Source organism: Pongo abelii, chromosome 6 (genome assembly GCF_028885655.2).
Source record: "Pongo abelii isolate AG06213 chromosome 6, NHGRI_mPonAbe1-v2.0_pri, whole genome shotgun sequence".
NCBI classification, from domain to species: domain Eukaryota; kingdom Metazoa; phylum Chordata; class Mammalia; order Primates; family Hominidae; genus Pongo; species Pongo abelii.
In genome coordinates, this window is record NC_071991.2 from 39,946,038 (window position 1) to 40,976,656 (window position 1,030,619).

Here is a 1,030,619-nt window from a genome sequence, read left to right on the forward strand (position 1 = left end):
GGTCTCCCTATGTTGCCCAGGCTAGTCTTGAACTCTTGGCCTCAAGTGATCCTCCCACCTCAGCCAGCTTGACCAAGAGATTTTTTAATTTGCAATTGGTTAAAAGAGTGAGGCTCTGTGTAAAACTTGGAGTCAGCAGAAAAGAATGTTTAAGATAGTATGCCAGAATCAGCCACAATACACTGGGTCAAAAAAGACCTCTTCAGCAAGATTGATGGTCTGCAAGCTTGACTTAACCCTTGCCTTGCACGGCCTTAGGTCTTGTTTATAATTTGGTATCTTACTACCACAAAGTCTGTTAGTCTTATGATCTTTATTTTAACATTAATGTTGGTCAGTTGTCTAAATGCCAAAACGGAGGGACTATAACAAGGGGTGTTCAACCTCCCTTTCCAGAATGGCTGGGAACTCAGTTTTTAAGGTTTCTCTGGGGTCTCCTTGGCTAAGAGGAGGTCCATTCAGTGCTTGGGGGGCTTACAATTTTATTTTTAGTTTACAAACACAAACCAAAGTAATTATTTATTTATTTTTATGTTTTTTGTTTTGTTTTTTGCGACAGAGTCTTGCTCTGTCAACCAGGCTGGAGTGCAGTGGCAAGATCGCTGCTCACTGCAACCTTCACCTCCCGGATTCAAGCGATTCTCATGCCTCAACCTCCCTAGCAGCTGAGACTACAGGTGCGCGCTACCACACCCGGCTAATTTTTTTGTATTTTTAGTAAAGACGGGGTTTCGCCATGTTGGCCAGGCTGGTCTCGAACTCCTGAACTCAAGTGATCCGCCCACCGAGGCCTGGGATTACAGGCGTGAGCCACCATGCGTAGCCAAAGTAATTATTAACTCCACAGAAAATAAAAGGCTGTGCAGGAAGTAAAATTAATCAAGTCCATATATAGACCTCAGATACATTTCGTTTGGGCTATCCTGCATTTTATTTTGTAAACACCACTATTTAAAAATCAGGAAAATTACACATAAAAATCCAGCTGCAAGTGGGCGCTCTGAAGTTCCCCAGTCTCCACTCACTCGTCCTCCCAGCCCCCACAGGCCTCAACGTCGCCTATCCCACTCCACCAGTCCAGTCTTTCACCGCCCTAGGAACTCTCCTACGCCTACGCAAGCCGGGAGGGATGGGGGGATAGCACCGACAACAAAGGGTCGTCTCCCGCACTCCGTATGAGGATGGGGTACTGGTCGGGGGCAACCGAAGCCTTTCTTCCTAGGTTCTTCATCTTTTCTAAGTTTTCCATGACCTGTCGCTCCGCTTGAGCCCTCAGCAAAGATGTCACCCGCCGAAAGGTGCGGCCGGAAGCTGGAGGCGTGGCTTCCGGACGGGCGGTGCGAGGCTTCGTCTCGTTTCCGCCGGCGCTCCGAGTGACGTAGGGAAGCGCGCCGCGCACCTCATGGTTCCGGGGACAGTTAGGGCGGCGGATGGAGGTCAGCGGTGGTGTTCGCGGCGTAGGTCTTGTGGCACGGAGAGAAGGGGCGGCTGATCGTGGGTTTCGAGTGCACAACACAGGCGTGGCTGAGAAGGTCCTGGGATGCGGTGAAACTGGGGAGCAGGCTGGGACGCGGTAGGATGCGGTGGGCCTGGCCGTCTGCTCGTTCCGTGCTGGCTTGCCAGTGCGCACGCTTCCCCTCATCTAGCCCGCGCGGCCAGGCCTGGAAGACGCCGCCCCTATTGACCGTCCATGACCCCAGCGAGCCAGTTTTCGTGACTTAGTGCAAGTTGTTTTCTCTCTGCATTTTAGAACTAAAGTTTTGGATTGCTGTGTGCCTAAACCCAAGTCCGGCTCCTGGGCTTCCGTTTACTCGGCTAAACTGCTCTTAGGGCTCTTAAAAAATTGGAAAGGAGGCCGGGCGCGGTGGCTCACGCCGGTAATCCCAGCACTTTGGGCGGCCGAGGCGGGTGGATCACTTGAGGTCATGGTGAAACCCTGTCTCTACTAAAAATACAAAAATTAGCCAGGTGTGGCGGCGCGGGCCTGTAGTTCCAGCTGTTTGGGAGGCTGAGGCAGGAGAATCGCTTGAATCCGGGAGGCTGAGGTTGTAGTGAGTCGAGATCGCGCCGTTGCACTCCAGCCTGGGCGACAGAGCGAGACTCCGTCTCAAAAAAATAAAATAAGTCGGAAAGATTTCTCCACTGTGCTTAGGCTCAGGAAGTGGTAGATGTTGCGTTTGGGCAAATACTCCGACTGTCTGACCTCTCTCTCTTTTTTTTTTTTCTTTAAGTGGAGTTAGATTAAGCTTTTTACAGCTGCTTTAATCCCCTCATATAAAAAGAAAATGTGCTGGCCGTATACCAAGTTCCAGGAAGTGGAGAAAGATCAAACGTACATTCTGCTTTGGCAGAAATGAGGCCTAGGTGAACGTTTTAGCTTGCCCTTGTCGCATGTCTTCCCTGGATCATGTAATCACCGTAGGGAGCTAGACTAGCTGATAGAATTTTTTTTCTTTTTTTTTTTTTTTTTTTTTGAGACAGAGTCTCGCTCTGCCGCCCAGGTTGGAGTGCAGTGGCGCGATCTCGGCTCACTTCAAGCTCTGCCTCACCCTCCCGAGTAGCTGGGACTACAGGCGCCCGCCACCACGCCCGGCTAATTTTTTTGTATTTTTAGTGGAGACGGGGTTTCACTGTATTAGCCAGGATGGTCTCGATCTCCTGACCTCGTGATCTGCCCGCCTCAGCCTCCCAAAGTACTGGGATTACAGGCGTGAGCCACTGCGTCTGGCCGATAGAATTGTTAAAAGGAACATCAAGGCGATATGTAACACATTGCTGGAGATGGCAACATTGAGTTTGGCCTTGGAAGGATGAGATGTATTTTAAAGGGTCTTATAGGGGGAGGAGGAGACCCGGATAACAAGCCCTGTAAGGTGAAGTGGAAGTGCAAGGCCTGTTTAAAATGGGGCCTTGTGTTGCTGGGAGGCAGAAAAGGCTAAGACTGAGAAAATCATTCTGGGCCATGTTATGAAGTGCTTCTTATTATTGGTTCAGAATTTTTGCTGTTAGAAATTTGTTGGGTGTTTTTAGTAGGCTAGTGATGTAATCCACCTTGGTTTGGAGAGGCTTACACCTATGTCTACAGTGTTAAAATATATCCACAGAGGCTTTGGGAATGTGAATTTTTTTTTTTTTTTTTTTTTGAGATGGAGTCTCTCACCCAGGCTGGAGTCCAGTGGTGCAATCTCAGCTCACTGCAACCTCCGCCTCTCAGGTTCAAGCAATTCTCGTGCCTTAGCCTCCCAAGTAGCTGGGATTACAGGCATGCACCATGATGCCCAGCTAATTTTTGTATTTTTAGTAGACATGGGGTTTCACCATGTTGGCCAGGCTGGTCTCAAACTCCTGACCTCAAGTGATCCACCCGCCTAGGCCTCCCAAAGTGGGGATTATAGGCATGAGCCACCACTCCTGGCCAAGCCCGTAATTTTTAATCCTGGTTATCCTTGAAATTAAAAAAAAAAAAAAAAAAAAAATTAGTGCTGTCTAGGTCCTGTCTGCAGAGATGCCATCGTTTGGGAGGCTTTGGGCAGGACCTGGGAATCTGAATTGATGAACCACATCCTAGGTGATTTCAAATTACAAGCAGGATGAAAACCCTCCCACCCAGCCTGTAATGTTCCTGAGTTTTGATATTTGATGGCATTCTGTACTGAAACAAAAATCCTGTGAGATTTTTGCTTTAGAAAATACTATCACATACCTATGGATTGTCAAGAAAGACTTAGTCTGATTTTACAGATAGGGTGGCTTTGACTATTTCATTTGTCAAGTTTGTGAGTCAGGAACTGCCCCTGTATTAGCCCCTTCTCTCTCGTTTTTCTCTTCAGGGTTTGGAATCACTTGCTAGGAGTCTTGTCTCTCTGCCACCCAGGACATCATGGCAGCTCACCTGGTAAAGCGATGCACATGCCTCCTGAGAGAAGCTGCTCGTCAGGCCCCTGCCATGGCTCCAGTTGGCCGACTGAGACTTGCCTGGGTAGCCCATAGGACTCTGACTTCCTCAGCCACCTCACCCATTTCCCACTTCCCAGGTTCCTTGATGGAGCCGGTGGAGAAGAAACGAGCATTTACTCCCTACATAGAGAAGCAGATGGACCACCTCATCAAGAAGGCCACAAGGCCAGAGGAGCTCCTAGAGCTTGGTGGCAGTCACGATTTGGACAGCAATCAAGCAGCAATGATACTTATCCAGCTCTCTCACTTGCTGTCTGAGAAGCCAGAAGATAAAGCCTTGCTCATACAGGATGCCCACTTTCATCAACTTCTCTGTCTGCTCAACAGTCAGGTGGGTGCCGGAGTGTTGTCTGAGAGCATAGACAAGAGGAAAACAGCCAGAAATGCTGGGGTCCACAGCAGCCAGTGCTTACCAAGCATAGACAGGGGCCCTGCATCTCTTGTGATTTTTTTTTTTTTTTTAATAAATTTCAAAGTGCTTTATCGTGCTTTCACTTTGTTTATCCTTACAAGAGCCCTGTTAGGTAAATATTGCTATGCTCATCTTACAGACAGCCAAGACGCATAGTGATAGAAGCATGGGAAGTGAGCCTGGTTCTTCTCAGTTCTTTGGGTGCTTTCCCCCTCACCATATAGTCTTGACTTGTATTGCTCTCTGCCAGTGTCTGGCTGATGGCAAGGCACTGTTTTTGAAGCCAAAGGAGATGCAGCATGACTGATGGAAGGTCCTTGAAACTTGAGACAGACGTGGGCATGATCTAGCCATGTTCAGACCCTCCAAGGATGACCATGGAGAGAAGCAACAAGACCCATTTGTGTGGCACTGAGCAGGGCAGAACTCAGACTACAGAAGCCAGTTCCTGCTCACTGTGAGGGACTCCCTTCTTAGAGAGTCTTCCCCTGGGCTGCATGTACAAAATAAGGAGTACAGACTCCTGCTGTGGCTGAACTGGCCCTAACTCCCTGGTCTGCTTTGGAAGGGAAGTGCTGGGGCACTGAAACCATGTTTCCAGTTGTCAGGTGTAATGAAGAGAAAGGCACTATCCAAGGAAGGAGTTGCACTAACTGAGTGCTTTTCAAGCTGCAGGTTATAAAATCAATGTAGTGGGATGTAGCCAGCTGATTCTTTATGAGGTAGAGTAGTATAAAAAATAACAGAATTCATCACATATAGTAAGGGGATTCACTAATGTCTCATGGAACTTTTGTTCTAGTTAAGTATGTATATATATACATGTGTTGTGTGGACTGGGGTTACAGTACGTAATTATTTCTTGCTGGGGATATAATTCATAAAATCAACTTAGTTAGGCTCCCTTGTTATTTGGCTATAATTCTAATTGCTGTTTATTGACTCTTTTTACTCACATGTGATTTAAGAAAGTCTTATGATGCAAGACTGAACATTGTAACAAAATTATAAGGCAAGTATCTGTAATGTAATAACAGCTTTCTTTTCAAAGATTTTCCTGCTGTCCATGAAACCGGAAGGTAGACACCCAGATCTTCTGTAAGATTAGAATTTACTCCAGTACTTTCTCCCTCATCCCCAGCCCTTCAGACAGCAGCTTCTCTGTTCCCAGCTCACTTCCTTGAAGGTGTGGTTTCTGCTTCTCATTCATAAGCGAAGAGACTGAACCTGAGGGTTCAGTGTTGAGAGACTTGGCCCAGGAAAGGACAGAGCCATACTTGTTTTACCATCTGCTCTCTTCTGCGAGGCTGGATTCAGGGCCAAAGGGCTCTAGAGCCACCCATGTTGACACTGTGGGCCGTGTGGACGCAGTACCTGAATAGCAGTTACCCTCTTCAGGAACAAAGCAGGCACCAGCAGAGAGGACGGGCTGTGGTGCAGGTTCCGGACCCAGAACTATGTAGAAATAAGTTCACCTTTGTTTACCTGTACAGTGGGACTGATGGTTCTCATAGGATGTTGGTGTCTCATGGGGGTACACACACAGAAGGATGCCTGGCATTTAGTAAGAGCCTGTTCAGAGGTGCTGCTGGTAGCAGCAGCAGCTTGGTCATCCCCAGGAGGCCTCTGCATTTGGGAGTGGGCAGGGCTTAGTGATACCAGGGGTCTTTTTACCCATATGTCAAAGGCTTTCCTGCAAACCTTTGTGCCTGGGGTGCTCCTCCCTTTGAAGGCAGTTGAGGGTCTGGCGTGCTTGGGTGCCGCGTCCCTGGAGGGTAAAGGTGGTGGTTCACTGCCTAACGCTCTGCAGGAACTCCTGCTTATTGCAGCAGTTGCGTTCCTAAGAAACTTTCACGTTGCCAGAAACTGCGAGGTTGGTTTGTTAGAGAACGTTTAGGGGTTGGAGCTTCTCTGACTCAAAAACAAATTATTTTCCTGGAGAAAAGCCAGTGTTTTTTGTTTTGTTGTTTGAGACAGAGTCTCACTCTGTCACCCAGGCTGGAGTGCAGTGGCACAATCTCAGCTCACTGCAGCCTCCATCTTCCAGGTTCAAGTGATCTTCCTACCTCAGCCTCCCAAGTAGCTGGGACTACAGGCATGTGCCACCACAAATGCCTAAAATACAAGTTTTTGTAATTTTAATAGGCACAGGGTTTCACCACGTTCACCAGGCTAGTCTCGAACTCCTGACCTCAGGTGATCTGCCCGGCCCAAGTTTTTAATACCTAAAACTTTTAATGTCATTGCAAGTAAAAGTCATGAATGATAACAAAACTGATCTTAGCAAGCCTAGGTGCTACCTTCTCTGCCATCAGGTGACATCCATCAGGCTCAACTTTTTCTCTGACCTCTTGTATTGACTTGACAGCTTTACTTGCAGCTGAAGTCTGCATGCCCACTACCCAGAGCTGTAGCCAGGACCATGTAAAAGAGTGTGGTCTCTCTTTAATCAACTACATTAGGTCAAAGCTTCATTGGGGAAACTTGGAGAATTTCCCTTGCCACTCTAGAGTTCTTGCTTGCAAGCAATTGCAAATGACCTCAGCCACCTTGAGCAGAAATGTGCTATTTATTGTAGCCTAGAGGATCAGGCTCAGAGGTGTACCCTTGGATCTGGCCGTGCCTGAGGGGCGCTCTGGCTCTGCGGGTGCTTGGCAGCCATGTCAAATTCAGTGCCTGCCCTGCCTATGGTAGGCACTGCCCAGAAGACTGCCACAGAGACAGTGACTCATGGGCCCTGTTCCTGTGTCCCAGGCTCAGGGATAAATTTGGTTACAGCCACCAAGCGTCTAGGCCTCGAGGCTGAGCAAGGCTGTGAGGAGCAGCCAGGCACTGGGGCCCTGTTACAACGGAGTGGGGAACTGATACTGTCTTCTCTGAAGAGTTGTAGTAAATGCTCATGAAACAAGGTTCAGAGAGGTGGCCTCCAGCTCACACACAGGACCGACAGTGCCACATCATTTCTCCTGTGTCCTTTCCCTGCCTAGATAGCCTCGGTCTGGCATGCTACCCTCTCGAGGCTGCTGGGAAGCCTGTATGCTCTGGGCATCCCCAAGACCTCCAAGGAGCTGCAGTCGGTAGAGCAGGAGGTCCGCTGGCGCATGCGGAAGCTCAAGTACAAGCAACTGGCCTTGCTGGCAGAGTCCTGTGCCACCCTCTCACAGGAGCAGCACTCGCAGGAGCTGCTGGCTGAGCTGCTCATGCACCTGGAAAGGCGCTGGACAGAAATTGAAGATTCCCACACATTAGTGACCGTCATGATGAAGGTGGGACACCTCTCGGAGCCACTAATGAACCGCCTGGAAGACAAGGTACTGCGCCTGAAAGCAGGTGGCACCCAGCCTGCCTCCCCTGGGCTTTGGGCTTGTTCTTTGGGTGACAGTTGTCTGCAGAGGGGTGCGTTGTGTGCACTGGGATTAGAGCCCCGGGAGCTTCTGTCTGGAGCCTCAGGCATCACATGGGGCAGGACCAGAGGGCTCGGAGCTGCAACAGGTGGTTGCCCTGTGGCTGCATTTATCAAGCACCACTTGCTCCTCCCAACACAGGCGCTTCCCTGATTGCACCTTTATCTTTCCCTCAAACCCCATCATAGCACGATCTTGAGAGGGGGCCATGGCAGGCAGCTCCTGAAGTAACACAGGTACTGCCCAGGCCTGGCTTCTGGCTAGAACTCTCCTGGAGATGTGCTAACACCTATCGGCTGTAGCCCTGCAGTCAAGTCAAATTCAGTGCCCGTTCCTGTCATAGCGGGGGCTGGCCCAGATGGCTGCCACAGCAAGCTCCACAGCTCATGGGCCCTGGATCACCTACCCTGGGACCTGGGGATAAGTTTGGCTGTGGACAGTGCTCCAGGTCCAGGGGTTCCCTGGGGTGGACGAGGAGGCAGGCCCTGCACAGTGGTCTGGTGTTTAGTCAGCTCAGGCCCAGTTGCTGTCTCACAGGGGCTGCACTGGATGGGACCATGGGACCCCTGCCCCCAGCTCGTCCCTGCCACCCCAGGCCATTGAGCTGACCTCTGCGCGGCTGTGGTTGACAGTGCCTGGAGTTGGTGGAGCACTTTGGCCCCAGTGAGCTGCGGAAGGTGCTGGTGACGCTGGCAGCTCAGAGCCGGCGGTCCGTGCCCTTGCTGCGGGCCATCTCCTACCACCTGGTGCAGAAGCCCTTCTCTCTGACGAAAGATGTGCTCTTGGACGTGGCCTACGCCTATGGTGAGCCCTTTGGACAGAACGGTGGAGAGAGGGGAGCGCTGGCCCTGCAGATGCCTGCAGCCGTGTCAAATTCAGTACCTGTCCTATGCATGGTAGGCACTGGCCCAGAAGGCTGCCACAGAAACACTGTGACCCATGGGCCCTGTTCCTGTGTCCCAGGCTCAGGGATAAATTTGGTTACAGACATCAAGCATCTAGACCTCGAGGCTGAGGTGGGGTGGAGCTGCTGGGTGATTACTGATTCTCCAGCTAAACCCTGTGATCTGCTCTGTCCCGAAGGCAAACTCAGCTTTCACCAGACCCAGGTGTCCCAGCGCCTGGCCACCGACCTGCTGTCCCTCACGCCCAGCCTGACTTCTGGTGAGGTGGCCCACTGTGCCAAGTCCTTCGCCTTACTCAAGTGGCTCAGCCTGCCCCTGTTTGAGGCCTTTGCCCAGGTGAGCCAGGGCCTGGCCCCAACTCAGAGAAGCTGGCTTCCTGGCCATCTGCTGGGAACCATTGCCTTAGTCGGGAAAGTAAAGCCAGTCTGAAAATGCTCACTTGTGGGGGCAGATACATATTTCTTGCATTTTGGCTTATTTTGAAAGGGCTGCTATTCAGTTCTCAAAAAAGTGTTTGAGAACTGTTTCCTCTCTTCTTTCACTGACCATTATAAGTGCTTCCATCCGTTTTGGGGTAGCTTGTAGCAGGTAGCAGCATGGCTGGTGAGGCTGAGAATCCACTCAGAACTGTCTACTGAATCACTGATCCCCCTCGCAAAGTGGAACTGTACAGAAAGATGACACCTGCAGTTACGTTTATGTGTGACCGGTCTAAACTAAGTTTACTGGTTGGAGAATATTTCTAAATCCCTTATCAGAAAGAAGCAGCTTCTAGGTGTCCCCAGCCTCTGTGGGTAGTTGCTGCCAGGCGAAGGAGTGTCTGGGCCTGTGTAAGTCCTCTGTGCCCGGCACAGCTCATGGGCCCTGGATGGAGGGTCCTGCCATTGCCCCTGGCCATGCAGGCTCTCCTCAGACTCAGAACCGGGCAGGAGGACAGCGTGCTGGGGAGAGAGCTTATTCTGTCCCTCTGCTATTTCTGACCCACCCAGCACGTCCTGAACAGAGCACAGGACATCGCCCTGCCCCACCTGTGCAGCATGCTTCTGGCTTTTGCACGTCTGAACTTCCATCCAGACCAAGAGGATCAGTTCTTCAGCCTGGTAGGGCCTCTGGGCTCCCACTGCTCGACCTTTATCCTCCCCTTCAGCTAATGGCTCATGAACCGTCCTCCCAAGATCAGCTCGGGCTAGGCGGAGGGGGAGAGGCCACTATGCGTGGCATGGGAGGGCAGGGGGAGCTGGTTGGAGCCAGGCGTCCTAGGGATCACTGAGAACACATGAAATCCTGCTGTCTGGTTGACTGTCCTGCCAGGCTGCTCTGGGGGGTCCTGCCTCTGGTGCTCCTTTTAATGCCCTGTTGATGCTCAGAAGCTCTGGTGGGCCTTCATGCTATGTGCATCAGCTCAGGGTGGGAGGGGGAGCCTTCTTTATGAAGACCTTAGGACAGCCACAGAGGCCAGCAGGCCAGATGTGACCCCAGGCTCCCTGGGATTCCATCAGGGGTTTGTCTAGCACCGTCCTGAGAACAATTAGCCAGGGGCTGGGGAGTGCTGCTTCACCTCTTGGATGCTTTCATCTCTCAGATGACCAGAGATTCCTCCTCCCTTGTCCCAGGTGCTCACTTGGAGACATTATGAGAGAAGGGATCTTGTTCCCTGCCAGTAGGTTGGTTGTAGTAAACCTAATCAAATGCCAGCATTCAGCAGCACTCTTCTGCTGTTCAGAGTGGTCTTGGGGCACGAGGAAGATTCCTGGTACCTTCAAGCCCAGGATTGCTCCAGGCCTCACCAAGGGTCAGGGTTCTGCCTCTTGTTACCCAGTAGCCTCCTCTGGCCTCATCCCAACCAGGCTAAGACCACATCATGGACTGTGTCTCACCCATGGCTATTTGCAGCCCCTAAGGAGAGCCTGCTTTCTCCACCACACCCTATCCTTGCCCAGGTACATGAGAAGCTGGGGTCAGAGCTGCCAGGCCTGGAGCCAGCCCTGCAGGTGGACCTGGTGTGGGCCCTGTGTGTGCTGCAGCAGGCACGGGAAGCAGAGCTGCAAGCCGTCCTCCACCCTGAATTTCACATCCAATTTCTAGGTGAGCCCCCTGCCCCTAGTACTACTGGAACTGGGGAACTGCCTGGTCTTGTCTGCCTAGTGCCAGGTGAGAATTTGGGGCAGATGGAGGCCAGGGCTCTCCCTCCCCCTCGCTCTCCATCCTCTCCCTGTGGGTGGCCAGCAGACCGTAACTCTGCTGCCTCCTGACCCAGAGAACTGGGCTGGGACTGGGTGTAGGGGTGCCACTGCCCTCTCATCCAGGGTCTCCCCATCTCTGGCCGTAGGCCTACCTCCCTCTTCTTTCTCCTTGTCCCCTAGGGGGCAAGTCTCAGAAGGATCAGAACACCTTCCAGAAGCTGCTCCACATCAACGCCACTGCCCTGCTGGAGCACCCCGAGTACTCAGGTCCCCTTCTGCCTGCCTCGGCTGTGGCCCCTGGGCCCTCAGCCCTTGACAGGAAGGTGACCCCCCTGCAAAAGGAGCTGCAGGAGACACTGAAGGGGCTGCTGGGGAGCGCCGACAGGGGCAGCCTCGAGGTGGCCACGCAGTATGGCTGGGTGCTGGGTGAGGGCTCCCCCTGGTCGGCACAGGGCCTGGCATTGCCTGAGTCTAACGGGACTCTTCTAACCCACCCCGTCTGCAGCAAGAACTGACCTAGAGAGCTGCAGGGTGTCAGCCTGGGCTCCCCACAATCCCGTCTTTGTTCATCCTTCCTGTGGGGGGCGTTTCTGAGGGATGTCGCCCAACATGTTCTCATCCCACACCCCTTCCCCAGATGCTGAGGTGCTGCTGGACAGTGACGGCGAGTTTCTGCCCGTAAGGGACTTTGTGGCACCTCACCTTGCCCAGCCAACTGGGAGTCAGTCACCACCTCCAGGGTCTAAGAGGTAGGTGGCCAGGGACCTGTTGGCCATGGGGGCACCATGGCTGTTGGACTGCATATTCTTTGCTTTCCATCTTTCCCCTCCGAGGGGCTGGGAGAGTGGAAGCATGTCAGCCACCCCTTCTTCCTTCCAGGCTAGCTTTCCTGCGGTGGGAGTTCCCCAACTTCAACAGCCGAAGCAAGGACTTGCTGGGTCGCTTTGTTCTGGCCCGGCGACACATACTGGCTGCAGGCTTCCTGATAGTGGATGTGAGTACCTCCTGGGCAGGTGGTCACTGCACAGGGAGAATCCCCAACCCATGCTAGAGAGGGGAACAGGTGGAACTGAGCCAGCAGGTATAGACACATGCCCTGCCCGTGGCCCCGGGCCTCTCCCAGGAGCCCAGGGAGGGAGTTTACTGTGGATCCTAGCTGCTCCAGCCTCCCCTCTAACCTTCCCAGCATCTCACCCCATGGGTGAACCCAAAAAGGCAACCAAGCCTGCTTGTTCAGCTTAAGAGTTGGGCAGGGTAGGGCCCATTCACAGATAAGCAGCTCGAAGTCCAAGAGGCTGCACAGCTGTTGGGGCTCTGAGTGCAGCTGCTCTGCCCCCTTGGTCAGCGCCTGTTATCAGGAAAAGTAGGACCAGTGGAACTGGCAGGAGCAGAAAGATGCAGGTCCTGGGGCCTGACTCTGGTTTCACACCTGGGAGACTTTGGTTAAGATCAAAGGGGGTCACCTTCCCTGGGAAGGGCCAGTGAATGAACGTGTGGCTTCATGAGCCACACAAGGGTTCTGTTTGCTTCTTTGGGTTGTTGTGAGTTTTTTAACTGTTTAAAATTCAGAATCCCTTCTTGGGCCTCCGAGTAGTTTGCAGACCCCTCCAGCACTGACAGTGCTAGCACCTCTCCCCGCCCGCACTGCCTGCAGTTCATGGGCTCTGCCTTGAAGACTTGGAGGCCAAGGGGCAGGTGTGCAGAGCTGTTGGTCACCAGAGGTGTCGGGTGAGGGGTCAATGTGAGGACAGCAGGCAAGCAGGCAGAGCCACTGGCTGGAAGGGATCTCCTTGCCCATGTGACCTGTCTCCCCTGCCTCCTTCTAGGTCCCATTCTATGAGTGGCTGGAACTCAAGTCTGAATGGCAGAAAGGCGCCTACCTCAAGGACAAGATGCGGAAAGCAGTGGCTGAGGAGCTGGCCAAGTGACTTGTGCCAGCAGCATGGACTGCATGCCTCTCCGCTGGAGGTCTAGCTGTGGGCGGGCAAGAAGGGTCACCCTTGAGGACAAACCTCTGTGCAGCACCTTGGCCAGAGTGGGGAGGGTGGCCAGCCGCTCTGAGGGACAGAGCGTCCTCTTGTGTATAATAAACCTTTAATTTTGGTATTGGACCCCTGGGGCCTTCCCAGGCTTGGTCACCCTCTGTACTGTCAGCACTTGTCTGTCTGCTTTGTTGAGCAGGGCGTGGTTCTCCAGTCTGCCCTGTGCACTCCCCCGCCACGCCCAGCGCAAGAGGCCTGCTTTAGGGACAGACCTGGGTTGTTACCTGCCTATCTCTCCCAGCTTCTTCCCTCCATGAGTGCTTATTCGCATATGCCGGCCTCTTGCGTAGGGGTCTGTATCAGCCCCAGCAGACAGGTGGAGTCCTAGAATTCTGAACCTCCAGGGCAGAGGAGCTTCCCAGGGAAGCTGATTGGAGATTCAGTGCATGGCTGGGGGTTCTGATGGAGCTGTGGCTACTGAACCACAGCCATCCTGGGAGGCTTTCTCCCATCAGTTGTCTCACACTTAGCTGAGTGGAAGGCACCCTGACAGCATGTGGTGACAGTTGATGTGAGGGCTGGGTGAGCACTTGGGAGGCGCTGGCTCTGGGAGAGGAGAAGATCCCACTTGGCTGACACCATGGCACCAAGAGCCAAACTCCATCGTTGTCTTCACCACCCTAACCAGAGCCTTGTGCTGTCATCTAGGAACTGGCTGCCCAAACAGGGCCCTGGCGGCCTCCCTGCTGCTGCGGGGATTACCAGGTGCTGGGAGGCAACAAGCTTTCTATCTTCCAGCCTCTTCTTAGAGACACCCATTGGCAGAACCTGACTAAATAGCAGGGAACTGGGTTGCCTCCAGCCATACAGAATGGAGAGCAGGACAGTGGGGTGGAGCTGAGAGTGGAGAGGCCCACAGCCCTCAGCACTCTAGGCTCCCCACCCTAGGCTGTTTCCCCAAAAAGAACAAGTCTAGTCACTGCTCTGATGCTTGGCCACTCACCCAAGCATTGGGATAGTTTGTGCTGGTTTCACTGGGCACCATCAGGCACAGGTGACCATGGTCCTTGTTTGCACAGGTTTTAGGGTTACCACAGGAGTGGTCCCTCACACAGTGGGAGGGGAAAGAGCTGCCGGAGATGATTTCTGAAGCGAGGAAGAGCATCCCAAAGTGAAGAGACAGCCAGGAGAAATGCCCAGGGTGTGGCAGCAACTTAGTTCTTAGAGTGGGATGCACAGAGTCTGCAGAGGTGAGACCGAGGAGCTGAAGGAGCCAGTTCAGGAGGGCCTGATGTATATCTAACCAAGGAAATAAAAGCTCATCGTCAGGGCCCCTGACCTTTATTTTGAGATAATCACAGGTTCCTGTGCAGTTGTAAGAAATAATCTGTGATTTGCTCCATGGCAGAGTAGGGTGCAAGGTCACATCCCAGTACTGACGTGAGCACAAGTCAAGCAGAGAGCATTTCCATCTCCTAAGAGCCCTTACATTGCCCTTTATACTCACCTCCTCCTCATCCTTCACCACCAACAACCACAAGTCTTTGGTCATGCTAAGAATGTCACAAAGGGAATCACAGGATGTGACTTATGGAATTGTATTTCTTGACTTGGCATAGTTCTCTGAAAATTTGAATTCTTAAATTGCATGTATCAGTAGTTTCTTTTTATTGCTGTTGTATCTGTGTTGTGCTTTATTCCGTGCTGTGGCTGTAACAACCATTTGCTCCCTTAACCCTGGGGAGACATCCTGGTTGTTTCTGGGTTTTGGCTATTACTGATAAAGTAGCCAGAAAATCTGTGTCTAGGTTTTTCTGTAAGTTTTCATTTCTCTGGGATAAAGATTCCCAGGAGTGTAACTGCCAGGTCAGAAGGAATGTATGTGTTTCTCTAAAAAACTACCATCTTTTCATCTCTTTCTGATAAGTTGTTGATAAATAGACATTTATTTCCCATCTCTTTGGTGAAATGTCTTCTCATGCCTTTTGCCCTTGTTGTACTTGCATTGGCTTTTTTATCAGTCTTGAGAGGACTTTGTGAGACTTAACATTGAGATATTTTTGTTTGTTTGTGCCTCTAGATGTCAGTTTATCCAGAACCATTTGTTGAAAGGCCATCCTCTCCCGTTGACTCTACTTTTGCATTTTTGTAAAGTCAGTTGGGCATATTTGTGTGAGTCTGTTTCTGCATTTTCTGTACTGTAATGTTGTTAATCTATGTTATCTGTCTGCCAATATCACGTTCTTGATTACTGTAGCTGTAAAGCAGGCCGCCTTATTGGGTGGAGTGATGGGTTCTCCTACTATATTTTTAGGAATTGTTTTAGCTATTCTAGTTCCTTTGCCAGTCCCTGTAAATTTTTGAAAAATCTCGTCTGTGTAAAAACAAAACAAAAGTCTTACTGAGGGTTTGATAGGAATTACATTAAACCTATAGATCAGTTTGGGGAGACATGACATCTTTACTGTGTGGAATCTTCCAATTGAAATAATAGCCATCTGTATCCAAGGGTTTAACCAACCCCAGATTGCAAAAGCAAAAAATAATGCAAGAATACAAATTTAAATAACAACACAGCTTTTATACTGTGTTAGGTATTTTAAGTAGCCCAGAGATGGTTTAAAGTTTACAGGAGGATGTGTAGATTATATGGACATGCTATGCCATTTTCTATTAGGAACTGGAGCATGTGTGGATACCAAGGGATGACTGGATATTTATTTAGGCCTTTACTTTTATCAGTGTTTCATAGTTTGGGTTTTTTGTTTGTTTGTTTGTTTGCTTTGTTTTGAGATGGAGTTTGTTCCTGTTGCCCAGGCTGGAGTGCAATAGCGTGGTCTCGGCTCACTGCAACCTCCACCTCCTGGGTTCAAGTGATTCTCATGCCTCAGCCTCCTGAGTAGCTGGGATTACAGGCACCTGCCACCATACCTGGCTAATTTTTGTATTTTTAGTAGAGATGGGGTTTCACCATATTGGCCAGGGTGGTCTCAAACTCCTGACCTCAGGTGATCTACCCGCCTCAGCCTCCCCAAGTGCTGGGATTACAGGCGTGAGCCACCGCACCCAGCCTGTAGTTTTTGTTTTGTATTACCTAAGTCGGCCAGGTGTGGTGGGATCACGCCTGTAATCCCAGCACTTAGGGAGGCTGGGGCGGGTGAATCACCTGAGGCCAGGAGTTCAAGACCAACCTGGCCAACACTGTGAAACCCTGTGTCTACTAAAAATATAAAAATTAGCTGGGCATGATGACGGGCACCTGTAATCCCAGCTACTCAGGAGGCTGAGGCAGGAGAATCACTTGAACCCGGGAGGTGGAGGCTGCAGTGAGTCAAGATTGCGCCACTGCACTCCAGCCTGGGTGACAGAGCAAGACTCTGCCTCAAAAAAAAAAAAATATATATATATATATATATGTGTGCATGTGTGTGTGTATATATATACGTGTGTATGTGTGTATATATGTATATAAGTATATATATGTGTATATATGTATATATATATACGTATATACACACCCCTAAGTCATGATTTTGGAGCAATTGTAAGTGGTATAGTGCTTAATTTTGGCATTCACACATTGATTGTTAGCATATAGAAATGGGATTGATTTTTATGTGATCTTGCTAAACTTTATGCATTGTTTAAATTCCTTTGGATTTCCTATGTAGATATTTATGTCCTGAAAACAGGAATATATTTGTCCTTTCAAATCAATATGCTTTTTATTTTGTTACTTATGACCACTTTATTAAAATATAATTCACATGCCATACACTTCACCCATTTAAAATGTATAATTCGGCCAGGTGTGGTGGCTCACGCCTGTAATCCCAGCAGTTTGGGAGGCCAAGGCCCGAAGATCTTGAGCCCAGGAGTTCAAGACCACCCTGGGCAACTGGCAAAACCCTGTCTCTATTTTTTAAAATATAAAAATTAGCCGAAGTGGCACACACCTGTCGTCCCAGCAACCCAGGAGGCTGAGGTAGGAGAATCACTTAAGCCTGGGAAGTCAAGCCTGCAGTGAACCATGATAGCACCACTGCAGTCCAGCCTGGGCGACAGAGTGAGACCCCATCTCAAAAACAAAAATGTATAATTCAGTGGTTTTTAGTCTCTTTGCAGATATATGCAACCATCACCACAATTTGAACATTTTCTAAGCCTCATATACTGATGTGATATTTTGGTGGTTTGTGACTGGCTTCATTTACTTAGCATATTGTTTTCATGTTTCATTCGTGTCGTATGTATGAGTATTCATTCCCTTATTTGGCTGAATAATATTCCATTATATGTTTGTGCCACATTTTGTTCATCCATTCATCCATTGATGGACATGTGGATTGTTTCCACCTTCTGGCTAATATGAACTGATACAGTTTGGATATTTTGTCCCCTCCAAATCTCATGAAATAGGATCACCAGTGTTGGAGTATGGGGCCTGTTAGGAAGTGTTTGGATCATAGGAACATCTGTCGTAAATGGCTTGGTGCCATCCTTGTAATGAGGGAGTTCTTGCTCTATATTAGTTCATTTGAAAGCTGGTTGTTTAAAAGAGACTGGGAACTCCTGCCCTATCTCTTCTGCCCTCTCTCGTCATGTGACATGCCTGCTCCTTGTTCACCTTCTGTCATAAGTAAAAGCTTCCTAAGGCCTTCCCAGGAGCCAAGCAGATGTCGGTACCATGCTTGTACAGCCTGCAGAACTGTGAGCCAAATAAACTTCTTTATAAATTACCATCTCAGATATTCTTCTATAGCAATGCAAAATGGACTAATACATGAATAATGCTGCTATAAATATTCCTGTACAAGTTTGAGTATAAATGTATGTTTTCATTTTTCTCTTGGTTATATACCTAGGAGTGGAATTGCTGGGTCTATGGTAACTATGTTTAGTCGTTTAAGGAACTGCTAGACTGTTGTACATTCCCACCAGCAGTGTGTAAGGTTTCAGATCTCTCTACATCCTCAGTGACACTTGTCATTTGAGTTTTATTTTAGCCATGTGAGGGTATAAAGTGATTTCTCATTGTGGTTTTTGTTATTTCCCTAATAACTAATGGTTTTCAGCATTTTTCATTTACTTATTTGGCCATTTGCATGTCTTTTAAAAATATCTTTTTTAAGATTCAGGGAGTGGCCGGGCGTGGGGGCTCACACCTGTAATCCCAGCACTTTGGGAGGCCAAGGTGGGCGGGTCATGAGGTCAGGAGATTGAGACCATCCTGGCCAACACAGTGAAACACCATCTCTACTAAAAATACAAAAAAAATGGCCGGGCGTGGTGGCGGGTGCCCGTAGTCCCAACTGCTTGGGAGGCTGAGGCAGGAGAATGGCATGAACCTGGGAGGTGGAGCTTGCAGTGAGCTGAGATCGCACCACTGCACTCCAGCCTAGGCAACAGAACCAGACTGTCTCAAAAAAAAAAAAAAAAAAAAAGATTTAGGGAGTACACTAGGTGCAGGTTTGTTACATGGGTATACTGTATCATGCTGAGATTTGGGCTTCTAATGAACCTATTACCCACGTAATGAACATAGTACCCAGTGGTAGTTTTTCAACCCTTGTCTCCCACCCTCCCCACATTTGGAGTCTCCAGTGTCTATTATTTCCATCTTTATGTCCATGTGTACCCATCCATTGTTTAGCTCTCATTTATAAGTGAGAACATGCGGTATTTGATTTTCAGTTTCTCAGTTATTTCACAAGATAATGGCCTCTAGCTCCATTCATCTTGCTGCAAAGGTGTGTGTGTATGTGTGTGCACTGGGTAATGTATAAGAAAGGTTTAATTGGCATGGGGTTCTGCAAGCTGTACACGAAGCATAGTGGCATCTGTTTCTGGGGAGGCCTCAGGAGGCTCCCAATCGCGGTAGAAGGCAAAGGGGGAACAGGCATGTCACATGGTGAAGCAGGAGCAAGAGAGAGACAGAGTGTGTAGAGTGGGGAGATGCCACACACTTTTAAATGACCAAATCTTGGTCGGGCGCAGTGGCTTATGCCTGTAATCCCAGCACTTTGGGAGGCCGAGACGGGCGGATCACGAGTTCAGGAGATCAAGACCATCCTGGCCAACATGGTGAAACCCCATCTCTACTAAAATACAAAAAAAAAAAAAAAATTAGCTGGGCCTAGTGGCGCATGCCTGTAGTCTTAGCTACTCAGGAGCCTGAGGCATGGGAATTGCTCGAATCTGGGAGGCAGAGGTTGCAGTGAGCCGAGGTCACACCACTGCACTCCAGCCTGGCAACAGAGCAAGACTCAGTCTCAAAAAAGACCAAATCTCAGGAGAACTCACTGTCTCAAAGACAGCACCAAACCATGAGGAGTCCGTCCCCATGATCCAAACACCTCCCACCAGGCCCCACCTCCAGCATTGGGGATTACAATTCAACATGAGATTTGGGTGGAGACAAATACCAGACTATATCATGCTGCTACAACAGAATACTGCAAACTGAGTAATTTATAAAGAACAGAACTTGGCCAGGCATGGTGGCTCATGCCTGTAATCCCAGCACTTTGGGAGACTAAGGCGGGCAGATCATGAGGTCAGGAGTTCAAGACCAGCCTGACCAACATAGTGAAACCCTGTCTCTATTAAAAGTACAAAAATTAGCCAGGCATGGTGGCAAATGCCTGTAATCCCAGCTACTCAGGAGGATGAGGCAGGAGAATCGCTTGAACCCAGGAGGTGGAGGTTGCAGTGGGCCAAGATCATGCCACTGCACTCCAGCCTGGGTGACAGAGTGAGACTGTGTCTCAAAAAAGAAAGAAAAGAATTTTATGTGGTTCATGGTTCTGGAGGCTGGGAAGTCTAAGAGCATGGCACCAGCATCTGGTGAGTGTCATCCTATAGCAGAAGGCATCACACAGTGAGATAGCATGCACAAGACAGAGAAAATGAGGCCAAACTTATTCTTTTATCAGGGGCCCACCCTTCAGAATCTAAACCATCCCATGTTAACAGCATTAATGATAGCCAAGACCTCCTAGTCTAAATGCCTCTTAAAGGTGTCCTACCTCTTAATACTGTTGCAATGCAGTTAAATGTCAACATGAGTTTAAGAGGGCATGTTCAAACCATAGCATGGTGTGAAGTAAGTGTCAACTTTATTTTGCATGTGGCTATCCATTTGTCCCAGCACCATTTGTTGAAAAGACTGTTCTTTCCCCCTACCCCTTTGAATGATCTTGACACCCTTGTCAAAAATCAGTTGACCATAGATGTGTGGGTCTGCTTCTGGGCTCTCAGTTCTATTCCATTTATGTTTATGTCTGTTCTTCTGCCAGTAGCACACTATCTCTTGATTGCTGTTGCTTTGTACTAAGTACTGAAATTGGGAGGTGGTTTTGTTTTCAAGATTGTTTGGCTACTCTTGGTCCCTTGCAATTCCATGTGATTTTTAGAATTAACTCATCCATTTCTACAATGAAATTAGTTGGGACTCTGATAGGGATTGGGTTGGATCTTTAGATCTTGGGGATTGTTACCATGTTAATGTTAAGTCCTCTGATCCATGAACATGGGATACTTTCATATTTATTTAGATATTCCTTAATTCTTTCAACATTGTTTTGGAGTTTCTAGAGTATTAGTTTTGAACTACTTTTGTTAAATTTATTCCTGAGTATGTTATTTTTTTTAATGCCAGTTTGAATGGAATTGTTTGCTTATTTTTTTATTTTTAGAAACAGGGCCTTGCTGTGTTGGCCAGGGTGGCCTCAAACTCCTGGGCTCAAGCAATCCTTCTGCCTCAGCCACCCAAGTAGCTGGGACTACAGGTGTGCACCATCATGCCTGGCTCCTGGAATTTTCATAATCTCAATGTTGGATTTTCATTGCAAGTTTACAGAAAAACAATTGATTTTTATATATGGATTTTGAATCCTGCAACCTTGCTGAACTATTATAATGTGTCTGTGGGTCTATTTTCTTTTTCTTTTTTTGAGACGGAGTCTTGCTGTGTCGCCCAGGCTGGAGTGCAGTTGCATGATCTCGGCTCACTGCAACCTCTGCCGCCTGGGTTCAAGCAATTCTCCCTGCCTCAGCCTCCTGAGTAGATGGGATTAGAGGCACCCACCACCATGCTTGGCTAATTTTTGTATTTTTTAGTAGAGATGGGGTTTTGCCATGTTGGCCAGGCTGGTCTTGAACTCCTGACCTCAGGTGATCCACCCACCTCAGCTTCCCAAAATGCTGGGATTACAGGCATGTGGGTCTATTTTCATATATTCTTTTTTAGTTCATTGAACTTTGTGGTTGTGTAGGTTATTGTTCTTCAGTAAATTTGAGAAGTTTTCAGTCATTACTATTTCATATATTTTTCTTTCTCCTTTTTCTTTTCTCTTCTTTTGGTATTCCCATTATGTGTATGTGGGTGTGCTTAATAGTGTTCACGTTCTCTGGAGTTTCTGTTCATTTTTCCTTTTTTTCTGTTATTCAGTTTGGATGATCTCCATCAATCTCTAATCTCTATCAAGTTCACTAATTCTTTCTTCGCCCACTGAAATCTACTGTTCAGCCCTCTTGTGAATTTTTTCTTTCAGATATTTTACTTTTCAACTCCATAATTTGCATTTTTAAAAAATTTATATCCAGCCTGGGCAACATGGTGAGACCTCATCTCTACAAAAAAATTTTTAAATTAGCTGGGTGTGGTGGCATATACCTCAACTATTCAGGAGGCTGAAGTGGGAAGATCACCTGAGCCCCAGAGGTGGAGGCTGCAATGAGCCATGATCACGCCACCGCACTCCGGCTGGGGCAACAGAGTGAGAGCCTGTCTCAAAAAAAATATTTTTTTAATTAAAAAAATAATTTCTATCTCTTTGCTGATATTCTCTATTTGATGGAATATCATCATATACCTTCCATTACTTCTTTAATCATGCTTTCCCTTATTCTATGAACATATTTGTAGTGGTTATTTTGAAATATTTTTCTGTTAAAATCTTGTTGCTTACGCACGCAGGTTCTGTTCCTGCCTTTTGTATTTTTCTGGTATACAAGTCATACTTTCATTTCTTTGCTAATTTTTTGTTGGAAAGTGGACATTTTAATAACATTAAATAAATAATTGAACAGTACCCAATAGCAACTCTGGGTACAGGTCCAAACCCCCTCTCTTCTGGAGCTTGTATTGCTGTTTGCTTGTTTATTTGCTTAGTGACTAGCTGGATTATTTTGGTGAGGTCTTTCCCGCTCTCCTACAATGTTCCGCCTCTGATGGTCCTCTTCAGGGAGGTGCAGCTATGTGTATGCCCACAGTCACCCTGGAATGACAGTGCTTCTGGTAAGGCTCTCCTACTCCCTTTTCCTAACCATGCCCAGCTGTTAAACTCCACTAATTGCCACTCCTAAACTCCACTGATTGCTCTATTGTTTTCGACAATACTCTGGGCACAAATTCCTCTGCAAACTAATCCAAATTGTGGCCTCTTAGCTAGAATAGTTTCAGAGGCCAGTGTTTATTTAACATTTTCTTTAATCCCAGTAGGGCTCCACCCAGCTGTCTTATTACCCCATTTTCTCCTGCAAACTAGCCAACCTCCAACCTAGGCTGTATCTTCGTTAGACCCATGAATCTCCTTCCAGTTGCCTTTCACCATAACCTCTACTGCTGTTGAGAATACCCTTGGGTTTAAACTTCCTTGTGTTGCCTTGCAAGTAAGGTCATTTCCTATGGGAAGAGATCATGGGCTATCTGTTTTACAACCTGCCTCTCCCCTCCAGGCAAAATCTCTTAGCTCAGTGGCAAACTTCTGAGTCACACTCCGGGAGCTGAGCAGTCAGTGGAAGGGAGGCAGCAGCCTCTCCTGGCATGGAACTCTCACCTCACAAGCCGTGAGAAGGGCTGTCAGGACCCCAGTATTCTCAGCATGCCACACCCGAAGCAGAGCCCACTTTCCACAAGTGGGGGCTAAGTGGAAGAAGGGAGCTCCACCTCAACCAGACTCACCCAGGACTTACTTCCACAACAGGCAGCTGGAAGCAGGATGAGATACACTGAAGTACTCCCTCCTCCCAGTAAGAAAGCCCTCTGACCGGGAGATGGAAGAAGAGAAGCCTGTGTTCTTGGCAACCCCAGTCTGGTGTGGAGTCCACCTCCCTTTGCTGGACTGAGTTGTCTTGATTCAAATACCACAGACTCTCGCCTTTCTTACTAAATTCTCATAGATTTTCTTGAATAGATGTTTTTTTTTTTTGGAAACAGAGTCTCACTTCATCACCCAGGCTGGAGTGCAGTGGCAGGATCTCGGCTCACTGCAACGAACCTTCGCCTCCAGGGTTCAAGCAATTCTCCTGCCTCAGCCTCCCTAGTAGGTAGGATTACAGGCATGCATCACCATACCCAACTAATTTTTGTATTTTTTTTAGTAGAGATGGGTTTTCACCATGTTGGCCAGGCTGGTCTCGAACTCCTGATCTCAAGTGATCCGCCCACCTTGGCCTCCCAAAATGCTGGGATTACAGGCGTGAGCCACAAAACCCAGCCTTGAATAGATGTTTCTTCATTTGCTGTTTGCCCTTCAGACCATTTCCAGAAGCTTTAATTTGTTCTCTCTTTCATTTTTATTTTGTTGGGCCCTTTCTTTTTTTTTTTTTTTCCGAGACGGAGTCTCACTCTGTCACCAGGCTGGAGTGCAGTGGCACGATCTCGGCTCACTGCAACCTCCACCTCCCAGGTTCAAGCAATTCTCCTGCCTCAGCCTCCCGAGCAGCTGGGACTACAGGCATGCACCACCACGCCCGGCTAATTTTTGTATTTTTAGTAAAGACAGGGTTTCACCATGTTGGCCAGGAAGGTCTTGATTTCTTGACCTCATGATCCGCCCCCCTCGGCCTCCTGAAGTGCTGGGATTACAGGCATGAGCCACCACGCCTGGCTTGTTGACCTTTCAACTCAGTTTTTTTTTTTTTAATAATTTTTACCAGGCTGGGTGTGGTGGCTCACACCTGTAATCCCAACACTTTGGGAGGCCAAGGTGGGCGGATCACGAGGTCAGGAGTTCAAGACCAGCCTGGCCAACAGGGTGAAACCCCGTCTCTACTAAAAATACAAAAATTAGCCAGGCATGGTGGGACCTGTAGTCCCAGCTACTCAGGAGGCTGAGACAGTAGGATCGCTTGAACCCGGAAGACAGAGGTTGCAGTGAGCCGAGATCATGCCACTGCACTACAGACTGGTCAAAAGAGCGAGACTCCATCTCACATTAAAAAATTAAATTTAATAATAATAATTTTTACCAGTTTCACTGGGGAGCTGCTCAGCAGAACTCCCTATGCTTTCATTCTGGAAGTCAATCTGCCTTTTATTTCTTCTTGCTTTATTGAAAGGGTTAGAAATTCCAATAATATGTTGAAAAGTGTGGTGAGTGCAGACACCCTTGCCTTGTTCCCAATCTTAAAAAGCATTCAGTCTTTCACCATTAAGTATGATGTCAGCTGTATAAGTTTTTTATGTAAGATCTTTATCAAGTTTATTTTTAACTTGCTGAAAGTGTTTTTTTTTTTAAATCATGAATGATGTTGGTTATGTCAAACACATTTTCCGTGTCAACTGATACCATAATTTTTCTTCTTTAGCCTGTTGGTGTTGTGGATTATTGTTGGTTGATTTTCAACTGTCAAACCAGCCTTGCATACGTGGAATAAATTCCACTTGGTCATGGTGTATTTTTTTTATACATCATTATATTTGATTTGCCAATATTGAGAATTTTTGTGCCTGAATTCATGAGAGATGCTGGTCTGCAGTTTTCGTTTTGGGGGTCTTGGGGTGTATTGACACTTTGTTAGCTTTTTTTTTTTTTTGAGACAGAGTCTCGATCTCTTGCCCAGGCTGGAGTGCAGTGGCACAATCTCGGCTCACTGCAACCTCCGCTTCCCGGGTTAACGTCATTCTCCTGCCTCAGCCTCCTGAGTAGCTGGGACTACAGGAGCCCGCTACCACGCCCGGCTCATTTTCTGTATTTTTCGTAGAGACGAGGTTTCACCACGTTAGCCAGAATGGCCTCGATCTCCTGACCTCGTGATCTGCCAGCCTCGGCCTCCCAAAGTGCTGGGATTACAGGCGTGAGCCTCCGCGCCCGGCGACACATTGTTAGTTTTGACATCAGGATATTTCTTGCCTTATAAAATGAGTTAGGAAGTGTCCCCTTCTCTTTTGTTTTCTGGAGGAGATTGTTTAAAGTTGATGTTAATTCTAATGGTGTGGTGTGTCTGATTCCTGGGGTACAGCGGGGAGAGATGCCCAGCAGGCAGCCAGGTGTGTAGCACTGAGCCTTGAGGCAGGTCTGGGGGAGTCAGAGGGCAGCCCCTGGCTTCATGAGCTCAAAGTTAGAACCCACAGAAGACTGAGGATGTTGAAACCTCCCTCCCTGCCTGTGACAATGGCTACTCTGATTCCCCCCACCCCAGTCTGGGGTGATGACAATGTCTCATTCATCTGTCTCCCTGGTGCCTGGCACGGGGGAGGAGGGCTGCTCAGTGAATCTGGGTGGCGCAGTAGCCTGTGTGAAAGCAAGAGGCATTTCAGGAAATTCACGGGGCGGGCTTCCTCCTGGGAGGTGTGGCAGAGGGTGCTGCCAGGAATAGAGGGAAACACTTTCTTCCCTTTTCCTTCTACTGCCTAGTGTGGGGGTGGAGGGGAGATGATGGGACAGATCACCGAGTTGCCAAGAGACCTGGAGACGAACCCATCCGGGCCGCCTTCCCTGGTGCGCTCTCGTCGGCTCCATCCCTGGTTGCCATGGAGACAGGAGGCGGTTGCCACGGAGACCGACGACTGCCAGGACCAGCCAATCACTCCGGAGCTGCAGCTCCAGCTCACCTTTTGGATGGAGGCATCGGGCTGGGCGGGGCCCCCTCCCTCCCCAGGCCCTGCACCCTCTGCTTGGTCAGCGGGGAAGGAGGCTGCGCCGCCAACTCCACCCAAAGCGCTCCGAGCATCCCAGGATCCCAACCACCTCCCCAGTCTCCCGCAACCAGGATGCTAGGGGCGTCCCCGCCTCTTCCCGGCCACGGGCTAATGCCATCCTGAGGCAACCCAGCTTCCAATTGGCCCTGAAACCCTCCCTCGTAAATGCTGTGGAAAGGGTGGGACCGGGCGCAGGCGCCCACCCCCGCTCCCCCTCGAAACCGCCCACAGCGAGAGGGAGGCCACAGCCGAGTGGGGTGGGGGCGGGGAGGGAGCCCCCCCCCACGCCCTCCGCAGTGCCTGGCGAGCCCGCGCACGCTCACTCGCTGGGACCGGCGGGCGGGGCGGCCTGACGTCACCCACTGCCCCCACGGCCCGGCCGAGGGGCGGTGGCCGCGCAGGCTCGGCGGGGCGGCGGCACGGACTGACGGAGGGTCGGAAGGACTGAGGGACGGGCGGGCGCACGGCCAGGCCATGCCTGGGGAGGCTGCCCGCGCCGAGCTGCTGCTGCCCGAGGCGGACCGACCCGGGCCCCGCACAGGTGAGGCCGTGGCCACTCTTTCCCTGCCTCCAGCCTCTCGCCTCTCCAGCCCGGGTTCTCTTTCCATCGCTCACCTTTCACCCCTCTCCCCCATCCCCCTGGCCCCCCTCGAGTCCCCTCCCCTTTCTGCGCCCTGTCCTTCCCTCCATCTGAACTCTGCTACCGCCTCTCTCAGAACCGCGGGGAAGGTGGGGCGCACGAAGTGCCCTCCGCGAGCCAGAAAGGACGTGGGGGCTTAAGCCCTTGGCTTCCGACCCAGGGATCGTGGGGCTCGCATCCCGCCCGCTGCATCCCGTTGTCTGCACCGAGCTGCCAGCCTGCCGGGGCTGGGCCGCTCTGGACAGAGGCAGCGGGTTCTGGAGGCGGGGTGTCCGGCCGATACCCCCAGTACGATCAGGTGACCACCGGGAGGGTCCTCAGTTGCACCCGGTCTGTCCTGAGCCGGCGATGGGTCATGGCTCTGGAGGGAGGAGCAGGACTGCCTGGAGCCTGGGAAGCCGGGATGGAGGGCCAGGTTGTGGAAGAAAGCCTAAGTTGGGTCTGGAAGGTGGAAGGCCTTGGGGGAGGTGGCCTGATTAGCAATGGCCCTGGGTGTGCAGACTTGTCCTTAGGCTGGGTCAACAAATGCTGGTGGAGGCTGATGGGGTCTACGGGGGCCTAGAAAGAGCCGAGCCTGGACAGTCCTGGCGTGGAGGTCAGCCATGTGTGGGTAGGGCCAAGGGCACCTTGCTGTGGGCAAGAAGTCACCCAGAGATGGGACCACTGCTGGGGCCTGGGGCCTGGTTTGGGGTGACACAGGCTGCTGCCTCTGCTCTAGGTGGGAGGCAGGGAGTGCAGGCCCGGACTTCCCAGCCCCAGGGTCTTGTGCTGGCTCTGTTCTGGCTTGCTTGGTGACCTTGAATGAGTTATAAAAACCTTTGGCCTTTGGTTTCTGTACCATCCCAACAGCTCAGCCGTTCCCCTGCCCTGGGGGCCACACCAGGGGCCAGAACCAAGAGCCCAGCTTCAGGGCACCCAGTGATGCCCCACCAGCCACGCCCACTCCTGATGTTGGGTGTCAGGCATGCAGGAACCCAAAGGACCCCCTTGTCTCAGGACCCCCTGGATGTCCCATCACCCCAGCAGCAAAGCCCTCGGGTGATGAGTTTTGGCTGGTGGCTCAGGGCTCAGGGCTCTGATGCTGCTGAGGGGAGCTGGAGCAGCCTGGCAACAGGGTCCCCCTTCTTTCAGCTTCAACTCTAATCCTGGCTCTGCTTTGCAGATGAGAAAGCTGAGGTGCAGGAGATGTTGTCCTGGTCACCAGTGAGTGCAGTAGAGCAGGAGCCACCAGGCAGGCATCTGCAGCCTGGAGAGCTGGCCCCTGTGTGCCGCCGCTCCCCCACCTTGGGCAAGACCTGGCCTGGGCTCTGAAGGGCCTTCACTGGATGCTTCAAGCAGAGGTGCTTTGGCCTAGGTCCAAGTGAGGGAGTGGACATAATGGAGACATTTAAAATGAGGCTTATGAGCATTTAGAGCACACAGGAAAATGCTTATGAGATTAGGCTGGGTGAAAACAGCTCGATTCAAGACTGAATGTGCAATGTGATCTCGCCTGTGATAAAATACAGGCCAGTAAGAGTCCAGGAGGCAGAAAACCATAGCGGTGTGGTGTGCTGCAACCTCGGAGGGGTTTTCTTCCATCTTCCTGAGTCCCCTAAGTCCTTTCTGACCCATGAGTGCTACTTCCTATGGACTCCTTTCTCAGCTGGAGGTGTGTTAGCTCACAGACATGTACTGAGTACCAGAGCCTCCTCATACTGAAGCCTGCCCAGGGGGTTGTGGGAGTGCATCATGGGACCCAGAGAAGGCCCACAGGGCAGGGCGGGAACTCCCAGCACCCGGGAAGGAACTGGTGGTCACCCATGGGGTGGCTGCCACCAAGGAGAGGACTCAGCCAGAGGCTGCTGTTGGCCCTCTGAAGCTGTCCTGTGCTCTTGCTGGGCTCCACGGTCTCCATTCCTGCCCACTACTGCCCTTGTGGCCAGATGCTCCAACAAAGCCTCCGTGGGACATTTCATCTCTGTTCTCCAGAAACTTGGCTGAGTGTGGCGGCCCCTGGCTTCCTCATCTCCCTGGCCGCAGGAGGGGAGCAGGGTCGGAGGGGCCTGGTGAAACCCTGACATATTGGCCTCAAGTGTAGGTAGCAAGGACAGCAGAGAGAGGAGGCAGAGCGAGCCATGAAGCCTGGAGTGTTCGAGCTGCGCGCGTCGTGCTGGTGCCGCCTGCCTCATGTGGCGCATCTATTGGGAGGTCATGGGATGGGGCTGGCACTGCCCGGCAGAGTCCCACCACCAGCCCCTCCCACTGAGCCCAGCTGAACCACACTGATTCTATGGAATGGAAACTGCAATCCAGTCTCCCCAGAGAGGCTTAAATGCTAGTTCTTTGCTGAGGTGTCCTTGAGAAAAGCTGCCGGGCAGGTCTGTTCATGACTCCCAGCAACACTTCTCTCAAAACCCCTCTCTAGGAAACCACTAGCAGCTGCTCTCTGCTGTCAAAACTCCTGGAAGTTCTCCCTCAAACGCAGCGCGCACAGGGTCTTCTCTTTTCTCTTCTGCCTTCCTGGATCCGCCTTCCTCTGGGCCCTATGCAGCCGGAATCCATCTCCCTGGGCCTGGCCCTTGCCTGGCAGATGCATCCAGGGGCACCTCACGATCTTCTCTATCTCCACAGATCTGTCCTGCGATGCGGCTGCTGCCACCACCATCCTGGGAGGGGACCAGCGGGAGCCCTGTGCTCTGACCCCAGGGCCCAGCCACCTGGCCCTCACGTTCCTGCCCAGCAAGCCGGGTGCCCGGCCTCAGCCCGAGGGAGCCAGCTGGGATGCAGGGCCTGGTGGGGCACCCTCGGCCTGGGCAGACCCAGGGGAGGGCGGCCAGAGCCCCATGCTCCTCCCTGAGGGCCTATCTTCCCAGGCTCTGTCCACCGAGGCTCCTCTCCCGGCCACCCTGGAGCCCCGGATTGTGATGGGAGAGGAGACGTGCCAGGCCCTCCTGTCACCCAGGGCTGCCCGGACAGCGCTCAGGGACCGGGAGGTTGGGCACGCAAGCCCAGACCCACCCCCCGAGCTGTGTTCTCAGGGTGATCTTTCTGTGCCTTCCCCTCCGCCAGACCCTGATTCCTTCTTCACGCCTCCCTCCACCCCCACCAAGACCACCTATGCCCTGCTTCCTGGCTGTGGGCCCCGTGGGGACGCCGGGGACTCAGAGGCTGAGCTGCGGGATGAGCTGCTGGACTCGCCCCCTGCCTCGCCCTCGGGCTCCTACATTACGGCCGATGGGGACAGCTGGGCCTCTTCACCCTCCTGTTCCCTCAGCCTGCTGGCTCCGGCTGAAGGGCTGGACTTCCCCTCAAGCTGGGGCCTGTCCCCACAGGGGTCCATGGCGGATGAACGAGAGCTGCACCCTGCCGGGACCCCAGAGCCCCCATCCTCTGAGTCCAGCCTCTCTGCAGACAGCAGCTCCTCCTGGGGCCAGGAGGGCCACTTCTTCGACCTGGACTTCCTGGCCAGTGACCCGATGATCCCCGCAGCCCTCCTACCCTTCCAGGGCAGCCTCATCTTCCAGGTGGAGGCAGTGGAGGTGACACCGCTATCCCCAGAGGAAGAAGAAGAGGAGGCTGTGGCGGATCCCGATCCAGGTGGGGACCTGGCTGGGGAGGGTGAGGAGGACAGCACGTCCGCCTCCTTCCTGCAGTCACTGTCTGACCTGTCCATCACGGAGGGCATGGACGAGGCTTTTGCCTTCCGGGACGACACCTCTGCAGCCTCCTCTGATTCAGACTCGGCCTCCTACGCAGAGGCAGACGATGAGAGGCTGTACAGCGGGGAGCCCCATGCCCAGGCCACCCTGCTCCAGGACAGTGTCCAGAAGACAGATGAGGAGAGCGGAGGTGGGGCCAAGGGGCTGCAGGCTCAGGAAGGGACTGTGTCCTGGGCCCTGGAGGCTGCTCCTCAGACCTTAGACAGAGGGGCCTATCTCTCCCAGAGACAGGAATCGATCTCAGAAGTAACAGAAGAGGGCCTTGCTTTAGGCCAGGAGTCCACTGCCACTGTGACCCCTCACACTCTGCAGGTAGCCCCAGGCCTCCAGGTGGAGGCGGCTACCAGGGTGACCCCACAGGCTGGGGAGGAAGACGCGGACTCCACCACTGGACAAGAATCTGCTGCCACGGCAATGCCTCAGCCCTCCCAGGAGGGCATCAGCGAGATCTTAGGCCAAGAGTCTGTCACTGCAGAAAAACTTCCAACTCCACAGGAAGAAACAAGCCTCACATTGTGTCCAGACTCTCCTCAGAACTTAAAGGAAGAAGGAGGGCTGGACCTCCCCTCTGGCCGAAAGCCTGTAGCTGCCACCACGATTGTCCCCAGGCAGGCTGAAGAGGACCTCACCTTACCCCAGGACTCTGCTATGACACCACCTCTGCCCCTACAAGACACAGATCTCTCGTCAGCCCCAAAACCTGCGGCTGCAGCCACGCTTGTGCCCCAGCAGGCTGAAGAGGGCCCCACCTTACCCCAGGACTCCGCTATGACACCACCTCTGCCCCTACAAGACACAGATCTCTCGTCAGCCCCAAAGCCTGCGGCTGCAGCCTCGCTTGTGCCCCAGCAGGCTGAAGAGGGCCCCACCTTACCCCAGGACTCCGCTATGACACCACCTCTGCCCCTACAAGACACAGATCTCTCGTCAGCCCCAAAGCCTGCGGCTGCAGCCTCGCTTGTGCCCCAGCAGGCTGAAGAGGGCCCCACCTTACCCCAGGACTCCGCTATGACACCACCTCTGCCCCTACAAGACACAGATCTCTCGTCAGCCCCAAAGCCTGCGGCTGCAGCCTCGCTTGTGCCCCAGCAGGCTGAAGAGGGCCCCACCTTACCCCAGGACTCCGCTATGACACCACCTCTGCCCCTACAAGACACAGATCTCTCGTCAGCCCCAAAGCCTGCGGCTGCAGCCTCGCTTGTGCCCCAGCAGGCTGAAGAGGGCCCCACCTTACCCCAGGACTCCGCTATGACACCACCTCCGCCCCTACAAGACACAGATCTCTCGTCAGCCCCAAAGCCTGCGGCTGCAGCCTCGCTTGTGCCCCAGCAGGCTGAAGAGGGCCCCACCTTACCCCAGGACTCCGCTATGACACCACCTCTGCCCCTACAAGACACAGATCTCTCGTCAGCCCCAAAGCCTGCGGCTGCAGCCTCGCTTGTGCCCCAGCAGGCTGAAGAGGGCCCCACCTTACCCCAGGACTCCGCTATGACACCACCTCTGCCCCTACAAGACACAGATCTCTCGTCAGCCCCAAAGCCTGCGGCTGCAGCCTCGCTTGTGCCCCAGCAGGCTGAAGAGGGCCTCACCTTACCCCAGGACTCCGCTATGACACCACCTCTGCCCCTACAAGACACAGATCTCTCGTCAGCCCCAAAGCCTGCGGCTGCAGCCTCGCTTGTGCCCCAGCAGGCTGAAGAGGGCCTCACCTTACACCAGGACTCCGCTATGACACCACCTCTGCCCCTACAAGACACAGATCTCTCGTCAGCCCCAAAGCCTGCGGCTGCAGCCTCGCTTGTGCCCCAGCAGGCTGAAGAGGGCCTCACCTTACCCCAGGACTCCGCTATGACACCACCTCTGCCCCTACAAGACACAGATCTCTCGTCAGCCCCAAAGCCTGCGGCTGCAGCCTCGCTTGTGCCCCAGCAGGCTGAAGAGGGCCCCACCTTACCCCAGGACTCCGCTATGACACCACCTCTGCCCCTACAAGACACAGATCTCTCGTCAGCCCCAAAGCCTGCGGCTGCAGCCTCGCTTGTGCCCCAGCAGGCTGAAGAGGGCCCCACCTTACCCCAGGACTCCGCTATGACACCACCTCTGCCCCTACAAGACACAGATCTCTCGTCAGCCCCAAAGCCTGCGGCTGCAGCCTCGCTTGTGCCCCAGCAGGCTGAAGAGGGCCCCACCTTACCCCAGGACTCCGCTATGACACCACCTCTGCCCCTACAAGACACAGATCTCTCGTCAGCCCCAAAGCCTGCGGCTGCAGCCTCGCTTGTGCCCCAGCAGGCTGAAGAGGGCCTCACCTTACCCCAGGACTCCGCTATGACACCACCTCTGCCCCTACAAGACACAGATCTCTCGTCAGCCCCAAAGCCTGCGGCTGCAGCCTCGCTTGTGCCCCATCAGGCTGAAGAGGGCCCCACCTTACCCCAGGACTCTGCTATGACACCCCCTCTGCCCCTACAAGACACAGATCTCTCGTCAGCCCCAAAGCCTGCGGCTGCAGCCTCGCTTGTGCCCCAGCAGGCTGAAGAGGGCCCCACCTTAACCCAGGACTCCGCTATGACACCACCTCTGCCCCTACAAGACACAGATCTCTCGTCAGCCCCAAAGCCTGTGGCTGCAGCCACGCTTGTGCCCCATCAGGCTGAAGAGGGCCCCACCTTACCCCAGGACTCCGCTATGACACCACCTCTGCCCCTACAAGACACAGATCTCTCGTCAGCCCCAAAGCCTGCGGCTGCAGCCTCGCTTGTGCCCCAGCAGGCTGAAGAGGGCCTCACCTTACCCCAGGACTCCGCTATGACACCACCTCTGCCCCTACAAGACACAGATCTCTCATCAGCCCCAAAGCCTGCGGCTGCAGCCTCGCTTGTGCCCCATCAGGCTGAAGAAGGCCCCACCTTACCCCAGGACTCCGCTATGACACCACGTCTGCCCCTACAAGACACAGATCTCTCGTCAGCACCAAAGCCTGCGGCTGCAGCCTCGCTTGTGCCCCAGCAGGCTGAAGAGGGCCTCACCTTACCCCAGGACTCCGCTATGACAGCACCTCTGCCTCTGCAAGACACAGGCCCCACCTCAGGTCCAGAGCCTCTGGCTATGGCCACCCCTCAAACCTTTCAGGCAGAAGCAGGCTGCGCCCCAGGGACAGAGCCTGTGGCCACCATGGCTCAGCAGGAAGTAGGTGCAGCCTTAGGCCCCAGGCCAGCACCTGAGGAGAAGAATGCAGCCCTCCCTATAGTCCCGGAGCCTGCAGCCTTGGACCAGGTCCAACAGGATGACCCACAGCCAGCTGCAGAAGCTGGGACACCCTGGGCCGCACAGGAAGATGCGGATTCCACTTTGGGCATGGAGGCCCTCAGTCTCCCTGAGTCTGCCTCTGGTGCTGGGGAGGAAGTAGCAGAAGCCGTTTCTAGGCCTGGACGGGAAGCATGTCTGGAAGCGCGAGCGCACACAGGTGATGGGGCTAAGCCTGACTCGCCCCAAAAGGAGACCCTGGAGGTTGAGAACCAGCAGGGAGGAGGCCTGAAGCCACTGGCACAGGAACATGGACCCAGGTCAGCACTTGGAGGTGCAGGGAAGGTCCCCGAGGCACCTCCTGCTGCCTGCCCTGAGGTCAGCCAGGCCCGGCTCCTGAGCCCAGCCAGGGAGGAAAGAGGCCTGAGTGGCAAGTCCACCCCGGAGCCCACGCTTCCCTCAGCTGTGGCCACAGAGGCCAGTCTGGACTCCTGCCCAGAGTCTTCAGTAGGGGCTGTGTCCAGGCTGGACAGAGGCTGCCCTGACGCGCCTGCCCTCACATCTGCACCAACCTCCCAGCAGCCGGAGCCTGTGCTGGGAGGCTGCCCTGATGCGCCTGCCCCCACGTCTGCACCAACCTCCCAGCAGCCGGAGCCTGTGCTGGGTCTGGGCAGTGTTGAGCAACCCCACGAAGCACCCAGTGTCCTTGGCGCCCCCTTGCTGCAGCCCCCAAAAAACCTTGCCAAGGGTCAGCCCAGCGCACCCGTGGACAGGCCCCTGGGCCCTGACCCTTCTGCTCCTGGTACCCTTGCTGGGGCAGCCCTACCCCCACTGGAGCCCCCAGCCCCCTGCCTGTGCCAGGACTCCCAGGAAGACTCCGTGGAAGACGAGGAGCCTCCAGGCTTTCTGGGCCTCCCACCGCCCCAGGCAGGAGCCCAGCCTGCCGCCGCTGCTGTCTCAGGAACCACACAGCCTCTGGGGACTGGGCTGCGAGTCAGCCTCTCACCTCACTCCCCACTCCTCAGCGCCAAGGTGGCCTCCATGGATGCCAAAGACCTGGCCTTGCAGATCTCGCCGCCTTGCCAAGTGCCTCCTCCCTCTGGGCCCCAGAGCCCAGCTGGCCCTCAAGGGCTCTCGGCCCCCGAGCAGCAAGAGGATGAGGACAGCCTGGAGGAAGGTAAGGCAGAGGGTGGGAGTGAAGTGCCCTGGGGCTTGGGTCAACTGGACTCCTCCTTAGAGCTGTCCTGAGCTGGAGGGCCTCTGAGGTGGCAGGGTGGGGGGCCCAGACCCCACAGCCACCATGGAGAGCTGGCACTGCTTCCTCTGGCCCTGATGTGGCAGCAGGGCCAGGGTCCTGAACCCCCTTCCCCGCCACCTAGAAGCAAAAGGCCATCCTCACACCTCTCCCCTTCCCTAGACTCGCCTCGGGCCCTGGGCTCGGGCCAGCATTCGGATAGCCACGGGGAGTCGTCAGCCGAGCTGGACGAGCAGGACATCTTGGCTCCTCAGACCGCGCAGTGTCCAGCCCAGGTGCCCAGTCCAGGGAGGAGGGTGGGCCTCTGGGAGGGCCCCATACCCCACCCATGGATGCTCAGCCTTCACCTTTTCCCAGGCCCCAGCAGGCGGCAGTGAGGAGACCATCGCCAAAGCCAAGCAGAGTCGCAGTGAGAAGAAGGCCCGAAAGGTGGGCTGGTGGCTCCCCCTGGGACCTCAGGCCTGGGACCATCTGTGTGGGGAACGTCCTTACCAAGACCCTCACACTCCATGGCTAATGAAATCCCATCCATCGGGGGACCTTTGGGTCCATGCCAGTAACCCACACACCTTCCCCTAAACAGCTGAGGCTGGAATGTCATGAGAGGGCCCTTATAGATTGAGGCTTATGGGGAAGGACCAACCACCAGCCCAAAGTCTTGGGGAAGCTGGCGGTGGAAACTGCCTTCCTGGGCACTGTGCTGCTCTCCTCCCCCGATGTGGGTCAACACCAGGTCTGAGCCCCCCTCTGCCCTCTACTCCCAGGCAATGTCAAAGCTGGGCTTGCGGCAGATTCAGGGAGTCACCAGGATCACCATCCAGAAGTCCAAGAACATCCTCTTTGTCATCGCCAAGCCTGATGTCTTCAAGAGCCCAGCCTCAGACACTTATGTGGTCTTTGGCGAGGCCAAGGTCTGGGTGGAGGCTGTGGTGGAATGGGGGATCTGAGGGATGGGGGACAAGAGGGGGGACAGGCTCTACTGACACAGCTGTCTTCCATGTTGCAGATTGAGGACCTGTCCCAGCAAGTGCACAAAGCCGCAGCTGAGAAGTTTAAGGTGCCCTCAGAGCCCTCGGCCTTGGTCCCTGAGTCAGCACCCAGGCCCCGGGTGAGGCTGGAGTGCAAGGAAGAAGAAGAGGAGGAGGAGGAAGAGGTGAGGTGCAGGGGCTCCAGGACCTCACAGAGGGTGGTGGGAAGTGCTACATGGGAGCTCTGCCCCAGGGACCTCAAGCAACTCCAGCCACTTCCCTGCTCCCCCAACCCCAGGTGGACGAGGCGGGGCTGGAACTGCGTGACATTGAGCTGGTGATGGCGCAGGCCAATGTGTCCAGGGCCAAGGCCGTGCGGGCTCTGAGAGACAACCACAGTGACATCGTCAACGCCATCATGGTGAGTGAGCACTGGCCCCTTTCCCTGCCCCTGAGCTGTCCCCAAGGGCCTCGAGGGGTCCTGATGTTGGCTCCACTGCGGGGTGCTTCCCCCAGCATGACCATCTCTTTCTGCAGGAACTGACCATGTAGCCACTGACCAGAAGCTGGAGCCATCCTATGCCTTCCCTCAGCTCTGCTACTTAATAAATCGGTATCCCTTCATTGCCCTCTGGTGTCTCCTCCTCGCCCTTTGGAGTCCCATCATCACCATCTGGCATCCCTTCACTTCCCTCTGGTGTCCCTTCACCACCCTCTGGTGTCCCCTCACCGCCCTATGGTGTCCACTCATTACTCTGTGGTGTCCCCTCACTGCCCTATGGTGTTCACTCATTACTCTCTGGTGCCCCCTCATCACCCTCTGGTGTCCCTTCATCATCCTCGTGTCCCCTCACTTCCCTCTGGTGTCCCCTCATCACCCTCTGGTGTCCCTTCATCAACCTCTTTTGTCCCCTCACTTCCCTCTGGTGTCCCATTACTCTCTGGTGTCGCCTCAATACTCACCGGTGTCCCCTCACCGCCCTCTGGTGTCCCCTCATTACTCCCTGGTGTCCCCTCACCACCCTCTGGTGTCCCCTCACCGCCCTGTTGTCCCATTACTCCCTGGTGTCCCCTCACCGCCCTGTTGTCCCCTCATTACTCCCTGGTGTCCCCTCACCGCCCTCTGGTGTCCACTCAATACTCTCTGGTGTCCCCTCACCGCCCTCTGGTGTCCCCTCACCGCCCTCTGGTGTCCCCTCATTACTCTCTGGTGTCCCCCCACCACTCTCTGGTGTCCCCTCAATACTCTCTGGTGTCCCTTCACTGCCCTCTGGTGTCCCCTACTCTCTGGTGTCCCCTCACCGCCCTCTGGTGTCCCCTCAATACTCTCTGGTGTCCCCTCATTACTCTCTGGTGTCTCCTCAATACTCTCTGGTGTCCCCTCGCCGCCTTCTGATATCCCCTCATTACTCTCTGGTGTCCCCCCACCACTCTCTGGTTTCCCCTCAATACTCTCTGGTGTCCCTTCACTGCCCTCTGGTGTCCCCTACTCTCTGGTGTCCCCTCACCGCCCTCTGGTGTCCCCTCAATACTCTCTGGTGTCCCCTCATTACTCTCTGGTGTCTCCTCAATACTCTCTGGTGTCCCCTCACCGCCTTCTGATGTCCCCTCATTACTCTCTGGTGTCCCCTCACCGCCTTCTAATGTCCCATTACTCTCTGGTGTCCCCTCACCGCCTTCTGATGTCCCCTCATTACACTCTGGTGTCCCATCGCCTTCTGATGTCCCCTCATTACTCTCTGGTGTCCCCTCACCGCCCTCTGGTGTCCCCTCAATACTCTCCAATGTCCCCTCACTGCCCTCTGGTGTCCCCTCATCACCCTCAGATGTCCCCTCACCGCCCTCTGGTACCCCTCATTACTCTCTGGTGTCCCCTCACCACCCTCTGGTGTCCCCTCACCACCCTCTGGTGTCCCCTCATCACCCTCTGGTGTCCCCTCATCACCCTCTGGTGTCCCCTCATCACTCCCTGATGTCCCATTACTCCCTGGTGTCCCCTCACTGCCCTCTGGTGTCCTGTCACCACCCTCTGATATCCCTTCATTACTTCCTGGTGTCCCCTCATTACCCTCTGGTGTCCCTTCATCTGCTCCATGTCCTCTACTCTTTCTGCTAGCAAAGACCAGTGACTGCAGCATGGGGGCCGCACCTGGGACGGACCCTGGAGGGGCAGGCATGTGGCTCCTTTGACACTCCACAAAGAAGGCCCATGCAAGGCCATGTTCAACCAGTGGGATGGAAGGCGGACACTGAACCTTCTGGCACAGGGTGGGCTCTGGTAGGGGGCAAGAGCCCAGGAGACTGTGTGGTTCGTCCTCAGCCTCTCCTGATGCTTCCAGGGCATGTCCATTTTCATGTAAACTTAGAGACAGTGTCAACAGTAAAGAGCCTGCTGCCTGCCCTGGCCTGGGGTCCCATGAGTAAGCAGCTCTACAACAGCCCAGTACAGTGGGAAAACTCGCCCATAAAACACTGACCAGGGCCGGCCGCGGTGGCTCACTCCTGTAATCCCAACACTTTGGGAGGCAGGCGGATCACAAAGTCAGGAGTTTGAGACCAGCCTGGCCAATATGGTGAAACCCTGTCTCTACCAAAAATACAAAAATTAGCCGGGCGTGGTGGCAGGCACCTGTAGTCCCAGCTACTCGGGAGGCTGAGACAGGAGAATCGCTTGAACCCAGGAGGTGCAGGTTGCAGTGAGCCAAAACCGCGCCACTGCACTCCAACCTGGGCAACAGAGTGAGACTCTGTCTTCAGAAAAACAAAACAAAACAAACAAAAAAACACCAACCAGGCCCCTTCCTGTCCAGAAGCTGTGATACCATACAAACCCGTCCACCTTATTCAGGAAGGTGCCTGAGATACTCCAGATCCTCTGGCTTGGCCTGGACACAATCAGGGTGTCCATGGAGCCCCAGAGGCTCTCCCTGCTTCCCCAAGCCTGGGCCAGAGAAGCCCTGGGGCCTGACATGCAACCCCTCCATCCAGCAAGGCTAGGCCCCCAGCCTGGGCAGGAAGGAGATGTGACAGCCAATCTCCTTCCTAGATGTCTGTCCCCTTGGGGGTCTCAGCAGGGTTGTGGCTGTTCTCCGGTGGAGGGAGAGGCTCAGGACAACCTGACCCAGGTCACCTCTCCTCCCCTTCCCATATCCAAGGAAGGTTTGTAAGGCCCCAAAGGGTATAGGCAAGACCAAGGCCAACAGGGTTTGGGGAGAAGAGCTCACGGGACAAGGATGGAGACAGGCACACAATGAGGGCACAGGGTCGGCAGAGTTGCACACTGGCCTCTGAAGACCCAGCCCCCGGGCTCCAAAGTGACGAGATCTCAGATAGCATTTCTGTTCCACGGGGTAGTGCAGGCTGCTTGAGGAAAAAACCTGCAGCATGGGGTTGGGGGGAAGGGGGGTGCAGGGCACAGCCAGTGACCTCGAAGGATTCAGTGCACAGGATGTAAAGATCAAGGTGCCAACACACACTACGCACGCTATCCCCACACACGCTGCCCATGAAAGGCCTCAGAACACTCGCTCCTGCCCCACACCCACACTACTCAAGTCCAAATCGAGCCCTTCCTGTGGCACAAGAGCCTGTTGCCTCCTCCACCCCAGCCCCCAGGGACCACTGCCGAGTCCCAGGTGCTGCAGGGCAGACGGGGACCCAGGGACAGAGACTAGAGCGGACACCCCTCCTGGCACCGATGGCTTTCACCCAACTGGATCAGAAATATGCTTGGCAACCGGAGATTAAATTATTCACATTGCAGTAAACTTCTTTTTAAGGTCTCTGAGAGTTACAATAGGAACATCATGTGCAAAACTGACAGCTGTCCAAGGGCCCAGCCGACAGGACTGGCTCTCCCTGCCAGCTCGGCCGGGCCCTCCCCGAGCAGGGACACGCTGCAGGGCTTGGCTGAGCCCTGGTGGACAAGGCAAAGAGCCTTCCACCCCGCACTGGGGCTCGTGTCCCTCGGCAGCTCCCTGCTCCTTCACAGTAGAGGACCTGGGCCGCCCGGGGCCATCTGCGCCTGGAGCCTCTCCCTGGCCACCACCAAGGGCTGACACGCAGGTCTGGGCAGCTCCTTCTGGGAAGGCCTACGATGACTGCGCGGAAGGTATGGGTGCCCCCCATCCACTGTCCATCATGCTGAGTCCTGGTCCATGCTGCAGCCCAGCGCCTCAATGTCGCTGCTGATGTCCGAGATCATGCGGTCCCACTCATCCCCCTCTGAGGGTGCCGAGCGGTCATCAGAGCTGCCCGTGGCCCTGTTCCCGTTGGTGGTGGAACTGGATGTGGTGCTCAGGGCCCGACGGTGCCTGCCAAAGCTGTCGGTGATGATGCCGCGGCCATCCTTCACGCCAATGGTCTCCAGGAAGTTCTCGAAGTGCTGGCTGTCCTTCTCAGGGATGAAGGGCCTCAGACCTGCAGACACACAACACCCAGCATGGCACCTCCAGTTCAGCTCAGCCCACTCAGCTCTTCTCTCAGGGCTCAAAGCCCCCTGACAGGGCCACAGCTGCCCCTGGTGCATGGCCTTGGGGACCCTGATGCCATGCTCACTGCATCTAGCATCCTGATTGAAATCATGCTTCCTGGGGCCAGACAGTTTGGCTAAAACCTCAACTCTGACAGACACTGCTGCTGGCCCTGACAGCTTACTGCCTCTGCCACATGCACACTCCCTGGCCTCAAGGCACCAGCACAGGCCAAGAACCTGTGGCCTCCTCTCTCTCTATTAGTCCTCACAAAGTCCCCATTTTACAGTGGGGAAAGCTGAGGCCCAGAGCAGTCCTCAAAGCCGCCTGCTGGCACCCAGCAACAAGGGTGCAGTCCTCAGAGGCAGGCCTCATGCCAAAGTCCACTGTTTCCCTGCCATGACCCAGGTGACTGCCCTAACTCAGAGGGCTGCCCTCTTATTCGGGAAGCCTAGTGTGTCTCTCAGAATCTCTACTCCCTGCTGTGGAGGGGCAGACAGAGTCCCATGCCAGGAGGCGACGCAGGGCCCAGCACAGAAGGGGCAGGCACTGCTTAGACAGAACCTGTTGTACAGAGAGGCTGCCCCAGCCTCCAGCCCTTCACGCTCCTAAGAGTGGGGAGCCCTGGGCAGGCAACCCACGTTTGCCACTGCCAGGTCGGTACGACAGTTAACAAACCCACCTTCCTTGGTTTGCAGGGAAAACAGGCCAGGACCCAGAAGCCTTCAACTGGCTACTAGCAACACATTACTGCCAACTTGCTGTGTTCTAAGTGTCGGCAGAGGGAAACCACAGCTAAGTCACCGCCCCTGAGAGGTGTGGGGCCAACATCCAACTCTGCTGCTCAGACCACACAGCCCTCTAGCCGCACTGACCTAATGTGCCGAGCATTTTGGGGGTCTTGGCAAATGCTGGTCCTTCCGCCTTGAAGTCCTACCCATTCACCAAAACCCATGCCTCTCTGGCTCCTCCAGCACTCTTCTCCTAAATCTCAGGGTTGTGTTCACTCCCAGCCCTGCTCCTGGGGGATCTCTGCTGCTTCCTGGCAGGGCCCATCCAGCTCAGCTTGAGTCCCCAGGAGAATGAAGGCCTGTCGGTGGGCCCCCAACAGTACCTGGGAAAAGCCCTTCCGACTAATCACGGCAGATTCCCCGATCTCTGGACTGTGCTGTCATGACCATCTCTGGTTCCAATCTCCCATCCCTGATGGAGCCCCTGCTGCACCCACTGAGGGGTCCGTGTGCACATTCCCAGGAGGGATCAGCCTCTCCAAGCCAGGTTTGGACAAGCCACCCTCTTTCCAGGGCCCACTCACCAAGCAGCAGGAACTTGCGGCTGTCCCCGTACAGCTGCCGCAGGTTGATGCAGAACTCGTGGATAGAGGCCCCATTGCGGTACTCGTGCAGCAGCGCTGCAAACTGCTGGATCTCCTGTGATGACAGCTTAGTGCGCAGCTACAAGAGAGCAGAGCCAGGTGGGGGCTGGGCACAGTGGGCAAGAGTAGGCAGTCGGGCCCACCCTGCCACAGCCAATAACCCCAGCCGGAGCACCAGCTGTCTCTGGCTTCACCTCTGCACAGGCTGGGGCATCAGAATGCCCACAATGTGTCCCCATCCTACCGGGCCTGGCACAGGGCCACCCAGAGGAGACCAAGGCACCCGGGCAGCTCCACTCTCCTGAGCTGGAACACAGAGTGCATGGGAGGGACAGGAGCCAGCAGGGCAGGGTGGAAGTTGGCAACCTGGCCCGGGGCCAATGCCTGTGCCCTTAGGCTACACACAGGCACACAGGCAGATCAGGAAGACTTGAGTTTTCAATGACAGAACTATACAAGATGGGGAGGATAAAAATGTCTGGCCATGTGGCCTTGCAGGGGCCACCGTTCCCTCCCCTCCCCCAGGACCTAAGCACAGGCCTGCAGTCCAGCCCTGATGGCCACAGCACTCCCAACTCAGCCCCACTGACTCATGCTCTCCTAGACTATCCCCGGGAAAAGGCAGTGATGTCAGCAAAATTGACCAAGAGTGCTCTAGGTGACCTCACTCACTGCAGACTGCCCTGCACTGCTCCTCCTCCTCCTCCCCTTCCCCCCATCCTCCCTGGGGCACCCCCTCCCTCATGCAGCCCAGCGTCCCTGCGGCGGAGGCCTACCGTCAGCATGTAGTCCTGCAGCAGCTCAGTGGCACTGGCGCTCAGCTCACTCTCACTGATGGTCTTGCCGTGGGGTGACGCACCACCCACATCCACGGATTCAGGGAAGCAGCTGTGAAAGAATGTGGTATGTGAGTGGGTGGCTTCCCCGACTCTCCATCCCACACACGTTTCAGGAAACCTAGTCCATGCCGTGTGTGTGGGTCCCTGTCCTTGAACAGAGGAATGTAAGTGATGATGATGATGAGAGGAGAGCTGGCCGGGCGTGCAGGGTGGTCAGCTTGGCCTGGTCCTGGGGCTCCCCGGGGGTGTGGCTCTGAGTTGGGCTCTGAGTGAAGGGAGGGAGTACACAGGTCAAGGAAGTGGGCAGCATTGTTGGGCAGGGGAAGGAGCCGGGGTTGGGGAGGTGGCAGGAATGGAGAGCGCAAGTGGGTGAACTACTACAGAGCCCCAGGCGGTGGCAGAGATGGGCTGGAAGGCCAGCGCCTTGGCAGGCTCGGGCAGGGGAACAGCTCCATCCAACATGCCTATTACAAGCTCACTCTTGGGAGGCCATGGGAAGGTAGGCAGGGAGAGACCAGAGGGACAGCAAGGGCTCTAGAAGTCTGAAGTCTACGAGGAGAGGGCGGCGAGCCAGGCCTCAGCCATTCACTAAGCTGGGGACAGTGGGTCTGGGGATGGCTTAGCGAGGGTGAGCTAAGATGGGGGAGCTGACTGGCTGCAGCCTGGACAACACCAGGCAATGCATTTGGTGCGTGTCCCACCGCAGGGCTTGGTGGCATGTGCACTCACAAAGTGCTGGCTTCTACCTCGTAGGTCTCCTTAATGTCCACTTTTGTAGAAGAGTCATCTGTAAGGAAGATGCAGAAAACTAAGATGACTTTCAGGGACACAGTGGGGAGGCATTTTGAGTCCAGCCCACTGCTGTATTTACAGGAGACAGCAGCAGCCCTGGTCTTCAGAGACCCTGCTGTCCTTCATCAAGCTGCCCGCACTCTGGAATGTGCTGTGTGCCTCAGGGCAGGGCTTCCCAGACTTGAGCCCACATACACCCCTCCTGGGGATCCTGGCAAATGCAAATCCTGCTGCAGGCTGGGCTGAAGTCCACATTCACCCATGGCCAGAGCCAACAAAAGCTGTCTTTGAGGTATCACTCACGTGCCAGGCAGGGTTACTGGGGCTTTGTCTCCTTTAACCCAGGCACATATCACCCCTGTCTTCACTTGTAGATGAGGAAGCAAGTCAGAGAGTTACGCAACTTGGCCCAGGTCACACAGCAGAAACCACAGTCAGAGCCGGGCAGTCTGACTCCCCAACTGAACCCAGCGAAGCCACAGGATTCCCAAGACCCTCAGACCAGCAAAGGGTCTGGCAGTGAGCAGCTACATTCAACAAATGACATTAGGTCTGTGTGACACAGACTGTAATTTGCTATTTCAAACCTGAGGAAGGCACATTTCACACCAGCACAGACAGTGAGTGAAAGCTTTGTGAGCGAGGCAGGTGAGTGCTGCAGAGAGGGTAAGATTTTAAATGAAGCAGAGGGAGAGGCTGGGAGATGAAAGGGACATTTCTGGCACTAGGAACAAGGTAAGTATGGAGGGCAGAATAATGACCCCCCAAAGACGTCCACATCCTAATCCCTGGAATTGGTGAATACGTTACCAATTTCAAAGGGGAGTAAAGGATGCTAATCAGCTGACCTTGAAATAGGGAGATGACCCTGGAGAATTTGGGTGGGCTCAATGTGATTGCAAGAGTCCTGAAATGCAGAGGAAGCTGACAGTCAAAGGAAGATGTGACTGTGGAAGAGGTCACGTGGCTGGCTGTGAAGACAGAGGAAGGGCCATGAGCCAAGGCATGCAGCCGCCTTTAGGAGCTGGAAAGACAAGGAAATGTCTTCTTCTCTGGAGCCTCCAGAAGGAACTAGCCCTGTGGACACCTCAACTTTAGCCCAGTGGGACCCACACTGGACTCTTAACGTATAGAATTATAAGAGAATATATTTCTGCTGTTTATGCTGCTATGTTTTGGCATAGCTGTAGTAGAGAGAACACAGCAAGCAAAACTCCAAGGCAGAAATAAGCAGAGAATGCATGCGTGTATGGGTGTGCGTAACGTGTGCACATCTGTGTATGGATCCCACAGGAAGGTCTTGGGAAAGGCTGGCAGGGGAAGAAGCCCACTTCAGCAACCCCCAGCAGTGGTGTCACAAGATGTATTTACTTTATGAAAATTCATTCAACTGTACATGTATGACTTGTGTACTTCTCAGTAAAAAAAATTATTAAAGAAAAAAAGGCCCTTTGGGAATTTTAAAGCACAAGGGCCAAACCAATCACACTAAAACTGAATGTTTAATTACAGCTTGATAAATCATCTGCTACTCATATGGTACATTCATCTGGATAAGCTGTTGACTTCTAAGCCTCCACTTCCCCATCTCTAAAATGGGGATGAAGATTGCACCTATCTCACTGGGCCACCGAGGACTAAATGAGATGGAGAGGATGCCTGAGAGCTCAGCAGCTGTCCTCTCTGCAGCTGCTGGGCCAACACAGGGCGTGTGGTGCCCACAAAGGGCTCTGGCACCAGCAGCAAGAAAGGGAAGAAGGAGGCACTGAGGAGCAGCCCTCACACCAGCACAGGCTTCCCCAGGGTTCTCCACCATTTACTCTCCTCACTGAGATGTGCAAGTTACTGGGGAAAGGGCAGAGGGCAGGGACTTATCTCCATAAAAAGAAGAAATTGTACTCAACAAGCCGCACTGTTTCCAACAGCCTTTTTTTTTTTTTGGGTATTTTTTAGTAGAGACAGGGTTTCTCCATGTTGGTCAGGCTGGTCTCGAATTCCCGACCTCAGGTGATCTGCCCACCTCAGCCTCCCAAAGTGCTGGGATTACAGGCATGAGCCACCACACCCGGCCTCCAACAGCTTTTTATGCACCTCATTTATATAACCCATTAATCCTCAATAAGTAATACATCTGAAAAACAGATGTTTTTGAAGACTTAACTCAAGTGAGCTTGCTGATGAAGCGTTTTCAATGGACTAACAGACTCCTGAAAATGCTGTGTGGGCCATGCAGGAGGCAGCTCTGGGGTGCCTTCCATTCTTCCCCATCTGCCACTGCTCCACCACTGCCAGCTGGCCTCCCAGGGCAGCCTGAGCAGCTTCCCATGGGTCTGGCCATGGTCCTGGAAGGAGTTTCACATTAAGAGCAGCCATGGTCTGGGCATACTGAAAAAGAGGCTCCCCAGACCCACTCTCAGCCTCCCCAATTCCATCACAGGCCCCAATGCTAGGAGCCTTCTCCAGGCTCTTTGTTCTGAGTTACGTGAAGTGACTTTAGCCACAAGTGGTTCCAAAAAAGTGTTCACAGACCCCAAATTTATTCCAGAAAGCCATAGTGCTGACCTGGTGCAACTCGCTCAAGGACAGGTGACATTTCTGCCTTCATGAAACCCTACGGGCTAATATGAACAGTAAAGTCTGGAAACAAAAGGCCACCATGTCATGGCAGTAACTGCGCTATTCCAGGAGTAACTCATGGGGAGCTGGGGGCCACTGCAGTAGCCCCTCCTGTCCCTGCTCCCACCCGCTGCCCACTCTCACTCAACATACCGCTATGCAGGGACAGGTGGTGGGTGGGGGTAGAGGCCCCATCAAATATCGCTCTGTCCAGAAAGTCGATGGTGGACTCCGTGTAAACAACCTGGAAGACCTGGCCTAGCAGACAGCAAAGCTCCTCCGCAGCGACCTGCAGTGGGGGACAGCAGCTGCTCGGTCAGTCTGGCTGGAGACTGCGCCTTCCCAGGCGGCTTCCAGGATACCTGGGGCAGCCCAGATGCTCAATAAACATGAATGAAGAGTGGATACCAGAATGTGTCCCTCTGCCTTTCACTGACCCAAAGGGGTATCAAAAGAGAGACCCAGCCAACTGCCCCAGGACTCTATCTAGGACTGCCACGTGGCCCAGGGGTGATATTGCAAGTGTGAGGGGACTGTGCAGGGCACAAGTGCTAGCTGCCAGCCCAACGCCCTCTTTCCATTAACCTGACCTATCAACACCCTCACAACCCTATCCCAGCCCAGGAAACGGGTGAGAGGAGATACCATCAGTATCACAGCCCACCTGGAGGCATTTCTAATGCTATAAAACAGTTTTATAACAGTGTGCTGTCTAAAGCAGAGGCTCTCAACTGGGGCAATTTTTGTGTCCCCCTCCCAAGGGACATGTAGCAATATCTGGAGACATTTTCAGCTGTCACAAGGGGAGAAGCTGGGATGCTGCTCAACACCCTACAATGCACAGGGCAGCCCCCCACAATGGAAGATTATCCAGCTAAAAATGACAGTAGCACCAACACTGAGAAATGCTCATTAGAGGATATTTAAGGTGGGTGGTCACTAGTATCCATTTTACAGATATGGAAATTAAACAGACAGGTGTTAAGTGACTGCCAAGGCCCCACAGCTATTGGGTGGCTGAGGGGGCCCCAAATCCTAGCCTACAAGGGCCCGGCCCTTGGCTCTTCCAGGCCATGAAGAATCTGCAAGCACAGTTCTGAACACCAGGCAGGTCTAGGATGCAGCCCCCAGGCAGGTGACCACCGCTGCCCACCCAGCGTGGGGGCACCTTGAAGAATGATAAGCAAAAAGCTCAGTGGCCAGGTGGTCTCAGAGAAGTTGCTGGGGGTTGGAGACAGGAGGGTCAGAAGGCACAGGGGTGGGAACCGGTAGGGAGCCTGGGCCTGGGGCAGGACCTGGGATGCAGCCATGGGTAGAGGAGCTGTGGGCAGGGCCAGGATGGGGGCAATGCCTGGAGCAGGGTTGAGCAGAGAGAGGTGGGGCTGGGCGGGGACTAGGGTAAGGCGGGGACAGGCAATGGCAGAGGAAGTAGCTGGGGCAAGAGCAGTGCCCAGCACTGTGCTGGGTGTGGCCAGGGTGGGGCCATGGGTGGGGCTGGCCATGAGCAGGGTTTGGGAGGAGCCAGTTCTGAGTAAGTGGGGCGAGAAAGTCTCACCTTGCTCTCTGCAGCCAGGATGACCAGGCAGCATGCCTCCACGGGCCCAACTGCACTCTCCGACAGGGAGCCTGCACTGAGGCCTCTGGAACTTTCCGCACACAGACTCTGGCTGGGGGAGATCCCTGGGTCCTGGGCTGAGAAGTCAACACCAGCTCATTTTAGTGCAGTGGAAGGGCAGGCACGGGGGCACTTGAGGCAACAGCTGAGGCCGCTATGGAAACAGGCTGAGAGGATCTTTACCTGGCTCAGGCACCCACAGAACAATCCAGGTGAAGGGCCTGCACCAGACACACTTCGCTTCTCTAAACAAGGGTGGGAACACGCGACCCCTGAGCTCCAAGGGCACCAGAGCTGCATGTCGTCCTGCAGTTTCACACGCTTCAAGTTCATATACAACAGACCACATATACAACCCTGAGAACAGTCACCTCCAGGAGGTTTCCATGTGTTCTGGGGAGTTCCCTTCTTACAGATGGGTAAACTGAGGCATAGGGAGGTAAAAGGCCGGGCCTGAGGTCGCGTGAACTGCACTGTCCACGTGGCAATCTAGACGGTCAGACCCCAGTGCCCTTGTTTCTAACATCCTACCCATCGCCTCCCTAGACAAATGAGGTTCTCCGGAAACACATGGAGTAACTCAGTGGTTTTCCTGATGGCAGAAGGGAGGCCAATCCCCAGGAAGCAGGGCTCTCACCATCAGTTCGGACCACCCTGGGAGGACTTCAGGACTGAAAACAAAACCTAGAAGTGCCACTAGTGCCAGGGTGTCGGAGGGCAGGCCACCCTCAGAAGGGAGAGGAAGGCCGTCCCAGGCCAGAGGCAAAGTGGGCGCATGCACAGAGACAAGGGCTCCATAAGGAACTGTACCTCAAACCCCACAGTGAGACTCCTAGGGCTGCTCTGTCCCTATGGCAGCCACTGGCCACAGGACTACTGAGTATGCAAAATGTGATGAGTCCACATTGAAATGTGTGAGTGCAAACTATACACAGGGTTTCAGAGGTAGGCAAAGAGAGAATGCTATGTAGCTCAACGATTTTTATATTGATTATATACTGATGTAATAATGTTTTGGGTACGCAGGGGTAAATAAAGTATATTATTGAAAATAACTGGCCAGGCGCAGTGGTTCATGGCTGTAATCCCAGCACTTTGGGAGGCCAAGGCGGGTGGATCACCTGAGGTCAGGAGTTCAAGACCAGCCTGGCCAACATGGTGAAACCCCGTCTCTACTAAAAATACAAAAAAATTAGCTGGGCGTGGTGGCTCATGCCTGTAATCCCAGCTACTCGGGAGGCAGAGGTTGCAGTGAACCAAGACCACACCATTGCACTCTAGCCTGGGCAACAAGAACCAAACTCGTCTCAAAAAAAAAAAAAAAAAAAAAAAAAAGGCAGGCATGGTGGCTCATGCCTGTAATCCCAGCACTTTGGGAGGCCAAGGCGGGCAGATCACAAGGTCAGGAGATCAAGATCATCCTGGCTAACACAGTGAAATACTATCTCTACTAAAAATACAAAAAATTAGCCAGGCGTGGTGGTGGGAGCCTGTAGTCCCAGCTACTCAGGAGGCTGAGGCAGGAGAATGGCATGAACCCGGGAGGCAGAGCTTGCAGTGAGCTGAGATCACACCACTACACTCCAGCCTGGGTGACAGAGCGAAACTCCGTCTCAAAAAAAAAAAAAATTTACTTGTTTCCCTTTACTTTTTTTCTTTTTTTGGCATGAGTTTGGTAAGAAATCTCTACCTTTTAAACATTTTTTAAATGTTGGCTCCCTGGTGTGTGCCTGTGGCAGTTCTCAAGGAAGCAGGGTGGGCAGCCTAAGGATGCAGGCAGTGAGTTGTGTGCCTCTCCTGTATTGTCCAGGAACTGCTACCACGGGTGCCCGGGTGACCCTGCCTCATCTGGCATCAACTCAAGTCACCACCCTCCAAGCAGTTCCTGCCACATGGACCCTATTGCAGCTAGACCTGGCCCCCAACTTCCCCACTCCTGTGCTATCCCAAATACCAGGGTACTTTTGGTCCAAAGAGGCACAGAGACTTGCTTGCATGTAGCAGGCACCAAGTAAACGTTAGCTATTCACCTGCTAGTCTCTTATGTTGAGAACTCTGGATGCCTAATCCTAAACACAGCATGTCGGCCCAGTGCAGTGGCTCATGCCCATAGTCCCAACACTTTGGGAGGCTAAGGCAGGAGGATCGCTTGAGGCCAGGAGTTCAAGACCAGCGTGGACAACATAGAGAGACCTCATCCTTACAAAAAATTTTAAAATATTTTAAAAATTAAAAAATAAACACAGCATGCCTCGTGTAACACAGGGGACACACAACTGCTCCGGTGTATACGCAAAAACAAGGAAGATGGCCCCCAGGACACAGGGATTCACTCTCTTCCTTTAAACCAAAAGTTCTCTCAAAGACCAGAGGTCCTGTTTTTCATCTATTTTTGGAAAGTTTCTCCTATGGCGCTCATTCTCTCTCCATTAAAAAAAATCTGTCATCCATTTCCTTTAGCAATGTGTTCTAATAATTAAAGCTGAGAAACTGTCATGCAGCAGAAGAAATAAAGGGGGGAGCCTATCTCCCCTCCCTACCAGCTTGAAACACCTACAAGAAGCCAGTCAGAAACCAGTCTCCTCACTCCTTGTCCCTAAGGATGTCCCAGGCCTAAGGCCTCTCGCAGGGTCCAAAGGTAGAAAAACAGGAGGGTCACCATGGTGTCGGACAGTAGGGCTGGAAGTAGCCACCAAGCCAGCCTTCTAAGCCAGACAGGGTGAGTAATGTACATGCGTGTAGGTGCGGTGTGTGCCTGTGTTGGGGAGGGTGTACGCAAGTCTAAGCTACTGCTACACACAGAACAAAACAGAGCAACAGCCACCTTCATAAACCCCGCCAGTGTTCCCTGTGTAGTTTGTGACCACAGCAACCCCAAGCATCTAGACTCACAGGCTTTCTGTGGACTGCTCTCAAGAGCGCACTCAAGCTGGCAGCTTCATGGCTCAAGGGGTCAATAATGAACACACTCGCCAGATTCTCAATGAACTACTGACCTTAAGTGGAACAACAACTTCCCCTCTCTGCTACCTAAAACACAGTGTGTGGTCCAGGCAGACCCACTGTGACCCCTTCACACCCTGCCACTGGCCCTCTGGAAATGAAAGGCTTTGGGATCAACCCAGTCACCAGCAGAGATCCAAGGAGCCCAGGATACTGTCCCCACTGCAATGCCAGCCTCAAAACTCAGGACTGGGAGGGGCAAAATACAGGGAGGGTGAACCATGGTCTCTCCCCTCATCCTCAGTGGCCTGAATGCCTGGGCTGGAAGCTGCTGGAAATTAATGGGCAGCTTGGGCTTGGGTCCAGTGAGGCAGCACTGTACTCACCACAGCCAAAAATAACATTCTGCCCAATTCTGCCCAATTCTATCCCATTGTGAAAGCAGCAGACAGCAAGGACACACAAAGAGCAACCTCTATGACCAAGAGCTCCTGGAAGGTCTGGGTCTCATCTTTGCTGTCCCAGGTTTGAGGACACTGTGCAGAGCTCAAAATGTCAGTCAAGCTGAGGTGAGGTCCCTACCCACCACACTCTCTCTAGGCTCCACCACACCTGGGCAGAGGAGCAACTCCACTGTACCCAGAGAGAGTCAATAGGAGCCCCGCCGGGCAGAGGAACAGGATACCAGTCCTAAATACTGTATCCCAGTATTATTGAGTCCCCAAAGGCTCTTAGTGTGACAGTGACCCCCAGTGTCTGGTAACTGATCTCAAGCCCTCTTCTGGCTGATCTCAGAGACAGGAAAGACAATTATTGGTCATGACAAACAGCAGCACCCAACACGAAGCTGCAAAAACTGTCTCCAGAACTTCATAAAATTCACACATGTACTCCTTAGGACAAGGACCCTCCTGACCCCTGACCTCCTGTACCTGTCTTCAGGACCACCAGGTGCGCAGCGTCATCCCGAACATAGGAGACGGCGGCGATGTCATGGATGGGCACCCTGAGGATGATATCCTCCCCGTCCCTCCAGGCCAGCTTGACGTTGTAGGCAGACAGGCTGAGCACAGCATCATGCTCCTGAGTCAAGTGTCCCGGAAGCTGGTGGGCTCTCTGGAAGGAACCACAGGGCGTCAGAAATGCAGACTCAGCTGTCAACCGGCATGGGGCGCTTCTCCTGAGAATATTTTGCTGGCCGATGTCACACATGTGACAAATGCTGAGTGAATAAGGTCAGTGTTATTCCCCTCAGAACAGTGCTTATTCCAGGGACACCAATGTGTTCAAACCATTTGGGAGATTCTTCTGGAAATGCCTTCAGATTCGGACTTACAGAACGTGGTTTGAAATATCTTGAAAATGTAAATTTTGGAAACAGCCCAAAATCACATGGAGCAAGTGTCGAGAATCAAGTTAATGTCCACACTAAGGAACAGTCTTTACGGCCAAGAGCCAAGTATACCCATAATGTGATGGGACTGGCTCATTCCTCACAGCCACGAGGCCAAGAGTACAGGGACCAAGGGCTGGTGGGGGCTGAGGGCTAGTGCACAGGGTTGAGAGGATAGGATTACCTTTGCATTGTCTATGAAATGCAGGATTTCAGTCCTACTGGAGGGATTCAGGTATCCTGGTATGGACGTTAACTGACCTAAATACTGAAAGAAAGTGAAGAAAAAAAATGCCATGAGAAATGGGAGCTGAGCCAACACCACCATCACCACCGCCAAGAGCACAAACCAACTGCTTCATACTCAGGCCACCAGGCCCATGGGTCTCCATTCCGGCTCGTGTGGAGGCCCAACTCTAGGAAGAGAGTCCTGGGTTCTTACAGAAATCTCTACTGGCTGAGGACAGTGCTGCCCCATCTCCTACTATTCTACAGTGAAGGTCATCATCAAAAGTCCTGCAATGGGCATCCCAAACTACTAGTACCAAAACTACTAGTTTTGGTAGAAACTGTATTCTAAAACAGGGATGGTCAGTGTTTTCTCATCACTGCTGGGGAAACTGAAAACAATGGCACCATGCACAACTTCACTAAAAAATAAACTTCCTCAATTGCAAAGGTCAACACAGCTGAGAAATGAGCATAAATAGAGAAATGAAGTGCTATGGTTTCAATGTGTCCCCCAAAAAGCATGTGCTGGAAACTTAGTCCCCACATGCAACAGTGTTAAGGGTGAGGCCTTTAAGAGGTGACTAGGCCAGGTGCAGTGGCTTACGCCTGTAATCCCAGCACTTTGGGAGGCCAAGGCGGGCAGATCACCTGAGGTCGGGAGTTCGAGACCAGCCTGACCAACATGGAGAAACCCCGTCTCTACTAAAAATACAAAATTAGCTGGACGTGGTGGTGCATGCCTGTAACCTCAGCTACTCAGGAGGCTGAGGCAGGATAATTGCTTGAACCCGGGAGGCGGAGGTTGTGGTGAGCCAAGATTGCACCATTATACTCCAGCCTGGGCAACGAGAGCAAAACTCCATCTCAAAAAAAAAAAAAAGAAAGAAAGAAAAGAGCTGATTAGGCCAGGAGAGCTCTGCCCTTGTGAACAGATTAATGCTGTTATCCTGGGAGAGGGTTTGTTATCTCAAGAGCAGTTTCCTGATGAAAGGATGAATTTGACCCCCTTCCCTCTCCTGCCCTTCCACCTTTCACCCTGGGATAACATAAGATGCAGATGCAGCCCCTCACCAGCTGTGCCCTTCAACCTTAAACCTCCTAGCCTCCAGAACGATATGATTTTTTTTTTTTTTTTGAGACAGGGTCTCACTCTATCACATAGGCAGGGGTGCAGAGGCGTGATCTTGGCTCACTGCAACCTCTGCCTCCCAGGCTCAAAGCAATTGTCCCACCTTAGCCTCCTGAGTAGCTGGGACTACAGGTGTGTGCCACCACGCCTGGCTAATTTTTGTAGAGACAGGGTTTTGCCATGTAGCCCAGGCTGGTCTCGAACTCTTGGACTTAAGCAATCTGCTCACCGCAGCCTCCCAAAGTGCTGGGATTACAGGTGTGAGGCACCATGCCCAGCCTAGAAATTTCTATTCATTATAAATTTCCCAGTCTGTGGTATCTGTTACAGCAGCACAAAACATTTAGTAAACAGGTTTTTTTGGTCACACATAGCCATGAGGCACTTGGCTTAGCAAACCTCCATAACGCAGGGCCTCAGGTGTAGAAGGCTGTGGGCAGCAGCACTGTACCTGCTGTGCTCCTGCCTGCATCTTACCAACCACCATAACATTTTTAATGTTTCTGTTTTTTAAAATGGGTTGCTGATTCTTCCCAAGAACAGGCTTCTTGCACTCAACATTTCTCAGTTGTTCATTACCTCACACAGTTAAGCTCTCTATTAAAAAAGAATGAAATGGGACTTTCCAATTTCCTGTCCAGCTTGTAAAGGACTCAGAAGGCATCACTCCCATCCTCACAACAAGAAAGCTGGCAAACTTAAAATCAATGACTGTTCTTAGATCCAGCAGATAATTGAGGTCACATGAAAAAACAATAACCCCAAAGATGGAGAGACAGACATGCAATGCTAAGAATCACAGCTCACTGCGGGGCAGAAACCCCAGAGCCAGCACCAGCGGAGAGGAAAGGGGAGCTGACAAATGGCAGAGACTGGCATGGACCAGTATGAGACAAAAACTCCAGGGGAACAGTCACTGGGGAGGTCCCCATACCAGTCTGAGTTTTACCTCCAGGAGCCCCACCAGGCTCTCAGGGTGAGACTGGAGAAACATCTCCTCATACTCTGGTAGGAGGAGAGAAAAATACATAATTTAAAAGTATAACCAGGCCAGGTGTGGTGGCTCATGCCCATAACCCCAGGACTTTGGATGGCCAAGGCAGGAGGTTTGCTTGAGGCCAGGAGTTTGAGACCAGCCTGGGAAACATGGTGAGACCCTATCTCTACAACAAGAACAACAACAGCAACAACAACAAAATAGTTGGGCATGGCAGTGTGCCTGTGGTGCCAGCTACTCAGGAGGCTGAGGTGGGAGGATCATTTGAGCCCAGGAGGTTGAGGCTGCAGTGAGTCATGATGGTGCCACTGCACTCCAGTTTCCCAACCAACATATAAAGGGCTCAGAGGTCATCTCAAAAAAAAAAAAGAAAAGAAAAGAAAAAGAAAAAAGAAAGAAAGAAAAAGGCATGACCAGAGCACTCTGTTATCCTTAACAAAGGCCTTTCCTCAAGGAAAACTATTTTACCAGAGCCTAACCACCTAGGGGTAAGGAAACACCCAATTCCTGCCTCCTCTATCGTTTATGTCTCTCCTAAGGGGGAGGAAAAAAACAAAACTGAGAAGCACATGTGAAGGCCATGGCCCAGGGACACAGGCTCACTAAAACACTGAGACCTAATCCCAGGACTACAGAACACTTCCTCTCCCCTGAAAGCCACATCAACAGGACCCCTGTGTAATAACAGGGATGCACACCTATAAGAACTGCAGGCCTCAGATTCTATTTAAGAAGGAATCTTGAAGAAAACCGAAAAACAACGGAAGACAAAAACAAGGACACACAGGAGATTTTTATCCCCCAGCACCTACAAGGGCAGCAAACAGTAAACACAGCCCAACTCCCAGCCAGACAAACATACCTCACACTAAGGCCTATTAACCTGACGCCTAAGTTCCTCATATCAGAACCAGACTCAGACATGGTGGAGATTTTGGAACTACCAGATTGGCAATTTAAAACAACTACGATTAATATGGTAATGGCTCTAATGGAAAAAGCAGACATCATGTAAGAACAGATGGGCAGCATAAGCAGAGATGGAAACCCTAAGCAACAATCAGTAGGAAATGCCAGAAAGCAAAAGTCCTGTAACAGCAATGGGGACTGCCTTCGACAGGCTCAAGAGGCTGGACACAGCCAAGGAGAGACTCACTGAGCTTAAGAATACATCAACAGAAACTTCCAAACGAGAAAAGCAAAGGGAAAAAAGAACAAAAGAAAGAAAACAGAATATGCAAGAACTGTGGGACAGTTACAAAAAGTGTAACATATGTGCAATGAGGATATTAAGAGAAAGAAAACACAATAACTATTTGGAGTAATGAGAGCTGAGAAGTTCCCCAAACTAATGTCAGACACCCACCCACAGATCCAATAAGGTCAGAGAACATGAAACGGTAAAAAGCAGGGAATCTACACTGAGGCAAATCACATCAAACTGCAGAAATCAAAGACAAAAAGAAAATCAGAAAGGAAGATTATCTCTTTGCAGAAATCTGGGAACTTTTTCCACAGGAAAGAAACATCCTACCTATAAAATGGCAAGAACAAGAATGACACTGGATTTCTCTTCAGGAACCATCCAAGCAAGAAGAGAGAGGAGGAAACTATTTGATTCTGTATCCAGTGAAATTATCCTTCAAAAGTGAAAGAGAAATAAAGATTTTTCTCAGAAAAACAAAAACTCGGCGATTTAACATTTCAAGAAAAGTTAAAAGAACTTCTTCAGAGAGAATGAAAATGATTTGGTCAGAAACTCTGATCTATGTAAAGAAGGAGAAAAGCATCACAGAAGAAATAAATGTAGGTAAAATTAATCTTTTATTTTTCTTATTTTAATTGCTCTAACACATTAACAGTTTGTTCAAAATAAAATTTGTGTATTGGGTGACTGTAGCCTAAGGATAAATGAAATAAATGACAGCAATGTTATAAGCGGTGGGAGGAGTAAATTGGGAATACTTGGTTACAAGGTATTTGCACTACCTGTGAAGAAGCACAGCATTATTTGAAAGTGGATTTTGATTAGTTGTGAATGTATATTGCAAACCCTAAGGCAACCACTAAAATAAATATATATATACACACACACACACATTTTTGAGACAGGGTCTTGCTCTGTTGCCCAGGCTGGAGTGCAGTGGCACGATCACAGTTCACTGCAGCCTCAACCTCCCAGGCTGAAGCGATCCTCCCACCAGTAGGTGAGACTACAGGCACATGCCACCAGGCCCAGCTAATTTTTGTATTTTTTGTAGAGACAGACAGGGTGTTGCCCAGGCTGGTCTCAAACTCCTGAACTCAATCGATCCGCCCACCTCGGCCTTCAAAAGTGCTGGGAATACAGGCATGAGCCACCGCACCCAGCCTGTATGTTTTGTTTTTTCTTTCTTTTTTTTTTTTTTTAAAACAGACAGGGTTTCACCACATTGCCTAGGCTAGTCTCAAACTCCTAGGCTCAAGTGATCCTCCTGCCTTGGCCTCCCAAAGTGCTGGGATTACAGGCATGAGCCACCATGCCTGGCCAAAAGTTCTAAACAAAAAATTAGCAAATTGAATCCAATAATGTATTAATAATTATACACCACGACCAAGCAGGATTTATCCCAGGTGTGCCAGGCTGATTCAATGTTCAAATATCAATCGTTGTAGCAGGGGCGGTGGCTCATGCCTATAATCCCAGCATTTTGGGAGGCCAAGATGGGTGGATCACCTGAGGTCAGGAGTTCAAGACTAGTGTGGCCAATGTGGTGAAACCCCATCTCTACTAAAAATAAGAAAATTAGGCTGGTCATGGTAGCTCACACCTGTAATCCCAGCACTTTGAGAGGCCAAGGCAGGTGGATCACCTGAGGTCAGGAGTTTGAGACCAGCCTGGCCAACATGGCAAAACCCAGTTTACACTAAAAATACAAAAACAAACAAACAAACAAACAAAAAAAAAAAACAAAAAAAATTAGCTGGGCATGGTGGCAGGCGCCTGTAATCCCAGCTACTCAGGAGGCTGAGGCAAGAGAATCACTTGAACTCAGGAGACAAAGGTTGCAGTGAGCCAAGATCGCGCCACTGCATTCCAGCCTGGGTGACAGAACAAAACTCTGTCTCAAAAAAAAAAAAAAAAAATCATTGTAATCCATCACATTAACTGGCTAAAGAAAAATCATATGATTGTAGCAATAGATGTAGAAAAAGCATTTGACAAATCTAACACCCATTCATGACAAAAACTCTCGGCAAACCAGGAATAGAGACTTCCTGAACTAATTAAAAACATCTATTTATGAAGCTGGAAACCATCATTCTCAGCTAACTATCGCAAGGACAAAAAACCAAACACCGCATGTTCTCACTCATAGGTGGGAATTGAACAATGAGAACACATGGACACAGGAAGGGGAACATCACACACCGGGGACTGTTGTGGGGTGGGGGGAGGGGGGAGGGATAGCATTAGGAGATATACCTAATGCTAAATGACGAGTTAATGGGTGCAGCACACCAACATGGCACATGTATACATATGTAACAAACCTGCACCTCGTGCACATGTACCCTAAAACTTAAAGTATAATAATAAAAAAAAAACACCCTAAAGCGAACATCATACTTAATGGCAAAAAAGTTAGATACCTTCCCCCTAAGATCAGGAACAAGGCAAAGATGTCCCCTCTTATCACTATGATTTAACATCATATAGAAGTCTCAGCTAATGCAATGATGCAAGAGAAGGAAACAAAAAGTATAAAGGTTGGGAAACTGTCTTTGCTGACAGATGACCTCTCTGACTGGGAACCAAGCAAGGAGGTCACTCTGGAGATTTCCGAATCCAAGCAACGTAAACATGGTGACATGAGTCAGTCTACCTGCTGCTGTGCAATGCAGCCTTCTCACTGGATGGAGCAGGAAATAGGCAGAAGAGTAACTGGCTGAAGCACACTCAGGGCACGCTGGCAACTACAAGTTCATCTTGGGCTTAGTCAGATGGGCAACCTAAACTTCAGAACTGCATGTGCTGGGCAGCTCCATAAGGAAATGTATAGTTATTCCAAGAAGTTTTATATTTCATAAGGTGAGGATGGAAGTGGGGAGGGAAGAATGCAAAAGTATGTATTGGCTTCCCCAATCTCTACAGTGCTGTTAAGACCCTTCTGATAATTAGAGCAGTTTCAGAACAAATAAGCAGCACATCCAAGTACTGGCTCATCCTTAGCTTGTCATCAGTGAACATTCTGGAATGTTTCCACAGAACTGCCCTTAGCTGAGGCCTTTCCATCCTCTTCCAATCTGCTCATATAAACCAAATGTAGATACTTGCTTACATTTATCAGTAATAAATTTCAACTATTTTCATACTTCCTGATTTCAAAACTTACTACACCACCACAGTCATGGAAAGAGTGTGATATAAAGACAGACATAGACCAATGGATTGGAAAAGAGAGCACAAGGCCAGGCGCGGTGGCTCATGCCTGTAATCCTAGCACTTTGGGAGGCCGAGGCAGGTGGATCACGAGGTCAGTATATCAAGACCATCCTGGCCAACATGGTGAAACCCTGTCTCTACTAACAATACAAAACTTAGCCGGGTGTGGCAGTGCACACCTGTAGTCCCAGCTACTTGGGAGGCTGAGGCAGGGGAGCTGCTTGAACCCAAGAGACAGAGGCTGCAGTGAGTCGAGATCATGCCACTGCATTCTAGCCGGGGTGACAGAGTGAGACTCCATCTCAAAAAAAAAAAAAAAAAAGAAAGAAGGAAAGAAAAAAAGAAAAGAGAGCCCAAGAAAGACCCTTGCGTATGTGGTCAGATTATTTTCAACAAGGGTGCCATGATGAGCATTCAATGGGGAAAGGACAGTCTTTTCAACAAATGGTGCTGAAAAAACTGGATACCCACAGGCAAAAGAATGAAGTTCAAATCCTTACCTAACAATATTTACAAAGGTTAACTCAAAATGGGTCAAATATATAAATGTAAGACCTAAAACTATAAAATTCTTAGAAGAAAACACAGGAAAAGCTTCATGATATTGGATTTATCAATGATTTCTTGGCTATCACACCAAAAGCACAGGCAACAAAAGAAAAACAAATCTGGACTTCACCAAAATTAAAAACTTTTGTGTGCCAAAGAATACAATCAACAAGGTGAAAAAACCCAGAGTATGGGAGAAAATGTTTCCAATCATATCTGATAAGGGATTTATATCTAAAATATATAAAGAAGTCCTAGAACTCAACAACCAAAAACCAAACAACCCAATTAAAAACTGGGCAAATGACTTGACATTTCTCTAAAGATACACAGATGGCCAATAAGCCAAGCACGAGAAAAGATTTTCAACATCAATAGTTATTAGGGAAATGCAAATCAAAACCGTAATGAAATACCACTTCACACCCACTAGGATGGCTACTTTTTTCTTTTAATAGTGATGGGGGTGGGGTCTCACTATGTTATGTTGCCTAGGCTGGTCTTGAACTCCTGAGCTCAATTGATCCTCCTGCCTCAGCCTCCCAAAGTGCTAGGATTACAGGCGTGAGCCACCACACCCGGCCTAGATGGCTATTTAAAAAAGGGAAAAATTACAATTCTTGGCAAAGATACGGAGATATTGAAACCCTGTGCATTACTGGTGGGAATGTAAAATGATATTCCTGTGAAAAGCAATATGGTGGTTCCTCAAAAAATTAAACATGGAATTAGCATATGATTCAGTAATTCCACTTCTGGGTATATATACAAAAGAAATAAAAGCAGGGGCTTGAAAAGACATTTGTACACCCATGTTCATAGCAGCATGATTCACAATCAACTAAAGCAAGAAACAACTCAAATGTTCATTGACAGATAAATGAATAAACAAAATGTGATCTATACATCCAATGAAATATTATTCAGCCTTAAAAGCAATGGAACTGCTGACACATGCTACAACATGGAAGAACCTTGAGGGCATTGTGCTAAGTGAAATAAGCCAGTCACCAAAGGACAAATATTGTATGATTCCACTTACATAAGATACCTAGAGTAGTCAAATCATAGAGACAAAAAGTAAAGCAGTGGTTGCCAGGGGCTGTGGGAGGGGGATGGAGAGGCATTGTCTAACAGGAACATGGTTTCAGTAAGGGCTGGTGGGAAGCTCTGGAGATATATAGTGCTGATGGTTGCACAACAATGTGAATTGATTTTATGCCATTGAACTCTACACTTCAAAATGATTAAGATAGTAAATCTTTTTTTTTGAAATGGAGTCTCGCTCTGTCACCTAGGCTGGAGGGCAGTGGTGCGATCTCAGCTCACTGCAACCTCCGCCTCCTGGGTTCAAGCAGTTATCTGCCTCAGCCTCCCAAATAGCTGGGATTATGGGCGCCCGTCGCCACACCTGGCTAATTTTTTTGTATTTTTAGTAGAGACGGGGTTTCACCACCTTGGCCAGGCTGGTCTTGAACTCCTGACCTCGTGATCCACCTGCCTTAGCCTCCCAAAATGCTGGGATTACAGGCGTGAACCACCGGGCCCGGCCGATAATAAATCTTATGTATATTTTACTACAATAAAAAATTTCATCTTATTAGCTTTATTCAATTTCATTTGCTATCCCTCCTAGTTTTGTATCGTCCACAAATATTATTCTCTGTTCTCAAAAGGGTAATAAAAAATATTGACTAAGATGGGGTCACATGTGAAGTGCTTTGCTGAAACAAAAGTACCCCGGAATTATGTTTACAGAATTGTACAGGAATTCTCCCTGGTCTCCCTGTGGCTGGGGTGACACAACATCACCATCATTATATTGCTTTTCTTTGGTGTTATCCAAAATCTGGCCATGATGCTTCAAAAACTCAGGCTCACAGATCTGTAAAGAGGATTCACGATTCTACTTTCTTCCTATAGGGATGAATCTTTACTCATTTGAGATTTTTTTCACTGTGAAATATTTATAGTAGTAAAACAACTTTTATCACTAAAGAAAAAGTACAGCTCTAATCCTTGTTCTAATATCTGAATAGGACACAGTATGTATGCCTCCTGGACAGTTCTCACAATGGGCTCCCCATCTGCCCTGGGGAACCCTGTCTACTGGGTGTCCCCTGGCCAACACCCACTGCCCCTATGGCAATGCCATGCCCAGCCCACACCCACTGTCCCAGCAAGCCAAGAGCACAGCTACAAGAGACAGGACCACAGTGAAGCAGTGAGAGCAAGGGGACATCTGACCAGCCAGCCATCAGCTCCATCAGTTCTGGGATTAGTGAAAGAAGACGGTATGGCCAGGTGGCCTCTCACACACCCTTGCCTGACTGCCAACCACATGGCTCCATGCTGGCAGGCTCACCACCTCCTCAAGCACCTTGTCTAGGGGGTGAGGTAGGGGAGTTGGCTCTAAACAGAAAGTTCTTCTAAAAATAACTTCTGACAAGATATAAGTGTTTTTTTTTTTAAATATTAATCCTAAATCAGTCTCCCCATAACTTCTCTTTATTGGCCTTGATTGATAAAGTTCCCATGGCAGGGTCTGGGCCCTGACAGGGAAGGAACAGGATTCTGAGATTTGGGATGGGGATAGCTGGGTAAATGCCTTTGAGAACCTTAGTCCTCAAATTCTTCTTAACACTGTGCCTACAGAAGTGACCTATCCCCTTTTGTTGTATGACAGAAGCCCCCCACACACTCCTTGCTTGAATATAACACATAGGCCTCAAATGAAATGGGAATCTCATGAGATAATGCTTGCTCTCCCCAGAATCTGCCCTGTCTTCCTCTCATGGCTGAGACCCACTACGGGGTGTGCCTAACGAATTCTGACAGAGCTGGGGAATGCACCTGGGAGAGGACCTCAAGGTGTTGGATCCAGGGGGACAGAATATTAAGCTGAATGAGAGATCTTCTCTACTAGGGCACGTACTATAACACAGCATTTAACACCCTGAGAAGTGGTCCAGAAGCCATTCTCAGATACTGCTGGCAGGCTCTTCAAAGTTCAGCCAAAGTGATGGCTCATATTAAAGCAGAGATTGTGGGACTGCTGTGGCAAAGTGGATCCAGGTATCGAAAGGCTCGGGGAAGTAGACATACTACAGTCGACCTATAAAATGACAGGAAAGCCCACCAGTGGCCCATGTCCCTCAGGAGAACGTGATGGCATTCCATCAACCATGGCACTAATGAGTGTGCAGAAGGGCTATGGGCATCACTGGGAAGCTCTGTGCTGGCCAGCCTCCGCAGGGGAAGCTAACCATCAGGTGTGCATGTACAGAACTGGGCTCCCCAGGAGCAAGGGGGTAATAAGATCTTCCCTAGCAGAAGCCAGGGAGCAGCACTGACTTGCATAGAGCAGGTGTAGGTGTCAGCCGGTAATAGGCAGCAAGGTCAAAATAGCAGCCAGGGGAGCCTGGGATCCATGCAGGGATCTATGGAGACGGCTCACAGAATGCTGGAGTTTCCATGGGCAGGACAGATAGGAAGCCAACAAGGGTGCTGCTTAATATATATAAACAAGAAAATCAAAACGGAATAAGCAGAAGGCTAAGGTGAGCTTCTGCAATGCAAATTATCAATCCCTGACTCCGTTTCTAGATCTGGAGCAGCTCTCAGACTCAGAAACACTGACTATAGGAGAGACCAAGCCTGCGTGGGAGTCGACCTGCAACACCAAGGCAAGTACACACCACAGTGATTTCCCCAGCTCTTCTCAAAGGGACTTCATTCACCTGGGTAAAAGTACCATAGGAACTGAAAGTCTTCAGAGGTTTTTGAAATAGAGGGTCTGAGACAATGCAGATACTTAGGGACCCAAACTGTCAAAAAGGTCCTCTGCAGAGTAGGAACATATGGGAGTCAGATAATACATGAAGCCCAGCCAGGTCCACCTGAAAGTGCATCCACTGGGTAAAGACTCAACTGGTGGCCATCTGCCCACTTCCCTGAATATAAGAGACGTAATATAAGAGGATCGGACATACTTAGCACTTTGCAGAATCCTTCCATTGGTCCTTTGTCTAAAGAATAAGAGCTATAAGTAGAAAAGGCCATTTGGAAGCCCCTGAAATTTATCCCGGCCCCTGACCCCTGGCCATAGTAAATCAAAAACAGTATCATTTCCCAGTGGGAAAAGCAGAGATTAATGCTGCTCTTGAAAACGTAAATGATACAGGGTAGGGGTCCCCATCTCATGCCCAGTCTGGCTCCTATAGAAATTATGGTGGATAAATTGTGGTAGATGACTGTAGACTGCCACAAACTGAGCTAAATGGAATCTTTATTCAAGTGGATAAACAATCTTGGGTACATGGTTTGTAGCTATTGATGCGGTAAACACTTCTTCCTCAAACTTATCAGGAACTGCTGATGTTCATGTGGGATGGACAACAGTACATGTTCATGTTCTTACTGCAGGACTGTGCTAAGAGTGCCAGCTGCAGGAACAGGTGGCCCAAACCTAAACACTTCCCAGCGGACCTGTTCTGAAGCCTCTCCCTTAAATTACACCCACAGCCTCAGAAAGGGTTCCCAATACACAGCTGACAGAAAGAAAACCCCAAGCACGGTTCACATACTTAGGCACAAGCAAATACACTACAGCCCTTCACCGTGGCAGACCTGCCGGCAGGATACCAATTCTGCAGCCCTGATAAGGCATAATCCTCTCAAAGAGACCAACCAGTTGTCCTGTCTGCTGGCCAGCTGAATACTTCAGAACTCCTTTGATCCTGCAATAAGAAACACTTCTTCTGGCAAAAATTAGCATGTGCTCCACATATGGGTTTGCCTCTCCTGCCTGCAGCAGGTGCCAACCTACTCTCCAAGGGCTTGTGGGGCATGTGGTTTCCGATGTGGAAAAACTTGCTGTCACAAGTACCATCATCACCTTGGATCAAGGGACTCACTTAGTGCTAAAGGAGGTACAGCAGTAGGCACATGACCATGGAATTCAATGTCCTATAAAATACCCTCACGCCTGTAACCCCAGCACTTTGGGAGGCTGAGGCGGGTGGATCACGAGGTCAGGAGATCAAGACCATCCTGGCTAACACGGTGAAACCCCATCTCTACTAAAAATACAAAAAATTAGCCAGGCATTGCCAGGCGCAGTGGCTCATGCCTGTAATCCCAGCACTTTGGGGGGCCGAGGTGGGCAGATCACAAGGTCAGGAGATCCAGACCATCCTGGCTAACACAGTGAAACCCCGTCTCTACTAAAAATACAAAAATATTAGCCATGCGTGGAGGCACGCGCCTGTGGTCCCAGCTACTCGGGAGGCTGAGGCAGGAGAATGGCGTGAACCCAGGAGGCGGAGCTTGCAGTGTGCCGAGATCATGCCACCACTACAGCCTGGGAGACAGAGCAAGACTCTGTCTCAAAATAAATAAATAAATTCGCCGGGCGTGGTGACGGGCGCCTGTAGTCCTGGCTACTTGGGAGGCTGAGGCAGGAGAATGGCGTGAACCCGGGAGGTGGAGCTTGCAGTGAGCCGAGACCGCGCCACTGCACTCCAGGCTGGGTGACAGAACGAGACTATGTCTCAATAAATAAATAAATAAATAAATAAATAAATAAATACCCAAGCATCCTGGAGCTGTCATCCTGATAGAGCTGTGGCCAGCTGGGAGATGACACCCTGAAAGAATGCCCCCTCTCCTTTAGGATGCAGTATACATCTAAACCAATAGCTGCTACATGGTGCTATGTCCCCAGTGGGTGGAATGAGGCCTTGGGACCCACTGAAGTAGTCAGGGCTGTAGTTCATCTGGAAAGGTTTCCAGAAATCATGACCAAATGCCTCTGGAGAAGCTAAGTCTGGATGGAGTCAACTTAACGTGAGAAATATGTGGATGAGGGAGTGCAGGGTGGAGTGTACTACAGGCAGTGGTGTCCCACCCAGGATCCCCCCGTGCTCTGAGTGTGGATGGGTAACACCCTGAGCTACTTCTGTCTTCACCGAGCTGTGGCATTCTAGGCTTTAGAGCATGGATCAGGTTGAAATTAACCCGAGTCTATGATTTTCAGGCATCTTTCCCCTCTGCCCTACCCTACCCCCTTCACTCTTTCTCTTGAGCATGCCCTTAACAGATCAGTGGAACATGATCCCCAGTTTCAGGCTCTGCTGCAAGAGAACCAATTGAAGACAACGATGAACAAAGACAAATGACAAACTAGGGGAAAATATTTAAAACTAACTTTACAGCAGGGGACTAACTTACCCGACACACTGAGAGCTACTGCAAAGATATAAGAAAAGAAGCAACAACCCAACAGAAAAAATGGGCAATGGATCTAGAAAGGTAGTCTGAAAGAGACCTGACTTTTGACCATTTGAAAGACACTCAACCTCACTTATAAGTACAAACTATAATGAGAAAACATTTTAAGAATATCAGACTGACAAAGACCAAAAAGTTTGAATAAACACTGCGTTCCTCAGAGGGTGGAGAAAGAGGTACAGCTGTCCCTCAGTATCTGCTGGGGCTTGGTTCCAGGAACCTCTTGAGATACCAAAATCTGCAGATGTTCAAGTTCCTCATACAATATGGCAGTATTATTTGCACATAACCTACACTCCTCCTGTGTAACAGTCATGCATCACTCAACGACAGGGATACATTCTGAGAAGTACGTCATTAGGCAATTTCATCATTGAGTGAACATCACAAGAGTGTAATTACGCAAACACAGATGGTATATATAGCCCACTACACACCTAGGCTATATGGTATTGCTCCCAGGCTACAACCTTTACGGCATGTTACTGTATGAATACTGTAGGCAGGCAACTGTAACACAATGGTAAGTATTTGTGACTCTAAATACATCCAAACACAGAAAAGGTGATGCGTTGTGCTACAATGTTAAGACAGCTATGTCACTAGGCAATGGAAATTTTTTAGCTCCCTTATAATCTCATGGGACCATTGTCATATGTGTGGTCTGTCGTTGTTGGCCATATAACCATATTGGCCATATAACCAATATGTTGTTATATGGCCAAGACTGTACTTCAAATTATCTCTAGATTACTTATACCTAATACAATGTAAATGTATGTAAATAGTTGTTACACTGTATTTTTTTAATTTGTATTTTTTTTATTGTTGTAGTGGTTTTTTTATTGTTCTTTTTTTGAATATTTTCAACCCACAGTTGCTTGACTCAGGTGAAGAACGTGCAGAGGTAGAGGGCCGCCTGCACACTCACAGAGTCCTCACGTATGCACTGACTTCAACCCTTTATGAAAAGCAATTTGGAAATGTCTGTCAAATTAAAAAGTAACCTAGCCTTAGATCTAGAAACTCCACTTTTGTAACTTATCCTATAGGTACAGTAAAACATATATAACAGTTGAAAATAAATTAAATATGTATTAATAAATCACTGGTTAAATAGAATATGACACAGCTATCTAATGGAATATCATGCAACCATTAAAATAGATGCAGTTTTATGTGTGCTAATGTGAACACTCTGGGATAAATCAAGATACGCTGTTCAGTGTAAAAAGCAAGGTGCAAACAGTGTATACCGTGTAATCATTTGGGAAACAAATGCATGTGTATGCTCATATATGGACAGACTGTAAAGACACAAGAATCTGGTGTCAGCAATTCCTCCCACGGAGGGCGCACACGATTTCTTTTCACCAAGAATCTCTTTGTTATCATTTGAATTTTGAACCATGTACATAAATTACATATTCAATTAGATAAAAATAAGTAATAGGCCGGGCATGGTGGCTCACACTTGTAATCTATTACTTTGAGAAGCCGAGGCAGGAGGATCGCTTGAGCACAGGAGTTCGAGACCAGCCTGGGCAACATGGCAAGACCCCATCACCACAAAAAAAATACAAAAATTAGCCAGGTGTGATGGTGCAACATGTGGTCCCAGCTACTCAGGAAGCTGAGGTGAGAGGATCACCTGAGCCCAGGGAAGTCGAGGCTGCAGTGAGTCGTGACTGTGTCACTACATTCCAGCCTGGGTGACAGAGTGAGACCTTGTCTCAAAAAATAATAACAAATCTGAGAAGAGCTTCTTGGGTTTGATATCACAAATGTGATTAATTACCCTGTCCCATTATTAAAACCACACAGCAAGCCTCCTCTCAGTCCATTCATAGTCACTAGGTGAGCCCACGTGAGCCTTGCACTGCACCAAACCCTACTGGGGCAAATGTCAGCTTGTGATGGAAACTACAGAAAGAATTTTTTTTTTTTTAGACAGTCTTGCTCTGTCACCAGGCTGGAGTGCAATGGCACAATCTCGGCTCACTGCAACCTTCACCTCCTGGGTTCAAGCGATTCTTCTGCCTCAGCCTCCCAAGCACCTGGGACTACAGGTGCACACCACCACATCCAGCTAATCTTTGTATTTTTAGTAGAGATGGGGTTTCACCATGTTGGCCAGGCTAGTCTCGATCTCTTGACCTCGTGATCCGCCCGCCTTGGCCTCCGAGAGGAATGTTTCTACTTTATGAAGGTTTTGTGAAGATTAAATGAGAAAAATATATTTAAAATGTTAAAGTGTTGCTGCACACAGTAAGCATTCCAAAACAGCAGCTACTATTAAATTCCTCTCAACTTGTTCATTAATGTTCATTCTAAAAACAAAATACTTCCCATAAACACTACACTGGAGTATGTGGGATTAAATGTCTCCTATCACTGGTGGATTTTATTATTGTGATTGTTTTTATTTTATGAAATGTATACAGTTTAAAAAGGCAAATAAAGTTCAAAAAATTGTAAAACAAAAAAACAACAATCTCCTTTACTAACCGGGACAACCCCATCCACAAACCACTTCCAAAAGGCAGCCACACTGGAGTCTTCTGATTCTTCTAGCATCTAGAGCCATTTTTCTAAATAATGGGCTTATATTGCTATTGCTTATCAATTTAAGATATTTATTGACTTCCAATTGTATCACCATTCCTACTTTCCCTCTTTTCTTACAACTTAGATAATTTTTCTTAATCATTACTTAGTTCTTACATCATTTTATTATCTACATTCTCTCACTGACATGCCAAGTAGTAGTCAAATTGCAATTTCTTTATAATTAAACTTTTATTTTAAGGTAATTATAAATTCACCTATTATAAGAAATGATACAGGGAGATCCATCGCTCCCTTTACCCTACTGCCCCCAGCAGTGACATCTTGCAGAACTACAGCACATCACACCAGGACACGGACGTAAACACAGCCAGAGCACCCATCACTGTGAGGACCCCTCCTGTTGCCCTTTATAGGCACACCTACTTCTCTCCACCCCTAGCAAACCCTAATCTGTTCTCCACCTCAGCAACTGTGTCATTTCAAAGATGTTACAGAAAGGAATATACAGTGTGAAACCTTTCGGAATGGCTTTTTTCACTCAGCATAATTCTCTGGAGGCCCATCCAGGTTGCTGTGTAGTTTGTTCCTTTGTTGTTGCTTTAAGACAGGGTCTCACTGTCATCCAGGCTGGAGCACAGTGGCGTGATCATGGCTCACTGCAGCCTCGACTTCCTGGGCCCAAGCAATCCTCCAGCCTCAGCCTCCCCAGTAGGTGGGACTACAGGCAGGTGCCACCATGCCCAGCCCTTTGTATTATTGAATAGTCTTCCGTGGCATGGATGGACCTCATTTTGTTTAACCATTTATCCACCAAAGGACATGGAGTTGTTTCCAGTTTTGGGCTACTATGAATACAACTGTTTTGAGTATTAGTAGGCAGGTTTTCATGTGAACATAAATTTTCAATTCCCTGGGATAAATGCCTAGGAGTACGATTGCCAAGTTGTTGGTAGTTGCATGTGGAGATTTAAAGAAACTGCCAGACTGCTTTCTAGAGTGGCGGTACCATTTTACATCCCTACCAGTAATGAATGAGGGGTCCAGTTCCTCCACATCTTCTCCAGCATCTTGTGTTCTACTTTTTTTAAACATTCTGTTAGGTGTGTATTGGCAGCTCATTATGGTTTTAATGTGCATTTCCCTGATGGCTAATGATGCTGAGCATATTTTCATGTGCTTACTGCCATCTGTATATCCTCTTCATTGAAGTATCTCCTCCTGTCTTTTGCTTATGTCTTAATTGGATTGTTTGTTTTACTGTTGAGTTTTGAGAGTTCTTTATATACTGTAGATACCAACCCTCTGTCAGATATGTGGTTTAAAAATATCTCCTCTCAGTCTGTAGCATATCTTTTCATTGTCTTTTATAGAGCAAAAGTTTTAAATTTTGATGAAGTCCAGTTTATCAGTTTTTTCTTTTATGAATTATGCTTTAGGTATCAAGTCTCAGAACTCTTTGCGTAGCCCTGCATCCTGAAGATTTTCTATGTTTTATCCTAGAAGTTGTATTTTATATTTAAGCCTATGATCCATTTTGAGTTAATTTTTGTGTTTAAGTTGTGAAATTTAGGGCAAGGTTCAATTTTTGCCTACAAATGTCCAACTGCTCCAGCACCATTTGTTAAAAGGCTATCCTATCCTTTCTCCACTGAATTGCTTGTGAACCTTTGTCAAGAATCAGCTGGGCATATATGTGTGGATCTGCTTCTAGGTTCATGATTTTGCTTCCCTGGTCTCTGTGTCAGTCCCTCTGCAGGTACCACACAGTCTTGAATGTGATAGCAGTATGATCTATCTTGAAATCAGGCAGGCTGACTCCTCTCATTTTCTTCTCTTTCAAAATTATTTTTAGCTATTCTACTTATTTTGCCTCTCCACTTAAATTTCAAGAATAGCTTGAAATTTAAGATCATGCCACTGCACTTTAAGAATAGTCTTGTTTATATCTACAAAAAATTCTTGCTGAAATTTTGATAGGAATTGTAAAATTCACTTTTAATAGTTACAAGCTATTCAAATTATTTCATATTGGATGACTTGTAGTAGTAGTTTGTGCTTTTCAAGGAGTTGGTCCATTTATATCAACTTAGGGACAACTAACATACTAACTAGGTTGAGTCTTCCAACCCATGAATACAGTATGTCTCTCCATTTATTCAGATCTTTGATTTCTTTCATCAGTGTTCTATAGTTTTCAGCATACAAATCTTATTCATGTTTTGTAAGATTTATACCCGTGTTTCATTTTTTAAGTGATTGTAAATGGTATTGATTTAATTTTGATATCCACATATTCATTGTTCAAAAACATATCTTGTTTGTCTGAGTTTTTTTTTTTTTTTGAGGCAGAGTCTCACTCTGTCACCCAGGCTGGAGTGCAGTGGCATGATCTCGGCTCACTGCAAGCTTCGCCTCCCAGGTTCATGCTATTCTCCTGCCTCAGCCTCCCAAGTAGCTGGGACTACAGGCGCCCGCCACCACGCCCGGCTAATTTTTTGTATTTTTAGTAGAGACAAGGTTTCACCATGTTAGCCAGGATGGTCTTGATCTCCTGACCTCGTGATCCACCTGCCTCGGCCTCCCAAAGTGCTGGGATTACAGGCGTGAGCCACCGTGCCCGGCCCCATTTGTCTGAGTTTTTAATCAAGAATGGGTGTTGAATTTGGTCAAATAAACTTTCTGCCACTGATTGATATAATTATGTGATTTTTCTTCTTTAGCTTGTTAATATAATGGATTACATTTTCTTTTTTTTTTTAAGCAGTGATTTTTCTTTTATTTCTGCAAACACATGGTATTATTAAGCAATTCATCTAACTTCTCATTTATGGAAATCAATACAAAAGTTCCAAGGTGATTCAAGTTCCCATGCACAATAGCAGGGCCTGAATGGAAACCAGGTGCTGATTTTTCAACTGAAACTGCACAAACTACTCTAAAGAAATTGATTTTTCAACTGAAACTGCACAAACTACTCTAAAGAAATTGCTCTATCAGCTGTCACTTCTAGCTGCACCTAGCAGCTATAACAATAGTAGAGCAAGCGTTCAACATATATTTGTTGAATAAGTTAATGTCAGAAAGAAAAGGCTAGACATATGTAAAGGTATCTGATAAGATACAAATATTGATACAGCAAGAACACAAAGACAGGCCACAAATAATTTCACCAATTTCTATTATACTTTTAGAACAGCACTATCCAAACTAGTTTTGTAAAACCAAGAGGCTTTTCTAGTTATCTTGGGGATCAGTTAGAGTTTAGTTATGAACTCTTCAAAACAAAATTTTAATAACTTTTGAATTAAAAATCAAATTATATAGGGTATACTTAAGAGGTCTAAGGAAGGAAGGAAGGAAGGAAAATAAGAATCACTATAACAATCACAAAGTATTATGGTTCTAGGAAAATTTGGAAATAATTACATTTTCCATAGTAATTTGCCATATGAGGCCATTAATGTCTCTTCCCTACCTCTAGAAAATGGTAATTCTCTCCATAAACTAGTAAAAAATGTTTGGTGGTTCTGTGATGTAGTCTAATTCTACCAAACATAAAAAGACAGCCCAGTCAAATTGGGCTAAACCTTGAGGACCATAAGTGTAGTTTATGCTGTAGGGAAGTCAAGAGTCAAGATGGGGATCTTACAGCAACTGGGGTTTCCCTCCTTTGAATCTCATCCTGGAGATGCCTCAGAAGCAAGTGGGCTATAGATGGAACTCAGAATGTAATATAAAAACTACAACTGGGCCAGGCGTGGTGGCTCACGCTTGTAATCCCAGCATCTTGGGAGGCCGAGGCGGGAGGATCACAAGGTCAGGAGATCGAGACCATCCTGACCAACACAGTGAAACCCCGTCTCTACTAAAAATACAAAAAAAAAAATTAGCCAGGCACGGTGGCGGGCCCCTGCAGTCCCAGCCACCCGGGAGGCTGAAGCAGGAGAACAGCGTGAACCTGGGCGGCAAAGCTTGCAATGAGCGGAGCCTGCGCCACTGCACTTCAGCCTGGGAGACAGAGCGAGACCCGTCCCAAAACGAAACAAAACAAAACAAAAAAACTATAGCTGATATTCTGGAGGGAATGGAAAAAATAAAGAGAGATCTGTGGAACATAGACCTAAAGCACTGGAAAGGCAAGATCACAAACTAAACAACTAATTCTGGAGGGAGAAGAACTGATGAGCCAGAGAAAACAAGAATTTACAATAATCCTAATAAATATTCTCAAGGGCATGTAGGAGGGCACTGGAAACAAATAGGGACAAGGAGTTATAAAAAAGGACCAATCAGATATAGTAGAAACAAACAATTTAATTCAGGGTTGAATGAATACAGTTGAGGAATGAATTCATAAGATGGAGAGTGGTTTGAAACATTCCCAGAAGGCATCCGGAAGAGTAAAGAATAGGAAAAATGAGAGAAAAATGAAAGGGCATGAAAAATAAAATAAATATCAATATGTGATTAATGGGAGCCCTAGAAGGAAAGAAAAAAATAAAGTTAAATATTTGAAGAACTGTTAATTAAAATTTCTCCACAATTTTTTTTTTTTGGGATGGAGTCTCACCCCATCACCCAGGCTGGAGTGCAGTGGCGCGATCCCAGCTCACTGCAACCTCCGCCTCCTTGGGTTCAAGTGATTCTCCTGCCAACGGATTACATTTTCAAGTATCAAACCAGCCTTGCATCCTTAGAATAAACTCCACTTGTTCATGGTGTATAATTCTTTTTTGTTGTTTATTCTCACAGCCACAGTAGGTATAATTCTTTTTCTATATTGCTGAATATGTTACCTAATAGTTTCCTGAGGAATTTTATGTTTGTATTGGTGTCTATTATTTCTTTTAATTTTGCACTGTTTTTTGTCTGGTTTGGTATCAGGGCAATACTGCCCTTACAAAATGAGTCCGAAAATATTCCAAGTGCAGTGGTTCATGCCTATAATCCCAAGACTTTGGGAGGCTGAAGTGGGAGGACAGCTTGAGTCTAGGAGTTCAAGACAGCCTGGTCAACACAGTGAGACCTCACCTCTACAAAATAAAAAATTAGCTGGGCATGGTGGCAGGCACCTGTAGTCTCAGCTACTCAGGAGGCTAAGGTGGGAGGGCTGCTTGAGCTTGGAAGGTCGAGGCTGCAGTGAACCAAGATCATGCCACTGCACTCTAACCTGGGCAACAGAGACAGACCCTATCTCAAGAAAAAATAAAAAAAGAAGAAGAGAAGAGAAAGCAGAGAAGAGAAGAGAAAAGAGAACAGAAGAGTTCCCTCCCTTTCTGTTTTTCTGGAAGAGTATGTAGAATTGACATTAATTCTTTAAATGTCTGACAGAATTCTCCAGTGAAACCATTTGGGCCTGAAGACTTTTTTAATGGGAGTTTTCAAATTAGATACTGAATTTCTTCAATAATTATAGGGGTATTCAAATGATCTATTTCGTATTGGATGACTGTAGGAGGAATTTGTGCTTTTCAAGGAATTGGTCTATTTTTTGGCCTACTGTTTGTGTGTGGAGTTGCTTGTGTTCTCTCATTATCCTTTTGATTCTCAGGTTCTCTCAGAACTTGAAGAATGTTGTGCCACTGGTCTTCATTATGTGTAACAAGAAATCTACTTTCTGTTTTCCCCTATGAGTAAAGTGTTTCTTTCTTTACACTTTCAAGATTTTTTGTTGCTGTTGTCTTTACTTTTCAGAAATTCTACTATGATGGGCTTTAGTAGTGGATTTCTTTATCTTGTTTGGCGTTTGCTCAGCTTTCTGAATCTTTTAAGTTTGTCCTTTGCCAAACGTTTCAACCCATAAGATCTTTGAAAAGTTTTTCAGCCCTTCCCTCTTTCTCTTCTCTTTTCAGGACTTCAACAATACAAATGCTAGAAAATTTAACCTAGGCCCTCAGAAGGGAAGGGAACAGCACTTTTTTTTTTTTTTTTTTTTTTTTTTTTTGAGATGGAGTCTCGCTCTGTTACCCAGGCTGGAGTGCAGTGGTGAGATCTCAGCTCACTGTAACCTCCACCTTCCGGAGTCAAGCAATACTCCTGCCTCAGCCTCCTGAGATTACAGGCGTGTGCCACCACAACCGGCTAATTTTCGTATTTTTAGTAGAGACGGGGTTTCACCATGTTGGTCAGGCTGGTCTTGAACTCCTGACCTCGTGATCCGTCGCCTCAGCCTCCCAAAGTACTGGGATTACAGGCATGGGCCATGGCGCTTGGCAACACCACCTTTTTACCACCAATTAGGGGTCAAAGGTCAGATTCCCTACTTGGCCTCCTGCGTGGAGGGCTCCTTCCTCGTTACTCCTGGGTATGATAAGAGTTCTGGTTCCCCATGTGGCTTCCACTGATTCTTCCCTGCTTGGAAAGAATAGGAGGGCCTCATTACTGCCCCACCCAATGTGGTCTCCACTAACAATTCAGAACCACACAAGGTTCCTTAGGGGTTTGTTACTGCCCAACAGGGATAAAAGTCCATCGTCCCTATTCAACTTTCTCTGGAGGAGTAAGTGGCCCTCACTTAGCCTTTGCCAGCAGGCACAGAGGTAGGACCACAGTTCTTTCTGTCATGTTTGGTTCGTACTGAGCAGTTGTCTAAATATTTTGTTTTGTGCTAGGCTGCCCCTTTCCTGGTCCTTTGATCAGAAGGAGCTGGCTTTTGCAGGGGGTTCTGTCTGTACCTGTTGGTGTTTCCGGGCTGCCAGCTTCTTCGGCTCATAGTCTGGGCTACATGAGGCAAAAAGACAACCTGAAGAAATCACTACTGGGTCGTTTTCAGGGTCCTGGGTGGTCTGCCTTCTCTCTACCTGTTCTTATCTTATTGTATATAGTGTCCAAGGATTTTAGATTTTAGGTGCACTTAACTAGAAGAATAGGGAAAAGAATGTCTACTTCATCTTCCCAGAAACAGGAGTTTCCAACCTTTAAGTTTTCATTTTTAATGATTTATTATCAATTCCTCCACACCTCCATTTGCTTTGTTTTCTATGTACTATTCTATTTCTTCAGCAACTTCTCAATACATTATTCTACCCAAACATATAGTCTATACTTACTTATCCCAGAGCTTCTGTGGCCTGTTTCTTAGATTAATTTCCTGGGACTTCGCTTTCCTGTCATCCTGGGAATTATCTTTGTTCCTTTCCCTGGCAGACCCCTTGGGCTATGAATCCGTGTTTTCCTATTCTTGGTTTGCCCTTGTTTTGTTTTTGAAGACTGTGTCTCACGCTGTCGCCCAGGCTGGAGTGCAGGGGTGCGATCTCGGCTCACTGCAACTTCTGCCTCCCGGATTCAAGCGAATCTCGTGCCTCAGCCTCCCAAGTAGCTGGAATTACAGGCGTGTGCCACCACACCCGGCTAATTTTTCTGGCATTTTTAATAGAGACAGGGTTTCACCATGTTGGCCAGGCTGATCTCAAACTCCTGGCCTCATCTGATCTGCCCCCCTTGGCCTCCCAAAGTGCTGGGATTACAGGCGTGAGCCACCATGCCCGGCGTCCCCTTATGTTTTGATGCAGCACATCCTCCAGTAACTTCTAAGAACAGGCTTCTGTGAGTTGAGGTTTTAGAGACCTATCTAGTCATCATGACAGGATCCTTTCAATGGGGGCAGTCATGTCCATCAGTCAATTCTTCAAAATGTTTTTCCTTTACTGTCTTAATATAACTTCTTCTCACTCTTCCCTTCATTCTTTTTTCTTGGGAGTCAGATGTTGAACTTCCTGAATTGATCATCTAATCTCATTTCTCTTTCTCATCTTTTGTTTATTAACCTTCTTTGTCTTTTGAATATTCTTTCTGGAATTTTTTTTTTTTACTTTTTTTTTTTTTTTTTTGAGACGGAGTCTTGCTCTATTGCCCAGGCTGGAGTGGCGCGATCTCGGATCACTGCAAGCTCCGCCTCCTGGGTTCACGCCATTCTCCTACGTCAGCCTCCCGAGTAGCTGGGACTACAGGTGCCCGCCACCACACCCGGCTAATTTTTTGTATTTTTAGTAGGGACAGGGTTTCAGTGTGTTAGCCAGGATGGTCTCAATCTCCTGACCTCGTGATCGGCCTCCCAAAGTGCTGGGATTACAGGCATGAGCCACAGCGTCCAGCCTTTTTTTTACTTTTATCTTTCAACACCTCTATTGAATTTTTTAAAGATATGTAAGTAATATAGTTGTTTTGTTTGTTTGTTTTTGACACACAGTCTCACTCTTTCACCCAAGCTGGAGTGCAGTGGTGTGATCTTGACTCACTGCAACCTCCACCTCCCGGGTTCAAGCAATTCTCCTGCCTCAGCCTCCCAAGTAGCTGGGATTACAGGCGCCTGCCACCACGCCCGGCTGATTTTTGTATTTTTAGTAGACAGGGCTTCTTCATGTTGGCCAGGCTGCTCTCGAACTCCTGACTTCAAGTGATCCGCACGCCTTGGCCTCCTAAAGTGCTGGGATTACAGGTGTGAGCCACCGCACCCGGCCTAATTAACATAGTTTTAATTCCAGAAGCTCTTCCTCTCACCTTTTATTTATTTAAAAGTAGAATCCTGTTGTCACTGTCAACAATATTTCCTCTTATCTTTCTGAAAATATTATATACTTTTTAAATTTCTTCCCCCTATTTTCTGCATTGTTGCTGTTTGTTCATGTTTATTTTGTGTATTTGTCTTGAGCTCTGCCTTTAGGTTGAAAGTTGTCCTCAAATGTGTACTTATACTCAGCTGCCTATGTTGAAATGAGGCTCCAAAAGGCTGACAGACGTCAGATGCCTGGCGGGAGTCCTGACTATTGGGAGTTTATTCAGGCTGGTTGGGTGGGTAACCCCAAGGGCCAGTATGGGCTGCTTAACTTCCCCAACGAGCACCCTTCCAAGAATTCCTTTGTGGGAAAGGCCTGGTTGCAGGCATTCTAGAAGCTTGAAAGAAAAAGGAATTGGGAATTCTCTCCATTCCACATACAGGCTTTGACTTGACTTCCTTATCTTCTATCTTGGTCTCCCCCACCTGCTCCTGTACCAGGTTTCTGCACGTCCAAAGCCCCATCTTCCAGTGGGTGGGGATGAGTTAATCATCTGGCTGGGCCAGGTGAGAGTGGAAATCCCTCCCATGGACATTAGAACTGCCCCATGCCCCTCCTGAAGCCCCTGGACTCCGTGTCCTCTGCAGGAACTCAGGTCTGGCTGGGTTGGCTCTAACTCATCTCACCGTCAGCGGTTTCCTTCTCCCATGTTTATGGACCACCTCATCCACTGCTGTCTCCTTTCCTATTCTCTCTGACCTCATGGCTTTATACCTTTTTATTTATTTACTTTCATTTTAGGGGAGGGATTAAAAATCAACTTACGCACATCACATGGTTTATGCACAGTATTTTGGCCTCAGGCCTTTGAGACCCAATGATGAGCCTCAAACACATGGTCTGAATTCTAGGCAGTGACTGTTAGACCTGCAAGGTCATGGCCTTGACCAGGTAACTCTTTTCAACTGCAAACTACAGGAGATGTGAGTTTTCTCCCAGCTCTTTAACTCTCTTCTGGTGGAGCAGCACATACCACCCACACGGCCAACTCTTCAAGAGAAAGAAGGTGGCATTGCTACTACAGAAAAAAACAAACTGGGGTCAGCAGACAGAATCTGGGTTTTTGGTTATCCAATTATTAAATTTATCAGCATAGACAAGACAATGGGTGGGATAATCAACTACTAAGGTGTTTGTGTGGCTGTGTCTTATAAACTCAAGAGTGTCTGGTGGATACAAGCATGACCGTCACTGTCGTTTGGCAGGCACGTCCTGTGGCCCATGACGACTTACCTTTACCTCCTTCTCAATATAGTCGCTCAGCAGTCTGTCTGGCTCGACGCGCTCAGGCAATGACAACACCACAGTGTGCAGAGGGCGCCTCTCTGTCACCTTCTCATGGGCTTTCTTATCTCTACTCTTTTCACCTTTTAGGAATACTCGTTTAAATGGCGAGACAATTCCAGGCTGCAGGCAGAAATGGCAATGATTGGAGTTCATTATTTACAAATGCTTTGTGTTGTACCGATGGTTAACAAACAGAAGTAGCCAAAACTACTACCACGGCCCCCATGCAACAGGGATCACCGACTGCCAGACTAGTGAGAAAGGTACCAACAGCACACGAGCCTAAGCGACCACAGCCAGCACGCAGGCCGGCAGGGTGGGGCTGGGCTGCCATGCAGCCTCTGGCACGGAGGGACCTTGTTCTTCACCTGGTCCTGCAACACATAGAAGGCAGGTAACCTTATCTGGCAAGACAATGATAGAAGGTGGAGATTCCCCACAGAAGTTAAAACATAACATCACTCCAACTCTTTCCAGCTCAGCTGGGACACTTCATTTCTGAGAACTCTGGGAAGGCAGGTGGAAGGTGTGGCCAGTGCTGGCATCAACAAGTCATGCATCTCAACAGCCAAGGTTGAGCACATTCTACAGAAGCATATTTCTTAATGGCTTAATGGGGCATATGTTTTTTATGCAACTCCTTCCCCAATGGGGAACACTCCAAGTGGGGACACTGAGTGTGTTGAGCCCCAATGCAGATCAACAAGGGAGAAACCAGGCCAGGCACAGTGGCTCATGCCTGTAATCCCAGCACTTTGGGAGGCGGAGGCGGGTACATCACTTAAGGTCAGGAGTTCGAGACCAGCCTGGCCAACATGGTGAAACCCTGTCTCTACTAAAAATACAAAAATTAGCCAGGTGTGGTGGCACATGTCTGTAATCCCAGCTACTCGGGAGGCTGAGGCAGGAGAATTGCTTGAACCCAGGAGACGGAGGATGCAGTGAGCTGAGATGCCACTGCACTCCAGCCTGGGCAACAGAGCAAGATACTGTCTCAAAAAAAAAAAAAGCAGGGGGAGAAGCCCTGATCAGCAGCTGGCCAGCCCCTAACTCTGATGACCTCACACCCTATCCAGCATTTCATGAGGGTTCTGAAGGCTAATCCTGCAATCAAAGTCAACTTAAAGAGTGAGAATCAGTGAGAGAGCAAGAGAGGATTACAGCAAGCCTCACCTGCGGAACCCAGGAAAAGACCTGACACTTCATTCACAATAACTCCGTAAGAAAGCTTTTCATCACCACCTTTGACAATGGCGGCAGGGGTTGGGGGCTGGGTGGAAGCAATCCCAAACTGTGCTGAGAGATCATGCTACGATCCCTATCTACAGTCACCCAAACGAACATAAACCCGAGAAAACAAGACACTGATGTGCAGCCGCAGCAAGGAAACATCACACAGGCCTGCAAAAACCAGAGCCGTGACTAAGAGTGAGAACTCACTCCCCACCGTCTTCTCCATAACTCTCAACAGAGGAAACGCAGGAGGAGATGACAACACTCCTTTTGCAGGTGCCTGCTGGGATAGGGTGACCCAGTGCACAGATGGCAGCCAAAACCCCCACAGTAGGCCAAGCTCAGACCCCCCTTATCACCAAACACAGAAACTAACAAAACATATATACAATAAATCACCAAACTTTCATTAAAAGCTCTCATTTCTGTCTCTCTCCAGCATATGGGAAATTCACCCATATGCAAAATCCAATATAAAACGGTGTAGCAGAACCTGTGGTCCTATAAGGACACCTCCTCAAACCCACGAATTTCACAGACGGACAATTGCAGCCAAGGACTACACTATTCAGTAACCACTCCTGACAAAAGCAGAAATTGGTCGTCCAGTGGCTCCCAGCAGGCCCTGCAGCTGTTTCCCTAATGAGGCTGGGGTTGGACCCTGCCCTGTATGAGCCCCTCCCCACCACCACCATCATGCTCAGCTCTCCAGCATTAGTGGGAAAAGTAAATAAGCAAACAAAGGCCACCCAAAATAAAACAAATCCTCAAAAAGCAAAACCCAACATTTTTCCTGACCCTGCTGCCTCCTGACAGCCAAGGCTGAGCTTTCTGTTCCTCAGCTTCCTCCTTACCCTTCTTTATTTCACCCTTTCATAGCTGGGTTTTTATTCCATTCACCCACTAAAACAGATATGGAATCAGGAAGCTCTTTCAATAAAAACGAAAACAAAAAACACAACAGAAAGTCTTGCTTCCAGAGAAGTGCACTAACACTGCCACCACGCCTCTGTCACTCTGTCCCGTGTTTCCTGCATCTCATGCACGCTTTGCCAGCTCTCTTTCTTCTACCAGTAAATACAGATGTTCCTCAGGTCCTAGGCATGATCTCTGCTCCGGCATGCATTAGGCTGCACCACTTACTAAAGCAAACTGGTTGGATGAGCTCTCACCATCCGCACAACAGGCTAACAATCCTTAGAGAAGTGCCACAGGCAATCAATACAATAATCTACATAAAGTTCTGAGCACATGTCTGATACGTTGTGAACAAGCAAAATATATACCAGTTAATTTTATGGCTGTATTTACCTTGACAATAAGTTAAAATTTATCTCTTCTTCCACTGCTGTCTCTCTATATATATTTATATACAATCAGACTGTCTCCTACTCATCACTACCACAGACTAGATAATAAAGTTGGAGCAGCATCCCAGCCAAAGCTCTTCATTCATGCCCCCAACAGGTGACACACCTGTGACCCAGGCTTAAAGCTCTATAATCTGCTAAAATGCTTCCTCTCTCACTTGGGCTGACTGGACCCACCCCTGCATCCGCCTTCTTCACCTGCAATAGCTCCCCCTGCCCGACCTGGAATAGTCTTCCCTTGACCCAGAGTGGTTCCCCATTGACCTGGAATAGTCCCTCATCTACCTGAACTAGTCCTCTCATAGACCCAGAGTAGTCCCCCGTTGACCAGGAGTAGTCTCTCCCCTTTGACCTGGAATAGGCCCCCTCCCAAGTCCCATTCTCTGCTGTTCAGCACATCCAGTGGTAGGGGAGAGTATGGAGTAAGGATGACTAAAGGTCCTCAGAGTTGGTAACAGTTGGAGCCAGATGATGTATACGGTAGCTTTGTTAACTTTTCTCTGTATTTTTTTAATATTTGAATTTTTAAATATTTTTTTAAAAGGATGAATATATTTTCTGCTTCCTGCTCATTACACTTAAACTGAGGCAAAATATAAAAGCATAAAAAATTAAGATCACCAACATCCTTACAAGATGATCCGCTCTAAGACGAACCACAGAGGGGACAGAAAGTGCTCCCAAGCTGGGTGAAGCGGCTCACGCCTGTAATCCCAACACTTTTGGGAGGCCAAGGTGGGTAGATTGTTGAGCTCAGGGATTCAAGACGAGCTCCGGCAACCTGGTGGGACCCCATCTCTACAAAAACTACAAAAATTAGCCAGGTGTGGTGGTTCACGCATGTAATACCAGCTACTTGGGAGGCTGAGGCAGGAGGTTGCTTGAGCCCGGTAGGTCAAGGCTGCAGTGAGCTGTGATCATGCCACTGCACTCCAGCCTGGGCAACAGAGTGAGACCTTGTCTCAAGAAAAATGAAAACTTTTTAAAAAGTGCTTCCAGAAGCTGGGTACGGTGGCTCACACCTGTAATCCCAGCACTTTGGGAGGGTGAGACAGGCAGATCACTTGAGGTCAGGAGTTAGAGACCAGCCTGGCCAAGATGGTGAAACCCTATCTCTACTAAAAATAACAAAAATTAGCTGGGTGTGTTGGTGGGCACCTGTAATCCCAGCTACTTGGGAGGCTGAGGCAGGAGAATCGCTTGAACCAGGGAAGCGGAGGTTGCAGTGAGCCAAGATTGTGCCATTGCACTCCAGCCTGGGCAACAAGAGTGAAACTCCATCTCAAAAAAAAAAAAAAAAAAAAAAGGCCAGGCATGGTGGCACATGCTTATAATCCCAGCACTTTGGGAGGTCAAGACTGGCGAATCACTTGAGGTCAAGAGTTTGAGACCAGCCTGGCCAAGATGGTGAAACCCCGTCTCTACTTAAAATACCAAAAATTAGCTGGGCATAGTGGCGGATGCCTGTAATCCCAGCTACTCAGGAGGCTGAGAAAGGAGAATCACTTGAATCCGGGAGGCAGAGGTTGCAGTGAGCTGAGATCGCACCATTGCACTCCAGCCTGGGCAACAAGAGAGAAACTCCGTCTCAAAAAAAAAAAAAAAAAAAAAAAAGTGATTCCAGAAGAGCTTGCTGGGATTGGCCTGGGCTCAGAAAGCACGTGGCCTTGTGCTGCCCAGGCCCTGGCTCTACGACAGCAGTGAAGACAGGATGTCCCTAAGGCACTTTCGGGCTTCATTCTCCTTAATCCCTGACAAGCTTTGAGCCCCAGGACAAGTTTGGACATGACAGGTAGTTTGCAGTGCGGGGTTCTCATGGGAGAATGGTGGGAAATGGTCACCTATGATTTGTCAGCCAAGAAATCATGGTAAACTGTAAGTTAAAAACCGCCCTCAAAATTTAGTAATGCAATTTTAGCCATGCAAAAAATCATGTTTCTCTAGCCTCACTAAAAACACACCAGGCTTTGCTTCCTGTGATTTCCTCTCTTCTGGCACTCCCAGGTGACCAGATGGCACATGAATTACTTTTCAAATGTGTATGCTTGACCACTCACTTATTCTCCCAGGCCCTATGATGTGCAAGACCCTGGCCTGGAGGTTATGGAAATACAGAGGCATGTGGCCCATGAGCCCAGCTTTTCGGAAGCTTACGTCTCCACAGACATGGATAATCTCACATCAGCCACAGGAAAATGGCTGTCCCTAAACCATTTCTGCCTGCTAGCCCCCGAAGCTCATTCCTTCTAAATGATAACTAGCTGTGTCATGGACAGTGACTTAGCTCTGAATCCGACAGTGTGGCAAGCAGCCTGGCTCCATTTGTTGGCTCTTCTCAAAGCTGCCTGTTAGCCAAACTAGTTACTAATGTACCTACAGGAGCAACAGGAAACCAACTCTGAGACAGGAGATTTGCCAAGATCAACCTCTAACCAAGAAGCCCACACCAAATCAATAGGTCCCACAAACCACATGCAACCTACACTGTTATTTTAATGTTGATGTACAGGTCATAAAATTATAGTCTCCACACAGAATTATAGTCTGCACTGGGAAGGACTCTGGGGCCCCCCCGTCCTACAATCCCACCCCTAAAGAGAGACCCTCTGCAGTTAGGCAGTGAGAAACAGTAGGAACTCTTGCAGGACAAGGAAACCACGACGGCCCTCTGTAGATGCCTCTTATTGCCCAAGCATCAGTTCTTCCCTAGATCGAGCCCAGCTCTGTCCTCCTCTGGCCTTTGCTCTTTTTTTTCTTTTTCTTTTTTTTTTTTTTGAGACAGAGTTTTGCTCTTGTCACCAAGGCTGGATGGAGTGCAATGGCATGATCTTGGCTCACTGCAACTTCTGCCTCCCCAGTTCAAGCAATTCTCCTGCCTCAGCCTCCGGAGTAGCTGGGATTACAGGCACCCGCCACCATGCCTGGCTAATTTTAGTATTTTTAGTAGAGATGGGGTTTCAACATGTTGGCCAGGCTGGTCTCAAACTCCCGACCTCAGATGATCCACCAGCCTCAGCCTCCCAAAGTGCTGGAATTAGAGGCATGAACCATTACGCCTGGCTGCCCCTGGCTCTCACCCAGCAGCCAGCATGGAGCTTGCACAGACTGGACAGCAATAAATGCTGGTACTGACTCTTGATGGAACCCTTGGACCAGGCTAGGCATCTGGGGAGGCCCTTTGGTTAGAGGTGACACAGCCCCTGCCCTCAATGATGTTACAGTCAAGCAGAAGTAGTAAGACCAGAGTAAAGTACCTGAAATTAAATCCACAGTAATAACAGCCAATCAATGCTGAAGACACGCAGCATGCTCCAAAGGTACACTTAGGGCTCAGCCATCCTGTTCTTAAAGCTGCTGTTCTGAGCAGCAAGAGACAAGGAGAGGAATGAACAAGAGATACAACCTTCTGACTGCTCACAGACTAGCAGATGAGGGTGATCCCGGAACACCAAAGACAGGGCATGCCAAGATGCTTCAGAGGAACCTGCCCCTTCTACCTGGGCCTCCAAATCATGAACAGTTTAACAAGCAGACTCTGTGGACTACTTGGAGGCAGGCGTCTCTCTGGCCCTAGTCCTTAGTCTTCAATAGCAGCTACCCCAAGTTTCTTTTTTTAATGTCTCAAATAATTTTAATTGATGGGTAAGCCTTCCTAGAAAGTGGAATATTAACACTATTAAGTAAAGAAATGCATCCTTGCACATCTGCTGCAGCCTCCCTCTGCCACTCCTACCCATTCAGCACGGAATGCAGGGTAGCTGCTGTTCTCGCTGAGGATGATGGGGCTTTTCAGAGGTAGTGTTTGCTCAGCTCTCCGCTGCAGGGGGTGGTAGGAGGGACAGCCAGTGCTGGGGGAGAGCTCTCCGCTATTCCAGATACAGAACTGAACAAGAAGCCACCTCAGATTTTTGGAAAAGAAGTTGCTTTTGAACACAAAATTTAAGCTGATGGCTGGGCGCAGTGGCTCACACCTGTAATCCCAACACTTTGGGAGGCCAAGATGGGAGGATCACTAGAGTCAGGACTTCAAGACCAGCCTGGGCAACAGGGTGAGACTTCATCTTTAAAAAAAAAATACAAAACTTAGAACATAAAAATTAGCGGGACATGGTGGCACACACTTGTAGTCACAGCTACTGGGGAGGCTGAAGTGGGAGGATCACTTGAGCCTAGGAGGTCAAGGCTGCAGTGAGCTGTTCATCACACCACTGCACTCCAGCCTGGGTGACAGAGCAAGACCATCTCAAAACAAATAATAATTATTAATTAAAAAGAAAAAAGCTGAGCGTGGTGGCATACGTCTGTAGTCCCAGCTACCTGAAAGACTGGGGTGAGAGAATCACTTGAACCCAGGAGCTCAAGGCTGCAGTGGGCTATGACTGCCCGCTGCACTCCAGCCTAAGTGACTGAGCAAGGCCCTCTTTTTTTTTTTGACCTGGAGTCTCACTATACAGCCCAGGCTGAAGTATAGTGGTGTGATCTCGGCTCACTGCAACCTCCACCTCCCAGGCTCAAGCGATTCTCCAGCCTCAGCCTCCCGAGTATCTGGGATTACAGGTGTGCACCACCACACCTGGCTAATTTTTGTATTTTTATAGAGATGGGGTTTCACCATGTTGGCCAGGCTGGTCTCAAACTCCTGACCTCAAGTGATCTACCCACCTCGGCCTCCCAAAGTGCTGGGATTACAGGTGTAAGCCACTGCACCTGGGCAAGGCCCTGTTCTCTTTTAAATCTAAAAAAAGAAAGAAAATAAATTTAAAGGAAAGTTCTAGTTAAAAAATAAATCGAGGCCAGGTGCAGTGACTCACGCCTGTAATCACAGCACTTTGGGAGGCTGAGGTGGGTGGATCACCTGAGGTCGGAAGTTCGAGACCACCCTGGCCAACATGGTGAAACCCCGTCTCTAATAAAAATACAAAAATTAGCTGGGCATAGTGGTGCACACCTGTAGTCCCAGCTACTCGGGAGGCTGAGGCAGAAGAACTGCTTGAACCTGGGAGATGGCAGTTGCAGTAAGCCAAGATCACACCACTGCACTCCAGCCTGGGTGACAGAGCAAGACGCCGTCTCAAGAAAAAACAAAATAAAATAAATTGAGGGCAGGCACAGTGGCTCACACCTGTAATTCCAACACTTTGGGAGGCCAAGGCAAGAGGATTGCTTGAGGCCAGGAGTTCAAGACCAGCCTGGACAACATAGCGAGACCTGTCTCTAAAAAATATTAAAAATTAGCCTGTAGTTCCAGGTACTCAGGAGGCTGAGGTGGGAGGATCACTTGAGCTTGGGAGGCTGAGGTGGGAGGATCACTTGAGCTTGGGAGGTTGAGGCTGCAGTGAGTTGTGATCACACCACTGCACTCAGCCTAGGCAACAGAGTGAGACCCTGTCTGGAAAGAACGAGGGAAATAATTAAATGGTTTAGAATATTTTTAATGTACAGAATCAGGATTCCAGTAAACCATCATGGGTTCTTTAACTCACTAGAATGTACTATAGATGGACACATAGAATTTAAAAGGTGGGATTAGCCCAGGCAACCATTCTTCATTCAACATGTATTTGATTGAGTACGCCTGTTTATCACCACTAAATGATCTTGTCACCTTTGAACCTCAGAGACCAAAGGACCAATTCAGTCCCCAGAAGGAAACCAGGCTAAGTGCTATTTCTCTTCCATCAGTGGAGTCCCGGCACCAAGGTGAGGCGTGGGGTCTATCCCAGCCTAAGTCTCTTCTGAAGAAACTGAGGCTGTGAGGGTTGAAGGGACCTGCCAGAGTCCACAGTATGGAGCCAGGAGGAGGGAACACAGGGCTCTGAGTCACCATGCAGCGCTGTGCAAAGACATCCATATGGAATATATACCGCCTCAGATAACTACAGAACTTTCTAAACTCACTCTGGAAGATCCCTAGATCCTTACAAATTCTTGCAAAGTTTACATCTTAAGCTTAAAACAACTCTTAAAAGTTGGAAACCTAAAATGTACTTCTGAGTTAAAAAACTAAAACTAAATCTGGCCTACTAGGGCTTACCTAGTGAGAATGCCCTCCTCACACAAAGCCAAGGCTCAGGCTCTGGGCAAGGCTGGCCCTCGGGTGCCAACTGCGGGTCTTGAGTTTTGTTAGATCTGCAGCTCAACATTATCAGCTCACCTGGGTGAACAGGATCTGGAGTAACTGGGTCTACTCAACAAATTCTCAGAAACTAACTTATAAGTCAGGGCACCTGTTTTTTAATTTACAAGGAGAAATGAATCCACTAAAAGAACCAGCAAAAGCAGACTCATGAGACAGTGGCCTCTACTTGGGGACCAAAGTAAATAGTATGGCTATACCTTCTAGCTGCGTTCTCCATGCAAAACACTGAGCTCAGTATTACTCTGGAGAAAGTGCTAAAAAGTTTATGAAGGAAGAAAGAGAAGAACACTTAGTCACACTGAGCAGTACCCAGCATGTCTCCGCTACAGGGTTCAGGCATTTTCATTTGTGCAAATTATTTAACCCTTAGGAATAAACTACAAGGTGAGTTTTATCTAATAAAACAAAACTGCCTCTGAACAAAGATGTTTAAAGTATTATAAAAAGGCCTAGGTATCCTTAAGGCCAACATTCAGTACATTTCATGAGTATTCACTATGCGCCAGACACTGGGGCTGTAGGAGCCACCGTCCCTGCCCCCAGGGAACCCCCAGTCTAAAGAGGGAGACAGACAAACTGCAACTGCACAGCCACATGAGGGCCCAGCAGGAATGAGGGAAAATTACTGGAAGAGGCACCAAACTCAGTGCCCGGGTCTGAGAAGACAGTGGAACCTGGAGCGATGATTCTGTCCCGCTGGACAGTGATAGGCTATAGTCCCAGAGTGACACCTGCCATCCCTCATAAATCACACTGCCTAAGGTGCACATCAGAGGCACTACAACAAATCCCCTCCTACAAGCTCCATGACAAAGAACTCTTCTGTGGACACCCACATTGCAGCCCTGCCTATCTGAATTTCCACAAACTTCCAGCACTCCCTGCAGTGCCAGTTGACAGATTAGCTTTTTTTGTTTTTTTTTTTTAAGTGCTTTGGTGCCTACCAACGGAAAAAGGACCTTTCCTCGGTGCTGGAGAGGCCTAAATGATGAGTATGACACAGCCGGTGTGCACCCGCATCTCAGGACACAGCTAGTTTCTTTTTTTCTTTCTTTTTTTTTTTTTTTTGAGACTGAGTCTCGCTCTGTCGCCCAGGCTGGAGTGGAGTGCAGTGGCGCAATCTCGGCTCACTGCAAGCTCCGCCTCCCGGGTTCACGCCATTCTCCTGCCTCAGCCTCCCGAGTGGCTGGGACTACAGGCGCCCGCCACCATGCCTGGCTACTTTTTTGTATTTTTTAGTAGAGACGGGATTTCACCATGTTAGCCAGGATGGTCTCATCTCCTGATCTCGTGATCCACCCACCTCGGCCTCCCAAAGTGCTGGGATTACAGGCGTGAGCCACTGCGCCCGACTCTTTTTTTTTTTTGAGTCAGAGTTTCACTCTGTCACCCAGGCTGGAGTGCAGTGGCACAATCTCGGCTGACTGCAACCTCCACCTCCCGGGTTCAAGTGATTCTCCTGCCTCAGCCTCCCGAATAGCTGGGATTACAGGCACGTGCCACCACACCCGGCAAATTTTTTGTATTTTTAGTATAGACGGGGTTTCACCATGTTAGCCAGAATGGTCTTGATCTCCTGACCTCCTGATCCGCCCACCTCCACCTCCCAAAGTGCTAGGATTACAGGCATAAGCCACTGCACCTGGTTGACAGAGCGAATTTCAAGGGGAACCAGAGCTCTGCCCACTACTGCCTGTTTGCTTCAGTGAGAAAGGCATAGGCCCACAGGAGGCCACACTGGGGGTGGCCAGGATCCATGCTGGTGGGGTCTTAAGCAGCACCCAACTCGTGTTGCAGCCTTCGTGGATGAAATTCCAGCTTTGGGTGCTCTCTTGCTTGACCATCTCCCTACATCATTTTTCAACCAAGCTCTTGGGTCCCAACTGACCACAAATCCATAGGAAAATTACTTCTCCCTGGAAGATGTAAAACCTGTGGCTTCTTCTTCCTTGAGTCAAGATGGATGAATGCAACAACCTATACACCCCACTTGGATGGGACGGCACTTCTCCTCCATACACGCCCCTTGCCACAGGGTCTCAGACCAGGAAGCCAGCAAATGAACCCTCCAACCACCCCATCCTCCCCAAGCAGAGGTCATGGAGACTGGGCTACCCTAGCTCACAATGGGCAAGCCCTGGGAAGCAGCCATGAAAGCCACCCACAAGGGACTCACACCATCATTCTAAATGGCGCTTTCCACACTGGACTTGCACCTACCTCATTCTCCATGGAATACCCTGTGTGAAATTCTGTTTGAAGAATTTCTTGGGAGAGATTCTGGTTCCTCCTCCTTTGCCGACAGCTACTATGCATTCTCTATTCACTTCTGAATTTGTTGAAAAATATGGCCAGATGTTAGCCCTCTCTCTGAAAAAAACATGACTGAACAGGAAGACCAGAAACCACAGCTTCCTTCTGCAAAGCCACTGAAGCTGTTTACAATTTTTTAAAAGTTTAAAAATCAGGCAGCACCCAGAAACTGTTGGCAAAATCCAAACAGTCTGCATGCACAAAAAGACATAAAGTAAACCAGCTCATTTTCCCTACTTCCCACAGCACGCGAAACCCACAGGCAGCCTCCCTGCATTTCCAGCAGAAACTCTGCAGTCAATGGAAGGACATTAATTTGAAAGTCCACCATTCTGCACATTCAAATGCCAAAGCTAAATAAGCAGACAGAAAGCACAGTGACGGGCTACCCTTTCCTGGAGACAACAGGCCGTGCTGTTGGTGAAGACCCACGGTACCCGCCTCATACGAAGGGTGGAAACATGTGACGAGGCTGTTCCAGTCACCCTGTTTGCAGTGCTTGCTCAAAGGCAGCAAGATCTTTACAGAGATAACTCCATTCCCAGGTGGGGCTTCAGCAGGGCACACCAGGCTCTACGGATCCTCAGCCTACAAGTGCCTCTACCTGCCTCCAGGACTCATGAGTTTGAGTCAGCAGCACTTTGAAATTAAACAGGGTGCCTCTGGGCAAGCTCACTTCTTCAAGGCAAATTTCCTAATCTAGAAAAGCAGAAGTCGGATCTGTTGCTGGTGAAGGCTCTTAGAACTCTGAAAATTCCAGAATGGCTTGCAAATAGGGAGGGCTACTTAATTAAATATTCTGGTTGGCTGGGTGCAGTGGCTCATATCTGTAATCCCAGCACTTTAGGAGGCTGAGACAGGTGGATCACCTGAGGTAAGAAGTTCAAGACCAGCCTGGCCAACACGGTGAAACCCCGTCTCTACTAAAAATAGAAAAATTAGCCGGACGTGGTGGTGGGCACCTGTTATCCCAGCTACTTGGGAGGCTGAGGCAGGAGAATCGCTTGAACCTGGGAGGCAGAGGTTCCAGTAAGCCAAGATAGCACCATTGCACTCCAGCCTGGGTGACAGAGTGAGACTCCGTCTCAAAAAAAAAAAAAAAAAAAAATCTGGTTAGAGTGACTATATTCACAGATCAATAAATAAACATAACAATTACAATACAATTTTTTAAATATTAGATTGAACCAAATCAAAGTGCTGATTTTCAACAGTGTTTTGGCTATAAAAATAGTACTTTCATACAGTTCTATTTCACTAACCTGTAACAAATAAAGTTTAATATTTCTTGATTCCGAAAAGACTGATTGCTTCAGAATAATAATTTAGTGCTTCAATTGTTATTCCATATACCACAGATGTAGAAACTGTCATAAAGTTGGAAAAGCAGCATCAGAACTAGATTTGAGTCAATATCCGGTATTAACTGGACTGTCACTTTCTGTCTTTAAAAACCAGAGTAGAGTCACAATTTCAGATTGCTCCTTTCTAAAAGTTGCCTATACAGGGCAGAACCAGCTGACCCTGACCTTCAGGCAGGCTCAAAGGGAAAAAGGCAAACCAGGAGTGAGATACAGAAAGAGGTGCCACTCAGCTGAGCAGCCTCACCTCTATTTTGGCTACTGCAGGGAGGGGAAGGAGTCCAGGGAAATAGACATGACTAAAAAGAAAACCCACATGCTCTGAACACTCAACCCCAACCTTCCCTCACAAACACAGTGATCCCCACGGTCAGCATGAGAGAGAAAAGCCAAAGAGCAAATGGGAAGAGACAGGCACAGGAACCTACATTCTAGCTAGTATACTCAGAGACACTTGAGAAGAACTGCACCCATAAAATAAGACTAGACAGCTATGAAAAAGAGAAAACGGCCGGGCGCGGTGGCTCACGCCTGTAATCCCAGCATTTTGGAAGGCTGAGGTGGGCAGATCACCTGAGGTCGGAAGTTTGAGACCAGGCTGACCAACATGGAGAAACCCCGTCTCTACTAAAAACACAAAATTATCTGGGCGTGATGGCGCATGCCTGTAACCCCAGCTATTCGAGAGGCTGAAGCACGAGAATCACTTGAACCCAGGAGGCAGAGGTTGCGGTGAGCTGAGATCACGCCATTGCACTCCAGCCTGGGCAACAAGAGTGAAACTCCATCTCAAAAAAAAAAAGAAAAAGAGAGAACAGAGAACAAGAAATATATCTTAGAAATTACAAATATGACTGCCAAAATAAAAAACTCATAGGATAGTAACAAGGACATAGCGGAGAGCCCAAAGAATGCTGTGAAGGAGAACTGCGAGGTTGGCCTATGCCTGCCTGCTGCTGATGGCCACAGCTGCAAATGTTTTACAGATGAACATTTGCCACCTATTCGACAAAGGGAATCACCAACTTTGAACCCCGATTAAGCAAAATGTTAGCCCCCAAAACGAATTCCATTCTCAGTAGTAGAACCACATTACAAAAAATTGTACTCAATTATTATACCATGAATTTCATCAATAAAAAATTTATGAAAATTTGCTTTCTCTCTTATATAAGTACCTACTTAATGGCCTCAATTTTGCCCCCTGGCCCACACAGCCTAAAATATTTACTATCTGGTCCTTTACATGAAGTTTGCCAACCCTGTCTTAGAACATAAAGTGAAAAGGTAAAAAGTTTAATGTGAGAAAAATTAAAGGCCACAGAAGCCGGGTCCATCGAGTCTAACAGTTTCCTAAGAGGAGAATAAGAGCAGGCAGAATCAACGAGGGACACAAATATCAGAAAACAACAATGATGAACTCAATTTTATGGACAGAAAAAGCACAGTAACAAGTAGGCTGAATGTAAGAGACAAACCCTAAACACTTAGACTCATCTTCATAAAACTGCAGAATTTCAAGAGAATCTTAAGTTTCCAATAAGAAAATGCAAAAAAAAGTACCAGTAAAAGCAGTAAGACTCAGATCAGCATCAGATGTATCATGATAAATGGGAATATTTATTTTAAATATTCTTTAAAATTCTGTATGGAATAAAAAAATTTAAATAAACTTTAAAATTCTGTATGGAAATTAATTTAAATCTGCAAGTTAATTTAAAACCAAACTGTCAATCAAGGTGCAAAATAGTTATTTTCAAACCTGCAGTGCCTTGGGATCTTTACACTCTAAAAACCTCCTTTGGAAAAACACACTAGAGGATATACTCCCAGCAAAGGAGGAGGATCCAAGAGAGAAAAAGATGTGGACTCCAAGAAACGGTGGAACCAACCCAGGAAGCAGAGAAAAGAAATCCCAGGGTGACAATGACAGTGTTCAGCAAGCAAACAAAGGAATATCTAGAAGATTCCATCATGTAAACTAAGAGCCTAGAAGTTCTTGACGATAAAAACACGTTTCTTGGGCCTTGACTAAGGGCTGGCCTGGACATGCAGAGATGAAACTCCACAATGCCTACAGGCAATCATTTAATGTTTGATTGACTGCTGAATGGTTATGCCAGAAGTTATCATCAGCTGAAGAGGCTTTCCTGAACATTATAATCAGCTGAAGAGACTTTGCTGAACTGGCTACTCAGTAGAAATCCAAAAAGTCCACACTTAAAGGTGTAAGGAAAATACCCAGAACTAAATTCAAAACTGATACAGAGGCCGGGTGCGGTGGCTCATGCCTGTAATCCCAGCACTTTGGGAGGCAGAGGCAGGAGGATCACCTGATGTCAGGAGTTCGAGACCAGCCTGACCAGCATGGAGAAACCCTGACTCTACTAAAAACACAAAATTAGCCGTGTGTGGTGGCACATGTCTGTAACCCCAGCTACTAGGGAGACTGAGGCAGGAGGATCACTTGAACCTGGGAGGCGGAGGTTGCAGTGAGCCGAGATTGCGCCATTGCACTCCAGCCTGGGCAACAAGAGCAAAACTCTGTCTCAAAAAAAAAAAAAAAACAAAAACAAACAAACAAAAAAAAACTGATACAGAGCTATCAAAATAATGACTAAACAAAGATGCACAGGACAAAAAAAAAAAAAAAAGATTTCCCAGTAATCTCACTGCCTACCATAATAAAACTGACCCTCATTCACAATAACAAGGCATTCTCTAGAAAAAGGCTGAGTAAACTAACACACAGGCAAGCCACCTGTTTTTGTAAATAAAGTGGGGTTTTCTTGTGTTTTTTTTTGTTGTTGTTAGTTTTGTTTTTTGAGACGGAGTCTCGCTCTGTCACCCAGGCTGGAGTGCAGTGGCACGATCTCAGCTCACTGCAACCTCCACCTCCCAGGTTCAAGCGATTCTCCCGCCTCAGGCTTCCAAGTAACTGGGATTACAGGACGCGCGCCACCACACCCGGCTAATTTTTGTATTTTTAGTAGAGATGAGGTTTCGCCATGTTGGCCAGGCTGGTCTCAAACTCCTGACCTCAGGTGATCCACCCTCCTTGGCCTCCCAAAGTGCTGGGATTACAGGCATGAGCCACCGCACCCAGCCGTAAATAAAGTTTTATTAGAACATTTAAAAAAAGAAGTTTGGGCCGGGCATGGCTCTCACTTGTAAGTGGGAGCTAAACTATGGGTACACAAAGGCATACAGAGTGATATAATGGACACCGGAGACTTAGAAAGGGAGAAAGCGGGAGGGAGGTGAGGGATGAAAAATTACCTACTGGAAACAATGTATACTCTTTGGGTGATGGGTACACTAAAAGCCCAGACTTGCAGGGTGAGGTGGCTCATGCCTGTAATCCCAGCACTTTGGGAGGCCGAGGCTGGTGGATCACTTGAGCTCAGGAGTTCAAGACCAACCTGGCCAACATGGTGAAACCCCGTCTATACTAAAAATATAAAAATTAGCCAGGCGTGGTGGTGGGCACCTATAATCTCAGCTACTCAAGACGCTGAGGTAGGAGAATCGCTTGAGGTCAGGAGGTGGAGGTTGCAGTGAGCTGAGATCGCACCACTGCACTCCAGCCTGGGCAACAGAATGAGACTCCGTCTCAAAAAATAAAATAAAAGCCAGACTTCATCACTATACAATTCACCCATGTAACCAAAAACCACTTGTACCCCAAAAGCTATTGAAATTTTTTTAAATTTAATATTTCTTTTGAAAGAAAAAAGAAAAGCAATTTATCAGAAACTCTAAAGAAAAGGCCGGGCACGGTGGCTCACGCCTGTAATCCCAGCACTTTGGGAGGCTGAGGTGGGCAGATCACGAGGTCAGGAGATTGAGACCATCCTGGCTAACACGGTGAAACCCCGTCTCTACTAAAAATACAAAAAATTAGCCGGCAACGGTGGCGGGCGCCTGTAGTCCCAGCTACTCGGGAGGCTGAGGCAGGAGAATGGCATGAACCCAGGAGGCGGAGTTTGCAGTGAGCCGAGATTGCGCCACTGCACTCCACTCCAACCTGGGCGACAGAGCGAGACTCCATCTCAAAAAAAAAAAGCTAGTGCAAAAGAAAAATAATGATCCCCACATGAAACATACTAAAATGTGGCCTAATTCTGAACACCAACCACAGCACAGATCAATAGTCTCCATTTGTTCTCACTGCTTGACATTCACCTTCCAAAGTACAGATTTTGTGGCAAAAAGCTACATCCCCTCACTTACTGTAACCACACTACTTGACATACAATTCAGACTACAATAAAGTCCTAGGGGTGCTCACTGCTATTGGACTGTCATTGCTTCTAGGTGTTTTCCATGCAGATAGCTAAGAAATACATGACAGCTCTAATTCAAAATGAATCTAGCAAAATTTTTCCTTAAGTTCTTTAACTTTATACTTGTAGTCTTTAAATTCTTACATGAAAAAAAGGTTGCTACCTACATGGTTGATTTCACATGCCACTAATGAATCATAACCCACAGTGTGCATAACTGTGAGAAGACAGCTTCAACAGCTCTTTGTCACAGCCATGCAAGGCAACAGCAGGAACGACGACTCCACCTTCCTTCCCTCTCTCATCCCTTCCCCTCTCCTCCCCTCCTCCTCCTCCTCCCTGGCTCATCCTCCCCTGCCCCATTCTCCTCCTCAGCTCCTCCTCCTACTCCCCTGCCTCACCTCACTCACTCTGCAAACCGCACTTCCAAGGCATACCCAGGGGACAGGGAGGTGGTGCTTGATGCATAGTTTTATTTATTTATTTATTTTTATTTTTTTTTTTTTTTTTGAGAAGGAGCCTCGCTCTGTCGCCCAGATTGGAGTGCAGTGGCACGATCTCAGCTCACTGCAACCTCTACCTTCCGGATTCAAGCAGTTCTCCTGTCTCAGCCTCCTGAGTAGCTGGGATTACAGGCATGTGTCACCATGCCTGGCTAATTTTTGTATTTTTAGTAGAGACGGGGGTTTTACCATGTTGGCCAGGCTGGTCTTGAACTCCTGACCTCAGGTGATCCGCCCACCTCGGCCTCCCAAAGTGCTGAGATTACAGGCGTGAGCCACCGTGCCAGCCTATTCATTATTTTTTTTATTTTTCAGAGACAGGGTCTCGCTCCATCACCCAGGCTGCAGTGCAGTGGCACAATCATGGCTCACTGCATTCTCTAACTCCTAGGCTCAAGCCATCCTCCCACCTCAGCCTCATGAGCAGGCTGGGACTACAGGCATGTCGCCACACCTGGCTTTGGTGCAACAGCTTTAAATCCACCTGACCTCTGCCCTTCTGACACAGCACTCGATGTTCTCGACCTCATGAGCACTAAGACCACCCTCAGACAGTAAGGGAGATTCAGGCAGGCAGTGACAGCTCCCCAAAAAGCTCTTTACACAGTGGGCACTAAGCAAGTGTTTGAAATAAATACCAAGGTAATGACTGTATTATTACTGCAAACACAGAAAAGCGTACACAAACAGGAAAGCAACGTGAAAGACTCTAATAACAGTTGTTTCTAGTGGGTGTGATTTTTTTCATATAATATATTTTGCTACTTTCTTCTGAGATATAAATGTATTTTTTAGTAAGAAAACTAACAAGCTCATTTTGGAAAATACTCAAAATTTTTAGCAAATATCACTTTCACCTAATAAAAATTGTTCTCTTGAAAGGTGGATAAAGAAAAAAAGAATAAACCTTGGTTCTACTATAGAGAACAATTTATTAACATCTACTAAAATTACAAATGCACGTATGCTTTCCCAGCAATTGCATTTTCAGGAATTAATCCTACAGATGCATTACATACATGACAGGTTAGAAAATTAATTGCTTCATTATTTGTTAAGCAAAATGACAACCTAAAAGTCCATAGGAGGGCTGCTGTTTAAATACAGTAGCCCACAGATAAAAATGCCATTCCACTCTAAAGAAGAATAAAGAAACTCTATATCTATAATGAAAGAGCTCCAAAACACAGTCAAGAAAAAATAAACCCAAAGAAGTTCTTATTCCCCTAAGAGAGAAGTAGACTGTATCAAAATAACTTTCTCACAGACTGAGATTATGAACTCTAGATAAAATGTGAAAAACAATCTTCTAAAGACACTGGAGACAAACAAGAAATAAAAAAGAAGCTTGGAATTTATATGACCCTTGAAAGAAGGGATCACTGGGCAAGATCCACTTTTATACTGCTTTACTCCTGAGAGTGCGCCCCAGTCTGAGAGGAGTGGAGCAGAGAAAAAAAGCTGCAATTTTATTGGCCTGACAGGTTAAAGGAGGATTTGAGACTGCTAAAGAAGCTGGAAATTGAGAGGGAAATATAGGAAAGGAGGAATCCACTAAAAAAGGAACCCAAAGTCTCAGTATAAGGTCCCCTCAAATCTTTGGCTGAACCCTGAACTGTGTAAGTGGGGAGTGAGACTCCCACAAGCCCAGAAAGGACACGATAGCTTGAAGGCTGAAGGAGCTGAGCTGATGGCTGGGCGCGGGAGCTCATGCCTATAATCCTAGTACTTTGGGCGGCCAAGGCAGGAAGATCACTTGAGGTCAGGAGTTTGAAACCAGCCTGGGCAACATAGTGAGACCCCATTTCTACAAAAATAAAAATAAGCCAGATTGTGCATGCCTGTAGTCCTAGCTACTTGGGAAGCTAAGGTAGGAGAACTGCTTGAGCCCAGAAGTTTAAGGTCACAGTAAACTACGATCACATCATTGCACTCCAACCTGGGTAACAGAGCAGGATCCGTCTCAAAAAAAAGGCTGAGATTTTAGCTCTCCCTAGCTGCAGGGTAGATAAGAGTTTGGAGTCCAAGTCCTGCCAAGTTAGAGGGGCTTAATAAGCACCTTAAACACTTGAGACTATCCATTTGAAACCCCACAAGGGCCACATCTTAGGAGTAAAATGTACATTCCAGGACTAAGATTTATCCTAAGAGTAAGGACAAAGATCAAAACTGATCTACCAAACCAAAGTATAAAACCCAGCCAGGTGCGGTGGCTCATTCCTGTAATCCCAGCACTTTTGGAGGCAGAGGCAGGAGTATGGCTTGAGGCCAGGAGTTCAAGACCAGCCTGAGCAACATACTGAGATTCCATCTATATTTTAAAAACTTTTTTCATTAGCCGGGCACAGTGGTGCACGCCTGTAGTCCCGGCTACTCAGGAGGCTGAGGCAGGAGAATCACTTGAACCCGGGAGGCAGAGGTTGCAAGGTTGCAGTGAGCCGAGATCACGCCACAGCACTCCAGCCTGGCCAACAGAGTGAGACCCTGTCTCAAAAAAAAAAAAAAAAAAGGCCAGGCGCAGTGGTTCACGCCTGTAATCCTAACACTTTGGGAGGCCGAGGCAGGCGGATCATCTGAGGTCAGGAGTTCGAGACCAGCCTGGTCAACATGGCGAAAGCACATTTCTATTAAAAATACAAAAATTAGCCTGGCATGGTGGCGCATGCCTGTAATCCAAGCTACTTGGGAGGCTGATGCAGGAGAATCACTTGAATCTGGGAGGCGGAGGTTGCAGTTTAAGCCGAGATTGTGCTACTGCACTCCAGCCTGGCAACAGAGTAAGACTCCATCTCAAAAAAAAAAAAAAAAAATTTTTTTTAACTATCAAATAAAAGACATTCAGTACAACAAAAATGACAGGTAACTTCTCAAGAGAAAAAATGGATGCAGAAGATAATGAGTCTTCCATCTTTAAAATGCTGAAAGAAGCTGGGCATGGTGGCTCACATCTTGGGAGGCTCCGGCGGGCAGATCACTGGAGGTCAGGAGTTGAAGACCAGCCCCATCAACATGGTGAAACCCCATCTCTCAGGAGGCTAAGGCAGAAGAATCACTTGAACCCAGGAGGTGGAGGTTGCAGTGAGCAAGATCACGCCACTGCACTCCAGCCTGGGTGACAAAACGAGACTCCGTCTCAAAATAAATAAGTAAATAAATAAATAATAAAAAATGCTGAAAGAAAACAGTCAGCCTAGAATTCTATATCCTGTAAAACAGAGATCCCCAACCCCCAGGCCACAGACTGGTCTGGGTCCATGGCCTGTTAGGAACCAGGCCGCACACAGCAGGTGGTGAGCAGAGGGCCAGCGAGCATTACCACCTGAGCCCCGCCTCCTGTGAGATCAGTGGCTGCATTAGATTCTCATAAGAGCACAAACCCTGAACTGTGTGTTGGAGGGATCTAGGTTATGCACTCCTTACGAGAATCTAATGCCTGATGATCTGATATGGAACAGTTTCATCCCAAAACCTTTTCCCCACTTTGGTCTATGGAAAAACTGTCTCCCACAAAACCGGTCCCTGGTGCCAAAAAGGTTGGGGACTGCTGCTGTAAAACTATCCTTCAAAAATGAAGATGAAATGAAGGTATTTTCAGTTAACAAAAGATGAAACAATGTGTCAGACCTACACCATGAAAAATTCTAAGCAAGGTCTTCAGGCTAAGAACTAAAAATAAAATCCTAAGCACCCCAACTGACTGAACAAAGCCTGTTTTGTTTCCCCACTTTGGTCTATGGAAAAACTGTCTCCTACGAAACCAGTCCCTGGTGCCAAAAAGGTTGGGGACTGCTGCTGTAAAACTATCCTTCAAAAATGAAGATGAAATGAAGGTATTTTCAGATAATAAAAGATGAAACAATGTGTCAGACCTACACCATGAAAAATTCTAAGCAAGGTCTTCAGGCTAAGAACTAAAAATAAAATCCTAAGCACCCCAACTGACTGAACAAAGCCTGTTTTGGTCCCAGCCATGACAAGATGGCTTGGGACACACCTCATTATATTCCCTCCCTTTTGTAGTTCAGGCACAACTGACCAGCATTAATGTTTATAAAATAGAGACCACAAAACTGACAGAAGGGACTCTGTGGCAATAAAATACCAAATTACATGTGTTCATGAAGATCATGGGGAAAAAAAGATACCAAATTACAAACAAGACCTACGACCATGCCAGGTAAGGATTCAGCCACACAGTCTGACTCTTCAAGATCAACTCTGTTCTAACTGCCACAGGGTTCTTCTTTTTCTCTAGCAGCCAAACAAGCACTGTCCTGGATAAGCAATAGGAAAACAACTGCAGCTCACCACCAGATGCCAACTGACCGCCTGTTCCACAAGCCAAAACTATAGCTGTGACTGTATAAGAGACTGACTTCAGTAACTCTCTCCTGACGAGAAGACCACCAGCCATAGACTGGTTCTAGCCAGTTTATAGAGGCTGTGCACTTGAGTGCCCTGTCTCCTTGCTTCACCTTTTGAGGTATGGGGCCTGAATATAATGTCGTCTCCACCTCAAAGTGAACATGGAATGCAAAGAACATGCCTGTCTGGAAAAAAATAACTGTCACATACTACGCTTAGTACCTGGGTGATGAAATAATCTATACACCAATCCCCATGACAGAAGTTTACCTATATAACAAACCTGCACATGTACCCCTGAACCTAAAAGTTCTTTTAAAAATGTATGTTTGGGCCAGATGCAGTGACTCATGCCTGTGATCACAGCACTTTGGGAGGCCAAGGCGGGTGGATCACGAGGTCAGGAGATGGAGACCATCCTGGCTAACACGGTGAAACCCCATCTCTCCTAAAAATACAAAATAAATTAGCCAGGAGAGGTGGCTCACGCCTGTAATCCTAGCACTTTGGAAGGCCGAGGCAGTCAGATCACTTGAGGCCAGGAGTTAGAGATCAGCCTGGTCAACATGGTGAAACCCTGTCTCTAACAAAAATACAAAAATTAGCCAGGCGTGGTGATAGGCGCCTGTAATCCCAGCTACTCGGGAGGCTGAGGCAGGAGAATCGCTTGAATCTGGGAGGCAGAGGTTGCAGTGAGCCAGGATCGCGCCACTGCACTCCAGCCTGGGTGACAGAGCAAGACTCCATCTCAAAAAGAAAAAAAAAAAAGATGCATATTTAGGCCAGGCACCGTGGCTCATGCCTGTAATCCAGCACTTTGGGAGGCTGAGGTGAGTGGATCACCTGAGGTCAGGAGTTCGAGACCAGCCTGACCAATATGATGAAACCCCGTCTCTACTAAAAATACAAAAATTAGCCAGGCCTGGTGGCATGCGCCAGTAATCCCAGCTACTCAGGAGGCTGAGATAGGAGAATCGCTTGAACCCTGGAGGCGGAGGTTGCAGTGAGCCAAGATTGCACCATTGCACTCCAGCCTGGGCAACAAGAGTGAAACTCTGTCTCAAAAAAAATAAATAAAATAAAATAAATTGCATGTCTGTTCAGTACACATGCATCAGGACCCCCTCCATGAATATTCATAACTCCTCCTATAACCTGTTGAATATATATATACTTGGTCAACCCATTCAGCACAAATTCCTGTTCCAACCCCTCCTCCTCTGAAGTGCCTACCTTTCAGGCTCTGCCAAAGGCTACGCTTCCCAGCCTGTGGGATGGCCAGCCTACAGGTTGCAACTCTTTGTAAGAAATAAAGTATCCTTTCCAAATAAGTACACTTCTTGAATTTTAAGTTGACAAGGCCAAAGGTAAACTATTCCAGATGGAAATTTTCCAGAGGAAATAAAAGTGCTAAAAATGATAAACAGAGGGATAAACAGAAAAGATCAATTTTCTTTCTTTTCTTTGGTCTTTTAAAAATGTCAAATTGTGGCTTTCGGATGGGGGGATGGGGGCAGTATCAGTCTGTCAAGCTGAAAAGGGCAGAATGCCCAAGGCCCAGCATGCATGTCAAGAACAAGACAGGAAGCATGTCCAGAGATGAGCTCTCTAACTGGCTTTTTATCCTGTGTCTTCTCACTATCCCTTCCCCTTCATCAGGGCCACGCTTAAGGAACCAGGATGTCCTGGGCCAGCTCTGGACTGGCACACATGCCATAGGATTAGAGAAGGCATGTCTGGGACCAACTCTGGCTCAACATGCAAGACATGGGGAAAATTGAGATACCCAGAGCCCAGCTTAAGCCAATGTGTTCAGCAGGGCACAGGAACATGTTGGTCAGGGCTGAGCTGTGTAACTGACCTTTACCCTTTTTTCATCCTCACCTCCCCCTCCCTTTCATCAAACCCAAGCTTTTGGCCAGTGAATCCAGGAAGGGGAAAGGGAAGGGAATATTTCTTAGTTCAGCTTTAAGACAGCATGCCCAGCAGCAAACTGTGGGGAGGGAACAGCAGCATGTCTTCAGCTGAGTTTGGCTAGCACAGCTAGGAGTGTTAACCTATGGGGAGACTGAGCAAAAAAGCAAATACATGGAAAACGGAACCAGATTTCTCACGGTTGGAAAAGCAAGGTATAAATGTGGAAAGTGGTAAGACTGGAATAAATTCTGTGTCATGGACTGGAATTAGAGGTATCAGTGTGAACGCTAATGTTTAATACATAAATAGATCCAGAAAAAGATCTATTTGGTTTCCAAATACCATTTCCACTAAAAGCAAGGAGGACTACTTGGACAACTGTCTGGTTCCAGGGCTGGGACAGGAAAGAATAAGATTAGCTGAAACATCTTGTTTTAGCAAACGTAAGAAAGTGTTCAAAGAATGACAAGGGCTTGTCAAAAAGACGCCAGATGCACAACATGAATATTCTTGGTGCTATTGAACTGTACACTTAAAAATGGTTAAAACTGGCCGGGCACGGTGGCTCACGCCTATAATTCCAGCACTTTGGGAGGCTGAGGTGGGCGGATTAGCCGAGGTCAGGAGCTCACAGCCAGCCTAGCCAACATGGCGAAACCCCGTCTCTAATAAAAATTCAAAAATTAGCCGGGCTTGGTGGTGCACGCCTGTAATCCCAGCTACTGGGGAGGCTGAGGCAGGAGAATTGCTTAAACCCAGGAGGTGGAGGTTGGAGTGAGCCAAGATGGCACCATTGCACTCCAGCATGGGTGACAGAGCAAGACGCCATCTCAAAAAAAAAAAAAAAAAAAAAAAAAAAAAAAGGTTAAGACTGACCAGGAGTTGTAGCTCAGCCCCGTAATTCCAGCACTTTGGGAGGCCGAGGTGGGAGGACAGCTTGAGCCCAGGAGTTCAAGACTAGCGTGGGCAACATGGCCAAAATAAAAAGGTTAAGATAGTAAATTTTGTTATGCGTTTGCTTTTTTACTGCAATTAAAAATTAAAATAGGCCGGGTGCGGTGGTTCATGCCTGTAATCCCAGCACTTTGGGAGGCCGAGGTGGGCGGATCACGAGGTCAGGAGTTCCAGACCAGCCTGGCCGACATGGTGAAACCCCATCTCTACTAAAAATACAAAAATTAGCCGGATGTGGTGGTGGGCGCCTGAAATCCCAGCTGCTCGGGAGGCTGAGGCAGAAGAATCACTTGAACCTGGGAGGCAGAGGTTGCAATGAGCCAAGATTGTGCCACTGCACTCCAGCCTGGGCAACAGAGCAAGACACCATCTCAAAAAAAGTAATAATAATTAAAATAAATAAAAATACAAATAAAAGAGACCAGAGCCAGCTTAAAGTGCTTCCCACTTGCTGAGTCTGGGACAATTTGAGCTTCAAAATAAATAAGGATACTAGAGGACTACAGTCTTGTAAGTAAAATAAGAATAAATGAGAACTTTAAAATGAAGAAACTTGGCAAGACTATCTTAACCAAGTAACCACAGTTAACACTGCCAACATGGGACAAATCGACATTATTTTCCCTGATATGATGCAATGAGAAGAATATATCATCTGTGTGGCAGTCCTATCAAAAACACATAAAGTCATGAGAAAAAAACAGACCCAACTGAGAGACATCCTACTAACTGATCTGTAATCTTCAAAAATATCAATCATCAAAGACAAGAAAAGACTAGGAACCATTTCAAGTTCAAAGAGCCTAAAGAGACATGCAAACCAAATGCAACACATGATCCTGAATCTATAAAATCTGTGGATCCTAGAGCTATATAAAGAAAGTATCGTAACAATCAGCAAGTCTGGGTGGGGTCATGAATTATGTAGCAAGATCAAATGGATGTCAATTTCCTGATTTTAATGATGTCAGAATGGTGTGGTTAGAGTGTCCTTGTACCAAGGAAGGTACAGTTGAAGTGTTAAAGGGTCATGGGGCATTATGTCTACAGTTTATTCTTAATGGTTCAGAAATGTTAACACTTGAGGGATCTGGGTGGAAGGTATATGAGGGCTCTGTGTACTCTGTATATACTCTGTGTGCTTTAAATCTACTATGTATATATAATTAAATCATTTCAATATAAAAAGGTGAAAAGTCAATCGTTTAAAGCAAAAAAAAATCTAATGTAAGATTTATAACATGTACAGAAGAAAATATATGCCAAAAAGTGTGCAAAAAACAGGAGGGAGTACAAATGGAATGATACTGCTGATAGGTTCTTACACTGTACAAGAAAGAAATGATATTAATGGATGGTAATCTGTGACAAGACATGGATATATATAGCAATATCTAGGAGTTACAGCAAAAAAGCCAGTAGCAATAGAACAGAGTTAAAAATAATCAAAAAGGAGAAACAAAGGAAGAAAGCACAAAGGGAAAGAGAAAACAAATATCAAAATGATAGACTTAAACATAATGACATCAATTATGTAAACTTCACAATTAAAAGGCAGAAACTATCAGACTACATAAAAAAGCAAGCTATAACAAAATGCTCTTTATAAAGCATGCAGTTTAAAACTCCAGACTTGTTGAAAGACACACACCATGCAAACATGCAGCATAAGAAAGCGGGGTAGCCAGGCGTGGCTGGCTCAAGCCGGTAACCCCAGCTTCTCGGGAGGCTGAGGAGGATCACTGAGGCCAGGAGTTTGAGACCACCTGGGCAACGTAGTGAGACCCCATCTCTAAAAAAAAAAAAAAAATTAGCCAGGCATGGTGGCGCGCACCTGTACTCCCAGCTACCTGGGAGGCTGAGGCGGAATATCACTTGAGCCCAGGAGTTCAAGGCTGCAGTGAGTTATGATCATACTACTGCTCTCCAGCCTCGGCAACAGAGTGAGACTCTTTGGCAGTTGCTAAAGTCCCTAAGGCAAAAAAAGAACATGGTGTGGCTATGTTAATATCAGACAAGAGATCGGGACAAGAAGTCTTACTAGAAATAAAGATGGTCATGTCATAATGAAAAAGATTCATTTCAACAAGACATTATGGGCTGGGAGCAGTGGCTCACGCCTGTAATCCCAGCACTTTGGAGGCCGAGGCGGGTGGATCACCTGAGGTCAGGAGTTCAAGACCAGGCTGGCTAACATGGCAAAACCTCATCTCTACTAAAAATACAAAAATTAGCTGGGCATGGTGGTGTATGCCTGTAATTCCAGCTACTCAGAAGGCTGAGACAGGAGAATCACTTGAACCCAGAAGGTGGAGGCTGCAGTGAGCCAAGATCGTACTACTACACTGCAGCCTGGGCAAGTGAGAAAGACTCACTCTCAAAAAAAAAAAAAAAGACATTATGATCCTAAATGTGTATGTACTTAACAACAGAGCTTCAAAATACACGAAGCCAAAACTAACTAAAGGGAAAAACAAATCCAAAATAATAACTAGAGAACTTAACACCCTCTCTCTCAATAACCGACAGGATTAGCTGGATGCAGTGGCTCATGCCTGTAATCCCAGCACTTTGGGAGGCCAAGGTGGCTTTAGGCCAAGTGTTCAAGACCACCCTGGACAACATACTAAAATACTGATACTCTATAAAACCATGCCAGGGCAGGGCATGATGGCTCACACCTATAATCTCAGCACTTTGAAAGGCCAAGGCAGGCAGATCACTTGAGATCAAAAATTTGAGATCAGCCTTGCCAACATGTTGAAACCTCATCTCTACTAAAAATACAAAAATTAGCCAGGCCTTGTGGTGGGCACTAGTAATCTCAGCTACTTGGGAGGCTGAGGTAGGAGAATTGATTGAAACCAGGAGGCAGAGGTTGCAGTGAGCTGAGATCACGCCACTGCACCCCAATCTGGGCAACAGAGTGAGACTCCATCTCAGTAAAAAAAATAAATAAATAAAGCAACCATTATAAAATAAAAAATAAAAATAAAAATTTTTAAAAATTAGCCGGGCTGGGTGCAGTGGCTCACACCTATAATCCCAGCACTTTGGGAGGCCAAGGCAGCTGGATCACCTGAGGTCAGGAGTTCGAGAGCAGCCCAGCCAACATGGTGAAACCCTGTCTCTACTAAAAACACAAAAATTAGCCGGGTGTGGTGGCGGGCGCCTGTAATCCCAGCTACCAGGGAGGCTGAGGCATGAGAATCGCTAGAACTTGGGAGGCAGAGGTTGCAGTGAGCTGAGATCGCACCATTGCACTCCAACCTGGGCAACAAGAGTGAGACTCCGTCTCAAAAACAAAAAAAAAATTTAGCTGGGCATAGTGGCACACACCTATGGTCCTAACTACTTGGGAAACTGAGGCATGAGAACTGCAGGAGTTTGAGGTTATACTGAGCTCTGATTGCACCACTACACTCCAGCCTGGGTTACAGAATGAGACCCTGTCTCTGGAAAGAGAAAAAAACAAAGAATTAGTAGACAAAAATTTAGCAGAAAGTTTGGCAGTGTCTTATAAAGTTAAACATATAGTTCCCATAAAATTCAGCAATTCCATTATTAGGTATTTACCCAAAAGAAATGAAAACATGTTCACATAATGACTCATTCACAAATGTTCACAGCAGTGTTTTCAAAATACAAAGTATACTGGGAGGCCGCGGCAAGTGTATCACCTGAGGTCAGGGGTTCGAGACCAGCCTGGCCAATGTGGTAAAACCCCGTCTCTACTAAAAATACAAAAATTAGCCAGGCATCGTGGCGGGCGCCTATAATTCCAGCTACTCAGGAGGCTGAGGCAGGAGAATCACTTGAACCCAGGAGGCAGAGGTTGCAGTGAGCTGAGCTCACACCATTGCATTCCAGTCTGGGCGACAAGAGCAAAACTCCATCTCAAAATATATATATATATTGTGTGTGTATATATATATACACAAACTAGAAAGAAACTAAATCTCCAACAAATGAATAAACAAATTACAGCATAAACATACAAAAAAATATTACTCAGCAACTGAAACATGCAGCAATATATGGATAAATCTCAAAAACATTATGCTGAGTACAGTGATCCCTGCACAACAGAATGTATACTGTATGAATCCATCTGTGTGAAGTTCTAGAATGAACAAAACTAACCCATGGTGGAAAAAAATCATAACAGTAGTACCTTGGGGGAAGGACTTTTCTAAGGGGCATAAGGGAATTTTCTCAGTGATGGTAGGTAATGTTTTATTTCTTAGTAGGGGTTTCAGTTACATAGGAGTATGCATTTGTCAAAATTTAGCTAATATTCACTGAAGATGTGTATACTTGGCCAGGAGTGGTGGCTCACGCCAGTAATACCAACACTTTGGCAGGCCGAGCCAGAAGGATTGCTTAAGCCCAGTAATTCAACACCAGACTGGGCAACACAGTGAGATCTCGTCTCTACAAAAAATAAAAAAATTAGCTGGGCATGGTGACAAACCCATTTAGTCCTAGCTACTCGGGAGGCTGGGGCAGGAGGATCACTTGAGTCTGGGAAGTCAAGGCTGCAGTGTGCCATGATTGCACCACCACACTCCAGCCTCTGTGACAGAGTGTGACCCTGTTTTTTTTTTTTTTTTTTTAAAAAGTGTGTATTTCATTGTTACATAATTTTACATCAAAAGAAAACTGTAAGCAAATATTGAACCCTAGTTAACAACACGTATGCTAATGTATTTAGATCAAAGTGAAACAATGTCTGCAATTTATTGAGGAATGCATCAGAAAAATAAAATGAGTTGATGGGCAGGTACAGTGATAAACAGATGCTAGATATGGGATAAAACAAGTATAGCCAGGCCGGGCAGGGTGGCTCATGCGTGTAATCCCAGCACTTTGGGAGGCTGAGGTAGGCGGATCATCTGAGGTCAGGAGTTCTAGACCAGCCCCACCAACAGGGTGAAACCATGTCTCTACTAAATACAAAAACTTAGCCAGGCGTGATGGCACATGCCTGTAATCCCAGCTGCTGGGGAAGCTGAGGCAGGAGAATCGCTTGAACAAAGGAGGCGGAGGTTACAATGAGCCGAAATCACGCCATTGCACTCCATCCCAGGCGACAGAGTGAGAGAGACTCCGTCTCAAAAAAATAAATAAATAAATAAAAAATAAAAAACAAGTATAGCCAATGTTAGTGGCAGAATCTAGGTGGTGGGTGTGCAAGTATTCACTGCAAAATTCTTTCAACTTTGGTGTACTCAAAAAAATTTTTTTTTTTTTTTTTTGAGACAGAGGCTCCCTCTGTCGCCCAGGCTGGAGTGCAATGGCACAATCTCGGCTCACAGCCACCTCTGCCTCCCGGGTTCAAGCGATTCTCCCGCCTCAGCCTCTGGAGTAGCTGGGACTACAGGCACATACCTCCATGCCCTGCTTATTTTTGTATTTTTGTAGAGATAGCATTTCGCCATGTTGGCCAGGCTGGTCTTGAACTTCTGACCTCAGGTGATCTGCCCGCTTTGGCCTCCTAAAGTGCTGGGATTAGAGGTGTGAGCACCATGCCCGTCCCAAAAATTTTCATAATAAAATGCTGAGGGTGGAAGAATGTGCTGGAAAAAGCAGACACAGAGGCTGCACATTCCTCTTTCAAGGAAGACGGGCAATACTAAGTGAGAGGAGGAGCCTTAGAAAGGAACTTGAACTCAGCCTGACATTAGAAGTGCACAGGCAGGTGGGCTATGGTTATTGTCTATACCCAAGAACATGAAAAGTAAAAGCTATGTAAAGGTGATGTACCTAATGGCAGTAATAAATCAGCTAGACATAATCATACCTAGGGCATTTTCAGACATCTGACAGAAAGTCAACATGCACCATAACTGACACTTAGACCTGACCAAGGCATCTCATTAAGAACATGTACCCTTGGCTGGGCGCAGTGGCTCACGCCTGTAATCCCAGCACTTTGGGAGGCCAAGGTAGGTGGATCACCTGAGCTCGGGAGTTCGAGACCAGCCTGACCCACATGGAGAAACCCCGTCTCTACTAAAAATACAAAATTAGCCAGACTTGGTGGCGCATGCCTGCAATCCCAGCTACTTGGGAAGGCTGAGGCAGGAGAATCGCTTGAACCTGGGAGGTGGAGGTTGTGGTGAGCCGAGATCGCGCCATTGCACTCCAGCCTGGGCAAGAGCAAAACTCTGTCTCAAAAAAAAGGAACATGTACCCTTGGCCAGGCACGGTGGCACACGGTGGCACACATTGGCCAGGACTTTGGGAGGGCGAGGCAGGTGAACCATGAGGTCAAGAGATCAAGACCATCCTTGCTAACATGGTGAAACCCCATCTCTACTAAAAATAAAAAAATTAGCCAGGCGTGGCAGCAGCGCCTATAGTCCCAGCTACTCGGGAGGCTGAGGCAGAATTGCTTGAACCCGGGAGGCGGAGCCTGCAGTGAGCTGAGATCATGCCACTGCACTCCAGCCTGGGCAGCAGAGCAAGACTCCGTCTCAAAAAAAAAAAAAAAAAAAAATGTACCCCACCACATAAACCAACAAGGGAAACATTCGGTTTCCGCGCCTGACCAGAGAGCTCATGGTGACAACACACAGGAAGCAAATTTGATTTTTTGAAAAAAACCTGCATGGAATTTTAAACTACAGAATGGACATCAAGATTTAAATAAAGGCTTCTCTTTTTTTTCTCCAAGGTACAAAAACAACGAGTGAAATGGTATCTCCCACTCCTCACTAGGTTTCCCTTAAGAACAGTGACACCACGAGTTTAGGCTGACCAGTCTTCTCACTTTCAGAAAAGTGAAAAACCTCCTTGGGTTACAAGACACACCATCCCAAGCTGCAAACAAAAACCCAAATTCCATGTTCCTATTATGCTTATTAAAGGGGATCACTTTCATTGCACATACATCTAATGCCTATGATCAAATGCCCTAATTCTTAACATAATCCAAGCAAAAAATTGTTACTGTTTGGGCACACTTGGGAGAAAAAAAAAAAGGTCACATTTTTGGCACAGACACAAGGCTAAGGAAAAAAGTTCCTATTTCTACAAAACAAACAAACAAAAAACCCTAGTGGTTCCATTGACAAATCCAAATGTAAACTCCCTCATACCTGTAGAATCATTTGAAGAGCAGTTGCTGTTCTTGATTGAAAGATAAAAAAGCCAAGGAGTGCGAAGTGCGCTAACAAAGATCCACTGTTCACAAGGACACAGGGATGCATGCAGAGGACATGGCTGGACTCACTGCTCCCGCCACAGATCCCAGAGCACAAAGCCTGTCCCAGGTGAAATGAATGACATGCCTGACCATGCCAGCTCCCAAAACACCATACATGTTCTCCCAACCACAAACAGTGTGCTGTGATTTATGGTTTACATACAGCACAGTGAGGGTTGTCCTGTCACTCTGAGCAGCTCGTCTGTGGGCATGCTGACAGTGTAGACTTGGTCCTCAGAACTCACCCGAGACCCTAAGGCAGCCAGTAGATGAGGCCAAAATGACCAGCAACATAAGGCTTGTTACTCTCTGTCTTGGTGAGTTACTACTGCACTTCTATCTACTAACTGAACTCTAGGGTTTGCTTCAAAATCACCTGGTGCATTAGCCTTCTTGGGCTGCCAGGACTAAGTATTACAGACTTGAGTGGCTTCAATAATAGAAACTTATTCTCTTAGAGTCTAGATGCTGAAAGTCCAAGATCCAGGTAAATTTAGCAGGGTGGTTTCTCCTGAGGTCCTTCCTTGGCTTGCAGATGGGTGCCTTCTCCATGAGTCCTCAAATGATCATTCCTCTATCTCTGTGTCCTAATATCTTCTTATAAGGACATCCATCGGATTGGATTAGGGCCCACACAATTACCTCATTTTACCTCAATCACCTCCTTAAAGACTCCATCTTCAGGCCAGGCGTGGTGGCTCAAGCCTGTAATCCCAGAACTTTGGGAGGCCGAGGTGGGTGGGTCACGGGGTCAGGAGATCAAGACCATCCTGGCTAACACAGTGAAACCCCATCTCCACTAAAAATACAAAAAAATTAGCCGGGCGTGGTGGCGGGCGCCTGTAGTCCTAGCTACTCAGGAGGCCAAGGCAGGAGAATGGTGTGAACCTGGGAGGCGGAGCTTACAGCGAGCCAAGATCACACCACTGCACTCCAGCCTGGGTGACAGAGCAACAAGACTCCGTCTAAAAAAAAAAAAGACTCCATCTTCAAATACAGTCACATCCTGAGGGGCTTCAGCACATGACTCTTGAGGGGACACTATTCAGCCCACACAGGCAGGAAGCAGGGATGAGAAGGTGTACATGAAACTGACCGCCCACACATGGACACAGGGAACTTTTTTCTTTACATTTGCTTTTAAAGTTTTCATAAAGGTTTTCCTGATCACTCTTACCAAAGCCTGCTTCCACTATCTATCCCCAGGCTCCACTTCCTGCTCTGCGGCCACAGGCTCACCGTACACATTTCAGTCTCCAGCATCTGTGTCTGACACCGTTGGTGCTAATAAACAGTAGTTTAATGGACAAGTGAATGCATGATGTGGAACACCTCCAGTGGCTTCAAGTGCATACAGAACCAACACCCAACTCCCCAGTCCAAGGACCTCCCAGGACTGGGGGGCCCTCTCCATCTCATCTCTGTTTCTGAACTGCAGGACAGAGTCCCGGTCCCAACCTGTCTGGAAGTGGCTGCTGCCTGCCCCATGTCTCTTCTGACATCCTAGGTCTGCCCTTACTCTCTAATTTTAGGTGTAAGTGACCTACTTTCCAAAGTGCAATGTCCCTAACCCTCTTCTCAGTGTGCTATACACGTAATAGGCAAGGCATGACCAAGTTATCTCATTAAAAACTTGTATCGCCACCACGTAAACCAACAAGTAAACAGAGGATGATTTAAATGCTCAATAGTTACATTTATAGGACTTAATCATGACCATTTACTTACACTGCAAAGTGACAACAAGGAGGGGGCACTGCTGACGGAAATGAAGAAACTGGAAGATCAAGAGTAAGCGCCCCAGTGCGGCAGACTGCAGATGCCCTTCTCATCTGCAGGGAAGCCCTTCACTGCAATAATATTGCTAAGAGAAACGTTTTGCTTTACACTATCTTCCTCTGAAAGGATGCTCAGAGCAGCCCTGGAAGGTTCTGATGTGCTTTCTGAATCTAAATTATGACAGAATCTGACAATATGTTGAAAATCAACAAATATATACTATGTAAATGGTAACTCTTCAAGACAGAAAAGTAACCAGCCTTATGTTGCCGATCATTCTGGCCTCATCTACTAGCTGCCTTAGGTTCTCTGCTGAGCACCTCCTGCCTGGTTCTCCAGCCTCCTGACCCTGAGTTACCAAGTTGCCATCCAAGAATCACTGCGATAGCTACCCAAGAGGAAAAATAAAACAAAATATAGCAGCCCCAATTCACCTTCTGAACCCATGTATGGCTTGTGACAGTTATAGAATCGGTTTAGTGGATCATGACCATGAGCCTTTTTTTTGAGACGGAGTCTTACTCGTCGCCCAGGCTGGAGTGCAATGGCACGTTCTCAGCTCACTGCAACCTCCACCTCCCAAGTTCAAGCGATTCTCCTGCCTCAGCCTCACAAGTAGCTAGGATTACAGGCCCCGCCACCACGCTCGGCTAATTTTTGTATTGTTAGTAGAGATGGGGTTTCACCATGGCTGGTCTCGGACTCCTGACCTCAGGTGATCCACCCACCTCAGCCTCCCAAAGTGCTGGGATTACCGGCGTGAGCCACCACATCCAGCCAACCACCAGTTTTAATGGAAAGAAAAAAAAATAGAATTAAAAAATCAGAGCGTTTAAGTGCGGTTCCTTTAAACTTTCACTTCAGTTATACAGACACACACATTTGTGTCTGCATCAGGTCAGCATGGAGAAGGTATGGCTTCCTGGTGCCTGCAGTGACAAAATTTTAAAAGGTACTGGTTCAATCCAAGCTTTCAGTTCCTCACAGACACTGGTCCAGCGGTGACTACAGCAGCTGATAGCTCAGGGCCTGTAACCTAGAGGATCTTTTCCCCTCCACTTTTTATTATGGAAATTCTCAAAAATACATAAAAGTAGACAGAACAATATATAACCATTACCAAAGCATTCAGCTATCCCCTTTGTTTCTTCTATTTTGAGTAAAGCAAATCCCAGAAATCATATTATTTCACCTACAAATATCTCAGAATACATGCCTATCAGATCAGAACTTAATATCATACCCAAAATTAATAATTCCTTATTTATTGTTTAATATCTAGTCCTACATTTCTAGGGAACTTTATAACCTTTTTGTCTCTTTTTTTTCTTGAGACAGGGTCTTACTGTCACTCAGGTGGTGGCACAATCACACTGCAGCCTCGACCTCCAGGGCTCAAGCGATCTTCCCTTCTCAGCATCCCAAGTAGCTAGAACTACAGGCATGCACCACCATGCTCAGCTAATTTTCTTATTTTTTGTAGAGATAGGGTCTCACTACGTTGTCCAGGCTGATCTCAAACTCCTGGGCTCAAGTGATCCTCCCACCTCAGCCTCCCAAAGTGCTGGGATTACAGGCGTAGCCACTGCACTCAGCCTGTCACCTTTTTCTACCTTAAACAATGCAAATAAATTAGATCAATGTAAAAATATTTAACTTTGATCAGTGTGAAATCATAGCCACCTGGTGAGGCAACAGAAGACCAGAGGCAGCAGAGAAGCTGAGACCCACAAGGTTAAGGCCACAAGATGGTTTTTTTTTTTTTTTTTTGGAGACGGAGTCTTGCTCTGTTGCCCAGGCTGGAGTGCAGTGGCGTGATCTCAGCTCACTGCAACCTCCGCCTCCCAGGTTCAAGCTATTCTCCTGCCTCAGCCTCCTGAGTAGCTGGGATTACAGGCACATGCCACCACGCCCAGCTAATTTTGTATTTTTAGTAGAGATGGGGTTTCACCATGCTGGCCAGGCTGGTCTCAAACTCCTGGTGTCAAGTGATCCGCCTGCCTCAGCCTCCCAAAGTGTTAGGATTACCTACACCTGGCCCTGACAAGACAGCTTTTTTGGGCTGTGATCTGAGTATAAAAATCCACAAAACCCAACTTCAGTGCATCCAAGTTTCTAATAAAAAGGAATTACTGTCAGGTGCGGTGGCTCACGCCACCCAGCACTTTGGGAGGCCAAGGTGGGTGGATCACCTGAGGTCGGGAGTTTGAGACTAGCCTGACCAACATGGAGAAACCCCGTCTCTACTAAAAATACAAAAATCAGCTGGGCATGGTGGCACATGCCTGTAATCCCCGCTACTCGGGAGGCTGAGGCAAGAGAATCACTTGAAGCCGGGAGGCAGAGGTTGCAGTGAGCTGAGATCATGACATGGCCCTCCAGCCTGGGCGACAAGAGTGAAACTCTATCTCAAAAAAAAAAAAAAAAAAAAAAGGAATTACATAGTGCCACAATGCACAGAACATGAGTCCATACTGTAGGTAGGAGCCTTATTCTCCAAATCCCAGAACAGAACTTATAGGCTAAAAAGTAGACACTCTGTAGACATCAGGACAGAAGAGCAGCCCCAAGTGGTCACTTCTACTACCCAGGCCCCACACCTTTAGTGGCCAGAGGACTTTTCTGTCAATGCACTCATTCCTTCAGATGGACCCATGAGTGATCCATCTCCCCATCAGCCCCTTGGGGCCACAAGCTCTTCCTGTATCCCCATCACCCAGTGAGTTTCATGGGACACAAGAGGGGCTCAACAGACATTTGTTAAACGAACCATGGCCCACTTGAGGAAACCCAGGTGTACAGTCATCATAACCACATGTGCTGAGGTGACTTGAGAAAGGGCAGTGCTACACTGGGGCCAAGTTTCCGTGAGACTCACTTTGGCCCATCGGTTCTCTGCCAACTCACTGATTCCTGTGTCCTGAGGAAAATGGGCCGAGGTAAAACAAGCCTGAATCACTGCTTGGCAGACACCAAGACAAGTGTCTGAGATTAAAAAGGAAAAAAAAAAAAAAAAAAAAAAGGCCCACCTGGGCTCAGGTGATCCTCCTGCCTCAGCCTCCCAAGTAGCTGAGACTATAGGCGAGCGCTGCTGCGCCTGGCTAATTTCTGTCTTTTCTGTATAGATGGGGTTTTGCCATGTTGCCCAGGCTGCTCTCGAACTCCTGAGCTAAAGTGATCCAGGCTCGGCCTCCCAAAGTGCTGGATTACAGGCGTAGCTACCGTACCCAGCCTAATTCTGCATTTTTTGAAGGAGCTAACTTAGAAGAATTTAAACGTCCAAACTGTACTTTCATAAAACTATTGTCAGTACTTCTGCTACTTATGTCTGAATTTGTGTATAAGTTTAGAGCAATGCAATTTACCTTAATGAGAATGATTTAACCACAGAAGTTATTAAACTGGAGGTGACCTCACATTGAAAGTGGTAGCTGAGCAGGAAGGTTCTGCCAGCTTGCAATTGGCAGAATACACGAGGTAAAGTGTGTTAAGTCATGACCTGGAGAAGAATCCATGCCCCAAAGCTCCTTGTCTGGCTTGTCTACAGGAAACAAGCTAAGACAAGTGGCAGAATACAGAAAAAACACAAAATCCCTGGCTTAAGCAACTGCATAACAACTGATTATCTTCTCTAGTGAGAAAATGAAATTAATAATTAACCTTGTTTATGCCTAAATTTTTTCATTACCCAACTGGAAAATTCTTGATAATTTTACTGTTTTTTCACTTGTATCCCAAAAACTCAACAGTCTTACTGCTTCTCTCTCTCCCTATTGCTGGGTGTTTCATGTTTCTACCAAAGCTGATAGACAGCTCTAGAAAAAAAAAATCACTCAATTCCATCCTTGCCTATCACACACAGGTAGACGGGCCAGGTACTCCTGTAAGTGGTGCACAATGAGGTCATCAGTCCTTAGCGCGCTCTTGGATCCCGGCATTCCACAGGGCAGATGGCTCACTTTCCGCAAAGATCAGCATCATCCACACTTGGGCCTGATGGTCCCTGCTAAGCAGCCACCGGGTTAGCACCTCTCCTTTCCAGCTAACTCCTTTTACACTGCTTGGCTCCTCCCTCTTCTGTGCGCAGCACCCATCTCTAACACCTGCAGGCCGAATCACTATCTTGAGCTATTTTCCAGCCTTAAAACATCTTTGTAGGTAACCGCAAATTATACTGCACCTAAATTAGACGTGCATGGTGCTAACATGAAACAATGAGTTGAGAAAGTAGAGAACCAGCACCACAGGACTCCCTGAAGGCCACCTGGCTACATTCTATTTCAAACAGGACTTTTAAATGGAGCACTGTATCAAACAAGGTGGTGAACAGCTGTCAATTAAAGGACACTGCCCTGCAGAGTTCAGGGTAGTAAAATCATAGTTCGGACTTATCGAGGTCTGCTTTAAACTTGTGGATAAAAGTGCGCACACACACATCAAAAAGAAAATGATAGCCAAGACGTGAAGATTATAAAGCATTTATTTGAAAAAGATACATTTTATTAAAATCCATTTTCCACTTTAATGGTAGCTCAATCCACATCGTTTTTCCAGTCTTAAAATGTTTCTTTATCGACTACTATATCCCTTTACTGTAATTAAAGCCACATTTTGTAAAACTACATAAACTGGGGTTTGACTATGAACTATGTCCTAAACTATGTCCTAAACATTGAACTATGTCCTAAATCCCACTGCCAAATGTAGCGTCACTAAAATCAATCAATGGTTTTAGGTCTGAGTGATAGTGAACGAGTGAGCTGGCCATAAGGTGAAGGCCACCCTTGCTTTTACTGGATATCCAAAAACGAAGTTCAGTGAGCAGCAAACGTCTCCACGTTAACCACACAGCCCACTAGCTCCAGTTCCAGCCCTGGACAGCTTTCTGGCCCCTCGCCGGGCCCACTTCCTCTGCAGCCCCAGGTCCCGACGCGCAGAGAAGGCCGTCTGGGGCCGAGGTCCGGGCGAGCCGCTGCCCGGGCCAGAGGAAAGGCGCGGCGCTTCCTGCCCGCCCGGCCGCGAAAGCCCACCTGACCATTGTCCGGGGTCTCGGCCCTGCCCCGCCCCGCCCCGCCAGCTGGCCCACCGCCCCCGCCCGGGCCCCGAGGAACACCCGCCCACCCCACCCTGGCCCCCCAACCCAGCCGCCCGCCGACCACAGCAGCAGGACGCCCCCGCGCACGCTCACCTTCTTGCCCTTCTTGCCCTCCTCTTCCATATCGCCGCGTGCGGCTCCCGCGGCCCGCCCGGCCCGCCCCGGGAGCCCCGCCGCCAGCAGCCGCTACATGCTCGTCCCGGGCCCGCCGCCCCCGCGCTCCCGGCGCCGCCCGCCAGCCGGTCCCGAAGTCTCCGCCCCGGCCGCGCCCCGCACCCGCACTTCCGGGCCCGAGAGAGCCGGCCCCCACCTCCGCCCCGCCCAGGCCCCACCTTCCCCAGCGCAGGCCCCGCCCACAGTTGTCGCTCATCCTCACTTTCAGGCCCAAAGGAATCGGACCCGAGGCGACCAGACCCCGCCCCTTCAGGGAGAACAGGGCCCGTTGGCCCTGCTCACGGCGAGAGCACCGCCCACAGGCTGAAGATCCTGCCCCTTCAGGACGGCCGAGAACGCGCCTGCCTTGCCCCACCCCCAGCCCGCCCCGCGTCCTTCAGGAGAGCCGGAAACGCTCCTACTCCCACCTCGCCTCTGCACGGCCGCGAGAACCCACCTGTCCAACCCGCAGTTCGCCCCGCCCACTCAGCGCGCGCGGGAGCGCGCGCGGGAGCGGCTCCAACTTTTTCAATTTGCCGCCATCTTTACGGTGGCCGACTTCCCAGCCTGCCTCGCGTCCGGGGAGGCGGAGCTCAGGCCTCTGAAAAGGGGACGGGGGCCGGCGGGAGGGGACGCAGCCGGCAGATGGCGAAGGAGGGGCGCGAGGAGGCGGCCACTGTTGAGGAGCGGGGCGTCCCGCCGGGAGTCTGGGTGCGGTGCGGTTTTCTTTTTTCTTGTGTCCCACTTTATTCCCTGGGCCACAGGGAATCCGTTTTCTAATACTTCCCTGTTCTAAAGTCTGCCTGCCTTAGACAAACACATCTGGAAAATAGAAATGCAACCACAAGGATGTGCAGACCCTATCAGAATAAAATCGTAGAACCTTACCAGTCATCTGGTATAATTTCCACATTTTCCAGATGAGGTCCGGGGAATGAGGTGATTCGCCCAAAAGCACACTGCAAATTGGAGTCACCAGCAGGTCTGCTATTTTGCCACTAAACCAATCTGCCGGTAAGAACTTTGTAGCACAGCTAGAATGTAAACTGTTCTTTTTTTTTTTTTTTGAAACGGAGCCTTGCTCTGTCGCCCAGGCTGGAGTGCAGTGGCGTGATCTCAGCTCACTGCAAGCTCTGCCTCCCGGGTTCACACCATTCTCCTGCCTCAGCCTCCCGAGTAGCTGGGACTACAGGCGCCAGGCACCACACCCGGCTAATTTTTGTATTTTTAGTAGAGACGGGGTTTCACCATGGTCTCGATTTCCTGACGTCGTGATCCGCCCGCCTCGGCCTCCCAAAGTGCTGGGATTACAGGCGTGAGCCACCGCGCCCGGCCAGAATGTAAACTGTTAAGAGAAGCAGTATTTGTCTCAACTAATTTTTTTTTTTTTTTGAGACAGAGCTGAGTTTCACTCTGTCGCCCGGGCTGGAGTGCAGTGGTGAGATCTCGGCTCACTGCAACCTCTGTCTCCCGGGTTCAAGCGATTCTCCTGCCTCAGCCTCCAGAGTAGCTGGGATTACAGGTGCCCACCACCACACCCGGCTAATTTTGTTTGCATTTTTAGTAGAGACGGGGTTTCACCATGTTGGCCAGGCTGGTCTCAAACTCCTGACCTCGTGATCCGCCCGCCTCAGCCCCCCGGAGTGCTGGGATTACAGGCGTGAGCCACCGCGCCCAGCCTCAGCTGATTTTTTTTAAGTATTGGATATTGTACCATTTGTCAGTGTATTGTCTCTCAGCTCCACATTCACTTCTCTTTTCCTGCTCTGAGACTATGGAGCTGGGCCCTTTAAGCATTCCTCCTTTGCCGAAGACACAATCTTAAGATCATCGGTGGGCCAGGCGCGTTGGCTCACGCCTGTAATCCCAGCACTTTGGGAGGCCGAAGCAGGCGGATCACTTGGGTTCGAGACCAGCCTGGCCAACATGGTGAAACCCGTCTCTACTAAAAATACAAAAATTAGCTGGGCCTGGTGGTGCACACCTGTAATCCCAGCTACTCGGGAGGCTGAGGCAGGAGAATCGCTTGAGCCCAGGAAGCGGAGGCTGCAATGAGCTGAGATCTCACCACTGCACTCCAGCCTGGGCGACAGAGTGAAACTCTGTCTCAAAAACAAACAAAAAAAACATTTATAGGAGCATTGTGACCCAATCAAGGACAAAGAAGTTTCACAACCCCATCGGGCCCCCACCGTCGCCCAGATGTCCATGATCATTGGACAACTCATGACTTCAACCTGCTCCCTCTTCACCCTCCCACTAACATAAAAGGAGCCTGAAATTCATATTAACTTAAAATGGTTCTTAGGACATTACTCCCCCATCTTCTCAGTTCACTGGCTCTCCAGAATAAACATCGCTTTCCTTGTCTCTTGTCTTTGGCTGTTGTGTGGCAAACTGTATGAGCTTTGGACTTTGTGAGTTCTGCCCCTCATCTCTGGGAAGCTGAGGGACAGAACTGCAGAAGAACAAAGACTGCTTTACTATGCAGATAAGTCCCCAGTCAGGTAATCTCTTGGAGCTGTCCTCAGAAGAATAGACAATAGTCAATGACAACTCCCAGTCTTTTGGTTGATCTTTCCTGGTTATATGATGAGAATCCTAGAGAGAGCTTTTAAAGACAATTGCATTTATCTTTTTTTCTTTTTTTTCTTTTTTTGAGACAGGGTCTCACTCTGTTGCCCTGGCTGGAGTGCATTTTTTTATAGAGACAAGGTTTCACCACGTTGCACATTGCCTGGGTGGGGACAATTGCATTTGTTTTGGAAAGAAGCTTTCCTAGTCAGATAAGGAAATTCCAGAGAGGCTTATTTCTGAAATCTTTCCATTTTTAAGGCATTCAGCATACCAAAGTGCCATATTTTGGAGAATCACTTAATCATTTTCAGTGCTCCAAGGTCTGTATCCCAGCCCTGGGGGGTGTGGGAGTGGTGTTATTTATCTCAGCTTTATCTCAGTCCTCAGGATAGTAGCTGCTCCTTATCTCTACTATTCTTTTTGGGTTTTTTGGGTTTTTTTTGAGACAGGGTCTCGCTCTGTCACCCAGGCTGGAGTGCAGTGGTGTGATCTCGGCTTACTATAGCCTCAACCTCACGGGCTCGGATGATCCTCCCACCTCAGCCTCCCAAGTAGCTGGGACTAGAGATATGTGCCACCACATTTTTTGTATTTTTGATAGAGACCAATTTTTGTATTTTTGATAGAGACTGGGTCTTGCCATGTTGCCAAGGCTGGTCTCGAACTCCTGGCCTCAAGCAATCCCCTTACCTCAGCCTCCCTAAGTGCTCAGATTACAGGCCACTGTGCCTGGTCTATTCTTGTCGCCTCTATTCCTTGTTACTCCAATCCGCTTGTATACCTAATAATTTTTTTTTTTTTTTTTTTTTTGAGACGGAGTCTCCCTCTCGCCCAGGCTAAAGTGCAGTAGAGCCATCTCGGCTCACTGCAACCTCCACCTCCCAGGTTCAAGTGATTCTCCTGCGTCAGCCTCCCAAGTAGATGGGATTACAGGCACGTGCCACCATACCCGGCTAATTTTTATATTTTCAGTAGAGATGGGGTTTCACCACGTTGCCCAGGTTGGTCTCCAACTCCCGACCTCAAGTGACCCGCCTGCCTCAGCCTCCCAAAGTGCAGGGATTACACGTGTGAGCCACCGTGCCCAACCCCTAATAATTCTTTTTTTTTTTTCCCAAGATGGAGTCTTGCTCTGTCACCGAGGCTGGAGTACAGTGGCACAATCTCAACTCATTGCAACCTCTGCCTCCAGGTTCAAGCAATTCTCCTGCCTCAGCCTCCCGAGTAGCAGGGATTACAGCTGCCCGCCACCATGCCCGGCCAATTTTTGTGTTTTTAGTAGAGACAGGGTTTCACCATGTTGGCCAGACTGGTCTCGAACTCCCAACCTCCTGATCTGCCCACCTCGGCCTCCCAAAGTGCCGGGATTACAGGCGTGAGCCACCGCGCCCAGCCTAATAATTCTTTATATTAAACTTTTCTTTACTGTGTTTCTGTCTCCTGACTGGGCCTATTTTATACTGATACAAAAGAAATACTTGGTCTCTAGACCTCTCCAAAGGCATGAGTATTCCATTCTCTGCAAGATAAAGCAGAGATAGTGGAAACATCCTTTCAATCTGCCTTCTGCAATAATCCAGTTTGCCACATTTACACACACAAATGATGTAGCGCATCTGGTTGTCATTATTTTCCCACCATTCACAGAACAAAGGCCTGATATTTAAAGTCTTCCACACTGTCTTCCACGAATGCATACTTATCACTCCATAATACAGTAAACAACACTATTAAAACTTCCCTTAGCCTAACTCTGGATGTGCTGACTTCCTCAGGCTGTTCTTATCCATCAGAATACCTTTGCCCTTTCATACAAAGGTTCATGCTTCAAGTAAAAATCCACCGGCTAATGATCAGATGGTGATAACTGGGAATAAAGATAATAAAATGAGAAAAGCAAAAAGGCTGGTAGCTCCCTAACAAGGGAGTCAGCCACCATCATTTGTATTTGGATAAGACTCAATGTCAGGCAGAGTAGTAGGTAAGCTTTATAGTGAAAAAAGGGAAGCCTCCAGGGATGTCCTCATTTGAGGCTGTTGGCCTGGGGAAGCAAGAGGCAGGGCATCCCAAGTGATTGGTTAGGGCACATATTTGTCTTTCTCTGGTTGCTCCTAAGTTGGAAGCAGGGCCGAAAACTAGGAAAGCTGCCAGCTTTTTTTTTTTATTGACAAATAATTTTTTGTTTCTTTTGTATTTTTAGAGACAAAGTCTCACTCTGTCCTTCAGGTTAGAGTGCAGTGATGCAGTCATGGCTCACTGAAGCTTCAACCTCCTGGGCTCAAGCAATCCTCCCACCTCAGCCTCCCAAGTAGCTGGGACTACAAGCACGCATCACCAAGCCTGGCTAATTTTAGTATATTTTTGTTGAGACAAGGTCACACTATGTTGCCCAGGCTGGTCTCAAACTCCTAGGCTCAAGCAATTCTCCCTCCTCGGCCTCCCAAAGTGCTGGGATTATAGGCATGAGCCATCACACCCAGCTAACACATAATAATTGTACATATTTATGAGGTACATGTGATTTTTGTGTGTGTGTGAGACAGAGTCTCACTCTGTCGCCGAGGCTGGAGTGCAGTGGCATGAGTTCAGCTCACTGCAACCTCTGCCTCCCAGGTTCAAGCAATTCTCCTGCCTCAGCTTCCCAAGTAGCTGGGATTACAGGCATGCGCCACCACACCAGGCTAATTTTTTTTTTTTTTTTTGAGACAGAGTCTTACTCTGTTGCCCAGGCTGTAGTGCAGTGGCACAATCTCAGCTCACTGCAACATTCACCCCCCGGTTTCAAGCGATTCTCCTGCCTCCAGAGGAGCTGGAATTACAGGCGCCCACTACCACACCCGGCTAATTTTTGTATTTTTAGTAGAGACAGGGTTTCACCATGTTGCCCAGGCTGGTCTCGAACTCCTGGCCTCATGTGATCTGTCCACCTCAGCCTCCCAAAGTGCTGAGATTACAGGCATGAGCCACTGCACCCAGCCAAAATACATGTGATATTTTGATACACGCATATGATGTGTAATAATAAAATCAGGGTATATAGGATATTCATCACCTGAACACTTATTTCTTTGCATTGGGGACATTTCAAATCTCTCCTAGCTATTCTGAAATATACAGTACATTGTTGTTAACTATAGTCACCTTACTCTGCTATGGAACATTAGAATTTAGGCCGGGTGTGGTGGCTCAAACCCGTAATCCCAGCACTTGGAGAAGCTAAGCTGGGAAGATCACTTGAACCCAGGAATTGGAGACCAGCCTGGGCAATACAGTGAGATCCTGTTTCTACAAAAAATACAAAAATTAGCTGGGCATAGTGGTGTGCACCTGTGGTCCCAGCTACTCAGGGGGCTGAAGTGGGGTCCTTGAGCCCAGGAGGTCCGGGCTGCAGTGAGCTGTCATTGCACCACTGCAATCCAGCCTGGGCAACAAGCAAGATCTGTCACACACACACACACACACACACACACACACACACACACACACACCCCACATTAGAAATTATTGCTTCTGTTTAGCTGTATGTTTGTACACACTAACCAACCTCTCTTCAGCCCCCTACTTTCCCCCAACACACACCCTTCCCAGCCTCTGGTGTCTATCATCCCAGTCTCTATCTCAATGAGATTAGTATTTGTTTAGCTCCCACATATGGGTGAGTAAATGCAATACTTGTCTTTGTTTTTTTGTTTAAAAAAAAATTTATAGGTATGAGGTCACTATGTTGCCCAGGCTGGCCTCCAACTCCTAGGTTCAAGCCATCCTCCCACCTCAGCCTCCCAAGTATTGGGATTACAGGCTTATATAGTGACCTCTAGCTCTATTTATGTTGCTGCAAATGACATTTTCATTTTTTTTCCTATGGCCAAATAGTATTCTATTGTGCATATATACTAATTTTTTTTAACATGAGGTCTCACTCTGTCACCCAGGCTGGAGTGCAGTGGTATGATCACTGCTCACTACAGCCTTGATCTCATAGACTCAAGAGATCCTCCCACCTCAGCCTCCCCAGTAGCTGGAACCACAGGTGCCTGCTATCACACCTGGCTAATTTTTTTACTTTTTGTAGAGATGTGGTCTCTATGTTGCCCAGGCTGGTCTCAAATTCCTGGGCTCAAGCAATCCTCGCACCTCAGCTTCCCAAAGTGCTGGGATTATAGGCTTGAGTCATCACGCTCAGCCTTATTTTTTGTCTTTTGTTTATTTATTATTTTTTTTTTTAGAGACAGGGTTTCCCTCTGTTACCCAGGCTGGAGTGCAGTGGCATGATCTTAGCTCACTGCAGCCTTGAACTCCTGGGCTCAATGGATCCTCCCTCCTCAGCCTCCTAAGTAGCTGGGACTGCAGGTGTGCCACCACCCTTATTTTTTGCCTTTTTGATAATAGCCATTCTAAATGGGGTGAAATGGTATCTCATTGTGGTTTTGATTTGCATTTCCCTGATGATTCGTGATACTGAGTATTTTTTTATATGTACCTATTTGTTATTTGTACATCTTCTTTTGAGAAATGTCTACTCAGATTCTTCGCCCACTTTTTAATGAGATTATTTGTGGTTTTTTGCTGTCAAGCTGTTTGAGTTCCTTGTATATTCTGGATATTAGTCCCTTGCCGAATGAATAGTTTGCAAATATTTTCTCCCATTCTAAAGGTTGTCTTTTCACTCAGTTGATTGTTTCCATTGCTGTGCAGAAGCTTTTTAGTTTCACTTAATATAGTCCCATTTGTCTATTTTTGGTTTTGTTGCCTATGCTTTTGAAATTTTAGCCATAAAATCTTGGCTTGGTTCAATGTCTTGAAGCATTTCCCCTACGTTTTCTTCTAGTAGTTTTGTAGTTTCAGGTCTTATGTTTAAGTCTTTAATCCATTTTGAGTTGATTTTTGTATCTGGTGAGAGATAGGGTACCAGTTATTAATTAAGTCCTAGGCTTTGGGGGCTGTTACAAAAGTTACTCCTGGATTGTCACTAGAGATAACACCTGGCTTCCTGCAGGTATGACTTACAGCAGGCTTGTTTCCTGGGCTGGTTGCTGTAGATAACGAATTGGTTTCCTGAGGAGGTTTCTGCAGGTTGTAGGTCAGAGTTCTAGTTGTACAAATGGTCCAGCCATTGTCTACTTGTATATTCAGTCTCTCATAACAGACACCAATGAGACAATTATAACATAAAACAATCTTTTCTTTCTCTCCAGGTCACACCTTGGCTATAAAGTGTCCTAACAGCCACCTACTTCTGATTACTGCTTTCTTACCAATTACCTCCCCAGCCTGTTGTGTGGCTCCTACATCTTGAACAAAAGCGACCGAGGTACCCAATTACTAAACTGCCCACACTTCATGAAAGCAACTTTATAGCCATGATACTCACTTCCCCTTGTCCCCTCTTCAGAATTACTCAGGGCCAGCCCAAACCTTACAAAGTCCCCTTCCTATTCCCTCGTAATGAGAAGCAGCCTTTCTTCCTCTGGGGTGCTCTCCCTGGTCATGGTAAGTTAATAAACCCAAATCTTTTTGCCCAGCTAATTTTGATATTTTAGTAGAGATGGGGTTTCACCATGTTGGCCAAGATGGTCTCGATCTCTTGACCTCGTGATCTGCCTGCTTCGGCCTCCCAAACTGCTGGGATTACAGGTGTGAGCCACCGCGCCTGGCTTAAACCCAAGTCTTTTAGACTGCTGGTGAATTTGGCTGTTGAGCTTTGTGACCCAGCTCAATAATCACATCTTCCACTAAATTTCTGGATGCAATTTTTCCCTCCTCCAGTTTCCAGATAACTGTATCTGTATGTCTATGATGCTAGAGTTAACCATGTTTAGGACATTTCCTCTACTAGAATAAGCTCCTTTGAAGGTACGGACTGTGTGGGATTCCTCCTTCTATCTGAAATAAACTCTAATAAGGGAAATTATGTACACTGAGCCAGACTGAGGTGGAGGGGCACTGGCAACATTACCTGAACATAGTTTCTCATAGATGCTTCCCAGCTAGGCCCTGTTCAGGTAATGTTTCCCTGGTTTTCAGAAAACCCCTAAACACTGAAAATTTATACTTAATTGGCCTATTCAAAGACAGTGTTCCCAGATTTGCATTTTTGCTAGATTTCAGCCAATTTTTTTTTTTTTTTTTTTTTGAGACAGGGTCTCACTCTTGTCACCCAGGCTAGAATGCAGTGGAACCATCTCGACTCACTGCACCCTCAACCTCCCAGGCTCCAGCTATCTTCCCACCTCAGCCTCCCAAGTAGCTGGGACTACAGATGCACGCTACCACACTGGCTAACTTTTGTATTCTTTGTAGAGACAGGGTTTCGCCATGTTGCCCAGACTGGTCTTGAACGCATGGACTCAAGCAATCCATCTGTCTTGGCCTCCCAAAGTGCTGGGATTACAGGCATGAGCCACTGTGCCCAGCCTTCCAGCCAATTTTTTTTTCTTTTTTGAGACAGAGTCTTGCTCTATTGCCCAGGCTGGAGTGCAGTGGTGTGATCTTGGCTCACCGCAACCTCCACCTCCTGGGTTCAAGCGACTCCTGCCTCAGCCTCCCGAGTAGCTAGGATTACAGGCATGCGCCACCACACCCAGCCAATTTTTGTATTTTTAGTAGAGACAGGGTTTCACCATGTTGGCCAGGTTGGTCTCAAACTCCTGACCTCAGGTGATCCAGCAGCCTCGGCCTCCCAGAGTGTCGGGATCACAGGTGCGAGCCACTGCAGCCAGCCAACCAGCCAATTTTTTTAAGTGAATCTTTTCACTGTTCTCGAAACTGACTGCAGTTGTTTTCTTATTGTGCCTCTCAGCCATCTGTCCTTGAGTCTATCAATTGTCTCCCTCATATGAGAACTAACTGGCTTGCAAATAACTAACTAGATGTCTCTGATTTTTTTGTTTGTTTGTTTGTTTTGAGACAGAGTCTCACTCTGTGGCCCAGGCTAGAGCGCAGTAGCACAATCTTGGTTCACTGCAACCTCTGCCTCCTGGGTTCAAGCGATTCTTCTGCCTCAGCCTCCCGAATAGCTGGGACTACAGGCGTGTGCCACCATGCCCCGCTAATTTTTGTATTTTTAGTAGAGACAGGGTTTCATCATATTGGCCTGGCTGGTCTCAAACTCCTGACCTCATTCATGATCTACCCGCCTTGGCATCCCAAAGTGTTGGGATTACCGGCATGAACCACCGCGCCTGGCCTTCTCTGAGTTATTCTTTGACGTATGACACGCAACACTTTGACTGTTGTGCACGTGATAAAACCATGTAGGCTTCATTAGTGAAGGAAAGACACTTTAGAGTTGATTAGAGTGAACTATCAGTGAATTTTAATATCCAGTTTCCAGGCCTATAAATCATGAAGGACCAAATCAACTCTGGATCAGAATGACCCCTCAGAAATACAGCCACACTGTGTGGCCCCCAATGGAAGCAACCTTGCAAGTTCCATTTTGACATCTCATTAGCTAACACTGTTTATTTTTCCAGAGCCAAATTGCTAATTTTCTTTTCAGGCATACATCTGTAGGAGACCAGAATATGCCACCCCAAAATATGCCTCCTTGGCATAAGGATTATTTTGAGCTGATAATTTTGAGAAACAGAAGCTATGAAAACAGCATAAGCTACCCCTTTGAAAGAGAAATTTACAGTCTTAAAAGAAATCGCTCTTTGTAAGGGTGTCTCCCTCTCTGTACCAGGAAGAGAAAGATGACTCTAAATCACCAGAGACCCTTATCAATGGAGAAGGCAGCAACTTGTTTTCTGTGCTTCTCTGGGTCTTTTTCCCAAAACTGGCCTTCCTCACTCCCTTCTTTGTTTTTAGCTGAAGATGGTACTTAAACCTGAATTCTAAGCCACTCCTTTGAGAATTACTCATTTTCTTGGGCATCTCACATGTATATGCAAAGTATACATGTTAATATAGCTCCATTTGTTTTTCTCTTGTTAATCTTTTGGGCTGGGCATGGTGGCTCCTGCCTATAATCCCAACATTTTGGGAGGCCAAGGCAAGAGGATTGCTTGAACCCAGGAGCTGGAGATCAGCCTGGGCAACATGACAGGACCCTGTCTCTACAAAATTAAAAATTAAAAAATTAGGGCCAGGCGCAGTGGCTCACACTTGTAATCCCAACACTTTGGGAAGCTGAGGCAGGTGGATCACAAGGTCAGGAGTTCAAGATCAGCCTGGCCAAGATGGTGAAACCCCGCCTCTACTAAAAATACAAAAATTAGCCAGGCATGGTGGCGAGCGCCTGTAATCCCAGCTACTCGGGTGGCTGAGACAGGAGAATTGCTTGAACCCGGGAGGCAGAGGTTGCAGTGAGCCGAGATCATGCCACTGCACTCCAGCCTGGGCAACAGAGCAAGACTCTGTCTCAAAAATAAATAAATAAATAGCCAGGTGTGGTGGCAAGCTCCTGTAGTCCCAGCTACTTGGGAGGCTGAGGTAGGAGGATCACTTGAGCCTGGGGGTGTGGAGGTTGCAGTGAGCCATGATAGCACCACTGTGCTCTAGCCTGGGAGACACAGTGAGACCCTGTCTCAAAAAAAAAAAAAATCTATCTTTTGTTACAAGGACTCTAGCTGAGAATTTAGAAGGGTAGCAAGAAAATTCATCTTTCCTCCCCTAAATATGCTACTGATAGAGGCAGGAGACAGCCAAATGCCATCCAGGTCATTATGCACAGGGGGCTTGCCTAAACGTGCCTACAATGAAAAATTCCATCCCTTAACACATGTGCAGTAAGGGAAATAAATCAGTGTGGAGTGGCTCAGATTAGGGACCCCCATGTGCACTGGGGGAATGGGGTGGGGCCACCAGGAATTCATGCTTTATGCAGGGGAGGAGCCGGGCCTCTTCAGCTCCAGTGTGGTGGCCTGGTATTCAATCTGTGGAGTGGGAGCCTGTTGGCAGGACCACCTCTTTGCTAAGGGCTTTCTTTTCACTTAATACATTCTGACCCTTCAATGTGTCCACGTGCCTAATTTTTCCTGATCGGGAGACAAGAGCCCAGATTTTAGCTGAACTAAGAAGAAAAATATCGTGCATCACTACTTGGCCTAGAAGAACAACGGAATTACTCATTTGAGATGTGGGTTTGAAGAAAGTTATTTTTAGTATTCTGATAAGCAGTTAAAATACTGCTGTCATGTTTCTCTCTTTGTGCCAGTCTCATGTAGTTTCCCAGCATAATCACAATTAAACTGATAATGTGATTTTTATGTTTTGGCTTCCTTTCTGATTAATTTTGTTTTTTTGTTTTATTTTTGTTTTTGTTTTTGAGATGGGGTCTTGGTGTGTCACCCAAGCTGGAATGCATTGGCACGATCACAGCTCATTGCAGCCTCAACCTCTGGGGCTCAAGTGATCTTCCCACCACCTCAGCCTCCTGAGTAGCTGGGACTATCAGCGGACGCCACCACGACTGGCTAATTTTTTAAACTTTTTGTAGAGACGGGTTTTGTGATGTTGCTTAAGCTGGTCTTGAACTCCTGGGCTAAAGCGATCCTCCTGTCTGAGCCTCCTGAAGTGCTGGGATTACAGGCCACGATGTCCGGCCTCTAAGTACTTTGATAATAAGTAAGCATCTCCCCTTCTCTTTTTTTTCTGAGACAGAGTCTCACTCTATTGCCCAGGCTGGAGTGCAATGGCACAAACTCGGCTCACTGCAACCTCTGCCTCCCGGGTTCAAGCAATTCTCCTGCCTCAGCCTCCCAAGTAGCTGGGATCACAGGCGTGTGCTACCACGCCCGGTTAATTTTTTGTATTTTTAGTAGAGATGGCGTTTCACCATGTTGGCCAGCCTGCTCTTGAACTCCTGACCTACCTTCCAAAGCATTGGGATTACAGGTGAGCCACCACGCCTAGCTCTTTGTTGTTTGTTTTTGAGCCGGAGTCTCGCTCTGTCACCCAGGCTGGAGTACAGTGGCGCCATCTCAGCTCACTGCAACCTCCGCCTCCTGAGTTCAAGTGATTCCCCTGCCTCCGCCTCCTGAGTAGCTGGGACCACAGTCATGCACTACCACACCCGGCTAATTTTTGTATTTTTAGTAGAGACGGGGTTTCACCATGTTGGCCACGCTGGTCTTGAACTCCTGACCTCAGGTGATCTGCTCACCTCAGCCTCCCAAAGTGCTGGGAACACAAGTGTGAGCCACCGTGCCTGGCCGCATCCCCCCCTTCTCTAGTGAATTTTTTGGGGTTATCACTGTGTTAAAAAGCTCTTCTCTTTCAGTCTCTTTGGAGAGCCCACTTTCTTCGGTAACACACATTCTCTGGCCCTTCGTAACTATTTACTTTCCCAGTACTCTTTCATCATCTTGAAACCACCACTGCAAAATTATAACTGAGACAGTGACAGAGATCTGACCGAACCAACTCCATCTTGCTTCTAACTTCCAAGCTGTCCTTGTTCATTCCTGAGTGTAGGCTGAACTAACTTTGGGAGGAACTTAGTTTATAGTTTAAAAGAAAGACAATAATAGCCCTTTCCCAAAACAAACCCCCATCTTGCCTGGGGACCAGACTGCCTTTGTAGGAGTAACAAATTAGCCAAAAGATTAGAAATTACGGTTTAGGAGTCACGCAGCTGGAGGCTACAGGATTCTGACCCTCCCCAAACTGCTCCTGGGAATAACATTACTAAAGTCTAAGATCAGTGCTTGGGATATTTTGCAGACCTCGCACTGGAGGGATCAGCTGGCACCACCCAGATCGATAAACTGGCTCATCAGATCTTGTGGCCCCTGCCCAGGAACTGACTGAAGCACAAGACAGCTTCGATTCCCTATGATTTCATCTCTGACCCGATCAATCAGCACTCCTGACTCACTGGCTGCCACCCACCCTCCAAATTATCCTTAAAAACTGTGACCTCCAAATGCTTGGGGAGACTGATTTGAGTAATAAAAAAAGTCCCAGCTTCCCACACAGCTGGCTCTGCATGAATTATTCTTTCTCTATTGCAATTCCCCTGTCTTGATAAATTGGTTCTGCCTAGGCAGCAGGCAAGGTGAACCTGTTGGGCCATTACAATCTCATAGCAGTGGCAGAATGGACAGACCAGTGAACCCTGTGCTAGGACAACCTGCACCAGGCCCTGGCTGTTGTAGAAGGTCTTTTTTTTTTTTTTTTTTTTTTGAGATGGAGTTTCACTCTTGTTGCCCAGGCTGAAGTGCAATGGTGTGATCTCGGCTCACCACAACCTCCACCTCCTGGGTTCAAGCGATTCTCCTGCCTCAGCCTCCCAAGTAGCTGGGATTACAGGCATGCACCACCACGCCTGGTTCATTTTGTATTTTCAGTAGAGACCAGGTTTCTCCATGTCGGTCAGGCTAGTCCCAAACTCCCAACCTCAGGTGATCCGCCCGCCTCAGCCTCCCAAAGTGCTGGGATTACAGGCATGAGCCACCGCGCCTGGCCTGTTGTAGGAGGTCTTGAACAAACCACTTAACTTGTTTGGGTGGGCCTTAGTTTCCATGTTAGTAATCTGGAAGTAACAGTTCTGCCTTATCTGTCTGTTAGGGTTTTGACATTTAGTGAAGTATGGGACTTGTATACTGTAAAGTGATTGAATGTATTTACTAGGTGCAATACATAAAATACGAGTTTCAAGCACTGCTCTGCTTTTACTTATAGAACCACGTTCTCACTTTTCTAGCCTGATCATTCAACACCCTTGAACACATAGTCCTTATCTCTCGCTCCTCACTGAGACCCTTCCAGAACACTACAAACTTGTAATACTTAGCTGTATCACCAGCAAACCATGTCCTTCCCAATTTCAGGACCTTTCAATGTGCTTTCCTCTGCCTGGGGGTGGGTGGGGGGTGGAGGGTAGTTTCCTCCCAACCCATGAAACCTGTCCACAAAGGTAGAAGAGACAGAAAACCATTATTGAATAAGTATTAAACCAGATTCTGATGCCGTACATCACATGCAACCTGCTAAAGGCAACACAAAGACAGAAACTCACTTTTTCTACACAGCTAAGTAGAGATAGCCCATCACATTATGTAGGTTTTGCATTTTGGAGTCAGGTGCCAAGTTAAGTCTTTGTCCTCCTAAGAAGCTGGACTCTTGGCCCTTTCGTCCCTTAACAATTGCATTTCTTTCTTTCTTTGTTTTTGAGACGGAGTCTCGCTCTGTCTCCAGGCTGGAGTGCAGTGGCGCTATGTCGGCTCACTGCAACCTCCACCTCCCGGGTTCAAGCGATTCTCCTGCCTCAGCCTCCCGAGTAGCTGGGATTACAGGTGTGCACCACCAGGCCCAGCTAATTTTTGTATTTTTAGTAGGGACAGAGTTTCACCATGTTGGCCAGGATGGTCTCGATCTCTTGATCTTGTGATCCGCCCGCCTTAGCCTCCCAAAGTGCTGGGATTGCAGGCGTGAGCCACCGCACCCAGCCAACAATTACACTTCAAGGAGATGGCTCCCAAGAAACATTCCTGAGTTGAGCCTGGCCATAGAAGAAAAAGACTTGAGTACATTTGGAAAGGAGAGAGGCTGAAATTTTGAAAGAAAAAGGGAGGGGGATGGTTTCTTGTCCCTTATTTTCCGCAGGGAAAATTAAACCCTATGTATAATTTGTATTTGCCCTTCCACCTGCATCACCTTTCCCACATGCTCCCACAGGCAGGCTCCTGTTCATTCCCAAGGCTCCGTGTCCACATCGTGCTTGGATTCCGCCCGGCCCCGCCTGTGAGGCCGCACCAGGAAGGCACCACCCATTAGGGGTTCAGCGCGCCCCTCCAGGCCACGCAGTCAGGCCTCCGTCCTTTTAGCTGTAGGGGCAGATTACGTAACTCCAGCCTTCTGGTCACTAAAGGAGGGTAACAAAGGGCGGTCGAGAGACTCCACTGAGTTGACACGCAGACGCAGCCTCAGGACCCTAAACTCTACGCCCCAACATACCCTACCAAGTGAGCGCCAGCGGCCGCGTGACGTCATCTACCCCAAAAGCTGTGGCCCCGGCCACGCACGGCTTCGGGGCGGGACTACGCGGTGACGTCGAGGTGCGCGGCGCAGCGCGCGGCGTCAGTCTTGGCTGGCAGACTTTGTACTCTGTATTCCGTACGCGGAACTCGCAGCGGCGCGATCTTCGGCAGCCTAGTCATCCACCGCCATCCTGGGCCCCACGTGTTGCCTGACCATTCCTGAGCCCAGGTAGGGGTCCTGGGGGATCGGGTTCATTGGCGGGCGGCGTGGGAGGCTGGGCCGCAGTGAGTGGGGGCACCAGTGGTTCTTGGAGCCCAAGCCTTCACTACACGTGCTACTTCCTCGCAAGAGGCGGTTGAGCGCGTTCGGAACATTTTACCCGGAGGAGACTCGGGGGTTACGTGATGAGTAACCTCGTGCTTCTCTTTCAGCAGAGAAGTGGGGCTTCTGCATGACCTGGGTGGACCCCAGTAGGTGGGATGGGACATGTGGTCAGGAGGGACCTCACCGGAAGGCATAGAGTAGCGTGTAGACCTACCGCAAGAGAGGCTGTAGAGTGGGCCAGGCGTTGCAAGGAGCTAGAGCTGGATAATGGTTCAGAGGCACAAGCTGGAGCTAACTGCGTTTGGAGCTAACTGCATTTGTTCCCTTCTAGGTGGGAGCCGTGGCTGAGGTGACGGTCTCAAAGTGGAAGAGCTTACTGTCACAGCAACTCTTTTGCAAGATGCCCCGGTAAATCACGTTGCAGAGACCCCAACTCTGCCTTCCTGGAACTAGGCCTGCGTTTTCTCTGAACCATTATTTCATGGGGAAAATGAAATCTACTTCATGTGCCTGGCCTACTTACTCCTTCAGAAATGATTTCTGAGCCGTAAGATACATGAGAAAAAAATGAAGGGGAAAAGGCAATATTTATATTAACTACACGATGATAAGGATGTTTCTGGTCACAGTGAAAAGCCATGCTAGAATTGTAGTGTCATAGAATAATGTGGAAGTTTAGTTCGTGTTGTCTGATCTATTTAATAATTTAATAAGGTTATCTCCTCCAAGACACCTTCCCTTCTTCCTCAGCCAGACAGGATCTTCCCCTGAGAGTCATCAGTAGCTCTGGGCTCCTGGAACCAAGCTCAGGTGCCTAATTGAACTCTGGTCTCTTCCCACAGCCTCCAGCAGGGACTGGTGCTTAGTGAGAGTGGACTGCCAGATTCCTTGAGTGTGGGGGATTTGGGTGAATGAGGGTAGCAAGCCTCCAGCGTGCTTGGGTCTGCGGTGACCCTATGCATTCCTTTAGTGCTTGCTAGAACAGTTTTGAAACGGTTTGAGGCCTTGCCCTGCTCCATCCAGAGCAAGGTTATAGAAATTTCAGACAATGACTTCCTCCCTCCTGGATCTAGCATGCTGGGCCTTGTATAGATCTGTGCCATTTAATGTGGCAGCCACTTGGCATGCATGATAAAATTAAATTTGGAGTTCTATTTCATTTTCACACTATCCACATATCAGGTGGTCAGTAGCCACAGGTGGCCAGTGGCTACCGTATTGGACCGCACAGATGAGAGGGCATTTCTGTCGCTGTGGAAGTTGTTCTGGCCAATGCTGGTGTGAAAGGTGAAGGGAATCCTGAGTGTTTGCTATGCTCCAGGCTCAGTACAAATTTTATTTTATTATACACTTAAAGCAAAAGCCTTATAAAAGTTGAGGATGAAGCCAAGAGAGGTGGTAAGCGTAGGAGTTGAAACAGTAAAGAGGAATAACAGGGAAGAGTCCTGCCCTGAGAGACTCATGGAACAGGATATTTACAAGGCAAAGCAAAGAGAACCAAAGTCTCAGTTCTGCAGAGGAGCTGAGTGCCCCAGGAGCTAGTGGAGGGTGAGGTCAATGTGTGCTCATCTTAAAGGAAAAACTCATGGAAGAGGAAGGTGCTAATGTTGTTGAACACCTATTTTGCGCCAGACCTCTTAATTCTTGTTTTAAATCTTTGAGGTATCACCATGAGGTCGTTTTTAAGTTCAGTACAGATGAGGGGCCCAAGGTCAGAATTATGTGTCCAGGGTTGCCCAGCCACAAACCAGCAGATCAGGGTTTGATGCCAGGCCTCTCTAACCCTGCAGCCTGAGTGGAATATAGAAGCTGGTGGGAAGTTTGAATGGGAAGGAGATGGATGCCTTCAAGTTCTTGTCTTGGTGTTAGGTGTGTTAAAGGACTGGCTGGGATGGGAAGAGTGTTGCTGGCTTGAGCATAGCACGAGCGGCACAGCTCCTGTGTTCCTCTGGGTGGTGGGGTCACCTCTCTTAAAGGTAGAGGCTTCCAGCTGATTCTGTCTTTTCAGGCCAGGAACAGTTGCTGAACACCCCAGGCCTGCTGAGGTCCCTCCTTGAGTCTCATGTTCAAGCAGTCTTGTGAGTAAAGCACTGGCTACCCCTTTTCACTTACTATCTTTTCAAGGATGTTCCACCACCTTGGAAGGTAAGAGGTAGTACCTTCTTCCAGAGCAGAGGGCAGGCATTCTTGCTGTGCGCTGTGAAAGGGTAGAGTCCTGCGCTCCTTTCCTGTAGTAGTCCAGTGGCCCATGCAGGTGCCTCTGACTCCCCTATGGGAACTGGGGCAAGCTTGGGAGTGTGGTTGAAAATGCTGATACTCTGGCTATTGCTATTGCTTTGAATAATCAGTGGTCCCTTGTCCCTAATCGAGGAATTTTGTATTTTCTACCAGTGTCCATGAAACTGGGAGGCGACCTTGTTAGCTGCCAGTTCCTGACAGCCACCTCTCACCAGTGGCCTCACTCTGTGTCCCTGACCCAGCACAGGGCACAAGAGTGCCTGCCATCCCTCAGTGTTTCTACAGCAGCAATCCCGAGATGCCAGAGCTAGAGGGGACCTGACCTGAGAGAAGATACCTTCAGTGGCTGCCAGGCTGTTCCTTGGAACCTGTGCAGGGGTAAGTGTGCAGGAAGGTCTGACCTGGCAAGTCACTTGACTCCTGTTTTATTTAGAGTCACCTGGCTAAGGAAAAGTTCAAAAACCGTCGCCTTATTTTGACCTTCCCGTATTGTAAGTCAGGTGATTGAATCCCAGAAAGGTTCATTGTCTTCAAGCTGACAGTACTATTTTGGGACAAACAGTTGTCTAGTGTTTGGACTCATGAACGCTGATTCTTGGGGGTGGTATTTTACTGCTTTTCTGATTTAGTTTCAACATGTATAGTCTTTTCTCCAGAGTTACCTTAGGTCAGTGGCCAGTGTTTCAGCCCCTGGAAAGGGCATGGGCTGCCACTGAGGTTGGTCACAGGCCTCTCAGCTCATGGCGGGAGTGGGTTCAGGAGTTGGTAAGTAGGATTCAGTTCTGTTGTTGCCACTGATGGCAACAGGGGTTTGTAATAATCCCTAGTTGTGTCAATTATGTCACTTAATTTTTACAACAGGTCTCTGAAGTGTTTCTCATCTCATTTTTACAGATGAGGCCTGCCTGTGTTAATACACTTAGTGAGGAGTGGAGCTGAATTTAAACGCAAGTCTTGGCACCTTAATTGAGCAAGTTTGAAACCTCGCTTGTTGCCCTTCTGGAAGGAGTCAGGAATTTCCAGTTCTGGGCCTTGGCTGTGGGTCTGACAGACAGACCTCTGGCCCTAGGTTTGGGTGCCAGGTTCTCTGCTTCCAGAATGAGAGGCTTTGCTGTGCACCAGGACCTGGGCCCTTCTGGTATCTCCTGAATGAAAAACAAGGGATATTTAATAAATATGGATTTAAATATGTAATTTAGTCTTGCCTCTTCTTTACGTATGCCAGATGGAAAGATAGGAAGACCCTGCGTCTTCTTGAAGGAGTTGTCAGCTAAGTCCAAGGGATCCCCAAGTATTTCACCATTCTCAATGCTCATGCTTGTAGATAGCCACTTGGAACTCTGATCATCTTATGTGCACGTGCCACCGGTTTCAACTGACAGTGGCAAGCTGTGGTGGCAAGCTGTGGTGAGAGTTCACAAGCCAAGGCCAACTGGCTGAGTTCTACAATGAGGTGATGGTGCACAAAAGCACTGTCATCAGGAGCTTTACCTTCAGATCCTCAGTGGTTTCCAGGAACATTTGATGGTTGGCTCGATAAGACATTCTGTCTCTTCAGATAGTCTTAGGTATTCACCTAAGCATTCAAACAAGTTACAGAAGTAATACCCTTAATTTGTGTGATGTGCCCCAGGTTGGTGTTGGGGATGTTGTCAAGGAATGTTGCAGCAGGCCAGGCCAAGGCCTGACAAATAGAGCCATTAAAGTACCAGTGACTTTTTTTTTTTTTTTTATTGAGACGCAGTCTCTGTCGTCCAGGCTGGAGTGCAGTGGCATGATCTCAGCTTACTGCAACGTCTGCCTCCCGGATGAAGTGATTTTCTTGCCTCAGCCTCCCAAGTAGCTAGGATTACAGGCGCCCACCACCATGCCCAGCTAATTTTGTATTTTTAGTAGAGGCGGGGTTTCACCATCTTGGCCAGGCTGGTCTTGGAACTCCTGACCTCGTGATACACCCACCTCAGCCTCCCAAAGTGCTAGGATTACAGGCGTTAGCCACCAGGCCCAGCATTTTTTTTTTTTTTTTTTTGAGACGAAGTCTTGCTCTGTCACCCAGGCTAGAGTGCAGTGGCATGATCTCAGCTCACTATAACCTCTGCCTCCCGAGTTCAAGCGATTCTCCTGTCCCAGCCTCTCAAGTAGCTGGGATTACAGGCACATGCCACCATGCCTTAATTTTTGTATTTTTAGTAGAGATGGGGTTTTACCATGTTGGTCCGGCTGGTCTCGAACTTCTGACCTCAGGTGATCCACCTGTCTCGGTCTCCCAAAGTGCTGGGATTATAAGTGTGAGCCACTGCGCCCGGCCTCCAGTGACTTACATTCAATTTACTACTGACAGTGAATGGAAAAGCACCCAAAAGGGCCTGCAACAGGAGGCACAGCATCTCACCTTGCTGAGGAGCCAATTCTAGACTGCAGCTGAGCATATTGCCTAGTCTGCAGCTATACCATGGGGGGAGTGGGGTATGAACCGGAAGTCTCACATCCCTGCTTAGAAAAAAATCCCAGGAGACAGCAACTCCTGATAGCCTCCCAGAAGGATGGAGCAGGGAATGGAGCTGGCCTTATGGCAGCGCCTCCTAGGCCTCCACTCTCAGTTCCAGGAGGCTCAGTTGAGCTGTGTGGCCTGTGGCCTATGAGAGTACACCCCTTGGTAGAGCCATTCCCCTACAATTAGCCCAATGGTATCACCTCAGATGAGGTAAAAAAAAATTTTAAATAGAAATACTAATTTATGGTACAGTTGTGTAGAGCCGAAAAAGCAACTCCCCTGAAAGGGGACATTTTTCTGGGGCTGGGGATTTGCTGCAAGGTCAGCACCAACAGAGCAAGCCTGGGATTTGAAGGTTGCATCGAGGAGGTTGAGGGCAAGGGAACTGCAGGTGCAGCAGTAGGAGCCCTGGTGGAGGGAGGCATTGTGAAACTGATCCAGATGAGATAATGAGAGTGAAACTCACCAGGGCCAGGATGGTTTCCTCAGCCCCTGCCAGGCTTGAGTTGATGGTGGCCCCTCCTTGCTGTCCTTCCATTAGGAGCCTCTGCCTTTGTTCATCTACCTGTTCTACCAGTCATACCCCGTAAGGAGCATGCCCTGGGGAAGCTGCAGATAGAGCTACCATTTGTCCTGCCTTCTGAGGACCAGGCCGTGACTCTGACTGACCGGCTTTTCCCTGGGGTTTGAGTAGGACCCACTGAATTCAGTGCTAGAAGGGCCCAGAGGTCTGTTGACCCAGGAGGGAACTTCCTTTGCAGTGATGTCATCTCGGCCTCAGTTTTAATATATGTAAAATGAAAATAACAGTAACTTCTACATGTGTCATGAGAATCAAATGAGGCAATGCATGGCAAATTTGTGCAAACTACCAAGGAAGGACGCCCAGGGTCCCAGCAACCAGCAGCGGCTAAAGCAAGGGCGGGCGAACCCCTCCCACCAGCCAAATCTCTGAGCTAAGAGTGGTCTTGACATTTTTAAGTGGTTAGTGGTGGGGGAAATACCTAAAATAGTATGATTACGTGACAGATGAAAAGTTTGCAAAGTTCAGATTTCGGTGTCCTTAATGTTTTACTGGAACACAGCCATCTTGGTTCCACTGGTTGGCTTGACTCCCTGGGGGCTGGGGAAGTGAAACTGAAAAGGCAGATGAGCTGGCAAGAGTCTGGGTGAGAATTCCCAGACTTGAGTGTAGGTTTGGGAAACCCTTCAAAAGCACCAGCCCAAGAGCCCGGGGGTGGGGAGGAGGCCACACTTATCAGAGTTCCGAAGGACTGATCTTGAATTTGCCCAAGAGGAGCCCCAGGTCTGGCCCAGGGTGGAGCCAGAGGCTGCCCACTTACAAATTTGGGGATTTTTCAGGCCAGCGGCCCCTTGTCGCAGATGGCGCATGACTCAGTTTTATTAGGTACTTGGATAAGTACTTTCAGTTTTATCAGGAATGCATTTGCTTTAAGGTATTTGAGAGAAAAAAAAATAACCTTAACTTGCCTATCCGTTACTTCAAAGTTTAAAAAATGGGATGACTGAAAGACAATAGTTAAACTAGTGCTTATGAGTACAACAAATCTCAAAGGCAGCACATGAATGACTGAAGTTTGGCAATTCTGGAGTCTGCCCTCTGACCTCCCTGTATGAGGGAAGGGGTGAAAGAGAAATGTCCCCAGTCTATTTGTAGGATGAGAGAGAACTGCATCCATTTGACCTTTGATGAGAGAATTGCCCCAGTGTTCCTACAGGATGGGTGTGACCTGCCCCAGTCTGTCCTGGGATGAAAAAGAACTTTTTCCAGTCTGTCTGGAAGCTAAGAGAACTGCACCCCTCCCACTTCTTCCAGGAGCACCAAGGGTCAGGAATGAAGTGTTTGGAGATTTTGGCCACTCCCTAAATGCAGCCACTGCCCAAATGCGCTGCCTCATCTTCAAAGCGCAGGGACAGCAGTTCTGAGATGAGGCCCCAGGGCTCCAGGCATGTGCCTGGTCCTCACTGCAGTTTATGGGGGATTGGCTGGACGCAAGTACAAAGCAGAGGACAGTTAGGGGCACAGGGGTCCCACTGAAGGCCAGCCCCATGCAGAGGATGCTCTGGGGTCCTCTGTCCCTCCCCCGTGGATGGGGTGGGGAACTGCAGTGCTAGGACCACTGGCCCTTGGCAGGTCACACAAGAAGCTTTGCTCGTCTACACCCCATTGTGGCCTTCACACTTCAAAGAAGGCTGTTGCCCCCACCCCAAAGGCCTGGGCATTAGGATCCTTTTTCATTTTTGTATGAATGTACAATGTACATACAGTAAATTGCATCCAGTGTTCAGTTCTGACTTGAGAGACACGCACAGCCAGGTAACCAAGATCACGTCAAAAAGTCTTTCTTTAAAGTCCCACAAGTGACTCTAATGTGCTGCCAGGGTTGGAAACCAACCCACGAAGTCTTGTCTCCTGCTTGTGGGTGGAGGGGAGCTTCCGAAGGAGGCCAGCAAAGAACCCTCCAGAGCGGGGAGGACCCAGCATCCGGCCCCTCAGCCCTGGCTTGCAAACGGGTCAGACCGTTAGGCACAGCCTCCTTGTGGGGCGCAGGGACAGGAAGCAGGGTTTAGAGCACCTCGAGGGGGAAGGAGTGGCAAGTGCGGAGGGCAGCCCCTCCCAGGACTAGAACCCACTTCCTACTTTACACCAGCACTGGAGGAGGCTGGTGGGGCAGGGCGGGGGTGGTGGGGCCTCCCCCAGCCTTCCCTCCCCCTCTCCTTCACTGTTCTTCCAGCAGGCACAGGAAGGTGAGGCAAGGTGTTTCCAGCCGGCAGGATGGAGGACGAGGAAGGCCCTGAGTATGGCAAACCTGACTTTGTGCTTTTGGACCAAGTGACCATGGAGGACTTTATGAGGAACCTGCAGCTCAGGTAGGCCCAGGGCAGGAGGCAGTGGCTCCCCTCCTCCAGGGTCTCCCACCTTGCGTCCTCACAGAGACCTGAGGGAAAGAGGAAGGCACGCTGCTGTCCAAGGGAGGGGGCAGTGACACACACCCACCCAGACCAGATGGGGCTGAAATGAGCGCCTCAAAGCACGGCCCCAGGGGACAGGAACAGACAAGGAAGCAACTGTCCCTGTCAGGGCTGGCAAGTCAGTACTGGAGCTGCCCACCGCCTCAACCCACCCCTGCCTCCCACACAGTCCAGGCATCTTCTGCCCCTTCTTTCCTGCCCGATGGGGCCAGGGCATGACACTTCTTGGACAGATAGGTACCAGGCACTATCTTTGCAGGAGGGACCAGGGGCACCTCCTTCCAGCCACTTCCCAGCCAGTTGTTGATGCTCCCTCGATGCATCTCATCCATGGGGCCTGGCCTGAGCCCTGGGGACACTGAGATGAAGCAGTCAGCCTCCACCCTAGGGTCCAAACATTCCCACCAAGTTGAGGTGACATTCTCCTGGTGTACATGGAGTATCACAGGACACAGTTGGTAGAAGTGATATTGGAGCCCAATTTACCATCAAGGAGGGTGGGTGGAGGGCCGGGAGAAGCCCAGGAGCTAGGGGCATGGCACAGTAGCGTGGCCATGCAGGCAGCTGGGCTTCCTGCCAGGACTCCCAGGGAGGGGCAGAAGGCCACCTGCTGTGTGCTCCGGAAGCTCCCTGGGGAGAGCTTGGGGACCAGGATGCCCACTAAGCACAGAAGTCAAGAGACCACAAGCCTGGCCCAAAGAGAGGAGGGCTAGCCAGCACATGAGCTAAGCACTTTGTGCACATTGTTCTACCTCATTCTTATAAAATGAGCTTATGAAACATTGTCCTCTCCGTTTTGATTAGGAGAACACTGAGCCCCGGAGACGTGGGTGACTTGCGCCCTCATCCCCAGCTTGTAGGAGGACGGGAGCTAGGCCCAAGAAAACCCATGTCAGAGGTGGTGGAGAAAGAGGAATCTCAGGACAGGCCCACCCAGGACAGGCTGCCGGGAGACAGGGCCGTCCGGGGAAGGGTGGGTACCACACACCAAGGGGAGATGGGTCTGAGGGGCAGGCCTGCCAGTCCTCCCCCCAGGGGCAGAAAGGTCAAGAGAAGGGCAGACATCCACCCCCACTGGTGACCAATTTGTGAAGGAAAAGGGTCGAGAAGTCTGAGGCTGTGCCAGGGGAGAGGCAGCAGCCACTGGCCACAGGCTGGGGGGTGGGGGGTGCAAAGACAACGACATCAACCCCCTCCCTGTCATCTGGGTGGGGCTGGGTGGGGTCCCCTTTTGTCTCTGGGTTCCCGCCCAGGCCTTGAGACAGGAAACAGCCGAGGAGGCCCCTCCTTCCCCTCCCAGCCCAGTCACTTCTTCTCAACCCCATCTCCCCATCTGCCCTGTGGGGTTAACCCCAGGAGCCAGCCCTGACTCACAGCACCCAGTGCAGTCTTGGGCAAGTCTGTTTCCTTTGCAAAACCGGTGGTCATGTTTCCAGTGACCTTGGGACCACTGGGGAGACCACTGTGGACCCCAAATTCTATGCCGCAATGGGGACAGTCTCTGAGTGGCTCAGCTCACCCAGGATGGCACCAGGGAGACGCAAGGTCAACACCTGCCCCCTTCTTCCTTCTCCACTCTCAGCCCCTCAGGGTGGGAGCGCTGGCCTACTGGGGCCAGGCCCTGATATGGGCTCTGGCGAGAGGCCTGTGGGTGCCTGTAAGCCTGTGAGTGCTGAGGCCTGCCCCTGCTGTGTCCAGGTTCGAGAAGGGCCGCATCTACACCTACATCGGTGAAGTGCTGGTGTCCGTGAACCCCTACCAGGAGCTGCCCCTGTATGGGCCTGAGGCCATCGCCAGGTACCAGGGCCGTGAGCTCTATGAGCGGCCACCCCATCTCTATGCTGTGGCCAACGCCGCCTACAAGGCAATGAAGCACCGGTCCAGGGACACCTGCATCGTCATCTCAGGTACCTGTCCCTGCAACCGGGCCCCCACCCTCGGCATCTTCATTTGTGAACATTTGGAGGGCCATTAGAGCATCTCCTGTGCCCTGTGTCCTGATGGGGGCCCTAGGACCCCATCTTGCCAGTCTTGGGGGTGTGGGTGGGCACAGGGAGCTGGGCTAAGAGAGCGAACCTGGCTGATTCTGTCAACTCTGGTCTTTCCGGCAGGAGAGAGTGGGGCAGGGAAGACAGAAGCCAGTAAGCACATCATGCAGTACATCGCTGCTGTCACCAATCCAAGCCAGAGGGCTGAGGTGGAGAGGTGAGCGGCAATGGGCAGCCCTGGGCCTCAGCATGGCAGGCCAGGGACCTCAGTGTGGCAGGAAGGGCTGGCTCTGGGGAGCGAGAGACGGCAACTGGAGTCTAGCTCAGGTCAAGTTCAGTGGGAACTTGGGAAGTTTCCAGATAATGCTAACACACCCGGAGGTGAGACAGGGTGACCCATGCCAAGGACCTCTCCTTGGGTGGGTGAGACCTAGCCAAGGGACTGGGCCTACCAGCTGGGAGGAGGCAGCAGCCACAGGTAGGATGAGGAGAAGTGCAGCAGGGCCCAGAGATGCTTGAAATGGCTCATGGACAGGACAGCAGGCAGATTCCATGGAAACCTGGAGAAGCTGGCAGGCCCTGGCCAAGATGGCCAAGCATGCCAGGTGGCTGTGTGGGTGATGGCCAGGAGCCTTGAAACCAGGAAACCTGTCCCTTATGGAAGCAGCTTCCTCTGTCAGTGCCTGTCTCTTGCTGTCAAGAGGCAGTGAGATGGGATTCAGGGGGGACAAGCAATGTCAGTTCCTGAGCACATATGGCCAGCACCACTGCCCACCCCTGCAGCTGGAGGTCTAAGGCCCAGTGGTCAGAACAGCCCCTCCTCCCCAGGCTGCAACTGAGGCCTGGGAGGGGAAGAGGTGGCTGTGAGAAACAAGGACCTCAATGCTACACAGACTGTGCTGAGCACAGCCAGCCTGGCAAGTGCATTTCCCAGCCTCTCAGAGGTGAAGTGACCGTCACAAAACCTCAGAGGCAACACTGAGCGAGGCCAGGCCATTGGTTCCCTCTCAGCAAGTTCAGAGGAACCCAAGCTGAGATGCTGTGATTTCTGTTGGGAAGACTCAGGGGCAGGGACAGCATTCCCCAGATGGGAAGTCTTTGCCTTGAGCCCCAGCCCCTCTGCCCTGACAGGGTCAAGGACGTGCTGCTCAAGTCCACCTGTGTGCTGGAGGCCTTCGGCAATGCCCGCACCAACCGTAATCACAACTCCAGCCGCTTTGGCAAGTACATGGACATCAACTTCGACTTCAAGGGGGACCCGATTGGAGGACACATCCACAGCTACCTACTGGAGAAGGTGGGCAGGTGGGCTGAGGAGACCTTCATGGGGAGCCCTGGCTGAGACCCATCCCAGGCCTGGGAAGGTACCCATCCTGACGGTGCAGCTTAGGAGGGCTGGGCTCTCTCTCCCTGTGGCCCTTCTCTGGGCCTCAGTGTCCTCACAGTCAGGACTTTCTGACCCCCAGCCTGCCTTGCACCTGGGAATGCTCAGATGGGGTCTCCAGGGTCAGACTCCTTCCCAGGCCTGAGTCCATCTGCCCCTCTCTCCTCAGTCTCGGGTCCTCAAGCAGCACGTAGGTGAAAGAAACTTCCACGCCTTCTACCAAGTAAGCCCTGAGGGCAAGGGGAGGTGGAAAAATGGGGTGGGGAAAGGGAGGGCAGCAAGCTGGGCCAACTTGTGACCCTTCCATCACTACCCCAAGTCCCCCTCTCTGCCCACTCAACCCCACCTAGCCCATCGTCCTCACTCCCCACCACACTCACCCCAATCAGTACCCCACATCCCACACACAAGAGGGTGTGAGCTTGGAGGGAACAAAAGCAGGATGTCCCCTTTATCTGAGACACTTCCAGATGAGGGCTCTCTGGGACCCATAAAGTGTCTCTGTGAACAATAAGCTCCCCACGAGGTGGGTGTCCCCTGGGATTACAGGCAGTGTCTCTAGTGATATCAGAGCTCAACACTGAAGTGGTGCTCCTGGGGACACGGGCATTGACTCTGAGCACCTCTGTGAGATAGGCGCGCCCAGGGACTGTCTCCACAAGCTTTGACACCCCACTGAGGTGGGAGCTCCCTGGAAACAAACAGTGTCTCTGCAGTCTCAGCTTGACACTGAAGTGGAGCTCCCTGGCACACCAGCGGTGTGTTTGCAAACTGTGGGCTGCCCACTGTGTCCTCTGGGACACAGGCAGTGTTTCCACAGACTCCAAACTCCCCCACTGAACTGGGAGCACCCTGGGACTGGAGCGGTGTCTCTAGGGACTTGGAGCTCCCCACTGAGTTAGGAGTTTCCTGCAGCACAGACATGGTCCCCACCAACTCTCAACTCCCCAGTGCAGTGGGAGCTCCCTGGAACACAGCAGTTTCTCCCTGGTACATAGGCGGTGTTTCCATGGATTCTGAGCTCCTTACTGAGGTGGGAGCTCCCTGAGACAAGCACAGTGTCTCACAGACTCTGTGCTCCCCATGAGACAGGAGCTCCCTCGGTAGCAGGCAGGGTCTCCAGGGTCTATGAACCGCCCGCTGAGGTGGGAGCCTCCTGGGATGCAAGGAGTGCCTTTAAGGACTCTGAGCTTCCATGGTGTGGTGCTCCCTGGGACACGGCAATGTCTTCACGACTCTGACTTCCCACTGAAGTCACACTCTCTGGGACACAGCAGTGTCTGTAAGGACTCTGAGCTCCACTGAGGTGGGAGCCCCCTGGGCTGTCTTTCCAGTGAGTCTGCACTGAGGTGGGAGCTCACTGGGAAACCAGTAGTGTCTGTGTGGACTCTGAGCTTTATTTGAGGTAAAAGCTCCCTGAGACACTGGCAGTGTCCAGAGACTCTGAGCCTCCCCCTGGTGGGAGCCCCTGGGAACACAGAGGGTGTCTCCACAGACCCTGAGCTCTCACTGAAATGAAGCTCCCTGGGACTCCGGCAGGATCTCCACAGACTCTTACCTCCCCACTGAAATGGGAGATTTTGGGACATGGGCAGGGTCTCCATGGACTCAGAGTTCCCCCACTGAAGGGGGAGTTCGGTGGCACATGGGCAGTTTCTCTAATGACTGAGCTCCTGGCTGAGGTGATTGCTCCCTGGGACGTTGCCAGGGTCTCCACAGACTCTGAGCTCCCCATGAGATGGGAGCTCCATAGGATTTGGGCAGGGTCTCCATGAACTATAAACTCTCCACTGAGGTGGGAGCTCCCTGGGACACAGAGAGTTTTTTTCAGACTCTGAACTCCCATGAAATGGAGCTCTTCGGAGCATGGACAGTGTCTTCAAGGACTCTGAGCTACCCACCGAGGTGGGAGCTCAGTGGGACATGTGAAGCAGTGTCTCCACAGACTCTGGGCTGTCCACTCAGGTGAGCTGTGTCTTGGACACAGGCAGTGTCTCTATCAACTTTGGGCTCTGCTCTGAGGTAAGAGCCCCCGGGACAGGGGCACTATCTCCTTGGACTTTGAACTCCCACCAAAGTGGAGCTCACTGGGACAGTGGCAGTGTCTCCACGGATTCTGAGCTCCCGCTGAAGTGGAGCTCCCTGGGAATCAGTGTCCAAGAACTCTGAGCTTCCCTGAGGTGGGAGCCCTCTGGAACACAAGGAGTGTCCACGCAGACTCTGAGCTTCCATGAAGTAGGGCTGTCTGGGACACTGGCAGTGTCTCTATGGTCTCTGAGCTCCTCACAGAGCTAGGAGCTCCCTCGGACATGGACGATGTCTCCACAAACTCTCCATTCCCCTCTGAGGTGGAAGCTCTCTGTGACACGACCATTGTCTCTGTGGAATCTGAACTTCCCACTAGTGGGAGCCCCTTGGGACACAGGGCAGGGTTTCCACAGACTCTGAGCTCCCACTGAAGTGGAGCTCTCTGGAATAACAGCAGGATCTCCACAGACTCTTACCGCCTCCAGTGAAGTGGGAACTTTTGGGACACAGGCAGTGTCTCCATGAACTCTGAGCTCCCTGCTGAGGTGGGAGTTCATGCATCACCGGTCGTGTCTCCACAGAGGCTGAGCTCCCTAGGACATGGGCTCTCCCTGGGTGGAGAGCAATGTCTCCACGGAACCTGTGCTTCCTACTGAGGTGGGAGCTTCCTGGGACAGGGGCAGGGTCTCCAGTAACTCTGAGCTCCCACTGAAGTGGAGCTCCTTAGGATTCTGCGGTTTCTCCACAAACTCTTACCTCCTCACTCAGTGGGAGGTTTTGGGACCCGGGTAGTGTCTCCACATACTCTGAGCTACCCACTGAGGTGGGATCCCCCTGGGTTGAGGGCAATGTCTCCACAGGGACTGAGCTCCTTACCAAGATGAGGTCTGGCACAAGAACAGTGTCTTCATGGTGGAGTCATAGCTCCCACTGATGTGGAGCTCCCTGACCCACTGAATAGCTGAACGGGGAGCTCGCTGGCACACAGAAACTGTTCACACTGTCTGACCTTCCCCCATGTTTGTTCGTTCAATACTGGAAGGAAGTGCAAGTCGGTTTGTTCTCCTGCCTCTGTGTGTGTACAGGGGGACATCCTGGGAGCTTATTTGTCTAAAGAATGCCTGTGTCCTCTAGTTGCTGAGAGGCAGTGAGGACAAGCAGCTGCATGAACTGCACTTGGAGAGAAACCCTGCTGTATACAATTTCACACGCCAGGGAGCAGGACTCAACGTGACTGTGCACAGTGTGAGTGTGAGGGGCACCAAGGGCTCAAATTGGGCTCAGTATCAGGGCCTGAGTGTGGTGAGAGGGAATGGGCAGCACTCAGCACAGGCCAGGGTGAAGTGAACTGTTTGGGTGAGTGGGGAGGGTGGTCGGGGTGGAGGGAAGATGGCTGATGGAGGGGACAGAGTGCAGGGGTGAGCAGGTGCTTAGGCTGGAGTAATCAGGGTTCAGGAAGGGGACAGGGGACAGGGGTGAGCAGGTGCCTAGGATGGAGGAATCAAGCCTCAAGGGGGACAGGTGTCCTGGGCCCAGTGTGGCTTTGGAGTGATGAATCCCTTCTACCCTAGGCCTTGGACAGTGATGAGCAGAGCCACCAGGCAGTGACCGAGGCCATGAGGGTCATCGGCTTCAGTCCTGAAGAGGTGGAGTCTGTGCATCGCATCCTGGCTGCCATATTGCACCTGGTAAGCCTGGCTCAGAAGCCTGGGAGGGCTACCTCCCCACAGGGGTTTCCCGGCTGGGAAGCACCCAGGGATGAGGAGGAGACTGGCTGGAGATTCCCCAGCAATGTGCTAGGCTGACTGCCTCTCCTGCAGAAGCTGAGCTGCTTGAGTGATGAGCTCTGTTGGTTCATGGTCCAGACCCCATTCTTAGGGCCAGGGCAGCCAGGCACAGTAAAAGCTGAGCATCATGCAGACTGCCTCTTAGCGCAGTCATGAGCTGTGTGGCTTTGGGTGCATTTACTCAGTGCCTCTTGGTCTCAGTTCTCTCTAAGCGGCATGAGGAGTAAGTAGTGTAGGGCTCCTCTGGCTCCTGGGAGGATGCGATGGGGTAATTCACATATCATTTGGACTCGAGGCCTTGGCAGAGACTCTGGTGTGCCCATGCCCCCTTCCCCCAATCTCTGGCTGTGTCTGTGCCCATGGTGAGCAGCTGACCACGCTGGTCTGAGAAGGAGCTGTACTCTACCGCATCCATGTCCCCTGCTTTCCTTCCTCCTTCCTGTCCAAAGTTGTCCAGGCTCCTTTGGGACATGGAGCCTGAGCTGTTCATGGTTTTCCCATCACCAGGGAAACATTGAGTTTGTGGAGACGGAGGAGGATGGGCTGCAGAAGGAGGGCCTGGCAGTGGCCGAGGAGGCGCTGGTGGACCATGTGGCTGAGCTGACGGCCACACCCCGGGACCTTGTGCTCCGCTCCCTGTTGGCTCGCACAGTTGCCTCGGGAGGCAGGGAACTCATAGAGAAGGGCCACACTGCAGCTGAGGCCAGCTATGCCCGGGATGCCTGTGCCAAGGTATTTTGGGGGCAGGCACAGGGAGGGAAGCCCAGGAGGCCTTCATGGGGGAGGCCAGGACAGAGGCAGCAGGAAGCAGGGTGTTCCTATCCCTCAGGCAGTGTACCAGCGGCTGTTTGAGTGGGTGGTGAACAGGATCAACAGTGTCATGGAACCCCGGGGCCGGGATCCTCGGCGTGATGGCAAGGACACAGTCATTGGCGTGCTGGACATCTATGGCTTCGAGGTGTTTCCCGTCAACAGGTGGGTGGCTGGCCAGCCACATCGCCACCTCTGATGCCCAGTGGCTTTGCCCACTTAGTCCTGGAAAGCTCGGCTGGGGCTGGGCAGCAGGAATGTCTGAGTTTCTTCCGGCTGGTCCCTGGGACCAAGGCTCATGCCTCCCAAGCCTGCCTCACCTGCACCCTCTGGCCATTGATGTCCTGATGGAAGGCAGAATTACGGGGCTTGAGTAATTTCTGGTCATGACTCCCAAGTCCACTCCAGAACACGCATGCAGGAGGTGTGTGTGGGGTAAAGGAGGAGTCCAGGGCAGGGATGCGTAAGCCACAGGGAAGCCACACAGGGTGCTGGCACCAGAACCCTCGATGAACATTAGCAGAGATGTTCAGGGGAGCAGCCATCCATTACCATGCACTCCACAAGTAGCGACCTCCCCTCTGAAAGGCCCACCCCACCCCTAGTTTCGAGCAGTTCTGCATCAACTACTGCAACGAGAAGCTGCAGCAGCTATTCATCCGGCTCATCCTGAAGCAGGAGCAGGAGGAGTATGAGCGCGAGGGCATCACCTGGCAGAGTGTGAGCTCTGTGGCCTGGAGGGAGGCCAGGCGGTGGGGTGTGGAGGGGCCTCAGCCCATGGGGAGGGGCCCGGGCTAGCCTGACAGGTGGCTGAGTGTGGGGCGGAGGAGGGGAGGTGGCCTGAAAGGCCTTTGGGAGTTTCCTTGCTGGCTGCCTTCGCCCCAGGTTGAGTACTTCAACAACGCCACCATTGTGGATCTGGTGGAGCGGCCCCACCGTGGCATCCTGGCCGTGCTGGACGAGGCCTGCAGCTCTGCCGGGACCATCACTGACCGAATCTTCCTGCAGACCCTGGACACGCACCACCGCCACCACCTACACTACACCAGCCGCCAGGTGCCCCCGGCTGTCCCAGTGCTGCCACAGTGGGCTGGTGGGACCTGCCCCACAGGCACCACGCTGCCCATGCCTCGTGGGGCCTGGTTGGGGACCCAGCTTTGGTGCCATTGTCGTCACTGTGGCAACCTTCTCTGCCCTGGAGGTGGGGAGGCAGGGCTATCCCTTCATACAGACCCCCCACATATCTTTTGTGCCTTGACCTCAGCCTGTCCCCATAGCTCTGCCCCACAGACAAGACCATGGAGTTTGGCCGAGACTTCCGGATCAAGCACTATGCAGGGGACGTCACGTAAGGGCCCCCTCCCACCCACATCCCTGGCCTTCCCACAGGCAGCATGGCATGTGTCATGGGGCAGGAGCACTTCAGGAGAGTGGCTGGGAGACAGGTGTTATGGCCCCTTCTGCCACCACTACCCCTTCAAGACACTGAAAACATGCCGGACAGCAGATTCACAAGTGAAGAGCAGGAAACAGGGTTTGAGGATAGTGGTTAACCATGGCTGCATTCTTCTGGGAGCCTTTAAAAAATACCCACATCTCATGTCTGGGCCCAACCCTATACCAGCATCTGTGGGGTGAGGGGCTTCAGGCTGGTGACGTGGGGGTGGGGAGGGAGTGGAAGGTGCAGAGGGGGCCAAGATTCTGCATTTCTAACAAGCTCCCAGGTGAGACCTCGCTACCATACTTGGACCACGTTCCCAGTGCCAAAGCCCAGGTGTCCTTCAGAGGTTGTCATGATGGCTATTAATTTATGTGTTGCTTGCCGCATCCCAAAATGATTTAAGGTGACTCACATGGAGGTAAAGTGTTTCATGAGAATTTCTCAAGGAGAGGAAATAGAAATAGATGATGACGACAAAGCAGCCCAATATCATTTACCTTTATCTGCTCGCAAAATCTACACCCATGAGGTCGCTCATGCCTGTAACCCCAGCACTTTGGGAGGCCGAAGTGGGTGGATCACCTGAGGCCAAGAGTTCGAGACCAGCCTGGCCAACGTGGCAAAACCTCATCTGTACTAAAAATATAAAAATTATCTGGGCATGATGGCGCGTGCCTGTAATCCCAGTTGCTTGGGAGGCTGAGGCACAAGAATTGCTTGAACCTGGAAGACGGAGGTTGTGGTGAACTGAGATCACACCACTGCACTCCAGCCTGAGTAACAGAGTGAGACTATTTCTCAAAAAAAAAAAAAAAAAAAAAAAAAAATCCATTCCCTGAGCCTTCACAGGTGCTGCAGTTGGAGCCAAGATTTGGTACTGACCTTTCTAGCAGTCCAAGAACTAGACAGTGATTCTGAGGCTCTCAGTGCCCACAGATCAAAATAGGCCCAGGACTCAGGAGTTCCTAGTCATAGCTGTAGTCGCTGATGTTTATCAAAATTCAGTAGGCACTGTTCTGAGCAACTGATGTACACTGAAGCACAGAGAGGTTGAGTGGCTTAGGCAAGGTAACACAGCATGCATGTGGTAGATGCAGGACTCGTTGCTAGGACATTTGGCTTCAGAGCTGGGGGCTTAACCACTCGATTCATCTTCCAGGAGAGAAATGTCTCCTGAGGGAGGGAGTCTTAGATGATGAAAGAGAAAGCAGGTGTGAGGGGGAAGGAGAGGAGCCAAGGCAGAGGGAGGAAGAGAGACTGACCTATGGGAACAGAGGCAGATGGGAAGAGAGTGGGGGCTGCTGGGGTCATTAGCACTCTGGCCTGGCAGCCCCCGCCCCTGCTCGCTCACCAGCCCTGGCTTCTGTCAGGTACTCTGTGGAAGGCTTCATCGACAAGAACAGAGATTTCCTCTTCCAGGACTTCAAGCGTCTGCTGTACAACAGGTGAGCACGGCTTGCTGGGCACCATAGGGAGGGCCAGGGCCCTGGGGCCCCAGAGACTCTGGGGTCAGGCATTGACTAGCGTCAGGACGGGGGTGGGCGGGGCTGCTCTCCCTGAGGATGGCTGGGAATTCGGCCTGTGTCTGCAGCACGGACCCCACTCTGCGGGCCATGTGGCCGGATGGGCAGCAGGACATCACAGAGGTGACCAAGCGCCCCCTGACGGCTGGCACACTCTTCAAGAACTCCATGGTGGCCCTGGTGGAGAACCTTGCCTCCAAGGTATGTTCCACCCCTCTCCCACTCTGGCTGTTCTGGATCCTTCTCTCTGTGCCCTCGGTGCCAAGTAGGGTCCCAACCACCTCTGTACATCATAGTGGTGGGGAGAGGGTTCTTGTCCTGTCTGCATGAGCCACATCTGCTCCAGCAGTGGACCCTACCCACTGCACAGGTGAGATGTGGGGCCTCAGGGGCTGGGCTGAGGCTTGATCAATCATGGGGAACCCAGGCTTCTCCTCGCCCCATTGTCTCTTGAACAGGGAGGGGTTTGGGGAGAACCTGCTGAGAGGCTGGCTTGGCCCAGCCCAGCTCTTGGCAAAAACCCAGGATTCTTCTGGCAGGTGGGGCCAGAGAGACAGGAAACTGGCACAAGCTTTCTCGGGGAGCTTTGGGTCAAAAGTCAGAGGTGGAACAGGTGAAGGGTGGGGGAGAGGACACATTAGGGTGAGCTTAACAACAGAACATCCAGAGATGTCAGACCCTTTTGGAAGGAGAGAAGGAAGGCAGATGGGGTGAGGCCTGCTCCTGCCCCTGCCACGCCCAGTCCCCCGCCCCTCTGACCAGGGGCTGGAACCTGGCTCTGAACCTGGCCTTGCTGGCCTCTGCCCAGCACTTAGGGCTTCCAGGGCCCTTGTTCTGCTGATTTCCCTTCTTTGTTCCCGACTCTCCTCCTGGCCTGGGACCTTGAGGGGTTGGGAAGCCCCTGGTGTGGGGCAGGGTGCACAGTGCTGCTGGCGCAGACCCTCTCCAACTCCCCTCTGTCCCCGCAGGAGCCCTTCTACGTCCGCTGCATTAAGCCCAATGAGGACAAGGTAGCTGGGAAGCTGGACGAGAACCACTGTCGCCATCAGGTCGCATACCTGGGGCTGCTGGAGAACGTGAGGGTCCGCAGGGCTGGCTTCGCTTCCCGCCAGCCCTACTCTCGATTCCTGCTCAGGTACTGGCACCTGACACCCATCACTCCATGGGCCGTAGTCCCTGTGTGGAGTCCAAGGGGTAGGAGCAGAGGGTCCCCAAACAGCATGTCACAAACATCGGTACAAGCAGGAACCAGCACGCTGCTGGCCTCAAGACACCAAGATATCTGGGAGGACATGTGTGTGAGCACATGCATGTGGGGACATACAGGTGGGAACATGGGTATGAGGTCTGTGTGAGGACATGTATGTGAGGACATGTGTATGGGAAGACACATGTGCATAGGTGTCATAAGTGCTCCAGGAACACATTCTGTATCCCTGCCATCTCCCCAGGTGTGAGGTGGGCAGGGTGGGCTCCATCATCTCTCCCTGAGGCCTGGGCCACACTGCCCTGTCCTGTGGTGACAGGTACAAGATGACCTGTGAATACACATGGCCCAACCACCTGCTGGGCTCCGACAAGGCAGCCGTGAGCGCTCTCCTGGAGCAGCACGGGCTGCAGGGGGATGTGGCCTTTGGCCACAGCAAGCTGTTCATCCGCTCACCCCGGACACTGGTCACACTGGAGCAGAGCCGAGCCCGCCTCATCCCCATCATTGTGCTGCTATTGCAGAAGGTGAGGTGGGTGGGGCAGGAAGACATCCACTATGGAGGTGGGGAAAGCTTGTGTCCCAGGGGCCACAAACACACTTGTAAGTTTCACAGGAGTCTCTGCTTGATGGAGACAGGCCAGGGAGTGCTCAATAAATGCTTAGGGCCAGGTTTGGGGCTAAGGGTTAGGGCCTGATTGAATTTGACTGCGTATCCCATCCCGCCTGGCCCACCCAGGCATGGCGGGGCACCTTGGCGAGGTGGCGCTGCCGGAGGCTGAGGGCTATCTACACCATCATGCGCTGGTTCCGGAGACACAAGGTGCGGGCTCACCTGGCTGAGGTGCAGCGGCGATTCCAGGCTGCAAGGCAGCCACCACTCTACGGGCGTGACCTTGTGTGGCCGCTGCCCCCTGCTGTGCTGCAGCCCTTCCAGGACACCTGCCACGCACTCTTCTGCAGGTACTACTCTCAGCCCACCACACATTCCATTCAGCTGGCATCCACTGAACACCTTAACCCATCATCCCGGGCCTGCAGTGTGTGGATGGGAGACACACCAGCCCCCTTGATAGGTGGGAAGATGGATGCTATGCCACATTAGCTGACTGCTTATGTCCCACAGTTGGTGCAGAGCCCTGACCATCTTGGGTACTGTGGTGGTCATTCAAGGTCCAGGGCTGCAGCCTGCAGGGGGAGGCTCATCAGGGCTGGGAAGTAAGGGGATTCTGCATCTGAGTGGGGTCTTGAGGGCTGAGTAGGAGTTCTCCAGAAGGAGGGGCACAGAGCAGGCTCAGAACGGGAGGACGCTGGGCGACTGCTGGTCCCAGGGTCACCTTCCAGGAACAAGCATTAGGCACAAGGGGCCAAGGCCAGAGAGGCCGGCAGAGGTTGGGACACGAAAGGCAGGCAGTACCAGGCTGAGGGCTCAGCTTCTTCTGTGGAGAGGGGGCTCAGGGGGCACGTGAACACATGGCCAGCATCTGTCTGACTGCATGCCCTCTCCCAGGTGGCGGGCCCGGCAGCTGGTGAAGAACATCCCCCCTTCAGACATGCCCCAGATCAAGGCCAAGGTGGCCGCCATGGGGGCCCTGCAAGGGCTTCGTCAGGACTGGGGCTGCCGACGGGCCTGGGCCCGAGACTACCTGTCCTCTGTAAGTGCCAGGCGAGTCCAGGGCTGCCAGGGGGAAGTGGGCTGCCAAAGAGGGCTCTCGGCTAATGCTGTGACCAGGTCCCCTCAGATGTCCTCTCCCAGGCCTGGGGTTGTCTGTCCTGGTGGCCCTGCACCTCAGCCTCCACCAGAGCTCTGCAAGGTCTCAACCTGGGCTTCAGGAGCAGTGGCCTTCGGGGGTAGGTGTGGATGACAGGAGGGCCAGGCTCAGATGCAGCCTAGAAGTCAACACAAGAGGGCTCTGTGCCCTCAGGAAATCCAGGGCTGCTCAGCTCACGCACATGTCTGTGTGACTCAGTTTCCCGAGATGAAGGATAGCTATGCTGATTCACAGACAGCTGCTATCAATTGAGTGTAGTCCCATGACCCAATCCCAAGCAGTGCCCCCTCCCCTCCATCTGTCCTCAGGCCACTGACAATCCCACAGCATCAAGCCTGTTTGCTCAGCGACTAAAGGCACTTCAGGACAAAGATGGCTTCGGGGCTGTGCTCTTTTCAAGCCACGTCCGCAAGGTTAGACAAGGGACAAGGATGGCTTCAGGGCTGTGCTCTTTTTCTAGCCACATCTGCAAGGTTAGAAGCTTGTGCAGAGTTTTGGGGGGGCACTTGGGAGAAAATGGAGGCAACCCCAGCCCAAGCCCAGCTGCTCCTGACACTCCCGAAACTGTCCTCAGCGGGGAGGGGAGGCAGTAGGGACTGCCGAGGCCTGGGGCCCTGGTGGGTGACAGGGCAGCACCAGCCTGGGTCCAGCCACCTCTCCCACAGGTGAACCGCTTCCACAAGATCCGGAACCGGGCTCTCCTGCTCACAGACCGGCACCTCTACAAGCTGGACCCTGACCGGCAGTACCGGGTGATGCGGGCGGTGCCCCTTGAGGCGGTGAGCAATGTGGGTTGGGAGTAGCGTGCAGCATCTGTGAGGGGCACTGCTGGGCTGCTCAGAGTCCTGCCTCAGTCTTCTCCCCCGTTTACCTGAGATGGCCCAGACCATCCTAAAACTGAGCGATGGTGGCACCCGTGCTGAAAATCCTGCAGTGGCTTCCCACGCCCACAGAGTGAAAGGTCCCATCCTGTGATCCCCACCAGCCCAGTCACCCCCCACCCCCACTCTCACACTCTAGCCAAGCCAAATGGTCCCCTCTTCCAACTTGTGCCCAACTGGGGGTTCTCCCACCTGGGCATTCTGGGACCTAAGTCCCCGACACAATGTTCAGGGTCTCCTGTGGGATACCGTCCCGGCCACTCTGGAACCTTCTGCCGAGCTCTGTGGCCTACTTGCTCCCTTCATTAGCAGCCGCTGTTCCCATAAATTCTCTTTCCCACAGGATGGGGGCAGGGATCAAGGCCAGGCTACCTCTGGGTCTCCCACAGTTTCAGGGGTCCCACGACTGTCCCAATAGAAAGCGCGGTGAGTGCCTCGCTGTCTAATGCCACAGCCCAGAGCCGGCGTGGTTGTTTAAATGTAGCGAAAGTGACCTAGAACTAAAAACGGCTCCTCCAGGCAGTAGCACATGCAAGGGCTTAGCATCCACAGATGAGCAGTGGCGGCCCTGTTGGACAGCAAGGATCTAGAACCATCCGTCCTGGAGAAAATCCTATTGTGCAGCGTTCCGCCCAAGCTTCCCCGTGTCAGCAGGGCCCGGAGAGGGAGGAGGGGGCGGTGGGGGCCGGTGGCCCTGGCGAGGGCGGCGCTCCCCGGGTGCGGTTGGGGGTTCGGGAGAGGCTTCCTGGGGAGGGGGTAAGTCCGGCTAGGCTGGGGTGCAGGTTGAGGCGGCTGCACTCTGACCTTGCGCTCCGCTCAGGTGACGGGGCTGAGCGTGACCAGCGGAGGAGACCAGCTGGTGGTGCTGCACGCCCGCGGCCAGGACGACCTCGTGGTGTGCCTGCACCGCTCGCGGCCGCCACTGGACAACCGCGTTGGGGAGCTGGTGGGCGTGCTGGCCGCACACTGCCAGGGGTGAGTGCGGGCTGGGCGGTGGCGGGCACGAAGCCCCGGTCGCGTGGCCGCCCTGACCCCTCCTCCTGCCGCAGGGAGGGCCGCGCCCTGGAGGTTCGCGTCTCCGACTGCATCCCACTAAGCCATCGCGGGGTCCGGCGCCTCATCTCCGTGGAGTCCAGGCCGGAGCAGCCAGAGCCCGATTTCCGCTGCTCTCGCGGCTCCTTCACCCTGCTCTGGCCCAGCGGCTGAGCGCCCGCACCCGCCGCACCCCGAGGCCGCCGATTGTCCGCCCCGCCCGCGCTGCAAATAAACCTTCTGAGTCAGCCCTCCTGCTTGCCGCTCCTGCCTCACCCGCAGGGGCTCCGGCGGCTTCCTCGGTCAGGTCCACCTGCGCCCGGCTCAGCCGCTGGGGCCCCAACTGCAGGCGGCCAGGCGCCCCGGCTGGGTATAGGAGCCCGAGCTCTCGGAGTTAGCGCTATCCAGAGGAAGCAGTGCCCTTTGTGCCCCAGCCTGCCCCGTCCACGCAGTGGTCCCCTGTTCCTCTCCACAGGGCTCCTGGCCTTGTTCCTACCGGGCCACTGGGGAGGGCTTGGGGTTCATCTTCAGGCGGGGCTGGGGAGCACGCCTGGAGACAGAGCTATCACGGGATGTGCTGCCAAGCCGCCGTGGCCCAGGGCTGACGCTATCCCAGCCGCGAGCTGTCCCTGTCCCTGCTGGATGTGGGTGTCTGAGGCGCTGGGACCGACCTCTGGAGCCTGGTAACTGAAGGACAGGCCCTGTGGCCAGAACTCCCAGCCTCCGGGAGCAGGGCCTGTGCCCTGGAAAGACCCACAGGGAGGCCTTAGGAGACCCCTGCAGCCCCCGGGCTGACCACCCCTTCTCCAGGCCTACCCCAGCCTCAGCCTCCAGCAGCTTCGCCAGCCCCTCAGGGGCCCTCATGGCACCAGGCCCTCAGCCTCTCATCCCTCAGGCCCTCAGCCCTCTGCCTCCTTCAGCCCCTCTGCCTCCCTCAGCCCCCTCAGCCCTCAGCTCTCTCAGCCCCTCAGCACCCTCAACCCCCCTCAGCCCCTTAGCCCTCAGCCTCCTTCAGCCCCTCAGCCACTTCAGCCCCTCAGCCCCGCAGCCCCTCAGCCCCTTCAGCCTCTCAGCCCCTCAGCCCCTTCAGCCCCTCAGCCCCTCAGCCCCTTAGCCCCTTCAACCCCTCAGCCCTCAGACCCCTCAGCCCTCAGCCCCTCAGCCTTCAACCCCTCAGCCCCTCAGCCCTCAGCTCCCTCAACCCCTCAGCTCCTCAGCCCTCAGCTCCCTCAGCCCCTCAGCACTCAGCCTCCTCAGCCCCCTCAGCCCCTCAGCCCCTCAGCCTCTCAGCCCTCAGGCCCTCAGCCCTCTGCCTCCTTCAGCCCCTCTGCCTCCCTCAGCCCCCTCAGCCCTCAGCTCTCTCAGCCCCTCAGCACCCTCAACCCCCCTCAGCCCCTTAGCCCTCAGCCTCCTTCAGCCCCTCAGCCACTTCAGCCCCTCAGCCCCTCAGCCCCTCAGCCCCTTCAGCCTCTCAGCCCCTCCAGCCTCTCAGCCCCTCAGCCCCTCAGCCCCTTCAGCCTCTCAGCCCCTCAGCCCCTTCAGCCCCTCAGCCCCTTAGCCCCTTCAACCCCTCAGCCCTCAGACCCCTCAGCCCTCAGCCCCTCAGCCTTCAACCCCTCAGCCCCTCAGCCCTCAGCTCCCTCAACCCCTCAGCTCCTCAGCCCTCAGCTCCCTCAGCCCCTCAGCCCTCAGCCTCCTCAGCCCCCTCAGCCCCTCAGCCCCTCAGCCTCTCAGCCCTCAGGCCCTCAGCCCTCTGCCTCCTTCAGCCCCTCTGCCTCCCTCAGCCCCCTCAGCCCCTCAGCCCCTCAGCCTCTCAGCCCTCAGGCCCTCAGCCCTCTGCCTCCTTCAGCCCCTCTGCCTCCCTCAGCCCCCTCAGCCCTCAGCTCTCTCAGCCCCTCAGCACCCTCAACCCCCCTCAGCCCCTTAGCCCTCAGCCTCCTTCAGCCCCTCAGCCACTTCAGCCCCTCAGCCCCTCAGCCCCTCAGCCCCTTCAGCCTCTCAGCCCCTCAGCCCCTCAGCCCCTTCAGCCTCTCAGCCCCTCAGCCCCTTCAGCCCCTCAGCCCCTTAGCCCCTTCAACCCCTCAGCCCTCAGACCCCTCAGCCCTCAGACCCTCAGCCTTCAACCCCTCAGCCCCTCAGCCCTCAGCTCCCTCAACCCCTCAGCTCCTCAGCCCTCAGCTCCCTCAGCCCCTCAGCCCTCAGCCTCCTCAGCCCCCTCAGCCCCCTCAGCCCCTCAGCCCCTCAGCCTCCTCAGCCCCTCAGCCCTCAGCCCCTCAGCCTCCTCAGCCCCTCAGCCCTCAGCCCTCAGCCCCCTCAACCTCTCAGTCCCTCAGGCCCTCAGCACCTCAGCCCTCAGCCTCCTCAACCCCTCATCCCCTCATCCCCTCAGCCCTCAGCCCCCCAGCCCCCAGCCCCCTCAATCCCCTCAACCACTCGGCCCCTTAGCCCTCTCAGCCCCCTCAGCCCCTCAGCCCTCAGCTCCCTCAGCCCTCAGCCTTTAACCCCCTCAGCCCTCTGCCCCCCAGCCCCCTCAACCCCCTCAACCACTCAGCCCCTCAGCCCCCTCAGCCCCCTCACCCCCCCCAGCCCCTCAGCCCCTTAGCCTCCTCAGTCCCTCAGCCCCTCAGCCCTCAGCCCTCAGCCCCCTCAACCCCTCAGCTCCTCAGCCCTCAGCTCCCTCAACCCCTCAGCTCCCTCAGCCCCTCAGCCCTCAGCCCTCTCAAACCCTCAGCCCCTCAGTCCTCAGTCCCCTCAACCCCTCATCCCCTCGGCCCCCTCAGCCCTCTCAGCCCCCTCAGCCCTCAGCCCCCCAGGCCCCAGCCCCCTCAACCCCCTCAAACACTCAGCCCCTCAGCCCTCTCAGCCCCCTCAGCCCCTCAGCCCTCAGCTCCCTCAGCTCTCAGCCCTTACCCCCCTCAGCCCTCAGCCCCCCAGCCCCCAGCCCCCTCAACCCCCTCAACCACTCAACCCCTCAGCCCCCTCAGCCCCCCCAGCCCCTCAGCCCCTCAGCCTCCTCAGCCCCTCAGCCCCTCAGCCCTCAGCCCTCAGCCCCCTCAACCCCTCAGCTCCTCAGCCCTCAGCTCCCTCAACCCCTCAGCTCCCTCAGCCCCTCAGCCCTCAGCCTTCTCAATCCCTTAGCCCCTCAGCCCTCAGCCCCCTCAAACCCTCAGCCCCTCAGTCCTCAGTCCCCTCAACCCCTCATCCCCTCAGCCCCCTCAGCCCTCTCAGCCCCCTCAGCCCTCAGCCCTTACCCCCCTCAGCCCTCAGCCCCCCAGGCCCCAGCCCCCTCAACCCCCTCAACCACTCAGCCTCTTAGCCCTCTCAGCCCCCTCAGCCCTCAGCTCCCTCAGCCCTTACCCCCCTCAGCCCTCAGCCCCCTAGCCCTCAGCCCCCTCAACCCCTCAGCCCCTCAGCCCCCTCAGCCCCCTCAGCCCCTCAGCCCTCAGCTCCCTCAGCCCTCAGCCCTTACACCCCTCAGCCCTCAGCCCCCCTGCCCTCAGCCCCCTCAACCCCTCAGCCCCTCAGCCCTCAGCCTCTCATCTCTCAGCCTCCTTCAGCCCCTCAGCCTCCTCAACCCCTCAGCCCCTTCAGCCCCCTCAACCCCTCAGCCCCCTCAGCCCCCTCAACCCCCTCAGCCCTCAGCCTCTCAGCCCTCAGCCTCCTTGAGCCCCTCTGCCCCCTCAGCCCCCTCAGCCCCCTCAGCCCCTCAGCCCTCAGCCCCCTCAGCCCCTCAGCCTTCAGCCCCTTCAGCCCCTCAGCCCCTCAGCCTTCAGCCCCTTCAGCCCCTCAGCCCTTAGCCCTCAGCCCCTCAGCCCTCAGCCCCTCAGCCCTCAGCCCCCTCAGACCCCTCAATCCCCTCAGCCCTCAGCCCTTTATCTCCTTCCTCTTTTCCATCAGTTGGTGTTCTCTGTGCCCCCAGAGCTGTGCTCTCCTCCTTCTTATGGGGCAACCTAAATTCAGAGAGCACCCTGGCTTGGTTTGCCACTTTGTTGTGTGGGCATGTTCACGTCTTCCACCAGGGCCTTTGGGTGGCATATGACAGTTTGGGATTGTCCAGTCTCTGTACTTTCTGGGGCCTCTCCTGTTGAATGGCTAGGCACCTGCAGGTGTAGGGGCTCAGGGTCACCTCTGGCCTGCAGGTCAATGTCTTGCTGCTCCTATCCTGGGGAGGGCAGCTGTCTCCTAGCCCAACCCAAAAGCCCCCAGAAGCCTCCACACAGCCAGCTCTGGAGTCTGTCCCTGGCTTAGGTGGCTTCAGGACTGGGCCAGGCACCTTCCTCATAGAGCAATCAGACATGAAGGGTACCTTTCAATCACACAATCCTACACAGTCCTAGACATTAGGTGGGTCCTCTGCCCTCTGCAGGTGACCTCATCAGAGAGCCCGGCAGCATCTGCCCATTTCCTGTCTACATTCTCCTCCCTAGTGCACTGGGAGTGGGAGGAGAGCCCAAAGCTCCTCCAGATCTTTAGGAAGCCCCACTGTCAGGCTGAGTGGAGGGCCTTAGTGACAAGTGATAACTTCAGGGAAGTCCAGAGTGGGAGACACATCTGCGGTCCAGCTTGCTGGTGGGCACTCCCTGCTCATGCCCACAGCCTCGAGGGGAAAAGGTCATAATTGACAGGTGGTTCCTGGGGTCCTGAGATCCAGCCCAAGGGATGGAACGACATGCTAGGAAGGGGAAGGTGACAGAAGGTTCACATGCATCACACACCACTTTGACAAACCCATACATAGCATTCACTATAGTGAATAGAAAAACTCACAAAGCACGGTAGTTCCAGCACTTTGCAAATATCCCCCACCCAATACCTTTGAGGTGAGAGTTACCATCATTGCCTAGTTACTGGTAAGAAAACAGAGGTTCCATGACATACCTGAGGCACTGAGGGGGATGATGTCAGGACTTGTGGCCACATGTGCAGGCACATGCCCTCCGTGTCATACCAATGCACTCACTTTGCAGATGGGGAGCGATGCCTGAGCACTGGGATGGCATCGTTGGCTTGTGTTGGACAGTGCCTATATAAGAGTCCAGCTTCTACCCACTTGTTCCAGTCTATCCACATTTCCCACCAACAGAACGAGTTTACTAGAACCCTCCCCTCAAATTGGTACGAGGACTACATGACATGGCGTGCGATGACACGCACACAGAGGAGATCCTTTTTCCAGGATGCGGGAAGAGGAGATCCCATACATGGGCTTGGGGGTGGCTTCCCTCACTGCAGTGTCCGATCCCCCAGCAGCTCTGGGAGCAGGAGTGACTATCTCCATTTTGCAGATGAGGAAACAGAACCATAAAGGTGACCTTTTTTCTTTTTCTTTTTTACATTTAAAGTTAAATTGGTCTCCCCTCAAAAAATGCTTAGACTTAATTAGTTTAATTATCCTCACATATACTCCTCCGGCTTCTTTATTGAAGTGTAATTTACACACCATAAAACTTACCATTTGAAAACGTGCAATTCGGTAATCTTTAGTATTATTCGTAAGGTTGTGCAACCAACCAACACCATTATCTAATTTTAGAACATTTTCATCACCCCAAAACGAAACCCATACCCATCAGCAGTCACTCTTCATTACCTGGTAGTAATTACCTACCCCTACCCTCAGCCCTTGGAAACCACTAATGTACTTTCTGTTTCTTCAGTTATGCCTATTTTGGATATTTAGTATAAATGGGATCATACAATATATGGCCTCATCTGTCTGGCTTCTTTCACTGAGGATAATGTCTTCAAGGCTCAACCATATCGTAGCATCTGTCAGTACTTCACTCTTCTATGTACTAATAATATTGCACTGTATGGAGACACCACATTTTGTTTATCCATTCATCAGGTGATGAACATCTGGGTTGGCTATTATGAACAGTGGTGCTAAGAACATTTGTGTATAAGTTTTCGTGTGGATACATGTTTCCAATTCTCTTGGTATGTATCTAGGAGTGGAATCTCTGGGTCAAATGGTAATTCTTTTTTTGTTTTGTTTTGTTTTGAGACGAAGTTTTGCTCTTGTTGCCCAGGCTGGAGTGCAATGGCGTGATCTCGGCTCACTGCAACCTCCACCTCCTGGGTTCAAGCGATTCTCCTGCCTCAGCCTCCCAAGTAGCTAGGATTACAGGGATGCGCCACCACGCCTGGCTAATTTTGTATTTTTAGCAGAGATGGGGTTTCTCCATGTTGGTCAGGCTGGTCTCAAACTCCCAACCTCAGGTGATCTGCGCACTTCGGCCTCCCAAAGTGCTGGGATTACAGGCATGAGCCACTGGGCCCGGCCATCAAATGGTAATTCTATGTTTGACTTTCTGGGGAACCACCAGATGGTTTTTCAAAGTGGCTACATCATTTTACATTCCCACAACTAATATATGGGGTTCCAACTTCTCTACATCTTTGCCAATATGTTATTTTCTGAAGTTTTTGTGGTTGTTTCTTTTTCTTTTTTTTGAGACGGAGTCTCGCTCTGAGGCCCAGGCTGGAGTGCAGTGGTGCGATCTCAGCTCACTGCAAGCTCTGCCTCCCGGGTTCATGCCATTCCCCTGCCTCAGTCTCCCGAGTAGCTGGGACTACAGGCGCCTGCCAACACGCCCGGCTAATTTTTTTGTATTTTTATTAGAGACGGGGTTTCACCATGTTAGCCAGGATGGTCTCAGTCTCCTGACCTCGTAATCTGCCCGCCTCGGCCTCCCAAAGTGCTGGGATTACAGGCGTGAGCCACCGTGTCTGGCCAAGTTTTGGTGTTTTTGTTTTGTTTTGTTTTGTTTTTCTGAGACAGAATTTTGCTCTGTCGCCCAGGCTGGAGTGCAATGGTGCGGTATCAGCTCACTGCAGCTTCTGCCTCCTGGGTTCAAGCGATACTCCTGCCTCAGCCTCTCAAGTAGCTGGGATTACAGGTGCCCGCCACCATGCCTGGCTAATTTTTGTAGTTTTAGTAGAGACAGGATTTCATCATGTTGGCCGGGCTGGTCTCGAACCCCTGACCTCAGGTGATCCGCCCACCTCTGGCTCCCAAAATGTTTCTTTTTTTTTTTTTTAATGGCCTTCCTAAAGGATGTGAAATCTTACCTAATTGCAATTTTTATGCGCATTTCCCTAATAATGAATGATGTTGGACAACTTTTCATGTGCTTATTGGCCATTCATATATCGTCTTTGGAGGAATTTTTATTCAAAATTCTTTTTTTTTTTTTTTTTCTTGAGATGGAGTCTCACTCTGCTGCCCAGGCTGGAGTGCAGTGGCACGATCTCGGCTCACTGCAAGCTCCACCTCCCAGGTTCACGCCATTCTCCTGGCTCAGCCTCCCAAGTAGCTGGGACTACAGGCGCCCACCACCACGCCCGGCTAATTTTTTGTACTTTTAGTAGAGACGGGGTTTCACCGTGTTAGCCAGGGTGGTCTCGATCTCCTGACCTCATGATCCACCTGCCTCGGCCTCCCAAAGTGCTGGGATTACAGGCGTGAGCCACTGCATCTGGCCAGTTTATTCAAAATTCTTTGCCCCCGCCCCACTTTTTCTTTTCTTTTTCTTTTTTTTTTTTTAGACAGAACCTTACTCTGTCACCCAGGTTGGAGTGCAGTGGTGCGATCTTGGCTCACTGCAATCTGTGTCTCCCTGCAACCTCCGCCTCCCAGGTTCAAGCAATTCTCATGCCTCAGCCTCCCAAGTATCTGAGTCTACTGGCGTGTGCTACCACATCCAGCTAATTTATATATTTTTTTGCAGATACGGGGTTTCACCATGTTGGCCGAGCTGGTCTTGAACTCCTGGCCTCAAGCAATCCACCTGCCTCGGCCTCCCAAAGTGCTGAGATTACAGGCATGAGCCACCATGCCCGGCCTCCCCCAACAACCCCCCCCTTTTTTTTTTTAATTCATGGACTGTAGGCCATTCTCCAGTGGTCACCAGGGTGCTCCTTTTCCATGCAGGGTAAAGCTGGCTCTGGCCTCTGTCTGCTGTGACCCCCTCCCTGCCTGGTGGGAGAGGAGCGGCAAGCGCTCTGGCCAGACAGCAGGTCCTACAGCCATGTGGGTGTGTATGCACCGCAGGTGGGCACCGACAAACTCATCCTCTCCAAAAACTGCTCCGAGCCCCAGAAGGGTCAGAGCTTTGCCCACAAGTCCCCCTCCCCTAGAATGCAGCCATGTCTTCTGGAAGCTCTGTCCTGGCCTAAAGTGATGCTCAGCCCCCAGAGCTCCTGAAGAACAGATGGAGCAGTAACCCCTGGCTTGCTGTCACTCTGCTGCAGGGTCACAAGATACTTGAGCTGGAGGCCACAGAGAGCACTGTGACACACTGTCCCTCCCGGGAGCCCAGACCCCACCTTGATGCGTGAGACGGATCTAGGGAAGATGCTGGGATGGGCTGGAGAGAGGCGCTGCAGGCCAGGGTAGTCAGAAACAAAACTGCTGTAGAATCCGTTCTCTGTCTGTGTAGGTAGAAAAAAAAAAGATGGAATATAACATTGAGAGTGCTTGTGTCCAGCTGGTGGGATTGCAGGGGGTTTCTATCCTGTTTTTGCAGGTATTTTCCTATTTTCCCCCAAATTGCTACAATGAATGCTGCCAAGTCATGCCAGTTTATAGGTGGCAGGGCACAGAGTGGCTATAGGCCAGGGGTTGTCTGTGCTCCCATGGTTCCCTCATGTGCTGAGCTCTCAGCAGGAGGGCAGTATTTCATAAGCAGCCTTGGACCAAGGCCACCCAGGACCAAGATAAGCAGCAGGGTGGGGGTAGGCAGCTTTCTGTTGACCCCTACCTGCCCCTTAAGCTAGCCAAAACAGTTGCCTCCATCCCTGTCAGTTGGGAGATGGTACTTTTTGAGGCTGAACCTGGGAAATTCAATCTGGCTTTGGTCAACATGCATATAACGGGGTGGGAATAGGCCTCATCTGTGGTGTGAGGCCTCCACCTCCAGCACCTGGTAGAGAAGTCCAAGGGTACTGGCTCCCACAGAGCAGGGGCTGGGAGAAGTCCTGAGACTGAGAGGCCTGCACAAATCACTTTAGTAACACCCAATGCAACCAAGATATGCTCTTGCTTTTACTTTTGCTTGGAGGAAAAAATTCTTACAGGCTACAAAAGGTCAGAATATTCTAGAAAGCAAATCTGAAGGAACATGACCATCTGTTCAGTTTAAATCTTCACTGAGCTGAGCAAACAGAAGAGTAATCCTGCAGATGGAGAAATGCTGCACATCACAAGGTCCGTATCATAGCAGTGTGGGGTTAGCTTCCCCAGGTCCAGTTCCCATACACCATCCATTACTCTGCCCTGTTTATCAGAAAAATGTGCCACCAAGCAATCAATACATTTTCCAAGTGAACAAAACAGGACAGAAACCTCCCAGCTCTTCCTTAGCAATAAGCCATGCCGAGTGTTCCTCCCCACACAGGGCTGATCTCACCACACTGCTGTGACCCCAGCCTGAGCAGAGGGAGACAGAGAAGAAAGGAATTGACCACAGCTGCTGCAAGGACAGGCTGGGTGTGGAGGTGAGAGCACAGAGCCAGCAAGCAGCCTCTGAGTGTGAAAACCCATTACTCTCATGAATGAGGCTTGTGACAAGCCACATGGGTGGATGGGACAGGAGCAAGTGTGGAGTAAGAGACTCAGCACCAGAGAATGGCGCAGAGGCTTGGGAAGGTCAGGCTAGTCTAGGTGATTGTGACCACCCAGCTGTTCCGGGCTTGTCTGGAAAAAATGTGTTCTTAGGAAAGTGATAGTGCCATGGTTTGACTGTATCCCTTCCGAAATTCAGGTGTTGCCAATGTGCTGGTACTAAGAGGTGAGGCATTTAAGAGGTTGGCCGGGCGCAGTGGATCTGTAATCCCAGCACTTTGGGAGGCCGAGGCAGGGGGATTACTTGAGGCAAGGAGTTCGAGACCAGCCTGGCCAACAAGGGGAAAATCTCTACTAAAAATACAAAAAATTAGCTAGGTGTGATTGTGGGTATCTGTAATCCCAGCTACTCGGGAGGCTGAGGCAGGCGAATCACTTGAATCCAGGAGGCGGAGGCTACAGTGAGCCAAGATCACACCATTGCACTCTAGCCTGGGCAACAAGAGCAAAACTCTGTCTCAAAAAAAAAAAGAGATGATTATGCCATGAGGACTTCTTCAGTAGTAATGGGATTAAGGACCTTACAAAAGAGCCTTCATGCAGCATTTGGCTGGTTTGCTCTCTTGACCTTCTACCTTTTGCCATGAGATGATACAGCAAGAAAGCCCTTACCACATGCTGGTAACTTGATCTTGGACTTCCTAGCCTCCAGAACTGTGAGAAGTAAATTTCTTTTCATTATTAGTCACCCAGCCTGTGGTATTCTGTCATAGCAACACAAACAGACTAAGGCAGAAATTGATACCAGGAGTGGGGTGGTACCAAGAGTGAGAGGCTGAGGCAGGTGGATCACTTGAGGTCAGGAGTTTGAGACCAGCCTGGCCAACATGGCAAAACCGTGTCTCTCCTAAAAATGCAAAAATTAGCCAGGCGTGGTGGTGTGCACCTGTAGTCCCAGCTACTCAGGAGGCTGAGGCAGGAGAATTGCTTGAACCCAGGAGGCGGAGGCTGCAGTGAGCTGAGAGCGTGCCACTGCACCCCAGCCTGGGTGACAGAGCAAGACTCCATCTCAAAAAAAATTTTTTTTAATAAAAAAATTTTTTAAAAATTAGAGGAAAGGCCATCCTTGTTATACAATTGCTAAGAACTTTGCAGAACTGTGTTTGTGTCCTAGGACTTAATGTATGGAAAGCAGAACTTGAGAGCTATGAACTAGGGTATTTGGCAGAATAAATCTCTAGGCAGCAAAGTGTTTAGGATGGTGCATGGCTTCTCTTACCTGCTTATGGTAAAGTGTGAGATGCGAGAAAGACAGAGAAAGATGAAAGACAGAGTTTTTCATTAAAAGGGAAGTAGAAAGTAAAGATTTGGAAAATTCCCAGCCTGGTCGGAATAGAAAGAATAAAAAAGTGTGTTTAAGAAAGAAAACTAAGGGTGTGGCCAAACAACCATTTAATCGGGAGATTATGGCTAGAAGGAAGCCAGGCGCTATTCATCCAGACAATGGGAGAGTGACTTTGAAGGCATTCCAGATATCTTCAGGGCTGCCATACCCATCACAGGCTTAGAGTGATAAGGCCTTGAGGGCAGAACAGTTTCAAGGGAGGGGTCCAAGATGCCCAAGGGACCTTAGGGCTTGCTGTCCAGGGCCACCTCAGGTCTCTGTTCCCCACTCTCGCACAGCAGTCCTTGGCCGCCCCAGCTGTGGCTCAGGTGGGCTCGGGTGTGGCTGAGTTGCCATACCACAAGTGGGCTGCCCACTCAAGAGGACACAAGCCGTGAGCCTTGGTGGCATCCACATAGTGCTAACTCTGCAGGTGCACAGAGTGCACAAGCTGTAGAAGCATAGCTACCTCCACCTACATTCCAAAAGATGTCTCAAAGAGCCTCAGGGTCCAGGTAGTGACTTGCTGCAGGGGGAGAGCCACAAATGAGAGCATCCACTAGGGCAATGCTTAATGGAGCCATGGGAGTGGGGCTGCCCCCAAGACCTCAGACCTGTAAAGTCACCAGCGGGCATGAAAATTCAATGCATGAAACTTGAGCATGGTCTGTGGCCAGCAAAGCCATGGAGTCAGGGCTGCCCAAGGCCTTGGGAGCCTAACCCCTGCCCCACTCTGTTCAGATGGCAGGACATGAAGTCAAAGAAGATTATTCTTCTTTTTTAATTTTTAAAAAATATTTTTAAGTTATACATTTATTTTTTACTTAAAATTTATGTATTTATTTATTTAAATTTTTTTTTTTGAAACAGAGTTTCCCCTCTGTCACCCAGGCTGGAGTGCAGTGGTGCCATCTCGGCTCACTGCAACCTCCACCTCCCAGGCTCAAGCGATTCTCTTGCCTCAGCCTCCCAAGTAGCTGGGATTGCAGGCACCTGCCACTATGGCTGGCTAATTTTGTTTTGTTTTGTTTTGTTTTAAGACAGGGTTTTGCTCTTGTTGCCCAGGCTGGGATGCAATGTGCAATCTCAGCTCACCACAACCTCTGCCTTCCGGGTTCAAGCGATTCTCCTGCCTCAGCCTCCTGAGTAGCTGGGATTACAGGCATGCACCACCATGCCCTGCTAAGTTTGTATTTTTAGTAGAGACAGGGTTTCTCCATGTTGGTCAGGCTGGGCTCGAACTCCCAACCTCAGGTGATCTGCCCACCTTGGCCTCCCAAAGTGCTAGAATTACAGGTGTGAGCCACTGCACCCGACCTATTTATTTTTAAAGTAGAGGTGGGTTCTCGCTATGTTGTCCAGGCTGGTCTTGAACTCCTGGACTCAAGCAATCCTCCCACCTTGGCCTCCAAAGTGCTAGGATTACAGGGGTGAGCTGTCACACCTAGCCAAATATTATTAAGTCTTAAGATTTAATGTTATTTATTCTGTTGGGTTTTGGACTTACTTGGGACCTGTTACTCCTTCCTTCTTTCCTATTGCAATTTGGAATGAGAATGTTTATGCTATGCCTGTTCCTTTATTGTATTTTGGAAACATGTACTTGTTTGATTCCGCAGATTCACAGCTGGAGAACAATTTGCCTCAGGAAGAATCACACCTTGAGTCTCACTCATATTTGATTTACATGAGACTTTTGATTTTAGACTTTTGAGTTGATTCTGGAAGGAGTTAAGACTTTTGGGGCTATTGGAATGAAATGAATGCATTTTGTATGTGAGAAGGACATAAGTTTTGGGAAGAGTATGGAGCAGGATGCTACGGTTTGGATGTATCCTCTCCAAAATTCAGATGTTGCCAGTGTGCTGACATTGAGAGATGGGACCTTTAAGAGGTGATTACGCTATGAGGGCTCCTTCCTAATAAGGAATGAATACGTAAATGGGATAAATAAGTGAATGAGATTAAGGCTCTTAAAAAAGAGGCTTCATGCAGCACTTGGCTAGCTTGCTGTCTTGCCTTTCTGCCTTCTGCCATGAGATGACACAGCAGAGGGCCCTCACCCGATGGTGGCAACTTGATCTTGGACTTCCCAGTCTTCAGAACTGTGACAAATAAATTTCTTTTCTTTATAAATTATTTAGTTTGTGTTATTCTTTTTTAATTTGATATATCATAGTTGTACATATTTGGAGGGTACGTATGATATTTTGATACATGTATATAATTGTTTTTTTGAGATGGAGTCTCACTCTGTCACCCAAGCTGGAATGCAGTGGTGCTATCTTGGCTCACTGCAGCTTCCGCCCCCCTGGCTCAGGCGATTCTCTTGCCTCAGCCTCCTGAGTAGCTGGGATTACAGGCGCCCACCACCATGCTTGGCTAATTTTTGTATTTTCAGTAGAGATAGGGTTTCACCATGTTGGCGAGGCTAGTCTCAAACTCCTGACTTCGAGTGATCCACCTGCCTCCGCCTCCCAAAGTACTGAGATTACAGGCGTGAGCCACCACATCCAGGCAAGTATACAATATTAATCATCAAATCAGGGTAATTGGGATATTCTTCACCTCAAACATTTATCTTTTCTTTGTGTTTGGAAGTCTGTGATATTCTTTTATAGCAGCACAAATGGACTAAGACAGAAGCTCTTCACAGATCTTAAAAAGAGGAGTTAAAAATAAAAATTTGGCAGTAGCCTCTATAGAATACAGTATGTCAGTTCCTCAAAAAAAATTTTTAAAAATTCTCATATGATCCAGCAATCCCAATTCTGGGTATATGTATAAAAGAGTTGAAAGGGATCTTGAGGAGACATTTGTACATCCATACGTATAGCAGCATTATTCACAATAGTTAAAAAGTGGAAGCAAGCCAAGTGTCCATTGATGGATGAATGGACCAACAAAATGTGGTATATACACGCAGTGGAATATTATTCAGCCTTAAAAAGGATGAATATTCTGACACATGCTACAATATGGATGAACCCTGAGAACATTATGCTAAGTGAAATAAGCCAGTCACAAAAAGAAATCGTCTGATTCCACTTATATGAGGAACCTGGAGTCATCAGATTAATACAGACAGAAAGAATGGTGGCTGCCAGGGGCTGGGGGAAGGGAAATGGGGAGTTAGTGTTTAATGGGGACAGAAATTCAGTTTGGGAAGATGAAAAAGTTCTGGAGATGGATGTAGTGATTGCACATCAATGTGAATGTACTTAATACCACTGAACTGTGCACTTGAAAATTGTTAAGATGCTAATTTTTTCTTGAGACAGGGCTTGTCCTGTTGCCTAGGCTGGAGTGTAGTGACACAATCATAGCTTATTGTAACCTTGAATTTCCAGGCTCATGTGATCCTCCTGCCTCAGCCTTCTCAGTAGCTGGGAGTACAGATGAGCACCACCACACCTGGCTAATTTTTAAATTTTTTGTGGAGATGGGGTCTCGCTATGTTGCCCAGGCTTGCCTTGAACTCCTGGTCTCAAGAGATCCTCCACCTCGGCCTCCCAAAGTGCTGGGATTACAGGTGTGAGCCACCGTGCCAATTACTAGCTTCCTAGATTGTCACTAGAGATAGCACCTGGCTTCCTGCAAGTTTGACTTAGAGCAGGTCGGCACCCCAGGCTGGTTACCGTAGATAAAAGAGGTTGTGGCCGGGCTCGTGCCTCACGCCTGCAATCCCAGCACTTTGGGAGGTCGAGGCAGGTGGATCACTTGAACCCAGGAGTTCAAGACCAGTCTGGCCAACATGGTGAAACCCCATCTCTACTAAAAATACAAAAATTAGCCGGGCATGGTGGCGGACGCCTGTAATCCCAGCTACTCAGGAGGCTGAGGCAGGAGAATTGATTGAACCCGGGAAGTGGAGGTTGCATTGAGCCGAGATCGTGCCACTGAACTCCAGCCTGGGCAACAGAGTAAGACTCTGTCTCAAAAAAAAAAAAAAAAGGTTGTTTTCCTGGATAGGTGGCTGCAGGCTGTGCTTCAGAGTTCTAGTTGTACAAATGGGCTGGTTGTCCATTTTGTATACAACTCCACACTCACAATACATCAGTGATTTGCATTATACATTTGTCTGATAGGTTTGGGTTAGTATGAGTTACTCCCCCAAAGTCTGACCAACTCTGCAAATACTCAGGACAAGTTCCAGAAATGACAAAAAACAGCCTAGGATCTGGTAATGAGATCCAGGTGTCAGAGAAGGGGCCTTATTGGAATAGACACTAATCTCTCTGAAAACCATCACATGATTTCTCTTTAGAATTTTAATATTCATAGCAAATTAGAGGGAAATGTGCCTGTCAGATGACACAGGTCTTTGAATCTGATTAGACAGTAAAATATAAAAACAGTGGCCGGGTGCAGTGGCTCACGCCTGTAATCCCAGCACTTTGGGAGGCCAAGGAGGGCGGATCACAAGGTCAGTTGTTCAAGACCATCCTGGCCAACATGGTGAAACCCTGTCTCTACTAAAAATACAAAAAATACCTGGGTGTGGTGCCAGGCACCTGTAATCCCAGCTATTCGGGAGGCTGAGGCAGGAGAATCATTTGAACCCGGGAGCTGGAGCTTGCAGTGAGCCGAGATCACACCATTGCCCTCCAGCCTGGGTGACAGGGCGAGACTCTATCTCAAAAAAAGAAAAAAAAAAAAAGTGACAGATTTCGAATTGGATTATTTATTCAAATTAGAGCTCTGTTTCTTGTTTTGGGGTTAGTATTAGGTTTCAGGATAAATTTAGTGCTAGAGTTGGCACTGGGCTTAGGGTTATTAAAATGAGCATTAGGACTAGAGTTGTTTTTAGTTGTAGAGTTGGGGTTAGAATTAGAATTAGAGTAAGGGTTTACATATGAGTTTTGTTAATCCAGGGTTTGCTTAATGATAGAGTTAATATGAGGGTAAAGATTAGTGCCGAGGTTTAGTGATATTATTAACAGTTAAATTGAAGGTTAACGATAGTGTTGGAGTTAGGGTTAGAGTTGGCAATTTGGTGAAGTTCATGACTATAGTAAGGTAATATTTGGGGTTAGTTCAAATATTAGAGTTAGAATTAGTATTGGGTTAGGGCTAAATTTGGTGTTAGAGTTAAATTTGAATTAGTTTTGGCAATATGATTATATTTATGATTATGGTTAGACTTAATATTTAGTTGGCGTGAGGATTACATTTAGACTTAGGGTTAGAGTTAAGGATATCGTTAGTGTTTAGGTTAATGGGGTAGAGTTGAGGTAAAGTTGATTCTCAGAGCTGGAGTTAGAGTTAGGGTTACAGTTAGTTTAGGGTTAGATTTAAGGTTAGGGTTAGTTTTAGGTTTGAAGTTCAGGTTAGGATTAAATTACATTTGGGTTAGGCTTAGTGTTAAGGTTTAGAATTAATGCTAATTTGGGGATTGGGTGTGGTTAGAGTATTGTTAGTGACAGTGAATTTATGTTAAATTCAAAATTAGGATTAGAGTATGGATGTGGGTTATTGTTATAATTAGGATAAAGTTTATTAGTGGAGCTATTTGTTGTTAGGGTCAGGAGTTAGGCTTAGAGAGAGCTCTTGGATTAAGATTTATATTCTGTTTTGGTAAGGTTATGTTTTATTTAATATAGGTGGTAACTTTGGGGTTTGACTAGGGTTAGGTCTAAGGTAAATGTTAGATTAGGCTTGAGTCAGGCTTAATGTTATGGTTAGATTTATGATTAGGGATAGAAATAGGGTTAGGATTAAAATCAATGACAGACTTAGCTTTTGGGTTGATGCTAGTTAGGGTCTTGTTAGGCTAGAATTACAGTGAAAGTTAAGTTTAGGATTAAAATTGTGTTTGGAGAGTCAATGATAAAGTTACTGAGACAAAAGAATTCACGAACATAACTGGGTTATAAAATTAACACACAGTTCAGTACCATAAAACAGCGTGGAAAACATTAAAAATAAATAAATAAATAAAATTGACACACAGGAATCAATAATGCCCTACATATACACAAATCTCAACCAGTCAGAGTATACAGTGGTAGCAAACACTCTATATGTAACAGCCCAAAAAGGTCAAATACTTAGGAATAAACCTAAAATGTGCAAAACCTGGCTGGGTGCAGTGGCTCATGCCTGTAATCCCAGCACTTTGGGAGGTTGAGGCCAGCAGATCACTTGAGGTCAGGAGTTTGAGATCAGCCTGGCCAACATGGCAAAATCCGTCCCTACTAAAAATACAAAAATTGGCCTGGTGTGGTAGCGGGCGCCTGTAATCCCAGCTACTCAGGAGGCTGAGGAAGGAGAATCACTTGAACCTGGGAGGCGGAGGTTGCAATGAGCCAAGATTGTACCACTGCACTCCAGCCTGGGTGACACAGCAAGACTCCATCTCAAAAAATAAATAAATAAAAATAAAATAAAATGTGCAAAACCTATATAAGCCTGTAAGATACAAGGCTAGGTATGAATAAATGGAAGACATTTGTCCCTTGTTCTTGGACAGACAAGTCAACATCATTATGATGTCAGTTTTCTCTAAGCAAATTTACAAATTTAACACAATTCCAACAAAAACACCAATTATGAATATAAACAAGTTATTTTATTTAATTATTTATTTTTTTGAGACAGAGTCTTCCCCCGTTACCAGGCTGGAGTGCAGTGGCATGATCTTGGCTCACTGTAACCTCCGCCTCCCGGGTTCAAGCCATTCTCCTGGCTCAGCCTCCCAAGTAGCTGGGATTACAGGCACCCACCACCACGCCCAGCTAATTTTTGTATTTTTAGTAAAGACGGGATTTCACCATGTTGGCCAGGATGGTTTCGATCTCCTGACCTTTTGATCCACCTGCCTCGGCCTCCCAAAGTACTGGGATTACAGGTGTGAGCCACCATGCCCGGCCCCGAATATAAACAAGTTATTTTAAAGTTCATACAGAAAAATTAGAAGGAAACAATAGCCAGGAAACCACTGAAAAAGAGAAGCTACAAGAGCCAGCTAGCCACACCAAACATTAAAACATGCTACAAAGGCCTTTAAAATGAAAAGTGTGGTACTAGAATGATTACCAGTGGAATAGAAAAGAAAGTAGAGAGCCGGGCGCGGTGGCTCACGCCTGTAATCCCAGCACTTTGGGAGGCCAAGGCGGGTAGATCACTTGAGGCCTGGAGTTTGAGACCAGCCTGGCCAACATGGTGAAACTCTCGTCTCTACTAAAAATACAAAGATTAGCTGGGTGTGGTGGCACGCACCTATGGTCCCAGCTACTCAGGAGGCTGAGACAGGAGAATCACTTGAACCCAGGAGGCGGAAGTTGTAGTGAGCAGAGGTTGCACCACTGCACTCCAGCCTGGGTGACAGAGTGAGACTCTGTCTTAAAAAAAAAAAAAAGAAAGTACAGGAACAGACCCAAATTCACATGAAAATTTAGTACCTGATCATGATGGCGTCTCAAACTGCTGGATCAAAAACTTTTTCCTCCATCATCTTATTATGGACATTCTCAAACACATAGAAAAGTTGAAAAGACTTATATTTTATATTCTACTTGCTTTATCACATATGTATCCATTTATCCTTTCTACTCCAGCGTGGGCAACAGAGTGAGACCCTGTCTCAAAAAAAAAAAAAAATTAGGCGAAAATAAGACCAACAATCTGATAGAAAAATGGGCAAAAGCTATAAACAGACAATTCCCACATACATAAAAAGGCATAAATATGTGAAAAGATGTTCAATGTCACTCAAAATTAAATAACTGCAAATGAAAACTACATCCACACATCAGATTAAAAATTGTAAAAATATGACAGCGCACTCTGTTGGTGAGGCTGTTGGGAAAGAAGCACTCTCATATGTTGGTGGTGAGAATACAATTTTTTTTTTTTTAAGCAAGATCTTGCTCTGTCACCCAGGCTGGAGTGTAGTGGTGGGACCCATAGCTCATGGCAGCCTCAAACACCTGGACTGAAGCAACCTTCCAGCCTCAGCCTTGGAAAGTACTGAGATTACAGGAATGAGCTACAGTGGAAAGCTGATATTTTGTTAATAGATTTTCTGTTTTAGGTTTATAGAAAAATTGAACAGGTAGTACAGATTTCCCATGTATTCCCTCTCCCTACTACACATATGGCTTCCTATTGTTAACATCTTGCATTAGTGTGCTACATTTGTTACAACTGATAAACCAATATTGATACATTATTGACTAAAGTTCACAATTTACCTTAAGGTTCACTCTTTGTGTTGTATGGTTCTATGGGTTTTAACAAATACATAATGTCAGGTACCTACCATTATAGTATCATACAGAATAGTTTGACTTCCCTAAAAATCCCTTTTACTCCACCTATTCATCCCTCCCCTCTTCTTTCCAAACCCCTAGCAACCACTGACTGATCGTTTTACTATGTCCATAATTTTACCTTTTCCAGAATATCATATTGTTGGAATAATACAGTATGTAGACTTTTCAGACTGGTTTCTTTCAATTACCAAAATGCATTTAAGTTTCCTCCATGTCTTTTCATGGCTTTGTGTTATTTCTTATAATTACGTGTGAATCTACAGTTATTTCAAAATAAAAAGCCGAGCACGGTGGCTCACGCCTGTAATCCCAACACCTTGGGAGGCCGAGGCGGGCGGATCATGAGGTCAGGAGATCGAGACCATCCTGGCTAACACGGTGAAACCCCATCTCTACTAAAAATACAAAAAATTAGCCGGGCGTGGTGGCGGGCGCCTGTAGTCCCAGCTACTCAGGAGGCTGAGGCAGGAGAATGGCGTGAATCCGGGAGGCAGAGCTTGCAGTGAGCCAAGATCGCACCACTGCACTCCAGCCTGGGCGACAGAGCAAGACTCTGTCTCAAAAAAACAAAAACAAAAACAAAAATAAAAAAATAAAAGTTAAAAAAAATTTTTGAGACAGGGTCTTGCTCTGTCACCCAGGCTGGAGTGTAGTGGCGTGATCACCCAGGTTCTTGGGTGATCAAGAGCTTGATCATGGATCTTGATTAAGAGCCATGGCTTGATGGCTCTTTTTTTTCTTTAATTGTTGAATAATGTTTCCTTTTATGGCTGTATCGCAGTTTGTTTATTCATTCACCTACTGAAGAATAACTTGGTTACTTGCAGGCTTTGGCAACTATGAATAAAGCTGCCATGAACATTTGTGTGCAGGTTTTCTGTGTCTGGACATAGTTTTCAATTCATTTGGGTAAATACCGAGGAACGCAATTGCTGGAACATATGGTAAGAATATGTTTAGATTTTAAAGAAACTGCCAAACTGTCTTCCATGTGGCTGTCCCCATTTCGCATTCCCACTAGCAATGAATGAGAGCTATTGATGCTACACATCCTCACCATCATTTGGTATTGTCAGTGTTTTGGATTTTGCCCATTTTAACAGGGGTGTAGTGGTATATCATTGCTGTTTCAATTTGCATCTCCCTAATGGTATATGATGTTAAGCATCCTTTCATATGCTTACTTGACATCTGTATATCTTCTTGGTGAGGTGTCCTGATCTTTTGCCTTTTTTTTTTTTTTTTTTTGAGACAGAGTTTCGCTCTTGTTGCCCAGGCTGGAGTGCAATGATGGGATCTCGGCTCACTGCAACCTCTGCCTCCCAGGTTCAAGTGATTCTCCTGCCTTGGCCTCCTGAGTAGCTGGGATTACAGGCATGTACCACCATACCTGGCTAATTTTGTATTTTTAGTAAAGATGGATTTTCTCCATGTTGGTCAGGCTGGTCTCGAACTCCCGACCTCAGGTCATCCGCCGGCCTTGGCCTCCCAAAGTGCTGGGATTACAGGCATGAGCCACCACGCCCGGCCTATTATATTTCTATATTATATTTTATTTCTATAGAAGTTCTTTCCATATTTTGGATACAAGCCTTCTATCAAATACGTGTTTTGCAAATATTTTCTCCCAGTGTGTTGCTTGTCTTTTCATTTTCTTAATAATGTCTTTCACAGAGCAAATATTTTTAGTTTTAATGAAGTCCAGCTTATTAATTATTTCTTCCATGGTTCATACTTTTGGTGTTATATCTAAAGAATCATTACCATACCCAAAGTCATATAGGTTTTCTCCCATGTTATCATCTAGGAGTTTTATAGTTTTGTGTTTTATATTTAGGTCTATGATTCATTTTGAGTTAATTTTTGTGAAAAGTATAAGATATCTGTCTATCTATCTAGATTCTTTTTTTTTTTTTTTTGGCATATGGATGTCCAGTTGTTCTAACACCATTTGTTTTTGTTTGTTTGTTTTTTGAAACAGAGTCTCACTCTGTCGCCCAGGCTGGAGTGCAGTGGCACAATCTTGGCTCACTGCAACCTCCGCCTCCCAGATTAAAGTGGTTCTCCTACCTTAGCCTCTTGCTGGGATTACAAGCACTCACCATCACGCCCAGCTAATTTTTGTATTTTTAGTAGAGACAGGGTTTGCTATGTTGGCCAGTCTGGTCTCAAACTCCTGACCTCAAGTGACCCCCCTGCCTTGGCCTCCCAAAGTGCTGGGATTACAGGGGTGAGCCACCGTGCCCCAACACCAATTGTTTAAAAGACTATCTTTGCTCCATTATATTGTCTTTGCTCTTGTGTCAAAGATCAGTTGACTATATTTGTGTGGGTCTATTTCTGGGCTCTATATTCTGTTCCATTGATCTATTGTCTATTCTTTCACTAATATTGTAGCTTTATAGTAAGTCTCTTTTTTTTGAGATAGTCTTGCTCTGTCACCCGGGCTGGAGTACGGTGGCACAATCTTGGCTCACTGCAACTTCTGCCTCCCAGGTTCAAGCGATTCTCCTGCCTCAGCCTCCAGAGTAACTGAGATTACAGGCACCTGCCACCACGCCCAGCTAATTTTTTGTATTTTTAGTAGATACAGAGTTTCACCATGGTCTCGAACTCCTGACCTCAGGCGATCCACCTGCCTTGGCCTCCCAAAGTGCCACCGCACTTTACAGGCATGAGCACAGGTTTACAGGATTACAGGCATGAGCCACTGTACCCCACCTAGCTTTACAGTAAGTCTCGAAGTCAGGCAGTATCGGTTTTCCGACTGTGTTCTTCTTTTTCAATACTGTGTTGGCTATCCTGGGTCTTTTGCCTTTCTGCATAAACTTTATAATTAGTTTGTTTATATCTAAAAAGTAATTTGCTGGGATTTTGATTTTGATTTCATTAAATATATAGATCTAATTGGGAAGGACTGACATCCTGACAATAGTGACTCTTTCTGTCCATGAACATGGGGTATCTCTCCATTTATCTAGTTCTGTGATTTCTTTCATCAGAGTTATATGGTTTTTCTCATATAGAACTTGTACATATTTCTTAGATTTATACCTATTTCCTCTTTCCCCCCTTTTTTTTGGTGCTAATATGAATGCTGTCTTTTTAATTTAAAATTTCAGGCCAAGTGCAGTGGCTTACACCTGTAATCCCAGTGCTTTGGAAGGCCTACTTGGGAGGCTTGCTTAAGGCCAGGAGTTCAAGATCAGCCTGGGCAAATAGCAAGACCCTGTCTCTACAGAAAAAATTAAAACTTAGTTGGGCTTGGTAGCATCCACCTGTAGTCCTAGCTACTTGGGAGACTGAGGGGAGGATTGGTTGAGCCAAGGAGTTTGAGATTACACTGAGCTATGATCACACCACTGCATTCCAGCCTGGGCAACAACAAAGTCAGACCCTGTCTCTTAAAAAATTCAATTGTTCATTACTGGTATATAAGAAAGCAATTTGACTTTTATACATTAACCTGGTATCCTACAACCTTGCTATAATTTTTTATTAGCTTCAGGAGGTTTTGTTTTTGTTTTTGTTATTCACTACATAGAAAATCATGCCATCTTTAAAAAGTTTTATTTCTTTTTTAGTTTTTATTATTTATTTATTTTGAGATGGAGTCTTGCTCTGTTGCCCAGGCTGGAGGGCAGTGGCACAATCTCTGCTCACTGCAACCTCCACCTGCCAGGTTTAAGCGATCCTCCCACCTCAGCCTGCAGAGTAGCTGAGATTACAGGCACCCGCCACCACGCCTGGCTCATTTTTGTGTTTTTAATAGAGATGGGGTTTCACCATGTTGGCCAGGCTGTTCTTGAACTCCTCACCTCAGGTGATCTGCTCACCTTGGCCTCCCAAATTGCTGGGATTACAGGCATGAGGCATTGCACCTGGCCTTATTTCTTTTTTAAAAAGTCATCCTGGCTGGGCACGGTGGCTCATGCCTGTAATTCCCAGCACTTTGAGAGGCTGAGGTGGATGGGTCACGAGATCAGGAGTTCAAGACCAGCCTGGCCAACATAGTGAAACCCCATCTCTACTAAAAATACAAAAAAAAATTAGCCGGGCGTGGTGGTGGGCACCTGTGGTCCCAGCTACCTGGGAGATTTAGGCAGGAGAATCGCTTGAATCCGCGAGCCGGAGGTTGTGGTGAGCTGGGATCATGCCACTGCACTCCAGCCCGGGTGACACAGCAAGACTCTCAAAAAAAAAAAGTCACCCTGTATACCTTTTGTTTTCTTTCCTTGTCTTATTGCATTAGCCAGGTTGTCCAGTACAAAGTTGAAAAAGAGTGGTGAGAGGGAACATCCTTGCTTTGTTCCTGATCTTAGTGGGAAAGCTTTAAGTTCCTCATCATTAAATATGGACAATATTCATTTCTATTTCTGCCATCCATTGGATCTACAGATATCATTAAGTTTAAAACATGACACAAACCACAGCTGGTGTTGATTAATTCCCCTGAACATTACACATTTCTTATATACTAGATTCCTTCCAACAAATGCATTGTATTTTTAAATTTTGTGTCTCCAAAAGGTCAAATCGATCTTTCTATTTCTTTGGTCACATGGATATACATGCACAAATATATACGTGCAACATGTATATATGATCATATAGACATATATAGCAACATAGATATAGATGTTACATACACATAACCAGTTTAGCTGAAGAGCTCTAGCTCATTGGCCCCTAATGCAGAGTTTCTGGCAAGTAACCAAGTATGTCTATTCCGGACATGTATGAAGAATTTGGGAAATAACCGAAGGTGGGTTTGCAGAACACTGGGCCCACTACAGCACCACCTACTTCAACCTCCACCTGCTCCTCTCTGATTTGTGGTCCACGGAGGTTTCTCTGGGTCTTTGCTCATTCCCCTTTCCCCAGAGCACAGCCGTCTTGCAAGCACCTCTGGAAACACCTAGGAGAGAGAGTCACAGCCCATTTCTGTGGACATGCCCCAGGGTCACCTTGCTTCAAGGGGTCCCACTTTGTGATGTGGCTCAGATTCAGGAGTGGAGAAAGAAGTCTTCAGTTTCCATTTTAGTAACTCAGAGCAGGGTAAGAGGTTTTGTTTTTACAGTGTAGATAAGACCCTGGTAGGCTGCCCAACTCACTAAGTCCTAGGATTTATACCATAATTATTTTAGTCATTGTTCTAATGGCTTCTAATAATGCTTTTATTGGTACAATACCTGCTAAGAAATTTATAGCAGATGGTATCATTAGGTAATGGGAACACACATATCTCTAAGTCATGGCCATTGCTTTTTGGTCATTTTCACTAATCCAGACAATTAAGAAAATCCATTTTTATACTTATTCAGAGGTCCCCACTTCTGCTCCCACTGCCGTTCAGCTCAGACTTGTGTCTTGGAGAAGAGTTAATGTGCATGTGTCTGTGAGGGGTGATATGCAATCTCATCCTCTCTGTCTTTTTTCCAATGTCTTACCCCCTCAGGGTCTCTCATCCACCAGGGGCCCAGCAATGTTGTGGCTGAAGAGGGGATGATTCTGGTTCCTGCCTGGTTGTACCCCATCTGTCACTGACACTGTTAGAGGGTAGGAGATGCAGCAGTCTCAGCTGGCAGGGGGCTTGCTATGTGACCATGCATAGTTTTATTTGGGGGGCTGATCTCTTTCATGTGGAGGACCCCCTTCACCAGAATACAGCAGCCACGGCCCATGGGCCCCTTGAGACGTGTGTACCTCCAGCTCTTTTCTATTTGGGGAGCCCTTTGCTCAGCCTGGAGGCCCTCCATGGGACAGCAGGTCCTCTGCTCCACTGGCTACACCCTATGCTCCATCATTTTAGGCCAGAGTAGCACCAGGGCCTCTCCTGTGCCCAGTGAGAAATGCAAGACTCAAATCGGAGTGAGTCCTTGTCTCTAGGGGACAGTACTTCTCATTCTCTTTGCACTCTGCTTCGATTCTTACCCTGCTCCTGCCTTCAGAAGTCTCCAGATGATCAATGCCTGTAAGTCTCACCCTCCTGACTTCATGAGACAGGTGTGTGGGGAGGGCTGGGAGAAGGGCATTATTCTCAAGCTTCTAGAAAGTCCTTTGTTTGACTCTACTCTCACAGGAGCCTTCTTATAGAATGTAGTTACAAATCTCAAATCGATTTTGGAATTTCTAAAATGTGGAGACAGCCTGGAGTACTGACATGACATTCATGAATGTGCTGGGGAGACTGCCAAGCACCAGCCCAGAGAAAACAGCCTTCAGAATTTCAACTTATTTTGTCACATGTAATTTTATAACACAACCACAAAGTTTCCTTGGCTATTCAAAGAATCAATCCAGTAATTTTGTTTACATTTATTTATTTTTCTATTTGCAAGACAGTTGTCTGTTAAGAGATGATGCTCATAAAACTTTTAAACTATGATAGCTTTCAGTAAAATCATTGAATAATAAAATATAATAAAACATTAGGGCCAGGCACAGTGGCTTATGCCTGTAATCCCAGCTACTCAGGAGGCTGAGGCAGGAGAATCACTTGAACCCAGGAGGTAGAGGTTGCAGTGAGCTGAGATTGCACTCCAGCCTGGGGGACAAGAGCGAGTCCTCATCTCAAAAAAAAAAAAAAATTAGACTACAAAAAGCAATCAAACTCGATGCTCCCAGATAGCCTGCTCTCTGACAGTGAGTGAAGGAGTCCAGAATGTCTCCTCCGAGCTGCAGACCCCACAGTTTACTCTTTCCAAGCAATGAGCTTATTGGAGCTTATTTGAAATAAAAGGCTGCTGCATGTTCCTGTGGTCACCCACAATTCTCAGAATGATTGCCAGATCATGGTGCAGCCATAACAGTGCTGTGACCCTGACTCTGTTCTGTGAGGTTGCATGGGGGACACCAGGCCAGTCACAGGCTGCCAGACCCAAGAACAGGGGACAAGCGGTCCTGGGCTGTCTCTCTGCAAGGGCTGCTGTGCCAATGTCAAATCTGAGAATTCCTAAAGCTGCCAAGAGGGCTACGAAGCACAGATGCCGGCCCCAGGACTTACAAGAAAGTATAACCTCTTTTCTAAAACAGTTCCCCCCAAATAAACAGGGAAGAAGCCAATCCAACAAAAGCATCCATTTCTAAAGACTCACCTTGGGAGAACGATATCATGGGAGTAAAAGCAGTTATCGCCATTCCTTAACTCACACCCCTGTTTCTACACACATCACGTTTGAGATCACAGTCATTGATAATTGTCATCTTATCAATAAAAGCATAACACAATTAACAACTATTTCATGTAACAGTTACTGGCTTGACACTAGGCCCAGGTGTAGACAGAGAGATATCTATTTGCATGTACCTGTGATCACCTCCATCAGAGACAGTTCACTGTCATGGACAGCAGCCTTCTTGGTGTCATGAATTTCTTGGCTAATTGGCTGAGTTCAAATGTGGATCTTATGTTTCCCTCTCTCTGTGCCCTGCCAGAACTCTGTGGGAGGGGTCTGTGGTCAGTATCCTCTTTGCTTCCTTCCTTCCCTGCCCCTTAGGGAGTTGATGGCAGGCTTTCTTGCTCAATCAGGCCACTGCCATCACCCAGTTTAGCTCACCACCTGCAGACTCAGAGGGGACAGTGGAGGCTGCAATGTTGCTGCAACCAAAGGATCTGCACCAAGGATACCCCTACAGCAGCAGTGGGATCCCCACTTACTGGAGCATCTCCCATGAAGGCACACAGATCCCAGCATCAACAACCCTCAGCACCAGCCCAGGGTGGGTGAGCACTGGTGGGCCCATCTTCCTAGCTCCTTGGGGACAGGGGTCTCCAGGGAGTGTCCCTGCCACTCAACATCCATGTCCACTCTCCTCAGCCCCCTCCATGCCCCAGACCCTTTCGTCTCATGTTAAGACCCCCTCCCAGGGAAAGATATGTCAGTTTCTCTCCTCACAGGTACCCCAATTTTAGGAGTGGTTTTCTTGGTAGCTCCCTGCTCCCTTGCCCTCAGAGAATGCCCATTTCCTAACCACTAGGCTTCTTCCATGGTCAGCCTGTCTCATGCCCCTTGCCTGTCATTATAGAGAGGAGGCTGGCTCCTTCTTGGCTCTGGTTGGCTGCAATGGTGGCTCCCAGTAGGTCCTGGAGGGAGGTGGCTGATCCCAGGGGTAGTTTTAAACGTGGAATGTGTTTTTTCCTTTGGGCTCTGATTGGGAACAAGGGAGTGTCCGCTGGGCAGCTTCAAAGCATTCTCTTTAGCCAGTGCCTCCCAGGGTGTCCCTCAACCTTATCTCTCCTCCATCACCTCCTAATTTCTCCCTCCCCTTCTCCCTGAGCGCTGACCTTCCCCAGCAGACCCTGTGCCCATGGCACCCTCCCCAGGGAGGTGCAGCTCAAAAAACATCCTCCTCGGTGATGATTTCCTCCAGCATTTTATTATGAAAATGTTCAGGCCGGGCATGTGGCTCCCACCTGTAATCCCAGCACTGTGGGAGGCCGAGGCTGGCAGATCAACTGAGGTCAGGAGTTTGAGACCAGCCTGGCCAACATGGCGAAACCCCATCTCTACTAAAAATACAACAATTAGTCGATATGGTAGCACGTGCCTGTAACCCAGCTACTCGAGAAGGCTGAGATAGGAGAATCACTTGAACCTGGGAGGCGGAGGTTGCAGTGAGCCGAGATTGCACCACTGCACTCCGCCTGGGAGACAGTGCAAGACTCCCTCTCAAAACCAAACAAACAAAAAACAAAAAAAAATGTTCAAACCTACAGAAAAGCTGATAGAATTTTGCAGTGAATGCCCTTAGACCTCCCACTTCAAGTCCACCAACAACACTGCTATATCTATCCATCATTCTCTCCAGTCATAAATTCATCATTTTTTCTCTTGATGTATGTTAAAGTAAATGTAGATTACAGTGCACTTTCCCCCAAATACCTCAGCACTCATATCATTAACTAGAGTTTAGTGTTTACAGATTTTTATTTCAATAAAAAATATGCAGGGCCGGGGGCAGTGGCTCTCGCCTGTAATTCCAGCACTTTGGGAGGCTGAGGCAGGAGGATTGCTTGATGCCAGGAATTTAAGACCAGCCTGGGCAACCCCATCTCTATAAAAATAAAAAGAAATTAGCCGGCTATGGTGGTGCACACGCGTAGTTCCAGATACTCAGAAGGCTGAGGCAGGAGGATTGCTTGAGGCTAGGCGTTCAAGGCTGCAGTGAGCTATGATGGTGCCACCGCACTCCAACCTGGGCAACAGAGTGAAACGTTGCCTCAAAATAAGTAAATAAATAAACAAAAGGCTGGGCACGGTGGCTCATGCCTGTAATCTCAGCACTTTGGGAGGCCGAGGCGGGCAGCCTTGGATTGGAAAGGGCTCACTGCAGCCTTGACCTCCCAAAGTGCTGGGATTACAGGCATGAGCCACCGTGGCAAATGTTTTCTGCCATTTTTTAATATTCATCAATGTTGTGGTCTCAAACTCCTGACCTCAGGTGATCCGCCCACCTCGGTCTCCCAAAGTGCAAGATCACAGGCTCGAGCCACCATGGCAAATGTTTTCTGTATCAGCGTTTCTTCTTTTTCATTGTCCAAAACTAGTTCATTGTATGGATGGATCACAATTCACCTGTTGATGGAAATTTATTTGAGTTGTTACCTGTTTTTGGCTACTGTGAATAAAGCTGTGATGTATTCTCAGTACATTAGTTTGTGTAGATGAGTTTTCGTTTTTCTCAGGAGAGGAATTGCAGACCCATGGGGTAAGTCTGTATTGTTTGATAAGAAGCTGCCGGACATCTTCCCACAGTGGTCTCCACTGGTCCCACAACTAGAGAGTCGGTGGGCCCACTCCCTTGCCACTTTTGGTCTCTTGGTTATCCATGATTTTTGTTGTTATTTTTCTGATGGGCTGATCAAATCTTGCTCATTTTTCAGTTGGTCTGCTTGGCTTTTTATTATTTAAATGTGGGATTATTTATACACCCTGGATACCAGTCCTTTGTCAGACACATGTTCTGCAAATATTTTCCTTTAAGCGATAGTTCAGTGAGGAGAGGTTTTAATTTATTATTATTTTGGCAGTGCTGGAGTCAGCCTCATGAGGTAGGGAGTTTCTTCTTGGCATCCAAGAGCTTTTAATTTTTAATAGGCTCTAATTCACCACTTTTTCTTTTTTTTTTTTTTTTTGAGACAGAGTCTCGCTCTGTTGCCAGGCTGGAATGCAGTGCCATGATCTCGACTTACTGCAACCTTCGCCTCCCAGGTTCAAGCAATTCTCCTGCCTCAGACCCCCAAGTAGCTGGGATTACAGACATGTACCATCGCACCCAGCTAATTTTTGTATTTTTAGTAGAGACAGGGTTTTACCATGTTGGCCAGGCTGGTCTTGCATTCCTGACCTCAGGTGATCCACCCACCTCAACCTCCTAAAATGCTAGGATTACAGGCGTGAACCACCGTGCCTGGCCTAATTCATCACTTTTTTTCTTTCATGGGTATTGCTTTCTGTGACCAAACTAGGAAAATTTTGCTACCCTCAACTCATAAAAATACTCACCTCTGTTATCTTCTAAAAGCATTACGGTTTTAGAGTTTCTATTTAGATATATGATCCATCTCAAATTTTAGTTTTTGTAAATGGTGTGAGGTGAGTATAAATGTTCAATTTTTCCCAGGTAGACTTCTAATTATTTCAGCATGATTTGTTTAAAACATCTTCTTTCCTTGCCAGGCATGATGGCTCACGCCTGTAATCCCAGCACTTTGGGAGGCCCTGGCGGGTGGATCACGAGGTCAGGAGATCGAGACCATCCTGGCTAACATGGTGAAACCCTGTCTCTACTAAAAATACAAAAAATTAGTCAGGTGTGGTAGCGGGTGCCTGTAGTCCCAGCTACTCGGGAGGCTGAGGCATGAGAATGGCATGAACCCTTGAGGCAGAGGTTGCAGTGAGCAGAGATTGCGCCACTGCACTCCAGCCTGGGCAACAGAGCGAGACTCTGTCGCAAATAAATACATAAATAAATAAAAATAAAACATCTTCTTTCCTCTATAAATTGCATTCAATTTTTTTTTTTTTTTTTTTGAGACAGCCTCTCCCTGTCTCCCAGGCTGGAGTGCAGTGGCGTGATCTTGGCTCACTGCAACCTCCACCTCCTGTGTTCAAGTGATTCTCCTGCCTCAGCCTCCCGAGTAGCTGGGATTACAGGCGCATGACACCACACCTGGCTAATTTTTGTATTTTTAGTAGAGACTGGGTTTCACCATGTTGGTCAAGCTGGTCTCGAACTTCTGACCTCATGATCCACCCACCTCAGCCTCCCCAAGTGCTGGTATTACAGGCTTGAGCCACCGCCCCATCCTATCCTATTTTTATCTATAGTGTTTTAAGTGTAACTGTATCTGTATATCTATAGATATGTTTTGTGGTTGTTCTGCATATTATAATATACATATATAACTTACCACTGTTTACTTTTTACAACACTTTGAGTAAGATAATAGTGAACTTTTGGTTATTTCTCTTAGGTTTTTCTGGTATAAAGCCTTGTCTGTTGTAAATAGTACTATATTTATCTTCTTCATGATTTTAATACCTCTCTTTTATTTCTCTCCTGTGTTTTTACTCTCAAGATTTTTAGAATACTTCCAGTAGGAAAAAGCGTAATAACCTGGCCAATGAGAACCATTATCTCCTTCTTGAATTTAAGGGGATTAACATATAATAGTATTCTAAAATCGTTGGGAAGAAATGAACATATAGTAATAGGCAGGGAACTACAAAGTCAAAAGATAAATTAGGGGACAAGCCCTATTGATGTTAACACATTGCTGTAATTTTGAGGTATCTTGATACTGAATATGAAGAATAAATCCAAATATGAAGAGCAGATTAATGAAACATATCAGGAAGCCAATAGGCAGAATTCCGTTATAACATCTGACATATGATAAATATGGCTACAAATAATTGCTGCTTTCTCAGTAAATGTTATTGAGCCAAATTGCTAGGCATCTGAGAAAATGTTTCTACTTCACACCACATACCAAAATTAATCTAGGTTGATTAAAATTTTTAATGTAAAAGAAAACAGTTGGCAGGGCATGGTGACTCGTCTCTACTAAAAATACAAAAGTTAGCCGGGCTTGGTGGCAATGCCTATCTATAATCCCAGCTACTCAAGAGGCTGAGGCAGGAGAATTGCTTGAAGCCAGGAGGCGGAAGTTGTGTTTAGCCAAGATCAACTCATTGCACTCCAGCCTGGGCAACAAGGGCAAAACTCCGTCTCAAAAAAAGAAAAAGAAAACAGTTAAATAATAGATATCTAAAACATCTTTATAAATGGAAGTTTTTTTAAGCATAAGAGCAGGGCATAAAATAGAAAAATGCATGTGTGTGTGTGTATGTGTGTATTGTGTGTATATGCGTAAACTATGTATATGTATATATGCACACAACTACATAAAGAGTAAAATTCTCCCTGACTGCAGTGGCTGACACCTGTAATCCCAGCACTCTGGGAGGCCAAGGTGGGTGGATCACCTGAGGTCAGGAGTTCGAGATCAGCCTGGCCAACATGGTGAAACACCATCTCTACTAAAAATACAAAATTTAGCTAGGTGTGGTGGCGCACTCCTATAATCCCAGCTACTCGGGAGGCTGAGGCAGGAGAATCACTTGAACACAGAAGGTGGAGGTTGCAGTGAGCCAGGATTGTGCTACTGTACTCCAGCCTGGGTGACAGAGCAAGACTCCATCTCAAAAAAAAAAAAAAAAAAAAAGTAAAATTCTCTCATCCAAAAAAAAAAAAAAAACAAACCATAAGTGAAATTATATAGCAAATGACAAAATGAAACATTGTAACATATACAGGAAGTTTTTTATATTTATATATAGTGTTCTTAAAAATTATTATCACTGGCAGACATCTGGAAAACTGAATAAAGAACACATGTAGTACATTCACAAAGAAGAAATACGAATGGTCAGTAAATTCATGAAAAAATAGCAAATATGGAATGTAATAAGACATGAAAATGAAAATGTGAAACACCACTTTAACATAACTTATGATAAGCACTGACAGTTCCTAGGAAAATTAAAAATAGCACATTTCAGCCAAGTGCAGTGGCTCATGCCTGTAATCCCAGCACTTTGGGATGATGAGGATCTCTTGAGGCCAGGAGTTCAAGACCAGCCTGAGCAACATAACAAGACCCCATCTCTACAAAAATATAATTTAAAAAAATTAGTCAGGCGTGATGGCACGCACCTTCAGTCCCAGCCACTCAGGAGGCTGAGGCAGAAGGATTACTTGGGCTCAGGAGGTCGAGGCTTCAGTGACCTATGATCCTACCACTGCACTCCAGCCTGGGTGACAAAGTGAGACCTTGTCTCGAAGGAAGGAAGGAAGGAAGGAAGGAAGGAAGGAAGGAAAGGAAGGAAAGGAAGAAAGAAAGAAGGAAAGAAAGGAAGGAAGGAAGGAAGGAAGAAAGAAAGAAAGAAAGAAAGAAAGGAAGAAAGGTAATAACAACATACTTATAGCAATATTGACCTAGCAGAAATATCAAGTGCTGTGGTCTGAATGTTCATGTTCTCCTAAACTTTGTATATTGAAATCTTTGCCCCTAGTGTGATAGTATTAGGAGGTGGGGACTTTGGGAAGTGATTAGGTCATGAGGGTGGAGCCTTCATAAATCGGATTAGTGTCCTTATATGAGAGACTCCAGTGAGACTCCTCATCCCTTCCACCATGTGAGCACACAGTGAGATGCCATCTATGAAGCAAAGAGCAAGCTCTTGCCAGACACCAAATCTGCCAGTGCTTTGATTATGATCTTCCAGCCTCCAGAACTGTGAAAGATAAATTTCTATTGTTTGTTTGCCACCCAGTTTATGGTCTTTTGTTATAGCAGACCAAGTAGACCAAGACATCAAGACACTATTGTACAGATGGTCCCTGACTTCTGATGGTTTGACTTAATGATTTTTCAACTTTACAATGGTACAACCACAAGGTTTCAGATTTTAAGCACTAGTGATTCTCTGATCAAAGACTCTCTGGGCTACTTTTCTTTCTTCTCCTTCTCCTTCTCCTTCTTCTTTTTTAATTTAAGAGATGGGGGTCTCACTCTGTCACCCATAATCATTCCAGGCTGGAATGCAGTGGTGTGATCATAGCTCACTGCAGCCTCAAACTCCTGGGCTCAAGCGATCATCCCCATCAGCCTCCCGAGTAGCTGGGACTACAGCGCAGACCATCACGACTTGCTGGGGTGCATTTTCAATTTAATGATATTTTCAATTTAGGATGGGTTTCTTGGGACATAACCCCCATTGTAAGTCGAGGAGCATCTATATTTAAATGTAAGACCTTGGAAAATTTCAAAATGTTTAAAAATGAATTCAATAAATTATGGTTGATCATACAAAGGAACATATGCTATCATTAAGATTGTTGAAATAATATTTAATGACAGAAATATGTTCACTCAAGCAAAATGAAATAAGTAGTTATTTTTAAATTATAGCTTAGTAACAGTCTTGAAAATGTAAATGCAGATATGGGTATGAGAGGGGAAATAACAGGGTAGAAATGCTTTCAACTGCAAATAGTGGTTGTCGTTGTGGGTGATGTCATTTGTGTTTATTTCTTTTTCCTCACCTCTATCTTCTGAAGTTTCTACTCTGGAACACATTGTATGTTGCAAGAAGAAAAAATTATTTTGTGCTCACATGATATCCTTGCTAAGAACTACTTGATTGAGCCTGGGAGTCTCTGTATGGAAAGGCAGTCTTCCCTAGCTCATGTCTCTGTCTCTAAGGAGAGTAGACTGTGTGCTGCCGAGAGTAGGGGCAATGTTGGGGTTCCACAGCCCCAGCCAGAGTCTGCTCCTTCTGCTGGGGATCCCCCTGTCCAAATCTCTGCTCTCTTTTGCACACTGGGGCTGGCACTTGCTCACTTACTCTTAGGGGCAACTCTAAGGTTGGTGTGACATCCATAGACAAGGATCAGCCATGTGTCTTTTACTATTATGCATACAGTGACTATTTTTTTTTTTTTTTTTTTTTTGAGACGGAGTCTCGCTGTCGCCCAGGCTGGAGTGCAGTGGCTCACTCTCGGCTCACTGCAGGCTCCGCCCCCCCGGGGTTCACGCCATTCTCTTGCCTTAGCCTCCCAAGTAGCTGGGACTACAGGCGCCTGCCACCTCGCCCAGCTAATTTTTTGTATTTTTAGTAGAGATAGGGTTTCACCGTGTTAGCCAGGATGGTCTCGATCTCCTGACCTCGTGATCCGCCTGCCTCAGCCTCCCAAAGTTCTGGGATTACAGGCGTGAGCCACCGCGCCCGGCCGCATACAGTGACTGTTTTATTATTGTTGTTCCTTTAGTTTCTCGGTGTCTTTTCTTCACGGCATCTTCAAAAAGCTACCCTCTGTGTCAAGCCTCTCTCTGCTCTCTGGGAAACTCTTACACTGTAGAGAAGCTTCAAATATTATAAGAAAGGAGGAGCACTTGGCCCTCTGTGGTCTATCTGGTTTGATGCCCTTCATGGGAAAGCTGGTTTTTCTGCCTTTTCCCAGCTCATGGCCCAAACACCAGTCCAGCCTGTCTCAATCTCCCCAGCCCATTTTTCTTTTTCTTTTTTAATATTAGGTTTAACAAATACAAAGAATATAGAATTCTTTTTTTGTAAACAGCTTCATCCTTCCAAAAGTACCCAATGAAAGCTCTTCTAAAATATTCATAATTTCAGGCCAGGCGCGGTGGCTCACGCTTGTAATTCCAGCACTTGAGGAGGCTGAGGCAGGTGGATCATCTGAGGTCAGGAATTTGTGACCAGCCTGACCAATATGGTGAAACCCTGTCTCTACCAAAAAGACAAATATCAGCTGGGCATGGTGGCATGCGCCTGTAGTCCCAGCTACTCGGGAGGCTGACACAGGAGAATCGCTTGAACCCGGGAGGTGGAAGTTGCAGTGAGCCAACATCATGCCACTGCACTCCAGCCTGGGCAACAGAGACTCCGTCTCAAAATAAAATAAAATACTCATCATTCCAGTGGTGAACCAGAGTACAGACCCATCTTTACCTCTGGTCATTAAAAAAGTTAACATTTCTATGTCTAGCAAGGGCTATCTTGCCATGGAGAGAATATAACTGAATCAGACCAATCTGGTTCAACTTTTATGCAACAGGGTTATGAGTTGTTTTTTAGTTGCCATGGACCCCCAGGTTGAAGGTCATGTAAACTGAGCACACCTAGATGAGTCAAGTGTACAACCACAGGGGGAACCTAAACACTCAGACCAAGGAGTAGGGACTGAATTAAGAACGGACACCACGTGGCAGGATTCAGGATCCAATCAGATGGAGTTGTGGTATCACTCCATGGCAGGATCCAGTCAGACCATGCCTTCTGGCATCACCTCATTGCAAGATCCAGTCAGATCACACTTCATTACCTTATGCTAATAAAACCCTATCTAGCCTCCAACTCCTTTTCTCAAAAGCCAAGGCCTTGATATTGGCTTGTATGAACATGGGACAGCAAGCCCATTGACTGCTTGGTAACAAGAGGAGGAAGGATAGTTTGCCGTGCTCTGACACTGCTTCAGCACCTTTTTCTTTCTCACTCTGAAATAGATCTTCTGCTTATGGAGAATGGGCCCTTTCCTACCACCCTAGAAGCTGGGAATGGGTGAGTCTGCACTCTGTTACTAAGACATTCAAATGTGTGACCTTAACTGACAATCACTCTATCCCTACAAGGTAGGGCATGGTATCCATGGTATCCTTACTCTCATTTTATAGATGGAGAAACAGAAATCAGTGATATATTTCCATCTAGGTTCTTGAATGATCATTTGGAGCAAATCTTGCCAGTGCTAATCATCAGAAACCTTACCTTTTCTTTGTAGGAGTAAAAAAGGACTCCTGTTCTGATGAGGTAGTATTCCTTCTAGAGTCAATTAGTCATAGCAAGTGGCATTTTCCTAACTAACACACTAAAAATGATTGAAAACAGGCAACATAAGTAAATTAGGATCCAGGTGAAACTGTGAAGGAATATTACTTGTTTTCAAAGTATATTTTAAACAAATATACATTCTGTATTGGCAGGTGTGTGGGAAAGCAGACTCTCTGAGGCATGGCTGGTGTGAGTATAAATTGATTCAGTCTTTTTCTGAAGGTAACGAACAACATCTATAAAAATCAAGAATTCCCATAGCCTGATTCATCAGCTACTCTTTAGCAATTTACTTTGTAGTCATTCTCTAGAATTATTCCAGAAAGACATGTTTAAAGGTATTCATCATGATATTAATGATAAAATTTGGAAAACACATCATTTAGGTACGAACATCATAGCTGCTATGTATAGCAGTAGTTGGCCTATTTTCATAGTATAGTATTCCATTGCATGATTACTTTATTTCATTTTTTTCATTATTTTATTTTTGTTTTCATCATTATTTTATTTCATTTTTCTCCTGTTGATGGACATTTGGCTATTTCCAGTCTAGGGCTCTAGTAAATGCTACTGCACATCACATAAGCGCATGTTTCTATTGGGTGGAGTGGCGAGGTCCTACCATGTGTGGATACTTATCTACTAAAGATCCTGCTGGCCAGTGCAGTGGCTCACATCTGTAATCCCGGCACTTTGGGAGGCCGAGGCAGGCAGATCACCTGAGGCCAGGAGTTCGAGACCAGCCTGGCCAACATGGCGAAACCCCCGTCTCTACTAAAAATATAAAAAATTAGCCAGGCATGGTGGCAGGCACCTGTAATCCCAGCTACTCAGGAGGCTGAGGCAGGAGAATGGCTTGATGTCGGGAGGCGGAGGCTGCAGTGAGCCGAGATTGCGCCATTACACTCCAGCCTGGGCAACAAGAGGAAAACTCCATTTCAAAAAAAAAAAAAAAAGATCTTGCCAAACTACTTGCAAAGTGGCTGCACCAATTTACATTCCCATCAGAAGCGGGGATGTTACTCCTGGTATTGTCAGTCTTTTTCATTTGATGGGTCTATGGGTCTGTAGTGGTATCTTAGTGTGTGTATGTGTGTGTGTGTGTGTGTGCGCGCGTGTGTGTGTGTTTGAAACAGGGTCTCACTCTGTCACCCAGGCTGGAGTGCAAGTGGTGCAATCACGACTCACTGCAGCCTCCATCTTCTGGGCTCAAACAATCCTCACACCTTAGCCTCCCAAGTATCTGGAACTACAGGTGTGTGCCCCCATGTCCAGCTAATTTTTAAATATTTTTTAGAGATGGGGTCTCACTATTTAGTCCAGGCTGGTCTTGAACTCCTGGGCTCAAGCAATCTTCCTGCCTCAGCCTCCCAAAGTGCTGGGATCACAGGTGTGAGCCACTGCACCCGGCCTTGTGTTTTTATTTGCTTCTGCCTGATTGCTGATGAGATTGAGCACCTTTTCAGGCATGTTGGCCATCTGGATATCCTCTTACAGTTGTTGTTGTTGTTGTTGTTTTGAAACGGAGTTTCGCTCTTGTTGCCTAGGCTGGAATGCAATGGCACGATCTCAGCTCACTGCAACCTCTGCCTCCCAGGTTCAAGTGATTCTCCTGCCTCAGCCTCCCAAGTAGCTGGGATTACAAGCATGCACCACCATGCCCGGCTAATTTTTTTGTATTTTTAGTAGAGACGGGGTTTCACCATGTTGGCCAGGCTGGTTTCAAACTCCTGACCTCAAGTGATCTGCCCATCTTGGCCTCCCAAAGTGCTGCGACTACAGGCATGAGCCACAGCGCCCCACCCCTTTTACAGTTTATAAGACCATACACTTAAGTTCCCTCCACCAGACCACATGAATAACAACATTTGTGTGTGAAAATTAAGATAACCAGTGTACAAAGGGACCAGCAAGGTGCCAGCTCCAGTCCTAGACAATACAGCATCCATCAACCCCTCACCTTTCCCGTGTACACAGTTCTCAGCTTGGTACCTGGCAGGCAGCAGCACACAGCCTGTGTCAACACTGGGCTATCCTGTAGATGATCGAAGGCCAGGAAGCGAGAAGCCACAGATGTGGATGCACTCCCAAGAGGCTCCTTAGAGAACTCGCACTTGGGTCTCCTCAAACACTCAATGATTTGTGGAAAAATAATCAAAGGTCAATAGGTGAGTTTTTTTGTTTAACTCTACATTCTGACCATGGCTTCCTGCATTTCTGGTATTAAGATGACCATCCCTTTCCTCCTTTCCTGATGAGAGTGTTACTTTTTAAAACATCATTAATTTCTGCAATTATACAGGCAGTAGGAAAAATGTAAAGAAATAAGTAGGCTGGGCATGATGGCTCATGCCTGTAATCCCAACATTTTGGGAGGCCAAAGCAAGTGGATCACCTGAGGTCAGGAGTTCAAAACCAGCCTGGCCAACATGGTGAAACCCCATCTCTACTAAAAATACAAAAACGTTAGCTGTGCGTGGTGGCACATGCCTGTAATCCCAGCTACTCAAGAGACTGAGGCAGAAGAATCACTTGAACCCAGGAGGCGGAGGTTGCAGTGAACCAAGATCGCTCCACTGCACTCCAGCCTGGACAAAAAGACCAAAACTCTGTCTCAAAAAAGGAAAAAAAAAGAAAGAAAGGAAAAGAAAAGAAAGAAAGAAATAGACAAATAGACACCATTATTTAAGAAAGTAGAAAGTTGGTAGTAAAAATACGGAGGACTTTTACTTGTCCTTGAAATCCCAAAGTCTGGGAACTGATGGTCTAGAATAGCACTATCCAATAGAAATAGAAATCGATCCACATAAAGAAGCTTAAGCTTTCTAGAAGCCACATTATAATAAAAGTAAAAAGTGTTGAGAGCAGGCCCCCCAAAATCTGGCCATAAACTGGCCCCAAAACTGGCCATAAACAAAATCTCTGCAGCACTGTAACGTGTTCATAATGGCCCTAATGTCCACGCTGGAAGGTTGTGGGTTTACCGGAATGAAGGCAAGGAACACCTGGCCCGCCCAGGGCGGAAAACTGCTTAAAGGCCTTCTTAAGCCACAAACAATAGCATGAGTTATCTGTGCCTTAAGGACATGCTGCTGCTGCAGTTAACTAGCCCAACCTACTCCTTTAATTCAGCCCATCCCTTCGTTTCCCATAAGGGATACTTTTAGTTAATTTAATATCTATAGAAACAATGCTAATGACTGGTTTACTGTTAATAAATATGTGGGTAAATCTCTGTTCAGGGCTCTCAGCTCTGAAGGCTGTGAGACCCCTGATTTCCCACTTTACACCTCTATATTTGTGTGTGTGTGTCTTTAATTCCTCTAGCACCACTGGGTTATGGTCTCCCCGACCCAGCTGGTCTCAGCAAAAAAGAAACAGGTGAAATTGATTGTAATCATATTTTATTTAAAATGGTTGATCCAAAACATTATAATTTCAATGTATCAACAATATGAAAATGATCGATACTATATTTTACATTGTGTACACTAATGTCTTTGACAGCCAGTGTACTCTTTACACTTACTGTACTTCTCCAGTGGACTTGCTGCACTTCAAGTGCTCAGAGCGCGTGTGGGTGCCACAGTGGACAGCATAGAGCCTCGGAGGCCTGCAGGTACTCCCCAAATATTTCAAGAATGAATGAATGAATGAACGTAGGCATGAACTGTGGATTGCCACAAATTCTCACTGGGACGATGTCCTATAACCGCCTCATCAGGGACGGCCACCAGGGGGCGCAAGAGTGCTAGTTGACGAGCTAGTTGACGGGCTCCACATGGCATCCTTGCTGAAAGCCCAGGGCTGGGGTGGGGTGTCCCGGGGCCACAGGTCTCACAGGACTCAGCAACCCAGGGCGTTGAGTCCCCATGCCCCCCCACCATCTGCTGTGGGCCACTTTTCCATGCTTCAGCCATCCCCTGGTGAGCAGGGGGAGGAGGGCTGGCACTGGCCAGGCAAGGAGAAGGTCTGAGGGTCTCAGAGAGGGATCCCTCTGGCTGCTCAGTAACGCACAAGCCCCTTGACTCATCAAGTGTGAGGGTCCCTGCAGAGCCGACATAATAGCTGGGAAGAAAGGACGCTCTATGGCAGAGTCAACCCTCTTCGTGGCTCTGGCTCAACAGGGGAGAGACACCCTCCTCCCTTTTCAGGGCAGCTTTCCCACTGGGGTATCTCCCTCGCTGATGCTATCTCCTCGACAACCACTGGCTTACAGCCAGCCTGTCTCTAGCCCCATTTCTCTTCCAGGTTGTCACCTCTTGATCTTCTAGCCCGCCCACTCAGTGGGTAAGAACACCCAACCCCCACCAATCTCTCCCCACACATGCCTTCTGCGCTTCCCAGAGGCTCCTGCCAGTGGCCCTTGAGTTGCTCCTTCAGGTGCTCCCAGTAGGTGCTCCCCCAGGTGCTCTTCCTAGATGTTAGATGCACCTCTTTTTTTCCTCTTTCTTTGTTAAGCACCTAGGGAATTCTATTTATTTATTTATTTATTTATAGATGGAGTCTCGCTCTGCTGTCCAGGCTGGAAAGCAGTGGCATGATCTCGGGTCTCTGCAACCTCTGCCTCCCAGGTTCAAGTGATTCTCCTGCCTCAACCTCCAGAATCGCTGAGATTATAGGCACGTGCCACTATGCCTGGCTAATTTTTTTGTTTTGTTTTGTTTTTTGCTTTTTTTTTTTTTTTGAGACAGAGTTTCGCTCTTGTTGCCCAGGCTGGAGTGCAATGGCGTGATCTCAGCTCACTGCAACCTCTGACTTCCAGGTTCAAGCGATTCTCCTGTCTCAGTCTCCTGAGCAGCTGGGATTACAGGCGCCGCCAATATGCCCAGCTACTTTTTGGTATTTTTAGTAGAGAAGGGGTTTCACCATGTTGGCCAGGCTGGTTTCAAACTCTTGACCTCAGGTGATCCACCCGCCTGGGCCTCCCAAAGTGCTGGGATTACAGGCATGAGCCACTGCGCCCGGCCATTTTTTTGTATTTTTAGTAGAGACAGGGTTTCACCATCTTGGCCAGGCTGGTCTCAAAACTCCTGACCTCAAGTGATCTGTCTGCCTCGGCCTCCCAAAGTGCTGAGATTACAGGTATAAGCCACCAAGCCCAGCCGGAGTTCTTTATTTAATGATGTCCTACCATGAAAGTTCACATAACTCCTTTTTTTTTTTTCCAGTTTTTATTATTCTTTTATATAAATCCTCTGGATCATAACTGCTTCTGTCAAACCATGATACTGAGCTTTACGACAACTCAGAAGTAAGGACTAAGAGAAGGCAAATATAATGCCTTCAAGATCAAGAGACGTTTATGTAGTTCAACTGTTAGAAACAGCTCAACATTGAGCTAGTGAGTAGAGTGTGTATGTCAGTATCCACAGTATACAAACCCTTTACAGAGCTGCAAGACCTTTTGACTGTCCTTCAGGTGCCTCCAAATGCTGGTCCTGTGGAACTTCTTTCTTTCTGAGGCTGGTTTTCTTTCAACGCAGTTTGGGGTCTGACAATCATGTGTTCAGATTTCCAGGAAATGTGACTACCTTCCTGTTGAGTCCTTGCTTCTCCTACTCATCTTAAAATGACACTTTCTGCCAATAAAGCTTTCCTTGTTTCTACAAATAACTTCTCTTCATCTGTTTCTTTAAGTTTCTGCAGCTCAATATACTTCACAAAGCATTGACAGGTAGGCTTGAAGCCTGGATTGAACAGATCAAAAGCTTTTGACCAGATTTGTAGGCTGAATAGGATTTTGCTCCAATGGGCTGGGCGCAATGGCTCATGCCTGTAATTCCAGCTCTTTGGGAGGCCGAGGCAGGTGGATCACCTGAGGTCAGGAGTTCGAGACCAGCCTGGCCAACATGACGAAATCCCACCTCTACTTAAGATACAAAAATTAGCTGGGTGTGGTGGCGCACACCTGTAATCCCAGCTACTCGGGAGGCTGAGGCAGGAGAATCACTTGAACTTGGGAGGCAAAGTTGCAGTGAGCCGAGATCATGCCATTGTACTCCAGCCTGGGCAAAAAGAGCAAAACTTCATCTAAAAAAAAAAAAAAAGAATTTTGCTCCAATGGGATCCTCATGATACCAGATGTCCTCCATGATAATTTTGGCTTTGCCATATCGTAAGTGGGGCCTCTGGAAGACTGGCTCCTTCCACAGGGGAAAGGTGTTATGTATGTGATACTAGAGGGGTTTCTCCTTCAATTTCTCCTACAGCACTCCTGCTCAAATCACATACTGAGTATGCAAAAAGATGCTCCCTGCGATTTCCAGCCAGTTATAGATGTTCCTCTTGAGTGCTTCCTGAATGCTCCTCAAGGGTGCTCCTCCTAGATTCTCCAGATGCTCCCCAGGATACGCCTCCCATAAAAGACATCTAGGTGATTTTCCACTCTGTGAATTCTTAGGACACATTCTTAACTGCTTCTGGTTTCTCTGTTTTCTACTTAACTTTGTGTATTCCTGTTAGATCCATCTTTCTAAAGTGCAGCTCTGAAGGGGGGTATGGTGGGGGGATACTTTTCTGCAAGTGCCTGAAATGCCTCCAGTGGCACCTCCATCAGAATAAAACCCAGACATCTGCATAGAACATGTAATGATCAAGTCAGAGTATTTAGGATGTCCATTGCCCTAAGCATTTATCATTTCTATGTGTTGGGAACATTTCAAGTTCTCTCTTCTACCTATGTTGAAATAAACAAAACATTGTTGTTAACTATAGTCACCCTACTGTGACTAGATCTTTTTCCTTCTAAGTGTATGTTCGTACCCATTAACTAATGTGTTCTTCCCCCCTCCCACTGACACCCCTTTCCCAATCTCTACTATCTATCATTCTACTCTTTACTTCTATGGGATCCACTTTTTTTTTTGAGATGGAGTTTCACTCTTGTTGCCCAGGCTGGAGTGCAGTGGTGCGATCTCGGCTTACCACAACTTCTGCCTCCCAGGTTTAAGCGATTCTCCTTCCTCAGCCTCCTGAGTAGCTGGGATTACAGTCATGCGCCACCACGCCCAGCTAATTTTTGTATTTTTAGTAGAAACAGAGTTTCATCATGTTGGCCAGGTTGGTCTCGAACTCCTGACCTCAAGTGGTCCACCCACCTCGGGCTCCCAAAGTGCTGGGATAATAGGCGTGAGCCACCGTGCCTAGCCATTTTTTTTTTTTTTTTTTTTTTTTTGGAGACAGAGTCTCACTCTGTAGCCCAGGCTGCAGTGCAGTGGTGCGATCTCGGCTCACTGCAACCTCCGCCTACCAGGTTCCAGCGATTCTCCTGCCTCAGCCTCCCAAGTAGCTGGGATTACAGGCACACACCACCACGCCCAGCTAATTTTTGTATTTTTAGTAGAAACAGGGCTTCACCATATTGGCCAGGTTGGTCTCAAACTCCTGACCTCAAGTGATCCGCCCACCTTGGGCTCCCAAAGTGCTGGGATTACAGGCATGAGCCACTGTGCCTGGCCTAAGATCAACTTTTCTAGCTCCCATATATGAGTAAGAACATGTGATATGTTCAATAATGAGAGGATGAAAAAAAAGGACATGTGATATATGTCTTTCCATGCCTAGCATATTTCACTTAACATAGTGATCTCCATTTCCATCCATGTTGCTGCAAATGACAGGATTTCATTCTTTTTTATGGCTGAATAGTATTACATTCTATACATGTAACAAAATATCACATGTACCCCATAAATATGTACAAATATGTATCAGTTAAACAAAAGAAATGTATCCAATAAAGAATGAAGACGCTAGTAACCAGAATTGGGCATATCCTGTGTTTCAGAAACCAGTGCTTACCAGATTTCTGGAAGATAAATATTCAGCTAGTTATTCTGTACGTGATGGTCTGTGTGGATTGAACCCTTTCCTTACTATTTTTACTGGTATTTTGTAAATATGAAGCCACTGAAGAATAAACAAATTCTATGTTGTCCCAAAGGAAAATACAACTAATTATGTATCAGTGACTAGTTAAATATGGTCATTTTTTTTCTTCTGAAACACATCAATATAGTTTAAAAATAAAATAGTCTACATAACTTAAAAAAAATCCAGACATTTGGAAGTAGCCTGCCCCTCTGAACCCTCAGAATGTTTGTGAACTTGTCTCTGGCCAGGTACAGTGGTTTGTGCCCATAATCCCAGCACTTGGGGAGGCTGAGGCAGGAGGATCGCTTGAGGCCAGGAGTTAGAGATAGGCCTGGTCAACATAGCCAGACTCTGTTTCTACAGAAAAAAAAAAAAAATTTTTTTAATTAGCTGGGCATGGTGGCCTGTGCCTATAGTTCCAGCTATTTGGGAGGCTGAGGCAGGACGATTGCTTGAGGCAAGGAGTGCAAGGCTGCAGTGAGCTATGATCGTGCTGCTGCACTCCAGCCTAGGTGACTGGGCAAGAGCCCATCTCAAAAAAAAATAATAATAATAATGATAAATAAATAACTAAAATTAGCTGGGTGTGGTGGCATATGCCTGTAGTCTCAGCTACTTGGGAGGCTGAGGTGGGAGGATCTCTTGAGCCTAGGAGTTTGAGGCTGCAGTAAGCTGTGATGGTGCCACCGCACTTCAGCCTGGGCCACACAGTGAGACCCTGTCTCTAAAAAAAAAAAAGGTAGCAGGGAAACTTGTTTCTTATCTCTTACTAAATGCCTATTTACCTTTCCAGAATGCCACACTTGGCTTATAAACACTAATGACCTAACAGAATGCCTTACTCAGTGGGAGGCCAAATAAATAACTCTCATGTTGTTGTTCTCTTTCTTCATGTGACCCAGTCTGAGTATTTGAACCTAAGGGTAGAACTTACCCAACACCATACTTAGAAATGACTTCAGGCCGGGCATGGTGGCTCACGCCTGTAATCCCAGCACTTTGGGAGGCTGAGGCGGGCGGATCACGAGGTCAGGAGATCCAGACCATCCTGGCTAACACGGTGAAACCCGGTCTCTACTAAAAATACAAAAAATTAGCTGGGCATGGTGGCATGCCCCTGTAGTCCCAGCTACTCGGGAGGCTGAGGCAGCAGAATGGCGTGAACCCGGGAGGCAGAGGTTGCAATGAGCCAAGATTACGCCACTGCACTCCAGCCTGGGTGACAGAGCGAGACTAGGTCTCAAAAAAAAAAAAAAAAAAAAAAAAAAGCCGGGCACTGTGGCTCACACCTGTAATCCCAGCACTTTGGGAGGCCGAGGCGGGCAGATCACGAGGTCAGGAGATCGAGACCATCCTGGCTAATACGGTGAAACCTCGTCTCTACTAAAAATACAAAAAATTAGCCGCGCGTGGTGGCGGGCGCCTGTAGTCCCAGCTACTCGGTAGGTTGAGGCAGGAGAATCACTTCAACCCGGGAGGCCGAGGCTGCAGTGAGCCGAGATTGCGCCACTGCACTCCAGCCTGGGTGACAGAGTGAGACTCTGTCTCACAAAAAAAAAAAAAAAAGAGGCCGAGGGCAGTGGCTCACGCCTGTGATCCCAGCACTTTGGGAGGCCGAGGCGGGCGGATCACAAGGTCAGGAGATCTAGACCATCCTGGCTAACACCGTGAAACCCCGTCTCTACTAAAAATACAAAAAAATTAGCCAGGCGTGGTGGCGGGCGCCTGTAGTCCCAGCTACTCGGGAGGCTGAGGCAGGAGAATGGCGTGAACCCGGGAGGCGGAGCTTGCGGTGAGCCGAGATCGCGCCACTGCACTCCAGCCTGGGCGACAGAGCGAGACTGCGTCTCAAAAAAAAAAAAAAAAGAAATGACTTCAGACATTTACAATGCACTTTCACACACACCCCTCACTTCATATCACAACTAACCTTCAAGGTAGGTGTTCATACCGTCACGTCTCAACTGAGGAAACGTAGGCTCAGAGATGTGTAGGGATGGGGCTCCGGTTCTTTCTGTCCAATTTAGTACCTCCCAACACTTAGGTCCTGAGACCCTGGGGGCCCCTGAGATCTCCCGTCAAGAGGGACTGTTCTTATTCAGATATTGCTTAGCCACTACATGAGTGCACTACATTTTTCCAATGAAGTCTTTAAGACTATATGTATTAACTATTGCCAAAAGTAAAAGAAGCACTAAAATTCCTAACATGAATATAGATAATTAGCAAAAAAAAAATTTTTTTTTTTGAGACGGAGTCTCAGGTGCCTGCCACCACGCCTGGCTAATTTTTTGTATTTTTAGTAGAGACATGGTTTCACCGTGTTAGCCAGGATGGTCTCTATCTCCTGACCTCGTGATCTGCCCACCTTGGCTTCCCAAAGTGCTAGGATTACAGGTGTGAGCCACCGCGCCTGGCCAGCAAATAATTTTTATAATTTTTCAAAAGCTCTATTATATTAATCATTGAGGTGTTTATATTGTTTGATATTTAAAAAGTCAAGCCACTCTCATAGATTTACCCAAATCCATTTACTGGTACAGATTCCCGTTTGGAACAGTATGTGGTTGTGACAGCCACAGGCAGCACTGAGCCTGTGGGGGCAGAATTGGGGGACTGGAGAAGATGCAGACTTCACCATCACACAAGGCTGCTTTTCTATGATTCCAGGAAAAAGAAAGACTACTTGTCTAAACTACATAATCGTCCATAAAAGCCTGAGCTCTATGTTACTTCTCCCAAACCAAATCACTATGGCAACACAAGCTACACACACTTATGCATGCTTACGCACACACACGAGCACACTTCCTGGGACAGCCCCAAATGGGCGCTCGCGTGTCTGGGCTGAAATGTGGGCCAGAACCCACTTCAATAGCACAGAGATCACCAGAAGCAGCATTTCTAAGCAGAAATGTTTTCACTCAGCCTTAAACCGATAAGCTTTCAAAATGTGGAGTATTAATTCACTCTACTATTTTTATTTTATTTTATTTTTGAAACAGAGTCTCACTCTGTCACCCAGGCTGGAAGCACAGTGGCAAAATCTTGGCTCACTATAACCTCCACTTCCCGGGTTCAAGCAATTCTCCTGTCTCAGCCTCCCCAGTAGCTGGGACTACAGGCACATGCCACCAGGCCCAGCTAGTTTTTATATTTTTAGTAGAGACAGGGTTTCACCATATTGGTCAGGCTGGTCTCGAACTCCTGACCTCAGGTGATCCACCCACCTCAGCCTCCCAAAGTGCTGGGATTACAGGTGTGAGCCACCATGCCCAGCCCACTCTACTATTTTTTATCAAATAATTAGAAATGGTACCTGGGAAGATGAGTGGGCAAAATATGGGATGTTCAGATACCATGGTTTGAAGATATTACAATTAGAGATGTAAACCTGACATGAAAGTAAAAGGAAATTAGAATTATGTTTTATTTTCTGTTCTTTTAAAGTATAGAAGTCATGCATGCTCACTGGAAGAAACCGAAAGCATGGAAAGAAAGAGGCCCTTTTGTGGCCTCCAGTCTGGGCCAGCCTAGTGTGTGGCTAAGGAATATGTGGAGATGGAGGCGACTCTGCCCCCTTGCAGCAGGCCATCAAAAGCCAGCCGGCAAGTGAGTGAGATGTCAGATGGCTCCAGCCCCAGTCTTGAGCCATCTCCTCTGAGCCTTGCCAAACTGCAGATTTGTGAGCAAAATCAATGTGATGTTGCTTTCAGCCACCAAGTTTTCAGGCAGATCAGGGGTCCTGGAGTAGGTGTCATTGAAACTGGGCTCTGAAGGCACCCAAAGAGGGAGGGAGGGAAAGGGTTTGAGGAGACCATGGGTGAAGGCCCAGGGCAGGTGCACAACCGGGGGTGGGAAGAGGCAACTTCAGGTGAGAAGGCAGAGCCAGGGCAGGAGTGTGTGGAGGCTGGAGGGCCAGGAGAAGAGGCCAAACCATCTCCCTCAGGGCTTGGGAGCCACGCCAGAGGGCCTGGGATAGTTGAAATGCTCATCTAAAGGCCAGGTGCAGTGGCTCACACCTGTAATCCCAGCACTTTGGGAGGCCGAGGAGGATGGATCACCTGAGGTCAGGAGTTCCAGAGCAGCCTGGCCAACATGGCGAAACCCCGTCTCTACTAAAAGTAAAAATAAAAATTAGCTGGGTGCAGTGGCACACCCTGTAATCCCAGCTACTCGGGCGACTGAGGCAGGAGAATCGCTTGAACCCAGGAGGCAGAGGTTGCAGTAAGCCAAGATCGCGCCACTGCACTCCAGCCTGGGCGACAAGAGTGAAACTCCGTCTCAAAAGAAAACAGAAAAGAAAAGCTCATCTATACAGTCACTGTTTGGAACTCAGAGTGCACTTGGCCAGAGAAGCAATATTTTGAATACAAACTGAGTTACCACGCTACCTACAGCCCAGTTAGATGGCTGGACACAGCGACTACGGGATTCCGTCAGCCACCCTACTCTCACAGCCTGTCTACCTCCGTCCTGTACAGGTTTTACTGACCCAGAATCCAACAAAGAGTAGGTGCTCAATAACTGTGGACGATTTTTGAGTGGTTCTAAATCTGAGCACTCCCATACTGTCTGAACAAATGACAGCTTGTGTCTGTGTCCCAAAGTGTGCCATCAGGAGCAGGCTCTCTAATGGACCACGCGTGTGAAGCAGCCTGTGTGTGAAGCAGGTTTGTAAAGAGAGCCACGTGGTGAGCTTGGTGGTGGCCAGAAGTCAGTGATCAGCCAGGAGGAAAGGAGCTTCAGGTGGACAGCTGATCTGAAGGCGGGGCTGGGCCTGGGGGTTGGGGGTGGGAGGGCAGGTAGGAAAGAGGCCTGGACAGATCCAGGACCTGCCTCACCTCAGCCTGGCCATTCCACCCTTAGAAACATTCCTATCTCAGGGCCCGTTTCCTGCTTTCCTTCCTAAAAGCCCGTGCAGGTCCTCCTCATGCCAGGGCCTATGTCCCCCAGGCTGAAGGGAGGGCAGCAGGGTGTCTGGTGCTTCCTGGTGCCTCTATTTGCTGAATCCGGCCAAGCCACATGGAAGAACACACAGCTGGTGAGGAGCAGAGACTGCGGCTTCTGGAAATGGGATGGGAGTCAGCCCTTTCCTAATATCCCACACTGTCCAGTGCTGAGAAAGTAGATGCAAGGGTCGGGAAGATGGCAGAGAAAGCTGACCTTAAGCACAGAACCCCGCCTTGTAGTTCTGTACCTCATCAACACCAGGAATGTGATGAGCCCCTGGCTCTCAATTTTGTTTTGCAATTGAGATTTTTTTTTAATTAAAAGAACTGATGTTCTTATGCCTCCCTTTAAACAGTTTCTCAGATATGGCTCAGCCCACAATGCATTTGGAGAGGTGTTGACCCATCCTGAGCAGAGTTAAAACTGCCCTCCCTGGGGTGGGCAGTGAGCCTGAGAGCCCCAGCTGTTAGAAACCCTGGCTTTTCTCTCTCAATCTGCCCCCTGGGACAAATCATGCCATCTCTCTGGGTGTCAGTCTCTCCCTATAGTTCCAGAGAGCTGAGTTGGCATACCTCTGAGACCAGCAAAGTCATCATAAAAAGTTCCCATTATTGGGAATGAAGCAATTTCCCAGGTCCGTGGGAAGACTGTGGAATTGGGTCACAAATCACAGATGGAAAGGCATGGGCCACAGTGGGGGACTGGGTCCCTTCTTGGCAAGAACTCACCGGGACACAGTCCCTGCCTGTCCTCATTCTGCCTTGCTGGCTGCAGGCCCAGGACCACCGGCCAGAAGCCATGAGAGATCAGGGCAGGACACGGGCAGCTTCAATGGTCACTCCAGACTGAGACACCACACGGACCCGGGCCTCAGCCCCACTCTGCCCTGCTGGAGAGGCCATCTGCCTCCTGGCCTTGTGACTTCCTGCTGGGACTGAGCCCAGCACTAGCCCTTGCTGTATGGGCTGCAGCCTGGATCCCCATCCACCCTGACTGCTGACCCCTGACCCCTGAACCTCCTTGGGTTCCTGCCAACGTCTTTCTTCCAAGGCCAGGCCTGAAGTTTGGCAATCAAGACGCATGGATTTCTAGGATCTAGAAGTTTGGTCAGCCAATCATTACCATCTAAATGACCCCCCAGGGTCCCCATAATACATTTTAAACTTTTTAATTGAAGTATAACAGATATATATCCTAAGTATTCAGTCGGTGACTTATGCAAAGTGAGCACTAGGTTTGTCCTTTCATGTGCTGTAGGCCATTTATGTGTCTTCTCCAGAGAAATGCTTTGTCAGGTCCTTTGCCATTTTTGAATTGGGTTATGTGGGTTTTTTATTGTTGAGTTTTTGTTCTTTTTTTTCTTTTTGAGACAGAGTCTCGCTCTGTCGCCCAGACTGGAGTGCAGTGGTGCCATCTCTGCTTACCGCAAGCTCCACTTCCCGGGTTCACGCCATTCTCCTGCCTCAGCCTCCCAAGTAGCTGGGACTACAGGTGCCCGCCACCATGCCCAGCTAATTTTTTGTATTTTTAGTAGAGACGGGGTTTCACGGTGTTAGCCAGGATGGTCTTGATCTCCTGACCTCGTGATCCACCTGCCTCAGCCTCCCAAAGTGCTGGGATTACAGGCGTGAGCCAGCGTGCCCGGCCGCTTTTTTTCTTTTTTTTTTAGTGACAGTATCTTGCTCTGTCACCCAGGCTGGAGTGCAGTGGCGCATTTATAGCTCACTGTAGCCTCCAACTTCTGAGCTCAAGCAATCCTCCTATCTCAGCCTCTCAAGTAGCTATAACTACAGGCATGTGCCACCATGCCTGGCTAATTTCTTTCTTTCTTTCTTTTTTTTTTTTTTTTTGAGACGGAGTTTCACTCTTGTTGCCCAGGCTGGAGTGCAACGGTGCAATCTTGGTTCACCACAACCTCCGCCTCCCAGGTTCAAGCGATTCTCCTGCCTCAGCCTCCCAAGTAGCTGGGGTTACAGACGCCCACCACCACACCTGGCTAATTTTTTATATTTTTAGTAGAGATGGGATTTCACTATGTTGGCCAGGCTGGTCTCAAACGCCTGACCTCGTGATCTACCTGCCTCGGCCTCCCAAAGTGCTGGGATTACAGGCGTGAGCCACCATACCCACCCACCTAATTTCTACTTTTTATTTTTATTTATTTATTTATTTATTTTTGAGACAGAGTCTCACTGTGTCACTCAGGCTGGAGTGCTCACTGCAACCTCCACCTCCCGGGTTCAAGTGATTCTCGGGCCTAGCCTCCCAAGACTAGGAGGTGTGTGCCACCATGCCTGGCTAATGTTTGTATTTTTAGTAGAAACGAGGTTTCCCCATGTTGGCCAGGCTGGTCTGAAACTCATCTGCCCATCTTGTCCTCCCAAAGTGCTGAGACTACAGGTGGAAGCCACCGTGCCTGGCCTTATTTTTATTTTTATCTTTTGTAGAAACAGGGTTTCACTATGTTGCTCAGCCTCGTCTTGAACTCCTGGCCTCAAGTGATCCATGGTGGCACAAGCCACTATGCCCAACCTCAGCTTTAATTCTTTATATGATAGCCTGCATATTAATCCCGTATCAGATGTATGCTTTGCAATTATTTTGTCCCATTCCGTGGTCTTCCTTTTTTCTCGTGTTGCCCAGTCTGGACTCATCCTCCTGAACTGCTCTGCGGGCCCCACCCACAATGACAGAGCCTGAGGCCAGGCCTTTCAGAACCTCCTTCTCTTGAGCTGCTGTCAAGCTGGCTTCTCCAATCTTGTCTTTCATAGAGGATTTCTTTATTAGTAGTATTTGCACAGTAGTTAAATTGGGAAACATAGGAATTTTAAGAAAAAGGAAAAAGGCACCCACAATTCTATCACGCCTACAAATAAAATTATTTTCTGTGCTGCCTTTGAATCTTTGTCTATGTTCATAGATTAACTTTAATAAACATTGTGGGGGTGCAGCTGAACCACTGAAGTTCTCTGCCTCGCACAGAGATCTTTGCCAGGGTCTCTTGTGGATTTGTTTTGCTTTGCTTTGTTTTTTGAGGCAAGGTCTCCCTTTGTCACCCAGGCTGAAGTGCAGTGACGCAATCACAGCTCACTGCAGCCTCGAATTTCTAGGCTCAAGTGATCTACCTACCTCAGCCTCTCGAGTAGCTGAGACCATAAGCACGCACCACATACTCAGCCTCTTCTTCTTCTTTTTTAAATTTTCATAGAATCGGGGTTTCTCCACCATGGCCAGGCTGATATTAAACTCCTGAGCTCAAGCGATCCTCCTGCCTCAGCCTCCCAAAGTGCTGGGATTACAGGTGTGAGCCATCTCACATCTCACCCAGCCTGCTGTGTTTTTTTCAAATCTTGATTCATTTTCTCTCTTATTAGCCGTTCCGGCTGGTTTTAGTTTGTCTGCACATTTTATTTATTTATTTACTTATTTTTATGCTGAGGTTTTTGGGGGTTCTTTTTCAGGGGGACAGGGTTTCACTCTGTTGTCCAAGCTGAAGTGGCAATGTTGCAGTGTTGCGGTCATTGCTCACTGTAACATCAAACTCCTGGGCTCTAGCGATCCTCCTGCTTCAGCCTCCCAAGTAGTTGAGACTATAGGTGCATGCTACCACTCCTGGATAATTTTTTATTTTTTGTAGAGATATGGTCTCACCATATTGTCCAGGCTTGTCTTGAACTCCTAGCCTCAAGCAATCCTCCTGCCTTGGCCTCTCAAAGCATTTGTATAACAAGCGCAAGCCGGCTGGGTGCGGTGGCTCACGCCTGTAATCCCAGCACTTTGGAAGGCTGAGGCAGGTGGATCACCTGAGGTCATGAGTTCCAGACCAGCCGGACCAACATGGAGAAACCCCGTATCTACTAAAAATACAAAAATTAGCCGGGCATGGTGGCACATGCCTATAATCCCAGCTATTTGGTTGGGAGGCTGAGGCAGGAGAATTGCTTGAACTGGGGAGGCGGAGGTTGCAGTGAGCAGAGATCTTGCCACTGCACTCTAGTGTAATGGATAAGAGGGAAACTGGGTGACAAGAGGGAAACTCTGTCTCAAAAAAAAAAAAAAAAAAAAAAAAACAGGCAGAAGCCACTGTGCTCAGCATGTATACTGAGTATTTTATTGTATGCTACTGCCAGTATATGTAAAACAATTACCCTTGTGAAATAGAAATTCATGAAAATTCAGAGAGGTAGATGGTAAGGACTGACAAAAGTAGAAGTTATGTATTATGGCACATGTGTTACAGGGATACGCTTTTATACAGGCTTGAAATTTAGCTCTCTTTTGAATATTCAACGGTTCATGAGAAGTGGTTTGCGAACACACTTTCTAGGGTCTGAGTTATTTGTATCTGAAGAAATTCCAGGAAGCAGAGGGTCACGTTGAGCATTCTGCAGACAATTGTTTTAAGACTGCAGCTGCCTGGGAAGTTTTCACACAGTGGAGACCATCCTCTAGCCAGAGCATTTCAGCCACTTTCTTCATAGATACGATGCTGGAGGAACCAGACAGGGAGCAAACAAGAGCTGGGTCAATTTGTGGATCTGCACACTTTATAATCGTGTTTTATTCAAGTCTTAACTAGAGATGCTAAGTGGGACTTAGTGAGGATAGGCCTGCACCCTGCAGCAAGACCACCACAGTGCGGCACGGATGCTGGGCCCAGGTCACACAGGAGGCAATTCAGACTCAATCTGGAGAGAATAAGAGAAGTCAGACAGGGAGCCAGGCAGGCAGGAAAGGATGCCCCATGGCACAGCGTGTGCAGGGACATGGGAGAGCCAATATGGGTTGAACATCCCTAACCCAAAAATCCAAAATCAGAAATGCTCCCAAATCTGAAGTTTTGGGGTTTGTTTGTTTGTTTGTTTTTGAGACAGCGTTTCACTCTTGTCGTCCAGACTGGAGTGCAATGGCATGATCTCAACTCACTGCAACCTCCACCTCCTGGGTTCAAGACATTCTCCAGCCCAGCCTCCCGAGTAGCTGGGATTACAGGCACACACCACCACACCCAGCTAATTTTTGTATTTTTAGTAGAGACAGGGTTTCACCATGTTGGCCAGGCTGGTCTCAAACTCCTGACCTCAGGTGATCCGCCCACTTCGGCCTCCCAAAGTGCTGGGATTACAGGCGTGAGCCACCCAACCCGGCCAAATCTGAAGCTTTGTGAGCAATGACATGATGTCACACATGGGTGGCCGAGATGATGGTTCAATGTACACAAACTTTGTTTCAGGCACAAAATTGTGAAAAATACTGTATAAAATTATCCTCCGGCTATGTGTTTAAGGTATACATGAAACATAAATGAATTTGATGTTTAGACCTGAGTCTCATTCCCAAGACATCTCATTATATATATGCAAATATTCCAAAATCCACAAAAATCTGAAATCCAAAACACTGCTGGTCCTAAGCATTTCAAATAAGGGATATTCAACCTGTAGTCCCGATTCTTCTTCCCGCATGTATTTCTATTTTCTCCTCACGTTTTCCCATATAGTTATTCGTTGCTGATCTCTTAACATCTATATTTGGAGGGAAGTGATCAAACTATAGTTGTGGGGCCAGGGGAATCTACAGTTGTGGGAAAGCAGATTCAGAGATCAACAACGCCCGCCAGAGGATGTGGACAAAACCACTGTGGAAAGACCGACTTCCAACGCCTCTGACCTGGTGGTCAGCCCTGCAGATTTACTGAGTGAAAACAGCTGCCCATATGAGTATTACTTATAACAAACAAAAACCTGGAAACAACCTAAATCTCCAACCACAGAGCATGCAAAAAGATTACATCAGCTCATTTAAATTGGTAATCACTAAGACAACATTAAACATGGCACCGTGTTTTCTCAATAATGTAAAGCAGGGGGAAAAACAGAAAACAATTTTGTTTCATTATACTATATGCAGCTACATACTATAATTACAATGTAAAAACAGATGTACATGTTAGTAGAAAGTAGAAGGAAACCAGAAAAAACAAAAATGAAGACAACAGGTGCACTAGGATGGTAAGATTATGTATGAAATTTTGTTCACTTAAAATTTTCTGGCCAGGCGCAGTGGCTCACACCTGTAATCCCAGCATTTTGGGAGGCCAAGGCGGGTAGATCATTTGAGGTCATGAGTTCGAGACCAGCCTGGCCAAAATGGTGAAACCCCATCTCTATTAAAAATACAAAAATTAGCCAGGCATGGTGGTGGGTGCCTGTATTTCCAGCTACTTGGGAGGCTAAGGCAGAAGAATTGCTTGAACCCAGGAGGTGGAGGTTGCAGTGAGCCGAGATTGAGCCACTGCACTCCAGCCTGGGCAACAAGAGCAAAACTCCATCTCAAAAAAAGAAAAAACAAACAAACAAAAAAACCGGAAAATTTCTGTAATATTTTAGTAATGTTTTAATAAAATATACCTTAAAAATATTTGGCCGAGTGCAGTGGCTCGTGCCTATAATTCCAGCACTTTGGGAGGCCAAGGTGGGAGGATTGCTTGAGCACAGGAGTTTGAAACCAGTCTGCGCAACCCCGTCTCTACAGAATAAAAAATAAAAAAGTTAGCCAGGCATGGTAGTGTGCGCCTGTGGTCCTAGCTACTCAGAAGGCTGAGGTGGGAGGATCACTGGAGCCCGGGAGGTAGAAGCTGCAGTGGACTGTAGTCGTGTCACTGCACTCCAGCCTGGGCAACAGAATGAGACCATGTCTCAAAAAAACAAAAAAAAAGTTCTACCTCCTAAACTAAAACTTGAATTAAAGAAGCAATTCAACCAGAGGAGGACAAAGAGGTGACAGATCTCAGTGCTTATCTAACCTAGCAAGCAGGAAAATACTATGCTGCTAATTTATCAAAAAGAAAGTAGAATCCTTGCCTGAGAGAAGTTTACCCTTTTGTACTCTGAAGACAGAAGAGCAAGACACATCTTGGAAATCATGGTATATTCAAGGCTTTGGTCAATGGGCTCTGCCCCTGACTGTTGTGCTCCATTTCTGATCAGCCATGTCCTGCAGCTCAGCAGCAGATGGCGTGGCCAGGCTCCTGATGGTGGGGACAGCCAGGGTGAGTGGCTGGAGGGAGTCTAGGGGGCTGGTCACAGACACATGGAGTCTGAGACAGAGGCAGGATGTGTAGCTAGAGCCATGATGCATCACGAAGTGAATGGGAGAATCCAGTAGTGACAGAAACACTAGAGCTGTTGATATGGAAATAGCCCCATTGCAGAAACAGTGAAAGCTCAAAGAGGTCATCAGATGCTCAAGGGCAAGCATGAAGGGAAGATCAGGAAGCCCAAGGGGTGGCAGGACAGAAGCTGCGGTGGGAGGTGATTAAAGCAAGTGCACACAGTGGCACTGGGGCACGGGAACAGCTCTGCCAGGAACTGAGGCGACGAAAACCCAAGTCACTGTCAGTCAGGAAGGACCACACTGTCAAGAAGGTGCCTCCTGGGAGGGGCATGAGTGTGGTGGGGTGAGGTGGGCATCCAGGACCAGCCAAGAAGTGACGTCCAGAGTGCGCCACATGCTCGTGCTCCTTTGGTTCTTTCCCATGAGAAAGTTTCCATATACTGCTCACCTAACTGAAAAGATGGCACTCACACCTCAGAGTCTTGCAAGATGAGTGGGAGAAGCACGTGAGAGATGCATAAGGGACCTTTGCTGAGAAGCAGGTGGGAAGTGCTCAGCTGTAAACTACACCAAAGAGTCACCGGGACCCAGGGCCTACCTCCCAGCTCCCACCTGCAGGTGCGTGCTTCTCAGCTTCTACACAGTTGATTCGATGCTGGAAGGTTTCCCATGCTCATGCTCCACTCCCCGTCCACCTTGCTGAAACTGCCTGAGTGCTGTCTTAATAAATACACGTTTTCTTTATTTCTTACTCAAATTGAGGAGCCTCTCAACAGCTAGAAGTGGTTCATGGTTCTCCACTCCAGCTGCACATTAGACTCAATTGGAGAACTTTTGCAACATAGCAATGCCCCAGCTTCATCCCAGGTAATTAAATCAGAATGTGACAGATTCACTGGGTGATTCTGATACAAGAACCGGGAATTCAGTGATACACTGTACATCCTTTGTGATATACTGGTAAATTAATAGGCTGTCATTAAGAATATCCTGAAGAGCCTCATGCAGTTTCTATAGAAACTGAGGTTTGGTTCCTCAAAAAAAAAAATTATTATTTTTTAAGCAGAGTCTCACTCTGTCACCCAAGCTGGAGTGCAACGACGTGATCTCTGCTCACTGCAACCTCTGCCTCCTGGGCTCAAGTGATCCTCCCACCTCAGCCTCCCAGTAGCTGGGATTATAGGCGCCTGCCACCAGGCCAGACTAATGTTTGTATTTTTAGTAGAGGCAGGGTTTCACCATGTTGCCCAGGCTGGTCTCGAACTCCTGGCCTCAACTGACCGTCCCACCTCAGCCCCACAAATAGCTGAGACTACATATGTGCATGTATTTTTTGTAGAGTTGGAGTTTTGCCATGTTGCCCAGGTTGGTCTTGAACTCCTAGGCTCGAGAGATATATCTGCTTTGACCTCTCCTCAAAAAATTAAAAACAGAACTACCATATGATCTGGCAATCCCACTGCTGGGTATTTATCCAAAAGAATTGAAATCAGGATCTTGAAGAGATGTCTGCACTCACTGTTCATAGCAATACTAGTCACAATCGCTAAGCTGTGGAAATAACCTAAATGTCCATTGATGGATGAAAGGACAAAGGAAATGTGGTGTGTAAATCCAATGAAATATTAAAAAGAAAGGAAATTTTACAATATGCAGCAACACGGATGAACCTTGAGAACATTATGCTAAGTGAAATAAGCCATTACAATGTGGTTACCAGGGGCTAGGGGCAGGGGAAAAAGGGGAATTGCTAATCAATGTATATAAAGCCCTAGAGATCTTCTGTACATTTTCCCTATAGTTAACAATACAGTATTATGCACTTAAAAATCTGTTAAGAGGGTAGATACGTTGTGTTCTTACTACAATTAAAAAATGTTTAAAGAATTTTTTAAATAATAGTCTAAAGGAAATAAAAGATAAGCTACAAATAAGAGAAGACGTAATCAACAAATGATTGCACTAATAACAGGTACAGGCAGGGTGAGGTGGCCCACACCTGTAATCCTAACACTTTGGGAGGCCAAGCCAGGAGGATCACTTGAGCCCAGGAGTTCAAGACCAGCCTGGGCAACTTGGCAAGACCTTGTCTCTACAAAAAATTAAAAAATAAAAATTAGGCTGGGCATGGTGGCTCACGTCTGTAATCCCAGCACTTTGGGAGGCCAAGGTGGGTGGATCACCTGAGGTCAGGAGTTCCAGACCAGCCTGACCAACATGGTGAAACCCCATCTCTACTAAAAATATAAAAATTAGCTGGGTGTGGTGGCGGGCACCTGTAATCCCAGCTACTCAGGAGGCTGAGGCAGGAGAATCACTTGAACCCAGGAGGCGGAAGTTGCAATGAGCCGAGATCGCACCATTGCACTCTACCCTGGGCGACAAAGCAAGACTCTGTCTCAAAATAAAATAAAATTTAATTTAATTTAAAAATAAAAATAAAAATTAGCCAGGCATGGTGACACATGCATGCAGTCCTAACTACTCAGGAGGCTAAGGCAGGAAGATCACTTGAGCCCAGGAGTTCAAGGCTGCAGTGCTGTAATTACACCACTGCACTCCAGCCTGAGTGACAGAGTAAAACTCTGTCCTTAAAAAATTAAAAATTAGAGGCAGGTGGATCACTTGAGGCCAAGAGTCTGAGACCAGCCCGGTCAACACAGTGGAACCCCGTCTCTATTAAAAATACAAAAAATCAGTCGGGCGTGGTGGTGCATGCCTATAATCCCAACTACTGGGAGGCTGAGGCAAGAGATTTGCTTGAACCCAGGAGGCGGAGGTTGCAGTGAGCCGAGATCGCACTACTGCACTCCAGCCTTGGTGACAGAGGGAGGCTCTGTCTCAAACAAAACAAAACAAAACAAATTTTTTTTTTTGAGACGGAGTTTCGCTCTTGTTGCCCAGGCTGGAGTGCAATGGCACTATCTCGGCTCACTGCAACTTCTACCTCCCAGGTTCAAGCGATTCTCCTGCCTCAGCCTCCCTAGTAGCTGGGATTACAAGCATGTGCCCCCATGCCTGGCTAATTTTGTATTTTTAGTACAGGCGGGGTTTCTCCATGTTGGTCAGGCTGGTCTCGAACTCCTGACCTCAGGTGATCCGTCCGCCTCGGCCTCCCAAAGTACTGGGATTACAGGCATGAGCCACCACGCCCAGCCAACAAAATTTTAATACAAAAAAATATTTAAAGAACATGTGGCCGGGCACGGTGGCTTATGCCTGTAATCCCAGCTCTTCGGGAGGCTGAGGTGGGTGGATCATGAGGTCAGGAGATCGAGACCATCCTGGCTAACACGGTGAAACCCCGTCTCTACTAAAAATACAAAAAATTAGCCAGGCGTGGTGGTGGGCGCCTGTAGTCCCAGCTGCTTGGGAGGCTGAGGCAGGAGGATTGCTTGAACCCCGGAGGCGGAGGTTGCAGTGAGCCAAGATCGCACCACTGCACTCCAGCCTGGGTGACAGAGCAAGACTCCATCTCAAAAAAAAAAAAAGAACAGGTACAGAATTCCTAGCCCTGTTTTTTTAAATGGGCAAAAGACATGAAGAGGCATTTCACCAAAGGGGGAACACATACAGCCAACAGGCACTCAGAGGGATGCTTGGCCTCCTCAGTAATCAGGGAAATGTAAACCAAGACAAGAGACAGTACTTTTCATTCATTCCACTGGCAGTAATTAAAAATCTGACAATGCCAAGAGCTGAAAAGGTTCTGGATTAAAGACATCTCTTATATATACATGAGGGAAGTGAAAAGTTATAATGATATGGGAAAACCACTGGGCATTTTCTCACAAACTCTGAAATTCACATGCCTGACAACTCAGAAAACCATTCTCAGGTGCGTACCTATGACAAGCCCCACACATCTGCCCCAGGAGACAAGTTCCAGTGAGTGAGAACATCCACAACCCTATGCCCATGGGCAGATGATATGGTGGTGTTACTTGCTCATGATGAAATAATATACAACCCAGGAGGCAGGGGTTGCAGTAAGCTGAGATCACGCCACTACACTCAGCCTGGGCAACAAAGTGAGACTCTGTCTAAAAAATAAAAAAAAGAAAAGAAGTAGTATACAGTGGTGAACACTAATTAACTTTAGCTAAACACAAAAAGCATGGGTAAACTTTTAAACCATAATGTGGAGTGAAAAAAATCAAGTCCATCAAGCACATGTAATGGTTAATTTTATGCATCAACTTGGCTGAGCCATGGCACCCAGTGTTTGGTCAGACACTAGTCTTGTTACTGTGAAGGTATTTTTTAGATGAATTACCATTTAAGTCAGTAGGATTTAAGTAAAACAAATGAGCCTCCATATTGCGTGGGCCTCATCCCATCAGTTGTAGGCCTTAAGAGAAAAGACTGAAGTTCCCAAAGAGGGAACTCTGCCTCAAGAAGGCCTTCAGACTCAAGCTGCAACATCTAACATCAACTCTTCCCTGCATCTCTAGCCCGCCAATCCGTCCTGCACATTTGGGGCTTGCCAGCCCCTATAATCATGTGAGCCAATTCTTTTTTTTTTTTTTTTTTTGAGATGGAGTTTCGCTCTTATTGCCCAGGCTGGAGTGCAATGGTGTGATATTCACTCACTGCAAACTCTGCCTCCAGGGTTCAAGCAATTCTCCTGCCCCAGCCTCCCAAGTAGCTGGGATTACAGACATGCGCCACCACACCCAGCTAATTTTGTATTTTTGGTAGAGATGGGGTTTCACTACATTGGTCAGGCTGGTCTCGAACTCCTGACCTCAGGTGATCCACTCATCTTGGTCTCCCAAAGTGTTGGGATTACAGGCATGAGCCACTGCGCCTGGCCTGTGAGCCAATTCTTTACTGAAATCTCCCAGATAGATAGATAGATGGATAGGCAGATGGAAACCCAGCTCGGTGGCTCACACTTGTAATCCCAGCACTTTGGGAGGCCAAGGCTGGTGGATCACCTGACGTCAGAAGTTTGAGACCAGCCTGGCCAACATGATGAAACCCTGTCTTTACTAAAAATACAAAAACTAGCCAGGCATGGTGGTGTGCGCCTGTAATCCCAGCTACCCAGGAGGCTAAGGCAGGAGAATCTCCTGAGCCTGGGAGGTGGAAGTTGCAGTGAGCCAAGATTGCGCCATTGCACTCCAGCCTGGGCGACAGAGTGAGACTCCATCTCAAAAAAAAAAAAAAAAAGGCAGATGGATAGATATCCTATTGGTTCTGCTTCTCTTGAGAACGCTGACTAATACAATGTATAATATGATTCTCTTTTTATAATGTTTAAAAAATAAAACTAAATGATTTTTTAAAATAATTTAGGATTTTGGCCACCTGAGAGGTGGGGGGAGAATAAAATATGGAAGGAACACATATAGTAGATTTGAATTATTGTCAGCGTTCTAGTTCTTAGGTTGGCTCGTAATTCAAGAAGTTTTATGAAAACATTATTAGCAAATGAATGAATGAATAAATGGATTAACAATAAGAGTGTATTATGAACCAAAGATTTTGATCAGTCTAATCCTGTGCATAAAATAAAAATTTCATGTTACACATCAGTATGCATGGTTGGATGTTAGTTATGTAATACAAATATATATATTTATATATATATTTATACACACATATATGTGTAAATTTGCATTTAAAATTTTGCATAGGAAAAACTCAGAAGGCTAGACACTAATATCTCTGTGTAGCAGGCAGCATTCTGAATCATTTACATGTTCTTATTTTGTTTCTTTTCTGAAATTTCAAAATTTTCTACAATAAAAGCATATTTTTCAAAGGAGAACATATTTTTATTTTTTAATTGTTTTTTTTTTTTTGAGATGGAGTCTTGCTCTTGTTGCCCAGGCTGGAGTGCAGTGGCGCGATCTTGGCTCACTGCAACCCCTGCCTCCCAGGTTCAAGCGATTCTCCTGCCTCAGCCTCCCGAGTAGCTGGGATTACAGGCGCCCGCCACCATGCCCAGCTAATTTTTGTATTTGTAGTAAAAACGGGGTTTTGCAATGTTGACCAGGCTGGTCTTGAACTCCTGACCTCGTGACCTGCCCACCTCAGCCTCCCAAAGTGCTGGGATTGCAGGCGTGAGCCACCACGCCCAGCCAAGAACACATTTTTAAATACGAGAAGAAACATAGTGACATCATCAGGATGTTCTGTTGAAACTCAGTTATGATTGTCTAATGTGTGTTCATTTTCATGTTTAATGAATGGAAAGTTGAAAATTGTGTACTTCTTTTCAATTTAATTCCATTAAATATTTAGTGAGTGTTTACAACAAAGATACAAAGATAAGAGATAGTCCCTGACCCTAAGGAGTTTGCAAGTATGTAGGAAAAGAAGACTTCAGAAATAGCTGCACCCTAAGGCAGAACATGGTAAATTCTTAAGAGTATACCAGACGGCTGTGTGTCTCTGTCCAGAGAGAACTCACCACGGCTCAGAGGCCCTCAGAAGATCACAGAGATTCTAAATGGGCAAGGGACCAATTACAAGGATTTCATGCTAAACTAGACAGTGAAAACGAAAAGAATACAATGGGAAAAAGGGCACTAACAAAATTTATTTTAAATAATTTTTAAAACATTTCAAGAAGTTGAAGGTTTTTTTCTTTTTACTTTTTATTTTTACATAATTTCAGACTTTGAGAAAAGTTGCAAGAACAGTACAAAGAATTTCTGTATATGGCTGGGTGTGGTGGCTCATGCCTATAATCCTAGCACTTTGAGAGGCTGAGGCTGGCGGATCACCTGAGTTCAGGGGTTTGAGACCAGCCTGGCCAACATGGCAAAACTCTGTCTCTACTACAAACACAAAAATTAGCTAGGCATGGTGGTGCATGCCTATAATCCCAGCTACTCGGAAGACTGAGGCGGGAGAATCACCTGAACCCGGGAGGCAGATGTTGCAGTGAGCCGAGATCACACCACTGCACTCCAGCCTGGGCAACAGAGTGAGACTCCATCTCAAAAAAAATAAATAAATAAATAAATAAAAAGAATTTCTGTATAACCTTGTTAAAAGAAAAACTTTAGAAACAATAAGTTTAGCAGAGTTTATCTGAGTAAAGAACAATTCATGAATCAATTAGCACTCAGAATCAGAAGAGGTTCAGGGCCGGGCGAGGTGGCTCACAGCTGTAATCTCAGTACTTTGGGAAGCCGAGGCAGGCAGATCACAAGGTCAGGAGATAGAGACCATCCTGGCTAACACGGTGAAACCCTGCCTCTACTAAAAGCACAAAAAATTAGCCGGGCATGGTGGCGGGCGCCTGTAGACCCAGCTACTCGGGAGGCTGAGGCAGGAGAATGGAGTGAACCTGGGAGGCGGAGCTTGCAGTGAGCCGAGATCACGCCACTGCACTCCAGCCTGGGCGACAGAGCCAGACTCCATCTTAAAAAAAAAAAAAAAAAAAAAAAAAAAGAAGAGGTTCAGGGACCTCTGCCTGGCAGTGAACAGTGAGCTTTTATAGGCCGAACACAAAAATAAAGAAATCACTTGACTGGCTACAGCCAGGCATCTGCCTTATTTGGGCATGGTATGATGAGTTGGTGGCCTGTCATTTGCTGAAGCTTGGCTGTTGTGATTGGCTGAAATCTGGCTATCTATTACAAAAAACATACTCTTAAGTTTTGGTTTCTTTATATACTAAGTTAGGTTGCATTTTATTATGCAGTAATTCAAAAAACAGAGACAGGCTCAGGCTAATGGCCTCCTGCTTATTTAAATTTTTTTGGAGACAAGGTCTTACTCTGTTGCCCAGGCTGGGCTGAGCTCAAGTGGTCCTCCCACCTCGACCTCCCAAAGTGCTGGGAGTACAGACGTGAGCCACCACACCCAGCCAGTATATTTAATTTAATACCCTTTACCATTCTCAAACTGTTAATACTTTCCCACATTTGCTTTATCATTCTCTGTGCATGTGTATGTCTTTTTCTGAATGAGTGTAAATTGCAGCAATTATGTCTCTTTCATTTCTAAATACTTCAGTGTGTATTTCCTAAAAACAAAGATATTACCTTACATAACCAAAGTACAATTATCAAAATCAGGAAATTAACATTAACACAGTGTTATTATCTGATTTACAGACCTTAATGTTGGTTATGGCAAAGAAAAGCCCAAACACATACTGTCATTACTTCTCTTAATTTTCCTTTAATCTGAAACCATTCTTCAGTTTTTCTCTTTCATGACACTGACGTTTTCGTAGTTATTTCGTAGCCTGTGGTTTTGTGGAATTTCCCCCAATGTGAGTTTGTCTGCTATTTCCTCCTGATGAGACTCAGGTTTTGCATTTCGTGTGGAAATACTACAGAAGTGATGCTATGTCCTTCTTGGTGATCATATCAGGAGGTTCATGGGGCCCATGTGTCCCATTTCTGCTGCTGTTAACTGTGATCACTGGGATAAGGCAGTGGACGCTGGGATCATCACTGTAGAGTTGCTAATTTTCCTTCTGTAATTAATAAGTACTTCTGGGGAGACTATGTAATTTTTTTTTTTTTTTTTTGAGACAGAGTCTCACTCTGCTGCCCAGGCTGGAGTGCAGCTGCACGATCTCGGCTCACTGCAACCTCCGCCTCCCAGGTTCAAGCGATTCTCCTGCCTCAGCCTCCCGAGTAGCTGGGATTACAGGCATGCGCCACCACACCAAGCTAATTTTTTTGTATTTTTAGTATAGATGGGGTTTCACCATGTTGGTCAGGCTGGTCTCAAACTCCTGACCTCGTGATCCACCCACCTCGGTTTCCCAAAGTGCTGGGATTACAGGCGTGAGTCACCATGCCTGGCCGACGTAAATATTTTTACTCAGCGAACTTTAACCCACTGGTTTCAAATTCCATCATTTTTCCCATATTTATCCTGTGGCATTCTATTATAAGGAAGAACCATTCTTGCTCTCAATTATTTATGCATATCAGCACGTATACATGAATCCTTATTTTATTCAGTAGCTGATATTCTGTTGCTATTATTATTTATTTCATGATTAAATTGTCCCAGATTTAGCCAGCAGGAGTGTCCCTTTGTCTGTTGCTATCATTATCTATTTCAAGATTAAATTGTCACAGATTTAGCCAGCAAGAGTGTCTCTTTGACATGTCCCTTCGTTTTTTGTTTTTTGTTTGTTTTGTTTTGTTTTTTTGAGATAGAGTCTCACTCTGTCGCCCAGGCTGGAGTGCAGTGGCGCGATCTCGGCTCACTGCAAGCTCCGCCTCCCGGGTTCACACCATTCTGCTGCCTCAACCTCCTGAGTAGCTGGGACTACAGGCGTCCACCACTATGCCCAGCTAATTTTTTGTATTTTTAGTAGAGACGGGGTTTCACCGTGTTAGCCAGGATGGTCTTGATCTCCTGACCTCATGATCCGCCCGCCTCAGCCTCCCAAAGTGCTGGGATTACAAGTGTGAACCACTGCACCCAGCCATCCCTCTTTTTCTTAAAAACTTACTTTCTGACACAAGATATTCTAGGCTCAACTTATCTTTTCTCTTCTCTAGCCCAAAATCAGTCATTTCTCCAAGTAGCTCTGGTTCCTTTTAGAGCATGGTATTAACAAACCAAGATCTGGGTCCCAGGTGTGCTTGTTCCCCCTGGGCCATCATTGCTTCTAGCACACATACATGTGTTTAAATATATACACACCCATACCTATGTGGCCATATTTCTATATCTGTATGCATATGAATTTGCATATGTATGTATTTCTATATCTGTCTGCATGAGTGTGAATTCACATATGTGTGTACTCCTATATCTGTGTGTAAATATTCATATGAGTATTTTTTTTTTTTTTTTGAGACAGGTCACTCTGTTGCCCAGGCTGGAGTGCAGTGGCATGATAGCTCACTGCAACCTCTGCTTCCTGGGTTCAAGTAATTCTCCTGCCTCAGCCTCCCGAGTAGCTGGGATTACAGGCATGCGCCATGACACCCAGCTAATTCTTTTTGTATTTTTAGTAGAGACTGGATTTTGCCATGTTGGCCAGGCTGGTCTTGAACTCCTGACTTCAAGTCATCTGCCCACCTCAGCCTCCCAAAGTGCTGGGATTGCAGGCGTGAGCCACCACGCCCAGCCAAATTTCTATATCAATCTGTGTGTGTGTGTGTGCGTGTAATGAAATCATGAGCTCCCACCAATATCTCTAAATCTAATCCAACCATAAGGTTTGTCCTAATCTTCCCTCTTTCTGTATTTGTAACTTCCTTCAGTTAAAGATGTTTTTAAAGGTCGTGGATATAGTTCAGGCTGTTATCATTAATGACAGCATCCAGAAACCCTGCCCCTCCATCACATGGCCTTGTTTTGTGCTCAGCATAGACTTGGGCATTGTCCAGCCTGTGCGAGACCCTTGCTCTAATCAGGCAGAAGGGCAGACGGAGTAACCAGGCAGGGGTCTGGTTCTGAGCCAGAAGGCCCTTCTGGAAGGTTCAGGGGAGGCAGAAATAGAATCCCCAGGAAGTGAGGGGTTCCAGTGGAGCAGGGGGAGCGCTAGGATTTTCTGAGTGAGATGAGAAGCAAGAACAGATGGGCTGTTGGCTGTCTCCACAGAAAGACCACAAGTGACCTATGGGCGCTTGGAAAGGTCAAACCTGTTCCCCACAGCAGCTGGGACCACAGCCCCTGACTGGAGGCTTTGTTGGCACAACAGCTGGCCCTGGCCAGGGGTCGGGGGCAGCTGGGAGTCTGGGAGGAGGCTTCTCATACTCAGCTGTTGGCTGAGAGACAGCGCATGAAGGGCAGAAGCCATCCCACAGAAGGCCATGTGTGTAAGTCCTTCCCCTATTGTTTCAGGATATAAATGAGTGGGTTCAAACACCAGTGACCCTGGTTATGACTGCCTCAGACCTGCTTATTCATCACCAGCTGATATGCTTTCCAACCACTATGTTCCTAGGCATCCTGTTCCCTTGAACATCGTTGCATTTGGGGGTTTCAACTCCCTCATCCAAGTACATCTGTGTTTTATTTGCAGGTTCTCTCCACCCAACATTAGCTGAAACCAGTAGAGTCTTATAGAATATGGAGCCAGCCAGGAGATTTATGGAGGAAGCTCAACCATATTCATGAATAACATCAATAACAGCAGCAACATATTTGAGCATGGATGTACCAAACACGTCCACAAGTGGCCTGCACACAATACCTTCCTTACTGCTCAGGCAGCTCTGTAAAGTGCAAGTGCCTGCCCTCCAGGAGGGCATGACCCACAGAAGTGAAGTAACTTGTCCCAGGAACACTGGGCAGTGAAGGTTTGGAATGTTTCAAGGCTCCAGTTTTTTGTTTGTTTGTTTGTTTGAAACAGAGTCTTACTCTGTCACCCAGATTGGAGTGCAGTGGCATGATCTCTGCTCACTGCAACCTCTGCCTCCCGGGCTCAAGCAATTCTCCTGCCTCAGCCTCCCAAGTAGCTGGGATTACAGGTGCCCACCACCGTGCCCAGCTAATTTTTGTATTTTTAGTAGAGACGGGGTTTCACCGTGTTGGCCAGGTTGGTTTCAAACCCCTGACCTCAAATGATCCGTCTGCCTCTGCCTCCCAAAGTGCTGGGATTACAGGTGTGAGCTACACGCATGGCCTCAAGGCTCCAGCCCTTTAACATATCAACCTTCCAGGGGCTCATGAGGCCCCCAGGGAGCACTACGTGAGTGCAGACTCCACAGGGCACAGCAACTGTGCCTAACGCAGCTTCCCAACCTCTGGGAGTGCCAGAAGAGGAACTACAAATCATGGAGGGCAGCTGATTTGATTGATAAGCCCTGAGGCTGAGAACTCCGCTTCCTGGAACCCAATACTAATGCAAGGAATTGATTTTCTACCTTACATAAGACAAAAATCCCCAGAATAAACGGCAGGTGTGGGCCTTCTGCCCAGAGCCAGAATTAGGCAATCTCTTTAGATTGTGCAAGATGCACAAACTTGCTTTCAGCCACACAAATCCAAAAAAGACATCACTGGAGGCTTCAAAGCAAGCCAGCTGGATACTTGGCCCAGAGTGTCAAACTGCAAAGCATTTGCAACACGGGGTGCCTGGCCTGGGAATCTCAGTGTCAGCACCCGCTAGGATGGCATATCCTGGACACCAGTTTCTCCTAACTGTCATCTTGCCTTGTTCCCTCTAGTCCAGTTTCATGCCTGATGGGCAGGAAAGGCAAAGAAGACTGCAGCTTCTAAGCAGCTCAAAGCAGGAGGGCCCAGGAGGCACATATGCAGTCTCCATCCATCGCAAACCCCTTTTGACCATCCCCAAGCTCTCCTGCCAGCTTGTCCCTGACCCTGGGACCTTCAACCATCTCTTCATCCTCTTCTTAGCATCAGGCACAGGTCGGGTCAGGCACAACAGGCAGCGTCTCGCTCACTATGGGGAGTTGAGCCAGCCAGGACATGAGGAGTTTTCAGATTGTGGTCAAGAAGCACTCCCCGCAAACACAAATGGGGACAATCTACAAAATAATCGGCCTTCATATTTCAAAATGTCACTCATGTGAAAGACAAAGAGAGACCCAGGGATGGCTCCAGATTAAAGAGAGTGGGGTAGCTGGGCGCGGTGGCTCACATCTGTAATCCCAACACTTTTCGAGGCCAAGGTGGGCAGATCACCTGAGGTCAACCTGGCCAACATGGTGAAACTCCGTCTCTACTAAAATTACAAAAGTTAGCCGGGCATGGTGGCGCACACCTGTAATCCCAGCTACTCAGAAGGCTGACGCAGGAGTGTCGCTTGAACCTGGGAGGTAGAGGTTGCAGTGAGCCAAGATAGCGCCACTGTACTCCAGCCTGGGTGACAGAGCGAGACTCTATCTTAAAAAAGAAGTGGTGGTTGGGGGTGGGCCTGTGGCAGTTAATGCTGCAAAAGTCTCCTTTGCTGTAGAGGATGCAATCAAGACACTTGGCAAAATCTGAATAATAAAGTCTGCAGATTAGATAACAGTGTCAGATCTGTGCTGGTTTCTTGATTTTGATTGTTGTGCTCTATATAGGTGAGAGAATGACCTTGAATAGACACTGAAGTGTTTAAAGGTAAGTGGTCATCATATTTCAGTTTATTCTCAAATGATTCAGGAGAAAGAAAAATGTCAAATTGTGTGTGTGTGTGTGTGTGTGTGTGTGTGTGTGTAGAGACACAGATGAAGAAACATAAAGATGAAAAGCATAATGACACAAACACCATGATGTTAACATTTTGGGGGATCTGTGTGAAGAATACTATTCTTGCAGCTGTTCTGTAAGTTTACATTTTAAGTTTAAAAGGAGAGCTGGGCTCATTTCTGTAATCCCAACTGTGGGAGGCCAAAGCGGTTAGATTGCTTGAGCTCAGGAGTTCAAGACCAGCCTGGGCAACATGGCAAAACCCCACCTCTACAAAAAATATTTTAAAAATGAACTGGGTGTGGTAGCACATGCCTGTAATCCCAGCTACTCTGGGAGCTGAGGTGGGAGGATTGCTTGAGTCCAGGAGGCAGAGGCTGCAGTGAGCAGAGATCACGCCATTGCACTCCAGCCTAGACAACCGAGAGAGAACATGTCTCAAAAATAAACAAGTAAAAAGTTTACAAGAAAAAGTAATGAGGGAAAAAAGGCATGCCCACCCTGCAATGTGCAAACCCTTCCTCATTCTCCTGGCCTGGTTCTCCTGAGTGCCCAGCTTTGTCTGCCCATGGCTGGCCATCTGAGGCTACTGTCCCCAGGACCTGGCACCCCCACAACCATCTCCCAGCCCTGGCAAGGCCCACTTCCATCTGCTGCCTCCAGCCTAGACTCCCAGCTCCTCCAAGGTGCAGATCTAGCCCATCCTGCTTCTGCCCTAGTCTTGGCCAGGCCCTGGGGCTGTTCAGCAGGCTTTTAGTCCAGCCCACGCCTCACAGGTCTCTGCAGCCTCCTCCTTAGTGTGGCCTCACTCTTAGGCCCTTTCAGCAAGAACTCCTCCAACTTCCCTCCTCTCCACTGGAAGCTCCAGTATCTCCTTTTCTCTCCTTGATCTCAGAAGAAAAAGGATGCCTTCTCACGTTCTAGGACCCAATTCCTTTCCTGACTGCCCAACTTCTGTGCCTACTCCAGGCCTCACTGAGAGGCTTCTGTCACGACCCCTCAGCACCCCTCTCCTCTCCTCAGCCTCAGAGCTGGCTCAGGTTTCTCTAGGGTAAAACAGCCTTCATCCTGCCTTCCTTTGCCGGTACCCATCTTTTGTCACCCTCTGCCACATGAAATACCTCCTCAATCCACACTTCCTGCCCCTGCATTTACTTGTGAGCGTTCTGACATCTGGCTTCCATCCCCTGAGGCCCCAAAGTGGCATAGTGTCAGAGACACAGAATTTAGAATCAGAAGACTCGAGTTCCAGTCTCTGCTCCACCTCCTAAGAGCTGGGTGATTTGTGATGTGTTTCCAAAACATGTGGGAAGCCCAAGTACATAGTTCATATACAGCTCACTATGAACTATCACCTGTGACCGCACAGTCTTCTGACCCCTTGGCCTTTCTCTCTCCTCATCCTCTTCATCTGTCCCTGATTTCCCCACACAACCCTCTCTGAGCCTGATGTCCACTCCACCTGTCTGCTGGTGGCTCCCAAATCTGCATCTCTGTTACTTGCTTCTTTTCTGGACTCTGATTCTCTGAGTTCCAGAGACTTGGAAATATCCTCTCAGGCATTCAGCCAGCTCCTCAAATTTAACATGCCAACAGTGAGATCCATTCTCAGTTATGCTCAAATTGCCAAAAAGCAGTCAAAGCAGGGACTTAAGGCCACTAAGAAGTAAAAAACTTCTGAGGAAACTATTTGATATTCCAAAAATGCATCAAAGCAGCTCATCCTGTTATGTGCCATGTATTGTGAATTACATAGGGGAGAAGTACCTAACATCTGCAGCAAGGGGGACTCTGAAAGTCTCAATTCAGTGTTTGATATCATCTTCATCTAAAGAGTTAATCCTCTTAAACAGCCTCATTTCGCTAAGGTTAGCCTTGGTCCCTCATCATCTGAGCACCTACTTGAAAATAATCCTCAGCCAGGCACGGTGGCTCAAGCCTGTGATACCAGCACTTTGGGAGGCCAAGACCGGCAGATCACAAGGTCAGGAGTTTGAGACCAGCCTGACCAACAGTGAAACCCTGTCTCTACTAAAATTACAAAAATTAGCCAGGTGTGGTAGCACACACCCATAGTCCCAGCTACTCGGGAGGCTGAGGCAGGAGAATCACTTGAACCTAGGAGGCAAAGGCTGCAGTGAGCCGAGACCATGCCATTGCACTTCAGCCTGGGTGACACAGCGAGACTCCACCTCAAAATAAAAATAAAAATAAAAAAATAAAAAATAGGTCAGGTATTGTGGCTCACGCCTGTAATCCCAGCACTTCTGGAGGCCAAGGCAGGTGGATCATGAGGTCAGGAGTTCAAGACCAGCCTGGCCAAGATGGTGAAACCCCGTCTCTGCTAAAAATACAAAAATTAGCCAGGCACAGTAGTGGGCGCCTGTAATTCTAGCTACTTGGGAGGCTGAGGCAGGAGAATCACTTGAACCCGGGAGGTGGAGGTTGCAGTGAGCCGAGATCACGCCACTGCACTCTAGCCTGGGTGACAGAGAAGACTGTCTCAAAAATAAAAATAAATAAAAATAAATAAATAATAAAAAATAATAATCCGGCTGGGTGTGGTGGCTCATGCCTGTAATCCCAGCACTTTGGGAGGCCGAGGCAGGTAGATCACGAGGTGAGGAGTTCAAGACCAGCCTGGTCAACATAGTGAAACCCCATCTCTACTAAAAATACAAAATAAAATTAGCCAGGCATGGTGGCTGGCGCCAGCTACTTGGGAGGCTAAGGGAGGCGAATCACTTGAACCTGGGAGGCGGAGGTTGCAGTGAGCCGAGATCATGCCACTGCACTCCAGCCTGGGCAACATAGCAAGACTCTGTCTAAATAATAATAATAATCCTCCAACTGGGTGCAGTGGTGTATGCCTGTAATCCCAGCTACTTGGAAGCTGAGGTAGGAGGATTACTTGAGCCTAAAAGTTCAAGACAAGCCTGGGCAACATAATAAGACTTTGTCTCCGAAAAAAAAAAAAAATCATCCTCCTCTCCTTCTCTCATGCCCCACATTTAGTTTTTGAATCCTGAGCCAAAGGCCCCACATGCTCCCTCCCCTCCCGCCAGCACTGCCACCAGCTGCACCCAATCCTTGCTGGCTCTTGTCTGCAACACAGTCATTGCCTCCAACTAAGGGCCCATCCTAGGTCCCACCCTAACCCACCCATGCTATCCTCTACTATGGATCACTTCCTTGAAGCACAGAGCTGGAGGTGCTACACTTCTGTTCGCACAGTCAAGTGGCTCCCCCTTGACTCTTCAATCTAGCCCAAGCTCCCTGCCTACAAGTCAAAAGCCTCCCCAGTAGGACCCAGTGTAACTACCTTCCAGATCCATTGTTCACCACCCACTCCTCATAGATGCTGGGCTCTATCCAAACTGAACTTCTCACCATCTGGGGACTTATGTTCCCTCTGCCCAAAATAACCTACCCCTGTCTCCACCTGTTGAGATCTATCTCTAAAGGATTATTCAATAAATAGTACTGGAACAATTGGTTAGTCATTTGAAGGAAATTTTTTAAATTCTTCACTCATACTATACACCAAAATATATTTCGGATAGTTAAACATAAAATGTAAATATATAGTAAAATCACATACATAAAAAACAAAACCATAAAAAGCTTCTAAAAGTGTTCAAAAACGTGACTACTGAATATCTGAAAGGGGAGAAGATCCTAAGCTTAAAGCAAAGAATGAAATTTCAAAAGAAACAAGCAATATATCTGACTCATTAAATAGAATTTGACTTGTCAAAATCAAACTGATAAGAAATGAACAGAGGGGGCCGGGCACGGTGGCTCACGCCTGTAATCCCAGCATTTTGGGAGGCCGAGGCAGGCAGATCACAAGGTCAGGAGCTCTAGACCATCCTGGCTAACACAGTGAAACCCCGTCTCTACTAAAAACACAAAAAAATTAGCCGGGCATGGTGGCAGGTGCCTGCAGTCCCACCTACTCGGAAGGCAGAGGCAGGAGAATGGCACGAACCCGGGAAGCGGAGCTTGCAGTGAGCCAAGATCATGCCACTGCACTCCAGCCTGAGCGACAGAGCAAGACTCCATCTCAAAAAAAAAAAAAAAAAGAACGAAAGAAATGAACGGAGGGGGCTGGGCGCGGTGGCTCATGCCTATAATCCCAGCACTTTGGGAGGCCAAGATGGGCGGATCACAAGGTCAAGAGATCAAGACCATCCTGGCCAACATGGTGAAACCCTGTCTCTACTAAAACTACAAAAATTAGCTGGGCACGGTGGTCACATGCCTGTAGTCCCAGCTACTCAGGAGGCTAAGGCAGGAGAATCCGTTGAACCCGGGAGACAGAGGTTGCAGTAAGCTGAGATCATGCCACTGCACTCCAGCCAGGTGACAGAGTGAGACTCTGCCTCAAAAAAAAAAAAAAGAAATGAACAGAGAGACAGTCCTTTTCATAAACTGAATGTTGGGGTCCTCTATGTAGGGAAGTTGCATTAGAGAGGAGAAATCAGAAAGTTGGTTAGCAGGAAACTAGAGAAGGAGCTGGGTGGACATCTTTCACAAAGGTCAAGTGATGCCTGACATTGCATTCCTTCCTTAGGGATTTTAAATGTCTCAATCCTCTCCAAGGATTGAATTATTCACGACCCAAAATTTGGTATCTTCCTCTAAACTCTCCTTCTTCTAGGAAACTAATGTCAAATCCACCCTATCTGCTGGCAGCTCCCACACCTAATTACTACTGACCCATGTGGATGCACCCCAGAGTTCACATTTATTGAGCACTCACTGTAATTTAGGCATTATGCTAAACATGTTTCAAGGATTATTGCCCAACAACCCTACAAGGTATTTTTTTTTTAGTGCAGTTGTCCCCAACATCCTCTTTGATTCCTGTCTTTTCAAAATAATAATAATTACTTTATTGGGGTCTAATTTCTCCACAATAAACTACATTTGAATGAGTTTTGGCAAATCTGTGAAATCACTACCATAAACAAGACACAGAATACATCACCCATAAAAGTTTCCTTGTATTACCCTTTCCAGTCTGTCCCTCCATATTCAGGCCCAGGCAACTACTGATTTGCTCTCTGACACACACACACACACACACACACCTTCCTCTTTCATATACTTTTATATAAATGGGGTCATACAAACTGTGTGAACATACTTTCACTTCCCTTGGGTAAATACCTAGAAGTGGAGGCTGGCTGCGGTGGGTCACGTCTGTAATCCTAGCACTTTGGGAGGCCGAGGCAGGTGGATTGCCTGAGCTCAGGTGTTCGAGACCAGCCTGAGCAACACGGTGAAACCCCATCTCTACTAAAATACAAAAAATGAGCTGGGCATGGCTATAGTCCCAGCTACTCAGGAGGCTGAAGCAGGAGAATTGCTTGAACCCAGGAGGCAGAGGTTGCAGTGAGCCAAGATCGTTCCACTGCACTCCAACCTGGGCAACAGAGCAAGACTGCTCAAAAAAAAAAAAAGAAGTGGAAATGTTGGGTCTTATTTTATGAAGGTATATAAGAAACTGTCAAACTGTTTCCCAAAGCGTTTATACCATTTTATATCCTTACTAGCAATGTATGAGAGTTCCAGTTTCTTCACATCCTTCTCAACACTTGATGTTACATTTTTTAATTTTAGCCATTCTAGTTGGTATTTTATTCTGACTTTAATTTATATTTCCCTAATGATGAATAATGTTGAGCATTGTTTCATGTGCTTACTGGCTTTTTTGACGAAGTGTCTGTTAAAATCTTTCGCCTTTTTTATTGGGTTATCTTATTATTTGTAAGTGTTCTTTACAAGTCCATTGTTGGATTCACTATCTATTAATAACTACATTTAGGCTGGGTGTGGTGGCTCACATCTGTAATCCCAGCACTTTGGGAGGCCGAGGCGGGCAGATCACCTGAGGTCAGGAGTTCAAGACCAGCCTGGCCAACATTGTGGAACACCGTCTCTACTAAAAATACAAAAATTAGCCGGGTGTGGTGGCGGTTGCCTGTAATCCCAGCTACTCAGGAGGCTGAGGTAGGAGAATTGCTTGAACCCGGGAGGTGGAGGGTGTAATGAGCTGAAATCACGCCACTGCACTCCAGCCTGGGTGACAGAGCAAGACTGAGAAAAAAAAAAAAAAAAATTTAAGGATGAGGACATTTTGGCTTTGGAAAATTAAGTAACTGGTCAAGGTCACAGATTCAAACCCAGTGCAATTGCAGAGCCTACACTTTTTAACACTATTCCAATACTGCCTCGTTACACCTCAATGCTTACCACAAAAAGACCTCATAGGAATTATTCATTTTATTGATAAAGAAACTAAAGATTGGCAGTCAATTCCCTTAACCACTTTAATATGGTTAACTGTGGGGACAGTTAGCTTATCTCTGGATCCCAAATCTAACCTCATTCTAAATCATCTTCTATGTTGTTCCCACAGCGATCTTTCCAAAATGTGAACCTGATCACATACGGTGGCTCCAGACTCTGGGGTAGGCACTAACTCTCCTGCACTGCAAATGGCTTTCCTTGATCTAATCCACCCTCCCGTGTCATCTACTACCATTCTTCAGGCATACACACCCCCAGCTGCTCTGAGCTCCCAGCATCAGGCCCTGGGTGCCTCTGCACTGCCGTATCCTATGCTGGGAGGCTCTTCTCCAGAGTTACCAGGCCAACTGCAGTTTGCCCTTCAGAGTCAGCTCATGCCTCCTCTAGGGAACCCCACAGGCTGGTCAGAACCCGCTTCCGAGTGCTCCAAAGGATCTCCCTACCCCCGGTCGCCAGTGTGTAGACTGGAACTCTGTTCCCAGCACACAATCAGCGCGGGCAGGCTGGGGCCTGAGTATGCTCAGCTAACGCCCCGGAAGCGAGAAGGAGAGAAGTGGACGACACCGGAGTGTAAAGTAAAAGTGTCATGGGAAGAGGCGCGTAGACAGTCGCAGCGAGCGGCTGAGTCACGCTAAGGCTGGCAAGCCCCCAGGCCTAGAAACCGAACAGTAACACCAGCCTACTCCCAGCTTGCCGCCCTCCCGGCGCGGCCCCTGACGTCACCCTTCTGCGCCACGCCGCCGCGGCGCTTCCGGCCGCGAGGCCGCGGAGGGCGGGACGGAGTGACTTCACGGGAACTCGCGCGCCGGAAGTGGCTAGGGCTGCACGGAAATCGCGGGGGCGGGGCGCGGAGGCGATGGGGGGGCGGCGGCGGCCGGCGATGAGCGGCGGGAGCGCGTGAGCGAGCCGGGCGGGCGAGGCTGGGGGGCCCCGGAGCGCGAGCCGCAGGGCGGAGGGCGGGGGCGCGAGCGCGGCGGGCGGTGGCGGCGAGGCGGCGGCCTAGAAGATGGCGGACGGCGACAGCGGCAGCGAGCGCGGCGGCGGCGGTGGGCCGGGCGGGTTCCAGCCCGCGTCCCGCGGCGGCGGCGAGCAGGAGACGCAGGAGCTGGCCTCGAAGCGGCTGGACATCCAGAACAAGCGGTTCTACTTAGATGTAAAGCAGAACGCCAAGGGCCGCTTCCTCAAGATCGCCGAGGTGGGCGCGGGCGGTTCCAAGAGCCGCCTCACGCTGTCCATGGCGGTGGCCGCCGAGTTCCGCGACTCGCTGGGCGACTTCATAGAACACTACGCGCAGCTGGGCCCTAGCAGCCCCGAGCAGCTGGCTGCGGGCGCCGAGGAGGGCGGCGGGCCGCGGCGCGCGCTCAAGAGCGAATTCCTGGTGCGTGAGAACCGCAAGTACTACCTGGACCTCAAGGAGAACCAGCGTGGCCGCTTCCTGCGCATCCGCCAAACGGTCAACCGCGGCGGTGGCGGCTTCGGCGCGGGCCCCGGGCCCGGCGGCTTGCAGAGCGGCCAGACCATCGCGCTGCCTGCGCAGGGCCTCATCGAGTTCCGCGACGCGCTGGCGAAGCTCATAGACGACTACGGAGGCGAGGACGACGAGCTGGCAGGCGGCCCGGGAGGCGGCGCCGGGGGCCCAGGGGGCGGCCTGTATGGAGAGCTCCCGGAGGGCACCTCCATCACCGTGGACTCCAAGCGCTTCTTCTTCGATGTGGGCTGCAACAAATACGGGGTGTTTCTGCGAGTGAGCGAGGTGAAGCCGTCCTACCGCAATGCCATCACCGTGCCCTTCAAAGCCTGGGGCAAGTTCGGAGGTGCCTTTTGCCGGTATGCGGATGAGATGAAAGAAATCCAGGAACGACAGAGGGATAAGCTTTATGAGCGACGTGGTGGGGGCAGCGGCGGCGGCGAAGAGTCAGAGGGTGAGGAGGTGGATGAGGATTGAAACGGGCAGCTTCCCCTACAGGCCTCCTCCACCCAACCACCATCCCCTTGGCTAGAGAATTCCCTTTCCTGCTCATCCCCAGTGAGCTAGTGGAGAGGGAGCAAGGGAGGCCGCAGAGGGAAAAAAACATAATACAGTTAAGAGAAATAATCAAAAGAGAACAGTGACGGACAACTTGAGAAAAGCAGTCAAGTTCCAAGGAACTGACAGCAACCTGCAAAGAGGAAAACAGCATCTCCTCACCTGCGTAAAATTGTCTCAGCTTCTGTTGTTTCTCAACTGAGGTTCCTAAACCCATCAGGATAATCCCTGGAGGGAATAGATCCTTGCACATCCAGGGCAAGAAACATGTCCAAGTTACCCAGACCATTGATAACAGTTGCATTTAGGTTGCACCTGGGTAATCTGGCATAAAAGATCTCTCTAGGCCTCACTGTTGCAGTGTCTATCCCTTCACCTCCATTGAAAACAGCATTTTGGATCTAGGTCTTCATGGAATCCTTGAGAAGAGAGGCGTTTACAATTACCCAGTTCTGAGGGTTCAGGTTCACGAAAAGAAATGCGATTTGGGATAATCATGAACAGGTTAAAGATAAGATTTCAAGAAGCCATCTAAGAATACAGAACCAAATTGGATCCATTTTTTTAAAAAATGGTTTTGCATGGAACCTGGACCAAGGCAGATGTCTTTTCTTTGCAGAATTGTTTTCCAGGATGCCAGTGGATTCAGATAGCAATGCTTGGAGTAGAATCCGTTACTAAAATAGTTTCAAAGTTGACAAAAAAATTTTCAGATAAAAGCAGTTTTACATTGGGGGTTGCGGAGGTAGGCACAAGAAAAAGGCATAAAGCACAAGGCAGACTGTTTGAGTGGATTGGTTGCTGCTCACTAAAGTTCTTCCCCTGATCTCTAAATATGGAGGTCATTACCAAGAAATGCTTTGGTATGAATGAGAGCCAGATCTCCACTGTGTGAGCCAGTGAATTATGGCTAATTCGGCTGTTACAGCCACTGGTTGGCTGGATTTTAAACCATAAAACTTGAAGATTACCTACAAAAGTAACAGTGTGGCTATAAGCCTGAGCTTTAATGGATATACATCCTCACGGAAAAGTTAGAAATAACCAAAACTGAAGTCTTAATTTACCTTCAGTTTAATCTGTGGATTTGTTCAAATACTAAAGATCCTCAGGTCCAGAATTCCAGCATCATTTATTCTTTTAAAATTTTTAAGAACTTGATCCATTGTATCAGTACCTCACAATCAGAGTTGGCAAATGATGGATGAGTGATTCAAGCAGTGCACCCGGTGGAAGCTGAAATCCATCTGTGAATGGAACTGAAGTGAACGTGAATATGCTGACTATATCCTGGAAGCATTTTTATACCATCTTGAAATTTCAACAAACTGGCTTTTGCCAGTTAATCCAGCTGTCTTTCAAGAATAAAAGTTGGGGTTTTCAAGGATCGCCTCTTCTATATTTTAAATGGATTTTCAGTAGAAATGATTTTTACTAATCAAGTTAATCCCACCCCATCAAAAGGTATTCCTAGAAATGTCATAGTCCTAGGTAACTTTGAATTGAATGGGAGCTAACGTTCTTTCCAAAGTTTTCAGGTATTCTTTGTGTGACACCTTCTCAACCAGGAGGCAAGTAACCCCACCTCCACAATCTTAGTTTTTTTTTTTTAAACTGCATGCCTGCCCCTTATTTGAGCTGCCTTTTTAATTTATTGCATATCCTTTTTATTATCTTATTTTGGTATTCAATCTATACAATCTTTTTGTATTTATTGGGAAATGAGTAATATACAAAAAGGTTTTCATGTATTTGTGGCTGAGAGGGCGGGAAATAATTGTGTACATAAAATTAGGCTTTTTTAAAAAAAATAGATTATGATGCAGAATATTGTTGATCTTAGATTTAAAAAAAAGTGGAAGAGCCACAAACATTGGTGCCCTTTTCAGACTATTTCTCTACTCTCATCATCCACAGTAGAATTTTTAAACAGATTTTTTTAAAGCTTTTCTTTTAAATTTTTCTCCGTTGCAAAGAATGTTTCCTAAATTGTATGGGAGCAATAGTATTTTTGATGTTTTAATGACATCCGTATACTTGTACTGTATTTTGTACTACAAGGCAGCTGTTTTCAATAATGTCCTGCTGTATTTACCTACGTGTTTTGAGTGTCTATTTCTTTGCTGCGGAGAACAAATTCCTAAATAGTTTTAGTAAAGGAGCTGAGAAGCTAGCATTAGGTTTGCAGAAACTATTTAAGTTTCAACTCTGAGGCAGCAATGAAAATTTAGGTTGCAGCTATTAGTTGATTGCTGTAACTTTTTCATTTTCAAACCATGTACAATTCTTGTATAGACCAACTTGTTTTCTTGCTTCAGTGGTGGTTCTGTTGCTCAGCTGCAGTAAGCCAGTTCAATTTTGCAAAGGTGCAGTACCTCTCCTTTTCAAGGGGTTGGTTTATTCTTTTTTTTGTTTGGCTGAATTGCAGTAACTAGCCTTGCCTTTCTATTCTGTAGAAATGACAGGGTCTTCACAATCCTTCACCAGTGGCTACTAAGCTATAATTAGCTGAATAGAAAGAATGTGGAAGTGGTCTGAGGCATATAGAGTATATGCCAAGAACACTACCATATATGGCATCAGCTTTGGTTACCAGAGAAATTTTCTTAGTCATTAGACCATGTAACAGTAATATATCATATGTAAATCTTTAGATATCAATTTGAAAATCCTCCAAAAAAAGGAGCAAAGAATGCATAAGCTATGTGTTGGCAAAAGTAATTTATATTAAAATTTTGACCTGCCTATGTAAGATTAAGTGGTAATGTCATAGTGGTGGGTTTTTAAGTCTTAACCAATCTCTAAGGTTTGTTTCTCCTGCAAGGGATGGTTCATGGCCTCTCTTCCCACTGCAGGAAGATTGCAGAAGGCTGTGGATTAATTGTAGCATTTCACTGATCTTCACTCCAGTCACTAGGGACAATAGAAACCTGCAAAACACGGATTCATTCGTAAATATTATTAATAGCTTATTAAAGGAAATGGTCTTTGTTAATTCCAGTCAGATAATGGCATTGTACAGACATGGGAAACAACCAATTTTTTTGGTTTTGTTTTTCAGTTGTTGCTATGAATGATTTTGAGCCTTTTTTTTTTAAGCTTGGCAAACATCCCAGCTAATCAAAATAGTCATATTCCTGAGAAGTAGGAAACTAAAACTTCTTTTCAGATAATTGTTAGAAGGTTTGTTTCCCAAACTACCATAGTTACAAGGTGAAAAGCCAAATTTTAGGAACAGAATCAAAAGAATAAAAATCTGTGAAGAGATCCTACTACTCTTCCTTCTATGTTTTGGTTTCTGTTGTCCCTACCTATCATTTCAGCAAGTGGAACAGCAGCAAGTTTTTCAGTGCATATGCTGCACAGAACAAAATATAAATCTGTATGGCACCAAAAATCAAAGTGAAAACCAAACCAAAAACCCAAACACCCTATGTAACTATCGGAGGCATATAGGTGGTATAAATGACTGTAGCTGTGATACACACATGGCTACTTGTCACATCACTTTCCATAATTATTTACTGCAAAATGATTGAGAGGCTTTTGGTGCAGGCAGCCATTAACCTCCTGCTTCCTTTGTTACCTCTGGATTACTTTGCAGTAAATTGCAGGTCTTTTAAGAGATTCAAGCTTCAGTTTTCTCAAAACAAAACAATTATCCTGTCTTATCTGAAAATGCAGGGTTGTGGGCAAAAGAGGCTGGTTATAATAATGCCCTCATATTGAGTGGTCTGTAAACGGCTGCACACTTCAGGCACTGTAGTTGCTGAAGATGCTTTGTTAAATGTGACCTTGACTGGTTTCACAGGGGTGTAGAATGTAATCTACACAAGGTGACTTTGCATCTATCTTGCTCTTGAGGTGGATGAAATTGAGAAGCTGGAGTGTGTAAGCCATGCACATAAGTATTCTTCACTGTAAATTTTGTTTTCATTTTTAACCCAATTATGGTACTTTATCCAATGCACAACTGATCTCTCAGTAGATATTCATTTGAAAATAGTGTGGCCTTGATCAGTGAGAAAGGGAAGGAGAAAAGTGACTTTTTTGCTTATATAGACTCATTTGCTGAGAGTTTGTCTTTCTGCAGCACTCTTGGTATAATGTTAGTGATCGGTCTCCTTTTTGACTGAGGAAAGTTAATGTTTTTGACCCTGGAGTTAATTCAGTTGAGTTATCTTATATTTTTAGGAAGTATCAGAATTGCTCTGATAAATAACAAAGTTGACTGTTTTGATGTCCAATCTCAGGTTTTAGAATATAGTGGTGTAAAGTCCCACTATTTTTAATTCTTAAAACAATTTTAATTTCGTACACCCTAAAAGTCACATGCATAAGGCCTGTTCAGAGAGCAGAGCCTCCATCTTTTTGCTCCTTTTCTACTTTGTACTTCACTTGAAAAAATGTCAAGTGACTTTACATTGTATATTTCCATTGTAACCCTGACATTTCTCAAAGATAAAGCACTTTTTGATCATGAAATACATGAAATCTTTGTGTGATGTGGATCATAGTTTCTCAGGCTCCCTTAGATAATTGCTTATGAATATTGTTCTAACTCTGTGTAAGAAGAGTAGAAATCTTTGCTAATGTTAGAAGGTTTGTATTATTGATCCAGAATGCATTTTGCTAGTTTCCAATGGATGGGAGAGTAAACAATGCTGCATTCACAATTTAATAAGTTACTTTCCCTTGAGCCTTAAGGTAACTTTTTCTTTTCTGTCAACTACAGCACTGAAGTTATAGTAAGTGAATGAGATTATCAGTTTTCAGGGTTGGTTTTAGAGTACTGTAAATCAATTAGCTGTCTTCCTAAAGAGTTACAACTCCCATTCAGTATACTGGATAATGGGTGTGTGGGTGGGGCTGGGGAGGGTGGGAGATAGTTTGTAGAAAAGAAAAAAGAAAAAAAAAAAACACATTTACCTTAAGAAAATATAGACAAAAAAGAATAAAGTATGTGTCATATGCTCCATTTGAGATTTCAAATGTGGCCGGGCGCGGTGGCTCACGCCTGTAATCCCAGCACTCTGGGAGGCTGAGGTGGGCGGATCAGTTCAGGTCAGCCTGGACAACATGGTGAAACCCCGTCTCTACTAAAAATACTAAAATTAGCCGGGCATGGTGGTGCATGCCTGTAGTCCCAGCTACTTGGGAGGCTGAGGCAGGAGAATGACTTGAACCCAGGAGGTTGCAGTGAGCCAAGATCGCGCCATTGCACTCCAGCCTGGGTAACAGAACAAGACTCCGTCTCAAAAAATAAATAAATTCCAAATGTAAGGTGGAAATGGCAGATTATAACTTCATTTCCCCCATTTTTAACTTAGAAAAAACAAAGTCCTTGATTTTCAAGTATTAGCCCCCCAGAAGTTTCAGCAGATAGCTGGACTCTTGAATAATGAGTTCTTTTGATATGTCTGACTTTGCTATTTAAAGTCTCCTTTCCCAGCCCTCAGTCTTAAAACTCAGTTTTATTACTGACGGATTTAACAGACTCTTACTTGAAAATTGTCCAATTATCAGTACTGAAAATTAGATTTGGAAAATGAAAAAATAAAATCGCATCATGAAAACTTATTACCTTAGAGATTCCCAGTTGATATCTGTACCCCTGATCCAAGTAAGGCCTTTATGAATGTATTTTATATTTCCTAAATAGGGAATATGCCATCAATGTAATCACCTCTATTCACAATCATTTAATTTGAAAATCTAACTCATGTCTCTGAATTAGACATTCCAATTGGGATAGGTAGAGCCATGTTAAAACAATAGAATAGCAACTGCCATATTGGTAGTTTCACTGCTCAATATGATTTCTAATAAGAGCAGAGCTTTATTGGAAGCTAAAACTCATTTTTCTCCATAGATGATTCTAACAGTTTAATAAAAAAGTATAATTATACTTTAAGTGTCAACAGATTTTGAGTCTAGAAGCAAATTTCATTTTCCTTGTGTTATATCTAATATCCATTGACATGGGTAAGAAAACTAATTATGTCTTTTTAGTATGATGAAATGTGGGCCCAGAGTATTGGAAAGAAAGCAATAGCCCTATTCATTGTCCACTAGGATGGATATTGCAGAAGGCATGAGTTTGTCCTTTTTTCCCCCTTACCTTAAATAACACTTCAATAGCTAACTTTTTCCAAAATATCCATTTAGGCCATGTCTTATTTCTTAAAGCCAAATATTTCATCCCCAGTCTTAACCCTGAGTTGCAAGATCAGGCTGGTTGGAAGAATCTTTATATTTAGAAATAGGATGGTGAGTGGTTTGTTTATTCTCCTGTTAAATTCCTTTTTCAGAGACATAACTGCAGGGAGAGTCTCAAGAGAATTGAAGAACTGGATTATATCATTAAACACATTTGTAGGAATTTGGGAGTTTCATTTTGAACTGATAAGATATTAGACATAAACCTTCTTCCAGCCCACATATGTCATCCCTGTGTACAAAAGCTCTCTGGATTCTTTTTTTTTTTTTTTTTTTGAGGTGCAGTTTCGCTCTTATCGTCCAGGCTGGAGTGAGTGCAGTGGCTTGATCTCAGCTCACTGCAACCTTTGCCTCCCAGGCTCAAGCGATTCTCCTGCCTCAGCCTCCCAAGTAGGTGGGATTACAAGCACGTACCACCACACTCAGCTAATTTTTTGTATTTTTAGTAGAGATGGGGTTTCACCATGTTGGCCAGGCTGGTCTCAAACTCCTGACCTCAAGTGATCTGCCTGCCGCAGCCTCCCAAAGTGCTGGAACTAAAGGCATGAGCCATCACGCCTAGCCTACTCTCTGAATTTCTAAAAGTCAATAGGTTGACCAAAAAGTCTAGAAACTGGCTTTAAGTCAGTATGGGACATACTTTTAAAGTATGTCCCATGGTTTTGCACGTTTCGGTAGACAAGTAAATCTGAGTTATTTTTCAATGACTTATCAATATTTGAATAGTAACTAAGATTGTCAGTGTATCTGGACTTCTTTTTTTGAAGTTCTAAAACAATTATAGTAGGGATTTATTATTTTGGGCCTCCATCCAGATGTTTTTCCAAGATCATTTTTAAAAATTCATTTGTCTTCTGTTTCCAGATAACATACTTTCCGTTCTATAGGAATCTTCACTGCCAATCATAGTATCTACCAGTGGCTTCCTTAGACTATTCACTCCAAAGCTGGGACTGATGTCCTGCCAGTAGAGAATCTACAGAAATAATTTGAATGAATTAAAACCAAATCTTGATAGCAGGAGACAGCTTCCTGATCTAGATGTACAATTAGAGTTTAGGTTGGAAATTACTTTAAAATGTGTATTTTGGGGATGTCTTCAATCTCTGTGTAAATACCCACATGCTTATGCATTGTAAACCAAGTGTGTATTCCTATGTATGAATTTGTAGAACTGATTTCTGCTTCAAGAGAAGCTGCACCTTTAATTTTATAAGGTCGCCTCCACCTGTAACCCTATAAATGTCTGTAAATAAAACACTAAAATTTGTAGTGATAGGATCAATTTGGGAATATCTGCTGAGAGACCAAAAAGTTCATTTTTTTAAGTACCTTGGTTAAAGAATAAAGATTATTCCTCTTATTTTTTAAAGAAGAATGCACTTTAACAAACATAGAGCTGCATGGGCAATTCAAACAAATCTGTGAAGTGCAGTACCCATTCAGAAATCACACTTCCTGAAAACCGTTCAAAAGCAGAGTCCAGACGGGCTGTTGATCTCACTGCCTGTAGGTTGAAGCTCAGATTCTGATCAATTTTGAGGAGCAGGGCTGCTTCAAAAGAGCAATGTGAATACAGTCAGAAGCTTCAGACTGGTCTGTAAAAATGGCGGGTCCCGTATTTACCACTAACTAGCAAAACTGACAGAAAAACTCACAGAGAAAAAAATGTAAGAATCCTTCCTGCTGGTGTGCACTCCTTACAATAGACTTTTGCAAATGGAGTTTTACAGTCTATATTTAAAAAAAATTGTATGTTTGTAACAAATAAAGTATGCAGAAAAGTGAATGACAATCTTGTGCTTGTGTCTCTAAGTAATTATGAGGTGATAGGGGAGGGAAATCCCATCTGTTGGGGCTCACGAATGGGTATGGAATCAGGAGTTCCCACTTAAAATGACTTAAGTCATTGCACATTTCATCTGAACTATAGCCTGTTCTAGAACTTCTGGGTTGCCGTAACCCTTTTCTAGTAAGCAATTTGTGGAGTAAATCAAAACTGCAAATTAATTTTATGCTTTGGTTGATAACCTAGACAGCCACTTGCTTCCCTTAATTTCTTCCATCATTTACAATGGCTTGGAAGAAACTGCTAAGTCTTCCTTCATTGTTTATCAACATTGTAATTGCTTAGGAGGTAAACTAGGCCAGCCTTTTCTTCCCCTAATGTTTAAGAAAAAAACTGAATTGTGTCCATTTATCCTGGCCAGGTTGGTCTCAGGAACCCCTTTACACTTAAATTTACTGAATACCCCCAAGGAGGTTTTATCTTTCTAGGCTTTATCCATAGATACTTACCATTTTAGAAGCTGAAACTTTTTTTTTTTTTTTTTTTTTTTTTTGAGACGGAGTCTTGCTCTGTCGCCAGGCTGGAGTACAGCGGTGCAATCTCAGCTCACTTTAACCTCCGCCTCCCGAGTTCAAGCGATTCCCCTGCCTCAGCCTCCCAAGTAGTTGTGATTACGGGCACATGCCACCACGCCCGGCTAATTTTTTGTATTTCAGTAGAGACGGGGTATTACCATGTTGGCCAAGATGGTCTTAATCTCCTGACCTCGTGATCTACCCATCTCAGCCTCCCAAAGTGTTGGGATTACAGGTGTGAGCCACCGCGCCGGCCAAGAAGCTGAAACATTTTCAAGACAAAAATAACAAGTACACATTCCATCAGCTATCAGAGCAATTATATCATAATGTCATTTAGCCTCTGGAAAACTCCACTGTAAACTTATGAGAGAATGAAAGTGGAAAATGCGAATGTTCTTATGAACATAGTTTTGAACTCTTGGGCTCCTGAGTCTCGGGCAACCCTAGGGGATTCTAGATCACACTCTTGAGAACCACTAACTAGACTAATAAGTAAATAGTGCCTTTCTGAAAATGAGGGATGGTTTTTTATATATATAAAATATAGATAGATAGATAGATAGCTTAATCCTTTAGTTCTCGTATATTTTCTTTATATTAGAAGCTCCTGCTACAAAATGCCCACACTGCCCCGGCCCCCCCAACACAAAACATACGTAACTTTCCTGTGATTGTCCACTTCTACAATCTCTTAAGTGGTTCTCAATGCTGGCTGCAGAACCACCTGGAAAGCTTTGAATACTGATGCCCAGGCACCACCACAGACCAACTGAATCAATCTTTGAGACACAGACATGGAGTTTTTTGGTAATGCTTTGCCTTTTTGAGTTCCCCAAGGTGATTCTAGTCTACAGTCAGGGGTGAAACCAGTGGCCTGTGGGATTTTAAGGTATAAAGAAGGGAAAAGGGTTGGGAATCTCTGCCAGAGGAAAACAAGAGTATAGCAGAACATTCCTTGAATGTATGGCTTTCACCTCCCAACCACTGTGCCTAAATTACCACTTAAACCTCTAAAATAACTCATCTTGAGAAAAGTTTGTAAATGGAATCCTTGAGTATTGATATTAGTAGCCCCTCACTGGGAAAATCTGGGGTTTTACTAGCACAGAGGAACCCTTAGCATGCATCAGAGTCACTTAGAGGGCTGGTTAAAACATGGATTACTGAGTTTCTGATTTAGCAGTTCTAGAGGGAATGTTAAGTTGCATTTCTTTTTTTTTTCCCCCGCCTTGAGACAGAGTTTCACTCTTGTTGCCCAGGCTGGAGTGCAATGGCGTGATCTCGGCTCACTGCCACCTCCACCTCCCAGGTTCAAGTGATTCTCCTGCCTCAGCCTCCCGAGTAGCTGGGATTACAGGCACGTGCCACTGCGCCCAGCTAATTTTTGTATTTTTAGTAGAGACAGGGTTTCTCCATGTTGGCCAGGCTGGTCCCAAACTCCTGACCTCAGGTGATCCACCCGCCTTGGCCTCCCAAAGTGCTGGGATTATAGGCGTGAGCTACCGTGCCCAGCCTTAAGTTGCATTTCTAACAAGTTCCCAGATAATGCTGATCCTGCTGATTTGAGGACCATGCTTGGGGACTAACTGCAGAAATCACAAAAGTTACGGGAAGAATTAGCTTAGTTGCCAACTGACAGAGGTCTCAGGTAGTATTTGCCCTGATGAGTTAGTCTGCTATAGTGCTGCTGAGGCTGGGTTTGGTTCACTAGAAACCCTGTAGATGGTTTGAATTTTTCACATTCATGTGAAGTTTGTTACTGTACAAGTTTAAACAATAGATGCAGCCAGGCTACAGCCTGAAGAGCTGCATTAGAGCAAATGCCTGGAGGAAAAGGGATATTACCTTTATAGTTTTTGTATTTTTTCATGTCATGACTATCCCTGACTCTGTTCTAAACTAACAGTGTGATTTGGGGCAAGTACCTTCAGTACCAAAATCTTTTTTTTTTTTTTTTTGAGACGTAGTCTCACTCTGTCACCCAGGCTGGAGTGTAGTGGCGTGATCTCAGCTCACTGCAACCTCCACCTCCCGGGTTCAAGCAATTCTCTGCCTCAGCCTCCTGAGTAGCTGGGATTACAGGCACCCGCCGCCATGCCCAGCTAATTTTTTCTTTTTATTTTTAGTAGAGACGGGGTTTTGCCAAGTTGGCCAGGCTGGTCTTGAACTCCTGACCTCGTGATCCACCTGCCTTAGCCTCCCAAAGTGCTGGGATTACAGGCGTAAGCCCCCGCGCCCGGCCCCAAAATCTTTTAATAACCATTCTTAGATCGTTTGTAAATTCATTCAGTTAATTATTGGGTAGCTGCTATATTCCAGGTATTGTACTAGGGTAGAGGATACGGTTGTCGTTCATGTGGGACTTATAGTTTAGTGGGTTGGGAGAAAGAAGAGGAAGCTTTTAGGAAGAACTAGTCTCCCTAGCTACAACCAGGCCTCCATTCGAGCAATAGATAATTTGATTTGCAACATCGTTCCTGAACCAGACATTTACTCCTTACAAGAGACAGCCCCATTGAAATTTAAAAGAAAAGGAAATATTCCCTACACAACACAGATGTTTAACTTATCTTAGACATCCATGGTACCTTATGTAGACCCCTCAGTGGACCTAATTAAGGTCTCCAAACTAGTTAATGACAAGAGCAAACATACATCTAAATTAGCTCTCTTATCTGACACCATGTTGTTACAGAAAGGACAAACTTCTTACTCCTATGCTGTGTGTCTGAGATGACACAACAAATCCACTGGCAGTTTGTAGAACAGAGGTTGGAGAGAATGGACTAAGTCTCTCAAGCCTGTGGGTAACACAGAGATTGCCCTAGACTCAACCCTCACACACACTTCCCCATCTTCTCACATGCAGGACTGTACGAGGAATTCCTCCACGCAGCCCTGGACTGTACTCACACTCTCAAAATCATCCCATCCTTTGCCTCATTTACTCAGTACCCCTTATAGTTGGTGGCAATTTCTTTTCTTTTTTGAAGTTATAGTCTCCAAACTTTCTTTTATTACAAAATTAATGCAACTCATTTTTACAAAGATGAACAGTATAGATTCTCTGTAAAGAAATAAATGAATGTGCCTTCTTTCCCCAAACCTACTCTTTAAAGATAACTGCTGTTAAACAATTTAGTATGCATCCTTTTGTAATTTTTTAATGAAGTATTTTTTAAATCTCACAGTGTTAAGTGACCATCACATTTATGTATGTATTAATATATATTGAAAAAAATTGTATTAGCTCAGTAAATAAAATGATAATGAATTTATGTCGAGCACACTGATCACACTGATGAATTTTTCCTGAAGCTTTCTTTTCTTTTTTTTTTTTTTTTTTTTGAGACGGAGTCTAGCTCTGTAGCCTAGGCTGGAGTGCAGTGGCGTAATCTCGGCTCACTGCAACCTCTGCTCCTGGGGTTCAAGTGATTCTCCTGCCTCAGCCTCCCGAGTAGCTGGGACTACAGGTGCCCACCATCATGTCTGGCTAAGTTTTGTATTTTTAGTAGAGACGGGATTTTGCTATGTTGGCCAGGCTGGTCTCAAACTCCTGACCTCATGATCTGCCAGCCTCGGCCTCCCAAAGTGCTGGGATTACAGGCGTAAGCCACCCCGCCTGGCCTCCTGAGGCATTTTCTAACATACATGTCTTATATTGAGCTGTGCACAAGGCCCACAAATCTTAGGCAGAAATAATTTTTTTTTTTTTTTGCCCTATACCATGCCGAGATTTTTTTCTTTTGCAGAAATAAATTGAAAAGTAATTTCAGACCGGGTGCGGTGGCTCATGCCTGTAATCTCAGCACTTTGGGAGGCCGAGGAGGGCGGATCACCTGAGGTCAGAAGTTTGAGACCAGACTGACCAACATGGAGAAACCCCGTCTCTACTAAAAATACAAAATTAGTTGGGCATGGTGGCACATGCCTGTAATCCCAGCTACTAGGGAGGCTGAGGCAGGAGAATCACTTGAACCTGGGAGGCGGAGGTTGTGGTGAGCCGAGATCGCACCATTGCACTCCAGCCTGGGCAACAAGAGCGAAACTCCGTCTCAAAAAAAAAAAAAAAGAAAGAAAAGTAATTTCATTCTTTCTTCTAGGCCTCATTTAATCAGACTCAGATAAGTACATCTCATGTAATGGTAAAATGAAAATTCTTGGTCTTCAGCCAGGCGTGGTGGCTCACGTTTATAATCCCAGCACTTTGGGAGGCCAAGGTGGGCGGATCATGAGGTCAGGAGTTCGAGATCAGCCTGGCCAATATGGTGAAACCCTGTCTCTACTAAAACTTAAAAAAAAAAAAAATTAGCCAGGCGTGGTGGCGCGCACCTATAGTCCCAGCTACTCAGGAGGCTGAGGCAGAAGAATCGCATGAACCCGGGAGGCGGAGGCTGCAGTGAGCCAAGATTGTGCCACTGCATTCCAGCCTGGACAACAGAGTGAGACTCCGTCTCAAAAAAAAAAAAATCACCTAATAGGTGCATATTTCCCTTTGAGGTAAACAACTTACATTTAAAATGAACAAGTTGGCCAGGCACGGTGGCTCATGCCTGTAATTCCAGCACTTTGGGAGGCTGAGGCAGGTGGATCATTTGAGGTCAGAAGTTCGAGACCAGCCTGGCCAACATGGTGAAACCCCATCTCTACTAAATATACAAAAATTAGCCAGGTGTGGCAGAACACACCTGTAATCCCAGCTACTCGGGAGGCTGAAGTAGAATTGCTTGAACCTTGGAGGTGGAGGCTGCAGTAAGCCGAGATTTGCACTGCTGCACTCCAGCCTGGGCGAGGTGACAGAGCGAGACTCCGTCTCAAAAAAATAAAATAAAATGAACAAGTCACTAAATGAAGTGATTCTCCGCTGATAATTCACTGGATGAAGGAGTACTGGGATCCAATTGGCCTTATGAGACGATTGCTAAGTTTAAGAATAAGAAAATGTATTGTCTTTACTGGCTTGTTATATGACCTTAAGTGAGTTGTTTCTCTGCATAAAAAAATCCCTGCCCTTATTTACATCTAGCTGCTTCTGGCCTTGAAGCTTTGGCTTGGAATTCTGAAAGAGTTTTTTGTTTTTTTTTTAATTGGGTCCTCTATCATGCATAGTTCAGAACATAAAGGCAGGTTCCTCACCTTCTAGTATAAATAACATAAAAAGAGAAAGCATGCTAGGTGTTCTGGCAGAATGGCAGAAAACAAACTTCTGAAGGAAGAAGAGCTGTTGTCAGCGATGTGGAATGTTCTAGTCCAGCAGCTGCTGATTTTCTGGCAGTGAAAACCCAGCTGGTGACATCACTTAGGCAAGTGACTCATCAAAGCAGTGCTCGTTTATCTGCTCCTCATCTGACCCCACATCTTTTCTGGTGGGGACTGCAAACTCTCTTTTGATTACACCTGCTGAACTCTCCCAAACCTTTGTCAGCTATAGGTTTTCTCTTTTGTGGGCAAGACTTAGGATAGAGACAAGCGTGGGAATTATCAGGGTTTGTTGCAGTGTTTTATATTGTACCTACCATTTTGCCTTCAAAGGTCACACTTTGAAGCCAGGGCCAGGCAGGTGGCTCCTGATCCCAGCACTTTGAGATGCTGAAGTGGGTGCCTCGTTTGAGTTCAGGAGTTCAAGACCAGCCTGGGCAACATGGTGAGACCTCACCTCTATTAAAAAATATAAAAAATTAGCCAGGCATGGTGCCACATGCCTGTAGTCCCAGCTACTTGGAAGGCTGAGGTGGGAGGATCACCCAACCCTGGGAGATCAAGCCTGCAGTGAGCCATGATGATACCGCTGCACTCCAGCCTCGTCAACAGAATGAGACCCTGTCTCAAAAGAAGCGGGGCTCGGGAGGGGAGCCAGCTCTGTCATTTTCCCTGCAAGCTGCTCCCATTCACCCTCTGGGGCTAGGCCTGACATCATTGCTGGGGTGTGTTCTAGAGCACCTTCTCCCCATGTCTGTGTGGGTTTTCTCTGGGTACTCTGGTCTCCTCCCACATCCCAAAGATGTGCAGGTTAGGTTCCTTGGCATGTCTAAAGTGTCCCAGTCTGAGTTCATGTGCCGTGTGTGGAATGGCATTCAGTCCAGGATTGGCTCCCACCTTGCACCCTCAACTGCCAGGATAGGCTCCAGCCACCCAACAACCCTGAACTGGAATAAATGGGTTAGAAAATCAATGTATGGATAAATGAATAAAAATTATTATAAAATAAAAATTGGTAAAGAATATGATAATTATACAAATGCATGACAATAGACAATGAACAATGAGGAATGAAATTGCTCAGTGAGCCTGCCAAATGTGTGATTGTTTTTTAACTGTGTGGTAGCAGAGGCCATTCCTTACAAATTTTGCTTTATAAACATTTATTCCTTAATTTAACCCACCCCACTATGACAGTCATCACTCATTCATTCACCAAAAATCAGGCAAATAATTATCCTACTTGTTTTCATTAATCTTTTTTTTTTTTTTTTTGAGATGGAGTCTCACTCTGTCATCCAGGCTGGAGTGCAGTGGCATAATCTCGGCTCACTGCAACCTCCGCCTCCCGGATTCAAGCAATTCTCTTGCCTCAGCCTCCTGCATAGCTGGGACTACAGGTGTGTGCCACCACGCCCGGCTAATTTTTTTTGTATGTTTAGTACAGACTGGGTTTCACAATGTTGGCCAGGCTGGTTTTGAACTCCTGACCTCAGGTGATCTGCCCACCTTGGCCTCCCAAAGTGCTAGGATTACAGGCGTGAGCCACCGTGTCCAGCCTGTTTTTATTAATCTTTCTTAAATTTATGTATAGCTCAAATTTATTTCAATGTTTAATATTAGAAGCTTTTTGGGTCTTTATTTAGAAGTTTGTTGATGTTTTTGTGACCAGAAATATGCTGTAGGAACTTAACTCTTGTTTATATCAATTACCCGGTCAACCTGAAAAAAAAGACACTAGAAAAAAATTATCTCTAAATATGTTGGGTGTTGGGTTTACTCTGGAATAGAAATAAGGATTATAATCTGGAGTGCAGCCGGGCGCAGTGGCTCACACCTGTAATCCCACCACTTTGAAAGGCTGAGGTGGGCAGATCACCTGAGGTCAGGAGTTCGAGATCAGCCTGGCCAACATGGCGAAACCCCGTCTCTACTAAAAATACAAAAAAAAAAATTAGCCAGGCATGGTGGCATGCGCCTGTAATCCCAGCTACTTGGGAGGCTGAGGCAGGAGAATCGCTTGAACCTGGGAGAAAGAGATTGCAGTCAGCCAAGATTGCGCCACTGCAGTCCAGCCTGGGCGACAGAGTGAGACCCTGTCTCAAAAAAAAAAATAAATAAAGAAAAAAAATAAATCTAGAGTGCATGAAATGGCAAGCTACAAGTGCATTTAGTGAGGGAAGGGTGAGGGGAGCTTTTATTAGCAAAAAGAGATTACATAAGCTGCTTGGAAACAGAGTTCATCACTTCCAGAGGTTCAAAGCCAGAGTTGTCAGTTCCTTGGTGGAGATACAAGTGTTCTTTCAAGAACATCTTAACCGAATTACTGAAGTCCTAAAGAATGTCTAGTGATAAACCTTATCAAAGCAGGAGATTTGTGAAGGATATGAAAGGATTTTTAGAAAGTCCTTGGAAACAGTTCTTATATCAGATATGCAAGCATGAGCCTCCTCTCCTTCAGACCTTCCTGGTCCTACTTTGCCTGGGTCTGAGAAAAGTGATTTCTTCCTGGTATCTCTAACTTTCACAAGCCTATGATAAAATTGGTTTTGTTAAAAAACAATTTAACTTGAAGTTCTGTTTCCAAGAACCTATCAATGACATTAAGTGAGGACTTATATCCTAACCCTCTTCATTTATGGCAAGCTAAGAAATTTTGTACTTGGAATGACAAAGGCATTTCCTTATTTTTAGATCTTCTCTTCACTGACTACAAGTAAAATATGAAGAGCCTCAGAATATTGTTTAAAACAGTGTTCCCGGCTGGGTGCAGTGGCTCATGCCTGTAATCCCAGCACTTTGGGAGGCCAAGGAGGGCAGATCATGACGTCAAAAGATTGAGACCATCCTGGCCAACATGGTGAAACCCTGTCTTTACTAAAAATACAAAAATTAGCTGGGCATGGTGGCGTGTGCCTGTAGTCCCAGCTACTCGGGAGGCTGAGGCAGGAGAATCGCTTGAACCCAGGAGGCAGAAGTTGCAGTGAGCTGACATCACACCACTGCACTCCAGCGTGACAGAGCAAGACTCCGTCTCAAAAAACAAAACAAAACTAAAAACAGGGTTCCCCAATTCCTGGGCCACAGACCAGTACTGGGTCCTTGGCCTGTAACAGGAAGTAAGCAGCCAACGAGTGAACATTACTGCCTGAGTTCCCACTGGTTCCACCTCCTGTCAGATCAACAGCGGCATTAGATTCTCATAGGAGCACAAACCCTATTGTGAACTTCGCATTCAATGGATCTAGGCTGTATGCTCCGTATGAGAATCTAATGCCTGATGATCTGTCACTGTCTTCCATCCCCCCTGAGATAGGACTGTCTAATTGCAGGAAAACAAGCTCAGGGCTCCCACTGACTCTACATTATGATGAATTGTACAATTATTTCATTATATATCACAAAGTAATAATAATAAAGTGCACAATAAATGTAATGCATTTGAATCATCCCCAAACCATCCCCCTGCCTAGGACATGGAAAATTTGTCTTCCATGAAATCGGTCCCTGGTGCCAAAAATATTGGAGACTGCTAGTTTAAAAAGAGTAAATTATACCTGTAATCCCAGCAATTTGGGAGGTTGAGGCAGGTGGATTACCTGAGCTCAGGAGTTCAAGACCAGGCTAATATGGTGAAACCCTGTCTCTACGAAAAAAAAAAAAAATAGCCAGGCGTGGTGGCACATGCCTGTAGTCCTAGCTACTCAGGAGCCTGAAGCAGGGGGATCGCTTGAATCCAGGAGACAGAGGTTGCAGTGAGCTGAGATTGCACCACTGCACTCCAGACTGGGTGACAGAGCAAGACTCCATCTCAAAAAAAAATAAATAAAGTAAATTATAGATAAATAGGTCTTTTTTTTTAATAAACAGATGCCCACAGATGTTGGCATTCTATACACTATTCTTTTTTTCTTTTTTTAGTCTAACTTTAAAATAGATAATACATTTTCATGGTTCAAAATTGAAATAACAGGCTAGGCACGATGGCTCATGCCTGCAATCCAAGCACTTTGGGAGGCTGAGGCAGGTGGATCACTTGAGGTCAGGAGTTCAAGACCAGCATGGCCAACATGGCAAAACCCATCTCTACTAAAATTTTTTTAAAAGTAGCTTGGCGTGGTGGCAGGTGCCTATAATCCCAGCTACTCAGGAGGCTGAGGTGGGAGAATTTCTGGAACCCAGGAGGCAGAGGTTGCAGTGAGCAGAGATTGTACCACTACACTACTGCACTCCACCCTGGGCAACAGAGTGGGACTCTGTCTCCAAAAAAAAATAAAATAAAATAAAAAATAAAAATAAAATAATAAATAATAATTGAAATAACATAAAATGGAGATTGAGAAATCTTGATCCTAACTCTGTCTCTATCCATCCTCTTCGTTACCATGAGTAGCATTCGCCTTGGACAGTCCCATTTTGTCTGTCTCAGTATGCCATCAGTTTAGCATTTGTCCCAGATTTTTCAGTCTTTACAAGGTAATATGATTTTTACTTTTACTAGAATAAGCAGGGATTAGCTTACTAGACCTCTACTTTGTATTCCTAGCTTGTCATGGTCTAGTATCGTGCTCAATGAACAGAGTTCTCCCTTGAACACCTCGTTGAATTTGAAAAAAGACCAGCAATGACGTCCCTGTGCTTGACCCTCCCAAACTCAATGTAACATTTTCTCTCAAGTCAGCATGGACAGCACTTACTGACAAAACAGTGCACTTGGAGTGGCTGGGAAGAGCTAATTCCTTCTGTAGTTGTGGTGGTTGGAGAAGTTTTTCAGGCTGCTATCTGGGATCAGTAATAAATGATAGGCTAGTGATGTATGAACCATGTACAGAGAGAACTCTAAACGTTCTTGCTACAACTATTTTACCATTTATTGTATGGTAGAAATCTATATTTGTTATTTGATAATTTTTCTATTTTGCAATAAGCCTTTTCTTCAATAATGAGCTTAAAAGGTGTCTAAAAAATACCTAAGTGAATACTGAATTTCCATTTCTGTGTATAACCTGCACATATTTTTTGTTGACATTTACTATCAATGCCATATCAAGATCAATAACCAGGCTGGGCGTGGTGGCTTACACCTGTAATCCCAGAACTTTGGGAAGCCAAGGCTGGTGGATCACTTGAGGTCAGGAATTCAAGACCAGCCTGGCAAACATGGTGAAATCCCACCTATACTAAAAATACAAAAATTAGCCAGGTGTGGTGGCAGGCGCCTGTAATCCCAGCTGCTCAGGAGGCTGAGGCAGGAGAATCACTTGAGCCCAGGAGGCAGAGGTTGCAGTAAGCCAAGATCACGCCACTGCAATCCAGCCTGGGTGACAGGGCGAGATTCTGTCTCATAAAATAAAAAGATCAATAACCACAGGAAATCCAGTAGACATAAATTTTCTGTAGAAGTATCTGCATCTACTTCAAAACTTAGCAATTACCTTAAATAAACATTACCCAGAGGCCAGGCACAGTGACTCATGCCTGTAATCCCAGCACTTTGGGAGGCTGAGGTGGGTGGATCACTTGAGGTCAGGAGTTCAAGACTAGCCTGGCCAACATGGTGAAATCCCATCTCTACCAAAAATACAAAAATTACCTGGGCGTGGTGGCGGGTGCCTGTAATCCCAGCTATTTGGGAGGCTGAGGCAGGAGAACCACTTGAACCCAGGAGGCAGAGGTTGCAGTGAGCTGAGATAGTGCCACTGCACTCCAGCCTGGGTGACAGAGCAAAACTCTGTCTCAAAAAAAAAAAAAAAATTTACCCAGAGACAATGATTTAATTAATACAATTAATACAGAAGGTACACTTACAAATCACTCTGTGAAGCAAGACTTTTTACTTAAATAAATTGACTTTTTAATTAATTTCACTCATCTTCTCATCTTCAATTCAGAGTTTTCTTATGCCCATACAAAAAGTGAAGCCATGGCTCTTAATATGCAGACTAGACTAGATATATGTGACTACATAGAACTTCCAGTTACGTGATGCCAATTTTATCAGTAACATCTTCAGATTCAAATAGAAAAACTGACTTCATTAATTTTGGTAAGTTTCAAATTTTTCACTCAATTCTTTTAATCAGTGTTGAAGTAAAACAATCTGATATTTTAATGTTACTAGGAAATTAGTTTAAAAGTTCAACAATTCTGGGACCTGTCGGGGAAGCACTGCGGGGACGGAAAGCGTTAGGAAAAAGATCTAATGCATGCTGGCCTTAATACCTAGGTGATGGGTTGATTTGTGCAGCAAACCATCATGGCACATGTTTATCTATGCAACAAACCTGCACATTCTGCACATGTACCCAGGAACTTAAAAAAAAAATTTTTTAAGTTCAATAATTAAAATTGTATTTGTGATAATACAAAGTTGGGTGGAGCAGAGCATTGTAATACAAAAATGTATTTAATGAATTAGGAAATCAGTGGAGGATAAATGTACTTGGAATTGGATGTAGTGTACATATAATTCATAATAATGACCAAGCAAGCTGTTTTATTCTACCAACTAAAATAGAAGATGTAGTTGTCAAATTTTAACAAGTTTTGAGTAACTAACCTACAAAATTGCTGTGATAAAGTAGATGTTGAATCTAAAAAGCACTTTGGCTCACACCTGCAATCTCAGCACTTTGGGAGGCTTAACTGGGAGGAACGCTTGAGGCCAGCCTGGGCAACATAGCAAGACTTCATCTATATAAAAGAAATTTTTTTTTAATTAGCTAGCGTGGTGGCAGGCATCTGTAGTCCTAGCTAATTAGGAGGCTTAGGCAGGAGAATCACGTGAGCCCAGGACTTCAAGGCAGCAGAGAGCTATGATTGCACCACTGCACTCCAGCCTGGGCAACGGAGAGAGACTCTGTCTCAAAAAATAATAATAATAAATTTTTAAAAAGCACTTCAGCATGGCAGGTTTTGCCCATCATCCTTTTTAGAAATGTTTAAGCCTTTGAAAATCAACCTATCCTAGCATGGCACATGTATACATATGTAACTAACCTGCACATTGTGCACATGTACCCTAAAACTTAAGGTATAATAATAATAAATAAATAAAAAAGAAAATCAACCTATCCTATACTGAAATTTTTGATAAATGAAGCCTCTAAATTTTGGTAGTATTTTATTGATTGATTGATTGATTGATTGAGAAGGAGTTTCACTCTTGTTGCCCAGGCTGGAGTCCAAGGGGGTGATCTCAGTTCACTGCAACCTCCGCCTCCCGCGTTCAAGTGATTCTCCTGCCTCAGCCTCCTGAGTAGCTGAGATTACAGACGTCCACCACAACGCCCAGCTAATTTTTTGTATTTTTAGTAGAGATGAGGTTTCACCATGTTGGCCAGGCTGGTCTCAAACTCCTAACCTCAGATGAGCCACTTGCACCCAGTTGATAGTATTTTATTTAAAATCAATTGGGAACCTTTCATCTGAGCATTGAAAGAATAGAATGATAAGAAACTTCGACCAGGTGCAGTGGCTCATGTCTGTGATCCCAAGCACTTTGAAAGGCCACGGCAGGTGGATCACGAGGTCAGGAGTTCGAGACCAGCCTGGCCAATATGGTGAAACCTTGTCTCTACTAAAAATAAAAAAATTAGCTGGGCATGGTGGTGGGTGTCTGTAATCCCAGCTACTTAGGAGGCTGAGGCAGGAGAATTGCTTGAACCCAGGAGGTGGAGTTTGGAGTGAGCCGAGATTGCCACATTGCACTCCAGCCTGGGTGACAGAGTGAGACTCCAACTCTGAAAAAAAAAAAAAGAGAGAGAAACATCAGGCCAGGCGCAGTGGCTCAGGCTTGTAATCCCAGCACTTCAGGAGGCCAAGGCAGGCAGATCACTTGAGGTCAGGAGTTCAAGACCAGCCTGGCCGACATAGTGAAACCCAGTCTTTCCTAAAAATACAAAAATTAGCCAGGCACAGTGGCAGGCACCTGTAATCCCAGCTACTCAGGAGGCTGAGGCAGGAGAATTGCTTCAACCTGGGAGGTGGAGTTTGCAGTGAGCCAATACCATGCCACTGCATTCCAGCCTGGGTGACAGAGTGAGACTCCATCTAAAAAAAAAAAAAGAAAGAAAGAAAGAAACTTCAGCTTATGAAGCCCTTACTGAGTTGCAAAGTGTTGAGAGCAATACTTGCAAACAGGAAGACATTAGACTTGATCCCTACCAGGGAAAGTTTGAACAAATAATGATAAATCACTCTGAAATACCTTGGCTTATGGAAAAAATCTTGTAATGCAACTTTTTTTTTTTTTTTTTTTTTTTTTTTTTTTTTTTTTTGAGACAGGTCTTACTCTGTCACCAGGCAGGGGTGCAGTGGCACGATCTCGGCTCACTGCAGCCTCAACCTCCTAGACTCAGGTGATTTTCCCACCTCAGCCTCCAGGGTAGCTGAGGCCACAGGCAGGCACCACCACACCCAGCTAACTTTTTGTATTTATTGTAGACATGGGGTTTTGCTATGTTGCCCAGGCTGGTCTTGAACTCCTGGGTTCAAGCAATCCTCCCACCTCAGCCTCTCAAAGCAATGAATTTTCATTTTTAATTGGATAAATGTATATTCTGGCCAGGCGTGGTGGCTCACGCCTGTAATCCCCACACTTTGGGAGGCCGAGGCTGGCAGATCACCTGAGGTCAGGAGTTTGAGACAGCCTGGCTAACATGGCGAAACCTCGTCTCTCCTAAAAGTACAAAAATTAGCTGGGTGTGGTGGCGCATGCCTGTAATCCCAGCTACTCCGGAGGCTGAGGGAGGAGAATCGTTGACCCTGAGAGGCAGAGGTTGCAATGAGCTGAAATGGCAGCCACTGCACTCCAGCCTGGGTGAGAGAGTAAGACTCTGTCTCAAAAAAAAAAATATATATATATATATATATTCTGTACTGGAATGGAGTGAAATTGAGAGGACTTACTATTTTGTAGCATATAAATTTGATGAAACAGGCTGGGTGGGGTGGCTCACGCCTGTGATCCCAGCACTTTGGGAGGCCAGGGCAGGTGGATCACTTGAGGTCAGGAGTTTGAGACCAGCCTGGCCAACATGGCAAAACCCCGTCTCTACTAAAAATACAAAAAAATTAGCTGGGCATGGTGGCGGGTGCCTGTAGTTCCAGTTACTCAGGAGGCTGAGGCAGGAGAATCACTTGAACGTGGGAGGCAGGGGTTGCAGTGAACTAAGATCCTGCCACTGTACTCCAGCCTGGGCGACACAGTGAGACTCTGGCTCAAAAAAAAAAAAAAGGAAAAAAAAAAATACAAGTTACATTTCTGCAAGAGAAAAAAAAAGTTTCATTTTCCATTTGTGCATTGCTAGTGGATAAAATAGGTAATGCATGCACATTGTACAAATTCTAGTGACCTAAGGTTTTTTTAAAGAAACAATTTTCTTGTAAAAACATTTGTTGCCAATTTACTTTGAATTTACTTCAACATACCCAGTTGAAAGTGGGGCAAAATGAATGAGAATATAAAATAAAGTAAAAGAGGCCATGAGATATTATTGTAGCTGAGTGATGCCAGGTTCATTGCACTATTTGTTTTAATTTCATATGAGCTTAAAGTTTTTGAGAAGAGAAAGTTTAAAAACAAAAAAAAACAAAATCATATGCTGTATCAGTCAACATTCATTCAGGTTCCAGAAAATACAATTTTTTTTGTTTTGATACAGGGTCTCACTCTGTCGCTCAGGCTGGTCTCAAACTCCTGGGCTCAAGGGATCCTCCTACCACCACTTCTGCCTCCCTAAGTGCTGGAATTACACACATGAGCCACTGTGCCCAGCCCATCACTTATTTGAACAGAGACAATATAAGATATCATTAACTGGGTATAATATTGTTAACTACTAGGGCCGGGCGCAGTGGCTCACACCTGTAATCCCAGCACTTTGGAAGCCAAGGCGAGTGGATCATGAGGTCAGCAGTTCGAGACCAGCCTGGCCAACATGGTGAAACCCCGTCTCTACCACAAATACAAAAATTAGCTGGGCGTGGTGGTGGGCACCTGTAACCCCAGCCACTGGGGAGGCTGAGGCAGGAGAATCATTTGAACCCAGGAAGCAGAGGTTGCAGTCTGCTGAGATCTTGCCATTACACTCTAGCCTTGGCGACAGGGCGAGACTCTGTCTCAAAAAACAAACAAACAAACAAACAAAAATATATATATATAACTATATATAAAACTATATATATATATAACTATGTAACTATCTATACTATATATAACTATAGATACAACCATATATATATAGTTAACTACTAAAGGGTAAAAAGAGAACTCTAAGGTGTCATGGAGGTAGCAACTAGCAGCTACCTTGAAAAAATCAAAGGGAAAATCTTAGAAACCTAGAGAAAGGGACCTCTAGAGCTGCAACTCAAACCTCTGAGGAAGTAGCCGGCTGGTGCTGGGGGTTAGGGAAAACTAGGCTGGTTTTTCAAGAGTCTGAAAAACTGAGTCAGCTGCTGCTACCTAACGAACTGCTCCTGCCAGAGTGAAGTCCTGAATAAGTGACACTCAGAGAAACAGAAAGTGGACCGGAGGGCGCCTTCAATCTTTCCATTTCCCTCTAGTTCCCCCTATTGGCAAAGCCTAGCAGGGACGCAAAGGCAAAGCAGAAGAGTGTTTTGTAGAGTCCCAGGCATCACAGCTGAGTATAGAAGGGTGGGTGCATCCTGACTGACCTCATTTAGAATTGGGCAGGCTTGGGCCAGGCACACTGGCTCACGCTTGTAATCCCAGCACTTTGGTAGGCCAAGGCGGGTGGATCACAAGGTCAGGAGATCGAGACCATCCTGGCTAACACGGTGAAACCCTGTCTCTACTAAAAATACAAAAAAAAAATTTGCCGGGTGTGGTGGCGGGCACCTTAGTCCCAGCTACTCCGGAGGCTGAGGCAGGAGAATGGCGTGAACCCGGGAGGCAGAGCTTGCAGTGAACCGAGATCGCGCCACTGCACTCCAGCCTGGGCGACAGAACGAGACTCCGTCTCCAAAAATAAAAATAAAAATAAAGAAAAATTGGGCAGGTTCTAGCTCATGTGAGTAGCTGCCTTGCCACTGCAATCTGCCCTAAACCTTTCCAGGAATTTTTACAAAATAATAGTAATAATAATAATACAGTCATGTGCCACATAGGGCATTTATTTGTGGCCCTATAAGACTACAATGAAATTGAAAAATTCCTATTGCCTATATCACCATCTTAGCCATTATAACTTCTTAGTGCCAGGCATTACCCACGTTTCTGGTGATGCTTGTGTAAACAAACCTACTGGCTGCCAGTTGTATAAAAGTATAGCACTTGCAATTATGTACAATATATAATTGCTAATGATAATAAAAAACTATGTTACTGATACTTTTTTTTTTTTTTGAGACGGAATCTTGCTCTGTGGCCCAGGATAGAGTGCAGTAGTGTGATCTCGGCTCACTGCAACCTCCACCTCCCAGGTCCAAGCAATTCTCCTGCCTCAGCCTCCTGAGTAGCTGGAATTACAGATGTGTGCCACCACACCCAGCTAATTTTTGTATTTTTAGAGAGACAGTGTTTCACCATGTTGGCCAGCTGGTCTCGAACTCCTGGCCTCAGGTGTCTGCCAGCCTCGGCCTCCCAAAGTGCTGGATTACAGGCATAAGCCACCGCGCCCAGCCATTACTGGTACTTTTTATCAACATTTTATTTATTTATTTATTTTTTTTTTTTTGAGACAGAGTCTCACTCTGTCGCCCAGGCTGGAGTGCAGTGGCTCGATCTCAGCTCACTGCAACCTCCGCCCCAGGTTCAAGCGATTCTCCTGTCTCAGCCCCCCGAGTAGTTGGGACTACAGGCATCTGCCACCACGCCCGGCTAATTTTTGTATTTTTAGTAGAGACGGGGTTTCACCATGTTGGCCAGGCTGGTCTCAAGTTCCTGACCTCAAGTGATCAGCCCACCTCGGCATCCGAAAGTGCTGGGATTACAGGCGTGAGCCACCACGCCTGGCCCTTTATCGTTATTTTAGAGCGTACTCCTTCTACTCATAAAAAAGAACTGTAAAACAGTCTCAGGCAGGTCTTTCAGGAGGGATCCACAAGAAGGCATTGTTATCACAGGACATGACAGCTCCATATGTGTTAATGCCCTTGAAGACATTCCAGTGTGACAAGATGTGGAGCTGGAAGACAGTGATATTGATGATCCTCACCCTGTATAGACCAAGGCTAATATGTGTGTTTGTTTCTTCGTTTTTAACATACAAGTTTTTAAAAGTGAAAAAACAATTTTTTAAATCAAAAATAGACCAAGTGCCATGGCTCACGGGTCTGTAATCCCATGACTCTGGGAGGCAAAGCAGGGAAGGATCACTTAAGTCCAGGAGTTGGAGACCAGCCTGGGCAACACGGTGAAACCCCATCTCTACAAAAAATACAAAAATTTGCCGGGCCTCGTGATATGTGCCCATAGTCCCAGCTACTCAGGAGGCTGAGGTGAGAGAATCACCTGAGCCCAGGAAGCGAAGATTGCAGTGAGCTGAGATCGCGCCATTGCACTGCAGCCTGGGTGGCAGAGTAAAATCCCTTCTCAATAAAAAGCAAAAAGCTTACAGAATATGGATATGAAGAAATAAAATATTTTGTGCAGTCATACAGGGTATTTGTTTTAAGCTAAGTGTTTTACAAAAACTCAAAAAAATTTTTTTAATGTAAAGGTTTATAAAGTTAAAAAGTTACAGTAAGGTAAGGTTAACCTATTATTGAAGAAAAATATTTTTATAAATTTAGAGGAGCCTATGCACAGTGTTCATAGTCTCCAGTACTATAGAGTATAAAGTCCTAGGCCTTCACATTCATTCACCACCCCACTCACTGAATCATTCAAAGCAACTTCCAGTCCTGCAAGCTCCATTTATGTTAAGTGCCCTATACAGGTGTACTATTTTGTATCTTTTTTGGGGTTTTTGTTTGTTGGTTGGTTTGTTTGTTTTTTGAGACAGAGTTTCGCTCTTGTTGCTCAGGCTGGAGTGCAACGGCACGATCTCAGCTCACTGCAACCTCTGCCTCCCAGGTTCAAGCGATTCTCCTGCCTCAGCCTCCCCAGTAGCTGGGATTACAGGCACGTGCCACCACACCCAGCTAATTTTTGTATTTTTAGTAGAGATGGGGTTTCACCATGTTGGCCAGGCTAATCACGAACTCCTGACCTCAGGTGATCCGCCCGCCTCAGCTTCCCAAAGTGTTGGGATTATAGGCATGAGCCACCCCCGCCCAGCCTTGTATCTTTTATACTGTATTTTTACTGTTCCTTTTCTATGTTTAGGTATACAAATATTTACCATTATGTTACAGTAGTATTCAGCACTAGTAACATGCTGTACAGATTTGTAGCCTAGGAGCAACAGGCTATGCCATATAGCTAGGTGTCTAGTAGGCTATATATATCATCTAGGTTTGTGTAAGTACACTCTATAATGTGAGCACGATGATGAAATTTCCTAATGACACATTTCTCAGAAGGTATCCCCATCAGTAAGCAATGCATGACTGTACTTTAAAAAGGAGAATTTGGCTATCCTTTACAAGAGTAGCCAAAAGAGGCGGGGCGCGGTGGCTCACACCTGTAATCCCAGCACTTTGGGAGGCCGAGGCTGGTGGATCACGAGGTCAGGAGATCGAGACCATCCTGGCTAACACGGTGAAACCCCGTCTCTACTAAAAATACAAAAAAAATTAGCTGGGCATGGTAGCGGGGGCCTCTAGTCCCAGCTACTCGGGAGGCTGAGGCAGGAGAATGGCAGTGAACCTGGGAGGCGGAGCTTGCAGTGAGCCGAGTTCGAGCCACTGCACTCCAGCCTGGGCGACAGAGCGAGACTCCATCTCAAAAAAAAAAAAAAAAGAGTAGCCAAAAGAAAATTTCTGTCTCTTACAGTCTTTGTGATATTTTGAAGAGCACTGCAGCATTAAAATGGAATTTAAAAGTGAACACAGGGATAAAAGCTCCTGCAATCTATGTATAGTAATCTTTAAGGCTGAAGTCTCTAAATGCTAACACACTTCACTGTATCAGCAACACCTCTGCAGAGGTGAAACTGATGGTTAAGGGCAAGGATGGGAGGAGTTTTTGTGTGTGTGTGTGTATGAGTCTTGCTCTCACTTAGGCTGGAAGGCAGTGGCACAATCACAGCTCATTGCATCCTTAAATTCCTGGGCTCAAGTGATCCTTCTCCCTCAGCCTCCTGAGTAGCTGGGACTACATGTGTACGCCACCATGCCTGGCTTATTTTTTTTATTTTTTTATTTTTGAGATGGAGTCTTCCCGTGTCGCCCAGGCTGGACTCCGCTCACTGCAATCTCCACCTCCCGGGTTCATGCCATTCTCCTGCCTCAGCCTCCCGAGTAGCTGGGACTACAGGCGCCCGCCACTACGCCCAGCTAATACTTTGTATTTTTATTAGAGACGGGGTTTCACCACGTTGGCCAGGATGGTCTCGATCTCCTGACCTCGTGATCTGCCCGCCTCGGCCTCCCAAAGTGCTGGGATTACAGGCATGAGCCACCGTACCCGGCTTATTTTTTTTATTTTTCATAGAGATGTGGGTCTCACTATGTCACCCACACTGGTCTCGAACTCCTGGGCTCAAGCGATCCTCCTGCCTTAACCTCCCAAAGTGCTGAGATTACAGGCATGAGCCACTGCACCCAGGGGAGTCTTTTCACTGTATACCCTTTGTACCTTTTGAAATTTTGTATGTGTGAATATCTTGCCCATTCAAAAATTGACTACATTTTTGCAGAGAAAAGTCATTGTCTTAGTTCAGGTTTCCCAGGAAACAAATGGGATTTGCTTTCAAGAGGTAATAGTATGGAATGCTCTTGGGGACATTACTATGAGAAAATAGAGGAAGTAGGATTAAGCAGAAGTTGAACTTCAATGCAGTTAGAGCAAGTCAAAACTAATCACACAAGAAACTCTGGAGCTGGAATGGCCCTTCAGAATTGTCTCAAATTAAGGCAAAAGAGCTAGGCACTATATCCTACATCCACCAGTCACTGGAGGTAGGCCCCCTGAAAAGGAGTGTAAACTTGGGTGATACAGCTTCCTTTGGCCAAGTCCAATTCCTCGGTAGAGATCCCTGAGTAATGATCAGTCAACACTTCCAGGAGCTAAATAAGTGCTCCAGTTTTTTTGTTTTTGTTTTTTTGAGACAGAGTCTTGCTCTGTTGCCCAGGCTGGAGTGCAGTGGCGCCATCTTGGCTCACTGCAACCTCCGCCTCCCAGGTTCAAGTGATTCTTCTGCCTCAGCCTCCCAGAGTAGCTGGGACTACAAGCACGCGCCACTACACCCAGCTAATTTTTGTTTTAGTAGAGATGGGGTTTCACCATGTTGGCCAAGCTGGTCTGGAACTCCTGACCTCAGGTGATCTGCCTGCCTCAGCCTCCCAAAATGCTGAGATTACAGGGATGAGCTACCACACCTGGCCAAGTGCTCCAGTTTTATAAGGAATACGTGAGCTCTGGACTGTGCACTGCAGCATATACTATACCAGTGGTTCTTAAATTTCAGTATGCACCAGAATCCCCTGGAGTGCTTGTAGGTCCCACCCTCAGTGTCAGATTCAGCAGGTCTGGGATGGTGGTGAGAATACATTTCTAACAAGTTCCAAGTGATGCTGATGCTGGTGGTCTAAGGATCACACTTTGAAAACAATTATACTATATATTACTGGGTTAAATCCAGCAACACTGAATAATTTTTTTTTAGAGATACAGTCCGGTTCTGTTGCCTGGCTGGTGAGCAGTGACACGATCATACATAGCTCACTGCAGCCTTGAACTCGTGGGCTCAAGTTCTCTGCCCACCTCAGCCTCTCAACTAGCTGGGATCACAGGCATGCACCACACACTCAGCTAATTTTTTTCTTTTAATTTTTGTAGAAGTGGAGTCTTGCCATGTTGCCCAGGCTGGTCTCAAACTCCTCTCCTGGTGACTCATGCCTTGGCCTCCCAAAGCTTCAGGATTACAGGCATGAGCCACCATCCCCAGCCCAAAGTTGAATAATTTGTCGATGTTTGTAGTTTATCATTTATAGATGCTAACACATAACATTTTCTGGTTAGACTGGTGTTCTTCATGAGCTCATCTTTGCCTTTTTTGTAACCCTAATTCACTAGAAACTAGATTTTACTAACACACTTGGTTTATAAAACTGTTAGTAGGCAGACTTTTTTCTGGCATCCATGTTTACAGTGATGATATATAATTTAGTGATGATATATAAATCAGTAAAAGGATTACTATTATCTACAATGAGAACCAGTTTTTTTCAACCTAACTCCATTTTCATCAAAATCTGAATCAATGACATGAAGGCTGAGGGGTAGAGTGGTGAGAAAATGATTTTCCTGTTAAGGAAGGAAGTTAACATTTATTGGATGTTATGTGCTAGGTACAGTGCTAGGTGCTTTCTCATACATTATTGGACACTTCTTTCAGCCCCCCTTCACAAGGGCAACTCTTCTTTTTTTTTTTTTTTTTTTTTTTGAGATGGAATGGAGTCCTTGCTCTGTCGCCCAGGCTGAAGTGCAATGGCGCAATCTTAGCTCACTACAGCCTCCGCTTCCCCGGCTCTCCTGGGCTCAGGTGATTTTCCTGCATCAGCCTCCTGAGTAGCTGGGAATAACAGGCATGCGCCACCACGCCTGGCTAATTTTTGCATTTTTAGTAGAGACAGGGTTTTGCCATGTTGGCCAGGCTGGTCTCAAACTCCTGACCTCAGATGATCCACCCACCTTGGCCTCCCAAATTGCTGGGATTACGGGAGTGAGCCATCGCGCCCAGCCTGCATGCTCTTTCTTTGTGGAACACCACCCACACCATCTAAACTACATTCCCTGTTTCTCTCTTAAAGCACCCTGTTCTTTTCCTTCAGCACACTTGAACTTATTATAATTCACATATGGTATTTGTTTATTTCTTTAACATCTGACTCCCGCTGCAGAGGACCATGAGGGCAAGGACAATGTCTATTTTGCTAATCACCAAATCCTCAGTACCTAGCACAGTGCCTGCAAACAGTAGGCACTGAGTGATTTGTTAAAGGAATAACTCACAGGCTTATGCCTTGGTACACTGGTAATGCCATCCACTGAGGCCAGAAACAGAGGAGCAGGAATTAACAATGGCTATTGCTACTGAAGTAATTCCACTCTTCTACCTAGTTTTGAGGCTTCTATTAATCTGGGCACATTGCTCCATTCCTTCCTATTTCACTGGACACCCTTCCTCACACTTGTCTGTACCTTCATCCGTATTTTTCCAAATTCGTACTTAGAAGCTCACCCTCTTCCTCTTCTTGAATTTAAGTTACCTTTTTTTTAAAGACTCACTTCCCCAAAGTTGCTTCTCCTGATTCAAACTTTGGAACAGCTATCATCAGCCTGGATATAAATTTCTAAAGTGCCAGCCTGGGAAATTATGAGAACAGAATCTCCACTAAGGCAGAAACTTGTTTTTTTCACTATTAACTCACCAACACCAAGAACACATTCTAGCACAGTCAATGCATCATACTGTGAAAAGAATGAAAGAATTTAAAGCTGGAATGAGTTGGAACAAATGTGAGCTGGTATCTTGGTTATCTACAGGCTATGCGGTCTCAGGCAAATGACTAAGTTCACCTAAGCCCATTTCTTCAGTTATGAAATGAAGCTGGCTCTCCCAGAAAGCTCATATTGTCCAGACTGTAATAGAGATGATCATGATAGGGTGATGGGCCTTTTTTAATTGCGGAAACAGGCCAGGCGCGGTGGCTCACGCCTGTAATCCCAGCACTTTAGGAGGCTGAGGCGAAAGGATCACTTGATGTCAGGAGTTCAAGACCAGCTGGCCAACATGGTGAAACCCCATTTCTACTAAAAATACAAAAATTAACAGGGGATGGTGGTGGGAGCCTGTAGTCCCAGCTACCCAGGAGGCTGAGGCAAGAGAATCGCTTGAACTCAGGAGGCGGAGGTTGCAGTGAGCCCAGATCACACCACTGCACTCCATCCAGCCTGGGCAACAGAGTGAGACTTCATCTCAAAAAGTAAATAAATACATAAATAAATTGTGGAAACACTGCGGAAGAAAAACGATCGCTGGAGAGCCTGTGCACTCACATACATCCTTTAATGTTTACAACAGCTTCCGGGGGAAGGCGATTCCACTTTAGAGCTTTTCTTCCTTTCTAGCTGGGAGTTACCCTCCAAATTTTAACCTAATGATGTAAGCAAAATAAACACACTGAAGAGGCTGAGAAAAGCAAAACGGCTCACAACAGTCTGAGCTCTGTGAGGTCTGCAAAATGTATTAGGCCTAGAGGGACATGAGTATGGGACTTCGGTTATGCCCACCCCCTGCCCCCACATACACACATACCCAATCCCATGCATACCCAATTGTTTAAAGTCATTTCATTCCTGACTATCGGCCTCATCCATTACCTTTTTTTTTTTTTATTTTTTAGACAGGGTATATTCTGTCTCCCAAGCTGGAGTGCAGTGGTGCGATAATGACTCACTGCAGCCTCGACCTCCTGGGCTCAGGAGATCCTCCTGTCTCAGTCTTGACAGTAGCTGAGGCTACAGGTTCGCGCCACCAAGCTGGCCCCATTATCTTCGTGTTCTCAGAATTTGTAATACACACCGGGCGCGGTGGCTCACGCCTGTAAACCCAATACTTTGGGAGGCAGAGGCGGGCAGATCATGTGAGGGCAGGAGTTCGAGACCAGGCTGACCAACACGGAGAAACCCCGTCTCTATTAAAAATACAAAAGTTAGCTGGGCATTGGGGCGCGCGCCTGTAGTCCCAGGACTCCGTCTCTAAAAAAGGAAAAAGAATTTGTCATACAAATAATATGTAGCCAATTGATAGCGTATGTTTTTGTTTGTTTGTTTTGAGACGATGTGTCGCCCAGCTGGAGTGCAGTGGCGCGATCTCAGCTCACTGCAACCTCCGCCTCCGGGGTTCAAACGATTCTCCCGCCTCAGCCTGCCGCGGACCTTGTCAGGGTCCGCGCTGAGAGGACGTCAGGGTAGTCAGTCCGCCAGCATACGGCTGAGCATGAGGCCTGCCTAACCTTGAAACCCAGCGCCCTCCTGATCCACACGTTCTAAGACGAATAAATCCTCACAGTCTTTGTGAAAACCCACCAGGAGAAGCACGTCCAACACTCTTTACCTCCTCAAGCAAGTCTCAAAAGCGGGAAAACCAACGCTGCGAATGGGCGGGAAAGCCACACCGCCTGCAATCGCTTCACCTTATTAGCTGATTTTGCTGTCCTTCCCAGTGGCCCGCCTCCCTTGCTCGCGGGCGATATTTTTATTGGCTTTCGTCTGCGAGGCGTCCAATCTCATTGGTTTGCTTTTCTGTTCGTCAGGCTTGGGCGCCTGGTGAAAGGCGGAGAGCGCGTCACTATTGGGGCTGGAGGCCCCGCCTCCGCGTGCCGTGTGCAAAAACAAACAGCCGTTAGGAAGGCGGTGCCGGGGGGGCGGGGTCTGGCTAGAAGGAGGCGCGCGATTGAACAGCCGCTGGGGTTCGAACCAGCAAGACAAGCAGGCATTGGCCACAGCAGCGCGAGGCGGGCACGGGGTATTGTCCGGCTCCGGCGGCGGCGGTCGGTGCTGCGAGAGCGGCGGCGGCGGCGCGGGTCGGCAGCGGTAGGGCGCGCGGCCGAGTGGAGGCAGAGTCGGCGCCGAGAACATGGTAAGGGCGGCCGGGTGGGCCGGGGGCACGGGGCCTGGGGCAGGGCTGGGGGAGCAGAGAGCGGAGGCCCCGGCGTCGGCGCCGCTACCTGTGGAGTCGGGAGTTTGCGGGTGTCAGGGCTTGTCCGGCCGAGTCCCTCGCCGCCCGCCTGGGGGCGCCATGTCCTGGCTGCGGAGCCCGACACGGTTCCCGGGTGAGAGCTGGGCCTGGCCGGGTAGAGCGCGAAGTCTCTTCCGAGCCAGACAGGTCTGTCCCGACGCTGGTGACGCTGCACCGCCCGTCTTAGAAGGAGGACGACGGCAGAATCCGGCTTGGAAATGTAGAAACAAGTGCTGGATCTTAATGTGATCGCTCCTCTGTATGAATGAGGTCAAACAGGCTGCCGCTATACAAGTTAGATAAGTCTTTGGCGATGTTTGGTTACGTAATCTCCCTGGCAGTCAATTTGAGGGTTTCTGCGAAAGGGTGCTTGTATTTGTGGTCTTTTGAGGGACAAAGAATGGTTTTATAGACCAGAACCACACGATTTGTTCTAGGTGATTGCACAGGTTAGAAATGAACGCCCGTTATCTTCTGAGCCCCTTCCAGTTTGCGGTTTTCATTATACAACAGTACTTTCCTTTGCCCTTGCTATGGATTTTCAGTCTTAAAGTATTCATCTTTTCATTCTGAAATTCAGATCTAGATAAGAAAAGTGTGGCTTTTAAAAAATGAAAGTGAATAGAACTTCAGCCCCATTTTAAAGTTGAGGGAAAGGAGAAAGTGCTAAAGGATACGCTCTGAGTTGCATCAAAGATTGTGTAAAAATAATAAGACTGTTATGGAATCTTATTTTTGCCAGTATTCGTGCTTTAAGCATTCTGTTGAAAGGTTACTTCAACGGGAGCTACCTGCTTAAAAGTTAGCACCAGGCTGTCATTTATCATACTGCAGATAGTATTAGATGATTTGTCTTGTGCTTGATGTGACAGATACGGTATTTAATAGACATAACACCTAACTATAAACATATTGGCCAGTCGAGAGGACAATGTTTGGTTATTGTAAAATACCCAAATCTTAGAGCTGAAATAGACTTTAGGGATAATTGCTTCCAACGTCTAACGTATAGTTTATTGTTATTGTAAAAAACCCAAATCTTAGAGCTGGAATAGACTTTAGGGATAATTGCTTCCAACGTCTCACATATAGTTTATTGTTATTGTAAAGTACTTTATAGTACCTTAACAAACTGAGGTACAGCGTACATCTAATCTGTAAAAGGATTTGCTCAAACAGATGATTTTCATGATTCTAGTTTTTTGTTGTTTTTTTTTTTTTGGCTTTTTGTTGTTTGTTTGTTTTTTGTTTTTTGTTTTTGAGACGGAGTCTCACTCTGTCGCCAGGCTGGAGTGCAATGGCGCGATCTCAGCTCACTGCAACCTCCGCCTCCCGGGTTCAAGCGATGCTCCTGCCTCAGCCTCCCGAGTAGCTACAGGCGTGCGCCACCACGCCCTGCTAATTTTTTGTATTTTTAGTAGAGATTGGGTTTCACCATGTTGGCCAGGATGGTCTCGATCTCTTGACCTTGTGATCCGCCCGCCTCGGCCTGACAAAGTGCTGGGATTACAGGCGTGAGCCACCGCGCACGGCCAATTCTAGTTTTTTAGATATTTTTCAGTCTTTAGTGATACGCTATATATTTTATATCCAGTTACCAGTAGCTAAAAATACGTAAGTATTAACATAAGCTAAAAATGCAGGAGACATTGAGTTGTCGTTCTTGATAGATTTTAAACCTGAGAGGAAGTAAGCAGATGTCTGTTAAAACTGACATGAAACTGTCTTAGTATCCAGTTTGCAAGTTTATCCAAGTAAAATGAACGAACTCCCTCTTCATCCTCTCTGTGTGTGTGTGTGTGTGTAATTTTTTAAAACCAACAACCTTAACTCAGGTTAATATGAAGCCAGTTCTTGGAATTAAAAAATTTAGATTTGGTTTCTCAAGCACCAATTATATTAAAATGAATGTTCAAAGTAGGGAGGCTATACAGTTTGAGGGGATATCGGAAAGAAAGTAATTATCCATTTATTGTATAATTTTATATTCAGATAAATTTGATACCATACAAGTTTTCTTTTGTTAAGTATGAGAAATGTATCAGGAGTCTCTAAATGTTGGAAATAGTCATTTAATGGATTGAGGCTTTTAAAACCTGACTGTATGTCTACTTCCTTAAAAAGCAAATAGAACAGCAAATATGACATATCTGAAACAGTGAGGATAAAATTGCGTAAGCAGAGTAGTTATTATATGACCTGGGGAGCCTGGAGAATTTTGTGGTTGTTGGCTTTTCATTAGTGACTAGTTCTTATTTTTTCCAATCCAGTCATAGGAAGACAGTGATTATAATTTTAGATGCCAGTTGAGAGGTTTTTAAGTGTTATATATTAGGGCAAATAGAGATAAAAAGGGTTTTTTATTTGAAAAGTAAGTAAGACTGTCTTGTTAGTGGAGCTGACCTCAAAAATCCAAAAATTGTATTTTTCTTATATAACAACATAGTCAAAAATTATTAAAATATATGAGGCATTCTGGTAGAAACAGAGCATCTCAGTTCTTACTGGTAAACTTAAATCAGTCTCTTGTTGAATTACCTAATATAAGAGAGTGAATATGAATTAGTTCTTAGATTTTTATTTTTCCTGTTTCTAATACCTGCCAGGGTTTTACTGTTTTTCTTCCATATTATCTTGGGTGACACACACTTAATCCACTTGAGACGTGCAATTAGAGGAAGTATACAGGGGTAATTTTTAGCTTTAAAAAATTTTTAAGGAAAGGGTTAGCTACAAAGGGGATATGCCATTTCAAAGTTTACCATCTATTTTGAAAGAATAGCCCCTCAAACAGCCAATCTTGTAAACTGATTTCTTTTTTTTTTAAACAGTAAAGAAATAATCTATTTAAATGGTAAAAGCAAAATATATGAGAGAAAATTAGTTTTCTTCTTAAGTCAGACCCTTAGTGTTTCCTCCTGAGAGACAAATAACATTTCTAATTTATTGTGTCACCTACTAGAAATACATGTGTCCACACATATTCTGTAATACCCCATATTTACTTAAAAGCTTATTACATTGGCACATACTTTGCCTTTTTCATGCAGAAGTAGGTTTTTTTTAAGCGTACAGTTCAGCGGCATTAAGTACATTTACAGTGTGCAACCATCACTGCCTTCTGTCTCTAGAACTTTTTCATCTTCCCAAGTGGAAACTCTACCCATTCAACAATAACTCGGCCAGGCGCGATGGCTCACGCCTGTAATCCCAGTACTTTGGGAGGATGAGGCAGGCAGATCACTTGAGGTCAGGAGTTCAAGACCAGCCTGGCCAACATGCAGAAACCTTGTTGGTACTAAAAATACAAAAATTAGCAGGGCGTGGTGGCGCGCACCTATACTACCAGCTACTTAGGAGGCTGAGGCAGGAAAATCACTTGAACCCGGGAGGCACCTACCCCTGGCAACCACAAATCTGCTTTCTGACTGTGAACTTTACTATTTTAGGGACCTCATAAGTAGAATCATACAGTATTTGTCTTTTTTGTAACTGGCTTATTTTCCTTAGCATAATGTCCTCAAGGCCCATTCATGTTGTAGCTTGTGTCAGAATTTCCTTTTTAAAGCTGAATACTATTCCATTATATGTATATCATTTTGTTCATCCATCATTGGACACTCAAGATTGTTTCTACCTTTTGGCTATTCTGAATAATGCTTCTGTGAACATGGGTGTACATGTATTTGTTTGAATCCTTGCTTTCAATTTTTAGGTGTGTACCTAGAAGTGGAATTGCTAGACCATATGACAATTCTGTGTTTAATTTTTTGAGGGTTTTTTTTTTTTCTTGGAACATGCTTTATTTTTCTGAGAGCTAAGTTCTAAATATTTCTGTGGAAGTAATATATGTTACATTGACATTGATAAAAATTGTGAAATATTCCATGTATGCATAAAAGTTATATTGACTTGCAAGATTTTTCAATCTGGAAATTGATAAATATGTTCGTTTTTAGAAATCTCATATTTTTCAGCCTGGCACTGTGGCTTATGCCTGTAATCCCAGCACTTTGGGAGGCCTAGGCGGGTGGATCACTTGAGGTCAGGAGTTCAAGACCAGCTTGGCCAACATAGTGAAACCCCATCTCTACTAAAAATACAAAAATTAGCCGTGTGTGGTGGCGTGCGCCTGTAATCTCAGCTACTCAGGAGGCTGAGGCAGGAGAATCGCTTGACCCCGGGAGGCAGAGTTTGCAGTGAGCCAAGATCGCACCACTACACTCCAGCCTGGGCAACAGAGCTAGACTCTGTCTCAAAAAAAAAAAAAGAAAAAAGAAAAATTTGATATTTCAAATAAGTGTTTAAGTTTTGATTTCTTTGATAGAAATTATAAAAGGTGATAGAATCCCATGTATATTTACAAATGAGGAAGGGGATCACCTACGTATTGTTAACTACCTAAAGTAAAACTAGAAAAAATTCTGTTTCCAGAATATTTTTGAAGTAGTATTTTCAATTCTTTTCATTCAAAAAAATTTTTTTTTGCATTTAGGCTGGAGGCAAAGCTGGAAAGGACAGTGGGAAGGCCAAGGCTAAGGCAGTATCTCGCTCACAGAGAGCTGGGCTACAGGTAATGAATCCATGCTGTCATTACATTATTATTTTCTTTACTGTTGTAATTTGTGACCTATGTTTCATCAATTACAAAAATCTACTTGTATTACTACAAACTTTTTTTTTTTTTTTTTTTTTTTTTTTTTTGAGACAGAGTCTCACTCTTTCGCCAGGCTGGAGCGCAATGGCGCAATCTCGGCTCACTGCAACCTCTGCCTCCTGGATTCAAGCAATCCTCCTGCCTCAGGCTCCCACATAGCTGGGACTGCAGGCGTGCGCCACCATACCCAGCTAGTTTTTGTATTTTTAGTAGAGACGGGGTTTCACCATGTTGGCCAAGATGGTCTCAATTTCTTGACCTCGTGATCCGCCTGCCTCAGCCTCCCAGAGGGCTGGAATTACAGGCATGAGCCACCGCGCCTGGCCGAGGAACCCTTTTAATCAGGAAGGCCAAACTGTAAACTGTTATCCTCTTGGCAGTGGTAAGCCATTGAGAGTTTGAGCAAGAGGACAACATGATCCAGATGATACCGAAAGAAGGGGGATGGGAACTTACACTGATGTGCACATTCTGTATTTTAGGTCTCCATGTAATTCCCAATTAGAATTTATTTTAAGGCATACTTAATTTGAAGTAGAAAATGGAAGGCCAATGGAGGTTATTGCAGTGGTTTAGGAATAAAGTAACATACTTGAATGGGAAGGAGTAGAAAGCATGTGTGTGCAGAAAATAGGTGAAGCAGTATAAGGTGGAGAGAAAGTCACATGATTCTCTAAGGCTTAGAACCTAAGGAACAGAGGAGTTTGTAGTAGGGGCAAGTTATGAGTGAATTTAAATGGAATCATTTTGAAGTTCACTAAAACATCCAAGTGAAAATGTCCAGAAGTTGGAAACATGAGTTCAGTTTTCTAATAGAGGTGATAGAATTAGGAATTTGAGATCATTTATGTAAAATTGATAGTTTATGTTATGGATGAGTTTCCTAACCTAAGAGAATGAGAAAGGAGCACAGGGACATTGGTGGACCCCTCAAAAACTTTAAGAAAAGGCTGAGGAGTAGTCAGACTTGGTATGAGAACTCTGAAGTCTAAGAAGAAATGTTTTTGAGGGCCTACTGTATGCCAGACAACATACTGGTTACTAAGGATACAAAGGAAAAGAAGACAAATCTTGCTCTTAAGAAGCTTTTGGTCACTTAGAGATGAAGTATAAATGCAAAAAAAAATTGCTTGTTTTTATTAAGGAAATAAAATGTCACTGCTGGCCTTCAAAGGTCAAGTTAGAGTTAGGAAAAATGGGTGACAAGAAAGTAAGGGTTTCAGGATTTGTTTTTTCAATTCAGTCTTTGGAAAGAGACTGTCTAGACTATAACTGGAAGCAGTTTTCATAGATTGTGAAGTTTTCAGTAAAGTCTGAAGAAGGAAAGGAACCAGCGGAAAGGAAGTAATTGTAACTGTTGAAATAATGGAGCAGTGAAGGGATGAGTGAGGCCTGTAAGAAAGGTCACAGACTGGCGGGGCGCAGTGGCTCATTCCTGTAATCCCAGCACTTTGGGAGGCTAAGGTGGGCAGATCACGCAAAACACCATCTCTACTAAAAATACAAAACAGCCAGGCGTCCTGGCGCGCCTATAATGCCACCTACTCAGGAGGCTGAGGCAGGAGAATTGCCTGAACCCGGGAGGCAGAGGTTGCAGTGAGCCAAGATGGCACCACTGCACTCCAGTCTGGGTGACAGAGTGAGACTCTGTCTCAATAAAAAAAATAATAAAGGGCACAGACAAGTGGGATTAGGATACTTTGAAATGAGAAAAATACCCTCTTTTTCAGAAAGTAGAAAGAATCACAATTAGATAATAGTATTGATTTTTCTTAACTATCAGATCACCTCTTGAAACTGAAGAAAGAACATTTAAGATCTGAGGAAGGTATTGGAGGTTCAAAGTTGCATGTGGCTATTATGTGAAGAAATTAACCAGATAGGAATTTGATCCATGGGTCATGTTGAACATACAGTTGATGACAGCCCAGCATGGTTTTTCTTCATTTTAAAGTGATATTCTCCATATTATGCAGAGGTTAAAGATTTTGGACAGATTACCAGAACATAGACACAGGCCCTGGAAACTGTTAATGCCTAATAGGTTTGGCTTCTGATATGTGTGATCAAGTTTTTTATTATTTCATGCTTACATTGTTCAGCCTTTGATTACAGTCAGTGCCATGTTAAGACTCTGCAGTGCTTCCCACTAAGACATCTCTCTTTTAGTTTCCTGTGGGCCGCATCCACAGACACTTGAAGACTCGCACCACAAGCCATGGAAGGGTGGGTGCCACTGCTGCCGTGTACAGTGCTGCGATTCTGGAGTACCTCACTGCAGAGGTTTGTACAGGAATGTCTGTTGTATATGGCAGTCCAGAAAGTGCACTAGTCTCAGTGACAGAAACCCATGGAATATATTTGAAAAAAGACATATTATGCTCATTGGGCTTTTTTGTTTGTTTGTTTGGAGACAGTTTCACTCTTGCTTCCCAGGCTGGAGTGCAATGGCCAGTCTCGGCTCACTGCAACCTCTACCTCCCGGATTCAAGCAATTCTCCCACCTCAGCCTCCCAAGTAGCTGGGACTACAGGTGTGCACCACCATGCCCAGCTAATTTTTGTATTTTTAGTAGAGATGGAGTTTCACCATGTTGGCTACACTGGTCTCAAACTCCTGACCTCAGGTGATCCACCTGCCTCGGCCTCCCAAAGTGCTGGGATTACAGGCTTGAGCCACCACGTCCGGCCTCATTGGTTTCTTTAATAGCAGTTTGAGATGCATCTTGTCAGCTGTTACCCAATGCCAATGTAAAAGAACCTTGGTGTACTTGTTTTTAAAGCTAAGCAAGGGGCTGGGTACGGTGATTCACGCCTGTAATGCCAACACTTTGGGAGGCTGAGGTGGGTAGATTGTACACTTGAGTCCTGGAGTTCCAGACTAGGCTGGGCGACAGAGCAAGACCCTATCTCAAAGTAAAAAAATTTTAAAAAGTTAAGCAAGGGCCAGCAATCTCTTATCTTTTATTTTTATTTTTTTATTTTGAGACTGGGTCTCACTCTTTCACCTAGGCTAGAGTACAGTGGCATGATCATAGCTCACTCTAACCTCAAACCTCCTGGGTTCAAGGGATCATCCTGCCTCAGCCTCCCTAGTAGCTGTGACTTCAGGTGTGTGCCACCACACCTGGCTATTTATTTATTTATTTATTTAGAGACAGGGTCTTGCTCTGTACCCCAGGTGGAGTGCAGTGGCACAATCTTGGCTCACTGCAACCTCCACTTCTTGGGTTCAAGCGATTCTCCTGCCTCAGCCTCCCCAGTAACTGGGATTACAGGCACCCGCCACTATACCCGGCTAATTTTTGTATTTTTAGAGGAGACTGGGTTTCACCATGTTGGCCAGGTCAGTCTCAAATTCCTGACCTCAGGTGATCCACTTGCCTCAGCCTCCCAAAGTGCTGGGATTACAGGTGTGAGCCACTGCACCGGGTGCTAATATTTTATTTTTATTATTTATTTATTTTTTTTTTTTGGAGACAGAGTCTCGCTCTGTCACCCAGGCTGGAGTGCAGTGGCTCAGTGTCAGCTCACTGCAACCTCCGCCTCCTGGGTTCACGCCATTCTCCTGCCTCAGCCTCCTGAGTAGCTGGGACTACAGGCACCCACCACCACGCCCGGGTAATTTTTTTTTTTGTATTTTTAGTAGAGACGGGGTTTCACCGTGGTAGCCAGGATGGTCTCGATCTCCTGACCTCGTGATCCACCCACCTCCGCCTCCCAAAGTGCTGGGATTACAGGCGTGAGCCACCGCGCCCAGCCTATTTTTTTTTTTTTTTTTTGGAGACAGGGCTCCCTATGTTGCCCAGGCTGGTTTTTAACTCCTGGCCTCAAGTGGTCTCCCAAGGTGCTGGGATTACAGACATAAGCTACCATACCCCAGTGAACTTTGAAGTATGTGTGTAATCAGTAGACAGTATTTGTGAAGTTAGAGCATAATGTTTTAGTTTATGAAGATTGGGGATGATGTAAAGTTTGGCCAGCGTGATGATATATAAAAATCACAAATATGATAATAGAAGTAAAAGACTCGGTCTGTCCTGGTTCTCTGCAGGGTTATACATACAAAATTGCTGTATATTACTCAGTTTTAAATTTCAGGAAGACAAGTTAATTGGGCAAGAGTTCTTGGGTCATAGACCACCACTTTCCCCATCCCTATTCCTCCTTTAAAAAAATCCATTGGGAAGTCATAAAACTTCAGCTACATTCCAGGCTGGGGAAGTAATTTGAGTAACAAGTAGGTTAAGTGTAGACACATTCATTCTGGTGGAAACAGAAGGGTCTGTCTTGGGGAGATGTGAATGGGAGCTAGGCTGAGGAATTTAGCTTTTAATCTGTATGTCAGTTATCATTGCTGTCATTTATTTCATTAATCTCACCAAGTCATCTGTGTCCCACTGGGGATTTAACATCAAATTATGGATGTTATGGATAGTTTCAACTTCTCTGTGTCATGATCAAGGGGTGTTTTGTTTTTGGGGTTTTTCTTGTTTGTTTGTTTTGAGACAGGGTCTCTCTCTGTCTCCCAGGCTGGAAGGCAGTGACATGATCTCTGCTCATTGCAACCTGTGCCTTCTGGGTTCCAGTAATTCTCCCACCTCAGCCTCCGGAGTAGCTGGGGCTACTGGTGTGCATCACCACACCTGGCTAATTTTTGTTATTTTCTTGTAGAGACAAGGTTTTGCCATGTTGGCCAGGCTGATCTCGAACTCCTGACCTCAAATGATCTGTCCACCCCAGCCTCCCAAAGTGCTGGGATTACAGACATGAGCCACCTTTTATTAAAAGAGGCCACCTGGCCTCTTTTATTTTTAAAATTTTTTAAATTTTAATTAAAATACATTTTAAAACTTTTCTATAAACATTAAGAAATAAATTTCACGGCTGGGCGCGGTGGCTCACGCCTGTAATCCCAGCACTTTGGGAGGCTGAGGTGGGCGGATCACAAGGTCAAGAGATCGAGACCATTCTGGCCAACATAGTGAAACCCCATCTCTATTAAGGATACAAAAATTAGCTGGGCATGGTGGCGTGTGTCTGTGTATAGTCCCAGCTACTCAGGAGGCTGAGGCAGGAGAATTGCTTGAACCCGGAAGGCAGAGGTTGCAGTGAGCCGAGATCGCGCCACTGCACTCCAGCCTGCTGACAGAACGAGACTCCGTCTTAAAAAAAAAAGAAAAAAAAAGAAATTGCAGCGATTAAGGGTTCTGCAGAAATAGACCACATAGATATATTAAAATATATGACTTTGGCTGGGGGTGGTGGCTTACCACTGAACATTCTGGTTCACAAGTTTCAAGCCCTATCTAAGCCCCCCTTTTTGTTTTAATCTTTGAGAACTTTGGTTAAAATTTTTAAAGTTAATGCAGTGGCTCATGCCTGTAACCTCAGCACTTTGGGAGGTCAATGTGGGCAGATCATTTGAGTCCAGAACTTCCAGACCAGCCGGACAACATGGCAAAACCCTGTCTCTACAAAAAAAATACAAAAAATTAACCAGATGTGATAGTGTGCACCTGTAGTCCCAGCTAGTGGAGAGGCTGAGGTGGGAGGATTACCTGACCCAGGAGGTTGAGGCTGCAGTGAGCCATGATTGCACCACTGCACTCCAGCCTGCATGACAGTGAGACCATGTCTCAAAAAAAAAAAAACATTTAGGTTAAGATTGGACAATGAATATGTGGGTGCAGTCAACTTTTTTTTTTTTTTTTTTTTTTTTTTTTTTTTTTTTTTGAGACGGAGTCTTGCTCTGTTGCCCAGGCTGGAGTTCAGTGGCTCAATCTCGGCTCACTGCAACCTCCACCTCCCGGGTTCAACCGATTCTCCTGCCTCAGCCTCCCAAGTAGCTGGGATTACAGGCGTGCGCCACCACACCTGGCTGATTTTTGTATTTTTAAAGTTCAACAGTTGATTCTCATGTATACCCAACACTGCTCTATTTAAAATGAGGAGGTGACCTGGCGTAGTGGCTCACGTCTGTAATCCCAACACTTTGGGAGGCCAAGGCGGGCAGATCACAAGTTCAGGAGTTTGATTTTTTTTTTTTTTTTTTTTTTTTTTTTTTTTTTTTTGAGACGGAGTCAAGGTCAGGAGTTTGAGACCAGCCTGGCCAATATGGTGAAACCCTGTGTCTGGTTTTTTTTTTGTTTTGTTTTTTGTTTTTGTTTTTGTTTTCTTTTTGAGACGGAGTCTCGCTCTGTTGTCCAGGCTGGAGTGCAGCGGCACCATCTCGGCTCACTGCAAGCTCCGCTTCCTGGGTTCATGCCATTCTCCTGCCTCAGCCTCCCGAGTAGCTGGGACTACGGGTGTCTGCCACCACACCCAGCTAATTTTTTGTATTTTTAGTAGGGACGGGGTTTCACCGTGTTAGCCAGGATGGTCTCGATCTCCTGACCTCATGATCCACCCCCTCGGCCTCCCAAATTGCTGGGATTACAGGCATGAGCCACCGCACCCAGCCGAAACCCCATCTCTACTAAAAATACAAAACTTACTCAGGCGTGGTGGCAGGCGCCTGTAGTCCCAGCTACTCTGGAGGCTGAGGCAGGAGAATAGTTTGAACCCAGGAGGCAGTGGTTGCAGTGAGCTGAGATCACACCATTGCACTCCAGCCTGGGCAACACAGCAAGACTCCATCTCAAAAAAAAGAAATTATTTTAAATTATATTTTAGGCTGAGTGCGATGGCCCAGTACACCTGTAATCCCAGCACTTTGAGAGGCTGAAGTAGGAGGATCACTTGAGGCCAAGGGTTTGACACCAGCCCTGGCAACATAGTGAGGTCTCGTCTCTTTTATTTTTAAAAAATTTAAAAAATACATTTGAAAACTTTTAAAAGCATTAAGAAATACATTTGAGCTATTAAGGGTTGTACAAAAATGGACTACAAGTATATATTAAAATATATGACTTTGGCTGGGCGTGGTGGCTCACACTTATAATCTCAGCACTTTGGGAGGCCCAGGTGGGCAGATCATTTCAGCCCAGGAGTCTGAGACCAGCCTGGGCAACGTGGGGAAACCTCGTGTCTACAAAAAAAAAAAATACAAAAAAGTAGCCGGGTTTGGTGGTGCTCACCTGTGGTCACAGCAGCTCAGGACGCTAGGGCAGGAGAATAACCCTGCACTTGAGAGGTCAAGGCTGCAGTGAGCCAAGATCACACCACTGCATTCCAGCCTAGGCAATGGAGTGAGACCTTGTCTCAAAAAAAAAAAAAAAAAAAGACTTTTCTAAATGTTCACATCTAGCATCTTGGCTAAGGGATAATATCTCTTGTCCTTACCTTTATTTCTATATGGAAGTGGGTTTTTGCTCAAGTTTGTGTCTCTGTTGCAGAGAATGAATATAAAAGAAGTTAAATGAATTAAAGAGAGCTTTATAAAAGCATTATAGAAATACAAGAAAGAAAAATATATTATCAGTTTATGTATTGTGTGTGCATTTTGTATGTACAAATGCTAAGTGATCCTTCATTTGGGATCCTAGGTCCTTCATTTGATATGCTAATCATGGATGCTTTGTAGGTGCTGGAGCTGGCAGGTAATGCTTCTAAGGATCTCAAAGTAAAGCGTATCACTCCGCGTCACTTGCAGCTTGCAATCCGTGGTGATGAAGAGTTGGATTCTCTTATCAAGGCTACCATAGCTGGGGGTGGTATGTATTACTACTTAAGCCTTGATTCTTATTGGTCTTTCTGACTAATATATCGTTCAGATCAGTGATACAGTATATTTGATTGGTTAACTAGAAAGCATATAAACTTTAATTTCATAAATACTAAATGTATAACAATTCTAAGCTTCTTTTCATAATGATCTGAATAAATATTGCACCTTCTAGCCATATGTAATGCTATTTTTATTTTAGCCAGTTCTTTGTCTAAATTTCGTATGATACTTAAAGCCTGATGTTTAACATATTTCCCATACTTTTTTAACTGTGTTTGAAAAATGAGTTGGAGAAGTTGCATAACATACACTGGAAAGGGTTGAAATAAATACACTTGAAAAGTGGGTCAGGATCAGTGAAAGTGAGAGGTAAGTTGGTGGTTCTTAATCTTCTCTGGATAACCCTCAAAGAACTTCATGAAAGCTGTGGTTACAGCTGGGCATGGTGGCTCACACCTGTAATCTCAGCACTTTGGGAGGCTGAGAGGCCGCGGATCACCCGAGGTCAGGAGTTCAAGACCAGCCTGGCCAACGTGGTGAAACCCCATCTCTACTAAAAATACAAAAATTAGCTGGGCATGGTGGTGCACACCTGTAGTCCCAGCTACTCAGGAGGCTGAGGTAGGAGAATCACTTGAACCCAGGACAGAGGTCGCAGTGAGCCAAGATTACACCACTGCACCCCAGCATTGGCGACAAAGTGAGGCATCTCAAAAAAAAAAGCTGTGGTTACTCTTCTCAAAAAATGCACGGAAAGTCACACGATTTTACATACAGTTTTAAAGGGTTCACAGACCCCTGGGGTGTAGCCATTGGTATAGATAGTTTAGCAGTATCAGAATATGAAAAGGGACTTAAGTAAATTTCATTTTTTCTATAATTAACTTTTTACTTGAGGCAAAAACTTTAAAAGTTTTTAATAACTTTTTTTAATTTCATTCTAGGTGTGATCCCTCACATCCACAAATCTCTGATTGGAAAGAAGGGACAGCAGAAAACTGCTTAGAGGGATGCTTTAACCAACCCTCTTCCTCCCCGTCATTGTACTGTAACTGGGACAGAAGAAATAATGGGGATATGTGGAATTTTTAACAACAGTTAAATGGAAAAGCATAGACAATTACTGTAGACATGATAAAAGAAACATTTGTACGTTCTTAGACTCGAAGTTTGATAAAAGTACCTTTTCATGTGGTGACAGTTGTGTGTTGATTGGCTAGGTTTCTCCCGTATGTTTTATACAAAAATGGAATTGATAAATCATTTTTTACAAAATTAATTTGTCTCAAAACTGTTCTGTTCATGATGTATTAGAAATATTTTGCTCAGACTTTAAATATTTTAAATCTCAGATTGGTTATTCAGAGTAACCTTAGAACAGAAATTGGGAATATAGCTTTACAATGATTGATACCATGGTATATTGACTCTTAGATGCTATTGATCTGTAGCACCATTTTTTACAAACCACTAAGAAAAAAACTTGCCAATTAAATCATGATACGCCATCAATTATGAGACATCCCAATTTGAGAGATGTTAGATTATAGAAAAGTATGCATTTATGACTGAAATGGTAGTGGAATTATTTGAATTCTATACTGAGCACTTACCATGTGCCAGGCCCTTTGCTGAGTGCTCTACTGACCAAGAAATTTTATTCCTGTCACATTATAGATAGTGGAGCCTAAGGGTCACAGAAATTGTATGCTATGCCAAAAAACATTGAACTAGTAGATAGAAAATGACAGAGCTAGGATTCAAACCTAGATCTGGCTGACTCCAGAGCCTAGTTTTAACTGGAATTGATGTTCAGTTTATCAAAGGTTTCTCCTTTTGGTTTAAAATCCCAATTTTTGGCCTGGCATTATGGTTTACGCCTGTAATCCCAGCACTTCAGGAGACCGAGGCTGGTGGATGACTTGAGGTCAGGAGTTCGAGACCAGCCTGGCTAACATGGTAAAATGCCGTCTCAGCCAGGTGCGGTGGCTCATGCCTGTAATCCCAGCACTTTGGGAGGCCAAGGCGGGCAGATCACGAGGTCAGGAAATCGAGACCATCCTGGCTAACATGGTGAAATCCCGTCTCTATTAAAAAAAAAAATACAAAAAATTAGCCGGGTGTGGTGGCACGCGCCTGTAGTCCCAGCTACTCAGGAGGCTGAGGCATGAGAATGACGTGAACCCGGGAGGCGGAGCTTGCAGTGAGCCGAGATGGCGCCACTGCACTCCAGCCTGGCGACTGAGCGAGACTCTCTCTCAAAGAAAAAAAGTCTCTACTAAAAATACAGAAATTCGCCAGGCATGGTGTTACACGCATGTTGTCCCAACTACGTGGGGCACTGGGGCACAAAAAATCACTTGAACCCAGGAGGCAGAGGTTGCAGTGAGCCAAGATCACGCCACTGCACTCCAGCCTGGGTGACAGAGTGCCACTGTGTCTCCAAAAAAAAAAATCCCAACTTTTAGTAGTCTCTTAGTCATGCAATAACAGTAATTTGTACAATCTTTTAAAAATTATTTTTATAAGTTTCTAAGAAACTTTTTTGTTTGTTTCGAGACAGGCTCTTGCTCTGTTGCCCAGGTTGAAGTGCAGTGGCATGATCCTGGCTCACTGCAGCCTCCACCTCTCAGGCCCAAGCAATCCTCTTACCTCAGCCCTGCAAATAGCTGGGAACACAGGCACATGCCACCATACCTGGCTAATTTTTTTTATTTATGTAAGAGACAGAGGTCTCCCTATGTTGCCCAGGTTGGTATTGAACTCCTGGCTCAAGCCATCCTCCCACCTTGGCCTCCCAAAGTACTGGGATTACAGGCATAAGCCACCATGCCCTGCCCTAAGTAACTGTTACTTGAGTTAATGTACTAGTTAATTGACCCTTAGAAAATTATATTTTTCTGCTTGTAAGTCTTCATTAAAGAAGGAAATTTTAAAATATTTTATAGTATAACGCTATCCAAACTCATTTTTAAAAACATTTTATTATAGAAATTTTCACAAATACACAAAAAGAATAGCAGAATGAAGTCCGTGTACCCATCCTCCAACAGCTGTCCTGTGGGTCAGTCTTGTTTACCTGCATCCCCACCTATCCCCTGCCCCAACCCACAGGGATCAGTTTGAGTCCCATTACAGGCATAGTATTTTCATGTCTGTGTGATCAGAGACATAATTCAACTATAACTCCAAAGATAGGGTACTTTTTTGAACATAACCACAATACCATTGTGTAAGACTGCTAAAACATTTTTTGATGCCAAGTACCAGTCAATATTCAAACTTCCTGATTGTCTTGTAAGTTTTTTTTAACAGTTGGTTTATTTGAATTAAGATCCAGGCAAGATCTAGATCTCGCATTTTGTTAATATAATCTATAGATTTAACTTTCCTGTTATTAATTTTTGAAGAAACTAAGTTGTTTGTCCTATAGAATTGTCCCTCAGTGGATTTTACTGAATGTATCCTAATGGGATCATGTACACCTTTTCTGTCCCCTATATGTTCTATAAACTGACAGATCTAGAGGGCTTTTTTGTTGTTCTGTTTTGCTTTTTCACAAAAATAATTCATAGGTGAAATGAATGGCTCTCATCTTGTAATATTAAGATTGATAGTGGGTTTGGATGCTGCCAGCCCACTCCATTCATTACATAAGTTCTCTATCAGCTTTTCCCCTGATGGATTTTGCCATCATTAATGATATTTGCCCAGATCTGGGATTCCATCAGGGGTTGCCAACTGGTGATATTTTGTCATTCCTTCTGCGTCTGTTAGCTGGAATCCTATAAAGAACTTTTGCTCGTTAATTCATGAGGCAGGATAAAATAGAAATTTCAAATTCTGATTGAATTATCTAGGCACCCATTTTGAAGTTTCTGTATTGAGAGTCAGGCCTACAGTAAAAGTAGCAATAGAAAGCTGATTGTTTGGGAAAAAAAAAAAAAGGGGGGGGGGTGTGCAATATAATCAACAGACCTTCCTTGGGCTGAATCACTTGATTCAGGGCAATTTTTACTACAGTTTTATAGATAATTGCTTCAAATGTCTAATTCATTTTGATAGTATAGTTACTTGACTACATAATTTCTTCCCAGGGTTGTATTTTCACCTCGTTTTCTAACAAAAAACATAGAAATAGAACAACTAGGTCATGTACTCTGGGCTTAGCTCTCACAGTTATGATCAGTCTCGTTTCATTTGTACCCAACCCCTTGAGTTATTTTAAAGCACGTTCTGGCTATCATATCACTTCATGTATAATATCTTAATACGTAGCTAAAAGATAGATTTTTTTTTATGTTTTTTTTTTTTTTTTTTTTTTTTCAGACAGAGTCTTGCTCTGTTACCCAGGCTGGCATGCAGTGGCACAATCTCAGCTCACTGCAACCTCCACCTCCCAGGTTCAAGTGATTCTTCTGCCTCAGCCTCCTGAGTAGCTGGGATTACAGGTGCCTGCCACCATGCCTGGCTAATGTTTGTCTGTTCTTTTGTTTTTGTTTCTGAGACAAGATCTCACTCTGTTGCCTAGGCTGGAGTCCAATAGCCTAATCTTGGCTCACTGCAACCTCAGCCTCCCAGGCAACTGGGACTACAGGCATGCGCCACCATGCCTAGCTAATTTGTGTGTGTTTTTTGTTTGTTTGTTTATTTGTTTAGTAGAGATGGGGTTTCACCATGTTGGCCAGGCTGGTCTCAAACTCCTGACCTCAAGTGATCCACCCGCCTCAGCCTCCCAAAGTGCTGGGATTACAGGCATGAGCCACTGTGCCCAGCATAAAAAGTATTTCTTATAATTAAAAACAACACCCAGTCTAACTAGTATAACACCTGAAAAATTGTCAGATCTGTATTTTAGATAGTACAACACAGTGAAGTGCAATGGCACTTAAGCAGAGAGAAGAAGGATTTTTCTTTTTCTTTTTTTAAATAGAAGGTGTTAGAACCTGAACTGGGCCTGGTTTGCATTTGGGAAGAGTCCAGTGGGGAAACAACACAAATAAGGTCTTGAGAATGAAGAATGGTGTTTATATAGGGAGTTGTAACAAACGGCCTGGAGAGTATCTGACTCTTTATGAAACATTTAATGAGAATTGTGACTCGCTTTGGTGCCTATGGTTGAATTTATTGCGATGCTTCTGACATGAAAATTTTCAAACATGCAAACAAGTTCCAGTAGTTATCCAGTGAATTCTTATACTCACCACCTATATCTATAACTAACATTTTACTTGTATTTTATCCAGTTACCCGCTCATCTATGAGATGGCCCTTATTTATTTGCCTGCTGTTTTTATTCTCTATTTGTCCTGTTATTTCTTGTTAGAGAAGAGAAGGTGTTCTTAGATCAGAAGATGTCATTGTATTAGGTGACTGCAAGGTGTTGCTGATCTAGTGAAACAAGATTCTACTGGGATGTGTGCTGAGCTGAACCAAGGAACTGCCCGAATGTGCTGAACAAGGACATTTGCTTCTCAGATATGTGAATTCAATTTTAAGCAAGATTCTTGATCTGCTTCAGAGCAGCTTTGATTTAAAGTAATTTCAGAGCACTTTTCCTTGCATATGAGTAATTTTCTGAATGTATAAAATATTCTATTTATGTTTGACCTTTTGGATAAACTGTGTTGCAGTGTTGGTCCACACTACCATCCTAAGTGAAGACTTAGTAAGTCTGAGAATCTCCAGGCACTGGAAAGAGTGAGAACCTGGGAGTGAAGTTATAGTTAGTGTCCATTTTTCGGGTTTTGTTTCATAGGGAGTCCTGAGTGGGGTAACCTGAAATGTTTAACAGTTGAAGATCATCCCATTCCTATCCCCAGTAAAAATAGGCCTTTCCACAATCTTCTACCAATTAACTTAGCTTTTTTTTTTTTTTTTTTTTCCTTTAATAGAGTCTCATTCTTGTCACCCAGACTGGAGTGCAATGGCACAATCTTGGCTCACTGCAACCCTCCCTCCCGGGTTCCAGCGATTCTCCTGCCTCAGCCTCCCAAGTAGCTGAGATTACAGGCGCATGCCACCATGCCCAGCTAATTTTTGTATTTTAGTAGAGATGGGGTTTCACCATGTTGGCCAGGCTGGTCTCGAACTCCTGACCTCAGGTGATCCACCCGTCTAAGCCTTCGAAAGTGCTGGGATTACTGGCATGAGCCAGCAGGCCCAGCCAACCAGCATTTCTTAAGGTGAAAACACATGGTGTTAATTTATATTTTGAGTGAGACCCAGTCCAGCTGCTATAACTGCTTGGACACTTGGCAGAGGACAGAGTACTGAAAAACTGTCTAAGGGAGACAGCATTTTGCCTTGGGTGCTGTAGATGTACAAGAGAGGTTCCAGGAGGGGGTGATAGGCAGAATTTTGGTCCCCATCACCTTCCCTGCCCAGTGTTATGCCTGTGAATGTGTTACATTATGTGGTAAAAGGGACTTTGCAGATGTAACTAAAATTTCTAAAATAGAGATGTTATCCTGGATTACCTGGGGGAACCCAGTGTAATTACATGAACCCTTAAAAATGGAAGAGGATGCAGGAGTCAGATTCAAAGGAAGGCCCAAGGTGCTATTGCTGACGTGAAGATAGAGGGGCCATGTGGAAATCAAGAGAAGGAAGTGAATCCTGCCAGTGAGCTTGGAAGAGCACCTTGAGGCACAGATGAGAAACTTGGCCTTACCTGATGCCTTGATTTTAGCCTGGTGAGACCCTGAGCATATAAATTTGCTGTGCTATGCCACACTTCTCACCTACAGAAACTCGGTTTAAAGCCACTGAGTTTGTGGTAATTTGTTACAGCAGCAATAGAAAACAAATAGAGGAATACATACAGAATTTGTTGGCTTTAGGCCCCTGAGGGTAGAGATTTATGACTTGTGTTACAAGTAGAGAGCAGTGGAGAGTTGGGCTTTGTAATTCTTTCAAGGGCGATTGTAGTTCTGGAGTCCTATCTACCTGGGTTCAGATCTTTGTTGGCCAGTCCCTGGCTATGTGACTTCACTGCTTTAAGCCTCTGTCTTCATCCTTAAAGTGGAGATGATAGTACCTACCTCTCTCTGATCTCTGAATGAGAACACATGTAAGACACTTAGCACAGTTCCTGGTGCTCAAAGAGTTCCAACACCTGAAAGCACCATGGCCCCGTTTGTTTTTCAGTCAAGATTTCTAAAAGTCGTTATTACCAGAGGTTCAGTGAGAACATGGGCAGGGTAAACTCAAAATGGAGAACATAAAAACTGGGACTCCTAGACCAGTCACTTAGAAGACTGCTACAGGAAGTACCAAGTTCATTAAGAACCAGTAATAATAAGTAATCTGTGAATCCATTAGAATGTTGAGAAGTAGACCTTTGACATTTCAGAAAAATGTATATCTCAGACACAGCCATGTGTATCGTTATCCCCAAGTTGGAAGAGCATCACAGGGCATAGTTTCACAAAAGCTTCAAAATATATACTAATTGCTGGTAATATGTGAACTAACAGAAAAAAATAGCCATGTTAAAATAGGAGTGCCTGACAGTTAGCTCTGTTCATCTTGTCTCCTAGCTGTAAGCACCCTAAATTCAAATTATGCACCTAGAAAACTAAATTACTATGTATGTTATAGGCCTTTGAAATGGATACATGAAAATTAGTGAAATCAGAATGAACGTTTCGCCTGCCAAAGATATGTATTTTTATAAGTGATACAAGGGCCCCATGAGTTCCATGGCCACATCTGTACAAAACAGGCCCTCCTTTCAGGAACTGGTCTCAAGAGAGCAAAGGGGTCAGCTCCCTAAATGGCAGCTGAGACAGTCCTCCCTGGTGGCATGGCCCTGTTTCCTGTTGATGTGGTGATAGTTGGAGAGTCAAATTTTTACCAGAATTTGTGACTATCATCTCTGGTTAATGATTACACAAAAGCTTTTAAAATTTTTAAAAATTATTTCTAATTCTATAAATAAACTCTGCAGTTGTACAGCCACTGTACAGCTAACATCTCAACACTGGAAATGAGGCTGGTTTCTTCCAGTTTGGCTCAGATTCTTCAGGGAAGCCCAGTTAAGACAAACAGCTCTCTATACTCAATCCTTACTTCGCTGAGAAGATACAGGCCTGCCCACTTGCTCCCACCTACTCTTCATGAGGAGTCCTTCATTCCTGCATGTTTCCTGTTCTTTGGGACCTTTAGGAGCTAACCTCCACAGATGTTGATAGTCTGTGGAGTCAGGAATACCATGTAACATGTTAAAGTAGACTAAAGATTAGTTCTTTGGCAATAGCCCAGTCTGGACTTACTATGTACTTTTGAAAATAAAACTGCTTATTTGTAAACTCTGTAATTAGGACCTTTTGCCATTTGAGTTATATTCCTTTCTAACTTCAAATGTCTGCATTAATGTATAGTAGCCATTTTATGCACAGATGAGGTGATTCCCACACTTTTTTTCACAGATGTTTCATTATCTGGATGAGTGTATTACATATTAAATTTGAATAATGGTAGTCTTCCAAATGACAAAAAGCAAGCTAGTTGATTTATCAATTTTGAGTTTAAATGTTTTGACTGCTTATCAGCAAAAAAAATCAAAGAATAGCATACTAATATTAATGGAAATGCAGAGTATATTTAATTGACATGATTTTTTCATGGATATGTGTGCTTCATTTGATCTATTGTATGTAGCTCGTGATCACATTTTCTGTTGGTTAACATTGTTCCTAGCTTATATGATGGAATTAAATATATTCTGTGTAAAAAGATGTATGGACTAAATATTTCTGGACGATGGCTTTCAGTTTTAGAAACTCTGAGAAAGGGCTGGGTGTGGTGGTGCACACCTGTAGTCCCAGCTACTTGGGAGGCTGAGTAGGATTGCTTGAGCCTGGGAGGTCAAGGCTGCAATGAGCTATGACCATGCAACTGCACTGCAGCCTGAGCAACAGAGTGAAATCCTGTCTTTAAAAAAAAAAAAAAAAGAAGAAGAAGAAGAAGAAGAAGAAACTGAAAAAGTGAGTCCTCCCATCTCTGAAGGTGTTGGAGGAGAGGGTGGACCTACCCAGCCCTGGCCACTCTCAGGCCACACTCTGCTGGAGAGCCTCAGGCTCCTCAGTTTTCCATCTCCACAGCAAGAAGGCAATAATACTTCATTTTACAGATGAGGAAATTCAGGCAGAGGAAGATGATTCAACATCCCAGGGTCACATAATCTGAAATGGGAAAGTGCTGAGAATCTGGTCTGTTTAGCTCCAAAACTTAAGTTTTTTCCTATGGAAGGGGAAGGTCACTAAACATTTCTTTGAAAACCTACCAGCCTGCCTTATGTGGCTTTAGCTCATTTAACCCCCTGAATAAATCTGGGAAATAAATACCAGCCTCATTTTACAAGCAAAGAAATTCAGATTCAGAGATGTTAGCTAGAGCCTGGTGTGGTGGCTCACGCCTGTAATCCCAGCACTTTGGGAGGCAAGTGGATCACTTGAGGTCAGGAGTTTGAGACCAGCCTGGCCAACAAGGTCTACCAAAAAATACAAAAATTAGCCAGGCATGGTAGCACGTACCTGTAGTCTCAGCTGTTCGGGAGGCTGAGGTGGGAGAATTGCTTAAACCTGGGAGTTGGAGGTTGCAGTAAGCCAAGATTGTACCACTGCACTCCAGCCTGGGTGACAGAGTGAGACTCTGTCTCAAAAAAAAAACAAAACAAAACCCAGAGATGTTAGCCCAAGCCCAGGGTTACATGGCTCCAGTTGGTGACACAGGAATCTGAACCCAGGTCAGTCTGACCACAAATCCAGGTCAGTGCAAAAAGTCTCACCAGTCTGCTCAAGGGGGTCTGCCCCTGGCCTGTGGACATGCGATGGCACTTACATTCTTCTGGTTTGCTTGAGGCCACATATAGAAAAGTATAAAGCCCTCATGTTAATGTCTCACATGTAGAGCCAGGTGGCCTTTTGAGCTTAGGTAGCTTTGTGCCTATTTATCGTCTGGGCTTTCAAAAAGAGTTTGTGGAATAGGTATATATGAGATGTACATGTATTTCCTGGATGGACAGAAGCCGTGACTCCCTGTTTAGTATGGAGCCAGGCAAGTCTGGCACTCAGTATTCAGTTTAGCACTTCCTGCACACAGGCAGGCTCATCTAGTCTTCAGCCCAGCCCTACAAGCCCCTCACATGCCCAGAATGCCAGTGGGAAACTAACACTCTGGGAATTGCCTATAAGCCTGTAGACTCCATAGCCTCCCGCCACAGCTGAGTATGAGTGTGGACCTCAGCAGCTGAGGAACTCTGCTTCAAGGCTTTGCTTGGTGGAGTTCAGCAGCAAAACCCTATGTGACAGCCTGTCCTGTCAAAAACTTGCTCCTGCTCCCACACATGCCCCAACACAAGCTGCCTTTTTTTTCTCACTTAGGAGCATCAATTCCTCAATCCCCATTCTGCTTTTACTACCTCTGGCCACTTCCTGCTATGTTCTTCCCCAACTCTGAGTACAGCCACGTACTTCTGGAAACTCATGAGAATCTGTTTCAGATATTCTTCCTGGAGCACATTTGTACTGTATTCACACATTGCAGAGCACACATTCTGACCTTCAGTTCTGACCGTTTCTTCGGATTTACACACATCCTTTCATTTTCCACTCACTCCCTATGCTCTTGTAGTCACCTCCTAATCACCCAGTTTTGTTTGTTTTTTTAGAGACAAAGTCTCATTGTGTTGTCCAGTCTGGTCTTGAACTCCTGGGCTCAAGCAATCCTCCTGCCTCAGCCTCCCAAAGTACTGGAATTACAGGCATGCACCACCATACCCAGCCCAGTCTTCCAGTTTTAACCCATTCTACATACCACTGCCAGATTGTCCATATACCACATTTTAGACTGTCCCTAAAATGTGGCCCTTTGAGTCTGGCAAACTCTGCTCCAGTCAGTGCCTGTCTCATCCAGGAAGGCAAGGCCTTGTGTGTCTGCATCTGAGGACACATACTCAAGCTGCTTCCTCTGTTGGTCCTCTGTCATCAAGTTTAGTTTTCTCCCACCAGTGGGTGTGATTTCATTTCCAGCTCATCCTCTGGTCCTGATGTATTGAAAGTCTTCCTATATGCCACTGCAGGGGCTTCGCACGCAAACTGCTACTGTCTGACTGCCACCCTCAAGAAGCTTATAACCTAAGTGAAGGAAGGAGACATGGGCGTATAGACGGATTCCAGGCACAAGGCTGCATATTGTTGTATGACAGGGCGCCAGATGTGTGGTACTGGCCCCTTCCCTTTGTCTACAGATTTTTTTTTTTTTTTTTTTTGAGACCGAGTTTTCGCTCTTGTTACCCAGGCTGGAGAGCAGTGGCGCGATCCAGCTCACTGCAACCTCCGTTTCCCAGGTTTGGGCGATTCTCCTGCCTCAGCCTCTTGAGTAGCTGGTATTACAGGCACACACCACCATACTCAGCTAATTTTGTTTGTATTTTTAGTAGAGACAGTGTTTTGCCATGTTGGCCAGGCTGGTCTCATACTCCTGACCTCAGGTGATCCACCCGCCTTGGCATCCCAAAGTATTGGGATTACAGGCATGAGCCACTGTGCCTGGCCACAGATTGTTTTTTCAAGTAAAAACTATTAAGATTTTTTTAAAAGCTGGATGTGGTGGCTCATTCCTATAGTCCTAGCTACTTAGGAAGCTGAAGCAGGAGGAACCCTTGAGCCCAGGAGATCAACACCAGCCTGGGCAACATAGCGAGACCCTCATCTCCCCACCAAAAAAAATTTTTTTTAATTTTAAGGTTCTTTTAGAAGGTGTTCTAAGGGAAAAAAAATGTTTTTAAGTGTTCCAAAGTACCCAAATATAAACACCTCAGAGTTTAAAGGTGGAGATTTCCCCTCAGTGGCTGGGAGTGTCCTGGGAGTGTGAAAGTGAGAGCCTTGGAGATGGGGACACCCAGCTAAGGGAAGGGAGGGAAGGAGAGAAAAAGGGAGGGAGATGGAGGAGAGAAGGAGAGAAGAAGAAGGAGGGGAGGGAGGAGACAGAGGGGAAGAAAAGAGAAGTGGAGGGAAGGAGAGATTGAGAGAGGGAGGGAGCACAGACAGGCAGGCATTCCAGAAGAGGATGAGAACTGTGGCATGTCAAGTTGCTGAGGGGCAAATTCCCTCCTCTGATCAGTAGCTAGTAGAGACTGACTGAAAGGGAATGCCACTCCCATAGGGGGTTAGGTTTTGTAGGGTGATGCTTACTGTCTGCCTCACGCTGTTCACATGTCCACACCACCGGTTGATGAATCTCCTTACACTGCTTTGAGAGTACAAAGACAAGTCCAGTAGCAGGGTGGAGGATGAGTTTGGGGAGGAAGAGAGCTTGGGGTAGACAATCAGAAAATGAAGATCACTGGATCTTGATGAGATGGGGTTGAGTCTGGATTGGCACATCTTATTCTACTCCAAAGACATGTGAAAGTCCTGCACCAACACAGCTGAGGAGAAAGAAAAAGAACCTCTTGAAAGCAACAGCATTTGAACCATTTTTCCACACCAGGGAGAGTTACAACCCCAGGGCGGGTCAAGGCTTTGAGAGGACCCTGAGCCCTGAGGCCTTGGCCCAAGAGCAAGTCCTCAGAACTGTGGCATAGTCTAAATTGCCGCTTGCCAGAGGAGAATGGGAGCCCTTTAAAATTCACAAGTAAGTTGTTCTTGGGATAAATCCCAGTTTGTTCCTGTCTTCTGATACCTTCATCCTTCCTTCGTCAGGAAGAAAAGAAAAGAAAACTTCCTGTTTCTCCAGTACAGTCCAGAGATGAGCGATCACATTTACCTTTTTTTTTTTTTTTTTTTTTTTGAGGCGGAGGCAGTCTCATTCTGTCACCCAGGCTGGAGTGCAGTGGTGCAATCTTGGCTCACTGCAACCTCTGCCACCCAGGTTCAAGCGATTCTCCTGCCTCAGCCTCCTGAGTAGCTGAGATTACAGGCACCTGCCACCACGCCTGGCTAATTTTTGTATTTTTAGTAGAGATGAGGTTTCACCATATTGGTCAGGCTGGTCTTGAACTCCTGACCTCGTGATCCACCCACCTCGGCCTCCCAAAGTGCTGGGATTACAGGCGTGAGCCACCACCCCTGCCTTTTTTTTTTTTTTTTTTTTTTTTTTGAGACGGAGTCTAGATCTCTTGCCCAGGCTGGAGTGCGGTGGCGCAATCTAGGCTCACTGCAACCTCCACCTCCCAGGTTCAAGTGATTCTCATATCTCAGCCTCTCAAGTAGCTGGGACTACAAGCACACGCCACCACGCCTGGCTAATTTGTGTATTTTTAGTAGAGATGGAGTTTCACCACGTTGGCCAGGCTGGTCTCGAACTCCTGGGCTCAAGTGATCCACCCACCTCGGCCTCCCAAAGTGCTGGGATTATAAGTGTGAGCCACTGCCCCCAGCCTATCCACTTTTCTACAAGGTCATTGCTGCATCATTATGAGGTCATTGTTCCACCCTTTCTACATTGCAGCGGGCTACTCCAGAACACCTGGTGGTCAGTCTTCTTACCCATCCATGCTGGATTTGGTGCTACTGTAGGATGGTTTCTTTCTTACTCCATGCATAGAGACACACTGGAAAAAAATATAACAAAATTATTGCCAGAGTAAGAAAGGAAAAAAGCTTCAGGGGTGAATGGTACTAAGGAACCACAGCCAGAGGGTGCAGTGGGGACTGAGGAGGACTCAAGGCCCATTGAGGAAAGGGGGCTGGCTGGGCTTGACTCCCTGACTATGGGACTAGAAAAGACTTTGTAATCCCAACATGTCAGGAGGCCAAGGTGGGAGGATCACTTGTGTCCAGGAGTTCAAGACCAGCCTAGTTGCAACATAGTGAGGCCCTGTCTCTACAAAAAATCAAATATTAGTCAAGCATGGTGGCATGTGCCTGTAGTTCCAGCTACTTAGGAGGCTGAGGTGGGAGGTTCACTTGAGCCTGGGAGATGGAGGCGTCAGTGAGCTGTGATTGTACCACTGCACTCTAGCCTGGACAACACAGTGAGACTCTGTCTCAAAAAAAATTAAAAGACTTTATGTCCTTGAAATTGACCTAGATAAATGACACAAACAGTCTCACAGGAAATCGAGGAAGTTGCCATCTGCCCAGCATCACAGGTGCAAAAATAGAGTCCCCATTCTGAGAACCATGTCACTGCCCCGCAGATCAATGAATACAAAAACTGGGCGGCAAGCAGCAGACCTGCAGGAAGTGAACTAGGCAGACTCAGAACCATGCTGTAAAGATGTTTATGTGGGGCCAGGCACAGTGGCTCACGCCTGTAATCCCAGCACTTCAGGAGGCCGAGGTGGGCAGATCACGAGGTCAGGAGATCGAGACCATCCTGGCTAACACGGTGAAACCCCATCTCTACTAAAAATACAAAAAAAATAGCTAGGTGTGGTGGCAGGCACCTGTAGTCCCAGCTACTCGGAAGGCTGAGGCAAGAGAATGGCGTGAACCCTGGAGGCGGAGCTTGCAGTGAGCTGAGATTGCGCCACTGCACTCCAGCCTGGGTGACAAAGCGAGACTCCATTTCAAAAAAAAAAGATGTTTATGTGTCCCAGGACACACGGGATTTTAATGGAAAACACCTTTTTAAAAAAAGTACAAACTTTGAGAGGCCTAGGTGGGAGGACTTGAACTCGGGAGTTCAACAACAGCATGGGCAACTTAGGGAGACCCTGACTCTACCAAAAATAAAATAAAAAATTAGCCGAGCTACTTGGGAGGCTGAGGTGGAAAGACTGCTTGAACCAGGGAGGTCAAGGCACAGTGAGTCATGATCACACCACTGCACTCCAGCCTAGGCAAAAGAATGAGACCCTGTCTCAAAAAAAAAAAAAAAAAAAAACAAGAAGGCAAACCACCATTAAAAAAAGAGCAGCTGGATTTTAAAAATAATTAGAAATTGCATAAATGAAAGATACAGTCCAGGCAAGCTGACTCACACCTGTAATCCCAGCACTTTGGGAGGCTGAGGCAGGAGGATCACTTGAGGTCAGGAGTTCGAGACCAGCCTGGCCAACATAGCAAAACCCCATCTCTCCTAAAAATACAAAAATTAGCTGGGCACGGTGGTGCACACCTGTAGTCCCAGCTACTCGGGAGGCTGAGGCAGGAGAATTGCTTGAACCCATGAGGCGGAGGTTGCAGGAAGCCAAGATTGCGCCACTGCACTCCAGCCTGGGCGACAGTGCAAGACTCCGTCTCAAAAAAAAAAAAAAAAAAAAAATTACATGTTGAGTATCCCTTCTCTGAAATTCTTGGGACCATCTTATTGAATTTGTGATTTTTTTCAGATTTTGAAATATTTGCATATACATTATGAGCTATCTTAGGGATGTGACCCCAGTCTAAACACAAAATTCATTTATGTTTCACATACACCTTATACATGTATCCTGAGGATAATTTTATACTATATATATTTTTTTTTTCTTTTTTTTTTTTGAGATGGAGTCTTGCTCTGTCGCCCAGGCTGGAGTGCAGTAGCACAATCTCGGCTCACTGCAAGGTCCGCCTCCCGGGTTCACGCCATTCCCCTGCCTCAGCCTCCCAAGTAGCTGGGACTACAGGCACCCGCCACCGCGCCCACCATCACGCCCAGCTAATTTTTTGTATTTTTAATAGAGACAGGGTTTCACTGTGTTAGCCAGGATGGTCTTGATCTCCTGACCTCGTGATCCGCCCACCTTGGCCTCCCAAAGAGCTGGGATTACAGGCCTGAGCCACCGCGCCTGGCTTATACAATATTTTTTTTAAATGTTGTGCATAAAACAAAGTTTTGATTGTATTTTGACTACAACCCATCACATGAGGTCAGATATGGAATTCTCCACTTGTGGCATCTTGTCAGCACTCTAAAAGTTTTGGATTTTGGAGCATTTTGAATTTTGGATTTTTAATTAGGGATACTCAATTTGTACCAAAATTAGGCACTACCAGAGGAAGTACTGTAATTATACCCCTTTTATAGATAAGGAAACAGACTTAGCATAAATCACTGCCCCAAGGCTCCCCAGATGGTAATGATAAAAGTTGACTCAAAGCCAGTCTGACCAGAGCTCATCTCAGAGTGGAGAACCAGCTGGAGGCAGCACTACAATCCAGAGGGTGTCGAAATCTCCAGGGAGGCCACTGACCTAAAACCAGGCCCCTGGAGCCCAAGTTGGGCCCAAGGTATTCACCATCTCCCACCTCTGGATGCCTCCTCCCACTGCAGCTTCAGCTAGTGCTGGGGGCTGACTGGTTGTAGCTAGGGTTAGAAATTTTGAAAAAGCTTAAATGTCCACAACTTTTAGGGATATATGTTAGTTACTGTTTGCCTAAAGGATTCCCCAAAAATACTGAAATTCAGGAAATTAAGCATCTGGCTGAACAATAGTTTTTTTTGTTTGTTTGTTTGTTTTTACGGGCGGGGTGGGCGGGTTGGTTTGTTTGTTTTTGAGACAGAGTTTTGCTCTTGTTGCCCAGGCTGGAATGCAATGGTGCGATCTCAGCTCACTGCAATCTCCGTCTCCCAGGTTCAAGCGATTCTCCTGCCTCAGCCTCCCAAGTAGCTGGGACTAGAGGCACCCACCACCACAACTGGCTAATTTTGTATTTTTAGTAAATACGGGGTTTCACTATGTTGGCCAAGCTGGTCTCAAACTCCTGAACTCGGCCTCCCAAAGTACTAGGATTACAGGTGTGAGCCATAGTGCCCGGCATGTTTGTTTTTTGAGACAGAGTCTTGCTCTGTCACCCAGGCTGGAGTGCAGTAACACGATCTCGGCTCACTGCAACCTCCACCTCCTGGGCTCAAGTGATTCTCATGACTCAGCCTCCTGAGTATTTGGGATTACAGGCACGTGCCACCACGCCCAGCTAATTTTTGAATTTTTAGTAGAGACAGGGTTTCACCATGTTGGCCAGGCTGGTCTCGAACTCCTGGCCTCATGTGATCTGCCCGTCTCAGCCTCCCAAAGTGCTGGGATTATGGGCCTGGTGGCTCACGTCTGTAATCCCAGCACTTCGGGAGGTTGAGGTGGGCAGATCACCTGAGGTCAGGAGTTCGAGACCAGCCTGGCTAACACAGTGAAACCCCGTCTCTTCTAAAAAGATACAAAAAAATCAGCTGGGCGTGGTGGCAGGCGCCTGCAGTCCCAGCTGCTCGGGAGGCTGAGGCAGGAGAATGGCGTGAACCCGGGAGGTGGAGCTTGCAAGGGAGCCGAGATCGCGCCACTGCACTCCAGCCTGGGTGACAGAGAGAGACTCCGTCTCAAAAAAAAAAAAAAAAAAAAAGAATCCATTCTATTTCTTTCTTCCCAGGTCTGCATATGTGAAAAATATCTATTTTAAATATGCAATTCAGTTAGCAATTATGTAAATCTATTATGAAATAAATATGAAAAAGTTTTTCTATGAAAAGCAGATTTAAAAAGAGTGGATTAACACAAATTGCTTTCTTCTTTTTCTTTTTTTGACAGGATCTCACTCTGTTGCCCAGGTTGGAGGGCAGTGGAATAATCTTGGCTCACTGCAACCTCCACCTCCTGGGCCAGCCTCCTGAATAGCTGGGACTACAGGCATGCACTACTACATCTGGCTAATTTTTTTTTTTTTTTTTTTTTTTTTTTTTTGAGACAGAGTCTCTTGTTGCCCAGGCTGGAGTGCAATGGCTTGATCTCGGCTCACTGCAACCTCCGCCTCCTGGGATCAAGCGATTCTCCTGCCTCAGCCTCCCGACTAGCTGGGATTATAGGCATGCGCCACTATGGCCACCTACTTTTGTATTTTTAGTAGAGATGGAGTTTCTCCATGTTGGTCAGGCTGGTCTCAAACTCCCTACCTCAGGTGATCCTCCTGCCTCAGCCTCCCAAAGTGCTGGGATTACAGGGGTGAGGAGCCACCTCGCCTGACTTTTTTTTTTTTTTTTTTTTGAGATGGAGTCTTGCTCTGTTGCCCAAGGTGGAAGGCAGTCGCACGATCTCGGCTCACTGCAACCTCTGCCTCCCAGGTTCAAGTGATTCTCCTGCCTCAGCCTCCTGAGTAGCTGGGATTACAGGCGCCTACCACTACACCCGGCTAATTTTGTATTTTTAGGGGAGATGGGGTTTCACCATGTTGGCCAGGCTGGTCTTGAACTCCTGACCTCGGCTTCACTAAGTGCTGGGATTACAGGCATGAGCCACTGTGCCTGGCCCGATTTCTAGCTTTTGTTTTGGAAAATTGCCTAATAAGTAATAAAAGTAATAATGAATGGGCTGGATGTGGAGGCTTACACCTGTAATCCTGGCACTTTGGGAGGCCGAGGTGGGAAGATCACTTGTGGCCAGGAGTTCAAGACCAGCCTGGCCAACATAGTAAACCTCTCATCTCTACTAAAAATATGAAAATTATGGCCTGGCGTGGTGCCTCATGCCTGTAATCCCAGCACTTTGGGAGGCCAAGGCAGGTGGATCACCTGAGGTCAGGAGTTCAAGATCAGCCTGGGCCAACGTGGTGAAACCCCATCTTTGCTAAAAATACAAAAAAATTAGCTGGGTATGGTGGCGGGCGCCTGTAATTCCAGCTACTCAGGAGGCTGAGACAGGAGAATCGCTTGAACCCAGGAGGCGCAGGTTGCAGTGAGCCCAGATTGTGCCATTGCACTCCAGCCTGAGCAACAGAGCACGACTCCGTATCAAAAATAAATAAATAGCCAGGCGAGGTGGCTCACACCTGTAATCCCAGCTACTCGGGAGGCTGAGGCAGGAGAATCGCTTGAACTTGGGAGGCGAAGGTTGCAGTGAGCCGAGATTGCGCCACTGCACTCTAGCCTGGGTGACAGGGCAAAACTCCATCTCGAAAAAAATAAAAATAAAAATAATAAATAAATAAATAAAAATGCAAAAATTAGCCAGGTGTGGTAATGCGCACCTGTACTCAACGCCGTCTCTACTAAAAATACAAAAATTAGCTGGGGGTGGTGGCGGGCACCTGTAATCCCAGCTATTCAGAAGGCTGAGGCAGGAGAATTGCTTGAACCCAGGAGGCAGAGGTTGTAGTGAGCTGAGATCATTGTACTTCAGCCTGTGCGACAAGAGCAAAACTCCATCTCAGAAAAAATAATTTTTGAACAATATATTTGTTAAGCGCTTGGAGTGAGCCACATACTACTGATTTATTTTAAAATGTATGTTTTTCAAATTTTTCATATGTAATGCAGGTAAAAATAAGTCCTCTGGCCACAGTCCTTGAGCCTCTACTTGGAGACACCCACTGTGAAACATTTCTTCGCTGTCCTCCCAGGGATATTATAGGTACATGCAAGCATAAAGATACATTTAATTTTACTTTTTACAAAAACAGTGGCATATGTTATATTGCATTCTACTGTTCTTTGTTTTTTTAAATCTAACTTTACAAAATCTATGTCTACGTCTGTCTGAGGCTATTTTGAGGATGTACTACATTGGCCTTTATCTTCTTTCTTTCTTTTTTTTTACGTCTTTTTTTTTTTTTTGAGACGGAGTCTCCCTCTGTCGCCTGGGCTGGAGTGCAGTGGCGCAATCTCAGCTCACTGCAACTTCCGCCTCCTGGGTTCAAGCAATTCTCCTGCCTCAGCCTCCTGAGTAGCTGGGACTACAGGCGCCCACCACCATACTCGGCTAATTTTTGTATTTTTAGTAGAGATGCTTGCATGTGCCTAGAATATCCTTGGAAGGACAGCGAAGAAATATTTCACAGTGGGTGTCTCCAAGTAGAGGCTCAATGACTGTGGCTAGAGAGGACTTATTTTTACCTGCATTACATATGAAAAGTTTCCACCTGCCTTGGCCTCCCAAAGTGCTGGAACTACAGGTGTGAGCCACCACGCCTGGCACATTGGTCTTTTTTTAAAAAATAGAGACAAGGTCCATGCCTGTAATCCCAGAACTTTGGGAGCGGAGGCGGACAGCTCACGAGGTCAATAGATCGAGACCATCCTGGCCAACATGGTGAAACACGTCTCTACTAAGAATACAACATTAGCTGGGCCTGGTGGTGGGCCCCTTTAGTCCCAGCTACTCGGGAGTCTGAGTCAGAAGAATCGTTTGAACCCAGGAGGTGGAGGTTGCAGTGAGCCGAGAATGCACCACTACATTCCAGGCTGGCAACAGAGAAAGACTTCGTCTCAAAAAAACAAAAAACAAAACAAAAAAAAATAGCGACAATGTCTCACTTGGTTTCCCAGGCTGGTCTCGAACTCCTAGGCTCAAGCGATCCTCCCACCTTGGCCTCCCGAACTGCTGAGATAACAGGCATGAGCCACAGCACTCAGCCTACACTGGTCTTTTAACAATTACTTCTACCTCGTCATGTTGGTGGTTTCAGCAGGACAGCAATGCCTCCAGGAGGCACTTCGAAGATTTGTGGGCCTCTGACAGTGGTTGGGGAGATTCTTGTCATGCATGGCACTGTCCACATGACTGAAATGTCCAGCCAGATGTTCATGTACATGAATAACTCATTTATCATTGCCTAAGTCTAGAACTCTATTTTACATATAAACACAAAGGGGTTTGGTTGTAGTTTTGCTTGTTAAAAGTTTTAACATCCCTGACATTCTCCAGGCCTGTAAACTGCAGTGTAATCAGAGAGAAGCATGAACTTTATTTTACTTATTTACTTTTATAAATTGTTTGCTTTGGAGATGGGGTATCCCTATGTTGACCAGGCTGGTCTTGAACTCCTGGCCTCAAGTAATCCTCCCATCTTGGCCTTCCAGAGTGTTGGGATTACGGGCATGAGCCACTGTGCCTGGCCAAAGCATGAACTTCATTGTTTGGAATTTTGTTGAGTTGTTCATCACTTCTGAAAGTCAGCTGGTGTCACCTGAGATACTGAAAGACACCTAAACTGCACTCCTTGCTACAAGCAGTTACAGCAGGCTGGGCTCGACCTCTCACTGTACCCTCTCCAGTGATCTTAGAGACCCAAGCATTTACAGAGTGAAACATGCCAGGCACAGTGGCTCACGCCTGTAATCCCAGCACTTTGGGAGGCTGAGGCAGGCAGATCACCTGAGATCAGGAGTTCGAGACCAGTCTGAACAACATGGAGAAACCCCGTCTCTACTAAAAATACAAAATTAGCTGGGTGTGGTGGCATATGCCTGTAATCCCAGCTACTCGGGAAGCTGAGGCAGGAGAATCGCTTGAACCCAGGAGGCGGGGGTTGCGGTGAGCCAGGATCACACCATTGCACTCCAGCCTGGGCAACAAGAGTGAAACTCCCTCTCAAAAATAATAATAATAATACAGAGTGAAACACATATTATTTCATCATCAGGGATTTCCCTTTCCTTTGTCCTTTATTGTCTAGTTAGACATTACTGATCTTTAAAAATGATGTAAGAAAGTCACACCCATAATTTGAGTTCAGGGCAGTAAAAGGGAGCATTGGATCCGTAAGGCTATTATAAATTAATAGGCGGGGCGCGGTGGCTCACGCCTGTTATCCCAGCACTGTGGGAAGCTGAGGTGAGCAGATCACCTGAGGTCAGGAGTTCGAGACCAGCCTGGCCAACATGGTGAAACCCTGTCTCTACTAAAATTACAAAAATTAGCTGGGCATGGTGGCGGGCATCTGTAATCCCAGCTACTCAGGAGGCTGAGGTAGGAGAATTGCTTTAACCGGGGAGGTGGAGGTTGCAGTGAGCTGAGATCACACCACTGCACTCCAGCCTGGGAGACAGAGTGAGACTCCATCTCAAAAAATAAAATAAAATAAAATAAAATAATAAATTAATAGAGAACTGTAATTTGTTTAGCCAGTCCCCTATGATGAATATTTATACTGTTTCCTAAAATTGCATTCGTACATAACCATTGATTCAAACAAAGCAAGAAAATTTTAAACATGAAGTAGAAAAAATAGTATTTCAGAGTTTAAGGTCCTAAAGATAACCAATCTCATTTCCTCTTGCATTTATTTATATTTTATATTAATATATGTGTGTATATATATATTATATATATATATATTTTTTGAGATGGAGTTTCACTCTTGTTGCCTAGGCTGGAGTGCAATGGCACGATCTTGGCTCACTGCAACCTCCACCTCCTGGGTTCAAGTGATTCTCCTGCCTCAGCCCCCCAAGTAGCTGGGATTACAGGCATGTGCCACCACGCCCGGCTAATTTTATATTTTTAGTAGATACGGGTTTTCTCTATGTTGGTCAGGCTGGTCTCAAACTCCTAACCTCAGGTGATCCGCCTGCCATGGCCTCCCAAAGTGCTGGGATTACAGGCGTGAGCCACTGCGCCTTGCCGTATTTTTTTTGAGACAGTCTTGCTCTGTTGTCCAGGCTGGAGTGCAGTGGTGCAATCATGGCTCACTGCAGCCATGACCTCCTGGGCTCAACCAATCCTCCTGCCTCAGCTTCCTGAGTAGCTAGGACTACAGGCATAAGCCATCATATCCAGCCTCCTCTTTCATTTAAAGTAATCCTGTCATTAAAGCAGATTTACTTTTCACCACTGGCATTACTATCCTGGCCCAAGCCCCTTTCCTCACTCCTGGATGATGCAGTAGTCTCCAGATTTCACTCTGCCACATAGTCTATCCTCAATAGACTTCAGTCAAAGTGGCCTTTTTAAGAATGGTGGCTTAGGCTGGGTGCGGTGGCTGATGCCTGTAATCCCAGCATTTTGGGAGGCCGAAGCGGGCAGATCACCTGAGGTCAGGAGTTCAAGACCAGCCTGGCCAACATGGCAAAACCCCGTCTCTACTAAAAAATACAAAAAATTAGGCAGGCGTGGTGGTGGGCGCCTGTAATGCCAGCTAGTTGGGAGACTGAGGCAGTGAGAATTGCTTGAACCTGGGAGGTGGAAGCTGCAGTGAGCCGAGATCACGCCACTGAACTCCAGAGTGGGTGACACAACAAGACTCCGTCTCGGGGGAAAAAAAAAAAAGGGTGGCTCTGTTGGGCACAGTGGCTCATACCTGTAATCCCAGCACTTTGGGAGGCTGAGTCAGGTGAATCACCTGAGGTCAGGAGTTCAAGACCAGCTTGGCCAACATGCCGAAACCTTGTCTCCAGTAAATATACAAAAATTAGCTGGGTGTGGTGGTGCTCGCCTGTAATCCCCGCTACTCAGGAGGCTAAGGTAGGAGAATCACTTGAACCCAGGAGGTGGAGGCTTCAGTGAGCCGAGATTGCACCACTACACTCTAGCCTGGGTGACAGAGTGAGACTCTGTCTCAAAAAAAAAAAAAAAAGAAGAACGGTGGCTCATGCCTGTAGTCCTAGCACTTTGGGAGGCCAAGGCAGGCAGATTGCTTCAGCTCAGGAGTCTGAGACCAGCCTGGGCAACATGGTGAAAGCTTGTCTCTACAAAAAATTTTAAAAGAATTTTTTGGCCAGGAGTGGTGGCTCACGCCTGTAATCCCAGCACTTTGGGAGGCTAAGGCAGGCGGATCACTTGCAGTCAGGAGTTTGAGACCAGCCTGGCCCACATGGTGAAACCCTGTCTCTACTAAAAATACAAAAACTAGTCGGGCGTGGTGGCGCACTCCTATAGTCCCAGCTACTCAGGAGGCTGAGACACAACAATCGCTTGAACCTGGGAAGCGGAGGTTGCAGTGAGCCGAGATAACACCAGTGCACTCCAGCCTGGGCAACCAAGCAAGACTCTGTCTCAAAAAAAAATTTTTTTAAATATTAGCCAGGTGTGGTGGGTGGCACATGCCTGTAGTTCCAGCTACCAGGAGGCTGAGATAGGAGAATCGCCTGAGGCCAGGAGGTTGAGGCTGCAGTGAGCTGAGATCAGTTCACCCCAGCCTTGGCAACAGAGCAAGACCCTATCTAAAAAAAAAAAAAAAAAAAAAATAGGCAAAAGCTGTCACTCCTCTGCTCAAAATTCTATAGATATATGGATCCTATTTGGATCTAAATTCAAATAAGACAACTGGGAAAACAATTATTTAATATATTGAATAAAAACAATTATTTAATATATTGAATAAAAATACATAAGTCCATAGTGACAGGAGGAGGGAGGGATCAGAAGGGTACTTCACAACTGCAAAAGGGAATAATTGATTCAGACAAATATAATTAATGCCAAAACACAACAATCAGGTGAAAAGGCTCTCTTCTTGGAAAGAGGGTCTTTATGCAGAGGCAAAATAACACCCCTCAAGATTACCTAATTTTCAGAAAAGGGAAAAGATACCTTTCCAGTGGAGCAGTCTGGCAGGCATTACCTTAACTGCAAGTTCAAATTTAGCCTCACTGATGAGTCAGCCTGAGACTTTGTGCCTCCTGATGTGAGGCAAGATTAAGTACACAAAGCATCACCTATGAAATCTTCCTGCTAAATATGATGAATTTGAATCCAATTAAGCTTCTAGGCCTAGTGTAATTTCCAATTTACAGAAAATACAGGAGCTAAGAGAGAAAAACAGGAAACAATTAGCTCCAGAATAACAGACATTCCACAAAGTCAATGTCCTGAACTCTTTGTTTTATTTGTTTCTTTATTTTATTTATTTATTTTTTTTGAGATGGAGTTTTGCTCTTGTCGCCCAGGCTGAACTGCAATGGCACGATCTCAGCTCACTGCAACTTGCACCTCCCGGGTTCAAGCAATTCTCCTGTCTCAGCCTCCTGAGTAGCTGGGATTACAGGCATGCACCACCACGCCCGGCTAATTTTTCCATTTTTTAGTAGAGATGGGGTTTCACCATGTTGGCCGGGCTGGTCCTGAACTCCTGACCTCAGATGATCCACCCGCCTCGGCCTGGAATTACAGGCGTGAGCCACCGCACCCAGCTGTTTTATTTCTTTTGGAGACAAGGTCTGGCTCTATCACCCAGGCTGGAGTGCAGTGGCACAATCACGGCTCACTGCAAACTCCACCTCTCAGGCTCAAGGGATTCTCCCACCTCAGCCTCCTGAGTAGCTGGGACCACAGGCTCGCATCCTGTGTGACTAGAGGCTCACACCTGGCTAATTTTTGTATTTTTTGTAAAGATGGGGTTTCACTATGTTGCCCAGGCTGGTCTCCAACTCATGAGCTCAAGCAATCTACCTGCCTCGGTCTCCCAAAGTGCTGGGATTACAGGAGTGAGCCACCGTGCCCAGCTGTCCTGAACTTTTTTTTTTTTTTTTGAGACAGAGTCTCGCTCTGTCTCCAGGCTGGAGTGCAGTGGCGTCTGCCTCCCAGGTTCAAGTGATTCCCCTGCCTCAGCCTCTTGAGTAGCTGGGATTACAGGCGCGTGCCACCACCCCCGGCTAATTTTTTGTATTTTAGTAGAGACAGTGTTTCACCATGTTGGCCAGGATGGTCTCGATCTCCTGACCTCGTGATCCACCTGCCTCAGCCTCCCAAAGTGCTGGGATTACAGGTGTGAGCCACCGCGCCCGGCCTGTCCTGAACTTTTAAAAGAGTCAATATCGGCTGGGCGCGGTGGCTCACGCCTGTAATCCCAGCACTTTGGGAGGCAGAGTTTGGAGGATCACTTGAACTCAAGAGTTCGAGACCGACCTGGACAACATCGTGAAACCTCCTCTGTACTAAAAATACAAAAATTAGCTGGGCGTGGTGGCACGAGCCTCTAATCCCACCCAGCTACTTGGGAGGCTGCGGAAGGAGAATTACTTGAACCTGGGAGGCGGAGGTTGCAGTGAGTGAAGATCGCCCATTGCACTCCAGCCTGGGTGACAGAGTGAGACTCTGTCTTAAAAAAAAAAAAAAAAAAAAGAGGCCGGGCACGGTGGCTCACGCCTTAATCCCAGCACTTTGAGAGGCCGAGGTGGGCAGATCACGAGGTCAGGAGATTGAGACCATCCTGGCTAACACAGTGAAACCCCATCTCTACTAAAAATATAGAAAATTAGCCGGGTGTGGTGGCGAGCGCCTGTAGTCCCAGCTACTTGGGAGGCTGAGGCAGGAGAATGGCGTGAACCTGGGAGGCGGAGCTTGCAGTGAGCCGAGATCGCGCCACTGCACTCCAGCCCGGGTGATAGAGTGAGACTCCATCTCAAAAAAAAAAAATCATTATCAATTAAGGAAAACAATGTCGCCATGCTCCTGTAATCCCACCTACTCAAGAGGCTGAGATTTAGCCAGTCCCCTAAGATGAATATTTATATTTCCTAAAATTGCATTCATACAGAACCATTGATTCAAATAAACAAGAAAAACATGGAGTAAAAAAAAATAAAGTCCAGGAGTCCAGTCCTGCACTGAGTCCAGGAGTTTGAGGCTGCAGTGAGTTATATTGCACCACTGCACTCCAGGTTGAGTGACAGAGCAAGACTCCATCTCTAAACAAACAAACAAAAAAAGTGGGAAGGAGCAAAGACCACACAGTGTATCATTCACTGTAAAAGTCCAGCCAGGCCCAGTGGCTCACACCTGTAATCCCAGCACTTTGAGAGACAGATGTGGGAGGATTGCTTGAGCCCAGAGATTGAGACCATCCTGGGCAACGTGACGAGACCTCTTCTCTACAAAAAACTTAAAAATTACCGAGACGTGGTGGTACATACCTGTGGTCCCAGCTACTTGGGAGGCTGAGGCAGGAAGATCACTTGAGCCCAGGAGGTCGAGGTGTTAGTGAATGATGTTCGTGCCATTGCACTTTAGCCTGGGTTACAGAGGAAGACACTGTCTCAAAAAAAAAAAAGAAAAGTCCAGAAACAACAAATCTATAGAGACAGAAGGCATGTTTGCAGTTGCCAGGTGGTGAGGAGACTGCATTTAAAGCAAGAGTGACCACATATGGGCACAAGGCCTTGTACTGGGGTGATGGAATGCTCTAAAACTAACTGAAAATTATTGAACTGTGCTCTTAAAAAGGGTAATTTTGGCCAGGTGCAGTGGCTCACTCCTGTAATCCCAGCACTTTGGGAGGCCAAGATGGGTGGATCACCTGACGTCATGAGTTTGAGGCCAGCTTGGCCAACATAGTGAAACTCCGTCTCTACTAAAAATGCAAAAATTAGCCGGGTGTCTGTAATCCCCGCTACTTGGGAGGTTGAGGTGGGAGAATCACTTGAATCCAGGAGGGGGTGATTGCAGTGAGCCAAGATCAAGGCCACTGCACTCCAGCCTGAGTGACAAAGACAGACTCCATCTCACAAAAAAAAAAAAAAAAAGGTAATTGCATGGTATGTGAATTAAATCTCAATAAATTTTTAAAAGCTAATAAGCAGAAATTACAGGTTTTGGTTTTGTTTTGTTTTTAAGGTGGAAAGACTACTCTGGAGTAAAAGAAACCAAAGACACCTAACATAACTGTTCCTCCTCTCTCCAACCACTCCCAGGATTTTACTGGGAGTGCCTGTAATCCCAACTACTCAGGAGGCTGAGGCAGGAGAATCGCTTGAACCCAGGAGGCGGAGGGTTGCAGTGAGCCGAGATTGCATCATTGCACTCCAGCCTGGGCAACAAGAGCAAAACTTCGTCTCAAAAAAAAAAAAAAAAAATGGAATCATAGTTCCCTCTGAAGAGGAAAGAGCGTGCAACTGAAGAGGACTCGCAAAGGGCATTTCTGGAATACTAGTAGATATGCTGGGGTTCTTTTTATTTCTGGTCTTTAAACTGTATGTATTTTATAGACTTGTGGTAAGCACCTCTTAAAGATGGTCCCTTATCCCCACCTCTATAAATTGGGTTTCATCATGTTGGCAAGGCTGGTCTCGAATTCCTGACCTCGTGATTCACCCGCCTTGGCCTCCCAAAGTGCTGGGATTACAGGCGTGAGCCACCATGCCTGGCCGCCTGGGTAATTTTTCTATTTTTAATATAGACAAGAGTTTCACCATGTTGCACAGGCTGGTCTTGAACACCTGGGTTCAAGCGATCTGCCTGCATTGGCCTCTCGGGTGCTGGGATTACAGGCCTGAGCCACCATGCCCAGCCTAGAATATTTTTAAAGGGCTCAGAAGGGGTCTATCACACAGTTACTGTGATATTTCTTCTGAGCCTTCCCGAACCAAGCTTTAGCCTAGGTACTGGGATACGCTGGTGAAAAGCTAGACAAATCCCTGCTGGGTGTTTACACACTAACAGAACTGTTCATGCATGTACCATGTGCTAACCACTCTTCTAAGTACTTCATATCTAATCCCCACAACCCTGTGAAGCAGAGTATCTTTTTTTTTTTTTTTTGAGCTGGAGTCTTGATCTGTCACCCAGTCTGGAGTGCAGTGGCACAATCTCTGCTCACTGCAACCTCCGCCTCCCGGGTTCAAGTGATTCTCGTGCCTCTGCCTCCCAAGTAGCTGGGATTACAGGCGCATGCCACCACGCCCAGCTAATTTTTGTATTTTTAGTAGAGACGGGGTTTCACCATGTTGTCCAGGGTGGTCTCAAACTCCTGATCTCGGGTGATCTGCCTGCCTCAGCTTTCCAAAGTGTTAGGATTACAGGCGTGAGCCACCATGCTGGGCCAAGTATCTTTTTTTTTTTTTTTTTTTTTGAGATGGACTCCCACTCTGTCATCCGGGCTGGAGTGCAATGGGGCCAATTTTGGCTCACTGCAACTTCCACCTCCCAGGTTCAAGCGATTCTCCTGCCTCAAGCCTCCTAAGTAGCTGGGATTACAGGCGCGTGCCACCATGCCTGGCTAATTTTTGTATTTTCAGTAGAGACGGGGTTTCACCATGTTGGTCAGGCTGGTCTCGAATTCCTTTACTCAGGTGATCCACCCGCCTCAGCCTCCCAAAGTGTTGGGATTACAGGTATGAGCCACCGAGCCCGGCCCCGAGTATCTTCTTATTCACTGTGTAAGGCATGGATATATACAGCAAACTCACAGTGTGGTCTAGGCAAACTCCCGCCTCTCAGCTTGTAAGTTTCCTAAGGGTTTCCATGAGAGCCTCCAACCAGCAGAAAAATGATGGGTTTTCCTGGTTACCTTTATTCCAAGCTCCACGTCTTTCTCAGGGTAGCCATTTGAGACCTTTCTGACCAGATCAAATCTTACTACACATGCTGATGACACGATACCAACTTGGCATGTGACTCACCCTCCTTTTTCTTTTTTTTGAGACGGCATTTTGCTCTTTTGCCCAGGCTGGAGTGCAATGGTGCGATCTCTGCTCACTGCAATGTCCACATCCCCAGTAGCTGGGATTACCGGCTAATTTTTTGTATTTTTAGTAGAGACGTAGTTTCACCATGTTGGTCAGGCTGGTCGCTAACTCCTGACCTCAGGTGATCCACCCGACTTGGCCTCCCAAAGTGCTGGGATTACAGGCATGAGCCACCGTGCCTGGCCCGACCTTCCTTTCAAAAGGTCTGTTGAGGGAGGAAATTGTCTACTTTGGCACATAGTTATCTTCCCAGTGGTTGGGCATGGTGGCTCACACCTGTAACCCCAGCACATTGGGAAATGGAGGCGGGAGGATTGCTTGAGGCCAGTTTTTTGTTTTTTTCTTTTTGAGACAGGCTCGCTCTGTCACCCAGGCTGGAGTGCAGTGGCGTGATCTTGGCTCACTGCAAGCTCCACCTCCCAGGTTCACACCATTCTCCTGTCTCAGCCTCCGAGGTAGCTGGGACTACAGGCGCCCGTCACCACGCCCGGCTAATTTTTTGTATTTTTAGTAGAGACGGGGTTTCACTGTGTTAGCCAGGATGGTCTCCATCTCCTGACCCCGTGACCCGCTCACCTCAGCCTCCCAAAGTGCTGGGATTACAAGCGTGAGACACCGCACCCGGCCGAGGCCAGTTTTTAAGACTAACCTGGACAACATAGCAAGACATTTTTTTTGATACTAGGTCTTGCTCTGTCACCCAGCTGGAGTGCTACCACAGCTCACTGCAGCCTCGACCTCCCAGGCTCAAGGGATCCTCCCATCTCAGACACCTGAGTAGCTAGGACCACAGGCATATGCATCCACATCCAGCTTTCTTTTTTGAGATGAAGTCTCACTCTTGTCCCCCAGGCTGGAGTGCAATGGCCCGATCTCAGCTCACCGCAACCTCCGCCTCCTGGGTTCAACGATTCTCCTGCCTCAGCCTACCAAGTAGCTAGGATTACAGGTGACTGCCACTATGCCTGGCTAATTTTTGTATTTTTAGTTGAGATGAGGTTTCACCATGTTGGCCAGGCTGGTCTCAAACTCCTGACCTCAGGTGATCCGTCCACCTCGGCCTCCCAAAGTGCTGGGATTACAGGCGTGAGCCACCACGCCTGGCATCCCAGCTTATTTTCTTATTTGTAGAATCAGGGTCCCCCTATATTGCCCAGGCTGGTCTCAAACTCCTTGGCTCAAAGTCCTCAGGCCTTGGCCTCCCAAAGTGCCGGGATTACAGGTATGAGCCACCACAACTGGACCCATCTTTTATTTTATTTTTTCTTTTGAGACAGTCTCTCATATTCTGTCTCCCAGGCTGGAGTGCAGTGGCATGATCTTGGCTCACTGTTTTCTGGGTTCAAGCAGTTCTCCTGCCTCAGCCTCCCAAGTAGCTGGGATTACAGAAATGCACCACTATGACCATATAATTTTTGCATATTTAATAGATGGGGTTTCTCTATGTTGGCCAGGCTGGTCTCAAACTACTGACCTCAGGTAATCTGCCTGCCTTGGCCTCCCAAAGTGCTGGGATTACCAAGGCCTGGCCCAAGTACTGAACTCTAATACCAGATGTCAGGGATCATGCTAGGCACTGGAGAAATTAAAAAAAAAAAAAAAGAGATGGGGCCGGACGCGGTGGCTCATGCCTGAAATCCTAGCACTTTGGGAGGCTGAGGTGGGTGGATTGCCTGAGGTCTGTTCGAGACCAGCCTGGCCAACATGGTAAACCCCTACTCTACTAAAAATACAAAAAATTAGCTGGGTGTGGTGGCGTACACCTGTAATCCCAGCTACTCTGGAGGCTGAGACAGGAGAATCGTTTGAACCTGGGAGGCAGAGGATGCAGTGAACAGAGATGGTGCCATTGCACTCCAGCCTGGGCAACAAGAGCCAAACTGTCTCAAATAAAAAAGAAAAAAAAAGTTAAATACTTGGATGAATAAAAGCAGTTAATGACTTGATGTGGTGAGGCTATTGTTAATTAATAGAATAAGGAAATACTAGGGATAATGAAAAGATGTTTATTTCCACCTTGCACTCAGGTCTGAGCCACAAGTGCATTAAGACATTGAATGGTATCACCCAGGGAATACGTAACCAGACAACATACAAGACTGAGATGCACAAGTGGTGGTGGTGGTAATTCACGCAGAAGGAACCAGACAGTAAAACAAAAATTGCCCAACACACCAAATGATCAAATCTGACACCTCTAGGATAGGCAAACTTGATTGCTGGGTTAAGAACCCTAGAGGTCTGTTAAGGTGGGCAGTGAAGGGGTTTTCTCAGCTTAGATTGTCCTGACATGTACTGTTAAACCTATACATCTAACTGCCAGCAAGCACTGTACATATAATTTAATGAGAAACCAAGTCCTTAGTGGGAAGGGTATCCCTTTGACCAGATCTTATGACTTAAACCGGTCAGGTTTGCAAAACCTCAAAGTCTCCATAACCCAAGCTAGGGAGTCTATATGCTAGAAGCAGTACCTCCTCACTGCAGGCAGTCTGCGCCTTAACCTTCTGCAGGGAGACTGACTGTAGCACCAAGTACCTGGCTTTTTAGACTCTACATAGGAATTCCACCATAATTAAGATGTATAAACTTGACCTACAGACTAAAGCCCAATATGCTTCCCTCAAGAACAACAGTGTTCAAGCTTAGCTTTGTTACAGAAAATGAGGTAGGGTGCGGTGGCTCACATCTGTAATCTCAGCAGTTTGGGAGGCCAAGGCAGGCACATCAGCTGAGGTCAAGAGTTTGAGACCAGCCTGGTCAAAATGATGAAACCCCATCTGTACTAAAAATACAAAAATTAGCTGGGCATGGTGGCACACGCCCATAATCCCAGCTACTCAGGAGGCTGAGGCACTAGAATCACTTGAATCCAAGAGGCGGAGGCTACAGTGAGCCGAGATTGCACCACTGCATTCCAGAAAAAAAAAAAGAACCGCAACAGATGTTTTCAATTTTTGACATTAGTCATCTTGAACACCTCTAAATGCATGCACTGCACACTGATCCAACCTCTTATTTCTGACTCCTTGCTTTTCCTGCCTCTGCCTACCTTTGAGACAAGATCTGTGACACCCAGGCTGTACAGTGGCATAATAGCTCACTCTAGGCTCAAGCAATCCTCCCACGTCAGCCTCCAGATCAGCTAGGACTAGGCATGCACCACCAGGCCAGGCTAATTATTTTTTGTAGAGAGTGTCTCACTATGTTGCCCAGGCTGATCTTGACTCCTACCCTCAGGTGGTCTTCTGCTTCAGGTAATACATTACAGTGAGCCACCATGCCCAGTTGCTGCCTACATTTTCAATATTCCACTCAACAAACATTGACACTTCCTGGGACTGGAAAGTAAAAAAAATCTAAGTACTGTGTAGAATTAAGCTAACAAGTGATGTTTCAGAAGTAACCCATTACTGCTTAAAATAAAGCCTACATCAACACTCTAACTCAAACGAGGACAGACGATTGTTATTTAGTTTTTATTTCATAATCATAAACTTAACTCTGCAATCCAGCTAGGCATGGGAGGAACAAGGAAAACATGGAACCCAAAGGGAACTGCAGCGAGAGCACAAAGATTCTAGGATACTGCGAGCAAATGGGGTGGAGGGGTGCTCTCCTGAGCTACGGAAGGAATGGTCTGGTGGTTAAGATAAAACACAAGTCAAATTTATTCAAGTTGTCCACAGTCAGCAATGGTGATCTTCTTGCTGGTCTTGCCATTCCTGGACCCAAAGCGCTCCATGGCCTCCACAATATTCATGCCTTCTTTCACTTTGCCAAAGACCACATGCTTGCCATCCAACCTTGAAAGGGAAGAACAATCACTATGACTGGCGACCACAAACAAGCAGCCTCCATGTGTCATGAACCAAGACGAGAAAGGTAGCTTGCTTTTTTTTTTTTTTTTTTAACTGAAGCCTTTAGTACTAAATGTCATTAAACATGATTCTCCAATTACCATTAAAGAGTTACACATATAGGCCGGGCGTGGTGGCTCACACCTGTAATCCCAGCACTTTGGAAGGACAAGGCGAGCGGATCACAAGGTCAGGAGATCGAGACCATCCTGGCTAACACCGTGAAACCCCGTCTCTACTAAAAATACAAAAAATTAGCCAGGCATGGTGGTGGGCACCTGTAGTCCCAGCTACTCGGGAGGCTGAGGCAAGAGAATGGCGTGAACCTGGAAGGCGGAGCTTGCAGTGAGCCGAGATCGCACCACTGCACTCCAGCCTGGGTGACAGAGCGAAATTCCGTCTCAAAAGTTACACATATAGAATAAATTGCGCCCCCGCCTCCCCAAACAAACAAAAACAAAACAAAGAAACCCCAAAGAAACAAAAAACCCAACCAACCACATGTAACACAAAAAGTAGTAACACAAAAGTAGCAATTAATTGGCCGGGCACAGTGGCTCATGCCTGTAATCCCAGCACTTTGGAGAGTCAAGGTGGGCAGATCACTTGAGACCAGCCTGGACAACATGGTAAATCCCGCTCTACTAATAATACAAAATTTAGCTGGGAGTGGTGCATGCCTATAGTCCCAGCTACTTGGGAGGCTGAGGCAGAAGAATTGCTTGAACCCGGGAGGAGGTTGCAGTGAGCTGATGGCACGAATGCACTCCAGCCTGGGAGATAAGAGCGAGATCCAGTCTGGGGGGGAAAAAAAGCACTTAATTGGTTGGGCGCAGTGGCTCATGCCTGAAACCCCAGCACTTTGGGAGGCCAAGGCAGGTAAGTAGTCATGAGTTCAAGACCAGCTTGGCCAACATGATGAAACCCCGTCTCCACAAAAATACAAAAAATTAGCCAGGCATGCTGGCACACATCTGTATTCTCAGCTACTCAGGAGGCCAAGGCAGGAGAATCGCTTGAACCCAGGAGGCAGAGGTTGCAGTGAGCCCGGATTGTGCCACTGCACTCCAACCTGGGCAACAGAGCAAAACTCCATCTCAAAAAAGTAGCACCTAATTCAACCACCCAGCTAAGGGCCCTATTTCTATTATAGTATCTGACATTCTGTATCACATTGGCTGTATTTGTTGCTATGTATGCTCTTCTTCTAGTATCTTAGGGATGAAAAAGTCTGTGGAAGGAAAGGTTGAAGAAAACAAGTAGTGTTTGTTCCGTTCCCCCCAGGGCAACTTTTCATTTAGTCAGGTGGTTAGTGTGCCATGTTGTACCCTTACCACTCAGTCTTGGCAGTGCAGATGAAAAACTGGGAACCATTTGTGTTGGGTCCAGCATTTGCCATGGACAAGATGCCAGGACCTGTATGCTTTAGGATGAAGTTCTCATCTTCAAATTTCTCCCCATAGATGGACTTGCCACCAGTGCCATTATGGCGTGTGAAGTCACCACCCTGTCAACATATAGGAAAAATGTCACTTCTGACAACATAACCATAAAGTGTGCCAAATCTGCAAGGTTCAAACTTTAAACCCAAGTTCAAACTGAATAGAAGGGTTAAATAGAACCGAAATGGTAGAGTAACAGTTCAGATATGTGTATCCTGAAATATTCTGGCTCAATCCCAAATGAAGGGAGCAACCCAAATAAAATAAAATTCAGTAAATTTCATACCTGACACATAAACCCTGGAATAATTCTGTGAAAGCAGGAACCCTTATAACCAAATCCTTTCTCTCCAGTGCTCAGAGCACGAAAATTTTCTGTTTAAAAAAAAAATTAAACACATATAAACATACATAAAAAAATATATATATACACACACACACAAACTGTCACAATTGGAACATCTTTGTTAAACTTAGAAAATGGACCAACCTGCTGTCTTTGGGACCTTATCTGCAAACAGCTGTAAGAGAAAATTACAGTTAATTAACATCTGCTTACTTTGTTGCTTAGTACCCCTGTCTTTAAGGGGCTTCTGAGTCATAAATTCATTTTCTCACCAGAATACTTCTTCAGTAATTACTTTAAATCCCAAGAACTGCTCCTGACAGCCGTAAGGCCCTGCAGGTAGTTGGGTTAAGAAACATGAAACCCAAAGACATGCCAAAAATCCAGAACTAGTCATAACTTAAATAGTGAGACTTCTAGAAAGTGTCTCAAACTTTTAGTACATCATACCTACTTCTGAAAAGATATATGGCTTCTTAAATGTCTATCACCACCCCCCAACTTGAGCTAGAACCTACAATGCAAAATTCTAAGGAAAAGCAAGCACTGCTGCACCATCAGGGGTAAACAGCTGTTCTTTTAGTCACTTGTAATGAAAATGCTACTACCTCCAATCTGTTAACATAGCTTTATGGATTAGATGAGCAGTCACTTCTTGGTTTCCAGGCCCCTTACACCTAGTAGTGGGGTAAAAAATAAAGATTGGTTTCTAGTATATCTGGTTTTGAACCTTTCTTGAATGTATAATACATTATGGTTAGAGAGGTAGCTTAAATACCATAAACATTTACAAGCCCTTTCATAAAAAGCTTGTTTAAAAGTAGCATTTTATAAGCTATTTCACAGATGTGACTGAATTAACTATTAGTATCCGTGTGCATTTCTCTTACAGCAATGTACTTATTATTTTTTTTCTTTGAGACAGAGTCTCGCTGTCGCCAGGCTGGAGTGCAGTGGCTCGATCTCGGCTCACTGCAACCTCCGCCTCCAGGGTTCAAGCGATTCTCCTGCCTCAGCCTCTAGAGTAGCTGAGATTACAGGCAAGCGCCACCACGCCCAGCTAATTTTTGTATTTTTAATAGAGGTGGGGTTTCACCATGTTGGCCAGGATGGTCTCGATCTCCTGACTTCGTGATGCGCCTGCCTGGCCAACGTACTTATTTTTTAGTTTTTAGGTATTTGTACCTAGAATGTATGGTCTTTCTAAAACATCAGCTTTTCTCAAAGCTGTGTAGTCGGTACATTTAAGTTACTATGGCTTCCCTTTCAGACTTTCGCTAAAGCCAAAGCCCTAATTGGCACTTACCCCTCCATTCTCATCAAGACCTGCAAGTCCTTTCTCATTTCCCTCAAGCTCTCTGGGTAACCTGATGCCCAACATTAGGTCAGGCCAAGTTTCCACGAAAGCCCTTGTCGCTTACCAGCTTTGACTACAGTCATAGGTGGGGTGGGGTGTGGATTAACATGCAGTGTTTCAGTGCCTACTATGTGCCAGGCACTATGGACAGGGTAGGCAACAAGGAAACCGCCCTGTCCTCACGAAGACTTAATGAGGATGAATCTATTTTCGGAATAAGATCCCAAACTAGCCATTGGTGGCCTATTGAGATGTGGTTTAAAGGAATAAAACCACTAACATCCTATTTCGCTACTCCCTAAGGTCTATCCATGTTAACTGGAACGGAATCGCACTCAATATTTAACTTTTAAGACACGCGCCAAGTTTAGATATTATGCTGTAATTACACCTGATCTTTAAGAACTCATTTAACGCTCTCAAAACTAATTAGGTAATCGCTGGTAATCCACCTTGGTCGGAAGAGGCCTACCTTGTGGCCAGTAGCAACTTGCTTGCTAGGCAGAGGGACAATCGGGAGGGGCTCAAGAGCGCCTCCCCCGCCAGCGCCGTCACTGCAGTGGAAGGCGGTCCTTGGGCACCAGCAAAGGCAAGGCCCATTTTCACATTTCCGCTTGGGGGTGGGGGACACGGAGGGACGTTTGGGGCACATGCATAAATATTCCTACTTTATCCAAATGGAAGGTATTTCAAGTGGCAACCCGTCACATCCCAGCAAGTCTCCTTTTATAACATGGCCTCCCGGGATCTACAGGACTGAGCATGGACGGGCTCACACCGCACCTCGATCCTTGAGAAAAACCTTCAAGCAAACAGCTTCCCAGCTCAGGATGTAAAGCACCCATGCCTGCCAGGGGACAGCTTCCCAGAAAGGCGGTCGTAAGCCCCCGCGAGCGCGCTTCTGGCACCGGTCTGCGGCGCCCAGGCCGAGCTAGGGCGGAGCCCAACGACTCTCAAGGCGAGGACCTGAGCGCGGCCGCCGAGCACGTGCGTCGGACAGGACAGGACAGGGCGCGGCCACATGAGGCAGGCGGGCGGGCGGACCCCCTCCCCCAACGGCCGCGCAGCCGCCCCGCCTGCCTTTGTCCGCCGCCGCCCCGGCCTCCTCCCCGCGCCTCGCGGACCTCCCAAAATGGCCCCTCGTCAGGAAATGGCGCCGCCGCCCGCCCGCGCTCGCCCCTCAAGAACGGTCGCCCCGCGCCCGGGCCTTCGGGGCGCCACCACCCACCCCGACCCCGGCCCGCTTTCTGAGCCCCATTCCCGCATGCCGCTGCCCGCCCGACCTCAAAGGAGACGCGGCCCAAGGGCTCGCCGTCGACGGCAATGTCGAAGAACACGGTAGGGTTGACCATGGCTAACAGTACGCGGTTTTCCTCGGCGGCGGCGTCTGCAAAGCGGCACGAGCCTGGCCTCCCGCCCCTTTTATACCATGTTCGGCCCCGCCCGCAACCCGGTCTCGCGCCTCCGTCCCGGCCAATCGCATCTGCTACTTCGCCAGAGTGACAGTGCATCTGGCTTATAGACGGAAGCCGGCGTTGGTGGGGACGACACGGGAGGCGCGCGTGCGCGCTAACGCGCGGAGGCAGGTTCCCGCCCGCGGGCTCCGTCGCGGTGGCTGCGGCATGGGACTCGGGGCGGGGCGGCAGTACGGGACGCGGGGCACGGGGGACGGTCAGTGCGGAACGATGGTGGGCAGCATGGCGCGCGCACGCGGGAGACGGAAGCGCGGCAGCTCTTCGGCCTTTGTCAAGCGATGAGGCGCGTCTTCCCATTGCACAGAGGGGGCAACTGAGGCGAACGCAGGCCTCAAGGTCGCGCCGCCAGTGAAGGTCGACTGGGGTCCCGCGCCTGGACCCTACGCCTCCGCGAGCGGAAATGGGGATGGCGCGTCCCCGAGACCTAGGAGCAGACTTGCGTCCGCATTCCGCGCGGGCAATCACCACGTCGCGTCCTACCAGCAATGTCAGGAAGGAGGCTGCCTTTGAGCATCGCTGTTTTCTCTAATGAGGTGGGACAGGAGCAGTCTCCGGTTTTGAGAGATTATGAAATGCTTTCAAAATGCCCTACTTTCCGAAAATATCTTACACTCTGCTTGAATCTTCTTCAGGAGGAAGCCATTAAAACAGGAGCCTGGCCAGGCTCTTACCTGCGAAGATGCATTGTGCACATTTTGCCCTCTTATTCTTTTTGAATCTCTGCTCCTGGTCTTTCCCTGCCCCTGCCCCGCCCAGCTCCTACCGCCCCCGCCTCGGGGCTGAATTGTGCTTTGACTTTTGGGTGAAAGATAAGCCACAATTTAAAAGCGAATTTCTTCAGGCAAAGACATTAATAATACTTTCATTAAAATGCATTTGTAGGCCAGGCGCGGTGGCTCATACCTGGCGCTTTAGGAGGCGGGGAGGCCAAGGCCGGGGAGGATCGCTTCAGCTTAGGAGTTCGACACCTGCCACCAGCCTGGGCATCTTAGAGAGACGCCGTCTCTACAAAAAAAAAATTAGCTGGGCGTGGTGGCGCTCACTACTCAGGAGGCTGGGCGGGGAGGATTGCTTGAGCCCGGAGGTCGAGGCTGTAGTGGGCGGTGATCGCATCACTGCATTCCAGCCGGGACGACGGAGTGTGACCCTGTCTCAAAAAATAGGCCGGGTGTGGTGGATCACGCCTGTAATTCCAGCACTTTGGGAGGCCGAGGCGGGAGGATCACCTGAGGTCAGGAGTTCAAGACTAGCCCGGACAACATGGTGAAACCCCATCTCTACTAAAAATACAAAATTAGCTGGGCATGGTGGCGCGCACCTGTAGTCCCAGCTACCCCCTCGGGAGGCTGAGGCAGGAGAATCGCTGGAACCTAGGAGGTAGAGGTTGCAGCGAGCAGAGATTGCGCCAGTGCACTCCAGCCTGGGAGACAGAGACTCCGTTTCAAATAAATAAACAAAAATATAAAATAAAATGCACTTATGTGACTGGTGTTTTGTTAAGAAAACCTTACAAGGGAATTGATATATCCTGGGCTGTCACTTAAGTTGCAATATTAAGGATATTATTTAATGTTTCTTTTTGTTTTTTTGAGACAAGGTCTCACTCTCACCTAGGCTGGAAGTGCAGTGGTGTGTTATCGGCTCACTGCAACCTCCCCTTCCCGTGCTCAAGCGAGCGTCCCACCTTAGCCTCCCAAGTAGCTGGGACTACAGGCGTGCACCCACACCCAGCTCATTTTGTGTGTGTGTGTGTTTTGTAAAGATGGGGTTTCGCCACATTGCCCAGGGTGGTCTCAAACTCCTGGACACAAGTGATCCTCCCGCCTCAGCCTCCCAAAAGTGCTGGGATTATAGGCATGAGCTGCTGCACCTGGATGTTATTTAATGTTTCTAAAACTCAGTTTCTTCATCTGAACAACCAGGATAGGGTTATGGTGAGACAAAAATGAGAATTCATCTGATAGATGAAGTACAGTTTCTGGCCTCTTGCCATTGTTAATAACCATGAGCCAACGTGTTAGGAATTTATTTATTCGAGATAGGGTCTCTGTTGGTTAGTCTGGAGTGCAGTGGTGCAATCCTAGCTCACTGTAACCTCGAACTCTTGGACTGAAGCATTCCTCCCTCCTCAACCTCCCAAATGTCTGGGACTAAAGGCACAAGCCACTGTGCCAGCTAATTTAAATTTTTTTACAGAAACTGGTTCTGGCTGAATTGTCAGGGCTGGTCTCAAACTCCAGGGCTTAAAGGATTCTCCCACCTTGGCCTCCCAAAGTTCCAGCATTACAGGTGTGAACAGCCATGCTCAGCCTGTGTTGGAAATTTAGACTATGTTGTTTTGTTCTCACCACCATCCTATTATCCCCATTTTACAGATGTGTAAAGTAAGGCTCTGGCTTCTTGTTCAGAATAATCGCTTATGAGTGTTAGCAAAGCCAAACTGGAAACTGCTTTTTTTCCCCCCACTCCACATCACTTCTTGCTTTGTGATCTTAAGGAAGCCACTTGTCCTCATCTGACACTGAAAAATATTGCCCAAGGCCTTCAGGCATAAATTCTTTCAATTTCTCTCTCCATCCTAAAATCTAGAGCAGTTAGGAACTCCTCCAAAGAAGTAAATGAATGAGGCCGGGTGAGGTGGCTCATGCCTATAATCCTAGCACTTTGGGAGGCAGAGGCGGGCGGATCATTTGAGGTCAGGAGTTCAAGACCAGCTTGGACAACATAGTGAAACCCTATCTCTACTAAAAATACAAAAATTAACTGGGCAGGGCTGGGCATGGTGGCTCACACTGTAATTGCAGCACTTCGGGAGGCCGAGATAAGTGGGTCACTTGAGGCCAGGAGTTCAAGACTAGCCTGGCCAATACAGGGAAAACCCATCTCTACTAAAAAGTACAAAAATTAGGGCTGGGCACAGTGGCTCACGCCTGTAATCCCAGCACTTTGGGAGACTGAGGCAGGCGGATCATGAGGTCAGGAGTTCAAGACCAGCCTGACAAATATGGTGAAACCCCGTCTCTACTAAAAATACAAAAAATAGCCGGGCATGGTGGTGCGCATCTGTAATCCCAGCTACTCAGGAAGCTGAGGCAGGAGAATCGCTTAAGCTTGGGAGGCGGAGGTTGCAGTGAGCCGAGATCGCACCACTGCACTCCAGTCTGGGGGATGGGGTGAGATTCCATCTCAAAAAAAAAAACAGTAAATGAATGCATGAATGAATAATAAATAGGCTGGGCGTGGTGGCTCACACCTGTAATGCCAGTGCTTTGGGAGGCCAAGGCAGGAGGATCAGTTGAGCCCAGGAGTTCGACACCAGCCTGGGCAACAGAGGGAAAGCCTGCTTCTACAAAAAAATATATATTTTCTTTTATTTTTTATTTTTATTTGTTTGAGACAGAGTTTTGCTCTTGTTGCCCAGGCTGGAGTGCAATGGCTTAATCTCGGCTCGCTGCAACCTCCGCCTCCTGGGTTCAAGCAATTCTCCTGCCTCAGCCTTACAAGTAGCTGGGATTACAGGCATGCGCCATCACTCCTGGCTAATTTTGTATTTTTAGTAAAGATGGGGTTTCTCATGTTGGTCAGGCTGGTCTTGAACTCCCAACCTCAGGTGATCCATCCACCTCGGCCTCCCAAAGTGCTGGGATTACAGGCGTGAGCCACCATGCCCGACCTGTTTTATTTTTATTTATTTATTTATTTATTTTTTAGGACAGAGTGAGTTTCACTCTTGAAGCCCAGGCTGGAGTTCAATAAATGGCGTGATCTTGGCTCACTGCAACCTCCACCTCCTGGGTTCAAGCAATTCTCCTGCCTCAGCCTCCCAAGTAGCTGGGATTACAGGCATGCACCACCACACCCAGCTAATTTTATATTTTTAGTAGAGATAGGATTCATCATGTTGGTCAGGCTGGTCTTGAACTCCTGACCTCAGGTGATCCGCCTTCCTCAGCCTCCCAAAGTGCTGGGATTACAGGCATGAACCACTGTGCCTGGTCAAAACATTTTTAAAAATAAAAATTAGCCAAGCACGGTGGTGCATACCTATAGTCCCAGCTACTCGGGAGGCTGAGATGGGAGGATCACTTGAGCCCAGGAGGTTGAGGCTGCAGTGAGCCATGATGGTGCCACTACACTCCAGCCTGGGTAACAGAGCAAGACCCTGTCTCAAAAATAAAAATAAAAATAAATACATCCGGCTGGGTGCAGTGGCTCATACCTGTAATCCCAGAACTTTGGGAGGCAGAGGCAGGTGGATCACTTGAGGTCAGGAGTTCCAGACCAGCCTGGCCAACGTGGCGAAATCCCGTCTCTACTAAAAATACAAATATTAGCCTGGTGTGGTGGTGGGCTCTTGTAGTCCCAGCTGCTCGGGAGGCTAAGGCAGGGGAATCACTTGTACCTGGGAGGCGGAGGTTGTAGTGAGCCAAGATCGAGCCACTGCACTCTAGCCTGGGTGACAGACTGAGACTTCGTCTCAAAATAAATAAATAAATACATCCTTGTGACTTGTCCTGCCTCTCGCTACTATTTGAAGTCCTGCCTTTTTGTCACCATCAGCATTGTCACAGCAAAGTCCTAGTTCTTGTCATTTCATCTACACAGGCATGGGGTATGTACACTCAAGAATACAAATGTTCATGTTTTGTTTGTTAAGTGGGGGAGCTGATATTCTGGGGGTTCCTTTTCTGACATTATCTGTTGAGTGGGACTGTCTAACTGTGGAAAATATCAGCAGACACAGAACCTCAGGAATGTAGGGCTGTCCATGCCTTATTTGGATGAATCAGACCAAAAGCAAATCCAGCTGAACTCAACAGTGCCCTGTTCTGGCTAGCTGGAGGTGTTCCATGCCAGCAAGCAGAACTCTGAAACTCAACTGTAGCTTCTGATCATATAGCATCTTATAAACAAATGCTTATCTCAAAAATGTGCCTGAGCAAGAGAGAAGGTAACCAGGGAAAAAATTAGGGTATTTAAAATTATGAAAACAGACGACTTTGGGTAGTAACTTGTCTTCTTTGTGCCTCTTGCCCAAGGCCTAGCTTGGTGCCTCTGCTCTCCAGGCTGAATGGAAACCACTTCTGCTGAGACTATCAGTGACCTCTCAGCCCACAAACCAAACCCAGGTGCTTTTTGCAGGTCTGACACTGCCTGCATCAGACAGGTTTCATCACCTCCTTGATTGGAAAGCTTCCTTTCCTTGATGGCTTTGACTTTTCTCTCATGTTTCCTTTACCATTTCCCTTTTAACTTTTTCACAAATTTTTCCTCTGTCAGAATTAAGCATTTGATCTTGTTTTGTTTCCTTACATACCCTCCAAGATGAACCTCATCCTTTCCCATGGCTCAAATTCTCAGATGATTCTAAACCAAGTTCTCAGCCAGGCACAGTGGCTCACACCTGTAATCCCAGCACTTTGGGAGGCCGAGGCAGTCGGATCACCTGAGGTCAGGAGTTCAAGACCAGCCTGGCCAACATGGTGAAACTCTGTCTCTACTAAGAATACAAAAATTAGCTGGGCGTGGTGGTGTGCACCTGTATTCCCAGCTACTCGGGAGGTTGAGGCACGAGAATCTCTTAAACCTGGAAGGTTGAGGTTGCAGTGAGCCAAGATCGAGCCACTGCACTCCAGCCTGGGCAACATAGCGAAACTGTCTCAAAACAAACAAACAAAAAAGCCAACCAAGTTTTCTAGCAAGCAGTAGAAAACTTCATCAATACTGGCTTAGACAGGAGTTTATTTGTCTCATACAATAAAAAATCCAGAGGCAGAGAGCAACTCAAAGGTGCTCTTAGTAGAATGGACCTACTAAGTAGTGATCAGAAGTCAGAAAAGCAATGTGGAATAACAAATTCAAATAGTATCACATTATTAGCCCTAAGAGTTGTGCAGGCCCTGAAGTATATGAAAGATTCCTAAATGCCTATCAAGCACAGAAATGGTCAGAGACATTAATCTTTTTTTTTTTTTTTCTTTTTGAAACAGGGTCTTACCCTGTTGCCCAGGCTGGAGTGCAGTTTTGATCCTCCCACCTCAGCCTCCTGAGCAGCCAGGACCACAGGCATGTACCACTACACCAGTTAATTAAAAAAAAAAAAAATTATTTGCTGTGTTGTCAGGCTGGTCTCAAACTCCCGGGCTCAAGTAATCTTGCCTCGGCCTCCCAAACTGTTGAGATTACAGGTGTGAGTCACAGCACCTGGCCCAGAAAAGACATTTATATTAATATAAATGAGGATTTCATCAAATATAAAAGCGTTTAGAAGAAGAAGCAAAAGAGACCTGCACATTCCACCCAGGGAGGGCATGGAGAAAGAACAATGAGAAAGAACAATGAGTGGAAGGAAAACAGGTCTGTGCTGTCCTCAAGCATAGAGGTCTTTCTATGGCAGGCACCTGGGGCAGCCAAAAGGACACTGTCCACAGCCAGGCCAGAGTCTAGCTGTCACACACATCAGGCAGGTGTGTTGCATATCTTAGGCATGTGTTCAGGAGTTGTAATACTTAAGTGAACTTGTTTTTTTACAGCAACAACCTATAATTCCATTTAAAAAGGGATAGTTATTTAATTTTAATTAAAACATATAGTAGTTTTTTCTCACTTTGGTTTATGTATCCATTTTCAACAGCTTTGTTGAGGTGTTGTTTACACACCCTCAAATTCACTTGTTTTAAGAATACAATTTAATAATTTTTAGTAAATTCAGAATTGTGCAAACATCACAATCTAGTAATAGAAATTTTCTTTCACTCCAAAAGAAGCCTGTGCTTGTATTTAGCAACTCCCTGTTCCCACCCAGTAAGCGCATATGTGGGCAAAAGTTGATTGAGACTTGTGATTTTTAATTGAAATATCACAAAACTTATTGCATTTTTATTTATTTATTTATTTATTGTATTTTATTTTTTTTTTTTGAGATGGAGTCTCGCTCTGTCGCCCAGGCTGGAGTGCAGTGGCACGATCTCAGCTCACTGCAAGCTCTCCCTGCTGGGTTCACGCCATTCTCCTGCCTCAGCCTCCCGAGTAGCTGGGACCACAGGCGCCCGCCACCACGCCCGGCTAATTTTTTGTATTTTTAGTAGAGACAGGGTTTCCCCGTGTTAGCAAGGATGGTCTCCATTTCCTGACCTCGTGATCCGCCCGCCTCAGCCTCCGAAAGTGCTGGGATTACAGGTAGGAGCCACCACGCCCGGCCTATTTATTTATTTTCGAGACAGAGTTTCACTCTTGTTGTCCAGGCTGGAGTGCAATGGCGCGATCTCAGCTCACAGCAACCTCCGCCTTCCGGGTTCAAGCAATTCTCCTGCCTCAGCCTCCCCAGTAGCTGGGATTACAGGCATGCGCCACCATGCCCAGCTAATTTTGTATTTTTTAGTAAAGACAGGGTTTCTCCATGTTGGTGAGGCTGGTCTCGAACTCCCAACCTCACATGATCTGCCCACCTCAGCCTCCCAAGGTGCTGGGATTACAGATGTGAGCCACCGTGCCTGGCCTGCATTTTAATATTTAAGATAACTTTAAGTTCAACATATTTAAAAGTTTATTAGAGTTATTTAATAGGGAGGTTTTCTTTGTTAATTTGGACAATTAAGTACTTTAATAGGAAATCAAATTTATTACATTGACAAATGTAGTTTAAAATGTTAGAAGATGCCTGGGTGCAGTGGCTCACTCCTGTAATCCTGGCACTTTGGGAGGCCGAGGGAGGTGGATCACCTGAGGTCAGGAGTTCAAGACCAGCTTGGCCAACATGGAGAAACCCCATCTCTACTAAAAATACAAAAATTAGCCAGCCATGGTGACGGGCGCCTGTAATCCCAGCTACTGAGGAGGCTGAGGCAGGAGAATCATTTGAACATGGGAGACGGAGGTTGGAGTGAGCCAAGATCTTGCCACTGCACTCCAGCCTGAGCAAGGAGAGAGAGAGAGACTCCGTCTCAAAAAAAAAAAAAAAAAAAGTTTGCAAATATGTTCAAAGAGTTCAAATTTGCTATACTTACAAAGAGACTAATATTATTTCTAAGGTAAACTTAAAACCCAGGAAAGAAGTAGGTTTTAAAATTGTAGTTTATTTTTTACTAACTTGATGTTTTTAAAATAAAATAATAAAAAACAAAATTGTAGTTTAGGCTGGGCACAGTGGCTCACACCCATAACCTTGCACTTTGGGAAACCAAGGTGGGAGGACTGCTTGAGCCCAGGAGTTTGAGACCAGTCTGGGCAACATAGTGAGACCCCTCCCATCTCTACAAAAAAAAATTGCTTTAATTAAAATTGTAGCTTTAATGAATTAAATATCAGTTGTTAACATATAATAAACCCTGAATAGTCTTTCTACGTAGGAAAGCCACAGGACACAAAACTGCCACAACAGGTGCCAAGGATTGGACAGGAAAACCAGGAAAGAAGGAAGAAGGGCAAAAGTTGAGGGAGGAGCCACCACCATCTGTCCTGTTTCAAAAGTTTCCCAGGAGCCCCACTCAGCAGCTTCCATTCTTGGCTATAAGCATCCAGGAAGATAACTACAGTTGACCTTGAACGACATGGTGTTTTGCCATGTTGGCCAGGCTGATCTCAAACTCTTGACCTCAAGTGATCTGCTCTCAGCCTCCCAAAGTGTTGGGATTACAGGTGTGAGCCACCGCACCCGGCCTAAATAGGCTTTTTGAGGAGTCAAAGGTTATATGTGGATTTTTGCCTGAAAAGAGTATCAGCATCCCTAACCCCCATGTTGTTCAAAGGTCAACTGTATTTTTCTTTTTAGAGATAGGGTCTTGCTATGTTGCCTAGGCTGGAGTACAGTGGCTATTCACAGACACAATCATAGTACTAATGTACTTGAACTACTGGGCTCAAGCAATCCTCCTGCCTCAGCTTCCTGCGTAGCTGAGACTACAGGTTCAGCCAGCATGCCCGGCTAAGGGTCAACTGTATTTTGATTAGGCCTGTGGCTGCCCACACCACTCAAGATCCTGATAGTAAGGAAGAAGGCAAGAGAGAAGCCTGTTGTGTAGACAATGGGTGGATATCTGATGCACTTATGACCTGACTCAGGAGAGAAGGGAGTGACTGGAGAGTCCTTGGGCACCTATGAAGCTGGCACAAACAGAGCCCAGCATGGGCCTAGGGAGGACTCTACCAACTCTCCAGTGGACCCAGCCCTGAAGCATCCCTCTGGGGTGATGCTAAAGTTGAGGTTGGGGGCAGGGAAGATGCACCTGCTGGGTTGAGCCCTTAATCTCCACCTGTAACTTCAGGCCTCAGTGTCTAAGGTCTTCAGACTTTGCCTCCCACTTGAGCTCAGAAGGTGGGGAATTTCCCTAACAGGAAGGGCCACAATAACAAAAAATAAACCCAGAAACAAGTCTTCAGTTAGTAAACACAGTAAAAAATTAATGGTCATTGGGTTTTTTGTTTAGTTTAGTTTTGTTTTTTGAGACGGTGTCTCCCTCTTGTTGCCCAGGCTGGAGTGCAATGGCACGATCTCTGCTCACTGCAACCTCTGCCTCCCAGGTTCAAGTGATTCTCCTGCCTCAGCCTTCCGAGTAGCGGGAATTACAGGTGCCCGCCACCACACCCAGCTAATTTTTTGTACTTCTAGTAGAGACAGGGTTTCGGCACGTTGGCCAGGCTGGTCTCAAACTCCTGACCACAGGTGATCCACCCACCTCAGCCTCCTAAAGTGCTGGGATTACAGGTGTGAGCCACTGCGCCCGGCCCTAATGGTCATTGTTAAATTCTCACAGCAGTCCTTTGAATATTTATTTATTTATTTTTATTTATATTTTTATCTTTTGAGACGGAATTTCACTCTTGTTGTCCAAGCTGTAATGCAATGGCATGATCTTGGCTCACTGCAACCTCCGCCTCCCGGGTTCAAACGATTCTCCTTCCTCAGCCTCCTGAGTAGCAGGGATTATAGGCATGTGCCACTATGCCCAGCTAATTTTGTATTTTTGGTAGAGACAGGTTTTCTCCACGTTGGCCAGCCTGTTCTCGAACTTCCAACCTCAGGTGATCCACCTGCCTTGGCCTCCCAAAGTGCTGGGATTACAGGTGTGAGCCACCACACCCGACCTTATTTATTTATTTATTTTTGAGACGGAGTCTCGTTCTGTTGCCCAGGCTGGAGTGCAGTGGTGTGATCTTGGCTCACTGCAACCTCCGCCTCCTGGGTTCAAGCGATTCTCCTGCCTCAGCCTCCCAAGTAGCTGGGATTACAGGCACATGCCACCACACCCAGCTAATTTTTGTATTTTTAGTAAAGATGGGGTTTTACCATGTTGAAAACCATTGGCCAGGCCGGGCGAGGTGGCTCACGCCTGTAAGCCCAGCACTTTGGGAGGCCGAGGCTGGTGGATCATGAGATCAGGAGGTCGAGACCATCCTGGCTAAGACGGTGAAACCCCATCTCTGCTAAAAATACAAAAAATTAGCCGGGCATGATGGCGGGCGCCTGTAGTCCCAGCTACTCGGGAGGCCGAGGCACGAGAATGGCGTGAACCCGGGAGGCGGAGTTTGCAGTGAGCCGAGATAGCGCCACTGCACTCCAGCCTGGGTGACAGAGCAAGACTCCATCTCAAAAAAAAAAAAAAGAAAGAAAAAAAAGCCATTGGCAAGGCTGGTCTCGAACTCCTGACCTCAGGTGATCCACCCACTTCGGCCTCCCAGAGTGCTGGGATTACAGGCATGAGCCACCACGCCCAGCCTAAATATTTATTTTTACTATTGTTATTCTTTTTTTCTGAGACAGAGTCTTGCTCTGTCGCCCAGGTTGGAGTGCAGTGGCACAATCTCGGCTCACTGCAGCTTCCACCTCCCAGGCTCAAGCGATCCTCCTGCCTCAGCCTCCCAAGTAGCTTGGACTACAGGTGTGTGCCACTACGCCCAGCTAATTTTTGCATTTTTAGTAGAGACAGGATTTCACCATGTTGCCCAGGCTTGTCTCAAACTCCTGGGCTCAAGCAATCCACCCGCCTCGGCCTCCCAAAGTGCTGGGATTACAGGCATGAGCCACCACACTCGGCCTCTCCTGATTTTTTTTGAGTGCACAGTTTGTGTTCATTTGGCCACGTCCTATATTCAACTGCACAATAACTCAAATATAGCTCTGATATGGGTTTGGGTCCTACCACCAAATGTAAGGTCAGCATTTCCCACAAGGCCCTGTTCTCCAGGCTCCTGGGGTGATTTTGGTCCCTGAGGTGATCATCTTGGCTTCTGATACCGAAGGCAGAATTGCAGGAGGTGAGGATGAAGCAGGAGGGAAAACAGCGGCAGCTGAAGATGAACCATCTGCCCAGGCCCAGAGCAAAATGAAATGTGGGGCTCCTCATCCAAAAATTAACAAGAATTGAATTTCAAGACCATAACAGCAAAGCATTAAACCAAACACGAAGCCCTTCTGAGCATGGGGTCTGTGCGGCTGCACACTCACACTCAGGACATTGGCCCTGCCACTGTAGTCAACCTCTAGGTGCGCCAGATGCAAGAGAGTTTGTACCCACTCGCCCACTCTTTCCCAAGAGCCATCGCCCACTGCTAAGGGGGAGAGTGGAGGCCAGTCCAGAGACTGAAGAAGCCTATGTGAGGACAGATGCTGGAGTCTGAAAGTGGAGAAGGAGTGCTGAGAGGAGCCCTCCTAACACAAGGGGCCTTGCAGTGAGAGCCTGAGAGTGCCCCTGGGGAGGGGCATGAGTGAGACCTGGGGACAGAGCCAGAGTTCTAGTGGGAAGTTGCTGGACATGTCCTACACTGGCCACCATGGGGGCTGTGACAAGAGAACTGAGGCCTGTCAGGGTGAGTACATTGTGCAAGCAAGGAGCAGTGTGAGAAACACCACAGGTGTTCCCAGGGGTTGCACTGATTGCTAGGCAGCAGCCATCTCTCACTGAAGAGGGAAAGGAGAGCAGCAGTAGGCTACCCTGCTAGGGTGCAGGTGCACAGGGCTGACTGCAACAAACCCTGCAAACACGGAGATGCCAAACCAATAAAGGAAGGTGTCTGCCCTCAAATAATGTGAAGCCTGTGGTGAACTGAATTCCACAGCAAAGTCCAGACCCAGCTCCCTGAAGACTAGATGGACTTGACCCCAACACTATCAGCCTGCCAGAGGAAGGTGTATGCAATTCTCCAAGCAGAACTGCTATTTACTTCAGTCTCTGCTATTCCTTTTTTTTTTTTTTTTTTTTTTTTTGAGATGGAGTCTTACTGTGTTGCCCAAGCTAGAGTACAGTGGTATAATCTCGGCTCACTGCAACCTTGGCCTCCCAGGATTAAGCAATTCTTCTGCCTCAGTCTCTCAAGTAGCTGGGACTACAGGTGTTTGCCACCACACCCGGCTAATTTTTGTATTTTTTAGTAGAGATAGGGGTTCACCATATTGGCCAGGCTGGTCTTGAACTCCTGACCTCATGTGATCTGCCTGCCTCGGCCTCCCAAAGTGCTGGGATTACAGGTGTGAGCCACCACACCTGGCCTCTGATATTCTTTTACACACAATATCTAGCATTTAATGACAAATTCCTCCAGCCTGGCTGCCTTCAAACTGGGTCATCAACTTTTTCCTGCCTTCAGATTGAAACTGAAACATTTGTCCTCTGCATGTCTTCAGCTTGCTGGCCTTTGGACTGGAACTCATGCCTTCTGCTCTCCTGGGTCTCCAGCTTGCTAGCTCACCCCGTAGATCCCTATATATTCTCTTTCTCTGGAGAACCCTAATCCGGACACCCCAAAAAACAAGATAATGTAATCCATCATCCGGAGAGGCAACAGTCAATAGAAGCAGATCCAGAGATGGCCTACATTCTCAGAGAGACATTGGCCATGAGAAATGTTTAACAGGATGCAGTGCAAAGAGTGTACAACATGCATGAAAAGGGGGGAGGCTGTTTGCCTGTTTGCCATGTGTGGACGCAGTGAGAAGGCACTGTATCTGTGAGGATACTCACTGATCTACAATGGGCATGATCGTTAGAAAAGCAGAGCTGATATGGCCAGGCACAGTGGCTCATGCCTGTGATTAAAGCACTTTGGGAAGTGGAGGCAGTCAGATCACAAGGTTAGGAGATGAAGACCATCCTGGCTAACAGATGAAGCCCTGTCTCTGCTAAAAATACAAAAAAAAAAAAAAAAAAAAAAAAAAATTAGCCAGGCATGGTGGCACGTGCCTGTAGTCCCAGCTACTCAGGAGGCTGAGGCAGGAGAATCGCTTGAACACGGGAGGCAGAGGTTGCAGTGAGCAGAGATCACACCACTGTGCTCCAGCCTGGGCGACAGAGCAAGACTCTGTCTCAAAAAAAAAAAAAAAAAAAAAAAAAAAAGATAAAGCCGAACTGGTATCCCCCTGGAGCCACAAATGTTCACCACGGGTTATGAGTGTGTTTCTGGGTGGTTGGGACAAGTTGGGCCAGCATATCATCTGGTGAGACCTGATTCAGAACCAAGAACCCTGTCTAAGCCTTACTTGGAATTCCAGAGAGGCGCCCTGGCCCTCGGGGGTGTCCCTCAGGCCTGGCTATTCCCGAAAGGCTGGAGCTGCAAAGCGGTAGCAGTTGCCTCCTGGCCTCTAGCAGCTGCTCTCCCTGCTTGGACCCCTCTGCCATCTGCCCTCACTGCTTCATTTGATTCATTTATTGGTGTTTGACAGGCGAAGTTCTATGTCACCTGCTGTTTCACTGGAGCTCAAGACAAGTTCCTGGGACAAGACTCAAACTCAACAAATGTCTCCCTTTCCTTTCCTTACCTTGGGCTGGGCTCATTGTGTTGGTCTCCCAGCTACCATCAGCCCTGTCCAGCAAGGCCCTCAGCTGAATCATCATTGATTCTTGGCTGGGAGAACACACTGGGCCATGGCTCACACCTCTCCCAGAGGTGCTGAATGTAATTCTTCTCTGCCTTGGGGTAAAGCGAAACCTGAGGTTCCCCATTCCCTAAAAGGTCTCTCTCTTCTGATTGCAGTGGAAATCTCCATGGGTCCCTTCCCTCCTTAGTCCTATCCAACTGCCAGTGGAGACTCACAGCAGGGATGCCATAGATGAATCCCCCAAACCCCATCCCACAACAAAACAGTGATTAGGGGAAATAACCCCACTCCAGCCAGTTAACCAGAAAGCATCCCTCCGGGACAGTCAGTGTGAGTGGCCTGGTCAGACTGGGAGGGAAGGAGTGTCCTGCTGTACAATTTGTTTCCACATTTCAAACCTCTGTTCATTCAGTGGATATCTATGAGCCTGGGTACACTTTCCTGCTTCCTCCAAAGCCTGGTGCTGGCAGGCTGAGAGAGAGGGGTGCCCCTCTCCCAAGTGCCAAGTCTGCTCTGAGACTCAGGGTGGGGGTGTGTAAAAAAACACAAGGTGCCAGGTGTGGTGGCTCACATCTCCCAGCACTTTGGGAGGCCAAGGCGGGCGGATCACGAGGTCAGGAGATTGAGACCATCCTGGCTAACACGGCAAAACCCCGGCTCTCCAAAAAATACAAAACATTAGCCGGGTGTGGTGGCATGCACCTGTAGTCCCAGCTACTCAGGAGGCTGAGGCAGGAGAATCGCTTGAACCTGGGAGGCGGAGGTTGCAGTGAGCCGAGATTGCACCATTGTACTTCAGCCTGGGGGACAAGAGCGAGGCTTCAGCTCAAAAAACAACAACAACAACAACAAAACACAAGGCATCTAAACACAGGAAATAACAATGAAGAGTCAGTGATCACATGGATGGGATGCCTATGCCTTCTGCCAGATCGGCGGCACTGCTCTCTGTTTTTGCTAACAATACCTTAATTCCCTTTAGAGAACCCCGTGCCCGGTGTATGTGGTCTGGGTGGAGCTGACCTCATTTCCAGCTCCAGAATGGAGCAGTCACTTGGCTTTGGCCCGTAAAAACTTTGGTGTTTGGTTCAGGATGGGCACAAACCCCAAATCCTGACAAGGTGAACCTTCTTAGGACTTGTGCTGAAAATATTGGGAAAGAGACCCCGTTTCTCCTGAGATTGCTGGATGTGGTCCTCACTCCAAAGTGTTCAAAGGCCTTTTCCCTGGCTGGGTTTGTGTGCCAGCCTCTCCTGGTGCTGTGCCACCTCTCTCTGGGGCTGCCTGGGCTGTGCCACCTCACCCTGGTGCAATGGCACTTCTCCCCAGGGCTGTGGCACCTCTCCCAAGACCTCACTTGTTCAAGTGTTATGAAGAATTTCACAACAGCAATGGCAGAGCTTAACCTGAGCCCAGCCCTTCTGAGAGAGAGTCCTATGTGACTGCAAGAGTCACCTGTCTGAAGTTGGGCCTGCATCCCACACACGTGCAACCTGAGGTGCAGCTGAAGACCCAAGAGGAACCACCACCCAGGGCTGGTGGTGCTTCTCTGCAGCCCTCTTGTCTCTGGGACCCTGTCCCCCAAGTCCCAACTGTCTGGGAGCCCTGGCCACAGCCTTTCCTTGGCCCCATGAGGTCCCCGCTGTCTGGGTTCCACCTTTCAGCACTGTGCTTGGCTGAGGCCAGAGGGAATGTGGGGCCTGCCCCAAGCCCTTGCCTCTCCCAGAGACCACAGCTCTAGCTGACCAGTGGCTGAAAGCTGTGGTTTCCAAAGTCCAGTGTTGACAGGAGGGCAAGTTTCCAGTCAGTCACTCTGTCATGACCAGAATTGGAATCCATGTGTCCTTTTAAAAGATGTAGGGGCTGGGTACAGTGGCTCATGCCTGTAATCCCAGCACTTTGGGAGGCCAAGATGGGCAGATAATCTGAGGTCAGGAGTTTGAGACCAGCCTGGCCAACATGGTGAAACCTTGTCTCTACTAAAAATGCAAAAATTAGCTGGGCATGGTGGCACATAGCTGTAATCCCAGCTACTCGGGAGGCTGAGGCAGGAGAATGGCTTGAACCTGGGAGGCGGAGGTTGCAGTAAGCCGAGAGGATGCCGCTGCACTTCAGCCTGAGGGACAGAGTGAGACTCCATCTCAAAAATAAATAAATAAATAAATAAAAATAAAAAAAAGATGTAGGGTTCTGTACCAGCAAAAAATTTTGGTTGTAATCAACAGAAATCAACTCTAGCTAAATTAGACCAAAAAGGAATTTGTTGGAAGGCTCTCTCTCATACCTCACAAATACAGTGGGAAGCCAGGAGACCCACGCTTAGAAGATAGGCAGGAACTAAGGGAACATACACACAAGGAATTGGTGGCATTATCCTGGTGATCAGCGTGGGATGGATGAGGTCCCCTGTTCCGGACATCCTACAGCCCCGTTCACCACCCGACTGGCCCGCACCTGCAGCATCCCCACCTCACTACACCTGAACCCAGGCCATGTGCCTGCCATAGCTGCTGTCATGGGAAGGCCGAGCCCCAGTCCTCTCACACTGGAGGTGTCTATGTGGACAGGGGTCCAGGCAGAAGAAGACTTACATATGGCAAATGTCTTTCTAGACTTACATATGTGCTTTTTGGTTTCTTTGTTTGTTTGTTTGTTTGAGATGGAGTCTCACTCTGTTACCCAGGCTGGAGTGCAGTGGCACGATCTCAGCTCACTGCAAGCTCCACCTCCTGGGTTCACGCCATTCTCCTGCCTCAGCCTCCGGAGTAGCTGGGACTACAGGCGCCCACCACCACGCCTGGCTAATTTTTTTTTTTTTTGTATTTTTTTAGTAGAGATAGGGTTTCACCGTGTTAACCAGGATGACCTCCATCTCCTGACCTCATGATCCGCCTGCCTCGGCCTCCCAAACTGCTAGGGTTATAGGTGTGAGCCACCACGCCCGGCCTCTGTTTTTGAGACAGTCTCGTTCTGTCACTCAGGTTGGAGTGCGGTAGCACAATCTTGGCTCACTGCAACCTCTGCCTCCCAGGTTCAAGTAATTCTACTGCCTTGGCCTCCCAAGTAGCTGGGTTTACACGTGTGAGCCGCCACACCCAACTAATTTTTGTATTTTTAGTAGAGATGGGGTTTCTCCACGTTGGCCAGGCTGGTCTCAAACTCCTGACCTCAGGCGATCCACCCGCCTCGGCCTCCCAAAGTGCTGGGATTACAGGCGTGAGCCACAGTGCCCAGCCTTGTTTTTGTTGTTGTTTTTTTTAATCAATAAAAATAATTATAGATGTTATTTGGTATTTACAAATAATATGTAAGATGCTGTGATGGTTAATGTTGAGTGCCAACTTGATTGGATAGAAGGATGCAATTATTCCTGGGTGTGTCTGTGAGGGTGTTGCCAAAAGAGATTAATATTTGAGTCAGTGGACTGGGAGAGGCAGACCCACCCTCAATCTGTGTGGGTACCATGTAATCAGCTGCCAGTGTGGCTAGAATAAAGCAGGCAGAAGAAGGTGGGAAGAGCAGTCTTGCTGAGTCTTCCCTCCTTCATCTTTCTCCCACGCTGGACGCTTCCTGCCCTCAAACATCTTTGGCTTTTGGACTCTTGGACCTATACCAGTGGTTTGTCAGGGGCTCTCAGGCCTTAGGCCACAGACTGAAGGCTGCACTGTCACATTACATACTTTTGAGGTTTTGAGACTTGGACTGTCTTCTTTGCTCCTCAGCTTGCAGATGGCCTATTGTGGGACTTCACCTTGTGATCATGTGAGTCAATACTCCTTAATAAACTGCCCTTCATATATACATCTATCCTATTAGTTCTGTCCCTCTAGAGAACCCTGACTAATACAGATGCTAATTTTAAAAACTGTCTTTTTTTTTTTTTTTGAGATGGAGTTTTGCTCTTGTTGCTCAGGCTGGAGTGTAATGGCGCAACCTTGGCTCACTGCAACCTCCGCCTCCTGGGTTCAAGTGATTCTCCTGCCTCTGCCTCCTGAGTAGCTGGGATTACAGGCACGCACCACCACGCCTGGCTAATTGTATTTCTAGTAGAGACAGGGTTTCACCATGGCCAGACTGGTCTTGAACTTCTGACCTCAGGTGATCCACCTGCTTCGGCCTTCCAGAGTGCTGGGATTACAGGCGTGAGCCACCACGCCCGGCCCAAACTGTCTTTATTTTCTAGAGCAGTTTTGAATCTTGTATGTATAATTTTACTATTATAATATCATTCAGAGTGGCTTCACTGCCCTAAATATCCTCTGTGTTCCACCTATCCCTCCCTCCCTCCCCACTAACCCCTGGCAACTGCTGATCTTTTTACTGTCTCCAAAGTTTTGCCTTTTCCAGTATGCATAGAGTTGGAATCACACAGTATGTAGCCTGTTCAGATAGGCTTCTTCCACTTAGTAAAATGCATTTAACATTCCTCCTCCATGTCTTTTCACAGCTTGGTAGCTCATTTCTTTATGGTGCTGAATAATACTCCATCGTCTGGAGGTACCAGAGTTTATTTATCCATTTACCTACTGAAGGGCATCTTGGTTGTTCCAAGTTTTGGCAATTATGAATAAATCTGCTATAAACTGCATACAGGTTTTTGTGTGAACATAAGTTTTAAACTAATTTGGGTAAATATAAGGAGCGTGATTGCTGGATTGTATGCTTAGTTTTATAAGAAACAGCCAGCCAGGCACGATGGCTCACTCCTGTAATCCCAGCACTTTGGGAGGCCGAGGCGGACAGATCACCTGAGGTCAGGAGTTCGAGACCAGCCTGACCAACATGGAGAAACCACATTGCTACTAAAAATACAAAATTAGCTGGGTGTGGTGGCGCATGCCTATAATCCCAGCTACTCAGGAGGCTGAGGCAGGAGAATCGCTTGAACCTGGGAGGCAGAGGTTGCAGTGAGCTGAGATTGCGCCATTGCACTCCCATGCTTTTTTTTTTGCACTCAAAAAAATAAATAAATAAATAAAAGAAAAGAAAAAGAAACTGCCAAACTGTCTTCCAAAGTGGTTGTACCATTTTGCATTCCCACCAGCAATGATTTCCTGTTGTGCTGCTGTTTTATCTATTTATCTATTTATTTATTTATTTAATTTTTGTGTGTGTGAGAGACAGGTTCTTGCTTTGTTGCCTAGGCCAGAGTATAGTGGTGCAAACACGGCTCACTGCAGCCTCGACCTCCTGGGCTCAAAGGATTCTCCTGCCTCAGCCTCCTGAGCTAGGACTACAGGTGTTTGCCCACCATGCCTGGCTATTTTTTTTTTTTTGAGACGGAGTTTCGCCCTGTTGCCAGGCTGGAGTGCAGTGGCGTGATCTCGGCTCACTGCAACCTCCGCCTCCCGGATTCAAGTGATTCTTCTGCCTCAGCCTCCCAAGTAGCTGGGACTATAGGCATGCGCCACCACACCCAGCTAATTTTTGTATTTTTAGTGGAGATGGAGTTTCACTGTGTTGGTCAGGATGGTCTCGATCTCTTGACCTCATGATCTGCCTGCCTCGGCCTCCCAAAGTACTGGGATTACAGACATGAGCCACCGCACACAGCTAGCTAAGTTTTAATTTTTTTTGAGACAGAGTCTTGCTCTGTTGGCCAGGCTAGAGTACAGTGGCATAATCTTGGCTCATAGCAGTCTCCATCTCCCAGGCTTAAGTAATTCTCCTGCCTCAGTCTCCCGAGTAGCTGGGATTACAGGCGTGTGCCACCACGCCCAGCTAATTTTTGTATTTTTAGTAGAGACGGGGTTTCACCATGTTGGCCAGGCTGGTCTTGAACTCCTGACCTCAGGTAATCTGCCTGCCTCGGCCTCCCAAAGTGCTGGGATTACAGGTGTGAGCCACCACGCCCGGCCCATTTGTTTTGTTGTTGTTATAGAGATGAGATCTCACTGTGTTGTCACTTCCTGGGTTCAAGCAATCCTCCTGCCTCAGCCTCCTAAGTGCTGGGATTAAAGGCGTGAGCCACCTTGCCCGGCCTATTTTAAATTTTTATTTGTTTTTTTGTTTGTTTGCTTTTACCATAAGCGTGTATTTACTATATAGAAGCAGCATTTCCCTGCAGGTTGCAAGCAACTGAAGGTTGAATGTGACACTTCATTATGAGGTGATGGCCTGGGCATCCTGGCTAACTCCACTGCTGATGAGGGTGGTCTTTCTGTTCTTACTTTGGGCTTTTGTGGGGACAGTTGGGAAAAATGCCAAGGGAAAACACAAAAGAGCAGGCCGTGATCCAGATCTCTCTGCAAAGAGAAACTGGAAGAGCAGGTTGACTTAGGGACCAGGAGCCAGGAGCCAGGAGCCCTAAGAATACTTCTGCTTCACCTCCAAGGCTCTGTGGTCCTGTGCGGCTTCCATCAGGATGAGGTTTGGCTTTGAGACAGAAAACCCCAACAACACAGACTCAAACAGCGCAAACACCTATTTCTCTTCCTCCAGTCTCAGCCCAGGCCAGCGTTATGGCTGCACAAGCACTGGAACCCAGGCCCTTGTCTTTTCCCTCCAACACTCTCAGCGTTTGGTGTCTACTTGAAGGTCAGTGCTGAGTGGCACATCCACATTCCAGCAGCAGGAAGGAAAAGCAGTGCAGAGGGGGCACATCCCACACTCTAAGGAGACATCTTTTGATATCCCACTGCCTGGCCACAGGCAGTGGCTGCACAGAGCTGCAGAAGCATCTGGAGAGGGAGTCTGTTCTCCTGATCAGCGAAGTGTCCAGCTAAAAATGAGGGTTCCTGCCACCAAGGCAGGGGGAGCAGGCAGGTGTCTGGGTGGTGCCTGGCATTCCTTGCTATGCTGTGATTGAGGGTTCTTTCAACAGTGGACCCCTGACCCCGAACTGTGACTCCTGGGCCACCCATCAGTCCCACTCAATTACCAATCTTATCACAGTAGACTGGCAGGCACTTCCTTAACCAAACCAGCACATGTTCACTGGATACCTCCATGTCCCACTTCACCCTGCAGGGTGCACTTCCTTAGCCAGGACATTCACAGGCTGAGTGGACATGATAACACCCACAAGACAAGCAGGAGGTGTGTTTGCTCCCTTTGTTCCAGGGTTAATTTCTTTGACAAATATTGCTAGCACTGGAGCATATCGGGATGACACTGCCCTCATGGAGCTTACAGTCTAGCCAGGAAAACAGGTGAAAAATGAGAGTCTCCTCAGGCCAAAAATGTTTAATCAGGCTCCAGCCTTATCTTTCAAGTGATAGGAAATACGGTAATGAAGGAAAGAGTAAATGACACCAGGAGGGAACGCATAGGGGACATTCTATAAGAAACTCCTCAACTGTGCGAAAAGATCAATGTAATGAAAAAAAGACTGTTTTAGATTAAAAGAGACTAAAGCGACACAACAACCAGGTGCAAAATGTGAGTGTTGATTGCATTCTGTTGAAAAAACTTATAACTGGAACATACGAATATAATAAATGATGCCATGGAATTACTCTCAGTATCCACCGATTCTGCATCCACAGATTCAACCAACTTCAGATCAAAAATATTTTGGGGGAAATAAAAATAATACAACAATAAAGATAATACAGATGAAAATAATATAGTATAACAACTATTTACATTGTCTTAGGTATTATAAGTAATCTAGATATTATTTTAATTTTAATGTTTTTTAAAATTTTACTTTTTTTTTGAGACAAGGTCTCACTCTGTCACCCAGGCTGGAGTGTGCAGTGGGGCAATCTCGGCTCACTACAACTTCCGCCTCTGGGGCTCAAGTGATCCTCCTACCTCAGCCTCCTGGGTAGCTCGGACTACAGGTACACACCACCACACCCGGCTAATTTTTGTATTTTTTGTAGAGACAAGGTTTCACCATGTTTCCCATGCTGGTCTTGAACTCCTGAGCTCAAGCAACCTGCCTGCCTTGGCCTCCCAAAGTCCTGGGATTACAGGCGTGAGCTGCTGCGCCTGGCCTACAGATGATTTAAAGCATACAGCAGGGGCAGAAACGGTAGGAGGAAGTGGGTAGACAGAGATTTGTTAAAGGATATAAAATTACAGCTAGATAAGTGGGCTAAGTTCTAGTGGTCTATAGTATTTTAGGATGACTGTATTACATCATTTCAAATAGCTAGAAAGAGAATATTGAATGTTTCCAACAAAAAGAAATGATAAATGTTCCAGATAAATATGCTAATTACCCTGATCTCATCACTATACATTATATGTATCAAAACATCACTATGCACCCTATAAATGTGTACTTGTTTATATCAATTAAAAAAATAAAAGAAAAAAATTTAAATAAGGCATAGAGAAAGATATGGAAATACTATGGCACTTTATATACAGGACTTGAGCATTCGTGTATTTTGGTATCCACAGGAGGTCCTGGAACTAATCCCCCATGGATACCAAGGGATGATAGTATTGTTAATTTTCTTAGCTGTGACAATGGTAATGTGGTTATAAATGAAAACTTGCTGGCTGGATGTGGTGGTTCATGTCTGTGATCCCAGCACTTTGGGAGGCTGAGGTGGGCAGATTGCTTGAACCCAGAAATTCTAGACCAGCCTGGGCAGCAGGGTGAAACTCTGTCTTTACAAAAAAAAAAAAAATAGCCAGGTGTTGGGGTGTGTGCCTGTAGTCCCAGCTACTTCGTAGGCTGAGGTAGGAGGATTGAGGTGGAGGCTTCAGTGAGCTGTGATTGCACCACTGCACCCCAGCCTTGGTGACAGAGCAAAGGAAAAATAAAACTTAAATTTTTTCCAAGATACATACCGAAGTATTTAGAGATGAAGTATTTATTTTGTCTGCAACTTACTTTCCAAAGTTGGCAACAAAAAAAAAGTGTGTGCATAAAAAAATAGATATATGGAGAGAGAGAGAGCATGTAAGCGAACGTGGCAAGATGTTAACAATTGGTGAATCTCAAGGTTATGTGGGTGCTCACTGCACTATTCTTTTAAATTTATTTTTATTTTTGTTGTTTTTTAGAGACAGGGTCTTGCTCTGTCACCCAGGCTAGAGTGTAGTAGCACCAAGATAGCTCCCTGCAGCCTCAAACTCCTGGGCTCAAGTGATCCTCCCTTCTCAGCCTCCCAAGTAGCTGGGACTACACAGGTGTGCTCCACCACAACTGGCTAATTAAAAAAAATTTTTTGTAGAGACAGGGTCTCACTTTGTTGTCCAAGCTGGTCTTGAACTTCTGGATTTAGGTGATCCTCCTGCCTTGACTTCACAAAGTGCTCGGATTACAGGTGTGAGCTACTGCACTTGCCATTGCATTACTTTTTAAGTTTATTAAAATAAAGAGCTGGGGCTGGGGCCAGGTGCGGTGGCTCGCTCCTGTAATCCCAGCACTTTGGGAGGCCTAGGCGGGCGGATCTCTTGAGGTCAGGAGTTCGTAACCAGCCTGGCCAACATGGTGAAACCCCATCTCTACTAAAAATACAAAAATTAGCAGGGCTTGGTGGCACATGCCTGTAATCCCAGTACTCAGGAGGCTGAGTACTGTAATCCCAGTACTCAGGAGGCTGATTCACTTGAATCCAGGAGGCAAAGGTTGCAGTGAGCCGAGATCGCGTCACTGCACTCCCGCCTGGACGACAGAGTGAGACTCTGCTTAAAAAAAAAAAAATTAGCCAGGCGTAGTGGTGTAAGCCTGTGGCCCCAGCCACTTGGGAGGCTGAGATGAGAGGAGTGCTTATGCCCTGGAGGTCAAGGCTGCAGTGAGCTGTGCTTGCACCACTGCACTCCACCTGGTGACAGAGTGACACCCCCCCATCTCTAAAAAATAAAAAAAAAAAAGTGAGAAGAACAATCACACCACTGTTTAACTGATCAGCTATGATGGGAACTGTGAAAGGCATTCCACAGAGTGAATCGAGGCTTCAGGAGGAGGCCCTGACTTGTCCTGGAAGCAGAGGGTTCTCCCAGGAATGGCGTCTTAGCTGAAGCCTGATCCAGAAGGTAGACAGGCAGGAACGGGGTAATGTGGAGACTGTTGGGAGCAGGCAAAGACTTCATCCCAAGGCAATGGGAGGCCATCTGTACTCCCTCTTGTGATAACTGCTTCCCTTCTTTTGGGCAGTGCTCCTGACCCCACTCTAGCTGTGTGGGTGGGTCCCTACCTGGTTGAGTCAACCAGATCCCATCCCTGGGATTTTAAACTTGGAACCAGAAGGAGAGTGATCATCACCTCTTTTCTAGGGTGAATCAATGAGAAGTGAGGCTCCGAAGCTTGGATCTCAAGTTCACAGAAGCAGCTGGTTGAGGGTGAAGCTTGCACACAGAGGCTAAGGAAGGATGCCTACCCATGTCCAGCTGCCCCAGGGCCCTTTCGGGACTGCTATTTTGAGCCCCTTCCTTCCTTAGCTGGTTTGAATTGGTCACCGTCACTTGCAACCTATCGAGTCCTAGCTAATGTACCATGACAGGATTCAAGACTTGGTCAGAGAAGAGCTGGGGTATAGAACGCTGGGGAAGGGTACCCATTAATCCTCCCTTCTAAATGGTAACTGAGAGAATGAACAAGAACAATATACAGTTAAATGAAAATAAAAAGGCCAGGCACAGTGGCTCAAGCCTATAATCCCAGCACTTTGGGAGGCCGAGGCAGGCAGATCACAAGGTCAGGAGTTCGAGACCAGCCTGACCAACATGGTGAAACCCCATCTCTACTAAAATTACAAGAATTAGCCAGGTGTGATGGCACGCACCTGTAATCCCAGCTACTCAGGAGGCTGAGGCAGGAGAATCGCTTGAACCCTAGAGGCGGAGGTTGCAGTGAGCTGAGATCATGCCACTTCACTCCAGCCTGGGTGACAGAGCAAGACTCCGTCTTAAAAAAAAAAGAAAAAAGAAAAAGAAGAAAATAAACACAGACGCTTTAAGGATCAGTTAACAACAGGACACAGACTCTAATATTCACTGACATAAAGTTTCAGAAAGGGCAAAATTAATCTCTGGTGACAGGGGCCAGAACAGTGATGACCTGGGGTGGGGTGTAGGTTGGTCTCTCCTGTCAGGTTTGGAAGGGCAGGTACACACACGTGTGCACTTACCAAAACCTACTGCACTGCGCATCTGACTGCACTGATGTCCCTGGCTTCTCTCTTTGAAGCAACTCGGGTGACAGGCCATCCTGAGCCAGTCATGTCTTGCCCTCCCATCCAGTGCAGGCAGGATGGGCTGTCTCAATGGCCCCCAAAGCCTGGAAGGTTGGAAGGGTGGCAAGGAGGAGACCCACAGTGGGTAGAGTTACAGGGGGCAGAGGTGGGGGCCACTGCCTGCTGGGGAGGGCCACTGGAGGGAGCTGGGGCAGAGTGGGAGGGAAGCTGGTCCCTGAGTTCGAGGAGTTAGGAAGTGTTTTGTCCTCTGTAATGTTTGGGAGAATTTGGGGATTTATGTCCATTCTTTAGCATTTGGTAGAATTCACCATCTGGTCCTGGGCTTTTCTTTGTTGGGAAGCTTTTGATGACTGGTTCTACCAATGTGTTTTAGGTTGGTTCAGATTTTTTCCTTTTTCTTCTTTTTTTGAGGCAAGATCTCTGTCTCTGCCTCATTCCTGGCTGGAGTGCAGTGGTGCTGTCATAGGTCATTGCAGCTTTGAACTCCTGGGCTCTAGCTATCCTCCTGCTTCAGCCTCCCAAGTAGCTGGGGCTACAGGCACGTGCCACGATACCCGGTTGATTTTTAAAGTTTTTGTCGAGGCGGGGTCTCTGTTGCCCAGGCTGGTCTCAAACTCCTGGCCTCAGGCCATCCTCCTAACTAGTTCTCCCCAAGTGCTGGGATCACAGGTGTGAGCCACTGCACCTGGCCCTGTTCAGATTTTCTATTTTTCCTGGGACAGTTTTGGTCATTTGTATCTTTCTAGGAATTTTTTTTTTTTCTTTGAGACAGAGTCTCACTCTGTCTCCCAGGCTGGAGTGCAATGGCATGATCTCAGCTCACTGCAACCTCTGCCTCCTGGGTTCAAGTTATTTTCCTGCCTCAGCCTCGTGAATAGCTGGGATTACAGGTGTGAGCCACCACGCCTGGCTAACTTTTGTATTTTTAGTAGGGACAGGGTTTCACCACATTGGCCAGGTTGGTCTCGAACTCCTGACCTCAGGTGATCTGCCTGCCTCGGCCTCCCAAAGTGCTGGGATTATAGGCGTGAGCCACCACACCCAGCCAAGATGTCGCATCTTTTTAAATGTTGGCATTTGCAGCTATAAATTTCCCTCAGAGCAGTTTTTGCCGCATTCCTTAAGTTCTGGTATGTTGTTTTCATCCATCTCTATTTTCTAATTTTCCTCGCGATTTCTCCTTTGACCCTTTGGCTGTTAAAAAGTGTGTTCAATTTCCATGTACGTGTGAATTTTCATTTTCCTTCTGGTATAGATTTCTGGTTTTATTCCACTGTGATTGGAGAAGGTGGTTTGCAGGATTCCGATCTCTAACTTACTGAGACTTGCTTTGTGCACTAATGTGTGGTCTGTCCTGGAGAATGTTCCCTGTGCACTTAGAAATGTGTGTTCTGCTATTGGGTGGAGCATTCTGTTAGGTCTGGTTAGCCTTTTGGTTTTTATATAATACTTGGCACATTCACAAGAAAATGTGTGAAACAGAAAGTACAATAAAGTGAAACCCACAAAGCCACCACTGACCCTGAGGTTCAGAACCTCCAGCTTCTCTGCTCTTCCCTAAGCGCGGCTCTGTCCCCTCCCCACGGGTGAGCACTGTGTTGTGCTGACTCCCTGCCCTCCTTGATGACTTTAGCACCTGGGTATGAATTCCATACATATTTGGTTTTGAGCTTTATAAAAATGGCATCATACTGTATGAACTGTCTTGCTTTTTCACCCCACGTTGTTTCTGAGAGGTGTCTGTGATGGAGCACAGGGCCACGGTGCCCATGCATTCCTCAATCATTTCTCCAGCCTTCTGAGGATGGGCTTCTGGGTTGTTTGCAGCCTTTTGCTTGTCCCAGTCTCCTGGTTTCTCCACTCCATCTAGGAGCATCACATTTGCAACAGGCAGGGCAGGTGGTGCATCACATGTCCACGACACAGTCATTTGACACCCAAGAAAGGAGGGCCCGGGGCCTGGATCAGGCCATGGCTGAGTGGGACTTTGCCGGGCTGTCTCCGCACCCAGCGACAGGAATCTGTGCGCTGCTGCTTCTTTTGTTTCCTCCACTTCTGTTCCCTCATCCAGAGAGGGCAGAAGAGCTGGAAACAGAGGCTTTGTCAGGGAATAAGGAAGCCCACCTGTGTGGTCCCAAATGTCACAGGGGTAACGCTCATACCAGATACCTCCCTTCTTCTTCTCCCTGCAGCCTCTGGGCTCCCACAGACAGATGCCCTCCTCTAGTGCCTCCAGGGGCAGGCCTTGGCCTCCAGCCTGAGGATGCCCAGCGCTCCCCTCCTCCCCTAGGTTCCTATGTTCCTCCAGTTCTTGCCTCTCCTGCTGGCTGGCTGGGAAGGCCCTCAAGGATGGGGCCCAGGACTGGAGGAAAGGGTGACCCGGACCCCCACCAAGCTGGACAGGCAGATGGTAGGCAGGACACACCTCTGCAATCTCTGGGAAGTGACAAGCAGAGCCTCCCAGGGAAAAGAGCTGAGAAGGATGAGCCCCTGGCTGGGCTGGGGCTGCCAAACAACTGTCTCAGTGCCCCAGGGCAAGCCCAGATAAGGTGACATAGTGGCAAATGTCTCTCCTGGGCAAACCTGGGACGCTTCACAAAACAGCTCTTCAGCTGAAGCCAACTTGGAAAATTCCAGGGAAAAGGAAATTTACTATGGGGCTGGAATAGCTGAGCCTTGGCTTGAAACATCCAGAGCTCAACCTGGGGCCCCAAAAGCCACTTGAAGGTCGACCTGGCCCCCAGGTCCTGCACAAGCTTTGCAGGCACAGACGCCCAAGCTTTAGGCAGGTCGCTGGCTTACAGGGGAGAAAATAGTCCCTGGGAGCACGAAGGAGGGACTCGGCCAGGCCCACCAAGAGGGAGTCCTTTAATAGAGATCGGCACAGACAGGAGACACAACAGCCCGGGCGCCCTGCTCGCACAGGCTGGGGCCCTGAGCCAACAGATGCAGTGGCTTCCTCCTCCCCCACCTGGGTGTGGGCCCATGGGGTGGAGACGGAGAGGTGGCTTTAAAAAACACAGCTGTACTAATTCTTCACTTTCACAGAGAAGGGGAACTTGGGAGCGCAGCCCGCTAGAGAATCTTTACACAGAGCTGAATCTGAGAGCCCACCCACCTACCTCGGCCGGGCCGAAGCTCACTGTCCCCCACCCACTGGAGGTTCCTCCCTGATCTGTCTGCACATGGGAAGGAGCAGAGCGCACAGGGAGACCCGGCTGTACAACAGGAACATGCTGGCTGGACAGCTGGCTCCCCTCTCTCAGCTGTTAGTGTTTCTACACTATGTACATTGTTGTGCTTTGTAGCTCCCCCACCCCGAGGCCTCTGCTTGAAGCTGGGGTGGGGAGAGGAACCTGACACCACACACGGCTGGGCTGCCAGAGCTCCAGGCCCCCAAGAGGCTGCCATTCAGCGAGGTTCCAAGAGCTGGACTGCTGGGCACAGGGGCCACTAGAGCCAAAGGCCCAGGGGACAGAGCCAGCCCTGCCAGATGCCCAGCTCTGCCCAGTGGAGGAGTTGTTGAAACAGAAGGATCAATGCTGGACGAGAAGCAGGCTGGGTGGGGGCAGGCAGGGGTGGAAGGACAAGGTGTGAGGCTGTGAGGCCAGGGGCGTGAGATGTGTATGTTGACAAAGCTGGACAGGGCTGGGCAGGGGCACCTCAGCAAAAACCGTTCTGCAGCAGCAGGCTTGGTAGAGGGAGGTGGTGAGGGCTGCCGGCCTGGGAGCCCCTCCAATCAAGCACAGGGCTGCTTCCAATTCAGGGGCAGGGCTGGCGGCAGAAGGCTCTGGCTCCAGGTGTGTTTTGGGGGAGGTTTGGGAAAGACCACCGGGTGTCCCATGGGGCTGGGCATGAAGGGCAGGGCTGTGGTGACATCTGTGAGCGTGTCCCCGCCGGGCTTGGGGTAAACACAGGATCAGTTGTTCTCAAACAGAGAGAGCAGGTCGTCATTGTTGTTCGTAGGGAGGTCGGGTGGGCCCAAGTAGGACAGTAGCTCATCAGGGTTGGTCAGTTCTGGGAGCAGCTGAGGACAAAGTGAACTATGTTAGCAGCTTTGGTCACTGACTGGCCACACCTGAGTGACCATCCTGTCACCACATCCCGGCCCTGTCTCCAGGCACAGTGGGGATGCTGAGCAGCCCCTCCTCACACACAGGCTGGGTGCAGGGCCCCACCATAGGCCTGCATGTGCTCAAAGAGGCACACGCCACCCCCTGGGACCTCCCTGCAAGGTTGCTCGGGGGCCAGAACAGCTCGCAACATGCTGTTCAATACCACTAGGAAACGGGATGTGAGGGAGTGCAGCCACCCCACACTCCCTCTGTGCATCAGCCTGTGTGGGGATCCCCACCGTGATGCCCCAAGGTGAATGCTGGTGGTGGAATTCCACACCCCTTGGATTTTCTGCTTGGAGCTGTTCTTCCTAACTTTTTTCATGTTGAACTTCAATGGGTTTCTATTATGGTCCAGGGACAGTCAGTTCTGTCTTTCATGTACTGAGCTTGCACTCCCATTCTACCTGTGAGTCAAGACCCAGGGCTACTGAGCAAATGGACAGACGAAATTTGACTCTAAGGACCGTGCTGTCAGCTTCCAGTGCAGTCTCCTCTGAGGACTCTGCGTCCACCCGTACGGAATCCAGGCCCCTCATGAACACAAATGTGGTACATCGCATCCCACCCACAGCTACCCAGGTATCTAACTCATGAACGAAAGCTGCATTTAGATGACCTTATCTGACCGGCTCTCTGAGGGGTCACTGTCTTCCCTTCCAGAATGCACCTGGAACAGACACACCACCTCTAGCCCTGGCTCCCACGCACTCCCCAGCATGGGGCCTGGTACTCACATCCAGAGCTGGTTCTGGGGCCTCCCCGGCTCCAGGCATGCTGGGGGGCCCCATCACGCCTGTGGCAGGACTGAAGGCCAGTTCGCCCGTAGGTCCTAAGCTCGCTTGGCCCAAGGACTGCCGGGACGCTGGGGGAGGGTTTGAATGGTGCAGCTGGGGACCTGGAGGGGCCCCAAGGTTGGAGGTGTGTAGTCCTGGTGTCCCAGGATTGTGAGTCGGGTCCAGGTGACCTGCTGGTGCCATCTGAAGACAGAGAGAAGAACTTGTTAAAACAGCTCAGGGGCTCCCCTGGGGAGACAGGGCCCCTTGGCCTCTCGGCATGGCACTGACCTGGCCTGGGAGGCAGGCGGTAGACTTCTCTGAAGTCAGGAGGCTGCTGGGAATGTCAGACTGGTAGGAGATGGGGGGTGGCCCCGGGGTGAACTCAGCAAGGGTTGGGGTGCTGGGCGTGGTGGGTGGGAAGGACTCAGGGAAAGTTCCAGGCCCCAGGAAGCTGGAACCTGTGAGAGGAGAGTCGGGGCCTGGGTGAGGGCTAGGGAAGGCCACCGCTGGCAGAGGGGCCAGGAGGGAGGCTGGCTGTGGCATGGGTGGGACTTGCAGTGCTCACCCACAAACAACAGCGGGTTTTGCAGAAGTCGCTATTTGGAAAAGGGCATTTCTTCTCATTGCTGCCAAGGGAATTGGCCTTGGGACATTCCTAGGAGTGAAGGTCTCGGAGGTTATAGGAATGGGAGCAGCCACAAACAAATGCACCACGCGTGTGAGGTGGGTCCCAGAGGGGGGCCCCAGATGGGGCCAGTCCTGTGAGGTGTTCCAGCCAGGAGCCCCTTAATCCAAACAGGGGGAAGGAAGAGTGGAGGCCCCACTGTCTGTTTCCTGGGACCATAGCCGAGACTGTGCCTTCACTGCCACCTCCCTGAGATGGGAAGGGCTGGAGGTGCCCCCGAGGCATGTTTTGTGTGGAAACACTGATAACCTAGGTGTGTGACCTGCACAGCCACATTCTTGCAGGTGAGGAGACTGATCTGGGGAAAGGAGCCATATGCCCAGGGTCATCTGAGGTTCAAGGCTAGCTTGCTGTACTTACCCTGGCCAGGGTAGTCGCTGGGGGCAGGGACTGAGGGGGGCTGCAGGGGGGCAAAGGGGGCAGCGCCGGGGCCCAGGGCGGCGATCATCTCCATCACGCTGGGCATGAGCACGTGGGCGGGGCTCACGGTGCGGCAGCGCTTCAGTGCCGGCCCGTCCGGCTCCTCCTTGATGTGCATGTCAGGCTTCACGGGCACTGGCTTCCAGCTGCACGTGGGGTCGATGGTGATCTCCTCATAGTCAGAGCTGGGCAGGGTCAGGTGGGGAATGGTTACCTCCTGGCCTGCTGCTGGCCCGGCACCCACTGCCCCTCCCAGCCCTGGGCTAAGTTTCCAGGCAGGTTCCCCCACTCAAATGCTTGCTTCCACCCAGCACCTTCCACATAGAGCAGGAAGCTGGGCCCAGCACCAACACTCAGGTAGGACACACACGCTGTCTCTGGCCTGGAATCCAGCCTGCTCCATGCCGGAAAGAGGCTGGAAGGCTGCACTTGGCAAGGGACATCCCCCGACACGTCCTGGGGCTGCCCTCCAGTGGCCACAGATGCGGGGATCACAGGAAGAGGATGCTTACTTCTGAATGTAAATCAGGATGCCCAGCATGTACTGGTCCACCTCCAGGCCCTCCAGCAAAGCTGTCTTGCTGTGGTGAAAAAAAGGGACACAGCTCAGAGACCTTGCACAACCTTGTCCTGGGCACAGGCCCTCTCATTTCTCAGCCCTGTCAGCTGTGACCCTGCATGAGGCAATCCTGTGTGAGGCAACTGAACAAGGTAACTCTGTGTGAGCTGACCCTGTGTGAGGTGACAGTACCAGGTGACCCTGTGCGACTGACCCTTGTGTGAGGTGAAAATACGAGGTGATCCTGTGCATGTGGTGACCCTGTGTGAAGTGACTCTGCACAAGGTGACTGCATGAGATGACCCTGCATGAGGCCACTCTATACGAGCTCTCTGCGCTGAGCTGCACAATCCCAGTCCATGCAGTGACTTCTCCCACCAGGCTCGTGTCTTTGATGATGTTGTTGGAGGTTTCACCCATGAAAGCCTCTAAAAGCACCAGCCCCTCCCCTATCACATGCTGCATCTGAGACTCACTTGCACACAGGACACCTCCAAGTCCCCCGCTCACAGTTGAGCTGCAGGTATGACTCCAGGTCAAAGCACTGTAGAGAGATGGGGAGAAAGTCAGTTTCTCACTGTGGGTAGGACAGGGAAAACCTGGTCACTCTGTAATCCATTTTCAGGAATGTGTGACTTATTTACATGCATAACTGAGATACTGCATGTACCAGGTTTTCACTGCAACATCATTCTAATGGATCAAGGTTGGGAACAGCCCAAACAGCTCTCACTGGGACTGGAATGCCATGTGGCCAAAGCAAGAATTGGGCAGCTGTGCTGACTGGGACCCACTTCCAGAACATGGTGTTTTTGTTTTGTTTCGAGACAGAGTCTCGCTCTGTCGCCCAGGCTGGAATGCAGTGGCTCGATCTCAGCTCATTGCAACCTCCGCCTCCCAGGTTCAAGCGATTCTCCTACCTCAGCCTCCTGAGTAGCTGGGATTACAGGCACACACCACCATGCCCCAGCTAATTTTTGTATTTTTAGTAGAGATAGGGTTTCACCATGCTGGCCAGGCTGGTCTCAACTCCTTGCCTCGATCCGCCCACCTTGGCCTCCCGAAGTGCTGGGATTACAGGCATGAGCCACCGCGCCCAGCCTCAGAACGTGGTGTTAAAAGAAGAAAAACGACAGCACAGAGCAGTTTGTGCAATAGGGACCACTATGTAACCACAGAGACAGTGGGCTGTGCGTCTACTTGTCCATACCCAGAGTATTTCTGCAAAAACAGACGCTAACGATGGTCACCCTTGGGGGTAGGGGAGGAAGACTGGACCCTGCAATCTTATGCCTTTCAAAACTTGAACCCATGAATGAAGCAGGCAGTAAAAAAGTTAGTAAAATGATAATTGTATTTGGAAGAAAAAATAGCCTAGTCTTGTGGGGGCCAGGCCCACCTGCCTCCTTGGTGTGGGAGGCCTGTCCTGTCAGCCTGACAGCCAAGGCACTCAGAGTTCACGTCTGTCCAGAGAATGACGCTGGTGTATCAACTCAAGATATTTCAGCAGCAGCAAATTCCGGCAAGACTCTGCAGTAACCACCTACCTGTATGTGGCGACAGTCATGACCTCGGGCGGGGAGCTGGATCCTGCGGAAGGTGATGGGGCACTTCAGGGACACCTTGATAGCTGTCTGCTCCACCCCGTCCTCTCCGTTGGGCCCAGGGGTGCCAGGGATGGTGCCGCTGCTGAAGTTTCGCTTTACTGACATCAACAAGGTAAAGGACTTGAGTAAAGGGTCCCCAAGATGGGGAGGTGTGAATGGGGATGCCAACGAGGCAGGGACCCAGTCACTGACCCACTGACAGCTCTGAGGGGCCACCTGGAGCTAACCACTGCCCCTACTGCAGAGCCACCTGTCCAAGGAGAAGGCCTGGTGTGACATGAGGAGGTGCCCACAAGGAGGACTGTTGGGCTTGAGCATGGGCCACACAGAATGGAGATGGCTGCCTGGCAGCTGAGGGGCAGAGGCCACTCACTCTTGGTGATGCAGTGCTCAGCAGGCAGGAGGCGCTTTTTGAGGAGGCCCTGCAGCACCGAGCGGACGGACGGGCGGTGCACTAGCTGCAGCACGAAGAGGTGGGACTGCAATACAAAGGGAGGATGTCATCGGGGGTACTTGGGCCAGGGGCCACCCTGGCCAGGTAAAGGGTGTGCTGGGGTGTGTGTGTCAGGGGCTGCCAGGTGGGGGAGGGACAAGGCTGAGGCCAGGGTGAGCTGGGGGTGAGGGGTCAGCCAGCAAAACTCCTCAGTGGCTTGGTCCAATCCAGCTGCCTTTCCTGGCCTCGGTGCCCTGCCCACACTTGTACCCATCTCTACAGCTGTGCTGGGCATCCTGCCGGTCTAACCATTGCCCAGTCACCACCTCTCCATGAAGAGAATCACCTCAAGTCTCCTTGAACGTTCCCCCTGCTTGCATATCCACAGTCACAGATGCTGGGTCTGTGTTGACATCTGCCACATCCCAGAGAATGTGGTGTGTGGCCAACCCATCCCCAAGGCCCTCACGCCCAGGCTGACTAGTGCACTCATAAGCCATGTCTTTCTCCTCTAGCCCAAGGGTGACCCTGATGCTTGCTAGAACCGGTAATGCTTGATCAGCTGGGGACTCCGAGCTCCATGAGCTTTCCGCATATCCTGGTTTCTCTTACATAATTAATGTGAGCATCAAATCTAGTCAATTTATTCTAACTGGAAAACAGCTAGGGTGTATTACTGGATCACTTTCCTAAAGGGCAAGGATGACAGTTTAAAATGGAAATACAAGGCAGTAACAAAGAGAAGCAATGCATTTTTCTGAAATAATAATGCCTCCACGTCCTGCTCTCCACCCCCCAAGGGGGCACACATGCTACAGCAGGCGGTGGGCAGCAAAACAGCAGGCGGAGGCATGATCTGATGATGGTGCTGCAGCCCGGCCCGCCCATGTCCTGGCTCCGCTCCCACTGCGCCGCTGGGCCAGGCCCCGCCCACACCCCGCCCCACCCCACGGCACCGCCCCCTCGGCGCAGGACACGCACGCAGCAGCAGGCGGTGACGGTGATCTGGATGGTGTTGCGGCCTGGCTGGCACACATGCTTCAGGTAGAGTGGCTTGTGCGAGGTCTTGTTGTCGCCACGCTCGATGGTGAGCGGCGTGGCATTGACGCTGACCTGCACCGAGGCTGGCCAGTTGGTGTTCATCTGCCGGTCCTCGTGGTGGTAGCACTTGAATTGCAGCTCCAGGTCAGGCCTGCTTAGGAAGATGGGTGGACACCCAGAAAACGGGCCCTGAGAGTGTGGGAGGAGGAACAGAGCCTCGTGGGGGTCAGGTGGGGGCCAGGCGGAGCTCACCTCATTATCAGCGTCTTGTAGACTGAGTCTCGCAGCTGGAAGACGTGGTTGCTTACAGCCAGGTTGTGCTGCAGGCGGAAGGGCTCCAGGACCACCCCATCGCGCACAGGGAAGGTCAGCCGCAACTCGTCACAAGGCCCGCTTCCTGGGAGCAGAGGCCACTGGCTGTGAGCTGGGTTGCCCCAGCCAGAGCGTCTTGTGCCACTCAAGGAGGGCAGCGGCTCCCCAGCCACCTTCCCAGCAGGGACCTTGGTGAAGGGAGCCCCTCCTGTCAGGCACTGCTTGGCAGGCCTGAGTGGTGCCCTGCGGCTGGGGCCACGGGCAGCATCTCTCCTGAGGCCTGGGCATTCGGTCATGATGTTCTGTCTTGCCTCCTGCCTCAGCAGCCCAGCCCAGTGTCCCCTAAACCATAATAGGGGAACATGTCCCCAACCCAGACAAAAGGTGTTTCCAGTGCTTTCAGAGAGACTGGGAGGCCAAGGTGTGTGAGGGCCTCCTGCAATTGCCCTACAGCTCCGTTTAGAGTTCTGCGATCCCAACTTCTGCTGCTGTGGTCTCCCTGGAATAGGCTTCCGGGGTTCATAAATCCCCTGAAATTACATACAACATTTTGTGCGCAGGGGAGAGAAGAGCCACAGCCTCCTTTGCAAAGAAAGCCACAAACAGAACAAAAAGGTGAAGGCTTGGCACTAAGCGACTTGTCTTTAAGAAGATGGAATCCTTGGCCTTTTTTTCTTTTTAAGACAGGGTCTTGCTTTGGGACCCAGGTTGAAGTGCAGTGGCAAGATCATACTCACGGTAACCTTGAACTCTTGTGCTCAGCCTCCCAAGGTGCTGGGATTACAAGTGTGAGCCACCACACCCAGCCCTTTTCTTAGGGATATGGAAGCCACCACCTGTCCCCCAAGCTCCTACAGGACTCTCTGGAGTCCTGTGATTCCCCCATGCCCACCCTGGCCTTGTCACCCCGTTGTCCCAAGAGTGGACAGACTTACCAGAGGGCGATGAGTGCAAGGAGTTGAGGTTGGGCTTGAGATCAGGCAAGAAGGGAGACTTGACCTCTTGGCTTGGTGACATGTAAGGGACGCTGCTGCTTGGGGTCATGGGTGGCGTGGGGTTCCCTGGCAGTGGGGAACTGGGATAGCCCGGGATGGAACGGGTAGGCTGTAGGGTTGAGCACAAACAGTCAAGGCAGATTGCCAGGGTGGATGGGAGTGGAGTCTGTTCACGGCGCACCCACTGGGAACCATGATAATAGAGGTGGACAGGAGGCAGCCCCACGGGTGCCTGCCCGGTCGCCCTCTCTCCATATGCCCACCCGGTGAGCCTCCCGGCCCATCCTCCCGGCCAGGCCCCCTACCCCACTCAGGCCAGGTTGGCTGTAGCTGATGCTGCCCCCGTTGAAGCTGGCGCCCTGCCCGTTGAACTGCTCTGTGGGCTGCGGGAGAGAAAACTGCATGCACCTGGGGCTCCAGCCTGACCCCTGCCGGGCCCCCTGGACCTGACCCTAGAAGCCCACCATACATGGTCTTCTTTACACTCTCTTGTATTTTCCAAATAATCTACAAGTAACACTACTTAAAGCAATCATAGCCACAGAGGAAAATGATCAAACAGGTTGGAGGGGCTGAAAAGACAAAGGCACGCTAAGCCCTCCTCCTCTCCTCCCCCAAGCTGCACCACCCAGCACACCCAGGCTCCCAGAGAGGTGCGCTCTGCCCATGTACCCAGAAAGGGTGCATGGCCAGCAGCGAGGGCCTGTCCTCTCACTGGATTTCTCTGCAGCAAGCAGAAAGAATGAGGACACTTTTCCGTAAAGAACGTTCAAATGTTTTGGGTGCCCGCCTGCTGTTCCCTGCACGGGATACCCCTGAGATGTATGACTCTTGTAGAGGGTCCTTTCAGAACTGGATCCCAAACTCCAGGAGCAGCTCCTGCACTGGTCAGAATGCCCCCACCCCACACCCGCCATCTCCTGTAGAGCTGTGGTCCATGAGCACACATGGACCTACACATCCTGCTGGCCCGTTTAGCCACCCTGTCGCTCTCGAGGACAGGACTGCCCCAAGGTCCCCTGTCCCACAGCACTCAGCATGGAGCCCAGCACAGGGCCTAGAGGAGCCTGCCCTACCTTGTAATGCAGTCCCGTGGGGCCGGGCACGGACAGGGACTGGGTCATGCCCTGCTGCAGGGGCAGCCTGTGCCCAGGGTAGGAAGGGGAGGGGGCAGGGGGCTGCCCAGGGCTGGGCGCAAACTGGGCGGTGCTGGGTGCATACTGGCCTCCTTGCAGATACTGCTGCCCTGGATACACCTGAACAAGAGGCAAAATGCCCGAGGGGAGAAAAAAGGCATCAGGGGAGCTGGTTCCAGAAGGAAAGTGGAGTCTCATGTGTGGCAGGGTTGGGGGAATGGAGATTTCCTGGTTCCCTTGAAGATCCTGCTGTGACACTGTCAGGCACAGGCAGTTCTCACATGCAGAAGCCTGTTTTTTTTTTTTTTTTAAATTTGAGACAGTCTCACTCTGTCGCCCAGGCTGAAGTGCAGTGGTGCAATCTTGGCTCACTGCAGCCTCCACCTCCTGGGTTCGAGCAATTCTCCTGCCTCAGCCTCCCAAGTAGCTGGGATTACAGGTGCACACCACCACGCCCGGCTAATTTTTTTTTTTTTTTTTTTTTCTGAGATGGAGTCTCACTCTGTCACCCAGGCTGGAGTACAGTGGCGTGATCTCAGCTCACTGCAACCTCTGCCTGCTGGGTTCAAGCAATTCTCCGGCCTCAGCCTCCCGAGTAGCTGGGACTGCAGGCGCCCGCCACCACGCGCCCAGCTAATGCTTTTTGTATTTTTATTAGAGATGGGGTTTCACCATGCTGGCCAGGCTGGTCTTGAACTCCTGACCTCGTGATCCACCCGCCTTGGACTCCCAAAGTGCTGGGATTACAGGCGTGAGCCACCGTGCCCGGCCTAATTTTTTGTATTATTAGTAGAGATGGGGTTTCACCACATTGGCCAGGCTGGTCTTGAACTCCTGACCTCAAGTGATCCACCTGCCTCAGCCTCCCAAAGTGTTGGGATTACAGGCATGAGCCACCGTGCCCGGCTTTTGCTTTTTTTTTTTTTTTTCGAACAGGGTCTCACTCCTGTTGCCCAGTCTGAAGTGCAGGGGAGCGATCACAGCTAACTGCACCCTCAACTTTCTGGTTCAGGCGATCCTCCCACCTCTGCCTCCCAAGTAGCTATGACTACAGGCACATGCCACCACACCAGGCTAATTTTTGTAGAGACACGGTTTCACCATGTTGCCCAGGCTGGTCTCAAACTCCTGAGCTCAAGGGATCCACCCTCCTTGGTTTCCCAAAGTGCAGGGACTACAGGCGTGAGCCACCACGCCCGGCCAGAAGCCTGCTCTTTACCACAGCTCTAAAGAGTGCCTGGGTGAGGGAGTTGGTACCCAAGGCCCCAAACTAGGTGACCTGGACACTCACCTCAGAGTAGGTTCTCTTGACCCCCTGTCGGGGCAGTGGCTGGGCCTGAGGAGGCCCAGGATACCCATGTTGGGGCAGACGCTGCCCTGCATACAAGGGTGTCATTCCTGCTGCCCGGGTGGGGTTCATAGCCAAGGGGGAGAGGCCAGAGGGGCCCATCACCCCTCCTATGCCAGTGGGGTTCATGCCAGCGGGGACACTAGGCCCCCGGGGACCTCCATGCTGCAGAAACTGGCTGTTAAAAGACTGTCCGGCCCCCATCTAGGAAGAGAAAAAAGAAGAATGGTCCAGATCCCACCCACAAAGGGCTCCAAAAGATAGGCATACCACCCATGTGGGCACCATACCCTTTCACAAGACACCCCAGAAACCTCTCCCCTCAGACCCTCACTCCTTCCCACACATCTCTCTTTTACTGGCTTCATGAGCCCTGGCATATTCCATGCTTGTCCCTGGAGCCCACTGTCTGGCTGAGTACCTCCTCCCAGGCCCTCAGGCTGGCTGCCACATGGGAGGAGCTGCTGAGGGGGGCTCACCGCTCCATACTGGCTCAGCTCCTGGCTCTGCTTCTCCTGGAGAGCAGCCACGGTGGCTGTGGCTGTGGCGGTGGCAGTGGCTGCCGCAGCAGCCACAGCCGCAGCAGCTGCCGCTTGTGTGAAGTCAGTGGAGGGTCTTGCAGCATGTGAAGGGAGGCCCAGGCCCCCCGGGCCGCCTGCATACCTGCAGGAGACACAGGATTGCCACGCTGTCTGCGTGGGCTCATGAGGGCCAGGACCGTGCTCACCCCAGAGGCATGCAGCACCCAGGGGGAGCCCATTCTTTCTAGACCCTCCACTACAGCTGTCAGGAAGCAGAGAGGGAACGTCCAGCTGATCAGCGCCACAGTTCTGAGGTGCCTGCCAGATTGATGGCTCCTAGCATACCTGCCAGGTGAGGGGACTTGCTTACCCGGTGGTGAAGCCGGGGGCCCCAGGGTAGCCCCCGCGGCTGTACACGCCTTGCTGCACGTAGCCCTTGTTGGCGCCGCCTTCAGCAAACGCCTGCTGTCCCAGGCACTGTGGGGAGGTCAAGGCGGAGCTGCCCCCTGCCACACCAGGCATCATGGAGCTGCCAGAGGGACTCCCTGCAGGGCCCATGGGGTTCCCCAAAACCTATGAGGAAGCAGGAATCACCAAAGGGAACCAGCCAAACAACGTGCTTCATGCAGCAGCTCCAAAGTGCTAGAAACCAACAGGCCTGGCAAGTGGGTTGGGGGAGACAGGGTATAGCAAGGGAAGCAGGGAAAGCAGCTGTCCACAGGTAGGTTGGGGCATTTTGTGAAGGCTAGGTGAAGACAGGAGAAGAAAATCCCACAGCAGGTGTGGAAAGAGAACCAGTGTCCAAAGACTTAAGGAACTCAGGAGGCCCCATCCTCATGTCATGCCTCAGCCTCTCTGTCCTCACCTCTCAGCCTCTTTGTCTCTCAGAGCTCTGAGGAGGCACTAAGCACTGCCAAGTGCTGGGAGGCTCTGTCTGCTCAGGGGTGGGGCGCCAGTGGGTGCTTACCTGGCTCTGTGTCGCGTTGCCAACTCCCCACACAGTAGTGACCACGGACAGCGATCCAGCCGGCTGAGTGGCGCTTTGTTGCCAAGGCACAGACTCGTATGCGAATGAACCATCACTGCAGGGAAAGAGGCTGCTGAGGCCTGGGTCAGGAAGCCATTGGTGTCCAAGAGTCTAGGATCTTCCAGAAATGCCACCCCCAACCCCAGGGCCTGAGGGGTGGGCAGAGGAGCCCACACTCACCCGTGTGGCGCAGGGGGCAGGGCAGGTTTCATGGGGTTCATGGAGTTCATTGGCAATGGAGCAGCCTACAGGCCGGGTCTGACAGTTTTTATCTGGAACTCAGTTGCTCTGGCTGCCCGACAGGAAGGAAGGGATGTTAGCTGAGATGCAGCCAGGAGACCCTTTCAGCAGGGTGGAGGGACCCCGGTGCCAGCAGGCCCCACCTCTTTCTCAATAAGGGACCCCTGGGCTCTGATGGCAGGCAAGGCAGTGGAGGGGCCTAGTACTGACCCACCCCACCCACTCTGGTGAGGGTCTGCCCCCACAAATCCAGCCTGGAGGCCAGCATGAACCCTTTCTGACCCAGGCCCTGCCACCCAGAGTCCCTGGATCAACCCTAAAGATGGACTTCCTGATTCCAAATACTTTCCCCACTCTCCCGCCCACACCAAGGCCTGGCTATCCTTATAAAGCCAGAGACAATCCTAGCTACCCCGTGGAAACTGGGGTTTAGAGAGGAGCCAGTAGTCAGTAACCCCACAGAAGGCCCTGGGGTGAAGGACAGGGGGCCAGTGGAGGTGAGGAGACTCCCTCCTCAAGGTCTTGTCTACCCTGAGTAGCCCAGCTAGGGGCATAGGTGATTCTGGAGGCCAGGGGCTGAGAAAGCCAAGGAGGAGAGCGCAGGGGTGCAGGGATCACAGGAGTGCAGTGGTCAACCAACAACTCTCCATCCCGGCCTTGGGGAGCGACATGCAGGATACCTCCTGAAATGGGGTGTGGGGCCAGTAACCTGGGCTCTGGCTAGCAGCCCCTCCCAACAAGAAGGCCCTCCTTAGGGTAGTAGAAGGGCTCCAGACCAGGGGACCTCAGAACTGACCCAGATTCCACCAAGTGGGGGCTGCCTGAGGCTGATATGGTCATAAGGGCCAGGCAGGCAGACCCAATGGCCCATCCATGACACCCCCAGGAGAGGGCACGGTCACACAGCACAATAGATGGAGGGTGGGCACCCACAGACCTGGCAGGGACTGCGACTTGGCCAGTGTTTCTAAGAAAGGGGCTGGGGGGACACTGAAGTGACTCTGCAAGATAGGGCTGAGTGGATACCAGTGACCTGGTGCTCAGGACAGAGCAGCAGAGGGGGTGTGTCAGGGAGGACGCTTGCAGGACCACAGTGCTGGCACCATGGGACTTCTACGTGCCACGCTAAGTTTGCTCTCCCCATTTAGTAAACAAGCCACGGAAGTGACCACACCTTCAGGCTGCTTCCGAGTGCCACGCCTTCCAACACTGCCACAAGCAAGCCCCTTACCAAAGCAGGCCCAGACATCCCCTGGGGGCCTGCCCCTGGACTGTCCCTGAAGGGCCCTCACTGGCACTACCCTGGGTCCTGACACTCCCAGGACCACCTGCCATGTCCACCTCTGCCTGCCTGGGCTATCCACAGAGGAACACTGGCTGCAGCACAGGAGAGGCCGCTTCAGCTGTTTCTCAGGAGTCCCCAGGCATGCTCGCCTTGGATACTACTCCCTTTTAGAGCCTACAAGGCTGCCACACACACAGACATGCCACCTGAGGTGTGCTGACCACTGGTGCCATCCTGCCATCGCAGCACTCACATGACCTCTCCCTGCCCCAGGAGAGGGTGGCCCCGCATTCATCTAGGCAGCCATTTCTTGTGCTGACCGAGAGCCTCACCAATGGAGGTAGGAACAGCCTCACCCCTCAAAATATAGACCTGGAGATTCTGAGGGCGAGCTGTGTGCCCAGGGCCCCAGAACAGGTGAGAAGTAGAGCTGAGCTCTGCCTGGGGAGTCTAAGCATGTGGCCTTTCACTGGATCTTCCCATCACCGAGCACTGGGACTGGGGGGTACCAATTAGGGAAGAGGGAGAGGGCAGTGTTCTGGACTTCCTCACACCCTCAGGGGAGGCAAGACTTGATTCCCGGCCCATAGGCTCCTCCCCTTGCTCCCCCAGACCAAGTCCTGCCCAGGAAGCAGGGGTGAGGAAAACCAGGGGCTGATGGCTCCAGAAAGCTCCAGGCACCTGGACTCTGGGCAAGAACAGGCCTGGGAGCTGAGATGGCCCAGCCAGGCAAGGTAGGGGTGGCAATCCCAGTCCCATAGCCTGACTCAGGAATAGTGATGTTGGGGGACAGAGGAACCTGCCAACAGCCAGAAACTCCTCCCCAGAGCTGCTGGGTGGGGACTTGAGCAGCCATACACAGATTTTAGGACTTAGAATATAGATATGGTAATCAAAACTGTGTGGTACCAACAGGGGAACAGAACCATGGGCCAACAGGTGAGACCAGAGCATCTGAAATTGATTTGCACAAATAGGCCCAAACGATGTCTGACAAAGGCGCAAGAGCAATTCAAAGGAGGAAGGACAGCCTTTCCAACCAATGGTGCTGGGACAATGAAGCAACTGGGCATCAAAACAACAAACAAAAAACACCTAAACTTCACACCTTATACAGAAAGTAACTCAAAATGGTTTATAGATTTAACTGTAAAACATAAATCTATAAAATATTCAGGAAAATACATAGGATAAAATCTTTGCGATCTAGGCCAAAGAGCTCTTAGACCTGATACCAAAGGCATGATCCATAAAAGAAAAAAAATGATAAACTGGACTTCATCAAAATTAAAATTTTTCCTTCGTGAAAGGCCCTCTTAAGAGGATGAAAAGATAAGTTACAGGCCAGGAGAAATATTTGCAAGCTGCATATCCAACGAAGGACTAGTATCTAGAACATATAAAGAATTCTCAGCCAGGCACAGTGGCTCACACTTATAATCCCAGCACTTTGGGAAGCCGAGGCAGGAGGACTGCTTGAGCCCAGGAGTTCAAGACCAGTCTGGGCAACAGAGTGAGACCCCCGTCTCCTCAAGAAATTTAAAAATTAGCTGGGCGTGGTGGCATGCACCTGTGGTCCCAGCTTTTCAGGAGGCTGCAGTGGGGGAATCACTTGACCCCAGAAGGTGGAGGCTGGGGTGAGACATGATCATGTGACTGTACTCTAGCCTGGATGACAGAGTGAACCATGATTTAAAAAACAAAACAAAACAAAAAAAGAATTCTCAAAACTAAAAAAAAAAAAAATTAAAATTAAAAACTCCAATTAGAAAATAAGCAAAAAACACAAAGAGACACTTTGCCAAAGAGAATATACAGATGGCAAATAAGCATAAGAAAAGATGCTCAGCATCACTAGTCAGTGGGGAAATGCAAATTAAAACCACAGTGAGATATCACTATACATCCATCAGAATGGCTAAAATAAAAAATAGTGACATCACTAAATGCTGGCAAGGAGAAACTGGATCTCTCACACATTACTAGTGGGAATGTAAAATGTACAGCCACTCTGGAAAACAGTCTGGCCGTATCATATGGAACTAAGGAAGCAGCTACCCTACTATGACCCAGCAACAGCACTTGTACACATTTATCTCAGAGAAATGAAAACTTATGTTTACATAAAAACCTGTACACAAATGTTTATAACTGCTTTATTTGTAATAGCCATGGAATGGAAACAGCCCAGATGTCCTTCAATGGATGAATAGTTAAATCAACGGTGGTACATCCATAGCCTGGATGCAATATAAAGGAATGAACTACTGATATATGCAACAACCTGGATTAATCTCCAGAGAATTAATGCTCAGTGGAAAAGCCAATCCCAAGAGGCTACACGGTGTACGATTCCTTTATTTAGCATTCTTGACACACCAAAATTAGGGAAATGGAGAACAGATTGGTGATCGCCAGGGGTTAAATGTGGGGGTAAAGAGAAAGGTACTAATCTCTTCTCCATTTCTATAATTTTGGCAGGAGGAAGGTGGGCGTGAATATAACAAGGCAACAGGCTGGGCACCGTGGCTCACACCTGTAATCCCAGCACTTTGGGAGGCTGAAGTGGGCGGATCATTTGAGGTCAGGAGTTCGAGACCAGCCTAGCCACCATGGTGAAACCCCATCTCTACTAAAAACATAGGAATTAGCTGGGCAAAAACTAACCAGGCATAGTGGTGGGCGCCTGTAATCCCAGCTACTCAGGAGGCTGAGGCAGGAGAATCACTTGAACCCGGGAAGTGGAGGTTGCAGTGAGCCGATGGCACCACTGCACTCCAGCCTGGGCAGCAAGAGTGAAACTCCATCTCAAAAAAAAAAAGAAGGCAACAGGCTATAACCTCTTTACTGTATCAACGTAGTGTCCTGGTGCAATGTTGCACTAGTTTTCCAAGATGTTACCATTGGGGGAAACTGGGTAAAGGACAGAATAAATCTCTCTGTGTCATTTCTTATAATGCACATGAATCTTTAATTTTTTTTTTTTTTTTTGAGATGGAATCTTGCTCTGTCACCAAGGCTGGAGTGCAGTGGCACGATCTCGGCTCACTCCGCCTCCCAGGTTCAAGCGATTCTCCTGCCTCAGCCTCCTGAGTAACTGGACTACAGGTGTACACCACCATGCCTGGCTAATTTTTGTATTTTTAGTTGAGATGAGGTTTCGCCATGTTGGCCAGGCTGGTCTTGAACTCTTGACCTCAAGTGATCCGCCCACCTCGGCCTCCCAAAGTGCTGGGATTAGAGGTGAGCACCACCGTGTCCAGCCAATAATTTCAAAATAAAAAGTTTAATTACAATACAACTGCTACCACCAGCCTTCTGTCTCCACAGAACTGCTGTGACAATCCTTCCCCACCAGAAAGCTGGTTGGGTTGGCTGGCCACTTTGCTGTCCCAAGAAGAACAGGGAGGGAATCTGGCAGGCAAGCAGATGTGCCCCTCCCCCGCCCCTGGTCAAAGGCCTCAAAGTGCAGGCAGCACTCCGTGCAGCACTGCCTCATTTTAGGTCACCTAGGGAAGCAGCTCCCCAACTGCAGCACATCAAAACCAGCTTGCAGCTGGTGATGACAGGCTGCCCAGCCCCACCTGAAGTCAGTAGGATGGGCTGGGGCCTAAGCCCAGAATTTCTAACAAGTTTGCAGCTAGTACTGCTGCTGGTCCAGGAACTGTAGTTTGAGAGCCTCAGATCTAGGAAATGCAGTGAGCTGGGGAGAAGGGGCACAGGGCAGGTACAAGGAGGGGAGGAGCCCACAGCAGGCTCCTATGTCACATGAGCCTGGGGAATTCCACCCCTGATGCTTCTCTGCTGTGGACAGAGACCACAAAGATTTCCAGTTCCCTCTGAGCTTACTCTTCACTGCACAGGGGGATTTCCTGCCGACCCAAACTCATGCCTCTGGTCTCCTCTCTGAGGACAGTCTCTCTGAAAAGACTTCCAGTCTCCAGGTCTGGTATCCTTGACCCTGTGCCCCTGATCATAGGGAAGTGTTCTGCGTTGTGTGTGTGCAGATCCTCTTCCCATCTCCTGGCTTTGAGTCTGGGTTGGGAACAAGCCTGGAGCCTTGAATCTGGATCCCAGATCACGCAAGGCCGATGCCCACCAAGGGTCTTAGTGCCTGGCGCTTTCCTTGTAAACTAAGTCCAGCTGGAAGCTAGGACCCCTTGAGAGATGGACAAGGTCAGTCTAGAGGGCCACAAGCCTTTCTCGGGGGTCAGATCACATCTTCCTCTAGACAGAGTTACCGAACTCACTACCCAGACCTCTCTTCCCCGAGTGTCCCAGAGTAGCTGCACCCCCAAGTCTCCTGGTTGACTTCCTGAGCCTTGTTCCATGCCACCTCTCTGCCTGCCTAGTCAGCTAGGAGCAGGACCAGCAAGTGGGCCCTGTGGCAGGCAACCCTTCTCAATAGGTCACAAATCAGGACTCACTGTCTCCAAGATTACAGGGTCAGGATCCAACCCAGGTGACAATGGAGTCAAAGGGTCTTGAAGAAATGATGGCTCTGGAATGGGGCAGGAGCGGGGTCCTTGGTAGCAAAAAGTGGGGTACTCACATGTGCAGTAGCTGAAAGTCCTGCCCCCTCTACCTGTAAGGCCACAGTACTAAACTGTCTTAAGCGTGGGGCTAAGTCAGGATGCAGAGTTCATCAAAAAGTCCAGGAATAAGCAATGGCCCAGGCATAAGACATTTCAGTGAACAGCTGAAGGGACAACCTTAACCTGGCATCAGTTTACAATGTGTAAGATGGATATCTGGTGGCATCCTAGGACTGAGGACACATGACCACCTTCATGTCATCAGCCCTTGGGAGCTCAATCCCAATAATCAGGATGCTCCCCAAACATCTTAGGCCTGTCCTTCAGAAATCTACACTGGCAACTGTCACCTGCTTGTTCTCTTCATTTACACTTCCAGCTTGTAACTATCCCCTGGGCATGACAAGGGCTAGAGGTCAGTACCCCTGGAAGTTAAGATTCCTTCACTTCTCCTGTTTCCACACTAAGCATCAAGGGATGCCCTCTGGTTCTAGCTTGCCAGAACTTGGTGGTGAGTCTGTGTCCATCCTATCCGTAATCACCACGGTCTCAGACCAAGTCACATGTTCTGTGTGTGTCCCTGTGAAATCTGCGATGACATAAATTAAAGACACCACCATGGATATTCTGTAATACTGGAAAGAGGATACCCTAGGGAGAAGGAGAGGCAGAACACTGCAGGGCAGAGGGTCCAGGGAATGGGAGGAGAGACAGGGTAGGTGGAGGGGTAAACAAGGCACCGGGTGGGGGTGCCACGGTGAAGGACACCTGGCACTAGGGAAGACAAGGCACCTCAGGGGAGCAGAGCATCCTCACGCCTGAGCTTCACTATGTCCAGTTTGGAAAGGGGTGTCCCCATCAAAACTGGCAGCTGGGGGCTGGCAGCTCAGCGTCGTTCAGCCCAGGAGCGGAACAGCTCCTCCGCGAGCAGGTGACGGCCTCAGAGGGCTCCCACATCGCCCTGCTGGTGGGCACGTAAGTAGGAGCGGAGGGGCGTACCATGTAGGTGAGACTGCCTGGCCCCAGAGCTAGGAACGATCAGGTTGGAGCGAAGGCCCGGCCAGCCTTCATCGCTCAGGAGAACCCCGAGCGCCGCTTACACCCCTCGGCCAGCCTCCAACAAAGACTCAGGGGAGGGCTGGACGACCCTGACGCCCACGGGGCCGAGCCTGCCCAAGACCACGACGCACGCATGGCAGGTGCCGGCAGGTGGGCGGCAGAGCCTCGAGCCCCAGCCCAGCTGTGAACCCTACCGTGGCGCCGCAGCGAAACTGGGGCGCCCCGGGCGACCGGCTACACCTGCCCGCCCGCACCTGCCGGCCCGCACCTGCAGCACCTGCCCGCCCCCGCCGGCCCGCACCTGCCCGCGGGCGGCGTTGCCAGGGGCCACCCCCAGGGCCCCGCTCACCTCCGCCCGGCCTGGCCCGGCCCCTCGCCGTGGCGGCCCCCGGCCCGCGCCGCTCCATGCGCTCAGCCCGCCCTCCGCGCCGCCCGCCGCCCTGGGGCCGCCGCCACCCGCGCCATCGCGCCGCCGCCCGCTCCGAGGGCACAATGGAGCCGCCGCCGCGCCGCTCATGCATATGCATGACGCCGCGCAGCCGGCCCCGCCTCCCAGGCCAGAGCAGCAGAGCCCCGAGCCGGCGCTCGGGGCGGGGGCGGCCGCGAGCCCGAGCGGCCCAAAGCGGCAGGGTGGGGCCAGGGCCGCAGGTGGCTGGGCGGGCAGGAGACGCAGCCTGATCGCGACCTGCGCCCTCAGCCCCCTCCACACCTTTCCGAACGCGGCGTCGGCAGAGCCACCGCGCTCTTCCTGCTCGCAGTCCGCCGGGAGCGGGGCGGGGCCGGGCGGCGGAGGCGGGGCCAAGACGCCGGGGCGGGGCCGAGTGGAAGGCGGGGCCAAGGTGCCGGGGCGGGGTCGGGAGGAGGCGGAGCCAGGGGGCCGGGGCGGGGCCAGGGCTCGGGGTGGGCCCCGGCGGAGGAGGAAAGGAAGAGTGAGTCCTTGCCCTTCCCCCATCCGCCCCGCCGGCGCCGCCTCTGCCTCCAGGGAGTCCATTGCTCTGGCCCGGCGGGCGGGGACACGACTGGGAGACGGAGAGACCCAAGGTGCCACTTTTGGGAGGGGATCTTATTAAAGGACTTCGGAAGCTCCTCGTTAAAGCGGAAAACCAAACTTAACAAGTTCGCTTTCCTCACTGCTCAGTTCTCTCTTCCCAGTGGTTCTCCTCCTGGAAAAAGTCACTATTAAGCTAGTCTAGCCTGATGGAATAGCCTCTCTCATCAGTTTCGACCTTTGAAATGCTATTATCAGCCTTTAAGTTATTCTTGACTTTTCCTACCGTAAGTTGAGGAAGACCACATTCTCTCAACTACCCATAATTAATTTTTCTTAATTGTGGTAAAATACACATAACGTAAAACTTACCATCTTAACTGTTTCCAAGTGTAGTTCTGTGGCACCAAGTACATTCACATTCTTGTGCAACCACCATCCGTCTCCAGGACTTTTTCATCTTCTCAAATGGAAACTCCATACCCAGTAAACACTAGCTCCCCATTCTTTCCTCCTCCTAGCCTTTGGCATTCACTATTCTGCTTTGTCTCTAAATTAAACTACTCTAAGGACCGCGTATAAGTGGAATCATACATTATATGTCTTTTTGTGACAGTCTTACTTTAGTTAGCACAGTGTCCTCACTTCCATCCATGTTGTGGCATGTGTCAGAATTTCTTTCTTTCTCTTTCTTTTTTCTTTCTTTCTTTCTCTCTCTCTTTCTTTTTTTTCTTTCCTTCTCTCTCTCTTTCTTTCCTTCCTTCTTCCCTCCCCTCCCCTCCCCTTCCCTTCCCTTCTTTTTTTTGACGGAGTCTCACTCTGTCGCCAGGCTGGAGTGCAGTGGTGCAATCTCGGCTCACTGCAACCTCCGCCTCCCAGGTTCAAGCGATTCCCCTGCCTCAGCCTCCTGAGTAGCTGGGACTACAGGGGCACGCCACCACGCCCGGCTAATTTTGTGTGTGTGTGTGTTTTAGTAGAGACGGGGTTCATCATGTTGGCCAGGATGGAATCCATCTCCTGACCTCGTGATCCGCCCGCCTGGGCCTCCCAAAGTGTTGGGATTACAGGTGTGAGCCACCACGCCCAGCCCCTTCTTTCTTATGGCTGAATAATATTTCATTGTATGCATATTCCACATTTAAGTTATCCATTCATCCATCAATGGATACTCCACAATTAATTTTTGACATTGTTGAAATTTCTTCCCTGAAGGCCGCCTCTGAACTCTGTGCTCTATTTCTTTTGGGAATCATTCGTTCATTGAACAAATATGGCAGGCCTGCTGTGCAACAGTCCCTGGTCTGGGATCTGTGAAAACTGGTCTGTCCCCAGGAACCAGGAGAATAAGGCCCCTCCATCCATACAGCAAGCATATTAGAGGAGACAAACAGAAGGAAATGAGTTAACAGGTAACAGTGTGTCTGTCAGAAAGGGTGTTAGGAAGAAAACTAAAGCAGGGCCAGAGAATGGGGAGGGAGTGATGAGGTATGAGGGACGGATTCTCTGGGGAGCTGGCCCTGAAGAAGAGACCCGAATGAAGGGGGAGGCAGGTACCAGGGGACCCTGACCATTCCTCTGTCTCAGAAGAGGCTGCATGTATGGGAGAGTTGCAGGCAGGTTTGTGGAGGATGCTGGAAGTGGCCACGCCAAGCAACCCAGGTGCCCCCAGGGCAGGCATCTCTCTCACCTCCTAACTGCTTCAATTATTCCTGCCCTGTGCCCCTGGGAGAGGCCACCTGGTGTCTACTCCTTTCTAGGGAATGTTTTCATTTTCTACTATATGATGAATTGTTAAGAAAGTCTTCCTTGAGGCCGGGCACAGTGGCTCACGCCTGTAATCCTACCACTTTTGGAGGCCAAGATGGGTGGATCACCTGAGATCAGGAGTTCGAGACCAGCCTGGCCAACATGGTGAAACCCTGTCTCTACTAAAAAATATAAAAATTAGCCAGGCATGGTGGTGTATTTTGTAAAAATACAAAAATTAGCCACGTGTGGTGGCATGCACCTGTATTCCCAGCTATTCGGGAGGCGGAGGCAGGAGAATTGCTTGAACCCGAGAGGCAGAGGTTGCAGTGAGCTGAGATCGCACCACTGCACTCCACCCTGGGTGACAGAGTGAGACTGTATCCGCCTCCCCCCCCACAAAAAAAAAAGTTGCCGGGCGCAGTGGCTCACGCCTGTAATCCCAGCACTTTGGGAGGCCGAGGCAGGCAGATCACGTGAGGTCAGGAGTTCGAGACCAGCCTGGTCAACATGGTGAAACCCTGTCTCTACTAAAAGTACAAAAATTAGCCGGACATGGTGGTGTGTACCTGTAGTCCCAGCTACTCGGGAGGCTGAGGCAGGAGAATCGCTTGAACCCGGGAGGTGGAGGTTGCAGTGAGCCGAGATCACACCACTGCACTCCAGCCTGGACGACAGAGCGAGACTCTGTCTCAAAAAAAAAAAAAAAAAAAAAAAGTCTTCCTTATTTACTAGAATAAAAAAGCTGCCTTCTTGAAGCTTTTCCTCTACAAGTGCATAAAATAAGAATCATCACTTTGTTATTTGACAGCTCTTCATCACTTTGTTATTTGACAGCTCTTCAAATATTAAAAGCAACTTCTCAATCCCCCAGTCTTCTGTTGGAGGAAAAATGCTCCCAGTTCCTTAAGTGTTAACAATAACACAATTTTCAGATCCTGTACCAACTGGCCACTCTCCTTTAGACAGGCACCAGTTAGACAATATTGCTTTTAAAATGTGACACCAGAAAGGGAGCCTGATATCCTAAATGTAATCAGCCTAGCCCAGCGTCCAGGGGCTCCTGCGAGTCCACAGTCTCCTACAGTCGGTGTGGCCTAAACCTGAATTTGGTTTTTAACCAGTTTGGGTACCCCCAGTTACTATGACTCTTGACTTGCAAAACTAACTTTAAAAAGAAAAGGGTAGGCCAGGCACAGTGGCTCACGCCTGTAATCCCAGCACTTTGGGAGGCCGAGGCAGGCGGATCACGAGGTCAGGAGATTGAGACCATCCTGGCTAACACGGTGAAACCCCGTCTCTACTAAAAATACAAAAAATTAGCCAGGCGTGGTGGTGGGCCCTGTAGCCACAGCTACTTGGGAGGCTGAGGCAGGAGAATGGCGTGAACCCAGGAGGTGAAGATTGCAGTCAGCGAAGATCGCGCCACTGCACTCCAGCCTGGGCGACAGAGCGAGACTCCATCTCAAAAAAAAAAAAAAAAAATAGAAAGGTGCTGCTGCTCCTTTGCATACAAGCGATGTATTCTCATTGTGGAAAATACACAGAAATGTTCAAAATACATTAAAACTGTTCAGAGATAATTCCAGTCAATTGTTTGCTCTGTTTTTTTCCCAGATGGTTCTCTTTGCATATCTTGATGTTGTGGAGAATATGGCATATGTATGATTTTGCATTCTTATTTTTTCACATTATCAACATAAACATTTCCCTTACAAGCATTATCTGTGTTTCTCACAAAATAAATACTTCAAAGATTTATTTACAAGGATGTTTGCTGTGACATTAGGATATTGAAAAATTACACACAAGCTGTATTCATTCATTCAACAATTTTTTCTTGAGCTTCTACTGTATGCCAGATACCACTCTCAGTGCTGGAAACATGGCAGTAAGTAAAACTGATAAAAATCTGCATTGTCGTGGAGCTTGTGTTAGCAAGCTAATAGTTACATCCTAGTAGGTAATAGTTAAGTAGAGTGCACCCACAGGTTGGAAATCGTGTTTTTGAAGAATATTTAATGGTATGAGCAGACAGTCACAATTTGCTAACTGAAAACATCATACAAAGTTGCACAATGCCAACATTTTTGTTTCCTGAAAAGCCTTTACGGAGCACACAGTCTTCCCACAGGCCTCTAATTCATTATACGGGGAGAAAGGAACCTTTATAATAACATCGGTCAGACACCACCTTAGCAAAATGACCAAGGTCAACAACACCAACAGTGGGACCATTTGACATCCTGGGTACCTGATGTGATATTCAGAGAAAAGATATAGACTCCTTCAAGTAGAATTTCCAGCCAGAAATGTTCAACCTGAATCTGACCATGAAAAAATAAGACAGATCTACACAAAGGCTCAGTCTCCAGCACTGGCTGTGACTCTCAGAGAACGTCAGGCCTGGGGAAATGGTCTCATTTCTCGGTAAGCAGGTCTGTGCAAGCCTGCCTCCAAAGTCCAAGGAAGCTAAGAGGTCAAAGAAAGAGGCTGACAAATTCAGTTTCTCCAAAAGAAACATTTAATAGGAACTCATGAGCCGAAGCCAGGGCTTACATGTGATAGGGAAAGGGTGACCCTGAAGGGATGTATAGGATAATTGAAGTATGATAACATCAAGACTGTTTTGACCTAAGGGCAGGAATTACAATAAGGCCTCTTACACAAGGAACAATAGATAAACTGGAAATCTTAGAGGCCTTCCCAGAACTGGGATTAATCAGAGGTCATCATGGCAGATCGGCATCAAAGATGGACTTGCTTTAGCCTCCACAGGTCTGGATTAGGGGAGACTAGAGACAAGAGAAGAAAATGCCATACTCCTTAACTAGAGTGGGGCAGGGACACTATTGGGACAATTGGGGAAATCTGATTATAGCTTAGAGGGTAATTTCATTGAACGGGCTGGGCATGATGGCTCACGCCTGTAATCCCAGCACTTTGGGAGGCCGAGGCGGGCAGATCACTTGAGGTCAGGAGTTCGAGACCAATCTGGCCAACATGGTGAAACCCCATCTCTACTAAAATACAGAATTAGCTGGGCGTGGTGGCGGGGTCCTGTAATCCCAGCTACTCAGGAGGCTGAGGCAGGAGAATCGTTTGAACCCGGAAGGTGGAGGTTGCAGTGAGCCGAGATTGCACCACTGCATTCCAGCCTGGGCAACAGAGTGAGATTCTGTCCTAAAAATAATAATAATAAATAAATAAATTGCATTGAATGAATGTTAAATAGCCCACTGGGAGTCATGGGTCAGCAATTAAGGCTCATAAGGTTAAAACAAAACAACAAAGAGTGTGTGTGTGTGTGTGTGTGTGTGTGTGTGTGTATGTAGACAGAAATAAAGAAACATGGCACAGTGTTTGTAGGGGCACTAACATCTAAAAAAGTATTTAGAAAGGCATTAAAAAAAAAAAAAGGACAGGAAGGGGCCAGGTGCGGTGGCTCACGGCTGTAATCCCAGCACTTTGGGAGGCCGAGGTGGGCGGATTGCCTGAGCTCAAGAGTTCAAGACCACCCTAGGCAACATGGTGAATCCCCGTCTCTACTAACATAGAAAAAATTAGCCGGGTGTGGTGGCATGCACCTGTAGTCCCAGCTACTCAGGAGGCTGAGGCACAAGAATCACTTGAGCCTGGGAGGCAGAGGTTGCAGTGAGCTGAGATCACACCATTGCACTCCAGCTTGGGCCACCGAATGAGACTCCATCTCAAAAAAAAAAAAAAAAAAAAAAGACAGGAAGGAAATGTGCCAAACCATGAATAAGAATGCATGAATGTATTCTTTGTAGAATCAGGGACTGGCACGGTGGCTTACACGTATAATCCAGCACTTTGGGAGGCTGAGGCTGGAGGATCGGTCAAGCCTAGGAGTTTGAGACCAGCCTGGGCAACGTAGTGAGATTCCATCTCTACAAAAAATTTTTCGAAAATAGCCGGGCATGGTGGCTTGCACCTGTAGTCCCAGCTACTTGGGAGGCCAAGGTAGGAATATCACCTGAGTCTGAGAGGTTAAGGCTGCAGTGAGCTGTGATTACACCACTACACTCCCGCCTGGGTAACAGAGCCTCAAATAAAACAAAACAAAACAAGAATACATTATTTGTAGAATCAGAAAAAAAAAACCTATTTAAAAATCTTACAATTTATTTTTTTCTCTGTCACCCAGGCTGGAGTGCAGTGGCATGATCATGGCTCACTGCAACCTCAAACTCCTGCACTCAAGGGATCCTCCCACCTCAGCCTCTTGAGCATCTGGGACTATAGGCACATACTACCACGTCTGGCTACTTTTTATTTTTATTTATTTATTTATTTTTGAGACGGAGTCTTGCTTTGTCACCCACGCTGGAGTGCAGTGGTGCGATCTCAGCTCACTGTAACCTCTGCCTCCCGGGTTCAAGCGATTCTCCTGCCTTAGCCTCCCGAGTAGCTGGGACGACAGGCACGTGCCACCACACCCGGGTACTTTTTGTATTTTTAGTAGAGACAGGGTTTCACCATGTTGGTCAGGCTGGTCTCAAACTCCTGACCTTGCGATCTGCCCACCTCAACCTCCCAAAGTGCTGGGATTAAAGGTGTGAGCCACCGTGCCTGGCTATTTTTATTTTTAGTACAGATAGGGTTTTGTTATGTTGCCTAGGCTGGCCTCAAACTCCTGGCCTCAAGTGATCCTCCAGCCTTGGTCTCCCAAAGTTCTGGGATTACAGGTGTGAGCCGCCAAGCTCAGCCTAAAATAGTCTTCATGACTCTCTGTTTTATAGATGTATCATGATTTACATTGTAGGCAATAGGGAACCAAAAAAAATAAATAAATAAAGCAGGATGGAATAGCCTTATCGCACTTTAGGGAGATGAATCTTAGAGGTGAGTATGGGACCCATTAGACTGAGGGGGACCAAAGACAGGAGCTATTGTTAGAGGCATAAAGCGAGCAGGCTGCTGAGTGGGGTGGAGTTCAGTGAAATGTATGGAGACCATTGTTTTGGAGTAAGATCCTGCACTAGGCCCCAGTGGACCAGAGCAAACCAGAATGGAATCACTCATGCTAGGTACCACATTGCCCAACTGAACTTTGAAACAGGCCAGTTTACCAAAAAACAGGAAATTCACAGCAACCAATCAGAAGGGTCCCTGTTTTCCTGAGCCGGCTTGACAAGAAAGTCCTCTTTGTTTTAACCCTATAAGGAAAGTAATTTAAAATGACCCACCCCCTTTTTGTTCTCTATTTTTCTTTCCTCAGCCCTTTTCAACAAAACCAATCTCCTCCGCTCCTCTCATTGGAGTGCGTTTTCTAAATCCTTAGATGATATGCTGGCCACTCATGAACCACTAATAAAAACCAATTTGAGGATGGCACAGTGGCTCACACCCGTAATCCCAACACTTTGGGAGGCCAAGGCGGGTGGATGGATCACCTGAGGTCAGAGACCAACCTGACCAACATGGTGAAACTCCGTCTCTACTAAAAATACAAAATTAGCTGGGCACAGTGGCTCATGCCTGTAATCCCAGCACTTTGGGAGGTCGAGGTGGGTGGATCACTTGTGGCCAGGAGTTTGAGACCAGCCTGGGCAACATAGTGAAACCCCGTCTCTACTAAAAATACAAAAATTAGCCAGCATGGTGATGCGTGCCTGTAATCCCAGCTCCTTGGGAGGCTGAGGCAGGAGAATCGCTTAAACCCAGGAGGTAGAGGTTGCAGTGAACCGAAATTGCACCACTGCACTCCAGCCTAGGCAACAGAGCAAGACTCTGTCTCAATAAAACATTTTTTAAAATCTTTATTTATTTATTTATTTATTTATTTATTTATTTATTTATTTTTGAGACGGAGTTTCACTCTTGTTGCCCAGGCTGTAGTGCAATGGCGTGATCTCAGCTCACTGCAACCTCTGCTTCCCGGGTTCAAGCTATTCTCCTGCTTCAGCCTCCCAAGTAGCTGAGACTACAGGTGTTCACCACCATGCCCAGCGAAGTTTGTATTTTTAGTAGAGACAGGGTTTCACCATGCTGGCCAGGCTGGTCTTGAACTCCTGACCTCAAGGGATCCACCTGCCTCTGCCTCCCAAAGTGTTGGGATTACAGGCGTGAGCCACTGTGCCCAGCTGAATTTGATTTTTAAACTAAACTAAATGTGCTGAAATTTGTTTAACAGTGGGTAGAGAGGCTGCAGATGTCTAAAATCACATTGTTGAAATGGTGACTTGAGCAGATGTGGCGGGGGAGAGAGCTGGAAACAGGATGGGTGGCTACGGCCATTCTCCGTGCCATCTTACTGGGCAGCTGAGCAGAGGTGGGGGTGGGACAGCCGCCAACAGCTGTCTCTTCATAAGAGACTACTTTGCCATAGGTGAGGTCTGGAGAGAAAGGGGCAGGGCTGGTCTGACAGTGCTGGTGCCTTCCCAGCAGGGTGACTTGCCCTGGAGCAGGCAGCAGAGCCGGGTGGGAGTGGATGGTCCCTTTACACCAGGGTCCCCTGCCATAGTTTTGTCTTCTTTGCTGCAAGGATCATGGAGATCTTCTCAGAGTTATGTATGAAAAAGCCTTCCTCTCTGCTTCTTCATATCTGCTCAGATAGCTCTACCTTCTTAGAGCTTCTGCTGTCCTGGAGCTTTGGCTCTAGGTGGCCCACCCGGTCCTGCTGGTCAAGTTCCCTATTCAATTTTCTTACCTTCGCTCTCCTGCTAACTGGCTCAACCTTTTCATACGTCTTAAAGTTCTAGGAGAATCTGCCCGGTGCGGTGGCTCATGCCTGTAATCCCAGCACTTTGGGAGGCCAAGGCGGTTGGATCATGAGGTCAAGAGATCGAGACCATCCTGGGCAACAAGGTGAAACCCCGTCTCTACTGAAAATACAAAAATTAGCTGGGTGTGGTAGCACGTGCCTGCAGTCCCAGCTACTCGGGAGGCTGAGGCAGGAGAATAGCTTGAACCCGGGAGGCAGAGGTTGCAGTGAACCGAGATCTCACCATTGCACTCCAGCCTGGAGGCAGAGCAAGACTCCACCTCAGAAAAAAAAAAAAGAATCAGTGGCTGGCCACCCTGCGAGTTGAGATCTCAACACAGAGTAGTGAAGAGGGGAGGGTCAAAGAGCGGGCACTGGACATGGGGAGCAGGGGTTAATATGCATGCCCACGGTGCAGGGTCAGAGGTCAGGAGGGGTGAAGTGAAGGTGGCACCAGACAGTTCTGTCCTGTCACCCGGGCCTAGGACCAGTGTGGTGGCTGCAGCTGATCTCCTGCTGCTTCTCCCGTCCACCTTCACTTCCTAGCACAGATTCCAAAAGCCTGGCCACCCTGCCGCTCCTCACTCAGAGTACAGCAGAGGCCAGGGCTCACTGAGCCAGTCATAGCCTCACAGGGTCCACTAGGACCCCGGGCTCCTCCGAAGCTCTGTCCCAGGCTGTCCTACCCAGGTCCTAGGTCCTACCCAGGCTTTACCACAGGTCCCACTCCAAGCCCCACCTCAGGCCCCACCCATGCCCCACTCCGGGACTTGTCCAGCCTGCACCCAGGCTCCACCACAGGCCTGGCCCCAGACTGTCACAAAAACAATACCTATTTATTGTAAAACATAAAAATATGTAAGACCGGCTAGGCACGGTGGCTCACGCCTATAATCCCAGCACTTCAGAAGGCTGAGGCGGGTGGATCACCTGAGGTGAGGAGTTCGAGACCAGCCTGGCTAACATGGTAAAACCCTGTTTCTACTCAAAATACAAAAAATTAGCCAGGCGTGGTGGCGTGTGCTTGTAATCCCAGCTACTTGGGAAGCTGAGGCGGGAGAATCGCTTGAACCTGGGAGGTGGAGGTTGCAGTGAGCCAAGATTGCGCCATTGCACTCCAGCTTGGGCAACAAGAGGGAAACTCTATCTCAAAAAAAAAAAAAAAAAAAAAGGTAAGACCAGGTGCTGTGGCTCATGCCTGTAATCTCAGTACTTTGGGAGGCTGACATGGGTTAGCCCAGGAGTTCAAGACCAGCCTGGATAACATAGCAAGACGCCATTTCTACAAAAAATTAAAAATTAGCCAGCACAGGCATGGTGGCATATGCCTGTGGCCCCAGCCACTCAGGAGGAGGAGGAGCTACTCAGGAGGCCCCAGCTACTCAGGAGGATTGCTTGAGCCCAGGAGGTCATCTGCCATGAGTTGTGACTGCACCACTGCCTGGGCAACAGAGTGAGACCTTGTCTCTTAAAAACAAAACAAAAAGCTAAAGTAAAGAGAATTAAATAAAATTTACTGTAATCCTGTCTCCCAGAAAAAAAAAACTACTACTTTTAGCGTATTGATATTCTTCTGCTATTCCGCATACAACATTCCAGCAGCACTGGCCCCCACTGCATGTGTTTATACAGATGGAACTGGGTCAGCTCCATCATCCGTGCTCCCTCCACCCAGGGTCAGCACGCCACTTCCCCCTGGCTCCTTGGCATTCTTGGGGAGCTTGCAGGAGCTACATCAGCCTGAGAGGCACAGTCTTGGGAAGGACCCTCCACACTTCTCTCTCTGCCTCTGTCTCCCAGTTGCCCATGACCAGCAGGCCCCTGGCTGTGGCCCCAGCTGACATGTCCTTGCCATGGGCACCATATTCAGATACTTCCGAGTTTCTTTTTTTTGAGATGGAGTCTTGCTCTGTCACCCAGGCTGGAGTGCAATGGCACAGTCTAGGCTCACTGCTACCTCCACCTCCCGGGTTCAAGTGATTCTCCTGCCTCAGACTCCTGAGTAGCTGGGACTACAGGCGTGTGCCACACACCCGGCTAATTTTTGTATTTTTAGTAGAGACGAGGTTTCACCATGTTGGCCAGGCTGGTCTCAAACCCCTGACCTCGTGATCCACCCGCCTCGGCCTCCCAAAGTGCTGGGATTACAGGCGTGAGCCACCGCGCCGAGTTTCTGAACCCCAAGTCAGGCAAGGTGCCGACATCTACAAAGTGAGGACAAAAATCAGCTATGCCCCAAACTCTGCTGGCTGGTCACAGGAGGGATAAATTTCAACCCATCCTCCTCTAGCTGCCTTTGGGCCCTTCTAGCCACTGGGCTCCTATGCCCAAGACCTGACACGGGTCTGCACCCCAGAACTTCCTGTGGGCCAGCAGCTCTCATGGGCTAAGTTGGTGCAGGTGGGCAGGGAGGAGAGATGGGGTAGTGTCCAGAGGAACTCAGTCCCCCAAAACTCCCAACACACATGCATAATGCTCTAACAGAGGTGAGATTCTAAGGTGGAAGTTGTGTTGCCTATTTTCCATTTAACATTTGTATTATTTTTCAAGTGTCTCCTTCCAAGCCCTGTTAACCCCCACCCATGTCCATACCCAGACACCAGCAGCCCAGGGTTGTGTAGGCCCTGCTGCCTAGTTTCAGTTGATCTTCCTGATCCCTGACCTCGGGTGGACCCTGGGTGCTGGCAGGTTGGACTGATTCCTTCCCAGTCAATGCACCGTGTGCTTCCAGACACAGACCACAATTTCTCACCTCCTTGGCTCACTCTTCACAGATGACCTTCCTCCTGAGTCCACTGAGCCCATAAAAGTGATGGGAGGGAGGCTCAACAGGTGCCTCTTCCCGGGACCCCACGCAGCTGCCTCTGGCCTGGGCTCAGCCCGCTCTGGTGCTCCTCCCTACTCCAGGACCCTGATCTTCTGTACCCACTACTGAGCCACATCCAAGCACTTTGCAACACCCAATCACTGCTGCCCTTGTCCCAGCCCCTGCCAGCCCTCTCTTTTTGCTCTCTCTTTTTTTTTTTTAATTTTTATTTTTTGAGACAGGGTCTCTTTGTAGCCCAGGCTGGAGTGCAGTGGTGTGAACACAGAGCCCTCTGAAGCCTCAATCTCCCTGGCTGAAGTGATCCTACCACCTCAGCCTCTGAAATAGTTGGGGTTACAGATACGTGCCACCATGCCCAGCTAATTTTTGTACTTTTTGTGGAGACGGGGTCTCCCTGTGTGCCTAGGCTGGTCTCAAACTCCTGGGCTCAAGTGATCCTCCCATCTCTGCCTCCCAGAGCGCTGGGATTACAGGGGTGAACCACTACCATCAGCCTCTTTTTGCTCTTAATAATAGCCTATTCGAGCTGTAAATTCACATTTATATAATTCACCTGGGGTGGGCTTGGTGGCTCACGCCTGTAATTCCAGCACTTTCGGAGGCTGAGGTGGGCAAATCACGAGGTCAAGAGTTCAAGACCAGCCTGGCCAACATGGTTAAACCCCGTCTCTACTAAGAATACAAAAATTAGCCAGGCGTGGTGGCACACGCCTGTAATCCCAGCTACTTGGGAGGCTGAGGCAGGAGAACCACTTGAACCCGGAAGATGGAGGTTGCAGTGAGCCGAGATTGCACCACTGCCCTCCAGCCTGAGCGACAGAGCAAGATGCCATCTCAAAAAAAAAAAAAAAAAAAAATTCACCTATAAAAAGTATACAATTCAACAGTGTTATGTATATGAACATAATCAATTTTAGAGCATTTTTATCACTGTCAGAAGAGATCCTATATCCATTAGAAGTCATTCTGCATTACCTCCTCCCCAGCCCCTGGCAACCAATAATCTATTTTTTGTTCCTATGGTTTGCTTATTCTGGACATTTAATATATATGGAATAATAAAATATGTGATCTTTTGTATCTGGCTTCTTTCACTGAGCATAATGCTTTCATGGTTTATTCATGTTGTAGCATGTATTAGCGCTTCACTCCTTTTCATTGCTGAATAATATTCCATCATAGGGATACACCACATTCTGTTTATCTGTTCATGAGTTGATGGACATTTTGGTTATTTCAGCTTTTTGGCTACTATGAATAATGCTGCTATGAACATTCATGTATAAGTCTCTGTGTGGACATGCTTTCACTTCTCTGGGTACATACTTGTAAGTGGAATTAATGGGTTTAATGGTAACTCTATGTTTAAACTTGGAGAAACTACCAGATGACCTTCCTGTTCTCCAAAGCAGCTGTACTATTTGACTTTCCCACCAGCAGTGTATGAGGTTCCAGCTTCTCTACATCCTGTGTCTTTTTATTAGTCATTCTAGTAGGTGTGACGTGGCATCTCATTGTGGTTTTCGTTGGCATTTCCCTAATGATTCATGATGTTGAGAATCTTTTCACGTACTTACTGCCATTTGTATATCTTCCTTGGAGAAATGACTCTTCAGGTCCTTTATCTGTTCTTAAATTGGATTTCTTTTCAAGAACATGAGGGTCTCCCTGTGTTGCCCAGGCTGGTGTCTAACACCTGGGCTCAAGTGATCCTCTTGCCTCAGCCTCCTGAGTAGCTGGGACTAGAGGCACATGCCACTGCTCCCAACTTGGAATTCTTTGTATATTCTAGACACAAGTCCCTTATCAGATATATATTTTGTAAACATTTTCTCCTATTCTGTGGATTGTCCTTTCACTTTATTTTTTTTCCTTTTTTTTTTTTTTTTTTTGAGATGGAGTCTTGCTCTGTCGCCCAGGCTGGAGTGCAGTGGCATGAATTACAGGTGCCTGCCACCATGCCTGCTAATTTTTGTATTTTTAATACAGACGGGGTCTCACCATGGTCAGGCTGGTCTCGAACTCCTGACCTCGTGATCTGCCCACCTCAGCCTCCCAAAGTGCTAGGATTACAGGCGTGAGCCACTGCACCCAGCCTATGTCTGGACTTTCAATTCTATTCCATTGATTTATGTATCTCTTCTTATGCCAGTACCTCACTGATCTGATTACTGTAGCTTTGTAGTAAGTTAAAATTGGGGCCCAGTTTCCATGGCTCATACATATAATCCCAATGCTATAGGAGACTGAGGACTGAGGATCCCTTGAGGCCAAGAGTTCAAGACCAGCCTGGGCAACTCATCGAGATCCTGTCTATACAAAAGAATTTTTTTTTTTTTTGAGATGGAGTTTTGCTCTTGTTGCCCAGGCTGGATTGCAGTGGTATGATCTTGGCTCACTGCAACCACTGCCTCCTGGGTTCAAGCGATTCTCCTTCCTCAACTTCCTGAGTAGCTGGAATTATAGGCTCCCGCCACCATGCCTGGCTAATTTTTGTATTTTTAGTAGAGACAGGCTTTTGCCATGTTGGCCAGGCTGGCCTCGAACTCCTGAACTCAGGTGATCTGCCAGCCTCGGCCTCCCAAAGTGCTGGGATTACAGGTGTGAGCCACTACACCTAGCCAAAAAATATTTTTTGTTAATTAGCTGGGCTTGGTGGCATGCACCTGTAGCCCTAGCTATTCAGGAGGCTGAGATGGGAGGATTGCTTTAGCTCAGGAGTTTGAGGTTGCAGTGAGCTGTAATTGCACCACTGCACTCCAGCTTGAGAGAGAGATCCTGTCTGTAAAAACAAAACAAACAAGGAAAGGAGAAAGGAAAGGAGAGAGGAAAGGAGAGAGGAAAGGAGAAAGGAAAGGAGAGAGGAAAGGAGAAAGGAAAGGGGAAAGGAAAGGGGAGGGGAAGGAAGAGTAAGGGAGGGGAAGGTAGGAGAGGGGAGGGGAGGGCTTCGGAAGGGGAAGGGAAAGGAAAGGATGGGAAAGGAGGGGAGGGGAAGGGAGGGGAGGGGAGGGGAAGGAAGGGGAGGGAAGGGAAGGGAATTGGGAAGTGTGAGTTTTCCAACTTTGCTGTCTTTTTTTCAAGGTGGTTTTGGCTATTCTGGGTCACTTGAATTTTTTTTATAACTTTATGTCTAATTGACAAATAATAATTGTATATCATTATAGGGTAAAAGGTATTATTATATGTATACACTGTGGAATGATTAAATCAAGTTAACTAGATCAGGAACAGTGGCTCATGCCTGTAATCCCAGAACTTTGGGAGGCCAAAGCAGGCGAATCACTTGAGTCCAGGAGTTTGAGACCAGCCTGGCTAACATGGCAAAACTCCGTCACTACTAAAAATACAAAAATTAGCCGGGCACTATGGCTGACACCTGTAATCCTAGCGCTTTGAGAGGCAGAGGTGGGTGGATCATCTGAGGTCAGGAGTTCAAGACCAGTCCAGCCAACATGGCGAAACCCCATCTGTACTAAAAATACAAAAATTGGCCAGACGTGGTGGCTCACACCTGTAATCCCAGCACTTTGGGAGGCCGAGGTGGGTGGATCACCTGAGGTCAGGAGTTCGAGACTAACCTGACCAATATGGTGAAACCCTGTCTCTACTAAAAATGCAAAAATTAGCTGGGCATGGTGGTGGGTGCCATGGTGGTGGGTAGTCCCAGCTACTCCAGAGACTGAGACAGGAGAATTGCTTGAATCCGGGAGGTGGAGGTTGCAGCAAGCCAAGATCGTGCCACTGCACTCCAGCCTAGGCAACAGGGTGAGATTCCTTCTCAAAAAAAAAAAAAAAAAATTAGCTGGGCGTGGTGGCACATGGCTGTAATCTTAGCTACTCAGGAGGCTGAGGCAGGAGAATGGCTTGAACCCTGGAGGCAGAGATTGCAGTGAGCTGAGATTGCGCCACTGCACTCCAGCCTGGGTAACAGAGCGAGACTGTGTCTCAAAAAAAAAAAACAAAAAACACAAAAATTAGTCAGCTCAGGTGGCTGAGACATAAGAATCTCTTGAACCTGGGAAGTGGAGGCCGCAGTGAGCTTCTGTATGATTGCACCCCTGTACTCCAGCCTGGGTGACAGAACTAGTCTCTGTCTCAAAAAAAAAAAAAAAAAAAAGAAAAAAAAAGTTAACTTATGTATCTATCTATCTGTCACCTCATATACTTATTTCTTTGTGGAAAGAACATCTAAGATGGACTCTTTAAGCAATTTTGGAATATACAATCCATTATTATTAAATATAGTCACCATGCTGTGCAGTAAATCACTAGAACTTATTTCTCCTAACTGAAACTTTGCATGTACCCTTAGACCAACCCTTTCCCCATCCACCACCTCCTGCCTCCTCCTGCCTCCTCCTACATCTGGTAACCACCATTCTACTCTCTACTTCTATAATTCTGTTTTTTTGTGATGGAGTCTCACTCTGTTGCCCAGGCTGGAGTGCAGTGGCACAATCTCGACTCACTGCAAACTCCACCTCCTGGGTTCAAGCGATTCTCCTGCCTTAGCCTCCTCAGTAGCTGGGACTACAGGAGTGTGCCACCATGCCTGGCTAATTTTTGTATTTTTAGTAGAGACGGGGTTTCACTATGTTGGCCAGGCTGGTCTTGAACTCCTGACCTTAAGTGATCCACCTGCCTCAGCCTCCTAAAGTGCTGGGATTACAGGTGTGAGCCACCATGCCCAGCCAGTATCCTGAAAACTTTAAACTTTACTAAATTTGTTTAGCAGTTCTAACAGGTTTTTTCAAAGTCTTTGGGGTATTCATGTTATTGGCAAATAAAGACACGTTCAATTCTTCCTTTCTATTTCGATAGCTTTTACTTCTTTTTTCTTGCCTAATTGCTCTGGTAGGACTTGCAGTATTATATTGAATAGAAGTGGTGAGAGTGGGCTGGGCGCAGTGGCTCACACTTGTAATCCCAGCACTTTGGGAGGCCGAGGCAGGCGGATCACCTGAGGTCAGGGGTTGGAGACCAGCCTAACCAACATGGAAAAACCCAGTCTCTACTAAAAATACAAAATTAGCCAGGGTGTGGTGGCGCATGCCTGTAATCCCAGCTACTCGGGAGGCTGAGGCAGGAGAATCGCTTGAACCTGGGAGGTGAACGTCATGGTGAGCCGAGACTGAGATCGCACCATTGCACTCCAGCCTGTGCAACAAGAGGGAAAATCTGTCTCAAAAAAAAAAAAAAAAAAGAAGTGAGAGTGGGCATCCTTGTCTTTTTCCTGATCTTAGAGGACAAGCTTTCAACTTTTCACTGTTGAATATGATTTTAGCTGGTATGGGCTTGTGTTATATGGCCTTTATTGTGTTGAGGAACATTACCTCTATATCTAATTTGTTGGGAGTTTTTATCATAAAAGGAGGTTGAGTTTTGTCAAATTTTGAACTTTCCTTCTTTCTTTCTTTCTTTTTTTTTTTTTTCTCTCTCTCTTTCTCTTTTTCTTTCTTTTTTGATGGGGTCTCGCTCTGTTTCCTAGGCTGGAGTGCAGTGGCACGATCTCCAACCTCCGCCTCCTGGGTTCAAGCAATTCTTCTGCCTGAGCCTCCTGAGTACCTCGGACTACAGGCATGTGTCACCACACCCGGCTAATTTTTGTATTTTTAGTAGAGATGGGGTTTCACCATATTGGCCAGGCTGGTCTCAAACTCCTGACCTTGTGATCCACCTGCCTCAGCCTCCCAAAGTGCTGGGATTACAGGCGTGAGCCACTGTGCTTGGCTGAAACCTTGAATTTTCATACGAATTTTAGGGTCAGCTTGTCAATTTCCACAAAAAAAAAATCTGAGATTTTGGTAGGGATTGTGTTGACTCTGTAGATCAATTTGGGGAGTAATGTCATCTTATTTATATTAAGTCTTCCAATCCATGGACATGGGATATCTTGCCATTTATTTAGATTTTTTTATTTCTTCAACAATAGTTCATAGTTTTCAGAGTGTAAGTTTTGCACTTTTTGGATAAACTTATTCCTAAGCATTTTATTCATTTTGATGCTATTAAAAATGGAATGTTGGCTGGGCACGGTGGCTCACACCTGTAATCCCAGCACTTTGGGAGTCTCAGGTGGGCAGATCACAAGGTTAAGAGATAGAGATCATCCTGGCCAATATGGTAAAACCCTGTCTCTACTAAAAATACAAAAATTAGCTGGGTGTGGTGGCACGCGCCTGTAGTCCCAGCTACTTGGGAGGCTGAGGCAGGAGAATTGCTTGAACCCAGGAGGAGGAGATTGCAGTGAGCTGAGATCGCACCATTGCACTCTAGCCTGAAGACACAGCAAGACTCCATTTCAAAAATAAATAAATAAAAATAAAAATGGAATGTTTTCTTTTCTTTTCTTTCTTTTTTTTTTTTTTTTTTGAGACAGTGTCTCCCTTTGTCACCCAGTGTGGAGTACAGTGGTGTGATCTCAGCCCCCCGTAGCCTCGACCTCCCAGATTCAAGTGATCCTCCCACCTCAGCCTCCCAAGTAGCTGGGACTACAGGCACAGACCACCACACCTGGCATTTTTTTTGTGTTTTTGGTAGAGATGAGGGTTCACCATGTTGCCCAGACTGGTCTTGAACTCCTGACCTCAGGTGATCCGCCCACCTCAGCCTCTCAAAGTGCTGGTGATGCAGGATTATTTGGTGCTGTTTCATCAGCCAGAGACCTCTGTGGCTGGCAACCCCCTTCACAGGGCTTTGCTTGGCTCCAGGCTTGCATCTGGAGGTACCCCACCCATGCAGCCCAGAGGCTGCCCTTGGCTTGCACTCAGCCCACTGGTGGGCCAGGGGTGCTGTGACCTGCTTCTGCCTTGGGCACCAGTGCCTGGACAAGGGGAACGCAGTGGCACCTGAGAAAATCAAGATGCCAGCGACCCCGAAGCCCACCACAGGAGGTGTTACAGCGTGCTACAGCTTTGGCTTGGGGAGCCCCAAGGTCTAGGATCCCAGAAGGGTCGTAGCTCTTCTCTTCTTCCCATCGCCCACAGCATTTCGAACAGGGGGATTGGGGGCATGTTTAAGACAGTTTGTGTTACAGCTCATTGAGTCCCGCTGCTCCACTCTGGCCCATGGCTCCAGGGCTGGCCTGGCCTCGCTGTGGCTTCCTGTCACGTGGGGCATCTGCCTGGAGCCAGTGGAGGGCAGAGGGCAACAGTGTTAGCGCAGCTCCTTTGGCACCCGCCATTCAGTAGGTCCTGAGTTCTTGTCCTGCAACCAAGAAGAATGACGTTACGTGGACAACCAGAGGGTGAGAAGGGCAGAGAAGAGTTTTATTGAGCGATGGAACAGCTCTCAGCTGAGAGGGGACTTGGGGAGGGTGGTCCCCCACCCACAAGTGTGGCTGAGTCTGGGGCTTATGGGCTCATAATGGGGGATTGCATGCTGATTGGTTTGTGAGTATGCAAAAAAGGCTAAAAAAAAGGCACTACTCAAAGATGGACATGACTGTAAAAAAAAAAAAAAAAAACAACTAGGAAAGGGTAGGTATATGTAAAATAGGTGAAGGGTGGGGATGAATCAGGAAAGTGCACCAAATGGGAACAGAGGTTCTCAATCTGGTCCATGGATTTATCCAAGATTCATAGCATGGTATTCAGGCTTTAAACTGCCTTTGGCTTGAAGGTCAGGTTTCACCAGGGACCTGACCCTGTCTGCCTAGTGATTCGTCTGCCTCCTGCTGCTATCACTGGGATAGGTATCCTGCTGCTATCACTGGGCGTGTGCCACCTCGCCCAGCCAAAATGAAATATTTTCTTTAAAATTTTTTTTTATATCTGGGTGTGGTGGCTTACGCCTGTAATCCCAGCACTTTGGGAGGCTGAGGCGGGCAGATCATGAGGTCAGGAGTTCGAGACCAGCCTGACCAACATGGTGAATCCCATCTCTACTAAAAATACAAAATTAGCTGGGCATGGTGGCGCACACCTGTAATCTCAGCTACTCAGGAGGCTGAGGCAGGAGAATCGCTTGAACCTGGGAGGCAGAGGTTGCAGTGAGCCAAGATCGCACCATTGCACTCCAGCCTGGGAGACAGAACGAGAATCCGTCTCAAAAAATAAATAAATAAATAAATAAATAAAATTTTTTAGGGTAGAAATGGTGTCTTACTATGTCAACTAGTCTAGAGTAAAACTGCTGGGCCTAAGTAATCCTCCAGCCTCAGTCTCCCAAAGTGTTGGGGTTATAGGCGTTAGCCACCATGCCCTGCCAAAAATGGAATCTTTTTTTTTTTTTTGAGACGGAGTCTCACTCTGTCGCCCAGGCTGGAGTGCAGTGTCGCGATGTCAGCTCACTGCAACCTCTGCCTCCTAGGTTCAAGCGATTCTCCTGCCTCAGACTCCCAAGTAACTGGGATTACAGGCATCTGCTACCACACCCAGCTAATTGTGTATATTTAGTAGAGACGGGGTTTCACCATATTAGCCAGGCTGATCTCAAACTCCTGACCTCAGGTGATCTGCCTGCCTTGGTCTCCTAAACTGCTGGGATTACAGGCATGAGCCATGGTGCCCAGCCCAAATGGAATCTTTTAAAAATTTTATTTTCAGTTTGTTCACTGCTACTGTGTAGAAATACAAATGATTTTTGTACATTGATTTTTGTATCCTGCAATCTAGCTGATCTCATTTACTAATTCTAACAGTTTTTTTAGTAGGTTCTTTAGTATTATTTTTTATTTTTATTTTTCTCGCTCTGTCACCCAGGAGGACAGTGGTGCAATCTTGGCTCACTGCAAACTCTGCCTCCTGGGCTCAAGTGATTCTCCTGCCTCAGTCTCCAGAGAAGCTGGGATTACAGGTGCCCACCACCACACCTGGCTAATTTTTGTATTTTTAGTAGAGATGGGGTTTCACCATGTTGACCAGACTGATCTTGAACTCCTGACCTCAGATACTCAACTTGCCTCTGCTTCCCAAAGTTCTGGGATTGCAGGCGTGAGCCATTGCACCCAACCAGTATTCTCTATGTAAAATATAAAGTAATCTGCAAATAGAGATAATTTCACTTTTTCTTTTCCAGTCTGAATGCCTTTTATTTCATCTTCTTTTTCTTTTCTTTCTGTTTTTTTTTTTTTGAGACAGGATCTTGCTCTGTCATCCTACAGACTGCACTCTATAGGCTGGAATGCAGTGGCCAGATCAAGACTTACTGCAGCCTCAACCTCCTGGGCTCAAGCAATCCTCCTGAATAGCTGGGACTACAGGCACACACCACCATGCCTGGCTAATTTTTGTATTTTTTGTAGAGACGAGGTTTCGCCATCTTGCCCAGGCTGTTCTCAAATTCCTGGCTGGTCTTGAATTCCTGAGCTCAAGTGATTCACCCACCGCAGCCTCCCAAAGTGCTGAGATTACAGGCGTGAGCCACTGTTCCTGGCCATATTTCATTTTCTTGCCTAATTGCTCTGTGTAGAACCTCCAGTGCAATGTTGAATAGAAGTGATGAAAAGTGATTAGTCTCCCTGCCTCTGCCCTTACCTCAAAGAAAGCAGCCAAAGGGGTCCCTGTAAAGCATAAGCCAGCACATGACACTCCTCTCAGGACCCTGTAATGGTTTCCCATTGCACTCATGCTCAAATAAGACCCAGTCCCTTTAAGGTTTGACACACTCTGGCCCAGCTGTCTTCCTGCCTTCATCTCCTATTACTTCCTCTCCTTGCCCACTATGCTCCAGCCACACTAGCTGACTTTCTGACTCCCAGACCTCTCTAAGTTCCTTATCTTTCCATTTCCTATACCCTTTCCTGTGCTGCTTCTTTCCCAGACTTCCATATGGCTCATTGTCTCATTTGTACCCATGTCATTTTAATTTATGGAGGTGACTAAGTGACAAAGTGAGGAGACCAATGCCATTGAAAGGGAAGTTTAATGTAACTCACAGTTTTTCTAGAAACAAGAGGCATGTCATGCCATGTCACATGGAGAAGCACCAAGTTTCGTTAGGAGGCAGAAGCAGGATCTGGGGGAAGCCTACGCCAGATTCTTCTTTTTTTTTTTTTTTTAAGACAGAATCTTGTTCTGTCACCCATTCTGGAGTGCAATGGCACGATCTTGGCTCACTGCAACCTCTGGCTCCCAGGTTCAAGCAATTCTTCTGCCTCAGCCTCCTGAGTAGCTGGGATTACAGGCGCCCGCCACCATGCCCAGCTAATTTTTGCATTTTTAGTAGAGACGGGGTTTCACCATGTTGGTCAGGCTGGTCTCTGACCTCAGGTGATCCATCCATCCACCTCAGCCTCCCAAAGCGCTGGGATTAACAGGTGTGAGCCACCACACCTGGCCTCAGATTCTTTATTGGGGTTTCTGTGGGATAGGTGTGAAAGAAAAATAAATCTCGGGACCCCAAAATCATTAAGCCAAGGGAAAAGTCAAGCTGGCAACTATGTCGCGCAAACCTTCCTCCCAGTTTAGTCCTAGATAAGACAGCTACAAAAATAAGAAACCACATACCTCCCTCACAATTTGCCCACAAGGAAATTTCTGTCTGACAAAGGTCAGACAGAACTCAAAGTTACCTCTCTGAGGCTCACCTAAGACAAATGCATACCTGATTGCTTCCTCTGCCCTATTGTTTATATAAAAAAGCATAGTCACTGAGTGAGACTAAATTGTGTATTCAGTGGAAGGCTGATCAAGGACTCAAAATAATGCAACCTTTTGTTTCTTATCCACTTAGGACCCGGAAGACCCCACCTCCAGTTGTCCTGCCTTACTGGAGCCAACCAATGTACAGCTGACACATATTGATTGATGTCTCATGTCCCCCTGAAATGTATAAAAGCAAGCTGTATCACGACCACCTGGGGCACATATCCTCAGTACCTCCTGAGGCTGCGTCTTGGGCGTGTCCTTAACCATGGCAAAATAAACTTTCTAAATTGACTGAGACCTTTCTCAAATATTTTGGGTTCACACAGGCAAGGCAGAGAAAGGTGAATAGTTTGGGATTTGCTCACTTGAATAATTTTGGTGGGCTTTGGGATATTGGGGCTGTCCCAAGTTGTCTGGAACTTGGCCCTGTGTTGATTTCAGCCAGGGGAAATATTCACTTGGTATGTGAGTGTTTGATAAAGGAGATGGTTGGGTGTATAGGCTCTAGACTGATTAGTTTGCATATAAACGGTATATTCTCAGCGAGCACTTTTGTAAGAATTGACTAGCCCTAGGAAAGGTAATCTTTCTCCAGCCAGCAAGGTCACAAATGCTAGAGCATTAAGAATACAGAAAATAGCCTGTAATCCTAGCACTTTGGGAGGCCGAGGTGGGCAGATCACGAGGTCAGGAGTTTGAGACCAGCCTGCTCAACATGGTGAAACCCTGTCTCTACTAAAAATACAAAAATTATCTAGGCATGGTGGCAGGCACCTGTAATCCCAGCTACTTGGGAGACTGAAGCAGGAGAATTGCTTGAACCCGGGAGGCAGAGGTTGCAGTGAGCTGAGATCATACCACTGCACCCCAGCCTGGGCAACAGAGCGAGACTCCACCTGAAAAAAAAAAAAAAGGGATTCAGAAAATAAAGCTGGGCATGGTGGCTCATGCCTGTAATCCCAGCACTTTCAGAGGCTTAGGTGGGCTGGGCTTGAACCCAGGAGTTTGAGAGCAGCCTGGGCAACATGTGTCTACCAAAAAAAAAAAAAAAAAATACAGAAATTAACCAGACGTGGTGGCAAGTGACTGTAGTTCCAGCTACTCGGGAAGGGAGGTGGAGGTTGCAGTGATCACACCACTGCACTTCATCCTGGGTGACAGAGCGAAACCGTTTCAAAAAAAGAAAAGAAAATATGGTTAATACAATTGGCCCTGTGATTAATGGATGCCAAATAGACAAATTCACAATCTGAGAAAACAAGATTAGAAAACTTACTTTCTTTCTTTCTTTTTCTTTTTTTTTTATTTTTTATTTTTGAGAGAGTCTCGCTCTGTCACCCAGGCTGGATGGAGTGCAGTGGTGCAATCTTGGCTCACTGCAACCCCTGCCTCCCGGCTTCAAGCGATTCTCCTGCCTCAGCCTCCCGAGTAGCTGGGGTTACAGGCACGCGCCACCATACCTGGCTAACTTTTGTATTTTTTATAAAGACAGGGTTACACCATGTTAGCCAGGCTGGTCTCGAATTCTGGACCTCAAGTGATCCAACCCCCTCAGCCTCTCAAAGTGCTGGGATTACAGGCAGAGGTAACTGTGCCTGGCTAGGACATTTATTTTCTTATTTCATACAGGCCAATGGTTCTCATATTTTTTGGTATCAGGACAACTTTGCACTCTCAAATGAATTTTTTTTTTGAAACGTTGTCTCACTCTGTTGCCCAGACTGGAGTGCAGTGTCGTGATCTCAGCTCACTGCAACCTCTACCTCTCAGGTTCAAGTGATTCTTCTGCCGCAGCCTCTGGAGTAGCTGGGATTACCGGCTTGTGCCACCATGCCCAGATAATGTTTGTATTTTTAGTAGAGATGGGGTTTCACCATGTTGGCCAGGCTGGTCTCAAACTCCTGGCCTCTGGTGATCTGCCCTCCTTGGCCTCCCAAAGTGCTGGGATTACAGGTGTGAGCCACTGTGCCCGGCCTCAAAAATTTTCGAGGGAGACAGGCAGGGTAGCTCATTCCTGTAATCTCACACTGAGGAGGACAAAATCACCTGGTGACAATTGAACAGGCCCCGGAGGCAAAATCTCCTTATCTAAAGAATTAGAGGACAGCAAAGACCACCTGGTGACCATCTAACAGGCCATCCAGAGGCAAAACTCCTTCTCTGGGGAAATTCGTAGTAATTAGCCTTCCCTTTTTTTATTTTTTTAGAGGTGGAGTCTCACTTTGTCACCCAGGTTGGAGTGCAGTTGCTGGGCCTCTGCTCACTGCAACATCCACCTCCCAGGTTCAAGAGATTCTCCTGCCTCAGCCTCCAGAGTAGCTGGGACTACATGGGCCCGTCACCACGCATGGCTAATTTTTTTGAGTTTTTAGTAGAGATGGTGTTTCACCCTGTTGGCCAGGCTGGTCTCCTGACCTCAGGTGATCCGCCTGCCTTGGCCTCCCAAAAGGCTTGAGCCACCACACCTGGCCAGTAATTAGAATTTCTATACATCTCTGGAACGTCATGCCAAAACTCGTTGAGCAACCCTTGCTGACACTGAGGCACCAAAATGTCTACAAACACAATTCTCAGAGACGTTTGAACCAGAGCAACTCCATCTTGAATAGGGGGCTGGTTAAATGAGGCTGAGACCTACTGGGCTGCATTCCCAGGCTGTTAAGGCATTCTTGGTTGCAGGGTGAGATAGGAGGTCAGCACTGTGAACTAACCAGTGGTCTCTGACTGCTGCTCAGAAAACACAAGAGGGATGGGTAATGTAGAAATCTGAATCAATATTCTAATTCTGGGCACACTGGAATCAGCTAGCAACCCCATATCAGCTTGGTTCCAACAGTTGCCCAGTTCATGGAAAACCTTCGTATTTAGATTACTTGGGATAATTTTACTTATTTTGCTTTATTGTTGTAAAATATATTGTTGTCATACTTTTTGTGTAGGATTGAGAGTAAGCTTACTCAACATTTTCTTAAATTAAACACATTAATCTTCCTGATATCACCTTTTGTCGGAACTCAGAGTTATGAATGACCCTTACCATACCAACGCTTTCTGACTGGGCTCCTCTGTATCCTAAATGCAAGAGACCCAATAGTTAGGCAGGAATGTCATCGCCCCTATTCAGGCTGAAGAAGTTGCAGAAAATGGATCTTCGTCTGTCTGCAACCCTTAGGATTAAGGGTTCTCTTATGGAGCGGGCACAGTGTCTCATGCCTGTAACTCCAGCAATTTGGGAGGCCGAGGTGGGTGGATTACTTGAGGCCAGGAGTTCAGAACCAGCCTAGCCAACACAGTGAAACCGCTCTTTACCAAAAAATACAAAAATTAACCGGGTATGGTGGTACGCATCTGTAGTCCCAGCTACTCAGGAGGCTGAGGCAGGAGAATTGCTTGAGTCTGGGAGGCAGAGGTTGCAGTGAGCCAAGATTGTGCCGCTGCACACCAGCCTGGGTGACAGAGTGAGATGCTGTCTAAAAAAATAAAAACATTTAAAAAAGAGTTATCTCGTCCCGGCGCGGTGGCTCACGCCTGTAATCCCAGCACTTTGGGAGGCCGAGGTGGGTGAATCACGAGGTCAGGAGATCAAGACCATCCTGGCTTAACACAGTGAAACCCTGTCTCTACTAAAAAAATACAAAAAAAATTAGCCGGGCTTGGTGGCAGGCGCCTGTAGTCTCAGCTACTCGGGAGGCTGAGACGGGAGAATGGCGTGAACCTGGGAGGCGGAGTTTGCAGTGAGCCGAGATCGCGCTGCTGCACTCCAGCCTGGGCTACAGAGCGAGACTCCACCTCAAAAAAAAAAAAAAATAAATAAAATAAAATAAATAAATAAGAGTTATCTTATAAAAGGGAGGGGGGAGGCCGGGCGCGGTGGCTCACGCCTGTAATCCCAGCACTTTGGGAGGCCAGTAGGGGGCGGATCACCAGGTCAAGAGATTCAGACTCTCCTGGCCAACATGGTGAAACCCTGTTTCTACTAAAAATACAAAAATTAGCTGGGCGTGGTGGCGCTCCCCTGTAGTCCCAGCTCCTCAGGACGCTGAGGCAGGAGAATTGCTTGAACCCGGGAGGAGGAGGTTGCAGTGAGCCAAGATCGTGCCACTGCACTCCAGACTGGCGACAGAGTGAGACTCTGTCTCTAAAAGAAAAGTGATTAAGCCTCCTAAATGCTTCATAAAAAGCCACTATGACTCTCAGTTGTACAACTTGCCTGCTTTACAGCTAGGTAAGGCCTGGCACACATGGAGTTAGATGCTGGAAAGAGTCAGACCTTATCTGCACTTCTGTCTGAGTCCTAGGCTCCACACCTATTACATCATTAAAATCCCGAACTTACCAAGGTTGGCACTAAAAGTAAAAGTCACTAAGAGTTAACACTGTAACATGTAATTGAGACTACTGAAGAAACAGTTTTACATGCAAGGTGTGTAAGAAAAGTGAAATATGTTTCTGGTAAAAGATTATAAGAAGTCATGGGAATGTAAATTTTTTTGACTAGATTAATGGGTTAAATGATTGTATTAAGTTAGATGGAATAAAGCTGAAGGTTTAAGCAAATTGTGGAAGGTTTGTAAAAAATTAATCCTGTAGACTGGGCATGGTGGCTCTCTCCCATAAGCCCACCACTTTGGGAGGCAAAGGTAGGTGGATCACTTGAGGTCGAGAGTTCGAGACCAGCCTGGACAACATGGTGAAACCCCATGTCTACTAAAAATACAAAAAAAATTAGCTGTGCGTGATGGCACACGCCTGTAGTGCCAGCTACACAGGAGGCTGAGGCAGGAGAATTGCTTGAACCTGGGAAGTGGAGATTGCAGTGAGCCAAGATTGTGCCACTGCACTCCAGCCTGGGCAACAGAGCGAGACTCCATCTTGAAAAAAAAAAACACACAGAAAGAAATAAATAATCTTGTTTAAAAAATTCAGTGTATGGGCCAGACATGGTGGCTCACGCCTGTAATCCCAGCATTTTGGGAGGCTGAGTTGGGTGGATCACTTGAGGTCAGGAGTTCAAGACCAGCCTGGCCAACATGGCAAAACCCAGTCTCTACTAAAAATTAAAAAAAATTAGCTGGGCATGGTGGTATGAGCCTGTAATCCCAGCTACTCAGGGGGCTGAGACATGAGAATCACTTGAACTTAGGAGGTGGAGGTTGTAGTAAGCCAAGATCATGCCACTGCACTTTAGCCTGGATGACAGAGTGAGACTCTGTCTAAAAAAAAAAAAATTCTCTGTGTGAATATATTGGCTAAAGTTAAGGGGATATTATTCAGTTTTTCTGTAAAGTAAACACTGGAATAAAAGCAAAATATGTTTTTCTTAAAGCAAAAACCTGCTTATAATATGCTGTTTAACAAAAATTTGTAAAGGGTTATAAAAGGTTTATGAGAATCTTACCTTATGGTTAAACATTGACATTGGGTATATATGTCTATAAGGTTTTATTGAGAATTAGATTTAACATTAATAATACACTAATATAAAGGCGAAAGTTTGTCTTATTTGGTACAAAAATCATACAGGAAGCATTGTCAAATTGAAATGGTATTTGGCTTTCTTGAGGCTGTATTTTTATAAATATGTTCTTGGTAGGTGTTCCAAAATAATGGGAAACTCATAATTCAGATATGACTTAGTATATGTTATTAATAATTATAATTGTTACATAAAGTCATTGTATGCCACAGAGGTAACCAAATTTCTTTGTCAATCGTGTTGTTGACTGTGGCTGTCCTAAGACGTTTTGTCACCCATAAATAATTGTTGTCTTGTTTTGCTCCTCTTTAGAAGGTGGTTTATAATCAACTATAGAACTCTAACAGATGTTCTTAAATGCAGGTTTCTGATAACTTTTGAGATTGTGACATTAGAGTAGAGGAAAAAACTTTCAGGACTCTCATGAAGAGCTGAAATGTTCATGACTATCAAACAGGAGTTAACTGCATGTACTGAACTAATAGAAGCCTGAAGTAATCTTTTTTAACATTTGCTTAAAATGTTACTAATCCTTTGCTTTGTTTTTCAGCGTTAAGAAAAAATTTCTTTTTAGCTATTTACAGCTTTTAACAATTGAGTAAAGTGAACAAAATTTAGAGCATATTTGTTTCTCTCTACCTGATTTCTCCAGAATTTGGAAACTAGTTGTGAGTATTCTTAACCTATGGCAATGTAGTTATTGGCATAAGTGCAATAAGAATCTGTTTTTAGCCAGGCGCAGTGCCTCACGCCTGTAATCCTGGCACTTTGGGAAGCCGAGGTGGGTGGATCACCCAAAGTCAGGAGTTCAAGACCACCCTGGCCAACATGGTGAAACCTCGTCTCTACTAAAAATACAAAAATGAGTCAGGCGTGGTGCTGGGCATCTGTATGCTGTCCCAGCTACTCGGGAGGCTGAGACGGCAGAATTGCTTGAACCTGGGAGGCGGAGGTTGCAGTAAGCTGAGATCATGCCATTGCATTCCACCCTGGCGGCGAGAGCAAAACTCTGTCCCCGCACCCCCGCAAAAAAAGAGTCTGTTTGTTTTTGCAACAGGACACAACTGGAGAAATTGGTTATTTTAGGCCAGGTGCAGTGGCTCACACCTGTAATTCCAGCACTTTGGGAGGCTGAGGTGAGTGGATCACAAGGTCAGGAGTTCAAGACTAGCCTGGCCAAGATGGTGAAACTCCATCTCTATCAAAAATACAAAAAAATGGCCAGGTGTGGTGGCTCACGCCTGTAATCCCAGCACTTTGGGAAGCCAAGGCGGGCAGATCACAAGGTCAGGAGTTCAAGACCCGCCTGGACAACATGATGAAACCCCGTCTCTACTAAAAATACAAAAATTAGCCGGGCACAGTGGCACACACATGTAATCCCAGCTACTCAGGAGGCTGAGGCAGGAGAATCACTTGAACCCAGGAAACGGAGGTTGCAGTGAGCCAAAATCACACCACTGCACTCCATCCTGGGTGACAGAGTGAGATTCCATCTCAAAAAAAAAAAACAAAACCCAAAAACCAAAAAACAAAAAAATTAGCTGGGCATGGTGGTGGGTGCCTGTAATCCCAGCTACTCAGGAGGCTGAGGCAGGAGAATTGCTTGAACCCAGGAAACGGAGGTTGCAGTGAGCCAAAATCATGCCGCTGCACTCCATCCTGGGTGACAGAGTGAGACTCCATCTCAAAAAAACCCCAAAAACCAAAAAACAAAAAAACTAGCTGGGCATGGTGGTGGGTGCCTGTAATCCCAGCTACTCGGGAGGCAGAGGCAGAGAATTGCTTGAACCCAGGAGGTAGAGGTTGCAGATCATGCCACTGCACTCCAGCCTGGGCAACAGAGCGAGACTCCATCTCAAAAAAAAAAAAAAAAAAAAAAAGAATTGGTTATTTATTTATTTTATTTTTTATTTTTATTTATTTATTTTTGAGACAGAGTTTCACTCTTGTAACCCAGGCTGGAGTGCAATGGCACAGTCTTGGCTCACTGCAACCTCTGCCTCCCAGGTTCAAGTGATTCTCCTGCCTCAGCCTCCCGAGTAGCTGGGATTACAGGCATGAGCCACCTCGCCCAGGCAGAATGTCACTTCTGACAATTCCAGGAGTCCCAAGTTATCTTGGAACATAAAGAGGAGAGGAATTTACCCAACTCATAGGTATTTGATGGTATAAACCCATGGCTGGGCTCGGCTTTAAAAATAGTTGTTTTTTTTTTTTTTTTTTTTTTTTCTTGAGACAGAGTCACCTAGGCTGGAGTGCAGTGGTGCGATCTCAGATCATTGCAACCTCTGTCTCCTGGGTTCAAGCGATTCTTCTGCCTCAGCCTCCCGAGTAGCTGGGACTACAGGCGTGCATCACCATGCCTGACTAGTTTTTGTATTTTCAGTAAAGATGGGGTTTTGCCATATTGGCCAGGCTGTTTTTGAACTCCTGATCTCAGGTGATCCACCCACCTTGGCCTCCCAAAGTGCTGGGATTACAGGCATAAGCCACCGCGCCTGGCCTAAAAAAAGTTTTATATGAGATTCCTTCTATGGAACAGAGTTCCATTAAAGCTAATTAAAAAAGCCTATATGACAAGTAATTATTCTTGCTGGACTTTATACAAATAATCAGGCCAAGCATAATAAAGCAAATCGGTCTTACTATGATTTGTCTTTAGTGAAAATGGGGGAAACTGGAGAGAGAAAAATTAAGTTTCAAGAGCTTTGTATGGTACACTTGTTATTATATTCTAATCTCATCAGTTGCTTTTACGTTTTTTTCCTGCAATTTAGACTAACTGCTTGTTTCTGTGAACCAACCAGTAATCTCTTGCTGCAGCTCAAAAGAAACAGAAGGGATGGGTAATGTAAAAATCTGGATCAGTATTCTAATTCTGGACGCATTGGAATCAGCTAGCAACTTCATATCAGTTTGGTTCCAACAGTAGCCCAGTTCATTGAAAGCCTTCTTATTTAGATTACTTGGGATAATTTCACTTATTTTGCTTTATTGTTTTGGAATATATTATTGTTGTACACTTTGTGTAGGAATGAGGATAAGCTTACTTATTATTATTATTTATTTTATTTTATTTTATTTTTTTTGAGACGGAGTCTCGCTCTGTGGCCCAGGCTGCAGTGCAGCGGCGCGATCTCGGCTCACTGCAAGCTCCGCCTCCCGGGTTCATGCCATTCTCCTGCCTCAGCCTCCCGAGTAGCTGGGACTACAGGCACCCACCACCGCGCCTGGCTAATTTTTTTTGTATTTTTAGGAGAGACGAGGTTTCACTGTGGTCTTGATCTCCTGACCTCGTGATCCGCCCGCCTCGGCCTCCCAAAGTGCTGGGATTACAGGCGTGAGCCACCGCGCCTGGCTTATTATTATTTTTTTTAGATGGAGTATCACTTTGTCACCCATGCTGGAGCACAGTGGCATAATCTCGGTTCACTGCAACCTCCGTCTCGCAGGTTCTAGCAATTCTCCTGCTTCAGCCTTGGGAACAGCTGGGATTACAGGCGCACGCCACCATTCCCGGCTAATTTTTGCATCTTTAGTAGAGACAGGGTTTCACCATGTTGGCCAGGCTGGTCATGAACTCCTGACCTCAAGCGATCTGCCCTCCTCGCCCTCCCAAAGTGCTGGGATTGCAGGTCTGAGCCACTGCTCCTGGCCCCAGATAATCACCTTTTGTTGGAACTCAAAAGTTATGAATGGCCCTCGCCATACCAGTTTTCTGACTGGGTTCCTCTCTACCCTAAATGCAAGAGACCCAATAGTTAGGCAGGAATGTCATCGCCCCTATTCTGGCTGAAGAAGTTACAGAAGATGGATCTTCATCCCTCTGCAACCTTTAGGATTAAGGGTTCTCCTATAAAAGAGGGGGAGGGAAATGTCAGAGACATTTGAACCAGAGCAACTGCATCTTGAATAGGGGCTGGGTAAAATGAGGCTGAGACCTACTGGGCTGCATTCCCAGATGGTTAGGCATTCTAAGTCACAGGATGAGATAGGAAGTTGGTACAAGATACAGGTCATAAAGACCTTGCTGATAAAATAGTAAAGAAGCTGGCCAAAACCCACCCAAACCAAAATAGTGACGAGAGTGACCTCTGGTCATCCTCACTGCTACACTCCCACCTGTGCCATGACAGTTTACAAATGCCATGGCAACGATAGGAAGTTACCGTACATGGTCTAAAAATGTGGCTCATGAATAATCCACCCCTTGTTTAGCATATAATCAAGAAATAACCATAAGAATGGGCAACCATAAAAATGGGCTGCTGTTTCTACGGAGTAGCCATTCTTTTATTCCTTTACTTTTTTTTTTTTTGAAACGGAGTCTCACTCTGCTGCCCAGGCTGGAGTGCAGTGGCGCAATCTCGGCTCATTGCAACCTTTGCCTACTGGGTTCAAGCAATTCTCCTGCCTTAGCCTCCCAAGTAGCTGGAATTACAGGTGCCTGCCACCACACCAGCTAATTTTTGCATTTTTAGTAGAGACGGGGTTTCACCATGTTGGCCAGGCTGGTCTTGAACTCCTGACCTGGTGATCCACCCGCCCTGGCCTCCCAAAGTACTAAGATTACAGGCTTGAGCCACGGTGCCTGGCGGAAGCGTTCTTCCTTTCTAATAAACTTTCGTTTTTCAAACCTATACTGTTGTCAGTAAATTCTTCCTACCAACCCGTGAGTCGACAACTTCCTGGTGCTGGACTCTGATACCTTGCCTGGCAAGCACTTTGGGAGGCTGAGGCAGGAGGATCGCTTGAGGCTAGGAGTTCAAGACTAGTCTGCATAACATAAAAGACCCCATCTCTACAAAAGAAAAAACAAAAAACATAGCCAGTTATGATGGCACATGCCTGTGGTTCTAGCTACTTGGGGGGCTGAAACCTGAGAAACACTTGAACCTGAGAGGTCAAGGGTGCTGTGAGCTGAAATTGCATCACTGCACTCCAGCCTGGGTGACAGAGTGACACCCTGTTTCAATATTAATTAATAAAAAAACCCAACATGTAGGTAGCCTGGGCAACAGTGTGAAAATGCATTTCTACAGAAAATACAAAAAGTAGCCGGGCACGGTGGCATGTACCTGTAGTCCCAGCTACTCAGGAGACAGGTGGGAGGATTGCTTGGGCCTGGGAGGTCAAGGCTGCAATGAGCCATGATCACACCATTGCACTTCATCTTGGGCGATAGAGCCAGATACTGTCTTAAAAAACAACCAACCGGCCAGGCATGGTGGCTGACGCCTGTAATCCCAGCACTTTGGGAGGCTGAGGTGGGCGGATCACGTGAGGTCGGGAGTTCGAGACTAGCCTGACCAACATGCAGAAACCCCGTCTCTACTAAAAATACAAAAATTAGCTGGGCTTGGTGCCACATGCCTGTAATCCCAGCTACTCAGGAGGCTGAGACAGGAGAATCGCCTGAACCTGGGAAGTGGAGATTGCAGTGAGCTGTGATCACAACACTGCATTCCAGCCTGGGCAACAAGAGTGAAACTCTATCTAAAAAAAACCACAAAAAACAAAAAAACAAGCCGGGCGCGGTGGCTCACGCTTGTAATCCCAGCACTTTGGGAGGCCGAGGCGGGCGGATCACGAGGTCAGGAGATCAAGACCACGGTGAAACTCCGTCTCTACCAAAAAAAAAAAAATACAAAAAATTAGCCGGGCGTGGTGGTGGGCGCCTGTAGTCCCAGCTACTCGGAGAGGCTGAGGCAGGAGAATGGCGTGAACCCGGGAGGTGGAGCTTGCAGTGAGCCGAGATCGTGCCACTGCACTCCAGCCTGGGTGACAGAGCGAGACTCCGTCTCAAAAAAAACCCAACCAAACAAACAAAAACAAAAAGCATGTAGGCAGTCGGGTGCGGTGGCTCATGCCTGCAATCCCAGAACTTTGGGAAGCCAGGCAGGTGGATCACTTGAGGTCAAGAGTTCGAGACCAGCCTGACCTACATGGTGAAACCCTGTCTCTACCAAGAATACAAAAATTAGCCGGGCATGGTGGTGCACACTTGTAATCCCAGCTACTCAAGAGGCTGAGGCAGGAAAATCACGTGAACCCAGGAGGAGGAGGTTGCAGTGAGCCAAGACTGCGCCACTGCACTCCAGCCTGGTTGACGGAGTGAGACCCTGTCTCAAAAAAATAAAAAATTCATTACATAACTAAAAAGACAGTGTGGTATTGGTGAAGAATAAAGACAAAGATCAATTCATAGAGTAGCAAACCCAGAAACAGATCCAAACAAATAATACCCAACTAGTGACAGGTATGCATCACCATGCCCAGCTAATTTTTTTGTATTTTTAGTAGAGACGTAGTTTGGTCACCATATTGGCCAGGCTGTTCTCAAACTCCTGAGTGTGATGGCTCATGCCTGTAATCCCAGAACTTGGGAGGCTGAGGGTGGATCACTTGAGCCCAGGAGTTTGAGACCAGCCTAGGCAACATGGCAAAAACCCATGTATATTTAAAAGAAAAAAATTGCCCGGCATGATGGCTCACTCCTGTAATCCCAGCACTTTGGGGGGCCGAGGCAGGTGGATAATCTGAGGTCAGGAGTTTGAGACCGGTCTGACCAACAAGGTGAAACCTCATCTTTACTAAAAATACAAAAATTAGCTGGGCGTGGTGGTGGGCACCTGTAATCCCAGCTACTCGGGAGGCTGAGACAGGAGAATCGCTTGAACCTGGGAGGCAGAGGTTGCAGTGAGCCTCTGAGGGGCTGCAGCCCACGCTGGCCAGGATGGTCTTAAACTCCTGACCTCAGGTGATCCACCTGCCTTGGCCTCCCAAAGTGCTGGGATTACAGGCGTGAGCCACTGCACCCAGCCTGAAGTTTTATTATTACTCAAGTCAGTCTCCCCAAGCATTTGAGCATTTGGGGATCAGAGTTTTTAAGGATAGTTTGGTGGGTAGGGGGAGGCAGCCAGTGAGTCAGGAGTGCTGATTGGATGGGTTGGAGATTAAATTATAGGGAACTGAACTGTCCCTCTTGTGCTAGGTCAGTTCCCGGGTGGGGGCCACAAGATCACATGAGCCAGTTTATCAATCTGAGTGGTGCCAGCTGATCCATCTAGTGCAGGGTCTGCAAAATATCTCAAGCACTTATCTTAGGTTTTACAATAGTGATGTTATCACCAGGAGCGACTTGGGGAGCATCAGAATCTTGTAGCCTCCAGGGATATGACTCCTAAACCAAAATTTCTAACCTGTTGACTAATTTGTTAGTCCTATAAAGGCAGTCTCATCCCAGGCAAGAAGGGGGTTTGTTTTGGGAAAAGGCAGTTATATTTGTCTCAAACTACAAACTATAAACTAAGTTCCTCCTAAAATTAGTTCAGCCTGTGCCCGGGAATGAACAAAGACAGCTTGGAGGTCAGAAACAGGATGGAGTTGGCCAGGTCAGACCTCTGTCACTGTCTCAGTTACAATTCTGCAATGACAGTTCCAGGAGGCCCCTTCGGGGAAGTAGAAATGACCAGCATTGGGCAGGAGTTAGAAGGTTCTTACAACACAGAATGAACACGTTTGTGGTGCCTTGAACCCCAAAGAGCAAGTGCCAGCCACTCAGTAAATAAGCCCTGGATGAAGGGTGGGGAGGGGGTAGGGAGTCCCATCCGAACTTTGGAAATCAAGGCAGGACCTGGCCCACCGTGGCATAAGGGGCTCTGGTATTGAGTCTTGGAAGGAAAGAGCTATGGTAGCTTCCTGAAATGATGGCCAAAGTCCTGTTCCATTTTCCTATTACCAGCCTTTCTGCTCAGTCTTTAGTTACCACCTCTCCAATGGAGGGAAAATATAATAGACAAGCAAGTATCCCTTCATCCTGGAAGCCCAAGGGAGTCCCTGCCATGCGCCAGGCACTGCAGCCAATGTAGGGGACAGCAAACAAGCCAGTGGCAGGATGGTGACACACACACAGCTCCTGAGTGACAGGGTGGGCTGGGAGGGAGTGGGCTCCGCCGACAAGGCAGGGAAAGGGCTTCCAGGGAGAGGGAGCGAGGAGAAGAGGAGGGGGCACCTAGTTCCTCTTCAGGGCCTCTTTGTGCAGCCTGGAGCACCAGTGGGGAGGGAGAACAGCCCCCTAAGCAACCAGACTGCTGGGGAAGGTGAGCTAGTGGTTTCCTACAGTGGACAGACAGGATCCAATCTGAGTTTGAAGATCATTTTGCAGTAACAAGGCAGTCCTACAGCCCTGAAGAGACGAGCAGGTGGCTCCTGGCACAGCCCCAGCAGGGGGAGGGAATAAGGGGTACAGGATGCCCAGTGGCACTGCCAGGTTACTGGCATGGCTGATTAAAAAAACCTAGGGAGGGACACCAGGTGTGGTGGCTCACGTCTGTAATCCCAGCACTTTGGGAGGCTGAGATGGGCGGATCACGAGGTCAGGAGATCAAGACCATCCTGGCTAACATGGTGAAACCCTGTCTCTACTAAAAATACAAAAAAATTAGCCGGGCGAGGTGGTGGGCGCCTGTAGTCCCAGCTACTCGGGAGGCTGGGGCAGGAGAATGGCATGAACCTGGGAGGCGGAGCTTGCAGTGAGCCAAGATCGCACCACTGCACTCCAGCCTGGGTGACAGAGCAAGACTCTGTCTCCAAAAACCAACCAACCAACCAACCAACCAAACCAAAAACCTAGGGAGGGACAAGATCTGGGGCTGAGTGGAGAAGAAAAGGAGACTCCCCTTGGACATCTAGACTCAGCCCCTGCTCTGCAGAAGCACATGGTTAGCTGTCGGGGGCCTGCTCCCCACCTCCTTTCTTCCCACTGTCTTATCCAGTGCCCCAGGGGCCAGGACCCCCACCCACAGATGACTCATAGGACCCAGTGCGTCTCCCTGCTCTGATCTGTAAAGCCAATGGCCTCCCTGACATTTCCACCTGGAGGTCACAAAGCTTTCAAATTCAGCCTCCCCCACCCCCTACACACCCCTCTGACCTACTCTCTCCCAGTTCCACGTTGCGGTTGGCCAGGCAAGCCTTCCTGACATCTGTCTGCCTTCCGCCCAAGTTTTTATCTCACCTGGATCTCTAAGCTCCTCCCATTTCCCTCCAACACCTCTGGGTGCCAGTAACATCTGCTCCCACAGACCACTACAGCCTCTGGACATACCAACCTGGTCACCAATCTGTTTACCTTCCTTTCCTGGCCTCTGGCTGTGACAAATGAGGCAATGCGGCTTTGCTAACTCCAGAACTAAGCAAAACTCTTCCTTGATCCACAGCCCAGACCCTTCATTGAACTTAAGTGCTAAACTCTGTTAAGCCTGACCTTCAGGACCAGAGTGAGCAGAGGAAATGAGAGAGAAGACCTGGCACAGAGGGAACAACCCTATCCTCAGGGCCTGTTCAGTAGCGACTTTTCCCACTAGGGCTGGTTCCCTACACAGGGTAGAGGTCTGGGCAGGGAAGGGACTCAGGGTGCCCAGGTCAAGAGTTCCAGAGGCAGACTAGAACCCAGTTCTGCGCTGGGGAGAGGTGGAAAGGAGACAGGGTCTTGGCAGGTCTCAAGGCTGACAAACCACAACCGACACACCAGTGGATAGAGCGCTGGAGGGGGAGACCCTCTGGCCAGGTGCCTGGGTGGACTTGGGCACTTGGGAGTTAACAGAAGTTCCCATGGCAATCTGGGGCCCTGAGCCCATGAGCCAGGTTGGCGGCCGGTGAGGCCCTAGGGAGGAGAGGTCTGGGAAGATGGGTGAGGCTGGGTGGGGGAATGAGGCCTTAGGAGGTGGGTAATGTGGCCCCTTTGGGTATCCTGGAGAAAACCCCCTGCTCTGGCCCTCATTCAGGGAAGTCTTTGATGGTTTATTTTGGCGACTGAGAGAGCCAGGTGTGCTAGCATACGCTGGAGTGGGCAGAGCAAGGGTCCCTGAGCAGAGACCTGCTGGTCACAAGATCACGGAATCCTACACAGGGACATTTCTACCATCTCTGTACAGTGAAATCCCAGTTGAATACTATCCCGACAGGGAGCTCACTACCCTACCAAAGTTAGGCCTGAAGTATCACTGGACATTGATTCCAATTCTGTTTCTGCTGGAGGAAAGGGAGGGAATCCGGGTGTAGGGTTCCTAGTCACTCCAGAGGGGCTGACAGCCTCTTCTCCCTTCTCAAGTGTGGACACCTTTGCACAAACATGCGGATGGAGTGAAGCCTCAGCCTGTCATTCCCCATCCCCCATCCCCCACCCCCTCCAGAAGGCACTAGCTCTCAGACCACACTGAGTTCACGGGGCTGGTGATGCCTCTCTTTCACCTCACCCACCCCACCCATCACCAGCAGTAGTACTTGGGTGAGGGGGTCTGGCTCTGAAGTTCCCTCCCCAGTGGAGCAAGCTGACGCTCTCACATCTAGCTTAGGTATTTAGGATCCAGAAGTACCTTTTTTATATCCAGAAAAGCACAAGGACGTTGGCAGTGATGTTGGGTAGGTTATGTCCCCGTCTGCCCTGCCCCACCGGTGACAATTCAGGAGCTTCAGGGGTGAGTCTGGGCCAAGCTGCTCACCAGTGACCAGAACAAGGCCTGTTTGTCCTAAAAACGGTTTGCATTTGCCTTCAGCTCACCCACACCACACCATGCCTGCTACATCTGTGATGCTAACCCAAGGCTGTCACCTGATGTCACTCTGCTGTTTGGTACACACACACACACACACACACACACACACACACACACACACACACACACACACACCCGGTCCTGGCCCATGAAGGTACACACACACACACACACACACACACACACACACACACACACACCCGGTCCTGGCCCATGAAGGTACACACACACACACACACACACACACACACACACACACACACACACACACACACACACACACACACACACACACACACACACACACACACACACACACACACACACACACACACACCCCCCCCCCCCCCGGTCCTGGCCCATGAAGTCTCATCTAAACACACAAGATGCTGCCTAGACTGCGTGGAGCTTCTTCCTTCTAACAATTGTTTTCCAATTTTAGAAAATGGGACAATTAAAAACTGAAACAGAACAAAACCAGGGAACCATCTGCAAGCCGTCATGTGTGAGCACCTGGTCAGCATGTTCTGACTGTTCCTGATCTTTCCAGAGCCCTTACAAAGCCCTGTTCTCCTTGCAGGGTGCTGAAGGCCACAGACCTGCAGTGAGAACTTGCAAAGACCCGCCACATACTTCGAATTTCCAGAGGAGCTTTGCCTGTTCCTGTGGTCACAACTACTGCCAGGACAACCTAGGGGTCACCGTGCTGAGCCGCTTCAGGAACCAACTCAAGCCCCACTCTCTGGGAAGTGTTCCTAGACCCTCAGAACCAGTTTGGGCTCTGCTCACCCAGATGTTCCACTTCCCTGGCCAGCTGGGAAGCATCGAGGTGAGTCCCAGCTTCCCTTGCTGCAGCACACCGAGGCCATTTTTCCAAAATCTATTTTTTGTTGTTGTTGAGACAGGGCCTTGCTTTGTCACCCAGCCGGGAGTGCAACCACAGCTCCCTGCAGCCTTGACCTCCCAGGCTTGAGTGATCCTCCCACCTCAGCCTCCTGAGTAGCTGGGACTACAGGTATGCGCCATCACACCCTGCTGATGTTTAAATTTTTTGCAGAGATAGGGTATGTTGCCCAGGCTGGTCTTGATCTCCTGGCCTGAAGCGATCCTCCTGCCTTGGCCTCCCATAGTACTGAGATTACAAGCGTGAGCCATCCAGCCTGGATAGGATTTTGGGTAAGTGGTGAGGCACAGGGAGGTGGCACTGGTCATCAGCAGACGCACGCAGGAGCACCTGTCTACAGCTCTGGGGGTGGTGGCAGCAGCTCTTCACGCCCACCCCAGGACCCACTCCACTTGGCACTGGCTGGTGGTCATGCTTCCATCAGAAGAACCTTGGGCCATGCTGCAAAGCGACAACAGGACAAATCAAGGGACCCAGGCAGGTGCTCCCTAGAGAACAGGGTGGTGGGTCAGAGGCTTGACCCCACTTAAGCTCTTCCTCAGGGGTGAGATTGGTTGAGTGCTCAGGAAGCCAATACCTGGCTTGTTATGGGATGAAGCTCTTGGCCAGAGGGGACCCAGGTGTGTGCTGGTGAGAGGCCCCATCTCCAGGTTGGAATCGTTGCTTGGGCTCTGGGGAGCACTAATTAACAAACGTGTGGTTAGGGTGAACCCGCAGGCATGCTGCCTCAAACGGAGAGGCACAGAGTGCAGAGTACTTTTTCAAGGTGGAGCCAGGGGAAGGACCCAGAGCAGGGAAAGCTCAGAAACAGGACTGCACCCAAACAGCCCGGCAGCCCAGGCCGTCTCTGCCATGTTCACAATGACGGCTTTGCCTGCGAGGGCCTGTAGGTAGTGGTCATCACTCCCCCTGTCCAATGAGGAGTGAGGAGGGGGCTGCTTCCCAGGCGGGTTAGGAGGGGACTGGCCCAGCCCCATCCCCTCAGCGGAGAAGGCAGAACAGACAGAAAGACACAGCAGACACGCCCACGGATATAACTTAGTTTATGGGTCAAGCCAATGCAATGCAAAGTTGTTTCTGTTCCTTTTTTTTTTTTTTTTTTTAACCAAAATAAATAAATCAGATCTGTCCCTGTGAAGGTCAGAGTGATAAATGAGGGGCAGCTGGCCCCTCACCCCCAGCCCCTCCTCTCCCTCTTCTGACCTGCTTTGGCACAGCCAAGAAAATGATGCATCAGAGTCTCCATTGGGTTAAAAGGAGAAAGAAAGAGTGGTTGGGGTGAGGAGGGAGGCCAAGGGAGGACGTGGGTGGAGGTGGAGGGTTAACAGGACCAAGATACAGCAGCCAGTGCCCCGGCGGTGGCGACCTGAGCGGGGCTTCCTGGCTACACACAGACTCTGTGGGCTCCAGGTGCTGCCTGGGCCCAGGCGGGGTGGGTGGGGCATGCTTGGGCCCCAAACACAGCCTGGAACCCTCGAAGGAACAGCAGATAATGGACACTGCAGAGCCCGAAGCTGCCCTTTCCGTGCCAGGTCAGGCCAAGGCTCTCTCCTGCCAGCTGCCCCAGGTCATCCTCAGTTCACGCCACAGCTGGGGCCCACCCTAGAAACCTCTGCCAGCCATGGCTAGATCTGACTCCAGGCTCCTCTACAGATTCTAAGGCTCAGGCTCAAGATGAAGCTATCCTAGTCTCAAATACAGGAGCCTGTGCCTTGCTGGGTGACAGGGGTTGCCAGCACACTAGGAAGCCACACAAGGCTCAGTCCCTACCCTAGTGGGTGAGACTGGTGGGGAGGGTTGTGGCCAGAGCCGACCCCTCCCCAAGGACATCCCTCGGGGGCTACCTTTCCTCCTCCCGCTCCCCCCGGCCTCCTGGAAAACTGCTCAGAAGTCAGCAGAGCCTGGGCAGCGTGTGGCCTGTGGGGCAGCCAAGCACTGGAGGGGGACGACAGCCTAACTCCTACGAGAGCAGAGGGAGGGGTGGTGGCACAGCGAGGAGGGCAGTGGTGTGGGCAGCGCTGAGGCACTATTCTTTAGTTGAGAAGCAAGGGGCAGTCATGGGTGTGGAGAGGGCAGTGGCCCAAGCAACCCTAGGCAGCGTCTACGAGAAGTTCTTGAAGATGTCCAGGTCGAAGGCCGTGTCCAGGAGGCGCTGCAGCTCTGTCAGGTGGGTCTTCTTGTTGCCGGTGGCTGGAGCAGCTGCTGGGTCCCGGCCGGCATACCTGAGAGATGGAAGGAGGGGGCAGTGAGGGCAGGGGCCACTGAGTTGGCCCAGCCCATCCCTCTGCTGCATGTGCCTGGCTAACTGCCTACTGGCCTGAGGGGAGGGTCCCACAGCCTTCCTGGCAGGGACTGAGGCCTTACCAGACGGGCTTGGCGCGGCTGATGGTGGTCCGAAGTCTTGGCTTCACGTAGTCATAGTAGCCTTGGTTCTTGTGCTCCTCCTGGCACCAGGCCAGCTCAGCACTGGGGTACTTCTGCACCTCCTTCAGCAGGAGGTCAAAGGGAAATGGCGACAGCTAGGAGACAGCAGGGGTCAGATCAAAAAGAGGAAACTCAGAGGGCAGGCAAGATCCAGCAAAGGGAAACTGGTGTTCTGAGCAGGGAAGGTCAGGAACCTGAGGGCCACACCCCAGGCAAGGCTGTTCTGTGAAGGCACCAGAGCCCTGACCCCCGCTGGGGGGACACCCTGATGGCACCACCTGCCCTCACCTGCTCAATCCTTGTGATGGCCACCTGTCCCACCATGTCGCGTGCTTTGCGCTCCCGGGTGAGGTCATAATACACTTTGCCGGTGCAGAAGAGAAGCCTTTTGACATTCTCTGGGTTCTGAGCTGCAGGGCCATCTTCTGGGATCACCCGCTGGAAGTGGGTTCCTACAAGAGAGTTCCTATGGCTAGGCTGGTTCTCTCAGGGATGTGGCTGAGAGCTCTCCTGGGCCCATCTCACTTCTGCTGTGTGTGAGCAGAGGGCTCCTGGAGCCAGGGCTGTGCCAGGGACTGCTGCCAGGACACGCAGCTTTCAAGGGTTAGAGATGCCTCCCCTTCACCAGCCTCTGATGCCCTGTATTTGCTCAGACCAGGCGCACTTTGAAAAGCATGTTATGTGTAACAAATACACAGCAGACATGGCCAGCTCTGGGTATCAAGTAACACCAGGCTAGCCTTCAAAACAGCTTGGCTCAGACTTCGGGGACAAGAGTATATTAAAACATCCTGGCTGGGTGCGGTGGCTCACGCCTGCAATCCTAGCACTTTGGGAAGCCGAGGCGGGCGGATTGCCTGAGTTCAGGAGTTCGAGACCAGCCTGGGCAACATGGTGAAACCCCGTCTCTACTAAAAAAATACAAAAAATTAGCCAGGCGTGGTGGTGTGCGCCTGTGGTCACAGCTACTTGGGAGGCTGAGGTGGAAGAATTGGTTGGGCCCAGGAGGCAGAGGTTGCAGTGAGCCGAGATCATGCACTACAGCCTGGGCAACAGAGCAAGACTCCATCTCCACAAAAAAAAAAAAAAAAAAAATTCCCAGCCGAGCGCATGGCTCACGCCTGTAAATCCCAGCACTTTGGGAGGCTGAAGGCAGGCGGATCACCTGAGGTCAGGAGTTTGAGACCAGACTGACCAACATGGTGTCTTTACTAGAAATACAAAATTAGCCAGGCATGGTGGTGCATGCCTGTAATCCCAGCTACTCGGGGGGCTGAGGCAGGAGAATTCCTTGAACCCGGGAGGCGGAGGTGGTGAGCCAAGAATGAGCCATTACACTCCAGCCTGGGCAACAAGAGTGAAATTCCATCTCAAAAAAAAATATATATATATAAAAATTATATTTAAAAAAACCCATGTTTACTCCGTTTCTGCTGCTCAGAATTTTACAAATATAAAAACTTTCAACACAATCAGAGAAAATATTCAGATAGAGAACAGTGGGTTGGCCAGCACTTTGGGAGGCTGAGGCAGGAGGATCCCTTGAGCTCAGGAGTTCGAGACCAGCCTGGGCAACATGGTGATACTCCGTCTCTACAAAAGTACAAAAATTAGCCAGGCACGGTGGTGCACACCTTGTGTTCCCAGCTACTTGGGAGGCTTTGGTGGGAGAATCACTCTAGTCTGGGAGGCAGAGGTTACAGTGAACCATGATGACCACGCCTCTGCACTCCAACCTGGGTGACAGGGTAAGAATCTATCTCAAAAAAATATAGAAAAGTGGGTTGAATGGTACAAACATACAGTTAGATAGAAGGAATTAAGTTCAATGTTTGATAAAGGAGTAAGTTTAACAAACATGTATCATACTCGGGTGATGGACACCCTAATACCCTGACTTAAGCACTACGCATCATATACACGTAACCAAAACCAGTTGTGTTTCTATACACTAACAATGAACAGTAAGAAAAGGAAATTAGGCCAACAATTCCATTTATGATACAAAAAGAATAAAAGTCTGGGCACAGTGGCTCACACATGTAATCCCAGTACTCTGGGAGGCCGAAGTAGGAGGATCACTTGAGCCCAGGAAATGAGGCTGCAGTGAGCTATGATTGCATCAGCCTGGACGACAGAGTGAGACTCTGTCTCAAAAAAAACACAAACAAAAAATAAAAAACAAAACAAAAAAATTAGCTCAAAGTGGTTAAAGATCTAACCATAAGAGCAAAAACTATAAAACTCAGAAGAAAACATAGGGCAAAAGTTTCACAACACTGAATTTGGTAATGATTTCTTAGATATGACACCAAAGTCACAGGCAACTGAAGAAAAAATAGACAAATCTGACTTCATGAAAATTAAAAACTTTTGTACATCAAAAGATACTAACAACAGGCCAGGTGCGGTGGCTCATGCCTGTAATCCCAGCACTTTGGGAGGCCGTGGTGGGCAGATCACCTGAGGTCAGGAGTTCAAGACCAGCCTGGCCAACATGGTGGAACCCTGTCTATACTAAAAATACAAAAATTAGCTAGGCATGGTGGCGTGCGCCTGTAATCCCAGCTACTTGGGAGGCTGAGGCAGGAGAATCACTTGAACCCGGGAGGCAGAGGTTGCAGTGAGCTGAGATTGTACCAATGCACTCCAGCCTGGGTAACAGAGTAAGACTCCATCTCGGAAAAAAAAAAACAAAAAAAAAACCCAAAACCAAAACCAAGGATACTAACAACAGAATAAAAGAACAACCCATAGAACGGGAGAAAATATTTGCAAATTATATTTCTGATAAGGAATTAATATCTAGAATATACAGAGAACTCTTAAGACTCAAAAACAAGCAACCAGATTCAAAAATGGGCAAATAATTTGAATAGGCTGGGTGCCGTGGCTCATGTCTGTAATCTCAATACTTTGAGGCCAAAGTAGGATTCCTTGAGCCCAGGAGTTCAAGACTAGCCTGGGCAACATAGTGAGATCCTGTCTCTTAAAAAAAATTAAATTAAAAAAAAAAAGGATTTTAATAGACAGTTCTCCAAGGAAGATACACAAGTGGCCAATAGGCATATGAAAAGATGCTCAACATCACTTAATCATTACAGAAATATAAATCAAAGCCACAATGAAATATCATCTCACACCCATTAAGATGGCTACTATGAAAAAACCAGAAAATAGTAGGTGCTGATGAGGATGTAGAGATGGGATCCTCATATACTGTTGGTGGGATGTAAAATGCAGCCACTGTGGAAAGTTTGGCAGTTCCTCAAAAAACTAAAAATAGAATTACCATATGGTCCAGCAATTCCACTTCTGAGTACATATTCAAAAGAATTGAAAGCAGGGACTCAAAGAAATATTTGTACACCAATGTTCATAGCAGCTCCTCTAATCACAATAGCTGAAACATGGAAGCAACCCAAGTGTCCATTGACAGATGAATGGATGAGCAAAATGTGGCATACACATATAATGGAGTATTATTTGATCTTTTTTTTGAGACGGAGTTTCGCTCTTATTGCCCAGGCTGGAGTGCAATGGCGCGATCTCGGCTCACCACAACCTCTGCCTCCCGTGTTCAAGTGATTCTCCTGCCTCAGCCTCCCGAGTAGCTGGGATTACAGGCATGCGCCACCACTCCTGGCTATTTATTTATTTACTTTTTTGAGACGGAGTCTCTCTCTGTCACCCAGGCTGGAATGCAGTGGCGCAATCTTGGCTCACTGCAACCTCTGCCTCCCAGGTTCAAGCAATTCTCCTGCCTCAGCATCCTGAGTAGCTGGGATTACGGGTGCACGCCACCATGCCCAGCTAATTTTTGTATTTTTCGCAGAGACAGGGTTTCATCATATTGGTCAAGCTGGTCTCAAATTCGTGACCTCAAGTGATCGACCTGCCTCAGCCTCCCAAAGTGCTGAGATTACAAGCGTGAGCCACTGGGCCCGGCCTATTCAGTCTTTTTTTGTTTTGTTTTGAGATGGAGTCCTACTCTGTTGCCCAGGCTGTAGTGCAGTGGTGCAATCTCGGCTCACTGCAACCTCCACCTCCCGGGTTCAAGCAATTCTCCTGCCTTAGCCTCCAGAGTAGCGAGCGGGGCGTGAACCACCACACCCTGCTAATTTTTGTATTTTTAATAGAGACGGGGTTTCACCCTGTTGGCCAGGCTGGTCTCAAACTTGTGACCTCAAGTGATCCAACTGCCTCGAACTCCCGAAGTGCTGGGATTATAGGCATGAGCCACCACACCTGGCTATTCAGTCTTAAAAAAAAAAAGAAATTCTGACACATGCTACACAACATGGATGGACCTCGCAGACATTATGCTAAATGAAACAAGCCAGTCCCAAGGGACAAAGACTATATGATTTCACTTATGAGTTCCTTAGAGTAGTCAAATTTATAGAGGCAGTAACACACTGAACTGGATACTTAAAAATGGTCAAAATGGTAAATTTTATGTTGTGTATTTTACCATAATAAAAAAAGACTGGGGGCTGGGCATGGTGGCTCACACTTGTAATCCCAGCACTTTGAGAGGCCAAGATGGGTGGATCATGAGGTCAGGAGATTGAGACCATCCTGGCTAACACGGTGAAACCCCGTCTCTACTAAAAATACAAAAACAAAATTAGCCAGGCGTGGTGGTGGGCGCCTGTAGTCCCAGCTACTTGGGAGGCTGAGGTGGGAGAGTGGCGTGAACCCGGGAGGCGGAGCTTGCAGTGAGTCGAGATTGTGCCACCACACTCCAGCCTGAGCGACAGAGCGAGACTCCGTCTGAAAAATAAATAAATAAATAAAAATAAAAAATAAAAAAAGATTGGGAAAAAAAACCCCCAAAAAACAAGGGGCTCGCCTTGATTGAAGACTAAAGGGGCTTTGGTGACTGGTGGGATGCAGGCTTCCTGGCCTGGTGACCCCTGGTGGGTGGTAAAGGCTGTGTCAGCATCCTGCACTCCACTGTCCCTATAGAAATCTCAATGTTATGGGTCTCCCTTCACACAAGTGCAGCTGGCATGTGACTTGGCAGGACCTGCCGTCCAGTGTTTTTTTCTCTGTCCTGAAGGGCTTGCTTTCGGGCTGGGCCTCCGAGCCAGTGGTGAGCTGCCACTCACTTGCTGAAGGAGGCCGCAGGCAGCAGCACTAACCCTCAATCTTGGACATACTTAATTGCCTCTAGTGGAGTCCTTGGGGGCATTTGCAGGTGAGAGGCAACAGCTCCTGGGCTGCATGTTAAGACATGTCATTTGACCAACCTGAATGTAAGCTGTGACCTTCCTCATCTGGTATCATGGGTCTTTTTTTTTTTTTTTTTTTTTTGTGTCGGAGTTTTGCTCTTATTGCCCAGGCTGCAGTGCAATGAATGGCATGATTGCAGCTCACCGCAATGTCCACCTCCTGGGTTCAAGCAATTCTCCTGCCTCAGCCTCCTGAGTAGGTGGGATTACAGACATGTGGCACTACGCCCGGCTAATTTTGTATTTTTAGTGGAGATGGCGTTTCTCCATGTTGGTCATGCTAGTCTCGAACTCCCAACCTCAGGTGATCTGCCCTCGAACTCCTGACCTCAGATGATCTGCCTGCCTCGGCCTCCCGAAGTGCTAGGATTACAGGCGTGAGCCACTGTGCCCAGCCATGTATCACGGGTCTTTACAACCAAAAATCCGGCAAGAGCCAGTGAGAATCACAAATGTCAGCCCCACGAGCTGTAAAAGAGCAGCAGCAAAGAAGCCCCAAACATAGCTTCCCCCAAGGAAATGCCCATCTCCCTCACACCCACCTGGAAGCATCTCATCAAAGCTGGATCTGGCCTCGGGGTGGCGCAACAGGGATTTGGGGGTGAAGATAATTAACTGAAATACAGAACAATAGGCTCGTGAAGGATCAGATTCTGAAGATTCCAGAAAGAAGGTCAAAAGCAAGGCTACCCAAGCCTTGACCTTCAGGCCATGAAACACACCTGCCCTCCCACTCAACAGGAGCCTCAGGTCAGAAGAGGCAGAGAAGGAGGGAAAAGGAAAGATGAACAATTTCCCTGCTGTTCACCTCCCCTAGCTGGGTATCCACTCCTGGCAGGGCCCATCCCAGCCTGCTCGGACTCCCAATACTCCCCTCCCTGCTTCTCTGTACCTAGGAAAGAGCTCTGACCCTCTCCTTGGCAGTCACAGAGCAAATGCACCCAAAGCCCATGTAAGGCTGTGACATGGCCCAGCACCAAGAAGCACCAGAGCTGTCCTGCCCTGTGGGCCCTTGGACTGCTGGGGACACTCCGAGCTGCAAGCCTCCGCCCCATACTCCCACCCCTGTAGCATCCCAGGGCAGCAGGGCACTCCCTCGCTGTCCCCCACACTCCTTCCTTTTTTTTTTTTTGAGATGGAGTCTCGCTCTGTTGCCCAGGCTGGAGTGCAGTGGTGCGATCTCGGCTCACTGCCAGCTCCGCCTCCCGGGTTCACGCCATTCTCCTGCCTCAGCCTCCTGAGTAGCTGGGACTGCAAGTGCCCGCTGTCATGCCCGGCTACATTTTTTGTATTTTTTTTAGTAGAGACGGGGTTTCACTGTGCTAGCCAGGATGGTCTCGATCTCCTGACCTCATGATCCACCTGCCTTGGCCTCACAAAGTGCTGGGATTACAGGCATGAGCCACCTCGCCCGGCCTCCTTCCTTCTTATGAATCACTTCTCCAATGTATCCCTCCACTCAACTTCTACTCACCCTTCAACACCCAGCTCAGGAGCCGCTCCCAGGGGACCCTGCACTCCCTTGGCCTCTGCCAGGGCTCACCTCTCTTCCAGAGCTCAGCGCACCCCCTATGACCACCTGTTCAAACATCCGTCCTCCCCACCGGGCTGGGGCCTGCAGCCTATGTGATTGCTCCGCATGTGATGCTCAGCAGTATGCAGGGGCCCAGTCGGCGAAGAGGACACACAGAACACGCAGTTCCCTCATGGCAGCAGTGAGGAGGAGGGGCCAGGCTCCCTGACACCATGTCCTGTTCACACTACCCCTGCAGGTGCCCACCTAGCTAACCCCAAGCAAGAGGCTCTCTGAAGAGCCCTTCCCTGCACCAACAGGGCAGGGCCAGGCCTCGTTTGAGCAAGGGAGGCCCTGCCACTCACCGGCTTCCGGAAGGGCAGCAGGATCTGGCGTCGTAGCACGTGGAAGAAGTTGCCAGGAGTGGAGCAGTTGACAACAACCCAATTGCAGTCATACAGCTGATTGATGTCGAAGTTGGCTTCTTTAAGGTCCTGCAGCAAGGAAGGAAATGGCCAGAGGCCAGGACGCAGCACTGAGTCTTCTGGGGCATCTGGGGGCCCTCAGGTGATCTAGTTTGGATATTTGTCCCTGCCCAAATCTCATGTTGAATTGTAATCTCCCACTGCTGGAGGTGGGGCCTGGTGGGAGGTGTTAGGATTAGAGCTTGGGCCATCCCCTTGGTGATGAGTGAGCTCTCACTCTGAGTTCACACGAGATCTGGTTGTTGAAAGTGTGTGGCACCTCTCCCCCACTCTCGTACTCCTGCTCTGGCCATGTGACATGCCTGCTCTCCCACTTCATCTTCTGTCATGATTGTAAGCTTCCTGAGGCCTCCCCAAAAGCTGAACAGATGCCAGCATCATGCTTCCTGTACAGCCTACAGAACTGTGAGCCAATTAAACTTTTATTTATAAATTACCCAGTCTCAGGTTTTTCTTTATAGCAATACAAGAATGGCCTAACACACTGACTCACCAGGAGACACAAGCTGACACTAACAAGTGAGTCCAGCAAGCTCCTTCGGCCAGCCTCATACCCTGGAGGAGGGCCTCAGTCCCACTCAATCCGTACTATTTCTCTGAAAGCTATTGCCCAGCATGAAACAGATACCACTTTAAGAGACACAAGTTCTACCTAAAACCAATTTTCCTTAGACACTGACTCCTAATCATTTTCTTTGAGTTTTTTTTTTTTTTTTTGAGATGGAGTCTCCCTCTGTCGCCTAGGCTGGAGTGCAGTGGCACAATCTTGGCTCATTGCAACCTCCACCTCCCGGGTTCAAGCGATTCTCTGCCTCAGCCTCCTGAGTAGTTGGGACTACAGGTGCCCACCACCACGCCTGAATAATTTTTGTATTTTTAGTAGAGATGGGGTTTCACTATATTGGCCAGGGTGGTCTGGAACTCCTGGCCTCGTGATCCACCTGTCTGGGCCTCCCAAAGTGTTGAGCTTACAGGTGTGAGCCACTGTGCCTGGCCAGTTCTTTTTTTGTGAGACGGAGCTGCCCAGGCTGGAGTGCAGCGGCACGATCTTGGCTCACTGCAACTTCTGCTTCCTGGGTTCAAGCAATTCTCCTGCCTCAGCCTCAGAGTAGCTGGGATTACAGGTGGGTGCCACCATGCCCAGCTAATTTTTGTACTTTTAGTAAAGACAGGGTTTCACCATATTGGCCAGGCTGGTATCAAACTCCTGACCTCATGATCCGCCTGCCTGGGCCTCCCAAAGTGCTGGGATTTCAGGCTTGAGCCACCACACCCGGCACAGTTCTTTTTTTTTTTTAAGACAGGGTATTGCTCTGTCACCCAGGTTGGAGTGCAGTGGCACGATCTTGGCTCATTGCAGCCTTGACCTCCCAAGCTCAAGCAATCCTCCCACCTCAGCCTCCCAAGTAGCTGGGACTGCAGGCGTGCATCATCACGCCCAGCTAATTTTTAAAATTTTTGTAGAGACGGGGTCTCACCATGTTGCCCAGGCTGGTTCTTTGAGTTCTTAAAGTTTCACTGGAATCACCCCAAAGTTCTCTCCTCCTCAGTGCTTCCAGACCTGAATCAGGGTCTGGAAGCATCCCGCAGGAGCCCTTGCTGAGGAGCTCACATGGTGTTTCTGTGCTTGCAGCAACAGCAGGAAGCCAATGGAGGCAATCCCTGCACCTTCCTCTGTGCTCTGAGGAAGTCTCTCATCCCAGGGCGCCCAGAGGCATGGGGACACACCTGTCCACTCACGTGAGCTCCCCAGGATGGAGAAAGGGACAGAGGCACGGTCTGCCACTTCAGGATGACCAGACAGATTGTTCTTCCCCAGGTTTCCCACCAGACACCCCGAGAATGGCTGGGCTGACAGGGCCTGTATTACTCACTGGCAGGACATCTGGGTCATCATTGCACATCTGCAAGAACCGCTCTGGGCGGGCGGAGGAATGTTCTGGACCCTGGAACCAGACATGCAAGTTACAGTTTAGGAGCTCTTGTGTACTGACATTTGCCGCATCTGCTGTTCCTCCTCCTTAACCAACTAGCTCATTTCTGGTTATCTTTTTTCTTGATGGCAGGGTTCAGTTCCTTCCCCTTCCCACCAACAAAGCACTTGGCTCATCATTTCCACACTTGGACGCCTATGCATCTAGGGAGTCTGCACCAGCAGGGACAGGAAACGCTAGCCACATCCAGATGGGCTACTCTGGCTTTCTGAAGTGACATCCCATCTGAGATGGACGGGAAGCACCAGCAGAGCCCTTAGTAGGCTGGTGTGAGCCGCTGGCTCTCGTGCCAGTCTTTGGGGTCAGGGTCCTACACAGGCCCTTCCCAAGTCCTAGGTCTGGCAGGGAAGGGCCAGAGGCTCACCATGCCCTCCATGCCATGGGGCAGCAGCAACACGATGCCATTCTGCCGCACCCACTTGGCTTGTCCCGGGCAGATGAACTGGTCGATGATACACTGGGCCGTGTTGTGGAAGTCACCAAATTGGGCTTCCCAGAGGACCAGGGCATTAGGACTGGCCATGGCGAAGCCCAGCTCAAAGCCTACAAGCGAACAAAGGAAGGAGAAAACCATGTCCAGGACACCAGCCAGTAGGCCCAGCGGGGGTGGGTGGGTGAGAGGCCCTGGTGGCGTGGCTCCAGGCACTCACCCAGCACGCCGTACTCAGACAGTGAGCTGTTGCACACAGTATAGGGGGCCTGATTGGGCCAGAGATGGTTCATGGGGATGCAGGTTCTCTTGTCCACATTCTGGTCGTGGAGCACATGGTGGCGGTGGCTGAGGCAGGACAACAGAGGTAATAATTAGGAGCTCTGACTTGACAAGCAAATATGCTGGGGACCCACACGAAGCAACAGCAGATGCCATGCTCTGTGACCTGGACTTCTGGCCAGGCAGCTGCAGGGTCGGCCCCACCCAGGTCTTAACAGAAGCACCCACAGCAAATGAGGGACAGAGGTTTTCAGCCTGAGAGCAATGGGACTCAGTAACCGTCTTCTGGAAAAGAAACATCAGAACCCCTCCCTTTCCATCTTCTACTCTTTGGAGGGCAAACGAAACTGCCCAGAACGTTACCTGAATGTGCCCCGCTCCACGTCCTGGCCGCTCAGCCGGATGTGGATGCCCTCCTTCAGGAGCGAGCCAAACGCCATGTACTCCGCTAGAGCCCAGTCCACAGTCCGGTTCTTCACCATTTCCCCACGAGTCTTCAAGATCCGGCTCAACCCTGCAGAGACACAGCTCTCACCAGCTGCTGCAGGCCCTGCCTGCACATGCCTGCCTTGCTTCTCAGCGTGCCCATGGCAAGAGCGGAGCCTTCTTTACTCATAGCTTCTGGTTTTCTGACTTGCTGGAAAAGCTGTGACCTCAGTCTCTCCTTTACCACTGAGGAAGTGCAGGATCGTGCTAAGGGCAGGGAGTGGGAGAGGTGGCTCCATCCAACCACCCCAGAGGCCTTGAGCAGGGCAGGAAGGGAGTCTCTGTAGGACACCTGATGGGGGCCAAGGTCACAGTCCTAGACAGTCGTCACCCCTGGCCTGGGCCCCAACATTTCCACAGGTCAGCACAGAGTGTGTTACCTCCATGAATAGTAAAGTTTTCCACAGGCACAGAACTAGCCACATTCCCGATGTGTGTCAGAATATCCTCCGTCAGACCCGTGGAGGGGCAGGACATGCTCCTGGGCTGCCCGTCCAGGGTGAAGAAGCCTAGGAGAGGAAGAACAACTGAGGCATGACATCTGCTCTACTTTTCCAGGGACCACACCATGGCAGACACGTGATTTTGGGGAGAAGCAGGGTGAGAGACGATGTAGCTCACACTGTGTTCCCCAGAAAACATTAATGCAGGGGTCTGGGTCCAGGGTCTGCAGGGGGCTTTGCTGAAATGGTGCACACAACTGTGCACTGTGAGTACAAAGTGCAAAGCATGAATTTTTTCTGGGAAGAGGATGCCTCGTTACATCAGATCCTCAAAGGAGCTTATTTGTGGCACTGTTTCTTCACTCACCAGGCCAGGGAGAGTCCAGCCAGTGCTTAATGTGCAAGATCTTCTCATCTTTAGATCTGGCAAAAGCTTCCTCACAGATCTTATCATACTTGGAAATTTCCTCCTGGAGGGTTGGGCACAACACAGTGTGACTGGCACAGGGCATGACTACTGCACACGCCCACCTGTATCCCCACACTTTCTGATGGCCACCACGCAAGCCCAACCATACCCCCGGCACAACTCCCATGCACGCCCACCCATACTCTCACACTTCGTGGACGCGAAACATCTCAGCCTCTGGGCCTGCTCCTTCTCAACAGGCATAACACCTTTCTAAGATTTTATTCTTTTCACTCCCAAAAGTTTCTTCCTCACATTTGCTGGGTAGAGATTCTGCTCGGAGTTTGAACCCCTAACCCTTCACCACTTTTTTTTTTTTTTTTTGAGACGGAGTCTTGCTCTGTCACCAGGCTGGAGTGCAATGGCGTGATCTTGCCTCACTGCAACTTCCGCCTCCCGGGTTCAAGCGAATTCTCCTGCCTCAGCCACCCGAGTAGCTGGGACTACAAGTGTGTGCCACCACGCCCAGCAAATTTTTGTATTTTTAGTAAAGACGGGGTTTCCCCATGTTGGCCAGGATGGTCTCGATCTCTTGACCTCATGATCCACCTGCCTCAGTCTCCCAAAGTGCTGCAATTACAGGTGTGAGCCACCATGCCCAGCCCACCACATTTTTTCTTAAGAACTGGTCCAGGCCAGGCGCAGTGGCTCATGCCTATAATCCCAGTACTTTGGGAGGCCAAGACAGGCAGATCACTTGAGGTCAGGAGTTCGAGACGAGCCTGGCCAACATGGGGAAACCCTGTTTCTACTAAAAATACAAAAATTAGCTAGGCGTGGTGGCTCACACCTGTAATCCCAGGTACTTGGGACGCTGAGACATGAAAACTGCTTGAACTAAGGAGGTGGAGGTTGCAGTGAGCTGAGATCACGCCACGGCACTCCAGCCTGGGTGACAGAGCTAGACTCCGTCTCAAAAAAAAAAAAAAAACTGGTTCAGTTCTCATGGTTCCCAGCACAAAGCTCTGTCTCCAGCATAGGCTGCAGGCTATCAGGTTGTTCTGATCTGGGATCTGTCCTGTTCCCATGCTCAGATATAGCTCCTGACACCCACTCTCTCTCTCTCTAGGGCAGCTGCTTGCCTTCCCACTCACAACCAACCAGCACTTACTATCCAGATTACAACAGGCTCCTTACCAAGCTGGATCCACCACCTACCTCTCAACCATGCACAATTTGTGAAATCTGAGAAAACCTACTGGGCCGCTACTACCTCAACCTGAAAACATCCCCTTCCCTTCCCCAAAACACTGTTTAAGGCCCACTTCCTTTACAAAGCATCTCAGTGGCCCAGATTCTCCAAAAAGTTATGCATTGAAATGCTGTAGTTGTAAATATTTCACATCTTCTCACGTGTATCCTCATAAATGGCAAAAGTGAGAACTGGCTCTGTGGCCCACCTTTTCTAGTCATCCCTGGCCCTGGAAAGGCACACTGGGATAGAGCTGCAGGGACATACCTCATACTCAGGCTGGTTGACCACACCCTGCGACACCAGCAGCTCGGCGTACTTCTGTAACACAGGCTTCTGCTTGCGGATCTGCTTGTACATGAGCGGCTGCGTGAACATGGGCTCATCCATCTCATTGTGGCCGTTGCGCCGGTAACACACCTGCTCAGAGCAGTGAGAGGATGTCAGAGACAAGGGCTGGCCCCTTGGGAAGAAGTGCTGTTCAGGCACCTGCCCCATCTCTCCTAGGTGATGGCCACGTTCTTCATTCCTCATGCCTGCCCTGGAGTTTACCTTCTCTAGAATTAGGATTCTGTGTATCTCTCCTTCACACAGTAGAGCTGCTCTATCAATGAGGAGTGGCCCTCCTCACCACCACAGCTCCTGCATGGGAAGCATTCCTTGGTGCTTACAGACCTGAACTATTTGGAGCTCAAAGGAACCAGCAGGAGGCCTGGCAGTAGAGAGCTCTGAGGTGACTCATCTAGACAAGCTCCTCTCCTTGGGACACAGTGGTGCTGAGGGCAAGAGGGGTGGGTCAGATGCTCCGCCCAGGACGTGCTGTCCCCAGAGTCACTCACCAAATCGACGACCACGTCCTTGTGGAAGGTGCTCCTCCACTCAGCCGCCACTTTGCACACGTACATGACAGCCTCGGGGTCATCTGAGTTCACGTGGAAAATGGGGGCATTCACCACTCGGGCCACATCAGTGGGGTAGGGGGAGGAGCGGGCCATCCGAGGGTCGGTGGTGAAGCCGATCTGCAAGGAACATGTAGCCTAGCAAGACGGCACCTGGCATAGCCGGCACAGGGACCAGAGGGCGGGGCTGAGGCCGGGCATGGCGTGCACTTGCCACCTGGCTACTCTGAGTACGTGCCCCAAAATGGCTGTTTACACTTCTTCTTTTCCTTTGTTTTTTCCTATTCTGATAACAAAATCCATATATATTTAACATAGAGAATTTAAAAGACATAGTATAAAAAATTAAATTAAGTTACCTATAATTCCACAGGCTATGGGGTAAATATTCTGATGTTTTCCTTTCCAGATTATTTTCTTTGTATGCATATATATGTAAATAAATACTTAAATTTGGGATCTTATTATTTCTATTATTTTGATTAATTCTTTTTATTTTTTGTAGAGATAGGGTCTCACCATGTTGCCCAGGCTGGCCTCAAACTCCTGGGCCTAAGTAATCCTCCTGTCTCGGCTTCCCAAAGTGTTATTATAAGAGTGAGGCACTGTGCCCAGCCTAAGAATTTTTTTTTTTTGAGACGAAGTCTCACTCTGTTGCCCAAGCAGAGTGCAATGGCGTGATCTCAGCTCACTGCAACTTCCACCTCCCGGGTTCAAGCGATTCTCCTGCCTCAGCCTCCCCAGTAGCTGGGAATACAGGCACACGCCACCATGCCTGGCTAATTTTTGTATTTTTAGTAGAGACGGGGTTTCACCATGTTGGTCAGGCTGGTCTCGAACTCCTGACCTTGTGATCCACCCGCTTCAGCGTCCCAAAGTGCTGGGATTACAGGAGTGAGCCACCATGCCCAGCAAGAATTTTTTTTTTTTTTTTTTTTCAAAGAGAGAGTCATGGTCTGTCAACCAGACTGGAGTGCAGTGGTGCAATCATAGCTCACCTCTCATGCCAGCCTTCTGTGTAGCTGGTGTTATAGGTGTGCACCACCAGGCCCAGCTAATTTTTAAATTTTTTTTGTAGAGATGGGGTCTTGCCATGTTGCCTGGGCTGGTCTTGAACTTTGGGGCTCAAGTGATCCTTCTGCCTCGGCCTCCCAAAATGCTGGGATTACAGGTGTGAGCCACAGTACCCAGCCAGAAAAGAAAATTTAAAGGCTTCATAACATTCCCTACCAGTTAGATGTACCAAAATTTAATGATATATTCATAATTTTATGATCTGCATTTAAATTTTTATCTTATGATATATTTCAAACACAAAGCATGGTAATACCACACTGCTCAACCTTAACGCCTTCACCTAACATGAACGAATCTCAACAGTTTCGCCATATTTGTTAGTGGACCAAAATGTTTCTGTCACAGAGGCTCAAGCCCGCAGGTCTCCTTACCCTTAAATCAGAGAAGGACACTGCCACAAGTTGCTATTTGTATTTCATATGTCCGTAAACAGCATATAGTATCTTCTGAGGCTTGTTGGTAACTTTGCAGTTTGCCTTTTAACATTTGCTTTTATGATACACCCAGGTTGAAACATGTAGCTATACTTCCTTTAGTCTCTACTTTCGAGTGAAACTTAACCAGACACAGTATACCCCACAGAGTATTTATCCATTCTCCTGTTGGTGGACATTTCTTTTGTTTCCAATTTGTGGTAAACACAATGTTGCTGTACACATCCTTATACAAATTTTCTCCCTCAAACGCTGAGTTTTTTTGCAATCTAATCCTAGAAAGGGAAAACTGAGCCATAGGCATGAGCATTTTAAATTTTTCTAAATGCTCTCCTGAGTAGCTGTTCTACTTACACTCCTACTAGCAGCATATTAATATCCTGCAATTTCCATTTACCATACTGTGACCATTTCCCCAGGATATTAAACTTTTTTTTTTTTTTTTTTTTTTTTTTTTTTAGACAGAGTCTCGTTCTAACTCCCAGGCTGGAGGGCAGTGGCGCACCTCCGCTCACTGCAAGCTCCACCTCCCGAGTTCACACCATTCTCCTGCCTCAGCCTCCATGCCTGTAGCTGGGACTACAGGTGCCCGCCACCACGCCTGGCTAATTTTTTGTATTTTTTTTTAGTAGAGATGGGGTTTCATGGTGTTAGCCAGGATGGTCTCAATCTCCTGACCTCATGATCCCCTGCCTCAGCCTCCCAAAGTGCTGGGATTACAGGCATGAGCCACCATGACCAGCCATTCCCCAGGATATTAAACTTTTTAGTGGTTGTTTAATATCCCTTCCTATGGCTTTGCCAAATTTTATGCAAAGACGCTTCTGCTGTTGGACATAGGTTTGTTTCCTAACTTTGTGATAGCGCAAATATGGTTTTGACAAAAACTTTTTTTTTTTTTTGAGACAAGGTCTCACTCTGTTGCCCAGGCTGGAATGTAGTGGTGTGATCACGGCTCACTGCAGCCTTGATCCTGGGCTCAAGCAATCCTCCTGCCTCAGCCTCCTCAGTAGCTGGGACTACAGATATGTACCACTACACCTGGCTAATTTTTGTTTTATTTTGTTTTGTGTAGAGACAGGGTCTCACTTTGTTGCCCAGGCTGGTCTTGAACTCCTGAGCTCAAGCAATCCTCTTGCCTTGGCCTCCCAAAGTATTGGGAGCAGGTTTGAGCCATTGCATCTGGCAGACAAAGAGTCTTATGAAAAAATATTTACCATCAGATGGCTTCCTTAGGTGAAATTTCTGGAAGGGGAATTTCTAAGTATGTTCTAAAAGAAATAAGAGACTCAGCTAAGAAGTTACTTCCTCTCCTACAGATCTTCCTGATGCCACACTACCTCATGAGCAATGAGTCAAAGCAGTAAAGAGATAAAGAAAATATTAGCAAAATCTAACTCTATATTTATGTTTAATGGCTTTTAAATAATCTCCCTTCTCACACTGACTAAAGAAATGATCAGACATAGTCAGACACTGATGAGAATATTAAAAAAAAAATGATGTACCAGAGCCTGACACATAAGAGAGCCCTGAACAATCTCAGCTGGTATTGAAGCCAGCATCGCCCATCTGGGGCTTCAGCATGTAAAGAAAGGCCTGCAGCAGAAAGTCAGTGATCATAACATACCTTACTGCTAGAACCTCACAGAAAGAAACCCATTTTGCAAGGTTGAGGTCTCAGCTGCCCTCTCCAATGTTCACCACTGTTATGAGCTTCTGTGCCTTCATGCACATATGGATGGGAGCACACATGATGGAGGTGCACTCTACCAGCAGGAGTATCTACTTGGGTGGATGTGCACACATGTGTGATGGAGGTGCACTCTACCGGCACGGTTATCTATATAGTGGCTGTGCATACACACATATGACAGAGGTATACTCCAAATATACTCTGTACTTTTTTCTACCATGGGTGTATTAATAATACTTCTTAGTATATTATTTGAGGCAGCTATACTTACCACTATACCACCAATGTACTCTCTTAGTATACTTTTGGGAGTTAGTGTTTTAGTAGGAAAATCTCGCTAAGAGGAAAAGCTGGTCTGGGAGACAAAGGAACCCTAGGGCCAAATGGTTTCTCCTCTCACCCCTAGCCCTTCTCACCCCTCCCATCTATTTCAACCCTGACAACTCGTTCACTAGCTGTGCCAATACTTCCAATGAGGAGGAATCCAAAACTTCTGGAGGAGCCGGTTCCCCTTTTGGAACAGGTCTCACTGTGAGGAGTTCTTCCTTTCATTCAACTAAAATCTGCTTCTTGGTAATTGGAGCCACCCACTGGAGCTAACTCTGTCCATTAGATGCTTTGCTACTCAATCATTTATATTTGAAAACAGTATCCAAGTGCAAAAGAATGAAGTGGGACTCCTTTGCACCATGCACAAAAATTAACTCAAAACAGATCATAGATGTAAGGGCTAAAACTATAAGACTCAGAAGAAAGCATAGGAGGTAAAACTTTGTGACCTTGGGTTCGGCAAAGCCTTCTTGGATATGACACCAAAAATCACAAGCAACAAAAGAAAAAACAGATAAATTATGCTTGATAAAAAATAAAACTTTTGTGCTTCCAAGGACGCCAAAATTGTCCCATATTTGCAAATCATCGGATACAGGGCTCATATCCAGAATATATAAAGAACTCTTACAACTCAACAATAAAAAGACAATCCAGTCAAAAAAAAGGCAGAGGATCTGAATAGAAATTTCCCCAAAGATATACAAATAGCCAATAAGCAAATGAAAAGACACACACATCATTAGTCATTAGGGAAATGTAAATTAAAACCAAAATGAGATATCACCTCACACCTTCTAGGATGGCTAGAATAAAACAGACAATAACAAGAGTTGATGAGGACATGAAAAAACTGGAATCCTAGCAGGGGGTGCAGTGGCTCATGTGTGTAATCTCAACATTCTGGGAGGCTGAGGCAGGTGGATAACTTGAGGTCAAGAGTTCAAGACCAGCCTGGGCAACATGGCAAAACCCTGTTGCTACCAAAAAAAAAAAAAAAAAAGAAAAAAAAATTAGCTGGGAGTGGTGGTACATGCCTGTAATCCCAGCTACTTGGGAAGCTGAGGCAGAAGAATCGCTACAACCTGGGAGGCAGAAGTTGCAGTGAGCTAAGACTGTACCACCACACTCCAGCGTGGGTGATGGAGTAAGACCCTGTCTCAAAAAAAAAAAAAAAAAAAAAAAAAAAAAGGAACCCTGATATATTTCCAGTGGGAATGTAAAAATGGCACAGCCACTTTGAAACAGTCTGAGATTGCCACAAAAAGTTGAACGCAGAGATACCACATGATCTAGCAATTCTACTCCTAGATATATACCCGAAAAGGAATTCAAACATATGTAGACACAGGCTGGGCACAGTGGCTCATGCCTGTAATAACAGCACCTTGGGAGGCTGAGGCAGGTAGATCACCTAAGGCCAGGAGTTCGAGACCAGCCTGGCCAACAAGGCGAAACCCCGTCTCTACTAAAAATACAAAAATTAGCCAGGCATGGTAGTGCACACCTGTAGTCCCAGCTACTCGGGAGGTTCAGGCACTAGAATCATTTGAACCTGGGAAGTGGAGGTTGCGGTGAGCTGAGATCATGCCACTTGCACTCCAGCCTGGGCCACAGAGAGGAGTGTAGGTGGCACAAAAAATAAACAACAACAAAAAATGTACATATAAGGCCTGGCGTGGTGGCTCACACCTGTAATCCCAGCACTTTGGGAGGCTGAGGCTGGCGGATCACGAGGTCAGGAGATCGAGACCATCCTGGTTAACGGGGTGAAACCCCGTCTCTACTAAAAATACAAAAAATTAGCTGGGCATGGTGGTGGGTACCTGTAGTCCCAGCTACTTGGGAGGCTGAGGCAGGAGAATTGCGTGAACCCGGGAGGCGGAGCTTGCAGTGAGCCGAGATTGCACCAGTACACTCCAGCCTGGGCAACAGAGCGAGACTCCATCTCAAAAAAAAAAAAAAAAAGTATATATAAACACTTGTACATAGATGTTCACAGCAGCATTATTTTATTTCTTTATTTTTTGAGACAGAGTCTTGCTCTGCACCCAGGCTGTGGTGCAATGGCGCGATCTCGGCTCACCGCAATCTCCGCCTCCCGGGTTCAAGCGATTCTCCTGCCGCAGCTTCGAGGGTAGCTGGGATTACAGGCACGGGCCACCACACCTGACTAATTTTTGTATTTTTAGTAGAGACGGGGTTTCATCATGTTGGCCAGGCTGGTCTCAAACTCCTGACCTCAGATGATCCACCTGCCTCAGCCTCCCAAAGTGCTGGGATTACAGGTGTGAGCCACCGTGCCCAGCCCACAGCAGCATTATTTATAATAGCCCAAAAGTGGAAACAATCTAAATGTTCGCCAACTGATATAGGGCACATATTGTATGATTCAATTAATATGAACTTTTCAGAATAAATACATCTATAGAGACAGAAAGTAGATTAGTGGTTGCTTAGGGCTTGGGAGGATGGAGGGGTAGGAGTAAGATAACTAAGGGATGCAAGGTTTTTCCTTAAGGTGATGAACGCTCTAAAATCAACTGTGATAGTTGCACGTATTTATAAATATACTAAAAACCACTTAATTGCAGACTTGTTAAAGGGGTAAATTACATGATAAGTGAACTATATTTAATAAAGCTATTAAAAAATACAATTTAAAAAAGTTGAGCAGGTGGGTGTGGTGACTCACGCCTGTAATCCCAAGCACTTTGGGAGGCTGAGGAGGGTGGATCACTTGAACTCAGGAGTTCAAGACCAGTCAACATGGTCAACACAGTGAAACCCTGTCTCTACAAAAAAAACATAAAAATTAGCCAGGTGTGGTGGTGCATGCCCATAGTCCCAGCTACTGAGGAGGCTGAAGTGGGAGGATTGCTTGAGCCTCGGAGGTGGAGGCTGCAGTGAGTCTAGATTGTGCCCGGGCACCCCAGTCTGGGCAACAGAGTTAAGACCCTGTCTAAAAATTTAAAAAAAAAAAAAATTCTTTTTTTTTGGCTGGGCATGGTGGCTCATGCCTGTAATCCCAGCACTTTGGGAGGCCAACGCAGGCGGATCTCTTGAGCTCAGGAGTTCAAGACCAATCTGGCCAACATGGTGAAACTCTGTCTGTACTAAAAAGACAAAAATCAGCCAGGGGTGGTGGCAAGTGCCTGTAGTCCCGGCTACTCAGGAGGCTGAGGCAGGAGAATCGCTTGAACCTGGGAGGTGGAGGTTGCAGTGAGCCAACATCACTCCACTGCACTCCAGCCTGGGTGACAGAGCTAGACTCCATCTCAGAAAAAAAATAAAAAATAAAAAATAAAAAATAATTTTTTTTAAAACATGAGCATATCCCAAACAAATCCCAAAGAAATTCATGCCAAGATACATCAAACTTCTGAAAACTAGACAAAGAAAATATGGCCGGGTGTGGTGGCTCATGCCTGTAATCCCAGCACTTTGGGAGGCTGAGGCAGGTGGATCACCTGAGGTCAGGAGTTTGAGACTAGCCTGACCAACATAGTGAAATCTGTCTTTACTAAAAATAACAAAAATTAGCTGGGCGTGGTGGCAGGCGCCTGTAGTCTCAGCTACTCAGGAGGCTGAAGCAGGAGAATCCTTGAACCCAGGAGGTGGAGGCTGCAGTGAGCCAAGATCATGCCATTGCACTACAGCCTGGGTGACAGAGCAAGACTCCGTCTCAAAAAAAAAAAAAAAAAAAAGAAAAAGAAAAGAAAAACCTTCCCACAAAGAAAACTGTAAGCCCAGAAGTCTTTCAGTGGTGGATTCTACCAATCATTTAAGAAGGGAATAATATTAATTATACAGAAACTCATTCAGAATACAGAAGAGGAACCTCCTCTTTACATTTCATGAGGCCAGCATTACCCTGATACCAAAACCAGACAAAGGCATTACAACAAAAGATCAATACCCCTCATGAACATAAGACAAAAATTCCACATTTGAAAATCAATGTACTTCATCATTAGCAAACTATATGGTCATCTCAATGGATGCAGAAGAGCACTGACAAAAATAAGCATCCATTCATTATATATACTGTCCACAGATTAGAGACAGAAGGGAACTCCCCTAGCCATGGTAAGGGACATCTACAAAAAAGCTACAGCTGACATCATACTTAACGATCAAATACTAAACACTTTCTTCCAAAAATTGGAAACAAGAAAAGGATGTCCGTTTTTATCCACTTTGACACTGTGCTGAGGTCCTAGCCAGTGCAATAAGAAAAAAGAAAATACAAAGCACAGATACATGTGGATTGGAAAGGAAGGAAATAACTTTCTCTATTTGAAGTCACATGACTGTCCATCCAGAAAGAATCCTCAAAAAAAAAAAAAAGAAAGAAAGAAAATTAGAACTAATAAGCAGTTACTCAAAAAGTTAAAAATAGAACTATCATGTGATGTAGCAATTCCACTCCACTTCTGGATATATACTCCAAAGAACGGAAAGCAGGATTTCAGTCAGGCACAGTGGCTCATGCCTGTAATCCCAGCACTTTGAGAGGCCTGAGAGGGAGAATTGCTTGAGCCCAGGAGTTCAAGAGCAGCCTGGGCAACATAGAGAGACCCTAACTCTACAAGAAAATTAAAAAAAAATTAGCTGGGCATGGTGGTGCACACCTGTAATTCCAGCTATTTTGGAAGCTGAGGTGGGGGGACTGCATGAGCCCAGGAGTTGGAGGCTGCAGTGAGCTATGATGACACCACTGCACTTCAGCCTGGGCGACAGAGCAAGAACCTGTCTCAAAGGAAAAAAAAAAAAAAAGAAAGCAGGGTGTCAAAGAGATATATGGACATACATGTTCATAGCATCATAGCAGCATTATTCATAACAGGAAAATGTGGAAGTAACCCAAGTATCCACTGACAAATGAATAAGCAAAATGTGATATATTCTACTTATAGAGTGGAATATTATTCAGCCTTAAAAAGGTAGGAAATTCTAACACATGCTATAACATGGATGGACCTTTTGGACATTCTGCTAAGTGAAATAGCCCAGGCACAAAAACACAAATACTACGATTCCATTTATATGAAGTCCTTAGAGTACTCAAAATCATAGAGACAGAAAGTAGAGTGGATGGTTCCCAGGGGCTGGGGGTCAGAGAAGCAGGGACTCGGAGTTCATGTTGAATGGGTATGGAATTTTTGTTGGAGATGAAACAGTTTTGGAGATGGATGGTGGTGATGGTTGCACAATATTATGAATGTATTTAATACCACTAAACTGTTCACTTAAAAATAGTTAAGAATGTAAATTTTATGTATATTTTACCATAGTAAAAAAATAGAAAAAAGGCCAGGAGTGGTGGCTCACGCCTTTAATCCCAGCACTTTAGGAGGCTGAGGCAGGTGGATCACGAGGTCACGAGTTCATGACCACCCTGACCAATATGGTGAAACCCCGCCTCTACTAAAAATACAAAAATTAGCCAGGTGTGGTGGTATGTGCCTGTAATCCCAGCTACTCGGGAGACAGGCAGGAGAATCGCTTGAACCTGGGAGGCGGAGGTTGCAGTGAGCCAAGATCACGCCACTGCACTCCAGCCTGGGTGACAGAGCAAGACTCTGTTTCAAAAAAAAAAAAAAGAAAAAAACTCAGTTCAGTAGTGAGGTTGGTTTTTTAGACATCTCTGTTCCCTTGGTACAGGGAACTTTTCAGGTCTTCTAACACTATTCTTTCAAAGAAAGCAGATCAAATACTGACTCTTATCATTTCCTCTAGTAAGCTATTCAATCTCTCTGCTCCTCAATTTTCACTTCTGTAAAATGGGAATAGTACCACTCACCGCATGGGTAACTACCCTACAAATTAATATACATAAAGTACCTAATTCAGCATCTGAGACACAGTAGACAGTAAGTGGTAGCTTTTACCATATTGTGTGTTATATTTACACTGGATAATGTTCTTACCCTCTCTTAGTATTTGACCTCTTAAATTTTGAGCTCTTTAGTGTTTGCTACTTAGTGAGCATATTTACTTATTTAAATTTAAATTTTTCCCTTTCTCTCTCCACTTCTTGCTGAGACAGCTGCATGTGTTTCTCTGTCCTCCTCTAATCAATTCTAAACTATAACAAATCATCTTTATAACCAACCAGTATCTCATCACTTCCTTGCGTCAGTCTCTCCAATGGCCTCCCAATGTCATTGGGAGCTTTCCTCAGGCGCTGGCTGATGGCAGTTCTCTCTTGCACTAATGATGAGCTGCGATGGCCTTGTCCATTCCCTCAGACACTAGGACCTCTCTCCTGACTTGATCCGATGCTCCCCAATATTTGCCTACCTGACCTTGAAGTTTCCATTTAAATGTCAAATGCTCAGTGACTAGTCTGCTGACTAACCCAGTATCTTGCAGAACACCTCCCACACCCACTTCATGGCACTGTCCATGAGCCCCCTGACCCTGCACTAAACTATAAGGTCTGTGATGATAGGGAGCACACCTGTGCTCTGCCTGGTACCTAGGAGAGTACCTAGAGTTAAAAGGCACTAGAATATCTGTTATGGAAACTTCACACACATCGATGAGGGGAACCCTTAGATATGGCTGGTGGAAGAACCTAACAGGTGATATGTATCAGGCCTGGGCAGAAATATTCATGAGAATGTTCATCACAGCATTACTGAAAATAAAAAATGAGAATCCTAAGAGTCCATTTTATGAAACAAGTTATAAGATATTTCTATTAAAATTATTTTAAAAGGGTATGTAATGGTATGAGCAAATATGTGGTAAATAAGAGTGGATATAAAGCTGTGTACATGGAACCCAGTTTCTTAAAGAAAGAGAACGTCCCCATGCATGGGCCATCTGTATGCCTGTGGAACCAGAAGAAAATATTCTTGTCCGGCATGGTGGATCACACCTACAATCCCAGTGCTTTGGGAGACCAAGGTGGGAGGATCACTTGAGGCCAGGAGTTCAAGAGCAGCCTCGGTAACAGAGTGACATCCCGCCTCTACAAAAAATAAAAAAAAAATTAGTCAGGAGTGGTGGTGCACGTCTATAGTCCTTGCTACTCGGGAGGCTGAGGCAGGAAGATTGCTTGAGTCCATGAGTTCAAGGCTGCAATGAGCTATCATCATGCCCCTACACTCCAGCGTGAGCTACGGGGCAAGACTGGTCTCAAACAAACAAACAAAAATCTAAAACAATAATGCCATCTTAAAAATAATGCATTAAAATCTATTTTTTTCTTTTTTATTTATTTATTTATTTATTTTTGAGATGGAGTCTTGCTCTGTCATCCAGGCTGGAGTGCAGTAGCGTGATCTCAGCTTACTGCAAGCTCCACCTCCCAGGTTCACGCCATTCTCCTGCCTCAGCCTCCCAAGTAGCTGGGACTATAGGTGCCCGCCACCACACCCGCCTAATTTTTTTGTATTTTTAGTAGAGACGGGGTTTCACTGTGGTAGCCAGGATGGTCTCGATCTCTTGACCTCATGATCCGTCCGCCTCGGCCGCCCAAAGTGCTGGGATTACAAGCATGAGCCACCACGCCCAGCCTATTTATTTTTTTCAAGACAGGGTCTCACTCTGTTGCCCAGACTAGAGTGCAGTGGCATGATCATGGCTCACTGCAGCCTCAACCTCCCAGGTTCAAGTGATCCTCCTACCTCAAACCCCCAAGTAGCTAGGACCACAGGCATGCACCACCATGCCTAATTTTTTTTTTTTTTTTTTAGACAGACTCTTGCTCTGTCGCCCAGGCTTAGTGGTGTGATCTTGGCTCACTGCAACCTCCGCCTCAAGGGTTTCAAGTGATTCTTGTGCCTCAGACTCCCAAGCAGCTGGGATTACAAGTGCACGCCACCAAGCAGGTAGCTTTGTATTTTTAGTAGAGATGAGGTTTCTCCATGTTGGCCAGGCTGGTCTCGAACTCCTGGCCTCAAGTGATCTGCCCACCTTGGCCTCCCAAAGTGCTGGGATTACATGTGTGGGCCACCATGCCCGGTGCTAACTTTTTTTCTTTTCTTTTTTTTTTTGAAATGGAGTTTTGCTCTTGTTGCCCAGGCTGGAATGCAATGGCGCAATCTTGGCTCACTATAACCTTCACGTCTCAGGTTCAAGCAATTCTCCTGCCTCAGCCTCCTAAGCAGCTGGGATCACAGGCATGTGCCACCACACATGGCTAATTTTGTATTTTTAGCAGAGATGGGGTTTCACCATGTTGGCCAGGCTTGAACTCCTGACCTCAGGTGATCCACCTGCCTCGGCCTCCCAAAGTGCTGGGATTACAGGCCTGAGCCACTGGGCCCGGCCACCCAGTGCTAATTTTTCAATTTTTTTTGCAGAGAAAGGGGGTCTCACTATGTTGCCCAGACTGGTCTCAAACTCTTGGGCTGAAGCAATCCTCCTGCCTTGGCTTCCCAAAGTGCTAGGATTACAGGCGTGAGCCACTGCACCTGGTTTTTAATAGCAGATGTATTTTTATAATCAGAAAACTGTGAATGTCCTAAATGACTCAGAGATGTCATTCTAAGTAAGACTGATGGGAGCAGCAAAGCCGCAGCCTGGTGTGAGGTACCTGGTTGTTGACGACCACGTGCACGGTGCCATGAGTTGTGTAGGATGGCAGGTCACTGAGGTGGAAGGTCTCGTACACAATGCCCTGGCCAGCAAATGCAGCGTCTCCATGCAACAGGATGGACATGACCTGTAGACACCAAAGGAGACCCCAAATCCAAAATGTTCTGATTGCCAAGTCCACAAGGCAAACAGAGGAAATGCATCATTTGTTTTTCAAAAAATAACGTTTTGAGATAATTTCAAACATAGAAAGTAGCAGGAAAGTCCACAGGGCCCCAAATCCCCAACATGCTAGCACCTTGGTATATCTGCTCAACACCAACACACCCTGCCATCATCATCTGTTCTCAGCACTGAGAGAGCTGTAGACCTGATGCATCGCTAGGACACTCTCCAACATGACCACCTGGACCCTCTGTTCCGGGAGGGCAGCACTAGCTTAGCCATCTGCCCCAGACCCCCACATGGGAGGGCAGCATCGCTTGCCAGGTCTGTTCGGCTCCTCCAACCTGGAGCAGCTCCTCATCCTTCTTGTCTTTGCACCCTTGACAGACCTTGGGTCCCCACTTGGGAAGGACATACTGCATCAGGTCAGGTCACCTGGGAGGCTGCTGTCTGCTATCCTCCCTTTCACTCACCATTGTTTTCCTTGGCAATGAGAATAGTGGTAGTATTTTGTGAGAAGAAACTTTATATCCTGTTCCTCCTCAAACCTCCACCCCAGCCTCAGCAGTATTGACAACTGCGTCTGAACCAGCCCCTTGGGTGGTTGATGGATGGCAAACACCAGTTTCTGTTACTCCTGCATTTATTAGTTGGCATTCTCCGCAAGGAAGAGCTTTCCCTTCTCCCTTGTTTGTTTACTCGTGTTAATATGTACTCATAGTTCCTATTTTATTCGACAGGTTTCATTAATATTGTTAGTTATTTTAATGCTCACACTGTTCCAGGTTGATATGGAGAGCAGCTCCTTCCAGCTGCCTCCCTTTCCTGTGAACAGGGACAGGTCTCTTTCATTTATGAGCACCTCCTTGCTTCCATGTTGTGCTGTCCCTGTCCAGCCCTGTACAATATCAGCTGTTTCTCTAAGAAGCCAGCTTCCTCCAGTAGAGGATGGGATTTAAGACCAGTATTTGTGTGCTCATCACTGCCAGGATATCATTTCTAGGCCCATTATGCATAGATCTAAAAAATATATGTGTGCATATGCAGGCGCACATATACATGGCTATTTCTGTGTGTGTGTGTGTGTGTGTGTGTATGTAATAAAACTATGAGTTTGTATTGATACCTCCAAATTTTAATCCAACACTTTCTAGCCACCTCCTTCCATACCTATAAATATCTCCTACAACTGCAAGACACTCCATCCCCACTGCCTTTGATATGTTTCCGCATTTGCTCAGTGTCCCCAATGCCACAATCATGTAAGCCCACCACCTCTACTCCTTGGATACACAGGCTATACCTCTTTAAAACTCTTGTATTAGTCAGAGCTCTCCAGAGAGACAGAACTGACAGGGTGAAGAGGAAGAGGGAGAGAGAGAATGATTTTCTTTCTTTCTTCTTTTTCTTTTTTTTTTTGAGGCAGGGTCTCACTCTCTCACCCAGGCTGGAGTGCAGTGGCACGATCTCAGCTCACTGCAACCTCTGCCTCCCAAGCTCAAGTGATTTTCCCACCTCAGTCACCCAAGTAGCAGGGAATACAAGTACATGCCACCATGCCTGGCTAATTTTGGCATTTTTTTGTAGACACGGGGTTTCACCATGTTGCTCATGCTGGTCTCAAACTCCTGGGTTCAAGCAATCCTCTTGCCTCAGCCTCCCAAAGTGCTGGGATTACAGATATGAGTCATCGTGCCTGGCTGAGAAAGATGGATTTTTAAGGAATCAGGCTGGCAAGTGCAAAGTCTGCAGGGCGGGCTGGCAGGCTGGAGACCCACGGCAGAGCTGATGTTGCAGCTTAAGTGTGAAGGCTGTCTGGAGGCAGAATTCCTTCTTTTCTGGGAACCTCAGTTTTTTCTCGAAGGCCTTGAACTGACCGGATGAAACCCACTCACATTGTGCAAGGTCTTCTACTTTACTCAAAATCTACTGGTTTAAACGTTAATCTTATCTTTACAAAATGCCATCTAGATGGGTGTTTAGCAAAAAAAATTGGACGCTGTGGCTAGCCAAGGTGATATATAACACACCCTCTCCTGCTGTGTCCTCAGCCTATGGGCCTACTGACCTGCACCTCCCTGAGTTCTTGTGATTACCCTGGTCCTCAGCGCTGTGCTGAGTCATCCTTGGTTAAGACCCATGATTTGTGTGTCAGGGACAAAACCCAGAATTTTTAAAAACAGAACTGCAGGTGTCCTGCCTTTTGGTGGATGTGGCAGGTGTTCACTAGGACAGTAGCATGTAGACGTAAGGATCTGGTTTGCTTACGGGCCCCCTTGGAGGTGTGCAGCTTTGCTACGATGCCCAGGCTGCCTGAGTGTAAAAGCCATTGGTTTTGAGTCACTGACATTTCATGCTTTCCTGATCCCCATAGTGTGTTGTTTCTTCCTGCAGATACTTTTCTGTCCAGTCTGTCTTCTGCTGACAGGGCACCTGTAGTCAGTCTTCCTCTTGTCATGGTATTTGTTCTTGATCATCCTGGTGATGTTGTACTGCGATTACCATGCCATACTGCACTGTGGTAACTGTCTGCTGAAATCACAGCCAGGACACATGGGGAATCTCCTTGTGTCTGGCAGCCTGAGCCGTACCTCTGGCAGGAGCGGGTTCTCCCTTTGCAGCAGGTTGCATTGCTGCACTGAGGAAATGCTTTCATGAACAAAGATCCCAAAGGCCATATTAGCACTGAGCCAAATCAGGTCTGTTTCACAATCATGCATGAGGTTATGGGACGACCTCAGCTGCACTTACAGAAAGTATGTAATTCTTCACGAATGCTGAGAGTTACATAACACACACTTCAGCTCCCTGAGTTTCTGGATTTAACAGAAATCAAATCATGTCCTATGGGTGTCAAGAGGAGTAAGAACAGGCAGATGGCTGAGCCTGCAATGACCCACACTGACCCTGCTGGGGACATGTGAGGGCTTAAGGCAAGGTGACGAGGAGGCTCAGAGAGAGGGCCTGGCAGCTATCCACATTGGGGCAAGGGCAAACTTGTGACAACAAGGTTTGTGTAGACAAACCTTTGTTTGTGGAAAACAAAGGGACTGACAGTTCGGACTCAGCTACATGCAGACTTATGAGCTAATCGGGACTAACCAGCCTCTCCTGTCCTGGCGTCTCATGAAGGGACCAATCAGTGTGACCATCTGTAGCAGTTTAAAATATACTCTATCACTTTTACTCTAATGATTTCATTCCTTTTTGGGAAATTTCCAGCATTATGAGGTGAGTACTGCTAGAGTGGATTTCTGTCCACAATCTATGAATGTAGGAGTCACCCAAAGTTTTCGGTAATCTCATTCCACTACTCAGCCCAAATGCCTGGGCGAGTGTCCTAGCCAAGGAGGGTGCAAATACCAGAGGCTCTGGTCATCACAATGCTGGTCTCCCCATGCCAATCTCGCCTTAGCCCAGGCCATCCCAGACACCCATTGTTGTTACTGCCTGCGGGGGCTGCAGGTTCCCCAAACAGAGCTGAGGCCTCTTTGCATCTAGTTGAAGTTTCTATGACACTGTCCTGGCCCATGAGCTTGAAGCCATGGAATGATGACCTCTGCGTCCCTGTGGGTCAGACTCGTTCTTTACAGTGAGTATTGATCAATGCGGGAATCACATCCCCAGCCCAGGCTCCATTACCTATGATGACAGTTTCCCTTCCTCTAACACTGTAAGCATGACAGTAGTAGATTTACAGTATTTAAAATTATAGAACCTGGTAAACTAATAATTGGTTCCACTTCTTTCTTTTTTTTTCCTTTGAGAAGGAGTCTCCCTCTGTCACCCAGGCTGGAGTGCAGTGGCGTGATCTCAGCTCACTGCAACCTCCGCCTCCCAGGTTCAAGCAATTCTCCTGCCTCAGCCTCCTGAGTAGCTGAGACTACAGGCGCGTGCCACCATGCCCGGCTAATTTTTTTTTTGTATTTTTAGTAGAGATGGGGTTTCACTGTGTTAGCCAGGATGGTCTCGAACTCCTGACCTCAGGTGATCCATCTGCCTCAGCCTCCCAAAGTGCTGGGATTACAGGGTGAGCCACCGCGCCCAGCCAATTGGTTCCACTTCTAACATAGACCTGACCTCTTTCCAGGGCACAACTAGGAGGCTGGCCCCTCCCTGCTCTGTGTCCCCAATTCCCCCTACATCTTTGCTCTTACCTTTCATCTCCAGAAAACATTCTTCCCTTCCCACCTCCCTAAATCCTGCCACTTCTCAAATAAAATGACAATTACCTGCTCTGCTACTAAGGGGTCTGCCTTCTATCCTTGGTCCAACTCTAGCCCACACACCCCTGCACACCTCTTCCAAAGCTCTTCACAGCTAACTCCAGTTTCCTATCATGCCGTGTATGTGCTATTTGCTTCTTTACACACGACCTTTTTTCTAAAAAGAACAGGAGGCTCTGGAGAGAAAAGTGGTGATGCCTTCTTTGTATGTTTCCCAGAACCCATACATAAGACATTACAAATATTTGATTTTTTTCTGATTATTTGGTTTTTAGGTCATCATTAATAGGAAATATAAAATTTGTCAGACAAGATTCTATCTTGAAGTTAAATAAGGGCAAACTGTTACAGTCTGTTGAGACTATTTCTACACAAGCAGGCAGGCGAGTCAACCCCCAACACTCAGTCACATGATCAGAAATGGTGAAGCAGGACCCCACCCGCCTGCAGTCTGTGTCCTCCTCCGTCTCCTACCAGCCCGTAAACTCCCGCCTCTGATCACAGCAAGCATGACTCTCCTGACAAGTCTCAGTTCTACAATTTCTCCTTCAGGCTCACCTACACTTTTTCCTTACAGAGACTCTCAGACTCCCCTCCTTTTCAGTGAAAATATCTCTGTCCATTCACAGTAACTGCAACCTGGCTTCTTAACAGATTTGGTGAAGACAAAAGCAAACTTCCCACATAGTTCTGACGACTACAACTTCAGGAGAAGGAACACTGTAAGCGGGACTGTTTTACTATTGCTATTCTTTAAAAGTTGACTTTAAATAAATAAATAAATAAATAAATAAATAAATATATATATATATATATATTTTTTTTTTGAGACAGAGTTTCGCTCTTGTTGCCCAGGCTGGAGTGCAATGCCGTGATCTCAGCTCACTGCAACCTCCACCTCCCGGATTCAAGCGATTCTCCTGCCTCAGCCTCCTGAGTAGCTGGGATTACAGGCGCGTGCCACCACGCCCGGCTAATTTTGTATTTTTAGTAGAGATGGGGTTTCTCCATGTTGGTCAGGCTGGTCTCCAACTCCTGAACTCAAGTGATCTGCCCACCTCGGCCTCCCAAAGTGCTGGGATTATAGGCGTGAGCCACTGCGCCCGGCCAACTTTAAATATTTTTTTAAAGTCTAGATGCACCCAGGGCTCTGGGTTATGTTGGTGAGCGGAACTCCATGCTGGAACATGGGGCCTTGACAATCTGCCTTGCACGCCTCTCTCTGGGCCTTACCTTCTTCCCTTCAGTGTCGCCACAGTAAAACTGTTCAGCTTTGGTCTTGCCCATCACCACGGGGTCAGCGGCCTCAAGGTGGGAAGGGTTGGCCACCAGGGAAAGGGTAATGTTCCTGTCGGTGACACGATTGATCCTGCGGTGATACATGCCCAGGTGGTACTTCACATCTCCGGAGCCCTGATGGGGTAAACAGTGAATTTGCACCCTGGCCAAGGAGATGCTCAGTCTCCAAAAGAGCCCTTTTATACGTGATTTTGTTTTTGAGATGGAGTTTCGCTCTTGTTGCCCAGGTTGGAGCGCAATGGCGTGATCTCAGCTCACTGCAACCTCCACTTTCTGGGTTCAAGCGATTCTCCTGCCTCAGCCTCCCGAGTAGCTGGGATTACAGGCATGTGCCACCACGCCCAGCTAATTTTGTATTTTTAGTAGAGATGGGGTTTCTCCATGTTGGTCAGGCTGGTCTCAAACTCTCGACCTCACGTGATCCGCCTGCCTCAGCCTCCCAAAGTGTTGGGGTAATGGATGTGAGCCACCACACCCAGCCTTATATGGGATTTCTATTCCCAGGAACCCAACGTAGAATGATATGGAGGCCTTTTCCCAGGATCATTCCCATCCAGGGCATAGGGAGAATGTCCCTCAGCCAGAGGGGATACACCCCTGCACTCAGAGTGGGGCTGCTGGACCTCTGACCAGGAGGTGGGCCACTGGCCACCTTTGTTCCAACACTAAAATTCTTCCAACAAGGAAGGCAAATCACAAATGGTACAGAAGAACCAACCCCCCGGAAGTCATTCTAAGAAAGAAGTGGAGCCAGGGGTTTTGTGTAAGTTGGGGCTATGCTGGATGTGTCTCTATGCAGGTGCCTCACCTCATCAGCCGCCTCCAGCTTTGAATCGAATTGACAGAAGATCTGTTCCAGCTCCTTCCTGATGACATTTGCAAGCACGTTCAGCCGCCCTCTGGAACATATGGGCGAGCAGGGTGAGCAGAGCCTGAGGTCATGGCATCCAGATGGCAGATGAGGGTGTTATAATCCCCTCCCCCTCCCCCTCCCCCAGGACACAGCACCTCCTCGGTTTGCAGCCCAAGGATAGCTGAAAACTGGAGCTAATGTGGGAACCGAGCCTCTCCGTGCTGGGCAATCAAGGCCACGGTGTGCAGCACAAAGGTAGAAGATGCAGCAATGCCACGGGCCTGAGGCTTCCTTATCCTCCTCCCTCCCCACACCTTCCCTATTTTCACAGTCTTGGCCTCCCCTTCAATGTCAGGAAGCAGCCTTCCCTCCAGGTTAGACCCCAACAAGGGAACTTGGGTTTAACTTTCATAAAGATGCACTGTAAGGCCAAATGCCAGTCTGAAACTACATGTGGCTTTGGAGGTGACCGTGACTTTGCAGTCCTCCAGAGGCAGGCAATGTGAGAATCCCCTGCAAAGCAATACACCCTCAGGTACCAGATGAGCCCAGACTCACAACTGGCACTCAAGGAGGAAACAGCTGCTCTCTCAGTGCCTTTACCTGGTGCCTCCTACGCAGCCCACAGGGGTGGTGAGAAACCAGGTTAGGCGCGCCCTTGGCCGTACCTGTGTGGCATGCCCATGATCACGTAGTCCACGCCATTCTCACTAGACTTGTCGATGATGGTCTTGAGGGCAGGGATCAGTACCTCGCAGCCTTCTAGACCAAAGCGCTTCTCAGAGGACCACTTCCGCTGTAGGAACTCCTCAAACCTGGACAGGGAACCAAGCCACCTTGAAGGGCAATGTCACTCTTCCTGACCAAAAAGAGGGGATTCTGGCCAGGCATGGAGGCTCACACCTGTAATCCCAGCACCTTGGGAGGCCGAGGTGGGCGGATCACCTGAGGTCAGGAGTTTGAGACCAGCCTGGCCAACATGGTGAAACCTCATCTTTACTAAAAATATAAAAATTAGCCAGCCGTGGTGGTGTGCCTCTGTAATCCCTGCTACTCCGGAGGCTGAGGCAAGAGAATCGCTTGAATTCAGGAGGCAGAGGTTGCTCTGAAGGCTGACTCTACCTGCCTGGTGTCTCTTCACACATGTGCAGCTGGAGCTTTGCCTGTACCATCCCAAACCCCCTCTCACCTCAGCCAACAGGCTGCACACAGGCCCAATCAACACAGACAGGGTCACTGCTTCCCTGGGAATGTCTACCCCATGGCCCAGGGCCAGACCCATACCTGGTGGACCGCACAAGCCTGGCCAGCAGGGTCCGCTTCTCCTCATTTGTGAACTGCATGATCCCAGGGGTCTCAAACTTCTGCCGGATCCACTGGCACTGCTCCAGGTCATTGATGAACATGAACTCCACCCCAATATGCTGGCAGTAGGCCATCTATTCCATACAGAAACACACAGTCAAGGGGATTTCTAACCAGGCCTGGCTGAACGAAGAGTGCCGACTGCCCATTCGGCCAGAAGGAGGGGATGAGCAGGAGGCTTGTTCTGAAATGTACCCCAGTCAAGTGTGACTGAAGATGGGATGGAGTGGGTGCCAGGCAGAAGCCCTCTTCATAGGGTCATGAAGTGCTTCCTTCAGGGACCTGGGTCACTTGTACACAGAGAACCTCCTAGCCTTCCAAGGGACAACCCCAGTTCTACTCTGCTACCTTTGTGGCAAGAAGCACAGACCACAACAGTTGTGGAACTGGGTCCTTCCCCAGGGAAGACAGGCTGTCATCAAGGTCAGACCTGTACCAGCACCCATGACAGGAAATGCCCATAGGGTGTCATAGGCTCAATGGCTGTTTAAGATTTGCAGGTTTTAAAAATTATTTATTTATTTATTTACTTTTTTGAGGCAGGGTCTCTCTCTGTCATCGAGGCGGGAGTGCAGTAGCGCTATCAGGGCCCGTGGCAGCCTCAACCTCTTGAGCTCAAGTGATCTTCTTACCTCATGTTTTGAATTTTTTGGAGAGATGAGGTCTCACTATGTTACCCAGGCTGGTCTTGAACTCCTAGGGTCAAATGGTCCTTCTGCCTCAGGAAGCAAGACTGCTCATAAGACAAAAGTCAGGATCCTGAGCAGATCAAGACGTCCTGCACCACGTTCACACTGCACAGTTGGGTGAGGAAGCAGCACCCAGATCTGCAGAGCTCGGCAGGGAGGAATTCAGGAAGAGGAGAGGTGCCAGGAGCGAGAGGAGGCACCAGGCTCTTAGAAGTCCATCTCGGGGCCAGGCGCGTTGGCTCACGCCTGTAATCCCAGCACTTTGGGAGGCTGAGGCAGGCAGATCACAAGGTCAGGAGTTTGAGACCAGCCTGACCAATATGGTGAAACCCTGTCTCTACTAAAAATACAAAAATTAGCCAGGTGTGGTGGCACGTGCCTGTTATCCCAGCTACTCAGGAGGCTCAGGCAGGAGAATAGCTTGAACCCGGGAGGCAGAGGTTGCAGTGAGCCAAGATCATGCCACTGTACTCCAGCCTGGGTGACAGAGCGAGACTCCATCTCAAAACAAAAACAAAAACAAAAAGAAATCCCTCTCGGGCTGCCCTCATCCTGGTACTCCTGCAGAGGCCCAAAACTCGACCTGCACAGCTGCCCTGGAGGACCAGAATGAGAGTCTGAGAGCAAACTGCAAGTCAGCATGGAATAAAAAGAAGACAGGCCCTGATGTGGGCCAACAGACACTTCACAGACCCCCAAAGCCTCCTGTAACTGCCTTTACAGCAGCCACTGCTGCCAGAGTACTTAAGAGTGTTAGGTCCTGATCAGCAGCTCTCATCCATGACCCCACTTGGTTTTCACAACAGACAATGAGACCAGCTGGCATGAGCAGTTAAAGGATGTGTTGAATCTGAGACCAGCCCTGTTCTTTGCAGAGGAGGGCGGGCTATCCCTGCACACAAGCTCCATGATCATGAAACAAAGCAAACTTTGCCTAAACTCAAAATTATGGCCAACCACAATTCTCTAGTTATTATCCAAATCAACAGAAGAAAAATCTTGCCTAGGAACTAAAAGAGAAAGTGCTGCTGGGAAAGACCCTAGTATATAAAGTTTTTTTTTTTTTTAATTAATTAATGAATTTATTTATTTTTGAGATGGAGTCTTGCTCTGTCACCAGGGCTGGAGTGCAGTGGCACAATCTCGGCTCACTGCGAGCTCCGCCTCCTGGGTTCACACCATTCTCCTGCCTCAGCCTCCCAAGTAGCTGGGACTACAGGTGCCCACCACCACACCTGGCTAATTTTTTGTATTTTTAGTAAAGACAGGGTTTCACCATGTTAGCCATGATGGTCTTGATCTCCTGACCTCGTGATCCGCCTGCCTCAGCCTCCCAAAGTGCTGGGATTACAGGCGTGAGCCACCGCGCCTGGCCTTTTTTTTTTTTTGAGATGGAGTCTCGCTCTGTCGCCCAGACTGGAGTGCAGTGGTGCGATCCCAGCTCACTACAACCACCGCCTCCTGGGTTCAAGCGATTCTCCTGCCTCAGCCTCCCGAGTAGCTGGGACTACAGGTGCATGCCACCATGCCCGGCTAATTTTTTTTTTTGTATTTTTAGTAGAGACGGGGTTTCACTGTGTTAGCCAGGATGGTCTCAATCTCCTGACCTCGTGATCTGCCCGCCTCGGCCTCACAAAGTGCTGGGATTACAGGTGTGAGCCACCGCGCCCGGCTATTTAAGATATTTTTATTAACCCCTGTTTGTTCCCCCACAAACCTCATGCTGAAATTTGACCCCCAATGTTGGAAGTGGGGCCACATGGGAGATGTTTTGGTTGCGAGGGTAGATCCCTCATGAATAGATTAATGCCCTCACTCAGAGGTGAGTGGGTTCTTGCTCTATTAGTTCTTGAAAGAGTCGGTTGCTAAAAAGAGCCTGGCACCTCCCCACTCTCTCTCTTGCTTCCCCTCCCACCATGTCATCTCTGCACAAGCAGGCTCCCCTCTGCTTTCCACTGGGAGTGGAAGCAGCCTGAGGCCCTCACCAAATGCAGATGCCCAATTAGATTGTGAGCCAAATAACCCCTTTTTCATTATAAATTATCCAACCTCAGATATTCCTTTATACTTTATAGCAATACAAAATGGACTAAGACAACCCCAAACCATATGTTCTTTTTTTTTTTTTGAGATGGAGTCTTGCTCTGTTGCCCAGGCTGGAGTGCAGTGGCACAATCTCGGCTCATTGCAAGCTCTGCCTCCTGGGTTCACGCCATTCTCCTGGCTCAGCCTCCCAAGTAGTTGGGACTACAGGTGTCCGCCACCACGCCTGGCTAATTTTCTTGTATTTTTAGTAGAGACGGGGTTTCACTGTGTTAGCCAGGATGGTCTCGATCTCCTGACCTCGTGATTCGCCTGCCTCGGCCTCCCAAAAGTGCTGGGATTACAGGCTTGAGCCACCATGCCCGGCCCCACAAACCATATTTTCTAATCACATCTAAGATAAAACTAGGAACTTCTAAATTAGATGCACAAAAAATACAAGAAGAGGGTGTAGTGGGCCCCCTAATCCCTAACTTCAGAGTCAACATCAGTGCACTGTCCCATCTCACCTTTACAGACACTTGGGGATCCATAGTTCTCAATGTACTGACCAGCAGAAGAAACTACATTTCTGCAGAAACCCATTCAAGAAGACATGGCCAACCCCAGAGTGGCTGTTAATGAGAACCTTCAAAGAAGACCCACCCTCTTTGGATGTGGTCCGTGCCTGAGTTGCAAACCCAGTAACTGGCTATCTGTCCCTTCTTCATCATCACAACCCCAAATGACCCACTGGCAAGGGCTGCTGTGAGGGAAGGACTCTTCCCTTCATCACTACTGCTGTTTCCAATTACAGAGCTGGCAGAACTGTGCTACCCAGGCTCTGCCCATGCCTTTCCTCTCTCCCTTTTACACCTGACAGTGGCAGAATTTCCATTATTGGACAGAAGAAACTATTGGGTTAAAAACTCTAGAAATCAGTATCTCTCCAACATCAGCATTACTTTAGCAATTAACTTGGAGATGTAGTTACCGGGCCAATAGATCATGTTGTGTTTTCCCTGTTCTTGGCCCTGTCTCCAGGAGAAAAGGGCAGCAAGTTTCAGGGGCTGATTCTTTGTTTTTCCCTCTAATGAGACAATTTTTAGGAAGCCAGTAAGTTGAATTTCCTCTAATTTTTGAAAAAGGTACAAATTGACCACCACGTCACGTGATCAATAGCTTAAGATCTGTCTGATTATATCACCAATCTAACATACACACACATTAAATGTAAATAAAGCATCACCATCAGGCAGGGTGATGAGAAGTTTATGCAAATGTCTGTAAACTGTTGTGAAAATGGAGTCTTCTAAGTTGGGGCCGCTCTGGGGCCAGGAGGGCGTATAGCTTTACACTCCTGGGTACAGGTCCAACCATCTCAGACAACAAGAGCCAACTCCAGGGCTCTGGCATCAACTGGACTGGAAGGGAGGCAGCCCTTCAACGTGCTTCAGGCCCTCCACCCCCTTCGTATGATGAAATCGGAACTACTTGGGATTCAAGATTCAGAGAGGAAGTTAGCCATAGGGACATCAATACCTCCGCCCCTCATTCTGCTCTCTGAGAAGGAAGGTGCTGAAGAGGCCCCTGAGAGGTGACACTGTGATGTGCTATGGAGACAGTGACTGCATGGGAGCTTTCCAATGTGGGAGCATGTTTAAGGATAAGCTGCTGGGGCCAGGAGCAGTGGCTCATGCCTGTAATCCCAGCATTTTGGGAGACGAAGGCAAGAGGATCACTTGACTCCAGGAGTTCAAGATCAGCCTGGGCAACACAGTGAGATCTCATCTCTATAAAAAATACAAAAATTAGCCAGGCATGGTGGTGCACTCCTATAGTCCCAGTTACTCAGGAGGCTGAAGTAGGGGGATCGGTTAATCCCAGAGGTTGAGGCTGCAGTGAGCTATGATTGTGCCACTGCCCTCCAACCTGGGTGACAGAGTGAGACCCTGCCTCAAAAAAAAAAAAAAAAAAAAAAAAAAAAAGCTGCCAGGCTCCCCACAGGGGACTCCTCTGAGGTAAAAGGTACTAGTGCTGCGACTGCTCTCAGCACAGACTGGTATCACCAGATGGCTGTTGTAACAGAAAATACACTGAAGGAACTGGGTGGAACACATGAGCAGTGAAATAACTTCGGGGTAGGGCCACTTGGAGAAGCTATATGGGGTGCCATTTGTGGGGGGTCCAGGCAACATAAGAACTTCACAGATCAGCAACATTCAACAGAAACATTATGTGAGCCACATATGTAATTTGTTTTTCTAGTAAACCCACATGAAATTTTCCTATTTTATTTGACCCGATGTATCAAACATTATCTTTTCAACATTTAAAAAGTCATTCAAATATTTTGTACATTTCAAGTGCTCAACAGTACCATGTGGCTAGTAGGCAGAACTAGAAACTATGGTCAGTGTGGTGATGCGGGTGCAGATAAAGGCAACAGGAAGGACCCAAAGGTTCATTCTTCTTGGATTAACCCTTATCACTCCCCCCTGGTGCCCAATACATCCCATTGGCCACAAGCTTCTGATGCTGGCACATAGTTCTGGTTTCTACCCCTTTCTCCTCCACAAGTGAGGAAGGCAGGTGGTGAAGCAAGCTCCAAGCTGAGATGCTGACAATACTTCAGGATGCTCATCACAAACTACAGAAAATGCCAGCACTGGACACTCAGTTTTTTTGTTTTGTTTTGTTTTTGAGATGGAGTCTTGCTCTGTTGCCCAGGCTGGAGTGCAGTGGCACGATCTTTGCTCACTGCAACCTCCCCCTCCCAGGTTCAAGCAATTATCTGCCTCAGCCTCCCATGTAGCTGGGATTACAGAAGCCCACCATCACACCCCGCTAATTTTTGTATTTTTAATAGAGATGGCGTTTCACGATCTTGGCCAGGCTGGTCTTGAACTCCCGACCTCGTGGATCCACCTGTCTCGGCCTCCCAAAGTGCTGGGACAATAGACGTGAGACACTGTGCCTGGCCTGGACACTCAGATCTTTTTAAGCCACTGTGCAGCCAACTGTGGAAACACTGACAAGAGAGTTTTAAATTAAAATTCACTTGCGGCAGCAAGCGTTAATCCCTGGGGTGCTGGGGGCTTCTGATTTAGGGGACTTGGGCTGTGGCCTGGGTATCAGTTCTGTAAGCTCTCCAGGTGGTTCTAATGTCCAGCCATGAGAGGAACAGCCTCAGAGAGCCCTGATGGCCAGTGTGGTTCAACCTGGGTTAGTTAGGGATGTCAGGATTCAGACTCTGCATGATAGGCAGGACCCCAGGTGATTTATATACTCAATTCTGAGGGTCCCCATTCCAGAGTATTTCCTCAGTTTATTTTAACCTTGATCCTTTAGCTCTGAATACCAGGAAAAGCATTAAGTAACAGTAATAGCCAACTCTTGGCATGGACCTCTCATCAAATCCATTCTCCCCTCTGCAATGGGCATAGAAGTCACCCTTATACTGAGGGAGGCTATGACTTGCCCAGGATGGAAGAACTAGACACAGGTAGCCTAACAGCAGAGCCACAACTCTTAGCCACTGTCTATGTGTGTGCATGAAAGAATTTCCTGGCAGACTTAGTACTGAGTCCAGAGAGAAGGAAAAAAATGAAACAAAACACAAGGATGAGAGGAACAGAGGGAGAGAGGGAAGAAGAGTGGCCACCACTCAGCAGCCCTGACACTGAGCTGTGCAGGAAGCCACCCCTGACTTGCGGCCTGTCCCTCAGGGTTGAAGTGACTCTCCTACCATCTGTAATAAACTCCTAGTGGGATCTGAAAGCAGAGTTTACTTCCCCTGTCTATGGCTGATCTCAAAACCATTGGTTTCTATCTATAAAATGGCAACAATAGCCACAAAAGTCCTCCTTCCCTTACAATTTTTAAAAAGACAGACGAGTTCATGTTTGTAATCCCAGCACTTCGAGAGGCCAAGGTAGGAGGATGACTTGAGCCCAGGCATTTGAGACCAGCCTGAGGAACACAGCAAGACCTCATCTCTACTATAAAAAATAAAAAAAAAATTAGCTGGGCATGGTGGTGTGTACCAGTAGTCCCAGATACAAGAGGTTGGGGTGGGAGGATGGTTTGAGACTGGGAGGTCAAGGCTGCAGTGAGCCAAACTGTGTCACTGCATTCTAGCCTGGGTGACAGTAACTCTGTCCCAGAGAAAAAATAAAATAAAAAGATAGGACAAAGAAAAAAAATAAAACTAGTCTCAAAGCCATCCTGCCAATACAAGTTCTTAAAAAGTCCACTAGATTTTTCCAGAAACTGTTCTTACCTCCAGCCGACGGATGATCTCCCGCAGAGGAAGTGCTGATTCCTGTCCCCCGATGAAAGTGGTGGTGGGCAAGTGGAAGACCTTGTCGAGGTCAGACTCGTCCAGGCCATAGAACCCTGCAGGGCGATGTGGGCAGGACAAGCCAGATGAGGAGGGACGGGGCACGGCCATGCAGGGACCACAGTTTATGGAAAGGGGAAGGAACTCCCCAGGGGAGCAAAAAGAGAAGAAAAAGAAAAAAATCATATAAAAAGCCCCTGATATATGTGAAATAAGTAATATTTTACAGCCAGAAACACAAACTTTAGCAATAAATAGAAGCTGAGGCTATTAGAGTATGACAGGTAAGTTACAATAAAATTCATATTATGCATATGTTAGTTAAGTACACCAATTATTCATAATTTAGAGACAAATTTATTTCAAGGTCCCAAAGATAACCAATTTTGGGGGTGGGAAGAGAGGTCCATGAAAAGGCACTGGGTAAGTCAATCAAAAATCAATACAATAGTTAAGGAGGAATTAAAGTAGAAAATGAAGAACTGATATAGAAGAACAGATCATATGACAATAATATATGTTTGTGGTGAATGTCAAAAAGTGGGGGGAGGGGGACTAAGAAGTGAGGGAGAAACAGTCACCAGAAGTCAACTTGTCTGTTGGAGCTCCAGGCAAGGGTGCACCACAGGGCAGCAAAGCAGCGTGCAAACAGCCCCCGGCCTTGGATTAAGGACCGTCGTCTTCTCCTGAAATTCCTGAACTATGTGTTCTGAGCCCATTCTGTAGGCAATACTCAGCAGTCACAGTTATAACCCTCCCTTCTCCCGACTCCAATCACTCAGCGGGAACCAACTGAGTCAGCACTAATATTCACTGCAGCACTGTGGGGGAAGACACCACCTCACCTGAAAGTGCATCTCAGTCTGAGAAAGAATAATACTGGAAGAGCTCTTTCTTTGGCATTATATGCTTGTTTTATCTTGCTGTATCAAAGAGGAAGACTGTCAAATGACACCATACATTCTTTCATCCAGTTTGGCATCTCTCCTGACATAATATATCAGCTAGAGTACGGCAAAAAGCACAGTTCAAGAATCACTAGCGTTTGAGTACCTTACATCAGCATTTTCTCAGGCTCCAGGAATGCACAGTGAACTGGTATTCTGCAAAGTCTCCAACATCTGACTAGACCTGATGAAATATTCTCATTGTTTCCTGGCCAAATTAAGACTAAAAGGAGCCATAAGTGTCCAGCACGGGATTAACGGTGGTAGTTTGCAAACACAATTGTGTATTTTGATCTCCTTGGAGATTTATAAAAAGGCTTGTTTCTAGGCTCCAACCCTGGTACTGAACCAGTGAGTCTCAGGGTGGGCCCCCGAATCTCCCAAGGTGATTCTGATTCAAGCATGGTTTGGGAACTATAGCCTTTATTTATCTAATGCTTTAGGAGAGGTTTTTTTTGTTTGTTTTGTTTTGTTTTTTAAGTCTTAAAAGCAAACTCTACATTTTCCAAGCCCTGTTTGTTTTATTAAAACAAAGAAAATCTGGCTTTTTTTTTTTTTTTTTTTAACCTGGAGGGTGGTGATGGTAGTAGTGGCTTAGTTAAGCCTGACCACCCATTCCCTCCTGTTAGTCTGTCAACACTGAGGGCACAGCAACCACTTGGGCCTAGGTGAAGCACGTGGCTCTTGCCATTTATGGCCTGGCTTTTGGGCAATTGCCCTATAGTATTTATGGAGGAAAAACAGAATCATCTTTGAGAAATTTTTCCTGACTAAAAAACTCAGGCCAGGTGCAGCTGATTGGGTACCACAATAACAGTGTACATTTTGTTGGGAAATATTTTGATTGTGAAACTAATCGGTCCAGTGTATGCCCCCAGATAAGGGCTGTGTATTGGTTGCAATCTTTCAGCATGAAGACCCTGTGAAGTAGGGGCCTACAGACATCCCTTGACCTCACCATGTGATGGTCTTTCACTTCTACCATCCTGAGTTCATAGTTCTTGGGCTATTCTGCTGAGCCTCAGAACTGCTGGTACACTTTTAGTTCTTTAGCTATTTGAGAAACTAAATCTACATATGAGTGCTTTGTGAAAGCGGAGTACACATATTCTTCCCTATTCCCCCAATAAGTACAACTAAAAATTCTAGACATTATATGCAAAACAATTGTAAGACAACTCTGAAAGGTGGAGAGAATAAGGCACACCAGCTAGGGAGGTCTCAAGGCAAAACACACCAGGGAGTTCCCTGGAATTTCTTTTTTGCTTCAAATACCGCAGACTTGGAGCAGAAGAACCAGCAACCCCAAAACTTTAAGAGGTGTGTTTGAGAACAAAAGCCCGACAAAAGCTGCTCTCTACCAAAAGACCAGGAAAGAGGTAGCCTATCAAGACAAAAAACTTTCAGACAAAAATTGCTCTACTACAGCCAAATACCAGAGAAAACACTGTGACCCCACCCTCACCAGGCTGTAATGGGCCCTAGCACCCAACCCCATCACAGAGGTTTCAGCGAAGGCCCAAGAGGGAATCCAAAATGTCCTCCTCTCTGGGAGGTAATGCATCAGCCCCTTCCCCTAATCCCAGTAACGGTGGATACTTGAGTGGGAGAAGGACTTCCACCTCTGCTGGCAATAACAAGGTGGTGCCCTCCCCTTCCCCCACCACAGTGGGGAACAGTGTCTACAAAAGGTCTGCTATAACAGAAGATTTAAATAAGATCCTGACTCTCACGATACCCAAAATGTCCTGGTTTCAATAAACTATAATTCATAACAAGACCCAGGAATATCTCATAGTGAATGAGAAAAGACAATCAACAGACATCAACACCATGATGACCAATATGTTAGAATCGCCTAAGATTTGAACAGAGTCATCATCAAACAATTTCTTTTTTCTTTTTTTTTTTGAGACAGGGTCTCACTCTGTCGCATAGGCTGGAGTGCAGTGGTTTGATCACTGCTCACTGCAGCCTTAACCTCCAGGGCTCAGGTGATCCTCCAACCTCAGCCTCTTGAGTAGCTGGGACTACAGGCACACGACACCACGCCCAGCTAGTTTTTGTAATTTTTTTTTGAGATAGCGTCTTGCTCTGTTGCCCAGGCTGGAGTGCCATGGCACCATCTCAGCTCACTGCAACTTCCGCCTCCAGGGTTTGAGCAATTCTCCTGCATCAGCCTCCTGAGTAGAGCAGCTGGGACTACAGGCGTGCACCACCACACCCGGCTAATTTTTGTATTTTTAGTAGCGACGGGGTTTCGCCATGTTGGCCAAGCTGGTCTAGACCCCCTGATCTCAAATGATCTGCCCGCCTCAGTCTCTCAAAGTGCTGGGATTAAAGGCGTGAGCCACAGCACCCGGCCTAGTTTTTGTATTTTTAATAGAGATGGAGTTTTGCCATTGTTGGCCGGGCTGGTCTCGAACTCCTGAGACAAGCAATCTGCCTGCCTTGGTCTCCCAAAGTGCTTACAGGCATAAGCCACTGCACCTGGCCCAAACAATTTCAATGAGCAATTAAAAACACGATAGAGACAAATTTTTAAAAGTGAGTTACAAATTACAATGTCTCAGCCAAAAACTGAAGATGCAAAGAAGTACCAAATAGAAATTTTTTAAAAAATCAAAAAACATTCAATGGATAGGCTCAATGGCAGAATGGAGGGGCAGAGAATCAGTATATTTGAAGACGGAACAACAGAAATTAACCAATCTGAAGAACAGAAAGAAAATAAAAAAATGAACAGAGCCTCAGGAGACATGTGACAGTATAATCAAAGATTTCACATATATATAAATGGATAAAATCAAAGAAGCAGAGAATAAAGAGGGTGGCTGAAAAGGTACTTAGCTAAAAAATTCCCAAATATGGTAAAAGACGAAACCCACAGATTCAAGAAGCTGAGTGAATCCACAGGATATTCTCAAAGAAATCCATGCCAAAACACATGATGATTAAACTTCTGAAAAACAAAATCAAAGAAAAAATCTTAAAAGCAGTTGTTGTAAAGTGACACTTTACCTACATGGAAAACAATTCAAATGACAGGAGTTCTCATCAGAAACCATGGAGGGTAGAAAGAAGTGCTACAGGCAGGGCACAGTGGCTCATGCCGGTAATCCCAGCACTTTGGGAGGCCGAGGTGGGGCAGATCACGAGATCAGGAGTTCGAGACCAGCCTGACCAACATGGTGAAACCCCGTCTCTACTAAAAATACAAAAATTAGCCAGGCGTGGTGGTGCGTGCCTGTAATCCCAGCTACTCAGGAGGCTGAAGCAGGAGAATCGCTTGAACCCGGGAGGTGGAGGTTGCAGTGAGCAGAGATCACACCATTGCACTCCAACCTGGGCAACAGAGTGAGACTCCGTCTCAAAAAAAAAAAAAAAAAAAAAAAGAAAAGAAAAGAAAAGAAGTGGCACAACACTTTGCAGGAGCTGAAAGAAAAGGGAAAAAGGATGATGTCTAACCAGAATCTTATATCCACCAAAAATGTCCTGTAGGAATCAAGGGGAAATAGAGGTTCCCAGGCAAAGGAAAACTAAGTTTGTCACCAGCAGACCTGCCCTAAAAAACTGGCCAAAGGAAGTATTTTAAACAGAAAGGAAACAATAAAAGAAGGAATCTTAGAACACCAAGATGGAAGAAAGAACACAAAAAGCAAAAATCTGGGTAAATACATCAGAGTCTCCTCCTCTTGGGTCTTCTAAATTATGTTTGATGGTTGGAGCAAACTTATAACTCTGTCTGATGAAGTTCTAAATGTATGTAGAGAAAATATCTAAGATAATTATATTATAAATGCAGGACGGTAAAGAGATATGAAAGGAGGTAAGGTTTCCATACTTAATATGTACTGAAAAGTTATGACACTAGTAGATGATAAGTTATGTCTATATAAAGTAGTAATACCTAAAACGACTACTACAAATGCTATATAAAAGGATACACTCAAAAACACGCCAGGCGTGGTGGCTCACACCTGTAATCCCAGCACTTTGGGAGGCCAAGGCAGGTAGATCATGAGGTCAGTTCAAGACCAGCCTGGCCAACATGGTGAAACCCCGCCTCTACTAAAAATACAAAAAAATTATCTGGGTGTGGTGGCAGGCACCTATAATCCCAGCTACTCAGGAGACTGAGGCAGAAGAATCGCTTGAAATGGGAAGGCAGAGGTTGCAGTGAGCCATGACCACGCCCCTGCACCACTCTAGCCTGGGTGAAAGAGCGAAACTCCATCTCAAAAAAAAAAAAAAAAAACAAACAAAAAAACCCACAAACTATACATAATTAAAAAAAATTTTTTAAATGTGGGTTTAAAAATCCACAGCACAGGAAAATGAAAGCAAAGCAATGAAAAGCAGAACAAAAAATAAATAATAAAATGGCAGACTTGAGCCCTAACATACCAATAATTACATTAAATATAAATGACCTAAATATATTAAATAGAAGACAGAGATTATGAGAAGAGTGGAAAAATATAAAACAAAACCCACCTATATGCTTATCCACAAGAAACTCACTTCAAATGTGATACAGACAAGTTGAAGTAAAGGGAGGAAAAAATGTATCATGTAAACATTAATCAAATGTAAGTAGGAGTGGCTTATATTAATGAGATGAAGTGACTTCAGAGCAAAGAAAATTACTGGAGACAAAAAGGGACATTCCATCATGGTAAGAGGGTCAATCTACTGAGAAGATACAGCAATCTGAAATGTGTATACACCAAAGAACAGGGCTGCAAAACAAGTGACCCCAAATCTGATAGGACTAAAAGGAGAAAGAGACAAACCCACATTTATAGCTGAAGACTTTAATACCCCTCTCTCAATAACTGACTAAAAAACTAGACAAAAATTCAGCAAAAATACAGAACTCAACAGCCATTAACTAACAGGATCTAACAGACGTGTGTGTGTGTGCGTGCGCGTGTGTGTGTAGTTTACAGATAGGATCACCCAGGCCAGAGTATAGTGGTGCAATCATAGATCACTGCAGCCTTAAACTTCTGGGCTCAAATGATCCTACCACCTTAGCCTCCTGAGTGGCTAGGACTATAGGCATGCGCAATCATGCTCGGCTAATTTTGTTGTTGGTGGTGGTGGAAATAGGGGTCTCGCTATGTTGCCAGGCAACAAATTCCTGGCTTCAAGTGATCCTCCCATCTCAGTCTCTCAAAGTCCTGGGTTTATAGGCATGAACCACCATGCCTGGCTCTAGCAGACATTTAGAGAATACTCCACCCAACAATAGCATTTCAACAGTAGCATTCTTTTCAAGCACTCATGAAACATATGCCAAGACAGACAATATGGTGGGCCATTTTTTAAAAACCCAACACATTTAGCACAATTCAAATCATATAGGGTGCATTCTCCAACCACAGTGAAATCAAACTAGAAAGCGATAATAAGAAAGGTAACAAGAAATCTCCAAACACTTGGAAACTAAATAACACCCTTCTAAATAATCCAAAGGCCAAAGACAAAATATCAAGGGGTATACAAAGAATACAATAATGACCAGCCTGGGCAATACAGTGAGATTTCATCTCTATAAAAAATTTTAAAAATAGCCAGGCATGGTGGCATATACCTGTAGCCTCAGCTACTTGGGAGGCTGAGGTGGGAGGATAACTTAAGCCCAGGAATTAGAGGCTGCAGTGAGCTGTGATCATGCCACTGCACTACAGCCTGAATGACAGAGCAAGAAGACCTTGCCTCAAAAACAACTGAAAGAAAATGAAAATATAACATATCAAACTTTGTAAGACAGCTAAACCAGTACTGAGAGAAACATTTATAGTAGCAAATACATCAGAAAAGAGGGACAGTCTCTAATCAATAATCTAAGTTCCCATTCCTAGAAAAGAGGGAAAAACAACAAACAAGCCAAAAGCCAATAAGCAGAAGTAAGGAAATAATAAAGAGCAGAAATCAATGAAATTGAAAACAGCAAAACAACAGAAAAAAACCAATGAAACAAGTAACTGGTTCTTTGAAAAGATTAGTAACATCGACAAATCTCTTACAAGACTGACAAATAAAAAGAGGACACAAATGACCAATATCAGGAATGAAACGGGATATCGATACAGATCCTTCAAATATCAAGAAGATTCTGTTCCTTTTCTTGAAGTTGAAAAAGAAATTTAAAAAATGACTATCAAAAATAAGGGAATACTATAAATAACACTACACACATTTGACAACTTAGATGAAATAAACCACTTCTAGAAGAACACAAACTACCATTACTCACCCAATATGAAACAGATAATTAGAAAAGCCCTATGGCTAATGGCTAATAAGGAAATCTAATTAATAAATAAAAACCTTGTGAAAAACTAACCTCTAAGCCCAAATGATTTTGCTGGAAAATTCTATAAAGTATTTGAAGAAGAGTTAACACCAATTCTATTCAATGTCTTTCAATGAATAGGAGAAACACTTCTCAATTCATTTTATGAAGCCAGAATTACCCTGATACCAAAAGCAAAGATAGCACAAAAAAAGAAAATGACCAATATCCCTCATCAATATGGATGCAAAATATATAAAGAGACAGATACAAAGACATATAAAAAGAACTATATACCATGATCAAATGGTGTTTATTCCACTAATCCAAGGCTGGTTGAATAATCAAAAATCAATCAATACAATCCACTACATTAGCATTAAATCATCTACATTAAAGAATAAAAATCGGCCGGGTGTGGTGGCTCATGCCTGTAATCCCAGAACTTTGGGAGGGTGAGGTGGGCAGATCACCTGAGGTCGGGAGTTCTAGACCAGCCTAGCCAACATGGTGAAACCCCACCTCTACTAAAAGTACAAAAATTAGCAGGGCGTGGTGGTGCACACTGGTAGCCCCCACCACTTGGGAGCCTGAGGTGGGAGAACTGCTTGAACCTGGGAGGTGGAGGGTGCAGTGAGCTGAGATTGCACCACTGCACTCCAGACTGGGTGACAGAGCAAGAATCAGTCTCAAAAAAAAAAAATAATAATAATAATAATAAATCACAAGATCATATCAATGCAGGAAAAACATCTGACAAAATTCAATATACATTCATAATTAAAACTCAGAAAAAATATGAATACAGAGGAACTTTCTCAGCTTGATAAAGAGTATTTACAAAAAATCTACAGTTAACATTATGCTTAATGATGAAAGACTAAATGCTTTTACCCTTGGATCAGGAACAGGGCATAAGGCTATCCACTCTTACCTCTCTTATTCAACACAGTGCTAAAAGTTGTAGCTACTGTAATAAGGCAAGAAAAGGAAATAAAAGGCACACAGATTGGGAAGGATGAAATAACTTCCTATTTTCAGATGACATGACTGTCTATATAGAAAATCCTAAGGAATCTACAAAAAAAAAAAAAAAAAGCCCTAGAATGAGTTCATCAGGATCTCAGAATGCAACATAAACGCTAAAATCAATTATATTTCTATATACTACCAATGAATATGTGGACACCAACATTAAAAAAGAAAATAATAGTTAAGTGTAAATATAACAAAACATATACACAATGTATATGATGAAAACTACAAAAAGCTGATTAAAAATTCAGTGATCCAAATAAATGAGGAGACATACCATGTTCACGGATTGGAAGACAACATGGTAAAAATGTATTTTCTCCCTAAATGGATCTATATATAGGTTTAAGCCAATTTCTATCAAAATGGCAGCAAGGTATATGTAGACATAGATATGCTTATCCTCAAATTTATATGGAGAAGGAAAAGGCCCTTGAATAGTCAAAACGATTTTGTAAATGAAAAATAAAGTTTAGTAGCTACAGTAATCAAGACACTGTGGTATCAAGGGAAAAACAGACACACAAACGAAAATAACTGAAAATCCAGATATAGACCCACACCAATAAGTCCAACTGATTTTTGGCAAAAGTACAAAAGCAATTCAATGAAGGAAAGACAGAGTTTTCAGCTAATGGTACCAGAACAACTGGACATCTACACACAAAAATATAAAATGAACAATAAAAGAATCTTGATCTAAATGCCTTACACAGAAATTTACTCAAAATGGATCATAGATTTACATGTAAAACACAAAACTACAAAACCTTTAGAAAAATGCATAGGAGAACATTTTGGGGATCTAGGGCTAAGGAAAGAGCTCTTAGACTTCATACCAAAAGCACAATCCATAAAAGGAAAATTAATAAACTGGATGTCATCAAGCTTAAAAACTTAGGGCATAGAAGCTGAGGAAGGAAACGAGGGGGAAAAAAGATTAAAAACTTCTGCTCTGCAAAAGATCCTATTAGCCAAAGAATGGAAACAATCCATTCCAATGAAGAGGTCCTTCAACAGGTGAATGGTTAAAAACAATCATAGTACATCCACACCATGGAATACTACTTAGCAATAAAAAGGAACAAAGTATTGATTCACACCAACAACCTGCATGAATCTCTAAGAAAATTATGCTGACTGAAAAATGCCAATCCCCAAAGGTTACATACTGTGATTCCACATTTATAACATTCCTGAAATGACAAAATTACAGAAATGGAGAATAAAATAGTGGTTGCCAGGGAATACAAGTAGTGGCTGGGATGGGAGGGAAGTAGATATGGTCATAAAAGGGCAACAGGAGGAATCCTCGTGGTGATGGATGTCTAGAGTCTTACTTTATCAATTTAGTGTAGTGGTGTGATGTTGTACTACAGCTTTTCAAGATGTTACCATTGGGGAAGCTGGCCAAAGGGCACAGAACTGTTATTTCTCACAAGTGCATATGAATCTACAATGATCTCAAAATAAAAAGTGTAATTAAAAAGTAGAGTTTCACAGATATTAGAAGAAGGAGAAAAAAGATAACTGCTTAGAGAAGCCAGAGTGTAAAGAAGAGACTGGCCACCAGGGTGGATGACAACAGGCTGATGATCCCCCAGCATTTCGACTCTGGATTCCTCAAATGTGTTTTGCCCAACCGAGGGTCACTAAGAGTTCTCGGTAAGTTTTTATTAATACTTCAGTTGGCCTTCAAACATAAAACATTTTGGAAATCTTGCCCAAAATGCCCAGGAAGAAGAATCTGGAAGAATCCAGAGTCCAGTCAAAGCCTCAGCACAAAATGTGGAAGACAGGACAAGCCACCATGCAGAGCTGAACATGGCTTCATGTGCCCAGCTGGCTACGGCAGCAGCTAAAGGTGAATTATGCTGAAGATGGAAGCTCACAGTGAAGCGATGAAGCACATGTGAAGATGAAAAGTGCTCTTTGAAACACACATGAACAGAAACAAAACAATACCATATAAGTAGCTCTACTTATTGGTTAATAACTAAATGAAGGGAAAAACACATTTCAGAACAATTAACAAACTTAAAAACACGCGACAGAAGTTGTGTCAACTTTCCCCATATTGCATGCTAGGAAAAGTTGCACATCCTATTCAAATGAAGTCCTCAACTCTGAAAAGGCGAAAGGCTCATTATTTTCATACCTCCTACTGTTAGCATTCGAAGTCGTTCCTTGAAAACTGCAAGATCTGAGAGGCAGAGTGGGGTATCATGGGTGAGCGCAGAAGGAAAAAGACAGGTGAGAGTTAGTTTAAAAAAGACCCAAACACCAAAACCCTACACCATTACCGCAGTAACAGGTAGCACAGACACCATCACAGGGACACACACACACACATCAAGGGAGAAGTGGGTGGGTTACACGGTCAGGGGGTCAATTTTGTTAAACATGGAAATGGTTCATAGAACAGCTGGAATAAGGTGAATCAGAAGGAGGGGAGGTTAGCACCCTGACAATGGAAAGCCATCAGGCAGCGTCGTTTGAGAGCTCCTCATCTCCTTAGCTTCAAGAAGTGGCGGATAACAGCACTTTCCCGGGAAGTCACTACTTTGAGATGAAAATTGAGGAAAAGAAAATGAAAAAGCCTGATTTTTAGAGTAGACATTTCTCAGCACTAGATTCAGGCGGCAGACTACTCTAAACCGTAAGATTTTGAAGAATTCTAAAGAATGGAAGGAGTCCTTGATCTCCCATCTCAAGAAGGCAAACTAGAAAAGAAGAGCTTGCTAGCTGAAAACAACCCAAGAGCCACAGCTACATCTCCACAGCTGTACATTTCCTTCTACCTGTAAACTTTTCATTGGATTTCTACTATACATAACAGCTTTCTGAGCCACTGGTGAAATCAAGACATTTATTTGGATACACAAAACATGCTTCTGACCCTTACTGTCTGGGCGTGTGGGCCTGGGGGATGGGGTCAGGAAGGTAGGCAGTAACACAGGCACACAGAGAGGCTGACGGTTGAGCACTCAGGGTGCTGTCACTGGGTATGTTCCCTGTACTGGGAGTGCAGAGAAAGGCCAGCGAGTGCTTCCTTTGAAGTCAGACTCAGACCCCAAGAAACAGGCCTGCTTCCTAGGGCTGTGACAGGGGCTGCAGCTCTCCAGTCCTGGGCAAGCCATACTGTCTCCTTCTCCCAGGGAACAACAACCACTGAAGAACTCAGAGCCAAGTGGCTCTTAAGACAACAGAATATCTAAAAGTCGATATTTTGCTTAAGGCAAGGATGAAGAATCTTAAATTTTCTCCTTCAATCTTCAAAACCAAGACATGAGACCATGTCAAGATGCCATAAGTGAGGTGTATGTTAGTCACCCTGGAGACTCCAGGTAAGGATCTACACAGGGGAGGGCCTCGAAAGGAACCTTAAATACCATATCCATTTTAAAAAATCTAAAGGCAATGTGGTAAAATGTTTACGTTCTTAGTACTGAGTAGGTGAATGCTCTTACTTTTATCTGTACTTTTTAATATTTTTAAAATAAAAGGCAAACAAAAGACACAAACCAAAGAAGAGGAGAGTGAAGAGAACAACAGAAGATATTCTGGTTGTCACAATTTACAGAAAGCACACAGATTTTCCAACACCTGAGTGCTTTGAAGCATTGTAAATTACTTCTTGAAGAGTGCAGGTGCTGTGAGGGAGGAGAGAGGGAGCGGATGGAGATTTGGCCACAGTACTTCCAAGTGAAGCACAGAGGCAGGAATGTGACGCTGGGAGCTAGGGGACTCAGTTTACCAGTTTCTGGGTATTTCCAAAGAATCTTCTCAAATGTCACGTCTGCTTGGCCAGCTTCATTCTCCTTGAGGGTGACCATATCGCCCATGGCTTCAACCACCCTGGTTATGTTCTTAGCTTGGCCCCGCCCTCCCGAGTCACTTAGGAAACCTCATCTCCAGCTCCTCGATTATCTGTGGCACACAGCACGCTGCACACAGCAATCAATGCTTACTAAATGAACTGCTCTATATCACTCTGAAATTACAAAAGCTAATTAAACATCAACTCTATTTTTAGCTTATTTTTCTCAGCCATCAAAGGAACAAACCGGAGAGCCCTGGAAGGTCAGGAGGATGTGTGGAAACTTTGTCATGACTCGCTGTGCTGTTAATGACAGCAGGTTGTCAGAGAAAGGCAAGAGCTAAGTAGTTGACATTTTGCCACATTTTTCAACTTTTAAATGGACTTTTTAACTATTTAACTCAAGTTCATTTCCTAAAATGGTATTAGCAATTTGTAAACATCAATGGTAAATGGGAGAGAAGTTTCACACTTTCTTCCCATTTATTTATACAATTGGTTTTTAATTCTCTTTTAATTATGTTTAAATCTCACATTGAAGTACATCTCACTGAGTGCGGTGGCTCATGCCTATAATCCCAGCACTCTGGGAGACCAAAGCAGGTGGATCACTTGAGCTTAGGAGTTTGAGACCAGGCTGGACAACATGGTGAAACACCATCTCTACTAAAAATACAAAAATTAGCCGGGCGTAGTGGCACATGCTTGTAATCCCAGTTATGTGGGAGGCTGAAGCAGGAGGATTGCTTGAACCTCGGAGGCAGAGGTTGCAGTGAGCTGAGATCCTGCCACTGCACTCCAGCCTGGGCAACAGAGCGAGACTCTGTCTCAAAAAAAAAAATAAAAATAAAAATAAAAAAAACAAATTTAATTAGGCCAGGCACAGTGGCTCACGCCTGTAATCCCAGCACTTTGTGAGGCCTAGGCAGGTGGATTACATGAGGTCAGGAGTTCGAGACCAGCCTGGCCAACATGGTGAAACCCTGTCTCTACTAAAAATACAAAAATTAGCCTGGCATGGTGGCGCACGCCTGTAGTCTCAGCTACTCAGGAGGCTGAGGCAGGAGAAATGGTTGAATCCGGGAGGAGAGGTTGCAGTGAGTCAAGATCGTGCCACTGCATTCCAGCCTGGGCTACAGAAAGAGACTGTCTCAAAAAACACAACAATAACAACAAAAAACCCAGTAAAGTACATCTCAATCATTTTTGTCACTGTGAAAAGTTATACTACAGAATTTATACCGAAACCACAGACAATGGCATTTTTAAGTGGGAAATTAATTCAAATGCTACACTTGAAAGATAAAATTGGGCCAGGCGCAGTGGCTCACCTCTGTAATCCCAACACTTTGGGAGTCTGAGACGGGCGACTCACTTGAGGCCAGGAGTTCAAGGCCAGCCTGACCATCACAGAGAAACCCCTTCTCTACTAAAAATACAAAAATTAGCCGGGCATGGTGGTGCACATCTGTAATCCTGGCTACTTGAGAGGCTGAGGCACAAGAATCACTTGAACCTGGGAGGTGGAGGTTGCCTGCACTCCAGCCTGGGCGACAGAAGACTGTCTCAAAAAACAAAAATAATAATAAAAAAAAACCAAACAACAGCAAGAAAAAACGGAGGGCAAGAATTTCTAATTAAGCAAGAGTTTCTAACTGTTTCTAATTAGGCAAATGAGTGGGCCTTACTGTCTAGACCTTTCCATTGATAATACCCTAGTTCTAGTGTTTTGCAATATGCACCCATATCTACCGTGGCACCCCAACTGATGACCCTTCTTCAAGAGCCAGTGGAAAAAGCCTCCCTAGGAGCCCTCCTACCAGAAGACGTTGGGCTGCCACTACCTCCCACTCTGACTGGATCCATTCAGGGATATTATAACGTGAGGTTGGTCCCTCATTCTCCAGATCTGCAAATTTGCTGTCAAGGAACCTCACTATGGAATGTGAGTGAAGAGAAATGTGTATTTAATACGTGTCAGCTGGGCGCGGTGGCTCACTGCTGTAATTCCAGCACTCTGAAAGGCCAAGGCAGGAGGGTTGCTTGAGCCCAGGAGTCTGAGATGAGCCTGGGCAACATAATAAGACCCTGTCTCTATTTTAAAAATAAAATAAAATAAAAAATAAAGTATCTCATGTTGGAACTCTCAACCCTCTTTCCCCAGGGAAATGATGTTTATAGTACAGTCTGGCACAAATTATGATGGGCATCTGGAGATTTACCTGGAAACTGGCCCCTAACTTTAACACTTCATTAAAAAGTTATCTCTGGCCAGGTGCGGTGGCTCACACATGTAATCCCGGCACTTTGGGAGGCTGAGGCGAGTGGATCACCTGAGGTCAGGAGTTCGAGACCAGCCTGGCCAATATGGTGAAACCCCGTCTCTACTAAAAATACAAAAAATTAGCTGGACATGGTGGTGGGCGCCTGTAATCCCAGCTACTTGGGAGGCTGAGGCAGGAGAACTGCTTGAACCCAGGAGGTGGAGATTGCAGTGAACTGAGGTCGTGCCATTGCACTCCAGCCTAAGCAACAAGAGTGAAACTCCATCTCAAAAAAAAAAAAGTTATCTCCGTTCCAGCCATCACCTGCACAATTATGGAACATAATCCACACATAATTGAGAAACTGTTCTAAAATTAATTTAAAAAATTGTTAATGAAAATAATTTACTAGGCTGGGCGCCGTGGCTCAGAGGAGTTTGAGAACAGCCTGGGCAACGTGGTGAAACTCTTGTCTCTATTTAAATTTTAAAAATTTAATTAGGCTGGGTGTGGTGGCTCATGCCTGTAATCCCAGCACTTTGGGAGGCCAAGGCAGGTGGATCACCTGAGGTCAGCAGTACGAGACCAGCCTGGCCAACATGGTGAAACACGGTCCCTACTAAAAATACAAAAATTAGCTAGACGTGGTGATGGGTGCCTGTAATCCCAGCTACTTGGGAGGTTGAGGCAGAAGAATCACTTGAACCCGGGAGGTGGAGGTTGCAGTGAGCCGAGATGGCGCCATTGCACTCCAGCCTGGGCAAAAGAGCGAAATTCTATCTCAAATAATAATAATAATAATAATAATAATAATAATAATAATAATAAACCACTGGCCCTACCATCTCAACAATATTTTTTTGTTGTATTCATAACAAGTTCTATCATGCTACACTTGAAAGATAAAACTGAGGGCAAGAGTGTGTCCATAACATCTGATGGTAAATCCTGACACTCCGGTGCTACTGAGGAGGTTCTGTGTCTGTACAGTCTCTCCTAACTGGCAAGAGTCTACTTGTTAATTATCTTTCCTTATTAGTTCAGGGACCAGGAGAATTTCTGAGAAGTGAAGACAGGTGCCCTAAGCCAGGATTTCCCAAACTTTTCAAAAATGGTCATAAAAGTTCAGCTCAGTGGAAACTATAGCATATATTCCGCTTTATTAAAAAACTCAGAGTGGACAGAATTCCCTGCTTGCACTGCAGACCAAACTGGCCAACCACCCAGGTGCTCAGCTGGCAGAGTGTTTTCAGGGCAGCATCATCAGTGCCCTTTGAGAATGAATGGCTTTGCCAACGGCTCCTGCCCTCCATCACTGCCCCCTACCTGGAGCTTTTCCAACAAAAGACAGAACAAGCTCTGACGGAAGCACCAAAGGCTATGTTCCAACATGGGTATGATCACTGCTGTGAGCCTGTTTCCCCAAGGAGAGAGAGAAACTGTGCCTGCATCCACAGGGAGGTGGGAAGGGCGGCTAAGCGGAGGCATGGCAAGAATCCTAGCTCTGGGGAAATAGTCATGTGACACAGGACACCACTACACAACAGTCCCTGACCCGTCTACACACTGGTCAGGTCACCAGGTTGCCATTCAGCCTATCCCCTTCTACTGCCTCATTCCTAAGCTGGCAAACAGTTCTCCTGGGCCCCAAACATCCCCCATAGAGAGTCCTCACTTCTTAGTTTGCAAATTCCTGCACTAGATGCTACACTGCTTCCTTATCATTTGGCTACAGGACAGTCTTCACCACTAACTCCTGTGTGTTCCTGGTCTTTTTGCTTGACCTCTCAGTTTCTGAATTTATCTTATTATCAGAGAGTTTGGCAGCTACTCGTCTCAAAAGATTGCTAGTAAGCCCACCTGGAGCATAGTTAAGGTCAAGGCACTACTTTAAGGAGTTTATTCAATTTTGAAACCACCTGAGGAGGTAGGTACCATCACCCCTGCCTTACCGATGAGGTGATGAGGCACAGAGAGGTTAAGCAACTAGCCCAAGGTCACACAGCTAGTAATAGTGGGCTGGGATTCAAATACAGGGAGTGTGGCTCCAGAGTCCAGGCTCTCTGAGGTTCAAATGAGATGACGGGTCTTGAAGTGTTCTACAAACTGTCTAGAGCGGTCACATCTGACCTGCTCTTTTCTTGAAGACCTGCATACATCAAGGGTGAGAGTTCGAGACCAATTTTCCTACAAATACAAATGTTTTAACAAGTTTACGCGGTTTCCATTTTTTGTACCTGAAGACTTTAGTGAGATTTTTAGGTCACACTATTTCAAATCCACAGGATTAAAATGCACCTTCCTCTTGAAACGTGGAGACTACTCCCTGACTCTCTCTCTCAGTGGTTCCAAAGAGCTCCTGGCCAGAGAGGTCAGAAGTTTTCCTCCTCAAAGGATTCCAGGAAGCTTTAGGGCCACTTCTGTATGTTTTAGTTTCTTGGTTTATAAAGTCCTCTTGTCCTCTCATCCTCACCATGATGTTGTTGCTGAATCTGGAACCACAAACCTCACAGAAATACTGAGGACACTATTCCAGAGTGAAATATATGGTAAGACCTTGTGATGGCCTGGGAAGAGATTCCCAGATTCTGGCCCTGCCTCAGCCACTAATGAGATGGGAAATTAGTGTGTATGTTGACAGTGCTTAGGGTTTCTCACCCTTAAAAGACTATGCTGGGTTGGGTTTACCAAGGTGTGGCCCCTCTTGATATTAGTCTGAAGGGGAAGAGAGGAGAGCTTTAGAGCTCCCCTGGTTATACTAACGTGCACAGTTGGGACAAAGAGCTGGGACAATGCAGGTTCTGGAAGGAGAGGGAGAGTCAGTCACTTCATCTGCTCCTCTCCTGTTCGAATGTTTTGCTGCTTGTAAAAAATGAGCATTCCAGCCAGGCACGGTGGCTCACACCTGTAATCTCAGCACTTTGGGAGGCTGAGGTGGGCAGATCGTGAGGTCAGGAGTTCAAGACCAGCCTGGCCGCCATGGTGAAACCCCGTTTCTACTAAAAATACAAAAATTAGCTGGGTGTGGTGGTGCGCACCTGTAGTCCCAGCTATTCAGGAGGCTGAGGCAGGAGAACTGCTTGAACCTGGGAGGCAGAGGTTGCAGTGAGCCGAGATTATGCCGCTGTACTCCAGCCTGGGTGACAGAGCAAGACCCCGTCTCAAAAAAAAAAAAAAAAGAAAATGAGCATTCCACAGCTCCCCTACCCTGCCTAAATGCAGAGGGAGGTTTTCCTCTGAAGAGGTGGCTTCCAGATGCAAGTCCCTGTGCTCTTCATCAGGGAGCAGCAAGTCTACCAGCTGGGGAGTTTGGCCTGCTCTGAGCACCTGAAGAGGATCTCACAGGTCTAGAAGTCTCTGGGGGCTGGAGAGGCACAGGGCAGACAGGCTGTGATGGGACTGGGGGTGCCAGCAGGGAGGATCGCTATACTAAGGGGTGAGCAGTAGGGAAGAGGCTCCAAGACCTCCTGGGACACTGCAAAGAGAGGCCCTCTTCTTGGGAGCACAAAGTTGTCACCACGGAATGAAAAAACAGGGTTCAACTCATGCCCAGTCTACCATCTGAACTGGCCTTAATCAATAAAATTCAAGAGGATTTCTCTAAACTCCCTTCCTAAATCCGCTAAAGGGCTGGTATAAAAAAAACAATTACAAACCATCAATGCCAATTCCAAAGTCAATGATGTTTGATGATTAATGCCTCATACCCTAGACATAACTTAGTAATGCCTATAAAGATATCTGGGCACTGCAGAGCCTTAGAGACTGTCTGTACCATTCCCCAAAAGTGGCTGTGAGGAGGCTAATTTCGTACCCATCCCAAGAGCAGTATTAGGCAGGTAAGTGATCATCAATTTCATCAGCATGCACAGTGCCTATTGTGAACACCCTGGCCATTTAAAAATTAGTCACATCATCATTTCTTTAGTACAGGTTAGCAGCACAGTGACGTAAAGCAGACTAACTCTGCAAAGCAACTGCAGGTGAGAGCCCAGCCACAACATCCACCTCACTTCATGAGGAGGAGAGGGTATAGGTGGGACTATCTTCTGGCAACCGTGACAGAACCCCAGTGTGCTCCACACATGCACCTCCCAAAGGCCCTGTCCTCCTGACGCTGTGGGAATGCCTTCCAAAGTTTCCTCAGTGTGATCACCAGCAATTACAAATCAGGAGACCCAAACTGCACAACTTGCTCTAGAATTCGTCCCCTAAGGGACATGGCCTCCAGTCAAGGGCAGGCCACACTGGGCTTCAGAAAAGGATGGCTGTGTCAGCAGTTCCTGAGCAAGGCCTCATGTATGTGCCTCACTGAAGGCAGTGCTGCACTGACATTTGAAAACCTGAAGCCAAATGAGCTATACTCTGAAGTGCTTCTGATCCACCTGCCCCAGGTGGACAAGCTTTTTCCCTGTGCCACAAACCTTTCTGTCCAAAATTTTATTTTCAAATTTTGAGACTTAAACAATCTGGCTGAAAAACTAAGATAAAAATAACTTGCCCAAAACACACTAAGGCTGCAATACCGATAAATTTCAAGTGATCAGAATGAAAGGAAACTTAAGAGCCTTTCCCTCCTGCCTGGACATCCTGGCTACCACAGGTAGTGGCACAGCGAGAGGAGCTCAAGCAACGCAGCTGACTGCTCTCAGACCCTCACCAAGTTTGTCTGTGGATGAGATAATGTCAGCGGGCACGGAGGAGTCCAGATCAGCATCCAAAATCCCCAGGGGGTCCAGCTGTGCTACATGGTGCCCTCGTATCTATGAGTGGGCAACGATGAGAGGGAAGGACACACACAAAAGGACAGAAGAAAAAAAAAGAGGGAAGGGGTAAAAAAAAAGTAAAATTACATTAAAATTAGCATTTACAGCTTAATTCTCACCCACGTTTGAAGAAACAGTTACTGGAGCATCATCAAAATTTACACAACTAATTCCGAGAGGATCAAGTTTTGCAATGTGGTGACCCCTGACCTGGAAGCAATAACACAAGCAAGTCATTAAGCAGATCCAGTGAGCTGTGGGGAGGGTTAAAAGAGTCATAGGTTATGCAAACCTTTTCCAAAGAGGAACACAGCACCAATAAACCCATACGACAAAATTAGTTTTTAAAAGTCTTGGAATAACTTATTTTAAAAGCACTATTGTGCATAAATGTACTTTTATAAAAAAGAGATAAACTCAGGTTATGATAAACTTGGGAGTCTGAAAGGATCTGTTTCTTGGGATCTTTATACAGTTTCCATGGATAAACAGAAATGAGATATGCTGGGCAATTCTTACTCCAATGTGAAGCCTGCCTCAGCTCAGAACATAAACATTTCCCTAAGGTGCTGGGTACAGTGGCACATGCCTGTAGTTCCAGCTACTTGGGAGGCTGAGGTAGGAGGCTCTCTTGAGCCTAGGAGTTTGAGGCCAACCTGGGCAACACAGTGAGATCCCATCTCAATTTAAAATAAATCAAATTTAAAGAAAAATTTTTCTAAGTAGGAAAATGAAGGCTTAAGTGTTGGCCTTAATTGGGGAGGAGTGCAGATAAGAGGTCATCTTACTAAGAGAAGGTTTGCCTTTATTATATATCCCTGCGAGGAGTGAGGGCTCTGGTCCTGCTGCTGATGAGTAGGTCAGCACACAGTAGTCAGAACAAAAAAACCCTGTTACACGACAGACTTAAAGCATCTGATTTGAACTATTTAAAAACCAAAAGGAGAAAGAAAATCCCTTCCAATTTAAGATTCTTTCACAATTTCTTGCTAGCAATTTGAGAAGGGAGCAGCTGCTGGTAAGTCACTGCAAGATCAGGCTGAAGTTGTTACTGAGGCCAACTGCGTGCAGGCAGTGATAAAGAAACACCACTGGGCCTCCTCCTTATGCGAATATCCACATGGATAGCACTTTAAAGCATACGGCATTTACAAAACTCCATGCATCTCTTTTCTAAGGCAGAATACACTTGCCCCAGGGAGACAGCCTTATTTGCCAGGCCATGGCATGAAGGGCCAGAGACCCAGGACCTCCCCTATGTTGCCCCATTACAACACCTGCATTACTGCCCTGCTGGCACAGGAAATGGCCCATGCCACCAGAAACCAAAGCATGAGAGAAAAGACATCCCAGGGACATGAGTCCCCTTGTTGCCACCAAAGCAGTTACACAAGAACAGGTGGCAGGGTCCTGGATGCCCATGGGAGCTTCCAGAAGGGAAGCACCAGGCTCACTTGTCTCTACCTGTTGTCCTTAGAACTATCACAGATGAAGTCTTAAGATCTGAACTGTAGGCTCTCCCCATGTATCAGGTGGACATCCTAGAAAAACTTTGGTTATTGTGCTCTGGGAAAGGACAGGGGGGAAAAACCTTGTCCTGCTCAACACTTGCCTAATGAGACTGGCCACTAACTGCAATACTTTCGGAGAGTTCCCCTGCCCCTCATCACTCTCTGTAGGCTCAGCTGTACCCTCAGCTGCCTCTCCCTGCTTCCATATCCCCAAACTCTATAGGTTTTCTTCTCTTATAGTATTCAGTTGTTAGCAACTGAGAAGGGGGCATCAACCACCCAAAAGCACCACCCCTCCCAGCCACTGCTCACTGGCAGATGGGCAGCACTTCTCCTTGATGCCCGGGTACTGACTTGTTTTCCTTGCCCACAAATATTTCTTGCCAAGTAAGGAAAAGAAATAACGAGCCCTTTTATAAGGCAGGCATTATTGGTGCCTGGAGATTTGCTCAAATAGGGCTAGCCTGGTTCCTTTTCTTGTGTATTTGTTTTTTAGCCTCCCAAAGCAGGGAGAAAGCACCTAGTATTTGAGGAGGTATAAGTAAAGTGACAACATACACTCAGAAAGGCCAATAGGGCCCATGAGGCAAGACCTAAGGAACACCGCACCCTTTCCCGTGTGCAGGTAAAGCGCCCGCCTTACCTGATATGCCCTGATGAGCGACTGCACTGCCAGGTGGTCCTCCACGAGCTTGTCCACGTTGGGCTGTGCTTCCACCAGGGACTGTGCATGGGCCACAGCAGCCAGGGAGCCTCGGCTCAGGGGAAGGGGACTCTGGTAGGCAGTGCCCGGTGGGGCTCCGGCATTCGTGTTGCGAAAAAAAATGTCCCATGACTAAAGACAAAGAAGGTACAGGGTTACCTCACTGCTCCCCTAAGTCCAGGATGCATCTGTGGCCACAGAGAACTGCTCTCTGCAGGCAAGGCAAGTCTACCATAGGCTGGCTGAGCCTGCTTCCTCCTGGACAGTGGGGTCTCTGTCTGTTCCCAAACGGTGGGTTTCTCTCAGCGTTCAGGCTCCCTGCTTTCCACAACTTTTGTCTTCGGGATGCACTTTCTGACCCCCACAGCTATAACACAGATGCCCTGTGGCCGCCTTCCATCAACACACATAACCCAAAGGCCCAGTGCCAACAGCTCTCCTCAGCTCCTATACACTAGGCCTGGGGACAGACTCAGGATGTAGGTCAACAGAGACACTTACTGTCTCAGCCTTCTCCCCAGGCCCCAGCACCTGGGAGGTGATCTCTTGACCTTCTGTCTATAGGTCTGCAAACTCTACCAGTTTTTCTGTGGGATGCCAGATGCTCACACCCCATCAAACACCTCCCTCAAGGCCCAGGGGCTCAGCACAGCCTGTGAAGAGCCCAGGGTCACGTTGCTCACGTCCTTTCACTTCCCTGGGAACAAAGTGGAACCTGATCCTTTGTAAGAGGCAGCACTAACCCCATACAGAAATAATCTCATTGCTACCTCAGGAGAAACTCTGGAGCTAAGAGCTCAAGGTGTGGGGTCAGAGATGGAAATTCAAATCTGATCTCTGTGTCAGGGATCAAAATTCAAATTCAAGAGGTAGGCTCTTAGTGAGTTACCTTTCTGTGCTGTTTTCTCATCTATGAGGAGAGAAATATACACATTCTTCATAGGTATGCTGTAAAGACTACCCTAGTTAAAGGCATTAGCACACAGTCTAATACTTCACAAGTACTTCACAAAGTCAGGTATTAGTATCAGTTTGAATTTCCTTAGAAAAACTATAAACGAATTTACTTATATTCCTACTATTTTTGGCTATTTCATGTCTGAATTATTTGATTTACAATTTGCAGATACTGTGAACTGTAATGGTTTATTCATCTCATACAAAGATGCAAGTTTTTAAAATATTTAAGAGATCAGACATATTAAGACTTCACAAAAGTTCATTGTAAAAAGAAAAGAAAAGCACAATTAAACATCAGTTTATTTATTTTATTTTAATTTTTTTGAGGTGAAGTCTCGCTCTGTTGCCCAGGCAGTGTGGTGGCATGATCTTGGCTCACTGCAACCTCCACCTCCCAGGTTCAAGGGATTCTCCTGCCTCAGCCTCCTGAGCAGCTGGGATTACAGGCGCACGCCACCAGGCTTGTAATTTTTGTATTTTTAGTAGAGATGGGGTTTTATCATGTTGGCTAGGCTGGTCTCAAACTCTTGACCTCAAGTGATCCACTCGCCTTGGCTTCCCAAAGTGTTGGGATTACAGGTGTGAGCCACCGCACCTGGCAAAACAACAGTTTAAAAAAAAAAAATAGAAACATTGTTTTTCTTTTCTGCAATACATTTTCCAGCCTCTAAAATTCTTCCATCAATAAACTCTGATAAGACTGTCTTGAAAAACTTGGAGAGGCAAGACAAAACTTTATGAGATCTTTGCATTCTCCTTCTAAAAAGATGCCACCCAGATGTGCTCCTTGTCTGGGACATGGGTGGCTATCAAATGGGTCTGTCTCAGTCTGGAGACCAGAAGGTAGAGATGGCTACAGAATCCAGTATGCTGGTCCTTAAGGTTTTCTGTTTTTTTCAGACAGGTTCTTTTATAATGCTGGCTAGGGCATAGATGTACGTCACTCAGATGGTCCCACTACCAAGAGCACTGCTATATACTGCTGCTAGACACAAACTAGAAAAGACACAATGATAATGCACAGGCCTGGACCATCTGCCTCATGCAGGGGAGTCTGGTCTCTCAGTGAAATCTGTTTTTGAGGGGAGTTTTGTGGAATACTTTTTTTTTCCTTCCCTTTTTCTTTTTTGTAGAATATTTAAAACATTCTGTAATAAGCATGTATTTTTTGGTATTCAGAAAAAATAATTTAAAGAAAACAACCACCAGAGATGTGACTGCACAGTATTGTGAATATACTAAAAACCACCATAGCTGGGTGTAGTAGCATGTGCCTGTAGTCCCAGCCACTTGGAAAGCAGAGGCAGGAGGATCACTTAAGCCTAGGAATTCAAGGCTGGCCTGGGCAATACAGCAAGATCCCATCTGTTAAAAACAAAACTCCACTGAATGGTACACTTAAAAATGACTTTTTTTTTTTTTTTTTTTTTTAAAGAAACAGGGTCTTGCTCTGTTGCCCAAACTGGTCTCAAACTCCAGCCTCAATCTCCCAAAGTGATGGGAATCCAGTTGTGAGTCACCAGGACCAGGCCAAATAATTACATTTATGTTATGTGAATTATATTTAAATTTCTTTCTTTCTTTTTTTTTTTTTTGAGACAGAATCTAGCTCTGTTGCCCAGGCTGGAGTGCAGTGGTGCAATCTTGGCTCTTTGCAACCTCTGCCTCCTGGGTTCAAGCGATTCTCCTGCCTCAGCCTCCCGAGTAGCTGGGATTACAGGTGCTCGCCACCACACCCAGCTAATTTTTGTATTTTTAGTAGAGACAGGGTTTCACTGTGTTGGCCAGGCTGGTCTCAAACTCCTGACCTCGTGATCCACCCGCCTCGGCCTCCCAAAGTGCTGGGATTACATGCGTAAGCCACTGCACCTGGCCTTTAAAATGTTTTTACAAATCAAACTATTTGAGGTTTTACGGTTTTTACCTTTCTGGTTAATTTCTGGTGTATTGGCTGATGTAGAAGACAGATTTGGGGTTCTCTTCTGGCACCTCCCACAAAACCTATTACAGAAGCATCTTATACAAATGTAACCCAACAATCAGGAACATGAAAAAAGGCTGCAAACTTTCCTTTTCTTTCTTTCTTTTTTATTTTTTGAGACAGGGTCTGGCTCTGCTGCCCAGGCTGGAGTAGACTGGCACGATCTTGGCTCAATGTAACCCCCACCTCCGGGGCTCAAGTGATTCTCCTGCTTCAGCCTCCTGAGTAGCTGGGACCACAGGCATGCACCACCACGCATGGCTAATTTTTTTATTAAATATTTTTTTGTGGAGATGAGGTTTCACCATGTTGCCCAGGTTGTTCTTGAACTTCTGAGCTCAAGTGATCTGCCCGTCTCAGCCTCCCAAAGTGCTAGGATTATAGGCATGAGCCACCATGCTGGGCCTAAACTTTCCTTTTCAACAGATGCTATCAAAATGTTTGCTAAAGAAACCCAGGGTTTGGAATCTCCAAAGAGATTCTCATCTTCCTCCATTAAATCGGTTCTCATGAAAACTCAGTGTTCTCCTCTAACATGAGAAAAGGCAGTATTTCCACCAGAGAAAAAAACTGACTTACTCTTAGGAGAGAAAACAGAGGATGTCTCAGCATCAACTCCCTAGGCAAAGTAAAGGCTGCCTCCCACTCAGTCCATGACTGGTTCTGTCAAGGACACAGGGATCTAAAAGGTGGCTATGCACAAATACACTGGACACCCTCAGGTACTTCTGACTTCATGGAGCTTTTCCAGCAGGACTGAGAGCTCCCTACATTCTAGAAGCAGAGATGACTGGGGACCACATGCACTGGACATCCATCTTCACTGTGAAAGCAGGGATGACCAATGACTGCACTTCTTGGCCTCTACCCAGGCCTCCAATAACTAAGGACCTGACCTAAAAGGAGAAACCCCTTGAATACAGCAGGAAACTGAGCAGGAGTCAGTCTGGCTGTATCCCACCCCTGCACAGCAAGAACCAACAGCAAGTTACCACTGTCACGTAAAACCTAATGAGGCCGGGCGCAGTGGCTCATGCCTGTAATCCCAGCACTTTGGGAGGCCAAGGTGGATGGGTCACCTGAGGTCAGGAGTTTGAGACCAGCCTGGCCAACATGGTGAAACCCCGTCTCTACTAAAAATACAAAAATTAGCTAGGTGTGGTGGTGCAGGCCTGTAGTCCCACCTACTTGGGAGGCTGGGGCATGAGAATCGCTTGAACCTGGGAGGCAGAGGTTGCAGTGAGCTGAGATCGCGCCATTGTATTCCAGCCTGGGCGACAGAGTGAGACCCTGTTTCCAAAAAAAAAAAAAAAAAAGAAAAAGGCTGGGCTTGGTGGCTCAAGCTTGTAATCCCAGCACTTTGGGAGGCTGAGGCGGGCGGATCACGAGGTTAGGAGATCGAGACCATCCTGGCTAACATGGTGAAACCCTGTCTCTACTAAAAAAAAAAAAACAAAAAACAAAAATTAGCTGGGCATGGTGGTGCGTGTCTATAATCCCAGCTACTCAGGAGGCTGAGGCAGGACAATCGCTTGAACCAGGGAGTCGGAGGTTGCAGTGAGCCGAGATCATGCCATTGCACTCCAGCTTGGCAACAGAGCGAGACTCCATCTCAAACAGAAAAAAAAAAAACCCCACAAAAAACCTAATCAAAATTTTTATTTACCCCAAACTTGCTCCAGTGCTAGAATGTCTACCCTCACACCATGTGACCCGCACCCCAAGTCTAGCTGTAGACACTTAGTTCCCTGGGGCCACAACAGGTTCATGGATAGGGCATGACCCTCAAACCCAGTAAGTACTGGAGAACAGCACAACCCAAACTTTATTAAACCCCTAAAACATATTTTCTTCTACTTCGTAAAACCCATTAAGTGTCCAGAAACACAGGGCAAAGTCACCCAAGAACAAGACCTTAGATCAAGAGTCTCTCCAGCTGTACAGACAGCCTCCTTTATCCTAGGGGACAACATCCACTTTTGGATCCAGAGCCAAAAATCATAGCAAAATCACAAGTTTACTTCTTTTCAATAAAATTAGCTTTGAATAACAATTAAAACAGTAAAAAAAACAAACAAACAAACAAAAAAACCACTAATAGCAGCAGGGATAGGTATAGCTAACTTTTACTGAGGCTCTCTGTGGGCTTTTTTAACTTACTTGGAGCACCTGGAATGTCAATCATATTCCCACTGGAGAGATGTGGGCCCAGGCAGAATTTACACACAGCAGTCACCAGGCAGGGTATTAATAAGGTTAACTGAGTAATAGCAGAGCAATGCTTAAAGAACTCTGGTCACTCTAGTAACAGTGCCTCTTACCCTAGCTTAACCTTGCCAAAGAGAGCTGGGAGCTTCTGGGCTCAACAATAAAATGAAAGGAATTTCCACCCACTGATGCCTGGGGTCACAAGGTCAAGGTCAAGGTCAGCTCTCTGGTCCTTAGCACACAAAGGCTGCAGGACTCCTTCCAGCCTAGGCCCTGGAGACAGGGCGATCATGATCATCGGGCCTCCTCTCTCTGACCTTCTTTTGTGCTTGGAATACAACTCCAGGTGATTTTCAATTGGCTGAGGACAACTGCACAGACGGAAATTCAGCTCATGCTGGAGGCGGTCAGAAAAAAACTGGTTCATACCGGTACTGCTGAGCTGCTGGGAATCCCCGGGAAGGAAAATGCTGGGAATGCAACTTCTGCAGTCTTTCCCTTATTCATCTTACACCAAGCATCCCACTTCACTCTCCAGTGGGCTCAGTTCCCACACCACTGGGGGAGCACCCTGCCCCACCTTCAGACAAAGAGCCCATTTTGTCTCCAGGACTGGGCGAGCCTGCACACCCAACAACAGCAAGCCCTCTTTGCACCAAGACCTGGAGGTATACTAAAAGGTTTTTGAATTGAGTGATAGAATGTTTTGTATCGAGTGTAGTGACTGCACACATTTGGCAAAACCTACTGCACTAAACACTTAAAACAAGTGAATTTTAATGTATGTAAGTTAAACCTCAAAAAAGTTTATTTATTCAAAAAGGCTTTGAAAATGAAGGTCATTATTTGGCCTGCAGGCTTCACCTCCCAACAGAGGTGGCAGCAGGAAGCCAGACCTGCCCAAGTACCAGAGCTTCCAGCCACCCACTGGCCCCACCCCTCCCTGTATGAGTTACCAATGGGGCCACTTCCTTCCTGGTGGGGCCCAGATGCCACAGTCCATCCCCCACTCTCTTTCCACCTCCCTGTTGTCCTGCAACCCTGTATCTCTCTAACATCTTCCACTCCCCAAGGAGATACCTCTTCTCCAGCTCCTTAAACTACCCACCCCTGCCTCATCCTCCGAACACCTGAATCTGGATCTGCCTTCCATAACCCCTGGCTTTAGGTTCCAGGGGACCTGCAGAGCCCTCCCTGTCCACTTGCTCCCACGCCCCAAGCACCATGCTCCTTCCTTCCCACAGGCCTGGCAGCTACCCTTCTTTCCATGGGATGTTTGTCCTCTCCCTTCACATGGTCACTTAGCTTTGTCACTATCTGGGAGAGGGTTTCCCCTTCTGATACTCCCAGCCCTTACTGTACACTCATCTCAACCTGAGATCTCTCCCCTGCTGTCTGTCCCCATCCTGGGGGATAAATCAAGACTAGGCTGAGTCATTGACCACCCAGCGCAAACAGAAGCCCCTTCGAAACGAAGAGAAAGCTTCTGGAAGACAGAGTCAAAGCACGTCCCATCTAATTCCCATGGAGCATGAAGAGACACCTGGAAGGGATAGAAGCCCACTCACTGAAAGGTGGCACCTGGTGGCTGATGGCTCACTGAGAACCTGAGCTGAGTCAGGCAACCTCAGCTCTCTTACTGAGTGAGAAAAATAAGCCTGTTGGTTTAAGCTGCCTAAGCTGCATTTTCCCTTTCTTCCAGCCAAATTTATTCCTAATTATCCCTTGCTGTTGCCTGGATGTCCCGGAACTGCAGTCTGATGTAGGCAGGGGCAGTGACTTCTACTTCTAGAAACATTCCAAGTGACAAAGCAGAAGTGAAAAGGAGAAAGCACAGTAATGGGGAAAATCAGACTTAAGAATACACAATCTAATCGCATGCTACCATCAAACACACTGAAGACAAAAGTTTCCTATAATAGAAATAGTTTTTCACTCATGAGAAATGGAGGCAGTCAGACTTTGGTTTCTTTATGAAGTAAGTGTGGTATTTGGGCCTTACTTTAGTACTTGGCTCAGGGCGGTGACATGGACTTCTGAGTCACAATGACGTACGTGGGTGTGCCCAGCTCCACACCCAAGTTGCAACCCATCACTAGTGTTATTCACCTCTCCAATCTCTTAATTGGCTTCTGTTGCACAACTAATAACGTAAGGAAAATATCTGTCCCCTTGCCTTGCCTCAAATATACAGTTACACACAGTTAATTCTCTGACCACCAATGACAATGTCACTGATAAGGGGAAAAAGGTTAAAATGTTAAGGTAAGTAGGCAAGGTTGTAAATGACATTCAAGGGGGCAGGAAGCTGCCAGAAAAGTTGAGCCAGAAGGAGTGAGGGTTCCTGGGTCAGGGGAGGGGTGTGGGAAAGCACTCACTCCTGGAAGGCCAACTTCTGAGCCCTGCAAGGGGCTATGGGATTCTGATGAAGTTCTTACCACACATAAATATTTTCCTAAGAGTGTCAGATGTGTGCAGGATGTACCATGTCAAAAAATGAATACCATTTTTTTTTGAGACAGAGTCTGGCTCTATCGCCCAGGCTGGAGTGCAATGGTGTGATCTTGGCTCACTGCAACCACCCCTCAACCCCCATCCCGGTTTCAAGTGATTCTCCTGCCTCAGCCTCCCCAGTAGCTGGGATTACAGGCACTGCCATCGTGTCTCGTTAATTTTTGTATTTTTAGTAGAGACGGGATTTCACCATGGTGGCCAGGCTGGTCTTAAACTCCTGACCTCAGGTGATCCACCCACCTCAGCCTCCCAAAAGGGCTGGGATTACAGGTGTGAGGCACCATGCTGAGCCAATGAATACCATTATTTCTAAAAATCCAATAATTCTCATTCAATTCACAAATATCTATTAACTATATGTGGCATACTGTAAGGTTTGTGAACAGGAAGATGACGAAAATGAGCTTCTTACTCTCAACAATAAGAAAAACCAGTAAATGTGTAAATTCACAGAATGGATCCAAGTGCTGAGAAACGAAGAGTAAGACAAGTGGGATGGGAGAGGAAAGCAAGGCTGCTCTGAGGAGGGGCCCACGGTCTGAGCCCTAAAGGCAGGGTAAGGCCTGCAGAGCCTGAGGAGGAGAGAGAAGACATTTGGCCAAATAGAACAGACAACGGAAGCACCTGACCAATGCCCGTCCACCATGTGCTGAGACTCATGGTACTGCCACATGCAGGGTGTACAGATAGTTAAGAAACCAGGCTGGGCAGGTGAGCTGGGACCAGGCTGCAGGTGAGTGAAAAAGAATATGGGAGATTAAGGAGAAAACCACTAACCACTCCCAAGAGGAACAAGCACCTGACCAGGGTAGTGGCTGACTTTTGCCACCAAATGGTATCAGAGGGAGGGGTGGTTCGCAGGCAGGCAGCTTGTGTGCCCCCCAACCCCACTCACCGCCAACTTCCCATGAGTGGGTTTAAGATCATCAACTTGTTGCTGAGATGACTTAAACATGATAGATTTCAGCGGTAAATAATTTTTACATTCTGGATGAAATGAAACCAGACCTCCTATTTAATTTTAGGTAGCTGAAAGCACTTAGCTGTAATAAAAGCAGCTCTGTTTTCCAAGTCAAAAGTCACTGCTCCCCAGGCTCCCACAAACTCAGAATTCTATGCAACCACAATGCACTTTCCTCACAGTAACCAGTGCTCTTTCTTCAAAGGAAGCTCTTGAAAGGCTGGAAACACCTCAGTGCTCTCTGCATGTGGCAGCTGCTCACCTAACCTTTACTGAATTAAATTCAGATGGTATTCAGCCTCCTTTCTGGGGGAACAGCCTGAGAGGTATGGGGTTCCATCCTGGGAGAGTCTGAGTCCAGGGCTGCCCCTCACTGCAGCAAAGGCGCTGACCTTAGCAGGTGCCACTCCTAACCAAGGAGCACTTGTCTGTTCCCACATATCAGCAGCTACAGGCAGCAGACTCTGCCCTTCCTGAGTCAGCAGTCGGGAGTCTTGAGGGCCAAGCTCCCTGCCAGTCCTTGGTTGTGAGGTTTCCAATAGGTAAGGCTTCCTATTTCTGAGGGTGGCAAATATACCATCCGACATCCCTTCCCCTAGCAGTAGCTGACACCCATCGTCATGCAGGATGGTGCTCTACAGCCCCCCAGTGCCCACTCACAGACCAGCAGGACTGACTGTGGCCGCCTCCTGGGTCCCCAGGTCCTAGGTCTGCCTCCCATGAACTGCATGAGAATTCGGGAAGTTGCTTCAGCTCTCTGGCTTGTTTTCTTGTCTGTAAAAGTCTCAAACACAGGCTATTTAAGACGATGGCCCTGCATTTGCAGCTTTTTAAAATTTATAAAGTCTGGCCAGGTGTAGTGGCTCACGCCTGTAATCCCAGCACTCTGGGAGGCTGAGGCGGGCGGATCACAAGGTCAGGAGATTGAGACCATCCTGGCCAACGTGGTGAAACCCCATCTCTACTAAAAATACAAAAATTAGCTGGGCGTGGTGGCGCGTGCCTGTAATCCCTGTTACTCGGGAGGCTGAGGCAGGAGAATAGCTTGAATCAGGGAGTCGGAGGTTACAGTGGGCCAAGATCGTGCCACTGCACTCCAGCCTGGAGACAGAGCGAGACTCCATCTCGAAAACAAAAAAAATTTATAAAGTCCTTGCACATATACTTGCATTTGTTCAAGAAGTTGATGAGGAACATGAGGAAAGTGTTACAACTTAGCCCAAGCTCTATGACTACGGGTGGCTCTGGACTGACAAGACCACTTCCTCTTACCTATCCATAGCCCCTACAGACGCCACTCCAGCTGCCCTCCCTACTCCACCTCAGCCACAGAACAAGCCCAGCCCACCCACGTAGCTACCCTTGGTCACCACATTACTGCCACCTTGTCTAAATAATCTGGGGCGTGGGTGGGGCAGGCTCCGGTCTCCTTGCTGCATGGAGCCACACCCAGGCTCAAAGGCCGTCACACAGCTGATAAGTTGATGAGGCCCAGCACTATCCACACAACCTCACTTACTAAGTTCTGACACTGACAATGCTTTTTAATTGCTATAAATATGAACTACAGGGCACCATGTAACCAAGGAACACAGGCGTATGGCTCTTCTTTCAGCTCATTCTAATCCAGCCAAGCTGATAAAAAGTCAGCTTTTTATCACATGTGACCAGCACCATGTGACCAGCCAGCCTGGAGTTCAGCTGGCGCTGCTGTAAGGGGCAGGCCTCCCATCCCGGCCTCCCATCCTGGCCTCAGTTTAGACCAACAACTCATTCCTTTCCTGCACACAAGACAGGGCAGGCCTGCATGACCTCTACCACTCCTTCCAATGCTGCCCAGGAAATGGCCCTAAACGTGTGGGCCAGAGCTTTTCCCGAAAATATCCTAAGAACAAGATTTAAAACCCATATGTGTGACTACCCTGAATGTCCAAACAGGGTACTCCCTACTGGGGAGACCTGTGGATGGAATGCCCACCTCCAGAGCCTTCAGCAAATGATTCCTGCTGTTGGGATAAGCACAAGTCTCCAAAGAAAATGTGCAGATGGTAGAGCTGGACTCTGGACCCTCCATCAATGCAGGCCTTGCTCAGACCTTGCCCAGGCCAGAGTACCACCTACCACCATTCTGCCTATGAAGCAAAAACAAGGTAGGGCACTGTGATCCAGGCCTGGTGACCTGCCACTACAAACTGTTTATACTGAGTCCAGTTAAGAATGGGCTTCTATTTAGGTATTCTTCAATTAAGGAAACCACATGCTCCATTATAGCAATGCTTAGTCATTATAGGTGACAGAATATTTCTAAACAATCTCTATTGTCTTCTCTCTGTACAGGTGTGTAAATAAAACATCAGCAACTTCCAAGATTAGCAAAGAACAGCTGCTTCAGCTCTGCCCTATGGAATCTACTGATATCAGAATGATATTTGCTGGGACTCTGCACTAGACTAAAGGTGGCTGCTCTATCAGGTCATTATGAAAAGGGATGTGGAGGGCTGTCCAGTGGCCATGCCTTTTCCTCTCCCCAAACGGATGTCCCTAAGGGTTGTCTGTGACTTGCTCTAACCAAGTTAATGGGGTGGGGAGTAGCAGTGTACGGTCTGGACCTAGGCCTCAAAGGCCCCACAGTCTTTCCTTTCCCTGTCTGGAGCTACTCTGGGACTTTGTGCAGGAATCGCTCCTGCCTACTGGAGGATGGCAGGACCCAGTGAACAGCCAGCACAAACTGCCAGACACATCAGAGGCCTTCATGGCTTCTAGCCTGGTGTGAGCCTCAGCTCCAAGGGAGCTGGCAGTGGGAGGAGTGGGGAAACCTAGCCAACCCACAGTCATGAGACATGCTACACTGGTGCCAAGTTTTGAGGTGGTTTGTTATACAAACACTCATGGAAACCAGACTTTTTACTGCATGAAAAGATGACATCCAAGATACTGTGACCACTTTCTCACACAGTCTTTCTGATATCCCTCAGGAAATGAGAACGCTTCAAACTACCCAGATCTGCACACAATGGCACGTTTTTATCAGCTCTCAGAATTGCAACTCTCAAGGGACGTGAGGAAGACCCACAGTCTGGGGTCACCTGTGGTCGTCTGGTTGAGGCCTCATCTGTCCTCAATAATTATGCAACCCTATTTGGGGGAACCGCAGCCCAGCTACACAAAGCATCTGCTACAGGGTTTCAGACCGAATACCACGTGACTGACCACTCAAAGAGAGGGTTCTAAAGGCTATCTCCTCACCTCACGATCCAGTCACGGATGTGAAGAGAGATGAGAATCCCAAAGCCCTCAAACCTCCCTCCAAGGGAGTCTTGGATGGGGAGGGGAGCCAGAGAACAGTAACCTAGAGACTAAACAGACTATTTTTAATAACATGATGACTTCATCTAAAAAACCGGCACTAATCTTTTAGTAATTTCTCACCGCCACCCAGCTTCAGACTGCGGGGAAGCTAAGCTGCCTCTGACTTACAAAGCATGGCTCTTTCATTTCCTCAAAGTCAAGCACCTGTGGCCACCTGTGCTACAGAATGGAACTCACTGGAACAATTTGCTCCTTTTCACTCTTGGAGTCTACTTTCCCATTGAGGTTTTTTTTTTTTTTGACACGGAGTCTTGCTCTGTTGCCCAGGCTGGAGTGCAGTGGCTCAATCTTCGCTCACTACAAGCTCCGCCTCCCAGGTTCACGCCATTCTCCTGCCTCAGCTTCCCGAGTAGCTGGGACTACAGGGGTGTGCCACCATGCCCAGCTAATTTTTTGTATTTTTAGTAGAGACAGGGTTTCACCGTGTTAGCCAGGATGGTCTCGATCTCCTGACCTCGTGATCTGCCCGCCTCAGCCTCTCAAAGTGCTGGGATTACAGGCGTGAGCCACTGTGCCCGGCCCCATTAAGGTATTTTTGATTTCTCTCCCCTTTAATTTCTGAGATTAAACAAAACTTTTTTTTTCTTAAAGTACAGTACAAAAGGATAATCATTAAAAACATCCACCAGGCGGATCATGAGGTCAGGAGATTGAGACCATCCTGGCTAACATGCATAAACCCCGTCTCTACTAAAAATACAAAAAATTAGCCAGGCGTGGTGGCAATGCGCCTATGGTCCCAGCTACTTGGGAGACTGAGGCAGGTGAATCACTTGAACCCGGGGAGGCGGAGGTTGCAGTGAGCCGAGATCGTGCCATTGCACTCTAGCCTGGGTGACAGAGCGAGAGTCCATCTCAAAACAACAATAACAACAACAAAAAACATCCACCAGGCACAGTGGCTCACGCCTGTAATCCCACCACTTTAGGAGGCAAGGCAGGAGGACGGCTTGAAGCCAGGAGTTTGAGACCAGCCTGGGCAAAAAAACAAGACCCTGTCTCTACAAAAAATTTAAAATATTAGCCAGGCATGGTGGTGTGCACCTGTACTCCCAGCTACTCAGGAAGCTGAGGCGTGGGGGAATGGTGGGGGAGTGGATCACTTGAGCCCAGAAGTTTGAGGCTACTATCATGGTGCCACTGCACTCCAGTATGGGTAATGGAGACCCTGTCTCAAAAAGAAAAGCTCCGAAAGATGCAGTGATCCTCATTTAGAGTAAGCCTCTCTCCTCCCACCAGCCTCAGTGACCTCATATGCCTGCTGTCCTGGCCTCAGTCCCTCCTGCTCTAGGGGATCCCAACTCCTCCTGCACCACATCCTCAAACTTGCTCTCCTTCTACCTGCTGAGGGGTCCATGCTCCCACAGCACATAACAAAATCAACAAACACCTCTTGGTTTGATCTTGGAACCTCATAACCCAAATTTTTGGTCTTTTCTTGCTGCGTCTGGCTCCTGGCCCTGAAGCCTGCGTCCATCATCCTGCTGAGTGACCGTGAGCCCCTGTTGGGCTCCTTCATAGCACAGCATAATGCACTTCCCTTCAGAAGCTCAGTGGGTTCTATTAGAATTTTAAATGTTTTTATTTATTTATTTATTTTTCTTTTTAAGGGCTGGGGGGGAGAGAGAGAGGAGAGAGAAAAGAAAGAGGGAAGGGGGCGGAGGGGGGGACAGAGAGAGAGAAGAGAGAGCTAGAATTTTAACTGTTGTTTAAACTTATTTAATCATCCTGCTAGGATGACAGGGCAAGACTGCTTTTCCTCTTGCAGCCGCCACTCAGCACAGGCTTCGAACACAGCTGTCATGAGCTGCAAACTACCACACAAGTGAGGGTGTTGCTTCATGTTTCCTGTTGTTTCAAAGAGGTTATAATTTTATCACCCTAAATAAACCATAAATGTAAACTGCTTAAGAGTGAAATACTGTGCTAAAGTTGGAGAAGGCGCACTCAGTCAGTTTAGCTGATTTAACACAAAAAGCCACAAGTGCTGAGATTGCTCTTAACACGTGAAGTTAAAGATTATCAAGTGGCGGGGGGAGGGTGGGAGGAGAGTGAGGGTTGAAAAATTACCCATTGGGTACAATGTTCATTATCTGGGTGATGGGTACACTAGAAGCCCAATTCCCACCATTACTTAATGTACCCATGTTACAAACCCACACATGTACCTCCTGAATCTTCAAAAACAAAAAATCATCAAGGGGTAACTTCAAAGCTCATCGCTGAAACCCCATTTACGTAGACCATGCAGTTTATGTATACAGTCAGCCCTCCGTATCTGTGGGTTCTGCATCCATGGATTCAACCAAACGTGGATTGAAAATAGTTGGTAAAAAACTGCCTGTACTGAACATGTACACTTTTTTTTTCCTGTTATTATTCTCTAAATCAGGGATCCCCAACCCCCGGGCCACAGACCAAACTGGTCAGTGGCCTGTTTGGAACTGGGTTGCACAGCAGGAAGTGAGCGGCAAGCGAGCATTACCACCTGAGCTCCGCCTCCTGTCACATCAGTAGGGGCATTAGATTCTCATGGGAGAGCCAACCGGATTGTGAGCTGTGCATGCAAGGGATCTAGGTTCACTCCTTATGAGAATCTAACTAATGCCTGATGATGTGAGGTGGAACAGTTTCACTGCAAAGCCATCCTCCCCTGATCCCTCAGTCCATGGAAAAATTGTCTTCCACGAAACTGGTCCCTGGTGCCAGAGGAGTTGGGGATGCTGCCACAAACAATGAAGTATAACAACTATTTGCATAGCATTTACCTTGTATTAGGTATTACAAGTAATCTAGAGATGATTTAAAGTATATGGGAGAACGTGCATAGTTTATATTTCATTTTATACAAGGGACATGAGCATCCTTGGATTTTAGTATCCTCAGTGTGCCCTGGAACCAATCCCCCACAGATACCGAGGAATGACTACATGTATTTCTGATAAGTCATTCATAAATCAATTACATAAAAGATTAAAATACTCAAAATGCATTCCAACCACCCAACTGGCATTGCCTAAAGTGTCTTGTGAATTATTCCCAGAAATAAATAACTTGAGTGGCACCAAAGTGTTCTGCAGATTTTTCAACACAGCTGTTCCTTGTCACGTGAACATATCAGATCTCCTTATGAGCACATCAGACTTCCACATACCCACTGTGGGAAGCCCCTTCACCACACATGCAGCGGCTAGGAGGGTAACTTGGAGCAGGGCTCCTGCCATGGGAGGAGCCCCAGGCCAGGAGAGAACCATGGGTACCATAGTCCTATTTTTCAAAGTGAGGCCAAGGCAGTTTCAACACTGCAGAGGGAAAAGGCCCATAACACCCCATAATGGGACAGTGTGTATCTGTGCTTTTCCTCCACTTAGTTTCACTCATAGAAAATACCAGTACTGTGTTTCGTAAGCATGAAAGGAGGAAGCAGAATGGTGTTGACAGATGAGCAGCGATGCCAGACTTAGCAGCGGGCCAACAGCCTGCACCTGTAATCTGAACGCATAGAGCCCCTCCCTCCTGCAGCAACCACATGTACACACTTTAGGAGCTGACACGTGAAAAGTACAAGAAGAAAAAACCATCAAGAAACAGGCATCAGGCCGGGTATGATGGCTCACGCCCATAATCCCAGCACTTTGGGAGGCCGAGGCGGGCGGATCAACTGAGGTCGGGAGTTCAAGACCAGCCTGGCCAACATGGTGAAACCCCGTCTTTACTAAAAATACAAAAATTAGCCAGGTGTGATGGGGCACGTCTGTAATCCCAGCTAGGTGGGAGACTGAGGTACAAGAATTGCTTGAACCCAGGAAGCGGAGGTTGCAGTGAGCTGAGATTGCGCCACTGCACTCCAGACTGGGTGACAGAGCGAGACTTGTCTCAAAAAAAAAAAAAAAAAAAAAAAGAAAAGAAAAGAAAAGGGCATCAGTTAACAAGAACAGGGAGGCAGGCTTTAGGGAGGTGGGCAGGGCAGAGGAAGGCACAGAGCAGAGGAAGAGCCCTGAGGTACAAAGCAAGCTGTGAGAAAGCCAAATGGCCAGGAGGGCCTAGAAGAAAAGCAGGGCCAATGATGGCACCCTCAAGGCAGCTGCTGAAGGCACTGTTGAGAGAAGAACAACAGGCCCCAGCTCCTTCCACTCCCTCAGGACCTAATCCTGGCTCTTCCTCAGCAGGGCCAGAACCTGGCAGATGCATCACAAGGAACTTAACACCATGCTACAGCTGTAGGTGGGCACCTGTCCCTACAAAACAAAACACCCAGACTCATGGGGGCTTAGCAGTTCTCAATTACCTGTTTGTCTTAAACATTAACAAGGATAACTTAGCTCTGACTGTGTCTTAAAGACATAAAAGTAAGATGTCACCATTTGATGTGACCTCAAATATGCTGAGACCCTAATGAGGAGGGCTTCATATGCTGACAGCCCAGGCCACCGATGAAGGCTCTTAAGAGGGGTCAGTGAGGAGCACAAATGCCAGAGTAGAACAGAGACAAAAGTCTAGGACAGGACCAAAGGTAGGAACAAAAGGGAGATGGCAGATGGGCCCACCACAGAGACAGACCCAGGTCAGCTAGTTAACTGGATTCTGCTCTGGGGAGCAGACTTAGGGTAAAAAAGGTACTTGCAGCTCTGATTTGCTAAAATATTTTACCACAAATATAATTTTCACATCAATTAAGCATTTTAAGAATAGAAGTTTTTTTTAAGAGGCTGGGTGTGGTGGCTCACGTCTGTAATCCCACCACTTTGTGAGGCCAAGGTGGGAAGATTGCTTGAGCCCAGGAGTTCAAGACCAGTCTGGACAACATAAAGAGACTCCATCTCTATTTACATTTTTTTATTTTTTAAAAAGCTTTCTATTTTATTTTTAATAGAGACAAGGTCTCGCCTTGTTGTCCAGGCTGGTCCCAAACTCCTGGACTCAAGTAATCCTCCTGCCTCAGCCTCCCAAAGTATCAGGATTACAGGCATGGCTCCTACTTATATTTAAAAAAGTTTTTAATTAAAAAATAAATAAAATTAAAAATAAGGAATACAACAACCAATTATAAAGTGTAAAACCAAATGTAAAAAAAAGTAAAATAAAAATTAAAAAACAAAACAAAACAAAACAAAATGTAAAAGGGCAGCTTTAAGAGAAGAGTAAATATTTAAACATGCACTGAGAAAAAATTCTATTAGAGAATTAGCCTGTTAATTTTATTGGGTGTGGTTATGAAAACAATTACTTAACAGTCAGTTACACTAATGCATTTATGCCAGAAATGACACAGGTCTGGAATTTGCCTTAAAATACTCCAGTGTCTACTCCTCAAACCCCAAATAAACCAACAAATAAAAAAGTCACTGGGGTAGGGAATAGATTTTTAAGACAGCTGTTGAAGCTGCGTGACCAGTCTCCTCATTAGGTTTATCATCTACTCTTCTCTCTACTGTTATGTATGCTTGGAAACACTATAAAACACAGATTTAAAAATAACAATGGGGCTGGGTGCAGTGGCTCATGCCTGTAATCCCAGCATTTTGCGAGGCTGAGGTGGGCAGACTGATTGAGGTCAGGAGTTTGAGACCAGCCTGGCCAACATGGTGAAACCCCATCTCTACTAAAAATACAAAAATTAGCCGGGCGTGGTGGCACATATCTGTAATCCTGGCTACTCGGGAGGCTGAGGCATGAGAATCACTTGAACCAGGAGGTGGAGGTTGCAGTGGGCTGAGATTACCTCACTGCACTCCAGCCTGAGCGACAGAATGAGACTCCATCTCAAAAAAATAAATAAAATAAATAAAAATAAAAACAACAATGGGAAAGTAGTGCCAAAGGGCAGGAGAGGAAGATGTTGAGTTTGTTCCTTTTCTGCTGTATGAGTTTAGTCCTTGCAGCCCCCCATAAGCTCTCTGAAAATAAGTACGGAATCCGACCTCAGGACATTTCTGATGTTTAAACAGAAGATGAGATAGATGATCTATTTAAATCCTACAGCACTTCTAATTTTATTATCTCTATTTAAACTATTATTATCTCTATTTAAACTATGTGATCTAAAATAAGAGCACAAATAAAGTGAAATAGCTCTAAGGCTATGGATCCTAAACTTTCATGGGTGACAGATGCTTTGAAAATTGGACAGAAGTTATGGATTATCTCCCTTGAAAAACATGCACACGGCCAGGCGCAGTGGCTCACGCCTGTAATCCCAGCACTTTGGGAGGCCAAGGCGGGCGGATCACGAGGCCAGGCGTTCAAGACCAGGCCGACTAACATGGTGAAACCCTGTCGCTACTAAAAATACAAAAATTAGCCGGGCATGGTGGCACAGGCCTCTAATCCCAGCTACTCAGGAGGCTGAGGCAGGAGAATCGCTTGAGCCTCGGAGGCGGAGGTTGCAGTGAGCTGAGATCGCACCACTGCACTCCAGTCTGAGCGACAGAGTGAGACTCCGTCTCAAAAACAAAACAAAACAAAACAAAACAAAAAAACAACAAAAAAAAACATGCACACACCACATACTGGGCCTAATTCAACTTAAAGAGGACCCACCTGGCCGTCTGGGATGGCAAAGGAGTGATGAAGACCCTGCTGGATGACAACTGGGATTGCTGGACGGCACGCCCACTTTTAACCATCCTGTCCCCTCCCCTCTACAAGCAGGGAGGGGCAGAGCATGCATGTGATTCCCACACTGTGCCCCCTGGAGACTCCCAGCAACAGAAACAGGCATAAAGACATAAAGCCACCATGCCCCCACAAAAACCATCTTCAAAAGCTTCCAGCAGCAGCAGCTATGATGGCAACAGGCCCAGTGTCCACAGCACTGTGGCCACACCGCTCACAGAGTGCACCTTTTACCCACGAATCACTGAGGACCAAACCTTCACAAGGACATGCAGTCTCAGCCAGGTGCTCTTCACCTTTCAGACACTAGGCACTGCCATTTAGGAGCTACTGACTCCAAATCCTAACATCACTGAAAACAACTTGGTTGGTTCCAAGAAAAGGTTATGTTTGAGAAAAGGAAGGCAAAAGAATAGGCCTGGGCACGTAATAGTAATAGTCCTTGATTCTGAAACCTCAGGGCTCAGTTTTATTCTAGATATAATGTGCAGCTGTAGGGTGTGTGTGTGTGTGTGTGTGTGTGTGTGTGTGTGTGTGGGTGTGTGTGTGTGTGTGTGTGTGTGTGTGCTGTAGGGTGGGTGTGTGTGGGTGTGGGTGTGTGTGTGTGTGTGTGTGCGCGCGCGCTGTAGTGTGTGTGTGTGTGTGTGTGTGTGTGTGTGTGTGTGTGCGCGCGCGCTGTAGGGTGTGTGTGTGTGTGTGTGTGTGTGTGTGTGTGTGTGTAATCTGCCACAATCTGCAACCACAGTCTTCAGTAACATCCATGACATCACATCAAAAGCAGGGGCCAGTTTCACAGAGCACTTCTTCTGGGCAATTTGTTTACAGACTAGGGAAATAAACTACAGATTTCTTACAGAAAACCAGGTCTCACCTTGCCCAGTAAGCAAGGCTGCTCCCAGGTTGCCATGGAAACAGGGAAGGACTGGGCTAGATCTGGGCAATAAGGCTGAGACAAAGTAGCATTCCTGAAAAAATGGGACCTGGTGGCCCAGCAGTCATAGGAATATACCGGCCCCCTACCTTTTTTTTAAATTTTAGAGACAGCGTCTCCCTCTGTTGCCCAGGATGGAGTGCAGTGGCACCATCACAGCACACTGTAACCTCGAACTCCTGGGCTTCAGCAATCCTCCCACCTCAGCCTGTGGAGTAGCTAGAACTGCAGGCATGTGCCACCACACATAGCTAAATTAAAAAAAAAAAAAAATTCATAAGTGTCACTAACACTTAAAGGGAAAGCTTGTTTACAGGAGCCCAGTGGAAGCAGACTTCCTTTTGGTGACAAGCTCCCAAGATTCAAGAGTAGGAAAAAAGCCAAATCCACAGTGAAGATAAGCAATGTTGTCTAGGCACTGCCTCCGAGCTGAGTGCCTTGCTCATGCTACCTCCTTTCATTCTCCCAACCACCTACAGATGAGGCACAGGAGCTTAGAAACGCTGGGACCTACCCTCTTATTACTATACTACACTGCCTTCCCAATTCCTTCAGGAGGCTGGCTGCTTTCCCTGAAAATCAAGGAATGGTTATCAAAACCTATAAATATTTATTGGCTCAAAACAGAATAAAGGAATTCTGTCACAAGGTATAACATGGCCAGGCGTGGTGGATCATGCCTGTAATCTCAGCACTTTGGGAGGCCAAGGTGGGTAGATCACTTGAGGCCAGGGGTTCAAGACCAGCCTGGCCAACAAAGTAAAATCCCACCTCTACTAAAAATACAAAAACTAGTCAGGCGTGGTGACGTGTGCCTGTAGTCCCAGCTACTCGGGAGGCTGAGGCATAAGAATCACTTGAACCCAGGAGGCGGCGGTTGCAGCAAGCCGAGATCCCGTCACTGCACTCCAGCCTGGACAACAGCGAGACTGTCTGAAACAAAACAAAACAAACAAAAACAAACAAAAAAAACAAGACATGACTTACATCAGCAATCATGTGGTGAAAAGTTTAGAAAATGCCCTTATATGTAATACAGAGAAGTTAGAAACAAACAGGAAAAAATAATGAACATAATGAGCTAAAAGGCCATTCATACAGAAATTACATGAGGTGACTAAGGCATGTTACAAATGAAAGTATCCTCTCCAGATAGTTAGAATGGAGGAGCTTCCTGAGGTCCTGCTCTTTTCCACACACTTTCTTTCTTTCTTCTTTCTTCAGCAGCTTCATCCTGAAGCAGACCTTGCGGAGATGCTGGAGGGTCACACACATGCTTCTTCACATCCTCGCAGAGTTAAGCGCAGTGTCTACTGCTGGACGCCAATCCAGGGACCATGGCTTCTGCTGGGGCTATGCTGGGTCTGATACAGATACGGTGGTTGGTACGGTGCTCCAGCTGCCTGTCTGCCCACTGACTCCTCAGGACGCACACACTTACCTGGTGACCAGTCAGGAACATGCCAACACACCAACATGAGGCAGACCCACAGCCCTGCGAGCCTTACCTTATGTACACTTTTGGGGTTTTCCAGCCAAGCACAGTACATCTCCTCCACATAGTTCGAACTAGTCCCACTGAGAAAGGGCTCAGCAGCAACAGGTGCAGAATAGCACCGAATCTGTTGAAATGTCCTAGCTGCTGCTGGTCTGTTTTGTGAAAATGTCTTAACAGTCTGGGAAGCCGTCAATGGCCTCAACTTAGCAGCACAAGTCCTTAAATGAAACATTTTTGTCCTGAAGTTTTTCACAACTGCCTGTACAAAAAACGAAAACAAGAAAGAAAGGTTTTAAAAACAAGTATTTAGGAGACAAGGCTACTAGATCCTAATGCTCTAGAGAAAGGATATTTTTTTTAAAAAAGCTACTAGAAAAACAAAAACAAAACATGTTCAACTCTAATTGTTGAGGAGAAAGACCCTGGCCTATAAATGCATTCACAAGAGTGCTACCTGCTCAGTGCCACCAGTTCATGTGCCTGAGAGCACAACAGAGCTGTGACTGTGTGAAACTGAAACACACTCTTGCACCTACTGACACAGGATGCCTGTGCAAGCCCAAGGAAGGTTAGTGCACAGTTGCAGATATTACCATCTTCACTTAAAAATTTAAATCTAGGCCAGACTCGGTGGCTCACGAGGTCAGGAGATCGAGACCACCCTGGCCAACATCGTGAAACCACATCTCTACTAAAAATACAAAAATTAGCTGGGTGTGGTGGCGCATGCCTGTAGACCCAGCTACGCGGGAGGCTGAGGCAGGAGAATTGCTTGAACCTGGTAGGTGGAGGCTGCACTGAGCCGAGATTGCACCATTGCACTCCAGCCTAGCAACAGAGTGAGACTCTGTCTCCCAAAAAAAAAAAAAAAAAAATTAAATCTAGTTTAAGGGCTAAGATGATAAACATATGATGTTCTTTAAATTTATATATTATATATATATAAAACAATTAGAAGAAAGGCAACAAGGATTAATTAATTTAGAATTAGGATTAGGATTAATTGTAGAATAAGAAAAACATTTTCTAATCTGTCCAGAAACTACTGAGTACCTGCTGTACTTACGATATTATGGAAAATACAAAGAAATTAGAAAAATACTTTCCTTATTCTCAATTTACCCTTGAGCAGAGGAAAAATAACATAGAAGAGATTGCAGAGGAAATACTGAGTACTTGAGAGGTGCAGAATATGCCAGCAGACCCTGTGAGAGGATGGGCTCCTTCCAAGTGGGTGTGTCTCAAGACAAAAGGACATGGATGGGAAGGAGGGAAGAGGAGGCACTGCATGTGGAAGGACCCATAGGCGGAAACACAGAGACGGGAAGAGCCAGAATCTCATGGTACTACGAAGGGTAAGGAAAAGCCACAGAGGGTTGTCCAGTGTCCTGCCCGCCACCTTCTGCACTCAGCCCCCTTTCATAAGCCATGGGGAGCCAGGTCTGGGCAAGGGAGACATGGGTGGGCTCTGCAAAGATTGAAAAGAGCACATGGAGCAGTTGTTCAATAATGCCTGCCTACCCTGGGCCCTCCATGGTGAGCAACTCTACACATCTGACTCATGCATAAACCCAGAGGCTCCCAATAAGGCAGGCGCCAGCTCTTTCACTTTACAGATAGCTTCACTTTCCATTCCCTTACATTTCATCCAAGGTCATAGGCTACTAACAGCAGAGTCAGGATCCAAGAGGAAAGTTCACAAGGACGCTGCCTGTGGAAAAAAAGGTGCTTGCTGGCCTACATGGTTGCTCATGAATTTGTCTCAAAGCAGGTACTCTGGTTGTAAAGTTGGAACTACACCCCATGTCCACACCTACCCGAAGAAAATCCAAGCTCTGAAACATAGTGTGAATTACCCAGAAATAACTGTTACATAAAAATATCTTCTATATTATTTATCAGAACCTTCCTCCTGGCCCAAATATGCTCAGAATACACTTAAGGGACACCAAGACAGAGGGCTTAGAGTGTCCTGCTTCACCTCTGGCCTGCTCCACTGAGAAGAGATAGGTCAGCAAAAGTAAACAGCAGAACATATTCTTTAAAGACAAACTGAACAACAAACAAAAACTTGCTCCTTACAAATTAAAGGTAAACAAGCAATATATTCTGGATATAATTAGGGAATGCAATCTTTACCCCTGGGTTTTTACTTTAGAAATCAAAAGTTTTAAGTTAATTCAGTAGTGCTTCCTACCTCCAACTACACTCCAAGTTTTTCCACGGATATATTTAAGGAAGACAAACAGCCCTAACATTGACAGCAAAAATACTACTGTTGTTTCATTTTATGCTATTTTTTTTTCATTTCTCAGGCTCAAAGGAAAATGTTCATTTTTTTTCCTTTAATGTCATTATCTAGGCAATATTAAACACCCAATTGCCTCTGAGTTGGGTTTTCTCCCAGAAAACAATAGCATCACCTCATTAACTATCAGTATTCAGTTGCTGCAATAGCCCAATTAACAGGCACTGAACTGACGATCGTAAAACACCAATTTCATCTGTTCTTCCCAAAGTGGCCCCTTCAACATGATCCTTTTTAAGTAAATCATGACATTTTGCTATCTGCAGTCACTGAATCTGACACATAGTTAAGTGCTGCCCAGCAGAGCTGCCAGGACAGCTGGAGACTTTTTTTTTTGATACGGAGTCTTGCTCTATAGTCCAGGCTGGAGTGCAGTGGTGTGATCTCCGCTTAGTGCAACCTCCCATCCCGGGTTCAAGCACTTCCCCTGCCTCAGCCTCCCGAGTAGCCGGAACTACAGGTGCGTGCCACCATGCCTGGCTAATTTTTGTATTTTTAGTAGAGACAGGGTTTCACTATGTTGGCCAGGCTGGTCTCAAACTCCTGACCTCGTGATCTGCCCGCTTTGGCCTCCCAAAGTGCTGGTATTACAGGCGTGAGCCACCGCACCCAGCTGAGATTTTTAAACTTCCCTTAAGATGACTCATGGGAAGAGGTGCCCTTCAGCAGATGGCTCAACATCCTCAGCTCCACCCAGGAACGGCCAGGACAGCTGTTTGCTGTCCACACTTTGACAGACCCACAGAGCCAACACTAACGCACATTTCTAATTCTGGTAAATACCCATTCTTCACCTTTCTCTCTTACATAAAACGGCATAAGAAGATATTAAAAGCCAAGCACGGTGGCTCATGCCTATAATCCTGCACTTTGGAGTGCCAAGGCTTAAGGATTGTTTGAGGCCAGGAGTTTGAGACCAGCCCGGGCAACATAGTGAAACCACATCTCCACAAAAAATTTAAAAGCTATCAGGGTGTGGTGGCACATGTCTGTAGTTCCAGCTACCACAGAGGCTGAGATGGAGGCCTGAGCCCAGGAGGTCAAGGCTTCAGTGAGCTACGATCGTGCCACTCCATTCCAGCCTGGGTGACAGAGTGAGACCCTATCTCTAAAAACAAACAAACAAACAAAATATATTAAATACAAAAAGAAGGAAAACTGCCAGCCAGTCAACATTAGGTCTTGAAATTCAACTTAGAATTCTGTAACTGATATTAAGTCAACTTTAAGAATAGTACGTTATTTGGTAGAGACATTCAATTGTTTAAACAATTTTTGTGAAAGCTCCTCTGAGTTGTCCAAAATATCCAAGTGTTTTGATTTTTGGTTTAAAACAGGGATGTCCAATATTTTGGCTTCCCTGGGCCACACTGGAAGAATTGTCTTGGGCCACACATAAAATACACTAACACTAACGACAGCTGATGACCTTTAAAAAAAAAAAATCACAAAAACATCTCACAATGTTTTAACAAAGTTTACAAACTTGTGTTGGGCCACATTCAAAGCTGTCCTGGGCCACATGTGGCCCACAGGCTGGGAGTTGGACAAGCTTGGTTTAAAAGAATATTTCTATTTAAATGGGTGCCAACTCCATTCAGCAGGGAAAAGAACAGTCTTTTCAACTGAAGGTGCTGGGACAACTAGAGTTCCACGTCTAAAGAGGAATGAAGTTGCATAGTCATATACAAACAAAATTCAAAATGGATCAAAGACCTGAATGTAAGAGACAAAACTATAAGATACTTAGAAGTTTTATAACTTCCATGAAGTAAATCTTTGTGACCCTGATTCAAGCAATGTATTCTTAGTTATGACACCACAAGTATAAACAACAAAATAAAAACCACAAATTGGATTTCATTAAAATAAAAAATCTGGCCAGGACCGGTAGCTCACGCCTGTAATCTCAGTGCTTTAGTAGGCCAAGGCAGGCGGATCATTTGAGGTCAGGAGTTCAAGACCAGCCTAGCCAACATGGCGAAACGCCGTTTCTACTAAAAATACAAAAATTAGCTGGGCGTGGTCATGCACGCCTGTAGTCCCAGCTGCTTGGGAGGCTGAGGCAGGAGAATCCCTTGAACCCAGGAGGCAGAGGTTGCAGTGAGCTGAGATCGCACCACCGCACTCCAGCCTGAGTGACAGAACGAGACTCTGTCTCAAAACAAAACATAACAAAAAAATTTTTGTGCTTCAAAGAACTTATTAAGAAAGTAATGATATAGATGGGAGAAAATATTTGCAATTATCTGATAAGGAACTTATATACAGAATATATAAAGAACTCTCATAATGCAACAGTAAAAAGACAACCCAATCAAAAAATAGGCAAAGGATTTGAATAGATATTTGTCCAAAGAAGATATACTAACAGCCAATAAACACATAAAGTCACCATATAACACAGCAATTACACTCCTAGATATATAATCAAGAGAAATGAAAACGTTATGTCCACAAAAAAAATTGTACACAAATGCTCATAGCAGCATTATTGGTAAAACCAAACAGTAGAAACAACTCAAATGTCCATCACTGACGAATGGATAAGCAAAACATGTTATATCTGTAGAATATAAAAGCATTCTGCAATGAAACTAAGGAAGTGCTGGTGCATGCTCCAACCTGGAGGAACCTTGAAAACATTTTGCTCAGTAAAAAGCAGCAGACGCAAAAGACATATTATGAGTCTATTCCTCTGCTCTCACACAACAACCAACACATAAGATTTCTGTGACTAAATGTGTGGGGAATTCTCCCTACCAATAAGCAATTCAATTCTGCTGCTACCTACCTGGAGACAGCATCAGATACCACAGGTCAAGGGCTCAATCCCACAAGGCTGCCCCCTACTTCCAATGTCAATCGCAAGCCCCCAGTTGTTTTACTTGTACTTCTGGCCAACCAGCTAGAAACTGGAGATCCCATGACCCCCTCCTTTGGTTCAATAAATTTCAGGAAACACTTACTTACATCTACTGTTTTTTTCAAAGAATATAACATAGGATGTGGATTAAGAGTTGCACAGGTCAAGGTGTAGGATGGGGTAAGGAGGCTTCCATACCCTCCCCAGGCATGCCACCCTCCAGGAATCTCCACATGTTCAGCTATCCAGAAGCTCTCTGTACCCCATCCTCTTGGGCCTTTTATGGAAACTTCATTGGATATGCATGACTGAAGCATAGATAACCATGTAGATAGGTGAGCAGACAAAAAGGGTATGATCTAATACTAACAGACCGAGTGGGGAAACCCAGCCAGGCCTGTTTGTTCAGATTCTTCTTGGCCTCTCTGTACAGGATTCCTTCCTGTGGGTGTGAGGCAGGACTCCTGAAGTGGGTGTCTTGTGACCTACAATCAGACAAGGTAGGTCAGAGAATTTCTTTATGGCCAGCTCCAAGACAGAACAGTGAAGAAATATTAGAGCGTATTTTTAGTTTCTATGGCCTCCCTTGGGGAGAAAAAGCAGCAGGTGAAAGGAGTGCCACAGGCCTGCTTCTGGGGCCTAAAGCACCTCAACATTGTAACGAAAGACTGTCTTTCACCTTTATCACTCTGAAGCTGTTTGGAAGCTACTTCAGGAACCAAGGAGAAATACTTTAACGAAATACATGCTTATTTTAGTTACTTAGGAAATAACAAGAACTATGGGAGTTATAACCAGGAATCATGGACAAAAACCCATATACGATAATAATATCACATTCCAGAATAGGCAAATCTATACAGAGAGAAAGTAGATTAGTGGTTGCCTGGGGCTGGGGCAGAGGAATGAGGGAAGGATGAGGAGTAACTCAATGGATATAGGGCTTTCTTTTTGGGAGGAGAGGATGAAAATGCTCTAAAACTAGACTGTGCTGATAGTGTCACAACCCTCTAATATACTGAAAAACATTCACCTTACAATTTAAATGAGTGAATTGTATGGTATGTGAATTATGTCTCAATAAAGTTATTTTTTTAATGTGTAAGAAAAAATGTAACTGAACTTATCACTGTACACAAAAATGATACAAGTTGTAATCCATTAATTTCAAGATGCAAGAATAAACACACACATTTGGGAAAAATAAGTTGTAAAAAGAAAAAAAGTAAAAACCAAAGGAAAATTAGTTTTTAGATGTTAAATGCCCTGCCCTTAGGAAACGATATACTTAAATAGGGTTCTGTCTGAAATATGAAGCCTTTGAGGTCTATGCCTCGAATTTCTCCAGTTAGGTAGGAGGTACCCTATCCCAGGGCACAAAGAATGAGGGAAATAAACCAACTACTGACGCCTATCAATATGACACTGGCTAGGTAGGGGGGTAATTAAAAAGGCAAGACCTAGCAAAAACAGTCTGCTGTTTCTCAGCAAATGAGTCTTTGAGGGAAAAAAACCACACATCATTACATGATCCTTAAACCCTATGAGTGTTAGCTGGCAACCATTTTAAAGGACAACTCATCCACTTTCTTTTTTTCAGTTTCGGACTCAATTCTTCTGATGAATCATGAACACAACATTTGCTACAGACCTATGGCTGTTGTCTCATGCCTGCAATTATTTTTGTTTTAGTAGTAATACAAAGAACTCATGTACAGAGTACAGATATCAATTCTCCCTTATTGGCTGAGAATCTCAAAGAATTTATTATCTTTCACTAGTGACACCTCATGACACATAAGCTGAGGGAAGTAGTGAGGATTACTTTTAAACTGTAAAGTTTTTTTTCATTGCTAGATGGAAACAATTGTTGAGCCTGCAGGTACAGAGACCGTGTGACACCAAGTCACTGTGTGAGCTTTCCTGGGCCAACAGAGACCACATGACACCAAGTCACTGTGTGAGCTTTCCTGGGCCAACAGAGACCACATGACACCAAGTCACTGTGTGAGCTTTCCTGGGCCATAAAATGGAGACAGTAATTACTCCTAACCCCTCATAATGTCTTTTTGTAATTGTAACACAAATATGAAAGCACTTTAAAAACTTGAAGGTATATCTATGACTAAAGAAATGGCTGGGTATGGTGGTTCATGCCTGTAATCCCAGCACTTTGGGAGGTCGAGGTGGGTGGATCACCTGAGATCAGGAGTTTGAGACCAGCCTGGCCAATGTGGTGAAACCCCGCCTCTACTAAAAGTACAAAAAAATTAGCTGCGCGTTGTGGTGGGCGCCTGTAGTCCCAGCTACTTGGGAGGCTGAGGCAGGAGAATTGCTTGAACCTGGGAGGTGGTTACTGTGAGTCGAGATCGCGCCACTGCACTCCAGCCTGGATGACAGAGCGAGACTCCAGAGCTCCGAACGGAGTCTCGCTCTGTTGTCCAGGCTGGAGTGCAGTGGCGCAATCTCGGCTCACATATACATATATATACGTATATATATATGTGTACATATACATAAACATGTGTATATATACACATATATATGTATATGTACACATATATATATATATATATGTAGCCTAGGAAAAAAAGGCAAACTAGTGATATAAAAAGTTCAAATTTCCAAGATATTTAAACCTAAACATTAGCTAATTTGGAGTGGCGGCCAACTGGTAACTTCCAAAACATTAGTAGGCTGTCTCCATCATTTAGCACAGAAGCCTATTTAGCTCACCAATCATGGGTGGTCACCACTGGTAGGGACTGACACCTCCCTGATCAGATCCCTGAGTACGCTTCAGTATATAGGTCTGAAGACTGTTCTGCCCTTTCCCTGAGACGTGGCCCCACAGCATCAGAGGTGCCCATGACTGATGTGGTATAAACAGGTTGACTGGGGAGGGTGTAGATAAATAGGCACTTTTAAAAGGTATTGATATAGTGTAAATTATTAAATCTTTATGGAAAGCAGGACAATTTTTCAATATCTCATTAAGGCATATACAAAACGTGTTTCCTGCTAAATATAGCTAAAAACATGAGGCATTACATTTAAGACAAAACAAGACTGAAAGGTGGAGAGAAGGAAGCAGACTGGCTAGGAACCAGAGGACCCAAAGAAAGAGCATTGAGGTTTTTTTTTGTTTTTTTTTTTCTGTCAGGGTCTTGCTCTGTTGCCCAGGCTGGAGTGCAGTGGCGTGATCTCGGCTCACTGCAGCCTGGACCTCCCGGGCTCAAGTCATTCTCCCACCTCAGTCCCCCAAGTAGCTGAGACTACTACAGGCGCACATCACCATGCCTGGCTAATTTTTGTATTTTTTATAGAGACAGTTTTGCCATGTTGGCCAGGGTGGCCTCGAACTCCTGACCTCAAGTGATCTGCCTGTCTCGGACTCCCAAAGTGCTAGGATTACAGGTATGAGCCACCACACCCGGCCGAGCACTGAGTTCTTGATTTTCTTTATGCTTCATGTGTTTCAGACCTAGGTACTCGAGAAGCCTACAACCCAGAAATGCCAACAGGTGTAGACAAAGAAAACTACAAACAGAAACCTGTTCTCTTTAGCCAAAGGACCAGGAAAAGAGCAGCAAGATGGAAAACTTTTAAAGTTTTAAACAACAATTGCTCTACTGCGGCCAAACTCCACAGGAAACATCCTCACTCCACTCAGCTGATGTCAGAATAGAGACCAGGGACTTTCATCTCCACCTGGGGAATAATGAGCCCTCCCAACTCACTCCCTGATAAGTTAGTGGAGACCAGATAGGGAGTCTGGATTTCAATCCCATCCAGCAGTAATGAAGCAGCACCCCTCCCTTCCCAGGCAGGGTGATATCACCAAGGCCTAATGGGGAACTCTTACAGTCATACAGCAATAACAAGGAATCCCTCCCCCCAGACACCCCACCAGCAACAATGAGGAAGCAGCCCCTCCCTGCCCCAGCAGAGGAAGCCTGCATTGCTTAGAGAGTTAAACAAGATCAAGAGTCCATAACATAACACCGAGAATGTCCAGGTTGCAAGTCAAAGATCACTCTTTACATCAAGGGCCAGGATAATCTTGGCCAGGCATGGTGGCTCATGCCTGTAATCCCAGCACTTTCGGAGGCTGAGGTGGGTGTTATCATTTGAGGTTAGGAATTTAAGACCAGCCTGGCCAACATGGTGAAGCCCTATCTTTACAAAAATACAAAAATTAGCCTGGCATGGTGGCACATGCCTGTAATCCCAGCTACTTGGGAGGCTGAGGTAGGAGAATCGCTTGAACCCGGGAGGTTGCAGTGGGCCGAGATTGCGCCACTGCACTCCAGCCTGGGCGACAGAGCGAGACTTCATCTCAAAAAAAAAAACCAAAAGAACCGGGATAATTTCAAACAAAAAAAGACAATCTATAGACACCAATACCAAGATGACATAGACTTACAATCATCTGACAAAGATTCTAAAAGAGGCATCCTCAAAATGCTTCCACGAGCAACTATGAACATGCTTGAAACAAATGAAAAATAAAGTTTCAGCAAAGAGAAGATGTAGAGAACAAAACGGACATTTCAGAACTGAAAAATGCACTAAGCAAAAGAAAAAAACTTAAGCATAGGTTAAATGGCAGAATTAAAAACAGAGGAAATCAGTGAACTTGAAGACAGAACAAGGCCTCAGGGAAATAACAAAAGATCTAATATTGATGTCATTGGAGTCCCTGATGAAGGCAGAAGGAGGGGCTGGAAAAGCATTCAAAGAAATAATGGCTACAAATCTCCCAAATCTGGCAAAAGGCATAAAGAACCCCATGAAGAATAAACCCAAATAAATGCACACCAAGACACATCATAAACAAATTCAGAAAACTCAATTCAAAAAACAAAAAAAACACAAAACCTTGAAGGCAGCCAGAGAGAAATGGTGCATTATACAGAAGAAAAAAAAAAAAGGCCTGTAATCCCAGCACTTTGGGAGGCTGAGGTGAAAGGATAGCTTGCCTAGGGGTTTGAGACCAGCCTTAGCAACAGAGCAAGACCCTATATCTACAAAAAATAAAAATTTTAAAAACACAGCTAGGCTAGGTGCAGTGGCTCATGCCCGTAATCCCAGCACTTTGGGAGGCCGAGACGGGCGGATCACGAGGCCAGGAGATCGAAACCATCCTGGCTAACACGGTGAAACCCTGTCTCTACTAAAAATATAAAAAATTAGCTGGGCATGGTGGTGGGCGCCTGTAGTCCCAGCTACTCGGGAGACTGAGCAGGAGAATGGCGTGAACCCGGGAGGCGGAGCTTGCAGTGAGCCAAGATCGCACCACTGCACTCCAGCCTGGGTGACAGAGTGAGACTCCGTCTCACAAAAAAAAAAAAAAAAAAAAAAAAAAAAATTAGCCAGGTGTGGTGGCGGGTGCCTATAGTCTCAGTTACTCAGGAGGCTGAGGTGAGAGAATAACATGAATCTGGGAGGCAGAGGTTGCAGTGAGCCGAGATCACAACACTGCATTCCAGCCTGGGCGACAAAGTGAGACTGTCTCAAAAAACAAAAAACAAAAACAAGCCAGGCACAGTGGCTCACGCCTGTAATCCCAGCACTTTGGGAGGCCGAGGCAAGTGGATCACAAGGTCAGGAGATCGAGACCATCCTGGCTAACATGGTGAAACCCTGTCTCTACTAAAAATACAAAAAAATTAGCCAGGTGTTGGCGGCACGCGCCTGTAGTCCCAGCTACTCAGGAGGCTGAGGCAGGAGAATCGCTTGAACCCGAGAGGCGGAGATTGCAGTGAGCCGAGATCGCGCCACTGCACTCCAGCCTGGGCGACAGAGTGACACTCTGTCCCCCCACCCCCCCAAAAAAAAAGAAAAGAAAAGAAAAGAAAAAAAAACAGCCAGGCATGGTGGTACGTGCCTGCAGTCCCAGCTACTCAAGAGGCTGAAGTGGCAAGATTGCTTGAGCCTGGAAGGTAGAGGCTGCAGTGAGCTGTGATAATGCCACTCTACTCCAGCCTGGGTGACAGAGTGAGACCCTGTCTCAAAAATAATAAATAAATATAATAAAGAAAGGTGGCCAGGCGTGGTGGCTCACGCCTGTAATCCTAGCACTTTGGGAGGCCGAGGTGAGTGGATCATGAGATCAGGAGTTCGAGACCAGCCTGGCCAACATGGTGAAACCCCATCTCTACTAAAAATAAAAAAAATTAGCAGGGTGTGGTGGTGCCCGCCTGTAGTCCCACCTACTCGGGGGTCTGAGGCAGGAGAATCGCTTGAACCCAGGACGCAGAGGTTGCAGTGAGCCGAGATCATGCCCATTGCACTCCAGACTGGGCAACAGAGTAAGACTCCGTCTCAAGAAAAAAAAAAGAAAGGCAAAAGAACTAGATTAGCTAAAACAATTTTGAAAAAGAAGTGAGAGAAATCAATCTATCTGATTTTGAGATTTCTTATGAGCTACAATAATAAAAACTCTTGGTATTAGTGATGGGATCGACACAAAGATCAATGGAACGCAACAGAGAATCAGAAACAGTCACACAAGTACAGCCAAGTGATTTTTGACGAAAGTGCAAAAGCAATTCAATGGAAGAAAAACAGTCTTCTCAAACAAATGGTGCTAGTTAGATATTCATAAGCAAAAAAACCCCACAAAAACCAAAAAACACTCAAACTTTAAACCACATACAGAAATTAACTCCAAATGGATATACCGAATGTAAATGACAAGTTAATGGGTGCAGCACACCAACATGGCACATGTATACATATGTAACAAACCTGCATGTTGTGCACATGTACCCTAGAACTTAAAGCATAATAATAAAACAAAACATTAAAACTTTTAGAGTATCTATTTGATCTTTTTAGGACTCAAAAAAAGCTGGCCACAAGACTAAATTTACATCAATTACATTAAAATTAAAAACTGTTCATCAAAAAGTACCATAAAGTGAAAACATAAAAAAAAAAAAGAAAAAAGAAATTAAGTCCAAATGAATCATAGATTTAAATGTAAAATTTAAAAATTTTATAAAAGTGGCCGGGCGCAGTGGCTCACGCCTGTAATCCTGGCACTTCGGGAAGCCAAGGTGGGAGGATTGCTTGACCCCAGGAGTTTGAGACCAGTCTGGGCAACATGGCAAAACCCGTCCCTAAAAAAAATACAAAAATTAGGCTAGTCACGGTGGCTCACGCCTGTAATCTCAGCACTTTGGGAGGCCGAGGCGGGTGGATCACGAGGTCAGGAGATAGGGACCATCCTGGCTAACACAGTGAAACCCCATCTCTACTAAAAAATACAAAAAAAAAAAAAAAATTTGCCGGGCATGGTGGCAGGCGCCTGTAGTCCCAGCTACTTGGGAGGCTGAGGCGGGAGAATGGCGTGAACCCGGGAGGCGGAGGTTGCAGCGAGCCGAGATCGTGCCACTGCACTCCAGCACTCCAGCCTGGGCGACAGAGCGAGACTCTGTCTCAAAAAAAACAAAAAACAAAAAATACAAAAATTAGCCAGGCATGGTGCAGACACCGGTAGTCTTAGCTACTCAGGAGGCTGAGGTGTGAGAATCACCTGAGCCCAGGAGGTTGAGGCTGCGGTGAGCTGTGATCATGCCACTGCACTCCAGCCTGGGGTGACAGAGTAAGACCGTGTCTCCAAAAAAAAAAAAAAAATTTAGAAAAATACATATGATAAAGTCTTCAGGAATTTGGGCTAGGCAAAGAGTTCTTCGACTTGACACCAAAAGCAATCTAATAAAAGATAAAATTGGTAAACCAGACCTCATCAAAATTATAAACTTTTGCTTTGCAAAAGACCCTGTTAAGAAGATGAAAAGGGGCTGAGCGCAGCGGCTCACGCCTGTAATCCCAGCACTTTGGGAGGCTGAGGGGATGTTGATCACAAGGTCAGGAGATCCAGACCATCCTGGCTAACACAGTAAAAGCCCGTCTCTACTAAAAATACAAAAGAATTAGCCGGGCGTGGTAGCACGCGGCTGTAGTCCCAGCTACTTGGGAGGCTGAGAAAGGAGAATCGCTTGAACCGGGGAGGCGGAGGTTGCAGTGAGCCGAGATTGTGCCACTGCACTCCAGCCTGGGCAACAGAGCAAGGCTCTGTCTCAAACAAACAAACAAACAAAAAGATGAAAAGGGCTGGGAGCAGTGGCTCACGCCTGTAATCCCAGCACTCTGGGAGGCTGAGGTGGTCGGATCGCGAGGTCAGGAGTTCGAGACCAGCCTGACCAACACGGTGAAACCCCATCTCTACTAAAAATACAAAAATTAGCCAGGTGTGGTGGCAAGCGCCTGTAATCCCAGCTACTCAGGAGGCTGAGGTGGGAGAATCACTTGAACCTGGGAGGCAGAGGTTGTAGAGATTACGCCACTGCACTCCAGCCTGGGGGACAGAACGAGACTCCAACTCAAAAACAAAAAACCAAAAAAAAAAAAAAAAAAAGCCAAGATGAAAAAAAGACACGCTGCTGACTAGGAGAAAATATCTGCAAACTACATATCCAACAAAGCAGTGGTATCTAGAATACATTAGGAATTCTCAAAACTCAACAGTTAACAAAAACCGAACAATCTAATTACGAAATGAACAAAAGATATGAACAGACATTTCACCCAAGAGTATACAGGGGCCAGGCATGGTGGCTCATGCCTGAAATCCTAGCACTTTGGGAGGCCAAGACAGGAGGATCACTTGATCCCAGGAGTTCAAGACCAGCCTGGGCAACATAGCAAGATCCCATCTCTTCCAAAAAAGAGAGAATAGACAGATGGCAAATAAGCACATGAAAAGATGTTCAACATCATTAGCCATCAGAAAAATGCAAATTACAACCACAAAGAGACATTACTACACATTTATTGGAATGGCTATAATAAAAAAAGTAACATCACCAAATGCTGGCAAGTATGTGGAGAAACAAGACCATACAGTGCCGGTGGGAATGTAAAATAGTACAGTCACTCTGGAAAACAGTTTGGCTATTTGTTTAATAACTAAGCACGCACTACGACTTAGTGATTGTATTCCTGGGCATTTATCTTGGAGAAATGTCAATTTATGTTCAAATAAAAATCTGTACATGAAGGTTTGTAGCAGCTTTATTTGTAATAGCCAAAGAATGGAAACAGCAAAGATATCTTTTAATGGATGAATAAATCAACTGTGGTACATCCATAGCCCAATAGCCCAACTTCAATAAAAAGGAATGAAGTACCTTTTTTTTTTTTTTTTTTTGAGACAGGGTCTCACTCTGTCACTCATGCTGGAGTGCAGTGGCGTGATCTCGGCTCACTGCAGCCACCACAGCCCAGGCTCAAGCGATCCTCTCACCTCAGCTTCCTGAGTAGCTGGGATTACAGGAATGCACCACTGCACCTGGCTAATTTTTTTTTTTTTTTTTTTTTTGTAGAGACGAGGTCTCACTATGTTCCTCAGACTGGTCTCAAACTCCTGGGGCTCAAGCGATCTGCCTGCCTGAGCCTCCCAAGGTTGCTAGGATTACAGGCGTGAGCCACTGCGCCTGGCCAAGGAACGAACTACCGATACACGCAACAACCTGGATGATTCTTCAGGGAATTAAGCTGACTGGAAAAAACCAATCCCAAAAGGCTCTATGAATCCCTTTATTTGGCATTCTTGACATGCCAAAATTAGGGAAATGAAGAACAGATTAGTGGTTGCCAGGAGTTGAAGGACTGGGAATGGGAGGAATGTGGGTGTGGCTATAAAAAAGCAATGGAAGGGATCCTTGTGATGATGGGAATATTCTGTTATCTTGAATTTTATTAATGTCAATATCTGGCTGTGATATTTACTATAGTTTTGCACAATGTTAGAGAAGTGGGAAAGGAACACAGGATCTCTCTGTACTATTTATTATGACTGCATAGAATAAATTTTTATGTACAATTTCTTAAAATTTTACTGTTCTCAAAATGAATTTCTCAATAATTTGTACAATGATCTCTAAAAATCTAAAAAGTAGATGATACTGTAGCTTTTTCTTTCCTTTTTTTTTTGAGATGGAGTCTTGCTCTGCCGCTCAGGCTGTAGTGCCGTGGTGCCATCTCGGCTCGATGCAACCTCTGCCTCCTGGGTTCAAGTGATTCTCCTGCCTCAGCCTCCTGCTGAGGCTGGAGGAGTTCAGCCTGTAGCTGAGACTACAGGCCCACGCCACCATGCCCTGCTAACTTTTGTATTTTTAGTAGAGACAGGGTTTCACCATGTTGGCCAGGCTGGTCTCAAACTCCCAACCTCAGGGGATCCACCCACCTCGGCCTCCCAAAGTGCTAGGATTACAGGCGTGAGCCACCGCGCCCGGCCTTTTTTTTTTTTTGAGACAGGATCTCACTGTGTCACCCAGGCTGGAGTGTAGTGGGGCAACAATGGCTCACTGCAGCTTGGACCTCCCCGGCTCATGCCATCCTCCCGCCTCAGCCTCCTGAGTAGTTGCGACTACAGGTACATGTGGTATACGCCACCATACCCGGATAATTTTATTTTTCGTAGACGCCGGGTATCACTTTGGTTGCTCAGGCTGGTCTCCTTGAACTCCTGAGCTCAAGGGATCTTCCTTCCACACTCCCAAAGTGCGGGGATTACAAACGTGAGCCACCACGACTGGCCGAAATTGTGCACGTCAAATGGGTGAATTGTATGGTATGTGAACTTTATCTCAATAAAGATGTTATTTAAACGGAAAAAGTAACTGAAATGTGAAAAGTGCGCTTAAAAAAAATAACGAGGGGCCGGGCGCAGTGGCTCACGCCTGTAATCCCAGCACTTTGGGAGGCCAAGGCGGGCGGATCACCTGAGGTCAGGAGTTCGAGAACAGCCTGGCCAAGGTGGTGAAAACCCGTCTCTACTAAAAATACAAAAATTAGCCGGGCGTGGTGGCGCGTGCCTGCAATATCAGCTACTTGGGAGGCTGAGGCAGGAGAATCACTTGAACCCAGGAAGGCAGAGGTTGCAGTGAGCCGAGATTGCGCCACAGCACTCCAGCCTGGGCGACAGAGTGAGACTCCCATCTCAAACAAGACAACAACAAAAAATGAGCACACAGTGATCTTTATTCAACTTTCCAAGATCCAGTCCTCAGCTAATTTACAAAACTACAATAGTGTTACATACTTTCCTAGGTCTACACGGCAAACTACAGTTTGACTGTTGCAACTAGTGCTGCCTTACAAAAAAAGGCTTTATCCCATGCTACCCATCCTAAACCCAGCTGTTCAGAGCAGTGTACCTGGAAATCAGCCTCAAAGTACGGACTGCAAGACAAGGCACAAGGAAACCCTAACACGAAGTCCTACGTTCGGGGCAAAGGGATGGGGATGGCAGGTGGGACGCACCCGGGTCAGGTTGAGGGCGCGGCAAGTTTTCTATTAAATCTCGGTAGATTACAACTCATATCCAATGTCTGATACATTTTCGAGGGAAAATGGTGCTTGAAAGATGTTTCTACGGGAAATAAGCTTCATCTCTGTCAATCTGTTCGACCCAACTTCGGGCAGCAGGTGTGGGGGCGGCGCCAAGGTCTGCGCGGTAATCCAAACAGGCAGTCCCACCCAGGGCCACCTCAAGGCTAAATGCTCCGACGCAACTGAAGCAGGCCACACTGTCTTTCGGACAAAGCGACGCGGTCCTCACAGGCGGGAAGGAGAGTGCGTCCCGGTCGGGAAGGACGCCGTCGGAGAGCGGCCTACCCACGTGACGCCCCCGGCGACCTTGGGGGTCACCCTTGCGGACGCACCGCCCTCTCCCTCACATCCGCCGCCGCGCCCGCCCCCCGCTCGCCCACCGCCAATGGCGCGTCGCTCCGCGCCCCGCGCGACCTCGGAGCGCGCCCGTACCCGCCAATCTCCGCCCGCCGGGCGGGCCCCGCAGCGCCATTGGCTGCCACGGCCATCCATCAGGTCCCGTCCCTCCTACCACCCTCCGGGAGCCCCACTCCATCCAGCTCCACTCCCCTGTCACCGCGGCGTCCGCAGCACCAAGGGCGCAGCGGCCTTCCCCTTTACCGCGATCTCCAACCCCGGGCCGCCAAGCGCCGCGACACCCGGCACTGGGACGGGCGCGGCGACAGCGCACGGTTACCTGTCTCCGGCTCAGCTCCACCCGAATGAGGCGCCGACACCCCACTCCGGGGCTCCAAACTCTCGGGCCCCGCCCCGGCGTATGGCGTCAACACGTAGCCCTCCCCTGGAGAAGAATGCCCTCCCCTCTCACAGAGGACCGATTCGTGACGTCACAGAGCCGCGCCGGGCGTCACAGCGCCGACTGCGCAGTTGCAGAAGCCAGGGCCCGCTGGAGCCAAGCTGTTTGCTCCGCTAGAGAGATGAGAGTGAGTCTATGGACTTCCAGCGGCTTCTACTATCATAAGTAATTTCTAAAAGTAAGATATCTCTAGCGCCTGGTAGGAACCTATCAAGAGATAGTTGGGTTGATGTGAAACTTAGCGCACAAAAATAAACAATTTGAATAACAGAATCTCCGTTTTTGAGATTGTCCTGAGTCAGGCTTTGTGACAAGCGCTTCACCGGCGCTATTGTGTAACAACCTGTGAGACAGGTGTTCCTATCCCCGGTCTACAAATGACAGTTGGCAGTGCTGGGATCTTGCCCGGGATCTTGCCTAGGTTGTCTTGACTTTAGAGCCACCTATCAAAAATAAAACTCGGCTAAGTAACCTATCACAACCTGTTGATTGTAAGATGCTCCCTATTTTAAAGTATTAAAATTTGGGGAAAGGCCGGGCGCGGTGGCTCACGCCTGTAATCCCAGCACTTTGGGAGGCCGAAGCAGGCGGATCACTTGAGGTCAGGAGTTCGAGACCAGCTTGACCAACATGGGGAAACTCCGTCTCTACTAAAAATACAAAAATTAGCTGGGCGTGGTGGCGCAGTAGCTGGTACTCCCAGCTACTCGGGAGGCTGAAGCAGAAGAGTCGCTAGAACCCGGGAGGCGGAGGTTGCGGTGTGCCAAGATCGTGCCACTGCACTCCAACCTGGGCAACAAGAGTGAAAATCCGTCTCAAAAAACAAACAAAAAAAGGGGGCGTATAAGTGCTTATTATAGAACAAAGTTAGGCTAATGTATGTGACAAGGATCTAGAGACTGGAAGAAGGTGAAGAGACCAAGGAACAAACTTCTGTATTCGTTTTTCCTTTTTTTTTTTTTTTTTTAAATAAATTACGGTAAAAATGTATGTACTAAAAATTTGCAGCTGGGTGCAGTGGCTCACACTTGTAATCCCAGCACTTGGGGAGGTGGAGGCGGGAGGATCACTTGAGCTTAGGAGTTCCAGATCAGCCTGGGGAACAGAGCAAGATCTCATTTCTACTAAAAATCAAGAGTAGTGGCACTCACCTGTAGTCTCAGCTAATTGGGAGGCTGAGGCAGGAGGATCTCTTGAGCCTGAGAGATTGAGGCTGCAGTGAGCTATGATTGTACCACTGCACTCCAGCCTGGGCCAGAGAGCAAGATACTGTCTTTTTTTTTTTTTTTTAATGCCATTTTAACCATTTTTAGGTGTATAACTCAGTGGCATTAATTACATTCACAATATTATGCAACCATCACCACTCAATTTCCAAAACTTTTTCATCACCTGAAACAGCAACTCTGTAACCATTAAGCAATAACTTCCTATTTCCCCCTCTCCTCTTGTCCTTCTCTCCTTTGGTAACCTCTATTATACGGTCTCTATACATTTGATTGCGCAATTACTTTATGTGGGTGAAATCATACTGTATATGTCCTTTTGTGTCTACCTTATTTCATTGAGCATGAGGTTGTCAAGGTTTATCCGTGTTGTTGCATGGGCCAGAACTTCATTTCTTTTTTTTTTTTTTTGAGACAGGATCTCCCTCAGTTTCAAGCTGGAGGGCAATGGTGCCATCTCAGGTCACTGCAATCTCTGCTACCCAGGTTCAAGTGATTCTGATGCCTCAGCCTCCCAAGTAGCTGGGATTACAGGCACGCTCCACCATGCCTAGCTAATATTTTTTTCTTTTTCTTTCTTTCTTTTTTTATTTTTGAGATGGTGTTTCGTTCTTATTGCCCAGGTTGGAGTGCCGTGGTGCCATCTTGGCTCACTGCAACCTCTGCCTCGTAGATTCAAGCAATTCTCCTGCCTCAGCCTCCCAAGTAGCTGGGATTATAGGCGCCTGCCACCATGCCCAGCTTATTTTTTGTATTTTTAGTAGCGATGGGGTTTCACCATGTTGGCCAGGCTGGTCTTGAACTCTTGACCTCAAGTGATCCACCCACCTCGACCTCCCAAAGTGTTGGGATTACAGGCGTGAGCCCCCATGCCTGGCCAGAACTTCATTTCTTTTTATGGCTGAATAATATTCCATTGTATGTATATACCACATTTTGTTTATTCATTCATCTATTGATGGACACTTGGTTATTTCTGCTTTTTTGCTGTTTTGAATAATGTTGCAATGAACATTGGCTTATAAATGTTTGAGCCCATTGTGTTACCAAGCAGTGGGCTCACTGCTAGATGCACATAGGAGCCAATACTATGTCATCAGCTTTTGAGAAAAGGCTTTATTGTAAGGTCGACCAGCAGGGAAACCAGAGGCAATACTCAAATTTGTCTCCCCGAGATGGAATCTGGGGGCAGGTTTTATAGGCAGAAAGCAACTATGAGGGAGATGGGAAAATACAACAAGGTGTGATCTGTTTGGGTCATGCAAAGGGGCAATGCTGGATCTTTGGCTTTTAAGTTCATATTGCAGCAAAACAGGGCGCCCCATGCTTCCTAATTTGGTGTCCATTCCTCCATTTGAGTGCTTAAGTCCTGCCTGTGGTTGACTTTTGTGTTCCCACCGACACCAGGGTCAGCTATCAGGCACACTTTGTTCATCTGGGCATGCTCAGGTTACATGACTTGCAGCCTGGGGATCTATTGTAACTGAAAAACAACTCATCATTTTGTTACTGATAAAAGTTGAACCAGGCTGGGGACAATGGCTCACACCTGTAATCCCAGCACTGTGGGAGACTGAGGTGGGTGAATCACCCGAGGTCAGGAGTTCAAGACCAGCCTGGCCAGCAGGGCGAAACCCCCATCTCTACTAAAAATACAAAAAAATTAGCCAGGCTGGTGGTGGTTGCCTGTAATTCCAGCTACTTGGGAGGCCGAGGCAGGAGAATCGTTTGAACTCGGGAGCCGGAGGTTGCAGTGAGCCAAAACCGTGCTTGCACTCCAACCTGGGCAAGAAGAACGAAACTCCGTCTCAAAAAAAAAAAAAAAAAAAAAAAACTGAACCAGATTCAACCGGTCCTGTGGTTACACCTGTTTATAATTCTTTTGTTTGTATACCTGGGAGCGTAATTGCTGAGTTACATGGGAATTCTGTCTAGCTTTTTCAGGAAGTGATAAATTCCCACAGTGACCGCACCTTTTTTGTTTGTTTGTTTTTGAGACAAGGTGTCAGGTTGGAGTGCAGTAGTGCGATCACAGCTCACTGCAGCCTCAACCTCCGGGGCTCAAGCGATCCTCAGCTCACGCTCCTGAGTAGCTGGGACAACGGGCATGCACAACCAGGCTAGGCTAATTTTTTCTATTTTTTGTAGAGACAGGATCTTGCTGTGTTGCCCAGGCTGGTCTCGAAGTCCTGGCCTCAAGCGATCCTGCTGCCTCAGCCTCCCATAATGTTGAGATTACAGGTCTGTCTCTTTTTTTTTTACTGTCTCTATTTAAAAAAAATTATTATTGGTCAGTTATGGTGCCTCACTCCTGTAATCCCAGCACTTTCAGAGGCCAAAGTAGGAGGATTATCAGCCTGAGCAACATAGTGAGACTTTGTCTCTCCAAAAAAAAAAAAAATTAGGAGTGGTGACACATGCCTGTAGTCCTGCCTATTTGGAACGCTGGGACAGTAGGATTGCTTGAGCCCAGGAGCTTGAGGTTGCAGTGAGCTATGATCATGCCACAGAACTCTAGCCTGGGCACAGAGCAAGACCCTGTTCCCCCACCTCCCCACTCCCCTCCCAAAAAATTTGGTGAGGTTTAGTGGCTCATGCCTGTAATCCCACCACTTTGGGAGGTTGAGTCAGGAGGATTGCTTGAGGCTAGGAGTTCAAGATCAGCTGGGCAACACAGCAAGACCCCATCTCTAAAAAAAATTTATTACAGCCAACTATAATAAATAGGTATGAGGTGGCATCTCATTGTGGTTTAGAAAGTATTATTATTTTTTAGAGGTAGAGTCTCACTCTGCCACCTAGTCTGGAGTGCATGAGCACAATCAGAGATCACTGCAGCCTTGAACTCCTGGGCTGGGACTGCAAGTGTAGGCCACCATCCATGGCTCATTGTGGTTTTGATTTGCATTTCCCTAATGGCTAATGATGTTGAGCATATTTTCATGTGGTGCTTGTCCATTTGTATATTTTCTTCGGAGAGCTGTCCATTTGAGTTATTTGCCCATTTTTAAATTGGGTTTTCTTGTTGTTGAGTTATAGGAGTTCTTTATATATTCTGGATATTAAATCTAATCAGATATATGATTTGCAGATAGTTTCTCCCATTTTGTAGGTTTTCATTTCTTTTTTCTGTTTGTTTGCTTGTTTTGAGACAGGGTCTTACTCTGTTACCTAGGCTGGAGTGCAGTGGTGTGTGATCATGGCTCACTGCAGGCTTGATCTCCTAGGCTCAAGTGATCCTCTTGCCTCAGCCTCCTGAGTAGCTGGAACCATACCACAGGTGCACACCACCACGCCCAGCTAATATTGTTATTTTATTTATTTTTTTTGAGACAGAATCTTGTTCTGTCCCCAGGCTGGAGTGCAGTGGTGCTATCTTGGCTCACTGCAACCTCCGCCTCCTGGGTTCAAGCGATTCTCCTGCCTCAGCCTCCTGAGTAGCTGGGACTACAGGCCTGTGCCACCACACCCAGCTAATTTTTGTATTTTTAGTAGAGATGGTGTTTCACCATGTTGGCCAGGATGGTCTTGATCTCTTGACCTCGTGATCTGCCCGCCTCGGCCTCCCAAAGTGTTGGGATTACAGGCGTGAGCCACCACACCCAGCCAATATTGTTATTTTTTGTAGAGACAGGGTCTTGCTTTGTTGCCCTGGCCGGTCTTGCACTCCTGGCCTCAAGAGATCCTCCTGCCTCAGCCTCTCAAATGTGCCGGGCCTCTCTTTATCTCTTGACAATGTCCTTTGATGAACAAAAGTTTTTAATTTTGTTGTTGTTGTTGTTCCTAAGGAGTTTATCTGGGCTGTCTTGGGGGTGGAGAGGACTCTGCACCTAGAGAAGGTATTGGGTCTCTTGTTAGCAAAGTGTGGCTCATGCTGGCATGGCAGGACTGGTGGGGCAGAAGGAACTTGATAGTGAAGTGGTGGAATTGATCGCTGACTGGCAGCACTTTCTGATGCAGTCTCCTTCATCTTCCTCATCTGGATGGAATGTGCCTGGCACTCTGTCACCAGGTGGTGGTGTCCACCAGGTCAGGGCCCATGTTCCCAGTGGAGGTTTTGGGTGCCACTTGGAGGATAGTGCAGCCAGATGCCCAAACTCTTCACCTGAAGAGGGAGGGTTCTCCAACACCTGCCCACTGGAGACAGTTTCCACCGAAGACTTCTTCAGCTGAGATACCAAGTGCCAGAGGCTCAAAGATTCGCATGGGGTAGAGGGTTGGTGTGCAGCTTTTGGGGGTGGTCAGGCAACACCCCACCACCTTGTGTTCTTGATGTGTACCCCAGGCCTTCCTGGCTTCTCTTAGTGCTAGCCACCACTCACAAAAGGTTGAAAGTTTTTATTTTGATGTTGCTTATGTCCTATCTAAGAATCCATTGCCAAATCTAAGGTTATGAAGATTTACCCTTATGTTTCTTCTATGAGGTAATGGTTTTAGCTCATATTTAGATTGTTTACCCATTTTGAGTTAATTTTTATATGTGACTGTGCAGTAGGGATCTAACTTCATTTTTTTCTTTTTCTAAGACAGGGTCTCTCCCTGTCACCCAGGCTGGAGTACAGTGGCATGATCATAACTCACTGCAGCCTTGAACTGGGCTCAGGTGATCCTCCTACCTCAGCCTCCCAAGTAGCTAGTAATACAGATGCATGCCACCACACCTGGCTATTTTATTTTATTCTATATTTTATTATTTTATTTTATTTTATTTTAAGTTTATTTTGAGACAAGAGTCTCATTATGTTGCCTAGGCTGGTCTCAAACTTCTGGGTTCAAGCAGTCCTCCTGCCTTAGCCTCCCAAAGCACTGGAATTACAGGTGTGAACAACCGCACCCAGACCAACTTCATTCTTTTACACGTAGAACTCCAATTGTTCCAGCACCATTTGTTTAAAAGACTATTCTTTTTCCATTGAATGGACTTGCACCCTTTTTGAAAATCAGTTGACCATAGATGTTGGGTTTATTTCTGTATCATTCCACTTTTAGTATATGTGCTGCTGAAGCAAGCACTGGGTTTATTTCTGGACCTCACTTTGATTCCATTGGTCTGTATGTCTGTCCTTATGCCAGTACCACACTGTTTGTTTTTAGGAAAACCTGTTCATTTTAAGTACCACACTGTTTTGATTACTGTACCTTTGTAGTAAGTTTTGAAATTGGGAAATGTCAGTTCTTCAGCTTGGTTCTTTTCCAAGATTGTTTTGTCTACTCAAGACCCCTTACAATTTCATATGATTTTAAGAATTTGCTTTTCCATTTCTGCAAAAAAGGCTGTTGGGTTTTTTGTTTGTTTTTAGAGACTAGGTTTCTCTCTGTCACCTAGGCTGGAGTACAGTAGCATGATCATAGGATCATAGCTCATTGCAGCCTTGAACTCCTGGGCTCAAGCAATCCTCCTGCCTCAGCCTCCTGAGTAGCTGGGACTACAGATATGTACCACCGCACCCAGCTACTTTTAAATTTTTATATAGAGACAAGGTTTCAGTATGTTGCTTAGGCTGGTTTCAACCTCCTGTTAAGCAATACTGTTGCCTCAGCATTCTAGTGATGGGATTACAGGCGTGAGCTACCATGCCTGGCCAGCTGTTGAGATCTTGATAGGTAGGCATTGTATTGAATCTGTAGATCACTGGGTAGTACTGACATCTTAACAATACTAAATCTTCCAGTCCATGAATACAGGATGTCTTTCCATTTATTTAGATTGTCTTTAATTTCTTTCAGCAATGTTTTATAGTTATCAATGTATATGTCTTTCACCTCCTTGGTTAAATTGATTCCTAGATACTTTATATTTTCCAATGCATATGTAAGTGGAATTGTTGTCTTAATTTCCTTTTCTTTTCTTTTTTTTGAAACAGTGTCTTGTTCTGTGGCCCAGGCTGGAGTGCAGTGGCCTGATGCAATCTCAGCTCACTGCAACCTCTGCATTCCAGGGTCAGGTGATCCTCCCACCTCAGCCTCCTGAGTAGCTGGGACTATAGGTGCACACCACCACGACCAGCTATATTTTCTATTTTTAGTAGAGATGGGGTTTCTCCATGTTGCCCAGACTGTTCTTGAACTTCTGGGTTCAACCAATCCGTCTGCCTTGGCCTCCCAAAGTGCTGGGATTACAGGTGTGAGCCACCATGCCTGGCCTTAATTTCCTTTTCTGATTGTTCGTTACTGGTGTATAGATTTTTGGGTGTTGATATTGTGTCCTGTGACTTTGCTGATATTGTTAATTAGCTCTCGTAGCCTTCTTGTGGATTCTTTGAGATTTTCTATATGTAGGATTTAGTCATCTGTCAATAGAAATAGTTTTCCTTCTTCCTTTCCTGTAAGGATGCTTTTGGTTTCTGTTTCTCATCTAATTGCCCTGGCCAGAGCAGCCAGTACAATTTGAATAGCAGTGGTGAAAGTGGGAGTCCTTGTCTTGTTCCTAGTTGGTGGAACAATCAGGGGAAAGCTTTCAGTCTTTCACTGTTGAGTGTGATGTTTGCTCTGGGATTTTCATAGATGCCCTTTAACATGTTAAGGAAGTTTCCTCCTATTCCTAGTTTTCTGAATGTTTTCTTTTTGTCATGAAAGGGCATTGGATTTTGTCAAATGCTTTTTCTTCATCACTTGAGATAATCATGTTTTTTCTCCCTTTCTTCTATTACTGTGATATATCACATTAATTGATTTTCTTTAAAAAAATTTTTAAACATTTTATGTTTCTTTTTTTGAGGTGGAGTCTCGCTCTGTCACCCAGGCTGGAATGCAGTGGCACAATCTCAGCTCACTGCAACCTCCACTTCCCAGGTTCAAGCAATTCTCCTGCCTCAGCTTCCTGAGTAGCTGGGATTACAGGCACTTGCCACCACAGCTGGTTAATTTTTTTTGTACTTGTAGTAGAGACAGGGTTTCACCATGTTGGCCAGGCTGGTCTGGAACTCCTGACCTCAGGTGATCCACCCGTCTCGGCGTCCCAAAGTGCTGAGATTACAGGCGTGAGTCACCATGCCCAGCCTTAATTTATTTTAAGTTCCAGGATACATGTGCGGGACATGCAGGTGAGTTACATAGGTAAATGTGTTCCATGGTGGTTTGCTGCACCTATCAACCCATCACCTAGTTATTGAGCCCCATATGCGTTGGCTATTTATCCTAATGCTGTGCCCTTCCTGGATTTTTTTTTTTTTTTTGAGATGGAGTTTTGTTCTTGTCGCCCAGGCTGGAGTGCAATGGCACGGTCTTGGTTCACTGCAACCTCCGCCTCCCGGGTTCAAGCGATTCTTCTGCCTCAGCCTCCTGAGTTGCTGGGATTACAGGCGCGCACCACTACACCTGGCTAATTTTTGCATTTTTAGTAGAGGGGTTTCACCATGTTGGCCAGGCTGGTCTGGGACTCCTGACCTCAGGTGATCCACTTGCCTCAGCCTCCCAAAGTGCTGGGATTACAGGCGTGAGCCACTGTGCCTGGCCTCTTTTTTTTTAATAAAAAAAAATTTTCGGCTGGGTACGGTGGCTGATGCCTATAATTCTAACACTCTGGGTGACTGAGGTAGCTGGATCTCTTGAGCTCAGGAGTTTGAGATCAGCTTAGGCAATGTGGTGAAACCCCATTTTTCCAAAAAAATACAAAAATTAGCCAGGCCTGGTAGCACGACCTGTAGTCCCAGCTGTTTGGGGTGCTGAAATGGGAGGATCACCAGAGCCTGGGGGTCGAGGCTGCAGTGAGCCGTGATCATGCCACTACACTCCATCCTGGAGGATGACACAATGAGACACTGTCTCAATTTTTTTTTTTTTTTTTTTTTTTTTTTTAGTAAACACAATATCTTGCTGCGTTGTCCACGCTGGTTTTGAACTCCTGACTTCAAGTGATACCCCAATCCCTGCCTTGGCTTCCCAAAGTGCTGGAATCACAGGCATGTACCACCGCACCTGGCCAGCATGAAATGATTTTTTTTTTTCTTTCTGAGATGGAGTCTTTCTCTGTTGCCCAGGCTGGAGTGCAATGGCACGATCTCGGCTCATTGCAACCTCTGCCTCCTGGGTTCAAGCGTTTTTCCTGCCTCAACCTCTGTAGCTGGGATTACAGGCGCATGCCACCACGTCCAGCTAATTTTTGTATTTTTATTAGAGACAGGGTTTCACCATGTTGGTCAGGCTGGCCTCAAACTCCTGACCTCAGGTGATCCACCTGCCTCCCCTCCCCTCCCCGCTTCCCTTCCCTCCCCCTTCCCTCCCCCTCCCCTCCCCTCTCCCCCTCTCCTCCCTTCTCTCCCTCTCCTCCCCTCCCTTCCCCTCCCCCCCTTTCCCCTCCTGTCTTCTGTCCCCTCCCCCCTCCTCCCCTTCCCCCTTCCCTTCCCCTTCTCTCCCTCCCCTCCCTTTCCCTCCCTCCCCTCTTTTCTTTCTTCTCTCTCTTTCTCACCTCCCTCCCTCCTTTCTTTCTCTCTCTCTCTTTCTTTCTTTCTTTCTTTTGGACAGAGGTCTCACTGTGTCCTCCAGACTGGAGTGCAGTGGCATGATCATGGCTCACTGCAGCCTCCACCTCCCAGGCTCAGGTGATTCTCCATCTCAGCCTCCTGAGTAGCTGAGACTACAGGCACACCCCACCACACCCGGCTAATTTTTTAAATATTTTTTATAGAGACGGGGTATCGCCATGTTGCCCAGGCTGGCCTCAAACTCCTGAGCTCAAGCGATCTGCCCTCCTTGGCCTCCCAAAATGTTGGGGTTACATTTTGGGAGGCCACCATGCCTGACCATGAATTGATTTTCTTACATTGAACCTGCAGGACAGTTCTCTGGGTGGCCTTGAACTGATCCAGTTCTCCCCCACTTTCTCACTTATAGTTTTCAAGGATAACTGTAGAATGGGCTGGTATTGCAACATCCTGAGATGGGGGGAATTGGCTGGAACAGCCTGGGCTCTATTCCAGTTTCTCCTTGAAACAGGATGTCTTTCAGTGCTTTAGCCCAGTGTTTCATGTGGTCCCTGGGATATAAAACCCTTGGCCGACTACTTTCTGGGGTCTCTCAACTGTGGTGCAAGTGGGGCAGGTACAGATAAGACTTAACTGCCTCAAGCAGCCTTCCTGAGCCTTGGGGTACTGGCTAAACCTGAATCCTAGGCTGCTGTTGTTCCTTGCTGCCTATCTATAAATAGTAAACCTGTTTCATGTGACTTATTATGTATGTGAGGCTGAGTGTTCTGCCTCGCTGGATTCAGGAAAGTAGTAAAAGTGCAGCCCAAGAGGCAGTAGGCTGAAGTGGTAACCAGTGCACAGCGGACCTGCTTCACAGAGCCACTTGTGCATTCATGGCTAAAATCCACTGGGTCATGGTGTATAATCCTCTTGTTTTTTTTCTTGAGACAGGGCCTTGCTCTTGTCACCCAGGCTGGAGTGCAGTGGCACAATCTCGGCTGACTGCAACCTCTGCTTCCCAGCTCAAGCGATCCTCCAGTCTCAGCTTCCCAAGTAGCTGAGACCACAGGCACAAGCCAGCATGCCTGGCTCATTTTTGTATTTTCTGTAGAGATGTGGTTTCGCCATGTTGCCTAGGCTGGTTTTGAACTCCAGAGCTCAAAGTGATCTGACTATTTTGGCATCCCAAAGTTCTAGGAATGCAGGCATGAGCTACCATGCCCCCGGCTATATATAATCCTCTTAATATGCTGTTGGATTTGGTTTGCTACTATTTTGTTAAGGACTTTTACATCTAGAATCATAACAGATATTGGTTTGTTTTCTTGTGATGTCTTTAAATGGCTTTAGTATTAGGTTAATGCTGGCTTCATAGAATGAGTTAGGAAATGTTCCCGTTCTTCAATTTGTTGGAGGAGTTTAAGAAGGATTGATGTTGGCCGGGCAAGGTGGTTCATGCCTGTAATCCCAGCACTTTGGGAGGCCAAGGAGGGTGGATCACTTGAGGTCAGGAGTTCGAGACCAGCCTGTAAATATGATGAAACCCCATCTCTACCAAAAATACAAAAATAGCCAGGTGTGGTGGCGGGCACCTGTAATCCCAGCTACTCGGGAGGCTGAGACAGGAGAATTGTTTGAACCCGGGAGGTGGAGGTTGCAGTGAGCTGAGATCGTGCCACTGCACTCCAGCCTGGGTGACAGAGCGAGACTCCGTCTCAAAAAAAAAAAAAAAAAGGATTGGGGATTGGTGTTAATTATTCTTTAAGTGTTTGGTAGAATTTACCAGGGAAACTATTCCTGGACTTTATTTTGTCACTTTAGGTAATTTGTGTGTTTCTAAGAATTTGTCCAGTTCATGTAAATTAATCAAACTTGTTGGTATGTAATTTTTTTTTTTTTTGAGATGGAGTCTTTCTCTGTTGCCCAGGCTGCAGTGCAGTGGCATGACCTTGGCTCACTGCAACCTCTGCCTGCCGGGTTCAAGAGATTCTCCTGGCTCAGCCTCCCAAGTAGCTGGGATTACGGGTGCCTGCCACCACACCTAGCTAATTTTTTTGTTTTTATTTATTTATTTATTTTGAGATGGAGTCTCACTCTGCCACCCAGGCTGGAGTGCAATGGCGCAATCTTGGCTCACTGCCACCTCTACTTCCCAGGTTCAAGCTATCTTCCTGCCTCACCCTCCCGAGTAGCTGGGATTACAGGTACATTCCACCACACTCAGCTAATTTTTGTATTTTTTTTTATTTATTTATTTTTATTTTTATTTTGGAGATGGAGTCTCGCTCTGTCACCCAGGCTGGAGTACAGTGGCACGATCTCCTCTCACTGCAACCTCTGCCTCTCAGATTCAAGCGATTCTCCTGTCTCAACCTCCCAAGTACCTGGGATTACAGACGCCCGCCACCACGCCCGACTAGTTTTTGTATTTTTAGTAGAGACGTGATTTCACCATGTTGGCCAGGCTGGTCTCCGACACCTGACCTCTGGTGATCTGCCCACCTTGGCCTCCCAAAGTGCTGGGATTATAGGCGTGAGCCACCACACCCCCTGGTATGTAATTTTGTATAATATTCTGTTATCTTTTTTATTTCTATATGGTTGGTAATGCCTCCACTTTCATTTCTGATTTTAGTTATTTGTGTCTTCTTTTTTCTGTGTAAGTGTAGGGAAAGGTTTGTTCATTTTGTTGATCTTTTCAAAGAACCAACTTTTGCTATCATTGACTCTTGTTTTTCTATCCTCTATTTTATTTATCCCTACTTTAATCTTTATTATGTCCTTCCTTTTGCTAGTTTGGGGTTTAGTTGGCTCTTTTTCAAGTTCGTCAAGGTATAAATTTGGTTATTGATTTGATATCTTTCTTCATTTCCACTATCACAAATTTTACACATGATCTTCTTTAAATGTAGACATTTACAACTATATATTTCCCTTTGAACACTGCCTTTAACTACATCCCATAACTTTTGCTCAGTATGATTTTTCATTAAAGTATACATTCCATATTCATTCAACAAATATTTGTTTGTTTATTTGTTTGCTTTTAGAGACAGAGTTTCACTCTGTTGCCCAGGCTGGAGTGAAGTGGCACGATCTTGGCTCACTGCAACTTCCGCCTCCTAGGTTCAAGCGATTCTTGCACCTCAGCCTCCCAAGTAGCTGGGATTACAGGTGCCTGCCACCATGCCTAGCTAATTTTTTGTATTTTTAGTAGAGATGGGGTTTCGCCACGTTGCGCAGGCTGGTCTCAAACTCCTGAGCTCAGGCAATCCACCGCTCCAGCTTCCCAAAGTGCTAGGATTACAGGCATGAGCCACCCGACCAGCCTCATTCAACAAATATTTATACTGGTTTGCTTCTAGGTGCTGGGGATACAGAGGTGAACACAACAGGATCTATGTTATTACAGAGCTGACATTTTCAGGATGTACAAACAAGGTAGTAATTGGTTTGAAATCCATAGATAAAATGGTACTGTGATAGAGAGTGGCAATAGCAACTTCTTTCCTTCTTTCTTGCTCTCTCTTTCTTCTCTCTCTTTCTTTCTTTTTTGTTTTTTGACCGAGTTTCACTCAGAGTGGCAATAGCACTTCTTTCCTTCTTTGTTTCTTTCTTTCTCTCTCTCTTTCTTTTCTCTCTCTTTCTTTTTTTTTGTTTTTTGTTTTTTGATGGAGTTTCGCTCTTGTCGCCCAGGCTGGAGTGCAGTGGCATGATCTCTGCTCACTGTAACCTGCACCTCCTGGGTTCAAGCAATTCTCCTGCCTCAGTCTCCCGAGTAGCTGGGATTACAGGCCCCTGCCACCACACCTGGCTAATTTTTTGTATTTTTAGTAGAGATGAGGTTTCGCCATGTGGGGCAGGCTTGTCTTGAACTCCTGACCTCAGGTGATCCGCCCACCTGGGCCTCCCAAAGTGCTGGGATTACAGGTGTGAGACACCGCGCCCAGCCTCTTTCTTAATTTTTGAGACAGGGTCTCATTCTGTCACCCAGTCTGGAGTACAGCGGTGCGATCTCGGCTAACTGCAGCCTCTGCCTCCCAGGCTCAAATCATCCTCCCATTTCAGCCTCCTGAGTAGGTGGGACCACAGGCACATGCTACCATACACAGGTAAGTTTTGTATTTTTGGTAGAGACAGGGTTTCACCATGTTGCCCAGGCTGGTCTCAAACTCTTGAGCTCAGGTGATCCACCTTCCTCGGCCTCCCAAAGTGCTGGGATTACAGGCATGAGGCACTGCGCCTGGTCTCTAGCACTTAATTTTTAATTTTTATTTTATTAAATAAGCAACACATTATTTTCTGTTTTTTACTCTCAAATTCCTTTTGACTTTGATTTTTAATTTTTTATTTATTTATTTTTTTTAGAGACAGGGTCTCACTTTGTCATCCAGGTTGGAGTGCAGTGGCATGATCATAGCTCATTACAGCCTCAAACTCCTGGCTTCAAGCAGTCCTCCTGCCTCAGCCTCCCAAAGTGCTGGGGTTATAGGCATGGGTCACCATACCTCACCTCAGATTCCTTTTTACCAAGTGATATATTCATATGGCTCAGAAATAAAAAGTATGTTTAAAAGTTTTGTTTGTAAAGTCTCCTACCCCATGACCATCCACCTCATTCTTTGTTGGCTTGCCAGACCCGTTCCCTGCTGGGGTTAGCTGTTGTTGGATCATGGGGCAATCATTTATCCTGGGGTGAGAGCAGAGGTGGAGGGAATTCAGGGGTTTGGTAGTGGCCATTTACCGATCAGGACAAGAATATTTCTATATTTTAACCAGTATAACCCTACTGGTGTATATGAGCTAAATCTTAGGTTACCTATAACCACTTATATTAGTTTCTTAAATATTCTTCCAGTGTTTTTTCATGAAGGTACAGATACCAAAGAGAGTTTACTATGTATTCTCTTCCACATCTGCTTTTCAAATTGATGGCCAGGTGCAGTGGCTCACACTTGTAATCCCAGCACTTTGGGAGGCCAAGGTGGGTGATCACCTGAGGTTGGGAGTTCGAGACCAGCCTGGCCAACATGGTGAAACCCCATGTCTACTAAAAATACAAAAATTAGCCAGGTGTGATGGTGCACACCTGTAGTCCCAGCTACTTGGGAGGTTGAGGCATGAGAATCAGTTGAACCCAGGAGGCAGAAGTTGCAGTGAGCCGAGATGGTGCCACTGAACTCGAGCCTGGGCTGCAGAGTGAGACTCTGTCTCAAAAAAAAAAAAAAAAAAAAAAAAGGCCGGGCGCGGTGGCTCACACCTGTAATCCCAGCACTTTGGGAGGCCGAGGCGAGCGGATCACAAGGTCAGGAGATCGAGACCATCCTGGCTAACACGGTGAAACCCCGTCTCTACTAAAAATACAAAAAATTAGCCAGGCGCGGTGGCGGGTGCCTGTAGTCCCAGCTACTCTGGAGGCTGAGGCAGGAGAGTGGTGCGAACCTGGGAGGCGGAGCTTGCAGTGAGCCAAGATTGCGCCACTGCACTCCAGCCTGGGTGACTGGAGAACAAGACTCCGTCTCAGAAAAAAAAAAAAAAGAAAAAAACAAATTGAACAGTATATCCTGGAAATCTTTCTATTCGTATAAAGCTTTTCAGTTCATAGAGAGCTGCCTGACTTTTTCCATTTGCATAACTGCATTGTGTGGTTTCAGTAGGGATAGCTCATCAGCGTTCCGTTTGGTATTGGCTGGGACAGCTCCACTGGGACTGCAGGATCCAAGATGGCTTCATTCCAATGACTGGTCCAATTGGGTGGGCTGGACCTCCTGTCAGCTGGGTTCCAAGGGAATGAAAATGGAAGCTGCAAGGTCTCTTGTGGCCTAAGCCCCAGAAGTCATATAGCTTCTCTTCCACTGCATTGAATTGGTCAGAACAAACCACAGGGCCAGTCCAAATTCAAGGTGAGGGAAAATAGACTCCACCCCTCAATGGGAGGAACAGTATGTGTTTATAGGGATTGGAGGAATTGTCAGCAGTGGTCTTTGCAGACAGTAACACACTGAAGCCCAATCAAGGTTCACGTCTTTTTTGGTATTATGCATCTTTTTATTTATTTTTTTTTTGAGATAGGGTCTCACTCTGTCACCCTGGCTGGGTGCAATGGTGCGATTTTGGTTCACTGCAACCTCCACCTCTTGGACTCAAGCAATCCTCCCACCTCAGCTTCTTGAGTAGCTGGGACTATAGTCACACAACACCACTCCTGGCTTAACTTTTGTATTTTTTGTAGAGATGGGATTTAGCCATGTTGCCCAGGTTGGTCTTGAACTTCTGGGCTCAAGCAATCCACCCACCTGGGCCTCCCAAAGTGCTGGAATTATAGGTCTGAGCCACTGCGCCCAGCCTTGGTCTCTTTTAAACTAGTACATTTCCCCCACTTTCTTTATCTTGTCTCTCTTCTTGACTAGTTTTTGAAGGGCTGAGGCAAACTTTCCCATACTCTGGATTTGCCTTATTGTTTCCTCTAACTTTGCCCTCTGTCTCCTAAATTTCCTGTAAACTGCAAGATGGGATAAAAGACCTGCTTAGATCAGGTTAAATGCTATTAAGGACAGGTGCTCACGCCTATAATCCCAGCACTTTGGGAGGCCAAGGTGGGCGGATCACTTGAGCCCAGGGGTTTGAGACCAGTCTGGGCAACATAGTGAAATTGCATCTTTACAAAAAAAATACAAAAATTAGCTGGGCATGGTGGCACGTGCCTATAGCCCCAGCTACTGGGGAGGCTAAGGTGGGAGGATTGCTTGAGAGGCCGAGTCTGCAGTGAGTGAAGATCACACTACTGCATTGCAGCCTGGGCAACTGAGCGAGACTCTGCCTCAAAAAAAACCCCAAACTGGGCTGGTGCGGTGGCTCACACCTGTAATCCTAGCAGTTTGGGAGGGCAAGGTGGACAGATCACTTGAGGTCAGGCATTTGAGACCAACCTGGCCAACATGTTGAAACACCGTCTCTACTAAAAATACAAAATTTAATGGGGCATGGTGGTGCACGCCTACTCTGGAGGCTGAAGCAGGAGAATTGCTTGAACCTTGGAGGCAGAGGTCTTAGTGAACCGAGATCGTGCCACTGCACTTCAGCCTGGGCAACAGAGCGAGACTCTGTCTCAAAAAACAAAACAAAACAAAAACAAACCAACCAAACAAAAAGATTAAATGCTATTTGCAAAAATTCTCTGTACCCACTGATCATCCTTACGTTAGGATGATCATCTCTTGCCTGGACAGGATAATTCTGAAACTTCTGAAACCTACTTCAGATTGTCATTCTTCACTCAAAACCCCCTAAAGAGTTCTTGCTCAGGGTAAGAGCCAAAGTCCTTCAAATGTTCTAAAAGGCCAGCCCATCTGTGACTGTTTTCCTCTGACGTTCTCACATGCTGTCCTCCTGCCCCGCTGGCTTTCTTGCCCTCCTGACTCACCAGACATGCATTAGCCTCCAGCCTTCACTCTTTTCCCAGGTATACACACGACTGCCCCTCGTGAGGGGCCTTTCATCTGGCACCTTCTTGGGGAGCCTTACTGCCACTCCATCTGAAATTGTACCCACCCCCACCTCCAGCTAAACACTCCTTACATTTTAGTTTCCTGTGGCTGCCATAACAAATTACCAGAAACATGATAGATTAAAACAACAAGGCCAGGTGCGGTGGCTCACGCCTGTAATCCCACCACTTTGGGAGGATGAGGTGGGCGGATCATGAGGTTAGGAGTTCGAGACCAGCCTGGCTGATATGGTGAAACGCCGTCTCTACTAAAAATACAAAAATTAGCTGGGCATTGTGGCAGGCGCCTGTAATCCTAGCTACTTGGGAGGCTGAGGCAGAATCATTTGAACCCAGGAGGCGGAGGTTACAGTGAGCCGAGATCATGCCATTGTACTCCAGCCTGGGCGACAAGAGTGAAACTCCCATCTCAAAAAAAAAAAAAAGACATGTATTCTCTCTCTCAGTCACGGACGGCAGAAGTCCGAAGTGAGGAGTGGGCAGGGCTGCACTTCCTAGGCTCTCGGGGAGATTTTTTTCCTGTCCCTTCCAGTTTCTGGTGGCTCCAGGCATGCCTTGGCTTATGTCAGCATTATTATTCCAATGTCTGCCTCTGTGATCATACTGCCTCCTTTTCTTTTTTTTTTATGTTTTTTTTTTTTTTTTTTGTATTTTGAGAAAAAAACACAACATAAAATTTACCATCTTAACCTTTTTTTTGAGACTCTGTTGCCCAGGCTGGAATGCAGTGTTATGATCACAGCTCACTGCAGCCTCAACCTCCTGGGCTCATGACATCCTCCCATCTGAGTCTCCTAAGTAACTGGGGACCACTGGCACGTGCCACCACACTTGGCTAATTTTTACATTTTTTGTAGAGACAGGGTTTCTCTATGTTGCCTAGGCTGGTCTCAAACTCCTCAGCTCAAGCATTCCTCCTGCCTTGGCCTCCCAAAGTGCTGGGATTATAGGCGTGAGCCACCACACCTGGCCATGTTAACCATTTTTAGGTGTGCAGTTCAGTATATTAAATATATTCACATTGTTATGAAACAGATCTCCAGAACTTTTTCATTTTGCTAATCTGAAACTGTACCCATTAGACAACAGCTCCCCCCGCAGGTAACCATTCTACTTTTTGCTTCTATGATTTTGACTACTTTAGACACTATCAAAATGGAATCATATGGCAATTGTCTTTCTGTGATTGACTTATACTACTTAGCATAATGTTAAGTTTCATCCATGTTGTAGCATGAATCAGAATTTCATCCCTGTTTATGGCTTGATAATACTCCATTGTATGTATATACCACATTTTGTGGTAGGTACAATGTATATTTACATTGCTTCCACCTCTTGGCTATTATGAATAATGCTGCTATGAAAATGGGAGTGTAGATATCTTTTCCAGATCCTGACTTTACTTCCTTTGGATAAATACTTGCAGGTGAGACTGCTGGATTGTATGATTGTTCTATTTTTAATTATTTAACACTCTTTTACAATTTATTTTCTGTTTTTGTTGTTCTAATAGTAGCCATTATTAGGTGAGGTATTTCTTATCTCTTATAAGGACACCTGTCATTGGATTTAGGGCCCACCTGGTTAATCCAGGATTATCAAGTCTCAAAATCCTGAATTATATCTGCAAAGACTCTTTTTCCACATAAGGTCACATTCACAGGTTCCAGTGATTCAAACATGGACATGTCTTCTGGTCCCCCATTAAGTCCACTATACTTTCTTTTCTTTTTCTTTTTTTTTGAGATGGAGTCTCGCTGTGTCGCCCAGGCTGGAGCGCAGTGGCGCGGTCTCGGCTTACTGCAAGCCCACCTCCCAGGTTCACGCCATTCTCCTGCCTCAGCCTCCCGAGTAGCTGGGACTACAGACACCCGCCACCACGCCCAGCTAATTTTTTTGTATTTTTTTAGTAGAGACGGGGTTTCACCATGTTAGCTAGGATGGTCTCGATCTCCTCACCTCGTGATCCCCCTGCCTCGGCCTCCCAAAATGTTGGGATTACAGGCGTGAGCCACTGCGCCTGGCCTAAGTCCACTATACTTTCTTCTTCCGTGCCTTATTTTTATTCTTGATACTTATCTCCATCTGACATGCTCTATATCTCTTTATTTATCTTGTTTGGCAGACGACAATCAAGATAAAGCCATGGAGACAAGGATTTTTGTTGCTGTTGTTGTTGTTGTTTTTTGAGACAGGGCCTCACTCTCACCCAGGCCTAGAGTGCAGTGGCACAATCTCGGTTCACTGCAACCTCTGCCTCCCAGGCTCAAGTGATCCTCCCACCTCAGCCTCCAGAGAAGCTGGGACTACAGGTGCTTGCTACCATGCCTGGCTAATTTTTTGTATTTTTGGTAGAGACGGGGTTTCGCCATGTTGTCCTGGCTGGTCTTGAACTTCTGAGTTCAGATGATCCACCCAAAGTGCTGGGATTACAGGCGTGAGCCACTGCGCCTGGCCTAGACAAGGATTTTTGTTTTGGTCACCTATGTTTTCCCATTAGAACAGTGGCTGGCACAAATGGCTGCACAGCACATACTGGTTGAACAAATGAAGGAAGGGGTGGCTGGTCTAGACAAAGAGCCTAGACAAACATTGGTAGAAATTGCCTCATGGCTTCTGAGCAGAAAAATCTCTCATCTGGGGAATTAGACTCCCTAAGTTAAATTTTCTTTCTTTTTTGGAGATGGGGTCTCACTCTGTTGCCCAGGCTGGAGTGCAGCAGCACCATCACAGCTCACTGCAGCCTCAACCTCCTGGGGGTCAAGCAATCCTCCCACCTCAGCCTCCTGAGTAGTTGGGACTACAGGCCCATGCCACCATGCCCAGCTAATTTTTTTTTTTTGGTAGAGACAGGGTGTCACCATGTAGCCCAGACTGGTCTTGAACTTCTGGACTCAAGCGATCTTCCTGCCTCGGCCTCCCAAATGCTGGGATTACAGGCATGAGCCACGGTGCCTTACCTCCTAAGTTAAATTTTCTGCAGTGGAGAATACAATCTCTTTAATATTATCTCTCAGTTAAGACAAATTTCATGATCCTCCTTAAAAAAAAAAGAAAAAAAAGAAAAGAAGTTTGCCAATACAAATACCATTTCTTACTAAAGTGAATTAGGGTTCCTTGGAGAAATGGTTGATTTTGTTTCTAGGGCAGTAAATGTATAAAACGGAAAGCAAGGAAGTCCAGGGTGTCCAATCTTTTGGCTTTCCTGGGCCACACTGGAAGAAGAAGAATTGTCTTGGGCCACACATAAAATACACTAACAATAGCCGGTGAGCTAAAAAAAAAAAAAAAAACTCATAATGTTTTTAGAAAGTTTACGAATTTGTGTTGGGCTGCATGGGCCACGGGTTGGACAAGCTTGACCTAAAGACTACTAGGATTGTGGATTACTAGGATTGTGCCAGAAGGACACAGGAGCAACTAAATATTTGATGAGACAATCTGAACATTTAAAAAAGGACAATGACTGTAATGGATTAAAGCACATCAAATATCTAAACATCCATCAATTCATGATAGCACTGCCCCTTCTCCCCAAAGAACCCAAAGTGGTCACAGTTAGAGGTTGCTGGGGCATCCATCCATCCATCTTTATCATTATTACTATTATTTGAGACAAGGTCTCACTCAGTCACCCATGCTAGAGTGCTGTGGCCCCATCACGGCTCACTGTATCCTCAACCTCCTGGGCTCCAGCCATTTCCCTGCCTCAGCCTCTTAAGTAGCTGGAATTACAGGCATGCATCACCATGCCTGTCTAATTTTTACATATTTTGTAAAGATCTTGCCGTTTCCTGGGCTCAAGCAGTCCTCCTGTCTTGGCCTCCCAAAGTGCTGGGATTATAGGCAGAGCCACTGTGCCCGGGAAGGCATCAAGCATACATCCTGGCTATCCCGAATGGATTGTATTTCAAAGTAACCAGAGAGATGAGGCAATGCTCACCTTTGTAGAAGAATCTCATCTTATAAATGCAGGAGAAATGAGAGCATTTGAAATCACCACTTTGCACACCTAAGGAACATCATAAAACTACACTAAGTTTCTCAACCTGGGTACTACTGACATTTTGAGCTGGATAATTCTTTGCTGTGGGGGGGAGGTGTGCTCTGTGAATTATACAATGTTTAGCAGTATTCCTTGCATTCGTTTTCTAGATAACAGCAGTACCACCCACCACCCCCCACCCAGTTGCAACAATCCAAAATATCTCCAGACATTGCCAAATTTCCCCTTGGTAGGACAGGGCAGAATCAACCCTCATTGAGAACCAGTGGTCTAATGATCATCAGTGTTTGCTAGACTATTAGAAGAAAGGCTGATGGTAAACTTCATGGATAATCAGGATGACAACCCCCAGATTGAGAGATGAATTACAATATTACTAAGAGACAAACCCGCTTTGTGCCTCAATAGAAGTACATAGTGCCAGGCATGAAGTGTTATTGCAAACAAAACAAAACAAAAAAACCCAAACCTCAACATTACACCTAAACCTAACGAAGCCTCTAGCCAGGGGTAAATCCAAGCTTTGTGGGGCCTTAAACTATACAAATTTCACAGTCCTCTTTGAGAAAAAGACACAAAATTATAAATGTGAAATTAGGTACAGGGGTCTATGCAAGGGAGGGCCTGAAGATTAAGCTTCATTAGTTTCACTGTAAACCTCCCCTGACTCTAGAATTAACTGTGATTACAGGACATACCAGGGACAAAAAACATTAAATGACACCTGAAGATACAATCAGCAAAACCCAGAAAGTGGAAAATTCTGTTGGTCAAATGACCCAGTTTCTTCAATAAGTAAATGCCATGAATAACAACAAAAAGAGAGGGGAAATTTTTTATATATATATATATGCATGTTGTTACATGTTTTTTGTTTTGTTTTGTTTTGTTTTGTTTTTTGGGACACGGAGTCTCTTTGTCACCCAGGCTGGAGTGCAGTGGCATGATCTCGGCTCACTGCAACCTCTGCCTCCTGGGTTCAAGCGATTCTTCTGCCTCAGTCTCCCAAGTAGCTGGGACTACAGGTGAGCACCACCACACCCGGCTAATTTTTGTATTTTTAGTAGAGATAGGGTTTCACCATATTGGCCAGGCTGGTCTCGAACTCCTGACCTCGTGATCTGCCCACCTTGGCCTCCTAAAGTGCTGGGATTACAGGTGTGAGCCACTGCGTCCGGCCCTGTTTTTGTTTGTTTGTTTTGAGATAGGATCTCACTCTGTTGCCCAGGCTGGAGTGCAGTGGCACCATCTCAGCCCACTGCAACCTCCACCTCCCTGATTCTAGCAATTCTCCTGCCTCAGCCTCCCAAGTAGCTGGGATTACACGTATGCACCACCACACCTGGCTAATTTTTGTATTGTTAGTAGGGACAGGGTTTCACCATGTTGGCCAGGCTGGTCTCAAACTCTTGACCTCAAGTGATCCTTCCACCTCAGCCTCCCAAAGTGCTGGGATTACAGGCATGAGCCACTGTGCCCAGCCAGAATTGTTATATATTAAGAGACATATATTTCTATGAAATGCAGTAAGTAAATCTTGTTTGGACCCTAATTAAACAATCTAATTTACAAAATTTTTTAAGGCAATGGGGAAAATTAAACACATACTATGTATTAAGTGATGTTAAATAATTTTTAAAATTTTGGTGGGTGTGATAATAGTATAAAGTCCTTATCTATTAGAGACACACACTGACGTATTTATAGGTGAAATGACATGGTGTTCAGGATTTGCTTTAATATACAGCACTTCAAAAAAAAAATGCAGAAAGAGATACGTGAAATGAGAAAGGCAGCAAACTGTTGTTGAAGTTGGATGAGTACAGTCCTCTGTTATTATCCAAGGGGGATAATTCCTGGACCCTCACGGATACCAAAATCCAGGTATGCTCAAGTCCTTTATGAAAGTTCATTGTAATTATTCTACTTATATAAACGTTTTGAAATTCTGTTGATAAAATATATTTTTAGTAGAGACGGGGGTTTCACCTTGTTGGCCCAGCTGGTCTCGAATTCCTAACCTCAGATGATCCACCAGCCTTGGCTGCCCAAAGTGCTGGCATTACAGGCGTGAGCCACCGCGCCCGCCCGGCCTTGATAAAAACAAAGTTTCAACCTTCCGTTGCTTCGATTCCATGCCCACTAAGTAACATTCTAGTTTGTTTTTCACTTTCAAAAGGGTGTGCTGTAACTAGGGGATGTAAACAAGCTCCATGACCCTACTTATTTAATCCAAGTTTTCGTTCCACTCTCCCTTTTTTTAAAGACAAGGTATCACCCTCGGTCGCCCAGGCTGGAGCGCGATCACTGCTTAATGCATCCTCGACCTCCTGGGTTCCAGCGATTCTCCTGCCTCAGCCTCCCAAGTAGCTGGGACTACATGCGCACACCACCACACCGGTTAATTTTTTGTATTTTTTGTAGCGACGGGGGTTTCACCATGTTGCCCAGGCTGGTCTCGAACTCCTGGGCTCAAGGGATCCGCCCGCCTCAGCCTCCCAGAGTGCTGGGATTACAGGTGCCAGCCACCGCGCCCGGCCCCAGCTTCTTAAAAGAATGATCCGAAACTATGGCAGCACTGGGCTTTTGGTCCCCACCCAAGAAATGCCCGCTCGCGGAGGCTCGCCGCGGCAGGCTCTCCCGACGTGACAGTGTGGGTTTGGATTCAGCCTCGGTTCTTACGAGTCAGATAGGTGGACACGCAAAGAAAAACATCACAGGGCTTTTTGTATTTAGCACAGAAAACACTCGTGAGCCCGAGCTGACAACCCAAAAGGCACGCTTCAGGCCATCGTAGCCACGAAGCCTGGCCAGATTCCGTCCACCGTCTCCTTGGTGCTCCGAGACCCAAATAGCTAACTGGGGCCGAGGGCGGGCGTGACTGCGCAGGCGTGACTGTGCAGGCGCGCCTCCCCTGCGAGATGCCGGAGGTAAGCTGTGGTGTAAGGGGAAAGAAATTAAGGGCGAATGTCATTGCGCATGCGCCCTCTACCCTCGTTGCGGGGGTAGGCGGGCGCCGGGCTGTGTGAGGGGGCGGGGCTCGGCAGTGTTCGGTACGGATGGGGTTGCAGGAGACGGCGAGTGCATATCACTGCGCAGGCGTCCTCTTCCCCTAACTCTCAGGGTCGCTAGGGTGGCGCGCAGGCGCAGAGCGATGCGCAAATGTGCGCAGGCGCTTAGGGGGTGAGGCGCGATGGCAGGTGTCGGGGCTGGGCCTTTGCGGGCGATGGGGCGGCAGGCACTGCTGCTTCTCGCGCTGTGCGCCACAGGCGCCTGGGGGCTCTACTTCCACATCGGCGAGACCGAGAAGCGGTGTTTCATCGAGGAAATCCCCGACGAGACCATGGTCATCGGTCAGGCGGGCTGAGGGTGGGGAGGCCCTTTGTACCCAGCTCAGCCCTCGGCGGCGCTCCCTTCTCCCGAGCCCAGCCGGGTCGCTGGCCCCCCAATACCTAGCCTGAGGGTGCCCCGAGGACGCCAGGCCCCCTGCCTAGAGCTCCGGGCCGCACGTCGGAGGGGGCTGGGCGGAGAGGCGGCCCACTAGGGCCGGTCGTGACTATGTGTCTGCCCCGCAGGCAACTATCGTACCCAGATGTGGGATAAGCAGAAGGAGGTCTTTCTGCCCTCGACCCCTGGCCTGGGCATGCACGTGGAAGTGAAGGACCCCGACGGCAAGGTAAGGCTGGCGTTGGCCCACGCAGCCGTTCTTCAGTGGAGTTCCCGTGGGGTGTAAAGCACTGCCTGGAGGAGGCCTTAAGGGACAGGAGCTTGCACTTGGAGAGGCTGCGGTATAAAGGTGGGGCCTTCACTCACATGTTGCAGGTGGTGCTGTCCCGGCAGTACGGCTCGGAGGGCCGCTTCACGTTCACCTCCCACACGCCCGGTGACCATCAAATCTGTCTACACTCCAACTCTACCAGGATGGCTCTCTTCGCTGGCGGCAAACTGGTAAGAGGATTTTCTCTTTGGCTTCAGCTTAGAATCTCTCACTTGTTTCCAAATTTTGATTTATCATCATTGTGAAACTTTGTAGCACAGTCAGAATTGGGGAGACAGATGTTGCCTTCTGCTCCACAGCCAGGGACAATAGTGGGTTCCATACCCTGAAACAGACAACTGGAGGCCCCACCACTCATACATTCCATGTTTCCTTGTAGCGTGTGCATCTCGACATCCAGGTTGGGGAGCATGCCAACAACTACCCTGAGATTGCTGCAAAAGATAAGCTGACGGAGCTACAGCTCCGCGCCCGCCAGTTGCTTGATCAGGTGGAACAGATTCAGAAGGAGCAGGATTACCAAAGGGTAAGTGCATATCTCCTTGTAATTGGAGAGGGCAGTTGACCTTTATACCCACTATACCTACTCAAGTTTCTGCTTGGGAGATCAGCTCTGCAGAGAATGGAAGAGGCATTGGTTTAGATAGGTAGTTTGTTTGTTTTTGAGACGGAGTTTCACTCTTGTTGCCCAGGCTGGAGTGCAATGCCATGATCTTGGCTCACTGCAACCTCCGCCTCCCCAGGTTCAAGCGATTCTCCTGCCTCAGCCTCCTGAGTAGCTGGGATTACAGGCATGCGCCACCATGCCCGGCTAATTTTGTACTTTTAGTAGAGACGGGGTTTCTCCATGTTGGTCAGGCTAGTCTCGAACTCCTGACATCAAGTGATCCACCTGCCTCAGCCTCCCAAAGTGCTGGGATTACAGGTGTGAGCCACCGTGCCCTGCCTGTTTTGCTTTTTTATCAAAACTTTTTATTGTGGTAAAATATAACACCAAATGTGCCATTTTAACTGTCTAAGTATATAGTTCAGTGGTATTAAGTGCATTCATAATGTTGTGCTACCAACACCATCATCCAGCTCCAGAACTTTTTCATCTTTTCAAACTAAAAATCTGTACTTATTTTGTTTTGTTTTTGAGATGGAGTCTCGCTCTGTTGCCCAGGCTGGAGCGCAGTGGTGCGGTCTCGGCTCACTGCACCCTCCGCCTCCCAGGTTCAAGCAATTCTCCTGCCTCAGCCTCCCGAGTAGCTGGGATTACAGGCAAGTGCCACCATGCCTGGCTCATTTTTGTGTTTTTAGCAGAGACTGGGTTTCACCATGTTGGCCAGGCTGGTCTTGAACTCCTGACCTCAGGCAATCCACTGCTGCAGCCTCCCAAAGTGTTGGGATTACAGGCGTGAGCCACTACACCCAGCAAATCTGTACTTATTATAAACAATAACTTCCCGTTTCCTTTTCTCCTGACACCCACCATTCTACTTTCTGTCTCTATGATCCTGACTACCCTACCTCATATAAGCAAAATCATTCAGTATTTGTCCTTTTGTGACTGGCTTATTTCACTGAGTATAATGTTCTCACAGTTCATCCATGTTATAGCACGTGTCAGAATTTCTTTCCTTAAGGCTAATATTCCATTGTATGCATGTGCCACATTTTGCTTTCAGTAGTCATTTTTAAGCTCTATAAAATAAAGTGAAGAAAGGACAGTTCACAATCTAGTAATAGCCATTGCCTACCTGTTTTTCTTGGAATCTTGTTGGAAATGGTAGGATCATGATTTCAGTCCCAACAGAGATGCTTGTGGAGGGACAGCCTGTCCCTTTCTTGGGGCAGCCTCAGTGGGGAGACCATAGCACTCCTAATGGAGTCACAGATAGTATTCCAAAAGGAGTTTGGTCCTGGAGTTGAGTAGTTACACGCAGGGAGGGACCTCACAACAGCCAGACTGTTTCTCCTGCTCACTTAACCCTGTGTTGCCCCACACAGTATCGTGAAGAGCGCTTCCGACTGACGAGCGAGAGCACCAACCAGAGGGTCCTATGGTGGTCCATTGCTCAGACTGTCATCCTCATCCTCACTGGCATTTGGCAGATGCGTCACCTCAAGAGCTTCTTTGAGGCCAAGAAGCTGGTGTAGTGCCCTCTTTGTATTAACCTTCCTTTTTACCTCATTTATTTGGTACTTTCCCCACACAGTCCTTTATCCACCTGGATTTTTAGGGAAAAAAATGAAAGAGAATAAGTCACATTGGTTCCATGGCCACAAACCATTCAGATCAGCCACTTGCTGACCCTGGTTCTTAAGGACACATGACATTAGTCCAATCTTTCAAAATCTGTCTTAGGGCTTGTGAGGAATCAGAACTAACCCAGGACTCAGTCCTGTTTCTTTTGCCTCAAGTGATTGTCCTCTGTTTTTCACTAAATAAGCAAATGAAAACTCTCTCCATTACCTTCTGCTCTCTCTTTGTCCACTTACGCAGTAGGTGACTGGCATGTGCCGCAGAGCAGGCCCTGCCTCACTGTCTGCTGGTCAGTTCTGGGTTCACTCAATGGCTTTGTGAATGTAAATAAGGGGCAGGTCTTGGCCCTAGAGGATTGAAATGTTTTTCTATATCTTAGAACTATTTTTGGATAAATTATATATTTTCCTTCCTAGTAGAAGTGTTACTGCCTGTAACTAGCTCAAAACACCAATGCAGTTTCTGCATTCTGGGTTTTGTTTTTCGGGTTTTTTTTTTTTTTTTTTTTTGAGTTTTGCTCTTGTCGCCCAGGCTGGAGTGCAATGGCGTGATCTCAGCTCACTGGCAACCTCTGCGTCCCGGGTTCAAATGATTCTCCTGCCTCAGTCTCCTGAGTAGCTGGGATTACAGGTGCCCGCCACCATGCTCAGCTAATTTTTGTATTTTTAGTAGAGATGGGGTTTTACCATGTTGGCCAGGCTGGTCTTAGACTCCTGACCTCAGTTGATCCACCTGCCTCAGCCTCTGCATTCAGTTTATTCACATATTTTTGGTAACTCCCATGGCAGCTCCTAGGATTTCAGCGGTCTGTGGGCCAGAAAGCAGGCACCGGGGCTGACCTCAAGGCCGTATCAGAGGGCCAAGCAGAGTTCTTTTGGATACCTGCTTTTCATCCCACAGGGCCTTAGAGTCAGAGGTAAGGTAGCAACAGAGCTAGCATGGGGCAATACACTCTTACCCTCCTTCTCAACTTTTATTTAAGCTGTGCTAAATGTTTTCTTCAAGGGAACCAGATTTGGTTCTTTACAGAATTTTCCAGTGAAATAAAACATGTTGTAATAGCTGTGTTTGAAATGAAATAAGAGGTTGTGGGCAGAGGGGAGGCACCTAAAGGAAAAGAGGAAAGGTGCCTGGGCTACCTATGGAGATGACCTGGAGTGGACTTCACTGTGGACTCGTGGTACTAAGGCTTGGCCTGGACAGGCAGTCTAGCGGGTATGGGAATACACGGTGTGGTTGTTCAACTATTTGCAAAGGTCAACCAAATAGACCACATGTTCGCAAAGTATCATCTGAGGAAATTAAGTACCTTCTTAGCCCTCTCAATCATAAATTTGAACAAATTTTAATAGACTTCCCTCATGCCCTTCTATATAAAACTTAATACCATTAGTTCCCCATTTTTGACATTTTATTTGTTTTTATTATATATTTATTTGAAATATTTATTAAATTATCTGACCTACAGAACTAAATTCTTCTCCTTTTGTTATTTCTTATGTCCTATACCATATATGTACCTATTTATATATATATATATTTTTATTTTTATTTATTTATTTTTTGAGACAGTCTTGCTCTGTCGCCCAGGCTGGAGTGTAGTGTCGTGATCTTGGCTCACTGCAACCTCTGCCTCCCGGGTTCAAGCAGTTCTGCCTCAGCTACCTGAGTAGCTGGGATTACAGACACCCACCACTACACCCAGCTAATTTTTGTATTTTTATTTTATCTTATTCATTTATTTATTTTTGAGATGGAGTCTCACTCTATCGCCCAGGCTGGAGTGCAGTGGTGCAATCTTGGCTCACTTTAACCTCCACCTCCTGAGTTCAAGAGATTCTCCTGCCTCAGACTCCCAAGTAGCTGGGATTATAGGCGCCCGCCACCATGCCCAGCTAATTTTTGTATTTTTAGTAGACAGGGTTTCACCATGTTGACCAGGCTGGTCTTGAACTTCTGACTTCAGGTGACCCGTCTTGCCTCCCAAAGTGCTGGGATTACAGGTGTGAGCTGGCCGGGCACAGGTGATGGGGTCTTGCTCTGTCCCCAAGGCTGGAGTGCAGTGGTGCCATCACAGCTCAAAGCAACCTTGAGCTCCCAGGTTCAAGTGATCTTCCTACCTTACCTTCCCAAGTAGCTGGTACTACAGGTATACCCCACTGTGCCTGGCTATTTTTACTCTTAAAAATACATGTGGGCTGGGTACGGTGGCTCACGCCTGTAATCCTAGCACTTTGGGAAGCCAAGATGGGTGGATCCCTATAGCCCAGGAGTTTGAGACCAGCCTGGGCAACACGGCGAAATCTTGTCTCTGCAAAAAATACAAAAAATTTAGCTGGTGGCACATGCCTATAGTCCCAGCTACTTGAGAGGCTGAGGTGGAAAGATCACTTGAGTCTGGGAGGTCAAGGCTGCAGTGAGCCATGATCGCACCACTGCACTCCAGTCTGGGCAACAGAGCGATCCCATCTGGGAAAAAAAAAAAACAAAACACAATTTAGGGCCAGGTGGGGTGGCTCACGCCTATAATCCCAGCACTTTGGGAGGCCAAGGCAAGGGGATCGCCTGAGGTCAGCAGTTTGAGACCAGGCTGGCCAACATGGTGAAAACCCGTCTCTACTAAAAGTATAAAAATTAGCCAGGCATGGTAGTGTGTGCCTGTAATCCCAGCTATTCAGGAAGCTGAGGCAGGAGAATCACTTGAACCTGGGAGGAGGTTGCAGTGAGCAGAACTCGAGCCACTGCACTCCAGCCTGGGGGACAGAGTGAGACTCTGTCTCAGAAAAAAAAAAAAAAAAAAAAAAAAAGCAATTTAGTTCTCTAGGCTTTTCCATTTAATAGTTTTATATCCTCCTATTTCTAAATCTGGATGACAGTGTAACAGTCCAGTAAGGTGAATTGTGAATTGCTGAAATTCTTCAGATGTTTAAAAGAGTTTTCAGTATTCCTCATGTTAGAATTAATGCAGAGAAAAATCATGTCCTTTGAACTAGTTACATGTTGTAGACTTCTGGCCTGAGGCTCTTGGGGATTATGTGACATATTGGGAAGGGACACATTTCTGCTCTGTGGCTGTTACTAGAAATCTAGCCGGCAAATCAGGCTACATTTGTGAGAAGACAGGAAGGCACAGATTAGGGTTGAGCTGGCCTTCAACAGGTTTGGCTGGCAGTAGACACAGTGGAGCACATCTTAACTATTTTGGTAGGTCCTGGGTTTCTCTTGGTAGTTTTTGATAGAAAGGGGAATGGTGTGAGGAAAAAGTGGACATACATTTCACCTTTCCACTGATAAGGCAGGTGGAATTGGGATGGTCAGTGGATGGGCCAATAGCTGGTGGCTGTGAGAAGAATAAGGATTTCCATACTGGTGTGTCATATTTGCAGATAGGTTGTGACCTAAAAAGTTTTTTAAAAAACAGCAGTTAGGGGCCGGACGCGGTGGCTCACGCCTGTAATCCCAGCACTTTGGGAGGCCGAGGTGGGCAGATCACAAGGTCAGGAGATCGAGACCATCCTGGCTAACATTGTGAAACCCCGTCTCTACTAAAAATACAAAAAATTAGCCGGGTGTGGTGGCAGGTGCCTGTAGTCCCAGCTACTCGGGAGGCTGAGGCAAGAGAATGGCGTGAACCCGGGAGGTGGAGCTTGCAGTGAGCTGAGATCACGCCACTGTACTCCAGCCTGGGTGACAGAGTGAGACTCCTTCTAAAAAACAAAAACAAAACAGTAGTTAGGGTGTACACACAAAAATTCTGGTGATTTTTCCCCCAATACTACCCTTGACTCTTTTGAAATTCCTGCTTTCTCAGAGTTTACAACATCCTTACCAAACAGCCTTCTCCCTCCTTACCACAAAAAAAGAAAAAAAAGTTCTGGGGTTGAGGGGACACTCCATTCTTAACATCCTCTATTATCCCAGCCCAATTCCCCAGCTCTCACTGGGACTAGTTGCACCTATCTTCATCATTTGGTCCCAGCATGACTACCTGTTGGTGCATGAGCTGATCTCTCCTAACCTAACAGCCAGATGCTAGTCTCTGGTACTCAGATGCTGGGCTGCATCAGATAGGATGCACAGGATCATCCTGGAAGCTTGTTGACATAGATTCCTGTGCAACTATCAGATATAGTCTTAATGTAGATTTGTGTTGGGTGGTATGGTAGGCAGAATAATGGCCTACCACTCTGAAACACGTGAATATGTTACCTAACATGACAAAAGAGAAATTGCTAATCAGATGACTGTAAAATAGATGATCCTGGATCATCTGGATGGGCCTAATGTAATCACAAAGGTCTGTTTCCTTGCCTCTTCCAGATTGGCTCTGGCTTCCTTCCTCCAGCAAGGGTGGGTTGAGCTCTCACATGGCACCACTTTGACCTCTTCTGCTTCCCTCTTCTACACTGAAAGACTTATGGGCCAGGAGCAGTGGTTCGGGCCTGTAATCCCAGCACTTTGGGAGGCCGAGGAAGGCAGATCGCTTGGCCCCAGGAGTTCAAAACCGTCCTGGGCAACGTGTCGAAACCCCATCTAGAAAGAAAAGAGGGGGAGGGGAGAGGGGGAGAGGAGGAGGAGATACATATATACACATACACACACACACACACACACACGTACGTACATACATACATACACGCTAACTGGACGTGGTGGTGCGTCCGGGTATTCTTAACTTTCCAGGAGACTGAGGTGGGAGGACCAGTTGAGCCTGAGATCGCGCCAGCCTGGGTGACAGTCAGACCATGTCTCAAAAAAAAAAAAGATTTGTGATTAGGATTCTTAGTCCTCACCTGTATTAGTTTCCTATTGCTACTGTAACAAATTACCACAAATTTAGTGGCTTAAAACGACGCAAGTCTGTAGGTCAGAAGTCTGACACGGGTCTTAACTGGTGACCCGGGTCAGACTTGGGACACAAAGAACAGAAACCAAGCTGTGCAGGTGACTGACAGGCAGCCCGGTTAGGGAGCCCTACAGCAACCCGCCGGTCCTCTCTCTCAGGCAGTTGCTGCCATGGCTCATTATTCCAACCGGTTCCCCTCAGCCCAGTCTATCTCAGTGGCTCCATCATAGGGTGATGTGCCCGGCGGGACACTAACCCTAACCAAGCAGAGAGACTGTCATGCCCATCACGACCTCGGCCCTCGGCCCCGGCCGAGGCTTCTCCTGCAGGTCGCGAGAATCAGGTGCGTCAGCGCTGTCCGGGAACGCCGGAAGAGCCAGTGGAGCGGCTCTGTAGTCCAAAGTACCCCGTCGACCCCAGCACGGCCGCTCCACCGCCTCCTACTAGATCCCCGTCCCTGGGACTGCGCAGTCGCAGAGCTCCGTCCGAGCACCGGAAGCCTAGGCGCCAGCACTTCCGGGAAGTGACTTCGTCTCCGAAGCCGATTGGTTGTTGCTTTGCTCCCGCTCGCGTCCGTGGCGTTTTTCCTGCAGCGCGTGCGTGCTGCGCTACTGAGCAGTGCCATGGAGGACTCTGAAGCACTGGGCTTCGAACACATGGGCCTTGATCCCCGGCTCCTTCAGGTACACGCGAGGGCTGGGGGGCCGGCTTACGGGCTCCGCGGGGCGCGCCATCACTTTTCACGCCGCTTGAACCGCACTCCTGGTCTCTCCTAGGCTGTCACCGATCTGGGCTGGTCGCGACCTACGCTGATCCAGGAAAAGGCCATCCCACTGGCCCTAGAAGGGAAGGATCTCCTGGCTCGGGCCCGCACGGGCTCCGGGAAGACGGCCGCTTATGCTATTCCGATGCTGCAGCTGTTGCTCCATAGGAAGGCGGTGGGTAACGAGAGAGCTGAGGGGAGGAAGGAGGCAAACTCCAAAAGCCTGGGAAGGGCGGTTCCCGTTTGTCTGAGGTTTTCTCTTGGCCCTGTACCCGTGCAGGCCGGCCTGAGAACCTGGTGCTGTTGTGGCAAACACTCTGGGCTGGAGTTCAGGTTACCTGGATCCTTGTCTGGCCTTGCTACCACCAACCTTTGCGTCATCTTCGACAAAGCACTTTGTTTTCTTTCTTACATAAAAAGGGAGCACATCTCTCTTTTCTACTTATAGAATTATTGTGAGAATTTAGCTTCATAACTAGTACATTTAAAGTAGCTTCATAAACATCAGAGTACATTATTCTTTTTGAGGGTCAGTGCCTAGGGAAAGAACTCTCCACTCTGCATTCTGAGGCGGGCAGAGTGATAGATGATCAAAGTACTGCTGAGTAGTGTTGTAGCAGATGGGTCGGGTAGGCTGGAAGGGGTAGAGACACGTGGACACAGTGATGTGCACTGCTGGCTAAAGTCTTTAATTCATATTCTTACAGACAGGTCCGGTGGTAGAACAGGCAGTGAGAGGCCTTGTTCTTGTTCCTACCAAGGAGCTGGCACGGCAGGCACAGTCCATGATTCAGCAGCTGGCTACCTACTGTGCTCGGGATGTCCGAGTGGCCAATGTCTCAGCTGCTGAAGACTCAGCCTCTCAGAGGTGGGTAAAAGCAGCAAAGCTGTACCTGAATGAAGCTACACAGTGTTGTGGGGTTGGGTTTGTGTGTGGCAAAAAAGAGAGCAAGTCTAGAGTGAGATCCCAGCTGCTACATTCTCCCTGATACTGATGTCTTGCCCACCTGCAGAGCTGTGCTGATGGAGAAGCCAGATGTGGTAGTGGGGACCCCATCTCGCATATTAAGCCACTTGCAGCAAGACAGCCTGAAACTTCGTGACTCCCTGGAGCTTTTGGTGGTGGACGAAGCTGATCTTCTTTTTTCCTTTGGCTTTGAAGAAGAGCTCAAGAGTCTCCTCTGGTAAGGCAGAGGTGGGTGTGATTCCTAGTGGAAACATCTGTGAGGAGGAGTTGGGACGAGAGCGGGGTGGCTGGAAGCCAGTTACTGCAATTAGCGGCCCTTGGAGCTGGAATCTGACTGGACTCTTTCATTTCAGTCACTTGCCCCGGATTTACCAGGCTTTTCTCATGTCGGCTACTTTTAACGAGGACGTACAAGCACTCAAGGAGCTGGTATTACATAACCCGGTAAGAGGCACCATGGAAGTGTCTGGAGCTGCAGGCATGGGGGCACTCAAAGATCTTGATGCTCCTTCTTAGGGGAGCCTTTGGTGTTTTGGGTGGGACAGTTGTCACTTAGTGTCTCATCCCTGGTCCTGAGGCAGTAAAAGTTAGTGGTCTAAAATCAGTATATATTTCCAAGTGTCCACAAGGGATGTCTCCCGTTTCAGGCCATGCTTTGCCTAAAATCCTGAGCAAGGACCTCCCCTAAGGGGCAGCTTTGAGCAGCAGAGCCAAAATTCTAAGGCCAAGGTTCTCATCTTAAGTAAAGTTTACCTTTCAGAAGGCCTGTTGCTGTAGGCCTTCCCTCCTCGATGTAGTCCTTTTTTGATGTGTTTCTCTTTGTTCTGTGCTTGGAAGTATTTTATATATGGTTTATGTGGTATACTCTATATACCACAACAATAAGGGCATTTTGGGGTTTTAGGTTACAAAACTGGAGGAGACTTAGGGTGCCAGGAATCCTTAAATGCATCTCTGCCCTGCACTAAAATGTTGATGCTTTGGTTGGTGAGTAAGTGGCCATACCATCTCTGTGTTCTTTTCCTTTCTGACCACAGGCCTGTTTTCTCCCCAGGTTACCCTTAAGTTACAGGAGTCCCAGCTGCCTGGGCCAGACCAGTTACAGCAGTTTCAGGTGGTCTGTGAGACTGAGGAAGACAAATTCCTCCTGCTGTATGCCCTGCTCAAGCTGTCATTGATTCGGGGCAAGTCTTTGCTCTTTGTCAACACTCTAGAGCGGAGTTACCGGCTACGCCTGTTCCTGGAGCAGTTCAGCATCCCCACCTGTGTGCTCAATGGAGAGCTTCCACTGCGCTCCAGGTCTGCCACAGCCAACATCTTGGTTGAAATAAGTTGAAGATAGAGATGGAAAGGGGACCCAGTTAATGTTCTGTTTCTTAAGCACTTAGTAGGGGCCAGGTTCTAGATGTGACTGATAATGACTTCTCCCAACTCCAAAATACCTATCATGGCCGGGCGCCGTGGCTTATGCCTGCTGTAATCCCAGCACTTTGGGAGGCCGAGGTGGGCAGATCGCCTGAGGTCGGGAGTTCAAGACCAGCCTGGCCAGCAGGTGAAACCCCGTCTCTACTAAAAATACAAAAATTAGCCGGACATGGTGGCAGGCGCCTGTAATCCCAGCTACTCAGGAAGCTGAGACAGGAGAATTGCTTGAACCCGGGAGGTGGAGGTTGCAGTGAGCCGAGATCGTGCCATTGCACTCCAGCCTGGGCAACAAGAAACTCTGTCTCAAAAAAACAAAACAAAGCCCTATAATTATTTTATTTCCAGCTGAGGAAACTGAGGCACAATGATTAAGTAGGGAAAGAGATTAAGAAGAGGAGAAAGGAAAGGGTGATGGTTACTGTGATACTAGGGATGACAGTGGGGCCTTGAGCTTGCTCTGCCGAGCTGATTCTCTGTCCGCTCTTGGCTGCAGGTGCCACATCATCTCACAGTTCAACCAAGGCTTCTACGACTGTGTCATAGCAACTGATGCTGAAGTCCTGGGGGCCCCGGTCAAGGGCAAGCGTCGGGGCCGAGGGCCCAAAGGGGACAAGTGAGTCCATGCCTCTTTTTCCATCCCTCCCCAGAAATGCCTGTGTTTTAACTTTTTGGAAGACTAAAACCAGAGTGCACAGAGCAGGGAGCCAAACCTTCCAGGCCTGGCTCGTAGTGTAGCCCAGAGAGCCTCACAGGTTCTTGCTCAGCTGCCTGGATATAGAGAAGGGAGTGGATGGTGCACACTGCACATGCACCACGAAGGGCAAAACTGCCGGGGTTGTTGGCATGCAGAGCCCTGAAGGGGAGATGGCCCATCCTGCATGGGTGGTATGGCTGTGACTTGCAGTGAGCATATTTCTGAAGGGAAAAGGAACCACCCAACTTTCCAGTCTCTGTCCAGCTGAAGGCTTGACTAGCTCAGGGTTGGTTCTCAGATCACCAGGTAGGGCAATGAGTTCTGCTGTTGTCCCAGAACAGAGGTCAGGCCAAGATTTGTCTACATGTCAAAGCTCCAGGCTGCCCCAGGAAACCCTGACTCCTGGAACGGTTCCATTGTTGAAGAGTCCTCTGTATGTCAGGGTCTTATGATCTACAGGCATTGTTTAGAGGAAGTTTTGCTGATTCAGCTTGTGAATACGTGCCCAGAGGAGAGGAAGGGTCCAGCTGACATTGAGTTATCTCTGCAGGGCCTCTGATCTGGAGGCAGGTGTGGCCCGGGGCATAGACTTCCACCATGTGTCTGCTGTGCTCAACTTTGATCTTCCCCCAACCCCTGAGGCCTACATCCATCGAGCTGGCAGGTAGTAGTGTGATGGCCCAGGCATCTGCGTGGTGGGCACGCTGAGGGACTCGGGGTGTGCTGGACAGAGCCTGCGGGTTGGAGATGCAAGTTGCACTGTCTCCCCTTGCAGGACAGCACGCGCTAACAACCCAGGCATAGTCTTAACCTTTGTGCTGCCCACGGAGCAGTCCCACTTAGGCAAGATTGAGGAGCTTCTTAGTGGAGGTAAGAGCCTGGCTCTTGTGGTCCTGGGCCAGGGTCAGGCTTCTCCCATGATGCTTTAAAATTCCATGATAATGATGACAGAGGTCACAACATAGTGTGACAGGCCACTTCCACCATCCATCTTTGTTCTGCCCTGAGTGGCAGGCACTGTCCCCCTCGAGAGATAAACAAATTGAGGTAGTTTGTCCAAAGTTGTGTTTACTGTCTGCCTCATGAGCGTTGAGTGACCTGACAGGCTGCTGTGACAGCTCAGGACAGCACCTGACCCCAGGGTGCTGGGTGGTCCTAGACTGCTCTCTGTGGCCATCGTCACAGGGTACCTTGACTCCCAAGGAATACCATGGGGTACTCCTTGGGAGAGGAGAAGAGAGTGGGTGACGGGTTCTTGGGCTTGGGGCCACACAGGCCACCCCCATCCACACACGGGACAGATGGGTCATCACTGTAAGAGGCCCAGGTACAGCTAAGCTGCATGTTCAGCATCCCAGGAAGGTGGTGGGTCCCCTGCTGGTTTCCCCCAAGGAGGAGGTGCAGGAGGTGTCCAGTGAAGACCCTGTCCTAAGGCCTCAGCCTGTGCGACCCTCACTGCTTTCCTCTCCACAGAGAACAGGGGCCCCATTCTGCTCCCCTACCAGTTCCAGATGGAGGAGATCGAGGGCTTCCGCTATCGCTGCAGGGTGAGCTGCTGTGGTGGGGAGGGGAATGAGAGGGGAGGGGCTGTGGCCCAGGGATTGCACCGTGTTGCTGAGCATCCAGGTGTGAAGGGAGGATTTGGGGCAGCCTCACTGTCTTGACCTTCAGTGTCCACCCCCAGGATGCCATGCGCTCAGTGACTAAGCAGGCCATTCGGGAGGCAAGATTGAAGGAGATCAAGGAGGAGCTTCTGCACTCTGAGAAGCTTAAGGTGAGGGGGTGGGAGGTGAGAAGGGGATAGATCTTAGACGGCTGCCCTTTTTGGAGACGGGCTGAGCTCCGAGTGGTGAGAAGCAGAGAACTGGGCGGTTTTCTGGCTTTTGGCACAGAAGGGGAGGAAATGGACCCAGAATCATGGAAGGAAGCCAGTCTGCTCCGCTTGGTGGTAAATTGGCACAACCTTATGGTGGACACTGTCCAGCAGAATTACGAGCTCATGTGTCCTTTCATCTAAAATTCCACTTCTGGAACTTAATCCTGGTCACACTTGTGAACGTGCACAGTCAAGCATGTGCCTGCATTCATCCATCCATGGCATTATCATGGAACCAAAAGATGGAAACAGCCTGGGGCCATCATAGGGGGCTTGCTAGGTAAACTCAGGTGCATCCAGAGCCGAAGGTTACGTGGGAAGGAATGAGGTTGGTTGCGTGTCCATATGGAACAGTCTGTAAGATGATGCCCAGCAAAAGGGCGTGCAGAGTACTGCCATGCGTGTCATGGAGAAGGGAAAATGGAAACATCCACTCCCGGAAGGTTCTGAGAAATGCGCAGAAGCAGCTGCCTCATGCCTTTTGAAACACATGACTGTGTTATCCTTTGAAAAGCTAGGTCTGTGAAGTCACACAAGAAAGATGCTCACTCTGTGGCTGTCCCTCTTCCCCCGGCAGACATACTTTGAAGACAACCCTAGGGACCTCCAGCTGCTGCGGCATGACCTACCTTTGCACCCCGCAGTGGTGAAGCCCCACCTGGGCCATGTTCCTGACTATCTGGGTGAGTGTGGCCTGACAGGGCAGGAGGCAGCAGGCTAGGGAAGTGGCATCAATTTCTCCGCTGCTGGGTCAGCCCCTGTGCTTGGTGCTCGGGATGCTCAGGCAGAATAGAACCTGGAGATCCTGGCAGCACGCGGGCATGTAAACAGGCACACCCCTGTGTTTCTAAACTTGTTTGCTTGGTCCCACGGGTTAGCTGTTGCTGTCTCCATTGTAGAGATGAGGAAATTGAGGTAGTGCAGGGTGGGTGGCAGACCCAGCATTTCAGGCCAGGTGGTCTCCAGAGCTGGGCCAAATGGCCATCCATGGGTCGAAGGGAGTGAACAGGTTTGGGAGAGAGTCACGGGTAGGAGGCAGAGAGAGCCACCTGTGCTGCAAAAGACTCAAGATTAGCAGCTGCTGAAGAGGCATCTGTGGAGTCTCTGGGTAAGAACAGTCAGCAGGGAGACAGACTCTGTAAGGCCTAAACAGACAAGGTAGCAAGAGAAGAGCCAGTGGTGGTGCGAGGGATGCAGGGGTTGGCAGGCATGAGGTCAGGACCCTGGGATTGGTTTCTGTGGTGCAGCCCAGGCTAGAGCTTTATGTGACCATTAAAGCTGGGCACCTCTCCTCATCTTTGGCAGGCTCTGGGTAATGACTTCTTTCAGTGTCTCATAGGAGGTGTTTTTGGTAATGAGTAGGTGTGACTTTTATGCCTAAAATGGATTGAAGGAGGAGAGTGGTGGAGAGGAGGCTGTGGGCAGCCAGTACAGGACCCTTCCCAATGCCACAGGGTCTGCTCAGCCTGGACCTGCAGCCACCCAGCGGGTGTGATGTTGCTGCTGTGGATGTGACAAAGGGTGGAGATGGAATGTTCCAGGGCAGGAAAAGCCTGGGCACTGGGAAAGGAAGGATCCAGAAGAGATGGGAACATGAAAATGCCAGAGAGAGAGCAGTGGGGGCCGGGTTCCCACGGGACAGTGAGCTAGAGGAGACCCCAGTCCAGGTCCTGGCCTGAGATGTGAGGAGGGGAGTTGGGAGGGTGGATAGGGAGGGAGAAGGTAAGGCTGGAACTTTGGCCTCAGGAACCCAGTCTGCTGCTATAGCAGAGTCACTTGCCAAGGTGTGGCCAGGAGGTTTAGAAGGGCCAGGAGAAGGTGGAAAGGTGTCAGGATGTGGGATGTTTGACATTTGAAGGGGAGGGCCCAGGTGTGGTTGGCCTGGGGGAGTCCATGGGGTGGGTAAGGTGAAGACAGAGCCAAGATCAGGTGCAGCTGGGATGCAGGGCCCCCTGGATCTGTAGTAATGGGCCACAGGTGAAGAAACTACCTGTTGACTTTTATTTCAGCTACATTTTCTTTCTTTAAGGATGCCTGTCTTTTTCTTTCTTGTTACATGTTTATTGCAACAAATCTAAACAATATAGGAGAGTGATTTAGATAGTGGAAGTCTAAGGTGCTCACATTCTCCTGGCCCTGTGCAGATGTGATAGTGAATAGATGTATGTCATAGGCTGCCAGTTCGGTCAGAATTGGAGAATTTGCTGCAGAATCAGTGGGAGGGCAGGGGTGGGAGCAGTAGCGGTGAGCCCACTGCTCAGGCAAGCATCTCTTCCAGTTCCTCCTGCTCTCCGTGGCCTGGTGCGCCCTCACAAGAAGCGGAAGAAGCTGTCTTCCTCTTGTAGGAAGGCCAAGGTATGGCTCCTGGGGACTGCGGACAGCTGCAGGACTCCTCCCCATCTGCTCGTTTGTCATCACCAGAATGTGTAGGCGCCTTGCCCTAGGGAGGGGAAGAGAGGGCACCCTAGAACCGGGCCCCAAAAATCTGGTGTGGGATAGGGGTACTTTTGCAGCCGCCTGCAGGCCCTGCTTTTCTTTCCCCAGCTGCCTTTCCGCATTTCCTTATCTGCAGCACCTTCTGGTGTTGGCCAGTTGCTGGCACGGCTCCCTTTGTGTCTTTCTCAGTTGGGTGGGTGGGTGGGTGGATAGTCTGTCGGCCTGATTCCCCCAACTAACCTGTGACTTTGCCTCCTTAGAGAGCGAAGTCCCAGAACCCACTGCGCAGCTTCAAGCACAAAGGAAAGAAATTCAGACCCACAGCCAAGCCCTCCTGAGGTTGTTGAGCCTCTCTGGAGCTGAGCACATTGTGGAGCACGGGCTTACACCCTTCGTGGACAGGCGAGGCTCTGGTGCTTACTGCACAGCCTGAACAGACAATTCTGGGGCCGGCAGTGCTGGGCCCTTTAGCTCCTTGGCACTTCCAACCTGGCATCTTGCCCCTTGACAACAGAATAAAAATTTTAGCTGCCCCAGTTTGTGCCTCCGGCATATGAAAAGGACTATTCGAATCCCCAAAACATCAGGAGTCGGGAAACTTCTGGAAGACAGCTGCGCCTGGCTCTGCGGCTGCATGTAGTGCTTCACTTGGCCAGCAGAGGTCAGCTGTGCAGAGCTGCCCCAGCCATGAGAAGAGAAGCCTTCCCTTGCTGGCAGGTGGCTATGGCCGGCCCAGAGCCTTCCTGCCCAGCTCCTGCAGCCCTGCTGCCTGGGATCAGGCTGGGAGATGGGCCTTCCTGACCGCCAGCCTTCCTCTCCCTGAGCACACGCACATGTAGATTTGTGGGGAAGCTGCCTGCTCTTCCTTAGAGAAGCCAGGGCAGCTATCTGCTGGTCCCTTTCGGAACAACTGTTGATGTGTGAGCTGTGTCTGTGTGTTATGTGCATAAGTGGTGGTGTAACATACACACACATGTACTGTTCCTTGTGCCCTGGCCTGAGCTCTCCAGCTGCCTTCTCAGCCTGAAGGCTGGGCTTCTCTGCTGGCTTGGGGTTCTAGATTGCATGTCACCTGCTTACCAGGCGTCACAAGGCCAGGCTGGGGGCATGAGGAGGTTGGGGCAGCGGGAGAGTGGGGAGAAACTAGGAGAGTGCCTGAGTATTTTAGAAAGAACCAAGTTTTTGCTTGGCAAAAGCTTGTACAGAGACGAGGGAGTCTGGACCTTTGGTCATGGTAGGACTGAAGCTAGCAGGACCCGAGATTTGGGGCTTCCATGATCCCTGCTCCTCTTCTGTTAACACCCAAGGATTTCCATGAAGCCAGTGTGTATGATGGGGGCAGGACGGTAGTATTTTCTGGGCAGGTGTGAACTAGAGCTGCTAAGGAGCTGCAGACGATATTCTTGCAGTTTGGTGGTTAGCAGTATTCAGAAGGAAAAAGAGTTAATGGAACTGGAGATAAAGAGCAACCATTTGAGCATCTGCTGGGAGACATCTGTCAACTGCACAGACCCTATCAATGGGCATCACTTCCACCTCTTGGAAGACGAGACAGGGCAGAGAGTGCCTGCAGTGCTGAGGCCTGGTCCTTGCCCTAGGTTGGCCTTCCCACTTGGCTTCATGGAGTGCTGAGGCTGGTCCTGGGGACAGTGAGTGCTCTGGATGTTTTGGCCAAGCTGTGTTCTAAAGTGATGCACAGTCTGTCTCCACTACGTTTATCTCTCTGACCCTGTCACTTCCAGGCACACCCTACCAAGAGTTTGTATCCCAGAGCCACCCTGATGGAGAGGAGATTGGTTTCTCCAGTGATTTCCTTCTTTGCGGGGTGGGGTAGAGGAACATGGAGCCAGCCTTATGCTGTATTCCTGCCTGGGGACAGCAGGGTCTGGGCCCGGAGCAGAGGAGTTTGGGTAAAGGTATGGTGGCTGTTTGTTCAAAGTGTACATTCCTTCCTCCTAACGGCATCCCTGGGGGAAGCTATTTCTATGTTTTAGGTGGGGAAGATGAGGCTTAGAAGTTGCCTGGTGAATTAGGTTCTTTGCAGGATTTGGGTTCTGGACTGTCCACCCTGGTGGAGTAGCTGGTACCACGGGGGTTTTTGCTATGGGGTTAGGCACCACGTGGGTGCTCTGGGGCCAGGGCATTGGAAAGAATGGGAGGATTGTTTGAGCCCAGAAGTTCGAGGCTGTATGATCACGCAACTGCACTCCATCCTGGGCAACATACCGAGACCCTCTCTCTCTCTCTCTCTTTTTTTTTTTTTTTTTTTGAGACAGAGTCTCGCTTTATTGCCCAGGCTGGAGTGCGGTGGTGCAATCTCAGCTCACTGCAACCTCTGCCTCCCAGGTTCAAGCAATTCTCCCTGCCTCAACCTCCTGAGTAGCTGGGATTACAGGTGGACGCCACCACTCCTGGCTAAGTTTTTTGTATTTTTAGTAGAGACAGAGTTTCACCATGTTGGTCAGGCTGGTCTTGAACTCCTGACCTCAGGTGATCCACCCACCTCGGCCTCCCAAAGTGCTGGGATTACAGGCGTGAGCCACCATGCCTGGCCGTGAGACTCTATCTTTAAAAAATAAAGAACAGGAAGGTCCATCTTCGTGTCCTGAGACTACAGAGAGAAAGTAAGTATACAGGGCTCGTTCAACACCCCACGTGGGAGGCAGGTACCATGTGCCCATTTACGTGTGAACAAACAGGCACTCAGTGTTGGCCTCTTGGACTTAAATCTCTGGCCAAAGCCTGTGCCCTTTGCACAAACGTGCAAATCAGGACTGGGGCAGGCCTTGGATGAGGGTGTGTGTGCTATGGGCAAATGAACCTAGGGCCGTCCAGGGCCAAACAGCACAGAGGGTGTGTGGGCCTGGAAGGGAGGAAAGGGGTGTGGCACGTGCTGCGTGGAAGCCTAAGGCTTCACTAAACAGCAGAGAAGCTTGGATGGTTTTCAGGCTGGTGACGCCCTGGCTCAAGCAGGAAGGTCAGGAGAATGCAGTGGCCTCTCCACTCTGGGCTGGCACAGTTTTGCCCACACCTATACGTGAATGGGTGCCTGGGTGTGTGGACTGTGCTAGGGTCTGGAATCGGATGGACAAGGCACAGTCTATGAAGCAAGGAGCAGAGATGGTCAGCCGATGCAGACTGCTCAATAGTCATGTTGTTGGGAGTTCAGGGTACTGGAGGGCTATAAGGGGCCCTCACCCAGTTGGAGAGAATGCTGGCTTCCTTGAGAAAGCGAGGTTTATGCTGAGGTGGGAAGGGTGGGAGGGAACAGCAATCCTAGCAGGGGAGACAGCATGTGCAAATTCCCTGGGGTGGGAGGGATCCCTGCACATTTGAGGGTGAAAAGACCAGAGGGTTGTTACCAAAATATGCAATGGGGGCTGAAAATTCGATTTTTTAAAAAAATGTAATAGTCACATGTTAAAAATTCAAAAGATACAGAAGATGGAGGGTTTTTGAAAACAAGGGCATTCTTTTTCTTTTTCTTTTTTTTTTTTTTTTTTTTTTTGACATGGAGTCTTGTTCTGTCACCCAGGCTAGAGTGCAGTGGCGCCATCTCGGCTCACTACAACCTCCGCCTCCTGGGTTCAAGCGATTCTCCCGCCTCAGCCTCCTGAGTAGCTGGGATTACAGGCACCCCCCATCATGCCTGGCTAATTTTTGTATTTTTGTAGAGATGGGATTTCACCATGTTGGCCAGGATGAACTCCTGACCTTGGGTGATCTACCCGCCTCAGCCTCCCAAAGTTCTGGGATTACAGGCGTGAGCCACCACACCCAGCCAACAGCATTGTGATGATATAGCTGGTGATAGCAGATGGGAGGACAGTGGTGTGCCCAGAAACCTCTGGACCTGGAGCACAAAAGGCTCAGGGTGCATTCCCAGCCCAGCGGATTCTCTGCCTGCATCTGCTAAGGATGAATGACTCAGCTTTGGGGGAATTAGTTGTGAGACTTTGGACTTCAGGGGCAGGGGCCCCAAGAGGCAATGGTGATAAAGTTGAATTTGAGCAGGGAAGGTGCCCCTGTCAGCTGTCATCCTTTTCCCCAGGAACATCATTATGTAAGACTCCTGCCTTGTGGAACAGGCTGTGAGTTGCTGCTCTTCCATTCCTCACAGCCACGTTTACAAGGGTAAGGAAGGGAAGGAGTGGTTCATCATTGCAGAGGGGAATGTGCCTTGGCCAAGTAGACCTGCTCTGTGCCAGGCATGACACTGGGCAAATGCACAGTAGTTAGTTTATTTATCCTGAAATGTTTTCAGAACTCAATGCATCGTGTCTTGTTATCCCTCCAGCCTATCTGCAAACCTGCTGAGATGCAGTAGGTTTGGCGTAGAATGCACCGAGGGTATCTGTGGCACCAGTGGGCTAAAGAACAAGGCACATCAAGGGGGTCTTCAGACGAACACCCCAAGGGCTGCCTCTACCACGCAGCATCCTGCTGTGGCTCGCCTCAATGTCCCAGGTGCTCTGTGGGCACAGTGGCCAGGTCAGACCACGATGGCCACTTTCTGACTGTATGGTCTCGTACAGGGAAGGCATGTCACTTTTCTTGGCCTTCTGTAGGTTCTCACCTGTAAGTGGGGGTAAAATGTCCCCTCCAAGGGTTCCTGTAGGGGCTGAAGTGGCTCAGGCACCTGGCACGCCTGTTGCAGCCCAGCTCTGTGCTAGCACCTCCCAATGCCTGTTGAATCCACCATTGCCTTCTGGGATGTGTCTCCATACTTCCATGAGAATACGTCTAGGGCACAGCCTGGGGTTCTGCATTTGAGTTCTCACCTCCGTCCCAGGTGAGCCCAAAGGTGCTGGTCTCTAGTCCACATTTGAGAGGCAAGGCTTTAATATCCACCACACACATTTATTTTGCAGATTGGCAAAAGCTTAGATTGACGAGCCAGCCCAATGTCACTTGGCTAAGTGGTAGAGGGGAGGTGCTGTGTCTGTCAGACTCTAGTCTGGAATTGGAGGTGGGATACCTAGGTTCAAGTCCTGGATATGAAACTCCTCTGTCACATCCCTTCTCTGAGCCCAACACTTAATCCGAAAGTCATGGTGACGTGGGAGGCCAGGTAAAGTAGGAGATGTCTAGCTAGATTGGAATTTCAAATAATGAGGAATTTTACAGGATAACCGTGTCCTGTCCAATATTTGGGACATATGCTAAAACAGATATTCACTGTTTCTCTGAAATTCCAATATGCCTGGGCATCCTGCTTTTTATTTGCTAAATGTGCAACCGTAGGTTGTGAGGCCTCTCTGACCCATGCGTGGCCTCCTCCAGGAAGTCTTCCTGAGCGCCAGCCTGGGCTGGGCATCCTCCTCTGTGTGTCTGATGCTGCTCTGACCTCATGAAGCTCTAATTGCTGGGGCCTGTCCCCACCTTGGTGTGGGAGCTCTTCGGAGGCAAGGACCATGCCAAGTTGCACATGCGTGTGTTCCTGAGTCCAGTGGTTCATTAAAAGCTTTTCCCTGAGAGTATCCTTAATGCCCTGGAGGTAATTCTCTTTTCACAACCTTTCTACTGCCTGAGGCTCTTGAGGACTAATTCCAGTTAAAAGCAGAGGGAAGGATGTGGTAGGAATAGCACCGCATGGAGCTGGACTCTGTGCCCCCCATGCAGCAGGCAGGACCCTCCCTCTGTGTCACCTCCATGACTCAGGGCTCAGACAGGAAGCCCTCATCCTCATCCTCCACGGGTCTCATGTTTGTCAAGGCCAGGGGTATCAGGCGTAGGCAGGGGCCCATGCCTGCTCCCATCTGGGAGACTCTGCTTCAGGCCCCTCTCATGGCCCCTTTTGTTCCCCACAGCTCACTGTACAACTTGTTGGTTCAGGGTTAGAAAATGCAGTTCTGTGTCGAGGGGGACCACCACAGAAGACAAAGGGTCCAGGATGAAGGCTGCCCATCAGCTTGCAGGGCTGGGACGAATGTGAGAAGCAACTGATGCTTGTACAGTGGAGAGTAAGCATGTAGGGCCAGTCCCCAGACCTTGTCTCCCCTCAGCCTTGACATGTGATCTCCATTTCTGGTGGCTACCCCTAGTGGTCTGGCTTCACCATCTTAGCCCTGCCCAGGCTAAGACCCTCTTCCATCAGAACCTGCAGCTGGGATGCTGGGAGCAACAGTCAGGGCAGAGCTGCTCATCCTCCCCTTCAGGGAGCCCTCAGGAAGTACTTGAGACCTCCCGAACATTTATAGATTCAGCCTGCCTCATCCTCTGCATGGACCTACACGCCCTTCTTCTCAGCAGTGGGCTGGGGGACCAGGCTCCTGAACTGCTTGTGGCTGTTCCAGCAGTGGGGAGATGGAGGGTCACACAGCCCTGAGTCTATGGCTTTGACAGCAACGGGTCCTGACTGCAGGTGTATTCCTGAAGCCAAGTATCTAATACAATCACTGAAATGTACAAATTGGACCCCTATAGGTGCAAGGATTCTTGGTGTAGGAGGTATGGCCCCCGCCCCAGGAACCGGGACCTCAGCTTCCAGAAGCAAAATGCGTGAATGCAGTGATGGTTAGGCCAAGTGCCAAGGGAGACAGCCAACCCCTGCTATCATGGCCAGAGGAGGGAGAGACCATTCACGCCTGGGTGGTGGTAGAAATCCTCACTGCCAAGGAGATTCTATGGGCAGGTGTTGGGAAGGCCCAGAGAAGCCTGAGAGACAGGCTTGGCTTGGTTATAGCAGAGCTGGGTGGAGGGAGCAGATTAGTTGGCTTAGCATAGGCTTCCTGCAGGGTGGTGGTTCTTGGCCAGATTTGCCCCAGTGGGGCTTTTGGGAAAGTATGGAAATATTGTCGTTTTTGTTTGTTTGTTTTTTGAGACAGAGTCTTGCTCCGTTGCCCAGGCTGGAGTGCAGTGGTGTGTTCTTGGCTCACTACAACCTCCATCCACCTCCCGGGTTCAAGTGATTCTCCTGCCTCAGCCTCCCGAGTAGTTGGGACTACAGGCATGTGCCACCACACCCAGCTAATTTTTGTATTTTTAGGAGATATGGTTTCACCATGTTGGCCAGGCTGGTCATGAACTCCTAACCTCAAGTGATCCACATGCCTCAGCCTCCCAAAGTGCTGGGATTACAGGTGTGAGCCACTGTCCCAGCCAAGAAACATTTTAGGTTATCATATCTGGGCAATGGATGCTACTGGCATTAGGTGGGAAGAGGCCAGGGATACTGTTAAAATCATACAATGTACAAGGCAGCCCCCACAGGAGAGTTCTGTGGTTGAAAATGTCCATAGTGTTGAGGTTGAGGACTCTGCTGTGGGGCAACAGTAGGAGAAGGGGTGCTAATAGTCAGGTGGTGGACGGCAGGGAATTACAGGTACATCAGTTAGGAGTGTATACAACTGCAAGTAAGAGACCACCAGATGGCAGGAACAGTGGGAACAGAATGGTTTATCTTTTTCATGTGTCAAGATAAGTGGTGCTAAAGTCAGGCGTGGTGGCCCTCACTTATAATCCCAGCAATTCAGGAGGCTGAAGAGCGAGGATCACTTGAGGCCAGGAGTTCAAGACCAGCCTGGGCAACACAGTGAAATGCCATCTCTAAAAATAAAAATTAAAAAAATTAGCCAGGGGCTGGGTGCAGTGGCTCACGCCTGTAATCCCAGCACTTTGGGAGGCTAAGGCGGGTGTATCACCTGAGGTCAGGAGTTTGAGACCAGCCTGGCCAACATGGTGAAACCCTGTCTCTACTAAAAATACAAAATTAGCCGGGCGTGGTGGCGCACCTGTAATCCTAGTTACTCAGGAGGCTGAGGCAAGAGAATCACTTAGAACTGGGGAGGCGGAAGTTGCAGTGAGCTGAGATCATGCCATTGCACTCCAGCCTGAGCGACAGATCAAGACCCTGTCAAGGAAAGGAAAGGAAAGGAGAGCAGAGGGGAGGGGAGGGGAGGGGGGAAGCGGGGAGGAGAAGGAGGGAGGGGGAAGATTAGCCAGGCATGGTGATAAGCACCTGTAGTCCCTCCTAGCTACTCCGAAGGCTACGGTGGGAGAACTGCTTGAGCCTGGGAGGTCAAGACTGCAGTTAGCGATGATCGTGTCACTGCACTCCAGCCTGGGTGACAAGTGAGACCCTGTCTCAAAAAGAAAAAAGACAGGAAGAAAGAAAGAAGAAAAGAAAGAAAGAGAAAGAAAGAAAGGAAAGAAAGAAAGAAAAAAAGAGAAAAGAAAGAAAAAGAAAGAGAAAGGAAGGAAGGGAAGGAAGGAAGGAAATGCATCTGATTTTTGTGTATTGATTTTGTATCCTATAATTTTGCCAAGTTCATTTATTAGTTCTAGTAATTTTTTTTATTAAAAAAAATTTTTGAGATAGGGTCTCACCCTGTTGTCTAGGCTGGAGTGCAGTGGCACGGTTATAGCTCACTGCAGCCTCCATTGCCAGGACTCAAACAATCCTCCTGCCTCAGCCTCCTGAATAGCTGGGACTACAGGCATGCCAGCATGCCCGGCTAATTATTTTATTTTTTGTAGAGATGGGGTCTCACGTTGTTGCCCAGGCTGGTCTTGAACTCCTGGGCTCAAGTGATTGTCCTGCCTCAGTTTCCCAAAGTGCTGGGATTATAGGCATGCTCCACCACACTCAGACAAGTTATAATACATTTTCAGTGGAGTATTTACTGTTTTAGAATATAAAATCTATCTGCAAATAGAGATAAGTTTAATTTTTTTCTAATTTGGACACTCTTTTCCTTCCTTCCTCCCCTTCCCCTTTCCCTTCCCCTTCCCTTTTCCCTCCCTCCCTCTCTCCCTCTCTTTGTCTCTCTCTCTTTCTCTCTTCTCTTTTCTTTTCATTTCATTTTTGCCAAATTGCTCTGGTTAGAACTTTTAATACTATGTTGAATAGAAGTGGTGAAAGTATCTTATTCCTAGACACTTTTCAAAAGAAGACATACATGCAACCAACAAACATTTGAAAAAAAACTCAATATCACTGATCATTAAAGAAACAGAAATCAAAACCACAATGAGATACCATCTCACATCAGCCAGAATGGCTATTATTAAAAAGTAAAAAAAAGAAAAAATAACATGCTGGCAAGGTTGTAGAGAAAAGGGAACACTGGTACAGTGTTGGTGGGAGTGTAAATTAGGTCAACCACTGTGGAAAGCAGCATGGCAATTCCTCAGACACCTAAAGGCAGAACTACCATTCCACCCAGCAATCCCATTACTGGGTATATACCCAAAGGAATGTAAGTTGTTCTACCATAAAGACACATACACACGTCTGTTCATTGCAGCACTATTCACAATAGTAAAGACATGGAATCAACCTAAATGCCCATCAATGACAGATTGGATAAAGAAAATGTGGTACATATATGCCATGGAATACTATGCAGCCATAAAAAAGACATGTGATTATGTCCTTTGCAGGAACATGGATGGAGCTGGAGGCCATCATCCTTAGCAAACTAACGCAGGAACAGAAAACCAAATACCACATATTCTCACTTATATTCTCTCACTAAATGATGAGAACACATGGGCACTAAGAGGGGAACGACAGATGCTGGAGCCCAGTGGAGGGTGGGAGGAGGGAGAGGAGCAGGAAAAATAACTATTGGGTACTAGGCTTAGTACCTGGGCGAAAAAATAATCTGTACAACAAACCCCCACGACACAAGTTTACCTATATAACAAACCTGCATGTGTACAACTTAACGTAAAATAAAAGTTAAAAAACAAGACCAGGCATGGTAGCTCATGCCTGTAATCCCAGCCCTTTGGGAGGCCGAGGTGGGCAGATCACTTGAGGTCAGGAGTTTGAGACCAGCCTGGCCAATGTGGTGAAACCCTGTCTCTATCAAAAAAAAAAAAAAAAAAGCCAGGTGTGGTGGCCCTTGCCTGTAATCCCAGCTACTCGGGAGGCTGAGGCAGGAGAATTGCTTGAACTTGGGAGGCAGAGGTTGCAGTAGGCCGAGATCGCTCCACTGCACTCCAGTTTGGATGACAGAGCGAGACTCTGTCTCAAAAAAAAAAAAAAAAAAAAGTTAAAAAAACAAAACATCAGACACCACATGGCAGGATCCAGGATCCAATCAGCTCAAGCTCTGGCATCACCCCATGGCAGGATCCAGTCAGATATTACCTTCCAGCATCACCTCATTGTGAGATCCAATTAGATCATGCCTCATTACCCTATGCTTATAAAACCCAACCCAACCCCTAGCTCAGAAAGAGATTGAGCATTCCCTCCTTCCTTGCCAGTTGACTTTAAATAAAGCTTTTCTTATCTCAAAATATAAAAAAGAAAGTATCTCCGCTGGGCATGGTGTGCTCATGCCTGTAATCCCAGCACTTTGAGAGGCAGAAGTGGGCAGATCAACTGAGGTCAGGAGTTCAAGACCAGCCTGGCCAACATAGCAAAACCCCGTCTCTACTAAAAATACAAAAATTAGCCACGTGTGGTACCTGGCTAATTTCCACGCCCGGCTAATTTTTGCATTTTTAGTAGAGACGGGGTTTTGCCATGTTGGTTAGGCTGGTCTTGAACTTCTGACCTTGTGATCCACCCACCTCAGCTTCCCAAAGTACTGGCATTACAGGCGTGAGCCACCACCCCCAGCCCTCTTGTTCCTGATCTTAGAGGAAAAACCTTCAGTCTTTCATCATTGAAAAAAAAATTATTTTTCGAGACAGAGTCTTCCTCTGTTTTCCAGGTTGGAGCGCAGTGATGTAATCGTGGTTCACAGCAGCCTCAAACTCCTGGGCTCAAGTGATCCTCCTGTCTCAGCCTCCTGAGTAACTAGGACTACAGGCATGCACCACCGCACCAAAATTTTTTTTGGTAGGGTCTTGCTTTGACCTTCCTTTGACCTTGCTTTGACCCTTGATTTGACCTTGCTTTGACAGGGTCTTGCAATGTTGCCCAGGCTTCTCTTGAACTCCTGGGCTCCAGTGATTCTCCCACGTTGGCCTCCCAAAGCAGTGGCATTATGAGCATGAATCATTGAGCCTGCCAGCCTTCTGTCACTGAGGATGATGTAAACTGTGGGGGTTTTTTGTTGTTTTTGTTTTTGAGACGAAATCTCACTCTGTCGCCCAGGCTGGAGTGCAATGGCACAATCTCAGCTGACTGCAACCTCTGCCTCCTGATTTCAAGTGATTCTCCTGTCTCAGCCTCCTGAGTAGATGGGATTACAGGCGTGTGCAACCACGCCTGGCTAATTTTTTGTATTTTTAGTAGAGATGGGGTATCACCATGTTGGCCAGGCTGGTCTCTTAACTCCTGACCTCAAGTGATCTACCTGCCTCAGCCTCCCAAAGTGCTGAGATTACAGGCATGAGCCACCACACCTGGACATTTTTTTCATACATGGCCTTTATCATGTTGAGAGAGTTATCTGTATTCCTTGTTTTCTGAGTGGTTTTATTATGAAAGGATGTCGGATATTGTCAGATGTCTTTTCTGCATCAGTTGAGAGAATCATGTGATTTTTTCCCTTCATCCTGTTAATCTGGTATAGTTCATTAATTGATTTCCATATATTGAACCATCCTTATATTCCAGTAATAAAGTCTACCTGGTCATGATGTATACTCTTTTTTTTTGTTTGTTTGTTTGTTTTTTGGTTTGTTTTTTTTGGAGTGGGAGTCTTGCTCTGTGGCCCAGGCTGGAGTCCAGTTGCGTGATCTCAGCTCATTGCAACCTCTGCCTCCCAGGTCCAAGTGATTCTTCTGCCTCAGCCTCCTAAGTAGCTGGGACTACAGGCATGCAACACCACAGCCAGCTAGTTTTTGTATTTTTAGTAGAGACGGGGTTTCACCATGTTGGCCAGGCTGGTCTCGAACTCCTGACCTCAAGTGATCTGCCTGCCTCGGCCTCCCAAGTACTGGGATTACAGGCTTGAGCCACCACGCCTGGCCAATGTGTATAATCTTTTTAATATGATGTTCAGCTTGGTTCGCTAGTATTTTTACTCAGTATTCATGAAGGATATTGTATATTTTATTCAATATTTATGAGGTCTGTAGTTTTCTTGTAGTGTCTTTGGTTTTGATATCAGTATACCATAGGATCAGGATACTATGAACATGCCCTCATAGGATAAGTTAGGAAGTGTTCTTTCCTCTTCAATTTAGGGAAGAATTTGAGGAGGATTGATAGTATTACTTTTTCTTTTTCTTTTTCTTTTTTTTTTTTTGGAAACAGAGTTTTGCTCTTGTTGCCCAGGCTGGAGTGCAATGGTGTGATCTTGGCTCACAGCAACCTCTGCCTCCTGGGTTCAAGCGATTCTCCTGCCCCAGCTTCCTGAGTAGCTGGGATTACAGGCATGTGCCACCATGCCCAGCTAATTTTGTATTTTTAGTAGAGATGGGGTTTCTCCATGTTGGTCAGGCTGGTTTCGAATTCCGACCTCAGGTGATCCGCCTGCCTCGGCCTACTAAAGTGCTGGGATTACAGGCGTTGAGCCAGCATGCCCAGCTGATATTAATTCTGCTTTAAATATTTGCTAGAATTCGCCAGTAAAGTCATCTGATCCTGGGCTTTTCTTTTGGGGGAGTTTAAAAATTACTGATTCAATTTCCTTACTAGTTATATGTCTATTTAGATATTCTGCTTCTTCATGAATCAGTTTTGGTATGCAATGTCTAGCAATTTGTCCATTTCTTCTAGATTATCGTTTGTTATACATTCATTTATAGTATTATCTTGTATTTTTTATTTCTGTAAAATTGTAAAGTTCCCACTTTCATTTGTGATTTTGGTAATATGAGTCTTTTCTTTTTTTTAGTCACTTTACCTAAAGGTTTGTCAATTTTGTTGATTTTTTCTTTTAAAATTTATTTTTCTGTATTATTTTATTTGTATTATAGATTGCTCCTTCAGAATATTTTTTTCAAGAAATCAACTTTTTGTTTCATAGCTGTTCTCTATAGTTTTCTATTCCCTATTTCACTTATCTCAGTTGTAGTCTTTATTATTTTTAAAAATTCTAGCTTTGAGTTTAGTTTTTCTAGCTCCTTAAGGTGTGCAGTTAGAAAATTTCAAATCTTTCTTCTTCTCTTTTCCTCCCCCTCCTCCTTCTTCCCCCTCCTCCTTCTTTCTCCTCCCCCTTCCTCCTCCTCCCCCTCCTCCTGTTGGGGTGATCAGACCCAACACCAGGTCGTGGGGGTGACAAAGTCCGGCGGAGTCAAAGGATTGAGACAAAGACAGTTTGAGAGATAAAGGTGGGACACCAAGGGGCCATCGTGATCATGGAGGCTACGAAGGCCCCGAGCTCCGGCAGCCCACGGTATTTATTGGTAATCCAACAAAGAAACAGGTGGTGAGGCATGTTCTCACTCATAGGTGGGAATTGAACAATGAGAACACTTGGACACAGGAAGGAGAACATCACACACCAGGGCCTGTTGTGGGGTTGGGGGAGGGATAGCATTAGGAGATATACCTAATGTAAATGATGAGTTAATGGGTGCAGCACACCAACATGGCACATGTATACATATGTAACAAACTTGCACGTTGTGCACATGTACCGTAGAACTTAACGTATAAACAAAAAAAAAGAAACAGGTGGTGAGAATGTGGAGGTCAAAAGGGCAGGCGCATGATCTACAGCTGTGACGGTTTAGCATTTATATGGAACATATTCTGCTACTTGAGATAATGGGAATAGGAGCCTAGGAGGGCTAGAAGCAAGGAGCCAGCAAGTCTAGACACATTCCAGAGGACATTATGCAAGTCCTGCCTCAGTTTCCCTCCCAACACTCAGTTTTTTCCCAACATCCTCCTCCTCCTTCTTTTTTTCTTTTTCTTCCTCTTCCTCTCTTTCCTCCTCTCTTTTTTGTAGAGATGCGGTTTTGCTATGTTAATCCAGGTTGGTCTTGAACTCCTGGCCTAATATGATTCTCCTGCCATGGACTCCCAAAGTGTTGAGATTACAGGCATGAGCCACCACACCTGGCCCTTTCTTTAAAAAAAAAAAAAATTTTTTTAATTTTAAAAAATTTTTTTGAGACAAGGTCTTGCTCTGTTGCCCAAGCTGGAGTGCAGTGCTGTAATCTCAGCTCACCGTAGCCTCGACCTCTTGGGCTCGAGTGATTCTCATCCCTCAGCCTCCCAAGTTACTGGGACTACAGGCAAGTGCCACCATGCCCGGCTAATTTTTACTATCTTTCTTGTAGAGACAGGGTTTAACCATGTTGCCCGAGCTGGTCTCCCTCAATCCTGCCCCCTTGGCCTCCCAAAGCACTGGGACTACAGGCATGAGCCACCGCGCCAGGGTGCTTTCTTCTTTTTTTATTGTGTTTATGGCTAAAAATTTTCCTCTTGGTACAGCTTTGCTGCATCCCATAAGTTTTGGTATGTTGTGTTTTCATTTTCATTTGTCTCAAGGTATTTTTATATTTCCTTTGTGATTTGTGCTTTGATCCATTGGTTGTTAAGCATGTGTTGTTTAATTTCCAAATATCATGAATTTTCAGGGTTTTTTTTTCCTGTAATTTATTTACTTTTTTTTTTTTTTTTTTGAGCCAGGATGGAGTGCAGTGGTGTGATCGTGGCTCACTGAAGCACTGATCTCCTGGGTTCAAGCAGTTCTTTCACCTCAGCCTTCTGAGTACTGAGTAGCTGGTACCACAGGTGTGTGCCACCATGCCTGGCTAATTTTTTTTTTTTTGAAACAGGGTCTCACTCTGTGGCCCAGGCTAGAGTGCAGTGATGCGATCATGGCTCACTGCAGCCTTGATCTCCTAGGTTCAGGTGATCCTCCCACCTCAGCCTCCTGGGAAGCTGGGACTACAGGTGCACACCACTACACCGGCTAATTTTTTGTATTTTTAGTAGGGATGGGATTTCACCATATTGCCCAGGAAGTTCTGAACTCTTGGACTCAAGCAGTTCGTTTCCCTCAGCCTCCTAAAGTATTGGGATTACAGGTGTGAGCCACCACACCCAACTTATTTTTATTTTTAGAGATGGGGTTTCTCTATGTTGCCCAGGCTGATCTTGAACTCCTGGGCCCAAGAGATCCTCCCAACTTCTCCTCCCAAAGTGCTGTGATTACAGGTGTGAGTCACCGTGCTTAACCCCTTCTGTTGTCGAGTTCTAGTTTCATTCCACTGTGACTGGAAAATACACTTTCTATGATTTTAATTATTTAAAATATAACAAGGCTTGTTTTGTCGCCTAACATACTGTCTATCCTGAGGAATATTCCATATGCACTTGAAAGAAATGTGTATCCTGCTGTTGTGGAGTGGAATGTTGTATATATACAAGTGTCCAAGTGTTTTATAAATGTTCAAGACTTCTATTTCCTTACTGGTCTTCTGTCTAGTTGTTCCATCAATTATTGAAAATGGAGTATTGAAGTCTCCAACTACTTATTGTTGCATTGTCTATTTCTCCTTTCAATGATGTAATGTTTGCTTTACATATTTTAAGGTCACATTGTTTGGTGCATATATATTATTACATATTCTTGATGAATTGACCCTTTTAGTAATGTATAATGTCATTTTTGTCTTTTGTAACAATTCTTTATTTAAGTTCTATTTTGTGGTCAGGTGCAGTGGCTCATGCCTGTAATCCCAGCACTTTGGGAAGCCGAGGTGGGCAGATCACTTGAGGTCAGGAGTTCAAGACCAGTCTGTCCAACATGGCAAAACCCCATCTCTACTAAAACTACAAAAAATTAGCTGGGTGTGGTGGCACACACCTGTAATCCCAGCTACTTGGGAGGCTGAGGCACAAGAATAGCTTGAACCCGGGAGACAGAGGTTGCAGTGAGCCAAGATTGCGGCACTGCATTCCAGCCTGGACAACAGTGAGACCCTCTCTCCAAAAATAAATAAAATAAAATAAAATAAAATAAAAATTCTATTTTGTCAGATATTAGTGTAGCAACTCCAGCTCTCTTTTGGTGACTATTTGCGTGGAATATCTTTTTGTATTCTTTTATTTTCAACCTATTTGTGTCCTCAGATCTAAAGTGAGTGTCTTAGACATCACATAGTTGGATCCTATCTCTAAAACAATGTATTCTGCATTCTCCAACTTTGACTACAGAGTTGAATCCATTTAAATTTGAAGTAATTACTGATAAGGATTTATGCCATTTTACCTTTTCTTTTCTGTATGTCTCATAGATTTTTGTCTTTCATTTTCTTCATTATTGACTTCTGTATTTATTTATTTATTTGCTTTTTGTTTTATTTATTAATTTTTTGTAGAGACAGAATCTCACTATGTTGCCCAGGCTGGTCTTGAACTCCTGGCCTCAAATGATCCTCCTGCCTCAGCCTCCCAAAGTGCTGGGATTATAGGCATGAGTCACCTTGCTTGGCTGGGTTTTTAAAATTTTTTTTGTAGTGACACATTTTGATTCTCTTTTCATTTCCTTTTGCATATATTCTATGTATTATTCTTTGTTGTCACCCTGGGGATTACAAATAAAATCCTAGAGTTATAAAAATCTAATTTGAATTGATACCGACTTAACAGCATACAAAACTCTACTCCTTTACAGCTTTGTCCCTGCTTTAGGTTATTGGTGTCAAAAATTCCATCTTTACACATTGTTTGCTCAAAAATGTAGAATTATGTTTTTTTTGGCTGGGTGTGGTGGTTCACACATGCAATCTCAGTGCTTTGGCAGGTTGAGGTGGGAAGATTGCTCGAGGCCAGGAGTTTGAGACCAGCCTGGGCAACATAACAAGATCCCAGCTTTACAAAAAAGGGAAATAGAAAGAGTGACTTGGCAGGCATGGTGGCTCAGACCTGTAATGCCAGTACTTTGAAAGTCTGAGGTGGGAGAATTGCTTGCCTCCAGGAGTTTGAGACCAGCCTGGGCAACACAGTGAGACCCCATCTCTACAAAAAATACAAAATTTTGCCAAGCGTGGTGGCATGTGCCTGTAATGGGATTCCAGCTATTTGGGAGGCTGAAATGGGAGGATCAATTGAGCCCAGAGGTCGAGGCTGCAGTGAGCTGTGATTGCACTAATGCACTCCAGTCTGTCTCAAAACAAACAAAAAATAACCCCCCAAAAAACCCCAAAGTTATAATAATTCTGGCTTTTATATTTACCCATGTAAATACCTTTATTGGGGATTTTTATTTCTTCAAACATCTTTGAGTTACTGTCTAGCATCCTTTAATTTCAACCTGAAAGAGTCCCCTTAGCATTTCTTGTAAGGCAGGTCTAGTGGTAATGAACTCTCTCAGCTATTATGTATCTGAAAATGTCTTAATTTCTCGCATATTTTTGAAGGATAGTTTTGCTGAAATAGGATTTTTGGTTGATAATTTTGTTTGTTTCAGCACTTTAAATATATCATGCTCACTGCCTTTTGACCTTCAACGTTTCTTATGAGTAATCAGCTGATAATCTTATTGAGGACACCTTGTATGTGATGAGTCACTTTTCTCTTGTTTTCAATATTCTTAGTATTTGCCTTTCAACTATTTGATTATAATATGGCTCAATATAAGTCTCTTTGTATTTATATTCCTTGGCGTTTATTGGATTTTTCAGATATTTAATATTCATGTCTTTCATCAAATTTGGAAAGTTTTAGGCCATTATTTCTTCAAATAATCTGTCTCATTCTCTGTTTCTTCTCCTTATTGAACTTCCATAACACCCATGTTTATTTTGTTTCATGGTGTTACCATAAGTAGCAGTCTCCGTTCACTTTTCCTCACTCTTTTTCATGTCTGTTCTCAGACCTGATGATTTCAATTGTCCTACCTTCAGGTTCACAGATTCTTTCTTCTGCTTTCTCAAATCTGCTCTTGAGCCCCTCTAGTGAAGTTTTTTTATTTCAGTTATTATCCTTTTCAGGTCCAGAATTCTGTGTGGTTCCTTTTTATAATTTCTCTTTATTGATAACCTCATTTTGTTCATGCATAGTTTTCCTAATTTACTTTAGACCTCATCCATTTTTGCTCTTAGTTCTTTAAGATAGCTATTTTAAAGTTTTCTGTCTAATGAGTCTAATGTTGGGCTGCCGTGGACACAGTTTTTGTCAACTTCTTTTTTTTTTTCCTTTGAATAGGCCATCTTTTCCCATTTCTTTTTCTGACTTGTGATTTTGCTGTTGCTGTTGAAAACTGGACATTTGACTATTATAATGTGATAAGTCTGGAAATCAGATTCTCTCTCTTCCTCAGCATTTTTTTTTAATTGCTGAAGGCTGTAGTAATGTTTGTTTTTATACTTTCCCAAGCTATTTTTGCAAAGACTATTCATTGTTTTTTTGAGGTCACCAAAGTGTCTGTTTCTTCAGCTTATGTTTAGCCAGTGTTTTGACAGAGATTTCCTTGAATGCCAGGAGCTAAAAAACTACAACACCAACACACACACACACACACGTACACACACAAGCATACCTCTCCCATCTTTTGCAAATTGGGGTTGGGACTCTTTTAACACTGAGCTAGGCTTGTTCTGAGCCTAGGATCAGCCTGTGACAAAAGTTTCAGCGCTTTTCTGAACATGTGTTTTGCCCTGTACATGCATGTGGCATTCTCAATTTCCATATACATAGCCGTTTTATTTTTATTTGAGTTGGATCTCACTCTGTCGTCTAGGCTGGTGTGCAGTGACATGATCATGGCTCACTGCAGCCTCGAACTCCTGGGCTCAGGTGATCTTCTTGTTTCTGTTTCCCGAGTGGCTGGGACTACAGGAATGCACCACCATGCCCAGCTAAGTTTCCCTTCCCTTTTCTCCGCTCCCCTTCCTTTCCCTTCCTCCTTCTTTCTTTTCTCTTTCTTTCCTTCTTTTCTTTCTTCTTTCTTTCTCTCTCTCTTTCTCTCCTTTCTTTCTTTCCCTTTCTTTCTTTTTCTTTCTTTCTTTCTCTCTCTCTCCTCCCTCCCTCCCTTCCTTCCTTTCCTTTTTTTTTGCTTTTTTCTTTCCTTTTTTTCTTTCTTCTTTCTTTCTTTCTTTCTTTCTTTCTTTCTTTTCTCTTTCTCTCTCTCTCTCTCCTCCCTCCCACCCTCCCTTCCTTCCTTCCTTTCCTTTTTCCTTTTGCTTTTTTCTTTCCTCTTCTTTCTTTCTTTCTCTTTTTCTCTTTCTTTTTCTTTCTCTCTCTCTCTTTCCTTCTCTCCCTCCCTCCTTCCCTTCCCCCTCCCTCCCTTTCTTTCCCCCTTCCCCTCCCTTCCCTTCCCTTCCCTCCCCTACCCTCCCCTCCCCTCTCTTCCCCTCCCCTCTCATCCCCTCCCCTCCCCTCCCCATCCTGTCCTGTATGAACATAGCTCACAGCAGCCTCAACCTTGAGGGCTCAAGTGATCTTCCTGTGTCTCTCCCAAGTAGCTGGGACAGCAGGTGCCTAACCCCCGTCAAATTATTTGTTTTTTTTCTGCTCGTCCTCTGTGGGTTGGACCCACTGCCTAACTAGTCCCAATGAGATGAACTGGGTACCTCAGTTGGAAATGCAGAAATCACCCACCTTCTGCACTGGTCTCACTGGAAGCTGCAGATGGGAACTGTTCCTATTCGGCCATCTTGGCCCCTTCCAATTATTTATTTTTTTGTAGAGACAGGGTCTCATCATGTTTCCCAGGCTGGTTTCAAACTCTTGGGATCAGGGCAGGATCTTCCCACCTCAACCTCCCAAATTGCTGAGATTACAGGTGTGAGCCACCATGCCCAGCCTGCTCTTCTATTTTGTTGTAGAGACAGGCTCTCACTATCTTGGCCAGGCTTGTCTCAAACTCCTGGCCTCAAGCAGTCCTCTTGCCTTGGTCTTCCAAACTGCTGTGATTACAGGTATGAGCCACTGCACCTGGTGGCTTCTTCTTTTTTTTTTTTTTTGAGTCAACGTCCAGCCTGGAGTGCAGTGCTGGGGTATGGCTCACTGCAGCCTCAAACCCCTAAACTCAGATGATCCTCCCACTTCAGCCTCCCAAATAGCTGGGACTACCCCTCTCGGGACCTTCTCAGAGTAGCCACATTTCAGGTGTGTCTTATGATTCTAACATCAAACTTATAATATCAATCTTACTAATACCAATAGAAAGTGGAAAATGAGGTATTATCTGGCAGTCATTAAATTAGTAAGGTCTAATGACAAACATAATACACGATGAAGTTGAGACTGAGGGAAGATGGTGCCTTTGCGAGTTGCCCATGTCAGTGGTAAGAGTCACAGCCCTTGGGAAATCACTGAGTCTTCATTACCCAAGACTGGGATCAACCCTTCACCAAATTCCAATAACTGAGAATCTGATAATCACCCAATAAATCCTAGATTAGCCTGAGGAAAGAAATGAGCTGTCCACGTAAGAGTTGTAAACATTGGGCTGGGGCTGGTGGCTCACGCCTGTAATCCCAGCACTTTGGGAGGCCGAGGCAGGTGGATCACGAGATCAGGAGATCGAGACCATCCTGGCCAACATGGTGAAACCCTGTCTCTACTAAAAATACAAAAATTAACCAGGCACGGTGGCACATGCTTGTAGTCCTAGCTACTCGGGAGGCTGAGGCAGGAGAATCGTTTGAACCCAGGAGGCGGAAGTTGCAGTGAGCCGAGATTGCGCCACTGCACTCCAGCCTGGCAACAGAGTGGGACTCTGTCTCAAAAAAAAAAAAAAAAAGGATGGTAAACATTGTACTCTGACTCACAAATCTCATCCCGGGGAACTTGTTCTAAGGAAATAAATTCAAAAAAAGAGGAAACATTGTTAGGTGCAAAGAAGTCAACCAGAAACTTATTTATCAAAAATGAACTATTGGGAACCGGCTCGACAGTCAGCACCAGAAGAGGAGAAGATCCATGCGTTCTGTGGACCATAACCTAGTCACAGACGTGCTGATCAGAGATTGAAGGCAACAGGGAGGATTTATGTGAAAAGTCAAGAGAAAAAGCAGGATGCATGTACATATCATATGGTCACAGCTCAGCACGTGTGTCCAGAGGCACCAGCAGCTGGGTTGGGAGATTGGGTGTGAAATTTTCACTGTCATTCCGAGCCGGATTGTGCCACTGTTACACTGCATGTGTTTCACAAATGACCCCAGGAGACCACATAGCTGGACTCTATCTGTCTGTGGTGCTAGGCTGGGCACAGCTGGGCTCTAGGGGCTTAGCCTAGGCAGCCCCCACAGGAACAAACATATGAAAGGCAGGGTGGGCCTTTCATATGTTTGTTCTGACACTCACAGCTCCGTGCATGCCAACAGTGTCTTCTTGCCGCAAGTGCCCATGGCCCTGCCTAAGGCCCTTTGACACTGAATGTGCCCGCCACGTGCTGGGGCTAAAGCTTCCAGGAATGTCCTCTACCAGTGACAGATGAACGTGGTGGAAAGCTGTCTGTGTCCTTATTCCTTGGAGGGGACCTTCTTGGGCACGTCCCCACCAGCTCCTGGAGGTCCCTGGGGGCAGGAGCAAGCTCTTGGATGCACTCTGGTCAGCTTCCTTCCATCCCCTGTCTCATTCCCCATTCACCGACTGCTGTCATCTGGGATCATCTCCCCAATAAACTCTTTGCACTGGGATCCTTGTTTCAGGATCTGTTTCTGGAGGAACTAGATGACAACACCAGGAACAGAGGACCTAGAGAGGCAGCTTCATGGGTGGTGGGGTCTCCACCTCTGCCGGCCAGGGACTTGGGAGCAGTGCTGAGAAGGTGCTGGATGGTGCTGTCACTCACAGGGGCAGGCCCTTGGCTGCTAACTGTCTTTCCTCTCCACTATGGCTGGCTTGAGGACTTAGGGGTCAGCCTGACCCTGCCTTGGTCCCCTTCCTCTCAGCCTCTTTCTCCTGCATGAGGCTGGGTGGCTCCCCTGTGAATCAGGCAGGGGTCCACAGAACACTAGAGACAGGTCCCTCCCTGCAGCTATCTCCAGTAGATGGCCACGCAGGAGATGTTCCCAACAAGCTGCCCTTATCTGCAGCTCAACTTTGGTAATGGGGGCCAAGGTCATGGCCCATCCTGGTGATAGTGAGAACCCAAGGTAGGCTTTGAAGATTCCTATCAGGAGGGAGCAGAAAGTGTGTACCACACCCCTGGGCCCAGGTGGAGCAGGGCTGCTGCTCAAGGCTCCCGGCCACAGTCTGTCCCTTGCTAGGGGTGACTGGTGGGACAGGCCTGGGCAAGGGACAAGAGGGAGAAGGTCGGGGGGAAGGGGGGATGAAGAGCAAAGTGAGCAAAGGAGAGTCTTCCACTATCTGGGGTCTCTGTCAACTGTCAGGCCCTAGAGTGAGCTGTTCTTTCCCTTTGCTTCCTGGAGGAGGGGACTTTTGTCACTGCTTCACTCCACCCTGACTGCCCCTCCGTTATCAGGCTGTTAATATTAATTAACAACAGTTGCTAGGGATGACAGTGCAGAGGGTGCCTCTGAGCCTATTGCTGGCCCTGGTCCCAAGAGGGGGTAGGGCAGAGCTGGGGTCTGAGGCTGAGCCAGGGAGGGTGCGGAGGTTCCTCAGCCATGCTGAGCTCCTGAGGCCGGATCCCAGCCAGTGCCTGGTCACATCTGTGCCTCCAGGCCCTGGCACCAACTCCAGCAGAGTTAGGGGCTAATAGCATGGTCTCTCCCCTAGCTGACTCAGCCCTCTGGCTTCGGTCGCTTTGGGAAGTGAGTGGAGACCCTAGCACCTGCGTGATGAGGCTCATCTAAAGCGGGGGCCTGTGGACTGGGGCCAAACAATGGGAGTGGTGGATCATTAACCAGCAGGGCTCAGCCTCATTGGTCCCTAACCCAGTCAGGCCAGGGTTGTCATTGAAAGGGAGGAGGCTGCCTTAATGTGTGTTCAGCCCTTGGCTGTTCCTGAGGCCTGGCCTGGCTCCCTGCTGACCCCTTCCCAGACCCGGGATGTCGGAGGCCGGCCTGAGGGGCTGGCTGCTGTGGGCCCTGCTCCTGCGCTTGGTGAGTCCCAGGGCTTGGCTCCCCCTCCCCTGCAGCCTCCAGTTAGGGACCCTGGGGCCAGCCGTGTACCAGGCGAGCGTTACTGGGTGACAGCAAGGGAGCCTCAGGGCCTGCGGGCTGGGCCAGTCTCTGGACACATGAGGGATGCCAGGCCCCACAGAGGAGGGGTGCAGGTGGAGGGTTTCCAGGTTACAGGGTTGAATGCACACAGGGGTGAAAGAGGCTGCTGGACTGGGGTGCTCCAAGTCCCTCCTGTCACTGGCCCTACTGTGGGGCCCAGGCCTGCAGTTAAGAGAGGTCTGAGGAAAGGAGGTGCTGGGATGGGGTTACCTGGTGAGCATCACCTAGGGAGGACTGAGCACTCTGGAGGCTGGGAGAAGATCCAGGGCTGGCGCCTCTTAAGTTCCTCGCTCACTTTGTGTCTGGGAGGTGGGTGACAGCTTTTGGCCTCAAGCAGGTGGTGGTGGTGGTGGTGGGAGCCGGGGGGCCTCCTGAACAGACTCTCCATGAGAGACCCTGGCCTCTGGATGTGGTGTACAGTGTGGGGACTCAGGCTGACTTCGACATGGGCAGAGCCCGGGACCTTGGAGTCAGCTTTGCCTCCTTACCCATCTCTGGCCTCTCCGGCATGACTTTCCTAAGCTGCAGGTCTATCAGGCCACCCCCAGGAAGAAAGGCCAGTGTTGTCACTCCAACACTGGCTGGCTGGCACATGCCTCCAGGAGGCTTCCTACTCCTCACACTCCCCGCTTCCCTGCCCCTGCTCCATGTCCTTCTTACCCCCACGCCCTCCCTGGCTGCCTGCTGCCTGGATGGCACCCAGCTGTATCAGGGCCCACGCGTGATGTTGCTGTTCTCTGCAGGCCCACAGCGAGCCTTACACACCCATCCACCAGCCTGGCTACTGCGCCTTCTATGACGAATGTGGGAAGAACCCAGAGCTGTCTGGAAGCCTCATGACACTCTCCAACGTGTCCTGCCTGTCCAACACACCGGCCCGCAAGATCACAGGTGATCACCTGATCCTATTACAGAAGATCTGCCCCCGCCTCTACACCGGCCCCAACACCCAAGCCTGCTGCTCCGCCAAGCAGCTGGTATCACTGGAAGCCAGTATGTCGGTCACCAAGGCCCTCCTCACCCGCTGCCCAGCCTGCTCTGACAATTTCGTGAACCTGCACTGCCACAACACGTGCAGCCCCAACCAGAGCCTCTTCATCAATGTGACCCGCGTAGCCCAGCTAGGGGCTGGACAACTCCCAGCTGTGGTGGCCTATGAGGCCTTCTACCAGCATAGCTTTGCCGAGCAGAGCTATGACTCCTGCAGCCGTGTACGCGTCCCTGCAGCCGCCACGCTGGCTGTGGGCACCATGTGTGGCGTGTATGGCTCTGCCCTTTGCAATGCCCAGCGCTGGCTCAACTTCCAGGGAGATACAGGCAATGGTCTGGCCCCACTGGACATCACCTTCCACCTCTTGGAGCCCGGCGAGGTCGTGGGGAGTGGGATTCAGCCTCTGAATGAGGGGGTTGCACGTTGCAATGAGTCCCAAGGTGACGACATGGCGGCCTGCTCCTGCCAGGACTGTGCTGCATCCTGTCCTGCCATAGCCCATCCCCAGGCCCTGGACTCCACCTTCTACCTGGGCCGGATGCCGGGCAGTCTGGTCCTCATCATCATCCTCTGCTCTGTCTTTGCTGTGGTCACCATCCTGCTTGTGGGACTCTGTGTGGCCCCCGCCAGGGACAAAAGCAAGACGGTGGACCCCAAGAAGGGCACCAGCCTCTCTGACAAGCTCAGCTTCTCCACCCACACCCTCCTTGGCCAGTTCTTCCAGGGCTGGGGCACGTGGGTGGCTTCGTGGCCTCTGACCATCTTGGTGCTATCTGTCATCCCGGTGGTGGCCTTGGCAGCGGGCCTGGTCTTTACAGAACTCACTACGGACCCCGTGGAGCTGTGGTCGGCCCCCAACAGCCAAGCCCGGAGTGAGAAGGCTTTCCATGACCAGCATTTCGGCCCCTTCTTCCGAACCAACCAGGTGATCCTGACAGCTCCCAACCGGTCCAGCTACAGGTATGACTCTCTGCTGCTGGGGCCCAAGAACTTCAGCGGGATCCTGGACCTGGACTTGCTGCTGGAGCTGCTAGAGCTGCAGGAGAGGCTGCGGCACCTCCAGGTATGGTCGCCCGAAGCACAGCGCAACATCTCCCTGCAGGACATCTGCTATGCCCCCCTCAATCCGGACAATACCAGTCTCTACGACTGCTGCATCAACAGCCTCCTGCAGTATTTCCAGAACAACCGCACGCTCCTGCTGCTCACGGCCAACCAGACACTGATGGGGCAGACCTCCCAAGTCGACTGGAAGGACCATTTTCTGTACTGTGCCAAGTGAGTCCATGGTGGGGCCCAAGCGAGGAGTGGGCTGGGGCTGGGCTGCCATGGCCTCCTGGGAACCTGGCCTGGCATACAGCTGGTCCTGAAGGACCAGAGGTAGCTATTCCTATGGCTGTGGCCTGGGGCTGCCCAGATGATTATCTCTACCCCTCGTCCGGCCGCCATTTCCTTTGGTGAGAGTTCCTGCTCATGGCTGCAGGTTTGTGCGTGGCCATCGCTGGCCCTTCAACCCCGAGTCCACTCTGTCTTTCTGCAGATTTCTTGACATGTGGGAGCTCCCTGCCACACTCTTGGTTTAAGTCTGACAGAGGAGTCTGATTGGCAGAGCACATATTTATATTTGCTTTGTTTTGCTTCTTGTTTCTGTGCCAGGTGCCGTAGGGCCATCGGTAGCCCATGAGGTACCATGGTATGCATTGGAAAAGGTGCCCTCAGGCCAGAGGTCGTGGCTGGTCTCAGGCATCTGGGCTGGGTGTCCTGGGGTAGGCCACAGCCACACACACTTCTGTTGATTGGGGTTCGATCCTTGGTTCTGTCCACTCTGGTGTGCTGCCAACAAGATGCCAAGAAGGCTGCTGGGCCAAGGGGGCCAAGAGCCAAGGGCAGCAGCAGGGCTGTGGCAGTGGAGGCTCCTTGAGGTTGGAGTAGAGCAGAGGTCCTCAAAACGAACGTTTAGTACTCCGTACTCCAGAGCAAATGAGAGTTAAAAGGGGCAAATAGCATCTTAGTGTTATTATTAAAACAGTTCTGACCTTACAGACCCTGGAAAGGGTCTCCAGGACGCCTAAGGGCCCCAGGCCACACTTTGAGAACCACTGGATTGGAAGAGAGTGCTGACACTTTCTGTCCCCCGCTACCTGGCTCTGCATCCCTCAGCTGGGCCCCAAGTTTGGGCTGCTTCCCAGAGTGTCTGTGCCAGGAACCCAAGGGCTGTCTCTTGGAAATAGCAGGAACGAGAGGAGCCATTGTTTGCTCTGGAGAGGCATCATGGTCTGACCTCAGACTCATGTCTGATGGTAGCTTTATAGTCCATTATAGGGTATTATCTTTATTTTGACTACGGATGCTCACAACAACTCTTGGGTGGTCCAATTATCTCCATTTTACAGACAGGAAAACTGAGGTTCAGAGGGGTGTGGTAAGCTGCTCAAGGTCACACAGCAACCAGCACTCGCTTGCTGAGATCTGAGAGGGGGGGTAGAGAGCTTTGCTCAGGTGTCCCACTGCATCTTCACAATGATGGGCTTTGCAGAAAGGGCTAAGCTGAAGGACCTACAGACTTGCCTGAGGGCACCAGTCTAGTAAACTGTGAAAACATTGGCTCCTGGGCTCCAGGGTTCCAAATCTGACCTCAATACCTAGAGGGTTTTGCGGGGCCCTGGGCAGGAGAAGGAGGCTGAGAGGGCAACGTTTGAGACTGCCCATGCCAGACCCCATGGCTCAAATCCCAGCTCTTCCACCCTCATGGGACTTCAGGTGTGATGCTCAATCCGGAATCAGATAATGTCAGAGCCAGGAAGGTCAGGCTAGTGTGTGGAGACATGAGAGGCTCAGAGAGACAGGGCCTGGAGCAGCCCCTGCCTGGCACAGAGAAGGCACTCAGGGCAGCTCCAACTCACTCCGTGGGCGGGGGCCTGCAGGAGATCTTGCTGGATGGGAGCCATTTAGGACCCACTCAGCTGGGTCCTAAATGGCTAAATGGCCTAAATGCAGATAGCTGGGCTATCTGCAGCTATCTGCAGCCAGTGTCCCCCACCCCGCCAGCTCACCCTCCATAGTGCTGTAGGTCTGGGGTGGGAGGGGAAGGGAGGGGCCATATGGACTGGGCAGGGCCAGGAAAGGCCCTTTCCCTTTGTGGTCATCTCCCTCCAGTGCCCCGCTCACCTTCAAGGATGGCACAGCCCTGGCCCTGAGCTGCATGGCTGACTACGGGGCCCCTGTCTTCCCCTTCCTTGCCATTGGGGGGTACAAAGGTAAGCTAAGTGGGCCCTGAGAGGAAGCCAAGGAAGATGCAGTATTGGGGCAGGAACCGTAGACGGGAGGATGGGAGCGGTGCTGGGGATTCTCGCAGCCTAGGGGTAGCCTGGCTTCTGGAAGCTGTAGGCCAACCCTGTCCTGTCTCCTCTCTCTGCCATCTCTTTTATCTTCTCGTAGTGTTACTCAGGCAGTCTGGTTTTTCTGCCTGAGCCCAAAGGTCTTGCCTTTGGCTGAGAGAAGTGGGGTGTAGGAGGTAAGGCCATGTATCAGATGAGGAAGGAGTGGGGGAGAAGGAGCAAGGGGTGATGTGAGGGGTGCAGCTAGATATGGGGAGGGAATATTGGGGTGCAGCTGGAGGGGGAGGGAGGCACGGGTGCAGCAGGAAGGGTCTGAGTATTTCTTATCCCAGGGAAGGACTATTCTGAGGCGGAGGCCCTGATCATGACGTTCTCCCTCAACAATTACCCTGCCGGGGACCCCCGTCTGGCCCAGGCCAAGCTGTGGGAGGAGGCCTTCTTAGAGGAAATGCGAGCCTTCCAGCGTCAGACGGCTGGCATGTTCCAGGTCACGTTCATGGCTGAGGTAGGGGCTGCAGGGTCCCTGGCTCTGGGGGTGCAACCCAGGTGGTCTTGGGTCAGTTCCTGTGTCCCCATCCTGGCCCTGGCCCTTCCTAAGTGACCCTGGGCAGTGGCTGCCTGCTCAGAACGGGGTGATTGTGATGGCTGTTCTTGTAGCCTCGCCAGCGATTATAGGGGGCCATCAGGCCCTGTGACACAACACACAATTAGTGCCCAGTGACCGAGCTATTTATTGAGAGCTGGCCTGGCTGGAGCAGGCACGGTCAGTGGCGGCTGGTCGGGTGTGTGTCCACAGCGCTCTCTGGAAGACGAGATCAATCGCACCACAGCTGAAGACCTGCCCATCTTTGCCACCAGCTACATTGTCATATTCCTGTACATCTCTCTGGCCCTGGGCAGCTATTCCAGCTGGAGCCGAGTGATGGTGAGAAGCGGGAGGGACACAGCTAGGTGGGCTAGCCCAGGACCCCAGGCATCTTCAGCAGGCTTTCTACAACTTTCCTAACCAGAGCACCTCAGAACAGCAAAGTGGACACACCCAAGTGGCTGCCCCAAAGGGTAATACCTCTTGCAAGTGTTCTGTGCTGAAAGGTCAAGAGCGATTTTCTTTTCTTTTCCTTTCTTTTTCTTTTCTTTGCTTTTCTTTTCTTTTCTCTTCTCTTTTCCCTCCTACCCTCTCTTTCTCTTTCTTTTCTTTCTCTCTCTGTTTCTCTTTTTCTCTCTTTCTTTTGAGACAAGGTCTTGCTCTGTTGCCCAGGCTGGAGTGCAGTGGCATGATCTTAGCTCGCTGCAACTTCAAAACTCCTGGGCACAAGTGATCCTCCTGCTTCAGCCTCCCAAGTAGTTGGAACTATAGGCACATGCCATTGTGCCCAGCTATCTTTTTTTTTTTTTTGAGACAGAGTTTTGCTCTTGTTGCCCAGGCTGGAGTGTAATGGCACATCTCGGCTCACTGCAACCTCCGCCTCCCAGGTTCAAGCGATTCTCCTGCCTCAGCCTCCCGAGTAGCTGGCATTACAGGCATGTGCTACCACACCCGGCTAATTTTGTGTTTTTAGTAGAGTTGGGGTTTCTCCATGTTGGTCAGACTGGTCTTGAACTCCTGGCCTCAGGTGATCCGCCCACCCAAAGTGCTGGGATTACAGGTGTGAGCTACCACGTCCACCTATTTTTTTTGTTTTTTGTTTTTTGTAGAGACAGGGTCTCGCTTTTTGCCTAGGCTGGTCTCAAACTCCTGGGCTCAAGTGATTCTTCCTCATCAGCCTCCCAAAATGTTGACATTACAGGTGTGAGCCACCACACCTGGCCTAAGAGCAGTTTTCTGTCTGTTACATGCCATACCCTCACTTGCCCAAATGCAAAGCTAATACTTAAAATCTCTTGCAATGCATGCTCAAGGAAGATGGAGTAGGCTCACCCATGCCTTTGGGTTTCCTGGACCTGCCCTTGGTAGGATGGCTCTGCAGAGGGGCTTTAATGTGAGATGTGAGCTCCTCACCACTGGGGGCAGTATCGGGCACCTGCAGGCACTGAGGGTGCCTGCCAGCTGCGTTGTCTCGCCTAGCTGAGGCTGGTGGACATACTGGGTAGGTGCTAGGTGGCTAGGGGGCTGAGCCTGTTTGCATTGCAGGTGGACTCCAAGGCCACGCTGGGCCTCGGCGGGGTGGCCGTGGTCCTGGGAGCAGTCATGGCTGCCATGGGCTTCTTCTGCTACTTGGGTGTCCGCTCCTCCCTGGTCATCCTGCAAGTGGTGCCTTTCCTGGTGCTGTCCGTGGGGGCTGATAACATCTTCATCTTTGTTCTCGAGTACCAGGTAAGAAGGGAGGAGCTCTCCACACCCCCAACTGCCCACTCTTCTCCCAACCTCACCTCCTGGCCAGATGGGACTCTGGCGTGAATTTGCTGGGTCTCCCTGCAGACTCTTTCTGTTCATCGACACTCATGTTTACAATATCTGTAGAAACTAGAGTGTGTTGACATAAATGACTTCATCCTGCCTCTACCATCTGGAATTAGCTTTCTGTTAACCCCTTGCAATGTCTAGTAAAACCTCTCCATGTTAGTACATTACAGCCTCCTCCTGTCTTTATGCTGCTACGTAGCATTCCATGGTAAGGATAAATCAGAGTCGATTTCACCTCTCCCTGTTGGTGAACAATTAGGGTTCCAACAATGCTTGGAACAGGGATGCTATAGACATCTCGAATGCACCAAGCATTTCTCCCAGCCAGACCCTGGAAGAAGAACATTGGCCGTGGAGAATATGAGAGTCTCTGATGATTCAGGAAGGTCAGAGCAGCTCCTCAGGCCTGGCTGCAGCTCTGGGCACTTGCCAGCTCCCTGCTGGCCTTTGAGGGGCAGTGCCCTTGGAGGGCCCTGGCTCTTATCCCTGCTGTTCCCACACAGAGGCTGCCCCGGAGGCCTGGGGAGCCACGAGAGGTCCACATTGGGCGAGCCCTAGGCAGGGTGGCTCCCAGCATGCTGTTGTGCAGCCTCTCTGAGGCCATCTGCTTCTTCCTAGGTGAGCCTGGGTCAGACCCTCCCCACTTGGCATTAGGCCTGCTGGGTTAGTGCCGGGGCCTAGGAGTTCCCAGAGGGCAGTGGGTATAGTGCAGACCCCTTTCCCCCTGCACCCTGTCAATGTCGGCTCCCACTCTGCCCTTGAAGCCAGGGTGCCCTGACAGCCCTCTGCTCCCTCACAGGGGCCCTGACCCCCATGCCAGCTGTGCGGACCTTCGCCCTGACCTCTGGCCTTGCAGTGATCCTTGACTTCCTCCTGCAGATGTCAGCCTTTGTGGCCCTGCTCTCCCTGGACAGCAAGAGGCAGGAGGTAGGGGCAGCTGGGCCAGTACTGAGGGACCTGCCCCTGGGTTCCCACCATGGCAGGGAGAGGGAGTGTCTTTACCACCACAGAGATGGCCCAGAGAATGGGGTGGGGGACAGGGGCATTGTCCCAGGAGGGTAATATTTAGGCCATGTATTCTCCAATTTCCTATAGAAAAATAAATTTGTTTTGACAATTTTTAAAATATAATCAAACCTCCTAAAGTGCATGAGGTTGAGAAATAAAATACAGTTGACCCTTGAACAATGTGAAGATTAGGGCACCGACTGTCTAAGCAGTTGAAAATCTGCATGTAACTTTTTTTTTTTTTGAGACGGAGTTTCGCTCTGTCACCCAGGCTGGAGTGCAATGGTGTGATATCAGCTCACCGCAACCTCTGCCTCCCGGGTTCAAGCGATTCTCCTGCCTCAGCCTCCCGATTACTGGGATTACAGGCCCCCTCCTTCCGCACACCTGGCTAATTTTTGTGTTTTTAGTAGAGAAGGGGTTTCACCATGTTGATCAGGCTGGTCTCGAACTCCTGACCTCAGGTGATCCGCCCACCTTGGCCTCCCAAAGTGCTGGCGTGAGCCACCATGCCTGGTCTGCATGTAACATTTGACCCTTCTAAACTTAATTCCTACTAGCCTACTATTGACTGGAAGCCTTAATGATAACATAAATAGTCGATAACACATCTTTTGAATGTTATATGTATTATAAACTGTATTCTTACAATAAAGGAAGCAAGAAAAAAGAAAATGTTAGTAAGAAAATCATAAGGAAGAGAAAATCTATTTACTGTTCACGAAGTGAAAGTGGATCATCATGAGGGTCTTCATCCTCGTCATCTTCAGGTTGAGTAGGCTGAAGAAGAGAAGGAAGAGGAGGAAGAGGAGGGCTTGATCTTGCTGTTTCAGGGGCAGCAGAGGTGGAAGAAAATCCAGGGATTAGTGAGCCCAGGCAGTTCAAACTCGTGTTGTTCACGAGTCAGCTGTATAAATGAGAGGTCAACAGGAGTTGATCTGTTGGTTCCCATGATGGTGTAAAATTTAAAGATATTTTATCAAGATTAAAAAAAAAAAAAGCAAAGAAAACAGCACACTGGTATGTCTCCATGAGGGCACTGGCACAGGCCACCCACAGAAGGTGACACTCCCTGGGGGCAGGAAGGTGGTCCCTGGGGTCTTGTCTGCTCTGGGACTACCTTGAGGGGCTGCCTCCCACTCCAGGCCTCCCGGTTGGACGTCTGCTGCTGCGTCAAGCCCCGGGAGCTGCCCCCGCCTGGCCAGGGAGAGGGGCTCCTGCTTGGCTTCTTCCAAAAGGCCTATGCCCCCTTCCTGCTGCACTGGATCACTCGAGGGGTTGTGGTGAGTGGGCCTCGAACCACACGAGAGCAGGGGAACTAGGTGGGGACCACGCCCTGGGAGAGCAGGTTTGGAAGTGGGGAGGTTGCCTAGGCCCAAGTGCTGATACTTGGGGCTGGCACGCAAGTCTGCTCAACTCCAGAATGTTGCCCATGACACCCTGACTGACATAAATTTGTGGGGAGATTGGGGGACGGCTGTTGGGCAGGGTGGTCTCATGCAGCAGGTCCTTTCTCAGTTGCTGCTGTTTCTCGCCCTGTTTGGAGTGAGCCTCTACTACATGTGCCACATCAGCGTGGGACTGGACCAGGAGCTGGCCCTGCCCAAGGTGAGCCCAGGCCCTTCTCAACTCTTAGGTCCCTGGGATTTGGGGAGGGGCAGTAGCAACCAGCAGGGATGGGTGGGGGGTCTCCGGCCAGGGGCTTGGCCAGAGGTGCAGAATTGTTCACTGCTTTGGAGGCATCTCCAGCAGTCCTGGGGAGCGAAGCCACATTCGTGTATGAACAGCACAAGAGCCAGGTGCCAGCCCCAGGCCACAGTAAGAGAGATGGCCCAGGCATCGGATGGCTGTCCATGTGAGACGGCAGGCCACAAAGAATGACTGCCACTTTGCTGAGTGCCTGCCCAGTGTCCAGCCCTGCGAATTCTCTGGGCCTGAAGCCCGGGGAGGGCAGGGGTTCAGGGGAAGGAAAGCCCCATGGTTGGAGGGGACCTCCAAGGTCGCATAGGATTTTCAGAGGAAACTGATGACAGACTCGCCAGTGGGAGGCTGGGGTGAGCCCAGGTGTGTTTCCTGGGCGTGGCAGCGACTGTGGGGGTGGGACGAGCTGGAGGCCAAGGGCTTGGTGGGGGAGAGTGCTGATTGCCCAGCCTGGACCAGTAAGTGTGTGGGCCAACAGGCACAATGCATCAGCCAAGGCTGGGGACCTGGCTTTTCTGGATATGCATCAGTGGTGGCCATGGGCTGGTGGCCAAGAGGAAGCAGCCACAGACAACAAAGTCTGAGACACACGGTCAGACTGCATGAGCAAGCTCTAGGGAGAGGGAGGGCATCAAGGGGACTCGATGTCTAGGTCCCATCTAGGGAACTGTGATGGAGGTTTGGGCAAGGGTCTGGGCATTGGCAGGAGCCCCAGTGGAAGCAGCCAGGCCTGAGCCCACAACAGGGCTGAGTGGGGTGCGGCTGGGGTAGGTGTGTTAGGCAGTACTGGCCTGGGGTCCTGGAAGCCAGGTGAGGGAGGACAAGAGCAGATGGCTCAGGACTGTACTTTGGGTGACCGTATGGAGGGAGAGCAGGTGAGGAGTCACAGAATGAACCTGCCACCTGCAGAAGTCCTGGGGGCTATGTCACGGGGCTGAGGTGAAGAGGGTCTCTACTGCCCCAAGAGCAAGAAGGAAGGACGTGATGGGCCGCCAGACCCTGCTGAGGTTTTATGTTGATGTCTTTTGTTTATTTTTCTGTTGGGGACATTTGTTTCTTACTGCTTCTAAAAATTTTATCATTTTTTTCCATTTTTTATTGTGGTAAATACACATAATAGAAAATTACCATTGTAACCATTTTTAAGTGTACCGTTCAGTGATATTAAGTACACTCATACTATTTAACTATCACCACCATCCATCTCCAAAACTCTTTCCTTTTTGCAAAATTGAAACTTTACCCAACAAACAGTGACTCCCCATTCTCCCCTCCCCTCAGCCCCTGACACAATCACCATTTACTTTTTTTTTTTTTTTTTGAAACAGAGCTTTGCTCTTGTTGCCCAGGCTGGAGTGCAATGGTGCAATCTCGGCTCACTGCAATCTCTGCCTCCCGGGTTCAAGTGATTCTCCTACCTCAGCCTCCCAAGTAGCTGGGATTACAGGTGGCTGCCACCACACCCAGCTAATTTTTGTATTTTTAGTAGAGATGGGGTTTCACCATGTTGGCCTGGCTGGTCTTGAACTTCTGACCTCAGGTGATCCACTGGCCTTGGCCTCCCAAAGTGCTGGGATTACAGGTATGAGCCACCACACCTGGCCTCTACTTTTTCTTTTTTTTTTGAGATGGAGTCTTGCTCTGTCACCCAGGCTGGAGTGCAATGGTACGGACTCGGCTTACTGCAGCCTCTGCCTCCCAGGTTCAAGCGATTCTCCTGCCTCAGCCTCCTGAGTAGCTGGGACTACAGGTGTGTGCCACCACACCCAGCTAATTTTTGTATTTTTAGTAGAGATGGGGTTTCGCCATGTTGGCCAGGCTGGTCTCGAACTCCTGACCCTGTGATCTGCCTGCTTTGGCCTACCAAAGTGCTGGGATTACAGGCAAGAACCACCGTTCCCGGACCATTTACTTTCTGTTCTATGAGTTTGACCACTCTAGGCACCTCAGGTAAGTGAACTCATACAATATTTATTTTTTTGGCTGGGAGTGGTGGCTCACTCCTGTAATCCCAGCACTTTGGGAGGCCGAGGCAGGCAGATCACCTGAGGTCAGGAGTTTGAGACCAGCCTGACCAACATGGAGAAACCCCATCTCTACTAAAAATACAAAATTAACTGGGCATGGTGGCACACGCCTGTAATCCCAGCTACTTGGGAGGCTGAGGCAGGAGAACTGCTTGAACCTGGGAGGCAGAGGTTGCGGTAAGCTGAGATCACGCCATTGCACTCCAGCCTGGGCAACAGAGTGAGGATTCGTCTCAAAAAAAAAAAAAAAAGTATATTTTGTCTGATATTAGTATAGCTACCCCTATTCTCTTTTGGTAACTATTTACATGGAATATCTTTCTTCCGTTCTTCCACTTTCAATCGATTTGTGTTTTTGGATCTAAGGTGAGTCTCTTGGAGACAGCATATAGTTAGATCACGTTTTATTGTTTTTGAGCAGATGGGGGCTGCCTAGGGCACAGTATGCTGACTCTCACAATCTCGATCGTGTGTGTGTGTGTGTGTGTGTTTAATCCATTCTACCACTCTCTTTTTTTTTTTTTTTTTTTTTTTTTATTGAGATGGAGCCTCGGTCTGTCACCCAGGCTGGAGTGCAGTGGAGCAATCTCGGCTTACTGCAACTTACACCTCCCGGGTTCAAGCAGTTCTCCTGCCTCAGCCTCCTGAGTAGCTGGGATTACAGGTGCATGCCACCATGGCTGGCTAATTTTTTTGGATTTTTTGTGGAGACAGGGTTTCACCATGTTGGCCAGGCTGGTCTCAAACTCCTGACTTTGAGTAATCCACCCACCTCGGCCTCCCAAAGTGCTGGGATTACAGGCGTGGGCCACCACACCTGGTCCTACTACTCTCTTTTGATTGGAGAGTTTAATCCATTTACATTTACAGTAATTACTGATGACGAGGGATTTACTGCTGTCATTTTGCTATTTGTTTTCTATATGCCTTGTAGCTTTTTTATTTCTCATTTCCTGCATTACTGACTTATTTTGTGCTTAGTTGATTGCTACTAGTGAAATTTTACATTTTCCTTCTCATTTCCTTTTGTGCATAGTCTACAGCTAATTTTATTTGTGATTACCATGGGGATTATGTTAAATGTGCTGAAGTTATAACACTCTAAATTTATGCCAACTTTGTTTCCATAGCATACAAAAACTCTGCTCCTATAACAACTCCATCTTACCTCCCTTTCAGTTATTGATGTCACAAAATTATATCTTGAGCTAGCCATGGTGGCTCATGCCTGTAATCCCAATGCTTCGAGAGGTGGAGGCAAGAGGATTGCTTGAGGCCAGGAATTTGAGGCCAGCCTGGCCAACACAGTGAGATCCCATCTCTAGAAAAAATTTAAAATTTAGCTGGGCAAGGTGGCACATGCCTGTAGTCCCAGCTATGTGGGAGGCTTGCTTGAGTCCAGGAATTCAAGGATGCAGTCAGCTATGATCATGCCACTGCACTCCAGCCTGAGCAACAGAGACCGACCTTGTCTCAAAAAATTATATTTTTCAGTTGGGTGCAGTGGCTCATGGCTATAATCCCAGCACTTTGTGAGGTGGTTGGATCACTTGAGGCTAGGAGTTCAAGATTAGCCTGGCCAATGTGACAAAACCCCATCTCTACTAAAAATACAAAAATTAGCCAGGCATGGTGGCACACAACTGTAAACCTAGCTACTTGGGAGGTTGAGACATGAGAATTGCTTGAATCTAGGAGGTAGAGGTTGCAGTGAGCTGGGATCGTACCACTGTACTCCAGCTTGGGCGACAGAGCGAGACTATGTCTCAAAAACTTTTGTATTTTTATGCATTATGTATCCAAAATCATAGGCTAATGATTTTTTTGCATGAGTCTCTTAAATTATGTACAAAAAGGTGGAGTTGTAAATCATAACATTTATAACTGCCCATTTACCTTTGCCAGGGATTTATTTATTTATTTATTTATTTATTTATTTATTTATTTATTTAAAGAGGCAGAGTCTTGCTCTGTTGCCCAGGCTGAAATGCAGTGGTGTGATCATAGCTCACTATAACCTCAAACTCCCGGCCTCAAAAGATCCTCCCACCTCAGCCACCTGAAGTACTGGGATTACAGGTATAAGCCACTATGCCTAGCCAAGGGATTTTTATTTCTTCGTACATCTTTGAGTTACTGCCTGATGTCTTTTTTTTTTTTTTTTTTTTTTTTTTGAGACGTTTCGCTCTTGTTGCCCACCCAGGCTGGAGTGCAATGGTGTGATCTCAGCTCACTGCAAACTCCGCCTCCCGGGTTCAAGTGATTCTCCTGCCTCAGCCTCCCGAGTACTGGGATTACAGGCATGTGCCACCATGCCAGGCTAATTTTGTATTTTTAGTAGAGATGGGGTTTCTCCATATTGGTCAGGCTGGTCTCGAACTCCCAACCTCAGGTGATCCGCCCGCCTTGGCCTCCCAAAGTGCTGGGATTACAGGCATGAGCCACCATGCCTAGCCTGTCTAATGTCTTTTTATTTCAACCTACAGGATTCCTTTTAGCATTTCTTTCAGGGAAGGTCTAGTGATAATGAACTTCTTCAGCTTTTGTTTATCTGAGAGTGTCTTAATTTCACCCACATTTTAATTTTTTAAAATTTTTTATTTATTTTGAGATGGAGTTTCACTCTTGTCGCCCAGGCTGGAGTACAATGGCGTGATCTCAGCTCACTGCAACCTCCGCCTCCTGGGTTCAAGTGATTCTCCCGCCTCAGCCTCCTGAGTAGCTGAGATTACAGGTGCATGCCACCATGCCAGGCTAATTTTTGTATTTTTAATAGAGACGGAGTTTTACCATGTTGGCCAGGCTGGTCATGAACTCCTGACCTCAGGTGATCCACCTGCCTTGGCCTCTCAAAGTGCTGGGATTACAGGCATGAGCCACTGTGCCTGGCTGATTTTTATTTTTTAATTAAAACATTTTTTTTGAGATGGGGGTCTCACTATGTTACTCAGGCTGGTCTGGAACTTTTGGGCTCAAGTGGTCCTCCTGTCTCAGCCTCCCAAAGTATTGGGATTATAGGACGAATCACCTCATCTGGCGTCTCCCTTATTTTTATTTATTATTATTTTTTTATTTTTTGAGATGGAGTCTCACTCTGTCGCCCAGACTGGAGTGCAATGGTGTGATCTCGGCTCACTGCAACCTCCACCTCCCAGGTTCAAGAGATTCTACTACCTCAGCCTCCAAAGTAGCTGGGATTACAGGTGCATGCCTCCACGCCTGGCTAATTTTTGTATTTTTAGCAGAGATGGGGTCTTACCATGTGAGTCAAGCTGGTCTCAAACTCCTGGCCTCAAATAATCTGTCTGCCTCAGCCTCCCAAAGTGCTGGGATTACAGGCATGAGCCACCATGCCTGGCCTTCTCCCTCATTTTTAAGGGACAGTTTTGTTGGAATTAGGATTCTTCATTGACAATTGTTTTTTCTTCAGCACTTGTTTTTTTTGTTGTTTGTTTTTGAGACAGAATCTCACTCTCTCATCCAGGCTGGAGTGCAGTGGCGTGATCTCAGCTCACTGCAACCTCTGCTTCTCAGGTTCAAGTGATTCTCCTGCTTCATCCTCCTGAGTAGCTGGGATTACAGGTGTGTGCCACCATGCCTGGCTAATTTTCATATTTTCAGTAGAGATGGACTCAAACTCCTGACCTCAGGTGATCCACCTGCCTCAGCCTCCTGAAGTGCTGGGATTACAGGCATGAGCCACCATGCCCAGCATTCTTCAGCACTTTCAATTTACAAACCCACTGCCATCTGGGCTTCAAGGTTTCTGATGAGAAATATGCTGATAATCTTTTTGAGGATCTTTTGCATATGCCAAGTCACTTCTTTTTTTTTTCAATATTTTCTATTTTTTAAAAAACTTATTTTATTTTACTTTTTATTTTTATTTTTTAGAGACAGGGTCTTGCTATGTTGCCTAGAATGGACTTGAAACCCTGGGCTCAAGCAATCCTCCCACCTCAGCCTCTTGAGTAGCTGGGACTACAGGTATATGCCACCATGCCTGGCTTGTCTTTGGTTTTTGACAGCTAAATTATAATATCCAGCCGGGTGCAGTGGCTCACGCCTGTAATCCCAGCACTTTGGGAGGCCAAGGTGGGTGGATCACAAGGTCAAGAGATCAAGACCATCCTGGCCAACGTGGTGAAACCCCATCTCTACTAAAAATACAAAAGTTAGCTGGGCATGGTTGTGAGCACTTGTAGTCCAAGATACTTGGGAGGCTGAGGCAGGAGAATCACTTGAACCCAGGAGGCAGAGGTTGCAGTGAGCCGAGATCGTGCCACTGTACTCCAGCCTGGCAACAAAGTGAGACTCCATCTCAAAAAAAAAAAAAATTATAATATCCTTTGGTGTGGGTTTCTTTAGTTTACCCTACTGGAGTTTATTGAGTTTCTTGAATGTTTATATTCATGTCTTTCATCAAATTTGGGGAGTTCTGGCCATAATTTTTTCAAATAATCTCGCTTCCCCTTTCTCTTTTCTTCTGGAATTCTTACAATGCATATTTTGGTCTATTTGATGATGATGATGTCTCACAGGTCCCTTAGGCTCTGCTCTGTTCACTTTTGTTATTTTTTTCCTTTCTCTTCTTCAGACTCAGTAATTTCAATGGTCTTATCTTCAGTTTGCTAATTCTTTCTTCTGACTGCTTTTGAATCCCTCTAGTGAATTTTTCATTTAAGTTACTGTACTTTTTAGCTCCAGAGTTTTTTTGCTCCTTTTTATGTTTCCTCCTCATTGACATTTCCATTTTGTTCATAAATTATTTCCTTGATTTTGTTTTCTTTTAGCTCTTTGAGCAACTTTAAGGCAATTGTTTTATTCATTTATTTTATTATTTATTTATTTATTTATTTTTTGAGACAGAGTCTTGCTTTGTCACCCAGGCTGGAGTGCAGTGGTGTGATCTCGGGTCACTGCAACCTCTGCCTCCTGGGGTTAAGCCTCAGCCTCCCAAGTAGCTAGGATTACAGGTGCCTGCCATCATGCTCGGCTAATTTTTGTATTTTTAGTAGAGACAGGGTTTCACCATATTAGCCAGGCTGGTCTTGAACTCCTGGCCTCATGTGATCTGCCTGCCTTGGCCTTCTGAAGTTCTGGGATTACAGGCATGAGCCACTGCGCCTGGCTGAGACAATTGTTTTGAAGTCTTTGTCTAGTAACTCTGCTGTCTGGTTTTACCCAGGAACAGTTTCTGTTGGTTAATATTTTCCCTTTGAATGGGCCGTGTTTTTCTTTTTCTTGGTGTGTTTTTGGTTGAAAAATGGACATTTGATTCTTATAATGTGGTAGCTCTGGAGATCAGATTCTCCTTCTTTCCCAGGGCTTGCTTTATTTTATTTATTGCTGTTGGTGTTTCTGTGCTGGGGATCAGCCAAAGGCGCAGAGTTAATGTCTTCTCAGGTATTTTTGAGACTGCATTTTTCTCTGAGCATTTATGCAGTGTGGTGTCTGTCTAAATATCCCTATATTTATGGTTGCTTTTGAATGTCCTTGTCCTTATATGTATGGTTCCCAAAAGGAGAAAAAGGGAAAAATGAAGGGGTGGGGGATAGGTGCTTACTTTTTAAATCTCCTGGAAGTCACTTTAGTAAGATGTGGAGGTGGTTGCAACAATGGTGGTGGGAGTTGCAATAGTGGCTGCCTGCCTGTGTATCTGTACCACCAATATCAGAAGTAATGATCAATGATCAGAACTCAGATCCTTGATATTTGAATGTATTTATTTATTTATTTATTAGAGACAGGGTCTGGCTCTCTTGCCGAGGCTGGATTGCAGTGGTGCAATCATAGCTCACTGCAGCAGCAAACTTCCAGGCTCAAATGATTCTCCTATCTCAGCCTCCTGAGTAGCTAGGACTACAGGCACGTGCCACCACACCCAGCTAACTTTTGTATTTTTTTTTTTTGTAGGGACAGGGTGTCTCTATGTGCCCAGATCAGTCTCCCACTCTTGGGCTCAAGTGACCCTCCTGGTTGCCCTCCCAAAGTTCTGAAATGACAAGTGTAAGCCATCATGCCCAGCTGATATTTGGTGGATGGTGTCCTTGCCTACCTGGCTCCTGCAAGCTGTGTACAAGCTGCTTCTGGAAAGCATACACAGCTGCATGCCTTGAGGCTGGGAGTGGCAAATGGGTAGCTGCTACTGTACTAAAAGCTGAGATTGCCTGAAATTAACCACAATTTACTGTCCAAGCCTTATCCTGGAAGCTTCCAGCCCTCAATAGACTCCAGAGTTCCAAAATAGTTACACTAGGTCCAGCATGGTGGCTCATGCCTGTAATCCCAGCCATTTGGGAGGCCGAGACGGGTGGATCACTTGAGGTCAGGAGTTTGAGACCAGCCTGGCCAACATGGTGAAACCCCATCTCTCTTAAAAATACAAAAATCAGCTGGAAGCGGTGGCACGTGCCTGTAATCCCAGCTACTCAGGAGGCTGAGGCACAAGAATCGCTTGAACCCAGGAGGCGGAGGTTGCAGTGAGCAGAGATCACGCCACTGCACTCCAGCCCAGAAGACTCTGTCTCAAAAACAAAACAAAACAAAACAAAAACAAAATAGTTATACCAGACAAATTGTTGTCTAGGTGGGGAGGGAGATTCCTGACACTTCCTACTGTGCCATTTTCCCTAATGTCACTCTGAGCCTTTATGTTATAGAAGGGAGCAGACCAAGAGGATGGCTGGTGCATGGCTTTGAGGGTGTACACACTGACATTTATATGTGCACACAAATATGGGCCGTTGTCACAGGCCAGCTTGTTAGACTGTGGCTGTGCCAAATTGGGGGTGATAGGAAGGGGTACAATTATGTGTCTGTGCATGTTTGTGTGTGTCAGTGTGTGTTCATGTGAGGTGATAGGTGTTGCTCTGTGCTTGTACCTGCATAAGTGTACTTCTGTTTGCACCTGTGATTGTACCTATTCTGTGAACCCTGGAGTATGTTCATCTGTGGGTGCACTGAAAACTGTTCCGGTGTAACTGTACAGTGCACATACATCTTGAAGGTACCCCTGAGTGTGTGTGTCTGTGCATGTCCTTCTCTATATGTACCTTGTGTGTGACCTCTGAGTATGTACATCTCTGTGTATATTTTGTGTTCTTGTGTGCATGTACCTCTGTGTACCTCTAAGCATGTATCTGCGTGTATATCTCTGAGTGTCCCACTGAGCACATCCCTTTGAGTGTGTAACTGCATGTGTACCTCTGAACATGTTCCTCTGTGTGTTCCTCTGATCATGGACCTCTGAGCATGTGCCTTTTAGCATGTACCTCTGTGTGTACCTTCAAGAGTGTGAGCTGGAGTGAGCCCTTTAGGGGTGTGCATAGCGAACCAAAGCTCACTGACCCTCCTCCACTCCTAGGACTCGTACCTGCTTGACTATTTCCTCTTTCTGAACCGCTACTTCGAGGTGGGGGCCCCGGTGTACTTTGTTACCACCTCGGGCTACAACTTCTCCAGCGAGGCTGGGATGAATGCCATCTGCTCCAGTGCAGGCTGCAACAACTTCTCCTTCACCCAGAAGATCCAGTATGCCACAGAGTTCCCTGAGCAGTGAGTTCCTGGCCCACCCCAAATCCCGGCCTACTCCCTGTTTGAGTCCCCCCAGTCCTCTCCAGTCCCCTCTTCCTGCCTGTTCTATCCCTGTCCTGCTGCCCTGCTGCCCTGCTGCCCTGCTGCTGTATGCCTGGGGAGGACTGCGTGGGGGTTGGGCCACGAGAAGGACCCACCACCCTGCCCAGCTGGCCTTTTCACCCTTCCTCCCACCTGCCCCTTAGGTCTTACCTGGCCATCCCTGCCTCCTCCTGGGTGGATGACTTCATTGACTGGCTGACCCCATCCTCCTGCTGCCGCCTTTATATATCTGGCCCCAATAAGGACAAGTTCTGCCCCTCGACCGTCAGTGAGTGTGGGGCCATGGGGGCTCACTGTCCACCACAGCTTGGGCAAACTGAGGCAACAGAAAGGAGAGGACTGGAGAGGCTCCCTCAACCTCTCCCACGCATCTTGCAGGGTCTGTCGGGGGCATGGGTGCAGACGTGGCCTGAGGGACAGGCACTCTGTGAGAAGCACCTGTGTGGGTGACCGTGCTGGCCCGTGGGCATCACACATGTATGCTGCTGTGTACTGTGCCCCCACTTTCAGAGCACGTGGTGCTCCTGGGTGGCAGGGCAGTGGGGAGTCAGGAGGGGAGAGCTGCTGAGGTTAGCACATGGCCCTGCCGCCCAAAGCAGTGGCATTTGTAGGTGGTGAGGCCTTTGTGGGGCCTGTTTTTCTGCCCCAAACTTCCTTTCCCCTTCTGCCTGTAGGTGCCCACAGTTTCTATAGCCAAGAGGAGAACTTCTCCCACAAATGACAAATGCAAATCCCCCTAGAAGTGACTGGTTGAGGCTGGAGTGCCCGGGACCTTTGATGGGATTGTTGGGGAAGGAGGGGCACAAAGCAGGAGCTGCTGGCCCTGGGGTGTCACTGCCCAGACCCCTGCTTTCTCTGCAGACTCTCTGAACTGCCTAAAGAACTGCATGAGCATCACGATGGGCTCTGTGAGGCCCTCGGTGGAGCAGTTCCATAAGTATCTTCCCTGGTTCCTGAGCGACCGGCCCAACATCAAATGTCCCAAAGGGTAAGCTTGGGAGGGCCTTCTGCTGGGGAGGACAGACATGTGGGACCCAGGATGGGGGTGAATATAGAGAGGCAGAAGGAGGCTATCAGGGGCCTCTCTGGGGTGGCTGTGGGCTGGGCAGATGAAAGGAGCTTTGTCCCTGGCTAAGCCTTTGCCCTGACCTTCTTGCAGCGGCCTGGCAGCATACAGCACCTCTGTGAACTTGACTTCAGATGGCCAGGTTTTAGGTAAGCATGGCCTTGCCTGGAGGGGAGGACATAAATCGGTTGCTCTGGAGGGCCCCTGAAAACCCTAGGGAACAGCCTGTCACATGTTGTCTCCCTCCTTTGTCAGGAGGTTCTAACTGCGCTGGCCCTGTCAGCAGGGGTCTTGTTTCCCAACTCCACATCTCAGACTTCACCCCTTCTCTCACTCCCAAGCCCATGGTCAGTGCTAAGTTTGTGGAATTCATTCAGCAGTTGATACCATACTTGGGAGTTCTCTGCACCCTGGCTAAGCACCTTTCTTACCAGCACAAATTACACCCAAAGGGCAGCTGGCTAAATGAATTAGGATGCTTGGCACAGCACAATCCTAGCAGTCATTTAAAGTAACAAGAGGCTGGGCGCCTGTAATCTTAGCACTCTAGGAGGCCAAGGCGGGAGGATCTCTTGAACCCAGGAGTTTGAGACCAGCCCAGGCAACATTAGGGAGGCCCTCTTTTTTTTTTTTTGAGATGGAGTCTCGCTTTGTTGCCCAGGCTGGAGTGCAGTGGTGCAATCTTGGCTCACTGCAACCTCCACTTTCCGGGTTCAAGCGATTCTCCCGCCTCAGCCTCCTGAGTAGCTTGGACTATAGGAGCATGCTATCATGTCTGGGTAATTCTTGTATTTTCAGCAGAGACGGAGTTGCACCATGTTGGCCAGGCTGGTCTCAAACTCCTGACCTCAGGTGATATGCCTGCCTTGGCCTCCCAAAGTGCTAGTATTACAGGCATGAGCCACTGTGCCTGGCCTCCTCTACAAAGTAAAATTTAAAAAATTGCCCGGGTGTGCTGGCATGTGCCTGTAGTTCCAGCTATTCAGGAGGCTGGGCGGGAGGAATTCCTGAGTCTGGGAGGTTGAGGCTGCAGTGAACTGTGATCGCAACACTGCACTCCAGCCTGGGCAACAAAGTGAGACCCTCTCTCCAAAAAAAAAAAGAAAAAAGTAACAAGAGAGATGCAGTTGGACTGACAGGAAAAGGACCCACAACATGCTGTCAGCTCATACAGCAGATGGCAGAACGAGACAGCCATCTGTATAAAGGAGCTGGCCATAGCTCTGTGCAGACATGCTTGGTGTAGGGGCCCTAAGGGAGCTTGTGCTGGAGACGGACATGGGGGTCGTCGGTGGGTGGGGGAGCTTTTGAAGGATGATCTCTTTGTACTGAAATAATTCATAGTTTGAACTGCTGGCTGAAAGCTGCCTCAAGTTCACTCACCCCACCCTTCCAGCTATGAAGTTCCCATGTTCCCAGAAGGGCAATGCACCCTGCCCGGCCCTAGTCCCTGAGCACAACAGGCTCTGTGAGGCCAGTGTGGTGGGGCTGGTGTGGACAGATGGGAGTGGGTGTGTCAGTCAGGGAACGAGGAGCAGGGCCTGGAAGGAGCACACAGTAGAGCCAAGCCCCCATAACCGGGGGCAAGTCTGCACCATCTCTGACCTTTGTCTTCTCGTGCGTACACTAGGTTAGTCTAGAGCAGTGCTTCCCAAAAGTGAGGTCCCCCAGCCAGCAGCATTAGCATAACCTGGAAATTGTCCAAAATGAAGTTCCAGCCAGGTGCTGCAGCTCACGCCTATAATCCCAGTACGTTGGGAGGCCAAGGTGGGAGGATCACTTGAGCCCAGGAGTCTAGTCTGTCTGAGACCAGCCTGGGCAAAAAAGCCAGATATTGAAAGAAAAGAAAAGAAAAGAAAAGAAAAGAAAAGAAAAGAAAAGAAAAGAAAAGAAAAGAAAGAAAGGGAGAAAGAGAGAGAAAGAAAGAGAAAGAGAAAGAAAGAAAGAAGGAAGGAAGAAAGAAAGAAAGAAAGAAAGAAAGAAAGAAAGAAAGAAAGAAAGAAAAAGAAAAAGAAAGAAAGAAAAGAAAGAAGAAAAAAAGAAATGCAAGTTCTCTGCCCTCACCCAAGACTTTGCAGACCCGGGATTGCTGGGCTGGGGTGGGCATTTGTGTGTGAACTACCCTCCAGGTGGTCAGAGGCCTGGTGGGAAGTTCTCCAGGCACCTCCCCTGCTCTGAGATTGTATGTATCCAAGAACATTTCTCTTCTTTTTTCTCCACACCTATGTAGCACTATTGTTTCTTTTTCAGATACACATGCTCACTGTACACAATAAATAAATAACTTTTTTTTGAGACACAGTTGCATTCTGTCACCCAGGCTGGAGTACAGTGGCACAATCTCGGCTTACTGCAACCTCTACCTCCTGGATTCAAGTAATTCTCCTGCCTCAGCCTCCCTAGTAGCTGGGATTACAGGCACGTGCCACTATGCCCAGCTAATTTTTGTATTATTAATAGAGGCAGAGTGTCGCCAAGAAATAACCTTTTTGGGCCAGGCACGGTGGCTCACACCTGTAATCCCAGCAGTTTGGGAGACGGAGGCCGGCGAATCACTTGAGGTCAGGAGTTTGAGACCAGCATGGCCAACATGGTAAAACCCTGTCTCTACTAAAAATACAAGAATTAGCCAGGCATGGTGGCATGCACCTGTAATCCCAGCTACTCGGGAGGTTGAGGCAGGACAATCACTTGAACCCGGGAAGCAGAAGTTGCAGTGAGCCAAGATCGCACCACTGCACTCCAGCTGCGGTGACAGAGTGAGACTCTGTCTCGAAAACAAAAACAAAAACAAGAACAAAAAACCCTTTATTGTATAAAGGTCTTAATAACCTTAATTTCTTCTTCTTCTTTTTTTTTTTTTTTTTGAGATGAGGTCTTGCTCTGTTGCCCAGCTGGAGTGCTGCAGCATGATCTTGGCTCACTGCAGCATCTGCCTCCTGGGTTCAAGAATTCTCCCGCCTCAGCCCCCCAAGTAGCTGGGATTACAGGGGTGTGCCACAACGCCTGGCTAATTTTTGCATTTTTAGTAGAGACAGGGTTTCACCATGTTGGGCAGGCTGGTCTTGAACTCCTGACCTCAGGTGATCAGCCTGCCGTAGCCTCCCAAAGTGCTGGGATTACAGGCGTGAGCCACCACACCCGGCCAATAACCTTAATTTCTTAAAAGTCATTAAGAAATAACCTTTATCTGGCAGGAGCCCTAAGCCACAGCTCTAATAATCCAACCGTTCTCATTTTTCTGTCTTCCTTTCTAGTCCTTTCCTATAGGAATACGCAAATTAAAAACCAATTAAGTTAATTTTAAAAATCCAGTGCATATCTTGAAACCATACAGAGAAGAATCTCGATTCACTAGGGAGATCTCTGTAGGCTTCACTCTTCAAAGGTCAGGCCTGGGTTTCCCACAGCAGTGGGGCCAGCTATGGAGTTTGCAGGGCTGGTGCAAAACAAAAATATGGGCCTCTTGCACAAAATTTACTAAGAATTTCAAATGGCAGTTGCAGAGCCCTGAACCCAGCTTGATCACATGCCTGTGCCACTGCGTCTGCGGTGTTCTGAAGGTGTCCTGGAAAGGGCTCTGACCTTTGCTCTTCCATCTTCTGTGTGCCATGGCTGTCCAGCCTCCAGGTTCATGGCATATCACAAGCCCCTGAAAAACTCACAGGATTACACAAAAGCTCTGCGGGCAGCTCGAGAGCTGGCAGCCAACATCACTGCTGACCTGCGGAAAGTGCCTGGGACAGACCCGGCTTTTGAGGTCTTCCCCTACACGTGAGGACCTGAGTGGCTGGGCTGGAGGGAGGTGGGGGATGGTTGCTGGAGGTTAGGCTGGAGGGCTTGCAAGGAGTTGCATGAGATGAGGACCAGTTTTAGGTCAGAAGGCTCTGGCTGCAGCCTTGGGCCTATTTCTTAGGCTGGTTTGCACCCCAGTATAAGCCTGCCTGACCCTCAGCATTCTCCTTCTGAAGTGGGGTATCCCACCCACCTTGAGGGCCCCAGAGGCCTGAGCTTGTGACCATGCTCTGCACTCTGGCAGGATCACCAATGTGTTTTATGAGCAGTACCTGACCATCCTCCCTGAGGGGCTCTTCATGCTCAGCCTCTGCCTTGTGCCCACCTTCGCTGTCTCCTGCCTCCTGCTGGGCCTGGACCTGCGCTCCGGCCTCCTCAACCTGCTCTCCATTGTCATGATCCTCGTGGACACCATCGGCTTCATGGCCCTGTGGGGCATCAGTTACAATGCTGTGTCCCTCATCAACCTGGTCTCGGTAACCCAGCAGACACAGGCACCAGGGGGCCCCTAGAGGGGTGGTTGGGGATCCAGCCTCATAGAATACTCCTAGTTCTTTTTCTTTTCTTTTTTTAGAGGCAGGGTCTTGCTCTGTTGCTCAGGCTTGAGTGCAGTGACATGATCACAGCTCACTGTAGCCTCGAACCCTTGGGCTCAAGCGATCCTCCTACCTCAGCCTCCAAAGTAGCTAGGACTACAGGCACGTGCCACTGCGTCCAGCTAATATTTTAATTTTTGTTGTAGAGACAGGGTCTCACTTTGTTGCCCAGGCTGGTCTCAAACTACTGGGCTCAAGTGATTCTCTCACTTTGGCCTCCCAAAGTGTTGGGATTATAGGCATGAGCCACTGCACCCGGCCAAATACTCCCAGTTCTGTCTAGAATCTAGATGCCTGCCCCACACTGGTCCTGGTGGAGGCCTCATCTCCCCAATTCCTTCCCCACATCTGCCTTTCTTGGCTTATGCCCCCTCTCTGCCCATAGGCAGTGGGCATGTCTGTGGAGTTCGTGTCCCACATTACCCGCTCCTTTGCCATCAGCACCAAGCCCACCTGGCTGGAGAGGGCCAAAGAGGCCACCATCTCTATGGGAAGTGCGGTGAGTGGGGAGAAGTGGGCCACCCTGTGCCCCACTCGACACCCTGTGCCCTGCTTGATGCCCTGTGCCCTGCCTGACACCTGGCTCTGACCCCCCCAGGTGTTTGCAGGTGTGGCCATGACCAACCTGCCTGGCATCCTTGTCCTGGGCCTCGCCAAGGCCCAGCTCATTCAGATCTTCTTCTTTCGCCTCAACCTCCTGATCACTCTGCTGGGCCTGCTGCACGGCTTGGTCTTCCTGCCCGTCATCCTCAGCTACGTGGGTGAGTGCCCAGGCCTGTTCCTACCAGGCTGTCATGATTATGATGACGTCAACAGTAACAGTGCATGCTCACCATGAAAGCTCAGGAAGTGCACACAAGCCATTGGCAGATGTCAGAAGCTAGGACTATGACCATGTGGCAATTCTAGTCTTGGAAGCTACTATTGTTCATTTAATGTGCTGTGAACATCTTTTTTTGTCAGCGATGTATGTCTCAAACAATGTTTCTGTGGCCCTGTACACTGTGGATCTTCACTGCACTGCTGTTTGACTTTGAAGCATGCCCTTCAGCAAGAAATATATTTTACACAGAGAGGTGACACGCACGGGCACACATAGACATGCCTGCCTAAAACAAATGCTTCACTAAATAATATTAATACTTCCTTTATACATGTGAAGCATTCTGATATTGCTGGTTCCATTCTATTATTACTATTAATATTTTTTGGAGACAAGGTGTTGCTCTGACACCCAGGCTGGAATGCAGTAGCATGATCACAGCTCACTGCAGCCTTGACTTCCCAGGCTCAAGTGATCCACCCACCTCAGCCTCCTGAGTAGCTGGGACCACAGGTTCACACCACCATGCCCAGCTAATTTTTTATTTTTTGTAGCAATGGGGTCTCCCTATGTTGTCCAGGCTGGTCTCAAACTCCTGAGCTCAAGTGATCCACCATGGCCTTCCACAGTGCTAGGATTACAGGTGTGAGCCACTGCGCTTGGCTTTTATTTTAATTTAAATTTATTATTTATTTTATTTTACTTTACATTATTTTATTTTTATTTTTTGAGATGGAGTCTCACTCTGTTGCCCAGGCTGGCGTGCAGTGGTATGATCTCAGCTCCCTGCAACCTCTGCCTCCCAAGTTCAAGCCATTCTCCTGCTTTAGCCTCCCAAGTAGCTGGGATTACAGGTGCGCACCACCACGCCTGGCTAATTCATTTATTTATTTTTTATTTTTAGTAGAGGCGGGGTTCCACCATGTTGGACAGGCTGGTCTGGAACTCCTGACCTCAGGTGATCCGACCGCCAAGGCCTCCCAAAGTGCTGGGATTACAGGCGTGAGCCACTGTGCCCAGCCCTATCATTAATTTTTAAATTATTTTTATTATTTTTATTTTTATTATTTTTAGACAGAGTCTCGCTCTGTTGCCCAGGCTGGAGTGCAGTGGCGTGATCTCAGCTCACTGCAACCTCTGCCTCCTGGGTTCAAGCGATTCTCCTGTCTCAGCCTCCTGAGTAGCTGGGATATCGGTGCATGCCACCATGCCTGGCTAATTTTTGTATTTTTATTAGAGACAGGTTTCACCATGTTGGTCAGGCTGGTGTCAAACTCCTGACCTCAGGTGATCCATCTGCCTTGGCCTCCCAAAGTGCGGGGATTACAGGTGTGGGCCACCGCACCCGGTCTCATTAATATTTTGAAATGCTGGCCAGGAGTGGTGGCTCATGTTTGTAATCCTAGCACTTTGGGAGGCTGAGGTGCATGGAGGCTCAAATTGAGCCTCCCAGGATGAAGGTGTTTCTGGCTCTCAGGGTGGGCAAGCTGGGAGGAGTTCAATTTTACCCCCCACCAGATGGTAATAATATTATTAGAGGACATTTATAGAGGGGTGTGTTTGTGCATCAACATATGTGTCTGTAATTCTCTTACTACCCCCAAGGCAGGTATTATTATCCTTCCCATTTTACAGATGAGGGAACTGAGACAACTGCCCCAGGTTACAGACTTGGTCAGAGGTAGCAGGGGTTGGAGCCCACACAGCTCCATGGTTCCTAACCATGTCTCTTGTGGGGACTCCCTGACCCTCTTGGAAGGAGTAGAGTGTGTGTGCTGGGGGTGGTGGGTGAGACATAAGAGAGGGGCAAGGAGGAGCAGTCGTGGGGTGTGCTTGGACGAGGGATATCCAGGGCCTTGGAGCTGCAGGTGGTGGCTGTTCCTTGGAGGTTCCCAAAATGCTTGGGGGATGGAGGGACCAGGACATCCCTGAAGCTTGGGCTGCGAACATAGTGACCCTGGAAGGCACATGGCACAGATCCCCCCTGGGACCCTTCTTGCCCTGGGTTTGTTGTACAGAACCAGGAATAGCTTCTCACCTGTGTCCCCTGCCCACCTCCCTGACTGTGGTTCTCTGTCTCTCTGCAGGGCCTGACGTCAACCCGGCTCTGGCACTGGAGCAGAAGCGGGCTGAGGAGGCGGCGGCAGCAGTCATAGTGGCCTCCTGCCCAAATCACCCCTCCCGAGTCTCCACAGCTGACAACATCTATGTCAACCACAGCTTTGAAGGTTCTATCAAAGGTGCTGGTGCCATCAGCAACTTCTTGCCCAACGATGGGCGGCAGTTCTGATACAGCCAGAGGCCCTGTCTAGGCTCTATGGCCCTGAACCAAAGGGTTATGGGGGTCTTCCTTGTGACTGCCCCTTGACGCACACCCTCCTCAAATCCTAGGGGAGGCCGTTCCCATGAGACTGCCTGTCACTGGAGGATGGCCTGCTCTTGAGGTATCCAGGCAGCACCACTGATGGCTCCTCTGCTCCCATAGTGGGTCCCCAGTTTCCAAGTCACCTAGGCCTTGGGCAGTGCCTCCTCCTTCTGGGCCTGGGTCTGGAAGTTGGCAGGAACAGACACACTCCATGTTTGTCCCACACTCACTCACTTTTCTAGAAGCCCACTTCTCTTCCAACTTTTCCCTTCTCAGTTCCTCTCTCGAAAGTCTTAATTCTGTGTCAGTAAGTCTTTAACATGTAGCAGTGTCCCTGAGAACACAGACAGTGACCACTACCCTGGGTGTGATATTACGGGAGGCCAGGGAGAGGCAAAGGCTCAGGCCAAGAGCCAACGCTGTGGGAGGCCAGTCGGCAGCCACTCCCTCCAGGGCGCACCTGCAGGTCTGCCATCCACGGCCTTTTCTGGCAAGAGAAGGGCCCAGGAAGGATGTTCTCATAAGCACCTTGGTCATGGATTAGCCCCTCCTGGAAAATGGTGTTGGGTTTGGTCTCTAGCTGCAATTCTTATTAAGGTTGTTGCTGCCAGTCAAGGCCACCCAGGAGTCTGAAGGCTGGGAGCTCTTGGGGCTGGGCTGGTCCTCCCATCTTCACCTCGGGCCTGGATCCCAGGCCTCAAACCAGCCCAACCCAAGCTTTTGGACAGCTCTCCAGAAGCATGAACTGCAGTGGAGATGAAGATCCTGGCTCTGTGCTGTGCACATAGGTGTTTAATAAACATTTGTTGGCAGAAATGGTGTTTTATGTCACATGTCCTACTCTGGCTTCCTCTCAGTTTAAGATAATTTTTGTGAATGACACAAATAATACATGTGTGGGAGAGTGATTTGTGGAGATACTAGTGTGTGTTTTGTTCTATTTCCCCTCCCTGTTTTCAAGAAAGTAGCCAGGCCGTTGTGCGCTCCTCTGAGGAGTGGGAGTAATTTCCCTTCAAACTGGGAGGGCACAGAGCCTGAGAGTCAGTCAGGAGGAGGATGTGCAGCCCCTCCTATTCTGGAACAGCCTGTGAAGTATGTGAAGTAGAAAACACCTGGAGGAGCTACAGGAGAACCACGGTGCATTCAGGGAGGGAAGAACCCACCGGACAAACGACCAGCTCCCAGGAGGGCCCCAGGCCAGGGCAGTGGGTGGAAATGTCAAGGAACATTCCAGATCCCCTCGACTCTTTCTGCCCCATGCTGGGTCCAGCCCTTGTTTGGCTGAGGGGCTGCTGTTGCTTTGAGGCTCAGAGGGACTGTCGGCATGTAAAGGGAAGACAAGCAAAAAGGGGTGGAAAGGAGCTGGCGTTTCTGGAGCCTACTATCTACTTTTGGGTCCTCATAAGAGCCCCATGTGCCAGCATCATTAGCCCACCTTTGGGAGGGTTGCTGGCTGACCATGATGGACAGGAGGTCTGGTGAAGGGACGGCTACGAGGGAATAGAGGCCGAGGAGAAATCGCACAAGTCACCCTGTTAAAAACTCCACAGGTGCAGAATAAACAGATAGATCTGAGGAACAAAATAGCTTTTGACAGCAGACATTTCAAATCAGAGGAAAGGGTAGATCCTTCAGTAAACGGTGGGAGAGTAGTGAGCAAATTATTTTGATCAAAATAAAGTTATATCTATACCTCACACAATACACAAAATAAAAGTACAGACAGATTAAATAACTAAACACAAAAATGAAACTATACAACTATCAGAAGGAAACACAGAAGAGTATGTTATAATCTTGGAGGGGGAAAAATTTCCTAAGCACAAAGTCCAGAAGCCATAAAGGTAAACACTAAGGTATGACCATATAATAATGGAAAACATCTGAAAACACACAAACAAAAAATTAAAGAAAGTTGAAAGACACATATGAGCTCAGAAAAATAGTTGCAACATATTTAACAGCAAATAAAATCAAGAAAACACAAAGAGTGCCAATAGCGCTCCCGCAAACATGGTGAACACTCTTAAAACCCACTGGACTTTCTGTAAGAAGTGTGGGAAGCACCAGCCCCACAGAGTGACACAGGACACATTTCCCTGTATGCCTAGGGAAAGCCATATTATGACAGGAAGCAGAGGGGCTATGGTGGGGAGACTAAGCCAATTTTCCAGAAAAAGGCTAAAACTACAAAGAAGATTGTGCTAAGTTTTGAGTGCGTGGAGCCCAACTGCAGATCTAAGAAAATGCTGGCTATTAAGAGATACAAGTATTTTGAACTGGGAGGAGGTAAGAAGAGCAAGGGCCAAGTGATCCAGTTCTAAGTGTCATCTTTTGTTTTATTATGAAGACAATAAAATCTTGAGTTTATGTTTAAAAAAAAAAGAATATACAAAGAGAGTCCAGGTACAGTGGCTCATGCCTGTAATGCCAGCACTTTGGGAGGCTGAGGCAGGAGAATTGCTTGAGGCCAGGAGTTCAAGACCAGCCTAGGCAACATAGCAAGATACTGTCTCTGCAAAAAGTTTAAAAGTTAGCCAGGCTAGCTACTTGGAAGGCTGAGGTGGGAGGATTGCTTGAGCTCGAGTTTGAGGCTGCAGTGAGCTATGATGGCACCACTGTACTCCAGCCTGAGTGAAAGAGTGAGCCTCTGTCTCAAAAAAAAAAAAAAAAAAAAATATATATATATACAAAGAGAGGAAGGAGTGCGGGGGGGGAGGTCTGGGTTATGTGGCTAACCCTCCCATTAGAAACAATAGACATTCTAGCTAAAATAAATCTTAGCCGTGTGTGTGTGTGTGTGTGTGTGTATGTGTGTGTGTGTGTGTGTGTGTATGATGCATACAAGTTTAGGGTGTTTTAACCTTCTTGATAAATTGAGACTTTTATAGTTTGAAATGACTATAAAAATATCCCTTTTTATCTCTAGTATTTATTTTTGTCTGTTTAAGAGATGGGGTTCTCACTTTGTTGCCCAGGCTGGTCTTGAATACTTGGCCTCAAGGGATCCTCCTACCTCAGCCTCCCAAGTAGCTGGAATTACAGGTATGAGCCACCATACCAGTCGTATCTGTAGTATTTGTTCAACTCTATAACATTATTATATATATACACACACACACACACATATAAAATAACATATGGTTGAACAAATTTTATACTTAATAGTCAAACATTGAAACCCTTTCCCCTGAGATTGGGAATGAGACAAAGTTGCCCACTTTTACCCAACATTGTACTGGAGGTCTTAGCCATTGTAATAAGGCAAGAAAAAGAAACTAAGTTTATAAGGATTAGAAATAAATAAAATTGACATCATTCACAGATGACATAAATGTGTATAAAAAAGATTCAGGCTGGGTGCAGTGGCTCATGCCTGTAACCCCAGCAATTTCTGAGGCCAAGGCAGGAGGATCAGTTGAGGCCAGGAGTTCAAGACATAGCAAGACCCCACCTCTACAAAAAAAATTTTTTTTAAAGATCCAAAAGAATCTATATATAAACTATTGGAATTACTCTAACAAAAGGTGGTCAAGAAAACTATGAAAAATAACAACTTTGTAATTTAATTTGTATAATATTGAGAGAAATTAACTGTCAAAAGAAATGGAGGAATATACCATGAATTGAGAGCTCTATACTACAGAGATGTCAATTCTCTTCAAATTAACTACTAGTTTCACTGTAATTTCAATCATAACCCCAGAAAATGTTTTGTGGAAACTGATAAGCTGATTCAAAAATTCATATAGAACCACAAAAGATGAAAATTCACGAAGGCAATCTTGAAGAAAAACAAAGTCAGAGAACTTACACTACCAGAAATCAAGATATTATAAATATACAGAAATAAAGATAGTGAGATTTTGGCACAAGGAAGAACAAATAGAAAAATGGAAAGAATAGAAAGTCCAGAAACAGATGATATCCACAAGGACACATGATTTATGATGGAGGAGGCATGCAGAGCATTGGGTAAAGGAGGTTTTTCAATGTATGATGCTGGCCTAGTTGGGTATCCATACAGAAAGAAATGAATCATGATCCTCTTCCCCAAGATACACAAAAATCAGTTCCTGATAGATTGTCGATCTAAATGTGAAAGATAAAATGACAGAGTTCTAAAAGATGACATAAGAGAGTATCCCCAAGACTGAAATAGGAAAAACTTTTCTTAGGAAACAAAAGCCTTACTTATAGAGAAAAAGATTGATAAATTGAACTGTATTGAAATAAAAAAAAAACTTCTGCTCTTCAAAAAACATCCTTAGGAAAGATAAGATTCAAACCATAGAGAGGAAAAGATATTTGCACATATCTGAAATACACACGCATCTGAGAAAGGGCTTGTGTTTAGAATGTATAAAAAATCTCCTACAACTCAGTAAGAAAAAGACAGACAACCAAAAGAAAAGCTAGGCTGGCTACTCAAACAAGCAAATGGCCAATACAAGTTCCTCAACTTTGTCAGTCACCAGAGCGAGGCTGAGTAAAAGCACAGTGAGAGTTCTTCCTCTTCCCTTCCCTCACAATTTGGCCTACAGGCCATGGGGTAAGGTGGGGCCAGGCAGCACATGTGGGGTGTCAGAATCCAGGTGGTGTGGGGAGGGTTTCCACATTGGGTCTGAGGGAGGAGAGGAGGGCATTCCACACAGAATAGGAACTACATAGGCCCAGTATAGGGCTAAGATGTCAGAACTGAGCTCTGATGTGCCTTTCTCCATGAGCAGAGGGACTGGATGTTGGAGATGGAGGGTGGAGGAAAGGGTCAGAGCCATCTAGAGATGGCAATTCAGAGGAAATGGGAGGGCAGATAATCTCACTCTTCACAGTGAGGCAGAGTTTCCAAGCTGGTTTTGTCACTCCTTTGCTGGGCCTCTTTGGGTAACATATTTGACTTATCTGGGCTTTAGTTTCTTTTTTGCTTTTTTTTTTTTTTGAGACAGAGTCTTGCTCTGTTGGCCAGGCTGAAGTGCACTGGTATGATCTTGGCTCACTGCAACCTCTGCCTCCCGGGTTTGAGTGATTCTCCTGCCTCAGCCTCCTGAGTAGCTGCAATTACAGGCGCCTGCCACCACGCCTGGCTAATTTTTGTATACAGACAGGGTTTTGCCATGTTGACCAGGCTGGTCTTGAACTCCTGACCCCAGGTGATATGCCTGCCTCGGCCTCCCAAATTGCTGGGATTACAGGTGTGAGCCACCGTACCCGGCATGGGTTTGGTTTCTTTACCTGTAAAAACTGGGATAGTTTAGCTGGGCACAGTGATGCTAATTGTCATCCCAGCTACTTGAGAGGCTGAGATGGGAGGATCACTTGAGCCTAAGAATCGCAGGTCAGCCTGGGCAACATAGCAAGACCCCATCTGTGAAAAAAAAATTAGTGGCTGAGCACAGTGGCTCACTCCAGCAATCCCAGAACTTTGGGAGGCCAAGGTGGGAAGATTACTTAAGCCCAGGAGTTTGAAACCGGCCTGGGAAACACAGAGAGACCACAATCTCTGCGTTAAAAAAAAAATTAGCTGGGTTGGTGGCACTCACCTGTGGTCCTAGCTACTTGGGAGGGTGAGGTGGGAGGATCACTTGATCCCAGGAAGTGGAGGCTGCAGAGAGCTGTGATCGTGCCACTGCACTCCAGCCTGGGTCACAAAGTGAGACCCTGTCTCAAAAAAAAAAAAAAAAAAATAGGAAAATTTGCCATGACTCCCCACAGTTTTTTTTAAAGGATGAAATGAGATATTATATGTGAAAGCATCTAGTACTTGTGACATAGTAGGTGCTTACTAAGTGTTTCCACTTCACTTCTGCCTAAAACCGAGTTCAGTTCCTGAGTTCCAGATATCTAACTGTGATGAGAAGAGACGCAGCCAGAGGTACCTCAAGGATAACAATACCCCCCTCCACCCCGATACCTGATGTACTAAAGTCAGAAATTTAAAAAAAAAACCTTGTTCTTCCTTCAGTTTTAAGTTCAGTATACTGATGAACTATCAGTCACATTTGACGATTTACTTTAAAAATAAACAGGCTTCCAAATTAACCTACTTATATGGTTTGGCTGTGTCCCCACCCAAATCTCATCTTGAATTCCCACCCGTTGTGGGAGGGACCTGGTGGGAGGTAATTAAATCATGGGGGGAAGTCTTTCCTGTGCTGTTCTCATGATAGTGAACAAGTCTCAAGAGATCTGATGGTTTTAAAAAGAGGAGTTCCCTTGCACAAGCTCTCTCTCTTTGCCTGCTGCCATCCATGTAGGATGTGACTTGCTCTTCCTTGCCTTCCACCATGATTGTGAAGCTTCCCCAGCCATGTGGAACTGTAACTTCAGTTAAACCTCTTTCTCTTGTAAATTGCCCAGTCGAGGCTATGTCTATCAGCAGTGTGAAAACAGACTAATATACTTACCTTGGAAAGGCCTTGTGATCCATGGTGACATCTTGTCCCTAAGGAAAGAATCTAACCATGAGTTCCTCAAATTGTTGATGTACTGATTAATGTGTAACCCTCTGATACTGGGAAGAACACTGATTTATTTCTGAATCATGAAGTTTTACTGATTGTCTTGCATGTAGACATCTTAGCTTGTATGTTGCAATCTGTATCCAACACTTGTAACCTCTGTATTGTACCCTCCAATGAAAGAGGAAAAAACTCTTGTATGAGGAGTCCCCTCCCTTCTCCTAAACTTTCCTATAAAAGCCTTCTACCTTGTAACAGACTGGAACATTCCTAACATTGTTGGTGTGTTTCCTAAGCGGATTCTCACATTTGGCTTCAAATAAACCTTGATCAAATTAGTGCTGCCTCAACAGCCTTAATTTCAATCAATAGTACAAGCCTCTGTTTTTCTATTTAATCACTACTTTAAAGGTAACCTTTGGAAAATATTTAGCCTATTTACAAATTTAATTAATTGAACATATTTTAACTGCATTTATAAAGGTAATAGTCTCCATTTTCTTCCTAAATACTCTGCATAAGAAACAAAATCTTCCCATATACTTAACTCTTTTAAACCAAATAAATTAAATTTATGGAATATCATTAATATAAAGTTCTTATAGATGTTGTAACACTGCACATAGATTTAGCAACATTTCAATTTAAAATCTTAAGCTTATATGAAATACCATTTTAAATTGGAATTATACAATTCTTACACTAATAGACCAAATACTTTTAAATGTTACAAGCATATAAAACACGAAATATACAAAAATTTCCCCCCATCACACAAATATTCTTACTAAGGTTTTGCTTCTTTGAAACCTTTCTATACCCATTGTATTAGTCTGTTTTCATGCTGCTAATAAAGACATACCCAAGACTGGGTAGTTTACAAAGGAAAGAGTTTTAATTGACTCATAGTTCAGCATGGCTGGGGAGGCCTCAGGAAACTTACAATCATGGCAGAAGGGGAAGCAAACATGCCCTTCTTCATATGGCACCAGCGGAGAGAAGAATCAGTGCCCAGTGAAAGGGGAAGCCCCTTATAAAACCAGCAGATCTCGTGAGAACTAAATCACTACCACAAGAACAGGATGGGGGAAACCGCTCTCATGATTCAATGATCTCCACCTGGTCCCTCCCACGACACATGGGGATTATGCAAACTGCAATTCAAGATGAGATTTGGGTGGGGACACAGCCAAAACCTATCAACCTAACATCCTTTTTCTCTCCTCTCCCTCCCTCCCTCCCTTCCTTCCTTCCTTCCTTTCTTCCTTCCTTCCCTCCCTCCCTCTCTCTTTTTTTTCTTTTTCTTTTCTTTCGTTCTCTCTCTCTCTCTCTCCCTCCCTCTCTCTCTCTCCCTCCCTCCCTCCCAGGCTGGAGTGCAGTGGTGCGATCTCGGCTCACTGCAACCTCTGCCTCCCAGGGTTAAGCTATCCTCCCACCTCAGCTTCCTGAGTAACTGGTAGGACTACAGGCGTGTGACACCACACCCAGCTGATTTTTTTGTATTTTTAGTGGAGATGGGGTTTCACCATGTTGTCCAGGCTGTCCATACCCATTTTTAAGTGAGTTATAAATGGGGTTCAAAGACCATACTCCCCTTGAGGAAGACAATCATCATCTCAGATAACCAAGGTTGCCTATGCAGTAAGGAAGAAGTAAGTCATCATTCTGGGTAACTAAATTTACCTAAGACCAAAGACATCAGCTGAGAGTGAGACCTGGAGTCTCAGGCATCTGCAGTAGTTATCTCACTGCCAACTAAGTTTACATGGTGAGTCAAAAGACCCAGAATACTCAACACAATATTGAAGGAAAACAAAGTCAGAGGACTAACACTACCTGACTTCTAGACTTACTATAAAGTTATAGTAATGAAGACAGTGAAAGAACTGGTAAAGAACAGATAAATAAATCACTGTAACAGAATACAGAGTCTAGAAATAGACCCAAATAAATATAGTGAAGCAAAGGTAGCCTTTTTTTTTTTTTTTTTTTTTTTGAGACAGAGTCTCACTCTGTCACCCAGGCTGAAGTGCAGTGGTATGATCTTGGTTCAATGGGACCTTTACCTTTACCATGAGAATCATTGGGTTCAAGTGATTCTCATGCCTCAGTGTCCTGCATAGCTGGGACTACAGGCCCGCAAACATGCCTGGCTAATTTTTGCATTTTTAGTAGAGATGGGGTTTCACCATGTTGGCTAGGCTGGTCTCAAAGTCCTGACCTCAGGTGATCCGCCCGCCTTGGCTTCCCAAAGTGCTGGGATTACAGGTGTGAGCCAAAGGGTAGTCTTTCCAACAAATGATACAGGTACAACTGGACATCCATGTGCAAAAACATAAATCTAGACACAGACTTAGCACCCTTCACAAAAACTAACTGAAAATGGATCATAGACCTCAATGTAAAATTCAAAACTATAAAACTCCTAAAAGATAACATAGGGTAAAACCTAGATGAGCTTGGGTGTAGCGACCTTTTGATACAACACCAAAGGCATAATCCATGAAATAATTGATAAACTGTAATTAATAAATTTTTTTAGCAGTAATAGAATGATGAGTGTTATTTCATTAAAATTTAAAACTTCTGCTCTGCAAAAGACAATGTCAAGAAGAAGAAGACAATGGCCAGGTGTGGTGGCTTATGCCTTTAATCCTAGCACTTTGGAAGGCCGAGGCGGGTGGATCACTTGAGGCCAGGAGTTTGAGACCAGCCTGGCTAACATGGTGAAAACCTGTCTTTACTAAAAATAGAAAAATTAGCTGGGCGCAGTGGTGCACACCTGTAATCCCAGCTACTTGACAGGCTGATGCACAATTGCTTGAACCCAGGAGGCAGAGGTTGCAGTGAGCTGAAATTGTGCCACTGTACTCCAGCTTGGGCAACAGAGCGAGACTCTGTCTCAAAAAATATATAAATAAATAAAATTAAAAAAGGATGAGAAGACAAGCCACTGCCTGGGAGAAGATATTAGTGAAAGACACATCTGTGCTGGCTTCAGCAACACACATATAAAATTACAATGGTACAGAGAAGATTACCATGGCCTGTGCACAAGAATGACATGCACATTTGTGAAGTGCTTCAGAATATAAAAAAGAAAAAGATCTATCTGATAAAGAACTTTTATTTAAAATCTAAATGGACTCTCCAATACAAAAATAAGAAAACAAATAATTCAATTAAAAACTTAGCCTTACCAAAGATGTACAGATGGCAAACAAGCATATGAAAAGATGCTACATGTCATATATCATCAGGGAAATGATAATTAAAACAATAATGAGATATTACTACACATCTACTAGAACGTCCAAAATCTGGAACACTGACAACACCAAATGCTGGTAGGGATGTGGAGAAGCAGCAACTCTCCTTCATTACTGATAGGAATGCAAAACGGTACAGCCACTTTGGAAGACAGTTCTTCAGTTTCTGCTAAAACTAAATATATCTTACCATATGATCCAGCAATCACATTTCTTGGTATGTACCCAATGGAGTTGAAAACTTATGTCTACACAAAAACCAACACATGGGTGTTCATGGCAGCTTTATTCATAATTGTCAAAACTTGGAAGTAACCAAGATGTCCTTCAGTAGGTGAATGGGTTAATCCCCACAATGGAATATTATTCAGCATTAAAAAGAAATGAGCTATTAAGCTAAGCTATGAAAAGACATGGAGGGGCCGGGCACGATGGCTCAAGTCTGAAATCCTAGCACTTTGGGAGGCCGAGGTGGGCAGATCACAAGGTCAGGAGTTTGAGACCAGCCTGGCCAATATGGTGAAACCCTATCTCTACTAAAAATACAAAAATTCGCCGAATGTGGTGGCAGGCGCCTGTAGTCCCAGCTACTGGGATGGCTGAGGTAGGAGAAGAGAGTTGCTTGAATCTGGGAGGCAGAGGTTGCAGTGAGCCAAGATCACGCCATTGCACTCCAGCCTGGGCAACAAGAGCGAAACTCCGTCTCAAAAAAAAAAAAAAGAAAAAAATAAAAAGAAGAAGAAAAAGAAAAAGAAAGAAAATACGTGGAGGAACTTCAAATGTATACTACTAAGTGAAAAAAGCTAATCTAAAAAGTCTACATCTGTCTGATTCCAACTATATGACATTCTGTAAAAGGCAAAGCTATAAACACAATAAAATGATCGGTAGTTTCTAGGGTTTGGGGTTAGGGGAGTTGAATGGGTACAGCACAAAAGATGTTTAGGCCAGGGAAACCACTCTATATGATATTATAATCATGGATGCATGTCATTATACATTTGTCCAAACCCATAGAATGTACAACACCAGAGTTAGCCCTAATGTAAACTAAGGATTCTGAGTGATATTGTAACAAATGCACCATTAGTTGTAACAAATGTATCATTTTGTACCTTCTGAAGGGGAATGTTGAGAATGAAAGAGGCTATGCATGTGCGGAGGCAGAAGTGGGTATATGGGATATCTCTGTACCTTCCTCTCAATTTTGCTGTGAACCTATAACTACCTAAAAAAGTCTTTTAGAAAGCCCAGTAGTTTTTTGCTTCTCTTTATGGGTTGGTTTCCTTCTCTCAAGTAAAAAATGGGCTTCCTCCATGTAGCAGATGATATGGCTTCTCTTATCCCAGAGAAGAGAGTTCTTTCTTGTCAATTACAGCCAGAAAAATCTCCAAGAAGGATTTAGATGGTCCTAGTTTGCTCCCTCCCATCCATCTTCCTTTGGATCTCAGATCAGAAGTGACTTCTACTGGGATACTGCCCTGCTACCCCAGTCTTGGTCGGGTCCCTGTTATGTGCTCCCACTATACCATATACTTCACCTTCCTAGTCCCCATCACAGTTTGAAGATGAAAATTCATTGGTGGGGTTACATGGCTCCCCCATGTCTGATTCCTCCTCTAAACTGTAAGCTATAGGAGGCAATGACTTTATCTTTTTGCTTACCATTGTGTTTCTAGCACCTAGCATCTGGCACATAGGCACACAATAAATATCCATTAAATAAATGACTGAAATAAACAGAGGGCTCTTTTGCTCTGATTACTCTGAAGAGCAATTATTACATAGCAGTGATAGCTTAGTGTATTCTCAGAAAATATTCTTTTGTTTTAAAACCACTTATTTTTCTGGCCAGGCATGGTGGCTCACGCCTGTTATCTCAGCACTTTGGGAGGCCGAGGCAGGCGGATCACAAGGTCAGGGGATCGAGACCATCCTGGATAACATGGTGAAACCCTGTCTCTACTAAAAATACAAAAAAATGAGCCGGGCGTGGTGGCGGGTGCCTGTAGTCCCAGCTACTAGGGAGGCTGAGGCAGGAGAATGGCGTGAACCCAGGAGGTGAAGGTTGCCATGAGCCGAGATCGCGCCACTGAACTTCAGCCTGGGCGACAGAGCGAGACTCCGTCTAAAAAAAAAAAAAATTATTTTTCTGATAATAAACACAACAGACTGGGCACAGTGGCTCATACCTGTAATCCTGGTACACTGGGAGGCCAAGGTGGGAGGATCACTTGAGTCCAGGAGTTCGAGACCAGCCTGGGCAACATTGTGAGACATCATCTCTATTTAAAAACAAACAAACAAACAAACACTCCTTAAATCCCCATATACTTACGACAGAATAATTGTAAGACAAAGAAAAGTACAGTTAAGAAAACAAAAAACAAAAATTACTTTTATCTGTAACCCAGAGATAACCACTGTGTGTGTGTGTACAATCTTTTCAGACTTTCAAAATATACATTCTGTCACTTACAGTTAACATTTTATTTTGATTGGTTTAAACATAGTATACCTTTTGCCACTTAGTTTAGTTTCATTTTTTTTGTTTTTTTCTTGAAGACCGGGCCTTGCTATTTTGCCCAGGTTGTCTTGAACTCCTAGCTTCAAATGATCCTCTCGCCTTGGCCTCCCAAAGTGCTGGGATTACAAGTGTGAACCACTGTGCCCAGCCTAGTTTTAATGTATTTCACTTGACATTTAAAGTGGGTTTCATTTAAGCAGCATGCGGTTGGGTCTTGCTTTTTTAGTCAATCAGACAATCTCTTCCTTCTAATTGAAATATTTATTTACATTTAATGTTACTGTTATTTTAAATATATTTTCCATATTCAGAAGCAGCACTGTCATAATCTGGCTTCCATTAAAAAAAAGTTTTCAGGTATTTCTTTGCTTTGACAAGGTGCTCCAGCCCCTTGTTTGTCTTCTGGGCCACCATCTCCACAGTTCATTCTTTGATGTGGAGGGTGAGAGTGCCTTTTCCTTTTGACCCAAAAGGAGCTTTTCTGAGTAGGCTATGATTATCAATATAGCTTTAAATCTGTAATTGGGTTATTGTTCTGCTGCTTCTGCCTGCTTTTGAATTTATTGAGTGGTTTGTATGATTCTACTTTATATCCTTTGTTGCCTTATGTGACTCTGTTTTTTTAATTTTTATTTTTAGAGCTTTCTTTACAGTTTATAGATAATCTCTAACTTACCACAGTCTACCTTCAAATAAATTATATAACTTCACATGCAGTATAAAAATCTTACAACTGTATCCTCTCACTTCGTCCCTCTTGGCCTTTGTATTATGGTTATAATACACTTTACTTCTACACATTATAAACCTTAGGATGTCATGTTATTAATTCTTTTGCTTTAAGCAGTCAAGTATATTTTAAAGAGATTTTCAAATTAATAAAAATAGTATTTTATATTTGCTCACTTAAAAAAACTTTTGAATGCTCTTTATTTCTTTGTGTAGATCAGAATTTTCATCTGATATAATTTTCCTTCTCCCTGAAAGACATTTAACTTTTTTTTTCTGTAGTTCAGGTCTACTAGTTATGACTTATTTCAACTTTTGTATGTCTGAGAAAGTCTATTTTTCATTCATTTTGGTAATATATTTTTTTTCAGGGCAGAATTCTAGGCTGACATTTTCTTTAAACATTTTACATATATTTCTACATTATCTTTTGACTCACATTGGTTTGAGAGGTCTGCTGTTATTCTTATATAATCCTTTGTACATAATTTACCTTTTTTCTCTGGCTACTTTTAAGATTTATCTCTATCAGTGCTTTTAAGCAATTTGACTATTATGTTCCTCGGTGTAGTTTTATTTATGTTTCTTATTATTGGGGGTTCACTGAGCATCTTGGCTCATGGGTTTTTAGTTTTAATAAATTTGGAAAATGTTCAGCCACTGATTCTTCAAATATTTCTTCTGTACCCCACCCCAGCCTTTAGGAACTCAACTACATGTAAATTAGACAAGATGAAGTTGTCCCACAACTCACTGATGCTCTATTTTTTTTTTAAGTCTTTTTTTCTCACTTTTTCAGTTTAGGTGGTTTCTATTGCTATTTTTTCAGGTTCAATAATATTTTATCTATTTCTTTCTCCCTTCCTTCCTTCCTTTCTTTTTTTTTGAGATGGCGTTTCACTCTTATTGCCCAGGCTGGAGTGCAATGGCACGATCTCAGCTCACTGCAACCTCTGCCTCAGGTTCAAGCGATTCTCCTGCCTCTGCCTCCCGGGTAGCTGGTACTACAGGGGTGTGCCACCACGCGTGGCTAATTTTTGTATTTTTAGTAGAGACGGGGCTTCATCATGTTGGTCAGGCCGGTCTTTAACTCCTGACCTCAAGTGATCCACCCACCTTGGCCTCCCAAAGTGCTTGGATTACAGCTGTGAGCCACTGCTCCCGGCTGTACTTCTAATCTGTGGTACAACTCATCTGGTGTATTTTTCAGGTAATACATCATATTTTCACTCCTAAATAATTGATTTCTTTTTTTTTATGTCTTCTCTTTAGTTAACATGCTTGCTATGGTTGAAATGTGTCTCCCAAATTCATGTGCTGGAAACGTAATCTCCGATGAAACAATGTTGGGAGCTAGGGCCTAATGAAAGGTGATTGGATCATGTGGGTAGAGCCCTCACGAATGAATTAATGTTGTTATTACTACAGTGAGTTAGTTACCATAAAAGTGGGTTGTTATAAAGTCAGGCTGGCCCCTGGTGCCTCTATCTTGTGTACTCACTTGCCCTTCTGCCTTTTGCTTTCTGCCAAGGGATGACTAAACAAGAAGGCCCTCAACAGATGCTGGCATCAACTTTTCAGCCTCCAGAACCATGAGCTAAATAAATGCCTGTTATTTATAGATTACCTGGTCTGTGGTATTGTTATGGCAGCAGAAAACGGACTATGATAGAAAATTGGCACTGAGAAGTGGGTCTGTTGCTATAACAAATATCTGAAAATGTAAAAGTAGCTTTGGAACTGGGTAATGGGTAGAGACTGGAAGAATTTTGAGGAGCATGCTAGAAAGAGCCTGATATAATGCCATAAATGGAGCATTAAGGGTGAGGTCTCAGAAGAGAAGAGATACAGGGAAAGTCAAAATCTTCTTAAAGATTACTTCAGTGGTCATGACTGTTGACAGAGATATGGACACAGTCTCTGATGTGGACAGTAAATGGCCTTTACTGTCTATATCTCTAAGAACATTAATAGTAAATGGCCTTTACTGTCTATATCTCTACCAATATGAACAGTGAATGGCCTTTACTGGCTATATTATCTACCAACATTATATTTAATATTGATAGAGGCCATTCTGATGAGGTCTCAGATGGAAATGAGAAACAAGGTATTGGAAACTTGAATAAAGAGCATCTTTGTTATAAAGTAGTAATGGTGGAACTGTGTCCATGCCTGAGAGCTTCATGGAAAGTGGAATTTGAATGATAAACTAGGATATCTGGTGGAAGAAATACCTAAGCAGTTAAGCATTCAGACTGCTGCATGGCTATTTTTAATCACATATAGTGAGATACAAGAACAAAGGAATGACTTAAATACAGAATTTATAATTTAAAAAGAAGCAGAGTGAAAGATTTGGAAAATTTATAGCCTGGCCATGTAAAGTATAAAAAGGTACATTTAGGAGAGTGAACTCAGGGTGTGGCCCAGAGACTGCTTGCTGAAGAGATTAGCATGAATAGAAGGGAGCCAGATGCTATTCACCAGTAAGCCTTGGCAATGTCTACATGGTGCTAACTCTGCCGGGATGGGTGCATAGGTGGTGGGGTCACAGTAGCTTCCACTTGGTTTTCAAAAGATATATCAAACAACTTGAGGCCCAGGAAGAGACTTATTGCAGGGGAAGAGCCACCACAGAGAGTCCCTACTAAGGCAATGCTTAGCAGGAATGTGTGGTCAGAGTTGTTACAGAGAGTTCCCACCAGGGCGGTACCTAGTAGAGCCCAGAACTGTAGAGCTACCCTTGTGTAACCCCAGCCTGGGAGAGCTGCAGTCATGAGACTCCAAACCAAGAGAAAGCCATGGAGACCTGGCTGCCTGAGGCCTTGGAGGCCCAATCCCCAAACCAGTGTGCCTAGGAACATTACTGGAGAAACAGCTAAAAGCATCTGCCCTCCTGAACCCCATGTGAGAGTCTCAGCTGGGCCAGAAGGGGCCCAGCCCTACACTATCTCCTCTTACTCAGTTTTATGTCTGACTTCTAGAGCTCAGGCAGGCACTTTGCCCTAACATGTCCACTTACTTTTTAGGGGAGGGAACGGGATTGTGGATGATTACCACTTTTTAGAATACATTTTTGGCCAGCGCAATAGCTCACGCCTGTAATCCCAGCATTTTGGGAGGCCAAGGCGGGCAGATTGCCTGAGCTCAGGAGTTCGAGACCAGCCTGGGCAACACGGTGAAACCTCGTCTCTACTAAAATACAAAAGAAATTAGCCAGGCAAGGCAGCGTGCGCCTGTAATCCCAGCTACTCAGGAGGCTGAGGCAGAATTGCTTGAATCCGGGATGCAGAGGTTGCAGTGAGCTGAAATCGCGCCACTGCACTCCAGCCTGGGCGACAGAGGGAGACTCTGTCTCTAAAAAAATAATAATAATAAATAAAATAAAATACAATTTTTAAGAGTACATTTTAAAATAAGTTTTAGATTTCCAAAATAAATTGCAAAGAGAGTACAGAGTTCCTGTATAGCTCACATCCAGTTTACCCTATTATTAACATATTACATTAGTATGGTTCATTTTTCACACTTAATAAATACTGATAATTACTACTAACTAAAGTGCCTACTTTATTTTGAGTTCCTTAACTTTTACCTAATGTCCTTTTTCTGTTCCAGGATCCTACCCAGGACCCCATATGATATTTAGTTGTCAGGTCACCTTAGGCTCTTCTTGGTTGTGACAGTTTCTCAGGCTTTCATTTTTGATGACCTTGACAGTTTTGAGGAGTACTTGTTAGGTATTTTGTAGAATGTTCCTCAAATGAGGCTTGTCCAACATTCTTCCCATGATTAGACTAGGGTTATGGGTTTTTGAGAGGAAGACCACCGAGGTAAAGTGTCACTCATAGCATATTAAAGGTGTATACTATCAACATGACTTATCACTGTTGATGTTGACCTCGATCACCTGGCTGAAGTCATCCTCATCAGGTTTCTCCCCTTTCCATGCTCTACCATTAGGAAGAGTCACTACACATATCCTAGACATAAGAAGTAAGGAGTCATGCTCCACCTCCTTGAGGGCAGAATAGCTACATAAATTACTGGGAATTCTTCTGAACAGAAAATGTGTCTATTTTCTTCCATTTCTTTATTCAGTATGATAAATATCTCTATATATCATATAGGTATGTATATATCAATATATTTATATGTATATCAGTATGGACTCACAGGTATTTGTTTTATATTTTGGGTTCTAATATAATAATACCTCATTTTGCTGCTCAAACTGTTCCATCTTTGGCCATTGGAAGCGCTTTCCTTTGTCATATCCCCATCATTGTGGGTTTTTTTTTTTCTTTGCACTTCCTTACTTTGAGGCACCACCCACAAGATGCTCCAGGCTCATCTTGTACATTTTTTGTGCCAGTCCTAGAATCAGCCATTTCTCCAAGAAGCCCTGGTTCCTTCTATTGGAGAATATCAGAAACCAAGATCTGGGTGGAAGGTATGCTCGTTGCTACTGGAGCATTGTTGCTTCTAGACCTTCTCAGCTGAGAGCAAGTAAATACATGTACGTACACTCACCTGCATATATACACATTTCTATAAATAGTTCTACACATAGCCATCTGTATCTATAAGGATGAATTTCTAACTCTGATCTATTACCACATGGATCATTCTAGCCTCCTTCCCCTGCTTATCTATAACCCTCTCACTCCACCAGTGAGAAACCTGGATCCCACCACCCTCAACCATTTACTTAATTGTTCATTTCCACTATACATATCTAGTGGTTTCAGAATTGATAACCCATACCCCTGTTAGAAATAATTGTATCAACTAGATTTCAGTGTTTATATACAGTTCCTTTTGTCTTTAGTCTTACAGACTCTGCTCATTTCCAAAGTTACTTAGGACAGCATCTCTTTCTATCATCCCTTCAGTGAGGTTGTTTCATACATCTGTGACACAGTTAGATTGTTTTGTCACATTCTGCAACCCATTCTGGGATCCCCCAATCTCCTAAGTGATTTTTTAAAAGACTGCATATATTAAGGTTTACTCTTGGTGCTATAAATTTCTATGGGTTTTGACAAATGTGTAGTGTCACGTATCTATCATTACTATCATACAGAATAATTTTAAATCCTAAAAAATTCCCTGTGCATCATTCAACCTTTTCTCACACCCAAACCCTGACAACCACTGATCTTTTACTGTTTCTCCATTTTGCATTTTTCAGAATGTCATATAATTGGGTGGTAGCATTTTTTGACTGGTTTCTATCTCTTAGCAATATGCATTTAAGATTAAGCCATATCTTTGTATTGATTGACAGCTTATTCCTTCTTACCGCTGAAAACAGTACTTCATTCTATGAATGTACTACCGTTCATTTATCCAGTCACCTGTTGAGGGCACCTGGTTGCTTCCCATTTTTGGCAATTTTGAGTAAAGCTGCAATAAACATTTGCATGTAGATTTCTGTATGGACATAGTTTTCAAATAAGCTGGGAAAATACATAAGAGCATGATTGCTGGACTGTGTTATGACATTATGTTTAGCTTTCCATTCAATTTAAAAGATATTTTGGCCGGGCACGGTGGCTCACGCCTGTAATCTCAGCACTTTGGGAGGCTGAGGCGGGTGGATCACAAGGTCAGGAGATTGAGACCATCCTGTGAATGGTGAAACCCCATCTCTACTAAAAATTCAAAAAATTAGCCGGGTGTGGTGGTGGGCACCTGTAGTCCCAGCTACTCGGGAGGCTGAGGCGGGAGAATGGCGTGAACCCGGGAGGTGGAGCTTGCAGTGAGCCGAGCCAAGACTGCGCCACTACATTCCAGCCTGGGCAACAGAGCAAGACTCTGTTTCAAAAAAAAAAAAAAAGATATTTTATTTACTTTTTGAATAGGTAATGCATGTATATGGTATCAAATACAAAAGTAAGTTTTTCTCCTATTTTATAGTGTTTCCCTCAATTTCCCTTCTCCAGATGCAGCGTCTGTTCCATTTCTTCCTTTAGGTGCTAAAGAAAATTATTCAAAACTTTGAATATAGCAAGAAGATGAGTGCATGTCCTTTCAGTTATACTGAGGAATTATATAACAGGCTCACTCGAGATTCATTAATTCTCTAGGGCAGTGATTCTCAGAGTGTAGTATGTGGCCCTGGGGGGCCTCCAAGGTAAAAATAACAATACTATGATGTTATTTGCTTTTTTACTATGTTGACATTTGCAATGATGGTGCAAAAGCAATGGCAGGTAAAACTGCAAGTGTCTCAGCAGGAATCAAGGCAGGGCACTGTCCTAGCTTGCTGCTGTCACAAAGTACCATAGACTGGGTGGCTTAAACAACACGTTTATTCTCTCACAGTCTTGGAGGCCAGAAATCCAAGACCAAGGTGTTGGCATCTGGTGAGAGCTCTCTTCCTGGCTTGAAGCAATCTCACTGTGTCCTCATATGGCCTTTCTTCTGCGTGTGTGCAGAGTGAGATCTCTAGTGTCTCCTTCTCCTCTTATGAGGATACCAGTTCCATTGGGTTAAGGTCCCACCCTTATAACCTCATTTAACCTTTAAGTATCTTTTAAAGGCCCTTCTAATCACCAATGTGACTCCAAATATAGTCCCATTGAGGACTGGGGCTTCAACATATGAATCTGATGGGGGGCAGGCACATTCAGTCCATAATGGGCACCAAACTCGACTAGTATGCACTGCCTTACACTTACAGGTTAAAAATGTTCAGTTTCACTTAAGAATGCCCCTGATAGCATTTAATTATTAATTTTATTAAAAGTTGTTTTATTAAAGGTTCTCCACTTGAGAACAAGTCTTTTTAATAGTGTATGATTAAAAGAGAAGTACACATAAGACATGTCTGCCTCATACTGAAGCAAAATGGTTGCATTGATGCAAAGCACTTATGTGATTGAGTTGCCAATTGAACAAGTCACAGAGCATCATTTTTACTTGAATGACAGAATGAAGTAAGCCTGTCTCTTCAAGGAAAATAATTGATTGTATCTACTTCCAATAATAAAGTTCAAGTTTTTAAGCTAAAATTAGAATTCAAAAAAACCATATCCTGCTTCCATGAGCTTGAGTGCTTGTCAATAAAGACTTCTCTGATGAGTTTAGTGGTAATTCTAACAAATGTTATTTTTTGATATTATATAATGAAATGATATTAGAAACCGAGATCTGGGGGCAAGACACGCTCGTTGCATAAAACGAGTGAACATTTGGAAGAGCTACATAACACAGTGGACCAACATTTTCAAATGACTAATTAATACATGATGGTATAAAATCATGTATTTATTAAAGACCCATTCAAAATGAAAGACCAATCGATATTAATGTAACAGAGTATGAAAAGTCTATAGATACAGTTTTAGATTCCATATGGCAAGTAACCTTTAAGAAACTACCAGTTATAGGGCTGGGTGCAGTGGCTCACACCTATAATTCCAGCACTTTGGGAGGCTGAGAGAGGAGGATCGCTTGAGCCCATGAGTTTCAGACCAGCCTGAACAATGTAGGCCCAACCTCGTCTCTACAAAAATAATTTAAAAATTAGCCAGGCACAGTGGCATGTGCCTGTAGTTCCAGCTACTGAGAAGGCTGAGGCAGGAGGATTGCTTGAGTTCAAGAGTTCAAGGCTACAGTTAGTTATGATCACATCATTACATTCCAGCCTGGGTGACAGAGGGAGACCCTGCCTCTTAAAAATAAAAAAAATAGAAACTATCACTTGTAGAAGAATTTTGATGTCATTTTAAAGACAAATATCCACACTTATTTGAAAAGACAAAATATTCCTCTCATTTGCAACTGTCTGTGTGAGGTTGCATGTTTTCATATACTTCAATCAAAACAACATAATGCAAATTATGTTGCAGTGAACGCAGATGTGAGAATCTTGCTGTCTTCTTTTTTTTTTTTTGGAGATAGAGTCTAGCTCTGACGCCCAGGCTGTAATGCAGTGGTGCGATCTTGGCTAACTGCAACCTCTGCCTCCCGGGTTCAAGCGTTTCTCCTGCCTCAGCCTCCCGAGGAGCTGGGATTACAGGCACCCGCCACCACGCCTAGCTAAATTTCGTATTTTTAGTAGAGACAGGGTTTCACTGTGTTGGCCAGGCTGGTCTCGAACTCCTGATCCTCCTGCCTCGGCCTCCCAAAGTGCTGGGATTACAAGCGTGAGCTACCGTGCCAGCCAAATCTTGCTGTCTTCTAGTAAGCTCATTAAACAGATTTGCAAAAATGTAAAACTATGTTACTCCTCTCGCTGAACTTTTATTGCTTTGAAGAACACTATTTTTTGCATAAAAGTATGTTAACATGTAATGTGTTTTATGGTCATTTAAAAATGAGTAAATAAATATTTAAACGTTTTCTAAGTTTTAATTTCTAATGTGGTAAATATTGATAAGCATAACCCATATCAACAAATGTTCTTTGGAATGTTCAACAAATTTTAAGAGGATTAATGGTTCCTAAATCGAGAGTTTCAGAACCACTGTTCTAGGGCAATTTACCTGAGTTTGATTTTATTTACAATTCATTAAAGCTTATATACTATGAAGACATGTTAACTTGCATGTTTTAATCTAGAAGAGGTGCAAATCATTTCTATCCACTAGAAATGATAACCTATGGTTTTATCATCTTGTAGAACACCAGCCAGCTTTGTATCCAACCTAATCTTACTCTAATGCTTTGTCAAAATGTTTAATGTCCACTTCCTCAAAATGCTTTTGAACCAGCTTTACCATATCATTGTTAATTTGCTGAAGAAATCTTGGATATGTGTTCATGATATATTTGTATGAGTGTCATGCCTTTTACTTTTTTAAGATTATACTTTGACGGACATTAACAACACATGTATATATGACATATATATGTATATACATACTATACACACACATACACGTGCATATTTCACAACGATGGCATACGGATTCTCTATTCTGAATCTAGCTCTTTCCACTTAATATACGTGAATGCACTCACTCTTTATTTTCTTTTCTTCGTCATCTTGACTTTCTTCTGATGCAACGCCCTGAGTTTAAGTCACAGATCTGTTAATAAGAAACCCAGACATCCCACATATACGCATTTTCCCGTGTCTGGCTCACTAACAAAAAGCTTACCGTAGCCCCAGCTTTAACCATAGGTTCCGAATACCCAGGCTGGAATTCAACACAGAAATAAGAAAGGATCCACAGACAACGTGACAAAAAAAAAAAAAAAAAAATCCTAGCAGTCACGTGACACTGCACGCCCCATAATTTTTTTCCGCCCGCTTCAAACATGGCGGTCAAGCCCCCACAGCGCAGCAGAAGCCGCGGGCCTCCTTCCGCGTAGGAACCTCCTTGCTGCCCTTGTCGGGCTCTTTTATCGAAGACCACCTCAAGGCAAAGCCCGTGGTGCAGCTGGGTCTGGGGAAAACAGCCCGGGGTCGCGGGGCCGAACGAGCACGGACCGGAAGTTCCGCAGCCGCGCCGTCCGGCGGAGCCGTTGGCTGCGGACGCCGGAAGTGGCCAGTCGGCAGGTCTGAGGCGGCGCTGTGTGTGTGAAGCGTACCTAGGGCGGGAGGCGACATGGAGCCAGGGGCGGCCGAGCTGTATGACCAGGCCCTTCTGGGCATCCTGCAGCACGTGGGCAACGTCCAGGATTTCCTGCGCGTTCTCTTTGGCTTCCTCTACCGCAAGACAGACTTCTATCGCTTGCTGCGCCACCCATCGGACCGCATGGGCTTCCCGCCCGGGGCCGCGCAGGCCCTGGTGCTGCAGGTGAGGCGGGCGGGCCTGCGGTTTGGGGAGCCGCCGCCCCCGGCCTGCCCTGACTCCTGGCGCCCGCTCCTCCAAGCTCTCCCAGCCTGTTTCCTCCTTTTCCTGATGTCCTGGGGTTGAGCTTGTGAGAATGGCTTCAGTAATTTGAAGCGCGGATTGGATGTCAGCTTATTCCGCTGAGGGAGCAGCCGGGGTTCGCTCCGGACGTCCTGAGGTTTCAGAAGTAGTAAGCCGACTGTTAAGAGCCCTACTCAGCACCCGCCAGCGCGTACCCCTCACGGTGCTGGGGGCTGCTAGTCAGGGAGCGAAATCCATGCAGGCCAGACAGAAGGAAGGACATTTACAGCAACAGAAACGTGCATGCCCCAGAACTACCAAAGACTTGAGCTGGCGGGGATGACGGAGGCATTGTGTTGATCAATGGGTGTGGCCGCTTGTTTGAAATGTGACTTCCCAGGTCAAAGACTGTCATTGTAGTGATTATTAAAATTTCATTTGAACTTAATTCCGTACCTTCCAGGTTAAGTTTATTGTATGTTGGAAACGCTGTCAATACTCATTCAGTGAAGTTGACTGGGCACTTTTGAATGTAGTGGTAAGCAACCGTTTGCTGAATGTAGTTTACACTCTTAATTGCCGCAGGTACGGGTGATACGGGTGTTTAAGTAATGGTTTCTCTCTCCTTGTGACACTTACAGTTAAAGAGAGGAAACCCAAAAAGTAATAGAAAACTTTGTAAGGGCAATTATTTGATGGAGCCCATTGTAAAGAAAGGAAATAGAAATGATGGTTGAGAAGTGAAGAAGGTTTTATAAGAGAGGTGGGACTTCTGACGAGATTAAGAGAAACTGTTCAGCCAAGCATTAAGCCTATTTGTAGAAACCCAAGAAGATAGAAATGCTGATGATACCTCCCTCAGTTCTCTAGATGTTACAGTTTATAAAGTGCTTCAGATGTTTCCTCCTGAAGTCTTAATGCATGCTGCAGGTTGATGTTACTTTCCTCAGCAGAAGCCAAAGCTTTGAATGTCTTGGTAGCTACCAGGGTAATAGGGCCAAATGAGGAATGGGGTTCCATTAGGATTCAATTTCAGAACTTAAGGCTATTCCTCGTCCTTGTCAGTGGCATAAGTGCCATCTTAGTGATGAGAGAGCTGTTGGAGGTGGCCTTTAGCAGGATCTTTTGGCAGGTTAATGAAGTCTTGCCATTTGATCTTCAGTGTCTCTGTGAAACAGGTAAGTTTCAAGTTTATGTACCAATTCAGCAAGGTTAAGTGATTTGACCAAGAACACACAGCCAGTTCACTGTAGAGCTGGAACTAAAAATTTCATTTTGTGGATTCCAAATCTTTCTGTGCTATTATTTAACCATTCCATAGTAGGATGAGAACACTTTTGTCTAGATTGATTATAGTTTGCAGAAAGTTGTGGAGGAGAAAGGAGTATATACTGAGTAATATGTATAGTATCAGATGTTTTATATTCTGGGGTCGTTATCTTATTTAACCCTTAACATAACCTGAGAGGTTGGTCTTTGTTTCACAGATGAACTGACAGAGCACTCATTTACCTGGTAACTCATTTACCTGGTAACACCTCTTACAAGACACTTCCATAGGTTAGGATTTGGTGACCAGTCTAATGAAGTAGTGGAGATGGGGAGCAGGGATGGAGGAAGGGGAGGGATTGGTCAAAGATGATCCAAGGTTTCAACTTGGGTGACTGGAATAGTGATAATGCATTAACTGAACTGTCACCTGGGTTTAGGGGGAAAAGTTCAGTTTTAGACAGGTTGAACTTGAAGTTGCAGGTAGGAGTCCCTGCCCATAGGCTATTGGAATTACTGGACTAGATCTTTTGGGAGCTAGAGCAACTGGAGTGGTCTGAGGGAGAGAGAAGAGCCGAAGGTGAACAACAGGCCTTGGGGAATAATCTTGGTGGAGAACAATAAGTTTCACAGAAACCAAGGGGACAACAGTCTCCAGCAGATGGTTAAGAGAGATGTCATGTTTTCTGGAAGTGGTTCTCAACCATCAGCATCGCTTAAGGAACTTTTTTCTTTCTTTTTTTTTTTTTTTTTTCCTGGAGATGGAGTCTCACTCTGTCGCCCAGGCTGGAGTGCAGTGGCATGATCTCAGCTCACTGCAACCTCCGCCTCCTGGGTTCAAGCAATTCTCCTGCCTCAGCCTCTCAAGTAGCTGGGATTGCAGGCATGCGCCACCACGCCCGGCTGATTTTTGTATTTTTAGTAGAGATGGGGTTTCACCATGTTGGCCAGACTGGTCTCAGACTCCTGACCTTGTGTTCTGCCTGCCTCGGCCTCAAAGTGCTGGGATTACAGGTGTGAGCCACTGCGCATGGCCAAGGAACTTTTAAAAGCACATATTCCTGGATATTTTGGTTGAGTAGATCAGGGTGAATCCTGGGAACCTGTTCTTTTTTTAATTTTTTAATTTTTTATTTTTTGAGATGGAGTCTCATTCTGTTGCCCAGGCTGGAGTGCAGTGGCACAATCTTGGCTCACTGCACCTCCTCCTCCCAGGTTCAAGTGATTCTCCTGCCTCAGCCTCCCGAGTAGCTGGGATTACAGGCGTGCACCACCATGCCTGGAGAATTTTTGTATTTTTAGTAGTAGAGATGGGGTTTCACCGTGTTGGCCAGGCTGGTCTTGAACTCCGGACCTCAGGTGATCACCCGCCTCAGCCTCCCAAAGTGCTGGGATTACAGACATGAGCTACTGCGCCTGGCCGGAACCTGTTCTTTTATCCACAAAAGCTCATTTGACAGGAGGTTTGTAAAGGTGATTTCAGTATTGACAAGGGTTTTGTTGTGGGGTGGAACAACACTGAATGAGACTGAGTGACTTGGTACCAGCATAACATTATTTCTTCGTGGTAGTAGGTGATCTCCTGACCTCCCCACTCCTACTCATCTGCCTCTTAGAGTTTTTTTTTTTTTTTTTTTTCTGTCCCTAACTTGATGGCATAAAACTCCCTCCTGTGGTCTGCCCCTCCACCCCCACCAGATGTGGGATGCTTGGTGTCTCTGCTGAATATAGGCAGAGAAGAATTTGGACGGGAGTGCTGGGCTGCATCATTGTGGAACTTCAAAGCGTTCCCTTAATATTTTGGGGAGTACAGTGTTGGTGTAGTTAGGCAGCTCATACGTTTCCTCCTAAAAGTTTGCATAGCCCGGATACACAGCTTGAAGAACCTCAGTAGGAATGATGTATGTGAAAATTGCATTCCACTTTATAATACGTTAGTATGTTTTAAGACAAAAATCGTTTAGACTGACAAGCCATTCATTATAATCGATAATGCTGTTTTTTTTGGAGTCCACTTTGAGAAGTGCTCCTTTGTAGAAGTCCTCGAAACTAGAATCAGGAAAGCTAGCTACATCCTGTTCCTTACGTAAATTGTTGGGAAATCTTGGGAGAGTCACTTCACCTCTTGTCAGCTGAGAAGATTGATTGGAGGTTACAGATTAGAGTTCTCTTCCAGCTCTATGTTCTGTGACTCTAGAATGAGTACTGAGAACATGTGATGGTTGGGAGGTTGGCAGTGTTAGCACTTCCTGGTGGTGTGAATGGGTAGGTCAGAGAAGGCTGGATGTACTGAGTGAGCAGAGGCAGCGCGGCATGGTGAGGACTATCAAGTCTGGGAGTTCTGTGTTAGAAGTCTTAGGTATTAGGAGAGAGAGATCTTGTTGCTTTGCTTTTGTGGAGTTAAGATGAAGATCTGGAGTATCAGGAGGATGAGCAACTCTGAAAGCAGTGGACTCAAAGCGGTAGAGACACTAATGTTAGAATGAAGTCAGGGCTTCAGGTTATCTGCAGAAGTAAAAATGGTTCCGGTGTTGTTTCCAGTTTTTAACCTTTTAGGATTTTATTGATTTTTTTTTCCTCTCTGCCTACATCATCATCTCCCCGCCCTGTTTGGTGTGTGCTGCATAATTTTTTACTTCTTTTGCCAGCAGGAGCTGGGGCAAGTTACGTAACCTTTCCAAGCCTTATTTTTTCTCATTTTTGAAATGTTGATGCTGTCTTCTTCACAGTATTTTTGTGAGGGTTTTGAGAGAATGTTTGTAAAATAATTTGACACAGTTAGTCTGTTAGCACCCTTTTGACTGCCCGCGCAGTGCACAGAACATTGTTATTTAATACCTGTCCGCATTCTAGCCCTTTGGAATCTGACTCCCACCCATGTCCCAGGTTGCTCTCTCAGCCTTTCCTCCCTCCAGTTATTGCAAGAGCTTTTGCCCTTCCTTGACAAGCCTATTCTTGGAGCTATGGCATTTCCTCCAGTGGTTTCCTGTGAAAGATGTGCCTCTCATTCAAGGTCTAACTGAGATCCTCCTTGTTCCAAGAAGTCTCCCTAGATTTCTTTCGCCAGACATGCTCATTCCCACCCATACTCTGAAGGGAATTGAGGGCCTTGTCACGCCCCCTCTTGTATCAGAGTTTTCATGTGTGGGTATGTCTTGACTGTACTTTTTTGGTAGAGAGGTCCCAGCACCTTCATGGGTGTGACTGTTTCCCAGAAAAGATTAAGAACTTGTTTACACACCAGAATTTTGAGTTCTGAGGAGGCAGCAGAAATCATTTTGATGTTTTTTGTGCATGTGTGTTTCTTGCACACTGTAGGCACATAGTAGGTGTTTGTTGAATTGAATGTCCATGCAGTGTGGTGAAAAATAGCAGCAGTCCTGTAAACCTGGTTCCATTTTGGGAATTGAAGTTCAGCCATATTTTCATGTTTCATTTGTGAGTCTGAATTTTGGTGCCTTTATAACCCACAGTTGTACCAGGACCGTGTATTCTTTGCATTGTGAACAACACTGGGGTCTGTAAAATAATGACAACAAAGACCATCTAACTGTACATCTTTTAGGTATGTAAATATTGTTAGCCTTGGCTTGTAAGTTTCTGATTTTGTTGATTTTGAAATCCTCCTGTTAAACACTGTTTACCTGTCAGCTTTTGGTGAAGTGGCAGTGCATTTCCATTTTGCCAGTGGGAGAACTTGTCAGTTTATGGCTTTTAGTTCTCTCCTTCACAGATTTTACCACATTTCTACAAGATATGTGGTACAGTATTGGGCAGATGAACTGATTGCTGGATTGGTGTTTGATTTTAGGTATTCAAAACCTTTGACCACATGGCCCGTCAGGATGATGAGAAGAGAAGGCAGGAACTTGAAGAGAAAATCAGAAGAAAGGAAGAAGAAGAGGCCAAGACTGTGTCAGCTGCTGCAGCTGAGAAGGAGCCAGTCCCAGTTCCAGTCCAGGAAATAGAGATTGACTCCACCACAGAATTGGGTGGGCGTCAGGAAGTAGAGAAAGTGCAGCCTCCAGGCCCTGTGAAGGAAATGGCCCATGGCTCACTGGAGGCAGAAGCTCCAGGAGCAGTTGCTGGTGCTGCTGAAGTCCCTAGGGAACCACCAGTTCTTCCCAGGTGGGAATTTCTACTTTGCAGCTTCCTTCTTTCTTGTTTAACATCTGGTGTTTGGGTTTGTCCATAATTTATTCTTACTTTGTAACACATCAGTTCTTGATCTCAGTATTTATTTAGCTCTTCATGTTTGTAAACTGCTGCATTACAGTCTTTCAGTTATGTAGGATGGGAGGTCAGTTGGCTTAAGGTCAGTTCCCTCATTAGGTAAGGTCAGTAGTCATACAACCATTTGAGATCCGGAGCCAAAATTAGAACACTTGACTCCTCTCACAAAGACCTAACTTTATCCGTGTTTAGAGGCTTAGCCTCAGCAGCTCGATTGTTTGTGTTTTTCTCTCTGCAGGAGCGCTGCTAGGATTTGCTCATCATGCCTGAGGTATAATGGACACCTGAAATGACAGTCTGTTTTAGGTGACTGGATTCACATCCTAGCTATGCCGCTTCCTGAATGTATTACCTTGAGCAAGCAGTATAACCTTTCTGTGTCTCAGTTTTCTTCTCTATAAAATGTAGGTGATAATAATAGTACCTGTCTCATAGAGCTGTTGTGGATTTTAAATGAGCCGATAGTCAAGCAGCTAATGAGCAGTAGAGCTTGAATATGACATAAGGTTTCCCTGAATCAAGCCTCTTACTGTACTTGTGCTCACTTTTTAGGAGTTATGTTTCGTGGGTGCTCTAAACTTAGTTATAGTCCTTCCTTACAGTCTGAGTGAGAGGAGCTGATCCCTTCTTGTGTGGGAGTTGTAGCAGTGTCTGCAAGACAGCCACAAGCCTCCTGGCCTGCTTTGTTTTTTTGGAAAATTCACTCTCTTCCCTCCTTGATAGGATGGGTCACCTGTGTCCCCCCAAATCCCTGCCACCTTGAGTTCTCTGTTTTTCTCACTCCTGTACTCTCTTTCTGACCTGTTTTGGGGGAGATTGTGTGTGTGCTTGCACGCTTTTTAATAGAGACCAGATCTTACTCTGTTGGCCAGGCTGGAGTGCAGTGGCGTGATCATAGCGCAATATATGAATTGAACTCTTGGGCTCCAGCAATCCTCTCGCCTCAGCCTCCTGAGTAGCTGGGACCATAGGCATGCACCACCACATCTGGTTAGTGTTGTAATTTTTTGTAGACATGTCTGCCACTATACCTGGCTAAATTTTTAAAATATTTTCTTGCTGTATTGCCTAGGCTGTGGGGGAGTTTTTGAATTTTTTTTCTAGTTAATGAAGCAAAGTGAACAACTTGGAATGGCTTATAAAATATGGAGTAAGAGAAAATAAGTTTTGTAAAGACAGGAGGGGCAAGACTGCAGAGTCTTAAAGTCCAGGCTAACTAATGGAGTTCGGAGAAAACAATTGTTTGATGGCAGAACCAAGCTGGTGGAGAAGGGGAGCAGCTCTTGAATATGGAGCTCTGGATGAGAAGGGGTGAAATAAGGATTTAGAGATTGGAAGTATAGGGTGGAAGGCAGACGTCTGATATTTCCTTGCAGATCTTTTTAAAATATTTTTTATAGCGCAGATCTGCTGATAGTGAGTTCTTTCAGCTTTTTTGTCTGAAAATGCCTTTATTTCATCTTCCATTTCTGAGGATATTTTTGCTGGATATAGAATTGCAGGTTGACACTTTTTTTTTGTTTTTGTTTTTCTTTAAACATTTTAAAGACTATCATTCCATTGTCTTCTAGCTTGCACTGTCTCTGATGAGAAGTGAGTAGACATTCTTTGTTCCCCTGTGTGTGAAATATCCCCGTTCTCTTGTTATATCAGTTTCTTGAAGTTATTATCATTAATTTGAGCAATTTGATTAAGATTTACTCAGGCATGATATTCCTTGTGTTTATACTATTGGGGGACTTTTGAGCTCACACACACATACACACACACACACTTAGGAATATTTTCTGTTGACCTGCCTTCAACTTTACTGTCTTTTCTCCTTTAGTGTCTAATCTTTAGTTAAACTCATCTAGTAACTTCTTAATTTCAGATAGTTTATTTTTCAGCCCTGCAGGTTCCCTTTGATTGTTTTTTATGGCTTCGATTTCTACCTTGGTTTTCCTTTAAATCCTCCAGTATACTTACAATAGTTTAAAGTCTTTATCTGCTAATTCCATTATCTCTGTGATTTCTTGGTTTATTTCTATGGATTGAGTTTTCTCCTGATTTTGGGTTGCATTTTCTTTTTCTTTCAAATGTCTGATAATTTTTTATTGGATGCTAGACATTAATGAATGTTATGCTGTCGAGTTTCTGGGTTTTGATTTCTTCTGTTGAGTGTAGAGTTTTGTTCTTGCAGGCAATTAATTTATTTGCTGATCAGAATGATCTTTTTGAAGCTTGTTTTTTATTTGTATTGATTGATCAATTGATTGTAGAGATGGAGTCTTAATATGTTACGCAGGCTAATCTTGAACTCCTGGTCCCAAATGATCTTCCCACCTTTGCTTACCAAAGTGCTGGGATTATAGGTGTGCACCAATGTGTCTGACCTTGTTTTTCAGCTTTGTTAAGCTGTGTCTAGGGCACTTTTATTTTAAAGCTAGCTTAGTCTTCTAAGACATGCCTTTTTGGGGCTTCTGAGTGCTCCAGCTGTTAGTGAGGTCTTTCCATTCTGACTGGTTGAGGCTTGAACGTCTCCCAGCTCTAGGGATTGTCCATGTCAGTTACCCAGGTTTCGTACTTGTCTCATGGAGTTGCACTTTACACATGTGCAGTTTTGTATTCAGCCAAAGACTCAAGGGGATCCTATGAAGTTTTTTGGAGTTCTTTTTATGTGCAGCCTCCTTACTAGTAGTCTTTCTGTAAAATAATCAGATGTAAGAATGAAGATTGAATATACAAAGTTGTTTGTCATAGTCCACTTAGGCTGCTATAACAAAATAATATAGCCTGGGTGGCTTATAGACTACAGAAATTTATTGCTCACAGTTCGAGAGACTGGAAGTCTAAGGTCAAGGTACTGGCAGATTCAGTGTCTGGTGAGGGCCCACATTCTGATTCATAGTTACCTTGCTGTGTCTTCAAATGGTGGAAGAGGTGAGAGAACTCTCTCAAGTCTTTTATGAGGGCACTGATTCCAGTCATGAAGGCAGAGCCCTAATCACCTCCCAAAGTATTAATCCCAGTATCTTGGGATTAAGATTTACCATAGGAATTTTGGGACACAAACATTCAGTCTATAGCATTGTTCACTTCAGTTCTATTTATTCCAACATTACTTATATTAGCAAAATTTTGGAAGAATGCTGAATTTCTGTAGTAAGGGAATGGATAAATAAATTTATAAAATGCTTTTAAAGACTACTGACATGGTTATTGTGATTGTCAGTTTCATTTGTCAGTTTGGCTAAGTTACAGTCCTGGTTATTCAGTCAAACACTCATCTTGGCATGGCTGTCAAGGTATTTTGTGGATATGATGCAAGTTAATAATTGGTTGACTTTAAGTAAGGGTGATTGTCCTAGGTGATCTGAGTGGGCCTGATCTATCAGCTGAAAGCCTGAAGAGCACAGCAGAGCTCCCCTGAAGCAGAAGAAATTTCTCCGATGGACAGCAGCTGCACTCAGTTTCTGGAGAGTTCCACATTGGCCTGCTATGTGGATTTCAGACTGGCCTAGCCAGCCCCCACAATCATGTAAGCCAATTTCTTGCAGTAACTCTCTTAATAAATTCACTTATCCCTTGGTATCTGCAGGGGATTGGTTCCTGGTCCCTTGTGGATACCAAAATTCATGGATGTCTAGGTCTCTTATATAAAACAATATAATATTTGTGTATAATCTATGCACATTCTCCCATATACTTTAAATTATGTCTAGATTACTTACAATCCCTAATACAATGTAAATGCTATGTAAATAGTTGTTACACTGTATTATTTGGGGAGTAATGACAAGAAGTTTGTACATGTTCAGCACAGACAAAACAATCCATTTTTTTTTTTTCAAATTTTTGGATTTTTTTTTTTTTTTTTTTTTGATTCTGGCTCTTGCTCTGTTGCCCATACTGGAATGCAGTGACATGATCTTGGCTCACTGCAGCCTCTGCCTTCTGAGCTCAAGCGATCCTCCCACCTCAGCCTCCCAAGTAGCTGGGACTACAGGCGTGCACCACCTTGCCCAGCTGATTTTTGTATTTTTTGTAGAGATAGAGTCTTACCATGTTGCCCAGGCTGGTGTCAAACTGGTGAGCTCAAGTGATCCACTAGCCTCAGCCTCGTAAAGTGCTGGGATTATAGGTGTGAGCCACCATGCCTGGCCTTTTTTTGGGAATATTTTTGATCTGCAGCAAATATTTTGATAAATATTTTTTGGGAATATTTTGATTTGGGCTATGGAACCCATGGATAGTGAGGGCTGACTATATCTGCTGCTTCTGTTTCTTTGGTGGAACCTTGACTTATACAGATATTTTCATGATATAATGTTAAGTGAGAAGGGGAGAATTCAAACTGTATAGTCTAATATCAAATTTGAAAACTTTAAAAATTATGTAGAAAAAAACCTGGAAGAAAATAGTAGTAGTAATCACAGAGTGGTGGAATTGTGAGTGTTCTTCATTTTTACTTTGTCCCTTACTGTATTTTCTAATTTTTCTGTAATGACCATTTATTTTGTTTTATTAATTTTTTTGTATTCCTTTTATGATCTCTAAAAAATGAAAAGAGGGGATTGGTTTTGATTTCTGAGTAATAGACTAGAATAGCTACTTTGTTGTTTTGTAGAGACCCTATTTTAAAATTCTTGAACCAATGAATTTTGTTCTGGGTTAGAATTAGAGTTAGTTTTGTGAGTTCTACCTTAAAAATAAGTAGAGAGTGAAGACTTGGATATGTTTCAGGAAAGCTAACCTTTCTACTTGGTAGCTCTTTGTTCAGAATAGACTGGTACCACAAGAATCCTAATCAAACATTTCCAAGGACTGGAACATTCTCAGCTTCAGTTACTTGTTTTCCTTGAACAAAACAGGAAGTTGTGGCACCGATCTCTAGTTATACCTGAAATGTAGTGTTTTAGCAGATTTGAAAATAGAATGTGAAAGACCATCATTTTCCTTGTTCTACCTTTAGCTGTACCCCAAGTCCTCCCACCAGTGTTCAGGATGGTTTATCCTATAAACTGTGAATCTGCAGTTCTTTTAATTGAGTAATTTAGGGTAGTTATTCTGTAGAAGACCACACAGAAGCACCACCTTTTGTGGGCACTCTGTCTAAAATCTAAGAATCTAAGTCTTAGATTGCTGATATCTGATGACTTTTACTTGACACGTTTTTTGGCTCTAACCAGTATTAGGCAAAAACTCCCTTTTTGTATACTACAGTAAAGTCACATCACGTGCTTATTTAATTTAAATAAATTCAGTGTAAGTGCTGGGAAAGAAAGAAACAAGATTAAAAATAATGTATTTATATTTTGTATATATGTATTTTGAATTTTATTTTTTTAGAGACAGGATCTTGCTGTGTTTTTCAGGCTAAACTTGTACTTCTGGGCTCAAGTAATCCTCCTGCCTCTATATATGCATTTTTATTGTAAGGTGTTCATTACTGTATACAGACAATTGTTTTGTGTTTTAGTAAAGTATAATTTATGTAACAATACAATTCATTCCTTTTAGAATACAGTTTATGACTTTGGACAAATGTAGTCTTGTAACCACCACAGTCAAGATAGATGACCAGTATGGTTTGGCTGTGTCCCCACACAAATCTCATTTTGAATTGCAGTTCCCATAATCCCCACATGTCATGGGAGGGACCCGGTGGGAGGCAATGAATCATGGGGGCAGTTATATCCATGTGGTTCTCGTGATAATGAGTTCTCATGAGATGGTTTTATAAGGGACTTTTCCCCCTTTGCTTGGCACTTCTTCCTGCTGGTATGTGAAGAAGGATGTGTTTACTTCCCCTTCTGTCATGATTGTAAGTTTTCTGAGGCCTCCCCAGCCATGCTGAACTGTGAGTCAATTAAACCTCTTTTCTTTATAAATTACCCCATTTTGGGTATATCCTTATAGCAGCGTGAGAATGGACTAATACAATGACATTTCCGTTGGTGCCAGACTCCCAGATCCTGGCAACCTTGTGCCTGTGTTCTGCCCTAAAGCTGTTGCAGCATACATTGTTATTTATACACAATAATGTACAGATTTCATTTATAGTATTTTTGGGGTGATTTGGGGGAAATTTTATTTTGACCTAATTTTACCATCACTCTGATTTTAGCATCTCCCTGACTAATAACCTACAACTGGTCTGAATTTCATTCTTGTTTCTGCCCTACTGTTGCTGCCAGGGCATGTCAAATGAAGATCAGAAATGCTCCCACCCCAGGGCTTAAAGTAACCTATCTTTTCCTTTTTTTAGACGGAGTTTTGCTCTTGTTGCCCAGGCTGGAGTGCAATGGCATGATCTTGGCTTACTGCAACTTCCACCTTCCAGGTTCAAGCGATTCTCCTGCCTCAGCCTCGCAAGTAGCTGGGAGTGCAGGTGCCTGCCACCACGCCTGGCTAATTTTTGTATTTTTTTAGTAGAGACAGGGTTTCACCATGTTGGCCAGACTGGTCTGAAACTCCTGACCTTGGGTGATCCACCCGCCTCGGTCTCCCAAAGTGCTGGAATTACAGGCGTGAGCCACCGCGCCCGGCCCAAAGTAAATAACCCATCTTATTCCTCAGAGAAGAGAGAGAATTCGCACACAGATATTTCCCTATTTGCACAAGATAGCATCAGAGAATGTGCTTATATTCTGTAAGGATACTTTACAGTTTTAATAGTTGTTCAGGCTGGGTGTGGTGGTTCATGCCTGTAATCTCAGCACTGTTAGAGGCTGAGGCTGGCTGATCATTTGAAGTCAGGAGTTTGAGACAAGCCTCACCAACATGGTGAAACTCTGTCTCTATAAAAATACAAAAAATTAACCAGATGTGGTGGTGCGTGCCTGTAATCCCAGCTACACAGGAGGCTGAGGCAGCAGAATTGCGTGAACCCAGGAGGTGGAGGTTGCAGTGAGTTGAGATTGTGCCACTGCACTCCAGCCTGGGCGACAGAGCAGAGCAAGACTCCATCTAAAAAAAAAAAAAAAGGAATTGTTCATAGTAAAGACTTTGTAAAAAGTGAAAAGTGCCATTTGAGCCTCAGTGTTTATGTAATACTAGACTGGGTGACCGGTGCCTGCAGACATGATTAGCACTGTGGAAGAGAGGGGCGCAAAGTCTGCAGCATCTTATGACATAGTCACTAATCAGGCATTTCTCAAGAGCTGCCTGTTAGGATTTGCCTCTTGGATGACCTCACAGTAGGGTTTGGTGTTGGTTTCCTGGGCATGGGCGGTCAGTGTCAACTTTCATAGCACCTGCAGTTCAGGCTCTTGACCTGCAGGTGTTGCTGTAGACAGTAGGTTGGTGACTTTGCCTTTGCTCGTGCTGGGATGCTGACAAAAATCTCTGAAAGGCTGTGTCAGTTCTGGGCTTTTCCTTTTGAAAAATCACGAGCAGAATTCCTTAACAAAGAAGAAGGAAAATATGATAGCACTAAGAATGTCAATTACTGCCTAGAAACCGTTGTCTTTGTGCTGTATGCTTGGACTGGGTTTTTTTTTTGTCCTTTGGATGAGGAACAGAGTGCTCCAACACTGTTGGTGTGCACTGGGCAGTGACAGGGCCCTGGGTCCAACTAGGCCATTCCTCCTGCCCTGGACAGGGAAGAAGAGTAGTGGCAGTGTACAAAGAGGATGTCATGGAACAATTTGACATATTAACCCCTTCTAGGACAAGCCCATTAGAACATAATACCTGAGAAAACTGTTCAGTACTTTCTCTTGCTTTGGGTAGTGTGGCCTTTGTGCCCAGTTACAGGGACCTTGGTGCTTCTTGGGAAGGGAATGGCATCATTTGGAAGATAAATTTCAGGTTTCCTAATGGTGTCCTTGGCAGATACTTCATCATCATCATCAGGCTGCTCCCTCCTGACTTGGTCTCCGTAGGTATGGGCACTCTTCACTCTTCTCATCAGCAAAGTCTTTTCCAGTGGTTCATCCCTCTGCTTTCCCCAGCAGGTAACCGTGCCTCCTTGGAGTTTGCACTTCATTTTACGTTATTCCTTTATGGCTGACTGTGCCCACATTTTCAGTGATTAGGGGCAGAGACTTACTCAGCCTTTCTCACTTCCTGGTCCTGTGTGAGATGACTCCCAGTGCATGCCGAATTCCATTTCTTAGTACCTCTTCTTTCGTTTTGCTTACTGTTTTCGCTCAGTCTGTTATAACAAAAATACTGTAGCCTGGGTGGCTTATAAACAACAGACATTTATTGCTGACAGCCTCTAAAGGAGGCTAGAAGTCCAAGATCAAGGTGCCAGCAGGTTCATTGCTGAGGGCCCACTTCCTGGTTCATAGACTTCTGTCTTCTCATCGAGTTGTCACATGGTGAAAGGGGCAAATGAACTCCCTTAGGCCTGTTTTATAAGGCCACTACTCATATTCACGAGGGCTCTGCCCTTATGACCTAATCGTCTCCCAAAGGCCCCACCTCCAAATAACATTACTTTGGAGGTTAGGTCTTTAACATGAATTTTGGAGGGACACAAACATTCCTTCTATAGCGTTCACACACCTATCATGACATCTGTGGCTCTTGATGTCCCTTGGGTGGGCTGTCAGGAGAATAGAAAGGTGCCTGCGCTCCAGGCCTGAGACTTCTTTCCGTGTGTAGGCTCACACTGCTTGAGAAATTTGGGTTCCTTGTTTCGTCTTTAAACAGCTTCTTCCTTTACTAGTCAAGGCTTTTTCAGGTGCCCATTGCAGGAGACCTCTTGGTAGAGTCACGGGGGCTTAATCAGAATCCCCTTCTCTCCATATACCCAACCCCATAGACTGTGGTGAGGATTGAATGAGACCTGCTTAGCATGATTCCTGACAGAGTGTACACTCAAGTAGATACTAGCTATTATCGTTACTATTATTTCTCTTAAAAAAGAAAAAGCTTTTCATTTTTCTTTCTGATTATACTCAATGTACAATATTTGGAAAATACAGATAAGTATTTAAAGAAAATCCCTTCACTTCCTATTAACTTTTTGGGATATTTTCTATAGCTTTGCTTTTCTTTCCTTCTTTCTTTTCCTCTTCCCTTTTCTTTTTTGAGACAGAGTCTTACTCTGTTGCCCAGGCTGGAATATAGTGGAGCACGGTGCAACTGTAGCTCAGTGCAACCTCGACTTCCTGGGCTCAAGCTGTCTTCCTACCTCAGCCTCCTGAGTGGCTGGGATCACGGATGTGTACCACCATGCCTGGCTAATTTTTAAAAAATTTTTTGTAGAGACAAGACTCCCTGTGTTGCCCAGGCTGGTCTCAAACTCCTGGGCTTAAGAGATCCTCCTGCCTCAGCCTCCCAAAGTGCTGGAATTACAGGCATGAGTGTCTGTGTCCAGCCTGTTTTTTTCTTATGCATGTAAACATATACATAAATACATGTATGTATATTTATACAATTTTATTACACTTTATCTTCTTTTATGCTGAACAGAGTATCCTTAGCATTTCCTGCATTCCTTTTGCTGATTTTGAATTTGCGATGTAGACCAGCCTGGCCAGTATTGTGACAGCCTGTCTCTACTAAAAATACAAAAATTAGCTGGGTGTGGTGGTGCATGCCTGTAGTCCCAGCTACTCAGGAGGCTGAGGCAGAAGAATTGCTTGAACCCAGGAGGCGGAGGTTGCAGTGAGCTGAGATCATGCCACTGCACTCCAGCCGGAGTGACAGAGTGAGACGTCGTCTCAAAAAAAAAAAAAGAAATGAATTCGTGGTGTACACTGTTAAGTGTTGTCTACCTGACGTGGCTCTTGTCCTTGGATGAGGGCATATGCTGCATAGTATGCACTGAGAGAGAATAATGAATAGAACGCCAGGGGTTGAGGGATGTCTGTCTGTTTCCCCTCAGATTCAGCTATCTGTGGACCCCACCTGGGGATTGAGCCTTAGGCCACCTGGCTCAGTCTCATCTTGTGTCATAGCTGCTATTTCACCTTTCCAGTGATTCACCTTGAAACTGCACCTTCTTTAAGAAAGCTCAGGCATAAGAAGCCGCCAAGCGATTTGACTTAAATCACAAGTCAGGAAAACCTGATTTAAGTTGTTAGGAGGACTTTTAAAAAATTCTCACAAGAAACATTGCATTTTTATTTTTTATTTTGCAGTTTATTTTTATTTTGCAGTGAAGGTTATATGCTTCATTTTTAGAAAGCAGTGTTGAGTTTGCTGGATATTGAAGTTATATCAGAAAATAACCTGGTATCTTAACGTTTTCAGAGTTGGATGGGTTGGGGGAGCATGCGGTCAGGGAGGAGGAAGAGGAGTGTTAGAATCATCTGTGGAGTTTTTCCCCTGGAAAAATGTGTATTTCCAAAAATTGAGAACCAATGATCTGCTTCCTTTTTACAGGTGAAGAAATTGAGATGTACAATGGTCAAGTGCTTTGCTTAAAATCATACATTTAGAGGGTAGGGCCAGAGAGTTATTGGGAATTGAAGCAGAACTACCTCGTGGACTAACTGAGGATTTATTTGCATTGCTGTGTTACAAAAAAGCAACTAATTACCATACTATCTGAGAGATACTTTTTAAAAACTAGCCAATTTCTTTTAAAATAACCAACTTCTATTTGAATATTTTTCTCTAATAATAGTTCTTCCTTTTATGCTAGCTTGGTTTTTTTTTGATGTTGGAAAGGTAATATATGTACTTCACAAAATGTTTATTAGGTAGAATTTGAAATACAAAAGACAGTAGACAGAAGAACATAACTCCTCATGTGCTCATTGCCCAGTTCCAACAGCAGCCTGCTTTTCTCCCTCCTGGGTTATTTTGAAACAAATTCTGCCTTGTATCATTTCATCTGTAAATATTTTCTGCCACTGTTTAAACTTCCAGTTTTCTTATAGTGTCCTAATTAAAAGAAAGTTTTGTTTGAATCAGGCTACTAATAAGGCTCCAAACACCAATGCCTCATAGTCAACCCTCCATTTTTCTCTCTCTCTTTTCTTTTTTCCCTCAAAATTTATTTGGTAAAGTAAATCAAGTTGTTTGTTTGTATTTCCCACTAGCTGGATTTTGCTGATTGTTACCCACATGTGGTTTAGGATGTCCTCTGTCCTATTTCCTATAAGTTGGAGTTGGATTTAGGGTAACATTTTTGAAAGTTAGGAGAGTATGTAATAGAAGCAGGTTCTTCCTAAAGGTGACTGTTGTTCAGTATCATCTTTTTCAAAATTTTAATATTTTATATGTATGTATATATTTTCCCTACTATATATAGTACACATGCACAGACAAAAGCACATCTGTGAGTGTTGCCTTTGTCATATCCCTGGAATGTGCTGTGAACCCTTGCACTAGATAAGCAGCTGACACTGACTGAATACTTCCTGTTGCCAGGTAGCTTCTCCTTAGTGTACACATAGGTTTTTCACTGTCCTCACAACTCTTTGAGGCTGGTCTGTTGCCTTCCCATTTTGTAGTTTAGGAAACTGACCCAGGCTCATGTTGTTGAGCAGTGGAACCTAGTTTGCCTTTGGGTGGTTTGCCCTGAGATTCTCTGCTATGTTAAAATGCTGATGTTCATATTGTTTGGTCCATAAGACATAAAATAAAATAAAATGCCTGGGTCCTTGCTCTAGAGATCTGATTTAATTGGTCTGAGTATGGCCTCTTCTGTGTCATGTCTGGATTTTCAGAAGCTTTGCAGGTGACTCTGATGTGTGGCCAAGATGTTTATTAACTGCCATGTAGTATTCTGCTCTGTAGATCTTATTATTTAATGAGTCCCCAAGGGGTATGTACTTAAGTTGTTTCCCGTGTGCCAGCATCACAAATGATGTTGCAATGAATATGCGTTTAAGTGTCTCTTGGAACATGTGTATGAATATCAGCTAAATGAATTCCCAGAACAGGAATTACTGGGTCAAAGGGTATAGCATTTGTAATTTTGATGGATGTTGCTAAATTGGCCTCAGGGAGTTTGTGTCAGTTTGTTCTCTCACTGCTAGGTTGCTAGGTTGTCTCAGAGTACCCGACCCCATCCTAGGTGTTAGCCAGAGTCCCTAACTCCTTTCTAGGCTACTGTTACCTTTTCTTCTTTGGTTTTCTTTGAAATGTCATTCACTTTTGAAATATCTTGGATTTAACTTTGTGTATGTTTCTGTATTTTTTTCCATTCTGTGTATTTACAAATACTAAACCATTTGTTCATTTTGTTTGTTAACACCATGCTATTTTGTTTCATAGCTTTATAATACGTTTTAGCACTTGGTAGAACTAGTGTTTAATCTTTTTACCCCCAGACTTTTCTCAAATATTTCCTTAAATTAATTTTTGCATATGAAAATTCTGTTGAAATATTCATTGAGAATACATTAAATTTATGTTTTGGATTAGGGAGAATTGACATCTTTACATTATTGAGTCTTTTGGTCTAAGAAAAGGTTATGTCTTATTTACTCAAGTCTTGCTTTATGTTCTTCTGTAGAATTTTAATCTTTTTATTCAGTAAGTCCTATACACCAATATTGAATTCTCTTACTGGTTTCTAATAGTTTCTCAGTTGATTTTCTTGGATTTTCTAGGAGTGCAGACTATTTCTTATTTATAGTAGTATTTTAGTAACGACTATATTTAGTAATACGTCGTATATGTATTTGTCACATTTAGAATTCTAAATGTAATTGTATTTTTTTCCTCCTCCTCAAAATTTGTTGCTGAGCAACTGGAAGGATGGAACTGGCAGCCACTAAAGCACTGGAGGGGAAGTTTCTCAGGGTTGATTGGGGTTGGTCATGGCTTCCATCAATCTGAGAAGCTGACCAGTGGTCAAGGTGGCATTACTGAGTAGGCAATAGACACACGAGTCTGGAGTTCTGAGAAGAGTAGGGACTGGGATGGGCATTTGGAAAACATTAGCATTTAGGTGCATTTAACCATAGACTGGGTAAGATCACCGAGGCGGTGAGGGTGGATGGAGAAGACAAACCTGAGAGCATTCCAGGAGCCCTTGTGACCGGTGCAGTAACCCCTTGATTAGACCTGTTGCTTCATCTCTGGTTTGTTCATGGAGTCCGGATGAGCACCTAAAATCCTGTGTCATTTTGTGAGTCTTTGTCACCCCTTGCTTCTAAGAGGTATATCTAAGGTCTGTGTGTCACTTCTACTCTGTAGTGGCCTCAGTGTGTCCCTGGGTAGGTGATTCTGTGTTCTCTAGCCTATGAGTGGTGGCTGTAAACACTTCTATGTGTTTACACACTCCTATGTGTTTATAAAAAATCTCTATGTGCCTTTCCTGTGCAAACTGCCCTTTATGTGTCTTTTCTTGTGGCCACTCATGCTTGCCCTGCTCATTCTGTCAGCAGAGAAGTCGGGAGGAGGGGAGTGGGACTGACCTAGATCACCTGGCCCTGAGCTGGTTGTTACCATGTGCAGTTGGCCCTCTGTATCCTTCGGTTCCACATCTGCAGATCCAACCAACCTTGGATTGAAAATACTAAAAAAGCCAAAACCATAAAAAAATAACGATACAACAATAAAGATAATACAAATAAAAAATATTTAACAACTATTTACATAGCATTTTCATTGTGTTAACTATTATAAAGCTAAAGATGATTTAAAGTATACATGAGGACGTGCATATGCAAATACTATACCATTTGATATCAGGATATCCGGGACTTGAGCATCGTTGGATTTTGGTATCCTTAGGGCTCTTGGAACCAGCGCTCTGTGAATACCAAGGGACAACTGCATATCTACTCGTTGGGTATCATTTGTCGTCACCATGCAAGGCAGGAACTTTGTTCATTGTGGATTCTACTGCCTGGCACATAGTTGGTACTCAGTAAACAGCTAAACAAATAATGATTGAAGTTAAAAGTCACATTGAAGATGATCAACCTTTGAATTTTAACATATCTCATGAATGCCACTCTTCAGTAATGTTTAGTTTTTCTCATATTTTCACATTTGTGTATGTTCTCTGTCTTCTTAGGGCAACTCAGAGTTGTACTTTAAACTTGGTAGTAGTTTGAACTCTTGTTTTGGTTTGGTCAAAGTAAAGATAAATAAAAATAGTTAAAAGTTAAACTTGCTAGTAGAGTCCTGAGGCCACTTCTCTGTCTTCCAGCCATTGTGCTGAGCCATCAGGCTGTTAGCTGCCCCTTCTGGTTTTGTTGTTTGTGCTCTTGTCTTTCTTTCCCTTCCCTCATGGGCTGCTTCCCTTGCAGCCCCTGAGTTACAGATGCCCAGGACTATGCAGAGCCCGGTCCACGCAGGCCTTGTGCTCTCTGAGCCACGCTGTGAGGGAGTTGGAGTGACCTGAGTTTTTGTATCTCCTTTAATTAAGCCAAAGAATTTGCTGTGGAAGCAGCATCTGAGCGAGAGGCTAACATTGGGGGGACCTTAAGCCGAGCCTGGGCTTGTAGGCAGCTCTGTCCTGTAGAATTTGCTTTGAGACCCTCTGGAATAAGTCATCTCAAATGACTTGTCTGTGAGTTCTGTGAGCTGAGAAATCAGATTTGGAGCCTGTTATCTGGTCTTTAAAATAGCAGCTGTGGGATTCTGAAGAGTGAGGGTCAGATCTGTGGTCGGGCTGCTGGCTGCTGTGGTATAGAGTCAGTGTTCTTAGCTAACCAAATACTAGCATATTCTCTCTCTCATATAACTGTTAATGTCTGTTTATTTTTTGGTCTTTTAAAAAAATCTTTGAATTTTAGATAATTCATATCTACCAAAAAAAATTGCAGAAGTAATGCAAAGAATTCTCAAATATGCTCTTCAGCCAGCTTCACCGAATGTTAGTCTTTATAATGAGGGATTACCATTAGCTCATCTGTAGACCTTGTTTAAATTCTGCCTGTTGAATCATGTCCTTTATCCTTGGCTCAGGCTTCAATTTGTTATTGTCATTGTATTCGTGGTTGTGTCTCTCTTCAGTCTCCTTTATCTGGGACAGTGACAGTTTCTTACTCTTTTCATGACCTTGACAGTTAAAGAGAACTGGTCCTTTTTTTTTCCCTTCATTGCCATTTTTTTTTTTTTTGGTGGAATGTCCCTCATTATAGTTTTGTCTGATGCTTCCTTATGACTGTATTCGTGTTACATATTTTTGGCAAGAATACCACAGAAGAATACCACAGTGGGCCCTTGGTGTGTCATGCCAGGATTTGTCCCATTCCTTCTGATGTTAATTGTGATCATAACTGTGATCATTTGGCTGAATGGATGGCTGCACATTTCTTCCACTGTGGAGTTACTGTGTTCCTTTTTGTAATTAATAAGTATCTTGTGGGGAGATAACTTTGAGACTAGATAAATATCTTGTTTCTCAGCATACTTTTACCATTAATCTTAGCAACCACTGATTATTCTTGCCTGAAACAATTATTACTGTACTGTTTGCTAAATGATTTTCTATTTTTATCATTCTTTCTCCATTTATTATTTAGAATTATACTTGTCAGAAGACAAAATTATAACAAATTTAGTTTAAAGATCTAGTTGGCTTTTGTGTTTCTAGAATTGGGCAACATCTCATTCTATAAAATAGAATGAGTATTCCCATGAGCTGACCAAAGGAGGTAGGTTTTATAGGCAGAAAAGGGCTGAGAAAAGCAGACACAGAGAACAAAAAGCAGATGGGTCGTTTCAAAGTCACTTCCTCATAGGGTTGAAACAGAGGAGTCTTCCTTACCTGCTGACTCAAATTGACTGAAGTCTCCTGTTTTTTTTTTTGGTTTGTTTGTTTGTTTGAAAACTGGCCCTTTTTAAAGTTCATTTTGACTGTCTCCATTCTGGTTTGGTCTGGTGTGCTGGGGCCTTGTGCAGGAGCTCAGTCCAAAACAAATGGACTGTAAGGACTGTAAGTTTCACATGCTGTAAGGAAGAGCTTTTCTTTCTCCTCTACTTATTTATTAGTTCTTGATGTATGTCAGTGTGTATTCATGGATAGTTATTCCATAGGTTATGGTCCATTACTGTTGTTTAATTGCTCAAGTGGCCTCTTCCAGTTGACTTTTCCTGTTAACATGTTTGCATCATTTTTCGAGCACTTCTTTATTTTCTTGTACACTACAGGAAGTTCCAGGTTTGAGTTCTTTTCCTGCCCTGGCTGTGGAATGGACCCCTTCTCCAAGAAGTCCTTGGGTTTTGATAAGAGATTGAGATTGCAAGCCAAGAGCTGGGCCTGCTGTGTTAGTTGGTGCTGTGGTATCAGGCTTCTAGACTCTCCCAGTGGATGAGCAAGGAGGATACCTGTCTCTTGCCTTGTGGTTTGCTCCTTTAATCTCTGAAACTGTTACATTTATCTTTTTACTTTCTGACTCTAGTCTTTTTCCCCCTTTTAAAAAAATTATGTTATGGAATAAGAGTATGAATCTTGGAGTCTAGAGATCGTGCGTTCATTTGCAAGCTCTGACACTGATAAGCTGTCTGGCAATGAACAAATTATTTCGTCTCCCTGGGCCTTAGTTTTCTTTTCTTTTTTTTTTTTTTTTTGCAGTTTTTACATTTATTTAAACAGAAAACATGCACACGAGCTGTCTACTCATTTTCTTCACTGCGCAGCCTGGCATTGGGGTTGGTGACTCTGATGGCCAGTTGGGCAGCTCTTTCCACGATGGCTTTGCCGTTCTTGGAGGAAACATTGTGAGCGATCTCGGCACAGTAAGATTTGTTGCACATCAGCAGCACTTCCAGCTCCTTGACGTTGTGGACCAGGAACTTCCAGAAGCCACTGGGCAGCATGTGCTTTGTTTTTTTGTTGCTCCCATAACCAATGTTGGGCATCAAGATCTGGCCCTTGAATCTTCTACAAACCCCGTTGTCAGTGCCTCTGGGTTTCTGCCAGTAACGCTTAATTTTGACATATCGGTCTGACTGGTGCCGGATGAACTTCTTGGTTCTCTTTTTGACGATCTTGGGCTTCACAAGGGGTCTGAGGGTGGCCATGATGCCAAGGAGGAGATGGCTGCCACCTCCATAGGCAGTGCCGAGGAAGAGAGCCTTTTCTTTTTTTTCTTTCTTTTCTTTTCTTTTTTTTTGAGGTCTTAGTTTTTTTCTTATATACAGTAGGGTGATAACAATTAAAGGGCTGTTGTAAGGATTAAATGAGATAGTATAATTAAAGCTTTCAGTATAAGCTAAGTACTAGGTTTGGTTCTTGGATTCAGCAAGTATTTATGGAATACTTTTTTTTTTTTTTAGGGCCTTGGGGCAAATGGGGTTTAAGATTGTCAGCCTGCCCCAGTCTTTTGCCCCGTCCCTGCCGGGCCTCAGTGGGGACCTTGATCTCTGACCTGCCCCTTGATCAAAGAGCTCCACCTCTGACTTGTTCCTTGATCTGGGAGCTTGAGTTCTAACTTGGCAGCCTGGATCAGGGTGATCGGCCTCTGGCTGATGCAGAGGAACCTCTGGCCTCTCTTTCTTCCCTTGAGCAGTTGTACAATTTGAGTCAGGAAGGGAGAGAGGATGGCTCCTTTCTGGCCACCCACTAGCAGAAGTTTTGGAGTGGGCGCTTCGCCGTTCCCATGTTAAATGAGCAGTTCTGATTCTGTCTGGGCACATTCTGCTTCTGAAAGCAAAATTTCACACCGATCTCTGTGGGTGGTATTATTGTGAGGACCACTGGAAGGGACTGTCCTTCCTTCCCTCCTTTTCTGTCATAACTTTTCTATCTTTATTGACCCATTCTTCAGTAGGGGTGAGATGCTGGTTCAGGAGGCCCTGTAATAGCAGCACACTCTGCCCTGCAGAGGCTGGAGGAAGTGACACCCAACATTCTTCACCACAGGGGGCTGGTTAGGGTGAATGTGGGGAAAGAAACCAGCCAGTGCCCCTCAGTCTTCACTGCTGATAGCTGAGCCACACCATAGATTTGGACCAGAATCTTCTCCCAAGGAGGGCCAGTGCTCTCTTCCCATGACCCGCATAGCAGAGTCTGAAACAGCAGTCTGAGTGGGTTACACGTTCCCTCACCTGGTGGGGCTTTGTGACCTAGCGGTTCATGGGAAGTAGGGGTGTTTGCACACTTTCTCCCTCCTGCCCACTAGCATGCCTCCTGCTTTGCAGGCTCACCCAGAGCTTTCTATTCTGCTGCTGCTAGAGCTTCCCAATAAGTGGGTAGGTAGGACTAGCTGTGACCTAGAAAACACTTAGCATTATCCAAATGTCCCTAGTGAAAAGCTGAATAAAGCAGGAGAAATGTCACTTTGGATGCTCAAGTTCTCCTAGGAGAACAAACTTCCAGACCTTTTGTTTCCCCTGATTTTTGAAGGCAGCATGGCTGAGCCCAGAACCACATGGCTGAGCCTGGTACCAGAGTGGCTGGCAGGATGAGCACTTCACAGATTGGTGTGGTGACTAGCAACCTCCTTCCTGAGGCCTTTAGGGCCCTGCTGACTGTACTGGGTCTTAAGTAAGAAAAACAGAAAACCGTTTCTCCCTCCAAGGAAAACAAGCAATAAACCCCATGTACATACCTCCCTGGGCTCTGAATAAGAAAGGAAACCAGGCATGGTGGCCCCAGAAGTGTTCAGGGCATATGGGTATGATCCCTTGCCCGAGTGGGTTGGCAGTGTCCTCTTGAGGGGCTTTTTGTGTCTGCTGAGTATTTTCCAATTTAGGGTGACTCGGGATGGGATGAGGATTCTTCAACTTTTCCCTTGTTTTTTAGCTTTTTTCCTTCTCAAGTTGGCCCTGGGGTGGCTGTCCCTGCTTCTAGGTGGCATTATGAGCTTTACATTGGTGCAGTGCTGGCTCCTGGCAGCAAGCATCTGGCTTATACCACTAAGATGTCTCATGTGGGGTGGCTGTGCCACCCAGGCTTCCATGGTCCTGGGTTCACTGGTCATTTCTTTCCCAAAAGTATGCATTCACGAGGTCAGCTTTGTATCTTTGGGGCCAAGCATCTGTGATTTTGCTGCTCTAGTTTTTAGATTTGACTCTCTTGTACCCCTTTTACCCTGGAACTTCCTATTTTTCCTTAAAAGTTTTTCTTTTTTTTTTTAACTGGTGTTTTGAAAAATGCTGTATGCATATATCAAAAGCAATTTGAGAAGTACGGGAGGGTGTATTGTGGAACTTTGGTGGTCTTCTCACTCACGGCCCTGTCTGTGGCTCTGTTCTGCTCTACACAGAGAGGTGACTGTGTTTATCTACTCTACCCTAAGTGGCTGCTGTTACCAGCATCTGGTGTACCGGTTAGGAGATATTCTATGAAAATACAAGCATACTTATCTATGCCTGTCTTCTTACTTTTTTCTTTTTTGGTTAATACAGTTTATTTTTAGACTGACTTTAGGTTCACAGCAAAATTGAGCAGGAAGTGCAGAGAGTTCTCCCTGTGCCCATGGCCTCCACGATTAATGTCCCACATTCTCTACTTTTTCAATTTTAACCTTTCCACAGATGATAGTGGCTGTATACACTGCTCATCCACATCAGTCTCAGTGGGTGTCTGCTGTGTTCTCTAACGGCTGTTCAGAAGTTTCCCACTTCATGTGGACAGGCCTTAAGGTGTTGATGTTTTACTGTGTGAACTGTGCTGTGGCTGTCTGTGTATTCTCTCAGCCTCATTTCTGGTGGAATTACGGGAGAATGATGTGAGATGACTGAGATTTTTAAAATCACTATAAGTTTCTTTATAGTAATATAGAGGAAAATTAGAAAATACATGTAAAAAACACTAAGATTAAGGAAATTTAAAATGCTCTCTGGAAATGTCCTGGGGATGTCCCATGCTCGTGTGGGGTCTAGGGCATAGGGCGGAGAGCAAAGCGTATGTGTTTGAACTGGTGCTGCTGAGGTGGAGCAGAGCACAGGTGTCAGCTTCTGCTTCCACCTTTGTTTGGGCCCTTCTGCTCCCCTGCCACTTCCTGAGCCCTGCCCTGGGCTTGGCCCCCGGGATGGATGTGGGTTATTGTTTTTGGCACTGTAAGAGGAGGGAATTTAGAATAAGGAAAAGAGGGTTGAGATTCTGTACTAAATGCCAGTGTTGTTCGGTGTCTTAATCTAAAAGCCGGAATGGGGATAACGCTCCTTCTAAAAGGGTATTGGTCCATAGAATAAGAAAAAATTAAAGCTTATGTAAAGATTTGGTGGGCCGGGCATGGTGGCTTACATCTGTAATCCTAGCCCTTTGGGAGGCCAAGGCAGGCAGATTACTTGAGGCCAAAAGCTCGAGACCAGCCTGGCTGATGTGGTGAAACCCTGTCTCTACTAAAAATACAAAAATTAGCTGGGTGTGGTGGTACATGCCTGTAATCCCAGCTACTCGGGAGGCTGAGGTGGGAGGATTGCTTGAGTCCGAGAGGTGGAGGTTGCAATGAGCTGAGATTGTGCCATTGCACTGGGTGACACAGCAAGACTCCACCAAAAAAAAAAAAAAAATTGTTAATCTAGTCAAGGTACATTTCTCTGCCTGATGTTTTCTGAGACATGGGTGTATGATTTGTCTGGGCTATATTGTGTTCTAACCCAGAGGCCCTGAAATGAAAAAAACGTAACTTAACTCAAATTAATGGGACTGTGGAGCTCTTTTTCTTTCTAGTTGGCCTGCTGTCACTTTGAGGGACTGTTATTTGGAGGAAGTTAATTTGGGAAACGATTCTTGCTTCGTTTTCTTTTCTTTTTTTTTTTTTTTGAGATGGGATCTTGCCCTTTAACCCAGGCTGGAGTGCAGTGGCATGATCTTGGCTCACTGCAACCTCTTCCTCTCGGGTTCAAGCAATTCTCCTGTCTCAGCCTCCCAAGTAGCTGGGACTACAGGCGTGCACCACCATGCCTGGCTAATTTTTGTATTTTTAGTAGAGACGGGGTTTCACCATATTGGTCAGGCTGGTCTCGAACTCCTAACCTCAGATGATCCACCTGCCGCAGCCTCCCAAAGTGCTGGGATCACAGGCGTGAGCCACTGTGCCCGGCCAGGAAATGATTCTTTTGGTCCCTCATACTGCTTGTGAAGTTGTAGAAGTACTAAATTCCCATTTCATCCAGAAAATATATTTCTTTGAAAATATCCGTTGATTTTTTTTTATTTAGTAAAAATACATTCCTTTTGTAAATAGATAAAACTCAAGACCCCTTTGATCATCCCTCAAGCCCAGTATTCTCCCAGAGATAACAATTGTTCTTGGGCTCACCTTTTATTTATTTATTTTAATTTAGTGATTCCAGTTTTTAATGTTTAAGATCGCTGGTTGATTCTTATGAGTGTAATATCCTCTCACACCACTTGGAGGCTGTTGATTGTGCCTGTTTTTAAGTCCTGTGTCTTTACTAACTCTGTGTTCTGCAGCATCACTTCTTTAGGTGTGGAATTTGTTGCCCTTTTCTCAGGGTTTGGGGATACTCAGCTGTGTATTAACTTTTAAATTTGAGGTTCCTGTTAGCCTGTCTGGATGCTGCATCAGTTTTCCAAAATTGGTCTCTAGACATTGTTGGTGGCTTGGCTGGGCATGGACTGTATCAGCTGCTAGTTCTCAGGGATGGCAGGCTCCGTGCCCTCTGTGGGTGTCACCAGCTTGTCCTCCCAAACCAAGTGTCCAACTCTCCTTCTCTCCGGGTTCAATGCCACTTGGGTTCAAGTGAGTGGAGTTACATCTGTGTTTTGGGGGAGGGACAGGAGGTCATTCCATTGTTATACCCTAACCGCATTGTCCCTTGATACTCACAAAGACAAACTAGAGCGGGCTAGGGTTTCTGGGTATCTCTGCCTCCTGATCCTATCGGGATCAAGACACACCCAGGCTGCACATGTAGCCTTTGCTTAGTGTCTATATTCAGTGCCAGCAGCTATCTCATGAGGGCCACGGGCACTCATACAATGCAAAAGATACTATAAATCTCTTGTATCTTTGTGTACACACACACACACACACACACACACACACACACACAATGCAAAAGATACTATAAATCTCTTGTATCTTTGTGTACACACACACACACACACACACACACACACACACACACACACACACACACACACACACACACACACACACACACACACACACACACACACACACACACCTGGGTGTGTCTTGATTGGTAACCCAAAATACACAGGCCGTGTTGCTTTGGTGATGAGTATTTTCAAAAAGGCAAATTACATTTTAGTAAAGGCCAGAATCAGACATGTTGTATTCCTGGAAAATTCACGATATAATAAAAACATGCAAAAAATTATTTGGGTTTTTATCTAAAATTGAGTTAGGTTACAGGCTCAGATGAATGTTAAACAGCTTCTGTCTACCTGCATGTCTAATGGGATGTGTGAAGGTAGTGCAGGGCAGGGGACAGTGCCCATTGACTGCCCCAAGGACACCTAACGCTGCCCACACACTCCCAAACTCCCAGGAGGCAGGGCCTACCCTCCCTTTGAGAGCTACTGATCAAGTAGGAGTTTTCTGTTTTCATTCATATTTGAAAAGTTGGAATAATCTGCTTTATAATTTCTTTATTCCCTGAAAAGTTAAGCTAATAATATTGGTCAGTGTTTTCCTATTTAGGAACATTTTCTGAACATGTGGTTATTAGGGGATTTTAGAGTATAAGTTGTGTATCTGTTAATTTTTTCTGGGTAATTATGTGGTTGAGATGCTAGTGGCACACATTATGGTTACATTTGTTCAGTAACTGTAACTGGAACCCTGGAAATTAGGCTTCTATAAAATTTCATAGCAATTCATGAAATGTTGTTTATAAGCAAAATGTACCCAGCTCCTTGACTAAAGTTACCTTAAATATTCTTAAAGATAGAGAGGTAATACACATTTCTTTTTCTCTTTCTGTATGTGTGTATATATGAGAGAGAGAGAGTGTGTGTGTGCACATGTCCCTGATAATTCCTATCTCAGAGCAGTGGAAGGCCTCTGAGTTTGATAATATGCTTTGCATGTGCTATATTTGTAGACTGCCTCAGAACATCTCTTGGGGAGACTACCTGGGTTCAGGGACCACCTGCCTATGCACCTGAATCATGTGAGCCCTGATTTTGTTTACCACGGAGCCAGGCACTTGAACACTGTCCCATCCCAACTGTGTCCATCCCAACTGTGGACAGCTTTTACATGGTCCACCTCCTTGCCTTCCAGGACCCCTTCCTCCCTTCTCCTTGGCTTCTGTGGCCCTGCACCCATGAAGGCCAGCACAGGCACCACCTTCTCTAGGAAGCATTTCTGACATTCGAGAAAATGAGCTTTCACACAGTCTGGGTTAGGGCCCGGATCCCAAACTTTCTATTTCTTTGTTTCCTCCCCCTTTCAACCATTATGGCTGAGGTGTGGCCATACTGCATGTCACATGGCTGTTGAAAGACTCCTTTCTCTCTCTCTTTGGTGCTTCTTCAAAGGCTCCTTCACTTTCAATGGTATAGGTCAGATTGTACCATGTGTCTGCGGCTGACTCAATCATGGTAGCTTTTCTGTCCTTGCCATAGCATCCCTAACAGGCAGGAAATGATTTAGTCTTTATGAGTGTGCCTCCCCCCACAGGGAGACAGCCTTTTCCTGTTGCAGATCACACTGATTTTTAGAGAAGACTTCTCTTCATATGCAGCTTGCCCTTCTATCCTCCCATTCCATGTATATGTGGCATACCTTCTATGATGTTTCAGGCTCTGTTCTAGCAGTCAGACATATAGAGTGGGAGATGCTGAAGGGGCTCACAGTTTAGGGGGAGCTTGGAGAAACTGTTGCAGTCCCATGTGATGAATGCAGAGGAAGGGTCCAGACCCATTTTCTGGAATGTCAGAAATACTTCCTGGAGAAGGTGATGCCTGTGCTGGCCTTCATGGGTGCAGGGCCAAAGAAGCCAGGAGAAGGGAGGAAGGGATTCCTGGAAGGCAAGGAGATAGAAGAAAGCATTTGAGTTGTGTCCAGAGAATCCCCTTGGGAGGGGTATAGTCTTGAAGGAGCGTTTTGAGATAAGCAGAGTTGAACCCGTCGGGTTTTTAGGCCTGTTGTCTAGGACCACCTAGGATATGTGGTAGGAGAAAAGAATTATTACACAGTTCAAATACGTTTTTAAAAATAATGAAAGATTTTCCAATGGAGGAAAACTAAAATCCTTTAATGCAGATTTTGCAAAAAAGCGTTTTTGCCTGGTGTTGACTAGTGTAGAGTTAATTCATTTGGAGTAATGTTTTGTAGTATTTGTGAAATTTAGTATAGGTTAGAGTTAGTACTGGATCCAGGGTTTAAACTTTTGTTTTCTCTTTCTTTCCCCCCAGATTAAAGCATCCTATCCTTTTCATCTTAATTTCATTCATATCTTCATATTACGTTTTTGAGATAGCTGTTTATTTTTTTGAGGGGAAATAGTGACATAAATAGGTTTAGAACCTTAGGTGGCTTAAAACCCCAGATGTAGTCAGTGGTAAATTTTTTTTTCTTGGTTAGTCTAGTGTTGGTGTTGGTAAGTATTATATATGCTGGTGGGTTTTTAAAAAGGGCACGTGATAGAGTCTGGCATACTATTTGGAGTCTTGTGGTAGCTGCCCACTTCCTGCTAATGCAGTAGAGCATGTTCATAATGGCCTTCTACGCTTTCCTTCCTAGGGCAGGCCATACTTAGTCATACCAGGTAAGAAATATGTTTTAAAATTTTAGTTAAACAGTTATGATGATACCTTATAGTTTACTTTGCATTTCTTTATTTATAGAAAGATTACATTTCCTACACAGTGATTTACTGTTGGTATTTCCTACTTTGCTAACTCATTAACTCCACTTACTCATTGATGGGAGTCTGGATATTATCCTTCTGTAGAGTTTTACAAATCCTCACATTTTCTTATTCACTGCTTTTCTTCTATCAGTTGATTCACTGAATTTAGTGTGGGGATTTTACCACATCGATATTGCCTTCAGTGATTTTCTTTATGTTAGATTTTAGAAATTTCTCTTTTCTTTAATGTTGTAGGCTAAATATACCATTCCATTGTCTACTAAAGGGCTCAAGACTGTTCTTTAATATTGTTTGATTTCTTTAAAATGAATTCCACTGTGACTTGATCAAGTTTTGTATTATACCACTTGGGGACTTTAATTGATATTATGTTAAAATTGCATATTAACTTGAAGAGTATGATCAGTTTTGTTCTCATTAAATTTTCCTGTTAAAAGGAAGCATATCATTCTATTGTTGGTGGCTTCCTTTTTTCTCTCATTAAATTCAGTTACAGAAAGTTGCCCTCAAGAATTATACACAAATCTCATGTGTCCTCAGTTCCATTAATAGCCATACAGTTAACGTTTGTGTTGCTTTTAGCAATGGTATCTCCGTCTCCACCATATGTTATGTGACAGTTAGGAAAGCAGTTGTTTAATTAATTACAAAAGTAATTTGGAAAATTTGGAAAATAGAATTATCCATTTCTATCACTGTTACTACCTTATTCAATTTTCTTCTGATTAAAACAATTATATTTGCTAGTTCTTTATTAGACAATTATAATATTAGAAAATACATGACCACAGGGCTAGGCGTGGTGGCTTATTCCTGTAATCCCAACACTTCGAGAGGCCGAGGCAAAAGGATTGCATGAGCCCAGGAGTTCCAGACCAGCCTGGGTAACATAGTGAGATCCCGTCTTGAAAAATTAGCCAGGCGTGGTGGTGCGTGCCTATAGTCCCAGCTATTCAGGGGGCCGAGGTGGGAGAATTGCTTGAGCCCTGTGGGTCGAGGCTATAGTGGGCCATGATTGTGCCACCGCACTCAGCCTGGGCAACCAAGTGAGGCCCTGTCTCAAAAAAAAAAAAAAAAAAAGAAAAAGAAAATTAAGAAAAATCCATCTACAATAGAATATATATATAAAAAAAAACTTGGGAATAAATTTTTAAAACTCCAAAACTAATAATACTCCCAAAACAACACAACAGTGTTGAAAGGAATTTCTTCTTTATAATCCTGCAGCCAGTGTCAATATACTGTGAGATGTCCTTGCACACCTTTCTCCAGGCGCATACACATGCTTGTATGCATGCATACACATCACCACACACACACACACACACACACACACACACACACACACACACACACACACACACAGAGCACTCCCCCTTTCTAATCCTGCAGCCAGTGTCAGTATACTGAGATGTGTCCTTGCACACCTTTCTCCAGGCTCATACACATGCTTGTATGCATGCACACACATCACACCAAGTATACATGGCACACCACACCAGATACACGTACGGTTTTAAAAACTTGAGATATAGTTCACGTATCTTAAAATTTGTACTTTAACATGTACAATTCAGTGTTTTTCATATATTTACAAGGTTGTGTAACTACTGCTATTATCTAATTCCAGAACTTTTTTTTTTTTTTTTTTTCCCAAGACGGAGTTTCGCTCTTGTTGCGCAGGCTGGAGTGCAATTTCATAATCTCGGCTCACTGCAACCTCCACCTCCCAGGTTCAAGTGATTCTGCTGCCTCAGCCTCCCAAGTAGCTGGAATTACAGGCATGCTCACTATGCCTGGCTAATTTTTTGTATTTAGTAGAGACGGGGTTTCACCATGTTGGTCAGGCTAGTCACAAACTTCTGACCTCAGGTGATCCACCTGCATCAGCCTCCCAAAGTGCTGAGCTTACAGGTGTGAGCCACCACGCCTGGCCCCAGAACATTTTTATTACCTGAAAAAGAACTTTGTATGCATTAGCATTCACTCCTCATTTTCTCTCAAACCTCCCAGCCCTAGGCAATTACCAGTCTACTTTGCCTTTGTAGATTTGCCAATTCTGACATTTCATATAAATGGAATCATACATTATGTGGCCTTTGTGTCTGGCTTTTCTCACTTAATGGAGTGTTTTCAGGATTCATCCATGTTGTAGCATGTATCAGTACTTCGTTCCTTTTATTGACAGAATAATATTTTATTGTATGGACATACTTCATTTTGTTTATTCATTGGTTGGTGGGCAGTTGGATTGTTATTATGAGGAATAGTGCTATGAACATTTGTGTACAAGCTTTTGTGTAGACATATATGTTCATTTGTCTTAGGTATATACTTAGGAGTGTAAATGCTGGGTCCTGTTAAACTGTATGTTTAACCTTTTGAGGAAGTGCCAGGCTGTTTTCCAAAGCAGTTCCACCATTGTACACCAGCAATCTATGGGGATTCCAGTTCCTTCACATCCTTGCCAAAACTTGTTATCATCTATTTTTTTTTGATTATGGCTATTCTAGTGGGTATGAAGTGGGATCTCATTGTAGTTTCCATTTGCATTTTCTAGTAACTAAAAATGTGTATTTTTTCATGTGCCTTATTGTCTATTTGTGTATCTTTGGAGAAATAACTATTCAAACTCTTTAACCATCTTTATATAGTCTAGATACAAGTCCCATATTACATATATAATTTACAAATATGTTTTCCCATTAGTTTCGTAGTTTAAAACACGTATTCCTAAGTATTTTAGTATTTTTTGAGTCTATTGTAGATGGAATATTTCTTAATTTCATTTTCAGATTGTTCATTGCTGGTTTATAGGAATACAATTGATTTTTGTATAGTGATCTTATAACCTGCAACTTTGCTAAATTTGTTTATTAATGCATAGTTTTTAGTGGATTCCTTAGGATTTTCTATATACAAGATCTTTTCATCTTCAAACAGATAATTTTACTTTTTTCTTCTCATCTGGATACTATTTATTTATTTTCTTGCCTAACTCCCCTGGCTAGAACTTCTAGTACAATGTTGAATAGAAATAGTGAGAGTAGGCATCCTCGTCTTATTCCATTCATCAGGGAAAATGTCTAGTGTTTCACCATTGAGGATGATGTGAGCTACAGTCCTTACTTTTTGTTAAATCTCATGATTCAGTTGACAGAATCCTCTAGTAACCTCGCTAGAAAGTGACCATGACACAGAAAGTTTTTGAGACCTCATCAAGGGTCACCAACTTCCTTGATTTGCCTGGGATTGAGAGATTATTGGGACATGTGAGTTTTAGGTTTTTTTTTTTTTTAACCAGGTTATATCTGGGTAAATAGTTTACCTAGGACTGAGGGAATTCCCAGGATGTGGGACTAATGCTGCTGAAGCCAGGAAAATCCTGGACAAACCAGGATGAGCTTGTTACCCTGCCACGTGCCTGAAAATGCTTTTTTTCTATCTTTATGTTGGATTGATAGTTTGAATCTGTAGAACTTAAGGTTGGAAATATTCCCTGCATTCCTCCATTTTCTTCTAGCTTACAGTTTGACCCTTAGGAAGTTGATGTAATACTTTTTTTTTTTTTTTTTTTTTTTTTTTTAGACTGGTCTTGCTCTATCACGCAGGCTGTATAGCAGTGGTGCGATCATGGCTCACTGTAGCCTCGACCTCCTGGGCTCAAGCAGTCCTCTCACCTCAGTCCCCTGAGGAGCTGGGACCATAGGCATGTGCTACCATGCCTAGCTAAAGTAGAGATGAGGCCTTGATATGTTGCCTAGGCTGGTCTCGAACTCCTGGGTTCAAGCCGTCCTCCCATCTTGGCCTCTTAAAGTGTTCAGATTATAGGTGTGGGCCACGATGCCTGACCCTGATTGTGCTTTTGATATGACAAGTCAAGTGCAATAGTGAGAAGTGGGGAAAGAGTAGAACAAGGAGTTTGCTCGAGTTTAACCTTGTGCTGGTACTTGCTGGGCCTTTAAAGCTGAAGATTCATGTCTTTCATATCAGAATTTAAGAAATTTCCTTAAATTCTTTCTGGTTATTTGCTTTCCTTTATTTTCTTTGTTCTCTAGTTCTTCAGTTATTCAGATATTTGATCACTAGTTTCATGTTTCTAATTTTTTTTTCCTGTATCCTGTGTCTCTGACTTTTTATTCTTTTTGTGGGGAAAACCCACACATGACTTCCTCGACTGTGTTCTCTAATCCTGGTGTTGAGGTTTTTTTTCTTTGCTATCATTATTAGTTTCTAAAAGCTCTTTTTTTGTTTTCTGGAAGTGATTGTTATTGTTGTTTTTTAAGCAATATTCTTTACTTGTTTCAAGGCTGCAAAGTTGTGTCATTGTTCTGAGCAGGTAGACACATGCTCTCATGTGCTCTTACACATGTGTTCTTATACTGACATTTACCTGCACTAATGCACACTCACATGCACTCACACACTTGCGCTGTCACACACACTCTCAATGCATACTCACATGAGCTGTCACACATATGTACACACACAGTTTCTCACACACATGCCTGAAGGATTGGGCATGGAGGGAAAGAGGGAAAGGTTTTGTGTGAGGAGCTTGTGGAAGAGGTAACAATCCTGGGCCAGACTGGCTGGGAGGATGCAGTGAGTTGGGAGATGTGCAGTGATGGGAAGAAGAAGTGAGGACTACAGGCCTTGCAGGAAAACAAACCTGATCCCCAATAAGATGTGGTGACAGATGAGCATGTGAACTGTGGATGAGAAAGGACCCGGTGCAGTGCCATACACACGCCAAGTATTGTTGCTCTTTATGCACATAAGAAACATGCGATTGACTTCAGCTAGGAGATAACTGAGATGTAAGTGGAAGTGACCAGCAGAAAGTTGGAAATGTAGTCTGAAATTTGAGGAAGAGAAGCAGAAGTTGGAACTTGATTTGGGAGTCAGCATCTTACAAGTGGTAGTTACTGTCTCTGAAGGGAAAAGGATAGAAGTCAATGCTCAGATGGGAGAGGTCCATAATTATGGGGCAATTAAGAAGAGGAGCTTGTAAAGAAGGATAAGATAAAGAAAAAAGCAAGTCTAAGTATTCCAAATCAAAGATTTAAAAGAAAGGGTGTGTGTGTGTGTGTTTTGAGACAGGGTCCTGTTCTGTCACCCAGGCTAGAGTGCAATGGCATGATCTTGGCTCACTGCAGCCTCAACCTCCTGGGCTTAAGCAGTCCTCCTACCCTGAGCCTCTGGAGTAGTTGGGATCACAGGTGCATGCCAGTGTGCCTGGCTAATTAAAATTTTTTTTTTTTTTTTGTGGAGATAGCATCTCATTATGTTGCCCAGGCTGGTTTTGAACTCCTGGGCTCAAGTGATCCTCCTGCCTTGGCCTCCCAAAGTGCTGGGATTATAGGCATGAGCCACTGTGCCCAGCCTAAAAGAAAGTTTTGAGAAGGACTCAGTCTAATCTGAGCTGAAAAACAGTTGAAAGGATTGACACTGGGTGTGGCCAGAGGACCAGGTCACAGAGGCAGCTGGCATAGCTCACGGAGGTGGTTGAGGTTAGCCTCAGTGGTTATATGCTATGAATGAAGAGCAGATGAAAGGATTTTAATTCAGTCATTTAATAATAATTTGACCAAACTTGATATTGGTAGGAAGGTAGACCAGGAGATCATTCTATTCTTGTGCTCTTTGCAAACTATTTTGACATGGGAGTTTTTATTTTTATTTTTATTTTTGAGACAGAGTCTCACTCCGTCGCCTAGGCTGGAGTGCAGTGGCTCGATCTCAGCTCACTGCAAGCTCCGCCTCACGGGTTCACGCCATTCTCCTGCCTCAGCCTCCCCAGTAGCTGGGACTACAGGCGTCCGCCACCACGCCCAGCTAATTTTTTGTATTTTTAGTAGAGACAGTGTTTCACCGTGTTAGCCAGGATGGTCTTGATCTCCTAACCTCGTGATCTGCCTGCCTCGGCCTCCCAAAGTGCTGGGATTACAGGCGTGAGCCACCATGCCCAGCCTTTATTATTTTTTTTGAAACAAGGTCTTGCTCTGTCGCCCAGGTTGGAGTGCAATGGCACAACCACAGCTCACTGCAGCCTTGACTTCCGGGCTCAAGCAGTCCTCCCATCTCAGCCTCCCAAGTAGCTGGAAGCACAGACATGCACCACCACACCCGGCTAATGTTTTTATTTTTGTCGAGATGGGGTCTCCCTATGTTGCTCAGGCTGGTGTTGAACTCCTGGGCTCAAGCAATCCTACTCCCTTGGCCTCCCAAAGTACTGGGATTACAGATGTGAGCCACCATGCCTGGCCAAGCTTTTATTATTTACATTTAAAGATGTTTTAAAATCCCAGCATGTTGGCTTGTGACGTTCATCTTTCCTGTGTGCCTACCTTTCCTGCAGCTTACTGTGTTGTTTGTGTCAGATATTACCTGGATCTGTGATTGCTGAATAGATGTGCTGCTATTCAAAGCCATAGAGGTCCTGCCAAGTCTTAACACCATTTTAACCTTCATCTTGGGGTTAGATGTACGGAGTTATAGGAGCAGGAAATTAAAGTCCAGAAAAAAATTCTTAAAAATGATTTAGTGCTTTCTCCTTAGGGCTGGAATCTTGTTTCTAGCAATATAGCTTATCTTCCAAAGAAACCACTATGGGATTCTATGGACATTGTTTATTTATTATTATTATTATTTATTTATTTTTTTTTTTTTGAGATGAAGTCTCACTCTGTCACCTAGGCTGGAGTGCAGTGGCGCAATCTTGGCTCACTGCAACCTCTGCTTCCCGAGTTCAAGTGATTCTCCTGCCTCAGCCTCCTGAGTAGCTGGGATTACAGGCACGTGCCACCTTGCCTTGCTAATTTTGGTATTTTTAGTAGAGATGGGGTTTCACCATGTTGGCCAGGCTCGTCTCAAACTCCTGACCTCAGGTGATCTGCCCCCCTCAGCTTCCCAAAGTGCTGGGATTACAGGCGTGAGCCACCGCACCGGGCCAACGTTGTTTATTTTTAAAGTCACTTCTTCCCAGCCGTCTGAGCTGTTATGTGGAACTGTCCTGTGCCTCCATAACAGTAATTAGGTTTTTGGGCTGGGAACAGAATGTCCCTGAAATCCAACAGCTGACTTTTCCTCAGAATTGCCCAGAACAGCAAAGATGGAGGAAGTCAATGTGCAAAGGACTTTTAAAGCATAACATCAAAGGAGCTACAGTTTAGTGAATTTACATTTATGGCCCAAGTGATATCAACCTTTTGTGTGTGTGAGTTCTCTCTTAATTGAGTCACAGAGCAGCCACATGGCTGGTTCTTGTCACCTGGCCAGGCCAGTCCCTCACTCTGATGGCCTTTCCTGACTTCTGACTTGATTATATTTTAAATCAAACCACTCATCACAAATGAGTGATCTTATGACCATTTTTTCTTCTCCCAAAAACATTTAGAAGGAGGTATGGAGTCAGAATCCCGAGCGCCTGTCTGCCTGCAGCCAGCTCCTGTGCTTTGTCGGCTTCCTGGGATTCATGCCCATCCCAGGGAGAAGCTCCTGTGAGATAGTCCTGGTGGAGGGCCTGTGTCTTCAGCGTGTCCACACCCTGGCCTTGCCCGATTAACTGAGTAAAGGAGTCCCTTCTCTTTTGTCTCTGAGACTCTCGGGCTCTGTTGCCAGGCTGGAGTGCAATGGCACGATCTCAGCTCACTGAAGCCTGCTGGCCTCAAGCAGTCCTCTTACCTCAGCCTCCCAAGTAGCTGGGGTCACAGGCGTGCGGCCCCCATGCCCAGCTAACTTTTATATTTTTGTAGAGGTGGGTTTTCGCCATGTTGGCTAGACTGGTTTTGAACTTCTGAGCTCAAGCGATCATCCTGCCTTGGCCTCCCAAAGTGCTGGGATTACAGGTGTGAGCCACTGTGTCTGGCCATCCCTGGGACTCTAACTCCTGTTTGCTTGTCCCTGGGACTTGGGATGGGCTGTCTCCTTCCTGGGCTGCCCTTGACTCTGGTTTGTATTTAGTTTTGAATCAAGGCAGCCACCATCCTTGTAGCACAGGGAGGACATTTTTGCCCTCATCAATGGTACTTTCTCTTGACTGTGATTTTTTTTTCTTCTCTACAGATGACTTTTCTCCACAAATGGCCTTTGATTTTATTCATGAGATCATTCCAAACATAGTGAATACTTTGTTTTGTTTTTTCTCTCAGGTGACTCTGTCAACCACTAAATACTAACTCTGGCTTCCTTTCCTCTTTTTATCCTTCCTCTTTGCCCACCTTCTTTTCAACTTAGTCCATTTTGTTTTCTTATGTACTAAACTGCATGTATTTAAAGTACACAGTTTAATAAGTTTTGATGTATGTACACCCCTATGAAACCATCACCACAATCAAGCTAATGAACAGTCATCACCCCCAGAAGTTTCTTCGGACCCCCTCCTGCTGCCTATCCTTCCACCTCCATTCCCATCCTTAGGCAACCACGGCTTTGTTTTCTGTCACGATAGATTATATTTCCTAGAATTATATAAATGGAATCATATAGTATGTACATTAAATATTTATTTAGTTTCTGAAAATTGCAGTAAAATACAAAAAAAATTTACCATCGTAACCATTTTCAAGCGTGCAGCTATGTGACATTAAGTACATTCACACTGTCATGCAACCATCATCGCCATTGAGATCCAGGACTTTTAAAAGTCTGTTCTCAAACTGAAACTCTGTACCCATGAGACAGTGACTCCCCTTCCCCATGCTCCCAGTCTTTGGAAACTACCGTTCTACTTTCTGTCTCTATGAATCCGACTCTCGGGGTACCTCATGTAAATGGAATCATATAGTAATTTTTGTCTGTGTGCCTGGCTTATTTCACTTAGCATAATGCCTTCAAGGTTCATCCATGTTGTAGCATGTATAGAATGTCCTTCCTTTTTAAGTCTGAATAATCCATCGTATGGATATACTACATTTTGTTTATCCATTCATCCGTTGATGGACATTTGAGTTCCTTCCACCTTTCAGCTATTGTAAACAGTGCTGCTGTGAACATGAATGTACAAATATTCAGAGTATATACTCTTTTTAGTCTGATTTCTTTCAGGATAATTATTTTTAGGTTCAACCATGTTATGTATATGAATAATCAATTTCTTTTTTATTTTTTATCTATTCATCTATTGATTAATATTGGGTTGTTTCTGCCTTTTGGCAGAACACAAATGGTCAACAAATATGACCATTTGTGTACAAGTCTTTGCGTGAATGGACACTTCATTTCTCTGGGTGAATAACCTAGGAGTAGAATAGCTATTCCATATGTCAGGTGCCAGATTGTTTTCCAGAGTACTGTATGCTTTACATCCCCACTAGCATGTGTCAGTTCCAGTTGCTCTTCATCCTAACATTTAGTGTTTTATTTTTTTTTTAATTAAAATTTTTGTTTTAAGATAGGGTCTTGCTATTTTGCCCAGGCTGGTCTCAAACTCCTGGGCTCAAGTGATCCTCCTGCCTCAGCCTCCCAGAGTGCTGGGATTACAGGTGTGAGCCAGTATGCATGGCCAGCATTTGGTGTTTTAAATTTAGACATTCTTGGCCGGGTGCGGTGGCTCACACCTGTAATCCCAACACTTTGGGAGGCCGAGTTAGGTGGATCATTTGAGGTCAGGAGTTTGAGACCAGTCTTGCCAACATGGTGAAACCCCACCTCTACTAAACATACAAAAATTAGCTGGGTGTGGTGGCACATGCCTATAAGCCTGCTACTGGGGAGGCTGAGGCACGAGAATCTCTTGACCCCAGGAGGTAGAGGTTGCAGTGAGCTGAGATCGCATCACTGCACTCCAGCCTGGGCGATAGAGCAAGACTCCGTCTCAAAAAAAAAAAAAAAAAAATTAGACATTCTTATGGTTCAGTGTGGTATTTCACTGTGGTTTGAATTTGCAATTCCCTAATAAGCAATAATGTTGCCCTTTATATTTTCTTTGACGAGGTGTCAGTGGAAATATTTTGTCCATTTTAAATAAATTGAGTTGTTTTCTTATTATTGAATTTTGAGAGCTTTCTGCATATTCTGGATCTGAGTACTTTATCAGATATATAATTTGCAAATATTTTCTCCCAGTCTTTGAATTGTCTTTTCATTTTCTTCACATTGCATTTTGAGTAGCAGAAGTTCTTCATTTTGATGAAGTTCAGTGTATCAGTTTTTTTTTTATGGATCATGTTTTTGGTGTCATATCTAGGAAATCTTGGCCTAACTCGAAGTCACAAAGATTTTCTCGTGTGTTTTCTGTTAAAAGTTTTATAGTTTTAGGTTTTATATTTAGGTCTGTGATTCATTTTAAGTTATTTTTAGTATATGATGCAAGATATGACTTGAAGTTCCTTTTTTGTGTGTGTATGGATGTCTGGTTACACCAGCATCATTTGTTGAAAGTACTATACTTTCTTCACTAAACTTTTATATGTTTCTGCCTCTTTCCTTCTGCCTCTTTGCATAGTAAGCCTCCTGTATCCAATAATCTTCTCCTGCTTTGTTACCTGTCAAGCACATTATTCCCTTTCATTTTGCCCTGTGCCTTCCTTCTTTGTCCTCAGTTCCACCCAGTCCTTGTCTTCTACTCTTGAGCTGACACCAGCAGTTTGATTTCTGCCTTTATGAATACAGTGGCTTTCTCACAAGCTATGGACAACTTCCTTGGGGTTAGAGTGAGTGGTTTGTCTTTAGGTTTCCCTTTATTGATCTTCTCTGATATTTGATGCTATCAACTGTCCCTTTTCATTGAAACACATGTGTTTGGCTTCTGTACTTTCCTGATTCTCTTCCTCCCCAACGATTAGTCTTTCAGCCTCTTTCTTAGGCTTGTCTTGCTTCCACCCCTTAAACGTGGGTGTTCTCAAGATTATATCTATAATCTGCCCTTTTCTTCTTTTCTGCAGTTTTTTCCCTTGGAGAGCTCATCCATTCCCAGAGCCTGAAGCCATACATCTGTGATTCACTCTGACCTCTGTTCCATGCTCTCTGCCACTCCCTGTGTTTGGTCCTAGTTTAATTTGGAGTTTAGTTGTCCTGATGTTCTGTAGATCTACCAGCTTCCTGACCTCCTTTCTCTAGGAAGAGTTCTACCATTCTCCTCATTGCCCAAGCTCAGGGCACCTTCTTCCCTTCTTGCTTGTCCGACATGCTCTAAATCATGCTATCACTGTGATTTCCCTTGATATTCTGAACAAAATGAGTACATCCTTAGGAAGCAAGACCTATGAAGTGTTTTTTTTTTTTTCTCTCTTTCTGTATTCTTTTGGAGTGGGAGTGGGAGAGTGGAGGTGGCAGGTGGTCGATGTCCAACTTCCTGCCTGAGCTGGAGCAGGGGTCTGGAGGTAGGTTCTTGTGGCTACTGATGCAGAACAGTGACTCAGGAAGGTGTCACTCAGCTTAGACTAAATCATTCTGTGGAGACAGTTCCCACATCTAAGTGGAGTTTTATTTCACCCTGATGTTAACATTAACTGTGGCTCTGGATGATGATCAGGAAAGCTGAAGAAGCTTCTCTCAGTTCCAGCAACATTGAGAAGTATACCATCATCATTTGTGAATTAAGTGTAAGACAGAATTACATCACACTTACTATCTCTCCAGCGCCTTGAGCAGGTGTTCTGGGGGCTCTGTGGAAAGCCTCTGGTTGGGTCAGTAGTCACTCTCCACATCTCCTCTGTGGTCCTCAGGAGTGACCACAGACAGACTGATGAAAAGGCTGCCCTGGCTCTTAGAGGACTTGCTGCTGTTCATGTTCACTGTGTGCTGCACAGACCAGGAATTAATTTCACCTTCTGCCTGCTAGACTCTTGAAATTGGGACAGGCAGGCAGCCGTGCAGCGAAGGAAATGAGAGAAGCCTATTAAGGCCAAGGAGAGTGGAGGCCGAAGGCACATGGGAGTAGACCACAGTCATGCCAGTGAGTATCAGGAAGCTGAGTACTCTGTGGGGAAGCCTATGTTCAGCTACCAGGTGTGGTGGGTGCAGGCAGCGGCCTGACAGGTGCATTACAGCCTGAAGAAGTGGGGTGAGGCCAGAATTTGGCTCAGCCACTTAGGGTATGTGACTGTGGACCATTCCTTTAGCCTCCGGGAGCCTCCATTTCCCAGAGATGACAATTTCCAAGGGTGTGGTCAATTCTGTGTACAACCCTGTGTGGCCAGGCAGAGGCGCCCCTTGCTGATGGCCTGTCCCTTTTTCTTATTCCCTTCTAATTGATGTCATATGTCTCTTGTCTTCCATGTGAACTTGATATCACCTAAGATCCATGGCTTTGAGGAAGGCTAATGCAAGGATGGTGTTTCAGTTCATCTGGGCTGCTGTAACAGAATACCTGAGAGCAGGTGTTTACACAAAATTCTATTTTCCTACAGTTCTGGAGGCTGGAAAATCCAAGATAAAGGCTCTGGCAGGTTCAGTTGTCAAGTGAGGGCTGCTCTCTGCTTCTAAGATGGGCCTGATGCTGTATCCTTTGGAGGGGTGGAATGCTGTGTCCTCACGTGGTGACAGGGACAGAAGGGGAAGAGAGCTGGATGCTGCGTGAAGCCTTTTTAATAAATGCCTTAATCTAGTCATGGGGAGGAGCCCTTATAACCTAATCACTTCTTAATACCATCACATTGGCCATTAAGTTTCCACACCTGAATTTTGGAGGAGACACATTCAAACCATAGTAGATGGGAAACATACAGAAACTTTCTACAGAAGACCTTCGTTACAGTGTTTGTTGGCCTGGGGCAGGCTACTCAGGCTCATCACTTAAGGAAGTATTTTTAATGTCTTCCTCTGGAGACTATTGGTTTTGTCAGGTGAACGTTGTGGCTGTCAAACTTGCACGGACCATCCCATGTTGAGATGGGACTTCAATAAGTGCGTTAACAGATAGGTATCAGGTCTTCTTCTCCTACCAGGCCTGCCCCTAGGGAATGAAATGGCCTCATGGTGAAGCATCTCTTGGTTAAGGCTCTTCTAAGGCAAGAACTAATTGCTTTTCCTTGGCAGCCCAAGTAAATGTTCTCTGTGAGAAATGACTATCTGACATTTGTTTCATTGTGGCTGTACTTACTGAAAAACTTTTATATAATTCACTACAGAGAATTCTCAAATAAATGTAATGAACATTGCCAGAAACTGGGCTGGATTTCTGAGGCATTGTTTTATTTACTTATTTTTTGGATTTTCAGTCAAATCATATAATCATGTTTGATGGAGTATCTAGTTCTGCCAGTTAAAAGGGTAATAGTATGGGGACTGCTAATTTACACATTAGTCAAAAATACTCCTTTGAAACACTTTTTAAGGGAGGCAATAAAAAGTGACTATTATGGCTTGAAGTGAGATATGCAGACAGCCCTCTACCCAAATGTCAGATGTAAACTAACAAAGCATGGTCACACCCTGGGCATTGGAAGGACCTGGTTGGCCAGCCTGGGGCTTAGGTTTTGGGGCATCCCTGCCTGCCATCCAGCCACCCTGAGAGCAGGCGTGCCTGGAGGATCTTGGCCCATTTATATGCAGAAGAGGATCAAATTGGCTAACACCAAGGCTTTATAAATAGTAGGACTGTTTCTCCAGCCTGTCTTCATTCTGTTCACAGCTAAAATTTCCTGGCAGCTTGTAACTAATGAGAACGGAAAAGTACTGTTTGCAGAGATTTCAGCTAGCTGACTTGAATGCTCCCATGATGCATTGTCACTGATTGTTGTACTTACTGCTCTCTGGGGTGGTCATTCTCTTCCAAGTTGAGCTGGATCTCAGGTAATGAAAACAGCAACACTCTGACCAAGACCCCAAGATGGTCACAAGGAAAGCCCATTTTGTCCTCGCGAGAGTATGACTACACATATGCTCTGTGGCTGAGAGCTGTGACACCCAGAGGTCACAGGCTTGGCTAAGGATGTCTATAGGACTTAAATAATCCAGCCTCATGTGTCAGTTGGGGATAATGATTGGACTGGCATAGACCCATAGGTAAGTGTGCAGTAATGTCAGATACAGCTAATACGTTGTCTCACCTGAGCTCTGCGCTACTTCTGCAGTGGAAGTGTTGTTTCCCTGACTTTACTGATGAGCAAAGTGGAGGCTTAGAGACGCAAGGTTGTATCACCAACTAGTGGCTGGGCAGGGATTTTTGACTCCAGAGTCTGTGTCCTTAAGTACTGGTTTTGGTTCTCCTTTATCTGGAATTCTTGAAAGATGTACCTTGCATTAAACAAATCAGACACGTAAAACCTCTTTGCCTTGGTTTTTCACTTTCTCATTAGAGAACTCGTTGCTTCATAGAGCTTTACATCAGCTGAAAGTTGTCGTAGCGGATTTCCATGCAGTGTGTGTGACTGTTTGTGTTGTGTTCATTTCTGTCTAGATACACCTTCCACTGTGCACACCTGTGTGCACACACACAACCCACCCCTTCTCCCCTCCAAAAACAAAACAAACAGGAAAAAGACCAAAAACAGTCATTGTGGATGTGGAGCAACCTGCAGAGACCTTGTGAGGCAGATGACATTGGAAGTCAGCAGTTGAGAAGGGGCAAGCACCTGATCAGAGGAAGTAACCTATGCAAAGAAATGATACCATTAAAGGGATGCTGATATTCCTGTGTTCCTAGGGGAAGGGAGTGAACAGGGATGGGGCTGGCAGGGACCACACTGTGCATGTCTCTGCCCTGCCAAGACCCTGATTCATGCTAAAGAATTGGGGCTTATCTTTAGAAACTGGGGCAACCTATCTAACTCAAGAGTGTTTGCTCAGATTTGTCAGAAAGTTAACAGGCAGCAGTCAGGGTGGACAAGGTAGGGGATGTAGAAAGGTTACATACCAGGCAGCTGTTGCAGTTCAGGGGTGTATGTGTGGAAGATATAGAGATAGTGCTGTGTTCTTTGGAGTGTGAGGGGCAGGCAGCAGGAAGGGTCAGCCAAAGGAAACCAGTGAGTTGGAGGAGAGGGAGAACAGGTGGAGGTGGAGCAGAGGGAGAGCCTGGGTAGTCCAAGGGTGGGACATTCATGTCAGATGTTGTGGAGGTATCAGATGGACAGAAATTCAGAAAGGCAAGTTTAGTTATGATACTTGGAAGTTTGGTTATGTGATTGGCAGAGATTTCACAGTGGGGCATATTGGAAGGTAAGGTGGGAAGAAAGTGACTCAAGATGTTTCGCTGGGAATAAAAGGAAGAAGGCAGCAGCTTGAACAGAAGGCTGGTTGAAAGAAGAGTTGTGAGTCCTTGTGTTTGACTGATTTTAAGGAAGAGTGAGGCATGAGGCAAGGTATCAGTGGGTAAGAAGAGCTTGGGGATCCAAGAGACCAAAGTGATGATGGCACAGGGTCTCACAGTGGGGAGTGGGAGCTTTTCCCAGGCCTACAGGACTCAGCATTACTGACAGTGGGTGTGTGCTAATTAACGTCAAAGTTGGGGTGTTATGTAAGTGTTCAATTAGTAGAGGAGTTTTGCTCTGTCAAAGTAATTCTTTGCTTTACCAAAAGGACTTATTGTAAGATTCTATTAAATAGCGAACTTGAGTTTGTTGAGGTTTTCTCTTTGTAAATGTATATAAATGCTGCACTTGTGTGAGGCTCCTCAGGGATTGGGCCCTGTCTCCCAGCCAGAAAAGCTTTCTGTTCTTTACATCCACCTTGCCCTGTCCCCAGGCCTGGGACACCTGGGGTGGAGTGGACAAGTCTTGGAGGGAGCAAACCTTTGTGATTATCTGGGTGCTTTCTCAGAAAGAAGGGGGGCAGAGGGTCTGCTTTACTTTTTCTGGCTTTCTCTTTTTAGATTTACAGGCCAAGGAACAGGTGATAGGATGCCTCCTATCTTATCATCTGTTGATAACCTGTGAGATGAGAAGGTTAAAGTGATGGGCAGGGACCCTGAGTCTGTAGCCCTCCTTGCACTGGCCTGAGCCTTCTCATTCCAGAAATTCTGTTCTCAATACAGCAGACCTTCTGGTTTTGCTCATAGAAAAAGCTCTAGCCTTTTCACATGATAGCTTCTTTTGAAGGGGAGAGGTATCCAAATGCATTAGTCTTAGATGAACACACCTGGAATCTCACTTTTATGAGAATTTCATAGATTATACTCTTGAATTCCAGTTGTACATTTTTGCTTGCAAACACAGGCGTTTCAGAGTATAATGAGAGGAGGCTGGTGCTCATAAAGAAGACTGACTTTACAGTAAACCACCTCCCGGGAGAACTGAAGATGGGGCTTGAGCTGAGTTGGGGTCTCTTCTCCACCATCCTGAGCAGCAGCTGGGCCCCGGGTCTTCACCTAGACAGTCAAGGACCTCAGCCTAAACAGCATCCAGCTCTTAGAAGTCTTGTAAAATTGGGCCGGGCACAGTGGGTCACGCCTGTAATCCCAGCATTTAGAAGGAGGCTGCGGCAGGTGGATCACTTGAGGCCAGGAGTTCGAGACCAGCCTGGCCAACATAGCGAAACCCCATCTCTACTAAAAATACAAAAATTAGCTGGGTGTGATGGTGCATGCCCGTAATCTCAGCTATTCAGGAGACTGAGGCAGGAGAATTGCTTAAACCCAGGAAGTGGAGGTAGCAGTGAGCCAAAATTGTGCCACTGCACTCCAGCCTGGGCGACAGAGCGAGACCCCATCTCAAAAAAAGAAAAGAAAAAAGAAAAGAAAAAAAAAAAGATTTCTTGTAAAATTGAAAACAAAATTCAGACTTTGGCTACTTGAATCTCGTTTAATGTAATGGGAAAGCTGATAATTTAAAGGTAACGAGTGTGGAATGTCTTCTTTAAGATTAGCATGCAGTCTCATTTACCTGTTACCTGTTCTGTTTTTTTTTATATTGAATGTGTTCAAAGCTCATCCCACCTGTATGCAGAGTGTGTTAGAAACTGTGCTGGGTGTGGTTGTTCTCTTTCTAGAAGGTAAGGCTCCCATGACAGCCATATAGGTTCTCTTGGTTGCATAAGTAAGCATAAGTAAACCAGTAAACAAAATGCCTGCTTTCTGTGTGAATATGTTGTCATTTGATGTCATGGTGTTAAGTATGAAGATGCTATAAAGAAAAGGGGAGGCCAGGCGCAGTGGCTCACTCCTGTAATCCCAGCACTTCGGGAGGCCAAGGTGGGCGGATCACGAGGTCAGGAGATCGAGACCATCCTGGCTAACATGGTGAAACCGCGTCTCTACTAAAAATACAAAAAAAAAAAATTAGCCAGGCGCAGTGGCGGGCACCTGTAGTCCCAGCTACTCGGGAGGCTGAGGCAGGAGAATGGTGTGAACCCGGGAGGCGGAGCTTGCAGTGAGCCGAGATAGTGCCACTGCAGTCCGGCCTGGGCCAAAGAGTGAGACTGTCTCAAAAAGAAAAGGGGAGAGTCTGCCCCTCTTGTAGTTAGGGAGGAAGTTCAATTTTGTTAAAGACTCGAGGGTAAGAGGAAAGTGATTGAATGAGTGAGCTGAGACAGAAGATGAATGAGGCGAGGTGAGCCTCCATCTTGTCACTTGTTCCCTCCCACCTTCAGCCTTCCTGGAACTGAAGTGATTCAGCCTGAGTGTCCTTGGCCCTGCCCTGGGTCCCCCAGGTGCATAATCTCCTGCATGTGCTTACACCCTCAGGCTTGCCTGCAGTCTCCATGCTGGTGCCCCCAGACAGCCCCTGGAACTACTCTTTTTGGCATTCTGCAGTCTACTCTCCATGTGGCAGCTGTGCATTGACCTTTTAAAACAACCAAATAACATTGGTCCCTGTTCCAACCTTGCAGTGATTTGCAATCACTTTTTAATTAAATTCCGAACTCTGTTTTAAAAAGCCCTATGCTGATCTTGGCTAGTAAGATAGCTTCTCCTCTTTGATGATAACAATATTATTTGTATTAATAATCTACATCAGTAAAAATATTAATGATGGTGACAGTGATGACTGCAGCTAACACTTACTCTGAGTTCGTACACTGTTCTGAGCATTGTATCTATTCACTCATTAACCCCAGGAACATCTTTGAGGCAGGTACTCATGTGCCCCCATTTTGTAAATTTTATAAATGTGAAAATGGAGATATGAACCCAAGGGCACAGTGAGTTGGAGGCAAAGATGAGCCCTGAGCCAGTGCTGTGGCTGTGCATCAAGGAGTTTGTGTGGGACACAGTCTAGGCTGCTCATCTCTGTGGTCTTCATAGCTGGCCCTGTCTTGCCATTTATCAGAGTTCTGTGTGAATGTCCAGCTCCTCCCAGGGGCCTTCTCTGTTGACCAGAGGCTCTGAGAGCCACTTAATCACTTTTGATTAACTCCAAGTTTGTAAGTCCCACGTTGTTCCCATCTGTGTCCTGGAACCTACAACAGTAAGGGTACCTGGGCCAGTACTCTTTGAGTGGCAGGTGGGGCCGGCTCTGATGTGTGGGCTAGCAATGGAGCCCTGACCTGAAGCCTGGGATCCAAGTGTGGGTAGTCCTAACTGCGAGGGTGGCACAGAGAGTCCAGAGACTGAACAGAGGCTGGGCAGGGCAGGTAGACATGGGGAGTCTTTGACTGGGCTGTATGTAGGGTTTCTGATGCTTCCATACTCCAGGAAGAGTAAATTGATGCTATTGTTGGCGGGAGCAAAATTGGACAACATGGAATTCATTTCTCCCTAGAAGACTGGGTGGTTCTTGGTACTGAAAGTCCTCCCAGGATATAATATCTTCAAGAAAACAAAAGACAACCTCACTAGTCATATCAAAGTAGCTTAGTCTAAGAATCCCTAAAAATCCAGTGTTGTCATGCTATGAGTAAAGCTAAGAAACCAACATGACAGTGCCCTCCACGTACTGACTGTTGTGAAAACATGTCTTGTTATTTTTGGAAAGTCCTCTTGGTAGACCACTAACATTTTCGCCCCCAAAACAGCAGGAGCAGTAAATAACAACCTTCTAGATAAATCAAATGGGAAAGCATTGCCAGAATTTGCTGTATCAAGTGCTGTGAACAGTGGCACCCAGCAGGGAAATTATGCAGAGAAAAGTACTTTTATTTGCTTTTCAAAGTTGGTGGGACTGGGGGCATATGGGAGATGGGAAGAAAAGGAGGAAAAAGAGAAAAATACTGTAATCTTGAGTTGAAAATGGGTGCTAAACCTTTTTGCTTAGGACTGTAATTCAGTATCAAGGGAAGGAAACTGTGAACTCAGGTATTACTGATAGCCTCATGTTGGTGAGAGAGAGAGCTCACATGCAAGAAGACTGGGTAAGAGCTCGTAAGTCTCACAACAGGCTAAGAATTGGGATCATTATTGTTCCCATTTTATAGATGAGGAAATTGAGGCTTTAATGAGATTGAGGAATTTTCTCAGATAACACACCTAGTGTGAGCTGAAGCCCAGGATTCAAACTATGGGCCGGCTTGAACCCCATGGTCTGAATTGTCACAGCTGCAGACTTAAAACTCCTCCCCTTTCCCTCTCTTTGAATGTTAGTTGGCATGGTATATTTGTGAAAACTAACTAAAACCAGAAAAATTGAAAGAAAAAAAAAAAAAAAGCCTGTGTCAATTTAGTAATAATGACCACAGGCTTTTTGTTTTTGTTTTTGTTTTTTGTTTTTTCCAATTTTTCTGGTTTTCTCACTAGTTAGTGTCCCTTTTCTATTCCAGAATTAGGTCCAGGAGTCACCTTGCATTTAGGCATTATGTTCTCGTCACCTTCAGTCTATGGCAGTTTCCATCTTTTTTTGATTTTCATGACGTTCACACTTTTGAAGAGGCCAGGTATGTTGTAGAATGTTCCCAGTTTGGGTGTATGTAGTGTTTTCTTATGATTAGACTCAGGGCTATGGATTTGGAGAGGAATACCACGGAGGTGTCTTGTCTTTCTCATCATGTCACATCGGAGGTACATGATGTTAACATGAATTATTACTGTGATGTTTGCTTGGATCATGTGGCTGAGGCTGGTCGGCCAGGTTCCTCCAATGCTCATGTGACTGTTGTCCCCTCTCTGTACTCTGTTCATGAGAGCCACTAAGTCCAGCCCCACTGAAGGGCGGGGCATTAATCCTGCTTCCTAGGAGGATGGAGGAGTTTCAAATTATTTGTTAAATTCTTAGCATATGTTAAAACCACTACAAGGAATTGATAAATATCTTGGGGGAAGACACTGACTTAGAGATTATGCAAATATCCTGTTTCCTTAAGGTCCTACTGATGTTAGCATCATCAGTGGCTCTTGGCAATTATCATGTTTTAATGGCAATTTCCTATTTCCCTCATTCCTTCTACATTTTTAATTGGACTTCCATTAGGAAGATTTGTCCCCTTCCCTCATTTGTTCATTATAATTTATTCAGTTACTTATATCAATATGGACTCACAGGTGGTTCTTTTATTCTTTGCTACTGTATTATTTATTTTGCCCCCCACACTGTTCCAGCTCTGGCCATTGTGGCTTCTGAGTTCTTTGACATCTTTGCATCCCCCCACCCCCTCCCCAACTTTTTTTTTTTTTTAAGCACTTCCTTACTTTCTGGCACTACAGGATTCTCCGGGTTCATCTTGTTTTTTCTCTGTTCCAGTCCTAGAACCAGCCATTGTCCAAGGGAATTGTCCAAGGAGCCCAATTCCCTCTATTGAATGGTATTTAGAAACCAAGATCTGGGCACTCAGAGGGCATGTGGCTCCTGCTTCTAGGCCCTGTCAGCAGACCAAGCCAGGACATGGATGTGTGTTTACTACCCCACTGTGACACATGCCTTTTTTTTACCTCTCTACCTGGATGTATAGGAACTAAACATGAGCTGTCACCTGCATTTAACAATCTCTTTTAATAGGTGAGTTCTTTGTCATGGAGTAGATGTGTCCCTGACAAATTGTTGGCCAACAGAATCCTGTGTCCTCACTTCTGTTGTTGCTGTGGTTATGAGTCCCCAGTTTTTCACCTTCTTCCAATGATGGTTGGTATGTCCTTCTTTCCCCCAGGCCACCCCCTCTCACTGCTCAGTGCTTACTCGCTACTCCTCCTCCTGCTGTATGTTTTTGAGTTAGTCATCCTCATGCACTGCTTGTAATTGCTGTTGTGGGCCCCTCTGTTAGTTCGTTCCCTCACTGGCCTCCTCTTCACTGAAGTGCAGCAAGAACTTCCGTTCTTACTTCCTTTTCTATGAATGCGATAGGTTTTTATGGCCAGTGGCTTTTAAACTTTGGCTGCAACCTGTAGTTATAGTGAGAAATACATGTTAACAAGGCTTCCAGGTATGCATGTACCTGCATAGTGGCAGTTTCACAAAACAGAGCTTACTCTTTTTCTGGCAGTGTATCTTGCGTATTTCATTCCATTTTATTCTGTTCTGCTCTGCTAAGGAGATTTTATACCTGCCCTTTGAAAAATACTGTTCTGGGGAATAAATCCTCCAGCTGTGTATACAAGTCTACATTCCCCTTCTCTTAGCACTCTCTTGATATGAGGGTGGGGTGTGGATTAGCACTGGGTATAGGGTGGGATCAGAATTAGCACTGGGTGTGGGGTGGGGTTGGGGGGGGGTCTTGATTAGGACTGGTTGAGGACAGTCTAGGATTGGTGCAACGTCTACAAGGCTATGATTTTGAGGAAAGGGATTCAGAATCTAGGGTGTAAGCCGTGGATGAATTAGAAAGCTTCCATGTTTTCTCTACTTCCGAAAAGGACATTTCTGAGAAATAATTGTGTCATTGGTATGCATCTTTTTTGATACTATAGGTACTATAGGTTTGAGTGTTAGGAGTTTTCTTTGGCGTAATTTTTTCTCACATGGGAAGTCTTCTGAGAATTTAAATAGTAAAGCTGGTCTTAATTTTTCTGATTTTGAATGAACAGGAAAATGAGTAAAGACTAAGGTAAGATACTTACATAATTCTGAATTTTTTTTTAAGAGATGGGGGGGGTCTCTCACTATGTTGCTTAGGCTGATCTCGAACTCCTGCCCTCAAGCAGTCCTCCTGCCTCAGTCTCCTGAGTAGCTGGGATTACAGGCGCAAGTCACTACACCCAGCTTAGTTCAGAATTCTTATATTGACATATTTATGGAGTAGATTATCTAATTTTGTTTTAAAATATATATTTCACACTTAAATACTGCTAAAAAATTAGGAAGCCTCTTTCCCTCATTAAAATAACACAATTTAAGAAAAAACTCACTGTACAAACTTCCATTTTTACTAAGTTAAAATAGTTTTATAGTAAATATACTGATTTTTGTTGATGTTGGCTGACCATCTGACACAGATTGTCAAAAGTATTCCCTAAATTTGCATTTAAATCTATCAGAGTATTAGTGGGCATATTATCAGTGACTCCAAGTATCTTGCCTTATTTACTTTCAGTAAATATAGAATCATCTAGTTCTTCTTAACTGTAGCTACAATTTAATTTTAAAATGTAAAACACATTTTCAAATATACTTCTTAAAGGAATTTTTTATTAAAGGGAGCCTTCCTGACTAATCAAACAGTATCAGTGGGGGTGCCCCAACCCCTGTGGCCCCCACACTGGCCAGAGTCAGGTCAGTGACAGGGTAGTCCCTGGGGTCTCTCTCCTCTGTGTTCCTCAGCTGGACTTTAAATGGCAAATATAGAAGATCAGCAAAAGGCAAAAATTGGTTCTTTGAAGGAAAAAAAAACATCAACATAGATGAACTTCTGGTACAACTTATTGAGAGAAGAAAAGAGAATTTACAAAGAAACAAAGGTCGAATGGTAATGGCCAGGGGTGGTGGCTCACACCTGTAATCCCAGCACTTTGGGAGGCCAAGGGGGGCAGATCATGAGGTCAGAAGTTTGAGACCAGCCTGACCAACATAGTGAAACCCCGTCTCTACTAAAAATACAAAAATTAGCCAGGTGTGGTGGCACACACCTGTAATCCCAGCTACTTGGGAGGCTGAGGCAGGAGAATTGCTTGAACCCAGGAGTCGGAGGTTGCAGTGAGCCGAGATCGCACTATTGCACTCCAGTCTGGATGACTGAGCAAGTCTCCATCTCAAAAAAAAAAAAAAAAAAAGAAAAGAAAAAGGGGTAATAACAAATAGAGAATAAAAAAAATTATGACAGCATATTGGTAGAAAAATGATGTAACTCTCTTTTAGACTTTAAGGAAGGAAGGAGTTCTGAGTATGTAAAAATGTTAATGTGAAAAAAGATTGGTGCGTTTGACTATATTAAAATGAAGAATTTGTGTTGACCAGATAGACGTCTTTAAAGTATGAAAACAACTTATAACTAGAAAGAATTTGTAAACTATAAACCAACAAATAATTCTTATCCAAATATATAAAGAACTTCTACAAATCAAAGAAATTACAGACAAAAATAGTGAAAGACATGAACTGGAATTTCACAGGTGATGAGACATATATGACCAATAAGTATATTAAGAGCTGTTCAGCCCCATTAATAAGCAGAGAAATGTGAGTTAAAACTATATTGAGAACTATTTTTATATATATGTAATTGGCAAGATTTTATAAAGTCTGACAGTACAAAGCATGGATCCTGTAGTTCTGTAGCATGACCCACTTTGCTGGTGAGAGTAAATTGGGGCAATCCCTCTGGAAAACAGTTTGGCATTATCTCTTAAAGTTGAATATGTATATGTCCTTTGACCTAGAAGTTCTGCTCCTAGTTGTATAGCCAAGACAAACTCTTTAGATTTTCAGAAGTACACAAAAAGGAGGGAATAGCGTAATGAACACCCACGAAACTTTCACCGTGCTTCATCACTTAGCAACACGTCATGGTTGTTGTTTCATCTTTCTCCCTACCCTCAGACTTTTGTTTTTGATAGAACAAATCCCAGACATCATGTAATTTCACCCGTAAATACTTCAATAAGAAATAAGGACTTAAATTTAATATAATTATCTTATCTTACAAATTTGTAATTCCTTAAAATCATCTAATACCCAGTCTATATTCACATTTTCCTGATTGTCTCAGATTTTTTTTTTCTTCAAATTAGCATCCCAGCAAAGGTCAAAACATTGAATTTGGTTGATAGATCTTATGATTCTTAATTTAGGGTAGTTCCCCTTCTCATTTTTTGTCCCATGCCATTTATTTGTCCAAAAAACTTAGAACTTAGCCTGGTATAATTTCCCTGATTCTAGATCTGGCTGACTGTGTGCTCCTGGTTTTGATGGCCATGCTTCTCTGCCCCTCATCTTTACTGTAAAGTGGTATTCAGACCTGTAGGTTGGAATGGATTCGAGGTCCTGTGTTGGGGGCAGGGGTACCCAATAGGCAGGCCCTCTCAGGAGGTACATGGCATGTGTGTCACAGATATTTGGGGTGTTCTGGATCCTTCTGTCACAGGTTCCTTCTCAGCTTTTCACCTGGTGCCCACCAGGAATGAATGAAAGTTGCCAGACTCATTGCCTTCATTACAGAAGATGGTGCAAGATAGTGATGTTCTCATTCTGTTTTACATTCTTTGCTTATTATCTGGAATTCTTATTTAGGGGCATGGCCTTTCTGAAATTACAGTTCCTATGGAACCATTTTATTGATGACTTTTCAGGTTGAGCTGTTCTCTGATCACCAAAGGTGACCCCTGGAGATTTCGTTTTATGAACTCATGGATTTTTAATATGCTATGTGCTTCAGTCCATTGTGGACTTTATTTATTTATGATTGTCCCATCTTTGGCCAGCAGGGAGCCTTCTGAAATTGGCTCATGTGTCCTTTCAGCATGACCCTCCTGGTCTTTGACAGTTCTCCACTTGTTGTAAGGAAGACATCTAGGCTCACCTTGTGCGTTCTGGTCCCAGGTTGGGGACTAGCTACATCTCCAGGAACTCTGGCTCTCCTCTTGGTGAGTTAGCATTGTCTTTAAAGTAGGCAGGCTACTGTCATTGGAAGACCAAAGTGTGGTAGATGCTAAACAGATAACCATCAGGTATTGATAAAATTGTTGATACTAGATTTTTAGAAAAATCTAAAAAAAGTGTAGAATTATTAGGCAATAAAGAAGTGTAGAATTACTAGGCAAAAGGCATAACTTCTCTCTCCAGATGTCTCAGAGGGTTCAAGAATCATCCCATAGTCATAAAAGCTGCTCAGTGAGTTGTCTTTCCATAGCCAAAGACTTTCTAAAGGGAAAGCAGGGAGTGAGAAAGCAATACTGAGTGTCACAAGACCTTGTTTTAGTCATTTTAAATGGTTTGTTCCTCACAGCTACCTTTTGGGAGAGATGCTATTAGTGTTCCCATTTTATAGGTCAGGAGACCAAGGCACAGAGAGGCTGAGTGACCTAGTCACCGTTACCTGGTTGCTGTGCAGGGAAGCTGGGCTTGACCTCAGGTTGGACACCACGGACACACAGAGCATTCAGGGAAGCTGCTTGACTGCTGGGGGACTGGCTTGGAGACATTGATTTGTAGGACATACTTGAGACCAGAGCCCGTGGCCTGGGGTGGCTGCTTGCTGCATTGGCATCGAGCCTTTTGTGTGGCTGGCTGAGGTGGCAAGGTATCCACAGTTGGCCTGATATGGGGCGGGGGGGTCACGTCCCTGCTAGTAAAGAAGCATGAACTTAGAAATAATGCATGCACAGCAATGAAAGGAGCCTGGCGGGTACGGGAACCTCAGTGAGAGCTGGGCAGCAGGCAGGGAGGCACCGCCCTCTAGACAGACGAATCTGGCAAGAGTTGCAGGAAGGCTGGTTAGTGTGAGGTGCTTGTCTGTGTGGAAGCCTGGGAGTAGTGATTGGCTCCAGCCTGTCCCTTCGTAAGTGAGAAGGTTGAAGGCTGCAGAAATCAAGACCAAGGCCCAGGCTACGTCTGGGTCGCTGGAGTTGGGGCAGACCTGGCAGCTGGGGGCCCAGGGCTGGGGTCCAGGCATCAAGTCATTTTTGAGCACTGAAATCAGCATGAGTGGATGAGCTCTCAGGAGTGAACACTCCTAGGAGGATAAAACCGGGAAGTAGGAAGTGAGCCTGGCAGACCATGAGTTTTAGGCTTCAGAAGCAGGGCAGTGGGCCTCAAGGATGGGTCATTTTTATAATAATGCTTATTTTATAAAGCTTTGAATGAAGAAACCCAGAAGAAAATCCACTGTATTTCCATCAGGTGGAAGAAATCTTGAGTTGAGATTGAGCATAGGCAGGGAAGAGTTGACAGATGAGGAGGAGGATTCATTTGTGGGAGCAGGAGGAAAAAGGGAGGAAGGAGTCATGACGACTCAATCATGGGCTACCTTGAGTGCCTTGCTGAGGCCCTGGCCTTGTCTCCTGGGCCGTGGGGAGCCATATGAGGTTGTCGAGAATAATGTAATCCCAGTGGCATGCGAAGAAACTGAGAAGAGACGCAGCTGTGGCTGCCATCCAGGTGTGGGATGTGCCAGGCCAGTGAGATGAGAAGAAAATTGATAAGAGACAGGTGAGAATTTCAAGGGAGGGAGTGAGCCATGTCTGCTGGTTGCCTCATACCCATGACACGTACATCACATACATATATACTGCGTGCCCATACTATACCTTATGCACACCTATGCACACTGCGTGCATACATGCATACCACACACATGCACATAGCACACACACACTGCATGCCCACATACACCACACACGCCACACACACATTGCATGCACATGTGCACCACACACATGCACCACACACACAAACTGCACACACAGTACACGTGCCCACATGCACATGCAGGTACACATGCACCAGACACATGCATGTGGCACACACACATTGTATGCACACACGTACCCCCCACACACATATAGTGCACACATACCTTTATCACACAGTGCACTGCACACATGCCACACACATGTACTATACACACACATACACATGTTGGCTTAGTCCATTTGGGCTACTATAACAAAATAGCATAGCCTGGGTGGCTTGTAGACCACAGGAATTTACTTCTCACAGTTCTGGAGGCTGGAAGTCCAAGATCAAGGCACCAGAAGATTCAGTGTCTGGGGAGGCCCTGCTTCCTGATTCATGGATCTCTGTTTTCTTGTGGTGTCCTCCCATAGTGGAAGGGATGAGGAAGCTCTTTGAGGCCTCCATTTAAGGGCACTAATCCCACTCAGAGCCTCCACCCTCATGACCTAATCACCTTCTAAAGGCTTTACCTCCTACTGCCATCACCTTCGGGGTTAGGATTTCAAGGTACACGTTTTAGGGGAACACAGACATTTCAGACCTTAGCACATATATGTACATTGCACCCAAATGTTGTGGGACCTCTCCTGAGGGGACAGTGAGGTCAACAGGTGGTGAGGTGTGATGACAGCTCTTACACCTGGGATAATGGAAGGAGATGAGGGTGACAGGAATGTTGTCATCTTTGCACAGATTAGTGGCTTTTGTGCAATGTAGTTAAGGGCAATGTAGTTAAGAGTGTGAACATTTAAAGGGTAGACAGGATTGATTGCAAGAGACATGAAAGAACAGCTGTATTTGGGGTGGTGGAGAGGGGGTTGACAAACCGGGCCTCAATCACTGAGCCCCAGGGGGCGGGAAGTGGGGAGCAGCAAGCTTGACATTTCTGTGCAAACACCTCCGCTTTGGAATCACTGGCTGTGACTTGGGGAGCCAAACCTTGCCTTTAGTCAGGCAGTCAATGCCTATCATAGGCATTCTCTCTCTGGAGAAGAGCTTGAGGTCAGCCCTTGTCTCATTGAATTATAAATCTATTATAGGTTTGGGGCTCTAGCTTCCTAGACAAAACTCTTTAGGTTAGGTCTTTGACCTCCTTTTACTCTTCATTTTACATACTTGCCACTAGCTTTTTGAAAATCAGAATTGTCTGATCCTGTTTTGTTTTAGAGACAGGGTCTCATTCTGTCATCTAGGCTGGAATGAGTGGTACAATCATAGTTCATTATAACCTTGAACTCCTGGGCTCAAGCTATTCTCCCACCTCAACCCTCCGAGTAGTCAGCACTACAGGTGTGTGCCACTATGTGTGGCTAATTTTAAAATTTTTTGTAGAGATGGGTCTTCCTATGTTGCCCAGACTGGTCTCAAACTCCTGGCCTCAAGTAATCCTCCTATTTTGGCCTCCCAAAGCGCTGAGATTGATTGCAAGTGTGAGCCTAGCCTAATCCTGTGGTTTTTAAAAACAAATGGAAGGAGGCTGGGCACGGTGGCCCACGCCCGTAATCCTAGCACTATGGGAGGCTGAGGCAGGCGGATCACTTCAGGTCAGGATTTCGAGACCAGCCTGGCCAACATGGTGAAACCCCATCTCTACTAAAATATAAAAATTAGCTGGGAGTGGTGGTGCGCACCTGTAATCCCCGCTACTCTGGAGATTGAGGCAGGAGAATCCTGTGAACTTGGGAGGCGAAGGTTGCAGTGAGCCGAGATCGTGGCACTGCACTCCAGCCTGGGTGACAGAGTGAGACTCCGTCTCAAAAAAGGAAGGAGAGAGGACCTTTTTGTTTCTAGTGGCAGCACTCAAACAGGCAGATTGGGTAGGTCAGGTTCCTGACCATGAGTCTCAGGTGCCTGGTCAGAAACCTGACCTACTCAGGAACGGCTTGTCTGCATGACAGTGACTCCTGGTGACAGTGCTGCTAGCTCTCCCTGTGCAGGTGACCCTGGTGCCTGGCTTGCCACACTCAGGAGCACCTAGGCCTGCAGTCTGCCAGGAAGGGTCTGGCCTATCCCCAAGGAGACAGAGGGCCCTGCTACCCACAGCACCCAACAGCCTGTTCTGTGTTTTTCCTTTAACACATTTAGAACCTTGTTATCCCAGCTCATCAGGAGTGGGAGCTGCAGGGAGACCTACTCCATAATCTTCAACCTGACTGCTGACTCACTTTCCTACTCCCACCCTTGGTGCTGAAGCATGGATGCTCCCTCCCCTGCCTCCTACCATGTGCCCAGGCCTGCAGCTGCAGGGGTGACCAACAGTGGCACAGTGGGGGCCAGAGACACCTGCACTTGACAGGATGCTTATTTTTACATACTGTTGGCTGGAAATAATCAACCTTATTTAAATAGAATGTGCATTCAGAGCACTATAAAAAGCACCCAACAACTTGCAAGGGCTGTTTTAGGAGTGATTCTCCTGCTTCCTTTGGAGGGAATCTGCAGGTTCCATGCAAGAGGAGCCAGGCCAGGGCTGCTGAGGACATGGCAGGAGGATGGGGTGAGGCAGTTTCTGTGTGATCAGAGCCCTTTCCAAAAGCATACAGCTTTACTGCAGCGTGTAGTGGCAAGGGTGGCAGATGTCCCCCCTCACTCCAAGGCAGAGACTGACAGCCTTTTGCCCTGGAGGAGGCAGAACCCATGTGGGCATCACTGGTGGTATAGGCCGAGTGACTGCACTGTTGCTGGCGGCAGCGTCCCCAAGGATATCCCCTAGCATTATACTCATTCTCCTTTCTTGAGAGAGCCGTTTCTTTTTCCCAACTTTTGAGGAGTCTTCATATTTGCTCTCTGATCTCTGCCAAGTGCTGGGGCCATGTTGGTCTTTATTTTGTGTGTGTGTGGTGGGGGGTGGTATTTTATTTATATATTTTCACAATTTTGACTTTTTTCAAATGGTAATATATGTACAAAAGTGTCAATGAAAAGAAGTCTCCAGTTTCCAGCCATAAAGGTAGCTGCTGCTACCCTGTTGTTCTTTTGGAGATATTCTCTGCATGTTCAAGCGTATTTATGTCAGATGTGAGTCTTAAAGCTGCTGTCAGTGCTCACCTAGAAGGATCCTGTGGAAACTTAGGGTCTGGGTGAGTCCCCCTCTCTGTGTCTGACTCCTTCGTACCCTGCTCCAAGGGTCAGGCTAGTGCTGCTGCCGTGGCCCTGGAACCACACCTGGGTACAGGGGCTGCAGGGTGCATCACTGTCTCCTGTTAGCATTTTTTAAAGAGAACCATTTTTCTCTTGGTTATACAAATGTCTACATATTCTAGGGAGTTTGGATAATACCTAGATACAAAGAAGAAAGATTCCTGTTACTCTACTATCAGAGATAACCACAAAGATTTAATGTGCTTCCTTTCAGTCTTTTTCATATATATGTGCACACGTGTGTGTATATTATATATTTCTTCTTAGAAATTAAAGTCATACCATACTTAAAAGTAATAATACCCCCTTTTCAGTTTTATGGTATATTGAAAGCTTTCTTCATATCACTAAATAGCCTTTGAAAATATGTTTATTGGTTGCATCTAAATCTTTCTTTTGCTGTCCATTTTCAACCCATTGAGCATTCTTTAGTTTCCTTCCCCCCACCCTGTTTTCTCATGTCATTCAGTCAGGAATCCTATGTAACTCCTGGTTTCTGTATGTCATCTCTCTGTCCCACAGTGGCCCGCCTGTGTGAGTAGTTTAAGGCTGACATCTCTTCTGATTGGTTAGTGCCTAGTCCTGCCAATATTCAGTGCTGAATTTTGAATATCACCTCTGATTGAAATTAGTTTCCTTAGCCACTGTGTTTGCTCAGGCTACCACAATAACGTACCGCAAAACGGCCGGCTTAAACAAAAAATGTTGATTCTTTCATAGTTCCTAGAGGGGAAATCTGAGGTGTCAGCAGGGCCATGTTCCCTCTGAAGGCCTTAGGGGAAGATCTTCCCTCTCCTCCAGCTTTAGGTGGTGGCCTGCGGTCGTTGACGTTTTTTGGCCTATAGGTCCATCACTCCATTGTCTCCACATGGCCTTCACGTCATCTCTCCAAAGTCCCCCTTTTAAGGACATCAGTCATAGTGGATTAGGGCCCACCCTAATGACCTTGTTGTAACTGCATCACCTGTGTAAAGACCCTGTTTTTATTAAGGTCACATTCTGAGGTCCTGGGGATTAAGATTCCAACATAGCGTTTTAGGGGACCCAATTCAGTTCTTTACAGCCACCATTGCCCAGCCCAGAGGACTCAGGCTGTGGTGGAGGCCCAGCTTCATGCATAGACAGTGTGCAGGGCATACCCACAGTAGGTAAATATGTTCTTGTCTTAGAACTCTGGCCAGAGAAAGCCTGCCCTCTTGAACCACCCCTTCCCAACCCTTGTCTTGTATGTGCATCTATATAGATGTAGATACATGTAGTTTTGTGTTTTCCTGTATGAACCGGATCATAGTGCACACATTGTTTATGAGCCCATGGGGCCGTCTCCCTGCCAGGTTTTGTCTGCTAATCTCTGAGCAGGCCCTCGAGAAGTTGACTGAGATGCACCTACTGTTGGAATGTTCTGTGTTCATAGCTGCTGCCTTCTCCGTGACTAGGCTTTTGTCTGTAATTTAGATCTTCAGTTCACTATAATGGACTTGTGAGTCTAAACTTACATAGTGTTTATATTATTAGCATTGTTACATTTTATGGAAAATATTATATTTTATTTTTAACATCAGCTTCTTCTTGGTAGGCCTATCTGTATTTAGTGCTGTGTTCATAACAGGCCTATACAATAAGATTTGCTTGATTGAGTTTTTTAGGTTGTCTCATTAAACATACTGCTTATGTCTTAACAATGATGCGTACAATTTTAATGCAGTCCTTTTAGCTGTGATTTATTTACTATGAGAAAATAGAGGCTAGGGGTTGGATTAGGATTGAAGTTTAGCAGCTGCAGGATGAAATGGTTTTGCCTTTTTTTTTTTTTTTGAGACGGAGTTTCGCTCTTGTTGCCCAGGCTGGAGTGCAATGGTGTGATCTTGGCTCACTGCAACCCGCAACCTCCGCCTCCCAGGTTCAAGTGATTCTCCTGCCCAAGCCTCCCAAGTAGCTGGGATTACAGGCATGTGCTCCCAAGCTCAGCTAATTTTTGTATTTTTAGTAGAGACAGGGTTTCACCATGTTGGCCAGGTTGGTTTCGAACTCCGGACCTCAGGTGATTCACCCGCCCTTGGCCTCCCAAAGTGCTGGGATTACAGGTGTGAGCCACCACGCCTGGCCTCTTTTTTTTTTTTTTTTTTTTTTTTTTAAAGATTAGCCCTGCCAAGCAGTTTATAAGAAACCAAGGACTCATGAGCCTAAGGATTTTATTAATAAGAGCCCTCTGGTTAATTAACAGGCCTGGATCTCAGTACTGTGAAGGCTGGCAGCACCAGCTATAGTTTGACTGTGGTCACAGACGCTTTTCCTAAACTGTGGGATGCTGCACTGGGGTTTCTTTTCTGTAGCTTTGCCCTTGTCCTGTGTTTTCCGTGGGTACCATGTAGGAGGGTCAGAAAGGAAATCACCTGAAAAGAAGAGGAGTTTGCAGATGCCAGAGCAAGTGAACTTGAGATGAAACTTGAGTTGGTCACATCTCCAGGATGTAGGAGTGGCATGTGCTAGGCTGCCCATGGGGTCCTCTGCTCAGGCATGGCTGACTGGGATCACCCTTTTTATTCTTTCTCAGGATTCAGGAGCAGTTCCAGAAAAATCCCGACAGTTACAATGGTGCTGTCCGAGAGAACTACACCTGGTCACAGGACTATACTGACCTGGAGGTCAGGGTGCCAGTACCCAAGCACGTGGTGAAGGGAAAGCAGGTAATGGCCTTGGTGGGTAGGGGTGGGCGGCTTCACCCAAGCCAGTCAAAGCTGTTGCAGGGAAGACCCAGCATCCTTGAGGGAGTGTTGAGATCGGCTTTAGGATGTGAGGTGTGTTCCTTCTCCTGCCCTAGGAATGAGCTGAGCATACCATCCTTGCTCCCCTTATTCTGTTTGTGAGGTTCTGCCAGCTGTTCTGCAGAAACCTCCCTTTGAGGATGGTGAGCCCTGTTCACACTGCTTCCTGAGAGAGAAGCCCACACATCTGATGTCTTCACCTCTTTTATAAACAAAGCCGTAGACTCTCCTGGGGTTCCTATTGTAGATGGCCAGCTTCTCAGTTTTCAAGGGAATACTCAAACATTATTACCTTGGTGAATTCTCTTTTTTCCTAAAGATTAAATCTGCCTTCAGTTTCCCTAAGAAAAGTCCAGTCTACTAAACGCACAGTGATAGCTAACATACATTCACATAGCATCTGTCATGTGAGTTTCCTGGGCTTTGCCAGCCCAGGGTCTAATAAACTCAAATTAGACAAAGTGACACAGTGGGTAGCACCTCCCCGTGTATGGTGATGAGCCATGCATCACAGAGATGAAAGGTTTATGATTTAATTCTCCACAACCTTTAATCACAGGAGAGAGCTCTCAGACTCTGCAGTTCTCTCAGGGCAACAACATGGCTGCACAGGAGGGACGGAGGGAGGGACAGGCCCACCTCATCCCAGCGTCCCCACTTGCTTCCCTTGCTATTTTTTTATTTCCTCCATTCACATAGGTGGCATGCATGTGCTGAGGATAAGCTTCCTGGTCCCCACACCCTCTTTTCTAAGGTTGACTTGGAGTCCTCTAAGGGCATCCCATCCCTGCCGGGGCCAGCCACCTGGTGTCACTCCCTGTGCCTCTGTTACTGCTTAGCGGCGTGATAGGTAGATCTGTAGTTTGTGCACTGATACCAACCATTCTGCTTTCCCCAGGTTTCTTTTATGCCTCCTCAGGGAACAGATGTCAGGCTGTGGGCCTTTGCTCCCCTCAACAACAAACACAAAATTTATTTTTCTTCAGCTACAAACACCCCGTCACCCCCCTTTAAGCTACATCAGGTCATGGGTGAGACCCATTGAAGCCCCATCCAGTCATGAGAGGCAAAGCAAAGAACCCAGGTCACAGCAATGAAGTGGATGGCCAGGCCTGTGTGCTGTGGGGCTCTTCCATGGAGCAGGGAGCCATGTCCTATAAGTACCGCGCGCTAACCGATTGCGCCACTGGAGCCACACCATGTCATGATGTACCTGTAACATTCGCAACTTGAGTTTCAAAAACTAAAGTTTCTGAAACCTCCATCTAATGAGTTTAAGTGAGTAGAAGTTTAATCTTTTTTTATTTTTTTAATAGAGATGACCTCATTCTGTCACTCAGGCTGGAGTGCAATGGCATGATTGCGGCTCACTGTAGCCTTGAACTGCTGGGTTCAAGCTATTCTCCCACCTTAGCCTCCTGAGTAACTGGGACTTCAGGTGCTTGCTATCATGCCTGGTTAAGTTTAAAAAAATTTTTTTGTAGAGATAGGGTCCTGCTGTTTCCCAGGCTGATCTTGAACTCCTGGCCTCAAGTGATCCTCCCACTTCAGCCTCCTGTGTAGCTAGGATTGCAGGTGTGAGCCATTGTTCCCAGTGGAAGTTTAATCTTTTAGTGGGAGAGAGATGTCTACTCAAGGAATTGTGATAAGAATAACATTATCATAGATTGTTGTAAATAGATAATTTCCACTTTAAAAAATCTCAAGTAACAATGCAAAATGGGACATTACATAATTTAAATCCATAATATAAAAAAATTTGATATATGCCAGAAACTGTATCCATATTTCCTTCTTCATGAGAACCTGTAACCTGTGAAGTAAGTAATTTCATTCTATTTTGTTGTAAATTTCTTTTTTAAAATTTTTATTTTACTTTAAGTTCTGGGACACATGTGCTGAACATGCAGGTTTGTTACATAGGTGTATATGTGCCATGGTGGTTTGCTGTGCCTATCAACCTGTCATCTAGGTTTTAAGCCCCGCATGCATTAGGTATTTGTTCTAATGCTCTCCCTCCCCTTTCCCCCCACCCCTTGGCAGGCCCCGGTGTATGATGTTCCCCTCCCTGTGTCCATGTGTTTTCGTTGTTCAACTCCCACTTATGAGTGAGAACATGCGGTGTTTGGTTTTCTGTTCCTGTGTTAATTTGCTCAGGATGATGGTTTCCAGCTTCATCCATGTACCTGCAAAGGACAGGAACTCATTCTTTTTTATGGCTGCATAGTATTCCATGGTGTATATATGCTACATTTTCTTTATCTAGTCTATCATTGATGGGCATTTGGGTTGGTTCCAAGTCTTTGCTATTGTAAATAGTGCTGCAGTAAACATACATGTGCATGTATCTTTATAGTAGAATGATTTATAATCCTTTGGGTATATATATACCCAGTAATGGGATTGTTGGGTCAAATGGTATTTCTGGTTCTAGATCCTTGAGGAATTGCCACACTGTCTTCCACAATGGTTGAACTAATTTACATTCCCACCAACAGTGTGAAAGTGTTCCTATTTCTCCACATTCTCGCCAGCATCTGTTGTTTCCTGACTTTTTAATGATCGCCATTCTAACTGGCATGAGATGGTATCTTGTTGTGGTTTTTATTTGCATTTCTCTAATGACCAGTGATGGTTAACTTTTTTTCATGTTTGTTGGCCACATAAATGTCTTCTTTTGAGAAGTGTCTGTTCTTATCCTTTGCCCACCTTTTGATGGGGTTGCTTTTTTTCTTGTAAATTTGTTTAAGTTTCTTGTAGATTCTGGATATTAGACCTTTGTCAGATGGATAGATTGCAAAAATTTTCTCCCATTCTGTGGGTTGCCTGTTCACTCTGACAAATAGTTTCTTTTGCTGAGCAGAAGCTCTTTCGTTTAATTAGATCCCATTTGTCAATTTTGGCTTTTGTTGCAGTTGCTTTTGGTGTTTTAGTCATGAAGTCTTTGCCCATGCGTGTGTCCTGAATGCTATTGCCTAGGTTTTCTTCTAGGGTTTTTATGGTTTTAGGTTTTATGTTTAAGTCTTTAATCCATCTTGAGTTAATTTTTGTATCAGGTGTAAGGAAGGGGCCTAGTTTTTGTTTTCTGCGCATGGCTAGCCAGTTTTCCCAACACTGTTTATTAAATAGGGAGTCCTTTCCCCATTGCTTGTTTTTGTTAGGTTTGTCGAAGATCAGATGGTTGTAGATGTGTGGTGTTATTTCTGAGGCCTCTGTTCTGTTCCATTGGTTTATATATCTGTTTTGGTACCAGTACTATGCCGTTTTGGTTATTGTAGCCTTGTAGTATAGTTTGAAGTCGGGTAGCATGATGCCTTTAGCCTTGTTCTTTTTGCTTAGGATTGTCTTGGCTATGTGGACTGTTCTTTGGTTCCATATGAAATTTAAAGTAGTTTTTTTCTAGTTCTGTGAAGAAAGTCAATGGTAGCTTGATGGGAATAGCATTGCGTCTATAAATTACTTTGGGCAGTATGGCCATTTTCACAATATTGATTCTTCCTATCCATGAGCATGGATTTTTTTTCCATTTGTTTGTGTCCTCCCTTATTTCCTTGAGCAGTGGTTTGTAGTTCTCCTTGAAGAGGTCCTTCATGTCCCTTGTAAGTTGTATTTCTAGGTATTTTATTTTCTTTGTAGCAATTGCGAATGGGAGTTCACTCATGACTTGGCTCTCTGCTTGTCTATTATTGGTGTATAGGAATGCTTGTGATTTTTGCACATTGATTTTGTATCCTGAGACTTTGCCGAAGTTGCTTATCAGCTTAAGGAGTTTTGGGGCTGAAACAATGGGGTTTTCTAAATGTACAATCATGTCATCTGCAAACAGAGACAATTTGACTTCCTCCCTTCCTATTTGACTACCCTTTATTTCTTTCTCTTGCCTGATTGCCCTGGCCAGAACTTCCAATACTGTGTTGAATAGGAGTGGTGAGAGAGGGCATCCTTGCCTTGTGCCGCTTTTCAAAGGGAATGCTTCCAGCTTTTACCCATTCAGTATGATATTGGCTATGGGTTTGTCATAAATAGCTCTTATTATTTTGAGATATGTTCCATTAGTACCTAGTTTATTGAGAGTTTTTAGCATGAAGGGGTGTTGAATTTTATTGAAGGCCTTTTCTGCATCTTTTGAGATGATCATGTGGTTTTTGTCATTGGTTCTGTTTATGTGATGGATTACATTTATTGATTTTCATATGTTGAACCAGCCTTGCATCCCAGGGATGAAGCCGACTTGATCGTAGTAGATAAGCTTTTTGATGTGCTTCTGGATTCAGTTTGCCAGTATTTTGAGGATTTTCGCATCGATGTTCATCAGGGATATTGGCCTGAAATTTTCTTTTTTTCGTTGTGTCTCTGCCAGGTTTTGGAATCAGGATGATGCTGGCCTCATAAAATGAGTTAGGGAGGTAGGGAGGAGTCTCTCTTTTTCTATTGTTTGGAATAGTTTCAGAAGGAATGGTACCAGCTCCTCTTTGTACCTCTGGTAGAGTTCGGCCGTGAATCCGTCTGGCCCTGAGCTTTTTTGGTTGGTAGGCTGTTAATTATTGCCTCAATTTCAGAACTTGTTATTGGTCTTTTCAGGGATTTGACTTCTTCCTGGTTTAGTCTTGGGAGGGTGTGTGTGTCCGGGAATTTATCCATTTCTTCTAGATTTTCTAGTTTATTTGCATAGAGGTGTTTATAGTATTCTCTGATGGTAGCTTTTATTTCTGTGGGATCAGTGGTGATATCTCCTTTATCATTTTTTATTGTGTATATTTGATTCTTCTCTCCTTTCTTCTTTATTATTCTGGTTAGTGGTCTATTTTGTTAATCTTTTAAAAAAAAACCAGCTCCTGGATTCATTGATTTTTTTCTAAGGGTTTTGCATGTCTCTATCTCCTTCAGTTCTGCTCTGATCTTAGTTATTTCTTATCTTCTGCTAGCTTTTGAATTTGTTTGCTCTTGCTTGTCTAGTTCTTTTAATTGCGATGTTAGGGTGTCAATTTTAGATCTTTCCCACTTTCTGATGTGGGCATTTAGTGCTATAAATTTCCCTGTTAACACCATTTTAGCTATGTCCCAGAGATTCTGGTATGTTGTCTCTTTGTTCTCATTGGTTTCAGAGAACTTCGTTATTTCTGCCTTAATTTCATTATTTACCCAGTAGTCATTCAGGAGCAAGTTGTTCAGTTTTCATGTAGTTGTGCGGTTTTGAGTGAGTGTCTTAATCCTGAGTTCTAATTTGATTGCACTGTGGTCTGAGAGACTGTTATGATTTCCGTTCTTTTGCATTTGCTGAGGAGTGTTTTACTTCTAATTGTGTGGTCGATTTTAGAATAAGTGCTATGTGGTGCTGAGAAGAATGTATATTCTGTGGATTAGGTCAGCTTGGTCCGGAGCTGAGTTCAAGTCTTGAATATCCTTGTTAATTTTCTGTCTCGTTGATCTAATATTGACAGTGGGGTGTTAAAGTCTCCCACTATTATTGTTTGGAGGTCTTAAGTCTCTTTGTAGGTCTCTAAGAACTTGTTTTATGAATCTGGATGCTCCTGTATTGGGTGCATATATATTTAGGATAGTTAGCTCTTCTAGTTTCATTGATCCCTTTACCATTATGTAATGCCCTTCTTTGTCTTTTTTGATCTTTGTTGGTTTAAAGTCTGTTTTATCAGAGACTAGAATTGCAACTCCTGCTTTTTTTTTTTTTTTTTTGCTTTCCATTTGCTTGGTAAATATTCCTCTATCCCTTTATTTTGAGCCTATGTGTGTCTTTGCACACGAGATGGCTCTCCTGAGTACAGCACACTGATGGGTTTTGACTCTTTATGCAATTTGCCAGTCTGTGTGGTTTTTTTTTTCTTTAGACGGAGTCTCACTCTGTTGCCCATGCTGGAGTCAGTGGCGCGATCTTGGCTGACTGCAACCTCCGCCTCCCAGGTTCAAGTGATTCTCCTGCCTCAGCCTCCCAAGTAGCTGGGACTACAGGTGCACGCCACCATGCCCAGCTAATTTTTGTATTTTTAGTAGAGACCCCTGTCTTCACCGTATTGGCCAGACTGGTCTCGAACTCCTGACCTCGTGATCCACGCACCTTGGCCTCCCAAAGCTCTGGGATTACAGGTGTGAGCCACCACGCCTGGCCCATCTGTGTCTTTTAATTGGGGCATTTAGCCCGTTTATATTTAAGGTTAATATTGTTATGTGCAAATTTGATTCTGTCATCATGATGCTAGCTGGTTATTTTGCACATTAGTTGATGCAGTTTCTTCATAGTGTTGTTGGTCTTTATATTTTGGTATGTTTTTGCAGTGGCTGGTACCGGTTTTTCCTTTCCATATTTAGTGCCTCCTTCAGGAGCTCTTGTAAGGCAGGCCTGGTGGTGACAAAATCCCTCAGCATTTGCTTGTCTGTAAAGGATTTTATTTCTCCTTCACTTATGAAGCTTAGTTTGGCTGGATATGAAATTCTGTGTTTAAAATTCTTTTCTTCAAGAATATTGAATATTGGCCTTTACTCTCTTCTGGCTTCTAGAGTTTCTGCAGAGAGATCCGCTGTTAGTCTACGGGCTTCCCTTTGTAGATAACCTGACCTTTCTCTCTGGCTGCCCTTAATATTTTTTCCTTCGTTTCAACCTTGGAGAATCTGACGATTATGTGTCTTGGGGTTGCTCTTCTCAAGGAGTATCTTAGTGGTGTTCTGTATATTTCCTGAATTTGCATGTTGGCCTGTCTTGCTAGGTTGGGGAAGTTCTCCTGGATAATATCATGAAGTGTGTTTTCCAACTTGGTTCCATTCTCCTGTCACTTTCAGGGACACTCAGTCAATCGTAGGTTTGGTCTTTTCACATAGTCCCATATTTCTTAGAGGCTTTGTTTGTTCCTTTTCATTCTTTTTTTTCTCTAATCTTGTCTTCACACCTTATTTCATTAAGTTGATCTTCAATCTCTGATATTCTTTCTTCTGCTTGATTGATTTGGCTATTGATACTTGTGTATGCTTCACGAAGTTCTCATCCTGTGTTTTCAGCTCCATCAGGTCATTTGTGTTCTTCTCTAAACTGGTTATTCTAGTTAGCAGTTCCTGTAACCTTTTGTCAAGGTTCTTAGCTTTTTTGCATAGGATTAGAACATACTCCTTTAGCTCAGAGGAGTTTGTTATTATCCACCTTCTGAAACCTATTTCTGTCAATTTGTCAAACTCATTCTCCGTCCAGTTTTGTGCGCTTGCTGGAGAGGAGTTGCGATCGTTTGGAAGAGAAGAGGCATTCTGGTTTTTGGAATTTTCAGCATTTTTGTGCTGGTTTTTTCCTCATCTTCGTGGATTTATTTACCTTTGATCTTTGAGGCTGATGACCTTTGGATGGGGTTTCTGTGTGGGGGTCCTTTTTTTTTGATGTTGATGTTGTTGCTTTCTGTTTGTTAGTTTTTCTTCTAACAGGCCCCTTTTCTGCAGGTCTGCTGCAGTTGGCTGAGGTCCACTCCAGACCCTATTTGCCTGGGTATCACCAGTGGAGGCTGCAGAACAGCAAAGATTGCCACCTCCTCCTTCCTCTGGAAGCTTCGTCCCAGAGGGGCACTGGGCTAATGCCAGCTGGAGCTCTTTTGTATGAGGTGTCTGTCAACCCCTGTTGGGAGATCTTTCCCACTCAGGAGGTGTGGGGGTCAGGGACCCACTTGAGGAGGCAGTCTGTCCCTTAGCAGAGCTCGAGCACTGTGCTGGGATAATCCTCCTTGTCAGGATCCGTTGCTCTCTTCAAAGCTGGCAGGCAAGAATGTTTAAGTCTGCTGAAGCTGTGCCCACAGCCGTCCCTTCTCCCAGGTGCTCTGTCCCAGGGAGATGGGAGTTTTATCTATAAGCCCCTGACTGGGGCTGCTGCCTTTCTTTCAGAGATGCCCTGCCCAGTGAGAAGGAATCTGTAGAGGCAGTCTGGTCACAGCCACTTTGCCACGCTGTGTTGAGTTCCACCCAGTCCGAGCTTCCAGGCCTCTTTAGCACTGTTAGGGGAAAACCACCTACTCAAGCCTCAGTAATGGCAGGCGCCCTTCCCCGCACCAAGCTTGATCGTCCCTTGGCTCCCTGGCTTCAGCCTCCTTTCCAGGGGAGTGAACGGTTCTGTCTTGCTGGGGTTCCAGGTGCCACTGGGGTATGAAACAAAAACAAAAACAAAAAACAAAAAAAACCTCCTGCAGCTAGCTCAGTGTCTGCCCAAACAGCCTCCCAGTTTTGTGCTTGAAACCCAGAGCCCTGGTGATATAGGCACATGAGGGAATCTCCTGGTCTGCGGATTGCAAGAACCTTGGGAAAAGCTTAGTATCTGGGCCGGATAGCACAGTTCTTCACAGCTTCCCTTGGCTGGGAAAGGGAGGCTCCCTGCTCCTTGCACTTCCCAGGTGAGGTGACGTCCCACCCTGCTTCTGCTCACCCTCCGTGGGCTGCACCCGCTGCTTAACTAGTCCCAATGAGATGAACAGGGTACCTCAGTTGGAAATGCAGAAATCACCCACCTTCTGCGTTGGTCTCACTGGAAGCTGCAGACCAGAGCTATTCCTATTCAGCTGTCTTGCCAGATCCCCCCATATCATTCATTCTGTTTTATAGATGAGAAATTGAGGCTGTGAGAGAAGTTACTGAATCATCCAAGTTAACTTGGAAAATCCACAGTGTCATCTCCCTTGTTGTTATGCCTGGAACAGTGAGCACTCTGGATAAGTTTTTGGATGAATGAATAGCTGCATGAATGAAGTAGCAAAGCTGTGGTTTGAGTCAGGTGTGTCTGCTTCTAAACCTTATGCTTTTCCCTCTGGGCCACCCTCCTTACTCTATACATACAAGTGATGCTGGCTTCTTAGAAGGAGAGACTGTCCTGGAACACGTCTCATGTGCATTTATAGGAAATGAACCTCTCTGTATGGTGGGGGCAACTTGGCTTGCACCTTGCATCCCACATGGTGACAGTAAGGTGACTAGGCTTAGTCCCATTCCTGCCTGGGCTGGGTAGGTGTGAAGTCCAGGCTGGCCTGGAGCTGAGTCCCTCTGGCCCTCCTGTGCTGTGCCTTCCGACTCCATGACCACTCCCTCTGCAGTCTCTCCTTCATTCTCCAGGGGCCACTTGAAATAGGTAGACATGTCCTAAACCTGCCCTGTGTGTAGGAGTTTGGGTGGGGTCCATGGCATCCCTAAGAAGACTGAGACTTTTGCAAGTGCCCTGTGCCTTTAAGGTACCACAGGCACAGATCAGTGAGTTGCTGGTGGCCTGGCTTCGGCAGCAAGTAGCTGTGTGCTCAGTTTTCCCTTCTTCCCACCCCATATCCCCAGTATATCTCTTACCAGCAACTGGTGACCTCTAGAATCATAGACTTCAGTATAATTTTAAGATCAAAGTCAGACCAGATCACTAGGGATCATCCACATGGAATTCTAGCTTCAAATGACTACTTCCTGTTTTTAATAGGCCAGGAGCAGGAGCTAACAGCTCTTCCCAAGTAGTTTATCCAGAATTTTGGGGTTTTAGTGGGTTAGATGTTGATTTCCATTTCATTTTTTGTTAGTATTGCTGTGTATGTAGTTGAATAAATTAGGAAAAGCATTGATTGCCGTACTTCATTCACTTGGCTAAAAAAAAATTACAGTTTCCTGGTCCTTTATCTGTCTTCTGAACTGCTCTATGAACCTCTGGGGCTTTCTCTGAAAGGGTTTGTATTAGGCCCAAGCTAAAACTGGTTATTTTCTCTTTTTTTTGACTCAAGAGACCCAGGTTAGCTAACAGCTTTCACCATACTTTGCACAGCTACCTGGGACAACTCCCCACTGGAAATGGTGTCTCAGATATGCTTGTTGACTATCTGGGATGTTGATGCCATGATTCTTCCCTGTGGTCGGCACCGTGTTATGAGGGTCCTGCCCTGTGTCTTGTCTGAAGTTCAGATTTACACCTCTCTCAAATGCACTTGTCATGACCTCTAAGATGATATGGCTCTACTATCACCAAGGATAACCCTGGATTTGGCTCATTCTACATTAGACGTTTTCTAAACATGTGGGCTGTGCTTTGTCCCAGGAGCTAGGCATGTGGGAGTCACCAAGACAGACAAGATTGCTGGTTTGGAGCTTATATCCCAGTGGAGTACAGCAGTAAAAGTCAGCAAATAAATGAGCAAGATGGAAGCAGGTGCCGTATAGAACCTAAAACTGGATGGTTTGTGTATTTAACCAGCACTTGTGTGGTGCCCTCTCTGTGTCTTGAAATAGTGAGTTGTCCCTCCCAGTCCTCCTATCATGCAGGCAGTCACTGTGCACCCATGAGGGCTACCGAGAGCTGTGTGTGCATGGTCTCAGTCAATAAGAGCCAGGTCACAATCAAGGCTTGCTCTGGAGCTAGTGCTCTCTCTCACCTCAGAGAAGGGTTGAAGGTGAAGTTTGGTTATAAATATCAAGATAGAAGGATGGAAGGAAGGGACTTCTTTTTTCAGCGGCTTATTTAGTAGTGGCATGCCTTATTTATTTATTAACACGGTATATCTATATGACAATAGGCCTTTTGTGATGCCCGCTGACCTAATTTCTACTGGTGACCTGCCTTGGTGGCATGCTTCATCTCCTATGGGGTTGGAAAACTTTTTTTCCCTTCAATAGTATTTTTTTTTCCCATGTCATTCTTACAACACTGCAGACCTCTTATTTTTTTTTATTTTTTATTTTTTTTTAAGATGGAGTCTCGCTGTGTCGCCCAGGCTAGAGTGCGGTGGCGCCATCTCGGCTCACTGCAACCTCCGACTTCCTAACTGCAGACCTCTTTTAAAAATTCTTGGCTTGGCATGGTGGCTCAAGCCTGTAATCCCAGCACTTTGGGAGGCTGAGGTGGGCAGATCGCTTGAGCCCAGGAATTTGAGACCAGCCTGGGCGTCATGGTGAAACCCCATCTCTACAAAACAACACAAAAAAAATTTAGCTGGGGATGGTGGCACGCTGCTGTAGTCCTAGCTACTTGGGAGGCAGAGGTGGGAGGATTACCTGAGCCCAGGAGGTCAAGGCTTCTGCGAACTGTGATTGTGCCACTGCACTCCACCTTGGGCAACAGAGTAAGACCCTATCTCAAAAAAATAAATAAATAAATAAAATAAAAATTCTTGGTCTCTTAATTGCTGAATTTTTTTTTTTTTTTTTTAAGTCGTACCTCACTTAAAACTTTGGAAAAAGTTTATTTTGTATCTCTTGGATTTTGCTTGTCTAAGTGTTTTTCTTCAGAGCTGTACTTTCTTTCTGGCCTGGCTCCAGTTATTCCCTAAGTGTACCTGTCACGGTTGCCTGTCAGCAGTATTTATTTTTGGTTTTTGTCTGTGGCACCTATTGGACATTGTCACGATGGTAACCCCGGCTGCAGCAACTCAACTGATAAAATCAGAATCTGTTCTGGGTTGGTGATTCAGGGGCTTTGCTCAGGCAGCCCAGTGTTTGTGTTGGGGCTGTGGATAGAGCTTCACAGGAGAGCCAGATCCTCTACTCTCCAGCTGTAGCTTGATGCAGGCATTATCAGAGCTTTGCCTCTCCTGGAGTTTCTCATTGATCCATTTTCTGTAGAAATGGATATGATGAGTTCACACTTGCCTCTCAAGGGTATTAGGAGACAAATAAGAGTGTGTGCATAATGCTTTATGTTCTTTAGAAGAAAAATAGAAAGTGTTCCTATTTTACATCGTAACATTTAAAAAAATCATCTTGCTAGTGAATCTGAAAGAAAACTTCTCAAAATGAAGCTTTTAATTTCATACATTAGTAAAATATGGTTAGGTCTTTTCCATCACATGTTCTTTGCTCAATCTACTCTGCTCTGTTTAGGAAAAGCAGCTGACTCTCTCTCTCTCTCTCTTCAGTGTACCCACAGAATAGAGACAAGGAACTTTGAGTTAATGACAGATGTTTTTGTGATTGCTCGTGTCAGACCTGGGTGATTATAAACCTGGCATTTCATTGAATCACAGAATTGCAATGCTTTTGAAAATTAAACTCCAGAGATTTTTAGTTTAACCTCTCATTTTGCAGATGAGAAAACTCTCATGGTGGGTTGATGGTAGATCATAGACCAGAACCAAGGTCCCCTCACCCCCACCCTGTTTTATGGCCTTATTGCAAATGAAGTCATGATTGGATGTTATTGAGTGACAAGTGAATCTATTTCCCTTGAGTCTTCTTCCTCTCATAGATTGTGAGTGGTCCTGCAGGCTGGTGCAGTCACTGTTGTGACCTGCCATCTTTGTCGTCACCCTGGGTACCTTTTGGAACACCACCTTAGCCAGTAGGTGTGTCATGTATGGCTCTAACTGGTCCCCAGGCTTAGATTCGTAGTGAGGCCTTGCCTGTGAGCTTGATATAAGTGCTGGAATTTGTGTTAAAAGCTCCATAATGTGTTCTTAGAAGTTGCTTAGGACAAAATGCAGGAAAACGTTTTATTATAGGAAACTTCCATAACAGAAAAGACTAATAGACTGCATTATTTTTGTATTTACATAATTTTTGAGTGTATAACACATTTATATGTTCAAAAGCACAAAATTGTATAACAGCACAAAAATCCCTGTCCTGCCTCTGTGTCTTTTCTGTCTTGTCCTGACCCCTCCCCAGCCAGCCCTAACCTAAGTCATCACATAACTGGTTTTGGGGATATTTCAACAGATATTTTTATGCATGTATAATCAAGTATGAACATGTATTGCTCTGTCCCCACCTTTAGCACAGATGGTGCATTCCACTTTTTAAGATGATCTTACTGCCCCTGCCCAGTGTCATTTTGGCTGCACCAGGGTGACTCCCATCTCTTTTTACCTCCATGTCCCCAAGTGCCTGAGGGGTGCCCAGTAAATTCTAGGTAGACCTTGCTTTCCCTGGTCATCTGGCTCAAGTGCCCCAAACCCACCATCCCTCACACCTGGGACTCCTGTTCTTTGCTTTTGCCCCCTTCAAACTATAGGCTGATTATTAAACCACCCTCTTCTTAATGGACATTTAGGTTGTTTCCAGTCTTTCCTGTTTAAACAATAAAACAATTAATGCCCTTTAATAAACTTCATTTTGCATGTATGCATGATTTCATATAGAAAAAATCCCATGAAGTGTAGTTGCTATATTGAAAGGTATATGTATTTCTAATTTCTTTCTTTTTTTTTTTTTTGAGACAGGGTTTTGTTCTGTTACCCATCATGGCCCACTGCAGCCTTGTCCTCCCTAGGCTTAAGCAATCTTCCCATATCAGTCTCCTGAGCAGCTGGGACTACAAGCATGTGCCACCATGCCCAGCTGATTTTTTGTATTTTGTAGAGATGGGGTTTTCCTTTGTTGCTTGTACTCCTGGGCACAAGCAGTCCATTTACCTTGGTCTCCCAAAGTGCTGGGATTACAGGCGTGAGCTACCGCACCCGGCCTGTATTTCTAATTTCTGTGTTGCTAAACTATCTTCCATGTGGGGTTATACTAACTTACATATCCATCAACAATGTACAAGAGCCCTTGGTTTTTCACAAATTTGCTGACAATAGTATGTTATCAAATTTTGGGGTTTCGTAAGTTGAATAGATGAAAAATAGTATCTATGTGTAGTGTGAATTTGTATTTCTCTTAGAGTGAGGTGGAGCATCTTTCTACATGTGCCTATCCTTTGAACTAGTTATATCTTTTGCCCATTTTCTGTTAGGTTGCTATACTTTTTCTTATTGATTTCTAGGAGTGCTGTATGTATTAGAGAGATCAGTCCTTTGTAGGTGATATGTATTGCAGATCTGTTGTCCCATTTTGTTATTAACCTTTTGAGTTGATTTATATTGATTCTCCTGTCTCAGCCTCCCAGGCAGCTGAGACCACAGGCACGAACTGCCATGCCCAATTAATTAAAAAATTTTTTTTTGTAGAAATGGAGTCTCCCTGTGTTGCTCAGGCTAGTCTTAAACTCCTAGGCTCAAGTAATCCCCCTGCCTCAGACTCCCAAAGTGCTGGAATTACAGGTATGAGCTGCCATGCCCAGCCTCACCTTACTAATTTTTATGTATTCAAGTTAATTGGTTCTTTGTTTTTTCATGGCTTCTGAAATTTGAATCAGGATTAGATAGGAGTAGATTGCATTTGGTAGAGTTTCTTTGGTCAGTTATTTGAACTCTTGCTGCCTTGTAATCCACCTTGATCTTTTTACCCCATTAGAATAGTTTTGTCTAAATTCTGCCAATGGTTTCTTTTTTCTTTTTTGTTTTTTTGAGACGGAGTCTCGCTCTGTCACCCAGGCTGGAGTGCAGTGGCGTGATCTTGGCTCACTGCAAGCTCCGCCCCCTGGGTTCCCGCCATTCTCCTGCCTCAGCCTCCCGAGTAGCTGGGAATACAGGCGCCTGCCACTACGCCCGGCTAATTTTTTGTATATTTAATAGAGACGGGGCTTCACCGTGTTAGCCAAGATGGCCTCGATCTCCTGACCTCATGATCCACCTGCCTTTGCCTCCCAAAGTGCTGGGATTATAGGCGTGAGCCACTGCACCCGGCCCTGCCAATGGTTTCTAATTTAATTGTTGTAGAAATGAAATGATTTGTTTTCTTCATAGAAGACTTCTAAGTGGCAATTTGGGCCCCGTCTCATTTGTTCATAACCAACAGCCTAACGTAGTATGAATTTTATCACTTTCAGTTGATCTTCCCATTGTATTTGATTAGATACAGGCATTCTAAAATGCAAATGTTTAAAAAATACAGATAGAACTTGAAATTGAACAAAATTAGATACAACTGAAGCTGAAAATGGACACTTGATTTTTAAAAATTGTAATAAAATGATCTAGATTGTATACACCATCTGTTACAAGTTGTATGTGAATAAGGATTTTGTGCCATGTTGGTTGTGAGTACTCTGGGTTTTAAACCAGTTTTTGCATCGAATATAACTTTAATTATGCTCAGTACACGTGGATGTGTTTTTTGGGTATATCCACACACAGTGTACTTGCATGTGTATCTTCATCTTATTTATTGTTTGGTAAGGGACACATTGCTCAGCTTCCTGGATATCTTCCTAGTCTTAGAGGGGCCTCAGTGGTAGAGTTCTTATCAGAACCTAAGGGTGATGACCTCTGGCCTGTGACATGGCATCTGCCTGAACATGAGTGTGCCATAAGATTGTATCTAAGGTGGTCTCAATCTCTTTTCTTCCTTCAGACTGCCTTGCTTGTCCTTTGCTGGCATCTGAGGACTTGTCCTGTGGAATGAGGCTAGAAAGAGGCGTCTCTGTATTTCCCCACTGTGCATCTACTTGTACCTCCAGTCTTTCCCTTTACCACCCATACATGGACATATGCTTCCAGTTCTCTGGACATATGTTTTCTGTCTTCACCACTAGGGTATATACCTATGGGTGGAATTGCTGGGTCATGTGGTACCTCTATAATTAACTTTTTGAGGAACTGTCAAACAGTTTTCCAAAGTGGTTGTACCATTTTATATTTTACAGATCCACCAGAAATGTATGAGGGTGCATATTTCTCCCTATCCTCATCAACCCTTGTTATTGTCTATTTTGGTTTTGTTTTTTAATTGTAGCTATCCTACTGGGTATGAAGTAGGATGTCATTGTTTTGATTTGCATTTCCCTCATGACTAATAACATTGAGCATCTTTTTATGTCCTTATTTTCCACTTGTGTATCTTCTTTGGAGAAATGCCTATTCAAGTCCGTATGCATGTTTTAATTGGGTTGTTTGCCTTTTTATTGTGGAGTTGTAAGACTTCTTTACGTATTCTGGATTCTACACCCTTGTCAGATACATTATTTGTAGATGTTTTCTCCCATCTTATGGGTTGTCTTCACTTTCTTCATACTACTCTTTGAAGCATAAAAGTTTTAAATTTTGATGAAGTCAATTTTTTTTTTTTTTGCTTTGGCTGCTTGTGGTGTTATATCTAAAACCCATTGCCTAACCCAGGATCACAAATTTTAACTCTTGCATTTAGGTTTTTGATCCATTTTGAGTTTAAAAAATTTATTATATGCTATGAAATAGTTGTCCAACTTCATTTTGAATTATTAGACCAGTTTCATTCTTTTGCATGTGGATACTCAGTTCTCATGGTACAATTACTTGAAAATACTATTCTTTTCCCATTGAATTGTCTTGGTACTCTTGTCTAAAATCAATTGATCATAAATATATGAGTTTGTTACTAGACTTTATTTTGAGATGGAGTCTCGCTCTGTTGCCAGGCTGGAGTGCAGTGACACGATCTTGGCTCACTGCAACTTCTGCCTCCTGGGTTCAAGCAATTCTCCTGCCTCAGCCTCCCGAGTAGCTGGGACTACAGGCACGCACCACCATGCCCAGCTAACTTTTGTATTTTTAGTAGAAATATGGTTACCCCCTGTTGGCCAGGATAATATCGATCTCTTGACCTCATGATCTGCCTGTCTCGGCCTCCCAGAGTGCTGGGATTACAGGTGTGAGCCACCACGCCTGGCCTGTTACTAGACTTTTTTTTTTTTTTTTTTGAGACAGAGTGTTGCCCTGTCCCCCAGGCTGGAGTGCAGTGGCATGATCTCCACTCACTGCAAGCTCCACCTCCTGGGTTCACACCATTCTCCTGCCTCAGCCTCCCAAGTAGCTGGGACTACAGGCGCCCGCCACCACACCCAGATAATTTTTTTTGTATTTTTAGTAGAGACAGGGTTTCACCATGTTAGCCAGGATGGTCTTGATCTTCTGACCTCCTGATCCGCCCACCTCAGCCTCCCAAAGTGCTGGGATTACAGGCGTGAGCCACTGTGCCTGGCTGTTTTTAGACTTTTAATTCTGTTCCATTGATCTGTATAGATGCCTGTCCTTATGCCAGTACCACACTGTTTTGATTACTATAGCTTTATAGTAAGTTCTGAAGATTTTATCCCTTGTTTTTGTTCCGTTCCTTCATTATTGACTTGGCTTTTTTGACAGTTTGATTATGACATCTAGGTGAGGCTGGCTCCCTTTTAGTTTATTTTACTTGGAATTCATTGAGCTTCTTGGGTGTAATTTTTTTCATGTCAAATTTGGAAAGTTTTTAGCCGTTATTCTTTCAAATATTCTTTCTTCTTTTCTCTTCTGTATGTTGGTATGCTTAATAGTGTCCCTCAGGTTCTGTGACTCTGTTTATTTTTCTTCACTGTTTTTTCCTCCTGTTTCTCAGTTTGGTTAATCTCAATGGACCTGTCTTCAAGTTTGCTTGTTCTTTCTTCTAAATGCTAAAAAGTGGCTCCTTTCATGAACTCTTACCTTTTCCCCCTTTTACTTTTGAACTCCAGAATTTGTATTTGATTCTTAAAAAAATAGTAATAATAATTTCAATCTCGCTATCAGTATCAATAGTGATACTGATATTTATTGATATTCTCTACTTAAAAGACTTTATTCCCATACTTTCCTTTAGTAATTTTTGCGTAGTTTTCTTAGCTCTTTGAGCATATTTAAAATAGCTGATTTAGAGACTGTTTTCTGCTAAGTTCTTCATATGTGGGCTTCCTCAGGGACAGATTTTATTGATTGCTTTCTTTTTTCTATGTATGGGCCATACTTTGTTGTTTCTTTGTAAGTCTCATTTTTTTTTTTTTTTTGCTGTTATTGAAAAATGGATTTTTAAATAAAACAATGGGGTGACTCAGGAAATCAGATGCTCCTTTCTTCTCGTGGTTGCTATTGGTACGTGACACAGTTGTTCTTGTTTAATGACTTTTCTGAACTAATTCTGTAAAGTTTGTATTCTTTATTGTGTCTGACCAGTGAAATCTCTACTTGGTGAACTTAGTGGCCAAGTAATTATTGGATGGCGATTTCCTTAAACCCCTGGGATCAGTAAACACCTGTTTTTGTCGAGGGGCTTCATCTGCCTGTTGGAGCATACCTTCATCGCTTAGCCTAACAGTTAAAAACTGCCTTAGCCTTTATTTCCTGCTGATGTTGAGTCAAAGTCAGCCAGAGGTGAGAGCTTAAGGCCTTCTTAGGTTTTTCCTGAGCGTGCACTGAAGCTCTGTACATTCATGTGTCCTTCTAGATTCCTGGGAAAATGTCAAAGCTTTTCAAAGCCCCCACGGACATTTTATTTCCCACCTTTGCCTTTGGTTTGCCTCAGTTGTTATCTGCCACCTCAGGAGGCTGCAAAGTTAAAACACTTGCCTGTATTTTCAACAAACACTCCTGGGTTGGAAGGAAGGCTTTTCTGAGTTTAGCCAGAAACAGTCAGTCAGTCTTGCAAATGAGGTCTTCCAGGGAACCATCAGACAGGTCAAATGATGACAGTTCTTTGAGAATGAAGCTTTGAAAGAGCTCTAAGAGCACTGTTTTCTCCAGCGATGGATGCTACGCTGTACCAGGAATGCGGCCTGCTGAGAGCCTGGAGAGTGGCGATGGGTCTAGGCCAAATTAAAATATCACAGAGCTCACTGTTCTTACTGAGATGTGGTTGTTTTCCTTGAATTAATGCTCCCTGGGTTCCTGCAAACCTTTGGTTAGTTTCCAAAATCCATAAGAAGTTGATACTGACAATTTTTGCCAACTTTTTGGTTGCTTTTATGGAGGAGAGCTTTTTGGAGGCCTGTAGTAACCACCATTTTCACTGACATCCTTTGGATCAGGAATCTCTTAAATCGTTTTTGTTTTCCTGAAGGTTCTTGCTGCCCTTCTTTTTTATCTTGTTGTCAAAAATAGTATACTTTCATCATAACCTCAGAATTACCCAGATTCATTAATACTGTGTATTGTCTAGAAATCTCTTTCTGCCTGAACTCCGCTCTAGACTGGTTATTTCCTGTTCTGCTGTATAGCTACACTCCTGGTATTTTCTTCCTGCGTTTATAGATTAAATGCACTGTTTTTGGACTTGAGTTGGATATTCCTCTTTTTCAGTTTTCATCCTCATTTTGTTTTTCTCAAAGTGATATATAATGTAGAATTGTTGTATATCTTAAAATGCATTTATTTTAACTTTTCACTTATTTCTCAGTTTGGGTGTATGTAGAATTCTAGCTTAAAAATAATTTTCCCTTGTTAGGATTGAAAGGGATATCTTCTTACACTCAGTGTGTAATTGATTCTGGAAGTCTATTCCGTCTCTTTGTGAGTAAGCTTTTTCTCTTCCTTGGAACTTTCAGGACCTTTTTAAAAACACCCAGTGTCGTAAAATTTCATGAGTCTTTCATTCATTCTGCTTAGCTCTTGGTGGGACTTTTCAATCTGGAGGCATATTTTCCTTTGGCTCTGGAAAATTATCTTATTACTGTCATAATTTCTGGAATGCCAAATTGATTGCCTGAATTGATCTGTTTCTACCTTGATTTCTTTGACTTTATCTTCCAGCCTCTTTATTGAAGTTTAATTTTAGCTACTGTATTTTAAATTCTTGTGTTCTTTCTTTTTGGCCTAATTGTTCTATTTTCATATTTTATTCTGGTTATATGGATATAGTGTCTTCTCAGATCTCTGTGAAGACATGAAATAGAAATATTTTTGGATATCTTTTTTCCAAATTAGCTTTGCATTTTTTTTTTTTTTTTACTTGTTTTCATCTGCCTGTTTTTTCTCATAAGATGCAGTCTTCAGTTCTCTAGTTTTTTTTTTTTGAGACAGAATTTCACTCCTGTTGCTCAGGCTGGAGTGCAATGGTGCAATCTCGGCTCACCGCAACCTCTGCCTCCCAGGTTCAAGCGATTCTCCTGCCTCAGCCTCCGGAGTAGCTGGGGTTACAGGCATGCAACACCACACCTGGCTAATTTTGTATTTTTAGTAGAGACGGGGTTTCTCCATGTTGGTCAGGCTGGTCTCGAACTCCCAACCTTAGGTGATCTGCCCGCCTCGGCCTCCTAAAGTGCTGGGATTACAGGTGTGAGCCACCATGCCTAGCCTTTTTTTTTTTTTAATACAAAATTATTTTTCTCCCATTCTCTTGAATGTGGGACCGTATTGATGGGTTTGTCTACTGTGTGTCTGAAACCTTCTCTTCCCACCACCACCGACAGCTAAGTGGATTGACCAGTCAGCTTTGCTTTATAGGACATGGGGTCTTGGCCATCCTAATGCTTGAGTGAGTAGGACTTCACTTGACACACAGGTGTCCACACTAGGTCCTCAGACTGCTGGTCAGTGTCTTTGGAGCAAGGTCCTCCATTCTTCTGTAGCAAACAGAGGGATTCCTGTCCCTTTCAATGGGGCGTCCAGGGCCACAGCAGTTCCCACATGTGCCCCTGGCCTTGCTCCTGCCCTGCATACCTGCCGACTCCCAACTGGAGCCTATGTAGCTGTGGCTTCTGGATGTCTCCTACCCTATAGGATTTGTCTCCTGTGCCCCTCCTCCTTTTGTCTTCTGCAGATTTGTTGACATCTCATCTGTTCCTGGCCTCCCTCTTCCCCCATTTTCACTCTCTGGGGTTTTTCTCTTCATGCCTATTATGCCTGCAGTTCACAAGAGGTCAGAGAGATGGCTGTCTGTTCCCAGTGTGACATCTTCACTTGGGACCTCTGGAAGCATTTCTTGTCTGATTTTCTCCCTTGATGATTTAGTTCATTCCCCTGGGTAGGCAGTGTGAGAAGCTTCCCCAAATTTGGAAATTATTATGTTATATAGAGCTGGGTGGGAGAATTATATTTGTTAAGTGAGCTTGTTCTTGTGAAGGCAGGACTGAGGAGCCTTGGGCCCTCTGTGTCATGTTTCCATTGCACACAAGTTCATGGTTAGACATGATTTGGCCCAACATGTGTCTGGATCATTTCAGGAGTGAGTGGATCTGTTGTTCCATTTGCTCACGTTCCTCATGGTGTTAGAAGGTAGGGAGTGAAGCTCAGTTGCCTATTGTTCAATAGGACTAGCCAAGTAAATACCCTTTTCCATGGTAAATTCCCCTATGAAAGGTCATGCAAGTGGAACTGCGGTCTCATGAGAGGATACTTCCTTGGAGTCTGCACGTGAACCTGGCAGAGCCACCCATGGCTAGCAGAATATCTTTGCTGTGTCCCCCAGTGGGCAGCCTTCTGCCACCTTCTCCCCTCACTGCATGGCTCAGAAACTGTCTTTCATTTAGAAACTATCTGATGGGCTGGATGTGGTGGCTCACATGTGTCATCCCAGCACTTTGGGAGGCTAAGGCAGTAGGATCACTTGGGGCCAGGAGTTCGAGACCAGCCTGGGCAACAGCAAGACCCCTGTCTCTACAAAAAATAAAAATAAAATTAGCCCAGGCATGGTGGCACATGCCTGTAGTCCCAGTTACTCGGGAGGCTGAGGTGGAGGGATTGCTTCAACCCAGGAGTTTGATGCAGCAGTGAGCTGGGATCACGCCACTGCACTCCAGCCTGGGCAATGCAGTGAGGCCGTGTCTGTTAAAGAAAAAGAAGAAAAACTGACAGCAGTGACTCCTGCACATCATTTCTCCCATTTCCATTTTTTATTTACGAATATTTAAACTACAGTTATGTTATGGTATTGTATTTCATTGGAAATACTAAACTCCAGTTTGGAAAATCTATCAGTTTGGGTTGTCTTTTTTTCCAATCATTTTATAAGCATTTAATGAGCCACCTACCAAATGACATGGAGAGTAGCTTCCAAATTATTTTTATTCCACATACCTATTAAAAAAAAGTTTTAAGTACTTGATCCCAGTGTCTTCCTAATGCATACATTATACAGATACAAAATGTAAATGGAAGTTCTGTTTTATTTCCTCTTCTAATTACTGACATGTGAACCTCCTGGGGTACGCATACCCTGCTTTGGAGACTGCTGGCTGGAATACATGATATGAAGTAAAAGGAACCCTACTCCCAGCAGCTGCCAGTCCAGTTCTGGAGACGGACAAGTGGTGGGGCAGGGATAGGTGTTCCTAGGGCAGTGGGGAAGGCCATGGGGCCAGTCTCTGCCTAGGACAGGCTCAGAGGGAGGAGGGTGAGCTGAGGCTTTTAGAGGCTTGGTTTTGTAAAGAACCAAGACAAAATGCAAAACCATGTGCGAGTGTTGGTGATATAATGGTGAGCATAGCTGCCTTCCAAAACCAAAGGAGTTGGTCTCATACTCTTGGATGAAGACCAGGCTATAGTCAACCAGGCAGTGCAGTGGCTCATGGAAGGAAGAGGCGGTGCTTGTCTCTTGTACAGCAGTCCTGGGGTGAGCAATTCAGGGTGTGCAGCCCCCTCAGCTTTCTTGGTTGCTGTGGTCCAGGGCTGGGCTCCTGCATCTCCCAGGTAGCCACAAGGGGAGGCAAGGGAGAAATACCACTTGTCTCCTCTGCTCACTTTTTGCTGTGACAATTGGTCTCCCTTAACTGGAGAAGGGAGAAGAAGATTGGGTCACAGCAGCTTCCACCACAGCACTTTACGTTACCGGTTATGCTGAGAAAGATTTTCTGGTGGATTTACCTAAATGAGCTGACATCTTCAGGTTGCTCTAGGTATAAATTAGGCTGGTATGGTTTTCTTCACTGAGATGCCTGGTGAGCCTGATGACAGCGCTGTAGTGTGCAGTCAGGTACCTTGGAAACCGTCACCACTCCCACTGTACAGCACACCAGTGGTCACCCTGATAGGAGAGATGATTTTCTTCTGCTGTGTCCCCAGGTCTCAGTGGCCCTTAGCAGCAGCTCCATTCGTGTGGCCATGCTGGAGGAAAATGGGGAGCGCGTCCTCATGGAAGGGAAGCTCACCCACAAGATCAACACTGAGAGTTCTCTCTGGAGTCTTGAGCCCGGGAAGTGCGTTTTGGTAAGTTTGGGCACCTATGTGTAGGGCTCCCAGGTGGACTTCAAACCTGCAGTGATGCCCCTTTTGACCAACAAGCCTATTTACACTTAAGCAGTGAGGTTGTTAATTTCAGCTGCTGGGGCAGATGGGTTTTCCTGAGCATTTCTACACTGCTCAGAGATCGTCTCTGTGGACACTTGAGCTTTGGCCCTTTGAGGTCTTGGTCATTCCCAAGAGCTCCACTGTTCGTACATCTAAGGCAAAAACAAGTAAATTGAAAATGAAAAGGTAGGTTGAATTTTTACAGAATGCTACTCTGTAGGGTACAGAGTTAATAAATTCAGAGAATCAGGCTCATTGACCAACTGGCTCTCCTTACCCAGCTGCTGGTTAGGCATAGCTAAGAGTTCAGGACAGTGAGATTAAGGTGTGAATCCAAATGAACAGCTCACGTTACCAGTTAGCAGACTCGCTCACAAATTGGGCTGCACGCCTGGGCCAGATCTGTTGGTGGCTCAGCTCCTTCTCCCCTGTGAAAGCTTTGAACCTTGTCAGTGGTGGCTCTGTGCTGGTGCCCAAGTGGAGGTTACCTACAGATAAATTGAGGCACAACATGTTCTGAACTAACTTGTTTCCTTTTTTCCTCCTACTGGAGTGTTTACAGGGCATGGTAAAAGGAATAAAGGTGAAAAGAAAAATATAATGTCTGGACAAAAGTCTTTAGAATTTTATACAGATATATTCTTCATATGTGCAAAGTATGCAATAAAGGTATCTGTTTTGGTTTCTATAAGACATGCTTGGCGGGCTTCTGCCTGGGCTTCCCTGGCCAGTGCTGACTGGCAGGGACAAACTATCTCTCGGGCCCACAGTGACTCTGTCCTGGCTGTCCTCATGCTCGGAGGGACATGCGGGCCAGGTACGGAAAGGAGGGTATTCTGTCAGTGCTGCAGGAACCTGGACCAACCTTAACTCTGGTCTTGATACCAAGCCTGGACAATGGAGCTCACTCTGGCTACACAGAGGTGGGGCCAACCTGGGCACAGACAACATGCTCCTTGGTGCTGCCATGGCCTCAACTGCTCACTCTCCTAGTGAGTGTTTCATCCTAAGCAGGGCCTCCTATTTAGGCCCTACGTGAGGCCCTATGTGTGATGTGTAGAGTTTCCAGCAATGGGGCTTGGACTGGCCCATCCCAGTTCTGACTCTCCTGGCCACCCAGGGCCTACCTCTGCTGATGGCCAGTGGTAGATGGCAGTGGTTCTTGTTCTAAATCTCACCCTGTATGCTCCCCTGCCCGTGGCATTCAGCAGCCAAAGACCAGAGAAGTGCTCTTCTCCTGCCTGCAAATACTGTGATGATCACCCCATCACCCAGCAGTTCAGTTCCTCATCCTCTGACCCCAGACATATAAAGCCTGTGCATTATTACACAGCCTGGAGCCTTTTCTCAAGCTATGGGCTCCTGTGACTACTACCAGTTCCTTTCCTTTATGTCATACTTGACTTTGCAGATGCCATTATGTCCTCTCCCTCACTTGAGCTTCACGTGGTTGTGGAGGTATGAGAGCATGAGTGATGCACTAGTAGTACTGGGGCCGGCTAGCTTGCCCTCTGAAGGTGCAGCCCCGGTCGCCTGGATTGCACTAGTGAGCCCGTGATCCTGGGGTTGCCATCTCCATGGACTGAGAGGTCTTGACGGCCCTGCCTTAAAACACTGGCCTTGACTGTCCTGCCTTCCGTTGGGTGAACTCAGTGCAGAGCATGGAGCAGGTCACGATGCTCTCAAGTTGGTTCCCTCTGAGCGAGGAGCTCTTGGTGAGCCTTCCCCATGTGGTCCGGTTGCACTTTTTAAATACTTCATGCAGAAGCCCAAAGCCTTAGTCACTGGTCTCTGAGCCCATAGCCACCGTATTTGGAATCTGTTGGGATTACAATCAGGGTACCAATGATTCCTTTTACTTTACACTATTTGCATAAATATGTGATTATTAATACATAGCTCAACTCTTAAGGGTTTTGTTGACAGAAGTGACTCTAACTTCTTTGTGGATATTTCAAAGCCATGTTTCTTTTTTGTGTGTGTTTTGTACACTTGTATGTATAATACAAGTGGAATAGGGATGTGACTAGTGGCCAAAACATTAACTTCTTTTAATAATGGCCGCCATTCAATGAACACAGTCTTTGGGCCAGGCTCTTTGTGAGGTGCCTTACAATCTGTTTAATTCTCTGCAAACTTATTTTACAAATTGGGACATTGAGGCTATGAGAAGGTAAGTAGCTTGCGAAGGGGGTAGAGCTAGACCTCAAACCCATGCCTGCCTTGTCCCAGAAGGCTTCTTCCAGTGCTGTGAGAAACGGGAGTCCCTGGAGAAGGCTCAGACCTGTCGGGGCTGGGAAGCATTGCTCCGTTTCAGCTGAAAGGCTCTGTGGAGCAGAACATGAGGAGGGAGGAGTGTGGGTCCCCATTGTGGGTTTCAGAGTCTTCCCTGTGTTAGGTAAATGTGTGAGATGCAGCCACCAGGCAGGAGGTTGAGGGAGCTGTGCCTTAAGAGGATAGCTGGATGTTCAACTTTCATGCCAGGGCCCCCGGGGCCATAGCACAACCCCGGCAGGCCTGTCTCCACCTGTGTGTTCTGCTTGAGTCCAGGCTTCATTTGTGCCCTGGCTGCCTTTAGTTTTTGTAGTTAGCTTTCATCAAACACCTGCTACTCAAAGAGCTTATAGAAATTCAGCAGAACCATTGCAGACTGAGGGGCACCTGTCACTGCCCGTGAACACGGCTCCTAAATATTCTCTGCTAAAAATCCCTCTACAATTGAAACACTGCATGAGTTCTTTCCCATGGTTCCTTAAAGTGCCATCGATAGATGGCATTGCGTTCCTAATGCACCTTCACCTGTGAGAAATCAAGTACCTGAATAAAGAGGAGTTATGGAGAGCATTTAAACTCTTCCCATAGTGGTCCTGTGCAGGGCTCTGCCTGCCTCCACCTCTTTCTGGACCACGTAGCCTCTACTGCAGTAAACGCAGAGTATATCACAGAAACTTTGCTGTTTACAGGAGCTAAGGCGTTTGTTGTCTTCTTGATTTAATTATTTATTTATGTGTGACCTTTTAGGCCCACATTGTTTCCTCTGATTACGTATCTGAGATAATATTGTGAATTAATGAGCCGATTGCTTTGATTCACGAAGATCCTGTTTGCTTCCCGCTTGCTGCATCATGTCTGCTATGTGGAGTTGGCACACTGCTTTGAGCGTGTGGATGCAGAGAGGGACTGCATATGAATCAGAGGGGCTGGCTTCGGGTTGCGGCTCCCTGTCAAGCAGCTGCCTGGTTTTGGGTCATCTCTTTAGCCTTGCTGTACTTCCATTTCTCACCTTTCAAACAAGGTTGAGCACTGTAGTCTCATTGATCTCCAATGTTTGTTGGTTTCTTATCATTAAGTACCCAACCCTGTGCAGGCACTGGGAATGGCTAAAGAAAGTGAGTTGAGGGCTTTGCTCTAAAGGATTGGAGATATCCTGTGAATGTGGCCTTATTTGGGAAAAGGGTCTTTGTAGATATGATTAAGTTAAGGATCTCTCAAGGTGGAATCATCCTGGATTATCCAGTGACACCTGTCTTTATAAGAAACAGGAGAAGACAGAGATAGACACAAAGAAGGCCATGAGAAGATAGGGCAGAGACGAATGATATAACCACCAAGCCCAGGAACACCTGGAGCCACCAGAAGCTGGAAATGGCAGGAAGGATCCTCCACTAGAGTCTCTGCAGGAGCATGGCCCTACTGACACCTTGATTTCAGAGTTCTGGCCCATGGGGCTGGGAGATAATAAATTTGTATTGCCTTAAATCGCCTGGTCTGTTGTTCCCTGTTAGGGCAGCCCCAGACACCAGTGCAGGTCTTCCATCACAGCACTGCTGTGAGGCCGCATGAGAATGAGAAGGATGCAAAGGGATGGCGTCCGGAGCTGCGCTGCTGCCACCACCCCCAGCTCCTATGTTAGAGATTCTGACCTTCTGACCTCCCGGCAGCCCAGTGCAGACATGGCCTTCGCTTCCCAGCTGCCTTCCACATAACCTGCTCCTCCCTGTGCCGTGGATCCCACATCAGCCAGCCAGGGCAGGCAGGGGTGGCTGCTAAAACCGTATGACAGTTCTTGCCTCCCTCCCTCCCTCCCACACTTCAGAATGTTAAATGAGACTTCTTGACTCAGGCAAGCTCCTTTCTTGGTTACGAAGATGTAAAATCAGCCGTGGCAACGGCACCAGCTCTTTTTTCCGATAGCTCGTTCAGTCCCCAAAGCTAGGCAGTTGGCATGCGCACCGTCCTCCTTTCTTCCTGCAGTCGGGGGAGCTGACAGGCTGTCCTCCATGCTGCCGTGGGTGGCTGCTCTGCTGCGGGGGCTCTTGGACATGGCTGTGCTTGAGATGGTCGTTGTAGCTGTATGTGAGGTGAATGCCGTTCCATATACACGTCTTCACGTATTGACGTGGTGCACCCACAAGTCATTTAAAATCAGTGAAATTGCTCTGGAGTATTCTTTGAGGAGTTAGACCTTGAAGCTCAGGCTTTAAAACTCATCATAATATATTTGTTTATGATTTTTGAACCCTGTGAGTGTTTTTGTGCAAGCTGTATCCACCTCCTCCCCCCAATTTAGATTATTTCTCAAAAGTGGAATTCTAGTGTAATTGCAGCCTCTGAGCTGTTGCTGTGGTTCTCCCTGGTGGATGAGTTGTTTCTGGAGTGTCGCCGATGACATTAGCCCTGTATCCCCACATCCCCACCAACAGTGGGGCTTTTCATCTTCGCTTATCTTTGCTAGTTTACCCAGATACTTCCAGGGTCACTTAGAACAATTGTGAGGATAAAACGAAGATGGGTGGTTTATTGTCTACTTGTCCTCATTGGCGAGCCACTTTCCTGAGTCCCCAAAACCTTTCCTGGCTCATTGAGGCCATCCCATGGATTACTTAACATATTTCTTCATAAACTCAGAGTGGGAACTACAGATTAAATTACCTTAGCATTTTGGCAAGAGCCCAGAGCCTGGAAATTAGTATGTGAATGTAATGTGAGCCCTTAAGCCTTCAGTGCAAGTGATGTCTCTAGGGAGAGCCCTCAGTGTTTTTCAGGGGAAATCAGAATCCTTCATCAGTTCCAGTAGGGAAGAGCTGAAGCTTACAGATTTAACAGAAGACGGTAGCCCAAGGAAACCTCTTCCAGTGTGAGTGGAAGGAAAGTACTGAGCAGAGCCGGCTAATGGTGCTTCTTGGTGGCACCATGGACAGGGTGCTGGGCACCCTCGTTTCACGGGGTTGGAGGAGAGGAAGGGAACACAGCTCGGCATTGCTTTGTCGGCCCCATCCCTGGAATACATGGGCCTTCCAGCCACACTCAGACCACAGCTGGGTCCTATCTGGCCTATATAGTGTCTTAATTTTGTTTCTAATTTTCAAGCTTAAAAAAATATTTGACAGCATTGAAAATCAGGAGATTGCCCATAGCAGTGCTGACTTGTGGCATGTCCTGAGAAGCCGGATCTGCTCCAGTGTGGCCCACATTCCCCCAGCAGCAGGTGCTGAGCAGGTGCCCTGGACCTCTGCCACGCTGTCGTCTCACCCCGTTATCTGCCCTCGTTCCGAGGTGCCTTCCCGGAAGGAACGTCCCACAACATTCCCATAAGTCTCATTGGCCCAGTCTCGATCACGCGGGCAGCTGTGAGGAGTAAAGTCGTCCTCGCTGGGCACATTGCTTCCCTGAATAGAAATGAGGTTCCGTTACTAAGGAAGGAAAGGGATATAAATGCTGGTGAGTCATCAGCGCAGATTGGGGGATGCTGAGGTAAGTTTATTCATGTTGAGGTGGAAGTTTCTGTGAGGACATTTTGGGAACACTGTTCAGCCTGCAGTCTGGGGTCCCTCAGAATAATGGACTGATTAGAGGTCTGGGACTGGGTAGATAAAAGAGGAACCTGGAGCATTTTGTTGTGCTGGAAGATGAGAACGTGCCAGGGAAATGATGGAGCACTATCAAAGTCAAGCAACCTCCACTAACCTTGTCTGGGATCGTTTCACACCAACATAATTAAGCATGGTAATGAGTTATAAGCCATCGAGAGACCAGAGAGGCCAGGAATCCAGGGGTCAGTACTGACAGCAATAGATAGATAATTTCATTGCAGAAGAGAAGGTGCTTGCTTCAGTAAGACGCATAAGCCACCAGTCAGTGTGGAGGGACTAGGGCAAGAAAGTCAGCATTTCCCAGCCTTCGTGGGAGAGATGGGACCGGCAGATGCTACGCGGGGCAGGGTGGAGCAGGGATGCAGGGGTTCTGGAGAGGAGAGTTTGCAAGTCAATAACTACAGTGGAGAAGTCAGACCTCCCTTTGGCCAGGTAACCTGAGTGAACACCCCACCCACTGAGGGCTGTGGATGTTGTGTCCCTGCAGGTGGAACATGTGTGTGTCCAGCTGCGTGTGCACACATGAGTTAATCAGGAGATGTCAGGGGAGGAAAAAGGCTGTGGAAATGTCCCAGATTAAAGAGGACAGGACCCCCAAGATGCAGGAGGGACTCTGGACTGGACCCGACCCTGTTCCGTAAATCATCATAAGTTATTTCCTTATCCTTAGGAAATAACTCAGGACAAAGGGCCAAGATGAATGCAACCTATTCTTCAATGGTTCAGAGAAAATATTATGTTATTATATATTATACATACAGCATACATATAGAGTGAGAGAGCTGTGTACAGACACGCAGCTGCTGAACACTTGTATGGGTATCTGTACTTGTCTTATTCTAGTAACTTTAAGCTTAAAATTCTTTACAAATAAAATGTTAAAAAAAATGAGAAGGCTAATAAGCCCATGAGAAGCTCAACGTCATGAGTCATTAGGGGAATGCAAGGCAAAACCATGATGAGATGCCCCTAGACACCTCTTAGAAGAGCTGCTAAGAAGGCAGACAGCACCAAGCGCTAAATGAGACGGGGCACCTGGTGCTCTTCTGTGCTACTGGTAGGGATGCAGCGGAGTGGTCAGTCTGGACAGTAGCTGACATCACGTGACCCAACACACGCATTCCTGGCTACTTACCAAGGAGAATAGAAAGCAGGCAGATCTCTACAGCAGCTCTCTACCTGATTGCAAAACACTGGAAATACCCACATGTCCACAAACAAGTGTGTGGTCTGCCTGTGCCATGAAGGCACAGTGTGGCTGAGCGTCGGAGTCCCCACACTCAAAGGAGGCAGCAGATACAGGGGTGCACACTGTGTGATTCCACACATGTGACATTTTGGACACGGACATGCTGGATGGCAAAACGAGCATCAGGCTGAGAGGACTGCTGAGAAGGGGAACAGGGCTGCTGGGATGTGGGTTGATTGTAGCAGTAGCTCATGGAGATGTGACCTCAAAAGAGTGATTTTTACTATGTGCATACTATACCTCCACAAACTTGACTTTAAAAAAATAAAATATTCACAGAAAAAAACAAAAACAAATGTAAAACCATCAGACTACTTTATCAGAGGTGTTATTTTTAGATAGAGGCCTTTGAACTCCATCCTGGGAACATTGTACCCATGTCCTCCTAGAACTGCATCTTGCACTGGGTGTCAGAAGACAGCCCTGCAAGACTTGTATGCTCTGTACCATTCAGTGGTTTTGAAGATTAACTACCAGAAGTCATATCTGAGGCCTCCCAGAAGCATTACTCTACGGAAAGTAGTTAAATGTGGACAGTGACAGCAGAAACATTTACACATTAAACTAGTTTATAGAACATGAGAATGTTCAGAGCATAAAGAAGCTTGTCAGCTCAATGACTTAAGAGGCGTGGGCCATTAAAAAAAAAGGTCTGGAGTTTGGGAAGGAGAAAGGAATGGGGATCTGCAGCTCAGAGTAAGAGATGGAATTCTGTAAAGGAACAGTGTGGAGAGGGACTCCAGGCAAGTCAAGAACGATGTTAGAATGCCCTTGTTTAGAATAATTATCATGTTAATAATATTGTTCATATTGTTTTTACTAATATGCTCATCCTTAGAAGATATTCTGAGGGTACTAAATAAATAAATAATTAAAATTTTGCAACTGAGACCTTGGTCTTCCAGAGCCTTTACAAGAACCTTTATAGACAACACCTCAGGTCCTGTTTGCTGCCTCAGCATGGAGGGCAGCCCACTTGGTTACAGTGATGACAGATGGAAACTTGGCTGGAGCAGGTCTGGAAGGCAGAGGAGGCAGGTCTGTGTGTATACAGTCAGGACAAAGGACCAGTGGTGCTAGCCACACCTGTGGGATGGCTGTAATTAAAAAAAAAAAAAAAAAAAACCACACACACAAAAAAAACAGAAGATAACAAGTGTTGGTGAGGGTATGGAGAAACTGGAGCCATTGTATGCCGCTGGTGGGAATGTAAAGTGGTGCAGCTGCTCTGGAAAATAGTATGGTAGTTCCTCAAAAAGTTAACTGTAGAATTACCATATGACCCAGCACTTCTGGGTAAATATGCAGAAGAATTGAAAACAAGGACTCAAACAGATGTATGTACATCAGTGTTCATAGCAGCATTATTCACAACAGCCAAAAAGTGGGGGCACCCAAAATGTCCATCAGTTGATGAATAGATAAACAAAATGTGGTTTATCCATACAGTGGAGTATTACTCAGCCTTAAAAAGGAATGGAGTTCTGATTCATGCTACAACATAGATGAACATTGAGGAGGACATTATGCCAAGTGAAATAAGCCAGACAAAAACAAACAGATAACTGTATTATTCCATTTGTGTGAAATGTCCAGAACCAGCAAATCTGTAGAGGCAGAATCAGTACTAGTTGCCAGTGGCTTGGTGGGGTTGAGGGAACAATTTAGAGGAAGGGTTAGAGCAAATGGGGAGTGGCTGATAATTGGCACAGGGCTTCTTTGTGAGGTAATGAAAGTGTTTTGAAACTAGATAAAGGTGATGGTTGTGCACCATTGTGGATATACTACATGCCGTTGAGTTCACTTTTGAATAGTAAGTTTTGTGTTAAGTGGATTTTGCCTCCATTAAAAATTGTTCAATATAAAGTCAGCTCACATCTCCTCCTAAAATACCTCACTGATGCACATGCATGACGTCTGTGAGTGAGGATGGCCCCCTTGGAGAGCTGCACTGCCCAGCACAGTACTGCTAGCCACATGTGGCAGCTGAGTAAACACTTGACAGGTGGCTCACGTGACTGAAGAACTGAATTATTTTATTTTAATTAACTGAAATTTAAAACCTACTTGATTTAGTTACTGGAAAATCTTAAATATTTTTGAAACAACTTGGGCATATGAATATACCCTTTCAATTGTAAATATTATGAAATCTGAACACAGATCAAGTATTTCTGATGAAAAAGTGCGTGCTCATCTTAATTTTTGTTGGGTTCAAGTGTACTTCTGTGTCCAAAGTACACTTGTGGACACAGAAGATTTGGGGATGTTCCCCTCCTTCCTGTTGGGCAGGTGGCTCATTGTCTTCAGGTCCATCTCCCACTGTGCCCAGGAGCCCTCCACTCTGGGTGTTTGTTTGGACCTGGCCGGTGAAACCCTGTGTTGGGGTCTGTGGAGTGCCGAAAGGCCTGAGAGCACCAGCACCGTCCCCTGGATGGTGTGTAGACCGACCCCCTGCCCACATGGTGCTGGCGGTGGGCTGTCAGCCCCAGTGTAGTTCTGCTTTGCCTCTTCATGCTGGGCAATCTGGAAAAGGCCCTTACTTCCAAGGGTTTGTTCTCATTTTTAAATACAAAAAATGGTATGTATGGTAAATGGTAATGGTATGTATTTTACGGGACTCGTGAACGCTAATAAAATAAGTTACATAGATCACAGTAATAACTACTGGTGAAGATAAAAAATTCGTAAAGGATCTCTTCTTTTCAGAGATTTACAGTTCTGTAAGTTCCTCTGAAGTCTTCCCTGGAATAGAGAAAACAATGCATTTCCCTCTTGGAAGGTTTTCATTGCATCAGCTTGGTAAAGACGAGGTAGAGTTCATAGTGTTGGGGTCTCTGAGGGTGAGTCAGGTCCCCGTCACACAAACTGTAAAGTCAGCGACAAACGAGCTTAGCAGAGTATCTGGAAATGGAAGATTCATCCCAAATTTAAATTGGGCACTGGCAGAGCAGCGTCATTTACTGGGTAGAGCTGGCATGTAGGGGAGCCACCCACTCCCCCTGTTCACCACTCCCCCTATCTGCACTGGGAATGTCAGACAAGATTTCTGGGATGCTGGCTTCAGATCATGATTGCAGGTTTTTGTCTTGCTCTTCCCAGTTCTGGAAAATCTCCACTGTGTGCTCTCCTGCACCACATCGGTGCCCACCTTCTTCATTAGTAGAGCACATTCTCGGACTTCATCCCTGGGCTTTGCAGAGTCTGGTGCTGAGTACCTTCTGTGGTGTGGGTCGGTTTTGCAGCAGAGACTTGGAGGTGGGAAGGTGGAAGGTGCAGTGTTAGGACACTGCTCTCTCAAGCCCGTGTATGCTGGTGAGTCTCCAGTGCTCCCTCTTGGGGGGACATGGTGTCCTGTGGACTCACTGTGACTGCTTGAGTGTCACAGTTACCCTGAGTGTGGCTTGGTAGGTTTTGCCCACCTGGTCAGTAAGTGTCCTGGTGGCTGCACCTCCATGAATGAGAGCTGCTCTCACTTGCGGGCCCTTTGCTACCTTTTCTTCCTTTCTGTGAGCACCTAGTGGTTTAATTCCATCAGAGAGTCCCATCACACTTGGGCATGTGAATGTACTCTTTCAGTTGTAAATATTATGAAATCTAAACACAGATCAAGTATTTCTGATGAAAAAGTGCAGTGCTCCTCTAGGGCAAAGTAGACAAACCCATTCTGTTGCTTCTTGGCCACTCTGGTAAGAATTTTGAGCCCAGCCACTGACCACAGCAGATGCAGCCAGTTTTCTTGTTTTCTGTGTCCCCATGACCACTGATAACAGGGCATGGTGTGGCCAGGGCCCTCCTCTGTGTCCCTGGGACAGGCCAAGCAGCCAGGGTCACCTAGGTACGTACAGCACCCCTCACGTTTGCTCTCATACTGCAGTTCCAGTTGTCTTTAAGTTTTTATGATAATGACATGAGTCTCACAGACCCCAACACAGAGGGCTGGATCGTAAGTGCTGGGTGCTGCTTCCTTTGACCAAGGGATGTCTGTGCCATCCCCACAGAGGTGCCCAAGGAGGCCGGGACCACTTTTGGGGTTGTTTCTTGATGGTTGTTTCTCCTTCCCAAGCCATCAGTGAATTTTAGGGAATGGGGCTGGAGGACCCCCTCATGCAGCAAGCTTGGCCCCAGTGAGGAAGAACTGGGGACAGGGCATGGTGCCCTGTCATGGGGTGAGGACTCCCCAGGAGATTCTGTCATGCATTAGGCTGAGCCCTAAGTCTCACAGGTCCCAGCTTACCCCCAAGATAGCAGAATGCTGGGTGTTGCTCTTGGAAGCAAGAGAGATCACTGGAGAGGTAGTTGGTTGGTAAGAGCTAAGCAGAGCCTTCCATGGCAAGCATGGGGACAGGCTGGGCTGGCCCAGGACAGGTCCTGGTGTAGGGGGTGTCAGGGGTCTTGGAAAACAGCCTTTCTTCATGAGAGTGGGCAAGGTGAGCACATGGAACAGGCACTGTCCTGAGTATCCAGGACCTGCTGAAGAAGGATAAAGGCATCTTCCAGAATGTCAGTCCCCTCAGGTATGTGCCTCCTAGCTCTTCCCTGGGATATGTTAGCACAGGCAGCAAATGCATTCCCAGGCGCAGAGGGTCCTGCCTTGGGTTCTGGCACCCCCTCTTGTCTGTCATCTCCTTTTGTGTAGTTGGTCCTGAGCTTATCCCGGACACCCATCCCTCAGTGGGCTCTGCTCTGTCCCCAGCCCTGGACACCTGTCTCAGGTCTCTAACTCAGGTTCTGTCCTGCTTGTCCCCAGGTGAACCTGAGCAAGGTGGGCGAGTATTGGTGGAACGCCATCCTGGAGGGAGAAGAGCCCATCGACATTGACAAGATCAACAAGGAGCGCTCCATGGCCACCGTGGATGAGGAGGAACAGGCGGTGTTGGACAGGCTTACCTTTGACTACCACCAGAAGCTGCAGGGCAAGCCACAGAGCCATGAGCTGGTACGAGCATGGCAGTCCTGGAGAGCCCACCCTTTAGGCCCTTGTGCTGGTGACAAGGCCGATAGTGGCAGAGGGGTTGGTGATGACGGTGGGGAAGAAGGTTGTGTGGACCAGCTTCCTGCCATGTCCTAGCCTAGCAAGGAACCTGTCTTACCTGCTCTTGTCCCCAATCACTGCTTCACAGGTGCACTCTGGTCTTTCAGCTGTGTTCTCATACCTGGGCTGAGAGCCCAGATAATAGGACCTCTAAGGGTGTCATGAGATGTGCCCTTCCTGCACCAGAGCCTGGTAACATCAAGTGTGTTGATGGCTTTTGTTTGTGCCTCATCTGCACATATCTTCCCATGAAGAGTCGCTTGGTGGGACCTTTGGTAGAGGAGGGGAGGGAGCCAGGCTGCAGAGCGAGTTTCTGGATGTTGGAGGCCAGCATGTGAAGACTCTGTGATGTCAGCAGTGGGTTAGGGAGGAGGAAGAGAAAGGTTCCTGTCTGACCAGCATAGTGCCCAGTGTAGAGTTTGCTCATGGCCAAAGAGAATGATTAATTAGATGTATACATTCTTTCTTCCTATTTTAATAACCCCAAGAGTAGCTATTTAGGGAAAAAAGGGTTGCTTTCCTCAGATTATTTTTAACTTCCCGTGTCCCATATACCCAGCACGTGGGTTTGGGCTGCAGTACAGCAGGGCACGCAGACCCAGTGCAGCCTTGAGTCAGTGGGGAGGGGTCATCTGCTGGGCACTGTCTCCTTATTTTTGTTCTGTAAACACGGACCACCTCCTCCCCCTGAAGATCACTGATTGATATTTTCTTCTCATTTTGTCTCTTGGAGGAACCTTACCTTGTGGTGTATCTGGATTGTCTTAGTCTTGCCTTCCGGTACAGCACGTATTAATACATCGTAGGTGGTTCTGCAAGCCCTGTTGCTGTGTGTCGTCCGTTCTTGCCTGTTTTCACAGACAAGTACATCCTGCTCTTATGAGGTGAAGGAGCCTGCAGAGAGGAGTGTCAGCATGTTCTCCTCACCTGGCCCTGCCACACCAGGGACACGTCCTGAGCACTTAGTACACACAGTTAAGGTGGGGTTGACTGGCTGCACAGTACCCCTGAAAATACAGTTTGTTTGTTTTTTGTTTTTGTTTTTGTTTTTGTTTTTTTTCCCCCACAATAGAGAGATTGAATTTCTGAGGTTGTGACTCAGTAGCTTAAGCAGCAGGGATGGGGTTTGACCTCTGATCTGATTTCACACCTGTCTGTCCTCGCAGCCCTGTCCACCCTGGCGCTTGTCTCTATGGAAGAGAATGTTCCTCTAGGTTTGGCCCCCTTTTCCACCCAGGGCATGGCAGGCTTAAAGGACATCTTTGCTTGGCCTGTGTCCATGCAGAGTTTGAAGCCTCAGGTAGTATTGCAGCACATTCTCAGCTGAGCTCAGCTCAGGTGCGTAGACAGCCAGACCTGCCTGGTTATGGCTCATTCCAGTTATGCTGCATTTGCCTGTGGCCACTAGATGAAAGGCCAGCCTTTGAACCTTTGCCCTATGGGTAGGGCTTCTCATGGTAGTGTTTGGGGATGGTGTATGTGAGCGTCTGCCCACTCTGTGCCCATATTCAGCATTGGGTCCACAAAAGGGCTGAGATGTATTCATGAGTTGACCTTCGGGAGAAAGAGTCTGTTTTGACTGAAGAACATGAACCCAGATGCCTTTTGTTCCAGGCAGATAAGAAGGCAGTCTTACCATGTGCCCCTTAGAAGTGTCTTTTTGTGCCACAGGATGGAGGGACTAAGGTCAGGTGGTTTCTCACATCTTCCCCAGACACTGACACTGAGTCTTTGTTACAGAGAGATGATAAAAGTTATTGTAGTTTGAATGGTATTTGTGCGTTTGTCAAAGCCTTGATGAAGTTTTTGTAGACTTTATTTTATTTTTTTTAATTTTTTGAGACAGAGCCTCACTCTGTCACCCAGGCTGGAATGCAGTGGTGTGATCTCAGCTCACTGAAACCTCGGCCTCCCAGGTTCAAGCGGTTCTCCTGCCTCAGCCTCCTGAGTAGTTGGGACTACAGGCGCACACCACCACGCCCAGCTAATTTTGTATTTTTAGTAGAGACGGGATTTCACCATGTTGGCCAGGCTGGTCTCGAACTCCTGACCTCAGATGATCCGCCTGCTTTAGCCTCCCAAAGTGCTGGTATTACAGACGTGAGCCACCACGCCTGGCCAGTTTTCTGTAGACTTTAGCTGTTGAGGCATGAGAGAAGCTAGGATTCTCTGACTGTTTTTATCTGTAAGCCCTCATGTTTCCTGTGATTGTATCTCTTACAGAACCTTATATTCAAAAACAAAATAGCAGGAATACCTGCTCATCATTGGAGTTGCCAGTAGTGCCAAAGACATGCCTGGAGGTGTCAGGGGCTCCACCAGCCTTTTCTTCTTCTCTACATCCTTGCCCCTCCCCTTCCCTCCTTTCTTTCTGTTTCCCTTTTCTTTCCCTTATATCCTCCCCTCTCCTTGACCTTCCTCTCAGTCTCTTTCCCCCATCCTTTATGTTCTGTGCCAACACCTTGTAACATTGCATAGTCTCACCCCCCTATTGGGGCACGTCGGTGAGGAAGACAGACACAGATCTGCCTTTGTGGTGCTAGGATTCCAGCCATTTTAATCTTACCTTCTCCAAAGAGTATTTCAGTCCTGCTTTGCAGTTTCATTGATAATCTTCCCCAGGAAACAGCTGCTCTTGTCTGTCCATTTCTGGAGGCCTAAGGCCTCCTTATTTTGATGGCTTGTTGCCAAGCCCACTGCCCAGGACCAGGAATGGGGAGCTCTGTTCATTCCAGGTAAGCCGAAGCAACTTCCAGGCAGTTCTGGACCTCAAACCCCTACCTGGATCCTCACTGTCAGTTCGGGACAGTCCAACCTCAAGGGGTGAAAGATGGCAACACTACACATTGTATGTATGCACCATGCACATACATGCATGCACACATGCAGCATCACAGGGTGCAACTGGCATCCCCCTTCATGCCCTACTGCCCTGCTCTGAAGGCAATTCAGTGGGGTCATCCTGTTGGTGTCCTCTTGGCAAGCTGTTTTTTTGGCCCCTAGGGCACTGCACAGCCCAGGTGTGGAACAGAAAGTCCCCGTGCCTGCAAACAGCTTCTTGTGACCTAGCATGGGGGAGCCCGTAGACTGGGCAGCGACCCAGTTAGGAAGGATTCAAAGAACCTTGAAGATGCTGTGGTCCAGTGGAAAGAGCTCTGCGTGTTGAATCTAAATCTATTCTGCTGTAGACTTGCCATCGGGCAGCATCCTGACCCTTGAGAGGATGTGTGTCCCTCCCCAGAGTAAAGTGCCCTAGGAGATCTTCAGCGACATGCAGGAGCCCAGGGCTGGTGGCGCAGGGGTAGGTCCCAGAGTGACCCTCTCCCTGAGATTGACGTGCTCCTCAACAGCCAGGGAGCCTCTAGCTCTCAGGCAACAGCTGTAGACAGTAATGAACTGACCTCTCAGGGCTATGGTCGTTCATTGTGTATGTCCAAGCACCTGCCTGGTGCTGATGGTAAAGTCTCAACTCCTTCCTGGGCATGATAGTGTCTGGGGCAAGGTCTGCAGCATATGGAGGTTTGCAACACGCAGAGATTTCATGTAAAATGTCCTTAGTGACTGTAGCCTTTTTAAAAAAAATCAAATGGGGAAACAGACCTAGAAGGTAGGTACGTGCCCTCATGTGGCCTCATGTAGCAGGTTAGCCACATTTTATTCAGGTGCCCTGAGGGATACCTCACAGGCAGAGAGACTCGTGAGTGTTAGGGGGCCGGAGTTGCTTCACTGGGATCACCAGGCTTCGCTAAGGAGAGAGAGTGGAAAACGGGCCAGGTTCTCCTGTCAGCCTCCATCTGCCGTTCACGTCGGCATAGTCACAGTTACCAGCGTGCTCTGGCATTGATGCCCATTTATGGTGTGAACTCAGAGTTTTCTAAATTTGCCAAGATTTCAAATTGTGCTTCTAATGCCACAGATGCTGTGTATTTTGAATCAATTTTATTTTGAAATGACAATACTTTTATTGTTTTAAATTCTTTGGTGTCACTAACCTTTTTCCAAAATCAACAAATTTAAAACCCTTCATCTTTTCCCTAATTTAATTTTTTTTGAGCAGGATTCCCCCATCTAGAAAGAGAATGTGGAATGTACAGGTGCCATTGCTCTGTCTGCGCTCAGATGTGTCTGTGTCTAGGATCTCTTCAGCCTGGTAGGATTCACCCTAACAGTTAGTAATTGTGACATCTCATAGGCAGATAGCATTAGCATGGTCTCTGGTCATAAGAGTGAATTTGGTGACACACAGGAATGCCTGCTCTTGGCACCCTAGGATCCCTCTATTGTAAGATCAAGTCTACTAATCTGTCCTTTGCACTCTGGGCATCCTACATCGGGCCCCCATGCAGCAACCCGGGTTCCCAGGGTAAGACTGTGGTGGCTGCAGGGCTCCACAGCTGTCATTTGCGCTACAGCTGGCTGGGATTCTGTTGAAAGGTTCAGAGGCTTCGTGCAGCAGCCTGCTGAAGTCATCCATTCTTGTGTTTGGTTGAGGCTGTGCAGCCTCACACCTCCAGTGGGCAGAGGTGTGGGCCATGCTTTCTGGGCTGTGCAGAGGGGGCTTCATGTAGTCTTCTCTCCACCCACAGCCACTCCATGTGAGCTGCAGCACTTGTTCTCAAAATGGTCTTTCCAAAGTCTCTGATGTGAGTTGCCTATAAGAAATTGATAGTAATGTCAATTAATCCCTAGTATATAGTATCTGTCTTTGATATGCTTGTTGTTGCATCACTTAGGTCTTAAAAAAAGAAAACGAAGCTGGGTATGGTGGACTGCACCCGTAGTTTTAAGTACTCAGGAGGCTGAGGTGGGAGGATCGCTTGAGCCCAGGAGTTTGAAGCTGCACTGAGCTATGACCACACACTGCACACTAGCCTTGGAAACAGAGTGAGACCCTATCTGTAAAAAATAAAAACAGGAAAAAGAAAACTCTCTTGTTAGGAAGATTATGTTTTATTTAAGGAGAAGCCCTGGTGCTGAGAATACCACAGCCTCGTTTTCTGGGCCTATGCTACAGGGTTTTGTGCAACAGGGACTGTGGATCATATTGGTAGAATAACTACTGGCCCTACACAGTCTCTTTTGTCTCTTGTGGTCAGAAGGTCAGAAGGTCAGAAGGAAGGAGAGATCATCCCAAGCCCTCAGTGTACTCATGGTGGCCAGGTGAGGAGGGCAGATGTGGAGTCCCTATGAGGAGAGAGGGCCTGCCAGCTCAGGTACAGATGCTTCCCTCAGGGTCCAATCTTCGTGATGTCCCCTGCCATGGCCACACACTGAATCTTGTTTCTGATCCTTGGAGGCTAGATAGTTCCAGAATGACCACACATTGGCGAGGGCTTAGTCAACCAGCTCTGACTGCATCTGCAAGGATGCAGTGGGGAATTCCTGACTGATGGGTCTACCACTGGACATTCTGAGGTTTCTTCCTCCATGCCACATGCTGGGTCAACCCTGGATTGTCTGATGATGTAGTTCTTGATGCTGATAACTGGGGTGCTAGGGTACCTCCTCTGCACACCTTAGTCATGACTCAGGTGGGGCTTGAGCACTTTCTCTACGCACCTTCTCTACAACCCTGGTGGGCTGGGACACTCCCTCTTAATGCCTTAGTCAGTGCCTGGTGGGACCATAGATGTTGCAGGCTGTTTGGAATTTGGACAGAGATCCTGGTGGAAAAGGGACAAGATGAACCATAAAGAGGAGCCAGTGCTTGCTGGGGACAGAAGATGGAGGGTTAGAAATTCAGTCTGTGGAGCCCAGTTTTGGAGAGAAATTGGCAGGCACCCAGTACCTCCCTTGGTCGAAGGCTGCTCCAGGGTAGTACAGTTCTCTGGCCAGCTGGTCTTGCCAGGCAAGTGCCTAAGCCCTGAGGAAGCAAGAAGGCTCTCTGCCTGCAGTCAGAGTCTGCTCTGGGAGAAAGTACACAGTGCCTTGTGATCCCCTTTAATCTCTCTATTTTCTGTTTGTAGAAAGTCCATGAGATGCTGAAGAAGGGGTGGGATGCTGAAGGTTCTCCCTTCCGAGGCCAGCGATTCGACCCTGCCATGTTCAACATCTCCCCGGGGGCTGTGCAGTTTTAATGACCAGAAGGAAAGGAAACCCTCGCCGGTGGGGAGGCAGAGCCTTATCCTCGGCTGCCCTTCTCGGCTCCCTGCATTCCAGGGACTTACTCGTCTTGTTTACCCCTAGCCGTCCTTTCTTTCAAGGGTGAACCAGGCCTTCCACCCTGACCTTGCATCTCCAGACTGTTCCAGAGAAGGTGCAGGGCCAGCTGCTATGTGGTGGCCGCTGTGGCTGACACTGAGTGAAGGTGTTTGAAATGCAGGAGAGGATATCCCAGCAAATTGGGATCACATGCTTTTGTCTCCACAGCAACCAGCCACTGCAGGCAGCATGTCTTTCCTCCCCTGCTCTCTGCTTGCTGTTGTTTTGACGCTATTCTGCTTGCATGTCTTCTGGTTGGGATGTGGAGTTGTTGCTGGACTCTCAGGCGAAGCTGAAGTCATTGAAGTGTGTGAAGCTCTGTGCTTGCGTGAGGGCGAGCAAGGAATGGCTATGCCTGGGGCTGCTTTGGGAAACTCCTTGCCCCTTGACCTCTTTTGAGAGCATTCATGTGGTCTTCTTGCTCATCCCCTTATAAATGTGCTCTGCCTGCCTCAGCCTCATGGTCAGAGCAGTGGAGACTGGAGCCCTGTTTGCACGTTCTAGTTGTTCGGAGAAAGCCTAGGTTCTGGGCTCAGGTCCAGATGCAGTGGGGATTCTGTTCTCTGACTGTGGCGACCTTGCTTTGGTTCTTGTTGAAGTGAACCAAGCCCGGCCACCACGCATGGCATGCTGTGCTTGGCTCCCCATAAGACGTCCTCTTTGGGTGCATGGTGTCAAAACATGGGCAGGAGTGGAGAGTTGGTGCCCTCAGGAGGAGACCACAGCATGTCCATCAGCTCAGCAGAGGCTGGACAGCCACAAGTCCTGAGAAGCTTTGACCTTGAAGGGCTTCTGGGAGAGGAGGAATTTCTGCATGGGGCATGAAGGCACACTGTCCCACCACAACTGAACCAGAAGAGAGTGAAGACTCCCCTCTTCCCATCCTCTGTGCCAGGTGTCAGACTGTGCTCCTTGGAACTTATGGCCCGATCTTACCTGTTCTCCAGGGACTGGTCACTGCCTCAGGACCCCCAAGCCTATGCTCTGAGCCATGGCTGCTGACTGACTCCAGCCAAGGTGCAAAGACGAGATTATGAGACAGGGCCTCAGGCCTGTGTTCCAAGTACTCACAGGGGCTCTGGGTGCCCATCGCCGGGAGTATGGTTCAGCTACCACCGGCACTGTCCGTTTGCCTGTCTGTCAAGCTCAGAGCATGGATAAGCCACACAGCAGGGCAGTGCACACTGGCACCATGCACGGCCAGCAAGAATCAAGGCCCGCAGATGCTAAGAGAGCCTATTGTCGGGGAAGGTCCCCGCCCCTGCACACTCTCTGTGGATACTTGGGTTGTGGGGGCTCTCTGGGAGAGTAAGTTTGTGGTTTGTTTCTGGTTTGCAGTGGTGGCTGACACCCCTTGTAAGAAAGCATTCCTGGGAAGTCTTCTGTGGGTCCAAACATGTTGCTCCGATCATCACAGGAGAGCAAAAGGCCCTAGATACCCCCTTTGGAATGTGAGAGTCTTGTTGTCTGATATTTGCCACTGAGCTGGTGAAGCCCCTCTAAAGAGATCTCGACCCTGGGGAGCAGAATTCTTGTCATCTATGAGGGGTCCTGAGAAAGACTTTTTGTCATTTTTTTCCTGGAGTTCTTCCCATCGAGGTCCTAGGATTTGCACACAACTGTCCCACAAGAGCTTTCCTGCCTAATGAAAGGAGGTCTTGTGGTGTGTGTCTCCTCTCTTCTCTGTAGTTCCCGAGTTGGCCCCCATTGCAGCCACCACCCTGTGGGTAGCTTCCAGAAGTGATGCAGTGGTGTGAGATGCCCTACACCTTGTTATTTGGGAGACTTTGAGAGTCATTCACTTCCACGGTGACTAGCGTTTGTTTTGCCTGATTTTATATTCTGTGTTGCATTTCTCCCCACTCCCTGCCCTGCTTTAATAAACAGCAAACCAATATCTAGGAAGAACGACTGAGGGGCAGTGTTGGGTATTGGCCCCATGGCAGGAACAGCCACTTGCCTCTGGTCCCAGTGCCACACTGCGGTGCTTGGTGTGGTTGTGGAGCCTGTCCCTGCGCGCCTTGCTCCCATTGAGCCACGCTCTCTGGTGGGTGATTCTCTGCCCTGAGCCACCACCCTGGACCGGCCCAGTCTCCAGAGCTGGCACACCCTGCCTGTTTTCTCTTTTTAGACACAACAGCCGCAGTTTGGCCAGCCACTAAGTCCCACCAGCTGAGGTCTGAGGAAAGCGGGGTGACTCATTTCCCTTGTCCAGGGCCCCAGGAGAGTGAGGTGTCCAGCCTGCAAAGCTATTCCAGCTCCTTGGTGTTGGTTTGCAATAAATTGGTATTTAAGCAGTTCTGGGTCTGCGTGTGACATTTGCTGCTGAGACAGTTCTGTCTGTGCATGGTCATTATTGTTATATTCTAGCCTTAAGGTCCCAGGCCAATGTACACAGCAAACACCAGCGTGGGGAATTCTTAGGGGTTGTTTCCCATCTGGTCTGAATGCACTGGGCAAGATCTCAATACAGCTTTAGAAATCCTGTAAGATTTTGACCAGTGGGGAGAAAAAGAATGTAGCTATAGATCTTACATCCTTTCAAACAGATTCTGGAATTCTGTAGTTACCGGAAAGCTTAGGGTGAGTGCAGAGGTGGGAACGATTCCACTGAAGGGCCACCTTTGCCCACCAGGCTCCAAGGCCCTCCTTGGTCTCCAGGTGCATACCTGCTGTTACCTTTGCTGAGCCCTCCCAATGGGCTTCCTCCAGGACATAACCCCGTGTCTGACACAGAAGTCTCCCAGGTGGCTGGCTACCTGCTTCTTCTTCAGTCAGGTCTTTGACTCTCCTTCTCTGTGTACCACCCCGTTCTGTGCCTTCCCCATCTCCAGCCTCCTCCGACCCTGCTCACCCCTGGGGACAGGACCTAGGGGTGTGAGAAGTACTTCTTGGCTGAATGAAGACTGTTTCAAAGGCAATCCTTAGAATTGCCTAGCATACTCCCACGGCCAGAAATAACCCGCCAGAAAGGAGAGGCGTATTTGCCCCTGAAGAGTGCAGGAGGGAGAACAGTTGAGAAGTGTTTTGTGTGGAAACGTGTCCAAGGGGCATCAGCTGCTGCGCAGAGAACTCACTGCCCAGAACACTACGCTTGGGGAACAGACCTCACCCCCACCTCAAATCTGCTCCACACTGGGCCTGTTGGCAGCCAGCTCATCTGGGGAAGGGACAGCATGACTCGCTTTTTGGATGAAAAGCATGAAGTTGTCAGCACAGAACCTGGCCAGTCCTTGAGAAACTCCCTCCTTGGTGGTCAGAGGCCAAGCAGCCCATGTGGCCCAAGATCCTGAAGAACTGGGCTATGTCCCTGAGGCTCCTCTCTACCGTCTGACTGTGGGGTCTGGGTAACAGGCATTTAAACCAGGCTGCTGCCCTGGGGAGTGCCCACTGGACACCAGGGTGCCCCATAGGGACAGGGTCACAAAGCCCCGGGGCTTCCCCTGCCAGTCCTGGTGAGGACAGTGTGGTTACTATCTCAGAGACGGAAAATGAATATTCTGTCATTTCAGACTAAACTACTCACCCAGCTCACACTAATATGGAGTTGTTAATTTTACCTTTTCTTTTTTTTTCTTTCCAACTTTTAGGTTCAAGATTTGTTACATGGGTAAATTGGATCATAGGGGTTTGGTATACAGACAGTTTTGTCACCCAGGTAATCAGCATGATACCTGATACGTAGTTTTTCAGTCCTTACCTTCCTCCCACTCGGTTTTATTTTTTAGTGCTGAAAGTTTAACAGATTGGTCTTACCTCAGAGGGAGGGAAGAAACCCCCCCATCACTGGGCTCCTTGGTGGGACAGGGGTCTGGTAGGGGTTTTCGATCTACCACCCATTCCTCCACACCAAATGCCTGAAGTCCCCACTTTGCACAGGGAGACAGCATCATGCCAGGGAAGAGAGGTCGGGCCTGGCTACCCCTCACAACTTCCTGCTTCCCCCTCAGAGGGTGATGGGGAGACCAGAGCCCATGGCAGGACCAACTGTCACTGAACCCAGCTGGCACAGGTCTGCCAGAACACTCTGGGGGTATGTGCTGGGCTTTCTGGGTAAACTCCTGGCATGCTGGCGTTTGCTGTCTTCTCAGTGCTGATGGAGATAGGCACACGTGGGGTATGGGAACATAGCCACCCTCAAGCAGGTTCATGAGGGTACTGTCAGGCACTCAGGTGTATGCCGCCTCCTGCCAGGCAGGGCTGAGGCTATTCTCCCTGGAGAAGGATGGCTTAGGAAACACTTGCAGGAAAGCTGCCTGGACCTGAAAGGTGACCCTGGCCAGCCTCCCTGCTGCCTCTCTCAGTCCTGGGCCTTCTTCCCCAGAGCTGGTCAGGGCCTCAGGGACTTTGTAGTCTAACCCCTCATTGTGCTACAATCACAGGAGTAAGTAACACTCCCAAGGCCATGTGGCTGGTGACTTGGGAGGCCCAGGCCCAGGATCCTGCCCCATCTGCAGACCAGTGGTTCCTTGTCTCCTACTTGCTTCTTGGAGCAGCCTCCTCTTAAGCCAACAGCTCCTTCACCTGAGCCCAGTCACTTTGCCCTCCTCCCCAGAACCAAAGAGCAAGACCATCTGCCCCAGGTACAGTCCTGGCCATGCCACATTCTCTGTGGCACCATGACCAAGGTGAGTGGCAGATACTGAAATCATCCAGGGCCACTGCAGACCCCATTCCCAGTGGACTGTTCATCAAGGGACCCTGTCTCAGGCCATCTCAGCCAACCTTGTTGCCCAGCACAGGTCTGGCACATTGAAGATGATCTGTGTTGGATGGGGAAGGCAGAGGGAGGATCCTCCAGCATTGATCACCCATCAAAACCCTCAACAACCCAGACATTGCCGCTGCACTGGCCCCATGCTATGAGGAGGTCACTCAGGCTGTTGGGAGCCTGCTGACTCAGGCATTGGGCTGGGGCCTGCCTGCCTTGTCTGCCTGCCAGCGGAGCACTGCCCCAAGCCCCTGTTACTGCAGAGACAGGCTCTTGCCTCCCAGTGTGCACTCTGTGCAAGACACAGGCAGGTAAGGGTCTACCAGAGGACAGGGAGTGTGGTTGGGGCACTGTGGGGCTTGGAGGAGGCCCCTCTGGCAGGGAAAGTGAGCCCTCACCTCTGCTAGACTAGGGAGTTTAGGAAGCTGCTTTGGTCCAGGGAACTGGGGATCCAGAGAACTGGGGATCAAGGCCATCTTGTGACCCCAGTGGTGGTCCCTAGTGGGACTGCTGAGCTCCAGCCTGAGAGTTCAGGAACTCAACAGTGATTGCTTGCGGGCACTAATGACCGAGTGTGTGGAGGCCTCATGTACCAGGTGTGCCTAGCCTACAGGCAAATCCCAAGGCAGTGACCCTTAGGGAAGAGATAGGGTTTGGGGTCATCAAAGGCTGGGAAACCCAGGTACCTGTCAGGGAATGGGCTACAGACTGGAGCTCAGCCTTAAGGTGGGGAAGATTCCAGCACCCCTGAGTGACCACCTCTTTCTTGGTAATGCAAAGAAGGGATTTTGTGACTCCAGGGTGACATTTCTAAGCTTGGCATCATGCAGGGTGGGCTTGGGCTCAATATGGGTGACTGTTAGTCTAGGGCTGTCTCAGTGAGGCTCTCCAGGCAGAAAGGCTCACACACCTGGCAGGCAGAGGGTCTAGAGAGGAAGGGGCAACAGGCCTGAGGAGGGGACAGCCAGGCAAGGAGGTAGAATAGGCCTTGTCTGGGCAGTGGTCCCCTGTTAGGTCTGCAGCTTGTCCTCCCTGGCCTGACCAGCCAGGTGAGGAGAGATCCAAACCATCCACCTGAAAGCATTCAGGGTGCCTGATGACAAGACCCCAGCCACCGTGGGCTCTCATGTCCTGGTAGGAAGGTATACCTAAAGCAGGTGGACCTGGTAGTGGTGGACACTGTCTGCCTCCCTGGGGCTGGTCTGTTCATGCCAGACTGTTTTCCCATTTGCTTCCACCTCCAGCTCAGAGAGGAATCACCTTCACACCTCTGCTAAAACTAACCCAGCTCTGCACCCACCATTTCCCACTATGCAACACCTGCTACTGGAGAACCCTACCCCCTCAAATACACGTCATCCTCAGGGCCCTGCAATGTGCTGTGGTCTCCCTGCCACCATTCAAGGGGCCACAACCAGGTCCAGCCTGTCTTCCCTGGCACCAGGCTCTCTCTATGCAGTGGGGGAAACTCGGGCACCCCTAAACTATTCTCCAGTGTTCTCCCCAGAGGTGGTCAGCCATGTGATGGTAAGAGTCACTTCGTAAGTTTTTGCTATCCCCAGAAACTTAAAGCAACACCAACCACATCCAAAAGTCAAGTGATATCAAGACAGCAACAGTAGAGCATTAACTGAGCGCAGGGCCTTGGTGACTCCTTGACACCCCAGGCTCTCCTGCTGGTAACCTCCCATTGTCAGAGCCAGGCACTCTGCAAAGCCCTGGACAGTCAGCAGCCTCCTGAACAGGCTCTGCTGTCCCCACTCAGAACTTCAGAGCAGCTAGGACTCCTGTGACCACCCCCGTCCCCCGTACCCCATCCCCGCCCCCCCCCCCTCCCCGCCCCGCCAACTGCCTCATCTCTGTCCCAAGATAACTGCTCTCCAGAATTTTCCATGATATGGTCATTTTAAAAGGTTTTTTTGAGACAGAGTTTTTCCTGTGTTGCCCAGACTGGACTTAAACCTCTGGGCTCAAGTGATCCTCCTGCTTCAGCCTTCCCAAGTAGCTGGAACTGTAAGTGTGCACCATTGTGCCTGGCTTGATGGTGTCATTTTTCACTGTACGTGTATTTGTAAACTGTATAAATCAGTATCTTTGTCAGTTGCTTTTCTTTCTCGCTTGCCTTCATGAGCTGTCTGTGTCCATACACACTCTCCTCTGCTCCCCCAGGTGGGGTGTGATATTCCATTGAGTAGATATCACAGTTTATTTAACAACATCCTGTTGGTGAGTACTTAGGTTGGTCCCAATTTCTCAATATTACAACAATGCAGCAGTCATTCTCAAGTGTGAGAGATTCCCTAGGCATTTCCTGTGAGTGGAGTTGCGGGGTCACAGGGCATCCTCTGTACACCTCCTGTGAGTGGGTCTTGTTGCTCAGCTCCTCACCATTTTAATGGACTCTGTAATGTTTGCAGTCATGCTGAGTGTAAAGTTGGATTGCCCATGCATTTCCCTTGTCATGGTGAGGTTGAACTCCCATTTATGTTTTTATTAGGCATTCGGGTTCCTTCTGTGAATTTTGTTTCTATTTTTCACCATTTATTCTACTAAGCTGTTTGTCTTTTATTGTTGACTTGTAGGAATTTTCTGAATACAACATTTTGCAAGTTGTATTTATTCCAGAACTCCCAGCCTGGAGCCTGTCTTCGCACTTTAAGCTCCCCTTCCACCCTCCTGGTCCCCCAAGGTGGGGGGCGTTCTTGAGGATCACCCCTTACTCTCTGCTCAGGCCACCGTGAGTCCCTAGATGCAGGCTGCATTTCGCCTACATTTCCCATCTGGGTGGGACTGTAGGGCAGGCACATTTCCCAGAGGCAGGGCAGGGCTGTAGGGCATGCATTTAGGATAGAAGCTGCCTCTACTCCCAGGATAGAGCCCAAATTCCCCAGTAAGCCTGCCTGTGCCCAAGGCCTGTTCCCTCAGGTTTAGAGACCTGCTCTCCTGGCTGTGGCTGGTGGCAGCACCCAAGCCACCTGTGTTGTAGGTGGGCCCATTCATGACCTGTCAGACGACCGAATGAGCAGTCTATCCCACTGCCCACTTCCTCATCGCAGGGCTTTGGGGGAAGAAAGCACTAAGCAGTTGAGATGGTCTAAGTTTCTTGTCTCACATCTGGCTTGCGTGGAGAACAGAAAGTGAGTGCCATGAGCAAGACTGGGCCTGCAGCCCTTGGAGAGAACCCCAGCACCATGGGCCCAGCAGGAAGGACTGATCCCACCAAAAGCATCTCTGGCCCCTCCTGGCTCTCAGCCTGGGTAGTGCCTACCCCTCACAGAAGTCTGGCCACCTGGCGCTCTACCTGGGAGCTCTCTGCTGTTGACTCTGGGAGAATACCCAGGTGGAGACACAACCCGACCCTCCACATCCCACCTGCCTTCCCCCCTTCCCAGGAACCTTCAGGACAGGGTCACCCAAGTCCAGAGCCTGGGAACCCCTGGCTGCTTCCCCAGCCAGCATTGACATCTCCAGCCTCCACCACGTCTGGGAGGAGCCCCTGACAGTCACGGGAGCATGGAAGAGATTCCCGTCTGAACAACGAAACCACTGAGCGGAGAATCCACATTTCTCAGATCCATCAGAGAATCGCAGTCACACAGCACACGCTGCCCCCAAACCAGAGAGACAGGCAGGTGGACACTGAGAACCACAGCTGACTGGAGCAGAGGCTGCTGCTGGAGCCCCATGGGAAGGAACATGGAAAGGGGAATGAACTGGGGACAGAGAGAAACTCATTTTCACCCAGTTCAGTGGAATCCTCTACTGAAGTCCTGAGAAGCACGCACTCAATTGTGAGGAAGACACCTGCTGGGGGTCAGCTAGGCCCATCTCTTCTCCGAGAACTGACCCCCTCACAGGGATTGCCCTGTCCTTTGCCCCAAGGAAGCAGAACATCAGTCTTGGGATGTAAGACCGGCATCCAAAGCTGCCAGCCAGGGCTGAGTGGGCACCTAGGGAGCAGGGTGGGGACAGAGTGGACAGACCAGAGACATTGGCTGCAGTGTGAGAGGCCAGTAGAGATCCAACGAGATCAGAGACAGGGAGGAAGAGGGACACTCAGAGAGGGACCCAGGAGGGACAAGGACGGAGAGGGACACTCAGGGACACAGGAGGCACAAGGAGGGAGAGGGACTTAGAGATGGACACAGCAGGGACAGGGAGGGAGGGAGACAGAGATGGACACGGGAAGTACAGGGAGGGAGGGACACAGAGGGACATGGGAGGGACAGGGAGGGAGAGAGACTCTCAGATGGACACAGGAGGGAAAGGGAGGGAGAGGGACGCTCAGATGAGGGGATAGGGAGGGAGAGGGACACTCAGAGGTGAACATGGGAGGGTCAGGGAGGGAGAGGGACACTCAGATGGACACAGGAGGGAAAGGGAGGGAGAGGGACTCGGGGTCTCAGAGTTGGACACTGGAGGGACAGGGAGGGAGAGAGGCTGACAGGTGCACTCGGAAAGGACATGGAGGAAGTGTATTTTGGGTGCTCAAGGCAGCCCTGCAGAGTTTCAGGGTCCTCTCTGTGTTCAAGACAAATATCCCTGTTTCTAAAGGTTAGTCGTTTTTGTGTCTTGGAGAAAAAAAGAGCCCTAACTTGAGGCCACCGTCATGTCTGCTTTGCAGGGTTTGCTGATTCCCTGGGAATGTCACCTGCCGCTGGCACTGGAGCGTGTAGCAGTGGGTTTAGGTTTAGTCTTCAGAGGTGGTCTCACGTTGGGGTTCCAGTGGAAGCAACCAACACCTGAATGGATCAGAGGTGCAATTTCCCATCTTCCCCTCCCCAATAGGATCAGAACCCCTGGGGGGGTTGGGGGTGGAGGCTTTGGGGGTGAGTTTGAGAAGCACTGCCCTGAACAATGCCTGAGGTGTATCCTACCCATACCCCACATGACAGCTGAGGAAACCAAGGCAGGTGGAAGGTGCCAGAATCTTAAGGTGAACATCTCCTCAGTGCCATGTCTGACTTTTGGTTAGCGATGGGTTAGGCATTACAGAAATGTGGGCTGATGGGCCCACACATGAAGGAGGAGGCAACACCACCCACTCTCTGCGGGAAGACATGGCCGTAGGTTCACCCCAGGACACAGAGCCCTGCTGAGCGGGTAGGCAGGACAGCGTGGAGCCCACGCGATCTACACCAGGGCGGCTGGTGTGGGAGAGTCCTCGCTCCCTCAGAACAGGAGGACAAGAAGAGCTTCCTGCAGATGCACAAGCTGTTGTGATTTGGGAATTTCAGCATTAGAGACCGTGGGTTCCAGGACTGGGGTAAGGAAGGAAAAAGAGAAAAAGGACCCCCAGCCACTGGGGTTCAGTTCAAGGAGCTGTCCATCCTCCTGCCAAGAGGTGGGGTGCAGGGGTCCCTGGGGATGTGATCAGAGACCCCCTGCCCCTGGCTTGGGAGGGCCCCCTCATGTCACCCCTCACCCCATCCCACCTCGCTCCACCTGCCATGAAGCCCTCCCAGGCCCCCACCCTCCCCTTGGGCTCAGAGCCTGGGTTCAGCTTTCCTGGAGGGACACCTGTCCAGAGGGCACCACCCAGCGGTGGGCACAGTAGTGCAGGCTCCAGACCCCAGGCCTGGTCAACAGGTCACTGTTGTTGCCAAACACAAGCCTGTGGACTTAGAGGTGGTGATGGACACCGTGTTGAACCTCTGCTAAGTGGAAGGCAGGCAGTGTGTCTGGTGGCCGGGAGGCATCGGGACAGAAAGTGGACGGCTGCCTCTGCTTCAGCCTGGATCTACCTGCCACAGGCAGCTACTCCCGTGTTCGGGACCTTTGTGAGCAACACAGGCCACTGACACCCCACATTTCCCATGTAGTGACAAAAGATAAAGGACTCTGCCATCATGACTCAGGGAGGACTGGGCTCTGGTGGACTCCACAGGGCCTGGGGAGCAGGCTGGGCTTAAGTTGGGTCCCTGGGAGGGTCCCCTCAGAGGGGAGAGGGCCCTGGAGACATGGATGACAAAGGAGAGTGGGGACCCTGGGGGCTAGATCTTAAAGGCCATGGTCTGCTGTTTGGAGTTTATCCCAAATGTCTGAAGGCAGAAGAGAGAAGCAGGGCAGGAGCCAGACCCCAAGGGAGGGCACTGGGAGATAGGGACACCACAACCCTACTTGGCCCTTGAGAGTGGGGCCACCCTCAGTCCCACCACTGCAGCTCTGTGCAGGCCCAGGCCGCCTCTCCCCTCCCCTGACCCTAACCCCCTTCTCCCCTGCTCCTCTTCCATCTCCTTCCTTTTCTCCTTTTCATAGGCACGTGGCTTGGCTCACCACGTGTGATCCCCAAGGATCCCCAGGCAGGATCTCCTGCTCCATACGTGAAGGCAGGTGCCAGAGGCAAGGTGGAGGCCTGGGCACAGGTGTACATGGGGTGGCAGGCCCCATAAAAGTACCCCTTGGCCACTAGATAAAGGGGCTGTGACCCCAGGAGCTAAGAACTTCCTTAGGACCTGTTCTCAAAGGTGTGTGTGTGATCCTTGCCATCCCCCACTCATCTCACCCAGCCCTCACTGTCACCTCCACACTGAGCAAGGTGGAGCACAGCTGGGCTCTCCCTGACTGCTTGCCCAGAGCCAAGGCTACCACAGGAAGGTTAGGGAGGGGGCCTGGTCTCCCCATGCCTCAGTTTCTTCAGCTGCAAAATGACCAACATTGAGTGGGAAGAACCCCAGCATTGAGCATCCAAAGGCACTGGCAGGCTTCCTGGGGGTCCCACCGCATGAGGACATCAGCATCCTCGACAGCACCACCTGTCTCTGGCCTCCAGTGAATGGCCTCTTGCCACCTGGGGCCTGCCGACCGGAGGTGAGCGACTGAACCCAGGATCACCTGCCCTCAATCCCCACCCCTCGACCACCCCCTGAGCCCACTGCTCTGCTGAACGATCACACTCTCCCTTTCCCCCACACAATGCAGCATACAGACCTGGACACACGTCAATGGCCCCTCCTTCAGGACCCCTGCTGCCCATGGGCAAGACCCGGCCTGGCCCTAACCCAACCCCTGTCCTCCCCTACCCTTTCTGATCCCCTGCCCTACCCATCGTCACTGTTTACTACGCTGCCCTCACTTGAGGAGGGGTGTTGGGAAACCCCCACACACTTTAAATTATTTTAAGTGTAATAAAATATACATAACATAAAATGTATCCTTTTAACAATTTCAAGTGTGCAAGCTCTGTGGCATTAAGTACATTCACATGGTTGTGCAACCATCACCACCATCCAGCTCCAGAACTTTTTCATCTTCCCAAACTGAAACTCCATAGCCATTACAATTTTGAGTTGTTGCTGGCATTGAAAAAAACAAGAGATTTTATATAAAGATCTGGTTTCTGAGCTCTTTTGAAAAAGTAAAGAATCCAGGCAGTGCTGGGTGGGATCCTTCTAGGGACAGCCTCAGCTGTAGCAGGTAGGCAGGGCTGAGAACCACAGTCCTCACCACTCCCCACTTCATACCACAGCTCCCCCGCATAGGGACATTCAGGGCAGAGGGGACCCACTGCCCTAGAGGCAGTATCCCCTGGCAGATTGGTTGTCAGCCTGGTCAGCCTGGCTGCAGCACTGCACTGGGAGGAACTGGAGACCGAGCAAGGGATGCTACCAGGGTCCAGAGGGAGAATGGAGTCAGACTGCCTTGGCAGAGGGAACAGCCCAGGTAGAATCCACAAGCAGGTATGTGCATAGGGCCTTGAATGGCAAACTAAGGGGTGTGGATAGGTTTGTGGTCAGTTGAAGGTGTGGAGAGCCCTCACAGGGGAGGGCAGGTCTTGGATTTAGCACCATGGCAGAGCAAGGGGCTGGGTCAGAGGCAGAGATAGGAGATGCATTAGTAGGGAGGGCGGCCTGGGCGCTCCTCACCTTTAGCTGCTTTCTCTCATAACCCTCTTGTCCACCCAGAAAGGCTGAAGGGATGCCCAGGACGAAGGAACTGTCTGAGGCCTGCCTTCACAGGCCACCCAAGTTACCTTCCACACATGAACAAACATAATCCTAGAAGGATTTCTTGGATTAATTTTTAACTTCTTATTTTTCAGAAGAAATTTTAATATATAAAGTACATTTTGATGTACAAACATCATAAAAGATGAAAGAATACTGTCACACAATACTGTCCTTTTAGCAAAATGGGATGGTCCAGGATCTTGTGAAATATTGTGTGATGAAGTCCTTCATGCTGAATGATTTACTGAATGAGAATGTCATATTTCCTTTTTGAAATTAGAAATATAGTGTTCATCATTAATTCTTGAGTTCAAGAAAATTTATCTGGGATGTTATCATTTGAAGACTCATTCTAAGATTTCCCTTGTACTTTCATTTTCATCATTATCATTAGAGAGTGCTGCTGTCTTTTTATGTCATCTTCTGAATTGCCTAATAATAGTGAGTGTCATTCTCTGCAAATTTTCTAATCTTTGCTGATATAGGCAGCAAATGAAAAATTCTGAATCCTTAACTGTATTCAATGAAAGCTAAATGTGGCTATCAACAGTCTTCGTTTCTGTCTTCTCCTCCTCTTTGTCTTCCTCCTTCTTTTATGAATACAGAAGTTAAACTTTTTAAATCCACATAGAACATAATAATAATGTACCTAGAAAATACTAACAAATCTACCCAAACAGTGATAATATACATATAACATAAAAACATAAAATTTACCATTACAAGCTCTGTGGCATTAAATACATTCACGTGGTTGTGTAACCATAACCACCACCATCCAGCTCCAGAACTTTTTCATCTTCCCAAACTGAAACTCCATATTCATTAAAATTTTCCTACTACATTAATAAGTGAATTTAGTAAGTTTGAAGAATACAAGATCAATGTACAAAATCAATTGCATATCTGTATACTAGCAACAAACAAGTGTAAAATAAAAATTTAAATGCCATTTACCATAGCACCAAAAGTGAAAAATACTTAGGAATTAATTTAACCAAGCATGTATAGGACCTGTATACTAAAAACCACAAAAAATACCTACTTAAGAAAATTAAATAAGACTTTTTGAAAATGGAGAGATATATCGTATTTGTGAATTGGAAGACAATATTGTTAAGCTGTCAATTCTCCCCAAATTGATATATAGATTCAATGTAATCCCAATAAAATTCTCAGCAGGGTTTTTCCCCCTTTGATGGGAAACTTTTTTTTTTTTTTAGACGGAGTCTCGCTCTGTTGCCCAGGCTGGAGTGCAGTGGTGCAATCTTGGCTCACTGCAAGCTCCACCTCCCAGGTTCATGCCATTCTCCTGCCTCAGCCTCCTGAGTAGCTGGGACTATAGGAGCCCACCACCACACCTGGCTAATTTTTTTGTATTTTTTACTGGAGACTGGGTTTCACCGTGTTAGCCAGGTTGGTCTCGATCTCCTGACCTCACGATCCTCCCACCTCGGCCTCCCAAAGTGCTGGGATTACAGGCGTGAACCACCGCGCCCGGCCATGGGAGACTTTTTATTACAGATTCAATCTCATTGCTCATAATTGGTTTATTCAGGTTTTCTATTTCATCTTGGGTCAATATCAGTAGGTTGTATATGTCCAGGAATTTATCCATTTCTGCTAGGTTTTCTAATTTGTTGGCATACAGTTGTTTGTAATAGCCTCTGATGATCCTTTGTATTTCTGTGGTATCAGTTGCAATGTCTCTTTTTTATTTCTAATTTTATTTATTTGGGTCTTTTTTTTTCTTTGATTTGTCTAGCTGATGGTTTGCCAATTTTGTTTATCTGTTCAAAAAACAAATTTTTATTTTGTTGATCTTTTATTTTTTTTAGTCTCCATTTCAATGATTTCTGCTCTGACATTTATTGTTTCTTTTCTTGGACTAATTTGGGGTTTGGTTTGTTCTTGCTTTTCTAGTTCCTTGAGATGCATCAATAGGTTGTTTTTTGAAATCTTTCTACTTTTTTGATGTAGGCATTTATTGTATAAGCTTCCCTCTTAATACTGCTTTTGCTGTGTCCCAGAGGTTTTGGTATGTTGTATTTCTATTTTCATTTGTTTCAAGAACATTTTTAATTTCATTCTTAATTTCTTCATTGATCCATTGGTCATTCAGGATCCTGTTGTTTAATTTCCATGTATTTGTACAATTTTGAAACTTCCTGTTATTATTGATTTCTAGTTTTATTTTATAGTGGTCAGAAAAGATACTTGATATAATTTCAATTCTTTTAAAAGGGTTGAGACTTGTTTTGTGACCTAACATGACTGTTCCATGTGCTGATGAAAAGAATGCATATTCTGCAACAGCTGGAATAAATGTTCTGTAAGTGTGAGGTTCGTTTGGTCTAAAGTGCAGTTTAAATCCAGTGTTTGTTGATTTTCTGTCTAGATGATCTGTCCAGTGCTGACAGTAGGGTGTTGAAATCTCCAACTATTATTATATCGGAATATATCTCTCCCTTTAGATCTAATATTTGCTTTATATATCTGGGTGTTCTGGTGTTGAGTGTGTATATACTTACAATTGTTATATCTTCTTGCTGAATTGGTCCCTTAATCATTATATAGTGACCTTCTTTGTCACTTTTTACAGTTTTTGACTTAAAGTCTGTTTAATCTGATACAAGTATAGCTATTCCTGCTCACATTAGGTTTCCATTTGCATAGAATGTTTGTTTTTTTTCTTTCATCCCTTCACTTTCAGTCTATTTATGTCTTTACAGATGAAGTGAGTTTCTTGTTGGCAACATATAATTGACTCAAAAAACCTATTCAGCCACTCTATATCTTTTAAGTTGGAAATTTAATTGTTTACATTCAAGGTTTATTATTGATAGGAGAGGACTTCTATCATTTTGTTAGTTGTTTTGTGGTTGTTTTGCATATCCTTTGTTCCTTTATTTTTTCTCTTAACTCTGTTTCATTGTGGTTTGGTGGTTTTCTGTAGTGGTAAGGTTTGATTTTTTTGTCTTTCTCCTTTGTATATCTGCTCTACCAATGAGTTTTATACTTTTGCATGTTTTCATGATAGTAGTTATTGCCTTTTTACATCCAGATGTAGAACTTCTGAGCATTTCTTGCAAGGCTGGTTTACTGGTGAATTCTTTGTTTTTACTTATCTGGGAAATACTTTATTTCTCCCTCATTTCTAAAGGGTAGCTTTTCTGGGTTAATATTCCTGGCTGGCAATTTTTTTTACTTTCAGCACTTTGAATATAACATTTTATTCTCTCCTGGCCTCTAAGTTTTCTGCAGAGAAATCACCTATTTGTCTAATGGGGATTCCTCTGTATGTGACTTGGTGCTTTTCTTTTACTGTTTTTAGAATTCTCTCTTTGTCTTTGACTCTTGACAGTTTGACTATGATATCCCTTGAGAAGTATATTTTTGGGTTCAATCTATTTGGGAATATTTGTGCTTCCTGGATCTGGATGTTCGTATCTCCCCCAGAATTGAGAAATTCTCAGCTATTATTTCATTAATTAGGTTTTCTATACCTTTTCCCTTCTCTTCTCCTTCTGAAATTTCCATAATATAAATATGTGTTTGCTTAATGGTATCCCATAAGTCTCACAGGCTTTCTTCATTCTTATTTCTTTATTGTCCCCCTCTGACTGGGGACTTTCAAATGACCTTTCTTTAAGTTCAGTGATTCTTCTGCTTGATTGAGTCTGCTGTTGAAGCTCTCTACTGTATTTTGGATTTCATTCACTGAATTCTTTAGTTGTAGGGTTTCCATTTGGTTCTTTTTTTATGATTTCTATCTCTTTGTTGAATTTCTCATTCATATTGTAAATTGGTTTCCTCATTTTGTTGAATTGTCTATCTATATTTTCTTGTATTTTGTTGAGTTTCCTTAAGATCATTATTTTGAATTTGGCAATTAATTGATTTCTTTTTTATTGGGATCTGTGACTAGAGAGTTATTATGTACCTTTGGCGGTGTCATATTTCCTTGCTTTTTCATGTTTCTTGTGCTCCTGCACTGATGTTTGTGCATTTGTTAGGACAATAGCCACTTCCAAACTTTCTAGAGTGACTCATAGAGAAAGACTTTCACTTGCATTTGGGTTTTAGTGGGCTTGCTGGAGAGGGTGTGGTGACTCTGCTTCCAGATAGATGCAGTGATATAGTTTTCTGTGTTGAATGAAGTCTTCTTCAGCTTCATTCAATGCCAGCAGTAACTATGGACACCTCAGTGGCCTAGGCTGTAGAAGTTTGTGGCAGCAGTGTAGGATGTTAATGTCCTCAGTGTCAAGGGCTTTTGAGGTCCTCCTATTCTCATTTTTTTCCCACAGTGGGGGGAGCTATCTGAGGGGTTCTCCTTTGCCATCAGGTCTGACACAGCCTACAAGCAGCTACAGTGGTGCTGATTCCAACTGCAGGTGCTCAGAGTGGCCATGGGGCTGCAGGTGCTCAGAGTGGCCACAGATGCTAGGCTCAGCATCTGTGAACCTACTGTGGCACCTGTGCCTTGTGGTGTGTGGCAGGGTTTGGTGTAGGTTGCCCACAGAGCCAATATTTGTGACTCTGTGGCAACCCCTAGCTGCTTGGGCCCAGGGGCTGGTTTATAGCTGTGATTCTACCCCTGGGGACAAAGCATAGCACTGGCCTGACTCCTGGGAAGAAGGGCTGCTTTGCAGATTTGAGCCTGAGGAGCAGAATATGGCTGCAATTCAGGAACCTGGGCCAATAGAGCTCATTGGCAACTCAGGTCCCAAAGGATGAGGCATCATGTAGTGGTGACTCTAGACCCTGGGATGGTGGGGCTTAGCAGTATCCTAGACTCTGTGACCCCAGAATGCCAGAGCACAGCTGTCATTTGGGCCTTGGGGTGGTGGGGGACAGGAAACAAAACAGCAGTGACTCCACTCCCCAGGGAGAGGGGTGTCTCAGCAGCTCAAACTCTAGGGGGCTAGTCCAGCTCCAGGGAAGTGGAGTACTTGAGTATTTTGGCCTGTGGGGGGTGCGGGTGTCTCAGTTCAGCCACTGCTCTGTTTCTCTGGGACCCAGGGTACTACATAAGCTCAGCCCTGGGATGTACAACTGCCCAGCTTAGCCAGGGTACTGATTGCCCAGGGGATGATATGCCACTTCAGCTCAGGCCTGGGGGATACGACTATTCTGGGAGGACCAGGCACCATTTCCTGGGATGCAGGGTGCTGCTTCAACTTAGGCACCAGCAAGGTGTGATTGCTCTGAATGGCCAAGATACTGTTTTTCCAGGAGAGAGGGTAGTGATTCAGCTCTGGCCTGGGGTAGGGAGGGGTAGGTAGAGCAGCTCCACCCTTGATCCCATGGGAAAGAGTATAACAGCTGTTTGCAGCTCAGCTTGTGGATGTTGGGCTACTAGACTGGGGTGGTTCAGTGATGACTTAGCTTCAGGGATGAAGGGGAGTTGTGGCTACTCACCCCCCGAGTAAGACACTGTAGCTGTAGTTGCAATTCCAAGATGGTGTAGCACAGTAGCTACAGAGGCCACAGGGGATGGGGCACAGTGTCAGCATCTCCTCTGGAGGGAGCATAGGTATGTGGACTGGAGGCAGCTCCCTCAGCTGGGCTTAGTCCTTGTAAAGACTGCAGGACACCCTACTGATGAGGTCTGTATGTGTTCAAGGTGTTGGTGGGGGTTGCTGGGATCCTCTTGCTTACCTTCTTGCTGTAGGAAGAAGTTCCTCCTGGTTCCCAGATGATCCTGGTTTGGGGATGGGGTGAGGCCCAGCATTTCTTCCTTTCTTTATTTGACTATTCCAAGTTTCTGTGCTCACCAGGGTTTCTGTTACTTCTCTGATGCACTCCAGTGCTCTCCCTGTTTTTTGTTTGTTTGTTTGATTGTTTTGTTTCATTAAAATGTTGCTATTCTGGCTTTCTTTGTGAAGGGGACAAGTGCTAGGAACTTCTAGTTGGCCATCCTGCTGATGTCACCATGTATTTTGCACTTGATCTTAGCCAAAAGGCCGAGAAGCAATCGTCACCACTTATTTTGAAACAATTATAGGTCACAGGAAGTTGTGAAGAAATATTTCATGCACCCTTCACCCAGACTACCCCAATGGAAACATTTTGTGAAGCCACAGCACAGCATCAAAACCAGAAGACTGACATCAGTATCATTTACAGAGCTTATTCTGATTCCACCAATTCTACATACACTTGTGTGTGTGCATGTGTGCTTATAGCTGTATGCAATTTCATCACATGTAATTTTATAAAACTGCTACCACAATCAAGATACAGAACTACTTGGTAGCCAAAAGGTTCCCTCATGCTGCCTCTTTATAGGCACGGCCCCTCATCCCCAACCCCTGGAAACCACTAATCTGATCCCCTTGGCTATAATTACATTGTTTCATGAATGTTATATAAATGGAATTATGCAATGTTTATCTTTTTAATATTGGCTTTTTCATTCACCATAATTTCCTTGAGGTCCATTCAAGATGTTGTGTGTACCATAGTTTCTTTTAATTGTTGAATAATATGCCATAGTACATGGATGAACCACAGTTTGTTTAATGGCCTACCCGTTGAAGGACATTTGAGTAGTTTCCAATTTTTGTCTATTACAAATAAAACTTCTGTGAATATTCATATATAGAGTTTTTAAATTGAACATAAAATTTCATTTCTTTAGGATAAATACCCGGGAGTGCAATTGCTGGGTCATATGTTTAAGTATATGTTTAACTTTATAGAAAATTGTCAAACTTTTTCAGAGCGCCTCTGCCATTTTACATTCCAACCAGCAATATGTGAGCTCCAGTTTCTCTGCATCCTTGCTCACATTTGGTATTGTGATAGGCAGAAAAATGGCTCCCACAAAAGTCCACATCCTAATCCTCCAGATGTATGAAATAAGTTATGCAAGGGAGAATTTTGGTTGCAGATGGAATTAAGAGTGCTAATTAGTTGACCTTAAGAAAAGATTATTCTGGATTATCTAGGTGGACCCAATATAATCACAATAATCCTTTAAATGTGGAAGAAGGAGGCAAAAGAGTGATGTGAAGTGAAAAAGACTCAACCAAGCAGCCACTGCTGGCTTTGAAGGATGATAGCCACAAGCCTCATTAAACTCATTTTGGACTTCTGACCTCCAGAACTGTAAGATAATACATCTGTGGTGTTTTAAGCCATGAAATTTGTGGTGATTTACTACAGTAACAGTATGAAACTATTATAGGTACTGTCAGTATTTTTTATTTTGACTGTTCTAACAGGTGTGCGGTGATATCTTATTGTGTGATTTAATTTGCATTTTACCAATGGCTAACAATGTTGAGCATCTTGTCATGTGCTTTGTGCCATATGTATATTTTCCTTGGTGAAATGTTGTGTCAAGTCTTTTGCCCATTAAATATCAAGTTTTGAGCATTCTTTATATATTCTAGATAAAAGTCCTTTGCTGGATATGTGACTTACAAATATTTTCTCCTGGTCTATAATTAGTTTGTTCATCCTTTTAACATAGTCTTTTTCAGAGCAATAGCTTTTAATGTTGGTGAGGTCCAGTATATCAAATTTTCTTTTTATTCATCAAGCTTTGGTGTCAAGTCTAAAAATATCTTTGATTAGTCCTAGATCTCACAGTTTTCCTCCTATTTTTTCTAGAAGTTTTATAGCTTATGTTTTACATTAAGTCCATGATCCATTTTGAGTTAATTTTTTGTATAAGGTGTGAGGTTTATTTATTTATTTATTTGGTTTATGAATGTCCAGTTGTTCCAGGAGCATTTGTTGAAAAGGCTGTCTTTTCTCCTCTAAACCACTTTTGCTCCTTCATCAAATATTATTTTATTATTTATTTAATTATTAATCAAATGTTTGTGTGGGTCTATTTCTGGAATCTCTGTTCTATTTCATTAATCTATGTGTCTGCTCCTCTACCAATACCACACTGTCTTTATTACCGTGGCTATATGGTAAGCCCTGACATCATGAATTTTCTTCTTTTTCATACATGTTTTGGCTATTCTAGTGTCTTTCCCTTTCCATATAAATTTTAAAATAAGCTTGTCTATGTCTACAAAAAAATCTTGCTGAGATTTGGGTAAGAATTGCATTAAACCAGCTAGGCATGGTGGCTCACGGCTGTAATCACAGCACTTTGGAAGGCCAAGGCAGGAGGACTGTTTGTGACCAGGAGTCTGAGACCATCCTGGGCAACATGGCAAAACCTTGTCTCTACAAAAAAATACAAAAAATTAGCCGGGCATAGTGGCAAGAGCCTGTAGTCCCAGCTACTCAGGAGGCTGAGGTGGGAGGATTACTTGAGCCCAGAAGGTCGAGTCCGCAGTGAGCCATGATTGTGCCACTGCACTCCAGCCTGGGGGTGACAGAGCAAGACCCTATCTCAAAAAAAAAAAAAAAAAAAAAGAAAGAATTGCATTAAACCTGTAGATCAGTTAGGAAGAATTTTCATCTGTACTATATTGAGTCTTCCAATCTACAACCATGGTATATTAGATCTTTTTTGATTTGGTTCATCAGCATTCTATAATATAATTTTATTACATAGATTCAGTACAGGTTTTGTTAGATTTATACCTAAGTATTTCATGTTCTTTGGGTCAATTGTATATGTTTATATGTTTTAAATACATATTTCCTCTTGTTCATTGTCACTTTATATAAGTGAAATAGACTTGTGTGTTGATTTTGTATCCTGTGACCTTACTAAACTCATTAGCTCTAGTAATTTTTTTTTTTTTAGATTCCTCAGGATTTTATTTTCTATGTAGTTAATCATGTCACCTGCAAAAAGAACAGTTTTATGTTTTCCTTTCTACTCTTGACACTGTTTATATATTTTTATTTTCTGATTGCAGTGGCTAGAACTTCCAGTACTATGTTGAAAAAGAGTGATCAGAGCAGATTTCCTCCACTTGTTCCAGAACTTAGAGGGAAAGCACTCAGTCTGTCACCATTAGGTATAATGCTTATAGTAGGTTTTTGATAGATGCTCTTTGTGACACTGAGGAAATTAATCTCTCTTCCTAGTGTGCTGAGAGTTGTTTTTTTGTTTGTTTATTTGTTTTTGTTTTGTTTTGTTTTGAGATGGAGTCTCGTTCTGTCGCCAGGCTGGAGTGCAGTGGTGCGATCTCGGCTCACTGCAGCCTCCACCTCTCGGGTTCAAGCAATTCTGTTGCCTCAGCCTCCCAAGTAGCTGGGACTACAGGCGTGTCCCAGCTAATTTTTGTATTTTTAGTAGAGACAGGGTTTCACCATGTTGGCAAGGATGGTCTCGATCTGTTGACTTCGTGATCCACCCACCTTGGTCTCCCAAAGTGTTGGGATTACAGGCGTGAGCCACTGCGCCAGGCCCAAGAGTTTTTTGTTTTGTATTGTTTTGTTTTGTTTTAATCATGAATAAATGCTGAATTTTGTCAAATGTTTGTTCTGGATCAGTTTATATGATCATATGATTTTCTTCTTTTGTCTGTTGACATGGTGGATTACAATGATTGATTGATTGATTTTTTTGAGACGGAGTCTCGCTCTGTCGCCCAAGCTGGGGTGCAGTGGTGCGATCTCGGCTCACTGCAACCTCTGCCTCCCAGGTTCAAGTGATTCTCCTGCCTCAGCTTCCTGAGTATCTGGGACTTCAGGCACGCTGCCACGCCTGGCTAATTTTTTGTATTTTTAGTAGAGATGGGGTTTCACCATGTTAGCCAGGATGGTCTAGATTTCCTGACCTCGTGATCTGCCCGCCTTGGCCTCCCAAAGTGCTGGGATTACAGGTGTGAGTCACCACGACCAGCCCGATTTATTTTTAAATAGTGAACTAATCTTGCTTACCTAGAAGAAATCCCATTTAGTCTACACATTGTTGTATTCAATTTGTTAGTATTTTGTTGAAGTTTTTTTTTGCGTCAAAGTTCATGAGAGATTGTGTAATTTCCTTTTTTTATGTTCTTCTTCTTTTGAGACAAGGTCTCACTTTGTTACCCAGACTGGAGTGCACTGGTGCAAACATGGCTCACTGCAGCCTTGACCTGCTAGGCTCAAGTGATCCTCCCGCCTCAGCGCCCTGAAGTAGCTGGGACTACAGGCACACACCACCACACCTAGCTAATTTTTGTATTTTTTGTAGAGACACGGTTTCGCCATGTTGCCCAGGCTGGTCTTGAACTCCTGGTCTCAATCTGCCTGCCTCAACCTCCCAAAGTGCTGGGATTACAGGCATGAGTTACCATGCCCAGCCTATGCTATCTTTTTTTTTTTTTTTTTTGGTTTGATATCAGGGTAATCCTGGCCTCATCTGTTCTGATAGCCCCTGTTTCACTCCTGATACTGGTAATTTGTGTCATGTCTCTTTTTATCTTTATCAGTCTTGCTCTAGGTTTATAAATTTTGTTGGTTTTTTGAAGAATTTGGTTTTTTTGTTTTATTAATTTTCCTTATAGTTTTCCTGTTTTCAATTTCATTGATTTCTGCTCTTATCATTTGTAGTTCCTTCCTTCTGTTTGCTTGGGGTTTATTTTGTTCTTCTTTTTCTAGTTTTTTGAGGCAGCAACTGAGATTATTGATTTGAGACCTTTCTTCTTTTCTAATGAAGTACAGTGCTATGAATTTCCCTCTCAACACTGTTTTAACTGCATCAAACAAATATGGACTTTTTTCCATTCAGCACTAAGTATCTTTTAATTTTCTTTGGGATTTTCTCTTTGACCCATGGATTATCAGAAGTGTATTTTTAACTTCCAAGCAAGTGTTTGGAGGTTTTCCTGTTGTTTTTCTCTTATTGATTTCTATTTTAATTCTATTATTGTCAGAGTGCATACTATATGTGATTTCAGTTCTTTAAATTTAAGGTTTGTTTTATAACCCAGGATATGGTCTATCTTGGTGAGTGTCAAGGGACACTTAAAAAGAATATGTATTCTGCTCTTGTTAGGTGGAGGAAGTGTTCTATAAATATTAATTAGATCCTGTTGGTTAATGATGTTGTTTAGTTCTTCTATATCCTTGTTCATTCTTTATTTATTAGTTTTATCAACTGCTGAGAGTGGGGTTCTTGAAGTCCCCAACTGTAATTGTTGTTATGGTTTGCATGTTTGTGTCCCCTCCAAAATTTATGTTGGAGCTTAAACCCCAATGTGATAATATTAAGAAGAAGGGCCTTTTGGAGGTGATTGCATCATGAGGGCAAATCCCTCATGAGTGGAATTAGCAACTTTATAAAAGGGCCAAAGGAAACTAGATAGGCCCTTTTTGTCCTACTGCCCTTTGCCATGTGAGAACACGGCATTTGCCGCTTCTGCCATATGAGAATGCAAAAAGACACCCCTCACCAGACACCTGATGCCAGTGCTTGGATCTTGGACTTCCCAGCCTTTAGAACTGCAATAAATAAATTTCTTTTGTTTATAAATTACCCAGAATGAGTCTTTATTATACCAACACAAATGGACTAAGACAATTGTGGATTTGCTTATTTCTCCTTTCAGCTCTACTAGTTTTAATTTATGTATTTTGAAGCTCTATTATTTGGTGCATACACATATACATTTAGTATTGCTATACCTTCTTGGTGGATTGATCTTGTTATCATTAAATAACATCTATTTACCTGGTGGCCAAGATGGCTGACTAGAAGCAGCTAGTATGTGCTGCTCTTATGGAGAGGAATGGAAGGGGCAAGTAAATACAACACCTTCAACTGAAACATCCAGGTACATGCATTGGGACTAATCAAGGAAACAACTCAATCCATGGATAATGGAGAAAAGCAATGCAGGATAATGGCCCACCGGGGAATGATATGGAGTTGGGGGAACCTCCCCAACCTAGGGAAGCATTTAGTAAATATGCAACCCTGGGAACCCACACTTCTGCCATGGATCTTTCCATGGAGTCAGGAGATCCCCTCGTGAACTCACTCCACCAGGGCCTTCATTCTGACACACAGAGCTACATGGAGTCTCAGCAGAGCAGCCACTCAGGCACATGCAGAGACCCCGGAACTTTAGATACCTGGATTTTTTGGGCTTCCCAGCAAAAGCAGCTGCAACTCCAGCAAAATGGGAGGTTAGACCCCCATACATATCCCTAGGAAAGGGGCTGAATCTTGGGGGCTGAGCAGTGACAGTCTGCAGGCTCCATTTCCATGGCACCTCACAGGATAAGACCCACTGGCTTAGAACTCCAGCCAGCCACCTGCAATGGTGTTACACCTCCCTAAGATGGAGCTCCCAGGGGGAGGGGCAGGCTGCCATCTTTGCTGTTTGGCCAACTTAGCCATTCCAGCCTTCAGACTTTGGAAGGTCCAAGGCAACTGTGGGCTAAAGCAGATCCCCAGCACAGCACAGTAGCTCTATGAAAACATGCCAGACTGCTTTTTTAAAGCAGGTACCTGATCCCATCCTCTCTGGATGGGAACTCCCAAGTGGGGTCTCGAGCTATCCCCACCAGTGTCCCTTGGCTATCAGAGATTTCCAACCTCCCTGAGATGGAGCTCCCAGAGGGAGGGGCAGGTCTCCATCTTTGCTATTTGGGTGACTTAGCCGTTCTGCCCTTTGGGCTTTGGAGAGTGCAAGGTGACTGGGGGCTGGAGTGGATTCCCAGCACAGCACAGCTGCTCTATGAAAACATGGCCAGACTACTTTTTAAAGCTGGTTTTTGATCCCATTCCTCCTCACTGGTGGATTTCCCAACCAGGGTCTCCAGCCACCTCCTACAGGTGCGTTTGGGCTGGCAACAAGTCCGTACCTCTCTGAAACAGAACTCCCAGAGGGAGGGGCAGGCTGCCATCTTTGCTGTTTCACAGCCTTCACTGTTGATACCTCCAGGTGCTGGAAAATCTGAGGTACCTAGGGACTGGAGCAGACCCCCAGCATATTGCAGCAGCCCTATGGAAAAGTGGCCAGACTGTTAGGTGGATGCTTGTTCCCACAGCTCCTCACTGGGTGGATCCTCAAGACCTGGGCCTCTAGCCACCCACTGCTGGGGCTATCAAACCAGTGGAAGCTTTGCAACTTCCTGGACAGAGGCCCCGGGGGCAACTGAAAGCCTCTCTGCCATTGCCTCTGCAGTGGAACTGCCCTTGCCACCCTCGAACTAACGAAAGAGTAAAGACCATAAGTGCTTTATCCACACCTCTAACAAGGTACAGTTGACCCAAGAAGAGGGGGCCAGTCTGTCTCCCATGGGTTCCACCTCCCCATCCCCACTCATCACCAGACCAGGAACCCCCAGCTTGGAACCATAGCACAGACCCTCCATACTGGGATGATTGCACTGAATGACTGCTGACCTACATCTCTCTGGGGCAGAGCCCCCAGGAAACAAGCAAAAGACTGTTGGCCACAACCACTACTAAGATCCCTTCCTCTGCTGCCTCCAAGTTGGGGGGAGGAACATAAATCCTGAGATTGCCCCAGAACTGCAGCAGGCAGCCCAGGAGTGCCAGGAAATGATCCAGCACTCAGAGAGGTGAGGAACCCATGCTTTCAGAGCATTGAAACTGTGAGGAAACAGGGGAGCCACACAACCCAGCAAGTGTCTACCAACTGGCCAGTACACCTAAGCACCACCTACTGGATCACTCCGAAGCTTCAACACCAAAAATACCTCGCTAACATACCTCCTGTGAAACCAAGAACAAGAAGTCAGATTCAAATAAAGACCCTGCACAAAGCCTTGGCCCTGTGAAAACATCCAGAAAAGAAGTTTATTGACTACTCAATCTACACTGCAGCTAAAGGAACACCCACACGCAGAGATGAGAAAGAACCAATGCAAGAACTGTGGAAACTCAAATGGCCAGAGTGTCATATGTCCTCCAAACAACTGCACCAGGTCTCCAACATGAGTTCTTAGCCAGGCTGAGCTGGCTGAAATGGCAGAAATAGAATTCAGAATATGGCTAGGAATTAAGATCATTGAGATTCAGGAGAACAGCAAAACCCAATCCAAGGAAACTAAGAATCACAATAAAATGATACAGGAGCTGAAGGATGAAATAGCTAGTATAAAAAGGAATGTAACAGATCTGACAGAGCTGAAAAAACACAATACAAGAATTTCACAATGCAACCCAAGTATTAATAGCAGAATAGACCAAGCTGAGGAGAGAATCTCAGAATTCAAAGAATAGCTGTCTGAAATAAGATAGACAAAAATAAAGAAAAAGGAATGAAGAGTAATGAACAAAACCTCCAAAAAGTATGGGATTATGTAAAGAGGCCAAATCTATGAATCATTGGCATCCCTGAAAGGGACGGGGAGAAAGCAAACAACTTGGAAAACGTATTTCAAGATACCACCCATGACAATGTCCCCAACCTTGATTGAAATGTCAAGAGTCAAATTCAGGAAATACAGGGAACTTGCAAGATTCTACACAAGAACATCATCCCAAGATACATAATCGTCAGATTTTCCAAGGCCAAAATGAAAGAAAGAATGCTAAGGGCAGCTAGAGAGAAGGGGCAGGTCACCTACAAATGGAACCCCATCAGGCTACCAGTGGACCTCTTAGCTGAATCCCTACAAGCCAGAAGAGATTGGGGGCCTATATTCAACATTCTTAAAGAAAAATATCTTCAACCAAGAATTTTATATCCTGCCAAACTAAGCTTCCTAAGCAAAGGAGAAATGAGATTCTTTCAGATAAGCAAATGTTTAAGGGATTCATTACCAGCAGACCTGCTTTATAAGAGAACTTGAAAGGAGCACCATATATAGAATGGAAAGACCACTACCAGCCAATAAGAAAACACACTTAAATACACAGACTGGTGATGGTATAAAGCAACCACACAAACAAGCCAGCATAACAGCCAGCTAATAACACAATGACAGGATCAAATCCACACATATCAATACTAATCTTAAATGTAAATAGATTAAATGCCTCAATTCTCTTAAAAGGCACAGAGTGGCAAGCTGGATAAAAAAGCAAGACCCAATGGTATGCTGTCTTCAAGAGGCCTATACCACACGTAATGACTCCCATAGGCTCAAAATAAAGGGATGGAGTAAATTCTACCAAGCACACGGAAAACAGAAAAAAGCAGGGGTTGCAATCCTAATTTCAGACAAAACAGACTAAACCAACAAAGATCAAAAAAGACAAAGAAGGGCATTACATAATGATAAAGGGTTCAATTCATTAAGAAGACCTAACTATCCTAAATGTATATGCACTCAACATAGGAGCACATGGATTCATGAAGCAAATTCTTAGAGACCTCCAGAGACATAGACTCCCATACAATAATAGTGGGAGACTTCAACACTCCACTGACAGTATTAGACACATCATCGAGGCAGAAAATTGACAAAGATATTCAGTACCTGAACTTAACATTGGACCAAATGGATCTGACAGACCTCTACAGAACTCTACACACACACAAACACACCACACCACAACAGGGCCAGGTGTGGTGGCTCACACGGGTAATCCCAGCACTTTGGGAGGCCAAGGCAGGTGGATCACGAGGTCAGGAGTTCAAGACCAGCCTGGCCAAGATGGCAAAACCCCGTCTCTACTAAAAATACAAAAATTAGCCGGGCGTGGTGCGGGTGCCTGTAATCTCAGCTACTTGGGAGGCTGAGGCAGAGAATTGCTTGAACCCGGGAGGTGGAGGTTGCAGTGAACTGAGATCACACCACTGCACTGCAGCCTGGGCGACAGAGTGAGACTCCATCTCAAAAAACAAAACAAAACACACACGCACACAACAGGATAGACATTCTCATTTCTACACAACACATACTCTAAAATTAACCACATAATTGGACATAAAACAATCCTCAGCAAATGCAAAATAACTGAAATCATACCAAACACACCCTCAGACCACAGCACAATAAAAATAGAAGTCAAGACTAAGAAAATCTCTCAAAACCATGCAATCACACGATTACATGGAAATTAAACAATATGCTCCTGAATGAGTTTTGGGTATATAATGAAATTAAGGCAGAAATAAAGAAGTTCTTTGAAACTAATGAGAACAAAGATACAACATACCAGAATCTCTGGGACACAACTAACGCAGTGTTAAGAGGGAAATTTGTAGCACTAAATGCCCACATCCAAAAGTTAGAAAGATCTCAAATTAACAACCTAATATCACAACTGAAAGAATTAGAGAAGCAAAAACAAATCAACCCCAAAGCTAGCAGAAGACAAGAAATAACCAAAATCAGAGCTGAACTGAAGAAAATTGAGACATGAAAGCCATTCAAAGAGCAAAGAATCCAGGAGTTGGTTTTTCAAAAAATTAATAAGATAGGCCACTGCTAGACTAATAAAGAAGAAAAGAAAAGAGAGCAGATCCAAATAAACACAATTAGAAATGATGAAGGGGATGTTACCACTGACCCCACAGAAATAAAAACCTTCAGAAACTACTATGAACACCTCTGTGCACACAAACCAGAAAACCTAGAAGAGATGAATAAATTCCTAGACACATACACCCTCCCAAGACTGAACCAGAAAGAAGTTGATTCCCTGAACAGACCAATAACAAACTCTGAAATTGAATCAGTAATAAATAGCCTACCAACCAAAACCATCCCAAGACCAGATGAATTCACAGCTGAATTCTACCAGATGTACAAAGAAGAGCTGGTACCATTCCTACTGAAACTATTCCAAAAAATTGAGAGGGAGGGACTTCTCCCCAACTCATTCTATAAGACCAGCATCATCCTGATACCAAAACCTGGCAGAGACACAACAAAAAAAGAAAACTTCAGGCCAATATCCTTGATGAACATTTGTGCAAAAATCTTCAACAAAACACTTGGAAACCAGCCGGGCACGGTGCCTCATGCCTGTAATCCCAGCACTTTGGAAGGCCGAGGTGGTCAGATCACCTGAGGTCAGGAGTTTGAGACCAGCCTGGCCAACATGGCAAAACCCCGTCTTTACTAAAAATACAAAAATTAGCCAGGCGTGGTGGTGGGCACCCGTAATCCCAGCTACTCAGGAGGCTGAGCAGGAGAATCACTTGAACTCGGGAGGTGGAGGTGGCAGTGAGCCAATATCGCGCCACTGTACTCCAGCCTGGGCAACAGAGTGAGATTCCGCCTCAAAAACAAAACAAAACAAAAAAACACTTGGAAACAAAATGCAGCAGCATGTCAAAAAGCTAATCTACCACAATCAAGTAGGCTTCATTCCCGAGATGCAAGGTTGATTCAACATACACAAATCAATATGTGTCATTCATCACATAAACAGCACTAAAGACAAAAACCACATGATTATCTCAATAGATGCAGAAAAGGCTTTTGATAAAATTCAACATCCATTCATGTTAAAAACTCTCAATAAACTAGGTATTGAAGGAACATACCTCAAAATAATAAGAACCATCTATGAGAAACCCACAGCCAACATCATACTGAATGGGCAAAAGCTGGAAGCATTCCCCTTGAAAACCGGCATAAGAGGATGCCCTCTCTCACCACTTCTATTCAACATAGTGTTGGAAGTCCTAGACAGAGTAATCAGGCAAGAGAAAGAAAGGCATCTATATAGGAAGAGAGGAAGTCAAACTATTCCTGTTTACAGACGACATGATTCTGTATCTAGAATGTGCTGCTGGATTTGGTTTGCAAGTATTTCTTTATCTAGAAAACCCCACAGTCTCAGCCCTAAAGCTCCTTCAGCTGATAAACAACCTTAGCAAAGTTTCAGGATACAAAATCAACATACAAAAATCACTAGCATTCCTATACACCAATAACAGCCAAGACAAGAGCCAAATCAGGAAGGCAACCCCATTCACAATTGCCACAAAAAGAATAAAATACCTAGGAATACAGCTGATTGGGGAGGTGAAAGATCTCTGCAATGAGAATTACAACACACTACTCAAAGAAATCAGAGAAGATACAAACAAATGGAAAAACATCCCATGCTCATGGATAGGAAGAATCAATATAATTAAAATGGCCATACTGCCCAAAGCAATTTACAGACTCAATGCTATCTCTGTCAAACTACCAATGACATTCTTCACAGAACTAGAAAAAGAGTATTTTAGAATTCATATGGAGCCCAAAAAGAGCCTGAATAGCCAAGGCAATCTTAAGCAAAAAGAAAAAATCTGGAGACATCACTTTTCCCAACTTGAAACTATACTACAGATTACTGTAACCAAAAAAGCACGGTACTGGTACAAAAACAGGTGCATAGACCAATGGATAAGAATAGAGAGCCCAGGAATAAGGCTCCACATCTAAGACCATCTAATCTTTGACAAAGCTGACAAAAACAAGCAATGGGGAAAAGACTCCTAATTCAATAAATGGTGCTGGAATAACTGGCTAGCCATATGCAAAAGATTGAAGCTGGACCCCTTCCTTACACCATAGACAAAATTCAACTCAAGATGGATTAAAGACATAAATGTAAAATTCAAAACTATGAAAACCCTTGAAGACAACCTAGGCAATATCATCCTGGATATAGGAACGGGAAAAGCTTTCATGATAAAGACAACAAAAGCAATTGCAACAAAAACAAAAACTGACAAATGGGATCTAATTAAACTTAAGAGCTTCTGCAAAGCAAAGGTAATTATCAACAGAATAAACAGACAGAATGGGAAAAAATATTTGCAAACTCTGCATCTGACAATGGTCTAATAACCAGCATCTGTAAGGAACATAAACAAATTTACAAGAGATAAAAACCCCATAAAAAGTGGGCAAAGGACACAAACAGACACTTTTCAAAAGAAGGAATAGATGCAGCCAATAATAATATGGAAAAAGCTCAATATTACTGATGATTAGCCAAATGCAAACCAAAACCACAATGAGATACCATCTCACACCAGACAGAATGGCTATCATAAAAACAAACAAACAACAACAACAACAAAAAAAACAGATGCTGGTGAGATTGTGGAGAAAAGGGAACAGTTGAACACTGTTAGTGGGAGTGTAAATTAGTTCAACCATTGTGGAAAGCAGTGTGGTGATTCCTCAAAGAGATAAAAGCAGAACTACCATTTGACCCAGCAATTCCATTACTGGGTATATGCCCAAAAGAAAAGGAATCATTCTACCATAAATATACATGCATGCAAATATTCACTGCAGCACTATTCATAATAGCAAAGACATGGAATCAACCTAAATGCCCATCAATGACAGATTGGATAAAGGAAATGTGGTACATATATGCCATGGAATACTATGCAGCCATAAAAAAGAATCAGCTCATGTCTTTTGCAGGAACATGGTTGGAATTGCAGGCTATTATCCTTAGCAAAATAGTGCAGGAACAGAAAACCAAATACTATATATTCTCACTTGTAAGTAGGAGCTGAATGATGAGAATTCGTGAACACAAAGAAGGGAACAAAAGACACTGGGGTCTACTTGACCCCAGGGAGGGTGGGAGGAGGGAGAGGAGCAGAAAAAAATAACTATTGGGTACCTGAGGGATGAAATAATCTCTACAACTAACCCCCATGACTTGAGTTTACCTACATAATAAACCTTCACAGGTACCCCAACCTAAAAGTTTAAAAAAAAAATCCATCTTTGTCCCTAGTAATTTTATTTGCCATACTTTCTTTCATGTTGATATAATTATTCCATCTATATTAATAAAACTTTTTAAATTGTATTTTTGATTAACAGTTTTTCAATATACTTTTTTCATTCTTTTATTAATACTTTCAGTGTATCTATTTTAAAGTAAGTTTTTGGTAGATGGCATATAGTTAGGTCATTTTTAAAAATCCATTCTGCCAATCTCTGTCTTTTAATCAGTGCATTTGACAATACACATTTAAAATAATTACTGATATGTTAGGCATTTATACTGTCATTTTAGTATTTGTTTTCTGTTTATTCCCTTTGCTTCTCAATCCTCTGTTTCTTTTTTCTCACCTTTCTGTAGATTTCTTGAATCTTTTTAAATTTTTAATTTAAATTTATTTGTAACTTTTTGGTACATTGCTTTGTATATTTTTCTTAGCAGTTGCTCTGGGTATTATTATCGTATACATATACAACTTGTCACAATCTGCTGGTGTCAAGATTTTCTCACTTTGAGTGACTGCAGAAACCTTACTTTCATTAAGGTTCCTTTATCCTTTCACATTTATTTTTTACTTTTTATTTTTTAGAGACAGAGTCTCACTCTGTTGCCCTGGCTAGAGTCAATCATAGCTCATTGTAACTTCAAACTCCTGGGCTCAAATGATCCTCCTGCCTCAGCCGCCTGAGTAGCTAGGACTACAGATGTGTGCAACCACACCCAGCTAATTTTTTAATTTTTTAATTTTTAATATTTTTGTAGAGAGGAGGTTTCACTATGTTGTCCCTGCTGGTCTTGAACTCCTGGCCTCAAGTGATCCTCCTACCTCAGCCTCCCAAGGCACTAGGATTACAGGCAGGAGCCACTATCTGGCCTATCATCTCAAAATTTGAAATATAATTATCTTAAGTATTTTCCATACATTGAGGAACCACATCAGATGGTACTAGAATTTTTGCTTTAGCCATAAAATATTAAAGTAATTGATAAAGAATAGTCTATTATATTTACTTTATTTTTATCCTTTTCATTGTTTACCTTTCTTTGATGAAAATTCTAGCCGCCTTCTGTTATACTTTCCTTTCTGTTTGGAGAGCTTCCTTTAGCCATCTCACCACCCCGCACAATGACCAGAACTTTTTTTTTTTTTTTTGGAGACAGAGTCTCAGTCTGTCAACCGGGCAGTGGTGTGATCTCGGCTCACTGCAACCTCTGCCTCTTGGGTTCAAGCGATTCTCCTGCCTTAGCCTTCTGAGTAGCTGGGAGTACAGGCATGCACTGTCTAACTTTTGTATTTTTAGTAGAGACAGGGTTTTGCCATGTTGGTCAGTCTGGTCTTGAACTCCTGACCTCAAGTGATCCGCCTGCCCCGGCCTTCCAAAGTGCCGGGATTACAGGTGTGAGCCACTCCACCTGGTCCCTTTAGCCATTCTCTAAGGACAGTTCAGCTAGCAACAAATTCTCTTAGTTTTTCATCAGGGAATGTCTTTATTTCCCCTGAATTCCTACAGGATAATTTCACTGGATATGGAGTTTGCTGTTGACAGGTTTTTTCTTTCAGCACATTGTGCCACTCACTTCTGACTGCGTTGGTTTCAGGGGAGAAATCTACTGTCATTTGACATAGTGTTTCTCTGTTGGTTATGTATCATTTTTCTATCTGCTTTTAAGATTTTTTTTCTTTGTCTTTAGTTTTCAGAAGTTTAATCATTATGTATCTTGGTGTAGATCAATTTGGATTTTTCCTATCTGGGATATTCTCACCTTCTTAAATCTATAGATTTATGTCTTTTGTTAATATTGGGATGTTTTCAGACATTATTTCCTTGATTATTTTTTCAGCCCCACATTTCTTCTTCCCTCCTTCTGGGACTATGATGATATGAATGTTGGATCTTCTGTTTTGTCTCATAGATCCCTGAGACTCTGTTTTTGTTTGTTTGTTTGTTTTTTTGAAACAGAGTCTTGCTCTGTCATCCAAGCTGGGGTGCAGTGGCATGATCTTGGCCCACTGCCACCTCTGCCTCCGAGGTTCAAGTGATTCTCCTGCTTCAGCCACCTGAGTTGCTGGGATTACAGGCATGTGCCACTATGCCTGGCTATATTTTATGTTTTTAGTAGAGATGGGATTTTGCCATGTTGGCCAGGCTGGTCTCAAACTCCTGGCCTCAAATGATCCACCCTACTTTGGCCTTCCAAAGTGTTGGGATTACAGGCATGAGCCACCATGCCTGGTCAATTCTGTTTATTTTTTTCCAGTATGTTTTCTCTCTGTTGTTCAGAATTAATAAATTCTATTGATCTGTCTTCAAGTTTACTATTCTAGTCTCTATCATCTCCATTCTACTATTGAATCCATTTAGCAAAGTTTTGAATTTGGTTAGTTTATTTTGAGTTCTATAATTGTCATTTGTTTATTAAAAATGAACTTGTAATTTATAAAACTTCCTTTTTGAGATTTTCTATTTCTACATTTGTTTCAAGAGAATTTGTAATTGCTTGTTGAAACATTTTTATGATGACTGCTTTAAAATTCTTGTCAGATAATTCCAACATCTGATTCATCTTGGCATTGGCATCAGTTGGTTGTTTTCCTCATTCAAATTGTGGTTTTCTTGGTTCTTGGTGTGATGAGTAATTTTAGATTATATCCTGGACATTTTGGTTATATTAGAAGACTCTTACTGCTATTTAGGTCTTCTATTTTAGCAGACAGTCACCCTTTTTAGGTTTAGCATCCAGGTCTGGCCTACTTCTGTGGGTTGTAGTTCCAATGACAGTTTAGTTTTCATAGCCCTTGCAATACTATTCTGGTGGTTGTGCCTGTGAGGGTGGAAGATGCTTCCACTGGGGCCTGGGGCTTCTTGTGGCACTTGGTGGAGGGCAGGAGACACAGGCTCCACTGATACTGCCCTGTGGATGAATTGACCCTCACTTCAGTGTCTTGCTTGTGGAGCACAGAACCCTAGCACTGCCTCCCTTCCCTTTCCCCAGTCCTTTGGCCAGAGAGGACAGCTCTGCTTGTTTTGTCAATGCCTCTTGGCAGTTCATGTTGCAGGGCTCTCTGTGCCCATTCTGGGGAATGTGGGAGATAAAAAGCCCAAGAGCCTACCATCATGTTGTTTTCAAGTCCCAAGGCTTCTAGCTAGTCTGCCACCTTCTTTCCAGCTTTCGTGGTCCCTTTGTAGTGTCTGTTGAATTATGTCCATGGAGGGAGGATGTGGGAAAAGTGAGTCTGTACTGTCTTGTTCTGGAACTGGAAGTCCACTTCTGGGAGATTTTACCATCATAATATTTTCTCTATAAAACCAGGCAACATCGCGGCCCCTAAGATGGCAGTTTTGTTCATTGGTAGTCCACACAAAAGGTAGCAGGACTTTAGGCTACCAGAAGGTTCTTTGGTCATTGTGAGGGGTGGTGAGAAGGCAAGCAAAGAAGAGCTGGGAGGTGGAAAGAAAAACTGGAGATAACGTAAAGGAGTGGTCCAGAGGACCACATGTCTATCAAGAGCCCACTGTGTGCTTATGGGGAATAGGGAGCCCTGGCCCCACAGATCCCTCTGTCTGGCAGGCACAAAGTGCCAGGGGCTGTTGCAGCACACCATGGAAAGTGCAAAGGCTCTCAGGTGTTGGGGACAGAGGGATGAGGAAAAGAAAACAAGATGCGGCAAGGAGAGGAGGAAAGGCTGAGTCGGGCCTCTGAGCTCCAGAATCTCATGGTTCCTATTGGACCTGGGGGCTGACGTTCCCCTCTGGAAGCTCTCAGGCCCCACACCCTCCCCCCATGGATCCGAGACCCCTGCAAGCAAGAAAGGAAGGCAGAGCCAGGCATGGGGCCAGGAGCAGCTGAGGGGGCAGGGTCCCCAGGTGGCACAGGAGGGAGTAGCGCTCCTTGCGGTAGCATGAGGCGGCCACTCTTCTCAGCTGTTCCCATCCCAGGGATAAAAATACCAGCTTGCAAAATCAGCTGCTAATCTTGTTGCTAGGTAGAGTTCAGCTCCTGAATTGCCATTTTATGCTAAGTTTGGCTGAACAGCTTTTCTTGGGATTCAAAGACTCTCTGCCTGCAGGCTCTGGGTCCCTGGAGGAAGCCCAGGGAGGCAGGCATTCTGCTCATTGCCTTATTGGGTGAGGTGGGGGTAGCCTGGTTATTATTCCCCACCCCCACCCCACCCTTCCACCAGCCAGCCATAAAAAAACAGGCAGGCATATGTCCCATCTGAACTGTAGAGGGGCAGGTGTGGCCCCATGGAGAAGGCCTGTGTCCTGGACTGGCCAAGCTGCCTTTGACTCTCTGGGAAAGCCATGGCAGAGGTCCACACTTCACGGAGACTTGGTGCAGACACAGCAAATGAGGTTGGGAGCTTCCTTCTGGGGAGGGACCAGGAACTGGCTGAGGTGGGCTGGGGCAGGGTGACATGGTGAACACCCTTATGTCTCTGGGGACTGCATACCCCAAGGAGTTGTGTGAGGAACCCGAGAGGGATGGGGAGGCACTGTTCTTGGGGTCAGGTCCTTAGGGGCCCTGCTGACATGGCCACAGATAGAGGCATCTTAATGACTATAATTAAAACCCCAAAGCAGGTCTGCAGCCAGTGATGGTTGCCAAATCCAGGCAAAGAGCTGCAAGTGCCTGAGATGAGGGGATGCAGGACTTGTGGCTAGGAGGGGCTGTACGTGCTTGAGCAACCTCCTGGGAGGTCATCATCCTTTTCCTTTGTGTTTTGCAGACCTCAGGAGTCCTGCACTTTGCTCCCTTGGCCCACCCTGGTGGGGAAGCAGGAAGTCAGAGAGGTTTCAGGGCCTTGGGACCTTGGGAGAGGCCTGGGCTTTCCAGCAGCGGCCATACAAGGTCCACACAACAGTGGCACCAGTCAGACTTCCCTCAGCTTTCAGCTCCAACCCAGGGCCTCATTCACACCAAGGAGTCAGGGTGCCCCCTGGGGACCCATATGCAGATCTGCCAGCCACAATCTCCACCAGGGTCTGCTGTCTCCTCCTTTCTGGACCTTGTTATCAATGTCCCATGCCCAGGAAAGCCAACAAGATCCCCTCACCACTGCCCCCTAACTGCCTGCCAGAGGATGCTGACACCCCTGCCCCAAGCTCTTCCACCCTCCAAGTGCAGGAACATGGTAGGTTCCCTGCAGTTTTTGACATCCCAAAGCCATGTTGTTCTCTACAGAGAGAGAACTTCCAATCCTTCCATCCTTCTAATACCCCCACCACCCCTGTCCATGAAGAGGCCTCTTGCAACCAGCCAATGAGATTTGGGCTCCTGAGAAGCTGTCCATGTGTCCAAATGTTCATATCCCAGTAGAAACTTAAGGTGAGCCCATCAGCAAATGAGCCCCATGCCCAGCGCTAGTCTGGTCCAACCACAGGGGAGTCCAGAGCAGGAAGTCACCTCAAGACAGCAGCTCCCCCTGTGCCAGGGGACAAGCTGAGTGCCACCACTCCCACCATGGAGAAGACACCAGGGAGGCCCCAGGCCAAATGTTGGTTCCTCACCCAGGATTTGTTGAGCTGCCAGTGCTCCTGCCTTTTCATCAGGGCTCCCATCTACTCTCAAGAGAAGTGGGTGTAGGAAGCTGCCATCTATGACTTATTTCCCTCTTGTGATTGCTTTGCCAGGATAAAGAGCCGGCAGCAACATCTGAACCTGGGCTGAAATTGGGGAAAAGTTCATGAAAGAAGACTATTATCTAAAATTTGGCACTGGGGAGGAGAAGGAATCCTGAGCCTGGGCTACTTGTTTAATTTAGAACATGACCCTGGCAGCACAGGGGTCTGGCCCACAGGCTTGGGAAGGTCCCTTTCCTAGAAGCAGGAGGTGAGGCTGCAAGGCCTGTCCCCCATTATAGAGCCTCCAACTTCTTTTTGTTTGTTTCAATAGCTTTATTGAGGTGTAATTCACATAGCATAAAATTCACCTTTTTAAAGTGTACAATTTCAGCGGTTTTAGTATATTCACAGAGTTATGCAGCCATCACTCTATCTAAGTTTAGGACATTTTTATCACCCCCAAAGGAAACCTCATACCCATTAGCAGTCACTCCTCATTCCTGCTACACACCCCCAAGCCTAGTCAACCACTAATACACTTCCTGTCTTTATAAATTTGCCTATTTCATGGAACAAAGTTGGACTCCTACCTCATACCATATGAAAAATTAACTCAAAAATGGATCAAAAACCTAAACATAAGAGCTAAAATAACAAAACTCTTAGAGGAAAACATAGGGGTAAATCTTCATGATTTTGGATTTGATGATGGCTTCTTAGATATGACACCAAAGCACAAATAACAAAAGAAAAAATAAAATAAATGGGCTTTATTAAAGTTAAAAACTTCAGTGCATCAAAAGACATTATCAAGAAAGTGAAAATACCACCTACAGAGTAGAAGAAAATATTTATAAATCATATATCTAAGAAAGGTTATCCAGAATACAGAAGGGGACTCCTACAACTCAACAACAAAAAGACAAACAATCCAATCAAAATATGGGCAAAGGACTCGAATAGACATTTCTCTAAAGTAGATATACAAATTTCCAATAAGCACATAAAAATATACTTTGTATCATTAGTTAATAGGAAGTGCAAAAACCACAATGAGATACACCTCACACATAGTAGAATGGCTGTACTTAGGAAAGAAAAGAATGTAAGTATTGAGGCCATGGAGAAACTGGAGACCTCATACGTCACTGCTGGGAATGTAAAATGGCGCAGCTGCTATGGAAAACAGTTTGGTGGTTCCTCAGAGGTTAAACATAGAATTACCACTCCTAGGTATATCCCCCAAAGAATTGAAAACAGGATTCAAACATATACTCGTGTGCCATTGTTCACTGCAGCATTATTTGCAGTAGCCAAAAGTAGGAAAGAACCCCAATGTTCACCAGCTGATTGATGAATAAACAAAATGTGATATTTACACAGACAATGGAATATCATTCAGTCTTAACAAGACACAAAGTTCTGATACATGCTACAATATGGATTAATCTTGAAAACATTATGCTAAGAGAAATAAGCCAGACACAAAAGGACAAATAATGTCTGATTCCACTTACCTGAAATATCTAGAATGGGCCAGTTCATAGAAACAAAAAGAAAGGGGAGTTATTACTTAATGGCTATAGATTATAGGGGATTATAGGGGAGTTATTATTTAATGGCTATAGAATCTCTGGGATAATGAAGAAGTTTTGGAAATAGTTAGTGGTGATGATTGCCCAACATTTTGTGAATGTACTTAATGCCACTGAATTGTACACTTAAAATTTGTTAAAATCACAAATCTTGTTTTTTATATATATACACACACACACACTTCTCTGTATGTATACACACACACGTATGTATACACAATTTTTTTAAAAGTCAAAATTTTTTCTATGCATTTTGCCTCCAGGGGATAAAAAGATTGATTGGACAAGTTAATTAGCCTCTTTAAGCCTCAGTTTCCACATCTGTAAAATGGGAATAGATATAGTACCTAGCCTTGCTGTAAAAATCAAATGACATAATATATGTAGTCACATAGCACAAAGTCTGGCACATAGTAAGAGCTCAATATGGGGGAGCTGTCATAATTATTTTCATGTGTTCACTTTACTCTGTCTAGAAACAAATTCAATTTGGTGCCATCTATAAAATTACCCTTCCTTGAGTTTCCATTTCCAGCTATAATGGAGTGTTTGGAGCAGATCACTGACCCCACTGAGAACAACTAGAAAATCCAGATTAAAAAAACTGGTTTGAAGGCACTGGACAACTGCAGATAACCAGAGCTTAAGGAACCAAGTTTCCAAATAGAAGAGAATTGGAGAGAGATGAGCTGATATTCTGCACATCATTTACCCCTCCAGGTGATGACCAGTTCTTAGAGAGGCTAGGAATCTGAGCATAGGACTATTACTGCTAAGAGGCAGAGAAGCCAGCAGATCTTTCAGAAATTTCATGGAGAAGAGAATAAAAAATTAATTGTAGAGTTGACAGGATAGCCAGGACCCAAGAGGCCAGGAGCCCCAAACTCAGAGGTTTCCCTTGAAGCATTTGCCCATGTATTAAATACACATGGTGAGGAGCTAATAAGAAAGCCAGTGAAAAGATGAAGTTTTTCAATGATCTCATGGTTATGAAGAGACAAAAATGGGAGTTCAGGATCCTAGCTGGGGTCTCAGGAGGGCAACACTCTAGGGCTGAGCATGAAGCAAAGAGAGAATGAGATGTAAAAGGACTGCAATCCTGCCTCATGCTGCTTTGGATGAAGGTTGTCTGCTCACACTGTAGCTGCCCCAAGGATAAGGTGAATGGTCTCTGGAGGAAGTTAATGGAATCCAGAGCTTCTATAAATTGTTGCACACTATGTCCAACATTCAATTAAAAAGTAATAAGCATACCAAGAAAAAAATGGGCAAAATTCCCAGGTGATGCAGATATTAGAGGTATCAGACACAGACTTTAAAATAGCTATTAATATTTTAGAGAAAACAGATAAGATAGAGAATTTCACTAAAGAAAAAATATATAAATTTCAGAGTTGAAAACACAGTAGCTGATATTTAGAATACAACAGATGTAAGAATGGATGGAATACAACAGGAGAGAGGACTAATGGAAGTAGACTGGTAGGATGAGTAGAAGTAGAAGAAGATTAGTAGAAGATAGGACAACAGAAAATATCAAGACTGATACACAAAGATTTTTTAAAAGATGAAAAATAGAGAAAAGAGTGTAAGAGATATGTGGAACATGTTGAAAAGTTCTAATATATGTACAACTGAAGACCCAGAAGGAGAAAAGAAAGGTGATGGAGCAGAAGCAATATTAGAGTATGATCATTTTAGAAACAAATTAATGCCTTCAACCCACAAACTCAAGATACTCAGTAACCCCAAGCAGGATAAATACAAAGACAATCTTAAATGTTAAAAGAAGCCAGAGGAAAATAGGGTAACCATAGGAGTAACAATCAGACTGATGACAGATTTTTCAAAACAAATTATTGGAGTCAGAAGGAAAGAACATTTTTAAACTGCTGGAAAAAATCACTGCCAACCTGGAATTCTACAAAATTCTATAGCCAAAATATTCTTCAAAAATAAAGGTAAAATGAAGATTTTTTTTAGGGAAAAAATATTTTAATGTGTACAGGGAGTTCTTCTGGAATCTTGTCATCAAAGGTAACCACTGAAATAATAATAAAATGATGTCAATAGTAAGTAATAACATAATAGTAAATAAATGCATAACTAATAGAATGATAGGTATGGAGAATGGAATAATAAAAAATGTTTAATCCAAATAAAGGCAAAAAAGAAGAGGAAAAGGAATATAAAACAGGTGAGACAAAGAAAAAAATTCACATAGCAGGTATAAACTAAAATATATCAGGAAATACATTTACATGTAAATGGACTAAATACCCCAAGTAAAAGACTAAGATAGACTGAATGAAAACAAAATAAAACAAACAAAAAAAATAAACTATACGTTGCTACAAGAGACACATCTTAAGTATAAGGATGCAGAAAAGTTGAAGGTAAAGGAATGAAAAAATATAACTATGTGTATGTTGTGGGGCCACTCTCTGACTTGATGATTCACTGGAAGGACTCACTGGCCTCACAAGAGCTGTTATACTCATGATCACACAGTTTTTGTTTTTTTTTTTTGAGGCGGAGTCTCACTCTGTCGCCCAGGCTGGAGTGCAGTGGTGCAATCTCAGATCACTGCAACCTCCACCTCCCGGGTTCAAGCACTTCTTCTGCCTAAGCCTCCCAAGTAGCTAGGACTACAGGCATGTGCCACCATGCCCGGCTAATTTTTGTATTTTTAGTAGAGACAGGGTTTCACTATATTGGCCAGGCTGGTCTCTAACTCCTGATTTTGTGATCTGTCCATCTGGGCCTCTCAAAGTGCTGAGATTACAGGCATGAGCCACTGCACCTGGCCCACACAGTTTCTTAAAGCAGGAGGTTACAGATTAAAATCACCTAATGGAAAAGGCACATGAGCAAAGTCCAGGGGAAAGTGAGCACAAGCATCCAAATGTCCCCTCATAGTGAAGCTGCTTGGAGTATGCTTAATTCTCCCAGCAACTATGTGCAATCACATATTAAGTACTGCCAATCAAGGAGGCTCATTTGAGCCTTGATGTCCAGTTTTTATGGAGTGTCGGTCACATAGGCAGGAATTGTCTGCATGACTGACCTTAGCTACTCAGCCCCTAAGAAGCCAAAGTGATACAGCATAGCCCAGGACCTCAGACACACATCACAAAAGCCACATTGTTAGCATAAGCTATCTGGTTTTACTGGTTTCTAGGACTGCCACAACAAAATGCCAAAGACTGAGGGGCTTAAACAACAGGAATTTATTTTCTCACAGTTCTGGAGGCTGGAAGTCCAAGACCAAGTGTCAGCAGGGTTGGTTCCTCCTGAGGCCTCTCTCTTGGGTTGCAGGTGGCCGTCTTCTTGCTTTGTCTGCATGTGGTCTTTGCTCTTTGTGTCTGTGTGTCCTACTCTCCTCTCTTAGAAAGGACATCTGTCAGATTGGATTAAGGCTCACCCTAGGGCCTCATTTAACTTAATTATCTTTTTTTTTTTTTGAGATGGAGTCTCGCTCTGTCTCCCAGGGTGGAGTGCAATGGTGCAATCTTGGCTCCTTGCAATCTCCACCTCTCAGATTCAAGCAATTCTCCTGCGTCAGCCTCCAGAATAGCTGGGATTACAGATGCCCGCCACCACGCCCAGCTAATTTTTGTATTTTTAGTAGAGATGGGGTTTCACCTGTTGGTCAGGCTTGTCTCGAACTCTTGATCTCAGGTGATCCACCTGCCTCGGCCTCCCAAAGTGCCGGGGTTACAGGCATGATTAATTACCTCTTTAATGGCCCTATCCCCACATACAGTCTCATTTTAAGGCGCTGGGAGTTAGGGTTTCAACCTATGAGTTTTGGGGGAACAAAATTCAGTCCATAACATTGACTTAAGGATACAGCATGGCCCAAGGTCTCCGGCAAACAAAAACAAGCTTTCAAGCAGGATATTCCAAGGGTTGCCTCTCTGGAGCCTACCAAGGGCAAGTCCATTCTTGGCATGTGCAGGCCCTGCACCAACCAAGCCTGATGAGTTAACCTTTTTCTGCACACCATGCAAGCACTAATCAAAAGAAAGTTAATGCAGCTGTACTATCACTAAATGAAATAGACATTAAGAAAATAGGACAACTATAGAGGAGGGGGAACATAAAGTGATAAGGTGGACCCACCAAAAATATACAATGTAAAAATCTGTATGAACTGCACATAATATAAACTTCATATTATATAAAGTAAAAACTGACAATGCTAAAAGGAGAAGGAAAAATTGGCAATCGCAGTGGAAGACTTTAACCCTCCTCTTATAATAAATAAGAGAACAAGCAGACAGAAAACTCAGCAAGTAGAATACCTGCCTAACATGATGAACAAACTTGACATATTTGACAGCTGTAGAATGCCATACCCAATCATGACAGCGCACGCACACTTTTCTGATGCATATGGAACATTACAAGAATTTATCATATGGTTGAGCCATAAGTTTCAACACATTTTCAAAAGATTAGAATTATTCAGATCATGTCCTAGGAATAGAAAGGAGCTTTCTTATTCTGTTAAAAAAGTATCTATAAAAAACCTTCTTAATGATGAAATATTTAAAACCTTCCCCCTGAGATTTGGCATGAGCTGAGGATACCCACAATACTACTCGACATTGTCCTGGAGGGCCCAGCAACCACAAAAGGCAAGGCAAGCAGACCTAAAGGGAGGAAAGGAAGAAAGAAAAGTCATTATTTACAGATGACATCATTGTGTGCATCAAATATGCAAAAGAATTTCAGGCAACTTCTTAGAATTAATATGTGAAATTGGCAAGGTTGTTGGCTACAATGTTGCTGTGGATGGAATTGTGTCCTCCCAAAATTCCTATGTTGAAGCCTTAACCCCGATGTGATTCAGTTTGGAGCTGGGGCCTTTAGGAAGTAATTGAGGTTAAACGAGGTCATATGGGTGGCATCCTAATCTGATAGGATTGGTGGCCTTCTAAGAAGAGGAAGAAAGGTCTCTCTGTCCCCATACACAGACAGTGGGTGGACATAGCCAGATGACAGCCCTCTGCAAGCCAGGAAGAGGGCCCTCACCAGAACCCAACCATGCAGGCACACTGATCCTGAACTTCCAGCCTCCAGAACTGTGGGAACACTAATCTCTGCTGTTTAAGCCACCCTGTCTGTGGTATTTTGTTATGGTAGCCCGAGCTGACTAGTACAAATGTCAATATTTTTAAAATTGTGCTTATATGTATCAGCAACAAACAATAAAAAAAGATATAAAAATTACCATTTATTAGCTGGGCGTGGTGGCTCCTGCCTATAATCTCAGCACTTTGGGAGGCTGAGGCGGGTGGAACACCTGAGGTCAGGAGTTTGAAACCAGCCTGGCCAACATGGTGAAATCCCATCTCTACTAAAAATACAAAAATTAGCCAGGCATGGTGGTGGGCACCTGTAATCCCAGCTACTTGGGAGGCTGAGGCAGGAGAATCGCTTGAACCCGGGAGGCAGAGGTTGCAGTGAGCCGAGATTGCGCCACTGCACTTCAGCCTGGGTGACAGAACAAGACTCTGTCTCAAAAAAAAAAAAAAAAAAAAAAAAACATTTATACTAGTATTCAAAACCAACAAATACCTAGTAGTAAATCTAACAAAAGACATGCAAAACGTTTACACAGGAAATTATTTACTGAGATAAGTACATCTAAATAAGTGGAAGGATATATCCCATATTTGTGGATTGCAAGACGCAATATTAAATAATTTTGATTCTCTGGAATCTGAGCTATAGTTTTAGTGCACACACACCCCACCCCCAAATCCTAGAAGCGTTTTGATGGTGTGTGTATGTGCATGTGCTTGTGTGCGTGTGTGTGTGTGTAAATGACATACTGATTCTAAAATCTACTTGAAATTGCAAAGAACCAAGAATAGGTAAGATAAATTTGAAGAAGGAGAAGGAAGAGGAGGTAGAGGAGGAGGAAGAGGACAAGGATGAGAAGGGGAGGAGGAGCAACATCAAAGCTGGAGGACTTATACCACCATGCATCTAGACTCACTGTAAAACTACAGGAATCATCCAGTGTGATCTTGGTCAAGTATAGACAAATAGAATAATGGAATGAATCAGAGTCCAGAAACACTTTATCATATAATGGGAAAATAATTTTTTATAAAATTATTCCCGGGTGAATAGAATATATATATATATATATATATATATATATATATATATATATGTATATATGGAAAGAAAATCTTGATGTCTACTTTACAACACAAACACCCCCACTTAATTCATAAGGATTGTAGAACTAAATCTAAGGAACAGACAATAAAGCTGTAGGAAAATAAACCATAGGGGATCATCTATATGACCTTGGAAGTAGATAGTAATTTCTTAAGTGGGATATAAAAAGCACAAATGCCATTGAGCAAAAAAACTGATAAATTTGCTCACATTGAAATTAAGAACTTACATTTCTCAAAAGACATCATTAATAATGTGAAACAGGGTGAAAAGACAAGCCAGAGTGGGAAAAGATATTTGCAGTGAATGTATCTGACAAAGGACTCCTATCCAGAATATATAAAGAGCTTCCACAGGTTGGGTGTGGTGGCTTATGCCTGTAATCTAGCACTTTGGGTGGCTGAGGTGGGAGGATCGCTTGAACCCAGGAGCTTGAGACCAGCCTGGGCTATAGGGTAAGACCTCGTCTCTACAAAAAAAAAAAAAAAAAAAAAAAAAAATTAACCAGGAGTGGTGGTGCACACCTGTAGTCCCAGCTACTTGGGAGGCTGAGATGGGAGCATTGCTTGAGCCCAGGAGGTCGAGGCTGTAGCGAGTTGTGACGGCACCACTGCACTGTAGCCTGAGTGAGAGAGTGAGACCCTGTCTCAAGAAAAAGATGAAAGAAAGAAAGAAGGAAGAAAGAAAGAAAGAAAAAGAAAGAGAAAAGAAAGAAAGGAAGGAAGGAAAGAGCTTCTACAAATCAATAAGGAAAAGACAATCCAGTAGAAAAGTATGTTAAAAACATGAACTACATTGTACAAAAAGGGATATCCAAATGGTCCAAAAACCCATGAAAAGGCACTCATCCTTAAGAGCACCTCATGAGTCTTCAGGGAAATGAAAATTAAAAACCACAATGTAATACACCCCCCCACCCCCCGACCACACTCACTGTAATGACTAAAAATCTTAAAATACCAGTTGTCATCTGCAAGCCTATGGACCAACCAGAACTCTCGTGTTATGCTGTGGGAATGTAAGTCAACACACTTTGAAATCCTGTGGCAGTGTCCATTAAAAGCGAGCACCCACATACCTGGTGACCCAGAAATTCCATGCCTAGATATTTGCTGAACAGAAATGGATGCTTAAGTTCACCAGGACATGAACAAAGATGTTCGTCATAGCATTATTTGTAACAGCTCAGAACTGAAAACTACCCTGGTGTTCATTATCGGTAGAATGGAGATTTACATAATAAATGTATAATAGATAATAAATGTATAAATATATGTAAATAAGTTCACATGATTTAGACTAGACACATGATTTAGACTAGACAAAAAAGTTGCTGTTGCTACATACAGAAACATATTTGAATATCACAAACATAACATTTGGGGGTTTTCCCAGACACAAAAGAGGGACTACTTTATAATTCTACGTATTGAAACCTCGAAACCAGGGTATACTAATGTATGTTGGCAGAGGCTGAGATAGTAGCTACCACTGTGGGAGGGGGGAGAACATAAGGTATGCAGATATTGTTCCTTTTCTTAATTGAAGTGCTGAGTGAAGGTGGAAATTTACTGCATGTTTACTTGTAATCTGTGTACTTTTCTATTTACATTCCACCTCATTAAGAAACCATTATGGAAGTCATCTTCCTTCTGTACCCTTGCTCCATTCTGTTGCCCTCTTCCTTCTTCATGCCCTTACAGAGCTGCTGCTTTTTTGTTTGTTTGTTTTATTTTGAAGTAATCTTAAATTTACAGAAAAGTTGCAAAATAGTAAAAAGAGCTCCTATATACTATTCAACCAAATTCCCCAGTTGTTAATACTTTACTACATTTGACTCATCAGTCTTTCTCTCTCTATATAATGTATTTTTTTCCTGAATCATTTGATAACAAGTTGTAGATGTGATTCTTCATCATCCCGTTAAGCTCTTGTGCAAAACAAGGGTCCTTTCTTATATGAACACAGTACAACTGTCAAAGTCAGGAAATTGATCTTTATCTGATATTACCATTGAATCCACAGATCCATTCAAAGTTTGCTTATGATATTACTGCCTTAATAATTTCATCAACTGTGCAGAGGCAATGCTGTGTTCTTCCTACAGCATTTATATCAGGGGGCTCACAATGCTGACTTGTCCCACTCTTCTATCGCATGGTTAAGATGGTGTCTGCTGGATCTCTCCATGTAGTGCTCCTTAGTCCTTCCTGTAGACCTCAGTTTCCATCTGGTATTATTTTCCTTGCCCTGGAGGATGTCCATAGCTTTGACTGTATTACAGGTCTTCTGTCAATGAATTCTCTCAGTCTTGTCTAAATGTCTTCATTTCAACCTTGTTTTAAAAGGGTATTTTTGCAGATAAGTATCCTTTTGGTTGAAGCTTTTTTCCTTTCAGCACTTTCATGATGCCATTCAATTGTTTCTGCCTCCATTGTTCCTGGTGAGAAGTTGGTAATGATTCTTATACTTGTTCCCCTGTAAGTAATGTTATACCTCCCAGCAAACCCAGCCGCTTTCAGAATTTTCTTAGGTTTTCAGAACTGTGTGTCTGAGTGTTGTTATTTTTTCTGTTTATCCTGATTTGAGTTTATTGAGACTACTGGATATGTAAATTGATGTTTTTCATCAAATTTGGGATGTTTTGGCCATTATTTCTTCACATATTTGTTCTGCCTCAATTTTACACCTTTTCCTTTGAGACTCTGATTACGTATGTGTTAGATTATGTGATACTATTCCACAAGGTTCTCAGGCTCTATTCACTTTCCTTCAGCCTTTTTTCCTTGTGATCTTCAGATAATGTTTATTGATCTGTCTTCATGTTTATCGACTCTTCTACTATCTCCAATCTGCTATTAAGCCTTCCAGCGAATTTTTCATTTCAATTATTATACTTTTTAGTTTTAAAATTTGCATCCGGATACAATTTTGGGGCTGAGATATCCTATATACTCACTGATTAAGACTATATCTTACTTTAATTATTTGGACATATTTATAATCGCTACATTAAAGTCTGCTAAGCCCAACATCTGGGTCATTTTAGATTAAGTTACTGTTCTATAGTCTGCTTTATTCTTGCCTGGGCATCACATTTTCCTATTTCCTTATATACCTGGTGATTTTTTAAAAAAATTGAATACTAGATTTTGTGGCTAATATATTGTGAAACTCAAAATTGTGTTAACTTCCTCTGAAGAATGTTGCTTATTGTTTTAGTAGGCAATTTCATTATTGGCAGATGACTTTGAACTTCCTTACTTAGGGTTCATGTTTTGTTATTGCAGATGCACGGAACGTCCAAAATGTTTCCTAAGCCTCTCTAATTTGGCATGACTCAGTTCTTCCCTTTGTATGTGCAGCTTAGTTGTCAGTCAAGGACTTGCAGAGCTCCTGTGTGGGGTTCTGGGACCCCTGTGTGCACAGCTCCCTCTTCCCTGACGCTTGGCTCCACACATGCCCACTGCTCCCGCTGCTCCTCACCATCATCTCCACCTCTTCAGCTCCACATGACCTCCGTGCCCTGCCCAGACTCCGGTGCTGTGTGCCACAGTCAGAAAACTCTGTCGGGGAGCACGGAGCAATCACGGGGCTTGCCTCCTAAGCGTCCCTTCCCACAGGGATCTGAGTCTTGCACTCCCTGAAAACAGTTGCCTCATGTACTTTGTCCAGATTCACGGTTATTTTTGGTGGGAGGGCTAGTCTGGTAAAACGCCTAGAAGTGGAAGTCACAAGTGATTTTGGCTGGAGAAGGTGATGCTTGTTTCCACATCCAATTTGTCCATGCCCTCCTTGACCTACTGCAACCCAGCCTCTGGCGTTTCTCTGCCTGGAGACTTCTCGACCCAGCTTCCATGACACTCTTCTCTCCTGGATTTATCCCGCCCCTTTACTTGCTCTTTCTTTGTCTCCTTAATCACCCCTTCCTCAAACCATCTCCTTGATGCCGCATCCCTCAGAGACCCCTTCTGAGCCCTTTTCTCTCCTCCTGTGACACTCACTAGGCTGCAATTCAATCCTTCCTTCTATTGATCATTCTCCAGCCTGTGCCTTCAATTCTTCTCTTTATCCTGGCCTCTAGGCCATATTTTCACTGATACTGCAGGTAGTGGATATTTAGGAGGCCCTTAAACACTACACTCCCTAATTGGAATTTAATATCTGTACCCCATACCTGTTCCTCCTTTTTGTTTTCCCTTTATCCTGCCATTATAGAAAAATAGGAGAGATCCATGCAGCCCCAGCCCCTCCACACTCACTTCTCACTTGCAGTAGGCCACCAAGTCCTGATTCTGAAATATTATTCCAAATGGATGCCCTCTAGCCCCCCGCCAATACATGATAGCTCCTGTTAGCATGGATAATGGCTACAAAGCTGAGGTTGCTACATATGGAGTTTCCAGGGTGTGGTAAAACAGTAGTTAGGCCTGGCCCCTTAGCAATTTCTCTCTGGGGTCAGGGGGAAGTGTTGGGGAGGGGGAAGGTGAGGAGGGGTTTAGAAGATCCCTGGGAGCTTGTGGAGGGGACCAGGACCTACTCAATTCCTGCAGAGGCCCACAGTCCTGGTAGGAGGCTCTGAGGGAGAGCCACTGGGTAGAAACCTAACTAGGTGGGAGGCAGGAGCTGTCCATTGCCCTCCAGGCCCCAGGGGCTGTGGTAGCATGAGGGGCACCCCAGCCTGGAGGCTGACCCCATTATCAGGGCTACTTCAGGCTCTGCCTGAGTCCGCTGGCTGTCATGCGGCTGGCCTCTGTGAGGGTCTGGGCCCACTGGCCAGCCTGCTGAGACCCCAGCCGAAGTCCTCCCTCCAGGTGTGTGGCAGATGCCCCGGCCAGGCCAGAGACTGAGGGGTATTCAGAGAGGGGCCACAGAAAAAAAAGAACAAGGCCACAGCCCAACCTGGCTGTGTTCACCTGAAGGGCACCATGTGCCCATACACTTCATGGGCCATTTATCCTTTCCTCCCTGGGAGTCCCCTCTTGTGACCATTCTGTATCAGAGTCCCTAAGTCTCAGTGGCCTGCCAGGCTGGGGATGTGGAGGTGGGACATGGGGGCAGGGACTGGGAAAGGGGGCAGGAGGGCTGTGTTCATTGTGCCAAGCTTCTGTGGAGGCTACAGAGGAGGGCCAAGTGCAGGCAGGAGCCCAGCAGGGCAAACGTGCCCCCGGGCTGAGGCCCTGGCAGGAGCCCGGCCAGGCTGGGGCCACTCCACGCTAGGGGCCTCAGGCTCTACCACCGTCCCCTCCTCCATCCACTGGCTTTGCCAGGGTTACCAGGACTCCAGGACCAAGGGAGCATCCAGCAACCGAGGGATGAGTGTCAGAGTAGGAGACCCTGAACTCCAGGCAGCGGGGGTCATCTCCAAGAAAGGGCCCCAAGGGCGGCGCCTGCTTCAGAGTCAACCGAGGGAAATCCCTGAAGGACAGAGGGAGTGCGTACGACACTCTCCAGCGGGAGAAAATGCAGCTTTAAGATGTGCTGCCTCCCACTCCATTCTACCCACACCAGTATTTCTGGTGGGGGAGGCAGTGGAACTCAGAGTGTAGGAGTCGCCTCTCTGGGAGGAAGGCCCCATGAGCTGCAAGCGCTGTTTGCATCATCTTGACCCCCGTGCAATTAGAACAAGTGGTTTATTGCTGCCCCCAGGCCTGGCCAGGACCCGGGGTAGGGGGAGGCATGCTGGCATAGAGCCGGTGATAGCAGACCTTGGATGCCAGCTGGCCTCCTACCTCCTTCCCTACTGCTGTTTGTCTTCAGGCAAGTTACTTAACCATTCAGGGCCCCAGTGTCCTCATTTGCAAAGTGCTGCTGGTAATAACATGTCTGGCATACAGGAAGCACTCAAGAAATGCTGGCTCTGACTGTAATCGCCCTGGCTATTTTCTGCTTGCTGTTGCCTGACACCTGTAAGTATGTCCATGCGTGTAGCTTTCCATAATTACGGTGGCTGTGTACAAACTGCATTATATTTGGCGTCCCCCACGCAGGAGGCTCTGTATCCACGGAGCTTTCTCCCTTCCCACTTGTCACGTGGCCCCACATCTCCATCCACTCGCTCTGTTGTTTCTGCCAGGCCAGTCCCCTGCGGGGGGCGATTTGGGTTGTTTCCAGTTTTCTTGGTTATAAATAGCACTGCTGTGCATATCTTTATTACAAATTCCTTCTTTCCTCTGAAACCCTGAATAACTGAGCCCACAGGGCATCCAGTACCCAGCGCAGGCTGTCTTACAAAACCCACAGCACTTCCTGGCCTGCTCCATCGGCATTGCATTGGGTCCTGCAGATAGGCCCCAGGGAGGGGAGAAATCAGGGTGGCCCTTGTTCTCCATTGCTCAGAGCTGTGGGGCAGCCTCACCACTGGCCTTTCTTGAACCTGCACAGATGCTTGACATCATCTAAGTTCACAGACATGGGACAAAACTAAGCAAAAACGAAAGAGAAAAACACCCCACCAGTGTTTCTGAACTTGCTGTGCCTTTAAATGTAAAAAGATCTCCTTGGTATCTGGGGCTGAGAGAGGCTGGGGCCCTGGGTGGCTGCAGAGCAGGCCCTGGCGGTGGAGAGGCCCAGCCTCATTTTCTTATCAGGGTTTCCCCCCTGCCTTTTTGTTGTTGTTGTTGTTGAGACAGAGTCTCATTCTGTCACCCAGGCTGCAGTGCAGTGATCTCAGCTCACTGCAACCTCCGTCTCCCGGATTCAAATGATTCTCCTGCCTCAGCCTCCCGAGTAGCTGGGATTACAGGTGCCCACCACCATGCCCGACTAATTTTTGTATTTTTAGTAGAGATGGGGTTTCACCATGTTGGCCAGGCTGGCCTCAAACACCTGACCTCAGGCGATCCACCCACCTTGGCCTCCCAAAGTGCTGGGTTACAGGCTTGAGCAACCTCACCCAGTCTTTTTTTTTTTTTTTTAAGTAGTACAAATATAATAAATGGATATGTTCTTTTTCTTTTCTTTTCTCCTGAGACAGAGTCTGGCTCTGTTGCCAAGACTGGGATACAGTAGTACCATCACAGCTCACTGATGCAGCTTCAACTTCCTGGGCTCAATGCTCCCCCATCAGCCTTCCAAAGTGCTGGGATTACAGGTGTGAGCCACCGTGCCTGGCTGTGAATACATTCTTATTGTTCAAGGTTCACCACAGTTTTTACATATATTCTGTGATTTTTTACTGTTTTGGGGGTCAATATGAGTAATTCATATTTTCCCAGAAAAACCCCATTTCAACTACATTTTCTTTCCCTTCCTTCCTTTCTTTGTTTCTTTTTTTTTTTTTTTTTCAGAGTCTCACTCTGTTGCCCAGGCTGGAGTGCAATGGCATAATGGCATGATCTCGGATCACTGCAACATCTGCCCACCGGGTTCAGGCAGTTCTCCTGCCTCAGCCTCCCAAGTAGCTGGGACTACAGGTGCTTGCCACTATGCCCAGCTAATTTTTGTATTTTTAGTAGAGATGGGGGTTTCACCAGGTTGGCCAGGCTGGTCTTGAACTCCTGACCTCTGGTGATCCACCTGCCTTGGCCTCCCAAAGTGCTGGGATTACAAGCATGAGCCATGTGCCTGTCCCATTTTCTACTTATTAGCAAGATGTTGTGCAGAAAATTCTTTTATAATTCTTTCTCTCTCTGTCTCTTTCTTTCTCTCTCTCTTTCTTTCTTTCTTTCTTTCTGAGATGGAGTCTCACTCTTGTCGCCCAGGCTGGAGTTCAGTGGCACGATCTCGGCTTACTGCAACCTCCGCCTCCCGGGTTCCAGTGATTCTTCTGCCTCGGCCTCCTGAGTAACTGGGATTACAGGTGCTCGCCACCACACCCAGCTAATTTTTGTACTTTTAGTAGAGATGGGGTTTCGCCATGTTGGCCAGGCTGGTCTCGAACCCCTGACCTCGTGTGATCCACCAGCCTCGGCCTCCCAAAGTGCTGAGATTACAGGCGTGAGCCACTGCGCCCGGCCAATCTTTATTTCTTTATTTTATGTTGTCTCTTTTATACCTATTTTTTGGCTTATTTTTTGTTTCTAACCAGACTTGTCAGGTTTGTCTATTTTACTCTTTAATTTTTTTTCCCAAAGATCTAGCATTTGTATTACTGATTAATTGTGGTACTGATTGTTTTTCTTTCATTAATTTCTGTTTGGCATTATCACGTTCATCCTTTCACCTTTCTTGGGGTTGTTTTGCTATTCTTGTCTAGCTTCTTGAGTGGTAAGCGTTAGTTTATTTTCAGTCTTGCCTGCTGTCTGATAAGGGCACGATGGCCTGTGACATCTCCTCTGATGGCTTTGGCTAGGCTTGTAACACAGAGATCACACCACTGCATTCCAGCCTGCGCATGTTTGTTTCTAAGTTTCATTTCTGTAGTCTCCACATTCTGTCATGTAAATTTCCTGCTGAGTGGATTTATTTGGCTTTCCTTTAGTTACTTCTTTTTACTTTTCTTGCAGTGATTCCTGCTTTTGTAGAATTTTTTTTTTCAATTTCTTTTGTCTCCTAGTACTTGGTCTATTGCTAAGGCTCTTCCATGTGACTTAAAAAAATGTATTCTCCATATGGCATATGAACATACATTTCATGTAATTTTAAAGTTGAGGTATACTTTACATACATAATTACATGGAACTTACATGTAAATTACATTTACATAAAACACACTGATTTTAAGGGTACAGTTTTTTCCAGGTTTTTGACAAATGTATACCCTTGTGCAGCCACAGAAAATATACAGAACATTTTAACATCCCAGAAGATTCCCTTCAGCTCCTCCAAGTCAATCCCAGCACCACCCCAACCCTCTGCCGAGACAGCCACTTTTCTGATTTCTAGAACCATAGATTAGTTCTAGAATGTGTAGAATGGAATTATGCAGTGTGTATTCTTTGTGTCTGGCTTCTTTGGTTCAGCCTCATGTCTGAGCGATTCATTCATGTTGAGTGTACTAGTAGTTATTCTTTTTAATTTATATACACCAATTTGTTTACCTGCATTCCTGTTTATGGACATTAATACATTGCTTCCAGTTTCACCTACTGTGAATAAAGCTACTATAAATGCTCTTGTACAAGTTTGTTTCTTTGTTTTTCTTTTCCTTTTTTTTGAGACAGAGTGTCGCTCTGTCACCCAGGCTGGAGTGCAGTGGTGCAATCTTGGTTCACCGCAACCTCTGCCTCCCAGGTTCAAGCGATTCTCATGCCTCAGCCTCCTGGGTAGCTGGGATTACAGGTGTGCACCACCATGCCAGGCTAATTTTTTAATTTTTAGTTGAGACGGGGTTTCACCATGTTGGCCAGGTTGGTCTCCAACACCTGACCTCAGGCGATCTGCCCGCCTCAGCCTCCCAAAGTGTTGCGATTACAGGCATGAGCCACTGCACCCCGCCTCTCTTTTTCTTTTCCTGACATATGTTTTTACTTTTTTGGGGTAAAAGCCTAAGAGGAATTGCCAGGTCATAGGGAAGGTATTTGTTTAGCTTTATAATAAACTGTCAAACAGTTCTCCAAAGTGGCTGTCCTGTATTTATGCACATTCTCTTTTATAGTGTTTTGCATCTGTCAACAATAGTAATCCTAACAGCAATTAGATATTAGCTCCTATCACAAGGCAGAACCCAGAAACAGCTGCCTTGTGCTCCCTGGACTTTGGTTCCTTAGCAGCGAGGGCTGGAGAATGAGTGAGGCACTGCATGGACGAGGCGGCAAAAACCACATTTTCCCCAGCATCCTTCTCCACTTCTTCAGTCATAGACACCCCACAGCCCAGCCTCCCTTGCAGCCGAATGAAATCACATGATTCGGCTGTCAGTGGGGTCACGTGGCAGAAAGTTGACCAGTGCCCACCATTCCCCCTCCCTTTCTCTATCCTGCTGCTGGGAACAGGGATGTGACAGCTAAATCTCCATGTCGGAGCTCCAGGAAGAGGGCCAGCGCCAGATGCAGGAGCAGAAAGCTGGAGGCAGCTTGGTTCCTGAGAGCTTTGCGACCACCCCAGGTGCCACCCCTGATGCTTAGGGGAACGGCTGCCTTGTGTTAGCCCTGGCTGGTGCACACAGGCCTGTGTCCATGCTGGGAACTCCAGGCTGGTAGCCGGGCTTCCTGCTTTAGCACAGCCTTTGTGCCCGCAGGTGGAGGCTACACATGGTGGGATGGAAGGGGCCTGAGTGCAGAGTCTTCTGACACATGCTAGGAGGCCATTTCCATGATGACAAATCCCTGGTGTCCACTACAGGGAAGGAGGATCTGGGAGTCACTTACAGGCCATCTGGGACCTGCTCCTGTCAGCCTAACTACTCCTAGCTGCTAGATATACCTGCGTTGGGGGCCTGGCTGGGCTGGGACAGTGCCTGGACTTCTGGGCCCTTGGGCCTCAGGCAACTCCAGGAGGATGGAGGTGACAGCAATGAGGATAGCTAAGGTGGGGTCAGGAAGGGTCCACCTCGCCTGGCAGCCAGAGAGTGCCAGGGGTGCTCCAGGGAACCCCCGCCAGCGGGGGGGGGGGGGTGGCCCAGAGCCTCAGCCTGGCAGCAGACTTAGCAGGGGTTGCTCTCACTTCCCTCCCTTTGCCCAAGGGCACAGTATCTCCGGGACAGCTGCTGGTGTCCAACTTATGCTTGGATGCTTGGTGAGAAGGGAGGAAGTCTAGGGGGTTCTCACCCTGTGTTCTCGGGCCAAGCCTCCGAGCCAAGCCTGCGGAGGCTGCTCCCGGCCCAGGGCCACAATGGTTAGTTGGCTTTATCACTTTGCTTGTTAGTCATCAAGGTGGTTCCAAATCCCTTGGAGGACTCAGGTGAATCTGCCAATAAGCCACTGACAAAATGCCCTTGCTGGGTCTGACTGCTTCACCCTCTTTCCCACAGTCTTCATTGCCTAAACACACCAGCTAGTGCCTGAAACAGGGCCTTTGCATGGCAGCCTCTTCTGCCAACACCCTGCCCTTTTGCTCTCAAGGGTAGCCTCTCTGTGTCATTCAGACTTCAGCTTAGACATCATCTCCTCAGAAAGCTCTTCCATGGACTTCCATTCTGAAGTTGCCACCCTGTCACTCTCTAGCACACCACTTTTTAAAAAATCTACATACAACATGAGTACTAGATGCATTCTTGTTTGCTTGTTATCAAGCTCTGCAAAGGCAGAATCCTTGTCCATCTCATACCCTGATGCGACTGAGTGCCTGGGCAGAGCTGGGCACACAGTAACTGCACAAAGAAGGCTGGTGGACACCCTTAAGCAGAACACAGTGGTTAAAGGAACCAGCCACAAAGTCAGGCAGATCCAGATGCCAATACTAAACTAGCTGTCTGATTTGAGGCCAGTTAGAGTCTGTGTCTCAATTTCCTCATTTGTAAAAGGGAGGCAATGATAATGCTATGAAGTTTATTCAAAATGGTGGATGTTGGACTTTTAGAATGGTTTAGGGCAGGTGATGAGTGAATTGTAAATTGTAGCTATGGCCTTCATCATCACCATCACTATCACCACCATCATCATTGTCACCAACACCATCATTATCACCACCACCATCACCATCCCCACCACCACCACCATCAGCAGTACCACCATCACCACCACCATGACCATCACCATCATCGTCACCAACACCATCATCATTATCACCACCACCATTGACACCACCACCACCAATGACACCACAACTATCACCACCGCCATCACTACCACCATCACCACCACCAGCATCACCATTACCATCATTATCATAACCACCACCGCCATCACCATCCCCACCACTATTAGCATCATCACCATCACCATTACCACCACCACCACCATCAGCAGCACTACCATCATCACCACCACCACCACCACCACCAACACCAACACCACCACCACCACCGTGTCCAGAATTGGTGGGTTCTTGGTCTCACTGACTTCAAGAATGAAGCCGCGGACCCTCGCGGTGAGTGTTACAGCTCTTAAGGTGGCGCGTCTGGAGTTTGTTCCTTCTGATGTTCGGATGTGTTCGGAGTTTCTTCCTTCTGGTGGGTTCGTAGTCTCACTGACTCAGGAGTGAAGCTGCAGACCTTCGCGGTGAGTGTTACAGCCCTTAAGGCAGCGCGTCTGGAGTTGTTTGTTCCTCCTGGTGGGCTCGTGGTCTTGCTGGGTTCAGGAGTGAAGCTGCAGATCTTCGAGGTGGGTGTTACAGCTAATAAAAGCAGCGTGGACCCAAAGAGTGAGCAGTAGCAAGATTTATTGCAAAGAGCGAAAGAACAAAGCTTCCACAGTGTGGAAGGGGACAGAAGCGGGTTGCCACTGCTGGCTCGGGCAGCCTGCTTTTATTCTCTTATCTGGCCCCACCCACATCCTGCTGATTGGTAGAGCCAAGTGGCCTGTTTTGACAGGGCGCTGATTGGTGCGTTTACAATCCCTGAGCTAGATACAAAGGTTCTCCATGTCCCCATCAGATTAGTTAGATAGAGTTTCGACACACAGGTTCTCTAAGGCCCCACCAGAGCAGCTAGATACAGAGTATCGATTGGTGCACTCACAAACCTTGAGCTAAACACAGAGTACCGATTGGTGTGTTTACAATCCTTGAGCTAGACATAAAGGTTCTCCAAGGCCCCACCAGAGCAGCTAGATACAGAGTGTCAATTGGTGCACTCACAAACCTTGAGCTAAACACAGGGTGCTGATTGGTGTGTTTACAAACCTTGAGCTAGATACAGAGTGCCGATTCGTGTGTTTACAATCCCTGAGCTAGACATAAAGGTTCTCCAAGGCCCCACCAGAGCAGCTAGCTACAGAGTGTCGATTGGTGCACTCACAAATCTTGAGCTAAACACAGGGTGCTGATTGGTGTGTTTACAAACCTTGAGCTAGATACAGAGTGCCGACTGGCGTGTTTACAATCCCTGAGCTAGACATAAAGGTTCTCCAAGGCCCCACCAGAGCAGCTAGATACAGAGTGTCGATTGGTGCACTCACAGACCTTGAGCTAAATACAGAGTGCCGATTGGTGTGTTTACAATCCCTGAGCTAGATATAAAGACTCTCCACGTCCTCACCAGACTCAGGAGCCCAGCTGGCTTCACCTAGTGGATCCCGCACCGGGGCTGCAGGTGGAGCTGCCTGCCAGTCCCGCGCCGTGAGCTCGCACTCCTCAGCCCTTGGGTGGTCGATGGGACTGGGCACCGTGGAGCAGGGGGCAGTGCTCATCGAGGAGGCTCGGGCTGCACAGGAACCCACGGAGGTGGGGGAAGGCTCAGGCATGGTGGGCTGCAGTCCTGAGGCCTGCCCCTCGGGAAGGCAGCTAAGGCCTGGCGAGAAATTGAGCGCAGCGCCGGTGGGCTGGCACTGCTGGGGGACCCAGTACACCCTCTGCAGCCACTGGCCCGGGTGCTAAGTCCCTCACTGCCCGGGGCCGGCAGGGCCGGCTGGCTGCTCCGAGTGCGGAGCCTGCCAAGCTCACACCCACCCGGAACTCCAGCTGGCCCGCAAGCACCGCCTGCAACCCCGGTTCCCGCTCGTGCCTCTCCCTCCGCACCTCCCTGCAAGCTGAGGGAGTGGGCTCCGGCCTTGGCCAGCCCAGAAAGGGGCTCCCACAGTGCAGTGGTGGGCTGAAGGGCTCCTCAAGTGCTACCAAAGTGGGAGCCCAGGCAGAGGAGGCGCCGAGACCGAGCGAGGGTTGTGAGGACTGCCAGCACGCTGTCACCTCTCACCACCACCATCACCACCACCACCACCATCACCACCACCACCACCATCACCACCACCACCACCACCATCACCACTACCACCACCATCACCTCCACCACCACCACCATCACCACCACCACCATCCCCACCATCATCACCACCACCACCACCATCACCCCACCACCACCACCACCATCACCACCACCATCACCACCAACACCACCATCACCTCCACCACCACCACCACCATCACCACCACCATCACCACCACCACCACCATCACCACCATCACACCACCATCATCACCACCACCACCATCACACCACCATCATCACCAACACTATCATTATCATTATCATCACTACCACCATCACCACCACCACCACCACCATCACACCACCATCATCACCACCACCACCACCACCACCATCACCACTACCACCACCATCACCTCCACCACCACCACCATCACCACCACCACCATCCCCACCATCATCACCCCCACCACCACCACCATCACCCCACCACCACCACTACCATCACCACCACCATCACCACCAACACCACCATCACCTCCACCACCATCACCACCACCATCACCACCACCACCACCATCACCACCATCACACCACCATCATCACCACCACCACCATCACACCACCATCATCACCAACACTATCACACCACCATCATCACCAACACTATCATTATCATTATCATCACTACCACCATCACCACCACCACCATCACCACCATCACACCACCACCATCACCACCACCACCACCATCACACCACCATCATCACCACCACCATCACACCACCATCATCACCAACACTATCATTATCATTATCATCACTACCACCATCACCACCACCACCATCACCACCATCACACCACCACCATCACCACCACCACCACCATCACACCACCATCATCACCACCACCATCACACCACCATCATCACCAACACTATCATTATCATTATCATCACTACCACCATCACCACCACCACCATCACCACCATCACACCACCACCATCACCACCACCACCACCATCACACCACCATCATCACCACCACCATCACACCACCATCATCACCAACACTATCATTATCATTATCATCACTACCACCATCACCACCATCACCACCACCATCACCACCACCATCATCACCAACACTATCATTATCATCACTACCATCACCACCACTGCCACCGCCACCATCATAATCACCACCACCCTTACCACCATCACTATCATCACCACCATCACTACCACCACCACCAGCACCACCATTGCCATCATTATCATTATCACCACCACCACCACCACCATTACCATCATTATCATAACCATCACCACCGTAGCCACTCCATGTGCTTGCCACTATGTCCTGTATGGGCTGCCGTGTCAAGGGCCAGATGATGGGAGATGTTTGGACCAGGGTATTCCTGCTCTGGGAACCACAGCCTGCTCTCCCTGGTGGATGACTGGGCCTCAGAGAGGAGGTGCAGTGACACCCTCCCACATGACAGCAGTCCCTGGAGGTGAGGGGGACAGGGGAGGCATGGCTTTCTTTGGGATAATGAACCCCATGTGCGGCACTTTTGGCTCTGCAGATGTGGTGCTTGTTGCCATGGTGACTGTCCTAACAATAACCTCCCAGAACTGATATTCCCCACACCCTCCCCAGCTGCCACCTGGGAGGGAGAGCCCTCCTCGCTTATGAAAGCAAGCTTGAAAGGACAAGGTGGGAGGCAGAGATGACACGGGGGTTGGGGTGGAAGTGGGCCCTTCCTGAAGGCAGGGGTGGGAAGAGGGGAAGTCTGAGCCTCTCTGACCAGAGCCAAAGGCAGACGAGAGGGCTTCTGGAATCTGGGACCAGAGAGTCATGGTTGGAAGTCTTTCTCCCTTCTACCAATTTCCCTATGATAGGGAGAAGCCATCTGGTTCTGAGAGTGAGGAGTGGGCTGTTTTTTGAGTGTTAGTGTGGGGTCAAGCTGTCTGGGTAGGGACAGTCTGGCTGCCTCTGATAGCCTAGCCCTTCCCCACTGTCTGGTGCCCAATCATGCTGACCTTCCTGCGTTTGCCAGGGTAGCTCCGCTTCATACCTCTAATATTTCAGCTCGGAGGAGGGACTGCCTGGGGGTCCCAGGTGCTAACAGGTACAAAAGGTGGGAAGAAGTATAGGATACAATGATGAATCTCAAATTGCATCTCTTAGTGACCCCACATTCTTGTGTAACCCTGGTCCTGGGCAGCTTCTCAACTTTTGAAAAGTGACCTCGGCCGGGTGCAGTGGCTCATGCCTGTAATCCTGGCACTTTGGGAGGCCGAGGTGGGTGGATCACCTGAGGTCAGGAGTTTGAGACCAGCCTGGTCCACATAGCGAAACCCCATCTCTACTAAAAATACAAAAATTAGAGTGGCAGGTGCCTGTAATCCCAGCTACTCGGGAGGCTGAGGCAGGAGAATTGCTTGAGCCTGGGAGATAGAGGTTGCAGTGAGCTGAGACTGTGCCACTGCACTCCAGCCTCAGCAACAGAGCGAGACTCCATCTCAGAAAAAAAAACCAAGAAAGATGACCTCATAAAAGACCACCTGCTGTGCTGCTGTGTCCACACTCAGGGCTCCAGGAAGCCGTGTGAGTGTGGATCTGTTTGTATGGATGTGTTTGTGGGTACGTGTGTGTTTGTGTGTGTGTGTGTCTCTCTGTGTGTGTGTGGAAGGCAAGGGAGGTTTTATGGGACACTAGGGTTTGAATCATAGTCATTCCGTGGCTGTGTGACTGTGGGTAAATTACTGTACCTCTCTGTCTCTCCATTATCCCATCTAGTAAAATGGGGATAATAATAGTACATGCTTTATAGGATTGTTTCAGAATTAAATGAGATAGTACATGTAAACTGCACAATCAGTGTCAGCTGTCATTAGGATGCCAGCACCACTTTATCATCTCCTGGACATGCCGGTAGGAGTGTGTGTGGCTTCACAGTAGCCTGGAAAGAGTCCGACTTACAGAGGGGTGCAATTTTCTTTTGTTTGTCTTCCTATTTGTATTCTTTTTTCCCTTGAGACAGGGTCTTGCTCTGTCGCCCAGGCTGGAGTGCAGTGGCGCGATCTCAGCTCACTGCAACCTCTGCCTGCCGGGTTGAAACGATTCTCATTTGGGATTATAGGCAATGGGCCACCACACCTGGCTAATTTTTGTATTTTTAGTAGAGATGGGGTTTCACCATGTTGGCCAGGCTGCTCTCAAACTCCTGACCTCAGGTGATCCACCCACCTTGGCCTCCCAAAGTGCTGGGATTACAGGCGTGAGCCACCGTGCTTGGCTTGTTATTTGTATTCTATTGTGTGGCCCTACCTCGTCTTTCTAGAGCTCAGAAAGGGAAAATGTGGATGCTTCCAGCAGGTGCTGGAAGAAACTCCTGTGGGGTTAAACACAACGCCAAGAACAAACCTCAGACTTGGCCTCCAGTCCTTTCTCGAGCCCATGCCAGTCTGTCTGTTAGGATGGCCCAGGATTCTCTGAGTCCAAGTCTGACATGGACGGGGTCTCCCTTCCTGCTGTGGTCCTGCTGAAGTCAAGGCCAGGATCCCTCTGCCTCCTCAGCTGGGGACTTCCCCAGGTGGCCCAGCATTTGCCTTTGGCCTGAGAGTTTCTCTTCCTCTAGTGTCTTCTGGGTGCAGGTGGGTCGATGGCAGGGACTTGTTGCCGTGTGGTCTACTAATTGCCCAGCAGTCCCATGCCAAATGCATCCTGGCCCAGAAGGGCCCTGACTTCCGGCACTCAGAATCCCTTTATCCCCTCCCTTATCCACACGACATTTATTGTGGCTTCTGGGGCTTGCCCTGGGCTGGCCACGAGGTGAGAGGGATGAGCAGGATAGGCCCAGAATTGGTCCTTGGGGAGCAGTAAGGAGGTCGTATCAGGGCAGCGGCATGACCCAAATCCAGAGCTGGCTGCTGGAAACCCCCTCCTCAGAGCCTGCCCAGGATGGACCCTGTCAGAAAAGAGTGTGGGGATGGATGTTGGAGCCCAGTGGTCTAAAGTCCCGGTTCTGGACAGCAGCCCCGGTGCCAGGCCTCAGGGAAGGCTGTTTTATGGGAAACCGGGTCGCTCTGCCTCCTGCCTGCCTCCCTGCACTCTCCTCCTCCTTGGCTGCTTTGAGGAGGGGGTTGGGGTGTGCGGGCCCCTCCTCCTCCAGGCAAAAGCAGGGGGCAGGCAGGTGGACCGTGCTGGAAAAGGAGAGAATGTGTACCTTTACCTGATCAGGGTGGCTGTGAGCTCTCAGGCCCCCCAAATTGCTGATGGAGCAGCCCCTGTTCCCCTGGCTCGGGTCCCTTGGTCTGGACTCCGAATGTCGCCTCCTGGGACCTCCATTCCAGACAACCCAGCAACCAGTCTTTGGAGAAGTGAGAGGGAAGGGAGGGGCTGGGACCAAGGGGAGGGGGCAGGCCCCACCCTTTCACTTTCTCATGCTAGTGTCCCAGTGTGTACGTCCGGCCTTCTGGGCGGTTCCTCCTGGCCAGGCAGCCTTTGTGGCATGTGTGGCTGATGGAGACTGGGCAGAAGGGATCTGGCAGCATCTCCTCCTGAGGGTGTGAGGAATGAGTCCTGTGGAGGGCAGCACATGAGCCCTCTGCCTCCATGTGGGCCCCAGTCCCCTCCTGCTGTCAGGCTAGGTGGGCCTTCGAGAGAGAGAGGAGACTGCGTTCATTATGTGCACTCTTCTGTGTTATGTGAGAGCGAGGGGTCGGCAGCAGCAAGTGGCCTGCGTGCGCGAGGTGCGGGCGTGGTGCGGGTACAGGATGAAGGCGTCAGTACAGGGCGCGGGTGTGTGTGTGGGGTGCGGGGGCGGGCGGGGGCGGGCGCGCGTGTGAGTGCAGGTGCAGGTGCAGGTGCGTTGCGGGTGCGGGGCAAGGGTGTGTGTGCAGGGCGCGTGTGCAGATGCAGGGCGCCGGTGCCCTGCGGGTGCGGGTGCAGGAGCAGCGTGTGCAGGGCGCAGGGAAGGCGCGTGCAGGGGGCGGCGGGCGGGGCGGGGCGGGCGCGGCGGCGGCGGCGGCGGTGACAGCGGCGCCCGCGCCTCCCCGCGCGTAGGTGTGCGGCGCGCTCCTGGCGAGGACGGAGCGAGCAGATCTCGCGTGCTCTCGCCGCCCGGCGCAGCCCAGCCCGGCCCCCGCCTGGCGCCGCGAGCCGAGGTGTCTCCCGCGCCCGCGCCCGTGTCGCCGCCGTGCCCGCGAGCGGGAGCCGGAGTCGCCGCCGCCCGAGCGCAGCCGAGCGCACGCCGAGCCCGTCCGCCGCCGCCATGGCCACCACGGTGACCTGCACCCGCTTCACCGACGAGTACCAGCTCTACGAGGATATTGGCAAGTAAGAGCAGCGGCGCGCGCGGGCTGGGCCGGGGACCCCAGAGGGCCGGGACCTCCGGGACCCTCCGCGCCGCCGGCTCCGGGCGCACTGCGGCCCCGCGCGCCGCCGGTTTCTCTGGGCTCCGGGCCCAAGCGCACGGCCCCGCGCGGCCCCGACCCGCGAGCCCCCGGCCCCGGGCCCGGCTGCCGGACCTCAGCGCACGCGGCCCTCCCTAGCTCTGCCCAGCGCGGCTGCCGGGCCGGGGCTCCGGGCTCGCGACTTGGCGCGGCGGGGGCGGCAGCAGGTGTCCTCGGAGCGCCCGGCAGACGTGACGCATTTGGCGGCGGGGAGGTCAGAGAGGAGGGGCGCGCGGGGGTGGCCGCCGGGCCTGGAGCGCCGGGAGGGGTCGGCTGCGGCCTCAGAGGGTCGTCCCCGACGCGGGCGCGCTGTCTCCGTCCCCACCCCCACCCGAGCGGCAGGCGGCGGGGGTGGCGGGACCTGCTTGCGCCTGCTCCTGCGCGTGGCCCCATCCGCGCTGGGGGTGCCGGCGTGGGAGAGCCTCTGCTGTAGGTCCCCTGGGGAATCTGGGTTCTGGAGGATTTTCCCCCAGATTCTTCTGGAAACAGGAATTTGGAGGTGTGGGGAGGACGAGGTCAGGGAGCCTGGATCAGGTCATGGGGATAGGGGGGAGAGACTAAGAGCCTGACTGGGTTGCAAATTTCAGGGTCATCGAGGTGGGTGGGGGCTGGATTTTGGACTGTTGGCGGGGGCGCCCTAAAGGGGAAGGGGCTTTGAAGGTTTGTTTGAAGTGGGACCTCACGGGGAACAGGTGCCGTGGCTCCCGTTCTTTCCTTGGCAGTATGAGCAGTGTGGGGCGAAGGTCTGGTTCGTGGTCCCCGGACCCGGCTGTGCCCCTGGGGTCAGAGATGGGGAGCGCCTCAGGGGCCTCCTGAATGGCCTGGGGTCTCCCGTCTGAGAATCAAGGTGGCTGCACCTGGCATCCCTAGGGCTAGCTTCAGAACTCCTGAATCTCCAGCCTGACTGGGCCAGAGCCCCATCCTCCTCCGTCCTCCCCCATCCTCCTCCGTCCCTTCAGTGCAGGCGGTGGGGGCGCTGGTGGTGCTGGCGAGATTTCCTCTTACACATCCAGCAACAGATCCTTTTTTTCCTTTACTAAATAAGTGTCTGGTGAAACCTTGTGGTGGGTGAGGGACGCTGATCATTGATAATTGTGGAGTGCGGAGCTGGAGGAGTGTGGGGGTGTGTTCATTCCCCACTTCTCCCTGCACGTGTGGAGAGGATTCGGGTAGGGGGTAGGGATGTGGAGCCCAGCCCTGTGCAAGAAGCCCATGCTGGATGGGTGGGGTGGGGGGCCAGGCTGGCTGGGGGACCCTTCCTTGGATGGATCTGGAGAGCACCCCAGGGCTGAGACCTCGAGGGAGGGGACGGGCCCAGCCCCCTTCATGCGGATCCCTGAGTGGGTGGCTGGCTCCCCGGTCTTCACCCCTCAGATGCACCGATCTACCCCCGTCTGTTCTCTTGGCCTCCAGAGGTGTCCTGGCCACTGGAGGGGCAGGTGGGTGGCAGTTAATGTGCCTGGTTCTCTGAGGAAGAGAGCAACAGTGGGAAGTCAGTTTTTCGTCAGGGGCCTTCTTGTTGTCTTCTCTGCTTGTGCTCAGAAGCACAGAGGCCCTCACAGCAGGTGTCCCTGGTCTTCTCCAAAGAAGCCACTTTCAAGACCTCCCCATGTGCCCCCAGTGTCCTCAGCCTGCAGCTCCCTCTGGCTGTTCCTTCTTCCCTTTGCTGCGAGCCTCCCTGCGTCCAGCGGCAGTGTCCGGGTGGCCAGCTCCCCGCTGAGCCTCCGATTCCAGCGCAGCTGGATGTCCTGGCCAGTGCCAGCCACACTGGGGAATGGAGGTCTTTGGGGCTGCCTGGGGAAGGTTGAGAGAGGTGGCTCCAGAGGTGGAGACCAGGTGGGGCTAAGACTGCTGGGCTTCTCTGTCAAGCCAGAGAATGAGCTGCTGCTGGAAGGGAGCGAGTGTGGCCTCCTGCGCGAAAGTACTGGGAGCCATGCATTGCGAGGTGAGGAGTGGAGCCTGGCATCGAGGGGAGCCCCATGACCTGGGACAAGAGGAGATGCCCAAGCCAGGAGCAGGCAGCTCAGCCCAGTGCACCTTTGTGGAGTCCTGCTAGGCGCCGCGTCCCTGGAGACGCCAAGGGCCTACCACTGCCCTGCTGTGGCGGCTCTTGGGTAGGGAAGGGTCCGATTCCTCGGGGATGCAGCCGTGCCATAGAGGTGGGCCAGGGAGCTGGGAGGGCAGAGCAGGACACCTAAGGGGGATGTCTGAGGCCAGGGCTCAGTTGTGGGCACTCAGCCCGTTTGCAGCGCTGGGGTCCCTTGGTTGATATGTTGGCTGGTTGTTGACAGTGCCTGTCCGGGGCACAGTTGGTGTTGCTTCCTGGCCCCAGGTGGACATGTCCAAGTTTATTTAAAGCTGCAGCCACTGGCACCCAGTCAGGTGGTGCTGAGCTCCCTGCCCAAAGGAAGGGCTTGGCCTCAGGCCCACAGCTGCTCATGTGTGACGAGGCCACTGGCCTTTCCCCTCCCTTGCCCCATCCTTTTCTGCTGTCTCTGCTCCCGAATCTTCCTCAGAGGCCTGGGCAGCATGGTCAGCCAGCCAAGAGGGGCCGCTTTCTGGAGCCCTGCCCTGCCCAGCTCTGTAGGGAGTGTGTGCCCTTCCCTGCTCAGCCTGGCAGGGCTCACAGACACTAGCCCGGTGGCCCATGTGGGAGCAGTTACAGAGCAAGGCAAGGAAGCCCTCAGCCCGGCATGGCCCAGCCAACAGTGCAGTTTTAATTTTTTTTATATTGGATAAACTTTAAAAATCCAGAAAAATCCCAGGTATAATAAAATGAACACAGTATCTCTTCTACACAGAATAGAAAATGGTTAATCTTTTGTCATTTTGGCTTTAAGTCCTTTTGTAAAAAAATTATAAGAAGTATTACAAAGAAATATTAAATAACCCATTTTCTTCCAACTACTGCTTTTGTATTTTTCCTCCCAGGCTCTTTTGGGTACATTTACACATGGATATAAGTATCCATAACTAATATATAGGATTCTTTTTTGTGGGTGTTTTTCTTAACTTTATGTAAAAAGCCTGGAACTTGTACTTTTCACTCAACAGTCTTGTTGACACCTGTGCTCCTCGATGTGTTTGATCGCAGGCTGCTGCGTGGCGACCTGTAGTGTGAACACTGTCCTGCCTGCCCCCATCCCAATGGAAATCTAGGTTGTCTCCTGTGTTCCATTGTCACCCAGCACACCGTGGCCAACACCGTCACGGCCCGGGCCCTGAGTGCGTCTGGGGCGCAAGTGTGAGAGTTTCTTTAGGGTATGTCCCTGGCAGTGGGGCTGCCGAGGAGGGTCTGCGTGTCTTCTGTCTTTGCAGGTGCTGCCACTCTCCCTGCTGTGTCCACTTGCACAGCAGCGTTGGGGCCGCCCCTTTCCCTGGGTGCTGCCATTCCTCGGGTTGGCAGGTTGTCAGTGTTGATGGGTGGTCAGTGTCGACCGTTTGTTGGGTAGGAAGAGGTCTCACATTTTGTATTCAGCCTTGTGAATCTTCCATTTTTGGGGAGTTGTCTCTTTTCAAACATGGAGATCTCCCTAGAAGAAAGCATCTCCCACGAGGTTTTGGATATCATTTCAGGGGTTCATGGGCCTCTCCTTTTTTGGGGGAGATGGCAGCTAGGGCTGGGCCATGTTGTAACAACACCTAATGTGTACATTACCTTAAATGTTTGATTTTATTTGATTCCAATTGTCCAGAAAGGCCCTTCTCCCCAGCCCCATTTTACAGACAAAGAACCGAAGTTCAGGAAAGGTTGGCAACTTGCCCAAGCCCAGGCAGCAAGAATGGCCCCTGAGCTCCAGTCCAGGGCATCTCCCACCCCTCCTATCTCTCCCAGTAAACCTCAGATAGGCCCAAAACTGACCTTGATATGTCCTTGACTCCATCCAGTGATACCCCAGTCGCCAGCAAGCAGGCTATATCCTGGGGCGTGTGTGGCCTGACCGCTGGCGGGGGCATCACTGTCAGCTGGTGGATGCCTTCTGCCGCGAGGCACACTGTGAACCAGCGAATGGCCTGCTAGGTAGTTAATAGATAAACTTAGGAAATTCAGAGCGAATCAATTTTTGAGTCTCCAAGCTCTGAGCTGGTTGCCAGGGAAGAGAGGAATGGAGGAGGAGGGATCATCGTATTTGCTTTCTCTCTCCCCAGAGCACACCAGGCACTCCCTGCCTTGGGGGCCTTGGCCAAGCTGCCTCTCTTCCCCTGACCCCTCACAGCTCACTCCCTTGGGCTGCTCAGCAGGCTGTCCCAGACGCCCCCTGCCCTGGCTCTCCTTTTGCCTCCCCACTGCTCCCTGCCCCTCCCCCCAACTTGTCTTCTCCCTGGCACTTTGCCCCATCTGATGTGCTGGACAGTTTACCCACAGAGAGGCGGAGGTCCGGCCCCCTGCCCACGGTTGTGTCCCCAGTGCCTGGCCCAAGGTGGGGAAGGGGTGAGTTGGGTGGGCCTCTGCCTTCCGGCCTGGCTCCCAGGAGGCCAGCAAGAGTCCTCCTGGTCTTGATTCCTTAATGTAGGGTAGTTTAAAAAGAAGTCGCACATGCTGAGATTGCTGGCAAGATGTGCATTAAGGTGATGCTAGTTTAGTTACTATTTAATGGTATTTTTATACCATAACCTACTTTGCTGAGAGCTAAGAATATATCTGCATGCTTGCTACCAGGACTCTTTTCTTTTCTGGTAACAGTTGCTAGCGCTTAAATGGTGATTATTATATTAACGTGCTAGATCTGTGAAGTAGGTACTGTAATCATCCCAAGTTTACAGGAGAGGTAGCTGAAGCACAGAGAAGCCCCATTCCCCAGTTAAGGTCACACAGGGTCAGGATTTGAATCCACATTCTGCTCTTCTCAGAAGCTCATTACCCTACTCTATTCTGTGCTTTAAAAATGCTGTAACTCCACTGGCTGACTCATGGCCAGCTTGTGGTCTACTCTGACCTGAGGCTTTTGGGCACCTGTCCTAGGCCGGCTGCTCACCATGATGTATTTGTGCTTTTCCAAACCAAGGGCACTACCTCTAGGTTCCCCTTTGTGAAGATGTTATTTCCTTTCGTCATCAAAGACAACCAACACTCTGACTCCATATGACACCAGCAAGACTAGAAATTTTTATTTTATTAATTAAATTACCAGGGCAATATGATCTTGTAAAACACACACAGACACACACACACACACACACCAAGTAATACAGAAGTACGTGCAGTAAAATGTGACTCGTTTACACTCAAGTTCCCTCACTCTCCAGAGGTACCTGGCCTCTTAATTTTAATGTCAGTATGAGGATATGTGTGTGTGTGTACATATATACACATCTACATATATAGCAGATATATATGATTTCAAAACACAGATGGAATCACCATATATGTGATTCTGCAATCTGTTTGCCCAACACTTTCATGACGACCCCCTGTGTCAGTAAGTCTTTTCTTCAGCTAAGTGCCTTCCAATTCTTAGCAGAGAAATGTGTGCATACGCGTTGGCCACATTTTTTAAACCAAAAATTGGGACCCATCCTCTAGCAAGTGTGATGGGGTATAATAGGATGCTATATTTGAAATCAGGGCCTGAAAGGTTATTAGGAGGGCCCAACTGTTGTGAAGGAAAGCTGTGTTCTCAGCACGACCAGCTGCAGGGGCTGGGCCTGTGGAGATGGGTGCAAGTAGACTCCTGCCGAGGTCAAAGGCCACAGGACTAAGGAAGTCTCAGGTCTCACTTGAAAGAACTGAAGGACCTATTGCCATCTTTCCATCCCCCTTTTCTAGGAATCCCCAAGAGCAGAGGGGAGAGATATGCAATGTTTAGGTTTTATATCTTCTACTTAAAAATTCTAACAGGGATGTTTCCCTCATTTTTGCTCCATTGGCCTTTAAAGAGTCTATATTGAACCACCCTAGAATGTAACAGTAATTTACTAGAAGAGACCAGGTGGAGATAAGTGTGCAATGTCTGTCCCTGGGAAGACCACTCCCATTTCCCTGTGTTCCGTGATGCCACCTCCCTCGTCCAGGCAAGAGATGTGGCCTTTCTGGAGATTTTAAATGTATTTTCAAAAAATTTAATTCTCTCTCTCTTCCCCCACAAAAATGGAATCTGATTTGATTATTTTTAAAGCATCTTTTACAGCTGCAAGTCACTTTGTTAGTGTAGAAACATAAAAATGCATTATGTATCAACTTGGTTTTTAAAAAATTATCATATTGGCATATTACACAGAAATGTATATTTTATTCATAGAAAAACTTGAATTTATTTAAAATGAAAACATCCTTTTATGTTAGAGAAAGGTGGTGTTGCTAGCTGCCAAACTTTTGGGTGGCTTTTGTCTCCTGGGTTAGAGGGTCACTTGTTGAGGGCTCAGTTCCTGGTGGACATAGTTCTTTTTGTATTGACATAATTATCCAAAAATAACTTAAGTTATGATTCTTTGTTAAGTCAGACAGAAGCTTTTGTTGAATTCTAGAACAGATTGGCAACAACCAGGCAAAGACGTAAGAAGATTTTATGGGAGGAATCATAATGGCACACTTGTACAGGGTGGAATTTGGGACCCACAGTCCTTGTTTCCTCACTTTGTGAGCAGCAAGAGAAGCCTGGAGGGCAGGAGCTGCTGTCGCCCTTACAATGAAGTACAGCAGGTGTTATGCCTTTTGCTGTAATGCCCTCTGGGTGTCAAGCACATCTCAGTGAGTGCCATTTCCAGCAAGGAGCTGAGGGGCCCTGATTCTGTCACCTAACACACCCTGAATTCAAGTGCTGAGAACAGTGCCTGGCACACAGTAGGTGCTCCACAGTGACTCAGCAATGGTCGGGTCACTCAGGCCTTGCACCTGGGACTGCTTCCCAGAGCAGTGGCACACCCACCCTGTAAAACATGAGGGCCTTATAAGAGGTATTGGGTGGCTCTGCAGGTAGGTCTTGGGGGTATTCTGATGTCCAGTCTGGGTAAACAGTCTTGTCACCTGGTGAAATGCAGTAGCACGGCTGTCAGCACTTATATGTCTGTCATGGAGCTTGACTCCAAGAGGCTTGCAGCCTTCAGCTCATTTCTTAATGAAGTTGTTCACATGACTTCTTGTTTGTTGAGGTGCTGTCTGATTCTCAGCGTCTGTGAGTTTGATCCAGGCCATTAGTTAGGGGCTTTCTGGGCAAAGAGTATGAGTCTGGTTAGGAGCAGGCCCTCCCAAAGAAGATGACCATGTGGCGGTTCTCAGCCCTGACTACACATGGGAAGCCCCTGAGGAGTGTTCAGTCCCCATCGCATTTAGCCAGACACTAGGGAAATGGGGTATCAGCATTTTTTAAAAGCTCTCAGGTGATTTCAATGGGCACTGCATACCTAGACTCTGCAGAGGAGTCTGCACCTGAGGCCAGACACTTGCCTAAGCCCACACTCCTTCATATAACCCTTGGTTCTTTCAGAGCCCACCTAAGCTTGAATTTGAAGTTTACCTTCATTTTCTCTACATTCACAATGACATTACTACCCCACCACCCACCCCATCCAAGTTGTCGAGAGCACCATTGTCCAGAAGAGATAAAATGTGATACAAAGTTGAGCCATATGTGTGATTAAAAATTTTGTAGTACTTAACGAAAAAAGAAACAGGTGAAAGGAACTTTAAAAATATATTTATTTAACCTTATATCCAAAATATCATTTCAGAGGCCTGGTGCAGTGACTCGTGCCTGTAATCCCAGCACTTTGGGAGGCCAAGGTGGGTGGATCGCTTGAGCCCAGGAGTTAGAGACCGTGGGCAACATGGCAAAACCCCATCTGTACAAAAATAAAAAAATCATTTCAACATGTAATCAAAACAAAAATTATTAAGCTATTTTGCGTTCCTTTTTGTAGTATGTCTTGAAATCTGGTGTGTTACCCCTACGGCACATCTCAGTTTGGACCAGGTTCTTACGACTACATGGTGACAGTGACCACAATATTGGACAACACAGGGCCACAGCTTCAAAATCACCACGTTGTTTTTTTTTTCATTTTTCCTGGTTTCTTTTAAGGATAATAGTTACCATCATAGTTGTCTTAGGCTGTTCCTGATTTCTTTTGCTCTCCTGAAGGCTTATTCATTTATTCAGCAAGTCTGGTTGCCTGTACTTACCATGTGCCATGGGTGCTTGGGAAATAGTAGTGAACAAAGCAGTCAAGGATGCCTGCCCTTGGGGAGCTTATATACTGCTGGATAGAGGCAGGCAATAAACATAAATACTAAACAAATTATATGATAGGGTAGAAGGTGATTAATACCTCTGGGAATAATTAAGAAGACTCAGGAGTGCCCGTTAGGAGGAAGGTTACTATTATAAAAAGGATGGTAAAACCAAGAAAAAAGAAGACTCCAATTGCTAAAATCAGGAATGACACAGGAGACCTTACTGCCAACCTTACAGAAAAAAAATTATAAGGAAATAACTGTGAATAATTATGTGCCCTCAAGTTAGATAACCTGGATGAAATGGACAAATACTTAGAAACACACAAACTACTGAAACTGACTCAAGAAGAAATAGAAAATCTGAATAGACCTATAACAAGTAGAGATTGGCTTAGTTAACTTAAAATTTTCCCACAAAGGAAAGCTCAGGCTCAGATAATTTCACTGGTAAATCCTACCAAACATTTAAAGAAGAATTAATACCAGTCTTTTACAAGCTCTCCCAAAAAGTAGAAGAGGAGGAAATTCTTTCCAATTCATTCTGTGAAGCCAGCAATACCCTAATACCAAAACCAAAGATATCACAAAACTACAGACTATTATCACTTATGAATGCAGATGAAACATCCTCAACAAAACACTAGCAAAATAAATCTAGCAACATATAAAAAGGATTATTTATACATTATGAACAAGTAGGATGTATCCCAAGAATTAAAGGTTCATTCAGCATACAAAAATCAATCTATATAATACACCATGTTGATAGAACAAACATAGAAACTATATGAACCATTTCAATAGATGCAGAAAAAGCATTTAACAAAAACCAATACTATTTCATGATAAAAACTCAACAAACGACAAGTGGAAAGGAACTTCCTTAACTTGATAAAATACATTTGTGAAAAATCCACAGCCAACCTCATATTTAATGGTGGAAAACTGAATGTATCTGCTCTTTCCATTTCTAGGCAACGTGGTATAGGAGATTCTAGCCAGGGCAATTAGGCAAGAAAAAGAGATAGAAGTCTTCCAGATTGGAAATAAATAGTTATAGCTACCTGTCTTTTCAGATTGCATGCTTTCATATACAGAAAATCCTAAGGAATCCATTTAAAAAACTATTAGAAGTAAAAAATGAATTTAGCAAAGTGGCAAGATATAAGACCAATATACAAAAATCCATTGTATTTCAATGGACTAGAAGTTTAAAATAACAAAATTAGGAAAAGCAATTTACAATAGCATCTAAAAAATAAAATACTTAATACTAAATTTAATAAAAGAAGTACAAGACTTGTACATTGAAAACCACAAACCACTGTTGAGAGAAATTAAAGAAGACCTAAATTAATGGAAAGACATCCCATGTTCATGGATTGGAAGATTTAATATTGTTAAATAGTAGTATACTCCAAATTGACCTACATTTTTGCTATGAAAATTCCAGCTGCGTTTTTTGCAAAAATTGACAACCTGGCCCTAAAATTCACACAGGAATGCAAGAGACCCAAAATAGCTAAAATGATCTTGAAAAAGAACAACAAAGTCGGAGCACTCACGGGTTCTGATTTCAAAACTACACAGTTACAGCAATCAAGACAGGGTGGTATTGACATAAGGATAAATACATAGATCAGTGAAATAGGATTGAGAGTGTAGAATAAATCCATACATCTATGTTCAGTTGATTTTTTACAAGGGTGCCAAGACAATTCCAGTGGAGAAGAATAATGGTCCATTCAACAAATGGACAATTGAGTATCCACATGCAGAAGAATGAAGTTGGAGCTGTACTTCACACCATATACAAAAATTATTTCAAAATAAATAATAGATCTAAATGTAGGAGCTAAAATCACATAATTCTTAGAAGAAGACATAAGAGTAAATCTTTGCAACTTTGTATCAGGCAACGGTTTTTTAGATATGACACCACAAGCATAAACAACAAAAGAAAAATAGTTTTGCTGTTGGGCTTCATTAACAGTGAAAACTTTTGTATTCAAAGGACACCATTGAGAAAGTGGAATAGAATAGTCCATAGAATGGGAGAAAATATTTGCAAACCATGTGTCTGGTAAGGAATTTGTATTCAGAATACTTTAAGAACTTTTACTACCTAACAGTAAGAAGAAACAACCTAATTAAAAAATGGGCAAAGGACTTAGATATTTCTCTAAAATAGGTAACAAATGGCCCACAGCACATGAAAAGATTTTGGCATCATTATGGAAATGCAATTCAAAACCATCATGAGATGCCATTTCAGTCTTACTAGGATGGCTATTGTCAAAAAGACAGATAATAGCAAGTGTTGGTGAGGGTGTGAAGTTGGAATGCTCATTCATTGCTGGTGAGGATGTAAAATGGTACAGCTACTATGAAAAATACTTTGGTGGGTCCTCAAAATGTTCTATTCTTTGGTGTATGCCCAAGAGATATGAAAACGTATGTCCACACAAAAACTGGTTCATAGCAGCATTATCCGTAATAGCCAAAAAGTAGAAACAGCCCAGATGTCCACCAGCTGATGAATGGATGTGGAAAATGTGTTATATCCATACAGTGGAATATTATTCATGCATAAAAAGGAATGAAATACTAATAAGCACTGACACATGCTAAAATGTGGATGAACCTTAAAAGCATCATGCTCAGTGCAAGAAGCCAGTCACAAAGGCCATGTGTTGTTTAATTCCCTTTTTATGAAATGTCCAGAAAAGGCAAACCTGTAGGACAGAAACTGGAGCGAGAATGGATGGAAAGAGGATGGGCGGTGACTGCTAATGGGTAGAAGTTTGGTTCTGAAGTGATGAAAATGTTATAAACTTAGATTGTGGTAATGGATATACAACTCTTAATATATTTAAAACCACTGAATTATATACTCTAAATGGGTGAATTGTTTGGTATATGAATTAAATCTCAATAAAGATGTCAAAGAAATAAAACCTACTCAGAAAATAAAAGCTCTCACATCTGGATCTCGATGTTCACATTGCTGAGAAGTGAGCTTAGAAATTAAAGTGACTGCCAATGCCCAGCTCATGGTTGGCGGCCTCCCCTAATCTTCAGGACCCCAGCAGAAATGTGGCTTTGGCCAGGCCACCTTCTTTGAACCAGCCTCTGCTGCGAAGTGTCTTCGCAAACAAAAAACTGTGAGAAGAAGCCTTGTCACTGGAGCATCTGACTGGTGCTGGATGACAGCATCTCTAAACTTAGCCAGCCCTCTGGGCCTGTGCCTGATGTGAGCTCAGGCCAGAGGCACTGGGGAGGGCCAGGCTCCTACTGGCCCAGGAAGATCCAGAAACCTGTGAGCCCTCACATGAGCTGGGCCTGGGGCAGGTTCTGACCTGGAGTTCAGGGACACATGACACATTGGGTGACCCTTTCCAGAGACCAGCACAGGGGAAGATGCCATCTGCACCACCTTACTTTCAGGGCTGTGTGACTGAGGGTTCCACCACGGTGACTAGGAACCCAGTACTTGCCCTGGCTTCCAAACTTTGCCCCCATAGCCTCACCCCACGTCTGGGCCTCACCTCACATTCTGGGACTCTATTTTGCTTGTTTCCTGAGTGGCCCTTGGGACTATCCTATCAGAAACTCCAGGCCAGGCCTTTGTAGCAAGACTGGGGCTGTAGCCTCCCATTACTGCAGTGTGAGGTGGGCCTCAGTGGTCCCCTCCACCTGTGCCCTCTTTCCTTCCTCAGAGAAAGCCTGGGCCCCTCAAGTCCTTGTCAGGGCCTCATAGCAGCAGGACGACTTCCATTGCAGTGTGGGACTTCTGAGGCACAATGTGTGTGCCCTGAAAGGCAGCCCGAGGATCAGGGGAACGGGACGGAGCGAGGGAGTGCTGGCCTGTCACTCAAGACCCCAGCCAGGCAGCGGGAGGTGGGTGGAGGCTGGGCTGGGTGCTAGGATGTCAGGAGCCCATCAGGGGAGTTGGGCCCAGTGGCTAGTGAGACAGTGGTGGTCACAAGGCCGCTGCTGAAGAAGCACACCAACCCCGAGGGTCCTGCTGTCTCCCTGGAAATTAATGTGGCTGAGACTGTACTCCTCCTTCGACAGAGCTGGGGACCCAGTTGTCCTGGGCCCACTGCCCACCACCACCCCATCCCCATCCTTTCATCATAACAGCCCCAGGGACTGACGGAGAACACCCCTCCCAGTCAAAAACCCTGAGAAAAGCAGTGATTTTGGTGCTTTTCACAATTCCTCTGCATGCCTGAGGCCAGGTTCATTTTATTCTTACATTTTTATTCTCTGATTGACATTCGCAAATTCTTATCTGGTCCACGTGACATCCAACCCAGGACAGTCTGTCTTGCGGGAGGTGTTACTCTTTCTGTGTCTCCTCTGTCTCTCTGTTTCTCCTCCTCTCTTTTTCTCACTTCATGTTTCCACTTTTCCTCCCTCTTTTGCTTCCTGGTCTTTTCTAAGCTCTTCCTGGTGTGGTGACGATGGCCACTGGGCACCCCCCTCACTTTATGGGGCAGCCCCTCCCGGGCAGGACCTGGGGCTGTTTCTTTCTCCAGCCTCATCGTCCTCCCCTCCTTCCCTCCCTCTTCCTCCCTCTCCTTTCTCCTTTCACTTAAAGGATCCTGTCTTTTGGAGGGCTCTCCTTCTCCTGCCCTCCCAGGTCCTCGGTGGCTTGTCCCTAGCTCTGAAGGCCGTTCAGGGGCTTTGCAGCCCCTGAGAGTGTCGCAGGCACTTCTGGGTCTCTGCCCCACCCCGCCACTGACACCTGGCTGAGCTATTTCCCCCAGTGTGGGCTGAGGATGCTGGAATAGAGTTGTCATTTTAAATTCCACTCACCTCCACTTTCTGGCACCGAGGATGGAGGCTCTGGAGTGTGGATGGACCAGAGCACAGCCTCCCTGTGACTCCTGTGCTGTTTCTGTGGCCTCACTGCCCTGGGGTAAATGTGGGGCTCTTCCCAGCTTTGGTCACCTATGGGGGCATCACCAGCAGGAAGCACACACTGGGGCTCAGTTTCCCCCTCTGGGCTGTGGGGACAGAGATGTGGAGAGGAAAGTCTCTAGCAGGCATGACTCCATGGTGAGGATGGGCCTGTGCCTCATTTGGGTCCCATTGTATGACCCTGGGCAGGAGAAGGGTCACCTCTTGGAGCGTCGTGAGGGTCAGTCCATGGTGCCGGGAGCCAGCCACACAGCCACCCTTCCCTGCCCAGAGTGGGGGTAGGGCAGAGTCAGTCACACACCCCCTTCCCCTTGTCCTGTCTGCAGGTGGGAGCAGAGACCCAAGCCTGAAGGCCTCTGGTTTCCCACTGTTGTCCCTGAGGCCCAGAGCTGGGGCGGTGGGGGTCCTGTGTGAAGGATGACACAGCTCAGAACCGCAGAGCCAGGTTTTGGTGCTCGCAGGAGCAGGACAGCCCCTCTGGGTACCCCGGGCTGGGGCTGGGAGAGGCCTGAGTGGGGGTTGCAACCCCCCGGGGCCAGCCTCAGGGGCACATGCTGGGGCACAACAGTCTTGCCTGCCACCCCTCACAGCCACACATTGCTTTTAGTTTATGGTTTACTGTCTGGAATCCTTAGGGATTCTTTTCTCTGAGTTTTTCTTGTTTGTTACTAGAGGTTAAGAATTTGATTTGCCACATGGTAATAAAGGAGTTGTTCTTAAAACCAGATTTTGGCTGAGTGCGGTGGCTCACGCCTGTTATCCCAGCACTTTGGGAGGCCGAGGTGGGCAGATCACTTGAGGTCAGGAGTTCGAGACCAGCCTGGCCAACATGGTGAAACCCCATGTCTACTAAAAATACAAAAATGTGCCAGGCGTGGTGGCATGTGCCTGTAATCCCATCTACTCAGGAGGCTGAGGCAGGAAAATCACTTGAACCAGGGGGTTGCGGAGGTTGCAGTGAGCCGAGATCACGCCATTGCACTCCAGCCTGGGCAATAGAATGAGACTGTCTCAAAAGAGTAAAAAAATAATAAAAATAAAAACCAGATTTTAAAGACAGCATTGCAAGTACCAGTTTCTGTCATTATTTCTTAATGATTCCTCAGAGATAACAGCTACATACCATACCAGGACATTATTTTATTAAGGTAAAATATACATAACAGAAAGATTTGCTGTCTTAACCATTTTTAAGTGTACAGTTCAGTGGCAGTAAGTGTATTTACATTGTTGTGCAACTGTTACCATCATCCATCTCCATAACGTTTTCATCTTCCCCAAGTGAAACTGCCCCATTACATACCGACTCCCCATTCCCCTCCCTCACCCTGGCACCCACCATTCTGCTGTCTGCCTCTATGAATTTGACAACTTTAGGGACCTCATATAAGTGGAATCAGACAGTGTTTGTCCTTGTTTCAATGAGCATAATGTCCTCAAGTTTCGCCCATGTTGTAGCCTGTGTCAGCATTTCCTTCCTTTTTAAGGCTGAATAATATTCCATTGTGTGCATTTTGCTTATCTGTTGACAGACGCAGGTTGCTCCTGCCTCTTGGCTGTTGTGAATAATGCTGCTATGAATGCGGGTGTACAAAGGACATTTTTAAAGGACATGATACAAGGCCCCCTCCCACCGCCCATGACATAGCCACTGGGTTGTGTGGCCTTGGGCTGCCATGTAACTCTCTGGGTTTCAGCCTCCCCACTTATGAACCAGGAGGGTTGGGTCAAATGACTCTCTCGAGTCCCTTCCGGCCCCAGGAACTGGTTCTGTGGAAGCCCCATTTCTTTCTTCTGAGACTTGCCCCAAAGCTCACCTCTCCCATATGCAGGTGCCCCACAGTCTGATTACGTGGACATTTCTAAGCTTCCAAAATCCTTTTGCATTCCTTGAGAATAAAACTTTCGAAGGATGAAATCTGATTGATCTGAAACCAAACAAAAACCCGAGTACTTTAATTGATGCGCAGCTTGCAGGAAAAAAGAAGCAAGCGGGCACAAAGCGTATCCTAATTCCCAAAGCGCCCCCGCCCCCGCCCGGTCTCGGCCACCGTGCGTGGACCCCTTGCGGTTCCGCGCGTGGCTTGGTGAGCCTGGGGTCCCTGGTGGTGGCGCCCACGGCTCAGCCGGCGGAAAGGCTCTTCCCGCTCGTCCTTCGCGAGCCGCGCGGCCTCGGCCTGGTTCTGGCGGGAGTCATTCCGGAGCCCGGGTTTCACCTCTTGCTCCGGCGCGGTGGCGGTGCCTACCCGCGGGCCGCCGCTCCAGGAGGGGCGTGACTGGCTTTTAAGCGCCGCCTTTGAGGTCGCTGCAAGGCTGCGCGGACACCGAGTGCGGCCCCTACGGTGCTGGCGTCGGAATCTCTCTCGTCCCCAGTTTCTTCCGAATGGGCTGGTGTTTCTGGCTTTTGGATCCACTCAGGTCCCACTACTGGGGTGAGGGACTGACTGCTCCCCCGCGGGCGCTCCTGCCCGGGCGAGGCGGCTGTGTCCCTTCCACAGCTGGGAGGCCGTGGGCGCAGAGTCCCGACCCCACCGCACTCCAGCCCATGCCTGCACCCTGGGGTCAGAGGACTCCTCGGATGGGGACCGCTTCTGCCTGTCCTTCCCGAGGGCCCTCCCCATGCCCTGTGCTTAGGGGCGCGACGGAGCTGGGGACCCGATGTGGTCCAGGGCAGCCCCTGGACGTGCAGGAGGGAGATGGGGGCGCAGCAAGGGTGGGCCCCGGGGCTGGAGGCGCAGCCCAGCCCTCCTGCTCGTGCTGGCTCAGAGCTCGGGTGCTCGGGCCGTCCTGAGAGCTCAGTGGCCTTAGAGCCGCCGTCTGTGTCCCTTCTCCCGTCAGGCCAGGAGCGCAGATGGCCTGGGCCCCAGGTGGGTGGGCTGACCCCGGCCCCAGAGCCCGGCTTCAGCCGGGCAGCTGTGAACTGCCCCTTGTCCCAGCCCCCTGCAGGGAGGAGCACCAGCCTGGCTGTGGTGAGACTGCTCTCTCCTCTCTGGGGCCTGGCCTGGGGCCTGGCCTGGTGCCTGCCCACTCCTCTGGGACAGTGCACAGCACAGTCGCTGTGGTTTGTGGAATCTGCGTTGGTGGTAGGAGCCTACTAGGCCAGGCGGGCAGTGCTGGGCAGGGCTCTGGGGTCCGTGTCAGCCCACCCAGACCTGAGGACACAATCCCCCTGACAGGGCTAAGCCAAGCCAGGCTGGTCACTGCAGCTCAGTTCCCTCAGTGCCTTTGCTGGACCCTTCTGGGCCTTCCGGCTTGCAGGCAGTAAAGGGCAGGCTGGCCATGGACAGAGGCCCCGGGGAGGGATGGTCTGCTCAGCCCCTGGTCTCTTGTGAGGAGAGACGAGGGCCTCGCACATCACCTGATGTGCAAGGCCTGCTGCTGGGCAAAGTGCCTTCTCTGTGCCTCCTGGCTGGTCTTGGGGCTAGTGGTCACCTGCATTCCCTGAGCAGGACGGGGCCTTGCCCTCTGGACAAGGTGGGATATGGGGCCCCGCACCTCCCTCTCTCTGTAATGTCACTCCTGCCTTCATCCTCCCAAAGTAGACACGTTGGTGGAACCTTGTCCTGCACTCCGGGTGTCCTTGTGGATCCAGCTCAGAGAGGGCAGCAGTGTGGTTCTGAAGGGGATGTCCAAGGAAGTGGGGGGATGCACAGGAGGAGGGCCAGCGGCTCCCAATCAGGGAAGGCAAGCTGTGAGGAGAGGAGGGGGACATGGGATGCAAGCCGGGGGCAGGGGGATGGGGACCCAGGAGCAGGGCACCGGGCTGGGCGCCACCACACACAGGCATGGGGCAGGCCCTGTCTCTCCTCCCACCTGGGTCTTCCTATCTGGCATCCTGGCTCCACCTACCATGAGCACTTCTTTCATCCCACAGCTCAGCTTGTCCCTGGAATTTCTCAGGTGAGAGTCAGGATGGCAGCCCCGGCAATTAGCCATCTGCACATCTGGATTCTAGGGGCAAAGAGGAGAAGAGACATGCCCTGTGCTTAAAGTGTTCACTTCATGTTAGGGGACAGAACAAGAACGTGCCTGCCCCATGCCTCCTGGGTATATCCTGTGTGGGTGAGGCCACAGCAGGCCCTCCCAGCATTTGGGCTACATGAGGTGAATGGGTGGTTTCCCTCATATGGAAAGAGCTCCTATAGGTCAATAAGGCCTGGAATCCCAGCGCTTTGGGAGGCCCAGGTGGGAGGATCACTTAGGCTAGAAGATCAAGGCTGCAGTGAGCTGCAGTCACACCACTGCACTCCAGCCTGGGTGACAGAATGAGGCCCCCCAGTTAAAAAAAAAATGGCCAAAACCCCAGTTGAAGTATGATTGACAGCAGCAACAGCTCACAGAAGAAGAAATGAAAGCTTTCAGTGGGTAAAAACAGGAAAACAAATTCAACAAGGGTCAGCTCTCAGAGTTCCCCTCAGAGTTCCCACAGGCTCCTTCCAGGCAGCCCTAGGCTAATGGGCCACCTCTACCAGACTCTGGCTCAGCTCATCTCATGAGGCCGGGACCAAGGCTCTAGGACACAGGCACCGTGGCCTTGTCCCAGGGAGTGGGTTGGCCCCTGATATGCGTGACAGCCTCTCCATGTGGGCAGGGGAGGAATTCCAAAGATGCAGTGAGCCCTGGCAGACCATTCCCAGTGCCAGGGGCCAGATGGCGCCGATGACACAGGAGGCCCCAGGCTGAGCCTCCTCAAACCCTCCTCTTCACACACCCTTCCCTCCTCCCCCTGCTCACACCCTCCTCCCCCTGCTTACCCTCTCCTCTCCCTGCTCACACCCTCCTCCCCCTGCTGACAACTTCCTCCCCCTTCTCACACCTTCCTCCACCTGCTCACACCCTCTTCCCTCTGCTCACACCCTCCTCCCCTTGCTCACACCGTCTTCCTGTTCACACCCCCCTCTCTCTGCTCACACCCTCCTCCCCCTGCTCACACCCTCCTCCCCCTGCCCACACCCTCCTCCCCCTGCTCACACTTTCCTCCCCCTGCTCACACCCTCCTCCCCCTGCTCACACCCTCCTCCCCCTGCTCACACTTTCCTCCCCCTGCTCACACCCTCCTCCCCCTGCTCACACCTTCCTCCCCCTGCTCACACCCTCCTCATTCTACTCACACTCTCCTACCCCTGCCCCTACCCTCCTACCCCTGCCCCTACCCTCCTACCCCTGCCCCTACCCTCCTACCCCTGCCCCTACCCTCCTCCCCTGCCCACACCCTCCTCCACTGCCCGCACCCTCCTCCCCTGCCCCTACCCTCCTCCCCTGCCCCTACCCTCCTCCCCTGCCCACACCCTCCTCCACTGCCCGCACCCTCCTCCCCCTGCCCGCACCCTCCTCCTCCTGCCCACACCCTCCTCCTGCTCACTGGTTCCAGCATGGCCAGATTGAGTGACAGTTCTCCAGCAACCCCTGTGCATTATCTGCATAATCCACCACATGCTTCAAGGCCGTGTCCAGGGCTAAGAGACAGGCTGGACCTCTCCACCCTAGAGGCTAGGCCTGACCTGCAGGCCTCCCCCAGTCTGTTGGAAGAGCATGGGCACAGTGGGCTACAGGTGTTCCTGGGCGGTCCTCCCTTCTGTCTTCATCTCTGTATTTATTTTGCTCTTTGCTTAATGCAGACCTCCCCACTGGGGTCATGGCCATTGCTCTGGGGCACAGCTCCTGTGGGGTTGCTAAAGGAAGACATTTGTTGCTGAAGATTTCTGGAGAATATGGTTCACCTGAGAGAACGGAGAAGTCGAAGAGAAAGATGGATGCTGATACAGAATGAGCAGAAGTCCCAGACCCTCCCTGGAAGGGGGAACTTCCCACCGAGGCTGCACAGGACAGGCTGGATTTGCGGGGATCCCAGCCCAGCCCACCGTGGCTTTCAGAACCCCCAGTCAGACTGGCTCCCCTGTGGGCCCTCTCCTCAGGAAGGGTGCTCACCCCCTCTCCTCTCTTGCTCCCATGGAGAGCATGTAATTTCAGCCCCTAGGTGGTCTCTGGCCTGTCAGGTTCTCCTCCCTGCCTGCCCCTCAACCCCCCTCCCTCTGGGTATTTGGGGTATGTAGAGGGAGGCCACATCATCCCCCCTTGCAGTCCCCTCTCAAATGGTGCCCTGGTCAAGTCAATGTTTAACAGGGGGGTGGGGTCCCTGGTGGGTGGTGTTTGCCCATTTCTGTGGTGTGAAGATGCCCACCGTGGCCAGTGTCAGGCTAACAACATGACATCAGCTGGCTCGCAAGAATCCAGAAAATGTGAAAGTCTGTTCTCTAGCTGGAAGAGCTGTCTCTGACGCCCACTGCCTCCGCCTTGGCCCAGCCAGCGTGACCGAGTGATGGAGTGAGCCAAGACGGCACCCAAGGCCTCTCGCCCCTGTCTTGGTCCTGCTGCCAACTCCCAGCCCTGCTTCTTCCCATTCCCAGGGCTCAGCTTGGCTCAAGTCCTGTGATTCATTCTCCTCTTGCTCCCACCTCCCCCACCTCACAGGGGCGTCCCGTCCAACTCCCCAGGAGACTGTTTTTGAGCCAGTGCAGGGCACCTCAGGGGACCTGTGCAGGGCAGCAAGAGGTTGTTTGAGGGGGTTGGGAATTTTTTGTTTCATTTTGTTTTGTTTTTGAGACTGGGTCTTGCTCTGCCACCCAGTCTGGGGTGCAGAGGTGCATCATAACTCACTGTAACCTTGAACTCCTGGGCTCAAGCAGTCCTCCCACCTTGGCCTCCCAAAGTGCTGGGATTACAGGCATGAGTCACTGTGCCTGGCTGGGGCAGAGGGGTCTGGTCTGATCCCACCTCCACATCCATGCTGCCATGGTCTCAGCAGAGCGTTCAGTGCCTGTCCCTTTCTGTGACATGGGGAGCATAGCCCCATCTTTCACCATGGCCTGAGAGCCCTGGAGGGAACCCTTATACACTGAGAGGGCCATGCTTAGGTGGGTGTTACAGTCAGGATGTCTCCCGGGGTGATGACAGCTCCAGGGGAAGACTTTAGAGTCCCTGAAACACCTTTTCCTAATGTTGTTCAGGGCCTCTGGTCACAGTGAAGTTTTGAAATTTCACTATATGGCAAATATATAGGCATTTTCCTTGTGATATATGCTTTTCTGCCTATGATTTTAAAAAGTCCTTCTCTATCCTGGTGTTTTAAAAATACATTTTTTTCTCTTTACAATGAAAAAGAAATTAATGGGCTCCATTTTTAGAGCAGTTTTGTCTGTATGGAAAAATTGGATTGAAAGTATAGAGTTCCCATATTCCCCTTCACCATTCCCCACCCCTGTTGTTAACATCTGGCATTAGTTTGGCACATTTGTTACAATGATGGACCAATATTAATATATTATTAACTAAAGCCCATAGCTTACATTAGGGTTTGCTCTTGCTGTTGTAGATTGTATGAGCTTGGACAAATGTAGAATAACATGTATCTGTCATTACAGTATCACACAGAGTAGTTTCACCTGCCCCAGAATTTCTCTGTGCTCTACCTGTTTGTCTCTCCCTCCACCCAACCCCTGCCATTCACTGGTCTTTTGACTCTCTTCATTGTTCTGCCTTTTCCAGCATGTCCTACCATTGGACTCATACAGTATGTGGCCTTCTCAGACTGGCTTCCTTTATTCAGCAATGGCCACTTAAGTTTCCTCCTTAAGTGGAAGGAGGAACCTGTCTTTGTGTAGCTTGATAGTTCATTTCTTTTTAGCTGAATAATATTCCATTGTCTGGATGTACCACAGTTTGTTCATTTGCTTTCTGAAGGACACCTTGGTTCCTTCCAAGTTTTCACAGTCATGAATAAAGGTGCAATAAACATCTGTTTGCAGGTATTTTGTGGACATAAGTTTTCAATGTATTTGGGAGATACCAAGAAGTGTGATTGCTGGAGTGTAAGGTAAAGAATATTTTTAGTTTTGTAAGAAACTACCACACTCTCTTCCAAAGCAGGTGTACCATTTTGCATTCCTACCAACAATGAATGAGAATTCCTGTTGCTCCACATTCTAACCATCATTTGGTGGTGTCAGAGTTCTAGATTTTGGCCATTCTAATAGGTGTATAGTGATAGCTCTTTGTTGTTTTATTTGCAATTCCCTAATGACTTATGATATCGAGCATATTTTCATATGCTTATTTTCCATCTATATATCTTCTTAGGTGAGGTATCTGTTCAGATCTTTTGCCCATTTTTAAACTGGTTGTTTCTGCATTGTTGAATTTTAAGGGTTCGTTGTATATTTTGAAAACCAGTCTTATCAGATAGGTGTTTTGTAGATATTTTCTCCAAGTCTGTGGTTGTTTCCCTTTTAATTCTCGTGTCTTCCACAGAACAGAACTTTTTACTTTTAATTAAGTCCAATTCATCAATTTTTTCTTTCATGAATTGTGCTTTTGGCATTGTATCTAAGAAATCATCACCAAACCCAAAGTCATTAATAACAAAGATTTTCTATGTTATTTTTTAGAAGTTTTAAAGTTTTGCATTTTACGTTTAGGTCTATGACCCATTTTAAGTTAATTATTATGAAAGGTGTAAGATCTGTGTCTAGATTCATTTTTTTCATCTGAATATCCAGTTGTTCTGGCACCATTGTTGATAAGGCTATCCTTTCTCTATCTGGTATTCACAAACCTCAGACTTTGCTCTTCTCCTTCAATATTGTGTTGGTTATTGTATTATATATCTTTTGACTCTCCATATAAACTTTAGAATCGCTTTGTTGATATATACAAAATAACTTGCTGGTATTTGATTGTGAGTGTGTTGAATGTGTAAATTAATTTGGGAAAAACTGACATTGGACAATATTGCATCTTCCTATTAATGAATATGGGATGCCTCTGCATTATTTAGTTCTTCTTTGATATTTTTCATCAGAGTTTTGTAAATGTCCTCATATAGATCTTGTACATATTTTGTTAGATTTATACCGAAGTATTTCACTTTGGAGGATGAAATGTAAATGGTATTGTGTTTTAAAATTCCAATTCCAATCGTTCATTGCTGATATATAAGAAAACAATTGACTTTTATATATTAACCTGGTATCCTGCAACCTTGCTATAATCATTTATCAGTTCCAGGAATTTTTTTGTTGATTCTTTGGGGTTTTCTATATAGGCATATCATTTAAGAACAAAGACAGTTTTATTTCTTCCTTTCCAATAAGTGTATCTTTTATTTCCTTTTCTTGCCTTATTATGTTAACTAGGACTTCCAGTAAGATGTTGAATAGCAGTGGTGAAAGGGAATATACTTGCTTTGTTCCTAATCTTAGTGGAAAGTATCCAGTTTCTTACCATGAAGTATGGTGTAAACTGTAGGTCTTTTGTACTATATGTCTTTTGTAGATTTTTTAAAAATCAAGTTTAGGAAGCTCTACTGTATTCGTAGTTTGCTGAGAGTTTTTAATCATGAAACAGTGTTGGATTTTTGTCAGATTCTTTTTTTGCATGTATTGGATATAGTTGTGTGATTTTTCCTCTTTACCTTGTTGACGCATTGGATTATAATAATTAATTTTTGAATATTGAATGAGACTTGCATACCTGGGATAAATCCCGCATGATCATGATATATAGTTCTTTTTATACATTGTTGGATTCAATTTGGTAATATTTTGTTGAGAATTTTTGCATCTGTGTTCATGTGAGATTTTGGTCTGTATATTTCTTTTCTTTAAATAATGTCTTTGTCTGGTTTTAGTATTAGGGTAATGCTAGCCTCATAGAATGAGTTAGGAAGTATTCTTGCTGCTTCTATTTTCTAAAAGAGATTTTAGAGAATTGATATGATTTCTTCTTTACATGTTTGGTAGAATTCACCAATGAACCAATCTGGGCCTGGTGCTTTCTGTTTTGGAAAATTATTATTCATTCAATTTCTTTTAGAGATACAGTCCTATTTATATTATATTATCTATATCTCATTGTGTGAGTTTTAGAGGATTGTATCTTTCAAGGAGTTGGTTCATATTATCTAGGCTATCAAATTTATGGCCATAGAGTTTTTCATAGTATTTCTTTATTAGTCTTTTAATATCCGTGGGATCTGTAGTGGTGGCCCCACTTTTATTTCTGGTATTAGTAATTTGCCTCTTTTCTCTTTTTTCCTTAGTTAACCTGATTAGCAGTTTTCCAATTTTATTGATCTTCTCAAAGAACTAGCTTTTGGCTTTGTTGATTTTCTGTATCAATTTCTTGTTTGCACAATTCATTGATTTATGCTCTAGTTTTTATTCTTTTTTTCTGCTTACTTTGGATTTAATTTGCTTTTCTTTTTCTAGTTTCTTAAGGTGGAAGCTTAAATTACTGATTTTAGATTTGTCTTTTCTTCTTTCCTTTTCTTTCTTTTCTTTTTTTTTTTTTTTTTTGAGATGGAGTCTCGCTCTGTCACCAGGCTGGAGTGCAGTGGCGCGATCTCGGCTTACTGCAACTTCCGACTTCCTGGTTCAAGCGATTCTCCTGCCTCAGTCTCCCAAGTAGCTGGGATTACAGGCGTGCGCCACCACGCCTGGCTGGATTTTGTATTTTTAGTAGAGACAGGGTTTCACCATGTTGGCCAGGCTGGTCTCAAACTCCTGACCTCACGTGATCCACTCACCTTGGCCTCCCAAAGTGCTGGGATTATAGGCGTGAGCCACTGTGCCCGGCCTCTTCTTTTCAAAATGTATGCACTTGATGCTATAAATTTTCCTCTAAAGATTACTTTTGGTCAGGTGCAATGGCTCACACCTGTAATCCCAGTGCTTTGGGTAGACAAGGTGGGAGGACCACTTGAGGACAGGAGTTCAAGACTGACCTGGGAAACCTAGCAAGATCCTGTTTCTAAAAACAAACAAAAAACATCACAGGGCATGGTGATGCATGCCTGTAGTCTTTTCTACTCAGGAGGCTGAGGCAGGAGGATCATTTGAGCCTAGGAGTTCAAGGCTGCAGTGGGCTATGATTGTGTCACTGCACTCCAGCCTGCATGATAGAGTGAGATCTTGTCCCTAAAAAATAAATAAATAATAAAGACTACCTTTGCTGCATTCCATAAATTTTGATAAGTTGTATTTTCATTTAGTTCAAAATATTTTAAAATTTCCCTCGACATTTTTTCTTTTGTCTGTGTGTCATTTAGAAGTGTGGTGTGTCCATGTATTTTGGGCTTTTCCGACTATCTTTCTGTTATTGATTTCTAATTTAATTCCATTGCGGTCTGAGAGCATACTTTGTATGATTACTATATTTTAAAAGTATCAGGGTGTTTTTATGGCCCAAAGTGTGGTCTATCTTGGTGACTGTTCCATTTGAGCTTGAGCTTGAGAAGAAAATGTATTCTGCTGTTGTTGGATGAAGTAGTCTATAGATGTCCATTAGAGCCAGTTGATTGATGAAGCTGTTGAGTTCAATCATGTCCTTACTGATTTTCTGCCTGCTGGATCTGTCCATTTCTGATAGAGTTGTGTTGAAGTCTCCAACAATGGTAGTGGAGTCATCTTTTTATCCTTAAAGTTCCATCAGTTTTTGCCTCACATATTTTGATGCTCTATGTTAGGTATGTACATGTTTAGGACTGCATGTCATCTTAGAAAATTGACCTTTTTATTATTATGTGATGCTCTTCTTTATTCCTGATAATTTCCCTGGTTGTAAAATCTGTTGTTGTTTTTTTTTTCTGATATCTATATAGTTACTCCTGGGTGGATGCAGTGGCTCCCACATATAATCACAGCACTTCGGGAGGCCCAGGTGGGAGAATCACTTGAGCCTAGGAGTTCAAGACCAGCTTGGGCACCATAGCAACACCGTGTCTCTACTATATATAGCTGGGCGTGGTGGCTTACACCTGTAATTCCAGCACCTTAGGAGGCTGAAGTGGGAGGAATGCTTGAATCTAGGAGTTTGAGACCAGCCTAGGGAGCATAGCAAGACCCCATCTCTACAAAAAATAAAAAAAATTATCCAGCCGTGGTGGCACATGCCTGTAGTCCCATCTACTTGGGAGACTGAGCCTGGAATGTAGAGGCTGCAGTGAGCCATGATTGTGCTACTGCATTCGAGCCTGGGTGACAGAGTGAGGCCCTGTCTGAACAACTACATACACACACACACACACATACACACATACGCATATACATACATATATACATATAGTTACTCCAGCTTTATTTTAATTATTGTTAGCATGGTACATCTTTCTCCATCCATTTACTTCTTAAAATTATGGTAAAACAAAATTATACGTAACATATAATTTACCATTAAAGAATCCACTCTTTATCCATGAAAGAAAGAATCATGGCTAACATTTATTGAGCATTTTACTATGCACCAGACTATGCATTGTTTTTTGACTTTTCCAAAAGCTCTAAGAGATGCTATTATCATCTCCATTTACAGATGAGGAGTTTTCTCAGAATCACACAATTAATCAATGGTAGAGTCCAGAAATGGACAAAGAATGGTCAATTGCAAATTATTGATCCTAAAATGATTGTTTTCTCTAATTAATGTAGACAGTTCACTTATATGTATTTTGATTTGGCTAATCAAAATTATTATTTATTTATTTTTAATTTTTAAATTGTGTCATATATACATAAAAATTTTACTATTTTAACCATTTCTAAGGATACAATTCAGTAACGTTATGTACATTCACATTGTTGTGCTACCATCACCACCATCATTGTCCGGAATTTTTTCATCTTCCCCAACTGAAACTCTGTACCCGCTAAAAACTGACTTCCCCTTCTCTCCTCACTCCAGCAACCTCTGTTCTACTTTCTCTCTATGAATTTGTCTATTCTAGGTATCCCATATAAGGGGAATCATGTGGTATTTGTGTCTTTTGTGACTGGCTTATTTCACTTAGCATAATGTCCTCAAGATATGTCTATGTTGTAGACGTGATTTCCTTCCTTTTCAAGGCTGAATAATATTCATTGTATATATAGACCACACTTTATTTATCCATTCTTCTGTCAATGGACATTTGAGTTGCTTCTACTTTTGACTATTGTGAATAATGCTGCTATGAATATTGTATACAAGTATCTGTTTGAGTCCCTGCTTTACATTTTTTTTGGATCCACCTTGGAGTGGAATTGCTGGATCATATGGTAATTCTATGTTTAACTTTCTGAGGAGCTGCCAAACTGTTTTTCACAGTGGCTGCAACATCTTACATTCCCACCAGCAATGCACAAGGGTTCCAAGTCCTCTACACCCTCACCAACACTTGTTATTTTCAGGCTTTTTTTAATTAAAAAAAATTTATAATAGTTATCTTAATGGATGTGAAGTGGTATCTCATTACAGTTTTGATTTGATTTCTCTCATGGCTAGTGATGTTGAACATATTTCCAACATCTCTTGTTTGCCATTTGCATATCTTCTTTGGAGAAATGTCTATTCAAGTTCTTTGCTCATTTTTTGAATTGGCTTGTTTGTTTCTTTGTTATTGATGTTTAGTAGTTCTCCTATATTTATTCATCATCAGATAGGTGAATTGCAAATATGTTATCCAATTCTGTGGGTTGTCTTTTCACTCTCTTGATAGTGTCCTTTGATGCACAAAAATTGTGTATTTTGGTAAGCCCAATTAATTTTTTCTTTTGTTGCCTGCACTTTTGGTGTCATATCCAAGAAATCATTGCCAAATCCAATGTTATAAAGATTTCCACCTATGTTTTCTTCTAAAAGTTTTGTAATTTTAGCCTTAAATTTAGGTCTTTGATTCATTTTGAGTTATTGTTTGTATATTGTGTAAGATAAGGATCCAACTTCATTGTTTTGCATGTGGGTATCCCAGTTTCCCCAGCACCACTTGTTGAAAAGACTGTCCTTTCTTCATTGAATAACCCTTGACATGTTTGTTGAAAATCAATATATGGGAGAATTTATTTCTGGGCACTCTATTTTATTCCATTAGTCTCTGTGTCTGTCCTTATGCCAGTGTCAGACTATTTTGATTATTGTTTTGTATTCAGGTTGGGTTTTTCGTTTTGTTTTGTTTTTGAGATGGAGTCTCACTCTGTCACCCCGGCTGGAGTGCAGTGGCATGATCTCAGCTCACTGCAACCTCCACCTTCCGGGTTCAAGTGATTCTCCTGCCTCAGCCTCCTGAGTAGCTGGGATTACAGGTGTGCACCACCATGCCTGGATAATTTTTGTATTTTTAATAGAGACAGGGTTTGGCCATGTTGGCCAGGCTGGTCTTGAACTCCTGACCTCAAGTGACCCACCCTCCTTGGCCTCCCAAAGTGCTGGTATTACAAGCGTGAGGTACTGCTCCGGCCAGTTTTATATTAAGTTTTGAAATCAGGAAATGTGAGTCCCCCAACTTTGTTTTTCTTTTTCAAGACTATTTTGACCGTTTTTTTGTCCCTGGAGATTCCATATCAATTTTAAGATGCGTTTTTTTTTCCCTGCAAAAAAGCCATTGGAATTTTGATAGGGATTTCACTTGAATCTGTAGATAACTTTGAGTAGCATCCATGCCTTTACTCTTCACTTATTTGTGTCTTCATATTTAAATAGGTTTCTTGTAGATGACATATAGTTTGGTCTTGTTTTTTGATCCAATAAGACAATCTCTGTCTTTGAATTTGTGTATAGACCCATTGACATTTAAAGTGATTATTGATATAGTTGGATTGATAGCTACCATATTTGTTTCTGTTTTTTATTTTTCCCTATTTTCTTTGTTTCTTTTTTTGTCTTCCACTCTTTTTCTGCTTTCTGTGGTTTAATTGAGCATTTTATATAATTCCATTTTCTCTCCTCTCTTGTCTCTCTTAGCATTCCTCCTCCTCCTCCTCTTCTTCTTCTTTTCCCTCTCTTTCTCTTTCTCTTCTGTGGTTGTCCTAGAGTTTGCCATATACCTATATACATTTACAACTAACCCAAGTCCACTCTCAAATAACACTACACCATTTCACAGGTAGTGAAGTAATGCAAATACCTTATAGGTTATAGCAGAGTATTTCTAATTCCTCTCTCCTATCCCTGATAATGTTGCTTTCTTTCACTTATCCATATGTGATAATTACCCAAAACACTGTTGGTATCATTATTTTGAACAAATTGTTATCTATTAGATCAATGAATAATTAGAAAAAAAGATTTCATATTACCTTCACTTACTTCTTCTCTAAGTCTCTTCCTTTCTTTATGTAGATCCAAGTTTCTGAGCTATGCCATTTTCCTTCTTTCTGAATAATTTCTTTTAACATTTCTTACAAGGCAGGTATACTGGTGACCAATTGCCTCAATTTTTGTTTGAGAACATCTTTGTTTCTTCTTTATTTTTGATGGATAATTTCTCTGGATACAGAATTCTAGGTTGGTGGTTCATTTCTTCCAACACTTTAGGTATTTTACTCCACTCTCTTCTTGTGAGCTTGAGAAGTCTAATGTAATGCTTCTTTGCCCCTTGACAGGTGAGGTGTTTTTTTGCTTCTGGGTTATTTCAAGATTTTCTCTTTGATTTTCTGCAGTTTGAATGTGATACGACCCGATATACACTTTGGGGTATTTCTTCTGCTTGGAATTCTCTGAGCATCCTGGATTTGTGGTTTGGTGCCTGGCTTCAATTTTGGAAAGTCTCAGTCAACGTTACTTCAAATATTTCTTCTGCTTTTCCCCTTTCTTCTCCTTCTGATATTTCTATTACATGTGTTTATATCTTTTGTAATTTTTCCGTAGTTCTTGGATTATTTTGTTTTGTCTTTTTCATTCTTTTTTGTCTTTGCATTTTAGTTTTAGAAGTTCCTATTGATATGTTTTCAAACTCACTGGTTGGTTCTTTAGCTGTGTCTAGTCTGCATCAAAGACATTCTTTATTTCTGTTACAGCGTTTTTGATTTCTAGCATTTTAACTTCCATCTCTTTACTTACATCACCCACCTGTTCTTGTATGTTGTCCACTTCTCCCATTAGAGCCTTTAGCATGGGAATTACAGTTGTTTTAAATTTCCAGTTTGATAGTTCCCAAAAGCTTTGCCATATCTGAGTCTGGTTCTGGTGCATGCTCTGTATCTTCAGACTATTTTTTTCTGCCTTTTTATATGCCTTGTAGTTTTTTATTGAAAGCTGGACATGATGTACTGGGTAAAAGCGATGTGGTGAACAGGCCTTCAGTAATGTGACAGCAGGATGTTGAGGGAGAGGAAGCATTCTGTACTCCTATAATTAGGCCTCAGTATTTTAGCGAGCCTGTGCCTGCCCCTGTGCTGTGACCTTCACAAGTGCTTCTCAGTCTCTCCCTTCTACCCACTTTTTTTGCAGGATGGCTGGAGGGGGCTGGAGTTGGGTATTTTCCTTCCCCAAGGTAGGTTTGGCTCTGATAAAGCCCCAGCAGGTTGGGCTGTAGTAAGATAATTTCTCCTGAGGGCAGGCTTTGTTACGAAGAACAGAACGCTCTGGCATATTTCAAAATGAATATTTTTCTCCTTCCCCTGCCAGAAGCCCTGGGGAGTTTTCCTCCAGTCTTCGCTGTGAGAACCTGGTATGGCTCCTGGAGGTAGAATTTACAAAAGCGTGGCTGCACCCTGCTAAGGCTGGGCACCCTGGAATTCTTAATTCTCAGACTTGTCCACACTGAGCATCTGGCAATTCGGCAATCACAGTTTAGGTTTTCCTACCCTAGCACTGGTTCCATGGAGGTTTCTGCTCTGGTAAGTTGTGATTCTGCACACTTGATTTTAACCAAAGGCTGAGAAGTGATGGTAAGTTGTAATTCTCTCTATCTGCCAATTTTGGAAGCAGCAGTTTTCCTGCAACCTCAGTTCTCTGATGGATCTAAGAAGAGTTGTTGATTTTCAGTTTGTTTAGCTTTTTGTCTGTAAGGACAGGAGTAATGACTTCCAAGCTTCTCACATGCTAGACCAATGTTTTAAGCTTTGCTTTTTACATTTTTTAGTTTTTTTTTCACATTTTAGGTATTTTTTAAAAATCTACCCAGAAGTTATTTTTCAGTGAGATTTGAGGTAGGCACCTGTTATTCTAACACATTAACCATGTGTAATATGTATCATCAAATCCATTTTGCAGACCAGCGCTAAGTTATAAGTCCGGAACACCCCAGGTCTTCCTGATTCAAACCTCCCATCTTTCTAATCTCTCCTTGGCTTTTCTGAGTCCAGAATTGTGGGCCTTGATTGTCTTCCCTTGACTTTCCACATCCCAGGTGGGACAGAAAGTGCAGCGCCTGCTGGGAAGGATACACCATTAGCATCTGCCAATCCCCATGTGTATCTGACTCTGCTGTTTCCTGGGACCCAGCTGACCTTTTGTTGGGAGGGGTGGGTGCACTGCTTTAGTGTCCTGGGAGGGTCCTGTTTGGTCTTAGAGAGGCCAGCACCCCCATAGAATTGGCATACAAACATACAACAGCCTATATATGGCCAAGCCATGGCCAGGGCACCAAGGTGGTGAGGGTGCTGGCCTGGGTGCACTTTGGGGAGATGAGGAGCAGAGGGCCAGGAGATGAGACTTGTACAAATCAGGAGGGACTGATCCAGGGCCAGGAGGTAGCCTGTTGACTCATAGATCTTTCTAAATCACAAAGAGAGATCTCATGATATGCATCCGCAGTCTCCTTCTGGTGCTCAGTGCAGACATTGCCAATCAATCACAGGGCACATGCAGCCAAGCCCCAGCACTCCCACCATCCCTGGGCAAGCACTGCCCAGTGCCTTCTGCATGCCCGTTCTGGGCTGGTCGCTGGGACAGAGAGGGAGCAATCAGTGCCTGAGGACCAACTGTCTGCTCCGTAGCCCTTTTGCTACCTGTGCGTGCCACCTCTGAGGCCACCCATTAGCAGCATGCATCCCAGGATGCCTGTGTCCTTGTCCTGCCTCCTGTTGCACCCCTTCTGTCGGTCCTGTGATACACAGACAGGGGCATCTGATGTGGTCCCTTGGGGTTGCGGACTTTGGCGAGGGCAGGGAGGACCCAAGAAGAGAGGCAGAGGCTGGGGGTTTCCTTCCTTGGAGAGGGGTCAACCAGGTGTGTGGGATGCTGGGCGGGAAGAGGGAGAATAGCTTTCCTGGGGATGTGTGGAGCCTTGGGAGCCAGTCGGACCCCACCCCACCCCAGATTGCTGCCCACTGCCTTGCTGCCACTGGCTTTCTTGCCTTGAGCTCTCCAGCATGACCCAGAGGGTCCTGGCTGTAGCAGTTCCTGGCAGTGGGTCTGGGCAGTGTGAGATGTGAGGCCCCTGAGGCTGAAATTGAACACAGTGTCACAGAAACAAGTCAAAAATCACACCATTCTCCTACCCTATACGGCTGGGTTCCTCAACCCTCAGGCCATGGACCAGTGCTGGTGCGTGGCCTGTTAGGAACTGGGCTGCACAGCAGGAGATGAGCCATGGGCAAGCCAGCATTACAGCCTGAGCTCTGCCTCCTGTCAGATCAGCGGAGGTGTCAGATTCTGCGCAAGCGAGGGATCTAGGTTTCCCGCTCCTTAAGATAATCTAACGAATGCCTGATGATCTTAGGTGAAACAGTTTCACTCTATTCAAACTATTTTCCCCTAGCCCTCACCCCAGTCTGTGGAAAAATTGCCTTCCGTAAAACCAGTCCCTGGTGCCAAAAAGGCTGGGGACCTCTGCTATACAGGATTGTCAACATATGGGAGGAAAACCTGTACAAACTCGATCTGGCTGTCTAGAAGTGACGACGACCACGTTAACCCGTGTGAAAATGCGGAAGCGCTCCCGTGCACCACCATTCACCTGTGAACCTCACCAGGGCATATGGGGGATTTTCTCATGAGCTTATTTGGTTAAGAAATGGCCTGTGCTCTGCTCATAGCATTGTCAGAAATGTGAAGAAAATGCTATCTCTGAATATACTTTCCTGGTTTGACCAGAGGATGAGCCGGTACTCAGTATTTGGGAGGAAATTTAGCAGAACGGTGACCTGGGACCTGGCAGGTTTGAGGCTTTGATGCGCTGAAGTGAGTGGCTTGCTGCACAGGTGGGTGGGAAGGGCCCTGCCCCTGGGAGAAGGGCTCTGATGGGAGGGGCACGTGGTCCCCAGGAGGCCGAGGGGGCAGCCACACCACTCTGCTGAGAGGGGCAGAGAGCAGAGGGTGCTCTGCTGGGTTTTTCTCGTTCTGAGATGCACCCACAAAGACCCCAGGGCAGTGGCTGCTGCTGTGGTGTGGAGCCGTCAAGTTTGGGTGTATCCTTGGATGAGCTTGTGGACATTAGGTGGATGGACAGAAGAGGTTTCTGCCTGGCTCTTTCCATGTGTTTCTTTGTTAATGTGTTCATTTCATCAGAAGCATCTCTTGTGGCTTCAGTGGATCACGTAGGGTTTCAGAAAGGGGCCAGTGTTGAGTCCTAAGAATAGAAGTCCCTTCTCCTTCCACTCCTGGCCCTCCAGAGCCTTTTTGAATAAAGATTTCTATGGTCAAATAGGTTAAGAAAAGGATGCACCTCATACTCCCTTCTTGGAGGTTCACAATACAGATGATCCCATTAAAGGTCCTGAGAAGTCCTGCAGTTAAAGAAAGGAAGGAAGGAAAAACCGTCTAACCTAATGGTTCCCAAACTTCTTTTCTCACAGAACCCCTTTTGCACCTAGCATCTGTTAACGTCCTATGAAGCTTATGTTTGAGGAGTGTGATTTGGGAAGTGTTTGCCTGCTGCAGCTGCACACGGTAGCAGATTCCACAAGGCAGACCTGGACTCAGCATACATCCTGGGCTGAATTGCATCCCCCAGAATTCATGTATGTGGATCCCAGTCCTCAAAATGTGACTGTATTTGGAAATAGGATAGTAGCAGATGTAATTAGTCAAGTTAGGATGAGGTCATATTGGAGATATGACTGGCGTTCTTATAAAATGGGTGTTCTTGGACACAGAGACACATGCAGAGAGAATACCATGTAACTGTGAAGGCAGAGATTGGGGTGATGTATCTAGAAGCCAACTAGCACCAAGGATTGCAGGCAGCACCGAAATCCAGGCGAGAGGTATGGAACAGATTCTCCCTCCCAGCCCTAGGAAGGAACCAGCCCTAATCTCTGCCTTCTGGCCACCAGAACTGTAAGAAAATAAATATCTGTTGTTTAAACCTCTTGGTTGGTGGTACTTTGTTGCAGCAGCCCGAGCAGACTCATAAAGCATGGATAAGTTAAGACTTTAGCTCTCGTTGGGTTCCGAAGCTAGGGTTGGGGAGCCCTTGGGCCAAAGCAGGAAAGAGCTTTGGGAACTCTCTCTGGGGCTGTATGAGCCACCCAGATTCCAAGTTTGGAAGAATGGTTTTCCATTGCTGCTGACGTGAATTGTGCTTTTGGAAGTGAATGCTACTGAAATAACTGAAACAGTCATGGCAGGCCATTTTTGAGAAGGGAAGTTGGAGACCTCCTAAACGCTTGCTAATGGAGGAAGCACCCAGCTATCAGTGGTGCGTCAGCTTGAGGGAATATTCTTTCCTGTAAGTGAGTATATGATCTCAGTCAAAATGTGGGGCTCGTATGTGAAGTGATGTTAAATACAAAAGTCAAACACAAAACAGGAACTCCCATGCTGATAAGGCACATGCTTGGATGCCGGCCCAGGCTGTGGCCGAGTTTGGGTGCTCACAAGCAGAAGTGAGTGTGTCCAGCTGCTTGTCTCCAATAGGGTCACCTCAGACCTAGTTTTTAGAACCCAGGATGCCTGGGCCCTGAGCAGGAGTGGACGACACAGCCCTGGGAGCTCGGCTTGCACCTGCCTGGGGGACGTCTTGCCAGTGGGGGGATAGGATGGCCACCTGCCTCCCTGTGGGATTTTACTCTGGGCCTGGGGACTCCAGCTCCTGCCTGGCGGGGCACCTGCTTGTCCCAAACTCCTCAGGAGCACAAACACTCTCCTCCCTTGCTGGAACCCCAGGGCCAGAGAGGCTAGGGAGGAGTAAATACCATGCAGGCATCCACAGGACAGTATCCATGAGCAAAGAAGTATGCAACTGTCAGATCACACTGTTGAGGCTTCATTAACAGCGCGGGAGACATAGTGAGAGGAGAAAGTGGAAAGTGGCAACAAGAGCCCCCTAATTGTGTAAGAAGACACCTCCTCATGGTGCAGAGCTGCACACTTGCACACATGCAAACATTGATGGGCCCTACTGACCGTGTTGTGGGTTATAGAGGCAACGTCAACGCATTCTGTAGACCCTCTTGTTTACTCCATAACAAACATTGTAAACGTAACAGTAATACAAACATACATTCCATCTACTGTGAAGGTGAGTTATGTTTTTGTATTATCATAAGCAGAAAAATACACAAAAGAAAAAACCCACAACAACCTCAGCACTCTGTTCATATAAAAGTTACTGTTTCCACCAAACTGCTTAGGTCAAGATTAGAATATAAAAGGACCTCCCCCTCCGGCACTCCCAAGAGCTCATTTTAATCAAAGGTAGGAACTGTGTTTTTAAGCCAACACACAAATAAATACCAATTTGATTTAGTTTCACCCACACAAGAAAAACACAAAGGTCCGCATGAGGTCAGTGGACTTGTACCTGCTGGGGTGTCCCCAGCCCCTAGCCCAGGCCTCCTCATGGAGCCCACCTGGGGCCAGCCAGGCAAGAAAGGACGTAGGTGGCCTGAGGCTGGTTTCAGAACAACCATTTATTAATTTACAGCAGGAAATAAAGCTGTCGACCTGAGAGTGCTTATGTGGCTGGCCCAGACTCTTCCAGAAGGACCTGCTCTGGAGGACCTGAGGGGGGAGGGGGCTGTGCTTGCTACTAGGGAGACAGCGCCTGGCCTGCGTGGGGAGCGTCACACGCAAAACCTGGATGGGAAATTTCGATTTACAAAACAGGTCAGCCAGGCTTGGATCTTTTGCTTTTACTCAAGGCTTCTCAGCTTCTTTCTAAAATTCTAAAATTTAAGAACTTCCTGGAATTGCGTGTGGCCTTGCTGTAGATTGAAGGGGTCCCATGGCCCTTGGCTGTCACTGTTGTTGGGAATCCGAGGGGGCGTTTCCGGCCCATTCTGCAACGTCTGAGAGAGGAGAGTGCACACGTGTGTGTGCACACGCCTGTGAACTGCAACCGACCGGCGAGGCTCAGGACTGATGTAGGCAGCCCTGGCTCGGGTGGCACAGGCCCCAGCACTTGGGGAGGAAACTGGATGGTGTGGACATGGGCTGCGGGAGGCAGAGAGAGGAACAGAGAGAAGGCAGAGAGAAGCTGCTGCCTCCGAAATTTCCGCTAAGGGAACGGAATTCAAGCGTTGAGTGGGCCGACGCAGAGGCTGCTTTGATCCTGTGTGGCCCAGCGCTGCCCTGCGGGAGCTCAGCAGCCTATCGTGGGGATCACATGCACGAAGCAGCCGCGGGCACCTGGGTCCCTGCCTGTGCCGTCCTGGGAGCAGAATCACACTGCCAGCTCTTTCTGGATGCCGGATACTGTGTTGTGGCTGGTACCTGTATCACCTCATTCTGCGTAGGGGGACAATCACTGCCCTCTTACTGATGGAAGTCACCAGCCCTTGTGAGGCGGCTGGGGAGGGCACCTGAGCAAGGTCTGCGTGACCACACGCAGCACTTCAGCTGGGGCAACGCAGGCTGTGGGGACGCAGGGTCCGACCTTCCCTCCCTCGTGTCATTACCAAGTGTCTTAACTGGCACCCCAGGAACAGGTAATCATGGTAACCTCCAGTCTTCACCAGTGAAGGTGAGGCATGAGAGGGCCCTAGAGGGGCTGTTGTGTGGTCCTGCTGGGGGCAAGGCGAAATTTCCTTCCTGCTCTCTGGGCCCTCCCACAAACTCCAGCCAGGCTGCTCAGGGACACACCTCCTCCCAGCTCTCCGGGGAGAGGTGTGGGCAGCTGGGGAGGGCCGCAGTGCGACCAGCATGACCTAGTGGAGAGCAGGGCAGGCCACAGAGCCACCTGCGGTGGGGAGCTCCGTGGGGGTTGGTGGGAGCCACGGATAGTCAGCAACAGGTGGCTGGTTGCAAGTGGGGACTGGAGGGAAGAGGCAGGCACGAGGGTTGGGGGGCAGCTCAGAGCTGGGAGAGCCAGGGCCTGGACCAGCAGTCTGTTGTGGAGCCAGGGGAGCCATAGACTGGATGCGAGGAGGAGACAGAGGTGGATGGGGCATCCTGCAGACAATGACGCTTCCTGCCGCCTCTGCCTGTGAAGCCCCGGGAGCCCACAGGTTGCCTGTGAAACACCGACTGCCCTGGGTGGCTGCAGTCAGTGGAGCTACACTCAGCACCTCTCCTCGCAGGTGGCCTTCACCCCATTATCGCGTGAGGAGGCTGAGCTCCGCTGCAATGAAGGAGGTGCCCAAGCAGGTGCAGTCAAAGAAACAGGCCACGTAGTTCCGGGGCTCCATTCCCACCCAGAATTAATTCTTCCCCTTCTCTCTCAGGACAGGTTTCCCTGGTACTGTTGATCCCACTGTAAATGAGACAGGGTTCAGAGCCTTCCACAAAGCAAGGACTCAAAGAGTATTTTCTTGTTTTAATTAGCTTTATTTGATTTTAAAAGCCCCATAATATGCTTGGTGCCTAGGGGCCTCATGATCTGAACAGGTTATTCAAAATCGCTTTCAGCCTGGCTCGGTAGCATTCGTCCCATGCGGGCCATCATGCGGGCAACCTTGATGTTCAGCTGCAGTTCGCAGCCTACAGGAACATCGACCTGGGATCCCATAGGAGCACCTCTTCCGGCTTTTTCCTGCCTTTGCCCCAATCCACTGTGCCCTTGCAGCTGCCTGGGGTGGGCCACACCCCAGGGACAGGCGTGTGATCAGTCTGTGCACCTGCAGTGTCATCCAAGGCGTTCTTTGCTGAGCCGGAGGACCATGCTGCCACCTGCTAGGCCCGCCCGTGCTTCCAGATAAGAAGACCGGGCTTCGAGCCTGTCTGTGCGCTGGTGGGGAGGTGGGGAGCCTAAGCCCCAGGGCTTATTTACTTGGGGCCTTACTTACCAGGGCCTTGTGGCCTCAGTGTAGCACAGACCCGTCTACCCACAGGCCCTGGAAGCCTTGGTGGGTCTCCCTTCCTGCTGGGACACTCTAGGGGCTGGTGTTCCTGTACTGCTGGGCTGGACAAGCCCTGAGGCCCAGCAACTCCACGCTCCACAGCCCACTGTGTTGCTTGTAGGTCAGTTCTTGCTCCTATATCACGGCCCAGGCACTGTGTCTGATACCTAGGTCCAGAGTATAGGGCACTCTGCCCACAGAGAGCCACTGGAAGGGGGAGTGGCAAAAGTGAACAGATAGATAATTAAGTAAACTAACCTAAGGAATGTGGGAGGTGCAATATCTAAAGACCAAGCTGACTTTCTGTGTGAGGTGGGAAAGGGGGGAGCTGTTTGCATTGGATCTTGAAGGACGCATAGGAGTTTGCCTTGGCAGCAGGGACAGGCTTACGATACAGATCCAGGCTCTTTGTCAGTGTTGTCTCTCAATGTTTATAAACTCTGGCGAGCAAGCACTGAGTCGCAAGGGAGGATGGTGATGGTGCTGGCTTTTTTGCTCTTGGAGAAGTCGGAGATGTTGGGGCCCCAGCCATGGCCTGCATGGCTCATGCTAAACGTGTTTGTGGCCACTTCTCAAGAGGGCTGACACTTCCAAGGGGGCTTCCTGTGACAGATTGCCATCTGGCAAGTGGCAGAACCACCAGGAAGGGGAGGAGGCGGAGGTGGATCTGCAGCTGCCAGCCCAAGTTCCCTGGGGAGATGGCAGGATGGGTGCGGGTGAACAGCCATTATGGGGAGGAGCCCCTTTCAGGGTGCTCTTTAGGGGAAGTGGTGGGTAAAGCGGGCAAATAACTGGGGTGGGAGACTTAAGCATACATTCCTTAAGTCCCCTGGAGGAGAGAGGAGAGGGAGAGATTGGGAGGTGGCGATGACATTGGGGCTCAGAGAAGGTTTGGGGCTACAGTGAGGGACAGAAGGCGTGGGAGAGGTAGAGCCAGGAGCGGGGTGCAGGGAGCAGTGGTGTCCTTGGGAGCCAGCCCTCCTATGCCTTCCCCCAGCTGGTCACCTTCTCCCTCTGGGGGCATCCGAGTCGCTGGGAAAGGGGACCCTGTCCTCTCTTCTTGAGGGTGCCCCCCACCCCACCTGCAGGCCTGTGTCCAAGAGCAGGGCCTTCTTCACCCCCGGGCCCTGCACCCCTGGGCCCTTCCTGCTGAGTGTCTGCTGGGTGCCTAGCACTGTGCCTGCCACATCCTATGTCACTACAGCTGTGCGGCCTGGTGCTCTCACCCCACACTCATCCTGAGGCCCCCAGCCATGCCTTCCTCCTTCCTCAGTGATGCTGCCTGGCCTCGGCCTCCTGGCTCTGGCAGTCTTACCTGTGTTCCCTGCCCCCACCTTCCCCGATTGCTGACTGCTCCGACCTAGGCTGATGGTGCAGGGGCGGCTCTGGAGCCTTCTGCAGAGGAGAAAGGGGCTGCCTGACCCAGGGAGGGGAGAGGGATCAACTGGAGGAAGCCCTTGACCCACCCACCTGCAGTCAGGCTCTTGGTGATATGGTGCATGGATGTCGTGTGCTAGGGAACATCTGTGGCTTGCCGCCTTCTGCTCCGGTACCTGTCTGAATCTGGCCAGCAGCTGGGAGCCTGCTGTGCTGGTGGGAAGCTGCGCTTGGGTCTCCTCCCTGCTCTGGGGATTGGCTCAACACAGCGGTGCCATACGGGCATCATCAGCTTGGCATAGATGTGCAGTCTGTTGAACTTCCCACTGAGGGTCAGCCCTGCAGTGTGTGGTCGGGTCCTGGCGCACGGAGGCCCAGACTCCCCGCTCCCTTCAGGGCCTGGTCCAGAACACTCAGTGGAGGCCTGCCAGGTCAGCCCTGCGGCCACTGAGCCCTCTAGGGGTCAGAGCGCTACAGATGGTAGCTCAGGGCTCGTTTTGGGAAGTTCTCACCTCTCCTGAGCAAGAAGTCTGGCAAACAGCCACACAGTGGCCCCGGAAGGCCCTTCTGCTCAGTCGTATGGATGGGGAAACTGAGGCTCAGAGAGCTGTGTCACCCCGTCTAACCGGAATTGAAGCCAGACCAGCCAAAAAGCATGATCTTTGCCCTCACCTCAGTCTCCTAAGTTAATGTCATATGTTAAAAATAATAATCCTTTCTTTATATTTTTCTTTAAAAACATTTTGAGAATGTAACCGATGCACATGGTGAAAAAATCAAGCAGAGCAAGAGAATGAGGAGTGAACAGTGAGCACCTCACTGTGCCCCCCCCACCGTGCCCCCCCGCCGCGCCCCCCCCGCCGCGTCCCCCCGATGCCGCATCCCCCCCACGCCGCACCCCCTCCGCCACGCCTCCCCCCCGCCGTGTCTCCCACCCCTGCATCTCCCCCCACCTCTCCTGAGGCAGCCCCTGTCCCTGTTCACGGGTGGACTTTAAAAATCGAAGACGCAGCTCAGTGGCCGCCCAAGCACAATGACTGCTCATGAGACCTGAGGCGTTAAGAAAATGTTCAATTAGATTTAGTGTAATTATTTATCTTTCCAAGGAATTGAACAGTACTCCTTTACAAAGATTTATCTCCACAAAGGACTGTAGATAAAACTGTGTTCGTGTGTAAGACGCTCCTCTTCCACCACCCAGAGCCGTTGGCCTGGACTCCCATGTGTGTTTCTCAGGCTGTCCAGGCCGAGGAAGCTTTCTGGGAGGGGAGGCTGTTCCTGTAGGGGGGAGGCTGGGCACTTTGCAGGTGCAGACACAGGAGGGCCCTGCGTGCTCGGGTTTGCACGGGTGGGTGCCCACCTGGTGGTGGGCTTCCTCCAAGCCCCCCTTTCTCCCAGCCCCAGCCTGAGAGCATCCTCTGGCCCTTTTGTCTGGACTCAGACCCTTCATGTGACATTTCTTGACCAGGCCCCTTGCCTCATGTGTGCTGTTCTTAGAAAATGATCTGAAATCAAATTAATTCAACCGTGGTGACTAGTCAGATTCTGCGGGGCCTCCTGGTGGGCACTGGCCCCCTCCCCTCCTGCCTCATAGACTCTGTGGCTCCCATTGGGTGGCACTGACTCCCTCAGGGCGCCCTGAAGCCAGGGCAGGAGCTCCTCTGCAGGCCAGGCTTTGTGGGGTACGTTCATGGCCTCTTCTCGATGGCCTCAGCAGCCTTAACCTGCTTCCTTCTTTGTGTCTCTTGGGCTCTGGACCATGGTTGATGCTGGTCAACTCCCTCTGTCCCCCGTCCCTCCTCCCCTCTCCCTACCCCCAGGCTGTCAGTTCGTGAATGTCCCTTCGCCCCTACCCTGGACCTCCATGGCCTCTGCGATGACACCTGGACAGTGGAGGCTCTCAGGACCCTCTCCTCCAGCTTTGCAGTTTAATGATGTGATGTTTCTCTCTCCCTACAAAACCTTCCATGAGTCCCCATGTCTGACCGCACAAATCCCAATATAACTGCCCTCTGGAGCTGGGCCTTCCAGACAAGGCCAGCTTCATTTGCCTCTGGGGAAGACTCAGCAGGGCCTCATGGATGTGGTACAGAGCCCCCGAGGATGCCTGCTGAGAGGCCTGTGGACGTAGACTCTTGGTCCAGCCAACCCACAAGGATACAGGCCTGTAGGTCACACAGGAGCTGAACGGGACCCCTCCACCACCCTCCCGAGGGCCTGACTGGTCCTTCTCCTCTGCACAGCCTCCCAGGGTGTGCCATCTGCCAGGGCTCTGCCAGCCGTCGGGAAGCCGGCCTCTGTTCTGCTGGTGTTGAGTGGGGCCAGCTGAGAGTGGCTTGTGAGGGGCACCCACTTCCTCACAGTTTCTGACTCACAGCCATCTGCCCAAGGCCGGGCCGGTGGCTGAATGCTTAATGGGGAGTGTTTATGGGGAGATTAATCGGCTCTCTCTCTTTCTCCTTGTCTGTCTCTGTCTCTGTCTCTCGCTCCCCCATTTTCCTCCCCAGGGGGGCTTTCTCTGTGGTCCGACGCTGTGTCAAGCTCTGCACCGGCCATGAGTATGCAGCCAAGATCATCAACACCAAGAAGCTGTCAGCCAGAGGTAGGGCATGGGGAGTGGCCTGCCCAGCTGCTGTCAGGCTGGGGCAGGGGCTTTGGAGGCCGTGCCCTGTGGACTGGGCGGCAGGCCCCTCCCAGTCTTGGCCAGCACTTGGCCCACCTGGCCTGTGGCTCCATGCACAGATGCAGTGGGGTTCCTGGAGTGGAGGCTGTGGCAGAGGGAGGCACAGGAGTGTTGGGGACTTGAGGGCGCCTCTGGCCTGGTGGGGCCCAGGCTGGTGGGGGTGCCAAGGGACCCTCAGACCCTTGGATGCACCTTTGTGCTCTGGTTAGGTTGTTCTCAGGGCCCCCTTTCACCTCCCCTTCCCAAGAGTATTGGGGTCTCTGCCCCCAGAGCTGGAGGGGGAGAGGTTCAAGGTGGCCAGGTTGCCATGGGGGTTGGGTGGTGTCATCTGCCCTGAGAGCCGTGGGCCAGATGAGAGCTCAGTGACAAAGTTTCGGGTGACCAGGCAGTGCTGTGGTTGGCCATCTGCCTTCTGACAGCAGAGTCCTGGCGTCGTGGCCTACTGGGAGGTGACCCGGCAGTTTCCTAACAGAGCCCAAGTCTTCTACACAGTGGCAGAGCACTCCCACCTGTCCTGCGAGGGCTTCTCAGATGTGCAGCGTGTGTGCGAGGAAGGGCCTCGAGTGGTGCTGGCCCCAAGTGGCCCTCAGCGTGTGGATATGCCCCATCACGGGCCTCCCGAGCCCTGCTGGCGATGGTCAGCTCTGGGCGCTGCAGGCAGTGATGGAGCAGACAGGCTCCTGCCTTCGCGGGGTCTCCCTGCCCTCACGGGGTCTCCCTGCCCTTGTGGGGTCTCTCTGCCCTTGTGCTGTCCTTGTCCTGTGGGGCAGGTCGAGGACAAACAAAACCCAAAACCCAAAGTCAGCACACACAGCAAATCTGATGGTGATGGGAAGAGGCCTCCCGGGGCAGCTGCTGTGGTTGGAGCACAGATCTGAGGAGGCAGTGGGGAGGGACTATGGCAGGGGTCCTGCTGGAGCCCCAAGGTGGGGTGTACCAGAGCGCCAGGTGGGGCTGTGGAGGTGGGTGCAGGAAGAGTGGGCTGCCTCACTGAGGTGGCAGCCCCATGTCACTGCCCCGTACAGTGGGGTTCCATGGAGGAGGGGCTGGCTGGATGATGCCCTGGTAGAGGGAGCCAAGCGAAGCCCCTGTCTGCGGCTCTCAGCCCCTCCCCTCCCAGGGCACCACCAGCAGCCTTGATTAGCATCCAGGCGCAAATCTGAGCTAAGTGGGAGCTGGAGAGGCCCTGACCCATCTGGCCAGGCTGCCAGATGCTGAGGGCCTAATGTGGGCAGAGACGGGCCTTCTCTGGGTTGGTGGGAGAGCTGCCTACTGTCTGTGGCCTGCAGTTTACAGTGATCCAGCCACCTGTGGGGGCGGGCCTGTGCCATTTGTGGAGCGATGTGTCGGCATTGTTTGAGCGACTGCTGTGTATTAGGCCATCAGTGTTTCCCCTTCTTAGGAGCATTCTCTGACACCAGGCTGTGGGGAGGTCCTTTAGGCTGCAGTGGGACCTGCTCCTGTCCCAGCGCTTGTCTGCCTACTCGTCACTGAGCCACGAAGGGGCTTGGCAGTGCCCAGGGCTGGGTCAGTCCCCATGTGTGTGTCCCAGCCCACGAGGGGCCATGGGAGGGTGACACTGCAGAGGGTTCAGCAGGGACACTGAGGAGTGGGCTGGGGCAGGTCCAGAGGCATGCGCTCCCAACCATTCTCCACACATTGCAGGGGCCTGGGTGTCCCTTCTGCCCTGTGACTCTGCACAGCTGGAAGTGGGCCACCTGCTGGTCAGCTCTGTTGGCCCCCTGGGGCCCAGCCTGTGGTGGGGTGGGTGGGCCAGGCTGTGTTGCAGGACCTAGGGCAGTCAGCTTGTTTTTTCTTGATCAAGACACAGAACTGGTCATAAGTGGGCAGTGCTCAGTTGTGCCTGTGGCCAGTTCTTGTGGGGTCTCTGGGGGACATCCCTGAGGCCTGGACACTCCATGCCTGTCACAGGGTGCCATAGAGAGGAGGTCTGTGTGTGCGTGAGCGTACCTGTACATGTTCACACACATGTCTGTGCGCACATGCATGTGTAGGTGCATGTGTGGAGCATGATAGAGCCTCTGGAATGGGACTGTCTGGCCCTCCGGCGGTTAGGCTGGGACCAGCCCAGGCTGAGCTGGGGGAGTGAGAGGTCCTTCTGGTTCCTGCTTGGGAAAGTGCTTCAGGTACCCAAGGGGCCTGGAGTGAGGCAGGTGGGGGTCCTGGAGGTGGCCCCTGGCCGGGAGAGCAGTGGGCAGAGCTGAAGGCCACTTGCTCCAAGGGTCAGCTTCGATGAGCTCTGGGGTGTTTGGACAAGCAGGTGGGAAGAGGAGGGAGTGGAGTGGCCTCTGTAACCAGGATTTCCGTCCAGACTCAGGAGGGATGTCCAGGAAGGCTCCAGAGACTGAGCCATGTGGTTGAGAGCCTCAGTGTGTCATTATGGGTGGGACCAAGGGTGATTGGGGTGCTGGAGGGCAGATGTCGCCGGGAGCAGAGGGCAGGAAGCTGCTCATGCCGAGAGGCCTGGCCAGGGTCCTGGGGTGTCTGCTGAGTGCACAGACCCTGAGTGGGCTGCCGTACCGGGACCACAGGATCTAAGCTGCCTCTGCTGTCCTCCAAACCTGTGCCGCTGGGAGTCGTGGGTCAGTGTGGTCATCTGCGGTGGCCAAATTTTCCCCGTGACCACCCAGGGACTGCTGCTGGCTTGAGCCCAGGCACGGGGATGATCGAGTGTGGGCCACAGCCTGCTGTCCTCCTGGCCCCAGGGAGCAGCTCATATGTCCCGTGGCTGTCCCATCATGGATGAAGACCCACAAGTGTCCGGTGGCCCTGCTGGACCCTGAGTCCTGGCACTGCCCAGTGCAGCCTTCTCTAGCAGGCTTGAAACTGAGGCCTGAAGAGATGCCAGGCCCAGCTCAGGTCCCACGGCCACCCTGCGATGACAGCAGTCATGTTAAAGCCAGCACCTCCCGCGTGCTTGCTATGTGCACTGCTTGATAAGCCCAGGAGGCTTCTGTGTTCCCTGACGTTCTGTGGCTGGCACTGGTGGAGGCACTAGAGTGAAATGTTCTGGAGGGGTGTGGGAGTATCACCCAGCACAAAGGTGGGGTCCCTAAGCCAGGAAGAGCAGGAACCTCAAACACCTCATGTTGGAGCCTTCCAGGCACCCCCTTCCCCTCATCCCTCTCCTGGTTTTATGCTCATCCCTGCCTCGTTTCTCTGTTGTTTTGCCACATGGGCATTTCACCTGCTTGTGTCTGAGCCTGAAAGTGGAGTTGCGCTGCCACTGTGACCTGTCTTGTGCTCGGGTGATGTTCTAGGGTGTGTCCGTGAGATGGATCCCTTCCCACTGCTGTGTGATGTTCTGTTGAACGAAGGCTGCTACTTTTCTGGCTCTAGCTAATTCCTGACGACGTTGGCAGAGCCACTGAGACCCCACACTCGGGAGAGGCTCCGTGACATGTGTCAGTGAATTCAGTTTGGCAAAAATGTTGCTTGCTGGTCAACTTGGTGTTTTAAAAGCCTGTGCAACTTTATTAGCTTAGGAAACCAGAATCCATAGCTGGCTGTCTCCCTCCTGCTTTTCCATCTGTCCATGAAGGTCAGCAGCCACCCCCACCCACCTTGGGCCCTTCCTTATCAGGGGCCTCCAAAGCCTTGTCCACCTAGACCCGCAGCCCTGACATGCACTTCCCAGGGCCATACGTATGAGGTAGCACCGCCTCGTGCTCTGTGGCCTGGTGACATATGTGTGCAGTGTGGCCCCTCTCTCCACAGATTGAGTCCCGTGGGGCCTTCCCTCCCTCCTGGATGCCAGGCCCACACCTGTGGGCCCATGCAGGGCAGCACCGTGCTGCCAGCCTCTCCTTTGGGATCACTTTGTCTCTGCCTGCTTCTCCTTGGCCAGGGACCATGGGGCATGTCAGACCCAGGGCTTCCTGGCCCCTCTGCATATTCTGTCTCATTCCTCAATTGTGCGAGACCTCGGGAGGAGGAGAGAGGAACCCCTTTAGACACACCCTAGACATAGATTCTCACTCATCTAACAGGTTTACACGGAGGACACAGAGATGAGCAGATACACCCTGAAAGCAGCAGCTGCGATGCTTTATGCTGGGTGGGGCCTGGGAGAGGCAGTCCTGAGGGGTCCTGAGGCAGTCCTGAGGCAGTCCTAAAAGTGGAGTTGCACTGCCACTGCGACCTGTCTTGTGCTCGTTCACTCCAAAAGTTGTGTTGCATGGGCGTTGAAGGATGAGTAGGAGTTTGTTAGGGTCAAGCAGAAAACCACCCGAGTATGTTTTTGTGGAATTATATAGCTCCTCTAAATTAACCTCACAACCCCTATTTATATTCTCAAAGTGCTCTATGAGTCAGAAGGATTTAGGGTAGTGGGAATCTGAGGGAGAGGATGGCTGCACCCTGGAGACCCTGCTGACCACACAGGCTGCAGAGCTGAGCTGCTTTGTGTTGCCATGAATGCCCTGTGGCTCATCACAGGCCTTGCTCCCAGGCGCTTGTGCCTCTCAAGCTGCATGCCTAGCCTGTTTCTTCATTCAATGCAAGCTGGGTAGGGTGGTGGGAGGAAGGGGTAGCCAGCCAGGGGGCTGCCTGGCATTCTCAGCAGCCAGCTCCCTGCTGTGACCTTCCAGCAGGATGCCTCTCTGGGCAGGGGCAGGGATACCCAGCCGTGTGCGGCTCCAGAGGGCAGGCCGACCCCTTTCTGCTTGGCCTCGAGTTGTACACAGGCCCTCCGCCCAGGGCTGCACAGCCTCACCCTGCCATTTTCTTGGGCATTTTTTTCCATTTAACTTTTTATGGTGGAAAATTTCAAACATTCCCAAATACAGAGAAAATGATAGAACGAACCCAGCTTCAACAGTTATCAATTCTTAGCCAGTCCTGTTCCATCTGGGCCCCAGACCCTGGGATGTTTACCATTCAGTGCATAAATATCTCAGCATGCATCCCTAGCAGAAAAGGGTTCCAAAAACAGCCACAGGAGCTTTATCATTCTGAAAAACGGGCAGTAATTCCTTGATACCATCTCATATGCAGCCTGTGTTTGTGTTTCTAATGATTCAGAGGTTTCTTCAGAATTGAACCTTTGGGTCACACAGCCCCTGCACAATTGGGTTGTCTGCCCTTGGTGCTTGAGTCCTGCTCCTGGGTAGCAGCCCTGAGGTGTGCAGGTCACACCCCGGGGGCCCCACTGTAGCCACACAGTGTAGATCACAGTGGAGCCTCAGAACTCTTGATGAGGGAGCTAGCCCCACCACCCCGGCTTGGAGGGAAACTCATCCCCTTGGAGTTGAAATCTGGGGCTCCAGAAAATGACCCAGACAGAGGTGGCCTTGCCCAGATGCTGTGGGTATTGCCTTAGTGTCCCCTCTCCTGCCCCCAGCCTGCCTCTTGGGGTGGGCGGTGACAGCACTGGACGGTCTGCTGAGACCGTAGAGGAAGGACGCTTGGCACTTCCTCCTGGCCCTCTTCCGCAGGCAGAATCCTGCGCTCACCACCCACCTCAGTCCGGGGGCTCTGTCCTGTGGCCTCTGCTGCCCTGGGCTGCCTCCCCCATGCAGGGACCTGAGGTTCCCCAACCCTCCCAGGCCCTTTGGGCTTTCCTAGCTGAGGAGGAATGGGGCAGGTGAGGGATGGGGTCTTGGATGGAGCCCCAGAGCTTCACTGTGGGACACGCACCTCCAGGTGAATGTCCTGCTTCAACCCTGACTGCCCAGCTGCCTGACCATGGCCAGGTTACTCAGTCATCCTAGACGTCAGTTTCCCCAGCTGTAAAGTATCTACTCACAGGGACGTTGCAGAGCTCTGAGACCATCCCTCTCCACATTGCTGCCTCCCTTCCTGGCCAGACCCTCTGCATCCTGCTGCGGAGGACCCCTCGTGAATACCCAGTAGCTTTCTGGTGTCGTCTGGCCCACCCAGCCTGCAGGCCCCAGGGCCCCCTCCTCCATGAAGCTGTCCTGGATCATCCTGCGGGCAGCCAGCCACCCTGCCTGGAACTCCCCAGGCCCCATGGCAGGCGCCCCTGGCTATTTCTCATCTGACCATGTGCTCCTTGAGGGCAGATGCAGCTGGTTCATCTGATGGCCTCCTGGCTCCCAGCCCAGAGCCTGTGAAAACGTGGGAGAGCATAACACCCCTCCTAACCAGGGGCTGGGCCCAGGCTCTGCCTGGGTGTCTGGCTCTCTCCTTCCCATTGTGGTGGGGCAAGGGCTTCCCCGAAATGGCCTTCCCCACTGCTATTCAGGGAGGTGGAGGATGGAGAGGGGACCCAGAGAGCAATGGCCTTCCCCATTGCTATTCAGGGAGGTGGGGGATGGAGAGGGGACCCAGAGAGCAAGGGTTGGGTGGGGAGAAGGATGCTGGGCCCTTGGGCCTTGTGGGGGAGGCTGCAGCAGCCTGCCCAGCTGCATTTCACCCCTGATTTGGATCTAGTGCCAGTGGAGGGGCCTCACTCACTCCTTGAAAGTCACTAGGAGTGCTGTGTCCCCACACCCACTCATGTCCAGGCCCTAGCAGGGCAGCCTTGGTCCTTCAAGGCCCCTGGTGATGAGAAGCAGCTGGTAGCACGCAGCTCCAGGAAGGAGGACGCCACTCCAGAAAAACTCAGGCCCCCACTTACCGAAATACTCGGCCACACGGACACTGCAGAACTGCACCAGCTGGTGCCAAAGCTGTAACAGTTCGATTTTTAATATTTAATACTTAATTAAATGGAGGATTGTGAGACATTTAAAGTTGGTGAATGTACTGAATAATGAGAGATTATTAAACTACTGTTAACAAAAGCAGTTAGAGGAAAATTAATTGACTGGGGGTAAAGAGATCATCAGGCACACAAGTCTTAAAACATGTCTTGTTGTTATCTACCCCCCGCCCCAACCCCTCGCCCGCTTGCCCAGCCCCTGCTGCTCATTGTCCACACAATGCTGTTCTTTTGGGGACAGTTTTGTTGTGCCTTGTTGGACACCCTGTGTGGAGGGAAGCGCGCTCGGGAAGCAGTGCAGCGGGGTGACCCTGGTTAGTGGCCTGGAATGGCCCTTCAGCTCAGGGTGGAGCTCCTGTATGCCTGGCATCATCGACGCTATCTTGCGTCCTCCCACCCTCTGAGCTGCGTGGGCTCCCCTTTCACATGAGGGGAAAGCTGAGTCCCAAAGAAGCTGAGAGGTGGACAGGGTCCCCTAGCTGGTGGTTAGCAGAGCCAGGATGTGGAGGACTCTAGATTTCACCCAGCTGAGGCAGGCCGAGGGTTGGGCCAGCATGGGGCTCCCAGGTGGGGCTGACCTCACAAGTGGGGCTCACCTCCCAGGCCCAAGGCTCACCCCACAGAGAGATCAGTATCACCACTGTCCTTTTCCTGCCTGCAGGCCCATGTGCGGCTCACCCCAGCTCCCTTTCTGGGGCACCTGGTCTCCCCAGGGACCCTTCTGTCTTGGGGGGACACTTCCTGCCCAAAGGCGTGATGGACAGGGACCATCTTGAGGTCTCTGTGATCATTGGGGCTGGGGGTGAGCCTGCACCCCAGGGAAGCCTGAACGCCCCCCCTTTCCCCAGCCAGAAATCTGCCTGCCTGGGACCCCTTTGTGCAGTGGGTGGCGGGGCTGCCTCCGGGGCTTTCCTACTGCAGCCGGTACTGCAGTTTTCTTGTGGCTCCCGCACAGTCCACAGCCAGAAAACGACCCCTGCTCAGGGGGATAATGAGTGCCTGGTCGGCAGAATCCGCGGAACTGGGTTAATAGAGGACGAGGCGCCGCATTGCAGGGACAGCTGAGCATGCGCCTGTGGCAGCAGCACCCCTCCCAGCCCAGGGACCCTCCCCTCCTAGCCTGGGGACCCGCCCCTTTCCCTCCTCCCCGGCTCAGGGGCCCTCCCCTCCTCTCTTCTCCCCTCCCCCTGCCCCTGTTTCCCCTCTGGCTTCTCTCCCCACCTCCTCCCTGCTGGGAGACCTCCTCCGCTTCCCTACCCCAACCTCCCTGGGTGGCTTCCAGCCTGAGGGAACAGCTTTAGAGCTTGGACCCCCACCGAACTCTTGGCCCACTCTGCCTTTTACATTTGCTCTCTAGGGATTTGGAGGGTGGCCAGGAGTTGGGGGAATCCCTGGGAAACGCCCCCTCCCCTGCCCTAGGGTCAGCCTTCAACAGGATGGGGATGGTCCCTGAATTGGGATTATGGGGAAGGGACCCTGCATCCAGGTGCAGAAGGAGTTAGGGGAGCTGGGAGGCAGGCCTTCTGGGGGCTTAGTGGGGGCACCGCATGCCTGCCCCTCCCAGGGGGAGGGCCACCTAGGAGCAATGAAGGAGCGAGGCTAGGCGGCTGGATTTAGCAATTAAGTATGATTTACAATCAAAAGATGTAAAATAAGCACTGTATGTCCCCAATTGCATGGGACACACTTACTTAAACTAAAAATTATTTGTTGTGTATCTGAAATTGAGACAAACTTATACCAAAAACAAATTTTATCCTTTGTCTGAAATTCAAATTTAACTGGGCACCGTGTGTTTTATCTGGCAATGCTAAGCCAGATTGTTAAGAGACAGGACTTTGTCATTAGTTTGGAAACCGAATTGGTTTAATCGAAGGCTTCTAGAAAGCGGCCCCGAAGAGGACCAGGAGAACAGGGAGCTGGGCTGTGCGGAGGGTGCTGGCCCCTGCTGGCCCCATCTGTCGGGTGGAGAAAGGGTGGGCAGCGTCATGACCTCCTGCTCTCTGGTTCTGGGTGTGGCCCTGTGTAGACACCGAGTCCCAAGACCTGCTGGTCAGGGTCCAGTGCCAGGTTCCTGAGCCTCCATGATCCCTGGGGAAGGCAAATGCATCCTGAACTGGATGCAGGAGCAGGGCCCACCCTGTTGGCATTTGGAGGGGGTGAGGGAGGAATTCCTGAGCCAGGGAAGGGAGGGAGGGGAGGGGAGGAGTTGTCACGAAGGACCCCTTTCCGTGCTTCCGCATTTCCAGCCACTCATCTTGCAGGGTCAGGGGCTTGTCAGCGGCAGAAAAGGCTCCCGGCGGAGGGGAGACCTGGGAGCTGGGTTCTGGCCCCTAAAGACCATCCCCTCCCTGCCTCACTCCTCTTTTCTGTAAAATAGGTGGAGGGTTGGCCTCCATGCTGCCTGGCTTTTCTAGCACTGACAGTTCCCAGATCTGGCGGGATCCTTACTTCCAGGCTCTGCTGGTTCCAGGAGGTGAGTGAGGATTGGGGAGATGGCTGAACCCACAGCCTGTGGGCCCAAGGTTTGAAGACCTGGTTCTGCCAGTGTGGGCACAGCCCCCTCCCCCAGTCCTTTCTGCTCACCGCCCCTTGCTCCCTCCAGGCCACCCGCCAGCAGACTGTAGGCCCAGCAAGGGCAGGCCTCCTGCTTTGCACGTAGTACCTCCTTAATAAACATAGTTGAACGGGTGGGAGGAGAAGAGTGTTTTGAAGATTCCACTTAAGGACTGAGCTGGGTAGGGAGTGGTAATGACCGCCAATGGAAGGAGAAGGGGATTCGGAGTGCCCAGGTCCTTGGGAAGACTTGGGCAGGAGTGGGGAAGCCCGCAAGGTGCGGGTTTGAGGCGTGGGTGGGAACCGAGCTTGGGAATGGCAGAGCTTTGGTCTCTGTTGTGCTGGTCTGGCAGCTGATGGGAAAGTCTGGAGAGCTGGAGATCCAGGGCAAAGCTCGAGGGGGAACAGCTGCAGGGAGCCCTGGAAGGTCCTGGGGGCCCTGGGTGTGTGTTTCCCCTGTGGGCAGCCACTGTCCTCTGTCCCCAGGGCCAGGAGCTGCAGTCCTGACAGGTCTGCACAGTGGCTCTGAGGTCATGATGTTTCCATTGTCTGCATGTCACCTGGGGGTGGAGTGTGGAGTGATTAGCCTACAGAAGGTCATGGAGGGTTTACTGAGGTTAGCGGGGATTAGAAGAGCCCCGTGGGTGAATGTGAGGGCCTCAGCCTCCCCTGCTGGGGAGGGCGGATGTGTGCAGATGCTCTCATGCGGAGGTGGTTGGGGGCATTCTGGAAAGGGCCCGATAGCAGTGTGTGGGGCTGCTGGCCACTTGCTTCTGTTGCACAGTCCTCTCTGTTCTTTTTCCTCAATACCTTAAAAAATGTGGCAGTGCTTGCCCCAGACTGTGCTCCCTGGCCTCGGGCTGTGCTCCCTGGCCTCGGGCCTCGGGCTGGGTTGGGCCCCCAGGCATCTGCTCAGGGATGAGTGGGAACCTCCGGGCAGCTGTCCGCTCTCTGAAAAGGACAGAAAGGACATGGACAGAGTTGGGGGCAGAGGATGAGGCTGGACATAAGGCCACAGTGGTCAAGAGTGCAGCCCTGGAGTCTGGGCCTTATTTTTGAGAGTAGGACCCTGACAGGGTGGGTCCTGCACCCCCAGGGGCTGGCCTGAGTCAGTGTCCTGGCTGTCTCCGGAGGAAGCCAAGATGGTGTCTATGGAGAGATGGGCTTTGGTGGGACGTGTATGTGTCGGGGGTGGGGGGACCCTAGGTGGAGGACCCATCGCACCAGGGCTGGGAGGGATGGCCTAGCAAGCCCCTCCTGTCACGGTGCCTGCCCTGTGGGGGGCCACCGTTGTTTTCCTAGACTGGAGAGTCTAGGCACCTTGATTTAAATCTTCTCCTACTCACCCCATTTGTGAGCACGGGAGTCCTGTCCTGGGGTTATGGGGATGACTGAACACATGACACCCAGCACTGGATGGATGAGTGGACGGCATTTTATTGTCACATATACTCAGAGCCCAGAGAGGAGGACACTGCGCTCAGGACACAGTGAACAGGCAGGGGCTGGGGAGGCAGGCTTTGGAGTAACCACGAGGTGAGGTGGCCCCTGGTTCCCACCAGAGGCAGTTTCGGCTGGTTTGAATAATTCCGTGGGTTGGCAGAGAGCTGCATCTCGCTACTCAGGCATAAGCAGGAACTGTGCCTGGTCTTTGTGGGGAGGAGGCTTGCCTGGGTGGGGACTTAGCCACAGCAGCAGAGTCCGGTGGGGGACATGAAGCTAGGTTGTTCAGGGCCTTCCTGGTTTTACTGGGTGTCAAGGTAGCACGTAATGTTGGCTTTAACTTTAGGCCTTACACCATAGCCCTGCACAAAACGCCACAGCTTGGCAGTGACAGGGAAAGAATTCCAAGCCACACCTCCGTTTCAAAGCAGAGCTGCACCCCGCAAGCTCGAGGATGGTTCTGATTCTGAAAAGGGCACTGGGAATGGGGCCCCAGCTGAAAGGCCAAGTGGACCCCATGGAGGGAAGATGCTGTGGACCCCCCAGTGTGTAGCCTGGGAGTGGCCCTACTGCAGCCGCTGGCCTGGCCTGGGCTCCCAGAATGGCTGTGTTCATCCCCATATGGCTGGCAAATAGCAATGAGGCCCTCGGCTCCAGCTCCATCATGCACGTTCATGCAGAGGGGCAGGGTGCTGCCGACCTGGTTGCCAGGGTCCCTGGGAGCCCTGACCTTGAGGCGGTAGGCAGCTGCAGGATGTGCCCACAGGTGCTTCTTGCGGGTGGTGGAGCTGCTGGTGGGTTAATTGCTGGTTGTCGTGTTGCCTTTTAAAAACAAAACATGCACAGAAAGCCACAGTGAGAGCTGCCCTCTTGCATCTTCATCACAGGGCTCAGCCTCCCGGGGCTGCACAGGCCTGACTGGACCACTTGGGACCTCAAGAGGTGCTGGGTGCTCAGGAGGAGAGGGGTGTCTGCCTCCACTGCCTACCCTCTTCGACACCACCTCACCTTTTCTGGTAGACTTGTGCTGCCCTCAGAGGATCCTGACCTGGCCCCCAGACCTTGGGCCGGGGTTATTCTTGCCTCAGACCTACCACTGGGCTCCCCAAGTCCTCACTGCCCACACCCGCAATTCCCCACCCCAGATCTCCAGAAGGAAAGCAGGCTTGTCCAGCCCACTATGGCAGCATCTGAAGGGCTCCGAGAAGTCCCACCAGAAAGAAAATGAAGAGGGGGCTGCTCCTGAGGCCCCAAGTGGGGCCTCCTGTGACGGGGTCCAGCTCTACTTCTACCCAGTCTCCTTGCCCCCGTGTCCCCATCTGAAAGCTGGGGTGACACAGCAACAGCCCTGTTTCATGGGTGCCATGAGCAGCTCACAGGCCTGCCCAGAGCCAGTCCTCAGCACACAGAAGTCACTACCCTGAAGGACTCACAGGGTCATTCTCAAGGAGCAGTTTTCCTTTTAGGAGAATGGCCGGGATCTGCCCATGGCCTCCTTTCAGCCCCTAAACCGGCCTGCCTGCACCCTGAGACTGGATGGGCAGTCCCTGCTGCATGGCCCAAGCTGGCTCTGGGGTCGGGACTGGTTTTACTTCACATTTACCAGCCAGGGAGGAGAGTCAGAGGAGAGGGGCTGCTGGAAGCCACTCCCTCGTCCCCACCCAGCTGCCCTCTCTGTTCTCAAAGAAATCCAAGGTCAATGCTACCAAGGGACTTGCTGGCAGCCCAGGTTGTCAAGTGCTGGCCCCGAGATGTGAGCTGGCCTCTGCCTGCCCCATGCCTGCCCCACCCCACAGCCAATGCCCGCTTTTCTGTCACCAGAGTCTGTAGGAGCCGGCCAGGACATGGCCAAACAGAATTAAAGGTCAGACCCCACTGGCCTAGTGTCAAGGCCCAGGATGTCCTATCAGGTTCTGGCCCAGCTGCTCAGTACCACACAGGGCTGCGCTTGGCTCCCAAGTACTCTGTCACTAGTGTGCGAGCGCAGTCAAGTTTAGCCTTGAAGTGAATTGGGACGCTTGAGTTAAGTGTGTTGGTACCAGGCAGGGTGCAGAATATGCCTGGCTGGTGTTTGATGTGGATGTTGGCGAGCTGTTTAAGAGTCTAGAGGGCCAGATGGTGGCTCATGCCTGTAATCCCAGCACTTTGGGAGGCTGAGGTGGGTGGATCAACTGAGGTCAGGAGTTCGAGACCAGCCTGGCCAACATGGTGAAACCCTGTCTCTACTAAAAATACAAAAAATAGCCAGGGGTGATGGCGCACACCTGTAATCCCAGCTACTGGAGAGGCTGACATGGGAGAATCACTTGAACCCGGGAGGCGGAGGTTGCAGTGAACCAAGATCATGCCCCTGCACTCTAGCCTGGGTGACAGAGAGAGACTCCATCAAAAAAAGAAAAAGAAAAGAAAAGAAAAAGTCTAGAAAGCTCTCTCATGCCTGTGATGGTACAGGTCGCTGAGACAGGTGTGCAGGTCACCTGGGGCTGATGGGTCTTGCCAATGTACTGACAGTGCAGGGAGGGGCTGCTGACCCCCACCAAGGTCCAGAGTATTTGGACAGATGTGTGCCCAGCTCTGTGGGGATGGGGGGAGGCTTTGGGGGCCCCTCTCTGCTGTGGCCCTCGAAGTCTTCTCTGGACAGGAACAGCGCTACTTGACAGGGCATCTCCTGAATCCATTTCATGGGAGGAAACTGAGGCCAAGTGGGATTTGGATGCAGCCAGTTTCCTGGCCCAGGCCGTGGTGGCGTGCCACATCCCATAGCAGGCCCCTGTGCAGGGCCTGAGTTCTGGAGCATGGCACTAACGTCACAGCACCTTCAGCCAGACAGCCTCAGGCTTGGGTCAGAGCCCTGAGTCTGGTGAGCCCTGAGTCTGGTGTCCTTGCCACCCTAGTCCAGAGCACAGGTGGACCACCTGTCTTGATGTTGGTCTGTGGATTAGCCTGGAGGAGCAGAGCCCCAGGTAGCCCCAGCCCTGAGGAACCAGAAGCTGGCACAGTACACAGCTTCTGGCCCATCCCTCCCCAGCCACTGCTTCCAGGCCAGGGCAGCTGGAGCAAAGCCCTTCTGCCACACGCACCGTCCCAGTGCCCTCCCCAGCTGGGCTGTGTGGTGGACAGGCAGAAGGGGTTGTCCTTGACGATCTCCTCCCAGGCATGAGGAAATGGGTGGAGAGCGCTGGTGCTGGTGGGGGGCCCCCAGTGATGGGCCCATGGGGGGTCTGGCAACCTCCCTCGGGGTGAGGCAGGGCCGCCTGGAATGGAGGGGGGTACGTTCTTGAGCACCCACCCTGTGCCAGGCCAGTGTGGATTTCCACACACGATTCCATTTTCAGTCCGGCACAGTCCTGGGGCCAGATACCGTTATTACAGCCATCTTCAAGATGAGGCCCAGGGAAGTGCCATCCCTTGTCCCAGGCCATGCGGTGGTCAGGACTCATGGCACCTAGGGAGCCCCACCCCCCAGCCCTCAGACCCTGGTGGCAGTGGTCCCAGGTAGCCCCAGCTGCATCCCCCAGCCAGCACAGAGCTTACCCGGTGGGCCTCCTCCTGGTCTCTGGGTCTGACAACTCCAGAGGCCCTGGGGCGAGAGGGAGGCAGCCCCTCCTGACTCAGGTGGGCCTTGTGCCTCCCCCTCCTGCCCCTCCGCCGCCCCCGTCCAGTGCCCTGTGGTGTCCTCCTGGAGGTGCCAGCTCTGCTGTTTCTCCTGGTGGCTGGCGGGGGGCCCGGTGCCCACCCACGCCCTCCTGTTCCCCTTCTCCCTGGTTCCTCTCACTCACCACCCCCCACCCCTGCTGTGAGTCACCCACTGCCAGGGAGGAGGAGGGGTGGGGAGGGTGGAGGATGGCATAGGGGGCCTGGGTGGGCAGGGAAGCCTCTGCCAGCCCCATCCTGGACCCCTTCTTGGCTCTGGAGAAAGAAAGAGGAAATTATGGGAGCGAACATCAACAATTTACCAAACCATGTAACCTTAACTTGTCCTGTAAGACCCTCCTTCCCCCGTGGGGGGCACTGGTCACACCATGGCCTCTGGGTGCTGTCCACTTGGGACACGAGGGATCCCCGGAGCCATGCACAAGTGCGCCTTTGGGATGTTGAAGGCTACCCTGCTCCCACCAGGCCCCCAGCCTTGGCCTTTCAGCCCTGGCAGCTTTGAGCGCCTCTCTGTGCCTCAGTTGCCTCATCTTTGCCCTGTGCCTCACCCTGCAGATGCAGCAAGGTTGGTGTGAATGTCCTCCCCCATCAGCTCCACCTATCCCATCGCCCTCAGCTGGCTTCTCTTTGTTCTTAGCTCAGGGGACCTTACGGCTCCCGTGCTGTTGAGGGTGGCGTGGCAGGAGGGGAGGAGCTCCCTCCACACCAGGAGAGGTTTGCAGTCTCTCCCCCGCCACTCCTGGTCTTTCAGGGCATTTTTGGAATGAAATAGGTTGATGCCTGTAATGTGCCCAGAACAGACGGTGCCTGGCATGTGGCAGGTGCCCCAGGATGGGTCACGTGGCTTTGCCCATGTGCCCATGTCCCGGTCCTGTCTCTTCCCGCACTTGGCTGTGGGCACCTTGAGGTGGCCCCTGCCCCTGTCACGTTCATGGTGGTGGGTGCCAGCTGCCAACCCACCAGCACAGTAACAGCTTGGAGGAGCCCCCACTCCCCTACCCTGCCCCTCAGAGCTCCACGCCAAGGCTTCGGGCGTCCTGTGGCTCTGGGAATGGCTGCTGGTGGAGGACCTGTGGTCCCTGCTCCTGAGAGGCTGGACATCTAGGCAAGCATAACCCGACCTTGTCTTTCCCCACGAGCATGAGTGGTTTGCTTTGGTCGGGCCTCTGCAGGCAGGTAACCCAGACCAGCGGGGCTCTCAGTGTTTTGGAGAAGGCTGTGGGTGAGGGAGGAGGGGAGCCTTGTCACCTGGGCCCTTGAGCGCCCTCCTGATACTGGCATGGTGTTGTCTCCCCTTCCTCTGTGATGTCGGCCTTGCTGCCCCCACAGCCAGCATCTGCAGGCTGTAAATATCAGATTCTGCATTGAGCAGAGGCTGCAGCCACCAGGCAGGCACCACCCACCAGCTCAGAGAGCAGCAGGGAATGCAGACCAAGTGGCATATCACAGAGAGCCCCTGCGCTTCAGCGAGATGCCTTGGCTTTGAGTCCCAGCCCAGCAGCCTGCCCTGCGCAGTCCGGGGTGTCTTCAGCATCCTGGGATGTGTGCGGGAGCGGGTGGGAAGCCTGCCGTAAGATGAGCTCAGCGCGGCTGTGCAGGGCTCGGCTGGGGGTGCTTCTCTTCCCTGTCTTTCAGTGGCCCCCAGCCTGCCTGTGCCCCAGCACTTGGCCCTACCTGTCGTGCGGACCTCGGGAGACACCCAGGTGCAGGTTTGGCAGGATGAATGGCCGGCAGGCCAGGGCTCTGTGCAGAGATTGTAGCCAAATCACCTAGAAAAGCTCCCGGGGCTCGGCATTCCCCGAGGGCTGGAATCTGAGGATGTCACACTATCATTAGAATTCAAGCAGGCAGGCGGATAATTACAGGCTCCGGTTTAGCCTGATCTTTTTGAGGACAATTGTTTATGGGGTTTTTTGTTGTTGTTGTTTTGGGGGTTTTTTGATAAATGCTTTTATGGGGGTATAAATCAATGCTGTATTTGATCTGTGGGATGTTTCTCTGGTAGGAGAAATAAATAACAATGCTTTTGCCAGCGTCTCTCTTAGCCACCCCCTTGGGGAGCAGGTGTGTAAATGTGTACCCATGTGTGCACATGTGTAGAATTGCATCCACACTGAATGGGCCAGTCACCTTCTGGCTTAAATACAGGCCCACACACATACGCCCTTGCCTCCGTTTAGGGTGCAGATTCGCAAGATGCCCAAGCATTTAGGAGCTGGTTGAACTCATGAGTTCCCTCTCCAAGCTTCACATCAGAGGGGGTGTGAGAACCAAGTCTTTTTCCAGCATGAGTAGGCAAACTCCTACTCATCCTCTAAAACCCCACTGAGCATCACCTCTTGAGTCTCCACAGGCAGAATCAGGGCCTGAGAGCACTCTGCTCATCACTTTGCTGTAACAAGGGGCACAGGCACTGCTGTCATTGGCTTTTTGTGCCCCAGGGACTGTCTGCCCTGGAACCCCAAGACCTTGGCCAGGGGTCTTGGGGTGGGAGAAGAGGGAGGGCAAGAGGGCAGAGGGGTCTCCTCTTGATGGGGTGAGGTCCCCTGGAGGTTGGGAGGGGCTCAGCCTGTGTCCTCACTCCCCAGCCCCTGCCTTCTGTCCCACGGTCTATTTCAGAGGATGTTCTTAGACTCCTTTAGGAAAACTCAGCATCGCAGGGAACTGCAGTTCCTGGAGCCAGTGCGTGCGTATAGGTGCTGTGAGCCTGAGCCTGACATTGGCCGACGGGGAGCGGGGATCCAGCACCTTCTGAGGAGTTGACCAGGCACCGGCTGTTGGATGGGGTGGGTTCTTGGGGTTTCTTTGTCGTTGGATTCACAACCTGCAGAGGTGTGGCACCTCTTCTGTGACTTCTGTGACACTGCCTGGCCCTGACCAGGACATCACCGTAGTGGGCATAGCCAGAGCTGGCCACTCAGGAGGCCTCTTGGGACCTCCTTCAGGAAGGGGTGCCCCGCGGGGGTCCTGGGGGCATTGACGGGGCCCTGGGCAGGTAGGGAGCCGCCGCTGGCAGACTTCCGGCTGTGTTCTCGCCACAGGCCTGCTGGCCTCGGGACCTGCTCATTGGCCACTGCTCTGGTCTCCTGAGTCCAGCAGGTTCCCTGGGGACCAGAGCCCCCCAGAATGAGGCTGGCAGGCAGGGATGAGCAAGATATGGTTGCTCTACTGTCTGGGGCAGGGAATAGGACCGAGCTGGAGGTTCCCCCAGATTCCACTGTACCGTTTAGGGCCAGCTTCCGCTGTACCGTTTAGGGCCAGGCCACATTTCTTATGCACTGGATTGGATTCAATTTAACTTACTTAACCTTGTCCATGACAAGGGGTTTACGGTGTTCATGTGGAAGCCAAGAATAATGTCCCTGGTTTTGTGGAAAGAAAGTCATAGTATGTCCACAGAGTTAGGAAGCTGGATTCTGGCCTGCCCTGAGATGGGGCTGTCTGAGCCAGGTGGAGAGAGAACGCCTCTTCCTCCTGCCCCCTCCTTCTTGTGGCTTCTCAGTCCCATCCAGAGTCACATTATATCCGCTTAGGTTTATTTTTTGCCCGAATTTTTAAAATTTAAGGGCAAATGCTACCATAGCAGATTTTATGAAACATCCTCGTCATATTGAATCAGTAGCTTGGTCACTGGAGACAGGATCAAAATCTTTTTTAAAAACAATGCTTTGCTAAATAAATTATGGAAGTAACGCATGATCACCATCAAAACTGGGGGAGGGGAAGTTAACGAATAAAACAACATTAGCCGTAATCCTGCCACCAAGAGTGAAGCACTCTATACGACGTGTGTGTCTGTCTGCGTGTTACCAGCTTAGATCTTGTGTCATGGTTTATGGTTTCCAAACGGCTCTCTGAGCTCTAACCTACTGCAGCTGCTGGGAAGAGGTGGTCGAGGTGCTGTTGCGGGTGTTACAGAAACAGGACCAGTCAGCAACCTGTATGACCACCACGAGTGGACACCTGGTGCCAGGACTGGGCAGCCAGGTGCCCTTTCTTCGCCCCACACAAACAATTATCTCCCTAAACACATGCTCAGGAATAGGTGTCATCTTTGGGCTGGGGCTCAGTTCTTGGCGATGTTTCAGTAATAAAACACAGGCATAAATTATCTGTGTCCCAGGAGAATGCATTCATAATTGCATCTTTCTCCTGATTTGGATTTATGATTTTATTGATTTAACTCTAATCGGGCAATTTTTCAAAAGGAAACTACGTGCCCTGGTTCCAACGCATCTCCCTCCTAGGTCCTCCTTTCCCTCAGCCTGGCTCTGGCCCACATGTCCCGTGGTGATGTGTGGTCCTGGGCTTGCATCCTGTCCTGGGGAAAGATTAGCCATCAGCTTTATTGGGACAAGTTGGAAAGGTGGAACGTGGATTGTAGCTTAGAGACATGAGTGTCATATCTGCATTCTATTTACTGAATCTGGGACCTGCACTGAGATTATGGAAGGGACACCCTGTCCTTATGAGATGCACCTGAGTGCTGCTTGGTGTTACACATGCGTCAGAAAAAGCGAGTGTGTTATATGGAAGCAGGGGCGGGGCAGGGAGATTATACAGAAGTGCTGTACACGATTGCTCTGCACTGTTGTTGCAGTTTTTCTCTAAGTCTGAAAAATGTTCACAATCAGTTTAAGAAAGATACTAGGAAAGAAAACAATAACCCCCTGAACTCACCATCCTGCACCCTGAGAGCCCTCCCTCCTCCCATCCCAGAGGGATGGGGGTCGGAGATGTTGCAAGAGTCGGTGCCCTGCTTTCCACTGGAGCCAGGCCTTGTGCATGGACCCCTCCCCTCCCCAGGTATGTCCAGTGTTGCTGGGTTTTGAGCTCCATGCAGATAGGAAAACGGAGCCCACACCATGTGTATTCTATTATGACTATGTTTGATTTTTCCATTCTGATGCTGACAGACACTTGGGCTGGTTCCAGTTCCGCCATCACAAATCCCTGAGGCTCCTGGCACCTCAGCTCCCACTTCAGTGGGAGGGGAGAGGGGAGGGAGGGGGAGCAGGGACTGGAGTATTCTGGAAGACTGTGCAGTGCTTGCTGAGTTGGGTGTGCAGGTGGGAGAGGGAGCAGGTATGCCCTGGGCTTCCAGCAAAACAGCGGGATGGGGTCTGACTCCCTCCATGCCACCTGGAGGCTCTGCCAGATCCCTCTGAATCCCTCTCGTGGGATGCCAGGCGGCTGGGCTTGAAGCAGATGGCAGCCAGGTGGCCAGGGCAGGGAGACGAATGCCTGTCCTGGGAGGGGGGAGCCAGGGGATGCCGCTCCCAGAGACCTTCCCCTCTGTAGGCGTGGCTTTCTCACTCAAGACATATGCGTGTTTGCAGGCATATCCTGTACCCCCAGGCCGCCACCGCCACACCTGCTCCAGGGGAATTAACCCCAGACATGACTCAGCCAGGCCTCCCTTCCTGCAGGTGGACAAGTTTCTGCCAAGCGCGGGGATCAGAGGTTTTAATGCTTCCCAAGGATGATTGTGAAGTTGCAGCCTCATTCTTTCCCTGCTCCTGGGCGCTACTGGGCATTCCTGGCGAAGGAGGCATCCCGGAGGTCTTGTCTTGTGTATTAATTATGTGCCCCCAGGCCCTGCTCACCTTTCCCATAGTGGGACTCAGCACTGGGCAGGTGGAGGGGGCTCCAGACACTGATGCCCCCTCCCCAGTCACATCCTGAACTCTGAAATGCACTGGCCTTTCCTCGCAGCTCCCCACGTGTGGCTGTGCCCACCGACTGTCTAGTTTCGGCCTTTGTGTAAATAAGAGCACACTGTGGGTCTTCCTTTGCTGCTCGTTCCCTCCACACTATTAGGATGTGGGTGCTACCCGCACGTGGGGGTTGGCGGAGGGCTTTGATGCATTGCAGTATGGGACCCTGTGTGACTGCAGCGCATGGAGTCCTCCCTCTGTCAGTGGAAGTGTGGGGTTTTGGGTTTTGCTATTACAATCTCCATCAGTTTTTAAAAGCCTCCTGCCTCTATTTGAAATGTAAAATTTCTGGCAGATAAGTTGCTCCATCCTTTGGGGTCCAGTGGAAGGGCCACCCAAGGGGCACCAGTCACCTCCACGCCTCTGGTGTCCGGGGATCTGGGCCCCGCACCTTGTGGGGTGGGAGGAGAGCGGCCAGGGCAGGAGGGGCCACCTCTTGCTTCACCACCAGTTTACTCCTATCCCCCTGAGGCTTTCCCCTCCTCCTCCTGCCAGCCAGGCTCCGGGGCACACCCTCACCCCCTCCCGGCCCCATTCTGACAGCCCCTCCCCTGCCTCGGAAGAACAAATTTGGCTTCAGCCAAAAGCTCCAAAGAGTATGGAATTAGGACAGATAAGTGGAGGATTAAATCAGTGCACCGCTGACTTTGAATCATCCAGGGAAACTTTTAGCCCCGAGTTAGTAGCGCTCACCACCTGAATGGGCCTCTCCACCCACCCCAAACACAAGCTGGCTGGTCCCTGCCCCAGCCTTGCCACCAGTGGCCCAGGGGGTGCCACGAAGGGTGTTCCCTTGGCGGGGGCATGACTACTCACTGTGGGGTCACAACCACTCCTGTCTTCGTCAGAGGTCCTGGCACACCCTCGTGGGCCTCTCCTGACATGGACGATCCGTGGGCCACCAGTTGCTGGCGCAGGAGGTGATGCCTTGTTTTTTCTGTCCCCCAGATCACCAGAAGCTGGAGAGAGAGGCTCGGATCTGCCGCCTTCTGAAGCATTCCAACATCGGTGAGCGGCCTGGGGTAGAGAGGGGGGATGGGTCCCCACCTTCTGCCGGACAGCAGCCCATTCCAGTTTCTCTGTCAGACTTTCAAAGAGATGCAGAAAGACTTCCTTTTCTTCTCTGTTGAAATATCCCACCAGAAGCCCCTGAGGACGCCCCCTCTTCTCCCCTGACCTTGAGGACTTTGTCATATGTGACATGATTCCCGGGGGTGCTCAGAGCCAGGGAAGCCCCAAGGTGGGGCTCTGGGTGCCCAGCTCCACCCGACTGGACAGGTCCCTTCCCCACCCCACTCTGTCCTTCGGGTCTTGTCTGTGGCATTGGTGCAGAGGAAGGTAAAGGACACATTCCTCACAGAGCCCTCCGCTGAGTCAGTGCCCAGCATGTGACCCCCATAACTCTGAGCCGCCATAACACTGAGCTACCATTCTGCTGAGAACACACAGGGGCCTCAACATTCTGCGGCCTCAAAAAAAGCCACAAGATGGCCCAGTTACAAGGAAAAGAAAGACTGACCAAAGACCCCAGCACATGCCGTCCTCGGGCTGAGAGCCCCTGACTGTTTTCTTTCGCTGGCCCAGGGCTTCTTCTGGAACTACGGTCTGGGTCAAGTGACCCTGGCCCAGAGTCAGCTGCTCCACGGGGGCATCTGGGGCCGGGAGCCCAGGCCTTGCCTTTGTCGGGGAGCAGCCAGGAAATGCCCTGGGGATGGCAGCTGCTCTTGGCCTCGGAGGCACCTGGGGAGCTGTCAGGTGGATTTTGGGCCCTTTCCTCCAAAGCTCTGATTCACTTATGCCAGGAGGAGCCCAGGCGTGCTTGTTCCAAAGGAACAGCTGGGGACTGGGAGCCTGTTTAGGAGCCTGGAGCATCCACACACTCACCTGGGCCTGGCTCCGAAGGTCGCTAAACCCTCATCACCTGGTTTAGGGGGCTGGAACCACCTTGCCTTATCTGATGCTTCACCAATGAGCTGGGCAGAGGGGCAGGTGCCCCATTGGACCCAGCAGGACCCCAGCGTGGAAAGCAGCAGCCCCAGCTCCAGGGCCCGGGTCCAGGCTGCAGCCCCAGGTGGGCTCTCAGGGTCCTGCTGCTGCAGCTTAGCCCTTGGCGAGATTCACCACTGCCCACCAACCCACTGCATCCAGACTGGACTCTTCACCCTGGTTCCTCTTAGTAACCCAGGACTTTATTTATTTGCCACCTGTGTATGCTGCCCACAGTGTTATTTGCTTACTGTTTTTATTTAAATAGATTTTCTGACAATTCACTTTTTTACTTAGCCCTGTCTTTGAATTTGCCGTCTGATGTGCCAGTTAGGTTTTCTTTTAAACCACTAAAATAAGTGTATAACTATTTTTAAAAAGTTAAAAATTTTTTTTTAAAGTGTCCACGTGCACACGGCCCAGACTCCCCACACAGACCCCCCAGTGCTCCATCTGGCCTGAGCAACCTGCTTCCTGCCAAGGAGGTGGGATTCCCCCCCCCAGCTGCCACCCCGGAGCCCATCTGCCTCTGCCCCACCCCACCGGGCCTGCATGGGGAGGTGGGTGCCTGAGGGCAGGGGCAGCCCCCACCATGAGATCAGCCCTGCAGCGCCCCCAGGGAGCAGTGAGGTACCTTCATAGATGACAGGGTCTCCCTTGGAGCTGCCTGTGGGGGTTCTGGGGGGGGCATCCCCTCCATGGCCCCTGGGACGACCTCTGCTCTGAGTGTGTGATTTTCATGAAGCATGTCCCAGGTGGGGCAGCTCAGAGAGGCCAGCCTGCTGGGCCCCCAACTGAGCTTATTGGGCAGTCCCCACTAGAAAGGAGTGGAGAGGGATGAGCTTTTTAACTCCAGAGATGTCACAGGCAAGTCCTAGAAGCAGGATGTTGATGGGCCTCCAGGATCCACCATGTCTTAGGGACACAGAGGCCAGCCTGGGTAGAATGGGAGCCTAAGAGTGAAGAGAGGGTCCAGGGGACCTAGTGAGAGGGCATCCATGCTCTTGGGACAGAAGTCAGCCAGAGAGGGGTGAGAGGGAAAGGGGACATTGGTTTCAGATGAGTGCCTTAGCTGGTGGAGTCCCTGCTTGGCAGAGGCCAGCATCGGCTCACAGACAGCCCTAGTGGGTAGGAGTTGCCCTCCGCCCAGGGCACTGACCCAGGACATGGTCTGGGGAAGACCTTGCTCTTTGAGAATGGGGTTTGGTGGGGGCAGAGAGGAGAAGGCTGAGCTGCTGGGCCTGAGGCAGCGAAGTGGAGCAGGTCTTTCTGCACTGGGCTTGCAAAAACCCCAGGACTCTTAAGTGGGCCCCAGACCCTGGTGCTGAGTGTTGGTCACCTGGGATTCTTCACACTCAGGTGATGATGTGACAGTGACGGTCACAGAGCTGTGGTTTACCTAGTGCTGACTGTCTCAGAGCACCACAGAGGTTACATAATTGATCTTCACGGCCACCCCATGAAGAGGTGCCATTTATCCTATTTCACAGAGGGGCAGATTGAGGCTTAGATGGGCTGAGCAACCTGCCCCAGGTCACACAGCCAGTGCAAGTGGCAGGGGCTGGGCTCGCCCTATATTTTCTGATTCTGTGGAGGCTTCTGGGGCCTGGCCCGCCCTTGGTGGAGGGCGTTTTGCCTGAGGTTTAGGGGCTAAGGAGGGCCATCGGTATGGGGCTGCCGGAGTCCAGGAATCTGCAAGGTGAGGCCTAGGCCCCAGAGGCCACATGGAGTTCCCGGATGTAAGGACGCTATCAGGCTGGGCCCCGGGGAGAACCAGAGCCAGAGGAGGGAGGGCACTGGCAGCCAGTTAGAAACTGGGACAGTGCCGGAGCATGCGAAGAAGGGGCTGCTTGTGCCTGAGGCCCAGGGACCTGCGAACCTAGGAGAAGGCGGCTACGCCTTACCGGTTCAGCGTCTGTGGCCCAGTCTCAAGTGGTAGAGGAGAGCCACACCTCAGAGGTTCCTCTTCCCAGGACTTGAGGACTGGAGGGAATAAGGCTGGTGCAGTGCAGGCCCTCAAGCCAGACTGCCCGCTGAGTCCACAGCCCTATTCTGCCTTTTGTGAGCTGTGTGACTATCAGCTGCTTACCTAACCTCCCTGTGCTTCAGCTTCCTCATCTGTAACTTCTCGGGGTGGTTGGGAAGGTTAAATGAAATAACACACACAAAGTGCTTAGAACAGCCCTAGCGTGTTGGCTGTCGTCGTCCTCGTTGTTCTAGCAATCATCAGAATCGGCACGTGGGAGAGTGTCCAAAATGAGTCATTCCTAGAAAATATTTGCTGCTTAGTACAGGGCACATCTCCAGCTCAAGGAAAAGCAGGCCTTGAGGTTGCTTGCTTTGTGCTGAAATCACTCACTGTTCCCTCGCCTCTTCATCCGCTCGTTCATTCATCACATCCTGACCAGCTCCTGCCCTGCGCCAGGCAGAGTTCCAGGGCCAGGCACGCCGCACATAGATTGTCATGAGAAGTTGTGCAAGGAGGAAGGAGGGAATGATGGTGGTCCATCCTGCTGACCATGCCAGCTCTGGAATCGGAGCTCAGGGCCCAAACCTTTGGATGATGTTGCATCAGGCAGGGACCCTGCCGCCAGCCTGTGCTGGCAGGACACAGCAGAGACACAGAGCCTGAAGACAGAAGGCAGCCCTTCCCAGGGCGAATAATGAGTGGTTTTTGTCCCAGCTTCTCCTCATGTGGAGCTTCACGGCAGCTCCTTTCTGGGGTTTGGGGGTGTGAGCTCCTCCTGTTGATTTCCATGGTGTTTGGGAGCAGCTGAGGCCCAGGCTAGGACCAAAAGGGCCTGGTCTCTCTCTGGCAGAAGGAGACAGGTGACCAGACTGGCAGCTGAGGGTGAGGCACTGGCAGCTTGGGGCAGTGGCACTGCCCTGAGGCCCTGTGGGTGCTCGCTGGGTGGCCAGCTGGCCCTCAGGGCCCAAAGCACTGTGCTCAGCCCTGCCCTCTGGCCTGCCCACCCGGGCCCTACCCAGCCCGATCCTCTGGGCAACCCTAGGGCTTACACAGCTGGTGGTGTGCCTGGACAGGTATGGAGGCAGGCAGGAGGTGTGTCCTGGGCTACTGCCAGCCCCTTATGGCTTCTCTGTCCCCACAGTGCGTCTCCACGACAGCATCTCCGAGGAGGGCTTCCACTACCTGGTCTTCGATCTGTAAGTTCTAGAGCTGGGGACTCTCGCCGCACTCACTCCCAGCCTTGGCTCAGGGTGGGATCTGCAGCCTCCCCAGCCCCAGGGAATAGTCCCCACCCGTGGGCTGGCTACTCCCTTGAGTGTGCTTCTGCTGCTGGTCCCCTTGCTCCAAGCTGTGCCTGGCCTAGCTTCCCTCGCCTCTCCTTATTTGCTTTGCACTAGGGTTACTGAGGCCCACAGAGGCAGGGCTGACATCCTGGACTCCCCCTCTCCTCCACACAGAACAGGGCACACTGCAGGCAGTGGGTGGGTGGACCCCAGAGGAATAGTCAGTCAGCAGCTGCATTCACCTTCCTTTCCTTGGTGCCCTCATCCCAGCTGGACTGGGGCACCGCTGGCTGGCGTGAGTGCACATGTGTGTGTTTATGAGTGTGGCTGTGAAATGTGAGCCTGTGCACATGTATGCATGTGTGTGGGTGTTTGCACATGGGGGCGCGTGAGCACATGAAATCAGGGTCCATATGGGTGGGGATGTGCATACATGTGCATGTGTATTGTGTGAATGTATGAGTGAGCATGTGGAGGTGTGTGCATGTGGGTACGCTGGCACAAGTGTGTGCATGCATGTTTGCATGTGTGTGCATGCATGTGTATGTGTGTATTTGCATGAATGTGCATGTGTGAGTGTTTCATGAGTGTGTGTGCAGTAGCTCAGTTAGAAGGTGTCTGGGGCCGCTGCCGCCTCTCACTTCCTGCCGGATTTAGAAGCAGTGATCTCATCTCCCTCACTTTTGACAGTTCCTGCTAAGCAGCGCTATATTTGGCTGTCTGTGAGTCAGTGCTGCTCCAGGACCCTGACCTGGGCAAGGGCCCATAGGCCTTAGCCTGCCCCTGTGGCCTCCAGGAGGCCACACAGCCAGAGAAGCCCAGCCTTGGCGCTATTGCCATGGTTACCCCAGGCCCTCCCCATGGCTGCTGTGAGCATGCAGGCCGAGCAGAGATAGGACGCACCTGCATGGGGGCTGCCCTCTCAGCTCCTCCTTCCTCAAGTGACAGACGTCAGGCCATGGCACATGTAGGCCTGAGGAGGCCTCTGTCCACATGAGGTTCTCTGGCCTAGAGAAGCTGAGACTGTCCCTGCAGGGGCTTGGCCACCTCTCAGGTTCCCCTGCATGTCTCACAAGACACCAACTCGAATCACCAGCCAGGTGACTGGGGCTGACCCAGGACACAGTTGCCACTGCCTGGTTGAGGCTGTGTCCTGAAACGTCTGTCCCGTGGCCCTGGGGAGCTGGCAGGCTTGCTGCCACACCTGTGTGCCCCACCACACCTCCACCAGCCTCTTTTCCCAGGAAATGGAGAGACTGTGGAGTGGGGGGTGGTCCGGTCCAGGGCCCTTGGTGGTCAACAGATGGCTGCATGTGTTACAGGAGCCGAGGAGGAGAAAGGGTGGTGTGTTCGTGCATGTGTGTGCCCATTTGAGAGACTCTCATGTCTCCCGCCTTGCCAAGCACATGCCAGGCAGGTGTCATGGGAGGCCCTGAGGCAGGCTGGGAAGAGGAGATTGGCTGGTGAGTCAGGAAGGACCCTCCATGTCTTCCCCACCAACCTCCATGGCCCCTGTGCCTCAGCCAGCCTCCAGGCCAGCAGAGGGCCAGGACAGCAGTTTCTGGAGTTGGCTGGCATTGCCCTCAGGAGGCCCTGAGGCCCCATAGTAGTTTGGGGACTCTGTGGATTCTGGGAGATTGACAGATATCCCCACTCCCCTTGCTTGGGAATGTCACAAGGCTTGAGGACCAGGCCTGGGAATAGAGGGTCTCACACACACCTGCACACCCAGAGGACAGAAGCTCCCATAGGTGCCATGGCTGAAGCCTAGAATCAGCCATGTGTCCCCCACAGCCTAAGGAAAGGGGGCCATGGAGTCATATGTGTACCTTCCCAGACTGTGTCCCTCCTGGGCCAGCATTGAGTTTCCCAAACTCCCCACAGCAACCAACGTTGGGTGGAGGAGCAAACTCCCTTCCCTGAAACTGAACCACTACATGGCCCTGGCCAGGGAGTCTCAGGTGCCCACCAGCCCAAACTGCAGCTTCGTGAGCACACAGAGCACCCCAGAGGGCCTGGCATCAGCCCTAGTGAGGCACCCCTTGGAGGGACTCTGGGCTGCAGCCCCGGCTCAAGACCTTAAGGCCTTTTAGCCACTGTTCTGTACCTGGACTTGGCGTCTACAGAGCCTAATCTGTGTTCAATGTGTGCCAAGACCTAGACAGTTATAGCACAACACTGGGGCATGCCAGGTCCTTGCCTGGGCTAGATGTGGGTTTTGATCCTCCTGCCCAATGCACATGTATACACAAGCACACATATGTACAAACATACACACTGACGCACATGCACACATGTGTGCGCATGCACAAACTGCTCTACAAGTACACAAGGGCACACGCAGGCGCACAGTTGTACACACATGCACACAGGCACACATGCACACATGCAAAACAATATACATGAACATGAGTGCACGCATGGGCACACATAGATACAGACAGACACGCAGACACACATGCACATGTGCTCACATGCACAAGCCAGTATACATGTACACAAGGGCACACACAGGCACCCACACATGTGAACACATGCGCACAGACACCCTTACACGGACAGGGCAAGCTCAGGAGCCCAGCCAGATGACCCTGGGAAGGACCCCGTAAACACTGTTTTGTTTCCTTGTGGTTGGTGTGGTGGTTGATTGGCTGTAGAAATGTGCTGACCCATGAGGAGTGAGAGGACAGGCATGCAGAGGAGTGAGCGAGGGTGAGCAGAGCTCCAGGTCGCATGCCAGGTGCTGGTCGGGGACACAGAACAGCAGAGCCAGTCAGGCAACAGAGGCAGAGCCCCTGCCCCCAGCCCCCAGCCTGGACAGAAAAATGGGGAAAGGAAAGGGAAAGCCCAGTCCTTTAATGCCCTGCTGGGTGCCAGGGACTTGGGTGTCTTCCCAGTGCATTTCACCCTCACATTGCTCAAAGGATTTTGAGGGGATTCAATGGGATCATCAGGGCATGCGTTTAGCTGGAGCAAGGGTGAGCCGACATTCAACACATGCTCACTTTTCTTTTTCTCCAGTGCTGAGAGAGCACCCACATGTGCCAAGGTCACATGTTCAACAGACCCACTCCCTGGGTCTTCCCTGCCGTGGACCAGCCTAGCCCCAAGTGCTGGGCCCAAAAATGAGGAAGACCTAAGCCCTACATTCCAGAACCAATGGGGAAAACTGCCAGGCAGATAGAGAAGCCACAGCGCCCGGGCAGTGCAGTGGAGCAGGCGGGGGGATGGGGAAGAGGGTGCGGAGGCAGAGGAGGGGCTTGGACCCCACAGGCCTGCCCCACACATAGGGTCACAGGAAGTGGTGTGGGAGCAGAGACCCTAACCTTCTCAGGGGTGAGAACTTCTAGGGGAGTCTACCAGCAGACTCAAGCAGGCTAAGTGTGTGAGGGGCTTGGGCAGACCTGCAGAGGGCTCCATCCTACTCCCCTGCCGTGCATCCAGCCCCTCCACCTTTTTGTTCCATGCCCACATTACCCGGCTCCCAGAGGCCCTTCAGATTGTGGCTTCTGCTCACAGGGTCTATCCTGACCATAGGGCCCAGTGACTACTCACTGGGTGGAGACACAGAGCAGGAGAGTGGGCAGAGACCTCCCTTCTGCCTGTCATCTCTGTTCTCCTCCTAGAGATGGGACCTTGAACACCTCAAGACCCCGGGCCACCAAGGAGGCCAGATTTAGGCACCGTGTCTTTGGGCTCTGATCCTGTGCGAGGGCCACCACTCTGGCCCTAAGTGGGGGTGGGAGAGTATTGAGGAGGGGAGACCAGATCTTCTCAGACTTGGAATTTGAGTCACAAGGCCTGGGTGTAACAATGCAGATCCTGAGACAAAGCTCCTGTGCTGCCCACTCTGGGCAAGTCACCAAATCTTTGAAATTTGTTTTCTCATCCATAAAAATGGAGTATAATAGTGGCCAAAGTCATAGAGTGGTTGTGAGGACTGAAATCTTAAATGTCATTATAGATAAGTAAGCACTAGTAAGCTGTCAGTCCCAAGTGATGATGGTAATATGGTGGAGGTGGTGGTGCTGGTGATGGTGGTGGTGGTGATGATAATGGTAATGGTGTGATGGTGGTGATGGTGATAGTGATGATGGTGGTGGTGGCAGTGATGGTGATGGTGATGGTGATGGTGGTGGTGATGGTGATGGTGGTGATGGGGGTGGTGATGGTGGTGATGGTGATGGTAGTGATGGTGGTGATGATGGTGATGGTGTGATGGTGATGGTGGTGATGGTGATGGTGATGGTGGTGGTGGTGGTGGTGATGGTAATGGTGGTGATGATAGTGGTTGGTGATGGTAGTTGGTGGTGGTGGTGGTGGTGATGGTGGTGATGATGCTGGTGATGGTGGTAGTGATGGTGATGTTGGTTGGTGGTGATGGTGGTGGTGATGGTGATGTTGATTGGTGGTGGTGGTGGTAGTGATGGTGATGTTGGTTGGTGGTGGTGGTAGTGATGGTGATGTTGGTTGGTGGTGATGGTGGTGGTGATGGTGATGTTGGTTGGTGGCGATGGTGGTAGTGATGGTGATGTTGGTTGGTGGCGATGGTGGTAGTGATGGTGATGTTGGTTGGTGGTGATGGTGGTAGTGATGGTGATGTTGGTTGGTGGTGATGGTGGTAGTGATGGTGATGTTGGTTGGTGGTGATGGTGATGTTGGTTGGTGTTGATGGTGGTAGTGATGGTGATGTTGGTTGGTGTTGATGGTGGTAGTGATGGTGATGTTGGTTGGTGTTGATGGTGGTAGTGATGGTGATGTTGGTTGGTGGTGATGGTGATGTTGGTTGGTGATGGTGATGTTGGTTGGTGGTGATGGTGGTAGTGATGGTGATGTTGGTTGGTGTTGATGGTGGTAGTGATGGTGATGTTGGTTGGTGGTGATGCTGGTGATGGTGATGTTGGTTGGTGGTGGTGGTGGTGATGGTGATGTTGGTTGGTGCTGATGGTGGTAGTGATGGTGATGTTGGTTGGTGGCGATGGTGGTAGTGATGGTGATGTTGGTTGGTGGTGATGGTGATGTTGGTTGGTGGTGATGGTGATGTTGGTTGGTGGTGATGGTGGTAGTGATGATGATGTTGGTTGGTGGCGATGGTAGTGATGGTGATGTTGGTTGGTGGTGATGGTGATGTTGGTTGGTGGTGATGGTGATGTTGGTTGGTGGTGATGGTGGTAGTGATGGTGATGTTGGTTGGTGGTGATGGTGATGTTGGTTGGTGGTGATGGTGATGTTGGTTGGTGCTGATGGTGGTAGTGATGGTGATGTTGGTTGGTGCTGATGGTGGTAGTGATGGTGATGTTGGTTGGTGGCGATGGTGGTAGTGATGGTGATGTTGGTTGGTGGTGATGGTGATGTTGGTTGGTGGTGATGGTGGTAGTGATGGTGATGTTGGTTGGTGGTGATGGTGGTAGTGATGGTGATGTTGGTTGGTGGTGATGGTGGTAGTGATGGTGATGTTGGTTGGTGGCGATGGTGGTAGTGATGGTGATGTTGGTTGGTGGTGATGGTGATGTTGGTTGGTGGTGATGGTGGTAGTGATGGTGATGTTGGTTGGTGGTGATGGTGATGTTGGTTGGTGGTGATGGTGATGTTGGTTGGTGGTGATGGTGGTAGTGATGGTGATGTTGGTTGGTGGTGATGGTGATGTTGGTTGGTGGTGATGGTGGTAGTGATGGTGATGTTGGTTGGTGGTGATGGTGATGTTGGTTGGTGGTGATGGTGGTGGTGATGGTGGTAGTGATAGTGATGGTGGTTGGTGATGATGGCAGTTGGTGGTGGTGATGATGATTGTGATGATGCTGGTGATGGTGACGTTAGTGATGATGGGAGTGATGGTGATGATAGTGGTGATGGTGGTGGTGGTAGTAATGGAGGTGACAGTGCAGTGTGACAGGGGTCTCCAGAATCTGTGACCCCTTCATGCTTCTCCCATAGGGTCACTGGTGGGGAGCTCTTTGAAGACATTGTGGCGAGAGAGTACTACAGCGAGGCTGATGCCAGGTGGGTGCAGAGCCCTCACGCTGTCCTGTCCCTCTTCCTTTATACCCTCACCATCCCTCCTTCACCCACTCCTGCTGCTCTTTCTAACCCACGTCTGGTCCTGAGCATCCCTGCTCACCCACATCCCAGAGTGATGGGCAAGAAGCCAAAGGAAACTTGTAACCTCAGCACAGAGCCAAGAGGCCACCTCCCCTCCACGCCCAAGGTGCTGTTCAGAGGGCTTGGCCCTGGGTCTATGGGCCTCCCAGTGTAAGGATGAAATGGAGGAACTTGGGCTCCATCCAGGTGGGGCTTCCCATGGACCCTCAGGCAGCCCTTCCCACAAGGCTGGCCTTCCCCGGGGGGATGAAGAGGGACAGATGGTCTCAGAGATGGCTGTTTGTGGCCCGGCTGCTGGAGACCAGATTGAGGGATGGCAGATGTCAGCTGGGGAGGTGACAGGGCACTGTCCCTGGAAGCATAGGCCACTGGTAGCCTACTGTGGCCCAGGCCAGATGCCACCCTGACACCTGACAAGGATGTCTCTCGTAACAGTACATCTCACCTCAGGGACAGCTGACAGCATTACTCCCTGCCCACTGGGCTCTGCCCACCCTGCTCTGCCACAGAGATGTGTATTTAAAAAAAAAAACCTGAGGCCAGGCATGGTAGCTCACATGTGTAATCCTAACAATTTGGGAGGCCAAGACAGGAGGATTGCTTGAGGCTAGGAGTTTGAGACTAGCCTGGGCAATATAATGAGACCCCCTCTCTACCATAAACTTAAAAAAAATTAGCCAGGCATGGTGGCACACATGCACATCAGCTACTTGGGAAGCTGAGGTGGGTGGATGGTTTGAGCCCAGAAGTTCAAAGTTGCAGTGAGCCGAGATTATGCCACTGCACTCCAGCCTGGGTGACAGAGCAAGACCCTGTCTCCAAAAAATAAATACATACATAAGGCTAACGGAGGACCTCGCTAGGTGGTGAAATTGTGGATGATTTTAAATTTGTATCTTTGTCTATTTAAAAACTCTTTTTAGGCCGTGCGCGGTGGCTCACACCTGTAATTCCAACACTTTGGGAGGCCGAGGTGGGCGGATCACCTGAGGTCGGGAGTTCCAGGCCAACCTGACCAACATGGAGAAACCCCGTCTCTACTAAAAATACAAAATTAGCCGGGCATGGTAGCACATGCCTGTAATCCCAGCTACTCGGGAGGCTGAGGCAGGAGAATCGCTTGAACCCAGGAGGCGGAGTTTGCGGTGAGCTGAGATTGCGCCATTGCACTCCAGCCTGGGTGGGCAACAAGAGCAAAACTCTGTCTCCAAAAAAAAACAAAAAACTCTTTTTAAAATGAATATGTATTACTTTTCTGATCCAGAAAAATGAATTTTTTTTAAAGTAGCAGAAGTAGTTTGATGTGACTTGCCTCTGCACCAGTAGGAAACTGCCCATCGTGACATGGCCCGCATCCCTGATGGGCAGTGTGATCAGCTCTGGTGCCACTGGACCTCCCCTAGAGCCAGGCAGGGAGACGGACAGAGCTGGCGAGTCTCTTGGCCCCAGACTTCTGTGGGGTTTGGGACACTGGCTTCTTTTCTAAGAATCCTTGAGAAGGGACTTTGTAGTTTGCAGAACAGCCTGGAGAGGCCTGTGCCCTTGGAGTGCAGGAAGACAAGGTTTTCCTTTATATTCTACTTAGAAGAAAAGTAGAAAGTGGAACGGAGCCCTGTCCCCCTGCTCTGAGCTTCTGGGATGAGATATGTCACAGAGCCTGCTGCTGCCTGCCTGCTGGCCAGGTGGACTCGAGGGTCCCTGGTGGCCCATCCAGACACCTGCCGGGGCAGGTGGAATCCTGGAGTGGGTGGAGTGCCCTGAGGGGTGGACAGATGCTGGGCAAGGGTGGGGGTGTGTGGCCTCCTAGAGCCTCCCATCAGCAGATGGGACCCCACAGCTAGGGCTCAGGAGTGCCTTAGACCACAGCCCCACCCTCCCCCACCCCCACCCCCTGCCCGTGCCCCGTCACAGGCCCCTCACTCCCACCCTTCTCACCTGCTGCCTCCAGCCCTCTCCCCTGCCCCTCTGTGCCCCACCCTCTCCTATGCTCCCTCTGCCTCCTTGTTGATGTCCTGCAGCCCCCAGAGCCCCCTCTGCTCCTGTGGATCCCTCTTGGCCCTGTGTGGTTTAGGAGTCTTTGTGTTCATCAGGTTTGGGGAAGGAGACACAATCTGTTATCCCCCAATCTGGGGGTCAGCTTGAGAGTCAGCCTGCCCAGAATGCCGCACCCCTCGCCGCCCCAGGTGGAGGCTGGAATGGGGCAGCTCCAGCCATGGGGGTGAAGGGGTCGCGTGTGGCTTCCTCATCACACCAGGCCAGTTCCCTCCAGAGCGCCAGCCCCTCTGCCCAATCCACAGGTGTGGCCTTGACTTCTTGCTCAGCCTCTCCCTCCTCAGTCTGAGTCTCTGATGGACACACAGCACCCCACACACACCCACAGCCCCTCCCCGTGGCCGGCCCTGGGGTGCCTGGCCTGGCAGCAGGAGTCCCACATGCTTGAACCCAGATTTTCTGCTGTGGGCTGGGGGACCGCAGAGCTGGCCTGTCGAGGTCTGGAGCAGCCTCAGGGTAGGCTCGGGAAGGGAGAAGTGAGGGATTTCTCTCGTCCTCAGGAAATGCTCGGGCTGTTCAGGTTCCAGGAACCTTTGCCAGAGCAAACTGTAGTGTTCCCTGCTCTGACCCAGGTCTCCCCATCTCCTCTCACAGGACTCCCAATGCGGAGGGCACCCCTGGTGTATGGGGTCCCTTGGAACCAGCCAGAAGAGATGTTCTCTTAGAAACTCCACTGCCTCCATTGAGGGTTTGGAGCTCAAATGGAGGGCATTCCATAGCCAGACTGTGGGGAGTGAGGGGGCACACGGCCTGCGTCCTGTAGAGGGTGCCAGGATCCGGGCAGTGATTTTGGAGGCTCAGTGGGAGAGGGGACATGGAGAGGGAAGGAGCCTCCTGGAGAGCCCCTCCTGGGTTGGCCCTGCTGGAGCGACAGCCTCAGCATAGGGACCCTCCTCGGGCTTCAGCAGCCTTGGGCTCCTTTCTTTCTGGGTGAGCCTCGTGCCCTGCCTGGGGCCACGGCGGCTTTGCTCTCTGTGCGTGAGCTTCAGCCTTCAAGCAGTGGAGCTCGGTGGAGAGTCTGACAGAGGCCCCCGTGGGCCCCTACCCCACAAGCATAGCCACAAACTCGGGGCAGGACTATAGCAAAGGAGAGAGCTTGACTTACCCCCAGGCGGAGCCCCATGTCTGAACAGTCAGGATTGTGCTGAGACAGAGGTAAAGAAGGACAGGCGAGGGACAGGATGGGCCGAGGCCTCCTGGCCAGACCCAGGCAGGGAGGTGCTTTCCGAACCACACAGACGCAGCCAGGGCAAGTGTACTAATGCCCTGCCTGGTACCTGCCAAGGACCAGGAGCTGCTGCCGTGGAGCAGCTGACGGATTTCTGGATGAGCCCCATCTAAGGAACCAGAAGAAACAGGACAGTCATTGCTTTTCTGAACTCATTTCTAACCAACAAAGCTGGAAATTCCTCTTAGACGGAAGCAGGGTCTTATTTTGGAGTTTATGGGGAAACTGAAGGGTGCCCACGTCTTCTTCAAACAGGGAAAGCAAAGTTCAACACATTTAGAACCCATTTTTTAAAAAAACCTTAAAAAGCAATGTGGTGGCCAGGCACGGTGGCTCACGCCTGTAATCCCAGCACTCTGGGAGGCCGAGGCGGGCGAATCACAAGGTCAGGAGATCGAGAACATCTTGGCCAACATGGTGAAACCCCGTCTCTATTAAAAATATAAAAATTAGCCTGGCGTGGTGGCGCATGCCTGTAATCCTAGCTACTCTGGAGGTTGAGGCAGGAGAATTGCTTGAACCCGGGAGGTGGAGGTTGCAGTGAGCCGAGATCACGCCACTGCACTCCAGCCTGGGTGACAGAGCGAGACTCCGTCTCAAAAAAAAAAAGCAATGTCGCTACTGAAAGATGGCTGAAGGGACCTGGTGCAATGCTGACTGTCCGCGGAGGGGGAGGACATCAGAGCCCAGGCTGAGAATAACGTCCCAAATGCTTCTTGGGAACAATTCTAATCACAAAAGTGACATCTTAAACTGTTCAAAACATGAAAAAACAAAAACAAACCTACAGGGGGTCAGCCCTTCCTAGAGAAGACAGCGATGTTAACAGAAAGTGAGGGCAGACAAGATGGTGTGACTGTGAGTCTCACATTCTCCAAGGGCCGTGGTCTCAGATTGCACCAGGACAAGGGCAATATGAGGACAGGTCCCTAAAGTGCAGGGGACTGCCCTGAATGGGCTGTCCCAGGCCAGGTGGTTGTCCCATCCCACCTACCCTGCTGGGTGCAGCCTGGCCCAGCCTTGTCTTGGGGACCCCTGGCTTGCTCAGCCAACTCAATCCTGAGCATGCGTTTGCAGGGTCTGGAGCCTGCGTGACAATGGACGGGGCGGACTTGATCTCAGCAACACGTGCCAAGTCCCCGTCATACCCTCAAGAACACCATGGAGAGGTGCAGACCCAATGCTGGGCCCATAGTCCCCGTCTCTGGCATTGGTTTGGGGCCCTGCACCACCAGCAGGGGAGGCTGAGGAGGACTGGGCGAGCCAACTGTGGAGTCAGGGGGCGATGACAGCTGGGGAGGAAGGAGGATACAGGGCGTAGCCAGAGCTTCGGCCAGGACTCAGTAAGTCTGAGGCTGAAAGAAGGTTGACGAGGAAGGTTCAGCTCTCGCCCTCAGCAGTAGTCTGAGGTGCATGCGGTGCAGGCCGAGTCCCTGTTGGTGTCCAGGGAGGTGGCACTTCCTGGTGACCACAAGCTCTGCACACATCACTCCACCTGGAGAGTGCCCAAGGGCAGAGGAAAGTCCAGCCCTCAGGGAGGTGATGGACCACGGGGATGGGCTGGAGGACAGTGCACACAGTTGGACAGGAGGAGCCCAAGATCTATGCCCTTCCCAGGACAAACCAGGACCAAGACTGACCACAGGATCTGGCCAGCACTGCTACCGTCCACACCACGCAGCAGTGCATGAAGGAGCCGACTGGCCCTTGGGAGGGCCCCTGGGAGGGCCACACTGAGCTCACTCTGCATCTGGACCCATCTGGATGGCTGTGGATATCTGACCCCACAGCCTCACCCCCGACTGCCCAGGCTTCCCGTCCCGCAGGGAGGCTGAGTCTGCCCACCAGAGGAAAGCCCCCACCCCAGCCAGCCAGCCATGCTTAGGCTCACAGGCCTTGCCAGGACACAGTTGGCCATTCAAAGGAACAGATGCTGGGCCCCCTCGGGAACAAGGAGGAGGGGCTGGTTCAGGCAGATGAGGGCAGCATGGGAAGTAGATGCTCCTCATAGTGGCTTGTCATGGGCTGACTTCAGGGACACAGCCCCCTACGGGAGTTGCAGGAGCAGAAAAGAGGCCAGGAAGTCTCTATGTGTAGGCCAGGCAGAAGGGAGGATGTTTCAACAAATGGGCAGGACACCCCAGGGCACATGGGGAGGAGGGAAGGCAGGACACCCCAGGGCACACGGGGAGGAAGGAAGGCAGGACACCCCAGGGCACACGGGGAGGAGGGAAGGCAGGACACCCCGGGGCATATGGAGCATGGAGATAGGATTGTGGTTCCCACTCTTGGTGACATTGAAGTGACACCACCAAGGGGCTGTCTCCCATGAGTTTGGGCCTGGCTTCTCCTGACCGCACACACCTCAGGAGTCCATCACCCATTAGGACTCTGAGGGCTGGATTTCTTCAGGAGGAAACTCAGATTCACTTTTTAATGCAATGGCTGACGCTGTACAGATGGGACCAAGAGGGGTGGGAGCTATTTGAGGAAGAAGGCTGGCCTCCCGTGTCCTCTCTGAATTTGCTGTTAGGAAAACAAAGCCCACTCATCTTGCTGACCCTGGTCACCCTCCTGTCCCCAAGGATCTGGCTGGGATAGAAGGGTCTTGAGGGGGTCTTCCTGTCCCTCGGTGGGGCGGTGACTGAGACCCCAGGCAGGTGGGCATCGGCAGCCTGTGGCAAATGTCTCCAGGCCCAGCAGGGCAGCCTCGGAGGTGGTGGCTGCTATCACCCTGCATTGTGGAGCTGTCCCCGGGGAAGGGCTTGTTTTGGGCTCCAGGGGCACCCGGGCAGAAGCAGATTCAAGCCACAGGCTCTCGGTGTGTGCAGGGGCTCTGTGGCCCTGGGTCTCATGTGCTCTAGGACAGGTGTCAGGGAGGTGGCCTGAGAGCAGCTTGGACCTCTCCTCCCAGCCAGTCATGGCCTGGAAGGGCCCTGGACTTCTGCCAACAGCCCTCCCTGACTACGAGAGGAAGGGTTGAAGGGGAAGCTCCGTGTGCTCAGTGCTGTGCACACACAGCCCCCTACCCAGCCCCTCAGATCCCTGGGAGCTGAGCTAGATGCCCCTAGTGCTGCTGGAACTGAGCCACCCAACATGGCAGCCACCAGCCGATGTGGAAGCTTGGGTTTCACTTTTTTTTTTCTTTTTGAGATGGAGTCTCCCTCTGTCGCCCAGGCTGGAGTGCAGTGGCGCCATCTTGGCTCACTGCAACCTCCACCTCCCGGGTTCAAGCAATTCTCCCTTCCTTGGCCTTCTGAGTAGCTGGGATTACAGCTGCCCACCGTCACACCCAGCTAATTTTTGCATTTTTAGTAGAGACGGTGTTTCGCCTTGTTGGCCAGGCTGGTCTTGAACTCCTGACCTCAGGTGATCCGCCCACCTTGGCCTCCCAAAGTGCTGGGATTACAGGTATGAACCACCGCGCCCAGGCAGGTTTCACTTTTTATTAAAATGAAATAACATGTGCCCAAGCACATTATTTCTGCTCCAGCACAGAGCAGGGTCCTGGGGCATTCTCACACACCAGGGCAGCCCCCTACCCCCACCCCCAGCCACCTTGACCCTTCCCTGCCTTGGTTTTCCAGCCCGCTCGCCTGGCCCGCTCACCTCAGCCTGCCTTGCAGGGTACAGACTCAGCCTGGCCTCCCTCCTGAGGGTGCCCAGCTTAGGGTCAGGCTTGGCCAACAGGAGCCTGGGGACAGGGGTGTTTCCTTTGAAAGTCACTTCTGTGTGCCTGGCCATGCCCTCTGAGCAGATATGGGCCCAGAGGGGAAGGCAGGGCCAGGGCCAGAGTTGCTGGCCTTGGAGGTGAGGAAGGAGCCCCAGAAGCCCGTCCTGGCCAGCATCTCCTCTCCCCTTGACTCGCTTTGTCCCCCTGGTCCCCCCAGGCCACACAGCACCATTGCCCCTGCCCCCAGTGCCTCCTCTTGCTGCTCCCCAGGGCCACTCGCACTAACCCACCTGCTGTTTGCCATAGTCACTGCATCCAGCAGATCCTGGAGGCTGTTCTCCATTGTCACCAAATGGGGGTCGTCCACAGAGACCTCAAGGTGAGTCCACACCCCACTCTGTGCCAGGTGTCTGTTGTCTGTACCTGCATGCTGTGTACAAGGAAGTGTGAGGGGCTGGACAGTGTGTGGCACTGTGGAGCTTGGAGGGGTGAGGTGTATGTGTGTGTGTGTCCTTGTGTGCATGCATGGAGGAGTGTGTGCATGCATGTGCATGTGTATGTGTGTGCACGTCCTGTGTGGAGGGTGTGCATATGTGCATGCATATGTGGAGGCATGTGTGCATGCTATGTGTGTGCACCTGTATGTAAGTGTGCATGTGTCATGTGCATAGAAGTGTGTGTGTGCGTGTGCATATGTGTGTACATGGAGGTTCGTGTGTACATATGTGCATGCCTGGGTGGAGGCATTGTGTGAGTGTGTGTGCACATGTGTGTATACATGCTTGTGTGTGCATCTTGCACCTGTGCGGGGATGTGCATGTATGTGCACACTTACAGGTGTGAGTGTGTATGTCTGCATGAGTGGTCACGTGTCTGTATGTGTGCCTGTGTGCATGTGTGTATACATATGGCATGTGTGCATGCACATATGTGGGGACTGTGTGCATGCATGAGTATGCATGTGTGTACAAGTGTGTATGTGTGTGGGCATGTTTGTGTGCGTGCATATGTGAATGTGTACATGTGGGCACATGTGTGCATGATGCATGTGTGTGCATGTCTGTGTGGGCATGTGTGTACATGTGCATGTGTGTGCACTTGTGTGTTGGGGGGGGTGTCCGCACATGGCCCTCCCTACCCCTCCGGACCTCCAGGGCTGGGAGGGGTTAGTCTTCAGAAATCAGCCTATTACACCGCACTCCAGCCTGGGCGATAGAGAAATCAGCTAGTAACAAATGTCCACTCAGGGTCTAACTGTGAGCCCCCACCAAGACTCCACTCTGGCAGGTGAGGACACAGGTGACAGGGCTGACGCCGCTGGGAGCAGGGTGGTGACAGCAGGACTTGCCAGGGTCTGCTAAGTCCTCCCAGCCCTTTCTTCAAGTCTCTGCTGCCCCCGGCTGAGGTCTGGGCAAAGCAGTTCTAGGCTCTGTTCAGAAGAAGGTTGGTCACCCCCCAGGGTACAGGGTGGCCTCTCAGAAGCTTAGCTGTCTCTCTGCTCCTCCCTCTCTCCCTTCCTCCCTCCCTTTCCTTCCTTCCAATCTCCTTTCCTCGTCTTCAACCCCAGCTTCCCCAAGGCTGGGTTCAGCCTGCTTCTTCTCTGTAGACAGGCAAGCAGTGCAGACCCTGGGGCCATCACGCTGATGGCATTTAAGACCAACCTCCCCATTGGTTTTCATGCTGAATGGGAGTCACACCTTTCCTTAGGACATCGATGATCTTTGCGCTGCTCTGGGGAGAGTGTCACACCAAGAGCAGATCCGGGACCCTCTCCTATACCCTTTACACGCCACCGTACCCCCTACTCCCTCTCATCTCTGCATCCCAAGCATGTCCTGCTTTGTCTCACCTGAGTCAGCCTCACTCAGGTGCCTCTGGGAGGAGAGGGCCCCCAGGTGCTCCCCTCGGGGCCACATGGGTTGGTGTTAGGACTCAGCGGTTCTCCTGTGAGGGGTCACAGACATTTTGTTACCAGACCCCATGATTTATCTGGTTAACTCTGGGGCCAAGGCATAGAAGTGGAGGTCAGTGGTACCTCCTCCCCAATTTGGGGGACAAACAGAATTCTTGCTGTCTCAACCTTCTGTTGAGGGGGACAGGATGTCCTTTTCTCCTGGACAGAAATCCACTGCCTTGATCGTGACAGCCCAGGAAGCAGCAGAGTAGTGGGGTTGCTCTCACCCCACTGGGGAGGGTGGCAGAGAGCAGAGGGCAGTTGATGTCATCCCAGGGAGCTGCAAAAGAGCCAGGGTGGGGGCATCACTGGGTGGCCTAGCAGGGGTGGGCACAGCCTCAGAGCTACCCTGGAGCCTCCAGGCCTTCTTGCCAAGTGCTTCCTACGGTCCATGTTCACTTAACGCTCCTTCTCTTCGGAAGAACTGCTGGTCTGTTTCCTCTGGGGAGGGGGGACATGCAGCAAGTCTGCTCTGGGCTGGGTGGAGAAATGCAGCCACTGACCCCTCCTCTGTCCGACTTCTCCGTGTGGCTGCACGGGGAGCTTGGGGCCTCCACCCACTCACGTTGGCAAAATCACCATGTCCAGTGGCCTGTGGGTTGGTGCTCGGTGGACAGGGATGCGTGTGCCCCAGCAGGCTGGGACCCCCAAGGTGACGAGGAGGTGGAGGTGGGGGACAGAAGCCCCCAGTGCTGCCTTGTCAAGGGGGCACATGGCCTCATCCCACCTGCTCAGTAGGGCGTGGCTGGAGCTTTCGAGGAAGCTCTGGGTTTCTGCCGAGGGGCGCTCACAGCTCAGGGCTGTGGCAGTCTTTCCACATGGGGATAGTATATGTCATTCATTCTGGGAGCCACTTTCTCACATTTCAGGATCTCTGAGGTACACAACCAGTGTTAAAAGTAGGTGAAGTGGTCTGTTTTGTCTCTTTTGGCGGCTCATCAAGCGGCAGTGTGATCCCGAGGGTAGTGCATCAGATGGAAGCAGTGCCAGGACAGCGGGGCACTCACCAGGGCGAAGGGGTGGCCTGAGAGGCTGGCCAAGGGGACCCGAGGGCCCCAGGGAGCCCCCTACTGGTCAGGGACAAGGAAGGCCTGCAGCCGAGAGACCCCACCGCTGGGAGATGGTGAGGCTGATGGGTAGGCCAGAGCCCGATGGGGTTTGAAAGCTGGGACGGGAAGGTCCCATGGGATGCAGTGGCCCTGGGACCCCCTCAGGCCCTCAGTGCCAAGTGCCCCCAGGCCTCCTTGGCCGCTGCTGCAAGATAGGGAGCAGATGTCCTTCTGGCTTGAGCAAGGGCACTGCTCCCTGTGTCAGGGCCTGAGTAACCCCCCAACCTGTGGATACCCAGAGGGCAGGGGGTCATTGCAGGGGCCTCCTTCCTGCCCCATGTAGTGGGGATGACCAGAGCCAGGGGGACTTGGTGGGTGGATGTCCTGGACTGCCCCTAGTGCTGAGGCCCCTGGGCATTTCTCCTTGCCCTTTGGGGGTCACCATCTCAGCAGGAAATACCTGAACTTCCCCTCAAGCAGCCCCCAACATCCCATGTCTCCTGAGGAGTGGGAAACAGGGAGGGGAGGGAGGGCTGTTGCAGCCTCTCAGCCAGTGGGAGTCCGAGGGCCATGGGAGCCCCCAGCCACTGCACAGTCTGCCCCAGGGCTGTGGGGAACATTTAGTTTGCTTGTAAGGATGAGCTTGAGGTTTTGGTCCAACTGGCCCCCAGGTCGCCCTTCCAGGTTATGGGGATCCAAGCTCAGGCTGAGAGCCAAGTTTCCTCTGAAAGGCCAGAGCTGCTGTGTCTCTGTCCCCAGGGGCAGAGGGACTGTGGGGTTGCAGGCTCAGCATCTGGGACTCTGGGGTGAAGGCTCAGCCATGCCCTGCAGACACCATGGGGGCAGGGCTCAGACCTGTGCACCTGTCTCTTGCAAACCACTGTTTTCTCTGTTCTGTAACCCCCCACCCCACCCCGCATAACACCTCTGGGTTTAAACAACGTGCACCCTTGTGCCGGTCACCTCCCTGCAGCCGGAGAACCTGCTTCTGGCCAGCAAGTGCAAAGGGGCTGCAGTGAAGCTGGCAGACTTCGGCCTGGCTATCGAGGTGCAGGGGGACCAGCAGGCATGGTTTGGTGAGTGCCAGGGGCAGGGCGTGTTGGCTGGCAGTCGGCAGGGCAGGAGGTGATGCTGACAGCCCCTCGTGGCCTCTTCCCCTCTCTCTAGGGTTCGCTGGCACACCAGGCTACCTGTCCCCTGAGGTTCTTCGTAAAGAGGCGTATGGCAAGCCTGTGGACATTTGGGCATGTGGTGAGGCCTGGCCCGAGTTGGTGCGGGGCAGGGCCTCGGGTGTTTCAGGACTTCCCACCTACATCCTGGAGTGTGCAGTGGCCAGCACGTCTTACTCTCATCTGGGTTTATCTGTGTCAGACCTGCCCTTGAGCTGCCCTGGCAGGGGTCTGCCCACACAGCTGGGAGCCCCCTTTCCACCCAGATTAGAATTGCTCACATGAGCCTGGCGCACCCCAGTGCTCACCTGTGCTCAGCAGAGGTCTGGTCCAGAAGTGTGGTGGGTGGATGGGAGTGGAGAAGAGAGGTCAGGGGCTGTTGGGCCGTGGGCAGGGCCATGTCCTTGGGCAGGGGTCTCCTCCCACAGAGGTGGGAAGCAGCAGAGGGGCTTGGCGTCACCCTCATCCCTGTGATAGTGTGGGTGTGGGGCAGAGGTCGGGGGGCTGCCTGTGCCCTTCTACCCCAGTGTCTGCTGCACAGGTGGGGGCAAAGGAATGCTGGGGACCCCAATGCCCTCCCAGGGCCACAGGAGCTGGGCAGTGAGGGTGCAGGGCATGGGCTTCATGGACGGTGACACCCTGCAAGTGGCTGCGGTGCTCACAGGCCCCATCCGCAGGGGTGATCCTGTACATCCTGCTCGTGGGCTACCCACCCTTCTGGGACGAGGACCAGCACAAGCTGTACCAGCAGATCAAGGCTGGTGCCTATGACGTGAGTGCACCAGCCCCTCTCTGATGAGCTCCCTTCCTCCAGGTGTGGTCGGGTGAGGGCAGCGTGGGAAGAGGCTAGGAGTGGGGTGAAGCCACCTGTGGCCAGGTCCTGGGTCCTGCTCTCCCAGATTCGTAGCTGGAGATGAAGCCCCTTGGAGAATTCTTGCCCCTCCCGAGAGGGGGCTTCAGGCCCGGCCGGGGCGCTGTTTCCTTCTGCAGTTCCCGTCCCCTGAGTGGGACACCGTCACTCCTGAAGCCAAAAACCTCATCAACCAGATGCTGACCATCAACCCTGCCAAGCGCATCACAGCCCATGAGGCCCTGAAGCACCCGTGGGTCTGCGTGAGTCGCTCTTGGTGCCCATGGCAGGGAGGGGGCTCCTGGTGGAGGTGGCCTCAGACCACTTCCCTGGCGAGGGCCCCAAGAGGGTCCTGTTCCTGACATCCAAGAGCTCCCCTGGGTCCCCTGGGTGCTCCTTGTGGCCTCTGGCTTGAGACACACCAGCATGTTTGTGAGGCCTGGCGCTTGGAGGGCATTAGAGGGTAGAGGTGATCCCTTCCTCCCAACTGCAGTCCTGTCTATGAGGGGCAGAGTGGGCAAGGCAAGGGAGAGACAAGTCTTGAAGTCCCAGGCGGGTGGGGACAGACAACCCTTGCTGCAATGGTAGCCGATGGCTCTTGGCATGTGGGGACCCCGGGGTGCCGCAAGCCTTGCCACCCTGGCCTCTCCCCTGTGCGACGGGCTCGGCCGCCATATGACCACCCCTTTCCCTACAGCAACGCTCCACGGTAGCATCCATGATGCACAGACAGGAGACTGTGGAGTGTCTGAAAAAGTTCAATGCCAGAAGAAAGCTCAAGGTGAGGCCCTGGCCCCTAGTCCCAGGCACGGCCATGCTTCTCTGTGCCCCTCTGGGCTGGAGCGGGGGGGGCCTTGGAGGGGTCTGGGCAGACCTAGGGATTGCTGCTGCCCCCAAGACTGACTGTTAGCAAGTCCCAGACTGGATGCATCAGGTGAACTCAGGCCAGCTTGGGAACGAGTCCAGAGGGGCCCTGGGCCAGGTGTGGCCCCTCCTAGTTGTCTGTGCCACCTCCTAGCAGCCCTTGGAGGAGCTGTCCTGAAGCGCTCGCTGTGGGCTCCTCACCCGGGCTCTGCAGGCAGCACGCACCCTCTGGCAGTCACACTCTTTAGTACAAGCAAGTCCGAAGCTTCCGGCTCAGACAGGTTTGGTAAGGAGAGCAGAGTCACACACACTGGTCTTGGGTGGGCTGGGGGAGTTCGGGGAGGGAGGTGGGTCCCAGTAGGGTATCCGACCTGTCTGCTTTGGCCAGGGCTGGCTCCGAGACCGCACGCTGGCATTCCCTCTACTTGTGGGTTCCGGGATGGGGACTTGTTGCCTGACTGCCCTCTGCTGGTCTCTGAGCAGTTCTTCCCGGAAGCCCCAGGACTGCTGCCCTGTCTGAGCCTGTCAGGAAAAGAAGGGGCTGTCAGGGATCTGGACCCCAGAGGAGCTGCCATGGTGACCAGCTGTTCTGGTGACCCCTGAGGCTTGAGGGGTCTTGAAGCAGCTAGAAGCTGTAGTTGGTCAACAGGTTTAGGCCCAGGGTGTGTGTAATTCTGGAAATAGGTGATCTGTCTCAGTGCGGCTGCTGGCTTCCTGGAGCTCTTGCCCCTCTGGAAGGCTGAGGTCATGTCAGCCTCATGACCATGAGGCTGAGCATCTGGGCAGGAGGACAGGGGTCTTATCCTGGCCAGAAGCCAGCAGGGAACACTGATGGGATAGCCCCGGTTTTATCTGTGTCTCTCCCCAGGGAGCCATCCTCACCACCATGCTGGCCACACGGAATTTCTCAGGTGAGCCTTTCTTCTCCAGGGAGACAGGTGCTGCCCCCTCCCTGCTGGCCCACGCAGGAGAGCGCCTCCTTCCTCACCAGCCTCTCCAATCCTCCTCTGCGGCAGGCCTGCCCTTGGCGTCTGCCCTCAGCTCTGAGACCCACTGCCCACCTGGCCCCGCTGGGCTCCCTCCTTGGGTGATACCACAGGGTCCAGCCCCCCGAGGCCATCACCTTCGTGCTGGGTCTGTGTCCCTCCACCCCCTGAACACGAGCATCTGTGCTGCCCCACTGGGGCTCACAGCATCGTGTGTGTCTGTCCAGGCGTTTGTCGGGCATCTGTGTGGCCTCCTTGTCATTTTGAGTGCTCTGAGCATTGTGTTTTGTGCGGGAGGTGGGCAGAAGGGATGCGGGGTGATGCTGGAGGCTCGGGGGGCCTCCTTCCGAGTTCTGGATGAGCTGCAGCCTCCTGTCCCGGCTGCTCAGGATGGGTGGTTGGGAAGCAAGTTCTCTTGGCGGGGGGGTGGGGTGAGTGGGGGGTGGGGTCTGTTATAGACCCCTGAGGCCCAGGGCGCTGGCAGACCCATCGGGGCATGACGTTAGCCCCGGAGTGGAGCCGGCAGCCCAGGTCTGGACAAGCTGTGCCTGTGGCTTCTCCGTCGTCCGACACTCCGTGTGCGAGCGTCTGTGATCCGTCTCTCTCGTTGTCCGTTTGCATCTGGTGCCCCCCACCCGCCATCCTGTTACTTTTGCTGTGATGCTGTAATGCCGGGAACGCGTGCACACGGTCACACCAACACTAATAGGACTGTCCTGTCTGCTGTGTGCTCACCACACCCTTCGGGCATGAGAAGCCCCCACTGGGGTTTTCTAAGGAGAAAGGAGGCAAATGCTTTTCCGTGTCAATCAGTCCAATCTTGTTTTCACTCTCTTGAGCAAAGGATTCTGGAACCATCTGTCACCTAAACTTTAACTCTAATCTTCTTCTGCTTCCTTTGTCTCTTTTCTTCCCTTACCTCGCCCACCCCTCGTCTGTGTCCGCCCACCCCTCCCTTCCCCTCGTCTCTAACCCGGTGCTAACAGTGGGCAGACAGACCACCGCTCCGGCCACAATGTCCACCGCGGCCTCCGGCACCACCATGGGGCTGGTGGAACAAGGTAGATGTGTCTCGACCAGCATCCCACCCGCTCCCACCCGTCCCTCCTGCCAGCATGCAGCCCCCTGCTGCACGCAGCCGCTGGCCGGGCTCCAGAGCCGCCCCAGAGGCCGCCAGGCCCCCGGGAGCCCCTGCTCCCGTGTGGTCACATCCCAGCAGAGCCTACCACAAGGGCAGGGAGGCAGCCCCCAAGGCTCCTCGCCTGTAAGAGGAGGGGCTGGGCTAGGTGACCCCTGGGCTACACCAAGCCCTTCTGGTCCTGGCCCCCGAGGTCTGGGGGTCTGGAGACCCCCATTAAGAATGGCCTGGGCCCCACAGGGAGCCACTGGGCCTGCTGCTGGGGGGTCTGAATCCTGAAAGGAGAGCCTTGAGGAGCAGAGCCAGAGAGGCAGAGGCCCTCGGGGCAGACCCACACCCTGCCCCTCAGGGGCCGCATGGAGACGGTGGTCTGTGCTGCTGAGTCCCACACGTGCATGTCTGCCCTGAGCATCCCCCCAGGACAGTCCGCTGTGGAGCGGGTGGGGGTTTTAGGCACCCTGAGGAGACTTTCAAGGCTTCCTCTTGGGTTGTTTCTGCAAAGTCCTCCTCACCCGGCCCCAAACCCTGTGAGGGAAAAGGCCGGCACTGCCCACCTGCTCCTCTGGGCTGTGCGGGGCCAGAGCCCAGAGGCCCAAGTTGGCTTCTGCCCACCTGCTGGCTTGTGACCACGGGCAGACCCCATGAGGGCTAGGTGACCCCAAGACCTCCTTGCAGCTCCAGCCTGAGCTGAAGGCTGGTAAGAGCTTAGGGCAGGCCAAGCTGACAGCGCCTGGCCACAGAACACAGAGGGCTAGAGGGGTGACCCCAGATCCTCCCTGGGCTGAGCTGCAGAGTTCCCTGTCGGTGCCTCCAACGTGGGCTGGGGACCAGGCAGAGGTTCCGGGGTGCTGGGGACTGCCTTCCCCAGGCCTCCTCATGACCCACAGGGTGAGCAGCCTGGCCTTCCCAGCCAGAGAACCTTCCTCCTGGGGAGGCCCAGGCCGTCCTCGGGGAGGGCACTCTGTTCTCCTCCCATGAGCCCAGTGGACGTGTCTAGCAGGCACCACCCTGGGAGGGCCCTCCCGCGTCTGCTTCATTTGACAGGCCTTTCCAGAGCACAGGCGGGAGGGGGGCTGTGATTAGAAAAGGGTGAGGCTAGTGGCTTCTGGGGAGGCGCTGCTGCCCAGGGGACAGTGCTGAGATACAGCTGCCTCTACGCTGCCCTGTGCCCGGGGCTCCCGCTGCAATGCCCGCCTGCCTGCAAGTGAACGTGGGGCGACGGTGCATGAGGCCCTGCATGTGTGGCTCAACCCTGGGCGCCGAGAGCAGCTCTGTCCTGGAGGGTGGTCAGTGCATGTGGACAGAGCCCAGCATGGCTGTCCTGGGTGACCAGCTAAGGGGACAAGGCAGAGGCAGGGCTGAGAGGACCACCCATCCTGCTAGGTCAGCCCAGCTCAGCCATATCACACAGCAGTGAGCATGGAGCTCAGTTCTCTGCCAATGGCAGCTGAGTCTGGTACCATCCGGTCAGAGTCTGGTACCAGCCCATGTGGCATAGCCCCCTCGGCCCGCAGAGAGACCCCGTCTGTCGAGTGTGCTTCAGTTTGGCCTCTGTGGTCTCTCCTGCATTGATCGGGTGTAAGGGCATAGGAGACCCAGTGTCCAGCTAGCTGCAGGGTGGCAGCAGTTGCCCCGGCCTGGAGACCTGGGAATGGGCAGTGCCTTCCCAGGATGGAGGGCAGAGGGTCTCTCCTTGTCCCACAGAGGCCTGCAGAACCCCCAGCCCAGGTGTGTGGGATGCCTGTGACTGCTCCGCCTACCCTGGGCTCCTGCGGCACCTAACGCATGCTTTGAACTTGAGACACAGAAAGGAAGTTCCCATGCCCTTGAACGCTAGCGTAGATGGGCATTGACAAGACTCTGGCCACGGTGAATCTGGAGTTAGTCCCAGGCAGAGATGTGAAATGAGCAGCCCCCCAAAAAATGGTTGGCCGGGAGCCATGCACTCAGGAGGGCCGGGCCCATGCACCCCACACTGCGCCCAAGGCGTGCACAAGCGATTGTTTTAAAAGCGGGTTCACAAGGAAGGATGTTTGGGAACTGACTGAGACAACAGGGACGTCTGCTGCAGGGCTTCCCAGAGCTCTGACGGCAGCGTCGGCCTGAGTCCTTCGAGGAGGGCTGGTTTGTACGCGGCATTTGCTGCCCACTGGACTGTGAACTTCTGTCTTTTTATTTCCCACTGCTGCTGTGGTACATCTCCAGTAGCACAGTTTGGAAATGCAGGTTTTGATAGACTCAGGGATCTAAACGGAACCCTCTTAGTACCAAGGACTGTCCCGGGTCTCTGTCAGCCCCGCCGATGGGCCTAACTTCGGTGCCTCCTTTCCTGTGAGAATCTTCTGAGGATGTGCCCGGGGAAAGAGCTCAGTTCTGCTGCTGCCTAGGGTGACATGCTGGCCCCGGTTCCAATGCAGAGCCTGGCTGGAAGTGCCGCTGGGTTGGCGGAGGCTGCGTGCCTGGCTGTCCCCTTGGGGGTGGGGTAGAACTAGCCTTCTGAAACTGCCTGCTTCAGTTGGCCACAGCTTTTTGAAATGTGTGTTTCTGGAAGGGACTGGGTCCATTCCTTGCCTGTTTAGCTCCCCACGACAAATGTCCTCAAGGCGAGGCTGGATGCCTCCTTCCTCAGGCTCCTAGGAGGAGCCCGTCCCCCAGCTGTGTCGGGCAGCTGGTCACCAGCAAGGACAGGATCCCCCAGCTGCAGCCTCAGGCTGGCTGGCACTGGGCAGGTGTTTCTGGGATGAGTTGTGTGTACTGGAGATGGGAGGGGAGCTGAGAGGGTGGGATGCGTAGACAGGAGAGGGGGCTATGGGGGTCCTGGAACCCTGAGTTCCGAGTCTTTGGGACTCTCCCTCCACAGCAAGTTACAGGGAAGCAGATTTGAGCCGCAGCGAGGGGGAGGGTTTTCAGTCTGTGCTATAGGGAAATGGGCAGTCGGCATTTCTGGTCCTGGGAACTCACTGGGCAGGGCTGCCTTGGGACATCAAGGAGGTGGCCCTGTGCGCAGCTTTACCAGGTGGGGCCTTAGGCCTGGGGACGGGAGAGTGATGCCTGAGGCTCCTCTACTTCTCCATGGATCCTGGGAGGGACTCCTGGGCTTGATACAAAATTGTTGAGAGTTAAGAGATCTGTGAGGAAGGGGAGCCTGGGAATAGAAACTGTGTGCCCACTGCACATGGGGTCCACAGGGCCACATGCAGCCACTGCGCAGGCACGACCCCAGTCCCCACAGAGCCCAGGAGGGGCCAGGGCCATGGAGGAGGCAGCGCTGGGCATCTGGACAGGGAGGGGGTGGTCAGCAGGCAGCAGGCCCAGGCCTGTCTATGCCCTGTGGGGTGCAGCCTCCTGATCTCCACGGCAACCTGGAGCACCCAGCGTCAGAACCACCGGGAGGGCTTATGGAACAGATGTCCAGCCCTGCAGAAGTTCCGGCTCAGGAGGGCGGGGTGGGCCTGGGAATTTGCATTTATGACTGTACAGGGTGATTCTGCTGCTGCTGCTGCTGCTGGGGTTGGGGGAGGATCCCATTTGAGAAGCGCTGCAGTCCTAGGTTGAAACGTGCCTGTCTGTCCCCACCCAGGCCTGCATGGGCAGCACGGGGTCCCCAGGCAGGAGGACCCAATTTCATGGCCTGGCCAGCCAGGGTCCTGGAGCCAGGCGGTGGAGGAGGGATGGGGGGTTGCTGTGCCACCTTCCTTCCCGGCTTGGCCCGGGGGCAAGCATCCCCACACTGCCCATGTCGTCATGCCCTTGGCTCCAGCCTGGCTGCCTCTCTAACCCTGCTGTACCGGCTGGCCGCATGGCCCTGGCTCTTTTTGGTGAGCGTGGTCCAGGACAGGTGACCTGTGAGTCCTGGGCCCGCAGTCTTGCGCCCCTGCCCAAACCAACACAAATCTTGTTTTCTCTCTCTCTCTTCCTTCCTCACTCCCTCCCCTTCTCACCTTTCCTTTTCTGTAAGGTAAGCTGACTTACTCTTTTGTTTATTTATTTATTTTTATTTTTTAGTTCTGTAATTAAAATCCTAACAGCCGTGGAGGGTGTGGGCACTGGGGGCTGGGGCCAGGCCCCTCTGACCTCTGAGGGGGAGTGCTGGGTGAGGCGGGAGCCCCGCTGCTGGGACCAAGTATCCTCGGGGGCTTGTGGGCAGAAAGGCCTGTGCTGGCCCCAGTCAGTGCACAGAAGCGGCCCCAAGGCCAGGGCTGCTGGGCAGCTCGGAATGAGGGCGAGCAGGGCTGCCCTTGGTGCCTGAGCCGAGGGGCCCATGGGACAGACCTCTGAGGCCTGGGTGCCAAGGTACGGGGGTCTGAGAGCAGGGTGAGCACCTGGGCTGGGACAAGGCCCTCTGAGTGGGCGGCCAGCTGAAGCCCACCCACCCCTACCCCAGGAAGGCAGGGCCCGGGAGGGCATGACCTCTGGGGTGCTGGCTCAGCTGCCCCCACCCCAACCTGGCACCGCTAGTCCTGAGTTCCCATCAGGGAGGAAGCAGCATCCTGCCTTCCTCTAGGAAGAGCTTGCATGTGGCCCAGAAGCCAAGGGGGCTCCCCAGCACCCACGCGCATCTCTGGGTCTGGTCAGAGGAGAAATCTGGATGCTTGCAGGAGCCCCAGGGTCATGGAGGAGGCTGGAGACAGGGCTGTCCTGGGGTGACGGGACAGCCCCCGACCTGCTCAGAGCCAGCCTGGGTGCTGGAACCACACTTACCTCAGGACCCTGGGCTTGCTTCTGGGGAAAGAGTGGGGTCAGGCAAAGGGGTGGCGGTGTGCTTTAGCGAGACCCAGGCCCATCACTCACCATACCTTCTTCCTCCCCATGCAGCAGCCAAGAGTTTACTCAACAAGAAAGCAGATGGAGTCAAGGTGAGGCTCCAGCCGGGCCCTGGGGTGCCGGGGTGCCGGGGAGCCCAGAGCCTGCAGCTTCACCCCCACTCCCTGGGGCTCCTGCTCTGGAGTCCCCGTCCCCCCATGCCCTGACAGACACGGGACAGGGAATGGTGAGTGAGGGGCTTCTCCCACCTAAGGGTTCCTCTTCCCTCTCTCCACAGCCCCAGACGAATAGCACCAAAAACAGTGCAGCCGCCACCAGCCCCAAAGGGACTCTTCCTCCTGCCGCCCTGGTACTGAGCTCCTCAAACTCTGCCTCTCAGCCCCTCCTACACCCCTGGCTGTGTGATTGCCGCTGGTCAGAGGGGGCCTGGTGAAGGTGGGGTCTGGCCCCGCCTGGCCTGTCTGACAGCACTCGCATGGCCCCCGCCCCTCATCCCTCACTGGTGGTGAAGTGGAGAGAAGAGGCCACTGTTGTGGGGGGGGCTCCAATTCAGACAGGTTTAGGGCTGCTCTGGGGAGCCCCTGGCTGAGACCCACATATGTTGGGGTGCAGGGGAGAGGCCCAGCCTCCCACCCATGTTGACTTGTGGATGTCTCTGCAGGAGTGTTCAGGAAGTCAGTGAGGCAGAAGACACCCTCTCCCCACCAGGACCCCACCCTCAGCTCCTCCACCATCCTCAACAGGCCGACCCACAGACCACTCCCAGGCTCTGGCTTGGTGGGGCTGGGCCAGGATCTGCAGGGGGAACAGCCCGTAGTGGCACATTCCACGGCCATGGGGAGACGGGGCCACAGTGGTGCAGTAGAGAGGTGTCTAAGCCAGTGGCAGCCAAGGGGGGGGCTTGCCGTCCCGTCTGTGTTCCCTCAGTGCTGCTCTGTGGCTGCCTGAGAGGCAGGACTTAGGGGCTCCCTGCCGGGGAGGGGAGGGGTCCCCACCATGCTCCGCTCCGACTGCGCCCGTCAGTGCCCCTTGCCCTGGGGGCTCCTACAGGTGAACCCTACAGCAGTACTCCCAAGGATGTAAAGTTGTGGCTGGTGGGTGCCGGCCTTCTTGCTGGGGCACTGTGCTGTGTCTCTTCAGCTGTCTTAAGAGCTTTGGGGCTTGCTGGCCCGTAGGTCCCCAGATTTGCTGCAAGCAGGCTTGGTGTCCCCTGAGAACCCCAGGCCAGGCTTCGGGAGCCAGCCCCAGACTGCCCACGGGAATACTGGGTTTGCCAAATGGCCACCTTGAGACCCAGGAGAGGAGAGCGGTCCTGGGAGGGGCGAGCTGCTCAGAGCAGCCAGGCCGTGGCTGGAGGGTGGCCTGGTGCAGCCTACCTAGGGCCTTCCAGTGGCCAGGGAGGCCCACGTGCCAGCCTCACAGCCAGCCCCATCTCAGACCCTGTCCATCCCATGTGCCACCCCCACCCCCATGACATCTTCAAACCTGTGCCCCCCACCATGCTGGGGCACGGGTTCAGGCAGTAAAGGGTGGGGAGAACCCCTCAAGACCGAGCCTGGCTTCTCTGGCTCCCACACACATTGTGCAGCTTGTCGGGGCCCCACGCAGTCCATCTCCCACCCTGGACAGCAGCACCTCCGCCAGCCTGGACAGAGCTCCTGTCCGTTCCATCCCTGCCGGCTGACCCAGGCTCCTCCCCAGCTGCTCCACGCCGCCTCCATCCCTGTCCCCCACTCTGCTCTGCACTTCTTTCTTGCAGGCTCTGGCCACCCACACCTCCTCTGTCTCCCTGTTCCCCTCCTGGTGGTCTCTGCTTCCTCCTCTTCTCACTTTCCCTCTCTTTCCTTCCTCTGTGTCTTCCTTCTTCTGTAGGAGCCTCAAACCACCGTCATCCATAACCCAGTGGACGGGATTAAGGTACTGCCCTCTTTTCCTCCTCCCGCTTTCCCCAGGCAGGAGCCTCCGGGCCAGGAGAGAGGTCTGGGGCAGCATTTGTGCCAGAGTGGAGGGCAGATGTCCCATGGCCCTGGCCGCCCCTCCCCGCAGTACGGTAGGGCCCCAGTCCGTCTTCGTGGGCAACAACAGGACAGACTGGCTCAGGCCCCAGGCGCGCCCCTGGAGGTGCTTGGCACAGTTGCGCCCGGTCCCCATGTGGCCAACACTCTCAGACCAGGGCTCCGCGTGTCCCACCTACCACAGGCTGTAGGGCTTCCTGAGGTCTGGAGCAGGGCCTGCATCTCAGGAGCTGCATCCTTGACCCTCCTGGCTGTCCTCCACCCCACCTCCCTCACGCGGCCCCCAGTGCTTCCTGCTGAGCAGACCCTCCCTCCTCTGCTCCCCTCTCTGCTCTGGCCATCAGCTCCCATCACACTGGCATCATCACTCTGGGGCCAGGGAAGGGGCTGGCTCTCTGGGGTGGTGGGAGGGATGGGGCCAGCAGCCAAGCCGTTTCCAGGACTTCCAAAACAGCGCCGCTACACCCAACACGGCCCTCCAGCCCAGCTCCCACCTAGGCCTGGGCTCCTTACAGAGCCCCCAGAGTGCCTCTGTGGGGACCCCCACTTCCTTCTGGCCAGTGCCACCACCCAGCCCATCATCAGAAGACATCTTTCTCCATGGCAGGGACCAGGGGGTCCAAGGGGCACCCATGGTGCTAGGCACCAGGGCCTGGGCATTCTCTCCACCTGGCAGCTGGAGATGGGTGCCCCTGGGGCCCGTGTGTGTCTGGGGTGGGTCATGCTCTCTGCAGGACCCCTAAACAACCTTCTGGGCTATGATGAACTCTGACCCTGCACCGAAAGACCCGTAGTTCTGGTCTAGGGCCTCCGAGCAGTGTCCAGGCAGTGTCCAGACCAGGGGGCTGTCCCCCAGGGACCTTGTAAGATGTTTCCTCTGAGGAGCAGAGCAGCCCTCCTGGGGACCTGGGGGATGGTCTTTTGAAGGGCAGCAGCCCTGGAGCAGGGTGGGAGAGTCTGGGGCCACCTCTGCCCTCTAAGGCCACCTGAGAGGTGAGGCCGGGGCCTGACTAGACGTCCAGTCCTGGAGGGGCAGGTGCCCTGAGGGAATGTGGGCGACAGGAGTGCTCTGCCTGGGGCCAGGCCAAGGTTCCTGGAGCCCTGTGCAGACCTGCAGAGCTCCTGGGAATGCCTCACCCTGTATTTTGGATGACACCGGCTGCTGCTTCATTGGAACCAGCCAGTCCCGTTGTGTTTTACGTCTTGGAATTTCAAAAAGCCCGTTTTCCTCTCTTGTTAAAGAGTCGGCTGAGCATACCAGTCTCTCTGCCAGGCTCATCTTGCTGGGAGAAGTGGAGCCCTCATGTGTCGGGGATGCAGGGTGGCCACAGCACTAGGGTGGCAGGGCCAGCCTCGGACTCTGCGCCAGCCTGTGCCAGCTGCCGTGAGAATGTGCCCTGGTGAGGGGTGCCCTCCCAGGGACCAGCACAGAACTGGATGTCTTCTCCGGTCACTGCCGCATGAGGTCCACAGAACTGGGGCCCTGCAGCCGCCAGAGGGCATGTTCCCTGAGCCCCTGGCCTTTAAGCCCTGTGGAAGCAGCCGAGGCAGAGATCAGCTTCAGAGCCTGGGCTGGTGCTGACACAGGCCCAGCCCTTTCCACCTGCCCTCAGCCACGTCCCACCTATCCTTGGCCGCATCCTGACCCGCTGCCTCCCGTGTTTCCTCAGGAGTCTTCTGACAGTGCCAACACCACCATAGAGGATGAAGACGCTAAAGGTACCTGCACTTGAGTCCTTGCCCCCCAGCGGCCTTGGCATTGCTGGGCTGCTCTTAGAGGTGGGTGGGACTTGGGCAGGGTCAGCTCTCCTGCGACGCCTGGTTTGTGCGTGTGTTGAGGGGCTCAGGGGCCCTGTAGCTGCAATCCCGCTCCAAGCCTGGGTGTCAGGCCTGCCCAGAGGGTGGGAAGCGTGGCAGAGATGACCGGCAGCCGGGCAGTCTCAGTCACCGCATCCAAGTGAGGAAGCCACGGCTTTGCACGGAGGCAGGTTCTCCACACCAGGACCCTCACGGGGAAACAGGCCCATGGGTAGAATTTGTTCCAAGATGCTGTCCTTGTCTTAAAGCTCCTTAAGCTTGCATTTCTGTCTAGCATGCACTTGTCAAGTGGCCGGGCAGCTGGGTGAGTGTGTCCGTGTTTGCCTTTGCTGAGCCAGGAGTGTCCTGCTGCGGTGGGCTTCTGCACCACAGATTCCAGGGCCCCCTCCCTTGCTCACCCAGGCCAATGTCTTGTGTGTTCCCCAAGAGGCCCCCAGGACACCAGGCACTGGGGCATGCTCCATGGAGTCTGCCGCCTCCAGACCACCCACGTGGGGCCTCCTGACCCTCATCGCTCACACAGTCATGTAATAAGCCTTACGCTGTTCTCAGGGCTACCCTGGTGCCCAAAAAGTGTCAGCCACTCTGCCAGTTTAGGGGAGAAAACTTCTCACCTGTCCAAAGCATAGCCTTGCTCCTGCCTGCCCTACCCAGCTATGACACTGTCCCTGAGCAGAGATGAGCACAGGACTTTGGGCCCTGGATGCCGGAGAGTGGGTGTTTGTGTGATTCCCCTGCAGCCTGGAACAGGCCCCAAAGGCAACAGCATGAAGGCTGTCCAGAGGTTCTGCCATCACCCTCAGCTGGGTGGGGTGCTGAGCAGTGAGGGAGGGGACCTGGGAGGGGGGCCCAGCCTGGATCCTGCAGGGGAGAAGAGAAGACAACCAGAAGCCAGCAGTTGTGGCTCAGATCTGAGCCCGAGCAGCCTCTCAAGGTAGAGGCAGACACCCCCCACCCCACCCCGTGCAGAAAGAAGCCTTGCCAGGCTGCCCTGAGGCTGGCACAGAGTCCAGGCAGGCTCAGTGGCCATCATGCCCCTACAATGACTGTCACTCCATCTCCGTGCACCTGGCCTCTGCTGGCTCTGGCCAGGGGTGGTCACAGCACTAGGGTGGCAGGGTGGCCTCTGACTCTGCGCCAGCCTGCACTGGCCTGTGGTGCCCTGGCCTCTGCTGGCTCTGGCTCTGGCGCCGGCCCCGTGTTGGCTCCTTCGGCCTTCACATACCTGCTGTGGCCACCACAGGCCCAGGACCCCCATAGGGTGGCCACCCCACCTCCACCCCAGGAGCCCCAGGTATCCAGCTGTCACCCCCTCCCTCCCTTCTGGCCTCCCCCTGTCCTTCTCCAGTTGCCTTCTTTTCCTGTGGGCGCCCCACCCACCTGCCTGCCTCACCTGTTCCGCCTCAGCCCCCAGGGTCCCCGACATCCTGAGCTCAGTGAGGAGGGGCTTGGGAGCCCCAGAAGCCGAGGGGCCCCTGCCCTGCCCATCTCCGGCTCCCTTTAGCCCCCTGCCAGCCCCATGTAAGTAGCCTGGGCCCTGCTGCTGTGGGGGTCATGTTGGAGGGCTGGCAACCCCCTAGAGGGGCCACTCCAGAGCTGAGGGCAGGCTGAGCGTGGACCTTGGCTCCAGCCTCATCACCCCACAATCCCTCACTGGGGCTTTCCAGGGTGGCCCCAGCCCATCGAGCCCCACCTCTTTGTGAGGAGGGCCCTGGACCACTTTTCTGCTCCAGGCCACTGGGCAGGATGGGAGGTCCCGGAGGCTCGGGCCTCAATTCCAGTCTTCAGGGTCGGTGCAGGCCTCACTCCACCTCAGCTTGCGGGCGGCGGGGCTCTTTGCTATTGAGTCAGGCTCTGATTCAGGGCCTGAGGGGTCTAGAACACGGGACCCCTCCTACTGGCCTCCTCCGCCTTGCCGCCGCCTGGTATGTCTGTCTGCCTCATGTTCACGACTCATCTGTTCCACCCCAGCCACCAGGATCTCTGACATCCTGAACTCTGTGAGAAGGGGCTCAGGAACCCCAGAAGCCGAGGGCCCCCTCTCAGTGGGGCCCCCGCCCTGCCTGTCTCCGGCTCTCCTAGGCCCCTTGCCCTCCCCGTGTAAGTAGTGGCCCCCAGGCCTGCTGCCTCTGCTGCCGGACAGCTCCCTGCGAATGGCCGGTGCTCAGCAGCTTCCCACCTGCGTGCACGGCCCAGCTACCCTGCCCCGGCGCCGCAGCCTGGCGTCCTGCCCTGGCGGGGCTTCCTGTGGGCTCCCACGCTAACCAGCAGGGTAGCTCCTGGCTTCTCCCTCAGGGGCCCAGACCCCTCCACGGCTCCTGCTCCCACTGCCACTCCCCGTTCGATGTCCAGCCCCAGGCCCCTCTCAGAAGGGTCTGTCCCAGCCCCGGGCAGCCCTGGCCCCTCTGAGGCCCCCCATGCCCCTAGGCCCTCCTGCTGATCACTGTCCCAGCCCCACAGACTTCACACCCACCCAGGGGCCCTGCCCATGGTGCCCAGGAGCCTGCACTCAGGGCCACCCTGGTTCCTGATGTGACCCCAACCCCTGAGCACCCTTCCTCAGTCTAGGGGGCTGAGGAAGGTGCCAAAACTAGAACCCCAGCCAGGGTCTCTGGAGCTCACCAACAAGGGGATATTACGGAGAATCATAAGCCTGGCCTCCGCTGACCTGGGCTGTCCTCATGGGGCCAGGCCAGGTCTCCTCTGTAACACCCGTGACTCCCGCCTCTCCCTGTAAGCCTGCCCAGCGTTCCTCAAGGGCCACTTACCTGATAGCTTCTTGCTGGCCAGCAGCCTCTCCCTGGAGGGTGCCCTCTGCCCCCAGCAGCTTCAGCCCACGCCACCCGACAGCCAGAGCATCTGCCCTTCACTCCTGCAGCCTCCTCTCCACGCACACGCTGTCCGCAGCAGCACCCTCTGTCCCCCGTCTCCCTCTGTCCTCCCATATCCCCCTCGGTCAGCCTACAACCTCTCCACGTCCCCCTAAGTCCCCCCTCTATCCCTACATCCCCCTCTGTCCCCCAAATTCCCCTCTTTCCTTCGTTTCCATTTTCCTCCCCAAACTCTGCTCTGCCCCTCACATTCTCCCTCTGTCCCCCACACCCCCTTCTGTCCCCCACACCCTCGTGTGTCCCCCACACACCCCTCTGTCCCCCACAATCCCTTCTGTCCCCCACAACCTCCTGTATCCCCCACACCCTCCTGTATCCCCCACACCCTCCTGTATCCCTCACACCCTCCTGTATCCCCCACACCCTCCTCTGTCCCCCACACACCCCTCTGTCCCCCACACCCACCTTGGTCCCTTCACGCCCTCCTCTGTCCCCCACACACCCCTCTGTCTCCCACACCCCCCTCTGTCCCCCACACCCTCCGCTGTCCTCCACCCCCCTGCCCCCCATGCCCCCCTCTGTCCCCCATACCCCCTCTGTCCCCCACACCCCCTCTGTCTTCCACACCCCCTCCTGTCCCCCACACCCCCTCTGTCTTCCACACCCCCTTCTGTCCCCCACACCCCCTCTGTCCCCCACACCCCCTCTGTCCCCCATACCCCCTCTGTCCCCCACACTCTCCCTCTGTCCCCCAGACCCTCCTCTGTCCCCCACACTCCCTCTGTCCCCCACACCCCCCTCTGTCCCCCACACCCTTTGCTGTCCTCCACCCCCCTGCCCCCCATGCCCCCCTCTGTCCCCCATACCCCCTTCTATCCCCCACACCCCCTCTGTCCCCCAGACTCTCCCTCTGTCCCCCAGACCCTCCTCTGTCCCCCACACTCCCTCTGTCCCCCACATCCCCCTCTGTCTCCCACACCCTCCTCTGTCCTCCACCCCCATCCCCCACGCCCCCCTCTGTCCCCCACACCCCCTTCTGTCCCCCACACCCCGTCTTCCATTTCCCCCTCTGTCCCCCATACCCTCCTCTGTCCTCCACACCCCCTCCTCTGTCTTCCACACCCCCCTCTGTCCCCCACACCCCCTCTGTCCTTCACACCCACCTTGGTCCCCTCATGCACCCCCATCCCCTACACCCCCTCTGTCCCCGCACATGCCCCTCTGTCCCCCACGTTCCCCTCTGTCCCCCACGTCTCCTCCATTTCCCGTTTCCCTCTCTGTCCCCCAAGCTCCCCTCTGTCCCTCACATCCCCTTCTGTCCCCTATATCCCCTCTGTCGGCCCAGGTCCACCATCTTCCCCCACACCCCCCATCTTCCCTCCCTCCCCTCTGTCCCCTTGTGCCCCATCCCCCACGTCTGCCTGTGTGCCCCTCAATCTCTGGCTTGGCTGTCTGCCCATGGTTTCTTTCCTGCGTGCCCCCCGTGCCTGCCTTGTCTTCATGTCTTGTCTGTTCCGCCCCAGCCCCCAGGATCTCTGACATCCTGAACTCTGTGAGGAGGGGCTCAGGGACCCCAGAAGCCGAGGGCCCCTCGCCAGTGGGGACCCCGCCCTGCCCATTTCCGACTATCCCTGGCCCCCTGCCCACCCCGTGTAAGTAGCACCTTGAGTGGCCCTGGCAGCGGCTGCTGGGAGGGGCTCGGGGCGTGCGAGCCTGGCAGTGGTGCTCTGGGAAGGGCCAGCTTGCGGGGGAGGGCGGGGCACAGGATCCCTCTGCTGGATCCCAGGGAATTGCTTTGAAGCACATGAAGGTGCCATTGGCTTTCAGAAAATGGAGGTTATGGTTATGAAGTGTGTATGACACGTGTGTGTAGCAAGAGTGTCCGAAAGAGCAGGTTTGTCGCCGATCCCAGCACTCGCGACCCTGAGGTCCACAGCTTTCTCCTGATGGGAGGGGAATGGGTGGCAAAGGGTCCGCACGTGTGGCAAGGGCCAGCACGCCAGGAGCTGCTGGCTTGGGTCAAGGTGGACCTGCTGGGCAGGGGCAGAAAAGTGTCAGTCCCGGCCTGAGACGCTCTAGCATTAGAGCTGTCCAAGTCCAGACAGCAGGGAGCAGATGGGGATCGGGAGGTGCGGATCTGGGGGGCAGCTGGGGCCAGGCTGAAACAGAGCGGGCGGGACAGGAAGCACAGGCTGGGCAGCCTCCCCGGCCAGGGAGGAGCCAGGCTGGGCCACCTCCCCGTCTGTCTGCCGACTACCCGCAGTATCACTTACGGGGATGGATGACATCCCAGGGCTGCTGCCACCCCCACCTGTGGGGAGACACCAGGCTGGGGGTGGTGTGGAGATACTTTTAGAGAAGAGGCTGCTGGGCCAAGGGCTCGGCATGGCAGGGCAGTGGCTAGGTAAGTACTTGAGGGACAGGTGGGGTCTGCGTGCCCCCATCCCCTCTGCAGGCTGGGCCTGGGGACTGCTGCAGGCAGCCAGGGCAGAGGGGTGTGGGGAGAGTGAACCCACAGGAGCAGCGGCCTGAGGAGGGGGATGCAGGCTGCAGGCTCAAAGGGGCACTGGATCCACCCTGGGTGCCCGAGAGGGCAGGGGGCAGCCCCTGGAGGGATACTCACCCCCAGCGCTTCTGTGGTTGGCTGAGGACCCCCAGCGGGGGTTAACTGAGGAGATCAGAGGCAAGCAGCTGAGGGGAGAAGCCAGGTTCTTGATGCTGATAGGGTCGGGGTGCCTGGGCGACCAGAACTCAAGGAGGGAGGCATGGGGAGGGGCCGCCGTGCAGCTGGAGTGGGTGCACAGCAGAGCCTCTGGGAGTGGTCAGAACCCCCCACACCTGCCACTTCTACAGCAGCTCATCTGATTTTAAGGGGCTTGCTGCCCTTGCAGAAGTGGAGGGGTGTGCCCAAAGGAGCCTGCCTGGAAGGTCACCCCATCAGGTTGGCATGACCCCAGCCCAGGACTGCAGCCTGCCCTCAAGGTCTGTGCAGTATCTGGGGTGAGTCCTCTGAGGACAGGGCCCAGGGTGGGTGTGGAGTGGCCAGCTCGGGGCTCCGTGCCCAGGCTCACCTTCAGGGGCCACAGCACAGACCTGCCCCTCCAGTCTTCCCTGAGCTTGGCTGGGGAGGTGGGGGCTGCAGGAAGGAGCTGTGAGCAGGGCAGGATGGAGATTCGTGTGGCCCTCCTGGGAGGGGCTGGGCAGGGCTGGGAAAGGGGTGGGTGAGATGTTCCGGGAACTCAGGGAAAGGAAGAGTCTGGGTACTGCCCTGAGGGCACCTGGGCCCAGGTGGCAGGTGGCCAGCTTTCTCCCTCCTTTCCACTTCCTTTATCCAGAAGGCACCCACCAGCTGTGTAAATAGGGCAGGTGCCCACGGCCTGCCTCAGGCCCCGTCTCCTCCCCACCCACGCTCTCTAATCTCGGATTATACACAATCCAGCCTGATCCCTGGCCAGCTGCCCTCCCTCCCGAAGCCACCTCTGGCTCTGAGAGATGGGGTTGGGGCCAGCCTGGAGTCCCAGGAGTCCAGGCCAGGATGAGAACCTGCTGTGACCCCACCTGGACTCATTAAGCCTGCCTGGATCTGTTGCCTCACCCCAAGAGAGCCACAGGCAATGCAAAGGCTCCTGTTCATGTCGGGGCACCTGGAAGGCCTGACTTGCAGAGGCTCTTGGCTCGTGCAGACCCCTCCAATGCCAGACCCTGCCCACCACCTCCCCTTTGTCCCTGGAACTGCCAGGACAGCTTGTCCTCAGCCAGCAGGTTTCCCCACCTGGGCACCCCTTCATGTTGGGCACCACTCCTTTCCCTCCATCAGGGATCATGCCCTTCTTCAGGGGCCTGGATATCAAGGACACAAAAGCTCCTATGTGCTATGTGGGGAGGCAGAGTGGGGGCTGGGTCAAGCTGGGGTCTGGGCAGCGCCATTTTGCAGGGCAGGGGCAGCCTAGGCTTCCCCTCTGTGGAATGGATGGGTGGATCTCACGACGGACCTGCTTCCCATACTTCAGCATGGTTACCACTCTTGATTGGAACTCTGACTGTGCATCTCCTCTTCTGTTTACTTTACGCTTTCTCTTCACATCAACTCCCATTTTAATTACAATTTGTTTAAAAGCACTGCATATTACTTCATTAAACGGAAGGTTAGTTTCACTTACCATTAGTGTAAGGTGACTATAGAACCAAAGCAGACTGGAAACCAAATGACATAATGTCATTCTCTTCTCCATTCCAGCTGCCTGCTGCTGTGCGCCTGAGAACCCTTGTGGAGTGGGAGGGGCAGCTCTCTGTGTACATTAGAAAGGGGGGTTAACTAAGTGACAGGAGGTGTTTGGGACATGTGGACACCAGACTTCTCTCTTGATGCAAGGAGGGCAGAGCCAGGCAGCCTAGTGGGGCCTGGCTTGGGGGCTGCTGGAAGGACTGGCTACAGGTGGAAGAGAGGTCAGACCTGAAGCTTGGGGCCACCTCCAGGAAAGGACAGGTGAAAGTGGAGGCATGAGGCGGGGGAGAGGCAGGTGCCAGGCAGAGGGTGGAGAGGAGGCAGGAACGTAGCAGCGGGGGCGGGAGCGGGGGCGGGAGCGGGGGCGGGGGCGGGGGCGGGCCCTCAAGTGTCATATGCTACTGTCCTGGGGCCCAGGGGCAAGGACAGGAACAGCCACAGCATGTGTTGGGACAGAGCTCTGTGCCTTCCTAGAGCTGGGCAGGTGGAATGGGGCAGGAATGGGACTCGTGGTGGCTGCAGCAGGAACTGGAGGGGAAGGGGTTTCTGGATCCTGCAGCCTACCTTCCTAGAGGCCAGCTTTCTAGGGTCCACCAGGTGGGTGGGAACTGGCCTTGTGTAGCAAGACTGTCCTGAGGACCATCCATGACATGGTCTAGATGAAAGTTAGGCAAGAAAGGGAGACAGGCTGGCAGCAGAAGTACAGCTGGGTCAGGAGCAAGGGCCTTTCCAGATAGGGACAACCCACGAGTGCACATGTGCCCACGCCACACAACACAGGCACACACGACACGTGCACATTCACAGGCACTGCACACACACATGCACACACAGGTGCTCATGCATATGTATGAGCTTCATCTGCACACCGTCCTGCTCATGTGCATGTTTCCATACACGCACATGAACGCACAATCACGTGTACACACATGCATGTGATCACATATGTGAACATGTGTACACCCCACTCCTCAGGTGCCATCGGGCTCCTCCTGCTGTCACTGTGCAGCAGGGGACATGAGGCCCCAGAGCAGACACGTGTAGCACAGGTGTTCCCAGGCAGCGCCCCACACACATGCATGAGGCACACCTGGGCATGTGGCGCCTCCTTTGTGGACTCAGTCCACCTGCCAGGTGGGCTCCCTGGTGGTGTGAGCTCCCAGAGGCGGGAGAGATAAAGGCAACCCCACCACAGGGCGTGCTTAGAATTCCCTCTTCTGGCTGGGCACAGTGGCTCACACCTGTAATCCCAGCACTTTGGGAGGCCTAGGTGGGTAGATCACTTGAGGTCAGGAGTTTGAGACCAGCCTGGCCAACCTGGCGAAACCTCATCTCCACTAAAAATACACACACAAAAAAAATTAGCTGGGTATGGTGGTGTGCACCTGTAGTTCCAGCTACTTGGGAGGCTGAGGCAGGAGAATCGCTTGAACCTGGGAGTCAGAGACTGCAGTGAGCCGAGATCATGCCACTGCACTCCAGCCCGGGTGACAGAGTTAGACTCCATCTCAAAAAAAAAAAAAAAGAATTCCCTCCTCTGGGAATTTAGACCACAGACAGGTCGCATGTATGTGACTGTTGGAGGCAGCACTCACAGCTGAAGAGTGGAAACGTCACCACAGGGCCTGCCTTCTTGGTGAAAATGGTGTCCTGCAGGGCGGGCAGCTATTTGAGGGCAGGTGTCCCAGGTGCGGCCTGCAGCAGCCTGAGGGTCACGGAGCGCAGTGCTGGGAGTGCAGAGACTTTCCCCACAGGGACAGTTCCCAGGAACTTGCTTCCGGTGCACTTCTGGGGGTTTGAGTTTTTTCCATGGACGAATTACTTTGAGAAACCACTGTTACTCATGTGTATAGGTGAGCGTGCGTGTGCATGTGTGTTCTATGTGTGAGTGTGCATGTATGTGCATGCCTGCGTATATATCCTCGCAGATGTGGCTAGGGACCTCACTCAGGACAGTAGTTCTGCCTGAGGAGAGTGAATGAGGCAAGATTGAGGAGAACACAGGCATCTTCAAACTACATGTGCGGTGCTTTATTTCTTTAAAAATGCGTCTAAAGCAAATAGGAAAGTGTTAAGATTTGAATCCGTAGAGTGTGGGTTCTATTATTCTCTCCACGTCTTCCATACATTTAAAATCTTTTACAATGAAAATAAGCTGTAGTTAAAGCAGCAATGCAGGCTGCCAGTGAGCGCCCCGGAGGCCAGTGAGGACCAGCATGGCTGGGGGGCCTGTTGGCATCCGAGGGGAGCAGGCAGGAGCCGCAGGCAGGCGCCCGGGAGAAGCCTGGGCATGGGGGTGCAGGGCAACAGGGGTGTCTGCAGGAGTAGCATGTGGGCCCCGGACTGTAAGCAGGTGAAGCCAGCAGGATGCGGCTCCTATGAGAAAAGCGGGGAACAAGAGACCACGCTCACTCTTCCTTCTGCGGGGACAGCCCTGGTCATCGCTCTGGGGAACCCTGTAGCCTACATTGCACCTGGCCACCCCCTGCTGCTTCCTCCTTCCCAGCCTCCGCGTGGCCTTGCTGACAGCTCCTCCTTTGAGGCAGGTCTCTGCCTTCTCGCCTGGTGCCTGCACTCAGTAGCCCCCTCACCAGAGCTGCTGGGTGAAGGAAGCACTAAGAACCCAAGGCTTGGGAGGAGGGTGGGGCTGGGAAGCTGCAGGGAAGCGCAGGGCCAGGCCTGGTGGGCCCCGGGGCTGGCTCACGGGAGGGCAGGAGGGAGACTGCGGCGGACAGCACGTGGGGCCAGGAGGTGACCTCCAAGTGGATTGTGGGGATTTTTCCTCTTTCTGCATTTTCCAGGCATTTTGTAATGTGGATAGAATATTTCTGTTCTTCAAAAATACTTTAGTTAAGAAAAATAAGATGGAGGCTGTTGCACTTGAAAATGAGGAAGCCACTGGTGATGGAGGGGGGGCGGGCGAGAGGATCTCTTCTGCGAATAGCGGCAGGAACACAGCGTGGATGCAGCTCAAGCTCCCCCAGGCCCTCCCCTGGGTTGTGTGGAGGGGTCCGGGGGGAATGGGCCAGCACCCAGTGGTCACCTGGCCATGTCTCCCCACAGCCCGGAAGCAGGAGATCATTAAGACCACGGAGCAGCTCATCGAGGCCGTCAACAACGGTGACTTTGAGGCCTACGCGTGAGTCCCTGGGGCTGGGGGGGGGCTGTGCAGGACAAGGATGTGGGACCCTTGGGGGGGCCTGCTCAGAGTCAGGGGTCCACGGGGCCCCTCCTCACTTGGATTTGGCCCCCAGGAAAATCTGTGACCCAGGGCTGACCTCGTTTGAGCCTGAAGCACTGGGCAACCTGGTTGAAGGGATGGACTTCCACAGATTCTACTTCGAGAACCGTGAGTGAGGGAGCCCGGGTGGGCATGAGGGGGCGGTGCCCCCAGGAGAGCCTCTTGGCCCCTCCCAGGGACAGCATGGTGGCTGCCTATGGAAGCCCTGTCCCCTCTGTGCCCAGGGTTGGCCAGCCACCTCTCACCCGCCAGAGGCCATACCCAGCCCCCAGAATCCCACTCTTGGAGGGGCCCGTGCTGCTCCCAGGACAGCCGAGCCTCCCCAGTAAGGGGAGTTGAGAGAGGGAAAGGGTTAGGCTGGTGGGGGTGGAAGATGGGTACCAGAGCAGCCACAGTAACCCGAGACCCCCGCCCCGCCTGCTGTCTACAGTGCTGGCCAAGAACAGCAAGCCGATCCACACGACCATCCTGAACCCGCACGTGCACGTCATCGGAGAGGACGCCGCCTGCATCGCTTACATCCGGCTCACGCAGTACATTGACGGGCAGGGCCGGCCCCGCACCAGCCAGTCTGAGGAGACCCGCGTGTGGCACCGCCGTGACGGCAAGTGGCAGAACGTGCACTTCCACTGCTCGGGCGCGCCTGTGGCCCCGCTGCAGTGAAGGTGAGTGTTCTGTGCTAAGTGACAGCTGGGGCAGAGGGGTGGTGGTGGTGTGAATGGCTGCAGCCTGGGGAGGCGATGGGGAGCAGTGGGGTCTGTGGCAGAGCCCATGCCTGGGAAATCCCTGAGCTTTCCTGGTGAGGCCACAGGAATGATGTCAAATTAGGGACCACGGCAGGCTGGGTGTGGTGGGCCTCCCCAGAGGACTGGGGAGCTGATGAGGGCCTGAGCAGTCCACACTGGCCAGAGCTGGGTGGGTTGCAGGTGGATGGGCCCCGGGCAGCACAGTCCTGGGCACTATGCCGTTTGTGAGGACTGTTAGAGCCCCAGATGGGAGTTCCCCAGGTGGCGGGTGCAGCGGGCCCAGAGCCCAGAGCCCAGTTTTACAGGGATAGTAGTAATTGGGTTGGGCACCTTGAACCCCTCTCCCGAGTGGGCCCTTTTCTGGACTTTAACCCTCTCTGCAGTGCCGCGTGGCAGACAGCAGAGCCTGGGGGTGGACGGGAGAGGGGGCTGCTGAGGAGCTGACCCACCCGCCCCATTTCAGAGCTGCGCCCTGGTTTCGCCGGACAGAGTTGGTGTTTGGAGCCCGACTGCCCTCGGGCACACGGCCTGCCTGTCGCATGTTTGTGTCTGCCTCGTTCCCTCCCCTGGTGCCTGTGTCTGCAGAAAAACAAGACCAGATGTGATTTGTTTAAAAAAAAAAAAAAAAAAAAAAAAAAACAAGATGACGACGACAACCACAAAAAAAATTGACATCAGATGAAATGAAAAAAAAAAAAAAAACAAAAAAAACTAAAGGAAGGAAAAAGCTGTAAAAATCACTGGCATTCGTGGGGCCGCTCCCCACCCAAGCTCCACGTGTGTCCGTCTGTGCTCCTGGCCTCTGGGGGACCAGCTGGGACATGAACTTGTCTGCCAGGCCCCCATCACGTGCTGAACGGTGTTAGTTTGTAGGTAACGCACACACCCCACACCTAAGGTGTCTGCATCCTCCTGCCAACGCATGGGCTCCACGTGGTGTGCTCGCTGGCTGTCGTGACTGTCAGCTGTCTCTTGGGAGGGGCTGTGGGGGCCCGCTGGGCTGCCTCCTTTCCCGCTAGTTGTGCCTGAGAGTTGCTGTTGTTCCTGCTTTCCCTTCCCTTCCTTTCATCCCCTGAAGGGCTAGGTGTGGGTTTTCCGTGCCCGGTATCCCCACACACCCAGCACGGACAACCCTTCAGCAGAGCCCAGGCCGGCCCCTCACCCCCTGGAGTATTGAGACGGGAGTCCCATCCCCAAGGCCATCAGAGATGCCCCCACACACCCAGGGCTCCAGCTCTGGTCCTTCTCGGGGAGTAAAGTGCAAAGAGGGGCACAGCTTAGCTTCGGGCCTCTCGCCGAGCAAGAGACAGCACTGCTGGCTACAGCTCCAACACAGCCAGCTGTGGCAAGAGGACTCTGCCTGGGCTGGCCCCCCTCCTGTGTGAGGTGTCTGTCCCTTCTCTGCTGGCCAGCAGCAGATGCACTGGCAGCTCCCAACCCTGTTTCCGCCCCTCGGCCCTCCCCCAGCCTGCTCGGCTTCTCTGCACCCCGCAAGGGGGAGCAGACTTTTGACAAAGGACTGCGGGCCTCGCTCAAGTCCCTGAGCCCCCAACTGAAGCTGGGAGGGGAGGCCAGGCTTTGTGTCTGGGCATACTTGTCTGCTGATGGAGTTTGGGGAAGCCTGGGGCTTGGGGTTTGGTTGGGTGGTGCAGCAAGTGGCAGAGTGGGGTCAGAGGTGGTGGCTGCCCAGCTTCTGGGCTGAGACGAGGGTCGGTGCAGGGGTTTGCTGAAGTGGGAGTGCCTTTGGAATCTGGGCCAGGAGCAGAAGGGAGCAAAAGCTACAGTGGGAGCCAGCCGAGGGCACGTGGGAGGCGTGAGGGCAGTGCTGCCCGTGCAGTGTCAGGTGTGCCAGTGCCTTGGCGGGCTGCAGTGCGTGTGAGGGCACCTTCTAGGTGGGCCAGGGATGCAGCTATGGAGATAAGGCGGGCTGGGGACAGAAACAGGTGGGCACAGGGCCCAGGACACCAGTGGATGGAGGGCAGGGTGCAGCCCTGTGCTCCTGAGCGTCGGCTGCCTAGGTTCGAGGAGGTGGGTCCCCGGCCCCTTGTGATCGTGTGTACCATGGGGGAGCTCGGGGACAGGGCAAGCCCGAGCATGGTGGGGCTGCAGGGCGGGTCTGAAGCCAGGTTGGGTGGGGGTGGTCAGAAGCCCTGACTGCAGAGGGTCGGGGCTCCTGCCCCAGTGCCTGCCCACTTTCAATTCACATTGTTTTCAACAAGGATTTTCTTTATCTTCCCTACAAATCAAGCCAAGGGAGGGGCACAGAATGGGGAACAGGACACAGGATCCTAAACTCCAAGGGGACTGTCCACCGATGAACACTCAGAGTGGACACCATCTTCCGTCCACGCTGTGCCCAGGACAGCTGTCCCCATCCATGAACACAGGGTAAACATCTGCCGGGCTCCGCACCAGTGGCTCCCTGGGCCATGGGACAGCGGCAGGGCTCACCACGGACAGCGCGTGGCCCAGCGGCCGGCCACCCTGGCGTCCTGGGGCCTCCTCCCCTCCTCTCCCTCTCACCTTGTCACCTCCACGGAGCTGCCTGTCTGGGATAATTTGGGGATTTTTTTTCTGGGGGATAATTCTTTTGCATGACCCCTAAAGAGCAAGCCACACCGCTCTGCTAGCTAGGTGTCCGCGGTGTGGTGGTGGCGGCCGCTGGCCAGCGCTGCAAGGGGTCGGCTGCCCACGGTGCTGGCTGGCCTCCCCTCCTCTCTTTTTGCTGAGTTTCATTGTCTTTTCTTTCTGAGCCTTGTAAGTGTACAAAAATTATTCTTATTTTGTTCTGTCTCGGGAAACTGCAAATAAAAGAAAAACAGGACAAACTGCTTCAAGTGCAGCTGGGTGCTTTAGCTGGAATCCTGCCAACCTCCTGCGCCAAAATACAGACTCAAGCCCGGTCCCTGGCCAAGACCCTACTTGGGCCCCTCCTCCAACAAAAGGTAGTGCTATGGGAGCCCTGAGCTGGCCCTGACAGTCCTGAGCCCCTCTAGGGTGAACGGCTCACCCCAGGTAGGGCACTAGTCATAGATCATAGCTCCACCAGCTGTCCCCACCTCTTCCTCTGGTCCTCTGAAGTCTTCTGGGCCCAGCACTGTCCACCCTGGATGCTGGAACTGAAACTGGATCCCAGGCCCCAACACCCCTGACCTCGCCATTCACCCCCAGTGGCCGCTAAAGATGTGGCCAGGGCAGCCTCTGGGCAGGAAGGAGCCCCAGGACCAAGACCTCTGGCTGTCCTGCTGTCTCCTTTCGCCCCTGCTACATGTATTGGCTATTCTGGGTGCTGAGGACACACAGTGACCACAGAGCCGGGCTCCTCCCCAGTGGATTATACAGACAGACGGCACGCAGGCCTGTGTGGACATCAGCCTCGGTACCAGACATAGGCGAGGCGCAAGGTGATACAGTAGGCAGCCACCATGGGGGCCAGGAGGCTCCAGCAGAGGCCACACAACCAGCCCAGAATCCAGGACAGAGAGCTGGAATGGAGACAGGGAAGCCAGGTACCAGGCTAGACTGGCCAGGTGCTACAGGCCTGTGGGCCAGGCCAGGCTTGGGGACTTCGTCCTGGGTGTGAAGGAGACAGACACCCCTGAGGCCTTGCCTCTGCATCTCCAGCCCAAGCTAAGAGCAAACCTTTAGGTTGGAGTAAGGAGTAACCCCCTGCCAAGTTTCTCCTGTCCTCAGGCTCCACCCACCACCTATGCTGTCTGGCCCCATGGGGCACACGCTCAGGCCCAGCCCGGGAAAGCAACTGCACCTGCCTGTGCTATGCTGGCCCTTCTCAGCCTCAATGCCTTCCTTCCTTCCTCCCCGATGCACCCTCATGGCCCCTGCTGGGCCCCCTGATGCACCCTCGTGTCTCCATGGCAACCTGCTCAGAGTGTGGCCTTGCCCTTGGCTCCCCTCCACGCCTATGTCCCAGGCAGTGCCACGGCACTTTCCTGAAACAGAAGGATGGGCTTCAAAACAGTCCCAGACACTAAACACACCTGCATTTTGGGTCCAAGTAACTTCTGACAAGACGAGTGCCCCTACACACTCTCGGTCCTATCCACTATGGGCAGGGAGCCTGAAGGATCCCCCAGAACTGACTAAAGCCCTCAGTCTCCTCCTCCACCCTGAGCACCTTCACACAGCAGAGTGGCCCTGGATGTCAGCTTCTTGCTCCCCATGGTCTGCACCTGGACAGGTGCTCTCAGGTGTGTGGGTGGGCAGGTGGCAGGTCCCAAGAGCCAGGTGCAAAGAATCTAGGCCAGTGCCCACGAGTGCTGCAGTGTCTGTCCCCAGCATGGTATCTAGGGCTCCACTTGCCTATCAGCTGTAATCGGAGGAGGCTTTCCAGGCCAGGCCTCCCCCAGGAAGGCTGCAGGCACTGCGGATCGTGCACCCTCACATACATTATTCCTGAGGCCCTTCTGCAGATGCCATGGGGGCAGCAACTCTGATGAGGTTTTAGGGCACAGCACACAGGGCTAAGCCACCCTGTACTGGGCCAGGCACTACAGGCAAAAAGGACACCACCGATGGGCATTTCATTCATCACTTTTATTTTTATATATTTTTGAGAGGCAGCCTCACTCTGTTGCCCAGGCTGGAGTGCAGTGGCGCGATCTTGGCTCACTGCAACCTCTCCCTCCTGGGTTCAAGTGATTCTCCTGCCTCAGTCTCCCGAGTAGCTGAGATTACAGGTGCCCGCCACCATGCCCAGCTAACTTTTGTATTTTAGTAGACGGGGTTTCACCATGTTGGTCAGGCTGGTCTCAAACTCCCAACCTCAAATGATCCGCCTACCTCGGCCTCCCAGAGTGCTGGGATTAGAGGCGTGAGCCACCGCACCCGGCCCATTCATCACTTTTAAATAGCACCCTCTGAACAAAGCTCCCTGGGCCACATGACCCCAAGGGTTACCCCATCCCATGCCACCCCAGGTCTGGCAGGTCCTCAGAACAGGAAAAGCTGAGCACTACCCAAGGCTGCTTGCTGGGCCAGTCAGAGAGGTCTCTGCCTTCCAGGATCACAAGTACAGGCTGAAAGCAGCCTTGGGCCCGCCTCCCTGGGAGGCTGCAGAGGCTTCAGAGGGTTCCCTGAACTCAAAACGAGATGTGAGACTTGAATTTGACTTCCTCCTGGTTCACCTCCCAACCAAAGCAGGGGTCAGCTTTGGCTCCTCCAGGAAGCAGGAAGCTTCCAGGTACCCTGTGGAGCCCCCTCTGCTCCTGAAAAGTTGCCACCTGTGCTTGGTGGGATGCCAGGTGGTCTCAGATTGACCCTGGGGTCAGCGGTGAAGGACGGGAAGCCTACAGCAGGATCAGGATGGGGATGGGGCCTCCTGTCCCACGGCTCTGCAGCTATGAGACAGCTTTCCTAGGGTGGGTCTCCTGGCTGCAGCTAAGACCAGGTAACAGGATTCAGCAATGACAGGGCTTCTTCTACTCCAGGGCTCCCTCACCTGGTTAACAGCAAAAAAGAAAATACAGTTCCTGCTAGCAAGGTCTATAGAAAGGAGGTGAAGGAGTCAGGCCTGCAGCTACCTCTCCTGGACAGGAGCTGGTCAGGATAACTTGGACCCTTGCATTCGGCAGGCATGCAGGCACACAGCAGGAGGCCACTCTCTCCCCAGGGGCAGGGCTTGGTGAAGAAACGGTTCCCCTGAAGCACAAAGCACAGGACCACTGTGAAATTTCAAGACAACTTTATCCAGACAGGCGCCTCTCAAATAGAACACAGGGAAGTTAGGCAGCAGTTACTAAAATACAGTCTTACCAAATGATTTACAACAGAACACAACAGGAGCAGGGGATCTGTGGGCGGGGCCGGGCTGGGCCCTCTGTCTCACAGGGCCTGAGTCAAGCCAGCCCGCCCTGCAAGGCAGGGGCTGACCTGCAAGCGGAGATCTCACTTCCTCTTACCCCAAATTCATACCTCCATTTTCCCCGCCCCCATCTCTCCCCAGGGTCAAGTGGGAAAGGGAGAGGTAGCATCCCTCGGATCCAGGCCCACTCCACTCCGTCTCCGGCACCAGTGGGCAGGCTGAGTCTGGGCCTCGAGGGGCCCTGGGCTTAGGGTGTCTATGGCAGTAGGAAAATGACATGGACAGGCTCTTCAGGGGTAGGCTAAAGTCCTCTGGCCAGCAGTACCCAGAGGAAATGGGCAGCAGCAGGTAAACCAGCCAGGAGGTGGGGTCCTCTGAACCCATGGCAGACCCCACCCTCCTGCCCAGCCCCTGCCCACATTGGGGGTCAGGACCACTGAGACTCTGGTCAGGACAGTGGGCGTTCTCAGCAGTGTGGCAAGCTCAGAGCAGAGCTCCCAAGGACCATACCACACTGGTTCAAAACTCATAGATGACACCATCCCAGCAGGAGCTTCCATGGGTGCTGGATCCCAGGGATGCATCCTGAGCACAGGTGAGCAGACTGGAACATAACACTAGGACCAAAGGGACCCAGAACATCTTGGGCCCATCTCCTGGGCTGCTCCAGCCTGTTTCCATGACTTGGGCTGTGAGTGGGCCTCCTGCCAGGTGGCAGGGCACAGCTTAGACCAAACCCTTGGCCTCCCTCCCCCATGCAGCTGCCTCTGACCAAGAAGGAACTAGCAAGCCTATGCTGGCCAGACCATAGGTAGGGTGTTGAGAATCCTCGGGGCCGGCTGGCATCCACTCCTGGTGCTCATGGGAGAGACCCACTTGTTCAGATGCATAGGCCTCAGGCGGTTCAAGGCAGTCTCGCAGCCAGAGAGGCAAATAAAAATCAGTTTTGAGAGACCACAGCACCTGCTGCTTTGATCGTGATGTTCAAGGCAAGTTGCAAGTCAAGGCAAGTGTCCCAGAGGCCCTGGGCAGCTGAGTGCACCTGTGTTTGATCTTCCCCTGACAATAGACACTCCCAGCTGACCACCCAAACACCAGGAAAACATCCCCCTTTCCTGGGCTCAGTTCCTAGTCTACTTGCTGGTACGACCTCAATCCACACACTCCCCGCCCACAATGCAGCTCCTTCCAAATCCTCCCACAAGCCACCTTTGTGGGACTTGGAAGCTGCTTAGGATGGGCCCTGCCCTCTGTGGGAAGCCAATCCTAGCAGAAAGGTAGCTAAACAACAGGCTCAGAATCTGAGACCCAGTGACTGTTCCCCCCGCCCCAGGCCTTGGGCCTGAAGTGGGGGCCTGCCTGTGGCCACTGTGGTGGGCTCGCTCCTACCCCCAACAGTGGCCCCAGGAGAGGCTTTCCCAAGAGTCTTCAAACTCCACCCACCCCAGCCCTAGCATCAGGGACTCCCCACCCCCCACTGGAGTGTTAATATCATTAATGTACAAATAAAATCCAAAGATATACCAAAGATCGAGAAACAGCTGGCTCCGACCTCCCTCCTACAGAGCCTTCCCAGGGTTAGCTGAAAAAGAGCCCTTTGGCATCTACAGAAGCCAGTCGGAGTTTATGGTTTCATTTGCCCAAAAATACACCTTTGGGGACCTCAAATTCTTTCCAAGAATCACTACCACACATATGAATTTCAACATTCACCACCCTTCCACCATCCGTTTCTCCCAGGAACTTCAAAATAAAAATGGCCAGTCTGCCCCCACTCTGGCTCCTCGTCTATGGCTGTCTCTTCTTTTCCAGGGGCTGCAGTTCTGATGTGAATGATGGTGCCATTCCAGCATTGGGCCTCTGGCAGGCTGCATCACATGATGGCACAGCATGAGTTTTGTTTCCGGGCCTTGGAAAAAAACAAAGAGGAGCTGAGCAGGAGGACTGACGAAGTCAAGGAAGCCCCAGTCCTGGCAGGCGTGGCAGAGGGAGCTCCACAGGACACAGCCAGCCAGAGAAACTAGCACTAGAACAGGGTGGGGGTGGAGGCCTTGAGGGAAGCTGTCCACAAGCAATTCCCATCACCAAGCACAAGGCGGGCCCCGGCTTCCAAAACTAGTCTGGGATCCTTTTTCCTTTCTTTTCTCACACCCCATTAATGCTATCAAAAAGTGAGTAAAATTCCTACAGTTAGGCCAGGTACAAACAAAGGACCAATAATAATACAAATGGGATTGGCAGAATATCTTAACTTTGCCCCACTCTTGTCTTCAAACAATGCTATCTGACCACCACGGTGGTGTTTCTTCCTAGAAGATGGTCCTGAGGACAACAGATGTGGTTCCCACTTGGGATGTGGTTTGTGGGGACCACTGTTGCCACCTTCTCTCTTGCTTTCTGGTCACAGACTGTCTTCCTAATCCCACCTAGCCATCTCCCTCCAATGTGCACATGAAAGCAAATGTGTGTGGACAGACCAAGTAAATTTGTCCCTATGACTGTCCAACCATGGGCTAACAGTGCCATCTCCACATAGGAAGACATGAGCACTGACCTGAGAGAAAGCGGCAGTCAGCAGCACCCATCCTTGTCAATTAAATATTTTCTGTCAAAGGGAAATTAAAAGCTTAAGAACCTCTTCAGGAAGGCTGAATTGCTTGCATCTTAAAGACTTATGTCTACTCAGCAGAAAGAGGAATAAGATTCAACAGTAAATCTCTGGTGATCAGAACTTGAACCAGCCTTCCTGGACTGGGGGTAGGAGTTCAGAAATCAGCCAGAGCAGCAGAGGGCAGAGCAGAGGCAGGAGTGGAACAAGGCCTCGGCCTGCATCGACTCCAACGGCGCCCAAGTGAACTGCCTCCAACCACCTGGGCCTGAGGCGCTCACCTTAGGCTCTTGCTGCACAAGGAATCATCCACCATGATTCAATAGTCTAAGAAAGACCTGTTCATAGTGGAGAGTGCCAGAAGCAGCAAGCTGCAACTGCTCTCTAGAGAGAACACCCAGAAGGCAGCAGGTGCTGGGTACTCACAGTTTTATAGAAGGCTTTAGACTGCGTTCCCAGCACCTCGGATTTGGACACCAAGTCATCTAGCTTCTCACCTCGCTCTAACAGAGACTCCATGGTGTTGTGCTGGACAAAAGAGAAAAGAGAATCCAGCTCTGTTCAGTACGTACCCTGACACGAGCCCCTCATATCTCAGTCATGGGGGAAAGCGCCTTACCTGGGTTCCTTTCCAACACACATAAACTTCACCTCTAGGTGTCAAGACTCGGTCCAAGAATAGTTACTGTCCAAGTGGATGGAACAGAACCTGGTGACATTCCCGTGAAATCTAGAAGATCTAACTGGGATGTAGCAGACTTCCCAAAAACCTGTCCCCAGCACAGGCTTAGATAACCAGCACTCCAGGAAAACTCATATATATACATACACACACATTTATATATACATTTGTGTGTGTGTGTGCACGCACATGCGCGTGTGCACGGAGCTTTGGAAAAAAGAGTAGCTGGGCACTATATGATTGTACTGGGTTGGATAGTGACCCGCACCGCACCCCCCAACCCCAGCCACGCCCCAGAAATTAACATCCCCAGAATCTCTGAATGTGACCTTATTTAGAAATAGGGTCTTGGCAGATGTAACTAGTTAGGAAGAGGTAATACTGGATTAGGGTAGCATCTGATTCCATGACTGATGTCCTGGTAAGAAACAGAAACACACACAGAGAAGGTCACGTGACGGCAGAGGCAGAGCCTGGAGTGATGCACCTCTAATCCAAGGAACGCCAAGGACGGCCAGCAGCCATCAGATGCTGGAGAAAGGCCTGGGACAGACCCTCAGAGCCCCAAAAGACACCAGCGAGGCCCACAGGGCTATTTGTTAAAAGCAAATATTTTAGGGTTTCTGTTGACAGCAGCCACAGGAAACAAAGGCGGTGGGAAATGGCTACTGAGCACTTGATGTGAGGCAAGTCCAAACTGAGCAGTGCTCTGAGTACAGACACACCAGATTTCAGATGCAAACTCACACATGCTTCATTAGTAAGTTTTATACTGAAAAAAAAATAAGTTTTATACCAATTACATGTTGGAAAAATTGTATTTGGATATATTGGGTTAAGTAAAATATATAATTAAATTAAATTCTACCTATTTTCCTTTTATCATTTTAAAATATGGCTCCTAGAAAATTCTAAGTTACATACATGCCCCAAATATATACCAGACAGCACTATGACAGAACATGTCCTGCCTTCTAAATGGGCTATGTCCTAAATGTCATCACTACAAACTCTGACTTAGGAAATGAAAACACTGACCCCACGGGAAGGGGTCTAGAGATGGACCCCTTCTCACAAGAGCCAGCAGCTCTGCTGCCAGGGCCCTCAGGAAGCAGCAGCTCACTTCTCTCCCCAGATGACCACTGCTGCAGCAGCTGGATGCACACATGAAGTGCCATAGAACAAGGAGCCAGCAAGAACATCCTTCATCCCTACACACAGCTGGGCGACTCAAATTTTTAACACAAAAAGTTAATTGATTCAGATATGCACACCAATCATCTAGATTTTACAACTGCAGCTAGATGAGGCTGGGTGAATAGGACTCATCCACTCCCCACCATGGGGAGAGGAGAAACAGCGGGTGTCCCAGGTGTCATGGTACTCAGACTAGGACTTGAGCAACAGAAAGAAGAGACGGCTTGAGGAGAAAATGGAGAAATGCCACCTAGGTGGTAAGAAAGCTCACAAGGTTTCAAAAGACACAGATACCATGAGACTTTCACAGCTATCGTTCATTCCAAAGCCACGTTATTTGGAGTGCAGTCAGCACACTTGCGTTTGAAGCCCCTGGGATGCTTTTTATAAAATGCAGGTTCCCAGGCTCCATCGCAGGCCAACAACTCCAACCCCAGGAGACGCTGATGTACACACTAAAGCTATGCCTGTGTAAATGGTAAAGCTTTGTATGTGGGCTTCAATCCACTCCAGGTATGTATCAACTGCTGAGCATGGTATAAACTAGGCACTGTATCATGACCAGGATGGAAAGATGTCCCAGTGCTCATACGCTGGTCAGGGAGACATGTAAACAAGCAGTGACAAAACTGTGACATCTGATCAGAAAGGCCCAACCTTCAGGAGCCTGTGTGTGAGCTGGGCAGGAAAGGGTATAAGAACAGGGCCCAGTCAGGAGACTGTGAGTTAGTTTGCACTTTATCCTGGGGCGGATCTGAGAGCTGCTGAAGGGTTCTAAGTTGTGCAGATCAATGACTACTCTCTGGTGGACAGACTGGAGGTGAGCAGGAAGCAAGGGGACCACTTAGAGGCAAAGGCTGTAAGAGACAAACCTGAGAAAAACAGATGGCTGCTTACATTCCACTTGTATGCAAAAATTTAAAAAAAAAAAAAAGGAGTTGAAGCAGCAGTTACAAATCAGGAGATTTCAGCTCAAAATGGCGCTTTTCAAAGGGGCCTGTGTGACAACCCTGGGCCCATATACCAGAAGCTGCCCTGTGGTCAGTGCACTGCGCTTCAATCTGTTCACCTTCAATGCAAACACTGCAAGGGGAGGCACCTGTGGGGTGTGGAGGCACCTGAAACCCTAACAAAGGCACCAGGGTGGGAATCCAGGTCTTCAGAAGCCAAACCCTAGGAACCCAGTAAATGCTCAGACAGGCAGTGGCCATGAGGAAGGGAGACTTGAGGGTTCCACTGGTTCCCAGCTTGGTCCCCTAGAAACAATGGGTGCCATTAACCAAGACAAGGGTATAGGAGAGACAGTCTGATGCCCGGGGTGGGGGAAGGGGTGGGCAATCCCACTTCCTGGAGAGTGCCGTGGTTACTATTCTATTAAAACGAGGATGGATCTGTGCATGCCTGGCCAGTGGCAAATCGCACCCCTGCCTCAGTTCTTGGGCTTGCTCTCCATCTTCCTGCTTACCAGAATGATTTTGGTCTCGTCTAGTTCGGCCTGCACTTTAGTCATGGGATCAGCTTCTCGTGGGTTCTAGGAAAGAGTGAAAAATAATAAAGTCAGGACTGGAGTGCTACCTGTAAGCAAAACCTAAAACTGAGGAAGCTGGACAGACTTTCACAGGTTAAAAACCACAGCCTGGGCTGAGCACAGTGGCTCACGCCTGTAATCCCAGCACTTTGGGAGGCCGAGGCGGGTGGATCACTGGAGATCAAGAGTTCGAGACCAGCCTGACCAACATGGTGAAACCATGTCTCTACTAAAAATACAAAAATTAGCCAGGTGTGGTGGCACATGCCTGTAATCCCAGCTACTCAGGAGGCTGAGGCAGGAGAATCGCTTGAACCCAGGAGGTGCAGGCTGCAGTGAGCCAAGATTGTGCCACTGCACTCCAGCCTGGGAAACAGAGTGAGACTCCATCTCAAAAAAAACAAAAAACAAAAAACAAACCCACAACCTGCTTAACATGTAACAGAAACCCAAAGCCTGCCTAGAGCTTGGGTTCCCTGGTCTGAAGGTAGATTCTCTGTTTTCCAAACAGAAGGCTTGAGAGAGGACACCAGCATCAGAAGCTGTCAGAAGTAATTAGACCAGAATATCAGGGCAGTTGGCTTTTTCAGTTTCACATGGATTCTGGGCCACGTGGTGTCTGCTGAAGCTTTCTTTAACCCTACCTGGTATCTACTGAGGTGACCATCCAGGGCTGGGTAATGGATTGTAGCAGGGGATCCTACTGGCCAATCTATCCTGTCGACTTGCTTGGAGAATTCATCTAGTACCTGCAAGACAAAGGAGTCTCAACAAGCCTCCCACTGTGCACTCACCAGTGGTCTCAATGACAGGGCTTCAACCCTGAGCACCTCACCCTGAATGAGGTTCCTTGGCCTTCACAGCCCAGGAAGGAGGAATGAGGGGGACATATAATGGCAACAGAGAAAATCTAGGCTAAAGTTCTTTCCAAATTTTTATCATTAAAACATATCCTAAATATTCTGAGAACCAAAAGTATGCCCAGCCCGAGATGAACCTCACCTGGGGAGTAATAAAGGTATTTGAATTTTAAACTACAGATTTCCAGAAAAAAAGGGCACTGGCCCTCTAATTTTCCAAAGAAATTTTTTAAAAAAGAGAATTAGGTCCCCTGGATTTAAGAAACCACTAGATGCCATGTGTTTGGAGGTATTTTGGTGCTGTGGGGTATAGGAAGAAACCTCTGACTTCAAAGAGTTAATATTAGTAATTAGCACCGTACACACAAAAAATTAACGAATGCTTAGGTGCTAAGCTCTGTGGTGCAACTGACTGACATCAAGGTAGAGGGATGTAGCAACTGCAGGAGGCGATGTGGAGAGTGAAGGCATTCAAGAGGGAGACTCCTTGAGCAGAAGCACAGGGGGCAAGAACACAAGGCACAGCTGTCTCCGAGGGTCCCATCCCAGAGAAGAGATGCTATGACTCACTGGCCTAGACCCAGGTCACATGAGGGACAGCACCGGGGAGGAAACCCATACAGGGATGCCAAATTGTCTCTTGGGTTGCAAGGAAGGGGGCTGAAAAATGTATTGACTTTGGACACATCATTTCATCCCTTATGCCTCAGGCACTGCCATCACCACCTGTCCCAGTCCATAAATGTGCCCACTCATCATCCAAGTCCAGTAGAGGCAAATAAAAAACTCACCTTCTCCAGCAAGGTAAAGGCCACCCGGGATGGGTATTCATTGTCAGCAATGACCACACCTGCAAGACTATCATTCCGGACATAGACATGGCACAGATAGTCTAAGGAGACAAGAGATCAGACACATGGATGCTGACATGAGGGCTTCAGACTTCTTTTAATCCCCCCAAATCAAAGCATCACAATGTTAGGCCAAATGAAGCCACTCTGAAGCTCAGTAGCTCTGGGTAAGTCTTGTGGAGAGGCTTAGCAGCACAGCCCAATGGGCCACACACAGGAGCTTGGCCCAACACCTGCTTTAGGACCAGTAAATACCCAGAGGCCCAGTATGCAAAGCCAGGGCTTAAAGAAACAGCCAGTGGTGCAGAAAACACACCCTAGACAACATGGCTCCAGGAGCATTTCCAAGTGTATTCCTTAAGCTCGGGTCAGGCCAAGCTATATCTTGGGGATTTGGAGCCCTTGGGGCTCTGTGCTGCTCCCAAACTTAGGGAACTCTGGACAAGCCAAGAGGCCTCTGCTTTCTTAAAAAATCCTTTCAGAGCAGCCAAAAGACAGGAAATTACCCCCCAGGGCCTCAGTCTTCCATATTATAGCAACCTGCTGGGTTTGCTCCACTCTGGTGAGGGACTGGGAGTAGGGGGGTTAGTCTAGAAAAAGATTAGCCACTGCCAGCTAAGGCCTCCAGAGCACTGTGCTAAAATCCTCATATGATTGAAAGGTACAGTTGTATAGGTCTTCCGCAAAATATTCACAATCCACAGGATTGTTCATTTTCATCACTTTGAAAGGATTCAGAGTTGATACAGCTAACCATATCCCCAAGGAAAGAGAAATGTAAGGATTACAGCTTACAAATAAGAACCTTCTTGTCCTTAAGGATCTGACCCAGAAGATTCCAATGCTAAACAACAGAAAAACAAATAAAAGAGGAGGGAATGATGGTGAGCCCCTGAAATCAGAAAAGAGCAGAGATAAATGAGAACAAGAATGAGGAGGAGGACGAGGACAGGGGGTTGTCACCAATGCTCTCCATATTTTGTATACCATCCCCAATTAAGATTCAAATATGGGGTCAAAGTGCATACCCTCCAAAGAAACTGAGAACCTGGTCAGTGGGGGAATTGTCTTTAAGTAATAAACGTGGGAAGGGCAGGTACAGTTTGAAGGAAAACAGAGCAAGAACACTGAAATATTTGTGATGCGATTTCACTTCTATGATGTTAACAGCACAGAGATCCCACATAAAGTGTGTATAGTCAATCCTGCCTGTATCATAACTGACATTTATATCATCAATTCAGTAACTCTATGTCATGTGACTTGAGGTTAGCGTAAGTGTGAAATGATCTTTGTCCCTACCTGATGAAACTCATGTAACTCTTTCCTGATCTGTCTGTATAACATACACATCTAAATAAATGCCTAAACCTGAATTATCAGAAAGAAAAAATAATTTTTTCAGATTCCTGCTCAAAAAATCTACGATGCACAGAATGCATATAGTACCTCAACAGTGCTAGCTGGAAATCCTTTTTTGAGGGGTCTGCAACTCTGGAGAGGATAGGGAAGAATACGATATGAAGGCTGCTTACTGCTCCAAAAGAGTCGGACCCTAATCTTAAATGAGTCTAAGTTTGAGGGCAATTTTATCTGGGAAGCTCAGACTTCAACAGTGGGCACAGAATTCTGCATAAATAGGAAAAGGAAGAGGTGGGAAAGAGAGAACAAGCTAGAGGAGGAGTAGGGTCCCATTAGAAAGGAGAGAGCTGGGTGCTATGTGAGGTGAGGCATGGCAGCCAGGCCAGCACACGCACAGAAGTTGGAGGGTCTTCTTACCTTGTTCTTTGACAGAAGCTCTAGTGCCTTTCGATGAGCGCTCCACAATCAGTTGACTCGTGAAGGTCATGAATTCCTGAACGCTAAGAAACACAAAATGTATTTATTGCCTACTTCTTATCACCTTGTCCCCAACACAGTGGAAAGTGACCTCTGGGCTTATACATTAAGTAGACATTGCTTCTTGGTTTCATTCCTTTCCCTCCCATCCCTAGTAACAAACACTCTATAAATGAGCACAAATACTGATAATTATGAATCATCATCACCATGAAAGCTCCATCTGTTTGCTACCTAGCTCACCAAAACAGGTGAATTTTCTGGGGGTTTTCCCACAGGATACGGTCAATTTTACATTTTGGTGAGTGTATAATTTGGAATGCAATGGAAACACAAGAGGCAGGTCCTGCTCTCAAGGTACCAATAACTTCCAAGAAGCAGGACATTTATAAGAACTGCACTAGAAAAATAGTGTGCAAAAACTGTCAGGCAGAAATGCACAACCATTTATGGCTGTGTCCACATGAGAGACCCTCGCAATGCCACATACACCCATAGTGAGTGCTGGCTCAGGTCTGCTGGGGCTCATCCACAGAACGAGCGCAAGACACTCTGGATGGAATAAAAGGAAAACTGCTCATCCAAGACAAAGAAGTGGGAAATGGCTCATACAAAGGGTAAAAGGGAGAAGGTCCATCATGGGCTCAACAGAGAGATCCATCCAGAACAGAACAGTCACAGGAGATGGTACAGCCAGAGGAAGAGGTGCTGACAAGGAGCCTCCAACTGGGAATGTGATATAAAGGGCAACCAGGGCCATCAGAGCAGGGTGCTCAAATGGGAGTCTGCAGCAGGCTCTAGCAGAGCCATATAGGTAACTGAAGGCCTGACTCTGGGCCTGTGTGCTGTGCCTCCACAACAAAAAAATCAAGATTTGTGCAACAGTTAAACAAGGTAATACGTGTAAAGCACTCAGAACAATGCCTGCACACACAGTATTACTTGTTAATATCTTGAGGGACTGAAGTGATCAAAATAACCCCTCAGAAAAGAAGACCTCAAACAAGGATGGCTTTGCAGTAAACCTAGAGACAGCATTTGAGATACAGCTATAAAGAGACAAAGGAAGAACTGCATTGTGACAGCATGTATACAAAGGCCAAAAAAGCTGGGAAACTACTTTTTCAAGTTTGGGATCTGGTAATTATAGGGCACAAAGGACGTAAGTAAAGAGGTCTTATAAGAAACAAGCTCAGGCCGGATGTGGTGGCTCAAGCCTGTAATCCTAACACTTTGGGAGGCCAAGGCAGGCGGATCACTTGAGCTCAGTTCGAGACCAGCCTGGCTAACATGGTAAAACCCCATCTCTACTAAAAATACAAAAATTAGCCGGGCGTGGTGGTGCGCGCCTGTAATCCCAGCTACTTGGGAGGCTGAGGCAGGAGAATCGCTTGAACCCAGGAGGCGGAGGTTGCAGTGAGCTGACATTGTGCCACTGCACTCCAGCCTGGGTGACAGAGCAAGACTCCATCTAAAATAAAATAAATAAATAAATCAGCTGGTACATGTGTGGTTTTAAGACATATTAGTAGAGATGTCCCTTTAGTGTTGTAGCTGTTAGTCATTGGAAACTAGTGTGGGTATCCCAAGCAGGTGAGGTATAAGTCCTACAAGTGAAATTTCTGAGAATCTTAAGTACTAATGGGAAGGAAAAAGGAAAAGAATTAGAGCCAAGTTGGCACCAAAAGTTCCATCTGAGAAAAGCAACAACACAGAGCAGTGAATGTAGGCCATGGTAAAGACTGCAAAGACCAAGAACCCCAAGAAGGAGCTAAAAGATAATGCAGCAATTCCGCTTCTGGGTAAATACCAAAAAAATGCGAGCAGGGTCTTGAAGAGAGATTTGTACATCGATGTTCATAGTAGTATCATTCACAATGGCTGAAATGTGGAAGCAACCCAGGTGTCCACTGGCAGATGAACAGATAAGCAAAATGTGGTGAATAATACAATGGATTATTCAGCCTTAAAAAGGAAAGAAATTCTGATATATGCAACAAGATGCATAAGCCTTGAGGACATTATGCTACATGAAATAAGTCAGACACACAAAAACTATATGATTCCATCTATCTAAGGTCACCAGAAAAGTCAAAATCGCAGAGACAAATTAGAATGGCGGTTGCCATGGGCTGGGGGAGAAAGGAATGTGTTTAATAGACACGAATTTGATAAAAAGGAGTTCTGGAGATGATTGACAGCGGGTGGCTGCACAACACTATCAATCTATTTCGTTTCAATGAACTCACTACACACTTAAAGATAGTGAAGATAAATTTTGTGTGCCATTTTACCACAATTAAAAGTATTTTTTAAAAGAACTCAAAGGAGCAGAAAGTTTCAACAAAATAACTTTTTTTTTTTTTTTTTTTTTTTTTACATCCAGCAAGTCCTCGGCAAATAACTCTCATCAAGAACCAGCTGCACTGAAGCAGGGAAAACAGAATCCAAACGGCAGATTCTATCAGATTTTGAGACAAGATGACCATAGATACCGACCATGTAGGGTCCTTCTTCTTTCGGGCCTGAGTCACCCCAATCCCTCCCACGAATGGTCTGGAAGTATCTGTTACTTCTAACACGTTCCAGCAATTAAAGCGCCCCAGAAACAAGTAAAAGCCCGTAAGCCCTACAGATCCCATGCTTCATTTGCATCTTCCGTGTGGAATCCTTTTGTACCACTAGTGTCCAATTAAAAAGTGTTAAACCTGGCTTTCAGTTCTAGCTGGTTGTGATATAACCTCTTGGTACCTCAATGACTTCACCCATTAAAAACAAACCAAAAAAAGTGTATTAATATCTCTCATACAGAATTGTTGGGAAGCCCCGCAAGAAAATCAAAATATGGCTCTCAAGATGTGGCACCCAAGCTCCCAGAGTCAGAATCACTGGGTGGGAGGTGTTGGTCTAAAATATAAATACCGAGGCCTCAATCTACTAATTCAGAACATCTTGGCATGAAGCTTGGAAATCTGCACTACTTCACAGTCCCCTTAAAATTTTTACACCACAGAAATTTGAAAAGCACTGAGTAGAGAACTATATTCTAGAATGGTATAAGCTCTTTAAGGGCGAATGTTGGTTCCTCAAAGTTACAGTCCACGGCCACATTCCATTACAGGAGACCAAGCCCGGACAGCAGACCCCGGGCCCTCCCCTCCCCGCCCCGCCCCGCCCCTGACTCGGACTCCAGCCTTCTCAGACCCCGGGCACTCGGCCACCCCGCCCTGCCCCTACCCTCCTGCCTCCTCGACCCTTCCCTGATGCCTCCCCAGACCCCAGGCCCACTCCGACTCGGACCCCCACCCCAGTCCTCTCCGCCCTACCGCCACGGCCCACCAGCCTTTGCCGCTCACCTGGATCTCTGGAAAAAGCTGAAGGAAGACACATCGTACGCGGCTTTGAGCAGCACCACCTTGGCCTCGCCTTTGTAGAGGACGCTGAGGCTGTACAGCTTCATGGCTCCGCGCCCTCAGGCCGCCCGCCTGCCCAGCCGTGGGACCCGTTCTCAGGGAGCAGCGCGGCCGCCGCCCCTCGGGACCGCCGCCGCCTACCGGCCTCTCAGCAGCCGGCTGCTGACGGGGCCACCGCCGGCTTCCTCCTCCTGGCTCGCAATCCACTTCCGGATCCGGTCAGCCTGGTTGTGGGTTCTCATACCCCGGATGCAGAAAGATGAGGCCGGAAGCACAATGCAGCGAGGGGCGAGATGCCACGCCTCGCGTGAGCCTGGCTCCTCCCTGCTCGCCAGGTGGAGTCGGGCGCGAGGCGGGATACTGTACTGACCTGTGCTGGGTGGTGCTGGGCCTCCCAGAGCGGCCTGAACCCTTTTTTTTTTTTTTTCTTTTTTTAAAGTAAGAATTTTTTTTTATTATTATCCTTTAAGTTTTAGGGTACATGTGCACAACGTGCAGGTTTGTTACATATGTATACATGTGCCATGTTGGTGTGCTGCACCCATTAACTGGTCATTTAGCATTAGGTATATCTCCTAATGCTATCCCTTCCCCTTCCCCCCACCCCACAACAGTCCCTGGTGTGTGATGTTCCCCTTCCTGTGTCCATGTGTTCTCATTGTTCAATTCCCACCTATGAGTGAGAACATGCAGTGTTTGGTTTTTTTGTCCTTGCGATAGTTTGCTGAGAATGATGATTTCCAGCTTCATCCATGTCCCTACAAAGGACATGAACTCATCATTTTTTATGGCTGCATAGTATTCCATGGTGTATATGTGCCACATTTTAGGAGGAGCTGGTACCATTCCTTCTGAAACTATTCCAATCAATAGAAAAAGAGGGAATCCTCCGTAACTCATTTTATGAGGCCAGCATCATCCTGATACCAAAGCCTGGCAGAGACACAACAAAAAAAGAGAATTTTAGACCAATATCCTTGATGAACATTGAAGCAAAAATCCTCAATAAAATACTGGCAAACCGAATCCAGCAACACATCAAAAAGCTTATCCACCATGATCAAGTGGGCTTCATCCCTGGGATGCAAGGCTGGTTCAACATACGAAAATCAATAAACGTAATCCAGCATACAAACAGAACCAAAGAGAAAAACCACATGATTATCTCAATAGATGCGGAAAAGGCCTTTGACAAAATTCAACAACCCTTCATGCTAAAAACTCTCAATAAATTAGGTACTGATGGGAAGTATCTCAAAATAATAAGCGCTATCTATGACAAACCCACAGCCAATATCATACTGAATGGACAAAAACTGGAAGCATTCCCTGTGAAAACTGGCACAAGAAAGGGATGTCCTCTCTCACCACTCCTATTCAACATAGTGTTGGAAGTTCTGGCCAGGGCAATCAGGCAGGAGAAGGAAATAAAGGATATTCAATTAGGAAAAAAGAAAGTCAAATTGTCCCTGTTGGCAGATGACATGATTTTATATCTAGAAAACCCCATTGTCTCAGCCCAAAATCTCCTTAAGCTGATAAGCAATTTCAGCAAAGTCTCAGGGTACAAAATCAATGTGCAAAAATCACAAGCATTCTTATACACCAATAACAGACAGAGAGCCAAATCATGAGTGAACTCCCATTCACAATTGCTTCAAAGAGAATAAAACACCTAGGAATCCAACTTACAAGGGATGTGAAGGACCTCTTCAAGGAGAACTACAAACCACTGCTCAATGAAATAAAAGAGGATACAAACAAATGGAAGAACATTCCATGCTCATGGGTAGGAAGAATCAATATCATGAAAATGGCCATACTGCTCAAGGTAATTTATAGATTCATTGCCATCCCCATCAAGCTACCAATGACTTTCTTTACAGAATTGGAAAAAACTACTTTAAAGTTCATATGGAACCGAAAAAGAGCCCGCATCACCAAGTCAATCCTAAGCCAAAAGAACAAAGCTGGAGGCATCATGCTACCTGACTTCAAACTATACTACAAGGCTACAGTAACCAAAACAGCATGATACTGGAACCAAAACAGAGATATAGACCAATGGAACAGAACAGAGCCCTCAGAAATAATGCCGCGTATCTACAACTATCTGATCTTTGACAAACCTGACAAAAGTAAGCAATGGGGAAAGGATTCCCTATTTAATAAATGGTGCTGGGAAAACTGGCTAGCCATATGTAGAAAGCTGAAACTGAATCCCTTCCTTACACCTTATACAAAAATTAATTCAAGATGGATTGAAGACTTAAATGTTAGACCTAAAACCATAAAAACCCTAGAAGAAAACCTAGGCAATACCATTCAGGACATAGGCATGGGCAAGGACTTCATGTCTAAAACACCAAAAGCAATGGCAACAAAAGCCAAAATTGACAAATGGGATCTAATTAAACTAAAGAGCTTCTGCACAGCAAAAGAAACTACCATCAGAGTGAACAGGCAACCTACAGAATGGGAGAAAATTTTTGCAACCTACTCATCTGACAAAGGGCTAATATCCAGAATCTACAATGAACTCAAAGAAATTTACAAGACCGAAACAAACAACCCCATCAAAAAGTGGGCGAAGGATATGAACAGACACTTCTCAAAAGAAGACATTTATGCAGCCAAAAAACACGTGAAAACATGCTCATCATCACTGGCCATCAGAGCAATGCAAATCAAAACCTCAATGAGATACCATCTCACACCAGTTAGAATGGCGATCATTAAAAAGTCAGGAAACAACAAGTGCTGAAGAGGATGTGGAGAAATAGGAACACTTTTACACTGTTGGTGGGACTGTAAACTAGTTCAACCATTGTGGAAGTCGGTGTGGTGATTCCTCAGGGATCTAGAACTAGAAATACCATTTGACCCAGCCATCCCATTACTGGGTATATACCCAAAGGATTATAAATCATGCTGTTATAAAGACACATGCACATGCATGTATATTGTGGCACTATTCACAAAAGCAAGGACTTGGAACCAACCCAAATGAATCCTTCTTTTTGCTTGCGTTGTTGAAAGAAGGCAAGTCTACGGATAGGAATGAGTGAGGCACAGCTCCCTGAGGATGCCATATCTTGCCCGTTTCTTGTGTATTAAGTGACATCACATGTTACCAAACTAAACTGGCTGCATTTGCCTGCACACAACGTAAAACCAAACACCCAAGCATTGGATTTTTGTAGCAAGAAAGATGTATTGCCAAGCAGCCTTGCAAGGGGACGGAAGATGGGCTCAACTCTGTCTCCCAATACTTGCTTCGCAGCAGTAGATTTAAGGGAGAGATTTTGGAAGTGGAGTTTCGGGCTGGACAGTGATTGGCTGAAACGAAGAAGCGTTTAGAAAATCTCTTGGTCGTGAGCTGTTGCTTCTTCATGCTGCTTCAAGGGTCACATGCAGATTCAGGAGTTGGTATAAAACAAGCTGTGGGAATTCAGGCTGTGACATCAAAGGGCTGCTCCTTGGGCTAGTAAGTCTATTTTGTACAGGCTCCAGTCAGCCATATTGGTTCCAACCTGTTCCAGCAAGTTGTATAAGTAGAGGGGATTATAGCAAACTGTTTCCTTATCGGCTGCCCTGCAAGACAAGCTCAAGATTTCTGTTAGTTACTAGTTTCTTTAACCCTGTCGGGCACAGTTTCACATGTAATCAGAAAGGAACTTGCAAGACACATACATATGAAAGGAACTTGGTCTTTGGAAGTTGTCAGTAAGGTCACAAAGTTGTGATGCTAGAAGCAGCCATATCTGAGATTATGGGAAAGACATGATATATTGGAAAAACAATAGCATCACTTTAAACATTACTCTAAATCAAGGTTTCTCAACCTTGGCACTATTGACATTTTGGGTTAGATAGTTCTTCGTTGTTGGGAGACTGCCCTGTGCATTGTGTAGGCAGCATCTCAGGCCTTTGTACCCACTAAATGTCAGTACCAACCCACCCCCTCCCCACTGCACGATCAAAAATGTCAAAATGTCCTTTGGGAGCAGTAGTTTTGAGAAACATTGCTTTGCAGATATATATGTTTGTTTGTTTGTTTTGCTTTGTGACAGGGTCTTGCTCTGTTGCCCAGGCAGAAGTGCAATGGTGTGATCCCACTCACTGCAACCTCTGCCTCCCAGGTTCAAGTGATTCTCATGCCTCAGCCTCCTGAGTAGCTGGGATTACAGGAATGCACCCCTACACCTGGCTAATTTTTGTATTTTTAATAGAGATGGGATTTCACCATGTCGGCCAGGCTGGTCTCGAACTCCTGGCCTCATGTGATCCACCCACCTCGACCCCCCAAATTGCTGGGATTACAAGCATAAGCCACTGCGCCCAGCTGAGAGACGCTGCTTTAAATAATCTGTGGTGAAAGAAAGTTCCCACCACCTGCCCACTCACTCAGTACCTCTCTCACCAATCCTCTTCCCTGGGTGTTTCCAAGTACAGAGGGTGGAAAGGGCTTTTCCACATTTCCCCTGTTTTGGTAGTAAACATTAGGAACAGCCATTGGCCATGGCTAGGCTCAGCCACCCACAGATATGGACACAGTAGTCTGACAAGCTGGGTTGCTGGGTGCTGTCAGTCCGGGCTCAACTGCCTGCACTGACACCATTTCCCTATAGGAGGCAGGTGAGAGCCATTTCTGAGGAAAGTCTCTGGAGCCCCTCTTCCTCCCACTGAAAGTTGTGCAAAAAGATCAGGAAGACAGTGCTTGGATGGAATAAATTTCAGTGTATTCACTTGACACATTATAGTGGCTGTCCCAAAGTTTACCTTATACCAAGTACTTTCCATGTGCCACATCATTTAATCCTCACAAAAACAGGGGAAAATATTATTGCCACCCTACAGACATAGAAACTGAGATTCAGTTGAAGGAGATTGTTGGTAAGGGACAGAGTTGGGGTTCAGATGTCGACAGTGAAATGCTTAACAAACTGTCATGCAGCCCACTCCTGGCAACTCTTCCTGCTCCTCTCTGGCCTCACTCAGCCTCTACTGTTCCAGGAAGCCTCATTCATAGTCATATGGTTGCAGACTTCCCAAGCTCACTGTGTTACCAAAAAGCAAGACCTGCCTTCCGCTGCATCGTCCCAGCTGTCACCCAACTTGGATTCAGTCCCAGCACTGACACATCACAAAATCACAAAAGTGAGCAAACCATTACCTCCCTGAGTCTCCTTTTGTTTTTATCTATAAAACTAGAAAAATATTCTTTCCATAGGAATGTTGTTGGGAATAATAAAACATTATATTACAAGCTCTAGTCATCGCTGATGTTTAACAGGTAACAGTGATAATTATCTGTCTTCTCATTAATGAAGAAAAGGATTATTAATCATAGTGGGTGGAAGGCATCTATGGGAAGTAGAGATTTGAAGATAGGCTAAAACCGAAGTAAGGCCTCTAGATTAGATAATAGTATTGTGTCTATTTTAATTTCCTGCTTTCAATCACTGTGCCATGGTTATATAAGAGAAGTCTTTGTTTATAGGAAATATACACAAGAATTTAGAAGTAAAGGGACATTGTGTCTGCAACTTACTCTTACAGGCTGTGTGTGTGTGTGTGAGAGAGAGAGAGACAGAGACAGAGAGAGAAAGAATGATAAAGCAAATACAGGAATCAGGATGAAGGGTATCTGTTTGTTTGTTTTGCTTTGTGACAGGGTCTTGCTCTGTTGCCCAGGCAGAAGTGCAATGGTGTGATCCCACTCACTGCAACCTCTGCCTCCCAGGTTCAAGCGATTCTCATGCTTGTATTGTTCTTGCACCTGTTCTGCAAGTACAACATTGTGGGAATGGAAAATGCAGGGACTGGGCACTAAGGCTATGAATGAAGCCTGCACAGGAGTGTGGGTAGCAGAGTTCTCTAGTCCAGGCTCCCGCCTTAGGTGCTGGGACCTAGAAGAAAAGCCTCTCTGCAGACAGAACTGGAGTTAACACTGTCCACGATAAATGGCCCAGGCCTTGTTAAGTTTGCCCCACTGAGCAAAACAAGTACCCACCCACATTTGCAGCCTTGCCCAGCTCACATAAGGTGCCAGCCCTTGCTGTACAGCAGAACCTTTGGGGAGCTGGACAAAAGCCTATCAAGGAGTATACGCCCAGGAAGCCCAGTCCAGGTGGGGAGCCCAGCCACACAATGGCCCTTGCTCCCACACCTACTCATTCAGTCAGCCAAGGCCATGGCAGCTGAGCTGCCTCCACAGCTCATATAGGAAAGGGGTGTGGAAAGGGGCCACCAATGTGGTCAGGCCTCCATGGCCTGAGTAGGTCACCAAGCCTCAGGTGCACAGACTTGATGTCATCAATCAGGGCCTGTCAGCAGACCCAGCCCTCAGGAACACTGCTCCACACTACAACCCCACACCAAGGCGTCCTGGGCTCCCTCTGTGTTCTCCAGGCCCCAGGGAAGACAGACATAGTCTGCCACCAAAAGTTTGAGCTCTGCGACTGGCTATGAAGCAACAGGGGATGTCAGAGCAAGGGAGGGACAGGACAGGAGTATACATGGGCAGGAAGGGATTACAGCCAAGGAAGACAGGAGGCAGGTGCCTTGATTTTGAGACTGTGCCCCAGCAGGGGCTTCCCAGAAGCTGTATTTGTCCTAAGACAGCCCTCTGCAGCTGAGGAGCTAGAGATGGATATGTAGCTGTGTTAGGCCATTCTTGCACTGCTATAAAGAAATACCTGAGACTGGGTAATTTATAAAGAAAAGAGGTTTCATTGGTTCACAGTTCTGGTGGCTTTACAGGAGGCATGGTGCTGGCATCTGCTCAGCCTTTGAGGAGGCCTCAGGAAACTTACAGTCATGGCGGAAGGCAAAGGGGAAGCAGGCACATCACACAGTGGAAGCAGGAGTGAGAGAGAGAGAGGCACTGGGAGGTGCCACACTTTTAAACAACCGATCTCGTGTGAACTCAGAGCAAGAGCTGACTCATCACCAAGGGGATGGCCCAAGCCATTCATGAGGGATCCACCCCCATGACTCAAACACCTCCCACCAGGCCCCACCTCCAATACTGGGGATTACAATTCAGATGAGATTTGGTGGGGACATATATCCAAACCATATCAGTTATCAGTAGCCATACGGGATGAATGCCAGGAACTTAGAATTAGGACACATGGTCATTTAGACAAGTGGCTTGTCCTGTTGATGGTACCCTGATAGTCGTGGGGTTGCCCTGTACAAAAAGCGAGAGGAAGTCTACAGAGCTATCAAAGAGGGGCAGGTGGGAAGGCCTGCAGAGGAGTCCCCTGCTGCACACCAGGCGTGCACCTCTCACGTCCTCGGGGCTGTAGGCCCCACGTGAGAGCAGAAAGAAGGATGCAGAGGAAGGCCAAGAACACAAGGTGTGCCCTTGGAAAGCCTGGGCACACCAAACACAACCTAACAAACAACAGCAATGAGCACACAGGGAAAGTACTCACAGGGAAACTACATCATGAACTAGAGGCTGATCCCACACCCTGCCACATGAGGCCCCAGGCCCCAGCCTATCAACCAGTGGTCCTTATTGCCACAGCGATTGGTTTTTGGATAGGTACCTGATCCAAGCTTCAGCCAATCAACAGGCCACTCAGCTGGCCATCAGTATGCCATCCAATCAGAGCAAAGCCCAGGACTTTCTTCGACACTTAAGAAAAGAGAAGTAAAGTAACTGGCACAGATTGGAGAGGGTCAAGGAACCCCGAGCTGGATACATACAAACTTTCGGTTAACATGGATGATTAAATACATATGTTTATGTGAACTCCCTCCCAAATATGCTCCACTATAATGACACAAGACAAAGGGCAGGGGGAGACCAATTGCAAGGTGGCGCAAATGAGAGATGCTACCAAGTGTGGCGGGGGAGAGAGGGGAGCAGGTGTCAAGTTAGGAGGCAACAGGCTGACGGGCAGGGGCAAGCAGATGGGGAGGGAGGGGCTGAAGCAGAAGTGTCGAGTGTCTGGAGGGATGGGGCCAGAAAGGCAAGGGGCATCCCGAAGAAGCTATACCTGGGGAGGGCAGCTCCCTCCCCACCCGCTCCCCAATTCATCAGCCAGGAATGCACCACCCACCCCACCCCAGGAAGGAGGACAGAGCACTTTCCTTTGGGAGCATTGAATGGTTCAGAGATTCTGCCACTCTGTGGTCCCCAAATAAACTACTCATTGTTTCAAGTAGTCCCTGTAGGGTAAATGTCCCCCATTGTAACTGGACTCGGATTCCGCCGCTTGAAAGCCAAATACAAGAGGAGAGGTTTTAACTTTTTTAGTTAAAAAAGTAGTTTTAACTAGAGCCGGCAAACCAAGAAGATGGTGAATTGTTGTTTTAAAGCATTCTATTATCTCAAATTTTAAAATTTATCATAGGATTCTTTAAGGAAAACTTGGTATGGGAGATACGTGGGAGCAGTGCAGGGTACAGGGTCTATGTGTCTTGATCCAATGGCTGTCTTGAGTATCACCTATCCTGAGGTCTGGTTGGTGTTATCTTTACTTCGGCCAGATGGTGGTGGGCGAATTGTTCCGACTCCCCCTAAGTTGGAGGATTCTGCAGGGGTTCTGTGTCTGGTTTTTGTTTCAAGATTAGTCCCTGGAATTCCCAAGTAAGCATAGAGTTAGATAAGCGGGCATGGTGCAAAGGAGTGTCTAGTGGGAAAGGGAGAGAAGCACAGTTTCAAAGTACATTTCAAGGTTACATTTTAAGACTAAAGAAAAAGCCTTAAAATGCATTTTAAAGCTGATTTAATGCTTGGCTACACTAGGCTCTGGCCAGTGTGCAGTGTGGCTGCTCTTGGATCAGGTGATGTTTCAATCAGCTGTGTCCAGGGAGGGCAGGGCCATGTGGCAGAACTTGGGACCTCTGTGTGAGGGACTGCCTTGGCCCCTGTCCTTAGCAGGAAGCTATGGTAAGGAACCCTTAGGGAGACATTAAGTTGGGGAGACCATCCCTACCAATCCTTTAACCTCCCCAGCCTCAGCAACCTCAGTTGGAAAGTGGTGGTAATAATACTACCACTGACCAGGTGTGCTGGCCAAACATTCCACACTTCCGCTTCAGCCGCTCCCTCCCCACTCTACTGTAATCCCAGCACTTTGGGAGGAAGAGGTAGGTGGAACCTGAGGTCTGGGGTTGATACCAGCCTGGCCAACATGGTGAAACCCCATCTCTACTAAAAAGAAAGTACAAAAAATTAGCCAGGTGCAGTGGCGTACGCATGTGGTCCCAGCTACTCGCGGGTCTGAGGCGTGAAAATTGCTTGAGCCTGGGAGGCAGAGGTTCCATTGAGTGAAGATCGAGCCACTGCACTCCAGCCTGGGTGATAGAGCGAGACTCTGTCTCAAAAAAATAAAAATAAAATAATAATACCACTGCCTGCCACACTAAGACTGTCTGATTAGATGACAGAATGAATGCAGAAGTACTTTGTGAATCATAAATGTTTTCATCAATACTAGTTATAATGACAATTGCTCCTTCTCCTAATAAATGTATTGCCTTTCTTTAGGAATAAATCTGACAAGAAATGTGTAAGATCTATATGAGAAAAATAATAAAATTCACCTGAAGGACATAAAAGAAGACCAAAATAAATGAAACAACACGTATTTCTAGATGAGAAAACTCAATATTATAAACAGGTTAGTTCTCTAAAATGAATCCCTAAACCCACAAAGTCAATGCATTTCCAATGAAATTGTCAACAGCATTATTTTCTGAAGTGGGATGAGTAGTGCTAAGATTTATAAGAAAGCCAACAATCCAGAGCAGTGGGGAAGGGATTGCTTCCCCACCAAATAGCCATATTAGAGTATTCCCTCGCACCATACTCAAACCACCATCTCCCAGGACCCGGGAGAGCAGAAAAGAGGAATGAGAAGAAAGGCGAGGATGTGAGGTGCAGAATGGCAGCGCACCCAGCACAAGCAATTGCAGAAAGACTAAAGTACTGAACAAATAGAAAACTTGGAAAAATATTAGAAGGAAATGTGGGAGAACATTTTTGCAATTTGGGGATTGGAAATGGTTTTCCTAACAAGATATAAAAACCCCAAAACAAGAAAATAAAGATTGAAATTCATAAAAACTAGATATTCCTGTATGATGAAAGACACAATTAATCAAGTTGTTAAGTTTAGCAATAGACTAGGGGAGGTATCATAGTATATTTAACAGACAAAGGATTAATAGATATTACAGATGAAATATAAAATAGTTTCTCCAAGTCCATAGGCAAAAGATAATCCAATAGCAACATAGTTAAATAATATAAACAAATCATCCTTAGAAGAAGAAATGCAATCACCAAGAAACACATGAAAAGGTGTCCAGCATTTTGCAATTCAAGCAACGATGAGGTGACAGATCGGCAAAAAACTCATAAAGATTTATCATCTGAAGGATTTGCCAGGATAAAGCCAAACTTCTTTTGTTGGTGGAAGAAACTGGTGAAGCCATGTGAAGAGGCCACGTGGTCCTGCCTACCAAGATGTAAAATGTGTACAGCATTTGAACTAGCAATTCAGCCTCCAGGAGCCATCCAGAAGAAACACTGACACACACTCAGACTCTGGTGAAATTCAAGGACTTCTGCCACAGCCTCCTTCGTAATAGTGAAAATCTGAAACTGCCTCAATGACCATCAATAGGAAGTTGATTTTAAAGTGTTACAGCACATCTGTCTGGAGAGATCGCACTGGCCACTCCTCCTCACCCCCTCTGCTGGACCTCTGAGTGTAGGTGGCCTGGAGCTGGGTCCTGAGCCCTCTTTGGTCTATACCGACACCACCCAATATGGTAGCCACCAGTCACACTCGACACTTGAAAAGTGGCCAATCCTAACTGAGAAGGGCCATGAGTGGGAAATACACACCAGACCTCAGCGTCTTAGGCAGAAGTACGTTTTGTTCCAGACTATTGACTGAGCCCACAGCTGAGTTGGCTCCAGCACCCTGGCCCCCTGCTCCATCCACTCACTGGGCCTCCCCACTGCACAGGGCAACCTCTCCAGGGGCACTTGGGCTATGAAGGGGAGAGTGGGTTGCATCCCAGGCTGAAGCTTCCTGAACAGGGCCAGAGGAGGAGCCAGTCCCTGTGGGCCTCTGTTCTGACAGTGTCAACCTCAGCCAGGCTTGTGTGGGCCAGGTGTACTGTTCTGGTTCAGATTTCAAGACGATAGTCAGGGCAGGCCATGCCAAAGCCCTCTGATGGGCTCCCCTACTGCCTGGCAGACCCGTCCAGCTTTGGACTCTGGCCCTGCGACCTGGAAGTCAGGCTGCCAAGAGGTCCAGGCAGTGGCCTCCACTGCAGAGGGGCTCTGGAGAGTTTAGAACCCTAGATGGGGGGGTTAGGGATGTGAGATGGTCCCAGGGGCCTGCTCCTGAGCCACGCCAAGGTGCCTGCTCCCTTTCCTCTGCTTCCAGATTCACGGGGTCCTCTGCTCCTCAGAACAGGAGTGTGGGAGACCCTGAGACACTGCCCCAGGAACTGAACAGGTGGCAAAGGCTTAACAGGCTAGCGGTCACTGCAGAGACAAGGCGATTGAGTGGTCACCATGGTGATGGGGATGGAAGCTCTTTGCCACCAGTCCCAGTTTTATGCATGGCAGCTCTAATGATAGGATGGTCAGCCCTGCTGAGGCCACTCCTGGTCACCATGACAACCACAGGCCCTCTCAGGAGCACAGTAAGCCCTGGCAGGAGAATCCCCCACTCCACACCTGGTTGGAGCAGGAAATGCCGAGCGGCGCCTGAGCCCCGGGGAAGCAGGCTAGGTGTGAGAGAAACAGTCACCTGCAGTCTAATTACTCAAAATCTGTCTCCAGGCCACAGGAGGGAGAGGACATTTCCTACTGAATCTGTCTGAAGGACACTAAGCCCCACAGCTCAACACAACCAGGAGAGAAAGCACTGAGGACGCCACCCAAGCGCCAAGCGATGGCCCTGCCTGGAGAACATCCAGGCTCAGTGAGGAAGGGTCCAGAAGGGAATGCTTGCCAACTTGCTGGAGAACAATGAAAAGGAGGAAACTGTGACTGAACCTTAAACCCCAAACCAGCCCGAGGAGGACGACATTCTCCCGGGGACCCAAGGGCGGGCCGTGACCCCTGTGGGGGAGAAGCCTTGGACATTTCCGCTTCAGAAGCCTGTTGGGGAAGGCTGAGGGGTCCCAGCTCCCCGCGCTGGCTGCTGTGCAGATGCTGGACGACAGAGCCAGGATGGAGGCCGCCAAGGAGAAGGTAGCTCGCCCTCCATTGGGCATCCTGGGAGTGTTTGCTTGCCTGTCCCCAACATTCTGTGGTTTGTTTGAACCTCAGAATCTGATTTTATGCACAGGCTGTTTGAGAAGGGTCTTTCCAGGGGTGCCTTCTGGGGCAGGAAGGCCCCTACTGCCTGGCAGACCCATCCAGCTTTGGACTCTGGCCCTGCAACCTGGAAGTCAGGCTGCCAAGAGGTCCAGGCAGTGGCCTTCACTGGGGAGAGGCTCTGGAGAGTTTAGAGCCCTAGACAGGGGGGTTAGGGATGTGAGGTCTTGTGGGCAAAGCCCACTACCTGATTTTGAGACAACACTCACTAGACATGGTGACAAGTCAAAGATGCCTTGCCTCCTGGCAGGAATCACTTCGCAGGGAGCCCAAGGGCTGCTGTGGCCTGCTGAGGAGTGCAGGGCAGTTACTTTTTCCAAAAACAAAGAGAAATCCAGGCATGCTCTGAGCCAGCCCTGAGCTCAGCAGTGATGAAGGAGAGAGCTGGAGACAGGGGACTTTGCTGTGAAACACTGGGGGGAATGTGCCTGCATCACTCCAGCTGGGGGCCCAGGCAGAGTGGGGGAGAAGGGGTAAGTGGGCAGAGCCAGTCACTTTGGGCATGCTTCCCTCTTGCCTGTGTGAAATGACCAGGTCAGCATAAACCCCAGGCTGGCTGTGCTTCTGGCAGAGCTAATGATGTTAGGAGGAAAACAACCAGCCCAAGTGAGAGGGTGCGCAGCCAGACAGCTGGACCGGCCGAGGCCCCAACCAGTCCCAGATCTGCCTGTCACTGGTGTTACGGCAGCAATTTGGATGAGAAATCCTGCCCAAAGGGGCCCCTTCAGGCCACCTGGGGAGAAGGAAGCGGCTGTCTTTGGCATGACCAGAAAGATGGCTCGGAGCTAGGGAGAGGTGGACATGTGGGCTGTGGAGATCTGGCACTTTCCCCAAACGGGGAGAGAAAGCATAGTGTGCCAGTGTGTGTGTGTGCGTGTGTGTGAATGTGCTATGTGTGCATGTTTGTGCCTGTGCATACCTGCATGTGTACATGCATGTGCACATATATGTGCACAGGGAATCACTTTAATAAAGGCCACAGCAGAGCTGTCCCTGAGCCCCTTGCATTCACAGTGGCATGTGAGTGAACCACCTTCTTAGGCTGGGCATCCAGTCTCAGACTCTGGGGCTGCACATGCCCCATCCTGTATCTGCTCCACATGTGAGTGGGTGCTGGTCCTGACCAGGGCCAGCTGTGAACCCCAGAATCCTGGGAGGTCACTGACATTCTTGTCAGGGCCAAGAGTGGAACAAGGCAATGCCTCCGGCACAAACTTTAAGGGGTCACCAGAAACATCAATCATCAAGATATATGCTATTTTAAATAATCAAAATGAATGCAAAAAAAATTTATGATGGACAAAATATCAAACTCTAAACAAAGGCAGGATGAGTATCACTGACTTCTGCACTTTTCTCCACCCCATCTACCCCTCTTCTAGTGCCTGGATCGCAGGGTGCCAAGGCCCAGATGAGGGAAGCGTGGAGCTGCAATGGCCACTCCTGTCTGCTTGCTCTGGCTGCACAGAGGACTCAGTCCTTGTCTTGGGGGAACCTATCTTGGTTTTAGGGTCATCCTAAGGATCTGATGTTTTCCAAGTGAGCTGGCTGTCCAGGCCCACCCATGTTCAGTCTAGTCCTGTGTCTCTGGGAAGTGCTGCCCCTACCCCAAGCCAGTGTTTGACCTTGGAGCAATGAGCAATGCCCTCCTTGCACTTTCAAAGTTGTCCCCAAGACGTCAGCTGTGGTTGTCTGTGTGCAGACTCCCAGGAGGAACTGTCTTCTTTCTCCTTTTGGTTGCTTTGGAGGAAAGTAAAGTGTTGCTGGTTTCCCTCTTTCTACTTCTCTGATTCAGAGCAGCCGTCTTGCCGGTACCAACCTTCCAGATCTTACCTGTGGTCACAGGAGCCTGTGGCCTCAGTCCTGTGCCCAGTGACTTCTCCATGTGGATGTCAGCTCCTTAGGGGCAAGGCTGATTCCACTGACACCACCCCCACCCCTCATAAGCCCCTTCTTACCAGCTGTGGTTGCCTGGTACCGCATCATCACTGACTCATTCCTTTGGCATCAAGGTTCATCCTTTACTGGGCCACCACTTCTGGGTGGCCTGAAATAGGGCCCTGGGCACCCCTCTTGGGGACCTTTTGGTCCATATTTTCACTCTCACCTCACTATGGACAGATGAGTAAATCTGGTTAACTTTGCCTGATAGATTTGGTGACCTTTTTTCAGGAAGGATCCTGGAAAGATAAGATTCAGGTGTATTGGTCAGCTTAGACTGCCATAAGAGAATACCATCCACTGATGGCTTAGAAACAACAGAAATTTATTTCTCACTCTTCTAGAGGCTGGACGTCCAAGATCAGGTACCAGCATGGTCAGGTTGCAGGGAGGGCTCTCTTCCTGACTTGCAGACCGCCACCTTCTTGCTGTGTCCTCACATGGTGAAGAGAGTGAAAACAAGCTCTCTGGTGTCTCTTCTTATAAGAATGCTAGTCCTATGATGGGGGCTCCCCCTCCTTACCTCATCTAAACCTAATTATCTCCCAAAGGTCTCATCTCCAAATACCATCACATTGGGGTTAGGGCTTTAACATATGAATCTGGGGGGACACAATTCAATCCGTAACACCAGGAGGGCATGCCGGGAGGAACTGACCTTCCTCCCTCCAGCTGCCCTGGGCACCTTTGCTCCATTGAAGGAGCAGGCTGAGAAGTGGAATGAGGATGGAATAAGGTGCACTCCATCATGCTTACCCACATCCCTGGCAGGAATTGTACTGGGCCCCAGCAGGAGAGATGCCCCCCATACTGCCATGGCACCTGCTCTGAGACAGGTGTGCAAGTGCAAAGCTCCAGGTGGCCTCCAAGCAGGTGTGCTGGGAAGAGGGGCCAGTTGGGAGGAGCAGGCAGCACCAAGGCCTAGCGGAGCAGTGACAGGTCCCTGACTTCAGGGAATGGGCACCCTGTGGGCAGGCAGCTGGTGTGGGGGTGAGGGCTAGGGCTGCATTTGTGGGACCAGGGCTGGGCCATCCATCATATGCCGTGTCACAACCCCAGTGCCCCTGCTGTAGCCAGGACAGGAGGCCAGGCCAGGCTGGGAGGTGACAAGAGTGGGGGCTGTCCCCAGGAGAAGCACTCTGCTGCCTGTGGCCCAGGCCTCTGGGGATGAGGACCCCTCAGAAGGAGTAGCTATGTCTAGGAAGCCCCAGGGCAGGAGCGAGCCAAGGGGGACATCATTAGTGAGATCCAGGGGATCAGTGGGCCACAGGAGCCCCAGCGTGAGCCCCTCTGACTGATGCAGCTAGGCCCACACCTGCACCTGCCCACAGCAGGACCCCCAGGAGAAGAGGGGACAGATGGAGGGAGGCACAAAGTGTCTCTGGCCTCTGCCTTGAAGCCACCCCAAAGCAAGAGAGATTTAAGCCCCTGTTTAGTGACCTCCAGGGGAACATTCTGGCCTATCTGATGTGGGAAGCCCCTTGTGGGGTCTGTCATTCTTCAGCTGAGCCGGGCCTCTGGAGGCAGCCCAGGCATGTCCCCTGTGTGCTCCTGTCCCTGTGTTGGGACACCTGGCCCAGCCCCTCCTTCTGCCTTTCTCTTCCCTTCCCTTCTCAGGAGTGGACACTTCCTCCTTTAGCCCCCTCACAGCTGTGTGAACTTCTCTGTATCTCTCTCTTTCTGTCTCTTTCTCCCCCTCTCTCTCTGTCTCATTGTCTCTCTGTGTGTCTGTCTGTAGTATTCTCTCTGTCTCTGTCACTCTGTCTCTCTCTCTGTGTGTCTATCTTTCTGTATTTCACTTTGTTTCTTTTTCTGTGTGTGTGTGTCTGTTTTTCTCTCTCTCTCAATCTCTCTCTCTCTCTCTTTCTGTCTCTCTTTTGCTGGCATGAGCAAAGAGGGAGCCCCATCCTGATGCTACATAACCGTGAACCAGCACAGACAGAATTGTAGGAAAGTCCTGCAAGTAGAAGGATAGAAGGATGAGGGAAGGAATGCCATGTGAGTCACGACAGATCCCTTTCCAGGAGCCACTGACTCACCCTGCCTCCTGCCCTCCCACTGTGACACTATTACTCACAGACAGGCCCGGGTTAAACCCATGTTCCAGGTGCCCTGTGGTTCCCACAGTGTGGCTCCCTGGGTCTGGCCTCAGGCTCCACAGGTGCCCAGCCCTGCCAAAGGCTCCAGAGCAGCTGTCCCAGCTGGGGAGCTGCGGGGCCCCTTCACAGAGCGCACGGGAAGAAGTTCCATCCTACATGTTACATCAAGAGGGACGTGCCTGAGAAGGGGAGCTGGAGCCCGTGCAGCCCCTGCTTGCGTGCAGAACATAGTGTACCCTGAGCATGCCATGAAAAACACAAACGCACAAAGTTGTAAAGAAAAAAGAAATGACAGGTGGCTGTAAAATCAGTTATAGCCCACGAGAGGCCCACTAATGAGTGGTGATTTCAGCTGATTACAAAGAAATGGTGGTGTTTCTGTAATGACCTAAACATGCACTCGTGCGTGCACACACGCGCACGTATAGTCACATAACTGACCAGCCCTATGCATCACTTGTTAATTACTTAGTAACTGTAACATTAATGGTTTCCAATAAGTGAGCCTTAGTCTCTGCGCAAGGGTCAGTTTATTGAGCACACAGGGGCCTTGCAGTGGGGGCAGGTGACCTGCTCCTGGGAGCCGCCAGCCTCTCCTATCCTGCTCTTCATCTTCCTCTGTGGTAGGAAATTGTCGCACTGCTTCTACACCTGAGGCTGAACGTCTCCCTTTATTTCAGTCTGAAACACGTGTACAAATATACTAGAATGAATTAAGGTTGCAATTATTGATATCAGGCAGTGAGTACATCAGGGTTTGTTATACTATCTCCTTTACTTACTTCGAAGTCCTCTATTACCAAAAAATTAAACACTATAAAAGAAAGAAAAAGGAAATGAGGCTAGATTCAACGCAGGTTACTCTTACTAAACCCTTCTTAGTCCCAGGAGTCCCCTAACACAAGCACTTGTGACCTGGAGTGATATTCACAGCATTCCTTACCTGGCAGTACCTGAGTATTAGCCCCTCCTAGTGGGATCTTTGTTGTAGACAACCAGCAACTATCAGCCCTGCCAATAAACAAGTAGGAAAGGGGAGTGCTGGAGAGGCCAAGAAGTGGGATTTTCCGTGCTCCTGGGCTGTGACCCAGAGGGCATGGCTGTGAGGCTGATCTCAATGAACACTCTGTCTTGGAAGTACAGGGATCCTCTGCTACCTGAAAATGTTCTGAGTATTCACTTTCACGGATTGCAAAGTCATTTACCCAAAATTCACTCATTCACTCTCCAAATGAAAAGTGAGTATGATGAATCAGTATTCAAGTTCCACCTGGGTCCTGGGAGAGGGTATGGACATCATATCTCAGCTGTTCTGCCAGGAGGACCCAATCTCAGTCTCACTGCCTGCCTGCATCGTTTGTCTGCTGCCAGCCTGCGCAGTAGGAAGGGAAAACATGATTTGTATCTGTTTTAGGTCAGGTTCCCAAGAAGTAGAGCCTGAGATTGGAATTCTTGGAAAATGGTGTTTGCAGGAACACTGTCAGCAGAAGCTGTAAGGAAGTTGGGGGGACAGAAAACGAGAGGTAAGAAGCCAGTCAAAGAGGCAGGTCCAGCTTAAGTCTGCCTCAGTCTGGTTCCACCTGGGCTCTGATGCATGAAGAATATCACAGGGTTGTCCCTCCTGGGAGAGGGGCCAGCCTGTTGTACCTGTATCAAAGCCATCAGCTGAGGGCCAGGGGGGAGGGAAGATCTTCCAGGCATTTCCAGGAAACTCTCAGGAGAAGGGTGTAGCTGTGAGCAGTCTGCAGCTGCTGCTCACTGCAGCTAAAGGCTGGGTGTGCAGGCCAGTCGGCCAGTGAGGCGCCAATCGCAGGCACTACAGTCCACCCCTTGACTGCTCAGACCTACTGCTTTCCACTTTAAGCTCTCTCCATCCAGGCACAGCTTCAGGGAAAACTTACAATTGGAGAAATAGAGGGATGAACTACAATGCCCACTTCTGCAGGTGATTGTAAGACTGTCACTGATACTCACCATCATGCCCCACCCCCACCATCCATTCTAGTGTCCCCTTCCCCTTGGCTAACACTGCTGGTCTAGGTGACTTGCCCAGAGCAGGAACCAAACCCTTATCCCTGAGGCATCTGAATCCTGGATTCCTTTATCAGGCTATTGTTATTGTAAGTTGTCCATTCCCAATTACAACTGGACATGAGACTACCAAGAAACACCCTGGCAAATCATCTGAGTGCAAGCCATATTCTTCCTGCTCCATTATGTAGCTATAGTCCTACCTCGTAATGACGAGGGTAAATTGCCACATTATGCTCCTTGTGCCAGGATGGTAATACCTTTCTCTACCTGCTTGGCTGCTGGCACAAGGAGCACAGCATGACCAGGAGGCAATTGTAGCTGTACATTTAGTGAACGTGTTAATGTATCACCTGGTGGAAGGACCCCCCCTGAGAACCAAGACTTCTAGACCCACAAAACCTAAAGTTGTGAATGGTGGAAGCATAAATTTCCCAAGTGGATCATGGAGAGTGATGAAGAGCTCTTGGTTCCCAAACCCACATATTTTACCTTTCAGGAACATGGCCTCATCCCATAGCCATTAGAGTGTATATTGCATTCTGGAGGACAGTGGGCCCTCCTCATGGGTGTCATCTTCAAGATGACAGCTCCACTGTGCCTCCAAGAGGATGCTCCACCACTCTATCTGTGATTCCTTGGTTAGCAGGACTGGCTGAGGCACTGAGGGTAGGAAAGGCAAGTCCACTGCTGGCTGGAATACATGTCAATCCAAGTCAAGAGAAAATGCTGCCCTTTCCAGGTTGGAAGGGGCCCGATTTAGCCAACTTGTCACCCAGTAGTGGCTGGTTGGTCTCTTCCAGGAGCAGTGTTATACCAGGGATTCAGCACCAGTCCCTATTGCTGGCAGTTCCTACATTCAACAGCAGCAAAACTAGGTCAGCCTTGATGAGAGGGAATGTATGCTTCTGGGCACAGGCATGGCTTCCTTCTCTGACCCATGATTATCTATTTCTGAGTGCATGGTGGCCGACATTCAGCTGCCTGGCCATCCTATCCACTTGGTTATTATTGCCTCTTCCACAAGAAGTGGCTTCTGGCTGTCATTAATGTCTCATACTTTGTGCCCACTCACACAGGTTTATCTCTACAACTTTTCCCCATGCCACGGCTTTTCCACAATCTTCTAATGTTGCTCCTTCCAAGCTGCTGAAGAACGAGCTAAGCTATTCACCAATGTCCATGAGTCTATATTTACCTTAGGCCGCATCTCTCCCCACACAAAGTGAATAAGCAGGTGCACCCTCCAAAACTCTACTAAGAGGATTTCTTCTCCCCAGTGTCTTTCAGGGCCACCTTGAGTGGGGCTGAAGTACAGCAGAAGTCCATTTCCAGCTTGCATCAACATGCCAAACTAACCTATCCATGATCAATGCGTAGGTGGGTTTTTCCCTCCTCCAGCAGCTAGACAAAAGACACCCCCCACCAGGAGGCCATATGTGCATGTGAGTGAAAAAGAGGCACAGGGGCCAATATTCGTGCAACAGTGGTAGATGGCAGGTGGGTCTGGGCCACCTGTCCCTGCAGCTTATCTGTGCCATCTGGACCTGCTCAAGCCTGATTCCAGATATACCATTTCCATCTTATGATAGATGGCTTATGACCTAGTGGGTCTGACAGCACTAAACTCATAATGGGCAGTTATGGCCACATGGTCACTTAATGTCCTATGGTCAGATACTCTGCTGGGTGGCATGCCAGGAAATGCTTTACAAGTGGTGTTTGGTTCTCTGCTGCAGATGGCATGACCTTGGTCCAGAGCCCTAGGGGTTTGGACAGTGACTCCTGTTGGGGCCTAATCTCACATTCCATGCAAAGTATCATCAGATTTGCCAATCACATAGCCTAAGGGTCAGGACGGATCCAACCAGTTTTTGCAGAGATCAAACTGGAGAATGAAAGGTTGATATGATGTGACCCACCACTCTACATACATCCTTTAAGTCTTTGAGAATGGCAATAATTTCTGCCATCCCTGCAGATTTGTGTTTTTCTATTTTGTCTGGGTGGGAGTGCAGCATTTTCACTTCGCCTTTGCTATTACAAATGTTGCTTATTCTATAAATCAAGGAACCATTGTAAGGGCTCTTCTTATGGTTAAGTATATCCATTCCAATGATTTATTAAGGATCCAAGGAAATGATTTCTGGGTGAATACACAGAACTAGTGGATCCAATGTGAGACATACCTGGGCCATAACTATATTTGTCGTCTTACCCCAATAAGCCTGCACTCTACTAGGACAGCCATGATAGCACTTTAGGACCCTAGATATAAGTGTGAATTGCTGGCTGGGCATGGTGGCTCACGCCTGTAATCCCAGCACTTTGGGAGGCTGAGGCAGGCAGATCACCTGAGGTCAGGAGTTGAAGACCAGCCTGGCCAACATGGTGAAACCTCATCTCTACTAAAAAATACAAAAATTAGCTGGGTGTGGTGGTGGGTGCCTGTAATCCCAGCTACTCAGGAGGCTGAGGCAGGGAGAATTACTTGAACCCAGGAGGCGGAGGTTGCAGTGAGCCAAAATCACACCACTGCACTCCAGCCTGGGTGACAGAGCAAGACTCCATCTCAAAAAAAAAAAAAAAAAAGTGTGAATTGCTATGAAATCACTATCAAAAGATCTGAGTGTTACCCTTACTCAGTGTGGTCGAATATAAATAGCCATAGGTTCCTGTTATACACACTTGCTGTGGTGCTACAGAGTCTTTCCTCATGGGAACCCAGTCCCTCTTTCAATCAATGGGTTCTTGTTCTGAGAACTGGCTGAGGTTTGGAAACTGTGCCTTTCCATCATAACTTTCCACTGGGGTGACTGACCTTGGTCTTCTGTTCATCCTTTCTGGCCCCTAAGAATCCAACACTCTATTAGCCTTCTCCTTAGACCCCTATAAGCAAATCCCTTCTAGTTGTTAGTCTGACCTTGGTGCCCAATATGATAGTTATTCCCACTTTGCTTCTGATGTGCTTCTAAGTGTTGCCCCTGGTCTCTGCCCTTAAGTGATCTATCATCCCCACTGCCATTAGGGGGAGAAGCTCTGAAAAAGAGTTGTCTCCCATCAACTCTGGTCTACAGAGGACAGCCCTTCTGAGCCTCATCCATGTGCCCAACACCAGCAGATTCTTTACAGCCTGGGAAGCAGAGTGTCTTCCCTGCCTTTCCAGGGAACATAGCCAGCTTACAGGCTTTTTGATCTTATAGAGTAGGTCAATTATATTTTGCCCCATTTCTTTTATCCTTTTGATCACTTCCTCTTGGTCCACCACGTAAACTCAAGCATCCCTACTTCATTTAATTGAGCTGTTGCTTTTTCTAAGCTACCAACAGCCACCCCAGCAATGTATCAGAGCCCTCTCTTGGGACCCTTGCCAGGGTGTTAAATCCTGCATCATAGGAGAATGCCCCCACATCAGCAAAGTCCTCTTATCCTCTTGATATCCCACCTGCCTCAGTCCAGCACCTTCAGGATCTGGTCTCAAGCACAGGATCCAGCACCTTTGGGACCGTCTCAAGCATAAGATCCAGCACCTTTGGGATCTAGTCTCCCACTTCCTGCTAGTACTTGTTAGCCAAAGACTGAGTTCCTTTGGCATACAATTTTTTTCTTCTTCCTTGACAGGTCCAAGTTGGGCCGTGCTGAGATTTGGCCCTCCTTGTCGCCAGGAGGGGAGGTGGGGGCCGATCCTGAGGAAGGCATGCATTTTCTCCTGGGGCACTTGTCTCTTTCAGACATCTGCATACTTTTCAGGAGAGAAAAGGCCTCCTTCTCACAGCAAGACTACTTCTGTAGGTGCAGGTGGCTCGTGGGAATCTGGGAATTCAAAATTCTCAAGTGTACTCACTAGCACATTAGAAAGCCAGTTGTACACATCCCTTTCCAAATCTTCATTCAGTGACACCATGTCGGTAGCTGGAAATGGGCCATGGTGGGTGTATTTCAACCATGAAAATCAGAAAATGCTACAAACCAGGGCATCCCGCATCTCTAGACAGCAGATTGTTAGCCATTTCCCAGCATACGATTGCATATACTCCTTCCCATCAGGGCCCTGGCTTGCCTTCGTGGAGGACTCAGCCCTTGCTGAAGTTCTGCTGCTGCTCTTACAACTGAGTCCTGTGCCTGGTCTCCAGCTCTGCCTGCCTCACTACAGGAGACAAGCGTCTCTTCAAACACTGCCAAGAAGACCCTCTGGCTCTCAGACTTGGCTTTAAATCGATAGACCTGAGCCTGCCATTTTCTCTTTTCCATGCATCACTCCACTGATCCACAGGTCTCAGTGGCATAGTCCTTCGGGTTAGCATCTCCCCCACACCCTCGGTGCCAGAGACACTGAGTAAGCAAGTACCTCCCTGTCCACCTCCATCTCCGCTCCCCACAGGCAGGGCCTTGGCAATCCACTGCTGCAATGTGCCAGAGACTGTCAGTACTTCTACCACCAGTGAGGTGGCATCCAGCTGGGAAGTGATCCAACTCCAGAGTCCCGCCCTCATAGGCTGATTTCTAGGACCACCCCTGGTAGACTGTGTTAGGTTCTTGAAGCAGAGCCTGAGATAAGGATTCTGGCACCTGTGATTGAGTGGGAGGGTGCTCTTAGGATGAAATGGGGTAGAAATACGCAAAGGTACAGATTCAGCAGCAGTTGAGCCTCAGTCTGACCCAGCAGGGAGCTCTCAAATGTGAATGACATCACAGAGTTGTCCCTCTGAGGCAGGGGCCAGCCTTTGTGCTCCTACATGAGTCAGTCACTGGCTGGAGGCCCCTGGGGAAAGGCTAGGGCTGCCAGCTTTAGCAAATAAAAAATTAGGGCACTCAGTTAAATTTGAATTTCAGATAAACAACAAATCATTTTTTAGCATATGTCCCAAATTGCGCAAAACATAATGTGTTTTCTCTGCCAGGCCTAGGAAGGGCATAACTTCCCAGGTATTTCTAGGTGAAGTAACTTTGTAGATCAGGAGTAAGTCCCAGGAAAGAAGTCCAGCTCTTCTCTTCAACCCTGGGCAGCTGGGGGTAGGCACGGGAGCCCAGCAGGCACCCATAGCATCTCCTACAGCATCTGAAATGAACAGGGTCATCACATACTACATACAAATGTACCCACTGCTGAGTTCTTCAGGGATTATATAATTAGGTACTTGGTATTTTAAATACATTACATTATGCAGAAGTCCTTTGTGGATTGCTGTATTTGGAGAGTTTTGTGATATTGGGGGGATTAGATGGAGTTTTCAGATGGGCATCATACTGTTTTTCATTTAAAACCCTAGAGCATTGTAATCCTAGAGAGTGATCCTGCTATTAGTAAACTAGCTCTCCAATAGCTTTTCAATGTGGCTGCAAAGGACATGCATGTGGTTCACCCTCCCAGGAAATCCAGGAGGGCAGCATTGGCCTGAGTTTGGCTGGTTGGGAAGGTAATGCTGGACAAAGGCAATGGGTGGAATGGTTTGCTTCCCTCAGTCCTTTCAGACACAGCCCAGCCCACCACATCAAGCCAGTGGGTGCATTTGCAACCAATCCCCATGGGAACTGCAGCCTCTCAGAGGTGGGCAAGTTGGCCCGGGTGGGTCAGGAGGATCAGATGTTGAGGAAATCTTTGGATTGGAGGCAGGCAGAGCAGGGAAGCATCGGGTGATTCTATGACAGACCCAGGGCTCCAAGCTGCAGTTCAGGAGGGGCACTGGTGCGGCCTCTGCTCAACTCCTCCTTGAGTGACATCAGGTGAAGTGCCGACAACACAGAAGGCAGCAAATGCTGCCAGTCAGGTCTGCTTCCCAGGACAGCCAGTTGCTAACCCTTCTCCAGCACAGCACTGGATTTTGGTCACCTGGCTGGGAGCTCCACCTCCCCAGCTGCTGCCTCACTTGCTTTTCCAAACCCCACCCTGTAAACGGTAACTACATTTTGTGCCCACCACACCTCGTTTCCATCTCTTTGGAGCACCTCTCACGTGGAGCTGAACAGAATGACCTGTTAAGCCCACCGTGTCTGTTAGTGTTGTCTAGGCTGTACCAGATACCCAACTAAAACTGGATTCACCAACAGGCATTGTCAAAGCACATAAGAAAGAGTCCAGAGGCAGGCAGCTCTCAGCCTGGTGTCAGGCTCTGGGTCAGCTTTCCAGATTCTCTTAGCCTTCCCCACATCTGCCAGATGCCGCCACAGGCACAGGAGGTACAAACAAACCCAAAAATGTTCTGGAAACAAGAAGGGAAGGGGATCCCCCACCATATCTCCCCAGAGGCCTTCCTTCTCACATCTCACTGTCCTGAAGCCAGCTCTAGCAGAAGAGAGCAGGGTGAATTTGTCCAGGGCATTCAGCCCCCGCTGCTGGGTCCATTACTACTTGACCCTGAATAAAACAGAGGCTCCATGAGCAAGAAGGAAGGGGAACTGGATGTTAGAGGGCAAGAATGTATCCATCCCACCCCTAAGAGCATGCATGGACAACTGCCCCATTTTTGCTCCTATTGCAGCCCAGGGGCTGGCCCAGAGACCTTGCCAGTGCTGAGTCACAGGATGCTGGGAAAGTGAGACCAGAGCCTGGTGTTGGGGAACAGCTCAAGGCTGCACTGGCCTGCAGGTCATAGAGCAGCTGCTGAGCAGTGAGAGCCCATGATGGGCCAGGCCCTGGGTCTTGGAGACCTGAATGAGATAGACTGGGCTCCTGCTCTCCCGGGCATTGCCTGTTAGAGGGCAAAGACAATTAACAATAAATAAATAGAACATGAGGTGGTTTCCAATAGTGACTGATATACTTTGGATATTTGTCCTCTCCAAATCTCATGTGGAAATGTAATCCCTTATGTTGGAGGTGGGGCCTGGAAGGAGGTGTCTGGGTCATGGGGGCAGATCCCTCGTGAATGGTTTAGTGCCATCCCCTTGGTGATGAGTGAGTTCACGTGAGAGCTGGTTGTTTGAAAGAGCCTGGCCCCCTCTCATTCTCCTGCTCCCACTCTTGCATGAGATACCTGCTCCCCCTTCTCCTTCTGCCATGATTTTAAGATTCCAGGGGCCTCACAAGAAGCAAATGCCAACGCCATGCTTCTTGTTCTGTCTGCAAAACTGTAAGCCAATTAAACCTCTTTTCTTTATAATTTATCCAGCCTCGGGTATTTCTTTATAACAGCACAAGAACAGCCTAATACAGTGATGCTCTCCAAGTGACCTTTGGGCTGAGACCTGAAGAAGAAGGGGAAGCAGTCAGGTGTGATAGCTCATGCCTGTAATCCCAGCTCTTTGGGAGGCTGAAGTGGGAGGACTGCTTGAGCCCAGGAGTTGAAGACCAGCTTGGATAACATAGCAAGACCCTGGCTCTACAAAAAAATTTTTTTAATTGGCCAGGTGTGGTGGTGCACAACTGTAGTCCTAGCTACTTGGAAGGCTGAGGCAGGAGCATCTTTTGAGCCCAGGAGTTTGAGACTGCAGTGAGTCATGTTCACACCACTGCACTCCAGCTTGGGTGACAGAGCAAGACCTGTCTCAAAAAAGAAGAAAGAAGAAAGTAGGAAGAAGAAGAAGGGGAAGAAGAAGAAGAAGAAGGAGAAGGAGAAGGAGAAGGAGAAGAAGAAGAAGGGGAAGGGGAAGGGGAAGGGGAAGAGGAAGAGGAAGAGGAAGAAGAGAAAAGGAGAGGAAGAAGAAGAGGAGGAAAGGAGGAAGAGGAAGAGGAGGAGGAGGAAGATGAGGAGGAGGAAGCAGAAGCGGAAGAAAAAGAAAGAAAAGAAAAGAAAGAAAGAGAAAGAAATAAGGAAAGAAAGGAAGGAAGGAAGGAAGAAAAAGAAAGAAAGAAAAGTGAAGGAGGGAAGGAGGGAAGGAAGGAAGGAAGGAAAAAGGGAAGGGAAGGGAAGGAGAGGGAGAGGGAGAAGGAAGAAGGAAGAAGGAAGAAGAAAGAAGAAGGAGAAGCAGAGGCTCGTGCTGGATAGCCTTGCTTTTGCCAGTGACCTTGCTGATTTTCAGGGGGTCCTGGTGTCTTAGACCATTTGTGTTGCTGTAAAGGCATACCTGAGGCTGGATAATTTACAGAGAAAAGAGGTTTATTTGGCTCACAGTTCTGCAGGCTGTACAAGAAGCATGGCACCAATGCCTACTTCTGATGAGGGCCTCAGGCTGCTTCCACTCATGGCAGAAAGTGAAGCAGAGCCTGCATGTGCAGATATCACATGGTGAGAGAGGAAGCACAAGGAGGCAGGGAGGTGCCAGGCTCTTCCTAATAGTAAGCTGTCTTGAGAACTAATAGAGTAAGAAATAACTCACACCCTGCCCCCAAGGAAGGACATTAATCTATTCGTGAAGGATCTGCCCCCATGACCCAAACATCTCCCATTAGGCCCCCCCACCTCCAACATTCAGGATCAAATTTCAACATGAGGTTCGGGTGGACAAACATCCAGCTATAATACTGGGCAATGCTGACCTGAAGACAGACTCTTCCCCTCTCAGGCCCAGAGCTCCTTGGCCCTGTAACAACAGAAAATTGGGTTTCAGTGTCAAGATTTTTCCTTTAGTCCCCATGCAGCTCCTTGGAATGAGGTGGCATCTTCTCCCTTTTCATAGGTGAAGAAACAGAAGCTCTGGAGGAATGAATCATTCATCCAAGGTCAGGTAGCTAGTAAGCGTCCCACCAGCTCCCCAGATCTCCTCTTTCCTGTCCCAAGTCCCATTGAGTGAGCTGGAACAATGGCTTCACTGGCACCTGCTGGGAATGGTGGCAGGTGCCTGTAATCCCAGCTACTCGGGAGGCTGAGGCATGAGAATCACTTGAACCCGGGAGGCAGAGGTTGCAGTGAGCTGAGATCACACTACTGCACTCCAGCCTGGATAACAAATGGAGATTCTGTCAAAAAAAAAAAAAAAAAATTAACATACAATATACATACAGTAACATTCACTTTTTAAGTGTGCAGTTTGATGAGTTTTATCAAATGTATATGGTTATATAACCACCATCACCATCAAGGCAGAATCTTCCCATCACTCAAATAAGTCCCTCAGCCCCACCTCTTGCGGTCAATCACTTCTCCCACCCTAGCCACTGGAAATCACTCATCTGTTTTCTGTCCCCTTGGTTTTGCCTTTTCTAGAATGTTCTATACATGAGATCACTGAGAATATAGTCTTCTGTGTCTGGCTTCTTTCACTTAACATAATGCCTAGCTCAGCAGTGTGTCAATCCTCCCTCCCTTGCCATTGCTGAGCAGTGAGTATTCCACTGTATGGCTGTGCTACAGTGTGTTCATCCATTTATTCATTCACCAGCTAATGGGCATTTGGATTGTTTCCAGGCTTTGGCTATGATGAGTGAAGCTGCTGTGAACATTCAAGTACAAGTCTGTGTAGACAGGAGTTTTCATTTGGGGGGATAAATACCTAGGAGTAGTATCGTGTGGTTAAGCGTACGTTTAAACTGAGAAAAACTGTCAAACTGTTTTCCAGTGTGGCCTGTACCATGCTGCATTTCCATCAGCAGTGTTTGAGAATTCCAGTTGCTCCACATCCTCCTCCCGACACTTGTTTTCATCCATCTTTTAAATGTTAGCCAGCCACTCTGGTGACTGTGTAGGATACGTCAGTGTGGTTGTAATTTGCATTTCTACAATTGACTAATAATAATGTTGCACATATTTCTGTATGCTTAGTGGGCATTTTTGGTGAGTTTTTAAAAATTGGGTTGTTGTCACCTTCTTATTGAGTTGGAAGTATTCTTTATATGTTCTGGATGTTTATTCAGGTGTGTGTCTGCTAAGAGGTGAGACTGGTTCTACCCTGGTCCTAACAAGCACCCTGGGCCTGCATCTCTTTTTGTCTCTGTGAGCTGGGTCTGCAGCCCTCTCCTCCCACTACCTATTGCCCAGCAGTACCACTCACCCATCACTGTGGCTCCTGCAATGACATCTCAGCCTGTTTGTCCCTCCCTCCAGCTAGCTGGAGGCAGGATGGCTCGGTGACGCAGGGTGGGCCCTGAAGACAGAGTGCCAGGGTTTGGACCTTGTATTAGCAAGAGTCACAAGGGAAACTTACTTTATCTCTCCATAGTGCTGCTATGAGGATCCAATAAATTAATCCATAGAAGAGCTTAGGAGAGCACCTGGCACAAAGTATACATGAACTATTATGATGTTATTCTTCCAACCCATTGTTTCTGTGTTGTCATAAACATAGTGCAGGACTCAGTGTCCCAGCTCTGTGTCCCTCACATACGTTCCCTGACAGCCCACAGGTCTTGCCTGTCACTGCCTCATTCAATAAGCGATGACTCTGCCTCATCCTTGGCTGGGGCCTTGCATTGGACATTTCTGTATCCATATTTATTTTTTAAAAACTAGCTGTTGGCCAGGCACGGTGGCTCACATCTGTAATCCCAGCACTTGGGAGGCAGAGACAGGTGGATCATGAGGTCAGGAGTTCAAGGCCAGCCTGGCCAACATAGTGAAACCCCATCTCTACTAAAAATACAAAAATTAGCTGGGTGTGGTAGCACGCACCTGTAATCCCAGCTACTTGGGAGGCTGAAGCAGGAGAATCGCTTGAACTCGGGAGGCAGAGGTTGCACTGAGCCAATATAGCACTACTGCACTGCGGCCTGGGCAACACAGCAAGACTCCGTCTCAAAAAAAAAAAAAAAAAAAAAAAAAACTAGCTGGACTTGATACTCTTGTTAGAGGAAGATTTTTCCACATCTGTTAACTTTTCTTCTATTGTTATCCATCTGTGCAGGTTTTTCTGTCCTCATAAGTCAATTTTGATAATTTATATTATATTATATTTTGAAAATCACCCATTTCCTATAGTTGTTTATTAGTGTCTTCTCTGTTATATTTGATCAGATTACCAAATCTTGCTCATTGATTTCCCATTTTTTTATTGTGTTTATTTTTTTGAGACAGGGTCTCACTCGACAGCCCAGGCTGAAGTGCAGTGGTGCAATCATGGCTCACTGCAGCCTTGACCTCCTGGGCTCAAGCAATTCTCCCACCTCAGCCTCCTGAGTAACTGGGACCTCAGGCACACACCACCACAGCTGGCTAATATTTTATTTATGTATTTATTTATTTTTGTAGAGACGGGGTCTCACTATGTTGCCCAGGCTGGTTTCAAACTCCTTGGTTCAAGTGATCCTCCCGCCTCAGCTTCCCAAAGTACTGGGATTACAGGCGTGAGCCACCATGCCCAGCCCCCATTTACTTTATAGTAAGTGCCTTTATGGGCGTAAATGTTCCTCTGAGACAGCTTTGGCTATTAGCCATACTTTTAATATTTTGTACATTCATGGTTATTCATTTATAAATGGTCTGTAATGCAATGCAGATTTCCCCTTTGGCCCAAATGCCATTTACAGCAGCACTTTTCTCTTTCTGAGCAGACAGAATATTTTGGTTTCCCCTCTGTTGTTTATTTCTCGTCTGCCTCGCCTCATTTGCTAGGTGTTCCCTTGGTGTGCCTTAAGTCTGAGCCACTCAAATATTTGTGTTTCTCTAAACACCCCTGACACTGTCCTGCTGGTTTCTCTATCTGAAATGTCCTTCCCTTCTTGGCCAGTTCCCCCTAGTGCATCAAAGAAATCCTGCTCTGTTGCCTTCAGAAAACAAAACAAAATGAAACCTGTCAGTCTCTTTATGTCCCCAAAGACGCTGTAGCTTTGCTGGTATCTGGTTGTATTAAGCTGTTCATTTGTCTCTTCTGCTAGATGGAAAGATCCTTGGAAACTAAAAACTAATCACTTTTCTAGCTTCCGACTAAGCACAAATTAGGTTCTCAAGAAACAATGAATAATGAGTGATCCAGTATCCCCTTCCAACATATTTTTGGTCATTGATACCATCATTCTGAGTAGTTACTAGGGAACACTTCACTGCAGTAACCAATACAGCAAAACATGAAATAGAGTTACATAGTAGAATTGTATTTCTTGCCCATATAATAGTCAAATGCAGTTCTTCATCAGCTGGGAGGTTCTCCTCCCCACAGTCATTTAGGAATCCAGTGAACATAGCAGAGGTTGCTAGCTCTAGACCCAAACCCATGTCCTCTTTGTCCACAGTGATGATAATGCCAGCAACAGCTGGCCAGCTATTCTGTAGTTCTCAGCCTCCCTTGCAGTGTGATGTCTCCATGCAATTTCAGTGGAGCAACATATACTATTTCCATTTCCAGGTGTAGGCTCCTAAGAAGAGGGTGGCTTCTTCATGTTCTTTCTCACCTTTCCATGGGCTAGCTGCAGATAATGATGAGGCTTTAGGGGGTGGGCGGAGCCATAAAGTAGAAGCCTGGATTCCTAAATGACTGTGTGAAGTGTTTCCTAATTTCACATAATTGTTTCTTAATTTCCTGTTTGGGTTATTTGTTGCTAGTGTATAAAAAAAACCCTGATTTTTGTGTGTTGATATTTGTGTGCTGCAACTTTGCTGAATTAGCTTATTAGCTCAATTTGATCTCAAATATTAGCTCAAATATTTTGGTGGATTATTTATAGTTATCTACATAAGATCATGTCATCTGAAATAAAGATAGTTTTATTTCCTTCTTTCTGTCTTAGTCCATTTGGGCTGCTGTAACAAAATGCCATAAATTGGAGGCTGAGAAGTCCAAGATCAAGGCACCAGCTAATTCACTGTCTGATGAAGGCCTGCTTTCTGGTTCATACATGGCACCTTCTAGCTGTGTCCTCACATGGTGGAAAAGTTAAGGTAGCTCTCTGGGATTCCTTTTTGTTTGTTTGTTTTGTTGTTTTTGTTTGTTTGTTTTTTTGAGATAGAGTCTCACTCTGTCACCAGACTGGAGTGCAGTGGCACAATCTCGGCTCATTGCAACCTCTGACTCCCTGGTTCAAACGATTCTCCTGCCTCAGCCTCCTGAGTAGCTGGGATTACAGGTACCGATCACCACGCCCAGCTAATTTTTGTATTTTTAGTAGAGACGGGGTTTCACCATGTTGGCCAGGATGGTCTCGATCTCCTGACCTCGTGATCTGCCCACCTTGGTCTCCCAAAGTGCTGGGATTACAGGCATAAGCCACCGTGCCTGGCCTCTGGTATTCTTTTTATAAGGGCTCTTTTTCTTTTTGTGTGGGCTCTACCCTCATGACCTAGTCACCTTCTAAGGCCCCACCTCTTAATATCATCACACAGCAGATTTAATGTATGAATTTTGAGAGGACGCATTCTTTTCATAGCACTTTCCAGTATGGATACCTTTTATTTATTTTTCTTCCCTAATTGCTTTGGTTAGAAATGTCTTCCCTAACTGCTCCATTACTATGTTGAAAAGAAGTGGCAAAAGTGGGTAGTCTTGTCTTGTTCCTCTCTTAGGAAGAAAGTTTAAGTCTTTTGCCATTGAGTATGACGTTAGCTATGGGGTTTTCATATATGACATTTATCATGTTGAGGAAATTTTCTTCTTGTTTCAATGATGACAGGGTGTTGAGTTTTGTCAGATGCTTTTTCTGCATCAATCAATATGACCATGTAGTTTCTTTGTTTTATTCCATTATTGTAGTACATTACATTAATTTTTGCATGTTGAACTATTCTTGTATTCCTGGGATAAATTTCACTTGGTTATGGTGTATAATCCATAACCATAGCCTGAAGATATGCTGAAGAGGCTGAGTGCAATGGCTCATGCCTGTAATTCCAACACTTTAGGAGGCTGGTGTGGGAGGATCACCTGAAATCAGGAGTTTTAGAAGAGCCTGGGCAAGTAAACAAGATCCCATCTCTACAAAAAATTGAAAATTAGTGCTGGGCGTGGTGGCTCACGCCTGTAATCCCAGCACTTTGGGAGGCCAAGGCGGGCAGATCACCTGAGGTTGGGAGTTCGAGACCAGCCTGACCAACATAGAAAAACCCCATCTCTACTAAAAATACAGAATTAGCCAGGCGTGGTGGCACATGCCTGTAATCCCAGCTACTCAGGAGGCTGAGGCAGGAAAATCACTTGAACCTGGGAGACGGAGGTTGCAGCGAGCCAAGATCATGCCATTGCACTCCAGCCTGGGCAACAAGAGCAAATCTCCGTCTCAAAAAAAAAAAAAAAAAAAAAAAAGAAAGAAAGAAGGAAAAGAAAAGAAAAAAAGAAAATTAGCTTGATGTGGTGGTTGTGCACCTTTAGTCCTAGCTACTCAAGAGGCTGAGGCAGGAGGATTGTTTGAGCCCAGGAGGTTGAGGCTGCAGTGAGCCATGATTGCACCACTGCACTCCAGCCTGAGCAACAGAGTAAGACCTCATCACTAAAAACAAATTTTTTAATACTGAAGAATTTTATTTGCTGGTATTTTGTTGAGGATTTTGCATCTATATCCACAAGAAATATTACTCTGTAGTTTTTCTTCCTGTAGTATCTTTGTCTGGCTTCAGTATCAAGGCAATGCTGGCCTCATGAAATGAATCAGGAAGCGTTACTTCTTCTTTTATGTTTTGGAAGAATTTGAGAGAATTGGTGTTAATTCTTCTTTAAATGGATGGTAGAATTACCAGTGTAGACATCTGGTCCTGGGATTTTCTTTGTTGGTAGGTTTTTTAGTACTAATTCCATTTCCTTACTTGTTATTAGTCTAATGAGATTTTCTGTTTCTTCCTGAGTTAGTTGTAGTAGCTCATGTGTGGAATTTTTCCATTTCATCTAAGTTATCCAAGTTTACCTAAGTTAAAGTTCCATTTTATCTAACTTGGGTAAGCCAACAAACAATACTAAATGGTTCATGGTATTCTCTCATAATCCTTTTTTTCTATAAAGTCAGTAATAATGTTCACTCTTTCATTTTTTCATTCCTGATTTTAATAATCTGAGTTCTCTCTCTCCCCCTCCCTGCAATTGAGAGTCGTTTAAAAGTGTCTTGATTAAATTTTACATATCTGTGAGTTTTCCAGTTTTCCCTCTGTTATTCTCTTCTAGTTTTATTTCATGTGATCCAAAAAGATACTTTATATGATTTCAAATTTTTTACATTTACTAAGACTTGTTTTGTGACTAAAATATCCTTGAGAATTTCCATGCACATTTGAGAAAAATACACATTCTGCTGTTGTTGGACAGAGTGTTCTGTATATGTCTGTTAGGTCTAATTGGTTTAGAGTATTGTTCTAGTCCTCTCTTTCCTTATTGATCTTCTGTCTAGTTGTTTAATCTATTATTCAAAGTAGTGGCCGGGCACGGTGTCTCACACCTGTAATCCCAGCACTTTGGGAGGCCTAGGAGGGTGGATCACAATGTCAGGAAGTCGAGACCAGCCTGGCCAACATGGTGAAACTCCGTCTCTACTAAAAATACAAAAAATTTGCTGGACATGGTGGCACACGCCTGTAATCCCAGCTACTCGGGAGGCCAAGGCAGGAGAATCACTTGAACCTAGGAGGCAGAGGTTGCAGTGAGCTGAGATCGCACCATTGCACTCCAGCCTGGGCAACAGAGCAAGACTCTGTCTCAAGAAAAAACAAAAACAAAAACAAAAAACAAAGTAGTGTACTAAAGTCTCCAACTACTATTGTAGAACTCTATTTCTCCCTTCAATCTTGCAAAATTTTGTTTCATGCATTTTGGTGTTCTGTTTATAATTTTTATATCTTCTTAATGGATCAAAACTTTTATCAACCTATAATGTTCTTTGTCTCTTGAGAACTTTTTTTTTTTTTTTTACTTAAAATCTATTTGGGCTGATAATACATCCACCACAACTCTCATTTTGGTTGTTATTTTCATAGAATATCTTCTTCCATCCTTCTACTTTCAAATTCTTCTATCTTTATATCTAAAATGAGCCTCTTATAGATAGCATATAGGTGGATAATGTTCTCTTTATTCACTCTGCTAATATCTGTCTTTTAATTGGAGTTTAATCTATTTATATATAAAATAATTACTGATTAGGAAGGACTTACTTCTACCACTGAGCTATTTTTTTTTCTGTGTGTCTTATACATTTTTAAGTTTCTCAATTCCTCCATTACTGGATTTTTTTTTTACTTCTTGATTTTGTGTCTGTGTTGTTACATTTTGATTATTTTCTCCTTTTGATAGCAACAGGAGGCAGCCAAATGCCTGGCAGATAGAAACTTGTCCCCCATGAAACCCCACCTTCAAGCCAAAAAATAGCCTGAAGGCTGAAAGACCGGACTGCTGGTCCCAGATGAAACCCATGATCCAGAGTGAGAACTTCCATTCCTGTTTGCCTGCCCTCTATAATCCCTTTTAACCAATCGAATGTTGCCTTTTCCAATACTACCTATGGCCTGCCCCTCCCCCATTCTGAGCCCATAAAAGCCCTGGAATCAGCCACACTGGGGGCACTTTGCCAACTTCAGGTAGGGGGACCACCTCTGTATCCCTTCTCTGCTGAAAGCTGTTTTCATCACTCAATGAAACGCTTGCCTTGCTCCCTCTTTGATTGTCAGCGTATCCTCATTCTTCTTGGGTGCGGTACAAGAACTCGGGAACCAGTGCACAAGCCAGACTTGGTCTGGGGAGCACGGGTTGGTGGGCCATCTCCCGCAGCAGGTAGCATGGCCAAGTGAGGCCTGGGTGGGGCATCACCAAGGTCCCCGGCTTGCAAAGTGATCAAGGAAAAAATCCTGTGTCACTTTCCTTTTCTCATATTTTTTAGTTATTTTCCTAATGATTGCCTTGAGGCTGGCAATTAACATCTTACACTTATAAGAAGCTAGTTTGAATAATAGTTCCAATAGTATATGAACACTCTACTCCTATTTATCTCCACCTTTCTTCCTTTATATTGTTATTACTACAAATTATGCTTTTACACATTATATCCTCACTAACATAAACTTATTATTATTTTCTGCATTTGCCTTTAAATCATATAGGAAAACAAGAATCACAAACAAAAACTACATTAATATTTGCTGTTATATTTACCTATATAGTGACATTTAACAGTGTATTTTTATGTCTTCAGATGTCTTTGAATTACTACTTAGTGTCTTTTCATTTTAGCCTCAATGTTTCCCTTTAGCATTTCTTATAGGGCAGGCCTGCCGGTAATTAATTCCCTTTGGTTTTCTTTATCTGAAATGTCTAATTTCTTTTTTATTCTTGAAGAATAGTTTTGCTGCCTATAAGATTCTTAGTTAATGGTTTTTTTTTCTTTCAGCACTTCAATTATTATTAAAGTGTTATTATTATTATTATTATTTTGAGATGGAGTCTCCCTCTGTCACTCAGGCTGGAGTGCAGTGGTGCAATCTCTGCTCACTGCAACCTCCGCCTCCCAGATTCAAGCAATTCTCCTGCCTCAGCCTCCCGAGTTAGCTGGGATTACAGGTGCCCGCCACCATGCCCGGCTAATTTTTGTATTTTTAGTAGAGATGGGGTTTCACCATGTTGGTCAGGCTGGTCTCGAACTCCTGACCTCAAGTGATACACCCACCTTGGCCTTCCAAAGTGCTGGGATTACAGGCATGAGCCACCATGCCTGGCCTAAAGTGTAATTATTATTACAGCTGCCATTTGGTCTCCTTGGTTTCTAATGAGAAATCACCTATTAAACTTATTGCAAATCCTTGGTATGTATGCTATGTGTAATTTCTCTCTTGCTGCTTCTTAGATTCTCTCTCTGTCTTTGTCTTTTGACAATTTGACTATAATGTGTTTCAGTGTGGATTTCTTAGAGTTTATCCCACTTGGATTTCGTTGAGCTTCTTGGATGTGTATGTTTGTCTTTCACCAAATCTAGGAAATTATTTCACCATTTCTCAAATATCTTTTTCTTCCCCTTTCCATCTCTCTTCTTCTGGAGCTCCCATATACTTAGTTGGTATGTTTGATGGTATCCTACTGTTCCCTCGGGTTCTGTTCATTTTTCTTCTTTCTTTTTTTCTGCTCTGCAGACTGGATAACTTCAATTGCCTCTTCTTCAAGTTCATTGATTATTTCTTCTGCCTGCTCAAATTGGCCATTTAACCTCTCCAGTGACTTTTTCATTTCAGTATTGTACTTTTCAGATCCAGAATTTCTATTTGGTTCCTCTTTAATAAATTCTTTTTATTGTCATTCCCCATCTGTTCATAGATTGCTCTCCCAATTTCCTATAGTTCTTTGTCCATGGCTTTCTTTAGTTAATTAAGCATATTTAAGACAGTTGACTCAATGTCTTTGACTAGTAATTCCAATGTCTAAACTTCCTTATGGATAGCTTCTTTTAAATTATTTTTGTCCTGTTAGAGAGCCATATCTTCCTCTTTATTTGCTTTGTAATACTTTGTTGAAAACTTAACATTTTGAGTAGTATAATGTGGTAATTCTGAAGCCAGATTCTCCCCCTCCTTTGAGATTGGTTTTGTTGTTTGTTGAGGGCTGCAGTTGTCCATTTGTATAGTGACTTTTCCAAATGATTTTGCAAAGTATGTATCCTCTGTTGTGTCTGGTCATTGACGTTTCTGTTCTGGTGCCTCTGCAGTCAGCCTATGACCTGGAAGAGCATTCCTTAAATGCATAGATTTTTTTAAAACCCAAGAAACAAAAAACCTAGCATGTACCTGTTTAAAAATCTTCTGATAGATGCCACCTGGAAGGCTGCTGCTGCTTGAAGGGGCAGAAACAAAGGCAAGCTCTACTCTGAGCCCTCAGGGAACCACCAGATAAACAAAAGAAATTTGATTCTCCAAATTTCTGGAAGACAAGGTCTTTTCTGCCCACTCCTGCTCCAGCCAGCTGCTCTAGGAACACAATTACTGTCCACATGGCCACAGGAATGTTGAAGAATGCAGGATGGTAGCTGGTTTGCCCACACCACTCACTTATGAGCCATCAGCATGCCTCTCCCTTCATCGAGCACTCCCATGGTTGCTGTAAGTGTCCAATCAGGTTCCAGAATTCTGAAAGAGTTGACTCTTACAGGATTTTTTTCTTTCCTAACTTACTGGTTGTTTAGATAGAGGAACCAATTCCTGAAGTTTCCTACGTTGCCAGCTTCATGAGGATCATTCCCTAGTAACTCTTTTCAGACAAAAAGCTTCATTGATTTACTGTAGGACTAGCATCAAAGAGACTATGCCACCTAGTCTGCCTCCTTAAAACACAGAAATAATCAGTATGCATTGGGGTAGGAGTTTGGCATTAGATCTGCCATAAATCAAGAGCTGGGGACAGCCCATGTCTTAAACTCTGACCCAAGGGCTAAAATATCCTTTGGTAGCAACAACAGCTATAAACTATTGAACAACTTGTATGTGCCAAGAGCCTTACCTGCATTATCCCATTGAATCCTCTCAACAGTCCTGTGAGGTAGTAGAATTGTTGCCTGCCCCTTACTGAGGCCTAGAAACATTAAGAAATTTGCCCAAGGCCCTAGAGCCAGTGAGTGGCAAAGCCAGTCTTCAGACTCAGGCTGAAGATCCTACAAGTTCTGTGTTACCCCAGTGTTATCCTGCCTCTCAGCACAGGGTCTTGGATGATTCTCCTAACCCCTCCCTAGGCAATGCACGGGACCACTCCCTGCACCCTTACTCATGCTCTGCTCTTCTCCTCCAGCAGTGCTGGCCTTAGGCTTTATCCCCGACACCCAGCCCCAGGCTCCATTCCATCTGTTGACAGAGGCAAACACTGGGGCAAAACTGACCTCTGTGTCTACCACTGTGCCCACCTCCACCAGCTTCAGCTGAAGCCTCTGAACATCTCCAGCGTGGAAGAAGCCCCAAAGGATATTTCCTGTCCCCCAGCATATGCTTGACCCTGAAGCCCTCCCCATCTAGTCAAGAAGACCAAACTGTCAACAATCCTGGAGTCAGAGTGACCCATGGGTGAATCTTAGCCAAGTCGCTCATAGCTGTTGCATCCTAGTAAATCCCTTAACTCCCATAGGCTTCAATTTCCCTGCATATAAAATGACAGCCTTCAACTCACAGGCCAGTTTCAATCCATCTAAAGGGTCTAGCACATCCCCTGGCATGTGGAAGCCACAGGGCACACACTAGTTGTGGTCATTTGATCCTGGCATGCTCTGCTGTCTCTCGGCTGCTCTCCCCTTGCCTCTTTCCCTGATGTTCTGGCCATCAGCCACTGCGTAACACCCTCCCACTCACCAGGCCCTTAGCCTGCCCCTTAGCACAAGAGCACAGCCAGTCTCAAGTCTACCCTGCTGTAAGCAAACACTTGCAACATCATGCTGACCTCCAGGCCCTGTTGCATCAGCGTGCCCACGCTTGGTGCCCAGCTGGTACTGAGGGTATCAGGGAACAGGCCAGTGGTGGAAGGGTGGACACTTTGGGTTCCCTGGCTTCCTGGCTCCCAATATCTTTCCCAATGGCATATGGGGTCTAGCAGTTTGGCTCATTTAACTGTGAACCTCTATCCTTTAGAATCTGGGCCTCCAGGCTTTCTTCTGTGCAAAATGGCGGATAAGGCTCAACCTTTCTTTTTTTAACTTCATTGTTAAATATTACTCCATTAACACACATTTACTGCAGAAAATGTAGGAAATACAGATAAGCGAAAAGGAAAATAAGTTAAAATCACTCATACCACCATCATCAAGATAATTACTGTCACCATTTTGGTATATTTCCTCCCAATACATATATTATCTATATCATATATATGACAAAAATGGATCATACTATGTTTCCTGTTTTCCCCCTGTGTTAGTCATCTATTGCTGTATAACAAATGGCCTCAAAACTTACTGGCTTCACCTTTTCATGTATTATGATGACAAGAATGTGGTATGACACTGTCCTATATCTGGACCATATGCTAAAAGATAGAAAATGGTTTCTAAGCTTATTTGTCCTGTAATAACAAAATTTTATTTCATAAAATATTTTTTTAAAAAAAACCATAGTAGCTTGAAACAACAAACCTTTTTTATCTCACACTGTTTCTGTAGGTCAGGAATTCAGAAGCAGCTTAGCTGGGTGGTCTGGCTTGGTGTCTCTCCTGAGGTCAAGGTGTTGGCTGGGGCTGCATCACCTGAAGGCTTGACTGGGGCCAGAGGAGCTGCTTCCAAAGTGGTCCACTCACATGGCTGGCAAGTTGGAGCTGTGTATTGGCAAGAGGCTTCGCTTCTTCTCAATGGATCTTCCCAGAGTTCTTGTAGGCATCCTCATAGCATAGCAGTTGGCTTCCCCCAGAGGGAACAGTCCAGGAGAGAACAAGGCAGAAGCCACAGGGTTTTTTCTGGCTTAGGCTCCAAAGTCATACTCCACCATTTCTGCATTATCATATTAGTTACACAGGCTAGACCTATTCTGCATGGGAAGGGACTATACCATGGGGTGAATACCAGAAGCAGGGCTAATTGAAGGCCAGCTTCAAGGGCGGCTACACATTCCCTTTCAACAGTATGTCATGAACATCTTTCCATGCCAATAGCAGCAGATGAATCTTACCATTTTTAATGACTACATATAAGTGTAGCATAATTTATTTAACCAACCTCCTGAAGTTGGATATATGGGTTATGTCTCATTTTTTGATAGAATTAATCATCTTGAATATCCATCACCAAACTTGTCATATTATTTTCTTTTGATGAATGAAAAAGAAAATTAAGTCATGTCTGTCAATCAGAACCCTGAGCAACTAAGAAATGGGGGTACCACTGGGAGATAGAGCAAGGTCCCTTCTGATTCTGCTCTTGTCTTTCTCTCCCCATAAATGGGGAGTTCACTATCTACTGAGACATCCTAGCCCACAGCTGCACAGTTCTGTCTTTTTAGAAAGCTCTAAGCAGAAACAATGTTCATCCATCCTCCTCGGGACAGCCCTTGAGCTACTGAAGACTCTAAGCACATCCTGGGCATCCTCCATGAGCCATCATCTCTGAGGCCCTCCCCTTCTTGGCCCCTCTTCTCTGGACAGGTTCTGGACAGGCTTGCCCTTCCAAAATTCCTGGAAAGCAGGAACTGTTCCTGCTACAATGACTCTCAACTCCAGTGCAATACAGACCCGTTGGTGTCACCCCTTATCCTGAAGAGGAGGCACTGAGACAGGACAAGGGTGGGTGCCCAGGAGGGCTGGCATGAGTCATGAGAATCTGGTCCTGGAGAATTAGACAGTGTGGGGAAGTAGGGGTGTTGGGCCCCTTTCTGGCCTCATGGATGCCAATGAATATCAGCAGGTGGCTCCCAGAAAGGAACTCTAGGGGATGTCTGTTGCTCTAAATAGAGGCTGGAGAAGGCACTGGCAGTTCAGTCAACCAAGAAAGAGGGCCCACTTGCCTCAGCTTCAGCCTTTGTACACATCCTCAGCCTTTCTTGAGAACTGAATTTAGATTCTCCTCCCCTGTGCTGTGTGCTTGGCCCAGAAGAAGGGCAAGTCTCGCTGGGTAGCTGCTTCTTGGCCTGGCTGAACCAGAAGGCCCCAGTGCCACTCCAAACCTGGGCGTGAGCTCTGCCCCCATGAGCAAACAGTAGCTCAGAGCTGGGGGCTGTGGGGGTCAGTGGCCTGTCACATGAGGTCTGATGAGGCCATCTCTGTTCTATTTTGGGAAAGGGATCAATTGTATCAAGGGCTTTCTTGGGAGTGATCGCTCTGGCCATTGGCGAGAGACCTGGCATTCTGACAAGGCACCCTCCATACCCCGACTCACTTGCCAGCTTCAGCTAATTTTAGCAGACTTTGGCAGGTGCCAGAAAGTACATAGCATGCGGATGTCACTCCCAGGTGAGCCCAAGGAGAGGCCTGGGCCAGAGCCCGAGAGTCATGGTCTATGGCCATGGAGGCACCCAAAGCAAACCCGAGGCCTGGACTTTGCAGTCACAAAATTAAGAATGATACCCCTGTTTTTTGTTTGTTTTTGATCAGTTGGCCACCTTCCTCCACCACCCCTTCCCCAAGTTCCATACAGACCCCTGGATTGTATGAAATGCAAATCGAACCTCTCTGCAGATGAAAATCCACTGGGGATCCCCTTGCCTCCAAGAGCAAGTCCAGACCTGCACCAGCGCGGGCCAGGCCCCCTTAGGACCCCCTCCCTGTCCAAGGGCATTTCAGTAAGTGTTCTGTGGCCAAGGCAGCCTGGTGACTTTCTGCCCGCACAAGGCTGAGGAATGGAAGATGGGTAGGCTGGCTCTGCATACCCCCTCCTGCTGGGCAGCAATCCCTACCCCGTGTTCACAGAGTGTGGCTGGCTGCCCCATGGCTCTGTCCCCATGGCCCTGTCAACTCTTACCCCACATGGGCCTACCCTCCCTTTCTGGCCCTGCCTCTGACCCCATGTCAGGGGGCAGAGTATTTGAGCAGCCGCCGGGCTGAGCCCTTTCAGTGCAGAAGCCCTGGGCTGCCAGCCTCAGGCAGCTCTCCATCCAAGCAGCCGTTGCTGCCACAGGCGGGCCTTACGCTCCAAGGCTACAGCATGTGCTAGGCCTCAGCAGGCAGGAGCATCTCTGCCTCCCAAAGCATCTACCTCTTAGCCCCTCGGAGAGATGGCGATGGATGTCACAAGGAGCCAGGTCCAGACAGCCTTGACTCTGGTAAGGGTCACACCAAAGTTAGGGACTTTACACTGGGAGAGCAGCCCCCAGGGCAGGGCCCTTGGTTTTGCAGATTACCAAAACCAAGGCTGGGGGCAGGGAAGGTGAGCAGGCTCGGGGCACCTTGGAAGGAGGCACACAGGCCTCGGGGGTCCTGGCTAGGGCAGCTGTGCCTGCCACTGGCCCCCCGCCCACCACCCCTCCTCACTGTGGCTACCCAGTGTCCAGCCTCTTGAGGGGTTCTAGGGTACTTATTCCTGGAGCTAACAGTGACCCAGGACACCAGTGTCCGGGGCCTGGCCTGGGGCTTTTATGGGGGGAGCTGGCTGGCTGCCTAGGGCTGTCTGGCTCTCTGGGGGCTCTGCATGGCATTTCCAGGGGTTGGTGGATTGGGGATTCTGTCCCTCAGGAGAATGTGGGCACTAGCCCACAGTCACTCACTTCTGTGTACATAGCCACCTGAGGGCCCGGGAATGGAAGGGGCCAGGCTACAGCTGGACATCTGGCACTCGGATAGGCTCTGGAGCCCCCAGACCTGCAGCGTCTGCCCAAGGACTGCCCTGGCCCTTGGCCATGTCCTCAGGGACCCACAGCTCCACCAGCCGGCCCCTCCCAGTGCTGGAATAGACAGTTCCTCAGTCCACATCTGCCAAAGGCAGCACTAGAAGGCATCCTGCCTTTTTTACTGTGTTCTGGAGGTGGGGTCACAAAGCAGTGCTCGCTGCATAAAAGGGACAGCATCCTGCCCCTGGCAGCCCTGCCCGACCAGCTCCGCCTCTCCCACTGCTATCCAACCTGTACACCCTGGTGACCATGTCCAGGCCAGTGGCCTTAACGACTGTCTCCGTACTGATGGCTCCACATCTACCTCTCCAGCCAGACTCTCCTCTGAACTTGGGCCTCACGTGGCCAACTGCTACTTGGAACAAATCGCCCCTTGGCTGGCAGATGTGTTGACATGCCCAGACCAAGATCCCAACTCCCACAACCCAACTCCCAGGTCAGATGGAACCTCTTCTTCCCAGACCCTTCTGTTCTTCTCCTCAGCCCCTCCCACCTCCCTTCAGAATAAGTCTAGACTCTTACCGCTTTCACCAAGCCTGCGCCCACCATCCCTGCACAGGGATTGTTAGGACAGCCTGACGCCCTGCTTCCACCCTGCCCCAACATGCCCCCGCTCTGCAGCCCGGCGCCTCCAGGCTTCTCACCTCCTGCTGCTCACAGCTCAGCCTCACTCCCTCCCTCCCTGCCTCTGCTCCAGCCTCAGTGCAGGTCCCCTGCTCCCATCTTCTGGCAGCAGCTGCCCGACCTCGTCCCTGCTTCATCTGTCCCCATTCCTTCACCCCCCAGCCTGTCCCCAACTTGACTGAGGTTCTTTCCTGCAGATCCCCGCCCTTGAGAGGGGTTGGTCCCACTGTCAACTCTGCTTCTGTGCCCTGTGCCGCACCTGGCATTCAGTGAGCATCTGCTGAAGAGATGAGGGTCAGACGCCCTGCAGGGAGTGTGGGGGTGTCCTCAGGCAAGAAAAGTTGTACGTTTGGCTGTGGGCCCTGACTATGTGTCCTGTGACCTCTTGGGTGAGGTCAGCAAGAGAAACCTCTGCAAGCTGGCTGGGGCTGCCTCCCAGAGGCTGCCAGGGGGAGGGACAGGCTCTGTCTGTGCTCTTCTTCCGAGGCTACACCTGGGGGGCCAGGCTCTCAGGCTCCCCAGGTACCACCACATTTCCTAGACTGCTTGGGAAAGCCCTGTAAGCTTGCACAGACACCCAGCATGAGGCTTGCCAGAGAGACACTTGTAGCTGAGGTCTGGGCACCAGGAACAGCTCGGTGCTGGGCCTGAAGTCCAGCAGGTTGCAGCCTGGCTGGGTGAGAGGAAAGCTTGGAGCCAGTGCCTGGGTTCAAACTCCTCTGTGGCCTGTGGTTCTGTGGGCTTGGGAAAGGGTTTGTACCTCTGTGTCCAGTTTCCTCACTTGAGATAATAAAAGTACCCACGTCCCAGGGTGGCTGTAGCAATAATAGGGAGGGGTGCCCAGAGCAGGTCTGGCACATAGGAAGTGTGCATCAGCCTCAGTCCCTGCCACTGGGCTTGTCCTGGGAGTCTGTGAGGCCAACCTCTGCTCCACAACGTGACCCCCAGGCTTGTGAGACCAAGCTGGGTCAGAGCTTCCTCCTCTGGGGTTGCACCAGGAGGGGAACTTCTGCAGGCCCAGATGCACCCTGAGGAAAGGGCTTGCTCCCACCAAGAACAAGGCTCACCTTTGGAGGATGCTCCCCACATGAGAGGTAAACCCCCAGGTCTACTGGTGACTGCAGCCTCGGAAGCTGACAGCATCTATCCTCCAACCCATGCCCACTGGGAAGTGTGTGAGGGGTCCTCATAGGCCCTGCGGTGTGGACAATGCAGAGACCCTGCAGCATCTGGCTAGGGCGGGGCCCAGATGAGAGCCCTGAGCCAGGAGACCCTGGCCAGTTCTGCCACTGTGGGGAGACAGGCTCCCCCACCCCATGTCCCCTGCTTCCCTGCAGCCCACAGAGAATACAGACCTACTTTTACAGAAATCCAGATTTTTGTGTAAAAGTGTCTCTATTTTAAATAGATTTTAAGTGGTGGCAGCAAATTTAAGCTTTTGAGAATATTATACAGAACAAATCAGATTCACAGGCCAGATGCAACTTTATTTACAGAAATGGGATCAGGTCCTACCTCAGGTCCCATCTCACGTTTTCACTTATGCCTATACGTCTCCCTCACGGGAAAGGCCACAGAAGGCCCTGCGGTAAGTGTCCTGGCATTGATTTAAAGTCCCCAACGGTGAATATGGGGGTCTTCACTGTTGCAGCAAGAGGACACCCGCCTGTGTATCTTGGAAATGCCTGCAGCCCTCTTGCTGCAGAACAGATTCTTAGGAGAGAAACTGTCAGATCAAAGTTAAACTTAGAGAAACTCCAAATTGCCCTCTGAACAGATGGTATCAGTTTGACATCATGCAATGCCGGGATTCCTCTGGGAGAACTTTCTGGCCTAGAAGGCAGTACAGCCAGGACTTCACCCAGTCAGTGGCAGGGCCACACACAGGCCTTGATACAGAGGGGGAAGACTTGAGCCTCCTCGACACCCTACAGGGCCCAGCCTCCCAACATGTGATAAGAGAAACAACAGCCACCTTGTACCTAGCTCTCCTTATTCTCCAAGGGCTGGGCCAATTCTCCCCACAGCCCTGCAAGAGAGGATCACTCAAGGGCTCCAACTGTCTGACAATACAGCCACACCCTGATCAGCCACCTGGGCATAGGCTCCTTGCCATTGTCCTCCGCCAAGACCTCAGACTGAAATGTTGGCTCCTCCCATGAAGAACCTGGGGCCAAAGGACCAGAGTCCAGGTCCGTGGCCACCAGGATGGGCCACGTGGAGAGAGGCACAAAGGTGGTGCCAGGCAGGTGTGAGGGCTGGACCTTTGCAAGAGCAGCATCACTTTTGTTGAGAGCCCACAGGTACCTTATAATTGGGTCCTAGGACTTCCTGCCAGTAGCCACTGTGTGTGTGGATTTGGGTGCTGGCCTCACCATGGTGTGCTGGTTGCCCGTGCCTGCACAAATGACTTCTGTAAGCCTTTCGTCATCTGCAAGATGGGTGCTGCTGGCACCTCCTCCCTGGTGCTGTGGTGACAGAGCATAGTGTGTGAGGCTGCTATGTGAGGCACCTAATGCAGGGCCTGGCATATGGAGGAATTCAGCAAATGGCAGATGCCTTCACAGTTAGTTCCTGGCATCCTCTACATTGGTGGGTGTAGGAAAGAAAGACAGAGGAGGCAAAGGTTGTAGCTGTGGGGCATTGAGGACAGCCTGGATTGTTCCACAGAGCCCTGAGGACATCTCCAGGGGTGTGCTCCGCAGGGGCAGTTGGATTGGAGGGTTAGGGGTCGGGGAGGGCGTGCACTCCCACCCATGCTCACAGCCTCAGAACAGTGCCTGCTCAGCCAACATGGGTGTTTGATTCTGTGTCTTTTGTCACAGACTTTATCAGCCCCATCCCTTTCTGACCTTGCCTGAGTTTAAATTTTACATGTGGGGCCTCATTAAGAGACATGGTTCTTAACTAAAGATCTGTATCTATTAGGAATGCTTTGGGCTGCAGGAAGACAAACACCGGACTCACTGTGGCATAAGTGGTTGGCGTCTGCTCCCATAAGCTGCACGTGGAGGGTGAATCTGGCATTACTCTCTCTTCCCTACATCCGCAGTATGCTAACAGCTTTAACCTCTGGCCTTGTTTCTTCATGATTGCAGGGTGGCTATCACAGCGCTGGCCATCACATCCTTACATAGCTGTGTTTACAAATTTAGGGGGACACTGAAGCTCCTCCCCCTGCTAAAATCAGGCTTCCCTTCACCTGTCATTGGCCAGAACTGGGTGAAACGCCCAACTCTAGACCGATCATCAATAAGAGGAGTACAGAATTGCTGTGCCCAACTTAGGCTAATCGTGGCGCAATGTGCTCCCCACACCAACAAAATCTGAGTTCTAAAAACTGAGGAAGAAGAGGAAAATGGCCATGTTGCTTCCTGGCTGGAATTCAGAGCATCTCCAACCCTCTGAGCTTATGCGTAAGACTGCGGGCAAAAGTGTGTGAGTTTTTGTGGAATGGATCCACGGCTTTTATCAGAGCATCTTTCCTTTTTCTTTTTGATTCAAGATGAAAATATTCTTATGATTATTTTTCTCACCACTGCCCAGAGATAACCAGCACATTAACATGGCCTTTTCTCCATGAATAGCACTAGGGTGCCCAGTGGACAGACACATAGCTGTCCACATGCCAGCTTGCTGGGGATGCATAGGCAGAGTCACATCTGCACTCGCGGCCTGTCCTCACACTGCCATGTGAAGAGCGAGCGGCCACACCATGGGCCGTCCATGCTCACGGGAGTGGCAGTATCAGATCTGAGCTTCGTGTGCCCAGGCTTCTCTCGCGTCAGTGCATAGGGACCCTCTTCATTCTGTGGCCCAGTGTGCCCATTGCCACAGATGGCTTCAGTCAGCAGACACCTCCTTCTAGACGCTCACGCTCACTCCTCGCTGGCCCTTAGCACACCTGTGCAGATGGGCCCATTTATTTTCTGGTGTAAATCCCAAGTAGGAGGACTGGGTCTCTCTGACAGCAATGCCAGCTGCCTGGCACCCTCCAGACAGGTGGCTCAAGACCCACCTCGCCAGATCTCCCAGTTAGCCCCTCCTTTCCCTGGCTCTGACCTGAGGGACGAAGCAGGGTGCTACAGGACGCTGTGCCACAGGGATATCGTCAGGGACAGAAGCTACTCTGCCCTCTGCTGCTCACCCCTCCAACAAGCTGTGGGCTGCATTTGTTGAGTGGCTGGTACCAGACTCTGCTCTTCTGACTTTCCAGCTGGTTTTACCTGTAGTAAAGTTTGAGATGATGGATCATCCTGACCCCGGGGTCAGAGGACAGAAGGAGGCCCATAGCGTGTGGGGGAGATGCCCCGTGAGGCCCTCGGTGTGTAGATGCCTGGTGACAGCCCCACCCTGAGGTCCCCAGCCTACCCCCCTCCCCAGCCCAACTGCTCCCATCCCCTCCCTGTGCAGGTAGAGCAGATCCTGGCAGAGTTCCAGCTGCAGGAGGAGGACCTGAAGAAGGTGATGAGACGGATGCAGAAGGAGATGGACCGTGGCCTGAGGCTGGAGACCCATGAAGAGGCCAGTGTGAAGATGTTGCCCACCTACGTGCGCTCCACCCCAGAAGGCTCAGGTACCACATGGGAACGAGCTCCTCATCGAGAAGCAGCTGTGGGCTCAGCCCTAGCTGGGAGAAGCACCCCAGGCACTCCCAGACTCACAGCCAGCCCGAGACAGAATCTCCTGGGGAGCAATGAAGTCCTCGACTTGTGGGGCCAGTTCTCACCCTTGGCTCCTCTGGTCTGGCCCTGGGGCACTCGGGCTCATCCTGGAGCTGGCAAACCTCAGGAAACTGGCGTTTTAAATCTCACTCCTAGCCGGGTGCAGTGGCTTACCCCTGTAATTTCAACACTTTGGGAGGCCAAGGCAGGTGGATCTCTTGAGGCCAGGAGTTTGAGACCAGCCTGCCCAACGTGGTGAAACCCCGTCTCTACTAAAAGTACAAAAATTATCCAGGCATGGTGGCACATGCCTGTAGTCCCAGCTACTCGGGAGGCTGAGGCATGAGAATTGCTTGAACCCGGGAGGCCGAGGTTGCAGTGAACCAAAATCACGCCACTGCACTCCAGCCTGGGTGACAGAGTGAGACTCCATCTCAAAAAAAAAAAAAAAAAAAAAAAAAACCTCACTGCTCCCCATGGGCACTTAGAGAACTCTCCCAGCCCAGTTCTGTAGCTGGGCCATTGCACTAGGTCCTCAGTTGGTCCCTGGGCTCTCGGTGACTGTCCAGGGCAGGAGTTTCCCATTGACTGTTCCCCGGCTGACCTTTGACCCCCTCCACAGTTGACACTGGTGTCCCCAGGTGTCTGGTGGCCCCTTGTCCAGCTCCCTTGGTCCCCTTGTGCCTTCCCTCTCCTCTCTGTAATATCCGGGCTCAGTCACCTGGGGCCCACCCAGCCCAAGGCCAGCCTGTGGGTGCCCCTGAGGCTGACACACTTCTCTCCGTGCCTTTAGAAGTCGGGGACTTCCTCTCCCTGGACCTGGGTGGCACTAACTTCAGGGTGATGCTGGTGAAGGTGGGAGAAGGTGAGGAGGGGCAGTGGAGCGTGAAGACCAAACACCAGATGTACTCCATCCCCGAGGACGCCATGACCGGCACTGCTGAGATGGTGAGCAGGGCAGGGGCCGGGGCAGGGGGCCAAGGCCATGCAGGATCTCAGGGCCCAGCTAGTCCTGACAGGAGGTGCCACCTGTCTATCACGGGTGGGGAGAGCGGGGGCTGGAGGACCACCCAGCCTCAGAGGCAGTTGGAGGCCTGGGTGAACAGGACTGGCCAACATGTCCCCAAGTCCCACAGTCACCGTCTGGCCAGCATTGAGAGGGGAACCGGCTGAGGAAGGGTTAGTGGCAAAAGGAACCCCAGCCAGTCACACCTTATCCAGTTTACCAGAGGAAAAACCAATGTGTAAGAACAGAAATGTGACCCGGCAGCCAGTGCACTGTCCCCCTCTCCAAGGGCCACCCCTCGCCCTCCACCAGCATGCAGAGAAAGTGGGATGACAGCAATCACAATGTCTACCCAGGCAGCAAGGACCTCTGACCATGGGGAGGACTGGGGTGCGGGGGAACATAGAAGCAGAATGAGGCCTAGGGGGAGTTGGGCAAGGCCAGAGGCCTGGCTGCAGCCAAGCACGTGGCCAAGGCCAGTTCCTGGAGGGGCAGGGCTCCAAGGCAGGAGGCTGCCCGTGGCTACCCGTCCTCACACCCCTGTAGCTTGCTAGTCTGTCTGTGGGCTGGGTGTGAATCAAGGCAGTGGGATGGTGTGGGGACCTCCCTGGCCCCAGCAGCCAGTGAGGAGCCTGGTCAGTCAGCAGAGCATTCGGCAGTATCCACTTCCATGGAGAGGCCCGTGTGAGGGGAGTCAGGGCTGGTCTTCAGTAAGGATGGGTGGCCAGGGCCGCTGGAAGTAGAAAAGGAGACTCCAGGTGCTGGAGACAGAAATCAAGGATGTGCCTCCATCTGGAGCCTCAGGAATAGCTGGCCAGGCCTGAGGCTGGACCTCACAAGGTTCAGCTGGGAGGGCTAGGCTGACAGAGCACAGCCGGGCCAGGGACCAGCCTGCCCTGTGTTGCCCTGTCCCGGGGGCCACTGTCAGCAGGTCTCTGGCATGGGGGAGGCTTAGGGCCTGAGCCCAACAAGCAGCAGCAGAAGAGGAGAGGGAAACTGCGGACAGGCCTGGCGTTCAGTGGCCAGGTGGTGCAGTATCCCTGAGGAATAGCTTGGCATGAGGCTGTGGGGAGGGCTGCCGGCCAGTGCACTCCCCCATGCCAGATGGTCACCATGGCGTGCATCTTCCAGCTCTTCGACTACATCTCCGAGTGCATCTCCGACTTCCTGGACAAGCATCAGATGAAGCACAAGAAGCTGCCCCTGGGCTTCACCTTCTCCTTTCCTGTGAGGCACGAAGACATCGATAAGGTGGGCCAGGTGGAGGGGCAGAAGGCAGATGACAGGCGGCACAGGCGCCCCAGGGGAACTCTGCCTTCAAATGTAGCCCCCATACCGTGTGCTCAGAAGGGAGATCTGGATTCAAATTGTGGCCATGTCACCTGCCACCTCTAATGTTGTGGAAAAGAAGCATCACATTAGCTAATTCTGGCTCTGCGCCTTGTGAGGCACCAGCTGTGATCTCCTCACTCCAGTGGAAAGAGCAGCTGGCAGTAGGGTGGGGCTCAAACTCAGGCAGCCGGGCTCTGGGTCACCTGCAGGCCACGGTCATGTCACACTGCCTCTAGCTGAGTCAGAAATGTGAAGGAACTGAGATTCTACCCTTCCTGCAAGCTAGCAAGGTGGCCTGCCAGTTACATCTGTGCATGCACACACACACACGGTTATATATGCACACACATAAAACACGAGACCTTCGGGTCAGGGAGAAGGCCAGATCCTCACTCACAGCAGAAGCAGCAGCCAGAGCAACATCTCATGTGGTTTTCCAAGCCCCAGTCCCTACAGAGACAGAGACGGCCAGGTGGCACCTGCGCATGCAGCGGGGTGCCTTGCAGGAGGGAAATCCTGATTTTACACAGAGCTGCTCCCCGCAAGCCCTGCCTTGACTCTGGGATGATGTCTCAGAGCTGTGCAGTACAACATTCTTAAATTGGCTGGGACTCAGCCCTGCAGAAATATGAGATATTCAAGGAGAATCATTCCCAACACCTCTCAAAGCTATGGGGCTGCTCTCAGCCTGTTTCCTCAGCTGTAAAGTAGGGTGCATACTTTTATGGCCCTGGGCAGGAGGTAGTGACAGGCCCTAGCACCCTGCCTCCAGCATGTCAGCAGCCACCAGGCCTCCCTCTCCCCACAGGGCATCCTTCTCAACTGGACCAAGGGCTTCAAGGCCTCAGGAGCAGAAGGGAACAATGTCGTGGGGCTTCTGCGAGACGCCATCAAACGGAGAGGGGTAAAGGGGCACCTGTGCCTGCCGGGGGAGGCTGCCCTGGGCCACCACCCCAGCACTGCCTGCCTTTCTCCTTGGCTCCCAGCACTGCAGCCTCTGTGCTTCTTGGCAGGACTTTGAAATGGATGTGGTGGCAATGGTGAATGACACGGTGGCCACGATGATCTCCTGCTACTATGAAGACCATCAGTGCGAGGTCGGCATGATTGTGGGTAAGGGCTCCTTGCACCCCTGCCCCTTCCAGACTGCCAAGGCTCCCTGTGTACAACAGGCTTCACGGGGCCCTGTGGGGTGAGGACCAAAGTACTTAACAACCGGTGATGTCAGAGCAGAGCCTGGCACTACAGCCTGGGTGGTCTTGGGGTATCAAGAAGGAAGCACCGTGTACAGTAGGAAGCATTTCAATGCCGTGATGCCACATTCCTGCATCAGATGGTATGCCAGCTGCATATCCACCTCGCCCATCAGGATTATAATTAAAACACTTTATCTGGTAAATTGACCAACTGGACAGATTGGTCCAAGTGGAAGAGGATAAGCAAAAGTGGTGCCATCTCTACCTGAATGGTCTTTCCACGGACCTGCCCCTGCCCCTGCCCCCACCCAAAGTGAAGGCAGGTACCAGGAAAGGGAGCAGCAGTCCACCCCTCCCAGCAGAGGGGTCTTCCACACCAACTCAGATCTTTCTCAGAAGTTCCAGAGGTCATTATAATGAGCCTTCACTGAGGAGCAATCCAATCAGATCAGTTATCTGCTGTGCGCACAGCCGTGTGGTTCTATACTTCTCTTACTTCCATTTTCACCTTTCAGAAGGAACGTTGTCTTTAAATTCAGCATCTAAACGTGAGCCCGGGCCATCCCTGGCTGTGATCCCCCCAGCCCTTTCCACCCTCTCCTCCGGAACTGCCTGGGACTCCCCAAGACACTTCCACATGAATTCCCACCAAGCAGCTGCTGGGCCCAGGCATAACCCCTCCTGGGGCAGAGGTGGCAAGGAGTGACCCATGGCTCACATCTGCACCACATCCACTCTTGACTCTGCTCAGTGTTTAAAAACATGTTTATAACAATTACCAAGATCTGAAAATTAGGAGAATTCACATCAAAGTCTGGATTTCTGTTTGTTCATAAAAAACTAGAAGGCAGCCAGGCAAGGCGGCTCACGCCAGTAATCCCAACACTTTGGGAGGCTAAAGCAGGCGGGTCACTTGAGGTCAGGAGTTGAAGACTAGCTGGCCAACAAGGTGTAACCCCGTCTCTACTAAAAATACAAAAATTAGCTGGGTGTGATGGTGCGTGCCTGTAATCCCAGGTACTCAGAAGACTGAGGCAGGAGAATTGCTTGAACCCTGGAGGCAGAGGTTGCAGTGAACCAAGATCACGCCACCGCACTCCAGCCTGGGCGATGGAGTGAGTGAGACTCTGTCTCCAAAAAAATAAATAAATAAATAAAAACAGGAAGGCTAGGCATCACTGAGCCCTGATTCCTATGTGGCAGCTCGACTGACCAGCATTTGAGTTGCTGTCCCTGACAGCTTTGGGGGTGTGCAGCCCAACAGTCATGCTAGCTTGAGGCTCTGCTGTCAGCAGTTTGAAACTCTTAATAACTTGTGAACAAAAGACTCCATGTTGTCACTCTGCACAGGGGCCAGCAAATTACAAAATTCCATGTCCAGAATTGTCTACAGGGGCCTCTGGGCTGCTCCCAAGGGCCCACACCATGCCTTACTCACTTTGGGTTGCCATCCAAACATGACAAAATGACAGAGAAGCTCAAACATGTGCATGGGCAGTGCCAGAAAACAAGGGTGGTACATAGACAAAATAAAATGATAACGTCCCACAACCATTTCTTTGATACACACTGTTTCTCTCAGTCCTCCCAACCACCTAGGTAACAGGCAGGGAAGGTGTTACTGTTGCCTGTTAGGAAAGAGGACAGCCCAGAAAGCTGTCCCTGGCCACTGAAGCAACCCAGGTCTTCCAGCCCCAGGGAGAGCCGCCTTTCCATTGTTCCAGGCAAAGCAGAGACAGGCATGGGGGAGCGGGAGAGGGACTCCTGTGGGCAGGAACCAGGCCCTACTCCGTGGCAGTGCAGCTCTCGCTGACAGTCCCCCCCGACCTCCACCCCAGGTACGGGCTGCAATGCCTGCTACATGGAGGAGATGGAGAATGTGGAGCTGGTGGAGGGGGACGAGGGCCGCATGTGCGTCAACACTGAGTGGGGCGCCTTCGGGGACTCCGGCGAGCTGGACGAGTTCCTGCTGGAGTATGACCGCCTGGTGGACGAGAGCTCTGCAAACCCCGGTCAGCAGCTGTAAGGATGCCCCCCTCCCCCACAACCCAGGCCCTGGGCTGCTCTGGTGCAGCGGCAGATGGGAGCCGGGCCATTGCAGATAATGGGCTTGTTTTTAAACAACTCTGGGGAAAAGCAAACTGACAATCCGTTCGTAAGCTCCATCCCTTCTGCTCAGTCATGACCTGCCCCTGTGAGAGATGAAGGGTTAGTCCCAGTTGTGATTTGATAAGCCCAGACCTCTTTCCTTCTGACAGGTGATCGTGCATGCAGAGGAGGCTCTGAGACGCCCCCAGCAAGGTTTCTGGGTTTAACCCAACATTCCCCAAAGTATGTATTTGGCCACATTTACAGAAAGAATATTAGTCTTTTGTGGAATGCTGCGGGTTGACAGTCACAGCTTGGAAACCAACCCACAGAGAGCTCATCATTAAGCATGGCTATCACTTGATTACCAACTACTGCGCCAGGCCTATGCTAATTACTTTATTAGCGTCCTCTCTGCCACTCGCAGGCCTCTATTATTATAGGTCAGTAGTATTCGATTTATTTAAATTAAATACGGAAGTTCATAGATTAAGCAAGAAAGTGCCAGCAACATGGTGCGTGCCTCCGACTGGGCACTAACCCTCCAAGTCTTAGTTTCCCCAACCATAACTGGCCAATGAACAGCAGCTCTGGATGCAGCTAAAGGAGGACTGAAGCTGTAGGTCCTGTGCTTGGCGCAGGGCCCCCTGCAAGGAAGGTTTCGGAGGGACTGGATGGGGTCTTTGAACTATCTGTCTTTCCCTTTACTGCAGTGGGCCCAGGGGCAGGCCAAAGTTGCTCCCGTGATTGACTTGAACGTGCACGTTCCTAATCCCTGACATTTCTAAAGCTCTGGCTCATTAACGAGGGAAAGACGTGAACCAGATGGGGGAGTGGGGATCACGGTGCCCCACGTGGCCGCCTCGTGACCTCAATGGGGAGCAGTGGGGCCGGCTCCCGGCTTCCACCTGCATGAGGGGCCCTCCTTCGTGCCTGCTGATGTAATGGAGCTGCCCTATGTCCAGGTATGAGAAGCTCATAGGTGGCAAGTACATGGGCGAGCTGGTGCGGCTCGTGCTGCTCAGACTAGTGGATGAAAACCTGCTCTTCCACGGGGAGGCCTCCGAGCAGCTGCGCACACGCGGAGCCTTCGAGACGCGCTTCGTGTCGCAGGTGGAGAGGTGTGCGGAGGAGGAGGGCGGGTGCAAAGGGCAGGGGCTGGGGACGCCCGGGCACTGCAGACTTGGTCTCAGGACGACGCTGAGTCCCAGGCCCCGGGCGCAGGGATGGGAAACTAGGGCCTGGGGCGGGATTCCGGGCTTGGGCGGGGCCCGGGGCGGGGCACGGGGGGCGTGGGAGTGGGGGGGGCCCGAGGCCGGGCGCTTGAGGCGAGGGCGGGGCAGGGATGGGTCCAAGGGCAGGAGGCTGGGACAGGACTGGGATGCAAAGGGAGGGGCGGGGCCCGAGACGGAGAGGAGGGGGCGGGCCCAAGGGGAGGAGGCGGGGTCCGGACGGGGATGCCAAGAGCAGGGATGGGGGCAAGCCTGCGTCCAGGCAGTGGTCCCCATCCGTGAGTCCCCTCGGTGCTCCCTGCCCGCCGTGGCCATCCTCTCACATCACTCAGCCCCATGGCGAGGCATGGTTGACACTCCCACGTTAGGGCTGAGACCCCGGGCTTAGTTAGAGGGAGCAGTACTAACCAGGTTACTGCTGGTCCCTGGCGGAAACGCTTTGGCTGGGTGAGGAGAGCAGGATCGCCCCCATTTCTCCAGAGAGGGGCCCCGGCTCAGCGAGGGAAAGAGGCCGCCGCTGGGGGGACTGCTGGCCGGGGCCCCTCCCTGGAGAAGGAGAGGCCGCCGCTGGAGGGGGATGGACTGTCGGAGCGACACTCAGCGACCGCCCTACCTCCTCCCGCCCCGCAGCGACACGGGCGACCGCAAGCAGATCTACAACATCCTGAGCACGCTGGGGCTGCGACCCTCGACCACCGACTGTGACATCGTGCGCCGCGCCTGCGAGAGCGTGTCTACGCGCGCTGCGCACATGTGCTCGGCGGGGCTGGCGGGTGTCATCAATCGCATGCGCGAGAGCCGCAGCGAGGACGTAATGCGCATCACTGTGGGCGTGGATGGCTCCGTGTACAAGCTGCACCCCAGGTGAGCGCGCCCCGCCCTCTCCCTGGTAAAGCGGGGCCCAAAAAGCGCGCGCTCCAAGGTTCCTTGCGGTTCCCAAGCTCCAAGATTTCGTAGTCTTCTCGTCCCCCTTGGCCTAGATTTGGGGGAAGGGTCGACTGCGTGCAGGGCGCCCGGTAATGAATGTGGAGGATGGGGTGGGAGGAGGAACGGCAGCCCTGCTTCTCTTCTGCCCAGCTTCAAGGAGCGGTTCCACGCTAGCGTGCGCAGGCTGACGCCCAGCTGCGAGATCACCTTCATCGAGTCGGAGGAGGGCAGTGGCCGGGGCGCAGCCCTGGTCTCGGCGGTGGCCTGTAAGAAGGCCTGCATGCTGGGCCAGTGAGAGTAGTGGCCGCAAGCGCAGGGAGGATGCCACAGCCCCACAGCACCCAGGCTCCATGGGGAAGTGCTCCCCACACGTGCTCGCAGCCTGGCGGGGCAGGAGGCCTGGCCTTGTCAGGACCCGGGCCGCCTGCCATCGCGCTGGGGAACCGAGCGGGCCTCTTCCCTCAGTTTTTCGGTGGGACAGCCCCAGGGCCCTAACGGGGGTGCGGCAGAAGCAGGAACAGAGACTCTGGAAGCCCCCCACCTTTCTCGCTGGAATCAACTTCCCAGAAGGGAGTTGCTCACTCAGGACTTTGTTGCATTTCCACACTGTCAGAGCTGTTGGCCTCACCTGGGCCCAGGCTCTGGGAAGGGGTGCCCTCTGGATCCTGCTGTGGCCTCACTTCCCTGGGAACTCATCCTGTGTGGGGAGGCAGCTCCAATAGCTTGACCAGACCTAGACCTGGGCCAAAAGGGCAGCCAGGGGCTGCTCATCACCCAGTCCTGGCCATTTTCTTGCCTGAGGCTCAAGAGGCCCAGGGAGCAATGGGAGAGGGCTCCATGGAGGAGGTGTCCCAAGCTGCGAATACCCCTAGAGACCTTTTCTCTCCCATACCCCCATCCCTGAGTGGCTTGTGATTCTGGGATGGACCCTCATAGCAGGTGCAAGAGACAGAGCCCCCAAGCCTCTGCCCCAAGGGGCCCACAAAGGGGAGAAGGGCCAGCCCTGCATCTTCAGCTCCCACAGCGCTGGCTCAGGAAGAAACCCCAAGCAGCATTCAGCACACCCCAAGGGACAACCTCATCATATGACATGCCACCCTCTCCATGCCCAACCTGAGACTGCGTGGGTTTTTTAATTAAAAATGTTAAAAGTTTTAAACATGGCCTGTCCACTGTTCTTTGACTTCTGCGCATTAGGACTGTGGGGACAATCTATAAAGAGTCTGTGTCACATGCATGAGGACACTTCAGTATCTCGGCAATGCCCTCCAGACAGCTCCTCCAGCCAGCTGTGCCAAGGGGAGTGTGAGGAGTGACAGACCAGGCTGTAGGAACAGGAATGGGGTGTCATGGGGGATGGCAGAGCAGTGGACAGTACACTGCCTGGCCCGGGCCCCTGCTTGCCTGCCCATGGAATGTGTGCAGAGGGAGTGCCAGGCCAGGTGCTGCTCTGGAGAAGTGGGGGAATGAGGCTGGTCCTGCTGCAGGTCAGTCTCAGCACTGTCCTGTCCAGTCAGAGCCACTTAGGTTTGCCAGTGAGTAGGGGCCCAGATACATGTTGGATTTCTAAGGTTCCTCCAGATGCTTCTGTCGGTGGAATGCCTATTTAGAGTTAGCCAAGTGTAGGCCTAATGCCATCTTTCTGCAGCATAAACACAGTGACATAGAAACATATTTGTGTGATTTTCATGCATTTATTTTTTGATGAGAGATATTACCCAGCTAATCAGGAACAACTGTTTTGTTTCCTTCAGATCTTAACCCAAAGTTGGGATTTTGGAAAGTCATGTCTCCCTTCAGATTTCTTGTTTTCTGCTACTTCTCATGTGGAATTGCTTTGGATCTTCTTAATTCTCTTGAGTCTAAATTATTCCTTGTAAGTTGGTGCAAGCATCTGATTATTTTGTTATCATTACTGTTATGCTCAAGCATTCACATAGTGGAACACATTTTAATATCAATTGCTTTCTATTTCTCCTTTATATTACAGTTCAGGACATTGTATTAATTCTTAAAATTCTATACGTAGGTAGGTTTTATGTCCGAATTGAAATGACCGAATTGAAATAGATGAAATGAATTTCTTGTCTAGATAACGAAGGAGGTGTCATAAAACAGTTGTTATGGGCCAGTGTGATGGCTCACGCCTATAATCTCAGTGCTTTGAGAGGCTGAGGTGGAGGATTGCTTGAGGCCAGGAATTTAAGACTAGCCTGGGGCAACATAGCAAGACCCCATCTCTTAAAAAAAAAAAGGGCGGGGCGGGCACTGCTGGGCGCAGTGGCTCATGCCTGTAATCCCAGCACTTTGGGAAGCTGAAGCAGGTGGATCAAAAGGTCAGGAGTTCAAGATCAGCCTGGCCAATATGATGAAACCCCGTCTCTACTAAAAATACAAAAATTAGCCGGGCATGATGGCGGGCGCTTATAATCCCAGCTACTTGGGAGGCTGAGGCAGGAGAATTGCTTGAACCCAGGAGGCGGAGGTTGCAGTGAGCAGAGATTGCACCACTGCACTCCAGCCTGGGCAACAGAGCAAAACTCTGTCTCAAAAATGAATGAATTAATTAATTAAAAAAAGAAAAAAAAAAAAAAACACTGGGCAGGGTGGTGTGCACCTGTATTCCCAACTACTCCAGAGGCTGAGGCAGGAAGGAGCACTTGAGCCCAGGAGGTTGTCTGCAGTGAGCTCTACTCATGCCACTGCACTCCAGCCTGGGTGACAGAGCTCAGTGGCTTACACCTGTAATCCTAGCACTTTGGGAGGCTGAAGCATGCAGATCACCTAAGATCAGGAGTTTGAGACCGGCTGGCCAACATGATAAAACCCCGTCTCTACTAAAAATAGAAATAAAATAAAATAATATATATATAAATTAGCTGGGTGTGGTGGCACATGCCTATAATCCCAGCTGCTTGGGAGGCTGAGGAATGAGAATGGCTTGAACCCGGGAGGCAGAGGTGGCAGTGAGCTGAGATCGTGCCACTGCACTCCAGCCTGTGCGAGAGTGAGACTCTGTCTCAAAAAAAAAAAAAATGGAATTTAAGAAATTTAAAAGAAAACTCTTGTTATATAAAAAGGGTATTGGGTCTGACAGATAAGAGCTCCTGCACTCTACCAGCCAGCTACTGACAGACATGGGTCTGGCTCCAGTGGAGGGGCAGCAGCCAGTGAGCCCAGCCTGGGGTGGCCCACTCCTGCTGCGTCCAGGATGTCCCCCGTTTCCCCAGCCTGTCTGCTGTGCCCTCGGCTCCAGAAGCTGGCGAGACTGCTTCTCTGGAACAGCATCACGCAGGCCTGCCCATCGGCCCACTGTGCACCAGGCCTTCTGGGGATACAGATGTCAACCAGGTGGGGTGCTCAGGAGGGGCACAGAAGCCAGGAAGGACAAACACATTAGCCACCAGGCAAATGGGAAATGTGCCCCAGAAGCTCCCCGCTGAGGATGTTAGGGAGAGCTTTTTGAAGTAGTGTGGTTGAGATGAGGCTTGAGGAAGGCAAGGCTCCAAACAGCAGGGCAGACTGGGAGCAAGGTAGACTGCATGGGAGGGCAGCTGATGGAGTTCGTTAACCCTCCAGAATTGCCCCAAAGCCAAGCAAAGTGTTCTGCTTGGGGTCACAGCTAGCTCGGGGAATGCCTTCTGCCCCTTGGTCAGAGGGGCAAAAGGTCAGAGCCTAGGGTCACCAAAACCTCTGGGAAGCCCTGGGGGGTCTCAGGCCACAGACCATCCTCAGAACTAACCACTGCCCTCCCATGCCTGGCGGGGGCCCTGGACTGGCCCTCCCCAGCTGTCCTCTTGCACTGGCCGGGGTTCTGGCTGGACCGGCAAAGACGGGTGGTCAGATACGGGAGTAACTGGATCCCTTCATCAGGACCTAGGGTGGTGAGAGCTTTGAGCCTGCTCTGCTCCAGGCAGACATTGCGCCTGGCCCTGCCAGGATGGATAGACAGCAGGATGTTACACGTTGAGGACATGAAGGTCATCAGGAATGTGGCTGGAATCTGTTAGGCCTCCCCCAGCCCAGGCAGGGGCTGCCAAGTTTGGGCCTGTCCTCTGTTCCTCTCCTTATTTGGACCTTCAGGTGATAAGGCTGAGACATAAAGGAGGCTGGGCCCTGCCATCACGACAGCAGCCACACCTCTGAAGAGAGAATGGTGAGTGCCTGCTGGGGAAGAAAAGCTGGCAGTCTCCCAGGTGCTGGCCTTTGGGCTGGGGCAGCAGAGTTTTCTGTGCTTGTGTTGGGTTGAGGGTGGTCCCCAGTGAGAGGAAGAGGATCCTGGCCCGGGCTCTCCTGGGAATGCTTTGGGACTGTGCATGATGGGTGGGGTGGGGAGACTTTGAGGAGTTGGGGAGAGGACCCCTCCCTACTCACGGTATTGCAGGCCAGCAGGAAGGCGGGGACCCGGGGCAAGGTGGCAGCCACCAAGCAGGCCCAGCGTGGTTCTTCCAACGTCTTTTCCATGTTTGAACAAGCCCAGATCCAGGAGTTCAAGGAAGTGAGTGCCCATTCCCAGTAGCCTCAGATCCCATACTGGCCGCCCCACCCCACCCCACATACATACCCCCCTTCTACCCTGACCTTGCCTCTCACACCACCCAGGCCTCTCCCCCACCTCCCACCTTCTCTAGAGCTGGGGGCTGCTCCCACCTGAAGGCCCCCATCCCACAGGCCTTCAGCTGTATCGACCAGAATCGTGATGGCTTCATCTGCAAGGCAGACCTGAGGGAGACCTACTCCCAGCTAGGTGCGTGCACCCACCTCCCACCCGGCCCCACCTTGCACACTGGGGTCCCTACTCTGAGCTGCTGGGCGGGTGGGAGTGGCTGGGGGGACAGCACCCTGCTCCCCTGCTTCCCCTCCTCCCCGTCTCCTCACACTGCCCTTCCCCCCTTGTCATGCTTCCTTTCACTTCACCTCCCCGACCCACAGCTGCCTCTGCCCCTCCAGCGCCTGTGGCCAGGATGGAGGGAGGGTGGCCTGGGCCCTTCTGGGGGACACCCAGGGTCCCTGTGTGCACCTCATGCCCCACCCCCACCAGGGAAGGTGAGTGTCCCAGAGGAGGAGCTGGACGCCATGCTGCAGGAGGGCAAGGGCCCCATCAACTTCACCGTCTTCCTCACGCTCTTTGGGGAAAAGCTCAATGGTAAGTCTGGGACAGAGCTGGGCACCCTTGGCCAGGCAGGGAGCCTGCACCCTGCCTGAACCCCACCTAAACCCTGCCTGACCCCCACCTGAACCTTACATGAACCCCACCTGAACTCTAATTGAACCCACTTGGACCCACCTGGACTCTTCCTGGCCATGGCCCATTCCAAGCACATCCTCTGCCCTAGAATCCCATGTGCACTGGTCACCCCAGTGCTGACTTGGGGCCAGGAAATGTGCCTTCAGCACCCCCCCAATTCCAATCTCCCAACCAGGCTGCCCGCCTCAGGAGGATGACTATTCCCAGCCCCACTGATCCCCGAGAAACATTTTGTGTTAGGGAATACCCCCACCTCTTCTGGGATGTGGGGGGCTCCTCGTGCAGCCCACTTCCTACTGGGGGGGACCTGGGATGCTGGAGACATGGATGCTCACCTGGCTGCCTCGGCCTCCCAGGGACAGACCCCGAGGAAGCCATCCTGAGTGCCTTCCGCATGTTTGACCCCAGCGGCAAAGGGGTGGTGAACAAGGATGAGTAAGTATGGGCCCAGCCAGATGAGGAGCACCGTGGTGGAAGCAGAGAGAGGGGTGAGGCCCCTTGTGAAGGGGGCTGCCTGTACTTCGGGGCCTTACACTGCTCTTTGGGGTGCAGCCAACCCTTCCCTGCGCCATGTGAGCCTCCGCACCCACCTTCCCTGTGCAGTCACTCCCCTGCAGTCTCCTGCTCAGACCCTCCTCACTCCCCCCAGGTTCAAGCAGCTTCTCCTGACCCAGGCAGACAAGTTCTCTCCAGCTGAGGTGAGGCTACCCAGCCCCTTCAATACTCATCCCCAGCACCTTCTCTGGGCCTTCACCCATGACCCAGAGCCCAGTACCAGTGAGGCAGTTGCTGGAAGGGTGAGCCGAGGGCCTTTCTGGAGGAGGTGCCATCTCTGTTGAGACCTAGAGGGTAAAGATGTGGAGTCAGAAAAGAGAGCAGGGTGCGCCAGGCAGGAAGACTGTGCACAGACCTGGGGGGAAGCGGATAGGGAGAGGTTTCGTACACTTGGGGTGGGCCTGTGCCTGTGGCTGGAGGGGCGCCCTTTGCCCCTTGGCCCGCATTTGCACCGACTCCTCAGTCTGCCCAGAGTCAGCCAACAGAAAAACATTAACCCAGAGTCTGGGGTCTAGGGTTGAAAAGCTAAAGCACAAAGCACAGATGCAGGGGGCAGACAGAAGGGCCACAGGGCTCAGGTGAGGTCTCTGCTGGGCTGGGCCAGGAGCCAGGGGACTTCCTCTCACCAGTGTACCCTGCAGGTGGAGCAGATGTTCGCCCTGACGCCCATGGACCTGGCAGGGAACATCGACTACAAGTCACTGTGCTATATCATCACCCATGGAGACGAGAAAGAGGAATAAGGGGCAGGGCCAGGCCCACGGGGGCGGGCACGTCAATAAACTCTGTTGCCAAATTGGAATTGCTGTGATGTCTTGTCTGTGACAGATGGGCTGGGGACCAGCCAAGGGGGATCCTAGGGTCCCAGTGCACACATCACCATGATCATGGCCACCATCTACCTCCTGGGAGCTGGCCCTTCGCCAGCTCACCTTGATTCACTCCCATGCTGCCAAGTGAAGTGTGAACTATGATCATGCCTAGTTTACAGATGAGGACACTGAGGCCCAGAGAGTGTGAGCATCTCGCCAAGGCCAGCCCTCTAGAAGAGGAGACGGTGGGGTTTATACCACCTCCACCAAGCCCAGGAATGAGCCACAAAGTGGGCACTGCCCAGCTACTTGGGGCTGTGCAGAGAAGAGGCTGCTTGCTGGGTGCTCAGCAAACTCTGCCCAACAGCCCAGTGGGTGGGCAGCGGCCCTGGGACCCCCACACCCAATCACACAGCCTCCCCTGGCCCACTGCTCGCACCCCATCTCAATACACTGGCTTGGGTGCCTCCCTGCATGGGCCCTTTGTGAAAGGCAGAGAGGTACCCATTTGAAACACAACCAGCTTCTCATTGCAAATACAGGCAAGGCACTAAGACATGAGGAACATGGACACCGAAGCAGGGGCCAGGGAACGTGCAAATTTTTAGAGGAAATGCCCAGAACCTGGCATCATGCCTCCTGAGCCCCTCATGCGCCATGAGGGGTAAGAAGGTCAGACAGCTGGAGGGTAGGGAGACGACTTCTCAGGAGAGAATAGTTAGTGCTCCCATCACCCTTCATCTGAGAACCCAGGAGCTAGAGGAGAGAGTGATCCTCATGAGTACCAGAGGAGCCGCAGGGGACATCCAAAGCACCAGAGAGAGAAACAGAGACAGAGAGACAGGCAGCAACAGCTCAAACCTCAGCCAGATCCAGAGTGTACAAAGTCTCCTGCCTACAGGACAGCCCAGTAAGAGCTCTCAGCCTGCCTCCTTCCCTCCCCACAAGCCCTGCTGCAATCCCTGTACCTGGGGGTCGGTGGGGAGGAGGTGAGCGAGAAAGGAGGGGCACCCCTTCCTGAAGGCCCCAAGAGGAAAGGTGTTTTCACCCAGACAGGTGTTCAGTTTTGATTTTATCTGGCGCCTGGCAATTTAATTACTAAATTGAAACTTGAGACTTTCTGGAATTTTGGCATTTTCTGTTGCTTAGAGAGATTACAAAAGTCATGAAGTGCCTGAGTTTCCGCCCCGATAGCAGGCCACCAGCCCACTCCACTGAGCATGCTGGGACAGTGGGTGAACAAAATCAAGTACCATTAGGATTCTACCACGTGAGTCTGCTTGTTCAACAAGCTGATTTCATAAAGTAAGGGATCATGTTATAATCCAAGCTCTACAGGGTAAATTGTGAAAGACTGAAATGAACCAAAAAGATCATAGGTGTCCGGTTATCTGATTTGATGGGGTGTCTGAACCTTTCGTTATCTTGAGCTGTTTCAAAACTCTGTAAATTATTATTATTATTTTTGAGACAGAGTCTCTCTCTGTCACCCAGGCTGGAATGCAGTGGCATGATCTCAGCTCACTGCAACCTCCACCTCCCAGGTTCAAGTGATTCTCATGCGTCAGCCTCCTGAGTAGCTAGTATTACAGATGTGCACACCTCGCCTGGCTAATTTTTGTATTTTTAAGAGAGAGCAGTTTCACCATTTTAGCCAGGCTGGTCTCGAACTCCTGACCTCCGTTGATCCACCTGCCTCTGCCTCCCAAAGTGCTGGGATTACAGGCGTGAGCCACCGTGCCCTGCCACAACTCTAAATTATAACTAATAGCAAGGCAATGGTTCTTCTCTATAAACATGCAAATAAATGTTGTCCAGTGGAAGCACAATTGATTTTTCCCTTCTCTGTGGAAGAAGCCAATTTTGCATCTATTAAGCAAACTCATCTGGGCATTCCTAACAGTCTACACATGCACTGGCTCTTTGACTTCTTCTCTGAACCAGGCCCAGGAATGAGCCACAAGATGAGCACTGCCCAGCTCCTTGGGCTGTCACATCTTATTGATTCCTACATGAATTCACAAGTAAATAAAATATTTGGCAGTTGTTCACTTAGTATGCAAGTCAAGATTTTGCTTTAAAAATATTATCCTTTCACACTCCTGATGTAGTTGTCTGATAAGGTTAGTCCTTTCCACACAAAAACTGCCTGTATTAGTGTTGTTTGGAATAAACTGAGGGTAGAATGTATATGGTGTGTGTATGTGGTGTGTGTATTTGTGTGTGTGTGAGAGAGAGAGACAGAGAGAGACAAAAGAGAGAGACAGAAGGATAGAGAGAAACAGGTGGGCACAGACCCAGGACAGGAGTTCAGCCTACACTGACCAATATGACAGCCACTGGCCACTTGAAATGTGTTGTGAGTTGGGATATGCTACAAGTGTAAAATGCACACAATATTTTGAAGATTTCATACAAAAAAGAATGCAAATATCTCATTAATAACTTTTATATAGATCATATGTTGAAATGATAATGTTTCGGATATTGGATTATTACTAAAATTAATTTCACCTATTTCTTTTCACTTTTTAAATGTGGCTACTAGAATATCTAGAATTCCATAAGTGGCTTGCATTTCTGGCTTTCACTCCTGTTGGAAAGCACTGAGTTAGACTGTGTAGTATGTCTATTTAAGACTGCAGTTTCCAGGCCAAACACGGTGGCTCACACCTATAATCCCAGCACTTTGGGAGGCCGAGGTGGGCAGATCACCTGAGGTCAGGAGTTCGAGATCAGCCTGGCTAACGTGGTGAAACCCTGTCTCTACTAAAAATACAGAAATTTGCCAGGTGTGGTAGCGCATGCCTGTAGTCCCAGCTACTAGGGAGGCTGAGGCAGGAGAATCTCTTGAACCCGGAAGGAGAGGTTGCAGTGAGCTGAGATCAAGCCACTGCACTCCAGCCTGGACGACAGAGCAAGACCCCATCTTGAAAAAAAAAAAAGTAGAATAAAAATAAATAGATAAATAAATAAAGACTGCAGTTTCTGGGAGACTCTGAGGCAGGCATTAGCCTTCTCTGCAGAGAGTACTTGCAGCAGGGAGCAGCAATTTTGATGTCCTCAAAAGGAGCCAATTTCATTTGGGCGGGGTTGCCTCTGAGTATTCTAGCAGTACAGACAGAAAGGAGAGAAGGCTATTTCCAGAAAGCAGAGATCATACGAATTACTTGTGAGACCATACTTTTTCCTCAGGTGAAGCTCAGGCATCCCTTATGTGGAGTGTCTAACAGTCTACACCTAAGGATGTTGGACAGAAGGTGGTGTGAGGTGGGCATGGCTGGAGAGCTCTGAGAGGGGAAAACCCGCTCCATGTTGTCCACCCACTGAAAGGAAAGCTCTCTCTGGCGGAGGTGGATGCCCCCTGGCCAGGCCTGCAGGGCCCTGCTCACTGTGAGCCCTGTGTGGTCCTGGCCTGGGTCCCACCAGCCACTGCCAGGCAACAGCTCCCAGTTGGAAAACAGAGCAAGGCTCCCTCTCAAAAAAAAAGAAAAGAAAGAAAAGAAAAGAAAAGAAATACAACAGGTAACCAAGCATGACGGCTCACGCCTGAAATCCCAGCTACTTGGGAGGCCAAGGCAGAGGATTGCTTGAGCCTGGGAGGTTGAGGCAGCAGTGAGCCAGGATTCTGCCATTGCACTCCAGCCTGGGTGACAAAGTGAGACCCTATTTAAAAAAAAAATAGAGAGAGAGAAAGAAAGAAATGCAACACGGCCAGGCGCAGTGACTCATACCTATAATCCCAACACTTTGGGAGGCAGAGGAGGGAGGATTCTTAAGACCAGGAGTTGAAGACCAATCTGGGCAACATGGCGAAAACCCATCTCTTCAAAAAATACAAAAATTAGCCTGTTGTGGTGGCGCACACCTATAGTCCCAGATATTCAGGGAGCTTGAGCCAGGTCCAGGCTGCAGTGAGCCATGATCATGCCACTCACTCCAGCCTGGGTGACAGAGCAAGATCTTGTGAGAAAGAAAAGAAGAAGGGACGGAAGGAAGGAAGGAGGGAAGGAGGGAAGGAGGGAGGGAGGGAAGGAAGGAAGGAGGAAAGAAGGGAGGAGGAGAGGAAGGAAGAATACAGGATCCAAAGGGCCTAAATGCCCCCACCGTGCCTGAGTTCTGTGTGACTCAGAACTGGCCTCCTCCATACTCCTACCACCACAACTCTGCACCCTACTTGTTCCTGGGGGCCCCCAAGGGGAGCCTCACCAGAAAGCTGCTCATAAACCCACCGCCTCTCACCTTTCCTGTCTTTCTAGAAGCCTCAGAAGCCTTGCCACTCTAAGGACACCTCCATCTGAGCCAAGGTGCTCGCTCCAGATGTCCCAGAGCTCCTGGTCCTGGGTGTCCCTGCCACACATCCCCCCATGGAGCCCTGCTCTGGCTCAAGCCCCCTGACTGTGCATGAGGAGGCCTCTTGCCCTCACTGGGAATGTCCAGAGCCTTCCCATCTCTCTGGAGGGACTTCCATCAGTTTCTGCCCCTTCTCCTCTTCTGCCAAGAACTCACGTTCAGTCTGACAGCAGAAGCATCATCTGGCACGCTACTGAATGAACCCAGAGTGCCTCCTTTGTGGACCAGTCCCTGGATTTTCCCCACTCTCTCCCTTCAGCCATGCTGATGGCAGAGAAGGTAAGAACTTCCAGCCCATTTCTCTGGAGAGGGGAACTTGTCATCTGGCTCTGCAGAGAAGGTTCCACCTTACGCTCATAGTACATTATCTTTACTATGTGCTAGGATATCACATTTAAAAGGACAAAAAAGGCCAGGCGGTGGCTCATGCTTGTAATCCCAGCACTTTGGGAGGCCGAGGCAGGTGGATCACCTGAGCCCAGGAGTTCAAGACCAGCCTGATCAACATGGCAAAACCCCGTCTCTATTAAAAATACAAAAATTAGCTGGGTGTCATGGCATGTGCCTGTAATCCCAGCTACTTGGGAGGCTGAAACAGGAGAATTGCTTGAACCCAGGAGGCAGAGGGTGCAGTGAGCTGAGATCGTGCCACTGCACACCAGCCTGGGCAGCAAAGCGAGACTCCGTCTCAAAAAATAATAATAATAAAATACAATAAAATAAAAGGACCAAAAAAAGTCCTTTTGTATAATAAAAATACAATAAAATAAAAGGACAAAAATACTTGAAGGGACTTGTATTATAAGATTAATAGGATTGACAGTATCTGCTCTCCAGGCTGAAGTGATGTGTTCATTATTCTAGACTTCTTTAGTCCTTTGCAATTTGTGGCAATTATGCTTTTCTTTTTAACATTAAAAAATGTATAAAAATAAAAGGCAAAAAAAGCATCATCCCATTAGTCTGACCTTCCCCTCCTCCATCCCTGCCCCAACACCCCTGAAGACCCTGGATGCAAACAGAGGCCTGAGGGAGCCTCTTCCCCCGCAGTGCAGGCCTCACCTGGGGCTCAGAGTCAGAATCTGCATTTTATTCCCTAGGACAACCTCTAGTCAGGGCAGGGGCCGGCTATGCTGCCCAAGTGCTCTCACCCCAGGTTTGAGGCACCAGAAGGGCAAATGCAAATTAAAAATGAGAATAAGTTTATTCTCTTTGGTGAAAAAAAAACAAAACAACAGACTTTCCCTTCTCCTTTTTCTTTAGAAAATCTATCATGGCAAGTTCCTTCCCGGACTTTTTTATGTAGATCTGTTCAAAAGTTAAATAAGCCTCTTTCAAGTTTCACATCCCAGGAATGTCTCCTTAAGGACCTAGGAGCCACCATTTGAAGTGTAATCACCAAGGGAGATACATCCTTATCTCCCAGTTTCCGTGGGCAAAGGGGAGCCTAACTTTAGCCTGATGCCTAGCTCAAGTTGCAAACACACTTCCAGTCTTAAACGAACGAATTTATTTTTTTTCCTTTAGGCAAACCCAGATGGCCACCACAGTTACCTGGGGATTTACAGAGAATTGTGTGTGACCACTGGTACTGTCAAGTCCTCTTACCTGAGCACCTGTGACGTTTCCCTTGAGAACGTGGACGGGATGGGTTGCACCTGGTTATATACAAGTGTGAGACTTCTTTCTGCCTTTGCAATTTATTAGCAGATTGTCTGTGATGAGCATCGCAATCTGTTTAATGCCTATTCAATAATTAAATGTTTCTTTCTCTTCGTTTGTGGAAAGGTTTTCTGCATTGGCAGGAGATTTTTGTTTTTGATTATGTCCCCAACATGCCTGATGTTCTACCCCTCAAGAGCCTCAGCCTTGCCCAGGGAGGGGGTGGGGGTGAGTGGCCTCTCCAACGGTCAGTGCTGGCCAAGTTGGCCCAGGTGCGCAGCAAGAGCTGCTCCCCAAAGGCTCCTTCCCTGTTGGCATGGGTCGGGCCCCTGTTGTGTTGTGTTTTCTCTCTTTTTTGTAGAGTTCAAGGGGGTCCTGCTATGTTGTCCAGACTGGTCTTGAACTGACCTCAAGGGATCCTCTCATCTCAGCCTCCCAAAGTGCTGGGATTACTGTGCCCAGCTTTGTGTTGTATTTTCTGATCTTATCCTGCAACCTCTTGAGACTCCAACCTGGGCCCCAGTTCCTGCTGTGTCCCAGCCTGCCAGCCCTCTCTCTCTGCACATTCTTTCTTTAGCTGAGTTAACACCACTGATAAGGTTAAAGACAGGCTCTTAAATTTCTGCCCTGGCATGAGAAATATGTGACTCACATGCTTCTCCAGCTTAGCTGTCCAGTGTAACTGTCAGGGACTGATGGGCGCCTGCTGGCCCACAGCCCACCTCAGTCCTGACCCTCCCTGACAGGCTGAGAGAGGCCCCAGCCTGAACCTGGACTCCCCCATGTTCTGATTTTCCTGCACAAGAGTGCAGAGGCCTGGTTAAGCTGGAGAAACATAAGGAATGGGTAGGTCTGCACACACCCACCTCTTCCTTTGCAGTGAACCTTCTAGAATCTTCTAGATGGAAAAGCTGGGGGTGTGGAGGTGTAGGGACAGGACAGCTGGGGGAGGCCTTGGCCAAGGTCAAGGAGTAGGCCCAGTTTCCCTCTCTGTGTGCCTGTCTGGAACTCGGTTTCCTGTCTGTGAAGCAGGACTAGACTGGATATCGACAGCACCTGATGGCCATTGAGCTCCTCTGCCCCAGGCACTCAGCTGCTGGGCACAGTGCACACGTGGCAGTCCGGTGCCCTCTCACGCTCTGTGATGACTGAGTCTGTAGTTACACCCCTGGCCCCAGAATAAAGACTACACTTTCAGCCTCCCTCACTGGCAGGTATGACTAGGTGTGGTGGCAGTTTTCTCCTTAAGAGACAGATGTTTGTGCCTCCCTCCAACCCGCTGGCTAACACCCAGCTGGCACACAGCCTCCTGGGGCTATGAAGATGAGAGCCACAGCCACAGGATGGGGGAGCCATGAGCTGGGTCTGGCTGCATCTCTGACATATGGCAGCATCACACACCTCTACCTCCCATTGCATGCTACACAAAGAGAACAAACTCCACCTGATGGAAGCTGCTGTTGTTTGAAGTCTTTCATATTCACAATAGAACCTAACCCCAACCAATACAGTATGAGTATTAGCCCCATGTGGTTAAGCAAGCTGTCCAAGGTTACACACAGCTGGGAGGTGGTGGAGCTGGGTTTGAGCCTGTTATTGACCTTTGTGGCGACAGACCTCAGAGCAGAGCAGAAGGCAGTGAGGCTGTGGGTCTGGGGCTCCCTCTCCAGGAGAATCAACTGGCTGCACACAGCCGGGAGAGCTCATGGGCAACCTGAGTCCTCGCACCTGGAAGTTTCTGTGTCCCACACATATCCAGGAGCTTAAAATGAGGATGTCTGAATTACACAACCTCTTGATAGCACCAACCCAACCCTTCCAGCCTCCTCTTCTGAGGTCAGCCCAGAGCAAGCCCCTTGCAAAGCTGATTTAACTCAGAACCACTGGGCATACCTATGGGGCAGTACCCTGCAGCCCTCGATTAAATGTGCAGATGGACTTGGGGGTGGGCTGGTACCCCAGATGGCCTCATTCTCCCAGGGTTGCAGAGCCCCTGAAAGCCACAGCCCTGTGTGCACACCACTGGGGAGTCATCACAGGATACTTCAAGAGTTCAGTGCCAGGCAAGGTGGCTCATGCCTGTAATCCCAGCACTTCGAGAGGCTGAAGCAGGCAGATCACTTGAGGTCAGGAGCTAGAGACCACCCTGGTCAACATAGGGAAACCCTATCTCTACTAAAAATACAAAAATTAGCCAGGTGTGGTGGCACATGCCTGTAATCCCAGCTACTTGGGAGGCTGAGGCAAGAGAATCACTTGAACCCAGGAGGCGGAGGTTGCAGTGAGCCGAGATTGTGCCACTGCACTCCAGCCTGGGGAGTAAGACCCTGTCTCAAAAAAAAAAAAAAAAAAAAAAAGCCGAATAAACGAATAAAGATCTCATCTATGGCCATACCACCCTGAATGTGTCCAATCTCAGAAGCTAAGCAGAGTTGGGCCTGGTTAGTACTTGGAGGGGAGAAATAACGATCTATGTTAAAGGAAAATTCAGGGGCAATTAAAGTAAAATTAATTATATAAAAGAGAATACAGTAAAAGCTAGTATTATTGTAACTTTGGTTTGTAATTCCACCAAGTGGAATTTGTTCCTGAAATGCTAGAATGGTTTAACATAAAAATCAATAAATGTAATAGACCACATTAACAGAAAAAAAACCCACACAGTCATCTCAATTGATGTCAAAAAAGTATTTGACAAAATTCAACACTCTTTTGAAAGAAGAAAAAGCTCAACAAACTAAGAATAGGAGGAAACTACCTCAAATAATAAAATCCATAGGCCAAATCCCAAAACTCACAGCTAGCAATATATTTAATGCTAAAGACTGAAAGCTTCCCCTTTAAGATCAGGAATAAGACAAACATGCCCACTTTCACCGCTTCTACTCAACATAGTATGGGAAGTTCTAGCCAGAGTAATCAGTAAGAAAAAGAAATAAAAAGCATCTGAATTGGAAAGGAAGAAGTAAAATTATTTGTTTGCCCAATACATGTACAATGTTTCAGGTGAAGGCTCAGAACAGTACAGCCTTACCAGCAAGAGTCCTGCTGTCTTTGTGTGAATCCCAGCTATTACTCACTAGCTACATGACCTCTCTTGCCCTCCCTGCCTCAATTTCCTCACGTGTAAAGTGGGAGAAAAATAATAGTTCATGCTTCAAAGATTTTTTGTTTGTTTGCTTTGAGACAGCGTCTGGCTCTGTCGCTCAGGCTGAAGTGCAGTGGTGCAATCTTAGGTCACTGCAACCTCAGCCTCCTGGGCTTAAGTGATCCTCCTACCTCAGCCTCCCAAAATGTTGGGATACAGGCGTGAGCCACTGTGTCCGACCCAAAGGATTATTTGAGGAGCAGGTGAATTAATGTGTCATAACCTCAAAGCAGTTGCAAAGGCGTTTAATAATTAAAATATCACATTTTAAATTAAAATATAAGGCTGGGCGTGGTGGCTCATGCCTGTAATCCCAGCACTTTGGGAGGCTGAGGTGGGAGGATCACTTGAGCCCCGGAGTTCCAGACTGGCCTGGGCACCATTGGGAGATCCTGTCTCTACACACACACGCACACAGACACACAAACTTAAAGTAGCCAGGCGTGGTGGTGCGCGCCTGTGGTCCCAGCTACTCGGGAGGCTGAGGCGGGAGAATCACTGGATCCTGGGAGTTCGAGGCTGCAGTGAGCCGAGATCGCACCACTGCACTCCAGCCTGGGCCACAGAGCAAGACGCTGCGTCAAACAAACAAACAAACAAACAAAAACAAAAATTAAAATATTAAATAATAATTAACGAGTGTTAATATCCACTCGTTGCGGAGACAAGACCTGGACTTAGGAAACAGGCCCAGGGAAGGAGCAGAACAGTAGCGCCAGAGGACGCCTGGGAGAATCAGTGCGCGGCAGGAAGAGCCCGGGAAGCTTAGTGGGGAAGCGTCTCTTGATGGGGTGAGGAATTCTATAAATTAGTGGAGATGGAAAAAAAAAAAAAAAGTATTCCCAAAGTGGGAGACAGCACTTAGAAAGACGTGGTGGTAAGAACGAGTATGAGTAACGGGGACAACGAGGATACTGGAGATTGGGGAGTGTTGGGCTGGAAGCTGGTGTGCAGCTGTGGGCAGGCTGGGGAGGACCCCGAAACCGCCAATGCGTTTCCCGGGCGCAGACGCTGGCAGGACGGGAGGAATCCCGAGACCCCGCGCCATCCCTTCAGGAAGAGTTACTTCTCCCCGGCCAAGTTTGTGGGCCTTGGGCCTTCTTTCTGTTGGGATCCTCCTCGCGTGTCGCCATCGCTACAAGTGGGCAGCTCTGCGGGGAAAGCTGGGACGCTGGGGGCTTCACCAAGGAGGCCGGCGGGCGACCACTGGGAGATCTGGCGGGGTGACGACCACTGGGCGGTTTGGGCAGGGCCTGACGGGGTGACGCGGTCAGCCCACTGGAGGCCGTCACCTCCCGTCAGCCCAACCCCTGCACGCGCGGCCGCCAAACCAAGACCCGCGGCGCCGGCCCGCGAGCCCCCGCCCCGCGTTGCCCAGGAAACCGAGGGTGTGGCTCCGCGTTCTCTGGGCGACCAGGGACTGAGCGCACAGTGGTCGGCGGGATGCGGCGCCTGGTGACGGACGGGGCGAGGAGGGCAGCGATTGGTGAGGTGAGACGATGGGCGGGGAAGGCGCGCGGGGATTGGCGAGTTGCGGCGATGGGCGGGGAAGGCGCGCGGGGATTGGCGGGATGCGGCGCGCCGCGCGGTGAGTGGGGTCCGGGCAAACGGGGTCAGCTGGGGGTGGCGGTTCCAGGCCGCGAGGCTGGGCTCCTGGGGCGGTGGGCTGGTGTCTTGGCGGACGTCCCGCAGCTGCCGCTTGGATCCGAGCCGGGGCACCCGCCGTGACTGGGGCAGCCCCCAGGGCGCCCTCGGCCCCATCCCGAGTAGCGCGGCCTGGCTGCTGCCGCCATCAAGCACGTTTGAGCCAAAAGCTCCTATCGAGTCACTCGTTAGACACGTGTGCGGAGCCTGTGTCCCAGGCCAGTGCTGTCCCGTGGAGATAGATTGCAAGCCGCTAGGGAATTTTTTAACTTTCTAGTAGGTGTACGAAAAAAGTAAAACGAAACAAATCAATTGGAGTAAATCCATAAATATATCCAAACTATTATTTCAATAGTATGTGAAAAAATTATTGGGATATTCTTTGTACTATTCTTAGAAATCCGTTGTGTGTCCAACCCAAACATCACAGTTGGACTCACCACATCTCCTGTACTTCGTAGCCCTAGGTGGCTGGTGGCATAAGACAAAAATTTCAGCCCTCCTGGAGCTTATGGTCTAGTTGGAGCAGGCAGACAATACATTTAAAATATACAGTTTGTTAGAAGGTAAATGTTGTAAACAACAATAACAATGGAAGTACTGGGGAGAGTTGCAGTTGTAAATCAGATGGGCAGGGCGCAAGGTAACATTTGAGTAAAGATGTAAGAACTTAAAGGAGATGGGCAAGTGAGCCCTATAAGTATATGGGAGAGGGGCAAGCAAGAGTTCAGAGGCCCCCTGCTGTGGGGAGGGATCCAAGGTGGAGGAGTGGGAACCAGGAGCGGGGAGGACCAGTGGAGCAGATATCATAGGCAGTTGTAAGGACTTGGGGCCTTATTCAATGAAATGAGGACACTTTGGAGAGTTTTGAGCAGAGCAGTAACTGATTCATGTTTTGGTTTTGGTTTAGTTCTTTTTATTATTATTTAATCATAGGCTTATTATTTCACAGAAGGCTTATTTAATAAGGCAGGCCTCATGTCCGGAAATGAGGCAGGTGCCGGAGAGCTGGATGGAGGCAGATCGGGAATTCCATTTGTGGCACGCTGAACTTGATTGAGACCCTGGTAGTTGTCTAGATGGAACAGGACACCTGAGTCTAGGGTTCGGGGAGAACTCCAGATGGGACAAACACTCCTAGCTTTCCTTTTCTCTTTTTGGATGACCACTACAGGGTGAGACATCGGTATCCAGACATGATAAATTTCCAAGTGGACACAATGTCTGGTGTCAACTACAGCTGTTCCCCTTCTTTTCCCAGTATCCTTTGGGTGCAGTGAGACACCAGGAGAGCTGCTGCTTTGGGGGATGGACAGGGGCAGCAGGAATGCCTTTGTGTTTTCGCAGTGAACCTCCTTGGCCTGGGCGAAGCTGTGTGGACCAAGCAAGCCAGGAGTGTGGCCATGTTTTCTGAGCAGGCTGCTCAGAGGGCCCACACTCTACTGTCCCCACCATCAGCCAACAATGCCACCTTTGCCCGGGTGCCAGTGGCAACCTACACCAACTCCTCGCAACCCTTCCGGCTAGGAGAGCGCAGCTTTAACCGGCAGTATGCCCACATTTATGCCACCCGCCTCATCCAAATGAGACCCTTCCTGGAGAACCGGGCCCAGCAGCACTGGGGTAAGTAAGAGTTTGGGAAGGTGCTTCCCCCACGGCAGCCCAGAACTTAGAAATGTTCTGCAAGAGAATGGGAACATTTTATCTGATTGATCCCACTTCCTGTTACCTTGGGAAAATTAACCTCTTTTTCCCTCAGTTTCTTCTTAAGATAGTAACAAGGATTAAATTAAGTAATTTGTGGGTTTGGAGTTAGTTTTAGTTCAGAAGCTGGTTGGAGATAAGGACTTAGCTCTGGCGGTGATGGCGATTATTTCCCTGGCAGAGGAAAATGGTTTTCCTATCTTCAGTGCAGATTATTCAGGTATTTGCCTGTGCTGTAGCCAGAGAGCCCCTCAGTGTGGCAAGCCTGGGCGCCAGGCACCAGGAGCCAAGACTGATGAGGATGCACTCTCTGGTCTCGAGGGGACCCCCTCTGTTCACTCATGTCTGTTTGCCTCTCCTCCTGGCCCCCATATTTGCTGGCCATTAATTTTCCTGTCCTTTGGGCTCTCTGTCTTTCCTAATAAAGTGGCCTGGCCAACACAACCCTTGTTCTTTGCCCCCATTTCTTCCCTGGTGATCTCTCCTGCAGTTGGATTACTCTTGGTGGTGAAGCAGGGACCCCCATCTCCCCCTTTGAGTTTATTTGAGTTTTAGGTGCTGCTGCATTCCCCCATTCCTACCACTTAACATAAGAGTGGCTTTCCAGGTAGTTTTCAAATCCATCTCCTATTATATTTTTAAACTGAGGATTTTGTAGGTGAGACCAGGTCTTACTCGTTTTTACTGTCCTTGGCACCAGGCAAAATGGATCTCAGCCCTAGTTGCACATTGGAATCCCCTGGGGAGCTTTGAGAAGCCCATCTCATCCCATACCAAGCCAAGATCAACTCTCATTGTAGGCAGGCAGGAGAACCCTGGGCCTAGAAATCTAGCTAGAACATCAAATTCATTAGGGATAGGTATTAGTCCATTTTCACATTGCTATAAAAAACTACCTGAGATAGGGTAATTTATAAAGAAAAGAGGTTTAATTGACTCACAGTTCCGCATGGCTGGGGAGGCCTCACGAAACTTATCATGGCAGAAGGCGAAGGGAAAGCAAGGCACGTTTACATGATAGCAGGAGAGAGACAGCAAGGGGAACTGCCAACCATTTTTAAACCATCAGATTGCATGATGGTTTGATCTCATTCACCATCACAAGAACAGCATGGGGGAAATCCACCCCCACGATCCAGTCACCTCCCACCAGGTCGCTCCGTCAACACGTGTGGATTATAATTCCAGATGAGATGTGGGTGGGGACACAGAGCCAAATCATATCAGGATGTTTTCTGTTTTGTTTTCCTGAGACAAAGTGCTGTTCACCTCTCCTCTGCCACATAATCAGGGGCTCCCTCCTGCGGCTCTGGTAGCTTTTCCTCACTTCCCTTTCAGCCCTCGGGACACCTTCCTTGGCTCCTTTTAGAGCTCAGTTACTACTTGGGCCCAATGTCAATGCCACCTTCTAGATTCTTTCCGGCAGCACCTCCTCTGGTCGTACATTTCTCTTCCAGTTATTGGAGCTGTCAAAAAAGCTCCCCAGTGATGGACAACAGCGATTTCACTGTGCCCACAGACTGATCAGGAAACCAAACAGCTGCCACAATGAATGTGTTGATAGCAGCGGGGCAGCAGTAGCACTCGCTCACAGGCCTGGTGGTTGGTGCTGGCCCCCACCCTGAATACCTACATGTGGCTTCTCCGTGTGGCCTGCGCATCCTCACTGAAGCTCAGCCTGTCTCTCCAAATTGGTCTTTCCACTCACCTGTTCCCCAAACCTGCCCAGACCTTCCTGCTGTAGGCTTTTCCCTTCACTTGGCACACTCTTTCCCTCGTCTTCCCATGGACGCATCTAAGCCCCACTGTCAGCTGAAGTGTTATATTCTTTGAGGGGCCACCTGAAGCCACCTCGCAGTGAGGGCCTCCGTTTTCTACCTCAGCTCACCATTTGTTCACAACACTTGTCACTGTGGCGAGTTACTTGTTTATGGCCTGTTGTCGTTCTCCTGCCTATACCCAGTGGGCTGAGTGGGGGCAAGTGTTGGCCCTTATGTCTAGTTTTGATCTTCGTGCCAGCACATTGCCTGGGTGGAAGCATGTCCTACTATCGGTTACAGGGATGTCATTCTGCCCAGTGTTCAGGGGCATACACTTGGATCCCAGTTGTGTGCCCTTGAACACGTTGCTTAACCTCTCTGTGCATCAGTTGGGTGATAATATCTACTCCTGGCACGTTTTCAGGGTTGGCTGAGTTACATGTACAGTGCTTAGGCCACCTGGGGGAGAGTAAGAGTGGGATAAGTGAGGATGTGGAGTCTGTTGCATTTCTCTCTGCTGCTGGCATCCTTCTTGTCTTGTTTTGAGTTGCTCGCCTCTGTCTGATCCCTAGGGTGTAGATTTGAGGAATGTTCCTGGTTCTTCCCAGGCAGCAGGGGCTCAGGTTGTGCTGGAGTCAGCTAGACTAAGGGGCTGGTCTGGCATCCGCGTTGCCCCATCACCTCCTTGGTGTTTTCTCCAGGCCTGGATCTGTGCTGTGTGGGGACCTGTATTCCTCCCTCCTGCCCTCACTGACTCTCCATACCTTTCTTCTTGAGAGTGCCGAGCCCCTCCTATGTGTTCTTGTTCATCCCCAGGATCCCGGAAAGGGGCTGGGGAAGACGGTGCCCAGGTGCCCTGGGTAAACAAAGCCACCTGACTCCACGGGAATGGAATGGGTGGAGGGGATCTGAGGTCTGCATTTTGAGTATCTCTGGTCTCAGAGGATGAAGCATTTGGTGGGGGTGGAGGGTGGGGTGGAAGAATCTAAAGTCTTAAAGAAAATGGCAGTTATTTGTGGGGCAGGGCTGTGTTGAGACTTGGCATGCTTCTTTTTAAGAGTCAGTGTTGTAATTTAGGTATAAGTGAAGCAGTACTTTGTATTAGTTTCCTGTAGGCGCTGTAACAAAGCACCACAAACTGGTTGACTTAAAACAACAGACATGGCCGGGCGCAGTGGCTCACGACTGTAATCCCAGCACTTTGGGAGGCCGAGGCGGGCGGATCACAAGGTCAAGAGATTGAGACCATCCTGGCTAACACGGTGAAACCCTGTCTGTACTAAAAATACAAAAAAAAAAAAAAAATTAGCTGGGCATGGTGGCACACGCCTGTAGTCCCAGCTACTCGGGAGGCTGAGGCAGGAGAATGGCATGAACCTGGGAGGTGGAGCTTGCAGTGAGTTGAGATCGGGCCACTGCACTCCAGCCTGGACGACAGAGCGAGACTCCGCCTCAAAACAAAAACAAATACAAAAACAAAAACAACAGAAAAACACAGACATTTACTCTCTGGCAGCTCTGGAGGCCAGAAGTTGAAATCCAGATGTCAGCAGGATTGGCTCCTTCTGAAGGCCCGAGGGGAGGGTCCTTCCTGGCCTCCTCCCTGGTGTTCCTGGGCTTGTGGCCACGTCACTCCACTCTGCCCGTCTTCACACTCCCTCGTCTGTGTGTCTGTCTCTCTGTTCTCATGAGGACACTTGGCATCCAGGGCCCAACCACACCCAGAGTCCCTGGTCTCCTGTGGCTGACTCACTTTTTACTGTCACCTTGAAGTCCAGGGGGTCCTTGCACTTGATGTTCTCTCCTGGCAAGGGCCAGGGCCCTGTGATTGGGCTCTCGTGGAGTGCTGGGCAGGGCCTCCATGGCCTCTGTCGGCGGGGCGGGGGGGCTACTTCATCTCTGAATCTGTACCCGTCATGTCCCAGGCAGTGGAGTGGGAGTGAAGAAGCTGTGTGAACTGCAGCCTGAGGAGAAGTGCTGTGTGGTGGGCACTCTGTTTAAGGCCATGCCGCTGCAGCCCTCCATCCTGCGGGAGATCAGCGAGGAGGTGAGGCAGGGTGCTACACAGCAGGGCCGCCAGGCAGACCTGGCCTCCCACTAGAACACCTCCTTGGGGGCGGGGTTGTAGGGAAGCAGGTTCAGAGACAATGGGCTCCAGAGGGGTGGGGGCTGCGGTGCCAGCTCACTAACACCAGAGCCTTGGTGGGCTCTGGCCCCAAGATTATACCTCCTGTCTCTGCATTCCAGCACAACCTGCTCCCCCAGCCTCCTCGGAGTAAATACATACACCCAGATGACGAGCTGGTCTTGGAAGATGAACTGCAGCGTATCAAACTAAAAGGCACCATTGACGTGTCAAAGCTGGTTACAGGTAGGGAGCCCAATGAGGGGATGAGGGTGATGCAGGTGAAAAGCCCAGCGGTGGTGTGTTAGGGATGGTGTGAGTGGGGAGCCTGGGGGGAGTGGGGGTGTGTGGCCGGGCACACGTGTGTTCTTGAGGAGGTAGGTGAGGCTCCAGGCGGTTGGAGGCCATCAGATTGGGTGAGACCTGGCTGGGAGATGGGTCTCCCCACCTCCATCCAAAGGCAGTGACTCCAGGAAGCAGGCATGCATCCTGGAGTCCTAGGTGAGAATTCACCAATGTGGTTGTGGAGAACTGGCTTGTTTTGCCCGTTGGGGTGACTGGAAGGAGTGGTAGCACCTGGGGCTCCCTGCTCAGGCCTGATGCCACTGCTCCTCAGGGACCGTCCTGGCTGTGTTTGGCTCCGTGAGAGACGACGGGAAGTTTCTGGTAGAGGACTATTGCTTTGCTGACCTTGCTCCCCAGAAGCCCGCACCCCCACTTGACACAGATAGGTGAGCAGCGGTTCTCGGGGGCTGGAACCAGCTCATGGTCAGTGGAATCTTTGAGTTGCACCTAGGAGGGGCTGCCTCCCTTCTCAGCACCCTGGAGGACCCCACCTTCTCCTGCAGGTTCGTGCTGCTGGTGTCCGGCCTGGGCCTGGGTGGAGGTGGAGGTGAGAGCCTGCTGGGCACGCAGCTGCTGGTGGATGTGGTGACAGGGCAGCTTGGGGACGAAGGGGAGCAGTGCAGCGCCGCCCACGTCTCCCGGGTTATCCTCGCTGGCAATCTCCTCAGCCACAGCACCCAGAGCAGGGATTCTATCAATAAGGTATGGAGCCCACCTGGCTGCATTCAGCCCCAGCCCAGGAGCCTGCAAGCCTGTAAGACCCTCCTTCCCCATGGCGAGTTGGGTACCCTGTGGGGTCTTGCAGGTCGGTGGGAAGCGCCCTGCAGTGACTCTGGGGCCTCCTGCAATGGGGCTCCTCGTGCCCAGGCCCTCGCTGAAGGTGGTGGGAGGCTAGAAGGGAGTGAGGGTCTATGGGACAACAACTGCATCTTCCAGCTGGTGGGGCTCTGCTCTCCTCTGAGCCTGGGACTCACCTGGGCCTTATGGCCTCCTGGGCTTCTATTCCAGGCCAAATACCTCACCAAGAAAACCCAGGCAGCCAGCGTGGAGGCTGTTAAGATGCTGGATGAAATCCTCCTGCAGCTGAGCGTGAGCGAGCTGGGGGCTGGAGGGGTGATAGGGATTGCAGTCTTCAAAGCTGCCACTGGGCAACAGAAGGCAGGCAGGAGGGCAGGGGGAGTGGCTGGAGTTGGGGTAGGGGGTTCCTTTGGGGCCCTGTGAGCTCTCCCTGCCCTGTGCCTTCCAGGCCTCAGTGCCCGTGGACGTGATGCCAGGCGAGTTTGATCCCACCAACTACACGCTCCCCCAGCAGCCCCTCCACCCCTGCATGTTCCCGCTGGCCACTGCCTACTCCACGCTCCAGCTGGTCACCAACCCCTACCAGGCCACCATTGATGGAGTCAGGTAGCTGGCACAGCCACACTTCAGTCTGACCCAGCCTTTTGCCTCAGGAGGCACAAAGAAGGGAGGGGAGGGAGGGCCCAGGAAGGTGGCAGGGCTGCAGAGGCCCACCTAGCATCTGTTCCTTCTCTCTGGGGCATCCCCACAAGAGCGCCAGATGAGCTCTGGGCTGATCACTATGGGTGGCACCCAAAGCCAAGGGTCAGCGGAGCTTTGCCTTGCAGATTTTTGGGGACATCAGGACAGAACGTGAGTGACATTTTCCGATACAGCAGCATGGAGGATCACTTGGAGATCCTGGAGTGGACCCTGCGGGTCCGTCACATCAGCCCCACAGCCCCTGACACTCTAGGTAACAAGCTCAGCCATATGGGGTGGGAGCAGAGGGCCAGGAGGCCTGGCAGGACCCTGAAGTGCACAGGGTCCCCCTGTGGGTTTGCACTTGCCAGCATTGCTGAGAGCTGTCTGAGGAGAAGTTCAGAGGCTTGGCACCTGCTCTGGAAGCTACTCTGGAATCTTAATTCTAAGGCCAATGGCTGCCCACCCCGACGGGCAGCAACAGCAGGGCCGAGGTCTTGTGACAATGTCTGGAGGTGCTCCTATTGTCACACTGGGGGTCTCCTACTGGCCTGCAGTGGGAGGAGGGGCTGCAGCCCCACATCCTGTGCAGGGTGCTAGTGCTGAGGCGGAACCCTCCTCAGAGCTGCCCCTTCTCCTCCAGGTTGTTACCCCTTCTACAAAACTGACCCGTTCATCTTCCCAGAGTGCCCGCATGTCTACTTTTGTGGCAACACCCCCAGCTTTGGCTCCAAAATCATCCGAGGTAATTTTTGTCTTCTGGGGGCCCAGGCCTGATTTGCTGATTTGCTCTCACCTGGGGACAAGGTTCACAGAGAAGAAAACCTGCATTGTGGAGTCCCCCTGGCCCTTGTGGGATGGACAGCTGAGGTCTTCTGCACAGCTGCCATTTCACTGTGGGAGCCAAGCTGCCTCACCAGCTGGGCAGGGGCTGGAATGGCTCCCAGCCTGTATGCTTCTCAAGGCTAATCTCTGGTCTCCTATTGTCACAGTGTCCCCACTGTGTGCCAACAGGGACTCCTGTTTATTTCTGGCAGCTTCTTTTTGAGGCAGGACTTACTTGGAACCTACAGTGGGTCCCATGTGACTTGTTTGCAGGTCCTGAGGACCAGACAGTGCTGTTGGTGACTGTCCCTGACTTCAGTGCCACGCAGACCGCCTGCCTTGTGAACCTGCGCAGCCTGGCCTGCCAGCCCATCAGCTTCTCGGGCTTCGGGGCAGAGGACGATGACCTGGGAGGCCTGGGGCTGGGCCCCTGACTCAAAAAAGTGGTTTTGACCAGAGAGACCCAGATGGAGGCTGTTCATTCCCTGCAGTGTCGGCATTGTAAATAAAGCCTGAGCACTTGCTGATGCGAGCCTTGAGCCCTGGGCACTCTGGGTATGGGACTCCTGCAGGGGTGCCCACAGTAACCATAGCCCATGCACCCACCAGCTGGTCTCCCTCCTCCTCCCCACCCGACACCTCAGAATGTGAGCAGTCGGTGCCATGAGCTTGTTTTATTGGAGTGACCTTGGCTCCCTCCCTCTGCCCCTACTCCAACACTGCAGCAACCCCATCTCTTATGAGACTGGCAGGGGGAGCAGGAGCCTCTACACAGCCTCTGGCTCTTAGGTCCCAGTCATGTTTGCACCCCCTTGAAGGGGCAGGACCAGCCCTTCCTTTCAGTGTCCATACCAGGGGCCTTCCGTGTGCTGATGGGTGATGTGACTGTGGTCAGCAGGCTTGGGAAGTGCTGCTGCTGTAGCTTGAGCTGGGCTGGGGTCTTGGTAGGACACTGATCTCAGAAGTCCCCAAAGTTCACTGTGTAGGTCTCGACTGTTGTGAAGGGGAATGCCTGGCCAGTGGCTATCTCCTCCTCTTCCTCCTCCTCCTCCTCCTCAAACTCGGGTTCCAGCTGGGTCTCAAACTCAGGCTCCAGCTGGGTCTCAAACTCGGGCTCCACCTTGGTCCCAAACTCGGGCTCCACCTCGGTCCCAAACTCTGTCACCACCTCTGTGTAGGTCTCAGTCTCCGACTCCTCCCAGCCAGCAGTGGTTGGGGGTACGAGGCCCCAGGGCTCTATGGTAGTGCTCAGGGTGGTGGCAGGGGCAGGGGGCAGCGTGGGAGGCACAGTGTGGGGGCCTAGGGTGGTGGTGGCATTGAGGCGCCGCAGCCGCATCTGTGCCCGAAGCCGCAGGCGGTGTTGTAGGCGTCGCTGCTGCAGGCGTCGCTGCTGGGGGGTCATAGGGCGCGATGGGTCTATGTGTGGGATAGGCCGGTTCCCGTTCATGGCCATGATCTCCCGGATGCGCTTCCAGTTGGAGCGAGCCAGGATGAAGTTGCACTGAGTGGCCCCGATGTCATAGTCAACATTGCAGGTCTTGGCGCTCGGGGTGTAGCCCTCCGCGTGGGCTGTCACGCGGTACTCACCCGGGTTCAAGATTCGCCAGTAATCACCACCACTGGCTGCGCAGGGAGGACGATTCGGCTGCCCCAGAGCGCCCCTCCCAGGCCCCCACCCTCCCACTCAGTCCTGCCCCCAGGCCCCGCCCTCCCCCTGAATCCCGCCCCCAGGCGCCGCCCTCCCTCTCTTGAGTTTCGCCCCCAGGCTCCCCAAACTGCCTGCTCGCTGAGTTCCCCCACCCTCTCTGGCGGGGTCCTCCCTCAGAAAGATGGGGTAAAGGTGTGCACACTAGGTACCTGTCTTCACGCCGTGATTAATGCCACTCACAGAGATGGTGGCGTTGGCAATGGGGATGCCTTGCTCGTCCGTCACCACCCCCTTAATGCCGCGGTGCACCTAGGGAAGCAGGTAAGGGGTACTGGTCCTCAGGAAGGTCCAATGTGGTCCGCTGCTCCCTCCCGCCCGTCCAGGAGCCTGTGCAGCCTCCTCTCCCCAGGCATTGCCCTAGCCACCCCACCTGCTCCATGAAGGTGAGCAGCGCCTCCTTGTTGTTCTCCCACTCGCGGGGCAGCTCACTCTCATGAGGGAACTTGTCACAGCCCAGGTAGAAGGAGAGCTCCAGGCAGTTGGTATGCAGGTAACTGAAGTCATTAATAGCTGGCCGGGGACAGACACAGACCCAAAGTCAGCCCCTCTCCGGACCAGGCCCCGCCCACAGCCCCTCCCAGGCTGACTCACTCCCGGACCGGGGGTTCCACTTGGCCCCGTTGACGATGCCCATGCCGCCGGTGTAGTCCTGGGCTTGGCAGCCTCCGCGGTAGGGCTCGGTCAAGGTGAGGTGCGCGGAGGCGAAGGAGATGGCAAGCCACCGGAAGATGGCGTGGTCTGGAGTCTCCTGGGCCTCAGAGACCTCGTCCTCATCCTCCCCCCGGGCGGCTGCCATGGCTGCGGCCAGCAGCTGCTCCTGGGTAGGCGTGCGGGCCATATCGTAGGGGTAGGACACTAGCCGCTCGCCACCGTTCAGATTTGCTCCCAGCACGAAGGGGTTCTTCTCCATCCAGGCAATGATGGCCCGGACCTCCGTGGATACCTGGAGTGGCCAGCACGTGTGAGGCCAGGGCTGCAGCCTCCGGCTACCATCCCCAACCTAGCCCGATCACCCTCCATGAAGCTTCACACCAGTACTCGCACGATCCCCTGTCCCCCAACCCCCAGAGCCTCAGCCTCTGGAGCTCAGGCACCTTCAGCCCCACCCCCAAGGCCAGAACACCAGGACCCCAGGGTCCAGCTGCTCCCTCCTGCCCTTTCAGCCAGGCTGTAGCCTCACCGTGGCATCTGGCGAAAGGTAGCGTTCAGGGATGGGCAAGTTATTGTTGGGGACCCGGTAGGGGACCCATTTCCTCTCCTCAGCTCCCCAGAGCACAGAGTTGAGATCCGGGAAATCTTCAAAGATGTCAAAGCCCTCCTCAGTCCACAGTCCCAGCGCCCAGTTCCCAAACTCTGAGCCCTGTGGGGAGCCAGCAGGGTAGGCATCGGCTACCCAAACCCCCACAACCCCCAGCTGCCTGGACCCTGGCCAGCCTCACCCTTCAACCCACCATCTGCGCTGCCACCTCGTAGCCATCAGGGTTCAGTGAGGGCACCAGGTGGATGCGTGTGTCCTGCACCAGGCTGCGCACACGTGGGTTCCCATCGCGGTACTCTCGGCACAGGTACTGCATGAGCAGCAGCAACAGCTCTCGGCCCAGCACCTCGTTGCCATGGATCCCAGCAGTGTAGCGGAACTCGGGCTCCCCTGCAAGGGTGGGATCCTTAGTGAGCACTCAATCTCCCGAGGCCCAGGGCAGCTGAGGAAGGACCCAGACCCACCTCATACCCGAGGGTCTGGGGGACAGCTGGGGCTCCTAGGGCCCTGTAAGACAAGCCAGAATCCCCAGAGGGGCTCAGGAACAGGCGGGAGGCAGTGAGCTCTGCACATCAGCAGCACAGGCCAGCTGCTGGCCCCCACAGACCCTCACCCAGTTCATGCTCCCCAGGGTTGTCTGAGATCTCCATGGCATAGATCTTGAGGCCTCGCGAGCTCTTGCCCAGGCTGTAAGTGCGGGTGATGGTGGGGCACTCCTCATTCACCACCTTCATGAGCTGGGGCAGAGCGGGAGGACGTGGAATCAGTCATGCAATCTGTCCCCCACTGACCATGCCCCTTCCACTTCCAGGGCCTGCTCTATGGGGAGGGACAGGCATGACCCCTTCAGGCAGTCCCCAGGTACTGGCCTCCTTCCTAAGGTGAGGGACAGCCAGCATCCCTGGAACAAGTAGGGACTGGGCCCAGTGACAGAAGCACCAGGCACAGACTCCTGTCAGCCACAGACAGGTCCCACCCCCAGCCCCAGGATATACGCTCCCAACCTGGCGCATGTCCTTGTAGCTGTGGTGCCGGAAATCCAGGTCATCGGTGGCCACCACCTCGTTCTGTGCGTAGTAGCTGTAGACAGCTGCAAGGGAGGTGGGGTTGTCTTTAGCCGGGTGCCGGCTGGCCCACCCTAGCACCCCACCTCCCCTCAGAGCCCCTGCCAGCCCTCCACACTCACGGGCCACAGGGCACCCCAGCACCTCCAGGCGCATGCACAGGCTGCCATTCCAGGTGAGTGGGTAGATGCGGATGAAACGAGCCACCACCGGCTCTGGGAGCTCACTCAGCACGGGTGTGTCCTTGTCCACGTTCCCATGAAAGGTCTGGGGAGAGGCAGGCCTCAGAGCAGTACTGCCAGCCCCTCTGAGAGCCCACCCCCCGCCCAGACAATGGGAGCAGAGCCAAGAGCCTGGGCATGGTGCCCACCATTTCCTCATAGCCGTTGGTGTACATCACCCATGTCTGGCTGTCATTGCTGAAGCCCACGAAGAAGGTGGTCACAAAATCGTCACTGTGGAGTGGACAGTGGTCAGAGCAAGGGTCTTCCCCCTCCCAGGCCCTCAGGTGGCCTGAGCCTCCCTCTTCTGAGCCCCAAGAATTTAAGAGCTAGCAGGGTGGTGGCGCACGGCCCAGGTGTTGAGCCTGGGTCCTATGCCCATCACATAGCCATGGGCAGGTGGTCCGTCCCTAAACTCGTGTTATCAGGACACAGGAGCTGACTGACCATGGCTGAGGAGTGGGGATGGGCAGGGTGAGTCCCTCACTGATCTTTTTGGCCTTCTTTGGCTGGGCCAAAGAAGGGCCCACTGGAATCTCCTTAATGGGACACAGAGCCGTGCCTATGGAGCCACTCCCCCCTGCCAACTACTCATGAGCCTGGCCACGCACTGGATGCTGGAGTCTCGGCCCTGGGTGATGACGCCTGTGAACTGGGTAGTCCTCCTGGTGTCCACCTCTATCCACTGGGTCCTGGCATCATCCTCGGCACACCACGCGCCATCATAGTAGTCGTCCTCGGTGGCACCGGTCTGTCCAGGGGGCAAGGGAGGCTGGGCATGGGCGGAGGAGTCCCTTATCCCAGTTGGGAGATGGGCCCATCCCAATGCCCACCTGCATGTTGAGCCGGCCGCGCTGTGCCCCCAGGCCGTGGCGCAGCATGGAGGAGGCTCGGATCTGGTTGTCCTCGATACGGTGTGACTCCATCCCAATGGGGGGACACTCTGAGGATGCGTACCCCAGACTGGTGGCTCACTAGCTCCATCCTTCCCTCCACCAAACACAGAACCAAGGAGCCCAGAGCCCACTCCCAGCACATCGGGGGCACCAGTCAGAGGGCAGCTCTGGTCAGCTGGTGGCTCCCTGGTGCCCTGCACCAGCCCACCTGGAATCGACTCAAAGCCAGGCCAGGAGCTGCTTCCAATCCCAGCCTGTGCTTCCCCTCCCTGAGCCTCAGCTGCCCCATCTGGAGAATGGGCTGACCATGCCCAGCTGTCAGGGGACACATGTGAAATCACAGGTAGAGGTCCCCCAGGGCGTAGCCACAGATGTCATCCAGATGGGGACCGTCTGCACAATGGCCCTGCAGGGATACCTGTGAAGGTACCTGAGGTCCTCACTCCCCACCAAGGCCCCAGGTCCTCCCCCTACCATGCCCAGCCACTAGGGGCCCTGGGGAGCTGCCACCCTCCTGAAGCAGGCCAGGCTGGGGTCCAGGGCTGGGGCAGCCAAGCGAGGCTGTCCTGGGCTCTTGGGGCCCCTCCCTTCTGGGCCTCAAGAATCTAAGAGTAGGAAAGGGTTCCGGGGGCCTGGGTCCTGTTTGTGACCTTGGGCCAGTCACTTGTCCCAGCACCCCTATCCTATGGCCCCCACCCTCACCCCCCTGTGCCCCCCACTTACTGACTTTCTCCGTAGGCGTCCACTCCTCCTCCACCTCCTCGCCCTTTCGGGGCTCTAGGGACAATGAAGGGAGGACATGGCACCAAGGGCCCGGGAGGCAATCGGGAGTCCAGATGCCCCACAGGGACCCAGGCCCCGAGCCCCAGCCATGCACCTTTGTGGTCCTTGCCCTTCTCCACTGACCACTTGTCGGTCTCCTCCTTGGGGCTGCCGTCCTCCTTTTTGGGTTTCTCTGGAAGGTGCAAGGTAGGAAGGGCCAGTCAGCCTGGCTCTGGGCTTTGGGGACCATGTGGGGTGGATCAGGCAGGCCCCAGGTGGCCTTCAGGGCAGGCCTGGTGCGGGAAGTCCTTGGTCCCACTCACTCAGCTCCTCCTTCTCTTCGTCCGTCTGGCGCTCAGCATCGGGCTTCTGGGGTGGAGGAGGCCCAAAGTAATAGTCCACTGTGGGGAGGGAGAGCTAGCTGAGGCTGCCCTGACCCTGCTGCGGGGCCTCAGCTCCTGGGTCCACAGGAGCTCAGCAGGACAGGACTGCGCCAGAGGGGAGGAGGATGGGAGATGGGGGACAGCTGAGTTGGGAGAGGGTCTTGCAGGAGTCAGGAGCAGCCCGAGCTCAGGGGGCAGCTGAGCAAGAGCCTCTTGAAGTCACCAGCCCGGCCTCCCAGGAGCATCTGGCCAGGGGAAAGGACTCGAGGCCCAGGGCATGGGAAAGGCCTGGAGGGACAACTGGCACCTGTGCCTAGGGTTGTGGGCTGGGGGGTGAGATGGGGAGACATTGGAGGCACTGATGGGGACCTAGGGGCAGGGAAATGGCGATGCACAGGCTGCCACCCAAGAGGAAAGGGAACCTGAGGGCTCCAGGGACGCAGGGGCATGAGCAACGGGGAGGCAAAAGCCCTCGGGCTCCCTAAATAGAGTGGGGCAGTGGCCACGAGCCAGCGGGAAGCCAGTTAGAGCACAGGACTGGGAGGGCTGGAACCCACATGGGTGACAGGGCAGAGCGTATGCCTAGGGACACCCCTGTGGGGGTCACAGCCAAGCAGGAACCAGGGAAGCGGCCAAGGAAAGACCAGCCTGAGGGCAGAGGAGACAGGGCAGTGGCTGGGGTGGGCAGGCGGGGACAGCAGGGGCAGCGAGGTAACCATGGGCACAGGCGGGGTTGCAAGGTGGGTGAGTTGCCCCAGCTGGCTCCTGACCACACCCCAGCCCTGACCCCCACCTGCCTATGTCCCTCAGACTCTGGGATGCTGGGTACTCACTGTCATCGTAGTTGGGGATCACGTAGCCATCACCATAGTCAGGGGGCAGCGGGGGCAGCAGAGGCTTCACAGGCGGCTCTGGGGAGGCGGGGAGGTTAGGAGGGGGCCAGAGCGCCCGTGGCCACGGCACCCCCTCTTCTGCCCCTCATCCTACCAATCCTCTCCTCCGGGGCCGGGGCTGGGGCCTTCTCCTTAGGGGGCTCTGGCCAGACCCGCTCGGGCCTCCTCCTTCTGCTTGGGGGTGGCCTGGGTTGCTTCTGGCGCCGAATGTACTCAACTGAGGGGGAGGCTGGCTCAGAGTGGGGCCCAAGGCTGGGATGGGCCCATTGGCACATCCCCCAGGCCAGGGGTCCGACCCAGGTGGGGCTGGCAGGACCCTACTCACAGTCCTCATAGTCCTCCCTCTCGATCTGGTCATTGTAGTCCAGCGTGGGTAGCTCGGTCTCCTCCTCCGGCTCTGAGGGGAAAGCGCTGGTAGCTGCCTGACAACCCCACCCAGGCCCACTCTGGGGAAGCCCTCAGTCCGACCAGCCAGGGCAGCTGGCCCTGAGGCCAGGTGGACAACGGCCACTCACCAGGCTGGTGCTCCCGTGCCTCCACATGGGTCTCCTCTCCTGGATTCTGCCAGTTATTTGGGAGGGGCGCCCCTGCAACACAGGAGTTCCAGAAGCAGGTGGGCGGGAGGCCTGCTCTGACCACCTTGGGAGCCTCAGGCCACCAGCCACCCATAGAGCCCACACAGAGCCTGTGGACACCCTCCTGAGGCCGAGCTCACTCCAATGAGGCCTGAGCTCCTCTGGCCTTCAGCATCCTGCTGGCATCTCATGGGGCCAAAGAGCTGGGCCCACCTTCTGGGGAGCCTACTGTGCTGCTGGAGGCCCTACCACAAAGCTGTCCCTAGCAGGAGAAGGCAGGAGGGAACTCCATGGGCTAAGAGCCCAGGGACATCTGGGCAGGGGCCTGAGGGACAGAGGTCGCACCCAAAAGGCTGCCAAGCCCTCTCTGTACCCAAAAGGGGCTACAGCACTGAGGGAGCCCACCAATCAAATTGTGAAATTCATAGCAAAAGCAAGGTTCCCATCCAGTGGGGAGCTGAAGGTCTATAGGAAGCAGGGCCCCAGAAACCTGCCTCCCACTCCCTGCCTCCACCCGAGCAGGCAGTCAGAGCCCCATCACCGCAGAGGAGCCCGGCACAAACCTCCCTCCTGGGGTAGCTCCTCGGGGCCAGGGCTGGGGAGTGGGGGCAGTGGCCACTCCAGGGTTTCTGAGGGAGCCAAAATGGGAGGCCTCTTCCCTGACGGGGGCTTCTTAGTGGCCTTGGGTGGCTTCTCCTTGGGCTTCTTGGTGGCCTTGGGTGGCTTCTCCTTGGGCTTCTTGGTGGCCTTAGGTGGCTTCTCCTTGGGCTTCTTGGTGGCCTTGGGTGGCTTCTCCTTCCCCTTCTTGGGTGGCTTGGGGGACCCCTCCAAGGACTCCTTGGGCACCTTGGGGCCTTTGTCTTTCTTGCCTTTCTTCCCTTTGTCTTTGGTCTTTTCCGGAGGCACTGTCCAAGATGCAGACTCGTGTCAAATGAACAGAGCCAGCTCTGTGCCCCCATGAGGCCTCTCTCTAGATGCCCAGAACCTGGGCACAGGGACTCTTGTCAGTTCCCAGTGCGGATCAGCAAACTGAGAGGTTAAGTCACTTGCCCAAGTGGCAAACTGGGATCCGGACCCGGGTTTTCTGTCTGCAAGTCTGGGGCTGTGACCACCAATCTCAGCCTCTCTAAAGACTGAGCATAGGGTTCCCAGTTCCCAGGGGGAGGCCCTCATCCCCCCACCTGCCAAAACCTCAATAGGGGCTCCTTACTATCCACTCCTCCACTATTCTGTTCTGGGCACAGAAGGGGCAGAGAGGTGACTGAGCCATCCAGGCCTGGAGGAGCATCTGGTCATCCTTGCCAACTGCCATACAAAGGAAGGGACATGGGCCCAGGACCTTCCCCGGGTCTCCTACGGGGCAAGAAAAGCTTCAAATAAAAGGGACACTTGGTTGAGTATTAAAGCCCAAAGAAGAGGAAGTGGTCCCCTTTCGAGAAGTAAGGGGTTTGGAATTGATTGGAAGGATAGGGACTCCTGGGGGGTTCAGGGATCACACAGAGGACAGAAAGGACAGGTAGGGAGCTTGTGGCTGCACACTCATTTCAGAGTCTGGGAAAGGGAGCGGGGGCTGGTTGTGAGGATTCCCCATGGGAATCCTCCCAGGACCCTAAGCAGGAGCTGCAAGTGCTATTGAGAACCTGATGAGAGGTGGGGAGCATGAGGGGAGTTTGGCAGAAACACAGGAAAGCTACCAAATGCAGACAGCCAGGGGATGCAGGGCTGCTAGAGCGGTGCCCCAGAGCCAGGAGAGCAAGCCTAGAAGGAGGGCCAGAGGCAGGAGGGGCACAGGGAGCCCAGGGTGTGGGAAGCAGCCAGGAAAGATCTAGAGCTGGGGTGGCAGGGGAGGGGCTGCTGACATCAGGAATGTTGGATGGTGCCTTGGAATCTCCTGGGAGACAGGGATCACAAGACCCTCTGCCACCTTCCAGAGGGCCACGATGAAAACAGCTAAGATTTACTGACAACTGATTATGCAAGAGGCCGTGGGTTAAATGCTTCAGTGACGCATCACCTCATCTAATTCCGGTACTAATGTAGGACCACCCACTGCTCACCACCACCTGAAGCCCTGTGCTCACCACCACCTGAAACCCTCTCACCTACGTGAGACCTCCTGGAGTAGGAGGGCAAAGGCAGGAGGGAGGGACGACGTGAAGCTGTGCCACCAACAGGCAGAGTGGTCCCATTAGTATGGCAGGGGGTGACACAGCACAGTCCCCTGTGGCTCAAGCCTAGTCCCTGTCGTGTACTGGAGGAATGGGGATAAGCGACCTGTACAACCACAGCACCAACCCTAGAGCCATCGGCCCCCAAAAGCGGCCCTGCCGCCCGGGTGCTGGATGTACCTCCACGCCAGCGCTGACCTCGGCCTGGCACAGGGTCCCTCCAGGCATCTGGGCTCGCGTGCGCATTAGTAAGCCAGCCATTCCTCCCCTAGCAGACTGGGGAGTGGCCAGACCCTGCCGAATCCCCCTGTTCCCACCTGAGATGCCAGCCCCCCACACCCCCGCCCTGCCCCGGGCTCTTACCTTCTGCGGCCGTCCCTGGCCGCTTCCCTGGCTTGCCCCCCGCCTGGGCTTTTTGGACCCGCGGGGTGGGCTCGGGAGGCGGCGGGGCCTCCACGTCGTCCTCCCGGGGCTCAGGTTCTAGCTCTGACAGGAAGCCCTCGAGGAACTCCTCGATCTCGTCGTCGGTCAGCACCGTCTGCGGGCGCCCTCCGGGGCATAGGGCCAGCAACGCCAGGAGGCAGCTGAGCAGGGGCGCCCCGCGCACGGCCGCCATGGCCGCGGCACGCGCGGGGGGCTCCGGGGAGGGCGCGGGGGGTCAGGGGCTCTGGGGGCTCTGGGAAAGGGCGGAGAGGGGATCGAGACGGGTGAGGGAATCCAGGAAGGGGCGGGAGAAAGGATGGGGTGAGCGAGGGAATCCGGGAAAGGGCGGGAGAGTGGATTTAGGGTGGGCGAGGGGACCCGGGAAGGGGTGCTGGGGGGCTCCGAAGCCAGAGGGGCTCAGGGGTAGTCGGGGCGCTCCTAGGCCCTGGCGGCTAATAGGCGCTCCGGCCCCGCGTGGCGCACTCCCGCGCGGATAGCCGTCTCCAAAGCGCTGGCGGGGGCCGGGGCGGGGGCGCCGGGGCTTCCGGAGCCGGCTCCCCACCCCCGTGGAGGAGGAGGAGGAAGAGAAGGAGGAGCCGAGAGTGGACAGAGGGGCTGCGGGGCGGGGGGGAGCGGGGGGCTAGGGGCGGGGCAGGCGGGCGGGCGCTGGCGGCGAGCGTCCCAGGCCCGGAGACTTGCGCCTAGGACAGAGGGGCAGGGGGCGGGGCGACTGGGAAGACAGAGGGCCTGAGGGAAGGAAAGGTGGTGGGGAGGGCCTGGGGTGCGGGTCTGAGGGGGCTGACATCCCTCCTCCTTCTCTCCTGGGCACCGCCCTTAAGGCGGGACCCCGAGTCCACCGGGGTGCTGAGCCCTCCGCGGGTGACCAGGAACCCTGAACGGAAAGCCGTGGTGTCAGGCCTCTGAGACCTCTCTCAATTCGGAGGGCCACAGAAAGGCCACCCCATCCTTTCCAGGCTCTGGAGCCTCTGCCCATGGGCCCTGCTGCACCCCAGCGTCAATTTATTCAGTCATCCCACCAACCTCTTCAGGTCTGTGTGGGGCCAAGCCCTGTGCTGGGCCCCAGGGAGGGACAGAACAGTGGGAACTCACTTTCCAGCCAGGAGGCAGGTGCAAAACTGCCCTCAGAGTGGCCAGCTGCCCCGCTGTGGGTAGGAGTCCTATGTAAGGGCATGCCATCCCTCCCCTCCGGGTCCCAACGTGGACAAATAGCCATTTATCACCTTCTTCTTACCAGAACTCATTTTTTAAAAAGTGTCTACAATACCTCCAGCTGCCGCATGGACCCAGAGGGCCCAGAGGGCCCAGAGGGCAGGTGGATTGAGTGTCAACCGATCCCAGGATCCATCAGGGATGTGCACCTTGGTGCCTGGTGTTTGCCATAAGGCTTCTCCAGGGCAAATGTTGGCTGCCCCACAATGGCCATCAACAGGCAGAGTGGTCCCATTAGTATGGCAGGGCGTGACACAGCACAGTCCCCCGTGACTCAAGCCTAGTCCCTGTCTCATACTGGAGGAATGGGGAGCTAAGGACAGAGCTCCGAGGACATCCCCCTCAAAGGAATGAGGACACAAGAGAAAGCTCACGGGTAGCCCATGGGCCAAGTGCAGAGGCAGACAGCCCTAAGCCACGATTGTCTGCGGGGGTTTGGCCCCAGTGAAGTAGTCAGGTAGGGAAGCCTAGGAGCCCCTGGGATGATTGACAGGGCAGAGTTTGGACCTGGGGTCAAAAGGAAAGAGGAAAAGTGGGTCAGGAAGCACCTGGGTCCCCAGAGCAGCCCCGAGTGAGTTGGAGCAGGCCAGGGAGGCCACAGTGGAGGCTGCTGGGCCCAGGATACATGCCATCCCCTGGGAGCAGGACCACAGGGAGGCCTTGCCTCCTCTCACACTTGGTCCTGCCAAGACCCTGCCTTTGCTTTCTCACTGCATCTCCTTGAAAAAGCGGTGGGACTGCGTCAGGTTCTGGCTCTACCTCCCAGGCACCACATCTCGGCATGTAGCCTCAGTGCCGTCCACCTGTGTCCCTGTTCTCCTTGTCGTTCATACGGGATCATGCATGTGCTGTGCCTAGCACACATTCTTGGCACTCACACTGCTGCCCTTTAGCTCTCATCATTTGCCTTCAGAGATCAACCTGAGCTGTACCCACTGGGGCACTCAGAGCAGACCCTGAGCCCCAACACCCAGGCTCCCTGTGCACCTGAGCCTGCCTCTGCCTGCCACGTGCCCCCAGGCCAGTCCTGGTGGCAGCAAGGATCCACAAGCTCTCACCTTTCCTCATCCTCTGCAAAGCTTTGAATCATCTTTCTCAAAACTTGTTCTGGGAATTTGCTCCGTTGCCCCCAGTTGAGCATGTCAAGCCCGGCGGCCCAAGGCTGGGTGAAGCAGCATGGCACGTCACTTCCCTGGGAACAACTCAAACATGGATTGGATGTGAGCCCAACATCCTCTGCCAGGGAAAATAGAAGCCATACGAAAACAAAAAAGGAATAGAAGGAGGCTTTTCCTCAGTCACAGCGAGTCACCAACAAAAACATGTGCAAAAGCCCTCATGGAAAGCTGGGCTGCAAGGAGGGCCATGAGGTTGGGGGCCCTCTGACACCAAGGGTCTGGGCAGGTGGATGGGAGGCAGCTGCCCTCCATGCCAGGCTGATGTGCCTCCCCTTGGGTGGTGGGGCTGGGACTCCCACTCCACTTGAAGACCTGCACCAAAAATTCCTTTAGCCCTGTGCCCAGGCTCTGCCACGGGGTCGGTGAGGGGACTTCTTCCCTCTGCTGCCAGAGCGAAGCCAGTCAGGGGGATGGAAGGCTTGTAGCCAAGAGCACCTGGTGGCTTTCAGGGTCCCTTACCCCTGCCACTTAGCAGGGTCTGCACCTGCATCCAAGTGTTCTCCTGGGCTACAGTGGGGGGCTGGTAGACACTCTGGTGATCCACTTTCAGCTTCCCACATGGATGTGGAAGGGACTGCTTTGGCATTTCCCTACCCCAAGGGACAGCCACTGCGGCAGGACTGGGCTGGGGAGGGTGGGGCCTGCGCTGGGGAGAGTGCCCCCCATCCCTTGCTGCTGCTGGAATGGGAAGGAGAGTTGTTGAGAGAGCCAGAACTGTCCAAGGGTGGAAGCTGGCGAAACTGACCTGCAGGGAACAGGGAGACAGGGACCATGGCCCAGTGGGTAGGTCCTATGTAGCTCTAAGGCCATCAACCCTGCCACGAGGGCTGAGACCCCAAGAGAGAAGTTGAGGTTGGGTCAGGGGCCTGTTAGTGCCAGCTGAGGAGGGGGACAGGCCAGCATCCTCCCACTGAGACCCAAGCTGTAGCTCCTGAGCCTCCAGAGCTGCCTGGTGCCTCAACCTGGTCAGAGGTGGAAACTCACCTGCCAGCAGGGCCCAGTGTGCCTGAGTTCTGACTGTGGGGATCTGCAGGGCACAGAAGGATAGGAGGTCATCAGGGCCTGGGGACAGGCAGGAATGGCAGGGTCTGGAAGGCCGGGAGCAGACCCTCCCAACCTGCCCCATGGCCTCCGTGGCCCCCAGGACCCCCATGGCAGCAGCTCAGACACGGGTTGCGCCTCAGAAGGATGTGAAGCTGTGTGTACCGAGATGGCCCAGCAAACCCTTTGTATGTAAACTTCTGCCACAGCCCAGTTGTCCAGCACCACCATGTGTATCTGGGGGAGGGGGCTAAATAGAAGGTCTGGGAGGCCTGAGATCTGGCCAGCAGGCTACTGGGATCACAGATGCCAGCCCCTCCATATCTTCCCTGGAGTCCTGGATCTGCCTCCTGGGACCAAAGGGGAAAGGACCAGGCTAGGCTCCTTCCTTTTTGTTCTTCCCTCTTGGGGGAGGCTCCTAGAAACTCCCCCTTCTGCCGCCCAAGTGCCTGGATATTACCAGTGGGGTTAGCCTGTTTGGGCCCACAAGATGGGATGGCTCCCAGAGCCATGGGACCTGAGGTCTCCCAGACAGTGTCTAGCCACCCTCACAACTGGCAGAACAATTTCCTTGGTTTTCAACAACTTGAAAAACATATGTGATTTTCCACAGTCCGGTGCTCCTCAGGCCTGGCTGCTGAGTGAGCAGAGTTCATGCTGAATTCCTTCCACTCACCACAGGGCAGACAGCAAGCCCAGCTGTGGGGAGACTCTGCTGGGATGGGGGTCACCACAGCAAGGCGTGGGGCGGGGGTGGGGGGGGCAGGCTTCCAGCACTGATGAGTAATTCTACAGCCTGAAAATCTGGGAAGAGGGCATGTGACAACTTAGTGAAACAATCCGCCCAGTGTTAGGTCAGAAGGAAGGAGAGGTCGTTCAAAATGGAGTCTGGTGGAAAAAATAATGTTTGGCCCCACCTCCTACCTCCCTCAAAATTAACTCCAGATTAATGAGGTAGATGTTAGAAGAGGAACCAGGGAAGGACTACAAGAAAATATGGAGTCTTTATTTACATTGTGAGGTTTTTTTAAGGTTTTTTTTTGTTTTTGTTTTTAATATGGAGTCTCACTCTGTCACCCAGGCTGGAGTGCAGTGGCGCGATCCCAGCTCACTGCAACCTCCGCCTCCCAGGTTCAAGTGATTCTCCTGCCTCCGCCTCCCAAGTAGCTGGGATTACAGGCACATGCCACCATGCCCAGCTGTTTTTCTTTGTTTTTTTTGTTGTTTTTTTTTTGTATTTTTAGTAGAGATGGGGTTTCACCATGTTGACCAGGCTGATCTCAAACTCCTGACCTCAAGTGATCCACCTGCCTCAGCCTCCCAAAGTGCTGGGATTACAGGCATGAGCCACCAGGCCCGGCCTGTGTGCCCAGCCTGTATTTATATTCTTGATGGGGAAGTCTCTTAAGAAAGGACAGAGAACTTTGGTTGCATAAAAGTTTTTACCTTCTGTACATCAAAATATACTGAAAATGAAAATAAAGAGCAAACAAAATACTGGGAAAGAATGCAGTGCTTAGAGAGTGAACATTCCTGGCCTCCTGTAGTTTTAAGAAGCAGCTGTGGCCTCAGACCCATCTGCTGTGAACCTCCACTCCGTACTCATTGCACTTTCTCTCTGTGAGCCTCAGTTTCTCTCCTCTATAGCAATAGGATAATAATGACACTACCATGCCTTGCAAAAATGCTACAACGGTTCACTGAGATAAATCTGGAGAGTCATGCCTGAAAAATAGTAAGTCTTTGATAAAGGGAAGCTGCTATTAATAAATAAAGCTTTTTCCTTTTTTTTTTTTTTTTTTTTGAGATAGAATCTCACTCTGGTGCCTAGGCTGGAGTGCAGTGATGCAATCTCGGCTCACTGCAACCTCCGCCTCCTGTGTTCAAGCAATCCTCCTACTTCAGCATCCTCAGTAGCTGGGACTACAGGTATGCACCACCATGCCCGGCTAGTTTTTTTACATTTTTAAAGCTATTAATAGGCTGGCCATGGTGGCTCATGCCTATAATCCCAGCACTTTGGGAGGCTGAGGCAGGTGGATCACCTGGGGTCAGGAGTTCAAGACAAGCCTGGCCAACATGGTGAAACCCCGCCTCTATGAAAAATACAAAAATTAGCCATGTGTGGTGGCATGTGCCTGTAATCCCAGCTACTCGGGAGGCTGAGGCAGGAGAATCACTTGAACCCGGCAGGCAGAGGTTGCAGTGAACCCAAATCATGCCATTGCACTCCAGCCTGGGCAACAAAGCAAGACTCTGTCTCAAAATAAATAAATAACAAAACTATTAATAATTTTACTTTGTTTCCACTTTCAAAAGTGAGCTAAGAGAAATAAATAGGTGATTCACAAAAGAAGATACATAAGTGGCCAATAAATAGATACAAAAATGTTTGGCCTCATTAAAAGTTATAAAAATGTAAATAAAATATACTGAGTACAACTTTTTCTATATCCATTTCTCAAAGATTAAAAACCTTCCAGTGTAGGTGTTACTGGGAGATCACCCTCTGAAAGCAACTAGTGGCAAGGAGCTCCACACCATTCAGGCATCTCATTCAAGGTCACATGGCTGCAAAGAAGAGAAGCCCATCAAAGCAGCTGAGCCCCAGTAAGGCATCCCGCCATGCACTCGTAGAAAAACCAATGAAACAATGACTAAAATAAGATAGAAATTTGTTTCTTGCCAGGTGTAGTGGCTCATGTCTGTAATCCCAGCACTTTGGGAGGCCAAGATGGGAGAATTGCTTGAGCCCAGGAGTTTGAGACCAGCCTGGGCAACATAGTGAGACCCTGTCACTACAAAACAATTAAAAGTTAGCTGGGCATGGTGGCACACGCTTGTAGTCCTAGCTACTCAGAAGGCTGAGGGAGAAGGATCACCCGAGCCCAAGAGTTCAAGGCTGCAGTGAGCTATGATTGCAACACTTCACTCCATCCTAGACAACAGAGCAAGATCCCGTCTCTATTGTAGAAAACAGAGCAAGACCATGTCTCTAAAAATAATATTTTAAAGGAAATGTATTTCTTGCTCATATAAACAAAATCCAAAGGTAAGCATCTGGCTTTCCATTTTGTTGCTCCCCTAGCCTCAATGTGTGACTTCTATCTTGTGATACAAAATATTCACTTGAGATCCAGCCATCATTGCATCATCCCGGCCAGCAGAAAGGAGGAAAGGGAATAGTAGAACGCAATCGATTCCTTTAAAAACACTTTCTAGGGCTGGGCATGGTTGCTCATGCCTGTAATCCCAGCACTTTGGGAGGCCAAGGCAGGCAGATCACTTGAGGTCAGGATTTTGAGACCAGCCTGGCCAACATGGTGAAACCCTGTCTCCACTAAAAATATAAAAATTAGCCAGGCATGGTGGCAGACGCCTGTAATCCCAGCTACTGGGGAGGCTGAGTAAGGCAGGAGAATCGCTTGCTTTTATGTCTGGTAATAGTACTAAAGTATTAGGAAGGTGTAAAAAAAAATCAGTGTCTGGTAAAGAGAAATGTAAAAGCTGGAAAGCAGGAAAATACAAGAATAAAAAACCAATCACGGATCATGGCATCAGCAGTTTCGTGGCCAGTTTCTGTGTGAGGTATTCACGTTATTGCCTGTTTGTCTGTGGGCCCCATCAGAAGCCCTGCCAAGGAAAAGGAGAGGCGGGCAGCCAGCTGCTTGAGAGGAAGGGGCTCCCAGCAGGCACCCACCCCCAGCGCCCCAGCTCCTGCCATTAGAGGGAGTGCCAGAATGCTCCCAAGGCCACTGTGGACCCAGAGTTTTTCCTGCTAAAAAAATGTGTACCTGCCCAGTGTCTATCTCTGACCTCACCTTTAACTGCCAAGCTTCTCGAAGGAGATGTTCACATTCAAAGTTTCCACTTCCTCAGTCCCAGGCAGCTGTTTCTGCACCTGGCACTCTGACTAGGGCCCCAGGGATCACCCAAGACCAACGGGCCTTGCCAGCCACTGCAGCTCCCTTTGTGACCTCCTCCCCCTGCCAAGGTTAGTGTTAGGGTTAGAATTAGGGTTAGGGTTGCTCACACTTCCAGGCTGGCTTCTCTTCCTCCTCTCCCGCTTCCCTGGTGGGGGTCCCAGGGGTGGCACCTCTCTCTTCCCGCTCTTCCTCCTCTCCCTGGGAGCTGGATGAACCCCTGATGCAGAGATCCCCACCTGCCAATGATTCTGACGTCTCCACCTCTAGCCTGGACCACGTCTAGCTGCCCTGTCGCCACAAGCATCCGCAGGCCTCCCACATGCCTGGGGGTTTCGTTTCTCTTCACACCTCTAGTTCACCACACACAGGCCACCCCTGAGGGCCTGGAGGGCTCCCTGTGTTCCTCAAGGAGGAAATCCCACCCTCTGTGGGGGCCCTAAGACCCTGCACCCTCTCCACCTTCCCCTCCTCCCTCCAGCCCTGGAGTGAGCCTGGAACCCCAAGGCTCTTACACCTCACTTCTGGGCCTTAGCAACGCTGGTTCCTTCTCACTCCATAACATGGCTGACCCTCACCCACAGCAGGCCTGCCCCCCTGCCCCTTCTTTAAAATCACCCACTCATAGTCCTACAGGAAAACACCTTCCCAAAGGGTGAGGAAGTCAGACTCAGTTACTGTGTCCATAAGGTTGGAGCTCACTATCTAGGACCTAAAAAGAACTTGCATTCTGGGAGATCACCGTTCCTTGTGCATCCAAGATAGGCCCTCAGCCCTCTTGGGAGGATATGGCTGTGGCCTGGGGAAGAGGGCCATCTCCTGGTAGAAGCACTTCCTAAGGGCAACAAGCATCCAATGCATGCATTGACCATGAGGATGACTTGCTCAAGCAGCAAACATTCAGAGATGTGTGCAGGGCGACCACCCCAGCCCACACAGAGAGGGCCTTGCCCCTGGGAGCCTTCTCTCCAGCAGAAGAGACAGACAGCTATAGCTCAGTGGTCTGGGGGTTCACAAGGGGTCCAGTCCAGGCTTGGGGCCCAGCACAAACCTCCTGGAGGAAAGGGTGAGTGGGATGAAGCAGGCGCATCCCTGGAGGGCAGGGACAGACCACACAAGGAAGGGCACACTGTGGGGGCTGGGGCTGGGGCCGGGCATATGCAAGGCCTGAGAAGGTGAGCAGGGCCTTAGAGGCCACCTTAAGCTTGGGTTCCAACCTGTGGGCAGAGGGAGGAGTGGGGTGGCCTGCCCTGAGAAGAGGGTGGGACCAACTGGGGCTGATGCTGGGGCAGAGCCCACAAGACCTGGGCCCCGGAGCTGAGGAAGGAGCCAGTGAGGCATCTGGTTGGGAATGGGTGGGTGGGGATCCAAGAGAGGCCCAAAGAAGAGCAGTCACAGGAGTGAGGCGAGGTGGACCTGTTTGGGGCCTGCCTGCAACAGTTGGTCACACATTCTCCAAAACTCTGATGGGGGTGGGGTTATGACCCCAGCCCATCTAAGTTTGATGGAAGAATCAGAGGTGAGGCAGTGCCCCCCACTTTTCCCTACCCCCACCCCTTGAGGGGCCACTGTGTCCTACCCTCATCACCCCCCATCCTCAAATGAGTTTGTGCTATTGGGACCTGCAGGGTCACAGGCACATACACCCTATGCGCCTGCGTGGCTGCGGGTGCCCAGCACTGGGTTGGACGCCCAGCGATGCTGCTGACTTCCCTGCAGGGTCTGAATCCTGGCTGTGACCTGCCAGAGTAGGCTCTGCCTGGAGCAAAGCATTTTCCCCACTGTGGGATTCAAGCCTCACTTCTGCCTGCTTCCACTGATGGCCACACTGAGCTGCATCCCTCCAAGCTGGTGGGACCTTGGGCTCAGAATTCCCACCTAGCAGAAGCCCCTCCGTGGCCCATGCTGTTCATGGCCACTGACTGTGGGTCTGTTGACTCATCTTCCTTTTTAAAAATTCTTTGTAGAAAAATAAGAAAACACAGATAGGCAAAATAACAAAAACCATTATGATAAGTTCCATTAAACTCCACTGTCCCACCTCCCAGAGAGAACAATCACAGTTTGTTATATAATCTCTTCCAGACATTGTTTTGGAAGCACATAGACCTGGAGAAGCCTGATGGAAGCAGCCTGGGTTCACACCCCAACACTGCTGTTCACCAGCTGTGCAAGCTTGGGCAAGTTGCTTGCCCTTTCTGTGTCTCCATCTCCTCCCCAGCAAGATGGGGACATCAGTGTCATCCCCTGACATAAGAGTCCTGGGCATCAAAGAGTTGACATGTGTCAAGTGCTTAGAATAGTCTGGCAGAGAGCACGCAGCAAGTCTTGGCTTCATGCATTTGCTTAAAAAACACTTTATTATGGAAAATTTCAAATATGCAAAAGCAAAAAGATGACATCCTGAGCCGCCTGCCCTGTCACCCGCTCCTGCAGTTCAACTCTCAGCCCGTCTTGTGTTATCTGTGTTCCACCCTTGCCTCCTCTCCAAGATAAGTTTGAAGCAAATCCCAGACATCATATGATTTCACCAGGAAATACTTTGTTGTACATTTCTCAAAAGAGGACTCTGTCCCTACCCGCCTCCCCTTCCCTCTCTCCCTCTCTCTTCTCTCTTAACCTACTATCACTTGTGCAAATCTCAACCATAATTCCTTAATATCCAATATCCAGAGTGCACATTTCCTCTATTGCTTCACACATTTTATTTTTTACAGTTTGTTTGTTTGAATTAGGACCCAAGAAAGGCCCAGGTGCTGTGATTGATCCATCTCTTAAATCTGTTTTAGCCTACAGGCTCTGTCTCAATCTCTCTCTCTCTCTCTCTCTCTTTCTCTCTATCTCTCTTGTTCTGGCAACTTATCTATTGAAACTAGACTGTTTGTCCTTTGGAGTTTCCCGTGGTCTGGATTTTGCTGATTGCATTCTGTGCTAAATATTTTAAACTTAAATGAAATGATTATATTTTGTGTGTGTGTGTGAACTCAGTCCAAGAACTCAGAATGCCAGAAATGCAACTTACTTTTTCCTTGAGTGGTTTCATTTCCATTTGGAGCACCCCGTTCCACCACAATCATGTGGGGTTCCTTCTTCCCTTTTCCCAGGTCTTCCAGAGTATCAAGAAGAGAGGTTGGGGTTGGGGCTGGAGCATCTGGTCCTGGAGGTCACCTGCATACTCAGGCACCTGGCCAGTCATCCAGATCTGACTGCAGAGCCACCATTAGTAACCAAAAGATGACCAGGTGGTACAGAGGGTCCAATTTGGCATCTGTCAGTTCACTCTGAGTTTGCACACCCATCCGTTGCAGGAGCCTCATTATTTTTATTTTACAAATAAGGAAATTGGGGTTTGGGTTGGTGAGGTGACTTGAATAACAGATGACAGAAGCCAAGCAGCACATTCAAGAAGCTAGAAGATTGGCCAGGTGTGGTGGCTCACGCCTGTAATCCCAGCACTTTGGGAGGCTGAGGTGGGCGGATCACCTGAGGTCGGGAGTTGGAGACCAGCCTGACCAACATGGAGAAACCCCATCTCTACTAAAAATATAAAATTAGCCAGGCGTGGCAGCACATGCCTGTAATCCCAGCTACTTGGGAGGCTGAGGCAGGAGAATCGCTTGAACCCGGGAGGCAGAGGTTGCGATGAGCTGAGATCACACCATTGCACTCCAGCCTGAGTGGGCAACAAGAGTGAAACTCCGTCTCAAGAAAAAAAAAAAAAAGAGGTTAGAAGGAGTGCCATGCTCCTAAGGACACCTCAAGGGCAGAAGGCTCCTTCCAGCCCCCACCTAACAGCAGAACTGTCTGGTCAAGCCTCCAGGGACCAGTCACTTCTCAGTCCTTGTCTTAGGTGATCCATCAAACATCTGATACAGTTGCTTACACCTTCCTCTTTAGAAGCCTTTCCACTTGGTCTCTAAGACTCCAACCTGACCCAGGTTTCCCCCACCCCTCTTGGTCTCCATCCTTTAAATTTCTGGGAGGCCCTGGGCTCAGTTCTTGCACATCCTCTGCAGGGCTCCCCTCCTTTGGTGACCTCCTTGCCCCTGACAATCCCCTGTTTATAGCTGAAGTCCACACCACTCCTGCGGTGCTGGCCTCTTCTGTCAAATTGGATCCTGTGTTAGTCTGTTTTGCACTCCAATAAGGGAATATCTGAGGCTGGGTAATTTATAAAGAAAAGAGGTTTATTTGGCTCATGGTTCCACAGGCTGTACAGGAAGCAAGGAGCCAGTATCTGCTTCTGATGAGGCCTCAGGAAGCTTCCACTCGTGGCAGAAGGCGAAGGGGGAGCAGGCACATTACATGGCTACACAGGAAGCACGAGAGAGAGGAGGAAGTTCCAGGCTCTTAAACAAACAGATCTGTTTAGAGTGAGAGCTCATTACCCCAATGGGGAGGGCACTTCATGAGGATCCACCCCCATGACCCACACACCTCACACCAGGCCCCACTTCCAACACTGGGGATCACATTTCAACATGAGACCTGGAGGGGACAAACATGCAAACCAGGTCAGATCCTCAACGTCTTCCCTTGATTTCTAGAGAGGTCTCAGGGTCACCTGTTTAGAGCCACACTCCTAAGCCTCCACAAAGGTGGCCCCATCTCAGGATGTGGTAACTCCAGCCTTTCCCCTGCCAGAGTCAATCCTCGCCTCTTTCTCTGTCACAGTCAGAAGCCAGCATTCCTTACCTGGTCTTATCACCCTCCACACTCACCTGAGTCAGTGCAGTAGCCTCTTAGAGGGGCTTCCCTGCCCTGGCCCTGGTCCCTCCTGTTAAAGCTGATTGGGGGCTGGGCTCATGCCTGTAATCCCAGCACTTTGGGAGGCCAAGACAGGCAGATTGCTTGAGCCTGGGCACCATGGTGAAACCCCATCTCTACAAAAAATACAAAAATTAGCTGCGTGTGGTGGCACATGCCTGTAGTCCTAGCTATATGAGAGACTGGGGTGGGAAGATCACTTGAGCCCAGGAGTTTGAGGCTGCAGTGAGCTGAGATTGCACCACTGCACTCCAACCTGGGTGAAAAAGCCAGACCCTGTCTCAAAAATCAAAATCAAAAACAAAAACTGAGTGGAATAACACCCCCCTCTGCTCAGAGCCTCCCCATCACAGTCCTTTCAGTGGCTTGTGGGGCACCCCGAGATCTGGCCCCACTTTTCAGCTGCTCAGGCTCCTTGTTCTTCCTTAAACCTGCCAGGCCCAGGCTTGGTCACTGAGGACGTTCTTTCCTCCCTCCATGAAGTCACTGCTCAAATGTCATCTTCTTGGTGAGCCCTGGGCCCTCTCTCCCCTTGCCTGACTTTGGCTGTACCCATGCACTTGGCTGTTCTCACCATTGTTTCAGTAATCCATGGCTGCGTAACAAACCTCCTCAAAATGGAATGGCTTCAAACAGCAGTGAGAGAGCATTCCTCACGATTCTGTGAATTGGCTGCTCCACACGGTGTCAGCCGGGGTCTCCCATGCAATGATGGTCAGCAGGGAGCTGGACTCAGTGCTGGCTGTCACCTGGGCACCTCGGTCCTCTGTCCATGTGGCCTCTCAGCACCCACAGACCAGACCAGCTTTTTCACATGGCAGTAGCTTCCAAGAGGCAGAAGTGGAAGCTGCAAGCCCTTGCAAGGTTAAGCCCACAAGTGCCAAGATGTCATTTCTGCTGTATTCTGTTGGTCAAAGCAAGTCCCAGAGCCAGCCCAGAATCAAGGGGAGGCCTAACCCCATCTCTTGCTGGGGGAAGCATCAAAGTCACTCTGTGGAAGGGTCACAGATGGAAGGGACTCCTGCAGCCATGTTTGCTATAACCAACCACACCCAGCATAGGCCATGTCCTCCCTAGGGAATTGTCTGTCCTGCCCCACAGGAATGTCATGAGGCAGGGGTTTCTGTATGTCTTATCTGCTGTACCTCCTGCACTTAGAAGAAAGCCAGGCACACAACACACCTTTTTGTTTGTTTGTTTGTTTGTTTGTTCTTGAGATAAAGTCCCACTCTGTCACCCAGGCTGGAGTGCAGTGGTGTGAACTCGGCTCACTGCAACTCCGCCTCCCGGGCTCAAGCAATTCTCGTGCCTGAGCCTCCCGAGTAGCTGGGATTACAGATATGTACCACTACGCCCGGCTAATTTTTGTATTTTTAGTAGATATGGGGTTTTGCCATGTTGGCCAGGCTGGTCTCAAACTCCTGGCCTCATGTGATCAGCCCCCTTTGGCCTCCCAAAGTGCTGGGATTACAGGTGTGAGCTACCGCGCCTCAACACACTTTTGTTGGGTGAATGGTTAGGAGGATGGCTCTGTGGTCAAACATCCACTGTTGAAATCATATTTCTGCCTCTTATGACTACTCTGGCAACATTATTTTAGCTCAAAATCTCAGTTTCCCTATCTGTAAGATGGAAAAAAATGGCAGTAGTGCCAATTCCATATAATTGGAAAAAGAACAAAAATACAGCATAAAAAATAATTAGCACAGTCCTTGGCCTATTTCTCGCCCTCCATAAATGTTAGCAGCTGTCACTTCCCATCCCTGTCTTCTACCCCAACTTCCGGTCTGGGTTCCACCCCTGACTAGGACTTTGGAGACTCCCTTCATGGCCATACTCCTGGCTTCCAACCCTCCTTCCTCCTTGACCTTCCATGTACCAGGCAGCACGTCCAGCCTCTCAGGACTCTCCATCCCAAGAAACAGCATCCATGACAGCCTTGGGGCTTCCAGAAACTTTCCAGCCCACGGCTTCTCCTTGGTGGTAATAAATGGAACTCCCCATGTTTGGATCTGTTTTATTTCAAGAATGACAGTGGCAAATGGGAAAATAATAAATGACATTGGGTCTGTTTATCCAGGAATGTAATGACATTATAGTCTTCCCTTAACATAAATGAATTAATTCATGATGGAAACAGTGGACAACTTTGTCACCTTGTGGTAGAGTTGAGGTCAGCAAACATCCGTCTTCTCGTAAGCCTTCTTAGCCCCCTAGACCCTTCACCATTGCCAGCCATACCTGAACTGCTGGTTGAGCCTGGGCTAGTTAAACAGATGAACCCAAACAGCCTTCATTTTAAGGACACTTCGCTCCTCCATAAGGAATTCTGCAGCCAAATCCCCTGGCAGGGAGCTGGGAATTCTTCTCTGGACCTCTGGCCCAGTCTTCCCACTCCGAGTCCTGTCCCAGGCTTCCAACTACCCTCTCCCCACCACCCCCGCCACTACCGGTTCTTATATGGAACCCATCCAGCAAGCGGCAATGCACACACTCCTTAAAAGGCAGTAATGGTTTCTCAAAAATAAAGCGTCTCTTTTTGTTATATAACCAGCCAGGTCCCAGGCAAGCTACTAGCGCATCTACTGTCAAAAATACGAATCCCACAGCTCTGATGGATCTACACAAATAAAGAAAGGCTGGCCACTTGCCCCAGGTCACAGAGTCTAGAACTGATCTTGGCAAAGTGGGACTAAGGCCAGCGGGTTAAATGGTGGCCCCCCAAATTCATTTCCACCCAGAATGTCAGAATGTGACCTTATTTGGTGTAAGGGTCTTTGCAGGTGTAATTAAGATAAGAATATTGGCCGGGCACGGTGGCTCACGCCTGTAATCCCAACACTTTGGGAGGCTGAGGTGGGTGGATCACGAGGTCAGGAGTTCAAGACCAGCCTAACCAATATGGTGAAACCCTATCTCTACTAAAAATACAAAAATTAGCCAGGCGTGGTGGCATGTGCCTGTAGTCCTAGCTACTTGGGAGGCTGAGGCAGGAGAATTGCCTGAACATGGGAGGTGGAGGTTACAGTGAGCCAAGATCATGCTGCTGCACTCCAGCCTGGTTGACAGAGTGAGACTTCATCTCAAAAAAAAAAGAAAGAAAGAAAGAAAAGGAAAAAAAAAATAAGAATCTTGAGATGAGATCATCCTGAGTTGGGATGGTCTTTCAGGCAAGGTGGCTCATGCCTGTAATCCCAGGGCTTTGGGAGGCCAAAGTGGGAGAATCACTTGAAGCCAGGAGTTTGAGACCAGCCTGGGCAATATAGTGAGACATCATCTCCACAAAAAATACAAAAATTAGCCAGGCATGGTGGCGCACGCTTGTAGTCCTAGCTACTCAGGAGGCTGAGGCTGGAGATCACTTGAGCACAGGAGTATGAGGTTGCAGTGAGCTATGATTGTGCCACTGCACTCCAGCCTGGATGACAAAAAAAGAAAAAAAAAAAAAAGCCTAAATCCGATGACTAGTGTCTTAGTGTCTTTATAAGAAAAGGAGAAGACAGCCAGGCATGGTGACTCATGCCTGTAATCCCAGCACTTTGGGAGGCTGAGGCGGGTGGATCACTTAAACCCTGGAGTTCGAGACCAGCCTGGCCAACATGGTGAAAATCTTTCTCTACTAAAAATACAAAAATTAGCCTGGCATGGTGGCAGGCAACTGTAATCCCAGCTACTGGTTGGGGCTGAGGCAGGAGAATCGCTTGAGCCTGGGAGGCAGAGGTTGCAGTGAGCCGAGATGGCACCAGTGTAATCTAGCCTGGGTGACAGAGCGAGACTCCATCTCAAAAAAAAAAAAAAAAAAAAAGAGAGAGAGAGAAGGAGAAGACAGACACAGAGCAGGCCCAGAGGGAAGGAGGCCATTGCAGGCGGGGCAGAGGGTGGAGTGATGCTGCCACAAGCCAAAGAGCACCAGGAGCATCAGCAGCTTGAAGAGGCGAGAAGGGATCCCCCCTAGAGCCTTCAAGGGAGGGTGGCCCTGCTGACAGCTGGAATTTTGACTGTAGCTTCCAGAACTGGGAGAGAATAAATTTCTGTTGTTTTTACCCACCTAGTTTGTGATAATTTGTTACAGCAGTCATGGGATACGAATATACCAGCTTACTCTTAGCCACAGCAATGTGCAGGAATAGATCAGAGAAGGCCCAGGGCCAGCTCTGCTGGGGCCAACAGCCCTCAGGAGCTCAGGGCCAGCAGCATCAGCAGTTTGGCCACACACTCTCCCAAATGCTGCTGGCAAGCAGCCCACGGGAGGGAGGAAACCAGGGCAGCAGGGGCAGGCCCCCAAGCAGGGCCACGTCCTGGTCCCCGCAGGCCTCTGGACAGAATGCACATGGGTGGAAACAGCACCAAAGGGAGCTTGGAGAGAGGTGTGCCACAGCAGGGGCGAGGCGGGGAGGGGGTGCAAAGGTTGTGGGCACTGAGTTATCTCCCCGAGGGACGTCTAGAGCTGAAAATGGGAACAGGAAACAGCAAGATGAAATTCATCTTGGAAAAATGCAAACTCAATCTGGGCAAAAATAATCGAAAACATAAGTAAGGGATGGGCAGGAATAGCCATGGCTCTGTGGGAGCAAGGAGGGAGGTTGCAGCCTCAGGGCAGCGGAAAGGGCCCAGCCTGGCCGGAAGGTGTCCCGCCACGAGGGTGGCTGTGCAGCCTCCTGACTTTCTGGGAGGCAGTGTCAGAGGAGGGAGCAGGAGGCTGGGGACTTGGACTTCTGGGAATCCCTAAGCCAAGTTTATTGGAACAGCTCACCCAAAACAGAGGGCTGAGGTCCCTACTTCCTGACAGCAGCCTGTGGTACCCACCCACCCATCCAGGCCAGGGCCCTGCCCACTGCTGCCCAGGCCTGCCTTCACCCTCCCCTCTCTCACAGCATTCCCTGGGCCTGTGCTCCTAGGGGAGGCCACAGAGCAGGCTGAGCAGGCACCGTGGACATCTCCAGAGAGAACTCCGGACTCAGAGCCAGGAGGGGAGTCCGGGTGTGTGTCTTGGCTTTGCCGCTCAGACAGAGGCTCCTCGTCCACAAAATGAGAACGAAAACTTATGTTCCTTCCCTCCCTGCCTGCTTCCAAGCAATCCATGCCCTCTGTAGAAATTTTAGAAAGTACAAACAAAATGAAAAATGTTCAAATCACCCACAATTCCACTAACCACTGCAAACATTTGCTTAGCTTTGTTGCGCCTCTATTTTCCACGTATGACATATATATGTGTGTTTTTACAAAAACAGCCTCACATTATACATACAGCTGTCTGCTTTCATCAGGTAACCGTGTCAAATCTTCTCATGCCACTGAATATGGCCATACAGCACCAGTTTTTTGTTGCTGTTGTTGTTGTTGTTTTGAGATGGAATCTCACTCTGTCACCCAGGCTGGAGTGCAATGGGGCGATCTCGGCTCATTGCAAGCTCTGCCTCCCGGGTTCAAGCAATCTCCTGCCTCAGCCTCTCGAGTAGCTGGGATTACAGGCACCCATCATCATGGCCAGCTAATTTTTGTATTTTTAGTAGAGATAGGGTTTCTCCATGTTGGCCAGGCTGGTCTCGAACTCATGACCTCATGTGATCTGCCACCCCAGCCTCCCAAAGTGCTGGGATTACAGCCGTGAGCCACTGCACCCAGCCAGCACCAGTTTTTAAAAGTCAGGCTGAGTGCGGTATAGTTGCCATACTGTAAAATTCACCCTTTTCAGTTCATAATTCTATGAATTTGACACAGTCTTGTAACCTGTAACTCCCACCACAGTCAAGATAGAGGACATTCCGTCACCCCCAAATGCCTTCAAACTCTTTGTAGTCGACTCCTGCTCCCAGCCTTGCCCATCACTGGTCTGTTTTCTATCCTATAGTTTTGCCTTTTCCGAGTTGTCATATAAATGGGATCAGAGCATATGTGTCTCCTGCCACTTAGCATGAGGCACTGAAGACTCACCCAAGCTGCTGCATTACCGGTTCCCTTCATCTCAATGTTCCTTAGCATTCCATGGGATGCACACACCAGTGTATGAAGCTGTTCCCTGGGTCAAGAACATCTGGAGTGTTTACAGTTTTGGGTGATTAAGAGTAAAACTTCACAGAATCATTTTTAATGGCTGCATAACATTCCACAGTATGAACACAGCAACATTTATTCCACCAGCTCTTGGTCACTGGATATTCAGGTGGTTCTCAGCTCTTACTTTTACACACGTAAGCTTCTTGTCAGGGTCTCCATCTCCCTGAAGGGTCCCCTCCCTCTAGAGCAGTGAGTCTCAACCTTGGCCACACATCAGTCACTGGGGAACTTTAAAAATGCCAATGTCGGCCGGGTTTGGTGGCTCACGCCTGTAATCCCAGCACTTTGGGAGACTCAGGTGGGAGGACTGCTTGAGTCCAGGAGTTTGAGACCAGCCTGGACAACATAGTGAGACGCCCCCATCTCTACAAAAAATAACTTAAAAAAATTAGCCAGGCATGGGGGCACATGCCTGTAGTCCCAGCCACTCAGGAATCTGAGGTAGAAGTACCACTTGAGCACAACAGCCAAGAGTGATTGTGCCACCGCACTCCAGCCTAGGTGACAGAGTAAGACCTTGTCTCTAAAAAATTAATAATAATAAATAAATAAAATGCCAATGCCCAAGCCATATCCAGACCAATTAAACTGGATTATTTGGGGAGGGGCCTGGGCATAAGTATTATTTGGAGCTCTTAGGTGTACCCTGCTCCACTGTACTCTGGAGAGGGGATGGTCTGGACCTGTGGGGGGTGGCCACTGCTGCCCCTGTGGCAGTCCCTCTCCCTCCCCAGACCCACTCCTCACTGCCTTCCCACAGTGACCACCACAGACCAGTACAGGGAAACCAGGCCCACTGAAGATGGAAACTCAAAGACAATTTCCAGGAGATAATCTAACCATCTCCTTTCAGTGGGATCTTTTCCATAGCTCAAGGGCTACCCTCTGGGAAGGGCAACTCCTTCCAAGTGCCTCTTGGACACACCCAAGTCCTAACCTGCCCTCGCGACTATGCCTCTTGTTTAAGCTGCAAAAGCTACCTCCAGTCCTGGGGATATTCTTGGCCCTAGTGTGGCTCCCCACTGTGCCCTACCCCCATCTTCCAGTGGGACACCCTCCCTCACCCCTCCTCCAGCAGGTATACCTCCCACATCCTCAAGCAGGGACCCCCTCCCCAACCATCCTCCAGCAGGGACACCCCCTCACCATGTTCTCCAGTGGGGACACTGTTGCAGCAGAGAAAGTTTCGTAATTGCAGGGCCAGACAAGCAAGGAGGATGAAAGATAATTCTCAAAACCACCTCCCCCAGAATTCAGAGGCTAGTGTTTTTAAGAGTGCTTCAGCAAGCAGGGGACTAGGGAACTGAGACAACTGATTGGTAGTGGATGAAATCACAGAGGTGTTAAAACTATCTTCAAGCAGCTGAGTCAGTTTCTTGGTGTGGGTCACAGGTCCACGTGGTGTCTCTTGGTCTGCTAAAATTCTAAATCTAGAAAATATCTCAAAGTTCTTTAGGTTTCATAATGGTGATTTTTTTTTTTTTTTTTTTTTTTGAGACGGAGTCTTGCTCTGACTCCCAGGCTGGAGTGCAGTGGCGTGATCTCAGCTCACTGCAAACTCCACCTCCCGAGTTCAAGCAATTCTCCTGCCTCAGCCTCCTGAGTAGCTGGGATTACAGGCATGTGTCACCACTCCTGGCTAATTTTTTTGTATTTTTAGGGAGATAGAGTTTCACCATGTTGGCCAGGCTGGTCTTGAACTCCTGACCTCCAGTGATCCACCCGCCTTGGCCTCCGAAAGTGCTGGGATTACAGGTGTGAGCCACGTGCCCAGCCTCTATATGAGCAGCTGGAGAAGTTAGAAATCTTGAGATTTCCGGCTATGTGACTCCAGGGCGGTAAGCATTATAGAAAAGCAAGCTAAGTGAGCAACGGCAGGTCGCTGTTTATGCCCATTCTTTAGCAAAGTTCAGGCCCCACCACAATTCTAACCTTGTCTTATGAATGTGGTTTCAATCTCCAGACAAGGAGGGGGTCAGTTTTTCTTGCCTTTAACTATGAACTAAATTCCTCTCATAGTTATGTTGGCCTCTGCACTACAAGAAGAAGAAAAAAAAAAGAAATAAGAAAACCAATTTAGCCTGTGAGGTTAGAAGCAAGAGGGAGTCATGTTAGATTTCTCTCATGACTTACAATTCTGCAAAGGTGGTTTCACTTCCACGGCAGGCCACCTCTCCCTGGGTATAGGGCACATCTTCGTCCTGCAGAGCAGGCAAGTCCCTCTCTCTCCCCACCTCCTCACCCCTTCTTACCCCGACTGCCAATCTTCATGACTCCTTCAGCCCCATGTTGTCCTAGCAGACACTACTTTGCAGCAACCACTCAGAGGGCCTGGCTGATTTCTAAGTTAGGCAGTTTCTTCCACTGTCATTTGGATGAGATTCCTTGCACAAACATTTTTGCACAGTTGCCCAGTGTTTTAAGTACTCAGGTCTGATAGACTTAAAAACTGCCTCTGCCTTCCCAGGAGAGAACAAGGTCTCCAAGGGGAGCCCAGGTGCTCTGGCCAGACAGAGGACATTAAAAGGAATGGAAATGGTTTTAGACAGCTAGAGGGATCTGCTCAGGGGATATTTGGGCAGAGCCTCCTCCTTGAGAAGGATAGGAGCCAGATCCACAGACGAAGACCCTTAGAGCCTGCCCATCCCTGCTGGCACAAGGGGAGAATGGGGAGAGAGGGACCATACACAGGCCTCCTGGCTTCTGTATGTGGGTCCTGAGGCCCAGGAAGCTCTACAGCCCTGAAAAGGTAGATGAATTAGGAGGCTGGGGGATGGTGTAGGAGGTCAAGAGGATGCCTAGGCTGAGCCACCTACCCCGCTCCCCTCAGCCCTGTGCTCTGAGTGCAGAGATGGGGAAGAGCCAGCCCACTAAAGATGTCAGAGAGGGGCCAAAGAAAAAGGATAGGTGCTCAGGGAGTCTGGGGCTCAAGACTGAGGACGATGGGGCAGTGATGAGGAGAGGCATGAGGAAGGGGGTTGCATCTGATCTGGCATGTCCCATCGGTTAGGCTGAGCAGTGCAACACTACGATAACAGAGATTACAAATGGAGTATATCTAAATAAGACAGACAGAGGACTTGATATTATCAAGACATCAGATTTCCCCAGCTTGATTTATAGATTCAATGCAATCCCAATCTTGGGAAAGGAATTGCTGGATCAATGTGTATTATTTTGTTTTCATTTTGTTGGATGTGGTTGCCACATTGGCTTCCACAGTCCTTCCTACGGATTGCCAATTCCCTCGCACCTTCAACATGTGTGGTCAATTTTTTTTGAATGTTTGATAAACCCACAACTGAGGATATTCTCATTTAGGTATTCTGTAACGACTGGACAGGTTGGGCACTCTGGTCATAAATTTACTGACCAGGATTTCTTCTGAGAATCATCTACGTGAGTTTCTTTGCTAATTTTTCTATTAAATGATTGTCTTTTTATCTATGGACAATTTGATAAGATTATCATGAGATAATCTTAATTCCAAAATATCTCACACTTTATCCCAGTTTATCTTCTGACTTTAATTTTTAATCAGATTTAAAATTTGCCTGTAGTCCAGTTTATCATTCTTTTCCTTTAGCGTTTCCAAGTTTATTGTGATATTTAGATCATAAAAACATTCACCGACTTTTTTCCAGTACGTTTTTGGTTTCCTTTTTAGATGGAAATGTTTGACCCATCTGGAATTTATTTTGGTGTTAAGGAATGAGGAAGGCCTCTCCCTCTCCCTCTCCCTCTCCCTCCCCTTTCTTCGGTCTCCCTCTCCTTCTTTTTTCGGTCTCCCGCTGTTATCGAAGCTGGATTGTACTGCCATGATCTTGGCTCGCTGCAACCTCCCTGCCTCGGGCTCCTGTGACTCTCCTGCCTCGGCCTGCCGAGTGCCTGGGATTGCAGGCGCGCGCCGCCACGCCTGAATGGTTTTTGTATTTTTGGTGGAGACGGGGTTTCACCGTGTTGACCGGGCTGGTCTCCAGCTCCTGGCCTCGAGTGATCTGCCTGCCTCGGCCTCCCGAGGTGCTGGGATTGCAGAGGGAGTCTCGCTAACTCAATGCTCAATGGTGCTCAGGCTGGAGTGCAGTGGTGTGATCTCGGCTCGCTGCAACCTCCACCTACCAGCCTCCTGCCTTGGCCTCTTAAAGTGCTAAGATTACAGCCTCTGCCCCGCCGCCACCCCGTCGAGGAAGTGAGGAGCATCTCTGCCTGGCCGCCCATCGTCTGGGATGTGAGGAGCCCCTCTGCCCGGCCGCCCTATCTGGGAAGTGAGGAGCGCCTCTGCCCGGCCGCCCATCGTCTGGGATGTGAGGAGCGCCTCTGCCCGGCTGCCACCCCGTCTGGGAGGAAGTGAGGAGCGCCTCTGCCCGGCTGCCCCGTCTGGGAGATGAGGAGCACCTCTGCCTGGCCGCCCCATCTGGGAGGTGAGGAGCGCCTCTGCCTGGCCGCCACCCCGTCTGGGAGGAAGTGAGGAGCGCCTCTGCCCGGTTGCCCCATCTGGGAAGTGAGGAGCGCCTCTGCCTCGCCGCCACCCCGTCTGGGAAGTGAGGAGCGCCTCTGCCCGGCCGCCACCCCATATGGGAAGTGAGGAGCGCCTCTGCCTCGCCGCCACCCCGTCTGGGAAGCGAGGAGCGCCTCTGCCCGGCCGCCACCCCGTCTGGGAAGTGAGGAGGGCCTCTGCCCGGCTGCCACCCCATATGGGAAGTGAGGAGCGCCTCTGCCCAGCCGCCCCTTCTGGGAGGTGAGGAGCGCCTCTGCCCAGCCGCCCCTTCTGGGAGGTGAGGAGTGCCTCTGCCCGGCCGCCCCGTCTGGGAGGTGAGGAGCGCCTCTGCCTGGCCGCCACCCCGTCTGGGAGGAAGTGAGGAGCACCTCTGCCCAGCTGCCCCATCTGGGAGGTGAGGAGCGCCTCTACCCGGCTGCCACCCCGTATGGGAAGTGAGGAGCGCCTCTGCCCGGCCGCCCACTCTGGGAAGTGAGGAGCGCCTCTGCCTGGCCGCCCACTCTGGGAGGTGAGGAGCGCCTCTGCCTGGCCACTCCGTCTGGGAAGGGAGGAGCGCCTCTGCCCGGCCACCCCGTCTGGGAGGTGAGGAGCGCCTCTGCCCGGCCGCCACCCCGTCTGGGAGGAAGTGAGGAGCACCTCTGCCCGACCGCCCCGTCTGGGAGGTGAGGAGCGCCTCTGCCCGGCCGCCACCCCGTCTGGGAGGAAGTGAGGAGCACCTCTGCCCGGCCGCCCTGTCTGGGAAGTGAGGAGCGCCTCTGCCCGGCCGCCACCCCGTCTGGGAGGAAGTGAGGAGTGCCTCTGCCCGGCTGCCCCATCTGGGAAGTGAGGAGCGCCTCTGCCCGGCTGCCACCCCGTATGGGAAGTGAGGAGCGCCTCTGCCCGGCCGCCCCGTCTGGGAGGTGAGGAGTGCCTCTGCCTGGCCACCCCATCTGGGAAGTGAGGAGCGCCTCTGTCCGGCCACCCCGTCTGGGAAGTGAGGAGTGCCTCTGCCCGGCCGCCCCGTCTGGGAGGTGAGAAGTGCCTCTGCCCGGCTGCCACCCCGTCTGGGAGGAAGTGAGGAGCACCTATGCCCGGCTGCCCCATCTGGGAGATGAGGAGCACCTCTGCCCGGCCGCCCCGTCTGGGAGGTGAGGAGTGCCTCTGCCTGGCCGCCACCCCGTCTGGGAGGAAGTGAGGAGCGCCTCTGCCCGGCTGCCCCATCTGGGAAATGAGGAGCGCCTCTGCCCGGCCGCCACCCCATATGGGAAGTGAGGAGCGCCTCTGCCTGACCACTCCGTCTGGGAGGTGAGGAGCGCCTCTGCCCGGCCGTCACCCCGTCTGGGAGGAAGTGAGGAGCACCTCTGCCCGGCTGCCCCGTCTGGGAGATGAGGAGCACCTCTGCCCGGCCGCCCCGTCTGGGAGGTGAGGAGCTCCTCTGCCTGGCCGCCACCCCGTCTGGGAGGAAGTGAGGAGCGCCTCTGCCCGGCTGCCCCATCTGGGAAGTGAGGAGCGCCTCTGCCCGGCCGCCACCCCATATGGGAAGTGAGGAGGGCCTCTCCCTGGCCACTCCGTCTGGGAGGTGAGGAGTGCCTCTGCCCGGCCGCCCCGTCTGGGAGGTGAGGAGTGCCTCTGCCCGGCCATCACCCCGTCTGGGAGGAAGTGAGGAGCACCTCTGCCCAGCTGCCCCGTCTGGGAGATGAGGAGCACCTCTGCCCGGCCGCCCCGTCTGGGAGGTGAGGAGTGCCTCTGCCCGGCCGCCACCCCGTCTGGGAGGAAGTGAGGAGCACCTCTGCCCGGCCGCCCCCTCTGGGAAGTGAGGAGCGCCTCTGCCTGGCCGCCACCCCGTCTGGGAGGAAGTGAGGAGCGCCTCTGCCTGGCTGCCCCATCTGGGAAGGGAGGAGCACCTCTGCCCAGCCGCCACACCGTCTGGGAAGTGAGGAGCGCCTCTGCCTGGCCACCCCGTCTAGGAGGTGAGGAGTGCCTCTGCCCGGCCGCCCAGTCTGGGAAGTGAGGAGCGCCTCTGCCCGGCCGCCCTGTCTGGGAGGTGAGGAGCGCCTCTGCCTGGCCGCTACCCCGTCTGGGAGGAAGTGAGGAGCGTCTCTGCCCGGCCGCCCCGTCTGGGAAGTGAGGAGCGCCTCTGCCCGGCCGCCCCCTCTGGGAAGTGAGGAGCGCCTCTGCT

At 48.4% G+C, this 1,030,619-nt stretch overlaps 22 protein-coding genes, 4 long non-coding RNA genes, 5 other non-coding genes and 3 pseudogenes across 83 annotated transcripts; 23 read left to right on the forward strand and 11 right to left on the reverse strand.

The window, feature by feature from the left end:
• Nucleotides 1-1,340: 1,340 nt before the first annotated feature.
• Nucleotides 1,341-13,014, forward strand: TBRG4 (transforming growth factor beta regulator 4). 5 transcript variants are annotated; one of them, XM_054546037.1, is made up of 11 exons: nt 1,341-1,436; nt 3,831-4,288; nt 7,357-7,680; nt 8,406-8,577; nt 8,857-9,014; nt 9,668-9,778; nt 10,619-10,763; nt 11,042-11,287; nt 11,499-11,610; nt 11,741-11,855; nt 12,688-13,014. In XM_054546037.1, the coding sequence occupies exons 2-11, from the start codon at nt 3,881-3,883 to the stop codon at nt 12,787-12,789; spliced, it is 1,893 nt and encodes a 630-aa protein (XP_054402012.1). In that variant the 5' UTR covers nt 1,341-1,436; nt 3,831-3,880; the 3' UTR covers nt 12,790-13,014. The 5 variants fall into 5 exon arrangements, with proteins under 5 accessions (XP_054402012.1, XP_054402011.1, XP_054402014.1 ...); XM_054546036.1 differs by having other exon boundaries at nt 1,364-1,457; XM_054546039.1 differs by having other exon boundaries at nt 1,370-1,532.
• On the forward strand, nt 7,023-7,153 carry LOC129054346 (small nucleolar RNA SNORA5). Its single transcript, XR_008519034.1, has one exon. It is a non-coding gene; the product is annotated as a small nucleolar RNA SNORA5 (small nucleolar RNA).
• On the forward strand, nt 8,079-8,215 carry LOC129054347 (small nucleolar RNA SNORA5). The gene has a single exon (XR_008519035.1). It is a non-coding gene; the product is annotated as a small nucleolar RNA SNORA5 (small nucleolar RNA).
• On the forward strand, nt 8,633-8,766 carry LOC129054345 (small nucleolar RNA SNORA5). The gene has a single exon (XR_008519033.1). It is a non-coding gene; the product is annotated as a small nucleolar RNA SNORA5 (small nucleolar RNA).
• Nucleotides 13,015-26,156: 13,142 nt separating the features above from the next.
• Nucleotides 26,157-36,205, forward strand: NACAD (NAC alpha domain containing). The gene is made up of 8 exons (XM_063725998.1): nt 26,157-26,312; nt 29,025-34,535; nt 34,776-34,888; nt 34,971-35,042; nt 35,378-35,524; nt 35,620-35,766; nt 35,880-36,002; nt 36,119-36,205. Exons 1-8 carry the CDS (start codon nt 26,246-26,248, stop codon nt 36,131-36,133), a joined length of 6,195 nt encoding a protein of 2,064 aa, XP_063582068.1. The 5' UTR covers nt 26,157-26,245; the 3' UTR covers nt 36,134-36,205.
• Nucleotides 36,191-38,932, forward strand: LOC129054343 (nascent polypeptide-associated complex subunit alpha, muscle-specific form-like; annotated as a pseudogene).
• A 392-nt stretch (nt 38,933-39,324) lies between these two features.
• On the reverse strand, nt 39,325-116,416 carry CCM2 (CCM2 scaffold protein). Of its 7 annotated transcripts, XM_054559229.2 has the most exons (11): nt 116,281-116,412; nt 77,609-77,782; nt 51,811-51,894; nt 51,166-51,349; nt 47,231-47,367; nt 45,829-45,964; nt 43,908-44,030; nt 42,997-43,054; nt 42,205-42,316; nt 41,369-41,507; nt 39,325-40,000 (listed from the first exon to the last, which is right to left on the reverse strand). In XM_054559229.2, exons 1-11 carry the CDS (start codon nt 116,308-116,310, stop codon nt 39,720-39,722), a joined length of 1,458 nt encoding a protein of 485 aa, XP_054415204.1. In that variant the 5' UTR covers nt 116,311-116,412; the 3' UTR covers nt 39,325-39,719. The 7 variants fall into 7 exon arrangements, with proteins under 7 accessions (XP_054415204.1, XP_054415205.1, XP_024106203.1 ...); XM_054559230.2 differs by lacking the exon at nt 77,609-77,782 and having other exon boundaries at nt 116,281-116,416; XM_024250435.3 differs by lacking the exon at nt 43,908-44,030.
• A 13,636-nt stretch (nt 116,417-130,052) lies between these two features.
• MYO1G (myosin IG) lies at nt 130,053-155,998 on the forward strand. The gene is made up of 26 exons (XM_024249812.3): nt 130,053-132,072; nt 132,500-132,576; nt 134,177-134,246; nt 134,560-134,784; nt 135,301-139,792; nt 141,593-141,801; nt 142,006-142,099; nt 143,014-143,179; nt 143,436-143,489; nt 146,429-146,539; nt 146,866-146,982; nt 147,589-147,813; nt 147,911-148,056; nt 148,497-148,611; nt 148,777-148,947; nt 149,169-149,239; nt 150,703-150,777; nt 150,924-151,056; nt 151,824-151,990; nt 152,382-152,589; nt 152,802-153,025; nt 153,573-153,717; nt 154,143-154,247; nt 154,500-154,613; nt 155,536-155,690; nt 155,765-155,998. The coding sequence occupies exons 5-26, from the start codon at nt 139,698-139,700 to the stop codon at nt 155,919-155,921; spliced, it is 3,057 nt and encodes a 1,018-aa protein (XP_024105580.1). The 5' UTR covers nt 130,053-132,072; nt 132,500-132,576; nt 134,177-134,246; nt 134,560-134,784; nt 135,301-139,697; the 3' UTR covers nt 155,922-155,998.
• Nucleotides 133,087-133,219, forward strand: LOC112134492 (small nucleolar RNA SNORA9). The gene has a single exon (XR_002915914.1). It is a non-coding gene; the product is annotated as a small nucleolar RNA SNORA9 (small nucleolar RNA).
• Nucleotides 155,999-166,944: 10,946 nt separating the features above from the next.
• On the reverse strand, nt 166,945-198,547 carry LOC100453811 (uncharacterized; annotated as a pseudogene).
• A 19,081-nt stretch (nt 198,548-217,628) lies between these two features.
• LOC129060714 (uncharacterized) lies at nt 217,629-232,126 on the forward strand (annotated as a pseudogene).
• Nucleotides 231,013-241,276, forward strand: PURB (purine rich element binding protein B). The gene has a single exon (XM_009242813.4). The coding sequence runs from the start codon at nt 232,249-232,251 to the stop codon at nt 233,185-233,187; it is 939 nt and encodes a 312-aa protein (XP_009241088.1). The 5' UTR covers nt 231,013-232,248; the 3' UTR covers nt 233,188-241,276.
• LOC134761756 (uncharacterized) lies at nt 236,068-267,014 on the reverse strand. Its single transcript, XM_063725999.1, has 2 exons — nt 266,244-267,014; nt 236,068-236,198 (listed from the first exon to the last, which is right to left on the reverse strand). Exon 1 carries the CDS (start codon nt 266,765-266,767, stop codon nt 266,327-266,329), a length of 441 nt encoding a protein of 146 aa, XP_063582069.1. The 5' UTR covers nt 266,768-267,014; the 3' UTR covers nt 236,068-236,198; nt 266,244-266,326.
• Nucleotides 266,556-280,471, forward strand: LOC100454188 (histone H2A.V). 3 transcript variants are annotated; one of them, XM_024249659.3, is made up of 5 exons: nt 266,556-266,768; nt 271,363-271,440; nt 273,694-273,807; nt 279,049-279,178; nt 280,137-280,390. In XM_024249659.3, exons 1-5 carry the CDS (start codon nt 266,766-266,768, stop codon nt 280,196-280,198), a joined length of 387 nt encoding a protein of 128 aa, XP_024105427.1. In that variant the 5' UTR covers nt 266,556-266,765; the 3' UTR covers nt 280,199-280,390. The 3 variants fall into 3 exon arrangements, with proteins under 3 accessions (XP_024105427.1, XP_024105426.1, XP_024105425.1); XM_024249658.3 differs by lacking the exon at nt 279,049-279,178 and having other exon boundaries at nt 280,137-280,471; XM_024249657.3 differs by lacking the exon at nt 273,694-273,807.
• A 1,141-nt stretch (nt 280,472-281,612) lies between these two features.
• On the reverse strand, nt 281,613-306,586 carry LOC112134255 (uncharacterized). Its single transcript, XR_008526923.2, has 4 exons — nt 305,683-306,586; nt 292,689-292,753; nt 291,393-291,628; nt 281,613-290,333 (listed from the first exon to the last, which is right to left on the reverse strand). It is a non-coding gene; the product is annotated as an uncharacterized LOC112134255 (long non-coding RNA).
• Nucleotides 306,587-310,224: 3,638 nt separating this feature from the next.
• On the reverse strand, nt 310,225-316,646 carry PPIA (peptidylprolyl isomerase A). 3 transcript variants are annotated; one of them, XM_024249303.3, is made up of 6 exons: nt 316,521-316,646; nt 314,489-314,557; nt 314,025-314,055; nt 313,821-313,909; nt 313,427-313,599; nt 311,693-312,038 (listed from the first exon to the last, which is right to left on the reverse strand). In XM_024249303.3, exons 4-6 carry the CDS (start codon nt 313,827-313,829, stop codon nt 311,903-311,905), a joined length of 318 nt encoding a protein of 105 aa, XP_024105071.1. In that variant the 5' UTR covers nt 313,830-313,909; nt 314,025-314,055; nt 314,489-314,557; nt 316,521-316,646; the 3' UTR covers nt 311,693-311,902.
• A 15-nt stretch (nt 316,647-316,661) lies between these two features.
• LOC129060318 (uncharacterized) lies at nt 316,662-322,833 on the forward strand. Its single transcript, XR_008526925.1, has 2 exons — nt 316,662-317,245; nt 317,345-322,833. It is a non-coding gene; the product is annotated as an uncharacterized LOC129060318 (long non-coding RNA).
• A 21,639-nt stretch (nt 322,834-344,472) lies between these two features.
• ZMIZ2 (zinc finger MIZ-type containing 2) lies at nt 344,473-364,526 on the reverse strand. Of its 11 annotated transcripts, none has more exons than XM_009242815.4 (19): nt 364,431-364,526; nt 356,783-356,894; nt 356,543-356,657; nt 355,946-356,148; nt 355,534-355,717; nt 354,998-355,258; nt 353,647-353,826; nt 352,876-352,953; nt 352,511-352,679; nt 351,516-351,660; nt 351,204-351,414; nt 350,163-350,268; nt 349,730-349,887; nt 348,659-348,726; nt 348,136-348,204; nt 347,564-347,808; nt 346,807-346,976; nt 346,477-346,719; nt 344,473-345,651 (listed from the first exon to the last, which is right to left on the reverse strand). In XM_009242815.4, the coding sequence occupies exons 2-19, from the start codon at nt 356,830-356,832 to the stop codon at nt 345,544-345,546; spliced, it is 2,763 nt and encodes a 920-aa protein (XP_009241090.1). In that variant the 5' UTR covers nt 356,833-356,894; nt 364,431-364,526; the 3' UTR covers nt 344,473-345,543. The 11 variants fall into 11 exon arrangements, 10 of the variants coding, with proteins under 10 accessions (XP_009241090.1, XP_063582071.1, XP_002818033.1 ...); XM_063726001.1 differs by having other exon boundaries at nt 355,946-356,052; nt 364,431-364,509; XM_002817987.4 differs by lacking the exon at nt 364,431-364,526 and adding an exon at nt 364,071-364,216.
• A 40,040-nt stretch (nt 364,527-404,566) lies between these two features.
• Nucleotides 404,567-886,491, reverse strand: OGDH (oxoglutarate dehydrogenase). 9 transcript variants are annotated; one of them, XM_054558872.1, is made up of 24 exons: nt 886,484-886,491; nt 488,843-489,091; nt 467,736-467,927; nt 465,701-465,791; nt 456,890-456,934; nt 446,386-446,501; nt 439,312-439,466; nt 438,696-438,842; nt 437,983-438,073; nt 437,109-437,288; nt 431,483-431,611; nt 419,335-419,514; nt 418,763-418,915; nt 417,202-417,304; nt 416,772-416,900; nt 416,269-416,419; nt 415,844-415,971; nt 415,558-415,736; nt 415,074-415,145; nt 413,080-413,208; nt 411,744-411,816; nt 406,253-406,416; nt 405,905-406,059; nt 404,567-405,762 (listed from the first exon to the last, which is right to left on the reverse strand). In XM_054558872.1, exons 2-24 carry the CDS (start codon nt 489,062-489,064, stop codon nt 405,642-405,644), a joined length of 3,105 nt encoding a protein of 1,034 aa, XP_054414847.1. In that variant the 5' UTR covers nt 489,065-489,091; nt 886,484-886,491; the 3' UTR covers nt 404,567-405,641.
• LOC129060321 (uncharacterized) lies at nt 475,062-479,842 on the forward strand. The gene is made up of 3 exons (XR_008526927.1): nt 475,062-475,209; nt 478,757-478,891; nt 479,395-479,842. It is a non-coding gene; the product is annotated as an uncharacterized LOC129060321 (long non-coding RNA).
• On the forward strand, nt 505,447-530,225 carry LOC129060715 (uncharacterized). Its single transcript, XM_054560765.1, has 2 exons — nt 505,447-506,386; nt 530,092-530,225. Exon 1 carries the CDS (start codon nt 505,447-505,449, stop codon nt 506,323-506,325), a length of 879 nt encoding a protein of 292 aa, XP_054416740.1. The 3' UTR covers nt 506,326-506,386; nt 530,092-530,225.
• Nucleotides 530,263-534,442, forward strand: TMED4 (transmembrane p24 trafficking protein 4). Of its 4 annotated transcripts, none has more exons than XM_054559259.2 (5): nt 530,263-530,285; nt 530,931-531,031; nt 531,178-531,303; nt 531,513-531,659; nt 533,126-534,442. In XM_054559259.2, the coding sequence occupies exons 2-5, from the start codon at nt 530,948-530,950 to the stop codon at nt 533,273-533,275; spliced, it is 507 nt and encodes a 168-aa protein (XP_054415234.1). In that variant the 5' UTR covers nt 530,263-530,285; nt 530,931-530,947; the 3' UTR covers nt 533,276-534,442. The 4 variants fall into 4 exon arrangements, with proteins under 4 accessions (XP_054415234.1, XP_002818035.1, XP_009241095.1 ...); XM_002817989.4 differs by lacking the exon at nt 530,263-530,285 and adding an exon at nt 530,451-530,708; XM_009242820.4 differs by lacking the exon at nt 530,263-530,285 and adding an exon at nt 530,518-530,538.
• DDX56 (DEAD-box helicase 56) lies at nt 538,851-546,924 on the forward strand. The gene is given in 14 exon segments (NM_001134039.2): nt 538,851-538,910; nt 539,004-539,165; nt 539,698-539,858; nt 540,004-540,185; nt 540,311-540,401; nt 541,012-541,256; nt 541,876-541,995; nt 542,627-542,740; nt 542,852-542,946; nt 543,550-543,623; nt 543,761-543,850; nt 544,530-544,635; nt 546,231-546,307; nt 546,649-546,924. Coding segments are annotated over 4 exon segments (558 nt in total). The 3' UTR covers nt 540,179-540,185; nt 540,311-540,401; nt 541,012-541,256; nt 541,876-541,995; nt 542,627-542,740; nt 542,852-542,946; nt 543,550-543,623; nt 543,761-543,850; nt 544,530-544,635; nt 546,231-546,307; nt 546,649-546,924.
• NPC1L1 (NPC1 like intracellular cholesterol transporter 1) lies at nt 569,120-597,104 on the forward strand. Its single transcript, XM_024249897.3, has 19 exons — nt 569,120-569,218; nt 570,082-571,607; nt 573,486-573,586; nt 574,000-574,172; nt 574,464-574,592; nt 575,799-575,981; nt 576,575-576,689; nt 576,871-576,998; nt 578,225-578,362; nt 578,598-578,687; nt 588,174-588,364; nt 588,589-588,713; nt 589,307-589,433; nt 589,605-589,660; nt 593,135-593,285; nt 593,551-593,782; nt 594,288-594,401; nt 594,501-594,663; nt 596,813-597,104. Exons 1-19 carry the CDS (start codon nt 569,165-569,167, stop codon nt 597,013-597,015), a joined length of 3,999 nt encoding a protein of 1,332 aa, XP_024105665.1. The 5' UTR covers nt 569,120-569,164; the 3' UTR covers nt 597,016-597,104.
• On the forward strand, nt 606,538-606,642 carry LOC112134451 (U6 spliceosomal RNA). The gene has a single exon (XR_002915879.1). It is a non-coding gene; the product is annotated as a U6 spliceosomal RNA (small nuclear RNA).
• On the forward strand, nt 619,334-725,935 carry NUDCD3 (NudC domain containing 3). Of its 3 annotated transcripts, none has more exons than XM_054559083.1 (6): nt 619,334-619,831; nt 624,969-625,285; nt 682,271-682,403; nt 705,056-705,199; nt 717,153-717,341; nt 725,770-725,935. In XM_054559083.1, the coding sequence occupies exons 1-6, from the start codon at nt 619,640-619,642 to the stop codon at nt 725,812-725,814; spliced, it is 1,020 nt and encodes a 339-aa protein (XP_054415058.1). In that variant the 5' UTR covers nt 619,334-619,639; the 3' UTR covers nt 725,815-725,935. The 3 variants fall into 3 exon arrangements, with proteins under 3 accessions (XP_054415058.1, XP_063581657.1, NP_001127359.1); NM_001133887.1 differs by having other exon boundaries at nt 619,621-619,831; nt 723,404-725,935; XM_063725587.1 differs by lacking the exon at nt 725,770-725,935 and having other exon boundaries at nt 619,465-619,831; nt 717,153-719,206.
• LOC129060320 (large ribosomal subunit protein eL32-like) lies at nt 641,368-645,681 on the reverse strand. Its single transcript, XM_054559261.2, has one exon. The coding sequence runs from the start codon at nt 642,263-642,265 to the stop codon at nt 641,858-641,860; it is 408 nt and encodes a 135-aa protein (XP_054415236.1). The 5' UTR covers nt 642,266-645,681; the 3' UTR covers nt 641,368-641,857.
• On the forward strand, nt 787,981-896,105 carry CAMK2B (calcium/calmodulin dependent protein kinase II beta). Of its 9 annotated transcripts, XM_024249746.2 has the most exons (24): nt 788,095-788,218; nt 829,293-829,387; nt 850,472-850,531; nt 854,620-854,674; nt 860,696-860,761; nt 868,120-868,192; nt 871,790-871,892; nt 871,984-872,067; nt 872,663-872,757; nt 872,976-873,098; nt 873,533-873,616; nt 874,568-874,610; nt 875,672-875,746; nt 880,642-880,679; nt 880,865-880,936; nt 882,460-882,504; nt 884,273-884,321; nt 885,828-885,941; nt 886,392-886,520; nt 888,775-888,903; nt 894,540-894,615; nt 894,731-894,825; nt 895,148-895,382; nt 895,927-896,105. In XM_024249746.2, exons 1-23 carry the CDS (start codon nt 788,154-788,156, stop codon nt 895,378-895,380), a joined length of 2,001 nt encoding a protein of 666 aa, XP_024105514.1. In that variant the 5' UTR covers nt 788,095-788,153; the 3' UTR covers nt 895,381-895,382; nt 895,927-896,105. The 9 variants fall into 9 exon arrangements, with proteins under 9 accessions (XP_024105519.1, XP_024105520.1, XP_024105521.1 ...); XM_024249751.2 differs by lacking the exons at nt 875,672-875,746; nt 885,828-885,941; nt 886,392-886,520; nt 888,775-888,903 and having other exon boundaries at nt 787,981-788,218; nt 880,639-880,679; XM_024249752.2 differs by lacking the exons at nt 875,672-875,746; nt 885,828-885,941; nt 886,392-886,520; nt 888,775-888,903 and having other exon boundaries at nt 787,981-788,218.
• Nucleotides 896,106-901,147: 5,042 nt separating this feature from the next.
• YKT6 (YKT6 v-SNARE homolog) lies at nt 901,148-914,510 on the reverse strand. Of its 2 annotated transcripts, none has more exons than XM_002817993.6 (7): nt 914,206-914,510; nt 910,790-910,872; nt 908,951-909,051; nt 907,944-908,048; nt 907,237-907,302; nt 904,319-904,420; nt 901,148-903,193 (listed from the first exon to the last, which is right to left on the reverse strand). In XM_002817993.6, exons 1-7 carry the CDS (start codon nt 914,307-914,309, stop codon nt 903,158-903,160), a joined length of 597 nt encoding a protein of 198 aa, XP_002818039.1. In that variant the 5' UTR covers nt 914,310-914,510; the 3' UTR covers nt 901,148-903,157. The 2 variants fall into 2 exon arrangements, with proteins under 2 accessions (XP_002818039.1, XP_054415235.1); XM_054559260.2 differs by having other exon boundaries at nt 901,148-903,889; nt 914,206-914,494.
• Nucleotides 914,511-925,914: 11,404 nt separating this feature from the next.
• Nucleotides 925,915-970,915, forward strand: GCK (glucokinase). 3 transcript variants are annotated; one of them, XM_002817996.4, is made up of 10 exons: nt 925,915-926,503; nt 961,725-961,887; nt 962,769-962,923; nt 964,113-964,232; nt 965,122-965,217; nt 965,327-965,426; nt 967,348-967,531; nt 968,563-968,718; nt 969,460-969,693; nt 969,907-970,915. In XM_002817996.4, exons 1-10 carry the CDS (start codon nt 926,462-926,464, stop codon nt 970,049-970,051), a joined length of 1,395 nt encoding a protein of 464 aa, XP_002818042.1. In that variant the 5' UTR covers nt 925,915-926,461; the 3' UTR covers nt 970,052-970,915. The 3 variants fall into 3 exon arrangements, with proteins under 3 accessions (XP_002818042.1, XP_054415231.1, XP_024105670.1); XM_054559256.1 differs by lacking the exons at nt 925,915-926,503; nt 961,725-961,887; nt 962,769-962,923; ... (3 more) ...; nt 967,348-967,531; nt 968,563-968,718 and adding an exon at nt 969,042-969,276; XM_024249902.2 differs by lacking the exons at nt 925,915-926,503; nt 961,725-961,887; nt 962,769-962,923; ... (3 more) ...; nt 967,348-967,531; nt 968,563-968,718 and adding an exon at nt 969,055-969,107.
• LOC129060322 (uncharacterized) lies at nt 939,203-941,536 on the reverse strand. The gene is made up of 3 exons (XR_008526928.1): nt 941,396-941,536; nt 941,117-941,160; nt 939,203-939,389 (listed from the first exon to the last, which is right to left on the reverse strand). It is a non-coding gene; the product is annotated as an uncharacterized LOC129060322 (long non-coding RNA).
• A 2,921-nt stretch (nt 970,916-973,836) lies between the features above and the next one.
• Nucleotides 973,837-976,355, forward strand: MYL7 (myosin light chain 7). 2 transcript variants are annotated; one of them, XM_024249787.2, is made up of 7 exons: nt 973,837-973,912; nt 974,141-974,254; nt 974,359-974,503; nt 974,798-974,902; nt 975,361-975,439; nt 975,654-975,702; nt 976,201-976,355. In XM_024249787.2, exons 1-7 carry the CDS (start codon nt 973,910-973,912, stop codon nt 976,300-976,302), a joined length of 597 nt encoding a protein of 198 aa, XP_024105555.1. In that variant the 5' UTR covers nt 973,837-973,909; the 3' UTR covers nt 976,303-976,355. The 2 variants fall into 2 exon arrangements, with proteins under 2 accessions (XP_024105555.1, XP_024105556.1); XM_024249788.2 differs by having other exon boundaries at nt 974,428-974,503.
• Nucleotides 976,356-987,068: 10,713 nt separating this feature from the next.
• On the forward strand, nt 987,069-995,948 carry POLD2 (DNA polymerase delta 2, accessory subunit). 3 transcript variants are annotated; one of them, XM_002818001.5, is made up of 11 exons: nt 987,069-987,122; nt 988,526-988,801; nt 992,568-992,689; nt 992,890-993,013; nt 993,384-993,498; nt 993,616-993,814; nt 994,121-994,201; nt 994,359-994,516; nt 994,738-994,865; nt 995,235-995,336; nt 995,690-995,948. In XM_002818001.5, the coding sequence occupies exons 1-11, from the start codon at nt 987,074-987,076 to the stop codon at nt 995,848-995,850; spliced, it is 1,515 nt and encodes a 504-aa protein (XP_002818047.1). In that variant the 5' UTR covers nt 987,069-987,073; the 3' UTR covers nt 995,851-995,948. The 3 variants fall into 3 exon arrangements, with proteins under 3 accessions (XP_002818047.1, XP_054415229.1, XP_054415230.1); XM_054559255.2 differs by lacking the exon at nt 987,069-987,122 and adding an exon at nt 987,725-987,744; XM_054559254.1 differs by lacking the exon at nt 994,121-994,201 and having other exon boundaries at nt 987,070-987,122.
• Nucleotides 995,949-996,075: 127 nt separating this feature from the next.
• Nucleotides 996,076-1,006,654, reverse strand: AEBP1 (AE binding protein 1). Of its 2 annotated transcripts, none has more exons than XM_024249480.3 (21): nt 1,005,708-1,006,654; nt 1,003,740-1,004,081; nt 1,003,117-1,003,188; nt 1,002,927-1,002,998; nt 1,002,696-1,002,818; nt 1,002,542-1,002,619; nt 1,001,649-1,001,726; nt 1,001,441-1,001,518; nt 1,001,287-1,001,340; nt 1,000,501-1,000,610; nt 1,000,279-1,000,418; nt 999,817-999,901; nt 999,569-999,713; nt 999,387-999,472; nt 998,996-999,119; nt 998,576-998,772; nt 998,305-998,484; nt 997,716-998,067; nt 997,495-997,634; nt 997,274-997,373; nt 996,076-997,039 (listed from the first exon to the last, which is right to left on the reverse strand). In XM_024249480.3, exons 1-21 carry the CDS (start codon nt 1,005,958-1,005,960, stop codon nt 996,375-996,377), a joined length of 3,474 nt encoding a protein of 1,157 aa, XP_024105248.2. In that variant the 5' UTR covers nt 1,005,961-1,006,654; the 3' UTR covers nt 996,076-996,374. The 2 variants fall into 2 exon arrangements, with proteins under 2 accessions (XP_024105248.2, XP_024105250.2); XM_024249482.3 differs by having other exon boundaries at nt 996,076-996,917; nt 1,005,708-1,006,366.
• Between the last annotated feature and the right edge of the window lie 23,965 nt (nt 1,006,655-1,030,619).

Coding starts and splice junctions, on each gene's coding strand:
- TBRG4 (XM_054546037.1), top strand. CDS start 3,881: ATGGCAGCTCACCTGGTAAAGCGATGCACATGCCTCCTGAGAGAAGCT. Junction 9,779..10,618: donor AGGATCAGTTCTTCAGCCTG/GTAGGGCCTCTG, acceptor ATCCTTGCCCAG/GTACATGAGAAGCTGGGGTC. Junction 10,764..11,041: donor ATTTCACATCCAATTTCTAG/GTGAGCCCCCTG, acceptor CTTGTCCCCTAG/GGGGCAAGTCTCAGAAGGAT.
- NACAD (XM_063725998.1), top strand. CDS start 26,246: ATGCCTGGGGAGGCTGCCCGCGCCGAGCTGCTGCTGCCCGAGGCGGAC. Junction 35,525..35,619: donor TGGTCTTTGGCGAGGCCAAG/GTCTGGGTGGAG, acceptor TCCATGTTGCAG/ATTGAGGACCTGTCCCAGCA. Junction 35,767..35,879: donor AAGAGGAGGAGGAGGAAGAG/GTGAGGTGCAGG, acceptor CCCCAACCCCAG/GTGGACGAGGCGGGGCTGGA.
- CCM2 (XM_054559229.2), bottom strand. CDS start 116,310: ATGGAAGAGGAGGGCAAGAAGGGCAAGAAG. Junction 44,031..45,828: donor CCACCTGTCCCTGCATAGCG/GTATGTTGAGTG, acceptor CTGTCTTCACAG/CCAGCCACGTGACCTCTTCC. Junction 41,508..42,204: donor TGCAGGACTACATGCTGACG/GTAGGCCTCCGC, acceptor GCTCTCTTGTAG/CTGCGCACTAAGCTGTCATC.
- MYO1G (XM_024249812.3), top strand. CDS start 139,698: ATGGAGGACGAGGAAGGCCCTGAGTATGGCAAACCTGACTTTGTGCTT. Junction 151,991..152,381: donor TACTCTCGATTCCTGCTCAG/GTACTGGCACCT, acceptor CTGTGGTGACAG/GTACAAGATGACCTGTGAAT. Junction 153,026..153,572: donor TGCCACGCACTCTTCTGCAG/GTACTACTCTCA, acceptor GCCCTCTCCCAG/GTGGCGGGCCCGGCAGCTGG.
- PURB (XM_009242813.4), top strand. CDS start 232,249: ATGGCGGACGGCGACAGCGGCAGCGAGCGCGGCGGCGGCGGTGGGCCG.
- LOC100454188 (XM_024249659.3), top strand. Junction 273,808..279,048: donor TGGAGTACCTCACTGCAGAG/GTTTGTACAGGA, acceptor GATGCTTTGTAG/GTGCTGGAGCTGGCAGGTAA. Junction 279,179..280,136: donor GGCTACCATAGCTGGGGGTG/GTATGTATTACT, acceptor ATTTCATTCTAG/GTGTGATCCCTCACATCCAC.
- LOC134761756 (XM_063725999.1), bottom strand. CDS start 266,767: ATGTTCTCGGCGCCGACTCTGCCTCCACTCGGCCGCGCGCCCTACCGC.
- PPIA (XM_024249303.3), bottom strand. Junction 312,039..313,426: donor TGCACTGCCAAGACTGAGTG/GTAAGGGTACAA, acceptor TTCCCTTTCAAG/GTTGGATGGCAAGCATGTGG.
- ZMIZ2 (XM_009242815.4), bottom strand. CDS start 356,832: ATGAACTCCATGAACCCCATGAAACCTGCCCTGCCCCCTGCGCCACAC. Junction 356,149..356,542: donor GCAACGCGACACAGAGCCAG/GTAAGCACCCAC, acceptor GCTTCCTCATAG/GTTTTGGGGAACCCCATGGG. Junction 349,888..350,162: donor TGAGCACTGCATCACCAAGA/GTGAGTGGCCTC, acceptor TGTTGATGTCAG/TAAAGCGAAACTTCAGCAGC.
- OGDH (XM_054558877.2), bottom strand. CDS start 489,064: ATGTTTCATTTAAGGACTTGTGCTGCTAAGTTGAGGCCATTGACGGCT. Junction 465,579..467,735: donor CGCTCATCAGGGCATATCAG/GTAAGGCGGGCG, acceptor GCCCACTCATAG/ATACGAGGGCACCATGTAGC. Junction 406,060..406,252: donor CCATCACAAGGATTGAGCAG/GTGAGGGCAGGT, acceptor GCTGTCTCCTAG/CTGTCGCCATTTCCCTTTGA.
- LOC129060715 (XM_054560765.1), top strand. CDS start 505,447: ATGTTTCTACGGGAAATAAGCTTCATCTCTGTCAATCTGTTCGACCCA.
- TMED4 (XM_002817989.4), top strand. CDS start 530,549: ATGGCAGGTGTCGGGGCTGGGCCTTTGCGGGCGATGGGGCGGCAGGCA. Junction 531,032..531,177: donor TGAAGGACCCCGACGGCAAG/GTAAGGCTGGCG, acceptor CACATGTTGCAG/GTGGTGCTGTCCCGGCAGTA. Junction 531,304..531,512: donor TCTTCGCTGGCGGCAAACTG/GTAAGAGGATTT, acceptor GTTTCCTTGTAG/CGTGTGCATCTCGACATCCA.
- NPC1L1 (XM_024249897.3), top strand. CDS start 569,165: ATGTCGGAGGCCGGCCTGAGGGGCTGGCTGCTGTGGGCCCTGCTCCTG. Junction 569,219..570,081: donor GGGCCCTGCTCCTGCGCTTG/GTGAGTCCCAGG, acceptor TGTTCTCTGCAG/GCCCACAGCGAGCCTTACAC. Junction 588,714..589,306: donor GTTCTGCCCCTCGACCGTCA/GTGAGTGTGGGG, acceptor CTTTCTCTGCAG/ACTCTCTGAACTGCCTAAAG.
- NUDCD3 (XM_063725587.1), top strand. CDS start 619,640: ATGGAGCCAGGGGCGGCCGAGCTGTATGACCAGGCCCTTCTGGGCATC. Junction 625,286..682,270: donor GAACCACCAGTTCTTCCCAG/GTGGGAATTTCT, acceptor ATTCTTTCTCAG/GATTCAGGAGCAGTTCCAGA. Junction 705,200..717,152: donor AGCCCGGGAAGTGCGTTTTG/GTAAGTTTGGGC, acceptor GCTTGTCCCCAG/GTGAACCTGAGCAAGGTGGG.
- LOC129060320 (XM_054559261.2), bottom strand. CDS start 642,265: ATGGCCACCCTCAGACCCCTTGTGAAGCCCAAGATCGTCAAAAAGAGA.
- CAMK2B (XM_024249746.2), top strand. CDS start 788,154: ATGGCCACCACGGTGACCTGCACCCGCTTCACCGACGAGTACCAGCTC. Junction 872,758..872,975: donor TCAAGGCTGGTGCCTATGAC/GTGAGTGCACCA, acceptor TTCCTTCTGCAG/TTCCCGTCCCCTGAGTGGGA. Junction 882,505..884,272: donor ACCCAGTGGACGGGATTAAG/GTACTGCCCTCT, acceptor GTGTTTCCTCAG/GAGTCTTCTGACAGTGCCAA.
- YKT6 (XM_002817993.6), bottom strand. CDS start 914,309: ATGAAGCTGTACAGCCTCAGCGTCCTCTACAAAGGCGAGGCCAAGGTG. Junction 910,873..914,205: donor AGCTTTTTCCAGAGATCCAG/GTGAGCGGCAAA, acceptor TGTGTTTCTTAG/CGTTCAGGAATTCATGACCT. Junction 908,049..908,950: donor CCTTTACCTTGCTGGAGAAG/GTGAGTTTTTTA, acceptor TTTGTCTTGCAG/GTACTAGATGAATTCTCCAA.
- GCK (XM_002817996.4), top strand. CDS start 926,462: ATGCTGGACGACAGAGCCAGGATGGAGGCCGCCAAGGAGAAG. Junction 964,233..965,121: donor GGCACGAAGACATCGATAAG/GTGGGCCAGGTG, acceptor CTCTCCCCACAG/GGCATCCTTCTCAACTGGAC. Junction 965,427..967,347: donor CGAGGTCGGCATGATTGTGG/GTAAGGGCTCCT, acceptor CCTCCACCCCAG/GTACGGGCTGCAATGCCTGC.
- MYL7 (XM_024249787.2), top strand. Junction 974,903..975,360: donor CTTTGGGGAAAAGCTCAATG/GTAAGTCTGGGA, acceptor TCGGCCTCCCAG/GGACAGACCCCGAGGAAGCC. Junction 975,703..976,200: donor ACAAGTTCTCTCCAGCTGAG/GTGAGGCTACCC, acceptor TGTACCCTGCAG/GTGGAGCAGATGTTCGCCCT.
- POLD2 (XM_002818001.5), top strand. CDS start 987,074: ATGGGCGGGGAAGGCGCGCGGGGATTGGCGGGATGCGGCGCGCCGCGC. Junction 987,123..988,525: donor GGGATGCGGCGCGCCGCGCG/GTGAGTGGGGTC, acceptor GTGTTTTCGCAG/TGAACCTCCTTGGCCTGGGC. Junction 994,866..995,234: donor CACAGCCCCTGACACTCTAG/GTAACAAGCTCA, acceptor CTTCTCCTCCAG/GTTGTTACCCCTTCTACAAA.
- AEBP1 (XM_024249480.3), bottom strand. CDS start 1,005,960: ATGGCGGCCGTGCGCGGGGCGCCCCTGCTCAGCTGCCTCCTGGCGTTG. Junction 1,002,620..1,002,695: donor GGCCCCGGAGGAGAGGATTG/GTAGGATGAGGG, acceptor CCGCCTCCCCAG/AGCCGCCTGTGAAGCCTCTG. Junction 1,001,519..1,001,648: donor CGAAGAGAAGGAGGAGCTGA/GTGAGTGGGACC, acceptor TGCACCTTCCAG/AGAAACCCAAAAAGGAGGAC.